The sequence below is a fragment of the Nycticebus coucang genome, chromosome 3 (assembly GCF_027406575.1).
Source record: "Nycticebus coucang isolate mNycCou1 chromosome 3, mNycCou1.pri, whole genome shotgun sequence".
NCBI lineage: Eukaryota > Metazoa > Chordata > Mammalia > Primates > Lorisidae > Nycticebus > Nycticebus coucang.
This window is the reverse complement of record NC_069782.1, coordinates 112,630,767-113,784,199: the sequence shown is the minus strand read 5'-3', so window position 1 is coordinate 113,784,199 and position 1,153,433 is coordinate 112,630,767. Positions and strand designations below refer to the sequence as shown.

At 35.1% G+C, this 1,153,433-nt stretch overlaps 2 protein-coding genes, 2 non-coding genes and 1 pseudogene across 4 annotated transcripts; 2 read left to right on the top strand and 3 right to left on the bottom strand.

Moving 5' to 3' along the window:
* Positions 1-290,702: 290,702 nt before the first annotated feature.
* Positions 290,703-294,145, bottom strand: LOC128581092 (uncharacterized). Its single transcript, XM_053583502.1, has 3 exons — positions 294,044-294,145; positions 292,284-293,336; positions 290,703-290,816 (listed from the first exon to the last, which is right to left on the bottom strand). Exons 1-2 carry the CDS (start codon positions 294,143-294,145, stop codon positions 292,368-292,370), a joined length of 1,071 nt encoding a protein of 356 aa, XP_053439477.1. The 3' UTR covers positions 290,703-290,816; positions 292,284-292,367.
* Positions 294,146-305,212: 11,067 nt separating this feature from the next.
* LOC128581091 (protocadherin-15-like) lies at positions 305,213-1,029,277 on the bottom strand. The gene is made up of 35 exons (XM_053583500.1): positions 1,029,020-1,029,277; positions 997,070-997,177; positions 988,339-988,369; positions 881,186-881,251; positions 743,746-743,906; positions 735,753-735,908; positions 711,504-711,623; positions 701,285-701,395; positions 692,269-692,439; positions 635,690-635,798; positions 625,638-625,750; positions 613,577-613,783; positions 602,728-602,862; positions 601,170-601,319; positions 575,291-575,484; positions 562,970-563,102; positions 533,394-533,473; positions 524,357-524,450; positions 513,802-513,930; positions 476,801-477,106; positions 474,353-474,577; positions 462,064-462,180; positions 444,554-444,694; positions 442,409-442,521; positions 422,020-422,129; positions 419,707-419,847; positions 387,791-387,918; positions 356,365-356,580; positions 348,556-348,644; positions 323,413-323,589; positions 314,643-314,861; positions 312,071-312,079; positions 310,797-310,949; positions 308,541-308,546; positions 305,213-306,845 (listed from the first exon to the last, which is right to left on the bottom strand). The coding sequence occupies exons 1-35, from the start codon at positions 1,029,275-1,029,277 to the stop codon at positions 305,411-305,413; spliced, it is 6,111 nt and encodes a 2,036-aa protein (XP_053439475.1). The 3' UTR covers positions 305,213-305,410.
* Positions 400,216-400,310, top strand: LOC128582966 (uncharacterized; annotated as a pseudogene).
* LOC128582931 (small nucleolar RNA SNORA11) lies at positions 667,764-667,892 on the bottom strand. The gene has a single exon (XR_008379342.1). It is a non-coding gene; the product is annotated as a small nucleolar RNA SNORA11 (small nucleolar RNA).
* LOC128582793 (U6 spliceosomal RNA) lies at positions 787,178-787,289 on the top strand. Its single transcript, XR_008379234.1, has one exon. It is a non-coding gene; the product is annotated as a U6 spliceosomal RNA (small nuclear RNA).
* Positions 1,029,278-1,153,433: the final 124,156 nt, after the last annotated feature.

Sequence of the window (1,153,433 nt, the reverse complement as noted above, 5' to 3'; positions counted from 1 at the left end):
TGATGAATTTCTGTGAACTTGAGCCTATCCTGGGAAATCCGGCAAGCATGGTTTTTGGAACTAACTATAGGAGACTGTAGAATCAAATCTCTGCAACTCCAGTGAGTTTCTATCAACACTGAATGGGGCTAGAAGGAATAAGTGAGAATTTGGAGAATTTAAACTGCTGATGAGGAGGAATGAAAATTTCTTCCAGAGTACGTAGAAATCTATCATTACATTAAATTGAAAAATACTTATTAAACAACATATGAATGTTAAACAGTATATTAAGTACTAAACATAATGGTAGTGAAAAAAACAAAAAGACATCCTGTGCCTTAAGGGGACTTGCATGTAAATGAAAGTGAGAGAGAATGTGGTGATTATAATATCAAATAAATCGTATTTTCGTGGGGTGACAAAGAAAAGGTATATCTAATGTGGCACTGTGGAAGCACGTGGCAAGAGCTTTAATTTCATAATCAGAAGTCAAAGGAGGCATTCAGAAAGAAACAGATGCATGAAAAGATACAAATGTTCACAGGACAGGCCAGCCAGTGGATGAACTGCGTATAATACACAGCAGGCCCAGGGTATCTGTGAGTACACTGGAATTGGCCATCAGCATTCTGTACCTCTCATTCTTTTAACATACTTGGCTGTTGTTTTTTTCCCCCTTTTTTAAAATGCTTTTTCTCGATTAATGGAGGTACTGCCACAGTCATCAGTGTCCCCAATCCCAAACACTTTCTCTCGCCGTTAGTTGCATTTCCTGCATAATCTATGCAAGTCAAATTCTTAAAGTAACTGGAATAGCCTAGAATCTGATGCCTTTACATAATTATTGTCTAATTTAATTTGAGCCTTTTATTAGGGCCATATTTTTAAGCATCGGTTCATTGTCTTTTACAGCTTTTTTTAATGCTTGCAACAAAACACCTTTGACTTACTTCTGCACTGTACGTATATATATGAATGCTCTGAAACATGGATCCGATGTGTAGAATTATTTAAAAGTGTTTTCTGTGCATAACATCCAGGTATTAGAAATGAGGTAGCACAGAGATGCTACTCAGTAAAGAGGAATAGCTTTTACATAAGACCAATAAATTATTAAAATTCTCTACTCCAAAAGCGATTAAATATAACGAGTTTTTCAAATGTTGAATAAAACATCTTAACCCAGATGTTAAAAAAAAAAAAGATCACTATAAAAAAACATCTAAAAAGTTAGTGAAATAAATGCAGACCAAATGGCCTAAAGCACAACTATTATTTTTGTTTCGTTTAAATGTTTTCATACTTTAAAAGCTACAATTTTCCAATTCACATTTTCTATTTGTATCAGAGGTACGATATAGGGTCTGGAGTATCCCAAATCACTACTTGAATTTAAGCTTTTGTTTAATAGTCATCTTCCGGGTGCACACAGGGTAGCCTCCTGCCTAAGGTATCTTTCTCTTATCCTCTGGAATCCTGATAATTACCAAATGTTGTCATTTCTACTTGTAAGTAATTCTCTATTTTATTCATTTCTTTTTAGTCCCTACTCCCACAGACTATGTTCTATGTATTTCTTACTTAGAGTCAGGCATAGCCTCCAGTCTGACAGTGATCATGACTCAGTTTACCATGTTTGTCTTTTACTTGTTCAGTAATGCCTACATTTCCAATCTCAGTGGAAAGCACATTTTCCATTGTTTATGTGGTTCAAATAGGACTGATTTCACTTCAGAATATACAGGATAAGGATGAAAATAAGACCATAAAAGTCATACCTGATATGTATTGAACACTGAAAATTTGCCAAGATTTATTCCAGGAAGTTTTCTTTCATTTAATCCATGCAACAACTCTGAATTAAGCTCAGTAATTACCCTTCATTTATCGAAAAGAAAACTAAAGCATAAGAAGGCTAAGTAACTTGGCACACACCTAAGTGGTGGGATTTTTTTTTTTTTCCTTTTGTTCTCCAGGGAGATAGTCTAATGTAATGATTCTGAGCATGTGGGTTAGAGCTTGCACAGCTATGTTTAGGTCCTGCCACACTGTTTAGTATAGTGACTGCCACTGATTCCAATATTCAGTAAACACAAAATCACAAAAGAATGCATCATTATTGTTCCTGTAGGAAAAAAATATTTTTACCAACTTTGGAAATGTTTCAGGATAAGGGAATGTATCCTAGTTAGAAAGATAAAAGATAAACACAGAGACACAGGATAGATGGGTAAATAAATACGTGCCTTAATAAACATCGATAAAGCTGTGGGCCTTTGATGTAACACAAGAAAAGATTCCAACAAGGCACAGAGTCATTGCATGTAATATATGACCATGATGGTTTAATCCCGAACATCAGAAATGAGCTGGTGATTCTAATCAGGTAAGTATGAAGCTGGCTCCAAATTGATATTTTCATTTTTACTTCTCTCTCTTTCTTTAGCCATATTGGTAGAGAACTTAATTTTCTTAATACTATACACATTTACTATTTTAACATGCCCATCACATTTTACTTTAAAAATTTCCTTAAACTTTCTTACTCTCCCAAAGTGTACTTTGTATTGAATTTATATATACTATTGTTTGGACGTTTGTCCCCTCCAGACCTCATGTTGAAATTTGATCTCAAAGGTTGAAAGTGGATTCAAATTGTTTGAGCCATGGAGATATACCACCCCTTTGGGTGTAAATTCTTACTATTAGTTCGAGTGAGAGCTGGTTGTTAAAAGATTCTGTCGCCGTTCCCCTGCCCCTCTCTCTTTTCCTTTCTTGCCGTGTGATCTCTGCATGTGCCAGCTCCTCTTCACCTTTCACCACTAGTGGAATCACCCTAAAGCCCTCCCCAGATGCAGATGCCCAATCTTGAACTTCCCAGTCATCAGAATTATTAGCCAAATAAACTTTCTTTATTTATAAAATACCCAACCTCAAGTATTTTGTACAGTAACACAAAACAGACTAAGATGATACGTTTTAATCTGGTGAATTAAAATGTACAGAATTGTAATCTTGTTTGAAATCTTGAGGAAAAAAACTAAATTATTTATGCATGGTACTCTAAAATAACTAAAAGAGTGGAGTTATAATATTCCTAACACAAAGAATGATAAATGCCTGAAGTGATGAATACCCCAGTTACCCTTATTTGACTAATTCACATTGCATGCGTGATCAGAATATCAGATATAACTTATAAACACATACAACTAATATGTACCCACAGCAATTAAAAGATAAATAAATAAAAATAAAAGAAAGAAGGAGAGAAAAAGCAAATCAGTGTCTGAACTGCTTATAGTATCTGTCTTTGTGTCTGTGCCTATAGGATCTTTGTCACAGAGATGTTTTTAATTTTCATTTTACTTGGTTTAGATAGATATTAACTATTGATTAGAAAATGTAATGTAATTTATTTACAAATCATTAGAAAACTGAGATGATGAATGCTTCTTCTCATTTTCTTTATTTTAAGGCTACAAACATTTAATCTTTAATAGGCTCCAGACCAGAGTTTGAGAATTGTGTTTCCCAATTGAAGAATAGTAATGTTTCCTCGAAAAGTATGAATTCAACCTTCTTGTCTGTATCATAACATTTAAAAAGTATTTATGATATTTTTGTATATCACTTACATATTTTGTATAGACAAAAAAGCATAGGGTCATGAAATTTCACCACCTTTCGGCGATTAGGAAAAACGACTCTAATGCAAGGTGACAATTGACTTACCTCAAAGAACTCAAGCTAGACCTCCCATTTGATCCTGCAATCCCATTACTGGGCATCTACCCAGAAGGAAAAAAATCATTTTACATAAGGACACTTGTACTAGACTGTTTATTGCAGCTCAATTTACAATCACCAAAATGTGGAAACAGCCTAAATGCCCACCAACCCAGGAATGGATTAACAAGCTGTGGTATATGTATACCATGGAATACTATTCAGCCATTAAAAAAAATGGAGACTTTACATCCTTCGTATTAACCTGGATGGAAGTGGAAGACATTATTCTTAGTAAAGCATCACAAGAATGGAGAAGCATGAATCCTATGTACTCAATTTTGGATATGAGACAATTAATGACAATTAAGGTCAGGGTGGGAGAGGGGAAGGGGAGAGCAGAGAGAGGGAAGGAGGGAGGGGAGCAGGGTCTTGGTGTGTGCCACACTTTTTTGGGGCAAGATACAATTGCAAGAGGGACTTTACCTAACAAATGCAATCAGCGTAACCTGGCTTACTGTACCCTCAGTGAATCCCCAACAATAAAAAAAAAAGAAAATGATATTAATAGTAATAATTTGAGACAAATAAAGGCTGGGAAGCACCATTAATTTTAACTATATAGATGACTGGGCCTGGCACCTGCAGCTCAGTGAGTAGGGTGCCAGCCACATACACTGAGATTGGCGGGTTTGAACCGGGCCTGGGCCTGCTAAACAACAATGACAACTGCAACCAAAACACAGCCGGGCATTGCGGTGGGCACCTCTAGTCTCAGCTACTTGGGAGGCGGAGGCAGACAATTGCTTAAGTTCAAGAGTTGGCAGTTGCTGTGAGCTGTGATGCCACAGCACTCTGCCAAGGGTGACACAGTGAGACTCACTCTCAATTCTTTTATGAAAAAAATATATGTGTAGATGACTAATTAGGTAGCAAGCATTGATGTGTACTGAAGGGCCCTTCTCTGAAATATTTATTTTATGAAATTCCTATAGTTTGCAATATGTTCACTTTTAAAGTAATTTATTTAATTAATACTTTTTTTGTTAGTGAAGTTTCTCTCAGGAAATTTAAAATACTTTTTACACTCTTTTAATTTAAAAAATCTTTCTGGGTTTATGAAAGTGCCTTTTAGATCTTTAACTAAGATCTTAGCACAGAGAGGAAGAGCACAAATAGAAAATACCACACGAAGTATAATCGGGAGTGGCCGAACTGTGGTAGGGAGGACCTGAATACCAGAGAGGGATCCTAGTAATGTTAAACTTGGGGAGTGGGAGAAGATATAAGTGGCAAAATAAACTTCAACATCATTTTGCTTTAGGGAGTAGCAGAAAGCCGTCTTTAATCATTGTGTAGATAGGGGAAAAAAAGGGCAAGAAACCAAGAAGTTTCAAATACGTAAAATCCTGCTTTTTTTTCTGCTTAATTCTGTTTGATTCCATGTAACTATCCACAGGGGTAGGTAAACAGGGCCTGTGATATGTTTCACACTAGATTATTTATTATTGATTTACTTCCTGTGTGCTGTGCGTTAGATCTGCTTTCAGGTTGCACAACATATTAAGAGGGTCTCATCTAGAGAAGGAACCAGTGGCTTTGATACTTGGCTCTGTTCCTCTAAGAGTTGAACCCAGGACCACATGACCTTGTCATGCTATACATAAACATAACAGTGACTCACCCCGTAGGTAGTTATGTGTTATTAAACAGAAAAAAAGTAGCATTTTACCTGCTTGAAACTTTTTGCATTTCTTGCCTTTTTTTTTTGTTTGTTTGCCCAATTTCGTTTGCTCCCTATTGCTTCACTGAAATTCCATCTGTATTAATTTTCTAGAACTTCCATAATAAAGTGTCACAGACTGGCTGGATTAAACAACAGACATTTATTTCCTCACCATTTTGGAGGCTAGAAAAGTCCAAGGTCAAGATACTGGCAGGGTTGGTGTCATCCTGAGGCCACTACTCTTCTTGCTATGTGCTCACGTGACCTTCTTTGCATGCACACCATCTGCGTTCTAATCGCCTCGCCTTATAATGAGTTCCATCATATTAGATCAGAGCCCACCCATGTGTTCCCCTTTTATCTTACTTACCTCTTTAAAGGCCTTGTATCCAAATAGAGACAGTATCTGAAGCACTGGAGTCTGGACTTCAACATAAATTTGGGGAGACAAGATTTAAGCCATCACTTTATATTTTCAGCTTTTACTCATTTGAACAAATTATTTATCTTCATGTAATTGAAAGATACATGGTTGCTATCAGAGATTTGCAATCACATTGCAATCACATTGATTGCTATGAATATGGTGTAAGTTCAGAACATTCTTGGTGGGGATGCAAGGATCTACAAGGCATGCACTTTGCCATTACAAATATTTCCCCACATACTGGCCCCCTTTCCATTATATTACCAGTTTGAATACCCTCTTGTTATCATTCCTGCAATAGCTAGCAAGCAATATTCAGACTGCATCTTGGATTGCTCAGTCTGTGGGCAAACAATTGCTATGTGAAGAGAATACTGAAGCATTGTAAAGGGACGTGGAGAGAAATTGCTGTTTCCTGGCCTCAGCCAGCACCATTTAGCAGATATGTGAGTGATTGTACTTGACAGTAGATCCTTAAACCCCAGTTAATTCCTCGGATTACTGTGGCCCATCTTAAATCTTGGGTACAGCTACGTAAGAGACCTCAAACGAGGAAGATCCACCTAAAACATTTCTGATTCGTGACTCAAGAAACTATAAAATAATACATGTGTGATGTGTGCATTTTATGTATATTCATAGGTTTCATGTGTGTTGTTGGCCCTTATTTATACCTGAAACAATTTTACATAACTGAAGTTTGATACACATATTTTATTACATGTAATTAATTTTGGAATATAAAAAAATCACCAAATATGTTATTTCAAATCAGTACTGGTTATTGTTATTTTTCATATCTACTGAATACATTAGTCATGAATTCTTAAAAATCTCAGAAATGTTGTTATAGGTTTCTTGATTATTTGCAAAATTTATGAGTAAATTTTTAATCAGAAAGATGGTGGAATGAAATATGGTACAGAGAACTGGGAATAGTTTCCGTTCTTATTAACGAATACATTTTTCTATCTAACTCATCAGTAACTAAATTCATAAGCACAAAATATTATAGAATGGGTGTTTTAAATGAGGCAGAAAAGTGTCTCCAAGTACATTTAAAATAAGTGCATAGAAGGAAAAAATATAATAAAATATACCTTGAAGATAGTGAACTCTGATTGTTTCAGTTATCTAGGCAGTACAGCAATAGATAACTGTACCTTCAAAGAGCAATGATCATGATCTTACCTTACTCATTTATTTCCCATACAAGAACCTAGGAATGTGCCTAGGAAATGTAATATGCACAGTGCACACCAAATGTTTCCTGAATGAAGAGTTATGGGATATGGGTGTGTTCATGCTTGTGGGTGTGTATGCATGCATGTATCTGACTAAGTAAGTAAGAAGTAAGTTTGAGTTCAGGTGATACAAAATTTTAAGTGATCCCTGGTTGAAATCATTTTACTAAAGGGAATAAAATCTCTAATCATGGCTAGTATCTTTCATGGTTATTTCTCATTCCTCTTTTTTGTTCTTAATCACAACTTGTCGGTGTGTTTAATAATAGTACATGAATCAATGGGAATTTGAGGATATAAGTTAATTTTTATTATTGTCCTATGATTTGAATAATTTACCCCAAATAGCAATGATACCAAGGTGTTCACACCTTTCAGAAAATGGACAGCCAGCAGCTTCAAATTTAAGTGTCCTTATTTGATGTCCTCCTGCTGAATGATAGCAAAATGTTTCCACATCTGGAGCAGTGCTATCATTAATCTTCTGCTAGAGTTCATGACAAGATCAGGGACTTCATACCAGTGAACTCTTAATGTATGCATCAGGCTGTGGCTGTATTCTGCTATAATAGAACTAAAGTGGGTAGCTTATAAGCAAAAAATATTTATTTCTCACTGTTTAAGAGACTGGAAAGTCCAAGATCAAGGGGGATGGCAGATCAGTATCTGATGAAGGTCATTTCCATAGATGATCATCTGCTTGCTGAGTCCACACTTGGTGGAAGTGGGCAAGCGTCTCCATCCTCATAACATAATCGCCTCCTAATATTCTCATCTTCCAATTCCATCAAATTGAATGTTAGAGTTTAACATGGGAATTTGGGGGTCCACAAATATTCAGTCCACAGGATTGTGGCTCCATTCACAACCCTATATGCCCTGTTGAGCGTACAAGCTGGACTGAATGCAGAAGGCATGAACAACCCTCAGAACGATTCCATATGAACTACGGTCAAGAGTATTATTTTTGTATTATAATTTACTTATTTTTCATTTATTCAAGTTTGTCTGGCTTGGATTAGACCCAGCACTAGATAGAACTTATGCAATACTACAAGTAATTTGCATAACATAATTATTTTATTTCTGGTATTTTTCACCTGGATCGAGTTAGATAGAAGAGTCTTGAGAAAAAGAGCAAAGTAACAGCCTGCTTTCCTCTTTAAACTTGACAGATTGGGTAATAGCTTTTCCCAGAAGAGTTACATTTCGTTTACTCATTCATTTTTAAGGGTAGAGTCATCCAGCTGTATTATTTATAACTGGGAACTATTACTTATTTGAGAGACACTGCTTATTCATAAAAAGGTTTTCCTTAGCTGGTAGCTTGTGAGATACTTTATGAATAGCAATTTGTTTTTATATTAAATATTAATTCAGATAAAATCCTATTTCAGCTCTCAATCTTCCAGCTATTTGTATGAAAATTTGCAAACCTTATCTCCTTTTCTCTACATCCATTTGATTTGCATGATGCTGTGCAAATTAAGAAACTTTCTTCCAGCACAGTGCAATTCAATGTGGAGTTTGCAGGCTGATATTTCTTTTTATCTCCTGAAAACATTGTCTTGTGCTAAAGAATACTAAGAAAAAATAGTGTATTTTTACTATTAATTTTTACTATTAATTAATTAGAATAAAGAACACTAACAAAAATTAGTGTATTTTACTATTAAGGGTATTAGTGTATTGTAAGTCTCTGTACATTGTCAAAGACCACAAATCAAGCGCGTTAAGCAAATAAAAATATCAACTGGCCAGAAATTAGACCAGTTGCTTCTTTTGGAAATCATTAATCATTAGATAATAAAGTTAAATATTGATTCTTTCTCCTTCTTCTCCTTCTCCTCCTTCCTAATCTATCCCTTTTACTCTCTCTTTTCAAACAGAACTTAAGGCATTTATGTCGGAATAGGATCTAGCCCAAGAGACAAAATGAGCCACAAGGTGAAACTGGAGTCCATTTGTATGTGCCAGTTATGGTAAAAATAACAGTAATAGTCCACTACTTCTATAACCATCACTACTATTATCTACACTAGGTATTTATTGAACACTTTTGCACATGAAAATTAAGTGGATATCATGAGCTTATACAATTGCTAAGTGTCAGAATGAGAATGTTGAACAAAACCCACCAGATTCAAAAGCCTATGCTCTTAATGATAAAGTCCATTGTGAGATCTTGAAAGAGTCATTGCTGCTACTGCTGTTTACATTTTGGAGGGGTTGCTACTTTTTTTTATCCTGGAGTCCAGAATTATTATGGACTTTAAACAACATTTAAATCACCTTTATTTGAGAGTCTGAAATTCTAATAAACATAGATATTTCAGAGGAAGTTCTAGTTCAATAGTTGAAATTTTATAACTAAAATCATATCTTGCTCCTAAAATGTGACATTGAAGACAAAACTTGGAGAAGACTCTGTGATGCACCTGAGCCCTGCAGGCTCATCCTAATTTCCCCCCTTTATTTTTCTGTTCCTCCTTTTGGAAGGGATCAGTCTTAGCAAGATTTGTCACAAATGGTCATGGATATAAGTGGAACTTTCTTTGGTGCCCATTAAATAATCTGTACCTGGGAGAAAGCTTTCTCATCTTGTTAATGACTTATGTGAAGAAATCAATGGTAAAAATTTCAGGTGCCTGCCTCTGTCACCCTGGCTGCAGTGCAGTGGAATCATTATAGTTCACTGCAGCCTTGAACTTCTGGGCTCGAATTATCCTCTTGCTTCAGCTTCCTGAGTAGAAGGTCTCTAGGCATGCACCATCCCCGGCCTGGATAATTTTTTCTATTTTTTTTGTAGAGAGGCAGTCTTGCTCTTGCTCAGGCTGGTCTCAAACTCTTGAATTAAAGTAATTCTTCCTCCTGGCCAACCAGAGTATTAGGATTACAGGCGTGAACCACCATGCCTGGACTAGGATAGTACTCTTAATAGAGTTGGTCTATGGACAAAGTATGAAGACACAGAATATAGAATAACATAACAAAAATGAAGTTCTTTATTTGGCTTCAGATATATAGCTACAAAAACACAAATAGTGCAACATTAGTAGGTACCTCTATGAACACATGTATCTTTTTATGATGCAAAACTCAGTGTTCATAAGCATTCTGAGATCATGGGCTTGAATCAACAAAGATAGATCCATTCGGATCAAAAGGACAGAGCTATTTCACATAATCTTTCTGAATTCCCATTTCCTTATTCACACAATAGACATAAATATTACAGTAGAAGAAAAACCTACCCTATTACCCATGTGTTGACCTACTATCATAAAGTAGCCATTCAAAATCATCTGACTTCCCTGCCTCTTTGTCAAATCAATAATTTTTTTGCAAAGTAAGCCACCATTAGGTGAATTTAAATGGTAAGTGCAAGGGCAATCATAATACTTTTCTTAGTGAACTGGTTTCTGGCCTAACTGATAATGGTGAAAATCATGCCATACAGGGAGGAGGGGGAAAATGAACATGTGAAAGGATGGGAAGTATGTACATTAATTTAGTGAAATTAAATCTAAACATCTTGTTGTACAGGATATATAATTGAAACTTGATCATTTTTCATCAGGAAACAAAATTTGCGCCAGCTCTGTTCATATCTGAACTAAGACCTAATTTTGAAGGCTTAGCTTTGTATCTCAGAAATATTGATTAGACAATGGTAGGCGATAGATTGGACTGACTTAGTGAGCTACTATGATTAGTCATTGAAATATAGCAATAGGGATAAGATAGATTATAAGTACATAATATAGCCAAACTACCTTCTCTCTTCTCTCGTGGACTACAAATACACTTCCTTAAACACCTCAAGAGAAAGCAATAGAAAACATCAAAAGTGATTATCCTTGAAATAGAGGCTACGTTAATCACAGAAAGGAGGCCCCTGTTACACTCTTTCCCTTGCATGTTTTATCTAATCAACCTTAGACCTATAAATAGGGAGCACTGTTTTGTATTTATCATCTGCTTTGAGGCAAGACAGAGTGAGATGACAAGGAAACAGCATGTAAGATGGAAACGAAAACTCTCCCATTATATAATGAAATCCTGAACTTAATATTGGAAATTTTTCCTATCAAATATATCAGCATTTTCATATTTGTCAGCCAACTCCAACCTTAAATAAACAACACAACTGAAAGGGGAGTTTCATGATAGAAAAATAAAAAACAAATGAAGTATTTTGATATGTCATTAGTAAAACATTTTACTAAAAAGCAAGCATGATTTTAATAAAAAGTATTTTAGCATAATGTTCACAGAATGTCTTTCTGCAGTAGGTCTTTCGTCTTCGAGATTCGAAGAATGAATCCACACCCATGCACCACAGAGATTAATGATAAGACTGGCTTTATTAGATAAAAAAGGATAGAAGGAAGGAAAGGGACCAGAGCCTCTAGCAGAGTCAGGAAGACCCAAGTGGGGCAGTCCTCATATGGGCCTTTTTTCTAGGGGTTATATACTGTTTTGGAAATAGAAAGATCTTAAGAATTATATTTGGCTAGGACTTGGCAGGCTTCAATGTTGATTAACGAATGAATGAGCATATTAACAAATAAATGTAGTCCTTCCAGCTACAGGCAAAAGCAGTAGAAAGTCCACTCCAAAAGAGACCCAGATTATGTGAAATACTAGAAGAATTACTTTCCTCTGGTCTTGCTTGTATTCAGAGAGTGCAGTTTAGAGAGAAAATGTTCATTTGCTTAGGCCCTGAAAATGGGGCCCCTTGTCCAGCCCTGAATGGGGGACTCCCGTATGAGTAAGAAATGTGGTCATTTACAGGCAGTTTGGCTCATTTTAATCAGAGATGATGTTCTCACATTAATAGCAATTAAGAGCACTTACTGAACCACAGAGTATATGTCTGTTTGAAAAAAAAATTATACAGTAGGTGATGAATTGACCAGTTCTGTCTGTGTGACACAGAAAAAGGGACATGATGCAACTTTGTCTTCTTCACACAATTCATTTTTTATAAAATATTTTAATAGCTATAAAGTCACAGACCTTTCTGAGTACAAATAGTAAGCATCTTTTTAACTTAAATCCTTTTAATATTTATCTTTCTTTTTATTCATATTTCTTCTTTTCTAATAAGTGAATTATAGATCAATGTTGAGGTATGAACTTTCTTTCTAATGCTTTCATCCCAGGGATTGTAACCTTTGGCAAATTAAGACTTCATTAAATTAAGTACAAATTGTAATTCATATCAGGTTATTAAAAAGGACGTTTTATTAATTTTCTTTTTATTACTTATATGGACAGTACCTCCATTGTAACATAAACTACAGAATTTTGATGGGATTCTTGCTCTAAAATAAGGTTATAGGTGAAATATTTTCATAGTTTTGTTATTAGCATTTTTCTTTCTGCAGTGGATCGTTGGTTTATAGATTCAAGCATGAAACCCAAAAGCAGGTGAATAAGTGAAAGGACAAAGTTTATAGAGAAAGACATAGAAAAAATGGTAACATAGAAGGGTAACAAAGCTTTCAACAGTGGAGGAGGAATTCCCAAGTGGGAAAACCCACTTGTGAGTCTTTTGTTTAGGCTTCATATACTGCCAGTGAGCAGCAGGGGGTGGGGGGCCTTGGCCAGGAGCTGGCAGACAGAAAACATCCTAAACCTATTAATTAGCACATGAATACAATCTTCATAGTTCCTAGGCAAGGCAGCAGTGTGTGTATTTTTCACTTCAGGATGGACTGCCCAGATAAGATACTTGTCAAGCTGCTTTTCAAATATCCTGCTTATGGCTAGAGAGTGCTATCTGGAGAAGGCCTGTTTGCCCAGGCTTATAAAATGGGTGGGGTTCCTGTCTGAATGGGGGAACTTTGTATCAGTTTCCCGCAAAATGTCTATTTGCCATTATGTGCAAATGCTGTCTGTAATGTTTACATTCTTTTTCTTTTCCAAAGAATTTTATTTTTGTATTACTAAGAATCAAAACAAATGTTTATATTAACATTAATAGCCTGGATGATAGCTATTAAGACATATAATAATTCTTCTGGGTACATTGCTTTTTCTACCTCAAACTATCAATGCCTGGGAGAGAAATCTCCCACCAAATAAGTTTTGGAATAAAAAATGTTTTATTATTTGTTTCTGTTCAGGTTGATAGTATTTTATTATATTTTTAAAATTGACTTTTACATATTTTTTTCATGTCTCTGAAAATTGTGAAGAGAATTTTAAATCTCATGTTAACTATTTATTTATGTAAAAGAAATATGCAATTCACAAACAGACATACAATATAAATATTTTTCCATCTCTAAGATCCTGAAATTTCTGGGAAACTGTGATGTCTGGTTGGGAGTGAGCTTTCTATGGCTTTCAGCCAAGCAGGGTAATTTTCACTGCAGGATGACAAAAGCAGCATGGTAAATGTGGCCTCAGCAATTTATGCCTGAAGCTTTTGAAAGAGCAGGTACCAGCAGAACCTGAAGAGCTTGTTTTTATACTAATTTTTCTGGGAGATAATACATGCCTTACATATATTTGCCACATCGTATTGTAACTAGAAAATAGTCAGTCTCAGTAAACTTCTGCTAAATTAGTGGATTATTAAATAAGAGGTAACTTAATAAACTGCATCTGTCCATAGTGATCACCTTTGTATTTTAAATGTTTCATATGCTGGCTCAGTATTATCAGCATATCGTCCAAGAATACTGAGGATTTGCTGAAACAAAAGTAAGTTATTTTTTAGTTTTCAATTTTTCCCCTGGACGGAAAAGACAAACCACTTCAAAATAGCCATTGATAGGGAGGGAGGAGGAGGTAAATTGGAGAGGGAAGGATTGAGGGGAATTCGTAAGCTTTCACCTAACTGGAACATCCTAATACTAACACATACAACACACACCCAAATGAAGGGCTCAGCTATCACTTGAACTTTACCTAACAAACACAAACAATAGAACCTAATCATTTGTACCCTCATATTAATCTGAAATAAATTTTTAGAATATAACAAAAATTATATTTTAATATTGTGTTATAATATTATTGTGTAGTGGTCTAATCTGGCAGAACTTGCCTGAAGTCAACAACTCTAAAACTCTATTCCACGCTTTCAGAGAACCTCCATGAGTATCTGCATGTTCTGAGACACTTGCTGGTCTCCATCCTCAATGAAAGTTAAAAAGCTTTTGAAGAATAATCTAACATTAAGTGGAACCTAATATGGATTGATATATGGTATGTAGAAAATGCATAATAATATGTGACTTCAAGGGCGTATTAAAGAATATGGTGCTTGAAACCTAGTGCATAGAATAACACTCAAGAACAGTAGTCAGGCTTTGAGAAATGGAGGTAATCTTGGAGCACAGAAAATCTCCTCAACAGTGCTTTAAGATTCGACATAAATGGCAATTAACTTTATTTAATGTACATCTGGCTGTGGGCCAGGAAATAGGGACATCTATCCAAGTAGCTTTTATTTCCTTTTTTCTGGGAGGCAAGTTTGTACTTTTTGCTGAATAATTAAGGCACTGAAACTGTTTATTTCAAAGAAGTCTTGATATGGAATAGATTTCCTGTTGTACAATGATCCTAGAATGTGTGCAAGTAATTGACTCAATTTCTCCAAAATGTTCCTCTTTACACAGGAAAGCTAATGGCTGATATAAAAGAAGAGAAATGGACTTTGTAGTTATAGTCCAGTGATTGTGTGAATACAGCACAAACCTTATTCAGTCCCTTTGGTAATAAAAAAATATGTGAATAGCACATCTGTAACAAGACCCTTGGTGTGGTGGGTGTAAAAACTTTTTCTTTCTGTCAGGTAAAAAAATGCTGAGAACTACTTCTTTTCTATATTCTGCTCTTCTAATCAATTTGTATTTGTATTTTTGTTATGAGATTCAAAATCTTTAGATATTTCACACTAAGATAAATCACGAGGTTTGAAATGGAACAAATATGAAGTAGCATTAATCAATTGCTATCTGTCAATAATGTTTTAAAATATAAATATATTAATGATGATAAATAGTATTTAAGGGAATCAGGTGTCCTGATATTATTAAGTGCCCCGATAAAGACATATTTAAAGAAGTCTTTACTTATGGGATTTTGGATTGAGGACAGGGTCAGGGGATAGGGCCAATATGTAATATTTGAAATATTCAGGAATTCTTCATTAAACAGAAACTTCAGGGAAGACTTTGCATGCAGACTATTTGGTAGATTTTAAAAATCAGGTATTATTCTGTTTTAGCTAGCTGTAAAAGGTTTCAATAACCAGTTCTCGTCAGTTTATCACTACAGTGACACACATTGACATTTCCTCAGTGATGCTGTATGTAGGCTGCAGTAGCTCAGGCTGAAACATTTTAATAAAGCAGAAATGAGTCCATCTGGAAGTGTTTACTGAGCTATCTCTAGGACATAGAATGTTTTCTAAGACATTTTTAAATGGTGCAAGGAAAAACACTCTCAGGAGGCAGCCCAGGATTTTATATAAAGCCTGTTTTTCACATCTGTATATATTTTTGGCAAACAAGAAAACACAAGTACGAATTCAGTTGTTCAAACATTTTTCTCATAGGTAGATACATATTTTTCATAGATACATATGTTTGTCACTGAAAAATGCATAACCCAACATACATCACTGGCCATGTCTCCTGACATTTGAGATATAACTTATAGACAGTGCAAAATGACTTGTTTTAGATTCTGAGTAATGACATATTTTTACAGCTGTAACTCCCACCACACATCATGATAAAGAATATTTCGTTACTCCAAGGAGTTGCCTATGGACCCTTGTATTCAGTTCCTCATGTTCACCGTCAGTTCCTGGCAACTACTGTTCTGACTCTTACCTGTTGCCTTTTTTTCTCAGAATATCATATAAATGGAATCAAATCCTCTTGTCTTTGACTTCTTTCACTTAGCATAATTCATACCCATTATGTCTATTATGTCAGTAGTTTGATGTGTGTGTTTGTTTTTACTGGTAGTAGTATTCTATTTAGGAATAGGCTATATATGTTCATCCATTCAAAAATTGATGGGCATTTGGGTTTTTTCCCAACACAGGTCTTTGTGTGCACATATATTTTCATTTGTATTTTTCTTAAATAAATAGCTAGGAGTGGCACTGCTGGATTGTGTGTTGTCTTAATAACAAACTACCTAACAGTCTACAGCCACACCACCCTAAAACATACCTGACCTCATCTGTGATTGGAACCTAACCAGGGTAGGGCCTGGTTTGTATTCCACTTGTATTCTTGGGAGAACTGCCCAACTAATTTCAAAAATAGTGTTCATATCTTGCACAATCACCACCAACCTATGAGAAATCCAGACGTTGCATAACTTCTCTAAGTGTGGGTATGGATAGCTAGATTTTTATTGTTTGCTGCTCTTGTTTGCTTCAGTTTTGCCATTCTTGTATGTATAATTAGTATCTGATGGTGATTACTGTTTGTATTTCACTAATGACTATTTTTAAATATGTTTTCATATCATTGTCTGTCATTTGTTTCTCTTTTCTGGTGAAATTTTTGTTTGTATATTTTTCATTTTACATATCGTTCATTGTCACTGCTTAGTGAATGTTTTATGCATATTAAGTTCTTAGCCAGACAGGGGCTGTGGAAATGTTTGATCTCAGTTGCTTTTTCTTTCCTTTTGAGGATTTTTAAAAATTTCTTTTTATTTTAATAAATGTAGGGGATACAATGTTTCTTGTTACGTAGATAAATTGTATAGTTGTGAAGCAAGGGCTTTTAGTGTATGAGTCACACAAATAGTGTCCATTGTACACAAAAAGTAATTTCTCATCCTTCCATTTCCCATCCTCCTGCTTCTGACTCTACGGTCTTTACTATGTTACTTCATTTGATCATCAAACCCACAGCTTAGCTCTCACTTACAAGTGAAACATGAATTTTTGCTTTTTTGTAATGTCTTTATCTGGAATATCAGAGAACATACTCAGGATAAAGGTAATACTGGCATCATAAAGTAACTTAGGAAGCATTCCTTCCTATTTTATTTTCTAGAAGAGATAGTGCAAAGTGGCTTTAACTTTTTCACATGTTTATAGAATTCTCCAGTGACGATATCCTAACCTAGAGATTTCCTTTTAAAGAAATTTTAAATAAAAAATTAAATTTCTAATGCTTTGGTGAGAGTTTGAATTATCTGTTCTATCTTGGTTGACTTTGACAGTGTATAGTATTTTTGAGGAATATGCCTATATCTTTTAAATTTTCAAATAACTCACTTATATTATTATAGCTTTATCATTTTAATGACCACAAAATTTTGTAATAAAATAGCCTGTTCAATCTTTATATTGAAAAATTTTGTAGTAATATATTTTGTTTTGATCCTTATATTGATAATTTTCCTATGTCATTCTTGCTGGAGTACTATCCTATAATATTTTTATTAAAAATAAATCATTCATTTTTAAAATTTTCTTTATAATTTTCTGCTTTTAAATTTAATGATTTATGCTCTTCCTGTTATGTCTTTATTTAGGTTTTCTTTTTTCACTTTCTTCAGGTTGGTTCTTAGAATATTGGTTTGAGAACTTCCTTATTTTTTAAAGTAATCAGCTAGGGCTATTACTACCCCTATGAGCACTGCTTTACCAGCAATGCACCGATTTTCTATATATTTTTTATTTCTATAAGATGTTCTCTTTGATCTATGGATTAGTTAGAACCATCTTGTCTGGTTCACAAATGTGTGCATATTTTCCTATTCTTTTTATGTTTTTAATTTCTAGCTTGGTTCTATTTTAGTCAGAGAACATTCTCTGTATAATTTCAATTCAAATAATTTGTCAAAATATGTCTTCTGGTCCAGCTTAGTATCTATATTGGTGACTGTCCCAAAGACAATTGAAAAAGGTGTTTTCTGCTTTTGTTGAATAGAGAGTACTGAATTAGCACTTGCTGGTTGCTGGTTCAGTTCTTCTATTCATCTGTTAAAATTCAATCTGGTGTTCTATTCTTTGTTGAAAAGGGAACATGAAAGTACCTAACTTTAATTATGGGTTTTGTATTTCTTCTTACAGTTACAGCAGTCACTGTCATCTTGATGGATTGATCTTTTTATCATTATGCTATGTCCTTCTTTGTCTCTGGTAATTTTGTTTGCTTTGAAATTTACTATGTCTGATATTAAAGGTAATTTGTGTTTTTATCCATGAATTTGTGCATAATATATGTTTCCAACAGTTATAATTTCAACCATGTCTGATTGAATTTAAAATATATATATTTATTTATTTTTTAATTTTTTAATTTTTTTCCCATCCCCCTCAGCCAACCCTTTTTCCCTCTGTTTGCCCCTTCCCCCAACTTGAATTGAAATGAATTTTTCTCCTATGTGGGCAATAATCAGATCATCTACTGGCTTCATATTAGTATTGAGCACATTGGATAATTGCTTTTACATTCTTGTGGTACTTTACTAAGAAGAATATGTTTCAACTCCATCCAGGATTTTAGAAAAGATATGAATTCTCCATCTTTTTTATGGCTGGATAGTATTCCATCGTGTGCATGTGTCAATTTGTTAATCCATTCCTGACTTGATGAGCATTTAGTTTGTATCCACATCTTGGTGATTGTAAATTGAGCTGCGATGAACAATCTAGTGCAAATGTCCTTATTATAAAATGATTTCTTTCCTTCTGGGTAGATGAATTTTAGATCTTTGAGGATTCTTCCTACTTCTTTCCAAAGAAGCTTTATCAGTTTGCCATCCCACCAACAGTGTAAAAGTGTTGCTCTCTCTCCACAGACATGCCAGCATCTGCAGCTTTCACACATTGTGATGTGGACTAATCTTATGGGGTTAGGTGATATCTAAGGGTGGTTTTGATTTGCATTTCTCTGATGATTAGGGATGAAGAGCATTTTTTCATATGTTTGTCTTTCTTAGAGAAGGTTCTATTCATGTCTCTTTCCCTGTGATATATAGGGTTGGTAGCTCCTTTTTTTATTGTGTAATATGAGTTCTCTGTAGATCCTAGTTATTAAGCCTTTGGCTGATTTATAATATGCAAATATCTTTTCCCATTCTCAAGGTTATCTATTTGCTTTGGTTATAGTCTCTTTAGCTGTACAGAAGCTATTCAATTTAATTAAATCTCATTTATTTACTTTTATTGTTGTTGCAGTTGCCATGGAAGTCTTCTTCATAAAATCTGTCCCTAAGCCAATATCTTCAAGTGTTTTTCCCATGATTGCTTCAAAATTTTTACAGTTTCATGCCTTAGATTTAAATTTTTTATACATCTTTAGTCAATTTTTTTGTGAGTGGTGAAAGGTGTGCATCTAGTTTTAGTGTTTTACCTATGGTTATTCAGTTCTCCCAGCACAATTTATTGAATAGGGATTCCCCCCCCCCCCCGTGTGTGCTATTGTTTGGTTTACAAAGATGAGGTGGCAGTAAGATGTTAGTTTTATCTCATGGTTTTCCATTCAGTTCCAAATGTCTATGTCTCTATTTGTGCCATGCTCCTTTGATCACGATGGGCTTGAAATATAGCCTAAAGTCTGGTATGATGATGCCTCCAGCTTGACTATATGGTGTTTTTTTCTGGTTCTATACAAAACAAAGAATTAATTTTTCCAAATCTTGAAAGTATGATATTGGTATGTTAATGGGGGTTACATTGAATCTGTAAATTGATTTGGGAAGTATAGACATTTTAACAATGTTGATTCTTCCCAGCCATGGGCATGGTATGTTCTTCCATTTGTTAAAATCTGCTATTTCTTTTCCTAGGTTTCATAATTTTCTTTGTAGAGGTCCTTCACCTCTTTTGTTAGGTATATTCCTAGGTATTTCATTTTCTTTGACGCTACTTTGAAGGGGATTTTGTCTTGATTAGCTTCTCATCTTAGCTGTTATTGGCATGACAAAGGCTACTGATTTGTGGACATTGATTTTATATCCCCAGACATTACTGTATTTTTTAATCACCTTCAGGAATTTTATGGTTGGGTTTTTGGGGTTCTCTAAGTATATGATCATATTGTCAGCCAAGAGCAAGAGTTTGACCTCTTCTGCCCCCATTTGGATGCCTTTATTTTATTCTCTTGCCTGATTGCATTGGCCAAAACTTCCAGCAATATGTTCAATAGTAGTGGTGATAGAAGATATCCTTGTCTGGTTCCAGTTCTATGTGGAAAATCTTTCAGTTTTACTTCATTCGGTATAATATTAGCTGTGGTTTTGTAGTAAATGACTTCAATCAGTTTAAGAAATGTGCCACCCTTGCCTATTTTCTTAAGTGTTCTTTTTAGAAAAGGATGTTGAGGGCGGCACCTGTGGCTCAAGGAGTAGGGCCCCAGTCCCATATGTCGGAGGTGGCGGGTTCAAACCCACCCCTGGCCAAAAAAAAAACCACAAAAAAAAAAAAAAAAAAAAGAAAAGGATGTTGAATTTTAGTGAATTTTTTTTCTGCATCTATTGAGAGGATAATATGGTCTTCTTTTTTTTTTGCTTCTATTGATATGGTGAATTACATTTATGGATTTACATATGTTAAACCAGGCTTGCATCCTTGGGATGAAACTTACTTGATCATGATGTATACTTTTTTTAATATCTATTGGCAAGGATTTTATGGAGAATTTTTGCATTTATTTTCATTAGTAAAATTGGTTTGAACTTTTCCTTTTTGTTGGGTGTTTTCCTGGTTTTGGTATCAGGGTGACGTTTTCTTCATAGAACTTGTTAGAAAAGATCCTTTCCTTCTCATTTTTTTTGGAATAATATTATGGAGTATAAACTCTTCTTTGAAGGTTTGATAGAATTCTAGTGGGAAGCCATTTGAACCAAGGCATTTTGTTGTTGTTGTTAAGAGATATTTTTATTTTTTCTTTGATCTCATTACTTGAAATTGATCTATTCAAGAAATCTACTTCTTCTTAGTTAAGTTTAGGGAGAGGGTGAGATTTCAGGTATTGATCCATTTCCTCCACATCGTCAAATTTCTGGGCATGGAGTTTCTTGTAGTATTTAGAGATAATCTCTTGTACTTCTGTGACATGTATTGTTATTTCTCCTTTTTCATTTCTGATTAAGGTTATTATAGATTTTACTTTTCTGTTTGTAGTTAATCTGGCCAAAGGATTATTGACTTCATTTATTTACTTTCTCAAAGCACCAATTTTTTGTTTATTGATTTTCTGAATGATTCTTTCTTTTCTTTTCAATTTCGTTAATCTCTGATTTAATTTCGGTTATTTATTTTCTTTTCCTGGGTTTGGGATTAGATTGGTCTTTTTTTTTTTTTCCAATTCCATAAGATGGTTCATGAGTTTGTTGATAAATTCTCTGTTGTTTTTCAGATGTAGGCATCTATTGCAATAAATTTCCCTCTTAAGACTGCTTAGGCTGTATCCCACAGTTTTTGGTAACTTGTAGCTTCATTATTGCTACGTTTGAAGAATTTGACAATTTCATCCTTATATCTGACAGACTGGGATTTTAAAGCTCTCAAGAGTGAAGCTCTTACCCTGGCAGGTGGAATTAACATGGCTGTGCATTAGGCCCCTGCTAAGACCTTCTCACAACCTTTCCACAATGGCAGGTCTTTGGCCACCAAAACCTTCTCAGTATGGCTGCCTCGCCAGTCACCAAACCTATGGCAAATCCACTCCAACTGACATTCAAATGTGGTTACTGTGTACTTTTCATTTCTACCCACTCTTCTAAGCTTTCCTCTCAGTGTGCAGCTTCTCTCAACAATTGAAAACTCTGGAAAGGTTTCCTCCCATCCTGGGGCTATGGGGTGGGGAGGGAGCAGCCAACCTCTGCTGGTCACAATCACTTGCCTCATTAATCAGATTTCCACCACTCCAGATCATACGTTATATCCACTTCACCACTTCTCTGTACTCCCTGAGCTATGACTCTAGGTAAGGTCCATGTGCCAGGTATGGGTGGGTTCTCTCTTTTTCCCCATTCTAGGAGCACTCAGCTGAACAATCCTTCTGGTCTTTCATCTTGCTCTAGCCTCAAAAAATACCTCTTTAAATTTAAAAAACATGTACAATTTTATTTTCTTCATTTTCAAAACACATGTAACGGGGCAGGGAAAGTAATCAAGTATCTGACACTAAAATAGTTATTTTTTTCAAATTTTGTTTTTAAAAATTTTTTCATTCAAAAAATATCAATTGAACAATTCATGATAATAAATTAAAAATCATGACATCATTACAAAGTATGTGAATCAGTAAATGGCTAGATAAAAAGATAATGGTAATGTGGGATTTTTCCACATCACATTAGAGCTCTGACTCTGGACCTTTTTTTAATCTTTTCACTTCCTTAAATTTGGTTAATTTGTACTCATGTGAAAATAATTTCATAACCTTGAAGATAATTTCATAACCCAAGAGTACTTAGAAGGTGACTGTAGTGATACTTGGCAATGAAGTATGTAGCACTTTTTCTAAGATGAGTTCACATACTTAATATTCAGATCTCTTATATAGAATGTATGTAGATGTTACATATATATATTTTTAAATCATGATAATCTTCTGTCAGAGAAGACAATGATTGGGCAGCAGCCTTTGAAATGATTTTATTTTTGAAATGAAAGAAAAAGAATAGATTAATGGTATGTTTTGGAGGTAGATTCTAGGTAGATCAAAGATCAAAAAGATTACAATAACCAATGAAATGTTTTTTTACTCTGGATTCCAAATAAATTTAAATTTATTTAATGCTAGTTTATTCAAAAATATACTTTTATATATGTGTGAGAAAATTTATTAAATTGTAGCAAGGACTTCATGGGTAAGAAGTCAAGGGTACCAGAAAGATTAATTTAAAAGATAAAATGCAGAACCATCTTTTTACATTGTTGGACAACACTGAATTCTAATTCTCAGAAGCTTTAACCAGTTTCAGTTTTATTCATTGTAGATACAACATTTTAAATCAATTCAAGCTTTATTCTTGAAATTTTTTGTTGTCTCTCTCTTCCTTCCAATATGTTTCTACTTTTTACCTTTATTAATTAACTCAAGAACATTTTCCATTTTACATCATCTAGTGGACACTTTAAAATAATACTGTATTATTCAGAAGTAGCAATGCTTCATGCTGTTCTATTGATAGGAACAGAGGAAAATGAGGAAAGGGATGATTTGTAAGACATCAACTTGGCTTCCCTTAAAACTCAGTTTGGGTTCCCTAAGTACTGTTTATGTTCTTATTGAATCTTTATTTCAATAGTGGATGGTAGGAAGAAAGATAACCTTATGTTTAAAATGTAGTTTGATTCCATGCATTGGTGTAATGAAATGTTATTTTTTTCCTCTCAAAAGTAAATGGCAAAGCAAAGAAAGTTAACCATCTCTGCAACTTTGTCAATCCCTCTATAATTGAAAAAGTTATTTTCCTAATGATCTGTTTAGAATCCAGTGTAATCCAATATATCAATTACAATAGATTATCATTATAAAAAATGCCAATCTAATGATTGATTTGCTAAGAAATTACACAGATGGGAAATATTTCGTGTCTTCTCCACTTAAATTCTAATGTTGAAAGGAACTGTCTTACTTTTCTCTCCTGTATAATCTATGTAAATGAGGAATTAGGACTGACTCATAAGAAAGGAAGACTGCTTTGAAATGACTATTACATTAAGTTTACAAGAGCAATACATGAAAACATACCTTAATAAAGCATGAATATTTATCATAATTAGTCACTTATTCAAGGTCCATTTATACCAATGTTGTTCCCTAGAGTTCCTGAATCCATTGAAGTTGCCTGATTACTTATTTTCTTCTAAAAACTAAAACAATTAAATAAATAGACATAAATCCATAAATAAAAGTTAATGCTCATCTAAAAGAAAAAATATTTTTAAATAATGCTTGATGCAGAAATAGAACATAATGTTGCATCAGTACAATAACAACACAATTTTGTTAGTACAAAATCACCATCAAGACCATAACTTTAATATTGTCATAAATACAAGTAAGAAGGTAAGTCACTTCTCTCTCTCAGAGGCTTCTGTTCATAAATCTGAATGGAAATAAAAATAAATTTGTTTATAAATGGACATAGAGGACTATAGATAATTTTAAATTTTATTATATTTAGTATAGAATTAAAGAGTAAAGTTCAGTGGTAGAAATATTCTACAATATGAAATAGTTTAAAATAATTGTTATATGTGTGTACATATATATGTGTATATGTAAATATATAAAGTATGCTATTCTGTCTAGAAGATAATAAGATATTCTTGACATATGCTTGTTTTTCCCCTCTATCACCATAAAACAGTCATTACGTGTCTTTTGGCATATGGGCTATGTCAGTTCACTTTATAAAATGCAGCCTTGTACTGTCCCTAAATTGTTTGTAAAGCACTTAGTTAGGTTTTTTGTATAATTTAATCTCCCCAAATGTGTATTTTTTTCTCACAAGAGACATGACTCTTCGAAACATAAAACAAATTTTAACTTAAAAAGTTAGAATTGCATTATTATTATAAGAAGAAGTAGTCTATAGTGCAATGCTGTACTATAAAGGGGGGGGGTGTCGGACACTGATATCCCAAAATATGAGTCTTTGACATGCTGTACTGAGGAAGAAATCTTAAGTTCTCTCAGATTTTTCTTTCTCCCTCAATTCTTTGTCCCTCTCTAAGCACAAGATGAAGTTGTTCTCTGAAGTTCTCTTATCTGCCTGAAGTATGGACCCCTCAAAGAAGAAAACAATTACCTCTAATCCAGTCCCTGACTTTTCATTAACTGAGCTCATATCTCAGGAAGAATGACAAGTCTGTCAACACATCTAGACAGACATTTGTCACAAATCATTGTCTGTTCTGTGGGCTAGTAGACTTTGCTCCAGGCAGTTTTATGATCTTCAAGTCCTTTGAATTCCCCTAAAAATTATTTACTACCCCTCCTAAAGTTATTTATACTTCCTCATCTCCCATTCCCCTAAAAAGAGCATATAACTATCTGAACCCTATTGCATGATTGAATAATCACTCTATGAATCTTCTTTGTGCACAATAAATTTGTATGCTATTTCTCCTATTAATCTGCCTTTTGTGAGTTGATTTTCTAGTAAACATTCATAGCATGAAGGAGAAGTTTCCCCTTAGCTCCTAGGTAACTTGCAAGCACTATACAGATAAATGAAGATAAATCTCATGTCAATTCTAGAATCCTGAAAGTTTATATTCACTTTGATAATGTATTAATGTTTTCTTTTAGAACTCACCAATTTGAAAGAATGCATCCTCCCTTCCCTACCCTTAAGTAATTAGTTGCTAATCCTGAGAGGTAAGATCTCTGGCATTCATTTTGGAACTATGTAGATAATTTCTCAAGATTTCTTCTTGCCAAATGAACTGTGGGGTAAATAAGGGAAGGCATTTGCCTGCTCAAATTAACTCTTTCACTAGACCAGAGTTTCACAAACTTGAAGACCACAATAAACATTTTAGTGCTGTCATACAGTGATAAGAGATATAAAACTTTAAGAACAGAACATTTTATCTTTATTATTTGCATTGGGAGATGATTCCATGAAAATAATCATAAATTACATATTTGACTAAGGGAATACATACAATAGATGTTCATGTTTTGCTGAGATGATTCATAAGACCACTTATGAAACTAATCAAACTTTCTGTTTCTGATTTCACTTTTATCAACTAAATTTTGAATTATAATATGAATGGTCATAAAAATTTGAGTATACATATGTAAATGTATGTTAATATATATTAATTTGAAATTAACTGAATTATTAACTATTTGTTGTGGATAATTTTATTATCACTTTAGCATTCTGAGTTTTGGTGCTTAATGTGTTTGCCTGTGCATGTGTGGTCAATGAATAGGGACCAGGAAAGGGGCTACAAGGGGGATGGGAGGGAGGTTGGGTCTCCTGGGTAAGGCAGTATGGAGAGTTCATGGAAAGGACAAAGTATTTTGAAGAAAACAAAATATAGGAACACTGTGACTCAGTTAACCAAGCATGTTGTTTTTCTCCAAATACAGTTTCCATATTCAGACAAGGGATGGATAGTTACAGAACACTGTACACCATGAATACTACAAATATAAATAAAATCAACAGGTGGAACAGCACTCAGCAACTAGCCAAAGAAGTAAAGAATGTGGGTATATGGCAACCAAGTTAACCAATGACCAGTGGAAAAGTGACAAATAACTCCAGACGTACAAAGAGACAAATAAGAAAGTCTCATAAGCAATTTCAAAAGGAGAAAAAGAAAGTACACCTATACACCCTTTATGGGTTTGATTTTTCTTACTCGTGAAAGGGACCCATTTCCCCTGTAGAAAGGTAGTGTGCTTTGCCTCAGTGAAGGCTGTGTGGACTGGTTTTATTTTCCAGTCACACTGCTCACTCCATGCCTCAGCTGAACTTGCCAGTTCCACTGAGTGACCAAACCAGGTCAGTTTGGTTCTGTGGGGGCCTGGAGACCTCCAACATTAAATATGTGTTTACAATTTGTGTACAAAAGTAATACAAATTGATAAACGCATCATTTCTTTTCTTTCATTGAGACAGAAGAAAGATATGACATAATTTTTTAACAACCTTCTGTGACTAATCTGGTACCCCTTTGCCATGGATAAAATCTTAGTGCTTATACAGATAGTGGAAGTTATTTTACAGTATCTTTAGAATTGTGGTTACTTATGTTATTCATCTAACATGATAGTCGAAAGCTGCTATATAATCAAGTCAATAATTTTTTTCCCCAAACTGTGAAAATACAGTGTTAAGCAAATTGCTCTTCTTACTCCTAAAATATTTTTCTGTGCAGAAAATTGGAGGGGACATTTCTAAGGCTATTTTCATTGATCTTACCTCCTACCTACTTCTAGTACATCCTGAAAGAGAATACATAGTATATGTTACCAGTTACTTTAAATTTATGAATTTCAATAGTAATACACCAATGGACTGACCTCCTCATGGTCTTGTTGTTGTGTATTTGTTATGAGGGAAGTTGCAGTTTCACCATTTATAACTTTTGTTCTTAGACCCTTCCCCATCCATCTGTGACAGGTTTGCACATGGGCATTCTTGGATCAGTAGTTCTTGGCACTTTTATTCTTTTTGCTTGCCATCTTTTTTTTTTTTTTTTCAGGAAAACCTGGCATTCTGTATTTTTTCTTTTTTCTCTAATTGTTTTTTTACAGGGAAGTTAGTAAGCTGTGTAATTTTGTTTGATGAAGAACAAGGCATGCATGACTGAAAATATAAAATATCTGATAATTCTGAAAGCTACTTATGTCAAGCAATAACTTACTTTTTTTCTTACGATACAGACACAAATATGGTGAAGAGGTGATATAATTTGTCAGTAGCTGAGAGAGAGGAGAACCAATAGTGTCAGATTTTGATGGAAATGATGAGAACATTTTCACTAGTTCATACAGTGAATAAGAAGAATTTATAGAGTTGAAACTCTCTCCCTTCTAGAGTGAAGCAGAAGAACATGATTACGATGTAGAAGAAGAAATACAAAATATGAAGCTCAAGAGAAGGCAGTTTAAGAACCTTTTCCAAAATTAACACCTTGTTTGGCTCCATCAAAGTAGATCCATAATGTAGACTCAATATTATCTTCTAAAATGACCTATGTATCTTAAGTAAAAATACATTCTAAGAACCTTTTTTAAAAATTGCAAAAAAAAAAAAAAAATCTGTGGAAATTAGGAAAAGTAAGAAACTTAATCACTGTAACACTCAAAGGGTCAAATGAAACTTGAGAGTATATAGCTATACACTCATGCTGAATTTATCATTAAGAAAAAAGAAATAAGTCCTGATAATTCAATAAGATAATTTTGCACTTTCAATAAAGATACAGGAGAGTTCCTTTAAACTTATAACAAATACTCCCATTTGCTTCTTTCACTAGAGATATCTTGAACTTGTAATAGAGGGCCAATTAAAGGCAGTCTAACCTTTCTTTTTTATTACTCCTAAACTGTAATAGAAATACAATGACAGGTAAAATTAGGATAAAAGCTATTTTTAATGATTTAAAATAGATTTTAAAATATTTTATTATATACTTTATTGAATAAAACATAGAATTTTAACTTCACTGATGATTACTTAACACAAACTACGACAAGGCTTACATTGATGACCTATTAATTTTGGAAAATTCTCAGCCACTATGTTTTCAATATCTGTTATACACATCTCAGCCTCTCTTTATCTTCTGAGATTCTAATTGAATGTATTTTAGACTGATTAATTTTGTTCCACAACCTTTGGATCCTTTTTGACTTTTTAATAGTAAACATTCTGGGTGGAGTAAGATCCTCTCTCATTGTGGTTTTAATTTGCATTTCTCCAGTGATTAGTAATGCTGAAGGTCTTTTCATATGCTTTTTGGCCATTTGTCTACTTGTTTTGAACAATCCCTATTCACATCATTTGCTCTCTTTTCAACAGATTTTTTTTTTTTTTTTTCCACGAAGAGTTGTTTGAGTTTCCTGTAGAGTCTGTAAATTAGTGTTTTATCGGATGCACATACTGGCAATTTGCGAAGATTTTCTCGCATTCTGTAGGTTGCCTATATACTCTTTGGATTATTCATTTTGCTGTAGATGTCTTACATCTCAATATTTCAAAAAAGCTTAAGTAGGATTGCTGCTGCCAGTTCTTTTATGTCTGGTAGAATTCATCTATGAATTTGTCTGGCCCAGAGCTTTTATTTCTTGGGAGTTTTTTTTTTTTTTTTGGTTTGTTTGTTTTTTTACTAATTCAGTATTACTACTCTTTATTGGTCTGCTTATGATTTCTATTCCTTCCTGATTCAAGCTTGGGAGATTGTATGTTTCCAAGAATTTATCCATTTTTACTAAGTTTTCTAGCAGCTTTACCATGTTCAATTTGTCTATTTTTGTTTTTGTTGTATTTTCTTTTGGGGTCTTAGTCATAAATTCTTTGCCTAGGCCAATGTTCAAAAGAATTTTTCCTAATATTTCTTCTAAATTTATATGATTCCATGTCTTACATTTAATTTTTGTCTGTGGTGAGGTAAAGGGATCCAGTTTCATTCTTCTGCTTATGGCTATCCAATTTTCCCAGCACCATTTATTGGATAGGGTATCCTTTCCCTGTGGTAGTGATACAACTTCCCATGAAAGGAAGGCATAAGAATCAGAGTTACTGGTAGGAGATATGACAATGGAAAAAGGAGATTGGAGCAATGTAAAAAAATTTCTATAAAAAAAAAGTCTCCAAAAGAAGCCAGTGTAGTTGATACATTAGCCTGATGAAGCTGATGTTGAACTTTGTGTAAGATAAAAAACTTATGTTACTTTAAGCTAATACAGTTATATTAATTGGCTACAACAGCAATAGAAGCCTAACATATATGCCATATTCATTATCTACTATGATTAAACTTTAGCATCAAAGATGTCATGGGTATGTAGACTAGAAAGCAGTAGCATATCACGTATTACTATCCTTTTCATGATCCAAATGAATTCCATTAGACTAGTCACATAGCTACCACAGAATAATTAAAGCATATAATTTTAGAGTGCAGACTATTCATTCCAATGTTTTATTTTATACTTGAGGACACTGAAATCCAGAAAGGTATGTTGGTTTTTCAAAAGTCACCAACAGTTGACCTAAATCCAACCTACATCAGTGTTCTCAACAGTTAGAATGCCCAAATGGCAACTTGAATTGAAAAAACAGATGTTAACTAGCAAACTCAAATATAGTCCACTTGAAAATCATATGGTGCCTTTAATTTAGCTTTATATATATGTAAAGATTGTAATGACAGGATAAAATAGGTATTTTAAATGAAAGTATTTATATAAATTATAAAAAAGTTGTCAGATTTACTATTTTGATTTATAAATAAAAAGATTTTCCCTTTGAAAACACACTACACTATAAAATTAAGTCAATTTTTCTTGGGTATAGTTTGCCTTTAATTGAAGTTATCACTACGTTCCAATTAGTAATGCTAATACATTGAAGATTCTGAGGCATTTGTTGACTGCTTCCCTATTCACTCACTTATGAAATGTGTCATCTATTTCTTCATATATAATGAAGAAATCTTCATCTTCAAAATTGAAAAGTGTAGAAATATTATGCATTTTTCTTCATTAGTTAAGAATATCTGCCACATATCTTCTTTTTTGAATATATTTTATGCTAATAAAAATGGTGATTTTCTGATAATATATTTTAGTGCACATACATCTGTGAAAGTCCATAACATGCTTGCCAGCCTGGTTTAATACTCTGCAGTATGAATGACTATATATTTAACTTATTAAAAATACTGTAAAGATCTCTTACATTTGATCTTGTGTTGGCATATTTGGTTAACTAATAACAGAAACCTTGAAGGAAATGTCAACTTTAGATCAAAGAAAAGAGGATATTTTTAACTTAGTATTGACAAATGTATCTAAACTCATTTAAGAAAAATAGCTCTCTGAATGTGGCTAACCTGGTACTGCTAGTTCCTGACAAAGGAAGGGTAAGGCTTAAAAAATGTAAAAGGAAAATCAAACAAACTAAAGAAGCCATTTTTCCCTGAACTCTCACCACTCTTCTTTAGAGATTTATTTTCATTTATGTCACTATATACTATCAGAATTACATATATAAATATATGTATATATAACAAGCATGCATATGTAATACATTTAGCTTGTGATTCCAGAAGTAATTATGAAGGTGTGTAGGTAGAAGCAGAGTATAAGCTGACATTCTAGAGGACTCAGGGAGGAACAGCCCAGGCCTCAGACTCCAGCTGCTTTGCACACCTTCCCCTGGTGGTGAGGGTTGCCAGAATGTTCACCAGAATAAAGAAGGAACTAGTAGGGAAACACTTAGATAGAAATCATCAGCTTAGTAGAGAGAGGATATCCGTAGACTTAGAAGGCAGTTGACAATTATACTCCTATTGCTATCTAGCCTATGGGCTATAACTGTTCCTCATTAAGCCCCTAGGATGGAGTTATTTAATCCATGATTTAATACTTTAATGTCCTTCACCCTGATAGTCTTCTTCCTTCATCAAAATACCACCTGTTTAATTGAGTCATGAGACGATTAACTTCTCACTTTTTTACTTTGTACATGCATGCCCCTAAAATCCTAAAAAAAGGCTCTTGAGATTTTGGTTCAAGGCGGTACCTGTCTATCTACCTCCCTACAGCTGGTATGGTGACCAATGTCTGTCTCTCTGAATCTTAGAAGAAACTCTACATATGAATATCTTGCACATTTCCTTTTCCATCCCTCAACTCCAGCAATGGGGAAAAGTCCTGGGTTGGAGAATTCTCAGTCCTCCATGTTGTGATTTCCTCCTGTGCTGCAACATGAATGTGTGTGTCTAGCCATATGGTAGGAGTTGCAAAAATATAGACATATAATAATGACGGAAGTGGCTGGAGTATATACATACTTGTTTCTATGATTTCTAAGAAATTGAAATTGTGGCAAGATCAAAAATCAAAGAACATGAATCCTTTTGCCATTTGAATCAGAAAACCATTCTTCATTCCACATTTGATTGTAAGTAATATGTTGCCAGATATTATGCTTTGTAAAGAGGGGGGAAAATCTCAAACCCAACCAAACCAAAACAACAACAATAACAATAACAGAACAGTGTTTTTGAGTAAAATCCCCTGGCTGTCAAATGTGGACTTATTTTTTTTACAAGACATTATTCTGTACACATAAAATATTTCTATCAAATTTTTTCAAATGTTTGCAAATTTGACACTTGTAAAAATAAAATAAAATAAAATAAAATAAAATCATACTCTTTCCAAATTGGTTTATAATTTAGTGCTAAATGATTTAGGCATTAGATATTCCCTTATTCATTAATAAAAAATGTTAAATTATCTAATTTTTCTATGCCTAAAATAATTTAATAGCTTTTGGACTAAAAAAATAATTCAGCATCATTCCAGATCATTTAACAATCATGACTAATTTTTATATTGTTCTTAAAGCCAGTGTACAGTCTCTAACATAAGAATCTATTATAAGTTAAGAATCAGCCTAGTTCTAATAAAAAGAAATGCCATTCTTGCCGGGGCTGGTATGTTTAGTGGTATTGTACATGGGCTAATGAGGACAAAAAGTTCTTTAAAGTGTTTACTTGCCCTATAAATATAGTAAATTAAATAAAATAAAGTAAAAATAGATTATACTTATATCAGTGGTTTATTAATACAAGGAAATAGTTGGTTATTTAAATCTTGATGGAATTATTTCAGGTTCATCATATCTTGTCATGTATTCTTTATTTTCAGCAGAAAAAATATTCCTATGAAACTCAACAGTGTTGTAAAATATAGTAGTTTATTCAATATGACATAGATAATGTGATTCTAACTATTTATGATTAATTAGCATAAGATTTTTCAAATTAATAGTTACATATTTTCAAGTTCTTAGATGAATTAGTGCTGTTATAGGAGTCATAATTACATAAATTTCCTTTCCTTTTCTTTTCTTTCTTTTTTATTTATTTATTTATTTTTTTTTTGAGGCAGAGTCTCACTTTCTTGCCCCCAGTAGAGTGCTGTGGCATCATAGGTCACAGTAACCTCAAACACTTGGGCCAAGTGATCCTTTTGCCTCAGTCTCCCAAGTAGCTGGGACTGAAAACAGTTGCCCATCAGGACAAGTCACTGTCCTACACTACTATTCAAACATTTTTGTGTGAATGAATCATTTTATAACTAAGAATTTTCTAAATGCTAAAATGCTAAATTGATATTTCTCTGATGTAATATTTTTGTTCTTCATGAAAAATAATCATGATGAATTTGCCATTTTTATAAATATAATGCATAGATTTTGAAAGATGTACTTCTATTGATCTTAAGTCTTAAAGCCACAAATTTGGTAGCATCATGGTTCAAATTAAATGTTTAATTTTAATTATTTATTTATTTTTATTTATTTGGTCACAATTTGTTTTAAAAGTCTGTGTGTTTGTATTTTTTTTTTTTAGTCAATAACATAATGCAGTATTATCTTCTTGGAGATTAAATAGAGATAACTAAAGATAAAAGTATAATTATCATAGACATGCAGTAATTGAAAGCTGGGAGAAAAGCTCAATTTAATCACAGAATATCTGTGGGGAAAGTAGAGCCATTCATTATTGACAATGTCAGCAAATAAAGGAAAATTGAATTTTTTTCATTATTACCAAAACCTTTTTTTTCCTATTTCGCTATTTATGTATCTGTTCATTTTAGAAGTCTCTTGCCAAAATACATAGGTCAAAGAATTTAGTGCCTTCCCCTACATACTGACTATTCTCAATAGAACAGTGTTAAAATGATTTGTCTGAAATGTTCAGTTACGTTAGCTTCATGAATCCAAGCTCAATGTCAGTGAATGCTTGAGTGAATTTTCAGGACTAGAGATAAAACAGCTAAAATGCATCTCTTTTGAATTTTAATTACAAATGCAATTTTAGAACTTTGAAGCAATATAAATGGACTTTAAACCAGATTGAACATTTTTATACTATTTAAAATAATGATGATGCTTAAGTTTCTAGAATGCACTGGCATCGTTAAAAGTATTCATTCATCAGTAAGCTTAGATGCCACTGATCTATGTAAAGAATGATTCAAGGCTAATTTCTTGAGCTGTCCTTGCTTTCGCTTTCTCTTTCTCTGGATTTCTTTCCTTCCTTTGCTTACTTTGGGAATATTTCTTTGGGTTTTTAGAATATCAAGTTTTTCAGAAGTTTCCCCAGAGTTTTTGTCTAGTTTGGGTAACTGCACATTCCATCTGCAGAAGATGATCCAAGGATGGCATAAAATCTTAGTTGTGTTCACTACATTTTGATGATTTGTCCACTGTATTGAAGTAGTGAGTGACAGATATTTAAGAATCATCCTGACTTTGATCATACATTACTTAGCGGGGATGTGCATCAGAAATTTCTTAACTAGGCTGTTTGTCACCAAAGCCAACTGGTTAAGGCTGAGCCTGGGGCTGCCTCATTGACTGCAGGGGATGGATGTTCTAAGGTAAAATTGAAATCCACTCACTGGACATTTCATTCAGGCACAACCTGAAATTAAACATATAGACCACTTCTTCAGAGCATCTTTAAGCATTTAAAATATGTCAAGAAAAATGTTATAATTATTCATGAATACAGATATATTGCATTCTGCATTTTTCCCATTGTTACTTTAAAATAAAATTTTCTTTGTCTTTTCTGTCTTCTGAATTCATAGTTATGGATATGAAGCTGAATATGCAAAATCAATAGTTTTTTATTGTCAATGAAATTTTAAACATGTATTTGCTCCTTTTAATTATATGCATTATAAATATTTCCATTTTTGCTTTGTTTCTAAGCATTTACCACATTTGTGCTTGTGTGTGCACACGCCCCGAGATGCGTGTGTGTGTGTTTATGTTCATTGGTGTGGAAATTTTGGAAGAAAGGCTTCCTCTTGCTAGAAATAACTAAAGTTAAATTTGTAAAATTTGGTTCAGTGAATTTGGCTCTATTCATTCAGTGGGATGTTTAAAAAATATCTTGTTTTACTAGATATAAAAGACTCTTCAGAAGCTCTCTCCCCATTCATGTGCAGATCCTCTTTTCTCTCAGTAGGCAACATATAAAATCTATTCATGCATTTGAAGATATCCTGTGCTTATTTTTCAATTAACATTCCCTGAAATCATACATTATTCATGTTCTGTTTGAATGTAATATTTCCCAGGGTTGCTAGGTGTAGTACTTCATTCTTTGTTTGATACATATATATTTATTTGGTCTTTTAAACTGAGTGACAAGTTTCCCCAGTATTAAGGTATTTTAATAAATTATTAAGAACATAGAGTCAGAAAATAAACATTTCTTTCTCAAATAATGAATTATAAAATGACTTTAAGAGTATTTTGTATGGTCTGAAATTTTAAAAAATTACATCTCTGTAATACAGTTTTTTATTTTTATTTTTTATTATTAAATCATAGCTGTGTACATTAATGCGATCATTGTTTGTTTGTTTTTGAGACAGAGTCTTACTATGTCACCCTCGGTTGAGTGCTGTGGTGTCTTGCTCTGTCTTTGGGACTGTAGTGCAGCGGTGTCATCTTAGCTCACTGCAACCTCAAACTACTAGGCTTTAGAGATCCTTCTACCTCAGCCTCCCTAATACCTCAGGTTCGCATATACCTGGAACTATAACCACATGCCACCACAGCTGGCTTCTTTTTCTTTTTATTGTAGAGACAGGGTCTTACGTTTGCTCAGGCTAGTCCCAAACTCCTGGCCTCAAGTCATCCTCCCACATCAGCCTCCCAAAGTGCTAGGATTATAAGCATGAGCCACCATGCCCTGCCTAATTTTTTATTTGTGTTAGGTCCCACTTATTTCTTAAAGAATAGTCTCAGTCTCTGACATGAGACATTCCATTTGCCATTCCTGACATGCTTCCTACTGTACCAAGCCTCGTGAGGGAAAAGCAGAAAACTGAAGACCTGGTTTCATTGTGTGTGGAGAAACTGACATTTAAAGTCCCCAAATTGATAATTTTAACACAATGCTATAATATATCATATGATACCTCTATATAATTTTAAGTCAGTTTTGTGGATTGATTTGTGTCCCTAAAAAGAATATTTTGAAGTCCCAGCTCCTGGTACCTGTGTATGTGACCGTTTATGTAAATAAAATCATTGCAGATATAACCAAGATAAGAGAGGTTATACTGAATTAGGGTGGGTTCTAATCCAGTGACTAGGGTTTTAATAAAAGAAATAAATGAGAGGAATATGTATACACAGAGACACAGATACACAGAGAAGAAGGCCAGGGAAGATGGAAGCAGAAATTGTAGTAATACTGCCATAAGCCAGGGAATTTGGTGCCAAGAATTGGCATGCCATCACAATATAGTAAGAGGCAAAGAAGGATTCCTTCCTAGAGCCTTCAGAGAGAGTATGGCCCTCATTTGAACACAGTTTTTACACTTGGCTGCCTGCAATTGGTGAAAACTCAGCTGCTGTGATTGGCTGAGACTTAGCCACTTGTTTCAAGTGTAAGTTTGCTCTGTTTACACGTCCAGTTAAGTTATAGTTCACCACACATGGAGAAAAATTTAGGCTGAGCTGAAACATGTAAGGAGGTAGCTTAAGGATAAATTTAACAATTCCCCCCTATTGGTTAGCCTCTCAATTTTGAGAGATTGGCCAAAATTTTAGGTATTGATGTTACTGTCATCAACTTAAATGGACTTATTTCATCTCACAGCCTACTGGGATATAGCAAAAAAGTACGTGCTTTTTTTTTTTTTTTTTTTTTAAGGTGAGAACCAGGTGACAGAAAAAGGAAAAATGAAACAAAACTGGTGCTTCCAGTTTCTTTTTTGTAAAGTTTAGAGTAAAAAGAACGTCCTTATTATGCTAGAATGTCCTGTTTTCTAGAGGAAAAAGAAAAACTGAGTGTGTTTTGAAATCAATCTCCTTCCTTAAAGTTTCAGTTGGATTGCATGGCATTTAGCATGAGTGATTCTATTTTTATTTTAACTGGTCTATTGGGGCCTAGTGCACAAGCTCAGTTCAAAACAATGACCTCCCATAATTTTGTTTAACAGCAATTATATGCAGAAAACATGATCTACCTCTTGTACCTTAGAGAACCAGTTGAAAAATAATGAAATCTAAAATAGTCATTAAAATAAATATTTGATACATTTTAGTGATATATTAAATTGTTCTTCATATAATAAATGAAAAGACACCAACTACATATAGAATATAAATAAATATATAAGGCAATATAGGTGGAATATATGAAGTATATGAAATAGAAGTTTTATATGAAAAATTCTTAGAAGAAAAGCTGTACAAAGAAATACACTTTCAACACTGATTTTTTTTGTTGTTAAGTAGAGATAATTTTAAGTTTCCTCATTATACATTTTCATATTTAAAAATTCTTTCCCTGAAACGTGCACTAATAATATAGACACATGTAAACACACACATCTGGTTAACAAGCTCCTAAATTATAATAGGTATGCTATTTTTTAAGTGGCACACATACAAAATATTTCTTTTTACTTAGGCAAAATGAAAGGTAACAGTTTTTTCTCCTTCTAGCTATAAACATCTCCTGTTTTTTTTCACCTCGTGTCCCATCCCCAGCATTATCAACTGGTATGCCCACCACAGTCTTAATCTTCTGTTCTTTTGAGTGATATTAATATGAAAAAAAAAAGGCAGCATTTGGATTTTTTTGAGCAATTGCAATAGTTTACATTGCCATTCAAATGTAGAGTTTTAGATTTTGTCAACTTTGCTTCACTATAGAGGAACATTTGCTGACTAGTAGTACTTGTCCTATTCCAAAGATAATATATAATCTTTGCATAAACCTTATGACCTACTTTCCATTCTCATCTACTTTTTCTCTTCACTTTTCACCTGTTTTTAAGGTCAAAATAGTTGGGTAAGTCTAGGCTTCAGTGAAAAAATCAGGACTTCAGATTCTCAAGTAGCTTGGCTCAGCTGAGTTCTGACTGGATAATTGTGATGGCGGTGAAAAAGGAGAGGTATTCTTGTGAGACATGGAGTTGAGGTGGAAGGAGAAACTGTATCCTAAAAGGCTACTCAGGAATATCAAAGTTTCATAAATGCCATGGAGCATCATCAACACACAAGTTTGGAGAACTAAGGTCTACTTCATGTTTAAGAAAGAAATTTTGATAGATTTCTGAAGACACCTTTGGTTTGGTTTCATTTGTGATAATGTAATCTCAACTCTTAATCTGATTTCCTACAGGGACAGTGGGAAGGGTGACTTTCTGATGCACTGTTGGTTCTTGAGTAAAATTGGTTGGGTTTTCTCTAGACATCCATTGCTTCTACCTCAGCCATCTTACTTGAATAGGAAAACACTCAGCAAAAGTATATTTATGGCAATATCTGGGCTGCAGTGATATACTCAAGGTATAAGATATAGTGGATACATGTAGGAACTGCTGACCAACGCCTGAACTTGTCCTCCGTTTAAACCTGACCATAGGAATGCTTTGTGCTTCAACAGGCAGGACCCCTTAGGTATTCCACATCAAATAAAATCACAAACACTAGAATTCATGATGTAAATAAGAAAAGTAAAATTCCACTCGCTGAGTTATATAATTAAATAAAATAAGTAAAAGAAAGGCCAAGTAAAGCAATAGAAATAAGAAGTAACAAATAAATAAAGACAAAAAAGTCATTAGTGATTACTCTATAATGGAGAAATAACAGTAGACATATTTCTTAAAACGGAAAGTTCTTGACACAAATAGTTTCACAGATTAGCACAACTTGATAGTAATTAGAGAAAACTTTAAATCATGAGAGCAATTTGTACCACTTTGTGTGAATGAATTTGAAAACCTAGATGAAAGGACTTTTTTTTTTTTTTTTAGTAACAATTAAACTTTGCAAAACTGAATCTTGGATAAAAATGGAATCTAAACAGATTAATTGCTATAAAAGTAATATAATTATTAAATAAAAAATAACTTTTCACCAAAAAATGACCAGCCTCAAATTGTGTCTTTTTAAAAAAAATCTGATAATTCCTATGTTATTTTATTCCAAACATAAAATGATAATATTTATTTCAAAAATTAATGTGTCTCCAAAACATACAAAATTTATACCAAAATATAAAAATACTTCCAATTTTCACTCATGAATATTAATGTAAAATAAATATGACATTATCAAATAGAAAATAAAAAGCACATTAAAACTAATAATCATGAAAAGTGGAGTTCATTTCATTAATGCATAGTTCAACATTAGGAAATGCATTCATATGATCCACTTATAAAGAGAACTAAGAAGAAAAATCAAGTAATTTCTTCTCAAACGCCAAAAGGCATTTGACAGAATTCAATATCAAATTGATAAATGTATTTGTAACAAGATTTATTTTCCTTGTCCAAAATGCAGGCAACTTTTTTTTTTTAAGAAAAAAATTAAAGGCATTTACTAGCATGAGAAACAAGAGGGGCCACTCTTTCCACTACTGTTTAATTTGTTGCATTTATCAATTAATACAATTAGACAAGAGAAAACAATTAGAGTTATAAGAAATAGAATAAAAAATATAATTACATTTTTTGCAGACCATATATTTACATGCTTGGAAAACTGAGAGTCAACTACAAAAACAGTGCTGCATACAGTAAAATAATTTATTATAGTCATACGTTGTGAAATAAACCTATAAAAACCAGATTTTCAATATACAGAAATGAAAATCTTTCAGGAGGATGAAAGAAATAAGAATCATGTAAAAGAAGATGTGCCCCATCATCATTTAGCAAACCTAAACAGGACTCATTAAGAAAAAACAAACAAATAAATAAAAGCTAGGACAACTTAATAAGATAAAAAATACACTTTTCTGAAACATAGGAAATTAAGCTAAAACTGAGAAAGCCCACATTATGATCTTGAGTGGAAAGATTCACATTATTAAATGGTTATTTTTTTCTTCTAAAATAACCTATGAACTTAGTGTAATTCCTACATAATTCAGACTCAATTATTTTCTAGAATTAGGTACGAGAACAAGCACGTTTCTTTGAAAGAACAACAAAACAAAATATTCAGGGAAGTACTGCAAAGGGACTAGCCCTAATAGTAACAAAAATAAACATGATGCTTTTAAATTAAAAATAATTTTCTTGCTTAAATAGATATCCCAATTAGAATATACATAAATATACATAAACTGGAAAAAATATACATGGTTAATGATAAAGATATATGACAAATCAGTAGAAAAACATAAATTCTTAAACAATATTGACATAATATAATACTCATATCCAAAGAGATACAATTCTTTCTGTTTTAATTTCTACTTCTTAGTCTTGCAACATTTCTTCCACCTGTCTCTGGTTTGATTTTCCCTCTTTTCCCATCAAACGTGGCACCTGGTTGTGCTTCAGGGTACCACTGTTACCGCATTACGTGCCTAAGCATTATGCTAATACATCACTATTCTCAGCTGGGTGGGTGGTACTTTTGTCTGAGAAAGTACGCGTAAGTACACTTTGGTCTTTTAAAAAAATTATGTGTTCTTACTGTTGTATAAAATGCCTCAGCTTCTGGATATTGTCATTGGTGCCATGCTCTTATAACTTTGCATACATTTTGTTAAAACAGGCAGAATTGCCTTTGCGTTGTCTACTTTAAAAATAGCAAATGGTTGAGGAAGCAGGAAGATAGGATTTGTAAAATTGTGACTATAATTGCATCATTTTTAACATTTTAGATATTTTCTCCTACTGCTCGGGGCCCTGGGAGGCAGAAAATACTTTATTCTCCAAGAGATCTTACCCATCTTTTGGATTACTTTAGTTTGAAAGAAGCTTTCACTCTAAAGGCCACCATTCAGTAATGCCAGTTTTCTTCCATTCTGTATCTTAGACTCAAATTGCACAGCAGGCAGTTATCTGTAGGGTTTTCAGACTCACAGGAGGCATCATTAAGTTGCATTGAGTGAGATCTTAGCTATATGCAGGAAAGTAGTCTAACCTAGTGTTACTAAAATAAAGTACAAAGGGGACTTTAAATCTGTCCTCCTGAACTCAACACAAAACTCTTTTTTTTTTTTTTTTTATTGTTGGGGATTCATTGAGGGTACAATAAGCCAGTTACACTGATTGCAATTGTTAGGTAAAGTCCCTCTTGCAATCATATCTTGCCCCCATAAAGTGTGACACACACTAAGGCCCCACCCCCCTCCCTCCATCCCTCTTTCTGCTTCCTCCCCCATAACCATAATTGTTATTAATTGTCCTCATATCAAGATTGAGTACATAGGATTCATGCTTCTCCATTCTTGTGATGCTTTACCAAGAATAATGTCTTCCACTTCCATCCAGGTTAATACGAAGGATGTAAAGTCTCCATTTTTTTTAATGGCTGAATAGTAGTCCATGGTATACATATACCACAGCTTGTTAATCCATTCCTGGGTTGGTGGGCATTTAGGCTGTTTCCACATTTTGGCGATTGTAAATTGAGCTGCAATAAACAGTCTAGTACAAGTGTCCTTATGATAAAAGGATTTTTTTCCTTCTGGGTAGATGCCCAGTAATGGGATTGCAGGATCGAATGGGAGGTCTAGGTTGAGTGCTTTGAGGTTTCTCCATAGTTCCTTCCAGAAAGGTTGTACTAGTTTGCAGTCCCACCAGCAGTGTAAAAGTGTTCCCTTCTCTCCACATCCACGCCAGCATCTGCAGTTTTGAGATTTTGTGATGTGGGCCATTCTCACTGGGGTTAGATGATATCTCAAGGATGTTTTGATTTGCATTTCTCTAATATATAGAGATGATGAACATTTTTTCATGTGTTTGTTAGCCATTCGTCTGTCGACTTTAGAGAAAGTTCTATTCATGTCTCTTGCCCATTGATATATGGGATTGTTGGCTTTTTTCATGTGGATTAATTTGAGTTCTCTATAGATCCTGGTTATCAAGCTTTTGTCTGATTGAAAATATGCAAATATCCTTTCCCATTGTGTGGGTTGTCTCTTTGCTTTGGTTATTGTCTCCTTAGCTGTACAGAAGCTTTTCAGTTTAATGAAGTCCCATTTGTTTATTTTTGTTGTTGTTGCAATTGCCATGGCCGTCTTCTTCATGAAGTCTTCCCCCAGGCCAATATCTTCCAGTGTTTTTCCTATGCTTTCTTGGAGGATTTTTATTGTTTCATGCCTTAAATTTAAGTCCTTTATCCATCTTGAATCAATTTTTGTGAGTGGGGAAACGTGTGGGTCCAGTTTCAGTCTTTTACATGTAGACATCCAATTCTCCCAACACCATTTATTGAATAGGGAGTCTTTCCCCCAAGGTAAGTTCTTGTTTGGTTTATCGAAGATTAGGTGGTTGTAAGATGTTAGTTTCATTTCTTGGTGTTCAATTCGATTCCAAGTGTCTATGTCTCTGTTTTTGTGCCAGTATCATGCTGTCTTGACCACTATGGCTTTATAGTACAGACTAAAATCTGGTATGCTGATGCCCCCAGCTTTATTTTTGTTACTAAGAACTGCCTTAGCTATACGGGTTTTTTTCCAGTTCCATTCAAAACGCAGAATCATTTTTTCCAAATCTTGAAAGTACGATGTAGGTACTTTGATAGGAATGGCATTGAATAGGTAGATTGCTTTGGGAAGTATAGACATTTTAACAATGTTGATTCTTCCCATCCATGAGCATGGTATGTTCTTCCATTTGTTAATATCCTCTGCTATTTCCTTTCTGAGGAGTTCATAGTTTTCTTTATAGAGGTCCTTCACCTCCTTCGTTAGGTATATTCCTAGGTATTTCATTTTCTTTGAAACTATGGTGAAGGGAGTTGTGTCCTTAATTAGCTTCTCATCTTGACTGTTATTGGTGTATACAAAGGCTACTGACTTGTGAACATTGATTTTATATCCTGAAACATTACGGGTATTTTTTGATGACTTCTAGGAGTCTTGTGGTTGAGTCTTTGGGGTTCTCTAAGTATAAGATCATGTCGTCAGCAAAGAGGGAGAGTTTGACCTTCTCTGCTCCCATTTGGATTCCCTTTATTTCCTTGTCTTGCCTAATTGTATTGGCTAGAACTTCCAGTTCTAAGAGGAAAAGCTTTCAGTTTTATTCCATTCAGTAAAATATTGGTTGTGGGTTTGTCATAGATAGCTTCAATCAGTTTTAGAAATGTGCCACCTATGCCTATACTCTTCAGTGTTCTAATTAGAAAAGGATGCTGGATTTTATCAAATGCTTTTTCTGCATCTATTGAGAGGATCATGTGATCTTTATTTTTGCCTCTGTTAATATGGTGGATAATGTTTATGGACTTGCGTATGTTAAACCAGCCTTGCATCCCTGGGATGAAGCCTACTTGGTCATGATGAATGACTTTTTTGATGATACGCTGTAATCTATTGGCTAGGATTTTGTTGAGAATTTTTCCATCTATATTCGTGAGTGAGATTGGTCTGAAATTCTCCTTTTTGTTTGGGTCTTTTCCTGGTTTTGGTATCAGGGTGATGTTTGCTTCATAGAATGTGTTGGGGAAGATTCCTTCTTCCTCAGTTTTTTGGAATAATTTCTGCAGTACAGGAATAAGCTCTTCCTTGAAGGTTTCATAGAATTCTGGAGTGAAGCCATCTGGACCAGGGCATTTTTTAGTTGGAAGCTTTTTTATTGTTTCTTTGATCTCAGTGCTTGAAATTGGTCTGTTCAGGAGGTCTATTTCTTCCTGGCTAAGTCTAGGGAGAGGGTGTGATTCCAAATATTGATCCATTTCCTTCACATTGTCAAATTTCTGGGCATAGAGTTTCTGGTAGTATTCAGAGATGATCTCTTGTATCTCTGTGGGATCAGTTGTTATTTCCCCTTTATCGTTTCTGATTGAGGTTACTAGAGATTTTACTTTTCTATTTCTAGTTAGTCTGGCCAATGGTTTATCTATTTTATTTATTTTTTCAAAGAACCAACTCCTTGTTTCATTAATTTTCTGAATGATTCTTTTGTTTTCAATTTCATTGATCTCTGATTTGATTTTGGAGATTTCTTTTCTTCTACTGAGTTTAGGCTTAGATTGTTCTTCTTTTTCCAATTCCATAAGATCTCTTGTGAGATTGTTGATATGCTCTCTTTCTGTTTTTCGAATGTAGGCATCTAAAGTGATGAATTTTCCTCTCAAAACTGCTTTTGCAGTATCCCACAGGTTTTGGTAGCTTGTGTCTTCATTGTTGTTATGCTCAAGGAAGTTAATGATTTCGTGTTTTATTTCTTCCTGCACCCATCTGTTATTCAACAGAAGATTGTTTAATTTCCATGCCTTTGGGTGGGGTCGAGCATTTTTGTTAGAGCTGAGTTCCACCTTTAGTGCCTTATGGTCTGAAAAGATACAAGGTAAAATTTCAATTCATTTGATTCTGTTGATATTTGTTTTGTGTCCCAGGATATGATCAATTTTAGAGAATGTTCCATGGGGTGATGAGAAGAATGTATATTCTTTATCTTTGGGGTGGAGTGTTCTATATGCATCTATCAAGCATAGTTGTTCTAGGGTCTCCTTTAAATCTCTTATATCTTTGTTTAATTTCTGTTTAGAGGATCTGTCCAGCTCTGTAAGAGGTGTGTTAAAGTCCCCTGTTATGATGGTATTATCAGATATCATATTGCTCAGACTGAGTAAGGTCTGCTTCAAGAATCTGGGAGCATTTAAATTGGGTGCATAAATATTTAGAATTGAAATGTCTTCTTGTTGTAGTTTTCCCTTGACCAATATAAAGTGACCATCTTTGTCTTTTTTGACTTTAGTTGCTTTAAATCCACATGTATCTGAAAATAAGTTTGCAACTCCTCTTTTCTTCTGAATTCCATTTGCCTGAAAAATTGTCTTCCAACCCTTGACTCGGAGCTTTAATTTGTCTTTTGAAGCCAGGTGTGTTTCTTGCAGACAGCAAATGGATGGCTTGTGTTTTTTAATCCAGTCAGCCAACCTATGTCTCTTCAGTGGGGAATTCAAGCCATTAACATTTATGGAGATAATTGATAAGTGTGGTAGTATTCTATTCGTCTTATTTGATGAGAGTCCATTGCTTAGTTTTATCTTTTGCATCAGTGTGGAGGTTAGGTTCTGTCCTTTGATTTCTAATTTCTTACTTTGCTGCTGATCCATTGTGGTGGTCAGTGTGCAGAACAGGTTGAAGTATTTCCTGTAGAGCTGGTCTTGTTGTGGCAAATTTCCTCAATGTTTGTATATCCGTAAATGATTTGATTTCTCCATCAATTTTGAAGCTTAGCTTAGCAGGGTACAGAATTCTGGGCTGGAAATTGTTCCTTTTAAGTAGATTAAAGGTAGATGACCATTGTCTTCTTGCTTGGAAAGTTTCATTAGAGAAGTCTGCGGTCACTCTGATGGATTTGCCCCTGTAGGTCGACTGGCGCTTACTCCTGGCAGCTTGCAGAATCTTTTCTTTTGTCTTGACTTTGGACAGGTTCATCACAATGTGTCTGGGAGAAGTTCGGTTAGAGTTGAGGCGACCTGGGGTCCGATAGCCCTCTGAAAGCAGTGTGTCACAATCTTTGGTGATGTTTGGGAAATTTTCTTTTATAATATTCTCTAGTATGGCTTCCATTCCTCTGGGGCATTCTTCTTCCCCTTCTGGAATTCCTATAACTCGTGTGTTGGAACGCTTCATAAAGTCCCATAATTCTGACAGTGAACGTTCTGCTTTCTCTCTCTTCTTTTCTGCCTCTTTTACTATCTGAGTTATCTCAAAAACTTTGTCTTCTACCTATGAAATTCTTTCTTCTGCATGCTCTAACCTGTTGCTGATACTTTCCATTGCATCTTTAAGTTCCCTGATTGACTGTTTCATTTCCTTCAGCTCTGCTATATCCATTTTATATTCTTCATATCGTTCATCTCTGATTTGATTCTGTTTTTGGATTTCCTTTTGGTGATTTTCCACTTCGTTAGCAGTTTCCTTCATTGTTTCCATCATTTCTTTCATTGTTTTCAACATGTGTATTCTGAATTCCCTTTCTGTCATTCCTAACATTTCTGTATATGTGGAATCCTCTGCAGTAGCTACCTCATGGTCCCTTGGCGGGGTTGTTCTTGACTGGTTCTTCATGTTGCCTGTAGTTTTCTGCTGATTCTTCCTCATGAGTGATTTCTTTTATCTGTTTCCTTGCCCTAATTGTCCTTTCACTTCCTCTTGCTCTTTAAGTTCTTGTGCCTGTGGACTAAGGGTTACAGGACCAGAAGGGTGAGAAGGTTGAGGAGCAAAAAAGGGATGAAAGAAAGGAGGACCAAGTGATAAGAAAAAAAAGAAAGATAGAGAAAGAAGAGGGGGTGGGGATAAGGAATATTGACAAAAAGAAGAGAGGCACAGAAAGAGGGAGACAGGGCAATATAGGTGTACAATAGGGTACTTTGACACAACCTTAAAAAACCCCACCTTCTGGGGGTGCCCAGTTGGGTGGTTCCCTTGAGGTCAGCAGCTCTTTGCTAACCTGATCAGACACAGTACCCCACCTCTACCAAGTAGAGAGGAAAGACAAAAATGCTATAAATCAAACCAAAACAAGCAAACAGAAAACTTTACGGGGATAAAATTGGGTGAAAAACCAAATGATAGTGGTAGAAACACTAGCAAAAATGAAGTTGTAGTTATTAAAAAAGGCAGCAATGGGCAATTATAATTAAACTAGAAAAATTGAGAAAGAAAAAGGGATCTGTATGGAAAAGATTGATATTAAAAAACAAAAGAACATCAACAACGTCAAAATAAACAAACAAAAAAAAAACAACCAAACCAAAAAAAAAAAAAAGAAAAAAATACACAACCAAAAACAAAGCAGTTTGTATATGTTATTGAATATTGTCTGGGCAACACGTGGTCTTCTGGGGTATGAGATGTTAGTCACAGTTCTGATACGACTGGAGGCTGCTGATTTCTCAAACCCCAGCAGGTAGACACCCTAAAACTCTCTTCAGCCCACTTAAAAGGCACTTTGAACTTGTAAACTTGCTGAGCAGAAGCTTTCCCAGCTTTCTCGCTGGAATCACTGCTGGAGTGGCTATCCATTTACCCAGTGTGCCAAAACCGGTCTCACTCTGCCCCTGAGGGTTAGGGCTGCAAGGCGGCTCAGACCCCACCCTTAGGCTACTTGGTTGCTGGGTTACCAGCTCCCACCCATTTCTAGCTCTGCGACCCTGAGGGCGGAGCTTGCCAGGGCAGATCACTGACAATGGTTCCGTGTGACCCACCGCCAAACACTATTAGCTCCGTCTGGCTCAGCGGCTCAGACTGGGGCCCTAGACAACGGCCAAAGTTCTCCGCACTCCCGCTCAGGCCTTCCCCAAGGCAGTTCAACTCAGTGCCAAGTCCAAGGACATCAAAACAGTTCACAGGTAAGGCCTTTCTGGTTTGCAGTCTCGCTGCTACTGAACTTACAGTTGTGGGCGGGTTTAGATGGATTGAACACACGCGACCACTTGCCGGTTTTCCACTGTTTTAGTCCTCCTCTTGGGGTCCAGAAGTCTCTCGCTGACTCCCTGTATCCTCATAGGAGTGATGATAGGCAGTTCCCACCAGCCAGAGATGCCTGGAGTCCTATCTCCCCAGACTCACGGTGCCCAGATGCAAGGAAGCTGTTACTCGGCTGCCATCTTGCTCCGCCTCCTCAACACAAAAATCTTAATAGGGGATACAATTACTTGCAATGCAAGAGTGCAGAGAGTCATGTTCAGTGATGGTAAGTTTCATGAACAGGTCTCATAAGTTCTAATGCTATCTAAGAGTTGAGAATTGCACTGTAGTCTAGCTTTCTCTGTATTTTTTGTTAAGAAATATTTGAAAAATATACAAACACTTATTTTCATTAGTTTTTCTCACTTTATATCACTGTTATTGAATGACGAGAATATGAAGAATTTAAAATAGTAATTTAAACTATTAATTGTAGAGTCTAAATTAACTTTAACTACAGAAGTGTCCTTTCTTAGTTCACTTGTGTTGTTATAAAAGAATCTCTGAAGCTGGGTAATTTATTCATAAAAGAAGTTTATGGTTTATGCTTCTGCAGGCTCTGTACAGGAGAGACATGGCACCACTATTCACTTCTGGTGAGGGCTGCAGGCTGCTCCACTCATGGCAGTTTGCAAAGGGGAGCCAGCATGTGCAGAGATCGTGTGGTGAGAGAGGAAGTAAGAGAGGGGGCAGTGCCGGGCTCTTTTTAACAACCATCTCTGATGATAAGAACTCACAGAAAGAGAACTCATTCATCCTCCTTTCATTTCACTATAAAGACTGACCGCCCTTACATTCCCACTCCAGGGAGGGCATTAATCAATTCATGAGGGGGTCCATCCCATCACCCAAACATCTCCCATGAGGCCACCAACTCCAACATCGGGATTGAATGTCAGTATGAGGTTTGGGGAAACAAACATACAAACTATAGCATTTTCCCATGGACTCCCAAAACGTATGCCCTTCTCACATTGCAAAATAGAATTATCCCTTCTCAATAGTCCCAAAAAGTCTTAATTTGTTTCCCCATCGGCTCAAACATCCAAAATCCAAAGATCAAGGTCTCATCAAGCTGCAAGCCTGTAAAATCAAAACACATTATTTATTTCCAAGATGCATTTTTTCATTTTATTTATTTATTTATTTATTTATTTATTTTCACCATACACTGGTTTTATATACTATTTGAAAAATTTTCATCACCCTGGTTAACATAGCTTCCCTGACATTTTCTTAGTTATTGTGTTAAGACATTTATATTCTACATTGAGTAAGTTTCACATGTACCCTTGTAAGATGCACCATGTGGTCCCACCAATTACCCTTCCTCCGCCCATCCTCCCCTTTCTCCTTCCGTCCCTTTCGCCTTTCCCCATATTCTTAGGTTATAATTGGGTTATAGTTTTCATATGAAAGCTATAAATTAGTTTCATAGTAGGGCTGAGTACATTGGATACTTTTTCTTCCATTCTTGAGATACTTTACTAAGAAGAATATGTTCCAGCTCCATCCATGTAAACATGGAAGAGGTAAAGTCTCCATCAAAGATTATAGAGACACTAAAAATGCCAATTTATAAATGGAGAACTCAGCCAAAAGGAAGGAGTAACTGGCCCCATACAAGTCTGAACCTAGAAGAATGGACATAAAATCTTAAAGCTCCCTAAATAGTTTTCTTTGATTCTAATTCCACATGCATGGTACCTGGTGCAAGGGATAGTCACCCAACACCTTGGGCAGCCCTGTCCCCGTGGTTTTGGGAGTACAACTCATGTGGCTTCTGTAATGAGTTAGGGTAAACTGCCTGCAGCTTTTCCAGGCGTAAGGGGCAAGCTACTGATTGCTCTATAATTCGGGAGTCCCGAGAGTGGTAGCCCTGCTCCCACACCTCCACTAGGTAGTACCAAGTAGATGGCCTCTATGTTGGCTCTGATCCTTCAGCAGTCCTGTGTTCCAAGGTTTCCTGATATACTATTCTCTGTAATTGAGATGATAGCTGCTAAGCCTCCACCACTCTTGCTTTCTGAGCACCTGCAAACTTAGCAGAACCTCAAGCCACAAAAGCTTATAGTTTATACTTCACATAGCAACAGCCTGAGCAGGATCTGAGTCCTTTGAGCCACAGCTGGAGCTGTAGTGATGGAGATACAGAGAGCATCATCCAAAGGTGCCCTGGGCCCATTCCCTTAAACCCTACTGGAAGGTGTGGCCTGAAATATTTCTGTCATGCCTTCAGAACCTTTTTTCCATTGTTTTGACTATTAATGCCTGGCTCCCTTTTGTCCATGCTAATATCTATAGCAAGGATTTACTCCATAGCACTTCTGAATTTCTCTTTTTAAAATTCACTTTCCTTTTTTAACATGTGGCTAGCCTGTGAATTTTCTCAAATTTTATCCTTGGTTTCTATTTTAATTATAAATTCCATGTTTAGGCATTTCTTTGCTGCTGTATCTGATTATACATAGTTGAAAGTAGCCAAGAGTAGCCATACCACTTCTTGAATGGGATGCTTTACTGCTTAGAAATTTCTTCTGCCAGATGCCTTATTTCACCCTCTCTTAATTTCAGTCTTCCACAAGCCCTATGGTGTAAACACAATGCAGTACAGTTCTTCGCTATGACATAACAAAGGTGACCTTTGCTCCAGTTTTCAATAAGTTCCTTATTTCCATCTGAAATTTCCTCAGCATGGCCTTTACTCTCTATATTTATACCTGTATTTATTTCTTTATTGCAGAAGAACTCACTTCTTGATCTATCAACCTTCTGAGCACAACCACTTAACTAATCTCTAAGAAGTTCCGAACTTTCTCTGGTCTTTTTATTTTCTTTTGTGCCCTTCAAACTCTCCCTGCCTCTATCCATTACCTATTTCCAATGCAACTTCTATGCTCTCAGGTATATCTTTATAGAAACACTCCCTCCTTCCTCCCAATTTTCTGTCTTAGTATGCTTGTGTTCTTATAAAGCTATTATAAATAATATCTGAGATTGGGTGGGAAAATGGGTATCTGGTGAGGGCCTCAGGCTGCTTCCACTCATGGCAGAAGAGGAAGGAGTGCAGCATGTACAGAGATCACATGACAGGAGAGGAAGCAAGAAGCTGGGGAAGTACCAGGGTCTTTGTAACAGCCAGCTCTTATGGGAACTAAGGAGCAGTACCAGGGTCTTTGTAACAGCCAGCTCTTATGGGAACTAAGGAGCAGTACGAGGGTCTTTGTAACAGCCAGCTCTTATGGGAAGTAAGGAGCAGTACCAGGGTCTTTGTAACAGCCAGCTCTTATGGGAACTAAGGAGCAGTACCAGGGTCTTTGTAACAGCCAGCTCTTATGGGAAGTAAGGAGCAGTACCAGGGTCTTTATAACAGCCAGCTCTTATGGGAAGTAAGGAGCAGTACCAGGGTCTTTGTAACAGCCAGCTCTTATGGGAAGTAAGGAGCAGTACCAGGGTCTTTGTAACAGCCAGCTCTTATGGGAAGTAAGGAGCAGTACCAGGGTCTTTGTAACAGCCAGCTCTTATGGGAAGTAAGGAGCAGTACCAGGGTCTTTGTGACAGCCAGCTCTTATGGGAAGTAAGGAGCAGTACCAGGGTCTTTGTGACAGCCAGCTCTTATGGGAACTAAGGAGCAATACCAGGGTCTTTGTGACAGCCAGCTCTGATGGGAAGTAAGGAGCAATACCAGGGTCTTTGTGACAGCCAGCTCTTATGGGAAGTAAGGAGCAGTACCAGGGTCTTTGTGACAGCCAGCTCTTATGGGAAGTAAGGAGCAGTACCAGGGTCTTTGTGACAGCCAGCTCTTATGGGAAGTAAGGAGCTATACCAGGGTCTTTGTGACAGCCAGCTCTTATGGGAACTAAGGAACAGTACCAGGGTCTTTGTGACAGCCAGCTCTTATGGGAAGTAAGGAGCAGTACCAGGGTCTTTGTGACAGCCAGCTCTTATGGGAAGTAAGGAGCAGTACCAGGGTCTTTGTGACAGCCAGCTCTTATGGGAAGTAAGGAGCAATACCAGGGTCTTTGTAACAGCCAGCTCTTATGGGAACTAAGGAGCAATACCAGGGTCTTTGTAACAGCCAGCTCTTATGGGAAGTAAGGAGCAATACCAGGGTCTTTGTAACAGCCAGCTCTTATGGGAACTAAGGAGCAGTACCAGGGTCTTTGTAACAGCCAGCTCTTATGGGAAGTAAGGAGCAGTACCAGGGTCTTTGTAACAGCCAGCTCTGATGGGAACTAAGGAGCAGTACCAGGGTCTTTGTAACAGCCAGCTCTTATGGGAACTAAGGAGCAGTACCAGGGTCTTTGTAACAGCCAGCTCTGATGGGAACTAAGGAGCAGTACCAGGGTCTTTGTAACAGCCAGCTCTTATGGGAAGTAAGGAGCAGTACCAGGGTCTTGGTAACAGCCAGCTCTTATGGGAAGTAAGGAGCAGTACCAGGGTCTTTGTAACAGCCAGCTCTTATGGGAAGTAAGGAGCAGTACCAGGGTCTTTGTAACAGCCAGCTCTTATGGGAAGTAAGGAGCAGTACCAGGGTCTTTGTAACAGCCAGCTCTTATGGGAAGTAAGGAGCAGTACCAGGGTCTTTGTAACAGCCAGCTCTTATGGGAAGTAAGGAGCAGTACCAGGGTCTTTGTAACAGCCAGCTCTTATGGGAAGTAAGGAGCAGTACCAGGGTCTTTGTAACAGCCAGCTCTTATGGGAACTAAGGAGCAATACCAGGGTCTTTGTAACAGCCAGCTCTGATGGGAAGTAAGGAGCAGTACCAGGGTCTTTGTGACAGCCAGCTCTGATGGGAAGTAAGGAGCAATACCAGGGTCTTTGTAACAGCCAGCTCTTATGGGAACTAAGGAGCAATACCAGGGTCTTTGTGACAGCCAGCTCTTATGGGAAGTAAGGAGCTATACCAGGGTCTTTGTGACAGCCAGCTCTTATGGGAACTAAGGAACAGTACCAGGGTCTTTGTGACAGCCAGCTCTTATGGGAAGTAAGGAGCAGTACCAGGGTCTTTGTAACAGCCAGCTCTTATGGGAAGTAAAGAGCAGTACCAGGGTCTTTGTAACAGCCAGCTCTTATGGGAAGTAAGGAGCAGTACCAGGGTCTTTGTAACAGCCAGCTCTTATGGGAACTAAGGAGCAATACCAGGGTCTTTGTAACAGCCAGCTCTGATGGGAAGTAAGGAGCAATACCAGGGTCTTTGTAACAGCCAGCTCTTATGGGAAGTAAGGAGCAATACCAGGGTCTTTGTGACAGCCAGCTCTTATGGGAACTAAGGAGCAGTACCAGGGTCTTTGTAACAGCCAGCTCTTATGGGAAGTAAGGAGCTATACCAGGGTCTTTGTGACAGCCAGCTCTTATGGGAACTAAGGAACAGTACCAGGGTCTTTGTGACAGCCAGCTCTTATGGGAAGTAAGGAGCAGTACCAGGGTCTTTGTAACAGCCAGCTCTTATGGGAAGTAAGGAGCAGTACCAGGGTCTTTGTGACAGCCAGCTCTTATGGGAACTAAGGAGCAGTACCAGGGTCTTTGTAACAGCCAGCTCTTATGGGAAGTAAGGAGCTATACCAGGGTCTTTGTGACAGCCAGCTCTTATGGGAACTAAGGAACAGTACCAGGGTCTTTGTGACAGCCAGCTCTTATGGGAAGTAAGGAGCAGTACCAGGGTCTTTGTAACAGCCAGCTCTTATGGGAAGTAAGGAGCAGTACCAGGGTCTTTGTGACAGCCAGCTCTTATGGGAACTAAGGAGCAGTACCAGGGTCTTTGTAACAGCCAGCTCTTATGGGAAGTAAGGAGCTATACCAGGGTCTTTGTGACAGCCAGCTCTTATGGGAACTAAGGAACAGTACCAGGGTCTTTGTGACAGCCAGCTCTTATGGGAAGTAAGGAGCAGTACCAGGGTCTTTGTAACAGCCAGCTCTTATGGGAAGTAAGGAGCAGTACCAGGGTCTTTGTGACAGCCAGCTCTTATGGGAAGTAAAGAGCAGTACCAGGGTCTTTGTGACAGCCAGCTCTTATGGGAAGTAAGGAGCAGTACCAGGGTCTTTGTGACAGCCAGCTCTTATGGGAACTAAGGAGCAGTACCAGGGTCTTTGTGACAGCCAGCTCTTATAGGAAGTAAGGAGCAATACCAGGGTCTTTGTAACAGCCAGCTCTCATGGGAAGTAAGGAGCAGTACCAGGGTCTTTGTAACAGCCAGCTCTTATGGGAACTAAGGAGCAATACCAGGGTCTTTGTAACAGCCAGCTCTTATGGGAAGTAAGGAGCAATACCAGGGTCTTTGTAACAGCCAGCTCTTATGGGAGCTAAGGAGCAGTACCAGGGTCTTTGTAACAGCCAGCTCTTATGGGAAGTAAGGAGCAATACCAGGGTCTTTGTATCAGCCAGCTTTTATAACTAATAGAGTGAGAACTCCTGTAGCCTCCTTCCCAAGAAGGAAATTAATTAATTCATGAGGGATCCTGTGACCCTCCTTTCCTGTGACCCAAAAACATCCCATTAATGCCCACCTATAATACTGGGAAACAAATTTCAACATGAGATGTGTAGGAATAAACACGCCTAACTACATCATCTTCATTTATCTGCAGGTGTTACATTCCAAGATCCACAGTGGACATCTAAAATAACATAGTACTGAGCCGAAGGAAACCAAAATATTTCACCCTACAATATAGTTCTTTGACATATTTTGAGATGCTCCTCACAGGATCTGCTAACAGAAGTAGCCCTGAAAAGCTGTTTTGAAAGGGAGATTTACATCTGCAGAAAAAAATTTGCATTGATATGGTCAGACTTTCTCTGAGGTTCTTCCCTTGTACAGACCTATGAAAGCTTAAATGAAAATCTGACACTTTTACAGATCTAAAAGATATATACCATCTGTTCTCTCTAAAGGCTTCTACCTGTGAAGTTTCACCTATATAACAAGAAGACCTTTCCTAGTCAGACCTCCTCCTCTCCCTCCATAACCCATTTTGCTACCATAACATTTTTGCCAATATCCAATTCTCCAACTCTTTCTGTAACTTCAATATAGCATTTAAGCTTCTATAGCCCATTGGGAAATTAGAAAAATCACTGTGGTCCTCCCCCTGCACATCGATAAATATTTATGCCTTCTCCTTTTGTGAGTTTTAGTGAACTTTCAGAAAGCAAAGCAAAAATTTTCCTGTGGCCATTACAGAACCTACATATACTATGTTTTTTCTATTGCACAACCAAGTGTAACTAGTGATGGTTAGACATTCAGTGTAGATATCCTGAACAAGGAGATGATTCATGTACTGGGTGAAATGCAATGGGACAATGGGAGATTTTATCACATTACTCAGAGCAGAGCGCAATTTCAAACTTATAAGTTTTTCAGTTTTGGAACTTTCCATTCAATAGTTTTGGACTGTAGTTGACAATGAGTAATTGACACTGTGAAAATGGAAACCATAGATAACGGTGGAGTCCTATAGCAATACATGATTCTGACAGACTTATCCTTTAAAATAGAATGCTTCATGAAATAACTATATAGCAATCAATAAATGTATTATCCAGTATCAACATTCAAATTATAATTTTGACCTCAATATAAACTTTACTTCATTTTATGAAATTTTAAACCACACTGCAAGATTTTTATATTATTTTCTTTGTTTTGCTAGATCATAAGTAAAACTTTAAAAACTTCAGTATAGAAAGTTTGGGATGTGTAAAAATGTTTACCTGAAAATAGAAGGAGCAGATTAACAGCAGCCTATGTTTTAAGATGTGGAGACATATTGTTATCTGCTTTTAAACTCTCAGTGTGAGCTAAAATCCTCTGAATTAATAAGGCAAATGATGGTAATTTATTTAAAACATTTTGTTTAGGCATTTATATCTTTTATCTTTAAAACTGAATGCACTTTTTATTGTCAGACTATATTTAATTAAAAGATGAAGTTTAATTTAAATTATTACTGTCTAGTTTGTCTAACAGCACAATTAATTTTTATGTACATACCCCAAATGATCTTTCCTTAATAATCAAAATCTAGTCCATAGTTGAGAAAAAAATGCATTCATCAAAATAAATATCAGCCTGACTTGTGACTAACATGGTCGTAACATTCCTCTCAACTTGATTAAGCCGTGGACAGGTTTCCTCCTGACAACAAGTCTTTGACCTCTCTCTCTCTTAGAGCACGTACTATTAAACAAAATATTCCTACAATTGTAAATTTTTCTCTGCACCTTTGAGGTATAAGAAGCCTACTCTTCAGCATAAACAGTTTAGATATACAAATGAACACACACAGATGGTCTGATGAAGTTGACCAACCTTCTCTCTGAAGTCATTCTGCCCTCTTCCAAGTACCTTATCCCAGTGTTCAACAACATGCCTGTCTTTTAACATAGCAGATCTGCATTCAGTCTCTTAGAGGAGCCTCAGCCTTTATAGCAATAGTCCAATAAATTTTCCTTGCTGTCTATCTTGCTTACTGCATTTTTTCTTTGACACTGAAAAATTTCTCATTAATCATTGTAGCTTAATAACTAGCAACATCTATTCTCAAATTGGACTACTTCTCTACAACTTCAGCTATGTGCCTTTAGGAATGTGTGTGACTTTAAGAAAGTTATTTAGCCATCCTCTACCTGTTTCTTTATCTATAACTGATATTGTTATTGTGACTCATATAGTAACTTAAGATAGTAAATGTGCTAATAAAATTTTCCATGATTTGCACTTATTTTCTAGACCATGACTGGCAACTTAAGCTGAAAGGTGAGGGGCACATGTAGGAAAGTCAGGCATGAATGATTCTAACCATCTCAATTAAAATTCTCCTAACTATGATTCATCCCTTCTAAAATATTACTTTTTCTGCATAAAATGTACCTAGAACTGGCATTGTCATGTATGAGGTACTTTTTACCTAATTTTGATTTACCAGAGAGCCCAATTCTCACTCAAATATTCACAAGGGTTTCCCTTTGGCCAGGTGTCTATATTCAACAAGATCTGGATGGGAATATTTACTTCTGGATTCTGATGATGACGACGGTATGTGTAAGCTAGAATTCACTGAAGGTATATTCTGAGATAGGGACTTCAATGTTTATTCTTCATGTGATAACATGTTTAAGTATTCACAAAACCAATATTAGGTAACTGTTCTTATTCACATTTGACAGATGGAAAAACTAAGTTCAAAAACCTTAAATATGGGGTGGCGCCTGTGGCTCAAGGAGTAGGGCGCTGGTCCCATATGCCAGAGGTGGCGGGTTCAAACCCAGCCCCAGCCAAAAAATCACAAAAAAAAAATAAAAAAATAAAAAAAATTTAAAAAAAACCCTTAAATAACTTAGCTGACTTCCCACAGTTTACGTGGATCACAGTCGGGATTTTATTTGAGGGAGAAAGACAGCAAGTGACTCTACCAATATGCTGATAATGAACCATATATAATTTTGTCATACATTATTAGGGAAAATATTAAAACAATGCAAAATATGTGGGGTTTGATGCTAACTTTTGTTCTATCTTCACAAGAGAAACTAGATTATTTAGCTAGAGTAGGTTAAAAGCCAAGCAGCCTTATTGTTCCTAATTCTGTAGTTCCTTTTTTGTGGGTGGCTCATGGTTCTGAAACAAACTGCTAAGCTCCTCAAATTTACGTCTCCTGCCAGAATTGCCTTCTAGCACTTCAGAGGCATATATGCAAATACTACTCAACACTTTAGTCTCCAAAAGTACTATCAAGCTGAATATCTCAAACTGAACCTACAGTTTCCCATTGCATTCTTTTGCTCATCTCAGTAAAATACACTCCATCCTTCTAATTGCTCAAACTCACTTCCCATACTATCAATCAGAAAATTCTGCATGATACACTATAAAACATGTTTGGAGACAAATCTGCTTTCACTGCTTTCACTACTACCACTTACAAGCCAAGTCACTCCCTGGGTGATGAACTAAGCTTCTATCTGTCTCCCTCACTTTCCCCCTTCCCTTTGTTCTGCTGGTCTATTTCCAACACAATGTCAAATCACTTTTCTGTTGGAAACTCCCCCAATGTTTTCCTAGCTTCTGAGGCAAATGGAAAAATTCTTAGAACAATCCATAAGCAATATCAAATTTAGACTCTATTACCCTCTACTGCTAGACTGTGATTTTCTACCCTTTCATGCTGCCCAAATTCAGTGGCCTTTTGTTTTTTATTCAATATTCAAAGTGAACATTCATTCCAGGGGATATATCTGCTTCTTTATCTCCCTGCTTAGAAAACTTTTATCTTGTAAAAGGCTCACTTTCCTCTCACTTTCTTCTATCAACTCACTTTCGTCTATCAACTGATAGAAGAATGATATAGTCTTATGGCAACTTACTCTGAACAAGAGGCTAAACTTGTATTGCTTAACTCTGTGGTCCCCACCCCCCAGGCCACAGACCAGTATCAGTTCCTGGCCTGCCAGGAACCAGGCTGCCCAGGAGAGAAGGTGAGCGGTTGGGTTGTAAGCCTGAAGCCTCATCTGCATTTACAACCACTCCCATCACCATAGGAGCTCCACCTCATGTCACATCTGCAACAGTGTTGGATTCTGACAGGAACAGGAACCCTTCTGTAAACTGAGGATGTGAAGGATCTAGGTTGTGTTCTCCTTATGGGGATCTAATGCCCCCCACCCACCCCCTACAGCCTGGTTTGTAGAAAATTGTCTTCCATGAAACTAGTCTGTATGCCAAAAATGTTGGGGATTGCTAGACCCTCTACTGGTTTCCATAACCTTTCTTTGTTATAATTTTCTCAAAAGAAATGACCATAAGCTAACATACCATACATTTAAGGTATTTGTTTATTTGATAGATTTTTTTTCCTTTTGTTTCTTCACACCTAAAAAATGTAAGTTTCACTAGGGTAGATAATAATGTTTTGAAATATGTACATTTATAGCTAAAAATGACTGCCTACAAATACGATACATGATCTTCTGATTATAATTGACTTAATATTTGTATCACAGAATATGACTAATTTTGGTAAATGCTTTAGGTACCCTAGAGAGAAAAATAGATTTTTTTTCATTTTGAAGTTTGAAGTTTATTGCAATATATAAATCACAATGGGATTTTTAAAAAATCACAAACTTAAAAGTCTCTATGTACATACTGACAGATTAAATTAACGTTATCTCCTTTTTTTTCTTTTTTGACTTTTATAATTTGTGTCTATAAGGCAAATGTTAATATAGGGTTGTTACATTTTCCTGATAAATGAACCATTTATTTTTTGTGAAGCAACTTTCTTGTCTCTAGTTTTGCTTATTGTCTTAAAGTTTATATGGCTAGGAATTAGTACAGTTACACTAGTGTGCTTCCGTTTAATGTTTGCATGATATAATCTCTAATCTTTTACTTTCAATATTTTTGTGTCTTTATAGGGCCCCTATAGATAACACATAATACGGTATTTAAAAAAATAAATACTCTTGGGTGGCGCCTGTGGCTCAAGGAGTAGGGGGCCGGTCCCATATGCCGTAGGTGGCAGGTTCAAACCCAGCCCCGGCCAAAAACCACAAAAAAAAAAAAAAATTTCCTAAAAAAATAGATACTCTTTGATTTGATCACTAATATGCTTGGGTTTAAATCATTCATGCTGTATTTGCTCTGAGTAAGAACAGAGTAAGAACTCTGTTGTATGTTCTTTTCTTTCTTACCTTCTTATGAGTGAGATTATTTTTATTCCCCTCTTCCTCATTTACTTATTAGTTTTACAGTATTTATTGATCATTTGAGATGTTTGAAATTACACTAGGGATTGCAACATGATTTTTACTATAAATTAAAGCTTTCATCATTTCTTACAAAATGCATTCATGTAAAGTGTAAGAAGACTCGGTCTCAATAATCGGTACAGCAAATTCTCAGTTCTCTGCTAGTAATGAAGCCAGACATTAGTTTCACATTAAGACTTGTATCTTTACCATATTCATGAAGCATCTGGTTGACAAGTATTATGACCGATGTGTTGCTTAGAATTAAATTTTCTGTAGGAATTTTTTCATAATAACATTAATTTCAAAATATTAGTTAGTCCCCAATCAATGATTTTACATATGTGTTTCTCATCCATAGAATGCTTTGAATCTTTACTTGACAAATAACATCCTACTCTTCCTATCTTTTTTTCTTTCTCATTTAGATAAACAGGTGCTCAAAGCAGGTGGCACAATCCACTTATCAGCATTTGGCGCACCAGGTGAGCAAGGAGAAATTTTGAGGGCTGTTGAATGATACAGGGCAATTTTCATTCTGGCACTTGGGGAAGTAGGTGTGTAATTCTCATTAATGTTAATGGGAGTAGTGTGTATAAGCCATGAAGCTATAATGTATCTTTTTGGAAATTTTCACAATGGATCAGCACAAAGTTGTGTAGCACAGGTGTTTAATTGGTGATGAATAGATGTAATATCAGGGATGACTACATTAAGACCAAGGAATAAAAAATCAATTACTTGCAAAGTTAGGAAGGTATAGAAGAGAAAATGGTCGTGTCAAATTTGGTAAAGATTTGAACTTAGTTACAAAGGGAAGCAGAAATGACTATCAAGTGAAAAACCAATCGGCATGTCATTTAGTGGGTTGGGGTGCAGGCATCTGTCATTTTTTGCTTAGCAGTGATTCAGGGAAGTACTTAAAAAATATCCATAGTCAGTATTTTGGCACATGCATGATTCACTTTGCATAATAATTACTTTTAATTTACATTAAGGATGTAGAGCCAACATGCCCTTCCAAATTTCAATGTCTGATATTTCAATATAAAACTTTTTTCATCATTAGTTCAAAAATAAAATATTTTCAGTAACCCTCTGGACATTCATTAGGAAAAGTGAATGAACAGTAAGTTTTCATGTTTAGTAGGTAACAGAGTTATTATTTTGTTGCATGACGATTTCTTACTACCTGTCACATAGCTTTATAATTCACCTACCTGCCTTTGACTTCACGTCTCCACAATTTACCTTAGGTGCCAGCAAACCATGGCTCATGTACGAAATCTGCTTGCCATCTCTGCCTATTGGCAAGGATAAAGGAAAATGATGTGATGGGAGCAAGTTGATTTCGTTTTTAAACACAACAGAAAAATAAATTTCTAAGGGGAGATTAGACTATATAGATAAAATACATAATCTCTAGATCAAACTCCTGAGGAGGCAGGATGATGTATTAGTCATTTATGCTTTCGTTGCATAAGAGTACATCTAAATTAAAGTAATTCGAGCAGGACATAAAAGGAAAAGGTAAAAGAAAGAAATATAGTGGCTCGTAAGTTTTAATTATGAAAGGACTTAAGATGTTTCAAGTTATGAAAATAGAAGAATAATACGGATAAATAATCAGGAATGTCGGTAAAGAAATGGGACTAAACTATGAAGAGGAGAAAGACCTGTTATAGAATAATTAATACAGTTCCAAATTGGAAGATATGAAGCCCAAGGGACAGGACCAGCCGTAGTAGTTTCTAAATTATCAAAATGTGTTTATATTTTTAGTAAAAGAAAAAAAATACTGCTTCTCCCAGTCCTTAAGGATTTCTTGCTGCTACAACCTCCTTATAAACTCTATAGGTATTTACCAGTTCTCTTATGATCAAAGTGGGAGTTACTGCAAAAAAAAAAAAAAGCAAAGAAAGAAAAACAAAAAAGGTAGGCTCTAGAGAGACCCCCTACTCGAGCCCTAAGTTCTGCACCATTTTGACAAGTCATGTCACATATCACAATTTTAAATGTTTTGAACACGATCACAGATTCTACCAAGGCAAGAAGCAATGATGGGTGGTTTTAAATGTGACTGTCAGTTAAGGGCCTTATCCAGGCACCCAGATTGATAACCACAGGCCACGTATTTAGCAAAGTTGAATACCAAAAAAAAAAGGCACCAATGTACATAGCAACCAGAAATTTAGTGACCATGTAGACTGGAGGAAAGTCAGATGAGAAGTAGTGTAACACAGTTGTGGGAAGATGTAGACAACTTTTGAGGTGATGACCTGGGACCAAAAAATGCTTTTGGACTTCTGTGAGTTTCTGAAAAATGTGACATATAAAGAAAAGAAAATTTTAAAAAAGGTTACACCACCAGATTTCAGATATATTAAATTTGTTGAGATCCATGGCATGCTTTTTAGCAACAGAATGCAAATAACCCTTACGTTTTTTGCCTTCTTCATGAACTTCAGGTTCTCCACAGGCAGATAAAATACTTAAAAAAAAAAAAAAAGACACTGGTAGGGGAATCAATGTTTGGCTGAGTTGTTCAAATTAGTTGGTTCCTTGGCACAGAACAATCCAACCTGTACAAAAATGTTACAATGAGTAGCTGTGGGAAGTCAGAGCATAATTCACAACCTGTATATATCCCATATTTTGCTAAGTACAGAAAATTACTCATAGTGCCCTTATTTTCTGTGCTGTTCTTGGTCTTAATCTCCAAATGAATATATAAGGTTGAATCCACAACCTCAAAGCCTTAGGAAAGGCAGTTGCAGAGTATATTTTAAAGTTAAAAACACCTTCACTATATCATTTCTCCTGCATGCTAGTTCTGATCTCTTACAAAGACCGGTTTTCCCATGCTCATATCCACTGCTAACGTAAATCTCCTAGGCCACAATCATACTCCATCTTGTTCAGTGTGTCTGCCCTTTACTTCAAACTTCTTTCCTCCAAAAGTTACTAAATTTTCATATATATGTATATAACACTATATATGCATATATAATATACATATATCTCAAGCAAAATGCATTTTTTATGAGTCTGGATTGCCTGAGATTATAACTATCAGAGATACTCATTGGGATCTAAAAATTATTAAGGAAAAATTGATTTTGTTCTTTAGATAAGCTCATGGCCTGACTTTTGAAATGCATTATATTACCAAGACCCTGAGAAGGTGCAATACATCACCCGGGAAATGACTCTCTGGTGATGCTCTATTTCAATACATCACTGGTACAATGATTCTTTAATAATATACTGTGAAGTGTCACATATCAAAAGAGCACTTCAGAGTGGAGAAGTCACTTTATTTATTTATTAGTACTGTCTCTCATTGCAAAGTCACCAGCAATGGTGATGCTCAGGGTCGTGGACCCAGAGAGGAGTTTCTGCATCATTGTCTTCATGATAAGCAAAATTCTTTATGTCAAACTGAACATAATAATGGGATTTGCCTTGTGGATTTTCCAAGAGCAGTTGTGATCACTTTGATAGGGAAGTAAGCATTGTTTATGTTGTCAAATTAGAAACAAATTTAAATATAAATTTTATTCTATAAATAACTATACTCAAACTGTATAATAATTTTAGACTCATGGTATATTTGATTTTGAATCACAACTTGCTTATTTCTTGATGATTTAGCTTAATTTGCTTATTCTTTAATTGAAGAAATTTTTTATGCTGTATAAATGATCCATTTTTGTTAACAGACTGTACTTCTATATTATATCTAAAAATATCACACATCTTTTCTCTTAAGTTTGAAAATGCAAACCCTATAAAGGAAAACTATTCTTGGAAAAATGCATTTAATTGACTTAAATTACATGCACAATATCTATTCCATATTATGTAATTTATTCGCAATATTGCTATACAAATTTTTCCAAAGGACCAGGTCTCATCTTAAATAATCTTATAAAAACCTACCTTAGGGAAAAGAGGAAAAACTACCATATTTTAATCATTGACTAAGAAGTTGTTTTATGACTTTTTTGTTGCCTTCTGCTGAGACCAAAATAATTATTCCTATTTTTACCAAAACAATTCTTGGAGAAGATATATGCTCTCATTAATTATTAAAAGAAATAAATAATTCAAGTAAAGAATACAGATTTTTGAAAAACAAGAAACATTCATTGTTCTGAGAATAAAACTTTCCGTGATTTCATGTCTATCCTGAAATTAAATAAAGTCTATATCAGAATTATGATAATAATAACGTAGGGAAAACTATATTTTCATTATTTCATAATATTAGGTATGCAAGCAATAACTTCTTCCATTGCGATTCAGTATAATTTTGAAAGGTGTTCAAACTTTAGTGCCTATATTTACTGTTGCAAGACACTTAACGAAAGGGTCACTTTCTCTCCTTCCACTTCCTCTCCCAATATTCATTCCTCAGAGATTATCCACAAAGTTTTCCCAGTTTTAAAAGTTAGTATATTCACAAATAAACACTCTGCATAATATGGACTCTTAAATTACAGAATGATACCATTAAAGCCCAGAGATGATTGTACACTGTGCAAATAAAGTCATTCAATAGTTCAAATAGGAAACATAAAAGTGTAAGCAGCCAATTCAAAATAATAGAACATGATAAAGTAAAAAGGACCACCCTTAACTTCCTAATTTTAATAATTAGACACATAACCAAAAGTTGAAACGAATTATTTCCACACATTAGAAAATAGGTGGCACAGGAATGTAATTCCCCGAAGAAAAAATAAAGAAAGGAAGAAAACAAAGTGACCCTGAGGAAAGACAGACCCCACCATTCTTGGGTTGCTTATGTTGAAAAATAAATAAAAGTCTAGCCGGGCGTTGTGGCGGGCACCTGTAGTCCCAGCTACTCGGGAGGCTGAGGCCAGAGAATCGCTTAAGCCCAGGAGTTGGAGGTTACTGTGAGCTGTGTGAGGCCATGGCACTCTACCGAGGGCCATAAAGTGAGACTCTGTCTCTACAAAAAAAAAAATAAATAAATAAAAATAAAATAAAATAAAACAAAAAAGAAAAATAAATAAAAGTCAATAATATCACCTTACTCTTAAAAAATTGGAAAGCATGAGTGATTAAATTCAAAATGAGTAGAAGAAAGAAAATAATAAAGATATCTTAATAAAACAATAATATAGAAAGAAAAAAATAGATAAAAATCAATGAAATCAAATGCTTGTTCTTTGAAAAGGTCTATAAAATTTATGAACACGTAATATAAATCATAAAGACAAAAGTGGAAAACAAAATTACCAATATCAGGAATGAAATAGGGACGTGGTTACAGATCTGAAAGTAGTTAAAAATACAATGAAGAAATATTTTAAACAATAGTAAGACATTAAATTTAATAACTTAGATGAAATGAGCTACTTATTTGTAAGGCACGTATTATCAAAGTTCATTCAAAAACGGTCCCAACCTCCCTGTATCTACAAAGAAATTTGTTTATCATTCAAAATTTTCTCACAGAGAAAATCCTAGGCCCAGGTAGCTTTATAGGCTAATTCTAGTAAATATATATATATATTTTTTTTTTTTTTGATTTTTTTTTGTTGTTGCAATTTGGCCGGGGCTAGGTTTGAACCCACCACCCTTGGCATATGGGGCCGGCGCCCTACTCACTGAGCCACAGGCACCGCCCTCTAGTAAATATTTTTAAAATGAATACTATCTAGTAAATAATCAAAGTTTTCATAAATTTTATATAACCTCTTCTAAAAAATTGACTAGGAGGCAATATTTTCCAAATCATTTTATGAAACATACCTTAGTCTGACACTAATACTAGGCAAAGCCATTAAAAGAAAACAACAAACTAGTATCACAAGCCTAGATTTTCCAAAAGATTTAGAATACTAAATATGCCAATCAATTAAAATAAATAAATAAATAGGATAATGCATGGTTATAGAATGGTGTCCATTCTAGGAATGCAAAATTGATTTAACATTGCAAATCAATCAATGTACTTTATAGTACTTACTACAACTCAAAATATGATATACATATGATCATTATATGCTGGAAAAACCTTTGACAAAACTAATACAAATTCATGATAAGAACTCTCAGCAAAATAGTAACAATAGGTAGCTTCTTCAAACTAATAACAATTGCTCATTTTTATACTATAATTTCTATTATAATTAAACTGGAAGACTGAATTTTTGTCTCAAATATCAGACTCATGGCAACAATATTCATAGACAACACTTCTTTTCGGTAATGCAATGTAGGTCCTAGTCCTTATTACAAGCAAGATTCTTTAAAAAATTAATAAAGTGAAAAAAGAAAATTGTTTTAAAAATAAAAGTGTAAGACCATATAGATAGGCCTGAGAAATTTACAAACACAAGTAAGTTTAGCAAAGTCACAGGATATAACATTAATACATAAAAATCGACTTGTCAGGAACAGAAATTAGAAATTAAAATTTTTAAAATACCTTGTAGAATATCAAACAGTATATATATTTAGGATACATTTAACAAAATAAATGCAAGTATGGTAAACTGAAACCTACAAAACCTTTCTGAGAGAAACTAAAAATCTATATATAAAGGTATACTGCTTTCGAAGATGTGAAGATTCAAATGATGTTAAGATGTCAGTTCATCATAATATCTGTAAATCCAAGGCAATGCCACTCAAAATCCCAGAAGTCTGTTATTATACAAACTTACAAGGTGAACCTGAAATATCTGTAGGAATTTCAGTGAACTAAACATGAAAAGCAATTTTGACAAGGAGCAAATACAAGTTTTGCCAAATCTAATTTCAAGTCTTAGTTAAAAAAAAAAAAAGAAAGAAAGAAAGAAAAGGAAGGAAGGAAGGGAAGGAGGGAGGAGAAGAACAGGGAAGGGAAGGGAAGGGAAAAAGGAAAAGAAAGGAAAAATCTACAATAATCCAGACAGTTTGGATTTAACACGCATTTAAATATATAGATCAGCGGAACAGAGAAGCGGGTCCACAGACATAGACCCGGGCATATATTTTCTCTTGCTGTTTTTTCATAAATATCCCAGGTTACTTAAAAAGGAAAAAATGGTCAAGGAGTGGTTGTAAGTCAACAGGAAAATACCGAATCCTTCTCTCACTCCTTGAACAAATACTAACTAGAAATGGACCACAAGCAAAAATGTATGAACCATCAGCATAAAACTTCTACTTAAACAAGTGAAAGTTTTTTTTTTTTGTAGAGACAGAGTCTCACTTTATGGCCCTCAGTAGAGTGTCGTGGCCTCACACGGCTCACAGCAACCTCCAGCTCCTGGGCTTAAGCGATTCTCTTGCCTCAGCCTCCCGAGTAGCTGGGACTACAGGCGCCTGCCACAACGCCCGGCTATTTTTTTGTTGCAGTTCGGCGGGGCTGGGTTTAAACCCGCCACCCTCGGCATATGGGGCCGGCGCCTTACCGACTAAGCCACAGGCGCCGCCCACAAGTGAAAGTTTTTTAAAAATTCACAATGAAGACTCTAACAGAAAAATTAATACATTGTACTTGATTAAAATTTAAGTTCTTTAAAATATTATGGCATTAAGAGTAAGCGGTAAGCCGCAAATGCAGATTATATTGCAAAAATATAACAGATAAAAGTTGTTTCTAGAATTTATTTATTTATTTGTTTGTTTGTTTATTTGCAGTTTTTGGCTGGGGCTGGGTTTGAACCTGCCACCTCCGGCATATGGGGCTGGCGGCCTACCTCTTTGAGCCACAGGTGCCACCCCCTCTAGAATTTATTTTTTAAAGAATCAATATTAAGAAGACAAACCCAAAACATTTACATTCTAACGCCGGAAAGGCTATGTTAACCACTGTGATAAAAATGTGTCAAATGGTTTATGAAGTGAGTGTATGATGCCCCATAATCATATCATTGTATACAGTTATGATTTAATAAAAAAATTAAAAAAAAAAAAAAGAAGACAAACCCAATAATACAAATGAGTAAATATTTGAGTTCTCGTATTACCAAAAACATTTACAAATATCGAGAAAACACGTGAAAAGAGGCAGATTATTCCTCGTTAAAGAAATGAAAATTAAAATAGACTGCGACTTTTCTATACAGCCACTAGAATGTCTAAAATAGAAAATTCTCAAAACACTGATAGGTTATGGGATTATAGAGCGAGAACTCGTGTATGTTGCTGGTGGGAGTGCAAACTGATACAACCACTTTGGCAACAGCTGGTAGAGTTTGTAAAGTTAACATACCATAAAGCCCAGACAAATAAAAATATGTTCACAAAAAAAGGTTTATGCATATATGCATAACAGCTTTATTTCTTGCTATCGAAAATGAAAAGAATTTAAATATCCATCGACATGTGAATGGAAAACAAAGTGGGCATACAATAGATAAATTATTCAGTAAAAAAGAAAGAAAAGGAACAAAACACTGAAACTTGCAATAATATGAGTGAATCTTAAAACTCCTAAGTCACATGAAAGAAACCATACACAAACTACTACATATATTGTGATTTAATCTATGTTAAATTCTAGGAAGAGTGAACTATAATGACAGAGCTGATCAGTGATTCCTAGGACGTAGGAGCAAAATGTAGGATAGACTACAGAACAGCCCAGAGTAATACTTTCGTGATAAATGAACTATCTTATAATTGTTTGTATAGTTAAATAACTATAAAAATTATTAAAGCACACTGAAATGTGTACTTCAAATTAGTGAACTGTATTTTACGTAAAGTGTGCCACCTCAAACTTTAAATAAAGCTTATTTTTAAAATAACAGAATACATTTACATTTTGAGTTAAGTATAGTTCTTTATCGTCCATTTAGATGCATCAATTTGCTGTATTTTCTATAAAGTGTTGCTATAACATATGCAGTATATCTTTCGTTCCTGAGACAAAATTTAAATGAGCATAATATACATGTCATTAATACTGAAGTTTTAACGGTGTATTCAGTGGAAAAATACAGCTTCAGTGTTATTAAATAGTACATCCTTAAAAGGAGCATTGACTTAGGATTGTGTTAAGTTTGAAGTCTGACTTTTATTTTTATGTGGAAACCAAAATCTTATTGTAATACCCTATGTTGCATGGCCTAGAAACGTAAAAAAGGTAAAGAAGTACGTTATTAAAGTCAAAAAAGAGAAAGAAAAAGATTAAACAGTTACAGATGATGAAACATTTTGAAATGAATGTTCAAAATTAGTTTTTTACCACTAATTAGTTATTCAACATGCTAAAATAATAATAAATAAAATTTAATGTGATTTAGTAGCTTTTTTGTATTTAGATTATAAATTTATTTTGGTTTTAAAGCTGAATAAACACTATGCAAAGGAATTAAAATTTATATGTATGACATTAACATTAATATAAATGTAGTTAAAGTTACTTCTCAGGATACATTGTGATTATATTTTGTTAAAATGACCCACATATAAATTAAATTTGAAGAAAACTGATAAACATAAGCAGGATTAAAAATACATATATAAAGATATATGTGATATATGTACATAATATATTTATACAATGCCCTTCCGTTGACAAAAATATTACTTTATACTATTTTGTCCCCAAAATTTACCTTGTGAGATATCACATTTTTGGCACTGTTCCAAAATATGGGCTGTGACCTTGAGCAAAACCAATATGTCCAAGTTTATTTGTTGGCTAAGTAAAAATTATGCTCAATTTTTCATGTTTAATTTTTTCACTACAAAATGATTTAAAGGGACATACAGCTTTAAAAGTACTGCATTCCTGTATCACACTTACAAAAAATATATTGATGTTATAAATTCCATAGGTTATTTAGTGGGAAATACGCACACACAAACACACACACAAAATCCCAGGGCAAAGAAAATAACCTGCTTTCTGATACATTTTGTGTGTGTCTCCAGGAGAGCCGAGGTCCTTCTCTTTCTACCTAAAACTTATACTTTGTTTTCTGTATAATGTTGACCCTCCACATACCTGTAGTTACCATACAAAATTTCTCCTTCCTAATTCATTAATTATTTATGAAACCAACAAGTTCACGTCAGAAATTGCCTCACTCAGAGATGGAACATTTTCAGCTCTTCACAGTACTCAGTTACCAAATATCAGAGTCTGGCGTGCATCCATACAATCCAGACCATGATGCACTTAGCTTTTATGAGCTGCTGTAAAAATAAAAACAAAAATTACCTTTACGACTATTTCCACAATGATTATGATTACCTGATATGCTTTCTATGTTTACTGAGAGACAAATTAATGCCTTCTAAAATCTGTTTTTCCAAAGGCTTATCTTCTATTTAATTTTTTACTGATTAGTGGGAAATTATATCTTTTTAAAAAGATAAAGAGAATTTATAGAAGAGAATTTATAGAGATCCTCAAAAAAGTAGGCCACTTACCTTTTATTGGGATGACAGATTGTGGCCAGATAATGCTGATGAACTGCCTTTAGACTGGAGTGTGATGAGTTAGTTTATGGTTTAATTTGCTGTAGAATACAAGAAAAAAGAGAAGGAGTTACTGGTTAGCTGAAGCAAAAATATCTAATACTGAAAAGGCAGGGATAGGAACATGATCACTGAATCTTAAGTAGTTTTAAAAAGAGAGAGACGAGAACAAAAACTCGTCATTTCGAATGAACCATTAAGTGCTAAAAATCACAGAACTTGTTAATATGCTTCTACTAAATCTTCATAAGGTTGGTGGATAGGCCTATATTTTTAACATCTGCATTATAAAATTTTAAAAAATATGGAACTCTTATGAGAAAAAAGACAATAATGAATATATAAATCCCTCTTAAAATAAAGTCATATAAAACTTGCTCATATAATTGATCATAATTTAAAGCTAATACACATATTTCAAACCAGCTGAAATAATTTACCAAAACATGAGAACAATAGAAACCATAGGAACAATATAAATAAAAATTAACAACTCAGAAAAGAGGTAAACAAGACATGTGTTACTGGGAAATATAACTGTGAAAACTCAGAAAAGACATTAAAAAGAAAAAAAATTTGAATCTGAAAGCAAAGTTATAGAACTCAACACACAGAAGACCAAATACACACTCATATGATTCCTTGTGAAAAATATAATTTGAAAGAAGGAAAATAAAATTAACTTGGAAAGATATTATGTAAAAGATAAAAATTATTTGAAAGCAGATTTATTTTAATAAAAATGCCATACTAAGTAAGAAAAAGTGATCATGTAATAAACAAAAAGAATAACAAACCTGTTTGAAATTTTATAGAACTGGCACAGTTCAGTTTACTCTAAATACATCTTTTCCTTGTCATTTTGGGTTTCTTTATGAACCAGTAAAAAAAGAAATCCAAGGCCTGGCACGGTGGCTCATGCCTGTCATCCCAGAACTCTGGGAGGCTGAGCCAGGTGGATCGCGTGAGTTCAGAAATTCGAGATCTGCCCGAGCAAGAGGGAGACGTGGTCCCCATTAAAAATAGAAAAACTAGCTGGTTGTTGTGGCAGGCAGGCACTTGTGGTCTTATCTACAGGGAAGACTGAGGTAAGAAGATTGCTCAAGCCTTAAGAATTTGAGGTTGCTTTGAGCTATGGTTCCACAGCACTCTACCCAGGGTGACAGAATCAGACTCTGTCTCAAAAAAAAAAAAAAAAAAAAAAACATCGATTTACAAACGTATTTTTTAACTGAACCTTTCAAACATATAAGAGATTATGGATTATGTTCAAATCTGAGTAATTAATGTTAATTCCAAAATCATTTTTTATGAATAAATATAATAGAATTTGGTATTTCCACTCTTTCATTTGTCTATATAGAAACTTATATATATATATAAGTTCCGTATATATATGGAAAGGTGTCAGGTGTTATATGAAAAGGCATTCCATAGAGGCTTTTAATTAAGCATAGAAGAGATTAAATATCTGCTAGCCAAACTGTCATTTTTTGCCTACAAAAAAAAAATCTTTTTCTTTGAAGATTTTATTCTTATATGCATTTGATAAATAAGCCTCAAAGACATCCTATACTATTTTTTTGCAGTTTTTGGCTGGGGCCGGGTTTGAACCCGCCACCTCTGGTATATGGGGTGGGCGCCTTAGTCCTTTGAGCCACAAACATTTTTTTTAACCTCTTAATGTGTTTACTAAAGCTTTCTCTCCCCTAAACTAGTGATAAAACCTTGGTTGAGTTATTTAAGAAATGTTTAGAAAATTGGAAGACTTAATTTTTAAAGCTGTTTTCATGATGTAATGAAATAGTTTGGGAAAAAGTATATAATGGATAGGTTTTCTTCTGGCAGAGATTCAGTCCATGTAACTTTTAATGTAGAGATCACAATTTCCCCCATTCTGTCTGAAGGAATATCTCCCTTTTCTAAACTTCACTAGATGTACAGTAACAGTAAATAATTTTTCCCAGCATAAAGCCATTGAAGATACCACTGAGGCCCATAGTGGGGAGGGCCTCCAGCAAACTGGGGACTGTGACAAGTGGAAATGAATGATCCTAAAGGGACTGTGTGGCACTGCCATAACCAGAAGCAAGATAATGTCCAAGGGGCAGAGTCAGGACAGTGTAACTGGAGAATAAGAAGCCCTAGAATTAGCACGGCATATAACAGTAAGCCCCTAAGCATAAGAGCTCAGATTTTTTTTCATCTTAGCTGATTCTTCATTAACTTGGGGCCTTTCCCCTTTATGTTGGATGGGTTTTCCAGCCATTTGTCCTTTGGCCATTACCTACTTTTCCTAAATGAATTTTTTTTTTTTTTCTTTTTGAAACAGAGTCTCTCTCTGTGCTCTGGGTAGCTCCTAGCTATCCCAAACTCCTGGACTCAAGAGATCCACTTGCTTCAGTCTTCTGACTACAGGGGCCCACCACAATGCTAGCATAGTTTTTCTATAGACCGGGTCTCTCTCTTGCTCAGGCTGGTCTTGAACTCCTGAGCTCAAGCATCCACCCCCCCCTCAGCCTCCCAGAATGCAAGGATTATAGGCGTGAGCCACCATGCCCCCCTTGGATTTCTTTGTGATTCATAAAGAAAATAATCTTTTCTTTAACTCTTTTATTTATAAAGGACACATGTAGTCCCTTTGCATTCACTTAAGGCTATATTTTTCTTTTAATGATAATGATACTAATTCCGATTAGGATTGCGCAATTACCCTAATATATATTACATTTTTTCTAGCTGACTCAGAAATAAGAGGCCACCCACATAATGTTAATGAGCAGGAGGCATATTTAAATAAAAATAATCAATGTCTGGATTAAGATTCAGTTGCAATTAAAACTGCTTTCAGTTTCGTTATTTTCTCTTTCCTAGGATTTCACATCAGTGTCTGGAAGAGTTGTAAAGTGACCATAAAATAGAACTGGCTATGTGGACGTAAATATCAAGGGGATGCCTAGCAGGAGTGATCCAAAATATACTTTATTTTTGCTGCGTTAGCGTCACCCTCCCGCTTCTCCCATGTACCTGGCATGGTACAATAATCCAATTTCAAAGGGGGAAGCAGGTGAGGTCAGGTTAAGACACACATGAGCAAAACAGATCATGGAAGATAGCTTAACATAATTGTAAAGATAAAGGAATTTGAAAAAAGAAAGAAAGAAAGAAAAAGGAATTTGTTTTTTATTTCCTGAATGTTTTAGTTTGACTTCTCTCTCAAGTCCACCTTGAGTCAAAGATTTGAGTTCAGTTAGTTTATTTGTGATTTCATACAAAAAGGCAATAAGGGAGGGGCTGGGAGAGTTAGCAACAAAAAAAGAATGGATGACTGAGAACACCATGGTAGGCAACCCATATACATTATGCCAGGAGGGCTAATAATTTGCAGAATATCTCCCTGTATGATCCATCAAGTTGATGGGAAGTTGAGAATTGCCACTAGTTAATTGTCTCACATTTATAACCTTTGCTTTTGCATATGCTGGGCATCTCTATGGCTTCCTTCAGAAAAGGCCCTGAGGCAGAAAAATGAACATCAGGTGCAGAGTCATGATGGAGTGGGCCGCGGTAGGCACAGACTCAGAAGCATCTGTCACAACTGGAGCTGCAAAAACAGAGGAACAGAGAGGATGGGACTCCAGCTATGCTGAGCTTCCCTAAATTAGAAATTGTGTGTAACTTGAATGCCAAAAGATTGGAAAGTAATAGAAATATAGCCCAACTTATTTGCTTATTTATTTGACCTGTATTCATCAACTACTTATCTGTCAGATATTGCTGTTTGGAAATAACATAAGATGGGAAAACTGCTACTTTCTTGAAGCTTGAAATGCGATGGACGCAATGGAGATGAATGAAGGCAATTAAATCCCAGTGGGATAAATGTCATGCTCAGGGCCACATAGGGAATAACTGGAACAAGCACTGACACAGGTGATACACGATTCCTTGGAGTGATGATTTCTAAATCAGGCATAAAGACTGCTAGAATTATGTGGGTAAAACAATGGAATATTTTCCAGTTAGGCAAACTAAAGCTTTCTAATTTCTAGATGACCATTTATAACATTGCTTTTATATTTTGTATCTTACTCTGCGGTGTATTGGGACCTATTTACAACAGGGTTTATTATCCATTAAATGCTTAGTAAATGTTAACTTTGTTATCACCATATTAACATCAATATCTTGTCTATTTTAAGTAATCCCAGAAAACACCAGCATCTCAGAATGCCTTTGCTAGTTGGATGTCCTAAGAAAATTGACAAGGACCTGAGAACTCTGTGAAAACAATACAGTAAAACTCATTTGGTGGCTTAGGTTCTAGTTCTAGCAAGAACATACTTTAATTAAAAGCAATGTACCCTAAGAGAATGGGGAAGAGCCCAGGCTCATCATCACAGAGGTTTGGTTTCAGCTGAGTCTCCATTAGCCATCTTTATGATTTTACCAATGATCACGCCTCTATATGCTTCCATTTCTGAACTTTCCAAATGTGGATTTTAATTATTAATATAGTCAGCTCATAAAGTAGTTATTAGGATTAAAGCAGATCATTCATGTACAGGGCCGTATCATTCATTTGACATTCGGCCTGAACTGTCCTTAGTTGTAAATAAATGTTACTTATTATTATTTTCTCTTGGTTTTTATATACTCAAATGAGGTTACCATTCAATCACACTACAAAAAATAGTTTTAAGGGATCATCTTAAGTTGTAACGGTACACTGGTGAATCTATCCGGCACAAAGATATTAGCTGAGGACTGAACAGAACATAGACAATGAGAAGCCAGGATGGTTATGGGTGAACTGTGGGCTGAATAGGGATCATTTCTCACCATCTTCCCCTGCCCAAGAAGGATGATGATCATGTCAAAAGAAACTGCCCCCAGAAGACAGAGATGACTATGGACACAGACCTACAAGGACTTTAGGCAACAGAGGATTTCTGGTTATTTATTATCTTGAACTATCTAAAAATAGAAATGTATGCTTTTATAAAAAAGAGTTTAAAAAATGGTTTATAGGCAATGTGTCTAAATGACCTTTGCTGAACATGTGGGTTTCAAAAATGACTTTTGTTCCCACAAATTCCATTTCACATATCTCATATTCACCTTCTTCAACAGGAGCTCTTCTCACCCAAAAGAGTCTTGTTAATGAGGTATCAGGACCATCAATGCTCTGGTGCTTAGAATAAGAAGAGAATATTTTATTTCTTAAGGAAAGCTATTAGGAAATTCGGCTTCTGAGCTTTACGCACATGTAGAAGAAAGAAAATTATACTCACCTGTTATGCTCACAAAGCCTCCATTTCAGATTTTAAGATCATTTATAATGCATCATGAGAATTGTGTTACTAATACTGAAGTATTGATGTTTACAAATGATGCATCTTTTAATAAATAAGTAACAGTACCATCACTAAAATATTTCTCTTGAATTTCAAGGAAAAAAAATGTGGTGATTACATCTGAGAAATATTTTTCACTTTCTCATGAAAAGTTCTGAGAAATACAGATCATTTAAAATTAGTTAAATTCTTTCAGGGGACTACTTACATATGTGTAGTCAAATTGCTAGAAAATTATTGACATATGTTTTGGAGAGAATTATTTTATGAAGAATTGAAAATAGCCTCCTGGTCTTAGAATCATTCATACAGATCCTTCTGGATGTTTGATGGGGTTATGTCCTAATAAACACTTTGTGAGTTGAGAACATTGAAAGGTGAAAATGCATTTAATACGTTTAACCTGCCAGAACATCATTGCTTAGTCTAACCTACCTTCAACATGCTCAGACATTTACATTAGCCCACAACCGGGCAAAAACATCTACACCAGGTCTATTTTACAATGAAATGTTGAAGAGCTCATTTAATTGGTTGAATACTGAACATAAATGTAAAATTACGGCTACCTGAGACTTCTATAGGTTTTCTACTGACTGCGTCCCTTGCATACGATTGTAAAATCAGAAAATTGTAAGCTGAATCGTTACAAGTCAGGGATGTTTATTATGAGTTGGAGTGATGGAAAATCATACATTGCAAATTAGTATATTGTAAACTTAAATAACACATAAATAAAGAAATTATAAATGCTATAAGTCATATACACACGATATTATACATGTAATAAAATATAAACCTCAATTGAACTAATACCACACCCAAGACATCTGGGCTATTTAAGTCTTTACCAAACCATGATTAAAAGGAACAACAAAAACTACAACTAACAGAAGGAAGAGGAGGTGGGAGGAGTAGAAAGAAACAGTGTTTGTAACAATATATTTTACCTACAAATAAATGCCGACTGCTTTGAGGAGATTATTAAATCTGTTATTCTAAAAGGTGAACATTGTGCTACCTAGGATGGTAAATATTCTGATTTCCTTTGTATTGCTAAGGCCAAATATCAGCAGATAGTCAATAGACATTAATGACTGAAGAAATAATTAAGTTTCTCCTATTACTGGCCCTCTCTATTCCACTTACTTTGATGTCATTACAGCTGGCCTAGATCATACACAAATGGCAAGTTTGGACTCTGTCTTGACCAATCTGTTCTTTTATTATATGCTATGGACTGGACCAAGCACACATGTGGAGGGTTCCCACTTAGGTTGGAGGGTAGACAGTGTTTTATCACTTTCCTGTAACAAGTCAAATGTGGCAGATGATTACTTCAGTTGGATTTTCCTCTATTCTAGTCTAAAACTAAAAATCTATATTTAATCATCAATTTCTGTTGCTACTTGGGAACAATCTCACAAGTGATTTATATTTTCCATCACTGTTTACTTTCCTGTTTGAGAGGATTAGATGATCATTTATCACAAGTTCCGTGTAATACAAATGTTATAATTCAAACATCATATTATAGGAGGGAGAACCAGACACATGCTAGGTGTGGTGCACCGGACATAATTTTTGTAGTGTTTAAAATAGTTTTTTCCTCCTTACTCTAAGCATTTTGAATTGTAAATATTATAAAAAGTTGTCTTAAAATGAAATGTTAATTTTTCATACACATTGAGTACTATACTCTAAGCATGATAGGATGTGCTATGAAAAGCCAAGGAGATATCAGAAATATATTAACCTTTAAGTGTCTCAAATATTGAATATATTCAATTCACCGTATCAGATTTACAGGACTAAGCTAGGTGGCAAAACAAACGAACAATTCAAAACAGAATACATCGTGTGATGAAAATTGTAAAAATTTTAAAATTAAAAGAAAAATTTAAGTAGAAATTAATTAAACTATCTCTTCAGTAAGTTCTTTTAAGCACATAATTAATTAAATATGCTATTAATTTATATGAGAAGCTAAGATCAACATAATAAGAGAAAAAAACCATATTCCTCTCCTCTTCGGTGATTATAGTTAATGAGAGAGATCTCAACAAAGCAATACCCAAAAAAGATTAAATTTACAACTAACAATGTTCGTGTGTACTACATGCTAACAAGGATAGTGACCTGGGATTATTACAACATATCATAAGAGTATGACATGGTTAGAAATATAAAATAAATTTTCATAAAAAATAGTGATGTAAGAAATTACCACTTGGCTAACAACTGCAACAGCTATTTTTTGTCCTCATGAGTCAAATACACACAAACACACGAGCACGTGCCCACACACACACACACCCCACACATAAAATTAGGAGGGCATGTTATGGCACTTTACAAAAAAAACAAAAGCAAAAACAAAAAGCCTGGACTTTAGCACATTGTTTACTTCCTACATTAGCCCCACATTGCCTAGTCTAGACTTCTTTTGAGGTACTTTTGAGTGGCTCTATTTCTCACAAGGCACTATTAATTTAGTTGTTACTATGCACAGTCCAAAACATTGATTCACTGATAATGCAATGACAATTGAGATGACAGCTAAACAGTGATTGGAAGTCAAGTAAATAGACGGAGGGAGAGAGAATATTTCAAGGAGAAAGACTTCCTACTTAAAAGGAAAGCTTTTCCTATGATTTCCTTCATTTTTCTATACCATCTCCTATACAAGAGTGGAGTAATTAATATATGTGAAAATTTATATTTCATTGTTTCAACTAAAAATAAAATCATGATGCCCTTGCTAATGGAACAGAACCCTCTTGGCTATGGCGACTCCATAAAAAAAACCTTAAAACTGAGTTCCCTGCCATGATGGGATGGAGGGTGTTGTAAAGGCCAATTACACACGCATTTTTCTCTTCATAAATATTCATGAATTCTCCTAAAACTTGTTAGATATGTATTTTTAGACATCCCACTGAGTATAAAATCCTGTTCCCTTTTCTCACTCCCTTGAAGCACAGATTCTTGGATTGTGGCCCAGAGTAGTATTTCCCTGCCTGGTAGAATCATCGTTGCAGGTTGGGACCCCTTCATGAGAAATAAAGCTCTCTTAAAAAAAAAAAATAAAAGCCTTATGTTTTTCTTAAATTAATAATTATTAAATTTATCATTCTGGAAGACAGTAATAAGTTTGAAGCTAAAGCTGAAATGCTTAGAGGAATGTGTGTAACTTTTTACAAATTCTAGAAAAATTATGGTACTGTGTATATAGTTCTATATGTTATAGCATGTTATTTACACAACTAAGTGATATGTGCTCAGGTACCGAGGAAGGAAAGAACATAGAAAATTTGAGAAACTGATATTCAGGGAAGATGAGTACAGAGAGTAAGGGGAAAATAATGTGAATGGGGTGGAAGGATTTGTTCGTTGACAAATTAAGAAGTTTCCTGAAAGCCGAATTAAAACTTAGTTCTTTATCATGAGAAAAATGATAAATCATCAAAGTTCTTTTAGTCTGTGACATTGGCAGATTTATATTTTATTAAGGCTGCTCAAGCTACGTCATGGAGGAAAAGTAGAGAAGGATCCCCAGAAGTAAAGATCATTTTCTACTTTTCTGTTCCATTTCATTCATGTGTGAGAGTAATGATAGGAATTTCTTAGGCTATGGTGGTAGAAACAGAGAAAAATAGATGGATTGGGAAGGTATTTTAAAGGTAAAATTGGTAGAATTTTGCATGATTTGGGCAGTCTTAAGTTATAAGAAGATATAGTTATTACATATGATTCATGAATTCTAGGTTTGTGCAATTAGACATTCAGTGGCACTAATTTACAGATCTAAGAAAAAAAGAATTGTGAGGTGAAGAAATGAGCAGATTACACACTAGGATGTCAGCATGTTGGATTTGCAATGCCAATGAGATTTCCAAGAGGTGACCTCAGTCAGGCAGTTATGCATACTAAGAGCTTTTATAGGAAAGGAGGAAAGGCCTGGATGTGTGCTACTAATACATTTGACGATTGTCTGGTATTATATCACAATTAAATTTTTAGAAGTGAAAGACACAATAAGAGAGAGTGTACTTTGAGAAAAGAAGACTAAAGTCTGAAAGAATGAAGAGGACGTAAAAATCCTTGGTCAGAATCTAAATAAACATTTGTCAAGAGATACTGGAGAAATAAAGATTTTTGTGCTTTCATTAAAATATAACAACGCTTGTAATTTCATAATTTCATTATCCTTATTTCAAAATAAGGAAGCTGAATATCAAGTTTAAATTCAAGTTTGGGTTTGATACAGTGCTTTGGGGTTATCATTTTATGACTTTTAAGACTTTTTTTAATATTCTAAGTTCAATGTTATTGCTGTTACAAGTATATGGACATCAATAAATAAGTCCAAACAATTTTGGATGCATACTATCAGGTCTTTTGTGTATTTTGGTAGTAAATCATTATAAATGTCATTAAAATAACTCATCCTGTTAGATTTCTTTCTCTTTCTCTCCAGAGAAAATCACTATTGTGAAGTTGTTGGGTGTATTCCTAGTCAATCATTTTTTTCTCTATCTATCTATCTAAATTAACAGATTTAAGTGTATGTATTTGTGACCTACAACCTAATGCCTTGAAGCATATATATAGTGTGGAAAGGTTCAATCTAGCTAATGAACATTAGTCACTCACAGTTATCATTGTTGTAGTAAGAACACTTAATAGTCACTCTCCTAAAGGTTCTCAATTATGGAATACATCATCTTCAACTATAGTCATGAACATACACTCCATCTTTTGAACATATTTCTCCTATCTAACTATAACTTTATCTTCTAACCAGAATTTTCCTCCAACTCTCCTTCCTTCTACTGCCTCAGTTTCTCAGAATCACCAGTCCACTTTCAATTTATATGAGAGTGACTTTTTACGGATTTCACATATGAGGATGATTATATAGTATTTGTTTTTCTATGCCTGGCTTATTTCACACAGCATAGTGTCCTTCAGATTTACCCAAGATAGGATTCCCTTCTCTTTTTTAGGGCTGAATAGTACTGTGTATACATATGACATTTGCTTTATTCATCCATCTGTTGCCTTATTAGATTGATTCCATATGTCAGCTATTTTGAATAATTCTGAAATGAATGTGGGAGTACAGGTATCTCTTTGATATACCAATTTCATTTCCTTTGATTTTCTACCCAGTTATGGGATTGCTGAATCATGTGGTAGTTCTCACTTTAATTTTTTAAAGAAATTCCATACTGTTTTACATAATGACTGTACATTCCCACCATAAGGATACCAGGGTTTCCTTTTCTACACATCCTGGATGACACTCATATTTTGCCAGGTGAGATGGTATCTCCTTGTGCTTTTAATTTGCCTTTCTCTAATGATTAGTAATATTAAGAACATTTTATATACCTGTTGACCATTTCTATATCTTCTTTTCAGAAATATGTATCCAGGTCCTTTACCATTCTTTGATCATGTTATTAGGTTTCTTACTATTGAGTTATATGTGTTTCTTGTTTTGGATATTAACTCTTCACAGTTATGTGGGTTGCAAATATTTCCTCCTTTGACTTTTCATTCTGTTGTCTGTTTCTTTTGCTCTTCAAAAGCTTTTAAATTTGATGCCATCTCATTAAGACGATGTTTGCCTTTGTTCCCTGTGTTTTGGGGGTCATTTCCAAAAACTTACTGCCTAGACCAGTGGATCTCAACCTGTGGGTCGTGACCCACAGGAACTGTGTTAAAGGGCTGCAGCATTACGAAGGTTGAGAACCACTGGCCTAGACCAATGGCAAGGAGAATTTTCTCTATGCATTGTAGTACTTCTAAAGCTTCAGGTCTTGCATCTAAAACTGTGGTCCATTTTGACTTGACTGTTGAATATGGTTAAGACAAGGGTCTGATTTCATTCTTTTGCTTATAGATAGCTCATTTTCTTAATACAATTTATTGAAGAGACTGACTTTCCTCCATTGTGTTCTTTGCTCCTTTGTTAAAAAATCAGTTGACTGCAAACACATGGATTTATTTCTCAGCTATCATGTCCATATATGTATGAAATGTTATATATACATATATGTATTATATATATATATATATTTTTTTTTTGACCAGGATTATGCTGTTTCAATTACTAAGCTGTGTGGTATATTTTGGAATCAGGTAGTGTGATACCTCTAGTTTTGTTCTCTGTTGCTTAAGACTGCTTTGGCTATTTGAGTCTTTTGTGGTTCTAGGTAAATTTTAGAAATTTTTTTCATATTTCTGAGAAAAAATACCCTTGCAAATTTGAAGGAATTGCATTGGCTCTATAGATCACTTTGGGTAGTGTAGATATTTTAAAAATATTAATTTTTCAATCCATGAACAAGGAATATCTTTTCATTTACTTATGTCTCTTCTATTTCATTCACCAATGTTGTTAGTTTTGTCTGCACAAATAAATCATAGTATTTCAAAAAAATTAAATTCCTTAATTTTAATTGCCAGTCTGACTTCCAGCTCATCTAAATCTAAAACTCCCATTTTATGCATAATCAAAAATACTTCTATAGAAATGAAATGGATTTATAAAGAAAAAGAACATATTTCCTCCTTTCATCTAATTCCCTCTCCGGTACTTTTGTCACCATGCTACACATTTTACATTCAAATGAATATTATTTTTTCCAAAAAATATTTTAACTAAGCATTGCTATATGTGAGGATTACTTTATATTGTCATTACAATCTACATTTAATTTTTGAGTTGTGTTACTATTAACATTATTAATAATAATTAAGGTTGTAATACTCAAGTCATGTTTAACTCCTGCAAATACAAAAGGTGTTCAAACATTATTTGTATTTATCTTTTTTATTGGTATATATTGAGTATTATAATTTTTAATACAGTTTTTAGATTTTTAAAAAATATGCATACATTTTTTGGCACCCTCTGTATATACAGTTTCTATATAGCATACTACAAAAACCAAACATAAAACCATCAGAAAATGCTTAATAGTGCAGTCTAAGGGAATATCCCTTAGTGACAAATATTTTTCTACTATTTCTGCAAATAAGGCTGGCTGGAAGAGATAGTAATACATTCATACAGTAATTTAATCTACTTAAGATATTAAATTAAAAAATAAAAGCACAATTCAAAAGTCTCTGAGATGAAACAGATACGGGTTCAAAAATAACCAGAGTAAAGGAAGGTTAATTTGTCTAACTAAAATTAATTTGAAATGCTATTTTAATGGGAAGAAACATTTAAAGAACTCAAAAGAAAATAAATTTGATTTAACTTCACAATAACAACAGAAGTTCAATTTCTAATGCAAAGATAAATCAATAATCAACCATTATATCAATCTCATGAATTTAATTATCACATACGTTGAAGAAATACTGTATGACCCATTTTCAATTCAAACAATTTATTAAAGAAATAGTTAATCTTTTTTAGGTTAGGATGCAGCAATTATAAGACTTTTGCTTTCATTCTAATAGATAATCTTTACATCAGAGTCTCGGCTAGGTATGGTTGCTCACATCTATAATCCTAGCACTCTGAGATGCTCAGTTGGGAGGATTGCATGAAGCCAGGAGTTTGTGACCAGCCTGGGCAAGAGTGAGATCCCACCTTTACAAAAAAAAAAAAAAAATTAGCCTAGTATTGTGGCATGTCCCTATAGTGCCAGCTACAGGCAGGAAAAGGACTCAAGCCCAGGAGTTTGAGGTTGCAGTGAGCTATCATCACTGCAGTCTACTCCAGGTTACAAAGAGAGACCCTATTTTAAAAACAGCAAAATCAGATTTCAATTTGGTTGTTGTCTGTTAGTTACGTGTGTTTGTGTGTGTGTGTTTTGTTTTTCCCTATCAGATGCAAAGAAATTTATGTCAAAAACCCAGAAAGTGGTAAGCACTTCAAGAAGAAAATAAAGAAAGAAAAGGGACTAATGGGTGGGAGAATGAAGAGGATTGTGCCATAGTCAAGGTGAGGAAAAGTCAACCTTTCAACAAACTTTTAACAGTTTCTGTGGGGGTGGGATGGCCCAATCTCCCTATAAAACTTCACTTGGCTGCCAACTCTTTTCCTTCAATGAATAAGTTAATATGCCAAAGATGGGAACCCCAGCAATAAGTTGTATAGAGGTTATACAGAGCCTGATGATTGCTGGAAACAAGCCAAGAGGCTTGAGAAAATTTCTCATAAATGCATGAGATTGCTGCCAAGAGTAACCCAGAGACTATAAAAGCCAAGACTTAAGTGAGAGAATTGTGAAAATCACTGCCAGCCTCTCTAGGCAGTCACTGAGGGCACTCCAGGGGTCATTCAATGGTAGAGAGCAAGGGGGAAATATGGAAAAGAAATATTTCAACATCCAGAATGCTTCTGGGGAGACTAAAGAGCAAAGAGGACTCTACAGTAATCGAAAAAGCTGGAAGTCAGAAAGGAAATCAATGAAAGAGAGAGAGAGAGAGGACTTAGTTAAGAAAGATAACTTGGGCATAACGCACAGAGACCTCTAAGGTCTTGCTCTGGTCAGATTCTGAACTATTTGAAAGAATGCTTCTAATACAACACACAAATCATTTGAAGCCAAAAATAAAGCAAATCTACAAAACCACAACAAAAACAACACCCAGTTCTATTACAGCCCATCACTCTTATAGAGCCTTAGATAACTTTGCCTGAGGAGAAGTATCATTCATGTCTCCACAGTTATTTTAATATACACTATTTGGTATATATTAAAATTTCTAAGACATTATGAGAAGAAAGAAAATGATGCCTTTGTTTAAAAGAATGATTCACTAAAGGAAATTGAAAAATGGCTTAATATTGGGATCATTAGGCAGAGATCCTATAACAACTGTGATAAATATTTTAGGGAATCAATTGGAATAAAATATGTGAAGACATGGGAAATTTCAGCAAAAAAATAGGGCAACTATAAGAGCTAGTGAGGTGGAAATGTTAGATATGGAAAAAAATGCTGCTGTTGAAAATGAACTAATTTGATTTGCTTATCAATAGACTAACAGGCAAAATCAGTAAAGTTGAATATACTGTAGAATAATCCAAAGTAAAATACAAAAGACATAATAAGAGTGGCTCATATATTCTCATTGCTAACTCCTTGTCAGATAAGTAATTTGCAAATATTTTCTCCCATTCTGTAAATTGTCTCTTTACAGTGTGTACTGTTTCCTTTGCTATGCAAAAGCTTTATAGTTTGATACAATCCCATTTCCCTTTGCTTTTGTTGCTGTGCTTTTGAGGTCATATTCAAAAAATCCTTGTCCAGTCCAATGTTCCGAAGTGACTCCCCTAAGTTTCCTTCAATTGAAAATATACAAAGTACCTTAACCGATGTCTCTCAAAAGAAGACAGATTAATGGCCGATAGGCGCATGAAAAATGATCAACATCAATAATCAGAAGAAAAATGCAAATTAGAATCACAATGAGATATCACTTTATTCCAAATAGAATGGTTGTTATCAAAAAAAGATGAAAATGGTTAATGGGAATGTAGAGAAAGAAAAAAAAAATCCCTAACACACTGTTGATAGGAAAGAAATAAGTAAAGCAAATAAGGAAACCGGATGGAGGTTAAAATTAATTAAGAATAGAAATACCTATGATCCTACAATCCTACTGGTTGTTATATATTCAAAAGAAGTGAAGTTAGAATGTCGAAGAGATGTCTGCACTCCCACATTCATTGCAGCACTATTCACAATTGTGGAGATACGTGATTAAGTGTCCAACAAAAGATGAACAGATAATAAAAAAATGTGACACATTTATAAAATGGAAAATTATTCACCCATAAAAAGAAGAAAATTCTGTCATTTGTGACAATATGGATAAACCTGAATGACACCTTATTAAGTAAAATGATCCATAAATAAAAAGGCAAATACTGCATGATTTCACTCACATACAGACTCTTAAAATGTTTATCAATGGAAGTAGCAAGCAGAACAGAAGCTCCCAGAGGCTGGGAAGGGGATGGTGGAAAGAGGATGGAGAAAGTTTGGCCAGCAGGTAAAAAGTCACTGTAAAAAGGAAAAATAAGGTCTGGTTCCCTAAAGCATAGTAGGCTGATATGGTCAACAATAAGGGGTGGTATATGTCAAAATAGTCAAGAGAGAAGATTTTTGTCTGTTCCCAACACACACACACACAATGATAAATGTGTGAGGTGATGGATTTGTTAATTTCCCTGATCTGATCATTGCCAAATGTGTATATATATTGAAATACCACATTATACCTGATAAATAAGTACAATGATTAGGTGTCAAATAAAAATGAAAAAAAAAAAAAACAGAGTGAAAATAGACAAACTTTTCAAGTGTTTTGAGTATTCAAAAGTACTTACAAACAACATCAAATGTCTTTGCATTGAGTAATTAAGTATTCTGAGGGACAATATCAAAACTTTCTATTTAATAAAATAAAATAAACAAATTATTTATTAAAAAAAAGGTTTCTACATATGAGTAATTAATGTCTCAGAAGAAAAGAAAGAATAAGGTGAAGAAGCATTTGAAGTCATAGTGGTTAAGATTTTTTCAAGATTGATAAAAAATATCAATTCAAAATCCAAGAAGTTCAGTGAAACTTAGGCAGAGCACAGATGGGTAAGAGAAATGAAAATAAATTCTAAAGCATTCTTACAATTCAACAGGGAACCATTGTGCTAGTATGGAATATTTTCACACTCCATGTAGGAGGAAAGTTTGTAAACAACTGTGGTTACTTTTCCATGGGGTTCCAACAGGTATTCACGCAAAAAATGAGGCAGGGCTGGAGAACAGAGCAAATCCCTTCTAGTGATTCAAATGTGCAGGAAATGACTAGCTCTTCTTAAGAAATAGAAATGGAACACAATCCACCACCCTAAACCCTTCTTTTACATGAACCAATGTTTCAAAATGTTGAAGGAGTGTCAACAAAGTTTCTGGTGCTCAAGTCCAAAACAATGATCCATGGCTTTGCGGGGAGGTATAGCAGGAAAACCCACCTGCTGCTGGGAGATGAGGTGAGTGACTAATACTGCTAGGAATCAGGAAAAGATATATTATGTCTGTGGGCAAATAACAAGCAAACACTGTTTGACCCCTCAGGAAGGGTCAAGAAAACCTCTTGGGTCCAGGATTTTGCGTGAGTTTAAAACTGTTCTGCTATCACTGGGGGAAGGGTAAAAAAGAATCTCTCAAGCAGGATCTTTCACATATACAAAACAGAATTTGGCTGCCATGAGGTGGAGGATAAATATTTCTATCTTTGGATCAGAATGTGGTCTGTAAAAAAATAAAAAAGAAAAGAAATTAAATAAACACTCCCCACCAAAAAAAAAAAAAAAAAAAAAATCATAAGGTCAAGACATACTGGGCCTGCCTAGAACTTGCCTGTTCCAGAAAAAAAGAGACTCCCTTGTACCCTAGAGTCTTAGTACTGAGTAACCAACAACAGCACCATGCTAATATAGGGGGACATAAGAGCATTGAGAGAAAGTGGTGAACCGAGTCTGGAACAGAAACAGAACAATTCTTCCGCACCTCAGGGCCTTTCCTAGCTTGAGTAACTCACATCTAAAGATGTTGGTAACAATAATACCCAAACCCAACTCACCTCCAACTAGCCTGCCCCTAATGGTCTGAGAAAAAGGCCCACACTAATTTTCATATGCAAATAATATTTACCTCTGTTAGTACTGATCCCCTACAAAATACTGTGCCCATTTAATTTAAAAATGCGGAGGCTGCCAAAAAACGCACACACATTTTAAAAAAGAAACTGAGCACCTCTTGTAATTGACTTGTATTCAACGTGACTTGTATTCATCACTGATTAAATATACAATTAGTGTGAAGCAGCACAGAACTTATAAAGAGTTGCCAAAAAACAGCTTCAGTTTGCCAACTTATTAAAATGAAAGTATGATTAGCATTCTCTGCTAACAACTGGAAACATCTGCCGGAGTAGACAGTATGTGTATATACTGTATAGAATGATGTGAGCATATCTATGAACTCCAAAAATGAATATATTCAGCTCCCAAAGCAAGAAATTGAATATTACTGACGTCTACAAGGCTTCTTGTCTCCTCTGTATTCATCTGTTCCAGAGTGATTTCAACTCTTCAACTCTAACAGTATAGATTAGTGTTACAGGTTTTTGAGCAGTGTTTTTTCAACCGTTTTTTTTTTTTTTTCAATCTCATGGCACATTTGAACCTATAGTTAAACTTCCATAGCACACTTAAATTATGTTGATCAAAAAAAGTTAAAAAAAATATATACTTACTGTGTTTTGATTTCTTTTGAAAATAATTTACTAAATGATCTTTAAAAATTTCTGAGATACCTAAGATCCTCTTACACACCAGTTAAAAATCACTGAATTTTATGTAACTGGAATTGTATAACACGTACTACACTGAATTTGCCTTATTTCAGTCAATATTATGTTATGTAATTCATCCATTTTTGTAAAACAATACTTCTTTATTGATTACTGCATGTTTTTATGAACTGCATGGCTGTGCCCCCTAAATTTGTAAGTTGAAACTTTAAATGCCCATGTGATAGTATTAGGAGATGGAGTTTAGGTGAAGTCACGAAGGCGTATCACTCCGTGACGGAATTCTTGTTTTGTATAAAGAGAAAAGGATGCTTCCGCTTCCTGCCTCTATGAAGTAAGCATACAGAAAGACTTCCGGTCTCAAGAACTACGCGAAATTAATTTCTGTGTTTCAGTACCCAGTCTCAGGTAGGTTGTCATGTTATCCTAAGCTGACTAAAAAACATTTTGAAAATATGTATTGAAATTTCAAAATGTAATTAAGATTTCCTCTCAACTTTGTGTGGTTTTTTTCCTCTGATATATCTTTTGATCAAACGTAAGTTTTAATTTAATTATAAGTACATTTATTATTATTATTCCTTTATTGTCAATACTGTCTGTATCTTTATAGCATAATTTTCTGGCATGCCTCTTAAAGATTTTTTTTATTTTTCCCAATATCATTTAAATTTGTAATATTCTTATAATTAGCTTTTTCATACAGTGTAGGACAGATGATTGGAAACATTCTCTCTCTGATAGACATATAATTAACCCAACACTATTTATTCAAAAAAATAACTTTTATTCTGATTCAATGCAATCTTGTGACAATTCAAGTGTCTATGCATGTGTAAATCTGTGTCTGGATTTTATTCTAATCCAGTGATCAATTTTTCTCTACTGATACCAACAGCATATTTTCTTGATTGATAAAGGTTTAAAATAATCTTGATCTTTATTGAGTGTTAACAGTCCTTCAGAATTGTTGTCTTATAATTCTGTTGAACATAGGCTTACATTTTGGAATTAGAGAAAAGCAATTCATCATTTTTATTTTTCACAAATAAGTCTAATGGAACTTTGATTGGTTTGAAATGCACCCCTAGATGAATTTGGGGAGAATTGAAATTCTTTATAATCAAAGTCTTGCAAATCCCTTCATTTATTTAAATCAGTTTTTTTTTTTTTTTTTTTTTGTAGAGACAGAGTTTCACTTTATGGCCCTCGGTAGAGTGCCGTGGCCTCACACAGCTCACAGCAACCTCCAACTCCTGGGCTTAGGCGATTCTCCTGCCTCAGCCTCCCGAGTAGCTGGGACTACAGGCGCCTGCCACAACGCCCGGCTATTTTTTTGTTGCAGTTTGGCCGGGGCTGGGTTTGAACCCGCCACCCTCGGCATATGGGGCAGGCGCCCTGCTCACTGAGCCACAGGTGCCGCCCTATTTAAATCAGTTTTGATCTCTCTTTGTAATGTTCTGTAGTTTTCAGTATACAGATCTGCAGCTGTCCCAGATAGTTTCAGATTATTTGCTAATATCTTTTAGGGAGAATTCAATGTACTCTTGAGCTTACTTCTTTATCCCTCTGTTCTACCAGAATTTCAATTCACTAGAGTCTCTAATTTTTTGACTTTTCACCCCTGTAAGACTGATAAAAGTTTGATTATGTTTTCCTGCCTCTTAAAATACCACAGTTTTCAGCTTGGACCCTTTGCCCAGAAATCTGGCTTCCTATTATGCACCTTTAATTAGCAAATGCACCAAGGGAAAAGCATCTGTCTCACTCCTAAACAAAATCCTCCCTCCTCTGGGGTGTCATCCTCTCCTTTCCTGTTTCTTCCCTATCTCTCCAATACAGTCAAGATGTATTTTTTTTTTTTTCTGCCTTCATTTGATGCAGCCTTTCTAGTTGGTGCTAGTCAGGCTGATCATCAGCTGTACTTACTTTATCACAGCTGAGAGCAGAAAGTCTATTCACAAGCCAGGTGCTGTGGCTCACATCTGTAATCCTAGCACTCTGGGAGGCTGAGGAGGGCAGATTGCCTGAGCTCTGGAGTTTGAGACCAGCCTGAGCAAGTGGGAGACCCTGTCTTTAAAAATAGCTGGGCATTGTGGCAGATGTTGTAATCCCAGCTACTCACAACACTGAAGCTAGAGAATCACTTGATTCCATGAGTCTGAGGTTGCTCTGAGCTACGATGCCACAGCACTCTACCAGGGGTGACAAAATGAGACTATGTCTCAAAAAAAAAAAAAGAAAGTTTATTCACATACTTTATCCCCATCCCCATCTTTCCTGTAGAAAGTGTACTGTACATATGAACTGGCTTTGACTACCAATATTATCTCGTGGAATGAGAAGTCAACTGTAGAAAACAACTCAAGAAGAGGTGAAGAAACTCCTTAAATGTTAAAAATGAGAAGCTTAAGGTTGGTTCATGGGTGTCTGTCATGTACATATTCTTTCCAAATAAAAAGATTTTAGAGACTTTAACAGAATAAAATTCAGGAAGCGATTCATACTTAACCCTTTCAACCAAAGTACAAAGGCAGTTCAATGAAGAAAGACCAATTTCTCAACAAATGGTGCAAAAACAATCGAGTACTCATATGTAAAAACCAAACAAACAAACAAAAGAACTCAGAAGGGGTCATAATGTAAAACCCGACAGTATAAAACATTTAGGAAAAAGTAAAGGAAAAAATTTTAGATCAGTTTTTGCAAAGATTTCTTAGATAGGACACTTAGTGGATTATTCATGAACAAATTTATAAGTTTAATGTCATCAACATTTAAAAATGTTCTACTCTTTAAAAGACACTGTTAAGAATAAAAGACAACCCATTTACTAAATGAAAGTGTTTAACCACTAAATCTCAGATAAAGAGATTTATATCTCTATACCTGTATTTATATCTCTAATGTTTAGGATATAGGAACTCTCAAAGTTCAATAATAATAATAAGAAAAGCACAATTCAGAGCATTAGCAAATGTTTTTAACAGACACTTTATAAAAGAAGATATATAGGCTCTGTGCCTGTGGCTCAAGCGGCTAAGGCGCCAACCACATACACTTGAGCTGGCAGGTTTGAATCCAGCCCCGGCCCACCAAACAACAATGATGGCTGCAACCAAAAAATGTCCAGGCGTTGTGGTGGGTGCCTGTGGTCCCAGCTACTTGGGAGGTGGAGGCAGGAGAGTTGCTTGAGCCCAGGAGTTAGAGGTTGCTGTGAGCTGTGATGCCATGACACTCTACCCAGGGCCACAGCTTGAGGCTCTGTCTCCAAAAAAAAAAAGAAGATATATAGATGGCAAATAATCCAATTAGCACATTAATATTGCTTAGTATTGTTAGTCACTATGGAAATTTGAATTAAACCACAATGAAATATCTGCACCCACCTATCAGATGAATGAATGTAGATTTTAATAAAATAAAAAACTATTTGTTTAACATTCTGCCTGTAGGCTGCATAAAATTCCTAATACTTTCCATTTTCAAGAATTATGACAGACATGTTTTCAAAAGACACAAAGAGTTTAGACACATTTCTAAAAAATATGTTGTGGAAATGTCATAACAGATATCATAATCACATAATGGCTTTTAAGGACTGAACGTTTGGAGGGAAATATGTTGTTTATGTTGAGCCTAAATCCCAGTATTTCTAAATATGATTGTATTTGGAAATAGGGTCTTTCTTTAAACAGGAAAATAGGTAATTAAGGTTAAATGAGGGTCATTAGGGTGGGTCCTAATTCAATATAACTAATGTCCTTGGAGGAAGAGGAGATTAAGAAACAGACATCCCCTTAGGAAAGACCATGTGGATACAGAAGGAAAAGAACAACACAAGCCAAATAGAGAGGCTGTACAAGAAACAACCCTGCCAAAACTTGGTCTCAGATTTATAGTCTCGAGAATTGTGAGAAAGTAAATTTCTAGTGAAGACACCCAGTCGGTTATGTTTTGTTAGAGTGTCTCTAAAAAAACTAGCATTGTTTTCATGAATAGATTTATTCAGAAATGCTGAAGTGAAATGAATTAGCTTCATTTATTTTAAGAATTCAAAAACTGTTTACTTTCTTAGGGGTAAGGAGGATGAGGAACAGATGGTACCAGGAAATGCTTTGTCTACAACAGGAGGAACAAACTGACCAAGAAAGAACAGATGACGAGTCAAGGGGCTTCCCAGGAAGGACCAGCTGTTTGGTCTATGATAGGGGTCTCCACAGACTGACCAACAAGAAAGAGGCAGAGAAACCACAAAGTGGAGGTAGGGTCAAGGTCACAAAGGTCTGGTTAACATGTGCACAGTTGAGCTAACAGTGTCACTAAATGACCTAAACTGCTTAATATAGTGAAAATCACACCCACCAGCACTATGTCTACACCATGGCAACTCCAGGAAATTGCCTTACAAGGATAGAAAAGGGAAGGATTCTGGAAATTCTCTACCTTTTTCCAAAAAAAAATCATAAATATTTCACCCCAGCTTACTATATTATTAAGGAAGAACATAAGAAAGAACAGACCTTAACCCTGAGGGACTGCTGTTCCTTATTGTAGAAGTCTAATCTCTACCAATGTTGAGAGTGTATTATCCTTTCTATCTGTCTTCAAACTCAGGGGCTACTCCCCACCGGGGTAGACCTGTTCCTTTTCCAGACCGTTTTATGCTTCAATAAACTTTGGCAATTTGCCTGCTTACACCTGCTCCATCTTGTCATTTATCTGTCCACGTGTACCAATAACCATTCTTCAGAACTGGGCATGAAGACCCAGGACACATGGACCTGACATCTGGGCCCCACAACTGACACTTTCTTAACATATTCTGAACAGCTAAAAAGGGGGAAGATAATCTTCAGAATTTTATCAGCGTATTTAACTATCAATCTCTCTCAAAGACCACCTTAAGGATTTAGGGTTTGACAGATGTACTTTGATGAAAAATGACTTAGAATACAATAATATTAATAGAAATACAAACCTAGTGGCTTTCAACCTGATTATATCATTATGTAAGATATTGCCTAAATTCTAATTTTTATCAAAAAATACTGTGTCAAATAAACTACATAATTAACAATTTCAATGAAGATAATGGGAATTACAATAAAAATTGTTCCAAAGCAGAAACACCTGAAAAAATACTAGTCCCTTAATTCCTTTATAAATAGGTATAGAGTATTTTAATATTACTTTGAAATGTTAGTGTCCTGTTCAAATCTGTTTTAAAATATTATCTTCTTATTTAAATTCTACTTCTGGTGAAGATAAAATTGTTCATCAATCCAATTAGAAAGTTGAATAAATTACAAACTAAAATTGTTCATCAATCCAATTAGAAAAGTTGAATAAATTACAAACTAAATCTAATTTTTGTCAAAGCCATTAAAGATACATTGAAATAAGTAACATGTGAGGGAATACCAAAAAATACAGAAAGAGGAAGGCTGTCCTTGCCAGTAGCCCTGAGATTCTACTTATGGCTGTACCCGGAGGAAATTTGTAAGTATTAAACACATGCTAATGTTGAGGATCTGAACTTAGCCCAAACATGGGGAAAACTGTGGTGAGCAGAGAAACCAACAGTGTTGGTGGCCCCAAGGCTGGGTTGACAAAAGTGGCAGGTTGAAGAGGATCAAAATTAAAATGATTCTCCTAAACACATTTGTCAAGTTCTTCAGCTGAATGAAGCTAGGGGCAAAAGCTAAATTTAAAACATGTATAAGACATGATTCAATCTCATGAAGGCTTTTAGAGATAAAGAGAAAAACCCAAGAGACTCGACAGTAAAATCTGCAGGCCTCATCCTAGGAAGAAAGGAAACTAGAGACCAACTGTGCCTTACCAGAACTCCCCCCAACCTCTGCCCACGGCAGTTCCTCTGGCATTAAGGTGAATAAGAAAATATATGGTCCTCTCCAGAAAAAAATGCCATCTAGATATGATATAAAATGAGTTATTCACGATTTTTGGTTCCCCAAATTCTTCCTAACTCCTAGCACAAATTCTCTCTGGAATTTTTGTAAGAAACCCAAAGTAAAGACGGTTCAAAAGAGGAGAAATACTTGAGTTCTTGGGTCCTGGTGGAGTTGAATATTAAATGAACGAGTGAATCAGACACATCGAAAACTTCAGCTTAAAATCCTTCTAATTCAAATACCAAAAAGATCAGAAAAAGGCATGTTTTCAGGTAGACTAAACACAGGGGAAGTCAGTGTATTTAAAATTGAGAATTAGTGTTAACTAGGTCACTCTACCGTGAGTCTGAATGACCTATGCTAACTTTCAGACACAGTGAAGAGTTTGCAAGCTCTGGAAAATAAATTAAATAAATATCAGCTGTTATTTTTATACATAATTTATAAAATGTAATAAAACTGCAGGAACAATGTAATCAACAATTAAAAAGTAGAAGCATTTTTCAACACAAACAATGTAATCTAATCAAATGTACCCTTATATGAATCTGGAAAAAAAAGCAAAAACAAACCGAAAAAAAAAAAAAAAGATACAGGAAGCATTATTGTCAAACATGAATAAAATACAAAAATACTTCATTAAAATGCAAAAAGTAGAAGCAGATCCAAAGGTGATACAATTATTGCAATTAAATAACTATCAAAAATATGGGCCAGGTGGAGTGGCTACCCCTCGTAATGCTGGCACTCCGCAAGGAGAGATTGCTTCAGGTGTTTGAGGTTGCAGTGAGCGATGACAACACCCCTTCTCTCTAGCCCAAGGAAATATGTAATGGAATATATCAGAGAAATTGATATGAAGGGTAAGAAGGAAATATTTCAAGAGATAAACTGGAAATCTAAAAAAGAACTAGAAAACACACTATCAATACAAATATCTTGGGATAAACTTAAAAGTACATTGTACATGACGAGAAAAAACAGAAAATATGAAGAGCAGATCAATACAAATTTTCTTAAGTGAAGTAGAGAGAGAAAAGAAATTGTGAAAAATGAAAAGAATCAATGTTCTGAGCTTCATTCAAAAAGCGATTTGACATGACTGTAACTGGAGACTCGTGGAGAAGAGAAATACAACGGAGTCTCAAATAACTGGGCAAGTAAAGGGCAGGGAGTTTTCAAATGTGAACAGCAGCAGTGATTCGCCAACAAAAACAGCATTTGCTCTTTTCAGACTGTCTGTAGTGACATGGGGGTCACTTCAGGCCATTCTGCTGGGACTCCGCTGCCCACCCATTTTCATCTGCTCCTGCTGCCCTGAGTCCTACAGGAACCTCGAATTCATGTCACGTCGGGAACCTGTGGCCCAGCTCAGAAATGAGACATTTATCCCCTCTTACCTGCTCATCTCCATTGTCCTGACTCTCTTACTTCAAAAGGTCCTCAGGTTTATTCTTAGAGACCCACAGAAGCATATTCTATTTCATCCACTTTTATCTCCAGGCCTCCTTTATTCAGGGTGTATGGGAAGAAAAATGCTTCCAGTTTATCTCCTAGTATTTTTAAAGCTATACTTTTGAGGAGCAAAAATCAAATTCTTGTAATTGGTAATTAACAAACCAACCCAAAGCAAATGGAAAAAACCCTTCATATAGACTATATTCAGTGGCAACGACTATACCATCCCTAGACACGGATAGGAATGGGTATGCGTGCCTGGCTTGGTAAAACACACCTTAAATACATATTCCTCTGGGATGGTTCTCTCTGTAGACTCTGCTTGTGTGGCAGCTGTTTTTCTGTATCAGTGTGGCGGCTGGGTGGGGGGTTGCTAATGCAGTTCACCTTTAGTCACCCCTGAACACTACCACTGCTGTAATTTTTTGACTTGTCTTCTAGACTTAAAGAGAATTTCTTTCTTTTTCTTTTATTTTACTGTCTAATTTGGCTACTCTTTTTGTCCTTGAAATACAAGCCTCAAAGTAGCTGGTTGCTATGCAAAATGAATTACTTCTAATGACTCAGAAAACCTGTAACTCATATTGTTCTTACTGCATCAAATAAAAAAAGTTCGCACTCACCCCTGGCTGATTTTCTTCATTCTGCGTGTGTTGTCTTTTCTGATCAACAGTCTGACGTTTGAGCCAGAGGCAGGTTTTATTTGGTTGAAAGACATCTAGTAATCTGTGTAGAACTCCAAAACATTGGAGACTTATCAACCACTTAGAGAAAAAGTAGAGGGAAAGGAGACTTTCTTCTCTGAACAGAACGTAATTCATCATTACAAACCATCACCCATAGTTTGTTCATAGGAAATCAATGCAGTCCTTCCGCCAGTGCCTCCCCGACCTCATCTCTCCTCTCTCTCTCCCAGAAAACAAATTACTTGTGACGATGGGAATCTGAGCATGACAAAACAAAGGAAATTTCACACTCTAAGACACTGGTTCATTTGTTTCAGGATTCTGTTTATTTTAAATGCCATCAGGGGCCAGTTTTGAGGAATAGGTGATGCTTTTTCTTTGAGGGCTCTATAGAAATGATGGCCTTGTGGTAATTGAAGTGGTTTAAATATTCTGCTTATAGCATATACAAAAATTTAGGATTGCTCTGTCCCTAAATTTGCCTTAGGATTTCTCTGTCCCTAAATTTGCCTTAGGTGCCTAAATACGCCTTATAAACTAGCCATCATTCAAATGTTTTTATAAATAAAAATTGAAGCGACCATTAATGAATAACATTCATTATTAATTGACTCGATGCCCCAAATGAGTTGTCATTTATTGTTTTTCTTGAATAACTATATTTTTATGAGAGGATAATATTTCTCTGTAACACAGTCCCTATCATAATTAGAAAAGTAAAGTTTACAATTAAAGGCTATATATTTTAGGGAATATTGCTAAACAAACTTTCTTTTTTGTTGTTATTCAAATGAAGACTTTAAAAAATAATATGCAAAAAGGATGCCACTTATCTTGAACTCTTTCACTCCTTTGTAAACTGTTTACCTCCTACAAAGAGCCGAGTTTTAATTTTGGTCTGAACTAATCTTCCACACCTAGCAAGGGGTACACTTGTTTTTTTTTTTTTTTTTTTTGTCCTCTTATGTCACTTTTAATAATTGTAGCATAGTTTTTACCAGTAAATATTAAAATGTAGAATGTGGATGTCTTAACACAATAACTCGGAGAATGCCAGGAAAGCTATGTTAACCAATGTGTCAAACGGTCTATAAAACCAGTGTATGGTGCCCCATGATCGCATTAATGTACACAGCTATGATTTAATAAGAAAAAAGAAAAACAAAAAAACAATGGCAGTGAAGTACTATAAAAAGGAATTTTATCTTCTGATAACTTCTTTATCTAGAGTAAGTAAAGACTTATTTTCTACTAAGGTCTAAGCTTGCATGCTAAATTATTTGGGCAAAAACGACAAATAATTTGGATGTTTTGATGAAAGGATGTAGAAATTACTTATGGGATGGGGAATTTAGATTTAAATTTAATTCAAAACAAAGTAAAACCAGTCTTCAAAAGTTATTTCATGCTACTAAACACTGACAAAACCCTTCTAAGATAGCAAAAATCTCATTTTATACAGGGACCTTTTTTGACTTATCTCTTGAAAGATATATTAGTCTAAGGTTAGGAATTCAGATTTGACTTGTCAAAGCAAAAATAGCACTGGACAAAGTTAAACAGGCAAGGAAGACTTTAGGGAAGACTATTGTAATAGGGGAGAGAGACCAGAAATGAGTCTGAAGTCTACTCCACTGAAACTAAAGTGGAAAGGTTTTCCAAAGCTGGGATTGTCAGAACGCGAGACTAGGAGATGGGGCTCAGACCAGATGAAACGGCTTGCAGAGTCAGTGCAGGTGTTAAAGTCTAACTAAGGGAGATTGATAGATAACCATACACAAGGACTGGCTTATCAGCTCTCTAGGTCACCTTACGTAACTTCGACTAATCACAACGACATTTACATTGTGGTTTTAAAATTTCCCCACTCTTGAAATCACCATGACAATTCCCAGACAAATATAGGAAGTATGAAAATGGGAGGGAAACCAATTCTAGGAAATACTACACAAATTCTTAATAAAAGCCAACACTTTAGTCTTGCATATTTCTCCTCTCAATTAGCCAGACTTCAAAAGACCAAAAAATCTCTTCCTGGGGCAGTTGTTCTTTTCTGAGCCTGTCCACTTCCTCTCCCTTGGGAGACAATACTTTCATTTTTGCTTTTGCTTTTAATAAAAGATTCTTGCTGGGGCTGCCCCTGTGGCTCAAAGGAATAGGTTGTGGGTCCCATAAGCCGCAGGTGGTGGGTTCAAACCCAGCCCTGGCTAAAAACTGCAAAAAAAAAAATAAATAAAAATAAATAAATAATAAAATAAATAAATAAAAATTAAAGATTCTTGCCTTGGGTTACATGGTGCATCATGAAGTTATTTTTCTTCTGTCAATCATCAGGAACCTCCAAGACCATCACTTGGAGAATGCTAACAGAGTGATGGGAGATGGACCATCTGTGTTTGCTAATTGGCTATTCTCCAGGGGAAAGTAGACTTTCTCATCCCTTCAGAGGAGTAGGTAGTTTTAAAGTTTGAAGCTAGGTGTCTGCTGGTATTGGGCGCCTACTGTCCCACAGAAACTAGGAGATAAAGGGGCCAAAAAAAGGCTGGCTTCCAGGTCCATGAGAAAGGCAGTCCTGAACTGTAAAACTTGTAAGAGTTTTAAAAAGATTTATATTTCAAGGGCAGAGAAGGACCTATAATGACATGTTTCCTGAAATAAATGCTGTACGAAGAGAGAGGTCCTAGGCCTACAGTAAGGAAGAAACCTGCCTAAGGTTTAGTTAAGACGAGCAGAGTGTAAAGGCTGACTCTAGAGGCCCTTGGTTCAACTTTTATTATTGCGTCAACTTCATAGAGCCTTATGGTTCCTTCTTATTATTTGCACGAACGTATCAACAATAAAACATCTACTAAGCATTTTAAAATGTTCATAACAGTGGCAAAGGAGCATATACTGTAGCTAATGTTCTTAAAAGTATCATGATCTAAATAACAAAGCAAGATTTACTCAAAAGTATTTGATCTTTGAAACCTGGGATCTAACTCATGGCTCTGGATTTTACTAGTTGAGCAGCTTTGGATCATACTCTATACTTACAGCTTTGTTTTCTTACCCACCAAAATGGTTGTTGTTACACAAATGAAAGAAAGTAAACTTAATTAAAAATAATTACTCATAAAAATCTATCTTTCAGGAACTTTGGTGGACAATTTCTATTTTGTCACCTTTCCCCACTCCCTGACCCTCACTTCCCCGTGTTGTTGTTTTTGTGGGGAGAATAGGTGACTTGCTTGTAACCAATATTGCAGAGATTATGGGTTGCTCTTGAGACTTTCTTTACCGTATTTATGAAATAAATGGTGATATGTCAAGAAATGTGTTAACTAGCTGCTGAGGACATCCTCCTTGACAAAAAAGGATTATTGTGCAGCTCATAATTAGTTGTGAAACTGGGAATATGTGACTAGCTTGCTGAGCCTCAATTTATCCATCTATAAAATGCAAGAATAATCTCGCAGCTCCCATTTAGTTCTAACAATGAAGGGCACTATAAGCATTTCAGAAGCTCAGTTTCAAAAATTTAAAGACATAAATCTGTAAGTTCAGTTAGTAGAAAGTTCAGTTAGTAAAAAGGGCATAAAACCCTATATTTTCATTTCTCTATATGTCACTGATGTTATTGACTTTTTCAGCAAGTGTTTGGTGCTAAGTGACTTCTTTGATGGCTAACCTTGCCCTATGTAGACATAGTGAATAAAGTATCATTTAAAGACAAGAAAGCAAGATTATAAATTATACCATTTGTTGCTGTGCAAAACATGAAATTAAAGAGTATAATTAACTTCATCATATTTAAACATAACTGAAGGGAAAAAGTTGTTGGGAAATTCCTAAAAATGTGAGACTTGTTTTGTACTAAGAATAAAAAAATTATCATTTTAAAAAGTGCTATCAGAGTGTCACGCCCTTTCCAAGTCTTAGATGATCCTGAAATCATGAAGTCTTTGCTACGTGTACCAGCTTATTCAAAATATATTTGATCCAGAAACTCCAAAAATGTTTTTTAAAAATCCACATGTAATATGTCTTAAATTTAACCTTGCTCCTAAAAATTATAATTATGCAGCCTCTATTCCACCTTTGGTCTTGATTGAGTGAGAATGTCTGTTTACTGTTGGGACCATCTTTGAAGTTAAGTTAAAGGACTCTAACTTTCCAGTAACACTTTTTTAATAACCAATGATCCACTCAAAAATCAAATATAAATATGGATAGGATCAAGGAATGATGCGCTGTGAGGCTCTTACTCTTGCAGTGTAATTTCATGCCTTCTACTATATTCTGATTTTTTATTTATGCTTTGCAAAATAAAATTGAATATGTTCCCATTTGAAGTTTTCTATCTCTTATTTCCATAAAATTCTTATGTATAATTTAGGCTTTATTTCCAACCACCAAGTATAAAAAATGGTTTAGGTTCCTTTGCACAATTTGCGGCACTTTTATCATAAAATTTTCTTCCCCCTTAATATTTCTACAGTTTTCATCTGTGTAATTTACTTTAAATCAGTCTTGGTTTTCATAAATACATATCATTCCTTTTAGTACATCTACAATATCATTTTCCTTTCCAATCCACATACTCTTTTTGAATTCTGTTTGCCACCTATATTGCTTCCTATTATTTATGCCAAAATAGAGAACTAAAAATATGTTTGAAAGGTAGGTGTGGTAGGTTGGAGCTTCACATACATTTGAATTAGTATTCAAGTCCCAATACTGGATAGACTTGTGATGTGCGGTAACTTTATTTCTAAAAGTTAAGTTTAAGAGAATGGATTTCTACTTGTAATTTTTTCATGAAAATTATTTTGGATTACTTTGCAGATTCCTACTTTGAGCGCTGTCGTTCAAACCCCAACTTCATTATCCAAGTTCTGCTTGTGCAATTTAGAGTATAAAAATCAATAAGCAGTCTAAGAATAAAGTTTATGATAACCAGAGAGGCTGTTACAATGACTCTAAGCTGGATTATACAGGATGTATATCCATTCCTTGGAATTTTAAATTAAGCTTGTGCAATGATTTTTTACTTATAAAATAGCTTTAAACTGGGGTTTTAAAAAATGTTTTACAAATACTAATCCTTGTAACATCTCTACAGATAAGGATTATAAATGGTACTTTCTGAGAAGCACTAAGAGATCATCCATTGGTGTCTCACATTGCCAGAACTTGAAACCAACAAAGAAATGGATTTTCTCTGCTCATTACTCTCATTCTAATCAATGGGATGAAATGCTCTCAGTGAACGCCAGGCGTCAGTCTGTGATTCTAATTCAATAACAAACACTGAGAAATCCAGCATGTCCTAAAAGAAAAGCAGATAATGTTCAAGAGATCAGCAGTAGAACAGCCTCTCAAGGATCCAGGAGTGGATTATTGCTGTAGATTGTAGGATTATTTTGTAGGATTTTAACAAATAATTTAGCCAAAGGTCTTCAGAATTCAGTTATTTACACAGATATTTTTTAAAATTTAGTCCTATAATAATCATAACAAGGAAGTAAGCCGTTCCCGTTGCCGCTTAACAGGGTAAAAGTCAAGGTTCAGAAACACTGAATACGTTTCTCAATGTCTCAGTGTGTTGTGGCTCTAAGACTTTAAACCCAGCTATCCTGAGCCCATTATTTGGATTCTTTCATTCTACCATCCTATCATTCTATGGGAATATCTATCACTTACTGAGTTCTTCAAAAATGTTCAAGCACTCATTATTTTTATGTTCTCTACACTCGCAAGCTTGATAGCTTAAAGGGAAAAGGCAAAAGGAATCACAACTATTATAACAGTCTATTCTCAGAGCCATTTCAGAATACACAACTTAAAGCATATAGTAAAACAATAATACAACGCACATCTAGAAATTTTCTTATTATATTATGTACTTGAGCAAAGCAAATAGCTGTTAGGACAACCAAAACTGGTGTCATCAGATCATGCACTAAAAGTACAGTAATTGTATATTTTGAAGGGGTCTGTGTTACTTCAAAAGACATTTGCACTTTCTGAGCACATGATTTTATCATTCTTCATAATTTGGGTTTTTTTCTCATTTTAAGATAAATCAGAATTATAACTTTGAAAAAGGCAAAAACATTCTTCTGGGTAGTGAAAATGGTGAAGCTAGTTTATTGCAAAACTGGAAGGGAATGTATGAAATATTTTTAGAAATACCCATCTATATTTTATTTGGGAGCCTTTTGACAAAATGGCAAACATGCTCTTCTTAATAAAAGGTGTGGTTCTTGCCATATAATTATGAATAATTTTATTAGTATAGTTATGAATATTTCTGTAGTAGGCGGAATTCAAAAATCACTGAGATTTTCCTCCAAATGGTACCCATGTCCTGTATAATCCCTGAGTCTGTAGAGCTGATGATTTTACCTCCATGATTAGGTAGTGTTATATGGCATAGTTGGCATTAAAATAGGGAGATTTGCCAGGCATGACCTAATCACATAAACATAAGGTTTTCTCCAGCTGATTGAAAGAAAGAAAGAAAGACATGTTGACTGACCTGGAATAAAGCAGACATCCATGTGTGAGCTGCCTGAGAAGTCACATGAAAAGAACTTAAAAATGATATTTTTTCTTTCCTCTTTCACTTGTTTCACCGAATCAAGTTAGCAGCAAATAGTGGCAGTAATTGAACAAGATCTATTGGGAATGAAGCAACACTGGTTTAAAGCGAGGAGCCAGATATAGGGGCCACATGACCTGTCAAGCGTAAGTGCATTTTCTGGCACGTCAGTGGCCCTCTGCCGAGAACCACTGCTGGGCAATGACCTGGAAATGTGCTATTCTATTAGTTAGAATGAGGAGTAAGGTTCAGGAAGAGCAGACAGGACACTTAAGACGGATGTGCAGCTCAGATGGTGAGTGGATCAGACAACAAGTCGACCTGCCCAGATTAATGTGGCTTTGTCTTGAGTAAGATCTCACGCTTGTCATGACTTTCAAGGGGACACATTTAGTGACAGGCTTTGCCAATAATGGCTTTAGGAAAACAAACAAACAAAAAATCAAAGTATAGTATAGTCTTTCTGCATTAACTTTGAAATAACAGTACCATGAGGATTATCTTTAGAGTCAACATGTGGCAGTAACCAATTTCTGTCAAGTTATGTTTTAGTGGGAAAAAGTATAAAATAAGCAGAGGATACAAAGGCCTGAAACAGATGAAAATGAGATTCTTTTCAGTTTTTGTTTTTTGATACCATGACATTTTTACACTTACAGGTGGTATGAATGTTCGTACATACATGTCTGCTCTAACAAGTTGAACAGGGTCCTTTCTTTAAGTCATTTGTTTCTTAAGTGATCATCTATTAGTGCATGAAAAATACCTCAAACCCAGTGGCGTACAGCAGTAGCACTTTTTATATTGCCTGCATATCTGTGGGTCAGGTGAGGTGACTGCACAATGTGGTCCTTATTCTTCAGGCAGTAGCAGCTACACAGAGAATTTCATTCTTGTTCTGATGAGAGAAAGGCAAGGAGCATGTATATTTCAAGCTCATGCTTAAATCATGCCGCTAACGTCCATTGACCGAATCAAGTTCCCGACTCCAACATCAAAGAGACAGGAGAGGATTCTCTGCCCATAGTAGAAGACAACAGAAAATAAATATTTTTGGATAAATAATTCAAAATACCATAGCTATTAAGCCAGCATATACTGGCTATTCGAAATTATATAATTCAATTAAGTGTTGTACAAAGGAAGGTCGTATAACACAGGAAAAAGGGTTGCTTTATGAAAACTTAAGTCAATATTTTGAGCTGCCAGGTTAAAGACAAATAGCGAAGCAAATAAATTCTGTTGAACCAGGTATAGGTTAACTGCTATAAAGCATTGGAAAGGGGGACAAGATGAAATAAATTTCTAAATGATTTTCTTCTCAGATTATTTTGCAATGTTTAACTTTTTATGTCAGTTTAAGGAAACTAATTTATAAATGACAAATAATTCGTTAATGTAACATCATACAGTACTCCAACTGGGGACTTACAGCCTTCGAATGGCCTTGACTACGCATAAAATACGTGTTTGTATTTGTGTGTGTGTTTAAAATTAAAAAAAAATAAAAACATTTGAAGTACTTCTTCATTGTGAATTATGATTTTCAGATTAATTGTATTTTTTAAATAATTGAAAATGACTGGCCTTGATCATGACATAGATAAGAACCTCTTGGTATTGAAAGTGAAGATTTAATTATTTAAAGAAAAAAATAGAGTGCGGTGTAATTTAAATGTTTTAGCTAAGTACCACATCGTTAGAAACTCGCTTGACCCTTCTCCTCTCCATGACAAGGTGGTTAAATTAGAATAATAGTTATTAGTGAATTAAAAATTCCCAGTGAGATTTATAACACTCTGATGTCTTTATTACTCTGGGAACGTTAACAAAATAGCCTTTTCTATATGCCTTCTTTGGCTAGGCTACCTCGTACTCAGTGTGTTCAAAGGCACCTTTCAAAAACTCAACCATAAGATGTCCTTGCTAAACAGACCTTCGTTTACAGCTGAAGTTTAAGACCATGCCTGAAGTTCTTTTGTGTATATATTATGAGACCATAATTGACTGAAGAGACTTAGCCCTACAAAAGCCAACCAAGAGAGGAGTGTAAAATTCATGCTTCAAATGTTCATTAAGCTTTGAAAAAATTGTTTTCCACATATTTTCTCAGCTGTATTTTTAGTGATTTTCTTATGTCACATATTTTGATTTCACATCTGTGTATATCACTAACTGTTTTGGGGTAAGGTAACTTTCTGCGTGCCCTGTGCAGCTTCCTGCTCTTTAAAAGAAGTGGTCTCTACAGTTCTTTCTGGGAATGCACTTCCTTACTACAGTTGATTATTTTGAACAAACATATATAGTCTCACAATTTTTCATTCCAATATGATTACTTTTTTTTTTGCACAAGTGACTAGTGTTTTTCAAGCAAACCAAGCACTATTGATCAATTAATTTCAGATTCTTCAGTTTCTGTTCTTATAATCTGATAGATTCTATAAAATAATTTCATTTTGGTGAATAACTACTTTCCTATACACCATAAGGTTCAGCTTATTGAGCAAAAAAATATTGGCAATATGCACAACTCATCTAGAAATCCTGGCATAGCTTAGCTAAGTGCTTTGAAAATGTGGAGTCTCGGGTGGGATTTTGGGTCATGCTTATAATGCTAGCACTCTGGAAGGCCAAGGCAGGTGATTTGCTTGAGCTCAGGAGTTACTTCTCTATTCTTATACTCTCAACACAAAGAATGATAAATGATAACATTTAATAGCAGAGTAGGGTGACCATCATTAATAACAATGTACTGTATTTTTCAAAATAGTTAGAAGTGAGGATTTGAAATTTATGCAAAACATAGAAATAATCATCAGGTGATAGATACCCGAACATCCTGACCTGATCATTACATATTTTATATTTATCCCATAAACATGTACAAATATTATGTATCAAAAAACAAAGTGAAAAGTAAAAACGAAAATAGATCTTATCTGCCAATATAGAGAAAGCTTTTCACACACCTGTGTACCATGATTTTTACTAATATTTATATATTTATAAATGTATATATTAGTAAATATTTTACTAATATTTATATATTTGTTTACAAGTCTACTGTCTAATGTTGTCAAAGAACCTCAGATAAGCAAAGGATATTTACAATGAAACTTTTATTGAATGTTCACACATACACATAGATATACCCTTTATCCTAAAATGTGTATCTCCTAATGATCCTAAAATAATTACCTCAATACACACAAAAAGGAAACATTTGGAAATATTTTGAAATGATACTCTATACTTTCTTCCTGCAGCAAAGTATTACTAGCTTATTAGTAGTAAAGTATTTAAAAGAATTGCGTTGATTCATGTGCCCTAAAGCAAATCGGTTTGATTTTTCTGTAAGACATATTTTCAAAAGTTAGCATACTCAACAAAACATATAAAAATGTGTAGCATTTTTGACTGATTTATGTCAAAATTTTCCTGGTAAATGGAGAATGATTAGAGTAGTCATTATAGTTTAAATATTTTAAACTTAATTGATCATTGGTTCTTCTTCCTTGTGGCCTATTAGGTGAGGTAACTGCTCACAAAATATCCAGGCAGTTGAGTAAAATATTTAGCGGACCAAAAAACCCATGCGATCGTTTTTATTTGGAAAGTAATGATTGTGGTCATTATATTCAAAATAAGAAATAGCTTGTACTTTAAGTATAAATGCTCATAAATAGGAAATTAATGAATTAGGAGTATTTCTAGTGTGAATTTTCTCCTAAGATAGATTTTTTCTTCTGCTTTTTAACTTTCTTTAGATTTGAAGGCAAACACATTTTGTAAGTACTCTAATAAATAACAGAGACGGAGTGTGTGACAGGGAAACAGCTTATGGGCTATATATCAACTTACATTCTAATCACATTCTTTTACATCCTGGTTGTATAAATGTTAGCAAATATATATATATATGTATATATATATATATATATATATATATACATATATATATATATATTGCAGTTTCTGGCCAGGGCTGGGTTTGAATCCGCCACCTCTGGCATATGGGGCCAGCACCCTACCCCTTTGAGCCACAGGCGCTACCAATTAGCAAATGTTTTCTTCTTGCAAATGTCTAATTGGGAAATAAAATTTCAAAAGAATTGAACTCTCAGGTCTCTTTCAGATCTAAAATTCTAGGAATCTCCTTGATGGTAAATATTCTCAAACATTCTTTTCCGGAACAACAACAACAACAACAACGACAGCAACAACAAAACACAAAATTCAAGTGCTGGAGAGAAGTAGGTGTCCAAATTTATTTACTTTTTTTAAAAGTTTTTTTTTTGTAAACAACTTCAGAAAAAAATTCTTCTCTCTTAATGTTTTATAGGGATTAACCAACTATATATAAAAAATTCAAAAGGAATGTTTTTAAAATTAAGATACAGAAATCTTCCATTTATCCAACGTGTTAACTTCTACGTTCAGCAGTTCAGCGAGGCTAATGTGGTATTGACAATGAACAGAGCCGCAGCTGTTGTATGACGCCAGAGGGCGCTCTAATACCCATATGTTAGATGTCGCTGGCTTTAGGAGAGGCTCTCATATTTTTTAGTTGTGTATATTAACATTTAAATGTGATACGCCCCCCCAAACCATAGTACCCAGAATGTGTGTGCTTGATCGAAGTATCGATGAAATATTAAAACTCGCAGTGAAACTTGTCAACAAGCTTCACAAAATTTTTCTTTAGAAAACTGTGATACTGTTATTATTCAAAACCTCCATGAACTATATAATACAACATGTGCGTGAGTGTGCGTTTACGTGTGTGTGCGCGTGTGTTCATTTCCAATTTAAAGGTAAGGAAGCTGAATTGCCAGTGTGTTCATAAAAAGTGGTCAAAGTCGTCATGAAGGGGTCACAAAACCTAATTTACTCTCTCTCATTTTCTTCCAATTTTGCCAAAATTCTTTCTAACATGGCTCATATAATTCTATGTATAATTTATCCAAGTATTATTAAAGAATGTTTTTTTTCAAAACACTGCTGAGTAAAGATTATTTCCATGAGCTAAACTCTTACATACCTAGATATAGTACAGATTAATCTATCATCAGGGATAAAGATTAACAAAATGATGGTAAGATAGTGTTATGTTTTTAGAATTAAGACTTTTATATGAAAAATAAGGCCTGTTCATCGAAACAGAAGTATAAAAACTAATTTGTGAGGTTCTTGATATTTTTCCTTACTACTACTGTCTAAAGATAGACAATGATCTTTTATCATGTAGCAGGCCCTATTTGGCCAGAGGGTTTACCTATCTCTCCTCTGAAACCTGCTTCTCAAATTTTAATATGCAAATTATTTACATGGAGGATGGTATTAGAATGCAGATATATCCTAACCAATTTGCTTAGACCTGCTACCACCATTGTTAGTATGCACAGAGCAGGGCCTGAAGACAGCTATGCTCAGCTTATTGCTGCCACCAGCATATAATTGGATCATTTTTTAAAATCCATTCAATGAGTCTGTATCTTCTAAGTCTAAAACTTAATCTACTTAACATCTGAGGTTATTATTTATAGGTGAGGACTTATTCCTATCATTTTTTCCTGGCTATTTGCATATCCTTTTTTCTTTTCTTCCTCTCTTAGTGTTTATCATCATGGTTGGGTGGTTTTCTATACCAGTAACATTTGATTCATTTGTCTTTGTTATTTGTATTTTTACTCTATATAGGGTCTGACAATTACGTTTGCAAACTTGCCACAGGTTGCTTACGTCAGCAGTATTGTACAAGCAACTTGGTAAGGTCTCATAACCTTGGTCTACCAGTGTCTTACAGTTTTGTTTGTGTCAACAAGTGCCAGTGTCTTGCTTAGTGGCATTTGTTATTGTCATTGTGTATTTTTGTGCACCATCACAAGAATGTCAAAGCTTGAATTAGAGCAATGAACAAACATTATATTTCTTATTAAACTTGGCAAGAATGGAAGTGAAATCAAAGATCTTGGTAGTCCAAGGTTATGGGGATAATGCCAGGAAGAAAAAGACAGTGTACAAATGGATTCAACGTTTTTCTGAGGGTAGGGAAAGCATCACTGCTGAAGAGAGGTCAGGGTGGCCAGTAATAAGCAGAACTGATGAAAACATTGCAAAAATTCATTGACTTGTGCATCAAAATTATTGACTGACTGTGAGAAGCACAGCAAACCCTGTAAATATTGATAGGAAACAGTTGGGGAAATCTTAACTGAAAGTCTTAGCCAACAACTCATGGCTCTTACATCATGAGAATGCACTAGCTCACATCATAGTTTTCAGCCAGTAAAAAAAGAAAACATATTGGAACACCTTCCCTACTCACCTGATCTGCCACACAATGACTTTTCCTTACCCAAAGGTAAAGGAAATATTGAAAAGTAGACACATTGATGACATCAGAACATCAAGAGTAATTTGATGACAGCTTTGATGGCTATTCCAGAAAAAGAGTTCCAAAATTGTTTTGAAGAGTGGACATTGGTGCACAGCTTCCCAAGGGCAATACTTCAAAGGTGACCACAGAGGTGTTCAGCAATGAGGTATGTAGCAATTTTTCTAGGATGACTTTTCAAACTTAGTTGTGCAACCTTGTACTTCCATGTGCTTCACAATGACAGATACTGTCATTTACTTCCAGATGTAAGGCTCTCATAAACATTTCTTCTAGGGTAAGTCTAGAGTTGACATATTCCCACAGTTTTGCTTAACTGGGAAAGAATTTATTTCTCCTTTATTTTTAAAGGATTGCCTTTTTGAATATAATATTCTTGTCTTAGAGGTTTTTTGTTTTTGTTTTTTCTTTTAGCACTTTGATTTTTCCATTCTCTCCTGGCCTGTGAGGTTTCTGCTGAGAAATCTGATGTCTACCTGATGATGATTCCCTCAAATGTGACTTGACAATTTTCCCTTGTTGTTTTTAGAATTCTCTCTGCTTATGACTTTTGACAATTTGACTGCAATGTACCTTGGGGAACATGTTTGTGGGTTGAATCTAATTGAGGCTATTTGAGCTTTCTATATTTGATATCTATATCTCTTACAAGACTTGGGTGACTTGATTTATTTTCAGCTGTCATTTTACTGAATATTATTTTGCTGAAAATTATGCTTTTGTCCATCTGTGTACCTTCCAAAAATACCAAAATTTTAATATTTAAATTCTAATATTAATCACTTTATTGTGTCCTATATGGCATATAGGCCTTCTTTATTTGTCTTCTTTCTTTGGTCCGACAGCGTTATTTCAAAAGGATTATCTTCAACTTTAGGAATTCTTTCTTCTGATTTATCTAGTCTGTTGTTGAAATTCTCAATTCTCAATTGTGTTTTTAATTTTATTCATGAATTTTTCAGTTCTAGGATTTCTATTTGGTCCTTTTTATAATATTTATCTCTTGGGTAAACTTATTGTGATCATGAATTGTTTTTCTTATTTTTTGTATTTTTTAACTGCATTCTCTTGTATTTCACTGAGTTTCTTTAACATGATTATTTTGAATTATTTTTAAGGCATTTGATGTATTTCTCCTCCTTCTTCTTCCTCCTTTTTCAGACAGTGTCTCACTCTGTCTTTCTGGCTAGATTACAGTGGCATCATCATAGCTCGCTGTAACCTCAAACTCTTAGGCTCAAGCAATCCTCCTGTTTCAGCCTCCTGAGTAGCTGGGACTAAAGGCATGAACCACCATACCTACAGGATTTTTTCTATATTTTGTAGTGACATGGTCTTGCTGGTATTCGGGCAGTTCTGAAATTTGTGGCCTCAAGTGCTCCACCCTCCTGAGCCTCTCAAAATGCTACAATTATAGGTGTGCACCACCATGTCCAGCTGATATCTCATCCATTGTGATCTATTGCTGAAGAATTATTTCATTCCTTTGACAGTGTCATGTTTCCTGGCTTTTAAATATTTCATTGTCCTAAAATGTCCTAACAATTGATACCTGTGTATCTGGCGGAATAGTTGCTTTTTGTAATTGTATGCCTTGGCCATTGTATGGAAAGAATTTTTTTATAGATATGCATGTGTGTATAGTGTTGTTTAGGTAAGGCGTTTGGATTTGATTCTGAGAAGTAACAATACAGTCTCCATATGATTTCTTCTGCTATAATTATTGTTAATGGGATCTGTGGGTTCCTTGGTGGCCTGGGATATAGTTCTTACTAGAGGTTGTGTGATGCTTTAGTGGGGATGAGATCATCAGGTGGACCAACCCTCAGCACCACTGGTGGCAGCAATAAGCTGAGCATGTCTGTCTTCAGGCCCTGCTCTGTGCATACTAACAATGGTGGTAGCAGGTCTAAGCAAGTTGGTTAGGACTCCAGTGATTAGTTCAGGTTCCAGCAGTGGCAGTAGTGAGCAGGTGAGTAGGCAGGTCTTTGGGCATCCAAAGGATTGATGGTGTTTATAATGACCACGGGCCAACCCTCAAGCCCCTGACCACTGGGTGCTGGCACTGTCAGCAGTGGGCTAGGTGGGCCAGTCTCTGAGCTTCTAGGATGTACGTGTGTCTGGCTGTAGTGGGTTTGGAAGACCAGTAATACTCAGCTAGACAATATGCTTGAGTGTCAATGGTGGCGGCAGTGTGCAGAGTGAGCCTGTCCTCAGGCCTCTGGATGACACCTGTGTGAACTCCTCATAGCAGGGAGTGGGGAAGGACTGTCTTAGTTTCTCTTACAGTGAATATGGACACAGTAATTGTGGGCACAGAAGACAGTCTTCAGGCCTCCGGAAGGCATATGCAGATATATGGCATCTCTGCTGCTACAGGGCATGGGGTTGCTGTGAGTACCAAAGGTTCCAGGCAGCTGGCTCACAGATTCTGAGGATTTCATGCTCTGGCTCCTTTGGTCCATGGCCTAGCCTTTCTGGCAAGCTCCGTTGCCTATTTCCCAGGCATAGAACATTACGTGAACTAGACTGCTGGGGATCTAGCTGAACTTCTGAGTCGAAGTGACTTTGTTCCATGATAGCCGTCTAGACAGTCATGAGGGGATGTCCGTGATGCTCCAGGAATATGGCCCTGTAGGAGCTGTTGGGCCTCAGGGCAGGACGTAGTCTGGTTGGGTCTGGGCTCTTAAAATGGTGCTTCACTGTAGCTACTTGCGTATCCTAGTATGTGTGAGACGTAATGTAAACTCTGTCTCTGGAATAATGCCATCATCTGGATTCCCTGTACTAGTCTCAGGGCCCACAAGGGCCCAGGGCCTTCCTATTCCTATGATTACATGAGTTTGTAATGGGAATATAGACCACTGGGGATCTCTTGCTTTCTTTTTCTTTGCAATGGGTAGTTTCTACCCATGGTCCTAACCAGAACAGATGCTTCACACTGTCCTTCCATGCCTCAGAAGTTCCCTGTTGAATACCACTGTTCTCTCTCATGCGATCTAGTCTTTCTCTCTCATGTGATTGTCTACTCACTGCTTTGGTCCTTTTTGTGTAAAGAAGGTGAGTACTGGCTCAGCGCCTGTAGTTCAAGAGGCTAGGGCGCCGGCCACATACGCCAGAGCTGGCAGGTTCAAATCCAGCCCGGGCCTGCCGAACAACAACCAAAAAATAGCCAAACGTTGTGGCGGGTGCCTGTAGTCCCAGACACTTGGGAGGCTGAGGCAAGAGAATCGCTTAAGCCCAAGAGTTGGAGGTTGCTGTGAGCTGTGATGCCACAGTACTTTACCAGGGTGACAGCTTGAGACTCTGTCTCAGAAAAAAAAAAAAAAGAAGAGAGTACTGGGAACCTTTAGTTCTTTAGTCAGCCACCCATGGCCAAGTTGCCACACGCTATTTTTTAAGATTCTTATTTCATCCATTTTAATTTTAAACCTGTTGAGCTTCTCATATTTTTGTTGCATTTATTTGTTACAAATAAAAATCTGTTACTGAATTTAAACATATACCGCTCCCCCCTTTTTTTTTTTTTTTTGCAGTTTTTGGCTGGGGCTGAGTTTGAACCCACAACCTCTGGCATGTGGGGCTAGTGCCCTACCCCTCTGAGCCACAGGCGCCACCCTGAACATATGCCCTTACAGGATCTCAGTAATATATTAGGATTCTTTGAATAAGTCTACTTACTTTTCCTAAGCCAGTGGTAAAATGGTATATCATTATATAAATACTTAATTTGCTAAAATGTATTTATACTTTGTGCCAAAAAATAAAGTATAAAAAGAAAGATAAACAAGTAGTCATGAAGAAATTACATTGTATTGAAAATTATGCCTGCTGTTCCCCCATAATTCCTTAAGTAAGCATCTATTAAATTGTTTATAATGTAATTTAAAATGTTCATAATAACCATAGTTATAAATTAACTTTGATCTATGTCTGAGGGGACGATATTTAACATTTAGTTAGAGTTTGATGTCCTCTTGGAAGAAATTCTCTTAAAGCAATGACTAGAGAAAGTATCAAAAGTGACTAGATGAACAACAACAACAAAAAATGCCTGAAATTATTTTTCTCTGGCAAAATGAGTGAATTCAGACAATGTGATTGTTTGGAAAAAGTGTATAACACATAGGGCCTTAACACAGACCATTTCCTCTACCTGGAATACTCTCCCTCATCTCATTCAAATACTTGTTCAAAGGTTATTTTCTCAATATAGCAGACTTGACCACTCTATTGCTACTTCTTTATAGCAATCTTGGTCTGTTTTCCCCTGTTCTATTTTCTACTCTTTTTCCATAATATGATTGATTGCCTTCTAACATACTTTCTAGTTTACAATGTTTTGTGTCTGACTCTTTTTGTAAACTTCTGAAGGGCCTACATTTTTGCCTTTAATTTTAATGCCAATTCTCATTTCTTAGAATATGGTCACACAATGGGTGGTTAATAAATATTTTTTTGGATAAATAAATGAATAGGTACTACTTGACTTTGTTCTTCTCTATTTACTAATTCACCTTTTTATAGCTAAAGCTGTATACATTTATGAATCTGTAATTTATGCAGTGTTTTTTTCCTTTCTCTTTAAAGCCATCCTTTATTCTAACTTCTAGGATAAATCCTTCTTGTTACAATTAGGCTTTAAAGTGACAGATAGTGAGCAGTGCCTATGGCTCAAAGGGGTAGGACGCTGGCCCCATATACTGGAGGTGGCGGGTTCAAACCCAGCCCTGGCCAAAAACTGCAAAAAAAAAAAAAAAAAGGAAAGAAAAAAGAAAAAGAAAAGAAAATGACAGATAGTAATTGAACATACAGTATTCTCCCTTATAAAATAATCAATCTAAAACCTTAATATGATAAAAAAATGCAAAAGAGTTTTCTGAAGTTGTAGAATTTCATGCCAAGCCCTCCAAATAATACTTTGGTAAATCTGGGCAGTGGCCCAGAAATCCACACAATTAAGATAATTTAGAAAACGATCATCATTCGATAGTAGTTGGAGAAATACTTTGGGTTGCCCATAAACTGATTATGGTGAACCCTGACTCTGATTGTTAAACATCTCTATAGATTTTTAGTTAGTAAAATTATAATGCATTTGCAGTTTGTTTTACATAGTTGGATTAAAATAGTAAAAGACAAATCATTTCTTTGTTTCCTGGTGCATTTATTGATCTCTCATGTTGATTTATGTTTAATAACCATATGATAATTAACCAAATAATTTCTAGGTCAGCTAGAAATTTTTCCTTGTCTTAGCTGATTTTCTTTGATAAGTAAAATTTAAGTTCTACTTTCAGGAATAAATCTTGTAATTACCCCCAAATGGTGTTGTTTAGACATGGTAATTAAAATGCAGTCATTTATTTTCCAGAGAATTTTAACATTTTGTAAATTCAGTCTAAATATATTCCTATCAAGATTGCTTTCTAAATTTATGTAACTGTGTAAAAAGCTATTATATTTTTTAGGCTAAATTCACTTTTATTTGTGGTGGTAATTACTACAACCAGTCTTAACAGCAAGTTGCGAATCTCTCTGATGTAAAAGATAATTTGTCATTATTAGTCTATACAAAATTATTATATCTTCCCCAGATATAATAATTTTGTATAGACTAATACAAAATTCATTACAAAATTCATTAATAGACTAATACAAAATTCATTAATCCGTATAAAATTTTTAACTATTAAAAACAGATGGAACAAATAAAACAAAATAAAAATAATTACGATATTACAAATAAAGTATGAGCCACATTACATTCCATGTTATATCACTCCTTATTATTAAATTATTCATTATTTATTTCATAAAGCTTTTTTTTAACTTGATACTTTGAAGTAATAAAATTCAAAGTTAAGGAGTGAAGAATATATTTTCAAAATTCCATTCAAAATGAGTGTATATAACTTCCTTCTTATTATAGTCTTGAAGAATTTTTTTTACAAAGAAAACAGAAAAACAGAAGTAATAGTCTCAAAACTAAAGAGAGAAAATGTCTGAAAAGTCTGTTTTCAATCTTGATAGTGTTTGCAAGTGTTTTTGAATTGTTCAGATTATCTCCATAAATAGATCATATGTTGTGCAAGTCTGTATTCACATCTAGCCTAATATAAGTCTTTGGGAGGTTTTAGTCATTCTGGATCTAGATCCTTTATCTCTCTGCAGAAGAACCTCAACATCAGTTTGGAATTCAATTTTACAAGGATTTTTTTGAGCACTTACCATATAGAAGACATGTGCCAAGGGGCAGAGAGGAATAAGGGTGCAGATAAGAGAACAGACTCCACAAAGCATCCATCAAAGCAAATGATAGAACTAAAATTAAAAATGATTTTTCGAACTGTTGCTTCTACATAGATAATTATAATTATATAAAGTTTGAAAGAACTGAGGAGTCTTATCCTTGTAAGAATAAACTGGGTTAGGTAAAATGTCATTTTTTTTTAGCCTATCAGTGGCCTAAAAAGATAAAGCCACAATTATGCTTATCTTTTCATCCATTGCTTTTTGCCAAGATTTTGTGTTAGGAGCTTTATACGAGTAACTTTAGGTGTTCCTCATGTTTGTTTGATCTCCATTCCAATTTATAATTGACCCTTTTTGCAGAGGCTGGAAGTCTTTGGATCAAATTGCTGTAATGGGAATACAAGAGATTTGGAAGGCAAAAAAAAGGAAAAGCTGTCTTTCTCATTCTGCAACCCAGGATATAGAGGGTGTCTGTAGTTGACTATTTTAAAATTGTACATGAACTTGATGGACACCTTGTATGTGAGCGATAGGCAGATATAGCCATTTGCAGTAGCCTCATGTGGTTTTAGTAGAAATTGCCCCTCTTGGGGCTGCAGGCACTCCTGACGATTGGTCCGCCCTCACCAGGGAAGTGTAGGAAGCAACCTGAGAGTCAGGTCAAGGGTGACTTTCTCTTAAATTTGCCCCTTTATCCCTTACAACAATTTGTAAGCACTTAATTCCTCATGAAAAATTCCTTCCTGGGCGGCGCCTGTGGCTCAAAGGAGTAGGACGCTGGCCCCATGTGCTGGAGATGGTGGGTTCAAACCCAGCCCTGGCCAAAAAAAAAAAAAAAAAAAAAAATCCTTTCTTCATAAATCCTGGAAGAGTTATATTTTACAGACACTATCTAGAACTAATCATATATACTTCTGTTTTCTTTTAGAGAATTTCACCCAAATGTTGTAATAAATATATGCTTATATTTAGCAGACCACTAAGAAATAATTGACATGGAGGCAATATAAAGAATAGTACTAAAATGGACACCTTCCTATTTAGGCAACCATATAAACAGACTTGCTTTCATTTGAACAGAATACTATATATATAAAAGAGGAGGAAAAAAAAAAGCCAGGCATCATGGCTCTTGCCTGTAATCCTGGCATTCTAGGATGCTGCGGTGGGAGGATCCTTTGAATTCAGGAGTTTGAGATCAACCTGCGCAGGAGCGAAACCTAATTTCTACTAAAAATAGAAAACATTAGGCAGGCATTGTGGCAGACCCCTGTAGCCCCAGATACTCAGGAGGCCAAGGCAGGAGGATCAATTGATCAAAAGAGTTTGAGTTTACTATGAACTAGGCTTACTCTACAGCACTCTAGCCCAGGGCCACAAAGTGAGACTCTGTTAAAAACAAAAACAAAAAATTCAAAACTATTTCTAAAGGTAATAAAATAAACTTCTAAAGAAAACAATACTTCTGCATGCATAAGTATTAGTAGCCTAAAAACGTTATATCCATAGGTCTTTTTTAAAATCTATTCTGCCAACAAAGTGCTCTGATGATATCAATGCAAATATGCAGAATCGTTCACCTAAAAATGTTATATCCATAGGTCTTTTTAAATCTATTTGGCCAACAAAGTGCTCTGATGATATCAGTGTAAATTTGGCCTGTGTAAAGATGACAGAAAAGAATCATGAAGTGTAGCACATGTACATATCCTCAAGCAGAATTTTTTATTACATTTCACAGAGAGTTAAGTTAAACTTTAATACCTACAATGTTTTTTGGATGGTCTGCTTTTGTTTATTTATTATAACATGAATGTGTACAACAGCCAATATATCTATCCCCACAAGGAGCTCAAAGATTATTTGCAAAGTGTTCATATTTTTATTCTATAACCTAACTAAATATAGCTCAAAAAAGCAGACTCTTAGATGTTTTAATGGTTAGCATACAAATGTTTTGACGATTTGGTCATATAGTTGTAGTAACTTGGAGAGTCTCTGTTTCAGCACATATCAAGGATGGATAGCTCTATCAAACTAAGAAATGGGAGTAATAGAAGAACATGTATTGTAATGGGGCAGTTTAACAAAGAATATAATGATAATTTTGCTGGATATTGCAGTAAAGGGAACAAGAGGTTCACATATCAAACCAGCAGTGTTCTTTCTTGTAAACATTTACAATGAGGTGATTAAAGGATCATTTACTCTTTATGTCTGCCATTTCACCATTTCACGCTTTGGACACTAACTTTTAACAGAAAATGATTATGGTTCAGAAGCCAACTACAATTTATTTACTGTGATACATTTTTAAGAAAAGAGCAGAAGGTGGGCGGCACCTGTGACTCAAAGGAGTAGGGCGCGGGCCCCATATGCCAGAGGTAGCTGGTTCAAACCCAGCCCCGGCCAAAAACTGCAAAAAAAAAAAAAAAAGAAAAGAAAAGATCAGAAGGTAATTGATCTTTGGTAAATGTAGTAGTTTGATATTATTTGTTAGCTGAAAATAACAAATAAAATTTTGCATTCTTAATATAAATTCTATTTATATAGTAGGAACTATATTTGTAGAATTATTTAATATTCAAATAAACAACATCAATTTCTGAGCCAAATATATGAGTTTCAATCATTTTAAAGCAAAAGCAAAATTAAAGATACAATAAAAAGTATATACTTTAAAGTGTATTATTGTAATTTTTAAATAATTTTCTATTTAGATGAGTTATGGGATAAGATCACAATAGGTAGCTAAACATACTGAAATTTTTTTTTTTTTTTTTTTTAGACAGAGCCTCAAGCTGTCACCCTTAGAGGGCTGTGGCATCACAGCTCACAGCAACCTCAGACTCTTGGGCTCAAACAATTCTCCTGCCTCAGGCTCCCAAGTAGCTGGGAGCACAGGACCACCTGCCACAATGCCTGGCTATTTTTGTTGTTGTTGTTTTAGCAGGCCGGGGCTGGTTTCAAACCCGCCAGCCCTGGTGTATGTGGCCATCACCCTACCCACTGAGCTACGGGTGCCACCCAACATACTGAATTGTACAGCATAAAGTGGTCTGCTTGTGTAGTGAATGCCTTCTTCTTTAATGGAACAGGAAAAGTTCGAGTCCAATAGCTAAAGTATATGTCTACATATATACTCTTGAAGATTAGCAAGCAAACCCATTACCCAAAGTGAAAGGGCAGTGAGGTCTGTTGAAGATAACACCCAGTGGAATCAGAAGTGGAGGAGGTTCCTGAGATCCCCATAGTTGATGAGGGGATCCAAATTAATCTGAGAGAGACTGGAATTCTCCTATGGAAAATTAAAAATGGATATGTATGGAAAAAGTCTGAGGGCATGAGTGTAATACATACCATTTTTCAGATAAAGGCCCATAATTTTTTAGACACAGACCCATGTGTTTCATTAAGAGCAGGGGGAAAAAGTTGCAGAGTGGAGCATCATTAATGGTAGAAAATTAAGCAAAGTCTTTTTTACTTGGAGCTACTTTCTCAAGAGATTTGATGAACGTAAATTCTAGGAGCTGGCATTTGAATCAGAACTATGTGTTTGTTTATTTTTCTTAATGTGTATTTCCATCTTGGCAACTGGTGGTTCTCCCCACAAAGAGTTCTTTCTGAAACACAAGAATTAATTAAGTAGCGCAAGCTACCTTGTTTAAATATGAGATTTTTGCAATAGCTTTTTTCTAGTTCCCGAGTTCTATGTTAGTGTATTTTAACCTCCTCTGATAGTGTTTTCTTCTTTCTCTCCAAATTCTTTTCTGGAGTCTATTTCTGTAGAATAATATGGCCTTCTGAAGGTGGTGATGGCCTATTCTCTTACTTAGGTTGAAACTCACTTCACTTATAATGTAAGAAGTAAGTCACAAAGAAGAATGGGGGAAAATATGCCATGAAAATACTAAGCAAAAACTTGAGTGGTTCTATTAATTTTAAACAGATTAGATTTCAGGACAAAGACAATTATTAGGTTAAAGAGGCACATTGCATGTTGACAATGAAGTTGGCTTACCAGGAAGATATAGCGATCCCAAAGGAGAATGTACTTTTAAACAGAGCTACAAAATACAGTTTTAAAACTGACAGAAACGGAAGTATCCATCTAATAATCCAAAACTGTAATTGGACTATTCAACACACCTCTTTCAGAGACAGGACTTAGGCAGAGAATAACCAAGAATATAAAACTAAATCACCATCATTCAACTGGATCTAATAGACATTCATAGTATACTATATCCAGCAATAGCAGTAATATTCTCTTCAAGAGAATCTTAAATATGCACCAAGGTAGATCACATTCAAGGTCATAAAACAATCCATGACAAATTTAAAATAATTGAAATCGTAAAAAGTATGTTCTCTGATTATAGTGAAAGTAAACTATAAATAAATAACAATGTATTCAGATGTTTGAAAATTGAACAGCACACTTCTATATAATACATAAATCAAATATATAGTCTCAAAAGGAATTAATATTTTGAACCATACAAAAATGAAAATATGTCAAATTTTGCGGGATACAGCTAAAGCAGAGATTAGAGGGATATATATTGTATTAAAATGCTAACACTAGGAAAAATCGTATCAAAATCTGAGTTTCTACCTTAAGAAACTAGAAAAAGGAAAACAAAAATAAACGTAAAGCTGAAGGAAGGAATTAATGGAAAGAACAAAAATTAATACAATTGAAAACAGAAAAATAACTGAGAAAATCAATGAAACAAAAAGATGATTCTTTAAAAAAAACAAGTAAAATAGACAAAACTCTAGAAAGATTGGCATAGATATAAAGAAAAGGGCATCTAATAAAGGGCTAATAACTTAAAACCTACAAGGAACTCAAGAAAATCAAAAAGAAACAATCAAACAACTCCATTAAAATGTGGGCAAAAAACATGAGCAGAAACTTTTCAAAAGAAGATATACTTAATGGCCAACAGACTCATGAAAAAAAGTTTAATGTCTCTCTCTAATCAATAGGGAAATGCAAATCTAAACTACAATGAGGTATCACCTAAGTCCAACAAGAATGGCTCATATTAAAACATCCCAAAGCACCAGATGCTGGTGTATATGAAGAAAGGACCTCTTAGATATTGTTGGTGGGACTTCAAACTAGTACAATCTCTGTGGTAAAAGGGATGGAGATACCTCCAAGAACTAAAAGCAGACTTACTGTTTGGTTCAGCAATCCCACTGCAGGGCATATACCCAAAGGAAAAAAAGATCATTTTATGAAAAGGACACCTGCACGCGAATGTTTATAGCAGCACAATTCACAATTGCAAAGATGTGGAAACAGCCCAAGTGCCCATCAGTACTGAATGGGTTAACTATGGGGTGCTACTCAGTCATAAAGAAAAATGGGAATGTAGCATCTTTTGTGACAACCTGTATGGAACCGGAGACCATTCTTCTAAGTGAAACATCACTGGAATGGAGAAACAAACATGTACTCAATACCAGGCTGGAACTGATTATTGATCAATACTCAAGTGCATATGGAAGTAAATCTCAATGAAAGTCAATTGAGTATAATACACACTGGGGGGGGGGGGAACACTCTGATAACCCTGACTCATTTTGTGCAAAAAAACAAAGTATACAAACAAAACACATGTTCCCCCTAATATTCTGAAAGGAAAAAAAAAAGATACAAATTACCAATATTGGGAAATAAACCAAGCCTTTCACTACAGATTCTGTGGCTAACACAAAGAGAAGAAATAGTATGAAAATCTATATGCAAATAAATACAACTATTTACATGAAATGAATTAATTCCTTGAAATTCACAAGCTACAATTCTAGTATAAATAGATAATCTGAATCATTTGATAAGAAATTTAATCTGTAATTAGAGTGTGGGATATTAGGTTAACAGATTATCAGTACTAAAGAGGGAATTGCAAGTAAATATTGCTATTAGGCAAAGACTTTAGAACTGATCCTTTTATTGATATGCAAAATCAGTGGAAAAATAATAGACTATAGCGGTATGTATGTTTTCATATTTGTATGTGTCATAATTTTACTCTTCAAAAATTATTCTTGGGCTCAGTGCCTGTGGCTCAAGCAGCTAAGATACACATACAGCCTGAACCCACATACACCTGAGCTGGTGGGTTCAAATCCAGCCCGGGCCCACTAAACAACAATAATGGCTGCAACCAAAAAATAGCCGGGCGTTGTGGTGGGTGCCGGTAGTCCCACTACTTGGGAGGCGGAGTTAGGAGAATTGCTTGAGCCCAGGAGTTGGAGGTTGCTGTGAGCTGTGATCCCACATCTCTCTACCCAGGCCAATAGCTTGAGGCTCTGTCTCAAAAAAACAAAAAAGAATTAAGAGCAGTTTAAGTCATAAATTTATTTAAAACCAAAGAAGTACATTAACACAGGGTTGTGAGATAAAACACAGGGTTCTCAGTTCAATGTGAATTCATGGTAAACAATGAATAAGTTTTTATTTTACTTATTATTTTTACCTATTTTTTTCATTTCAGATTAATACAAAGGTACAAATGATTAGGTTACCATGTTTGTTCGTTAAGGTATGCCATATATGCCTATGTTATGCCTAGGAATAATTTTTTAGAATATATATGTCCCATGAGACATTTGTGACACATACCGAATAAACACATACAGACATCACGTCAAAAATTCAAAATTAAGGAGACTCTGCTAGAGCAGCAGTCCCCAGGAACCTTTTTGATATCAGGGACTGGTTTCATGGAATACAATTTTTTCCATGGATGGAGGCCGGTTTGATTCTCATAAGGAGCGGGCACCTAGGTCCCTTGCATGGGCAGTTTATGACTCTAATGCCACAGCACTGATGTGACTGGAGGAGGAGGTCAGGAGGTGATGTGAGCGGTGAGGAGCAGCTGTCAATACAGAGGAAGCGTCCGTGGGTCACTTACCTCTTCTGTTCAGCCTGGTTCCCAAGGGAGTTGAGGAGCACTGCCATGCTAAAGAACAAAACTTTTAACAAAGTTTAATACCTAACAAGTTCAGAAAGTCCAAAACTTATGAATGATCTATCTGAGAAATGTTCTGTTTTAAACAGATGAAATATAGGGTCGGTTTGTTTAAAAAAAAAAACTTAAAAATACGTACTCCTGGGCTGCGCCTGTGGCTCAGTCGGTAAGGTGCCGGCCCCATATACCGAGGGTGGCGGGTTCAAACCCGGCCTCGGCTGAACTGCAACCAAAAAATAGCCGGGCGTTGTGGTGGGCGCCTGTAGTCCCAGCTGCTCGGGAGGCTGAGGCAAGAGAATCGCTTAAGCCCAGGAGTTGGAGGTTACTGTGAGCTGTGTGAGGCCACGGCACTCTACCGAAGGCCATAAAGTGAGACTCTGTCTCTACAAAAAAAAAAAAAAAAAAAAATACGTACTCCTAGTGTCTTTAACATTGGTGAGATTACCACCAATCACAAATCAGATGATTAAGAATAAAATGTATTTAAAAACTAGAAGAATTACTACTAAATAATAAAAATCAAAAAGTATCCCCACAATGTTATTCCTTGGCTGTAAATGACTCCACAATATTTAGAAACACATGACCATATCTGACATATATTTTCAATGTCCTGATGTTAGAGATAAAGCCGAGGCAGGTTTTAAATGACTAAGATAAATTAGCTTTTACAGTTTCTAGTTCTCTTTGGTCACTACAACCTAACATCTTTACTAAATTATAGCTTTCACGTGAAGGCTATAACCCAGCTATAGCACAAGACAATGAGGAAAGTGCCAAGGAAGGGGAAGGGAGGCGGGACGTTAAGGACAGAGGGTAATGGGTGGGGCCACACCTACTGTGCATCTTAGAATGGGTACAGGTGAAACTTACTAAAAGCAGAATACAGGGCGGCGCCTGTGGCTCAGTGAGTAGGGCGCCAGCCCCATATGCCGAGGGTGGCCCAGCCCCGGCCAAACTGCAACAACAACAAAAAAATCCAGGTGCTGTGGTGGGCACCTGTAGTCCCAGCTACTCGGGAGGCTGAGGCAAGAGAATCGCTTAAGCCCAGGAACTGGAGGTTGCTGTGAGCTGTGTGATGCCACGGCACTCTACCGAGGGCCATAAAGTGAGACTCTGTCTCTATCAAAAAAAAAAAAAAAAAAAAAAAGGCAGACTACAAATGTCTACATACAATAACTAAGAAAATGCCATGAAGGCTACCTGGAACAGTTTGATGAGAATATTTCAGATTGTATATAAAACCAGCACATTATACCCCTTGATTGCACTAATGTACACATCTATGATTTAACAATAAAAAAAATTAATTAATTAATTAATTAAATTAAAAATAAATTAAAAAAGTATTATTCCAGTGTTATGAATGTCAAGGTACATGCTCATATAACCAAAGATGATGGTTAAATTGTCTACTAGAATGACGAGTCTACATTTTTTGACCAAGTACATAGTTTTGTTTTGCCTAGTGGAGAGTTAATGTTTTGGGTGTGGAGCTAAATGCTTTGGATACCTACAGCCTCACTGTGTGCTGTAACTAAATTACTTCCTTTTGTGCTTTCTCCCCAAGCAGAGCTTAATGTGTGCTGAATGTGATTATTACATATTTGTCTTAAGGATCACAGAATTGTTAACAAACCCATTGTTAGATCTTAGAAAGATTACTAGATCTTTTGTCTGTCTCAACCAGTCTGAAACCTCAATAGATTTACACAATAAAATGCAAAATAGACATATGCTATTTTAAAATTTTGAGTATTAAGAGAAATTTCTCACACAGCTATTTTAGGCCCTGTCCTCTGGGATTTAGGACACTAATTGATTCTCTTTTGCCCTTATAGGCATTCTATCAAGGAGCTTGCAAAAATAAGGTCCCTTCTAGCCTGATGACTGGCTTACTCATTTTGCTCGTTTGTAGAATCACAACATGCCAAACTGTGGTATAAAATTGAAATTAGGAATAGAAGTTTAAGGAGAGGAAAAGGTACGATTTTCATGGCAATAAGTGTCAACTTCATTTCCCGAATGTAGCTAAAAAGATAACACAGACTTATATCCAACAAATGCATATGGATTACTAAGCATCTATTAGTAATTCCTAAATTTAAAGAATTTACTGTCATATAAACATTCACAGAGTGTATTTTCCCCAGTTATAAGAGGAATCCTGGGAAATATAAAAATGAAGTCTTTTCTGAGGGTTTAGGAAAATTGCTTTGTATATAGATCTATTTCTCCTGCCAGTGCCTTGCGATCTGAATTTTGATATAAACCAGCTGCCAAATGTTTGTCTGGTGTGATCTAAGTGGGTTTTGACAGTAAATCATGATTATCATTATTCCCCTTTGCTAAGCATGCTGACACAATTTTCAATTTGTATTATAATGATTTTGTAAATACAATGCAAGGAGTCTTTGCATTACAACTGAGACAGCCAATTATGTGAGGAAAGTGGCCTTGTAATCCTCTTCTGGGATTGTTCTGAAAGAGGCAAGGTACAGAGCAAAGACACTTAGTTCTATAACTAAAGTTCAGATGTGCTAGTTTGAGGAGTAGCCTCACCTGTGTAAATGATCAGATTGAGGAGGTCCATTCATGCTCTGAAATTATAAGCAATTGTAAATGGGGAAATCTGTGGCCTAAGGGCCACACGTAGCCCTCCAGATCCCCAACTGTGGCCAGTGGACCAAATCCAAATTTCACAGAACAAATTCCTTTCTTTTCTTTTTTTTTTTGTTAATTAAATAATAGCTGTATACATTGATATGATCATGGGGCGTCATACACTCAATTCATAGACCATTCGACACATTTTCATCGCAATGGTTAACGTCGCCTTCATGGCATTATCTCAGTTACTGTGCCAAGACATTTACATTCTACATTTACCAAGTTTCGCAAATACCCCTGTAAAATGCACCACAGGTATAATCCCACCGATCCCCCTCCCTCTACCCATCACCCCCCTCCCTCCCCTCCCTTTCCCACTTCCCCCGATTGTTAGGTTATAACTGGGTTATAGCTTTCATGTGAAAGCCCCAAATTAGTTTCATAGAAGGGCTGAGTACATTGGGTACTTTTTCTTCCATTCTTGAGATACTTTACTAAGAAGAATATGTTCCAGCTCCATCCATGTAAACATGAAAGAGGTAAAGTCTCCATCTTTCTTTAAGGCTGCATAATATTCCATGGTGTACATATACCACAATTTATTAATCCATTCGTGGATCACTGGGCACTTGGGCTTTTTCCATGACTTAGCAATTATGAATTGGGCTGCAATAAACATTCTGGTACAAATATCTTTGTTATGTTGTGATTTTTGGTTTTCTGGGTATATGCCCAGCAGAGGAATTATAGGATTGAATGGCAGATCTATTTTTAGATCTCTGAGTGTTCTCCACATATCTTTCCAAAAGGAATGTATTAATTTGCATTCCCACCAGCAGTGCAGAAGTGTTCCCTTTTCTCCACATCCACGCCAACATCTCTGGTCTTGAGATTTTGTGATATTGGCTAGTCTCACTGGAGTTAGATGGTACCTCAAAGTAGTTTTGATTTGCATTTCTCTGATGATTAAAGATGATGAGCATTTTTTCATATGTCTGAAGGCCACGCGCCTGTCTTCTTCAGAGAAGTTTCTCTTCAAATCCCTTGCCCAGCCTGCAATGGGATCCCTTGTTTTTTTCTTGCTGATGCATTTGAGTTCTCTGTGGATTCTGGTTATTAAACCTTTGTCAGAGATATAACCTGCAAATATCTTCTCCCATTCTGAGGGCTGTCTGCTTGCTTTACTTACTGTGTTCTTGGCTGTGCAGAAGCTTTTTAGTTTGATCAAGTCCCAGTAGTGTATTTTTGAAGCTGCTTCAATTGCCCGGGGGGTCCTCCTCATAAAATACTCACCCAGACCAATTTCTTCAAGGGTTTTCCCTGCACTCTCCTCTAGTATTTTTATAGTTTCATGTCTTAAGTTTAAATCTTTAATCCAGTGAGAGTCTATCTTAGTTAATGGTGAAAGGTGTGGGTCCACTTTCAGTCTTTTACAGGTTGCCAGCCAGTTCACCCAGCGCCATTTGTTAAATAGGGAATCTTTTCCCCACTGAATGTGTTTAATTGGCTTGTAAAAGATCAAATAACGTTAACTAGCTGGATTCATCTCTTGGTTCTCTATTCTGTTCCAGATATCTACTTCTCTGTTTTTGTGCCAATACCATGCTGTTTTGATCACTATCGATTTGTAGTAAAGTCTGAGGTCTGGTAGTGTGATTCCTCCTGTTTTGTTTTTATTTCTGAGTAATGTCTTGGCTATTCGAGGTTTTTTCTGATTCCATATAAAATGAAGTATTGTTTTTTCAAGATCTTTAAAGTATGACAGCGGAGCTTTAATAGGGAGTGCATTGAAATTATATATTGCTTTGGGTAGTATGGACATTTTAATAATGTTGATACTTCCCAGCCATGAGCATGGTATGTTTTTCCATTTGTTAACATTTTCAGCTATTTCTTTTCTTAGAGTTTCATAGTTCTCTTTATAGAGATCTTTCACGTCTTTTGTTAGGTAAATTCCCAAATATTTCATCTTCTTTGGCTACTACTGTGAATGGGATAGAGTCCTTAACTGCTTTTTCAATTTGACTGTTGTTGGTGTATATAAAGGCTACCGATTTATGGATGTTGATTTTGTAACCTGAGACGCTGCTGTATTCCTTGATCACTTCTAGGAGTTTTGTAGTAGAATCCCTAGTGTTTTCCAGATACACAATCATATCATCTGTGAAGAGCGAAAGTTTGATCTCTTCTGACCCTATATGGATACCCTTGATCGCCTTTTCTTCCCTAATTGCGGTGGCTAAAACTTCCATTACAATGTTAAAAAGCAATGGAGACAATGGGCAGCCTTGTCTGGTTCCTGATCTGAGTGGAAATGATTCCAATTTAACTCCATTCAATATGATATTGGCTGTGGGTTTGCTGTAGATGGCCTCTATCAGTTTAAGAAATGTCCCTTCTAGACCAATTTTCTTGAGTGTTCTGATCATGAAGGGATGCTGGATATTATCAAAAGCTTTTTCTGCATCGATTGAGAGAATCATATGGTCTTTGTTTTTTTAATTTGTTTATGTGCTGAATTACATTTATAGATTTACATATATTGAACCAGCCTTGAGACCCTGGGATAAAACCAACTTGGTCATGATGTATAATTTGTTTGATGTGTTGCTGGATTCTGTTTGTTAGGATCTTGTTGAATATTTTTGCATCTATATTCATTAATGATATTGGTCTATAATTTTCTTTTCTTGTTGGGTCTTTTCCTGGTTTGGGGATCAGGGTGATGTTTGCTTCATAGAACATGTTGGGTAGTCTTCCTTCTTTTTCTACCTTTTGGAACAGGTTGAGTAATACAGGTAAAAATTCCTCTTTAAAGGTTTGGTAGAATTCTGACGTGAAATCATCTGGTCCCTGGCTTTTCTTTTTAGGGAGGTTTTGTATAGTTGATGCTATTTCTGAACTTGATATGGGCCTGTTCAGTGTTTTCACTTGATTCTGGCTATGTCTTGGAAGGTGACGTGCTTCCAAGTATCGGTCAATTTCCTTCAGATTTTCATATTTCTGAGAATAAAGTTTCTTGTAATATTCATTAAGGATTTTTTGGATTTCTGACGAGTCTGTTATTATTTCGTCTTTGTTGTTTCTGATTGATGATATTAGAGATTTTACTCTTTTTTTTCTGATTAGGTTGGCCAGAGGTTTATGTATTTTATTGACCTTTTCAAAAAACCAGCTTTTTGATTTATTGATCTGTTGTATTATTCTTTTGTTTTCAATTTCATTTAATTCTGCTCTAATTTTGGTTATTTCTTTTCTTCTACTGGGTTTGGGGTTGGAATGTTCTTCCTTTTCCAGTTGCTTGAGATGTCCCATTAAGTTGTTAACTTCCTCTCTTTCCGTTCTCTTGAGGAAGGCTTGCAGTGCTATAAATTTCCCTCTTAGAACTGCCTTTGTGGTGTCCCAGAGGTTCTGATAGTTTGTGTCTTCATTGTTGTTTTGTTCCAAAAAATTGGCGATTTCTTTCTTAATCTCATCTCTGACCCAGCTATCATTCAGCATAAGGTTATTTAACTTCCATGTTTTTGTATGAGTATGCAGATTCCTGTTGTTACTCAGTTCAAGTTTTATTCCATGATGGTCCGAGAAGATGCAAGGAATAATTTCTATTCCTTTAAATTTACTGAGGTTAGACTTGTGACCTAAAATGTGGTCAATTTTGGAGTAAGTTCTGTGGGCTGATGAGAAGTATGTGTATTCAGTTTTGTTGGAATGAAATGTTCTGTAGATGTCTGCTAAATCAAAATATTGGATGGTTAGGTTTAAATCTAAGATTTCTTTGCTGAGCTTCCTGTTGGAGGATTGATCCAACACTGCCAAAGGAGTGTTGAAATCTCTGATGATTATGGAGCTGGAGGAAATCAAGTTGCTCATGTCTGTTAGAGTTTCTCTTATAAATTGAGGTGCATTCTGGTTGGGTGTGTAGATATTAATAATTGAGATCTCATCATATTGAGTATTACCCTTAACAAATATGAAGTGACCATTCTTGTCCTTCCTTACTTTTGTTGGTTTAAAGCCTACTGTATCTGCAAATAAAACTGCAACACCTGCTTTTTTCTGATTACCATTTGCCTGAAATATGGATGACCATCCTTTCACCCCAAGTCTGTATTTGTCTTTTAAGTTAAGATGTGACTCTTGTATGCAACAAATATCTGGCTTGAGTTTTTGTATGCAGTCAGCTAACCTATGTCTCTTTAGAGGGCAGTTTAAGCTGTTCACATTAATGGAAAGTATTGATAAGTCTGGTGGAATTTTGGGTATTGAGTTTTTTAACAGTCCAGTTGACATTTTTAATCCTTTTGCCAGTGTGGAAGTTGGAGTTTGATCCAAAGTTTCTGAGTGAGTTTACTTTTGTGGTATAGGATTGGGTTGGTCATTGTGGAGGATAGGTCTGAGAATATCCTGAAGAGCTGGTTTACTTATGGCAAATTTTTTCAACATATGAATATCATTGAAGTATTTAATTTCTCCATCATAAATGAAACTCAGTTTAGGTGGATACAAGATCCTGGGTTGAAAGTTATTTTGCTTTAGGAGTTTAAAAGTCGATGACCACCCTCTTCTGGCTTTAAAAGTTTCAGCAGAGAGATCTGCAGTTATTCTAATATTCTTTCCTTTGTATGTAATGGTTTTCTTTCACAGGGCTGCTTTGAGAATCTTCTCTTTCATATTAACTTTAGTGAAGCTAATTATGATATGCCTGGGGGATGACTTATTGGGGTTGAATCGTGCTGGGGTTCTGAAGCTGTCTGCTATCTGAATTTCAGATTCTCTAGGCATGTCTGGAAAATTTTCTTTCATAATTTCATGCAGAAGGGCCTCTGTGCCCATCGAGGCCACTTCATCATTCTCAGTAATCCCAATTATTTGTATATTGCTTTTCTTTGAATTATCCCAGAGTTCTCTGAGTGAATAATCCGTTTTTGCTCTCCATTTCTCTTCCTCTTTGAGAGATTGGGAGCATTCAAAGACTTTATCTTCAATGTCAGAAATCCTCTCTTCTGCTTGCTCCATTCTGTTGCTGAGGGATTCTACTGTTTTTCATATCTTTGAGGGCTGTAAATTCTTGCTTCAGTGTGTCTAAGTCTTTGGTGGTTTTGTCTTTACATTTGTTAAATTCTTGAGACAACTTTTGAATTTCTCCTCAAATTACTAATTCCATTTTATTAATCTTGTCTGCAATCCAAATTCTGAATTTGATTTCTGACATCTCAGCCAGTTGTTTATGAATGGGATCTTCAATCACATCTGCAGTATCTTTTCTTGGGGGAGTTGATCTATTCTGGTTATTCATGTTACCAGAGTTTTTCCGCTGATTCCACCCCATGGTTATTTTACTCCCTTTGATTTTTCCCCTGGGGCTTTATCGAGGGCCTGTAGTACAGTGTTGTGGCCTGAGAAACTGGGGCCCTGTCTTGTGTGGTGGGACGAAGTGGTTCTGTCTTGTTTTCAGCTGGTTTCTGTTTGATCTTATTGTAACATTTACTCTGGTTGAAGTCTCAGCTGTGTGGAAAAACCAGCAATTAAGTCATCCCACCCGCCCACCTCTGGCACCAATTGGGAAAGGAAAATCAAACCTTCCTACAACCGCATATGCAGGGCACTGCCTGAAAAGTCCTCAGTCTATTAGTTCAGTTCAAAAGGTCCGAATCGATTGTCTCAATCGGCACCTGTCTCGGGTGGGAGAGTTAGGTCTCTGGGAACTGGATCACAGGGGTCTGGTGACTACTCTGATATGGCTTACTCCAGTGTTGCATGGAGTTAGGAGGAGCCACCTAGCAAATAGATCAGTCTGGGAAGGTTGATGTCTCCTTCCCCACTTTGCCCCTCCATCGGACCCAGTCACTGGTATCTCTGCAGATGGCTAACCCAGTTGCCTGTAGTGAACAGATACTCTAGGGGTTTGCACCTGCCTGAATTGCAAGGAAATCTGCCAGGCCCCTGCAGTCTGCTGCTATCTAGCAGGAGGAGGTGGGGCCTGACATCTTTGAGTACTTGATGCAGGTGGTGGGGGGGAGGTGTTCACTCAGGCTTAGCCCCGTCCCTGATTGATGTTGCTAACAGAACAGAACAGAACAGACAACTTTGCGGGATTCTGTCTTTGTTTCTGCTAAAATCGCCTGCAGAAGACGGGCTGTTCTGAGTTGAAACGTCTTTGCTGCTGGAGGTTTGTGTCCGATTACCTCTCTGAGTTGGCCCTGCCCTGGAAGCTTCCCAGGTTTGTGAGCAGCATCAGGCAAATCCTTTGCTCACTGGTGGCCTCCTCTGGTTGCTCAGGGAGACAGGGGGTGTGGCTTCAGAATATCCAGAAGTGAGCTGTTTTGTTTTTGTTTGTGTCCTTGTGATCACAGCTTGCCTCAGCGGTGTTGGTGTGCGTTCTTCAACCTTCTCTCTTGGTGCAGCTCAAATCCACCAGGATACTTACTAAATTTTTGCCCCTTAACTCTCCTTCTGGACGGGAGCCTCTGTGGAAAGCTGGCTTCAGTCCGCCATCTTGTCTCTCCCCCCACAAATTCCTTTCTTAAGAGGATTTGGTTCTGTAATGTTTGGATTCAGTCAAAGGCCACACTTCCTAAGATACTTATTGCTTTTGTCAACTCCTTCTTCAACCAAATTTCAAAACACATATACTTCTGTAATATTTAAATTCTTAAACAAAATAACAGAAATACACACTTTATGGGGGCAAGACATGATTGCAAGAGGGACTTTACCTAACTGTTGCAATCAGTGTAACCTGGCTTATTGTACCCTCAATGAATCCCCAACAATAAAAAAATAATAATAATAAAAAATAAAACGCAGACTCCACAGAGCCCATCAGTGGTCCAATGGGCAGGCTTCTCAACATTCATACACACGTGAATGCCCCAGAGAACCAAAGCAGGTCTCTATCTAGTGCGTGTATAATATGAAGCCATCACACAAGGTGCAGGATCTCATTTTCTTGAGATTCTGGAATTTTACATCATTAATAGAATCCTGCCTCTGAAGAGAGCTATTTTGCTTATACTTCAGTCTTTAGACAGAATCTCTGCATAATACATAGTATCAAATATGTTGTGAGAGCAGAACTTTATCTTCCGACTCCTAGTATCTTTACTGCCTGGCTTGTATATGTATACATTATTTTTTGCTTATGGTGACAAGATGCATCTGTTTACATTATTTTTTGCTTATGGTGACAAGATGCATCTGTTTACTTAAATAATAGCTGATGATGTCACATGTGTGGGGAGGGTGAGGGAATTAGCTCCATCTCTTAATGTGATTTATAGGTTACATTAAATAATTAGCTAGGAGACCAATTCTTCTGTAAATTAAGAGAAATAAGCATACCTCCTCAAGGACATTTCATTGTGAATTAAAGTTTTATTTTGTGTCCAGTCTAATGAATATGTTCAAAGGATAAGAAACCAAACTCAGAAATCCAAGGGTTTGGGATTTCTGTTGGGAGGCACAAGCTTGGAAGGCCTGATTTTGTCAACTCATCAATTTCAAGTGGTGTCTTTTGTGCCTTTTTTTCTCTCATCCTCTACTGCTGAGCTACATTGCAAAGGGAAGAATCAAAATGAGGAGTCAGTGAGTGATATACGGGAACATAGAAAGGTCAAAGTTATACAGTTCAGTGTTATCTTTCAGAGGACATATGAAGCCATAAAATTCTAAAACCTAATTCCTGTGACAAAGCTTGTAAAAAGAAGAGAAAATAGAGCATCATAAATCCTGTCCTTTGCCACTGTCTGAAGCAAGAGGCAATCTGGTACAATTTAATCTGTTTTAGTTACAAGGTTAAGAATGTAATTGTGTGACAAACAATTCTATGATCAGGAATAAGCTTCAGTGTTCTTCAAATGAAGAGCTATGTGATGAAAAATTATAGAGGAGCTTTCTCAAGAAATCTTAATGTCTACTGCATTTATTTATTTTAACGATTTGGCTGGGTATTTTGAAAGTGTCTCTGAAATCTAATACATCTAAATTTGAAGCATATAAATTATCTAATTATAAGAGAGGATATAGCAGCTAGAATACCTAGATAAAAATTTGAAATAATTTTTTTCTAATTAAACTCACATTTTATGTAATTGCAGTGGTAAATGTTTAGAAAAATAATGTATTAATTTATGCAGGCAAAAGTAGAATTATCTTTTTGTCTAAATCAGGTTTGCCTGAAGCCATTTGCTCTTTCAGATTTTTTTTTTAATCTTTTTGCTTTCAAACTAGAAAGACTTCCAGTTAAAATATGTCTTGCTCCATGTGGATGGTCAAAATGTAAGCTCAGAATTTGATTCTCTTATCTTACATATATTTTGCATATTTCCAAATAGAGGGTTATGCTCTATAGATTCGATTACTAATGAATGAACAAGCCATAAAAACAAGTCAGCGGCCACCTGGATCATCAGGTTACGAGTGTTCTGTTTTCACTCACTTGCCCCTCCTTTACCCGTCCTTTGAATTCAAAGTGAAAGTCAGTCCTTTGCCCACTCTCCTTTCTATCAGTCCTCTTTTATTTTTATTGATTTCCTAACATAGATTAAATTCTGTGGTTTATCAATACAATTACATGTTTATAAATCTCCTCAATTTTCTAGCTCCATTATCTTTGCATCATGACTGGAATAACCTCCAGGACCAGTTCACCTTAACTGTTCACGTCCTCCCAGCCTATGTTAAGTTGCTGAGTGATAAATACTGATACAGTCCCTTGTTTATGCCACAAGGTCTTCACATACTTTGACTTTACCTGGACCCTCAACAATGCTAACTAATCTCGTTGTTTCCTAATTAGCGATCTCTCCATCCTTATAAAAGCTTTTTCAAATCCTTTCACTGTGCCATCTGTCCAGCCATACCACCTCTACCTTCACGTCAATAAATAAGTTTACTCACTATTTTAAAAGGAAAAAAAAAAGAAGCCACGTTTAAGAGCAACCTCAATACCTCAATTACTGCTACAAAGCCTTAGAGTTTCCCTGAATCCACACACAGCTCTATTTCTTTCCAGCATACTGTTACAACCAAAGAGAAGTCCTTTGTTTTTTCTATGCTAATCCTTCCATCTTCTTATTCTATCCATTTTTCCCTCTTCATTGGCAATCCTCTTCCCCCCTGTATCTTTAACTCTTCTCATTTATGGCTTCCTCGATCTAGGATAGTGACATCTTCAAATATTTCCATTTTCTGCCTTCCCAGTCACTATCTTTCTCTTCACAGAAAGACCTGTCCTTATTCAATTCCATCCACTTATGAGCCCATCTATTACAATCTGGTTTCTTCTTCAATTGCTCCAATGAAATTGTTCTTGCTGCAGTACTAGGATCCTCTGTCCTCTCTGGTGAGTAGAATAATGGTCCCCTAATGATGTTCACCTCCGAGTCCCTAACCCCAGCACACATGACCATGTTACTTTACATGGTAAAGGGAAACTTGCTTATGTAATTTAGTCAAGGATCTGAGATGAGAGCTCTATTCTGGATTACACAGTCGGCTCAGTGAATCACAAAGGTCAAGAAGGAAGCAGAGGTCATAGTGCTGTGGCTCTGAGGAAGGAAATGCAGGTGGCCTAGAGAATCCTGAAAAGGAGAGAAACAGAATTTCCCCCAGAGTTTTCAGAAGGGACACAGCCATGTTCGCGTGCTAATTGTACCACAGTGTATCCTGTTTTAAACTTCTGAATGCTGGGGTTGTAAAATAACAAATTCATGTTCTTTGAAGCTACTAAGTTTGTGGTAATGTGTAACAATAGCAGGCAGAAACTAATGCTACTTCCTTTGTAAAGGCTTGGTAAAGGCAGTATTTTATAACTCTGTAATTATTCCACCTGAAAATGTGTCCTTCCTTCCTAAAATTCTCTCCTTCATGGGCAGCCTGGCTCCACATTGTTGAGGAGTTTTCATTTTTTGCTTGGTTTGGGCCTGTTCATTTTCCTTCGTCCTCTTCCCATTTCAAAATTCTGAAATTACTTGGAGATATTTTTCTTTTCAATTCGTAGACAATTTTATCTCCTAAAGGGATCTTATAATCTCACGATGATTTTATTTGTCATTTGATAACTCCAAACTCTATTTCTTTATTTCAAGACTTTTATATAAAATTCTGGAACATTGAGTTCCTTATCTTCCTTCCACCCATGTAGTTTGTGAATTCTTTCTTTTTTTTTTTTGGTTTGTTTTTGGCAGGGGCTGGGTTTGAACCTGCCACCTCCGGCATATGCGGCCAGCACCCTACTCCTTTGAGCCACATATGCCACCCAGTTTGTAAATTCTTAATGATGAAGGGCACTGGTACCCACTCAGTTGCCCCAGGAAGAAACTTGGAATCATTCTGTGTTCATTCTTCTGTTGAATTGCCCAAAGCAATTAATTATTGAGTTTTGTAACCTACACCTCCTAAACATTTGTTAAATCAGCACACTGTTTTCCTCACTATCACCTCTGCCAGACTTTAGGCGGCTGTTATCTCCTGCAGAAATTATCGCAGTAGTTGCTTATTTCATTTTCCCCTTGTGCACTCCAATTTCCAGGTTGAAATGGGAGAGTTATTTCTGCAAATCTGAAACCTCTCACTTGGTCAGCCACATCATTCTTTCACTCCCAAATCTATGTTTCAAACATATATATATAAATAAATGTATATACATATATATATATACTTTTTTTTTCCTGGAATAAGCTTCCATCTTTTCTAGGGGAGCAACTGGTCATACAGCTCTTGGCCACATTCAGAATATTTTTTCCAGCTTCTTTTCTCCGGTCTGATAATTCCAAAGATGAATTTTTTTTTCTTTATATCTTCCTCTCCTCTTTCCAATTCTGAACTAGTACTCTTCCATTATTCATATTTGGTACCTTTTTAGCATCTCAATTTTCCTCTTCTATAACATTTTGCAGGGCCTATGCTTGTCTGAGTTCTGCAGTGTAACTCTTTTGTGGGCAAAGACTCTGCTCTACCACTTAATAATATACCTGTTATCTTCTTCACAGTATATTCATCCCCACGGGGGCAGGGGGGCAGTCCAACATTTCTTTTTCCACTGCCCATTGGGAGAAGAAGAGCTGTCTTGAGCCACACATTAAATATACAAACACTAACAAAAGCCGATGAGCAAAAGAAAGTCCACGCCTAATTTTTGCAATATCTGATACCACAATTAGACAAAACAGGTTTCGAATAATCCTCATGTGGTCCCCAGACTGCAGGTTGGACACCCCTGGATGTATTCTTTTGTACTTAGTAGATATTTAATAAATAATTCTAGAATCAACCAATGAGTGGATGGATAGAAAACCATTCTTTTCAAAGTGGCATGTGATTTTACTACAGGATAAAAGGCTGTGTCCTTAGGGAGAGAGTCTTTTTAATCAAACTTTTAAAGATTTGAGACATTCACTTTTCAGTCCTTTGTTTGTTTTGTTTTATTTTGTTCTTATTGTCTCATTTTTGCATTCAAGAAGACTTAGGAAATTGGTTCATCTTTTTTCTTCTGTAGCTGCTGTCAAATCAAGGTCAGTTATAAATAAAAGCAACATCTAAACTTCTTCCTTCGGTTACTAACCATGCACAAGTTAATATGATGGTTTTCTTTTTTTTTTTTATTAGTAGACTTTATTTTTAAAGCAGTCTCAAGTTTTCAGAAAACCAGAAAGCATGCAGAGTTCCCATATTCTCCTTTTGTCTCCACACACAGTTTCCCCTATTAGTAACAACTTGCATTAGAGTAGTATATTGCTTACAATTGACAGATCAATACTGAGACATTAGTATTCACTATTATCAATAGATTAGCATTTAAGGTTTAGTCTTTGGTTGCACATTTCGGGTTTTGACAAGTGTATAATGTCCTGCACTCGCCGTACAGGCTCATACATTATGGTTTCACCGCTCTAAAATTTCCCACTGCTTCGTTTATTCATAGTTCTCTTCCCTCCCCTGGGGGACCTGGTAACCCCTGACCATTTTCTTGCCTATATGGCTTCGGTTTTTCTAGATTGTCCCATATATGGAATCAAACATTATGTAGGCTTTTCAGTTTGGTTTCTTTCACTTAACAATAAGCATTTTAGGTTTTTCCATATTTTTCAAGGCTTTAGCTCTCGCTGCCTTTTAATAATGATTAGTGTTTCACAGTAGGAAAATATGATAGCTTGTTGATCCATTCACAAGTTGATGGACATATTGGTTGTTTACAGACTTTGGCAATTATGAATAAAGCTGCTATAGACATTTGTGTGTAGGCTTTTGCATGGACACAGTTTTCAATTCAATTGAGTAAATACCAAGGAGTGTGGTTGCTGGGGATTATGGTAAGAATATATTTAGCTTTGTGAGAAAGTGCCAAACTGTCTTTAGTGGCTATACCATTTTGCAATCAGCAATGAGTGAAAATCCTCATTGTTCTATATCCTAGTCAGGATTTGGGTGTTTTCAGTGCTTTTTTTTTTTTTTTTAATTTTTTTATCTTTTTGCCATTCAAATCAGTGTGTAGTGGTAGCTCATTATTTTAATTACAACTCCTTAATAGCATATGATGTTAAGCATCTTCTCATATGGTTAATTGCCATGTGTATTTTCTTTGGAAGGTGTCAGTTCAGATCTTTTGCTTATTTTTTAATTGTGTTGTAATTGTTGAGCTTTTGTTATTTGGGATTTTTGGGGGGTGGGGGGAGGCTGTTGTTGTTTTGTTGACAGAATCTTGCTCTGTTGCCCAGGGTAGAGTGCGGTGGCATCATCACAGCTCATTGTCACCTTAGAAACCCCTGGGGTCATGTGCTTCTCCTGCCTCAGCCTCCCAAACAGCTAGGACCACAGGCATCCATCACAGCGTCCAGCTAATTTTTATGTTTTTACTTGAGACAGGATCTTGCTCTTGCTTAGGCCAGCCTGGAACTTCTGAGTTTAAAGCAATCCACCTTGACCTGCCTCAGCCTCCCAAACAGCTAGGACCACAGGCATCCATCACAGCGTCCAGCTAATTTTTATGTTTTTACTTGAGACAGGATCTTGCTCTTGCTTAGGCCAGCCTGGAACTTCTGAGTTTAAAGCAATCCACCTTGACCTAGACTATAGGATTATAAGTGTAATCCTTGGAACGCAGCCTAGTGTTGAGTTTTAAGAGTTCTTTGTATGTAAAACTATTTTGGCTGAACTAACCACCAAGGTGTAGATAATACCACTGTAAATTCATGTGCACAATTTAAGGATTGTGTTCAATTATGTTATCTTAATGATTTATGCTAGTATTCATTTTCATACTTCTTTGCCAGTCCTAAGTAGTATCATTTTAAGAATCATTGATAATTGTCTACATATAAATTTGAGAAGCAGCCAACAAAATGAACTTTAATTTCTGAGATAAGTCATGGCTATTTTCAGAATGATGCTGTTTTGAAGTAAGGCAAGAAAAGCATAAATTCTGAAAATAAATTAAGAAAACAACTTTGCTCACTTCAATCATGAACTATTTCATTTAAAAATACTAACTGACCGGGCAGCGCCTGTGGCTCAGTGAGCAGGGCGCCAGTCCCATATACCGAGGGTGGCGGGTTCAAACCCAGCCCCGGCCAAACTGCAACAAAAAAATAGCCGGGTGTTGTGGCGGGCGCCTGTAGTCCCAGCTACTCGGGAGGCTGAGGCAGGAGAATCGCCTAAGCCCAGGAGTTGGAGATTGCGTGAACTGTGTGATGCCACCGCACTCTACCGAGGGCCATAAAGTGAAACTCTGTCTCTACTAAAAAAAAAAAAAAAAAATACTAACTGACCTCTTACTCTGTTTGCTAGATGTGAAATAGACACTGGACCAATTTGATCAAGTAGGCTGATGAAGTCCCATAAGCCTGTAAGTTATGGTGGGAAGGATAGATCTTCTAAGATAACTTAGTCCTTTTTTTAAGAATTAAAACAAATTACCACAGCTACAGTGCAGTGGCATTATCATAATTTACTCTAACCTCAAACTTCTTAGCTCAAGTGGTCCTCCTGCCTCAGCCTCCCTAGTAGCTAGAACTGTGGGTGCATGCCACCACGCCCAGCTAATTCTTTTGTATTTTTATAGAGATAGGGGTTTTACTCTTGCTAGGGCTGAGAGAACTTAAATTCTAACGGTAATATGCATATGTAAACTAACATATTAATAGCAACAGTAACAAAATAATAGATCATTTATTAACATTCAAAAAATAATCATTTAGCTTCTCTCTTGGGGGAAAGAACATGAAAAGAGGAGACAGTAATTTCTGCCTTGTGGAACTTGCATTCTGGTAATACTTCTATAATATGAAGTAAATTTTAGAAGCTTATAAGTGCTCTGAAAGTCAATTGATCTGGGTAAAGGAATTATATGTCAGGTGGGAGGATTACAAGGGCTATCCGGAGAATTACCATAAGATGTATCATAAATAGTGAAATATATCAAAAATAGTGACATAATAGCTCAGATTTGAATGACAGTAAGGAAATATTTATTCAAGATCACAAGGAGACAGGAAGAACATTTGTGCAAAATCAATCAGGTAGAAACTTATTTTGCATGTCTAAAGTGAGAAAGAAAAAAAGACCAATGTGTCTGGGACCTGGAAATCACTAAGTCACACTTACTTAGTTTTAAAAGAAAAGCACGGGCCAGATCACAGAAGGCTATGCAAATCTAGGTGAGGGAGACATATATAAAAGATGCGCTTTAGAGTTATATGTATAATCATATAATATTTTTATCTCTAAATTATATCATAAATGTGTCCTGTATGTATTTGTATGTTTGTGTTTTGGGGAACAACTATTTAATATAAGTGAAAGAATAGGTACTGAGTTCACTGGGCACTACTTTCACTGAGCTTTCCAGAGCGTTGGTTGATTTCTCTGAATTGGTGTTCCAAAGGAAATGTTACAAGCATGGCCAATTTATTGGTCACACAAACAAGGTGGACAAGGAATTTTAAGTGAAAGGCTGGGGATTGTCATAACGTAGAATAAGGGACTCGGGTAGCAATGCCCCTGAGTGAGGCAAAGGCAGAATCAGAGCAGCGTGACACTGACACATCAAGAACAGCATCACACCAAGCAGAGTGTGAGAATTCAATCCAATGACAGAATATATTGGGAATCTAATGTGTTTATATAATTGTCTATATATAAATGTGAGAGGCAACTAACAAAATGAACTTTAATTTCTGAGATAAGTCATGGCTGTTCACAGAATTATGCTGTTTTGAAATAAAGCAAGAAAATTCTGAAAATAAATTAAGAAAACAACTTTGCTCACTCAAATCATGAAATATTCCATTTATAAAAATGCTTATTGACTACTTACACTGTGTTTTAGGTGTGAAATAAACACTGGGTCTATATGATTGGGAAGGCCGATGAGGTCTCATTGCCTTCAATTTATTCAATTTTTTTGTGATAACTATTTTCTATTTTTATTTTATTCATCAAAGTAAAATAAATAATCTATATATACATAATTAAAATTCAGTCTATTTTTGCATTTTCATATGTTCATAACCATATGTTCATAACCATAATCCAAGGCAGGTTTATGATATATCACGCCAGTAGGGAACTGAAGGGTCTGCAGAGACATCTGTCCAGGTGCCATTTTCATGAGCATCATCTAGTCTAGATATCAGTGCACACAGCTGCACTTGTTCCAATCTATAGTCCCTATAGATCTGTCAGTCTTCTCCTAATCCCGTCTTAATCCCAGGATCACTTGCCTTGTAATGTTTTATAATAAGTCCAGGGGACATCAAGCTGTTGGGAGCTGTATCTAAGGATCAGTCCCTCATATCTTCAGGCTTTACCCAAGTGCCAATAATCATAGTAAATGGACACAAATCCTTTCTTCTCTTAAATGTCTTTAATTCTTCTTGATCTTTTTTTGACTGATTTTGCTGTTCCTTTGGGATTCAGCCTGAGAAGAAAGAACTCGAATTCCTCATTCTTTTCCTTTTGTTTGACCCTTCACCAGCTTCCCTGCACCTCCGGAAATGCTTTTCCTTTTCCTAGTATCAGGGATGAAGAGCACTGCTCATCTGTCAACATACCCCACAGCCCCTTCAATTCTGTCATCTTTGTTCTACATCTGTACACTCCCAGGATGGCCTAGCTCAGAAAATTTAAAAATCTTGCAAATTTTTTTTTGTCCTCTTCTTTTTGTTTACACATCCCTCCCTCGAAGGAGGATAGATTAGTAGGACTGGCACCTGGTTGGTGTTGATGAGCAGTGAGGAAGAAAGAACCAAGGGTGGCAAAGTCATAACATGCAAGAGAAATATTACTAATTATTCCCAATTTTATTTTTGTCACACCAATGAATGATTTGACAAGATGAGATCTTAGACTGGGACATAACATGGAAAAGATTTGCCTTAAAGATAAGCCAAATTTACAAAGAATTGAAGTGCCTACTTTTATATATATTTTAAAATACACAGTAAATTTCACTCACAAAATATAGTAAACATAGAATTTTTTTTTCTTTTTGAGACAGAGTCTCAGTATGTCACCCTCAGTAGGGTGCCATGCCGTCATAGCTCACAACAACCTCCAACTCTTGGGTTTAAGTGATTCTCTTGCCTCAGCTTCCCAAGTAGCTGGGACTATAGGCGCCCACCACAATGCCCGGCTATTTTTCTGTTGCTGTTGTCATTGTTGTTTTAGCTGGCTGGGGCCGGGTTCAAACCCTCCAGCCTTGGTGTATGTGGCTGGCACTGTAACCACTGTGCTGTGGGTGCCAAGCTGTAAACATAGAATTTTTTTATACAAATAAATTTTAATTACAAAAAGTAACTATGTGAGATGATAGCTATGTTTTGTTTCACCAGAAAAACCATTTCACTATCTATATGAATCTCATGTTGTAAATATCAGATATACACAATAAAATGTATTTCAAAAATAAAAAAAAAACATGTAGTGAAGTGTGTAAAGTGAATGAATCCTCAGGATAAAAAATGTATACAAATAATTATAAATTTAAAAAATTAAATTGAAAATTATAGTTTTCTTTAGCTCAGGATATTATAAAAAGAATTTTTTTTTCCTACTTGGCAGTCCCTTGAGTATAATGGATTATAGTAGTGTGTAAAAAGTCTTATTGTAGATCATTTTAATTTGATTCACTTCCAGTGATAGCAAGATATGATTTTAATGAAAGAATAATCTGATTTTTTTTTTTTGTATAGGAGACTGTGGATTAAATAGGCTTTATTCCAAAAAAAATTGACTATAAAATTCATAGTTAGAGGAGATTGCTCATATTTAATATCTTACTTTCTTTTAGCTTGTGCCTCATAGGAAACCACTATTGGAGGTCCTTTGTACAGTCTAGTTAGATGTTTATTTTTAATATTAAAAAAATTATGCCGCGGACCACCCTGTCGGTGGGCTCCAGTCCGAGGGAAAGCAGGGAGAAGGAACGAGGAAAGTTGAGAGGTCGGCGCAGGAATGACAGTCTGGCACACCACGGGTGAAGTATGCAGCTGCAAATTCATTGTGAAACTTATGCAAGTACTTATACACTTCTGCTCACAGGCAGGGGCGTCATGGGTTACACAAGGGTCATTCTGAATTACTGGGAAAGTTACAAATTTTTTCCTTACGGTTGCAGTTTTGTGTTTAGGTAAGCTCTGATTGTTTTAGATATTTTTAACAATGTAATTATTTTGTCTCTGTTCGTAATTGATAGCAGTTAAAAGCATACCTAAAATAAACAGTACCACTCATGGTTGTGAAATTGTTTTACTCCTAAATCATTGGTATTTACTGTGATGGTATTTATTACTTAAACGTTTTAGTGCCTGACTTATAGGCGGCACTGAGTCTAGCAGGCTTGTGCCTTATCTTATCCTGTAGTGCGGTGGGTTCAGCCTTGAGAAAGTACATTGTGATTAGTGTCAGAGCACACAGACCTATGCTAAAGAAAAACAAAGTAATAAATTTTAAAGGCTGCCACGGTCGTTCAAGCTCCTGCGGGTGACTTGGCATGTAGAGCACCGTTTCTGATGCCGTTTGTGCAGGGGTCGCTGGGGGCGAAGCTCCGTGGAGCACAAGCCTCCTTACCAGCGTTCTAAAATGCGGACAGCGCCGCCTCACTACGGCTGTGGTGCCGTGGGTGCGGCATTTCCCCCTTTTCTATTATTAAACCGCAGCTCGAAGACCTCCTGGCGAATGGAAGTTATAGATGTAAAAAGACAACGGATGAGATAAGGTAATAGTAGAACAGTGAGAAGTAGTAGACATCCTATTATTATTATAAACACAAAGTATTGGATCCAATCAAGAGGACTGAGTGCCCTAAAGCTATTACTTAGTGATTCAGCTAGTGTTTGAAGGGAAGTTGTTGGCAAATGGGCTTGACTCATAGCTGTGATGTCTTGTCGAAGAAGGCTCAAATCATGTGTTATATCATTATCTTTTCATGTTCCTTGTAAATGAGCTTGCACTTTATTCCAAGGCTCGGATATATTGTAAGGTAATGGTGTAATGCAAATAGCTTGGAAAGCAGAATGGCATCTGGTTTGTAATTTTTGTTGTATATTTTTAATATCCTGTCCTAATGCTAAAACTACTTCTTCCAATACATTCAATTTTGCTTCAAGTTTACTATCAATGCTAGCTTGTGTCATTAACGCTAAAGTTACATTACTGCTAAGAGTATTGACATAGTGTGCTGTATGTACTTGTTGCACTAAAGCTGTGGTAGCTACAGCAAAAGTAGTAATTATAGAAATTAAAGCTGCAATGCCTAAAATTAAACTTGCTACAAACCTTTTTGGTCTAATTAATTCATTAAGCGTTTCCAAAACTTGTAACGCTGCATTATCATACCATGGATCATCTTGTAGATCTACAGGTAACATTACATAAGAAGGTCTTTTTACAATTAACATAACATTTAGTTGTTTATCATGTTGCATATCAAAGGACGCAATACAATTAGTTATTCTTACAAGTTAAAAGATTTTAAAGGAAATACATAGTCAACTGGATCACATGTAAATTCTTTCACAAATTCTCTTTTATGAGCTTCATTTAACCTGCACAGACCATCTACAAACATTCTAAACTTTCTTGAACTTTTGCTCTGCCTTTTACTTTCTTACATAACTATTCTGTTTCAGGACAAAATTTATCACACAAGATTCTTTCTTTACACAATGTCATTCTCCTTTCTGTTTAATTTCTCTTACTCTCAAAAACTCACTTTTCACCAAACAGGATCCCAGTTTACCATGAAGTCACTTATTCACTTAGCTAAACTGATAATTAGAAGGTTTAAAAGGCAAGAATCTTATCTGTTGATAAAGATTTAGTTTGTAAAAATATTTTTCTTATTTATACAAATTACTAGTGGCAAAGGGCCAATAATAAAGGTTCTAAACCTCACCCTTGGGATTTCGTCAGTGTTGCTGTCTGGGGGCTGTAACACTTGGGAGGCAGGCCCGCCCCACGAAGGGCAGGGGGGCCCTCAGCTTCCTTCCCCGCTGGGCCTTTTCAGCCGTCTTGGAGCCAGTGGAAATGCGCCCGGTGGTTCGCTATCGGCGAGTGTACTTTCATTTTCTCCAAGCGGCGGGTGAGATCTTGCAGCAGCCGCTGGCGTTTCCTTCTGCATTGTTTTTTCCGGAGGAGCTGGCTTGGCCAGTTGGTTTGGAATCCAGATGGGTGATTCCGCATCCTGTGGAAAAACACAAGCATACCCTCTTCCCGAAGTTATGAGGACATCTGGTCTTTTATTTGTTAACCAAGTTATTTTAACTGTATGATTTTCTGCAGTGGCCCTTATATAAAATGCTGGTCATTTAAATGATCAGCAGTGATTAATTTTAAATCCATAATGTGCAGGAGGTTTCTGCCCCATAGAGTGAATGGTAAAGAGGGCAGCACATATGGTTGAACAAAACCTGTTTTTCCTTTAAACTCCCAAGAGAGATAAGCTATACTTTGCATAACTCCTGTGGCTGAGCCAAGCCCGATCAAAGAAGAACCGGTTTGTTGAACCGGCTAGGGCTGAGGTCATTCAGAAGCTGCAATACAGGTTTTGTCAGCTTCTGTGTTCATTAACCCTTTAAATGCTTTGCCATTTAATTTTATTTCTTGGAATGGCCTGTCATTCAAATCATGCACTAAAGCCACATAATCAGTGGAGCTAAACTGACCTTGTCCCCTAGCTGTCTTTAAATATGGTGCAGGTAAAGGGACATATGGTAATAATAATAATTGAGCTATTCTTTGTCCTTTGTGAATTTGCGTTGTTTCCACTAAAGCTCTAACCATTATTTTAATTGTATTTTGAGTATCTGAATCAATTACTCCTGGAATAACTTCAAAATGTTTAGTATAATTTGAACTTCTCCCAATAATAATTCCAACTGTCCCCGGCAAAAGTTGCCCTTTTACTGCAGTGGGGATTAAAGTCTAAACCTGCGCTCCCAGGAGTGCCCCATGAAAGGTCATGAATAGTAAATTCAGGGGCTTGAGGATTTAAAGTAGATGAGTGCTGCACATCCACCGCAGCATGATCTCCCTTGGGGTCCAGGCTGGGAGAATGCCCCTTTACTAGATTTTTGATTTCCGTACTTCCTGATCCTCAGGATCAGTGTCACCCTTGTCATTCAAGGGGGTTCCATCCTTATGAAATTTTGATTTACATTCATTTCTCCAATGTCGCCCCTTCTTACAACGAGGGCATAAGCCGGGTGGTTCCCCCCTCGGCTTATTGGCATGGGACTGTTTACAGTCCTTCTGCATGTGTCCTGGCTTGCCACAATTGTAGCAAGTGTTAGTAGGAGCTCTTGGCCCCTTACCTCCTTTATTGAAGGTATTTTTAACATAGGCGCTGAATTTCTGTCCTTGCATTGCTGCAGCATAGGCCATACCTTGGACTATCGCTGGTGAGGCATCCATGCATGCTTTAATATAATCTGGTAAAGTACCTGTACTCAATATTTTTTCTTCCTTAGTTAATGCATGCCCCATGGTACCTGCTGATTGCTCACACTTAACCGGTCAGCCTTTACCGGCGGGACTGCAGCTCTCTGGTGAGAGCCGCCCTCAACCTTGAAAAAGAAAGAAAGAGAGAGAAGATTACCTGTCCTTCAGGTCCCTGTTCGGGCGCCACCTGCCGCGGACCACCCTGTCGGTGGGCTCCAGTCCGAGGGAAAGCAGGGAGAAGGAACGAGGAAAGTTGAGAGGTCGGCGCAGGAATGACAGTCTGGCACACCACGGGTGAAGTATGCAGCTGCAAATTCATTGTGAAACTTATGCAAGTACTTATACACTTCTGCTCACAGGCAGGGGTGTCATGGGTTACACAAGGGTCATTCTGAATTACTGGGAAAGTTACAAATTTTTTCCTTACGGTTGCAGTTTTGTGTTTAGGTAAGCTCTGATTGTTTTAGATATTTTTAACAATGTAATTATTTTGTCTCTGTTCGTAATTGATAGCAGTTAAAAGCATACCTAAAATAAACAGTACCACTCATGGTTGTGAAATTGTTTTACTCCTAAATCATTGGTATTTACTGTGATGGTATTTATTACTTAAACGTTTTAGTGCCTGACTTATAGGCGGCACTGAGTCTAGCAGGCTTGTGCCTTATCTTATCCTGTAGTGCGGTGGGTTCAGCCTTGAGAAAGTACATTGTGATTAGTGTCAGAGCACACAGACCTATGCTAAAGAAAAACAAAGTAATAAATTTTAAAGGCTGCCACGGTCGTTCAAGCTCCTGCGGGTGACTTGGCACGTAGAGCACCCCGTTTCTGATGCCGTTTGTGCAGGGGTCGCTGGGGGCGAAGCTCCGTGGAGCACAAGCCTCCTTACCAGCGTTCTAAAACGCGGACAGCGCTGCCTCACTACGGCTGTGGTGCCGTGGGTGCGGCAAAATTAAAATGAGTAAAAGGGCTAATTAAAAAATATATGAAGAAAGAATATAAAATTTCTTGTTAAGTGTAATTTGATACCCCAAATATTATGTGAAAGGTCAATAAGCACTTTAAAACTCTCAAATCAAGTGCTGAGCATTTAATTCATCTCATGTAATTATATGTAGTTAGCAAATGACATATACCTTTCATCATTACATTAAAATCCATATTTCATTATGCAAAACAAATTTTAAAAGACACATGTTGCTAGTGTACAAAGTATGAATCAATTTTTTTTTTTCTGTTTTTGGCCAGGGCTGGGTTTGAACCTGCCACCTCCGGTATATGGGGCCGGTGCCCTACTCCTTTGAGCCACAGGTGCCACCCTCAATCTTTTTTTTTTTTTTTTTTTGAGGCCAGAAACTCGCTATGTTCCTATTGGTAGAGACCTGTGGCGTCACAGCTCACAGCAACCTCAAACCCTTGGGCTTAAGCGATTCTCTTGCCTCAACCTCCCAAGTAGCTGAGTCTATAGGCACCCGCCACAATGCCCGGCTATTTTTTGGTTGCAGTTGTCATTGTTGTTTAGCAGGCCTGGTCCAGGCTCAAACCCACCAGCCTCAGTGTGTGTGGCTGGCACCCTACCCACTGAGCTATGGGTGCTGCCCATGAATCAGTTTTTTAATTGAGCCACTATAAAAATCACTTCTCATAATCAGCCAATATTTGTAGTTAGTCTTCACTTTTCAAATATTATTTAAAAAATTGTAGTATCATGTATTTAGTAAGTATTCATTAGGTACCTGGTATGTTCCAGACGGTATTGAACAAAAGATGTACTTCAGAGATAAGCAAGGCACAGCTTTTGTTCTCAAAAGTAAGATGTTAGTGTGGGGTTCATGTAAGATCAAGGAATTAAAAAAAAACATGTAATAAATGATAAAATAAAGAAATTTATTTATTTATGTTGCCCACCCCACACTCCTCCAAATAAGGAAATTTAGAAGAATTTTCAAGGATTTTTTTGTCTAATTCAAGCTGAGGTTAAGAGAAAGACGATTAGAAAATGTTTTCAAATGGAGATGATGTTTGACTAAATAGTGAGGAGTTCCGGGGAAGGATGAGGCAAAAATAGAGCATGTCAGAAAGTAAGGCTCAGATGCAAGGGAAAGCTTGCCACATTTTGGGAACTCTAAGTAAAATGTGTGTGACTTTCTAAAGAGAAGGCTGAAAAATGATGGTAAAAAACAAAACACAAATAGCCTTTTGATGATGAACTGAAAAGCTTAAACTTTATTTTGGACGTTCCCTTACAGATTTTAATCATGACTGTGACATGTGATGAGAAGTATATTTTTATCAATTTTTTAATGGAATTCATCAGTATCTACTTCTATTCAGAAGTGAACTACAATCCAGTCCCTGAGTTAGGAAGATGTCAGGACCCTTAAGAAAAGAGTAAAAAGATATGACAGGCTACATCTCACGTTAGTATATATTTCAGCAGGTAGGATGTTGTCCTTCCTTGTAAGACATTACAGCATTAACATGCATAAAATTTCTAGACAAATGGAATGAGCTAGGGGCCAGAGAAAATATTTTCCAATCTGGGCACAACCTACCAGGATTATGTTTACAACAGTTAGACACACACGTTCTTTATGATCTCAGCAGACAGCAGCATCACAATTATTCATGACAGGGCCGAGAGTAGCATCTAAAGCTTCAAGTTACTCACAGATCATGTTTACCATACAGGGCAAGGCTTGAAGTGAGTTTTGTAAGAAACAAGTATTACCCATGGTCCTACATTACTTGGATTTGTTTATTTAGAGGGAAAAACTATATATGCACTGATAGGAAGTTGAAGGAAGGAGTCTCCATCTGAGTCATGACATAAGGTAGAAATGAAAAGAAGAGCTGAGCTGGTCTTTTTACCCAGGAAAATTTGATCATTCATTCAAATCAGAGGCAATTTTCCATCTACACTAAACACACACACAAATAAGCAAAACAGATTGAAAATTGGAATTTAGCAGAAAACCAAACAAGGATTAGACACTTTGAGATAAGAGGACTTAGAAATCTAAAGGAGAACATAGATGGTTATGAGGGTAAATTTACATATTATCTTAAGCAGGATTGTAGAGAAAGAAATTAAATCTAAAAATATGTTAGACTTAAATAACAACAACACCAGCAATCACCAGACAAGTTAACCGGCTTCAGGCAGGTGGAGTAGAGCAGGTGGAGTAAGTTAAAGGAGATGGCATGGTGTCTTTTAGCAACCAGCTGGGGAGATCAGGGAGGGAAATTTCAGGTCTTTATAGGTATCCTCCTGGCCCAAGTCAAAGGCATCTCTCATGAATACATGCTCAAAGGGAAAATCAAACAGTATTTCTTTAAAGATTAAGAAGAAATCACTGAGATTCAAACTTTCCCTAGACTTAATTGAAAGTGGTTTGGTTTGGGAATGTATTCTCATAGTTTTTGCCCTTCAGGAATTATTAATAACACAAAAGAGCATTTGTTAGTATGGGCTATATCTACGGTTATTTATATTTCAAATAAAAACTCAAAAATTAAAAAAGTATTAATTAAAAATAACAAACCTATTTCACATTAACCTAAAAAGTGTTTCATGAAAATTATATTTTTCAAAACACTAAAAAGAGTAGCATTGGTTTACACTTTTATAAATATCCTTAATATCTGTCTAAATAGAAGACAACTGGATTACCATATCTACATTCAATATCCTGAGAAACATTGTTTTTTTTGAAGTGTATCATGAAAATACAGCCTCAGGGAGCAATGAAGTTTTAACATAGAGGAGAATTTTACTAGATTTTCAAATAACTGTTAGTATAGTTTTTTTGATATTATGCTAAAACTCAACAAGTAGTTGCTTCTGAAAGATTAGTTGCAAAGTGGAATTTAAAATCCTATCAAGGCAGTTTTATATTCTGTTAAATTTATGTCACTTCATCATTGAATGAACCTTAAGCAATGTGCATTATTTTGCAACATTATATACTGGTCACATGACAGATAGTTAAGATTTACTGGTAAACTGGTTTGTGAAAAGGTCAGAGAACATCATCATCAATGTCCTGACGACCCCACTCTCCCCAAAATTTCCATATGAAAAATGGTGGTGCAGGTGGTGCAGGCGGGTGTTGAGGGACAGTGACTTTACATGAGAGGAACCTGATAAACACTGCTTCACCCAGGTGATCAAGGTCAGCATGGAACTCTTTAATCGTGTTGATCATATATAAACTTGAAATGATTTATAAAAATGGCCCTTCATCTCTGTAGTCTCCTTTAACCCCAGTCTTACCTTATCATGAGATAAGACTTCCATAAACCCAGTCTTATTATAAGAAAAACAGTAGGCAAATTCTAACAGAGGGGCAACTTGAAAAATATCTGACTGGCACTGCTTGAAATGATAGAGGCCATCACACACAATGGAAGTTTGAAAAGTTGCCGCAAACAGAAGAGGCGTAAAGAAATGTGACAGCTAAACATAATGTGATATCTTCAAAAGGATGTTACATAAAAACCAAGGAAATATAAGCCCGTTTGGACTTTGGTTAATAACAATCACTAATATTGTTTTGTTAATTATAACAAATGCATGATACAAATAGAAGTTGATAATAAGAAGGGAAACCAGAAGTACGGTGTATGAGAATTCCCTATACTATATTCCATTTTTTTTCTGCAAATTTAAAATTGTTCTGAAGTACATAACCTATGAAATCATTTAACAAAACCTTCCTAAACAAAGACCACAATTCCTGCATATATTATTCCCCAAGAGAAACACAGGACATAAATCTATTATGGGACTGAACTCAGCTTTGTCACACAAATTTGTATAAAGATGTCAACTCTTCTCAAATTGATTTATGGATTTAATCATCATCCTTATTTAAATCTAAACATGTTATTTTGTAGATATGAAGAAGCTGATTCTAAAGTTTTTATACAGAGTCAAAAGATCTAGACGAGGCAATATGCAAAGAAGCAGGAGAAAAGAGAAGGGGGTAGAGGGGGAAGGGAAAAAAGCTGACAAGTCACACTAATAAATACTTAAAACAAAGCTGCAGTATTCAAGACGCTGTGGCGCTGGCAAAAGAAGAGACCAAGAGGTCAAAGCAACAGAATAGAAACCCAGAAATGGAGCTGCAAAAATCTAAACAACTGATCTTTGCAAAGGGGCAAAGCAATTACTGAAGAAAAGGATGGTCTACTCAAAAATGGTACTGAAACAAGAGGACATCCACATATGAAAAAAGGATTCTAAACACGAATCTTACACCTTTTAGAAAAACTAAAAAAATAGATAAAAGGTTTATAGACCTAAATATAAAATCTTACGGCACAAAACTCCTAGGAGATAGCACAGGACAATACCTAAGTGTCCTTGGGATTGACGATGGCCTTTTAGATACACCATCAAATGTATTCATGAAAGGAAAAAAAAAAAGCAATAAGTTGGACTTTATTAAAACTAAAATCTTCTATTTTTTGAACAATACTAAGAAAGATATGCTGAAGTCTGGGAGAAAAATATCTGCAGAACACCTAGCTGACAAGATGTGTGTCCAGAATGTACAGTTGACCCTGGACAATGAAAGATTTTGAGGCACTAAACCCTCTTGCAGTTAAAAATTTGTGTATAACATGTGATAACTTGTGATCCACAAACATAACTACTAACAGCCTAATACTGACCAGAATCCTGACAACCTTACATTCGATTAATGTATTTTGTATGTTTTGTGTATTATGCACTGTATTCTTATAATGAAGTAAGCTAGAGGAAAGGAAATATTAAATACCATAAGAAAAATATATTTACTGTTCACCATGTGGACGTAGATCATCATAAAGATCTCCATGTCGGCACCCTTCACGGTGAGCAGGCTAAAGAGGAGGGGAAGAGGCCCTGTCCATCATGCTGTCCTGGGGTGTCCACAGAGGCAGAAGAGGGGGAAGATGTGGAGGGTGGGTCAGGAGAGGCAGCCACACTCTCTGTAACTTCATGGAAATAGATCCCAATTTCTGTCTGACGTTTTTGCGTTTTCATTTCTCTTTTTCGTAGTTTGCTTTAATTTCAGTGCCCATGTTACACAAGAATTTGTAAGAGAAGTCCAAAGCACTCTTGAATAATTGGAACGCTTCTGCTCCATGTATAATGTCAGTTTTTTCCTGGGATCTCTTCTTTGTCTCCTGTGTCATCATTAGCAGTAGTTCAGAAGTCCTCATCTTCATCAAAATATCTTCTGTTAACTCCTGGGATGGAATTAGCTCTTAAATTTCGCCAAGATCCAGTCTTGAAACCCTTCATTCCCCATTTCTCCTCCAACAGCTCTTTGCCACATTTTCTCCAGCAGGGATTTGCAGGTCTGGGTTTGATTTCCTTTCACGGTTTTTTGTATGACAACAATGACTTCTTCATTGGTGTAATCCTTCCAGATTTTCATGATGGTCTGTCTGTAGAGATTCTCTTCCATAGCACTTGCAATCCTTTCCACAGAGTAGAGGGTGTAATGAGCCTGAAAGTTCTTTAAGTCCCTGGGATCTAGACTGAATTAGGAATGTTGTGTTGGGGGCAGGTAGACCACTTTGATACCTTTGGTATTGAGCTCAGTGCTGTGGTCAGGGACACTGTTTGGTATTAAAATAACATCAAAAGGCAATCCCTTTGGGGGAAGGTTCTTCCTGACTTTGGGATTAAAGGACATATGAAATGAATCCAGAAAATGGATTATTGTTGTCCAGGTTTCTCATATAACCAAAATACTGGCAGATGGCATAATTGTTTCCCTTCAAGTCTTGAGGGTTAGCAGCTAGGAAAGACTGCCTTGATCATAAATCTTACTGCATTTGTACAACACAGTAGAGTTAGCCTGTCACTTCCTTCCTTAAAAGCTGGACCTCACTTCTTTTCCTTATCAATAAATGTACATTGTGGCATTTTTTCCAGAATAGGGCATTTTCATCTAAATTACAAACCTGTTCAGCCAGGTATGTTTTCTGCTGCATGGTTTTCTTGGGACACCTAGGAACTCATCTGCTGCTCTTGGCCAGTAGAAGCTGAATCTTCTATTATTTTTGCATTTGTTTTTTAATGCCAAGAATCTTTCTAAAATTATCAAACCGTCCTTTGCTGGCATTAAATTCTCCAGCTTTAGAACCTTTACCTTCCTTTTGTTGTAAGTTGTCATTTAATGACTGCTTTTTTTCCCCAAAGACTATTAGTGCCTATAGGGTTATGCTGCTTATTTGATACAGCTTTAAAAAAGGTATTTTGCAAAAAGTATAAGATTTTCATGTTTGCTAGCATAGCTGCAATGATGGCTTCACAAATTTCCTTTTCATTTATCTTGAAGTGATGGCAACAGCAACTATAGGCCTCAGCCTCTGGGATATGTAAAACAATTACACTTTTTTTTTTTTTTTTTGGTAACATCATGACTTTGCTTCTTGAGAGCACTTCCAGCATTACTAGTGGCACTTCACGTGGGTCCCACAGTGTTATTCAAGGTTTATGGTATTGCACTAAACACAATGAAAAAGAGCCTTTTTTACTGTGATACAAACTGTACACTGTGATACAACTCTGCTCGTGCAGAGTTGATGAGCATAGCATGGCATTTTAAGCAGATACAACACTTGAGCTCACCATGATAGCAATAGTAAGTGGTTAGGAAATCATTATGCCGTTAGGATACAATACAACACCTTTACAGTTCATTTACATTTCTGTCAACAATGAATGGTGCTGGGCGGCGCCTGTGGCTCAGTCGGTAAGGCGCCGGCCCCATATACCAAGGGTGGCAGGTTCAAACCCGGCCCTGGCCAAACTGCAACCAAAAAATAGCCGGGCGTTGTGGCGGCGCCTGTAATCCCAGCTACTCGGGAGGCTGAGGCAAGAGAATCGCTTAAGCCCAGGAGTTGGAGGTTGCTGTGAGCTGTGTGACGCCACGGCACTCTACCGAGGGTCATAAAGTGAGACTCTGTTTCTACAAAAAAAAAAAAAAACAATGAATGGTGCTATTTATGGTCTGTAGGTGTTTGTGAGTTTTGATTCATTTTAACCTTTTATAATAGATTCGTGAATATCTTACAGTAGTAATTTTAGTAAGATAGGTTAGTCTCTATGTGCAGTATTTTATGTGTTCAAGACATATCTAACTGTTCGATATTGCTAGGCTATGATTTGCTTGTAAATTTTTTAAAATTATCATAAATCCCCAAAAAATTGTCCGACATAGTTATTGATAAAAAAAGTTGTTCGTAAGTGGCCCTGCATGGTTCAAGTGCGCATTGTTCAAATCAGAATATCAATTCTGTAATAGAGTGTTTCAACCAATGCCTGAATATTGGCTCTTCAAAGATCTATAGTAGCAGCCACCAAAGAAAATTTTCTGGTCTAAAATTCCAACAGAAGGAAGAAACAGATGAAATCAAACAAAACAAACACAAGAAACATGTACATTTTGTGGAGGCAAGTGGACTTGAATACTTCAATAGAACATATTTCTTAATGAATCTCAGCCTTTATGATAACCTAAGAGTATAGTTGTAGCAAATTATTAAATAAAAAGCTGAAATAAGATCTGTAGATTTTAAGAAAATGTTTTAAAACAACCCATATGAATGCTTCGAGTAAGAGTTTGTACTTAAATTGTGAGTTTCAGTTACCTAGACAATACAATTATGTAGAAAAACAAATTTGCTAGTGGCCTTCATTTATTATATTACTATAAATAATCATGCTGCAATGATGTGCTTTCTTGAAACCAGGGATAAAAGTAATCAACTTTTACCAAAGTTCATCAAATATTTTAACAGTTGACCTAAATCATTTACCATGATTTTACTGAAATGCTGCTAAAAAGTAAACACATCTCATCTTGACTTACTGTGTTTCTAATCTGTAGTAGCTTGAGGTGCACATCTTTACAGTGCCTGGTTTAAAACTTTAAAATTACTCCTGCTGCTTTAAGCAATAAAATCAGCCAGAAAATAGAAAAATGAAACTGGTTTCACATTGAGGGATGATGCTGTTATCACTGCCCTTAGGACTGAACCATACAGAATCAAGAATACTGCTCTCTCCTGCCTCAGGGCAATTCTTCATCTGTTTCTACACATCAGAAACTCTCAACGTCCTCTGCAACTGATAACATATTCGATTAAAATAATAATAATCAGCCGTCCTCTATGTTCCTTGAGCATGCATTGTGTTCAACCCACCCAGGTAATGAGGAATTGGCTTTACTACTAGGAATTTGAGGATAAACTTGCCTTATAAAAGAAATCAAACTTCTCTATGAGTTACCCTTTGGAAAAATATGAATAGTGCATTTCATTTTTCTAAATACTTACCATAAGTTTTATAAATAATACTTTTAACTTTTAAGACATGAATCTGATTGTATGTGCTGATGTACATGTAATGATAGACATATCTATTAAACTCTTGCTATATGTAAATGAAGTTGTTTTAACCCATAGTCATTAAACCCCATGATAAAATTGCCCCTGTGCACCAAGCTCCTCTTTTAAGGTTTGTTAAATGTCTAATTGACCCCAATCTAAGACAAGGGCCAGCGAGTGAGATGGCGCTGGGGAAAGGACGAAACTTATACTAAACTTAGTGCATAAAACCGGAAGCCTGTCAGGGCCTACACTGTTTCACGTGCCTAGAGTGGCAGCATGAGAGAACAAGGCGGCCCCTGCCCTGTTTCCCAGAGTCTTTCCATTGGGTACGTAATAGAGTCTACGTGCAAGGATGCACAGCAGTCAGTAGTCAGCAGTCAAGGGTAAGAATGAGAGAGGGGAGATTACAGCCTCCACGAAGGTTGAGTAAAGGGTAAGCAGGGACATAGGGTAATGGCATATCTGAAGAGGTCCCATAATGTTGCAATCAGGACAGAGCTGGGAGAGGGAGAGAAAGTCTCATGGCCTCAGACAGACATCTCAGCTTCTCCAGCCTAGGCAACTAGTTGATGGTCTCAGCTGACTGCACTGCTGATTTCCCCAGGCAAGGGTAGTCATGTAGACATTCCCCTGACTGAGCACCTAACCCTGAGTTGGAAGGTCCATGAGGAATTCAGCCTGTCCATCTCCCACAAAGTCTTCCCAAACAGCATGTTTCATGGGTGAGTGTGGGAGAAGGAGTGGGCGCCACAGCCGTGAGTCTCGCGTATGATCAAGGTCACTTTCTGTGGCTTTCTTGTACCCTGTTTTGCCGTCTTTGAGCTGCTGTTGTTGATATAGGCTAGCTATTGCCTTCCCCTTCCTGTGCTAGAGTTTAGCCTGTGCAGGGAGGTCCTGCATTAGTGGAGGTTCTTCATGAAGTAGACTGTGAGTTTTACCTAACAGCCCTCTCCTTGCCCGAGGAGATAGGAAAGCCGGTGTCAGGCCAGACTGAGTTCATATAACAACCTCAAACTGGACTCAGGACAACAAAATCCTTTGGCTATCTAGTTTCTTTGCTTGAATTTAGTTTGTGCAAGATTTCTATTTTGCTATGGAATTTTTTTTCTCTCCATTCAAAGCCTGGATCCACTATATTCATTGGTGCTGTGACTATGGCTTTAGGCTTTAAATCTGTGCTTCAAAGTAACACATCCTGAAATGGCAAAGTTTTGTTCAGTTTTGAAATATATATTGTATAGTTTTATTTATAATATAACATTTTTTAGGAAACTAGTAATTTTCCTATATTTAAACTCTCCTTTGGTCTCAATTTCAGATGGTCAATTTTATTTTTTAAGTTATGTGAGATAATCTGTGAGAACATTCTGCAAAGTTACAACCTTGTGACATTTGTACTATGGACTTTTAATTTTTACTGTCTTTGATTTTAACATTCCAAATGTTTTCTCTCTCAATTGGCTTTTGTAGGTGGAACTAAGTGACTCTAACACCATCTAGGGAGCAGCAGAAATGGTGTCTGTAGTTTAGTGATTTGACCTGTGTCTCTGACCACACAGTCCCTTCTTCAGTGACAGCACAGGCCTCTGGAACTGCATTTGTATCACTGTACCAGTTTTTATCAAAAATAGGAATTTACATGCCAGACAGTATATTAATACTGCATGCACATATGTAATCCCACAAAGTACCTATTTACTCCTTTCGGAAACTGTTCACATATGTTGACCAATTTCACTCATCTTCTGAATGACTGATCCAGGATTTGTTCTAGGGAGACTGAGTCCAGGCCTTTTGTTCTTGTCTGCTCACAATTCCGCCTAGTGTACTATAAGTACTTCCAGTTGTGATACTAAGTGCCTATCACACATACATGCATACAAATTAAATTAAATTTTTAATCAGGCTTCAAGTAAAATCTAGTAGTTTTAAAAGTTTAAACATTGTTTTCAGCAAATATTATGGATTTGGTTATAAGAAACTTCATATTTAAAATAATTTTTGATAGGAAAAGTAATCTAAAACTTTCTTTAGCTTTAATTCATAAAGGAATTTTTATTTCAGCCTTTCCAGAGACATTAATATCATAATGTATTAATGCATGGCCAGATTAGGACTTCATGAAGGGTTCTTTAGGGTTGGGATGGTTGCCCATCAAAGGAATTATTTGAAACTCGTACTTGAACCAGAAAACTACAATACCCTGAATAGACAGCAAGCAATAACACAACTTACATTCAAGCTGTATTATCAGATGTTTATAATACAAGACCATCTTTTTAATTTAGGCTAAGACAACCACGTGAGATAGAGAACATTTAACTCTAAAACATGCATACATATGACTTAATAGTACATGAATAGTACATTAATTATGATAGTTCAATGAAACTGTCTAGGACTTCATAAGGCATTTTGGAAACCAAGTGGAAAATTAGAAACTAGATCTAAATCGGAGGTTTTCATGGCAGACACGTGGGAATTTGGGACTGAGTAATTATTTGTTGTGGAGGGCTGTCTGTGGGTTGTCCAATGTTTAGCAGAATTCTTGCCTTCTCCTCACTAGATGCCAATAGCATTCCTCTTGAAGACATAGCAGTTAAAACTATCCCAGCCACTGCCAAATGGATTCCAGGGGGAAGAATCACCACTGGTAAAGAAGCATTGATCTAAGTGTTTACATCTGTGCAAACATTTGGCACTCTGTAAATAAAATTACCTCACTAAAAAAGAAAAGGTAACAGGTTCATGGGAGAAATTGTCTCTGAAAGTATTAGCCCAGAAGACATAGTTAATATTTTATTGAAAATAATTGATAGGTATCATACGCAATATATAGTTGTTAAAATAAGTAAATATACAAACTACAAAAATGTAAGAGTATTAAAAATATAATGTATTTGCATGTATTGGTGAGATTTTTCTGTCAAAAACATCAAAGCCTTCATTTTCTTCTTCATGTAACTCAGATTTCAATTTTACTTTGATTTTCAAACCAAGATTATATAGAATTTACAGCATATACTTTCAGGTAGAGACATATCCATTTTAGGGAAGATTTAAGTCTAAGGAATCATTAATTTACATAAAACCAGATAGAGAAATTGTCCTATAAAAGCCTTTATACCTAGTTAAGTGGATTTGAATGCAAAATATATAAAATCTTATATACAAGATGAATACTCATCCAAAATAAGAGATTTGATAAAAATTCACTGGAAAGGTGGCCATGAATATTTCAGTATCATTTTTCTCTACCAATTTTTTCTCCATTGTCTTTGATATAAATGATACATTAACAGCACCAAGTCTGGAGTATATTACTGTGTCTAGGAAATAGACTTTATTTATCTTGATAATCATACTTTTCTTTTGTAATCCAGTTGCCCTTGCTGTCTCTTGTCCTAACCCTGACCTTAAATGATGAACTCAGATTCTCAACATCTTTTTTTTGTAATAATATTTTATTTATTTATTTATTTTTTATTGTTAAATCATAGCTGCGTACATTAGTGCAATCAAGGGGTACAATGTGCTGGTTTCATATACAATCTGAAATATTCTCCTCAAACTGTTCAACGTAGCCTTCATGGCATTTTCTTAGTTATTGTATGTAGACATTTGTATTCTGCCTTTAGTAAGTTTTGCCTGTACACATTCTAAGATGCACCACAGGTGTGGCCCAACCCATACCCTCTCTCCACTCTAACCTCCCTCCTCCCTTCCCCTTCCTTGGCCCTTTCCTCATAGTTTTGTGCTATAGTTGGGTTATAGTCTTCATGTGAAAGCTATAATTTAGCTTCATAGTAGGGCTGAGTACATTGGATACTTTTTCTTCCAATCCTGAGATACTTTGCTAAGAAGAATATGTTCCAGCTCCATCCATGTAAACATGAAAGAGGTAAAGTCTCCATCTTTCTTTAAGGCTGCATAATATTCCATGGTATACATGCACCACAATTTGCTAGTCCATTTGTGGGTCAATGGGCACTTGGGCTTCTTCCATGACTTAGCAATTATGAATTGGGCTGTATTATAATTGTGATTTGAATGGGGCTGTAATATAACAAAGATGTCTTTGTTATATTGTGATTTGTGGTCTTTTTTTTGTAGAGACAGAGTTTTCAGTTTATTGCCCTCGGTAGAGTGCCGAGGCGTCACACGGCTCACAGCAACCTCCAACTCCCGGGCTTAGGCGATTCTCCTGCCTCAGCCTCCCGAGTAGCTGGGACTACAGGCACCCGCCACAACGCCTGGCTATTTTTTTGTTGCAGTTTGGCCGGGGCTGGGCCTGAACCCGCCACCCTCGGCATATGGGGCCGGCGCCCTACTCACTGAGCCACAGGCGCCGCCTGTGATTTGTGGTCTTATGGGTATAAACCTAATAAAGGAATTATAGGATCAAATGGCAGGTCTATTTTCAGGTCTCTAAGTATTCTCCAAACATCCTTCCAGAAGGAACGTATTAGTGTGCATTCCCACCAGCAGTGTAGAAGTATGCCCTTTTCTCCACATCCACACCAACATCTCTGGATTTGTGATTTTGTTATGTGGGCTACTCTTACTGGGATTAGGTGATATCTCAAAGTAGTTTTGATTTGCATTTCTCTGATGATTAAGGATGATGAGCTTTTTTTTCATGTGCTTGTAGATCGTGCGTCTGTCTTCTTTAGAGAAGTTTCTTTTCAAGTCCCTTGCCCACCCTGAGATGGGATCGCATTTTCTTTTCTTGCTAATGTGTTTGAGTTCTCTGTGGATTCTGGTTATTAGACTTTTATCGGAGGTATAACCTACAAATATTTTCTCCCATTCTGAGGGCTGTCTTCTTGCTTTACTTACTATGTTCTTGTCTGTGCAGAAGCTTTTTAGTTTGATCAGGTCCCAATAGTGTATTTTTGATGCTGCTTCAATTGCCTGGGGAGTCCTCCTCATAAAATAGTCACCTAGGCCGATTCCTTCAAGAGTTTTCCCTGCACTTTCTTCAAGTATTTTTATAGTTTCATGTCTTAAGTTTAAATCTTTTATCCAGTGAGAGTCTATCTTAGTTAATGGTGAAAGGTGTGGGTCCAGTTTCAATCTTCTACAGGTTGCCATCCAGTTCACCCAGCACCATTTGTTAAATAGGGAATCTTTTCCCCACTGAATGTTTTTAATTGGCTTGTCAAAGATCAAATAACGGCAAGTACCTGGATTCATCTCTTGGTTCTCTATTCTGTTCCAGACATCTATTTCTCTGTTTTTGTGCCAATACCATGCTGTTTTGATCACTATCGATTTATAGTATAGTCTCAGGTCTGGTAGTGTAATTCCTCCTGCTGTGTTTTTATTGCTGGGTAAAGTTTTGGCTACTCGAGGTTTTTTTATCTTAATTAATGTGAATGGTTTAAATTGTCCTCTGAAGAGGCACAGGTTGGCTGACTGGATACAAAAACTCAAGCCAGATATCTGCTGCATACAAGAATCGCATCTTACTTTAAAAGACAAATATAGACTCAAGGTGAAGGGATGGTCATCTATACTCCAGGCAAATGGAAAGTAGAAAAATACAGGTGTTGCAATCCTATTCACAGACTCAATATGCTTTAAACCAACCAAAATAAGGAAGGATAAGGATGGACACTTTATATTTGTTAAAGGTAAGACTCAATGTGATGAGATTTCAATTATTAATATTCATGCACCCAACGAGAACACACCTCAATTTATAAGAGAAACTCTAACAGACATGAGCAACTTGATTTCCTCCAGTTCCATAGTAGCTGAAGATTTTAACACCCCTTTAGCAGTGCTGGATAGATCCTCCAAAACGAAGCTAAGCAACAAAATTTTAGATTTAAACTTAACCATTCAACATCTGGACTTAACAGACATCTACACAACATTTCATCCCAACAAAACTGAATACACATTCTTCTCATCAGCCCACAAATCGACATCTTCCTAGCCACAAATCTAACCTCAGCAAATTTTAAAAAAATAGAAATTATTCCTTGCATCTTCTGTCCCAGAATGTGCCACAAGACATAATCTACAGTGGCTAACAGAGCATTTGAAAAAATTGGTAACGAGTAAATATTGTATGACTGAACGGAATTTAAAAGCAAATAGAAGCATTCAAGAAACAGTACATTTACACACAAATTTTTTACAGAGTGCTAGTTTGTCAACCACAGAACAATGCTTATGTAACAAACATGAGATCAGGTTTTCAGAGCCTGCTACTGTCCGTCAAAGAGTTTTCAGCATCCAAAGAATTGGTACATACACAGCTATGTTTCTAGATATCTCCAAGATTCCTTCCACTGTTTCAAAACATGCTCATGATTTTCTGTTAAGAATTGCTGTTGTCCACAATCGATTAAACACAAATGTAGGCTCCCTGAAGTAAAATAGCATAGCCTTTCATTTTACCGTTGATGGAATGATTCCTCTGGGTTAAGTGACTAAATATATAGGTAACATTTTGCAACCTTAGCACAAGTTTAAGGGACTATTTTGTTGTATTTTTTTTTTCATCTGCAAGTAGATTTTAATAACACTATGTTTCACAACTCACCCAGGAGGTCATGTCAAAATTTTTTCTTACTTAGTCTATTATCCTTGATGGAAAAAAAAAAAAAAAAGAATAAGAAGGGTAGCCAGTATTTAATGCATCTGCAAGGTATTTATTAGGCTAAGTATTTGAAGTATCTCTTCATGAATTTATTAGAGTTGATAAGGAAATTAGATAATTAAAAAGAAAAGTTCATACATTTAATGTAGGCTTCTGAGGACACAGGAAGGAGCAAAGAGTAAATTAGGAGCAAAGAGTAAATTCCTTGCAAAGTTGCCACAGCTTTAAACACTCATTTAGACATGTGGGTAGAGTAAGTATAATCAAGTAATGCCCTGACAATGCATATCTTCAGACTTTGTCAATGAGGAACATAAAATTGATTCAAATTACCTCATATTGGAGGGGAAAAAGACAAAAGCAATCCTATCATTCATTATATTTGAAGCTGGTGAGACTTAAACAGTTGTGTTGACAAATGCAATGTCTTGCAGCATGCAGTAAACCCTGAAATAGATGCCAACCTCTGCAATTCTCGGTCCACTGATCTCTTTACATACCTTTGTGGTCAACAGTTGACCTTCCTTAGCTGACATTTAGGATACAAGGTAATTCATGAGCTCAAACTTTAATATATACATCATCACCACTTCCTAATAAAAGCTTTTAAAATCATGTCTTATTTTTTCCACTTATAAAAAGAATAAAACACAAATTTAACCTGAGATCATACTGAAATTTATCCATGTAGCCATTTGCTATAGAATTATGGGAGCTGAGAAAAACAGTTATGTGGTTTGAGAGGAAACTATATCTCCATTCATTGATAAGCTCCGTTAGAACTGTTTGTCCCTAGTGTAATACGGTTTGTGTGGGCACTCAAGAATTTAGTGTAAATTCATTATGCACAGCTGTGCCTAACAAGCCCTTCTAAGTTCCAGGTAATCTGGGAAATGAAACTTTATAATTTAATACTGAGGCATCTCTAAAAAAGAGTAGAGTTCTTTAATGAGAGAAACAACATAGTCCAAGCCACAATGGTACTTTTTTTTGTTTATTTCTGCCTTTATTGTTACTAGAGTATTATGTACTCTTATGGGCTGAATTGTATCTCATAATTCTAATGCCGAAGTCCTAACTCCTCAGAATATGGTTGAAGGAGAAGGCCTTTAAAGAGGTAATTAAGGTAAAATAGAGTCATTCATGAGAGCCCTAATCCAATAGAAGACTGATCTTCTTGTAACAAGAGAAGAATGAGACTCAGGTACACAAAGGGGAAAGACCATTTGAGAAGAAATGGAGAAAACGACCAGCTGTAAATTAGGGACTGGACTCAGGAGAAATAGATTAAGAAACAACTTGATCTCTGACTGCTAACCTCCAGAACTGTGAGAAATTCTTGTTTCAGTCAGTCAGTCTGGAGTGCTTTGGATACCGGAATTTCGCTCTTCAGTAGGTCCTTGGTCTCAGGGATTCCAAAAATGGGCCCACGGACCACAGATCAGTGGCAAGATAGGATTTTTATTGGAAGATAGAAAGGAATACAGAAGAAGTAAAAAAGCACCAGAGCTTCTGGAAGGGAGAAAGAACTGAAGAACTCCCCTGGGAATCTCCACGTGGGCTCTTTCATCTAGGGGTCTTAACTATAGAGGATTACACATGGCTGGCAGTTGGTCCTTTACAGTCTTTGTCCCTGAGAAGGGATTAGGGTGTGTGCTTTTACCCAAGGTGGAACCACCCCAAAAACCTTCACAGACTGCTTGGTTCATGATCTTATCAGAGCCCAGAGGGTGTGTCCCGAAGAAGGCAGTCTGCTTGTGTCTGAAAATGGGAGTCTGACCTCTGAGCTCACCTGGGCCTAGAGAATGGGGGGCGTCCTGTCTAGCCCTGAGTGGTGGAATCCTGTATCACTTTGCTATGACTGTTCTAGGAAAGTAATACATGCTCTAAAATAAAATATATTTTGAAGAACTGTGTAACTTCAAAAATGACACTATCCCGTCAGGGTGGGTCAAGAAAAAAATTAATGAGAAGTGTTTTATCTATAGGTTCCTGAAGTTAATTTTCCTAATGAGCACATTGTAGTTTTTAAAATAGAAATGGCATGAAATCATGCATATTTCAATTGCCTGATTATGACTTCGTCACTGAATTATGTTTATAACCTAAGTCATGTATTTAATCCCTTATTCTCAAGCGTGGACTTTTCTTTTTTTTTTTTCCTGTTGATTGAAAGGTTCTGATTTTTATCCGATTTTCTTTCTCATTTTTGTTTCATTGTAGGCAATAATGCAATAGAGGCACTTAGGAAGGTTTTTGACATTTTATAATTATTACTCAGGATAAATTCTGAGAAGTATAGTTATTCAGTCAGATAGTTGGATCTGACAGTAAATGAAAGTGTCAACCCTTTGCCTTCAAAATGTTTGAGATATTTTGAAGTATTTAATCACTGAAATTCAGATAACAAGATAAAAAATGTCATTAATCTCTGCTCTACTCTGGGATAATTTAATTATTAATGAATTTTGTGGAGAAAAGTACTTTAATTCTATTAGATTATGCGTAAGGTTGGTGTATAATGTAATGCTTACAACTACGCAACATTGTTCATTTCACAGGATTTCATGTTCGTTCATGCTTTTCTTACAACATAAAAATTTGTTAATGTCATGTCTTTCAACTGGAAGGAAGGTAAGATAGTTTTGAATTCCTACTTGTACAAAATATTTGAGAGATTAGAGAATTTATAAGACTATATTAAATAAACATAACAAGCAAAAATGCTTATTCAAAGTCTCTGTCAAAATCATTGTATGGCTACCACACCAATTTGAAATCTGAATAAAAATAAGACATGTTTCCCTTCAAAAGCAAATAATAAAACTCCGTGCATTGAGAATGAGTGCCATCAAAATGAAATGCTATTGGGACATTAAACAGAGAACTCCCAGGATAATCAAAGACAATCTGATTAGTTCCTGAGGAATGAACTTTAAAATTGTCTGCACTACTGGCTAAAAATCCTCCCTTTTCCTCTTCCAAGGGCTCATGACACAGATGATTATAAAGAGAAGTATGAAAAAGTCACTAATTTACTACAGTAATTTAATGTTTTCTTAAAATCGTGGATAATTTCTGCTCTAGCTTATTTATAAAATTTGTATCTAGTAAATACAAATATCTCCATTATTAGCATTTAAATTAAAAATGCTTTCCTAATTCTAGATTCTATTATAGTTCAAACATCATAACTTCATTGGGGTGCTCTCTACCAAACCCCATAGTTTTATTAGAACATTTTTTATATTTTATTACAGCATTTTATATTTGGTATACTTTTCTTTTTCTTTCTTTTTTTTGCAGTTTTTGGCTGGGTTTGACTGGGTTTGAACCCACAACCTCCAGTATATGGGGCCGGCGCCCTACATACTTTTCTTCTTAATAACTAAACTATGATTTTATGAATATTATTATTGTAAAAGAATTAACTAGTAAACACACAAAGTGGGAAGACACACTGTATATATATGGATGTATGTATATGTGTGTGTGTATATATATATCTTTTCCATAAGTCTATTTATGTTATCAGAAATGTTTTTAAATGTGCATGGTTTGATACGTGACATGTAATTTAAATAAGGCAACAAAAATTTTAAGGAATAATACATAAAAAAATTTTCATGTCTTTTGTACTTATTGTAATATGATTAACTTTAGAAAAAGTCTTTTAGATGTTTCTTTAAGCTTTATCATTATTAATATTACAATAATCATTAAAGTATGCTAATTTTGTCTTGAAGAATACCAGCAAACTTTCGATGTTTGTTCTGTGTGTTTTTTTTGTTTTATATCAGCTAACGCACATTATTCTTTTGTGGAAATTTTTGGGTAATCATTTTAAAATACAACATGTGTGACAAACACTTTAATTTCACGATAGTGTTTCTCCAGGAAAGAACATTAGCTATGAAAACAAAGGCAGACGTGTAGCTGGTAAAAATACTTCAATACATCCAGCAGAGACTTTTGATATTATAGAGTATAAATATTTTATAGTTTGTTGGTAGGAAATAATGCAGAAAAAAGTAAACAAAAAAAAAGATCAATTTACACTTACGCTAACTCAGCAGGCTGATAACATTGATTTCCATTCAGTGGAAATCATAGCATTGCTTTCCTGAGATTCAGGCTCAAGAGTGAATTAAATAAAGAAAGGAATGTTACTCTTAGAAGTGGGACAACCCCATCAACACTGACAGTGACAACCTTCCTGATAATATCAGAAGAGTCAACTTCCTTGATTACAGTTTAGATAAATGGCTTTAGATTACCTTTCAAAGAAAAATTGGGGGATGGCAAGATGTATTTTAAAAACAACAGAAAAATTGGACTAAGTATAATGCACAATAATGACATTTTTAGGACTAAGTCTTCCAGGGTTAAGTATGATATATTAGAGATTTAAACACTTTAAGATGTTATTCTAAAACATCTCTTTTCCTTGTATACTGACCATTTCTTATAAAACCTTTTTGCTTTTCTTTTATTTTTTTGTTTTGCCATATTCTATTTATTTATTTTATTTTATTTTATTTTTATTGTTGGGGATTCATTGAGGGTACAATAAGCCAGGTTACACTGATTGCAATTGTTAGGTAAAGTCCCTCTTGCAAAACCTTTTTGCTTTTCAAAGTGTGTGTGTATCACATGCTACATGCGTGTTATGCTGTAGAAGCTGCCGTTTACTAAATGCCTATTTTGTGTCAGGCTCTTTTACTCTCTTTACTATCTGACAAATGTTCAGGTTATGTATCCTTAGCCTCATTTACCAGGGATGATAAGACACTGAGGCTCAGAGACTTTGGTAGAATTACCCGACTAGTAAGTAGCAGAGTCATTTTAAAATTGGAAAATGAGGCTTTTCCATATAATATAAAAGCATTCAATGACTTACCTCAAGTCAAAGTGCAAGTGATTGGTAAGGAGGATTAGGATTGTGGGTTTTGACTGTGGGTTCTACATACAGAGCCACACATCAGTGACCTGAGAACGGTTGTGTAACAGTAAGCCACGTTCAACAGTGGGCCAGAAATAATTAGGCAGATGGGCATGTCTATCAAAACATTCCCAGGTGTAACTTAGAATATCCATATCAAAATAATTTTTTAAAAAAATCTGTACACATGTGTATACATGTGATTTAATGAGAATACCTTTTTTCTTTTGCTTTATTATATTAATTATATATATAGCAATATATTATGTAATATTATATATTATACTTCTCAAGAACAATCTCAATAGAATACACTTGATCTCTGTACATGGAAAAATTCATCAGATTGGGATAAAAAAAAAATCATCAATGCTTTCCACTTCTGAGGCCTGTCACTGCTTCATCTGTTACTTACTGGAGGATTAAATGTTACCACTGAACTTCATCCATCCATTACTGCCCATGGAATGAACTCACTAAAGCTTTGGCAGCGTGAAATTGCTACACATCTGTCTGGATTTATGTTTGAAGAATTGAAAAAATAATAAAGTGGGTGGCGCCTGTGGCTCAAAAGAGTAGGGCACCTGCCCCATATGCCGGAGGTTCAAGCCCAGCCCTGGAGAAAAACTGAAAAAAAAGAAAGAAAAAATTAATAAAGTTTATAGAATATAACCTGTGTGATAAGATTTCTTAGCACAGAGATTATTTTAGCCATAGAAATTGCCTAAAAAATTAAATGCTTCTTGTTTGGTCTTGGAAGTATCAAAAAAATCCCATGAAGATTCACCAAATATATTTATTAGGACATAAATAACTTATGCAAAATAAAATAAGATGAAAAATGATGCAAAAAACTGGCGAGGCGTTTATCAAGCACGAAAAATAAATGACAACAAGAAGCACAAGGATGTGAGTGCTTATAAAGTGGTTCATGGAGTCAGAAACCAAAGGAAATTTGAACATATTGAATCTTCAAATAACTATTGTAGTAGTTGAATATTGGCACAGTGCCACTAGCTGCACTTCAAAGTGGGGAAACTACCAAAAGGCATCAGAAGTTATGGATTAAGTTGCTTCCGTAAAGACTGATGGACTACAACATATATGAAACAGATCCAGATACCCTTCAAACAACAAAAGGAACAAAATATTCTTATTATAAAATAAACACAGCTTCTGGTATATGAATCCAGTTCCTGGTTTGAGCACCCTGGAATTCCCTTCCTGGTGGAGGAGCGAGACTTTACTCAGACTTCTGATGTGCATTGGGAGAAAAACAAAGTTATGGCAACTTCTCCCCCAACCCCACTCTCCCCAATCTAGACAAATATTATTTTGGTGAGATTGACTGCTTTGAAAAACCTCCAGATATCCTGTAGAATTGCCTGTTCTCATCTTCCCATTCATTTCTCAAAGACCTATAGTTCCTTCTCCTATGACCTTCTCTAATATCCACAGTAAGTTTCTGGCCATAATCTCTTATTTCTTTACTGTTGTGAACGTAACTAAGCCATTCAGCATAGCAGAGTGAAGTTTGAGCTGTTGGTGAGTGTGGGAGACACAAATGAAATGTCTGGTAGCACATGGTCCTAAGGACTGCCCTAGGAAAATAAGGCTGTTCCAATGGAATCACACTTGAGTATAATTTATACAGAAAACAGACAAAAACACAAAGCCACTTTCCTTTAGGATGAAGTTAGATACATCTTCTTTATAAAACTAATATTTTATAGAAATTTACATATTTGAAATAAAAATAATTATTCATAGGAAAATAATAGACACATCTATGAGCAAATAAAATATTGTTTTAATGGAAATGATATGACTAAATATTATATTAAGGTAAATGTATTCATGAGAAATACAGTAGTAAAACTTTATTATCCTATATTTCTGATTTTAAATTAAGTAATTAAAATATCATTCATAAAGGGAATAGATACACGATATAATGTGACTATTTCCACAAGAAGAGATAGAACTAATATCAAAAATAGGAAAATAAGTTACTTTTAATATACAGAATTTAAGAAAAAAGGCAATAAGGTTTTAAGAATTCCTGAAGGAAGGGTCCTTTGTTTCCCAGCATCTGAGGTGAGCCCCCTTGATGACATTATAATCAAGAATTAGTTGAAACAAAGATACATAGGGATCACACCTATGGTGCATAATGCAAGGGTACATGTTGGATCTATTAGTGTAGAGTATAAATGTCTTAACACAATAATTAAGTAAACGAGATGAGGTATATATTAACCAGTGTGATGTAAGCGTTCCTAATTCTCTATGAAATCAGCACAATGTACCCCATAAATGCATTAATGTATACATGATCTATGTGTTTATGATTTAATAAAAATATAAAATAAATAAATTAATTTTTTTTTAAAAGATATAATTAACATCTTCTGGCCTTTGAGAATTTTCACATAACATGTGAATGAAATTTAAAGAGACTGCAAGGGATAAATTGTAAGAAACAGCATACCATATGGTATACAGATACCACAGCTTGTTAATCCGTTCCTAGGTTGGTGGGCATTTAGCTTGTTTCCACAGTTTGGCGATTCTAAATTGATCTGTAATAAACCATCTAGTGTAAGTGTCCTTATGATAAAAGAGTTTTGTTTTTCTTTTTTTTTTCTTCTGGGTAGTTGCCCAGTAATGAGATTTCAGGATCAAATGGGTGGTCTAATTTGAGTTCTTTGAGGGTTCTCCATACTTCCTTCCAAAAAGGTTACATTAGTTTGCAGTCCCACCAGCTGTGTCAAAACAGATGCTCGCTCCACATTCACACAAGCATTTGCAGCTTTGAGACTTTGTGATATGGGCCATTCTCACTGGGGTTAGGTGATATCTCAAGGAGGTTTTATTAGGCATTTCTCTGATGAATAGGAACAATGAGCATTTTTTCATATGTTTGTTAGTCATACAACCTTCTCTACAGAAGAGGTTGTCTCTTGTCAATTGATCTATGGGATTGTTGGGTCTTTTTTTGCTAATTAATTTGAGTTCTCTATAGATCCTAGTTATTAAACTTTTGTCTGATTCATAACATGCAGGTATCTTTTCTCATTCTGAAGGTTGTCTGTTTTCTTGGGTTGTCATCTCCTTAGCTGTACAGAAGCTATTTAATTTCATTAAGTCATGCATTTGTTTATTTTTGTTGTTATTCCAATTGGCATGAAGTCTTCTTCATAAAAATTTCCCCAGGTTGATATCTTCAAGTACTTTCTCCACACTTTTCTTGAGAATTTTTATTGTTTCATGCCTTAAATTTAAATCTTTTATCCATCTTGAATCAATTTTTGTGAGTGGAGAAAGGTGCAGGTCCAGTTTCAGTCTTTTATACCTGGAGTAATTCAGTTCTCTCAGCACCATTTATTGAATAGGGATTCTTTTCCCTATTCAAACGTTCTTGTTTGGTTTATCAATGATTAGGTGGCTATAAGATGTTAGTTTTATCTCATATTTTTCTATTTGGTTCCAAATGTCTCTGTCTCTATTTTTATGCCAACACCATGCTGTTTTGGTCACTATAATCTTGTAGTATTTGGATCTGCAATGTTAACAGTTAGCAGAAATAGATCAAGAACAAGAATATTCCCACATTCCTTTGGAGATTTTTCCTAAAACAAGTTTTTCAGAACCTCACTTCTAACTTAAAGTTTAATATTTGATTATTTTATTTTCAAATAAACCAACTTAATAATACTATCTTTATTTATCTGTGTCCAAAGTAAAGTACCCACTACATGACATATAATAATCTTTGGTAACCTTCATAAAACTCCTAAACCTGCTGTGTGTGTAATTTCAAATTTATCGGGACATCGAAATGATCTGTTATTTAATTTCTCTCTTCCTCACCCCATACTATTTTAATTAAACACTGTTTGTTCATACGCATCCCATACTTCGAGCTTATCTTCTGTTCTCTTACATGCCTGAAACTAACACCTATACAATTATATATATGAAAAGTGTTCACATATCAACTTGTGCTCTACCACTCCTGAGAAATGAGTGAGACGTTTATAGAAAACAGCATAGTCCCGGAAAAAGTCAAGGACTACCGTGCCTACAGAGGACTGTTAACTTATCTCCGCTTTTATCTATTTGTCCTGCTCTGTGTACCCAGAGACTGTTTCCTTTCAGGAAAGTTTTCCAACATAATCTGGCCAATTTGCCTTTCCTAACCAACTTCTGAACCATGAGGGTGTAAGTCATGTCAGAATGAAAAGACGGCGTATCACTGGGGCTGGCACTTCTATGACTTAGATACACCTCATGAAAAAAAGAAAAATTACAATAAACTTAATAATGCTTGATGCATAAAACTGAATTAATAGAAAAATGTGAATAGTGTTGTTTTTCCCACAAAGGAGAGAAGTAAATAGGGTCAGTTCTGAAGGCAAGTATTTAACGTGTTCCTACATAAATACTGACAAGGGAGTCGGGGAAGAATGCTGCAGGAACAATACTGAAAAATAAAATACACATCTTTTATATTAAAATGTGAGAATGATGAGTCCTAGTACCTTTAACATGACTTGAGATTAACTCTTCAATTGCTTATAGTGATGATTAAGTAAAAAGATAGCAAAAAATGTGGGTCTTTGTTTTAGGAGCAGGAATTTAAATACTCTACATTGGGAAATTGTAAAACCAATGTCTGGCTGTAAAGAAAATTACTTTAAAAAATATTAACAGCAGAGCAAAGAGGGCTAAATTTGATGTCTTAATTCTGGAGTACAAATTAAAGAACTTGATTAAAAACAGACCTATGTGGGAAGAACAAACTGCGCAGTGAGTTATGCATATTAGAATGTCCCTGTTGTTTTGTACTATTTTTCTTTCTTTCTAAAATATAAATTGTCGTGGTGCTCCTGTCTTTTTTCCATGAATCACATTAACAGCCGGAGTGTTCAAGCACTAATGACTCAGAAAATTTGGCAGCAAGACCTTCAGGCCCAGAGCATTTTTGTTCTGAGGTAGCGTTATCATTTCATGTTTTAGGGTGTCAACCAACAAATGTTTGAGTACTCATTTTTGATTACACCTCAGTAGCAGACTCCTTCTTTGTCCCTACATTTAAATTTTTGTTTAGTCTTTTAAGTCATAGCAGTTCACCTTTTTTTTTTTTATTATTGCAGTTTTTAGCTGGGGCTGGGTTTGAACCCACCATCTCCAGCATATGGGGCCGGCACCCTACCCCTTTGAGCCACAGGCGCTGTCCAGCAATTCACCTTTTGCCTCTCTCTCCCGTTTGTCCCAGGGGATCAGAAGACAGCTTACCCTTTGATATACTCTCTCATTCATTAGAGAATGGCAGTTCAGCCGTGAGTGAACAAGACACAAACCCCCGCTCTCATGGAGCTTACATGGTAACAGGAAATGGTAGCTTTGACTTTACGTTCCATGAACAATTTTCACTGTACTTTAATAGCCCTAATTTTGCCTCCTTTAAAAAGTTATAACAGGCCAGGCTTGGCGCTTGTGGCTCAAGTGGCTAAGGCGCCAGCCACATACACCTCAGCTGGTGGGTTCAAATCCAGCCTGGGCCCGCCAAACAATGACAGCTGCAACCAAAAAATAGCCGGGCGTTGTAGCGGGAGACTCACGGAGCTGGAGGTTGCTGTGAGCTGTGATGCCATAGCTCTCTACACAGGGGGACAGCTTGAGGCTCTGTCTCAAAAAAAAAAAAAAGAAAGAAAAAGTTATAACAAATTTTAAATTAAAAAGCCTGTCATAAGTTTTAAAGAACTATTGTACAGTGGACCTCTGAACTAAGTAGTTGCTAGGGTACCAACACTATGTGCTCAAAAGTCCACGTGTAACTTTAATTTTTATAAATGTTGACTTCCCCGGGACCTAACCACTGATAGCCTAATGTGGCACAGAAGCCTTCTCTATAACATAAATTGTCCCTTACCACATTTTGCCTGCTTTCTTGTGGCATGTCCTGTATTATTATTATTATTTCTTCAAGGTATTATGCGGGTACAAATACTTTTGGTAACACAGAACCCTTTTCTAATGCTTCAGACGGTGTTCATTGTGCCCATTAGGTAGCTTTTTGTCTGTCCATTCCTCTCCATCCTCCTGTTGGATTGCCACATGCGGACTGTACTCTCACAATAAAGTAAGCTGGAGAAAATAAAATGTAGTTAAGGAAACCCAAGAAGGAAAAAATACTTTTCTATTCATTCAGTGGAGGTGGATTGTCAGAATCCCTTCATCCTCATGTCATCCTCACCATCATCATACTGACCAGCCTGGGGAGGTGGCAGAGGAGCGGGGCTGGTCTCTGTCTTTCAGGTGGCAGAGGCAGAATGCACGTGTGAGTGGACCTGACAGTTCAAACCTATGTTGCCCAAAGGTTTATAATTTGGATTTTGTTAAAGTTAATTTGTTTATTCCTTATTCCTATTTCTACTCTTTTGTGCAAAAATTAAAATTTCTTGTTTTTTCACCTTTTTATCCAGGAATTTTTATATTCTTAAACATCACTTCCCCTTATCTTTGAATATGTAGACATGCACTTTGAAATGCTTAATCTGTATGTTTGTGTGCATATACAATTGTGTATTATTCAAAATGTCAATAATCACAATCTAATATCTTTCTATACCTTGTGAAAGGGAACATCTTTACAGTCTTTCCTAAAAAAAAAAATGCTCTGAACTCAATTTGATTAAACATAAAAAATACCTGTCTTCAAAATCAATATAAATTACTCATATCTTCCTCTCAAAGCCCAAAGTACTTCACTCTTTTTTGTTAGGTTTATTGTATTTGTGTTATATATACTTGAATTATCTTTTTTCTTCCATTTTTATGAGATTTCTATTTTTAATAATTCTCTTAAACTCTATTTTCCAATTGCTTTTGTTAACTCATTCAAACATTAATTCCATGAAATTTTACATTTCTGCATTTATATAATTACCATGTGCTTACATGAGGTACAAAAATCCTGTTTATCACATTTCTTTTCTAAATTTTTTTTTTTCAAACATAGTCATACTCTGTGGCCCAGGCTAGAGAGTGTAGCTCACAGCAACCTCAAACTCTCAGATTCAGGTAATCCCCTGCCTCAGCTTCCTGAGTAGCTGGGATTACAGCTGCCACAACACCCAGCTAGTTATTTTTTTTCTATTTTTATTAGAGGCAAGGTCTCACTCTTGCTCAGGCTGGTCTCAAATTTCTGAGTTCAAGGAATCTACTGGCCTTGGCCTCCCAAAGTTCTAGGCATGAGCCACTGCACCCAGCCTAATTTTTTTTTAAGCTTATCCTCTTCATAAAATTTTCAGTCATCTGAATTATTGCTGTCACCTTGGCATTCATTGCGGCCACCACCTTCTAAGTTCTCCTTTTAACTTCTAACTGGCTCCCTTTAACTTCTTCTCTAGAGGAGAAGCCAAGAAGTACATTTAAAAAAAAAAAAATCTTTTGTTTGGCAGCTCCTGTGGCTCAAAGGAATAGGGTGCCGGCCCCATATAGTTGACAGGTTCAAACCCAGCCCGAGCCAAAAACTGCAAAAAAAAACAAAAAACTTTTGGTTGTATTATTGTGGCCTTTAGTTTGTCAATGACGGACACTCTGGTGAGGTTAAAAGGTATAAATGAAGGCAAAGCCATTATTCTCCAGAGGTAGATGTAGCCAGGTACATAGGCAAACATGATGCTTTAATCTTCTCTTTGTTGAGGGATCTAGAATTCTAGAATTCTTGTGTAAGTTCTAACACAAGAATTGCACTTGTCCCCCCTAAGTCATAGACTCTATATGCCATATAGTTTCTTCTTCTTCAGAATATTTGTCGTCACCTGTTGTTTTTTCTTATTTTATAGCAAGAATCACTTTCTCTACTCTTTTGGTAGAAATTCAGCTTTCTCCTTTCTCATTTTACACTTAATTATTGTGGTCATCACACTTGTAGTATGATGTAGTCAACCACTGCTTTTTAAATAACATTTACATGCCATTGCATACAATACAAATAATAAAGAAAGATACTTCTGCCTGTACATGAAGAGTTTTAATTGTGATAACAGACACAAAAGTGACCTAAATAGAGCAGAAAGGGTAGAGTAGATTATTCTAATATGAAGGGAAAGCTTCAGAAAGGAAGTAATATCTGGGTATTGGTAAGTGCCACAGTTCACCCTTACCTGTGAATGTGATATGAAATATTTTTCTTTACAAAAATGAGTAAATCCATATATACACATTTCAGTTACTATAAGCTGGATACCCTGAAGAGTACACTGATCATGGCCCATGAAGCATCGTCACAACTATGTCTCCAAGTCTGTTTCTATACATTAGTGGAGCACTGAAGGAATTTAAATTTGACTAAAAGGAATTTTGAATTAAAAATAAAAAAGGAAGCTATTACCCAGGGAATTCTGGCTGCCTATTTCTGTTTATTCAAAAAGGAAAGAGCCCCTATATTTGAATATATACATATTTTAGAAAGAAAGGAGTTGACTTTATGCGTGGTACTGTCTTTTGTGATTTTTCAGATTATTTTCTGTAATTGTACCACATAATTCATGTTTTTAATATTTTTATTTGTGGTTATAGTGGCATTTGTGTAGTGTTAAAGCACATCAGGTGCTTTCTGTTTGTAGAACAAAGTTGCTTCTTCAGGTCATTTTTATAAAGTGTGAGGCTATCTTCAAGGCAAACAAAAGTAATTGCCCATTTAATTTGTCATTTTCTGCATCATTGGTTTCCCAAACCAAAGCTTTTCCAGTTAAATTCAAGACATTTGTATACAAAAGACAAAAAATATACAAAAAAGTCTTCCTAGAAGACTGGTTTCCTGCTGTGGAGCTGAATTTTGAAACAGCCAGTTGAAGTACGTTACAGGTGCAGGCCAAACTCTATTCCTCTCAGCTACTCTCACAAATCAATGCCTGATCCTCAGATAGGCGATTGAGTCACATTTTTCCTTTACATACAGAATAATTGCATAATTAATAATTCTAATAATATGTTATTATATTATAAATAATCTTATATATTATATCATACATGAGATCTAAAGGAAATAATATACATAATATAGTTGAAATTATGCAATTGTTTATTACTATAATTAATATTTTAATAGGTAATTATAATATTATTAATATACTTTAGAATATTATTTATTTGTAAAATGTTAAGGAAATCATGAACATCTTGAGAAAAAGGTCCTCTTTAAAGAAGTTAATTATAAATATATGTGTAACATTTTCTACCCCTGATTGAGTTGACATAATTTATTTGATGAATAAGTTAAAAAAACTAAGTTTTATAATTTTAGGGTTTAATTATTCAATTTTAGTTTTTGTTTTAATCATATACAATAATAATGAAGCCTTGATTTATTCTGACATTACTCTAGGTAGATATACAAAATTTTTGTATTATAGTACCCATAAGAAAAGTCAAATATGTTTATTACTGAAATTTTTATGATGACATTATAAAACACATTTCTTAATGTGTAAGCTCTTTCAAATCGTATGGGAAGAAGTTTTCTATAACATCTTCTGGTCAGTTTGTACTGTACTACATTTCCCATCTGTTTACAAATCTCATGATAGCTCAACATTTCACAAAAATGACAACATATGTAACTCTAAAAAAAAGACACCTAATATCATTATTCTAACTGTAAAACATAAGATATTGAATATGTAAACTGTGAAGCATAAGTCAGAATTATTTATATTTTGATAGGACAAACATTGCCTCATTTATATCAATATGGGTGACATTTCATAAAATGTTCTAATACTACCTACCCTCACCTCCTCTAATTACCATTACTTTCTTCCTCTGGTGTTAAATGAAATAGTGAGTCATAAATGAGTGATATGATACCGTACACTAATGCCCTGGCTCCTTTAACACATACATTGACATTTGACATAATATACCATCCAAATAACTAATTTCATAATATTCATTTTATATTTGCTATGTGCTTTGAACAGTAATAGTTATAGTGAGAAAATGGATATTGTCATCAAGGAATGAGTTAATTTGGTGTTGGAAAATGATTAAAGGTAAAAAGATGAGGTATAAAATAAAAATATGAAAATAACATCATTAACAGAATATTTACACAGGATGGGAACAGATAATTTTAAAAAAGAAGAATATATAAGACAAACTATATGACAAATAGAATTTAGTGACAGTTAATCATCATGAAATAATACTTTCATTAAAATAGTTTTGAAATAAAAATTAGTTAGCTTTCATATGCATCACAATTACCAGGTTACATCCTTTGACCTGGTAATTCTACTCTGATGAAAGAAATTAACTAGAGAGATGCCGAGATTTAACTTATAAGGTTAAACATGATAGCATTATTTAGAACAGAGAAACAATTTCTTTTAAAAAATATATATATTGATAAAAGAATTGTATGTTTTTTATCCAGGGGAGCAGCATGCCGGAATGAAAAATAACATTTAAAATATATATATTTAATTATATGGAATGTATACATATTAGAAAAATCAAATGTGTATATTTAATTATATAGAATATATATATTAGAAAACAAATAATTATGTCAGATTTTCCCAAGTTTCCAATTGAAAGTAAATGCCAGAGAAAGGGTTATAAATTTGATTTCGTTCGATAGCTACTTGTTACTAATTAAGAATAGTTCAAAAATAGCAAATAAATTTTCAAATACTGGGGAATCCACCATTTTCACTCAGGTAACTGATTTGCTTTTCTTCCTCTCTTAGTTTGTTGTATGCTTACAGCAATAAATGACAAACGTGGTAAGAATTTAGGGACATCACTGTCCACTAATGTTCAGTGTGGCTTTTAGTAAACCACACATGCACTGTAATTTTCTATATTAGTAAAATGAAATCAGCAAAGTCTGACCCAATCCCAACCCACACCCAAAATATTCTGACTATTGTATGTAACCATGCACATGATGAGAATGGCTGTGCATACACTAATTTGCTACTTATATTATTTCTCTTTCTTCCCTTCTGTGTCAATTGCTCACATTGTTCCCTTTCCCCCCAAATGATTAACAAATAAAAGACTGAATGAAAAGAAACCAATACTTCCATTCATCTCCATTGGAAAGGTGAGACAAGGCTTTTCAATTCCCTGCTCAGGAAAAGTATTAATAAAATCTTCTATTTCTCCTACTCTAATTCCTCATCTAAATCCTAATGTAAAAGAGTAGATCATGTGGAATAGTCTCTAAAAAAATGAATGTCCAGCAGTATACCAGGTGCTAGGGAAGGTGGTTAAACATGTGTATATTTGAGTGCATTTCTAATTTTGAAGGGGAAAAAAAGAGTTTATCATGTCTCAAAAGTTGTTTCATTAATTAACTCTTTTGCATCATGTATATAATATGTAGTACATAACCAGCATAAGTTTATTAAACAATTTGGGCTTTGAAGAACTTCTTTCCGAACAAAATCTTATTTTCCTTTCTTCTCATAAATGTATTAGCCTGTATTTTTCTAAAACTACATTGCATATACATCTTCTGGAACATATTTTATAAAATGCTTTGCTGATTCACAAGTTTTACAAACATTTCATATTGAGTTTTGTTTTTCTCACTCTAACAGGTGGAACAGTATTTGATTTAATTCCTTCAGATACATAGAGCAATAAAACCTCTAGAGACAAAACAATTTAATTATCCCTTGAAATCTGCCTTTTTAAAAAAAGAATTTCAAGAAATTTCTATAGATCCTTTCATAAAAAATTTTTATCCAAAATGAATCAGTTATAATTTGGTTATGAAAATTATAAAGACCAAATTAAGACTAATTATATTTCCCTTATCATCTTTGGTTGTAATTATATAAGCCTAATTATATTTCCCTTATCATCTTTGGTTGTAATTTCAGCTTTTCTCAAGAGTCAGATTTTTCTTTTTCCTTTTTTTTTCCTTCTTAAAAAAACATTTACAACCAAAATAAATACAATGGCCAGGGAGTTTCAAACCAATTAACGGCCCTACTTAAGGAAATCCATCTTAGTTTTTGCAGCTAAAACAACAATAGAAATGATCTGATAAAATGGAACACAAATGAATGGATTATAGGACCATGCACAACTATATTAATTCTTTTTCATGAGTTCTTATGAGAATAGAGCACAGTGAGACTCTATTTAATTAGACTAAAAAGTAGTATAACACAGTATGCTATGTTTGCATTCACTGAATGAAATATTAAAGTATCATGTAAATTTATTTTAATGCTATATTTTGTTATGTAAAAATGTATTCAATATTCTTCACGTGCCAGAAAATGCTACAGCCTTGACACCTCATTATTGACGAGATAAAGCACAGCATCCTGATATATTGCAGCATGTCTAAAGAAAAGGCACATATTAAGCCACAAGTTTAGCTTTAATTATCAAGGTTTGCTGCCTACAGCCCAGATTCACCAGATAACTGTCACATTCTCACTGTATTCCTCTTTGGAACAGAGGACCCAATTCATGTCACTTCTTCTTTCTAGAATTCTAAAGCTATACAATGTATAGTCATAAATACATCTAAGTGTTATTTTTGGTAGGCAAATACAAAATAAAATTTCTCTTGATATTTTATTATCTATAAGAAATAACTTCACTGCATATACTTCAAACCTCAGAGTTGTTTTAAGATTTTAATATAAATTACATGAAATTTTTTTTAACTTCTATCTCAAATACAAAGGAGGAATGCTCACCATTTTTCAAGTAGTAAATTATTGAAAACAAAAGTAAAGCTAGATTCTCCAGGTAAATGGTAGCTAAAGTCCACCCCTACTTACCTTGGGGAAGTCATTCTTTAACAAAATAAAAATGGTAGGAGATTGGATAATTCCAATTTTTCCACCTTGCATTCAGTTCATAAACATTAAAGACAATAATTACAGGCAAATGTTCCTCTTATTTTTCTTCTCCTTCTTTTTCTTTCAGATGGTTTTAAACCATTAAAATCAGGCACACACACCTTCCTTGGATCACATTAAATCTCGAAGTTCAGATGTCTTGAACTGCCCTTGGAGTGAGGTATAGAAAACGGTGATACTTCTTTATTGAAAGTCTTAATCAAATATAGTTATATTTTCAGATTCTTTTTAATAAATTGAACTTACGTCATTTCACTTTGTTACACAAATAATTCATTATTTTCATTTACAAAATTCTGTCATTGAAATGGCTGGTAGTATTGTTGGAAATGAAAAGCTCTATCATGTAATTTCTTACATGCATTAAAGATCCATTTATGTTAATTTAAAATTTAGCATCAATTTTACTACCTTGTAGTTTCATTTATTGAACACATTAGATACATGTAATCAACAATTTTAAATCAGTGGTACCATAAAAGGGTCCTCCAATCCACAGAAAGTAAGTTCTCTGTGTTAAATGGGAGATGTTCTATTTAAATCCAGTTTAGTGGTACTATGTCATATTTTTCTTTCTTTTTTCTTCCTTTCTTTCTTTCTTTTTTTTTTTTTGAGACAGCATCTCAAGCTATCACCTTTGGTAGAGTGCTGTGGCATCACAGCTCACAGTAACCTCAAATTCTTGGGCTTAAGTGATTCTCATGCCTCAGCCTCCCAAGTATCTGGGACTACAGGTGCCTGCCACAATACCCAGCTATTTTAGTTGTTGTTGTTGTTGTTTTTGCAGTTGTCATTGTTGTTTTAGCTAACCTGGACTGGGTTCGAACCTCAGGGTATGTGGCCAGCACCCTACCCACTGAGCTTCGGGTGCCGCCCTATGCTATCTTTTTCATTCAATAGCAAAGCAGCACCTGTCAAAGATCCTTTCAGACTGTGATGTTATGCTTTGCTTTAATTATTGACAATTGATTCTGAACTGGAAAGAATAATTTTATGCTTGACCATAAGGAAAATGTGTGAATGTATAATATAGAAAATTCGCTTGGAGAAAACACCCAATTCCATTTTGTTGTTGTAAAAACAACAATTTGTTGTTGTTGTAACTTTGTTTTAAACTATGCTTTTAATTCCCCTTTTGAGACGTCAAGAATAGCCTCTTCATTAGAATGAGATCAGTATGGAAATATGCACACTGTTTATGGCTATATTTGGCACATAAATTTAAACTTCATTTGACTTAGTATCTATTTGGTAGTTGTGAGGCTGTGACCTTTGAATATCTGATTTTTGCAAAGAAATGCGCTTTTGTTTTTTAAAAAAAAAAAATAGGGAGACACTGTGATCTAACCAATTATGATATTTCCTCTGACCAATGAGTCACACATAGCCCGTGTTTCGCCGGATTATTTTTAGGAAAAACAAAATTGCACATTGTTACCAAACATTTTTTCCATAGTCTTGAACTGCTATGTATTTCTGACAAGATGTAATACATATAATAAATGAAGGCCTACAAGGTAAATAATCTCTATGTTCGATCTCAATCTCCTAATTAAATATAAGCTGTTTTCTTCTTTTTGCGAAGACTGCTATGCTGTAAGTAGAAATTGCTTTCTCTGATTTCACCATCCCATTATAAGAAGACAAAAATCAAAATCCCTGAAAAGCAGGATCCTTAAAAGTCAGTATGTTAAAATAAGATATTATAAGTTTCTTGTAATTGATCAATCTTTTTAACTGTGTCTTAAGAAGAATTCGATCAGTTCATTTTTTTACATGTAACCTCTATGGGAAACATCCTCACTGCACCTTTTCCAAAATTCCATTGGTTGAGATTTTCTTTAAACAAGCAAGTTAAGTCAATTCTCCCCTATAGCAAACGTTTCTACAAGTTTGACAAATAGGCCATCTGTTTTTAGTTTGTTTGTTGAGACAGAGTCTCACTTTGTCGCCCTAGGTAAGAGTGCTGTGACATCACAGCTCACAACAACCTCAGATTTTGGCCTCAAGTGATTCTCTTGCCTCAGCCTCCCAAGTACCTGGGACTATAGGCATCCACCACAATGCTTGGCTATTTTTTAAGGATGTGGGTCTTGCTCTAGCTCAGGCTGGTCTCGAACTCATGAGCTCAGGCAATCTGCCCGCCTGGGCCTCTCAGAGTTCTGGGATTACAGGTGTGAGCCACTGTACCTGGCCTATCTTATGTTCAAAGGTTCAAAGGGTGACTGTACAGGAAATATCAAATAATGTTTTCTAAAGTGTTTCCAATCTAGATGTCACCATATAAAGCAGTTGAATTAAGCTGACTACTTCTTAGTTCACAAAGCAACACTTGGTCCAATTTGAGCACACACTTTCCTTCATTCTTCTCTGCATCACCAATGAGAGGTAATGGCAGCTATAGAAGTTTCTTCCAGGAAATATCCATTCTCAGATCTCAAAGTATTTTTCTCAGCTCTAGATGTTAAGACTCCATTCTTTAAAATCAAAAGCCCTAACAAAATTTGTAAACTCAAAGTGAATTCCTCACATAAGGCTGTGAGTGTGTTTATTTGAATCTCTGCATGAAATATTTTCATAATGAACAAAAATTTGCCATAAGCTTAGTACTTATTTTGTTTTTCCTTCATCATGAAAGCAAAAGTTTTAAAAGCTTTTTAGAGTGTAGTTTGGGAAGGAAGGAGATTATAAAGCGTTAATGGTCCTTTTAAGAAAGTTGAGTAAACAGCATATGTAATTATTTTGTAGGGAAATGCTGCTAATTAAAACAAAATCATTCTATTACTGCACACACCTGCTGCTATACAAACAGTCCATTTCTTGCTGAAAAACATAATTCTGGAACAGGGATGAATCTCCAGTTCATCTCCTTAAGGAATGGTCCACTTCAACATCCTGCTTTGGTCATACCTGCGTTGATTACTGAGTTCTCTGTGTAATTGTGGCAGGGTACCAAAAGGAAAGCATACTCTTACCGGATTTGTCTCTGCAGATTTTATTGTTGTTTTTTAAGATGTAAAAGAAATAAAAATCAATCTTTTCTCAAAATAATCAGAATCAAGTTATTCCTGGTCTGAAGTCACAGAATTTTCTTAATGATCTCAAGCCACAGCCATACTATCTTAGTCAACATAGAAGAAGAATGAATCAAACCCACTATTCCTTTTATCTGGAGGAATTGTCACCTGAAGTTTTATTTGAGAATATTTTAAAGACTATTTTTTCTTGAAATTTTTACTGTATGAAATGAAGTTCCTTTTCCACACATGTCCAATACCATTAATGTATACTAATTTCTTGGTTTACAATCAACAGCAGTAATAAAACGAAAAGAAAACAATAAAAGTTGAAACATGTTAGAAGACTGATTCTGTACCAATCACTTTGAAAAATACTTTGCTGCTGGGTGGTGCCTGTGGCTCAAGGAGTAGGGCGCCGGTCCCATATGCTGGAGGTGGTAGGTTCAAACCCAGCCCTGGCCAAAAAAAAAAAAAAAAAAAAAGCCTTAGTGTGTGTCACACTTTATGGGGGCAAGACAAGATTGCAAGAGGGACTTTACCTAACAATTGTAATCAGTGTAACTGGCTTATTGTATCCTCAATGAATCCCCAACAATAAAAAAAAAAAAAAAACTTTGCTGCTTATAAGCGTATGGATTCATTTATTTTTCCTGTCAATATAATCATGTTCATTTTCATTCATTCATATAAAAGTCAAAAACTCACAAGCACCTTTCTCAGTTTATAGCTAATTCCTGGCATCAGTGCTATTAATAATTTATTCCCTTTCATAATATATAACTAGAGCACATATTGAACTTTTTATTATAGTAAACTACAAATAAAGTTGAAATTACTCATATTTTCACTGCCTTGTTCACTTACACAAATGCTATGCTACATGAATAGAAAAATCAAAGTGTGAAAAAGTCAAAATAAAAAATGAGAGCCTCTCTTCCTAATCCCTTAATGTTATTTAATCAAAAGATTGGTGATTCTTCCTTAATTAAAAAAAATTACACATATCTACAATTATGTTTCTCATAAAATTATTTTATTCACTTGCATTTTTTTCAAATCAACAAATGAAAATCTATGTGATTCATTTAATGGCTGCATAGTATTCTATAGTGTTTGTGGAGTATAATTTAGTTAAATAGCTGGTTATTAATAGTAACTGTGTTTGCCTTTAGATGTTACATAGTACTATCACCAGTCTGCTGCAATGGTCACGTGTGTGACTGACTAGGCAGTGAGTATTCAAATTTAATAGAGGTAGACAGGAAGGTACAGGACATTTAAGTACATCAGTTAGCTTCCCTAGAATCACTCATTTGCCTTGAGCAGTAAAAATACAAATGAAGAACATCTGACTTCAGATTCCAGGAGTTTTTTGTTTGTTTGTTTGTTTGCTTGTTTGGCCAGGATTGTGTTTGAATCCACCACCTCCAGCATATGGGGCCAGCGCCCTACTCCTTTGAGCCATAGGTGCTGCCCCAGATTCCGGGGTTTTAAATGTACTATATATACCTGTACTAGACAAAGTGGCTCTACTGGTGTCTCTGGTGTCCAACATTTCAAGATGAACTGAGCTATTTTGTAAGTTACAGAGCTTTTTATGAATTTAAATTGTATAAATAAACATTTGTCTATAACTCAACAAACACCATATACTCTCTATCTACTTAGAATAAAAAGAATAGATTATTTAATTTTATACTGAGGGATGAGACTCCAGAATCAAGATTGCCTTTGTTTAGCAAAGGCTTGAATGGGTTTATGGAGATCTCAGTATTGGCCAGAGCTGAGAGTACAGAGTTCAATGAATCTTTAAAAGAAGATAAGAGGGATTGAATTTGAGGGGTAAAAATTTCAAAGAAAAGACCAAGCAATATGGCTGGGATTGGGAGTTTATGGAGAAATAAGAAGTATTGAGATCTTCCTAACAGTGCATAGTTCAATAGCAGAAACACTTTGTAGAAAAGGGAACTTAATACTCATTTTACATTTTCTCATTTAATACATGTTAATGAAATGTATGTGTATACATAAACACATTTAAAGTTTGACAATTAAGTTTGTGAACTCATCCTAGAAAAACTTTTACATACCTCTTGCTGTATATCACTATGGTCACCTTCAAAGTGCTCTCCTTGAGAAGCTGTGCACTGATGCCAGCACCTGGACCACCCTTCAAAGCAATTTTGAAATTCCTTTCCTGGAATGGCCATCAACCTGTCACCATATCACCATTGATGTCCTGAAAGTCATCATAATGTCTTTCTTTCAATAGAAAAAAAGAAAAAAGGGGGGCGGAGCAAGATGGCAGCCGAGTAACAGCTTCCTTGCATCTGGGCACCGTGAGTCTGGGGAGATAGGACTCCAGGCATCTCTGGCTGGTGGGAACTGCCTATCATCACTCCTATGAGGATACAGGGAGTCAGCGAGAGACTTCTGGACCCCAAGAGGAGGACTAAAACAGTGGAAAACCGGCAAGTGGTCGCGTGTGTTCAACCCGTCTAAACCCGCCCACAACTGTAAGTTCAGTAGCAGCGAGACTGCAAACCAGAAAGGCCTTACCTGTGAACTCTTTTGATGTCCTTGGACTTGGCACTGAGTTGAACTGCCTTGGGGAAGGCCTGAGTGGGAGTGCGGAGAACTTTGGCCGTTGTCTAGGGCCCCAGTCTGAGCCGCTGAGCCAGACGGAGCTAATAGTGTTTGGCGGTGGGTCACACGGATCCATTGTCAGTGATCTGCCCCGGCAAGCTCCGCCCTCAGGGTCACAGAGCTAGAAACGGGTGGGAGCTGGTAACCCAGCAACCAAGTAGCCTAAGGGTGGGGTCTGAGCCGCCTTGCAGCCCTAACCCTCAGGGGCAGAGTGAGACTGGTTTTGGCACACTGAGTAAGTGGATAGCCACTTCAGCAGCGATTCCAGCGAGAAAGCTGGGAAAGCTTCTGCTCAGCAAGTTTACAAGTTCAAAGTGCCTTTTAAGTGGGCTGAAGAGAGATTTAGGGTGTCTACCTGCTGGGGTTTGAGAAATCGGCAGCCTCCAGTCGTATCGGAACTGTGACTAACATCCCATACCCCAAAAGACCACGTGTTGCCCAGACAATATTCATCAACATATACAAACTGCTTTGTTTTTGGTTGTGTATTTTTTTTTCTTTTTTTTTTTGTTTGGTTGGGTTTTTTTGTTTGTTTATTTTGACGTTGTTGATGTTCTTTTGTTTCTTAATTTCAATCTTTTCCATACAGATCCCTTTTTCTTTCTCAATTTTTCTAGTTTAATTATAATTTCCCATTGCTGCCTTTTTTAATAACTACAACTTCATTTTTGCTAGTGTTTCTACCGCTATCACTTGGTTTTTCACCCAATTTTATTGCCATAAAGTTTTCTGTTTGCTTGTTTTGGTTTGAGTTATAGCATTTTTGTCTTTCCTCTCTACTTGGTGGAGGTGGGGTACTGTGTCTGACCAGGTTAGCAAAGAGCTGCTGACCTCAAGGGAACCACCCAACTGGGCACCCAACCCCCAGAAGGTGGGGTTTTTTAAGGTTGTGTCAAAGTACCCTACTGTACACCTATATTGCCCTGTCTCCCTCTTTCTGTGCCTCTCTTCTTTTTGTCAATATTCCTTATCCCTACCCCCTCTCCTTTCTCTATCTTTCTTTTTTTTCTTATCACTCGGTCCTCCTTTCTTTCATCCCTTTTTTGCTCTTCAACCTTCTCACCTTTCTGGTCCTGTAACCCTTAGTCCACAGGCACGAGAACTTAAAGAGCAAGAGGAAGTGAAAGGAAAATTAGGGCAAGGAAACAGATAAAAGAAATCACTCATGAGGAAGAATCAGCAGAAAACTCCAGGCAACATGAAGAACCAGTCCAGAACAACCCCGCCAAGGGACCATGAGGTAGCTACTGCAGAGGATTCCACCTATACAGAAATGTTAGGAATGACAGAAAGGGAATTTAGAATACACATGTTGAAAACAATGAAAGAAATGATGGAAACAATGAAGGAAACTGCTAATAAAGTGGAAAATAACCAAAAGGAAATCCAAAAACAGAATCAAATCAGAGATGAACGATATGAAGAATATAAAAAGGATATAACAGAGCTGAAGGAAATGAAACAGTCAATCAGGGAACTTAAAGATGCAATGGAAAGTATCAGCAACAGGTTAGACCATGCAGAAGAAAGAATTTCAGAGGTAGAAGACAAAGTTTTTGAGATAACTCAGATAGTAAAAGAGGCAGAAAAGAAGAGAGAGAAAGCAGAACGTTCACTGTCAGAATTATGGGACTTTATGAAACGTTCCAACATACGAGTTATAGGAATTCCAGAAGGGGAAGAAGAATGCCCCAGAGGAATGGAAGCCATACTAGAGAATATTATAAAAGAAAATTTCCCAAACATCACCAAAGATTCTGACACACTGCTTTCAGAGGGCTATCGGACCCCAGGTCGCCTCAACTCTAACCGAGCTTCTCCAAGACACATTGTGATGAACCTGTCCAAAGTCAAGACAAAAGAAAAGATTCTGCAAGCTGCCAGGAGTAAGCGCCAGTTGACCTACAGGGGCAAATCCATCAGAGTGACCTCAGACTTCTCTAATGAAACTTTCCAAGCAAGAAGACAATAGTCATCTACCTTTAATCTACTTAAACAGAACAATTTTCAGCCCAGAATTCTGTACCCTGCTAAGCTAAGCTTCAAAATTGATGGAGAAATCAAATCATTTACGGATATACAAACATTGAGGAAATTCACCACAACAAGACCAGCTCTACAGGGAATACTTCAACCTGTTCTGCACACTGACCACCACAATGGATCAGCAGCAAAGTAAGAACTCAGAAATCAAAGGACAGAACCTAACCTCCACACTGATGCAAAAGATAAAACTAAGCAATGGACTCTCACCAAATAAGACGAATAGAATACTACCACACTTATCAATTATCTCCATAAATGTTAATGGCTTGAATTCCCCACTGAAGAGACATAGATTGGCTGACTGGATTAAAAAACACAAGCCATCCATTTGCTGTCTGCAAGAAACACACCTGGCTTCAAAAGACAAATTAAAGCTCCGAGTCAAGGGTTGGAAGACAATTTTTCAGGCAAATGGAATTCAGAAGAAAAGAGGAGTTGCAATCTTATTTTCAGATACATGTGGATTTAAAGCAACTAAAGTCAAAAAAGACAAAGATGGTCACTTTATATTGGTCAAGGGAAAACTACAACAAGAAGACATTTCAATTCTAAATATCTATGCACCAAATTTAAATGCTCCCAGATTCTTGAAACAGACCTTACTCAGTCTGAGCAATATGATATCTGATAATACCATCATAACAGGGGACTTTAACACACCTCTTACAGAGCTGGACAGATCCTCTAAACAGAAATTAAACAAAGATATAAGAGATTTAAATGAGACCCTAGAACAATTATGCTTGATAGACGCATATAGAACACTCCACCCCAAAGATAAAGAATATACATTCTTCTCATCACCCCATGGAACATTCTCCAAAATTGATCATATCCTGGGACACAAAACAAATATCAACAGAATCAAAAGAATTGAAATTTTACCTTGTATCTTTTCAGACCATAAGGCACTAAAGGTGGAACTCAACTCTAACAAAAATGCTCGACCCTATCCAAAGGCATGGAAATTAAACAATCTTCTGTTGAATAACAGATGGGTGCAGGAAGAAATCAAACAGGAAATCACTAACTTCCTTAAGCATAACAACAATGAAGACACAAGCTACCAAAACCTGTGGGATACTGCAAAAGCAGTTTTGAGAGGAAAATTCATCGCTTTAGATGCCTACATTCGAAAAACAGACAGAGAGCACATCAACAATCTCACAAGAGACCTTATGGAATTGGAAAAAGAAGAACAATCTAAGCCTAAACTCAGTAGAAGAAAAGAAATCTCCAAAATCAAATCAGAGATCAATGAAATTGAAAACAAAAGAATCATTCAGAAAATTAATGAAACAAGGAGTTGGTTTTTTGAAAAAATAAATAAAATAGATAAACCATTAGCCAGACTAACTAGAAATAGAAAAGTAAAATCTCTAGTAACCTCAATCAGAAATGATAAAGGGGAAATAACAACTGATCCCACAGAGATACAAGAGATCATCTCTGAATACTACCAGAAACTGTATGCCCAGAAATTTGACAATGTGAAGGAAATGGATCAATATTTGGAATCACACCCTCTCCCTAGACTTGGCCAGGAAGAAATAGACCTCCTGAACAGACCAATTTCAAGCACTGAGATCAAAGAAACAATAAAAAAGCTTCCAACTAAAAAATGCCCTGGTCCAGATGGCTTCACTCCAGAATTCTATCAAACCTTCAAGGAAGAGCTTATTCCTGTACTGCAGAAATTATTCCAAAAAATTGAGGAAGAAGGAATCTTCCCCAACACATTCTATGAAGCAAACATCACCCTGATACCAAAACCAGGAAAAGACCCAAACAAAAAGGAGAATTTCAGACCAATCTCACTCATGAATATAGATGGAAAAATTCTCAACAAAATCCTAGCCAATAGATTACAGCTTATCATCAAAAAAGTCATTCATCATGATCAAGCAGGCTTCATCCCAGGGATGCAAGGCTGGTTCAACATACGCAAGTCCATAAACGTTATCCACCATATTAACAGAGGCAAAAATAAAGATCACATGATCCTCTCAATAGATGCAGAAAAAGCATTTGATAAAATCCAGCATCCTTTTCTAATTAGAACACTGAAGAGTATAGGCATAGGTGGCACATTTCTAAAACTGATTGAAGCTATCTATGACAAACCCACAGCCAATATTTTACTGAATGGAGTAAAACTGAAAGCTTTTCCTCTTAGAACTGGAACCAGACAAGGTTGTCCTCTGTCACCTTTACTATTCAACATAGTGCTGGAAGTTCTAGCCAATACAATTAGGCAAGACAAGGAAATCAAGGGAATCCAAATGGGAGCAGAGGAGGTCAAACTCTCCCTCTTTGCTGACGACATGATCTTATACTTAGAGAACCCCAAAGACTCAACCACAAGACTCCTAGAAGTCATCAAAAAATACAGTAATGTTTCAGGATATAAAATCAATGTCCACAAGTCAGTAGCCTTTGTATACACCAATAACAGTCAAGAGGAGAAGCTAATTAAGGACACAACTCCCTTCACCATAGTTTCAAAGAAAATGAAATACCTAGGAATATACCTAACGAAGGAGGTGAAGGACCTCTATAAAGAAAACTATGAAATCCTCAGAAAGGAAACAGCAGAGGATATTAACAAATGGAAGAACATACCATGCTCATGGATGGGAAGAATCAACATTGTTAAAATGTCTATACTTCCCAAAGCAATCTACCTATTCAATGCCATTCCTATCAAAGTACCTACATCGTACTTTCAAGATTTGGAAAAAATGATTCTGCGTTTTGTATGGAACCGGAAAAAACCCCGTATAGCTAAGGCAGTTCTTAGTAACAAAAATAAAGCTGGGGGCATCAGCATACCAGATTTTAGTCTGTACTACAAAGCCATAGTGCTCAAGACAGCATGGTACTGGCACAAAAACAGAGACATAGACACTTGGAATCGAATTGAACACCAAGAAATGAAACTAACATCTTACAACCACCTAATCTTCGATAAACCAAACAAGAACTTACCTTGGGGGAAAGACTCCCTATTCAATAAATGGTGTTGGGAGAACTGGATGTCTGCGTGTAAAAGACTGAAACTGGACCCACACCTTTCCCCACTCACAAAAATTGATTCAAGATGGATAAAGGACTTAAATTTAAGGCACGAAACAATAAAAATCCTCAAAGAAAGCATAGGAAAAACACTGGAAGATATTGGCCTGGGGGAAGACTTCATGAAGAAGACTGCCATGGCAATTGCAACAACAACAAAAATAAACAAATGGGACTTCATTAAACTGAAAAGCTTCTGTACAGCTAAGGTGACGATAACCAAAGCAAAGAGACAACCCACACAATGGGAAAGGATATTTGCATATTTTCAATCAGACAAAAGCTTGATAACCAGGATCTATAGAGAACTCAAATTAATACACATGAAAAAAGCCAACAATCCCTTATATCAATGGGCAAGAGACATGAATAGAACTTTCTCTAAAGACGACAGACGAATGGCTAACAAACACATGAAAAAATGTTCATCATCTCTATATATTAGAGAAATGCAAATCAAAACATCCCTGAGATACCATCTAACCCCAGAGAGAATGGCCCACATCACAAAATCTCAAAACTGCAGATGCTGGCGTGGATGTGGAGAGAAGGGAACACTTTTACACTGCTGGTGGGACTGCAAACTAGTACAACCTTTCTGGAAGGAAGTATGGAGAAACCTCAAAGCACTCAACCTAGACCTCCCATTCGATCCTGCAATCCCATTACTGGGCATCTACCCAGAAGGAAAAAAATCCTTTTATCATAAGGACACTTGTACTAGACTGTTTATTGCAGCTCAATTTACAATCGCCAAAATGTGGAAACAGCCTAAATGCCCACCAACCCAGGAATGGATTAACAAGCTGTGGTATATGTATACCATGGAATACTATTCAGCCATTAAAAAAAATGGAGACTTTACATCCTTCGTATTAACCTGGATGGAAGTGGAAGACATTATTCTTAGTAAAGCATCACAAGAATGGAGAAGCATGAATCCTATGTACTCAATCTTGATATGAGGACAATTAATGACAATTAAGGTTATGGGGGGGTGCAGAAAGAGGGATGGAGGGAGGGGGGTGGGGCCTTAGTGTGTGTCACACTTTATGGGGGCAAGACATGATTGCAAGAGGGACTTTACCTAACAATTGCAATCAGTGTAACTGGCTTATTGTACCCTCAATGAATCCCCAACAATAAAAAAAAAAAAAAAAAAAAAAAAAAGAAAAAAAGAAAAAAAGTTGTTGCAGGCCAGATCAGGTGAGTAGAGTATTCCAATACAACTATTTGTTTACCATCTAAAAACGCCCTCACAGGGAGCTCCTTCAGGACCATTTTTGCATACACACCTGTCTCATCCAAGATTTTCAGTTAAAATTTTCCTTACTGTTTCTTTACTGATGTTTTCTTGGTATGCTATACTTCCCACAGCTGATGATTTTCATATACAATTCAGGGAATTTTTGCGATGCTTCAATCAGTTCTCATTACTGGCCACCCTGACCTTTCTTCATCAGTGATACTTTCTCTCCCCTCAGAAAAACGTTCTTCCCTCAGAAAAACGTTTAATCCTTTTGTAATTTTGCTGATTTCTTCATGGCATTATCACCATAAACTTGGACTAATATGTCTCTACTTTCCAATTCAACTGCTAACCAGGCCTGATCCTGCTTTTGAAGTCAGAGGAGATTGAGTGTGTTAGGGTTACACAGCCATAGACTATGTCCCTGATTTGCTTCCACTCTCGCCAGGTTTCACAAGAAATTTAGTTTGTTTGTTGCTCTAATTCAAGTTCCAACACTCTTGCAATGGAACACAAAAACACAACAATAATGAAAACCACTTGGCAAAATACCACTGCACTCACGCAGCCGTGAGACCCTGATATACCACAGTTATGAAACAGCACTGAATAGTTTGGACAATGCTGCCAGTTTAAGCACATGGTCACAAGTTCACAAACTCAATTGTCAGATCTCATATACTGTTTATATGTGTCTCTCTCTGTGTGTATGAATTTTTATTGCCAAGAAATCCTGGAAAGGAGGTAAAATTTCATGGGTGGATTGTCAAGAGTAGAGGAATAAAGGGAGTCACAGAAAAAGCAGTTCAAGTGAAAGATATTTGAGCAACACTGGAAACTCGATGGTAAAAGGAGGGAATGAAAGTAACTGTTCACCACCACTATGACCCACACCCATCTTGGGTGTTAAGAAATATTCAGGAGAATGTTAGATTTCCTACAGAATCTGAGGAACAGAATTCTTGAACATTTATATAATCACCTAGAAACAAGTTGGCCTCTGCTGACATCTGATTACAAAAAGATCTCTCAAGGAAAAAAAGATATTAAAAAGATACTGAAAAGGACGACACCTGTGGCTCAGCAGGTGGGGTGCTGGCCCCATGTACTGAGGGTGGTGGGTTCAAGCCCAGCCCTGGCCAAACTGCAACAAAAAAATGGTCAGGTATTGTGGTGGGCATCTGTAGTCCTAGCTACTTGGGAGGCTGAGGCAGGAGAATCACCTAAGCCCAAGGATTTGGAGGTTGCTATGAGCTGTGATGCAACAGCACTTTACTGAGGGTTAATAAGTGAGACTCTGTCTCAAAAAGAAAAAAAATCTTAAAAAAACAATACTGAAAAACAATCCCAAGGAAATAGCTAAAGAGGAGGAGCACTTGGTGGAAGCATAGAACAGAGCTCAAGAGGTCAGCTAAGTACTTCCAACATCACTGTCCTTTATTAATATTTTTGACATAATTTTAGAAAAATGAAACTATGAAAATTGTGGAAAAATAGTACAAAGAATTACCAGGCACCCTTGTCCCAGATTCAACATACGTTAACTTTAATAATAACTTTACTACAGATTTTTTTTATGTTTTCTCCATCACTCTCATGATACTTATCTATCCAACCAATCATCTATATTTCAGTCTATTGATAAATTCATATATGAAGGTAGGTTTATACATTATAATATCCATGTGGACACGTATTTCCTTGAACTGTCCAAAAGTAATTTGCAGGTAGGATATTCCTTTTTACTCTTCCTCCCCACCTATTTAGTATATATTTTACATATACAATAAATAATTTTGCACATTCTTTACAATGACCAAATGAAGAACTTGACCATTGATATGATACCATTATCTATTCTCAAGTATGGTAAATTTATTCTGTTACTGGTCACAAACTAATTATCTCAGTATTTGAAGACCACATGGTTACAACTGCACAGTTCTGCTTTCTCAGTGGAAAGGCAACCAGAGAATATCTGTAAATAAAAAGGCATGGCTGTGCTAAATATTAATTTATTTTCCAAAACAAGTGGTATGGTAGCTTGGCTCACAGATTGGGTTTGCTGACTCCTGACCTAATACACAGACATTATTAAGTTGTTTCTAATTATCTACATCTCCAAGGTCATTTATACCAAAAGACACCTTAAGGTTTTGCATCGCATTCAGTTGTCATGCTTTCTTATTTTCAGAAACTAATGTTAATTAATTTAGAGAATGTGCCTATAATTAGATTTATTTGATCATTCTTTTTTATTAAATGTAAGATAATCCTTTTTGTTCTGGATATTATGGAGGTGATGAATATTCTCAATGCATCATGTCAGTAGCACATACAGTTGATTAATACCATACATTACCTGCAACCTCGATCATGTGGCTAAAGGGCTGTCTGCCAGATTTCTCCAAGCTTAAGTCGCCACTGTGTACTTAGCAATTGTGAAATGTTTTGTTGAAATCTTCTCTGAGACTATACAAATATTCTGTGACTCCTCAAGCCTCAAGCTTTCACCCACTAGTTTCAGGATTGATTCATGATTCTTGTCTGAATCAATTATCATGTTAGTTGACAAATGATAACTTTCTAATTGCATCATTGCTTCTACATCTGTGGGTTAGCTTTCTATTGCAATGAAGATCTTTTCCATTTTTTTATGGATTCTTATCTATGCAGTAGACAAATAATTTAATATTATTTTCTTTGATGGTCAAATTATTCCAGATTTAATTTTTTTCAAGAAACCCTTTAAACTGCCTAAGTCTTTTGGTTGTGTCTCCATCACTCATTGAGAAATTCTGTACTTTTTGGCATCTCAAGATTTTCCAACTTCATTTTATCCTTGCCAGCTCCAGACTGGAATTAGTAATTTCTCTAAAGAGCCTCTCTTGTTAGAGGAGAATGGTATTTAGAAAACCAAGCATTGTAATCAGGTGTTGTTATTGCTACCTGGGATATATAATACACGTACACACAGATGCGTGCCAACACACATACACAAATGCACATCTCTTACCCACTTCTACACCTATCTACATAAATATATGATAACCCCCAAGAGTTAGCACTGACACTGAGTCCAATTCAAGATGGTAGCATTTCTTCCTTTTTCTTCTGTAGTAACTCTGACAAGAAAAAATAGGTTCTCATTTTCCATGACATGATTACTTATTTTATTATTTGCTCCATCTTGGGAAATGTAAAAGTCATTTGAGGTTTTCAAATATATACCTCTGAGATATGTACTACTGATTTAATTTTAACATCTGATTAGAGTTATTTTTGTCTGTAGCCTAAGGACACATACTCCAGAAAAATAAAAATGCTTCAAAATAACTTGGGGGGGGGTTCTTCTCTCACACTACCACTTCCACGTGGCTATATTCGTTTTTTCCATTTATTTTTAATTTTGAATTTACTTCCTATTTATGTGGATTTTATTTATTTATTTATTTACTTTTAAACTATGTGAAAAATAACCATGATCCCACAAGTCAGTTCTGTGCCTGAAAGTATATGCAACAAGTCTTAATCTCTTCCCTTCATTCCTCTGTCCTTTCCACCACATCTCACCCACATGCCCTGCCAGGTGACCAATCACAAAAATCACTGGTTCATCCTTCCAATACTTATTTTGCTCAGGTAAGTGTACACATATATTTATTTTTATTTTTAATTTCTCCTTTTTTTCCCCACAGCAACTGAACACTATGGCTAATGTATCACATTTTTCATTCTTCATTTAACAATATGATATGGAAGTCATTCCACATTATTTATTAAGGTCTGCCTCATTTTTTCTATGGCTATCATAGTTTAATGGCATAGGCATTTAGGTAGTTTCTAATATTTTTTGTGGAATGTCAAGGCTGTAATAAATAACTTTCTGCACTTACATTTTCATTGTCAGAGGTAGAGCTAAGATACTTAAGATAGTATAAGATACTATATCTACTTCTAAGATAAGTTCTTAGAAGTAGAATTACAGGGTCAAAAGGTAAACACATAACGCACCTTCTCTTCTGTCTTTCTAGATAGAGATCTTACTTTTCCTCTTCAGCAGAAGTGCCAAATTTTCTACTTAGTTCAGTATTGTGCATATACTTGTAATAATATTATAGCACATATTTACTAAATGAATATGTACTATGCTTTTATTACACCTGGGTAAGGGGAATTCAATGAGAAGTAAATCTTCTTAGCCTAAAATTCTAGAAAGAATTGGTTTGTAAGATATGCTTCTACAGGAGAAATATGACATGAGTTTCACAGAGAAAGACCAAAGGAAAGAAAGTACTAGAGTTCACTGGGCTCCCACCAAAAGCAAGAGCGCCTGTACACACCCTGTAAATAGAAACGGGAAACAAGGGATGGAAAATTCGCCATTTTGTTTCTCTGGGAGCCCATGTGAGTAACATCTGCAACAAAGATTATTCAGATATAAACCACATCAATGCTTTGCATAAATTGAATTCAGGCTTCTGAGAATACGGTTGCAGATAATGCAGATTTCTGACAATTAATTTGAGGGAAAAGTGGAAAGTTTTATACTTCATTTGAATGTATTTTGTGCCCTTTACCAAAGGAGGAAAATAATTAAAGTGGTATGGAGACCAGTCTTAGAAATGGGAAAGAGTGTTAGCTTTTCTCCAAGAGAAATCAACAGAATTGTAAGGCTTCTGTGAGCTCTCATGACAGTGCTGTGAGTACAGAAGCCTGTATTCAGTTCTCAAACATCTATTACAAGCCTCTCCCTTTCATCCCTTTCACGCTTAGCTCAGATTCAGAAGGAAAGTGAATAATTCATAAGCTCAAACATCCTCCCCATCATGTTGAATAACCCAGAGTAAAGATGTAGCTCATTTTGGCAACTGCATATTGCTAAGAGGTTTCTCTTCAACCTTGTCCTATTTCTTTTTAATAAGATGTTTATTTCCCCTTTACAGGTATTTTTACCAATCCTTTGAATCATATTTTATTCTATTATGTAATAATGTCACTTGTTTATGGGTGATTTTTGATCATTCATTTGAATAATATTTATTGATTTAATTTTATTCTATTCTGTAGTAGAACCTCCATTAGATTAAATCTACTTTTAGATTGACTCCAAACAAAACTCAAATTAGAAGATGTTAATCTAAAAGAGAAAAATTGCTACCTCAAAATCTGGCTGTAGAAGACGGCTGATTATTATAGTAATAAAAAGACATAAAGTTGGGTGGCACCTGTGGCTTAGTGAGTAGGGCGCTGGCCCCATATACCAAGGGTGGCGGGTTCAAACCCAGCCCTGGATGAACTGCAACCAAAAAATAGCCGGGCGTTGTGGCGGGCGCCTGTAGTCCCAGCTGCTCAGGAGGCTGAGGCAGGAGAATCACTGAAGCCCAAGAGCTGGAGGTTGCTGTGTGTCCTGTGACATCAGGGCACTCTACCAAGGGTGGTAAAGTGAGATTCTGTCTCTACAAAAAAAAAAAAAGACATAAAGTTTGGCATTTTATTTTAACATCTTTCTTGAGGTGTAGTTGATATACAAGGAATAGTTCATATTGAAAGTGTAAAATGCTATGAATTTGTACACATACCAACACCCACAACACCAGCACAATAGAGGTAATAGACATATCCTCTGCCTCCCAGCGTTGTCTTGTGCCCCTTTGTTTTGTTCTTTTGGGATAAGAACTCTTCATGTGGAATCTCCCCTTACCCAGCTTTGCTGAGCACAATGTCGTGTTGTTAACCACATGCACTGTTACATTTTGCAAATCTCTAAGAACTTTTCATCCGGCGTAATGGAAACTTTCTGACCAACAATGGCCCGTTTCCCCAACCTCCCTACCTCAGGTAACCACTATCATATTCTCTGTGCCCATGAGTTTGACGACTGTATGTACCTCATGTAAGTGGAATCCTGCTGCATCTGTCCTTCTGCTAAGGCTTTTTTCCTTAGCATAATGTAATATAGGTACAGTTGTGAAAATTGAGGCTCAGAAAGGTTTATTAGCTATCCCATGATGACAAAGCTGAAAGGTGATGAGTTAGAATTTCAGTCTCATGTCAGGACATATTGTTGATATCTACACGAGTTATCATATCTTGTTGTTAAACTTACCATGACTTTTTTAACTAAGCCCAACTATGACAGCATGACACTGGCTTAGAACAATGTAAGCATCGCTATCTCAATGTCCTTGGAGGAATTCAGTACCAGTTGTATTTAAGAGGTAGAAGTGGTATTCTCTTCATTCTGTTCATTATGAAAAGGCCCAATTTGGAAAATTCCCCAATGTAAGTTTTCCTGCGTATCCCACTTTTAAAAAGTTTAAATGAATTCATGGTATAAACAAAGAACTCATCTATGCATTATGAGTTACATCATTTAACCCTAATCACTGTCCAAACTCCCGATGTGTTTACTTAGCTGCTTACTTGACAATAACACTTGGGTGCCTAGTGTCACCGTTAATAGTGCACCACTAATGTAGGAGATTGTTCTTCTCCTCCACAAGCTGTTTTTTCCTCTGCTCTTCTCCATCTCAGAATCCTGTTATCATTATCTGTCTAATTTCTCAGGGCAAAACCCTAAGGGTCACACTTGGTGCATCCTTTCTCTTGTCTCCTACAGCCAAATTCAAGGTCCAGCTCCATAAGTTCAAATCTCCAAAAGGTATCTTAAATCCAAGTACTTCCCTACATCTTAAACATATTACTACCACCTGAACCCCCATTTCATTACCTCTTGCCTTATCTACTACTTTTCGTCATTAGCAGTTTCTTTGCCTCTAATCTTGATTCCTTCATCTCAAGGTAGTGTGACATCTGTCATATCATGATTACAGTTCCTTTACTCTTCTTCCCATGTACCTTAAATTGAACACCAAAGACTGTACCAAAACTCCCGTCTAACTCTCCAATTATATTTCCCATAACTCTCTTCCTTTGCTCAGTTTCTCTATCCTTAATACCCATCTTTCATTTCCTTGAATATTTCAGTATTTTTTCTCAGCACAGGAAGTTTTTATATCCTCTTATTTTCATGTGAAACAGTCTTTCCCCAAGTTTGTCATATAAAAGACATTCTCTTATTTGCTCAAATGTTACTTTTTCAGAAATCCTTCTATGTATGCATACATTCTAGATCAGTGGTTCTCAACCTTCCTAATGCCTCCTAATGCCATGACCCTTTAATACAGTTCCTCATGTTGTGGTGACCCCAACCATAACATTATTTTTGTTGCTACTTCATAACTATAATTTTGTTACTGTTATGAATCGTAATGCAAACATCTGATATGCAGGATGGATTTTCATTGTTACAAAGGGATCATGACCCACAGGTTGAGAACCACTGCTCTAGATATATACTGGTCATTTATTTTTGTTTATTGACTATCATTGTAAACTAAAAAGCTAGACGTGAAAAGGGACATTGCCTATAAACATGCATGACACAGTTTAGGTTTTAATAAACAGTGGCTCAACTAATGAATAAATGGAAACCACACCTGGGCTATGAGGTATAAGTCATTATAACTTCATTTGGGGATGTAAGAAAATTAAGGTGTTGTAGTAAATTTCAGAGGCTCACAAACTTAGTGGATGAAAGTACTGTGATTCAGACACATGTCTAGCTGACTTCTGAATTCAGTTTCTTACCATTTTAATCACATGTTGTATATAAATTTATTCTGTCCCTATAATAAAGAACATTCAGCTAGTGTTTTTCAGACATCCTTAAGCTAGGCTTACATTTAACCTGTAAATTGGTTTAAGAGGTAAGGATTTTATGCCACTATGGTGTAAGGAACCCTTGGGATTCAAGCTTGTTATTTTGAGTGTCAATTAAAGTCTCAAGTGAGCTTGTGATGTCACTACTTATCTTCCAGCGAGGTAGAGAGTTCTGGAATAGCCAATTTATTTCCTAGGTCATTAGTAATCTGGGCATCTCAGGCCTGCAGGTAGCACTGATAGATCTACTTGTCACAATAATGAGTCACTTTCTTAGAGGAGCACAGATCAGGGGGAAAGTGTTTTTCCACCAAATCTTTAGGGAAACAATTTTTTAAAGGATACACAATATATCATTCCAGGTTATAATAAATCTTTTAAAACCACAAAATACCATAGTATTTGGCTAGCCACAAAATACATTTATCCCAATTCCTTCCAAAGATAGAATAATTTGTCAGCAGGAACTACATAAAGAAGTTTTATTAAAATGAGCAGAGAGAGGGAAGGCGGGAGGTGGTGGGGGATCACGGTGTCCCTCTTTGGGGGCGAGACACAATTATAAAAGGGACTTTACCTAACAAATGCAATCAGTGTAACCTGGTTCTTTGTACCCTCAATGAATCCCCAGCAATGAAAAAAAAAATCAATAAATAAATTAATCAATCAATAGATAAAATGATATGAATTTGAGAATCATTAGGGTATATTTTAGCAACTCACAGGAAATATGATTCTTTATTGCAAGCTACTCATTTGATTAATCTTCCCATGTCGATTTTTAAATATTTATGACTAGGTTCGATAGAAGTTTTATAGACAATTATAATATAGATACACACATACAAACACACACAAATAAGGAAATGAGTGAGGTGAAATGAAGGTGAAAAGAAGTTATCTTGAATTTTTCTACTTTCCAGAATTTTTACGGTTCAGAAAGGTGGTGTTCATAGTCATAGCTCAGTAGTCTTAGATATGGTACTCTGTTGGTACACAGTTTTCTATAACTCATGTAGGAATTAAATACCCCAGACAAAAGAGTGGCAGATAAGAACATGACTCTCTTTCAACTCAATATGCGCTTTCTATTCTTTCTGCATTTATAACAGTGAACTTCCTGGATTGGATACGTTTCCTGACTGCTATGACACCTTTGTGTACGTGCTTTATTTAAGCTTGTAGTAAGACATGCTACCTTAGATTATAAATTCTCTCTCTCTCTTTTCTTTTAGATTATAATTTCTTGAGTCATCACCTGTGGATTCCAGCACGATGATCAAGTCCCTTAAACAAAATGTCAAACTTTCTCCCACATGCTTTAAATCATCTTTAGAGTATTTATTATGTAAATAATTGTTATATCGTATTGTTTGTTTTTTCTTTCTCTTTTATTGTAGGTTAATGCGAGGATACAAACACCTAGGTTACAACATTTGTTAGGTAGAGTCCCTCCTGTAATTGTGTCTGACACCCAAGCGGTGTGCCATATATGCTTACATTGTGCCCATTAAATGGGAGCACACCACCCCCTCCCTCTTCCGCTTGCCCTCCTCCCCTGTTCCTCCATCTCCCACCTTGAATTGCAATCATATTAGTATTGTGTGCATTGGATAGTTGCTTTTCCATTCTTGTGATACCTTACGAAGAAGAATGTGTTTCAACTTCATCCAGGTTAATACAAAAGATGTAAAGTCTCTATCTTTTTTATGGCTGCATAGTATACCATAGTGTGCATATAGCACAGCTCATTAGCCATTCCTGGGTTGATAGGCATTTAGGTTTTTTCCACATCTTGGCAATTGTAAATTGAGCTGTGACAAACAATTTAGTACATGTATCTGTATGGTTAAATGATTTTTTTTTCTTCTAGGTAGATGCTCAGTAGTGGGATTGCAGGATCAAATGGGAGGTCTAATTTGAGTTCTTTGAGGATTCTCCATACTTCTTTCCAAAGAGGCTGTATTAGTTTGCAGTCACACCAACAGTGTAAAATTGATCCCTCTCCACATCCACACCAGCATCTGCAGCTTTGGGACTTCGTGATGTGGGCCATTGTCACTGGGGCTAGGTGATATCTCAAGGTGGTTTTGATTTGCATTTCTCTGACAATGAGCATTTTTTCATATGTTTGTTAGCCATTTGTCTGTCTTCCTTAGAGACGATTCTATGCATGTCTCTTGCCCAGTGATAGATGGAATTATTTCCTCTTTGTGTTGATTAATTTGAGTTCTAGTTATCAACCCTTTGTCAGATTTGCAATGTGCAAGTATCTTTTCCTATTCTGAAGGTTGTCTGTTTGCTTTAATTGTTGTGTCCTGGGCTGTGCAGAAACTTTTCAGTTTAATTAAGTCTATTTGCTTATTTTTTTGTTGTTGCGATTACCACTGAAGTGTTTATTGGTTCTTGGTGGTATTGTCATTTTTGTTTGTTTTTGGTTCTGTCCTCATTTGAATCCATGAATGAGGAGTCTGCAGATACAACAGGACAACTGTATTTCCTTGTTTGTGTTACTCACTAGATAGTTTCCTGAAAGCAGAGATGTATCTTCAGGATTGTTTAGTTCAAGTCACTTCACTTTTAATATCCGGCATCAGTTATGCAATTATTTGTTAATGATGGATGAACACTGCCACACCTCTCCCAATTCTGACAAATATACACTTGGCAAACAGGCCGCAAATGTTAATGGATTCAAGTTTTAAGTAATGAAGTGAAAGAGATTGTTGTTAAAATTAACTAGGCAGACACAATCTCCTTGAAACTGAATCTAAATTACAGAGATCATTTTATCAGAGACTTGCTAACTAGTTGCTTATGATGGCCTCCCATTTCTCACCCTCAGAATAATAAGAATTGCTTTATATACAGCATCTTATGCTAAATACTGAATGTGGTACCACAAGGTACTAATGTGGCAAAAATCATCAAGCTTCTCAATATAGTCATAATCCTATTTTATCCACTAGAAGAGAGTCTTAGCTCATGTTTTATAGGACAAGGTATTTCCTCATCATTAAAAGTAGTGCTCCCTGGAATACAATTTTCTTAATGAGTGATCTCAAATGATTATTAAATTGAATGAGTCAGGCTTAGAAAAATGTAACCTCAACATAATCATAGTGTTCCACATCTTGAAGCCTGTTTCTTCAAAAACCAAATCTGAAAGATAGCCTGCATGAAAGTGAATATTAAACAGAAGCAATATCCCTCCATTTCACAAGGAAACTAATTTATGGAAAATTGAAAGGTGAAATTTTAGCACAAAAGTGTTTCATCACATCTGTAATAGAAAGAACCTCTTGTGTCTTTAGGAAATAAAAGTCACAATGTTGAAATGACTAAATCACTTACTGACAAAAAGTCATTATCAATTTCTCTTTTCCTTTTAAACCTCTAAGAAAGAAAATAGCAAATTATGCATCAGAAGGTTTAAAACTATCACATTGTTTTTTAAAAAGAATATATTTTTGAGATATGTTTGTTAAAGAATCATGTTAAAACCTTATGTATGTTATCTCTAGGGAATGGAAATTAGAGCATAGTGGTGGATCTGACCAGCAAGTATGTGTGATTGAAAAAGAAGAGGAGTTAGGGCTCATCCCTGAGCTCAGATTATTCATGAGTTTCAGTGAACATGTAAAGTCATCCTGATGTTTGGGAGACAGGAAAACAGATGTCTGCATTAAATATCCCTCCTCAGCTGAGGCTATGTCCTTGTCCAAGGTATTCCAAGTATGTAATGTAGACAGGAAGCAGACTAGCCTACTTCCTCCTGCTAATCTAACAGGAAGTGCCTGGGAGGAAGTCAGAAGGGCATCCACTCTTACTAGCTTCTCCCTCTAGTAGTCTAGTAATATGGCCAAATTTTGTTGAGTATGTCATAATTCTCTTCTTGGTGATGTTGATTAAGATTTTATTAACTCATAATAAGTGGCGTTATTGTTTCTCATATCTGGATAAGGAAATTGCAGTTTTTGAAAGAGAAAGGGTCCCAATTAGCAGCACGACTATGACCTACACTCTGACCCCAGAGCCTGTGGCAAAAACATCATCTGTGCCTCTAAAATTCGCATATGGACATAAATCTCAGTAAATAAAGTCCACGTTGGCTTCTTTACTCACTTGAGGAAATTTTGTGCTACCAAAACTCTATAAGGAAGCGGATGCAAATCCAGAGTTATCTTTGCTCTTATTTTGTATTTATTCAAATAAAATGCCTCAACCAAACATACACTGAAATCTGAAACAGACATAAAAAAATCAACAAAAAAAGTTAACCATGCAGAAAAAAATGACCTGTTTAAGAAGTCTTTATATCTTGAGTTTAGGTTTGAAATTTGTGCTAAGTATAACTCTGATATGAGTTTACATCCAGAATAGTTGGGGAATTTTATTAACTGATAAATTGTTTTTGTTCTGTAATGTCCGTTATGGAGGGATCCACGTATTGGCTCCGGAAGTGAATACTTTCTGATGCAGGGACTAGCAATGTTCAAGGGTGCTTTGAGGAATATTTAAGTCAGCCTTAATGATGACATGGTAAAGCCTTCTAAGCTCTAATAAAGCTTCTGTTTATTTCCTTTTTTACAACCGTAAGAGATGAAGGTATTGCCATCTTAAATGCAATTACACTGATTTATTTTCAATATTTCCATTAAGGCTTATTTAAACATCTTTTCTATTTTCTTTATAAATATTTTTGTGTATTGGTGACAGCCTTGTTGTGTTGTTTATTTGAATAGGTTTTGTTTGAACCTATTAATACCTCTGAAACATCACACAGACAATCTCACACACACACAGGCACACTCACACGTCGGTTTGCCTTGTTCAGTCCTTTTATTTTTTTTCACATAAGCTTAATCACAACTTTTTTTATGTGTTGAAATTAATGGCTTTTGAAAACACTCGTTATGGGTAGTGTCTTTTTCTATAATTAGTTTTCTTTTTTATTGCTTTAGTTTATCCATCCATGACTCCTACTTTATGAAAATAAATTAAACACGTCCAGAAGTCGATGTTTTACATTACTATAAATATTTTTTATTATCCTTAATTTGTAGTGGATGTTTTATTTCTTATCTTTATCATTGTAGTAAGGATTCCTCTCATTAACCTATAAACTTTTACAGAAAATGGCTCTCTCTATTCTCTGTTATAGCTAAAGGCAAAAGTTTGTTTTCCAAACTCTTTGTGAACATAAATAAGGCAAAGAAAAAAAAAAAGTGTTCTGACAGATTTTATGTGAGGTGAGTTTCAAATTACCACAGTAGATAAGTACATTCTAACTTCATAATACCACATGATCATGTAGTATCTGAATAATACTGAAAATGCCATCACAGGATGAAGTAAATATAGGGCCAGATCCTAAATTATTACAAAACAGCAGATTTCATGGCAGTCGTTAGCACATTCTAGGCTCTGAATCCACCAACTTACAATGCCCCGAACAATCAACCCCTAACACATACAAATCATACAAGAGATGCCCTGTCTATAGGCCTACCATAACTTCTGTTCAATAGATTCCACTGAAAACACATCAGAGAGAAGGACTCTTGTTTAAAGGTAATATCATAGATTAGCTCAAAGACTTTGGAATTAGACTGCATGCCTCTGACTAACTTGGGAAGTTAAAGTTTAGAAAGGGTTTCTAGGTTTCAAAAGAAAGACAATCATAGTATCTAATTAATTGTATCATGGTTAACATTTCTGTCATGGTTAAAATTGATAATAAATATATCTTGTCCCTTTGTGCAGATAGGAGGTAAGAAATTAGCATACATTGCTCATGACTTTATATTTTCCCCTTTTAAATCTTTTATTAAGTAAAATTATGTGTTCTAATTTGGCTTTTGATTTGTTGTACTCTATAATACTTTTTTTATTAATGATTGACTTTATATTTTATATATAAATGTATATTTTATAAATGACTTTATATTTTCCCCTTTTAAATAATTTTATTAAGTAAAATCATGTGTTCTAATTTGGCTTTTGATTTCTTGTACTCTCTAATACTTTTTTATTAATAATTCATTATTGTAAGGGCACATCCCAATGGCATAGGAAAATCTCTGGTGGAAACAGTCAGATTCAAAGGCCCTATCTATATGAAAGTAGGCCATTTAATTTAATAGAAAGATAGACCCCCCCCCAATGTATTTTAAACAATACAATATTTGGAACTGAGTTTATAGAAAATTTTCATTTATCAAAGTGTATCTAGGTTTTTTAGATGTTTGGATTTTTTTTTTTAGCTATTTACTAATATTTACCATAATTGTTAAGATGACTGAATCAAATGAAGTTCACAATTTCTAACAGACCTGGAGTGAAGAGTAGCTTTATAACTTTCATTTTATAACTTTCATTAGTTGGCAATTCTTGGTGTTTTATTTACTGAATTCTTCATGACACAGGATTATTTTACTATCTTAACTGAACTGATGGAGCCTGGCAGGTTCTATTATCAAGTCAGAAAAAAGAATTTGTGAGATTTTATGTTAACTAGTCCAAAGATCTATACCTAGAATACCTTTACAGACATGTAGTGAGAAAGTTAAAATTAAGAAAGTTTAACACTAGTAGCTCAAACAAGATGATAAAAGGGAATTAATAGTGTTATGGATGTGAGAAAATGTTTTTATTCACAGTTAATTAGATGAAATAAAACCTGTCCATGGGGGACAGTAACTCCTTACTTCCTATTTATTGCTGCCACTGCCAACATAATATACTGTTGCCCTATTTTATAATATTCCAAGACCAACAGATATTCTAAGATATGTTGGAAATTAAGATTTTCATGTGAAATATCGTGAATTCAATTTAGGCATCAAATGTGTTTTTCAAATAATAATTTACAGCCAAATAAACATAGTGGTGTTGCATTTTACCCAAGAACCACCAAATAGTCACCCGTTCAAATGCAGTTTTTGGTGTGATACTTGAATTTATTCACAGCACTCTTAAGTTGTAATCATTAAGTTTATGCTTATATAATTTTGTGAATAATATAACCATTATTGCCTATGTCAATTATCCCTGTTTAGACACTTTTATAGGAAGTTATTTTATTTTATTTTTGCTAAAAAATAGTATCAATAACACCAAAAAATATAATATTTTCTTATTTTAATTATTTCAAATAGAGTTGGAGTTTCATCATCTTGTTAGTAGAAACTATTCAATTCATAGAATCTCTTTGTATTCAGACATGATCTGGATAGAATGAAGTACTATAAGTGTAAATTTGACCCGTGGGGACAGTGCCAGCACGAGAGAGCTATCCTTTTGCCATACCAATATCAAGGTAGGACATAAAAATTACTTTGCTTCTAGAATTCCTTTGCTATGCAAATTAAATATTGTAACTCTCATACTAATATCACCTACATTTTATTTATTTATTTATTTTTCATATTTTATGCCACTAGTTCCAACAATAAGATATCCACAAGTTGGTAGAACCAGTAAAATGTTCTAAGACTCACGCTCAAATAATATAATATACCCAAAAGTTGAAAGTTGTTTATGTCATTATTTATATGTTTATAAAGTTTTATTCATGTCATTATTGCTTTTAGTCATAATTTTGAACAAAAATCTATAAGATTATTTTGTGAATTTTTTATTTTAAAATGAAAACATTTATTATTGAGGAATGTTTCTTTGGAAACAAAAAATATTTTTTGCAAGTATAAAGATTATATTGGCAAAGTTCTCTTTCAGCTCATTGAGAATTTGAGACGGCTCAAAGTAGTATATAATCTGTGAGCTACCAAATATGGAATCTGGGATAATATTAAGTAACATATCACAGCCAAATTCTTTTCCTGCCTTAAATCAATGTCACGCTATGCTTGAGAAAAAGGTTTAGTAATCAGTTTGACAACAGCCAATTACATCATTGTCTGGGCATTTAGTTCTTTTCCAATGAGTGATATATTATCCTAATTATTTTACCTTGCCTTCTTATGTTCTGTATATTCTTCTTTTGAGATAAACAATTCATGCATCTCTAGGAAAAGTCCTAGGTTGTATTTTTGATTTACTGATAAATCATTATGTAAGACCGTATCACCCTGCACAGGACAGAAGGATCCACACCACCTATCAGGTGGTGAGGTAATGTTACCCAGTGACTCATGCAACACAGCATTTTTAGCCCTCAGCAATGCATCATCCACGTCTTCTCGACATCTCTGTGTGAAGGGGCTAGAGGAGGTCATCTAGAAGCGTGCAGTCTTAGCCATACCTTGGGAAGCTATTTATCACTAACTTCACATTGAAAAGTTTTTCTTAAACATTTATGTGAGAAATATGAGGTATGTGGACTGTTTATATGAGTCATTTTTAATAAATGCACATTAGTCCTATTGTGGGATGGGTAGAGTGGGCAGTGAAATAGAGACATTAATTTTAGGACCCGTAGATTATTAGAATCTTCCTTTAGATTTCTCTTGAACAAACACATTTGTGGTTAGAGTAATCTTTTCAATGAGAGAAAAGGGAAGAATTTAAAGCAAAACAAAACAAAACACAAAGATCAGCAGATCAGTACCATGATTTCCTAGGTGTTCACTACTTTATTTAATTTCCATTAATGCTTCCCAAATCCAGCTCTTCAAGAGCTCCATCTTTTTCTAATCACTCACCATCCAGTTATCTCATTCCATTGTCTTTCTATCACAATCTTCCTGCGAAACCAGAGATCTGGATACCTTCTGTTGCCACATTTACCTGTTCCTGCCTCGGTCCTGCCAAACATTTCAAGAGAAAGTTGGATGATTTTGACCCCTAGCATTATACAAGTGTGTCATTTTTTTTTAAATCTTTACAAGGTATTTTTATTTATTGGCGTATAATTTTCTTATTCCCTAGAACTGATGCTTCCGCAATTTACAATGATTGCCAAGTTCCTTAAACACCAGTCCTTTCTCCAAAACTTGCCTCATTTCATTTATTATTATTTTGAAGCTCATTCTGAGCTACAATTCCTCTTTACTCTCTTGAAAAGAACCAAACATGCTTTAAAATCTACAGTCGCTCTTTCTTGTGCCTACAACTCTAGTTATTACAATGAAGGACTAATTTATTCAGTAATGGACTAAACCAGATCAATGTGCTTCATATTTTCTTTGTCTACAGACTCTTAGAAGTCCATCGGTGCACCATACCTCTTTCCTAAGAATTCTTTCAATCCATCTCCTTTACTTTGCATTTTGAATATTAGGTTTTAGTGTGTCTGCTTCTATATTGCTGCCTATTGGTATTTATTCATCTCTGCCCAGCTTTTAGATACACGCTTACCCTTGGATTAGTGTCTGTTAAGTGCATTGTTGTTCAAGTAAGTGGATCGCTAACTTTCTAGGTTCTAGGGGCAGAGAGCCCTGACTCCTCAGCCTCTTTGAACTTAGAGAAGTTATTACATGTCCCTGTTTTAGTTTTACCATTTCAATAATTGAAAGGAAATTAATGTAGTAAGGGTTTTCATTAGTTTTATATAGTTGCATAACAAGTTTTTACAACATTAGCAGTTTAAAATAACAAAAATCTATCCTCTTACAGTTTGTTCATCAGAAGTATGGAAAAGGGTTCAATGAGTCCTCAATTCATGGGTTCATCAGTCAGTCTGAAAACACGGCGTCCGCCAAAGCTGGCTAACCTGAGGCTTGAGGCCTCTTCCAACATCTCGTGTCCTAGGAAAGTTTAGTTCTTTGTGGAGATAATCACTAGACTCCTCACTTTCTTGTTTGTTTAAATGGTGCGAGCCTTCTCAGTTCCTAGATGTACCAACCCTGGTCTGTACGACACAAAACTTTGGTCCTTCAAGGGCAATAAAAGAAGCTCTCATGCTCACCTTTCTTTTTTAATGGCTCACCTACTAGAGATAGTTCCATCCTGAATTATTTCCCTTTTGATTATCTTAAAGTCAACTAACAAGAACATTAAATACATCTTCACAAACGATTCTACTCCATAAAGTGATGTGTAAGTCCTGCTTACCCCTCAGGAAGAAAGTTACTTACAGCATGAACTTCAAAGGGTGAGAATGCTGATAGTCATCTTTAAATTCTGCCTACCACAGTCATTTAATTCATAAAATTACTATGAGGATTAAACTATAATGTACTTAACATATAAAATTAACAATGGTCCCTACATCATAAAGCATGGCACTCAAAACACCAGAAAACAGATTACTCATTTTCTAATTCTGTGGTTTAGGTCTGGGTAGCCTCCCTCCCTCCCTCCTTCCCTCCCTCCCTTCCTTCCTTCATTCTTTCCTTCCCTTGTTGGGGATTCACTGAAGGTTCAAAGAACCCAGTGATTGCATTTGTTAGGTAAAGTCCTGCCCCCAAAAGGTGTGTCACACATTGTGACCCCCCAGCCCCCTTCCTCCTTTTCTCTCTCTCATTTGCTTTCTTAAGAACGCTGAACTTGTACATGCTCCCAGATTCAAATTGAGGCCAAATTTCTATTATATTGTCTAAGGAAACAATAAACTGCTAGTTAAATATAGCAGAAATAACTACATGAGAAACTTAAGTAGAAATCTGGAAAAGTGGTAACTGACTAAAAGTGAGAAATTTTAAGTGTGGAGGAGTAAGGGAGGCTGGGAGACAGAAAGGCAGACAAAACTTTAGCTAGCTAGTGATTACTCTGACAGCTTCCCTTCATTTGCAGTTTAATGGCTTTCTTGAATTGTTTTTGTTCTAACATTAAGTTGAATTCACATGATTTCTGTGCCTGACGCTTACTGGTAGACATAAATAATAAAAGGTTTGCGGTGTTGGAGCTGGGAACCACCATTTCTCTCATTCTTTACATCAGTACAGCTGTAGCCACCACTGAGTGCTGGCCAGGCCGCATTTTGTACTCTCTTAATACATTTTATTGACAGGCTGTTGCTTTCAAAACTACTTCTGTTATTTTCATATTCCCAACAGCAAGGGCTCTGATCTAGAGAAAGGTCTGTAGTGGTCTCATCAGTCACAGCCTGGCCCTCGACATCTTCAGAGAGAAATTCCCAAACAGAAAATGAGGCTCTGTCATGCAATCTTCATCTTGTGCACGCGGTAACTTAGACTTTCCATGCTTGGTAATCTGTGACATGCTGAGCTTCCACTAATGAATTTCCATTCCAAACTACACAGCTACAACTTTTTCCTTTGTATTTAGCACTGAGCAGGTGGTGTTTTCTAATCATTTATGTTCAGTTCATCTGCTGTCATGAGCAACAGAGATTAGAGCTATGTACTGTAGCTTGTATCGTAAAATGAGGCTGAATAGAACAAGGTTGTATGCGCTTTGATCAGAGAAACATTTAATTTTAAATCCATGGCAACAGAAGTTTGTGAGGTGAGGCTGAGACTTCCTCTGTTATTAAAAAAAAATTATTCAGCATCATCTAGCAATCCTTCAGCTTGGTTCTCATCACTGTTGAGAAGTGATGAATTAGAGCACAGAATTAGGAGCTGACCTGGTGAGACATTAACTCTGGTTAATAGAACAAAGTTCTGCAGCAATAGTAAAATAGATTTCCAAAACTGTGCTCTCAAATTGCCTTATTTTAACTATTATCATATCCTTTAATTTCTCTATGTTCATTATTTTTTAACTATCTAGCCCACTACACTGTAAATTTTTATATTTTTCTTTGTTTCTCCATTATATATTCTGAAATTTGAAAGCTGAGAGGTAGTCAGCAAATAATGTGTTTTTGGTTAGAATGTATCCAAATACAACTGCTGCCCTTTCATATTTTGCTGAGGAATTTCAAAGCTACTGAGTCTTTATAACATAATATGTTCAGTCATTTTAGCAATTTTTAATATCATCTTTTATAATGAGGGGGTCAATAAATTTTAAGATGTTCTTTTACAGCTATACTTTTACATACTTTAAATTAATAATGTAGAACTTATGACCTTTTGTTGTAACAGCTTTTACAAGTAACCATTTTACTATTCTCTAGAGCTGAACTGATAGGTAAATAGCAACCATTTCTTCCTTGGGAATATAGCCACTTTATCCTCCAGCATTCTTTTTTGTGAGGAGAGAGTCACCATGTTAGAAATAAATCTGAGAATGGGTATACAACTGTGTTAACAATTGGAATGAGACACTGGGGAATTAGGTATCAACTGGCTATCATTCAGGATACACCAATAGGGTAACTTATATCACAGCAGTTTCCTGAAATAAAATTAATATTTGCTGGCAACCTGTGGGATGTATCTATCGTAACATAAACAGTTTTTATTCATGATAATTTCTAACTTAATGCCTCCTTCATTTGCAGAATTTAAACTAATGGGTTAGAGAGAAAAATAGATTTGATCTGGAGGAAAGCGAAAATCTCCTCTGAGCTATGAGATAAGACTCTTTCACAGAAACCACCAGAGGGGTAAGGCAGATGTATTTTCTGTGGCTTTTAACCTACCTACAAAATTGAAAATATCATAATCTTATACACTTCTGAGAGTTCAATGATTTATTAGCATGATTACTTCAAAGTATATAGGGATGTTAAGAACAGCACTTTGCTTTCGAAATGCACTGGAATTTCAAAAAGGAACACAAACTATGTTTATAATCTTCTACATGTATCTTAAACTATTATATTTTATAAGGGAAATGGATTAGCCACCGATGTAATGGCTATTCTCTAAATATAGGCTCTCCAGTGATTTGGAGATAATAAAAGATAGACATTTTTTCTCTCAATGACATGAACGTTTATTTCAAAAAAATAAATAATGAATATCCCAAAAGTCACCCCAATCGTGTCATACATAGGGAAATGGGAAATTACAGGTGAATATACCTTTGTTTACAAAATACTGCCTTTTTACATAATTTCACAAAGAGGTGGCCAACATGCAGAGAATATTTGGTAAAATTTTATAAAGAATATTTTGTACATAAAATTACACTTAGCTACAATTTCCTATTTTTCCCATGTATGGCAACTTTGGGGGTGACTTTTGAGATACCTTGTAATTGAAAAAGAACATATATGTTTGTCTATGTCATTCCTTGTATGTCAATATAATTCAAAGGCTGAAAAAGATCTGAAGTGAAATAACCTTTGAGTCAGTTGGAATCAAGGAAGTCTTTCTTAAGAAACAAATTATTTTTAAGGACTTCACAAGGACAGAGGCAAACATTTGGGGGGAGAAGAAGCAAACCAAGAATAAAGGCATTTTGAAAGGCAGAAACAGCCTGGTGAATAGAGGTCGGTGAGGCTGGCTGTCAGGAACCCCAGGGCCACTTGAGGAAATTAAGTGAGATGAGATTAATGAACTGTAGCTGCGGAGAAGGGCTTCTCAGGGGCACGTGATTTCCAGAGAAGAGGCCCTTCATGTTCTTGGGCAGGTGAACAAAATACAAAAGAAAATTCTTCAGGGTGATACTAGTAACAGTTAACATTTACCAAATGCTTATTTTCCAAAAAATACATGTCTTAACTTACCACTCATGGCAAACCTCTGAGGTTGGGATTATTATTAACTCTGTTATTAGCTCTCTTTCTTAAAAGAAAAGTAGTACACAGAGCATTTTGTGACTGCCCTAAAGACACAGAGCTAAGAAGTGACCCAGAGAGATTCTAATACATTTAGACTAGCTAGACACGCCGTAGAAATCACCACGGCATACTGCTCCTCAAGGTATAAATATAGAAGTTAGCAAAATATTGAATATTGAAAGGAATGGGTCAAATCTCATGACAATGAAATCAACCTAAAGCTCAAGGCAGCCTTCAGAAGAGAACAAAAGAAAATCTTCTTTACCTATTATATACCACCATCACTACCCCCAAATTATTGCTGCCTTTTGTCATGGTGGAGAATTGTTCATTCATATTCAGAGCAGCTAACTTGAAAATAAAATATGATGCAAGTCAGTGCAAGGAAAAATGTGGGGATCGTGTGCCAGCTAGAAATTTTTCTTGATGTAGTAGCATCCATTCTCACCCCAGACACAGACATATATTACTTGAAACTAGAAATGACAATGAAATATTGCAGGGAAAAGGTTATCTCTAGAAGAAAACATGAACACAAGGAGGAGACCAAAAATTTCAGTGGAGAACAGTGTACCAGAAGGAGATCTTTCAGTTTTCCATGCCCTAACATGTGACTAAAAAAATAATAGTGTCTGCTAGTTCTATCTATAGAGAGACGATATTACTTAAATCCATTCTTTGCCAAGCAGAAAATTTTATTTCAAAAATATAAGCATGTTTGGGTGGCACTTGTAGCTCAAAGGAGTAGGGCACTGGCCCCATATACCGGAGGTGGTGGGTTCAAACCCGGCCCTGGCCAAAAACTGAAAAAAAAAAAAAAAAAAAAGCATGTCATTATCTCATAAATTAATTCAGTCATAAATTTCTTGCTGTATTCATATTAATAGGAATAAACTAAGCTGGTATGTTCTTATTTTAAAATTTAGAATTCTGTTTTTTTTTTTTTAATTTTGATTTGATAACTTTCAAATTCATCTAAGCCACTTGCTAAAATCCCTTTTCATGGGGACTTGATAAAGCTTACGTCTTCCTCTGCTTTCTTAACTTTATTTCAATATCTCAAGGAGACTTCAGCTTTTATATTTTTCGTTAATATTTTGCTCTATTTCTTAATTTTCATATTTTTTCACATTTCCATTTCCTAAGCTTGTACACCTTACCATTCATCAAGTTTTTAAATTCTATTTAGTTCATTTTGTACAATTGAATGTGATAAAAGTGATAATGATTTCAATTAATTTAAGCTTACATTTGTTATATAACTACCTGTTAGGCTTTGCAGTAGTTACAGTGATATAATAGATCATAAAACCGGATGTAGTTCCTCAGGAAGAATGAATTCAGTTAAAAGGTCCAGAACCAACACATTCAGAAGGACCTCATCTATGGATTCTCTGATGTTGCCAGATTGAATTTATGAAATTGAAAATTATTTGTAATAATTTTTGAAAAAAGTCCTCTCTCCCATTTTCATTTTGAGCTGAACCATGCAAATGATGGTCTTCAGAGGAAAAACAGACTTTTAAATATGCAAACAATACAGTGCTTTTACATATTTACGTATCTGCATATTTAAAAGTCTGTTTTTAGATAAACCGTAGATAACAGTTGACGAGAGTAGTGGGATATAAAATGAGCGCCTAATCTAAAAATGATTGTTGAAGGAGGATCAGGAAATGTTCTCATGAAGGAGTTGTTACCGAAGCTGAGCTGTGAGTGGTGAGAGTTATCAAGGTAACATGGTGAGAGAGGTTGAGGATTGGTGTCTTCAATCATGCGACATTGTGGTTTTGGTTTTTGTCCCAAGAAAAATGAATGCTGAGGTGATAGATCAAAAGAACTGAATGTACAAAAATACAAAATACAAAAGCATAACTTCTTTTTAGATCTTTATCACATCTTGCACAAAAAAAAGCTATTTAGTGAGACTTTTCATATTTCATTAGAATCATAGACTAATGTCAAAAACTAGGATAAAGAAGCACCAATTTTTCCAGCATTCTAATGGAGGGGTGAACAATCAATTCAGGATTGCTCCTCAGATTTACAAAGAGTTGAGAAACGGAGCTCATCCCCAGTCAACTCAACTTCACCACCTCCAGGCTGTACAGTAGAGGATTGAGAAGGAGAGAGTTGTTAGCTTTGTGGAGAATGTACTGTTCATGATATCGAGTAATTACCATTGGCAATGGAAGATACTAACTTTCCAGAATATTATCCTTGAGTTTTGGGGTGCCTTCAATAATGAAACACTGCTTTTTCTTTTCAAGAAAAACAAATGATAATTAGCCGACATGATGAATGGCCACTGATCGCGCATCTGACTCTATTCTGCTCAAGCCAATTTGGATGGGAAAAAGAGAGTCATAGAGAGACTTTGTTGTGAAATGAAGGTACAAAAATAAGTAGAAGAATCAGAGTTCCCACTATTTGATGTGATAAACAGTGTTGGTATTTTGTAGGTCAAAGGAAGGTGACTGACCCTAAATCATATCCAGTACAACCCCTCAAATCTCACCCCCACCAAGAATGTCTGAGTGGAGAACTAAGAATAGGAAGCTATAGGGTATAAACTGGTACAGGAGTTGATGGATGAAATATGCAAAGAGCCAGAAATGTATCTGAATGGGGCTAGATCTTGATGATTGGCAATATTCCAGTGCAGGGGACCAAAGAACTCACTCAAGTACCCCATTGCAGGTCCAGCATTTGATATATTACTCAATTAATATCAACCAAAGAGTCAGTGACCACAAAGAGAACATTGAGATAGCAGAAATATGAATGAAGAAAACACTTCCTTTCATTATATTTCAATACACTGAACATTCTTGAAGAGGCTTGGAGGAAGAGGTGTTCCATAAACCACCTGCCCCTTCCCTCTTACCTATGTGTATGCTGGGTGTATGCTCATATACCGAGTCCTGGACACTCCAGGCAGTACGCACTCTCACTTCAACCTGTTCTGATTTGACAGAAGAAAGGAAATAAGAGAAGCAAAATATTCAAATTAATACCTTACGCTAACCTCATATTTTGGTAATTTGTCCAAGATATATTTAGAGAATAGAAAAGAAGATTCACAAGGTCATCTTTGAAAAGATATACATTCTTTTTTTTTTTTTCCCCGACGATAGGAAAGTTTTCAAAGGCAGTAAGCATACTGAACAAACGGGGTGCTATTTGTATTAAAATTGAAGACTATTTTATGTTAAACATATATGTTCTTGGTGCATTTAAAGATAAATTATAAACTAGAATCAACATATGCAACATTTATAATAATAGACATGTGGACTTCAGACAATATTATTTATGGTAAAGGGACACAGTAACACAGTGGGGAAAAGGTAGTTTTTATTTGTTCAGTAATGATGCTGGGAGAAGTTGTCTGACCAGAGATGTCAGCAGCCAGATCATCTCAGAAAGAAGAAAGAGTTTTAGTTGAAGTAAGGGGGGTATGGACTGGATATAATTCCAAGAGAAAGTGCCAGAATCTACCAGAAAAATAGTTGCAGAACAGATGAAAAAAGAACATGATATCAGCAGAGATCAACCCTTGAGAGACTTGGAGCCCAGTGAAAAGGGTAAGCAGAAGTGATTGTTTCTCCCCCTGTTGGGGACCAGCCCCAAACTGCACCATGAGTTCCTTTCCAGTGACCGGTGGGATGAGAGAATGAGGGAACAATAAAAAATCAAGACACGAGGAGGTTTTAAGAAGCTGGGCCGGGAACTTTCCACTTCCAAACATGAGGACTGGTGGAAGCTCCTAACTCCCGACTAGTTCTGATTTTATTAGCCACATCACTTTTTTAATCCTCAGTCTAACAGGAAAGGCTAAATCCTTACATCTCAGGTCTTGTTGGGCTTGCCTTTCTAACCAAACTGTTTCTCGAAGTAACAACCTTAATTAGACAGATTTTTCTCTGACTCTTATTACTCTAAGTTATTTATGGTCTTAACACAAACAGAGCATGGGACAGCGAACGGAGTCCAGGAGCAGGATGTCAAAGCAGACCCCTCTCAGACCACACACACAAATCTCTGGAGTGGTGATTAACCCCCTGGGAAGACTTATGGGCTGATGGGCCGGCGCTGCTGCCAGTACCGAGATGACAGAAGAAAGTCTCTCTTTTCTCTCTGAGAGACTTTTTATCTCTTTATAAGGTTTTGGTGCCCACCCCATCTCCAGCAAGTTTAGTACCCTCTCCCTATTTTCCTAACTCCCCAAATGCACTCGCTCTCCATGAGAGGACAGTGAGCCTTATTTCTCAGTGCTCAGTAACCTTTCAGGCTGCTGCTTTGCAACAGATTTGGGGTTTCTCGGTTTTGTTCCTATAGTCTGAACGTGTACATGTTTTTCTCTGATCCACTTCTCTCCTGTCTCTGTTCCTTTTTTGTCCATCATCTGCAATCATTTTCCTAATTCAATTTCTAATCTACTTACAATAAACAATTGAAATGTTTTAAGCTTACTGAATCATTCTTTCTAGCAGTGTGAGCACATCAAGATATGACTCTTCCCTTTGGTACTCACATGTCCACCTGCATCCCTCCCTCATATCCCTGGTGGTCAGTAGACTCCTAAGCTGTTCAAGAGCCTCTCTAGGCTCATGATCCCAAAAGTGGCTGCTACCACTGAACTGGTGGCTTCTTGAGAACAAATCACCAGGCTTCTAGCCCAACTTCGGGTGGCTTCCCTTTGCCACAGACCTGAGCTATGAAGAAATTTACCACATTGCTTCTCCAATCACATATGCTTTTCTTTTTCTCTTATAGAAGAGAAGCACTGGAGTATAATGGACTTTCAAGCCAAAGCAGAAAGATTAGTTAGAAGGCTGTTATGATAATCTAAGCAAAAGTTGACAGTTTGACATGGACTGGGGTAGAGGCTAGAGAGACTGAGAGGTAGTCCAATCATGGATACATTTTAGAAGCCGTAATTTTATGTAAAATAGGAAAGGCTAAAGAAAGGAAGAGAATCAAGGGTGCTGTCTTTTTGGGAGATCAGAGTGTTTTGAAGAAGAATTATGTCATTGACAACACTGAAGCAGCCTTATGACTAGTTACTGTATTATGAAGTCAATTTAGTGAGATATGCCTAGGGTTTTTTTAATTAAATGGAATATAATAGAAAATATACGATCATACTGTATGTTTTGAAGAGCAAATTTATCTTGTGAATTTTTTGTTTCAGTTATGAATTCATAAAACACATGTACAATGGCTCACAACATAAAAGGCATTTCTTATTATGAGTCACATTCAAATTTAAATCTGAAAACCACTGATGTCGGAAGAGATTAAAATAATGATTAGTCACAGGGCTCTGTATCATTGATTGCTGAACCAGACCATGAAATACCAGCAACAAGTCAGGTCAGGTAAAGCTCAAGCAGCTAAGGCGCCAGCCACATACACCAGAGCTGGCGGTGTCGAATCCAGCCCGGGTCTGCCAAACAACAATAACAACTACAACCAAAAAATAGTGGGGTGTTGTGGCAGGTGTTTGTAGTCCCAGCTACTTGTGAGGCTGAGACAAGAGAATCGCTTAAGCCCAGGAGTTGGAGGTTGCTGTGAGCTGTGATGCCACAGCACTCTACCCAGGGCAACAGCTTGAGGCTCTGTCTCAAAAACAAAAAACAAAAAACAAAAAAACCTGAAGTTCTGGAGTTCAGTTCACAGCTTGTTGTGTGACTGCAGATTGGAGTTAAACCAAACCATCTAATTTGAGCTAAACCAGTAAATACTGGTCAGGTATCTTTTAAGATCAGAGTTCTCTTTAAAAAAAAAAAAAAAAGGTTGGAAAAACAGAGTCTTGTCATATTAAAATGTTGAAATATTTTTATTACTTGCATATGTTGGGATACTATAATGATAATGTAGGCCTGCTTAAAATGATTCCAACCTAGAAATAAAAACCCAAACTTTATCAACTTTATATGTAATATTGTTATATCAAGGACACATGGATTCATTGTATGTCAAGGACAAAGTATAAGTTAATTAATAGAGACATTTTTATTCCTTGAGCAAATGAAATGTTCTAACAGCATAAGAGCAACCTGGGGAATTTACAATACACCAAGAAAGTTTCAGAGGCCAAGGACATACTTTCGTCTCCTTGTGAAAATTGTACCGTGGTGATACTTATAATTACTGGTCATCATTTAAAGGGGCCCTTGATTTTGATATTGTCATCTTGGTGGGAGATTTCCCTCTGTTATTTTACTCTAGCTATTATAGGTTGCAAAGACTCACCTAGTCATTTTCCTATGTTTTTAAATCAGAGGCAACCATATGCAACTTATTCAATGGTGGGGTTTTCCAGCTCTATGGTAGTGATTCTCTGAATTTTCCAAACATCTGGAGCTACTCACTCTTCTTGATCTTTTAAAGATAAGGAAATATAGTCAATTTGAGATTCAATCCAATCAGAAGATTGTCTCCAAAATTCCAAGGTCTTTCTGTGTGAAATAATGGCTATTACATAACAACTTTCTCTAGCTTTTATCTGACAGTCAGTGCTAAATAGATATTCATATTCTAAACAAAATCTCTGGGATGAGAAAGTGTTCTAGCCAGTTTGTGTCCATCTCAATCATTCATCAGCTTCCTGCTTACATTATCCGCTAACTACCCTTATCTACACAGGTAAATTCAGCTTTGACTTCTGTCTTTCTTCTTTTAAATTTAAAAACTAGAACATTTATCCGAAGACTTCAACGTATTCACACTTTTGCATTAATAATTCAACTTTCCCACCATCTGAAAAGAAATTTGGTAAAAGAAAAACACTTAAGAGATGCCCAGACTATGGGTAAAATGTTATTTCTTGCTGCGTTTGTTTCTGAGATTCCAGAATAGATTAGCAGTGGAATCAGCAGACTGAGTAAAGGATATCGACTTTCAACAACGTAGGAGGGCATCGCCAGTCTACTGAGGCATGGAGGAAGGGCAAGTGTTCTCTCTCTCTTCTCGAGTGTAGGACGCGTGTCTTCTCTTGACATTGGGCATGGCGTCCCCTCCTCCTTTGTGGAGGGCCCTTATACAATGTATCGATCAGGCACAAAAACAGGATGGCGGAGGCGTACTTTAGGAAACCTGCTTGCAGGCTTCGCCCTGGCAACAACCTTGCCGCCCGTGCCCTTTGCGCTCATTGGAGAGATACCTAGGTCAAGAAACCGCAATAACAGGATGTGTCCTAGAGTATATATACAGAGTGCTGTAAACAAGGTTAGAGAGGGCTTTTCCATCCTGCTCTCCCCGGACAAAGAGAGGGCTTTTCCATCCTGCTCTCCCCGGACAAAGAGAGGGCTTTTCCATCCTGCTCTCCCCGGACAAGGTTAGAGGGCTTTTCCATCCTGCTCTCCCCGGACAAGGTTAGGGCTTTTCCATCCTGCTCTCCCCGGACAAGGTTAGGGCTTTTCCATCCTGCTCTCCCCGGACAAGCTGCTTGCCCCTGATAATAAACTTGCTGAAAGCTGTCTGTGTTGGTGTGTTCGTCCCTGCTGGCCGGCGGCCGAGCGACACCGACACTCCTTTAAGGCCTTTAGCCTCAAATTGAATTGCAGCACAGCTGTCCTGGGTCCCCATCTTACAGACAGAATGTTGTGGGTCTTTTTGGCTTCTTACATAATTATGTAAGCCAATTCCCATAATAAACATCCTCTTATATACAAGATCTGACTGTTAAATTTATAAATGCATTCTAGAAAAGGTGCTACATACCTCATTGCTGAATATCACTAGGGTCACCTTTGAAGGACTCTACTTGGGAAGCTAGGCACCAATGCCAATAACTTGTCCACCCTTCAACGCAATTTTGAAACTCTTTTCCTGGGATAGCCATCAGAGTTGTCCTTGTATTATCTTCAGCGTCCTGAATGTCATAAAATGTCTTCCTTTCTATTTTTTTTTATTATCATGTAAAGAAAAAAGTGATTCCTGGACTATCAGGTGAGTAGGGAGGGTGTTTGAATACACCATTTGTTTACTGGATAGAAGTTCCTCACACACAGTGCCTTATGAGCTTGGGCATTGTTTGATGAAAAGCCACATTTTGGGCAAAAAGTTCAAGTCCTTCTTATCTAACTTTTTTATGCAGCTTTTTCAGTGCTTACAAATGTGCACTTTTCTTGTGCACTTTGAAGTTTTTTTGGAAGGTTGGATTGGTACACCCATGTTTCATCACCCAGGATAACATGGTCCAGAACATCATCTTGCCTCTCCAAAAGGTCTTGGAAAACTTTGACTCTCCCTTGCTTCGTTCATCAGTGAGCTCCTTCAGGACCATTTTTGCACAAACCTTTCTTATGCCAAGATTTTCAGTTAAAATTTTCCTAATTGTCTCTCTATTGATGTTTAATTGATCTGCTGTACTTCTCACAGTCATGAGATGATTTTGATGTTCAATCTGATGACATTTTACAATGTTTTGATCAGTTCTGCTCATTACTGGCCACCTTGACCTCTTTTCCTCAATGGCACTTTATCCTCCCTGAGAAAAATGTTTAATTCATATGTACATTGCTGTTTTCTTCATGGCATTATCCCCATTAACTTGGACTAACATGTCCCTGATTTCATTTCTACTCCTAACAAGTTTAACGAGAAATTTAATGTTTTTTCATAACTTTAATTCAAGCTCCAATATCGTTATTATGACACACAAAAACACGCAACAATAACGAACCCCACTCAGCAAGACACTGCCACATGGTGACATGAATACAGTTGTGTGAGGTTATGAACCCTTACTGAGTTTTGTTGTACAGTTCTGCTAATGTAAGCACATAGTGGAAAGTTGGTGAACTTAATTGTCAGATCTCATATGTGTGTGTGTGTGTATATATATATAGCCTCTTGGTTCTATATGCTCTGAGATTTCTAATACAATAGCCTACCATATAGGAATATAAATTTGAAAAGAAAACATTTAATAATATATTTGATTATTAAACTGTAAATTTAGTTTTTACATCTGTAAAGTGAAGGTCAAAATAGTACATGCTTCACAAATTCTCTAATGATGATAAGCACATCCAAATATATTTCTATTCTTTTATTTCATGTATCTATTAATATATATTCATTATTAAGTTTCTAAGCATGATAGCCATCAGGCTAGTTTTTTAAAAACATTTCAACACTTAACCTTAAGAATGCTGCAGCCTTTATAATCTCCATAAATGAGAAAAATGAGATATTTCTACCTTTTTATAGCTGGCATGGAGAGCAGTTGGACTTTGCACAATAATATCCTATGCAGTTAAGTTCATCATTTTGGCTACCTTATACATAAAATATGTATCAAGTAGCAATTTGGAAAGACAACATGAACGATTTTGAAGTCACTCAGTCATGTAACAAATATTTTTTTCTATTATGTGAAATGCAATATTCTAGTTGTTGAGGTGAAGAAGTAAAAGAAAATGAGTTATCTCATGGATAACTCATTGGGGCAAGGGTGATAGCTATTTATAAGATAGACTTGTGGGTACATATGCATCTATGGGACAGAAGAGGTTCTACTTTATTATTATTTTTTTTTTTTTGGTTTTTGGCCGGGGCTAGGTTTGAACCCACCACCTCTGGCATATGGGACCAGCGCCCTACTCCTTGAGCCACAGGTGCTGCCTGAGGTTCTACTTTAAATAAAGAGGACTGATAGGAAAGACCTATCTGAGGATGTGCTGCCTCAGCACAGAGCTAGAGAATGTCAAGAAGCCAGGCATGGAAATACCCAGGCAGGGGGCATGACGACTGCTAAGGAGCTGAGAGAGAAATGCACATTCAGGAAGCGGCCAGAGACCCACGTGCTAGGACACGCTGAGCCAGGAGGACAGTAACAGAACTGAACCCACAGACAAACCATGTAGGGTCTCGCACATCCTTCTAAGAAAATTAGATGGAATTAATTCTGAATGGCAATCTATGGATTGCCTGTTGACCAGAGACAGGGCATGCATGGTGTGAATTTATATTTTAAAAATACTTTAATTTTGATAGAAATAAAACAACTTTTTCCTCTTCTGAAAGTACTAAAAAATTATGCAAAATGTTTCTCTCACAAGTACTATTTATTAAGCACTAACCATGTGTTTGGCTGTGGCCTACGTATTTTACTTCTTACAAAAATATTGTAACATAGGTTTTATTTATTCTGTGATGGTGAAGAAGTTAGACAATTTCCTTCAAGCTTACATGAACAATAAATGGATGCCCCATGATTATATCAATGTACACAGCTATGATTTAATAATAAAAAAAAATGAACCATAAATGATAAAAAGAGGATTTGAAACTGGAACACCCCCATTTGAAAGTCAAACTTGGACCCCTACTCTGAAATCTTTTATACTGATAACCAGCACATACAATAGCAAGCAATAGAAGTATTACAATATAAAAATATGTATGATAATTTATAATGTAATTTTGATATTCAATCAAGTGAAAAAGTATAAAAGTTGTGTTTATTTCTGCTGAACTGTGAAATCTTTAATAACTTAATGAGGCATTAAAAAGATGCAGCAGCTTCAAAGATAAAGATGTGGCGTTTCTAAGCACGATACTCCTCAGAATTTATCTCCAGGTCAGTGTCTCCTCGCCCACATAATTTGTCTTCTGAGACAGTATCAAGTCAACAATAAGCAGCAATTATGTTCTCACTTGGTTGCTCATAGGTAAGAAGAGCACTGGGTATATGTTGACCTGGTGAAGCGAGAGCTATTAATCAGGAGAACTGACCCAACCTCACCTTCACAGATTCAGAGCATAATCAACCACGCATAACATGAAGGCTCTGCCCACAGCCTCCTTTAGGAAAGTAAATCACAATACACAATCTCCCAGAACAGAGCATATATAAAAGATAATATTAGCACACAGATAAGTAGCTGCAAGTAAGTCTGTCTTAACCTATTCAAGGTCATTGCTGAGAATAATCAGAGACCACAAAAATAATTTTAACCTCTTGAATGAGTGTTAACCATATAAAACTGGTAAGAGTGGTAAGTTTTAGTGTAAATGTTGGATCTTTCTTCTGATGTTGCTGGTACACCCCCCCCCAAAAAAAAAAGAAGAAAGAAAGGAAAGAATGATCTGCAGTATTTAATGGTTCAAGTACATTGGCAATGTGTTCCTTCTCTACATGAATACTCAACATCGTGAATTATTAAGTATATTTTTGGATAGATTTTTAAAAGTAGTCAGTGAATTGAATGAGCATGTGAGCCCTGAAGACCTTAGATAACAACCAGCAACATTAATTGGAACTTAAATAAACTGTCTTTTGCCGCGAGCACATCCTTTTCAATGGTCAGGTGGCTGGCTGCCTCTGAAGCAGCCCTCCCCCATGTTTCAGGTGAGTAGTGCACCAATGTCCCTGTGTTCTTTGTATTGCACTTACATTTTTCTAGAAAAATCCTAGCAGAAACCATTAACAATAAAAGTTAAGAGATGATGCTGCTATCTTAAAAATGAATATATATAAAATCTTAAATATATATATATTATCTTAAATATGTTACTATCTTAAAAATGAATATATATATATATATATATATATATATATATTTCAAACATTGACAGGGCTAAATGCCAGAGATTGATTTTAAAAAATGAAAAAGCAATAGAGAATTTCTTCAAATAAACTCTCAAATTGAAGCCCCACTTTACCTATACATTCGTATGTGGGTATGAGTGTTCTGTTCTATCTAATGCAATCAAGCCTATTAATTATATGATGATAATCACCTTTCTGGACAATTTAGAATTTTTTTTTCCAAACTGAGTACCTCCTGTGTCATCTCAGGCATCAGTTCTGCCATTGGTCAAAGGGTACTCACAAAATCTATATAAACTTCTTCACTAGCCTAGTAAAATTTCAATTCGAAGATCCATCTGATGCAGTTCATATGGAACAGAAAAATGTGTTAATGCATTTGATAGGAAATAGGAACTATTTCTGGAACACACATGACCTATTTTCTCTCCAATAATGTATTTATTTCCTAGTACTGCCATAACAAATTATTTCAAACTGGGTAACTTAAAACTACAGAAATTTACTCTATCACAGTTCTGGAGGCGAGCAGTCAGACATCACTGTGTCGGCAGAGTTGGCTCCTTCTGAAGTTTCCGAGGAACATCTGCTCCATTCTTCTCCCCCAGCTTCTGGTGGTTGCCAGCATCCGTGGTGCCCATGACCTAGACCGGGGTCCTCCAACTGTGGCCCACGGCCACATGAAGTGGTGTGAATTGTATTTGTTCCTGTTTTGTTTTTTACTTCAAAATAAGATGTGCAGTGTGTATAGAAATTTGTTCATAGCTTTTTTTTTTTTTATAAACTATATCGGGCCCGCCAACGGTCTGAGGGACAGTGAATTGGCCCCCTGTTTAAAAAGTTTGAGGATGCCTGAGTCCTACTGTCTGATTCCAATCTGTTTCCCTCTTCATCAGTCTTCTCTGAATTTCTCCTTTTCTGTTTGTGTCTTCTCTATTCTTCCCCAAAATACATCATTGGATTTAGGTCCATCCTGGAAGCTGATTAATTCAAGATAATCTCATCTTGAGATCCTTAACTAATTATACCTAAAAAGGATTTTTTTTTTTTCAAATAAAGTTACATTTATATTGGAGGATTAGGATTTAGACATGTTTTAGAGGGTGGCAATTTAACGCATTACATGCTGCCTCCAGGTAATTTATTTTCAATATTCTGTTCAAAAAGCGAGGTGGGAAAAGCCCTCTTACATTGATTATTATGGGATAAACAATAGGTTTCATTAATGGACTTGAACTACTTAAAACTCTTATATTGGCATAAAAGCACCTTTCAAAGGATGTTAAATTATTTTAGACATGTTCTGCAAAAAATAGTTACATTATATTTCATTTTGATTTATTGATTTGCATGCAGATGTCTCTAAATCTGCTAGTATGATTTTTTTATTACGCAAAAATAATTTTCAAGGGACTTTTAATAAATCATAATATTTTTCTGAGAAAAAGAGGACTGTGGACATGGAATAACAATATAGACAGAGCCATGGCAACAGGATAATTTCAACGCTGGCAACAGTAAAACAAAACATAAAAGTCACAGGAGAAGTAAGATAAAATCCTATCTGAGATGAGCGGCCAGCAGGAAACGCAAACGGAAGTAACAAATGGTTTCTAGTAATCAGAAAAATAGAGAAAGAAAAAAGTGAATGGAAAACAATTTTGTATGAAAACTTCTTGCAGTGGACATGCTTTTTCATTAATTGAAATCCTAGGGGCCTCGCCTCTATTATACCCAGTGCTCTAGTACCTAGCGTACATAGCCTTGGACCAGTCTGGGGCTAATATAGCTTTCTTTTTGCCTCGTTGTTTTTTTGCTGTATTTATTTATTTTTTTATTCATTTGTTTTATATTCTGAGTGATGGGTACTTCTGAAAATGCTGTTGGCAATCATTCATGAACAAGCCTGAACTGCTAGGCTGTTCACACTCCTTCAACACTTGACCAGCCAAGACAGGAATCAATTGTTAACTTTTCTCCCATCCTTCTATTGAGCAGATATTTCTGAGACACATTTGAAAAGCCATGTAAGAAGTCTCTTCCAGATCAAGCAACAGATCAGCTATAGCTGTGGCTGACTTAAAAGCCCAGTTAGGTCTGGCTGTTTTATTTCCTCAGTCTCATTCTTTCTTGCTGGCATCAAATTTTCAAGGAACTTATTTTTTAATAATAACTTTTTTCTCAGGTTTTGCTTTTAGGAAAACCCAGGTTAAGACACAATTCATCTTTTTATCTGGATTATGAAGTGAGTTATCATTATTTTTAAATCACTTGGGTTGATTTAAAGCAAAAATAAATGTTTGCTTTCATATACTTATATATTTATATATACTTATATATTAAAGCAAATATATATTTTTAAAATGTTCAGCTTGTTCAGAGAGCTACACAGATTTAAAAGATGAAGTCTTATTCTAGCTCAATTTAGTTCTGAATATTAATAAAAACGGTTATCTTGTATTGTTTAGAAAGAAGTTGTTCTAGGAAACAAGTTTAAAAAATGAACGTTATGCACCTTTTAATTAAATATTTACTCTCCTATTTATGTAATTTGATATTGTTTGAAGTTACATCAATTTTTGAGTTATTCTTGGATAACAGAACAAAGAAAAAAATCTATGCTGTGATACAACTAAAATATTTGATATAAGAAAGTCTGTTAAGAGGATGGTAACTGAATAAATATTTTTTTTAGCAGGTATTATGCTGAGTATCCAAACTGCAATGATAAGTATGATGTAATCCTTGCTCTCAGGAAACAATATTGTACAGCACTCAGTCAAGTAACTAAGACTCTGTGGGAACAAGGGAAAGTCAGATTCATGCAAGTAGAATTTCTTGGCACAATGACTATTTTACATAAGCCAAACCTTCTAAACTGTGACATAAAGGTTCTGATGAAATTAATATTTAAAAAAATCATTAACACAATAAGCAAAATAATTGTCTTCTTATTAACTTCCAGTGTACACAGAGATAAAGTAATTAACCTAGCATTTAATTGTATTGAATTAAAATTTTCAGGCACAGGGGTTCAGAAAGATCACTGTCAGATTTTATGTGTAAATTGAGCCCAGTGGGAAAGATAAGACTTGGAATATTTAATTCTTGGTGAGTTGATGTTTCTCTAATTCTTTATTTATTTTTTCTTGCTCAATTAGTTCCTTAGTAACTTCAAACATTTAATTTCAAGGATTATTCCCAGTCAAGGCTGTCACCACAAAAGATGATCTGAAGTTTTTAAAAATAACATTAACATTTTTACATTGCATTGTTTTTTAAGTCTTTTTAAAAATTTTCTGATTTATAACATGACTTAATAATCTTAATTTTACTATGTAGTCATTTTACTGCAGAAAATGTAACTAATTCCCATAGTTATTGATAATTTATTTCTTATGAGCTTGATATGTAAGTATTTGGTATTTTATTTAAAATAATTATTTCACTTTTTTTTTTTTTTTTTTCAGACAAAGGCTCTCTCTGTTGTCCTGGGTAGAGTTCTGTGGAATTATCATAGCTCACAGCAATCTCAAACTGCTGGGCTCAAGCAATCCTCTTAGAGCTTCAGCCTCATAAATAGCTGAGACTACTACAGGCAAGCACCACCACACTTGGCTAGTTTTTGTCTATTTGCAGTAGAGACCAGTCTCACTTTTGCTTAGTGTAGGCTGGAACTTCTGAGCTCAAGCAATTCACCTGCCTCGGCCTTCCAGAGTGCTGGGATTACAAGTGTGGCCTCATGTATGTTTCATTCAAGGAATGCATGCCTGTCCACTAGATGCGGGTGGACACCTGAATACTTCTGGTCTTTTCTTCATCCACAAAGAAAAAGGAAAAGCCCATTTGACTGGTAGCATTCTGTCATCTATTAAATCATGTCCTCTTGTTCCTTGAGTTTTTTTGAACTCTACTGTAGAAAACTCTGCTTCCCCTTTGACCTGCTAATGCTCAAATTTTCCTCTGGTTTTGATGAACAAAATTCACCAAAATTTGATCCAGAATTCTGTCACTGTCTCTCTCTCCTGCTTTCCCTTTCTCTTTCCTTAGTCATTCCTAGGTTTGGTTGACCCATCAGCAAAAAATCAAATCAGACTTTGCTGCAAGCTCTCTCCCCAATAGTGTCAGAAGCAAAAATTACAAATTTGGCCTCAGGCCTCAGCCACGTTCTACAAGTCAGTTTTCTCCAGACAAATTTGCATTGAGATGTATTAAGCAGGTTTTTATCCTATGTAGCTTCAGTTTTTTAAATGTATTCTTTATTTGACAGGAATTTAGATAGAATGATGGGTAAGTCATAGGTTCTTAATGTTTATTGCATTATGATTAAAGAAGATTTATTAATATGGGAAAGGAAATCTAATACAACTAATACAAAAATAGTTGAATGTCTCTTCTGTTCTTACCCCGGTGCTATGTGTAGTACAGCGGTTCTCAACCTGTGGGTCGCAACCCACAGGAACTGTATTAAAGGGCCATGGCATTAGGAATGTTGAGAACCCCTGGTAGTAGAATTAGCAAAATTGTCAAGCATAATCTAGAAACTGAAGTTTATAATTCCATTTGAAAAGACAAGGCATACACCTGCAGACTGAGAAAAACACACACACGTGAGGGTGGATGCTGAGCTGGAGCTAGAGGGAGTTTCTTACCAGAGCAAGATTTCTGCTGGGCTTTGAAAAAAATGATGGATAAGAAAAAGCATAATCAAGTTTGAGAAATTGGCTTGACTTTTGTTTAAAATGCAAATGGACTTTCTTTCCCTTTCAAAAGAAAATTTGCTTGACTTTGAAATAGTAAGTATGTAAGATAAGATCATGAGAAGAAATACATTAAATATCATTGATTTTTTCTCATTGGCTGAAAGTTAATTGACTCCTTGGAGAAAATGTCTTAAGTTAATATTAAGAAATCTACTTTACTATCTTACATTCATCATACATTTTCAATTAAACATTAATTAATCATGAACTGGTTTAAAATTAGTTTCTTTTGGAAACATAGTAGAGCACTCACTAGTCTCTAAGAATGTTAATTCTGCTATGTTTCTAAGAAATATAAGAATAGGAAAGTCTCAATATCTAATATTTTCTCAAGTGAAAAGCAAATATAAAATTATGACTAATTTTCTGGGTCACTGTGTGGTATAATAGTCTGTCTCTAAAAGATCAGTTATTTATACTGAAAAAAGTAAATATTTCATTCACCTCATAAACTATATTTATCTTGGATTAAGTGATAGAAAAAGTCCTTTAACCCCTGCTTTATTAGTAATTGTGTGTTAATTAACAGGAGGTTATATGAGCCCTACCTGAAATAAGGTTTGACTAAGCACATTGCTTTCCGGTTGGTCAAGTGACAACAGGAAAAGTGTCTGGGACACAGAGGAATCAAAAAAAATTTAAAAAGGAGTAAAGTCATTACTCTTTTCTGGGATAAATTAGCTTTGAAGAACACTTTTTTTGTTGTTGTTGTTTTTTGGCCGGGGATAGGTTTGAACCCACCACCTCCGGCATATGGGACCGGCGCCCTACTCCTTGAGCCACAGGCGCTGCCCTGAAGAACACTTTTATGCAAGACCAAAAGTTCTTCATTTTTTCTCTTAATGTGTAAAATGTTTCTATCATTCTGAAGGTCATGCCTTTGGACAGTGGCTCTTCCACTTTGGCTGCATGTTGCCATCACACACAGAGATTTTAAATTGAGTGCCCCAGACTAATTAAATCAGAGGCCCTGCACACAGCACCAAGGCACCAGTACTTTTTACGGCTCCCCAGTGAGTCTGTGTACATCCAAATTTGAAGACGAGTGCTTTGAGAAAGCAGGGCTCCCTCAGTTGCTAGTTATTTACAATAGGCATTCTCAGCACTTTGTCTGCAGGGGCTTTTTCAATGATGTTTTACGTCTTATCATTTAAATGACATGCAAATGCATTCTATATATTATATATACATACATATGGAATAACGTGTAAAAATAAATGTAAATCAGTCTCTCTCATAAAGATAAGTTTAAAAGAAGTCATTCTTTTTCAATCTGAGACACAGATTTTCTCTACTTTGACAAGCAAAATTACCTGGATTAACTTTTTAATATGTTCTGAAACACTAATCCTGTATGTAACTCACCCATAGCAGAGTTTGGTTTTCCTACCACAAAACCGTGAACTTTCAAAAGTGGAAATACATTAAAGTGGTTAACAAAGTGAGCTTTAGTATGAGGTATACCTCAACCAAGATCGCCTTAATATTCTCTTCAGGATATCTAAACTTCAGAAAGATTTCTCTCTGACCGTAGGCCCCTGACCTCCTTTTCCTTAGAGCATTCACTTTAGAAAACTTGCAATTGTGAATTCTTTCTTTGTCCCTTTGGAATATATGTAAATCTTCTTCCAGCTTCCTGACAGCTTAGAATTGAGGAAATGTCTTTCTCAAAACCTTGGAAAACATTTCTTAGAAATAAAAATGTTGCAAAAGCTTCCTATTTCCCAGCCTCTGTGGGAGGATGGGGGCCTAACTTCTGTGGGCATGAATTAGCAGTTACAGATGGCTTACTCACTGGGAAAAATATTTTCAGCATCAGGAATAATTAAATGTGCTCAACATATTCTGTTTTCAACCTCTCCCTACCCTTTTCTTCACCTCCAGTGCTTTCCCATTGTTCACTCCAGCTCTTAAAACCCTCCTGCTTTTTGTTTCAATGAACTTGAGATTAATCTCTTCCCCTTTTACAATAGTCTTGAATAAAGTATGTATTGCCTGCTGAACTTTGTCCAGTGTAATTTTTATTTTGACAATCTTTATTTTATACCTACTCTATAACTACTAGTAGTAAGAGCAATGGGCAAAGTGCTATTGTGCCAGTAATAGTCACTCTATCTTAAAGCTAACTAATAAATCTTTCTTTTATAATGCCTCATTGTGTGCTTGCTTTATTAATAGATTTCTAGAAACTAGAAATTTAAGGGAAGTTAACGATAGAATCTGGACTGCAGAACTCCTTCTGGAAAACAATTTTTGTAATAATTTTAGTTTAAATAACACATAAAAAGCACGTAACTATTAATAAAAGCCAGTCACAGGTAACTGTATTTTGATTAATCATTTTTATTCTTAACTATCTTATACAAATCAGAGTTAACATTCAATTCAGTCTACCTGATGCCAGCCAAACCTGATGCCAGCCCATTATTTAAGATAACCATCATGAACAAAGCTGACATGCACACCTTCATGAACAAAGCTGACTTACACATGGCCAGTCCCTCCCAAGCCTCCTTCCCCTATGAAACCTTCCAGTCAGGCCTAGGAACTGAAATGGCCATTGCTGACAAGATTCTGCCGTTCCCCAGGGTACTTGCTCTTGAATAAACCTGCTTTTCCTCTCTCTAACCCCCCTCATCTCTCAGGCTTGGCTTCCGGAATCAAGCAGCTGAGCCTGCTCTTGTTTACATTTCAATTCACTACCTTTTCTTTTGTAAAATAGAAAAACTGTTACTGATCACCTCATAGGGTTGTTCTGAAAATAATTTAATCTTGTATGTGGTTTGGTTTAGGTCACATACTACTCACAATTTAAGATATGTGAGGGTAAAATGATGCAAAATCTGTGTGCTGTTGCCAGAAAAAGACAAATGAAGCATGAGTGTACAAAACTAGCATATATTATTAGTTGTTATTGATGTTGTTCCTATTATTATTATTACTACCACTAATAGCGAGTAGTATTTCCCCAATCTCAGTAAGAACACCTCTCTTCTTTATCATAAGGCTTCATTACTAACCCTATGTACAAGACCCATCAGAGGATAAACTTTTAAGTGAGTTTCTAGCTATTTAAGGATCTACTACATTGCAGCAAGTAATCCAATAAGTACAAAGTGACCGTAAGTCTGGTTGTATTTTTTGGTTCAACGATACATACTTGAAGATGAACAACAAGAAGCTGTGGTGCACAAGTCATGAGCTCTTTAATCAAGCATTGCCTTCACTAGTCACTATCCATGTGTGCTTGGGCAAGATACTTAAATGTTCTTGATATCAAATGCTCTATCTGTAAAATAACAAGGTTGTAATAAATTGTATGGATTGATTACATTATTATATGTATTGATTTTGTTAGATCGATGTATATTACCTGGATGGCTTTGATTATTTATTTTTTTTAAATAAATTTATCTTTTTTTTAATAGATTTTATTTTATTTATTTATTTTTGTGTGTGTGCCTGTGTGTAGATTTTGGCCGGGGCTGGGTTTGAACCCGCCACCTCCGGCATATGGGTCTGGTGTCCTTCCCCTTTGAGCCACAGGCGCCGCCCGGCTTTGATTATTTCTTTTTGGGGACATTCACATTATCTAAAAAGGTTAGATAGAGAGTCATGTTCGAGCAATTTTTAAAAATAATTTTAGTTTAAATAACACATAAAGGTAAATACCACCACAGGTAAATGTATTTTGGTTGACCATGCTTATGCTTAACTATCTTATACAAATCACATCTTCCATTTCTACACATCTGAGGTGCACTAACTTTCTACACCTCAGAAAACTTGGAAGACTGCTTGTTTCATAAAGTTCTTCTGCTGTGTGCTTTCTCTCCTAGATAATCAGCTTTTCTTATTTCTTTTAATAAAGAAAGTCACCGAGCTATTAAAGTCACTATAAAGTCACCGAACTATTATATGGTGGTTCTTTTGAGTTTGACAGTTTGTGTGTCTAGTCAAATGATGAAATAAAATAATCATCAAGTTGACAATAGACAAAAAATAAAATGCTCTTTATTTGAATGGAGCATATAATAAATATTAAAAGTTCATATTAGATATTTTTTCATGTATGATAGCACTTTCAATTATCAACTAACATTTATGTTTTTCATTCAGTAGTTATTTGCTGAGTGCACATTATACGCCTAGAACTAGGTGAACCATAGTTCCTACACTCTTCTTGGTGCTAGTAGATTTATGGGGTGACAGAGAGAAGTGAAAAATAAAGCTTAGATCATTATTTAACTGCAATTGTAACAAGCAATACAGAGATCTACCTTAGCGTTAAATGAAACTATTTTTAAAAGTCCTAAACCAATCGAGCATAGCCCTAAGTCTTTTTTGAAGAAATTGTACCTAAATTTCAGACCTAGGTAATACGTACATATATATGATCTCTCTCTCTCTCTCACACACACACACACAAATACACACTGGTATGTTTCTCTGAGTCTAAATTCAAATGAGTATCCATGTCCTTTTAAATGTAAAATCCTCTGTTTTAAAATATTCCTATGCTCAAGGAATTTATTGTCAAATATCAAAGAAAAGTAAGCCTATTTGAGACATATATATTAGACATTTTTCCAAGATGATCTGTCACTAAATGTCAAAAGAATATGGGCAAGAAGTGACAACCTAATGTATGCCGTTGACAGCAATCTTATGGTAGGAGATGGAAGGGAAAATAGGTGTGGTGAATTACTGTTCAAAATGTGAAAAGATTCCAAGAAGCAGTTATAGCTAGAGTAAAAAAAAAAAAAAATGCATTGGAATCAACTACATGTAAGGGATATATTGTAGAATTTACTGATCTGAAAATTTAATTGTGAAACCATGTAGGCCAAAAACTAAGCATCATTTTCTGCTTGAATATTTTAGGTAAAACTTGACAAATCCTTCATCTGTTCTAAAATCATTATAATACAGTTTGTCCTATATGAAATTTTTTAAAAAAGAAAGAAAGACATCAGTCAGAAGAGAGCTTGTGTGGCAAATAGATGGGACGTCAACTTTCTAAGCAATTCATTCATTGGCTTCTTTGTAGAGAGCATTAAAATTAACGTGAAAAGTGCTTCTTGAAACAGCACAGTAACTACTCATTGAAATGCCAACTTTTGCCCTTTACCAAAGTAGCCTTTAGAAATACGAAGTTTTGAGTAAATACTGGCTCCCAGATTTCTGTAAAGTGGCTCAAAGCATCAGATGAGAGTGAAGGTGTGAGACAGAAATGCAAGGAGTGAGGAGAGAGGTTGATTATACACCTAAGTATGCCACAGTTGCAGAATCCTTTCAATGTGAAGCTACAGTTTATTGCTCAACTCAATTGAAGTCATTCTCTTTACTTGGGCCTTTAGAGAGCAGTTTTGTGTGCCAGCAAAATATGAGAGGAATTTATTCATTTTTAATAATACTCCGTAATGAGCTTCATTACTCTTCCTTTTCAATCCATACACCCAATAAAGCAAAACTACCAATACCACAATATACACATTGCCTTTTTTTTTTAATTTTGTCTTCAATTGTTTTATTTTGAGTCTCACTTTGTGGCCCTTGGTAGAGTGCTACGGCATCATAGCTCACAGCAATCTCCAACGGTTGAGCTTAGGCAATTCCCTTGCCTCAGACTCCCCAGTAGCTGGGACTACAGGCACCCACCACAATGCCCGGCTTTTTCTTTCTTTCCTTTATTTATTTGTTTATTTATTTTTTTTGTAGAGATGGGGTCTCACTCTGGCTCAGGCAGGCTGGTCTCCAACTCCTGAACTCAGGGCAATCCACCTGCCTTGGCCTCGCAGAGTGTTAGGATTACAGGTGTGAGCCACTATGCCCAGTCCACATTGCCTTTTTGTGATACATGTATAAGCACATGACCTCATTTCAATTACAGTGAAATAGTAGAAGAAAATCATAAGAGAACTATCACAGGCTTCTATTGCCAAACTTATTTGTCTAATTTATTAGACAAATTCATATTATAATCACGAACTATCTGTGCCTGGGTATTAAAGTATATGTGTAGGAATCCATCCATTCTCACTCCTTAAAAAATAAAAACGCTCTTTTCAAATATGTACTAATCTTCTAAATTATAAATATTTTTATCATTAATCCATCTTTCCTCAATTCATATAAATATCTGATATTTATTTTAGAAATAAGAAATAATTCTCTTTTGATTTCACATTTCTGTGACAGCAAATGCCCTAGTTTTCCATATCACATTAGAGTTAAAATCTTCAAATAAATCTCTGTATTCACTGTCTTCACATCTTCTTCTTACATTTTATCTTGAGCTTACTCTTATCAGGAATCTGTCTCCACCATCCATTTGAAATGGCTCTTTTTTTTTGGCCGGGGCTGGGTTTGAACCCGCCACCTTCGGCGTATGGGACCGGCGCTCTACCCCTTTGAGCCACAGGCGCCGCCCATCAAGGTTCCCAGTGACGCATGGGTTTACAAAACCAATAATCTGTTCTCAGGCTTTACCTTACTCATTCTATCAGTAAAAAATGTTTGGCATACTTGATTCGTTTTTCATTTTGAAACTTTTTCTTACGTAGGGACTGGCTTTAGGATAGACCTTTTTGAGGTCTCAGAGATAAGTCTACAAACCAGCTCTAACACAGTTGGCTTAAATTGAGAGTTCAAATAAGAAGGCATCAGCAAAAGAATTCCAGAAATATAAAAAGTCAAAGTGAAAGGTTGCCCCTTAAATAAAACAATAATATGTTTTAAATGGATATCAACCTAAAGAAAAATTAAAATGACAGATGAAGAATTTTGAGTATGGATTTTAAGGAAGCTCAAAGAAATATAAGATAAAATAGAAACCTGAAACAAATAAGCCACAAAAACAATGCAGAAAATGAATAAAAAATTCTCCAAAGAAAATTTAATTATTAAAGAAAAACAGAACTTCTGGGAATAAAAAATTTATTCAAGAAGTTACCAACACAGTGGAAAGCTGTAGGAAGAGGCTAGATCGGGCATCTCTCACCACTCACCAAAATCAATTTGTGATGAATAACAGATTTAAACCTATGACATGAAACTATTCAAATACTAGCAAAATTTTTGGAAAAACTCTTATTTATATTGGCCAAAACAAAGAATTTATGAAGAAGACACCAAAGGTAATCACAGAAACCTCAAAAATTAACAAATTGGACTTGATTAAATTAGAGGGCTTCTGTGCAGCCAAGGCAACTATCAATAGAGCAAATACACAAACTACAGAATGGGAGAAAATATTTTCATGCTATGCATCTGTTAAAGAGTTGATAATCACAATCTACAAAGAGCTCAAGGAAATCAGCAAGAAAAAAATCAACACCGTACGATAGTGGACAAATACATGAAGAGAAGCTTCACAAAAGAAGATAGACTAATTGAAAATATGCAAATATCCTTTCCCATTGTGTAGGTTGTCTCTTTGCTTTGGTTATTGTGTCCTTAGCTGTACAGAAGCTTTTCAGTTTAATGAAGTCCCATTTGTTTATTTTTGATGTTGTTGCAATTGCCATGGCAGTCTTCTTCATGAAGTCTTCCCCCAGGCCAATATCTTCCAGTGTTTTTCCTATGCTTTCTTTGAGGATTTTTATTGTTTCATGCCTTAAATTTAAGTCCTTTATCCATCTTGAATCAATTTTTGTGAGTGGGGAAAGGTGTGGGTCCAGTTTCAGTCTTTTACATGTAGACATCCAGTTCTCCCAACACCATTTATTGAATAGGGAGTCTTTCCCCCAAGGTAAGTTCTTGTTTGGTTTATCAAAGATTAGGTGGTTGTAAGATGTTAGTTTCATTTCTTGGTGTTCAATTCGATTCCAAGTGTCTATGTCTCTGTTTTTGTGCCAGTACCATGCTGTCTTGACCACTATGGCTTTGTAGTACAGACTAAAATCTGGTATGCTGACGCCCGCAGCTTTATTTTTGTTACTAAGAACTGCCTTAGCTATACGGGGTTTTTTCCGGTTCCATACAAAACGCAGAATCATTTTTTCCAAATTTTGAAAGTACGATGTAGGTACTTTGATCGGAATGGCATTGAATAGGTAGATAGCTTTGGGAAGTATAGACATTTTAACAATGTTGATTCTTCCCATCCATGAGCATGGTATGTTCTTCCATTTGTTAATATCCTCTGCTATTTCCTTTCTGAGGAGTTCATAGTTTTCTTTATAGAGGTCTTTCACCTCCTTCGTTAGGTATATTCCTAAGTATTTCATTTTCTTTGAAACTATGGTGAAGGGAGTTGTGTCCTTAATTAGCTTCTCATCTTGACTGTTATTGGTGTATACAAAGGCTACTGACTTGTGTACATTGATTTTATATCCTGAAACATTAGTACAACCTTTCTGGAAGGAAGTATGGAGAAACCTTAAAGCACTCAACCTAGACCTCCCATTCGATCCTGCAATCCCATTACTGGGCATCTACCCAGAAGGAAAAAAATCCTTTTATCATAAGGACACTTGTACTAGACTGTTTATGGCAGCTCAATTTACCATTGCCAAAATGTGGAAACAGCCTAAATGCCCACCAACCCAGGAATGGATTAACAAGCTGTGGTATATGTATACCATGGAATACTATTCAGCTATTAAAAAAAAATGGAGACTTTACATCCTTCGTATTAACCTGGATGGAAGTGGAAGACATTATTCTTAGTAAAGCATCACAAAAATGGAGAAGCATGAATCCTATGTACTCAATCTTGATATGAGGACAATTAATGACAATTAAGTTTATGGGGGGGGGAAGCAGATAGAGGGATGGAGGGAGGAGGGTGGGGCCTTAGTGTGTGTCACACTTTATGGGGGCAAGACATGATTGCAAGAGGGACTTTACCTAACAATTGCAATCAGTGTAACTGGCTTATTGTACCCTCAATGAATCCCCAACAATAAAAAAAAAAAAAAAGAAGATAGACTAATTACCAATAAATGTATGAGAAAATACTCAGCATCTCTAACCATCAGGGAAATGCACATCAAAACCATCGTGAAATATCATCTAACTCTAGAGAGAATGGCATTTATCAAAAAATTCCCACCATAACAGATCCTGACATGGATGTGGAGATAAAGAAACAGAAACATTCTACCCTACAGGTGGAACTTCAAGCCAGTCCAAAACCTACGGAAAAGAGTGTGAAGATACCTCAAAGAACTGAAAGTAGACCCACCTTTAGATCCAGCAATACTACTTTTGGGTATTTACTCAAAGGAAAAAGTCATTTTATCTAATAGACACATGCACTCAAATGTTTATTGTGGCACAATTCACAATTGCAAAGATGTATAATCAATCCAAGTGCCCACCAATACAGGAGTGGATTAAGAAAGTGTGATATATGTTTACTATGGAGTACTATGCCACCATAAAACAAATGGTGAACTAAATCCTTTTGTAAATATGTAGAAGGAATGGGAGACCATTCTTCTAAGTGAAGTATCATAAGTAAGGAAAAACAAACACCACTTGTACTCACTATTAAATAAGAACTAATTGATCAACACCTATGTGCACATATATTAGTAAAACTCTATGGAAATCAAATAGGTGAAAAAGGGGAGAAAGGGGAAGGTAAATTCACACCGAATAGGTGCAATGCACACTCCCTGGGTGATGGCTACACTAATAACCTTGATTCAAACTGCACAAGAGCAAATCCTGTAATCAAAATGCCTGTATACCCATAATATGTAATATTCTGAATTTTTTTTAAAAGGAAAAGGTTTAAAAATGTAGACAAAACAATTAATTCTATAAATGCAAACCAATCTGTGGTTACTCAAGGATGCAGTGAAGAATGGTGATACAGCAGGCAGAGTGAAACAGGAAATAAGGCACGTGTTATTATGACATGGATATGTTGGTTGTTATGAAAGTTTTATGTATGGGTATGTGTCAGTATAAAATTTATCAAATTGTACATTTAAATAGAAAAAAGTTTAAATCTAATATTAAGACCTATGAAATAAGAGATCAAGTGAATAAAATTACTCTTTCTGATGACAAGATAAATTGAATAGGTTGAAATAAAATCTTGTGCAAGAAATTTTCATGAATAAGTGTCAAGTTCCATTCTGAAGATTGATACCCAACCTTGGAAAGGTTATACTCTTAAGTTCCTTCTAGTTATCGCTCTGCTCCAGAGGTGAATTTTCTAATGACAGAATATTCCTCACCTTTAAATCTCACCTGCAATTTAGTTCTAGATATGATTTAACCTGGAAAACATAATTAACAATTATGGGTTATTAGTTAGCTCTGCAAGAGAGTTTGCTATAATTTTAAAAGGCTTGCTTAAAACACAGTTTCTTTAGATGTGGAAATCAAATAGATTTTTCTGGCAGATTCATTTGCTTAACATGGTTTCTGGAACTGGATATCATCTGTTCCTTTGAACTTATTTGCCATCTGTGTTCAAACAATGGAGAATTCAAAAATGTTTATGGTGGCTGGAGGGATAGAGAGTGACAACAGCAATTAACAGTGGCAATATTCAAACAGAACTTACCTGAGGTGAATAATAACAGAGCATTATAATGCTGGTAATTTTTAAACATAAGTGTAAACATATATGGAAACAAACTTTATGCTTGTTATAATGAATGTAGTCAAACTTAGCGATATCATGGGTTCAGTTCTAGACTACCTCAGTAAGGCAACATTCCAATAAAGTGAGTCATATGAATTTTTTTGGTTTCTCATTGCATATGAAAAGTATATTTACACTATGCTATTAAGCATGCAATAAAAATATTACATATCCTACTTAAAAATACATTATTGTCAAAATGGTAACAATCATCTAAATCTTCAGCGAGTCCTAATTTCTTTGCTGGGGAGAGTCTTTCCTCAATATGGATGGATGCTGACTGGTTAGAGTGGGGTTTACTGAAGGTTGGGATGGCTGTGGTACATTCATAATATATTAGAACTGAGAGAATTGCTACATCACTGACTTTTTTATTTTGTAAAAGTTTTCTCTTTATCACGTAATATCATTTGATAACTTTTTACTCACAGAAAATCTTTGAAAATTAAAGTTAATCCTATCAAATCCCATCACAGTTTTATCAAGTAAGCGTATGTAATATTCTAAAGTCTTTGTGATCATTTTGACAGTATTTGCAGCACTTCACCAGGAGTACATGCCATCACAAGAAACCACTTCATTTGCTCATTGGTAAGAAGTGATTCCTCATCCGTTCAAGTTGCATCATGAAATTACAGTAATCCAGTCATATCTTCAGGCTCCATTTCAAATTCTAGTTCTTTCGCTTTTTCCTACACACTTCTTCCACTCCGTAGTCTCAAGCCCCTCATGAGGCTGGAATCAACATCTTTCAAACCCCTCTTACTGTTGATACTTTGGCATACAAGAGTCGCACATATTTATAGTGGCAGCTAGAAAAGTGAATCCTTTCCAGACGGTTCTCAATTTACCTTTTTCAGATCCATCAGAGGAATCCCTGGCAGCTATAGCATTACAAAGTGTGTTTCTTAAAAATAAGACTTGAAAGACCAAATTACTGCTTAACCCATGGGCCATAGAATGGTGTTGTCTCACCAGCCACAAAGACATTAGTCTTCCTGTACATCTTCCTCTGAGGGCTTTAGGGAACAGATGCATTTTCAATGAGTAGTAGTATTTTGAAAGAAATCTTTTTTTTTTTTTATAAGTCTTCTCAACCATGGGCTTAAAATATTCTGTAAGCCATGTTGTAAACTGATGTGCTGTCATCCAGGCTTTGTTCTTCCATTTATAGAGCACAAGTTGCATTGATTTAAGAACAGAATTCTTAAGGGACCTAGAGCTTTTGAAGTGGTAAGTATGCCTTGGCCTCAACTCAAAATCACCAGCTGCATTAGCCCCTTATAAGAGTCAGTCTGTGCTTTGGTGTCTTGAGACAAGCATTGACTTCTCTTTAGCTATGACAATCCTAGATGCCATCTTCTTCCCATGTATGGATGTTTGGACAACATGTAACACATGTAGTTTAGTGTGGTCCCCTTCATCGGATATCTTACCAATATTTTCTTACTGCAGCTTCGATACATCAACACTTGTGCTTCACCTTGCACTTTTATGTTATGAACCTGGCTTCTTTCTTAGTCCTCATGAATCAGCCAAGGCTAGCTGCAAATGTTTTCCTTCAGTTGCCTCATTTGTCTCAGCCTTCATAGAACTTTAGATCATGCTTAGTTCAAGGGCACATTGCGGTATGTCTAATCTATTGAGGTCAATAAATCTTTTCCATATAAGACTGCTTTGCTGAACACCCATGTGGGGTAGCACTTTTAATTTTGTTCTATAATTTTTCATTGCATTTATGACTTGGCTAACTGTTTGGTACAAGAGGTCTAGCTATCTGACTTTTGACATACCATTCTCAGCATGCTTATCATTTTTAGCTTTTGATGTAAAATGGGATATGTATGATTCTTCCCTTCCCTAGAAAACTTGCAGATTATTGTAGGGTTATTATTTGGCCTAGTTTTGATAATTTTGATATTGTTGAGTCTCAGAAAATAGGCTCAAGGAGAGAGAGAAAGATTGGGGCTATGGTTGGTGGAGCAGTTAGAACATAGACAACATTCATCCTTTCCAGATCATCATGGATGGTTTATAGCACCTGGAAGCAATTGCAATCAAAGATTGCTGATCATAGATCACTATAACAGATATAAGAATAATGAAACAGTTTGAAACATTGTGAGGCTTGCCAAAATGTGACATAGGGACACAAAAATGAGTACATGGTATTGGAAAAATTGGGCTGATAAACTTGCTCAACACAAGGTTGTCACATTCAAGTTGTAAAAATTAATAAAAAAATATAGTATCTGTAAAGTGCAATAAAATGAAGCACCATAAAATGAGACAGGCTGCACTGATATTTATGGTTGTCAAAATGTAAACTAATTAACTTTTAAACCAAATATTAGATCCACAACATAATTACCTCAATGGATTGGCTTGTTACAGCTCAGATTAGTTTAGGATATTTTCATTTTCCCTTGTAAATTAACTTATCAACAATTCACTTTATGGAGACATTTATGTCACAGAAAGATTCAGAGGGAGGGAGATAGGACAAGATGCCTCCTCTTACAACCTAAGTCTATTAATCGCATGGTTCAGAGAAAAGAGTAATTTATCTTAAAATTGTGAGCATCGAATCATTTATACGCATTATAATATCAATAGGTACACTTGCATATTTTTCACTGTTGAGTGGTTAAAAAAATTAATTCTAACAAAAGGGCTCAATGATGCCGGCCCATATGCTGAGGGTGGCGTGTTCAAACCCAGCCCTGACCAAACTGCAACAAAAAAATAGCCGGGTGTTGTGGTGGGCACCTGTAGTCCCAGCTACTCGGGAGGCTGAGGCAAGAGAATCGCGCAAGCCCAAGAGTTAGAGGTTGCTGTGAGCTGTGTGAAGTCATGGCACTCTACCTGAGTGGCGGTACAGTGAGACTCTGTCTCCACAAAAAAAAAAAAGAAAGAAAAGAAAAGAAAGAAAGAAAAAGGTTAAGTGGAATAAGAAATTACCCATTGTTGAAAGTGAAAATTATATTAGAACTTTTGTCGTGAGTTTTTCTATTAGATTAGTGCTCCGTTTTAAGCCATTAGTACAAAACAATGAGACTTTAGTTAAACTGCATTAAGTCTGTTGTTCAGAGTGTTATGCATTCAATGAAATATTACAAAGACCTATCTGAACATTACGCTACAACCCGTCTTCCTAGGGTTTGCCTGCACTGTAAATATTTACTTCAATAGATGTTAAAGAACTTGTAAAGCTAAAGGTAGCATATGAAATAACTTAAATGTTTCAAGAAGTAAAAAATACTGTATCTTTACCAAAAATACCTGTCCTATTAAAAAAAACTAACAACAAAAATTATATGCATTTTCCATAATGAAAATTCATATTTTAATAGAAACCTAGTTAAATTATCAGCCTCAAAACATGCTTCTCTTTGTTTTTTAGTAAGGTAGAATCCATGCAAATGATAAACATTTGATACTTCTCATATTTTAAGCTCATGTGATGAAAAAAATCAACATATGATCTTTTTAAAAAAGTATTGTACTATTTATGCACTGATTCTGTGTAATTTTTTTTTAATTTCTAGTAAGTGCCCCCCAAAAAAAAAGAAAAGTGATTTTTTTCCCTTAAATTATGTTGACTTACTTTATAATTGATGGCTCATTGTGTTGAAGCATAAGTAGGGTGTACAGTTCAATGCAGCCGGCATTTACGGTTGAATAGTGGCAATGAAACTTAACAATGTGACTCAGGTGCAAAAGAAGCTTAAACTAGATGATAAAGAATTTTATGGCAAATGGTATACACAAAATTAATACTTTACAACTTTGCTGGTGCTAAAGTTTAAATTCTGAAAAGGATAGGCGGCACCTGTGGCTCAGTGAGTAGGGCGCCGGCCCCATATACCAAGAGTGGCGGGTCCAAACCCAGCCCCAGCCAAACTGCAACAAAAAAGTAGCCCAGCGTTGTGGCGGGCACCTGCGGTCCCAGCTACTCGGGAGGCTGAGGCAAGAGGATCACCTAAGCCCAGGAGTTGGAGGTTGCTGTGAGCTGTGTGACGCCACGGCACTCTACTAAGGGGGATAAAGTGAGACTCTGTCTCTAAAAAAAAAAAAAAAAAAAAATCTGAGAAGGAGATAATTTATCTTGCATCAAATTTACCTGTAAAACAGTACCACTTTCAACAAATACTGTAAATTCTGGACAATTGAAAGAATTTCTTTACCTTATGAAAAGATAATTTTAGATGATTTGTAGCTATAGTTTTGAAAAGGAGAATGGTGATATGTATTTTAAAAATGTTACCTTAATTCAACAATCTAAGTCAGAATTTCTACTTAAGTGCCACTGAACAACATGCACTAATTATGGGCATTTTCAACCAGCTTGAAAACATCCATAGTTTTGCTTTATTTTTATTAAGAACAGGATACCTGATAAAATGGTTTACTTCTCTTGGAAAACTTGAGGATCCTGACGTTTACCAGCTCTCTTGTAAATGCCTTATTGACCATAGGAGGGTACAACGAGTATGATCGGAGTGCACATTACTACAAATACTCCTCAACTTAAAATTGGGCACATCCTGGCAAATATTTTTTAAGTTGAAAATATGGTAAATTGAAAAATGGATTAATACACCCAATGTGCCAAACATCGTAGCTTAGCCTAGCCAACCTTAAATGTTCTCAGAACACTGAAATTAGCCTACAGGTGGGCAAAATCATCTAATACAATGTCTATTTTATAATAAAGTGTTGAATACCTCATGTAATTTATTGAATACCATGCTGAAAGTGAAAACCAGAAAAGTTGTGTGGGTTACTTACCAGAAAGGTTGTGTGGGTACTCAAAGTAAAGATGTCTGCTGAATGTCACTTTTGCTTCATTGTAAAGTTGAAAAATTATAGGGGGATTCTGGGAAGATGGCTGTTAGATATTCTCAGTCACAGCTATAATAATGATTAAAATGTGTAAAATGCTATTTAATTTGGTCAACTTGGAAAGTACTTTTGGAAAATAGTTGTTTCTTCAGGGAATGCATAAAACCAGCTATTAAAGTTATCTATATCCATGAAATATATCCAATAATCATTAAAAATGAAATTATCATTTAAAAAATATGCCCACTATACTAAAATCCTATCTTTCAATATTATGGAACAAACATTGAATTTAATAATATCCCACCATCCTCACACCACACCAACTTAAATTCAGCTGATAGTGCTGTTTCCTTCAATTTTTATTATGGTATGATTTAAATGAAACACAATTGAGGGCTGTGCCTGTGGCTCAAGGAGCAGGGCGCCAGCCCCATATACCGGGGGGTGGCAGGTTCAAGCCCAGCCCTGGCCAAAATAACTGCCAAAAAAAAAAAAAAAGAAAAGAAAGAAATACAATTCATTGAGTTTTGACAAATGCATATGCTATTGAAACCACCTTAATATTGAAATTAAGAAATTTCAAGAATCAAGATATAGAATGGTTTCTCACACTCCAGAACTCCCAATATCCCCTTGTAGCCAACCACTGCCCCTATACCTGCCTAGTTCATGACAAACACCAATCTGTTTTCTGTTGTTATAGTTTTGCCTTTTCAAAATGTCCTATAAATGTTATTCTATAATAAATAAACTTCGACTCTGTCTTCATCACAGCAAAATTCATGTTTTCCTGTATGAAATGACTCATGTTTTCATATGAGTCAATAATGACTCATTCTTTTTTGGTGCTCAGTAGTGTCCCACAATTGCTCTTAGCTAAATGGTATTTGAACCATTTTACCCTCTGGTGATTGTGACTAAAGCTTCTATCAACATCTGTGTACAACTGTTTTTTGTGCAGGTACAAGTTCTCCTTTCACTTGGGTAAGAATCATGGAGTGGGATTAGTGAGTCTTATGTTGAATGCATATTTAGCTGTGTAAAAAACTGCCAACTATTCTAAAACGGGTTTGTTATTTTGCATTTGCAACATCAATATAGAAGAGTTGCAGTTGCTCAACTAGTAATGTCAGATTAATTAATTAATAGAATAATAATTATTATGTTTACTTGGGCCATTTTAATGTTGCAGTAGAATCTTACTATAGTTTAAATTTGATTTTTTAATGAATAATAACATTGAACACCATTTCATATATTTACCTGGCATCTGTTTGTATTTACTGAAGTGCCTGTTAAATTATTTTAACCTTGCAATATCAGATTGTTTGCTTCCTTATTTTGAGTATTGTTTGTATATTCTAAACTCATTCTCTTTATCATATATGTTATTTAAAAATGATATCTTTTAGTCTGTGGCTTGTTTTTCATTATGTTAAGAGCAGAAACTTTAAATTACTTAATTATAATTCAAATTTATCATTTTCCCTCAATCTCCAGGAACCACTAAGTCCCTCAGTCACAGTCTCTGTGTGGGTCTATCTGTGTGTTGTGGCAACACCAATGTTCTACCAGGTAGTTTACAACTTGGCCACAACCTTCGCTTCCTGCTTGCCTAGAGCCTCAAGGTCAACCAGAAGTGAGAGCTTAGGATCTTCTTGTTCTTGTTTGGGTATGTGAATAGCCTTGGCCATGTGCACAGCCCTATGCTTATGTGTGGCTTTCTAGATTTCTGGGAATGTACTGGAGCTTAGCAAAACCCTTAACATTGCATTCCTCAGGCTTTCTTTTAATATTTTTTGGTCAGCTCTTAGCTCTTTAATTTTTCTTCAAGCTGTGAAAGGAATGATAGAAATAGAATGAGTTAAACAGTCTTACCAAGATTCAGCAGTTTGTTTTCATAAAATGCTTCCTTGATTGTTTCCAGAGTTTTGAAAAGTTGATTTTGACAATTTTCCCCCCGGTGTTAATGTTTTTTTTTTTTTTTTTTTTGAGAAGCAACATTTTGGAGGTCCGCATTCCAGCATTTCTGCTGATGTCCACACACGACGTCTTGTTTCAAGTTCTCTGAAAGCTGCTGCTGTGGTTTAGGTTTTTCTAACTTTGCACACACAAATCCACTCGTAGATCAATCTCTAGAGGTGCGTCTCATGGCCTTACCATAAGGTTATCGAATGCTTATAAAAAGTAGAGTTTTTTGGGCGGCGCCTGTGGCTCAGTGAGTAGGGCGCCGGCCCCATATGCCAAGGGTGGTGGGTTCGGACCCAGCCCTGGCCAAACTGCAACAGAAAAATAGCCGGGTGTTGTGGCGGGCACCTGTAGTCCCAGCTGCTCGGGAGGCTGAGGCAAGAGAATCGCGTAAGCCCAAGAGTTAGAGGTTGCTGTGAGCCATGTGACACCACAGCACTCTACCCCAGGGCGGTACCGTGAGACTCTGTCTCTACAAAAAAAAAAAAAAAAAAAGTAGAGTTTTTTTACCTTGTGAAATCACACATGTTTAACATGAAATCTCTGAGGACCTCCAGCAGTCCTCTGTCACCTAGTGTCACGTCATCCTAACTCTGACTAGTGGTGTTTCATTTGGTAGGTGGCCTATGGTTCAAACTACTTGGGTGGGTGTTGGTTGGTATATTGGGTACCTCAAAACAAATATACATCTGTCTGTCAACATGTTGTAGCTCTCCTTGCAATGTGAATAAAGGAGCAAGGACTGACTCTCCTGTTTGCAAGGGTCTGCACACCAGTAAGACACAAGGTAGAAATCAGAATTTGAAGAAATATAGTGCTTGGAAGGAAAAACACTGTGAGGTCTTGAAGGATGTTTTCTGGTTATCTATCACTGCATAACAAAAAAACACTAAGCAATTTATTGGCATACAACAAGATTTCCTATTCTCTCTCATTGTATAGGTTGAGTGAGTCTAATTAATGTGGTATTCCTTGCTCATGTTCAAGTGTAATTGCCGTCAGATTTTAACTGGACTGGACACCTGCTGTCAGTTGATGTGGTTCATACACTGTGGCTCCCAGTGACCTAATCAGAGCCTGGTCTTTTCAGAGTGTGAAATCTTCCTTCCAGGAGTGAACCAAGAGACCAAGGCTCAAAAGAGACCCAGTAGCACCTTTAATGCTTCATACAAACTCTTGCTCTTTCTGTTGTTCAATCTAGAAGCTCAGACTCATTCTTTAAAAGGTGCCACCTCCTTTTTCAAAACTCTCAGATGGCTTCCATTTTACAGTAAATTGCAAATTTCTTACTGTGGTGTAGATAGTGGATTATATATGTGTAGTGGTATATGTTTTTTACTGAAATTCAGGACTCTGGATGCACTTCAGTGCTGGGGAAGGTGGATTTGGGGAGAGCTCTCACGAGTTCAGTTTGTAAAACTGCGTAAGCAGGATGGGGGTATAATGTGAAAATAGGAAACAAAGATGCAAATATGCTTTATTTGTATTTGTTGGTCTATTTTGGTTTGAGTAACACATGCTAAGATAACCATTTTTTTTGTTGTTGTTGTTAAAGGGTAGAAGGACACTGCAATTGTTCAAGGATTAAAATTTGTAAACAGGGCATGTTAGACAATTTAATACACCATTTTACCCATTCCAAACGTGTTAGGATTCAATAAGATTCTGGAATCATTCAGTAATAGATTTAGAAATATCTCTGGAAGAGTACATAAAATGAATGATTTGTCCAGCTCAAGACTAATTCCAGGCCTTATGTTTAGACTGTCATTGATATGCTTTCTTGCTCTTTATCGTTTTGTCTCCTGAACTCCCCATAAATGAAGAGAGTTATGGTGATGGTTACCAACAGGTTTGTTCAAAACTATCCACCCTTCACTTCACCCCTGACTGAAGACGATGCTAGGAATCCTCGGTGGCTCTCTGGAGAGGCCACTCATTTTCCACAGCGGTGACAAATTCGAGTGGATATTCTACTCTCCTGAGCAGAGCAGGAAATTAGTATGGGAGACTTAAATTTTATTTTTTGCTCTTCAAATAAGCAATTGCTCCAGTGTCTTTTTATTTTCCTGTATAGTTCACTGTCTCTAAATAGAAACAAATGGGCCTCTAACTAATAAGCCATAAAACAATCACAATTATATTAACAAAACGTGTCACGAATTAAGGAAATATTCTAAGTGCTTTAATTTTTTCACAATAATCATATGAAGATGAAACTCTTCTTAAATTAAAGACAAAGATACAGAAACAAAACAATATTAACAAATCATTTGTTGAAATTTACACAGGGTGAAAATTAAGAGGATTTGATCCCAGGCTAACCAGCTCTAAATCCATTTATCTTTAACCATTACCATAAACTGTTGTACTTCATCGTATACTGAGAAGTACCTTAGAGATGGGCAGAAAACAGTATATATGCTGTATAGAAGATCAGTTGAAAAGAGGTGATAGTATTAAAAAGTCGTAATATCTGAAATTGCTTGCACGGAACTCCCCCCTCTGCATTTTGAGGCTAAGATAATCTTCCTAACACTAATACTGGTTAGTACAGGAGCTGCGTTGCCACGGCAGCCACTCCATTAACTTACTTACACACCTAAATTCACATACTACTACATTTTTTAATATGTCTATTGTGTTGTAGTTTTGAATAAATGACATTAGTTTTAAATGTTACTTTACAGCTTTTAATAATTAAACCATAAGCTTTTTAATAACCTCTCAAAACTTTAATCTTCACATTTATAATATACACATTTCTAAAACAGGAATAATAATAACCTCTTTGGTTATTTTGAAAATTTAATGATAATTATAGTAGAAACACAATGGTGGTAAAAGACCAAAATCCCTTATTTCAACTTGGGAAGTTTCATTACTCAGATGAAAAAACACTACGGAAGTCCAGACTATTTATATCCTTTGAGGAACATTGCCAAATACACTAAAAATAAATAAATTTCAATTAAATTTAAAGTAAAATAAACTTTTACTATTAAATAAATTAAATATTTGATCTAAATTTGACTTCTTCTTATATTAGAGTTTCTAATCAGACTTATTGGTAATATCAATGAATTTTTTAAAGTACATAGGGAAAAATCTCATAATCAAGAATTAAAAACTGATGGATGAGATTGGTAGCCTTTAGAAGACCTATACATAGCAAAGAGAGAGCCATTATATAGTATTTAACAATGGGATCTAACCATAGCATTCTAACAATTATTGTCCAATAAACTAAATATATCCTTTTTTGTTTGTTTGTTTGTTTTTTAATTTACTTATTTTTATTGTTAATTCATAGCTGTGTACATTAGTGCAATCAAGGGGTACAATGTTCGGGTTTTATATACAATCTGAAATATTCTCATCAAACTGTTCAACGTAGCTTTCATGGCATTTTCTTAGTTACTGTATGTAGACATTTGTATTCTGCATTTAGTAAGTTTCGCCTCTACCCATTCTAAGATGCACCATAGATGTGGCCCCACCCATTACCCTCCCTCCACCATAATGAAAAATTTAGTGCAATAGAGTTAAATGATTAAGCTGGATTCCTTGACTGCAAATAGACCTACAAAACAAAAAAGAAACACAATACTCCAGTAAAAGCATTTTGCTCCGTGTAGTAATGTGCAGGCATCATATCAGTACAGTTAACTCAATGTTCTACACTAGCTAAAAAAAAAAAACCTCACAGATCTTAGGAGTCATTCTATGTACACGTAAACTCAGAAAACAATATTTGTAGTTCTGTTGTATATGGTCAAGATACTTTTATCAGGGTAGTACATTAACGCACTTCAAAATTATAATGTAGTTTAAATTTTTAATTTGGACACTATTTTGGACAATATTGGATAATATTTTTCTATTGCAGATAATACTGCTTTGAAGGAAGAAATTAATAATATAATGTCCTAATTTATTTTGTCTGAACTTTCTTAGAGTTATAAAAATTGATTAGCAGGGTAATTTTTGTTTACTTAATTTTAAATTAAAATTTTCCATTTTTATCATCCCATGTCTTTTTGCTTTTCTCTATATATATTTTTCTTGTAAGTGATTTCTTATTCTTATGAAAAAATAACCTCCAGACACTAATTTAAATACATTTTCCTTAGAAAAACAAAATTACATGTATCTTATTTTATTCATCAACAAATATTTATTAATGCCTTCATCGGGTTTTATATTTATCAAGGGTGAGATTTTTGTGGCATCTGTTATTTAAGGTAGTCTGTTTTCTTTATATTTGTAAATATTCTATAATTAACTTTTAAGTGTAGTTATACAATCCCCATCAAATTTCACACTAAGTCCCACATGGCATTATAATATAAATAAATCTTGATTTCAACTACCTATGAATATCTTTTCCCATAAAATTATCCTCATGAACTTCAAGTTTATAAAGAGAGAGAGACAAGAAAGAACTCTGTCTTTTGCATGAGAAAGTATAAACACATTTACCTTGAGAGGATCACTTAAAATAAACCTTTAGTTCCGATATTGATTAGACAAAAAATATTGAATTTTATAGCAGAAAACATATTGTTTGGCAAATTCTAAACAGATTAGAATGTAAGAAATTCTCTAGTTTATAATTGTCTAATGTTTAATCTTGCAAAGGCATCAGCAAAAATGCATAAATATTATTTTTATGTGTCTGTAAAAAGGTGCTTTGAAAAACTGATTAGCTATTATTTTTGGAACCCAAATATCTTTCCTAAATAACCAGTTTCTAAGCATACCTCTTTTTATTGAAATAAAATAAAGGATACATCTTTCATCAAAATGCACTGATTTTATATGTTAAAGCTACAACTTCACTTGGTACAACCTTGCTATATATAAAATAAAGCAATGCCATTTCTTCTTTTTTTTAAATACAAATCACTTGTTAAATACAGTAAGAATATTTACAATGTGAAAGTTTGTAAACAGTGAAAAATCATTTTTGAGAAGAAATATCTATTTTAAGTTTTTGAGAATCTGGCATTTTAAAGATGTTTTCTTAAAGTAAGGTATCATAAGTATTAAAAAATTATTATGAAATTATTACGGGCTGACAAGTAGAGTTTTTTTCCAAGTTCTTGGTGTTCATTGGGAAACGAATTTCAGCCAAGCAAGTGATGTTTTTTATTGAAAGTGAAGGTACACTCCCAGGGAAGAGTGTGAGCAGGATCAAACGGGAGCTGCACTGGGAGGAAGTGATTTCAGATTTTGGGGTTTTTGTTAATTGAGAGGAGGAATATTTGGGGCCTAAATGTTGGTTTTTACTAAGAATTTGGATCATAATTTTTAGAGCTGAGTTTCCACCCATTTTCATACTTTCTATGGTTGACTTGGAACTGTCATAGGTTTCCAAGACTGGGGAAATTTTAAAACCACAATTAAATGATATTGTAATTAGCCAACGTTCACGTAAGGTGGCAAAGATAGCTGACAACTGCTTAATGGCCGCCCTCACCCGTGGTCATCAGCTCCTCCAGTTAACTTCTGCTTCCGAGCTGCCTTTTTAACAGCTGTGCCAGTTTTCAAGCCCTTGCCTCTGGTCACAGCCCCGTTATGGTTTCCTATTCTTAACACAGTGGCTGCTACTGTTTTCAGTGCATTCTCTATTAACACCCCCGATGAGGAGAATGACAAAGAGATTATCTTGTAACTGTTTAATTTGAAGTGCTTTTACTTTCTCATTCTTTTTTTTCAGCGGCCTATAAGCCATGTGAACCCTAGTCATCTGATTTTAGAAGTTATTCAATTGTGTATACACTTTATAGTCATAATGAAGCTGGTTAAAATGAAAAGTTACAAAGCCCATTTTTGACTAGAAAGCTGTTTGTACCTTTTGTGAAGACAAGTTGTGGGACTACAAATGTAATTAGAATTTGCTGTAGCAGTTATCCATAATACAATTTTCTCTTATTGGAAACGTGACAGTGTGTCAAGTATTGTGTAACAAGAAATCACATACAATATTATATACGTCTTATAAAGACCCGCAAAGTATAACTTACCTGAAATGTTTAGCAAATTAAAACCAAAATCAAAACAAAAGCTCTTAAGCTCTGAAAGTTCCAGTAAGACCTGCAAAATATTACAGACACAAAGTGGATGATGAAGAACCAGAGATGGTATTTGAATCCTGTAGCCAAATCTCATAGATATTCCCAAATAGAGACATGTTTCTGTTAGCGTAGATTGTTCTTTAATGAATAGTATAATATGGTCTAACATACATGGTCTTTGTGTCCCAGAGATGAGGAAAGAATAAGTCAAAATAATTTGAAGAAATAATTGTCATAAATTTTCAAAAGTCGATTAAAAGCAACTTAGAAATTTTAGTACCACAGTAAAACCCCATGGTACTAAATTAAATTACCAAATTGAATAATATTAAAGAGAAACCACATGTAGCCCACGTTAGAGACACATTTCTGAAAACAAAAAGGAAAGACAATATAGTATTTTAATACATTCAGAGAAAAGAAGTCATAGTCAACGGAAGGATGCCACACTTTCAGCACAAACAATGAAGGCCTATGATTAAATAACTTTTCTTACACTCCTATCATATTCATTTATTTATGTGATTCTTTATTCATTTATTTATGTGATTCTTTTTTTTTTTTTGAGACACAGTCTCAAGCTGTCACCCTCAGGAGAGTGCTGTAGTGTCACAGCTCACAGCAATCTCAAACTCTTGGGCTTAAGTGATTCTCTTGCCTCAGCCTCCCAAGTGGCTGAGACTACAGGTGCCCCCACAATACCCCACTATTCTTTGTTGTTGTTGTTGTTGCAGTTATTGTTGTTTTAGCTGCCCCGGGCCAGGTTCAAACCTTGGTGTATGTGGCTGGCACCCTGCCAACAGAGCTCTGGGCACTGCCTCTTGGTATTCTTTTTAAGTTAATAATATGGGAGCAGGAAACTAGATCTCATTTAACGTTAGAGCATATGAAATAGCCATATTTTAGGATCTTATAATCAACTTACCTAAACCTAAAGCCTAGTCTTAGCACCATTTTCTCCTTCTTCCTGTTCTGACTTGTCTATCGTAATACAAATTAGGTTGAACCTAAACATTTAGACTAACATCTATGGTGCATCTTAGAATGGGTACAGGCGATTGCACTAATGTTCACAGCTATGATTTAACAATAAAAAAAAACAATAAAATTGCAAATATAAAAATGCACACCTTACCTTGAAGGATACAAGTCTGTCACACTAATTTAGATATTTTTTCAGGAGTGCATTATGAATACTTTAAAAATTAGCTTATCATTGGCAGAGAAGTCACAGAGGACAGAGATGTATTTGGATGACAAAGGTTTATATTGTTCTCAAAACCTTTGGGGAGGCAGCGTGGTGCACAGATATGGACAGGCTGGGTGCCAAGATACTTAAGGGAATTACTGCGATAGCAGTGAAAGAACATGCCAAGGACCACTGGTGTCTGTCCTAAAATATTACCCGATGGCTGCCAAACTATCCCTTAGAAATCACGGTTCATGCTGTCAACAATTACTTCCAAAACAAAACAAAATATGTATCCCCTTATAGATTTAGCATCCCTTTTAGAGAAGGAAGGTGAAAAATAAATTCAAGCATTTCAAAATCAATAACAAAACATACACAAATATTTCCTTTATAAAGAGAATTTCTTGTTGCTTTTATGTTTCCATTTCCTCTCTTTCTATCTAAACTGTGCCTCTGCAGGAAATAAAAGCTGGCATACGAGGAGAGCTCCAAAGAGCAGAGAACAGAGGGTGTTCAGTACAACAAGGGTTTTTATTCAATTTTTATTGTCGTTTGTGTTTTTTTTCTTTCAGAATATTTATGGGGGTACAAATGTTTTAGTTATATGAATTACTTTTGTACCATTTGAGTCAAAGTTATAAGCGTGTCCATCACTAGGATACCATGGATTGTGTACTTGTTAGGTTTAAACTTACCCCCGCCTTCTCCCTCTCCAACCTGTTTTCTGTTGAGTTTTGCTGACATATGTGCACATGGGTGTTGGCCGATTAGTTCATGTTTAACAGTGAGTACATGTAATGTTTGTTTTTCCATTCTTACTATACTTCACATAGAAGAACAATCTCCCATTCCATCCAGGATTTTTGAAAAAATATTAGTTAATTAATTTTTTATGACTGAGTAATACATTATGGTAGACATAGACCATAGATTATTAAAGAAGAGACTGAGGCTTGAAGAAATTATGTAACTGTTCACAGTAGCTCAGCTGCTGTGTGGAAGGGTTAAGTGTCTTACACAGAACCCAGCACCTAGAACATACTGCAAAAATATGCGTAAATTATAGGTTTTAAAAAAATACAAAACAAAGAAAGATAGAAGCAAAAGAAGGAAAGCAAGTCTTTCATTTTTTCCCACTTCCTTCAAGTGAACAAATCACATCTCTTAAAACATAAAATTTCTACTCTTTTTTCCTATGCCATATTTATGGTATGCTTAGATTTTCTTCATTAAGAGAATGGAAAACCTTGAACCTTTAATTGCATGTATCAAAGAAAATTTTAAAAATATTCTAAAGTATCATTGCCTCCCAAATCATGTTACCATCAAAAATGTGTTAATATACAGTATAGAAGTGAAAAGTCCCTTTTCTTTGTACATAGTTTTCCTCCTAACATCACTTGATTTACATTCTAAAGCTTACACCTTAAACTTCAAGTAATAATGCACATAAAACCGATTCCCTCACCCTGAATCTCACAGCAGAAAACTGGAGTTTAGATTTGTAATGAGATAAATAGCTTCATGAAAAGACAAGAACCGGGGATTACGATGGCACAGCTTTATTCATTAAATGATATAACCAGCATATACTCTCTGTGCCTAACAAAGACAGTAAGACAAGAAATAATCAGTTTCAGTTCCTATGTATTATTTTATCCTCTTTCATCTTCTATAATTCATAAAGCTACTTGATAGCATTTTGGAGCTTATAGTCTTGAAATTATAACTGTTGTATAATTTAATTTCAAATAACTGGGCCATCTCATTTAAATTCTCATTACTTTGACATTTTCTAAACTCATGGAGTCCTTCGAGATTATCTTAGTTGGCTAGAAAATTATCCGACATAGTTTGGATCCATTATAAAAGTTTGAAAATAATTACCTTTGAGATTCTCTTTTTGTTCAATAAAATCATTGATGCTGAAAACCTTCAGCTGTTCTTTCTGGGTATGCTTCTTTAACATTTTCTGATAAAAGTCATAACACTCTAACCTGTATCCACGGAACTCTCTCATCTTGGCATTGACTATTTCTCTGATTAAAAAAGAAAACACATTGTACTCAAATAAGCACACAATGATTAAAAATCTTAATTTAAGCTGAAGTTTGTTGTTTAATAGTTTTCCTATCCTGGTCCTAGCAGAACTCATTCTCCCATCAATTATCTTAATTCTCAGTAGATATTAGTGGACAAAACAATTAGAACAAAATGGTTTGAAAGAAAAGGAGAGCTGCTATAATCAGAAGCAACAACATATTTAGCCTTTATTCTTTGAAATTGTTTTTATACCAGTAGATAAGTAATCTAATCATCCTATCTGATGTACTATGACTCATTTATAGATTTACTTCCTTCACTTAAATCTTCATGTCATTGCAGAAGATTCTACAAGAAGATTCTATATATTGCAGAATCCCATGTTGATAATTACATTTGTCAACATCTGCACTGATTCTGAAATAAATGAAATTTTTCCAGTTAGTGATGAAGTCATAGTTTTTCCTAGAAGGGAAGAGACACCACTAAACACCAGAAAATGCCTTATAAGGCTTCCTCTATAGTGAAATTGATAAATGTGTTTGGTTTGTAATTTTCATATATACAACATAAGCAGCCTAAATTTTTATCATGTTTTGGAGCACCAGCATTTCTCCCTGCCACAATCATGTTGCATTTATTGAAGGGATCCTAATTCCTGCCATAGGTTAAAATTATACCAGTCCTTACCCAAATAAGAGAAAAGCTCAAATCAATTCAAGTTGAGTGGTGGGGGTGTAAGGGATGGGGAGAGGAGAGGAGAAAGGGAGATGGGAGTGCTTCCACTTAATGGGCACAGTGTTAGGGTGTATGCACACTTCTTGAGAGCAGGACGCAATTATAAGATGGATTCTACCTAACAAATGAAAACATTGTAACCTAAGTCTTTGTATACTCAATTAACCTGAAATAATTGAAAAAAAAATTATAGCAGTCCCTGTTTATGCTCAGCTTTGCTTTCTGCAATTTTAGGTACTGATAGTAAAGTGTATTCTAAAAATATTAAACGGAAAATACTAGAAATAATACACGTTTTAAATTTCCGCATTCTGAGTAACATGATGAAACTCCCCACCCCTTGCTGCTCCTGTCCATTCCATCCTGTCACACCTGGGACATAATGATCCCTTTGCACATAATGCCCAGGTGGCATGTACCAACTGACTTAGTCACTTTGTAGCTGTTCACACTATCAGGTCAGTTGTCCTGGTAACACACTACTTTGGTTTAAGTAAGCTTTATTTTACTTAATGATGTGCAAGAGTAGCGCTATCAATTTGGATATACCAAAGAGAAGTCATAAAGTACTTCTTAAGTGAAAAGGTAGAAGTTTGCAACTTAATAAAAAAGTTGCTGATGCTGCTAAAATCTACAGTAAGAATAGATCTCTTGGAATTTGTAGAAACTTAACTTCCTAGGACTTTGAAACTAATGCATCTGTTTCTGTAAAAGCCCACCCTCACCTTCTCCAGCTCAACTCAAACTGACTCATGAAAAGGGTACCTGTGGACCAGGAACCCTTGGCTGGAGATAAAAAGGACAAAGACAGAGCTATTCAGAGAGCGTGGCCATTTTTTGGACTCTAGTCCACCATGGTTCCCCCAGCTGAAATAAAACCCTTCCTCTAAAAAAAATAAAAATAAAATAAAATCTAGTATTCATGAATTGGGAAGAGGGAAAATAAAATTATGCTAGGTAAAGTGTCCATGTTACCCAAAGGGATCTACAGATTCAATGAAATCTCTGTCAAAATTGCAACACTAATTTTTAACAGAAATAGAAAGAAAAATCCTAAAATTCTTATTATAGAACCACAAAGACCCCAAATAGCCAAAATAATATTTAATAAGAACAAATCTAGAGAAATCACACTTCCTGATTTCAAAATATATTGCAACACAATGTTAACCAAAGCACTACGATACTGATAGGTAAACAGAAATGGAAGAGATAATAGATTCTGGAATTAAACCCATGCATATAGGAACAATTGATCTACCACAAGGGGGGCAAGGAACATGTAATGGGAAAATAGGGAAAATATAGTCTCTTCAATAAATGATGTTGGAAAAACTGGATATATACATGCAAAAAAAAAAAAATGAAAGAAATTGAACCCTTCTCTGACACAATACCCCAAAATCAACATTTAAAGACTTAAATGACCGGAAACGGTAAAAGAATGTAAGGAATATAAATGGATGCTGCTACTGTGAGAAAAAGTATGGAGGTTTTTCCAAAAATTAAAAATAGATCTACTATTTGATCTAGCCATTTCACTTCTGGGTATACACATGTATTCAAAGGAATTAAAATCAAGATTTTGAGAAATATATGTACTCTCAAGTTATGGCATTATTCCCAATAGCCAAGAATGAAAATAGCTAGAGGCTCCAAAAACCTAGCTTAAGGGTATAATAAACCTTGATCTTCAGCCAATCGTACACACACACCCAAGCTCCAGCCAGTTACAGGCAGGAACTGGAGCAGAGCATGCCCAGAAAGGCAAATGCCTAACTGCAGCCAAATAGGTGCTTTCTCTGTCTATGAAACTAAGTGCTGCGTGATTCCTGAATCATTCTTTACTCCAATCAACACTGATAGATTTAATTTGTTCAAGGTTTCTCTTTCAATGGCTCATACAATGGAATATTGGTCAGCCTTCAAAAATGGATAGCTTACCCTTGTGGCAATAGGAATGAATTTAGAAATAATTATGCAAAGATATAAGCTGGACACGGAAAGATAAATACCACATAATACCATTTAGATGAGGAATCTCAAATAGACTCACAGACACACAGAGTGGAATGATATTTGTCATGTGCTGGAAGAAAGGAGAAATATAGAGATATTAGTCAATGTGTATGATGTTTAAATAATACAGATGAAATGTGTCTTAGAGACCATCTATATAGTATAGTACATATGGTAGACAATACCACACAATATTTAAAAATAAGAGGGTACGGATTATGTTAGGTGGTCTTAACACAAAGTAATAATAATAACAATTACTAAAAGGGACAGCAAGCGAGGAGGGAAGATACCCAAATTAATGGCATCGTAGGTTCGGTTTCATACATGTACAATTATTTCCAAATTCATCACATTGTATATATTATGCACAGTTTTTATAAGTAAATTATATTCATAAAGTGTTTTTTTTTTAAGAAAATATTTCTCTGTAAGCCACTATTGACCAAGGAAGGTAAATAATATAATAGGTGGAGTAAATTAAGAGAAGTACTTCCTAAAATTTCATACTTATATTGAAATCAGTATACTGAATTAAGAAATATACTGTCTAAGGTTTCATATTTACTTTTTAAAACTTTTGGCAAATGAAGAATTTAAGAGAATTTCCATAAAACCTAAATATCAGCTAATTTTAAAAAGCTGTATAGTAAACATAGTTTTTGGTGGGAAGAAGAAATCTCTAGAAATATTTCCTTTGAGAGAAAGAACAAGATGAGGACACTGGTCATCTACACTGTCATTTAACATATCTATTATCAAGATGATACAATAATCTACGCAGAGGACTGTGAAAGACAAGCCTATTGCAACTATTAGAAAATTTTCACTAACCTTACAAAGTACAAAATCAATAGGTGAGGGACATTTCTCCACCTCAGCAAAAATTATTCATACAATTTAATAGGAAAGACTTCCAATTTACAATAGCAACAAAAACTAAAATTCCCAGGAATCAGTTTGACAAAACATTTAAGTATATTTTGGAGGAAGTTTTTAAATGCCACAAATAGGCAAAAGTAATTTCAATAAATTGGGAGAGATGACAAACTAGTGGGAGTTTTAAGAAGATAACAATGATATTCCTTTCAATAGAATTTTATTTATAATTTTTTCTTTGAAACAAGGTCTTGCTCAGTCACCTCATAGCTCACTGCAACATCAGTCTCCTGGGCGTAATTTATTCTCCTACCTCAGCCTCACATGTGTCTGGGACCACCATGCTGGGCTAATTTCTCTAGTTTTTGTAGAGACAGGATCTCACTCTTGCTCAGGCTGGTCTTGAACTCCTGAGCTTACGTAACCTTCCTTCTTCAGCCTGCCAAAAGTGCTAGGATTACAGGTGTGAGCCACTGTGCCTACCTGGGCCTCAAGGAAATTTTAGTTAAATTTCAACAACTTATGTTTATATTCAAAAATCTTTAGAGTTTTTTTGTGGTTTTGATAGAAAATGAAAAAGTATTATAAGAGGAAAGAACAGAATCAGATCCACCCTAATAGTCAGTTTTCTGAGGCTATAACATAATACTACAAGCTGAGTAATTGATAAATAATAGAAGTTCGTTTAGGTGATGGTACTGAAGGTGGAAAGTCCTAGCCAGGGGTCCTCAAACTATGGCCTGCGGGCCACATGAAGCAGTATGATTGTATTTGTTCCTGTTTTGTTTTTTTACTTCAAAATAAGATATGTGCAGTATACGTAGGAATTTGTTCATAGTTTTCTTTGTAAACTATAGTCCGGCCCTCCAACGGTCTGAGGGACAGTGAACTGGCCCCCTGTTTAAAAAGTTTGAGGACCTCTGTTAGACTGAGAGACCAAATCCCGTGACAGCTTCCTTGCTGCACTGTAACATGGCAGAGGCCATCATGGAAAGAGAGAATGAGGGAGAAACATACTCCCGTCATAACTAACCCATTTTTTTCAAGAAAATCATTAATCTCTCCTTATTACCTATTCACCTCTTAAAGGTCCTACCTCTCAACCCTGTTACCATAGTTTAAATGTCAACATAAGTTTTGGAAGAATCATTCAAATCGTAGCACTTGGTAATTAAAATTTGAGACCAAACATTTAGAAATTGAACAAAACGGCTAATTCTGCTGATCTACTGATAGCTACAGTTAATCTACATGTTTAAACACATATCATGATGTGGAGAAATATTCCTTTATCAAGGTGAATCTCAGTGATCCAGTGAACTACATAACGTTTGGAATCAACCCCTTTTGTGCTTAACTCAACCTGAGCTAATTTGCACTCTCTTTACTAAATGTTTAAAGATTAAGATATTTTACATTTTTAGGCAGCACCAGTGGCTCAAAGGAGTAGGGTGCTGGCCCTCTATACAGGAGGTTGTGGGTTCAAACCTGGCCCCAGCCAAAAACTGCAAAAAAAAGTTACTTCACATTTTCAACAGCTTTTGTGCTATTAATAATTGTAAAAAAAATGATTCATTCAGAATATTTTCGGTAGTATAGCCCTATACATTCAATGAGGTTTCAGGAATCTTCAGCCCTTCCTTATGATGTTCTGCCTCCAAAAATTGTAATTATTATTCAGAGATCTCAAAGCACAACTCATACAAATTCAATTTTTACTTATCATGCAGTGTCCTTCTTGCCTTCTGCTTTTATCCCCCAGTTTCGCCTCCTTCTTGTAAAGTCCCACAGGCAACCCTGCTTAAGAAAGTGTCAGCGTAAGTGGTACTGACGATGGTGTTCTGGTTTGGACGTCAAAGTCCACACCACCTGTGTCCATGCTGCTCCTGTTATCCCAGGGCCTTCAGTTGTCCCTGAGGAGGCCAGAGCTGAGGTGCGTGGCCCTGTCTCTAAGCTTGTGTCCTGCTTCGTCACCCGATCACTGAGTTAATATTGCTTGCAATACTAATTCTGTAGTAATAAGCTTCACCAGCTTTGGTCCTCACCTCTTTCTCTGGGTTCAATGCCATTTCAAGGAGCCAAATAAAGGGAATTTAAGTACTACATCCTAGTTATTTCAGTAAACACGGGAATTAAAGGGATTTTAGATTGCACCCTAGCAAGTGTCATTTTCAGGAATACATGGATACGATGACATCCTTCCCAGTGTTGCCTCAGAAAAATGACACATTCTATTTATTACAAATAAATTTAGATGTCTTAGTTTGGGTTCCCCCAGAATACTACAGTAGATGAGATACAGTTATTATTGGAATAATAATTTTATTTTTTGTTTAGTTGGCTGGGTGGCTGGTTACTATACTTATGATATTTCTAAAAGATCTTTCAACTATTTGACAATGAATATGTTCACACTGAGGTCTTGGTGGCAGTAGTTGCCTACCTGCATATAACCACTTATTTTATAACAGCTATCCCTAGATCCTGAGCTGGAGACTGTGATGTACAAGTGAAAGTTCTTCTACACCTTATCCTGGATTTTGTAGGTCTGACCAACTAATAAAAAGGATATTTAAAGGTGGCGCCTGTGGCTCAAAGGGGTAGGGCGCCAGCCCTATATGCTGGAGGTGGTGGGTTCAAACCCAGCCCCGGTCAAAAACTGCAAAAGAAACAAAAAAAAAGGATATTTAATGATGGGCTTTGTGTCTCATAGAGACACGTAGAGCTACACAAAACGCCAACAGGCTACACTGCACAAAACATGAACCCAAAACCTTCGTCCTACTTGCAACTACTCCTGGGTTTACTGAAATAACTGGGATGCAGTATTTGATATTTGTTTAATTAAAATGCAGGACTGACTCCTAGGAAATTATGAAGTATTTTTGTTTGGTTGGTTTTATTTCTCTGATCTTTTTTGGCTAAATGGTACTCAAGGAAAAATTTGTCACATGATAGGGTCAGCATGTCAAATTCATGCTCTATTTGCAGTGTGGCTTTTTCATTATCCTTTCTGTAAAAGTTTTTCCAATTGTCTTAAGTCCAGTGAGGGGTTTCTGAATGAACGAAGGCTCTTCCCAAGCACAGATCACGGCCTGTGGGTGTCACTATGCAGCACACTATTGTGTCTCACCCAATTGTAAGTAATACAAGTAGACCCGTGTGGAAATGTACTCCTGCTAAATGACATTCATAATTCTGTCAAATGAACACACCTTACTAGACGATCATAGAGGAAAGATAATACAACAGTCAATAAAACCGTTTTAAAGAGACACTATCTTAAAAAAAACTCATGATCTAAAAATGATAGATGGATGAACACAAAAATATATGTGACATCATTATTGTAACTACATCCCTCTCTTTTTTCTTTGCTATATTTCTAACAGAATGTAAGCTTTATTAGAAAAGATGCTAGGCCTCATTCATTGCTATAGTTCTCCTATCTCCACTCCCTGACACATAGCAGATATTCAATAACATATTTGATAATGTACGAGTGAATGAACAGTAAGTACGAAGGGCTGAGAATGTGCAGAGGAGAGAGATTTCTAGTAGAGTTAGTGAAAAACTTTTGCCAGAGGAAGTTAAGTTTATGCTAGAATTTGGGACATTATTTAAAAAATTGCCAAACAGTGAAAGACAAAGGGAAAGCAGACTGCTTAAAAGTGGCAAGTGGAGAAACAGGAGAAAATGAAAAATAAAGGCATGTAGCATGCCTTATATATGTATATACATAATACATACATTCACACATATATGGTGTAGTCATGGGGCACTTTATGATGGAAATATGTCCTCAGAAATGCATTCTTAGATGATATTGTTTTATGCAAACATCATAGACGGTATAACTACTACACAGCTAGCCTATCTGATACAGTCTCTATTACTCCAAGACTCAAACCTGCACAGCATGTTACTGTGCTGAATACTGTAAGAAATTGTAACACTTAAAAGTGAACTATAATATTATCATTATCTTAATTTAATACTGACATGTTATAACAAATTGAAGGCAATCATTTACCAGCATGAGGCCTGCTATTTATCTTTTGTGAAGGCAATTTGTCTTTTGAAAGCATGCAGAATTATTATTTCTTGAATTCATATTTGGGGACATTTATTTTACAGAATGAAATTTCAACTAATGAAGTGAGTAATGGGAATTGGAACTCTCAAGTATTTAACATTTTTGTACAAATTTGGATTGCATTACACTGGTGATGCTAATGGGATTGAAACATATTTATTCTCAACATGATTTTAAATCTTTACGTGATTAGCCTATTTAATCAACAAAATCTGTAGTTTCATTAGGAAGTGTTTAATTCATTCTTTACGAGCATTATAATTATTTGACACAAATGTAATAAAACAAAGGGAAACAGGCATAGTTCTAAAATCACACTGGTTCATCTATCTCCTCTGCCTTCATAAATTCTTCTGTTTCCTTAAAAAGACATTAATGCATAATTATATATGTTTATTGACTCTTCCATTTAAAGGAAAATTCCGTATCTTATTTACATTGGAATCAATTAGATTTTGTACAGTCTGTGGCTAAGTGGGAAGAATGAATGAAAATAATAGGATATGGTATAAATATTAATTCATACTCCCATTATCTCCCTGTTAATTCCTTTTTCTAGAACATCATTAAAGAATAGGTTTATTATATTATCATGATAATTTTACTCATAAGACAATAAAAGGAGACTAATGTAAAAATTAGAGCATCCCAGCCCAATTTTTGTATGATTTCTGATAAATCATAAAAGTATTCCGTGGACTTACCTGATATGGTATTTCAATCTTCTTAGGGCAGAGACAATGAAAAAGAATGGTAAACTGGAAAGGTGCTAGGCTAAATGAAAGACTATTCTTAGCAATATGCTCATTTGATTGGATGTTATAAGAACTTATTGATTAAATAAAACTTGTTCAATTATTATAAATGTCTCCCTAAAAAGTAATTAAATTTTTAAATTATTAATGTTTTCTCTGATGAATGTTTAATATGATCTAGGCACCATCCTTACCATAACATAAATATAAATATAGAGACAGCATATAGATGTTCATAGAGTGCTGAAAATGTATACACATTTTAAAAATGGAAAACACTGTAGTAAAATTGTAATACTCAAGTCATATTTGATTTTTGCAATTACAAGAGATGCAAGATAAAAGTGTTATGGGTATATTTTGAGTATTACAATTTTAGTATAGTTTTTCCTTTCGCTGCTGTGTATTTAATCAATTAAACAACAGGAAGAAGACACCCCTATTATTCCCGTATTTGTAGTTTAGAAAACTAAAGTTCAGAAAATTAGAAGGGTTTTCCTGAGGTCATATAACAAGATAACAGGAGATGACAGAGGAAGGATACCAATCAAGATATTTCACCTTCAAAAGTTAACTCTTTTAAAAATTACCAATCCATGACCTTTACTCTTATTCATTTATCTAGTAAGTTAAAAATTATGGCAAGGTTATTTTGGGATAAGATGTGCCAACTTGTTCTAGAAATATTTCTTAGAATAAGTATAAAATTCAGAGAATGAATATTGTTTGGAAATATTTCATTCCCTTTTATGGAACAAATTAATGGTATTTTTAAAAGAGTACAACTTTAACTAAATTATATTTGAATAACATATTTTGATAAATGAACACAGAAAATTTTTCAAGTATTCAAATATCTGGATATGAAATGTAAGACTACGATTAGCAAATTCAATCTTTTAGTAATCTGATTCATGGTGATGGGATACGGAAACATATAGAATTAACACTCGAGGTAGAAACAGAGGCTGCTTTGTTTTGGGGAAAAGCAGAGACCAGTTTTGTGAGTAAAGTATAAGAAATCCGGACTTTAGAATAAGACAAGAGGTAAGCCATTCAAGTCTTGAATCACAGAACTGATAGTATCAGCTTTGCATTAATAATCAAATTTCATATAATTTGTGGCACTCCTTAATATATTATAAAACGATCAAGCACATTTTCTGATAAATACTGTTTTATTTAAATCATAGGTGTAGATATCAGTCTAGAGAGAGAAAGGTGACTGGCAGGGTATGAGAAAAGAGATCAACAGCATTTCCTATATAGATTCTCACTTTTCCTATCTAAAATTATTGAACAATACACACATTTTAGATCCTTTAGATAGGTTTAATATTGACGAACTATAAGGTTCACTATCCACCCGAGGTTTACCTCCTGCTGTTTTTCTCTACAATCCCTTCCACAGGGAAATTAAAAGCCTTTGGTTCTTCTTATGCTGAGCTCTCTCCAGCACTTTAAATCCATTGTGAGAGGAAACATGAATTTCTGTAAAGTGGGCCACAAGGAAAGGATACAATAAAAGCTAGTTTTCTTCTCTCAATTTCATGTCATTGACTGAGTGTTCAGTACTTTTTCTTGTGACATTGACTGGCATTTAATACTGGAGAAGGATGGACTTCACTTCCTATCCTACATTTAATACCTCTTCTTACAGAGAAGTTTTTATTAAAAATGTAAAATGCATATAAGTGTGCTGAGTTTCTTTTCCAGAAGTTTTACAAAAATGCTTTCTTCCAAGTGAAATAGATTTTAGTGTAAATAGAATATAATTTAATCATTCAATTACACAAAGTAGTTTAGATCATTTTATCTCATCCAGAGAAGTATACAGCTGATTTGTGAACACTGATCTCAAGCGACTTGAAACGTTCTAAGAAGAATACAAAAAACCATGTTAAAATACTTCTCTAAATTTTGCAATGAAGTCATCATTCATTGAGTTATTCATCCACCAAATCTTTTCATATCCCAGTGCACATGCAGGATGGACACAACATAACTCATCCCTTGGAAGCATTTTACATTCCCTGGTGGCAGAAGACAAATCCATGAATGAATAATTGTAAAATAAGGTGCTACATAGTGGGATAGACTCAGAAGGAAATACAAGTCTATTTCCCTGGGTCATAGAAAGCTCCCCATAATGTGACACTTTGCAAAATTAGTAGAAGGTAAGGGAAAAGGACACCCTCCCATAAGGAAGAAATACAAACAAACACACTTGTCAATCCTCTCAGACATTCTGATGTTCTTTTGAGATGAACAAACTAATATAAAAATCCAGGTAAAACGAAAATGGGAGGAATGGAGATTAGCATCAACACTGAAAACCAGGAAAAATATCAGTCTCCCAGAAATATTATCCAACTTCTTCACAATAAATGCCATGTAGACAAAGAGTCTCAGAGTGGACTATGGGACAGTGAGAAGTTGGGACATACAGCTGCAGATGATAAAAAATATTCCACTTAGATGCCCCCAACTGCAGGGATGGTAAGGTTGTGTTGCCTGCCTTCTTCGCCCTTTGCAGGGGGTTAGCTGAAGACATTATTGGAGGAGAGAAAAAGAAGGGACCTATCATTATTGCATTTAAAAAAATGTCATTGAGCCAAAAAAAAAACCACAAAAAAAAAAAAAAATGTCATTGCGTAATGAAAGTAACAGATCAATATATATCTACTGTTAATCTTCCAATTTGCAGATGATTTCAGCCTCACTGATCAACTTGAAATAAAAAATAGCAGGCTTATCTTGTCGTTCAGTCTACAGGAAGCATATAAACTCCGAGTTTGTCAGAGGCTCTGGTAGTTACTACTTTTCATTCCCTGGTTTTATTCCTGTCAGTTTATGTGTGAATGGATAATCTAACACTGAGAATCTCAGTTGCCACAAAGCAATTTAAAAAACTGCTTCATTGAAGATTTATACATTGCTTGCTATAATCCTACCTGACAGTGTGTGAAAAGATATGCCTAACAAGCCTCTTAATGCTGTGTCCGTGTCCAAATGCAAAAGGAAGAGAAGAGAAAAAATAGACAAATACTTTATTTACATTTCATGAGGTTGGTCTGGGCATAACTAACCTTGATAAAATAGGTTGTGCTTTTCCCAAACAGTCTAGGTGAATGATGTTAGACAGAGAAAGTCCTTATACTATGAATTTGAAATCACTGAATCAGGATGCCTATTGGTGAGATAGAGTCAGTGAGTGCTACATACATATTAGCTATAAGGCAATAATAATGTTACTATTATCTGGAAGAGTAGGACTTTCATGAGATTTTAAATCCTATTAATACGTATAAATTATTACTTATATGAAAGTTCTATACATTAATATTATTTCTTTCAGAATGTTTAATGGCAAATTAAAGAATATCAGATTTAATTTATGAAGGTAGGAAATAAATTTATAGACTAACAGAAGTTTCTTAAAGTAGGTAAAATAAAACTTTTATTTTATATAGATTATATTTATATACATTATGTATAAATCCCAAATGTATTTTTCATGATATATCAAATCAGTGCAAAAGTCTGTCACTCACGGGTGGTGCCTGTGACTCAAAGGAGTAGGTCACTGGCCCCATATACCAGAGGTGGCAGGTTCAAACCCATCCCATGCCAAAAACTGCAAAAAAAAGTCTGTCACCAGTAACCAAGGTACAGGAAAATGGATTTAAGTGATATTAAATCCCTAGCCAAAAGCCCATCTACAGAAAAGGATTTGCACTAATAATACAGAGTGCCTGAAATGTGAATGCTCCTATCACACATTTGTTAATTCTCATTCAAATATTCCCATTCATCATGTTGTCCCAAGGCAACATTTTGCTATTAACAAAGTAATTAAATTGTGGAGTCAGATCATGTGCTTCTAAATCTTTGCCTTACTTCTTGATAGATATGTGGGATAATATTGAGTGAGAACTATAACCTTATCTGCCTCTTTCAGCACACATTTGTAAAACAGAAATAACAAAGGCAGCATTTTTATTTTCCTTATTGTGAAAATTGTATAATTTAACGTACAGTGACTCACAACTTATTATGTGTCCAATAAGTGATGGCTATTGCATTGAGAAATGATTTAGCTTAGTGGACTACCACAGCTTCACTCAATCTCGAAGCAGTACCAGGGGTGCCCAACCTGTGGCCTGTGGACCACATGCAGATTATTTGACATCTGATTTGCTTATCTGCGGTGTCAGATATCACAAGAAGTATGCCAAGACCAGGGTAATTTTTGGCTTATCAGCTTTCGTTAGTGTTTTGTATTTAAGGTGTGGCCCAAGACAAGTCTTTGTTCTTTCAGTGCATGGCAGAAAAGAAAAAAAGTTGGACACTCCTGTAAGTAGACCCCAGAGTACAGAAAGAAGAGAAAGGAAGAAACTGCAACATTCCCATGTGAATGACAAAAGGACGCAAAGAGCAGTACTATTCTAGCATGCCTCTAAAGGTAGGCCATGGGGCCAAAGTACTCCTGAGTGCGGAGGGAATTAGTGCCATTAAAGAGAGGAATTGTGGGATAGATAATGTGTTATAATCAATGTTGGTAGATAAATACTTGCTGAAAAAATAAATAGGATCCCTAGGCTTCAGAATTTTGCTAGAATCCCTGTGTCAGGGACCAGCCCCAGACTATGCTGTGGATTTCCCCTCAGTGGCTGGTGGAGATGAGAGGAGGAAGGAATAATGAAAAGACAAGACACAAGAGGAAGTTTAAAGTTGGGTCGGGAGGCTGCTTGCCTTTCCTCATGCAGCATCAGCAAACAGCCTCCAGCTGAACACTAGCTCCATTTTTATATCATACACCATTGTTTTAATCCTAATTTCATGAAAGGAAGGAAAACAATTACATTATGGTTCTTGGTGCACTTGAATTTTTCTAACTAAATTATTTCTTTAATGAACTAAGTTAATTGGATGGATTTGCTTTTTACTTTTATTGTTTAAGGTATTTATGGTCTTAATATAAACAGAACTTAGGATGATAAACACAATCTAGGAGCAGGATGTCAGAGAAGACCCCAATTAGGTCACGTACACAAATCACAGGAGTGACAACTAACACTCAAAAAGCCTTGTCTCAAACAGATCCACTCTTCTGGTCATACCAAGGTGACAGAAGATAAGAGTTATTTTCCTACATTTTTGGTTTGAAGCACTTTGGCTGTCTTTATTGTCTTTAATCTGCATCCCTAACTCCCCCCAAAGCTCACTTTCCAGGAGAGGATAGTCCCACTTGAGCAAGGCTTCCCAACTCAGTGACCTCTGTGGCAGAGTCCTGCTGGGGGAAGAGTACAGTTTCAGCAAGACCATTTTTTGAGATTCTTAAAGGACCCACACTGACTTTTGCACTGGGCTTATGGTCCCTCGAATCCACTTCTCTCCTGACTCTGTTCCCTTTTGCCCATCATCTGCAATCATTTTCTTAATTCAATTCCTAATCTACTTATAACTAATAATTGAATATTGGTTTTAAGCTTACTAAATCATTATTACTAGCAATGTAAGTGCATCAAGATATGAGTCTTCCCTTCAGTCCTCACACACATTCCAGTACCCCTGTACTGTATTTAGAGGTGTGGTATCCAGGAGACCACCTGAATAGCATCCTGGCATCTATGTGAGGCAGTTATACTTATAAGTGGTACTTTCAGAGGGCCACCTTTTCCCCATCAAATACTTCAATGAATATTTTCAAGGACACCTGAAGGTTTTGGAGCTACAATATTTACTACTACAAGTGATTCAATGGTTCGTGTGATTCTCTGTATTATAAACGGATCATGCAAGAGTCAGTTGCTCATTTTTAATACAATATCTGTTCAATTGAATTGTTCTCGGCTAGGTAAACCCAGCACTTCATCAAGTACTCATCATTTATTTCGCACTTTATCTGTAAATCTGTCAATCTGCACCAATTAAGTGATGGATCACAGTTGATAAAGTAAGCACATTATTCAATCTGATTAGATTTTGGAGTAGGATTGGAGGAAGACGACAAAAAAAACATGAAAAGGAGAATGAATAGAACGTCAGATCCTGAAAATGAAAAGTAAGTGGAAAGAAAAAAAGTAACAGAAGTGTTTTTGATTTTTATAAAAATGACTCTTAGCCATAGCAACTCAATATTTTAAAAAATATGTTTTTTAAAAGAATAAATTATACATGCTTATTGAAAGTACAAATCTCTTTTTTACTGGTGAGGTAATTACTGTGGTTATTTGAAACATTTACATAAGAATTTGGATTGGGGTATTTGAGTTCAGGGGGAAGACTAAAGATTATAATATATTTGAAAATAGAATAGGAGAGCAAAAGTAAACAAAGTAAACCTCAGGCAGATGACAATATTAAAAGCCCTCAAAGTTCATCAGAAGCCTCTATTTGAAATCAGAGTCAAGTCAGAAAAGCCTTTTAAGTCTATATTTCTGTTTACATCATTTCAGCAATTTCTTTTCAGAAAACTTGCAATGTATATAAACTGAATTTATTTTGTGAAATCGTAAGTAACTATTGCTAACATTTTTTAGTGCAGTTTCCTTCCCTTAGTGCTTTGTTGTTCAAGTCTTCATGTCACTATCACAAAATTACTTGTGCCTTGGTTTATAACTGGCAGCATCTGTAGATTTCCCAGCCCTGTAGCTGTCCTCCAGCCTCCAATCTCTACAGCCTGCTGAACTTGACTTGGTTCTGAACAGCAGAATCCATTATCTTCTCCTACACCCATACCAATGATGATAACACTATTGTACATGTGCAGTCTCTATTTTAATCGAGGTGAAGCTTTCAAGTGAAAGAATAAGATTGTGTACATTAATTTCCTCATTTGAATGCCCTTATTCTGGCATGCAGAGGTAAAAATGTGATCAAAAAAGTCCTTAGATATATGCAAAGTAGAAAGTTTGCTTGGGAATTCTTTCTTCAATATTTTCTGTATCTCCTTCTGGCACCAAGGATCAGTGATGCATTTCTGGCAAGAAACCCTGAGCCTGTATAGAATCTACAGGGGTTGGGACCCTATTACCACCCATCAGAGAATACTCTGAGCTATATGGGGTTGACCAGAAGCCCCAAGGACCTTTTGGCTGCACATTCATGGCAAATTTCTTTTTTCTTTTTTTTCCCACGGGCAAGCATCTTATTTACTTTGAATGATCTCGTGAGACTAGATAGATAGAATAATGGCTTACAGGTTAACGTGAATGATTCAAATTATTTACATAGACAGAGTTCCATAATCAATGTTTCTAAAACACCTCCACATATCCTAGGGAAGCCTATGCTTGAGATAACTTAGAACTAATTCCTTTTCAACAAAAAAAAAATAACTCCTAAACTAAGGCCCTGATAAATTACACATACCTCCCAAGGTTATATAGCAAAGACAGAGCCTAAAACAAAACCTCTCTTTACAGCCGTTGATGCTCTTCCCAGTAGGACGCATTAACTCACTATTGTGTCCCTCACTATTAGGGAAAACTAAAGTCACATCTGCAAAACAAAATTTTTAGATGTATTATAAATCAAAGTTTTAAAATAAAAATAAAATTTAGGAAAATAGTTGTTTGACTTGAGTTTGGTTGAAACTTTCTGAAGAATGTTTATAATGCAAGGGTATACGTCAAAATAACTAAATTATAAATGTTTTACCATAAAAAATAAGTGAGATGATGATTATGTTAATCAGTTTGATTTAAGCATTCCACATTATATATCAAATCATCACATTGTACCACATAAATGTATAGTTATGATGTAATAAAAAATTAAATTGAAAAAATGAAATAAATATATAATAATATTTAACAATTACAAATATTTAACAAATATTTGTTATTTAACAAAACATAGGTGCTCTTTTGCCATGTATAAAGAGCAGCCATGTTTTTGGCCCAGATTTTCAGGAAACTACCCATCAAGAAAGTGGCCAACTCTCAGACAGGAGAGACCCATTGCAGAGCGCTAATGCTCCCCTGATACAGATCCCACCGCCCTCCCACAGCTGCCCACTCTGAGAAGGCTTCCCCTTCTCTCTCTCCCAGGAACTCTTCCATCCCCACCATATCAGGACTATCAGGGCTGGCTGAGATGGCCTCATATGTGGCTGAGGCCTGGGAGCTTCTGAGGCCACTCAGTTGTGGGCAGCCAGGTGGGTCCCTGGGGCCTGCAATAGGTTTCCAGTGCCCCCCAAGCAACTGAGCCTCAGGCTCAGGCCCTTGTTCCACATGGCCACAGCCTGCCTCACCAGCCCCACCAGCCTCACCAGCCCCACCAGCACTTCCTTCCCTGATCACAGTACTCAGCAGAGGCTGCTCTGGCCACTTCCACTGGAACCCAAACCCTCCCAAACTGGAACACCATGTGCCAAGGGGGCCCAGGTGGGAGGACGGTCCTAGTAGGCCTTCTGGGCTTCCCTGCCCCCAGGCCTACTACCCATGTACAATGTCCATCCTTATTTTTCCCTCAAACATTGGGCAAAAAGTACACATTAAATGCAGCAAAATTTAAATGTGTTTTAAATTGCATAGTAAAAGAGTCCATAAACGTATCCAGAAGATACACTGTACATTGGAATAAATATTTAAAACACACTCAACAAAGATTCAACATTCATAACGTACAATAAAATAAAGCAAAGAAACTTAACAGAAATCAGGGAAAACATATAAACAAAATTATAGATGAAGTAATAGAAATTGCAAGTGAGGACATAAAAAATACTCAACCTCATTAATAAACAGAAAACAATAAACAAAAAATTATGAAATAATTTCATCTTCTTCTATGATACCATCAAAAAATTTAAAAAATTGGCAATACAAAATTTAGGAAAACAAGGGGAATTAGAATCTCAGACACTGTTGATGGAAGAAAGGTTGATGGACTGATCAAAAAACAGTAAGTATTGTACAAAAATAAATACATAATAATTATTATATTACAGAAGAGCAAACAAAACTTTCAATAAAAAGTCATTTAATTTACTTTTGCAAACACATAAATCCACATATTTCAAAAACAGTAAAAATGTACTGTTGGATTATAAAACCTCCCATTATGCATAGCAATTTCTTTCTTAATATTATTATTTTATTGTTCCTTTCACTATTATGAGAACAATATTTGATTTTATTTAGACTGCCTTGAGATTTTTGTGTAAAATATGAGTTCATTTCAATTATTTATGTTTTGTCTAAGTTGCTGTTTATGATTTATCTGTCCCTGATGGTATGTTTAGCACCTTTCAGATTAGTCATGTATTTTATTACAGGCCAGGTTTTTGTCTCTTCCAGATCATTAATTATGTTCATTTATTAATTATGTTCATTTCCAAATAACTTCTCCCTAGGGCACCCATTAATACCTTTGTTCTAGGAAAGTTAAATTATAATGAGTAATATTATAAACAGCAAGCCCTATTTTTATGTTTTGTTCAGAAGAACATGACCAAAATAAAAGAAAAATCTAGATAATTCTACCTGCTCTCCACATCTATACATATATAATTGTTATATATATAACATTGATGGAAAAAGTCTGTACTGCACTACAGGTATATAAAGTATTCCCAAAATACTCAGGCCTTATTTTAAGCTACCCTAAAAATTGTTCATTAGGTCAATCCTTCAAAATGATTTTTGAAAATTGAAGACTCTTTTCTTATTAGCAAAACAATACCACCTATTATAGAAATTTTAAAAGGTACTAAATAACAGAAATAGTAAATAAAAAAATAAAATTACTATAAACATAAGTAGAAAATTGTTAACTTCTTATAGACAAATGATTTATTATTTGGCTGGAAAATCATTTAATTGCAACATTGCACCAGTGATTACGTTTTCAAAACAGTCAACATGTATCAAACCTGATATTCATCTTTGGCTGATGTAACTTTTTAAAACAAAGATATCAGAATTGAGTTCAACCTTATGTTGTTGCCATGCTAACCCTGTTATTAAGTGTAGCAGAGGCTTAGATTAAGGAGGGAGATCCTGGTAAAAAATAAAGAGAACTCCAATGAATCTAATAGCATATGTAATATATAAAAGCAGATATGTTAAATGTACATAAAATACATAATAGATACTATCTTTAGAGGTGAGACAGAGCGTGCAAGGAAGATGATCTTCCCTAATCCTGAGATCCAGATCATGTTAGATAAGACACAGCCTTGGTTCCTTTATGACAGAGACGAGGCTGGGGTATCTCACTATCAATATGTGCTAGAAATTTGCCATCAGACACTTGCTGTCAATCTGCTCTCTAAGAAGATGGCAAACGCTATTCACAGGGAAGTTCTCACTAGCAGAACTCCGGTGTAACATAGCTCTAGTGAGAATACTGGAAGAGTGCTGGGCCCTGACTACTCTTTACCCATATATCATTTCTCAGGTTGGGTTGCAGTAAGAAGTTTTGAAGTACGCTAAGGAATTTTGGCAGAATTCATTTCTCAGTAAGTTCTTGACTGAATTCAAAACCCACAGAAATATGACACTCCATCAGCTGTTCTAATCAATCTGACTACAGTGGCTAGAACTAAATATACTATAGAACACTTCAGTAAGGCTACTATCAACTGAATTCCAAGCATCTTGATTAGGCCAATTTGTAATTTTGCCATCAATTATCCACCACCATCCCACAATCAGGAATTTGGACTTAGGCAACTGTAAATAAGTTCCAGGGAAGACCAGAAGATCTCATATTAGATGGCCAAGTCAGAGTCTAAGGTCAGACATCTATCTAACGTGACTTGTGCAGAGGAATTGAGATTGACCTACTGATCTTTGATGTCACTAAGGCTAATTAAAGAAGCAACAAAGTGGCTGCAGAAAACTCCAGTTTTAAGGGAGATATTCTTTGGATCTCATCACCCATGTAAAAACACACAACCACAACCAAAAGAGGCACACGTAACTCTGGCAAGGGTTGTAAATGTGATTTGGACCACCATCATGTTGGTTCTGAGAAGAAACCTAGGAAGTATCACCAATAAATTGCAGACTTCATTGTCATTTATAGTTTCAGGAAGACAGAATAATTTAGGACCTGCCATGCTTACACACATTTTTTGTTTTTAGGGCACATGAACAGGTTATAAAGCAAGCTGAAGGTCACATTGCCCAATGCAGTTGCAGCCTGATTTAGGCAGTGGGACGCCTCCAGTCTCTGATAACTCCTAGGCTCTAATCCCACAGAGAGGCTGTTTCACCTCAGCCATCGCATAATGGTGCATCACATTTAAGTAAGGATAACTTTACCTTTTTAAAAACCACTTCCCATTTATACCTAGAATTTTCATTCGGAAGAGTCAGAAACATGAGTGACAAGGGAGTTTGTAGTCCACGGGGCTTAATCAGATTTTAAATGGAATCTCCCAGGCTCCTTTTGGTCATGTGCCACCCCAAAATGTAAAACCAGGCTGGCATGGGGTTGGTTTTAGGGCAAATACATAAACATTGAATTCAAGAATTATCAAGGCAAAATCCTTGAAATGACGATAGGTTTAAGTAGATGCCCAAACATATCTATTGTTTTGATCCGGATTCATAAAGCAGACAAGAAGAGATGATCCTTTTTGGGAGAACACCCATATTTACTAACCAAGCTGTCTTATTAGGGTATGTGAACCAGGATGAAGTGAAAGAGGTAGAAGTAGGAACAGTAGGCCAGGTTTGATGGCTCACACTTGTAATCCTAGTACTCTGGAAGGTCAAGGAGGGTGGATTGCCTGAGCTCACAGGTTCAAGACTAACCTGAGCCAGAGCAAGACCTCATTTCTAAAAATAGACAGGACTTGTGGCGGGCACTTATAGTCCCAGCTACTTGGGAGGCGGAGGCAAGAGAATTGCTTGAGCTCAGGAGTTTGAGGTTGTTGTTAGCTATGATACCACAGCATTCTACCAAGGGCAACAAAGTGAGACACTGTCTCAAGAAGAAGAAGAGGAGGAGGAGGAAGAGGAAGAAGAAACACTTTTGAGTTGAATTTTTATTAAGTCATCTCAGTTCCCAACAATCCCAGGTGTCTGTGGATAACAGGGAGCAGAGATTCTCTGTCAAATACCTTTACTATGATATCATTGTTGGGTAATCTTTGTAGTAAACAGTACAATATCGTCAGACTGTAAATGGTTCAGAAAGTTAGCACCATGACACAGATGAGTTTCAAGGGACACAAAATTGTTTCTAGACTGCTCAGACTGAATAGTAGCACTGTAATCCCCCAAATAGCAAAAATAGGAGACCTTTTCTATGGACCTCAGATGGGGCTAAAATATGATGTAATCAATCTGTGGGGAATGGTCCTATAGACTGTGGTCTCCTTTATGGTGAAACAAATGGAACAACTTTGGGGAAGAGTCAACTTTGACATGTAACAATGAGTTCTATGTCAGGATTATAGATCACCAAAAACCGGAACCATACCATGAATATCTTCTATTAATTAACCAGGCAATCTTTTCAGTGGTATGACTGTTTCTACAATTTGTGGCCCCAAAGAGGGGTGTCTTTTATCCTCGAGCCTAGAATATTCCTTCCCAAAAGTCTATTAAAAATAGTATAATAAGTCCTGTTAAGGATAATATGTGTATTGGCCAAAGCTTTGAGAATGATCTTGAGTTCTGCCCTGTGAACTGAGTGGCCACATTAGCTGTCAATTCTGAAAAGTTGGCACTGAGTTTGAAAAGCCGCAGCAGCTCGGTGGGTACTGTTGTGTTTGTTAGGCAAACTTCACTGAACCATATTTTCCATATACTTAGAAGGATAGCTATTAATTTAGGAGAAATTTAGGGCCTCATTTAGCCCAGGCCTTTTTTTTTTTTTTTTTTTTTTCTAGTGGAGGTTAGGGGCTTGGGAATAAGGTTTTCCCCAAGGAAATGCTTGACATCCTTTTGCATAAAACTAAGATGCAACTAGGTCATGTTGGTTGAGTATACCATTTTCATTTGACTAAGCAGGGTCTTTTGAATCCTTCCTTCGTTAGTCATCAAGTGTGAGCAGAGACATTAGGACAGGAAGTCACAAAGCCTTCATAGGTATTTAGTTATCAAAAAAAAAAATAAAGAAAGAAAAAGGGGGGAAGGAAGGGGAGAGAAGGGGAGGGAAAAAGAGGGGAGGAGAAAGGAATGAGAGGAGAGGAGAGAAGAGGAGAGGGGAGGAGAGGGGAGGAGAGGAGAGAACTGCTGTACTGAGAAATAACCTCTGAAACCCAGACAGCCACCGAATCTTCAATTAAAGAAGTTATTCATTTCTTTTTAATCTGGGATTCTCTGTTGTATTTAGTGAATAGGGGTTGGTAGGAAGAGCTGGGGGGCAATTAGACTGAGAAAGTTGACTGGGAGCTTGAAAGGCTTTTGATGTGTTTGCCCTTTTGATGAGGGTGCCACCTGATCCCTGGTATACTTTCTAGCACTTTCAAACGCTTTGACGCAGGTGTCTCTTTTTCAATCTTCTGGCCCTATATGCATATCATCCCCCTTGTAGCCCACAGTGCCACTTTTGTGTTCTTGGTGGCTTTCTGAGAACACAGAGGTGGAAATTTATGAATGTTGCTAAATGCAAATATTAATGCAAATATTAAAGGATGTCTTGATCATTGCATTATAAATCTGATGCGACTGGATATCCGTGATCCTTGCCAGAGATTTTTGAATAAAATAAATTTTTTCTCCTTCTATGTAGCACTCGAGGCATGAGAAATTCCAATTATCAATGAGAATTGAGACTAGATACTTTTTCTTCCATTCTTGAGATACTTTACTAAGAAGAATATGTTCTAGCTCCATCCATGTAAACATGAAAGAGGTAAAGTCTCCATCTTTCTTTAAGGCTGCATAATATTCCATGGTGTACATGTACCACAATTTATTAATCCATTCGTGGATCGAAGGGCACTTGGGCTTTTTCCATGACTTAGCAATTATGAATTGGGCTGCAATAAACATTCTGGTACAAATATCTTTGTTATGATGTGATTTTTGGTCTTCTGGGTGTATACCTAGTAGAGGAATTATAGGATCGAATGGGAGATCTAGTTTTAGATCTTGCTTAGAGCTTTTTAAAAGAGAAAAAGCTAGAAAAAGGAATTCTCCTTAGGAATCCATTGGACTAATCTTGGGCAGATATGTTAAAGGTTTAGGTTAGGAACATAGCTATAGAAATTACCTCTTTAGGGAGTATAAGAAAGAAAGATAAACAAGGCAAGGTGCCTGTTACTGGCATAGGATGAGAAGTAAAGTAAAGGAAGCTACATGACAGAAGTGTGGATGCCTCAGGAGAGAAGAGAGCCATTCCAGGAAGTAGGACAGAGGTGAGAAATAGTATGCTTGCTATGAATTAGGAAAGAGGGAATAAAATATGTTCACTTTAGAATATGCTAAATTTGTAGTTTCTGTGAAACTTTAAGGGGAAATGTCAATTGGGAGAATGACTGCATAAATTTCTGTACTATCCAAAGTGAAACTAATGATCTTGCATAGTTAGTAGCAATTTGCATAAATTCAGACTATCCCAGCTGAGTTGGGATATATTGCCACTCCATTTATTTGACACTGGATGACAGTTGATCTCAGCAGAGAGACTAGAATGGACATTTTCAATCACAGGAGTCAATGCTAGTAACACCCCAGAAAAATGTGTGGCAATATATTTGTGTTGTGTGTATCTCCATTTATAAAAATTGATACATTGCTTCACAGTTTAAGAGTTTTCTTGCATATCATTGGATTTGATAACTTAAATCCCTAAGACATTCAGAGGGAGACCTTATTCTGCACTGGTGAAATATATCTGATTGTCTTCTTTTCCCTTAAAATATTTCATACTGACTCAGTGCCTGTATCTGGGCGGTTAGAGAGCTGGCCACATACACCAGGCTGGCAGGTTGGAGCGCAACCTGAGCCTGCCAAACAACAATGACAACTACAACAAAAAAATAGCCTGGTATTGTGACAGGTGCCTGTAGTCCCAGCTACTTGGGAGGTGGCGGCAAGAGAATCACTTAAGCCCAAAAGTTTGAGGTTGCTGTGAGCTGTGATGCCACAGCACTCCACTGAGGGCAACATACTGAGACTGTCTCAAAAAAAAATAATAATTCATACTATTTTTATAGAAGAATAAACTCCTTGAAAAATTTTCTTATTCCAGTTAAAGTGTATTCCCAAACACCATTAAATGAATAAAACATCCCATGTGAAAAATCTATCATTTGGAGGCTGGACCATACAAATTATCTATTTTGAGTCTTAAGAAAGCATTTTGATCCACAGCGATTACGTCTTTCAGTCTGTTTTCTGAGATGTGTATTTCTCCGAAGGAAGAAGAATAAAGATTTGGTGAATGAGAGCAGGAAACCTGAAATTAGATTGTGTTGTGGCATCAAATAGAACTAGAAATTTTGAAAATGTATCGGACCCTAAGAAAATTATTAGACAGTAATCTAATTTACAAAGTCCTAAGTCTATTTCTTAGAAACAAAATGAAAAGCTATCCCCTCCCCATAACTGCTATAGCATGAATGAGAAAGAAGTGTCCTTATATTTCTATAGCTGATTTAAACCTTTTCAAAATTCACCTGCCAGATGCAGAGAGGAAATATTGACACTTGCCAATTAACAAGACAGTTATTTTTTCAGACTCAAACAGTCCACCCTTTCCTAAGTTGTTAGATATTCAGCTCTGTCCACGCCTCCTATTCCAGTGCCAGATGGTGTCTTGATACCCTGCAGAGCTGCTCATTCCTTGCTCATGATGGTGTGGAAGCAGGGTCTTGGATATAAGTATAGATAGTGCTGATCTCTAGGCCTTTTTTTGCCTTCTGACGCTGATTTCCCTCGTCTTGCAGTCACTGTGGCTACAATTGTCAGAAAGTGAGTTTGCAACCCCGTTCTCAGCTTTGTCTAGAAGTCGTGGTCTTCCCTCCTGACTCTGATCTACCTCAGCTCCTGTGGGCACTACCAGTCCCTTAGAAGTCTCTCCGCAGTGTTTTCCTATGCCCCATTCCTCTTTGCAACACTTACTCCTCCTCAGAATGACCTAACTCCTGGCCCACTAAGACCACACCCTACACGTTCTCATCTTGTAGGATAATATTTAGAAATAAACATATCCTACATCAAGCACGCAAAGTAAATTCAGTGTGAGTTTAAAATGACTTGCTTTTCTTCCAGAGGCTTAAGAGATCTGGACCCCCCTGGGTTACTTGCAGGGTTAGGCTTTTTTGGAGTTGTAAATTCTTCAGGCCTTTTCCCTGAAGCAGTACACCCCGTGAAGCCTGAGATCCAAAGGCATGCCGCCCTTCCTCAGAAATATGGGCCAGAGGGTTGACATATGTTAACAACATACTGTCAGAGGTCTATAGGTGCTCTGCCCTGAGGGAAGGTCACAGTCATTACTTCATACTGAGTAAACTGAGTGAATGCTTGAAGATATTCTTCTATCAACTCTGTTGCCCTGTGGCTACTTTCGTCTTTGTGCCCTGCTCGGAAATTAGTCAATGTTTAGAAGAGGTTTACTACAAAGTGATTGTATTGATATGATAACAAAATATTTCCTTTCAAGTTAAATTTCCTTTTATGTTAAATTTCAAATAGGTAAAAGAAAATAATGATGAGACTAACAGGTAATGGATTAAGTGTGTACGTGACTGGAAGAGTATAAAACTAAAACTTGGAATAAAAACTTTTGCTACATGCCATTTCATCTCATCTAACCGCGTGTAGTCTGTTTCTTGACGTAATAATTACAGGAGTGAGTTTACACCCACGGTAAAGCTGTTGTTCATTCGCGTCTCCCATCACGCAACACATCTCTTCCACATTCTTGCAGAGAATGTGATGGAAAGTCTGAGTAACTTCTATGCAGTATGTGATTGGGGATGGATTCCCCCAAGTGAAACTCGAGCTGCTGTCTCCCTCTACAGCTACCAACGTTACTCTGGTGAGTTTGTCAGTTGGTGAGCATGTTGGCAAACCCCTGCCTCTTCTATAAAAATGTCCTCAATGTCATAAGTGATGACCCAGATAAAAAACTCGTGTGTTCTTACTTGCCTCCCCCTTCAGAGACTTGAGGGCAAGGATAGGAGAAGGAGAGGGGAAATATCTGTATATTCATGTCACCCCATTATCCTCACAATCCACCCAAAGAGGAAATAAATACGTTTTATATTTCTTCTTCTGGTCTAGATGAGATTTCTACCTATGTCTACTCCTTTCTTTCTTGAAGTGATTTTTCTCCTGTACACTTCCCTTTGTTTATTTCTGTAGTGTATACTATATGTAAGAGTTGTTCTAAAAGCTTTACAAAAACTGGCCAATTTAATCTTTGTAACAACCACAAGATATACAATTATTATTTTTGCACTTCATAGATTTAGCCAAATATCAGCACAGCCAGGATTTGGACCCACATGGTCTAGCTCAAATCTAAGATTACTCACTCTGCTTTATTAGGTGGTTAGGTAGAATGAGAAAATACAAATTAGGAAGGACATGTTCATCAATTTAATGTTTTCAAAATTTTATTTAAGGTCCTTTTTTTTTTTTAATCAAAGCGAATGAAAGGATCGGGGAAGACTGTAAATTCTAATGATGGTGAGAGATGAGCTAGAGGAGAAATCGCAGTGTGAAAAGAAGTAGTGTTAACTTAACGGGAAAAAAGAGGACTACGTAATTAATGTTAAGAAACAGTCCATGTTCTTAACAACAAAAAGGCTCATTAGTGTATTTATGGTAAACTGAAGTTTGACCCTAGGCCTTCTATGTTGAAATCATCTCCTCTTTCTGTTCTTTATAACCTTTTCCGTATGAATTCCTTCTTACATTTCATATACAACATTTTTCAAGGGATCTTCTCTCCTGTTTAGATTTAAGTGACTTCCCACTGTCTGTGTGAAAAGATGGAAATAGGCTCATTCATGATTTAGTTCTTGCTCAATATCTAGGCTTATCATTTTGTTTCCTAACCCATAGGATTTTATGAAAATGTGAAATTGAATTATTCGTAGTTCTTTAACACACACTTTGATTCTCTTACATGTCTGACTTTTGCACAAAATGATCTTCTCTGTTTGATTGGCATCTCCTGAATTCTCATGGCCTCTCTTTGTCCCCATTGCCTGCAAAGACTTGTCACTTTGACCACTTTCTATTACCTTTTGGGCATCACTCCTATAAAGTATTTCTTAGCTCCCAGAGAAAGTTTCTGCTCTTTTTTTTTTTAAATTAAAGTAGCTACTATTAATAATTTCACTGGTGAAAAATATATAAACCAAGTCCATTCTGGCTTGCGGAAGTCAATTACTAAATTTTCAAGAATTTGGCAAACTGACCATTAAGCTATCAATAGCTTAAAATCAACCACAAGTATGTATATCACAGAAACCTGCAAACACAACAAATTAATTTCTTTATTTTGTTTTATTTGTTTTTCTGGAGATTGAGTTTATTAGCACATCAGTGGAAATAACACCATCTATCATTGTTCAAATATATAAAACCAATATATGCTGGACATAAAATGAGTATGTACTGGACATAATTAGGCTAAATTAGGCAAGCAATTGATGATGCCACCTTCTTCATATTTTTACTTACCTTGTAAAAGACCATTTTATTTACTTAAGAAAACATGTTCCCCAAATTTAGGCTTAAGATTCAAGTGGTAAAAAATCAGTATTCTGGAAAAAGTCATCTGTACTTAAATACACCATCCTCAGCCAACGACACAGCAATAGTGCTGTGAAAATCGCAGACTTTTACGACCTGGCCTTTGATAAATGACTTAATTAAAGGAGGATTAATATAAATCTTTTGTCAAGAAGTAATGCCAGTGAAAGTAGAAAATATTCTGAAAATCTACCCTTCCAACAGACATTGTAGGAGGCATTGATAACGGGGTGACAGTCGATGTCAAACTTGTAGATCTCCTGGAGAAAAGGCTGATGTTTGCCAGCTCTGTAAGAAGAAATGACTGCACCTAAGCCAATATATCAAATAGGGTACTTTTTATAAAAACCCTTAGAAAAAATTTCTCTCAGGTCTTGGCAACAGGCAAAACTGACTTCTCTTCAATAATTGTTTTGTAACTTTATGCACACTATGAATCTTGTAACTAATCCTATTTTCCTTTTTGATCTGACAGCTGGGGGGATTAGAGGTATATTTGTGGTCTAACTAACACATAAAACTGTAGGTGCATAAGTCTGGATGCTGATCTAAGCCCTACATTTGCTCTTCTCCTATCTTTATATTCCCTTTGTCTCAGTCCTTCAACCTTATTTCTTCTTGTGTTCTCTATGCATGTTTGTAAATCACTCTGAGACCTTTGTGTTTGGAAATAGGGTATAAATAACACAAGCAGGAGATGAGCACGGCAGCTGGCTACGGAAAGCACAGTTGCACTTGTAAATCTCGCTTGTTTCAGGGGAATATTGGGCCCATTATTTCAGCTTCTACTCAAAAGGCCCGGGGACACTCACTTCCTAACTAATTTTGTAGTTATGGAAATTGAATCAGAAAGTTAGGGATGTGATCGTTGTAATACAGTAATGAAGGAATTACTAGAGCCAAGATTTATCCTCCAAGCTCCACTATCTATACAAACACCAGAAAATGGATATGCAGCTGGTAGCTTAGGAACCAAATCATTTCTTCCCTGTTGTCAATACCAATGGTTCTATAGGTAAACTTGTTTCCCAGTAGCAAGAACCTGGTATTAACCCAATGATGCAATTTAGATATGTGTTTCTAGCCTTTATTTATTACTCACAAAATGACATGTTAAATGAAATGTTAACATGTATAATATCTGACCTATACGTGTTAACATAAACAGATCTTTAAAGGTTAATGTTGAAAGTCATATAACATGCATAACTTACTTTAAAAAGGCCTACATTTGTTATGTCAAGAATATCTACTTTTGATCTCCCTCTTCCCACTTCACTGCTCCAAAAAGTATTTTGATTTTATATAAATAATGCACAATAATTCAAAATAAAAATTATATAAATGAACGAGTGCCTGTACATCAGGAAAAAATATAGACTGTCTAATAGTAATGATTATTAAATGATAATAATGTGCTGATTTATTTTGATAATAATATACTGATTTATGTATTTGAATTTAAATAGCTATATACAACTAAAATAATTTAAATACGAGTAGAATTATGTCATTGAATTGAATCATGTCATTTACAAATATTTAAGCTAGTTAAAATGCCCCTTATTCTTTCACTGGACTATAGCTGATATTTTTATACAATGAAAATTCAGAATCTTTTATAGGAGATGGCCAGGTAAAAAAGTCTGTTTTAGGAATAGAAAGTAAAAGGAGGCTGGACATTCTGAGACTCAGATACCGACATTTCAAACCATCTTTTGTCAGTGTGCATATTCATGTAAGTCGTGCTGTTATGATTAGAGAATAAAAAAACAGTTAAGCACAGGCTAGATTTTGATAAAATCCTAGTCTCTTTTACACAAACCCCGAAGAGTCATCCTTAATTCAGCAAATACTCTTATGTTACAGGTATATTTAGGGTAAGTATTTAAATTGAAATGTGACAAATTTTAGGACAGTCTTTCTGGTATTTCCCTGTATTCACAGACATGAAACCACCAAACAGTCCTCTTTGTAGCCCAGGCTTTGAGTGTTGCTGTTTTTAACCATGTTTTTGTTTTTTTAAAAACTATGCAAAAGCTCCCAGTTCAAAAGACAAAAAAAATACTGTAAATTTATTTTATTTATCTTTAAAAATATACATTTTTAATAGCACGATGGGGAAGATGTATTTTCTTGTAACTTAGGACATCTATTATGTAAACTAGGTCAATGAGATTTACATTACCTTTTAGCCACTAAGATATTAATATCTGGCCAAATCTGTGAAGAAGAACATGAAGGCAAGTTTTCTATCTTTTATTGTCTATATATATCATGATAGAGTTGACAAAATACATTTAGATAAAGTATCTGATTTTATCTCCTAATTGAGGTGGATTTAAATGGTTACCATTTTCTAATAGGATAAGTTGTAAAATGATGTGCCCAAGGTTACACAGTGAAAGGTCTAGAATTAATTAGTTCTGTTTAATATAATTTCCTCAGCAGCCCTTATTTTTGCACTTGAGCACTAGAAATACCTGGATAAATAAAATTCTGCTCTATGGGCTCAGTGCCTGTAGCACAGAGATTACAGCTCCAGCCATATACACCAACGGTGGCGGGTCCGAACCTGGCCTGGCCCCGCTAAACAACGATGACAACAGCAACAAAAAGTAGCCAGGTGTTGTGGTGGGTGCCTGTGGTCCCAGCTGCTTGGGAGGCTGAGGCAAGAGAATCACTTAAGCCCAAGAGTTGGAGGTTGCTGTGAGCTGGGACGCCACGGCACTCTACCAAGGGTGATATAGTGAGACTGTCTCAAAAAAACAAAACATAAAAAAATTCTCCTCTACAATAGAGTAGGAGGCAAAGAGCCAAGAATTCTTAGTTCAAGATGTTTATTTTGGGAAATTCATTCCTCCCAATCCTGACTGTTTAAAAAAAATAATTAAAATTAGTAAATCATCAACTAAATTAGCAAGTTAGGGAAGCTGCATGTAGCCAGAGAAATGGGCCACATAGATACACAGATACAGCTGTAGGTATAGATATAGGTAGATAGATTATGAGTCTCTGAAACATCAGGCTAAACCATAAGATATAAAATGCAACTTCAGGTTGACCATACTTCTTGACACATTTAAGCTGTCAGCGTATCTGTGAAAAGATCACATGTGAAAACTCTTGTGTTTATATAAATGAACATGTAGTATGTTAGGAAACACAGTCCCCACTCTTGAACTTAGTGGCACAAATACATCGGAAATAAAGTGGGACTAGATAGGAGTTTTAAAGTACACTCTTTCCTCCACATTGTACTGTGTTAAGTGTTTGCATAACAGACTTTTCTTTTTATTGTTGAGCTGAAATACTAATTGTATAAAAGGAAAAATAGTCACTGATTTTTATCCCCACCTGGTAGAATAATGAGAAATCATTTTTTCAAATGAAAATTTATTTTTGAAACATTGTCTAGTATATAACAATGCATTTTAACTTAAATTTTCTAATTCAGATTCTTCATACAGTAACATAAATATTTGTTAAGGAAGAATAAGTGTTTGATAAAGAAATTGGGAAACCAGTGAATGTGTTGATAATTTTTCAAACGATAGACAATGTCCAAGTCTTCCATACATATGCTTAACTTACCATCAATTTAAGGTGGATTGCAATGAAAAAAATACCAATGTCAAAGTAAAGATCATTATAATAGAGATCAAGCTAAACTAATGCAAAAACAAGAGAAAAAATAGGAGAAAAAATTATGTACCATTTTAGAAAGGGAGAAACTATCAATAAAAAAGACAGGTCCTCTGTTTTGTGAACCTGTCCCTCAACCTTATCACTGTGTTATTTGCAGGCACCAATAGGCATCTGCCCTGAGAATACATTATTACCACTTTCTGCCTATTTTGCTAATTAATCAAAGTGGCATTTAAGTCCCACTGAAGGTACAAAGCGCACACAGAACATGAAGCAGAGCAAGAGAAAAAAAGCAAGGTTCATAAAAAGGAAAAAAAATAGTCTTCCCTTAAGAATCTGTATTTAATTATTTCTGGCTCTATGATATGTAAATGATATTAAATAATATTTTAATAGTAGCTACCATTTCTCATTTGGAAGAACCACTTAGAGTAAATAACATTTTCGTTTTAACAACTCTGTTAACAATGTAGTCTAATGACATGAATGACATACCACATATAAAATTCAAGGCAAACTTTTTTTCCTGTATTTTAAAAAGATGCTCTTGGCCAAACTGCAGAATTCTATGAGAACTCTTGGAGTCTGTCATTAATGAAAAAAAAAAAGAAGAAGTCTAGAAATAAGAGATTAGCATCTGTGATTTGACAGTCATCGAAGCACAAATATCCCACATCACCTTGACCATATTTAGTCATTCTTTCTTCTCTTCCCCTCAATGACCAAATACCTTCTGAAATCAATGTAATATTATAGCAATAGTATAGTCCATTTATCAGTCTGTTCTCATCTTAATTAGCCAAGATCAGTTGTTTCTTCTGCCTAATTGAAAGCAGGTGCTGATTGACAAGAACAAAGGGAAAAAAAATTCCTATACCTTTCTAGGAAGAAGAGCCACTAATTTCTTTAAAAACATCATTCATGGACGGCGCCTGTGGCTCAAGGAGTAGGGCGCCGGTCCCATATGCCGGAGGTGGCGGGTTCAAACCCAGCCCCGGCCAAAAATCACAAAAAAAACCCCAAAAAACATCATTCATATGAAGTATTCTTAAATTAAGTGTAGCTAGGAATTTCCCCTGGGTTCCACGGTTTTAATCCTGGATCATGGATTTGTAAGATAGCAGAAATTCTATCAAAGTAACTACAGCAGGACCTCTCTAAATTGACCATCCAGGGGATTGTAACAAACTGTCAACATACGGAGGTAGTCAATACAAGAACTAGGTCTGCTTTACTGGTATGTACATGGGGTGCATGTCTGGTCTATGAACATTAAGTCAACTAAAAAAGATAGTCATTGTAGAGAGGTGGTTAACTATGGAGGTTCTACTGTATGTAATTGGTCCAGACTTATTTAGAAACAATTTTACTACTGTGTATACTTTAATCTCCAAATGTACTGATTGAATATTTGATTTGGTTGCTCTGTATAAATCCTGCTTTCTTTTATACTATCTTCACATTAACTAAGGGACATATCAACCTCATGATCTTTCTTCCTGAAATGATCACCCTGAAATGGTTGAAGTGTGTATTCTCAGTAACTTGTAAAATTTTTCTATTTTCTTATATAAATTGCACTTTAAAATACAGTGACATCTCACATATCAGAGCATGTGTCCTCAGCCAACATGAGACTTCCAAATCAGGGCACACATTTCTGTTTTTCTTTTTCTTTCTTTTTTTTTTTTTTTTAGAGACAGAGTCTCACTTTGTCACCTTCAGTAGAGTGCGGTGACATCACAGCTCACAACAACCTCTAGCTCTTGGGATGAGGCGATTCTCTTGTCTCAGCCTCCCAAGTAGCTGGGACTACAGGCGCCCACCACAACACCTGGCTACAGGGCACACATTTTCAATTGGGTCCAAAGAAAACTTCTGAGAATCACAAAATTTTTGTTTGAATCCATCTACCTGATCCCAATCTCAGGCTTAATGGTTATTTTTTAAAAACAATAAGCAAATCAAATAAAAAACACAAATTTTCTAATAAGGATGTTATAAGATATAAATGAAAAGAAAAATTTTTGAGAAACCCACAACAAAAAAAATTAAATATCACAGGGCGGTGCCTGTGGCTCAAGGAGTGGGGTGCCAGCCCCACGTAGCAGAGGTGGCGGGTTCAAACCCAGCCCCGGTCAAAAACTGCAAAAAAAAAAAAAAAAAGAAAAAAAAAATTAAATATCACAGCTAGAAATTAAATGGAAAAAAAAGTATATAAAGCTGTATGTAGACCATATCTGGTTAAGATGATGTTGGAGCATCATTAAATTATATTCAGTGATCTCTGTTAGAGCCAGTATGGAAATATAGTACTCTTAATCTAATTTCTACACAAAATATTTTATACTGAAAACAATTACTTTGGTGCTTGAAGGAATAAACCCTGGAATTCAATAGCATAGATCATTACTTCTCAAAATTTAAGATGCATAAAAACCACTTTAGGGACTTGTGAAACATGTGGATTCTTGTTTAGGAGGCCTGGAGTGTGGGTATGAAGTCTGTGTTTCTAACAAGCTTCTAGTTAATGCTGATAGTTTTTCTAGTAAGGTTACAGGATGCATTAATTTTCAATAAAGTCAGATAAATGAGATGTTACTGTATTTGATCATGAATACTCTTGGACATCTGAAATAAAAATATACTGCTAATATAAGTTGGCAATTTTATGTTAATGCCGTTCATTCACTTTGGAAATAAGGAAATGGCATATAAAATAAACTATTTTTAAAGTGTAGACCATGTAGGAGGGGAATAAATAATAGGGTATTATTCAATCCTTCAACCATATAATCAGCATGCATGAGGAAAAGTCATTAAAATCTGAACTTGTTCAATACTGTGCAAAATTCGAGGTGAGCTACAACTCTATCATACTAAGTTATATTCAATAGAATTTTGAATTCTCTTGATCTATATTGTTTCATTCTTTTTACATCTTGAAAGTATGCAACACACAAGGCAAATTTTTAAAAGAATATTATGTTTTCATTTTTATTAATGGTGAAACACTGTGCTTTGTTCAATGGTAAAAAAAAAATCAAGACTGTGTTTTCTGATTAAAAAACAAATCCAGGCAATCACATTTTCTGGCTCTGGACTTTTAGGCACGTAACATGTGCATCAAAATATTCTGTAAATAAACTAAAAGTGGAAGAACTTACATACAATAAAATGTTTGAAATTTCGGATTTTTAACCTTTCTAGGCATTCTCATGTAATTTCTTGACCCTGCCAAATTCCTGTCTGCTGAGTTTATAAACTATTCCCATCCAATGACATTAATGCGATGCTTTCCTAGCTGTACCATGTACTCCATACTGAAAGTGTTGGTCTAGAAGATCCATCATTGCCTAGTTGAGCTTTCCCTATTTCTGAGTAAGCTTTTGCTAAGAGTAAGAATTCTGTGTTGCTCCAAAAGTTAAAGATAAAAACAACTTTTTAACTTCAAATGACTAAAGTGAATTATTTATTGTATTTGATATGGATAGAATGTTTAGGGGGGCACTGGAAGATTGTAAAAATACTGATAAAAAGAGGTGTGACTTCCAAGTGTCCCTTGAAAGGTTTATGTGTGTGTGTGTGTGTGTGTAAAAATCTAAAAAATTTTATATTGGACCATATGGAAAATAAGTTGATGATTTAGAATACTTTACAAGTTATTCCCACATTTGCCGTTACTCTGCAATTCTATCTTTCATTTTTTAAAAAACCAGGACAGTATAGACAGCAACTGTATGAACTCATTACTTATAAAAATCCTCTAATTTTTTTTTCCCACTTGGCCATGGAATGTAAATTACATATACCAAAAAGGTTCTGCAAAGCTAGAAATGAAGTGTAATCTATGTTTATCCACAAAATGTAAATGGTTGTAGTAAATTATTTGTTTATTAAAACAAACAAAAAGACCCAACAAAACAGCTAAATGTTTAAATGATATGTTCTTTAGTGAACTGAGAGTCTGTCCGAAAATATTTTCTAGGAAAAAAGCAATTAATTGATACAAATGTGAGTGCAAATCTGTGTCTTTTTCAATTTTAAAGCATATTGTTCAAAGTTTTAGCTTGTGTGCATGATACAAATTTCGTACATTGTTTTCTCCATGACAATAAAAAGCACAGTTTATTAAAAACTGAAGTAAAAATTAATGTAACTTTTAAAAAAATCAGTCACAGTTTTGTCATTGGTATATGGAGGTTGCTCCAGGGGCCCATCCAAAGCTCTTCATCATCTGACGGTGTGTGGTCACTGTGAAATTCCAAAGCCTCCTTGACGTTCTTACTGTCAATCATGGACTCCTGTTCAACTGTGCTTTTCAGTCTGTTCCCCAATGGCTTCGCTGCTATACTCTCCTTCCCCACAGGGCAAGGGGCAAATGTAACCAGTGTTGGTCTTGTGTTTACTTTCTCAGTAGAGAACGGCCCCTTGGACAATGTGTTCAGGGGCACATGCTCCTCATGTGTCACTGCCAACCTGTCTAGTTTCTTAAAGTGCCTTCCCAGTTGGACAGGTGAAGAAACTTTTAAGTCATCGGTGAGGCAGGCACGGCGAGTTCTCACCACAGAACCATTCTGTGCAATATATATATTGCCATTGATATTACTGTGGATATTAGGATTGCGAAGACGGCTCCTCTGACATTCAGTAGCGCTGTCTTCTCCCGTTGAGCTAGTTTCATACTCTCGATCGACAACTAATTTGATCATTCTTTTTCTTGCCCACTGACAAAATAAAAAACAGTATGTTATTGTTACAGGAATTAAAAAGGCAAACATTAGTATACCTGTGAAATCCAAAAGAATGGCAGTTTGAAAAGATAAAACTTCAAGAAAGATAGAAGGAAGCAACTCTTTATCGACCTCAGTTTATTTTCGCTAATTCTTTGTCTTTAGCATTTAATAATGTTTGAAAAAAGTGTTGATGAGCCAAGAAGTAGACATTTCAAGAAACGCATTTGTTCTTCTAGTTAAAATGACTGCTCTGCATGAAAAAAAAAAAAGTGTATTATTTGTATTCAGCTAAGAATCTGATTCATTGTTTGACAGCTGCTATGCTACTCAGGAAAGTTAAACCGAAAGAAATGAACAGCATCAGTATGTTTTATTCATGTTAATGCTTCTTTCTTCAATACTTAAAACATTTTTTCAACTCACATGATTCTCATTTTAACTTACTCTCCATCATCAGCCAAAACTTTTGTATAATTTAATGTATTAATTTATTTCAAGGATCTTGGTTTTCTGGGTTATCCCACTTAAACATGTATGTTAAGTCAAAAGAAGCTATCTTCCAAACTTACATAATTTACTTAGTAATACACAAAACTAAACGTGAATTTTTAGCAACTTTCCTTTTGTAAGCAACTGAAATACAATGGACATTGTCACCAATGAATCCTCATATTACCAATCGACATTTGAAATGGCAAAGGGCAAAGGTTAAAAAAATATTATGGTCTTCTCCAAATGGTGTTGTATTAGGGAATATGTGAGCTATCCACACTTTATGCTGAGTAATCCATGCTAATGTTTATAAGTTTTTGTGTCTACTTACCCAGAAAAATTTCGTAACTTATAATTCATTTTCTTAATATCTACTTTAACTTAAAGCTACAGTAGAAAATAAGTGGTAATAACTTTAAATTTTTAAATATTACTTCATTTAACACCTAATAATTGAAATTGGTTGAAAGAAACTTATTTTGACATGTTCACGATATCTTTGGTACCTTTGCCAGTTAAAATGTAGAATATTGGAGATAACTTGTTGCAGCTTGTCCTAGGATTTATTTCGAAAGATGATGTAAGAACCATCGTATATATACAAACATATACATGTATATATACAGGGTATCCACGAACTTTATGGACATGCTGTATATGTGTGTGTATATTTGTGTGCGCGCGCACACACACACACATATATATATTTATTTATTTATACTATCCATTCCCATAGAGAGGGCATCACTGATAATACATCACACCAAATTGCAAATGTCACCAGAAAATAGTAAATATTGATTAGATGATTCCATATGTTCAAATATGGTAATAGAGGAAGGATTAGTGTGTTTTGCTTTAATACATTCTAATATACAAATCTATTTGAATTATATATATATATTCCCTTTTCTGGCATGCTTCTGATCTTACGTCGTCGTCTCAAAATCACGATCAGTTTCCTACCCTCGACTGTCATCAGAGAACACACAGAAGGCACCGCACACAGAGCACTCTGCACTGCAAAGCTCCCACCTCCTGGGACCGCTTTTAAAGCGCCGTGTTGTAACCTTCCGGGTCTGCTCCCGGAGACTTCCTTCGGTGCGAACTCTTTCTTCTGTCGTACTCTGGCACCTGGAAGCCCCACGGCCCTCCAGACTGACTCTCGCTGCTGCTGCTGCTGCTGCTGCGGCTGCTGCTGCTGCTCCGGCCGGACTCGGATTCGTCCTCGCTCCCCGCCCCGCCTTCCCCGGACGCGGACTCCGCGCTGCCCTCCTCGCGGGCGCCCCCAGCGTCCAGGTCCGCAGCTTCCTCCCCAGGGCCCGCGTCGCTTCCTTCTGCTTCTGCGGGTTCCTCTTCTTCCGCCGTAGGTTCTTCTCCTGGTTCCTCCGGCGGTTCCTTTGCTTTCCCTATGACTTCCTTGACCTCCTCCACAACGGGTCGTCTTCTCGCCAGCACGATATTTTTCCTTGCTTTCTCTCCTTCGGACTCTGTAGATTCAGATTCCTCCGATTCGGGGGTCGAACTCTCCTCCTCCTCGGAGGGCGTCTCGGACTCGGATTCCTCTTCTGTGGTCTCGGACTCACTGAACTCGGATTCCTCCTCGCTGTACTCGGTATAGTCGCTGGAGGATTCTTCTTCCGATTCCACCGTGCTTTCTGTGGCTGCTTCTTGGTCCAGAGTTAGTTTCAGATAATCTTTGTCTTCCTCCTCCAGCCGCCTCTGCCACTCGTCCCCGTCCAGGGCTGCGATGCCTCTTTTATCAGCCAGTCCTCTGACTTTCTTAAAAATCATGGGGAATATCCTGGCTCTCTTCCAGGTTGTGTGTGTGGGCTCGACTGCTGGTGGCTGCTCGATAGTTACAACTACTTCTTCCTCCTCACTAGGCTCTCTAATTTCAACTTTTGGTTTTACAATTTTCTTTGGCTTTTCCTGAAAATTGTGAGAATGCAATTGAATTGTCAGCTTGGGGATAGTTATGATATGACAAAAAAGAAAGAGATTAAGAGATTTTGATATTCAGTGTTTATTTTGCATCTTAAAGAAGATGACCATTGCCTCTTCTCAGAACTTGGCTCAATTTCCTTACGAGTCTCCTGTACCTACGATCTAAGAATCCTAAATGATCATAAACGTAGGATGGTTTATTTTGTCCTTGAGAAATGTGACAATTGTGTTAAATTTTGAACATGTTAAAGTTACAGTGACATTTATTTCTTGTTCTTGTTGTTTGGGGGATATACTTGCCAATATTGTAGGCAAAAATAATTTATGCTAATTTAAACATAAAAAATAATTACTTCAAAAATGTTAGGGGAAATATTTTATTTTTCTCTGATAATTGAAAGCAGAGATTCTATTTTTCATAATGTTTAATTATATTAGATAACATTGGAATAAAAATAACCATTATGTTGCAGAATTTTGAAAACATCGTATGTTTTATCATCATATGATGATCATATCATCATAGAATTTTGGGAAACAAATTTCATTCTAGCTTTTTCCAAATGTTTGACATCTTACAGAATAAAATAAATGAAACTATTAAAAGTTAATTTCCCTCCAGAGACAAGGCAATGAAACGGTCAGATTGTTTAATTTCTATGCAAACACAAATGAATAGGATTTCTGATAGCTGGAATGTTCTATAGCCTGCTAGTCATACAGGATTAAAAATACTGTTCTTGGAGTATTACTTCACATAATAAAATTATAGGAATTACCTCTTCCTCCTCATATTCCTCCTCCGCTTCACCAACCACCTCACCATATTCCTCTTGTCCAGCCGGTGGTAACAATCGGCGGCGACTTCCATATTGAGGCATTTCATACCTGTAATATAAACTTATAACTCTAAGCACTTTATCATATGATCTGTGCAGAATCTACCATCATGAGCTCTGTTTTCTTCTTTTTCTTCATCATTCAATCAACAGATATTCATACAGCACCTATCAGGCTCCTTGTAAATTAATTACAGAACTATAGAGTAAGAACTACTACCTGATGACCAATGATTTTTGCCATAATGGAACCCTGGAATAACAATAAAGAGAGTTGAGTTATTTCAGATAGAAGGGTTGGGAGATATGAGAATGAGGGAAAAGGCATAGTGCTTCCTAATGAACTGAAGAACCCAGGCCACAAAAGAGGTTCTTTCCAAAAGTATATTAGCTTATTCAGAATATAATATCTTTACCTTTATAACAGAAATAGTTTGCTTCAAGCATTGTCTGTAATGGTATTTATACACTTCTGCTGCGTTTTTAAAAGCAATTCACTTTCATGTGTATAAGTGACTTTTAAAAGACTTACTACTAGGTATTAATGTGTGTTTTCTGCTTCTTAATTGCTCTTGGGCAAGACTTTAGGCTACCTGATTGGCTAAAATGTTAAACATCTCATATAAAATAAATGGTGAATTCATGAATTGAGCAAATATGTTTGACTTCTATTTTCCATTAAAATAGTTTTGAATGATTTCACCACATTTCTAGAATTTCAATCCAGGTCCATATAAAACATCAATACAGAACTCAATATATTAACCAGAAAAGTGGTTAAAATTGACACATTAATTAAAGCTGAATACATTACTTATTTTTAAATATCAAACTAATAAAATAACATTTTAAATACTCGTAATACTTAACAACCCCCTATTATTAATTAAATACCATAGTAAAATTCTGAATAAAAAAATCTGAAGATGTACCCATGCTCATAACTGTAATAATCTTGTCCATATTCCTGGCCAGGATCAATTCCAGATTCCATGGATAATTCCTATTGTTTAAAAAGAGAAATTGTAATTGAAAGCAAATTCTTGTCACATTTCGGCTCAAACTCAGATTTTCACATCTAGAATTTGATGACTCTCTGCCAAAATAACTTTAATTACAAAGTGTTAGACATACTCAATTTTTTTTTTTCTGGCTATAACTATTTTACAAAAAAATAAGATTTGTTAGACCTGTGGAGGAAAAAATAACTTTTTTAAAAAGATAAAATTTGTTTAAAATTGCAGATGGGCATTTTCACTTGTTTTTGGATACCTCTTAAAATGATCAATAAACAGTTAATACAAAAGAAAAAAACAGTTAATACATATTAAACTGTATTTTAACTTGTATTATTAACTGACTTTGGCCTTGAGGAAAATCATGAAATTATTTTCAGCATTTTTTTATCTTAACCACTAACAATTTTCTAGTACTAAGTGTTCTTTCTATTCATTAAAATTATTCTTATAAAATCATCTGACAACAATTTATAACCTTAATAAGAATTCTAGTTAATATGTGATATCTCCTAAGGATATCTACATTTTAAAACATATTTATAATATAAATTTAAGGCATTTAAGGGCGGCGCCTGTGGCTCAGTGAGTAGGGCGCCGGCCCCATATACCGAGGGTGGCGGGTTCAAACCCGGCCCCGGCTAAACTCAATCAAAAAAAAAAAATAGCCAGGCGTTGTGGCGGGCGCCTGTAGTCCCAGCTACTCGGGAGGCTGAGGCAAGAGAATCGCTTAAGCCCAGGAGTTGGAGGTTGCTGTGAGCTGTGTGATGCCACGGCACTCTACCGAGGGCAATAAAGTGAAACTCTGTCTCTACAAAAAAAAAAAAAAAAAAAAGAATAAAAAGGATTTGTTAGAGTAGATGCCTTTTCAAGATTTCCAGTTCTAAACCCTACATAATATTGATTTTTGTCAAACTCAACTCTTACAAAAAGATGGGTTTTTTTGAGGGCGGCGCCTGTGGCTCAGTGAGCAGGGCGCCGGCCCCATATACCGAGGGTGGCAGGTTCAAACCCGGCCCCAGCCAAACTGCAACAAAAAATAGCCGGGCGTTGTGGTGGGCGCCTGTAGTCCCAGCTACTCAGGAGGCTGAGGCAGGAGAATCGCTTAAGCCCAGGAGTTGGAGGTTGCTGTGAGCTGTGTGACGCCACGGCACTCTACCGAGGGCAATAAAGTGAAACTCTGTCTCTACAAAAAAAACAAAAAACAAAACAAAAAAAGAAAAAGATGGTTTTTTTTGAAACATACCTATGCAAACAGCTTTCAATAGCTATCAAATCTGATTTCTGTACATTTCCCTTTTGACGTGTTTGACGTGATTAAACAGGGTAAATAGCAAAGGCCAAAGTGATATTGCAATGGAGTAAGAGAAAGGAGGCAGAAGTACAGCTGCCCTCAGGAAAAGGGACTGGTACTTACTTCTAACATTTTCTGTCTGCTAGAATTAATTTTGTTGATCTAGTTATAATAATGGGTCGGGGGGAAAAGTGTCCTCCTCCAAGGGCACAAATATATCATTTAAAAGTGTAGAAATTTACAGCCTGCATGATGGATATGGGCAATGACCTTTGGTTGTACTTAATTTGGCCAAAATCATTTTAGAAATGGAATTAGTTGAATTTTTATTGGCAGACTGAAATAGTTGCCAACAATTCTGATCAGCAAATGCCCCCAAACATCTGGATTTTGATGTCTCTTGAATAATTAACAGAAGGTAACACTAGGATTGACCCGTATCAAGAACCTAGTTTTTGGTACCTCTCCTTATAGCAAGCATGTTCTCTCGCGGTCCCTGTAGTATCCCCAACTGCACTGTTCTCTACTTGTACCCACAGGCACTAGAGCATCTGATATCCACTATTGTTTTGAATCTAATAAACTCCATTCACTTACATTACTTCCCTGGATCCTAGTTAACCCTAGTTTTCTAAATTAACAATAACATATATTGGCAGGGACATGGAACAACTAAAACTCTCACACGCTTCTGGAGAGATTATCAGTTGGTAAAGTCCTTTTGAAAATGTCAATAGTACTAAAGTACTAAAATTACATGCATACCCTCTTTCACAGAAATTCAATTTGTGGTTTTGTATTCGAGAGAAATATGTACACTTGTGCACAAAACCACATTTTCATAACAGGTAAAAATTAGAACCAATGCAAAAGTCCATGAGACAGACATGCTAATCACAAAACAACATAGCTGTATCTCCCAAACAGAATGATGAGCAAATAAGGTCAGGTACGAATCAAACATGTTATATTATGCTATTCATATAAACTCCAAAGACAGACTAATTATTGAGTATGTTACAAGCCAGGTGAATGGTTAGAAGAAAGACAACTAATACCTGAGAGTGTTAACACTAAAGGATTTCTCAAGAGCCGGTAGGGCACGTTTGCTCTGTAAATATTCATTTAACTGTTCAGTAATGACTCGTACCCTTATTATGGGTGTAGGTTTATTTCAATAACTACAAAAATTTTATTATAGGAAAGTTGAGGGAAAGATTGGAATGAGGTTAAAATAGACCAGTAAGAAATTAGGGCAAGATTAAGCTCTACCAAGAGTGTCCAATTTTTTTTCTTTTCTGCTATACATTGGAGCAATCAGAGTTGTCTTGGGTCACACAGTAAATACACAAACATTAATGAAAGGTGATTAGCCAAAAAAAAAAAAAAAACGGTCCATGCCTAATTTGGGGGTATCTAATGTCACAGATAAGCAAAAAACATGCTCACAAAATGTTTGAGGATTTGGACATCCTGGAAGTTATCTAATCTAAATGCTTTGAAAAAAAAATGAATGTTTCTTATTGGTAAGCATGGTGTTTTGAGGCACCTACAACCCAATGTAATTATATTGGTTTAAATGATGCAAATGGGTTTCAAAACCAATAATTTTAAACTATTCTCCACATGCATGTGTAATGTAATAACATGCAGAGACTGAGAAAAGGACTTCAAACGATTGTGAAGTGGAATTGTAATAACTTTCAGTCATGATAAAGAAGACAAAATATTTAAGTAAATATTTACAGAAACATAATGCAACTTAATGAATTTCAGACTTTAAAAGTCAGAGTTAAAGAATTTTATTTACAGACATACTTTCTTCTTTTCCTAAAGAGGTGGCAATACTCAGCTCTTACTAATTGCACTATATACCTGTTGTCAACTAGTTTAAAAATATACTAAGGATAGAAGGGTTAAGGGACAGGAACCCAGTAAACTCTATGAGCGAGTCCTTGATTCAATCAGTCACTTTATAGTTCTGAGATGGGTAAGAAGGGGTAGGGGCTAGCAGAAGAGAATAATCTGAAGGTGCCTCGGGGATGCTTACACATCCCATGAATGAATAATAAAGCTTCAAGCCTTGAAAAAAAAGAAGAAGAAGAAACCAGTGATCTCTAAGATCCTTGAGTTACCTAACAGACAGTGCAATGCTGGCCCTTTTACTCCTCCACAGTCCCTCTCTATATCCCTCAGCAGAATCCTAGATTTAGAAAATCATGCAAAGTAGCATACTCGCAGCATAGATCCAACAATTAATGATTCATTTTTGCTGACCAGACTGAGAAGACATAGAATTAACATAGTGTTCTGTTAGTATAAACACTTAAACACTCAGGAAAACAAAAATAGCCATAGTATCTAGCATTTTCTAAATTTTTTCCCCTCCACATTCCAGTTGTGCTGAGCTAGGAGCTAATACGTTAGGTATTACTTGCCAACATTTTATAGAACATGAAATTGATGTTCAGGAGGATGCATATTTTGACTAAGGTCTTGCATTCAGTCATTGGTATTTGGATTTTAACCCTGACTTTTCTGATTCTACAGTCTGTGGAGAGGGCTAAAATTTTTGCTAAAATCTTTATAAAAGTTGAATATTCTTGCCACTGAGCCTTCATATTTGGGAAGAATAATTTCAAACCAAGAAGTGCCTTTCTTTAACAAAGTTAAGATTCTGTTCTCCACTAAAGGGGGAAAAATATAGGTAGAGTTTATAAAATAATAAATTTTCCAAAGGAAAAATACTTCAAACTAGCATTCCTTAATTTTTATTTGTTTAAAGTAATATATAAACATAATAAATAAAATAATATGAATTTATTTCATAATCCTGAATCTTTTCCACATTACAGAAGAAAATGTCAAAAGCAATTTGAAATAGACATATGTCCAAGGGCAGTATATTGAATCACAAGAAATACTTCTGTACAGATACTGACATTCTTTCTTAAAACTTAGTATAATCTAAATGTGACCTTAGGAATGGATCTGATGAATCCAGATTCACTATGATAAGTAACTACAGATAAGGTTCATTATTATGTTATTCATTGATGGCTTGTTTTTGTGAGGAACAGGGCCTTATTTGTTCAATTTCCATAGAACAAAATTTGAGATACTAGCAAGCAGTGGGGAGGTGATTTGTTTCTTTGTTTATTTATTTTAATTCGAAGCACATTTCTCTCTCTTGCATAATTATGCCACATTGGCAGATACCCACTCTTCTTCCACATAATATGGACATTTAAGTCAAAGAAAAGCATTGTGAAGACTCAGTGAGGTAGAAAAGAAAATGAAAATTGATACCTCTGGTTTAAGAAGAGAAGGCCTCAGCAGTTGTTGTTGCTGCCAAAGGAAATTAAAATAGAAAAAAGATTTAGAAAATACTTTAGATGGAAAATGTAGATTATGATTGAGAAGAGAAAAAAAAGGCAACAGGTTGAAAATGATTACCTTGTGGTTATACTTCATTACTTATATGGTAGCTAGCTATCAAAGGCATTAAATAATATTTTGACTAATTCTGTATATTGAAACACAAAATAGGAATTCACTTTTTAAAAATTTCATCAGTGTTTTAATTAAAAGTAAATTTAATAACCTAAATAAACAGGAATCTGTATCTTTTAGTTTTAAGCTTCATAGCAGAAAAAATTATTTATGCTTCTAAAAGTACTTTGAGCATCACACAATTATTTTTATGAGTTTAACCTTGTTTTATATTGCCTCTCTTTTTTTCTCCCCAATCACTTTAAATGTAAGCAGGTTCATTGGGAAGAATGATAGAACATACAGAATGATAGTTATGATCTATTAATCATCATATTTAAGACATGCTTCTTTCCCTCCTTCTTACCAAAGTGTGGATTGCTTGCACTAAAACATTCAGTATGTTCCTGGAAAGTCTTTTGCCATTAGGAAAATTGTTCTTCCTCATATTTGGTAGGGGTTGCTCCCTACCTCCTCCTTTCACTCATACTGATGTATAGGAAGCACAGACTCTATTGGTCTCTTTTATAATAACCTATACTTTAAGCAGAGGGGAACAAAATATACAATCCAAATTTTGGGTTATCATCTCTTTTGGGTGAAATGGTTCAACAACACTTGTCTGAAAGTAAGCATTGGTGAAGGTGACTAGAATGGTTCTGGGAGATCATTTTGCCAACCATTCAACTGTTTAAGATGGCCAGTAGAACAACTATTTGCTGGAGGGAATAGAATTTTTATGATATAGGTGTTAGTGAGTTAGTCTACTTATGTTATTTGTTTATAGGGGAAGAAAGTCTAAGTTAGAGATACTATCATTCAGTCTGTTACCTATTATAATCATCCCTGAAAACTAGTTATTCATAGAGCCATTCAACTTTATTTCACATAATCTAGGACATTCTAAACTACAAACCAACTAGCTCTGTACTTAATTAGGTTATAAACTTCTTTTGACTAAGAATCTGTACGCTAAATCAAACCAGGTTCTCAGAGATGTTGCTGATAGCATCACTTACAATATATCTAGCCAAATACTATTGGTCAGAATGCCCAATATGTTCATTGCAGACTGAGAGTCAAATTAACACAATAGAAAACCCAGAGCTTTCTAATGGTCTAGTTTTTTCTTAACTTTAAGATATAAGTCACTACAAAAGTTTCGAGACAGACTGTGTTGTTGCCCATTATTACAGTTTTAAAAATACAACTGATAGCATCCTTTTTGATTTCCCTGTGCACGTTTCAACTTGCTCAGTTTATTGGTGTTGCTACAAGGACTTCATTTGTGTCTGTCCACACATATTTTATGTTTCTTGATTTTTGTGTAGCTCAAAAATTTAAGAATGACTCACATATAGTGAATGAATGGTGCCTTAGAAAGGCTAAATGGCCAAAATTTAATAATCCTGTGGTTTCTAAATTAGATTTGTAGCCTTAAAGAAATAAATCTGGGGGAATGTCACACAATACTGAGTAACAGAAATTCAAGAAAAAAGACATTTATTTTTTAAAAGGTAAAGAGTTGATCTTTGTTGACCAACTAAATGGGAGACTTAACCATCAAAATAAAGAAGCAACACACATAAAAAATATTCATAATATACTAAATTTGTATTGAAGTAAAAGAAAATAACCTAGTTTCAAAAGAATGCATATTAGTCCTGCCTATCACACAAATCTTTCCCTAGTAGACTTGATATAACAGCAGAAAGCCCTTACCTCTGATGCATAACCTCTCCTGTAAAGCAGAAATAAACAAATCAGTATTAAACATCTTGGATTTTCATATGTAATAAAATTATAGATAAGGGCTTGTTAAAAAAAATCTGAGCAAAACTCAGAAGATACTGTTTACTGAAACTGTCTCACTGGAAGTATATCATGGCATTATCAAAACAGGAGGATCATGGTTTCATGCCTTAATTTCTAAAATAATGAATAGTCCTCATTCCACAAAACAACAAAATATGTAAAATCAGTTTTATCTCAATAATGTATAACACAATTTGACTGTGTTATTATCAATTGGGATAAAATTATTCTGCTATCTGTATTCTACACAAGTCTTAATATATATGAGATACTCTTGAAGGTAAAGATGTGTTTCAGACATGAAGAATGTCAAAGAGGATAAAAAATTATCTCCATGACTAGAACATGTTCTTCCAAATGACTGTTTTTTTTTTTCTGTTTATGTTAACCTGATTCTAAAATTAATCTATGAAAAATATTTATTATCCTTTAGGGGAATTACATTATTAGAAATGAACTGAAAACATTTTTAGAGATATAATAGGAAAATATTTAATATTACATAAAGATTTATAAGTTTCATGGATCACAAGTAGGTGAAGCTGTACATGAGAGAAAAAAAAGAGTATAGAGTTTCCAAAGTGGAATGCCACTAATTATGAAAACTTTTTATTTATTATGCATTAAGCATTTGACCTAAAGTAGTAATTATGTTCATATGTAGTGACTCACTCACTTAAACAAGTGTAATGATTTATTACAAAGAGATGCATACAGAACTCTCTAAAGTCCAATAATCAATCTCTGCAGAAGATTTTTTTAAGCCTTAAAGAAAAAAAAAGCCCTCACAAGATAAGTAAGTCTACTTATTGGAAATTATCTGAAGTGCTTAATGCATTGAAACTGTTGGTAACAAAGTTAATATAAACTATTTTAAAAGTTAATACAATGCTTACTTATTCTTATCAACAATTATTTAAAATGGTTCTATAGTGAATTTTGCAGAATACTTATAGGCTCATATTTATAAGGAAGACAACCCTTCCAGAGATTTAAAAAATTTAGACATTTTCAATGTTTATATAATTTCTATTTTTTGAGATAATTATAGTAGTGAAAACTTACATTTATGTTTTAATAATGACAATTGAGTCACATATCTCATAGAAAATACCCAAAGTTAGATTTTACTTTCCAGAATATTTCAACTGACTCCTTCTATTAGCAATCTTTTCCTTAAATGTGTAAAATACAATGTAAATGCATAAAATATAGTTTCCATTAATCTTTCTGTTGCCTTTTATTTAGTTATGCATGTTGCTTTTCTTAGCTGCTTGAAAAGGCAGAAAGCTCCTTGAAAAAAGGTACATTATAGAATCACTATTTATAAGTATCTATGTACCTTCAAAACATAAATGTTGATACTTATAAACAGTTCATATAATATTAATGCATATTTTTATGCAGTTTATAATCAATGTATAGTAATCATTTTATATCACTTATATGTATTATGATTTATTTTTCACAAGGACAAATATTTGGTAATCTGCTTTTAAATAGAGGAACTAATCATTTTTAGCAAAATAATTGGATCACAATAAATAAAGTGATAAAAAAGAGTTCCTTTTTTAGAAGTAGATTGTCAGACTGCAGGGGGTTACTAGTGGGGGAGAGGAAAGAGGAGCATATTTAGCCTTGTACACTCAAATAATATTTAAGTCTCATATAGAAGATATTTTCAACTGACTTTTACGATGAAGTCAGGAAACTCCAAATACAATGTGTTCAATAAAAGACAATTAAATAGCAAACATGAGCATAGATGTTTCATTTGAAGAGAAGAGAATACTAATGAACCTTTTAGATTACACAAATAAGATAAAATGTTAGAGAAAAGGGTAATGTACCAATTTAATAAGGCTGTAGGTGCCTTCACCCAACTGTTACTTGGATTTCTCATGATATTTCTTGGTCACTGTGTAGAGATTTCATTATCAAGGAATTCTAAGTTTCACATTTGCAAGAAGTTGGTAGAAGTTAGCTTAAAAAACATACATTCACATTAAAGGCTACACAATTGTGAATAGTACCTTGTCAGAGTCCGCCAAATAGCACAAGTTCTCATGAATATGGCCAGCTGCCAACAAAAACTCCAACTGAAGTTTTTCAGTGAAAGAGAGAAAAAAATCATGTTCAAGAACCCCGGATAAAATTACTCTTGATTTGGATGAAAAGAATCTGAAGCAGATGGGCCAATAAAAATAATTAGACTTACAGATTGTTTTATATGTGAACGTGTTAATTAGGGAATGCCAGATCAAGTTCTCGGGGGCATATAGAATCTAAGGGTGGAATGAAACTCTTAAAATGATCCATTCTAGGGCTCTCAAGCGATCTTAATACTCCTGCAATGTTATTTATCAAATGTGACTTTTACCTGTATTTTACAACTTTTCTCTGCAGACCTGTATCTTCTAAAAATTTAAACTTTACAGTAAAACAAATAACTATACTTGCATTAAAAATAAGAATTTCCAGGAATAAAATTTATTCTATTTTTTATGAGAAAAACAAAGTAATTACATATTATACATTATCTACTATTATATATCTATGTACATATATAAACATATGCACATATATATATATTATTTGAGCTAGAATCAAGCTATCTGAAAGTCTACAAAGGTAGGACAGTATCACTTAGTTTAGTTGATGCTGTGAATGTAACCAATTAAGCTCTAAGATACTAGAACTTCTACAAGTACAGAAATGTCTCAATTTTTATCTGCTTTGTCTAAAACAAAGAGCAAAGACCTATATAAAATTTGTAATGAATTGTCAAATATAATTCCTCTTTATTTTTCTATCCAAACATTTTGTATTTTATTTATGAACCTGGAGATAAAGACATATTTTCTTTAAAGGAAAATCTTATGATAAAATCATAATTAAGGAGATGATTTAAAAATGGCAACAAGCAAAATTAAACAGCACTTTAAACGTCTGTTGGAACAATGAAATGTCTTACAAAAGTCAACAACTCAAGATTTATTTTCATTATAATGAAGGAAAGGGAAAGCACAATGAGAAATAAAATAAGACAGTAATTGAAAAAAGTAAAAGATTTATCAAATCCATAAGCATACTAGTACGACAAAAGCAAGCCAGAGTAAAGGATGTTTTTAGAAGAAAACAGATAACTACATGTTATAGCACCTGGGATTTATTTTGGGAAACCTTATATCTGTTTTCTCCTACATTTCTAGGTACATAACATTTTGCTTCAATTATACTTCTTGTTACCAAATACAAAGGCTTCATAGAACTGATATCACTTTTTGCTTGTTTGAAACAGTCTGATTTTTTTCATGGAACAATCATATAAAACTATGCTTAAAAGTAAATTTAAAAGTCCCTACTGTGTCAACATGCTAAACACCCCTTTGGTTTAAGTTGTATATCTAATATTCATGCCCATATATTCCCATTAAAAATATATTAAAGTTACTTACTTTTTAAATAAATGTAGGACAAATAATGCTACTTTGTAGTTAAAAAAATTAAAGTAAATCTATTATATGAGTTAGTAGTGTTGAGGTTAATATTGTTTTTAAAATAAAAATGAGGAAAAACTGCATTGCATTGAGTTTTGGGTAAAATATGGAATCTTCTTTGATGTTCAACTTGAAGATCAGAATCAACAAAAGACTTGCCCAATGAAAATAGGAACTAGGAAAATCCATATTACAGTGAAGTTGACTGGCTGTAAGATTGTTTTTCAATCCCCTCATCAATATCATTCAGATTCTCCCGGTTTTGTTCAGATGTGATTTCCATATTTGTGATCTCTGAAGGGCAAATAGTCTGAAGTTCTGAGATGTTTGTGAGTGGATAGTTTTTTTCTATTTGCTTGTACATGTTAGCAACTGACTTTTCCAGTTCTGCTAAGTTTTTAATATGTTTGAGGATTCCCTTTGGTTCCCTCGGAGGGTTGGTATTATGGGCCATTGCTGATGCTGGTAGCTGTGTCACAGCGGGGTCACTTTCACTGGCAGGTGTCTTGTTGGTAGTGCCTTTATCAACTGGCCTGCAAACACACTCCGTGGATAAAAATGAATCTGAAGGAGGCAGTGGACAAGGAAGAGATGGTGGAGGACGGGTTGGAAGTGAAGGTGGAAGGGGCAGAGGTGCAGCCAAAGTAGGAAGAGAAAGTGGAAATGGGGGAGGAGGAAGAAGAGGATGAGGAGGTGGAGGAGAAGGAGGAGAGGACAGAGAAAAAGGAATTAGATCAGGAGAAAGAGGAGGAGGAGGAGGAGGAGGAGGAGGAGGAATTAGAGGCGGAGAGAGATGGGAAAACTTTTCAAAATTGTTCTTTTTGGTTTCAACAGCTAACATACAAGCAGTTGTCTCTCTCTGAGGGAGTGAAGGATTTAAAATGCAAGGAGAAAGTTCCAAGGTACAGTCAGCAGGAGAGGTGATGACGCTGAGTTCTGACTTTAGTTCCACAGTTCTTGAAACAGTTGGCAAAGTGGAGACTGACAAGTGAGGCCTGGGAGAGCAAAATGAAGGGTCTGAAGAGAGAGATTTCAACTGTTCTGCTCCTTTTAGGTTTAGAGTTTTGCCTTGTCCTCTTTCCTCTTTCCCTGTCAAATTTGCGTCATCAGGTTTAAGTAAGGGATTGCTGCTACCTTTGTTGCTTGGATAGGTTCCGGCACCTTCATTTTCAGCTTCCTGCCTGGAGCTCTGCCAGGCCTGCAGATCTATGATTTCTGGCCTATTTGGAACTTTTCTCATCAGTCTCTTAGGTAAACTGACCGGCTGACTCCACGTCCTCTGAATATTTTCTCTTGGGCCCCTCAGAGACTCACTCTTGGCTTGTGTTTTGGGTAAAAATGGGTCTGCAAAATCTGTTCTCAGTGAAAAGCCTGAATTTTGTGATCTTTGGTCTACATTCTCATTATAAAGGAGGTCTTGGGGACGTAAGGTTTCCTCATCAGATGGAAATGTGAATTTTCTTGTAGACTTTGGTTGGTTGTTCTTCAGTGATTCGTCTATCTGAGCTGGCTTGGGAGCCTCAATAGTATTGGAAGAAAAGGGCATCACACCTTCCTCATGTTTCCTGTCTTCTGAGACTGAGTTATTTCCCCTGCTTTGTTGAAAATGGTAGAGAAGGAAAAGACTTGAAAGAAAAGAAGATAATGAAATGTAAGGAGACAGTTCGTGACCTAGCTTTCACGAGAAAGATGTTTTTGTGGTTCTCATTACTACTTCAGACTGTAAAGTCTAAAACCACTAATCTACTGAAGCAAGGTATTACGTTAAAGTTCCTATTCTCCAAAAGGCAAGGCAGGGAAATCTGGAGAGTTATGAGCAAGATATATTCATTTGAAAAAAACTCAATATCTAGATTTTTTCTCTTTTCAGTTAGTTTGATACAGCAAAGAATCCATGTCCACACATAACAGTTCAGTCACATATAAGTCACGTTCTTCAAATTGTAGACCAGCATCTTGGCTACTATTTCATAGTCTTTGCATTGCTTAAGGATAGTCAGAGCTGACTGTTATGCATAAAAGATCCTTAGCTGTATCGAATTTAGTACCTGTCCATTATCTCCCATTTCAGTAATTTTATCCTGAAGCTAAAAATGCTCTTCTACTTGAGAGAAAATCTGTAAGACAATATAGAAAAGAGTATCCTATTGCCCAGATTAAGAGAACCAAAGTCCCCAAGGACAGATAGGAGAATATTTTTTACAAAGTTCAAAATAACAATTGATAAAATGAATTTATGTTAGAATGGTGACAAATTAAATTTTATCTGTAATTTTGAAATATTATAAATGATACGAAACAGAAGAGAGGATATTGGTATTTCCTTTAAATGTAATCTGGATTAAATTTTAATCAAGAGTTACCTTAATGAAAAGATGTATGTTAAAATAAAATAGTTTTGATATCACTGAAAGATTTACTCATGCATGGACAATATCATAGGTGGCGGGGAATCATAATTAAATTTTAGTGTGTCAAAAAGCACAGATTAAGAGCCTCTACTAAAAGCATTTAGACATTCTCCCAGAAAGGTTAGTTATAAATAACCTCTCATTAGGTTTTCAACCCAAACAGAATAAATTTTTTTTTCGTTACTGTTTAATATTTACCCAGTAATCAGGAATGAAGAAAATATTTTGAATAAAAATTAAATAACCACATTGAACAATGAACGTGATAGGTCAGGCAATAAATTGATATTTAAAGCCAAAATTCTTCATGTGTTATTTGGCAAAGTTTCAAACTATAAGAAAAAAATTCTCCCAGATAACCTAGAATATAAAACCTACCTAAATAATTTCAAAAGTGCAGACTATTTGGGGTAAAGAGAGCAGTTTTAACTTTCCTCATCTTGAAAGACATTTTTTAAATATGGTAAGAACTGCTGGGCTTGATTGATATTACACGGCTCTTTTTTTGTGTAGATTTGCCTTTGGTTTCATTTTTCTTGGAAAGAAAATTATTACTATAATGATATCACATCACTTTTGATTGAAAGAAACCTATGAATATTTTTACTTCTTGACATTAAAAATTAATTTAAAAAATACTACCTTAACACAAATTAAAAACAAAAGGAGACTTTTGGAACTCCTCTTGGTAAGCACAAGGGCTGTCATTGAGAATACCTGTTTTAAGTTCATGCCACATCAAGACATCAACAGAAAATTGGGTGTGAACAATAACACTTTCCTTTTAAAAGTAAGCATCTTCACTGTAAAAGATGAAGCTCACTATGTTTTCAGTAGAACAGCACTTAATCTAATCTATTGCATCTTTAGTTCTAATGTGCTTTTATTAGCGTGATATTATTTACTTACTTATGCCTATGTATCCACAGGAGAGAAAGAAAACATGTGACAGAAAAAGAAAAGTTTTAACCATGGTTAATTTAAAACAATTATGAAAACACTACAAGGAACTTCGTTTAAACACTTACTATGCATATCAGAAAATAAATAAATTTTTTCAAATATTTTCTATGTGTTTACTCATAATAATGACATTGAATAATGTTGTAGATAAAATCAAAAGGTATTAATTTGTATTGTTTATATAGAATTATGTTTAACCATCTATTACTATACACAGGTAAAATTCACTTCTGTTAAACATAGATGAATTCAATTAAAAAATTAAAAATAAGAAAAATTTAAATTAGATTCTAATAATTGCTTGTATAGCATAACTAAAATATTGATTAGTTCACAAGGACTTAAGAAGAAGAAATATTTTGTTGGAAGAAAATAAATATATAGATGCTATAATGAATGACTATTATATCAAGTAATTGGTGAATCCAAATATAGTTATATATTTTCAAGATCACCTTTTGTAAAAGAAATAATTGATAGTAATTCATTTGGAGCTATTTCATTTTCTAGTAATTTATGACTAAACTTCCTAAAAAAAATTATAGAAGAGATAAATTAAAACATTTCCTTAAGGACTAAAAATATTTCATCAACATAATTATTACAATGGCAATATCCTCTAATAAGTCTACTACAGTTGTTCAGTTGTTCAAGTAAAAATAATCCTTAGTGTTACTATTTGAAAATTAAAACCATCAAACTAAATTGGTTCCAGATAATTTACAGTTTACCTGTTTTTATTAAATTAAAATGAATATGTATCATTCATAGATTTCATATGTAGACACACTTCAGTCATAATGCTTTTTTAGTCTCTAAAGATCTTTGCTTGAGATAGGTGGCTAACATAATCAAATAGAATCAAACCATATTCGCTCAACTCCTGCATTCACCAATATTTGAAAACAGACCATCATGTTCTATTTATAAGAAACAAAAATAAATATATTTAAAGCTGAATCCTGTATTATGTTATTATTTTGACAATAGAATTTCATACTTTAAGCTATTTATAATCTAGTTTTGGTGTTAAAACAATAGCATTAAAATAAATTTTAACATTACATGTATTAAAATATTCTAAACACAACCTTGTTAATATGGAAAATAACAATTAGTAAAACCAGTTTTCCCATAAAAAGTGTATTTCATGACTTCTGATGCTTGCTTTATTTCTACTAGTAAATGCTATAAATGTCACATGTAAGGACATTTCTAATCCGCCAAATTCCAGGTAATAAGAGGTTTTCCAGATTTAACTGTCACATTCAAAATTGTACAGTATCCTCTGCTATTTTACATAGCATGTTCAGAAGTAGTCACTCTTTAATTTTTAAAATACAAATTAAACATCACCAAAAGAATCAGATTCTAAGGGTAGAATCAACATAGAAATAGCTGTGGAGTCTTTTAACAGTAAATCAAGTTTCTTTCAAAAACATATGATTAAATTGCTTAGAAATTTCAAATAATGTAGAAGAAATATTAAACAATAAAAGCTGTCCATGAGTAATATAATGAAAAGAATATTCTCTAAGTAGTAGGGTATTTAATACTTTGATTCTTTTCTTTTTTTTTCTGTTACAAAGGGAAAGCCAGTATCGCTTTTATTATTTTATAATTACTAAATGCATAATATAAATGTCTGAACACAATAACTAATAAAATGCCATGAAGGCTATGTTAACTTTGATTATTTTCACTCAGATTTTAATTGCTGTACTACATAATATCCTAAAACAGTGTCTTAAAGTTTATGATATCAAACCATAGAATTTAGTTTTGCATATCAAACAGGGCTTAGTTTGATAATATGTTAGGAAATACTATTTAGTGATCATGACTTATGCTTCTCATCTTCTTGTGAAAGCTGTTTTTTACATAATTTATAATTTTAGGTAAAAATATCTACATGACCCTGAAAATTGAGGGATTAAATAAAATATCAAAGATATAAATCTACGTTGTCTCCTGAAGTTGAATATTGCTTTTCCTTTAGTTTTTTTTTTGTGTGTGTGCTTTGATTATTACTTTCACTGAACTTTCTTTTGTTTGCAACGATTTTGTTTTTAAAAATAATATAGTAAAATAGTCGGAGCAGGCTGAAAACTGCGTTTCCACATGAGGTTGGAACGAAATACTCACCACACAGCATCCACTAAAAGCCATCTACTTCTCAAAGATCTGGCACATTCTACTTACATGGTGCTGTCTCCAAGTTCTTCGTAGAGATGCGCCCCGGGGGGCGGCGGCGGGGCCGGGGGCGCTGCCACCGGCGCGGGGGCTGGTGCTGCTGGTTTAGCCGCGGGCAGCGCAGATTGAATTCGCGCAGTCTTGGTACACTCAGCTTGGCGTCTTGGGTAAAGCAAGGAAGTCTTGTAAAACTCATTTTAAAAATCATATGCTTATCAATAGGCTAGCTTTCAATAATGAGGTCCAGTTAGCAGACCATCCCTCTTAAAAAAATGTTTTACACAACTACTTGCATCTATAAACTGAAGTAATTACAAAGGCATCCCCATGGGATAGATTTTAGTGCTTTAAAATATTTACCCCTTGAATAAGGAGTAGAATTCAGTAGATATATTTGAAAAGTATGTTAAATGAAAATATGAAAGTGAGGGAAGGCAAAATATTTATAAAAATGTGATGGATAGTTGGTGGTTGTTTAGTGAGTCTCTTTAATAAGATGAGGTAAATAGAATACAATACCTTTCTTATTTGTGTATTTAAAGAGAAGTTACTTATTTAAAACTGATGTGAAACATTCTTTTTTTTTTTTTGCAGTTTTTGGCCAGGGCTGGGTTTGAACCCACAATCTTCAGTATATGGGGCTGGCGCCCTACTCCTTGAGCTACAGGCACAGCTCCAATGTGAAACATTTTTTGACATTATTTCCCAGACGGTGTAGGTGTGCATAGGTAGAAGGGAGATTTGGTTAGCTTTCATAGTTTATAACCTTTTGATCACTAGGAACATCTGTGACTCTCTAGTAGAGCTAGGCTGCTCTTTTTGGATGACTCAGATATGGATTGTTAATTTCTTCCTTAAAAACTAAGACCTCAAAGCGTGGAAAATACAATAAGCAAACTGTGTTTTCACAGTTATTCATTAGTATAAAAATAAGTATATATACGTGGGTCATTATGAAAGTTTTAGATACACAAAAATCATGAAACGTAAAATTTGAGTGAACAGAAACAAATGAAGTCCTTCCAGCAACACCTATTAAGCTGAACAAGCTGAACCTTACAGGTGAAGCAGAAAGGATGCTGTCCATGGTGCTACTTGTCTCAATGCTTTTGTAGCGATGATATACATACATTTATCAAACCAAAAAGTATGTAACTAATAAAAAAGCAAAATAAATAAATAATATCTGTTTCTGTGCAGGTTGACTACTTCTCCAACCTAATCTGGATTTTTCTTTTTTATATTAAGTAAACTGATGTGTAAAAATTAGTAATTATACTTACACTTTAAACCTGTTTGGGAAAGCAGTGAATAAGGAAAAAGAGAAGACGACATTAGAAAGATTCCATATAATACTTTAACATCTGATTTATTCTAAATCATGAATAATTTAGTGGTTAAACTCATAATGACACAGAGTTAATTGAATGACATAGTAGGGAAACTATTTCAATTCAGAAAGTGAAAATGGTGAGTACTTTATTATCAACGCTAAAGCTATTGAAGCTGTTAAAACATTTATTACAGAAAAATAAAGAAACAGGCTACATGGAATAAGAAAAACTGGATTAAAACATGAATATGTGCATTTCAACTCTTATAGAGAAATGGAGTACTAAAGATAATGTGATTGTAATATTCAGCTTCTTGTTTTACTCTGCTTGAAGAATATTAAAGGAAGGGAGTTATGAAGCCAGTCCTGATTATCCTTTTGGTTTCACTTTGATGCTGAAGATAGAACTGGAAGGTCTCACTCCTGGGTAATAAATTCGTGACATTTTTTTCATATTTGCTTCTTAGTTTTCCACTCAGAGCAAATTTAAAAGACACATGAAGGCTCCACAAAAGAGAAGCCATCTATTCCTATTGTATTTATAAGCAGAGTATGGAGGTAACAATACCAGTTCTTTCAATATTAGGATTTTACTTCTCTATGTGTGCAGACCAAAATTCACTTTGTTTGATTCTGTTCATTTATGAAAAACAGCATTTAAAATTATTTAATGAGGCATTGAGTGGATTATAAAACTAAAGAGAATTAAATGCCTATACAAAATGTTTCAATATTAAGCATCTTAATTGTTTGTTAAATTTCAGACTACTGTGTATAACACTCCGGGTGCTTCATTTTTGAACACTGCATAATATGCAAATGTAAGGATTTTTCTCACTGATTTTATAACTAGCAGAATATATTATAATAAAGCTCCTTTGGAAAATAGTTAAATAGAAAAGAGTAACTGGTAATGCCAAATAGATTTAACATGAAAATTAGTATCGGGCTGATGGCTTCATAATTTCAAACAATTTGGCCAGGACGGTGTTTGTTCACAGGCTTTAGATTTAGCATATCAATTGATTTGTTCAGGATGCGTTAAATTCCAATATATCAGCCTAAAGTTTATATTTACAACTTCACATTGCTTTTGTGATGGAAAATATTTCTTCAGTTGTCTTCATGCAGAGTGCACTTTTAGATTTTCAGGTTGAAATTGCTTCAATTTATTCAATTCAAAAGAAAGTGTTCAGTGTTTGAGAACACAGCTAACATTTGAAGAATGTGTAAGGTTGAATGTCATGCTGTACTATAATAAAAAATTTAAAAAAAGGATACATAAGGAATATTTTAGTACTTTCCCTGTGGGTCTTTTAAATGATGAATAGCAATTCTACCATCATTTCTTACCGTTCGTTACATCAAGCAATTTATGTGATTTATGATTTCTGTCTGTTATTTATTGTATTTTTGTGACACACTCAGGGCTCCCTTAACGGGCTCACCAAGGTTTTCAAATCATTGTCTGTAGGGATATACTTAAGATGTGTAGCTTTCTATCAATCACAAAGTATCTTCATATCTAGTGTCAAATAAAAATATCACTAGCCTACCTCAAATATATACTAGATATTTCAATTAGTTATAATTACTTAACCACTTTCAAGGACCTAAATTAAATAAAAACTATAGATACTAGAAATGGATGTATTTGACTACAGGAACCAGAAAAGCTAAGGGCTGCACAGCTAAAATACAGTGTCAAACATTACAAATTCGGGCAAGGCTGTCCAGGAGGGAAGAAACCACATGGATAATTGTGTATTGTGTACTATGATTTCACAAAGATTTTGTTAACATTGTGATTAGCTGCACAGATGTAAATTTAACAGTGTGGGTATAACCTAGTATGGCATTGTAGTGAGGTTATAGACTTTTCTTGGGACTGGGCAAGTGAGCATCTGCACATGACATTCCATTGCCTCTCTCCCAAAGGAGTTCTTCCCCTATAAAAGGGCATAAACAGGCTTGGCACCTGTAGTATAGTGGTGATGGCGCCAGCCACATACACTGAGGCTGGCAGGTTTGGACATGGCCAGTGCCAGCTAAACAACAATGATGACAACCTCAACAAAAAATAGCTGGGCATTATAATGGGTTCCTGTAGTCCTAGCTACTTGGAAAGCTGAGGCAAGAGAATCACTTAAGCCTGAGAGTTTGAGATTGCTGTGAGCTGGGATGCCACGGCTCTCTACCAAGGGCGACATAATGAGACTGTCTCAAAAAAAAAAAAAAGAAAAGAAAAAGAAAAAAAGAAAAAGGGCATGAACAATACCACAGGAGCTAAGTAATATTGAGAACATATTAGGAATATGAGAACATTGAGCTGTCTGTGAGAAATGCATTAGGAGTTTGCATTGCTTTCCCTTTGAAGAAAGTGATTTGATAAAAGAAAGATAAAGCACTCCCAGAAGTCGTTGCATTATTAACAGCTTACAATTACAAAACCATGTTACTGAATATTGTTTTGACATGCCTTCTCGGGGAACTCTTCTTGTTTAGCATCTTTGAATACTTACTGTCTGTAGCTGACCAAAACTACCAAGATGGCAGGAATGCAGCAGAGGATGATGATGAAAGCCAGAGCCAGCAAGGCCCCTTCTGTGTATCCTAGACTCTCTCCTCGCTTCTTAATGCTGGTCACTGCCTCTGGAGTCCGGATCTCCAAAATACGTCCTCCTTCCCCGTAATAGGGCTGAAAGTCTTTATTGATATCGAGCAGTTTGCCATCCAAAAATCTTTATTGTTAGATAAACAGTAAAATTAATGATGTTAGCAGAGAAAGGCCTTTTTACAAATAAAATTCACTCTATAAAATCTTTTAATTTTTTTAATTGAACTACAGAGTCAGAAGTCATCTGAACCATAAGCAAAGAATATATAAAACACATGAGCAATAAAGAAGAGTCACCATAATTCTGTATACAAACTTACAAATAGTTCAAGATGTGACCCTTGTTTTATATGCTTACAAACTTGAGAAAACTAATTATCAATATTATTAAAGTTAATACCACTATGCTGAAATAATTACATTATCAAGTTTTTCAGATGGGATAAAATGTAATATCATAAATTATATAATATCGTTTAAAAATGTGTTCACTCATTTTATTTCATTGGGTCCACCGAATAATCTTGTAAACAAACATTACAGTACTGATTTATTGCAGGCCACACCACTATATACTTATAAAAACAAATTTGAGATGCCAACTTATGTATTCAGACTCAAAATCTATATTTGATTTCCACATCATTATCTTAAATGTCAACACTCTTAAATTTCAAACCATGACAATGTTTTATGGGCAAAGACTGAATGGATTAAAAGGTCTTTCTGATGGAAAAAAAAATAAATGATTCAAGTGGCCTCTCGGTGTAGTCAGAACAACAGTAAGTGGTGGTCAATTCAATCCTTTGGTTCTTGGAAACTTTTCCTTGAAAAAAATGCAATTCCAACAATGAGTATTTAAGTAGATGCGGATGAGACCATTGTGTTCTTAATCAAACAAACCTACAATATATGTCAGTTGTTTTTTTTTTAATTTTTTATGATTTTTATTTGTAAAAGTCAAATGTCTTGTTATAGAAAATGGGGAAACAGAAAGTATTTTAAGAAAAGCAAAATGACTCATAGTCTCATGATGCAACCATAGCACTACTAATATCTTGGCATATTCAAGATTAATCATTTTGGAGGTAGGATATTAACCAATGTTTTATGTAGTTGTGGTTATATAGCTATACAAGTAAAAATATTATTTTTGAATTATATGTCTTAATATAAAAATGCTTATGTTGACAAATGTGGAAAATATACCGAAAAAGGACAAAAGAAAAAAAAATGGCCAAAAGTTCATTGTCAAAATATAACCAATTCCATGTCTATGTATTTTTAATGAACTTTTATTCATTTTTGAAATTTTCTAATGTTCAAAGTGATCATGCTGATTTTAAATCTAATTAGCACATTGTTCACAGCATACCTATAAAAAAGACAGACGTGTCTGGTGTCAGATATGAAGTCCATTAGGCAGTTTGTTAGTCATCCAATTTAAGATAGACCAGATAATTCAGTTTTGTTTCTAAACCTGCATACTTTCTTTACTTACCCTTCTATATACTCAGAAGGCAAGTAAGATGATGTTTTCTTACATACATGTTTTTATCGATTCATCATGTACTTTTTACAGCAATTTCTCTAGATCACTTTTAGCCATGCGAAAACATTATAATAAAGGTTTAGCAATTTTAACAAGTACGAGAATAGAATAGTAAAACTTTTTTGTTTGAATTGTTAATCAGATAAGGGAAGAGATTTCTAAGTTTGACAAGAAATATATTATTAGAACGGAGAAGAATCAGAGGAGGACCCTGATTGCAGATCAAATTCGATTACATTTCTGTAGTTCATGACCAAGCCACCTATGGAAGATTTGCTAGTCTTTTAAAACTATAACACCCCCATTATTTAGATATTTGTTTTGGTTACTTTTATTATAAATTTAAGTGATGCCTCAGTAATTGTTTTACTAGCAGAGTGGATAACATTTGAGCCCACATCTGATCTAGAATTTCTATATTTTAAAGAAAGGACTATCTTAAAAAGAAAATACCATTCTTTTAAGGAAAGACCATCATTCTTTTAAAGAAAGAGCATCTTTCCTTTAAAGATGTTACCTTAAAATAATTTGCCTAGGTAAAAACACTTGATTCATAATATTTTCTCTTAAAATATACTGAATTTGTTTCCCTTCCCTTTTGACATTTTATCATGCAAATGAGATGTTTAGTGCTTACTTTTTTTTTTATTTATGAGTAAGTCATTTTTATTTGTTTCAATAATTTTTAAACATATCCGGATGCTATTGAGTGGAACATGACCATGTTTTTATTGGTTTTGCCTGTAATGTAATGAACTCTTTATTTTTTCAGAGTTTTTATTTTCCCCACTATAAATACTACAGTTTCTAAACTCCAGAAATATTTATAATTAGATTGCATCTTAATTGTCTTATATATATTTCGATCTCTTTCTTAAATTTTTTTTCCTCCCTTAATAGGGAGATTTTTGTGTATGTCCTTCATGCTGTCAATTTAATTTTTGGCTGTCTTCTCATTCTAGGCAAGGCTGAATTCAGGCACTCGCTTGATTTTAGGTGATTGTTTCAACGAGGTTAAAAAAAATGTCCCTGAGAACCTTCTGGCTTTTGTTTAGAACCTTTTCTAATTTAGGAGTAGGAACTCGCCTGTGTCCTAAAATCCATGTCAATACTTAAAAAAAGGAATCTAAGTGGCCTCCTCAGAATAGGTGAGGACTCATATCCAGTCACTGCCAGCAGAAAAATGGCATACAACAGTGTCCCCTCCTCCCATGGGATATAGTCCAAGACCCTAGGGAATGCTTGAAACTGTGAATAGTACCAGACCGTGTGTGTGCGTGTGTGTGTGTACTACGATTTTTCTATACTGTACACACATATTTTTTATAATGTTTAATTTATAAGTTAGACATAGTAAGAGAGAAACAACAATACTTACAATAAAATAGAACAATTATAACAATATACTGTAATAAAAGTTGTGTGAATCTGGTCTCTCTCTCCCAATATCTTACTGTGCTGTACCATAGGTAATCAAAACAGTAGAAAGCAAACCTGTGGGTAAGGGAGAACTATTAACACTCCCGTTGGCCTGAGGGGGAGGCACTCTGGTAAGACTACCACCATGTTGGAGACAGTCAGTTCTCACAAGAGAGAGTTCTTATATCAGAAACAGAGGAAGTAATCAAGCTATGTAATAAAACACACATGTCATTTTAGTAACCCATACTATATTGCTTTCTACTGAAAATATTAAACTGGTTTCCAGTTTCCATAGGAGAATATTTCCAGAATTATAAATTATACCTCTGAATCATCGGGATCTCATTTGTTTTTCAATATTTATTATTGTTCCCATTTCCCCCCTGTTTATTTATCCTATATAAAGGCAAAACTATCCAGATTCACCATCAATGCAGGAATGTGGTTTCTCTCTTTATTTTAATCTATGGTGTACTTAGTTGCTATATGCAAACCTTTTGTATGTGTAAGCGTGAGGTACCCAGGTCTCTTTACAATATGTAGCCAAATTTAATTGATTACTTCTCTGTTATCTGGAGATGAGTTTGTAAACCAGTATAATGTCTTCAAATTTTCTCAACTAATGGAGCCCATACGAACATTTATTTCTGCCTCCATTTACTGGTACAAAACACAACTTTTAGAGTACAATGTATGATCACCTGCATCATATCTCGATAATGATGATATTGGTGTTGCAATGTATGTATGGATGTAGAAAGAAAGAACTGGAGGACTGGCAGAAGAATGTATTCTATACTTCACAAAATCCCACACTATACAGTCGACAAATGGTTGCCTATTTCCCTCACAGGCACACCATTTAGGTCTCTGAAACAGGTACCAATGGTTAATGCATCTGCCCACATTTATTCCACTTAATAAGGTTGTTCTGTTTAATGAAACAAATTATGAATATGCTACCAAAAATTTTCTCCATTAGTCACATATCTATTTTAACTAGATTCTAATATTAATTTGTCATTGATGTGGATTCTCAGTATTCTGAATTTTTATGTTTCTTCCTGGATTTAGGAAATTGAAAGATGTTCTTTCACAGGTTGATAGTCAAAGCCTATTTTAAAGTGTAAGTGTGTTTGTAAAGGTAGTTTGTAGAGTGTACAATCTCTCTCTACCTTCTTTTCCATCACTTATTTACTATTTGGATATACTGTCATTAAACAGACTGGACATATAAGAAATGTAAACAAGGTACAATTGTATTTGCTTATTTAAAAAAATTAATTAATTTTTGTTTTAAACTCATATGGTCTGTTAAGACAAAAGAGAATATGTGTAATGATAGAAAAAGCCAGGTTATACAAATATAAAGTTTCCTGAGTCAAGGTCACAAGGCAAGCAAAAACCAAATTCCAAAGGTTGACCATTACCTCCAAGGTGAGCTGACACCACTCTTTGTTCCACCTTTGGCAGAACAAGGTGAAATAGCTGCTATAACAGCAAATAATAGGACATGAGATAAAATTTTAATAATTTTTCAAAAAACTATGTGCATACTAACATGTAAGATTAGAGTAATAGATCTACAAGCACAAAGGGAGTTTACATTCGCCCACAAACTTTTTTCCACGGACATCCATAGATACACTGGGGAGAAGGCAGCACACAAGAGAAAAATCTTCACATTGAAAGAGTAGGAGGTAATCAGCTAAGACTGGGACATGGGCACCAACCACCATGCTATTTCCCAGACTCCTGTCCCCTACCGAACCAAGAGCCTTAAGTAGCAGAGACAAGGGAAGTAAGTGTGCCCAGCACTAGAGGACAGGCAAAGGTCCACCGCTCTAGGAACGAGGCTTAAGGGAAATCTTCTACACCTGAGGGAGAAGCAGGAGGTCCTCTTGCCCCATCTAAGATCCTGCACTAGTGGAAAGATGAAGTCCACTTGGGGAGGGACAGGAGTCTCTCTTGTACCCATGACCCACTGCGAATATGAAGACCAGTGTGGCTGCCATGAGAAGGAGGGAAAGATGTACTGAAAAAACTCACCACAAGGCTTAAACATGAAGGCTAGGCGAGAAAAATCGTTGAATCCCCCACCCCATTGCTAACCCCAACCTAAGAGTTGAGCCAACCAACAAGCATGAGGTGTCTACCAGTGTGAGAGAGAGACGTCTGGGGAGAGCCCCTTCTGTGGTACAGGCAGGTAGGGAATGCTGAGAGCCGAGGCTTGCGCGAGAAGATCAAGAAACCCCACAACACTATGGGTTCTATCCTAAAAATGGGATGACAGCAATCCACCAAGAGAAGAATTTGAACTTGTGGCACAGTAAAAGCAATAATTGCAACAACAAAAATCCATGAGTAACTCCTGAACGTATTTACTCATAAGAAGAAAGCTATTCCTTTGCAGGAATACAGTCTTATTTTTCCTCGGTCTTTACCATTCTTTCGCAGCCGTTTTCACTAAATAAGGAGGTAACAGAGTCAGACAGAGATAACCGAGGTGTTGGAACTAGCAGACAGGGCCTTGGAAACAACTCTGATGACACATTACGCAATCTAGCAGAAGGTGGAGAACATGCCTAAAGCAATGGGGAAATTCAGTTCCGTGGTAGAAATGAGACAAAAATCTAATGAAAATGCTCAAAATTTCTACTTTAAAAGATAGCAAGATGAATAATGTCTTACATGAACTCATCAGTAGGTTAACATAGAACATGAAACAGCGAACATGAAAACAGGGCAATAAAAATGATCCCAACTAAAATACAAAGAAAAAACAATGGGTGTGTGGAAGTGAGTGAGGGGAGAACCAGGACAGATCATCCAAAAGCTATGAGGAGAAATAGAATGGTAACTGAAATCTCAGAAAAGAAATAAAGAGAAAATAGGGCATAATAAATATTTAAAGATATAATGTCTAATAATATTCTAGAAAGAAATATTAAAACAAAAAAATCTGAATCTAATAAATTCAGGACTACAAGGAAACAAAATCAGGATAAATTTAATATATAATTATTACAGAAGTCTAAGCAATTCAGGTAACCAAAAAGAAAACAAAATCAAAATACCAATAAGTTTGCCAAATGAAATAAGTTATTAACATGTCACTACAAAGTCATTCCAGGCTTCTCTATGAATTTAAAGGGTTTTTTAAAAGATTTTTAATATTTTAAATTCATTTTTGAAATCAAAATAAACTTCCTGGAGGAATTATTATTATTATTTTACCTCGTCCTCTGGCCTGAGAATTTTGGCCTCCTCAGAAGCTTAGGTTTTAGTATAAGTAGAAATTGAGAGAATAATCCTACTTCCATTGGCCTGGGCATTAGTTACCAATCAATGTTCTGGTATATTTAATGCTAAAAATTAAAGTTCAATACTTCTGTGACAGAATTAATATTAATACCTGTACATTACTAGACTTGAATTTTACACACACACACACGTATAATTTTGTTATAAAATATTTCAAGGAACAATTCCAGGTTTTAAAACAGATTAGTGATTCTCAGCTACTAGTTCAAAAGAAGACTGCTAAAGCACAATTCTAATACTCTGTGCCTAACATTGCCCTTTCCTTAATATAAGCAGTTTTGATTATTAGATAATCTCTCAGTTCCCCTTTCCCTCCTGGCTACAATAGTTATTCTATTGAATTTAGATATTTACTCTCCACAATATAATTTAGAAAACTTATTTAGAATAAAAGATGTTGATCTTGTACTTCACTGTGTCAGTGGAAACCCAAGTGGCTTGTTTCCAAATATTTTATACCTAAATTTTTTGCCCGCTCAATTCCAATTACAATACTGATCATGTCCCCCTTTAAGGACAGGCTAACACCCTCAAGAAAATTGGTAAGTTCAGATGTAGGAAAAACATTTTAAACTCAATCTATCATTAAATAAAAAAAAAAGAAAAACAATGTATATAGAAAACACAGTATGCAAATAAAATTAAATAAATAAGAAAAGTGTACATGATGTCATGCATTATGTTTTTGTGGGTAATTGGTAGAATGTGACAGCAATAAACAATAAGTATTTTTTTAAGTTTTTCATCTCAGAAAGGAGATTAGTGGTTGCTTAGGGCTGAGGGAACAAGGGAAGGTAGAAACAGCTGATAATTAATAAGGGTGTGTAAAAATACTCTAAAATTGTTTATGGTGATCATCATATAACTTCATGTCTATGCGGAAACCATTAAATGTTATAAGGTTGAACTTAATGTCATATAGATTATAAATCAGTAAAACTGTTTAAAAAAGAAACAGAAAAAATGCTAATAGTGACTATTAAGAGAAAAAATGCACAAATTAAAAAATATGTTTCTAAATAAACTTACTAAATTAATAAAACATACAAAAGTATATCTAAATCTTACTTCTTTAGGGTGGTGATTATAAAGCCTGAGAAAGACAGTTATCCCCTCAGTCATCTGTATTTCCCCACAGCAACCAGTATAACATCTCACACATAGCCCAGACATCTACCTAAAATAAGCTGATACATAATATACTTAAAAACTAATGGCTTTTAAAAAAGTTAAGTTTATAATAAATTATCATTTATTATTGCTAAAATAAAACCAGTGAAATTTTGTTGATAATCAGATTTAAATGAAAACTTTTAATAACTTATGAGTTTTAGTAAAAATAAATAAATTCATATTTACCAAATAAAAATGTACACACCTATGGTTATAAATGTGAATTTATATTTGGATCTATTTACCTACTTGTTAGAATGTATAGATGAAGAAAAATTAAGTACTGATATTATGAAGTTTGGCACATATTTGTGTGTGTGTACAGATAGATGCACATCGACTGTTTAAAATATACACATTATTATTATAGATATTTTAAATTAAAAATGTGTTTCATTTAGATAAAATTTTATTCCAAGAACCTCTGGACACTAGGTGTCACTAGAGTAAAGCAAAAATTGTTAATAGATTAAAAAAAAAAAAAAGAACAAGATTGAAATGTGCTAGAATTACATCCAAGGGAAAACATATAATGGTGTTTTGTTGAAGATTCTGCATTTTCCTTATTTTTAGGATTTATAACTCAAATATTTAGATTCATACCAGAAAGAAATTAATAAAAAACACAAAAAGGCGTGAACTTCAATGGGACTGATTGTTCCTTGACATCAAATACTAGTTTTTGCTGATCTAGCGACCTGTAAGAAAGCTGGATTTCTTGTTAGAAGACAGGCCCGCTGAAACTGCCGCAGGCCAGCTGGCACGTTAAGAATCTGTCCTTTCTCTCAAATATCCAGGGCCCTGGAGCCAGCTGGGGAGCTGCTGGTAAGATGATCTCCAGGAGCTGTTCCTTGCCTATAAGCATAAAATATTCTATGACACCCATAAGAACAGACCCTCTGAAGTCACGGTAGCCAGCCTGGACCTGAAAACTTTGAGGCATGAGGACCTAGGCTTTGTCTCTGACTTTTTACTTAGGCTACATTTTCTTTTTTGCAGTTTTTGGCCAGGACTGGGTTTGAACCCACCACCTCTGGCATATGGGACTGGCACCCTACTCCTTGAGCCACAGGCACCGCCCTAACTTAGGCTACATTTTCAACAACTCATTTGTGGGTTTTAAACTTTAAGTCCTTTATCAGAATTATCCACGGGTGCCATGGTAACCAGAGAGCTGTTACAGACAACAAAGATTTGGACTTACTTAAAAAGCTCATTTCTGTCGATGGCTCTGTTGGTTTGAGGGTCAATTGCATAAACCGTCAGGTCACATTTGGTGTAGTCTTCCAGAGAAAAGGCATCTCCGTGCCGGCGAGCACCGATGGACTCCACCACAACCTTGGCACCAGGAATTTGCTCCTGAACATAGCGATCCAAAATCCTATGAATCAAACAAAGTACAAACATGACATTCTGACGAGCTTGCTGGGCCACAAGAAAAAAATCGCCCTCAACTTGCAATGACATTTAATAAATGAAAAATAACGACAACCTGATTTTTATTAATGTTTACTGAATATAAACCCTTGAAAAAATTCTCTATATGATTGTAATGTTTAGCTCCCAATAATGCTTGAAGCTGAATAAGTAGAAAGAGGTCATCAACCATGTCCTATTTAAGTTTGGACTTTTGAATTTATGATACCATTTCAGCTTTTAAGTGGTTCGTGGGAAATGCCAAATACACTGTACAAATAAAGCTGTCTGTACTTTATGGGAGTCATGGACTCTTAGAACTCTTGACTTAATATGGTGGTTGTCATAAATTACACTTCCCAGCAGGGTTTGTGAAACATGCCACATAGCTATATGTAAGGTGTCGGACAAGGATGCCTGTTTTCCTAAGAGCATAAAAATACTTAGAGCAGTATCGCAATGGGAGATGTAGAGATATTTTGCAATGGAAGGTTTACTACGTAAAGACAAAAGTATGGTATGCAAATCTCAGGTGCATACATATAGGTGAATACAAATAATTATACATTATCCCATCTTGTATAGAATCAGTATTGTTCAATAAAAAAAGCACCAATGCGAACTAATACCTGGAATATGTATTGTTTTGAATTGTATAACTGTATAATTATATAACAAATAATTACTATATAAATATTTGTAGTCCATATTTCTGCAAATATTAATTTCCTTGATGTCCTATTTCTTATTAAAACTGTATATTATTAACCCTATAGATAAACATTAGAATGCATATTATTGGACAGCACCTGTGGCTCAAAGGAGTAGGGTGCCGGCCCCATATGCCTGAGGTGGCAGGTTCAAACCTTGCCCCTGCCAAAAACCACACACACACACACACACACACAAATGCATATTATTAAATGTTCATATAAATTTAAATGCAAGTAAATTTTGATTTATGTAAAGTATACATGAAAAATGCTGTAAATTTTTTTTTAGATTATATGCTCCTTTTGGAGTCCACACTTTTAAGGTATTTTGGGAAGTAAAAGGTAATATATTCTGAAGTTTTTGATACAAGAGAAATTCACCTTGCTTCTGACGACAACGTCGACCCACTTTCTGCTCTATTAAAAAATATGTTGCCTTACTAATCTGGTATGTGCCTGGTTTGCTCTTCTTACAAAAACAATGACAATACTAAACATCAGAGGAAATGACTGTCTCAGTGCATGCCAGGGGACACTGCCAAGGACAGTGACATGTTTTGTTTGTTTAAGTTTTTATACATCAGCACAGATGAGGGCTGTCTTCCTGAAATACTATTTCCTTTTTTCTCACCAACCCATGCCAACTGGTTTCTTGTCTTACAGTTTCTTTCTGATGAGATCCTTGAGGAATAAAGAAAAGATGATGTAGATAAAAGGAATAAATTCACTTAGCAAATACCAGTGAATAATTGAATGCAATTTCTCTGGGAACCTGAAAAGAATGGACGTGCTGGGAAACACAGGACTAACATCATTCAACTCATGTTTTAAGATTCTCCTGAGAGACTTATGCTCATTTAACAAAAATAAGTGAGGCCTCAAAGTCAAGCCACATTATCCTCTTGACATTTTGTAGGAGGCATAAATAGGAATAATACAGCGTTGAAGAGCACAGAGGTTGGCCTTCCGATTCCAATTCCTTTATTTATCAATTGTATCAACTTAGACAAGTGATTTTAAGCTTTCAAAGTCTGGGTTCCCTTAAATATAAAACTAAGGGTTTCATCTACCACATACGGTTGTGTGTGCATTAAATTTAAAGCTTTAACACAAATCTTTGCACAGTTGTTAGCACATAGTAACCATTCTATTAAAACGATTATTCTTTTTATTAATATTTATTTGGCTTAAACATTTGTATTAATACGTTTCCTTCTCACCTCTAATTCATTCAAGACATTTAATCAATTTGTTGAATTTTTAAGAAAGCATATTTCTTACTAGTATTATTCACAAATCGAAAAGCGAACAAATGTTAAGTACATGGGTCAATACAAGATGTGTACAGTAAGTAGGCGGCTATTTGTTTAAATACATCGCATTTATAACTGTGATGCTTTTAGGGATTGTTTTGATATGTTCCAAGGATATGCTTCGTGCATGTATAAATTAACAGGATGCTATCCTACAATGAAGAAACATGTCAATTGAGCTTCTGTCTTTTTCTGTATTTCAGTACAATACTATAGAATCGTATATGACTAAAAATTAGATGTGTAATGAAATAGACTGTACTAATCCCTGCATGGTAGTAGGGAACCATAAATCAAAGAAGTCTAAAAATAAATTATACCATTTAAAGCATGCAACAATGTCTTCTCCCTGAACATTTTCTTCTTGAACTTTCAGATATATTTTGGCATAATTATATTTTATGATGAAAAGAAATGTGTCATAATTTGAATTTCTCTGGTATCTTTTTCTAATGAATGTATTTAAAACTAAATTTAATACTTTTTAAGTGAGAACATGTATTGTAAAATATATCTTTCCACTTATCATCGATGTTATACTAAGGATTTTTTATCTATATTTTCATTACATATTTGTAATGTGTGTGTGTGTGTGTAGAGAGAGATGTGTAATGATGTTTATCTAACTTGTAATATTTATATTATAAAAAAACACAAATGTATCAACAGAAGTGTCTGTAACAATGTTTACATAATACATGGGTATGGGTGGTATAATTTTGAGTTTACATTTTTGTAACTTTCTCCCTTTTGTGTCACTTGAATTTTTTATAATGAGCATAATAAAAACAATATATTCACATATTTTTAAAACTCATTAACTCTCTATTTCTTTTCTCCAACTTTTTTTTAGGGAAAACATCTTAATATAAATCTATATTTTCATAGTTTGAAAATGTAGAAGATAAAGTTGGACTAAGAGCTGTCTAACAATATTACAAGAATACTTAGGTATGTGTTAAGTCAGAATGTTTCATTCATTCATTCATTTACAAAGTAATTTTTGAATACCTATCACGGGCCAGACATTTTATTTTATTATTTTTTTAGACAGAGTCTCATTTTGTCACCCTCAGTAGAGTGCTGTGGCGTCATAGCTCACAGCACCCTCAAACTCCTGGGCTCAAGTGATTCTCTTGTCTCAGCCTCCCAAGTAGCTGGGACTACAGACAACACTGCAAGGTCCAGCTATTTTTAGAGATGAGGTCTCGCTCTGGCTCAGGATGGTCTCCAACCTGTAAGTTCAAGCAATACACCTGCCTCAGCCTCCCAGAGAGCTAGGATTACAGGCGTGAGCCACTGTGCCCGGCCTGAGACACTATTTTATTATTTATTTATTTTTATTAAATCATAGCTGTGTACATTAATGCAGTCTTGGGGTTCAATGTGCTGGTTTTATATACAATTTAAAATATTTTCATCCAACTGCTTAACATAGCCTTCATAGCATTTTCTTAGTTATTGTGTTAAGACATTTATATTCTACATTTAGTAAGTTTCACATGTACCCTTGTAAGATGCACCGTAGGTGTGGTCCCACTAATCATCCTCCCTCCACCTGTCCTCCCCCCTCCCATACCCTGCCCTTTCCCTTTCCCCATATTCTTGGGCTATAATTGGGTTATAGCATTAGTAGGGCTGAATACATTGGATACTTTTTCTTCCATTCTCAAGATACTTTACTAAGAAGAATATATTCCAGCTCCATCCATGTAAACATGAAAGAGGTAAAGTCTCCATCTTTCTTTAAGGCTGCATAATATTCCATGGTGTACACTATTTTAAACACATGGAACATATCAGTGAACAAAACAAGTATCTCTTACATTACAGAATTTACACTTTTATTGAACAAGACAAAGAATGGATAATGGAACAATAAAATAGGTAAGAGAGTTCAGAAAAAGCATGTTTTCTTACTTTTTTTCCTGAGACAAAGTCTCACTCTGTTGCCCTGGATAGAGTGCCGCAGCATCATTGCTCACAAAAACCTCAAACTCTTGGGCTCAAGTGATTCTTTAGCCACAGGTTACCAAGTAGCTGTGACTACAGGCACCTGCCGCAATGCCCAGCTAGTTTCTCTATTTTTAGTAGAAAAAAGGTTTTGCTCTTGCGCAGGCTGGTCTCAAACTCGTGAGCTCAAGCAATCCACCTGGCTTGGCCTCCCAGAATGCTAGGATTACAATCATGAGCCACCGTGCCCAGCCTAGAAAAAGCATATTGCTATTTCAGCAAAAGCTTTAGGGAACAACATGTGATGTAGATATTCTAGGAAAGAGTATTCTAGGCAAAGGAAATTAATTACTAACTACTTGTGCTGATGCCCTGATACAGTCTGGCCAGAGAAGATCACATAAGGACTTTTAGGATTGTAAGGGCATTAGCATTTGTTCTGAATGAAGTAAGGATCTATCCTTCAATATTTAAAATATTGAAGTAATATGATCTACCTCTCATTTAAAAGCACAATGGCCACTGTGTTGAGATTAGGCTAAAGGGGGAGCCAAGAGTAGATTTAGGAAAACTTGTAAATAAAGGTTTTAAGAAGATGAAGGATATATTAAATGCTCAACCTATTCAGTAATTTAGAGAAAAAGAAGCAACTTAATCTGTATATGAATTATATCATATATTAGCCATATATGAACCATATAATATGGTTTATATTATATGCATTGCTACTATGCCTAAATATGAACCCATTTGTAAGCTGTATAAATCTTATAAGATAAACCAAGAAATGCAATATGTAATCAAACACAAACATACATTAATTATCAAGTTGTCCTTGATAAATAATGGCTTTTCATAGTTCCTCATTTTAAAATCGCTCAGTTTTTATAGATTATTTTTATGTTTTAAAAAGACATAAAAGAGAGACTAAGGCTTGAAGATCAATTTAGAATGCAATATTATCTTTCGTGAAGTGTGTATGTAGGTGTAGATGATTTTAAGGTAGGACAAATCTTTTCAGAGTACAAGTTGCTTTTTCCTATTGAATACGGGGCCCTTCTTTGCTTTGTCTTACATATAGTGAATTGTCTGAATTGCTTCCTTATAATGCCCAGTGTTTTGTATTTGAGGAAACATTTCATGGTGACAGTGCTATAATGACAGTGTTATATAACATATTATTAAAGCTGGCTAACATTTCAGGGAAAGTGGAAGTAATTTATACCATTTGGTACTATATACTGTTTGGTGATACTTTAGTCTATAATGTGGAGAAAATGCATTGTAATGCAAAGACAATAAAAATAATAAAGCCAGAAGTATTTATTGAATGGGGAATTTTCCCCTGTGACCCGCACATGTCGTGGTCCTCACAGGTGTTCCTTTCACTGGACTTTGCCATCCATCTGTTCCTCGGTTGCTTCTCTTCATTCCCCAGACTAGTGAAACAATGGCTGTTAATAATAACAATTCTTCTGTTCTCAAAACTCGTGGAGTTTCCACCAACCCTCTTCTGCTAAAGTCCCCATTCACACCGTTTCTACTCCCTTTCCCCAACATTCTGATAAGACTTCCCAGAAGAAAACAGAGGAAAGTTTTCTGGCATTAGTCTCTGCAAAAGATGTTTGGATATGACATGAAAGGGACTGGCAATCAAAGCAAAAACAGATCACCTGGCCCTGAAGCGACTGAAAAACTTCTGCACAGCAAAGGAAAATTCAACAGTAAAAACACACCTGATGGAATGATAGAAAATATTTGCAATACATATATCTGATAATAAATTGATTCCCAAAATATATAAGAAACTACTTCCACAACCTTTTAGCTCCCTCGCCTCACAGGAGAATTGCTTGGGGGAATCTACCTAATTTAAAAATTAATCTAAAAACCAGATCTAGACTGTTGTTTTGAGTTTAGATAGGAGGTAGTGCCTGTATTTTATAATTTTCTAATTGCTGAGTGGTTTAATGCTGCATTTAAAAAAGCAAATTTTTTGTGGGCCTCTAATGGAGTAATGCTAGCTGAACACAAAATAAGGAAATACATATTTAAAGCATGTCAACTAATGTGTTCCTGGAAAATACGAGATTTTGATTTGGATAATACCCTCTTTTGCACCTAATAATGCTGAATTTTACCTATGTCCTGTGTTCCTGGAAAACAGCTATGGTTAGGAAGTACTCCATCCTTTTCTGTTTGGGAAACTGCTAACTGCAAAGGACTATGCTTCCCCCATGATGTAAATAAGGCTCGTGACTCCTTGTTTACCTATAGAAAGAAAGACACGGGCCCTCAAATGTCTATTCTTTGCCTCAAGAGCAATTAATTGAAGTGCTTTGTACCCACTCATCAATGAAATCCAAATACTTGGTAACCAAACTTCAGTTAAGCTGATTTTTTCTATGCCCTTGAAGTTGACCTACCCTTAGCCTAAGACTCCATTAAGCCTAAGACTCCCTCTTTAAAACATCTTTTGGAATAGGCGCTTGTCAGAGCAAAAACTCTGAGCTACTGTCCAATCCTCCCTCTCGCCTGCACCCAGTTCTTGTTTACTTCTCCCTTATAAAAGCTCTTTTCTTCCCAACCTTGCAGATCTCTCAGTCAGAGAATTTTCCCTATCACAACAGGTCCCCTCCCATAATGCATGATCTTTCTTGCGTCTTTTACAACAATACTTCGGAATAAATTTTCTCCCCTCCTCAATTTTTAATTTGACATATAGTATAGGCAGACAGCTAATGAAAATTTTTGCATACTCGTCTTTGTTACTGTACATGTTATCAACCATGAAAGGTGATACTCAAAGGACATTTAGCAAAGTATACATGAAAGAAAATGATAACGCATTATTTCTTATCTTATTTTTACTGTGTTATGAACTTAAGGTTTACACTTCACTTAGATTTATATGTTGAAGCATTATATATAGTATAACTATATTTGGACATGAGGCCTCTAAGGAAGAAATGAAGGTTGAATAAAGTCACAAGGGTGATCCAATGAGATTAATGGCTTTATAACAATAGACACCAGACAGCTCTCTTGCTTCCCCTCCATATGCATAAAGGGGTCATGTGAGCACATAATGAGAGGGCAGCCATCAGCAGCCCAGAGGAGAGCTCCTACCAGACACCAACCTTGCAGGCACCTTGATCTCCTGAACCATGAGAAAATAAATTTCCTGTTGTTTGAGCCACCAAGTCTGTGATATTTTTTTATGATAACCTAAGCAATAAAGATGCACTATGATATAGCTAAAATATAGCTAAGAGGCCTCAAAATCTCCAATCATATTTGTTATTATTTTGTTAGCTAGAATATATGTGAATTCTGGTCAGCACTGCTAAATTATAAAAACAAAACAAAATCTTTTCAACAAAACTGTAAAATAATATGTAATATGTAAAAGCTTTATTTATTTTTCTGCTGCAAGGAATGATAATAACAAATAAAATGTAATCAATCGAAGTTCTTTTTCCTCTCCATTTGCCAATGAAGTGCCATCCTGTGTCCTGTCTACTTACTGACAAACAAAAGCCACAGTGTAACTTTTATCACTTGTTTCTATCTTGGATGAAATTACATGTTTAGGACTGTGGTATCTATACCATAGCAATCGTATCAAATCCTCATGAAAGACATAACGAGAAGATATTGATAAAAGAGAATTAATACTCTTATTTTGCATGTGGATGTGTTGATTTTTGTCTGAGTAGTGTTTATGTTCTTTTCTGAATGGCATTCTGCTCCTGATTTGAGGAATTAACTTTGTTTCTAACAGTCATGTTTCACAGAACTTTAGAGGTCACAATATGCCCTAGCCCCATGCTAGAAAGACTCTCTTTGACCCATACAAAGCCATTTTTCTCTGTGAAATTTTATTCTTGAGTCAAAGACAAAAGAGTTTAAAACAGGTGGAATTCACCCACACACCCACACAAGGTGCAACATCCTCACCAGACTCATCCTGTATTCTTGATGCCTCCAGGCCTTTGTGATTGTTTCCCACTCTAGTTTTTCATTCTCTTCATGATAACATAAGCTCCCAATAATCTTCCAATACATTTATCTTTGCTGAAGAGATCATCTCTTAATTTCTAGCACATTAGAACGAATATCATGCATATTTTCACCTTAAGGCGCAGCCATGCCAATGCACTAATCATTGCTCTAATTATTTCATGACATTGACATTTGTATGATTGTTCTAATCCCTAGTCTAATCTTTCTTTGTAATTCAATTAATCACATATTGAATGGATTCTGCTTAGAGTTGAAGTATTGCTGCTGAGTTTTACAGAAAGGTGTAGTCAGGATAATTCAGATTTGTTATATAAATTCTCCCTGGGCAATAATTGCAAAACTCAGAAGCAACCAAGCTGTCCTTACACAGGTGAATGAATAAACAGTGGAACATCTAGATAATGTAATATTTTTCAATGCTAAAAATAAATGAAATATCAAGCCATGAAAAGAAGTGGAATAATGTGAAGCTGTTACTAAGTGTAGGAGGTACATCTGGAAAGGCTGCACTCTGTATGGTTCCAGGTACAGTAGAACCTTCATAATCACCTACTTCCCTACATGGATAATCTCCTTTAGTTGTCCTAATTTTCATAGACAGGGCATGTACGTAACAGTTGGCCTAATTGACCACCTCTATATGTTGACAAGTTAATTACAGCCAAATTACCGAGAGTCTACTGTATTTGACATTCTGAAAAAGGCAAAATTACGATGCTAGTAAAAGAACCCAGAATGGGATCATTATAAAAGGGTGACTTTGGTCCACTTGTACTCTATTTTTGTTGCCCTTTCTTGCTCCATAACTATGAAAAATAAATTTCTGCTCATTATAAATTATCCTGTCTGTGTTATGTGTGATTAAACAACAACACAAAATGAACTGAGACAATGCATTAATGTGGTTTATCATTTGTCAAAAAAGTCCCACATTGACAGGCTACGCGTATATGGAGCCAGGAAGTAGAGGAAATCCCTGAACCTTCCTCTTTACTGCAAATTTCATACTGCTCTGAAAAAAGGTATTTAAAAAATCCAATAAAAGTGACCCAGTGACATTAGGAGAATAACAGCTAACAGACACTATAAGATACCCAAAGGCAAAAAAAAAAAAAAATAATTGGAAAATACATGTAATAAGACATTCTAAGAAATGGATGCTTTAAAATTTGAGGGGAAAAAAATTACCATGAGCTAATATAATCTATAAAGGGTTCTTTGAGGAGAGGGAATATTCTACTGAACAAAGGTAGCATATATTTAATGTGGAGGTAGAGTACAAAATATGTTAATATATAAAACCTAAATATGTGGAGCAGAAATAAACACATGGCTGGGAAATAAAATTGATGGAAATAGATGTATTTGGGAAAAACCGAGGGGTGATTCTATTCACTCATTAATTTATCAAACTCATATGTATTGAAACTCATTCTATGTTAAACACTTTGTACATTTCATCGTACTAGAAATACAATGGTGAAGAACAACAACAATAAAGATATCTTGACTTTATGCAATTTTGTTACTATCACTGGACCAGTATAAGACAGTTAATACATAGTTAATAAAACTATTGGTTATCCTGTGTGGGCTGCACAAGATATTTCTCTTAGGTTTTTGCTTGACACTTGTGCACATGCAGAGATCATGACATACAATGTATTTTTAACCAAGAACATTCATTCAACTTGTTGAAATTTCAACACTGTTCATCACCATGTGCACAGAAAAGAAGGTGTTGGTTGACTACATTTCTTACATGGTTCCAAGTTGTTTTCCTATCAGTATTTTAGTGTTATTTAGTATTATTAGTATTATAAAGATTTAGCCAAACAGAAAAGTAAGAACATAATTATTGCATTTACTTAAAAAGAATTATAATGCTGGATTACCAAAAACATGGCAGAATACAAAGTAACTCACTCATATTCCCCCACAGAAACAAGGATTCTTCACCCACCATAGTCAAAAGTCTTTCCATAGGCACTTGAGGACTCAGGGAGGAGTTTGGGAAACCCTGGTGAAGGCCAAGAGGGTTATTTTGAGTGTGCAGACAAACACCAATTTGACTAATATGCTCCACAGAACTGGATTTGGGATTCAAGCCCAGAAAAGGCCTATTTTCCCATGAGGCTTGGCTATAACCCTGTTTGGCCTTGAGCCTACAATCAAAACCATCTGCCAAGGGGTCCAGGAAGAACTGCCCATACGAGTGCCTCAGTGGACTTTCATCTGCGTCCTGACATCAGCATCAGCCATGAACCTGAAATTTTCCCAAAGGCACTGTTCTGGTCTTCCTTAGCTAAGGTCCCAAATAACATCCACTTGCTTAAGAACTCAGAGGGAGATTTGCCTATATTATATATCCTGGTAGTCTAAGAATCTCTAACAAACTCTCCAATCTCTGTCCTACACCAGATCCCAAGGGGGCCAGTCTCAGCTCCAGATTCTATTGCTGCAGTTGGAGAACTACTCCATTTGTGGAAAGACCTACTGAGAAAAATGCCTGTCTAAATTAGGCTTTTATTGTTCCACCATCTGAGCCCCCCCAAATTAGGCTTTTATTGTTCCACCATCTGAGCCACTGGATCAGTCTTCCAGATATTACGTTACTGGCCAGCATTCCCACTTAGCCCCAATACCCTCCTTAGGTTCCGTCAGTTCCATCAGGCTAGAAATCCAGATGGACCTTGGAGCTATTACTCAACTTGTGGCAGACCTGAGCTTAAAGCATCCTCTGGTGCTGAGATGGCTGCAGCAGTCACAAGCATAGGGACATAATAATCGGTAGACTTAGAGTCTCCGGAAGGCCCACTGAGGGACAAGCACAAACAAATCAACATTATAAAGACTAAAATGAATACCTAATCACTCATTGTGCAGAAATCATGACACCTGCACAAGCATCAAGAATGTTTAGGGAAATATGACCTCACCGGATGGACAAAATAAGAAACAAGGAATTAACTATAATATAACTATTTCAAAAAGCTTGACAAACTTCTATGAAATACAGAGAACCAATTCAGAAATCTGTCACAAAAATTTAACAATGAGATTAAAATAATAAAAAAAAGTCGAACTGGAAATCCTATGGCTGAAAACTATAATAAATGAAATGAAAAATGCAATAGAGAGTATCAACAAAGGTATTGATCAAAGAATAAAGAATCAGTGAGGTTGAAAATGTGTACAATTCTTATATATCAATTTAAAACATCCAAAAAGAAAGAGTTTTGGTGATGCCCCAAATTTCCCTGAATCTAAACTCTTGGTAGCAATATATTTATTAAAATACAAGTAGTACAAGCAAATATATAGCAGAATAAGGCAAACTTTCTAAAAACAAAGGGCTAGCTGTGACTGACCTTCTAAGAAGTGACTGATATGCTAATGAGTTAGAATAATAATAATTATTGAATAAAAATTAAATTTTAATTTAGGCTTTTATTGTTCCACTTTCACCTAAATGCTTTATAACATACTCATGATATTTATGTAATTATTTCATCTTTAGAAAAAGTTTTAAAAATTAAAAACTTCTGAGGAAATATGTTAATAGACTTAATTACAAATTTTATGGGATCCTATTCTAGTGTGCTACCACAAGCTAATGTATCCCCAATGTAAAAAGATTCATCTAAATTGTTTTCTTAGAATAAAGGTATATACCTTGTAAGGCATATTCAATTGAAACATTTTTCCCATGTGTATGGCCTTTTTTTTCTTTAATCACAGACTAGGGTATCAATAAACAACTGGATCCCTTAACTTATTTATTCTCAAAACAAGTTATTCTTGGTAGATGCTTTTGAATTTTAATTTATAGCATCACTTTATCCAGTTATCTATATATACATCTTTAATTAATTTCAACTAGTATTAGTCTTAGTATTATAAAAAACTTTATAATACTAAACTAAACTAAAACTTTAATTAGTTTCAACTAGTCAATTAGTTTTAGTATTATAAAAAAGCAAAGTGTAAGGTCTTTACTGAAACAGTTTTATAGCTAAGCTAAGTATTTACTCCTGGCTGACTTAGCATTTTTTAACACTAGAATTATTACAGCTGCCATGTTCTCAATTATCTATTTATCTGTAAGAATGAGCCAAATTAAAATTACCATTTGATGAGAATATCTGGTCTTGCATGCTCAGTTTACTACTAAGAAAAAAAAAAAAGGATGGATTGGATTTTTAATTAGGTTTGCCTCCTAAGAAGCAAAATAGGAGAGGGAATGCAGTCTGCTACTATCTGATGGACGTAAATTAAAATTAATCCTCAACTACTAGCTCTCTGTGTCTTTGTGGAATCCAACTCTCCAAGTTTTAAGGAACTCATTTGTACAAGGGGAAAAGTAATCATATCTACCTTCAAAGGTTCTCTACAAGGAAATTAATTAGATAACCTCCATTAGGTGAACAAAACCCAACAAATATGAAGAGTGCCATAAATGTTAGCTATTGTGATAGTTACAGAAACTATTCCATTTCATGACTGCAACCTTACTTGGCCTTTTGTTGAAGTAAATGGCTAATACACATAGTTAACTAGTAACATAGGGGGCTCCACACCAGGTATTTATCAATATTTTCTTCAAAAGCCTGGCTAAAAGAATCAACAGGCATTGCAGATGGCTAGAGGGCTACACAATACAGGAATAGTTTCTGACATTCTGAAACTTTCCATGAAATCCTAAAAGATAGACATATTCTTCCTCAATGTAGAATTACACTCAGAAATAGTCCTTTTCTCCCAAAATGGTTTTATGAATTTTGTAACTGATTCTGGGTTTGTTGTTGTTGTTGTTTGCATCTTAACTTACACATTTCTTTCTTTTGCTTTGACCCTGAAAAGTTGAAAGTCACATTTGTGACCCCTCTGTATGGATTCTACAGGGGTAAGAAGCAGCTGTCATTACTTACTTTCACTTTCACCTCTTTTTTATTTCTTTCTTTTCTGTTTCCCATATTTTTCAGAACTCATTTTCAATTCTTCTATCTTGTTTTACCATTTATCATTATAAATTACTAAATCCTCTTTGCATTAAGGTAGAATACACAAATAATTAAATTTAGCCTCAAATACACATTAGATATAAATGATAGCATCTAAAAATACCATTTTTGACTTTGCTGATACAAACAGAATTTTCTTATATAAACATGTTTAATTTACTACTACCCTGTTTCCCCGAAAATAAGACAGTGTCTTATATTAAGTTTTGCTCCCAAAGATGCGCTAGGTCTTATTTTTAAGGGACATCTTATCTTTCCTGTAAGTAGGTCTTATTTTCAGAAGATATCTTATTTTCGGGGAAACAGAGTACGTTAAAAAAACAGCAGCACAGAGTAAGGTAATGTGTGAATAAATTGATGAAAATTAAGAGAAGCAGCAAATATATAATTAAGAGAATAAAGGAATTGACTCTTGTTAAGGGGAATAACCTTCCACAGCAGAGCTGTATTATCTTGTACCCTGGGTTGCAACGTATTACAAAAATAAAAATCAAACTTCTAAATTAAAAGCATAAAAAATGATGATGCTGTATTATTCCTTCCATTTAAATTGTATGGAAAATGAGAGAAAGGAGAAAGAGAGAGAGGAACAATAGGGTAAAACAATGGTAGAACTTTCCCCAACCCCCTAGCAAGGGCTAAACAATGGTGGAAAGCTTACTCAAGCAAAATTTCCCAAGCCAAGTTTGTCCCCATGCCAGCTGCCAAGATGTAACCCCCTGACTTGCTATAATTCCGCCCTCATGCCAAACGCCACACTATAGCCCCACTGAGCCAACTCTGTAACCCTGCCCATGGGCTAACCATCCACGTTCTGCTTCTGTGTTTGTCCGCTTGCTTGCCATACAGCAGCAAAAAAGGTATAAAAGGCAGTCTGCTTTTTCTCTTCAGGGTCGTTTGCCCTGTGGGTGGTGATCCACATGTACAGGTGTAATAAATCACCATCTGATTTATACCTGAAGTGGGTCCGAGTTTTTCTTCTAGGTGGCACATGAGTACAACATTTGTGGGGCCCCAGTGAGATTTCCACCCCCAGACCTCCACCTAGGCCCACCGCCACCCGACAGCTCCAGGGGAAGGCCTTGGAGAAACGTTCCTCCGCCCCCAGAGTCCTCGGATGTGTGGAGCCAGGGTATAGGTCTCTAAAACTTTTGAATTGGTGATTAATCAAGGACAGCTGGATGAATTTGTAAAATCTGACTAGTCTCTAAAGGATTATTTTTGGGAAACCAGACCAGTTGGACGTAACTACACAGTCTATTTCCAGATTGGGGGGGAGACTCTCTCCCCGTCCTTGGTCTCGTGGTCTTGTGGTAGACTCACAGGGGTGAGTCTTTGGGGTCTTGTGGTAGACTCACATGGGTGAATCCTCACTGTGTCTTTGTTTCTGTCTCTCTGTCTCTCAGTAGTTCCCTCTCATGTCAGTAAGATTATGTGAAACCTGACAGTCTTTTTTGTGCCCAGTATGTTGGTTTCTCTCCTTTGGACTCAGAGTGTGGATCTATTGGTCTCTCAGCCCTTCGTTTTAGGACTCACAGAAAGTGGGTCTTCATTTTGTCTGTTTTTTCTCTTTTTTAGGCTCACAGAGGGTGAGTCCTTAGTCTGTCAGGTCCTTTACTTAGGACTCACAGATGGTGGGTCTTTGGTTTGTTTGGTTGGTGTGTGTGAGTGGTTAAATTTGTGTTTGCTGTTTACAATGGTTTGTTAGAATTCCTTTCAAAGATTAGTCAATTCCAAGTTTAGGGGTCAAGATCTCTGTTTTCTTGTCTGTCAATGTGTCAATGTACAATTTGTTTTATCCCCTATGTCTCCCACTGCCCTTGACATCGCTTTCTGGGTGGGAGTTGAAAATTGCCCACTTGTGGTTGAAACCTTCTCTTTCTGACAATTAAAGAATTACTACAAAGTTTGTTATTTCTCTATTTGACTGCTAAAGAACTGTAGTTGCTATGTTACAAATAGTCTTGAGATAAAGTGCTGGCATTCAGCAGAAAACCCAAGGTTAATTACTCATTTGGAACTAAAGAAAAAAAAACAAAAAACAGTCCTCCTTACCTTTTAAAACTGCAGCCACTTGGCATTACTCTGTTTGGCACGTATTCAGCAGATACTCAGGTGGCCTCTAGGAGGGGGTCAGGCTGTGGTCCCTCTGAGGGGAGGCGCCCCCCTGGAAACATTCCAAGGTCCTCAGAGAACCTGGAGCTCCCAGGAGACCATTTTACAATCAACTCCTAAATTCACCTGTAAGTCCACCTCCAGAGGTAAGTCACTTTAACATCTATTTTTAACTAGTGTCTGCAGACATTAATTATTCACGGGTTTTTTGTGCTTATTTGTTGCGAATTGTTAGAAAAATATATAACTGTTTGTTAAATTCAATTGTTGTAATTTGTGTAGAGCCTCTGAGGGAAGACCAAAGAAACAGGAACTTTAGACAGGGACCTCAGGTTGCCAGGCTATTGACCTGTCAGAAGCTTTTAGAAGCATGAAAAGCCTCAATCCTACTGATCAGTTGGAGGCTCCCAGAAATGTGTGTTTGTACCTGTCACCAAAAACACCATTAAAATGGAAGCTGGAGTTCAATCAGCCCCCAGGGTGTTAGATCACCCACAGGCCTGTTAAAAACTATATCAGAAAGTGTACTAGTTCTAGCTTTGAGAATATGAGAGTGTGAGAGTAAATGTGAACTGAAGAGAAAAAGAAAACAAGTATACAAGAGTTTAAAAGGATTCCCTAGAACTCAGCATTCTATGCCTTGAGACACCTGGTTCTAGTTCTTGCCAGCAATTAGAGGTTTCTTCCTCTGTATTGTTAGTATAATGTTTGTTTTAATTCACTGTTTTCCTGCAACATTCTGGTTCCCTGATGAAAGTGCTTCCCAGCATTCCCTGGGGAGCCATTCCCTAAGAGCCCTCCCGTACTAATTACATGGATGTGAGGACCCCAGAAGGGTGACAGGAAGGTCCTATGGTGGTCCTCTGTGATGGCAGCCCACCAATAGAGGAATGAACATGTAGGGGAAGAGCAGGCTCTGACAATGAATCTACTTTTGCTAATTCCATCTCTGAAGTTAAAGGTCAAATACAACCCCCTGTGCATCCCACAACTTCCTTACCTCTCGAAAATGAAGTTTAACTACCCTCCTCCACAGATCATATGGAATTTTAAGGTTACGTTAAACACCTAACTCCTTTAAAGGCAAGACAAAGGTTAAAGAAATCTAAAATATTTGTAAAATGTCTGTGCAGGTTAAAGTTTACATGTAATCCAGTTAACTATGTATTTCCTTTAACTTTCATTGGAAAGATAACATGTCTATGAGTATTGCTAACCTAACTCCAAACAGAACAGAAAACAGTTATGTGGAACTAGGCTAGTTTGTAATGGCATTTTGTTTAAAATATTGTTGATTCTTTCTGTTTTCCAAAAGTCAAGAAAACCATTTTCTGTCTTTTGAGCCATTTATAGCTTTTCAAGTATGCACTTATGAACAGAGTTTGAAAGATGTATTTTTCTCTCTCCTTAATTTCTCTAAAACTTAAAAGCCATTTGTAAGTATTTTTAATTCCTGAAAATACAGTTATTTGCATAAGTTCAATAAGAATCTGTTTTGTTTTATAGAATAATGACAACACTGGTTAATTTACCAAGGCTTTGTCTGGAATAGCATTTCCAGAGGTGTCCAGACTACACTAAGGAATTAAGATTGACTTTGTAAAGCCAAAAAGTTTTCCTTTGGAAAACTGGCCAGATACCTGTCAGTAACATTTCCTGATCTGTGGTAAGTAACGAAGGTCGCTTGCTGATGGGTCCAGGAATCAAAATATGCTTGGGGACCTCAGGAGAAAAAGAATTTACCCAATGCATACAGGTATCAAATAGCACAGATGAAACCTGGGCTCGTGAAAGGCTTCAAGTCCAACTGAGATTCCTTATAAAAGATACCAATAAAGCCAACTTTAAAACAGAGCCTAAATGACTAATAATTATCCTTACTGCACTCTATGTAAATAATCAGACCCAGTATACTGAAGGTACAATTTATTTTGGCAACTAAGTTGGTTTTGCTATATATATATTTTTTAGTAAAGAGAACGATTAGAGAGAGAGAAATGATTCAAAAGTGCTGTGACCCACCTGTATTAAATCTCAGCCTTGTCTGTAATGTCAACTCATAAAATGAGACATAACTGTTTTACTAAACTAATCTGTTAAATGGGGCTAAGAGACTGGTCAAAAAGTGTAGAATTATATACAGTGGTTATATTTAACTGTAACACTTCACTCTACTGTGCCTAATCCATATACTCTGCTGAGTTTACTGCTAGCAGAAGCTAAGTGACCTACTTGCTTGGACTTAAAGAATAACATCTAGAGACAGTCAACATGCCCTGCTCTGGCCACATAGAGCTGGATGGTCAATGTATGGCTGAAGCCTGAGGAAACTCCTTGAGGGACTTGTCTTAATTGAACTTTTGAAAGAGGGGGAAATGTCACAGACAAAAGTATTTAGCCCACCACCACAGTATTATTAAGGCCTGAGTAGAAAACCCAAGAAGAGTCACAGTCCCTAAAACCTCAGTGCTAAAATATTAGCACCTAAGCTGATACTGAGACCCTAAATCAACTCCTTGGACATTAGATGGCTGGCAAGTATGTTAAAGTGTGTGACAGTGTGTAGGTGTGGTATGACTGAGAAAACTCTGAGGGTGGAGTTAAACCTCCCTTCACAGGGTCTAGGAGAGTGTTAGTTTGCCTCCTATGGCTAAGTGGCAGTTTGAGTAAAAATCGAGGCTGCCCTGGTTAAAAATTAAGTTACAATTGTATACATGTGAGTACTTAGAATATAACCGAGATGAGTAACAATAAGTGAGGCTTCGCCCCCCTGACCCCCCATCCATGAGGTGAAACAAATGTGTAAATGTGCTCTTCTTCCCTGCTCCAACTTTGTCCCCTGGTTATTAAGTCTTTGCTGCAGTTTTTGTCTAGGAAGGGAAATAAGGTGTGTGCTCTTTAGTCAGGGTGGAGCCATACAAACTGCTTTATTCATAACCTTGCTGAAGCTCAGAGAGTTTGTGCCTAGAGATAGGAGTCTGATACATACCAACTATCAGCCCCTTCCCAGCGACATAGATGAATCAAGGATTTTATTCCCAAAGTGACCAGTGGGGAATGTAGTACCCAGCCAAAGGACCCCTAAAGGCCACTAACTTTCTCAGCCTGAGTCCCCACACATCTCAACCTTGGGTTAATTCCTCAGACAGTTTTCAGAGTAGAACAAGGAAGTGCCCTGAGTTCCCAAAAGACTCCTAGCCACAGGTAAAACAATGATAGAACTTACCCCAACCCCCTAGCAATGGCTAAACAATGGTGGAAAGCTTACTCAAGCAAAATTTCCTAAGCCAAGTTTGTCCCCATGCCAGCTGCCACGATGTAAGCCCCTGACTTGCTGTAACCCTGCCCTTGTGCCAACCACCACGCTGCAGCCCCCTTGAGCCAACTCTGTAACCCCATCCCTGGGCTAATTGGCCACGTTCTGCTTTTGTGTTTGTTCACTTGCTTGCCACATAGCAACAAAAAAAGGTATAAAAGGCAGCCTGATTTTCTCTTCGGGGCCATTTGCCCTTTGGGTGGTGACCCGCCTGTGCAGGTGTAATAAATCACCATCTGATTTATACCTGAAGTGGGGTCTGAGTTTTTCTTCTAGGTGGCACACGAGTATAACATTTACCATAGCGCATCTATCCTATGGCAAGTATTAACTAAGAAAGTTGATTTATTATCTTTCTTTACTTTTTAAAAATGTACCAAAAGATAAACTGGCATAGTTTTGAATGTATTGCATTCAGAAATTTCTCAATTAATAAATTATGCTCATTATGACCATTAAAATAAGAAACAAACCTACAAGAAGCAAATACATCAGCATGCTGGACTCTTTGCCAAACCAATGCACATGCAATGGAATTATAAGTAAGGGGAAAATCTGTCCAGGCTTGGTGGCTCACAGCTGCAATATTGGAAATGTGGGATGCCCACACTAGTGGATCATGTGAGGTCAGGAGTTTGAGAACAGCCTGAGCAAAACTGAAGCCTTGTCACTACAAAAAATATAAAAATTATCTGGGCCTGGTAGTTCATGCCTGTGAAGCTACAGAAGAGGCTGAGGAAGGGATATAACTTGAGTCCAGGAGTTTGAAGTTACAAGGCACAATAATGATATCACTGCACTCTAGCTGAGGGCAACAGAGCAATACTCTGCCTCAAAACAAACAAACAAACAAACAAAACCAAGGCTTACAATCTAATCAGTTAAAAACTCCATTTTGTTAAAAAACAGAGAAAGCTAAATCTCTTTCTTTACCAATATAAAGCCCAGAATCGAACATTTAGAAAAATAGCATACAATTTCCATTTGGGGGCCAAAGCATTGTTCAAATAAAACTGAGTCAGTTCATTTTTTTAAAGCGTGGTGAATTATACCCAGAATATTGAAAGGTAGGATTTTTTTAATGTTTAAAGTTTTATTTTATGTTTATATTTTTTTGTAAGAGACTTCCTAATTCTCACTCAAAAATATAGAGAAATACATAAATCTAAAATGTTTTCTGAAACACTAATTCCAAGGACTATACCTATTTTAGGTGGTATATAAACATTTCATACAGAGGGGCTTCTTCCCCATCAAGTCAGTAAGTAACTACTTCAACAAAGTTCTGCTATAATTAAATTTTCATATTATGTCTAGAAAGTAAGAGATGTATTTGAGCAACTCTGAGACTTTAATTACCAGTTCTAATTTATACTATCATGTAGTATCACTAAACTTTAGTTAATACTTTTCAAACTGTTTTTATTATAAATTCTAAGGATCTAACTTTCAGAACTCCAAATTCCTTGTATTTATTTGGACTTCATGAAGTGGAAGTAGAAAAAAGGAAGATATAAAATGAAAACATATCTTAGTTTACTTTACTATTGTAAATTATTTATTGTTTATATTAAGGTGTATCACCCTTATCATTACAGCTATTTCTCTTATTCCTTAAATTGAAAAATTTCTAAGTAATAGAAAAACAAGGTTCACAAAGAGATAAATTCTAAGATCAATCTAACATACCTTAGAGCATAGATATGCAAGGGGAATCCTCATGGAATTTGTTGCAACATTAATCTAATTAAAATTTCATAAGCATGATATTAAAAAAAGTAATACAAAAATTTCAGTGGGCCATTTAAGCCCATTCCAAGGAAGTGAGGAGTAATCATTATCATCATGATAATAGCTAAGATTTACTTACAAGCATTCTATTTCCCAGGCACTGTACTCTTTAGTTGTCCAAGTAAAACCTTTGCCATCATAAAATAGATATATCAGTTCACTAATTGTTCCTCTCATCAAGTGTCACAATTTGTACTGATTTTGTGCTTATCAAGGAAACTTTAAATTATGTTCTGGCCTAAAATGCAGATCTATCTGAAGAAAAAAAATGTCAAAATGATGATCAGAAGAAATTCAAGTATTCCACTTCACAGGATGGGGATGTCTCCTGGGAAATATAGAAAATGGCTTTGATGATGATATGATTTGTCATCTAGAAATATCCACGGGGAATAAATGTGCTGAGTAGGCTTGTCACTGGTACAATAAATTCTTACAATTAATTAACTATTTGTCACTCTGCTGTCTATCTGAGTTATGTGTGTATTTTCATTACCCACCCACAGACACTGGAGGATGGACACTGGGGCTTCACAGTTCTTATTGCTACGACTTCCATAAACTAAAGTACTAAAATAAAAAATTATAAACATTTTCACTTAAGAAAATACTAAATTTACACAGATTTTTCTAAAAGGTTTACAATAAGGAATCAGACATAGAAAGGACAATCTCTTCAACAACTCAATGTTAGGAAAATGGAGTATCTGTGTGTAAAAGGAAAAGGTTAGACCCTTTCCTTATAGCATATAGAAAAATTAATTTAAAATGGATTTAAGATCTAAATGTAAGACCAGAAACTATAACTGATAGTTATAGTTAGAAGAAAACGTGGGAAAAGTGTCATAATATTGAGTTTGGCAATGATTTATTGGCTATGAAGCCAAAAATACAGCTAACAGAAATAAGAACACCCAAATAGGACTACCTATAACTTAAAAGCCTTTTGTTCATTAAAGGACACAATGAACAGAATGAAAAGGTAACGTATGGAATGGAAGAAAATATTTGTAAATCATATATCTAATAAAGATTTAATACCAGAATATATAAAGAATTCCTACAACTCAACAACTATCAATGTAAATCAAATAACTCATTTTAAAAAATGAGCAGAAGACTTGAATAGATGTTTCTCCAAAGATCACTTAGAAATGGCCGCTAACATATAAAAATCATCATATACGAATCATCATAGAAACATCATAGAAACATAAATAAAAATGACAATAGTATATGCACCTCACAATCATTGTTGCAAACAACCATATTAAAATACATATAAGAAAAAATCCAGAAAATAACAAATATTGACCAGATGCAGAGAAGTTGGAAACCTTATACAGGTACACAAAATGGTGAACTTGCAAATGGTGTAACTGCTAGAGATGACAGTATCTAGGCTCCTAAAGAAAAACATCGAACTACCATATAATCCAACAATCCCACTTATGGGTATATACGAAAGAGCTAAAAACATGGTCTGGATGAGGTATTTTAATACATATGTTCATAGCAATTTTATTCATAATAGCCAATAGGTACAAGCAATCCAAATGTCCATTGAGGAATAAATAGATAAACAAAATGTGTATAGAATTCATCTCAGCCTTATAAAACATCCCTGTCACATGCTAGAATATGAATGAAGCATGAGGTTATTATGCTAAGTGGAATAAGCCAATCACAAAATGAGAGATACTGCCTATTTACACTTTTGTGATATATTTAAAGTAGTCAAATTAATAGTTATAGGAAGTATAAAGGATATTACCAGAGTTTGGGGGTCAGAGCAGGAAAGGGGAGTATAGAATTTTAGTTGTGCAAAATGAAAAATTCTGAAAAATCCTTTTTAAAACAATGCAAATATCCTTAACACTACTGAATTATACACTTAAAAATCCTTAACATAAGTTATTATATATATATATACGTATTATATAGGTATATGTATACAAATATATATATATATACACAAGAAAATCATCAGGCATGTATGTGCCTTTATGCTTATAATACTGGAAAAATTTTATTTAATTCTTTCAAAATCAATATAAGATAGATGGCTATAGTCCAATTTTATTTATTTCTTTATTTATGTATTTATTTTGAGACAGAGTCTCACTATGTTGCCCTCAGTAGAGTGCCGTGGCATCACAAATCACAGAAACCTCAAACTCTTAGGCTCAAGCGATTCTCTTGCCTCAGCCTCCCTAGTGGCTGGGACTACAGGCACCCACCACAATGCCTAGCTATTTTTAGAGATGAGGTCTCCCTCTGGCTCAGACTGGTCTCTAACCTGAATGTTCAGGCCATCTACCTACCTTGGCCTTCTAAGTGCTGTGATTACAGGCGTGAGCCACCGTGCCCTGCCCTTTAGTCCAATTTTAATGATGAGGAAGTTTGATCCTAGGCGTTAAATATCTTGCCCCAAGGTCGAAGAGCTACAATGGGATAAAAATCTGTGTGTCCGAATTCATAATCTGTGATTGTTCTGTAACCCAATGGTACCATTCATTGACTATTTATATTTTTATTGCCTTGGATGCTTTATATAATGTAATTTTCACAACAATATTATAAATTGTATTAGCTCTTATCAAAAAATGGTGAAACTAATGGAAAAAATTAAGCTGTTTTCCCAAGTTCACATTTAAATCCAATAATGTTATAAAAAGTCAAAGCTGCTTTCACAATGATTCTCACAGGACCTCCAAGAGCTGCTATTTCCTATTCATATCATCATATCCATGTAAGAGACATTAAATATTAAAATATTATAAATTCTTATGAAATTTTACTTTTGTTTTGCTATTTTCTGTTTCAGTTACATAGATTTCATTTTGATATGAGGAAATTATATCATGATTGCTTGTATAAAATGTCCATTCAATAAAATGCATCAAGTACCTACTATATAAGTGGAGTTACAGCAGTAAAAAAATAAATTTCTTATATTCCTAGAGATTAAATTCTAGCAGGAAATTGACAAGAAAACATTAGATAATGCTTTGAAGGAAAACAAGACAGAAGAGCTGGAAGTCCAAAAGGGCGTCCTCATTTTTACCCATGCAGTCAGAGAAAGCCTGTCTCAATAAGTGACATGAAAGCAACTAAAATTTAAGCATAATTCTATTTTGTTCAAATGCAATCAGCTATTATTTTGATAAAGGTTAAGTGTACACAAGCTACTTCTTTTTTTTTTTTTTTTTGAGACACAGCCTCAAGCTATCGCCCTGGGTAGAATGCCGTGGCATCACAGCTCACAGCAACCTCCAACTCCTGGGCTTAAGCAATTCTCTTGCCTCAGCCTCCCAAGTAGCTGGGACTACAGGCGCCCATTACAGCTTTCGGCTATTTTTTGGTTGTAGTTGTTATTGTTTGGCAGGCCCAGGCTGGATTCAAACCCGCCAGCTCTGGTGTATGTGGCTGGCGCCTTAGCCACTTGAGCTACAAGTGCTGAGCCAACATAAGCTACTGCTATAAAAATAAACCAGGTACTGTGTGATTGATATTTTATGCATAAAGGTTGATAACTCCCTCCTCTGTAGGACAATTCATGTGACATTAAAAGGTTCAGTTTATGAACTGTATCAACACAACCCTTACAAAAAGCATGTGCTTTTCTTATAGGAAAATAACATATATTTTAACCAGTGCCTATTGCATTTTTTCAACATGTAATTGCTAAGTTTAGCTATCCATTTGAAACTTCTAACAATATAGTAATGGGAATATTTTGCTTGAGAGAAGAAGATTGACAGTGGTGATAGACAGCTATCACTCCAAAAATCAACAGAAGACACAGAACAAATGCCTAACAGAAAAATTAAGTAATGATGGAAGGGTCGATTAGGGTAATTAGGGGTGAAATAATAAAGATACTTCAATAATTCTTTATAGCATCAGAGTGTTAGAGAACAACAATTTAAAAAATCATCACAGCTATATCAGTGTCAACTATATCACTTTCAGCCGTGTTCAGCGCACACTATTGAAAAGGCAGAGGGGCGTGTCACATACTTTACAATGATTAATTATACACAGAGGGTGTCAAAAATGGATACATATTTTAAAAAAGGAAAAAACCTGTATTAAATTTGGAATATAGAAATCACGTTTGACTTCTGTAGTTATAAAAAGGCTGAAAATGATTCGCACTCATTTTTCGTTATCAGTATAAATTGAGTATTACAATTTTAATAGTTTTTTCCTTTCTTAAGATGTGTAACCATTTTTTCATACCCTCTGTATATATTGTTTAAAATTAATCTTAATGTGATTGTAAAAAGTAAGCTCTAGCTATCTAGACATAACACTTGGAGAAATTACACATATCCTGTACTAGCCAGGCTGCTTTTTGAGCATTTCAGGGCTACAAAGTCAAGGTGAATGCTTAAATCATGGATTTCTTATATACAGCACTTTGAGGATTCGTTGACGACTCCATCAAAGAATGCTAAACAATAACATCTTCTCACATTAATATTTCGCTTTATGTGAAGAAACTCCCCAAATCTTCACAAATGTCCAATCAGGCTACCTACATTGGGAAAGGAGTAAGCTAAATTATAAAGAAGATACCATCTTAAAATATATGTTTAATCTTACGATTGAAATTATCATCTCAAATTCAAATTATAGTTATAAAAAAATATATAAGTCAATAAAATCAATTACTCTGTAAGATCTTCTATCTTTTTTTCCACTAGAGTCGGGGGCACATTGGAAACAATGACTTGCATATCCAGCTGATTCACCACAGAGACCTGCAAGAAGAAAAACCAGAATTCATTCCATGTTTACTAAAAGTTCCGTAATCCAAAAATAGCATTATTTTTCCCTACTGTACATAGGCACAGTGGTTTCTCATTTTTTAATTCAGGTGCAAATGAATTTTTTTATTATAAAGTCTCAACTAGGTGTCAGAGACCAAGTGGGGCAGAATGACAATGAGAAACTCTTTGCTATTGACCTAGAAGGCAAGAATCCTAAGTGATTTTGGCCTATTTTTGATTTACTGTTTGTTTGTTTTCTTGGTTTTATACTAAGATGTAGAATTTTTGTTTCTTTCTTAATTTGGCTATCAAAGGACATTCAGAACAATGGAAAACGTGTGTTTTAGATTTTATAAGTCTCAAAAGATCCTTTCATTTATGGTTACTAAGAATCCGAGATATTAATGGTCAGAATAATACATTCAATGGGGTCATCGTATATAGTTCTTCTGTCAACTTTAAATTTGTATAGGCAAAGAAATATGAACATAGAAATTTGAATATGGGTTAAAATGAGCTAATTTAAAAGCTGTTGATGACTACTTCCTATTTGTTTAACATTTACAGAATCCCTTCTATTGTTGTGTTATTGTTATTCCTTCAGTTATGTGAGAAAAGAAGAAAAATAATAGCATTTGTTCTTTGCTGATGACTTATGTTCCTCAGTATTCTATAGTTTTTAATTCATTTAAATCTAAGAACAACTATATCACATAGTTATTAGTGTCATTCCCATTTTTAAATAAGAAAACATAAAGAGGTTTAATAACTTTGTTTAGGCTAGCTGCCCCAAGAGCTGTGCTCCTTACTTACTATTATACAATACTGACCCATCTACTGCCCTGGATGCATATGTACAAACTGCTTAAAATAGTATCTGTTCATATGCACCAGAATGATGAGTAGAATACTTTGGATCAGGTTTATTATCACCATATCTTAATACAATTTGCGGTAGGAAATAATTTCATGTTGCCTTGCTTCATTACAGGCTTCAAGTTGTCTACATATAGAGCCCTTATCAGATGCCTGGGGAAACCAGGCTGGTAACTTAAACCAGTGCAGCACTGAAAAGTATGAAATGCCAGGGAGATGTGGATGTGAAGCAAATCAGAGAGTGCACTGCTCATATAAAGACATCAGCTACTGCTCAGCTCCAGTCAACACGGCAAGATAAGAAAAGTACACATTTGTGATCATTCAGTTTTTCAGGAAAAAAAATCCCAAATATTATGTAACATGTTCACAACTAATTAGAAATCTTCAAAACTGCTTTGTAAGCCTAATAAATTATGTCTGAAGTTGGTGTTCAGCCAGGGGTCTGTCTGATTATCACCCACGAGCAAACTGTTCCAACTCTCTGCCCCTAACTCATTATAATTGTCTACTACTGTCTAAAATTTCCTTAAACATGTGAATGAATCTTTATTGTGTCTTTACTTCATTAGAAAAAGGGATTATAATAAATTTTGCATCATTTATTTTTTCTTGTTGGCCCTGGGATGGGAGAAGAGATATAGAAGTTCGAGTATTTTTTGTTATGTTGCTTTTGAGTTCTTAGCAGTAAAAATACATGGCAAAAAGTGCTAGAAGTATGTACATGAGACTTACTAAGCTGTTTTCCTTCCTCCCTCCCTCCCCTTGTTTTTTCCTTCCTTCCTTTCTTTCTTCTTTCCTCCCTTCCTTTTCTTTTTCTCCTTTTTTTCCTTCCAACTTTGAATCGGGGAATGTTAGAAATAAGTGTTCTTTTCTGGTAAGAAGTGGACAGTCTGGAACAAGTGATAACATTAGAGTGTTATCTCAACAAAAAGCATAATCACAGACATCATCTTCTGGTCACTGCAGCCCCCCTCACCTCCTCTAATTGCCCTGTGCCCTAGACTCAAAAGTGCTGGAGTCATGGCCTTGGGGCAGAAGAACTGTCCTAGTGAACTGGTGCTGAAGCACTTAACTCCACTATCTGCTCAGTGCTCAAGGCTCAGGATATGGGCTGTGGATAGGGTGAGCAGAGGGGAACATCAGCAGGATTTTTAAAAAGGGAGGAGACTCAGTAAGAGTATTGAATTCTCGTTTCTGGTTCCTTTAATACAGGCATGCCCTGGCTGTGTGCTCTGGGAAACTGCCCGCCTTACAGCTCCCGATCTCCTGGTCTGGTGCACAAGAGCTTCCCTTCACCTTTTCTGTCCTGTAGGCTATGACAGATCCTGGATGTTACTCTCCTCAGCATCATTCACCATCTCTTATTTTTCCGCATACCTCCAACCCACGCTTTCATGAATAGATGCTCCAATTAAACCTTCCTAATCTTCCTAACAAATTATTTTATTTATATAGGCATGGCTTTTCTGCTAGGTTCTTACTGATGCAGATTCAAAAAATCATATAAGCAGGTCTAAGCCCGTATACACCACAAAGAGGGCACACTTTATAACCCTTAGATAAGATATGAACAGAGATGAAAGAGGGCAAGGGACTAATTAATAGAGGATAGATGCTGTAGCCACCGAGGACAGTCAAACATCTTTCCCAGGAAGAAGGAAAGAAGGAAGAAACAGGATTTAATCAATCCTTGCTTCAGGACTCCGAACTACATTCTATATAGCCAGCAGGATTTCAGAATAGACAAGTGACGGCTGTGTGAATACCATTCTTGCCTTCCTCAAACAGGAGTTTCCATTGGATATTCCATATTTTCTCTACTATCTCTACTGGTGAGTGGGTTTGTCAGATTACAGGATCACCAGGAGATGTCTCTAAACAGAATGTAACAGCAAAACATCTTAGACTCAAGTGTTATGTTTATGTGTTTAATGAGATTTTGTTTGATATATGTGGAAAAGAAGGAAACAATATTTGGTAATTAGAAGCATGGGCTAGTTAGCAGTTCACCCTTCTGGAAACAGTAGAGTGTTTCTGTCTTCCTGCAGGAAACACAGCAAGAATAGATTCCTCGGCCTCCTTTGTAGTTTAGCGGGGTCATTACAATGGAGTTCTAAGGAATGTAAAGTCAGTGGAAGGCGAGGCAGGGATGTTTTTATATATCTTTCCAATCACCATATAAATAAAGAAGCCTAGAGAAAGCAAAGACACAGGATGAAAGATGCTTCAGTCTCAGAACCTCCACCTGGAGAAGGGCTGTTAGACCACCAGCCAAACATGTACACTCTCACTATTGTTTCATATGAGAGAAAAAAGAATAAATGTTAGACGAAGTCTCTGAAATCTTGGAGTTTGTTTTACTTCTATATAAGGAACTACTACCACACAAGTATTAGAGTCTAAACTAATTTAAGGCAATGAAAAGCTAGCATGTCAGTTGTATGCGTCTGCAGGGAAGTTGGAGACTTTCCCTTTGCAAAGTTTGTTCAAAGTTGCAGCAGCTGCTGTAGAAGTAAACTTTGGGAGTGTAATCAATTTCTATGTTAAGGGAGTCTATGTAGAAGCAAAATTTGGTTTTACCACCGTAAGTAATTCTATCATTTGCCTTCAAAAGACAGTCACTGCTTCCCCTTCCTACAGAAGGATAATTTTTAATTTGTTAGTGAGATTTTGTACTAAATTCTCACTATAATAATAGGAATCAAGATTTAAAGTGCTCTGGAATATATATATTTTAGGCTTTCTATTTAACAAAAGGATTTTATGACATTAATAAATTTTGAAAAAATCTTTTATATTCTTGAGATATAAAGAAGCATATATGTCTAATTCTGATAAATTAACAAAAGTCAGACTGCATTGAACTCCAAAAGTTGTTGTCTCAGACTTACCATTAAGTAGTGACTTTTAGAATTTTAAATTTCCTCAAAGTGTTAATATCTGAGTTTTGTAGAATGTGTGAATTTTGATTATGAAAATGAAGAGAGTAAGATATTACAGTTTATATTTGTCTTTCAAAGAAATCCTACATCCTGACTCTTTGGTTTCTTTTATCATCTATAAAAAAAATACTTAAATGTTTAAGATTACTAGATTTCATTTGTGTTAATTTTCCAGTGTAGCCTGTTTGCAAATATTTCCAGATATCCACATACCAGTTTATTACCAAATATTCTAAAATTCTCCTTATAATATTGTTTAATTTGACTCTGTAGTTAATAACTAATGAAAGCTTTTAAAATACATATACCTGTCCTTGTTGGGATTGATATTTGTAGTGGATTTAAAATTACCAGGTATGGTATAAAAGAAAAAGAAGTGATATTTGTGAAATACAAAGGTTGCCAATTTACTTATCTGATTATTTGTAGGTCCTTTTGAGTATTTCTCATAAATCCTTTATCTTTCCTACCCGCCCCCCCCATTTGTTCCTATAGTATAGATAATACTGTCCAATAGAAACATAATGTGAGTCCTAAACATAAGCCTCAAATGTAATTTAAAATTTACTGGAATTCACATTTGAAAGATAAAAATAACAGTGAGATTAATTCAGCAATACATTAAACTAATATGTTTCTTCTGCTTAAAGGAGTGAAACACTCCTTTCATTTATGAAAAATTTTGGACAATTGTGGATTTTTGCCACATCAAAACTCAAAGGTAGTTTCTTTAAGGTTACTTTTGATATGAAATCTAAAACCATGTTCAGTTACATTAAAATAAATTTACCTTCTTATACTTTAAATTGATCCTTTATCCATCAATGACTTTTTAACATTTTGCATTGGTCATTTGGAAAATATAGGTTCACTGAATAATGCAGGTTTTTCAAATGTTGACACCTTTCATTATACAAGATCAAGAAATAAATCACATTTTTAATATTAGCACTAATCTCGCTAGAAAAGTTATCAAGTAATAAGAAGCTGTCAAGCTCTGAGTGATGGATACAATCTTTTAAATATTCTAATTTGTGCTTGAAAGCATCAAAGTCATCATTTGCAAAACATACTATCAGTTTTCCTTGAAATGATGGGCATAATTCATTCATTTTTTTAAAATGCCTACCAAAATATCCCAGTTTGAATGACCATATTTTGTCTCTAAGGTATTCTTTCAAATAAGCTTGTAATTTCATCACATAATATATTGAGAAGGTGTTTAGGCACTTTAAACTGATAGATAGATGGACGGATAAATAGCAATAAAAATCTTTACTGTAGAAATGAAGGTGGGATTTAGGATTGGAAGGAGTCATTTTTTTTTTCTTAAAGAATTTAAAGATGATTTTATCATCAGATGAATTTAGGAAGACCAAAGGTCAAAGATATGTGACAAAGAAGAGAATTTTAGTCTAGAAAAAAATAAAAATATTTTTATAAATATTCAAATAAATTGTTAAATATAAAAATAGATATATATTTAAAAAACACAAAAAATAGATATACGTGTCAGGTACTCATAAATGAACTCTCAGGTAAGGAAGTAAGTTTGATAGTTTTCAGTATGCAGATGATATTTTATAGTTATGGGACTGCGTGAATTTACCAAATCTATAAGTGGATATACAAAAGAGAATTCACTTTTTTCCCCCCAAGAAACCTCTATAAAATAAGGTCAGGAGAAGAAAAGAAACCAGTAAAGGAAACTGAGAAGGAGTGAATAGTGAGATAGGAGTTAATTAAGAGACCTGGCTGGTGGCCTGCAATCCTAGGGATGGAAAAAATCAGTCAAGTATTAAGTTTGACATTATCAATCCGTGTAGTAACGTGAAATTCATTGGTGATACTGATAAGGGAATTTTTGGATGAATGTTTGGAATAGAATTATGATTAAAGAGGGTTTCAAAGAAATTAGATAATAAGATATTAGAGTCAAACCTAACATGTAATTTTGCTGGAGGAACAGAGAAATGGAGTGGTAGCTTCAGAGAGATGTAGGTCAAGAGAGTTTTGTTTTTCGAAGATAGGATAAAAAGCAGTATTGGAGGACTGATCATAAGGAGGAAGTTGATAATGCAATAAAGAAATGGGAAAACTGTAGTATCGATGTTGTAGGGCTGGTGAGTAGAAATTGAATCAATTGCAAAAAAACCCCATAAACTTTGTACTGTTGATGTATCTATTGGGTAGAGAAAAAGCTACTGGCTTCTGATAAAAACATAGAGAATTCAACTAAATAAGCCACAAGGGCAGCAGAGAATGTTGGTATAGATTCTGATGGGTAGGTAGATTTAATAGTAGGAATCCTAGAAGTATCCTTCCAAATGGCTTTGTTTTTTTATCTTTCTGTGAATTAAGGTATCAGTTAATCAGGCAAAAGGGAGATGAGAAGAAGGTATCAGAGAACAGGGGACATAGGAGATTTTCTTGGACACCGGAAGTATGAATGAATCACGAAATATAGTATTGTTATTCAAATTAATTTCTTCTTTCATAAATATATTTTAAATTACTTTAAACATATATTTTAAAATATCCACACAATAAGTATTAAATTCACAGTTTAAATTCCATACATTTCATAAAATTATATATAAGTAATAACTACTTAGTTATATTTTGTTCGTATTGATTCCTATAATATTTTAATCATTATTAGTATACTGATCTTATTGTGTAGCCTTTAAGCACCACAATGTGGATATTACAAATACCAGGAAAAGAAGTGACCTTTTCTTATATAAACTTCTCAGATCTTAATTTGATCAAAAATCCATGTGAACCTTAATATTTTCTATGTCAAAAACTTCTTGGCTTAGATTGGCCTTTGTTTGTTTTATTGTATCTTTAGTGTTACAAAGAAAATGTTGTTGAATGACTGTTCTGGTCTTCACACCCACCACAATCATGGCAGCTGGTCTTTAATATTATCTAAACAAAATTAAAGTGGTCATTGATGTCTGCAAGTATAGGAAGGTTAAATTTGTCCAGAGAACAAAATGAGGAGAATTGTGAGAAATGAAGATTGAAATGTAATGAAGAAAAGAAAACATTATTCTTGATCTGTCTTTATATGACTAATGTTTCCAGCAATAATTTTACTTATGTTTTGTGTTAGATTTACCAAAAGAAAGTTCAAACCCATGTTTCCTAGTTGGTAGAGAGTCCACAGAATATACCTTGGTATTAAATATTTTGAATAAAACCTAATATCAAACTTCCCTTTGAAATGATCTATCACTGAAATTATACAGAGCCCAAGTGAAAGTTAGAATATAAAAGTAATATCATTGACTACAGCCAACTGAAACTCTGTCAAAGATCATCAATGGCACCAATGGATATTTTGATAAAACCAAGGAAATAATGTTTGCTGAAAGATAAATATGTCCTCAAATATTTCTTTTCTCAATCACGAATGGCTAAAAGTATTTTTAACTATGACAATTTCATACATTTTAATTTCTATAACACAACTCTATGTAAATCATTTTTAAATTGTATGTAGCTCCAGACAATACTATTTTTTTTTTATTGTTGGGGATTCATTGAGGGTACAATAAGCCAGGTTACACTGATTGCATTTAAAGATCTGCCCACCAAATATACATCCAATGTGCGTATCATTGCTCTCACAATCATGTATTTCCCAAAAGTCAAAGAAAAAAAATCAGGGAATGCTATATTTGTTATGTGTGAGTCTGTATGTGTGCATACCTGTGTATTCCTATAGTAAACTTTAGTAATTAACAATATGGATGAAAGTAATAACATTTATGTTTTTGAAAACCTATTTTAACTTAATATTAATTTATTTTTAACCTGAAAACACTGCCTCCTGGCCAATACTGCATGTAACTTTCATTTCTGAAGTTTTATCTACTTACAAGCACATCTGCTTTGCCGCTCAGTCCCTTCCCATAGTCGTCAGTTGCAATAACTTGAAACTTGAAGTAAGACCTTCTCATGTTGTGGAAGAGCATAGCGGTTTTGATGAGCCCTGTATATGTCTCTACCACAAATCCTTCTTTTCCTTCTTTAATTGGTGGTACTATGAGTCTGTATGCCATGGCACTATAATTACCAGTATCTTTATCAGTAGCCTAGGATGAGAAAAAAAAAAAAGACATTATAAATAAGCAGTAAAAGATAAACTTTATTAAATGGCTTACTTCTGTTTGTAAGATTGATGGTTATTGTGTAACAATGACACAATAATGTGCTTCTAAAAGTATTTTCCTGAATATCATTCTGGAGATTTATGAATCTTGTGTCCATCGTGTGAGTGGCCATTATTAGAACGAAAGTGACTACTTAACTGCAAATAAAAAGCACAAAGATGTAATTTTGTATCCCTGACAAATCTCTCCTTAGCTTTCCTTTCCGGTTCCTCTTCCCAGCCTCTAGTATCCTCTGTTCTACACTTTACTTCTCTGAGATCAACTTCTTTTAGTTTCCACATAAGGGTAAGGACATGTGATACTTTCCGTTCCTGCCTTCTTTCATTTAACATGATATCCTAGCTAGCAGAAATATGTTCTAGGGCTCTATACCACTTGAGGATAACTGTAGTTAACCACAATATGCCATCTAGTTTCAAATTCCTAGAAGGAGGGTATTGAATGTTTTCAACAAAAGAAATCATAAATGTTTGAGATGGATGTGCTAATTACACTAATCCAATCACTATGTATTACATGCCTCAAACATCACTATATACCACATGAATATGTACAATTATTATTTGTGAATTTTAAAGAATATTAAAAAGTTCATGGACATTAACAGAGTCAATAAATCAAGTTTTTAAATTTCCATATGTGATGAGCTCGACTCCGGGTGGGAATCCCAGTGAGCTGAAGAATAGGATTGGTTGTCTACCCAAAGGTTGTCTTGGTGTAATAGGCGTACCATGTGATTATGGTTCTGATCTAGCATATGGGAATAAACATAAAAGGCTACAGTAAAATATCTCAAATTAAAGTAATATGAGTTAAATTTTGGGGTGATAAAAAGGAAACTTGAAGATGCATAAAGAAACCCTGCCATACCATTATTAGAGAGGATTAGGCTAACCTGCAACTTCCTTTTTAATCATCCTGTATCCTGATTAACCAGATTTGTTTCTTGTGGAAAGTACTTACAATCTACATGTTAAAAGTTTTTTCTCACCATTTAGAATTAAAAGGGGGTAAATAGTTGCTTTTTTTTTTTTTACCATTTATTTTTAAATACAGTGGCAAGCATAATTCATTAGGCTGGCTCTATTGCCTCTAGTTAAGGGAAAATTTTCAGAATGTCAATTTCAAAATTATAATGAAATATTTGGGAAAGAAATAATGGATATAAGAATTTTAGACAATTTATCCAAGTTTAAAGTTACCTAATTCATGATTCTAAATATGTAAGCTATATTTTTCACTTACTATTATTATCACTATTGCTTTCATTGTCTGGTTATTCTTATTATTCTTGTATTATTATTGTTAAGTATCTTACAGTAAATATTTGTTATTTGCCATTATAATGCGAAGAATTATACCAAAATAATTTTATTTAAAATAAGAAAAAACACTGAGGGATGTATTGTCTTAATTATTTAAATTGGTGCTATTCCATGGAATTTTCTGAAATGATAGAAACGCACTAAATCTGTTCTATTCCATACACTAGGCTCTAGCCACATAGGAATAACAAGCACGCAAAATTAGACTAATAGTACCAAGGTACTGAAAAATTAATTTAATCTCATTTTTATTAAATTTAAATAACCAGATTCTGCATGTTTATGGAAATTGGGATACCAAATGAGACAACAGTAAATAATAGAGAATTTGCATTAAGGCACAGTGTGAACTTGACTTAGCTTCAGATTCTCTATATATTCTCAAACATTTAGAACACTTCAGGATAATCCTATCTACTTATTAGAAAAGGTAAATTAAACTAAACCACCTAGACATTTCACTTCGGGGTCAAATATTTCATGAATTTTCTACAATATTAAGAAAATATCAGCTGTAGAAGAGGAAAAGCTCAAACTGTCAGTTCATAATTTTAGATGCTTAATATGGTTTACATCATGCTGGATGTTAGATTTGATGTTGGGGTGATGAAAACGAGATTTAAACATTAGGTCATAGTCTCGCTTAAAGGACAAATATAGAAAAAGTTATCAGCGTTTTCTTTTAAAGCTTTAGGTTGTACTCATTTAACAAAGGATAGCATAAGAAATAAAATATTTCTAATTAAAATTTAAGTAACATGCCACTCAAGGAATCCAAGACATCTCTTCTAGATCCTAATGGAACTAATTTCTTTTTTTTTTTTTTTTGTAGAGACAGAGTCTCACTTCATGGCCCTTGGTAGAGTGCCGTGGCCTCACACAGCTCACAGCAACCTCCAACTCCTGGGCTTAAGTGATTCTCTTGCCTCAGCCTCCCGAGTAGCTGGGACTACAGGCGCCCGCCACAACTCCCGGCTATTTTTTGGTTGCAGTTTGGCCGGGGACGGGTTTGAACCCATCACCCTCGGCATATGGGGCCGGCGCCCTACCGACTGAGCCACAGGCGCCGCCCCCCAATGGAACTAATTTCAAATAAGCTCTACTTGGTTACATATTATCCTCTAACTACTTGCTAACTTAGGAATTTTTCTAAATCAAATTTTTTGCTATTAATGTAAGATTTGTGACTAATCTCCACATCAAGAAACAAAAATTTACCTGCATCCCCCAATGTACTTCATGCACTTCCATTTATAATCTACCTCCCTCAGGAAAACCACTGTCCTGAACAAACATCATTAGTAATGTCTTTTAATAATAGAATGTGTTTTGTTTTCTGTCTTCTGACTTCTTTCATTCAATTTTATGCTATAACATACAAATATATATATATATGTCTATATATATATATATTTTTTGAGATAGGGTCTGGCTCTATCTCCCAGGTTAGAAAATGGTGTTCCGATGATAGCTCACTGAAGCCTTGAACTCCCGAGTGCAGGCAATCCTCCCTCCTCAGCATCCCAAGTAGCTAGGACTACAGGTATGCACCACCACACCGAACGGCTATGTTGTAAGATTCTAAGCATGTATATTTTAAAATAAATTCTGATTCACAATATAATCCTGTTCAGAAAAGAAAAGAAGGTTACCATAGTGATTGCTCAGTATATTAAACTACCTTAAACAATTCCTATTGACTTACTTCAGATTTCAATAAAGAAGTATTTCATCTTATAATATTTCTAGTTCAGTAAGTTATGATAACTACAAAATTGCCATATTTCATCTTAAAAGATTAAGGTGCTTTTTTCAGGCACCTTTTCTGAAATAAATAGTCATTTAATGCAAAAGTTAAAGTTTGGAGTTATTTTTACCTAGAAATATCTATTTTCTGTTACAATTTTGCATGGTATATTTGAAGCACATAATCAAAAATGAGATACATTTTTTAAAAATTTATGTTTACTGGACTTTTAAAAAATATATAAATCCCTACTGTTATACTTATATTGTATAGAAGTGACTCCATTTCAATTTTAATTTCTTTTTGGACATGATACTGAAAGATCACATTACAGAAAGTACTCATTGAGGACGGTTGCCAGGATCATTAGCATTTTTTAAATCTCCCCCCTCCATTAAGTATGTATACTTGATTATTAGTAAGCTAAAGAGTGAAGGACGAAAATTCTAATGAGTGCTATACTTCTGAACATTTTAAGGGATTTTCAAGCTTAACTTTGAGTCTGCCTCCAATATAACCAAAACATATCAGATATGATTTTGATTCACGTGGAATACATGCATTACAGTCATGTACATATCAACAAATATTCTTTTATGATCAGTTATAAAATATGATATATTTAAATATACACTGACTCAGGGCACAAATAATAATAATAAAATTCAGAGCACAAGTTTCAATCTGTGTCAGGACGTGATAGGAAATGGAGAGTTTCAGCAGACAGCACACACGCTCCTTCTTTGCTCCCATCATTCTGAGTTTATGTCCCTTCCTGCTCTATCACAGAAGTCACAGTCACATTGTTCCCATTTCTTTGTTCTTTTATCTATTTGCTTCCTACTTTTTATTTATTTATTTTTTTTTATTAAATCATAGCTGTGTACATTAGTATGATCATGGGGCACCATACACTTGGTTCATAGACCGTTTGACACATTTTCATTACACTAGTTAACATAGCTTTCGTGGCATTTTCTTAGTTATTTTGCTAAAACCTTTACATTCCACTTTTACTAGGATTCACATATTCCCTTGTAAGATGCACCGCATGCTTCCTACTTTTGATAAATTAAAATTTACTTTTTTGATTATTTGCTTTTTATGTTGTATCTTGGAATGAGGTGGACTCCAAAGTCAGGTGCGACTTTAAAAAAAATCAATACTCAGAGTTTCAGCTCCCCTTTATTGCTTTCAGTACACTTTCTAGTCAACCTTGCAAAACCTATACCTCAACTGAAATCCACCTACTTTTACATATAGTGTACACTCTACCCTGCCATGGCGCTGAACACAATGCAGATGTGGGTATCTGGCTCTTAGTCTTCCTCTTCCCCTTCGACTTCCTCCTTCATTACCAATGTCAGTGTTTATGTCAATGACACATCTAGCAGCTTGTCTTCAAATTCTTAGGTATAAACCCCTCTCAGCAGTCTTTGAATTGCCTCACTGCATCAATTCAGTTCTATTGCCACACTCTGGTCTTGTGCCTCATGGAGCTATTTCTCCTGAGGAATCACTCCATCTTTGGGAGCTTAAAATTTCTGACCCCAAACTCCTTCACTGTATTCATTAAAAACATCTTCTTTGATATTAGTAAATTTTCAGTTCTTCAATCTCCCTCTTTGAACCTATGGATTCAGGATTTACGTCAATTCCTGCTCTATCACAAAAGTCACTGTGGACTACATTACTCTCATTTCTTTATCCTTCCACAAACCTCTGGACCTCTGTCCTCTGGGCTCAATCTCACCCTCTATTCATGGTGACCAAAGAGAGCTGAGAGAAATTAGATAGTCAGGTAGACTAGTATTGCTAGTCAATTAGACTATTTCTAACTGTGCCTTTGGGATATATAGAAAAGCTTTGATATATATAATGATTTTTCTCCTTCATTTCAAAAGTTCACCCTTTTTTTCTTTTTTCAATTCACATTTCCTTTCAGTCCTCTCCATAGATTAGGGAGCTCTCATTCACATAAAAGTTGAGAATATCGGGTGGTGCCTGTGGCTCAAGGAGTAGGGCGCTGGCCCCATATACCAGAGGTGGTGGGTTCAAACCAAGCCCTGGCCACAAAAAAAAAAAAGAAAAAAAACCCTGGGGGTAAAAAAAAGTTGAGAATATCAAGTGTGAAATTTCTCAGCTTCTAATCATCTAACTAAATAAACTATGCATATCTATCTTTTTTATTTTTTCCTTTTTTGTTGTTGTTAAGTCATAGCTGTGTACATTAGTGCAATCGCCTGTACCCATTCTAAGATGCACCATAGATGTGGCCCCACCCATTACCCTCCCTCCACCAAAACCTCCCCCCTCCCTTCCCCTTCCTTGGCCCTTTCCCCATAGTCTTGTGCTATAGTTGGGTTATAGTCTTCATGTGAAAGCTATTATTTAGCTTCATAGTAGGGCTGAGTACATTGGATACATTTTCTTCCATTCCTGAGATACTTTGCTAAGAAGAGTATGTTCCAGCTTCATCCATATAAACATGAAAGAGGTAAAGTCTCCATCTTTCTTTAAGGCTACATAATATTCCATGGTATACATGTACCACAATTTGCTAGTCCATTCGTGGGTCATTAGGCACTTGGGCTTCTTCCATGACTTAGCAATTATGAATTGGGCTGCAATAAACATTCTGGTACAGATGTCTTTGTTAAATTGTGACTTTTGGTCTTCTGGGTATATACCTAGTAAAGGAATTATAGGATCAAATGGCAGGTCTATTTTTAGGTCTCTAAGTGTTCTCCAAACATCCTTCCAGAAGGAACGTATTAGTGTGCATTCCCACCAGCAGTGTAGAAGTGTGCCCTTTCCTCCACATCCACGCCAACATTTCTGGTTTGGGGCATATCTATCTTTTACTACTTTCTTCAAATCTCAGAGGAACAGCTGACCCGTTTTCCCCACTGAAGGCTCTTATGCCATGATCTGAATCACTACTGTCTCCTTTGCCTTTAATGTTTCATCAGCACTATTTATCTCTGTCCTTTTAACCTTCTCTTCTTCAGACTATAAAACAAATTATGTCTCTGTCATTAAAGGCAAAATCTTTTCTTCTACTCAATCTATACTTCAGACACCAGCCTTACAATTTCTATACCTATCTTTCTCAGTTAAGTTTCCAAATTTCTTTACAATAACTGCCTCTAATTCCAATTCCTTACCTCACAATCTTTCCCTTAACTGCAGCCAAACCTTTGTTCCTATCATACCACTAAATCTATTAAAGTTGGTGAAAGAGGTTGGGCTAAGTTTCAGAGCAACAACCATTCTTGTTATTTTGATACTACAAAGTCTATTTATGCTATTTGTATAATATTTATGCTGCTTATGTTTACTGAATATTTACTGAACACTTAAAATTTACCAGGTGCTATATAAATACATTGCATATATTATCTCATTATCTTATAACATCCTCTCCCTTGAGTAGATTCTATTTTCATATTTTATAGATGAAGAAATGGTTGCACACATAGGGTAGTAACTTGCTAATATTCACATAGATGGTTGCTAGCATGGTTTGATAAGTCTCATGTTAAAACACTACATTGACATGTCAAATTAGATAGCATAAATAAAATCCCATTGATAAAACAGCAAAAGTGGCATATATAATACTCTAAGAATTTTTCATAGATGCATCAAGGATATGGAAATTCAATAATAATTATGCAGGTCAAAAATCAGTGTTAATAGGCTGAATGTTTGAACCTCTTTCAAATTTATTTATTGAAACCTAACCGCCAATGTGATGGTATTGGGTGGTTGGAACTTTGGGAGATGATTAACTAAAGAAGGTGGAGACCCCATAGATAGAATTAGTGCCCTTATAAAAAAAAAAAATTGAAGAATGTTTTGCCCCCCTCTGCCTCATGAGCACAAGGAAGACTGCCATCCATGAGCCAGGAACTCAACCCTCATCAGACACTGAATCTCCTAGGGCCCTGATCTTAGTTGATCAATTACTATTTCTCTTGTATATAAGTCACTTGGTATATGGTATTCTGTTCATAGTAGCCTGAATAGACAAGTGAAGGCAAGAATTAAGAAAATCTTAGTATCAATACTGGCTGTCACTTAGATTTTATTTCTTAAATTGGTTAAACTTAAAATTTAATTTGGTTGATTTTCACAGTCTCAAAGAACAGGAGGAAGACCTAATGTCCACTCATGAAAGTGTGTCTAATAATATTCTAATTTCTGGGAAGCTGAAGTCTCCCTGTAGGTATGAATTAGAAATGTCCCTGTCCTTCCCAGCTACCACAGCCTCTACCACCCTCAAATGATAAGGAACACTGGTTTAAACCTTGATATTGAGTGCAGTAGGGAGAAAACTTCCGTGAGAAAACAGGACTAATCACAACCTTCATTTCAGTTTGCAGCCTTTATTTGCCCATCATTGATTTGCCAACTCAAAGAGAATTCATAATTTTCTGAGTTAGTAAAGTCTAGCAATCTTGACCTCTACCTGAATGAGTGGGTGAACCACAACCCCAGCTTTATGAAAAGTCATCTTTGACTAACAATGCCCAGCATCCTGATAGATGCAAGTACTTTTTCAAAAAATTCACCTCCAAACCATGCTTACAATTGTTCTAACAAATAAAGTCTGGAGAAAAATGAAAAGTTAATGTAAAATAATTCTTAAAACAGGCAAGAAACAAAACATCTTGAAATACTTTGTTGAGATGAAAAATAAAATTCCTAGTGTTCGATATCTAAATTATAGATTCAGAGTATAAAACAAATATGCTGAATATGTTTCAGTAAATAATATATTTACAATTTGAATAAAAATAAGAATAGTTGAAGAAAAGTAAAAAGTATATGTTAAATAAAAAAAATAAGATAGTTGGAATTAAAAGCTCGGAGATGGGATTCTTAGCAGATTAGGCATAGCAGACTAGGGAATTATTTGGTGAAGTGAATGGCAGGGCAAAAGAAAACTATACTGCTTTGTAGAGCTATAAAAATGAAAAATATTTTAAAATGTTTGAGATATGGAATTAAGAGTGGAAACATGATATAGTTTGGGTGTTTAGCCTTTCCAAATCTCACGTGGGGCCTGGTGGGAAGTGTTTGGGTGTGGAAGTAGATCTCCCAGGAATGGCAAGGTGCCTTCCCTGCAATAATAAGTGAGTACGCACTGTGTTATTTCACATGAGAGCTTTTGTTTACAGGAGCCTGGCACCTCTTTCTCTTTCCCTTGTTCCAGTTCTCATCATAGGACACACCTGTTTCCCTTTTCACCTTCCATTTTGACTGAAAGCTCCTTGTATCCCTCACCAGAAGCAGATGCTGGCTGACATGATGCTTCTTGTGAAGTCTACAGAACTGTGAGCCAAATACGTATCTTTTCTTAATAAATTACTTTGTCTCAGTTATGTCCTTTATAGCAATGCCATACAGACTAACACAACAATTTTGGCAAATATCCGACCAAAATTTCAGAAAGAGAGAAGAGAGAAAAAAACAGAATTTTCTACAATTCATAAAAGACAGTTATCTGCAGATGTAAGAAATCCAATAAAAAGGGTAAATGACAAGTAACCCACACCTAGAACTCACATGTTATACAGTAACTACAGAATATCCTCTACCCCACCCCTAACCCCAAAGTGTAATCTTAAAAGGTCTTAGATGTAGTAGAGTGACACTTGACATCTCATCAGCAGTATTGATCGTATATAATAAGAAAGATATTTTTAAAGTGCAGACAGAAAATAGCTGTCAATTTAGAATTCCAAACCTAAGAAAAATGTCTTTCAAAAACAGCAGAGAAAGAAACATTTTTTCAGACATTAATAGAGTTTGTCTGGAAAAGAACCCCACCGAAAGTTCTAAATTAGATACTTTAAAATGAAAGAAATGTGATTCCAATGGAAGAGCTAAGATAGGAAGAAAGGGAAAAGCAAAGAAAGTCGTAAATGTGTGAGAAAACATACATAACCATGGACTCTACAGCACAATAGTTATATTTAAAAAAAAAAAAAAGAGCAAAATATCCAAACATTATAATAAGTAAAATGGAATGGAAATGACTGGAGATAAATGTTCTGAGACACTCAGTGATGTTCGGGAGGAAGGAGAATTAATATTTTTAGGTACAGAATTTGTGTTAAAATTTCTTTCTTTCTTTTTTTTTTTTTTGTAGACACAGAGTCTCACTTTACCGCCTTTGGTAGAGTGCCATGATGTCACACGACTCACAGCAACCTCCAGCTCTTGGGCTTCCGCGATTCTCCTGCCTCAGCCTCCCGAGCAGCTGGAACTACAGGCGCCCGCCACAACGCCCGGCTATTTTTTGTTGCAGTTCAGCAGGGGCTGGGTTTGAACCCACCACCCTCGGTATATGGGGCCGGCGCCCTACTCACTGAGCCACAGGTTCTACACTTACTTAGTTAAAATAGAGTACATACTTCTACATATACTAGGAACACATATGGTAATAAAAAAGAAATCCAAAATAAAATGGGAAAAAAAAAAAAGGATTGAAAAATATAGAAAAAAATGACAAAGGAAAATCCAAAATATAATGCTAGGGGATAAAGTCTATTATATCTGTAATTACCACAAATGTAATTTAGTCTTCTACTTAAAGTCATATTTAATCACACTGGAGAGATTACTCTTTATAAAATATGATCTCTAAAAGAAGGAACATTTTTAGATGCATAGCCAAAATATATATCCATCTTCATTTAGAACTCATTTTCAAATAGGTTCTACCTATTTTAATTCAGAACTACTTTTCAAATAGAATTCTACATTTTAGAGGGGAGTGAGTGAAGAACCAACAGAATGGCAGAGAAGAACCAAGGAAATGATTTGACTAAACATCATGAGGAAATTTAAACACGAATAAAGCAAAACAGACACGTGGGTGTTTTTAAATTAATTCTATAAATGGTTACAAATATAACTAGCACTGTTTCCTTAAAATTTTGTGAAAATTCATGGAGATCGTCTAGTTAAGGCGTAAATAAGTAAAAGTTAGAAATCTAGTCTAGAATTTATTAGCTAGAAAGAAGAGGCCATCTAACAAACTTGGTTAATTTAATGCCTAAAAATGAAAACTGATTAGTCATGGAAAATCTAAATGAATAAAATTCCTAAAATATCACCATTTTACTTATCCGATCAGCTTCTTTATAACCAAAAACTTGTACTGTATGTACAACATTAATATTTTGGAGAGGTGACCCTGGAAGATTTGATTCACTGGCTTTTATGAGTTTTCCCAGTGAACAAAATAAGAAAAGTTATGTGTAGAGTTGTTTCAAAAGAATAAAAATTAGAAATGAATATTATAATTATACTTGCTGTAATTAGATTTTTAAATGAAAGCTTAGAGACATGCAACCACTTACCCATTTCTAAGGCCTCATCTGGAATTTTTAATGCACACAGGTGCCCGACATTAAGAGAAAATCACCAAATAATTGCCGCTATCATGCAGGGGAGAAGGTGAGATCATTAATTTTCTAACAGCCTAAATAACTGTTCATCTCTGTTGCCTAAATGAATACTATGGATGCAGAAATATTAGTGGAATAATTAGTGATGTCCTAAGAACTTTCAAACCCATTAAAGTCCAATAATGCTAACTTTAACTTTAGCTTGTCAATTAGACCCATTTTAACATTTAATAGCACTGAAGACTCACTTTCACTGAAATAGAGTGAAAGTGTTTTAGAGTCTGGGTAAAAATACTCAAATCTTACATCCAATTGCGAAGGTTAGAATATCAAGCTGTGTTTGCAAGGGGCAAAAAGAACAGAGCTTTGGCAGATTAGAACTACTTTAACTTATTCTTACATTTTTATGAACCAGAAATAAACCTTCTTTTTCAAGTCTTTAATAAAGACAATAGGGCCAGCATATGATAAAATATAAGCAAGGAAAATGTCAGGTAGATGGATCTCTTCATAAGGCTATTCAAATCTTTTGGAGAGAAAGAGAGAGGGAGGAGAAAGAGAGAAAGAGAGAAAGAAAATAGAGATAGATAGATAGATAAATAGATAGAACAGATAGATAGATAGATGATAGATAGATAGATAGATAGATAGATAGATAGAACAGATAGATAGATAGATAGAACAGATAGATAGATAGATAGATAGATAGATAGATAGATAGATAGATAGATAGATAGATAGATAAATAGATAGAACAGATAGATAGATAGATGATAGATAGATAGATAGATAGATAGATAGATAGATAGATAGATAGATAGATAGATAGATAGAACAGATAGATAGATAGATAGATAGATAGATAGATAGATAGAACAGATAGAACACACAATTTAAATCAGAAAGCTCAGCATTGATTTGTATAAGAATGTCAAAAAGCAATCACAGTGTAATGTTAATAATTTCTAATTTCAATATACTCTTGCTATTTGCAGAGTTAAGTAAAAGTCTAATATAATTCTGAGATATCCTAAAGAGTAAAATACAACTCAGTGTAGAAACAATTATGTGATAATTGTGTGTACAGGCATCCCAGTCACGATGTGAAATACAAAGGCTTTATAGAACTTTGTTATTATAGATAGTTAGGATTTGTCAAGTTTACACTTAATTTCAAGCAGGGTGTTGAAGATTACAGGGTAACACCTATTTGAAATTTTTTTTTAGAAAAGGATCTGTGGAAAAGTAAAATATTCCTTTTATTATTTTTAGACTTTACATATTTTAACATTCTGTGTTACAGAAGGCATGAGAACACAAAATAAGCAAGATGTACATTTATGTAATAATCTACGCTGTCTTACTTTTATTTTCCTTTTCTGGTAAAAATATTTTGAAACATAATTATCATTACCTTGTAAATAATGACTTTCTTCTTTTCCTCATTATGGCTAACATAATGACTGATCATAAATTCCTTAGAGGTGTTTTCAAATAAACTCTGAAATTACTTCTTTTAACTTTTCATCCATGGAAAAGAAATAAAGGGTGCTTTATCACGCAGACATATTCGCCAAATAAAATACATGTACAATTTGAGCCCTTTGTCTGAGAAAAGAAACTAGTTTGCATGCTAATTTAGATTCACACAGTATTATTAATTTTTACCAAAAGCTTACCTAATAGTCTTAAACTGTTAAGACTGTTATACCGTATACAATAATGCTGTAGTTTTATATCCTAAAGCCTTCAACATTCAAACCAAATTAAACAGCATGCTCACCATTTCTAACCACTTGATTAAGTTCAATCAATCCAAATTCCTTTCTCCTTCCTGACCCCCACCCGCATGGTGTTCTGTCCACCACGCTTGGTCGTCTTTCTGTATTGTCTTTGTCTGGTATGGGCATCTCCACCTATGGATTAACTAAACTAAAAATCTCAGCATCCTCGTTATCTGTTTAATCTCATCCATGGCACCCTCCTTCTAGCTTATCAGCAATCATTCTACATACTACCTCTATAGTATTTCTCATTTTTGTTTCTTCTGACAAGCTTATACCACTCAATTTCAGGCTCTCGCCGTGTTTCAGTTTTTACTCTAGCAATATCAATAGCTTCAAAACGACTGTTAGCTTTTGCAGGTCTAGTTAAATGTTAGGACAAGCTCTTGTAATAGTCTCAAGCTAATCTCATGTTACCATTCCAACATCTTTTTTTTGCAGTTTTGGCTGGGGCCAGGCTTGAACCCGCCACCCTCAGTATGTGGGGCCAGCGCCCTACTCCTTGAGCCACAGGAACCACCCCCATTCCAACATCTTGTGCTACATTTACTCTATTTATGTTTTCTGAATAATCTATGTTCTTTCAAGTTTCCAGACCTTTGTATACTTGGTTTCTTCTGCCTTAAATGATATGTGCCTTGTCTTGCAGGCCAAATGATGTTAACTGCTGGATTATACTGTGGCATAAAAATATATACACACACACACACACATATACACACAAACACACTCAGAATATATATAATGCTGAATGAAACAATCCAATCTCTGGTTAAATGACCACTTTCATGAAGACTTTCCTGACTCCCCCTGGTGAAGTCCTGCACCACTTACATGTTTTCACTATTGTATTTTATAACTATGGTTTTACTGTAACATTTTCTGTTACATGTTATAATTATGTCACTGTTACACATTAAATGTGGGGGTTTTTTTTGTCCTTATATTTTTGACTGCAGTACCATGTCTGGTAAGTGGTCAAACAATGTCTGTAGAAGAATATCATAGTGTCAACATTTAGAATTGCCAGAAGTGAGCTTAGTTCTACCACTTACTAGTTAATATGAGCGTGGGCAAGTAATTCTCTAGGCTTAGGTTCTCATTTGTAACATGGAGAAAATAGGAAATGCTGGCTGTGAATATTCACTCAGGTGGTGTAAATGAATTCAAGTGAATTCACTTTCCAGCTTGTTTATAAGCTGGGTATAAGATATTTTTGAACAGAATTATTTTTGGATTCAAGTCTGTATCTCTTAAGTCTCATTGGCCACTACATTGTATGTGGAATATAATTAAGAAATATTCCTGGAAGAAATACATCTGCCGTTTACTAAAGTATATTTATTGACATATTTTTAATGAATGTTGTACTATTTATTGATAGTAAAAAAAGTTCCTAAATCCAATCCAATCAGTCTCATTGGCCACTACATTGTACATGGAATATAATTAAGACATATTCCTGGAAGAAATAAACCTGCCGTTTACTAAAGTATATTTATTGACATCTATTTAATGAATGCTGTATTTATTGATACCCCATTTCCCCAAAAATAAGACATCCTCCGAAAATAAGTCCTACTTTCAGGAATGATAAGACGTACCCTGAAAATAAGACCTAGTGCATCTTTGGGAGCACACCTTAAAATAAGACACTATCTTATTTTCGGGGAAACGGGGAGGTAAAAAAAGTTCCTAAATCAAAATATTTTATTGTGATATAACAGAGTAAGATGCTTATCAGACATTAAACCTATCAACTTTGAAAAGTTATCAACAAACAACTAAAATATTTGGAAATGAAAATCAAGTAGATGTCCCACATATTATATATACTAAACATTGCACATTTTATAATATTCAAAGTTCATATTTTTAAAAATTATATAGTCGTAGATTTGACCCATGGGCCCCAAACTTAAAATAGAGAATTCTTACTTTAATTTTAATATATTTAACTATCTAGGTCATTTGACCTAGGAATAAAATAATTTAATGTTTTAAGAATGCAAGTTTTTTTAAGCACACTTAACCTTATATTCATTTTAAATTTAATTATTTTTAATTTGTTATTTATATTTTTTCTATCTTGTTGTTTCCGGATTCAATGAAATCTATTTAAAATAAAATAAAATAAAATAAAAATTTAAAGGAATGTCTGACATGTTTTACAAAAAAAATATCCTTTGAATATTGGCTTTTTTTAAAGTTTATTTTACTTTCCATGTTTAGGTTTAACTCAGCAAATTCTTTCATTTGTTGGTGAATTTGTGCCATTGTGGGGGCCTGGGTCCCTACTACCTTTTCTGGGATCTGCACTAAGAGCAAATAGACTCTGTTATCTCTGGGGGTATAACCTTGAGAGTCTGTGAGAGGCAAACACTATGGCTGGTGTCATCTAGAATGTACAGCTGGCAAGTACAGCGTCCATCCCGTGGTTTTCAGTGAAAACCATAAATCATGTTGACAACATAAAACATAAAGTTAATTTCAGTTACGCATAGTAAAGGGCCCCAAACCACCATGCCCTGTAAAAGACGGGGAAGCTACAGAGAGGAGTATCAAGTAAACACATCACAGGATTATTACAAATCAGGGAGTAAACTTTTACTTTCCTACCTTGCTTCAGTGACTTTTATACATTTACAGGACTCAGGCGATGGTAATCTTTGCTAAGCATTCTGTTCTCGGCTTCAAGATATCAATCAAGGTCAGGTGTGGTGGCTCACGCCTGTAATCCCAACATTCTGGAAGGGATAGCCTGAGCTCACAGGTTTGAGATCAGCCTGAGCCAGAAAGAGACCCGTCTCTAAAAATAGCCAGTTGCTGTGGCCAGCACCTGTAGTCCCAGCTACTCATAAGGTGAGGCAAGAGGATCGCTTGAGTGCAAGAGTTTGAGGTTGCTGTGAGCTAGGATGCCACAGCACTCTGCCAGGGGCAACAAAGTGAGGCTCTGTCATAAATAAATAAATAAACAAAAATAAAATAAAATGATATCAATCAGGCTGTTCACAGCACCTGGAAGGCCCGAATCCTGGACTTCAGAGAGTCAGACAGGCTCTCTGAAAGCTCAGCCCTGAGTTGCCTGGGGCAGACGCCCTGCGTTCTGAGTAACCAGGATGCTGTTCAGGAATACCTGGTCTAAACTACACTACAGATCTAACTCCTATAGCCCATCTCTCTCCATATGGATTTGAGTACTTTTTAAAACTTATATATAGTATATTTAAATACAAAAAAATGCCTGAATGTCTATGATATATATGCATATAATTTATTTTGAAGCACAGTAATATCGAAGAAATGGAAATGACATTTTTCATGACTATAAAATGTTTTCAAATAAGAATAGTGTATAAGAAGTCTAGTGATTCTTTAACCACTCTATGCAACAGAAAAGCCAGGAAAAGGAAGTAGGACATTTGAAAATGAAACTAAATGTTGAATCCTCTGTATATTCTTTCTGACAATGTTTTATTGCTGATCTAATATGAAATTAATAAACTTTTATTATACAAAAACCATAATCATTGCTTTTTATAGAAAAAAAAAGTATGTCAAAGGAAATGGGATTCAATTTATAAACATTTTACCTTGGAAAATAAGTTAATAACTTTTAAAAACCTTGAATATAAAGAGCTATGATGGAACTATTACCAAAATAAATGCTTTTAGTATTGTTAAATTGACACTAATTATAAAGAAGTCTGTATTTACAGATTGGAATGGTTCTATTTACAGATGTGACAAGAAAATCTGTCACTTTAAATTTATATAAATTGCAACATTTAAATATAAACAGCACATTAAAAATAAAAGTGTCACTCCTCAAGGTCCTTCATTTAACCTGATGTTGCTTTAGAATTTCTCTCTCATCTCTCCCCCTGCCCCGCTTTCCGTATATATGTGTGTACACATATGTATGCTTATTTTTCTATTTTATAACTCCATATATTTTATGTCTATGAAAACAAATATGCGAAGAAGAAACAGTTGTTACATCAAACTAGTGCTCAATAACCTTACTGAATTCATTATACCACCTGAAATTACAGGATTTCTTAGCCACACTCAAGACTTATTTATTGATAAAAATTCATTAGCATAGGCAAAATAAAGTGATTTGACATGACCAAGATATTTGCAAAAATGGAATAAACTTAAAAAAGTGAAATAAAAGTGAGAGCTTATTTTGAAGTTCACATCTGCCCAATGCTATTTTACCAAATTACTGGATATCTATAATTTTATTTATAATGTATTTAATACATATATAAAGTGCTTCATTGCTTCTTGCTTATTAGAGAAATACCAGAAAATGCAAATCCACCAAGGAATCCTAAAAACTCTATGATTATACTCACTTAGAGGCATTAACATCTTCGTGTTTGCCATTGTATGTACTTTGACATGTATATGCACATCTACATACCTGTGTACACATTTATTCTTTCTCTAAATCAGGATCATACCGTCCTCCTGCCTTTGACCTATCATTTTTTCTTATTACCTTGCCATAAATTTTAAATTTTTTTGTATTGTAATAGCAGAAAGGATATATAATAAAAAATATATTCAAGTAAAATTATTTCAAAATAAATATTTTTTTCCATTTTATTTTATTGAATTGTCATCTTTTTTAATTTTCCTTACGTTTTAAATCCTTTTGTGTTCTTATAAATCCTGTGTCCGGTGTTGACCTCCAAAGACTGCAGCAAGAGAGCTGCTCTCCTACTTAGGAAACCTCAAACCACACTCAGGTCATCAATGAATGGTTTAACACCAGGTTTCCATGAACCTGATTATATGACAAGCAACAATAGACTTCTTATTAAATGAATATATAACATCTGTAAACTGTGGTAAGCCCACTTCCAAAGAGTACCAAAATTACGAAAAATTACCAAAGTTTGATAGTTTTTAGACAACATTCTCTCTCTCTCTCTTTTTTTTTTTTTTTTGCCTTTTTAGTTTGTTTGACTGTTTTGTTTTGACTTGGCCAAAAATTAGCATGGATCAATTTATCTTTACTTTTGGGCAACATGCTCTAATCTGAATAGTTTTCAGCAAGACCTTCAGGGACTGACACTGACAATGATTAGGGGTGATTACTGCCGGTTGAGTGTCAGTAGTGAAAAGAATTAAAAAAACAAAAACTATATTTGGAGAAGATCTAGGAAAAACATAAAAATAATTTGCAAGTTTACCCAGTGTTCTGTACTGATCTAAATGCTTTATGAATGGGGTATCATTTAATCTTCTTAACCCTGGTAGGTGGAACCAAAGTCATTTCTGAACCATGGAAGATTCAGTAAAGGCCTCAGCTGGTGAGCAGAATGTACAGTCTTTGACTGTGAGGCCCATGGAAGGTTTGCCAAGGAAGTGATCGTACTCACAGGAGTATGACGTAGGCTGAAGATTATTATTAGGTTCCCTGTTTCGGAAAGAGATGACACCTGTGCCGACCTGATAGCTTTCATTAAAAATTGCAGTGTTATTTCTCCCATTTTTTTCCTTCTGTGCAGATACTATCAGCGTTCTGCAGGAATTAAATTAAGACCAGTAGCTTCATCACTGTCTCTTGTTTTCAGAACAAAGCAGAATACAAACACTGCCAGGAAAGGGTTGCTTATATCCTCATTAGTGATGCTGCTTAATTAAAAATGACATGTGGAAAGAAATTTCAATGTTTTCATTGAGTTTAAGGTTAATCTAACCTTTATAAATGTAGAAGTGATACAAATCTTCATTGTGTAATTTTCCTTTTCTCTTTAATTAGCCCTAAATTTCATAATAATTATTAACATAACATACCTTTAATATGCTCAGGAGGTGCCAGAAAGGATTGTGTGTCTTGCTGTGATTCATTAATGCCAGAGACAGAACTGCTTTATTTTTTAATATTTTATAGATAATTCATTTTTAATCATTAAACATACATTATCTGCTTTTCAAAACTTTCTATTAATACTTCTACTTTGAAAAAGTATTAATATTGGCAATTTTGGCCATATTATCTAAAAAGAAAATTTAAGGGATCTCTATAAACATTCTTAAATGACGGGGTTTTTCTACTCCAGAATTATTGTTATTTTTTTTGGTACAGATTTGCTCCTTCCCTCTAAAGAACACTTATTTAATAAATTTTAACCTTTTTTTTTTTTTTTTTTTTTGTAGAGACAGAGTCTCACTTTATGGCCCTTGGTAGAGTGCCGTGGCCTCACACAGCTCACAGCAACCTCCAACTCCTGGGCTCAAGCGACTCTCCTGCCTCAGCCTCCCGAGTAGCTGGTACCACAGGCGCCCACCACAACGCCCAGCCATTCTTTGGTTGCAGTTTGGCCGGGGCCGGGCTTAAACCCGCCACCCTCGGTATATGGGGCCGGCACCCCACCGACTGAGCCACAGGCGCCGCCCAATAAATTTTAACCTTTTATATATTTTTTTCTATTTTACCTGAGAGAACATCAAGATTTATTCCCCCTTATCAGATGTACATTAATTACTGCGAGATAATCTCACTCAATTTTATGATATCTTATGACATAATGTGATAAGAACCAATAAACTCCAATATACCCTTTTGAAAAGGAATATTGTTTAAAAAATTGCTCTCTGGGTAAGTTAACAGCGATACTGTTTGGCCACTGAGATTTTCTCCACCCGTGCCCTTAGGGTTTATTTCCCAGAACTTCATCCCAGTACAGGTAGAGTGTATTAATTTTTTTCTCAGACTCACTATGGTTTACTGAAAAGGAAATATCAGGCATGGGATAACTGTTGGAAAAAAAACTATACAATAATACTTTATAACACTATTTCAAGATAATACTACTCATTTAAATCATATAAATATGTACAATAAAATTCCAATCTGATCAATACTCATTTAAGAGAACCATTTCATTTGAAAGATGCCATTTGAAAAAATTATATTTATTATTCCACAATGGAATAATATTTTAGTATATTTAATAATATACCTTACTGTAATAATAATAATACAGTAAGGTATATCTCAAAGAAAGAAGTCACCTAGTCATAACATTATGGAGGAAAGTGTTCCTCCATTAATTTTCAGCTTCTTGCAAGTATTCCTTTTATTCCCATGAGTATAAAATAAAAAGCATTGTATACTCATGCTGAAAAATAATTCTAGAAAGACAGACCCACTATTTGGTTCCATGACAATGAAAAAATGCCCAAGGATTCAATAGAATTGTGTTTTTGAGTTACATGTTCTGTGCAAGCTAAAATTGGAACATTGCTTTTGAGTTTACTATCATCTTACTGGCATAAAGAACTACTCAGATGTAATAAATAACAATTTCTGTGAATGTTTATTAAGAGATTTTAGGAAGTCAGTCATTTTGCTAAGTGCTTTATATGCATTTTTTCCCATTAATATTAATAAGAAATTCATTAGATAATTATCATCACTTTGCAGACCTGTTGCTAATAACAATTAAGAAACTTGTCTAAGGTTCAACAGTCTGCTCTGATTGAAGAATAAAAATTCACAATCATTTTTCTTATTTTGGGAAAGAGTTACACATTAAAAAACCAAAATATTTTACACCCTTTATGATTTATTTCATTAACATTTTTCACAGTCTTCGTATTTAGCATACTCATAGCATTTGATTAAACTTTAATCAATATTGACTTCAATGAAGAGTTCCCATAGTAATTGCTATTGTGACATCATGTTATTAGAGCAGGAACTACTATTCAAATGTACTTTTTTGTTTGTTTGTTTTGGCACCTTTGGGTTGAGCTTTATCCCACACTTTCACCTTAGCTTTGACCCAAAATAGTAAACAGGTACAGAAGCCTTCCCTGAAAAGAATTTGTTTCGGTATCAGCTGGTCTTGCACTACCCAAAAGGTACTTAATCCTACAGTGAGTGTATTCTGAGCCCATTACCGGGACTTCTTGCGTCCGGAAAGCACACTATTCATCTTTTCCTATGATGCATGGTGTCTGCTGAGTGCCTAAATCCTTCCACTTGCCTCTTCTGTTTGCTTTCACTTATTCTTCTCGCCCAGTTTGTATTCTTTAGCAATGTCCCAAATCATAAAACATCAGCAAGTTCTCTGCCTGTGCTCATGTGAATCTCTTCCCAACCTGTGGATATAATTACACAATTGCCAGGTCCAAACATACTGGTTTATGATCCTGGAGACGGAAACAAAAAACCAGAGACTCATATGCTTATTCATACTGACTTTATTTACTTTCTATCCCCTACTGACCCCTACCTTTCAGATGCAACCTAAAAGCCTTGATTACTAGCATTTCTCAGTCACTGCCACCAATAATATAGGGATCCATCCTCTTAAACCATTCTATTTTCACAGAATAACAAGAAAACTATGTGGCATTGTTTTGTACCAAGCATTAGAAATAGAGAATTCTTTAACGTTAACTAAACAGAAGACTCAATTCAGATAGATACGGAAAAAAATTATGCTGACCAATGAGAAATGATGAGCTCCTCTCCTTTTGTCAGAATCCTTTCTTATATTTCCATGAAAAATAGCTTGATTGTTTTACTTCGTGTTTTTAAACATTTTTAAATTGTATTTTATTTTTTAAATTATATCTGTGCAGCTTGACTTACTTATCTTTTTTATTTCCTACAGTGTATGGGATCTCAACTCTCTTCCCAGCATTCTTTTAAACTCATAAAACAGAGGTAAAAAGAGAATAATAAATAAATAAATAAATAAAAGTAAAAAAAGAAACTACAGAAGTGCTGAAATGACCTGATACCTAATCTTAATTTGGTTATAGTATTGGTTTATAAGAAATAAAAGGATAGACAGTAAAAAATTATTAACCTTTTCCTCTATCCCAACCTAGACACAACCCGCTCCTACTATTTTACTTTGTAGAAGTCTACTGGTCTGTATAAATCCATACAAAAATACATTCACTTCTGCTCAATATTGTAAAGCCGACATTCTCTCCAAAATAGGACTGTAGGTTCAGGTAGATCCAAAATATATTTACTAATATGTACTGATCTGTGAAAATTGATATACTGATTTTAAACTTTATTTTAATGATTACACAAAGCCAAGAGATTCCTATGCAATCTTAGAAGCAAAAAACTAAGCAGGAGACTTATATGATAAAATATTACAAACTTATGTTAACTCAGATAGTGGATTGCTGATGCAAAAATAGACAAATCTGTCAAATGTAATAACATATCCAGAGACAAGTCTTTATATCCACGGTCATTTAATTTAGAACAAAGAGAGCATCTTAATTCAGCAGAGAAGAATGGTCTCTTTAGATGATGCTGCTGGATCAATTACATATCCACATAGGAAATTTAGAAAAGAAATCTTGACCTCTTAGCTCACTTTAAATAGAAAGAGACAACTCTAGATGGATTGTAACTCTATACATGAAAGATGAAATAAAATTTTAAAATAAATTTCTTAAATAGGAAAAAATCTTCATATTCTGTGTTCATCAGAGAGGTTTTAAACATGACATGAACAATGTTCAACAAACAAATAATCAAATTATATTGTACTAAGAATTTCTGCTCATGAAAAACCATAACTGATAGAGTGAAAAGGTGATTTTTGTATTGGGAGAAGACATATCCTATATATGTATCTAATACATTTCTCCACTACAAAATAAACTATAAGGAATGCCACATGTTAATCAGAATGATTAAAATTTTTAGAAATAATAGTCAAAACCAAAATTGTGAAATGACTTGAATTCTCAGATATTGCTAAGGGCATATAAACTAATAAAATATTTTGGAAACTGTTTAACATTACCTATTCATTAAATCTGAACATATGCATACCCCCTGACCTAGCACTTCTACACCTAAGTATTGACCTAGCAGAAATAAATGCATGTATTCATTAAAAAATATACACCAAAAATAATTCATTTAAGCACTGTTTTTAATATCAAAACCCCAAAACATCCTAAGTGGCCAATACCAGTAAATATGATGTATTACCTGTATTATATTTGTACAATGGAATTCTATCTAGCATTGAAAACGAAGCAATTATTCCTGCATGGAACACATGGTGGATATCACAAATACAATGTGAGAAACTGGATTTGGGCAAAGAATGCAAAGTTTTTAAGTCTATTTAAAATTCAAAAACAAGGAAAAGTAATTCTTGGTGTTGCAGGTAAGATAGTTGCTCTTCTAAGGGGAGCCGTGTGGAGTTGGGTGGGAGCAGGAACTGGTAATGCTTGTTTCTTGACCAGAAACAAGTGTGTTCACTTGTGTGCTCACTTTGTGAAGATTTATCTCTCTGCGTGCACAGTTAGGCTTTATGCAATGCCATATATGCATGTTACATTCTAATAAAAATTTTACATCAAAATATCAACTCGGCCAGGTGCAGTGTCTGATGCCTGTAATTCTAGCACTCTCAGAGGCCCATGTGTGTGTACTGCCTGAGTCAGGAATTTGAGACCATCCTGAGCAAGAGTGAGACCCTGTTTCTACTAAAAAAAACTAGCTTGGCCTTGTGGTAGGCACCTGTAGTTCCAGATTCTTGGGAGACTGAGACAAGAGGATCTCTTGAGCCCAAGAGTTGCATGTTGCTGTGAGCTAAAAAGCCATGGCCGTCTACCTAGGGCAACTGAGTGAAAAAATCAACTCACAGAATGTCTTGAGGTCTATTGATTTCAGGTGGTAATATATTGTTTAAAAATATTATTCTTACTGACTTTTGCCTTTTTCTAGATTACCAGGATTTTAATAGGCCAGAACTACTTAGGGGAAAAATCTGGGAGCAAATAAAATGAAACATTACAAAAGAGAAAAATCTATAAAAACTGGTACAGCTACCACATAGTTTCAGGATCTAGTGAATGGGCATCCCTAATTTAGATGTTATTATTCCTGTTCACTAGAATGAATTTTTCTAAATCCAGGAATTTCTTTGCCTGCTTATAGGGGAAAAAAAAGAAGTCCTACAATTTTCAGATTTTCAGTGATACCTGAGGCAACGAAAGCAACTTATCTTTTTAGATATAAAATCTAGCTCCAGGCCCTTACCTTTAATTAAGGTAAGTTAATTAAAACCAACAAGGAAGAGTGAATCATTTTTTATGACTTATTTGAAACCAAATTTTTGATAACACAGTTGAAGGAACTCTGGAGCTTCACTCGTCTTATTGGACATATGAATAGTTAAAGATTAAGATGTATTTAGAGAAGTATGCCTAAAACTTTTTCAAAAGCTCATGTTTTCTTAGATTGTTATAATAGGCTCCAGGTTGGATCAGTACAGCAGTTAAAGTTAAATGGAGGTTTAAGAAATTACAGAATATTTTCAGATACAAGTAATTCTTATTTGCTTGAATTATCCTTTTCTTTTTGAAAAATTCTGAGATGTTAGAAGAATGACGCAAATGTCAATGCTTCTGCCTGTTTCTACAGACGATGGAGAATATGGTCCTTGAAACATGATACAGGGGAATGCACACAATCATCACTGCTCTACAACATATGAAATCTTCTAAAAGAAAATGCAAGCTTAACAAATAGTATTCCACACTCATACCCTGGAATGTTACACATTTAATCATCTGAGAGATATGCAGACATTAAATAAATTTTAATTCTGCCGGAGTGTATTCAGACTTTAAAATACACGAGCCACCAGTTAATTGAACAAAGGAAAACTTACTAGGCCATTCACTAAATAAACTACTTTATTTTTGCGTATCATGTTCAATGTTTCTTCAAATCCATAAAAAAGTGTTCAAATTTTTCTACGTCAAAAAAAAAAATTGTAAGAGCAACTTTTCATCTACTTTGTCAGTACCATGTGCTAACCAATTGTGCCACTGGAGCACTCTTCTCATCTACTTTTAAATATTCAACACTTTCTCATTTTTCAGATAATTTTAGCTTGGGAAAAGTAGTCCTATTTCTATTACAAGCAGTAAAAATTAAGGCAATTCTTAATTGAATTGCATTCAAACCAATAGGCACAAATTGTTTAATAAATGACGGATGATTTTTGGTTTCCCTTCAGTGATATTAAAAAGAAGGATTTGTTTAGAGGGGGGAAGAGAGAGGAAGAGAGTAAAACATACGTGCAAAACTATTGTACTGTGCACTCAATTTCTGTCTACAAAAATAAAACTTTATCTTGTTCATTTATACTGAAATAACTTAATTATAATGTTTTACTCGTTCAGCCCAGTAAGACTGGCACTAATTTTTCATGATTTTCAACTTGTACAGGGGAAAAATTAAAGCTTAAATTGCCCTCAGGAGTCGAAATACTTTTACTTTGTTCAAGGTACACACCATACAAGGTCAGATGCTCATGTGTCCTATGTGGGAAGTCTCGAAAAAATATAAAATACAGTGTAGAAATAAATTGATTTTAGTAATCATCTTTCTGCATACACTGCACAGAATTTAATATATGAGACTTATTTTCTAAAAATATATAAGATATAAAAGTATAAAATAATTAAAAGAAAAATGAGATGATAGAGAATGAAGGCAAAACATTTCAAGGAAATCAGAAAGAAAGTGAATGCGCCAGAATGGGCATTATATCTCTTTAGAGTTGTTAGAGATGGATCTAATATTTGACTCTGAAGATTTGGGAGACAAATAAGAGGAAAACATTGTTAACTACAACATAGTCTGATCATTTAACAAAAATATCCCAATTGTGCAAGAAAAAAAAACAATAGTTTTCTTATTGTTTAGATTCACCAATGAGGCTAAACAAATATAAAGCTATGATAAATGCATAATACTCATAGAAACGTCATCAAATCTAAGTTTCTAGTTCTTTCTTTCTTTTTTTTTTTTTTTTTTTTTGTGTTTTTTGGCCGGGGCCGGGCCTGAACCCACCACCTCCGGCATATGGGGCCAGTGCTCTACTCCTTTGAGTCACAGGTGCCACCCTAGTTTTTTCTTTTTTATGAGATAATCTCACTCTGGTGCCCCAGGCTAGAGTGCTGTAGCATCAGCCTAGCACACAGTAACCTCAAACTCCTGGGTTCAAGTGATCCTCCTGCCTCAGCCTCTTGAGTAGCTAGAACTACAGGCATCCTGCACAATGCCCAACTAATTTTTCGATTTTTAGTAGAGACCAAGTCTCTCTCTTGCTCAAGCTTGTCTTGAACTCCTAAACTGAAGGGATCCACTCCACTTCAGCCTCTCAGAGTGCGAGGATTACAGTCATGAGCCACTACATCCAGCCTAAACATCTAATTTCAACAAGAACCGAAATCCCCAGGAAGTCAAGAGTGATGTTATTCTTGGTACTGTAAACAGACCCAACAGATCATAATGTAAGGCATATTTTACTAATGTGAAAAATCAGTAATTCATTCACACAAAGTATGGAAAGTCTTAATTAAAAAAGCTAAAAGACATGGCTAGCTATAAAAGCAAATGAATAAAACTGTCAACAAACACTAATTTGGAATGTTAAGGGCAATATAAAGACCTTTAAAATCTAACTCTCAATATACCGATTGTCTTAGGGAGCTTGGCAGTATGTAGCAAATAATACACAAATGAGCAAAGCATCAGACTAAGGGGTTGACAGGGCACCTGCTTCTAAAGCAATGCTTATGTGGGAAGACATCTGCAGCCCAGAGTGATGGGGTGTAATGTGCACAGAGAGATAACAGCAGACCCAAGTGATTCTAAAGCTTTTCACCTGAGAGGTAATACAGAACGCTCCATCAGAATGTCTGGCTGTGAATCCTGGCTTCTCTACTGACTAGCTGTACACCTTGGGAAAGTTGCTCCTGGGATGTAGTGAAGAGACGCTACACCAGGGAAACACATCGAGCCCTCAGGAATGTACATGAGATGCTTTCCACCAGGGGAACAGGTGTAGGTCTGAAGACAGGAGAACCCCTTACCTCTCACTAAAAATTGTGTTACTCTCTGCATTTATAACCTTGTACATTCTCATACCTTTCACCACCAGGAAACTGGCATCCTCTGAGTGTAACTGCAGCTTCTGCTGAAACCTCTCACTACCAAATTGCACTCATTTAGAAAGTGTAATAAACAATCAGCAGCTTGAGAGCCAGAACTCTCCCTTTCTTGATGCTTTTTCAAAATACTATTTTCTTAGTTGATAAATTTCCTAAATCTGGCATCTTTTTTTTTTTTTTTAATGATTTTTTTATTTTTTATTTTTTTTGTAGAGACAGTTTCACTTTGTCACCCTCGGTTCTGTGGCATCACAGCTCACAGCAACCTCCAGTTCCTGGGCTTAGGCCATTCTCTTGCCTCAGCCTCCCAAGTAGCTAGGACTAGAGGCGCCCACCACAAGGACCAGCTATTTTTTTGTTGCAATTCAGCCAGGGCTGGGTTTGAACCTGCCACCCTCGGTATATGGGGCCAGCACCCTATTCACCGAGCTACAGGAGCTGCCCTAAATCTGGCATCTTTAATAATTCAAAGATACAACATTCAAATACCTTCAGTTTTTCAGATATTGAGTTTTTTTAATTTGCAACTTGTAGAGAAATAGATTAATTGCTTCTGCATTAACTTTCAGAAAAAAATCCCAAAATTCAAAGGTTTTTTTTATTAATCTTGATCTCTCCATATATTTGCACTAAATGAGGCTATTATAGTTTAAACAACATGAAAAAAACTGAAAAAAAAAATTAGCTAATATTTTGAAAGGCGTTTCTAAAATCTAATCTTATTTGTTACCTTAATAGATGGTGTCCCAAATCACCGAGACCTTCTTAATTTGAAAAGCAATTAGTTGCCTTGTTAATTAACTCTCGATTTTTCATAGAAACTTAATATGTTCTGTTATTTTCTGCCAAGATTCTGCTCCTCATTTCTCCTGGGAAGCCACATAATATAGATCACAAGAAAAGACCTTGAGTAAGGTAGACGTAATTTTGAATTGTGATTTCACTAGCTATTTGGCTGAGTGGTACTGAGGAAGTCACTCAAACTTATCTTCATTTTACCCAAAAATACAATAAGGAATAATACCATCTACCTGAAATTACGGCAAGCTCTAAGTAAGGCAAATAATTTTATGCATTTCAACACATGGGTTAAACACAGTCCTATGAATAGCAAAAAATATGCCATCTTGCTTTTCAATTTGATACAATAATTTGAAAATGATACTAAGATTCCTGTGAAAGTAATCAATGCTTTGGTGTATTTATGATTCCAGTTTTAGTCAACATATATATGTTACCTTCCAATTTTCAAATGGAATGCATAGAGCTGCAACCTGACATTCAACTTAGAAAAAAATTTGACCATGTCTCTTTACTAGACTTTCATAAGTCCTATCTTCCCAGAGATAAATATCCTACCATCCTACCATCACGCCTTATTCACACCATCATTTTTTGTCATCACTTACATTTGCAAGCAACTATTTTCAAAAGCGGACCACAGTAAGACTAAAATAGAACCAAATATCTGATAACCACCTTAAGAACTCACTGAAAATTAATTGTAAGTACTTCCCCCCTCAAACCGGATATTAATGCATCAGTTTTGCAAATACAAGGCCAAATATTCCAATAGTTTTATGCTACCCACTTTTCTTTTATTTTATAATTAAAAAATCATCAAAAATCAAAGACATGTTATTACTTTGATATGCACATTTTCTATAGTAGTGATCAAAAACTTGGGACCTGCCAGACAATTTTAAAAGATTTTTTCTGAACAGGCCGCTGCATAGCTAGGATTATTATGTGAGGACTTTTTTGCTTATCTGTGGTTGTGGATATCACATAAAATACGCAAGGATTTTTGTTGTTGTTGTTGTTCATCAGCTTTCATTAGTGTTCGCATAACCAATGTGTAGCTTGAGACAATTCTTCTTCCAACATGGCCAAGAGAAGCCAAAAGTTTGGACACCCCTGTAGATGATATTATTTTCTACCTATTATAGCAAAAAAAACTACATTGGATATATGTCCACCCAGATGTTATTGTAACTTACTTTGTTCATCCAGATATAGTTATAACCTAATATGTTCATTTGGTTTTTGGAGATGTCTAGCTTATTATAATATAAACTCCCTGAGGACAGAGAGACAGTCCATTTCTTCGTACTTTTGTATTTTCAGCACACAGTAGGAACACGTCAAGTATTTTCTTTAAAAGTTGACTTTCACAAGTCCTTAATCATGTTAGACATGCCACTTCAGAGAAGCTATGCAATTGTCTTCATTTTATTCTCACTGATATTGGATAATTCATTTCAACAACACTTTTACTGTTGCTTTACCTATAGCATATTTGTAAAATAATGCTCTAAATCCACTACCTGTGTGTGACGCCGCTATAGTTTGTGCGTATATTTCAAAGTCTCATCATACTTCAGCCATCCTATTCTTTGCAAGATCTCCTCTTCCCCTTCTTACACACAGCAATATTTTTTAACTTTTATCTTTTGTGCCTTTCACAGTTGACCAAAATAAACTGGCATGCACAGTAGATAATATCTAACATTACGTTACTATTACATAGCAATGGGTATAAAAGCACCTTTCACAATTATGGGCTACTTCCCCAATGTAAACATCATCTTTCCTTCAAACCCCACAGCTTGGCTGGCCCGGATCCATTGCTGTTTCCAAGAATATCTTTGTTGCTCTCACCGTAAAGTGAGAAGACTGGCTTACCTCATTTTCACTGTGGTAGAAAGGGGCAGAGTGCTGCCTTCGAGGCTAAAGGCAGCAACTGAACATGTTGACCACTAAGGACTGATGACTCCCATCTTGTCCTAAGTCCTGCGCCTCCTGCAGACACGCCTGCATTTTGTTTCTTCTGGGGTTTCCTCACTTTGTTTTCTCTACTTAGATTTTCTCCCTCTTATAATCTTTAGTTTGAAAAAACTCTCACCTCCCTTCAGTGACAGACTTAAATTCTTCAATGTTCGAGAAAACTGTTAAGCTTTTACCAGTGGAAGGAAATGTTTCCTTGCCTTGAAACCACATGGCAATTTCTGCTCTCCTTTTGAACTGGTTATTATAGCATGTACTTGCATCAAAACATTGCTCAACTCTCTTTTTCTCTCCTTCCTCTATTTCTATCTTGTCTGAACCGCCTAGGAGATCATGTTGCACGTATTTCATTTCCTACAAGAATTCCTTTCCCTAGCCTGAACAAATCACTGAGATTGGACAGAGAGGAGTCCACAAAGTTCTCTGCAATCCCGGAGGAACAATCAACCCCATCCTTGTTTACCCTGTCACAGGAGTACGCGTATTTGTTCCAGGGCTTATCTCATTACCTGTCATAGAGTCTAGGGGGAGCAGGTAGCATCCTGTGTGCCTCAGTTGCTGCTTGTAGGACACGATTCTGTCTCCTTTATCATCCAGTCCCGATTCTTCTGACATAAATGTCATCAGATTATAATACCTACTGAATTTCCTTGTCATAGTCATCTACATATCTTTTGAGTAATCCCCTTTATTAACGGAATATTTTAACGCTTGGCTTACTTCTTTCTCTATTACATATACTTCTGTTAGCATAAGTGGTGATATAAAAATCCACAAGGACATTCCAATCGTAGCAGCATTTGAGAGCTGAGCACTCTGTCAGTTTTGGTCTTTATACGGCACACGGACCTAGCATTTTCCTAGGATTTCTGCTGCTCATGGCTGATACTTCCCAGTATTCTTTGGTGGATCCCTTTTTCTTCCCTGTCACTTAGTGTTGACATTGTCAGGGATCAGTCTATGGATTCTTCGGTCAACTCCAGTTTCTAGGTGATTTCATCGCAGGCTGTGATTTCTCTCTCAAGTCCAGACCAGCATCTGTCACTGCCCTCCCAAGAACTGTTTATGGATTGAAAAAGCCTGACAAATGCAAAATCTCCACAAATAAACTATTCCTAATTGCCGTCACAGTGTCTGAATGGTGGTATGGGGAGTTGTCCAAAATAAAAACCTCCGTGATATTTTTGATTTTCCTTAATGCAGCATGTAGAATTCATCAGTAAGTCCTTTGTTCTATCTTTTGACTCCCTTCTCGCCATCTCCACAGCCCATCACCACAGTTCAAGCTGCCATCAAACTTTGCCTGGACTAATAAAACACCCTGTTACCCATTCCAAACTTCCACCCTGTGTGGTGTCTATAATAATTAAGCAAATTGAAATATTTTTAAAATCCACTTCTTAGAAATAAAATCACTGCAACTACTTATAGCAGCAACCACTTAGAAAAATTGTAAGCATATTTGATAATAACCAATTAAAAATTGAAAATTATTAACATTGGTCTTAGATACTGCATTTAAAACATTTTAGTAGTTGAACAAAATTATCTAATACATCAAGTTTTTTTTTTTTAACTTTTGGTAAAGTGCTAAAATTAGTACTATCGTTTATATACTTATTTAGCTACCATTTAAAATTCAAAAACTTCTGGCAGAAAAAAGTCTTTACATAATTAACTACGTTACTGCTTCTATAAGAAGTGATAATTTTCTATTTGTCATTAGAAATTCTGTTTTAAGAATCTTCTGAGTTATTATAAATCAAACCTATTGGAAGCGTAAAAACCTACTTGGAAAACAAATACATTTAACATTTTAGTCACCATATAACATTGTAAGTATGTAACTCCCATTTTTATAGTAAAGCTAAAACACAAAAGTTGCTTAGTATTCTACCTACATAATTCATCTGTATTTACTTTGGATAATTAAATCCATATATCTCCAAGTTTCAGGCTTTTGTTTACACAGCGTGAATAAGTACCCAGTTAATGCAAACCACAGGGTTATAGTTTATCTGTAAAACCTGCACTCTATGCTTTTACTTTAGCTCTGTATCTTGAAACACTTTCTCATACCTTAACTCTGAGCACAGAAGCAAACATTCTTGCATCTTCAGATACACCTCCAATGTAGAATTTTTTCTGAAACACTGGGGCATGATCGTTTTCATCCTGAATTTCAATGTATACTTTAGCTGTATTGCCTAGAGGACAAGAAATAATACAATTTTTTTGTTGGTAGTTATTCATTAGGGAAAAATGCACTGAAGTAAATGCTTATCCTACTTTCTGTTTTGAAAAAATAGAAGCAACGTACGTCCGAAAGTCATGCCTAGATGGTGTACCTAGTACCCCCCAATTCAGAGGATACTGATAGTGACGCTTCTGGTATAATAATGTTAAGTAGATGCTATTTCTTTTGATTACAGTGTCCTGGTAATTAATTTTACCTGATTTAATTTGGCACTACAATGTCATATTCTCCTAATTTTAATAAAACGACTCAACCATTCATGTTCACAAACACTTCATACACATTACCAGTTATACTACAGTAGTACAAATCTATAAACTCCTTATGAAATAATAACAACTTCCACAGACTGAAAATATATATGTCGGCTCAGCACCCATAGCTTAGAGGTTACAGTGCCAGCCATATACACTGGGGATGGTGGGTTGGAACCTGGTCTGGGACTGACAATGAAAAAAAGCCGGGCATTGTGACAGATGCCTGTAGTCCCAGCCACTGGGAGGCTGAGGCAAGAGAATTGCTCAAGCCCAAGAGTTTGAGGTTGCTGTGGGATGTGACACCACAGCACTTCTACTAAGGGTGACATAGTGATACTCTGTCTCTAAAAAAAAAGAAAAAAAATGTATATTTATTCTTAAATATAACACCAGCAATGATATTACTTTACCTTAAAGATATACAACATTTTTATTTTAAGACTAAAACTGACAATGGCTGAGGAAGCTGTTTATTTCCACAAATGGCAAATACGTTTTATCAGGTTCTGGAGACAATCAACGTTAGGGAATAACATTCAGTGAGAGGAAAAAAGGAGCTGGAGATATAATTATCAGATGGCTCACAAATGCTCCATTTTGCATCACAGCGGATATACATAAAGGATACATGGACTGTTAAAACTTTCCTCAAATCATACAGCTTTACTGAGTATTGTGGCATCTGGCACTTGCCCAATAATGAGCTTTACAAATAATTTAATGTAATACTAACTTCCAAACAAAACACAATAGGAAATAGGAGTTCAATCATTTTGAAATAAATTCAAATAAGTCTTCTAATGTACTGCCTAGGTTAACTTTCCTGATGAATTTTAATTACGTACAAACATGTGGCAGTTGATATATAAACTGATAGGGACACCCTTGTTTTGGTAGTTTACCTGTGTTGAATCCCCTCTCAAACTTTGCCTAATTAGCACCAACCGGATGGCCCAGCATGTACTTTCTGGGCATACAATATGTCTGTGTTGACTGAATTGCTTGGTCTTGTATTAGAACTTTAAAATCAGATGCTTTTTGCTTGCCTTGAGCAAGGTCAAAGAGAAAGGAGAGTCAACACCAAAGTTTTGCCCCTATCCTGCTGCTACTCATTCGATGTTCCTCTCATTTGCCCTTTCTCCAGATTCCATGAACTGGAGGAGCTCGAATTAGGAAGAACAATGTGACAGGTCACTAGAGATGGGTACCAGTGGGGAGGTACAAGTAACAGCACATTAGGCTTCTCTACCCTGTACTGACAATACAGGGCTCGGGACTGTACCCAAACCACCACCAATCCAGTTCATCCACAACACAGCTCAGTTTTACTTACTAAGACCATTTTATATCTGGAATCAAAGGACGGTAGCAGTTCTATATTTAAGAGTTGTAAAAAGAGGAAATCTAAAACATTTCACCTTTCCAATAACTTATTTCTTTTGTCTTTCATTCAGAAATACATAAAATTCGAATCTGCTGTCCCTTCTCAGAATTCTAAGAATGACAGAGGTCTCAGAATAAAAGATAGAATGATAGGATTCTTTTTCATTAAATGAGGTGAGGCATTTCAAATGCACTAAAATTTGCAAAGAACAACTGGGCTGTGATCTTCTTCCCTTACCTCCCAATCCCAACTTCATATCTTCTTGGTCACCAAGTTCTATACATAAGTCTCATGCACAATTGAATGAATGCATATACAGTATTTCCTGTGTCATTTTTATCTCAACCCCACCATTGCCCACATACTCAAGTCCATTGGTGTCTCGCCTGTGTGAGGACATCAGCTGTTCTCTGGTCATGTATTTGCAATGTGTCCTGCCTTCCGATATCACAGTGATGTTAGAAAATGCTATACAACTCCCATTCATTTATTAAACCATCCATTGTTCACATGCACATTTTATCATTTAATCCTTTATTCAAACATTCAGTATAAGGTTAGAGAGATTGCCATGTATCAGCTACTCTAGTTACTACTATGTAGCGTGAGGCATAAAATATATACTTTTAAAAACAATTTTTATCAAAAACTTAGCATAGAACGCAAAGCTTTCAATAATGTACCATGGTTATTTGGTTTTATTTTACACCCTTGTGAACTTTAACACCTGTCACAGATACTGTCAGCAAATTTAGGGATATGAAGCTCTCTCCCATACACACATGTGTAAAACCACAAGCTACACCTGTCACATCTGAGGCCATTCCTTCTGGCACTACATACTTTCTCAAGGTCATGGTGGGCTCTGTTCTTTGCCCAGTGTAGATCAGGCCTGCAGTGTCCTGAAGAATAAAGACATACGTTATAGAACACGAGAACTCTATCACAGGTAGAACTTTAAGGAACTCGCAATCATGAATTATCAGATTAGTCTTCTCGTTCGTCTTAAAACTGAATAATAAACTTTGAAGGTTGTGGTAGTTATTTACTGATAAATAGTTTGAGTATACCTTTTGTTTTTTTCTGCACTAGGCTTAAGAATCATATCCTGGGACCATAGTGCCTGATTGTCCTAGTTTGGGTCATGTTCATGCCCTTGTGTAGAGAAGTGAAGCCACCAGCTTATCTCTATGTACCTGAGAAGTCACTGGGAAAATTATAATGGAATCATAGTGTGTAAAATCAAAGAATGTAAAATAAATGTTGGTCAGGAAAACAAGAAAAAGCTTTTACTTATAGTTAAATGAGTAGAACAGCATACGTGTAGATTGTTTTTATTTATTACATCAACATACAGTGTGTTTGATACCATCTATATATATCCCTGATTCACATACTTTCTCCCGAAGGACCAAATTTGGATTTTGATTATTTCAAGGCAGAAACTTGGAAGCAACTCTGATGTAAATTCCTTAAAGGGAGACTGCTTTTTATCTCCTCGATTATTTAGAAAATATTTTCTTGTCTCATATTGCATTATGTATGTATGTATTTATTTATTTATTTATATTTGTTTATTTTTTTGAGACAGAGTCTCACTCTGTCACCCTGAGTAGAGTGTCATGGCATCATGGCTCACAGTAACCTGAAACTCTTGGACTTAAGCGATCTTTTTGCCTCAGCCTCCCAAGTAGTTGAGACTGCACATATTTGCCACTATGCCCAGATAGTTTTTCTATTTTTAGTAGAGACAGACTTTAGTCTTGCTCAGGCTGGTCTGGAACTCATGAGCACACACTATCCACCCACCTTGGCCTCCCAAATTGTTCAGATTACAGGCATGAGCCACCACACCCAGCCATTATATTGTATCTTTTATTCAACGTAGATAACAAATACATGGCCAAAGGGAATGAAAAAAGAAAAGAAGGATTGATAAAATGAATAGGAAATACTGTGAGAAGAGTAACAGGCATGCCTAATACCCTGTTATACTTTTCCAGTCGCCCTCTGGTTTGTCCAAACAATGCAGGTTTTGGAAGGAGAAGCACAGAGAGTTGAGGAAACTGCAAACTGGATGAAAGTGGTTTTGCAAGAGAGATTATGAGTTTGCTATGCTCCTTGGAGTCTAGGCCCTCATTTCCACCCCCCTTTGATAATCATTTTCTCAAATATTATAAAAGACGACTTTTGCTTTGACTAGTAAAGCAAAAGAAAACCCAAAGTTTCAGAAGTGACTGCTGCTGTGAGGAAATGTGAGATAACGTCTTGAGATTTGTTAGTTTAATGAAGAAAATAGAACTAAGTAGTCGAGCTCAGAAAAGGACATTAAGACTCAGTACAGACAGCCCTTGAATGGCAGTGCTGTTGTATTTTAGACTTTAAACGTAGTAGAAGTTCAGAAAAGTAAGTGAAGTTCAAAATACCATCAACTTTAACATGAGTCTCTTTTCCAAGACAAAATTCAGTTTGAGTTTTTTCTTTAACTTTTAATCATCAATACCGTGCTTTCATTTTTCACTTCTTAGAGAAGCCCTGTTACACACAAGATAAATCTATATCTTTTATCCACCTGACAAACCTATTGTGATGTTGCACTAGATCCAAAAACAAAAAAACAAAAACAAACAAAAAAGTTCCCTGTTGAATAACGAGCCAAGAAGTTCAAACAATATTCACAACCATGATCGATTTTACCTCTCTGGAGACATTTTTGGAAGTCATAACCACAGGTTAGGAGGAAGGTGACGCTACCAGAATTTAGTGGGGGCAACGATGCTGAAAAACATTCTGTGATGAAAAACAAAAAAAGTGCCCCCCAAAGAGACCCAAGAAAATCACTCACCAAGATGTCAATAATGATGAGGTTGAGAAAGCTTAAGTTAGAAAAGAAAGAAATAGGGTGGCGCCTGTGGCTCAGTGAGTAGGGCGCCGGTCCCACATGCCAGAGGTGGCGGGTTCAAACCCAGCCCTGGCCAAAAACCAAAAAAAAAAAAAAAAAAAAAAAAAAAAGAGAAAGAAATATCAGAGAAGTTAAGAAAAAAATGGGAAGTTTGTGTAAATGCATAGTTATGCCCTCTTCGGAATCCACTTGCGTATTTTTTTTTTTTTGTAGAGACAGTCTCACTGTACCGCCCTCGGGTAGAGTGCCATGAAGTCACACTGCTCACATCAACCTCTAACTCTTGGGCTTACGCGATTCTCCTTCCTTAGCCTCCCAAGCAGCTGGGACTACAGGCACCACAACGCCCAGCTATTTTTTTGTTGCAGTTTGGCTGGGGCTGAGTTTGAACCCGCCACCCTCGGCATATGGGGCCGGCGCCCTACTCACTGAGCCACAGGCACCACCCCACTTGCGTACTTTTAATACAAAACTAACCAAGATGTCCTGCAATTCTCTGACCACATTTTGGTCATACTCATTTTAACGACTGTGTTGTTTAAAGTCGGGGGCTCAATCCTGTGCACCACCATTCCCATCACTGCCTGCTGCTCTTTGCTCCTGACATTCCCTCCATCTGGAATGTGCTTAAATTCCATCACATCTCTAGTTATTATTTATATAGTCAAGAACTATTTGTTGTCATAGTAGACAATTGAGAAGCTTAGTCCGATTAGAAAGCATACACTATATCAGATTGTAAAACCTGGAAAGTAAGGCCTGTGTTTTGTCATTGTTATGTGGCCTGCATGGTCTAACACGTTAAATGTTTTCTTAAATTGTACCGCATGATGATAAATGATTTGTATTTAAGATGAAACCATCTTACATAGATAATTTGTTAAATGTTTGGAATGTTGGATTCACACTTACTACTTAGTTGGTACATTGAAACATTTAAATTAATTCCTCACTTTAAAATAAAGTTTATGCTAATTTGTCTTCCTTTTTATATTTGCTTTACTGGCAAATTAATGCTAGAAGTATTATGGCATCCACATTCGATAAATGTTGAATTAGATTAGAATTGCTACTACTACTACCCTACCCTCATGTATCCACTTAAATAAAATGAATCACTCTATTTTATTCCCATAAGTTAAATAGTAGATTTTAAGCAATTAAAAATCATAATAAAAAACAACTGCAAGTCGTAATGATTAAGAACAATTTCTTAAAGTTAATAGTTTTTCCTAAAATGTTCAATACTAGGAACATAACGACTCTGATACTATTTCATAATTCTATTGGTTATCTGGAAATATCTTGCAGATTCTTTTTTTAATTAAATCATGACTGTGTATATTAATGCACTTATGGCGCACAATATTATCATTAATTTCCTCTGTGTTCCTCTGCCTCATTCTAATTTTAGATAATGGCCAGTTCTATAGACAAGTAGTATTTAAGAACAAAAGGATTATCTGACATAAGCACTTAATCTGATTTTACTAAAAGGTTTATATGTAGTTATTCACTTAAAAAATTTCAAGAGAAAAATAGTTTGGGAAAATACGTGATAGTGTGTTCACAACAAGGAATTCACAGGAATACAATATAATTTAAAAAATATTTGGAAAATAAATTATTAAGTATATTGGGATGAGAACATACAGCCGTTTTTCTCAGACTTTGCTCTGCAGGGATTTTACTTAGTGATATTCACAGACACTGTGTCTTCCAAGTAGCTAGGTAGCAAGAGAGATACAATCTTTAGAGGTTTCATTTCAACAGTTTTCTTATTTAGCTTTGACGTTGATTTAATTAGCCTTTGCATGATTTTAATTGCTTGTATCTAAAACTTACATTTTGTGAGTGTGTTTGGCTGAAAGGTTAATAATGAATTAAGAAAATAACTGCATGTAACTACTGCCTCAGCAAACTAACATTCAGATTACTGTAATACATGTATCTAATACTTGATTTTTAGCTAAGTGTTCTAATGAAGAAAATGACAACACTGATATTTTTACTACTACAGACTTTTCCTGGTATCCGTGGGGGATTGATTCCAGGTTCCCCCTATCCTGGACCTGGACAGATACCAAAATTCAGGATTTTCAAATTCCTTATATAAAATAATCAAGTTTTTGAGTGTAACCTACACACATCCTCTCTTACATTTTAAATTAGCTCTAAATTACTTATAATATCTAATGTGTTATAAATGCTGTGCAAAGGTTGTTATATTGTATTGTTGAGGAAATAATGATAAGAAAAAGAAGTTTGTAGAGTTTCAGTACAGACACGTGTCCATTTTTCTCCTGAGTATTTTCAATCTGCAGTTTGGAGAATCTAGGGATGTGAAGCCTGGATATGCAGGCCCACCCATTTGGTGAGGAGATAATCAAAAGAGTAATATTCCAAATATTAATTAAATTTGGCTTTAAGTTCATTTCAACATTTTTCTTCCAAGGAGAAATTATAAACTAAATATTTCTGTAAAGAACAATTGTAAAAATAGGAGTTAAGAGTGCAGTATTGTTAATTTTCATTGGTATTGCCAGTATTTTGTTAGAAGCCTTGCAAAGGAATGATTAAGCCTTTTAGCTCAGTTTCTATTCAGAGAAAAAGATCTTAAAAACCATTTGTGTTTATTAAACCCCAGATCTTTCCACAGAGCAGTGCAATAGAGGACCTATAAGGATTAACAAAACCACTCTAGTTGTAATCAGGCAATAAAAATTTAAACTCAAAGGTTGGAACCAGTGGAAGGACTCAATACCAGTTAATATCATACGTATACGGTGAGACCTTATACAGGTAGCTGACACTCTTAGGTAAAGTTTCTGATCTATTATTTAATAGGAACCATACAAAACCAATTAGACTAAATGAGGAGATACATACAAAACACTAACTCTGGGATGGCTTTACTATTTCAAATATGTCTCAGGGACTCCTGGCTGTCAAGATAGCAGGGAGAAAATATTAGTAACATTATTGTTGGTATTATTATCATTGGAAAAAAGAAGAATAGTAATACCTGGGATTTAAAAAAAAACTAGCACTGAATTATAAAAACATTTTTATATCAAATAACACAGTGCATAATGCATATATTGTTACTGCAAATATAATATTTAGATATTAATGATTATTAGAAACCATATGAAGTACTGTGCCTAATTGTATGTCCATACTACAAATTTACAGAAAACTCATTTTAAAAAGTAAACTGTGGCTGAGCCTGGTAGTTTATGCCTGAAATCCAAGCGGTTTGACAAGATAGGGATGACTCGAAGCCGGGAGTTTGAGAGCAGCCTGGGCAATATAGTGTGACTCTGTCTCTATTTAAAAAAATAAACAATTGGCGAGTGGGGTGGCATGTGCCTGCAGTCCTAGCTTCTGGGGAGAGTGAAAAAATCAGATCACTTGAGCTGTGACTGGGCCACTGCACTCCAGCCCGTGAGATGGAGTGAGAGACCTTGTCTAAACAAAAAAGGAAGAAACAGAGAGAGAGAGAGAAGGAAAAGATATTTAAAAAATCTTAAAAAGTTAAGATTTGGGAAAAACAGACATTATTCAACATTGGTGTAAGAATATTCTGCTGATATTTCAACACTGATAACAATTATTTTAGCATAAATTTTAGAACCATATCTGAGAAAAAATCATCATGGGACAGGCCATTAAAGGACCTCTGAATAATTTGACGTATAGTTAAAAATAAAAGTACAGTTTAAGCACAAAACTGCTTTTATTTTAATAAAAAACAACAATGCTAGATACATTTTGTAAAAATAAATAAATCACAAACAGAAAAAAAGCAAGCCAGGAAATAAGAAATATGTCTTGGAAATACATTTTACTGAGTGCTTGAAGAGATATCCAGCCTATTGTTACTAATGCCACAGAGTAGTCTTAAATTGTCTTGCCTAAACAAGACATGCAGACACACAAATACAACAGAAAATAACAAGAAGTTCTTCCTTCTTTAATACAAAGGAGCTGTATCTGAAAGGTTAGAGAAGAATTCATTGAGGAAAAATTAACAACCCAATTATGGTTTATTATATTTTATGGAAGGAACGGAAGACGCAGTATTCTCTTTTAAAGACGTTATTTACATCAGTGCCTGGACTAGCTGCTTTGTTTATAATATTTCTTTAAAATATTTCAACCAATCCATGAAATAAATACTGTCATTTCTGTTTTTCTGATAAAGAAACTGAGACTCAAAGAGATTAACTAACTAGTTAACTATTCCATGAAAGAGTGAGACTTTCTTCTCAGTCATGGTTAAAATTCATGCCAAGGTTTTCCTTTCTACCAAAAAAAATTTTTAATAATAACAAAGTTAACATCAACATCTATTAGATGCTAAAGAGCACTTTTCTCCATCTTCTGGAATTCAGACAAACACATAATAGACCTTGAAGAAAGGACTGTTGAATAGAAGGGTACGTCTATTTGCAGGAGCAGACAAGTACTAGCTCAGTCTCCTCTCCTCTCCTCTCTTTGGGTATCATCCTAACAGCTATTAGTACGAATGAGTTAAAGAATTTGTAAATGTCTATGGCAATGTTGAAGGAGGAGAAAAAATTTCATTTCAAATAACATGCTGAATAATTTTATAGCCCTTCAGAGAGAAGCCTATATAACTTAATGCAAAAATACATCCTGTATGTAAATGAGCATCAAATTACTTCGCTATTTATTGCATCTTTAATGAATCACTACAGAATTCATTGTCTTGTTTCAGCAGTAATTGCTTAAAAAAACACAAATGTACTACCTATTATCTTACAGTCCGTAGGCCAGAATGAGTCTAATCGGGCCAAAATTAAGATGTGGGCAAATCTATGTTCCTTTCTTGAATCTCTGGGGCTGTAACTGTTTTCTTGTCTTCCATTTTCTAGAAGCTGCCCACCTGCACCCTCTGGCTGTTAGTGCCCTTCCATCTTTAGACCTGGTGATACCCTGGGGAGTCTTTTATGGTACATTACTCTGACTGTCCAGCCTTCTTCTTTCACTTTATAAGGATATTTGTAGTTGCACAGAGCCCTCTCCTAATCCTTAATTTAATCACATCTGGGAAGTCCCTTTTTCCATGTAAGATAATATCATCACGGATTCCGCAGTTTAGAGCAGGTACATCTATCTCTTAGGGAAGGGGGGCATCATTTTGCCCACACCAGGTGTTATTATTGGTTTTTTTTTTTAATGTTAAGTTCCAAGAAGACACTATGTTTAAGCAGCAACGTTTTAGTGTTCCCACATGACAAATTTAGGAAAAACAAAATTCTGTTTAGTGTAAATATGGGAGTGACTGTATCTCTTTTTCGTTTACAAACAATATCACTGGCAGTGAGCAGTAATGGTAATAATAACTGATGATACTTGAGATGTTTCTGTGTGTTATTTTCATTTAACCCCATAACTGTATTGCAAGTATTATTATCTACATTTTATCAAAGAAGATCATGAGGCATAGAGAGATTAAACATGTCTAAAATTGTACTACTAGTAAGAGGCATAAGTCTAATTCAGACCTACTTCTAACAACATATATGTGTAACCATTTTACCTACGGCTTTCAATTCCAGTAATTTTTTAATCTGAAGTAACCCTTAGTCATTCTAAAATTTGTGATTTATAGGGGTGAGATTATTTATGTCAATAGCAAAAACAAATTGTATTTAGATATTAGGTAGTTAGGTATATTTATATGCTAAGAGCACAACAAAAACTAGTATTTCACTGAGAAATTTCTAAAGCCTTGTAAGTTTTTATAATCCTTCATAAAAAGGAAAAAAGGGTATTAGTATTTACAGGGTAAAACTGAGGAGCTGAATTTAACCTCTTTCTGAACAAGGTTTAAAAATTTTTACAAAGATTGTGGACTATATTTCCATTAAACAGCCTGCCCCAAGGATCCCAGATTAAGAATGATTTAGGGCCGGCCACAGTGGCTCAAGCCTGTAATCCTAGCACTTGGGAGGCCGAGGTCGGTATATTGCCTGAGCTCACAGGTTCAAGACCTCATGTCTAAAAATAGCCAGGCATGGTGGTGGGCGTCTGTCATCCCAGCTACTTGAGAGGCTGAGGCAAGAGAACTGCTTGAACCCAAAAGTTTGAGGTTGCTGTGAAGGATGATGCCATGGCACTCTACCGAGGGCGACAAAGTGAGACTCTGTATCACAGACACACACACAAAAGAATGACTGCTTCTTTCAAATGCCATTTGTGAAACAAACTAGATTTTCTGTAATATGGAAAAAGGTAAATAAATTATGTATTTACATGTAGAATATTGAGTAGTCATTAAATTGATGTTTTGAAAAATGTCTAATGACATAAAAAATAGTTTAGATACATTACTAAGAAGAAAGATGAAAAGTGCAAGATTTTAAACAGTATATGCATGATCATAATTTGTTTTTTTGCCTCTGTGCACGTGTATTTTCACAGTACAAAATAATTAAAAGAAATATACAGATTTAAAAACATAAAAATTATCACATTTTAGATTATTGCAATTTTTTGCTTTACTCGTTTTCTCTAATCTCATACTGATAGGTACTAGGTTTCTAATTAAAAATAGTTAATGTCAATGTTATAATTGAAGAAAAGAGAAAACAGAAATTATGAAGCATAAGCCAAACAAACGAGAAAGATCTTGAAATACCTTTCCTAAAATATCATGTCTGCCATATAAAGACCCTGGGGAAATACCATGTGAATCTTTACTTTTTCTGCATCAACAAACCTTGGCTCCTGCCAGTAAAGCATACATTTCCCCCGCCTAAAATAAAATGAGAATTTCCTTGTATGTTCATTTGTTTGCAAGAGGACATATCCCTGGACATGTATGATTTGCTTGTAAAGATTCAACCAAGAGCAATCAATAACGAAAGAAGTGGCCTTGCAAAGCACAATCTAATTATTCTTTTTCGGTGTATCTTTTCTTTGTTCATTAGTCCTATGATACACAGCATTAAATAATTTGATTTTTTCAGAAATTTTAAAGGCAATATAAGGTGAAGCAAGTTAACTACAAATACTTAGTATAATGAACATGCTAAATTTAGCTTTTGGAAGGCACTTAATATTTGTCAAGAGGGATTCGTATTTCTTGCAATTTGTCATTAAATACAAGCATTATCTTTAATCTTCTCTCCAAATTCTGATTAAAAAAAAAGTTTTTGAAGCAATACAAATTGGCAAACTTCCAGCAGTTCAAGTGATCATCTACTTACTTTTTGAGCACCAGTCATGGTAAAATGGAAATTAAATTTTTATGACGGAAAGTAAAATCTAGCAATGCAACTTTGAAGTAATATGCCACCCCTCTACAATGGCCCTCATACTGCCTACCCAAGCACTTCATTCAGTCACACCTGTGTCCTCATATAAGGTTTCTGTTTGTTTGTTTGTTTGTTTTGCTGCCTAATATCCCTTCATCCTTTATTTTGGCCACAGACATCCATTTTTTTCTCTCTTGGGGCTACTGTTACCTCCACATTCCATGTGTTCTTAGTAGGACTGTCAATTAGGGTACTTTCCACTCTACCCTGACCAACAATACATGACTCAACCCAGGCTAATCTGATTCCCTTTCCCACAGAGACTGAAGAGTTTGAACTGCTTGCCACTTGCTTGAATGGCATTGACCCAGCTGTCTTGAGGCACTAACTGAGAGATAATCTCTACTGAAGTTTCATCGCTTCTCGGCCTTTTGGCTAAGATCAAGTGTCGTATCTACTTAAGTTTCTAAGATAGATGAAGATTGTTTTTTGTCTTTCTTTAGACCCTATTCAACTTTTCCTTTGATTGTACGAGGCACCAAATATTCTTCTGATATATCTCCTCTAATGTAAGTCAGTTAGAGGTAGTGTTTGTTATTTCCAACCAGGTGATAATTCCAAGAACATTTGGGAATGATCAGTTTAGCTGACACCAGAGAACAGAGACCACACCACCTTACCTATAGAAAAAGCAGCTTTCCCTTCCCAAGGTACCAAAAGATATTATAAAATGAAAATTTTCTCTTTGTCCTGCATAATTAAATCTACAGTTTAATCATGATGGATGTTTACATTATTTTGGCCATTCTTTGGGGGGGGAGGTCTGTATTTTTGTACACACATTATCTGATTATCAATCAAAATGGGGGTATTCAAATCTGAAGACCCCAAGAGATGATCTGACTTCCTTTCTACATGTAAACAGTTATACCATTGGTTTTACAGAAAACTTACAAGGAAATATGAGAAATTTCTGTATACAGTAGTCTGGAGAAGGGGAAGAAGCATTTTTTTTGTGTGTGTGTGTGTGTGTGTGTGAGATTGCTATATTTTGGAACTGGGGCTCAGACACATCTCAGCTAGTAGTAATAATGTCTTTTATTTATTACTTTTTATGTTCTAATGTCAAATACTGTGTAGGCACCTTTTTGCTTAAAAATTTCAAGCACTTTGTCAGGTGCAGACACACATACCGTATTAGAAAATTAAGAATTCTATAGTTTAGAGGAGTTAGTAAAGATCAGGGATAGGTATAAACCAAGCCTGTCTGATACCAAAGTCAAGATTCTTAAACAATTTATAATGCAAAATGTTTAGATATCACCTCTTCTCTGTTATTATAGTAAGGTAACTTTGAATGGGAATAACTTCTTGTTAAATCATCTGAGTTACATAATTTTCCCTCATAGTTTTTGTTGTTGTTGTTTGTTCCTTTGTTTCTTAGAAAATTTTGCTTTACTGGATGTCCTTTAAAATATCTAGGAGTTGTTGTGAATAAAACTGAGCCACTGGACTGGTTAGGGTATCTAACTTTTTCATGCCTTTTAATAAAATACAAATAGCAATCTTTGTCAAGAAGTCTTAATGGCAAGCATGTGCTGTAAATAAATAACAGATTTTTACCGGTTGTGACAGCATTTAAAATAATGATTTCTGTTAAATTACTATCTGTAATTATTTTTAAGATATTACATGGGGGACTAATTAGGTACAATATATCAAGAGGGATAATAATAGGAAGAAAGATTGATTAATTGAACTTAACCAAAGTTCCTGGGAATAAAAAAATGAATTAGATTTGGAGAAATTGACTCTTCAACTTGTGTTTTGAATAATGATTAAAAAGAATAACAAGCTAAATTTGTGTTTCTTATCTCTGAAATGTAAAATTCTCAGTTTCTGCTTTTGCATTGATATCATGTATAAATTAAATTGAAATGCATTCCTTATAAAAGTGTAAATGTCAACAAAATCAGCATGTTCAAGAATAAATCAAAGTTTATAATTATCTACTGTGCAGATAAAACAGAGAAATCCTCCGCCTGCTCAATTTACCTATTTTCAAACCTTTAAAAAATTTATTTGGCACTGTCCATAGCTAGTGTGTGGCCCCACTAAGTGCTACCCAACATATTTTCTTTAGTCCTACATTTTCCTGACTATCTGCAACATTTGTTGTTTTCGCCGTTCTATACTTTTCCTGACACCCTTCTCTCCTTTGGCTAATAGGCCATCCCTGTATCAATGTTACTCTTCTTCCCTGGGCTTTTCAGTGACTGTCCTTTTTTCTCCCTTCATAAATGGAAGAGTATTTCTGAATTTTAATCTTTTGCTTTTATCTCTGGCCAATCTCTCAGAGAGACAAAGTCAGATAGGCTGTGGAGCTATAGAAGTGCAATTTTACTCTCTTAACAGTTTTCAGGGGTCCTCAAACTTTTTAAACAGAGGGCCAGTTCACTGTCCCTCAGACCATTGGAGGGCCAGACTATAGTTAAAAAAAACAAAACAAACAAACAAAAAAAACTGTGAACAAATTTCTATGCACACTGCACATGTCTTATTTTGAAGTAAAAAAAACAAAACGGGAACAGATACAATCACACCACCACATGTGACCCGTAGGCTGTAGTTTGAGGACACCCGAACTAGGTCATTGGATTTGCATTAGCTCCGTGGATCCAAACAGCACTTCCCCCATAGAAGCTGCTGAGCTTCACTGGCTTCCTTCTTTTATTTATTTATTTTTTTTTTTCTTGGGACAGAGTCTCACTCTGTTGTCCTGGGTAGAGTGCAGTGGTGTCATAGCTCACAGTAACCTCAAACTCTTGTGTTCAAGCAATCCTCTTGCTTCAGCGTCCTAAGTAGCTACAGGCACCCTCGACAACACCATGCTATTTCTTTAGAGATGGGGGACTCACTCTTGTACAGGCTGGTCTTGAACTCCTGAACTCAAGCAATCCATCTGTCTCACCCTCCCGGGCTGTTAGGGTTACAGGGGTAGCTCCCTTCTTTTAAAGAGATTATTGTCTTGATCAGGAAGTCCCCATTGTTACAAAGTCAAGGAATGTTTCCTTACTCTCCTTTCCATTTTCCCTTTAAATATGGAGAGTAGTGCTATTTCTGGTCCCTGATTTGGGGCCCTTTCTATGGTGTGTTCAGGTATCTGAAAATTAAGTTCTTTTCTCTATGGATTATGTGGGCTCAAAAGATATTTTTTCCTTTGATGCTTTTTTGATTATTTTTATCAATTAAACTTCATTGTACATTTATACCATGTGAGGCTATTGACCCTAAACATAACAATCCTCTAACTTCACTAAATCTACATGACTTTTTCAAAATGTATATGTCAGTGTTGAATATCCTTTGGAAGTCTAGCTTATTTCCAAACTAAGTTTCTAGATATGATTCATGTCATTTAAGATCAAAAGTATAAAATTATTCTTGATTTACTCCTTTTTCTTTATGTGCAGTCATCAAGTCCTATCAACTTTTCTTTTTCTTATGTGCCACATTTTTCCGCCTGACTTGATCAATAGAGCTCAGGCATGGTCTATTCATTCTATCTGTCTCTAAATTATTCTATATGCTGTGTTGTTTTTTTTCCACATTACTTCTCTATCACAACCAAGTCTACATGAGATTATTCTCTGTACAGTATTCAACAATACAAAATCACACAGAGGACATGGTATCTATCCAGATTTCCAATTTCTATTTCCACTATCTTAATTCAGTAGATTTGGGGAAAGAGAACATACAAATATGCATTTCTAAACAATCACCTCAAGTGACTATCATCAAGTAGCTCAAAAACACATTTTGAAAAACATTACTTTATGATGTTTCTTGTACTTACCTACCTAATTTCCATTTTGTTACCACTATAGCACTCATTGTCCTTTGAAGCACCTTAAACATTCTCACCCCTATGTTTTCCCTTCTGTCAATAATTCTCTCCCCAAATCTTTTCTCCATCCTGCTTCCACCTACCCTAAACAGACTGGATTAATGTAAACAACGCTGGTTACTGCTTCAAGTAAAGTTTCCATCTATAGTCAAGAAGTTATATAGTTCACTGACAAGCTATTCTCTTCCATCTGAAATCTTGAATCTCTCTCTCATGTATCAATTAGCCATTTATTTCTCCATGCTATTGCTTGTTTTTACGATATGTCATATCTTCTCCACAAGAATATAAATTTCTTGAAGATTATGATATCATCTTGTAGCTGCTTATCCCCTTACAACACTTGAAAAAAAGTTAATCACTAGCAAGTTTGCAGTATATGTTTGGTAATTTAACAATTTCTTCATGATTCCTGTGGCATGAAAATGATACTTTGGGAGTCATATGACAGAAACAGAATCATATTAGATGCGTCTCATAAATAAAAAGAGTATCAGTATGGCAAATATAATAATAACTTTAAAAAGTACTATTCTCTTTCAAAGTTTACACAAATACATGTGTGTTTCATAACCATAACAACTGCCTGGTTTATTTTGTTCTTATGAATATCTCAGCATAAAAAAGAATCTCTCCAACATGTCCATTAATATAATTTAGGATATTATTATTTTAAAAATATATAACTTAATCTTATATATTAAATATATATATTTAATATTAAATATAATATGTAATATATATTATATAATATAATAATTAAATATGATTAATATTATAATTTAATATTAAATATGGTCCAGTTTTTATGTTTCTTATATCAATTATTGTACACCTACATAATTGGAATTCATCCAAGACTAATAGCAATTAAAAGAAACTGGAAAGCTTTACCAACCCATGTTAAGTAATCAGATAGTAGGTGATATTTTATTTTAGGCTCAAAAAATCATAATACTACTCACATTTGCTCTGTATGCATATATACTACTTTTTTCTTGGAATGTACTAGATTCTGTTATTTGGCCAGGTATATAGTATTTTTTCATCACTTCATATGCTTAATCTGTGAAATTGAAATGTTTTTGTAAATCGGATAGAGTTCGCAATTCTCTGAGAAGAATTCTGAATTATGGTGCTATTAATTAGTTGTCCCTAATTATTAGAGAAATGCAAATCAAAACCACCTTGAGATATCATCTAACCCTAAATAGAATTGCCCACATCACAAAATCTGAAAACTGCAGATGATGGCGCAGATGTGGAGGGAAAGGAACACTTGTACACTTCTGGTGGGACTGCAAACTAATACAACTTTTTGGAAGGAAGTATGGAGAACTCTCAAAGAACTCAAGCTAGACCTCCCATTTGATCCTGCAATCCCATTACTGGGCATCTACCCAGAAGGAAAAAAGAATCCTTTTACCATAAGGATACTTACACTAGACTATTTATTGCAGCTCAATTTATAATCACCAAAATGTGGAAACAGCCTAAATGCCCACCAACCCAGGAATGGATTAACAAGCTGTAGTATACCATGGAATACTATTCAGCCATTAAAAAAGTGGAGTCTTTACTTCCTTTGTATTAACTTGGATGGAAGTGGAACACATTATTCGTAGTAAAGTGTCACAAGAATGGAGTAGTAAGAATCCTATATGCTCAATTCTTGTATGAGGACAATTGATGACCTAGTACATGATGGGGGGTGGGTGAAGGGGAGAGAAGAGAGATGGCAGGAGGGAGGGGGTGGGGTGAGTGATGGTGTGTGACCCACCTTTTGGGGATGAGACACAATTATAAGAGGGACTTTACCTAACAAATGCAATCAATGTAACCTGGTTCTTTGTACACTCAATGAATCCCCAACAATAAAAAAATATGCATACATTTTGGCCATAGTCACAAGATAGGATCAATTATAATATGATATTTTGTATAAAGTAAATGTCTAAAAGATAAGATTGAATAGAACAGTAGACATCATGGCAGCCCTTCTTTGATAGAAGACATTAGAGCATGGCATTAATCATAATCTACTAAAAAAGGCTGTACTTCTCAGGCAAAGAAGTAGACATTATTTCTTGAAAAATTAGATCTTTCCATCTCCATCCTAAATTCTATATTATTCTTTCCTTCAAGATTTATCTCAAATTTCATCTTCTCTGGGACTAGTCACTCACCATCTGTGTTCCTATGATAGAATCTGGGGCAAGACCAAATTAAATCATATCATAATGCTTTGAGGAAAACTCACAGGCCACATGTATGTGTTCCCATGTGTTAGGGCCAATGGATGATTATGAAAAGTCTCAAAAAATGAGAGGAATTTGAAACTGAGACTCCTAGAATAATTAGGAGTTGATCTAAAAACAATGAAAGACAGTCAAAAAAGAAAGAACAGTATACGCAAAGACACGAAGGTATAGATACTCCTTGAGATTAAGGGAAAATAACTCAATCTATAGGGAAATTAAGAACAGCAGTGACATAGGATGCGGCTAGCAGAACTGAGAAGTCTTTGAAGTAGAGACAATAAAACCTTCTGAAGGTTCAAGCCTATTTATAGTCCTCAGTATGGTACTTTCCCTAATATTTCCTTTTATTATATAAACATAATGCCGAATGCATTTTGTCTAAGTAATGAGAATCTTTTTTCTTCAGTAATCAATCAGTAAATTCAGCTGTTAAAGCTGATCGAAATAAAATATTTTACTAATATTTTACTAAGAAAACCATGTTCACTATCTATTTCCCATAAGAAGTTAAAATAAATAAAAACCAATCTGATAGCTGCACTAAGTTTTTAGCAAATTATTAAAAAAACAATTACGGGTGGCGCCTGTGGCTCAGTGAGTAGGGAACTGGCCCCATATACTGAGGGTGGCAGGTTCGAACCCGGTGCTGGCCAAACTGCAACAACAACAACAACAAAAGACCATTACTGTATAGTGAAGACCTGACATTGATTATATAACAACAGAGAATGGATGGCCAAAGACTGCACACATAATCAATAATGAAGAATTAATATAATTTAGCAGAAAGTTCTGATTTTCCCTATATTTACAATCGCGAAAATGTATTTTATGCTTAGGTTACTCATTAGTTGTTTCAGTTTCCCATTACCTGAAATGTCAATATTCATGTAATATATATGATTTAATTTATTTAAGGTTTCATTTGTAATTAAAAGGGCTTAGCTTGCCTCTATTGAAAAAGAAGTTTTTCTAAAGAAAGAGGCATAGAAATTTTATTGTGTTGTCTTGGGGCCTCATTATTAATCAAAAATGATTGGTGAACTTTCTGAAAATATAAAACTTTGAGATTCAGTGATGGTCTCCATTTTTAATACCAATTAAAATTTAGACTGAAAAGTCTTAGAAAAAATTAAATTATTAATGATGTTAATTGCAAAGAAGTTCAGAAGAATAAAGAAAACTATTTCTTTTGATCAGACCTGGGCTCAGTCTTACTTATAAGTAAGGAGAACCATTTTACGAATTCTTAGATGCTTACATACTTAAATTTTAATTGCTTATGGAGAGAATATAAAATATTGTATTTCTCATGAAACATAATTTTTTGTTCATATTATATGTGCAAAAATATACATTATAATCTCTACTTTAATTTAGAAAGTTTGATCACCCACCATGGCCATCAGTTCAGCAAACCAATTCTGGGATAAGTGGAAGGGCATTGTTTCCAAGTATTTGGTTTCAGGAATTTATTAATTCTATAACCATTTTAAAATCACATTTTCAATAAAATCTATTGTATAATGCCATTGTTTTCCTGCACAGATCATTTAATGCCATGAATCTCCTGGAATCCATTTTTGTTACATTGAAAATATAATTTTTCAACTATATACTTATATAAGATACCTAAAATTTTTGAGCCCAAAATACCATAAATAACATTATGGTATTGATTTCATACATGTGTTCAAGTTTTAAAGTAGCAAATTATAAATAGAGTTTCTAAAACTGTGGTCATATATTTATAGCATAAATATAAGGCCCTGTGCACATCTGGATTTTATAACTGAAAAAATAACATGTGCCACACTATAAATTATTCCCCAAGTTCTGTGAGGAATACTGTGTAAGTCAGTCAATCATGAGTAAAGAGTCATTATCATTGTTTGTCACAGACCTTCTGTTTAAAACAAGAAAGCCAAAAAAAAAAGAAAGAAAAGAAATGTGTTACAAGCTTGTGCCATACCCTAAAGCAAAACCATAAAATGAAATCAGAACATTTCAGTTGTTTTATTACCAGTTTAAGGTTTATCTTAATTGTCCTGTTGTTTATTCCTGATTGAAAGTCTACTTATTGAATCAAAACACACTGACATATTTATAGAAAGCAATGGTTTTCTTTTCTCCACATTTATAGATAATTATAATTTTACCATAAAGTGAAAATTGCCACTTCAATTATGGAATTACATAAATCAAACTAAGCTATAAAGTTGCATGTTGTTGCTTTTGATCTACATAAAAATAAAACAATAAAAATTACTTTGTAGTAGAAATATTGATGTGCATTTGTATAGAGGTTCTCCTGGACATAGTCCTTTAAAGTTTCTTTAGAATCAAATAACGTTGTATTCTGAAAACCCAGGAAAGATTAAACTGGTCTGGAAAGAGAGAGAATATTGGCAGGAACAAAGGGGACTTATAATTTTGAAATAATGCATTAAAACAGTAATGCATTACATTTGTCTTTCCTTTATAAAATGAAGATAATTGATCAAAAATCATGGTCAACGTGGGAACAGAAAGCCTGTGGCTCAGTGAGCAGGGCGCCGGCCCCATATACCGAGGGTGGCGGGTTCAAACCCAGCCCCGGCCAAACTGCAACCAAAAAATAGCCGGGCATTGTGGCGGGTGTCTGTAGTCCCAGCTGCTTGGGAGGCTGAGGCAAGAGAATCCCGTAAGCCCAAGAGTTAGAGGTTGCTGTGAGCTGTATGACACCACGGCACTCTACCCGAGGGCGGTACAGTGAGACTCTGTCTCTACAAAAAAAAATATATATATATATATCTGACAAAATGGTATTAGCAGGAGAAACATAAAAACTAGGAAATCGACTGGATTAGAGAGTTTGCAGTGAAAGAGGAAGAAGAAATGAACACCTAATTTCTGGCTGTAATGGAAGAAAGGGGATTCTTCAAGGCTTTTCAGAGTCTTTGCTAGGACTTACCTAGGACTGTGAAGTCACTAGGATGCACTCTACGGTGAAAACAGTGCACTGGCTCCATCTGCAGTAATGACTACCTGAATTACTCTACTGAAAAGTCTACAAATCTATGTTGGGGAGGTGGGGGCGCGCACTACTGGTGCTCAGTGGAAGTCAGCTAGCACGTGGGATGTGTGAGTGGTACCCAACCTGCGTGTTTGCATACTTTTAGACTGATAATTCAAAAATCTTCACCATATGCCTTACCTTTCTAAATACCCTCATACGCCGGACAAATCTTTATTTTTATCAAATATATTCATGTGCCACACATTTTAGGTGATTGCATACATCAATAAAGATAATGGGCCAAAACCCCTACTTATAATTTAAATCCATTATAATTATTTCCATTATATTCTACCATCCAATCACACTAAAATGTTGTGGTTAACATGGAGAATAGAATCTAAGTATCTGTCTTTTTTTTTGCTCTTTTATTATCCCTTTATTTGGTAATTTGGGATAGTCTTGTTCTTGCTATTGAATAAAAGCTCATAATTTAAACAAATAGTTAATAAAGGACTTGAAAATGGTAATTAAAAAGTTAAAAAAATTCTAGTTTACTATATTCATCAATTCTTCAGCTTTCATTTAAAGTTGAAATGTTTTTTCCTTTCCCAGCTTAAACATGTTAGTGGATGTTCTGCCTTTAAGGAAGAGGTTATTAAAAATGTTCTCTCTGTCTCTCTCTCAATGAAACACATTGTCCTCTATTCACTAACAGCTGATTATTACAACCCAGACTACCATTATCTGACCTTAGAGACTGTGGATACACATGAGTACATATGTTGGTTTTTATCCTCTGCTCCTGGCTCATAACTCCCGTAGCTCTTGTTTTCATATAATATCGGAAGGCTTTAGTCCTCAGAAACAAGGGTCAGAAAACAGAATCTCTCTCTTAGACACCCTCTTGATCGCCTTTCACCCGCCCACTTTTCTACCCACGGCAGTACTCCCATCTTCCCCCACATTTTCCATAAAGAAATTCTGTGACCTTCCTTGCCTGATTGTGGGTCATAAGACCTCCATTCAGGAAGGGGACTAGTTTCATCTCTGGAAAAAGAAAAACTGCAGAGAAAATCCAATCAGAATCTGAGCCAGCAGAACCACACAGGCTTATCTTGCCTTCCCTACTTGGTCTATTAATACAAGATCATACTCTCTCTGCCCAATTACATGTCCACACATTTTTCATGGTTTGACAATGTGTAGCCAATGAAGTCTCTGTAGAAGGTCCAGGGAGGTAGGTATGAAGAACTTTCCAGACAGCTGAATAAGTGGATTCACCTGGAGGGTGGCAAGCACCTTCCTACATTCCTTGATCTGTGTACCTCTTAATTTGTATCTTTTGTAAAATCTTGGATAATAAACCAGGAAGACTAAGTTTCCCTGAATTCTGTGAGTTGCTCTAACAAATTAAATGAACATGAGGAGAGGGTTGTTGGAACCCCAATTTATAGACAGAAGCACAGGTAACATGGACTGAAGCTTGAAATTGGCATTGAAAATGGAGTTGGGGAAGTCTTGTGGGACTGAGACTCAACCTGTGCCATAGAGGATGCCAAAAAACATGTATACACAGTTTAAGAAAGAAAAGAACCATATTAAAATTGTAAAACTCAAATATATAACGATAACAAAAGATAAATACAAGTCCCATTTGAGCACCTCTTGGAATTGCAGAAATCAAATGTGACTTGAGTATTACAAATTTAATATAGAGTTTTCATTTCATAAATGTATATACATTTTTTGTCACCCTCCAGAGTTCCAAGTGTTGATGCCAGAGTCGAACTGATTGGAGAACAGCCAGCTAGTGTCCGCTGGGAGTTCTTGCTTGCTTGTTGATGGAGAGCAAAGTGCCCACACATTTGGTCTCAGAAGTCTTCTGTGTTGATCATTGTGAGTGAGAAAATACAAAAAAACACTTTGAGTTTGTTTTTTCCACGGAAAGATCGGTAAAGTAGGCACGAAACTTCTATTTAAATAGTAATTGCTGTTACATGGTTTATTACTCTTTGGGTCATACCTGTGTTTAAAACACTGACCAGGGGAAAACTTTGAGCAGGATATGCACTCCTGCAGCATACTAAATTTTATTTCAATTATTCCAGCTGTCATTTTAGTAGGAACTCAGCTGCGCCATCACTTCTTCAGGTGATCCTACTAACCAGGATGTTAAGAAAATTAGCATGGATATAGTCTCAAATCTGGACCTTGGGGAACAGTTATAGGTTCTTTACCTATGTAATTTGAGGACCACAAGCATGTCTAGTTACAGCTATAATTATCCCCTATGTTCCAGCCATGGTAATAGCTTATTGCTCTACCTTTTTTCCTGTAGATTTATCTAATAGGCATTAAATAGAAATTCACTTTGCCCTGCAACCAATAGGGACACTTGTCTTTTTTACAGTATTAACCAACATTGAACTTGAGAACGAAAGATATATATTCCCATAACCCTCCTTTTGTGGGGAAAGGGAATTCAAGTACAACTTTACAATTTTTTTTTCCAAAGGAATACTTCACACAGAATCTTTTCTAAATTTCCATTCACTGGGCCACTTTTAATTTCTCTTGAGAGTAGGGGCTTTTTGAGGGTAATCTCTTCATTTTTAATATCTTTGATAGTGTGTATTTATATCTTGCACTTCAGTGTGTATTTATATCTTGCACTTCTCTTTGTAATTGTAGGTCTGTTGTATCTTGGTACTTAGTCAAAATTTCCAATTTAACAGTAACTTTTCATCATTTCTGACATCTACTTAATGTGTATGGGTTTGCACTTTCAAAATTATGGAACTCGTTCTTCAGGATACAGCTACAATGCACAATCTTCTCTGATCTCAGCTAGGGCAGTGCCTGTGGCTCAAAGGGGTAGGGTGCCGGTCCCATGTGCCGGAGGTGGTGGGTTCAAACCCAGCCCCGGCCAAAAACTGCAAAAAAAAAAAAACACCATGTAAAGCATTCGGACAATCTTCTCTGATCCTCATGTCACCCTTTACTCCCCTGGACTAGGTGGCACTGTTTTCTACCACAAGCCGCCGCTCTTCTGACAGCCTTGACTTGACATTGTCTCTATTTGTGCATCTGTCAGGTCTTGAGCCAAGGGGTTTTGAAAACATGAACTTTGTTTCTTTATTTCTGTGTCCTGAAAACTTCTCACAGTGCCTGGCATAATATAAATACTTCATAAATAACTACCAAGGCTGTGGAAGGTATAGCAACCACAACAAAACAAAACAATATAAAAACAAAACCAAAAAAATAACAAACCAAACATTTCTGCAGTAATTAGGGTCATGGTCTGCTTAGAATTTATTGTCTACAGAAAAACAAAAAAAGAGATATTATATCTGTGACTTATTGGGTTATAATTTTTGTTTTTACTACTTTTGACAGTGGGCTAATGAAATAGTGGCAAAAATACTTAAAGTTTTTCTTTCTACATACTTTTTAATTATGGGAAAAATTTGCTTTTTAAAAATGCTTTCTGTTAGTTTGGGTAATTATCTTCATTCATTAATATCGTCTTCATTAATTTGTTAGATTATATATTTATTACATTTCCTATTACATCCAAAAAATTAATGAAGTTTAAAAGAAAAGCTAGTAGTGGTTAAGAAAGGGAAAATATATAATCTAGAAACCCTGGATGAAAAATCTAAAGCACTCGAGTGGAAACTTATTCCTAAACTTGGTAACACAGTGTGAAAATCTGAGGGGAACTACACAGCTCTTGAATTCATGAACTGTAAAAAAAGTTCCACTGATTCAATAAGCGTTGTGAATATCTTTGGATTGGAATTCATATACAGGGATTCTGGGAAGATGATTAATGTGGGAACGTAGTTTTTGAATATTCCTGGTTCCCCATTCCTAACAAACAGGTGGCAACTAGGAGAGTGCTGGGAGTCCGCATACCATGGATCTTTTGGGGCCTCCTAAGCATCTTGCTGAATGTACCGAAGTTGAAAGTCCTGATTATTTTTTCATATAGGATGCATGACTGCTTAAGGAGCTGACAAGGCTGAACAATGAGATGTTTTGCAAGAATGCCTTGCAAGAATCTCTTTTGACCAAGATTTGCTTCTTGCTTATTATAAGAGTGGCAGAATCTTTAAGCTCAGAGCTCTGCTGTAATTTGCTTTTTTCACTTACAGTGTTATTTACCTGGCTCTTCACTTTGCCTGTGAAGTTTGGAGCTTGGGGATCTGCCTTTCTATGCTTATTGCTGTGCTGCTGCTATTGCTAATACTTTCCTTGTGAGTAATAAGGGCCTTTGTCTCTGACTCAAACATCTTTTGTCAGCATCCAAGGACTCAGAACCATACACAATTATGAATTTGTGGGACTTTCTCTGCTTCTAGTTTCCTCTTCATCATCAAATTTCTTTAAATAAGATTAAATCCTCATATCAATCAAAAAGCTCACTGATTATACAACTAATTAAACCAACAAGCTCATCACAAATTATTAGCAAGATAGGGAAAGGACAGACAGAAACGAGAGCTATACCATAAGTAAATGTGATGACAACTGTTTTTAAGGAAGTTCAGAGAAAGCCAAAGATTTCCGTTGGCTCAAAAAGCCAGTGAACCTCAAACTTATCAACAGGTACAAAATAAAAAACTTTACTATGTTAATATAAAAGAAAAACCAGGGCAAAATCCCTCATTAAGAAGAAAGAAGAGAATCCTGAGAGCAGATTATATATATAGCACAGGACAGGTGTAATAAGGGCAAAGAAAAGATATTTTTTTGCAATTAAAGTGGGATTCTGCAGAAAACAAGCAGATTTCTAAAAGTAGGGAGATAAATTTGTTACTTTCATTAAAATAATTAAAACAGACATTCTAGAGCTATGGATTAGAAAAGCTATAATGACCCCCACCTTTTTTCTTTTTTTAAGAGTAAAGGAACTTATTTTACATAAAGATGAAAAATACAAAAGAATTGCAGTGAATACCCCAGAAGTAAAAAGAGACTAATGAGAAAAATGACTTAAAAAAAAAATGAAGACTTTTTAAAAATATGCAATCTGTCTCATATTTTAAAACTGGCTAAAATAACTTACGAGGTGGGGGAGAAAGCTATTGAAAGAATTAGGATTAGAATTAGAAAGGCTTAAAAATGTAATGGCTGAATAAAGGAGATTTGAAAAAAATCTACAAAGAAAAATGGTAAATATTTAGAAATAAGTGAAGCATAATTCCAGAAATGAAAATATGAGAAACTAAGAATGCATTAATGTATTAATGCATTAAGGCTTTAGGAGAATAAATCTAAAAGGGAGAATAATTGATACTAAGGAGATTATGGAGAAGGTGATAGAAAAGATATGGGAAGATTCATCAGTTGCGTAATAGGAATCTCCTATATTAAAAAACAAATTAATCAAACAGAAAAAATAATAAAATCTAGAATTCAAGAAAATTTCACAACAAATGAGACATAATACATATAATAACAAATACACGCATAAATGACCCAGATTGGTAACATGATGAAATATTTTCATAAAAATATTCGAACTTAAAGAAGAAAAGGTAAATTCTCTAGAAATTCCGAAATACGACCAGTTTGTCATTATATATTTTTGACGGTAATACTTCATTAAATAAGAAAGTGGAGTGAAATATTTACGTCAAAGGCAGAAAATGAGCCAGGTCTTTTATGTCCAGCCAAATTGGTATTCAGTTATCATCCTCAGATAAGCTTTTATTAATGCACAAGATCAAGGAAATAATTCCTGTGATCCTACTTTGAGGAGTCTACTCGGGAATAAGCTACAGATAACTAAATGACTGATTGTCTTAGTCAAATTAACAGGAATAAACAATATTATGTTTAATTCAATGATGAAGCAGAAGCATTCTTCACAGTGGGAAAGATAGAAACAGTAGCCAAAAAAGGAAAAGGCTAAGTGTGTCATGTAAAGTAAAGGTAAGCATTTGAACAAGGTGGGAAACAACGAACGGCCCCTTGGTCAAATCCAGGCCATAACCTGTTGTCACAGTAAATCAAGTTTTATTGGGGCATAGCCACACCCTTTTGTTTACACACAGTCTCTCACTGCTGTTCAGCTACAGCAGAGTCAAGTACTTACCCCTGGGGACATATGACACATAAAATAAAAAATATTCATTATCTTTGCATTCTCCTTAGCATATGATGGTGAATCAACTTCTTATTTTGAAACCAGTCAGTAAAGGAAAAGCGTCAAACGTTTTTATCCTCTCTTTCCTATAGCAGCTGGACCTCAAGGTAACTGAATATTTGATATGGAAAAGTTTCTCTTTATAAAAACTATTCTGGCTAAAGAATAGAGAAGAAATGCAAAGGAGAAGTGAATGATTCTGGAAAATGATTAACAGGGGTGGCTACCTTCTCTCACAAGAGAGTCAAAAAGACCTGAACAAAATACCACCCATGATTTCTTTGCGTAAAAACAAAAACAAAAGCGACCTGCACCAAATCAAGGCTCCAGATGAAATGATTTACTGGAAACAAAGGAGACACAGAAAAATACAAAATAACCCTGTAGAGATGCAGTTGTCAATCTAAGCTTCAGAAATCTTGTTTCTTGAACAAATGAAGTTCAAGGTGTCTAAAAAGGGATGGTGGTGGTGAGCCTACAGATTAAAAGAGATGTAAAAGACCTATCAGCCAATTACAAAACCTTTCCTGGAATTTTGTGGTAAATAACTGTTTAATATGAATACTGACTGAATATTTGTTGGTACTGAAGAATTTGCATCAATTTGGGGGGAATGTTGAGGGTATTATAATTAAGCTGTAAAGTTATTATCTTTAAGAGATACATATAGAAATATTTACAGAAGGAAAGTTTTGACTCTGACCTGCTTCAGAATAATGCAGGGACAAGGGAAATCTCTTTCCCAGGACATGATAGTGTTGAGTTGGGTGGCTTATAAACAGTGGTTCATTATAAGACTGTCTTTGATTTTTATATGTTTGAAATGTTCCTTACTAAAAGTTAAAATATTTAGAGTATTTCTAGTATTGAATTAACTCTAAAATTTTCTATTTTCATTATTAATTTGCATTTAAATACTAAATCCTGTTACAGCATGGTTGTGAAATTTATCTTGAATGTGGTTTATTTATTTATTCATTTTATTTTAGTTTTTATAATTTAAAGGGTTTATTCTGAGCCAAATTTGAGCACCATAGCCTAGAGCCATGCCCAAGAGGCCTTGAGACAAGTGGACTTGCTGTGGTGGGGTTATAGTTTGGTTTTATGCTTTGCAATGAGGCAGGAATTTCAGGTAGAGACATAAATGAATACATGGAAGGCACATATTGGTTTAGTCTAAAAAAGTGGAACATTTCAAAGGGGGATTTTAAAGTGATTTAATTAACACATTTTTGGGTAATGAAATCACAATAAAATACTTCTTTAATGAATTAAACTGCTGGTTTTTATTACCTCCATTCAAATAATATGTGGTAGATCTAAAGACCATCAGGGAGCTAATTCTGAAGTAGAGATGAAGCTTTAGATAACTAATCAACTAACCTTCATTTGCAAAATGGTATTATTATTTTCATAGTTAATGGACTGGGTATTGATTATGGTCATTCACATTAATTAATGAAATGGGTTTGAAATACATGGGTTTGCCTTAAGAGGCAAAGGTTATCATGAAATGTTAATAACAGTATTCAAAGTGTCAGGCATTAAACAAACTGATATTTAACTTTTAGATTTCCTGCGTTTCTGAGAAGATAGTTTATGAGTTCATTAACTGGTCTCGCCTCTACACACATCCTGGGGTACAGACAGGTATCCACGTGTGCACTGGATAAACTTTTATTAGTCTTAGATTTGCTTTACATTATAGTAATGGGGGCTAGTTGTATTATATTCAAATATAAGAACTGAAATGTATCTCTATTCCTAGGAATGTCAGGTTCTGCCACCTAAATACTTAAAACCGATTGTCTATTTGTTTCAAACAAAGTTTATAGCAATAGTTTTCAGTGTATTGTTCTTATTCATTTAAATTTACAGTAAGATAGGTAACATTATGTAATTTAGAGCTACTCTAAACTTTTGACTTCGACTATCGGCAATTCAATTTACAATTTGAAGCATTTTCTTTCTGTATTTAAATAAAAAATAATAATTGCCTAGTGTTGAATGACATTAAAAACTCAATGTACTGGTCGGCTATATATTAAACAATTTAATTATAAAAGTGAAATATAATTATTAAGGACACATTAATTCTTTTAATTTAATTAATTAATTAATTTTATTATTAAATCATAGCTGTGCACATTAATGTGATCATGGGGCACCAGTAAATTCTTTTAATTTTAAAGACACACTATATAATCTGATTTTCAAATGATTTGTTTGTACCTTCATAAGCAACTGGGCAGTCATCTACATTAAATCAGTAAATAAGGATTGCTTTAAATGGAAAAAGGGGATTCATTTTTATGATCATCATTTGCTCCCATTTTATTCTCTTTTCTCTCACACTGCCTGCACTGTCTTGAGCTGACCCTCCTTCTCTCCCTTTTTTTTTTTCCTTCTTCCCTCTTCTAAACATGCTAAATGATGGAGGGCTGTGATGTGATGACCAAGGAAAATCTCACGGTGAATGTTTCAGATCCTGTTGCCCACTTCACATTCTGCTAAGCCTCTAATCTATTAACAGCTACATTAAATCTAGTTTTGTTTTGTTTTTTTATTAAATCGTAGCTGTGTACATTAATGTGATTATGGGGCACCATACACTGGTTTTATAGACTGTTTGACACTTTTTCATCACACTGGTTAACATAGCTTTCCTGGCATTTTCTTAGTTATTGTGGTAAGACATGTACAATCTACATTTACTAAGTTTCACATGTGCCCTTGTAAGATGCACCACAGGTGTAATCCCACCAATCTCCCTCCCTCTGCCCCCCTCCCTTTCCCACTTCCCCCTATTCTTAGGTTATAACTGGTTATTGCTTTCATGTGAAAGCCATAAATTAGTTTCATAGTAGGGCTGAGTACATTGGATACTTTTTCTTCCATTCTTGAGATACTTTACTAAGAAGAATATATTCCAGCTCCATCCATGTAAACATGAAAGAGGTAAAGAATCCATCTTTCTTTAAGGCTGCATAATATTCCATGGTGTACATATACCACAATTTATTAATCCATTCGTGGATTGATGGGCACTTGGGCTTTTTCCATAACTTAGCAATTATGAATAGGGCTGTGTTCTATGAAGCAAACATCACCCTGATCCCCAAACCAGGAAAAGAACCAACAAAAAAAGAAAATTATAGATTAATATCACTAATGAATATAGATGCAAAAGTATTCAACAAGATCCTAATAAACAGAATCCAGCAACACATCAAACAAATTATACATCACGACCAAGTTGGTTTTATCCCAGGGTCTCAAGGCTGGTTCAATATCCATAAATCTATAAGTATAATTCAGCACATAAACAAAGTAAAAAACAAAGACCATATGATTCTCTCAATTGATGCAGAAAAAGCTTTTGATTATATACAGCATCCCTTCATGATCAGAACACTTAAGAAAATTTGTATAGAAGGGACATTTCTTAAACTCATAGAGGCCATCTACAGCAAACCCACAGCCAATATCATATTGAATGGAGTTAAATTGAAATCATTTCCACTCAGTTCAGGAACCAGACAAGGCTGCCCATTGTCTCTACTGCTCTTTAACATTGTAATGGAAGTTTTAGCCACTGCAATTAGGGAAGAAAAGGCGATCAAGGGTATCCTCTACAGGGTCAGAAGAGATCAAACTTTCGCTCTTTGCAGATGATATGATTATATATCTGGAAAACACCAGGGATTCTACTACAAAACTCTTAGAATTAATCAAGGAATACAGCAGCATCTCAGGTTACAAAATCAACATTCGTAAATTGGTAGCCTTTTTATATACCAACAATAGTCAAGCTGAAAAAACAGTTAAGAAATCTAGTTTTCTTGAATCTTTTGTAGTGTAAAAAATTTGCCATCATTAAAAGAAAAAAAAATGAATTGCTTAAGTGCAAAATACTATTACCTCAATAGATAGAAAAAATGGTATTTATCCCATTGTTGGTAAAATCTTTTAAAATCTGTGTTGGCCACTTCACAAATTGGTTTTTGCTTACTTTGCTATGTGGGTGAGCTATATTATGCTGAAATGTTGAAGAAATATTTTAGAGAAAAAAAAATGTGGGCTTAAAACTCTGACTACATTTACTATATTTTTTTAAATTTCATAATCTTTACTTGTCTTTGTAGAATGGGATAATACATTCCCATTACAATACATTCAAATTACAATATATAAGTACAAGAAGCCACACACAACTCAGGAAAAGCTTTGCAATTATCCATTAACAATATATATTTCTGAGGTTTATCCAGAGCCTCACTGTGGGATTAAGAATAGATTTATTACTTAATATACACATATAATGGTGATATTTTAGCAATGGTGTACGTAAAATTTGAAGATGGTGTTTGAATGCCTTGACATTTCAGGAGTATGAGATCACTCCCTGCACTGTCATACATCAGCTGTTAAAGTGAGTGAGCTATCATCTGGTTCCAAGTATTAATGACCTTCCTATGTTTTCCACTGAGATTGTTATTTTACACATATGTATTTCATTAGAAATCAGCAGAAACACCAGAAACGCCTTTTAAAGCCCGTCAGTAGTAATAACTTACTCTTTGAAGGAACTCGGAGATTGGCAAGGACCACCTCTAGGGAATCAGCTTGGACTCGAAGTACATAGCTTGTCCTGGTCTCATAATCCAGAGGGGCATTCACGTAGATGACGCCGGTGACATTATTAATTCCAAACTCATCTAGAATTTAAAATATAATAGTTTGGTTATTTTCTTTATTCTATAAGGAAAGAAATTCTCTTTAAAAAAACACATATTTGTATCTAGAATAATGCATAAAAATGACACACTGCTGGCTTTTGAAAACAATTTTCCAATTCTTGAAATTATCAACATTAGTATTTCCCTAATGCTGCCTTGATTGCAGTTTTTCTGTGTTTTGTTTGGCTTTGGTATTCTCCTGGAAATTAATGTTTCTATGGTCAATTACTTTTTGGATACACTGAATAAAATATCCCTCATCATATACTCATACGGTCTTCTACCATACTACAGACTCTCAGAAGTTTTATTTTAAAGAAATCCATTTAATTTTGTTTAGCTAAGTTATTTTTGATCTTAGTGAATTATTATACTCATTATAATTTAATGCATCTTATTATCTTATAATTTTAATGTTCTGCAAAGAACTTTAGAGAACAAATCGATAATTGAGCATGTTGATTATTTAGAAAAAATGATTTATGATTTTAAATATCTTAAAACATGTTGCCCTTTATATATCTATATTTTTATAAATTTTTACATAACATATTTGAGTGAAGAGCAGTGTACTTTAATAAACTTTATAATATCTCAACTCTTATGCCCTCCATACTTTTTCCTCCATACTATTTCTTCCATGGAATTGACCACTTATAAAGTTATATATTTAATAGATTTTATTTTTTAATTCCTCTAATTGGAGTGTTAAATTCTATGAGGGCAGGCAGCAGTCTAGTATGGTCATGACTTCATCCCTAGTGGTGGAAGAGGACTCAGTATGCAACGAAAGCTCAAAAAATATTTGTTTAATGAATTAATAAATGAATTAAATATAAAGATAGTCACTGTGGGGAGAGAGGTTAAAAAATATGGTCACTTTGCTAACTCCAAGAAAAATAACAGAGAGAATAAGAAAGAGACATTATCAGAACAGGATGAGAAATCATAGCTTTAGTCACATGTTGGAAGTTCAAGGAAAAAGACAGTATGATTATATTTAGGGAGAAGGGATAATAGCAGCAGAGACACACAAGAAAGGCCATAAAAGTAAGATGTTGAACACTTGCTGAGCTGTATGGGCAACGCTTTCTCGTAATAGTTGGTCATTAGCATGCTTTAAAAGGCCTTGTTAATTGCCTTACAAACTGCTTAGGGGTGCTTATAGTTCATTTATTTCTTAAATATTTAATATTAATCAATTTACAAGATATCTATTAAGTAGTTCTTGGCTATCTACAATATGCCTGGCTTTCTAGCATTTCAAAAAGGAGAACAGAGGACAACTAACCTGTGACTGACAGGTGAAAGGAGGAGTCGGTGAGAATGACTGAACCACAGACTCACTTCTCGAGGCTTGCCAACTACCTAATTCTTAAAGTGATTTGTAGAAAAAATTCAAATTATTTATTTATGATCCTTGACTGCATGTCTAATTTGCTGCTTGTAGAATATTATATAATACACATGGCTTTGAACATGGATATGCTTTTTTTGGCCTTCAGCTTAGTTATGATTATAACAACTCTTTAGGATTAGCGAACATGTGACATGGAGGTTACAAAAAGTGTAAAGAGACTCCTGTAGGCAACAATTAGGACTAAAAGCTACAATACCATGTATTAATTGTGAAGAAATGTTATTAAAATATTACCGTATCAAAGTAAGGGGAAGGTTTCTAGAATTAGATATTGAGCATTTCTTAATGAAAAAAGTCATTTTAGGGCGGCGCCTGTGGCTCAGTGAGTAGGGCGCCGGCCCCATATGCCGAGGGTGGTGGGTTCAAACCCAGCCCCGGCCAAACTGCAACAAAAAAATAGCTGGGTGTTGTGGCGGGCGCCTGTAGTCCCAGCTGCTCGGGAGGCTGAGGCAAGAGAATCGCGTAAGCCCAAAAGTTAGAGGTTGCTGTGAGCCGTGTGATGCCACGGCACTCTACCGAGGGCTATAAAGTGAGACTCTGTCTCTACAAAAAAAAAAGTCATTTTAGCCAACATAATTGGATTTTTAACCAAGTTCAGCATATGGAGTTATCAATCACATTTAAGATGGGGATAATTTTATGAGAAAACAAAACAGGATGAATAATCTAAAATTAGTCCAAACCTAAATTTATTGGTGTATAGTGAAAACACAGACTGAAAATCTCCTCACCTTCTTCATTTCCTGAAACGATGGAGTATACAATACTCTGATTAATGGCGGCGGCAGAAATTACACCAACCATCGTCCCCCTGGGGGCAAGTTCACTTACTGGAGGAGGTCTGCAGGTTGAGAGAAGATCATTTATTGACTTTTTAAAACTGCTTTTAAAAAGCAACTTCAAGTTCACAGAAAAACTGAAAGAAAGATCAACGATTTCTTATATACCCTTTGCATGCATAACCTTCTTTATCATCAAATCCCCCGCCAGAGTAGGAAATGTGTGACAGTCAAAGAGCTGACAGACACTTCATAATCAGCCAAGTCTATACTTAACATTAGGGTCCACTGTGGTGTTTGCCTTCTATGGGTTGAACAAACTTACGACTTGTATCCACTATTACAGTTTATCATGTTTGAATTGCTGATGTACAGAAACTTCAAGTTGACAAGTATGTGGTACAATAGATTAATTAGTGTACATGGCTGCACTATTAGAGCAATGGATTATTATTACTTTATGACAGATCAAATCATATACTACATGTTCAAAAGTTTAATATAGGAACATAGGTTGGTCTTATGCTGGAATAATTTTCAAAAACTAAATTCCTTTATATGGAAGCAGACATTGTTTAAATTGTTTGTCTATCTTGTTACTACATAAAAACTAAATTCTATACTTTCCATAATCTGTTTCTTAATCTTTATAATTTACAGCAATATAATGTCTGAAACTAATGTGTCTTTCTTCAACTGGACTTTTTATTTTTAATAGTAAAAATATATTTTGTATGCATTTTAGCAACCTTGGGTACACGATCAAGATGAAAATAATTATTCTGGACATAGTAACTGTCACAATTTATGAAGAAATCTAAATCCTACGTACACCACTAAAAGCATTTAAAATTGTATTAGTTAGTAAATGTTTAAACAGATGTACTTGAAGACAATCCTCATTAACCTTTGTCTTAATTGTTTTGGAATGCTTCTTTCTACCAGAATTAAAACATACTATAAAAATGCAATTTTCTCCTGGCCATAATTAAATGAACCTTTATGATAATTAGCATTAGCTTAAAAATCTCAATTCCTTTCTATGTATGGCCAGAAAGGACCCACTTTGTTATTGTTTTATGCTCTGGAAAGTACCAGTTACATGATTGAGGCAAATTACATACTCTCTTTGGAGTCATATGTGCCTTGGACACAAAATGAAGGAGTCACTGTAAACCAAGATCCATTAAGTTACATAAATAGAGAAGGTGTGAATATAACAAATTCAATAAAACAGACTGGGTATAAATTTAACAGGAGGAGAGATGGAAGTTGGGATCTAGACAACATGTAACCACTGTCATAATGCAAGTCCAGTGGGATTTTTTTAATTGACAAAGGAAATTCAATTTTTATGGGATTTCCATAAACTTTTAAATGTTGGCAACCAATAGAATTTATTTTTTAAAATACCAGGTGCCTAGATTGTATTTATTGGCTGACAGTTGTTGATTTTCAGATTAGATAAACTAGCTCTAATATATTTTTTTAATTCCATCATTCTGAGCTGGATCCAATATGATTCACTATTCCCTTTTTTCTTTCTGCTGAGTACAATAAAAAAAAAATTACTTTAGAAGCCATGAATTATGACCAAATTAAAAATTTTCTAAGGTTTTAATACATTTTCTCACTGTCAATTTGTAAACCTGCGTTTCATTCATTTATGATCACTAACGCATCACTAGCCCTCTTTCAATTTAATTGTTTACACCTAATTCATAACAAATAGTTGCTGAGTGTCTAAAATTCAGGAACTCTACCTTTCAAGTAAACTTGATGCCAATACAAATTGACAAAAACATTATTAAAGGAGCACTTGAAACAGGCAGGGACCAGTAAAGGAATACAGAGTCTTACTAATGACAGGTACTAACTAGATGGACACTCCCCAGACCAAGATGGCTTAATATATGCTCAGGGAAACAGTTATCTCTTTCACAGATATGGACCTTGAACATAAGGCACTCAAATGATCACATTTTAATAATGACCTCAGGAAGGGCCTTCATCAAAGGCTCTTTCACCAGCTTGATTGGCATTGGGTTTGATATCCTGGCACAGTCCTGTTGGAAATCTGGTTTCTATCTACTTCCCGGGGGCAACACTTCAAACTCTATTACACATTTTAAACAAAATCCACAGTTTTGACTAAAATGCCAAAATCACTTCAACTAATACTTCCAAATTTTATTTGTTCATTTCATTTATCTTATTGTTTTTACTAATTGAGTATATTCTCATCCCTTTTAGTCTCTGCCTCTCAAACCTTAAATCCATAAGAAGCTTCTAGAGACACTCATTAAAATTTTCACATTTTCTGATATTCATGTTCAAAAATTCTGTTTTAATAGGCCCAGGAAGACAGGCTTCAAATTTCAGGTTCAAAAGAAGCCCAAATGAAATTTCAATTAAAAAATGCAATTATGAAAAAAAATACAGTTATGATAGATATGAAATTCAAATTTTATTAACTCATTAATGTCTCTATAGGCATTGACATCATCTCCCTAAACGTTACATGTACAATAACTGTGTGTTTTTAAATTAATAGATCTTAAATTTTGTTGTTGTTTTTAGGATAATGTTATAGGGAAACAAGATAACCTCTTTCACTGGACCTAAAAATTTTCTGTTCTCCATCTACTCACATTCCACTCTCCTCCCAACCCCCTGGCAACCAGTTATCTTCTTACCAACTCTCTACAGTTTTGCCTTTTCTAGAACATCAAATGTTAAAATCATACACCATGTAGTTTTTTCAGACTGGTTTCATACTTTTGCAAAATACACTTAACGTTTCTCTATGCCTTTTTGTTACTTGATACTTTATTTCATATCCCTGCAGAATAATATGACATTATATTTATTTACCATAAATAGCTACATTTTAGAAAAAAAGAGATCCATCAAAATAACTACAACTTTTTCTTAAAAATAAATCTTTCCAGATAAATTGACAACCAGAAAAGTTAACTGCTTTAATATTTATATGCAAAATACTTATAATTTTCCTTATGGAGACATAAATTAATTCATAGATATCTTTTCAACATTTTTTTATTTTATTGAAAATATGTAGTACAATCAATCCCTTTCAGTTAAATACATTCTATCTGGGTTATCTGAAAAAAGATTACACGAAATTAACGTAATTTACCATGTCCAAATGTTAGACTCAGTTTTTACAGTATAAATATAGGTAAAACAATTATTCTGTAATTTAGAAGCTATTGTTATTCCTGGGCTCAAGAAGTAACACTAAAAGTAAATGTTGCATGTGTCACATAAAGCTTCTAATTATTTTAAATGCTATGCAGTTTAGGAGGTAAAAGTGTTTGTAAATAGATGCTATATTCACTGGGATTCAATCTGACTCTATTGCTTCCTTTCTACTGAGAGACAAATTTAATTTATTTTGACATGTTTGAATTCAATATACTTGCAAATTAGTACCAATTAAGGAACTGTTTTTATACCTACTATGAAAATATTTAATGAAAAAGTGAAGGGGAAAAAGCACCCACTGGAACTCCTGTTATTTGTAACTTTGGAGTAATTGTATCAGAGTATCTAATTTTATACATTTAGCTAAGGAAAACAGTTTTAAAAGGATATGAATCAGGATAAATTATATAAGAGATATAGATAAGAAAATGAATAAAGGATCAAATGATTAGACACCGCTTTTTTACATTTTTTAATAGGCTGCTTGTTCAGTATCATTAAGAGTTTTGCTGTACTCAGGTCCACAAAGCAGCGTCATCTTGACTATATGAATAGTATAAGCAGGCCGAGCATGGTGGTTCACACCTGTAATGATAGCACTCTGGAGACTGAGGTGGGTGGATTGACTGAGCTCAGGAGTTGGGAGCCAGCCTAAGCAAGAGAAAGATCCCATCTCTAATAAAAATAGAAAAACTGGTCAGGCCTTGTGGCAGGTGCCGGTAGTCCCAGCTACTTGTGAGGTTGAGGAAAGAGGATCGCTTGAGTCCAAGAGGTTGAGGGTTTAAGGTTGCTGTGAGCTATGAGGTCACAGCTTCTACCCAGGGCAACAGGGTGAGAAACACACACACACACACACACACAAAAAGAAAAAAAAAGGAAGAGGAGGAGGAAGAGGAAGAGGAAGAAAGAAGAAAGGAGAAGAAGAAGAACTGTTTCTGAAAATAATTGAAATCTAAAACTACAGCGTAGGATACTGGTATATTTGTTCATTCATTTCATTTATCTTATTATTTTTACTAATAGAGTATATTCTAATCCCTTTTAGTTGTTGCCTCTCAAACCTTAAATTCATAAGAAGCTTCTGGAAGCACTCATTAGAATTTTCACATTTTCTGATACCATGCTCAAAAATTTCGTTTTAGTAGGTCCATGACTTCAGGCTTCAAATTTCATTTGTAAAAAATTCCCAGGCAATAAAGAGCGTAAAGGTTTGGACAATCAAGCTGCTGAGAAATGATGGGCTTCTCCCTCCTGTTTTCCTCCAGCCTCCCTGTCCTTCCCCTGTCCCTTCGCCATGTTTTAGTCCTTGAGCAAACAGCAATGGGCGTCCTCTGTACCCAGATGGGGAACCTACCACCATCTGATTTCAAGATCATTTTTTTTTTATGTACTAAAGAAGGCAATAAAAACTTCATCTTTCTCTGCTGCACCCCTTTTAATTAAAGAATTTGTTGGATTCAGTCAAAAGGTGGCACTTAGGGACCAGGAAAGCACCAGTTTCCTTACAGCAACAGATTCCTACTTAGAACCTACGTGACTTTGGGAAAATTACTTGGCTTCTCTGATTTTATTTCTTTACCTGTAAAATGGGGACATTATTTACTTCAGAAGTTTTCTGAGTGTAGCAAAAGATCCTTTATATAAAAAAAGCTTTTCTTGTGCCTAACATATACATGCAGTAGTTGCTTCACAAATTGTGGCTTTAATTAACACTATTTTATAAGTTTTGCATCTGGAAGTTTAGTTGAAATATTATAATGATATATAAATTTGTCTCATAGACAGTAAGTACAGAAAAATAAAACTTAAATACTTTATTTATTTATATTTACTTATTTATTCATAGAGATAGAGTCTCAAGCTGTTGCCCTGGATAGAGTGCTGTGGCATCACAGCTCACAGCAAATGCAAACTCTTGGGCTCCAGTGATTCTCTTGCCTAAGCCTCCCTTGTAGCTGGGGCTACAGGCACCCACCCACAACACCTGGCTATATTTTTTGGTTGTTTTTACAGTTATCATTGTTGTTTTAGCTGGCCTGGGCTGCGTTCGAACCCACCAGCCTGGGAGTATGTGGTTGGCACCCTACCCACCGAGCTACAGGCACCACCTATTAATTTATTTTTTGAGACAGAGTCACACTCTGTTACTCTAGTCTAGAAGGCCATGGCATCAGCGTAGCTCAAAGCAACCTCAAACTCCTGGGTTCAAGTGATATTCCTGTCTCAACCTTCTGGGTAGCTGGGACTACAGGTCCCCACCACAATATCTGTCTATCTTTTTTTCTATTTTTAGTAGAGGCAAGGGTCTCACTCTTGCTTAGGTTGGTCTTGAACTCCTGAGCTCAAATGATCTTTCACCTCAGCTTCCCAGAGTGCTAAGATTACAGGCCTAAGCCGCTGCACCCTGCCAATACGTTTTAATAAGTTATAAATAGTGATACATATCCTAGTTACCCTGATTTTATCACTTCACATTTCAAGCATGTATCAAATACCACATGTATGCCAGAAATATATTAATCATATGTATCAATAAAAATAACAAGTAAATGATATCTCAGCTAATATTATAAAGTATCTCCTACATTCTGATTTTCCCTTATAGTTCTCAAGCATATATCAATTTTATATGTCAAATGGAGATGACATTTTGCTTTTTACTATTATTACAGTTTTATATCAAAGACAATTTTTGGTTTCATTCTAAAACAACTACCATGGGGTGAAATGGGTATAAGTACTGGCTGGTAACAGTGCAAGCTGGCTCTAAAATTTAACAATTACAACAAAATCACCAATAATTTTTACTCATTCATGCAATATATGTTTATTGAATATAAATTTCCTAGAAACCCTACCAATATTAGAGTTAAGTGGATACTACGTTTATGGAGGTCATAGCCTCACAGGCAAAGCATACCTTTGTGTAAACAATTATAGCAAAATGTAGTCAGTGTATTAATAGCAGATCCTTGGTTATAAGTTCAGTAGGACACATGGAAGTCACTGTTTATACTTTGTGTTCCTAAAACTTATAAACTAACTATGAATAGAAATAAGGGGCTGCATCTTTGATGAAATGATTAAGCCAGGGATATTTATGCCTGGCTGCCTGATATATTTATTAAAAACAGGCTGTTGTAGCCGGGCGCGGTGGCTCACGCCTGTAATCCCAGCACTGTGGGAGGCTGAGGAGGGAGAATCGCTTGAGCTCAGGAGTTCGAGACTCGCCTGAGAGACAGTGAGACCCCGACTCGTGAAAAAAATGGAAAAACCCAGCCGGGCGCCGCGGCGAGCGCCTGTAATCCCAGCGGCTTCCGAAGGCTGAGGCAGCGGGGTGCCCGCAGCCCGAGTCTGAGGTTGCGGTGAGCTACCACGCCCACTGCACTCTGCTCAGGGGCATAGGGTGGGACCCTGTCTCAACAAAAAAAACAAAAAAAACAAAAAAAAAACAAAAAAAAAAACAGGCTGTTGTAGGCATTTATATGTTTAGTAATAATCTCTGAGCAAACAAATTTTACCTCATTTACCTACATAAAAATGGCTCTTTTCTCCTTCATAAATACATTTTTCCAAGGGCACAATAGCAAACTTGTGAAACAAGGTATTTAATGGTTTATTGGTTACTTTCTATTGATCAGACTAGATTTTATGCCTCTAAATATTGAATAGTCATGTAAAAATGAGAAATCACCATAAAATTTTGAAATATTTTAACAACATCAGCATACAAATAACATCAGCTAGGAAAAAAAAACAAAACATCAGCTAGGAAAAAAAAAAAACTAGACAGAACATCTGATATTTTAAGTCATTCTAAGTTAACAGCTTGATATCCTACCTTTAAAATAGTTTTAAAATTTTTGAAAAAATGGAGATAAATCCTTTTTTATAGGTGTTATTCATATCCCAATAAGATAATGAACATTTTCAATTATGCCCTTTAAGGAGGAGGGTATATAGTTAGTACTCATTACCTTCAGGCAAATAAATTCATCACCACTGAGGGAGTAGAAGTGTTTTATTTTCATTTATACTTTTGCTAATAAAATTACATTTAAAATATTATTTTTAGATGAAGTTTCTATTTTGATCAGGATAACTAAAAATAAAATTCTTCCTCCTGCTTATTCATTTGATTTTTAAGACAAAGACAGCGAAGGGAAAAGGAAAGTTTTTAATTTTTATTTAATTTTTTAATGCATAGTTAAAATAAGAAAATAGGAAAAATAACATTTCTGTCCCTAGATCTAACTTTTTTTTTTGTTTTCGCTATTTATTGTTTTTAAAATGTGTCCATTTCATCCCCATCCTGTTTCTTTGTCCACTCTCCCTCCATTGTTGTTAAAAACTGAAAATAGGGGCGGCACCTGTGGCTCAGTCAGTAGGGCGCCGGCCCCATATACCGAGGGTGGCGGGTTCAAACCCGGCCCCGGCCAAACTGCAACCAAAAAATAGCCGGGCGTTGTGGCTGGCGCCTGTAGTCCCAGCTACTCGGGAGGCTGAGGCAAGAGAATCGCTTAAGCCCAGGAGTTGGAGGTTGCTGTGAGCTGTGTGATGCCACGGCACTCTACCGAGGGCCATAAAGTGAGACTCTGTCTCTACAAAAAAAAAAAAAAAAACTGAAAATAGTTTTTAAAAAGCTGAGGGGTTGTTTTGACAACAAAACTTAGTATCATAATTTCTCCATAAATATGATAATTTATTATTTAGATTCCCTTATGTTTCACATGTCCATTTTTTAAAACAGATTCACTATGTTTATTATGATCAAGTTTTTATTTTATTTATTTGTATTTTTTTGGATAGTAGCTAACTGATACACTGATAAATTAAAACAAATAAGATAATATATCTAAAATCTCCTTAATTCTGAATTTTTTAAATTGAGAATTGAAATGTTATAAAATAAGCAATAATATTCAGTTGTTTTTATGCCACCTTTTATAATATGACTTATGCTCTCAACAAAATATTTGTTTTAAGATTTTTCACTTTTCTAAGCTATCTGGTTTTTCACTTTGAAGATAAGAGACCACCAGGTTGGCACCTGTAGCTCAGCAGCTAGGGCATCAGCCACATACACCAGGGCTGGCAGGTTCAAACACGGCCCAGGCCTGCCAAATAACAATGACAACTACAACAAAAAAATAGCCTGGCGTTGAGGTGGGTGCCGGTAGTCCCAGCTACTTAGGAGGCTGAGGCAAGAGAATTGCTTAAGCCCAAGAGTGTGAGGTTGCTGTGAGCCACCATGTGACACCATGGCACTTTACCAAAGGAGACATAGTAAAACTCTGTCTCAAAAAGAAAAAGAAAAAAAATACATTAGAGACCATTATCATGGTACGCTGATTAAAACGGGTGAATTTTCTATGCTATTCCTCTTATCCAGAGGTGAAGTTTATTTTCCCTTCTCTTCTGTCTAGATTATTCCTGCCATTAATCAGGCCAACAGAATGAGATGAAAGTGACATTACTGTTTCCATTAAAGGGAGGCCTTGTAGCTTGCGCTCACATATGGGAGAACTGTCCTGAGCCTACACATGAAAAATCCCAGCACAGCATCTTAGAGTATGAAAAACCAGAAGGAAAATCCACGTCACTGCAGTCACTTCAGCTTTAGGAGGATGCCCACCTGAGATTAGTTCAGGCAATTCACAAGAGCATTAGAAAATACAAATTATCTTTGTCTTCAGTCACTAACTTTTGGGAAGAACACAGACAAAAATTGATTCTTAGAAGTAGGACAGTGCCATAATAAAAACCTAAAACATATGACATTGGTTTGGGGACTAGACATGGGGCATTCATTTCAAGATTGGCTGTTAGTAAGTAGATGGAAAATGAGCGAGAAGGCTTTTAAGGGAGGCTAGAGAGAGGATCGACAGTGGAGTGTGTAAAGATGATGAGAAAATTGTTAATCGAGGTTAGAAAATGTCAACTCTTGTTTGGTTATTGCAAAACAATTGGCAAAACTGAACATTAGCCAAATATTTTATCTTTAATACACAGATACTTGATCAAGAAGAGATACACTTAAGGAACTTCGTCTACATTTGAACTTGACCTAAATAATGTGATCCTGAACTACAGGCCTGATGTCATAATGAAGAAAAACTCTTGGAGAGATTAGTGAAAGGATTGCAAATAATTTTGGACAGAAGATAGATTGTGGTGCTATAGTGAATTAAAAATGAACACATATCTTTCTGTTTGTTGTATAAAAAAATGAAACCGGGTCTATTTTTTCTCCTTTTGAATTTGGGCTGGATTGCTTTGATTAATGTAATGGGAATGGGTGTGTGTGTGTGTGTGTGTGTGTGTGTACATACATATTTGGACCTCAGGCAGGACATGGCAATCTAGTCTAGATTCCTTGATAATAGAAAACTTCATAAAGAGAAGCCCAGGCATTATCCTAGATTTTGACCACCATCTCACCCACCAGCTATATTGATCAAAATAATTTTAAAGTCCCCCTCAACTTCTCTAAATTTAAGACAAGTTTCTTCCTCACTTTCTGCTCCCACCTCCTTTCTCTTAGAATATTTGCTTTAAAAAACTTGCAATTGTAAAATCAGGTGTCTGCGCCTTTGATTTATAAATCTTTTTAAAAACTCCTTGCCAGTTTTATAATTTAAAAATGTCTTTGTCAAGGGCCTGGGAGCACTCCCTTTGAAAACATAATAATTAAAGAAAACAGTAACCTTATTTGGTTTCTACAGGACACTAGGGAGCTACCTTTGGCAAATACCTTATTTCAAGTTGTTACTACTACCTGTTATGAAGGAAGGAGAAAATTTACTTTTTCTTTTTGTAAAGCCAATTAGCAAACACAAATGACCTACAGATCTCTCACCCGACTCTTAACAACTTTTTACTCCCTTATTTCAGAAGAGCTGATCTCAGACTGAGCTCCGGTTTCTCTTTTCCATCTCAACAGCCTTGAATGAATTCTTCCTTGTCTATTTAAGTTAATCTGGTGCCTTGTTTTGCCTCCACAATACCATAATTTAAGCCAACTGAGACCAGCAGAACCGATGCAATTCCCTCCACTCAGGACTGGACACGAACTCCATTTTCTGGGCCTAAGCAGCCTCACAAACAAGTTTGATCAATGTTCCATCTAAGTCACTACTGCCTGGGAAGAGTGAGACACCCCATACAGCCACATTCCTACTCCACGGCAGTTTTGAAATTAACTTCTGCCCACAGGCCTTTGGTGCCAATGGCTGTGACATGTTTGAGGCATACCTTCCATTTCCCCAAATCCCGCTGCCTGCAGGGAAGGCGGTATGGTTAGAAACTGTATATGAGAAGCCAGAGTGCAACGTTAAGGTGGCAACCTCTCCGGACCCCCTCCACTGTGGTGAAGGTTTTGCTTTCCTCTTTCTTTATCTGTAATGAAATCTGTCCTGCTTACTGGTGGGCCACGATTTCAGTCTTTTATTCCCGAGACCAAGGACCCAGCAGAGAAATTCCAGTAACAGAACTGCCAACAAGTCAACCCATGGAATCATTTTAAAAAGTAATCTTGTCTTAAGCCATTAAATTATTAAATTTGGAAAGGCAATTATACAGTGAGAAATAACTGATACACATAGGAAATATCCTATATTGAATAAAAGTGTTGCAAATATCAGGCCAGTAGGTCACCCAGCATTTGTAGGATACCTGTCATTAAAGTATAGTCAGTTCCGGATTTATGATGGTTTGACTCAGGATTTTGCAGCGTTACAGTGGTGTGGAGGTGGTACTCAAGCAGCATGCTCCTTAATTTACGATAGGGTTACATCTGGATAAATCCTTCTAGTTCCTGCTTATATCTATTGCTGTAGCCAAAGTATTAAGAAGACCCATCCTTTCTCTCCAAATTTTCCTACTTCTGATATAAATTATATGATCATAAACTATACTGGACACCATATGAATATACTAAATGAGAAAATTTGGCCTTCTCACTTCAAAAAATTACACTCTAATTAGTGAGGCAGATCATGCACATAATCCGAATTCTGTTTTTAATTATACCTTATTTGACATTAATATAGTAATTCCTGCTTTCCCTTATTTGCAATTGCCTGATGTATCTTTTCCTATCACTCTATTTTTGTGCATGTGTTTGGTTTAAATACATTGTTCAACGGCATCCAACCATATACAAAAGGTTAGTGGAAATAAAACGCAGTATTAGAAGAAGATGAGGAAAATGGCACAGCTATTAAGCACCAGTGGAGTTCGGAGATGAATGACTTCACCATTATAAATTGGTGATAAAAGTGACATGATGGTGAATCAACATTTAAATTGCATAAAAATCCACTTTTCATACAGAATGTGGAACACAGAGTGTCTTCTCTAAAGAATCCCCTGCATATGTCATTTGCCTGTTTAACACCATTCAATGTCTTCAGATTTTTCTGGGATAATGAACGACTTTGATACGGCTCATTAAGTCCCTTCGCACTTGCACTCTACCTACTTCTCCAGACTTGTCATCTTAGAACTCTAATTAGTATGCTAGTTTTGCCTCAAAATATGTTTGCATTAATTACTAATAAAATGAAATTTATGTACCCTGTTATAGGTTTAACTTGAATTAAAATTCCCCATAGATATAATGTCCCCCAAAAAGAATGGGTACTACAAAATCACTCTTTGTATGGAAGAGCCTGTCCTAAATTCTAAGTCATAGATTTAGAATGAACAGTTTCTACTTGAGTCCTTTTGGCTGGAAAACTTACTTCACTTTGTTACATGAGCAAATGCCAAACCTTGCATGACCTTGAAGGTGTGAAGGAGAAATTAAATTCCAGGTGGGTACAGAGGGAGCCTATGAAAATCGCAATGAAGGATTTTCACAGTCATTCTTTCAATAGGTAAAAAGACAAAATCTATTATGTTTGAGGCAAGATTTTAATAGTGCCATAAAAGACAGGAAAGGTTGTCTGCAGGTAAAGTCAGCTCTTACATGGGACAATAAATTTAAATTAAAAGAGAAAACAACATTAGCAATCAAATGTTGCTCATTGCATGTGGGTTTATATTACATTACATTAACAGTTTTCAGATAGTTCGTTAATTTTTTTTTTTTACATTCTTTGCAATTAAGACCAATCATTCTCTGGAAGCTACTGTTCTTACTAACTAGAACTGCTCATTCACTACCTCCTCCTGTTTTCCTTATTCATCATTTACAAAATGAATGTCTCTTACAAATTATACATTTTTTCCTCGATTTTTGCATATGAGGAGGTAGAATGTTATTTATAAAATCTACTTTAATTATATTCTTCTAAATAAAGCCTCTTGAGAAACTTATTTTACATAAAACTGTATATGATTTTTTACTTACGATTTATTATGTAATTAATTTATATTAATCAACAAAGTAAAATTTTTTTACATAGTAGGGAAAATTTTATACTTAGGGAAACCAATGAGATTATTTTTTGATTAAGAGTATTTAAATTTTTTTAAATGTCAAGATATTCATATGTATAACATTCTTACTTTGGATTTGGTATATTAAATTTAATTAATAATAGAAATTGAAATCAATTCACAATATTTCCTCTAGGATTAGAAAAATATCAACTTGTTCGGGAATTTAATGAAAATGCTTAGGAACCTTTGACCTTTCCCTTTTTCATTTATACAAATAAAAATTTTGAATTTATGTTTTTAGGGAAAATATACCTGAAACTACATGTATACTAAAAAATAAATAAAAATGTGACATTATATTATGCTAATGCTTAATAATGAGGTTAATCCACTTCCAGTTTAGATGAATACCAAAAGTGTATCAATATTGGTAGAACATCTCTTTGAAAAATTTGTAATTAAATGCATTGGTAAATTTTATTGATAAGTTGTGTAAGATACTGCATTTCCCACTCAAAATCAATATTTACACTTAGACTCTATGATCTATTCCAGACATGTTGACCTTTCCATGATATTTACTTCTAAAACTGATGACAAGTGAATTTCAGTATATATAAATCTTAGTTCATGGTCCTGAGATGAAGGTCAAATGTCATTCTTCAGAATAGTAACTCACTTGGCCTACAAGAGTCCATCTACTCTTAAGTAAAATTATATATTTGAAATACTGTTAGGATTTTGATATTTCTGTATGGATTAAATGAAAGATATATAAAATGAATTTTTTGATTCTGAAAATATAACTTTTCAGAAACTCCAAATAGATAAGTGACCAAAAACCTCTTAGCAAATATGCACACGTGGCAGTAAGGGCAGCCTACCTCACAGACCTTCAACCACAGGGCGCACAGTAGGTCAAAGCCCCAGTTGCTGAGCTCTGAAACCTCTGGATGTTTGTCTGAAGGACTATGTCACAGGGCCTGCTTACGGTTTCAAGTATAGAATGGTTGAGGGATTAGGCCAAACTAAATGATCTCTGTGATCTGTTTTATTCCTTAATATGATAATTTTTATGAGTAAAGAAAGATTAACTCATTTCTCCCAAAGTCCAACAAAAACAAATTGTGAAAAGTGGTTTCCATAAAGATATGTAATCGCATATAGATATCAAGAAAATTCATAACCACTTGAATGGTAATAGCATTTATTATTATACATTATTGTAATTTATTATTATAAAGTATTATTGTTATAAATTATTATAACATTTATTATTAGCATATTTATGTACTGTCAGCTAATTTAAAAAAAATTGGAGACTGCTCGAGATGATTTGGAGAAAGAGAGATGGGCAATGCTTCAACAACAAATAATAAATTCCATAAACTCTTTAAGAAAAGAGTTTCGGGCGGCGCCTGTGGCTCAGTCGGTAAGGCGCCGGCCCCATATACCAAGGGTGGCCGGTTCAAACCCGGCCCCGGCTGAACTGCAACCAAAAAATAGCTGGGCGTTGTGGTGGGCGCCTGTAGTCCCAGCTACTCGGGAGGCTGAGGCAAGAGAATCGCTTAAGCCCAGGAGTTGGAGGTTGCTGTGAGCTGTGTGAGGCCACGGCACTCTACCCAGAGCCATAAAGTGAGACTCTGTCTCTACAAAAAAAACAAAACAAAACAAAACAAAAAAAAAAAAAAAAAGAGTTTCAAGGAAAAGAAGGAGAAGAAGATGAAGAATGACGACTTAAAGCATACAAATCCTAAGACACTAATATTATTGATATATCGTTATTTTTCAAAAAGAGACCTGAAATAACCAAACGAAAGAGGAGCAAGGCATGGTCCTCTTTTTGGTTCTGTGTATGCTTCCAAAATATATGGATGTTTATTTTCAGTTATAGAAAGGATAGTACATAGTTTTAAAAAGTTTTTGGAACTCAGTGTTTTCTGGATAGTGTAGATGTACAACAAAAGACGGATGAAGCAGATGATATCTGATTTTTCACTTAACCTATTAAGTGACTCGATGAAAGATTGTTTTGAAGATGTCATGAAATTACAAAATGAGACTGTTTCAAGTACTAACAGCTGTAGGAAGCAAAGAAAATCAAATGGGTACACATCTTAAGAATTACTGTAAATCTGGCCATTATAAAAGTGAAATACAGTGGAACCTCAATAGCTGACCACCTCCCTACATTGACCACCTCCTTAAGTTGACCTAATTTTCATACGTTGTACATGCACCATGTACCTATCAGTACAGTATGTCTACTTCCGTACGTCCACCACCTCTGTATGTTGACCAGTCTATTCAGTGGTGAACTCACAGAGCTGTCACTGTGTACCAAATGGGGCACACTGTTTTCCCATTACGAGATTTCTCCTACCCTTAAAAATGACTGGATGCCAGCTCATCAGGAAACAACACCAGTTCACAGAATTTTAAGGAAGACAAAATTGAATCTTTTTCCAATACATACAAAATATCTCAATATTATAAATAATAAACACAAAAATAATATTAAAAATGTCTTTCTAATAGAGACAGACTAAATTATTTTACTGACTATAGGGAGGTCATCGTTAAATCCTTGAATAATTTTACAAAGTTCATTGTTTCATCTTCAAAGAAGCATTAGCAGAAAGGAAATTTTTAAATATGAAAAAGAAACAGAGGTATGATATGATTGATTAAGTATGTGAAGGAGGGTTTGGCTTTTTTTTTACTACTTGCTACTTTTAGATGGGTCACATAACCTACTAATTATCCGTCATCAAGACTTGTCTGACAACCCAGTAGTTTTTTTCCATTAGTAAATGTTCAAGTACTTACTATGATGTTTATTATTTGTTGGTCGTCTATTATTTTGTGCTTTTGTAATTTTAGAAAAAGATAAGTCTATTTCTTATATTCTAGTTATCAAGAAATCACAAGTGGCTGAAGATAGAAATCATTTTAATTCTTAAAACAGAATAATAGATTTTGTGTCTCTGTCTGCATAGAACTGGTACCTTGAAAAATGTTAAGCCTAATAATAAATGCCACTTCTGAAACTTTTTGATAGTTTTCACAAGGCTAATTTAGACTTCATAATTCTCATTACATTTTGCCATAATGCTTTCTTTTTAATTTTCTTTTAATTTTATCATCTATTAAACTGCTTAGAAAAATTGGAGGAAGTGATAAACTGTATCGAATGACTAAGCTTCAGCGTGAAGTCCAGAAAAGTTTGGTTTGTATTAAGTAATATGAACACCTAAAAGCTAAAATTACTATAAATAAAGGTTTTTAAAGTAACCAAAATGTTCATCTCAGATTGGTTTTGAATTTTAAAAAAATTCATTCTCTTATTAAATAATAATTTATTTCAATAACATATCTTTAAAATATAAATGCTTCTACCATCAGTTATTATGTACTTAACTGTGCATTCTTAATGGAAGTCAGGCACTTCAAAATCACAACAATGATTATAAAGCTGTAACTTTTTCTATTTTTACTTAATAACTGAGGTGGAACTAGGACACTGTTATCCAGTAAGGGACAGCGTTCCTGTGTCCTGTCACAGCTAAGTGTGACATGGCCTGCATTATAATGATGACATGAGAACTGAAGTAAATTGGCAACCCACACAAAACTTGATTAAGGTAATCTCCAGATGTAGATTTCTGCCATTTCCCCCTTTCCACTGACTGAAATAGAAACAGGGTGATTGGAGTTATTTTGAAACAGATTGTTGAAAATGGCGAATTTAAAGCTGACCCAGGTTGCTGCCATACTGAAACTCCTGACATAGACTGTCAGGTGAGCAAAAATACACTATTTTTTTTTTTGGTTGTCACTCTTTAAACCAGTGAAATTTGGGGGTTACTTTATACAGTGGCCTAAACTACTCTAACTAATCTGATTATCCTGAGATTTAGTGATTTAATGATCATTCCAATATTAGTAAGACAACTGAGTCAGTGAGGGGAGGGAGAGGTCTGAGTCGATAATTCAGTTTACAATTTTAAGATAAATGAGTATTTTATCCTTAAAATCTCTCTTTAACATCTAGTTATTTGTTGAAAACTAATTTTTCCTAATGAATTCAAACATCAATAACAGAATTAAGGTAGTCCCAAAATGTAAAAACGATATGTAGCGTGGTTCACTTATCTCAGATTACTACTTCCCATTTCAACTCATTTCCTCCCCACACCACACAAAGAACAGAAAACTTGCAGTATCATTTTGTACCCTCCCAAAATTTGATCAGAGGAAATAGATGGTTTCCCATCAGGGGTAGTCATGATAGAAGACATCATCTTGATAATCAAGAATTAATAACAGTGCATAACATCTCTGGGAGTCTGTCCGCCTCGTGGAAGCAATAAATGCTTTTGGAAACATTACAGAGGGACGCAAGCATGCGAAGTTTTCAGAAACCATTCTATGCTTCATTCTTTTTTTTTTTTTTTTGCTCTTAAGGAAGGAAAGTGTGTTGGCCTTTAAAGCGATCTGAAATGGCAAAAGCATATTGACAAAACTAACAACTGAACATATAAAAAAAAAATAGCATCCAGGACTAAAAATACTCTATCTGTATACCATTTTAAAGATCTCAAACTGTGAAACATTCCAATGTATCCGAGAAAGACTTTTAAGATGATTAATATCTGATCAGTTGTTTTAAACCAAAGAAATGTGAACAAATTGTATTAGTTGAACCAATAGCAGCTAATATAATAATGATACCCCTAAATTTCTTGCTCACATTGTATTTCATTGAAGGTTTTCCTAGTTGGGCAATTTTCCTCCAAGCTGGGATTCAGGGGCTTTTATCTGGGATTTAGGCTCTTTTTTATCTGTGTTTTAAAAATTATCAACAGATTGTTCTTATAGATTTTCTGGGCATTTTCTCCATCCACAATGAAAAAAGGTTAAGCCTGGCCAGGAAATGGTGCAGACCCCTTAACCTCACATTTTATTGACCTACATTCGGCCACCTGGCTTCACCTAGCAAATTAGGTAAGGAAATGCAGTCTAGATGTGTGCCTGTGAGAAAGGGGAAAGGATTTATCAGGCATCCAGACACACTGCTATTTATTTCTCCAGCAGTCTTCTAAAGAATGGAGAGGTGATTGAAGACAATAAGCAATCTCAAGGCTTTTTTATAGTTCATTCCTTTTTAGTCCAAAATGTAAACCATTTTAAATATTTAAATTCAATTATTTGCATTTATAGAAAAACAGTGTCTTCTGTTCATCTTTGACATGGCTTTTTTATTATTTAACTTTCAGGGGTGGTGATAAAAAACAAAACAGCCCTTTTCAGTACCCACATACTATTGAAACCAACGTGACTACAATTGATTCTTAATTCTTAGCATCTCTGGGAGTTATCTGCATCCAGTTGTGCGTCCTGTCTGTAAACCGTAAGGTGCAGCATGATTACCAAATTACCTTTACAACCAGGAACTCCAAATAAACAGGATAATCAAGGGCAATTAGACAATTGTTAGAAAAGTTCTGGAAGGTCAAAATTCTCCCACACGTGCCCATGTAACTGCTATTACCCTTAGCACCTTATAATTGGCTAGATTTTGTTCTCTAAGCTAACAACTTTATTAATAGAATCTATTTGTGGTTAGTAGTTCTATACAAAGGTGGTTTAAAATGGTAAATTATTCATTGAACAAAACATTTGCATTTTTAAAAGTGGCATTAAACAGGGACACTTAACAGAGTTAAATGCGCAAAGCCCTGATTCAGTTTATGACCTTGGCCTCAATGCTACAATATTTTAGCTAAGGAAGAACACTGGAGGCATACTTCTAACAATAAGGAAGTGGGCTCCAAATGAAATCCCAGAGCAAAGGAACATGTCTTACTGAGTTTATTTAAAGGGACATGCTAAACACTGTACCATTTTCTAGACTTAGAGAGTCGGAAGAATGGCCAGAATTAGGAGTAAACAGTTTTGAAGAACAAAGAAAGAAATTTACCTTGGGATAAAATTGTGAATGGTTTTATGGCTCAACCAAAAAGAATAATAACTTCTCTTTTGGTGAGCATCTTTTTTTTTTTTTTTAGAGACAGCGTCTCAAGCTATCTCTCTGGGAAGAGTGCCATGGTATCATCATAGCTCACAGCAACCTCCAACTTGGGCTCAAGCGATCCTCTTGCCTCAGTTTTTGTATTTTTAGTAGAGATGGGGTCTTGCTTTTGCTCAGGCTGGTCTCGAACTCCTGAGCTCAAGAATCCTCCCAACTCGGCCTCCCAGCATACTAGGATTATAGGCATGAGCCACTGCGCCCGGCCATAAGTTAGTCAGAAACCCACCAAAGTAAATTTAAATCTATCTTCGTTCTCAAGAACACCAAAATCAACACATTCAGAGAAAGCAGAAAACTATAAACGGTAGTCCCACCATCACTGAATGCCCAAACCTCAGATATTACCATGCCCTGTATATACTGTGTTTGTTTTGAGCTTATAACAGAGACAGCTTTTAAGTAACCAACAGGGAGATAAATAGCATATACAACAAGGATACACTGAACAAAGGTCTGATTCACATTCCAGGTGGAACGGAATGGGTCAGCACATGTTTTCATCATGCTACTCGGTGTGGCAGGGAATTTAAAACTAATAAATTGTTTTACTTCTGGAATTTTCTGACCACAGTTAAACATGGGTAACAGATCATGAAAAACTGTATCTCCATAGAAAGGGGTAGAGTCCACAAGTTAGCAAGTCAGTAATAAAAGAAAAGAACTGGTAACAATGGGCACGGTGATGTGAATAACCTTTTCCAATAGATTGACCAACATGTCTTACATTTGCTTTATATATGGTTTATATTTCAATGATTTACATAATTGCCTGGGGAATTTTCTCCCAATTATATTATATAATTTAATTTTGTGCTTCAGTATTAGAAGGGCAGTTTTTTACAAAAGGAGAAAAAACTACTTGGTCCAGTGTGTTAAATGTTCCCTTTTGAACCTCATTCCTCAGTACCTTAGCTCCTATTGTCCTGTTCTAGCTTAAACTTGTGAGTTTTTAGAAATTATTCAGCTCTAAAGTCAAAATTCTAGGACACAATAAATGTGCTCTATTATCTGAAATCTTCATTTTTCTTGAACCTCAGTTAATATCATAAAACTTCTAATTTGTGTCTAGATAGACTAAACTAAAATATTCCAAAGTTCAATATAGACTCCCACATCCCTTATTTATTCTTCCTATACGCTGATTCTTTGATGTGGAACATCTGTATACATCTTCATAAATTGTCTGAACTCTATTCACGCTGATGAATATACCCCTCCACACATACACACATATTAACTGAAAAATACCAGATTATGTGTCAACATTGGAAGTTGGATGATACATCCTATCCAGCAATAATGAGAAACTAAAAGTCTATTTCTCACCATTAAATCATTTGGAAGTTTAAATTTAAACCCAAATAATAATTTTTTATTTTTCAAAGCTTGCATTAATTATTTCTAAAGTATCCATTATTCATTGAAGCATTACTAAAGTAGATATTTTATCCTAAATTGATATATTAACTGTATTGAATCTTAAATATTATGCTGCTTTAGAAAAGATTTCACTAGAATTGTAATTCCACTTCGCTAACAAGTTTATATTACATCAACTTTGAGAGAGTCCCCCCCCTACAAAAACCCCCACCAAACTCGTTACATATATCAAAACCAGACAGAAATCAGTACCTGTATTCCTCTTGTGTGAAGCGTGGGATTTCTCCAGGATGTAAAACAAGAATCTTCACAGTGGCACTGCTGGACATCACAGGCTCACCATCATCAAAAGCAACCACCACCAACTTAAAAAGTAATAAAAATTCATGTGAAAGATTATTGACAAGAAGAAAATGAAAGAATTGTTTACAAACATACATTTTTAATCCTTTGGCTGCCCAGTTGCAGGAAGGGGAGCAATGACTATGTCCTTACTGTAGGCAGCAGGTATTGTGCTAGCACACGCTCCATTCTCATTTAATCTTTACAACAGTCCAGCCAGTACATGTTATTTTCACTTGCCAGACGAGAAAGCGCAAAGAAGTTACTAACACTATAGTAATAACAAGAAACAGTAAAATAGGTAAATGATACTACAACAGTGCACAAGTCTTTCCACCATTCCACTACTGCCCACAGTAAACATGTGATTTTATAGAACCAAAAATACTTATGTGAAGTGTTAAATTCAGTCACATCATTGGAAAAAAAACTAACTAGTTCACTCATAAAAAGAAATTATTTTCTGGTAAACCATTATTAAGATGATAGCATAAATACTTAATTCTAGAGGATAAAACTGGAAATCTTTATATTTAACGCTCTTCACTATACAATATCTTAAAATCAGACTACACAAAACCAAGTTTGTATGATATAAGCAAAAATTGCTCAAATGATGTAAAGTAAAAGAAAAGCTCTGGTGTTGAAATGAAATATCTATATATTATTTATTATTATAATCATTTTTAATTGATCATTATATGTAATAACCTATATTACATGAAGAATATTTGGAATGTTTATTTATTTATTTATTTTTGCAGTTTTTGGTCGGGGCTGGGTTTGAACCCACTACCTCTGGCATATGGGGCTGGCGCCCTACTCTGTGGAGCCACAGATTTTAAGGCATATTAAATATTTTCAGAACTATGTGCTTTTCTAGAATATATTTCTTTTGAAAGCAAAAGGTTATTAATCTAAACTAACTCAATGTGGATTGTACAAGACTATTACTAAGGATCATCCTGAAAGCCATCATTTACCTTTGGATTAAATACAAGTATACAAATGGAATGATCATTCCATATAGTAATAAATCATGTGAGGCAAGTGCTCTTGATATTCACATGATTAACTGATAAAGGTATTTCCCTAGTATACAAGAGAGGCTTTATAATGACAAAATTATTCTAAGTAACTATCAAAGATGGAAATGATTAAATATTTAAGGAAATGGATTATTTAACATAATGGATAATGTATTTTCAATATTTTATTGACATGTAGAACTAGGAATTATTTCGTCAACTGTATTTTTAAAAAACATAAAAAATAGGTAAGAAGTTCTACTCCACTGATAATTAAGATAAGCAAAATTTAATAAAAATCAAATAGCTATAGGTATTTCTCTAGAGATATGCAATGATATATATCCAGGGTTGAGTGGTTAGCCAGTACTCTTCTGAAGGAAGAAGAATGTGTACTGAGGGGCACTTTCTTCTCTAGATTTAGAATACATCAGGAATATATAAACTTTACCCAGCTTCTGGATACTTTATTCTCTTAAAATAAAAATCAGCAAGTGACAAATGATATTATATTTTTCCAAGCAGTTTCAGGATGACACAGTTTATTGTATAAAAACTTGGAAATAGCCTATTATCCAACTTGTTGGTAGATTAATAAAAAAGAATGATTGGTTATACAGTAGAACATCCTGAAATCATTAAGATACATAATATCATTAACAGTATTTAATACTCTTAATTATGTCATGGGAAATACATTATTGAGTTTAAAAGATAGTATAAATACTAATAGTATGTTATTTTAAAGGCTACATTTATATACTTGTGTTTGTATGGAATGTCATTGGAAGAATAAAGTTCAAAATATTAAATTCTAGTTATCATCAAGATGTAAAATATCAAATACAGTTTTTTTCTTTTTATTTAACTCTATTTTCTAAGTTTTGATGAGAAAACAATGTTTTCTAATTTTAAACAATTAGCATGGCGAAAACTAGAAAGAAAAAAGTGCTATTATCTGTTACATCAACCTCTCAATCAAAATTTAAATGTCAAAGGTATAACATAAGGCAAATGACACACTGACCTTAAAAATTGTTGTAGGTTCTTCATTAAGATTGACTCTAGTTATTACTCTTCCTGAATCTTCTTCTACATCAAAAATACTGGCAGGGTAAGGATACAGGACATCATCTACTCTGTACCTTACACGACTTGCAGGTAATCCCTAAAATGAAATCACATATTATTAATTTACTGTCACAAAACAACTAGTATAGGCAAACTTCTAAATGTCAACTTCCATTCACCAAAACATTTTTTAATGCTGTTCTGGAATTTTAAGTAAGTGGCATACTCTCTGTTAGACTGACATAGTTTTTGAATAAAATGTTCAAAATAAGACCATGATATTAATGGATGTTTAATCATTTCAGGTATGCTGAAAACTTTGCCATAATAGATATGACAATTAAGATTCAACATGATTTGGAGAAAATTTTAAGGACTTTTTGTTTGCTGTTAGAGAAAACATATTTAACTTCAGTTAAAAAAAAAAAAAAAAGAGCAAGTATCATTCCAGGCGTGGTAGCTGACACCTGTAGTTCTACCACCTTGGGAGGCTGATCGGGTAGATTGCTTGAGCTAAGGAGTTTGAGACCAGCCTGAACAAGAGCAAGACCCTATCTTTACTAAAAAGAAAAAATATATATAAAAAGAAAAATTACACAAAAAGAAAAAAAAATATATAGAACTAGCCAGACATGGTGGTGGGCTCCTGTAGTCCCAGCCACTTGGGAGGCTATGGTAGAAGGATCACCTGAGCCCAAGAGTTTGATGTTTCTATTAGCTATGATGCCATGGTACTCTAGCCTTGGTAACATAGTAAGACTGTCTCAAACAAAAAAATAAACAAGCAAAACCACTAGTCTCAAATGACTAAATAATGCATTTCAAATATGATGTATTTTTAAAGGAATTGATAAAATATTACCAATAAAACTTCATAAATTATTTACTATCACTTATCACCTTATTTTATTTTTTAATTAAAAATTATTAATTCTCTAACTAGGAAGTGAATTGCTGGTAATTTTTATAGTACCAGGATTATTCTAGATAATGTTCATTACATATGGGTTACATACATTATTCAACACATTTACTGACTGAAAACTGCTGAGTTGTGTGAGCACAATAACAAAAAAGTTCAGAGCCAAATGAAGGAGGGGAGAGTCCATCTGACATCCCCTTTTTCCTGATGTCCTTCAGCAAGAATTCAGCCATGTTAGCCTTATAAGACACCACGCTCGTTCCTCTCTCAGGGCTTTTCCGCTTGTTTTGCTCTTTTCCTGAAACACTCTTGCATGACCAACCTCTTCTAACATCCCCCATCTCAAACGGCACCTCCTCTCTCTGCATATACCCCTTCAAAAGCCACTCAATCAATTCCTGTTTTATATTCTTTATATTACGTATTCTTATTTCAATTTATGTGCATATTTATTTGCATATGATTTTTCAGCCTGACTCTGTCCCTCATATGGAAGCTTCATTTGAGCAGATACTTTTTTCTGGCTTGCCGTTATTCAAGACATCAACAATAATTTGTTGAGTAAATATTGAAAATATAATGTGATCAGTGCTTATGTGTATATGTACCTTGAACTGCCAGGAAGCATGACTCTATGTGACCTTATTTACACAGGTAAGATATAATGAAAATGAACATGTACCCCTGGAATTATAAACATATATAAACCTTGCTCCTGTTCTCAGTAGCCACATGAGCATAATTTGGAGGGGAAAAGGAAGGCCAGATTATCTTAATGGTTTGTATTTCAGGAAGAGTTTTCACAAAAAAGATATTCATGAACACTGTGAAAATACAGCTGCCCCAAACTATGAGGAGAATAAGTATTCTTTCAAAAATATTTCTGAATGAAATATTACAGAAATGAGGTTTCGTGCAAGAAAGTTCTTCCTTTTCCCTTCTGTCTGAAAGTACAGCACTATCTCGTCAGTGTTTCCCAGATTCTATCTACCCTTTCTAGCACATGTGACTTTCTTAACTATTTTAATGTATTCCATTGTTAATTAATTCTTCAAAATGGACATCGTTTTGAAGTTTTGAAATAAAATTTTTAAATTTTCAAAATTTCTGAAATTTTTTAATGAATGAATAAGCAGAACCACAGTCCTCCCTCACTCAGCCCAGCCCAACACCCACGTCTCTGCTGAAAGAGACAGCCACCTTATACCCACAACAGGGAGCTCATGGGCACAGAAAATCTCGTCCTCTGCTTCCCTTTGTCCCAAGGGGTGCTACCTTGCTGCTTCGCACTCTCCCTTCTCTCAGCACTGGCAATCTCTAGGGGTTAGGCCATGAGAATTCTGCAGTTCCTTGGAGTTTAGCCATCCTGTGGGGCTGTTGCAATCAAGGTGAGCGCTGGGGAATGTCTGTGGGGAATGGATGATATGAAGATACAAGGACTGACGGTCCCTGGACAGGAAAAACTTCCCCAACTGGTGGACAGCAAACTGGACATGTACCACCACAGCTTGGGTCCAGGGTGAAACAAGCTCCCCAAGTTAAGCTGGTGACTTGGAGCCATGCCCTTAAGAAGTCTACTGGTACTTAAGAAACCAACAATGTGCTGCAAGGGCAAGAAGAACACCCTCACCCCCGTGTCTGATCTCCATCAGCCTCTGGCCTCCTTCCTGTTCTGTCCCCTACCTTCTTCCAGTGCCCTCTAAAAGGTTCCATCACTTTTCTCTGAAAAAGTCAATCAAGCTATGATTATTCACCTATAACATTGGTTCTTTTTTCTAAGAAAAATCAGCATTTAATGTCTCTAAGCCACCTACCTTCTACATTTCTACACTGGTAAATCTCTTTATGGCTACAGGACCTTTAAGAATTGTATTATCTCAGAATGTGGCTGAATTGTTGGCATGTTTTTGACTTACAACCCACCAATATATATTCATAGGAACCCATTCATAGCTACTTACATTCATCTCTCAAGATGAAAGGTCTTGATGAGAAACACACAGATGCTTCTCTACTCATAGGACTCACAATTTGTCAGGTTGGAGAGACAAAGCAGGCACCAAAAAGCACAATTAACTACCAATATTTTTGATTAATCTGTGAGGGAGAAGCATATGGTGCTATTCGATGAAGGTGTGGGCAAGGATTTCTAGGCAAGTACCTATACACTTCCCTGTGCGGACACTCAACATATCACAGAACATACCAAATATATTTTAATTGACAGAGATTATAAGTGATTGTGTTATATGTAGATCTTGGTCTGCTAGATCAGTCGGGTATTAAAAGGTAAACTAAAAGTAATTTTATCTGTCAAGATTTTAGACATTTTATCTTAAACTTGAGGGGATAAAAATATCAGTATAAAGTATCAGTATAAAGTGATAAATTAAAAGCTGTATATTTAAAGAAAATGTGTTACTAATTTTTGGTGAGAATCTTATTAAAATATATATATATATGTACATGTATTTATTTATGGGATTGTAAAGACCACATTATCATGATATGTTCATGAAATCTTTGTTTTTAAATATTATAATGTCATATATAATATTAGTAGTATCTCATGAGCTAGACATGGATATCTTAAACTTTAAAATTAATGGAGATATAGGTACTCTACCAAATTAGAGACAAACTTAAGTATTTTTGCCACCACACTGGAAGTGAGGAGGGAAAGGAAGAAAAATGATCTAACACCTACGTGCCTCACAACAGCTAAGTGTTTTCACTCTTCATTAAGCTCAAGGGACAATGTCGTGAAATGAGTCATGTAACTATATGGGAATGAGGTTTAAAGAAGTTAAGTAACTGCAGTTACAACATTATGTTTCCTAATTAGCCACAAAACCAATACTTTTGGCATTAGTCTATAATTTTGAGATATTCTAGAACTGCTTTCTAACCCTCATGGTGGTAGGAAGAATATGACTTATGACACCTATTGCAAAAATGAATCAATTAATTTATTTATTCATGTATTAGCATATTTCTAAATATGATTTGAGGTAACATGTAATATTTCAATATCATACAGTTTCCATAATGGTAGAAGAATGATATCAACTTTGTGATCATCTTTCATTGGCTAAATGTGATACGTGTGAAACTCATTAAAAATCTATGTGAACAGTGTCATAGTGACACTATGAAATAGGCAATTTTTCTATGTTACGGGGAGCATGGCAGACAATATTGGCACAAGGGCACCAGCATTAGATTTTTTTTAAATCAAAAGTGATATAATTCTATATAATAATAGGGTGGAAATAATTAATATAGAAGAATAAACGTAGGTTTATATCAAGGAAATACAATCTTAGGATTACAATTATTTTCTTCATTACTCAGTACATTTTCTACTTTTGATATTCATTCTTATAGTATTAAACACAGTATGTCTTGACTTAATTATAGTGAGATATAATTAATTACTACAGAAGGTAATTGCACACCTATATGAAGGATGTTTCAGACTTGCAAACATAGGGAATTTCAATGAGACTATAATGGACCAAAATAATTAGGTTCTTAATATCAGGGGATATCTTGATTTAGTCATTTTTCTTAAATACATAATTATCAAGGAATTACTTATTCAGACCCACATAATTTTCTTCATAATAATAGCAATCACATTGTATCAGGGAATACCAAACCTATTATAATCATTAAACACAAACATTAAGTAATTTGTTTTCAACAAAGATTTTTCTCTCTGACATAGTTCTTAAATTTCTTTCTCCCAATGTCTTTGAAGCAACTACTCTGATTATTTTGTAACAGTATAATGCACAAATTCTACCAGCTATGATTGAACATCACAAATTACAGTAAAGCAGTGTAATTGTTTGTTTGTTTTTGCAGTTTCTGGTCAGGGTTGGGTTTGAACCCACCACCTCCAGCATACGGGGCTGGCACCCTACTCCTTTGAGCCACAGGCGCCGCCAGCAGTGTAATTGTTTTTTGAAGTCATGTGACTTAATCATCTTTTGGTGGATCTAACTGGATGTTAAGGCATACTTAAAAGAGAAAAGAAAGAAAAATGGCAGGTCAAACTCTCTAGGTAATCCCAGAGAAGAGCATATACTTTTCTTTTTTCCTTTCCGCTCGGCTACGTTTAATATTTGACAATACAGTTCATCAACTCTCATAGGCAAGCTCCACGTGCTGCTTGCCAATTAATGTAACGTGTATTTGCAGTTCAGTTTCTACAGATATGCTATCAACACAACTATTAAAGAACTTAAGAAATGTTTGCTTGAAGATGATTTACCATTAAGTCTCTTGGAAGATGTTTTTTTCACGGGTAAATACGTGTGTATCTCAACCTCTAAAGACATCAAATAAATACACATCCCTTCTAAAATTTCTTCCCTGGGCACAGTTTTTAAGTTTATAAAGAAAGAAGCTGGTACACATTTGGATGTTTTTCCCACAAACCAACTCATGGAATCAAAGGAATTTAAAAATAGGAATGAACCTGAACTAGAGCTAGTCATTAATGATCCTGTGCCCTCTGCCTTAAAACCCTTCCGTTTTTCTTAGCAGACAACATTTCTTAACACGGCCTTCCTGACTTACTAGACTGCACAGGAGCTGACTCAGATTTTCCTTTCTACTCATTTTAAAAGTGGCTTCTCCTTGGTTTGGAGTCTTACTGTTCCCTCTCCTATTTTAGGGCTTAATTCTTCTCCTCTGCCACTTAGCCACTGCATAACCTTTGGACCTCCGCTCAGAATCACTTCACCCAGAACCTTCTTTGACTCTATAGATAAAATCAGGCTCCCTCTTATCCAATTTGACAGTATTCTAAACATTTTCTTCTTAAAGCATTTTATGGTTAGTCATTTCCATACACTTGGTTGATTTTTGATTAATTTTATCTCTTTAAGCTTGAAATTCTGAAGCTAGGAAACATGACAGTTTAATCCTCACTGCTTAACCCAACATCTCTTATATAACAGATACTCTGTAAATAATAGAGGATGCCCACACATAAAGTAAAAGTTGAGGGATTTTAATTATGTTTAGATTTCAGGGGCACAGGTTTGAGTTTAATATAATCTATAGTTTCTGAAACATCATTAATGAATCTCCAAGGCATATTTATTCATTTTTTTCTCCTTTTGTTCTCATACTTCGCTCTTATATTTGTTTTACCAAAGGCAACCATTGGAATGCATTTAAAAAATGCATTTTTAATACACTTCTGTAGTACATTATGTTATGATCTATCCACTCCCTCTTCTCCCACTTCCTACCCTACTCTTTTGGGCCTGCGCCCATGTGACTTACTTTGGTCAATGGGATGTAAAGAACCACGACACAGAACTAGTCTTCACTTGTAATCATGCCGTTAGTAAGTTATCAGTGAAGAGCAGGCTTGGTTAGTCACAGCTCCCAGAAGAAAGAGACATGTGGAATCAACATGAGCCCAGCCAAGCCCAGCCAACCCCCAAGTGCAGATTCATGAATAAAACCATCAATCTTCATTACTGTAAGCCAGTGAGATTTTGGTCTTGTTTACTAAGTTCGTTCTTTCTTTCTTTTCTTTTTCTTTCTTTCTTTCTTTCTTTCTTTCTTTCTTTCTTTCTTTCTTTCTTTCTTTCTTTCTTTCTTTCTTTCTTTCTTTCTTTCTTTCTTTCTTTCTTTCTTTCTTTCTTTCTTTCTTTCTTTCTTTCTTTCTTTCTTTCTTTCTTTCTTTCTTTCTTTCTTTCTTTCTTTCTTTCTTTCTTTCTTTCTTTCTTTCTTTCTTTCTTTCTTTCTTTCTTTCTTTCTTTCTTTCTTTCTTTCTTTCTTTCTTTCTTTCTTTCTTTCTTTCTTTCTTTCTTTCTTTCTTTCTTTCTTTCTTTCTTTCTTTCTTTCTTTCTTTCTTTCTTTCTTTCTTTCTTTCTTTCTTTCTTTCTTTCTTTCTTTCTTTCTTTCTTTCTTTCTTTCTTTCTTTCTTTCTTTCTTTCTTTCTTTCTTTCTTTCTTTCTTTCTTTCTTTCTTTCTTTCTTTCTTTCTTTCTTTCTTTCTTTCTTTCTTTCTTTCTTTCTTTCTTTCTTTCTTTCTTTCTTTCTTTCTTTCTTTCTTTCTTTCTTTCTTTCTTTCTTTCTTTCTTTCTTTCTTTTTAGGAAAACTGGATTTACTGCTACAGTGGGCATTTTTAAAAATAATTTTATGTGGGCAGCAATTTTATGGCTCAGTGAGTAGGGCACCGGCCCCAAGGGTGGCAGGTTTGAACCCAGCTCCGGCCAAACTGCAACAACAACAACAAGATAGCCAGGCTGTGGCAGGTGCCTGTAGTCCCAGTTACTCAGGAGGCTGAGGCAAGGGAATTGCCTAAGCCCAGGAGTTGGAGGAGCTGTGATGCCACAGTACTCTACCGAGGGCAACAGAGTGAAACTCGGTCTCTAAAAAAATAATAATAATAAAATAAAAAAATAACTTTATGTAATGGTATTGTTCTCTCACCATTTTCACAGAGTGCTAGGTTCTTGCACTTCATTCTTGTTGTTATATTTTATCAAATCCTGCTGTGCTGGAAGTTCACAGGACACATCACACTTAATAATGGTCACAGCTGTATAGGAATCTCTGTAGTGTCTTAGTCCTCAATATAACAGATACTGTTACATTGACAGAATATTTTTCAGAAACTATAGATTATATTAAACTCAAACCTATGCCCCTGAAATCTAAACCTAATTAAAATCACTCAATTTTTACTCTATGTGTGGGCATCCTCTATTATTTAAAGAGCATCTATTATGTAAGAGATGTTGGGTTAAGCAGTGAGGATCAAACTGTCTTATTTCCTAGTTCAGAATTTCAAGCTTAAAGAGATAAAATTAATCAAAAATCAACCAAGCGTATGGAAATGACTAACCATAAAATGCTCTAAGAAGGAAATGGTTAGAGTATCTGTTATAGTCACACTGAAATTTTCTTTAATTTTATTGGATTGTTTGATTCTGTAATAATGATAGTTTTGGATTGGGGAAAAAGTAAGGGCTCTGAATTATCATAGTGTGTGGAAGAACCAGGCATATAGACAGGATGCAATGTTTAGCTACAGTGGTGGTTAGGTCAAAGAGAACCCTGGAATACAGAACACTCACGTCTGGTCCTTAGATTTCTAACACACCCTGAGATGAGAACAAGCAGGGAACTAATTATCATTGATGGTTCAGAGGCCCAGCACCTTCTTCACAGACGCAACACCTTATAATCTTCACCCCTCAACCTGTGCTCAGCCTTTTGGACTTATGGCCCTTACAGGCTTTTACAGAAAGAAAAAAAAAAAAAGGAAAAAAGACAGAAACAGTTCACAAACTATAAATATAGAATGCAGATTTCATAGACTCAAGGCATGAAAAAGACCAGACTAAACATAAAAACAATGCCAGTTAATATTTATTAATTAGCTATTATTTTGTAGGTACTAACTGTTCCACATAAATGGTATTATATAACCTCAAAGTAGTATTATTTTTTAGTGTGATAAGAACACTGAAGATTAAATCAACTCTCTAAACCAAATTTTAAATATACAATAAAATATTGCTATCTATAGACAGAAGGTTGCATATCCAATGTCTAGACGGTGGTTCCCAACCTGTGGGTTGCGACCCCTTTGGGGGTCAAACGACCCTTTCACAGAGGTCACCTAAGACCATCCTAAATATCAGATATTTACATTATGATTCAGAATAGTAGCAAAATTACAGTTATGAAGTAGCAACGAAAATAATTTTATGGTTGGGGGTCACCACAACATGAGGAACTGTACTAAAGGGTTGCAGCATTAGGAGGGTTGAGAACCACTGGTAGAACAACCACAAATTAAGAAACAAAGAAACAACCAATGAAAAATGGGTAAAGGACTTGAATGAACATTTTTCCAAAGAAGTCATACAAATGGCCGACAGGTATATGAAAACATGCTCAACATCACTAATCATCAGGGAACTAAAAGTCAAAACCATACTTCTTAGGAAGTTTTTATACAACCTCTATCTAAGTTATATAAAAACACTGTTATCAAGCGTGTGGAGGAATTGGTACACTTCTACATCGTTTGTGAGAATGGCCAATGGGGCTGCTACCGTAGGAAACTCTATGGGGATTGCTCAAACAATTAAAAATATAACTACCGTAGGATTCAGCTATTCCACTTTTAGGAAATTATTCAAAAGATTTGAAATCAGGATTGGAAGAGATTATTTGTATTCCCATGGACATTGCAGGGTTATTCACAATACCTAAGAAGTGCAACAACCTAAATATTCATTGATAGATGAACAGATTAAGAAAATGTCATACTTGTCTATACACACAAGTGAATATCATTAAGCTTTAAAAAAGAGGGAAATGCTGACATCTGTGACAACATGGATGAATTTTGAGGACATTATGCTGAGTGAGATAAGCCAGTTACAGGACAAATATTGCAGGATTCCAGCAAGAGTCCATTTATATAAGGCAAAGAGTCAAACTCAGAGAAGCAGAGAGCGGAAGAGTCAAGCTCAAAGACGAGAAGACAGTTGCCAAGGGCTGGAGAAAGGGGGAGCAGGAGTGGGCTGTTCAGGGGGTGTATAGTTTCAGTCGATCTATTTTTGCTCTCATCTTCCGTATGCCAGAACTGAAGGGGAGAGTGACAAAGTTAGTCAATGGGAGATTTTGGAGTTGAAACCAGACTGTCTTGCTCCTGAGCAAGTGAAGCCACTCAAAGCTCTTTTGAGCTGTGGAAATATTTAAGGTTGCATATAAGGGGTTACAGTATACCAGACTCAATTAATATAGATGCATATACTAGTGAAAACTTGCAATTTAAAAAAGAGGAAGAAAAAGTAATAACAGAAAATAATGAAAAGGCCTATGAAAATGAAGATGTTTTAAAGGGGGAAAGTTCTGACCTAAGACTCTGATAGCCTGTTGAGTTATTTAAGGAAGTATCATATATGTAAGCCGATGTAGGAACTCACAAAGCACATATCTTTAATACATGAAAGACATATTCGAATAAACCAAGAGACACAAGGAAATGGAGAATTTAAAAATGGATGGGTTACAATATGAAAGGAATGTCATATGATATATAGACATAAATATGGAAAGAAGTGTAAGTAGCTATTATATAAATGTCTAGAAAATAGAATTAAGATGCCATAAAGTTTGTAGAGAAAGCACATAAGTAGTTGTTCAAGTAAAATATGAAAATAAACAGGATCAAACCCAAAAAAGTGGGCCATAAATAAAAGTCATATTCCAAAATAACTCAGACACATGAAAAATAAAAGCAGTAGCAAAAATACTAGAGGCCCATTTTCCTGAGGTTTGTGTTTCTGATCCACAGAACTATGGTCCTTCAGATTGCAAGCTCCCTGACCCAGTCAACAAGCCCTTCATCCTCATTTTCTTCTCTTCCTTGAACACTTCTTTCCCTCTGTGCTATGTGGCTAACAGATTTCTCTTCCACCCTCTCCTTTCCATCTCCAGCTCTTTCCACTCTTCAGTCTCTGACCTAGCCCCTAAATTCCCTTGGGGTTTATTTAAAGTTTTTCTTTTACTTATGTTCTCTTTCTTGGAGAACGTATTTACTCTCATAGTATGTAGTCAGGTGACTCCTCGGTTCACATGTCTCTCCAGAGCTCTTATCCAGTATTTCCTGTCTGATCCATTTCTGGCCATTTAAGTGCAGTCAAATCATCCATTATGTTACAACTTATCTTTCTCAGATTCTCCTCATGGTGTTGTTGATCTGTGGAAAGTAGAGCTTGTCCCCACCTGCCATCTGCCTTCAGCCTCCTTTCACAGTTAGGTACCATGTACTCCTGGGTTGGATGAATTGATAGCTCTGGGCAGCAGTGAGCTTCCTGGCAGCCGGGCACCGTGGTTCCTGGACAGATCTGTCCCGTTGTAGCCCTCCTTCCACTGGCTCTGCTCTGACTCAGTCCCCTCAACTTCATGCTCCCTGTAGCAGGTGGACGGGGTTGCGAACTTCTAACATTCCACGAATAGTTGTTGCACATAGATGTTTTGAAATCATTTTGAATTTAATTTATACTAAAATTGATCTCATTATTGTCTCCTTAAAGTATAGTAGCTTTTCCTTCACTCTGCATTATTTTTCACCAATTATTATTATGACTACCTTTATCACTCCAGCTAGAAACTCCTGGTTCACTTTTGTTTTTTTTTTTTGCAGAGACAGAATCTCACTTTATGGCCCTCAGTAGAGTGCCGTGGCCTCACACAGCTCACAGCAACCTCCAACTCCTGGACTTAAGCAATTCTCTTGCCTCAGCCTCCCAAGTAGCTGGGACTATCTGATTCACTTTTGATGTGGCCGTGACTTTATTCTGTTTTGACCTTCAACCTCCTGACCCATTCTTCCATTTGAATGCCTTAAAAGGCATTCTCTTCATTTACGTTGTAAATCTTGCTGTTTTCATACTGAAGTGAAGGCAATAACTGCTTACTTGTCTCCAGGCTTTGGTTATTATCTTATCCAATGAAGACTGCATATTATAGGCAAACTTTTGTTCTAATATGTAAATGTAATTTTGTCACTTCCCTTTTTGTAAGTCTTTAGTAACCTTCCATTTTCTTATATAATAAACCATGTGTCATAAACCACACCTGCTACATTTCATGTCTACGAAAAAGCTTCTAAAGGCAGCTATAACGTACGTTTGAAAATAGTTAACAATTATTGAATTAGATATAGTTTAAAACATGTTACATATATTCATGAATATACCATGAATGTTTTTGACTCTACAATTTTTGGATAAATTTTCCCTGGCAATTTCTTCTGTCCTCATTTCAATGAATCCTTACATTTTAAAAAGTTAAACTCTTGTCCAGAGCAGGCTCAGACTACATCAGATTTCACCTCTGTCTTATTGTATCCTTATATTTGTTTAATTCATAACAAATGTTTACAGACTGATTTATTTATTCAGTAAGTACTATGGGGTATCTCAGTTATACTAGGCCTGTGTTTGGTTATCAGTCTACTGCCTAAAAACAGCAACCACTTAAGAATAGGAAATAAGTTAAAGTGAATAACACAAAATTAAGAGTTACAAGGGGCCTAGCTTATGGGGTGTGAAGGCCACTAATCCATGTCATGACAAACCAAGACACTGTTTCAGAAGTCCTGTTTACATTTCTCTGGCAAGGAATTCAGAATAACGCATATATCATTTAAGCTGTTATTTAGAAGCATATGAGCAAGCCCCAGAAAAAGCCTGTTATTACACTTCACCCAATTCCCTTAGTAACCTGTCTTGTTTAAGTACATTGGAACCGTGATACTATGAGATTTATTTCCAACTCCCCAAAACAGATACGAATTGTTGATATATTATGGGGTGTAGGGTAACACTTTTGTAAAGGTTGAAAAAGAACTATAAGCACATTTTAATTTATAATAAAAGAAAAATGCCCCTTTAGCTCTGGTAAATATGGCAGTCTTTCAATTCAAAGACCATCATTTAATCTAAGCAGCAAATTCTAACATTTATTTCCAGTCATATTAATAATGTGATTGTTCTTAACTATGTCACAAAAAGGAAATCAATGATACGGATTATTTTACACTTAGATAAGACTTCCTAGATGTTAATAACGTACACATAAACTTTCTCATAAAACCTCCCCTTGCGTATCTGTTTATGCTTTCAAATCTAATTATAACCCATTGTTATTTTAAAGATCAAGCCCCAACTCTTGCATGGTAAACTTTCTTTCTAATTAAATATTTGAGACCAAAGGGACTCAGGCCGGGCCTACAGCATCTAAATTATCACAAACTGACATTTACAGTGAAAAGAATTCTCAATTATTTCCCTAACAGCTTTGACGTGAAGGCAAAAAAACCCACAGCTATGTAGGTTCCTCCCTCCTGCTCTTGGGTCAACAATTATAGTTGTAGCTGCTCATCTTTGAAATAAGAGTTTCAGCTACATTTCTAACAATAACTTAAATCAATATAGCATAAAAAACACAAGTCAGCATGTGGTGAGTGATGAAAAATAGATTAGCAGAGACATCAATTGAAAATGATAGAGAAGAGCTATATTATCTGTAAAAATAAAAATGTATAACACTCCTGGCCATGAGTAGTTTTAACCATTGCACAAAGCAAGCAGGCATCAAATTAGGAATAAATAGGATTGTTGCTTTTGTTCTACTATTATACCTTCTGCTAATAGATTGTAACAGAATGATTATTTGGAGGGTTAAGCATTGTGAGAAGATGGCCGTAACTACTTGCTATGTTTGGTAACATCGTGACATTTTAATAAAACCCACCACGTGCATCCTAGAAAAGAAGACAGGCCGTCTTTTTTATTTTATAGATCAACAAAAGTTCCTTTGAATGACTGAGATGAGTGTTAAAGTCACCTATGAAAACACTTTGTGAATAATTCTTCAGGTACTTTGTCGGAAGGCTAATAAAGCTCTCACCAGAGAGAAAGAAATTACTTCGCACTTGTAATTATTTTCTCTTTACAAATATACTTTCTGACAAAAGTACAGTGAGAATGCCCACAATATTTAGAAACCAATTTAAAAGACAATTATCATTGAGAATTGGCAAAGTATTTTTTGTGGAGTATCCTTATTTCATAAATCAACAGCAAAACCTGAAAAAAAGAGTCTTCAATGCCTATTCCATTCTATAATTGATGTGTGCAAAAAAGAAAGTCTGTCAAAATTGATAATATTAAACATCTCTCAATTACCACCTTGCTTTAAACACGAATCTTAGAAATTCCCCTAAAGTATTAACTGGGGAGAATGTATGGTGTGGAGAATTTTGGCTTTCATGGGTTCCCCATACTCCACTTCTTAGAAATCAGTAAATGTGAACTCAGTTTATTTATTCTAATTATTCTATATCTATAGGATCACAAAAGACACCGTTCTATCAGGTTTGTCCACAAAGAGTAAAACTATGCTAATGGAAATCAGACTTGCAGTTTTGTGTTGCAAACTTCTGGAATAAAAAGTCTCTAGTTAACAGAAATAAAAGGTTAGCATCTTTAATTTCCAAAATGATCAGGCCTTCACTACTCATATGTCCTGTGAACTATAGAGTATCAATGCATCTCACAAATGCCAGGCAGAAAAAATAAGCCTTACCAGGTGTCATTCAGTGGGGGTGGATATGTCTAGAAAACTTTCTATTCTCCCTGAGCACTTTAGTTTTATACAACATGTATTTTATAATTCTTAATTTATATTCAGCAACAAGGCGTTCTCTGGCTTTCAGACCCTACCCAGTTTCTGATGCTTCGAAGAGTTCTGCTGCGGTCGTTTTACAGTTTAAAATGGCTAGTTCTCACTTCATTCAAAAGAAACAAGATGGCATGAAAAAAATGTACTCAGCCTCTAAAAATGCAAATTATTAATGCATAATATTAATATCTAACATTGTGGGTGCAGAAGCTGTGCTAAGCCTATATGTGTGTCACCTATTTAATTCCCATAGCCTTAAAATTTCCAAAATCTCTTACAGACATTAAGAAATTTTTCCAGAGTCACATAAAACTAAATTTCTGAGGATGTGGCACATTTTGTTAATACAGAAAAACATAGAAATAACCATTTATTTACCCACAGCTTTAATTATTCAACAAATGTGTTCTAGGAGACTATCAAGCACCAGGCTTGGAGCTAGATATGGGAATACATAATGGAATGAGTTTTGACTGCTGACATCAAGAATCTTACATTCCAGGCCTCTTCGCCTGTCTGCTGTGGCACTGGGGTCCATTCTCTATCTATGCTGAATGTATCTATCTTGCTCTATAAACCTCTATCTAGTTCTATAAGCCTATCTTTCTCCTCCTCAGTAAACTTTGTGTCATGTTTTTTTTAAAAAAGAACCTTATATTCAGCATGGAAGAGAAACCATTAAAGAAACACAAAGTGGTGAGATAGATATTTATAGCCCTGAGTGGTGGAACTGATCCAGGAACCCTGAGGATATGACATTGAAACTATTTTATTCTAATTAATAAACATCTATAATGCAACAAGGTAGAAAATACTTAGTAAGCCATCAAAAAAAAAATACTTTTTCTGTGTCTATGACTCTAGAATAAAATGTTAAGAGTAAAAATCAATCATAATATTTAAAAAATTAGATGATACAGTGGTATCTTCTGCAAATACTCATGCATTTGAGTTTTTATTTCAAGTTGGTGTGAGGGCAGCCACATTGCAACTATGCTTTTTTAAAGGATAGTTTGCAGCAATGACTCAAAAGCTTAATTCTGAACAATAACTATTCCAACGGATTTTTAGAGTTTCAAGGATCAAAACTGAGACTGATAAATACATTCTCAGTAACTGAGAATAAGCACGCTCAGTATTCAACGGCATGACCGGCATCCACCTTTCATTTCTTGAAAAGCCAGAATCAAATATTTCATGTTAAAAATTACCATTGGGAATGCAAAACTAAAAACTTCTTCCAAATAAATATGAAATGTAAGCCTTGTAAATTTCTGCAAAAGAGCTTCAGACTGTAAAAACAAAAGGCCTTCTCTCTAGATACATACCTCAGATAAGTAATTTATCTTCTTTATAGAACAGACAATAGACCAAGACAACTTCTCTCACACTGGTAGATGTGCCCTGAATGTCAAGCCAGGCACCACGGTCCCGGGGGCCAAAGGAGAAGTAAGGATTTTGCGGTCCGTACGAAGACTGTGAAGTCTATTCCGTGAAGGTGAATAGTGTGCTACTGTTAGTCTGCCATCATGAATGCCATTAACCTGAATGCTACCTTAAATTCTCTCCTAATCACAATTTCACAGAAATGTACATTCAAATACTGTTGGTTTACATGCATTTAGTACAGTGTGCTGTGTTCTTTTTGCAGTTCTGTCTTTTCTAAAAGATTGTCAGTTTTTTGAAAGCAAAAATAGTTAGCATATTGACCAGTATACAGTTGGTGTTCAAAACCTACCTGTTGTCTGAAATTAAATACATATTCTTGCATTCAAAGTATTTTGTACCCGTGACAGTTTACTTATAAAACAGACAGATTGAAAATTTAACATTCACCTCATCTAGTGTTATGTTCAAGGGAATGGAATTTTGCCTATCATGTTTCCCAAGATGCAATAAATCAGTTTCAAAGACTTTTTAACACACTTATGAAAAGGAGCTTCTGATGTAAAGGTCATTGCTTTCATGTTAACATTACTATTTTTCAAGACCTTATAGTCACAATAAATGGTATAAAGCCTTGTCACAATGGAAACAAACTATGTTGACTATCATTACCTTTTATTAAGTAAGTAACGTTAACAGACATGCTACGTACATGAGCAATAGAAAAGAGAATTTTTTTTTTTTCTTTTTGAGACAGAGTCCCACTTTGTCCCCTTTGGTAGAGTGTCATGGTGTCCTAGCTCACAGCAACCTCAAACTCTTGGGCTCAAGTGATCCTCTTGCCTCAGCCTCCCGAGAAGATGGGACTACAGGCGCCCGCCACAACACCTGACTATTTTTAGAGACTGGGTCTCGCTTTTGCTCAGGCTGTTCTAGAACTCCTGAGCTCAGGCAATCCACCTGCCCCCGCCTTTCAGAGTGTTGGGATTACCGGTGTGAGCCATCATCCCAACTGGTCTAAAAGAGACCTTTTCAATCACTTGTCAGATTCAGAATTTTTGTGGTGGTGGCAGTGGTTGTTCACTACTTCCTTACTCTTCAAAAATGGTTTGCTTAATATTTCTACTATTAGTTTTCTAGAATCTATCAGACACCAACTTACAGTGCACTGAAAGTAAAAATTTAAATTTTCATCATTCAGCTCTTAAGAGAAGAAGTAATTAATGTTTTTAAAACAACACTCAAGGTATTTATAGAAAACATTTTTATATAGGTACTAATACACCTACATACTATTTTAATACATTAAGATATGGAAAATTTACATCACTTCTGCTATAATAATGATTTAATTGAAAATCTTCTGTCTTGAAAGATAATTTGGAATATGTCAAAAGAGATAAAATTCTCCAAGGTAAAAGAATCTATTAAATACATTCTAAAAGCAATGCTAATATTTTAGTTTATTAAAAATAAACATTCGATACAAGTTTTATGTCATATGTCAACTTGGATTTGGCTAATAAAATAGTCGTGTATGAATAAAATGAAAAATACATAAGTTTAAAACATCCAGACTCAGCTAAGTTACACTACTCTAATTAAAGAATCCAAACGATAGTGATACCAAATATAGATACTTCTTTCCACATGTCTTTATCATTGATGTGTAAATTGGCAAAAACTAACTTTGAATACTAGTAAAACAAAAAGTGTATTTGTAATTGTCTAGGATCAATAATAATCATCTGAAATAGGCTGTGTCCCTGTGGTTGCAGCAGTCAGGAGAACGTAAAATGTATGAGTGAAGTGAGTGAAGCTCGCACGGACCACCTCTGCACCTCTGCTGTTTTGGGGATGGTGTTACAGATTATTCTCAGGATAGTTGAGGGTATTCACCAATGCTCTCTACTTACCGGAGGGTCTGCATCTTCTGCGTAAACTGTTGTGACGGGGGTACCCTTGACCGCGTCTGGAGCCACCATCCCTTTGTAGAGTCTTTTACTGAACACAGGAGGATAATCATTCATATCCTGTAAAACACAATTAAGAATTTAGAGCTTCAGAGGAAACTGGCTTAGGGCCATAGTTCCTAGATGGACTCCCACTCTTCATATCACACAGCCCATTTGCCACTGTCGGCTCTCAGTTCCATTACTCTCACTTTAGAAGGGTGCCCCAGAGGCAATTGCCGGAGTTCCCATACAATATTCACGTGCCTGATCTCCACTGCAGTCCATTTCACTGGAATAAACAGTCTGCCCCCTTGGAAATAAACTTTTTACAGACTGAAGTAACACTGGAAGTTTTCTCTAGGGTACACCTAATGGTACGATGTGAAATTTTAACATTTGAACACAAGAACAAATTTCTTTTAAAGTGCCATTCTATGAGGAAGGAGTAAAAGATGTTGGGTATTTTTTAAATTTGTTTCATTGTTATTGCTTTTTAAAAGAGCTCTTTATGTACTCGCGTACCAACTACAAATTACTTTTTTGTACTTCACATAATGGCATTATTAGATTATTTCAAATGCAAACTGTGAAATATCCTTTGATACTATCTTACATTGTTTACCAATGTGAAATGATAAAGGATGTCTTCTCTGTAGCGCACAATAATGGCACTTCACATTAGATGTACTCAGAGAGAAAGCAATGTGTTTATTTAGGAATCTTCAAAGCCACTTGTATTTTCCTTTTTATTTTCACAATTTGGTGATATATATGCATGGTTACTCATGTAGTGTCACTCATTAAATAAATAGCATTTCTCAAATGCCTCCCATTTCTATGATCCAGTTCCAGGGATGAAGGATATCGTGGTGACTCAAGAAAAAGATGACCTTCTCATCGAGTCCTTTAACAGCCATTTGACAGGAAAAGATATTGACCCACACATAGGTCAGTGAGTTTGTCTAAAGTAACCTACTTATTTGGAAGAGCCACAATAATAAATCCAGTCCATTGAAAACAAGGCTATCTTTTTCTGAACCAATTGCATATTATTTTTTCCCGATTAATAATGTTTATTAGCCTGGCTGCACACTGCAGTGTTTTGGGTACTTTGGGTCAAATATACTTTGGCCCAAAGCTAAATTTGTTAATTATCTTTCTCATTTGCCATTAAAAACAAAAGAAAAAAATACCCTATATGATCTTTGACATTTGTGCGGACACCACAGGTTTCCAGTAGAATTAAGTTGGGAACACATACATTAACTATTGTAAACTTCCGTTTTTGTAAAGAGGTCAGGATAATTATCTCTTACAATCCAGCAGTGCTTCCTTACATATTCACAGTGAGTTCACTGCTGAGCAGTGAATATGAATAAACCTGCACATTCTAAATAGAAATAGGAGGTTTTGAACTATAAGCAAAACTGGAAAACAAAAGATATCACTTCCTCTGTTTTGACATACTGTATTCATGACCTTTCTATGAAAATGATTTGCTTTATAAATTATGAACTTTAGAATCTGAACAAGCAAATGAACCTCAGAAGCACCAGTCCTCTGTAATGAGGGCTATCTACTAATCTTGGGGTTCTAGGCTGAGGTAAATACATAAAACATTTCACGAGCGCTTCCTCATGCTCAGTTCAAGAGTGCCAATTAATTTAGTGAGTGGATTTGTAACTAAATGAGTAGAAATTCTCTTGCAGCCCTGTATTGTAACTTCTGAAGGTTAGAAACAAAAAAAAGAGCCCAACATTACAATTTCGTCATAGATAAATTTCCAAAGCTCAATGAGGTCAATATGTCCCTATGAATTTTCATCTCCTGTCTCCCAAGGAGAAATTAAAACTTTAATGTCACAAGGTACTTTGTAGAATATTTGATCCTCCAGAAAGAAAGAAAAATATGTGCTTTCTAATAATGCTAACACATCTGCTCACAGTGTTGAATACAGTGGTCTTTCCTTTTTTTTCCTGAGGAAGTATTCCCTAGATTCATTCACCTTCTAACTGAATGCACAGTAGACATTTTTGTAATCTTTCCTCAAAACTGATTAGACATAAACTTAAGGCTGTAAATAACTGAAGACTGTGAAAAGATTGCTTCTCCTCCCCTTTTATTTCTATTGCTAGGACGAAGAATGAATTAATACAGTTAGTATAGCAGTATTTCTTTTCTATGACAAGTTGTACATATTTGGGGGTTGCAATCTTTTTTTGTGGCTAAAAGGTGCAGCCAGTTGCATATAGTTCTTCCACTATATGCATTAGTTCAAAGGAAGAAAATTTTTTGAAATTCAGTGCCAACATGGATAATCAATAGTTAATTATATTTATGCTTCAGGGACATCTGAAAAAATGTGCATAGATCTGCTTCTGTAGAAATGTTCTATTTTGCAATAAATGAAGGATAAACTCAGTGCTCCAAAACTATGCCCTCTTTTATTATCTATTATTCTAATAGATAATTCTATTATTAGAATTAGATATTCTAATATCTAATAGATAATATTAGATATTAGATATTCTAATATTCTAATAGATAATATCTATCTATTCTAATAGATAATTCTAGAGGGTAGTATTGACAAAAAGAAATTTTGCCAATTCAGACCTCTAGATAACAATTTTATTATTAAAACCCACAATAGTGGGTGGCGCCTGTGGCTCAAGGAGTAGGGCACCGGACCCATATGCCAGAGGTGGTGGGTTCAAACCCAGCCCTGGCCAAAAACCAAAAAAAACAAAAACAAAAACAAAAAAACCCATACTAGTTTGTTTCCTGTGGTTGTAATTTTTGTTGGTCTGAACAAAAACCAGTTTTCTTGTTTCAAAAGAATGTGATCATGGTTTTCACCTAGAACACCATAGTTTTCTTTTCAAAAAGTAAAAAAAAAAAAAAAAAAGAAAAATACTAGCAAAGGTGGCAATTTGTTTCCATGTATCAAGCAAATACAATTGTACTTGAAGGTATAGGAAGATGGCAGGTAGAAAATACAGGTTTTACTTATTTATTTTCTAAATTAAAGTCCCAAGGAATGACAAAACCATTTCTACTTTGGTAGACTACAAACTAGATTTAAGGAATCTTTTAAATGAGTAAGCCACATAAGAAAGGAATGTTTGGTAAGTATGAAGATTAATGACAAGTTGAAACTCCACAAAAACATAGAGAAGATGATGATTTGATTCTTTAGAACCACAGATAAAAACACCTCTGCCTAGAACAGGTTCTATTTAGAAGATAAGTAGAAAGTACTAACTGGTTTCAGGTATAATTACTATGAAAAATGATGTATAAGGATATGATAAGAGTGTATAATGAGGAATTTAACTGAATTCAACTTGGGGTGGGTGTCAGTTACCTGGGCAACTGACCTGATCACTCACGTACCCTGACATGTTACCTAGTCCTCCAAAGCAGATGGCAAAATTAGAGGAGGACAACTTTGCGATGCCCACAAACGTGCTGATTTAAGACCGAATTCCATTCCACACATGGTTTCCCTGTGTTGGAATGATGATGTGGGAGAAAGAAGTAAATTTTTATATTTTTTCCTGGCTTGACACTGTATCACTATGGTCAGCTGGGAGAATATGTGCCTATTCTGAGCATAATCTTTAAGCAGATTCTATCTAAGGATATTACTCTATTTCAGATTTTCTCAAAAGGGACTATTACTTATGTATGTGTGTTTATGTGGCTTATTTTTACTATGTGTCAGACATTAGGTTAAAAACGTTAAACACACCACCTCAAAGTGCCTGAAATACATGTCAGCTGTTATTCTTATTCTAAATATAAAGAACCTTAAAAACATTAAGTTGTTCCTGGCTATCCACATAATAAAGGATAAATATAGGATTTAAGTCTAATCTTTATGTCAGATCTTAAACACATAACTCTGATATCTAGAAGCAAGGAGAAAGGGAACTGAAAAAAATCATGAGAAGATTTTTACATATGATAACTTGACCAGGATATTCAATTAAAAAAATCCAGACAACTGTGAAAATAGCTCTTTCCAAAAGCATTTTTTAAATATTTTCCATATTCTCTATACTTTCATCTCAAAAATTAGATGAACTTCATAATGTTAATCTTTTTCCTAGAAAATTTTCATAGGTATTTCTAAATATTGCTTAGTAAAAATAGAGTTGTACAAGTTGTTGCATACTTTAAACAATTACCTATTCAGTATTTAATCCCACAAATTGTTATTTTCATTAAAATCTAAGAAAGTTTTTCTTTCTTTCTTTTTTTTTTTTTTTTTGAAAAATTAGTCCTGGCGGCACCTGTGGCTCAAGGAGTAGGGCGCCGGTCCCATATGCCGGAGGTGGCGGGTTCAAACCCAGCCCCGGCCAAAAATCACAAAAAAAAAAAAAAAAGAAAAATTAGTCCTATTCAGGTCTTCACAGACAAAAAGAATCCCATGAACAAATATTCTGGGAAATGTAGAAAATGAGATTCTCTTTTCTTACATTCACATTCACATTCACAGTGTACGAGCATATTAAAGGCACTTACAGGAGGTCTGGAGTGTAGAAATCTGTTTACTTTTGTATAACCCAATGTCTTCTGAACTTATTTGTCTATGAATTTCTTTTTTGTATATGAGATAACAATTGCCACCTTGAAAAACTAGTGCTCTATGCAATATAACCTGAGAGACACAGCGCTGATATATTGGAAGAACAAACTATTAATATTAGCAATATTGTATGACTTTAGTGAATTAAAGCATATAGAGAATATATCGAAGATTCCAATACATCAAGAATGCTCCCTACCGTATGGCAGCCCATTTATCAGGGTGGAGATAATAGTCACAGCAGTGATAAGACCTGGCCATGATAGCAGAGCCTAGTTGGTGGCAGTGGTTAGCAGTAACAGGTATCAATGGGCCTTAATAGTATCCATTGCTCCAGTAGAAAGCAGCCCAACTTTAGAGACTTATGGCAACAGCAAATCTGGTTTCATTTGCCTTGACAAAAAGGGACAAATGCGGTAATCAATGAAGGTTAAAAGAACTTAATTGTCTATGTGGAAGGGAAACTTTCTGGGGACTCTCAAAAACCAGCAGATGTTTATGGAACTGTGAGAGAGACTCATGGAAATAGGAATCATGACTGCTTAGAGATAATATTTTTTAACCATGGTCAAATACTCTTTTATTTGTTTCCTCCAGTTTGTTTGTTTAGAGGAAATATTTGTGGTTTTAAAACTCCTGAATAGCAAAGGATGAAGGTGTCTTGACCTTCCTTTCCTAATGTATTCACATTCTTTAAACCCAGTGATGACTATTTCAGAAAAATAAGGTAGGAGTCTGACAGTGCAGAATAGAGTATAGGGTAATATTTGAGGGCCGTAGTTCATAACAAGTGTTTCCTCTGAGCCAAACAACCCTATGGGGATAACAAGTGCTAAGAAATAGTGATAAATCTATTAGATCATACACTTACTAACTAGTTCCCTGAAATGATCATTTATTTGACTTCTCCCGCCAGACAGGGAAAGCTGGTATAATTCAAATCCTGAAATATCCAGTTTCTGCTTGTTTGAGTTCTGGACTACCTTCTGGTTCCTCAAGCCTGAGTTCTTATGAAATCAAAGCCAGCACTTTACCATAACCGCCATGATGATGCATCACTGACATGTTACAGGCAGTCCCTGGGTTATAAAAGAGATAGGTTTATTCTTAAGTTGAATTTGGATGTAGGTTGGAACAGGTACATTTACTTACTAAGGCCTATAATAGCCCCTATTCCTAAATGCAAGTCATATATCAGTCAGATGCTTCTAACTCGGGGACTTACTGTAATAGCCAATGTTTGTAACTTGTGCTGTATATAAGCAGGATGTCTGTAACTTGAGGACTGCCTGTACTGCTTCTCAAGTGTCCGTGGCTTGGCAAATGCCACCTTGGTATTGGGCATTGAGATTCCATACAGAAAAAACAATCTTCTTTTTTATATTTTATAAAGTAGGAACATTTCTTCCTGGTGAAAAACCTTTCTGAAAGCTAAGAACTAGAACTCTTCATGGACTCAACTGTATCTCACAACAACCTCAGCCCTTCTTGTAAGGTGAACTCGTCCATGGTCTTTCCTTTCCGATCCTTTCAAGATTCCCTGCCTACTCCCATCACTGCATGCTCTTGAGACAGGTAAACACAACCAAGGGTGACCCCAGCCTCCTTCCTTTACAGATGTGTCTCCCCGCTCTTTTACTCCTATTCAGCCATTCTGTTCTAAATGATCACCAGCAAAATGACTCAGGTCATCTCTTTGTCTTCAACAAATCTTCACACTCCTTTTAATGCTGGCCAGTGTCATACATGCATTTACGTATCCAACTGTTCTGATTTGTTTTCAGGTTTTAGTTTCCTGTAGACCTTTTCAGACCTTTTTATTCTTTTTGTTTTTGCTTTGATGGTACATACAACTCAGATTTTAAGATCAGATTTATAGTACAACTCAGTTTATAAGGCCAGATTTTACTATTGATCTTACTTCTTAAACCATTCAAGATTGGGTTTGATTTTCTAGACATTTTCTGATATCAGCTAATTATGATCATAATCATCATAGATTCAAATCTTCTAGACCTTTAATAAAGACACACAATAAAGAGATCTTGTTTCATCACTGTTTACTTTGCAAGAAAAATATACATTATTTGTACGCTCATCAAGGGGATCTTTGAAACTTGATTCTGAGAAAGCTCTTTGCAGGTACCTATGATAAACTTCTACTCTTTTGTACTGTGAAAATATTTTTCCTTACAAAAAATACTTGCAGTTTCCCATTTTCGCTTCAATTTTTAATACATTGGATGGACTAGACATTAAAACAATTCTTTTCTTTCTGTCTTTTTCTTTATGAAAGAAATTATGTTTCTGCTCATTTTCAAAGATCTTGGAGATTCTTTCCCTGCAGTGACTATTTTGGGTCCAAATATGCCTTAGCAAATACCATGCAATTATGTTATCAACAAAACAGCTTGTCAGTACTACAAATAAATAGACCAATAACAGGCAATTTGCAAGAGGGGGGGAAGATCTACATTTATGAAGAAATGAGAATTACATTCCATTCTCCTCTTTAAAGCAAACAAGGATAATATTTTTATGTGTCTCAATAGTATTTAATAAAGTTTTAAAGTTGTGTTTGTAATAATCTCACCCTGAGATATCAGAAAAAAGGAAAGAAGGTGTCATTTTGCACTTGGGAAAGTTTCCTGCAATTTTTTTATGCTTATATCAAATTGAAAAAGAAAAAAATGTAGTATCGAATATTTTTAGAATTAAATGTGTATTAAGTTTTATTTTAAATGTACAATAAATAAGACATAACTCTGCATATGACTGTGGGTGAGAAGTTAGGATTATGAAAATAGAGTTAGACTGATATAAAAATAAAATGATTATATGCAAAGTTTTGTGAGCAGTGTCAGGTATGCAGGATAATGGCAGAGGACATGAGCCTTCAAAATGCATATTATACTGGGGGCTTCATGAGACAGCTTGGCACAAACATCAAAGGACTTCAGGATAAAGGCCTGCAAGGACCTAGCTGGAGCCAGAAAGGACCTCAGGAAAGAGGTCCATAAGGGCCTGGCTGGGGGTCTGAAAGGCTTAGGAAGCCATTAGGACAACACATCCAGCTGACTCATTGAACAAGTAAGACTAGTTCTTAGAGTATGAGATAAGAAGTTTCAGCTTTTTCTTCCAAGCTCCAGAGAATTAACTGGGTGGCATCTAGCTCCATAGTCCATGTTCGCTTTTCCTTTGTTTTATGTAATCCTGTTAGTGATTGATAAGTACTTTAAGAAGTAAAAGTAGGGGCGGCATCTGTGGTGCAAGGAGTAGGGCGCCGGTCCCATATGCCAGAGGTGGCAGGTTCAAACCCACCCCTGGCCAAAAACCACACAAAAAAAAAAAAAAAAAAAAAAGAAGAAAAACAAAAAAAAAGAAGTAAAAGTAATAAAAACAGCTAAAAGATAATGTGGTGGGTAATGGAGAAATAGGGCATGAGAAGCTTCAAGGTGATGCATGTTGTTGTTGCAAACACTCTTGGCTGATCAAGAGAAAGTAAAAAGGGAGTGCAACTGGAGTTCGGGGTCTTCGCTGTCTCTGCATGAAGGGTGTTGATCCCCAGGCCCACTCTATAAACTCTACTCTATTTCTATCATCTTCATTTTCCTCATTCCCTCATCACCACTGAGCACTGGGGACACTGACAGCTTGTGTGGAGGCTGGCTCCCCTCGACATAGGACAGTAAGCCTCTACCAATGCAATGGTTTGACTTCTCTAAATAAGATAAAGCAACTGAAACAACAGTAACTGAACTATCTTTTTCTTTTACATGAAGATAAAATGAGCCCATCAGTGACCAACTTCTTTCTTCCCTGATGCTGATGTTGTAGTCTTAAGTGATAACCCCACACTAAAATAAAGATGTGGTAGGGTAACCGGAAGAGTATTTTAAGAGGTTTAGGTACTAGACAGAGAATAAGGCTCATTTAGTGAACATCTTACTTTTTGAGATGATATTTTTGGGATGAAGAAAATGAAGACTATAGAAATAGAACAGAGTTTATGGAGTTGGCCCAGGGGTTCAACGGCCTTTGTGTGAGAGACAGCTAAGACCCCAAACTTCTAGCTTGATTTCACTTACTTCTTCCATCAAAATAAGCCAAGTAAATGAATAAAAACTCGATTCAGAACAGCCAAATTGGAGTCAATCAGTGGTTAAAAATAACTATCATTATCAATTGCATCCTCCTGAGGGAGGCCCTAGCATTTGACTACTATCTTTCATTATAGGAAATTAATTAATTGCAAGTCTTTTCTCTTCTCCTTTGTTTAAAGCCATTAATAAATTAACCATTTTTCTATTTTTATGTATTAAGTATAATGTCATCAAACTATATAGGTAGGCAAGAGTATACCAGGTCAAGCTGGCCTAAATGTTTCATCTGGTCCAGAAAATATTTTGTTATATTAGTCCCATCAGGTCTCCTTCAATGTTTTTATCTTCTTACTGATCATGACATCTTTATAACCATGAGTATTATCACATTCCCCAAATATTTTTAAAATTTCTAAACGTCATAATAGTATCGTGACATAATGATATTTTAATACAAATTGAGCCCCTCCCCTAGGTCTCTCCATTATTTTGTGGTGTCCTTTGAACTTTCTCATGCTACTTGAGGACTGAAAATCATTGTCTCAGAATAAAAAGAGGTCCCAAAAGAGTATGTGTCACACAAGAAAAGATTTTGGTAGTGTTTTCATCTACCTGAGAAGCAGTATGGGCAGTCCCCAAGTTACAGAAATCCTACTTATATACAACACACAGTTACAAACATTGGCTATTATAGTAAGTCCTCAAGTTATAAGAATCTGACTGATATATGACTGAAATTTAAGAATAGGGGCTACCATAGGCCCTAATAAGTAAATATACCTATTCCAAACTGCATATAAATTCAACTTAAGCATAAACCCACAGAAGCTATCTCTTATAACCCAGGGACTGCCTATAATGTGTCACTGATGTGCCGTCATGGTGATATTGGTAAAGTGCTGGTTTTGATTTCATCAGAGGAACGGCAGCTTGAGGAACCAGAAGGTAGTCCAGAACTCAAAATAGGTATGTTTCCTATTCCCTGAAATAAATGTCTTAGGATAGAAAGACACAACATTGAAGAAGTTAGCATATAGACACGTGCTCATAAAGAAGAAGTGTAGGTCCTTATAAAACTCTCCAGACAGCTTTAGGGCACCTAAAAATGGAAAGGGGCTATGATCTCCTTTCCAAGGGAGGTGAAAGCAGAGAAGAAATGACATCAGTGTGTTCCAGCAGGTAAACCTAGCGCAAGTGTAAAGAGGAGGTGGAATAATGCTTGTGTCTTTACTTGACTGCAGAGTTATCTAAAAAAAAAAAAAATCCAGTCCTGAAGATTCTATGCTCAAGAACATTAACCTACAGGAGAAATACAGTCATGCTATTTTAAATACTGGTGAAATCTTTACTAACCTTCTGTGTTTTCATATTTAATATTTTATTGTCTAAGAAAATCAAAAGCATATATCTAGTTATTTATCAGTTAAAAAATCAAACAAAAGCCCAAGAAACATGATTTTTTTTCTTCTATTATTTATGCATTGCAGTGCCCTCTAAAAATGAGACATGGAGAAAGGTCACCTATGGCCTTATTTAACCTTATAAAAGGTTACCTGGATATGTATAATCTCCTACTAAAGCCATGTCTCTCTCAAAGTCACTCATGTTACACATTTAGAATCTAAAAGTAATTCCAAATAAATTTCCCTACACAAAAGAAAAAAAAAGAAAGAAATACAATTGGAATTATCCTTAGAAACTAACTTTTTCTTTTTCTAGGCAGAACTACATCTGCAGCTTCGTACACTCTTTAGACAGCCAACAAAATCCAGATGTTATAAAATCCTTCTTAATTTGTCTGAGGTAAACAATTCACCTTAAACACATTATGGACTATAACTATAGCCATTTCAAAAAAACAAATTAAAAGGAACTCATGAGAACAAATGCAACCTCAAAGTGCAAACATGGCAAAGTTTAGATGAGCATAGATCCTACAGTCTTTCTGCATGATCTCCAAGATCAGATAACTTAACAAAACTGGTAAGTCAAGGAACATGGATCCCATTCAGCTTTCACACATTTCTAGTAACTGCTGTAAATATTTTAGTCCAATCTTGTCACATAACCCTATCACTAAACATTAGTTCAAAATTTATACATTTTCCTCATTTTTTTCTCTCTAATCTCATAGATTTTATTTTCCTTAACATAGATACTTGGTTTTTACTGTCACCACATAAAACCTGAGCCATAATCATCAATCATATTTTTTGGTAATACATAGTTATAACTGTGAATAAAATAATCAAAATATCTGTATTAAATTTAAATTATGTACCCAATTGGTTACTCATGTTATTCTGTTTTATTCATGAGCTTATTAAAATACTCTATAAGCATCTCTAAAAAGTGTTTTAATTATTTGGCAGATTTCTGTCTCTTTCTTCTTCTCCCTCCAACCCCAGCCATAGGCTCTCACACTCACTCTTACTTAGTGTCAATGCCTCTGTTTCTTTCTGACTAGCTCTGTCTTTTTAACCATCCAAATTTTATTCAGGAATCAGAAAAAACAACAACAACAACAAAAAAAAACAGTTAAAGAGGACAGTTTCATGTCTCTATTTTCTTCCTTTACAAACATACTATGATCATGAGTGAACTTTTACTCTGTATCACCTAAGTAATTAATGCCACTTAAAGCCATTTTTTTTGGACTATGTTCATTTAGTAAAATCAGTCAAAGCGTCTTTGCATATTTGAAATTGAAGTACATTTCTCAGCATGTAATATTCAGATGCTAGGTGTAAAAATCATTTGTGAACTTCTTTAAAATGCTGATGTCAATGATGATCCCCATAGGAAAGAAGCTTCTTAGGGGAAGGAGAATGGGAATCTGAATGTTTATGATGAAGCCCAGATAATCTTTACGTGCACTAATATTGGGGAACTGATCAACTTAGGTGACTTAGTTTCTCAGTTCCATTTTTGAGGTATACTTTAAAAATCACTAGAAACCCAAAAGGTTATAGTTGCTGATCTCTTTCAGGCAATCATCTGAAACAGGGTATTACAATAAATGAGATAAATTCAGAGAGGTTATCTATGTCCCCAAGGTCATAGAGTTGAAAATGGTTGAGGCAGAATTTGCCCTATTCTGTTTGTCTCTGAAGTTTATTTCATCCCTGAATTTTGGATTTCCAAACTGAACTACTTAGTTCAAAGGCCTAAGAACTCTTAGGAGTCATTTTAAAAAATTAAATCAAATGGTTTGCATTATGTTATAATTCCTGGAACTATAGAGTTGCAACTAAACTGTAGTCTATAGAATTTATGACTTGATTGAAGTCACAGTGCTCATGGTAGAGTCAAAACACCATGGTCTTTGAACTCAAATATAGTGCCTATTTCAAATGTATCTTTTATAGTTAAAAATATTGTTATTTGTCAAGTCTCCATAAATAATTCCCATTCAAAAAATCTATATTCTGGATCTGGGGTGACTGTGGTATTACGAATTGTTATCAAAAAATATTACAGGTATAATATAAGTTATAAAAACTGCATGTAGAGAAATCCAGGTGGGTAAGCAGAAGTCATCTATATTCCTTACCTTTACTATCACTGTGACAGTAGCAATACCAGGTGGCATCGTTCCATAAATATCAAAGGCCTCCACTAGAAAAGTAATAGTTGCTTCTTGGTCTGGAAATGCCTCATAATCTAAACTCCTTAAAAGGGATAGTTCTCCCGTAAACGGATGTAGTGCAAAAAAGTGCTTCACTTCTGGGCTTCTTATCCGGTAAGAAACGTTTGCTCCCAGGTCAACATCTTTGGCCTGTAACAAGTTAAGCAGGAGAATGGTTATAACAGAGAGATTACTAAAATGGAGAAATGCAGTATGGAGAGCAGTCAGGTTCCAGTCCTAGAACAACATGAATTGAATGATGGTCAAAAGACATCAATTTTTATTTTTTAAAAAAGCATTTTGTTAAATATGTTAGCAGAGAGAAGGAGGGAAAGAGAGAGCCAGGGAGAGATCGAGTCATGAAATTTTGTCATTGTTGATGTTATCACTGTGTCTTTTTATGTGAAAAATCATTAATTCATGAATCCTATCATGGGAAAGAAATATTGTCATAAATTATTATTTCCTGTTGATTTAATAATTGTGAAAAGAATATTTTAAATTAATATCAAGTGATTTCCAAAGACATAATAAGAGAGCTAAAGACCTATGACAAAACAAAGAAAATATAACTGACAGTTTCTTCTAACAGGGATACTATGATTCTGTAATACACTGATACTGCAATTCTTAGATATTACACTATTGTACTTCCCTTCATTTCACTAGAATATGAGAAGTAATTATGCATAAGCAGATGTACAGGCCATCAAGATGAAGCACAATACAATTGTCACCCACCAGGTTATTCTCTAAAAGAAGAAATAAAACACAAATGCCAAAACAGGAAAAATATGTATATAGTGGTATGTCATCTAAAGGGTGTTCTGAATGGGGAATGATAGCTTTTAGCTGAAAGGATGCTTTTTTATGGAAGTCTTACAGGATGGCTATGTCAATCAGTAGTGTAGACACTGGCAAATGTACCTTCGGTTAAGAAAATGGAATAGAGTAAAAATAAAAATTGAGAACATTCAGGGTATGTAAGAATGTACATCGACAAATACAAATATCTCTTATATGAACTTCAGTCTTGATTCCCCCTATCAATAATTGACTTTACAACCAGACAGATACAGTTGAAGCATAATTTTTATTATGTAATTTGCAGTCTAAAATCTTGCTTTCTGCTCCATTTTCTGTCAACCCTATGCTCCTGAACAAGGTGAGAACACTGTACCTTCTAACCTGTTAGTCTCTCTCCCTTCTCCTCTTCTCACTCCTGGGATTTCAGGCAGGCTTTTTCATTGCTTTGGAAATCTTTCTTTTCTCTTTTCTTAAATAACTCTTATTTGCCCTAAATTCCCAATTTTGAAACAGCTTTCTACAGCAAACATTTTCCTTCCTCTAGGATTAACTCAAGAGCTCCACCTGTGTTACCCCAGACCTCTTGTACTGAGGACCTATGTTCTAACTACCAATTCACTTGTCTGATTGCTAAACCAGACTGAAAACTCAAAGATGGTGAGGAAATTGTCTTGTTCACCTTCGCCTATGCAAAGTCTAGCAAAGGATTTGGTATACAATAGACACAGAAGACACATGTGTTAAATACATGAACTAATGAATTAATGGACTGATTGAAGGAATACATCGATTGATCTTGCTCCTCTTCCTGATTGGTACACGTTTTTGCCTTATATAGATTTATTAATGTTTATTGCCTAAGAAATTATGTTTTTAGCTCTATTTTGGAAGGAATACTAACAAAATTCAAGGTGTGGACTGCAAGTGGAGAAACAACTACAATTTTTTTGTTTCAAAATAGACCTCATACAATCTGAGTCAGATTTAATGGAGCAGTTACTAAAAAAAATCAGATTTATGGGTCAACCTGATGTACTGAATCAAAATTTCCAGACTTTCAGGTAATTTATAGTTGAAAATTCAATAAAAGTTACTTGTACATGGAGATGCCATTAAAAAGGAAACTTAAACTCTTATAAGATGCCTATTATGTTTTGAATATATAAAAACTACAGAGTAATGGGTACAGTATCTGTATAACATAAGGGAAATCCCTACGTATGTGAGCAAACATATGCACGATTGTATTGTCAACTGTTGTAATAAACATACAGCATTACGTTTATAAATTAAAAAAAAACTATTTGAAAGTATTATTTTATTTCTTCCAGATTAACCTTTATCCCTATAAGTTTTTCCATATCCCTAAAGTATAGGTGCCACATAAAATATAACATGCAATATTTGAGACATATTGACAATAACAATTTATTTATTGTTTATATATGTAGGAGGATTTAAATTTAGCTTGCTATATCATATTTTTGTTTGCTGAATTTGGCACACTTGGACTCATACCAAGTCTTATAATGTAGAAATCATTACATGAATGCTTTTTCCACACACCTCTATTTGAAGGAAGGTGGTCCCAGCCGGAAGATTCTCTTCCACTACAACAGTGTATGTTGAATTGGTGAACACGGGACTATTATCATCAATATCCAAAACCTTGATGGCCAGTGTGAGAGTTGAATGACGAGGGTGCACTGCTCCATCTGTTGCCACAACAACAAGTTCATAGTAGTCTCTGACTTCTCTGTTAAGCTTCACTGCTGTGTAAATGCTTCCATTAGAGGTGATGCGAAAAAGGTTATTGAAGTTGCCCAAACTGTAGTACACTTGGCCATTTATCCCAGCATCAGGGTCTGTTGCCTAAATATAATGAAAACAATAGAATTCACATAATAAGTTTTGGTATGCTGCTATTAAAGGAAGGGGTCAGTTAATTAGTTTTGACGTTTTTCTATTTAAATATCCTTTTGTTCTCTGAGGAGAAAAATAAAAAGATAATGACAATGTGATTCATAATCTAAAACATAAAAAACTAAAATTTAGTTAATATTCTTCAGAGAAAATTAGTATAACATAAATATAAAATGTAATTAGCAATAGCAATCATATTATGATACAAACTCTTATAACTTTATTAGGTTTTTGAGTGAAGTAAGAAAAATAGTTGTTTTTAAGTAATCAAACCATTTGGTACGTGACAATTTAGGATTCCATAACTTTTATTAAAGTACATTATATAATCATTTTCATTTTTATATATGCTCAACAATATTTCTTATTTATAACATATAACATTTGTTATAAAATAGTATTCACAAATAGTACCTTATTTAAACCTCATGATATGCTTATGACTTATGAGTAAACATCATTGGCACCATTTTACAAATGAGAAAACTCTGGCTTACAGAATTTAATTATCTTGCTACCTCTGTGTCCCAGTTCTTAGCATAATACTTCACATATGAAACTACTTAACAGATACTTCTGGAAATTACTGAATGTTAGATAAATTACATATATGGAACTAAGATTTGAAACCAAATCTGTCTTCAAATCCAAATGGGAGTACAAGTATTAAAACTATAAAGTCCCTGCAAAGGCTCTTATTTAATATTAGAATACAAGCCTCCAATAAAAACTGAGAATTCATTATATAATAATGGATCTATATTTATGGGACTTTTTAAATCATGCAAGATCACTTTGCATCAAATGAAATGAATAAATTTTCATTTCATTTAGATATTAATAAATATTCATCTAAATAGAATGTTGAGAATTAACCTTACCTAAAACCCAGTTATCATATAAATTATGACTCTATTTAGTACTGTATATTTTGTGTTTGAAAGTTCTATGTTATTGTTCTTTTCAAAAACAGGATCAAACCTTAGGAACTGTAAAATGTTATATAACTATTCTATCAATAAGGAAATTAAGGAAAACAAGACACTTGGCTGCCTCGTGAGCCAGAGGCACCATAAAAACTTGATATCCACGAAACCTGAAATGCAGTATGATCTATTTTACAGCACATATGCAGCTACATATCTCACTTTGCAAACACTGGTGAAGTATGTGGGGTGGGTTTGCAGGATGCTTGTGTCTTGTTTGAAATGACAAAGTCCAAGATGTAATAATCATGTGTCTAACTGTGCTCCTCATGCGTGTCATAATGCCAAACATTTCAACAGGATTTGTCTGTTTGATTCATCAAAACACAAATGCCCTGGGGAGTTTAACATCTCTTGATGTTTATTCCTGAGAAAATATAGAAGAAGAATCACAGGAATGTCTAAAGAGGGAAAGTACTGCAAAAGAGTTGAAGAGTTTCATTTGATATATTTTCTTCTACTATTATTCTTTACCTAAAATTTGCCTTACAATTAATGAAAAATTAGTCGATTTTGTCATCTGAGTGGAAAAAACAAATACAAAGAACATTGTCACCTGCATCCCCCCCCACAAAACTGTGAACTTTATTTTTTTGGCAGAAATCATTGATCAAGTAAATAGAAAAAATTTAAACCAATGATATAATATAAATAGACCTTATTTTGTAATACCAACCCTTGGAAATTTTTAGTCACTTTTCCTGCCTGTAGGATACGTTAAGATTATGAAAATCAATAATTTATGCCTTTAGGAATTTAAATGACTCTTGACCAAGTTGTTTTTTATTCATCCATATAATTTAGATTCAATTTAATAGAATTGATACAATGGTTCAATTTGAATAATTTATTGTATGTGTGGTTGAGTGTATGTGGGTGTGAGGAGGAAGATGTTATGATATATTGCTCTACATTCATCCTGCTGCTTAATAGATATCACCATTAGGATGTGTTAGATATATCTACATTAGTTTTCTCTTGGCACCAGAACAAATTACCACAAATTTGGCAGCTTATACAAATGTATTGTATAAGAGCCCTGTAGGTCAGTAAAAGATGGTATCACCAGGCTTAAATCAAGGGATGGGCAGAAATGCATTCCCTTCTGGAAGCTCTAAGAGGAAACAATTTCTTTGTCCATTTAAGTTATGGACAGAATTCAAGTTGCTTCAGGTTGCAGGACTGAGATTTCCACTTCCTAATGGTTAACTTATAATGACCAAACCCAGCTTCTAGAGACCACCCATCTCCCCTGGCTTATGGCACAGTCTCTCCATTTTTATAGCCAGAAATGATGGTCAAGTCTCTCACATTTTTTAAATTCCTCTTCCTTCTTCTTACGTCTTATCTTTTGATACAATTCTTAGCCATCCGTCCTTGTCCATATTCAAGGTCTTGTATAATTATACTAAGCTCACCTAGACAACTCAGGACAGCATTCTCAAGTCAATGTCCTTACCATTAATCATACCTTTTGAAAATACGTAGTGATTTTATGATAGAATGGTGTGTTGAGAGAAAATGTCCAAACAGATATTCAGCAGGTAGAGTGGAAGCAAAAATGTTAGATGGGGTTTCTGCAGCAATAGGGTATCATATTTTTTTTACAAATCAGTTTCAATTAATATAAAATGTCAGTAACATGTTAAGTATACACACATACAAGCACATACTTTGACCCAACTCCCTACCACAGAATTCACTGAATGTCTAGTTACTATGAAAACAAGTGTATTTCATGCTTATGAAATGAGACTTTAATATCCACCAGGAAACTACTCTAAAGTTTTTAGTGTGACTCAGATATTTCTAGTGTAGATATTTTTAAAAGTAGAACATAAAATGTGTTCTACTTTTTTTTTTCTATTTCCTCATTAATTGGGGAGCATAAATAAGCATGTAAGTTAAAGGACCTGGGCTGGCTAAACAAGGCAGTTTCACTTATTTACTACTATAGATGAGTAAATAGAAGTTAGACAAGATTACCAAACATAGAATCTCATATTAACAGCAGTGCTGTCAAGAATTTGCATCGATGTTTAATATCTAGTCAAGCAGTTCAGTGTGTGATGCTGTAATAAAAACATTCATCTTCCTAGACACCAATTAAAAGTTAATTAAAATTGTTAATAAGAAAAATCACACATCTATTCTCCCTTTATACCACATCAAAGCAATAAACAGTAAGAGCTGCAACTTCATAATCATCTGTTCACACTTAACATGTTTTTATACTGCACACCTTACTGTGGGGCCTAATTTGTAGCTACTAATTTGTGAATGGATGATGCTGGGAAATTGGCTGAATAGGCCATAGTCATATAAAGACCCCACTGGACAGAATTAGCAAACATTAATCACTAAAAGGTAGAGTATATTAAAGACAAGTAAGTAATCACTTAAGAAGGAAGGCAGAAGATACACATGAGCATTTACGGAAAAAGAATTTTTGCACTGTTGTTTAACACCATTTTATAGCTTGCCACTTCAAAATAAGAATAAGGAAATATATTTCATAAACACTGAATTAATTATCTCTTTTTTTTTGTCTATTATCTTTTGAAAGAGGTCTACTATACAATCCTTGTCATCAATAAAAGTGGAAGCTTATTTCTGGGATTCCTAAACTGTGGTCTCCTAATCTGTAGGACTAAGAACATGCCTCTGTGGGTGGAATCTATTGGAAATATATTGGAACATATTGAGAAAAGGAGAGGAGTATGGCTATGAGGTAACCAAGGTTATCAATGACTAATTAAAAAGGACAACAGTGCCAGCAGATGCAGAGAGACCAAAGAGAAAGCTATATAACCAGGTGGCACCTGTGGCTCAAGGAGTAGGGCACTGGCCCCATATACCAGGGGTGGTGGGGTCAAACCCAGCCCCAGACCCCAGCCAAAACTACTACTACTACTACTACTACTAATAATAATAATAATAATAAGGAAGTTATACAACCAATTTCAAAGACAGAGAAAGACAATATTTATTGACCTTTCCACTGCCTTGTGCAGGTGGCTCCCCCTCTCTGGAAGTGCACTGTGCTTACTTAACAAACTTTCTCTATGTCATGCTACAGCCTGTGTGAATTTATTTTGCTTTCTATTCATGCTGCCTGCCCTGTTACTATTTTGCTTTCAGTTTCTAGTCACTTCAGCTTTCTGTTTGTGCTGCCTCCATTAAACTTGCTAATTCCACTGAGGAAACAAACCAGGGCAGCTGGGTTTGGGAAACAGAACCCTGTATCCCAACAGCTGGTACATCTCTAATCATGTCAAAGTACTTTTTTTGAAATTGTTATCTATAAACTTCAAAAAGATACACGATAGTTGTTTTCTTTATTTCTTTAAAGAATTTGAAGCATTTCAAGGGCCATGATTATTATGTAAAAGGAGAGAAACAATTTAATAACTCAAAATGCAGGTGAATCTTTCCTATCGTCACACAAATGACACCGGTTTATTATTGAACAACGGCAATTAGATTTACTGGCCAGAAGGTAACAAGCGTACTTGAACTGAAATCACTAAAAACATAACAGTAGTGAATTCTTTTTTGTTAAACTTCAGAACGCTCAATCAAATATTCAATTAGTAGAAATCTAGAAAACCCATATTTCAACTAGTGATTTCTTAAGGACTCAAGTTGTAGGTTAAAGCCAGATCCTCCCCACACTGATTATACAACCTTGAATGAGTTTATTGCTCTGAAGGAACTCAGGAAATTTTGCCCTAAAATATGACTCCTTGGTATAAATAGTATTTTGAGTAAAAAGGCTCTTAGAATTCAATAGGCCTTAAAAGAGGGTTTCCTCTCTGCATAAAACCAAACAGACTCACCAAAAGGAACAATCGCCGTACCATCCCTTCCATGTTGTCTCCATATATTATAGAAAAGAAGATCAAGAATGGAGCAGATAGAATCCAAATCCTTTTAAATATAATACCTGCAGCTCATTGCGATGATTTTCAGAGCCTCACATTTTATAATCAGGTCATCATCCATCGGTGTATCATATAGTATTTTTAATGCAACAAATAAAATATAAAAAAGCTTACCTGATCAGTAGAAAGAGTGCTTTAATAATTACAATAGACAAAAATGAAGATGGAAAGGCCTTTGATGCGTAAATTCAGATGGTATTACATTAAACAGATGACAGGGGAATTTTGATGAAAAAGTATGTCTGATGATTTTATAGATACTGCCACACTGATCTATGTTTGCTGTGTTTGGCTTAAGAAAATATCAGTTCCAAAAATGCATTTCATTTGAAAGGAGAAGAGAAGAAATGATGACTTTCAGTTGCATTTTAAAGTCATTTCGTCATGGTTTGAAAAACAAATATGTATGTCAATGGATGATGACCTGCTCATAAATTGTGAGGCTCTTGAAATCATCGTAATGATAGCTGAAAGTGACATAAGAATTATTTCACACTAAATATTCCCTTACTTGTAACTACTGCAGGCTGTCCTTTCAAATCTTAAAAGATAAATCCTGTCCAGAGAAATCAGTAAATCGTATTTACACACATAAAAGGTTTGACAGCTGCCTGTATTTTTCTCCAAAGCTATGTCTTTTTTAGGGCTCTTAAATTCTTTCCATTCTACCACAGAGGACCCTCAGTTAAACTGTCTATGGCGCATTAGATATTTCTGTGAGACGCCTTCGCTGGTTCCTCCAAGGCTGGACAGCAGACCTTCTGCTGAAACTCCCTGTTGTCCTGCATTTACTCAGCTCTGAAACATTGCAATTGGCTGCTTGTCGTCTTGTCTCCTACACTATAGGTCAAGCTACTTGAGGACATGAACAATGCATTGCTCATAATTGACTTGCCAGTGTCTATTCCTCATAGGTGCTCAATGACTATTTGCTGAATAAATGCTTTGTCAAGGACATCACTTTAACCAAACATAACTCACTTGAAAGTTTTGCTGAATCTACCAATAGCCAAAGCAATTACTCCAAGTTACACAATAAATTACATTTTATTCTAGTATCCAAGGCTCTGAGTGGCCTTGCTGAAACCTATCTTTTTGCACTTATCTCCCTCAACTTACACTCTGACACAGACTCTTAACGTTTAGTCAAAGTAGTTTATTTATTGTGTCAGTCTGATTCCAAGCAACTCCCAAATTTTAGTGGTTTGTCACCACTGATATTTATTTCCCATGTAGGTAGCAGCCATCCCTAATTGACTGTGGCTTTCCTTTGTATTATCTGACTCAGAAAGGAGACTAAAGGAGCTGCCTCTATTGGAACATGATGCTCGTGACACAGGAAAAATAAGTGACAAGATGTGAAACCTGCAGCTCCTAATGTTTCTGCTCGCAAGTGAGACCCATCATGTGCACTCCCACCAGACTGATGCCATGGGGTGGGAAACAGCAACCGCTCACACAGTGGGGCAGCAAGAAATGCAAACAGTTATGCAGTCTACTACCTTAGTATTCCTTAAAAACTACCGTGCTCTCCTCACCTTTCCTAACATGTTTCTTTCGTCTTCTTCTTCTTACTTGTTTTTTTAAATACAGCTCACCTCTTTAAAACCTGCCTTCAGTTCTGCTCATCCAGCCTTCTGATTCCTCTTTCACTCAGCACAAACTACCCTCCATATATGGGAGATGTGCAATGAAACATCAGGCCTAAAAAGCCACAGTTCATCAATCTCTTACCTAACGGAAGAAAGCACCATGACAGAAAAGAATCCGTGAGTTGTTTGGTGAGAGGGAAGTGGGAAGTGAGGCCTCAAGTCAAGGGAAAAACTACCTCCCTAAAGTTGGGTGACATGTAATGCAAACAAATTGAGGGTATCAAATTCAACAAGTCCTTGCCACAAGTGAGCAGTGGGCAGAAACCATGCACCGTGCACTAACATGTTCAGTTGTCACGTAATGGTAAACACTCAGAGGTTAGAATTTCAATGGTTTCGGACAGCGGTTCTCAACCTGTGGGTCATGACCGCTTTTTAACAATGAAAATACATTGCAGCAGTAGGAAGGTTGAGAACCACTGCTTTAGGAAAAGGGTTGGCAGATGAATATTCATGCAAGAAAATAGTGTTTCATATTCCTTAAATGCATTTACACGGTTCTGTAATAAGGCTGTCATTCCCCTCTCTCAACTATTCCTTACTCTTCTGAAAAGGGAGAGGAAAATCTTAGAAGACTCATTCCCCTGTTCTCCTCATTCCCCCTTAGAAGACTTTTCCCACGTTGCTTAATATTTGAGAATTCTGCTCTCAGATTGCTTGTGTGTATATGTTTTCATGTGATGATGGAAAGTCACATGTGCAAATGTTTGTTCACTCCCCTCTTCTGACTTCTATCAATGCTTCTTTAACTTCCTCAGTCCCGTCTTTTCCTTTGTGGACAAAAGCGCTCTAAGCCCGAAACCTACATGCATTTTGCCAAACTACCCTGCTCTCTTGTGCCTTCTTTATTCAGTCAAAAAGTCCTCCTCTTCCTTCCCAACCTGATTATTCCTCAGCCCAAGTAATACCTCTCTCAGAAGCAGTGGAATGACAAGGCTCGTCTTTATGCCTCTGAAACGCATCGTACATTCTTTACCAAGTGCCTTATTACTTTTTTCTTCTGTTACAGCCCTATGAAATTAAGAGTTTTTAAGGGCTTGTTCTTACCACACAATGTTCTTCACGTTCACAGGCATTAGCTGAGCCGAAGTTTCTGCAAAAATTTCTTCTGAAACTATTTCCAGTATGTAGTTCCGTGTCTTTCCCACCTCAACCACCCAATACAGGAGGAAACACAAAATGTCAATTAGGGTTTTAGTCTTTTCTTAAAAGCAGGCATGTTTATTGTTTATTAGATAAGATGTGCAATGAAAAGACATTTCGTTTTCTAGGTGAAAACTGAGTGAGCAAACACACCAACAATTACTGTGCTTAAAATTTGTCCTTCTGGGGTGGCGCCTGTGGCTCAAGGAGTAGGGTGCCGGTCCCATGTGCCGGAGGTGGTAGGTTCAAACCTAGCCCCGGCCAAAAAAACCCCCCCACACACACACACAAAAAAAATTGTCCTTCTGGGCGGTGCCCATGGCTCAAGGGAGTGGGGTGCCAGCCCCATATGCCAGAGGTGGATGGTTCAAACCCAGCCCCGGACAAAAACTGCAAAAAAAATAATTGTCCTTCTGTTATGGTCTATTGCTTGTTTACATTTCATTTTGTACCCTAAAATCCATTAAGGACATCTATTTCTGGTTCAGTTTAAAAATAATTGTGGGCGCCTGTAGTCCCAGCTACTCGGGAGGCGCAAGAGAATCGCTGAAGCCCAGGAGTTGGAGGTTGCTGTGAGCTGTGTGAGGCCACGGCACTCTACCGAGGGCCATAAAGTGAGACTCTGTCTCTACAAAAAAAAAAATAATAATAATAATAATTGTAGTACACATACCTATTTCTTATAAAACTCAGTATAGTAATTTAATTTTTCAATACTCTACTCACGTGTTGCTCAAAAGACTTTTTCATTATCATCTTCTCAGAGAGTCTTTTTAGACTTTTTTACTTCCAAATTGAACCTCTGGAGAATAATTATTACCACATATACTGTGTATCTGTTTATGTGAATATATAAGTATTTGTGCTTATACATAAGAAGAGTAAGATGTGTTTGCCTCTGAAGAACTAACGTTTATCACTTTCAGGATGGACGATACGTTCCCATTGAGAATGCATGCTCTAGTCAGGGGTCCTCAAACCGCCGGCCACATGAGGCGGTGTGATTGTATTTGTTCCCATTTTTTTTACTTCAAAATAAGATATGTGCAATGTGCATAGGAATTCGTTCATAGTTTTTTTTTTATAAACTATAGTCCGGCCCTCCAACAGTCTGAGGGACAGTGAACTGGCCCCCTGTTTAAACAGTTTGAGGACGCCTACAATGGAAGCCTCTGTAACCTTCTAATATAGCATAAGCATTTTCACCTGGGACATGAATCCTTCAACACTCCCTAAGTGATATCACTTTTTAAGGTAATTGCCCATCCTATTACCCAGAACAGTGTTTTTCAACCTTTTGTATCTCATGACACACACACTTGAACCTCCAGTTAAACTTTTGCAGCACACTTAAATTATGTTGATCCAAAAATAGTAAAAAGAAATAATTTACTTACTTGCTTTCAACATCTTTAGAAAATAATTTAATTAATGATCATTGGAAATGATCAGCACATCAGTGTGCTGGGACACATCAGTTAAAAATCACTGATGTAGCGTAACTCGGCGTTTCTGGCGTTATATTGATACTTACCGCGTTTTACATACTGAAGGAAGAGAAGAATAATGCTGCCACAAATTTGCATTTACCATGATAATCTGCTTGGCTTAAGTGTCTCTATTTTGTGCTTACTTTCTACATCATATTCTGAAACAAAGTATTGTTTTCATCTTTAAAAAAGTTTTAAATTGGTCTCTATGGTCATTTAAGATGTCTTTATGATTCAATATACTAATCCCAAGTTTTATTTTCCTTTTTTATTTTTGGATACAGAGTCTTACTATGTCACCCTCAGGAGAGTGCCATGTGTCACAGCTCATAGCAACCTCCAACTCTTGGGCTTAAGCAATTCTCTTGCCTCAGTCTCCCAAGTAGCTGGGACTACAGGAGCCCAACACAATGCCTGGCTATTTTTTTTGTTGTAGTTGTCATTGTTGTTTAGCAGGCCCAGGCCAGGTTTGAACCTGCCAGCCCCGGTGTATGTGGCTGGGCCCCTAACACTGAGCTACATGCGCAGAGCCTAATTTCCTTCTCCAGTATTCTTTTCTGTTAAATATAAACATGACCATACATTTCCCTAAAGAGTTAAGGAGGCCTATGCTATAGGTATTTGCCTTCTGCCCGTCACAGAGCTTGTGGTTCTATCATGTTGTTTCATGTATTATTGGCATCTATCAGTGCTAGAAAGACTGAAAAGAATGTGACAGCTGGGTTGTATTCTCTGTGACTGGAACCTGGAAAGAACATGGCAGCCAGGTTGGATTCTCTGTGACATTCTCCATAATTAAATTTTCTGGGGAATATTCAATTATTAGATTAACAGCTGTGAATCTCTAACAAGAGAAATAAAAGTGCCTTTGGCCACTCTTCATTTAATGAGAGAAAAATATCTCCCAATTCCCCAATCCTCTCAATAATTCCACTTATAAATTCACGTTGTTTCCCAAACAACCACCATAAAATTAAAAGGACTTTATCCATTTTATACTCATTGTCACCGTCGTACCTTTTTCTCTAACTTGATAAAGTCACCGGAATAGAGCAGGATACAGATTCTGATCCCTTCGTTTTATTTTGCCATCACTCATTCCTTGAGCTAAGTCGTAAGATCGTAATTTTCAGCTATGTTTCATTACTTTACCAGGGATATCTCTAAACAGGTTGATTTAGAAAAGTATGTTCTATCTTCACTCCTGTGACAATAATTCTCTGAAGTAACTAAGATCACATTTTCTACTGTCATTTTCTATACAGTCATTTAAATTGGGGAAATAGAATTTATTGGAAATAACAATTTATCTTTTCCTATTAACCCCCAAGACTCTATGCATAGACAAAAAGAGCTAGGATGTACAACACGTGCAATTGCATTTTGACTCAGAAATAACAGATGCAGTTTCTGCGATGCTCTTTCGTTTTCAGCGGCCTTCCTTCCCACATACTTCCACAGCACATTCCTGTGTTCTAGTGCTTGTGAAAGTAGGTAAGTATTTCAGAATACTGACTATGCACCTGGACTTATGCACAGTGTTGTCCGTTTGTTTCCTTTAATTTTGGTAAAAGATACTGCTGCTCATGGCAATATTGAATATATACATAACTTTTTTAAAGTTGCAGATTTATTAAAGACATATTTTCTTGACATTACATTTTCTCTGGTTAAATTAGAGAAAATAAACTAGGTTAGGGATTAAAAAGTGGAGAGTAATTTCATTTGGACATACATTATTTTTTAATTGTCAGTACCTAATAGAGAAACATTTTAATATCAATTGGCCAACCAAGAATTTTTGCTTAGAATAACAGAATTTGTTCTATACCGTGTTGTGTGTATGGAGTGTAACTGTCCCACAGAAGCAATCTAGTTAGTAGAATTAAGTGACAGGGTATAATATAACTGGTATCTGGAGTATGTAGGGGTCAGGAGGGGAAACTTGTCCTTTCCCTGAAAGTTCTCTCATAGGTCAGCTCAAAATTCCGGCAGATTAATAAGAGAAAGGTTTATTTACCAATACCTAGCTCATGGGGAGAAACACAGTGATTACTTAGTAGCCAAATGAAGTTTAAAATATATATATATGGGCGGTGCCTGTGGCTCAGTGAGTAGGGCACCGGTCCCATGTGCCAGAGGTCCCACCCGCCACCTCCAGTATATGGGGCCGGTGCCCTACTTCTTTGAGCCACAGGTGCTGCCTGAAGTTCAGATATTTTTATGCACAACTTTTAGAGGGCAGAGGAAAATGAGTCTAGGTAATTTTGCTTGGGGGCAATAAACAGTTGTCAGGGAAGATGAATGGATGGGGGGAAACAGATTAACTAGCAAAACCTGAGAGGTATTTCGTTTCAAATGATTTGAGCCAAAGTCTACTTGTGTCCTTGATCTTCTTTCCTGCAATATATTAAGATAACAGGGCGATGAAGGGAAGTCAATTGTCCTTTTTGGTGTTTTGATCAAAGGTTGAGCAGATAGAGGGGAAGCCTCTTCCAGAGTTTTGTTGATCGTAAGGGGCCTGCATTTAAAAATATTCTCTATACCCAAGGAGTCATATCTTGAGGTGAAATTTCCTAAGCGCCTTCAAATAAAAAAAAAAGATGGAAATTGTTAAGTTTACTAGAACACCACTGTTTTTACTCACGCTTCATTGTATTTTGCTTCACAGTTATTCTGTTTTTTACAAACTGAAGGTTTATAGCCACCGTGAGTCAGGCAAATCTGTTGGTGTCACTTTTGCAACAACACGTGATCTCCATGTCTCTGTGTCACATTTTGGGAATTCCCATAATATTTCAAGGTTTTCCATGGTCATTATATCTGTTATGGTGATCAGTAATCTCTGATGTTACTATTGTGATTATTTTAGGATGTCATGGACCACACCCATAGAGACAATGTACTTCATAAGTGTTGTGTGTTTTCTGACTATCCCACCAGCTGGCCATTCCCCAGTCTGCCTTCCTCTCCTCGGGCCTTCCTATTCTCTAAAATGCAAAAATATTGAAATTAAGCCAATTAATAACCCTATAATGGCAAGTTACAGGCTTCTCATTTGAAACTAAAAGGTGGAAATGATAATTCATGATGAAGGCATGTCAAAAGCTAAAACATGCAAATTGATAGGCCTCTTGCACCAAATGGTTAACCAAGTTGTGAATGCACAGGGAAAGTTCTTAAAGGAAATTAAAAGTGCTACTCTGGTGATTCCATAGATGATAAAAAAAAGTGGAACAGCCTTATTGCTGATAGGAAGAAAGTTTTAGTGGCCACAGCTTTTCTGTAAACTGAAGCCTAATTCAGAGCAAGATCCTCACTCTCTTTAATTCAATGAAGGCTGTGAAGTAGGTAAAGTTGAAAGCTAGCAGGGGTTGCTTCGTGAGGTTTGTAGAAAGAAGCCACCTCGATAACATAAAAGTGCAAGGTGAGGCCACAAGCACTGATGGAGAAGTGGCAGCAAGTTACCCAAAAGATCTTGTAAAGAGAATTTTTGAAAGTAGCTACACTAGGACGGTTCCTGTGGCTCAGTGAGTGGAGCGCCGGCCCCATACACCAAGGGTGGCGGGTTCAAACCCGGCCCCGGTCAAACTGCAACAACAACAAAAAATAGCCTGGCATGGTGGCAGGTGCCTGTGGTCCCAGCTCCTTGGGAGGCTGAGGCAAAAGAATCGCCTAAGCCTAAGAGCTGGAGGTTGCTGTGAGCTGTGACACCACAGCACTCTACCGAAGGTGACATAGTAAGACTCTGTCTCCAAAAAAAAAAGAAGAAGAAGAAGAAGAAGAAGAAAAGAAAGTAGCTACACTAAACTACATATTTTCCAAAGTAGATGTGGCTTCATGGCTGCAATCTCATTACAGAACTTTATCAGATGAAGAGTTACTTCTTAAGGATGAGCAAAGAAAGTGGTTTCCCAAGATGGAATCTACCAGTGAAGATGCTGTGAACATTGTTGAAATGAATACAAAAGATTTATTATTGTATAAACGTAGTTGATAAAGTAGAGGAAGGGTTTGAAAGGTTGGTTTAATTCCAACTTTGAAAGAAATTCTACTGTGAGTTAAATGCTATGAATCGCTATCACACCCTGCAGAAAACTCTTTTGTGAAAGGAAGAGCCAATTTATACCACAAACTTCACTGGCATCTTAAGAACTAGCCAAAGTTACCTCAATTTCCAGGAAACATCACCCTGACAACCAGCAGCCGTGAGGGTAAGACCTTCTACCAGCAGAAAGATTACAACGCACTGAAAGTTCAGATGGTCATTAACATTTTTTAGCAATAAAATAATTTTAATTAACATATGTACTTTTTAAAAGACATAATACCACTACACACTTAATAGACTACAGTATAGTACAAACATAATATTTATGTACATTGGAAAACGAAAAACTTACGTGACTGGCTTTATTGCAATATTTGCTTTATCATGGTGGCCTGGAACAGAAACCACAATATCTCTGAAATAGGCCTGTATTTTTTTTTTAAAGCATATTACTCTGAGAAACTGAAACACTATAATCTGTCTATCAAGAATCTTTGCAGATAATGAAGAAGAAAATGACTGACCTATTTCAAACATAAAGTCTGAGGAATCTGAATGGAGACTGAAGGCGCTGTCTCCATGACAAGTGCGACCCACTTTGATTTGGTTGGCCCAGAGGAAACATCACTCCTGCTGCTTTCATAAAGACTGATTGCTTTTGACAGAAACCTGTCTGTGCGGACTTGGATGAGTACGATACTGAGAAGTCATAAAACCATTAGGAAAGACTGCGGCTCAGAGGAGCTCCACATAAAAATGTTCAGACGGAAGAAATAAGACAGTGAGAAAGAAGCTCTATTTGCTACATATCCACCTTGTGAATTACGACACACATAGGGAATATTTCCAGTCCTGGGTTTCAGAAATCCCCATGAACTAATTCTTCGGAGGTATCATAAACTAAATAGTGAGAAAACAAGCCAAAGAAATACTGCCTGCTTTTATTTATTTTGCTGACTGCACGTAGATTAAAAAAAAAAAAAAAAGCCTCTCCTCTTTGATTCTTGTATGACTTCAAGAAAAAGCTCTACTATGTAAGGGTCTTCGCAGGCTGAGTTCCCTTGGAAGCAGACCATGAGACAGAGATTAGCTGTGCTTTGCTTTTGAGATTAACACTTGTGGAAGGGAAAGGAAGAGAGCAGAATTGGATCCAGGGAGAAGCTTAACTGCTACATGGGGCCAATGATACAGCCCTGGCTGACCCAAGTAAGGAGCTCTAGAATTAGAACTGCATGTCAGGGTTGTTCAACTGGGGAAAAATGTCCAGGATTTTGCATTAGGCATCCATATGGGTAAAGGGTGTACCTGTGACAAAGAATCCCACTGCGGCTGAGGTAATTCCTGAAGTAGGTGGTAGTTAAAGGACAACTACCTACAACACTCCCAGAAGCTAAGATATCAAGTTCTTCCTTCAAGGGGGATCTACATCTCACTTTCCACAATAGACCTATATTTTTATTGTTTTTTCATTAGATTATAAACTTTTCTTTTTTAACAGAATATAGCAAATTTTATACACCACATACTCATAGAGCCTATACATTAATTGCTTAGAAATAAAACTATTAGCTATTCAGGTGTCAAAGTTACAGAATCTAGGTTTTGGCTATTCTGATCCAAGATAATAAGTATTGTTTTCTACTTCTATATCCAAAGATATTACTCATATTTTTTTGCTGATTGCTAAGAAAGAATAGAAATCTCAGATATGGTGAGCTGTAGACTTTTTCTATCTTTTAGTTCTTATAAACACCTAGGAAAACTGTTAATTATTGTCTATATTTTACAAATACAAATATTTAAGGGAAGCTAAGACACTTGTTCATGTTCCTACAACTAGCACATAAAGAGAACCTGGGCTTGAATTACAAGCATTAATACTCTGTCCACCTGTGATCTTTGTGCAAGGAGGGAGGCAGTTATAACTAGCGGAGCATTATAAATCATTCCAATTGCAACATAGCTTGCGGAGGCTGGAGATAAACAGTAAGATGACTTGGAAAAAAATTTAGAATCTACTCTGAAATAGTTTACGCATTTTATATGGTAATTAAGGCCCTATGACAGAAGTATATACATTTAAGTTTATTATTACCTAGCAACACAGAATTCACATATATTTGATTAGAAAAATAAAAACCTGGAAAATTACCAGTGGTTTCCTTCACTCCCCCTTACTCTCTGGCAAGCTCGTCTGCAGGGATGCCAGAAGGAATAAAAAGTGCTTGAGAAAAGTCAATGGAAGCCATTCCATAAAATCTCTGAACATACAGTATGTAATGTGCTCAGATTTATGAATTTCAGTGATTATTTTGAGTCATGTGAGTACTCATTTGAAACTAAATTTTTTTTTATTTTTTTATTAATATTAAATCATAGCTGTGTACATCAATGCAATCATGGGGACTAAATTATTTTGAGTCACGTGAGTACTCATTTGAAAATTAATCTACAAACCATCCAATACCTATACCTATCTTCAGGATTCTCAGGCTTCTAAAACTGAGGACAGCCTCCACCAAAGGAGTCCATTCCCTTCAGCATTCCCAGGGGCAACACTTTTGGGACTATGTTGCCTCTTTCTCTGGCGTGTTCCACACCTCTATTTACTGCATATATTACCAACAGCCTTTCAACCTGCTGAAAAATTTATCATTAAAAAAATAAACAAGAGAGAGAGAAAAATAAAAAATAATCACTTCCTATTGTGTCTGTCTTTCTATAATCCCTTCAGGTTTCTGTATTCTTGCGAGGGGGAGAAAAGGTCAGCATATACTATGCGCAGTGTACGCTTTCCTTACTGAGTCAGTTTTTAGTTATGTACTCATGGAAATATTTTCTTTTTTTCTGTATGAGCCTTTGCATGTTCTTCTGCGCAGTCTTCTCACAACTTTGCCTATTCCTCAGCTCTCGATGGCACAGCGCTCCCTCAGAAGGGACTTTCCTTAGTCTCTCAGAGTAGAACAGGGTCCCTTTCCCACACAGGACTCTCCATTTGCCCTCACAGAGCTCGTGACAATTTTCCACTGAAGAAAGTATGTTTTTAATGTCTGACACTTCACTGCTCTGAGGGACCCTTCTGCTCATTCCAGCACATGAGTACAGTGTTCAAAACATAATAGACACTAAAGATAATTTAACAAAAAGAAAAAAATCAACAAAAATCAAAATAAAAGGAAGGCAAAAAAACATATCAGACACTTTATAACTATTCATTCATGGAATGGATAAATGAAAAATAGGATCAGAACCATCCAACTCAAGTAGAAAAAAATATTGATGGAATTTATATTAAGTAAGAAAATATAATGATAAAATTCCACCATTTATTCTTCTATGACTGAAAGCATCTAACTCTTCAAGAGGAGAAAGAACAGGGTATTATTAGTCTATAATTAGAAACACCTGAACACTTTATATTTGTCTTGGTTAAAGAATAATATTTTAATCATAATATCCTTACAGCTTCTAGATTTTTATCTTAGCACAGTGAAATTAAAAAAAAATATTAAACTTTTGGCCAGGAAAAATCCCCTTCTTTCTTACTAATACTTTTACTCATTGTCTGTGTCATGGGGCCCCCACCACTAAAGTGGTAGAATAATTTAGTTTCTAAAGTACTTGGCAAACAGATCATTTTTTGCAATTCATCTGTTTTTTCTTAAAAGGCAACCTAATTTGGGAGAGGATGAAAATTTTTACATTTTCCTATTCCTTATATTAGAATCTTTACTTTTATCATTCATTTTACCCTCACGTATTAAACATACAATATTTTCTGGGTATTATGCTGGATGCTGGCTATATAGAAACACACAATATGTTTCTTAATACACAGTCCACTTAATGTCTCTGAATAATGTCATTATTATTCATTTAAAATATAAAACTAAATACCTGTATGACAAATGATGTCATCTTTGCTATATTCAGTTAGTAAATGTCTTTTGTGAATGAAACTGGAAATGTAGTGCTAGACATGATTTGTATATGTGAATATGTTTACAGGAACTGGTACTTTATTTATTTATTTGGTACTTTCTAGTTCAAAAGCTGCTTTAATGTAAATAATATCATCTAATAATCACATAAAAACTGTAAGGAATTCATTGTGATAACTTTCATTTTACTGATGAGCAAACTGGTTTTAAAAGAACTGCAACAGAGTGATCAATTCGTACAGCTAGTAAGTAGTACAACTAAAACTCTACCTAGATTTTTTCTATTATAAAATTTTCACTTTTTCTACCACATCTTCTTCTTTTCTTTCATTTTCTCTCTTGCTCTTTCTGAGCCTATAGTTGTATATCTTTATCTGGATGGCAACTGAAATATTAAAAAATGCGTGGTACCATACCATAATGCCTTACATATTACCCTTCAGGCCAATCTGTATATGTCACTTAAAATCAATTTCATTGAGACTGATACACATATAAAACAATAATCATAAACTGTTCAACTAAGAAGTTAGTGAATATCTTAGATATAAAGTAAATGTAATCTCCATTATGTCTCTAGAAAAAAAATTGCTATTACATTTAATATAAACCAAGATAACCTTTTTTCATTGTTATAATTGATTTTAGGCAAGGACATTTTATAAAAGAATGACCTGCCAGGTCTATCACAAGGATCAGAGACTTAATAGAAAAACAAGACCACTAGAGGGTCCCATTGGAAATCTGATTTTAAATTCTGCATAAAATTGTCGACTCTTCACTTCTGCATGTACACGAATCCAGATGTATGTACAGAGTAATGGGAATCTTCACAAAGGCTGAGTGTGACAATATATGAAGGCATGGATACAACTACTTGCTCTAAACTTGAGCAATGTTCTTTTTTGCAGGTAAACTTTAAGTGGCCTTTTAGATCTTATACCTATGAGAGTAGGAGGGAAAGAGCTACTTACTGAGTCCGTGAAGTAGAGGTATACACTTAATATTAAACATTGTTTGAAATTAGAAAACAGGTACTTAGCACACTAAATTTTTAAAAAAAAGAAAAGAAAAAGGAAGCTTGTGTTTAAACACAAACTGGGGGAACTAAGTACTGAAAGGATAAATATGCAGGGAACGTTCTGCCTTTCAGGAAAGCATGTTAGAAATAGGACATTTTCTTAATGGTGCACTTTTCTAAAGCACCATTGCACACACATTAGACCAGTATTTTTTTGGGTTTTTTCTTTTTTTCTTTTTTTCATTAAATTGTAGTAAATGAATAAAGAAAAAAATTACATGCATATAAAAATCAGGGTTAAAAGTTAAATTAACTTAGTTTCCACAGCACTTTGCACATGCCAGCCTCAGCACTTTCACGGTGCATCACGTGTTAATTATTTGTAGTCACACCTTTGCTGCATAAAGTAAGTTCTAAAGGACAGAAAATGCACCTTGTTTACATTAATGCTTTGGTCTAGAACTGAGCCTGCATCTCAGTAAATAGTAACTAATTTCAATAGGAGTATTTTTCTTACTCCTATATTAGAAAGAATATTTCAATACAAATAAATACCAAGTAACGAGGTTATAAATTTGATTTGACTCAGCCATACATGCTTTAATTCACTCCCTTCCTCACCCACATATACTGTTGACTTTAAGCTGAACAGCATTTTAGGGGCTGGGGCTGCGATGAAGGACAAGAGAAATGTGTTCTTCAATCTCATACCTCTTGAACTCAGGTAGAAAAGTAGATATTAAACAATAATTGGCTTTTTAAAAATTACTACAGTGATAACCTTGAGTAATAAAGAAGAGACGCATTGCACAATAATGGAAGCAACAGGGCTTTTAACCTGCCCTCCCGGAAAGTGCATTGTAATATGGAAGATAAACGTCAACCCAAAAAGAAAAAAGAGTCATGCAAACGAACAATTTCAAGTTTTAATAAGTGTTATTAAAAAGAGTACAGTGATGTATGAGAGTACATATATATATATATAGATACTTAATCGAATATCGTGGCTTCATAAAGGAAATGGCAGTCAACCCTCTGCTGTCATTCTTTTTTTTTTTTTTTTTTTGTAGAGACAGAGTCTCACTTTATGGCCCTCGGGAGTGCCATGGCATCACACAGCTCACAGCAACCTCCAACTCCTGGGCTTAAGCCATTCTCTTGCCTCAGCCTCCCAAGTAGCTGGGATTACAGGCGCCCGCCACAACGCCCAGCTATTTCTGCTGTCATTCTTAAACGGTAGCTTTAATAGGATCAGGAAGTTTGGAACCCCCATGTGACCTTTACATGATTTGTACTAAGTATAGGTTATGACAAAAATCATCATTGTATTTTTTTCCCACTAGGCTATGGTATTTGTAAATATTAAAAATTACCATGGCTACAGTACATCCTGACTTTAGTAGAGTTCTTGAGACAATTTTCCATTGTATTTGAGTGGTTAAGATAGAACAAAGGTTTCCTGCCTGATGATATAATGATTTAGATTCACAGCTGCCTGGATAGTCATTTTCAAGTTGAAGGTCAAATTGGAGAGGAGGCTCTGACATCAAGCAGCATGCTTCTATCAGTCAGTAGTGATGAGTGAAACATTGCCAGACATTCTTATGAAGGGTTGAAGACTTGCAAAAATCCTCTCCTTTACATCTTAGGGAATCACAATAACTAGAAAGAATACTGCTTTCGTTTCATAGACAAGAAAACTGAGTTTCATGTGGATTAGATAATTCGCCCAAAGTCATAGTTTGTAAATGAGGCAATTTGAATCCACACAATCTAATCAAAAATACACTGTACTTTTAGGCAAGATAAATGCTGTAAAGAAAGTTGAATGCAGGTAAGAGAGCTGGTCCCTAGGAGACACTGAGGGTGCTGCTGAGGAGGGTACTCAGGGAAGCCATCCTGCCAAAGGCATCTTTCTTCAATGAAAAAGTAACTCACATGAAAAGTGACAGAAAAGAGTGTTCCAGGCAGAGGTAACAAAAGGAACAAAGCCCATTTGTAGGTAAGTGAAGTAGTTGTTTCCAAGGATAGCAAGAGCCCAGGGTGGCTGGAGAGAAGTTATGAAAATGACACTATAGAGACAGGGAGGAACTAATTGTGTGAGGACTGGGTTGGAATCTATTCAGATGTGATGGGAATCCACTGATGGATCTGGGCAGCAGAATGCTATGATCTAATTTACATTTTAGAAATATCCCTCTTGCTCCAGGGCAGAAGATAACTGTAAGTGAGGAGGGGGCAGGTCCAGAAGTAAGAAATACATTAACATAATTTAGGAGAAATTACTGTGACTCAGGGTAGGTGAGGAGTGCTTGCTTTTGGAATATGTTTCAGAAGGGATTTCTGCTAAAGCAAGGATCAGAAGTGGTCCTGTGATGCAAATAGTTAAGAGGAGATTTTGGAACTTGATAATTTTGTAGCCAAATGACAACACAAACCCCTTTTGAGGATGGAGTCATGACTTTTTTGAGACTTTCACTGGAGACAACCTGGGAAGGTTCCCAGGAGAAGAGGGAGATATTTCCCGATTCCATAACTCTATAATTTGAGATTTATAGATAAACAGTAATTTAAAATTTTTTTTTGAGTTGATAATTCGCTAAATGTAAGAGAAGTACTAAAAAAGGAAAAGGAAGCTCAGAACAATGACTATCAATTCAGAGTAAGGAGTAGAAACTAGAGACCTCTTCTGTAGCATTTCAAGAAGCCTCAGACCTCTGTATAGGACAGAGTATTCTCAGAATCACACTCAGGCATCATCACAAAAAACAATGCAATCAATTCCCTGGCAAGTCTCTCATGCCTATGAAGAGTGCGCTGACAAAGGAGAGGTGGGCTAGGCCCATCTGGTTGGAAACACTTCCAAACCATGAACACTCCAATTCTCTGAGAATTCTACACTAGAAAAGTTCTTTCTTTTTTATTAGTAGAGGAGAACAGTCTCCCTTGCTTGAAAATTGTGCAGCAACTACCCAAAGCAGATCGATCGCCTGGCAAGATGTGCCTGCTTTCCGTACCTGCGTTCTTTCATTCATTGCTTCTGGACCAATAACTAAGGTCAACTTGCAGTATCTTTGAACTTTACCTGCCATGGGAAGAAAAGGATTATTCACCATAAGGAACAGCAGGTAAGAGGTCTCTAGTAAGAAGAGCTGGCAGGATCCAGAATAACATGCTCAAGATGGATCTTGAGTGTGCTGGACGGGGTGGAAGGAAACAAAATGCATGACGTAATGAAAGAGTTTATTGACAGGGAGGTGCTTTCTCATGAGGTGGAAAGACATGGAGAGATGATGACAGGTGCTGCCGGGTCATTCCCTAAGGCTTCTGGAAAACAATGACCTATAGTAAACAGGGTGTATTGGAACCTGTCTTGGTAGTGAAGATGAGATTAAAGGCTTGAAGAAGTGTATAGTTTAGCATGAGTTCATTACAGATGACCAGATAAACCCTCAGTTAATCCTGTTCCTCAGGAGGGCCTGGGTAACACTCCTTTCTCTGAGACAGTACAGAACAGTGCAATAAGAGGTCAGTCAGGATCGTCATCAAGTTCTGTCGGGTTTCCTTCTCTACGCTGAGAAAAAAGACAGCAGATGCTGCTGTGGAAGTGAGTCCCTTAGTGCTTACGTGGATGACAGAATCCTAGATTCTGAATTTGAAACACAGGCAGAAATACTAAAATATCAAAAGCAGATGGATGAAATGTATCCTAACAATAAACAAGGCATAAGTGTCACCTCAGCTGCTGCAGAATGCCTGGATGTGTTGGGATGGCTAACAGAGCCTTGGACTTACCCCAGTCAAGATAGAAGGGCAACCGATAGGGTAGTGCTTGACTTACATAATCTAAAAACTTCAAAGGCAGGTGAACTAAAGGCTAAAATTTCCTGTGATAATACATATTCTAAGTGTGGGTTGCTTTGTCCTTCTTGTAGTACATCAACAAATATCAATATTTGAGGTCATTAAATATATGATTTAGTGTCTATGAGATCCCACCACAAAGGGCTCCTTTTATGAGAAAGGAGGTGTAATAATGTGCCTGGAATCACTGGTTCTGCTCACCCTAATATACATAATACTACCCACCATCGCTGACCTGGCACAACACTAGAGTAGCCTCTGTAGAGCGGGTAAGGATGACTCTGAGGATGACTCTCTTTGGGGCCATCACATGGTACTTTGCTCTTGGTAGGGAGAATGGTTGAGGATGACAAATGTTGAAGGTAGAAATCTCCTCTCCTACCATCATCCTGGTTGACCCACTTTGGAAACTGGAAAATTTAAACCTTGCTGTTCTGCAGGTCCTGATTTTCTGGAGAAAGGAGTGACACTTTCACTAAGGGTCCCATGAAACTTATATTTACGGTTGGTTAGTGGTCGTTTTTGTCTCTTTATCCCAACAAATCAAAAGGTACAGAAAGGAGCCATAAAATAGGAAAGGGCCAATAATAGCTCAAATCCTTTTGAGGAGAAAGGTAGGAGAGCTTGCTCTACAAGATACCTAGACGTATAGTAAAAATACACTAATTAAAAGAGCGTGCTATTGGTTCAGAATCAACTAATAATGAACCTATAAATCGTAATAAAGGGTACAGAAACTCAAATACATATGTACATGGGATTTACAATGATGTTCTCCTACAAAACAATGAGGAAAAACTATCTGCTACGTAAGTAGATATTTACATAGAAAAAAACAAAAATTGTACTTCTACCTCACTCTACACAGAAAAATCAATTTTGGATGATAAATCTAACACAAATAACAAAACAATAAAGCTTTTTAAAATAAGATGGAAGAATATCTTCATGACATGAGAATAGCAAGATATTTCTTAAGCAAGATAAAACAAGCAGTAATGATCAAAAAATGATAAATAACTTTAGAAATCTCAAAAGTAAAATCTCTGTATGTCAAAAGACATGTTAAAGGAAGTGATAGGGGACCTTCAGAATGAGAATACATGTTTGAATCACATACAACAAAGGAATGGGTCTTATCTAGAATAATCTAAGAAGAAGGGCTCCTGCCCCATATACTGGAGGTGGCGGGTTCAAACCCGGCCCCAGCAAAAAAATAAATAAATAAAATAATAATAATAAATAAATAATAAAAAGAACTCCCACAAATGACAGAGAACATTCAAGAAGAAATATTGAGGAATCCAATAAATAAACGGATAAGAGACTTGGAAGGTACTCTGGAAATGAGGAGATTCAAAATAAGTATATAGGCAAAAAGATACACTATCTCTTTAGGGAAATGCTAATTACAACTATAATGTGATGCCACTAAAATGACACCAGGTTGATTCAAAACATGAACATTGACACACCAAGGGTACAGATGGGGAACACTGTTAAAACGCACATACCATTCTTGACGTAGTTTTGTAGAAAACAATTTGGCATTTCCAATATAACTGAATAGACATATATTCATGGCGGGAACTCACATATTCACCAGGAGAAATGATATGAAAGTATTCACACTGGCACTGATGACGTCTTCCTCATACTGAAGACCCCTCCAATACCCATCAATAGTAGAACATGAACACAGTAGTACCATATATAACAAACAAAATAAATGAATGAATAGGTAGAAATGTGATTGAATAGTAAAAAAGATAAAAATGAATGAGAGAAGTCGAACAGCAACACAAACGTCCTCTACAAATCTGCTTATAGGTGTTTCCAAATAAAAGACAAACTAGACTTTTGCTAATTTGGAATCCTAACATCTTTACTTTCTATCTTTTAAATTGTTTGACAGAGTTGCCTAATTTTCTTTCCTAACCCATATGATATCATTTATCTATTTCCCTAAGATATCTTTCTCTCTCTCTTTCTATCATATTGAGTTAATCAATTTTATTATCATATACTCTCCACTTGATTAAATCCTAAATTTTATCTTCTAAGCATTTTCAGGACATAGCCTGTTATAAAAATGAAAGTAATTAATAAAAAAAAAGACAAAACTAAACTACATTTTTAATGGATGCTTGCTTCAATGTTAAATTCACAACGGAAAATAAGACATTATCAAAGTGGTTAACCGTGGGAGGAGGAAAGTGTACCTGGGAAGAAGAAGAAGGAAGCTTTTCTGGTCATCCGTTATAATCCAGGATTGTACTTACATTGATGTTCACTTTATAAAAATTTACTAAATTGTACATTCTGGTATAAATTACTTTCCACATATGACACATTTTAAAGGACAAGAGTTGGTCACAATAAAAGCCTTTAGAAATAGTTGAAATGCTTCCCGTAAAACTAAAAGTTGACTGTCAAGCTTGTTCTTCAATAAGGCAGTAAAGCACACGTAAGTAATTGCAGTGAGCTATAACATTTGTAGAGAAGGAAAATCGAATCCAGCTAACATGAATAGGCCGCAAATTCTCCTCCATCTATAAAACAGCACTGCAATTTGTATAAAATGGAATCTCATAAATAAGTGATGAGGCCTTAAAAGATACAGCTCGATGCACGGAGAGGGGTTTGTGAGGCGAAAAATGTTGTCGTTTCCTCTTGGGCAAATATTAAATAATTTAAATGGGGTATATATTTTAAATGGGCAAATGGAAAACACAATTTCAAATATGTGACCCACCGGCTGGCAGTGTGTTTGGTACACTTTCCATCCGTGTAGTATTTTCCCCTGGGAAACTCCTTCATCATTACTGCCCTGTTTCATGGGTGGGCAAATAGGTAAATTATTTTGTTCTGTACCAACTGAAAAACTCAATCATTCTTTACATTAACACGGTTTTTTTCATCAACTCTATGCGTACTAGCATATCTGCTGAAATTTAAAACATAGCTAGGGCAGCGCCTGTGGCTCAGTCGGTAAGGCGCCGGCCCCATATACCGAGGGTGGCGGGTTCAAACCCGGCCCCTGCCAAACTGCAACCAAAAAATAGCCGGGCGTTGTGGTGGGCGCCTGTAGTCCCAGCTGCTTGGGAGGCTGAGGCAAGAGAATCGCTTAAGCCCAGGAGCTGGAGGTTGCTATGAGCTGTGTGAGGCCACGGCACTCTACCCAGGGCCATAAAGTGGGACTCTGTCTCTACAAAAAAAAAAAAATAAATAAAACATAGCTAGATATCTAGTATCAAAACGTTTTCTTTATTTATTAAGATAACTTCCTTAGGTATAAGTATGCTGTGTTGTAAGCCAATTTGCATGTTTAGATGCTCAGATATACTACACTTTTTTTCTATAACATTTAGAAATCTTCAGTGTAAAATTTTACTTTTAGACAATTTTAGTTCATTACCTTTAGTTTAGTTAAGCATTTTATAAGAGTCGAGCGTTTGGCTAGGTAATAAGTTTTGAGATCAATGTGACACAAACTCTGACTTCAAGAAATTGGGAGATGGAGACTTTACCTCTTTCATGTTTACATGGAGCTGGAATATATTCTTCTTAGTAAAATATCTCAAGAACGGAAGAAAAAGTATCCAATGTACTCAGCCCTACTATGACACTAATTTATGGCTTTCATATGAAAGCTATAACCCAGGTATAACCTAAGAATATAGGGAAGAGGGAGAGGGAGGGGAGGGAGGGGGGAGGATGGGCGGAGGGAGGGTGATTGGTGGGATTACATCTGCGGTGCTTCTTACAAGGGCATATGTGAAACTTAGTAAACGTAGAATATTAATGTCTTAACACAATAACTAAGAAAATGCCAGGAAGGCTATGTTAACCAGTGTGATGAAAATGTGTCAAACGGTCTATAAAACCAGTGTATGGTGCCCCATGATCACATTAATGTACACAACTATGATTTAATAATAATAAAAAAAGAAAGTGGGATAAATCCTCAACAAATATTCTTTAGCAAGTGTGCTCAAAACGTTGTACACAGTATAACATAGTCCCATGAGCAGAGGATATCTGGTACATAGGAAACTTCATAAAAGCTTTTCTGGAAAAAAATTATGCATGGCCAGAATTTTCAAGGAAAAGTTATCTGAATAAAAAATAGAGATTAAGAAAGCCAAGATAGGTGGCTTGGGCAGAGGAAAAGAGATGTGAGATGGTCCTGGGTTTTTATGGCACAAGCAGGTTAGTCTGACTGGAGGTAAAGTAGAAGAGGGAGGTGGTATGGGAGTCTTGTTTGCTGCCTGGGGAATAAGGCTACATTCTGGACTTAAAATATGCTTGTTAGAGACACCATTCCAGCAATGACATTGTGGATAATTATGAGGTGTCAAGACTAGCATCCAGATAAAAATCTAAGAGGCTGTGACAACAGTTCAGGTAGGAAATAATGAGAGCCTGAGTATGGTTGTTATAGGAGAATGTGAGAACAATTTGCAACATGTAAAATAATCGATATTGGTGATTGATTGGATATGCAGTGTAGGGAAGAAACAGGACTTAAAGAGCTCCTCAACATTTGGCTTGGGAAATGATTAACAGATGAGCAGAACTCAGGAGGAGCCTCATTTTCACCTTCCCCAGACAATCATTAAACTTATCCAAGTCAGGATGCCTGCAGGATATTTGGGTAGGTTTGCTTTTTAGATAAACGTCTGTAAAGGAGAAGGGAAATCAGCATCGCAATGTTAATTAAAGCTGAGGGCTTTAATGTGAGTGGGATTTCCCAAAAGGAGTAGGTAGAGTCAGAGAGCAGTTTAGAAAATCCTTCCAAAATCCAAAGTCTAAGGAGCGAACAGATAAGTGGAAGGCAGAAAGAATCAGACGTGTTCAAACAGAAGCACCAGGAGCAAGCAGATAGTAGAGTCTCCAGGAGAGAGACGGATCCATTTCAAATCCAGCAGTGAAGTTACTTAGGTGAGGATCACATTTAGCCAGAAAGAGACCACCAGCGATCATGAAGTTGGTGACAGATATCATTCATTACGTAGCAGGGATTGTACAACTGTGAGTATCCACACAAATGCATATGCAAGTATTTTTCCCTAATATCTGACAGTGAGACTTGGGAACTAATGTAAACTCCTACGCCCCCTTAGCTAACCGAACGTGTTGGGTTTTCAAGGCAGCTGCCTGTGTCCTAAAAGGTCTGCGTTCCAGCCAGCTGCCTCTGTCTTCAGTGCTTAGAGCGCTCTTGGTAGGAAAATGACCAGACACCCTAACGTAAGGCAGGCATGAAACAAAGTTTATGGAGAAAGAGAAAGACAGGCTTACAGAGTAAGAGCGATAATGTACTTACAGAGCAAGATAGATTCTCCATAGAGAGTGAACTGGTCTCCATTACTGTGACAAGGACAAAGACTTTGCAGATGGCTGGGGTTCTCTTTCATATTTGCCTGGCTTGGGCCTGTCTCATGGCTTAGAGGTCTGACTGCACCTGCGGATCTGCCATGAGCCTCTCTGAGAGCACACTGTGGGGATGTGGACCACAGTGTAGACCTAAGCTAATGACATGATAATGAACCTTAAGGTTGTACTGGGTCACCTTTGAGACTACTGTATCTGTTGCCAGCCTACAGCATCTTATACATCCTTTTGCAGTTGGCATGCTAAGTTATAATTAGTAGATTGGTGGGATGGTCCCTCCTCTCCAGGTGTGAGCAATTATTTGGGACATAGTTGATGTGGGTGGCACAAAGATAGCGGCCTGGGGTCCCCACCCTTGTCTTCCTTCCCAGGAGAACTGGATTTCTAGCTAACTACCCAACAAATTCTTGGCCATGAGGACCCAGAAAACTCTAAAGCCGAATTGTTGGCCATAGGAAGACACACCTGGAGACTTTTAAATGCCCAATATGATTCCTGTCTCCATGAATATATAAAACCAAACTCTAACCCAGCCATGGCAAGCACGTGTTCTCAGAGCCTTTTGAGGCTAGGTGCTTTGGGCCAGTCACACACATCTGGCTTAGAATAAAATTCTTTAAATTATTTTTACAGAGTTTGAGTCTTTTTCTCTTAAGAGAAAAAAATTGGTAGGACGTGATCAAATAATGTAAAAATATCATAAAATTTTCTAACCTTTTTATGCATTGCTAATTGAAGCTTCACAAATAGTAACAAACAATAGATATATCTCTATTATAAATAGTTTGGAGTGAGAGCATTAAAATAGACATCACCAATTTTTCCAAGTGTGTGGGCTTTTTTCTCTGCCCGAGTGAGTACCATGTTTGCATTATGTAGTTTGGCTTGACAAGAGAACCCATAAAATTCTCCACTTGCAGCCCACTTAAAAAAGAAATATTAGAGTTTCAGACACTGTTGTATGTCATGCTGGGCTACAGAAAATAAGAAATCACCCTAAAGCTCCCCACCTTCATTTCATTTCATTTTCAAAACCCCACACAGAGAGAAGAGGATTGTATTAGTCAGAGACAGACCACTGAGGTGCAGATTTATAGTGTTTAATATTAAATTGTACAGTTGAAGAAAACATCAGTTTCTTTTTCAAATGACACCATTGCTATCCTGCTAAACACTGCAGTATACTAATGATTTTAATCCCGCTTGAAGGGTTTAACACTGAACCGCTGCTGCTACTACCTCACAGCCACGATTTAGCATGCAGATCTCACAGGGAGAATGCATTTGTGTTTCAGGTTAAATAAATTCAGCCTCTTGTGTTTTAGAAATGGAAGAACATGTTGTTGACTCAAGCTTCTATTTTTGTTACCTAGAGCTAAAAGAAGTCAGTGACGCATAGGTATTAGGTGGCAGTTGGCTGGGAAGCAGCGCACTCTATACTGTACACAACGCTGAGAACCTTATTTAAACTTGACAGGCAGTATCGCTTCCTCCTATGGCTTCTCTGATGCGTTGGTGCATGCATCTAAGTCCAAGACTACTCTGAAAAACAGAAATGAAGAACTGGGTCCTTGTTATGGAGAATTCTGACCCTTAACGTATTTCTCAAGAGGATGCACCCTTGAAGGTTAGGCACCTCTGACAAAAGCTCAAGGGCTCCTTCCTTTACTTAGGCTCCCACCCCCACCCCAGCCAACATCCACCCACCCTGCGTCTCCACACAGATTGATGCTGAAGGCCCTAGTGTGGCAAGTGTGCAAAGTAAAGCCCACTTCGCTTCCCATTATGTTAATTCTGTTATACCACAGACAAGCGCAGAGTTTTCTTTGTGACCATGTATCCTAGAATTCACTGAAATGCATGTTTCTTTAACGACTTCTCACAAACCAATTCAAAATTAAGTCCACAGGATGTTAGTTGAGAAAACGAGTGTAAATGACAGATAGCATGTGGAACTATAGGAATCACGCTTGTCTATTCTAACACAAATTAATACATTCCATTTGGAAAGATGTTTGGAGAACACGTAGAGATCTAAAAATAGATCTGCCATTCAATCCTATAATTCCTCTACTACTCTGTTTCCCCGAAAATAAGACAGTGTCTTATTTTAAGGTGTGCTCCCAAAGATGTGCTAGGTCTTATTTTCAGGGGACATCTTATTTTCGGGGAAACAGAGTAGGTATATACCCAGAAGACCTAAAATCACATCATAACAAAGATATTTGTACCAGAATGTTTATTGCAGCCCAATTCATAATTGCAAAGTCATGGAAAAAGCCCAAGTGCCCATTGATCCACGAATGGATTAATAAATTGTGGTCTATGTACACCATGGAATATTATGCAGCCTTAAATAAAGATGGAGACTTTACCTCTTTCATGTTTACATGGATGGAGCTGGAACATATTCTTCTTAGAAAAGTATCTCAAGAATGGAAGAAAAAGTATCCAATGTACTCAGCCCTACTATGAAACTAATTTATGGCTTTCACATGAAAGCTATAACCCAGTTATAACCTAAGAATATGGGGAAGGGGGAGAGGGAAGGGAGGGAGGATGGGCGGAGGGAGGGTGATTGGTGGGGTTACACCTGCGGTGCTTCTTACAAGGGTACATGTGAAACTTAGTAATTGTAGAATATAAATGTCTTAACGCAATAACTAAGAAAATCCCAGGAAGGCTATGTTAACCAGTGTGATGAAAAAATGTCAAACTGTTTATAAAACCAGTGCATGGTGCCCCATGATCGCATTAATGTACACAGCTATGATTTAATAATAAAAAAAATAAAAAACAAAAATAAAGGTTTGTAATGACAACAATCTCATCTACCCGACTCTTATACATTAGGATAAATTATTTCCAGAAAGTCCTTCAGTTTGGTTTCAGCCAAAAAGAGAATTCTACGAGGCACATCTAAGTCTATGGTTGGAATTACGTCACTTTTTAATTAATATATAATGTTTGTACCTATGTGAGGGATATCTGTGATGTTTTATTACATGCACTGAATGTGTAACGATCAAGTCAGGGTGTTTGGAGCATCTGTAATTTCAAGTATTTATCATTTCTATGTGTTGGAAATATTTCAAGTCCTCTCTTCTAGATATTTCTAGAAATAGGCAACGTTTTGATGTCAGCTATGTTCACCCTACTCTGCTGTTGAATACCAGAACTTATTCATTCTGTCTACGTATTTGTATCTATTCACCAACCTCTCTTCTCTAGTCCAATGGTTAGACTGTACATTTGAGAATCATTCAAACATAAACTACAAAAAAGCACTTAGTTCATGGCACATCGTAAGAGTTCAAAACCTGGTAGTTATTATTATTACTTTTCTTTTATAGCTGTTACCCAATTCAACATTCCTCTTTCAGTTCAATTTCCATGTATTCTGCTGGCTGGGCTTAATTGTAAGAGAAATAAATGAAAATACAAAAATTAGGTTTGTAACTACAAACTCAATTTTGATAACTGTAATATTTTTCATTTCCCTTGAAGTAGCCTACAAATATTAATAATATACATATATATTTATGTGGATTTGGATTTTTTTATGGCCAAAGGCTGAGCCTCAGCTAATACTCTGAGAAAGAAAAACCATTGTTTAAAAATTCACTGACTACATTGTTGTTTATAGTGACGCTGCGCAACAGAATTATTTATCAACTTAAATAAGATTTTATGCTTTATTAAGAATAGTTACTACATAAAAATATTCTCTACCTATGGCATTATGTTGGCAAATAAAATAGTACAAATGACTTATAGCTCAAAAAAGAAATCGTTATCAGTTGCCTGCATTTAATTCATAGTATTGTAAAAGCATTAGTTCCTCTAATCCTCTGAATAGCCATATTTTATAAATTATTTAATGATTTACATAATTATAATAGATAATAAAAATGTGCATATAATCTCCATCTATTGTGCTAAACATGTACACATGTTATGTGTATATTTTACTCATTCCAATACCTATATGAGGTTGATTCTATTATTATCCATATTTCACAAATAAAGAACCCCAGGTCCAGTAAGGTAAAATTACTTTTCCAAGATCACATTAGCCATTTTATTAAATCAAACTTGAGCATATGTAGGTTGATTCCAGAGCGTGTTTTAACATCTTCATTAAGTTTTGTGTATTCCTGGGATACTGGATCTAGATTAACAGGATCATGACAGGTTGAACCAAGAGCAGGGGGTGGCGCTCGCATCACGATGCCCCACTGATGTGAGAGCTGAAAAATCAGATGAGAAGTCTGAGACTCCTGGGTGGTGATTCGAGAAGTCACGGCCCAGTAACAAGCGAGTATAAAGGAAGTGGCTGGGGAGCTGGATTCGTGTTTAGGAGACTTCCTCGAATCAGTCTGTCTAAAGATGGAATGCTCCTTCATATACTCTGCTCTTGTGTATTCCGTACCGAATGCCTGGTCCCTTGAGTTCCAAAAACCTGTACAGATGTAATGAGTGTGTGACTGCATAGGAACATGGAGGGGCTTCTGTTCACCCAGGAATTGGGAACATCTGAGAGTTCTGCAGCTGGTCTGAGCCCATTGTGAGAGGAACTTTGCTTATGTGCAGAGTCAGGACATGTGTGCGGATCCTCTAAAGCAGCGGTTTCCAACCTGTGGGTCGCAACCCTCAGGAACTGTATTAAAGGGCCGCAGCATTAGGAAGATTGAAACCACTGCTCTACAGTCTCTCTCCTGTGAAATACTGTGCAGGACACTAAACAAAGTATGAAGCTGACGAAGTCTTTGGATCGGTCACTGTTTCAGGAGGCCCCATCTGAACTCAACTGATGTTTCTAATCAGTTTTCAAGAACTCCTCTAAACAAGTCTCCTGTTGTTGCCAGGTTATTGACTTAGAGTTCTCAAACCGCCTCTTCAGGTGAATTATTTCTCATATCATATCTTTTTGTCTGGTATTTTTATTTCCTTTTTTTTTACCCAACCTATGCTTCTCTAATATGTAAAAAAAAAAAAAAAGTACTAGGAACAATCTGATTTACCCATGAATCCTGACCTGGCTAGCTCAGTCCATTGTAATGTGTCTCATTCTTTTCAGTAAATAATTTATTTCACCCACTTGACACTTGACATAGAGCATGTTTCTACTATGTTTACTAGGCTTTATTCTGCATGCATCTTTTTCTCCCCTACTCTACCGCCGCAGCAAGTACTCTGAAGTTACTGATAAGATTTTCAACTCTTAATATGGTCTACCACATGTATGGACATAAAATGAGTAATCACAGACAATGGATCCCTGGAGGATGGGGCAGGGGGGGAGGTATGATGAGAGATTATGTTATGGCTGCATACTTGTCATTCAGACGGGGACCTCCAAAACCTTGACTTTAACACTATGCCTTGAATGCAACAAAATTACACTTGTACTTCACAAAATGTATACAAACAAATTAATGACTAAATAAAAGTGGTATTCTATACTTTGTGAATAGTTAAGATCCACACTAAGAACTCGCTGGTCAGTAGTTTATTTTTTTAACATATTAGATGAAACTCGTGTTAGGTATGATCCTTAAATATTGCTTTGAAAGTAATTCTTAGTTACTATACTTTGTTACTATAACATTACCTCTAAAAATTAAACAGAAAGATTCATTCAGTATTTGAGTCCAAATATTATTCATATTAAAATGTCATTATAACATAAACACAACACGGATAGCTTGAATCCAGTGAAGTAATTAACCATATGTATCTTGGTTTTAAGTGTGTCTTAATAGTTTCTGGTGACAATTAAAATTAAATTTTACAAGTGGAGCATGAATCATTTAGTAAAATTAATGTATTATGTAATTATCATTAGGTAGCAACAGGAGACCATTATGATGCATCAAATCCCATCCTACGAACATTACAGCTTCTCTGTAACTGTGCAGAATCAGTCGGATGCAGCCTGCTTTGGATGTTTTCCTCTTCCTTTGTACTTTCAAAATCATCTTAGTATTTATGGAAACATATTATCACTTAAAGACCAGGACAATTACACTGTATCAAATTATGAGTGCTAAGGTCCACATTTCAACTTTTAAAGCTGAAATCAATTACAGAGACCATTTCTCATCCAATTTAAGAAGTAGGAAGCAAGAAAAAGGTTAAAGCAATCATTCCTTCAGGGACTAAGAATCATTAGGAAAAGTGGCAACAACAAGAAACAGGAGAAAGAAAATGAACTGTAAACAAACCGTCATGTTGCCATGTGTGGATGTGTTATTAATTACATATTTCATATGGGCTTTGTGTCTACAGTGCTAAACAAATTAAGGAAATAGGAAAGAACATTTTTGTGAAATATTTCAATACCTGTTCATCTTATCTAAATAGTTGATACATATGATCAAATAAATTTTTCAGTTTTCTTCAATGTGGCATTGTAGAGTGACAGCTGAAATGTAATTTAATAAGAGTTATGGTTAAAGTGCTGCATTAGTTCAAGCCTCATATGCTTGGGCTATTATAATTGCCTCCTAGTTCAGGTTTCTGAATTTGGACTCTCCCTTCTACTCAGGAGCAATCTTTACTATCTGAGGTTAATATTTCTCCATTACCTTCTACAATATGATATATAAAAGTGTTTATAACATGGAATAATAATAATTGTGGTGTATGATACTCATTTCTCTGAGCTTCCACTTAAACAATTATTCTTTAGATAGTTCCTAATTTTCTCCAATTTTCTTTTTTCTTTTTTTTTTTTTTTGTAGAGACAGAGTGTCACTTTATGGCCCTCGGGTAGAGTGCCATGGCATCACACAGCTGACAGCAACCTCCAGCTCCTGGGCTTAAGCGGTTCTCCTGCCTCAGCCTCCCGAGTAGCTGGGACTACAGGTGCCCACCACAACACCCGGCTATTTTTTGGTTGCAATTCAGCCAGGGCCGGGTTTGAACCCGCCACCCTCGGTATATGGGGCCGGCGCCTTACTGACTGAGCCACAGGCGCCGCCCATCCAATTTTCTTTTTTAACATATATTCTGAAATTTTATTTTATATTATAAATACTTATTTTTTTATTAAATTATAACTGTGTACATTGATGCATTTATGGGGTTCCGTATACTGATTTGATATACAATGTGAAATGCTTACATTGAACCGATTAACACATCCATCACAATTATACTCTTTTCTTAATAGTTTTGAAATGTACCTTGCATCACTCACATTAGGTGAGGTCCCCCCACCGCTGAATACCCTCCCTCCTCCCGTTTTCCCCCTCCCCCCTTCCCTTCTACTTTATGGACTATAGTTATGTTTTACCATTCATGTAGGTGATCATATATTTATTTCATAGTAGTATTGAGTACATTTTGACACTTTTTTTTTTTTTCTATTCTTGAGATACTTTACTATGAATATGTTCCAGCTCCATTTAGGTAAACATAAAAGATGTGAAGTCTCCATCTTTTTTTTACTTTACCAGTATTTGTCCTTCATGAGTCAAATTTGACACCACCCCCCTTTTCTATGTTTTATGCACATCTCCCTATTATACACTTTATCACCTTGTTTCCATGGTGTAACAGAAATTGTCCAACCCTACGCATGTCCCTCAGAGCATTTGGTGTGCTCTGGCCAACTTCCGTTTACTAGTATTGACAGCCTGACTCAATGCCCTCAGACCAGAATCTACTAGGAGAACTCAGTTCCTTACTTGTGTTGGAGGCAAGAGGGGCCCACAATTTGCCATCCCTCCACCTCCAGTGTAGCAAGTGAGTTATTGAACTCTCAGAATTTAGCATACAGATTTCTCAGTTCTATAAGTGCTTGAGCAGGATAGTTCTGACACATGATGTACCTTTTCCCGGAGTCTGCCCTTGAGGTTATGTTCCAGTTATCCTAGTGACAGCTGGTGTGACAAAAGTGCCCTTAGTGGCTGCCTTCTCTTTTTTGTATCATTTTCTCATTTCTCTATTAGTTAACTGAACCTCTCAAAAAATTATTTTTACTTGAATATATTATCTCCATGTTCGTTCTTGAAGAAGCCACAGTAAGACATTTGACATGTGCGATACTAGGTGGAGGCGAGAAGGGAAGCTTCACAAGGGATTCGGCAGTTAAGAGGATGATGCTTCATGCAGTCTCTCCAGGATTTCAGAGAGGTGGTGACAGTGATAATGAAAATGACTATGGAGTTAGCTGTTATAAGTATTATCAGTGGTCTGAAGGAAAAAAAAAATAGGTTCAAACTCAATCTAAAATCTAAGGATGTGGTGGGAATGTCACAATATCTCTAAAGTGGCATCTAAAGAAAGTCGTTTCTTCTGTAGCTATAGAAGACTGAATGAAAAACTGAACTAAAAACCAGATCCTGTGTTAGATTATAAGAGTGGCAGAACTATGGAGAAGGCTGTTAAGGGCCTTGGCAGAGAAGGACCATGATCATGAAACCTGGGTCTGGGACACTTGGCTCCCTCATTCCTCCTTACTAGAAGAAGATTCTTTACTTCTCAGGAGACCACAGAGATAAATGCTATAAAATATATATGTCTTCCTAAGTATTTTTCCTCTTCTGTGACTTCCAGACCTTTAATTAACTATATTTAAGACTGAGCATGAGCCAATTGAGGAAGTACTGTATCCGCTTTAAGAATAAAGGGATTGTTCATCAAATGAACTGCAGAAACTGGCTAATATGTCCAGGGAGGTCCGGGGAAAGTATGCCTAGAAATAAATCTTTAGAATGACGGACAAAGGGTACATGGGAACTATAGAGCACACAGTAGATGGTAAAGCTATATTTACATAGTCACGTGAATTCAGATCTAAATATATGTATTTCGAAGTACAAACATCTACATCTATATGTGATAATATATCTAATTACATGTTTCTCTAAGAAATATTTTAATCCTAGAAAACAAAAAAAATACATACGAATAATAAGAAAAGAATAATCTTACATTAATCAATGTTGAATAATATTAAAATTTAAATCTATATCTTTAATAATTCTAAATGTACAGGAGAACAGTGTGAAAAAAATAAAATCTTGACAAGTGTCCAACACAGTCACTTAACAGATGACATCAGCTGCAGCTCTTTTCAAAATTAAAACGTAAGACACATATGCAGTTTTATTAAATGTACTTAAGATAGATATAAATATTCCACTTACCCTTACTTGACCCACAAAGGCATTGGCTTCTTCCTCCACCACAGACAGATTTCTAGGCAGATAGGGATCAAATACCGGAGCATTGTCATTGACATCTGTCACCACCACATTCACTGTGGCAGTGGAAGTCTTAAAAGAATAAAAATAATTAAATATATGAGGATCTATTTTTATTTTGTATTCAGTCAAGGGGTCATCCTGGTATTGGACAATCTGAAAAGTGTCTCATTCTTATTCCTAGTCCTAAAAAAGAAATAAATAAAAAGTAAAAAAAAAAAAAGAAGCTTGCAATTTTTAAGCACCTCAAAAAACAGATGGAAAAAGCAAATGATGATATCAAAGGGTAAATATCTTCTTGAAAATGTCAAATTCCTGGAGGCTTCCTCTCAGAAATGATTTTACTTTATCTCGTTCACATTGTATGAGTGGGAAGCTTTTGTTTAGACACATGCACTTCTTTATCTTTGGAATGCACCTTTTCTGTAGTTTTCATAACTTGTATTCTGACTGTTTTAAAATAAAGCTAGTTAAATGATAAAATAGCATGATACATCAAATGGCATTTTAAGACAAGTTAGTGCTACCAGAAAATACTGCCTTAGTAAGTTTATAGATTTATAACTATACCAAGGGTATGAACTTGTGGTAGTCATGAAATGATAATGTTATAAACACACAGCCTATGAAATTGTAAGCTGGTAAACCTTGGCAGTAGTCTGTGCTATCTAGTTAGAAGGTAGATCTCTGGCCTGCTGCAACCTGAAAATAGTATTAGGTCAACGAATTTTGCACAATCAAGAAACATCTTCATATTTGACTCAAGCTGGAAACTGCTCTCTCTATTTAAACCCTACGTACAGCACACAAGCTGTATCTAGATCTGTCACAGAGTGGAGTGGTTTACAGAAGGCTCAGAGCACAGACAGACCCCTAACCTAGACAGCAAGAAATCCAGTTTGCTATGGTATTAAAATATTTAGAAAGGTGCAAATAAAAAGCAGAAGAGAAAAGTAGGATGAAACTATCAAGAGAGAATCATCCAACCTTTGTTTTAAAAATACATACACAATTTCTATTAATTTGTAAGGAGTTTGTAGTGAGAAGCTGAAAATCTGAGAGTGAGTGAAACTGAAGAGGGTTTCCAGCAGTCATGGGGCTTGAGGAGTCCGGTAATCAACTGATATCCCAGCTATCAAGAAATCTTGGCAAATACCTCCCGGCTTTGTGTTGGGATCACTGAAGTTATATACTACCTGAGTAATGGTGCATGGGGACTAGACCAGGGCTTCCCAATAATAGGCCTTCCCAGACTTATTAATAAACTTAGCATTCAAACTCTGATTGTATTAAGGTGATCTGCCCCTATTTTAACAGAAGGAAACACATATCCTCTTTTCAGTAACATAACTTTATCCCAAATCCTCTATAATATTTTTAGACACAGTGTTCAATAATCATTGAAAAACTACCAGACATAGCAAGTAATTCTTGAGTTTTGGGTATATTGGTGGGCTTATCTTTTGAAATTCAGACAGATATTAACATATGATTTTGTCTCTATTTTTGTCTCATTTCTTTGTCTATGAACTGGGTATATTGGTGGGCTTATCTTTTGAAATTCATACAGATACTAATATATGATTTTGTCTCTATTTTTATATTTAAAGTTAAAGAATTTTTTTATTTAAAACATATACAAAGATGTCCAGAACAGAATGATGTAGCCAAAGTCTGGAAACAACTCAAACTATTCAGAACAGATGGTTCTATAGATTGTGTTCTATGCATTCAATGGAATTATATAAAGTACTCAAAATGTAACAACTACTGCCACAAATAATCTCCATGGATGAATTTCATGAACATAAACTTCAGTGAAAGAAATCAGACACAAAAGAGTACATAGTATTTGATTCCATCTACATAAATTTTTTTAAACAGTATTTCTATATAGGGCAATAAAAGTTAGAATGAGGCCACTTCGTAGAAGATGATAAGGAAGGGTCAGTGAGAGATAATCATGGGACCTCTGCAGCACTGATTAATTTGTTTTTTCTTATGAGTAGTTTGTTTACTATGTAAAAATTCATTAAGCTGTGCAATTACAGTTTCCACACTCTTCTGTGTAAATATTATTATGTTTTCACGAAGTCATTTAAAAGATGCATGCATGGAAAATATATACAGGTATGTATTATAAGTATATCTAAATACTTATAAAGACATTCAAATACTATTTAACTAGATGGAATTCAGATGACTGTATCTTCCCATTGTGATTTTTATATATATGTTCAAAATATTCTCCAAGAAGGCTATCATGCCTTCATCACAGGAAGTGTTTTTTAAATTTTGATTTAATTAAAATTTTCATTCAAGTTGAAACCAGTAAGAAGATAGATGTTTGCAGTTATCGTAGTTTCCAATTTGCCTGAGGTTGAACAAGACATTAAAATTGACAGCCTGGAGCCAAAATCTAAGAGTAACCATCCTGGAGTTTGCTGGGTTTGCTTCTGACCCCCTTCATGCCAGTGTATCTGTTTCTCTGTCAATCCATTGTAATATTTTGTCATCCTATCCTTAAAATTCCCATTATGCATACAATGGAAATGAATGTTTTCAGAGTGCTCAGTTAAACGCTGTGACCTGTAGGGGTGTAACCCAGAGCAGCACTGTATCACTAAGTCAACTCACAAGCCCACCACTGTGTGGAGACAGGAGCTGATATTCATGGAACATGTGAGCATCTCTCTTCATTTCGTAATGAAGTTTAGATAAAGTGAAAAAAAAAAAATCCATGTCTCTGGTAGAATATGAGGTCAAAACCATACCTAGAATAATTTCTAGCTTATATATTTCTTGAAAACTTATCCACAGACCACTTGCATCAGAAGCACTAGGTAATCAATAAAAATTAAGTCTGTTGAATCTACAGTTTTGAATCAATAGAAATAATTATAGATTGGCTATCTATAAAACATAAGCATGCAATTTTAACATGCATATATTTTTGCTTGTTTGTTTTGGGTAGGAGACAGAATTTTCACTCTGTTGCCCAGGTTGGAGTGCCCTGGCCTCACTGTAGCTTACAGCAACCTCAAACTCCTGCCTCAGCCTTTGGAGTAGCTGGGTCTACAGGTGCTCACCACAACACCAACTAATTTGTCTATTTTTGTAGAGACAGGGTCTCACTCTGCTCAGGCTGGCCTGAGCTCAAGGAATCCTGCATTGGCCTCCCAGAGTGTTAGGATTACAGGTATGAGTCACCATGCTCCACCTTCACGTAAATTGATTTTAGATTAATTCAGAAAGATGGCAGCAATATGCTTTGGTATTTGTTGCTTATTTAGGTAATATTCTTTAGTTGTTTAAGTTTAAATACTAGTAAATGAACATCAGCTATTTTAATTAAAACAAAAGAATAGGACTATGTGTCAGCTAACATTTTCATAACAATTTTAAAAAGTCAATTTATTTATGCTAATTAAATTTAAAAGTTATTAAATTAATAAACCTAATAAACCAAAAGTTACCTATTTTCTATCAAGGGAATTTATTTGAAATTCCAGTAGCTGGAAACTCTTGCAATTTATTACTAAATACCATAATTTATCCTTTTTATGGTAATTACTTTTATTAAGTATATCATAGATTTTATTTTGCTTTAAATCATAGATGACTTCTCAAAATACATATTCCATTCTCAAAAATGCATGTAGATATTTCTGTTGTAGCAAACAATTTAAATATACATTTATTTTTATAAACTAATAAGGTCTTGAAATAAGGATGCTAATATACCATAAAAAATGTAACCTGTAAAGTCATACTCAAGGAAAACCATGTATATTAATCTATACGAATAATTTTTAAATTCATGAAAATATACCTTAATTATCAGTATTTTACATCAACATATATCAACCTTTCTGTATTTTATATTGTGGACTTTGCTGATCCTTTCAAGCTATTTTTAAATTTGGAAATTTGGAACTGGGTTTATAGGTAGAAAATAATTAACAGGTTCAAATGTATTCATTCAGGAAATTTTGCTTATGTACTATAATATGTTATATATAATACATAATATAGTATGTATATTTAAATATAAACTTTAAAAAAGTTACATATATTATAAAATTTATATATTAAACATTAAAATATATACTTTATTCTATAATCATCTGTTTTTGTTCTAAAATCTTATTAAACCAGCTATATTGAAATTCAAAGTTATTTGAACTTCATACATTATCTTATGTATGTATTTTTGCTTTTGATAATGTTTGCTAAATTTTGATTATAATGTTAAATGCTCAACTTTTAAAGGTTAATTGTTTATTTATATCACTATGTCTAAAAGAAATTCAGGAAATAATATTACTTCAAGGCCAAAACAAAGATGCTAAGCTTACTGGTAATCTAAAGTTGTAAGAAAACATTACAAGTTGTAAGAAAATCATAATCAATAATTCAAGAGAATTTTACAGGGATCAAAACCATGACAGAATCAAGTTACCTATCATATCTATTAAAAAGGCAAACATTATTGCCAAACACATTGAATCTGGTCAGAAAGATCTGTGCTTCAGATCTTCACATTTTAAATTAAAAAAAAAATTCTGATCACTATTTGCATATATATGTATATATTTCCTTGCATATATAATCTTTAAATATTAATTATCTTTCACCTTTGTGTGGTTATTTACAGGTAATATGAGGAATTATGCTAAGCGAAACTTCTAAAAATAATTTTGATTCTTTATTTAAAAAAGGGAGGGTCAGACTCCTTCAGCATTCGCCTTTGCCTTTATATTTTGCTCCACTATGATGAAGAGCAAATGCCTAAAGTTGCAGAAGCCCTTTTGAAACCATTAGGTTTAAAAAAAAAAATGGGATGAATATAAACACACTAAAAATGACAGAGCCAAAAATATCCCCCAGGCATCTGGGCTTAGGTGATTCTCTTGCCTCAGCTTCCCAAGTAGCTGGGATTACAGGCACTGGCCACAACGCCCAGCTATTGGCCAGGACAGGGTTTGAACCCACCACCCTCAGTATACGGGGCTGGCACCCTACCCACTGAGCCACAGGCATCACCCTACTACCCCCCCCCCCAGTCATCTTCAAAGTCATTGTTGAGAGCCCCTGCACTATCCCTTCACTGTACACCTCTGGATTTTTTTCTCCTTCCATCTTAATTTTTAAATGTAAAGTTCAGTAATAATAAGCACGTTCATATTTTTGTATAACCATCATCACAATCTATCTCCAGAACTCTTCATCTAACAAAACTGAAACTCTATAATAGACTTAAGGATATCCAGTAGACAACTCCCCCTTCTCTCGTCCCTATCCCCTGGCAATCCACTATTCTGTTTCCCATCCCTGTGATTTTCACTATTCCAGTACTTCTAATAAGTGGAATCATACAGTATTTTATTGCATGTATGTACTGCATTTTGTTATTCATTCATCTGTGGATAGACAGGCTGCTTTCACATTTTAGCTATAGTGAAAAAGGGGGCTGTAAACATGGAAATACAATGTTTCCAATCTTTTGGATATATATTCAGAAGTATAATTGGCGGTCATAGGTAATTCTATTTTTAATTTTTGAGAAAATGACAAACAATTTTTCACAGTATCTGTGCCATTTTATATTGTTAATAACAGTGTGCCAGGGGCCCAGTTTTTCCACATCCTCACCAACCCTTTATTTACCTTTTTTTTGGTCTATTTTGGTTTGTTCTGTTCTTTTGCTGTTGTTGTTGCTCTTGATGGTGGTATGTTTTTTATAATAGCTACCTCACTGGATTTACTGGATGTGAGGTGGTACTTTATTATGGCCTTGATTTACATTTCCTTAATGTGTTGTGATGCTGAGTATCTTTTAATATGTTTACTGGGCATTTGTATACCTTCTTCGGACAAAAAGTCTATTGAAATATTTTGCTCATTTCTAAATCAGCATTTTATTATTAATTTTAAGAAGTTCTCTTGGCAGATGCCTGTAGTCCCAGCTACTTGGGAGGCTGAGGCAAGAGAATTGCCTAAGCCCAAGAGATGGAGGTTGCTGTGAGTTGTGACACCACAGCACTCTACCAAGGGCCACAAAGTGAGAGTCTGTCTCTTTAAAAAAAAAAGAAGTTCTCTGTATATTTTAGCTATTAACCCCTTAACACATACAATTTGAAAATATTTTTTCCCATTTCATGAGTTGCATTTTTATTGTGTTTGATGCCCCATTAAAAAAAGAAAAAACAACTCTCATGACGTCCAATTTGATTTATTTTTATTCTTTTGTTTCCTGCTCCTCTGGAATCATATCCAAGAAGTCATTGCCAGTTCAATGTCTTGAAAATTCATTCTGTTTTTCCCTGTGATTTTTATAGCTTTAAGTTTTAAATTTAGGTTTTGGATCACTGTGGAGGTAATTTCTGTGTATGATGTAAGGTATGGGTCCACCCTCATTCTTTTGCAATGAGGTTGTCTAGTTTTCCCACCAACATTTTTCAAAAATACTGTGTATTCCTCATTGAAGGTGATGGAAGCTACCTTGAAAATCACTGGAGCAAAGGAGTAAAGTTTTTCAATCCTCTATTATTTGGCATTGATTGGTCTCTAACTCTGCCTTTATGCCAATACCACTCTCTTTGGATTACTGTAGCTTTGTAGTAATTTTGAAATTGGGAAGTATGAGCTCTTCAGCTTTTTAATTATTTTTTTGTTTTGGCTATTTGGTGTACCTAATGATGTCATATAAATTTCAAGATTTTTCTATTTCTGTAAAAGTTATCATTGTGATTTGATAGGAATTGTATTAAGTCTGTAGATTGCTTGTGGGAGAATTGCCATTTTAATACTATTATAAGTATTCCAATCTATAAGCATGGGATGCCTTGTGATCTACTTATGTCTTGTTTAATTTCTTACCAGAATGATTTGTAGTTTTCGCTACACAAGTCTTGGGTTTACTTGATTGTCTTAATTCTTGATTATTTTATTCTTTTTGATGCTATTGTAAATAGAATTGCTTTCTTAATTTTAGTTTTGGATTGATTATCTCTAGTACATAGAAATGCAAATGAATTATGTATGTTGATTTTTGTATCTGTTTATTAGCTAATGTTTGTGTGTGTGTATGTGTAAGGCATCTATAGGGTTCTCTTTCTATAACATCATATCATCTCTAAGCAGAGATAATTTTTCTTCTTCCTTCCCAAATTTGATGTCTTTTGTTTCTTTTTTTCTTGACTAATTGCTCTGGCAATGATATCTGGTACAATTTTTAACAGAAGTGGTAAAAAGCAAGCATTATTGTCTTGCCTTGGATATGAATAACTACTAAAATATAAAAAAAAAATCTGTACTTATGATAACTAAAGAAATAATCATTTACAACAACATATAGATATTTTATATATTATTAATAAAATTTAGTGAAGGAAAAATATAATCAAACTTTATTTCTTCAATATTGTCTACAAAAAATGAACAATGACCAATTGAATGTGAGTTCTCTTCCCCGCCGGGCCCATTTTGGTGGCTTTTCATGACATTTTTACATTTTTGCTGGCAGTTTCTTCAAATTAACAGCCAGTGCCAGTAATAATTTTTATTTAAACAAATTCCATCCATCTGTGGTCTGTGTTTATTAAGAATACTTCTCAAAACCCATAATTATTAAAGGTAAAAAGTCTATTTTATTGTAATTCTTACAAATGACTTAAGTTTAAAGATTTAGACAAACAAGTGTTATCAGGGCTGGGATGGATGCGGTGGCTCACATCTGTAAGCCTAGCACTCTGGGAGGCCAAGGTGGGAAGATTATTTGAGCTCAGGTGTTTGAAACTATCCAGTGCTAGAGTGAGATCCTGTCTGTACTAAAAAAATAGAAAAATTAGCAGGACATTGTGGTCAGCGCCTATTGTCCCAATGACTTTGGAGGCTGAGGCAAGATGAGTGCTTGAACCCAGGAATTTGAGGGTGCTGTGAACTAAGCTGATGCCAACAGCACTCTAACCTGGGCAACAGAGTGAGATCCTGTCTCAAAATAAATAAATAAATAAATAAATAAATAAATAAATAAATAAATAAATAAGAAGATGTTATTAAGATGATGGAATCCTATTTTTATGCAGTCACTTTCTTTTGGAACCCACTGTCTATGCCCACATATAAATATGTCCCTAAAACTATATAAATGATGAAATTACGTGAAGAAAACATTTGCATGCTTACAATCTAAGTATTTTGTTCTCTACTGATATTTCCAATATAAATTTTAGAACATAAAATAAAATTTACTCAAATAGATTATAATTTAAAAGCTGAATGAGACCTGATTGATTATAAGAATAAGACAATAGGAACAAGAAATGCTGAGTGACCTGGCCAATGAGAATTAAATTACACAGGTAAATTACTGAAAAATGCCTAAAAGAGGGCAGAACCACTAATTTTAACCCTGAATGTATATTGTTTTTGAATGGGCAAAACTACAATTACTAGATGATGACTATGCCAGATATCTAAATATACCATTTATTTTCCATCTGTGCTTTTGACTAAGACATTTTGTTTTTATAGGTAGACTTAAAATGTCCCAGCCAAAATTACTGCTATTAGTTTTTGATTTATAATGTGACACATTACAAACCTATGTATTATCTTTCCTTTCTTATTTTCTGTCCTATTGGTTGATCTAAATGCTCCTTTTTAATTTCACTTTGTTCTAATAATACCTCTTACTCTATGCTAAATAAATAATTAGCAAATTATTTAAAAAATGATTTTTTTAAATTATTTTTTGAAATAAATATTCCTCTTCCTCTTTAGAATATTCATCCTCAGTTATTGCCTGGCCAAGTTTCCCATTAAACTTTCATCATAAGTCAAGTTCTTCAATTATTTCCTCTAGAGACTCTCACTGACTTCTTCGCCTACATCTAACACAGGCACACTATAATAATCAAGGACATTGCATTAATTAAAAATTAATCTTAGGTTTTATTTTTCTTCGCTTTTCTATTATCTAACTACTTTCTATTAGCCTCGTTATTTTCTAAAATTTGTCTGTATATTTTATTCTCTACATATCATTCTTTATCCAATGTCTGAAAAATGTCACATAGCTTATTATGGGCAGACTGCAATTACCAAATTTAACTATTTCTATCTATCGGTGTCACTTTCAATTAATACGACAAAACTATTCAGGCATCCATTTTATTTAATGTCATAGTAAAATTTACTCAAAAATCCTTCACAAATAAACATGAGGAGGGCAGCATTAGCCAACATATTGACTATATAGGGAAGTTATTTCAAGTAAAGTTGAAATTATACAGGGAAGTTATTTCAAGTAAATTGGAAGGTACATTGCAATTTATATCAGGTGGGTCTTGCTTATATAACACATCTATACTGGTTTTGGAATTATTTCTTGACAGCAGCACTGAGGTGGCGCAAAATCATTCCACTAAAGACAAAAACAAAAATAAAATGAAACTGAACTAAACTAACTCATGGCACAGAAATGGTGAAAAAATAATTACTAACAATTGTTACATTACAATGCTTTGAATTCAATTTGGTGGTGGTCGTGAACAGGATAGTTCAAAGAATATAGACAAGTGACTTTAAAACATTTCAGAATGATTAACAATGTATTTATTTTTTAAAACTGATTTTTAGGTCCAGGGAAATAGAGTTTATCTTCTCTAGCATTATGGACCCATTTATACTACTTTGATCATCAAGGATTCCTCAAGGTTCTGAGTGCTACTTACAAAGATCTGTGGAATCAAGAGGGATGGGAGGGAGGGGGAGAATGGGCAGAGGGAGGGTGACTGGTGGGATTACACCTGTGGTACATCTTACAAGGGTACATGTGAAATTTAGTAAATGTAGAATATAAATGTCTTAACGCAATTCTAAGAAAATGCCAGGAAGGCTATGTTAGCCAGTGTGATGAAAATGTGTCAAACTGTTTATAAAACCAGTGCCTGGTGCCCCATGATCGCATTAATGTACACAGCTATGATTTAATAATAATAATAATAATAATAACAACAACAATAACGATCTGTGGAATCAATCATATCAGTTTCCTAAGTACTTAAGGGTGTTTATTAAAGAATCTACTTTCTATATTACATCCTCACACTCTAAGTGACACTGAATGAAACTGAACCCAGCATATCAAACTATCAGAACACATTTTATAGTGCTGTGAAGATGGTAGACACAATGGGAGAATTGTTAGAATAAAGCAGATTTCATCTTCTGTGTAAGTTGGGTAACGATGCTCATCCCAAGTAAGTGTTCTCTCCAATTTAGGTTGCAAGACAGATTCAGAGGATAGGTGCATCTGTAAAAATGCCCCTTGGAGAAAAGAGCATTTCTCGCAGTAATTGTAAGTTATTATAAGTTGCTCCAGGTGAAAAGGATTGATTTGCGCCTGTAATAAATTGTTTTAAGATTCCCACACTACAGGCTCTGTTTCCCTAAACCATTTTCAAATCCCTTTCCCAGGGAGTGTACTCACCCCGTCCGGCCTGCCATCTGACGCTGTGATGATCAGAATGTAGCGATCCGTGCTTTCCCTGTCCAGTGCTTTCCCTAAGGTTAGAATCCCCGTACTAGTGACAGAGAAAACAAACAAGAAAGGCAGAAGAGATACATCAGAAGGAGAGTCTACTCAGCATAGTGAACTGTTTTGATAGTTTTTTTTCTCTCTCAGCAATCACAGCTTGAGCATTAAAAATGTATGACACTACGATTCATATTGAAAATTTTAGGGCTGTCAAGTTTCTCAGCAATAATGATGAGTTACAAAACTGAGACAACTGTGTCTATGCTCTGGTTTTCAGGAAAACAAACAAACAAACACAGAAATTCAAAACAAAACTGTGCTTAATTTATTCTGGGAAGAACAATATCAATCTTACTTGCAATGACTTCAAAAGTAAAAGATTCGTTATTCTTTAACAGTCTCACATTTATTTGAGACAAGGAATGGTTGCTTACAACTAAGCTAACCATCCTCAAATTCATGCCACATAGATGTCTATTATGAAAATGAAAAACAACTAAATTCCATTTTGACAAACCCTATGGATAAAAGTATATTTTTTCTTTGTTTCTAATTTCAAAACAATAGAGGGTCCTTGTAGAAAATCAGAAAATATTTAGAATATATTTTAATTATAGTGATTATAAATACTTTGTAATATTTTTGTTTTATATAATCACATTTAAATAAATGTCTTCCACCAAGAAATCAGTTTGTGTATTTCATATTCCTTTGAAGAAAACACTATTTTTTTGCATTCAATCTCTCAATTTATAATGTATAAAATAAATCTTTTGTAGATGCACTAATAATTTTATTATTTTGTTATTCATTTAAAATTTAGGCAGTGTACAGTGGGAGATAAACATCATTTTGGCAAATTCTTGTAGAATTTTTCTAATGCTATCTGTGACCTTTTCACTGATTTGATGCTTCAAGATATTGAAGACTTTATATACCAATGTAAGTTATTTTTTATATCTGCTTAGTTATACTGCTCTCTAAAACAAATTCTACATTTATTTCTTAGATTTTATTATTTAATACTGTATTGGACACTGTATATGCCTTAACAAGAGCTTCCTGTAGAAGAGAATTTATCTGAATATAATAACACATTGAAGTTTTATCAAGTATTAAAACACAATTTGTTTCTGGTTATTAAAAAGCTTTCCTTTTAAGGTAAGTCCTCTTATTGTAACAATGGAGTTTAAAAAGTTTGTATGACATATGGTAGTTTAGTACAGAGTCAAAACTAATGAATGAGCATCAGAATCACAGTTACTCTATTTGTTTTATTTTGTTATGGTGTTTAATATGGTCTTAGAACTTTTAAAATTTCTAAACATATGGCATGACTATGAAAAACTGACTTTGCTTCTCATACATTTTAAAAATGTTTTGTCAAATAACTGAAAACTAATTCTCAGAGTCTGTTCACAACAATCAGGTTTGGATCAGCCTTCTCTACTGCAGATGGTTCAGATAATCTCATTTTAAAATAAAATTAAATGAGAAAAGTAAAACGTTTGTTGCTTCTGAGATTTATTCACAAGTAAGAAATAGGACATCTAAAAACTTACTCATAGTTCAATAAAATAAATATAAAAATTGAGTTATTGTTTTCTTCTCTGTCTCAGCTTAAGATCTCTATATTCTTATATTCTTCCTTTATATTTTTCCTTGCATAATAAATTAGAAAACTGCTAAAAAATTAGGGCCATATGACACATTAGGGCCCTATGACACATCAACATATAATTCTTTATGATGTTATTATTGCAGTGGAGAGAGTCCTTTCCTTAAGATGATGTGTGCCTTGTAACCCAACGTTGTAGGCGATTCTTTAAGCTATTTGGTAAATGGAAGAGAGAAAGAGTAAGTAGTGTCTATTAGTATTTATTGCTGAAAAACTAGTTGAAGGATCTGTGTGAGCATCCTTTCATGAAACAGCTGATAAGGAGGAGTCTTCTTGCCACCTAGATAGAGGATATCAGGACAATATAATATTCAATTGTGTATATGGGCCATCCATTCATCCACTGATGAATGCTTATGTCTTAGAGAGTACTTTAAAATGTTTGATTGCTTGGACTTTGACATGGCTTTATATGATAAATAATAATTGATGATTAACATACTCAGACCAATAGAGAAAGTCAGGTTTTGGAAGCAGTTCAGGAAAAAGATGTTGATAGCATGAGAAAATGTGGTAGAGTGAAGAGTATTAGAGGTAGTTGGATTTCATTATATATTTTGAAAGTAATCCTAGCACCCAGGGAAGCTGAGGCAGGTGGTTAATTGAGTCAGGAATAAGAGACCAGCCTGAGCAAGAGTGGGACCCCATCTCTACTAAAAAAAAAAAAAAAAAAACAAAATAGCAGGTGTGGTGGTGGGTGCATTTAGTCCAAGCTACCTGGGAGGCTGAGGAAGGAGGATCACTTGAGGCCAAAAGTTTGAGGTTGCTGTGAGCTATGATGGAATAGCACTCTACCCAGGGTGACAGAGTGAGACTCTGTCTTGAAAAACATAAAAAGAAAGAAAGTAGAGCTGAACTATCAGAAAAGGAAATGCATAAAATTTTCACTATACACAGTATTATTTAATATTCAATGTAACCATAAAGTTTACACTGTTTTAAAAATACAAATTTAAATTTAGTATCAAAATTAGTCACCATACAATTAAAAATACCACAAACAAAAATATTTTATTATAAAATTTGAGTCAGAGACTAGAATTTAAAAGTCTCTTATTTCACATTTTGCTTTTGAGTGATAGATCACATAGGCTATGATACAATGACAGAAATTCATAATGGTTTGAGATATTATAATTCCTCAACCTTCCAAGGTAAATACCATAAATATGTGGTCATTTTATTTGTAGGGGAAATTACATCTTATTTAAATGTTTACTTATTTGGGGGGTGTTTTCTGAATAAATATTTGTTGAATAATTTGCCACCACAATTAATAGTGATGCTATGAAAAGTTATTGGAGTTTTCTTTTTTGCTGTGTCCTTTGCCGGTTTTGGAATCAAGGTGATGCTGGCTTCAAAGAATGATTTGGGGAGGATTCTCTCCTTCACTATGTTATGGAGTAAATTCTGAAGTATAGGTACCAGCTCTTCTTTGTAGTTCTGGTGAAATTTGGTTGTTAATCCATGTGGTCCTGGATTTTTTTTGTTATTGTTTTTGTTAGAAGATTTTTTCTTTTATTACTGCTTCAGTTTTTTTTACTTGTTATTGATCTGTTCAGGAGTTCTATTTTTTTCCTGATGGAGTCTTGGGAGGTTGTGTGTTTCCAGGGATATTTTTCCATTTCTGCAATGTTTTTGAGCTTGTGTGCATAGAGATTTTTTAAGTTTTCATAGACAATATTTTGTATTTCAGTGGTATTACTTGTACTATCTCTTTTTTCATTTCTGATTGAGTTTATTTGGGTCTTTTCTATTCCTGTTAAATCTGGCAAGAGATCTATCAGTTATATTTATATTTTCAAAGAACCATTTTTTGTTTCATTGATTCTTTGCTTTTATCCCCATTTCCTTTAGTTCTGCTCTGACCTTACTTATTTTCTCTGGTGACTTTGGGTTTGTTTTGCTCTTTCTTCTCCAGTTCCTTGAGAAATGTCATTAGATTGCTGATTTGAGATCCTTCTGTCTTTTTGGTGTAGGGTGTTAAGGCTATTAATTTTCCTCTTAGGGACTGCTTTTGCTGAATCCCATAGATTTTGATAGCTTGTGTCCTTTTTGTCAATAAGTTTCCATTTTGATTTCATTATTGACCTAATAGTCATTAAGCAGCAACGTGTTTAATTTCCAGACATTGTATGGAATTGAGTGGTTCTCTGTAAGTTGATTTCTAGTTTTATTCCACTGTGATCTGAGAAGATACATAGTATAAATTCTGTTTATTTTTTTTTAATTTATTGAGACATGTTTTGTGGACTAGTTCGTAATCAACTGTGGAGAATATTCCCCATGTACTGATGAGAAGAATTCATATTTAGAACTGTTTTAAGTGAAATGTTCTAAACATCTCTTAGGCTTATTTGTTCTAGAGTTTCATTTAATTTCAGTGTTTCTTTATTTATTTTCTGTTTGGATGATCTGTCTAGTTTAGTCAGTGGAGTGTTGAAGTCCCCAGCATTATGATGCTGCTGTTGTCCCATTGGAAATGGCTTTTATTAAAAAGTTTAAAAACAATAGCTGTTGGCATGGATGCAGATAAAAAAAAAATGCGCACATACTTTTGGTGGGACTGCAAATTAGTGCAACCTCTATAGGAAACAGTATGGAGATTTCTCAAAGAACTAAAAGTGGACCTGTCATTTGATCTAGCAATTCCACTACTTTGTGTTTACCCAAAGGAAAAGAAGTTATCAAAAAGAAACCTGCATACAAATGTTTACTGCAGCACAATTCACCATTGCAAAAATGTGAAATTAACTCAAGTATCCACAAAAATGCTTATCAATTCATGGATGGATTAATAAAATGAGGCATATATGTGAAATAGAATACTATGCAGCAAGGGAAAAGGATGGATTAAGGCTTTTTGCCACAATTTAAATGGATTGGGAGATCATTATCCTAAGTTAAATGCCTAAGGAATGGAGAAACAAACACCACAAGTACACACTATTAAATTGGAACTAACTGATGAGGGCACATGTTCACAGAAGTAAGTAAAACTCACTGGAAATCAAGCACAGGGGAAACTAAAGGAGAGAGGAGGCAAAAACATGCCTAACTAAAATGAACACTATCTGGATGATGGGCACACTCAGTACTCTGAATGGATCATAACAGAATCTATATACATGCAATCCATAATATTATGAAATTTAAAAAGTTATTGGAATAATTCCTTATACTACATAATCATATAGATATGTCCATTTCATATATGTAATTGAATTATTTTCAAGGCTGTTAATAATTTTTAAAAAAATCAATGTCTTTTTTTTTTTTTTTTTTTACAAAATGAGCTCTTTTGTGGTTATGTGACTAAGGCATTTTATTAAATTTTATAATGATTCAATGCTTTGTAACTCAATCTTGACATTAATTATTCATTATTGGTAATATATTTTAAAGAATCTTAGGTATATATATATTTTTTTTTTGGAGGGGGGCAGAGGGTGAGGAAAGAGTCTCACTATGTTGCCCTGGGTAGAGTGCCATGGTGTCACAGCTCAAAGCAACCTCAAACTCTTGGGCTTAAGCGATTCTCTTGCCTGGGCTTAAGTGATTCTCTTGCCTCAGCCTTCCAAGTAGTTGGGACTACAGGCACCGCTACAATGCCCAGCTATTTTTTGGTTGCAGTTGTCCTTGTTGTTTAGCAGGCCGAGGCAGGGCTTGAACCCACCAGCCTTGGGGTATGTGGCCAGTGTCCTACTCACTGAGCTATGGGCACTGAGCCCATAGGAATATTTTGGCCATTTTTATTTCAGTCAAAGAAAGTAAAGTAGTAATAGCATAATGATGTTTATTGCTAAAATTTGCATCACAGCATAAAATAGTGTAGTAGTTAAACAATAGTTGTGTATTTTTTATTTGTTTTAAGGTATAAATATAACCAAAATAATATTTTTATGTATTGAAGTATCTGATATGGTAGAAGATCATTTTCTATTATATTTTGAGAGAGCATCTGAAATATTTTGATCCTCAAATGTTATAGAGAATTGGTGGTACAAATTTTGCATAAGAATTTCAGATGTCTCCAAAGGGTAACAGTAGAAATGTCATGGGTGGCGCCTGTGGCTCAGTGAGTAGGGTGCCAGCCCCATATGCTGAGGGTGGTGGGTTCAAACCTGGCCCTGGCCAAAATGCAATCAAATAAATAAATAAAAATAAATTTTTAAAAAAAGAAATGTCATGTATTTTTTCCTATTTCAAATGCATTGAAATGTCTTCCTGTTGCTCTAGGCTAGCTTGTAAATGCCAATGGAAGCAACAGGAATATGGTCACTGAAATAAACAGAAGTCAAGAGGCTCAGAATACTGGACAATCATGCAACCATCATAGGCATCTAACCTGCTCTAGCTTTCCTATAAATAACTTGCATCTGAAGGTGAGAGTGTCCAAGTTGACCTAAGACATGTAATATAAAAACTGTGGTCAATTTGGACTAAAAGTATTTTTCATTGACATCTTTTACATTTGAAGAACATCTGACCCACCTAATTTTTTTTTTTTTCATTTCGAAGGTAGAGATAAGAGCAATATCAGAGAAACAGAAAGGCAATCCAAGCAGAGAATTTCTTTGATAAAATTGGTGGCTCATTAAATTTCACAACCAGCAGCTGGAAAAGCCTTCGGCATCAAGAGAAAAACATAAAATGTCAGAAATGGGAATCCTTAAGAGAGAGAGAGAGGGCTGGGCTTCCTGCTTACCCAAGCTGGTGAAAGCTTCAATCTTATCTTTTTCTTACATGTAATTCAGATACTGTAAAACCCATCCATTTAAAGTATAAGTCAATGAGTTTTAGTACATTCATAGAGTTATTCGTTCACCACCACAATCAATTTTAGAACATTTCCAGCACATATCCATTAGCAGTCATTTCCGATTCTCTCCCATCACTCTCTGCAAGCACGAGTCTACTGTTGGCCTCTGTAGATTTGCTTTTATGGACATTTCATACATGGAATCATACAATATGCCCTCTTCTATGACTGACTTATTCACTTAGCATAATGTTGTCAAGGTTCATCCATACCATTGTATCTTTCAGTACTTCATTCTCTTATATTGATGAATAAAATCTCATTATATAGATATGCAACATTTGGTTATTAATTCATCTGCAGATGGATATTGAGTCATTTCCACTTTTTGACATTATTTAGCATTCCTTTATAAACACTTTTGTTCCAGTTATTATGTAGATGTATGTCTTTACTTTTATTGAGTAGATATGAGCAGAAATGCTGAGTTATGTGGTAATTCTAGGTTTAAAATTCGAAGAAAATGCCACACAGCTGTGCGAAGCATACATTTTACATTCCCACCAGAAAGATATGAGGATTATGATATATCTACATTCTTTTACAGCCTTTGTTTTTCTTTAATGCTATTCTAATGAGCATGAAATGATGTCTGTTTATAGTTTTAATTTGCATTTTCCAAATAATTAGTTATCATTAGCACATTTCAATGTCTTTATTGGCCACTCAGATATCTTTTTAGAATAAATATATATTTAATTCTTTTGCCTGTTTTCATGAGGGTATTTCTCTTTTTATTTTTGAGGTGTAATAGTTCTTTGTGTACTCTTGATACACATTATCGATACGTCATTATTATTTTAAAACATTTTCCCTCAGTGTGTGGATTGTCTTGGACTTTAATGACAGTGACCCTTGGAACATTTTTGAAAAAAATTGATGAAGTCCAATAGTCCAAGTTGTCAGTCTTTTTATTAATCATGCATACATTTTGTACCCTACTTAAAGAAAATTGCCTAACCCATACAATGAAGACCTAGTTCTATATTTTAAGTCTATGATGTACTTAGAGTTCATTTTTGAGAATTATGTGAGATAGAGATCCAACTTCATTCTTTTGCATGTTGTCCTAGCTTCATTCATTGAAAAGAAAATTCATTCCTGATTTTTTATCTTGATTCCTTTTTAGAAAATTGAATATAAATGATAGAGTTATTTACAGCTTTTGAAGTCTATTCCAGCAATCTGTATGTCCATTCTTATCTCGGTACTACACAGTCTCACTTAAAGTTTCTCTTTTAAAAGATTTGGGGTTTCTTTAATGGTTATTATTATTTTTTTTTTTGTAGAGACAGAGTCTCACTTTACTGCCCTTGGTAGAGTGCCGTGGCGTCACACAGCTCACAGCAACCTCCAGCTCTTGGGCTTACGCGATGCTCTTGCCTCAGCCTCCCGAGCAGCTGGGACTATAGTAATGGTTATTATTAATAGTAGCTAATTTATGATTTTGACATCTTGATGGGGAAAATTGAAAATAACTAAGCCTTTCCATTTTTTAAATAGAAGTTTATTCATCTATGAAATGTAAAAATCTGGGAAATAACTGTGCTTGTCTAAGGTCTTCTGCAGATTATTAACACATGGTTGCAAAATCCTAGTTGATGTAAAATTGCAGATGTTCCTCAGAAGGCAATTTGGCTCCCACATGGAGCTTTTGATTTGGTAGTATGTACCACGTGTTCCTGAGAGTGAACCAGTGGCTTGCTTACCTATCAATATTTTCACTTTATAATAATGATCTAGGTTTCCACTTTCATTATTTCATAAAGTAAAGTCACTCATAATCACACAGAAAATATCAGAGAGGAAGGAGGCGTAGTTCCTTATCTACTAGTCACATGTGACACAGAACAGAGCCTTACCCTTGAGGAGGGGAAACAAAAGCTCTCCCTGGAGATCTACATGCCTTCTTTTCCTGCCATTCTTTCAATATTATGATAAACATTGTCTCAGGTGTGTTCAGGGGAGGTAAGTCCAATGATGTTCATCTAGACCTAAAAATGGTTTACTACAGGCATGCATTTCTTTTTTAATTTTACCTTTTTAGAATATACCCACAGTAATCAGAAAGTAAAATATGGACTTTAGAGGCATCTTCAATGTATTCACAACAGACCTTGCCTACAAAATTCCCTTTGAATAAACAGTTTGATGCTAACTTATCTTTTATAGAAATGTCATCGTCATTATGAGTAGCTGACAACTTTAAAAAGGATCTAAGTAATCCTAGGCTGTGCCTTGAAATGAAATGTTTCCACCTCAGTGGCTTTTACCTGGTAAAAATGTTAAAAATAAACAGTCTTTTGGGTAAGATTTCTGGGTTCAGAATTATCCTCCTAGCTCTCATTAATATTCAAAGAAGAAAAAAGTAAAACAAAACTACAAACAGCTGAAAGCCTATGATTAGAAGACTGTTTTCTTTCGAGCAGTATGTTGTTTAAGTTTTTTAAAAAGGAAAACAGTCAAATTAGAAATAATTTTTCACTTACGTTTCCGAAAGATTAAAAACTCCCTGAGGATCTCCATTCTCAATGGCGTATCTTACTGGGTCCCCCTCTCGGTCACTTGCCTTCAGAGAGAAAACATAATTCAATTATCAAGTAATTGATAAGGCTTTTTATTCTGGACAAAGTAATAGAGAAGCCTGAAAGTGATAACATACTCTATTCTCGATAGTTTTGAGGAATAAAGCACATATTAATGACAAGATGAAAAATACAAAATGTTGTATCTGATCCCACCACTTCTGAATGTGCACATACTGATAAAGAAATGCAGTAATGATTTTCCAAGGTTTACTCATTTAATTAATTAATTTTCTTTAATTTAATTTATTTAACCTTTATCTGAGTCTGTCTCTATAATTGAAACAAATAGGTCAAGCTCTAGACAGATGTTTACAGGGTCAAAAAAAAAGTTAATGAATTTTTTTTCAAGCATATCCAAGTAATTATTCAAGGCAGTAAAACTTTCTGGTAAAGAATATTGAATCTAGATCCAGAAAGCCAGAGTTCAAAATCAGACCCCATTTCCACTGTAACAATTCAAATGTTAGAAAATGCTGAGAGGTTTAATTGAAATAATGTATATCAAGGCACACAAACTAATATCTACTACAATTTTTCAGTAAATCTTTATCTTTTTTCGTTGTGGTTGGTAGTTATTTTTCCCTCCCTCACCTATGTCAAAGAAGACAAAACCGACAGCTTCTGAGTTTGAATTCTGGATTGCTCTTGTCCAAAATAAAGATATATGCCCTCCTTGGTGGCCCTAGAGTCTGGGGTTTGACATCCAAAAACATCCAATAATTTCTTTTTCCAACTAGAGACATTAAACCATTTTGTGAGAGACAAGGATAAAGAAAGAAACCTGGATGTTATATAAAGAACGTGAGAGAAAGCCGCCTTTCCGTGACTGTGGAAGGTTGGGTCAATAGTATTTGTAGGTTACAGGTCTAGCAGAAACATCAGTTTCCCCCCTACCAGGAACTTCCCTGGATTTGGCATGATCTAAAACAGGATATTTGAATGGGTTCCTTTCAGTTATTAGACACTAACTGTTGCAGTTATGAGAGCCTGGTTGTGAAATTTCACGTCAAGACAGGCCAGGGGGTGCTACTTCTAATGAGAGATCAGATGGCTTTGACACAGATTATACAGCCCTGGTCATGAAACGTCTTTCTAAGCCACCTCAGTGGATTGATGGCTAGATGCCTTTACAGGAATACATAAATCTAAGAGTGGAGGGGCTACCCAATGTAATAATTCAGTTGGTAATAAACTACAGAATATTACTATGTGCCACGTTCTGTAAAAAAATGTTTTGCAGGGTTAAACTGTGAAATACTTCCCTTGCATGGCTGCTAGGACACCACATTCTGCTTTTAATCTCCATATTCCTAACTACATTTTCTCATTTTCCTTTGCTGATTCTCCTCATGCATAGATTTATTTTATACCGGATTGTTCTAAAGGTTGGTCCTTGAACTTCTCTGACTTTGTCATGTATAATAGAGCAGCTTTAAATTAAATACTATGCATGTGCTGAAGACTCTCACAGCTCTAGATGGGCCCTCTCCTCTGAATTTCAGACATATACCTTTCTTGAATCTCCAATTTGATGGATAATAATCCTCCCATGTAAAAGTGTTCAAATCCCCACATCTTGATCTCTCCCCTACCCTGGCCTACTTCAAAAAAGAAATATAAATAACAATGTGTTGTTTTCACTGCCCCATCATCTCAGTAAATAGCCACAACTCCGTCCTCCCTCTTTCTCAGGCCTCATTCCATGACTTTGCTCATTCTCAGGCTCCAATGCCACCCAGCAGCAAACGCCACTGGATCAAAGATATTCACGGTATCTGGATGCGTCTGAGTTCCTCCCTGATATCAGCTTCCTCATGAATTATAGTAAAAGCCATTTTACTCACCATCCTGCTTCTTCCTTTGTGTTCTTATTACTGTCCACTTTTAATTAAACAAACAAAATGGCTTCCCCCCCCCCAAGACTAAAGCTTTATCTCTTTGGGGTAAAGTCTAATACATTTTCTCACCTCGGCCCACACATAGATACCCACACTAAGACAAGATGAAATAAAACCAGTAAATTACAATGGGGAAAACGTTATTAAAACATTTCTATTTAAGTAAAAAATCTAAAATTTTAAATTTCGTTAAGTTAATCATAAACCAAAAGTAGAGAATGAGAAACAAAAGAATTTGTAAAAATACACACAACAGGTTGATAGTAGATGCTTAACATTTCACCTTGTTTTCTGTTCTTTGCTTAACAAGAATTAGCAAAGAATTTAAAGTAAAACTACAAATAGTGATACTCAGCTTTCTTTTTGAAGAAACACAGAATTACACTGAATCTAGAGACCACATTTTATCACTAGAAAGACTTACGCCAACCTTTTTCTGTTTTGCTCTTTCAGTCAGCAATTTTCCCTGTGGTATGCTTAGATATTATTAAGTTATTTTCATGTCTTCATTGGTAGGGGTGGTTGTTTTTATTTTTTTCTTGGGAGACAATTTATAATCTTTTGTTTTCATGAAAGTCAGAAGAAACACATTCTAAAACTAGATAGCTTTGTGAAAACAATTTTAAACCCAACTTTAAAACCCAGATTAATGTTAGATCATCTAATGCAGTGGTTCTCAACCTTCTTAATGCCATGACGCTTTAATACAGTTCCTCATGTTGTGGTGACCCCCCAACCACAAAATTATTTTCATTGGTTGGAGGTTACCACAACATGAGGAACTATATTGAATGGCATAGTATTTAGGAAGAATTCATAATTTTTTCAGTCAAAAAAGCAAGGGGGAATGGTGCTCTATCAGAGTTTTGAAAGCTATCCATCACATGTGTGAGCACCTGTATAAACATTTTTCTCTATTTGCCAAAGGCAAGATATACTGCCTAAATGGAATAAACAAAAATATCAACTGAAACATTGACTCTTCAAGAATTAGGATTGATTACATGTGAATATGTGGTCTAAATATGTTCCTACTATCATTTTTAAACATTTTTCTACGTATGAGTCTAACCAATTATCTCAAAATACCTGCACAGTTTCTGTCAGGAAGAATGTTAAAATTTTCTACATTTTATATCTTTTTTAAGTCTCATAGTAAGTTTAATGCTAAATAAGATTTCATTTATATTACTATTTTTGCCACCATCCAATAATAGTGCTCTGTAATTTACTTAATTGAAACATACATTTTTTTTTTAATCTAGAGCTAATAGAAACTGTTTCTTCTTGAGATGGGAGAATGGAATATTGTTCAGTATTTTCCATAATGTGACAGATAAAAATTATTCCTCATCAGTGCAAAACTATTTTCCAATGTTTTTATTTTTCATATAGTAAGTCAAATCCGATTTCCTTCTTCAAGGTCTGAGATAGCAGTTATGGTTTGGCTGTTTAGTATAGGGTTTACTGAGGAGGTTCTGGAGCCAGCCACCTGGGTCCCAGACCTAGCTATATTCTTACCTCTCAGGTAAAGTACCTAAGGACATAATAAAGATAATAAAAATAACAACATATACAGTATTAATAATTCAATACATGTTTATCGAACATTTACACTGTATTCAGTATTGGGCTTCAAGCAGTGAACAGCACAAACAAAAAATCTGCCTTTAAATAGTCTATTGTAATAGTGGAAAAAGAATAAGCAAAATAATAAAACTATACTGTTTTCAGATCCTTATAAGTGTTAAAACATATGAAATCATTGAAGAAGAGCTCCTAAAGAGGGCCATGGGAGGATGTGCACTTATCTTGTAGTAATCAGGATAGTCTTACTGAAAATAGGAAACTTTGGCAAAAACTTGTAAAAGGGGAAAGAATGAGTCTTGTGTGGAAGAACATTTCCGACAGAGGCCACAGCAAGTGAAAGGGCCATGCAGTGGTAACACGCCAAGGGAGTTTGAGGAACAGAAGAGGGTGGCCTGGCCAGAGGCAAGCCAGTGTCAGCCTAGCTACTCAGCTTTGTTTGGTCCTCCTCATAAAATATTCACCCAGGCCGATTTCTTCAAGAGTTTTCCCTGCACTTTCTTCAAATATTTTTATAGTTTCATGTCTTAAGTTTAAATCTTTTATCCAGTGAGAGTCTATCTCAGTTAATGGTGAAAGGTGTGGGTCCAGTTTCAATCTTCTACAGGTTGCCAGCCAGTTCACCCAGCACCATTTGTTAAATAGGGAATCTTTTCCCCACTGAATGTTTTTAATTGGCTTGTCAAAGATCAAATAACGGTAAGTAGCTGGATCCATCTCTTGGTTCTCTATTCTGTTCCAGACATCTACTTCTCTGTTTTTGTGCTAGTACCATGCACAATAGTACTAGTCTCAGGTCTGATAGCGTGATTTATCGTATAGTCTCAGGTCTGATAGCGTAATCACGAATCCTGCTTTGTTTTTATTGCTCAGTAATGTTTTGGCTATTCGAGGTTTTTTCTGATTCCATATAAAACGAAGTATTATTTTTTCAAGATTAAAGTATGACAATGGAGCTTTAATAGCTTCTGCACAGCCAAGAACATAGTGAGTAAAGGAAGCAGACAGCCCTCAGAATGGGAGAAAATATTTGCAGGTTATACCTCTGATAAAGGTCTAATAACCAGAATCCACAGAGAACTCAAACGTATTAACAAGAAAAGAACACGTGACCCCATCTCAGGGTGGGCAAGGGACTTGAAGAGAAACTTCTCTAAAGAAGACAGACGCACAATCTACAAAGACATGAAAAAAAGCTCATCATCCTTAATCATCAGAGAAATGCAAATCAAAACTACTCTGATATATCACCTAACCCCAGTAAGAGTAGCCCACATAACAAAATCCCAAAACCAGAAATGTTGGCGTGGATGTGGAGGAGAGGGCACACTTCTACACTGCTGGTGGGAATGCCCACTAATACGTTCCTTCTGGAAGGATGTTTGGAGAATACTTAGAGACCTAAAAATAGACCTACCATTCGATCCTATAATTCCTTTACTAGGTTTATACCCAGAAAACCAAAAGTCACAATATAACAAAGACATCTGTACCAGAATGTTTATTGCAGCCCAATTCGTAATTGCTAAGTCATGGAAGAAGCCCAAGTGCCCATCGACCCACGAATGTGCTAGCAAATTGTGGTACATGTATACCATGGAATACTATGCAGCCTTAAAGAAAGATGGAGACTTTACCTCTTTCATGTTTACATGGATGGAGCTGGAACATATTCTTCTTAGCAAAGTATCTCAGGAATGGAAGAAAAAGTATCCAATGTACTCAGCCCTACTATGAAGCTAAATTATAGTTTTCACATGAAGACTATAACCCAACTATAGCACAAGACTATGGGGAAAGGGCCAAGGAAGGGGAAGGGAGGGGGGAGGTTTTGGTGGAGGGAGGGTAATGGGTGGGGCCACATCTATGGTGCATCTTAGAATGGGTACAGATGATTGCACTAATGTAAACAGCTATGATTTAACAATTAAAAAAAAAAAAGAAAAAAAAAACAACCTCAGGTTAAATGGCTGAATGATGCTTATCTTGAGTAGCTAACAAGTAATATGCTTTGGCCATTGGTTTGGTAACACATGTTTAACAACCCAATCAAGATTAAAGCAAGTCTTTCCTCTACTGTTTTCTTGAAGGACAAGTAATACCTTTAAAAGTCAAAGCAATTACTCTTTCTTCTTCACTTAACCAGATTACTTACAGCAACTGAATTTGAATTCTTGATTTTTCAGAACCAATAGGGAAAGAGAAGTATTTATCCAAGGAAGCAATATTCTCAGAGACTGGAAATGAAAATTTTCAAAGGAAAACAAATCTTCCCTAACCTAATATCCTGTTCATGTTAAAGATGAACACAGCTGTCAAATACCATCTGGTAGAGTGCACTTTATGTGCGTGGAGTGATTCTACACATTTCACAGGACATTAAGACAAAGTACATGCCCTGAGGGATTCTAAAATAGATAAAAATCAACAGATTTAGATGATCTTTTCTTTTCTTACTTAGGCAAACAAGTTCTGATTTATGTTATTAAACTACTTGAGAATAAGAACTGAAGTTTAGTACAGGAGTGTTTCCAAAAAAGGTGTGTGTGTCCTCCTGGTGTTAAATTTTTGGCCATTTAACCAAATGTCACTATTACATCTCTGAATATACTTAAAAATAAATTACATAAATTTATGTACACATCCAACTTATGTCAAGTAGTATTGTTTTGTCATTCATAATTGTGATTTAAACTTTTTAAATATATTTAAGTAAAAAGTTTGTTCAGTATCTATAACAATATAAAGTAAATATGTGAAGTATAATATGCAGCTATAACACATCGGAAACTAGAAAATGTGGCTAAATCTAAACTGACAAAATAAAAACATGCCCTCAAACACAAGGATGGTGCAAAATGAAAGGTGCAAAGGACTTAAGTCTTCAAACATCTCTTTTTCTTTCAATATTGGTATTGATTAATATTCATTTGTACAGGAGGCCAAATGAAAAAATGCTTTACACTAGGAAGGCAGAGCAGAATCCCCGGTGGTTGTGCTGAAAATACATAGTTTAAAAATGAACATCTATTTACTTGCCCAATCCAGAGAAATTGTCTATGAATTGAGAAAGATTTAATGGAAAAAAATATGTATTTGGTTAGATTTAGGGTAAAATCTATGATGGTCTAGTCTCAAAAAATCTTTTGTTATACAAAATTTGGAATTAATTCATTCTAAAATGGGCCTACAATTCTAATTTTTTTCCAGGGCACAAGTGGAAATAAAAAAAAATTTGTTCTAAGAACAAATGAAAATATGCAAAAAATCCTTTAACGTAATGATGAGCTACCATTCGTTCCCTTGTATTAGGGACTTTACATATCCTATTTCATTTAATCATTGAAATTATCTTACCTGGTGAATTTATGAACCCTGTGTTATAGGTGATAAAATCTTAAACTTAAAAAGTTAAAGAATTTGCCAACATTCTCAAACTACTACTCATAGAAGCATAAGTCAAATACCGTGCCCTCTGAAACTCATTTGCTGTCACTAACAAAGAATCCTGTGCCCTAAACTTCTCTCAATGTTCCCTTCATCGTGTTGGTTTAACCAAAACCAAGCTCTCTGCGAGAACGCTAATGGCCCATATCCCTTTTAATTGGTGAGCCTCCCAATAGCGTCCTTATTCCTCATTATTGCTTCCAGAGTATTCTTCTGGAAATCCTCCACTTTTGACTCTTAGACAATACATAATCCTCAACTGGATCAATTACATACTTTCTTAAAATCTCATTCATTCCACACCATCACTCCTCTTGTTATTTGCTCATTTTCAATCTCTCTCATTGTCTGGTATTGCCAACTTGGTCCAATATTAACTTTTTAAATAAAACTTAAATGCTCAAGACTTCAAGTGTATATTTCTAGCACATACCTCTTCCACAAACTTTTTCTTTGAAAAATAACTTTAAAAAAGTTACTTCATTCTCTTTTTGCCATTAAAAAACAGATTTAAGGGGTGCAATTTAAATTCTGTACACGTATGTATTGTACAGTAGTGGACTCTGGGCTGTTGGTTTACCCAGACCCAAAAGTGTACATTGTACCCTAGGAAAATTTTCCTCCCTCAATCCCTCCCACTTCTCCGGACTTCAATTCAGCGGCCTACTCCACAGCTCCAATTAGGTGTCGTCTTAGTCAGTTAAGACAGCAACATGACAGAATTCTACTTCTCATGGTTCTGGAAGTTGGGAATTCAAACTCGTGGCCCTGGCAGGTCCCATTTTTGGTTATGGTACATTTCTTGGATTTGCAGAAAGCTGTCTTAACTTCATATACCTACATAGTAGAGAGCAGAGGTTCTGATTTCTTCATTCCCCTTAAGGCTACTAAAGCTATTGACGGAGATTTCATCCTCCTGCCCTGAGGGCTTCTCAAAAGTCCTATCTCCAAACACCACATGTTTGGGATTTAGTCTTCAACATACGAATTTTGGGGAAACTTAAGCATTTAGTCTATAGCTGATGTAAAAAGGGATTTCAGATATAATATGAATCCAAATTACTCTTCCTCTGGCTGTTTCTTTTTTTTTTTTTTATTTTGGCTAATGAAATTCAATCTTTCTAGTTTCTTGGGCTATAACTTGATGCTAATAGTCATTCTTCTATCTTCTCTTCTGTGTCCAGTGCATTAACAAGATATGTAGTTTCCACCTACAAATATAGCCAGATGGAAACGAGTTCTGATCATTTCCAGAAAGATCACTCTGGGCTTAAAGTGGACCACTAATATCATTTCTCACATATTTCCTCCATAGACTATTTTCAATGTTGAGTTCAGAATTATCCTTTTAAAATTTAAATGTGCTCATGTCACTGCTGTACTCAAATTCTTCCTATGGTACCTGATTCACTTCAGAGAAATTTTATCCATCCCTCCCCTATTACCAATGACTTCATTTCTACTAGTTTTCCCTTTCTCCTACTTTACTTTATAAAGAAGAGAATCTTTGTTTGTTTGTTTTTTCCCACACACCAGGCATGCCTGAATTCTTGGGTTTTATTCCTGCACCTGAAATACCTTTCCCTGGACACCACCATGGCTCAGCCTCTCACCCTCCCCAACTCTCTGCTCTATCTAATGCTGCTTTCGCTGAGAAACCATCTCTGATCAAACCATAATTCCCCAAACACTTCTTCTCCAGTTTTTCTCTTCTATGCTTTTCTCACACATCTTATTATTAGTAGTAGTATTTTGATACAGAGTCTCACTATGTCACCCTGGGTAGTGTGTGCTGGCATCACAGCTCACAGCAACCTCAACCTCTTGGGCTTAAGCAGTTCTCTGGCCCCAGCCTCCCGAGTAGCTGGGACTACAGGTGCCCATCACAATGCCCAGCTATTTTTTAGTTACTGTTGTCATTGTTGTTTAGCAGGCTCGGACCAGGCTCAAACCCGCCACCTTTGGTGTATGTGGCCGGCACCTTACTCAATGAGCTGTGGGCACCGAGACTTATACATCTTATCTTATTTTCTTCCAAATTTCCTCATAACTCACTTATATATTTTGACATTTTCTTCTGTCTTTATTAGAAAATAGGCCCATGAAAGCAATAAAATTGATAAACCTCTAGTTTACACTGATCAAGAAAATAGACAAATTACTAAAGAGGGTGAATTGCATTATTGATGATATTATAGGGAGAGATTATAAGGGGATTCTATGGAAAACTGTATATTCACATACTAGAGAACTTAAGTAAAATGACCAAATTCTTATATACACATTAACTACTATAAGAAGATATAAAAAGCCCAGCAAAAAGGTTGTAATAGTAATTAAAACAAAACAGAACTTCTCAATAAGGAAAGCCTGGCCCCAGATGACTTCACTCGTGAATTGTACCAAACATTTAAAAAAGAAACATACATTTTTCTGCACAAATTCATCTAAAATATTCGAGAGGAACATACACTTCCTAACTAATTGAATGAGGCCAGTATTATCCTGCTAACAAAGACAAAGGAATTCCTAGAAAAAAAGCTACAGAATAATATTTCTAATGAATATAAAAGTAAAATTGCTCAGTAAGATGTTAGCAAGCAGGCTCAGTGCCCATAGCACGGTGGTTACAGTGCCAGCCATGTGCACCGAGGCTGGCAGGTTTGAACTTGTCTCAGGCCAACTAAACAAACAATGACAACTGCAACAAAAAATAGCCAGGCATTGTGGCTGACACCTATAATCCTAGCTACTTGGGAGGCTGAGGCAAGAGAATCGCTTGAGCCCAAGAGTTTGAGGTTGCTGTGAGCTGTGACACTTTGCAGCACTCTACCAAGGGAGACATAGTTAAGACTCTGTCTCCAAAAAAAAAAAAAGAACAATATGCAAGCAAAGTCCAGTAATATATAAAAAAGATTATATACAATATTCAAATGGGATTTTTTACAGGTATGGAGGGTAGTTCAACATAATAAAGTCAATTAACATAATATCAAAGTTCAATAAAATAGAGGGGAAATGTTCAAATCTCAAAAGACTCAGGAAACACATTTGATAAAATTCAATATTCTTTAATGATAAAAGTACTTAATAAACTGGCAATAGAAGGAATGTCTCCAGCCTGATAAAGAACATCTGTAAAAATTTTCAACTACCATAATACTTAAGGTAGAAAAACTGAACGCTTTCTCCCTATGGCCAGAAATAAAATAAGGATTTATGCTTGCCACTTCTACACCACATGGTACTGAAAGCTGCAACCAGCAAGAAACAAAAGTAGAAGGGTTTGTTATAAAGGAAGACATATAACTCTATTTCTAGGCAACCTGCTCTGTTATTTGGACAATTTCAAAAAATACAGCAAAACACAACTATGATAATAGTTGAGTTCATTAAAGATGCCGTACACAAAAATCTGTGTTCAAAATCATTTGTATTTCTGTACATTTGCAATGAACAATAAAAATGAAATTAAGAAATTAGTTTTAGTTAATAACATCATAAAATAATATGCTTAGGAATAAATTGAATAAGAGAAGTTAAAAAATGTGATCTGAAAACTGCAAAACATTGTTAAAAGAAATTAAGAAACTAAATCAATGAAAAGACATCTTATGCGAGTGTTAGAGAAGATGTAGGGTACTACTAATTAGAATCTTCTGGTGGGCATGGAAAGTTATGCATACTCTTCAGAAAATATTTCATCAGTTTCTTTAAATATTAAACACAGAGGTACTATATGACAAAGAAATTCCATTATTAGATTTCTGTCCAAGAGAAATAAAAACATATGTTACATACAAAATTACATATAAATGTAAATAACAGTATAATTTATAAATATTCAAAAATTAGAAACAATACATATGTCCATCAGATGATGAATATAGTATAAAATGTGGATCTCAAAAATCATTCCATAAAAAATAAATTTTAGATGGCTGAATGCTTAAGTGTAAAACAAGAAGCACAGATGAAATGACAGTAAGTGGCTGGGTTCACTTCTTGGTTCTCTACTCTGTTCTGTGTATCTACTTCTTTGTTGTTGTGCCAGGACCATGCGGTTTTGATCACTATAGATTTATAGTATAGCCTGAATTTTGGTAGCGCGATTCCTCCTGATTTTTTTATTTCTGAGTAATGTCTTGGCTGTTCGAGTTTTTTTCTGATTCCATATAAAATGAAGTACTATTTTTTCCAGATCTTTAAAGTATGACAATGGTGCTCTAATAGGGATTGCATTAAATGGGTAGATTGCTTTGGGTAGTATGGACATTTTAACAATGTTGATTCTTCCCAGCCATGAGCATAGTATGTTTTTCCATTTGTTAACATCTTCAGCTATTTCGTTTCTCAGAGTTTCATAGTTCTCTTTATAGAGATCTTTCACGTCCTTTGTTAGGTAAATTCCCAGATATTTCATCTTCTTTGGCACTACTGTAAAAGGAAAAGAGTCCTTGACTACATTTTCAGCTTGACTACTGTTGGTATATATAAAAACTACTGATTTTTAAGTATTGATTTTATATCCTGAGATGCTGCTGTATTCCTTGATCACTTCTAAGAGTTTTGTAGTTGAGTCCCTGGGGTTTTCCAGGTATAATGCCATGTCATAGGCTAAGAGTGAAAGATCTCCTCTGACCCCATTTGGACACCCTTGATCTCCTTCTCTTGCGTAATTGCAATGGCTAAGATTTCCATTACAATGTTGAATAGCAGTGGAGACAATGGGCATCCTTGTCAATTTCCAGATCTCAGCGGAAATGTTTTCAATTCTATTCCATTCAATATTATATTGGCTGTGGGCTTGCGGTAGATGGCCTCTATCAGTTTAAGAAATGACTAGTCTAAGCCTATTTTCTTAAGTGTTCTGATCAGGAATGGGTGCTTATTAAATTATTAAAAGCTTTTTCTGCATCAATTAAGAGAATCATATGGTCTTTGTTTTTTATTTTATTGATGCGATGCCTTATATTTATCGATTTACATATGTTGAACCAATCTTATAACCCTGGGATAAAACCAACTTGATCATGGTGTATAAAATAAGCCTATCAAAAGCATAAATTGGGGGGAAAATTCTCTATTTAATGAATGGTGCTGGGTGAATAGGCTGGCAACATGTAGAAGACTGAAACTAGACCCCTACCTTTCACCATTAACAAAAATTGATTCTTGCTAGATAAAAGATTTAACTTAAGACATGAAACTATAAAGACACTTGGAGAGAGTGCAGGGAAAACACTTGAAGAAATTGGTCTGGGAGAATGGATGACCCCCCAAGCAATTAAAATTACACCAAAAATATATTACTGGGATCTGATCAAACTAAAAAGCTTCTGCATAGCCAAGAACACAGTTAAGTAAAGCGAGCAGACAGCCCTCAGAATGAAAGAAGATATTTGCAGGTTATGTTTCTGACAAAGGTTTGATAACTAGAATCCTCAGAGAACTCAAACTGATCAATAAGAAAAGACCAAATGATCCCATTTCATTGTGAGCAAGAGACTTGAATAGAAACTTCTGTGGAGAAGTCAGGTGCATGGCCTACCAACACATGAATGCTCAGCATCTTTAATCATCAGAGAAAACACTCTGAGATATCATCTAACTCCAGTAAGAGTAGCCCACATCACAAAATCCCAAAACTACAGATGTTGGCATGGATGTGGAGAGACGAGAACACTTCTGCACTTCTGGTGGGACTGCAAGCTAACATGTTTCTTTTGGAAAAAAGCTTAGGGAATACTTAGGGCACTAAAAGGACATCTGCCATTTGTTCCTGCAGTTCCTCTTCTATGTATACCTCCAGATGACCAAAAAAATCATTTTACAACAAAAATATTTGCACCAGAATATTTATTGCAGCCTAATTCATAATTGCCAAGTCATAGAAGCAGCCCAAGTGCCCGTCGACCCATAAATGGATTAACAAATTGTGGTATGTGTTCACCATGGAATACTATGCAGCCGTAAAAAGATGGAGACTTTTCATCTTTTACATTTACATGGATGGAGCTGGGGCATATTCTTCTTAGTAAAGTATCTCAAGAATGGAAGAAAAAGTATCCAAGGTACTCAGTACTATTATGAAACCAATATATAAGCACCCACACTTTCACACTATAGCCCAGAATGAAGGAGGGAAGAGGGAGGGGTGGGGAGGGCCAGGCTGGGAGGTGGGAGGGTAATTGGTGGGACCTCACCTATTGGGCACAATGGAAGGGTACATGTCAAAACTATTAAGAGTAGAGCATAAATGTTTTAACACAACAAATAAGTAAGTGAGGTGAAGGGTATGTTAACCAGTTTATAAGCATTCCAAATTGTATATAAAATCAGCACATTGTACCCCATAAATACATTAATGTACACAGTTATAGTTTAATTTAAAAAATCATATAAAAATGTAACAAGCAATGAAAATACTGGAAGATTGTTTTGTCAAATACATATGTAATCCAGGGTCAGGAAATCATCTTATTCAAGACAAGAAATCTTGAATGCATATTAAGTGAATGTATATTAAGCTATGTAAACCTGAACTTCTTTTCTTCTTTCCTTCCTTCCTTCCTTCCTTCCTTCCTTCCTTCCTTCCTTCCTTCCTTCCTTCCTTCCTTCCTTCCTTCCTTCCTTCCTTCCTTCCTTCTTTCCTTCCTTCCTTCCTTTCTTTTCCTCCCTCCCTCCCTCCTTTTCTCCCTCCTTCCCTCTCTTCCTTCCTTCCTCTCTCATCTATCTGTTTATCTCCAAGAACCATCATACACAGTATCTTCACACATAGTACTAATTTTCACTTTTATTACTACATGTGATGCATTCTGATATTTTGTTTTGTCATCTTCTATTCTCTTCTGTACTATTTAATTTCATTAACAAAAGTGTGTCTTGATATACCAAATTGATTTTGTGATCCAAACGACCACTTGAAAATCCGTTGTAGAGACTTTTAAATTTTTGCATTTCATTAGCATCATAAATATATGTATATTTCCTGCCTTCTTGAATAATTAATGTCAAAAGCCATTAGATGTGGCTTAGAAAGATACCCTTTTCCCCTATTGAAGTAAGGACTGCAAACTGGCACTGGAGATCAGAACGTGGTGGGGTAATTAGGTTTAGATGAGGTCATGAGTGTGGAGCCCCAGGATAATCAGCCCTTGAATAGAACATGGGCATAGAAGCTTGCTTGCTCCTCTGTGTGATGAGAGAGGAGATATGAAGAGATTTGAAGATATGAAGAGATTTCTTCCATGAATAGAAGATGGGCATAGAAGCTTGCTTGCTCCTCTGTGTGAGGAAACAGAAAAGAGGAGGGTCTTCACCAGAATCCAACCATATCTGCACTCTGATCTTAACTTCCCAGACTTAAGAACTGTGAGAATTAAACACCTGAGTTTAAGCCACTTGTTTTGTGTTTTGATGTAGCATTTTGTTTCATTGTTTTATTATATGTTTTATGTTATTGATCAACTGTAACATGCCTTGTAATAGGACAAATTTAATACCACATAATAAGGTATGATAAGGTGAATATAGAATTAATTCAGTGTTATTCTTGACAAAAGAAATATACTTTAAACCAAATTAGAAACACCAACCAACCCAACTTGAAAGAAATTTCATAAAATAACTGGTTTGTAATCTTCAAAACTCTCAATGTCTTGAGAGACAAGAAAGGATTGTTACAGAGTAAGAAGATGAAAGAAAAACAGCAGCAAAAGAAACCAGGTGTTCAAAGGCAGCACACAATCCAGATTGGGTCATCTTGCTAACAAGGACTTTATTAGAACTGGTAAAATGTTGAGTGTAGTTAAGAGAGTTAAGCTCTAGGAATGAAGCAAAGTTATTTCTTCACTTTGATGATTGAATTGTAGTGAGATAGGGGTCGATGCATTTCATAGTAATTATTGAAGTATTTGGTAGTGATGGGAGAGACAAGGTTGTAAGTTAATTGGGGCAAAAAAGAGGCACGAGAACAAAGAATAAAGCAAAAATGGGAAGAAAAAAGAAGTAATACAGTGTATATGTTATAATTGCATTTATAAATAAACACATAATAGCTGAGAAATAAAACTAAACAGGGGGAAACAACATATAAACATCTAGGTCTTTGCAGACACCTATTTTAGGCATTCATCTTTGAATTTTTTGTCTTGATTCACAAAGGCACTTTTGATTACAAATCACTCAACACACAGGGGTTAAATTAGGACCCTGTAGTGACAATCAAGTTTTGCTGTTCTTTCTAGCCATCTGTTTATCAAAATCAAATGAACTATTTCTATTTCAGAAGAGGTAGGTAAAGAAGAACTCTGTTGAAAAGCTGAGTGAAATTTGATTTTTCATTAATTCTGTTTTCGTCTCTGAATTTATGTTTTCTTAATCTGGAGGTTTTTGTTTTTTTTTAATGCTTTGTTCCTTTGTGTGAGTGAGGCATGTGTATTAATGGGGGAAATCACAGATATGAAGCGATTTCTTCCTTTATTTTCTTTTGAAAAATACTGATCATTTTCTGAATCTAGGATTTAAAAAAAATTCAAAAGCAGAAGAGAGATATAATTCAATTCTTCAGTGTTCTTAAGTCACTCCTTCAATGTAAATATTCTCTGTTAATTTTTAATCTGAAATACATTTTTTCATAGCTCCACAGACAACTAATTCCCGTAGTCAAGTATAGAAACACAATAGGCACTTCTTAAGATCAATTGAGGCTCTTACTGTTTTCCCAAGATGACTGACACCTATTAGCAGTTTATTGGACCCAATTCACTAACATGGTTTTCTTTCTTTCTATTTATCAAAATCCCAGAAAAGTAATAAGATTTGCATACTTAAGCTTTAATCATCAATAACTGACAGCATGTGAAACAGTAACCAGCTTTAAGACATGTGATAATGATAAACCGTGAAGTTTATTTATAAAACAACACAATAAGAATCAGTTATTGTCAGGTTAAAAAAAAATAGATTATTGCTATTAAAATACCAGTAACTATTATATAGTTGCCTAAGCAAATATTCTACTTGCAAATCTAGAATTCAGATTAGGCCTTTGTTCATTTAATTTCAGAAAGAGTAGAATGGCTTAATTTTGTTCCGTTAAAAAGGGGGAAAAAATAAACAAATGAACAAGAATAATCAAAACTTTGTAAGTCAAACAGGTTTAGAAATTATAAACTTTTCTTTGGATCATACCATGGTCTTTGGCAAATGAAAGTTCTTACTTTCTTCTATACTCATAAGCTCTTGTTGATAGAGCTTAAGGAGTGAACCAAAGAATGTTTCTACTATTTTCACAAAGATGGATTAAAGGAGACCAAGGATAAGCAGCTGAAACTGTCAAGAGTCTTCATGGCTTTAGAAGAGATATTCAGAAACACAATAGTAAGTGTCTCTTCCCCAGCACTCCAAAATACAGCTTTATCAGCATATATAATCCCCTGGTGAGTGTCTATAAAATTTCATTAAAGATAAATGTCTTTTATTTCACTTCATTGCTCTGATGACCATACAAGTGGTTCATTATGAAAGTTTTGAAATACACGAAAATCAAGAAATGTAAAATCGGCATGGATGGAAACAAATGAAGCCCTTCTAAGCAACACTGATAAGCCCAGCAACTTGATCCTTGCATGGGTGAACCAGGAAAGATGCTGTCAACTGTGTTTCTTGGAAGTGACATAAGCACCATAACAAAGTCTGTCTCAAAATTTTCATAGCGACCTCTGATATTCCTCTGGGCCTCAGTTTCTCAGTATGATACTACTGACATATTGAGCTAAATAATTCTTTGATGGGGTGAGGGGAGACTTTCTTGCATATCTAAGACGCTGAGCAGCACCACTGTTCTTTACCCACCAGTTGTCAGGATCTAGTCCCCAGCTTGGATGAACAAAAAATGTCTGCATATATTGACAGGTGTTTCCTGGGAGGAAAATTGTACTTGGATGAGATCCACTGCTTTTAATCTATCTCAAAATACATCATCTGGCACCCAAACCAATTAAGAAAACACACACACACACACACACACACACACAGGCACAGACACACATACAGAGTTCTTGAAATTGAAATCATCTCATGAAATCTGGGACATACGTTCCCTGTAGTCAAAGTTATTGCGACCATCCACTGTTACTTATCTCAAAATAGACTCATGTAGATCTATAGCCTTCTCCTGCTCTGCTGATTTGGTTTTCTAGGCAGATGTGGACATGAATTTTTGTATCATGTTTAATTCATCATTTTCTATGTCTCTCCACATATTTCCATTACAGGCCACATGCTTTTACACAGTGGAGTATTTCAGAGGAAAAAAAAAATATTCAATTTTAAATTATGATGACACTTTTAAAGCTAATCTATATTTAAAGCTAAACTCAGGAGAATCTTGGGAATTTGAAATCTGGTGTCACAGTACAGCTATAGTTCAGGAACCCTCTTGTAAGTCTGAAGGCTAAAAGAAGGGCACTCTTGCAGTTCAAGAATTTAGGTTGCAGTTTCTTTATTCCCTTGAGGAAACTTTTGTAATGCATAATTTGAAAATGACTTCAGCTTATTGGGGAATAAAACTAAATACCTTTTCTTATACTCTGAAACCTGATATCACAGAGGTTATGTCTGATTTAAGCAGATTTTGTCAGCTTACGGCAGTTTCAGGGGCTGGCATTTGCTGGGGAGAGAGATAATTTTAGGGAAATTTGGCCCTTTGCATTGCTAGGAATTGGACAGGTGCTCTGATTTTTCCAAAATCAAATTCAAACAATCACAACAATAATAATGGACATTTGTATAAGAATGTGCAATGGCAGCTTTGATGGTCATTCCAGAAAAAGAATTCCAAAATTGTTTTGAAGGGCATAACTTCCCGAAGGCAGTACTTTGAAGGTGACCATAGTAATATTCAGCAATGAGATATGTATACTTTTTCTAGGACGAGTTGGTGAACTTAATTGTTTTACCCTGTATACATATGTAAAGCAAACTTTACCATTGGGGGGGTACATTTTATTTTGTGGCTGCATTGTTTAGAAGCAGAAACCGTATTTTTGAGGGTGTTTTAACTTCAGCTGGTTTAAGCACTCATCTTCCTTCTTCTCACGTTTCAACACCACATCCCGTTCTGAGGCAGCAAAACGTGCACATCCATGGCCCACTCCGATCATGTCTGTGTCTCAGCAGGGGGTAAGGCTGCGCTGAGGACACTCTCTGCGCTGTGGAGAAAGGCGCCTGCATCTTGGTCACTTGTTCATCTGTGTTCTAGGCACCCGTTCTCAAACGGAGAGGCCCCTTAGCATTCTCCCAGAGAAATCTTGCTGGGTTATACGCTGTTACACTCTTTCTACACCCACTCCCCCCCCACACACCTTAACATTGTTTAGAAAAAATAGCAATAAAAATTTTGTAAAGGAATGTCATTAGCAGGATAGCAAAAAAAAAAAAAATCTCTCGATAAAACGTTAAAATGAATCTTCTTGAAATTTCTCCTCTTCTAAATATATTCAAGCAGTTTTTTAAAATTTATGTTCCAACTTCTTTTTGAATTTCTATGGCGCGTATTTGTTACACTTCTTCACTTGAGTCTCCTTTCTTGTAGAAAACTCCCGTCTTAAAGCTACATGACCGCAAGGCCTCTCAGCAGGGGCGCAGATATGATGGTTTTAATCATCTCTGTGCTCTCATTACAAAGGCTGCCTGAATTTGAAGTCTACACAGGGCTAAGCTACAGGAAGGTGGGATGAGGCCTGGCAGCGATGGAAGACTTGGATCTAGCCTTTCTCAAAGACAGAGCCACATAACAGTCAGTGATCTTCATTGATTGGGTAGTGTAGTCCAGGCACTGTTCTAGTCACTGAGGATACACTAGGGAAAACACAAAGTCTCTGTGATTTTGAACCTAATATCATAGTTGGGATAGTGACACAATAGAAGAATAAGGAAAGGTGCACACGAGGTGACAGCAAGCTGGGCAAACCAGGCAGGGAGTGCAGAGGGCTGAAGAATTGATGTTTTTTTATAAGGTGACCCAGTAAAACCATTGTGCTCAGGGGAAAGCAAGTACAGACTGGTAGGAGGGAAAAACTGAGTCATGTGAATGTCTGGGAAAGAAGCATTCCAGGCAGTGGGGAGAGCAAGTAAAGGCCCCAAGGCAGGAGTCTGGGGCAGGAGGATGCGGGAGGATGACAAGTAGAGGCATCACCTGGGTATCAGAAGGACCGTTACTTTTATCCTGGGTCACTTGGGAATCCATTGGGGGGTTTTCAGAACAAAGAGAAGTGACCTGAGGTGATTTTTAAAATACTCTGTCTACTGTAGGAGTAACTGATCACAGAAGGGCAGGGGTGAAGTCCAGTAGGGAGGCAGGGAGTGAAGGTGGTGAGCGTGAAGGCAGGGGGAGCAGTGAGAAATGATGGAGTCATGGAAACGTCTTGGGACCAATCAGATAGGTTGATTGATCGGTCAAGAGAAGGAACTATGGGAAAAGAGAAAGGGCAGAGATGACGTGAAGGGTTTAAGCCCAAGAATTTGGAAAGATGAAGTTGCTGGACAAGGGAAAATGTAGGAGGATCAGTTATTTTCCTTGGGAGAAGGAAAGAGGGCAATTATGAAACAACATCCTTGAGTAGGTCAGAGGGGACACACACTCAGTAGAGTGAAAACATGGTCACCACAAAGGGCCCATCCTGAGACGGTAGTGTGTTTTCAATTTGCACTGGGCCTTGCAAATACGTTTCCAGTCATAAGTGCTAGTATGGTCCATAGATCAATATCATTCTGCACAGTGGTTACCAGAGATTACGATGAAATTAAAAATTCAGAGGAGTTGTGTGCAGAAAACTTTAATGTATTTGACAGTAATTTCATATCTGTTGAATGTAGCAGTAAAAATGTGCCTTTATTTTTGTGTATCTCTTTATTTCATTTTCCTAGTAATTCCATTTAAAGGAATCTTCCATCACGGAGGCTTTGAGAAGCACTGATCTAGTTTGAAAGTGAAAGGGTGGGTTTAGGTAGGAATGAGGAGAACTAATTTTTAATTACAGAAGTAGTAGTAAAACATCAGAGGACACATTGGAACAAGATTGTTAGATACAGTGATGTGAGTCTGAAAACTCAAGCGTTTGATGAAAATGCAGAGCAGAAGAGTCATTCCCTTTAGTGGTGATTCTCGGCCTCTACACTGAGTACAAACCCTCACCCATGTCCAGCCACAGGACCAACCAGCCACGGGCCCCCTACTGTATGCCTGGTGACATCAACAGAGAAAGACAGAAATGAACAGGTCAAGTGTAGGAAAGAGTTTTCAAATTTACTGTGAGACATTTTACAAATAAAAAAACTTTAAAGCAAATAAATAAGGTATCACGATCAATTAAGGTGGTCGTTTTACACATAGATATTTATTAAACTATTTTTAATTTTTATAGCTTTCTAGTAATATCAGAAAAGATGATTGTACCTTACTAATTTATTTAGGTCCCTAATTATTTTCAATAAAACCTTGAGAATATGGCTTGGTTTCTTGTATCATGTCAAGTTTTCTAAGTTACCAGTCCTCTTGGAATGGAAAATAAGATAATATTCACACATTCCCTATGTGTCATACTTCTTGTTAAAATGTAAGTCAAACAGACATTAACTCCATTAAAAATAAGCATTGGAGTTATAGTCTTCATTTCTTTTGGGAGACTTGCTTTTTATCAAGTTTATTTCCCACTTAAGGAAGGAAGAAGGGAAGGGAAAAAAAATTAAAAGTACAGTTTTATGTGTATAGGAGTGAGAGTTCTCCTTTCCCTAATCTCCCTGAAACTATGCCTATGAGAACATTATTATCTGTGGATGATTTACAAGGGGCGATGCTGTTCTTTGAGAAGAAGACAACGCATATATGAATAGAAAATACATAAAATATGTTTTCTCCCTTTTGACAGCTTTCTATGCCTAGAGACAAAAAAAAAAAATCATCCCTAGATAATGTACTTCCCATATTGTCAAGGGATCAAAATATTTTCTTTGAAAACTTGGACATATCAGCACATTTGCTTCAAAAGAGAAAAATTCACACTACAAATCAAATTTAATTTTTGCAAGGTGCAGGTGATTGGCATTGTGAAGCCTCTCTGTTAACTCTATCTTTATTTCATACAAAATATAAATGATGCCTTGGAACATCAGTGAATATCAGTGTTGAATGTATTTCAACTTCCTTATCTGTACTTATGATAGCATTGTTCTTTTGAGATAATATTAATGCTGAAAGAGCTACCTAACATAAGTATAAGAAATGATGAGAAGATGTATTTTCTAACACATGAGCTGAAAAAAGAAAAATTAATCAGATGTCCATTCTTCACATTTATCAAAATCAGGGTAACTACTAAAATAGAGTAAATTATTTATTATGTAATGAAATGGAAATAACTATCGTTTAGTACAATCTGTAGTGTTAATCCATAGTGTAATACATTCAAGTATAAGAATGCTCAAAGAAAAGCTTTTTTGATTAAAGAAGAACGGATCTTCAAATAATGTCTAAAAAGTGATCCCCATAATATAATATATTGTAATATATTGTAAATTGATTATAAATTTTAATGTGTGGTGCGTGTGATTCATGTGCATGGTACCTGTATCATCCAGCTGCTAAACATTCACAAATCATAAGCTCCTATATTATCTTCAGCTAAATAAAACTAAAAAACACATTCTATTTTGCAAGAAAAATTTATCAAAAACCTTAGCAGTTCTAAAACATTTTGAAAATGTCAGGAAAATGAATTAGCACCTATAATAAAAACTGTTAATATAGAGGGATATGCTATATGACAGCTCGCATTTAATTCAAACCATTTTCCAAAAAGATCAATTCCATGGTGAGATCAAGGCAGCAGGAATTTTTCCTTAGGGCTAACAATAATAATGCCTTGAGGCATTTAGGTTAAATTCCACATATTTTTAAAACTATTAAAAATGAGAAGAATGGATAAAGATAAAAGAAAACATATGTTGCAAGCTGACAAACTCCCTCTTACCCCCAGAAGTTCATTAGTCTAAGGCATACTTTATTCTCAGGTCGCCAGAGGTGACAACATTCAACTTCTTGGTCTGCTACTTATTGTTTTTTATTTTCTGGGCTATTTGTTTCCTTTCTCTTTTTTTTTTTTTTCCTGTTATTGCAGTTTCCAACAAGGAGATTTCCAGTGAGAGAAAAGAGGATCAAACTGTCAGATCCAGTCAACTCACTGGCAGGGAGAACCAGAGTTAAAAGCTGAGGCTGAATGAAGTTTTTCTAGTGTCGATGGACATTTTCTGTATATATTTTTCACTTTTGTAAAGAATCATGAAGCAACCACAAAAAAATATGATCAAGACTAATCAAGCAGAGCTTAGAAAGAATAATGATTCACTTTGTGGGTAGATCTACTTTGCTAGTAAACAATCACTGGCAAGTCTGAGTAAAACTGAAGGGAGCAAGCCAACCTCAGTCCTCAGGAAAGAGCATAAAACAGCAACTGGTACAGAGACTCTAGGATCACACAGCTTGTGCTGGAATCTCATCTCTGCAACAGAACACTGGAAAAGTTAATTCTCTGCTTTGTTGGAAGAAGAGGAAGCTTCCAAATGCTTAAGATAGCTGTTGATTCTGTTATTATTAATATTGATCTCTTAGCCATCTGTGCCTTGAGATTCCAAAGTGGAAGTTTGTTTTCTAAATTGCAGGCGGTCATTTGTTCTCAACAGGACACATAGTAGATTTACAAAGTATGGATGAAGGTACTGCTGTTAATATTTCCATTCCACCGTATTCTTTGATATCTCCCTTTCCCAGCCATTATTTCAAGTGCCAAGGAGCTTCTTGCTCTCTTTTAAAATCACGAATCTTTCATGAGTTAACAGAAAAACATGAATGGTAATTTTCCTCTTAGAGAATTGGAACAAAAATAACCATTAATAAAGTACTTTCTTTTTCATTTCAAGCCCTCTCCAATTTACAGGCTGTCTGATTTCAACTCATTTTCTCTATACAAAGACACGAACCTCTCATCTGTTTCCCAAGCTCCTAAAATTTTGCCTTTTTACATACCACGGGAAAAGTTCATCTATATTATTTCACTTTAAAAAATATTTATTGAATATAATCAACCCTCAGCAGCTCTCTGTTGGTTTCAAACTCCCTGTGGATACAAAAATCTATGGACACTGGCTCTTACATAACACGCTGAAGTATTTGCATATAATCAATGTACACCCCCTGGTATGGTTTAAATCATTTCTAGATTATTATAATACCTAGTACAATGTAAACGCTATGTAAATAGTTGTTATACCATATTGTTTAGACAGTCAGAACAAAAAAAAATTTATACATATTTATCAAAGGCTCAACTGTCTTTTATTTTACATACAGCCAGTCTATGGTTGGTTGAATTCATGGGTGTGGAACTCATGGATATGTAAGGCTGCAAAAACTTTACTAACTGTTCCTTCTGTTTTAGCTACATGAAGAATCCCTTAATTCAGTTTAATATAAACTAATATTAAATTTTAGGGATAAAAAGATAGTTTTTATGGGCAGCGCCTGTGGCTCAAGGAGTAGGGCGCTGGTCCCCCCATATACCGGAGATGGCCGGTTCAAACCCAGCCTGGCCAAAAAATGCAAAAAAAAAAAAAGATAGTTTTTTACATTTTTTTCTCTTTAAAAGGTGACTTTATCATTTATATAAACAAAATAGGCTTTTGTGTGTGCGTGCGTGTGTGTGTGTGTGTGTGTGTGTGTGTGAGAGAGACAGAGTCTCACTGTATTGCCCTTGGTAGAGTACAGTGGTCTCACAGCTCACAGCAACCTTAAACTCTTGGTCTTAAGCGATTCTGTTGCCTCAGCCTCCCGAGTAGCTGGGACTACAGTCTCCCACAACAACACCTGGCTATTTTTTTGTTGTAGTTGTCATTGTGGTTTAGCAGGCCTGAGCCAGGCTCAAACCCGCCAGCCTTGGAACACACGGCCAGAGCCCTCCTCACTGAGCTACAGGTGCTGAGCCCAAACCAGGGATTTTTTTAATGGCACACAATGCGGATCAAGGTCAGCAAACTTTTTTTTGTAAAATATGATAAGCTCTAAAATAATTAAGTCTTGTGGGCTCCTTAAAGATTCTGTGTGTTATTATTTGTTTAATTTCTGTTGCTTTTTTCCATATTTTATTTGTTTATATGTTTTTAAAAAATCTGTAAAAATGTAAAAACCGTTCTGAGCTAACCAACCATACAAAAACAGGCCACTTTGCCAATGGACTGTCATTTGTCAACCTATGCCTCACTATACCTGTTCTCTTTTTTATTTTTTGACATTGGTACAGACATATTTCAAGTGCATCATTGTTTTCCCTACCACTTGTTTTAGAATGCTAACACTAAAGTAGACTCTGATTTTAACTCTTAAATGCAGCATATTGCTGTACACATTTACGGAACATTTGCTGAGTATCTATGTCCTGATTTTTTCATGCTGGTCGTGATCTGAAGGAAGTTTATTAGCACATGTACTGTATGTCAGGTGTCTTTAACTTGATCATGATCAGCTCTGAGGTGCAACTTTTTCTTCACATACTGTACATACCTGTGACCACTCTTGGGAGTGCTACAGTCTTTAATCATGCTGTTTAAAACTGTTGTGGCACAAGTTCTCTTGTCCAAATAAAATTTATTAATAAGATCTATATAGAGATATATATATCTCTATATATAGAGATACACTTTTGATTGTTTTCTAGATGTCTACAAATAAATGCAATTTGTGACCTGTATTAATGATTAGTATAAAATGGGGAAACTAGATTAAAATATTTGTCTTCTAAAAAAAAAAAAAAAGAAAAAATTCCATATGTCAATATACATAGAGAAGTGGTAGCAAAAAGAAAGAGAAATGAGAAAAACATAAATCAAGGAAAAATTGCCAGCACTTATTTCCTACCTAATACCAATTTTCATCTGGAAGAAATAAATACATTGCATGCAAGGAGGGTCATGGTTTTCCTCCATTCCCCATCTACACATTTGTTACCCATTTTGTAAATCGTAGCTGAATTTAATTTTGGGATGACCTCACTGGTTCTCTGGGAATAGCTCACTGCATTCAACATTGAGCAGGCCTATTTGTTTTTCTTCACTCAGGCAAAAGCTCATGGCTGATAAATATATATTTTGATGATTTGGAGAAATGCAAAAGGAACTAAGAATTTTATCTTGAATAAACTATGCTAAAAAAAAAGTCAAGCCTCTGAAAGTAACATATTTTATAACTTAGCAGTTTAGGAATGGATTGAGGCAAGGTCAGAGTTGATCCTTTCAATTGCCAAACACTACATAAATATTCCCCAATTTTTCCCTTCCTTTTGCTTCTTTTAAAGGTATAAAAGTTCAGGACTGCATTATCTTATATCCAGTTTGAATAAGGTATCTTGCCTTCTAAAGAATAAAATAAAACTGCTTTATTTTATTAAATCAAAACCAATTCATTTCATTCTCCTCTGGCTGTTATCAAGCTACTGCGTTGATTGCTTGTGTTTCTGATGCACAACTAACTATCAGCAATGTCTCAATTTAAGTCTACAACTATTGCTAGCAAAAATCATTTTCATTAATATGATACTTTACAGTTTATTTTACCTTGATTTTCAAACTATTTTTGTTTCTAGGTAGATACAATGTTACTCACACTGTTGTCCTGCTTCCTTTCATTTCTCCTCTGATGTTGGCATAGAAAGAATGTCTGTTTGTTTGTTATTAGAGTAAAGTTTTCCTACACAGAGGCTGCCCCTTCATTCTGAAGGGGAATGAAAATGGTGAGTAGAGCTGGAGCCTTTCCATGATGGGCACACATGTGAGTAAGAAATACATCTTTGCCAGTGTCAAATATCCAATATACTGTGCCCAGTATAACCTAGCCATGCTTACTGATAGAATAAATAAACAATTTAAGGTAAAAAACTTAGCGTGTGACTCAAAATTAAATGTACATTAATTGTTGGCTATAGTCATCCCCTGGTATACACCGGGGACTGGTTCTAGGACCTTTAGTTATACACCAAATCTTCACACTTTCAAGTCCAACAGTCTGCTCTACAGAATTCATATGTATGAAAAGTTGAATCTCCATTTAGGAAAGTTTCATATCCTATAAAAAATTCACAAGTAAGTGGACCTGCACAGTTCACATCTGTGTTCCTCAAGGGTCAGCTGTATTATTATTTCATGAGGATGAGGATGATACAAGGGAATTTTATCAGGAGGATTATGCTGATGATCTTAGGGTGGGTCAAAGGGAACGTGAGTTATATGTAAGGGTAGTTTGGAAAGAAATAATACTCTTGTAAGGAAAAGAGCAAGACTCACATACTGGAGTATAACACAGGATTTTAAGTAGCAGTACCTCACCTGTAGTGAGATGAAAATAGATAAAAAATTCAGAGACACAAAGGCAGGAAGCCATTGAAGTCAACATATTTTATTGATTTAAATATTTGAAATTAGCTCTAAAATCTGGGTGATGGGGATTATACCTGTAATCCTAGCATTGTGGGAGGCTAAGGTTGGGAGATCACTTGAGCTCAGGAGTTCAAGACCAGGCTAAGTAAAAGTGAGACATCATCTATACTAAAAGTAGAAAAATTATCTGGACATGGTGCCACACAACTTTAGTCCCAGTTACTTGGGAGGCTGAGGAAAGAGGATCACTTGAGCCCAGGAGTTTGAGGTTTCTGTGAGCTATGAGGCCACAGCACTCTAGCCTGGGGCAATAAAGTGAGACTCCAACTCCAAAGAAAAGAAAAGAGAGAGAGAGAGAGAGAGAGAAGGAAAGACGCTCTCTATCAGCTGGTATGCTTATATGTACTTAACGAGAGTGGTGGGCACACCCACAATGGCCAAGGCCAGGCTAAGGAGGCAACATGACTGAACCCGGAGTTGGGGAGTGATACACACACTAACCCTGACCCCAGCACTCCACTGAAACAGGTTTCCCCAGTAGGTCATAATTACATATAATTGTGATTTTGAGCAAGACCTGAACTCTCAGGAAAATAATCTCTTAAAATCAACCCTGAGCGGCATAACAGGTTTGAGAAAGCAGAGCTCTGGGTAACTTTCCTCCACTGAATACCATTAGTATGGAAGTCAGGAAAAATGGCATTAATACACTGCGATAATCCTAAACAACTTTTAAATACAATGAAAGGAGCCTACTTAAAATGAGATGGTTTTAAAAACAAGTATGTTTTTACGTATGTTACTTTGAAGAAACACACTTAAGATGTTGTAGGACAAATAAAACTTGTTGTCTGAAAAGAGCTTCTTTGATCTCCATAAAACAGAGTATTTTGAAAAAGCCAGTGTGCTTCTATTGTTGAAAATACTATTTCCGCATGAATCCTGTCTCTCTGCGCAGGGAGTCAGCAGTAGGTACTGCTCCCTGAGTGAAAAGGATGGGGTTGGAGGGGCCGCAGGAGGCCCTTGTACCTCTGATGCACCCTCTTATTAGAACTATCTGGAAGAGTAATTTGATGGAAGCTTTTCAAATTTTAGGTCAGTAGTTTAAATTCGGTCTCAGCTTATCATGAACAAAAGTGGGTGGTTGGTGGCCTATTTAAAATACCTTGCTGGTGTCGCCTTCATTCTTTCTAATACAGACTGCCACTGTAACTAGAAACCCTTTTTTTTGCTTCTACCAAAAGCACAATGAGTGAATAGAAATGTCATTTCAAGTATTTTTCCAGCCTTTGTGCTGGAGAAATTTGAGCTATAAAAAAGGCCAACTTCTTTTCATCTTTAACTCACAGGTAGAATTATCCAACTATAATATGGTTCCCGACATCTTTCCGAAATTTATTAAAATGAAAGCTGAGCCATCTTATAAGTAAAATTATGTTTTACCTCAGAGAAACTTAAATTATATAAAGGCATATTTTTAAGGAATATTTAAATATAAAACATGTATAATTTCTTGACCTGATTCTTACAAAACCAAGATTTATTTTGTTTTATTTATTTTCTTTCCTTCTTGTTTCAATAAATGAATTCCCAGGAATATAAAGACAATAATATTTACTATTCCATCAAATGTATATGTCTTAATGATTGCTTTTTTTTTCTCTTTGTCAGTACTGCAATTTGATTAGATATTTTTTCTTCCTAAAGAAATTAGACTTTTTTTTACTTTCTTTCAATTTGTCCATTAAAATTTTCCTTTCCTGCTACTAATATCTTTACCTTCATATAATTGTTTTCCATGTTACAATAATAAATGAACAATTAAATAAAACTCTCTCTAGTTACCAGGAGAAAGGCAACAAAATAAATATTAGAACTGAGGCACAGAGAAATACCTGGTAATACCAACCAAATTTTGGCAGCCTCTAGTAGCATATAATGGAAAAAGCCTTGTTTTACAAGTGAAGGAAATCAACTGATCTTGATTTCTATGGGGTTCAATTCTACGAACATTCTATGGGATTCAATTTCCACATCTGGAAAATGAAGTTTGATATGTTTCATTATGTTCAAATCCTTTTCAATAACAACATTCTGTCGAATCTACTTTACATCATCAGGATTTGGGTAAGACTATATGAATATTTGATCAGAATTTGAGTAAGATGTCACTGTGTGTAGTGGCACTTGATTTAATGGTAAAGATTGATGCTGCGGTTTTCTTGGGTCTGTCACATTAAAATCTTTCCTAAACTTTCAGGCCATCATGCTGAATTCTCTTATCAGAAACTTAAGTTAGCCCCATGTAACACCAGAAGTTATGTAAAATAATATGTCACGTTATTGTTTTATGGTTATTAGAGAAAGTGACAATTGACAATGCCACGTTTAGCACAACTTGAAGCTGCTTATTCAGCCTACTGGTTTCCACAGTCAGTAGCACTGTGGTCCGAATACAGAAGCATTGGAAACCAAACTATCAGCTTGCAAGTATCTCACATGCCCACGATTCTCTAACTGAAAATGGAAATATTAGCTAAAACTAGTCCTCCCATCTAAAATAAATGTGTAAACTGAGGCACAACAATTGCAAGATTTGCCTATGGCCATCCGATGAAGCAGAGCCGAACTCAGAATCAGGACACCTATGCTCAGACGTGGAGTCTAAGGTGTTTTTCCCTATACAACACTGCAATAAAAGTCAATCCAACTGGGCAAACAGCATCCAAGGCAGAAAACAATAGTCAGGGGCAGGCTTTTTGAGTGCAAACTACAAAATAATCAAGTACATATTTTCAAACCCTCATTCTCTTCTGTAGCAATTTCAGCTAATCCCTGTCAGTCAAACACGAGTTCAGCAGTTCCACCAATCAATAGAATAGATTATCTGTGGAAACCATCCATCTCTATTACCCTGGCTTTGCTTTCTGCATGCAATTTTCAGTCACCCAAGTGTGAGCAAGCATGTGAGATTTTTCCTTCCATACACAAATATAAGCTCATGAGACCACAAGCATGTCCCTTTAGAATTCACACACACACTCATCTCAAGGAGCGTACCTGCAGATTTAATAAGACAGCACCAATCCTCATGGCTTCACTGATTTCAAGACTATACATCAGCTGTGGGAAGCGAGGAGGGCTTTGATTATTTGGCGGAAGCACTTCAATGTACACAGTGCAGATGGAGTGCCTGCAAAAAGAAGGGAACAAGATGGTCACAGGTCTACATCACGTTTAATGCTACGCTGCATCCTTTACTTAGTCACTGGGAGAGTAAATTTCCAAACACTATAAAAAATATTAAAAACAGAATGAAAGGATGGGGGAAAATCCTAACACTGAAATACAATGCTTTTACGAAATGATATTAGTAATAGGAAAAGAATTGCCTTCAGTAACTATTTTCTACTTAGATTAGCAGTGTAAATGAAAAAGAAATAGTTGTATTAACAAAGCTAATAAATTAACTTACCTTGACTTCTGACATTGTTCTTTAATGCTTCCTTAATAGCAAAAAAACCGTTCTATAAACATCCGGTAATAGGACTGTCCTTGGGGCTCTCTTCCAATTAATGCAGCAGAGGAAGTATTGATTAAAATAATACACAAAATAAATTCTAGGCTGTGTTTTATTAGTTTTCTTGTTGACATTAGTGGCTTAACGTGAGTGTTCGTCAGGAGTCAGGATCATACAACAATCCTTGCGTAAAACGGTTTCAAATTAAGTATGTTTAAATCTTCCTTAAAAAGTATACAATGAAAGCTAGAAACTAAATTTAATTAAACCCTTACATTGACAGTAAATTTTCTTGATGAAGACATTTAAATTTTCTTGGTTAGGACATTTTATTATTATAAAGGAAAATATGAGCATTGATGTAATAACTTTCCTGATGTCTCTGAACTCTGGCATGTCTCCGCAAAATGAAAGCCGAAAAAGCAAGATGTGCAGGGTTTATAAAGAAGAAAAGTTGACTAAAATATAATAATGAGGCCTAGGAATTCATAAAGTTAGTCTTTTACCTTATAAAAGTTAGTCTTTTACCTTATAATTCATATAAGGTAGTCTTATATGAATTCATATGACTTAATTCATAAAAGTTAGTTTTTTACCTTATAATTCATAAAGTTAGTCTTTTACCTTATAATTCATAAAGTTAGTCTTTTACCTTATAAAACACATGCACACACATACATATGACATACTTTACAAACTAACACCACTGAAATGCTTTCAATTTATTTTAAGAAAAATTATAACTTTTCATTGAAGCACAATTGTTATAATTTCTATGTGGAGATAAGAATTTTTGTAAAGTAGCTTTACTCTTTATTAAGCGCTTCAGTTGAAAGACATAGTCACCCCAAACACTTTTCTGATATTATTAACTAAGCTATTCTACTTTTTACAATTTTTAAAAGATAAAAAGAGATTAATGGACACTAACATTTGGTATTATAGCTTATTACTTTATAATGTGTCTGAAATCAAATTGTTTCTGAGCATATCCTCATTAGACAGTTAAATACCTATAGAATATTAAGCATGTTTAAAAAGCTACAGTGACTGTAAAGAATTTCATGCTCACTCTGGGAGGCCAAGGTGGGTGAATAGCTTGAGCTCATGAGAGAGAGTAGCTTGAGACCAGACTAAGCAAAAATGAGACCCTGTCTCTACTAAAAATAGAAAAACTGAGGCAGGAGGATCACTTTAGCCCAAGACTTGGAGGTTGCTATGAGCTAGGACACCACGGCACTCTACCCAGGGTGACAGTTTGAGACTCTGTCTTCAAAAAGAAAAAAAAAAAAAGAAAAGAATTTCATGCTTACACTTATCATAATATTGTTCCAAAATAATCTTATTTTAATTTAAAATATATAGACATCTATAATCAGTTAAAATATATGTATTGATTCTTCTCTCTGATTTTATCACTTTATTATTAAAGTTTACCAAGAAAATTAATCAAATTCTGATTCCTTTAAAATTCTTTTCTTTAAAATATACATATATAAGTGTGTGTATATGTGTATATACGTCTGTGTGTGTGTACACACAACTGAGACTTTAAGGGGGGGTCAATGTGTGAAATAGACTAAAATAGATGATAGAATTTTTTGTTATAAAGTTATAGTGATTAATCTGAAAGCAAAATAATGAAAAATTACAATATGTGCAATGAAAATTTTCTCACTTCCTGTGTTGTGGGAACAGAGAAATTGTTGTTGTGATGTAGACTAATATCCTGCTGGGTAGTAACGTGGCCCCAAAAGCAGCCCCAAAATGTTCAGCACTCTCCCTGATATTACCCTTGAAGATCTTGGCTTATTTTAGCATCTGCTTTTCATCAGGTCTTTCGAACGTTTTATACTTCTGTTTCTTTGTTCTGACAGCACATCCTCTATGAATAACCATCCCTATACATTATTGGCAATAACTAGATGAATGATGTTGAATACAAGATTTGTATCCAGGCATTCCTTGGTTAGAATTTTTTTTTTTTTATTAAAGCATAGCCGTGTACATTAATGCAATCATGGGGTACAAGGTGCTGGTTTTATATACAATTTGAAATATTTTCATCACACTAGTTAACATAGCCTTCACGGCATTTTCTTAGCTATTGTGCTATGACATTTATATTCTACATTTAGTAAATTTCACATGTACCCTTGTAAGATGCACTGTAGGTGTAATCCCACCAATCACCCTCCCTCTACCCAACCTCCCTCCTCCCTCCTCCCTCCCCTCGTTCTCCCCTTTCCCCTTCTTCTTAGGCTATAATTGGGTTATAGCTTATGAGATTGTGTAAATTACTTCATTCAGCTTCACCATTTTCATGTGAGAAATGAGAATAATAAGGTTATTATTATCCAAGGTTAGCACAAGGATTAAGATTTCATGTGTGTGTGCATGTGTATATAAATAGAAATATAAAACATTTATCATTTCTTATTGATAAATTGTCCAAAAGAAGTCATCTTATTTTATTATGATTGGTATAAACAATCTTGAACTTACCAAATTCATATATTTTACAATATTTTAGACATTTTAATTGCATCCTTTTGCTTTTTTAGTCTAAATACCTACAAGAGGACAGTATCTCCTCGTTGCTCCCCAGCAGAGGGTCTGGTATAGGCACTTGAACATATTGGGTGAGAATCTTTGGGCTGGGATGTAAGAATCTGCATTTTTATACACTTCCGAGGTTTTTGTTATACACACTAGATTTTAAAGACCATTGCTGCGCAACCTCTTAGAGAGTATGACATGTAGACTCAACTGCTTTTAGACTTAGTGTCCCAGGCAATTCCTCTACAAACTGATCTAAAGCCTTCAATGACCCTGGAGCCAACAGTTCTCCCATTAATTAACCTTTATTTTGACCTGAAACATATCTGTACTACAAACTCAAAATTTTCTTTCAACACACTAGGCCTTTCCTGCTTTGGATATGCTTTACGGCTCCAGCTTACTGGTATGGGATACTTTACGAAAGCTTTATAAGAATCATAGTCTCCTGAGGCTTGTAAAAGTATAGTTTACACTAAACTTATTACTCTTTGTGTATTTCCTTTTTATCTTCCTTTTCACTATTCTGCCGTTTTAGAAGGTTAAACTGTTTACACTCACAATACTACAATGAATACCTTTAACTTGTATGAGGCACGTATATTTGCCATGGAGAATTAAACTATAAAAATCTCAAATAGAAAATACACAAGAATCCAAAGCCGGAGACGGAGAACAGGCCTGGTCTAGTGTGACCCCCTTTTTCATCCGTCCTTACCCCCCTAATTCCTCAAATACGCTTTCATGATAATGCAAATGCTAAAACTGCTAATTATTTTCTCCTCTTGGTCTTGAATCTTAGAGTTATTTGGGGAAGATTATATTTCAAGGTCTTGCATTTTTTTACCTTCAACATCCTGACATTTCCCTACATTGTGTTTAAATAAGCACCAGCCTTCTTGAGGGTTATGGCCTTTTAAAATGCTATCTCCTTTTTTTATCCCTGGTGTCAGCATAGTGTCAGAGTTAGCCTTCCTCATATTCAATACCAATAGTATTCACGATAAAATGATAGCCTTAATGCTGTAATAAATAGTAGTAATTCAACAGCATCATTTAAGCACATAATAAAGCAAGACAGTCACTATATAAATAATAATATTTTATGTGCACTCTGCATTTACGTTTTATAGCTAGTTCTAAATGCATAAAACTGAGCATCTATACAACACAAATTTTATTTTTGTAATGTAGCCAGTATAATGTAGATAAATCTCCATTTATGAAAATAAAAAAATCATAAAGCTTTATGACTTCTCATTTGGTAATGAAGGTCAAAACAGAACAAAAGAGGTAACGTATTTCTCAGATACTCATGGTTTTTAAAAGACACTTGGCACAATCTAACTTAACTCTCACTTTACAAAAGAGAATTTAAAAAGTAGAAAGAGTAGGTGACTGAATCAAAGTTATGTGGCTCAAAGGGGTAGGGCGCCGGCCCCATGTGCCAGAGGTGGCGGGTTTGAACCCAGCCCTGGCCAAAAAAAAAAAAAAAAGAAGAAATTAATTAGCAACAGTAAATAAACAAAAAGACAAGGCCCCGGAATTCTAAATCTGCCCTTTCTTTTTACCCATATTCCACACAAAAAAGTCTACAAAATAAATTAGAAAAGTTTTACTTATCTGATGTGTGTGACTATAAAACATCCTGAATTTGTAACAATGATGGTCCTTTATAGGAAAGTACAAAATTATTTTCAGCATTTCACAACTTTTAATTATTTATACCATAAATAAAACTTTATCCCTAGCACTTATTATAAAATTTAATAAAGAAGAGTTTGGAAAAATAGACTTGACAGGCTTTCACTTTGGAAGAGTTACAATAATAATCAGCAGTATAAGATGATGATGCTGTTAGCATTTATAGGATTGTACAATTCACATTGTAATTTGATATTCAATGTGTCAATATGTGCTAAAAAGTATCTAGTGTAGTTGTACAGGTCTACCTTTTTTGTAAGATGATGATTATTTGTAGTAATGCCTTCCCTAGTGCAATTCAGATGGAGACATTGCAGGCTTTTTTTTTCTGTTTTATTGGTTTTTTTTTGTTGTTGTTGTTGTTTGTTTTTTGTCCCAAACCAACCTTGTGCTAGATGAGCTATATTTACAATTCAGAGTTCACAGATTCTATTCTATCATTCTGGATGTATATATAGGAATCTACAGGAACAGAGATTTCTGATTTAAAACGAATACATGAATGAGGTGAGAGAAGACTTTTCAGGGGAAGTTACAAAGGTGAAGATTCAAACACACAATGTTTTTACATGTGGTGGGGCCTTGGTGTGTGTCACACTTTAAGGGGGCAAGACATGATTGCAAGAGGGACTTTACCTAACAATTGCAATCAGTGTAACCTGGCTTATTGTACCCTCAATGAATCCCCAACAATAAAAAAAAAAAAATCATAGGGCATTGCAGACTGAGGAAAAGGCAAGGGTGAATTTAGGGAGTGTTAAACATGAGAACTGTGTATTTTGTACAGTGAAAGTGGTAGGAGGTAAGGCGGAGGAGGTGCAGGTCAAGTCATACATCTGCTGTTACCAACTTCATCTTGGCCATGAGGATTAGTTGGTAGGTTTTATGCAGGTCAGTGATTACCACAAAGTGTGTGAAGTCTCTCATAGTTCCTTAACAATGGCTTTCTCCTACCTCCTAGTCTCTGATCCTGCTTCTCTTCCTGGGATATCCTATAACAATTCCTGCGCCAGTAAATCTGCACTCATAGGTATCCACTACTGTCTGTCTGGATTCACCTGCGCCTTCATCTGAACACCAGCCAGGCTGATACCTCATTTCACTGGTCTTACATTTCCAGCACCTCCCCAGGTGACTAGGATTTGTGGGAACTTAGTACATTTTTCTTAAAATAAATAAACACTCCATCATTTCTTTATAATATTAATAGAGCGTGTAAAGATTTTAAAAGAATATATATATTCAAAATAGAAAAATGATTTTGAGAATGGATTATTTTTATCTCATGTTAAATAAATATAACCTTAATTCCATTAAAATGTGGAATTAATGTATAAAAAAGTTTTCTATACCATGTATCAATCACTTTATAATAATTTTCTATAAGCTATTTGGGGATTATCTTATTTTCTCTGTTGTCATAAATACTGAACAGTAATGCTTCATTCATATCAGAATTTAATAAATATTTATCTAATTTTATTGAATTCAGTAAGTATAAGGTGTTTTACACATATCACTAGTTAATAATACCTTTCTTTTAATAATATCTTTCTTTTAATAGTTTGGTTTTGTCTCTTATCTTAGTCTAACATAAAATGAAACAAACTATTCCTGCTCTCACTTTCTGAATCTTTAGCTGGTTTACTGAATTGGAATATCAAATGCATAAGGAGCTAATTCACATTGGCCTTCTAGTAAATGTTATTTAAATGTATGGGTTAAAGTTGCCCATTTGAAAAGAATATTATTGATAATTGCCCAAGTTCAAAAGTTGCTTTCATTGTTTTTGATGTTATTTAATTAGGCTTCCATGCCACTCTTGCTGGCTGGGTCAGTCTGGATGGCATACCACCATCTATAAATTTATGCTCTGAATTTTCAAATAGCCTCTCCCTTTTCAAGGAGATACTGAAAGTAAAGCTTTATAACTCTTCAGTACATTCTTCAACTCGATTTGGATGATTCCTTTCCCTCCAGAAAATGGTAATGTCATCATCCTACAGTGAACAAGACGTTATCCCAGCAGGTAGAATGGAAGTACGGGCAGGCGAATTTTATTCTGTGCAAGTCCCACTTGATGTTTCACAAAACGTTACAAGGTGATCTTTTATTTTCTAAGCCATTATTTAAAGTGAGGCTCGATCAACTAAATGTCTAGTATCACTGAAAAGATTTGTCGATTTAGATTTGGAAGATAGCATTGCATTTTCTCTTGTGGAATATAGTACCATTATAATTAAGTAAAATGGTTTCACTGCACTGATAATTGTAGGTAATAATGTATCCCCGAAAATCTGTGGTAAGTCTTACAAGTGGGAACTAAGTAAAAAATGGATTATAAAATTTCATTTATTATATAATCAATGAAGTAATTTAAAACATGTCAAACATAATAATTATAATATGTTGGCACAAATAGATCAGATCAGATCTACTTTACACAGTAATATCTTCAATGGAAAACCAAATACAGGTACATAGCATAAAATAAACAGAAATATTGATGGACTTTAATGAAAGTTGAAGTGAAAAAAAAGATGATTTTGTTCTTATAATTAACATCATAAGTAAAGTTAGTAAACAATTGTAGTTTTCTTTTTTTTCCAGAACAGTAACTACAATGATTTTAATTAGGGAACAAACTGGAGGAAAACCTTCTAAAATCTACAAGCCCTGAGTTCAAGTTAGGGTCCTAGTACTTGTTAAGTAGGGGTTTGGGAATAAGAATGTGTCTTACTTAGCCAATTCAACTATCTTTTTGGCTTCAGATATCTGGGATGCAAAAATAAATACAATTATGCAAAATTCACAATGTTGTTTTTAAGATTAGAAATAATGGACTAATGTAGCCAGCATGGTGGCTGGTCCTACCGTCCATGTTCAACAAAGTTTCAATCACTCTGGCCTCCTCTTCAGAATAAGCTAGTATAAATGAAGTCCTGATTTAAAATTTATTCAAATTTTATTTGACTCTTATTTCAGATTCTGTAACTAGTCAATACACATAATAAAAAAGTGTTCTATAGCTTTCTTCCAGGAAAGAGCCCTTAGCCTTTGTATTAGGTTCAGGCATCCAGGTTGTTCCTTGGTATCCATGGGGAGGTCCAGGACCCTGCTGGACACTAAAGTTCTCTGCTGTTCAAGTCCGTGATACAAAATTATGTAGTATTTGTAAATCCTCCCCTATGCTTTAAATCATATCTAGATTACTTATAATACCAAATAAAATGTAAATAGTTATTATTCTATATTGTTTAAAGAATAATGACAAGAAAAAAGTGTATTCATGCTTAATACAGACACATTTTTTCTTTCCATATATTTTTGATCTCGGCTTGGCTAAATGTGCTGATGTGGGCCAATTGTATATCTATTTGTTTTATGTAATTGTTAATTATGGCCACAGTCATAAAATTAAACTTATTCCCTCACTCAAGCAATATGCACCATCTTCACATAATTTGCCACCAATTCAACTTAGACAAAAACCTCTGGAAAGAGGTGTCAGAGAGGAGGCGAAGTTAATTTGAAAAGTCTGATGAGAGCTGTGATCCTCCGACACAGAAAGGAGACTGGTCTCATGACTGGAACGGACTAAAGGAAGCCAAGTCATGTAGGAGATGAGGTGAGTATGAATCTGTGACAAGAGGGAGTGTCCTATGTCAGGCCAGCAAACTGGTTTTGTTTAACGATTTTTGCCTTTGACTTAGAGTGCCACGTGAAAGCACTGGGAGTGTGAGTAAAAGAATGAAATGTTTGCCTCTTACTAAGATCACTCAGGCTACTGTGTTAAAAAAGATTGGAGGGGATAAGGAGTGCCTATGGCTCAAAGGAGTATGGTGCCAGCCCCATATGCAACATGTGGCGGGTTCAAACCCAGCCCTGGCCAAAAAAAAAAAAAAAAAAAAAACTGCAAAAAAAGATTGGAGGGGACACAGACCCAAGTCCAATTAGAAGAGATATTTTAAACACTCTGGACTAGAGAGCACAGTGGCTTGGATGGAATATTAATAACCAAAATGTCAGGAGCTGTCGTTTCCCGAATCTAAGTCCTTTGCTGGTGGAAGATAGAGGAGTTGCTCCAAATTATGTTTGAAGATTGAGAGAAAGAGGGACACAGAGGATGGCAGCAAGAACGTTTGGTCAGAGCAACTGCAAGGATCCTTCAACTGCATATCAGATATGAACTTATCGAGAAGTTGGACTAAAGAACTGTTGAAGTAAATTTTAGACAGTAGGAATGAAACTCTGCCAAGTGTGACCTGCAGATCCGTAGATAACAATAGATCTGAGGTTAGAGAGATGAGCTAATGGGGAGGGACTGGTCATCTGTACAGCCAGGGCAGGTAATGGGTGTTACCCATTTTGTTTAAACTTGAGAGGAGAGTCTTAGGGAGAAGGAGGGAAAATAGTCTAGAAATAGCAGTGAGAAACCAGGAATCCACCACATATCTCCATAACTAATGATAGCAGTGGTCATGAGAGAAAAATCACCTACATGGGTGTGCTGCCAAGGAAACGGTGGCCTTTCCCCTATTCTGGCAGTGTTTACAAAGATGGGAATGAGTCACTCTTTTAGATTTAATTACAGTTATCCTGTCAAGCTGCCTGGACCTGGTGTAGTGGGTCTTTTGAGAACTTTCTGTTATTTCCTCTATGAGACTGTTAGCTAAAGATTTTCTGGCTTTATAGGATCAATTTTGGTAAATTATACTTTTAAAAAATTATCCACTGAGGTTTTTATTTTTGCATATTAAAGCAAAGTTGTCCCTGATGAATTTTTAAACTTCTTCTATTTCTATGGTATTTCCCCCCATGAATTTATTAGATCAAGCTGTGCTTCTCCCTTGTTTCCTGTTTAGGTTCGGTGGTAGTCTAGTCATTGTGTTTCCTTGTGGTTTTTGTTTCTCTTATGAAGCATAATGACAACCACACAGAATCCTGATAAGATTTCTCAAAATTAAAAGTGCAGGCTAATTTCATTAAATAAAATGTCAACAAACATATCTCATCAGTTTATTTTAAGAGTAAAACATCTGGCCTAGTAGAATTATACCAGGAATGCAAAATAGGTTTATTTTAGGAACTATATGAAGATCCATCATCATACCATTATCTCCAGAAGAAAAGCCATTACTCTCTTCATGTAAGAATGTTTATTTAACCTGAAAAACTACCATTCTTACTTTTAAAGTCAATAAAATAGGAACAGATGAATACTTAGTAAAAGACCATGAAATAAAGAGTTCTGTTACAGATTCCAGACCCCCCCAAATACTATTGTTTTTAGACACATGCACAAGAAAAATCACTGTTTTTAAATACAGTCTTCAATAATATAAGAGAATAAACTGGAAACTATAAAATAGAAGAGAATTAAATAAGAAAGAGTTAAAAGTAAAGAGATTAGTCACTTTCCTTTATGCAAATCCCAACCCAATCAGAGAAAAAAGGAAGAAAGGAATCTATTTAATAAAACCGAGAGATACAGAAACTTACCATGAAAAAAAAATGTGCAGGACTTCTCTAAAGAAATTTAAAAAGAAAAAAACAAAACAGAACAAACCAAAAAACTACTAAAGGACCCAAAGAAAGCACAGATAAATTAAGTGACAGAAAATTCTTGGATTGAAAGACTTAAAATCAATATAAAAAAATTAGTCTAAAATATAACCGTAAGTAGTTTATAAATTTAATGTGTTGCTAATACAGTTTCATAAAACAACAAAATCCCCACTGAACTTGATTGTTTTAAAGTCAAGGAGAAAAATTAACAGAAGGAGGAAAACTTTGGAGAGAAAAACATGGAGGTAAGTTAGTTCCACCAGAGGATACAGCACAGTATGTAGCTGTAATAATGAAAATTGTGTGACAATAGTTCATAAAAAGAGAAATAAATAAAGAAATTGAAAAGAAAGTCTAGAACAAAATATATATGAAGCTACATAAAGCTATGATATACCAAATGTAACATCTAAAATTAGTAAGATCAGGTGCACTACCCATTAAGTGGGGACAACAGGGTATATGACTTAAAAATATGTGTTTGCATTAATGCTTCTCACTGTACACTAGGATGAAGCCTGATGCAACATAGGTTTATGTACATAATATCAATCTAAAAAAGCACTAGCAGAAAATGGAAAATAATCAGGGCTTAAGATACCACATAGTAAAAGTTACAACAACAGAAGTTACAAAAATAAAGTAATAGAATTATCACTTAAACATGAGAAATATATTCAAACTCACCCATAATCAAATGGACAAAAATTAGATACCATTTCTTATCAGATTAACCAAATTCCAATGTTTGATATTGCACATTATCAGGAATATTGGATAGAATTAACCATTCTCAGATTTTGCACTTGGAATTGGAAATTGTTTAAGCTCTATAGAAAGCAATTTGACAGTAATCTATACTATAATTTAAAATCATATGTACTTTTTTGTCTCATTTCTGAGAATTTATTAATAGTGCATGTATCCAAAGTGATGTTATATCTACATTTTTAGTAAAAGAGACTTAAATTTAAAAGGTCATCAATAATGGACCTACATGTATAAGAAGGTATATTATATAGCTGTAAAAAAAAGATCTGAAGATGTTATCTAGTATTCACATGGAGAGAACTCTATGATATATTATGAAGGAATCAAAAGTAGCAACATGCAGGAACATATTTATATGCATTCATATTTTCTTGAAATATATACTGAAAATCTGGAAATGAACCAAGGGACATCTCAAGTGGAAGACTAGAGAGATGCCACTGTAATAGTAGGGACCTTGGCCGGGCACAGTGGCTCATGCCTGTAATCCTAGCACTCGGGAAGGCAGAGGCAGAAGAATCACTCAAGAGTTAGAGACCAGCCTGAGCAAGCACGAGTGAGACCCCAACACTGCAAAAACCAGAAAACTTAGCCAGTGGTGGTGGTTATGTTCCTGCAGTCCAGATACTTGACAGCCTAAGGAAGGAGGATGGCTTGAGCCCAGGAATTTGAGGTTGCTATGAGCTATGATGATGCCACAGCACTCCAGTTAGGTCCACAGAGTAAATGTTCATCTCAAAATTTATGAATTAATTGTTTTTTGTTCTTTAATTTTTTCTCTTTTTACAGGTATATGTGTGTAAACATGTATTCATGCATATGCTACCTGTATATTATTTGACATATATATATATTTGAGAATTACCCATTCACTGAGAGGTGGCATTAAAATGCAGGCACTTTACATGCCACCGATAACATTTGTGAATTTCTTTGAGGAAAAGAGCATTTCTTGCTCTGTCTGAAACCTTGCTCTTCATTAGTACATGAAAACATGCCTCTGACATTTCCCAGTGCCCCATCCTTCTGCATCTGTGAAATCATAGTTAATTATTCTGGGGTTTAATCTTGTCTGTATAGCCCCTTTCCCACTATTTAACCAAATCAGAATATGCAGTTCCTGTGAATCTGGTCTCTCTGATTTTCTGATCTAATTTAGATGTTTATAGGATAAAAGAATGCTTGCTGCGCTTCTTAAATTTAATTATGGGGTTAAATGGGAGCCATGATAAGACTGCCATGGTTCTCATGTAAATTACCTTCTCTCTGCAGGAGGAGCATTATCCGAGGCTTGGACTGTGAGTGCATAAGTCCGCCCGACTGTCAGTTCCACCCCTGGAGCGACGGTGATAAGCCCTGTGGTTTTATTGATGATGAAGTCTCCCCGGGCCCCAACCAGGATTTCATACAAGATCTCTCCATTCGACCCTTCGTCGGCGTCCACCGCAGTGAGCTGGAATTGAAAACCACAACATCAATCCTCTTGGGACTCAACTTTTCACCTTCCCCTTGGTTTGTCCGGCCCAATGAAAGGAACTAGTTTTCAAAGACAAAACATAAGTAAAAAAAAAAAAGGTTGTCTTGCCATATATACCCCTTGTTTTCTTGAATTGAGGCTGCTGTGTGGTTATGATACTGAAGTAATCACAGCAGGAAGGATTTTTGTGTTTTCCTTGTCTTGGGAGTGTGATAAGGAAAAAAGTTGTGGGATCTTCAAACCTATCTTTATTAGAATTAAATAAAAAAAAAAAAAAAGGAAAACCATAACAGAAAATCTAATACCCCTATAGGAAATTTAACTTTTTTCCCTCTGTCTTACCTAGTGTTCTTGATACAAAAACACACATTGCTACTGAGGGAGATCTGGAAAAAATAAAATAGAGGTTGGCCTTGAATCCTCTCCTTCTTCCTTTCGCTGCCATTTCTTTCCATCCTCCTTCCTCTCTCCCACAGACTCTTCTTTTTCGCCTTTTTTATTTACACTTCCTCTAGGAAAGGTTCCTATCTTGTTCATACTGACTTACAAAGGACTGGGAAGACCTAGATTATTAACCTTTCAAAATCATATAAATGAGTCTCTAATTGTTGAATATCTAATGTAGCCCAAGATTTTTTTGAGGAAAGGGTATCTGTACAGAGCTCTTGAAATAACACATAAAAACGTGTAAAAAGCCAAAAGATGATAGGACCCAAATAGAAACCAGAGTGTACATAAACACCTTCAAAGCTAATTTGCACATATTTATAATCATTTTAAGGCAACCAGTATCTAACAAAGATTATATCTGGTTCTTATAGGTGAAAAGAATAACTTAGGAGTTTCATAAAACAGCATGAAAGTAATAGTAATTTATTATATTAAAAAAGTTTCTTCTTGATAAATACGTTTGCTTAGGAGGGAAGCAGGATAGAAATAGATTCCAGTGGGAAATTTTATGTGCATTTTATGTACATTGACAGTATTTTCTGTTTTCACCATTCCAAAAATGATGGATTAAAGAGACAGGAAGGCAGCCCTAAGAAATGTAAATAAAATACTTTATATACCTAACTATGCTTAAGGAGCTACATTGGGCATAAATTTTATTTTTATTTTTATTATAAGCCACATTTAGAGTGATAATGTGCACAGAAATAGCAGCAGCAAAAATAATTGAGAAGAAAAAATGAAATTTGAGAGCTTGGCATTGATGCAGCTAAGTGCCGATATGGGTATTAGAGGGTGGACAGATGTGGTTGCCAGAAGGAAAGGCATTTCACGAAATGATTCTGGGACTTATATGAGCATGACAGACATACTCCTAAAGGCAAAGGAGAAGAAAACTATTTGCAGAAGCAGTCAAAATGAATGATGTATATTTATGGAGAGCTATTCAAGCCAGACACAACTCATTCCCTCTTGTGTGTGGATAAAATTAGAAAATTAGAGGAGAGGGGTAGCAGAGGAGATATCAATTTTGATTATAGTAAATCATTTAAACAAAATGTCTCAGGAATTCTTAATTAAAATTTAGCTCAAATTGGATTCAATATTAACATTCTTCCTGGGATATAAATTGGCTAAAGGAATTTAATGATAAATGGCAATGCATTAAGCTAAGAAGAGGTGTTAAGGAGTGTGCTTCAGGGACATAGGTATTAGGTCTGGTCTTATTTAACATTTTCATAAATGATGCTGGAAGGTAGGATAAGCTAAATGATAATTAAGTTGAGAAAGGCACCCCTGGGAGGTGCTATAAATACCAAACTGTATTGCAAAGCACAGGAGACAGAAACACCCCAAAACTGCAGAGCCAGCCAACCACCAATAAAGCTAAGATATTCAGGGACCACAATTACCTTCATAGAAACTATAATACCATGTATTGGCAGGTAGGAAGTTTAAACAAAAAGCCAAAATGAATTCTGTGTTTATGTTACTTAAATAGTTTTATACTATTTTTTAGTCTTTTTGGACTAAAGAATAAAATATTAGGTTAAGAATTAACATAATTTAATTGCACATATGCTAACAAAAAATATTTTGAGGAAATTATTGGTGGTTCAAGATTAGCAAAGAAAGCTGAGACTTTATCGCTTCTCGGCCTTTTGGCTAAGATCCAGTGTAAAAAGCTGAGACATTGACTCAGAATAGCAAACAGTAATGTGTCCAGTGCAAGGACCTGAAAACTCCAGGTATTTTTTTAAACCTCAATGATACCATGAAATAAATGGCCCCTCCTTTATATTTTTTGATGTTGAGTAGAGCTGCAGATGCTGATTTTGCAGTTAAACTATAGAGTGAATTTAAATCAATTATAATAATCTGACTCTGTGGTCAGTGATCAGTGTCTATGAGGTGGAGGTTTGTATATGAAACCCATTCCTAATTTAGGGGGTGGAACTCTGCCTCCTAAATTAAAAAAGGCCCTGAAAGTGTTGATTTGCATGGAGAGGCAAAGTATTGCTTACAAATTTCAGATGAGAGTAAAATTAAATCTATGGCTTTTAATTGTTTATTTAAATGTTGTGATATCTAAGGGTAAGAAAACTGAGCTATTGTGTGTATGTTTCTTTTTTTTTTTTTTTTATGTGTGTATGTTTCTTTTGCATAATACATTATAGTTCTTTTCAGGAAATCTAGTCTTCCTCTCCCATAATCCCTCCCTTTCAGTCTTTCAATATAGACATTTTCCAAACGTCCCCTCTTATCTCCTATCCCTTCCCCCTTAAAAAAAAAAAAAAAAATTCTGATTTGCCCTTTCTATTCTTTTTTTTATTTCTGGCTACATTTTACTTCTCTCCTCAATCTCACTCTCCTGGTTCTGAGATAATGAAAAAGATAGTTTTAGGTAAAATGAAAAAGGTAAAGAATATTGAATTATATATAAGCTGAACATGCACATTCAAATTATGGCCTTAAAAATGACACAGGGATAGGTTACAAGATGTAGCTACTATGAAAATAATCCCAAGACTATAAACGGTAATAACAGAGTGTATATGGTATTTTGTATGGTATTTTGTATGAATATATACATTTTCACTAGAAACAAGTTATGGCTTAATCAATAATGAATGAGTGTGCTGTTCATTTGGTGTTTTTGACTCCTACACAACCTGGGCCCTGGCCTCCAATAAAAATGCCTCATTTTCCTTTGGGGAGCCCTTCTATGTCTGATGGAGGTGAAGCTTAGCTCCAGTAAAAGGAGGGAGACTCAGATCTGGACGCCATTTGGTTCAAGAATTGTTAAGTTATACAAGTTGGTATATGGAGGCTGACTCCTAGAACTACTGAAAAGGCTGCTTTTATTTCCTCTAGGGTTAAATGAATACATTTCCACTTGGTGTTTCTGCGCTTTTCTTGTCTTCATTGAGTCTTCCTGAGACTGAGGTCCACATGGAAGATGACAGTGCCAGGAAATAGGGAGACAACATCATTGATAACAAAATTTCTATTGTTTTCTGAAGCCAAACAGATTGTTGAACTTTCCTGAGATATGAAAATGCATATAATTATTTAAAAGTTTACTTAATTTTAAATTATGGCTTTTAAGAATAAGAATACCAAATATTATAGAAAAAGCACTTTATCATTAACTATTCTTCTTGATTTGAATCATGATCATTCTTCCTGGATAACTGTGCTTGAAATCTTCATATGTAGTATTATGTGGTCATTAAAACATGAAACTCTCTGATAGACGCACGATTATTCATTAAAATGGCAAAGATCTTGCTGTGGAAGTGGTAGAATTCTCCTAGCATAGTAATCATAATGAGCTATTTTAAAAGTATTAAAAATTCAGCTAAACAACAAGTAAATAGGTCCCTGTAATAAACATTGGACGTTTAAATAATACAATATCTAAATTTTAAAATTGAACACTTTTTAAGTGCATAGCTCTTAGAATATCTTTTTAAATCTCTTTATTATCCAGACTAATGATTCAAACCAAGCACACACACACAAAAAAAGACTCTTGAGTAAAATTTTGTGCTATTTTGAAAAGCACAAAAGCTAGAAAAGATTTTTGAAAGCTCTATTTGGTTCTTTCTATAATGAAGTTAAATCGAGAAAGAGAACTCTAAGTTGATAATATGCTATATCATGTCATCTGAATTTACAAATGACTAGAAAATATTGCCTTTTTTTCTAAAGAACAGAGTTTAGAAGTAAGCTAGGTGAGACCAAGGGTAGTAAATGTAAAATTGAATTAAATTCTAAACTTGATGTAGGGAAATAATGATCTGGAAAAAAAACTTTCAAAATAATTAATGAGTACCAGCAGTAAGTTCCAGGCAATGTGCTGAGGGCTAAGTGTAAGTTCTTGGTAAATAATTTGGTTCTGATTTTTGTTTTTCAATTTACTGTCTTCTGATGGGAGAGATTATTAATGACAAAAAAAAACCATACTGACATATAGCGACAAGTGCTATTAAAAATGAACACAGCGAACAATGAGTGGATAATGGGGTAAATGTGAAAGTCCTGTGACATAGGTTGCATTTAAAGTGGCATCTGAAAGATGAGAACATGATGAAGGACAGAGATTAAGAACAGGTTTGGAAAAGGGAAGGGCATGTGTGGGGACCGTGAAATAAAGGGAATGAAGTATAGCATGCTTTAGGGTATGCTAAATGTGACAAACCAGGAAAAGGTCTAGCATATGATCATGAGAACAGAAATGAACAGAGGCAAAAAATCTAAACAAAATTATTAAAAACACCCTTTAGAGTACCAGAGATTCATCACTACAAAAAACTTGAGAGGAATCAGTGCCCTTCTTATTTGGGTCTCACTCCATCTTCCATCATTCCCACCATCAAGTCTATTTAACCTATAAGGATGATAAGGGTAGTGCTGGCCTTGGAAAATAGCATATTTGCTTCAAGGGAAGACAGACCCACAGTTTGGCCCTAAGTTTAAAGGAAACAAGCACAATAGAAATTGAATGGAGGAGAACCTTAGTTTTGCCAATATGAGTTATAGTCCCAGTGGGGGTAACTTTCAAGAAAGCCAGAAATTCAGTGGAAAGCGCCAGAAAATGAGAATCTAATAGAAAAGTGAGGGACGTTACCCACACAGCTCCAAAACTACAAGAATGTTGAGAGAAGACAGGAGACGGCTCAAGGAAGTATGCTCGCAAAGAAAGTCTTGAGAACTGCCTGAACTTCCGATGCCTACCTCAACCCAACTAAGATCAACTGGCAAGACGTAGGAATCTTGTGTTTTTGAAGTGTTTATGTAAATAAATTAGGAGTTGTAGATGGAATGAAAAAAGATTAAGCATATTAAGTCTAGACATGTTATTGAAAAAAAAAATACTCGTGGTCAAAATTCAAAATCCTCAGTTACAACAACGTCTTATTAAAACTACCAAACAATGAATCTAGATACTGTTTAAAAAAAAGTTATTCTGACACTTATTAAGATGGTAGTGAAGACTTTCTTCAGGAATATTGTGATATATGTCAAGGCTACTGCAGTAGGGGAGAGAGATTGGGCTTCACTCAACTTCAAATCCTTGGATTTACAGCCAAGGATCAGGATGAGATGATCAGCAGACAGAAATTACTAAGATAAGACATCAAGAATAAGAAGATTCTTGCTAAACTATCTTAAGAGAATTATTGTTAAAGACAGGTCAGGGTGACCAGAATCATGTGTGAAGGATGAGAAAATTGATCAGACATCAAGGGTGCCAGATTCTTTCTAATCTGATTTAACAGAATTTTTGCTAAAATGAAGTTAGAAAGGCCAAAGACAGGACCCCAGGAGGAGCTCTTATTGATAGAGGTGGAGAAGTGCCCACAACAATAATCAGTCGTGATAAGATGATGTTGTTGGCATTTAGAGGACAATATGGTCAAGGAGAGACTCTTTGTTAAGATCAAAGAGTTCAGATATCTCACATGGTGTAAACAAACAAACAAAAAAAGGATGCACACCTTGACACATCACTGTCAAACTGCTGAAACAGGAAAAGAATATTATGAAAACATTAAGAATAAAGGAAAGAACACAATGATTCTTGGCTGACTTTTTATCACAAACAAGACAGGCCTGAAGGCACAAACCTAATACCCTCAAAGTATAGGGGGGAAAACTAACAACCACCTGCCCACCAATATACTTTATCCGACAAAACTATCTTCCAAACTAAAGGTCAAATAAAGAGATTCAATCAATTTACCATGATACATCATATCAGTAAAGGATAGTGATAATCTCAATAAATACAGAAAAAGCAGTTGACAAAACTCAGTATCTATTTATGATAAAATCTCTCAAGGTAGGACCTGAAGGGAACTTCTTCAACCTGTGAAAAAAACAAACCCACAGCAGGCAGTGCACTTAATGCTGTCTGAATGCTTTCTCCCCAAGATCAGGAACGAGAAAAACACGTCCTCATCACTCTCATTCACACTGTACTGAATGTTCCAGTCAGTGCAATAAAGCACATTAAGGAACAACAAACAAAACAGCAGCAGATGGGAAAAGAACAAGGAAACCTACATTCATGTGCAGGAGACAAGATCATCTACACAGAAAATAGTAAGGGATCTAAAAGAAATGACCAGCACTGAGACACGACTAACATCATTCAATGAAATTTAAATAAAATCAATTCCAGCAGAATCAAAAAGATAAAAATACTTAGGAACAAACTGAACATAAGAAGTAGTGGTTTGCACACCAGAATCTACAACATTTCTAAGAACAAGGTAAAAGTACATAAAAAACAATTCATATTTATTGATTGAAAGAAACAATTTTGTTAAGAAGGAAATTTTCCATAGTTGACATGATTTTTTCATAGGAATTGCCAAGTTCATCTTAAAATTTATATGGAAACACAACAATGTCAAATAGCCACAGTGCTTTCAGAAAAGAAAAATATTAAAGGAAGACCTACAATGTCTGGTTCCAAAAGTTATTCCAAAAGGCACAACTTTAATCCAAAATCCAAAATTCCCCCACATCTCAAACTTTGAGTGCCAGCATAATGCCACAAGTGGAAAAGTTAACCCCTGATACGTGACAGATGACAAAGTACAGTCAGAACTTGGTTTCATACACAAAATTATTAAATCTTTTGTAAATAATTACCTTTAGTTTTATGTATGAGATGTAAATAAAATATCAGTAAATTTTATGTTAAACGTTGGCCAATCCTAAGATACTTTGTTTTTGAATATGCAGTTATTCCAAAATGTGAAAAAATCTGAAATCCAAAGCATTTTTTACCCCAAGCATTTTGGAAGAAGGATACTTTACCTATATAAACTGTAGTAATCAGAACAATATGGTTTTGTCATAAGGTGGGCATACAGATTAATGGAGCAGAAATCTGGATAAAACCCTTTCTATTGTTCGTTAAGTGGTTTTCAACAAAGATGCTGAAATAATCCAATGGGATAAAATAGAGTTTTTACAATAAATGCTCATGGGAAAATCAGATATCCATATGCAAAAAATAAACACAGCCATCTCCTCTTATCCACAGAGACTACATTCCAAGATCCTCGGTGGATGTTTGAAACTACAAATAATTTCAAACCCAGTTTGTAACACGTTTCTGCTTCTGTCCTCCCCAACCTTAATGAGGTACTTAAGCACTGTGGCCTTAACATGTGGTTTAACATACGACAGCAAGACTGTAATTTTCTTCCTCTGTTTTCTCAGTTTCATGCATAGAAAATTTCTATCCGTGAAAGATGGTGAATCTTAGCAAATGCAGCATGTGACTTTTTTTTCTTTGCTTATTAAGTCAAGAACTTTCACCCTTTCACTTAAAGGAAGCACTTCCCTGCTTCTCTTTGAATTCTGAAATGCCATCGTTACTGCTCTTGTGCTTTGGGACCATTATTAAATAAAACAATGGTCACTTGAACATGAGCCCTGAGTCACTGCCACAGCCAATCTAGCACAGGGAAGGCCATTAAGTAACTTGCAGACAGGTAGCCCATATAACACGGAGACTGGAAAAAAGGATAATTCACACCCCAGGCTGGATGGTCCAGGACAATGTGAGATTACCTTACCCTAGTCAGAACAGAGGACAATTTAATATGTAGGAAGTGCTGATTTCTATAACTTTCCATTTACTACTTGAAGGAAAGTAACTGAAAACGGAGAAATTGAAGCCACACATAGAGAGACTACTTTGACTCAAAACTGTGCAAAAGTGATTTATGTAAGCAAAGCATTTGTACCTCGCACAGCATACACAAAATTAGCTCAAAATCAATGTCAAACATAAATGTGAAAGCTAAAGCTATAAAACTAGCAAAAGATAATCCAAGAGAAAATCTTTGTAAACTTAGGTTGGCAAGCATTTCTTAGACATGACACCAAAAGTATGATGCACAAAAGATAAAAAATAATAAATTGAACTTCCTTTGAATTTAAAGGCTTTTTTTTTTTTTTTGCAGTTTTTGGCCAGGGCTGGGTTTGAACCCACCACCTCCTGTATATGGGGCTGGTACCCTACTCCTTGAGCCACAGGCACCACCAATACTTTTTTTTTTTGAGACAGAGTTTCACTATGCTGTCCTCGGTAGAGTGCTGTGGAGTCATAGCTCACAGTGACCTCCAACTCTTGGGCTCCAGTGATTCTCTTGCCTCAGCCTCGCAGTAGCTGGGACCACAGGCACCCTCCACAATGCCGGGCCATTTTTTGGTTGCAGGTGTCATTGTTGTTTAGCAGGCCCGGGTGGGGCTCAACCTGCCACCTTCGGTGTATGTGGCTGGCACCCTACTCACTAAGCTACAAACGCTGAGCCCTAAAAGGCTTTTCTCTTTCAAAAAATTTATGAACAGGAGAGAAAAAAAAAAGCAGATTATAAGAAAATATTTGTAAATTCTGCATCTGATAAAGAACATGGACTCATAATTTACAGAGACCACTTGAGAGCCAATACTAGGAAGATAAACAATGCAAACTTTAAAAGTGGATGAAAGCTTTGAACAGACATTTTATCAAAGAAGATATACGTATGGCTAATAAGTATGTGAAAGTATCTCAACACAATTAATCATTTGGATAATGCTAATTAAAACCACAGTGAAATATCACTAGGCACCTGCTACAATGGATTTAATAAAAAACTAAAAATATTCATTATCAATGAAGATGTGATCATGTATAAAATGGTATAGTAGCCACTTTGGAGAGCAGTTTGACAGTTTCTTAAAGTAATTAAGTATATACTTATCATATGACCTAGTGATGCTATACTTAGGTATCTATAAATAACCAATAGAAATAAAAATATATGTCCACAAAGAGACTTGTACAGAATACAATCATATTGTATGTACTTATCATATGACCTAGTGATGCTATACTTAGGTATCTTTAAATAACCAATAGAAATAAAAATATATGTCCATAAAGAGACCTGTACAGAATACAGTCATATTATCCATATGCTACTAAACTGGAAACAGATCAAATCAGTCAACCAGCTGGTGAGTGGATAAGCAAAATGTCATGTTTTTATGCAATGCAATACTATACAGTAATTCAAAGAATCATAAGTACAGTCTTGATTTACACTAAAACATAGATGCATAAACATCGTGCTACATAAAAAGCACAATGGCGTGGTGTAGAAAGATGAAATAAAACGAGACTACTACGTGCTATATTTAAAATTCCTAAACAAGACAAATATTTATGGACAGAAATCAGAGCAATGGTTACTTGGAACTGGAGATGGAAGTCGGTACCGACTGCAAGCAGGTATGAGAAAACTCTTGGGGTGATGGAAATGTGTAGAACCAGATTGCCGTAACTAATTTAAAACTATCTGAATTTACTAAAAAATCACTAAAATGTACATTGTAATATATATAAAGAAATGCAAATTATTCTCAAGTAAAATCCTCAAAAATTATCAACAAAATTTTACCCACGTGTGATCTTTGTAAACATTATCCCTCTGCCTTCCTACTGCATTAGTGGGATGCTGTTCAGGCTAATAGCATATTCCTGTTTTATGTCACTATTTGATTCACTTTTCTCGGTTTTTCCTCCTTTCCTCTGCACTTTCCCAAGTTCGTGTCTTGGTTATTTGTGAGTCTTTCTCTTTCAACCTGTATATCTTCCTCTCATTTCGGGGAATTGACTATCAATTTCATGCCACTTCACATAACCTTTTAAAATCTATTTTTCCATTCTGTAAATGAACAAAGAAGAAAGCTTTGGCAAGCAAGGAAAAATCAGATCCACGTGTGAAAAGTAAAGTATATTAGGTAAATTCTGCTTTGGGAGCTTGAATCTGTGTTAAGCCAAGTCATAAACAGAAAATGAAGTGAAATTATGGATTATGAAATGAAGAGTACATAAGCAAAAACTTCTAGGAAAAATAATGTTTTCTTCTTAGAGAAGATTCACAGCAGGTGTAATGTGCTTCATCTAGAAGGTGAGTATATGCAGTGGTCTTCTGAGAGACACAGGCTTTTTTAGGTGCACAGTACACTATACTTGCATATAAATTATAGTATATGAGGCAAATATAGTAGACTGTGTGCATATGGTTTTTGTGTCAGCTTCATCAATATCAGACCTAAAAAACTAAGAAGGGTTTTGAAATATTTTCATCACACTGGTTAACATAGCCTTCCCGGCATTTTTTTAGTTATTGTGTTAAGACATTTATATTCTACATTTAGTAAGTTTCACATGTACCCTTGTAAATTGCACCATAGGTGTGCATTTACTTTACCAGCATATTGTACCCCATGACTGCATTAATGTACACAGCTATGATTTAATTTAAAAAAATAACTTTCATGAAGACAAAAAAAAAAATGAGCTCACAAAATCTGAATCAATCCTATTTTCTTCTTACTTTCAAACCCACATCCTATGTATTTGGAAAAAAGAAAAAGTGTTTTGGAAATTGAAAACCAAGTTGGTTTGTTGAATCAATTAGAGTTGGTTTTAAGACAAACTTCTTAATCTGAATAAGCAAATTAGGGAATATTCTTTTCTAGTAACCTGGTATTTCTTTTTTTTTTTTTTTCCTAGAGACAGAGTCTCACTGTACCACCCTCGGGTAGAGTGCCGTGGCGTCACACGGCTCACAGCAACCTCCAACTCTTGGGTTTATGTGATTCTCTTGCCTCAGCCTCCAGAGCAGCTGGGACTACAGGCACCCGCCACAACGTCTGGCTATTTTTTTGTTGCAATTTGGCCGGGGCTGGGTTTGAACCCGCCACCCTCGGCACATGGGGCCGGCGCCCTACCCATTGAGCCACAGGTGCCACCCAGTAACCTGGTATTTCTACAAATAACTTGCCACCACACTGATTGTAATAAAATTGAATGCACTTTTAATGCATTTAATTAAAAGTAAGGACTGTGAGTGTCTCAGCTAGATGATCAAGAGGGGAATATTGTGGAAGAGCGGAAACTGTGGTCAGTATTAAGCCAGATGTCACTTGTAAGTATGGCTATCATCCATTCATAGTAATAGTTCCATGAACTAGAAAACAAATTTATCTCCTCCATAGTACCTTTGGTGAATTTTGGACATATTAAGGATCGACAACCTATTGCCTCATGAAACACAAATGACTGGTGAGCTACAATGACATCCAGAGGCTTTTGCTAGCAAAAGTTTATACCTAGGGGATGGCATTGGGTTATGTTGTCACAGAAGATTCAACTCAGAATAGTCTGAGAAATAGACTTTAATGAATACTATGGTAATAGAAAAATGTCTGATATATAGAAAAAAGCTGTTTTTGCTAGGAATGTTTAGAAAAATAATATGGTAATATTAATTAAAATGTGCTATGTTAAATATTTAATCTCTCTGCCTCAGCTCTATGACATAAGAGATTTTTGATCACTTATGTGGATCAAAATAAAGATAAAACTAAAATTAAGTAGGTACAGAAGTATTATTTGGACAAGCAACATAAAAATTCACAAGATCAGTAATATCCACATAGAAAATTCACCAGAAAAAAATGAATTTACATTTGGAAAACTTACATACACAGGAGGATGTCTCTATCACCACTTATACAAAGATATAAATAATAGAGTATACGTGGAATGCATAGTCTTTCAAATGTTAAGAAAATAAAAACTTAGAAGAATCTACGGTTGTCGATTTGTTTTGCAAAAGGAATTCCAAACCTTACCAAATGAAATACTTGTAGACCATGTATTCTGGTGATGGCCAGGGTTTTAGTAAGTCTATTTCTTATCACTAGATATCATCAAAGTTGCAACAAAAAATTGAAGGAAATTCCACAGAAATATGTAGCAAGGATATAACATATCCTCAGTACATGTGATTTAGAGAATGTAAGTCATAGCTCAAGGTCCTAAGACTTTCACTATGCTGTATTGCCAACTGTTGCCTGTCTTCTGTCCTTACCTAAAGCTAAAAGAACTTGGAAATGGGTGAGCCCTACTGATCTCTCAAGTTGGTAGTCAGTTTGAACTTTGGACTTCTGCTCTTTGAATTATCAATGGATATCAACTTTTCACAGTATGATTTCTGGTGAGAAAAAATAATGCAGTGGTTTCACTTTTATGTTTGCTGAGGGATTCATGAATCAATGAAATTTTGGAAGTTCTTCAATAACTCCTGCTGAATTCTGCTGGTCAAGAAAATTGTACATTGTAAATTTCGTCATTTCCAGAGTTATTCTCTCTGCCCTTAACTAACTAACTAACATGAAAGGCCTTAATATGAACTTGTAATGGTTGAAAACTAGAAGCATATTAGCCTACTTGTTTTCCCTGTTCTGTTCAGTATATTTCAGCATGTCCTAAAATAATCCAAGAGGATGAGCACCTCAGCAAAGCATGTGGTTGGCAAATATATCTCCTGGGTGTATTATTAAAAAAAAAAATGATCAACACCATTAACAACATTATTGTTAATTTTTTTTATTTTCTCGTATCAGATTAATATGATTTGGTCACATTGTTTGCATTTGTTAGGTAAAATTCAAGTTGTAATTGAGCACTTTACCAAAGGGGGTGTGCTGTCTACCTGTATACCTTTACACCATTGTGGCCATCGTCATTAATTTCTTACAGACATCTCATTGTTACTGAAAATGAAGATCTCATTTATATATTCTCATTCCTGATTTTTAAAAAAACAAGGAAACAATAAGAAGACTTTAAATTATTTCTTTCTACTGCCTGATGACTTGAAGGGGCCTTGCTTCTTCATTGTGGCAACTTCATGATTCTTTGGTAACAGTTTTAATTAATCAAACCTAGACTGTAAATTGAAAACTCAAATGTTCTAACACTAGTGCATTTTCTCATTCTTTACCCTTATTACCTCAAATCAGAAGTTTCTTGAAGTTGATTTCCATCAATTCCTGTCTTGTTACCCTAACCCATTAGTTTAAGGACCTATTCTTTAATATGTCTCTAAAAAAATATCACATTGTCTACAATGCCAATCTAATCTGCTATGAAGAATAGTCCTCCTAAAATAATTATAAATAATTTACAAATAATTTATTAATAAACTGATGAATTTATTCAGATCTTATTTCGTGCCTAATGCGGGACTCTGAAGAATAACAACTACAAAAGATATGAACAATAATTTCTGTCAAACAGCAGGTGTTCTTGGAAAGGGGATATGAGAGAAAGCTATCTTTAACAGAATTGCTATTATAAGAGGAAAAAAAAGACATTATAAAAATACAGAAAAGCCTATAATGACATGTGGGCTGGAAGAATAAACTTAAATATATTTTATTTAGTTAAAGAAAAGGAAATTTTTTTCATTCAGTTCCTCTTCTCCCCACTGGCAGTCAAATTGGTATCCTTAATGCCTCATGAAATTACCATGTCTTTGGCCATATCATTCCGTTTACAATAACAGCACATCACCTTCACCTGCCTATCTGAATACTAAGCATTTTGGTAGGTTCATGAAGTTCTAATCAGTAATGAAGCCTTCCCAACTACTTAAGATCATCATCTCCCCTCACTTTCTGATGAATTCTAATAATATTCTCAGTATTGTTCATCAAATTTAGTAATTCAATAATGGTTTGTAACATTTTCTGATATTTCACTGTAAAAAAAGGATTATTATCTCTTTAAAAATATATTAAACTCTTAAGGGTTGGAATTGGGTCTTATTTACCCTATATGTTGTTCAGATCACCTAGTTTAGTTACTATGCAACTAAAAATCTGAATGCATTAAATTAGGCTTAGATGAAGAAAATGCATATGTAACACACATCTGCAATGTACATATACTACCTATCGAGATTTGTGCAAGGTGTTTTTGTTTGTTGTCTTCTGCTAGGCTTTCAAAAAAGCCCTTCTCTATGTCAATGTTGCCTTTTAACTCCTAATATTCCCTGTATTTGAAATATCTCAATATCCACTATTTTCCAGATGACAACGTTTTGACATTGTAACAAAATTTACTACAGGGGAAGTTGAGAGAGAAAGTGAGACTTTTATTTATAAACAATAATTGAAAAAAAGCTAAAATACTTGGCAAAATGTTTTCTGTCCCTCAATATATAACATCCAGTAAAGGAAAAAAATTATAAAACATATTGCATGTTCTTGTTTCCTCTAGGGCAGTATCAAATGTTGTCATTATCTAGTAAAGCAGAAATATCTACATTTGTAATAATGAGAGAGAATACTGTCATAATAAAAATGCACTACTTATATGATTGTAAAAACAATCACATACAAATAAACAAAACCTTCATAAAAAATGCAAGCACCTAGGCATTAATTATTGAAATTGGACCATGAAATCAGACAATTTCTACTATGACAATCCAAAGCCATGCTAATTGAAGTAAAAGTAAATAATTTAATTGGATTTAAAGGTAGTATATTTTATTTTAAAGACTGTTAAATTTATCAAGGGGAATGATGTCAGATAAATAAAAGTTAAATATTCTTTTTATAGTTATACAAATGCCAAATGTAGATGTTTGTGATTACTATATTTATATCACTAGGATTTTGCCAATTTTATCAAATGGGAAATCTCAATTTAGACAACATAACTCCAGGTTCTTAAAAGATACTTACATGTTAGCAATTTCATAATGCTTAATTTCATGATATGAGTCATATTTGTTATATTATGGTGAAACAGAAATATATAATATGCCTTTTCTCCCTAGTAGTGTAGTGCTTTTTAACATCATAAATTAACATTAATACTTTCCTTAATCTTTATGATTTAGCACAGTACCAATATTTTAAACACCTCATACAATAAATGATATTCAAATTAATGTGTCAGTTATTGTACTTTGCCTCTCTAAAAGTGTATATGACTGACTTCACATGACATATATTCAGAGACTGTGTGGCCTCTTAAGAGCCTTTATTGGAAATATCTTCTGAATAGTCAAGTTTGGAAGTGCTAGGTACTAGAGATATAATACATATGCAGTTAGATTAAGTACATTTTACACTGCAATTTATGTAAAATATATTTAATTTCTCCAGTCTCATGCAAAAATTGCTAACATTTTACTTACATTCTCTATTTCTTTTATCCATTTGTTCATTAAACAAATATTTTTTAAAGGTCTACTATATGTCAGAAGTTGTGTAAGACGTTAAACCAGCAATAACAATAAAAGAAAACCAAAAATATGGAAAGAAACTAACGATACTTTTACTTAATTTGTGGCTATAATCAAATAAGGGACCAGAAACTGGCACAAATTATAAAATATAATTCGAAAATTTGAAATGTGCTATGAAAGAGTATCAGCATGCTCTGAGATTAAAAAAAAAAAAAAAAAAAAAAAAGAGAAAAAATAAGAAACCAGAGTCATGGAATGATTCTTTGAGAAAGTGACATTTTGAGACCTAAGTAATGAAAAGCAAATAAAGAGGAGTTATCTAGAAGAGTAGGAGCGTCATATCAAATAAGAAAAGAGTGAATGCCAGTAGTGAGGTTTGCAGAGTGAATGCCAGTAGTGAGGTTACACACCAATCAGAAAACCAGTCATACAGGATACGGGTTTTAGGCAATTTGGGGTCCACTGGGAAGGGATCCGGCATGGAAACTATTTGATTTGACTTCAAATTTAAAATAGCCCTTTGGCTATTGAATAAAACACATGAATAGAGGAGACATAAAATCCAAACAAGGGTATTGCAGTGGGCTATGTCGATGGTGGCTATCACCAGGATGGTGGCAGTGGAAAAAGAAACAAGCAGATGTATTAAATATGCATCTGAGGAAAGTTGGTGAGACATGGTAATAGATTGGGAGATGGTTGTAAATGAGAACGTCTCAGGAACAGCTGTTTTCCAGTTTGAGCAACTAAATGGAAGGTGTTGCTAGTTCCCAGGTGGGAAATGTTATCCATGTGAATAAAATACAGATGTCGTGACAGAACTGAAAATTCAATTAAAGTCTGCAGCATGAGTGAATAACCTGTATACATTAAGAATGATGTTTTTGTTGATATAATTCAATGGCAATGCAAACAGTGTCGGATAAAAAATTGCACAGTCTTTAGTAAAAGTAAGTAGATTTATTTATTTATTTTTGAGACGGAGTCTTACTGTCACCCTGGTTAGAGTGCTGTGGCATCACAGCTCACACAACCTCAAACTCCTGGGTTCCAGTGATCCTCTTGCCTTAGCCTCCCAAGGCAAGTACTACCCTGTTTCCCCGAAAATAAGACCTACTTACAGGAAAGATAAGACGTCCCCTGAAAATAAGACCTAGCGCATCTTTGGGAGCACACCTTAAAATAAGACACTTATTTTCAGGGAAACAGGGTAGTACTTGCATAGTACGAGTATCAGTACTAATATGTATTAGTAACTCTAGTAATTCACCACAGACTACAGTAATTCACCATAACACCCAGCTTGTTTTTCTATTTTTAGTGAGATGGGCTCTCGCTCTTGCTCAGGCTAGTGTTGAACTCCTGAGCTCAAGCAATCCACCTGGCTCAGCCTTCCTGAGTGCTAGAAATTCAGGTGTGAGCCACCATACCCGGCCCCCAAATTAAGTAGCTTTAAATATCAAAATAAAATTGAATATGAATGTAAAATTATGTCTACCTTTTTGCACCTTTGCTCATCATGTCTTTATCTGGTATTTGATTAAATACTAAACACTATCAATATCTTTAATGAACATAATGCTCAAACTTTAATTAGGTATGACATACAAAAACACACACACACACACTGCAGAAAGAAAACAACAGTATTTGAAATATTAACAGGTTTATCCTAAACTCGAATGCAATAAATTTTAAAAAAGTATTTTAATATATAATTTTATACATCATTTACATGTGTCCTCCACAGAGCACTAATTAATGTACAGGACTTACAGAGATGTATACAGGTAAGGTAGCAAGGGATATTAAAAATTATAAGCGTTTTATGTAATTAATAAGAATGGTACAATAATAAAGTAACAGATAAACATCATTTGCTGAGTGCATATGGGATAGTTCATATGATAAACTTAATACAATGGTTTTGTGGGGTTGATTTTATTATAATCATTTAGCAAACCAAAAAGGACATACTTATTTATTTCTTTTTTATTTGGGGGGATTCTTTGAAGGTACAAAGAATCAGGTTACATTGATTGCATTTGCTAGGTAAAGTCCCTCTTATAATTGTGTCCCACCAAACAGGACACATTTCTAGAAAGAGGCTTTTTCTAATCTGATTGAGAGTGCATTAATTGAGGAAATTAAATTCCATCAATTTTAGTCAAATGCCTACTGTGTGTAAGTCATTATGCTGACCACTGGTGGTTAAATCATTAACAGTTTTTGTCCTAAAGGAATTTACAATGCAGTGGGGTAGATAGACTTCTACAACCTAACTTTAATACTCAGTATAATAAAATATGTGAAAGACAGCATTGGCAGCTGGTATGTGAAATCATGGTGAAAAGGTTTAATCACCGTCTTCTGAGAAAATAAAGTTTTATTAAATAGGTAACATTTGAACTGTATGCTAAAAAACAAAAATAAAGGAATGACTTAGATAATACCATTAAACTTAAGAGAGATGTCAGCAGGCACAGAATGGCAAGCACAGCCCATGCTAACCACAAATAAAACAAAACAAAACCCTGTACGTTCTCAGGTTAATTACATGGAGGCACGTATTAGTATATGAGACAAAAATGTCTAAGAGTATTACACAGATGTTCTTGACTGCATGTGTGGAGATTGGCCCCTTCCTATGGTAGGACTTTCAGGAGGATCAGGATGTGTTCTGACTCATTTCAGAACTATCTTTTGGAGGCATGAAAGTGGGGATACCATAGAAATAGCCAGGTTGCTAATCACAGGCTACTATAGTAGCTTAATTTACAGGAGAACATGGTCATGATAAAAGAAATAATGGTCGGAATGCAGACTGGTACAGTCACTTCAGGAGACAGGCAGTTTTTCACAAAACTAAACATATTCTTATATGATTCAGAAATTCTGCTTTGTGGTATTTATCAAAAAGAGTTGAAAAGTAATACTCACGGGAAAAACAAACGGAACAAATCTATACACAGATGATTATAGCAGCTTTACACATAATTGCCAAGACTCGAAGCAACCAAAATGTTCTTTAATAAGGGAATGAATATAAACTATGGCATTCAGACAATGGCATATTATTCATCAGTAGAAATAAATGTGCTATCAAGCCATGAAAATCCATGAAGGCAACCTAATTGCTTATTACTAAGTGAAAGAAACTGATCTGAAAGAGCTATATATTGTGTTATTACAACTAGAAGTATTCTTGGAAAGGCAAAATCATGGGGAGACTAAAAAGAATAGCGCTTGTCAGGGGTAGTAGCGAGGAAGGATGCCTATGCAGACCTAATGACCTTGAGGGCAGTAAAACTAGTCTGCTTAATACTCTAATGGTAGACACCTGCTATCATGCATTAGTGAAAAAACACTTAATGTATAATAACAAGAGTAAACTCTATTGCAAACTACAGAGTTGGGTAACTATGACGTGAGAATGTAAGCTTACTAATTATAACAAATAGATTGCTCTGGCAGGAGATATTTACTAATTATAACAAATAGATTGCTTTGGCGGGGGTGTTAATAATAGGTAGGCTATGCATGTGTGGGGGCAGGAATATATGGGAAATCACTGCATCCTCTTAACTTCTCTGTGTACCTAAAACTTCTCAAAAAAAGTAGGTTTTTAACAACAACAACAAATAAGAAATGATGACTGACAAATACCTTTTAAAATATAAATGAAATAAAACATAGTTTCAAATTTGCTCTCTTACTGCTGCATAACCTAAAGACTAATGGCGAGCTCCAAAGAGGACCGTGTGTATGCTCTGGTCTTGGGTTTGTGTATTAGGAGCAAGATAATGGACAGTTAATTGATCTTGGGATTTGTCCTGTTTGAAGTGATTATCAAAATTACACATTGTCATATCCCCCAGATTCCTATAATATCAGCTTGACGCTCAAGAGCAGAGGTCATATCAGCAGAGGACGCTGCAACTTTCACAAACACAGGAATAAATAGAGATGATGACTGAAAATTTGGGAATAGATGAAAGAGGGGAGAATCATCTGGAGATTGTTAAAAAATGCTCATATTTAAAGGATAATAATTGAGTAAGAATCCAGTAGCAGTATTCCCCAGCCAACAGAGACCCAGGATGAGAACCAGAGAAGTTTTCCACTAAAGTGTGAAGTTGAGAATTTCGCATGACATAGAGACAAATAGAGAGAGAGAGAGAGAGAGATAGGAGGCACTTGATTGATAAATTTACATAACTTTGTCAATGAGGTAAAGAATCATTATGGGATAACAACGTAAAAAGTTCTATCAGAGGAACAAGAACAATGCAAAGCTATGAAGTGAAGATCAGGGACTTGACTCTATTTGGGACTCCATCTTAATGCCTTAAGAAGTCCTGCGGTTTAGTGGTACAAAACATTGCGAGAGTTTAAAACAGTGATTCTCACCTGGCTGTATAGTTAACCAGCCTCATCTTCCTAAATAACATCTCTTCAAGTGATTCTATTATGGGTGGCCAGATCATTTAAATAAAAAAATATTTTAGGCTAGAATGCAATCATCATTTATTTTAATTTAAAAAATTCAATACATTCAGGGGGTACATTTATTTTTTTTTGAAGCTTTTAGTGTGCTCATCATCATAATAGTTTCACCGGACCTGATAGGCAGAATTCTAAGATTCAATTAGGATTGAAAATCACTGATTTTAGAGAATTGCAAATATTTACAGACCATGTTTATGGAGTCTGAGTTGGATGGAAGATACTGATATTTAAATCTACTTCAAAATATTACAATAGCATATTACAATCTGTATTTTTAGGATAGCGCGACTTGGTTTTTCAAGGATATTAGCAATATGTAGAATGAGATCATAAAAAAAACAGCAACATGATACCCATTAGGGTAAACTAAATAGATTTCATTGATGGCCCACAAAATGGTCTACGTGAACTGAAAAAATGAATTCTCTTATGCCAGCAATTTTCCCCAAAACATACATTGTGCTAATAACGTAGTTCCACTTCAGTTCCAGTTATAGCAAAGGAAGACGCTACTTTAAGGCAATACTCCTCTCCGTGAGGTTCATGACTCCCATACAGGAGAATTGCTCTGCCCCCTTGTACAGTAAGGAAGTAATGCAGTGACTCTCCTGCATGTGGGTCATGAGCTGATAGGAGGATTGCCTAACACAGCATCTTCAATTTCATCAGCATCTTCACATGCAATGATCGATCATTGTAATTTGCATAGTTCATGGAAATATATAAAAAATGAGTTTTTAAAGATAACGCAAAATCTGTTTTATAAAGAGAATGTATGTATATGTCAAGTCCGAAGTCCAATTGATAAGTGAAAACTTTTAACAAGAATCTAGTTACATCTTTATGACCAACCTATTCACTTCTTATAGAAAGGACAGGTACCTTGCAAGAAGAAGATATAATACTCAAATAATTGAATGTATACTTTTATATGAGGCCAAAATCATCTCATGGCTACATCAAAAGTGGCGTTAACATAATTAAAACCTGTTAATCCAGGCTCTTTTTTTGAAAGTGCTCATTGTCACCTTTGTTTCTAACATTTTCCGTCTCATTGACACAAGGTCGTTAACCAAACAGGAAACTGACTATGCTTCTGTTGGGGGAAATGAGGAAAGGCATTTAACGAGGTGAAGTATAGGAACCTGTGCTGTAACCCCTACAGGGCATTCGCAAATCATGTTTTGTATCATTTTTCTTTGTTTTCATTTTTTTCCTCTCAATGAGAAATCTATTTTCTTTTACTTCTATGCTCTTGGAGGATGTTTCATAGCCACGTCATTCTTTTACTATACAGAAAATTGTTCCCTGACCTTGAACACAGGCTGGCTTTCTGCTCGAGAAACCTCAAGAATCACAAGAATGGTATGTGAGTTGTGTTCATGGAGGAGGGCAGAAAACTGACCTCCAAGAGAGAATGTATATGAGGTGTGGCAATAAAGATTCTCTACATCCCAAAGGTCTCTTGATGCTGGAGACAAAGGTCATGCTCAAGGTCTGCAGTTTTGCAAACACCAGGTGGAGACATTCTATCTGACCACCTCTAGTCCTCTCCATCAGTGCTGATGTCTGATAAGCAGTTTTTATCTACTTATTCTTAGTTTATGATAAAATACAGACCCAAGGTTTGCCCCAGAGGACTCCTCCCTGAGCTCCTCAGTCCCCAGCACAGACTCTTTGTTAAGCCCCTTCATTTCTCACTCCAAAGTCCCTTCATTTTACCACATACTGGAAAAATATTAAAAATGCTAATTATAAAACTTTATTTCTGGGATTTTAAATAATTTTTAAAATTGTACACATATAGACACAAACAAGAATCAATTTCCATAATCTGTATAGTTCACGGAAATGTATAAAATACAAGCCTTTGAAGGCAAAGCAAGATCTGTTTCATAAAGAGATCTGTGTATGTATAAGGGAAATTAACTTTTGTAGCCTTCAAATACCAGAACACCAGCTTTTGATCCCCTCAGGCGAACATTGTTGAGATAGTGTTTTATCACATAATTGCTATCATTTTATTAGTTACACTTTCTGGTTCCCTGCTAGCTGTTTTCTGTATAAACTTACTTTTATTTCCAATTATGTCATTATAAACATGAGCATTGGCTCTAATTAAATAAGAGTGACAATAATTGTCATTCCTTTATCCTAAGAAACTGTAATTTTTCTACCTACCAACAGGTGCCTCAGTAAAGAAAAATATACATCTTCACATTTATCAATATTTTCATTCACTCATTCTTACTTGTCTGCCAATATTCCTTTCTGTCATCCTCAAACATTTATTAAGCATCTACTGCATTAAATACATACTACTTGTCAAACATTATGCATAAGATGCTATGGACACAGAATTAAACTAATTACAGTTTTCTCCTCAAAACAAATAGGCAACAACAAATGAATTTCATTAACGTGACAAATACCAACCAATATACGAATAAAACCTTTGCCCCTATTAAACACCAAAGAATATTTACATATATGGCAAATGTTCAGGTGAATGTCTAGTTCCCAGGCTATTGTGTCAAGCTTTCTATAGTGAAGAGTACATGTGGGAATTCTTAATGGAGGAGTCATATCTTGATGTGCTTACATTACTAGTAATAATGATTTTATAAGTTTAAAACCAATATTCAATTATTAATTGTTAGTAGATTACAAATATTATTAGGAATAGGAAACAGAGCATAGACAAAGGGAGACAGTCAATGGGGAATCGATTCAGACCCATTTACCTGACTTTGAGCACAAAGTGCTAGATCCTGTCACTTTAATATTTCTGCAGCCTGGTGTTTGTGTGTCCCACTTCCCCTCACAGCTGCAGAGCAGCAGCTGGCTAGAGGCCTTGAAGCTGCTTTCTGCCAGGGCAAGGCTGTGTGCTCTGAGGGAGTGGTTTTTGGGAGTTAAGAATGTGAATTCTTTAAACATTGTCCAACTCAGGAAGAATTGCTCTGGGCCAGATAAAGAGAAGAAAGATCTCTTCTCTTCTGTCACTTTAATTTGGCCAGAAGAATCTGTTTGGATGCAAGGCTGTGAGAATATTAAAATATCACATCTGTGGTGTGTGACTGTGGGTCAGCTAGGATTTGGTCCTTGAGTCAGCCTCTATTTGGCTTCCTTACCAAGATTTTGTTTACATTAAGACCATAATACTTTAAACCAGTAAAAAATGATAAGTAAATCCATGCAGTTAATGTAATCAGCTATAGAGTTAGTCTAGTTAGTAGAAATACAAACACAAAGACAAACTTGATGGGATTGTTTATCTTGCTTTCATGAGATTTATGACTGTAACACTGATGTATGAAATAAATACAGAGCAAGCCTGAACTCGGGGTGGCATACTGGAAGCCTCACAAAGAAGGGTGTGTTGCCTTCTGAGCCCCATGCTCCTAAAACTTATCTCTTTGTCTGTGTCTATTATTTCTTTATATTAATATTCTAAAACTCCTGCTAATAATTTTCCAGTGTCCTTGCACCACCAGGCCACAAGGAAATAAACCCACTGTGTTGAGGCTGCTCCCCAACACTATGTAAGTCAGGAAGGTATGTCATAATTCCTTGATAAAATAAGAATAGCATCAAATCGTTTCTAATTTATATTAATAATTAACTAATGTAATGTTGGTGATATTCTTTTGAATAAATATTGACTACATGGCTAATATGTTCTGAATGTGTTGTCCATTAAAATGGAAAAGAAGATATTTAGAGTTACTAAACTCAGTTTGGGGTGAAGGAAAGAAAAAAAAAAATAAGATGATTTCAGATGGTTATGTGGTCTATGAACTTGATGAGAGAGGCTAATACAGACAAAAAGAACAGGTGTGTGTGCCTGCCTGTGCTGGGGAGCTATTGACACCATGTGCTAGGGACGTTTCCCTATACCACAGTGTTTCAGCTGTAAACCACTGTATTACTGCTCATGGCAAGTATAAGGAAGACTTAGCCAGACTTCTAGGAACTACATATTAAAAACTACAAACTCAAAAGGGATGCTTCCTTAGAAGGAAAATAATCTAAAAGAATAAGAAAAGTAGTTGAGCCATAATCAGAAGGTAAAAGGGTTCAAGGCAGCAGAAAGAATTCTAGAAAATGAGAAAGAACAAGGAACAATTGGTGGCTGGAGGTACATAGTTCAAGATGAAAGAAACCTAAGAAAACACTGGAGAGAAAAAAAAAAAAAGGACCATAGCATGAAAATTAAGTACATTGTGGAGATACCACACTGTTTTTTAATATTCTGAACTATTTCTCTAATAATAAAATATATATTATTTATTTATTATTATTATTTTGGTGATATAAATCATTTCTTGTTAATTTGAAGCCATTCGAATTCTCCAAAAAGTACATGAGATCAAGGGCTTCCTGCCTGAGAATAAATTAAAACTATTAGGTCTGATACTCAGGTTTCCGAGAAAATGTAGATCAATGGTCTCTAGGTTGCTAGGCATTTGAAAAACTTGGGATTTGTTTTTCACACTGATTCTCTAAGTATTACGCATAGATATTTAGATCCAGAAAATATAAAGTGAATAATCTTGGTAATTCATATTTCTAAACAGTTCCCTAGAAAATTTTGAAAAGTTTTAGAGCTAACCACTCTTAAGATTCCAAAATATCCTCTAGGAAGAATTATTACTTTAACACTTATACTCAGAATAGCAAGACTACACAAAGATTTTGAAGTAACTTATAATTTATTTCAATAGAATGAGTATAACTAATGGTAAAAATAAGACAAATAATAGATAAGGATTTTGCCTAGTTTATGCATTTCCAAAGGCACCATTTACTAATTTTTAACTGATGTAAAAATTACATTTTGTTTAAGCAACTAACATCAAATAGGATTACACACTAGTTGATTAAGGCAGTCTTTTGTATTTATCACTGAGAGAAATTTAATCCATTTCTACAATAGCATAAACTAATTTGAAGATCTAAATTACATGTTTAGTATATTAATAAAATATACTCAGTATATTAAATTTTTTAAAATCAAGTAAAACTTGATAACTTCTGATAGCTATATTTATATCTAATAACGAGTTAAGTCTACTCGAGAGTCTATGCAGACATACTTTATTTGAAAAGCGAACATAAATCAAAAGCTGATTAAACTAAATTATGCCACAACAGAAGCTTGGAATTCACTTTCATTTCCTAAGCAATTTTTCTTTTCTTTTTTTTTTTTTTTTGTAGAGACAGAGTCTCACTGTCCCGCCCTCGGGTAGAGTGCCGTGGCGTCACACAGCTCACAGCAACCTCTTAACTCTTGGGCTTACGCGATTCTCTTGCCTCAGCCTCCCGAGCAGCTGGGACTACAGGCGCCCGCCACAACGCCCCGCTATTTTTTTTTTTTTTTTTTTTTTTTTTTTTGTTGCAGTTTGGCCGGGGCTGGGTTTGAACCCGCCACCCTCGGCATATGGGGCCGGCACCCTGCTCACTGAGCCACAGGCGCCGCCCAGCAATTTTTCTTAAGAAACACATTGTGTGTTACCAATGGAAATAACTGCTTTTTGTATATTATTAAATTATCAATATATGGGTATTTACCTGTATGACACTGTCCCCGGGATTCATATCTGTATAAACATAGACATCGTAGGATATTTCAGGGAACGTTGGGGTGTTATCATTTGCATCCATCACGCGAATGTTGACAATAACTGGCTCGCTTTCTTGAACACCATCAAATGCTGTTATCTTGGGGTAGAAAAATACACATAAGAGAGAAGTCATGCAAATATAAGCAGCATAGAATTTGCTTTTACAGTTTACAATGTCTGTTGCATACAATTTAGAATTTTAGAAAAGAGCCTAAATATTTTGTTGATTTGAAAAGGCAATAAAATATATTTCATATATTGAAATTATTTAGTGTGCTAAGAAACAAATATTGAGGATTATGTTTTCATTTTCATGTATTCAACTAAAATGTCTTAGTGGCTTAACATGGACCAATAACATTGCTGATTCTTTAGAGTTAACTGCAATTTAATCCTTAAAATTTAATTGGAAATATTCTTCACTTTTACATATTTTGTTATAATAGATGCTTTTACACTCAACATGCTTATCTCAGTCAAAAAGTAGCTGTTCTACGTATATAATACTGTATTCTAGTAATTCACAAAAGGGCACATTTTAAAGGACTCATTCATGTTAGCTAATAGTGATATATTACATTCTCAACATTTTAAGAATGCCTGACAGATAAAATCAGTGCTGAAATGCTGCCAACCTTGTCTGAGTGACTTCTCGAAGTCCACTCTGTATGGAAGTTTGAAGTGTTATATAAACTGGTCTGTAAGCTCTGGTCTGCTGCTGTGTAGCCTCTCCAGAACTCGTGTAAAAATCCACTACTTGAGCTTTCTATTAGCTCATCTTTCTCCTACATCTGATTCAAGAATTTGGATAAAATCTTAGAACATTTTTTTGATCTCTATTTATAATCTCTCAACCCTATTTTACTAGTTATGTATATTTTTCTTCTTTCATAATAAATATTTACAATCAAAATTTAATCTCCATTTTTTTCTCCTTGATTAATCTAATGAAATATTTCTCTACCTCAGTACAATTTATGTTTTAGAACAGATAACTCTTTGTGGCAAGGGGCTGTTCTGTGCCCCTTCCTGAACAATGTCTAGCGGCATCCTTTATATCCACCCATCAGATTCCATTAACGTGCTCTCACAAAACCAAAAACTCTCCATACAATGCCACATGTTCTCCGAAGGAAAAAATATCCCCAGCTGATCAATTTGTCAGAATCACTGATAAAATTTTAAAAAATGCAATAACTACAAGTGTTAGGAAATAATTCTTCTATTTCTCAATTTTAATTAATTATAAGGGTAGGCTGATGATTCAAATTCCCATTTTCTTGTTTTTATCCAGAAGAGTTGTTTCCCCCAAATGAGGAAAAATATTAATGCAGCTATAGAAACTTACAGACAAAATAAAGAGAAGTATATGCAAAAAAATTTTTGCGACTGTCTCTTTGATACTGAAAACACTCACTTTTCCCTCCAGTCCTGGCCTTTTCAGTTTTAAGCAGACATTCTTTCAGTTACATACATACATGTACACATATACGAAATCTCTGTACCGAAAAGGTGTAAGTTTGCTGTTCTTCCCTGTCCACTGGTTGCAGTAAGGTGAGGTAGCGAGTGATACCGGTCTGCGTAACAGTGAACACTGAAGTGTAATCATTCAGAAAGAGGTGAAGCTCTGGGTCTTTTGTCTTTGAAAAAAAAATGCCATTATTTAAAATGTTGAACAGATAATGCAGTTATTAGTTCATTACCTGGAAGTTAATTTTTGAAATTTATTATAAAAATAAATAAATAAAAATACACATAAATGCATTAAGAATGTCTAAAGGAAAAAGATTTATTTAAATATTTATTCCTACATGAACTGAACTATTCAAAAAGATGGTGACTTATACGTGAATATAAAATGCTGAAATACATACCAATATAATTAATGTAAAATAAGGAAAACTAATAGAAAGAAGGAAGGAAAGAACCCAATTAAATACATATTACTAATGTTTTGAGATCAGTATTTCCCAGAACTTTATTGGGCTTAAGAAATAAGAAACAAAAGCAAGAAGAAAATCAGAGGTGGAATTTTTGCCAGAAGATTTTACAATTACTTCATTTGTAGTAATAAACTACACATAGGCATATTACTATCTTATTCCCACTTATAATGCAAAATTGAACTAAAATTGGTTATGTACTAAATTGGTTAATTACCTACAAACATAATGCTTGTATTTTATTATTTTAATGTTTCAGAGATTCTCCAAAGGGAAACATAATATTTATCTTGGTTAAAATATTTCAGATGATTGAATTGAAAATACATGTGAATTTAGTATAGGTGCCTGATAGAAAACTTGAGAAGCAAACAATATATACTTAAAGGAAAGGGGATTTCAAATTCAGGACTGAGATTAATGAACTTAGCATTGGGAAACCTTCACAATTTTATTGTCATGCTGATACCACATTATTTTTTTGCAATTCAGAGAAAGAAGAATGAAATAAAGCGGGAGGATTAGATTGTTGTTTGCATAGTGGGAAAGGAAACCAGATGAGGCAAAGACTATCAGGAAGGCCAAGAAAAAGAGAAAAAGAGATGAAATAGGGAGGTAAGATAATAATACTTTTCAAAGTATTATGCATAATATGCTTTAATATCCTATTTAATATTATGAAACATTTTTGAAGTCTCCTGTTAAAGGTATTTGCGAAACTTGGTAAATGTAGAATGTAAATGTTTTGGCACAGTAACTGAGATAACGCCGGAAAGGCTATGTTAACCAGTGTGATAAAAATGTGTCAAATGGTTTATGAAGTGAGTGTATGATGCCCCATAATCATATCATTGTATACAGTTATGATTTAATAAAAAAAAAAAAGGCTTAAAGCAAAGCAGAGAGTAGGGAATTGTTAAACATGTTTTCAATGGCAAAAAAAATACAACACGGGTTAACATTTCTATGTAAAATGCAAAAGTTGTATATTACTATACTAAAAAGTAGACATTATTTCATCTACAATATACTTTAATCTGCACATCTTTTAAAAGCTACAATATGTTTACATTTCAAATAACTTTGAAATGAATGGTTTCATTGAAACCTGAAATGCGTTATGTACTCATACTGTTCATTTTGTGGCAGCTTTCTATGTCCATGATTTTAAGGTTGCTGTGCTATATTTATCCTGAAATAATAAAATATTAATACTATAGATGATAATTTACATTGATATAGTTATTTTAAAATGACAAAAGATACTAAGAGAAAGATCAAGAGGCTTTGGGTCTGAAATTTTTAAACAGGCACTTCAGTTATCTCCATTTCATGAACCAAATGAATCAATATAGCTAGAAATTGGGCTGTTTCACTAATCAATGTAATATGTCAGGTCATCTTGAAAATACACTTATTATAAAAGTAAATTATAAAATACATATAAATCAATATATTTTACACTACGACTTCAAGGACTCTTATTGTTTTGTAACATTTTAGAACCAATTATTTTGGATCTGATCAAAAATGTTAGTTAACATGAAGTTTCAATCAATAACAACTAAAGTAGAAGTATCTGTCATATTTTAGTGTTTATCCTTAATTTTACCTAATCCTTGTGCTTTTCAATTCATATATTTTTTTCTCTACTCAAAATGTGGGACATTTTATATTTGCATGTTGAGCAAATTCTGCTACTTAGTTAATAAATATTTTTCAAAGGGAAATTTTGAAAATTCTTTTGTTCACATCCTTCTATCATTCTCTAATACCTTTATATCACAAGTTTCTCTTATTTTGTTTTTTTATATTCAACTGTAGCTTCTGTTAATTAATTTGTCAGCTGCATTTACTTGTATGTTTGCCACGAGTTTTTAAGGATTTTCTTATGTGAAGTATTGATATGCAATACTGTAATGAGTATTCAGCTGCACACGTGTATGTGCATATGTAACTATAGTATAATATGGTTGTGTTACAAGTAAGCATTATTTTTTTCATATAAAACTTTGCCAATTAAAAAATTTTTCAATTGATACAGAGGTATAGTTATTATAAATGTTAACCACATGTACAAAGATCTTCCAGCAACACTTTGATTACTTTTAATTGAATAACTGGGTACTAAATCTAGCTAAATTTTGTGAGGCTACAAACAATTAAGTTACAGTGTTTGCATTTGTTAGGAAGAGTCCCTTCTGTAGTTGTGTCCCACACAGTAGCACCATTTTGTTTTACCAATTTTATGACAGTCTCAAGAAGTATTTTGTCAAATGCTTCCCATCTGAAGACAGTACACACATCAATACTCCCTAAACAGACTCTCATATCAGATAACCAAAGACATTAAAAGTCCTTCGATAATTTAACTTTCTCAATTTTTTGAGTTCTTTCTTAGTAACTATAGTTTAAGATAACATTCCCCAGAAGCTATGTTTTATTGAAAGGAGATAATGTCATACAAGAAGTGAGCACTCTTTGTGGCATTTAGGAGCTCATTCTAACTTCCTTTGTGCTGTTAGAGTTAAAATAAAACTTTGTCATTTATGTATATTTAAAATAATAACTTTGCATATCTATATATACCAAATATAAATGTTATGGGTGAATGTCTTGGCATTTATTCAAGTATAAAAATAGAAAAAAAACAAATTTAGAAATGCTCAACAAATTCACTCAAAGTATAATATTTTAGATTCATTTGTAAAGATAATACTAGTATCAAATGTAATTTGTTAGGAGTATTCCAATAATTATAACATATCATTTCTTGAAGTTGTGGAAATTTCATGCAGTATCAACATCCAATTTCAATGAATACATATCAATACCAACAAAGTAATTGCTTTGATGGACATTATTTGCAATTAAAGACTTGCCGCTTTTGACAAGAAATAAGTCCAGGCATATCAATTTTAAGGAACGATCTGCATATGAAGGCAATGTCCATCTTCTATCAATTCCTTTGTAAACAAGGAATTTTTTGTCAAGCTACAACTTAAAACACAGTTTCAATTTCTCAAACACAATTGAATTATATAATTACTATAGTTAATGACTCAAGTTCAGTCAACATTTGTATATTTATAATACCTGACCATGTCAGAGTTTCATGAACTAGGATGTCAATGAACAAATAATGCTCTGGTTTAATATTCCAATGGAGATAATTGATTTCATGTAGCTGTTTTGTTGATATGTTAATTTAAACTGAGCATTAGTGTTCTAAATCAATATGCACAGAGGGAGTTAATTAATAAGTAATATTTTCCCCATGATACCAGATAACATTTGTTTTACCCTAAATTTAACATATATCAGTATTTTTGGCATAAACCAAAAGTATATATATTCCTTCACCATTTTATAATTTTTTCTAGAAAAATAAACTCTGACATGCATTTATAAGTACAAAAAAATGCTAAAGTAAGTTTGTATACAAATGCCAAGGTAAACAAAAATAAACCAAAGCATCCCATCATACAGAAATATATTCAGATATAGTCTGCTGAATTTAAAAACGATTCACGTTTACTAATGAGAATCAGAATATGATAGCGCACACACACACAAGATCATAGGCATGCTCATATGGATGCATATACCACATAGAGTAGTATATACATATGGACACACATGTACACATACAGCATATTATGTGCATATATATAAAGAATAAAGCATAACTACATGACAACAAGTATCTCATCTGTCAATTTTAGGTAATTGTTAGTAGCTGCCAAAGGACCTCATTCAAAAGGTTCAACCTCAAACATAAATTTTAGGAAAAAAAGGCATGATAGATTACTAATGTTTGTTGTGGACAAAAAATAATAATTAAGCAATAATTGTGGGGCGGTGCCTGTGGCTCAAAGGAGTAGGGCGCTGGCCCCATATGCCGGAGGTGGTGGGTTCACACCCAGCCCTGGCCAAAAAAAAAACAATAATTGTCAAATTCACAATGAAAATTGTATTCTGCCCAATTTTATAGTACTATAACCAATAACATGGTGTAAATATACTTAAATATGTGTAACATGGTAACAGATCCATTTGTAAGTGGTAATGATGTCAAGTCTATGTGTTTTAGTGGAAAAGAAAAAGAGCAAAGAAATGAACCACAGCAATTACCAAAAGATCAGTCACAAAATTAACACCTGGTACCTACAGGAACTCCACCCGGTGGAACCTGTATGCAAATTAGACATGAAATAAACACTGTGAAGATATGATCACAGCCACACATAGGAAGAAAAACAAACCAGTAAACATTAAATATTTATACTGATGTTCCTTTTTATAGAGACATAATAGGTACACAGAGACATATACAAACATACGTTTACATATGTATGTTCATATATGAATTGTTTGCATTTGACAATATGCTTTCTGAAGTATGTGTACTACATCATAGTTTCAGTTTCACTGTGACCCTTAGGATTCCTTCTTCCCAAACCTACACTTGAGAACATCACAACTCACCAATTCCCCACTGCTATGTCTTAAAATATTGTCTCACTTTCTACTGAGTGGCAGAGAGAAACCCAACTTCATTTTTAAACAAACGCTTCCCTCTTGTCCTTCTCTTGGCAAGTGCCCTCTGGCATAGCTATGCTTGAGGCAACACAGGACAGCCAAACCCTAAGATGACAACTCGCTTTTTATGCTGGAGGAGGTTTAAGCTCCGCTTTTTTTTTTTTTAATTAATATTAAATCATAGCTGTGTACATTAATGCGATCATGGGGCACCATACATCAGTTTTATAAACAGTTTTGACACATTTTCGTCACACTGGTTAACATAGCCTTCCTGGCATTTTCTTAGTTATTGTATTAAGACAATTATATTCTACATTTACTAAGTTTCACATGTACCCTTGTAAGATGCACCGCAGGTGTAATCCCACCAATCACCCTCCCTCCGCCCATGCTCCCCCCTTAGAGATCTAAGCTCCGCTTCTAATGCTGACATCTGCAGGGGGTTAAATGCCTCTGTGTTTCTTCTTAAAACATTTATCCAGATGCTGATTATTTTCACTAATTCTCACTCTCAAAACCAGAGATATTTCACCATGTAGTAAAATTCTCCTCTGTGTACTAAAGGGGCTTTGATGTTTCATTTTTTTAATAGTGATCTTCAAAAATCCTAGTAGTGAGCTAATTTATTTTATAAAAATAAAGACTGCTTGGACCAGAAAAAGAGATAATTCAAAAGGATATAAACACATCTTCAAACATATTAAGGACTATTTCATAAATTTATTTTATGTCCTAGTAAGTGGAAGATTTAAGGAATAATAGATGAAATTATAAGAAGGCTGGTTTCAATGATGAAGAGCTTTCTAAGAATTAGAGTTGTTCAGTCATGGACAATATTGAAGGGGACCATAATGTGGGACAGTTAATTCAATATTGTTGGAATTCAATAGCATGCACACATTTTAGGTATCCTGCCTCCTTTAATGATGTCTGGATTTATTATTTCATTAAGGAATTATTAATACCTATTAAGTACTGGAAGCTGTGTTATGTCTTTAGGATATATAAGTTATTAAGGCATAAAATCTATCCTGAAGAGATTGTTAACTCAGTGAGGAAGAAAGACACGTGACAATGTTGGAATTATAATATTAGAGAAGTGTACTGAAGGGAATCATGCAGTTCCCTGGGGACAATGAGTGCCCTGGAAAATATTCGTGAATGAAGAAATACTTGAGCTGATTCCAAACACTGGAATATATTGCATAAGCCAGCCTGAGTAATAGATCAAAGATTGCAAAACAGAAAACATAATGAACAAAAATAATTAGATAAGATATAGCTTGGCCTATGCAAGAAACCTCAAGCAGTTGTTAAATGTAATAGGTGACATTGGAAATTTCAGAAATCGAAGCTGAAGAAATTTTCAGGTTCCAAAATACAGACAGCCATATTAGTGAGCTTGAGTTTTCTTCTGCAGAAAAATAAGTGTCATAAAAGTATATTTGGCAGATTTCAGCTTTTGAATAAATCACTCTGGCGGATGAGTGAAACTGATTTGATTAAAATGAATAGAATGAGGAGAAGAAAGAATTCTAAGAACAGCCTAATAGCATAGAAGTTGTAAGAATAGATTCAAGAAATACATGTAATTAGGGGACAAAAAGGGAAACATAAAATACATGTAATTAGGGGACATAAAATACATAAAATACGTGTAATTAGGGGACAAAAAGGAAACATAAAAATCAAGGAAGAGTCCTCAGTTTCTAGCTTGAGAGAAACAAAAAAGGTGTTACATAATTTTCTAGGGAATTGATTTCAGGAGAACATTGCACATAATACAAGAACCTGCATTAAACTCTAATATTCTACAATCTTATTTAAAGCCTAGATATAGGCCAGGTGTGGTGGCTCACGCTTGCAGTCCTAGCACTTTGGGAGGCTGAGGCAAGTGGATTGCCCTGAGCTCAGAGGTTTGAAACCAGCCTGAGTCAGAGTGAGCCACTGTCTCTACCAAAAAAAAAAAGCCGGGCATTGTAGCGGGAGCCTGTAGTCCCAGCTACGTAGGAGACTGAGGCAAGAGAATCTTTAAGACCAAGAGTTGGAGGTTGCTATGAGCTATGATGCCATGGCACTCTACCGAGGGCCACACAGTAAGACTCTGTCTCAATAAAAAAATATAATAAAGAAATAAAGAAAAGAACAAAAATAAAATTAAAACCAAAACTTCAAACTAACATGACAGAAAGCCAATTGAAAGCAAAAATTCAAAACAAAAATAAAACATAGATATATAAAAGCTATATATGTTATTTTAAGAATTTCTGTCACTAAGGAAATAGATATACTTGTTCCCTTCCTTGCCATCTAATGACAATCACTCACTATACATAATTTTAGAAAGAGGTTGGATATAAAAAATAATCAAATGATCAGATATGCATCATGTAATTGCGTGACAATTTACAAAACATATTAATCGTGCCTCTATCCAGGTATAGAGCATCATCTTAGGGACATTTCTCCCACGTCCATCATCACAGGCCCAGTAGAAAAAGGGCCAAGGGAGCAATGCTTGCTACCACGTAGGTGATTAGACAAAAGCGGGTAGAGATAGGAGTCAATTCCAGAGCTGACTCTGAAGCCCAAACCCTAAGGTCCCACACTTTGGAAGCATCTCAGGCCCTTTAAAAGGCTAACTGCATTGTAAGTGTCCAACAGTAGATCTAAGTAGTTTTGCCCAAACAGTTTGGATCCTGAGCCCTCTCCATTTCATTAATGCTCTGTGAGTCCTACCATCTTTCACAAAGCTCTTTGGAACACAATTTTAACATTTGTAGTTTTAAAACAAAGAGACAATCCAGGTAAGTAAGGAAGGCACACAAGCAAGCTTAGAGCTTAATGTGAAATCATTAAATAATATCAGTATACGGAGAAAGAAGAAATACGGATCACGTAACTTTAGTATTTAGCATTTTCTAACCATTATATCCATTAAGATATGGCCTGAAGTATTATAAATTTTCAAATTGACTAGTCACTACTAAAAGGATGAGTATGTATTTAATTAGAAAGCGAAATGCAAGCTCGGTGTGGTGGCTCACAATTGTAATCCTAGCACTTTGGGAGATTGACGCCGGTGGATTGCTTGAGCTCAGGAGCTTGAGACCAGCCTGAGCAACAGTGAGACCCTGCCTCTAAAAACAGCCAGGCATTGTGGTGGGCACCGGTAGTCCCAACTACTGGGGAGACTGAGCCAAGAAGATTGCTTGAGCCCAAGAGTTTGAGGTTGCCATGAGCTATGACACCATAGCACTCTATCCAGGGGGACAAAGAAAGAAACAATGAAAGAAAAAAAGAAAGAGAGAGGGAAAGAAAGGAAAGAAGAAAGGGAAGGAAAGGGAAGGGAAGGGAAGAAGAAAGAAAGAAGAAAGGAAGGAAGGAAGGGAGGGAGGGAGGAAGGAAGAGCAAAATGTATACCAAAATTTGGGGTACATCTCCAGGCCCACAAAATATATTACTGTAGCTTGGATTAAATCTTCTAAAGTGACTCTGGGTGTTTTCTTTTTCTTTTTTTTTTTTTGTGGCTTTTTTTTTTTTTTTTTGGCTGGGGCTGGGTTTGAACCCGCCACCTCTGGCATATGGGTCTGGCACCCTACTCACTGAGCCACAGGCGCCGCCCTACTCTGGGTGTTTTCTAGTCAGGACTCACTAATTAGGACTTTTTCTCTGTGCCTCATTAAACCCATCAAACTTTGGGGGACCCCAAATCTTCTGAACTGACATATAAAATTGTGTATTTATGTGTACTTTTCAAGAAAGAAAATCTATAGCAATCATAAGCTGTGACTATAGTGAGACTGCAGTCACAGTACATAAAAGAGAAAGGAGCTGTCTAAGCAAGTGCTTATAATCAAGGACTTTGTTCCACACTAACCTGGACTCAAGGTCCACCTTTATTATTTACTCACTCTGTGATCATAGTAAGCATTCAAATAGCATGAATGACCTCTTCTGCAATATTAAAAATTGCATTTGTTGTGTTTTCTGCAAATTTAAGGAAATTAATGCAAGATAAAGCATTTACTATATTGTCTGGAATGTACTGAGAACTCAATGCCAGTCATTAAAACTAGTGACTCCAAAAGACATGGAACAAAATGGGATAAAAAAAGGTGAGGTGGAGGAAGAAAAAAAGGAGAGAGAGCAAAAGAGTAAAATAAAATACCTGGAGGGAAGAGATGCATACCCACAAAATTTGTTACAGCCTCTGTAACATATTTCTTTAGAAAGGGAAAAAACAATCTGAAAATGCCATCTTAATTTATGGAAATGATGTCAAAGCTTTGTGTAACAAGATTTTGTAGGACATTCAAGAGCTGTGCTGTCCAATTAGTGACATACCAACATATGAATAGATACATATGAATATTTATATTTATTTAAATTCATTAAAATTAAGCAAAACTTAAAATTAGGTTTTCATTTATTTGCATGGCTAGTGGCAACCATATTGGACAGTGTAGCTACAGAAGGTTTCCATCAGCACAGAACGTTCCATTGGACAGCATTGTTTTTGGTTTCTTTGTTTTTTGTCTTTTTGAGACAGAGTCTCACTTCCTATCCCTTGGTAGAGTACTGTGGCATCCTAGCTCACAGCAAATTCAAACTCTTGGGCTTAAGTGATTCTCTTGCCTCAGCCTCCCGAGGAGCTGGGACTACAGGCACCCGCCGCCAATGTCCGGCTATTTTTCTTTTACAGAGGAGGTTTCACTCTGGCTCAGGCTGGTCTGGAACTCTGAGCTCAGGCAATCCACCCACCTGGGCCTCCCAGAGTGCTAGAATTACAGGCGTAAGCCACGGCACCCGGTAGACAGCACTATTGAAGAGAGAAATGGCTAAAGAGTCAGGATTAAACAAACAAACAAGCAAGCAACAGAACTCAAGTCATATGAAAAAAATATACAAACACATATATCCACATAAATATTTAGGGAAATACTGTGGTAGTTCATAGAACCAAAGAAAATCTTTAGGAATGAGCTACTTCTCTGGGGATCTCATAGCTTCAAATTTAGGAACTCAACAGGACTCTTTTTCCCTGTGTGTGTCTCTCGGGCTTCATCTTTCCCTATGATAATGGGCTTTATCCATGATATCGGCAAGCATGGTGCAAGGATGTTAGAGTCATTTTTGGTTCTTTAACACAGATGCTATCCAGCTTCTTCCCCCGTCTCCCTTAAATTCCTGGGAGGATTCTGGCTGGCCTGATATAGCTTTTCTGTCCACTTTTCATAGCAATTACTCTGGCTAAAGAGGTCAAGTATTCTGATTTTACTAGCCTGGACCATTTCTCACTCACATAAATGACGTAAGTACCGCAGGAAACAAAGAGCGATTTGCGAAGTGGAGAAGTGTTAGCATCAACATAACCATTGGCAGAAATGTTAGTGGGTCAGCTGCCCCTAACTGTGTATTCATTAATAGTGTGCCATCAGACCAAAAGAAAACGGTCCCAAATCACCCCATGGGGTTGCCTTCATGATTTTTATAGTCATTTAGTAACATTATTATTTTTCCTTATCAGCAACTATATAAAACAATTTTCAACCTATTTTAATAAAAATATTACCCTAGTGATTTAGCAAATACCAAAGAAAATATTCCTTTATTTCCATATACTGAATTTTATTTGCAAACTGAAAAAGAGTTATTGAATTCAAATATACATATTTATATATTATACATATATAAATTAAATACCCTTGCATTGGAATTAAATTATAACCCTAAAAATCATTTATACTAACTTTGTTCTCTGTTCTACAGTTCACATAGCTATAGCTTCGAAATACGATCTATTAGAATAAATATAACAGTGGATGTGCTAAACAGATAAGAGCAAAATGGATATTTAACTTACATCTTCTATGTCCTTGTCCAAAGCTACTATTCTTAGAGGAGTGGTCAGATTTAGACTGTCAGAAATGGTTGCTCCCACAGGGGCAGATTCCAGGATATAGCCTTGGTAACTGGACTTTGTGAAATATGGACTCTGGTTGTTTTCATCCAGTATTTCAATGTGCAGACTGGCAAAGGCAGGGAGAGGATGGCCATTGTCCTGTTCAGCCTAAAAATAAGGAAAAGATTTAAAAAGTATGTGCATGCTATCTTTTTGGAGTATCACTTTTCATGCTATATGCAGGGATTTTCCTTTTATTTATTAACATTACAGAAAGAAGGCGGCTTTAAAGGGCTCATTAGGAAACAGAAATGAGGAAATTAAAGTCCAGAGAACCTTATTCAATTGTATCTTCTCTTGTTTTCAAACCCAGTATATATTTTTAAAATCACTACAATAAAATATTATAGTTGTTATTTCATGCAGAAGGAGAGATAACTGTGCTCAAATATGTTTAAGTTAGAAAATTAAGAAGTGAACACATTTGAACGATTTACCGATAAAATACTTAAATAAAAGATAGGGGAAATGACTTACGATTTATCTTCCTAATAACATACTATACTTATTTTTGTCTCTTCCATGTATTTTCAGGCCACATAATGATTGCATCCTTGATATCGTCTGTTTTTTATACTCCCAAAATGCGTGTGTTAAAATCTTAAGCACCTGAAGGTGCTGAGGGTATTATGAGATACGGCCTTTGGAAAGTGATAAGGTCGAAGGTCGTGAAGTCAGAGCTTCACGAAAGAGGTTAGCGCCTTTATAAAGGAGGCTCTAGAGCCATCGTTGGCCCCTCTTTGATAGGTAGGTCTTGGAGGTCCTCAACAAACACTAAATGTGCCAGCACCTTGATCGTGAAATTTTCAACTTCCAGAACTATGAGAAATAGATGTTTATTGCTTATAAGTCACCAAGTTTATGGTACTTTGTTATAGCAGCCCCTGCTCACATAAATGTAATCCCAAATAATTATTAATTCTGCATAAAATTAGGGGATTATGGCTATATTTATTGCCCACTGAAAGTCCCCCAAAGCATCCTAAAAAGTACAGCGATAATTTCATTGTAGTATTTTTAGTTGCTGTGACATTTCAAATATTATTTAACCATAAATGTAATTCAAGTAAATTCACATTTATGTATGATGTACAATTTTTTGTGTTTTTTTCCTTTTCTTAAATTAAATAAATTGATAAAAAACTATTCCTAATTAATCTTCTTAGGAAATCTTTTTTTTTTTTTTTGTAGAGACAGTCTCACTGTACCGCCCTCAGGTAGAGTGCCATGAAGTCACACGGCTCACAGAAACCTCTAACTCTTGGGCTTACGCGATTCTTTTGCTTCAGCCTCCCAAGCAGCTGGGACTACAGGCGCCCGCCACAACACACGGCTATTTTTTTGTTGCAGTTTGGCCGGGGCTGGGTTTGAACCCATCACCCTCAGCATATGGGGCCGGCACCCTACTAACTGAGCCACAGGCGCCGGAAATCTTCACATGGTCATGCTGTGGATGGGGAAACACCAACTCTAGACTTTCTTTTTCTAAGAAAAAGTATTTTATAATCTAAAAATTTTTTAAGTTTAATTTGGCTGGGAATGGGAGCTGATACCTGTACTCCTAGAACTTTGGGAGGCTAAGGTGGGAAGATGACTTGGGGCCAGAGTTCAAGAGCAGCATGAGCAGCATAGCAAGATCTCATCACTAACAAAAAAAAAAAAAAACGTTAAAAAATTAGCCAGGTGTGGCAGCTCATGCCTGTATTCCCAGCTACACAGGAGGCTGAGCCAAGAGGATTGCTTTAGCCTAAGAGTTTGCAGTGAACTGTGATGATGTCCATGTACTCTAGTTTGGGCAACAAAGGGACAGAGTGAGACCCTATTCCAAAAAATACCCAGAAAATTTTATTTTAAGAAATATTTCGTTGCATTAGATTTCTACAAAATTTCCTCCAACTTTAGGAGAAAACATTGATATAATTTACTAAAATATTTTCAAATCTGTTAGTATTTTTTTAGTATATTCTATTTTTAGAATAGTTGTATTTTGACAATAATTCAAACTGAAAGTAAAATATTTGATATTAAACTCAGGAATGCTTTTGTAAATGAAATAGTGACATTTTACTATGAAAGTATATAAGTAGTTCGGATAGCTATCTCTACTTGTTCAATATTGAGACAAAAACATAGTATCCATCAATAGAACTGCAGTTCCCAACCCCTCGGCTGCAGCCCAGGGTGATGCCTGTCCATGGCCTGTTAGGAGCTGGGCTCAGAGCACCACCTGTCACCTGCCCCTCCCTGCCCCTCTGGTCTATGAACACATTGTCTTCCATGAAACAGTAGGAGGTGAGTGGAGGCCAACCAGGGAAGCTGCGTCTTCATCAGTATTTACAAACGCAGCTGTTCCCCACACTTGCTTCACCACCTGTACTCTGCCCACTGCCACACACCCCCACCCTCATCCCTGCTCACAGAAAAACTGTCTTCTATGAAACCGGCCCCTCATGCCAAAAAGATCGGAGACCACTCCTCTAGGAAATAATTTTCCACTTTTTTCTAATTAAAGCTTAACATTTCCATCAATTAAGAAGGTAGGCAACATTCTGTTTCTACTAAGGTTTGAGAAGAACTGTCTTAAAGCAGACTGTAATCCACCCTGTAGCAGTGCTGAGTAGATTTCTTCTTTTCTTTTTTTTTAGCAGTTTTTGGCCAAGGCCAGGTTTGAACCCACCACCTCCTGTATATGGGGCCAGTACCCTACTCCTTTGAGCCTCAGGCACCACCCCAGTGCTGAGTAGATTTCCAGGCCAGAGGGACTTATATTCTTGGGCAACTGGGTTTAAAGATTAAAGTGCTTCCTCCTGGGTAATCTCAGCCTCTAGCAGTGCAGCTGGACTAAGAAACTACAGAAGACATGTGTTCATTGAGCCAAAAGGAAAAAAAAAATGTACTGGGTACACTGTACCAAGAAATACCATAATATATTTTCACTTCATTTTATTATTTATATTGAAGATATGTTGAAATATCACTTATGCCAATTACTAATTTGAAATTGTGGTAATTAATAAACCTGTAGTGAAATAATTTTAGATAATGCATTGATTTTAAAAACTACTTATATTTGATTTTAAATATTTTGATATCTCTGTTTCAGTATGCTTAGGGTGCCTTAGTAATATTATGTAGGAAATTTTCATTTGCTAGACAAATGTTGAAGTGGGCCATGGCACAAAAATGCCTATGAACCACTGCTCTGCCCTAAAGAGGATGAGACTGGAATAGTGCCTGGCCCTGTCTAGAATTCTGCATTCTTTACACGTAACCAGATGTGCTGCTGACACCGTCAGTGTGCATGAGATTATTCTGTATCCAGCGGCTGTGATTAATTTGTGCCGAACCACAGATGTTCTTTCAGGAGTTCCCTCTGTGACATACATCAGGCTTTCTGGAGACGGCTGACCAGAGCAAAGGTGCAGTCTATGACAAGAAAACATCGTTTTTGCGCTGTTTGAAACTAATTGGTCCACGTGGGGTTCCAACCCAGTGACCTTGAAAGGATTTAAGCAGGGATTCTCTGCCTGACTCCTGCAGGCTTTGAGCAGTTCATACATTCTAAAAAGGCCTTTGCTCCTCTCTCTCTCTCTCTCTCATTCTTTTATATCTGATTATTCTAACAGATAATCAGATATGTCAACATGTCATGTTTAGGACACAGATCTATGAAGCTGCATATTTTATAATTTGTCTCCCCAATAAACATACACAAAGACAAAATGTATAAGTTGTGAGGAGGACAGAAGAAGAAAAATCTCATAATAGTAAAAGAAGCTTGTATTTTACATTCGGATCATACGCCATTAGTTTTTACTGCCATCTGTTAAGCAAGTAAAAACATGTAACATTTGCATGATGAAAACAAAATGACGCAATGAAAAGAGAAGAAATCAAACTCAAATTAGATCTGTGAAAATAACTTAATAATTTTCTTCCTCAAAAATAATATATAAAACCTCTGCCTATTATTATCTTACTATTACTTTATTGTTAACAAAGAATACTTTTGGATTGCTACCATGTATTTTGTTCTATATGAGGTGTTTCAGATTAATAACCAGGTATTGTCCTCAAATCTTTTGCCATTTTGTCTTTCTAGATGTGAAAATATACATTTTTGCACAGATGGAAAAACAGAAACGTTAGTTTTATGTTCAAGGCCACGTCACATTGAAGTAACAGAGAGAGCTTGGGCCCAGACTCAGGTGTTTTGACCTATAAGGGGATATAGAGGGAAATTCACCATAGATTTCTCAAATTTATAGAATGCAAATGAACATTCAAAAGTCAGACTGATGAGAGAACTTAGTGGTAGGAAAGAATATTAACATAAATATTTCTGATTAAATTATAATTAAAATATGAAACAAAACAATTTAATATTAATACTATTATATTATACTTTGCCCGTTAGTGGGTCCATGTAGCAAACCAACTTTCAATCCTCTATTCTTCTGTACAACATAAATGAGTTCTCAAAAATATAACTTGTCTCTCCACTGCAATCAGAAGTACATGAGATGAGGACTGTGAAGGAGCAGGCCCAGTGAAACAACGTGTTATTTCTAAAAATCACTTAATGACATAAGATAACTTTATTTAGAGTCACAAAGTCAATGGTTATGAGCTAAACATTATATTAAATGCTGAGCTTTGTCTGAAGAGATCTGGGCATGAATCCCATTTTCAGTGGAACCAACGTAAATTAAAGCCAAAAAGCCAGAAATACATATAGACAAACACATTATTTACTTACTTTGGAAGGGAAAATATTGAAATAGAAAAATCCCTTCCTTTTCAATATGAAAATATTGATAAATTCTCAGCTCCTTGCCGCAGAGGACAGAGAATACAGGATCACGTTTATCCTGCTGGGGGTGGCAAGCAATTTAACAAATTCCAAGATATTTGATATAAAACTTTTTAAGTAGATCTTTTTTAAAGTGGGAAAGCTTATCAAGACACACAAATAAATTCTAGGAAAGAAGAAAAAATCCCTTTTTATTCCTAAAAAGTCTGAAATAATTTACTGTGCATCTATTGGGCTCACTTTTTAGATTTTAGTTGTTAACTTTTGTCTATTAGTCATTCCTCCAATTTTCCTTAAATCCGCTCCCATCCGGCTTTTCAACCCACCACTCAAAACCACCTGTTCTTGTAAAAAACCACTAATGATTTTTACACTGATAAAAACAACTTATTTATTTTCAGTCCTTATCTTACTTGATGAGTCCCCAATGTGAGTAACACTATTACACTTTCACAGCATTCCCTTGCTTTTCTTACTCTTGTCTACCACTTTTCCTCATTTTCCTTGGCTGGTTTCTCCTTTCTTCCCAACTTCTTAAGTGTGGAGTGGCCCAGGAGTCAGATCTTAGTCATCTTCTCCTTTTCCTTTCCTTGTTAATCTCATCTAATTGCATGGCTTTAAAGATGCCAGAACACTCTCTTTAGGAAAGTATCACAGGAGTGGGAAAGCAAGGATCCAATGCACTCCATACTAACGTGAACCCAAGAGATGAAGAAATACATGCCCACAGAAGAGAAAAAGTCAAGCTGGGGGAAGGGAAGAGGAGAGAGAGAAGGAGTGGTGGGGAGGGGAAGGATTGGTGTGTTCTCGCTTAACAGGCACAATGTAAGGGGACACGGCCCACCTCCTGGGTGAGGGTCACAACTACCACAGGGACTTTACCTAACAAACACAAACCATGTAACCTAATCATTGGTAACCTCATATTAATCTGAAATAAAAAATAAATGAATCGAATTAAATGTTGTCTCAACACTAACAACAACAACAAAAAGCCAGAACTTTAAGGACTACTAATTTATATCTTCATTCTGGGTCTCTGCCCTGAATTGCACAATCCATATCCTACTGTGTACTTCATAACTCTGCTTAGGTATTAATGAACATTTCAGATGTTAGCTGTGCAAAAATGAAATTTTCATTCCCTATCACAAACCTGATCTGTCTTTTCCACTCTGACGGAAGTTGCATATGTCCAGGTGTTTAAGTCAGGACCCTTGTGGTCAGCTCTACTCCTCACATCTAGTCACACCCACATGTCATGGATGAAAACATTTTATTAACTATATCTTTAAAATATACACAGGATCTAAGTCTTTCATAAATCCTTCACTGCTGCCCTCCCGATCTAACACACTACCATCCATCTGCGGCTTGTCATTTTTTAACTTCTCATTTAGCTTTTACCTTTGCCAATCCAATAGCCAATTCTCACAATTGCAAGCCTGGTGGATTTGTTAAATGATAGACAGATTGTGCCACTTCCCTTCTTAAAGTCCTCAAATGACTTCCCGTGGATCTCAGGTCTGCAAAATCTGATCTCTTACGGTTTTGGTCACAATACTCTAAACATGCTCTGGCCACGTTATTATTCTGCCACTCTGCCAAAAAGCAGGTATATTCCTATCTTAGAAACTTTGCAGTAGCTGGTCCCCCTACTTCAAATGCTGTTCTCATAGAGCAGCGGTTCTCAACCTGTGGATTGAGGAACTATATTAAAGAAACTGTATTGAACAGAATCAGGAAGGTTGAGAACCACTGTCATAGAGGGTCACATGGATCAAATATTTTTCTCCACATGGCCCACTTTGACAAGCTTTTTAAAATTATATTTCCTTAACTGGAATTCCTAATACACTTTGCTATTTTTATAGTTTTCATCTATTTATATTAGTTGTCGGGCGGTGCTTGTGGCTCAAGGAGTAGGGCGCCGGTCCCATATGCCAGAGGTGGCGGGTTCAAACCCAGCCCCGGCCAAAAAAAACCAAAAAAAAAATATATATATATATTAGTTGTCATTTTCTAATTGTGTTGATTTCTGAAGCTTCTAACAAAACCTAACATACAGTTGGTCAACAATAAATATTGAAGAAACGAATGCACTTTTGGTAAGAAAATGACATTACTGCCCAAATATACAATGCTCTAGTGCAATGGTTCTCCACCTTCCTGATGCTGCAACCCTTTAATACAGTTCCTCATGTTGTGGTGACTCCCAAACATAAAATTATTTACATTGCTACTTCATAACATGTAATTTTGCTACTGTTACAGGGGTCACCTAAGACCATCCTGCATATCAGATATTTACATTACAATTCATAACAGTAGCAAAATTATAGTTATGAAGTAGCAATGAAAATAATTTTATGGTTGGGGGTCACTACAACATGAGGAACTGTATTAAAGGGTCATAGCATTAGCAAGGTTGAGAACCACTGCTCTAGTAGAAAGGAGCCTTAGACAGAGAGGTGTTTGTCTCCCAGTCTATAGCCAACCAATTTCATGGCTCTTGACAAGTCCCTTAATCCCCCTAAGTCATTGCAAGTGACAGTTTACATGACATGTTATTAACTGTGTGACAACTATATAACACGATATGTGGTATAGTCAAGATACTTACAAAAATGCCTCACACACACCAAAAAAACCCTTTCTCAATAACTGTTAGCATGTTTCCCTGAAAATAAGACATCCTCCAAAAATAAGACCTACTTACAGGAAAGATAAGATGTCCCCTGAAATAAGACGTAGCACATCTTTGGGACCACACCTTAAAATAAGACACTGTCTTATTTTCGGGGAAACAGGGTAGTTGTATTACTTCGGTTTAAATGTAGTTTGTAGAAAAGCTCTTTCTTCAGTTCACAGTTATAGAAAAAGTGAAAACTAGTTTATAATTTTTGCTTCCTACTTCTCACTTGATAATGCAAAATTAATAGATTTTATTTGCTAAGATCTTCCATGTCAGTGAATTGGGATGAAAAACATTTTATATCTATGTAGTGAATTATATTTTTATATATTACTTAAAAATTAAAAGTATATGTTAAATTCACAAACATTAAAGTGAAATCACCTTTAAATTTCTAATATTTCCTATATTTATAATATTTAATAATAAAAACAGAATCGCATGGCATGTATAGAAAATCCTCTTGCTGCATGCTCTTATAATGCTAGCCTTTTATTTATAATTAGAGTCTAACATCAGTTTTCACTAATCTTTCAAATTCCATGAGGCTAAATGTTGTGCATTTGTTTCATTCACTACCAAATGTTTAACCAATCTCTGGCATATGGAAGAAGCTCAACAATATATTAGGTGTGAATTTTGTGTATTTTCAACATTAAGAAGCTTTGTATTAAATATTTCCTACAAATTCAGTGAACACGCAATGATTTTAATTATTTGATAGATATCTATGGAGTCTATTTTTTTTCTACGAAGGGGACATATAAAGCAGAAACTAATTAATTTGATTGTATAATTAAAACACATTAGTTTATAGGATGGCTCTATTCACACACTTTAAGGGTTTTTGATACCTGCAACATGGTTCCCTACGGGTAATTGACACTGATGTACAACCTTGCCAGTTGTAAGAGATGAGTCCCATTCAGATGTGTAATCAACCCAAGTGCCTATCAGTTCATGAGTAGATTAACAAAAATGTGGTATATGTATACCATGGAATACTACTCAGCCACAAAAAGAAAGAATTAACTTATTTTGCAACAATTTATTGGAGATCATCTTCCTAACTGAAGTATCTCAAGATTGAAAAGACAAACGTCAAATGTACTCTAATAATTTGGAATTAAATGATGTGCACACATGGCACAGAGAGAAGTCAAAATTGTTGCAATTCAAGAAGGGGGAGAGGGCAGAATGGGGTAGTTTAATAAAGGTTGCCGCAGGGAGTGGCATAGAAAACCAGCATTACGAGATGTTTAAGCATTATGGATGCTCCCCTCACAGAATGAATGTATTCATTAAAGGCAGACTCCCAAACTGGACTCAGGTTTTTGTACTTTTCCACTCGTGTTTCTCAAACACTATGGACTCCCTGCGTCTTGTCTGCTACCTGAAAAACATCTGAGATCACTGTGTTACAGCAGATTCTGGAGGTTGAATCAAATACTTGTTATTTGCTGACTACATTTGCTTATTTCCTTAATTATTATTTAATAAGATTTTAATAAACGTCTCCAAGTGATTTAATACATATTTTGTTCTGAAACTTAATGTCCTAAATTCTAATGGGAATTTAGATCCAGTGGAGAGAGCCCCCAAATCTGCCTGTCAAAGTATAAACATATCAACTCTTAACATTTTCAAAAGTACTGTCCGTACAATGGAAGAGAATTTTCTAGGATTTGCACTACATGTGAACTCGCGCTCTATTATTTAGTATCTCAAGTGTGCCTTCATATTTTTACATTATAGGTGATTGTTGCTTAAGAAGAGTGATGGTCAAATAACTTATTCAAACTGGGGCAGTCTGATGAGCAAAAGAGAGATTACAAATCATTATATAAAGACAAAGGGGCATAAACATGAACTGTCTTTGGTAAACCAAATGTACGTCTTGTTTACAACGCGCACCGCATTGGAAAGGATGTTTACATGATTACCATCATTTAAAATTCAGGACAGTGTTTTGAAATGGAACATCCTTTTTCACCTGGCAATGTTTTAATCTTTTTGTACTTCAGGGTTTATAAAATACTCCATGCTGTCTACCTGGTTTCACCTTTACCTTTTGGTTTGCCAGTGTGCTGAATAAATCATTGACAGAAATAGGAAAATATGAAGACGACAATTCTCTAATTTCTGTCACTCCCCTAGGTGTTTAATGCACACATAGCATTTTAAGGCAGAATTTTATTTTATTTTATTTTTCTCAGTTTCTGAAACAGCATTTGGGATCAAGTTCAACAAAAACTTCTATGGCCAATGAAAAAATGAAGCATTCTTAAAATAAAAAGGGAAGAAGTTGAAAGACTTACTACAGAGGGGACCTGCCAGATTGTAGTATCTCAGCAGTCCCTGAACAATGCCACAAACTCAGCTATTATTCAAGCAGGTGGCACATTATTATTCTTTTGATACCTTTGCTTATTATCCCCTTGACTGCACACAAAACACAGTAATTTGAATCTAATAATGTCTGTAAAATTTTCCATTAATAATAAGAAAGTGTTATTAAGACAAAAAAAAATTATCTGTGGCCCGCTCTAATTGATTTTTTTTTTTTCTATAATTGTGGACTGAGTTACTCTGTACTTAGGTACACTGGGACAGCTGACTTTGATGGTGAAGGAAAGTAATTGATTTCTAGTTTCAAATGTGGCAGTTTGAAAACAGTGCTTTGCAAATTTCTTTACTCCCACAGAGAGCAGCGCGGCCAGTCTCCAGGTAGATCCACACTGCACAACCAATACACATCTTGGAGTTTTAGATAGTCCTGTGATAATTAAAATAAAATACTAAACACAAGAAGATGAATCTCATGCAAGCCCATTTAATACAAGCATAAAAAGTAATGTTTCTTTGTGGAATGACTCTAAACCCTTACTGAATGAACCAAGGAAAGTGCAGTCATCTATCAGCTGTCTCTGTGGTCTGGCTCTGTAGCTCATTTCCCTGTTAAATTCTTGTAGCTTGCTGCATAATGTCTCGAAGCTTATACTTCTGTGCTTCCTTAGGTTCAAACATATTTTGCACTTTATTCTTTGGCCAAATTCTTTTGATCCAATAACGTTTGACTTGGGGCATTCACGAATCCTCTCTCTGAGTCTCCAGACTAATTTAAGTGTCCCGATGGTATGCTTTGTTAGCAATTCTTACATGTTTTCCTGTTGCATTTGATGTGTTATATTTTATTTATCGGCTTTTATCACTCTCCTGGACTACAAGTTTTTCAAGGACAAAAGAAAACTAAATGAACACAGGTTATGGTGTGTATATTTCAACTTGTGTTGAGGACACATCTCCTAATTTGAGCAAAATTAAATGAGTATGTAAATAATATGGTTTGCAGGCGGAATTAAACCAGATAATGATTTCTAGTAACTGCATATTTGCAAAGTGAGAAGAGCATGGCTTTAGTTTAGATAAAACTAAATTTGAATCTCATTCTGTCCCTTATTAATTCTTGACTATAACTCCAAACTAATAATTTACTTTACCTGAACTTTAATTTCCACATTTTGTATAAATAAGCCTACTACTAAGTTTGTAGCAATAATGCCATAAAAAGATACATGAAGCATCAGGTATATTATACAGGCTCAGAAGTTACTTTCTTTTCCTTTAATATTTTTGAATATTTTAAAAGTGAGAAAAATACCATGGGCCTGCATTTCTGGATGTATTTTCTGGTATGCTTAAGTATGAAAATGTGTGCTGCCTACAGAAGTTATGCTGTTATCTTTGCTTTTGTCTTTTATTTATAATGCCCTTCTCCCTGTCCACACGTCCGGCTGGCAAATTCCTACTATTCCTTCATGGTCCAGCCTCAAACTCACCTTTCAATGAAGTCCATCAGAATTAATTGGAAGTATCTCTTTCATTATTTCATTGAAGTATGTTGAATATTGTTAAGCCAAAATTATACTATCAAATAACTTTAGCATTGAAAATTTTCAGGTCTAAATTCATCTTTGGACACAAAGGAAATAATGGGACATATTTTGAAATAATCTCCGGATAAGCAAGACCTTCCGGTTTTATGTTAGAAAAAGCAATGGGAATTTAAACAAATATTACATTATTAAAAGAAAATTGTGAATTAGGCACATTTTAGGTCTTTAGTTATGATTCTGTTGTTAGAAACTAATTATTTTCTGTAGGAACAGAAATGTTAAAACATGTAAGGAATTATGTGGAATCTTATACATTTCACCAGGGCACTTATCACATATAAAAATAGCTAGCATTTGATCACAGATTGCTACAGAAAATTATCTCAGAGAAAAGCAATGTGATGTATTCATTTGTTCTTTTTTAAACAAAAAAATTAGTAAATTATTGCTTGTGTTAATTTTCATTTTTACAATGTAAAATTGTCTACAGTAGCTTTTACAGATTTCTTTCACTAGCAGTTCATAAACACAAGGAAATAAGATATTAGTTTAATTTACCTTAATAACCAAATCAAATTTCTGGTGAAAGTCTCTGTTTACTGGTTCCAAGAGACTAAGTTCTGCAGTCCTAGGGTGCATGTGGAAAAATCGTGGGTAATCCTCAGGAGTCCCTGAAAGGCATTGAGATTTCAGCACATAATTGAGAACAATAAGCAATATGTGTACCTGTTTTATCTTTCCATTCATTAACAGAGGAACAAAATTTACAATTTCATTAGTAAATTAAGTTTCAAAATCATGCAGTCCGGGGAAATACACTAATGTGATATATAATTAATCAGTTTATAGGTACGAGAATGAAAAATATTTGTTTGGATGATTTTCCAAAGATTTTTTTATTAAGAGAGTTCTTAAATTAATTTTTCACATGAAAAGACATATTAGGTGGAAGAAGAGTAAATTTTATCTTATGAAATTGTATTTTAATGGTGCATAAATCTTAATTACAGCCTGCATGATTTTTCAATATATCTTGTAATAAATAATGATTTGTAATTTGTACCAAATATCAAGATGCTTGCAAATTAATATGAACATATCTGGTTCCATCAAAGTAAATATTTTTCTTAAGATAAAATGTAGCTAATTATGTCAACCATAGTAAATTAAAATATAGGTTTTGATCACACTCAATGTCCAGGGAGGGTATTTCTTCAATAAGTTGAAATACCTTTCTTCTTAAATACATTTCTTTCAAATGTATTATCTTCCTTTGTGTACTACAACATTCTTTTCCAAAGTGAAGAAAGGGTCATAGTGAAATATAGAACTATCCAGTACATACATTTGGAAAAACAATAACCATCCGAGTAAAACAGAATAACTTCTAGTTTTGAAGCCCAGTGTATGATAAAAGTTTTATATAAGTAATCATCAATAACCTTGAAAATCACTTCCATTTTATAGGTAAGTATTTAGGAGTTTTGAGAAATTAAGTAATTTATCCAAGTTAAAAAGACAATCTGAGAGAGTGTTTGCATTCAAATCCAGGCTGCCAGAAGTAAAACATACAAAAAAGTAAGCTTATTGCTACTGTTTCTTTGCTTCTGAGACAAGAAGAGAAAGTCTCTTGAAAGTTAAGGGGGAAAAAACAGAAAAATATTTATATCATTAAAATGGGCTAAAAATCCAGAAATGGCCAGAATTCCAAATGAAATTTAATACATGATAAAGTAGCGATCTCTCCTAAAAGGAAGTTATCCAGAAAATGATAGAATTTTATCCATTCTTCACATTGTATACTAAAGCAAACACAAGAAAGAAGATATCCATGTATAATAAGTAAAAAACATATAAACACTATTCATAGATAAAAATACAGATATATTTAGCAGCACAGGCAAACCTTCCCTAACTATGACTCAAAATGAAGAAGCAATAAGAATAAATGTGGCTATGTTAAAATATTCCATGGAAAGACACAATAAACAAAGTGAAACCACAGTTACAAACTGAGAAATTCTTTGCAATTTTATATCAGAGACAAAATGTTCACATCTCATGTATATGTACACACACGGATATACATTCATAATACATATATACTGAGTGTCCATTAAGTTTGCATGCAAGACACCTTATAAGCTTATATATATATGCTAAGAAAAAACACCAGTGATGCATTATAAAAGGTTGGGATAGGGTGGCGCCTGTGGCTCAGCGGGTAGGGCGCCGGTCCCATATGCCGGAGGTGGCGGGTTCAAACCCAGCCCCGGCCAAATTTAAAAAAAAAAAAAAGGTTGGGATAGATGTTAGGGAATGAACTGATAGCTCACAGAAAGGGAAAACCAAATGACTCCTCATCATAAAAAAAAAAAAGATGCTCCCTCTTTATATAATAAGAAAAAATATAAATTAAAAGTACACTGAGATTTTATTTGCCACTTGCTAGATTAGCTACTGTCCCAGGCAGACACCACACTATATATTGATGAGCCTCCAAGAAAATTGGCACTTTTGGTGTTAATAAAAGGGTGCTATAAAACTTCTGAAGGAGAATTTGGCACAATCTATCAAAATCATATTAATGTTTACTTGTTGACCACTTTAGGGACATTTGTGCATTATAATGATGAAAGATAACCACTTAAATATACATCAGTAGTGGTGTGGCTGAGTAAATGATGACATGTCCTAAAGTGTATTAGAATTCAAATGTAAGAATGAATGATAGATACTTTCTAGAGAATACACACACATATAGAAGGCAATGTTTATGCATTTGTTTTTTGAGACAGTCTCACTTTGTCACCCTTGATAGAGTGCTATGGCATCATAACTCTACTCTTGGGCTCAAGCAATTCTCTTGCCTCAGCCTCTCAAGTAGCTGGGACTACAGGTGCCCGCCACAGTGCCCAACTATTTTTAGAAAGGAGGTCTCACTCTGGCTCAATATGGTCTCCAACCTGTGAGCTCAGGCAATCCACCTGCTTCGGCCTCCCAAGTGCTAGGATTACAGGCATGAGCTACCATGCCCAGCCCAATGTTTATGCACATTAAAATAATCAAAGATCTGTAATGACTTGAGACAGATTAAATATATTTAAATTCATAAGTTCGTAACGATGTTGAAGAAAGAACACCTTATTGATCACTTCTAGAGGAATTTGGAAACATTTTGAAAACTGTAGAATGAGAAGACATATTATTATGCATTTTCTGCTTCTTCCCTATGACCTACAATGTTTGGTATACAAATAATTGATGATTGAAGTTTTTCTTTATAGAATTATTCTAGCTAATCATGTAAAAAGAATGGTAAAAATAAAGTGTTGTCATTTTACAACTCTTCATACGTTAACGGATCACAACTTTGAGTACCAGCTGCTGCAGACAGCACAAAAAAGAAATGCTGCATGTCCCTCTATGGGAAAATTAATTAGCCACCATCTGCTATGGACTGGGCTATGTCCGTAAATTCATAAGTTGAATCCCTTGCTCCTAATGTGGTTGTACTGCATATATGAAGACAGATCCAAGGAGGTAGTTCTGGTTAAATGATGTCATAAGAGTGGGCTCCTCATCTGATAGGACTGGTGTTCTATCAGACACCAGAGGGCAGTCTGTACTTTTATGTATATAAACTTTATCTATTCCCGTACTATAAATATCATAGTTTTTCTATTAAATCAGTCTATGCTCTAATTTTGGCAGAAATCTATTTGTGTGAGTTCCAGTATTTATGTCTTGTTTTTCCAGACCATTGTGTGATCTTTATGGGCAAAAGCCAAGATGATGAATGTGTTTAGAAATGAATTATCTCCTGGAACAATTTTTAGGGAAAGTCATAAAAATATAAAGGGTCTTGATACTCAGTAAATATGGCCTATGCTTTTGGAGAAACTACTCCCAATTATGTATGGCATGAAGTCAAACTGTACTCATGACTAAAAAAAAAAAAATAACAAAATATTTCATAACACTCTAGCTTAATCATTATGATAAAGAATTTCTGGCAGCAACAATAAATATAATAATAATGATGATGATGATAATAATAATATCCTTAAAGAAAAAGAAGAAAAATTCTGAATTGGTGGAGACAATTCAAAATCAACATTAGAGAATGGAAAGGTATGAAGGAAATGTTCCTCTGGATGTATATGTAAGGTTATGTAATATTGGAAAGGCTAGCACATGAAAAGGTTTGAGTTATAAATTGTATACCATGAAAACAATCCAAAAAATAAAGAAATAAATTTGGAAAGATGTTTGGATAACACTTAGAGATCTAAAAATAGATCTTCCATTCAATCCTATAATTCCTCTACTAGGTATATATCCAGAAGACCAAAAATTACATTATAACAAAGATAATTGTACCAGAATGTTTAGTGCAGCCCAATTCATAGTTGCTAAGTCATGGAAAAAGCCCAAGTGCCCATCGATCCACGAATGGATTAATAAATTGTGGTATATGTACACCATGGAATATTATGCAGCCTTAAAGAAAGATGGAGACTTTACCTCTTTCATGTTTACATGGATGGAGCTGGAACATATTCTTCTTAGTAAAGTATCTCAAGAATGGAAGAAAAAGTATCCAATGTACTCAGTCCTACTATGAAACTAATTTATGGCTTTCATATGAAAGCTATAACCCAGTTATAACATCAGAATATGGGGAAGGGGAGAAGAAGGGAGGGTGATTGGTGGGATCACACCTAAGGTGGATCTTACAAGGGTACATGTGAAACTTACTAAATGTAGAATATGAATGTCTTAACACAATAACTAAGAAAATGCCAGGAAGGCTATGTTGTTAACCAGTGTGATGAAAATATGTCAAATGGTCTATAAAACCAGTGTATGGTGCCCTATGATCACATTAATGTACACAGCTATGATTTAATAAAAAAAAAATAAAGATAGAAATAAAAAAATTAAAACCAGTAAAACAAACAAACAAAAAACAACAAAAAATTTTGAACCCTCCCTCCAAGAATTATGAAATATTGGAATGTACACTATGAGAAATTTAGTGTCCTAGAATATTTTCATTTCTATCTCATCTTGATATATGCATTAAAATCTGTCATTAAGTATGTATTCATTGTCAAATGGCCATTAGCTACATATAAACAGGGCAGATGACAAATTTGGTTAAACCGTTTAGATTGGTCTGGGTTAAGCTGACCCAGGCTATTATGGAAAAGAGGCTCATTAAGATCTTGTGGGAGGTATACATATACCACAATTTATTAATCCATTCGTGGATCGATGGGCATTTGGGCTTTTTCCATGACTTAGCAATTATGAATAGGGCTGTAATAAACATTCTGGTACAAATATCTTTGTTTTGGATTTGATTTTGGTCTTCTGGGTATATGCCCAGTAGAGGAATTACAGGATTGAATGGAAGGTCTATTTTTAGATCTCTAAGTGTTCTCCATATCTCTTTGCAAAAGGAATGTATTAATTTGCACTCCCACCACCATGGAATACTATGCAGCCTTAAAGAAAGATGGAGACTTTACCTCTTTCATGTTTACATGGATGGAGCTGGAACATATTCTTCTTAGTAAAGTGTCTCAAGAATGGAAGAAAAAGTACCCAATGTACTCACCCCTACTATGAAACTAATTTAGGACTTTCACATGAAAGCTATAACCCAGCTACAACCTAAGAATAGGGGGAAGGGGGAAGGGAAGGGAGGGAGGGGGAGGTGGGTAGAGGGAGAGAGATTGGTGGGATTACACCAGGGGTGCATCTTACAAGGGTATATGTGAAACTTAGTAAATGTGAAATGTAAATGTCTTAGCAAAATAACTAAGAAAATGCCAAGAAGGCTATGTTAATTAGTGTGATGAAAATGTGTCAAACGGTCTATGAACCAAGTGTATGGTGCCCCATGATCATATTATTGTACACAACTATGATTTAATAAAAAAAAATAAAAAGTGACTAGAAAAAAATGTGAGGAGAACCAAGGAATACAAAATTAATTCAGAAAAAGAAGAATAAAAACATAAACACACACACACACACACACAAAAAGATATTGTGGAAGGGTTGTTATCAAAATCTTTTAACTGGGTTGCTTACAAGACCTTGCAAGTCTTGACTATGGAGTTAATTAAGATAGTAGGAGACTTCTAAGAAGTAGCTGAAATGCCTCCTAGTTATTTAGAAAACCCAAAATATCACTTTCCTTGGAGCCTACAGTCAGTAAACTTCCTTTTTCTTGTTAAAACTTGAACAGCTCTTTTCAATTATTGTGGTCACTGTCTCAAGTCAACATGCTTCTCTAACACTAGTACTTAGCAATATTTACCATAGTTAATGCAGGTTCATATATATAATTAAAATCAATATTTCTGGCTCTAGTATCTCCATTCTTAACTAGTATATGAATCAAGTTTTAATTATCAGAATATCCTTAATATTACCATAATCACCTTTAGAACAAATAAGAAAAATAGCTATTAATTTTACAATATGTATATTTTAACATATAACATGTACCTCATCTACATGTTATATCTAATATATATTACTTATTACATAATAGGGGCTTAGATAAGAGTACCTAGTATTATGTGATACTAATATTGCAATTTACGACTATATGCTACAATCAGTAAACCCTTCACATTATTGGAAATAAATACATATTTTATGATATCTTGTGTGAATGATAATTAAAACAGTGCTTGATACATGTTCACATGATTTTACATGAAAAAAAGTCAGATTCAATAAAAATTAGAAGCAGAAAACTTACAGGCTCATACTATTAAGGAGTCAATAGGTTATACCTGTCTTCATATTTTATGAGTTCGTGCATGTATGAATTTTTCTGGGGCCTTTTTTAATATAATTTCCTAATTATCTGCTGGGTCCCTTATCTATCACAGCCAATATTTCCTTTATAGCATCTAGTTCAACACAGCTTTTATAAAGAAGTCCACCTAAAAGAAGGGCTCATTATCTTTGTAACTAAATAGGAACAGTTTCTCACCTGATTTCAGATAAAAAGATGAGCATTTATTTGTTTGCTTATCTTTGGTTTTAATAGTTTTTAATGGTGCTTTTCTCCTTCAGACAATGGGGAGTAAGAGGTAATTCATAACATATTTATGCTATACAAGGTGCAATTATTAGAGTTTGATCAAAGTAGTAACTCACTATCTCTTAAAGTATAAAGATACCCTAGAAATGAAAGTTAAAAATGAAGCGAGGTAATTAAAGACTAGATGATTCCTTTTCATTATTTAGTATCTTCTACCAGAATATTATAGTATGCACACCAAAAGATATGTGTAAAAAATCAATATAAAGCTTTCCATCCAATTTTAAGAACAAGTGTTGAATACAGTATGCTGAATGCATTTGCCTTTAAAATGGCTGAGGGAAAACCAATGTAGAACTTGCAAATTAGCACTATATTTTCTTTATATAACTTTCTATACAGAAAGAAGTATGATTCTGTCCTTCTGTGAACAAATGTGCAGTATCCTGGACTTACAATTAAGCCACTTTGAAAATCTAATCTCATTTTTACAGTAGCATTGGCCAAGTAATTTTGAAAAATTACTGTTCTACAACTACCTGTATAAAATATATTATAGGATTTTTGTCAATAACTACATATACTTTTCTTCTTGTTGAGAAACAAAATGGAGGAAAAAATGAAAACAAAATTGGCTTGAAACACTCTCCAAATTGGAATTTTTTTGTTGTACTACAGCAATAAATTCATGTAATAATTTATTTTAATCTTTCAGAAAAGAATCTTTTCATCAACTGTTCATTTTCTAATCTAAAAAGCATGCTGCAAAAGCAAAATTATTTTATGGAAAACAATTTTTAATTTGATGTTTTTAATACTTACACGCTGTATTTCCTCCATAATGTTCAATATTTATTTTTTTTATTAAATCATAGCTGTGTACATTAATGTGATCATGGGGCACCATACCCTGGTTTCATAGACCGTTTGACACATTTTCATCACACTGGTTAACATAGCCTTCCTGGCATTTTCTTAGTTATTGTACTAAGACATTTACATTCCACATTTACTAAGTTTCACATATACCCTTGTAAAATGCACCGCAGGTGTAATCCCACCAATCTCCCTCCCTCTGCCCCCCTCCCCCCTCTTCCCCTCCCTTTCCCCCTTCCCCCTATTCTTAGGTTGTAACTGGGTAATAGCTTTCATGTGAAAGACATAAATTAGTTTCATAGTAGGGCTGAGTACATTGGATACTTTTTCTTCCATTCTTGAGATACTTTACTAAGAAGAATATGTTCCAGCTCTATCTATGTAAACATGAAAGAGGTAAAGTCTCCACTATTAAAGTCCACTGTCATAATGTTCAATAAATAGTAGTTGATGTTTAGGACAACTTGATATGCTTATGAAATTTTTTCTCCTATTTTACTAAGTTACCTAGGATCAATCACTAATGTATCACCACCATACAATAAAGACAGTTAAGAACTGTTACACACCTAATTTAAATAAGAAACTGGAATAAATCAATATGTCTAAATCCATAGAATAAATAATTATTGCCAACAAAGATGATTAGCCTTTGATTAAGGGATTAGGAATGATGAAATTAAGTGTATATATTTAGTTCTGAAAACATCAACATTTCAACTCTGGCTTTTGTTCACAAGAAGTCACTAGCAATATTTACCTGAGAAATAGAACAAAGAAGCCCCTCTTAATCATTTTCTTTCTCTTAATTTTTTTTTCCATACTAGGATGGAAAAGGAAAATAAGATAGGTCGAGAAACTTTAACAATTGTTTTCTTACCAAGCGCCAATTTTTAAATTTTATATTTTTCTGACTATTAAAACACACTTAAATTATAAAGTTATCATGTGTTAAATAGTTAACTAATGCATATTTTAGAGGGGTAAAGGAATTATGACAGCAGTAAAAGAAATGGATAATATGAAAGAAAATAATATCAGAAGTCATTAGATATTGTAAGTAAATGCTTATTCTCTCCAATCTGTATTAATGACTCAATGCTGAAACAAGGCTTGTTAACTGTTAACATGATTTTACATATTCTAGTTCAATATACCAACAGATGGTCTGTGAGCAAGGTTTAGTGAAAGTCTAATGTTGGGTGTTATAAAAGAGTGTCAGTGATTCAAAAAGACAGACTTATGTGTCTTTTCCCTATTCTCTGGCCAAGGTCTGGAAAGAGAAATGGCTTTGAGTGACTTCTCCACACTAATTTTGTTTTCTTCCTTTCATTCAATTGAACTAGCTATTCCTCTCAATCAAATGGCAAACCCTATAAAATGGAAAGAAAATTAAATAGATGAGGAACGTATATTTATCTGTTATATAAATTCCAGATAATTTGGGTTTTTTGAGGTTTTACATAGGACTCTAAAGAATTTAGCCAGGACACATTTGAAATATCAAAGACCAAAACAAGATAAATGGATAAGATACAATCAGAAACTTCTCCATCCTCTAATTCTGTCATTTAGAGATTTAGCTGTCATCTTTGTACCTTCAATAACTGAACAGTGATTGACATACTCACAAACTTTCAGTCAATAAAATGAATGACGCCTATTTCCTGTTATCTATGCGGAGACTTCCACAGAGTTAAAAGAGGCTTATGTTTTCAAGAGCTTTTGAAAAGTGTAATGGTCTTATCTCTGCAACTGACTTATGATGTATGTGTCATTATAAAGACCAAAAACTTAAAACAGAATTACTTGAATTTCCTTATAAACAGCATTTCTGAGTAAGACACAGCGTTATATTTTAGAATCTGTATAATGTCTCTTGGTTGTTGAGCATGTGTATGTTCACCCAGGGTAGAGGAAAGGGGACAAGAGGGGCTGAAGGTTAATGCTGAAGTCCATTGAAGTTGTTTTTCAAGTACGCTTCAAAAGGTTCCTTCTTCATTACAGGATGCATGGTCTGTCTTATGATCATCAGTCTCTCTAGTGCCTATAAACCATGCAAATTAGTCACATCCACATTTTAGCAAAAGCAATCTGAAGAAGAGCAGCATAATCAATTTCTCATCAGTTTTGTTTTGGTACAATTAGCAGTATCTGCATAGGGCTGGATTAGGACACTTCTCTGGAATTGTTAATGAAAAAATTAGCCAAGCATATAATGTATTGTTTGCCCATAAATAAGGGCTCCAAAATAGCCCTCATTTAATTCAGTCATACATTATCAAAATTATGTATAATGTGCCACCAATGAAAACATACTAGCAGAGTATAATTTTCAAGTCATGTTACAATGTGATATTAAAGAAAGCTTTACAAATTTATTTGAAAAAAATGACCAATATGCAGGTGTATGTCCTATTATTTCTCATTGCTTTACTTCTTCCATCAAGGTTTTTTTCATTTCTTCTCTGAGCATTTTACTCTTACTAATAATTGTGAGGAAGAAAAACTTTTAAATGAGTACTTTAAAATTGTTAATACAGAAAGTAACAATCATTTCCAATAATAAAAACATTGTTATCAAAAGTGTTTCCTCTGATTCAAAAGAACTTTTTTCCACATGATTCTAGAATGATAACTGAGACTATTAGCAGATACAAACCAACAAGGATGGAGTAGAGGATGCCTGGGCGGTCTGACGGTGGTTGGATATTCCTGTCTTGATCAATGGCTTGGATTGGTGGGGTAACAATAATGGGGTTCAGTTCTTCCTGGAAAAAAAGTTACAGAGTTTAGTTCAGCTCCATTACTGATACTTTATGGAGAATTGACATTCAGTTATTTTAGTTTGGATGCCTAGAAGACATTTGAGCCAGTAGTTAAACTCATGTTTCAAAAGTTATAATCTAATAACTTACACAGTTAGTTTTTAATCTTAAGAAGAAACAAGATGTTCTCAAAGTTAACATGAAAAGACATATCAATTATATACATAAAAATGTATATGAGCAATTTCTCCTAAAAAGAAAGCAAGGAAAAAAAGTAACAACAAATTTTTAATCTTTCTTAGAGGATTTCTTCAAAAGAAATATAGGGCTGTCAAATATATTATAAAGTGAAGTTTTTCCCTCTGCTTTAAACAGGATTTGAAATAATATTCATATTCTTTTTCCAAAATTATTTTAAGTTTCATATAAATTAATTATATTAAAATATTAACTTTTAAAGTCAACATTTTAATTCAATAAAAATCAAAGCCGTATTACTGTAAATTTTAAGTAATTAATTGTATATTATGAACTTATGCATACTTAACTTATGGTATGCAAAAAGATTCAGTTTAAAATTATGATACATTTCTTTAAGTCTATGTTTTCCAATTTGATTTCCACTGGTTTTCTTTTGTGGTATCGATAAAGAAGCATTTAAGAAATATATCTAACATATACTCTATGTTCTAGCTAGTCATCTCTGACATTACAACACAAAAAGCAAAGAAGGAATAGATTTGTTTCCATAAAACTTTATTTACAAAAACAGGTGGTGAGTAGCACATTGTTTATTGACCCTGTGATTATAATGGGTATACTGGGGGATTGAAATGAAAAAAGTAATAGGTACTGTAAAAAATTAAAATAAAAAGATATCTACACAGGTAAGCTAGAGAACATAATATAAATAAAGTTTTGAATACACTAACTACACTACAGTTTTTTTCAGATATTTAAGAATACTTATTTGCATAATGCCTTACTAAGGGGATATTCTAATATATTCTAAAAACATTTATTAACATCTCCTTGACCTAATACTCTTAGAACACAATTAGGCAAATACTACTTCAAGTTTTTACAATCCTCAGACCAAAAATAAACTATATATATATATGTATGTATATATAGTATTTCAAAGGGAAATTGTCTCTCTCAATACCTGACTTTACATCTTTACATTCTAAGAAATTACTGCCATGTTCTTTTACGTTATTGCTTCTAAATAATACAACATTGAAATTTGTCATATAATTGTATACAAAACCAGTAGTTTTCAGCATAAGTGTATAGTGATGGCATGTGAAGGAGCTCAGGAAATTTCAACCCAAAATATGATCCTTGGTATACAGAACAGTTTGAATGAAGACCCTTAGAGATCAATAGGCCTTGAAAGAGGCTTTCCATCTTACTTCAAAAAAAAAAAAAATTCTACCTTCCCTGTGGGTCTCCAAGTAATTCCTAGATAAGTAAGAAAAACCCTGGCTGGTGGTCAATCTCTAATTATTTCCTATGAATAAATAGGCAGCCTGCAACAAAATCTTCATGCCTGTGAACTTGTACCACACTGCCCAAGTGACAGAGACTCAGAGTAGTGTTGCAATCAAAATGGACTTAGCTACCAAAGCAAATTTCCAAAAAACTTCTATCGAGGGAATGCATTTTACAGATATTGTAAAGAGATCAGAGAGATAGTTCTTATGTCCTTTGGGGCATTCTTATCTATTACTCTAACTGCTATTCTTGTGCCTGTTCCTCACGCTGCCTCAGGCGTAACTCCAAATCATTCCCGTTATCCACCTCCCCTTCCTTCTCATCTTGCATAACAAAAATTCTCAGAATGATTTGGGCAAGGCCTGACCCACTGTGGAAGAAGGAAGAAAGGAAGAAACTGAGTGGAAAGAATTTGCTTTATTATGAAGATAAGGGGAATGTCCTGGAAGAATTTGTTTGTTCATAATATTAGTCTCGGGCGGTGCCTGTGGCTCAAAGGGGTAGAGCGCTGGCCCCATGTGCCGGAGGTGGTGGGTTCAAACCCAGCCCCGGCCCAAAACTACAAAACAAACATAATATTAGTCTCATTACAATTGCATGAATATTTCAATTACCAGAATGATATGGCCCCCACTGCACAGTCACTATTCAGGAGATAGCTATGTTCACTTCAAATCATCACCAAATCACAAATCTATGCAAAACCTCCCTTTTTTTAGACAAAAACTTACTCTAATGCCCTGGGTAGAGTATCTTGGTGACATGATTCTTAGAGACCTCAAACTCCAGGGCTCAAGTGGTCCCTCATCTCACTCTCCCAGGTAGCTGGGACTACAAGCATGTGCCACCACGCCCAGCTAGTTTTTCTATTTTTTAGTATAGTTACGGTCTTGCTCTTGCTCAGGCTGATCTCGAACTCCCGAGCTCAAGCAATCCCTGGCCTCCCAGAGTGCTAGCATTACAGGTGTGAGCCAGCGGGCCAGCTCCAAACCTCCTCATTAGCAGGAAGTTTGTGAGCGCCCCCTAGGGATTTACCTTCCATCTGTCTAACTCAGGCTTCCTCATCCAACAAGAAGGCAAGGAAATAAATACAACACCTCGATAACATATATAACAAAGTGTCCTTTGTTGATGAGATTTTGGAGAGATCAAATCTGATTTTAGAATTATCAAATGCAGTATATGGTTGGGGGAAGGAAGAGGTATTTTTCCTTTGGATCGATGAAGCAAAGTACTTGGCATACAGTTTTCCCAAGTGGTCTTAACAGTTTACATACCTGCGAAGTATAGGTATGACCAATGTGAATGCTTAAATCAATGGAAGAAAAAGATATTTTGATAAAGAGTGATTAAATATTAGTTAGCAATGGATATTTTAAAAAGTATGTTGGATATTGGCCTAATAACCTATGCCAAATAAATCTTTACAGAATACAAATGAACATAAGAGAAAAACATAAATGTATTAGAAGACAATGAAGGTAAAAATAAAAATGCAAACTGTTAATAAAAATAACACAAATATTTACTTATCAAATAAACCAATGATGAAAAAAATTCCAATAATGAGAACTGGTGGCAGCGTGGGGAACATGGGCTCACATATTTATAACAGAAAAATAGCACATTAAATTCCAGGAAAAACAATTAATATCTGTTACCAGATTGAAAAATACGCACAGGTTGGACTTAAGGACCACAGTTGGAGCTTTATCTTACATAAATGTTGAGATATAAGCCCAGATATGTATCAGCAAAGATATTTATTGCACAATTCACAATTTACTTTTTAAAATACATTTTTATTAAACTGTAATCTATGAAATACCTTCATAAATCATTAGCTCACAGTCTGTTGAATTATATTTCATTCATGTAACCACACTGAGATTAGGAAATAGAAGCCCTTTATATTCATTACCAATCACTCCCTTCCACGAAACTAGAAATGGCCTGACATTCAATACCATATATTACTTTTACCTGTTTTAAATTTTGTAAAAAATCTATTCTATTATTACTTGCTTTTTTACAGTCATTATTATGCCTAACATGACATGCATGTTTGTGAGATTTACATACCCCTTAAGTACAAAATTACTGATATACTTATTTTAATGGCTATAGTAGCCCATTCGATGAATAACTCAAATTTTATTTATTTATTTTTTAAGCTGGTGATGGACTTTGGATTGTTACTAGTGCATGCCATGATGGGTCATGCTACTATGAACACTCATGTGTATGTTTTTCTACATATGGTAACACACTTGCACTAAATATCAGAATGAAGTTGGTGAATATGCATATATTCTGATAGGTTACATTACTTCCAGTTTTCTCAAGTGGTTGCATCAGTTTACATTTATAATAATATAGGAGAATTCTTATTACCCCACACATCTGCCAACAATTTATCAGTCTTTTAAAATTTTAACAACTCTACTGGGTGTGTATTGGTATCTCACAATGGTTTCAATTTGAATTTTCTTAATAACTAACACAACCGAAAAACTAGTTTATAAGATGGGACATTTGAGAAGTGCTGGTTCAAGGCTTTTGTCTATTTTTTATTGAATTTTCTATTCTTTTAAACAGGGTCTTGCCCTGTTACCAGGTCCAGTGTGCAGTGACGTTACTATAGTTCACTGCAGAAAGTCCTGGGCTCAAGTGATCCTCTTGTCCAGGCCTCCCAGTAGCTGGGACTACAGACGCACACCAGTAGGCCTAGATAGTTTTTATTTTTTAATTTTTTGTAGAGATGTGGTCCCATTGATGCCCAGGCTGGTCTTGAACTGCTAGGTGTGCCTTTATCTTTCATTTGTACTTGGATTTTTCCTCTATGATACACGGATTCTGACCACTCTCAGTAGGCCTGAAATTGTTTTTAATCATTTCTGTGTGCTCATCCATATTAGAATTTATCGCACACACTTGTTTAACTGTATGTAAACTGAGTTGGCTTGTCTATAACTTTCTTGAGAGCAGGGATAAGGCCCATTTTCTTTGGTATCTGTGGCACCAGCTAACATACATGATGCCTAGGCTCTCAAACACTGCGATTAAAGTTCTTCTTAGTTGTAGATCATTACAGTATTTTTGAGGCTCATAGACACTAGCTTTGCTCTCTGAATTTCTGTGGGACATCTAAACACAAATACTGATTTTTTCAATTTTAGCAATTTGTTTATAGCTCAGTATTTTTGCATTTCCATAGTCACTACACTCAGGCAAAAATACTATGGCCATGAGAGCGGTTCAAAATATACAGATGGGGGCTCATAATGCTTCAGGAAATATCCTTTTGGGTAATATAATAAAAAAATCTCACAAACATTTCAACACAATGAACAGTGTATGCCTATATCCTACAACAAAACGTGACAAGCTTGCTAATTAAGTAGCAATGAAGTAGGTGAAGTTACTAATACCTACATTTCATGATTGGTGTGAGGATTCAGGAAAGACTATGTATAAAGAAATAAAACATAAGTGACATTTTTAGTATATGAAATGATTATCGTTAAATTTATTAAAATTAACTGGGCTGGATAGGTGGACAGTTAAATTTCTTACATTGTTATAGAAACATAAATGATATATTCACTGCTGTGCTATATCCTAAATTATGTTCCTAGATCTAAAATTCTGGATCAAGCAATGAAAACATGTTGAACTCTTCACAAGTTACCAGATGGCTTTACACAAAGATCATAAGGACCTATTTCCTCCTCAGTACTGTTCGAGAATTTATAACTATAGATATTTGTCAATACTGTAGGCAATGTATGCCTACTGTATTGCTAAATAAAGTATAATTTTGAATTTTTTTGGTTGCTAGTATATTTATTTGATGTATTTGTGTTTCCTATATTCATTTACTTGATCTATTTTTTTTTTCAACTTTGGCAGTTTTATTTCTGTGGCATCTGTGCACAACACAGAAAACAACACTTTGTCACCAGTTTTACAAATATTTTCAGTTTGCTGTTTGCCTTTAATATTATTTGGTTTTGACATCGAGAAGGTTGGCATTTTTATGTGCACAAATATATCATTTTTCCCTTTTGATTTCTGCTTAGTTTCTCACCATCAGAAGGGGTTATATAAAGCTACATTATGCTTTTGTTCAGATGCTTTTACTATTTTAAATTTAACATTTATATCCATCAAGAAAGTTGAAAAGTAAAGACTTAATATTTAACACATTATAGCTGAAAAATTCTAACCTTTTCTTAGTACTAGAATTTGACAAATTCTGCTTTTCCCCTTACTCTCTATGTTAAATGGGCATCAACATAAAATTTAATCTCCTTACAAAACCCAAAGATGTTTTCTATCTATAATAGTCTATTACTTTAAAAAAAAAATCATTTGTCCATGTCTATAATGATTTAAAATTGAAGCTTAGATTTTCTCTATCAGATCAGAGCCATACAGCCATACAGTTTAGAAGTCTATGTGTGTTGAAACCAGATACCAGAAAACCATAAAATGATACAAAGACTTATAATATGAAATCGAACTTCAAATAATTTGGATTTACAGAAAACTAGCCACAAATCAATGGGGATAAATAAAGATAATACAATACTGAACAAGAAAAGACCATCTAATTGCATAGTTTCTCTTTTGGAGGCAAGACACAATTATAAGAGGGACTTTACCTAAAAAATATATATATATTTCAAATATGTCACACATCTACTTGCCAATCCTAAATACACACACACACACAAAGTCGCACAAACTGTTGTCCTTATTAATCTGAGAATTGTGAACCAGATTACATTTTTCTTTTTATACATGCACTTTAATAATTGTTTAGATTTGTGCATTAAGTTATAAATATTAATTTAGATTAAATCCATTTTATTGGTTTACATTTAGATTTTATTTTGTTTTATTGTTTTTAAAGTTCTCTTCTCAATATTTATGTCATGGTTTACTTCTTTTGAATTACTTCCTTTTCTTCAACAGTCAGCTGACATATACCTAAGTAAATTTTTTTCTGTAAGAACACAAGTTCTTGTATATATGAGAAAAGACACACAGTTAAATCAAAATTTTACTGAATTTTAAATTTTCTATTCACAGACCTTTCCTTTAAATACATAGTAACTTTTATCTAATAGTTAGTGTATGTGTGGTTTTTCTTTACGTCTGGTAAAATTTGCTTTTATCTTGAAATAAACATAATTTACCAGGGATTTTCTAAGGATTACTCATGCTGCCTTAGCTTTTTTTTGTCCTTTAAATACTTTTCATTTTGCGAACATGTTCTTTATATAATTTTGAAGTTGGCTTCTTTGTTTTTATCTGTTTTTTTGAGTTCCCTAAAGTGTCTGTTATTGCACTTTCTTCTTTTCTTTCTTTCTTTTTTTTGCTTTCTTTATTAAACACAAATTGACTATATTTGTATTTGGCTCTCTGATTTTCTTTGCTTTATTTCCCTAGTCAATTATTCTGTAGTTGGAAGATTTCTCAAACACATAAGGGGATACTGCAAACTGGTAAGAGCGTTCTTTTCTTAGCCAGGCTGATACAGACTGTGTCCTTTCATTTTCTCATACCTTCCAAGTTAACTTCTCTCAGCTTCACCCTATGCTAGTTTATAAAATAAAACGTCATATCAACCCCTTTACCAAAGATGTTCTAATGAACTTAGGAAATGCTAGTAAAATATGTAGCACAATCCTCTCACTAAATTTTAAATATTAGTTATTAATAGTTTTCCATCTTTATTTCTCTGTATCTTACATTCTATTTTTCTGCCCTATTATTTAACATTTATTTTCTCCTTTATCAGTATTTTTTATTTCACCTTTGGTCCCATATTTTATAGATTCCATGTTTCTTATTTTATTTGCAGCCAAAACATACTGTTTTTACAATTTACCTGTGTGTCTTCTAGTATATCTTGTTAAAGACAGGCTACCCACCCACAGGTTTTATCTTGAATAGAAATAGACTTCGCTAATGTTTCAGATCTCTCATGGAATTCACATGTAGTTAGACCTGTAGATCCAGGTCGATGATTGCTGATCTTTTGACTACAAAGTTTCATGTGTCTTTGGTGAAGAGGCAGAAAATGTTATTTATCCCTGTCTGTACATTTTCCCCTTCCTCCTTCAAGACTATAGAAATCACACTCTAGTGCTGGCAAAAATCAAACTCAGATGCCCTGTTTCCAGGGCTGATGCAACATACCATCCCTTTGGTATCTCTAATAATATTTCAGCAGGGCCACAGAAACAGTTAAAACAGCAGCTCTCTGCCATTTCAATCCAGACCTACTCTAAGTTTAAAAGCAGGAAAATAACAAGATAAGAGATGTGTTCAATGAAGTTCTGTCTTCACGTGTAAATAAAATTGGTGAGAGACAGAGGTTCAGTAACATTCTTCTGCATATGAAAATCTAGTATTTCCAGGACCATTATAGAAAAGTTTCCCTTTCCCCAGCGTATTTTTGTTGTTGTTGTTGTTGTTCACTTTGTCAAAGATGAGTTGGCTGTAAGTATGTGCTTTTATCTCTGAGTAATAATAAAAAGAATTTACACTAAAGAAAAAATAACACCACTTAAGAGCAAAACCCAACATTCTACCCCTTGGTGTAGAGTGGTGGCCTCAACTGGTCCAGTTATAGAGGGCAAATTAATATTGTGTGTCTAAGTCCAAGTGGTCAGGATACAAATTACTGATGTGGACAATATACAGAGTTAAGTCTTCCACTGAGTGCGTGAGGTTCAGTCTAGTCTACGAATGTTATGTCAACTTGAGGAGGCGGTCAATGTAGGGTGGTGGTCAACTAGGGGGATTCCACTGTATTTTATTAATTAAAACAAAAATATTAATTAGTTGTTTTGTGTTATCTTGCAAATCTGGGCCAGGGATGAAGAGATAGTAGTAATTAGTACCTTTTTAAATACATACACAAGATGTACCGTAGGTGTGGTCCCACCAATTTCCCTCTCTCTACCTACCCTCTTCCCTTCCCTCCCCTCCCTTTTCCCCATATTCTTAGGTTATAATTGGGTTATACTTTTCATATGAAAGCTATAAATTAAGTTTCATGTAGGGCTGAGTACATTGGATACTTTTTTTTCCATTCTTGAGAAACTTTGCTAAGAAGAATTGGTGGGACCACACCTACGGTGCATCTTATAAGGGTACAAGTGAAACTTACTAAATGTAGAATATAAATGTCTTAACACAATAACTAAGAAAATGCCAGGAAGGCTATGTTAACCAGTGTGATGAAAATATGTCAAATGATTTATAAAACCAGTGTATGGTACCCCATGATTGCATTAATGTACACAGCTATGATTTAATAATAAATAAATAGTTTAAAAAAATAAAAAAATACATATACAATGTAAGCTTTAGTAATGTATGCTATAACTGACATTAATATAAATGAATTTTCCCATACGTAACTTGGTGAAGAAGAATAAGAACTCTCTGATTAACAATATAACCCATTGTTTGATTTAAACAGTAAGGATAAGAACTTGTAGAGATTATGCAAGCCTCACTTTGACAGATAGAAAATTTGTAAACAACACTGAAGTGGAAATGCCCATGAGGATATACTTGCAGCATAAGATGTTCATGCTTTATAGAGCTCAGATCACCTGGCTTTCCCGATAATACAAGGGAAGCAAACCTAAAGGGTCATTTTTTGATAGATAAATTGGTGGGATTATGTCTGCCTCACTAAACAGTATAAATTCAGCAGTGCAATATAAAATAATTACCAATAGCATGGCACTGTCACCCGACTCCCACCACCAGAGTCTGAATCACAGAAAAACCAGAAATGACCCCCAAATTAAACCATTAGCAACATTTAGATTTCTCAGCATATTGAAAAACCCTAGGAGATTGGGCTCTTCTTCCAAAAGGGCAAACTGAAACACTTGGTCTTCCTGTTTAAAGGAAGTATGACTCAAACCTGTTTTCAGACTTCTATCTTGTCCTTGCAATAGAGGATACTGCTCAAAACTACAACAGGGTACTGTGGATAACTCTGGATGCTGACGCCTGTGGGGTACTGACAGATGTTTCATAAATCTTACCAAATGACGTTCGTGATATTTTCCCACAGGGTTTCGGGAAGCATCTGCTAAACTTTTCAATTTTTCTTTAGAAGTTCTATGTAATAGTTTTTCTTTCCCCTTTTTGCATTGGTAGCAAGTTACATCTTCCACATAGGATGCAGTTATTTCTCAATATGTTGATAGTTTTCAAACTGTAGGCACCATTACACTTACAACAAAAGCATCTGCTAAAATCACAATTTGGGGGTCTGACCAACTCACTTCACTTCTTTAGGTGTTCTTTGGTTTTTATTGTTGAAAATCAAATTGCATGCTTGCAATAAAATATTTCTAAATATCAGAATTTGAATAATTTGACATCCACTGATGTGGATGTAGAGAGAAGGGAACACTTCTACATTGCTGGTAGGATTGCAAACTAATACAACCTTTATGGAAAGAAGTATAGAGAATTCTTAAGGAACTAAATTCAACCTTTCATTTGATTCTGCAATTCCATTACTAGGTATCTATGAAGAAGAACAAAAATCATTTTAATACAAAGACATTTGCACCAGAATGTTTATTGTAGCTCAATTTATAATTGCCCAGTCATGGAAACAACCTAAATGCCAATCAACTCATGAATGGATTAACAAATTGTGGCACATGTATGCCATGGAATATTATTCAGCCATAAGAAAAGATGGAGACTTGATATCATTTATGTTTACCTGGATGGACCTGAAACACATTCTTTTAGTAAAGTATCTCAAAAATGGAAAAATAGATATATCCAACGTACTCAATACTAATATGAAACCAACATACTATAAATAATTACATGCCCTTACAAATGCAAAAACACAAATATAGTCTAGCAATGGGGAAGGGAGTAAAAGGGGGTGGTGGGAAGACTATCAGCAGGCTCTCACCTAATGTGCACAACATGAGGGTATACAGCACGCCCCCTGGGTGAAGAGCTCAACTACAACTTGAACTTTATCTTATAAGTGAGAACAAGGTAACCTAAAAAGTTGTATTTTCCGATTAATTTGAAATTATAAAAAAAGAATCCAAACTCAGGAATCCTTCCCAGTTGATGGGTCATCTGATCTCCTAACTCTGTCTGCCCTATGCTACAGGCCCGCTCCTGCTATTAGTCTTGTAAGATCACTGTTGAATGAACCACTTAAGCTTGAAATGGTGTCTATGACTCATCTTTGAGATTTGATAAGATTTGCTTGTCAGCAGTCACCCCCGGGGAAGCTGGTCAACTAAGACCATCAAAGACCCGAGGATGCCAGATACACCATCATGAAAAATATCTTGAAGTATTCCATAAAGATTTAATGAAGAATAAAGAAATCAATAAATACGTTACTTTCTAAAGGTAAAGAGGAATCAGATGATCAACTTTATTAAAGTAGGTAATAGTTGAGGTAGGTCTTCTTAATCAATAATTAACAAGCTTTTACTGAAAGTGAATAGATAGGAAGTAGACTAAAATTACCTGATATTCTATTTGTATCTGCTTCTAAATGTTTAATTTTCACAATGTTATTGTTGTAGAATCCATCAAAAGCTTCAAGTAGAAAATGGTATAGTTTGAAGCAGACTCTGGTATCTGACCTTAAAGCCTGTGCTTTTTGCATGCCTTTGACTTTCCACCACTGTACAGTAACGGTTACTACTCCCTGGTCCCTACTTACCTATCTTAGTTAATTACAACTTCAAATCCTGAGTTTTTCATTCCTTGTTTCTTATTTCTTAGCATCTCTGGTTTCCTTTCTTTTTATAACATGCCAAATATTTCCGTTTCTGGGGATTTTGCATTTGCTACTTCTCCCAGTTTCCTTTTTCTAACATATGTCTCAACATAAATGCCCCTTCTTTAGAAAAACCTTCCCTGACCACTTTTACAATAAAATCCCTTCATTTGTTTATCTGCATTATTACTTACTGCATGTGGTATGCTGAGCAGGGTGTATCAGTGCCTGAACTTATTTACGGAAATTTTAACTTTCTGTCTTCTTACACTAAAATGAAAACTCCATGAAGGTGCATAATTACGACGTCAGTGTCCCTGTCACCTAAACATTGTCTTGTCTTGTTTTCTCAAACTTTCTCCTTCACTCTTTCATTTTCCCTCTCTTGGTCTTTCATTCTAGATATATAGATGGACAGATAAATAGATGCAATGATAGAAATATCTGTATATCTATGTGAACTGAGGACTCATTATTTTTTTTTCCTTGTCAAGGTGCTTAAAATATAATTGTGAGACAAGATTAATGAATATAAGGTACAACTAATAATTAAAAACAATGCATAGTGAGTGGAACTAACTTTCTACAGAATTATTCAGAGGAGAGAATGTCGAGCAATAAGAAACCCTGAGAAATGTAAATACCAATTAGGCTATGTATCGCTTTACAGTTCTCCAGGGTTTCAAAGTTCATCATACATTTTATTTCATTTGAGCCTCTCAATAGCAGTGTGAAAAAAAAATGAAATAATTAAAAGTCTGTTTTTTTTTTTTTTTGGTTTTCAGAGAGGTCAGATAACATTTCAATGCACAAATCCAGTGGTAAAATAAAGCTCTCTAAAGGAAATAATCTTATGAAAAATATGCTCCTCTTTTGTTTATGTTTCAGAAATACAGAACTACTTCTCTTAGTTGAGAAATAGGTCAAATGATAAGATAAATAAAAAAACAATCTGCTTCTGTTAGTACGTGCAGAATAGTTGATGATATTCAGCTTTCTGAAATCATCATGCATCAACTGCCTAAAATTGGAAAGGTTTTGTAGGCTTATTTGTGCAGGGGTGAGGGCATATGCAGATGATTTCAATATAGTCTGGAAAGCCAATGGAGCTAGAGTGAGATGTCATACAAATATATTCAGCCTCTTCCTTAAAAATAAAGGCATATGATGAAAGTGTTTGTTTTAAATAACAGATTTGGCAAGCTGACTATGCATGTGAATAAATCTGTATTTACAGATTTATACATACACATCATTGATAAAAAGTCCCAAGGCATGGCTTTTATGTGCCTCGTACTCTGCAGGGGCCTGGGCCAGCACACATGAATCTGACCTGTTAGGTGTATTCATTCAGAATTAAAAGAACCAGAGATTTTAGGAAAAACTCAGATGTTTCACATCTAAAAGGTAATTGGTAAATTGGTAAACTCATAGTCCCTGAGTAATTCTTTTTTTTAGGAAAATCCTCCCAGTCTGATTTTTAACCAATATTCCAGAGCCATTTCTGCTTGTCATGAAAATCCAGAGATGAGGTTGCTTAGATACAGCAAATCCTCTATAGCCAAGGGGAAGCTGAAGGTCAAAGAGTGAATTAGATTGATGTCTTGTTCTTGTTTGGAAACAGAATTTATTTGTTTTGCTGACAAAGTAGGAAAATATGAAAAGTCAGGAAAGGAAAGACATTATTTTGCTATAGAATGATTCACAAAGAAATAACAGGTATATTATAGAAATAATCAACGTGGAGTGGAGGGACTATGAACTGAAACATTTGCTGTTTTTTTCCCACCAAAATGGATCAAGTGACTATTTCAACTGGGGGAAAATCCCAAACTAACCCCAAAATAAATGAAAACTGGAGGGCAAGCAGAATCACGTCACCATGCTGATTTAAGGGCAGAGCCAAAATATAGTAAAGCTAAGCCCCGAGCTGTGTAAAATAACCTCTATGTATAAAGTTAACAACACAGGTACTGCCTTAAATTTATTTTTGAGACACTTGTTTCTAGACTTATTTTATGATAAAAATTAAATAATTTTATAAAAATAAATATAAATAATATAAAATAAAATATTTTTATAAATATAAAATAATATATATTTAATATATTTATAAAAAATAAATATAAAATAATATATATTTAATATATTTATAAAAATAAATATAAAATAATATATATTTAATATATATTTATAAAAAATAAATATAAAAGAACAACCAACATGAATAAAGTCCCAACACTCAAAGGGAAAAATATTTTTCAGTAACTCTAATAATCACATTTCTCAAAAAATCTCATTTAGCAAATAATATTGTTGAAATCAAATTTTAATGATGTAGTTCATAGAAACGTTGATATAAAACATACAATGCCTCTTTCTTTTTCATTTTGCTTTTGTTTCTTAAGGAACATTTTGCTTGTGTCATCTTGAAGGAAAAGAATGTATGCTTTCCAGTATAAGGGAATAATACTTTTACGTGGGCTATATATCCTTTAGTTTAAACTTTCCCATTCACTGGCAATATTATAAAATACATACACTATAGAAAAACTTCCTCAAAAATTGTGGAATGTGTAGCTTTGAGGACACAGGGACCTAAAATTACTTCAAAAGTAAGCTTCTCTATGATGGAATGCCGCAGAAGGACTCAAAGTTTCACTTTTAGAAAATAACAAACTGCATAGGGCCCTTAATAGGCTGAGTCTCAATAAGTCACAGCATTGGAGAGAAAGTTGCTGTGAACACCAGTCCTCTCGCCACTGTATTGACCTCTGATATTAGCAAACATCATCAGGTCTCCAGTCAGAGGTTGCCATGGGTCCAGCTGGAGCTGTGTCCTACGGGCCCTAAACAGATTCAGAATCAGGATACAACTTGTGTCGGGTAACAGTAGAGAAACGTGAGAATAAAGTAACTTGAATAGAATGGTGCCTGAGAGTCAGATGAATGCAAAGGAGAAATGATGTAACCGGATCACAAACCCCAAATGTGCTGAGAGAGTAGGAACCAAAGTCAAGTGACATGGAAACAAAAAGGAAATATGAAAAGAAGTAGGCAGCAAATAGAGAGACAATAGTGACAGAAAACAGGCCTTGAGCAAGGTTGAGCAATTTTGAAATATAGTTCCTGCTACTTTTCCCATTATAAAATGGCATGAAGGAGGCCTGGGGTGGGGAACCTGTGACCTTCTAGGTCCTAAGTGCAGCCTCTTAGCTGAATCCAAATTTTATAGAACAAATCCTTTTATTAATATATTCTGGCTCATCTTTCATCTTCTTATTTTTTTATAAACAATTTAAGATACCAAAGAATAAACTAAGTTTCAACAAAATAATCCCCCCAGGTTGACCAGCACAATTAGAACATTAGTAGGCCATGGTTGATAAACTGATGGGTGCTACGCTCATGATTTAGTTAAAACTACCCCTGCCTGACTGCGTGAGGCTGGTTGGTAAGAGTTTATAGGGGGTAAGTACAATGGTCTGTTGTCAGCTTCTGACAACTGTGCACTGTATTTTTGTTTGAAGTGGAATTTGTGAATAGTTGCACAGCTTGACTGTATTTTTTAATTCTCTCTAATAGGCCATCATGTCAAAAAGACCAAGACAGTGCCAAAGGAAGAAATGAGAATTGCGAATTGCAATTTTTTAACTAGAATTGGGAATTGCAACACTATCTTGTTTCCGCTCAAGATAAAATTATTTGCTTGCTTTACAATACTGCACTATCAACGTGAAATAAATCTGATGCTTTTCAGCATTATAACACTCGTAAAGGACCAAAGATGTTTTAAATCATAGGAAGAGGCACAAAAGGCTAAACTGCAGACAATAAAAGATGAAAAGCAAAGACAATTTTTTCTTTTCTTTTTTTTTTGGCTGGGGCTGAACCCACCACCTCCTGTATATGGGGCCAGTGCCCTACTCCTTTGAGCCACAGGGGCCACCCGCAAAGACAATTTTTTTCAAACAGCAATAAGAACTGGAAATAATGCCACTGAAACACCTTATGAAGTAGCTCACATAATTGGGAAAAAAGGGAAGCCATTCAGTTATGTAGAAATTATGAAAGAAAGCATTGTTGAAATTGTAGGATGCTTAGACCCGGATAATGTTTCAAAGAATAAACAACTGCCTTTTACAAGGAGAACCATACTGATCAGTGGCATGAATTAGCCTTCAACTTAGCGGAACAACTTCCCACAATACTTGAGAAGAAAAATCTCTGTTACTTAATCACCTGGGAAGGCTCAACTGATATTACTGACTTGGTGCAGGTACTTTTATACTTCATCCAGGTTATAACAGAAGATTTACTTTTCTACAAAGAGTTCTGTTTGTTGGACAAATAGAACGTGGGGAATAGATACCCTCAACAACTTTCGAGGTGAGTGTCACAAAGTTGGGACTAAATTTGGTAAATTTAGTGAGTGTACATATACATGGTATACATTCTATGACAGAAAAACATGAAGAGTTGATTGAACAGATTTTAAAAGTAGTAACAGATCCATATGCTCTCATTCCCTTTCACTGTAAAATCTCTGTGCTGAAGCAACTATTTTAAACAACACTTTGCAACAGGTTATAAGTATTGTTAATTATATTTCTGAAAACACAACATGGCATCAGCATTGACAGTTTCATAATATGCTAAAATTGAAGGAGGAGGTATTTGGAGTGGAATTGCTGTACGTTCTAAAGTGCATTGTCTAATGCAGGGACAGGTGTTAACCAAAATATCTCTGCAAGAGCAGGGTGTTAAATTGCATAAACAACAGAATCAGCAATGTAAGGTATTGAAAGACTATTTCTGTAGGAATGCAGCATTTCTGTGTGATACTGTGTCAAACCAAAAGAACTTGGATATTGCTTTGCAAGGTAGTATTAGTGCTGTATATGATACATGGCAATATTCCAAACGTTTAACAACAAAAACAAAAACTTTCTTCTTCCTCAAAAATAAATGTTGATGAACGTTTTCCCCAGTTAGCAAAGGTCATCGAAGAGCAGGATGATCTATGCAAATCATTTGAAGAACGCACAGCTGTTAGAGATCCATTAATTGGAGAAAACAATGAAAGCATCACTAACTTCGAGAATCATGCTATCACATAGATTAGCATTTCAGCCTCATCTAGTTGATATTGCCAAGATACCTAAAGGATTATGCAGATGGAATTGACTGAGTTCTCAGTAGATGACATTTTAAACTCGTTGTTTGATGCTAAAAAAGATCCAAATGAAATATGGAAATGCAGCCAGTAGGGTACACGTGCCTTCCACAGTGTGCCTGTGAAATGCTTTCTTGCTTTTCAACCACTTATTGCTGTGAATCTACATTCTCTTATCTAAACAAATAATGATGCCTTTAAGGACACAAATGACCTACCTAGGTCCTTCACCTGAAACTCTGGACCTCTGAGCTGCAACTAAATGTTCAAATGCTTTCCAACAAGAAGCAGAGACAACAAAGTCATTAAAGGGTTAGTTAACTTTAAAGTTGATAAAGTTTTCATTTTTTGAAATTTTTTTTTTTTTTTTGTAGAGACAGAGTTTCACTTTATTGCCCTCGGTAGAGTGTCGTGGCATCACACAGCTCACAGCAACCTCCAACTCCTGGGCTTAGGCGATTCTCCTGCCTCAGCCTCCCGAGCAGCTGGGACTACAGGCGCCCGCCACAACATCCGGCTATTTTTTTGTTGCAGTTTGGCCAGGGCTGGGTTTGAACCCGCCACCCTCGGCATATGGGGCCGGCGCCCTGCTCACTGAGCCACAGGCGCCGCCCCATTTTTTGAAATTATTAAGCACATAGTAGTTAGAGTTTTTCAAAATAATATACGTATTTAAGTATACCTAATTGAAGTTTCTATAATGTGGCCTTCTAATATGAAAAGGTTCCTGACCCCGAGGCTAGGATATTGCTATAGATTTATTCTTCTCTGAGTTTCATGACACCTGAAGAAATTTGTAGGGCATAAACTCAACTGTGTCCTAGAAACTCACTTTATGTTCCAGTATTTCAAATTCCACTGTTTTCTAGAAATCTGTGGTCTCAGAGGCAATAAACCTAATCACAAATATGACTTAGAATTTCCTGAATATTATTTCTGTATGAAATATAAATATGACCATAATCTAAAGTAATTTTTTCTAAAAATTTTAAGTAATAACAGATGTTCTGTGGTAATAACAGAATCATGGCTGCAAAATTCATGAGACCAGAAGCAAAAATCCCAGGACAAACGTAAACCCACGAACCATCAATTTTGATTTATTCTGAAGAATTTTTATGTAATGATGTTAACAGTATTTATCATATGTAAGAAAAAAATAGTATAAGCTTTCAAACAAATTTAAAAAATAAAAATATGCTACAATAAAATGAATATCAATTTGTTACTATCATGATTAGAAGTTTTATACATGTGTTCATTCCTGGGTGAATTTTTTTCTTAAAAATTTAATTTGCATTGAGACAAGAGTTACCCGGTTTGGGTAACTGCATCCTTACTGTAGTAGCTTCTTCTAAATTTTATACTATATTTTTGATATTCTGAAATACCATTACATCATTGCCAAAATTTGTTTCTTTTGAATCAAAGATTAGAGGAATTATTTTTCTGAGATAATTAATTCATATATGTAAAAAAATTGTACTAATGGTTTTAGGGCATCTCTTATTGATTCTTATGTTTTTAAATAGGTTTGGTTTCATTGCTTCCTATAATGTCTTCTGTTGGTTTGATAGCTAATCTTCACAATCGTTAAGCAGTTATTTTATTCCTGAACATCCTTTCTGTTTAAGTACTGACAATTACTGTAGTCTTACATTTTTGGAAGCAAAACACTTCCAAAGGTTTTGGAAACTGTTTAGAGATAAGATATAAAAATACAATTGCAGAAAGAAATGTGAATCATTTCATAAAAAATGCAAAGTCTCTGGGATCTTTCATGATAACGAGTAGCTATTAAAGAGATACAGAGATTTTAAGTTATGTAAAATTTTAAACATTGATAAGAAAAAAAGACTTCATTAACAAAATCAGGATACAAATGACAGATTTGGGGGAAAATAACATTTATCAGAATAAGCCCAATGCCTATAATGGTACTAATATAAATTAATAATAATCATACTTCCTTAAATAGGCATGAAAAAGTATTTTTATAATGAAAATAATACATAAAATTATAAAGAGACAAATAGCAAATAAATAAACACGTATGGCCTATGAACATTTGTAATGGATGCTCAGGTTCCTAGATTTTTGTTTGTAATGGATGTATATTTTAGAAGAATGTATCAGATCTGTACTTGAGGATCTGTGGAGATTTCCAGCAGGCATTTTTTGAAAAGATAAACAAGAGGCTTGAAATTTTTTATGTAATTATTCTATTTTTAAATGAACAAATGCCAACACATTACATGTGTCCATTCTTTATCACAAGTATTATGAATGAAAAGTCAGAGTACATATCAGTATTGGGGGAAGAGCTAAAGGAGGAAGGCAGAAAGCAAAAAGAAAAAATAAGCACCAAAATATTTTCATGAATAAATCAGTAGACATGATCAAATGGGGAATTACCTACTAATTATTATATGTGAAATGACCTAGTAATATGTTCCTAAATATATGCATAAAATTTGGTAGGATTTAAAGAAATTTTTATTTTCTTCTTCACAACTATACACATACTATTATATATGATTCGTAATAACAAGGATTGATATGGTTTCCACCGGGAAGGATCAAAGTATTTAAATTATCTTTTTGTTTAAGTTAAAGTTATGTATCAAACAGTTCAAAGTCATCTCCTCTTTAAGGGTGGGGGGGTCTCAGGGATCCATATTCCAGTGACAATAAAAGAAAAAAACACGTTTCTTCCTATTGCCTTGTTCTTTATTTAAGATCTTAGGGTAGGACAAAAGCTATTGAGAAAGTAAATCTTCTCTTATAGATAAAGAGGAAGATGGATACTTTGCATGGTCTGGGCCTTAGAAACAGACTAAGACTTTTTTACATTGCTTATTGCTGCATTTAGCATGCCATCCATCCTGTTAGGATGTTGGATACTGACCTGAGAGCAATCCCTAGATTCAAGCCGTCAAGATGTTGGGTATAAAGCTGTGAACTAGCCCTACTCAACTGAGGCTCCAGCCAGGTGGAGCTTCTTATTCCTATCTTTCTATTCTGCCAATCAGTGAAAACCAGTGGAGGTAGATGCTGTGTGGGAAATTAGTCACTGTGTGACTTACAGTCATTGCTAATTTCTTATAGTCATTGCTATATTTTCTTCTTTCTTTTTTTTTAATCTAATACATACCCAATATTAGTAAAATGCTTAGTACTATAAAAGATGAATATCCAAATTTCTGTGCCTCAGTCTAACAGATGCTTATTTTGCCCTCAGAAGACCTTCAAGGGGGACAAAGGGTGACAGAGAGGTTTCTGTGTTCTCTGCATAGCTTTCCCAATCATCCAGGAGAGAGTGATTTTTTAGGGGATTGCACACAAGGGAAAGAACTTCGGGTTCTAGAGCAATTCAATTCCTGATTTACTCATTGAATAAACATTTATGGAGCCCACCATGCTCATCACTAGGCAGGTATTAGGATGCATGAGAAATCTTTAAAGCATTCCACTGCTTCCTATCAAGAGTGGTTTAGAGAGTGAGAAAGTTCAGAACACTACTAATTATAATATTGTAAATATGAATACAGTTCCAAGAGAACACAAAAAACGAAACACAGACTTTTTGTCTACTAGTTGAGGAAATCTTCATTGATTTAAGATATTCCTTGAATAATACCATAGTCTAAAATCTATCAGAGAAAGAATGTCTGTGACCTATTTTGTAAAAGCATTTCCTACATGCCTTGCCTATCTGTCACTTTCATCTCCTGTCTGCCTGGGATACAATATAGCACTTGACTCTTTCTCCCCTCCCCAAATCCTTCAAACATATCCTGCATGAAGTCTGACTATCTCTCCCTAATTATCTTATACAAGCAATTGTAGGCACATTCTTTCAATAACATAATTGTGAAAAAGTGAGAACTGAAATTTTAATTTGTAGACTCTGCAGGAAACACGTGGAATTAATTCAAGATATTGTTGACAGTCTATGTTCAACTTTCAGTGAAAGAGGGCAAATGAAGATAAATGAGAAACTGAAAGAAAAGAAGCTGAAATGTGTTTTTAAGAAACATTATTTAAGGCAATATGTTTTCCACTGAACAAAAACAATGGATCTTTTCCTTAAATTGGTAGTTACCAATGTGTATCAAAACAACTTTGTAACAAGCAATTACTACAGTTTAATGAATGGTATGAAGAGGGAATAGCGTACTTTATTCTAGCAATGATATCCAAGGCATTGAAAGTTAAAAAAAAAAAAAAAGAAAAATAGTACCAGTATTTGATCACAGTGCTTACAAAATTCACTGTCCTATATCTGACAAGACTTATGGAAATGCCTACAAAAGAATAACTATTGAAAGCCAGAGGAAATGCATTATGAAGTATGATTCTTCACTTGGTATGTGGGTATAATCTCAGGCGCAATTCAGGTAAAAGTGAGGAATTCAATTTGAAAGTTCCATTTGTTACAACTGAAGATTGTGATTAAAGAACCAGGAACATATTTTCTTTGACATTTCATTTTTTCTTCACAAAAGCAGTCTACTATAATTTTCTTAGTTTTCTTCCCATTTGAATATGTTGTTACCTACATTAGATTTTTATTTTTTAAGTGTGAGAAACCTACAACCAACTTTTTCTGAAGAACCACTTTATCTTACCAAGAAAAACCCATATTTTTAAATTCACAATGCTATATAGAACATTTAAAATCATACACAAAATATGTTTATAAATAATAATCATTATGCCTATGCATAATTTAAAAGAATGCCACCTAAAATTAATGTTTGCACATTTTGTCTTGGAAGTATTCATTCCATTAACTCTTTTAACACATTATACTATGTGGTAATAAATTAAACTACCTCACTGGTTAGATATTTACCATTGCATTTATATCCCTGACTAGATTATTATTCCGTTGAACGAAGGGAATTCATTCCTATTACCGTATTCACCACAATTATCAGCACAGTGTCCCAAACCTAGAAGGTGTTCAGTTATTATCTACTGAATACACGAACACCTTCTCCATTTGACAGTCACTACTCTTCAAACAACTTTTGTAAAACAAACACTTCATAAATTTTTGTCAGCTCCTTTCTGAGTAGTCCTAATAATTCTCTGAAGCAGTGTGGGGTAAATTGGGGTGAAGATGTAAAGGTCTGGTCTTCCCTTTAACGCTCTTTCCGAGGGTCTTCACTGGTGCTTGTTTGAAAGGAGATGTAGATATAGTCTAATAAGAACAGTAGCAATTTAATTTTTCACAATGTAATATCCAGGTTATTGTTTTGTCCTCCACCTTACAAATCCCAACAACGTAACCTAATTATATGTACCCTCAGGTTAACCTGAAATAAATGGAAAATATTTTTTCCACAATGATTCCATTAATAACTTTTATCTTTCTCCCTGGTTGTACCTTTAAGCCACTTTCCTTCATCTTCCTTCTTCCCTCACTCTCCCTTCCCACTCATGCTCTCTGTCTTCCCACTTTGTACCTTCATGGGATCAAAATTTTTAGTTTCCACCTGTAAGTGAGAGCATGCACTATGTATCCTTATGTATATTTCACTTGACATAACGTCTTCCAGGTTCATCCATGTTGTTGAAAGTGATAGGACTCCTTCCCTTTCAGGGATGAATAGTATTTCATTGTGTATAGATACCTTTCTATTACCATTATTAGCAGATAAGAAAGAAACTTGCTCCTGGTCCTCTCTACCCAGTAGCAAAGAAACATGAATCATAATTTAAAATCATGTCTGTTGGTGTTATGGAATTTAAGGCACCAGAGGCACTGAGGATATAATTTTAATTTTGTTTATAGCTATTACAGATATGTCTTCTATTTATAGCTTACTCAGATTCAAGTCAGTTACCTATTAATTGATTAATTATATAGCTATCAAATCATTCAGGGTTCGGGTTCCCACTGTTTCAACAACAAAAGCAGACAAATATTCTTTCATCCCTGTATACATATGTAGCTATTTGTGGTCTAAATAAATACTCGGTAATTTATTTTAAAAATAAAATTATTTATATCAAATATGGAAATTTAACCAATGAGCATGAGAATGAGGGAATATTTTGAGGAAGAGGGGACAGTTTTTATTAATGATTATTCAAAGAACATTAGCAAGTAACATTCTTTGATATTCTACAGAAAGTGAAGTCTAAAATTAATTTGATAATGCAGTAAATTTATCCAGTTTTTAAAAATTAGATCAGTTTTCTATTATCAACTTACTTTTGAATATACAGAACTAAGATACCCCTACAGAAATAATGTGAACAAAAAGACAAGATTTTTAAAAGAAAAAATAATTATTTAGCGTGTATACACACACACACATAAATATAAAATCAACTCCATCAAATGTCAAACATCTACCCTTTCAAAAGCATAAACCTAGCTAGATGAACACAAATGACATTTTAAGTAAAACCTCTCAGTTTTAGCTGCTTGCAATTTTAGAACCAGCTCCCAACTCAGAGATTTGCACTGGCTATTTGCCATCTGGAACAACCTTTCCCTGCTTCTCCAATCTTTGTTTGAAGTCACAATCTCGGTGAATCCCATCATTTAGTATTCTAGCATTTTTTCCAGTATTTACAATGCCCTTTTCCTGACCAATATTTCATATAATTGTTTTTATCTTCTCCTACAATGTTTAATATATGTATATATGTACATATATATATACCCACACATATTTGCATTTTTATTTACCCACCTTATTATAATGGAAATTCTTTGAAATCAAAGACTGTTTTTTGTTTTGTGCTTGCTAATGCCAACAATATATAATAAAAAAAATTGGGGGGAAGATATGCATACTTTTGATTGTAAACCTGAACTATAGAGAAAAATTAAGGAAATTATTTGACAATTTCACTACAGTTTACAAATACAAAATTTTGATAAAATATTGGCAAACTAGTCACCATAACCACACAGTTTTTATCCCAAGAATGATAAGTGTGGTAATACTATACAATATATAGATGTATTTTAGCATATTGATGAATAAAGAATCTCCTCAAGAATCTTTAAGTAATGTACAACATTTATTCATCATAAGGCTTCTTAGCAAATGAGGAATATGTAATAGAAAACAATGTGTCAATAAGAAAGACACACAACCAAATCAAGAAATTAGAAAATCATATAAATTGGGGCAGCGCCTGTGGCTCAGTGAATAGGGCGCTGGCCCCATATGCCGAGGGTGGCGGGTTCAAACCCAGCCCCGGCCAAACCACAACAAAAAAATAGCCGGGTGTTGTGGCGGGCGCCTGTGGTCCCAGCTGCTCGGGAGGCTGAGGCAAGAGAATCGCGTAAGCTCAAGAGTTAGAGGTTGCTGTGAGCTGTGTGACGCCACAACACTCTACCCCAGGGCGGTACAGTGAGACTCTGTCGCTACAAAAAAAAAAAAGAAAATTATATAAATTGGCAATTCACCAGAGAGAAAATGAAACTGAACAATAAATATATTTTAAAAATCATTCAACTATTTAAATTAGAAGAGCAATACAAATTAAGTGGCCAATAAAAAAGAAAATCATTTTTTCCCCACCATACTGGCAATACTAAAAATTCTGAATACAAGATAGTGGTGAAAATGCAGACAGAAAAATGACAGCATGTAACACCAGTGAGGGTGGATATACAGACACATGTATACGTTCCACTTCACTGGAAAAAGTCTTGCACATACACACAGTAAAATCTACATGATAATGTATAGTGTACCATATTTTCATTCATTAAAAGATTGGAAAAGCTTTATAAGCCCCCATAGAAACTGACAAATAGATTCTCATGTAGTAGAAATCCACAAACTGATAAACCTCAAAACCATAACTTGAGTAAAGAAAGCAAGTTGCAACAGCCATGTTAAGTGTGTCACTTATACAAATTAAAAAACAAATATTACTATATTTTTATGGATATGTGCATGCACAGTAAAAGTATAAACATGTGCAGGGAAAATACACAATTTCAAGGTAGTTTTTGTATCTCATATCAGAAAATAGGAAACAAGAATGGGCAGAGAGCGTGATGGCTACAATTGTTTCTTAAATTATATTTCCCCAAATTAAAATGATCTGACTCACAAGTTTTAAGAGGTAGGGAAAATTCAGCACATTTTTCCTCCTAATTCAGCAATCATGGAATCATGGCAGTGTTGTCTTTCTCCTCCTGGTCCCTAAGTAAGCACACAGAGAAAAATTCCCTAATTGACCTAACGATGGAAGACGTGAGTAAAATGCCTTGAGAAAAAACAAACAAACAAACAACAACAACAACAAAAAAAACCGAACTGTTTTAAGCCCTTGAGATTTAGGAAGTTTCATTGCCATAGTATAACCCAGCATATCCTGACTGATATTAAAATTCTTGCTAAGAATCCAAATTTATGACCTGTGCCTTAGTCATCATCTAGTGAATGACCGTGACAAGATATACGATAAGGCTTTCAGCACTAAAAGTATGAAAAGTAGATAATATTTCTAACAAATTTGCAGTTCCATAGGTTGAATCACCAGATTTAGCAAATAAAATTCCATGGCACCCAATTCAATTTGAATTCCAGATGTACAACGAATATTGATGTTTAGTAAAATTTCTATGTGACATTATACTAAACAGAACAATTATGTGTGATGAAACTAAAGCAGCAACAAAAAGTTTTCCAACAAAAAATGTCCTGGATGGTTTCACAGCTGAAATTTGTCAGACATACAAAGAATAGGCTTCCATACTGCAGAAAGCACATTGAGAAGGAAGGGATCCTCCCCGAATCAGTCTAGGAAGCCAGTATTGCCTTGATACCAATTCCAGGAAAATACACAACAACAACAAAAAGAAAACTATTGACCAATATCTCTTATGAATACAGATGCAAATATTCTCAATAAAATTCTACCAAGCTGAATTCAGCAGCATATCAAAAAAAAAAAAAAAATTCCCCCATGACCAATTGGGTTTCACCCCAGGGATGCAAGGATGGTTCAATATATGTAAATTCATAACTTTGTTTCACCACATATTATCATCTCAATAGATGAATAAAAAGCAGTCAACAAGATTCAGCACCTTTTATGATAAAAAAATCTTTTAACAAAATAGGCATAGATGAAACAACTGTTCAAATTATAAAAACCATATATGACAGCCCTACATCATACTGAATGGGGAAAAGTTGGAAGCATTCCCTCTCAGAAATGGAATAAGGATACCTACTGTTACCACTTCTGTTGAACACAGGTCTGGAAGGCCTAGCCAGAGCAATCAAACAAGAGAAGGAATTAAGGCTATTGAAATGTGTAAAGAGGAGGTTCAACTATTGCTCTTTGTTTATGATATAATCCTTTATCTGGAAAACCCCAACGATTCCACCAAGATAAATTCAACAGAGTCTCAGGTTATAAAATTAATGTAAACAAATCAGTAGTATTCTTGTTATAGCTATAGAATAATACATTATAATATTATGCAATATATCTCTAGAATTATACACTATGTATTATATACACAGAAATTATAACTTACATCTAATCTCTCCTGTTTAAATCTATTCTGGCCATCATCTCACTGATAATGTTACTGGATGGCAAAAACAAAATACCCCCAAATCAATTTGATTAGAAGATACCAATTTCAAATATTAACATAATAAATATAAATAACACAAATAAACCTTGAAATAGCAAGCTTCTGCTAACTTGGGTAGCTTTTTGTTGGCATGATCTTTTTTTTTTTGTTTTGTTTTGTTTTTGTTTTTTGGCCGGGGCTAGGTTTGAACCTGCCACCTCTGGTATATGGGACTGGCGCCCTACTCCTTGAGCCACAGGCACCGCCCATGTTGGCATGATCTTGATGATTCCAATTTTAAATTCCATAATGTAATAGTTTTTCTATTAGTAAAATTATTTCCTTCTTTAAATGAGTATATTAAGCATACTGATACTTACATGGCCCCAACTTCTAAAATGTATTTCAAAAAAACTTACTGTTAAAGATCTCTTATCTTTCCCACTAGCACACAAAATACGTACTCATGTTATTTATTAAAATTAAATAGCTCTTGAAACTCACAACTTGATACAAATTGTTCCAGTTGTGGGAGGTTTCTCCAGTGGAGAAGGCTATAAAAGATACCTCACTTTTAGATAATAATAAAATTATTTCACACTCATTTGCTATCCAAATGGGAGAGAAGACAGCTTCCATTCCTAATAACGATTTCCAGATGTCACAAATTTCTTAAAGCAGGTATGATACTGATTGCCTTCTAAAATTTCACTCACTTTCCCATTACAATTAGCAGTAGTTTCTTTTAATTATCTCTGCCCTTCTTAAAGCAGTCTCAGATATATAAAAATTAATTACCTGGAACACACATCTTTATAATTTAAACCTTTTTATGCTTCACTTATTTACAGTGACATTTATTTAAAACACTTATCAGGTAACTGCATTTGTAGACATCTGATTTATCAGAACAGACCAGAGAAGAAAGAAATGCAGGACATTAAGCTTTTTATGGTGTTTTGGGACTTTCCTGGAATAATTAGCTCGTCAAAACTCGTCTTAGCATGGCTGATAGACATATCCCATTAAAATGATATTAATGCAAGATCACTGTTGTCATTAAGACATCACAGCACATATTACACATTTATGCCTAAAATGTGTTCAAATTTCTCATTCCCTTACATTTTAACCATGATAAGGAACTTTGGAGGTTATAGCAAAATAATTAAAAATAATAAAATCAAGGTAATAGAAGGTCACAAGCTTTAGAATAGTGCTGCTACCAATTTTATTCTAAGTAACTTGGTATTTTAGGAATGAATGAAGATTGCCTATTCATACAGACACTATGTTTTTGTTAGAAATTAATTTGCAACCTTTCTAGGTTTTTTTTTTTTTACTTCTACAGTAATTCACTGAAATGAAAGACCATTTGTAAGCTAAGCCTCTAACCACAACTGAGTATCTCTGTCTTAAGAGATATTTATCAATCAATCTGTCCTCAGCAAACCCTAATTTCTGACCCTCCATGTTAATTCTTGATAATTGTTTAAACTTCTTTCTTTCATTACTAACTTTTAGAATTAGTAGTATGAAAATACCTATATCTATTCCATTTCTTGCTGTTTCACTCGTATCCCACTGTCTTGGTTTTGATAGTATTCCCAGTGTCCACATATTACCATCATAAACATGAAGTCTTTTTTCTTTTCTTTCATTCACTCTCAATTCTCTACACATTTTTATTCTTTGAAGTCTTCAGTTTTGTTGATTGTTCCCTTATTCTCTGCTTTTTATATATATGTTCCTGTTCAAAGATGATTTTGCAAACTAAAATTGAAATTACTTGATTGTTCTATTTCTCAGCTTTTGCTGACCAATAGACAGGAAAAATATAAAAGGAATCATGGCACACAAAGTACATTATTTATGAAATCACGATGCTTGCCTAGCTGAATCTTAATAAAACCCCAAAACATTTATGAATTCTTTTAAAGAATAAAAATAATTACAATATATCTTTGCTTAAAATAAGGGCAGTGGTTTTCTAGCTTCATTGGAAGTTTCATGCAAATTTTTACTTTGTAAATATGACCCAAAACTTCACTTGAAATTAATTACATGAAGGAACACAACCTTATCTTCAATTAGCTAGAGAAATTTTCAGTTTCCTTAAATATGTAGTAAACTATTTATTATTTGAGAAGAGGATGTTGACTTACTTATATTAACAAGTTTGTAATCTTTAAAGTAATTGGCTATTACAGCTATTTTTATATTTCCCATGGTGTGAAAAATGAGGGAAAAAATGTATAAAATCCCACAATGTGAAGAACACTACTGGTACCATGACTGGAAAAAGTATGAAAGTAAAATAGAAAGGTTGATGAATAAGGAAACAATTAGTTTTGCTTCCAAAATGTAAATTATGCTCATCTTTTTGGTCAAAGATTAAAAATGTGAACATTTATTCTATTTTTTTTTTCTTTTTTTGTGGTTTTTGGCCGGGGCTAGGTTTGAACCCGCCACCTCCGGCATATGGGACCGGCGCCCTACTCCTTGAGCCACAGGCGCCGCCCAACATTTATTCTATTAATGCTCTCTAGAGAAAAGTTGGACTTTGTTTTCTAATTCATTTTACAATTTCTTCAGTGTGTTATTTTTAAATAATATTTTTATATAATAGGTGCTGAGACAGCTGTACACCGGGAAGGATAATTTTATACTACAACTCATAAAGCATTTAATAAATCTGAAAGGAAAATGCTCTATAATTACCCAGTAACTCTTGCCTGTTACAGCACAACGTAACTGTTAGATGTAATGGCATATACCTATCCGATCCTTAATTTAAAGTAATATTGCAGGTATTGAAAAAATAAAATGTCTAGTAACTCATCAATTTTTTAACCAAAGTATGAAAAATAATAACACCTGTCCCTATCACTTCTTTAGAAAATGTTAGAATCAAAGCTTAATTTCTGGAGCCAACTGTAATAGTTGACATGTGGGCAAGCCAACAACAATTCTTCACTTTTACTACTGAAAACCTTTGCTAAGTTCAGACTTCAATGAAACTCTTACATTTTCTTTTTTAAAAAATCAATGGTGGGGCAGTGCCTGTGGCTCAGTCGGTAAGGCGTCGGCCCCATATACCGAGGGTGGCGGGTTCAAACCAGGCCCCGGCCAAACTGCAACCAAAAAATAGCCGGGCGATGTGGCGGCGCCTGTAGTCCCAGCTACTCGGGAGGCTGAGGCAAGAGAATCGCTTAAGCCCAGGAATTGGAGGTTGCTGTGAGCTGTGTGAGGCCACGACACTCTACTGAGGGCCATAAAGTGAGACTCTGTCTCTACAAAAAAAAAAAAGAAAAAAAATCAATGGTGTACATCATCTAACTAGTTATATATGACTAGATCAGTGGTTTTCAATGTCTCAGAATCACCTAGAAACTTGCAAGGTCTCAGGGTCCACCCAGGTGTACTGAATCAGAAACTCTAGGCATAAAGTTCAACACACTCTGTTTCACAAGCTCTCCAAGTAAGTCCGATGTGTGCTAAAGTTTGAAAGAAAGAAAGGGAGACTGAAGAGGAAAGAGAGGGAAGAGAGGGAGATGGACAATTCTCAGACCATACACTGGACTAGAGATAGAGAGCTGGCATTTTACAACAGGCCAGCAAATTAGAGATGAAGAATATGTGAGATGTGAACATTAGGGAAGGGAGCCCACCAGTCCCGAGAGTGTCTCTGATTATAAACCCGTTTCCTGCTTATGCATTATTCAATGGCATTGTTATGTGTTTCTACTACAAAGTAGAGCTACAAAAGTTAAGATGTCTTCTTAATTTTGTGCATTCTTAGGACTTAAAGTAATATAGGTTTATCTGAACTTAGAATAAAGGTAATGTGTCTTTAATTGAGGTGGGAATGACTAATTTATTAGACTTCTAATAAATCATGAATTTTTAAACCATACTAAAATCGGTTTTGAGAGTCTGAACCATGGTTGACCATAGACCCAAATAACTGTACTGTGGAATTAGAAATGTTATCAAGTTGTAATTGATTCCCCAGTGCGCTATGTTCACATTCATGTTTTTTTTTTTTTGGAAGACAGTAGTCAGTGCCTTTCGGGTAAAAAAAAGTTCCCATACAAGAATATGCTGTTAAACAAGTTAAAGAATGGATGACAGATTGAATCCACTAGGTAAAAAGAAGCAGACCTCACTAAGAGAAAAATGTAGCAAAAGTCAGAAAGCATAGCTTTTAGAAGTTGAATCTGTGCAAAAATTCAATGCCACAGGTAACCAACAGAGATGGATGGAGTAGAGAAACTCAGGCACAATGTATGCAATCATTTTGAAAGACTACAAGTTCTTGCCATCACCATGTTAGCAATGCTGGACTCTGTCTGCAGTATCCTCATTTTGTCTGGGGGAGAAAGAGAGAAGGAGCATTTGTCACTCCTGTTCAACCTTCAGCTTCTTACTTCCACTCTCCACTTTCCTTTTCTAATTCTTAGGAAATAACTGAATTAAGCTCAGTTATTTGTATGGATAATTTTATCATGCATACTAGTATATAAACGATGTAGTCACCTGTTAGACTGTACAGAAACTACAGGTCTAGTAGTTTTATGAAAATTAGCTTAGTACAAGCAGTAAGTGACTCTAGAAGTCAAGCTTCACTAGAGCACTGTGATCCTAAGACAATTCTCTAAGAAATAGCTACATATGTTGGTATTTCTCAATAAAAATAACAAAGAAAAATCCTGATCTTTGTAAATTTATTGTAATGACAAAACTATTAACTAATGAAAACATAAGAATGAAAAAATACGAACAACAAAACCCTCCAACATATTCCACATGCTGGAAGACTACACCAAAATAAAAATTAGGAGCATTTTCAACAGGATGACATGACTCACTTGATGCTTCAGACCCTAGAAGAGCTGGGAGGATGCGTGCATTAAGTTAAGAGCCACCAGTACTAAAAGGACAATGAAGGATTTTAAATATTATTTATAAAATGAATTGGAATGACATGGAGAGTAAGACCAGTAGTTCTGAGCTTGGGGGAGGGTAGATGTAGGTATGAGTGCTTGTGTGTGAATACCAGTTATTTATTTTTCTTTTTTATCAGAGAAAAGAAATTGAAAATATTCTTTGAAATTAGCTCCTTCTTTTATTGTAATTATATTTATAAATAGCAGAGTCTAGTTCTTCAGAACCAAGTATTTATATTCAAGTCATTATTCTTGTGGCATATTTTAGCTTCCCCAGTGTGCTATAAACATATTAGCCAAGCAGTATGTTAAGCAGGACTGGAAGCGTTATCTGAGGAAGTCATTAACTTATGTCAGATACCAAAGTAATTCAACTTTTATAATAGTCTGAAATAAAAGGTTGAATTCTTCACAGGAAATTAAGCCTGTAGACTTTCAGATATGGGACAGACTCCTTTGGGTTGGCTGCTTTCTGTGTCCTCACAGAGCTACCGATTGTGGTAAAGTTTGCCTCTATGAAAAGTTGGTGATGCACAGTTATACCACTGAAAGGAGCATCGGTAGACGTTCCTCATTCCAATTTAAATATTCATCCCAAAAGAGCCTTATGTAAGACGCTTTGCCTTGAAAAAATGTACAGAAAATTATTCAAGAGTAGATTCTTTAAAACTAAGTTCTCTGGTTTCTAGGGGTAATACCAAAACATTTTACCATTCTAACGTTTTTGTCAATGCAGAAAGCTCAGAGAAAGCTCAAAGAAAGAACTGTCTGCATAATATAAGCAAAATACAGTTTTATAATAATTATAAATATTTTAATAAAAGTATTTCTTTTTTTTTCATTCTTATGATGCTTTATTAAGAAGAATATACTAGACAATTTTTAAAACATACAGTACAGTTAAAAGTACAGTAATCACCCATACACCCACCACATACATTTTATTGTTTTTTTCTTCTTCACATGTAGGGAATTTGTTCATAGAGAGGCCACAAATTCTGTGCCTCTCATCACAATGATCCCAGTTTCCTTTTGGGTATGTTATAAACAGAGGAGCCATTCTTTAGGCCCCTTGCTCTGAGCATAATAAAAGTATTTCTAATGAATTTTAGCCAATAGAATTTAAATAAATATTGTTCAGCAATATTTACTAAATAAACACTTAACTGAGAACCTACTATTTGTTTAGTCTTTTTTATTTTTTTTTACTTGTTTAGAGTTCATTTGAGAAGTAAATCATCTAATGCTTTACAATATTGGTCCGGGCAAGGATTTTTCGGATAAGATCTCCAAAGCACGGGCAACAAAAATAAAAAGAGACAAATGAGATGATCTCAAACAAAAAAGCTTCTGCACAGCAAATAAAGCAATCCTCAGAGTGAAGAGATAGAATTCTCCTGTAGAATAGGAGAAAATATCTGTAAACTATGCATATGCTAAAGAATGTGAAAATCTAGAATATAAAACGAACTCAATTCTGATGAAAAATGTGCAAAAGACCTGAAAAGACATTTCTCAAAGAAGACATAGAAAATCGCCTTCAAGTATGTGGGAAAAAAATGCTAAATATCTCTAATTATCAGGTAAATACAAACCAAAACTACAATGGGAGACACAATCTCACTCAATTAGAATGACTACTATCAAAAAGATAAAAAATAAAAAATGCTAGCATAAATGTAGAGAAAGGGAAACTCTAATACATTGTTGGTGGAAATATAAATTAGTAAAGCCTTTATGGAAAACAATGAGGCATTCTTCAAGAAATTAAAACAAGAACCACCATGTGATCCTACAATCCCACTACTGGGTATATATCAAAATAAAAAAGAAATTAATATGTAGAATAGATATCTAAACTCCCATATTTATTGTGGTATCATTCAAATAGCCAAAATATGGAAATCAACCTAAGATTCATTGATCGATAAAGCAATAATGAAAACGTGGTACATGTACACGATTAAATACTATTCAAGCCACTTGGATGAGTCTGCAGGACATTGGAATTTGTCAGGCTCAGAAAGACAAATACTGCATGATCTCACTCATATGCAGAATCTAAAAGGTTTTTCATGAAAGTAGTCAGTAGACTAATGGTTACTAGAAGCTGGAAAGGGGCAGCAGAAGGGAGGAATAGAGAGACTGGTCAATGCATACAAAGAAAATTCCTGTATCAAAATATTTTAAAAATACAAAGGCTTAGACCCCTTTCTAGACATATCCAATCAGAATCCACTAGGGTTGAAGCCTTGTTTTGGCAGGCCTCATCCAAAATATGAATTGTGGTTTGTTTCAAGATGATACTTATTGGTTTGGACACATGAATTCTGATTCCTACTTAACCACTTTCTAGAAATGTAGTTTTGGTCATATTTTTTAAAGACGGTAAAATCAGGTTGATGGGTGGATGACTTAGGCGGGATCTGCAGATATTGCGTGTTGTTTACAGAGGGAATGCAGCCCACATACAGCATGTGGAGACACCTCGGTTGTGTTATTCTATTTCTGAGTTTAATTGTGCTATGTTCTGAACGTTTCTGTCCTTCCCCTCCAGACTCACATGTTGTATCCCGAACCCACAATATGGTGGTTAATGGGAGGTGGGATCCTTGAGAGGTGATAAGTTCATGAGAATGGAGCCCGAGAGAATGGAATTAGTCCCCTTAATGAGACACCTGAGAGAAACCCCTTTCCACATCCACCACATGAGTCCACAGCTGTGAGCCAGAAAGCAGATCCTCCTCTAACACTGAATCAGCTAGTGCCTTGATCCTAGATCCCAACCTCTACAACGATGAAAAATACATTTTTAATGCTTGTAAGCCACCTAGTTTGTGGGATATGTTTTTACAGCAGCCTAATCAGACTTGGATAAATTGTTACAATTTTGTGATCAGAGAATTTATATAACATGACGCATAAACAGTAGGCATTCTACTAGTCAGCTGCTCCTTTGTTCTCAGGCCTTTATCTGGGAAATTTCACGACTTTATTTCAGAATGCTTTCAGTTCATTTTGAAAAGTAAAAACAAAAGTAAATATCATTTCCCCATTTTTAAATTTAATTCAAATCCATCTTGGTGATAAGAGAAAAGAGGAAAATTTATTGAATAATGATGGCCTGACAGTGTGAATGGAAAAACTTTAAATCTTTTTTTCTTTTTTTTCCTTCTATTTTCTTTCTTCTAACGATTTTCCTTAGTCTCATTACCTAGAAACACAGCTAGGATACCGTGAAGGATATCAGAAAGATACCAGAAGCCCAAATGCTACATACAGCCACAAAACCCACTGCAGGATGCCTGAGTCTAGAGCAGACACCACCACTTCCCTCTGACTCATAACCTCTTGTATTAATGTTAAAATCACTCCCCAAATGAAAACCACTTCATTTTATAACACGCGATGTGTGGAACAGCATCAACACGAACTGCATCTCTGCTTCTGAAACTCCACCAGGGACTAGCCTAAACTTCCTCCCTCCCTTCTGGATCCAGCTCTTTCAAACTACCCCATCTTCCTTTGCTCAGGGAGAAAGGGCCTTTAGAAAAGTCCAAGTTCTCCTCTATTCTTTGGCAAAAGACAGACCCTGAATGCCTACTGATTGGACATTCTTCCTCTGCAACTGATGCAAAGTAGGGAAAGAACATAGTTTTTTGGTAACACAGTTTCTACTGTAAGTATCAAGCATCAAGTATCAAGTATCAGAGGGAAGTATCTCTAGGAATTCATAGAATTTGTCTCTGAGTGGTTTCCACCACCAATGTAAGTGCAGTTATCACTCAGAGAACTGCTGAGCAGGCCCCTTTATTGGTGTCACTCCCTGCTAAATCTGTTTACTTTTCTTTTGTCCCAAAGAAGACTGTGTGTATATTTCACAAATAAGTTTATGTATCTTAGGATGCTCCCCTAATTACCATTAATAGCATTGTTTCTAAGGGAAACTATTCCATATTCCAAAAAACTAATTTACAGATCTTTTTTTTTTTTTTTTAGTAAACATATGCTGAAAGTGGGTGATCGCTTTTATTTTGCTCCACACATAGAGACACACACAAAAATATGCCTAAAAACCTGTGAGGACTATAATAGGTGGAAATCTATTGCTATTTTATAGTTACAATAATTAGAACTCAAAATCTAGTGTAACCAAACAAAATAATATCATGCATTCAGTATAACTAAGGTATTTTGCAATATGTGTAAGAAAACATAATGTTTAAGGATCAAAGGTATGTTATCAATCTGATATAAACTCTCTTTAAATTCTGTAAGGTATAAAATTGCTTTCAAGCACAGAAAATATTTATAACCTAAATATATAATTGAAGAAATCTCTTACTTCTGTTGCTTGGTGTCAAAGAAACCAGACTGAGAATTAAGCATTCTGGATAGAAAGTAGTGTTTTAAATAACTCTTGAGTCCATGGCATGCATGCCATGCCATTATACACAAACACTTCTACACGATTCTCATGTCATATAAAAGATGCATTTTGGCAGAGACATACTTAAATGATTCTAAATGTCCTCTTCCCTTGTTGTGAAAATTTCACCCTAAGAGTAACTTTTTTTAGAAATATTTTTTTTTCTATTCCCTATGTCTTCAAGTAAATTATCTGCCAAGGTTGTAGTGATTGGAGATTTAGAAGTCTTTGAATGTTTACTGCAACTCTTTGATATTATCAAAGGTAAATGTTTATAATGTCAATAATAATTATTATCAGATTATTTTTTCTCATTAAGATGTAACATCTGTCTTGTGTATTATTTACTGACCTATATCTTTGTTTTTCTTAAATAATCAACATTGTCCCTGACCAGCTTCAATGGAATCTCACTAAAAAATATAACAGAGCAATTATAAATTTTATTCACCTCTCTATAGCAACTAAAAACAAATGAAACCTTTCTATTATCCTCCCTGAATACAATGTTTTTTTTTTTTTTTTTTTTTTTTTTTGTAGAGACAGAGTCTCACTGTACCGCCCTCGGGTAGAGTGCCGTGGCGTCACACGGCTCACAGCAACCTCTAACTCTTGGGCTTACGCGATTCTCCTGCCTCAGCCTCCCGAGCAGCTGGGACTACAGGCGCCCGCCACAACGCCCGGCTATTTTTCTGTTGCAGTTTTGGCCTGGGCTGGGTCCGAACCCGCCACCCTCTGCATATGGGGCCGGTGCCCTACTCACTGAGCCACAGGCGCCGCCCAATGTTTTTTTTTTTTTTTTTTTTAAAGGAAATCTACAGTAGGAAGGATTCTCAGAAATTGAAGAGCGATATTGTTTTCTGAAACCTGAATTTTATTGTTGAGAATATATCAACCATTGATAGGTTGGAGAAAGGAGTTTTATACCAGGATGAATAGCAAAACTTTAGATACTGGAACAAACTTTAAAAGGTCAAGGGGCAGGATAAAACTCTTGGAGGTAGACAATCAGACAGGTAGGAATTAAATCACATGTAGCCTGGTAAGCCGTATTTGGGTACTAGGAATTTTATTCATACCATGATCTGAAGTCACTGGAGTATTTTGAGTAGGAGAGTAACTTAAACTGATTTAGGCTTTTAAAAGAACACTCTGACTACTGTGTGAAGAATGGGCTATAGGGAGCAAAAGCAGGAGCAGACACAGGAGGTGACAGTGGCGCAAATATAAGATTTCCTCTAAAGGTCTTAAGGGCATCATGAACTAACATCATTTGGGAAGTAAGTAAATCACTCGCTTTGCCCAGAGTCCATTTATTTCCCTTCTCTATATATCTTCGTAGGAGATGTAAGCAAACAGTATAAGTTGGGGGATGCCTATTAGCATGCCTGCAAATCAGATTGGTAGCTGGTATAGTTGTAAAATAATATGTGTTTGGAAAAAAAAATAAAAAAAGGAAAAACCTTTACCAAAAATCCAACAGATATGATGGTTTCTAAAAAAATAAAGCTGTTTGGGAATAATCTTACACTCTGTACTTACTGTTTGGTCTGGTTTTATTCGTGTCAGTGTTTTTCTGGTAACCTCACTGAGTTCTAACTGTCTTTTGGGCACACATAAGCCACAACATCATTAAAACTATTAAAGTGCATTATTATATCCTCCCTTATTCACTTCAATTAAAAAAAAAGAAAATAAAAAAAGAAAATGTAACATAAATTTGCTTTCACCAACATTGGCAACTTATCAGATAAAAATATAGCTATTTATTTAAGAATAAATTATATGCAGGCCTTTTATTTTTAAACAGTGGAGCACTTTTTTTTCCAAGTACTACTTTACACAGAAATCCAAAATATGAAAAAGACAGATAAATTTAATTGCATTCACACAAAGTCACACTATGAAGTTATTAATGAGAGGCAAAATGTATATTCCTTCATAAGGGAAACTTCAATTAATTTCAAATAAATAAATGTTTATTGAGAATCCTACATTTGAGTCACTATTTTAAGGGTCTGTGATAAGATAGAAAGCACCACACACAAGGTCCCTGTTTGCAGAATGTTTATATTCCCAAGGAAGTAGAGAGATAACTAATCATTTAGATGAACATGGAAGAAATTTCCACTTAGAAATACTAATGTGTACAAAATAAAACAAAGTTGTGTGTCACCCATTTCGTAAGGGAAACTGGCTACCACATGATCAGGGAAGGCTTCTCTAAGAAGGCGGCATTTGAGTTGAAGCCTAAGTAACTAAAGAAACCAGCCACAAGAAGTTATTAGAGGACAACATTCTGCCCCAAAGGATACACCAGGACATATGCCTTCAGCTAAAAAAAAATGGCATGATAAAGGCCCAAAGGAAGACCAGGGAACAGGTGGAAGGAGGAAGGGGATGGGGTCAAGGTGAGAAGACCAAGTAGGACTTTATAAGTCACATTTAAGATACTTCGATACAATCACTTAATGAGTAGCCTTCATGGCCTTGATGTACAGAATTACATGTTTTTTTTTTTTTTAAAAGTCCCATTCCAACTAAATTTAAAGCAAACCTAATAGACAGATATAGTAGGACTTCAGGAAAGAATCTGTGATGTCTTGATTATATATTTGCCTTCCACATTTGGGATTTCAACCACACAATATCCATTTCCCCTTAAGAATATATTTGTTTTTAGAGAAATTACCTTTTCTATCAGACACATGTTCATGTTTATCAGGGGCCACATATTGCTTAGCATCCTCCAGAGAAACAGAACCAATAAAATATGTATATGTGTGTGAACAGAGAGAGAGAGAATGAGATTTTATTTTAAGAATCTGGCTCATGTGACTGTGGGGCCTGGGAAGTTTAAAATCTGTAGGAGAGGTCAGCAAGCTAAAGCCCCAGGGAAAAATCGATGTAACCCAGTTTGTGTCTAAGGTGGTTTGCTGGCACACTGCCCTCTTCTTTGAAGGAGGGTGGTCTTTTTTCTTAAAGTCTTCAACTGATTGGATGGAGCCCACCCATATTATAGAGTATAATCTGCTTTATTCAAACTCTACTGATCTAATGTTAATCTCACATTAAAAAAATACCTGCACAATAATATCCAGACATGTTTGACAAATGTCTGAGTACTGTGGCCTCGCCAAGTTAACCCATAAAATTCACCAACACTGGCTGTCATCGCCTCTAGTGTTGAATCAAAAGTGAAGATATGATTCAACCTAGGTCTCTCTCAAATCTGTGTTGGTTAGAAGGACAAAGAAGTGCATCACATCGTTATAGTCATGTCAAATTCTACCCCATCCCCTCAAAACACATAGCTGTGGCTTGCGTTCCCCACACTTCAGCTCTCCTTCCCTGTCAGTGGGTTTCCATGGGGCAAAAGTGAACTGCTAGGCCACTTTTTGGTAGGCCAGAGGTATTTGACTTGTTTGAATTTAAAATAATAACAATAATAATGCTAATAATAATAGCTTCAAGCAAGCTCAAAATATTTCGAATGACAATCATCAAATTGATAATGGTTATCCTAGAGATTGTGTGTGCCCTGAGAACTGAGGGTTTTGTTTTGTTTTGTTTTGTTTTTTTAGAGACAGAGTCTCATTTTGTTGCCCTCAGTAGAATGCCATGGTGTCACAGTTCTTAGCAACCTCCAGATCTTGGCCTTATGCGATTCTCTTGCCTCAGCCTCCCAGTAGCTGGGACTACAGATGCTCCCCACAATGCCTGGCTGAGGATTGAGGGCTTTTAATTTTTAATTTGTGGATAGTCTTTTAAAATGTTTCTATATAATTTGCAATTAGCAGCCAATCTTTTTATAATTAAGGTAAATCATGAAAACCTTTCTACATTAGTGTGGAGGTGGAAAGAACAGAATTTCCATTACTTACTACAGGAAGTCCTATCTCCTATCTATACCTTCAGCAGCGGCACTGAGGCACCTCTGCCCAATAGGAGACTCTGTAAGACAGTATGAAAAACTTTACTAAAATCTATTCTTTTTATGCTCGCAAAAAAGAAATAAATGGAGCAGATATTTGCTTCCCTGTGTGACATTTAAAATTTGATTCGTTGATATATTTGTGGCTCACAAAATCACCTTGTAGCATTTTGCTTCAGCTACCGCCTCTCCCTGAAATGATAAGACATTGCATAATTAATTCAGCACAAGTAGTGATGGTGCCAAATCTGTTTATACTTTTTAAAAAAACCTCTGCTGTTTATCTGAACAAATGCATTGCCTTCTTTTAAAGGGCCAAAATCATACTGAAATAATTAAGACACTACAATCCGAATAAATGAGGCAGTATCTACATATATAACTTAGTTATTAAAGCTGGAATTTCAATGAAAAATAGTTGGATATTGGATAACTAATTTGAATTAGATACTTCTTCTCAGGAGCCTCTGAGTAAACACCAGATAAATTCCATTGCCTATGATGATACTAACAACAATTGCAACTATTATTGAATCCTTATTATTTGCTAGGAACTAGTTAGCTGTGCATTGTAAATCTTTTTATGGTACTGATAAAATCACATATCCTAGATCTTATTATCTTCATTTTGTGGGTGACAAACCTCCATTGAGGTTTAGAGATATCAAGCCAAATCCCCAACATCATGCAGGATTTCAATTCAGACTGCAAGTTCTTACAAACTATCCTATATTGTGACAGCAAACGCTTTGCAAAATTTTTCTCCACATAATTTAGTAAGCCATCAGAGAGTTCCACAATAAATGTGTACAAAAAGTTGTAAGTATCCAGCATAAGTTGAATGACTTGATATATTTTGTGAACGTTTCATAGAAAAACACAGCTCAAATATTAAAGTAGTAGTTTCAACAAACGCTTCAATGAGAAGAGTTCGACTTCAACTTTATGTTCAGCAGAAAAATAACTTAGTTCATCAACTGAACTTGACAAACTCAATTCCTTCTTCTGAATTTACTTTTATTCTTTAGTTATTCTACTAATAACTAAGAGTGAAATGGGAACATTCTTTTTTTTTTTTTTTCTTTTTTTTTTTGTAGAGACAGAGTCTCACTTTATGGCCCTCGGTAGAGTGCCATGGCCTCACACAGCTCACTGCAACCTCCAACTCCTGGGCTTAAGCGATTTTCTTGCCTCAGCCTCCCGAGTAGCTGGGACTACAGGTGTCCGCCACAATGCCCGGCTATTTTTTGGTTGCAGTTTGGCCAGGGCTGGGTTTGAACCCGCCACCCTCGGTATATTGGGCCGGCGCCTCACCGACTGAGCCACAGGCGCCACCCGAAATGGGAACATTCTTAAAAAGAAAAAGTGATAAACATTTGAGGTGTTGGACACCCCAATTACCCTAATTTGATTATACACATTGTATTCCTGTATCAAAACATCATATGCACCCTATAAATACTTACTATTGCATACTTGAAATAATAAAAATTGTTTAAATGTTAAGTAGATTATGCCAACTCCATACATGAAGCAAAAGCATCTACAGCCACAAAAATTTAAAATTGCCAATATCTTTACATTTGTCTATAAATGGAGAGATAATATAGTTGAATATAGTTGACTTAATTCAAATATATATTCACTATGATGTAAAGAACATAGAATTCATTTCCTCTCCTATAATTTCATATAGCACTTTTACAATTATTATATATGTTCACACTGCAAAAAATACTAAATTCTACTTTATGCATGTGTGTATGTGTGTGTCACTACTGTTTCTCTAAGTTGAATTTCAAGTTTAATTTTGATCATGCGTTTCTATGGAGGAGGGTGTATGTGAGTGAGTACGATTGTTAGCAGGAAGAAAAAGTGGCAGACATGCCATATGTCGACTCTAGAGGTATTATTCGTTTTTCCATGCAAAATATTTTGGCAAACAATCTTCTCATTAAATAATTGTGGGCAGTTTAGGAATGAACGATTGTTTCTCCTTTCATTGATCATTTTGCTGGCACCATAGGAGCTCCATAGAAAACCTTGTGAAAATGATTGGCCTGAAGTCTGAGTAAAAAGACACTATGAACAATGTCCTGAGACAAAAATTACATACTGGGAATCTTCATGTATACTTCATCTGTATGTTTACTTCATCTAGATTTCCTAGTAGACTTCTACTTAAAGTCAAGTTGACTAGATAATAACAAAACATTGCTGTCTCAATTTTAGTTGAAAACACAAGGAGTGTTTTGAAAGTGTATATATATATCATAAATTAATATATCTGGATAATTTACAATTATAATAAATGAGTTTTAAAAAGCATATATGTACTCTTACATATGCACATATCTTACATATTTATGACTAATACACTTTAACTTAATTGGGTGGGATAGGGTGGGAACAATGCTTATTCATATTGATATTCAGTGCCTTGGTGTAGAATATGTACTTCTTATGATTCTTAAAACTTCAAATTGATGAGTTAATCTACTTTGAAATCTACTGAATGGCTCCCATACAAAGCCAATGGGTTTCAAGTTAAGATATAATGACAGAAAGGAACTTGAAGAATGCATGGTCTAATGAAAGAGAAACAGGTAAATGCCTACAAGAAGAGTTCGATGTGTACAGTAGGAACACAGGGAAAGAAGGACGTAGTTTTCAGGACCTCTCACTTTAGGGTAACCAAGATGAACCTTGGAAAACAAATAGAAGCTTACTACATGAAACAAAGTGGAGAGAAAGGAGGGTGATTCTTGGGAAAGGTCAGGGTCACACATGAAACTCTGTGCCTAGACAAGTCGTGCTGTGTGAGTTACAGGAGATGAAACTGGAAAGTGGCTAGATAGAAAACTACTTTGAATGATATCCTCAAAGCTTCAGGGTTTGTTTGGTAAACTACAGAAAATACTGAAATTTTGTACTTTAAATAGCAAAAGATCAAATTGCATTAAAAATTACTTTGGCTTTAGTCTGGTGGTAATTAGAGGAGTGAGAGACTGAAAGCTGGGGGTCCAGGCTGAGAGCGTGTCTTCCAATAGGCATATTGATTGGGTAAATAGAGAAGCATCAAATTGAGTTGAGTAACAGTTCCTAGGAAATGCAGAAACTGTCTTTGGAGCTTGATTGAATTTGAAATGTAGGTCACTAACATCTATGTTCAAATCGGCAGTGGTCCCCAAGGATCACAATGGGTAACAGGAGAGCAGGTGAATATGCACTAGAATTAGTTGGAAAGGACAGTGACGCATCTGTGGGAAGGACAGGTAAACTATCCCAAATACATGGGAAATGTGAGCTTGGAACTCAGGAGAGATTTCAAGGCAGAAGACACACCTTCGACAAACAACTGCTCCCCAGCTGAAGAAATGTAGAACTCACTGGTGTAGGTTCTCTCATCTTAACCTCAGCAAAAACTATAGCAAAAGAATATGAAGAATAGAAGCTTGGAAAAAATCTCTAAAATGTAAGAATAAGCAAAAAAAAAAAAATCAAGTGGAGAGATTCAGTTAGAAAAGCTATCAAACATTTAGAGAAGAAATGTAAGGACATCTAAGAAAAGAAAAGAGTAAGTCCTTTCATAAAAGTATTACAGGAGAGAGTTCCCAGACCGCAGCACATCTAATGAGAGGACACGCTGAGGAGAAATTACCAATGCTGTAGATCACTGCAAATCAGCACTCCCAGTCTAATAACTGAGAAGGCTCCCCTGGAGAGAGAGAGCACCATAAATAAACTGGAGGATCTTTGACATGAAAACTATACTTCATTATGGCAAAGATTGTGGTGGAACTATTTGTGACTAGAGCTTTTTGGAATCTGATTCGTGACTTTAAACTTGGAGAAGGAAATTGATGACTACGTCTGGTGAGTAACTAATGGGGAAATACTGAAAACCACGCGGTGCAATAATTAAACAAAGGAGTATACACTGAACACAGATAATATGTCAATATGTCAAATATTTCTGTCTGGGGATGAATTGCTCATTTAAAAAAACAATGAATGCATGCTACTGTTCAATTCTGAAGAAATACAGAAAGATTTATTGTATCTTCATGCTTCAGTAGAAAATAAGGAAAATGCAGCTCTGCATTCTATATTCTTAATTGTACAGATCATATTTTTTAATGCTAGAAATCCTAAACTTTCATAATAAAAACTATAGGAGATTCAGAAAATGAGAATAAATTTATATAATAATATAGTTTGGCAAGAGTTTATCTCATCCTTGTTGTCTGGGACCCTCCATTAGCATTGAGTTTGGTACATATCAGGGTCCTGTAGATATTGATCAATTTGATCATAAGTGATTAGGAGCTACCAATTGCTTTAGTACATTTTCATCATTAGATTATTATATTTTATGCTTTCAATACTAATCTTAGTGTTTATAAAAACATTATTTGCTAAAGACATTTTCTTGTGGTGTAAAAAGTATGTTGTATTTCTAAACAAATGATTTTTAAACTTTGATATAGAGAAGATTTTTGCTTTTGTTATATGCAGGTTTAAGAGTTAAATACTATACTAGACTACATTTTTCAAAGTTTTTCTGAGCTGACAATGTCTGCATGTACTCTAGTGGGGTTAAGAATGGTTTCTAAAGTCAAGACTACCACTATGGTAATTAGTGGAAATTTTCACATCAACACAAAAGGTAAGCAAATGCCAAAGCTTTCAAAGTTTGAAGACTTTAGTTAGAGAAAGGATTGGCAAGTATGTAATTAGAGTCAAGCTGTCCTGTTTATCTGATATAAATGCTTAGTTCTGTCACTCTGAACAGCAAGATCTTCCTGAAATTTCATGAAATTTTAGGAGACTATATAAAGGAAAATAGAAAAAGAAAAAATAAATAAAGCATGAAAGGACAGACATTAATACAACAATTTGAATGTGAATCTCAAAAACTAACTCCAGTTTTTACACCTAGTGTTCCCGAATGCATTCAAAATAACAGTGTATAGAGGGGAGACAAGATGGCGGACTGAAGCCAGCTTTAAACAAAGGCTCCCGTCCAGAAGGAGAGTTAAGGGACAGGAATTTAGTAAGTATCCTGGTGGACTTGAGCCTCACCAAGAGAGAAGGCTGAAGAACGCACATCAACACCGCTGAGGCAAGCTGTGATCACAAGGACGCAAACAAAAGGTACAAAATCCACCACCAAGCGAACGGGAGTCCCCCTCCCCCATGAGACCAGCTCAAGAGCCCCACAATTGAACAAGCGGGCAGAAATTAAAGGCCCTCCCACTACACTCCACGGGAGAGACCTTCTAAAAACTGGACCTACCTCCCCTACTGGGGTGCCGTGGCGATCTCCTGCCAGACATAGGGCTGAATAAAACTTTGGGAATCCTTTGCCGGCAACCCTGAATCCCCGGCGCTCCCCTCCCGCCCACTGAGGTCTGGAGGCCTGTCCCCCAGGACTTCGGATCCTTGGGTGATTTCTCAAGGGGAGTGGACAGTCCCCGAGTTGCGACTGGTCAGCATTGACTCTGAGGCGCACAAGTGAGGAGAGGGCACCGGGCTGAAGGGGAGTCACGCCTCGCGGCACTTCCCTGCGGTGCAGTGCAGCAACCCTCCCCGGGCATACGGGGCCCAAGACTGAATCAGACTCTGGCCTCCCCGCTGAGAGCTGAGAACCCCTACTCTCACTCGGGGTCTGAGGGCCTATCCCCCAGGAGTTTGGCTCCTTGGGTGATTTCTCGAGGGGAGTGCACAGTGCCTGAGCTGCGTCAGGTCAGCGCTGACTCTGGGATACGTGAGGGAGGAGAGGGCACTCTGCTGAGGGGAAATCAAGCCTTGGCAGCACTTCCCTGCGGTGCAGTGCAGGAGCCCTCCCCAGACCGTAGTATTGCGTAAAACTGAATGAAACTCTAGCTTCCCCCCCCCCACTCCCAATCGGGGTCTGGGGGCCCATCCCCCAAGAGTTCTGATTCTTGGGGGATCTCTTAAGGGGTGTGGACCCAGCACAAACTGCGGCCGCTCAGTGCTGACTCTGGGGCGTGGGACAGAGGAGAAAAGGGTCGCCTGAGTGCCCACACCAGAGCAGCAGTTCCCTGGAGGTAGATCAACAGCCATTTTTTCTTTAACGGCAGAACGCTCACTTCTGGATATTCTGAGGCCACACCCCCTGTCTCCCTGGGCAACCAGAGGAGGCCACCGGTGACACGGCTCACAAACCCGGGAAGCCTCCAGGGCGGGGCCGACCCAGAGAGGTGTTCAGACGCAATTCTCCAGCAGCAAAGACGTTTGAACTCAAAACAGCCCGTCTCCTGTAGGCGACGACAGGAACAGAGACAGAACCTCACAAAGTTGTCTGTTCTGTTCTGTTCTGTTAGCAGCATCCATCAGGGACGGGGCTAAGCCTGAGTGAACACCTCCTTCCCATCACCTGCATCAAACACTCAAAGATGTCAGGCCCCATCTCCTCCTGCTAGATAGCGGCAGTCTGCGGGGGCCTGGCAGACTTCCTTGCGATTCAGGCAGGTGCAAACCCCTGGAGTGTCTGTTCACTGCAGGCAACTGGGTTAGCCATCTGCAGAGATACCAGTGACTGGGTCCGACGGAGGGGCAAAGTGGGGAAGGAGACGTCAACCTTCCCAGACTGCTCTGTTTGCTGGGTGGCTCCTCCTGACTCCACGCTGCACTGGGGTGAGCTGTGTCAGAGGAGTCACCAGGCCCCTGTGATCCAGTTCCCAGAGACCTCTTGAACCCTTCCACCCGAGACAAGTGCCGATTGAGACAGTTGATTCGGACCTTTTGAACTGGGCTAATAGACTGAGGACTTTTCAGGCGGTGCCCTGGGTGTGCGATTGTAGGAAGGTTTGATTCTCCTTTTCCAACTGGGGCCAGAGGTGGGCAGGCGGGGTGACTTAATTGCTGATTTTTCCACACATCTGAGACTTCAAGCCAGAGTAGAAGTTGCAATAGGATCAAACAGAAACCAGCTGAAAACAAGACAGAACCACTTTGCTCCACCACACAAGACAGGGCCCCAGTTTCTCAGGCCACAACACTGTATGGGCCCTCGATAAAACCCCAGGGGAAAAACCAAAGGGAGTAAACCATGGGGCGGAATCAGTGGAAAAACTCTGGTAAGATGAATAACCAGAATAGATCAACCCCCCCCAAGAAAAGATACGGCAGATGTGATTGAAGATCCCATTCATAAACAACTGGCTGAGATGTCAGAAGTCGAATTCAGAATTTGGTTTGCAGACAAGATTAATAAAACGGAATTAGGAATTCGAGGAGAGATTCAAAAATTGTCTCAAGAATTTAACGAATTTAAAGACAAAACCACCAAAGACTTAGACACACTGAAACAAGAACTTACAGCCCTCAAAGATATGAAAAATACAGTAGAATCCCTCAGTAACAGAATGGAGCAAGCAGAAGAAAGGATTTCTGACATTGAAGATAAAGTCTTCGAACGCTCCCAATCTCTCAAAGAGGAAGAGAAATGGAGAGCAAAAACGGATCACTCACTCAGAGAACTCTCAGATAATTCGAAAAAAAACAACATAAGGGTTATAGGAATTTCGGAGAACGATGAAGTGGCTGCCAAGGGCACAGAGGCCCTTCTACATGAAATTATGAAAGAAAATTTTCCAGACATGCCTAGAGAATCTGAAATTCAGATAGCAGACAGCTTCAGAACCCCAGCACGATTCAACCCCAATAAGCCATCTCCCAGACATATCATAATTAGCTTCACTAAAGTTAACATGAAAGAGAAGATTTTCAAAGCAGCCCGGCGAAAGAAAACTATAATGTACAAAGGTAAGAATATTAGAATAACTGCAGATCTCTCTGCTGAAACTTTTCAAGCAAGAAGAGGCTGGTCATCAACTTTTAATCTCCTAAAGCAAAAAAACTTTCAACCCAGGATCTTGTATCCAGCTAAACTGAGTTTCATCTATGATGGAGAAATTAAATACTTCAATGACATTCATATGTTGAAAAAATTTGCCATAAGTAAACCAGCTCTTCAGGATGTTCTCAGACCTATCCTCCACAATGACCAACCCAATCCTATACCACAAAAGTAAACTCACTCAGAAACTTCGGATCAAACTCCAACTTCCACACTGGCGAAAGGATTAAAAATGTCCACTGGACCTTTGAAAAACTCGATACCCAAAATTCCATCAGACTTACCAATACTCTCCATCAATGTGAATGGCTTAAACTGTCGTCTAAAGAGGCATAGGTTAGCTGACTGGATACAAAAACTCAAGCCAGATATTTGTTGCATACAAGAGTCACATCTCAACTTAAAAGACAAATACAGACTCAGGGTGAAAGGATGGTCATCCATATTTCAGGCAAATGGTAATCAGAAAAAAGCAGGTGTTGCAATTTTATTTGCAGATACAGTAGGCTTTAAACCATCAAAAGTAAGGAAGGACTGCCGCACCCCCGGCATCTAGCCGGGGTGAAGTGGCGCTGTCCGCATTATAAAATGCGTGAGTAGGTGGTATGTGCTCCCCGGAGCGAAATCCCCAGCACCCCTGGTTTGCGACAGCAGCGCATAAGTTGCCTAGCATGCCTTTGTTTGAACGTAATGACTCACGAGGTGCGGCATAAAAGCCTAAAAAACCTTTGCTCTGAAACCTGTCTGTTCAGTTGAATGCCTGATTATTGCCTGATTGTCTTGAGAAACTAAGAATAAACACAGTGACTTACTGATCCACAATTAAACACAGCAAGAATGGCTGTGCCGGACTCAGTGGCTCCAAGAGAGCCTGCACAACAGCACGTCCCTACCATAAATGTCAGTGACTTGAGACAATGCAGGCACGGCAAACAAGATGTTCCAACTTGACATACACTATCACCTCCTGCAGTAAAACTTTACTTAGAAAAACATCTGACTTCACTAATTAGTAAAACTTTACTTAGAAAAACATCTTACTTCACTAATTTTCATATGTAACACAAATCAATAGAGTAGTTTAGTGTTTAACAAGCAATTAACTATGAATCAGAATATAGTTACTAATAAGAGTAAAAATACATAGAAAATATATATAGAAGTAGTCAAGCATTATACATAAAAGAATATGTTCAGCTGTTTTTAAAAGAGATCATAAGAAACTAAGACCAATTACAGAACTAAGAGAAGTTACAAGCCTTGACATTCCTAGATAAGGGGAAGCAACCAGGTGTTACTAATGAAACCACCTCCCTCCAAAATGAAAAACCTTGAAAACATATAGTGCATGATAAACCACATATGGAGACACAAAGATAATTGGAGACACAAAGATAATTTACAAGCATAAACAAAATAATGATTACATTGTTTTAACCCTGGAAAGAAAATGTATAAATACCAGACTTAAAAATCAATAAAGTACAGCTGCTTTCCTCATCACTCGTGGTGTGTGGCAGTCTGTCATTTCATCCTGCGTCGACCTTTCAATCAACCTGTGCCGTTCACCCTGAGCACCCTCGGACTGAGGCCCATCGACCAGCGGTCCGCGACAAAGGACAAGAATGGTCACTTCATATTTGTTAAGGGTAATACTCAATATGACGAGATCTCAATTATTAATATCTATGCACTCAACCAGAATGCACCTCAATTTATAAGAGAAACTCTAACAGACATGAGTAACTTGATTTCCTCCAGCTCCATAATCGTTGGAGATTTCAACACTCCCTTGGCAGTGTTGGATCGATCCTCCAGCAAGAAGCTGAGCAAAGAAATCTTAGATTTAAACCTAACCATCCAATATTTAGATTTAGCAGACATCTACAGAACATTTCATCCCAACAAAACTGAATACACATACTTCTCATCAGCCCACAGAACTTACTCCAAAATTGATCACATTTTAGGTCACAAGTCTAACCTCAGTAAATTTAAAGGAATAGAAATTATTCCATGCATCTTCTCGGACCATCATGGAATAAAACTTGAATTGAGTAACAACAGGAATCTGCATACCCATACAAAAACATGGAAGTTAAATAACCTTATGCTGAATGATAGCTGGGTCAGAGATGAGATTAAGAAAGAAATCACCAATTTTTTGGAACAAAACGACAATGAAGACACAAACTATCAGAACCTCTGGGACACTGCAAAGGCAGTTCTAAGAGGGAAATTTATAGCACTGCAAGCCTTCCTCAAGAGAACGGAAAGAGAGGAAGTTAACAACTTAATGGGACATCTCACGCAACTGGAAAAGGAAGAACATTCCAACCCCAAACCCAGTAGAAGAAAAGAAATAACCAAAATTAGAGCAGAATTAAATGAAATTGAAAACAAAAGAATAATACAACAGATCAATAAATCAAAAAGCTGTTTTTTTGAAAAGGTCAATAAAATAGATAAACCTCTGGCCAACCTAATCAGGAAAAAAAGAGTAAAATCTCTAATATCATCAATCAGAAACAACAAAGACGAAATAACCACAGACTCATCAGAAATCCAAAAAATCCTTAATGAATATTACAAGAAATTTTATTCTCAGAAATATGAAAATCTGAAGGAAATAGACCGATACTTGGAAGCACGCCACCTTCCAAGACTTAACCAGAATCAAGTGGAAATGTTGAACAGACCCATATCAAGTTCAGAAATAGCATCAACTATACAAAACCTCCCTAAAAAGAAAAGCCCGGGACCAGATGGTTTCACGTCAGAATTCTACCAAACCTTTAAAGAGGAATTAGTACCTCTATTACTCAACCTGTTCCAAAATGTAGAAAAAGAAGGAAGACTACCCAACACGTTCTATGAAGCAAACATCACCCTGATCCCCAAACCAGGAAAAGACCCAACAAGAAAAGAAAATTATAGACCAATATCACTAATGAATATAGATGCAAAAATATTCAACAAGATCCTAACAAACAGAATCCAGCAACACATCAAACAAATTATACATCATGACCAAGTTGGTTTTATCCCAGGGTCTCAAGGCTGGTTCAATATACGTAAATCTATAAATGTAATTCAGCACATAAACAAATTAAAAAACAAAGACCATATGATTCTCTCAATTGATGCAGAAAAAGCTTTTGATAATATCCAGCATCCCTTCATGATCAGAACACTCAAGAAAATTGGTCTAGAAGGGACTTTTCTTAAACTGATAGAGGCTATCTACAGCAAACCCACAGCCAATATCATATTGAATGGAGTTAAATTGGAATCATTTCCACTCAGATCAGGAACCAGACAAGGCTGCCCATTGTCTCCATTGCTTTTCAACATTGTAATGGAAGTTTTACCACCGCAATTAGGGAAGAAAAGGCGATCAAGGGTATCCATATAGGGTCAGAAGAGATCAAACTCTCGCTCTTCGCAGATGATATGATTGTGTATCTGGAAAACACTAGGGACTCTACTACAAAACTCCTAGAAGTGATCAAGGAATACAGCAGCGTCTCAGGTTACAAAATCAACATTCATAAATCGGTAGCCTTTATATACACCAACAACAGTCAAATTGAAAAAGCAGTTAAGGACTCTATCCCATTCACAGTAGTGCCAAAGAAGATGAAATATTTGGGAATTTACCTAACAAAAGATGTGAAAGATCTCTATAAAGAGAACTATGAAACTCTAAGAAAAGAAATAGCTGAAAATGTTAACAAATGGAAAAACATACCATGCTCATGGCTAGGAAGAATCAACATTATCAAAATGTCCATACTACCCAAAGCAATATATAATTTCAACGCACTCCCTATTAAAGCTCCACTGTCATATTTTAAAGATCTTGAAAAAACATTACTTCGTTTTATATGGAATCAGAAAAAACCTCGAATAGCCAAGACATTACTCAGAAATAAAAACAAAATAGGAGGAATCACACTACCAGACCTCAGACTTTACTACAAATCGATAGTGATCAAAACAGCATGGTATTGGCACAAAAACAGAGAAGTAGATATCTGGAACAGAATAGAGAACCAAGAGATGAATCCAGCTACTTACCGCTATTTGGTTTTTGACAAGCCAATTAAAAACATTCAGTGGGGAAAAGATTCCCTATTTAACAAATGGTGCTGGGTGAACTGGCTGGCAACCTGCAGAAGACTGAAATTGGACCCACACCTTTCACCATTAACTAAGATAGACTCTCATTGGATTAAAGATTTAAACTTAAGACATGAAACTATAAAAATACTAGAGGAGAATGCAGGGAAAACCCTTGAAGAAATTGGTCTGGGTGAGTATTTCATGAGGAGAACCCCCCGGGCAATTGAAGCAGCTTCAAAAATACACTACTGGGACTTGATCAAACTAAAAAGCTTCTGCACAGCTAAGAACACAGTAAGCAGAGCAAGCAGACAGCCCTCAGAATGGGAGAAGATATTTGCAGGGTATATCTCTGACAAAGGTTTAATAACCAGAATCCACAGAGAACTGAAACGCATCAGCAAGAAAAAAACAAGGGATCCCATCGCAGGCTGGGCAAGGGATTTGAAGAGAAACTTCTCTGAAGAAGACAGGCGCACGGCCTTCAGACATATGAAAAAATGCTCATCATCTTTAATCATCAGAGAAATGCAAATCAAAACTACTTTGAGATATCATCTAACTCCAATGAGACTAGCCTATATCACAAAATCTCAAGACCAGAGATGTTGGCGTGGATGCGGAGAAAAGGGAACACTTCTGCACTGCTGGTGGGAATGCAAATTAATACATTCCTTTTGGAAAGATATATGGAGAACACTCAGAGATCTAAAAATAGATCTGCCATTCAATCCTGTAATTCCTCTGCTGGGCATATACCCAGAAGACCAAAAATCACAACATAACAAAGATATTTGTACCAGAATGTTTATTGCAGCCCAATTCATAATAGCTAAGTCATGGAAAAAGCCCAAGTGCCCATCAATCCACGAATGGATTAATAAATTGTGGTATATGGGGCAGTGCCTGTGGCTCAGCAGGTAGGGCACCGGTCCCATATGCCGGAGGTGGCGGGTTCAAACCCAGCCCCGGCCAAATTAAAAAAAAATAAAAAAATAAAAAAAAAAATAAATTGTGGTATATGTATACCATGGAATACTATGCAGCCTTAAAGAAAGATGGAGACTTTACCTCTTTCATGTTTACATGGATGGAGCTGGAACATATTCTTCTTAGTAAAGTATCCCAAGAATGGAAGAAAAAGTACCCAATGTACACAGCCCTACTATGAAACTAATTTGGGACTCTCACATGAAAGCTATAACCCAGCTACAACTTAACAATAGGTGGAAGTGGGAAAGGGGGTGGGGTGGGTAGAGGGAGGGGAATCGGTGGGATCACACCTGTGGTGCATATTACAGGGGTATTTGTGAAACTTGGTAAATATAGAATGTAAATGTTTTGGCACAGTAACTGAGATAACGCCAGAAAGGCTATGTTAACCACTGTGATAAAAATGTGTCAAATGGTTTATGAAGTGAGTGTATGATGCCCCATAATCATATCATTGTATACAGTATGATTTAATAAAAAAAATAACAATGTATAAAGAATACATGAAAATTTGATGCCAATACTATGGCTAATTATAATTTTCAAAGATTACCGTGATAAAATTTATTTTCCCATATATTCTGATAATATAACTTGGACACTTCCCCCACAGGGAAATTGAGTATGTTTCTACCCCTGGACCCTGACATAGGTTTGACTGCAGCACAAATAACATCGTAATATTCCAAGGCTTATTCATAACAGTTCTGCCTACTTCTTTTAGGAAGCTTGTTCTTACTTAGAAGCCACCGTCTTACCCTACCAGTCTATCAAAGGAGTGAAAATGAAGCCTTCAACCACACTCCTGGCTGAGCTCCAGCAAACAGCTAAATCAACTTCTTAACCATATAAATTAACCATCTTGAAAGTGGTACCCAGCCCTCATTTTGGTTAAAGTGCCTTAACTAGCGCTTCAAGAGCAAAGATGAAATGTTCCTTCAAGCCCTGCAAAACTTGCAGCTTTATGAATGTATTAAACAATTGTAGTTTGAAGCCACTAAGTTTCTGTGGTTTGTTATAGAGCAGCTAACAACAACACAAGTGCCTAGGGTTAAAAGTAAACATTTAATTTTTATTCTACTTGACAATAAAAATACCCCTTAATAAATAAATAATTAATCATCATACTTATTTGAATAAGTAAAACAAAATTCTCTTTGCTTCACAAGACATTAAGGAATAGCACAGTTTGTTAAAAATGATGATAAAGTATAAAAATTGAACATTCTGGATCATTTTTTGAACATTCAATTCAAGAAACACGGTTTTAAAAGAAAACACAAGGATACTTACTCTTGAAACAATCTACTTGAAAACCTCCTTTTCTGCTAGCAAGAATCCACTGTACCCAGGATCACTCATCTTCCTACTTCAACCACCTATTTTGCAAAGGATTTGGTGCAGACAGGATTTCTCAACTGGGCACTCTCCATGCCTCATTCTGCTTATATGAGAATATTCAGTGTTTGCTACATACTATAAGGTGTTGTCAGCTGAAGACCAGATAATTTTATACTTGGACTAATTTTTCATTGGGTGCTTACATTCAAATTATGAATATTATAGCACAACAATAGAGAGGATAAAGTATTGTGACCAAAATTTATCCATGTTCTCTGAAAATAGTTTTGAATATAAGTATTTTTCAATGTCCATGTTCACAAGCAGAATGAATCTCCAAGTTAATCTCGGCTATAAGAGCAGAATTAGCCAGTTACCATTTTTGTATGTAAAGCCAGGCCTCAAATTTATCTTAATTTTATTCACACTTCTTAAAAATGAAATAAATTTTAGTCTTTAGAACATACAAATATACATGAATGTGTGTGTAACTTACTATTTGTATGATGAAGGAAAATCACTTAAACAATTCATCTTCACGAATTCATTTGTAAAATAAGCTTAATAGAATTATTTATCCCAAAGAGTTTTTGTGTATATCCAGCCAGTTAATATTTGTGCAGAGCTTAGCATAGTTCATTATAAACTAGACACTCTATAAGATCTTCAGTCATTATTATTATTCATTGTATTACTCCAAATATGAGCATGGCTTGATCCATAGCACTAGACTGTATTCGCATGAGAGAGATGGTCAGTTTATAATCTAGGATAGAGAGGGAAGGAGGCTCAATAATCCTTTATACAGTTAAGTTAGTACACTGTATTCCTCAAGCAGCAGCCTCTGTCTCCCTTCACTTTCTTCAATGTACCAATAACTGTTACATTGTCATCAGACTGATTCATTGGATTAATTATCATGATCTCAATATATCTCTTCTGAAAACCCTACTGTTATAGTAGCTATGTACTATATTAATCATATAGTAGCTATATTAACTCAGACACAAATTAATAATTTACTTTTCTCATCATTGCTTCCACTAAACCTTTCAAAGAAAAGTTAAATGTTTACCATCTTTAATAGTTTTTGTATTAGGATTCAACAAAATAATACCATGGCATATAACTTTAAGTAGTCTACATTCATTTACCAATTTCTGATTTAGCCTTATTGTCTGCAAAATTACTAGCTGAAAATTTTTATATATTTTTCATCCAACACACATAATAAAAATTATTCTTTTTTCTCTGGATTTTTCCTTAATTCTACTGGACCAGTGACCATTTATGCTAGTATTCTCAGCCATTTAAGATCTACTGAGAGTAAAGGCTTCAGATATAATACTAGATAAGAACTTTCTCAAATGATTAAATGAAAAGTAATTTACTGGCTTGGCATCTGTAGCTCAGCAGCTAGGGCACCAGTCACATAAACCAGAGCTGGTGGGTCAAACCCAGCCTGGGCCTGCCAAACAACAGTGACAACTACAACCAAAAAATAGCCAGGCGTTCTGGTAGGTGCCTGTAGCCTTGGGAGGCTGAGGCAAGAGAACCACTTAAGCCCAAGAGTTTGTGGTTGCTGTGATGCCACAAACTGCTGTGACGCCACAAACTGCTGTGACGCCACAGCACTCTACCGAGGGTGACAGTGAGTGAGACTCTGTCCCCCCCCCAAAAAAAAGTAATTTACCTTATATTTAGAAGTCTTTTTTATCTTGCTCTTCAAAATACCTAATATAGTGAGGACTCCTAAAACTAAAGTTCTCATGTATTTTGAGAAGAAAACAATTTGAAATATCTTCTAACAATTCTGAAATGTTAGAATGTGAAATGTTAGGTAAAGGCCTAGCCTACAAAAGTTTAGCCACTGTAACATATTTTCATGAAAGTGGATTTGAAGACAAGTAGATTGCAGTTTACATCCCAGCTTTACCACCATTCTTCAAATTGTGAGCTAGGCCGGGAACTGAGAGAGATGAATTCCTCTAAAATAACAGCAAAAACATTAACGAAGTAGTTGACTTCTAGGCAATTGACTTTTTTAAAACACAATATATATGTATGTATATTTTACTTTTAGGGTAAAAGCTGATATTTTAGCCTCCACAGGGTATCTGTTTGCTTTAGAATTCTTTGGCTTAGACATGTACATCTATCATCTAAGGAGGTCCAAGATATGAATCTAACCTGGCAGAAATATATAGCTCCATTAGCATTTTTCAAAAATGTAGAACTGAGTTGTAGAAAATATGTATTCAAGTTTCACCTTTCTGCTTCTTTTAAATATATCATTAAGGGATGGGTATTTGTCTTCAGCTTTTGATAGCTCCTGCACGTACCACCACACAGCCATGTGTCTCATCCCTGCAACATTTCAGACTCTAAGGGATGAAAAGTGTATCCCCCAGACTTGTGTGTCCTCTGACTGTTAGGATTAAATGTGAATTTGAGGAAATGAACAGGTTATCTCTTGGCGTTTTCCAGAACACACTGGCACCTGAAATCTGTGATTTATTGATGGGAAAAATAAAATAATCAATGTCAGAGGGACTGACATACTTTCTACTTGGATACTGATGAAATTATGCATTTCGACCAAAAATTTACTAATACTCTCTGAAAACTGTATGGACCTTATATTTCAACATTGTGAATTTTGCTATTATCAATCAATATGCCTGCAAAATACTTGAACACAATCTTGGTGATTTAAAAAGGTGTAAATGAAGAGGAAAAGATGAGAGTGTATTTACCGGAGTTCTCAATTCAGGTATGGCAGCTTGGTAAGTGAGGGGACGACAATCGCGGGTGTTTGGCACGAGGACACAAGGAAGAAACATTGGACCCAAGTCATCTCCATCCAGAACGTCCACCGTGAGGGTGGTGGTCGTGGTTCGCCTCTCGTTCAGGTTTTGTGCACGGTCCTACGTGAGAAAAAAACAAACAGCAAGTGGTTTATAGAAATCAGACAAAAGGTCAGCATTTTTTTCTTGTTAAAAAAAAAGATGATAAGTAGCTTGCTTAAACCAATAGATTGAAGTGGGAAAGCTGGGATGTAAACTGCAATCTACTTATCTTCAAGCCCACTTTCATGAAAGTATGTTACAGGGGCTAAACTTTTGTAGGCTAGGCCTTTATCTAACATTTCACATTCTTAAAATGGTAATAACACCATTTTGTTATGGGCTTATTGTATCCTTAGGAATGTGCTTCACTGAGCCTCTTTTGAGACTGATTATAAAAAACAAACACAAGAATTCTGACTTGAATAATTAATCCACTGGGATAGCTGATCTGGGAATAAATGGAATCTTTGTGTCACCAAAGTTGAGTGAGAAGCAGGGAGGAAAGTATGTATCTAGGACCAGTAGATGTAAATTTTTATAAATATAGTTTATACTTTGAAACAGTTTTAGATTTACAGAAAAATTGGGAAATAGTACAGAGTCCTCATATAAGTGAAGCTCACTTTCCCCTGTGCTTAACATCTTACATTAATACGGTGCGTGTGCTACAATGAATGAACACTTATCAATCGGACTAAGGCCACCTTAGTAAATTCCTCAAGTAGGCAAAACTTCATAAGGTCTTTTCCTGCAGCTGGGCCCCTGGCCGCCTTCTCATCTGTCCCTAACAGAATCCAGAAGACTTAAAAGGCCCTCCCATCCCTCTTCTGAGAGCTTTTACTTGAGATTTGCAATTGTAAATTCTTTCTCTTCTCCTTTGAGATGTAAATCATCTAAAAAGCCTCTTGACAGTTTTACATCCCAAGTCTCTTTTTCAATGACCTGGGAGTCATCCTTTGTGACATTGAGGAAGATAGAGTTCTAGTCTACCTGTTTCCCTGGGAAGAGAAGAGCCTACCTTTAAGTTGGAGGCTCACTACAAGGTCTCTAACTACCTCCTGCCATGAAGATTCAAAAAAGTTTACTTTTCCTTCTGGAAGGCCAATTAATAAATGGCCTGTAGTCCCCATATTCACACCCACCCCATTTTTAACAACCCTGCTTATTTAACTATGTGCAGTGCAATTTTACTACCAAAATATATTGCTATTAAATAAAACCCATAATTTATTCAGAATTCTCTAGCTTTTAATTACATTTAGGATCTGTTTTCTTTCCAAGAATCCCAACCAGGACCCCACTTTATATTTAGTCATAATGGCTCCTCAAGCTTCTTCTGACTTTCTTTGTTCTTCATAACCTTGAAAATTTGAGTACTAGTCAGACAGTTTGCAGAGTGTGCATCAATGAGTGTTTGTCTATTGTTTTTCTCAAGTTTAGACTGAGGTTATATGATTTAAGGAGGAAAACCACACAGAACAAGTGCCATTTCCATCATTGTAGCAAGAGTACCAACATGACTTATCACCCATGTTAGCCTGGATCCCCTGGCTCAGGTTGTGATCGGCTGGTTTCTTCATTGCAAAGTTATTCTTTTTCCCCTTTCCTTTTTTTTTGGGGGGGGGAGTAAATCACTAGATTCAATACAAACTTAAGTAATGGTGGTGATTTTATTAAAAATTAGCCTTGTTTATGTTTATCTAAAAATTTGGCATGAAGGCAGAAAAAAGAAACATCAGATCCCAGAATATCTTTTTTAAAAGTTAGCCATACCATGGAATACTATTCAGCCATTAAAAATAATGGAGACTTTACATCCTTCGTATTAACCTGGATGGAAGTGGAAGACATTATTCTTAGTAAAGCATCACAAGAATGGAGAAGCATGAATCCTATGTACTCAATTTTGATATGAGGACAATTAATGACAATTATGGTTATGGGGGGGAAACAGAAAGAGGGAAGGAGGGGGGGGCCTTGGTGTGTGTCACACTTTATGGGGGCAAGACATGATTGCAAGAGGGACTTTACCTAACAATTGCAATCAGTGTAACCTGGCTTATTGTACCCTCAATGAATCCCCAACAATAAAAAATAAATAAATAAATAAATAAATAAATAAATAAATAAATAAATAAATAAAAGTTAGCCATGCTCAGATGCTACTATGGACTAAATTGTGTTGCCCCTAACTTCATATGATGAAGTTCTCAAGTCTAAAGTGACTACATTTGGAGAAAGTTTATCAGGAGGTAATAAAGATTACATGTCATCATAATGATAGGGTTCTGATAAAATAGGATTATTGTCCTTACAAAAAGGGTCTCTCTCTTCCTGCCCCCAATTTCCCACTGCAAAACAGGGGAAAGGCAAAAGCGACAGAGATAAAAAAGAGAAGGCAGCCAGCTATAAGCTGCAAAGACAACCCTCGCCAGAAAGAGACCTTGGTGGAATTTGATCTGAAATTTCTAGCTTCTAGATTTGTGAGAAAACAAATTGCTATTGTAATAGTTGAGCCACCTTGTATTTCATTTTCTGTTATGGTAGCCTAAGAGACTAACACAACTGTGTAATTTATATTTTCTCAACATGGATTATTCACATATCATTTCTATACTTGCTAACGCTAAGCATTTAGTAACATGAAAGCTTTAATTAGCTTCCATAAAAGTGAATCACTAATAATTGTAAATAGCACTAAATGTAAGAAATTACAAGTGATTCAAAGAATAATCCATCCAGCATAAAAACTGACATATGGGAGTTTACAAGCATACACATATTTTCAACACAGAATCAAGAAAGCTATAAGAAATAGACAGCAGTGTAGAATTTGAAAGTGCTAGGGCACCTTCTGCCAATGCTCACAGGGGGTGGTGTTCACATGGTCCCTGAATCCTCACCATCTTTTTGGGTTCCAGTATCCTCTGGCTCCACATAATGACAATATCTCTATGCAGAATCTTATTGTAACATGGTTCCTGGCATATCCAAGACACCCTATTGCTTCTGAATGAATTATTTACTAAATGAGTCAAAATTTTCATCAATAGAAGAAAGAACTAATATACAAAAATAGAAGTGTGTAGTTGAACTTCAAAAAAAAGATATTTTTATATGAATATCTGATATAACTCAGTCACAATCCACTTTATTTACAAAGCATATTTTTATAAAATTGCAATTGTATGTGCAATTTGTTGCACATATTTGTGTAATGTGATAATGTTAAGGTAATAATGTTGCTTTATTACTATGAGAACATTAAGGTAACAAATCACCTCTAATTGTTAGATGATAAGTAAGACTAAGTCCTTCACCCACATTGAAACTATTTCTTGTAAAAGAGTTTAATTGCCAACTATTTGTTGATCAAACTAGCAATAAATGCTAATTCCCATTTATTTAGCACATGCCTTATATTTAGCAGTATATTAAGCGAATATTGATTATGTGGAGTAAAGCCAGGAAAGATGTGGTTTCCAACAAATAATATGAAATTATCTGAAGCCTGGCTGTAAAATGAGTATGAGACCAACATTCTGATGGTCTGAATAATTTTTAAGTAATGTCATTGGAACCTTGAAATAAACTTTTAGCACTTAAAACATTCACCATCAAGTGGTTAGTAGATTAAAACAAAATGGCTAGGAGCACCTAGCAGACTCATTTATAGATACATGTATTAAATACTACCAGACTCCCTCATGGATACACAATATTAAATACTACTTCATTACCATATCAACTATTGCTATAGGCAGTGGTTCTCAACCTTCCTAGTGCCGCGGCCCTTCTATATGGTTCCTGTGGGTGTGATGCACAGATTAAGAACCACTGCCAGAGGAAGAGAAAAAAATACATTGGAACCTAATTAGAATTGCCCTGAGTCTTTTGGCCCCAAGTCAGTTCCCCAAGACTGAGGTGTTTGTCTGGCTTCTGTTCACCAATGATAGATGCAATATCCTTGGCTGAAATTAAGAAAAGAAAAATCCTAGTAACTCAATTCTATTATATTTCTTTATTTAAAAAGAAAACAGCAACAACAAAATTCCCTTGGTTTAACTCATATTAGAAGTATGGTCTTTATTTTATTTCTGGAAAGCATTTTTGTTTGATATATTTATCTAATTTTTCCTTAATTTTTATGCATACAAGTAGGTAGAATATTACCATGTTTTACAGTTCAACATGCTTACATGTCTTCACTCCTCAACACTCTATAAATATTCATTCTCTTAAACCATCAACTTCCATTCCCTCATTTCACTCCCTCTCCGCAGAATTGCCCAAGAAACTGGTGGAGATAAAAAAAAGGGGGGGGGGGCTTAAAATTACACTCATTTCACACATATCAGTAGGTAGTAGATGTGAGGGAAAGTCCAGTGGGGGTATTTTGAAAAGTTATTTACATAGGTTGAAAGTTATAAGTATAGCAAGTGATTTTTATAAACCAAAACCTACATGTTTGCAATGCTTATCATACACTTCCTTTAAATATTCAATCGTATTAGGACAAAATACAGTAATATTTTATTTTTAGGAATTTTATTTTATCTTCTCTGGAAGACAGCTGGGATTCTTTCCCTAGACTTTTATACCTGAGAAACTACAGAAAAGCCCTCCTATTCACAGGATATTTTGGAAATTATTCTTGCTATGAGTCTAAATTAAATATAAACTTTTTTTCTTTCTGATAATTAAATAATTTTTTAATACTAAGTATCCTTAATAATTTCTCAGGATAATGTTAATAAAAAAGAGAGTTGGAACTGGAACAAAATGATGCCTGAAGCGACGAGTTTGATTCCTTTGTAGTTTAGGATGACATACCCAAAGTTAGCAATCACAGCCGTAGGACTTATTGTAAATTTCAACAAAAGGAAAATCCATTGATCCTTGTACTTCTCTTAACTTTCTTGCCTGGATTCCACCCCCTCCCATTTTGGTCTAAAAATTAAGCATTTCTCCGTTGTGTGTCCGGACGGGAGGTAAACACTATGGGCTAAAACTCTGCAAATATTCTCAAGAGAACAATCAATAGATTTTCTAATATGAGTTAGTCAAAACTTGTTCAGCTTAATGAAAAATATAACATATAGACATGGATAAAAGCAAACCTTCCAACTACATGTAATTTGAATGATAGCCTTTCAAAATCAGTTAAATCTTTGTATCATAAGCAAAAACAGGTCAAAGCTGGGTATTATTCAATAATTTGCCAACAGACTTCCAATTAACCTTTCAGAGACCATCTGCTTTCAAGTCAAATTGAAGGCTTTTATTTTAACTCTCCTTATGATTTTGAGAGAATATATTGGTTTTCAATAAATGTAACTGACTTACATTGTATGTCATCTTATATATCACTAATAAAATAACAAAAACAGAAATATAAAAGAATAGCTAGAATGATAAACATATGGATATCTTTATCCTATATAAATATACAGACATAAATTATTCTTATATTGAGGTTGGTATACACAAAACAGTAAATGATGAACAATCAGCCTGCAGAGATGACACTCTGATTTGTGGCATTTGTCACCTTTCAAACTGTAAATACTCCCACCAGGTCTGCAAATGTTAATGAGTTCATTGAAGGTGAAGTTGAGAAACATACAATTAGCCTTCAGCAGGTCTGAGCTAACTTTCCAGCTCCAACAATCTACTTCTTGAAAGTAAATTATATATTCAAAATGTAGTAGAAATAGGCATCCTTCTTTACCACACATGAGAATGAAATATGTTGCAAGAATATAGAAAATAGTATGGCATTTTTTACCAAGATTAATGGTATATGCACGTGTAAGTCTACACATACATACACATACCCATGTGCATACCAACATATATCTCTAATATCACAGCCATTCTGTTTGTAACTATTACGTTTAAACAATAATGTGCTAGCACTCACGTGATTTAGGTATTTCTATCACAATCTATTCAAAATATTAGTCTAAGTATTTTTATTGTTTGTTAACTTAATTCTTAATTCTCACCAGAGACCCATGTGGTCTGGTTTATGAATATTCCCATTTTACTGGTTAGGAAATTACCATACACATTATGCCCAAAGTCACACAGCTAGAAAATGGCAGAACTACGATTTGAACTCAGTCAATATGGTTCCAGAGTTCACATTTTTATGAGTAGACTGCATTTACTGCCTCTCTTCAGAGTCCTGGGAGTTGGGGGGAATCAATGGTAGTCATCCTTATTTGGATGCACTACACAGCTACTAAACTTACACAATTCTAAAAACTTTTAAAAACACCAAAAAAAATATAACCTTCTGTACTCAACATTTTACATTTTTTGCTATATATACTAAATAATTGTTATTACCAATAAATTTGTATGTTCTTTTGGCTTCTCTTTCATCCCACTACTTTCTTGTGATATATTCATTTCTTCACATAAATTATTTTATTTCTGAAATGCTAAAATCTCATCACTTTCTCAATTATGAGCAGTCTATCAAATTGAATCCAAATTATTCTAGATGTCTTTATAAATGTTTTTAAAATAGACTGAAATTCAGAATTCTTTAATCTGCATTTCTTTAAAAAATATGCATTTTCATTAAAAATCCTAAAACAGCACAATAAAAAAGAGCTAGGTTACTAAAACAGCACAATAAAAAAGAGCTAGGTTACTAATACATTCCTTAACAATCTGATTTTTCTGAAAAACGTAGTAGAGATTCTGAGTCAGATGGGAAATTGCAACATTCCTTCACATCTTCACTTAAATTGGAAAAAAAAAAAAAGGTTTTCAGTGTTTTTATGGCGCTCTCTGTGGCCATTCCTAATAGATTTTACTTTTTAACTTATCCACAGTTTGCTTTCCAGTCTCTAGTACTTGACACTAAAAATGAACACCCAAAATCAAAAAAGAAAAATTACAGTAAAAAAAAAAATCCTTAAGAAATGTGAATGCAAGTCTATAAATTTGGCTTCAAAACTTGGATCCATATTATTTCTGTCCATTTATCTCTCTATTTCTATCTCCATATCTTTATTTCCTTATCTATCCATCTATCTATACACATACACTTCCCCTTTCAGGTGAAATATCTCTAAGAAAGGCAGTGACATGTTTTTGTACATGAACTTGTTTAGAAAAGCTGACTGAGGATATGCATTCTTTCTGTTCTATGTAAACAAGATTACAATGCTTAAGAGTTATATGAAGGCACAGGATGGCTTCAGAGTTTAACTACTTATTACTTTTCAATAAAGACTTTATTATTTTAGAGCAGTTTAGGTTCACAGCAAAAGTGCCTCCACACATGCATAGCCTCGCCCATTATCAGTATCCTCCATCAGAATTGTGCCCTAGTTACAACTGATGCATCTACATGGATTTATCAATCCCCCTAGTGCTTAATTTACTTAGGGACTTCTCTTGGTGCTGTCCATTCCATGGGTTTGGACAACCCTATAGTGACATATATTTGCCTTTATAGTATCCCTTTATAGTATTATACAGACTATTTTCACTGTTCTAAAATTCCTCTGTGATCCTTCTATTCATCCCTCTTCACCTGCCCTTATCACCAGCCCCTGGCCACCCCTGACCTATATATTGTCTCCATTGTCTTATTTCTTAAATCATTTCTCAACTGTCATTTCAGAACATGAGTCTGTTACTCACGATGGGACTTTTTCAATGTTAATAGCTATCTGTGGCTGGCACTTTTTACTTCTTGCTCCAATGCTAGCCCCATTCTTCTTCTTGCTAATATATATATAGAGAGATATAGATATAAATATATTTAGCAAAGAAGATACTAAATATATATTAAATATGTAGCAAAATATATATACATTTTATTTTTTCCAGGGTCATGAGTGAGCCCAGTCTCAGGATTGAACCCTAACTAGTGTAACCCAGAGATGGCTACCTTATTCCCCTTTGTCATAAGGACTTCCTCATTCCTTCCTGCTAGGCTGACTCCTGTGACCCAGTACTGTAAGAAGTTGGCTGGGAAAAGTTGTGTGGGAGAGAACATTAGATAAACTCTCTTCTCAGATAAACAAACATAAAATAAATTTTCTTTTTGTACTCTTTCCACCTGCCTACACTCACACTTGCAATGCAGTTGTGATGCTTATGGTTGTGGTATTCAACTCACTCCCAGCAGATGGGACAATGAAAACACCACCAAATTTCAGGCAAGGGCAAAGTATAAGGATAGACAGACCCTGAGTCCTTGGTGACATACCCGGACTGCCAATCCAACCCCTGAGCCACATAATTCCAAGAATTTTACTAAACTAATAATAATAACAATAATACACGTCCACACATATAAGCGACTGTTTTTCAGGTTTCCTATTATTGTTGTCTGTATACATCACCATAAATTTCACTTACGGGCATAGTAATTGATAACCAATAAGTAAATACTCAATAAATGATAGTCACAAGGAAAAATATTATCAATTAGCCCGTGGTTCTCTATCTAGTGCACTTTAGAATCTTCTGAGTAGATAACTGAAAATACAGATATCCACTTCCATCCTCTGCATTTTGTTTGTTTTTTTTTTTTTTCAGAACATCTCAGGTAAGAGCCAGAAATCTATATTTTTAAAATGCCCTCAAGATTTTGTTGCAATTATTTGGTGGGTTGTATTTGAGAAATGTTTCAGTATGGACTAAAAATAAATTATCGGTGTGTTGGTAATACATATGAGCGATTTCATCATTGTGGAATACGGTGAATGGAAACAATGCCAGTCTATCCTCTTTCCTGTCTAGAAGAATAAAATACATAAATAGCACTGAGAGATGGGGCGTCCTGCTGAGAAACTGAATCACACTGACGACTCTAAGAGAATTTGATACATCCTGAAAGAGTTTTCTGCTTCATAAATTCATAGTAGAAATTTAAAAGAAATTGAATACTCACATTTGCTTGGATGATGACAAAGTAGCGAGTCTTATCTTCATAGTTGAGCCTCTTCCTCAGCACTACATTCCCAGTCAACATTAGAGGGATTTCAAAGGTGTCGTTGGATGTCTGAAAATATTAAAGAGATAGATTCCAAGTGATGTGAGTAGAAGATAAATTAGATAGTTTGATATTAGATAGTTCGATATTAAACAGTTCCATATGATAGTTTATTCCTCTTGAATGTTCTAGATGGCATGCTTATCTGAAAACAGAATGAATATAAGATTCATATTTAATATTCTTAACCTTTCTCAAAATGTTTCATTTCCCCAGTGTGCTTTCATAATGATAACCAGGAAACTTGTTTTTTATCTATTTTTAGGGTTATTCATCAACGGCCTTGGAATAGTTCTAAATCAAAGTCTAGGTGTCTAAAATGTTTCCTGTTACCATATTACCTTTATTTGATATTTGTTTTAACACCGAACAGTTCAAATATTGCAATTTGTGATTTCTACATATCATTGCTATTCAACCTTGGTGCCCATTCTGTGTTTCGATTATTTTCAGGCATTAAATACAAATATAGTCATGAGTCATGTAAGAATAGGGCTGTGATGTGGCCTAAATGTCTTGTTAGGCAATTTCCTTTGTTGTGCGAACCTCGCAGAGTGTATTTACACTGATGGAGAAGGTATACACTGCTACACACCTGGGCTATGTGGTATAGTCTGTTGCTTCTAGACTACAAACTTATACAACACATTACTGTGCTGAATACAGTAGGCAACTGTAACACAATGGTATTTGTGTATTTAAACATAAAAAAGAAACAGTAAAAATATGGAATTATAATCTTGTGACACCACCATCATATTTGCAATCTATAGATGATGAAAGTATCATTTAGAGGCATTTGACTATAAACTTAAAATAGTGTGTTGTTGGAAATATATACATATTATATATATATATATATATATATATATATATATATATATATATATATATACTTGTATGTTATAGGTTATTTTTTTTTCAGGCTGTATAACTGCTGTTCACATGCTTAGATCTGTCCTCTATCAGGAATGGAGTTTCTTCCTGGTAGCCCTCGGGTCATAAGAGCCGTCTCTAAAGTACCTTCCAGCATCACTGCTCTAATATAAGTAGCTCTCAGAATAAACGTTTTCACACTTTACAGGGATATAATTATATGATCGGTCTCTGATTCTTAAAAAGAACTTACATCACCCTTGTATTTTTCGTGCCATTTTAAAGACTGATAAAGCAGTTTCTCAATAACTGCAAGAAATCAGTTTTACTTCCAGCACTGAAATTGCTTTGTATTTGTTTGGCTGTTTTGTGCAGTTGTACAGGTGTGCTTGTGCTTGTGGGCACTGGATGAAACATTTACCTTATTTAAATCTACATTAGATTTCTGTAAAAGGGGAAGAAGGAAAAAGAGGAGGGGGAAAGCAAGAGGAAGAAAGAGGGAGAAGGGAAGAAAGAGAAAAAAAGAGTGTGTGTGGTTTTTAGAGTCACATAGGGGCTGTGAGGAAACCCAAAAGGAAGTATTGTTAGGGTGAAACTCAATTAAAAAGCAGTTGATTCAAATCTCCTAACTCAGGTCCCTCGTGGACACAAGCCAACACACACACACATGTGCGCGCATACAGTATGTATTATTAAAATATAATGTAATTTTCTTAGGAACCTACGTAGGCATAAGCAATCACTGTTTTTGCTTAGCTTGAAATATATTAATAACATCTGACGTTTGTATTCTGACTTACGTAGAGACTGTCATAGTGGTGATTTGTTAAAAATCCTTTCCCTTTGATCTGTGGTTTTAACTTCCTGTTTTAGGAAATTCAAATGCATTGCATGCTTACATGTTACAAAAGAAATTATTGTTTGTTCTTTCTCAATTCTCTCAAGTCTCTAGGGAGTCAAAACATTAGGAAAGAAGAACAATCTGCTCAGGAAGGGTTGACAAAAGATGTTACCACCGTCTGGAACACTGTTGTAATACCGCCAAGAAAAAAGCTGTGCACACACCAGGCTTAAATACCCTCATTACTTTTCTTTTCTTTTTTTTTTTTTAATTAAATCATAGCTGTGTACATTAATGAGATCATGGGGCACCATACACTGGTTTTATAGACAGTTTGACACATTTTCATCACACTGGTTAACATAGCTCTCCTGGCATTTTCTTAGTTATTGTGTTAAGACATTTACATTCTACATTTACTAAGTTTCACACATACCCTTGTAAGATGCACGGCAGGTGTAATCCAACCAATCATCCTCCCTCTGCCCACCTCTCCCCTCTCTCCCCTCCCTTTCCCCCTTCCCCCTATTCTTAGGTTATAACTGGGTTATAGCTTTCATGTGAAAGCCAAAAATTAGTTTCATAGTAGGGCTGAGTACATTGGATACTTTTTCTTCCATTCTTGAGATACTTTACTAAGAAGAATATGTTCCAGCTACATCCGTGTAAACATGAAAGAGGTAAAGTCTCCATCTTTCTTTAAGACTGCATAATATTCCATGGTGTACATGTACCACAATTTATTAATCCATTCGTGGGTCTATGGGCACTTGGACTTTTTCCATGACTTAGCAATTTATGAATTGGGCTGCAATAAACATTCTGGTACAAATATCTTTGTTATGATGTGATTTTTGGAGAACACTTAGAGTTCTAAAAATAGACCTGCATTCAATCCTATAATTCCTCTACCATGCATAGACCCAGAAGACCCTCATTACTTGTCTGAGTAGCAACAGTAGTTTACAAATATGTGCTGCTGTCTTCTCAGTCCACCAGAGAAAGCTAGCTGGAGAATGTCCTCGGTTTCCTCTTTAACACTTAAGGTAAAAATGCTGAAATTGCTGAATAAACATCCCTCTAGTCGAACATTTAGAAAAAAGATTAAGATAAGAAAAATGATATGATAATCTATTCTGTCAATAGCTATCAATGTTGCTGAAAATGGTATTTATAATATCAGAATTATACTTATTATATTTACATTTTTCCACATAAAGTGAATTATCAAAAATGAAAGTTTTAGACAGCACGGGGGTGACAAATTCTGAACCAATTGAAAAGTTGTTATTCATTTTTTTCTAAACAATCTAATTAGTTCAATGTATCGTGGACAGCCTTTCTTTGCATTATCAATAAATCACAAAACAAACAAACAACCCCCCAGTATTTTACTATAACTGTGATAAGCACACTACAAATTTCATAGTAGTGTGAAACTCTACTAAACTAAACTCCCCTCCTTAAAGATCTGCCAAAGCAACCTGTCGGGGGTTGGGGGGGACACTCTACTACTAGGTTCTAACAGAGGAATCAACTGGTCTTTAATGAACAAAAGGGGACCAGTTGAGAAAATGGACTTTTTGTTCAGATAAAACAAAAATGCTTCTGCTTTCCTTTCATAAGAGTAGCAACTGACATTCCTCGCTTGCCTAAACACAAGTCAGGCTTCTGAATCTTCTCCGAGGGACATCTACGTACTTCCTTAGAAAATCCAACCTTAGAAAATAACTCTGCTGTATCTGTTTAGCAAGAAATACCCCCATCCGTATCTGATCCCCCATGGTATCTGAGCAAGGTTGGTTTAGCCAGAATCCTCCCTTTTCCTTATGTTTTCACTTAGCAATTTCCCATCCACTGACCACTATCCTGCTCTTGGATATAAATTCTCATGTTCCCATGTTGTATTCGTCTCTTTCCCTAGTCACAAGTCTCCATGGCAGTCTTCCTGTACCCTTCTTGAAAGTTCGGAAGGAGGTCTTTCTTACCAAACTTTAGTGTTGTTAAACATTTTTCTTTAACAAGTGTCTAGCAGACTTTCATAATGAGGTACTTATTGCATTTTTTTTCCCTAAACATAAAATCCAAGAAAGCTTGAGTTATGCTACAGGAACAAATCCCTAAACTTTTATTCCATACTTAACTCTACACATCAACACATCAACACACATCAACAAGTGTGTTCTGTTTATTTGTGTCATTCGAGCATCCAAGCTAATGAATGTGTCACTTCAGTGTCTTTTTCTCCAATACCAACAGTGAAAGGGGATATGATGACTTTTACATTAGTTCACTGAGCTCACGTTTCATTAGTCAAAGCAAGTTAATATCTTCTTAGCAAGAATAGTATACTCCTGGCATGCTCTAAAGAAATAAAGAAGGTAACATTTTTGGTGAACAGCACAAATACTTTTGCTTTAATTGGGGTCTATCAGTTCAGTAGGTCTTTATCTTCAAACTGACTTCTTCTTTGTCTTAGAGATAATTTAAAACTTGCAATTTAAAAAAATGGTAAAAGAAAAGCTTGATTTTAACCACTCTGATTTTATTCATAGGTTTAAAAAGGCAGCTTTGTAATGGTGAAGAGTTTGCAACATTTGATTATAACTGAAATTTTACGATTTTGAAATGTAAAAATGCAACATCTGTCCCCACTCTATATACAGTTCCTAGTAAATTGTCTATCTGTATCGAGAGGAAAGCACAGGTAGGATAAGAAAGATCTTAATAATGCAAGTGACCATCTTCAGCTTACCCTATTTAGAGACTAGAATAGACCCTAGTCCTTTCTATTTTGTGTAGTTTATAAAAAATGTCAAAAATGCTTTTACAAAGGAGGTCTTTCTAAATGACATTTCAAAATTACAATAACATTCCACATATTGTTTATGTGACAGATTCTTAATTCCTGCCTCCAGATAAGCAACACATACCTTTGTGTAATCTTTTCCTTAAAGTGTGCCCAGAACCTATGACTTACTTCTAACCCATCAAACATAGCAGGCTATAAACTGTCACTTCTATGAATAGACTATGTCTTATAAGACTGTCTTTCAAACAGACTAGCTTTAGAATCCTTGCAGAAGTAATGAAGTAAGCAGCCATGTTAGCAAAGCCCATATGATGAGAAACTGAGAGTAGCTTCTAAGAGTTGAAAGCAGCCTCTAACCCAGTGATTGCAAGAGACCAAGGCCTCCGTGTCTTATAAAAATAAAGAAACTAATTCTGATAGCAACACATGCTTACTTGGAAGAAGATTCTTCTCTAGTCCACCCTCCATATGAGAAAAAATCGGTCAATCCCTTGATTGTAACCTTCTGAGCAAAGGCCCAGCTAAGCTGTGTCTGTACTTGTTAAACCACAGAAACTGAGAAAAGTTTGTGATGATTTGTTATATAGCGTAATAGATAACTAAGACATTATTCTATTCCCTAAGACTCGTCTAAAGGTCTGGTGATAACATACAGTACTTATAATTAATAACTTTTTCATTCTCCAACTAAATAACTTTAGGTGATAGTATATTTTGCTTTCTCTTATACAAGGTGGCAAAAATGTTTGTGTGCAATTTAAAGCTCCGTGTAATTTGTATTTTAGAGACAAATTAGCATGAGGGTACTTTCACATATAAGTTCATATATTGTAAAGCCTTATTCTCTGTTTTTATAGAAAGAGACTGACAGACATTTCCGTTTTGAATACTTTCTGCACTTCAGGCTTTCTTAGAGAGAACGCAGTCTGAAGTATATTCGAAATGTCTATGTTTCTGGTTATAAACTAGCGTAGGTGTCAGGCCAGCTGACAGCATATCACTGCAGATTCACAATCACGTATCTAATGAACGGATGTTCCCTTTTTGTTGTTGTTAAAATTTTGAAGTGCTCTATCATTGCTGATGTTGCCCAACATTTAGGAAAAACAGCATGATTCAATATCCAAAATGAGTCAGAATGGTAGTCTTCTGAGGAGGTGCTGAAGAAAAGAAGTCATTGGGAATTAATTATTCCACTTCTGTATTACTAATTAACTCCTTCTTGAGTCAGTCCTTCCATGAAAAGCACCTATATACGCTGGAAAAAACACCCAAAACAAACAAGAAATACCTGGCACCCTTGAAAAGAGAACCAAAGCAGGCATACTCCAGAAGGAACTGGACACTTGAAAGAAAACACGGGTGAGCTTCCTATTTTGTGGCAGCAAGCCTAAAGGAAGGCTGATTTTCACACTGTTAGTTATAACTCTGATAGAGAACCTTAAATATTTTTGGCCTAAAGAGTCAGGGTGTAGATTTTGGGACCACCAAACCTTATGGAAAGTCTGAGAGAAATATTGGAATGACAAAGCTAGAAAGTGGGAGAACAAAATTCAAGTTTTAAACTACGTCTAGTTATCTCTAATTGACCGGTATCCCACTCTTGATGACTGCAGACTACAGACAGAGTAACTAAGAAAAAATATAGACTGAACACCGATTTGAACTGTGATCAAAACAAGCAGTTTTCACTTTAAGTTTAACCAAATTATCTGCTAAAATTCAAAACAGAATAACATCTGTCAGAGGAATATAACAGAATCAAGAGTCCCTCCACAACATGATATTCTCAATATTCAATACAGAGTCCAAAATCATTTGATGTGATGCACCAGAATTATATGATACCTTTACAAAAGGATGGATGAAAAAGAAAGACCAAGGTTAGAACGAGCAGATGAAGGTATTCAAACAGTTTCTAGAACTGTATGTGTGCTCAGAGATGTTCAAATGTATGCTCACTATAATATAAATGAAATGATCAGAAATCTCAGCCAAAAAATATAAACTATAAAAATATGGAAAATGTAGATCTGAATTATATAACGAATAACTGAAATTTAAAAAAAAAAACAGAGTGGAGATGGCAGAGAATACAGTGGTTTTTGGATGTAGATCAATAGAAAATTTGCCGTTTGCAGACAAGTGATAAAAATATATTGAAAATAATTGAACACATTTCACATGGCTATAGAAACCTATGGAACAACATCACAATGGCTACGATGCCTGTATTTGGGGTCTCAGAGGGGGCGGAGTCAGAGCAGAAGAATCAGAAAAAGGTTGCGTGAAAATATTGAATACAGAATGATCGATAATTTCTTTAATTTGTGAAAATACATATTCAGAAACTCCAGAAGCTCAGAACTGCCCCCCCCCAATAAAAAGATAATTATGAAGAAAACTAGATCTCGGCATGCCACAGTCAAGCTGCTAAGTCCCCAAGATTAAAAGAACATTTTGAAAGCAGCCAGAGAAAAATGACACATAACTTTCAAAATACATGATTGAAATTTCCACTTTCTCTCATCAGAAATACTGTAGGCTGTTGTTTAAAGTGATCACAGAATTAATTAAAAACACGTTGCCTTACTCTAGGGCAGGGTTACTTCCATGAATGGTTATGAGGACGAATCAGGTAATGTGAACCACACGGGGCAGGTAATGGTTTAGCATATACGCCTGACTAGGAAGAGTGGTAGAGTTTAACTCTAGCGGATTGTTGCCTTATTGGAAGTCAGGACCAGTGTCGTCTTATTTCTGTTTACCAAGGGAGTGAAGAAAGCTAAACCGAATGTAAATTTTTGTGAGTTACAGATACTGGCTTTAATTTCAGTTAAAATAATTGGCGGACAAACAAAATGTCTGTGAGTTAAGTGAAACTCTTGGTCACTAGCATGTGCCTTCAAGTCGTGACTAGTATAGCACCAGGTGGACGAAAAACAAAGGAAGAACTGCAAGCACAACAGACGCTCGGTATTTTTAATCATTTACCGTACAATGCGAGACTAATTTGAAAAGAAAAATTGTGAGTGTGGTGTCAAAAGCCAGAACTGTCCACATTTTCTGGTTAAATAATAAGGTCGTTATACATACAGTTTGGTTTTGACCTTAAGAGATAAGCAGGAGAATATTAGGGGACTGTAAAGACAGATAAAATTAATAGAGATTTAATGGTGGCAGAATATAAAAATTAACAGGTGTTTTCCTTTACAGATTTTATGAGCGAAGAAACAAGTACTGAAGTTTACACTAAGTTCAAACAACGGCTAAAGGTGGATTCTGTCCCTCAGGGTTTGCCTTGATCAATGCTTTCCCCTCCAATAGACCCTACGTGTTAGCAGGATGTCTTATTCTTTTGCCCAATGCATTAGGGCCAAACCCAGAGAACTTCTTAATATATCATATTGATAATATATACAGGGTGGACATTAAGTTCATGTACAAGTTACAATACTTTAATGTAGTAAACTGCACAACTTCATGTCCACTCTGTGTGTGTGTATATATATATATTTCTATATATACATATTTATATATGTATCTTTTGCTTTGTTTTTCTTATTTCAAAATTACACGTAGATGATTGGCTATCTATTCTGTAGATAGCCAAAGGTATATGCTATATTTTATGGCAAATATTCAGAAGAAACACAGTTAACAAGGAATTTAAACCCCACAAAACTTCCAAAAGATACTTTGAAGTTGTATATATTTTGGTCTCAAACTATGGCTAAACATTAGATAGATTTATTTTTTATGCACACACTAAATATTTGCCTAAAATACATGGGCTGGCTGTTCTATATTTGCTGTGAAGTTTTAGTTTTAGAAATCAGAGAGTAAGATTAGAACGTGACCTTCATAAAAATAAGCTAGAAACATGGGCACACACAGTTACTCTAAAAAGGAGTAAAAAAATGAATGGTTTAGAAATAGAATGTACAGACAGTTGTTTCAACTTTTCTCCCCTTACTTTCTTCTTTGTGACATTCTTATCATGTCCTTATCTGCTGGTTTCATCTCTGCTCCAAAACATGTTGAGACACTTTCCTTTAGGGAAAAAACACAAATGCAAACAACCAAAAAAACTCCCAAACTTCCCTGAAACATTCAATAGAATTTTTTTTAAATGTTCATTCTTATTTTCCAAATGTTTTGAAAATTTTAACGTTGGTATTACAATGATTCCCTAAGACGACAGTTCAGGAAGAGCAGAGTGCGTGCTCCTATGATGTTATTCTTTAGAAATGACTGTCATATCCCATCACTTCACTTCACTGTGAATCTTTCCTTTTGGTCTTCTGTGAAACAGAGATACCACTGTCACTGATTTGTCAGAATAAAATGAGAAAACACATTCAGAAGGCCTTAATCCTCACAATAGATTTGTGAAATAGATGTTGTGAGTCCTCAGTCTGCAAGTTCAACAGTGTTTCTGTTTTTGTGTGTTTATTTGCTTTTGTGTGTTTATTTAAAGCTTATATGCAACAGTTTCTGTTTTGTGTGTTTATTTGCTTTTGTGTTTATTTAAAGCTCACATGCACGATAAATATAAAAGTGAAAAATAAAGGCAAAAATGTTAACTTTATGGTTGTGTATCTTTCTAACACGCACCATAAAAGAGAAACATTAATTCGGAATGCACACTTAAAACGCGGTTTGTAAAAGGGCTTTGGGTAGCCCAGGGCATTCTGAGAAGCTGCCTCAGGAAAAGAAAAAGAGGGGACGGACAGGCAGGACTTCAAGCTCTAGTTTCAATTTAAAAAATTCAGATTTTGTTGGGCGGCGCCTGTGGCTCAGTCGGTAGGGCGCTGGCCCCATATACCGAGGGTGGTGGGTTCAAACCCGGCCCCGGCCAAACTGCAACCAAAAAATAGCCGGGCGTTGTGGCGGGCACCTGTAGTCCCAGCTGCTCGGGAGGCTGAGGCAGGAGAATCGCTTAAGCCCAGGAGTTGGAGGTTGCTGTGAGCCGTGTGACGCCACGGCACTCTACCCCAGGGTGGTACAGTGAGACTCTGTCTCAAAAAAAAAAAAAATTCAGATTTTGTCTTTTTTTTTTGAATATTATATCACTGAAGGAAAGATACTTCATTGCCTAAACACAATATAGACATCCCTAATGTAGAAAGAATTTGGTCCTCTTTTCTACCTTCATTGCTGAGGTTGCCAGGATTTTAAGGACTTGTCAACAGCAGAAATACATTTGTTCTGTGTTTATATAGTGTGGCAGCAGCATTGGTATTAATTTTCAAGTTCCTTAAAGCAAATGCATGACGTTGGTTATACACTCTTCAAGGATTTGTTTAGAATGCTTAGAATGATTAGGAGTAAACACACACGAACTTAGTAAAGATTGCACATTATAACTATAAATACATTTTAAATTTTTGCCTAAAATACTACCAAAAATGCTCCTTTAAAACTATAGCAAATACAAATAATTCAAAGTTGATATAATTTATAACAATAGTATTATTACTAAAGTGCTTCCAGGTGGTAATAGAAAATACATTAAATATCTGCTGAAATAAAGATTAATTTTATTTCTCTTGGTGAAATTACACTGCAAACAGGTGTCTACATACCGGATCCTCTGGATTATACTGAATAACATATTCTATCTGTCCATTGGGGCCATCGTCTATGTCTGTAGCTCCATTGTCTCCTGAAAATCCTGTAAATATTGTGGTGCCAACAGGAGTGAGCTGAAAGGAAAATAGAAGAAAAGCTGTCACTTCTCATTTCATCAGCTGCACACCAGAAATGTTCCAGCACAAAAGCCAGCTCTTTATTACACAAAGGAAAAGAGAAGTCAGCAGTCTACAGCCTGAAACGGAAGCATTTCAAAAGAACAGTTGAGTACGTCACATCACATAGGAATCCCTCTGATGGCTCAGAGTATGAACTTCATGACCCTGCATGGGTGAACAAATAGAAGGTCCTGTTTCAATGTGAAAGCAGTGTTGGACCAATTTATAATATTAGCATCTTACCACATAGAGAGAAAATACACCTGTTTCTTCTCCTTTAAAAAAACTTGATTCATTGTTATCTATAAGCTAGATTTTAAATTGTATAAAAAAGTTAGTTTCTTCATTTTAATTTATTTTTCTTCAGGTAATTTTTTTGGAAATAGGATCTTGCTCTTATTAGTGCACGGCATAATCATAGCTCACTGCAACCTCAAACTCCTGGGCTCAAGCAATCCTCTTGCCTCAGCCTCCCGGGTAGCAGGAACTACAGGTACACACCACTACACCTGGTCATTTCTTTTATCATTTGTAGGGACAGGCCCTTGCTCTTGCTCAGGCTGATCTTAAACTCCTGACCTTAAGCAATTGTCCTGCCTCAGCCTCCCAAAGCGGTAGGGTTATATGTGTGAGCCTCTGAGCCTAGTTTAGTTTCTCTATTTTATTTTATTTCATTTCATTTCATTTTTTGAGACAGTCTCAAGCTGTTGCCCTGGGTAGAGTGCTGTGACGTCACAGCTCACAGCAACCTCCAACTCTTGGGCTTAAGTGATTCTCTTGCCTCAGCCTCCCAAGTAGCTGGGACTATAGGTGCCGACTATTTTTGTTGTTGTTGTTGTTGTTGTTGTTGCAGTTGTCATTGTTCTTTAGTTTCTCTATTTTAAAATTAAAAACTATTTCCAGGAAAGGAAAGAAATTTAGGTTGGATATTATGTGCAAGTGGCACATAATATTGAAGAAGAGAAGCTTGGGACAATAAATTCCCTGTCTACCAAAAAGAAATCTGGATATCAGTTCTCATGATATTAGTTGAATACAAATCCATCAGGTGATAGGAGTTGGAGACAGGAGTATGGCACATAAAGGCATGATTTGGCATTTAATCTAAATAACTAGCCCTAACACTTATTGAGCACCACCAGAGAATTACTCTTATTTTCTCTAAACTCTAGGTTATAAGTTTCTGCACAATGTCTCCTTCCCTTCCCTTCCCTTCCCTTCCCTTCCCTTCCCTTCCCTTCCCTTCTTCCCTTCCCTTCCCTTTTTTCCCTTGAGACAGAGTCTCAGTACAGGGCCATAGCATCACAGCTCAGAGTAACCTCAAACTTTTGGGCTTAAGCCATTCTCTTGCCTCAGCCTTTCTAGTAGCTGGGACTACAGGCCCCCACCACAACACCTGGCTATTTTTTGGCTGCAGTTGTCATTGTTGTTTGGCTGGCCTGGGCTGGGTTCCAACCCACCAGCCTCAGTGTATGTGGCTGGCGCTATAACCACTGTGCTATGGGTGCTGAGCCGGCACAATGTATTTTTATATCCAGAGTCGTTTTTCTCAATCCTTTCTCAGTCCTCAGGTGTGTACTGGAAGTATACTCATTAGTTAACTTACAAGTCACCTTCTCCTATACCATCCCTGACATATCAGTCCTCACTCCAAGTCAGAATATGATTCTTTTATTCTTGTACTTGCATTTTACACCTTATTTCTATAATCATTGTATTATGCCTTAGTACAGTAAATACATTCATTTTGGCAATAAATGTAAGCTCTGTGCCTCTACAAAGCAGAGACTTCACATTTTGCTCTGAGATTTGTGTTGTTAATTTCTTGACGTGATTTTTATCATGAAGAAATAGTTTTAGAGGAAAAGTAATGTCTCCTTCACTTCAATTTTCAGGGACTGCAGAGTCAAATGTCTACTGGTTTGTACCAGGAAATGTGAATGAGTTAAGCAAGAGTGATGTGACGGTGGCCACCCGGGGAGGACAGTCCATCTCTAGGTTGGTGGCTCCCATTCAAACTCAGCAAATTCTTGCCATAGTGGAATATGCAGTCAATGGTCCTGTGTCTTCTAATATTCTGATTCTATAAGAAGTCTCATGATTCTAACATTGGCTCCAGATTTCAGAAAATTAAACTATGACCAAAAACTATAAAGCCATTGACCCAACAACCACACTAGTTTACACTTTTTGATTTAGTAAAAGTATTCAAGTATGATTAAAGAAATAAATCATCAACACAAAAATAAAGCTAATTAGTATGTCCATGACCTTGCCTCCTTAATTTCTGTGGTGACAATAGTTAAAAACTACTCTTTTAGCAATTTTCAAAAAAATATTGTTAACTATAGTCACCATGTGGTCCCTTAGATGCTTTGAATTTATTCCTTCTGCCCGAGTGAAGGCTTCTATCCTTTGACAACATTTCCCTAGCCCCCACACACTGGCCTCTGGTAACCACCATTCCTATTCTGTTTTTATGACTTCAACACTTTTAGATTCCACAGATAAGTGAGATACTATGGAATTTGTTCTTCTGTGCCTGGCTCATTTCCCATAACATAATGTCCTCCAGGTTCACATGTGATTTTTAAATTATAAAATTGGATGACACTGATTTGTTTCCAGATACCTAGTTAAACAGTGTTTAGTAAAAAATTTTGTTGCACCATAAAATAAACTGTCATGGAGTTAGACTAAAAAATGAAAACAAAGCAAAATATGAAATAACAACAACAACAAACTTGTATTATCTGTCTGTAGAAATTTGGAAAAAGAAATTATTTCCCTGTTTTTCAATCTTACTAAATATTTGGATCTTAAAGTGCTATTGCCAAAAACAGTAACATTGGTAGTGTGAGGAAGGAATGTTAGATTCAGGAAGAATTTTAATATTTCCAGTCTCATTCATGATTAAATTTATGGAAATAGAGCAGCGCCTGTGGCTCAGTGGGTAGGGCATTGGCCCCATATACCAAGGATGGTGGGTTCAAACCCGGCCCAGGCCAAACTGCAACAAAAAATAGCTGGGCGTTGTGGTTGTTGTGGGTATCTGTAGTCCCAGCTATTCGGCAGGCTGAGGCAAGAGAATCACCTGAGCCCAAGAGCTGGAGGTTGCTGTGAGCTGTGATGCCACAGCACTCTACCGACCATGACAAAGTGAGACTCGGTCTCAAAAAAAAAAAAAAAAAATTTCTGGAAATAAATATTTATATTCTTGAAGTGTGTGGGAATAGATTGAAAGACTTCTTACAGTGTAATATTCGCAAATTTGAAGACATATTTATATAAATTCAAAGATTTAAACCATGGACAAGTTCTGTATTTTTATCTAGGTCACCAAATATGTTTTCAGCTTATAAACAGCAGTACAAAAATACTGGGGTCCTTTGTTATATTATCATCAATTAAAGTTTTTTCATTATAGACATACCTTTATCCATTTAGAAATCAGATTTAAAAGTAAGTGTAATTTCTAATATCTAGCCTATTTAAAATAAACCCTACATTCTATATCTTTGATTACCTTAAAAACATATACTTGATGAAAAGTCCACCAAAGATTGATGCACATATTGGCCTACAGGCGAAAGAACTAGCTATTCATTTGTACATGGTTACAATTTTAAGGTTAATCCAGAAGACAATTCAATTTCAGTAGCTGTCATTTCAGGATTTGCGCTCATTTGTTGGGTGCCACACATAATTTTTCCTGTTATTATTTATGTGACTTTTCTTTTTTAGTATTCCTGTAAAGTGCAAGTGGAAATGTGATTCCACAATAAATTAATTGATATTTTTGAGTGGGAAATAAAAGATGAACAGTTGTATTATCTGTGGGAATAGAGAAAAACACTTAATTCTTTCATGACATATATTATGAGTAATCTCTGAATAGAATTTTTAGCTTTTTTCCAAGGGGATTTTAGATCCCTTAAAAATGAAATGAAATGAATTAGAGTAACAGCAGTAGGTTTCATCAACTTCTTGGTGATGTCTTTGTTTACAATCTGAGTAAAAATTAAACATCCCCCCTCCCAACATCGAGAATGTGGTGTTTACTTGTTGGCAGTGCAGGTGAGCAGACTCAGGCTTGGTGCCCAGTTATTAGCTCAGCATTCACATAGCGAGTGTTTCTGACCTCCACAGGAGAACACAGAGACCAAACATTTTAGCACACGTGGTTCTGTTCATTTCTACTACTAGCATAGGTAAGTATCCACACGCAAAATGCAATACAAAGATGAATTAGTAATTTAGCTGCACACAGAAATTCACGCTCTGCTCAGATAGTGGTATGTTCAGATATAGGATAGGGTTTGAAGCTAACGTAAGAGAACCAGCAAGGAAAAAAGAAGGTAAGACATATAGACAAATACAGGAAGTCTGGCAAGACTCAAGTGTCCCCGACGCATGCAGAAGAAAGTAGGAGCATACCAAACAAAGTATATTTCAGCATCCAATTTCATTTATTTTTATGTGTCTATCTACCAGAAATATGGACATATTGGTGGACACAGACAGACACGTATTACAGAATATAAATGCACAAACACATCAACTTTACTTATCTCACTATTAAATACGAGGCACACTAGCACTTTGTGATTTTCTGAACATTATATGGGGGTCTAAAATATTCACATGACGGTCAGATGGTGTATTATAATCTATGTTGCCCATAGATGATGATTTGCAGTTTTCAGGAACATCAGTCATGCGGATGGCTCTGTTCTGTATGTATCCATGAACATTTCAATGAGTCTCAGAAACATAATTTTTTTTTTCTTAAGGGTATTTTTGCATGGGATGGTTATCAGCTTGGACAGCTTTCTGAGGGGATCATTTACCTAGTTAGTTCCTCACTTTTTCCACAAACAATTTTATACAGCTATTGGAAAGTACATAGAATATGTAGGTAAATTCAGAGGTAGAAGTTAAAGAAAATCATAAGCCAAAAAACTAACTACTTCAATGTGGAAGGCTGACACCACAGTATCTATTTTGTAGGCCAAGTGCTATTTCCGGTACTAACAGACTTAAGTTTCTATTTCCCTGCAAATGCTAGGCCTACGTTTCTATTTCCCTGCTAACACCAGGCCTCTTCTCGTAAATCACGTGAGCGAAACTTGGAAGCTTGCTGTTTGGAACTTATCTCCACCAAGGCCAGGTTGCTTGGATACCTGGTGACGTAAACCTCCTCCTTCACCTACCCTTATATACCCTGGAAGAACTTTGCAATAAACGAGACTTGATCAGACTCCTGTCTTGTCTCCATTCTTCGTGCCCCTTGCCCCTTTTTCGTTCTCACCCCCTCCTCCAGGTATCCCTGTCGACTGACCCGCGGGCTGGGTCACTTCAATAAGATGCCAATGGTAAGAAAAATTAGAATGTGAATTAAAAGGAGAGTAGTTTTTGTTTTAAGTCAATCCCCAGATATCAGCAATTCTCCAAAAGGGAACATTTGTCTTCCCTTATCTTGCAACACTGCCTGCAGAATCATTATATCCACTGCTTTATGGAAATGCAGTTGCTTATCTTATTCCTTATGGTAGTTGTGTGTTTTTGTAAGAGTAATATTTTTAATAGAACATAAATATTCAAAATGTGAGACAAAGATCTTTCTACTATTTCACACCAGATTTATAGGATTCTTAATAATATGTCATTGCTGCTAATACACACAGTCTTTGCCAAAGGGGTAATTATCCCCTGTCCTTAAAATAGCAGTAAACATCCATAATCAACAAGGAGATGGTTGTCAACAGATATCATACAATACATACCAAATATAATTCACATAAAGCAGGGACTATGGATAATAATGGGTGCACTAATTGGTGAACATTGGCTCCTAGGAGAGATACAGGGTTTGGCTCCTGTAAGCCTCTGGTTTCAACTTATTTTGCTGGTGCCTACGAGACTCTGGTTTTCATCAACTGATCAATATAGAACCTTGTTTCATGTGCTTCTGTTTAAAGACATCTGTAAAGTGCAAGTGGAAATGTGATTCCACAATAAATTAATTGATATTTTTGAGTGGAAAATAAAAGATCAACAGTTGTATTAGCTGTGGGAATAGAGAAAAACACTTAATTCTTTCATGATATATATAGAGATTATGAGTAATCTCTGAATAGAATTGATAGCACAGAGCACACCTCCTTGAACTCACATTTGATTGGGGTTATCTTATAGTGATTTATTAAAATTATATGAAAAGTAAGAAAAGAATTAAGTTTTTATTTTTTGTCTAGTTAAGATTAATATATGGAGGCATTATTTACATTAAATATTAATAAAATGCAGAGATCTTCAATATTCAGTTTGATGAGTTTTAACAATTTCATGTATCCGTGTGATGGCCCCCTAAAATAAAAAATAGAACTTTCTATCACCCCATAAAGTTCCTTTCTACCCCATTAGAGACCATCAACACAGACACAACTTCTTCATGCACGGGTGTGTGTGTCTGTGTGTGTGTATGTGTGAGTGGATGTGCATATTCACATATAATTAGCTAGTACAAGGGCGATTGGTTGCAGAGCCATATTGCATAATATTGAAGTCAGGGCCCTTAGTATAACCATCTACTTCTCCACCTTTCCACTCATCCAAGTCTTCAGTGTCTTTATTCCACACCCTGTATGTGCACATTATTTAGCTGCTACTTTTAAGTAAGGACATGTGGTATTTGACTTTCTGTATCTGAGTTATTTAACTTAAGATAATCACATACAACCCCATCCATGTTGCTGCCAAAGACATGATTTCGTCCTTTTTTTCCATGACTGAGTAGCACACAGCATTCCACTGATGAAAAATTGAGTTGATGGATTTCATATCTTTGCTATTGTGACTAGTGCCATGATAAACATAAAAATGCAGGGTCTTATTTATTTATTTATTTATTTTTTATTTTTGCAGTTTTTTTGTTTTGTTTTGTTTTTGTTTTTGGCCGGGGCTGGGTTTGAACCCACCACCTCCTTTGAGCCACAGGCACCGCTCCAGGGTTTTATTTTTTACATAATGATTTTTTTCCTTTGGCTAGATATCCAGTAGTTTTTTTTCAATAAAACTTGGACTACAGCAGAGTTGTGTATTCTTGTGTACTTGACTTATTTTGCTGAATTTAAAGATTTGGTTTGTCTTTAGATTTGTCTGTTACTGAATTTCAGTAATGTTCTTCATATTGATTTTAAAATAATATAATTTTTGTTCCTATGTTAAAAATTGTGACTATGTTTTAACATGAAGTCTAAATGATTAATATTACAGATTCTTTCCTCTGAAGAAATGATGAAGGATCAATTTACGTAGATAAGTGTCTTCAAATAAAAGAAAGCATCGTTACTATTATAAAGAATGATATGCAACTCTATCTTTACTAAAAACTGAAGGGCAATTCAGGTTACATTGAATATGTATATGAGCTTATTAAATTAGAAGTTGTTGTATATTTGAGTACTTGAATGTTTTAAGACAGCTGAAAGGTCCCCACTTGCATGCTTCAAGTAGAAAATGTCTTCATATGTGTTTATTTTTCCTCCTTTAATTTCTTTCACTCTTTTCCTACCTTCATTAGTTCCCAACTCCCAGACAAAATGCACCCCATCTTCTGGAGGGGAAAAATGAGGATAAACAAGAGGTACTAGGGCTTAATCTTATTTCTTTCTTCAGATGCATTTGTGTGCTACAGATTAAATGTTAGTAAAACTTATTCAAATAATTTCTATTAAACTGAATGTATCTAAATGTCCAGTGATTTTTATTCCTTGAATAATTGAAGTTATTCAGCAAGTTTCAAATTCCATGAGCCATGTTCCTTAAAAATAATTTATTTTGTATTAGTGGTCACCTAATTATATCTAGAAATTGGAAAGAACTATAAATGAAATGGGTGAAAAAGAATACTCAACTCAGGATGGAGCCTTATTGCTATGCTCCCTCATGAAGGCCATCTGTGCGCTTAGACATACCAGACCGACTCTGATCAGAACAGCTGTTCAAAAATACATGTACTAATTGGAAGGAGAAGATTTAACCATGATGAAACATAGAAGATGAGAACAAAAGTATAAAAATTAGACTAGAAAAGCGAACAGCCAAGTGGAAAGATTCAGAGATAATGTAATTTCAATATTGTGAGAAAAAGCCAAAGCCACAATGATGTTCTACTAATTCTGGGTTTACAAATATATCTCTGTGCTTCATGTATGGAGAAACCCTGGGTTTTTACCTCTATTACTATTTTCAAACAATAGTTCCAAGGCAGGGATCACTTACAAGAAGAGATGGTCAAATTTGTATTAAGTAGTTTAAAAGTGTTAATCTCTTTACATGCTCAATATAGGTTTATACCATTATTATTTTATTATACTCATTTTATATCTGTCTCATTTCATAATTTTAATATTGGTGTATAAGGTCTGTAACACAGAGTATCTTATTACAACTATTCATTTTAAAGCAATGTGTAACGTAATTTGAGAAATTTTATAATGATTATTAATAAATTTGTGAGAAAAAGAGAAATAAAAAAGAAAATAAATAAAACTTTATACATAACAAATCCCCAGATTCACAGATAATCTGAACAAAGTCAATTTAGATGATATTATTTTTGACCCTAAGGAAAAATACTTCTCAGTTATTATTATTCATTTATTTATTTATTTATTCATTTTATTTTTATTTATTTATTTTTTTTTGAGACAGAAGTCTCACAATGTATCTTCTGTAGAGTGCAGGACGTCACAGCTCACAGCAACCTCAAACCCTTGGGCTCAAGCTATTGTCTCAGCCTCCCAAGTAGCTGTGACTACAAACACCTGCCACAATGCCCAGCTATTTTTTTTTTGTTGCAGTTTTCATTGTTATTTAGCTGGCCCAGGCCAGGTTCAAACCTGCCAGCCTTGATGCACGTGACCAGTGCTGTAACCACTGTGCTACGGTGCCAAGCTACTTCTGAGTTATTATTAAGAGAGAGAAGTTCAACTTTGCCAGTACCTGTGTTTTATAAAATTTTTTCAAATAATTGTTATTTGTGAAAGAAGATTTATTCTAAGCAAGAATATTATTTCACCAATTCCAAAATTCACCGTGATTTCAGTATGCTAACCTATCCATTAAAAATAAAATCTTTAGGGCGGCACCTGTGGCTCAAAGGAGTAGGGCCCCGGCCCCATATGCCGGAGGTGGTGAGTTCAAACCAAGACCTGGCCAAAAACTGCAAAATAAATAAATAAATAAATAAATAAGCAAAATAAAATCTTTATTGCTACATCATTACATAAAGCATAAAAAAAGCATTCAACAAGCGCTCAAGGATCAAAGAGAAGAAGGAAAAATATATCCAACCACACTAATTTATATTTTCTTCCATTTTTGTAAACAAATCAATATTTTTTAAATCACTAATAAAAATATGTGGTGAGAGTTTGATGAGAACAAGATATTTGCAAAATTTTAAAGTAGTTATCCCACAATATACTTATTAATTATTAAATACAAAATAGCTATTAATAGTGAATGCCAAGGAAAAAGCTGGAAGACACTATTTTATAAAAATGAGAAATCTACTAAAACCAGCAATACTATTTTGCAATAGTATTGGACATTTTTTCTGACATTTTTTCTCGTGTGTTTAATATATAAAGAACGTGACGAAACTTTTGCATTATAGTATTCTTGCATAAAGTATATACATCAGGAGGAACTATCAGATGATCTATAAATGCTAATGATTCTGAAAAATATAAAGATCATAAAAGTCAAAGAAATAATGAAGAACTGTTAAGAGAGAGACTAGAAAGAAATAATAACTAAACTTGGTTTTATGAAACACACACTGAAGTGTTAAGAGTTTAAAGTGTTCATATTTGCAATTTACTTTTCACTGCTATAGAAAAAATCTATATTTTTATATATTAGGCATAATACATATTATAAATTACTATATGATACATATGTATAAACAATATATAGCATAAATGTTTATATGTTAATTTATGTTATAGACACACATATATGCCTATATCTACCTCTCTCTCTACATATATATTAGGAAAAAAGACTGATCAATACTCCTTAAGACTTCCAAAGTCATCAAAAACAAATAGTAAAAACTGTCATAATTTAGAGGAGACTAAAGAGCCCCAGGGACTGAAACTTAAGCTATTCTTGATGTTACACAGAACAAAAAAGGACATTGGGTAAAAACTAAGGAAATCTGAATCAAGTATGGATTTGAATTAATAACAATGCATCGGTAATGCTGGTGCTTTAGTTGGGTAGAAATGCACCATACTCACTTAAAATGTTAGCAATAGCAGAACTGGTTGTGGAACATATGGGAACTCTACTACATCTATTAAAATATTACCTAGGTCTAGACAGTACTGATATGGATTCAATAAATAATATAAACAATAATAATAAAAAACATTCCCATGATCATTTTTTAATAATAAAGTTCAATATTTGAGTATATTATTTTTATATGGACAAAGATAATTTTAATGATAATAGAGCTTTGTTTATTTCCATTACACTTAGTTTCTATAAATGTCATGCACATTCAACCTGTTATTTGCCAAAAATTAAGCAAGATATACTTAAACAGTAAGAAAGAAAAATCAAAATAGAGAGAGGAGAAGTGATTCTCATGCTTTTCTGTGGTTCAGTTTGGCTGAAGTTCAGTTTGTGATTGCTGCTGACAAATAACATCATTAAAATGTTTTTATTCATTCCCAAATCTTAGAAAAAATAAGCTAAACCATTTTAGAACACTTTTCTAAAAATTAATAGAATGTTGATGCAGAGAGTATTGTTGAAGGTCATGATTTTGCCATGTCACAAGAAATAAATATAACATCTAAAGTAAAATAAAATAAAATTTCTACTTAAACCTGCATACCATACTCGCTAATACAAAATAGCCTCCATTATATAGCTTTTATGCTTGTAGTTAGATAGGATGTTCTTTTTGATTACCTTGTCATTTCATCACCTTTTAGATTTTTTCATGAGTTTAGGGGATTTTATAGAATATAAATATAGTTGAAGGTTAGATATGCATATGATTATAGCTTTTTATAACTATATAATTACATCTTTTTAACCATCCAAATTTGATACTACATCATCATGCTATAATCTACTCTATATTCTAGTCACTATGTTCTAGATAAGCTATTTCATAGGGCCCACTCATGATGCATTAAAGGGGATTTTATGGAAGACAATGAGAACCTTTGTTGATCTGATGTTGAAAAAAACATATGATAAGGACAGTGCCCACGTGTAAATAGAATGAAGTTTAAACTGTATCAGTCTTGGTTTTACAGATCTAGTCTTTTCATTTTGTTTTATTTTCCTACAATACTAACCATTTTTTCCTTAGTTCAAAAAATATAACTGGCAATATAATTGGACATATGCCATATAATTATCCAATAAAAGAAGGAAATAAAAATATATTCATCCTTGATATAGGTGAAGGATTGGTTGTATTAGGATTTCCACACATACCCAAATCTAGGCATACTCAGTTATTAGGGAAACTCACCCAAATGGAAAAATCAGTTCTCCATCAACAAGCTAGTTTTGCACCTTGTGAATATTGTATTGTCTATCTGCTATGTTTGGTTGGAAAAAAAGTCCATAATGGGGCTTCTGCAGTTCAAATCTGTCTTGTCCAAAGGCTAATTATAAAATTTAATGAAACATTTTCTTTTTTTTTTTTGGCTGGGACTGGGTTTGAACCCGCCACTTCTGGCATATAGGGACCGGTGCCCTACTCCTTGAGCCACAGGCGCCACCCTTAATGAAACATTTTCAAAGAGAAATGCTACATGGTGAAAATACTCAGAAGTATTTTACTTTGGGAACTAATATTTTTGGAAGCATGATTATATGAAAGGGGAAACTGCTGGACATAGTTAAGAAGTTAATTGTCGCTGGTGTAATCTTACAAGGGTATATGTGAAACTTGGTAAACGGTCTGTAAAGCTAGTGAATGATGCCCCATGATCATATCAATGTACACAGCTATGATTTAATAAAAAAAATTTAATCACCAAAAAAAAGAAGTTAATTGTCATTACTGTTTCAACCATTTGATGTGTATTATATACTCAAAGAATGTAGCCAGCACCACTGTTTTTACTTTACAGTCTCTGCATCCCTTAATCTTCAATAACTACCCTAAAAACAGTATTATTATATTTTTCATCGAGGAAGCTCAGCCTATGAGAAATTAATCAAATTTTCATGATTATACAGATAGGCAATGGTCATCCTAAAAGTGGAACCAAGGTCATGATCATGATTCAAAAGGCTGTCTCATCTTCTTGGCCTTTGGGATAAGTTCAAGTGCTGTTGTCTTTTCACAAAAAAGATGACAGATACATGATTATTTTTACTAAGTTGTGACTCATAATAATAATTTAAACCAATCAAACAAATGCACTTTTTGGGAAATTACTATTAATACCTTTTTATTCTTTACTTTTTGAGAAGAGCTTAAGAAAGAAAAGAAATATGAATTCTTAAAATTGCATGGAATTGTTTCTATATTTCTGAACCCTATCATTCTCTTCCTTGATGATTTGTACAATATGGTAATCAAGCACTCAGTTTTGGAATGAGGCTTACGGGTTTCTTGCTTCGTTTTGCTACTGATTAGCAGAGAGGTATTGGACAAAATAGTCAATGCTTCTTTATTCCTATACTTTTTCATCTGTAAAATGAAAACAATGAACACATAATTTGAGTCTGTATGTGTAAGTTTTAAATGAGCTATTTCATGGAAAGAACTGAGAATTTGGCACACAGCACACTTAATAAACAGTATTTATTAGAATTAATTTACCATTGCAATCTGTATTTATTCCATTCCATATCAGAAGATATGATCCCACGAAATTGGTAAATTTTGGACAAGAACAAATCTAAAACTGGTCTAATATGAAATTAGTTCCTAGCATAGAAAATGATAAAGGTGTAAGAAAAATAATACTAAAATTATTATAAATCCAAACTTTGCAGATATCTAAACTGCTAAATGAGACATAACTTGCAATATATATGTAATGATAGTATGTCTATTTTTTAAATTAACATGATTATTCCTGAAAACCAAAGTTATGTCAACTGCTAATATTTACTTTTCTAAATTGTGAGTGACATTATTTTTTTTTTCTTAAGAGACAGAGATTCACTTTATTGCCCTTGGTAGAGTGCCGTGGCGTCACACAGCTCATAGCAACCTCCAACTCCTGGGCTTACGCGATTCCCTTGCCTCAGCCTCCCGAGTAGCTGGGACTACAGGCGCCCACCACAACACCCTGCTATTTTTTTGTTGCAGTTTGGCTAGGGCCAGGTTTGAACACAGTATACCATCAGTAGATGGGGCCGGCGCCCTACCCATTGAGCCACAGGCACTGCCTGTGAGTGACATTTTAAATGTAGATTTATGAAGCACCATTTAAAGTTTCCTGTTATTAAGAACTGAAGGAAATAGATGTTGATCAAACACAGATTTATTAAGCTGACTGTGATGCTCTTGGGACCGTTTGTGCTGAGTCTTGTAAACCTGTTCATGTAAGAAAATATTGTAGAGAAAAAGAAGACCTTTGGTCAAAGGGGAATCATGTTAATGTTGCTTAATCAATATGACTTTAGTTTCCTCGGACATGAAAAATAGGGTAAAAAATCTCCAGTGACATAATAGTCATAGAAAATAAATACATAATTTCCCCCTAGAGTTATGTAAAAGGATTACAATTTACATAGTTCATATTTACCAAGTTTAATATAAAATCATGTTTTTGTCATCAGCACTATTGTTTTAAACTATGTAATTTATTATAATAATCTGAAAAGCTTTCACTTGTTTCTTTAAAAATTTTAATATGTATGAGAGTCTTTTGAATTTTAACTCAAAACAAACTCTTACTTTCAATCTCACTATTAGGAACATCAATGTGAATATATTTGTTAAATATTATTTTCCTATTTCCTTACTGTGCTATGTTCATAATTAAAGGACAAGTCTACTTATAGTACACTATAATGAGCTATGCCCCGTTCTATTCAATGAAGAAAAGTAAAACCAAGTGCCAGCATGAATATGGATTAAATTACAACGAGGTAGCTAATAATAAAGAAGCATATACATATATAATATCTTGAGTAGATAAATGGTCAAATAGTTACAAAGCATGCAGGTCACATATTATAACCTGAAATTCTGTTTTTTTATTTCCTTTCTATTTTAAACTTTATTATATGTATTTATTAAACCCTATGAGGTAGATATTCTATTATTATTCCTACTTTTAGGTGAGAAATTTGCAGCACAGAGATCAAACAAAATAATTCTGTAAAAGACAAATGAAACTAACACAAAGTAAACCAACACCAGAGGTGTCTGACATTTGGATTGCCTCCAGTTTGGCCTATTATGGAAACTACAAAACATTTTCAATGAATCTTTTTATATATTATTTTGTGTTTCAAATTATTAGTGGGGTACAAGTGTTTGAATGAATTGAATAATGCTGAGGTCGGGGCTCTTAGTGTTTCTGTCGCCAGAGTAGTGCACATTATACCTGGTAAGTAAGAATTTCTCTCTCTCCCTCCTCCCACCCTTACCCCTTCTTAGTTTCCAATGACCTTCACACCACTATATGGCTGTCTATACCCACAGTATGCACATTTTTTTTTGATGAAGATAGGCACTAATTTCTTGTGGGCTATGCATTCTGCCACTCCAGGCCCTCTGAAGCTACACATAATCCTACTTGGATGTTCTCGTGACTCTGTTCCTATAGGCATCTTCCCAAAGCCTAAGACTTTACTTGCTAATATAGCAACAACTTACTTGAGGGAATGAAGTTAAGAATAGAAGGCGATTGTCACATTCTCAGAATCCTTCAGTTTGGTGATTTACAGGGTCAGTTTGTAAAATTCTTTCAAGTGATTACTTAATAAACAATATTGAACAAATTAATGTTAAAATTTAAACACATGTTAAAATTGATATGCAGTTTGAAATAGGGCTTAGCATATAAACATAATCACGACTTTCTTCCTTTTAATTTCTCAATTGTATCTCTCGTTCTCATTTTAGTTAAGCATTTTGAAAAGTAGCTCATGACTACTACTTCTGTTTCCTAATTCTCAATACACTTCTTAATTAATACAATATGATCTTTACCTTTACAAATTTACTATGCTAGCATTCAAATTTTTTAATTTGGGTCACTTTTCTTTTTCTCATAATGACCTCATTACTGCTCTAGTCTCTAAGTCTTTTTTGATTGAACTCTCTTTCTTCACCTTGCCTTCTTACTTTTTTAACAACCTGGTTCTGTGGTCATTAACTCTTATTGTTTTATGTATGTCTGTGAGAATAAGATGAAAGCAACAGTTCTCTTCTTGAAAATTGCATATGCACAAATATTGCTTCTCTTGGGCAGATGATTTCATTTTTCCCTCTTGACACCTACTATCCATGCTATGTCCAGAAAGAAAAAAATCACCTCGTGTAGGTAACATTAGTTTAGATTATATACTTATAATTCAAAGATTTTTATCTCTATTATGAACCTTTCAAGTTCTAGAGATACTCCATGCTTGGAGTCTACAACTGAATATATTGCAGATAACAAGATTTATCTAATTCTCCTTAGCTTGCATATCTTCTCAAAAATGTCTTATGTCTAATATACAGAGGATGCCAAAAAATGCATACACATTTAAGGAAGAAAAAAAACTGAATTAAAATTTTAATAATTAGTATATACTGATAACAAAAAAATGAATACAAGTCACATTTGAAGATCTCTTATAATTGCAGAAGTCAAATGTAACTTGAGTATCACAATTTATTTTTTATTTTATTTTATTTTTTTTGCAGTTTTTGGCTGGGGCTGGGTTTGAACCTACCACATCCATATATGGGGCCAGCGCCCTGCTCCTTTGAGCCACAGGTGCTGCCCGAGTATTACAATTTTAATACAGTTTTTTCCTTTGTTAAAAAGCAGATACCTATTTTGTCTCCCTCTGTATTCTCTCTGCTAAGTCAGAATCTGTGAGCAAATGTCAACTGTGTGTAGAGCATCTGTATCTTTTTTCCTTCTCAGTCCTCTACAGCCGACATCCTTTTCCATAAAATGATCCTAAATATGCTTCTCCTGTGTCCTGTTTCTTCAACTGTATTCAAATATTTTTATTTCGCATTGCTATTTTCAGGCGACCTCCCCCAAGAATTTTTCATCCAGTTGTGAGTCAAAAAAGTGCAAATATGTACTTTCCAATGTTTTAATCCATTGGCTGTTTCTTTATTGTTTCCAGCTCCTTTTCTTAAGAGGTGGTATCTCTTAGGGTCCAATCCCTACTCTGCTCTCTATTTTCATCTCCTTCTATTCTGTTTTTATTTTAAACTAGTTATACAGAACTCTTATAATTAAGACAATAGCAATTCAGGGAAATAAAGTCTACTAAGTTAATGAAAAGATAATGAAAATTATTCACTAAATAAATTAAAATCACTATTAGAAAAAAAGTGTTGATAATAATAATATTAAAAGGTATATATTTCTCTCTAGCATAAGGTCACATTATAAATGCTGCTATAATACCATGCCATCAAATTTTATATAATATATATTTTATTATTTTTTTATATCATATACATTTTATTTTAATTCATTGTCATTTTTATGGGATGACAATATTGAATATTGGCAACTTTCGTGGCTTCAACCATTTGGTTACTTTAGAACTGTATTTCTTTAACTTTCTAACTGGATTCATTTAATTATTTCACACACACACACACACACACACACACACACAGACATCCCTTCTTTTGTTGGTCTTCTTTTTATTACACTATGCAGACATTTCATTTCCTGAAAACTGAAGATTTTTGTAACCCTGCATCAGGCAAGTTTACTGGCACCATGTCCCAATAGCATGTGCTCACTTTGGGTCTCACTGCCACATTTTGGTAATTCTTGCTACATTTCAAACTTTTCCTTACCATTGTATCTGTTATAGTGATATGTGATTAGCAGTATTGGATACTACTATAGTACTTGTTTTGGATGTCACAAACTACATTCATGAGACAACAAATATAATCAATTAATGCATGTAATCTGAATGGCCCACAGATTAAGCACATATCCATCTCTCTCCTCAGGCCTCGCATTTCTAGAGATACAATATTGAAATTAGGTCAATTAATACCCTACAATGGCTTCTAGGTGTTTCAGTGAAAGGAAAAAAAAAATCACAATTCTTTACTTAAAATTAAAAGCTAGAAATGATTAAACTTACCGAGGAAGGTATATTGAGAGCCCAAATAGACCAAAGTCTAGTCCTCTTCCACAGGTTTGCCAAGTTGTGAATGCAAAGAAAGATTTATTGTATTCCTTTTTCTTTTTTTCTCTCTCTCTCTTTTTTTTTTTTTTGCAAGATAGAATCTCACTCTGATGCTGCAGGCAGAGTTCCATGACCTCATCGTAGCTCACAGCAACCTACTGGGGCTCAAGAGATTCTACAGGTGCATACCACAGTATACAGCTTTTTTTTCTACTTTTAGTAGAGATTGGGTCTCCCTCTTGCACGAGGCAGGTTTCTTACTCCTGAACTCCAGTTATCCTCCCACCTTGTTCTCCCAGAGTGTTGGGATTACATGTATGAACCACCTCAGCTGGCCTAAGAAAGAGTTCTTAAAAGAAATTTAAAGTGCTACTACAGTAACACACAGGTGATAAGAAAGCAAAGCAGCTTTAATTGCTGGTAAAGAAAAAGTTTGAGTGGTCTGGATACAAGAACACACCAGCCACATTTCCTTAACCAAAAACCTAATCCAGAACAAGGACCTAATTCTTTTCAATTCTTTGAAGGTCAGGAGAGGTGTGGAAGCTAAAGAAGAAAAGTTCAAAACTAATGGAAGTGAGTTCATGAGATTTAAGGAAAGAAGTCCTTTTCATAACATAAAAATGCAAAGTAACTGAACAAGTGCTGATGGAGAAGCTGCAGCAAGTTATTTAGAAGATCTAGTATCTTGTCACACTAATTGATGCATATGGTTTCCTCAGTAATAGATTTTTCGTGTAGATGCAATAAGATTCTATTGAAGGCAGATGACCTCTAGGACCAAGCCAGAGAGACGTAGTCAAGGCCTGCCTTCCTTCAGTTCTTCAGAGGAAACACTGACTCTTTGGTTAGGATCTAATACTGGCTGTAATCTTAAATTGAGGTACTCTCATTTACCATTTCAAAAATCCTAGGGCTTTTACAAATTATGCTAGACTCTAGAAATAGAACAACAAAGCCCAAGTGATAGTACATCTGCTTACAGCATGGTTAACTGAATATTTTAAGCCCACTGTTGAGAAATACTGCTCAGAAAAAAAAACAATTTATTTTGAAATATTACTTCTCATTAGCAATGTATCTAGTCACCTAACAATTCTGATGGAGAAAGGAGAAGAATGGTGTTTTCGTGGCTGCTAACATGACATGTACTCTGCAGTCTATGGAAAAAAGGGGAATTTTGACTTTCAAGTCTTATTATTTAAGAAATATATTGCATAAGGCAATAGCTGTCATAGTGATTCTTCAGATGGATCTGATCAAAGTAATTTGAAAACTGGAAAAAAATTTACTATTCTAGATGTCCTCAAGAATACTGATGATTCATGAAAGGAGGTCAAAATGTTAGCATTCACAGGAGTTTGAAAGAAGTTGATTCCAACTCCCAGGGATGATTTTAAGGTGTCTAAGAATTCTGTGGAAGAAGTAACTACAGAAGTGTTGAAAATAGCAAGAAGAGTAGTATTAGAGGTGTATGCTGTAGATGTCACTGAATTGCTGCAATCTCTTGATGAAACTTGAATGGAGTTGTTGATTACAGGGGAGCAAAAAAGTGTTTTTTGAAATTTGATCTATTCCTGGTGAAGATGTTCTGAGTATCATTGGAATAAAAAAAAAAAAAAAGATTGAGAATAGCTCACAAACTCAGCTGATAATACAGTAACAAGGTTGGAGACGATTGGCTCCAATTTTGAAGGAAGTTCTATTCTGGGTGGAATGAGATTAAATGGCATTGTGTGCCACACAGTAATCTCTTATAAATGGAAGAGTCAAGTGTTGCAACAAATTTCTTTCTCTTATTTTAGGAAATTGCCTCAGCCACCACAATTTTCACTACCACCCTGATCAATCAACAAGCAGCAACTCTGAAGCAAGACCCTCCACTAGGAAAAAGGTGCTGACTCACTGAGGGCTCAGATGATCATTTACATTGGTTAGGAACAAAGTAGCTTCTTAAATTAAGGTGTGCACATTGTGTTTTAGAACTATGAGCCTGCAATATCGCCAAGATATGGCTGCATACACAGACACATACATGTGCATACACACACACACACACTCTTGTCACTAAAGTAAATGCATTAAATCTAATATGTATGTTACCTCTAGCTATTTGATATCTTAACACAGGTCAAATAGACTAAATTTTCAGGGCTCAGCAAACATTTCTCTAAAGAGCCATATTGTAAATACTTCCACTTTGGCAGGGCCGTACTGGTTTGTTACCACTGCTCAAACCTGCCATTGTAGCACATATGCCACAATGTGAAGTGCACAGGCATGGCTATGTTGCAATAAACTTTACTTACGGTTGCTAAAAATTGAATATTATAAAATTTTATGTCACAAATCTTATTCTTCTTTTAGTTCTTTTTTCCCCAACATTTAAATATGTTAAAGCCATTTTAGTTCATGAGTCATCTGCAAATAGGTAGCAGTCATTCAGGTTTAGGTTGGGGTCCATAATTCACCTGACAATGGAAATTTCAACGAGCTGCCCAATATCACTTAATCCTGATTAAATTAAAAGCAAATCTTTTGACCTTCAGACCTGAAAAACATATTTTATTCTTTGTTAAAGGCAAAATTAAAAAGCTTATATAAACTGTATACTATAAGTTCAAAATAATTGAAATTTGAATTTTGAAAAAGAAATTGTTGGTTGAAAATCTTGTATCAAAGCAACACCATTTTTCAAAATATAAACACAGCACAACTGAAGCTTATAAAAGATGTAAAGTATATTTCATTTTAATATTGGAATCAGCTTCAATGAATTGTCAATATTACCCTCAATACTTGATGTTGATTATGATATATATGTTATATGGAATAATTATATATGAAGTAGACAGAGCCAAAATGGCCTATTAAATGCATATGGTCAAAAGGTCCTATTAGAAATCATCATCCTACAAATGCTGCTTCCCTTCAGCTAGATGTTTCATACTTCAGTGAAAGGGTGCACTATGATAGCTATACATACATTTTCTGAAGTTTGATAAACCTGGGCTAATATCTTAATTTTACCATAAGTAAATGTACTTGGGAATGTTATGTGACTTCCCAAACCTCCTAAGTAAGGCTACTGTGAGAACTAAATAAGATAATGAGTATAGTACAGACTGTAGAGCAGTACTCATTGTATAAAAATCGCTCCATGAATATTAAATTTCAATTTACTTTAATATACCAATGCTAAAACATGCTATTAGAGGTTTATATTTTTCCTTCCATCTTGCCTCAAGGTAACAAAAATAATAAGCTAATATTGACTGAAAAATTTTACCTCTGCAAAGAGGTTACTAGAACAAATGTAACTTACACTAACTTGAGATAAATTTTTCACAAACAAAACATTATGTCTGCCTTGACTTGTCCTTCTTTGCTTATATCAAAAGAATTTGGGGGAGGGGGTGGGATGCATGCGTTATTAAAGACATCACTCTCAGGAATGACTACTCTTCCAAAAATTGTTAAAGAATGATGAGCAACCAATGAACTGTGCGATTTTTTCTTGAAACCAGCTGGACTGTTTCTTAATGATCCAATTGTCCTAAAGTAATTGCGTATCTCTAATTAACCAAAACGATAAAAATATTTGCAATGCCTATGTCTTGATCACAAACAAGAAAGTAAAAACCTTGTTACATTGCTTACCCAACATGTAAATGAAAGCATTCATAATGTTTTGGTGCATTTTTAACAAACTAATAGAACATGTTTACATAAAAGGTCAGAGGACAACATTTAAAGCCTTTATACAAGTTTTCATTTTAATTATACTGTGATATAATACCATAAATATAAACCCTGATATTTATTTTTAAAATCAGGTACATGAAAGTGCTTATAATTTAGTATATTAGGATGCTTGTTATCAGTGAAGTGTTGACTGAACCAATGACTTGGTTTTTATTCCCAACATTGTGAACAATTTACTGTCTAACTGTCAATTTATGCTACTACTTCAGGTCTCAGTTTTCTCACAGTGAATGAGAAGTCTAACCAGTGAAGACTTTAAATGGGGAAGCTTCTTTTATTATCCTGTGATAATAACTTTAGGCCTCTCTTTTGTATTTTAATGAAGTGAAAAATATTTTCACATTAACAATCTACTAAACTTTAAATGATTTTTTTAGAATCTTTTTTAGATTGATCTGGTCTTAATTGCATAAACTTTATATATTAAAACAAATGGAGAAATTATGAAAAATATGTTGTAATCTTGCACAAAATAAACCCATTTCACATAGTTTTATTTTACAGATAGCATTGTACCTAGAGACGAGCATATCCACACACACACACATACACACACATAATTTTAACATATTTTTCCCATAAAGAATTCATGTCAAACCAGAAAAGTGCAGTCACTACTCAAAGAAGAAATACTCAAATGAAGAATGAGAGTAATAGCTAAATTTCAAGTTTTTCTTGTTATGCTATTTAGAGCTTCAAATATGCCTTTGATTTTTCTTTCCAAGAAAATAGATCTGAGACAGTATGGACAAAATCAGAGGTTGGAAATATGATCCCCAAGTACACGTGTCTTACAGCATTAAATCATAGACGACACGACCATTATGCCAATGGGATAGCATTGCTGCTCTGGGGCATAGGGAAATGCACTGTGGGAGAATTATCAGCTCAACCATATATGAACAACTTTGAGAAAGAACCCAGGCTTCTCAAAATATTGTTTAAAATATTTAACTTTTCTATATATTGTACCACTCTAATTGATAATTATTCAGATTTGGAAGGAGTTTGGGGTTTAGAAGAACTGAAGATCAAACAAGTTGGATTTCTCTTTTAAATCAGGGATGACTTCAGAAAAATAAGTGTTTAGTTAAACTTTAAAAGAGAGATCAAACTTGGAAACTTGCAATGTAAGGAGGCTCTCATTCTAAGTAAGAGGAACAGTGACAGCATAGTCCAAAAAGTGAAAATACTTGAGACATGAGGAATTTTATCTAAACATAGTGAAGTTTTTTTTTTTGTTTGTTTGTTTGTTTTGCGTTTTTTGGCCAGCACTGGGTTTGAACCTGCCACCTCCAGCATATGGGGTCGGCACCCTACTTCTTTGAGCTACAGGTGCCATCCAACATAGTGAAGTATTAATAGAGAGAATTTAAAGCTAAGAATACACTGACAAATGGTCACATTTGGGAACATCTTCATAGTCTGCCAAAAGAGGTGGCCTTTTTTCTACCTAAAAATAATGAGAAATTGAAAAATTTTTGAACACTAGAGTAACATGATTAAAATATTTGAGAAAAGTTATATTTCAGTGAGGCACTATAAAGGCTTGAGAGGGGATTGGAAGTAGTCAAATCATATAGAATGGTTTGAAATTCAAAAAACTCTATAAATTTCTGTATAAAAAATTAACTAAGGACAGACCTGCAGGAGCAATTAAGTATCACCTACAAGCATATTTTATAAGTAGATTTATTACCTAAGATAACTCATCTATCAGTTTTTACCAAGATGAAGTTAGCACTCAACCAAACAAAAAAAAATTCTAATTCACAGGATAGACTTCAGATGCTAACATATTTAAAACTACCTAGTTGATTATTGATTGGCATCTGTCATTACACCAAAAACTTGTTAAACAAAAATTGCTCAAAGAGGTACCGATCAGCATTTTGTCCTATTAAATTTAAAACGGGTTTGTGAGGTTTTCTTTAGTAATGTAACCTAGGAAGTATCACATTACATGAAACACAATTTCTTCAATTTTTATGAATACAAGAATATTGATATATATAAAATTTCATATATTTCAAAAAGAACATAGAAATTAAAAGCCAAATGCTCGATTTAATATTCAAATTATACTGATTTCTTTCTATAAGTAGATATGCATTTTTTAAGATTTAAAAAAACTTAGAGATCAAGATAATCTACTAAAATATATACTATCATACTAAGCGATTCATTTCTTTCATGTGTCTTAAGTACACATAATAGAGATGTTAGAAACACTCTAGAAATATTTTTCAGCTTAATGGACTAACTAAAAAATTAATGACGTGACCACTATTTTTACAAAAGATAAAAACATGAAAAGGAGTTTTGACTCACTAATTTTGGCTCAAAAAGTAACAAAACAAAGCAAAACGTCAACAAAAACCGTACTTTATAATGAAATAATAATAATATTTACTATTTTCTCATTATAGCATCATTTTCTTATAAGAATTCAGTTGGAATTTATATTTAAATTTTATAGATTTTTCAAAACTTGATTTTAAAAATGAGGAAATAATTTTACATTAATATAGTCCTAGATATTTCTTACAGTATTTCATTAGTATGACCACCTCAGGATACAAAGACATTAATCCATTGCTTTACAATAATGATAAATAACTCCTATTGCTGTTTCTCAGTAATCATGCATGAGAATTTAGACGACAAATACTCTAAGATGTTGGAAATTATAATTTCTTTGGTCATTGTTGTAATTATATTGAATTTTTACTATGGCAAAGTGAGTTCCTGAAATCACTACCATATATTTCTTCCAAGTACTATTGTTTAAAATGTTTGCATGGTTTTTAAAAATAGTTAAGCCCATTGTTATAAAGGAATCACCTATAAACATTTACACTATTAAATATTAGTTACATATATTAACAAAAAGGACATTAGAGAGAGTAGATAGAAACTGACCTCGTTGACTGTGGCATAGTAACTTTCGTGTTTGAATGTGGGCGAGTTGTCATTCCTGTCTCTCACCACGATTCGCACTTCATGGTAGATGACAGTGCCCACTTTTTTGTTGATGCACTGGACTTGCACTACAATGGAGTGTATATTCATTGGTGGCTGCAATATAGAAATTGTATCCTTTAACATACCACATGAAAGCATAGTTTCTCATCACTGTCAAAGCACTTACTTGTACAATACAATTTTCTATACTTGTTCATTTTTAAATTATGATAATATAGAAAACATTGATCACTTTGCAGGATTTTAAGACAATCATAATTACTATTATTATTATTTTTGAGATAGAGTCTCACAATGTCCTTCTCAGTAGGCCATGGCATCACAGCTCACTGCAACCTCCAACTCTTGGGCTTAAGTGATTCTCTTGCCTCAGCCTCCCATGTAACTGGGACTATAGGCACCCACCACAAGGCCTGGCTATATATATATCTCTATATATAGATACAGATATCTTTTTTTTTTTTTTTTTGTAGTTTTCATTGTTGTTTAGCTGGTCTGGGCTGGGTTTGAACCTACCAGCCTTGGTGTACATGGCTGGTGCCATAACCACTGTACTACAGGCACCAAGCCACAATCTTGATTATTAACACTGTTCCATTTTCTGTCTCCATATATGGATTTCAGATAGCACTGTGCACACAGAGGACAGCTGAGGAATACAATCACAAAACTAATACTTAGATTTGATGAGATGAAACAAATTTTATCCCTCCAAAGGCTAAGGAAGCTATGAACTTCTATTTTTTTTTAATTAATAAGTCTTTTGAGAAGGGAGATTGAATAACTTTTGTGTTCATATATTGCTAGTCAAAAGAAGAAAATATAGAACCCAACAAACTCAACTCACTCATATTATATATATATATAAATGCTTATTTTGCTAATTTTTTTCTTCTCTCCACATGTTTGCCTATGATAAATACACAGTGACTATCATCCCAGGTTTGTAAATATAGTGTATACGTCTGAGAAGTTATGTGATTTAACAATACTCCATTGTAAGTCTATAGCATAATTTATCTAAGTAATAGCATAATGGCTGTGTCGGGATATCAATTTCTGTCATACAAAGAATTCTTCAATACATACAATACATTCCATGTGCTCACTATCCTGAATATTTCTGTGACACTTTCCTTGAAGAGGAAAAGTGTTATTAAAGAGAGACTTATTTACTCGGATCCCATGGCTAAGAGCTTGTAGGGTTGAGATTCACACCTACATCTGTTTGACACTTAGAGTAGTGAATGCTACAAAATATTTTTTAGTGATTTTTAAAATCTCTTTTGAGATCATAAAATTTTCCTTCTACGTATGTAATGTTATCAAAATGACCCATTCTGAACACACCATTTTAGATACCTCGTCTCCTGCCTGCCCTCTCCTTTCAACCTTCTATTTGCTTTTCTTATTGGCTTTCTCTCCACTACTTGGCATGTTAGATATCTGACACATTTGTTGCAGTTTGTCTCCCTTCACTTGACTGGAAGCTTCATAAACCTGGGTATTATTTAGTCATGACTATATCCCTCTACCCAGGAACGGGTCCTACGCCTAAGATAGGCGATTATATTAGCAAGAGTCAAACAGGCTGGTATTCCATTCTTATTCCATAAACCGCAAACTTTATGAACCAGTGAAAGTCACAGAATCTCTCTGCTTAGTTTGTTCATCTCTAAAAATTGGGATAATAGTTACACCATTCATTGTAAATATTATATTGAACTATTGCATACTGGGCACGTATTAACACAAATGGATGGAAACTAAAAAAAACTTACAAAACAATGAAAGAATAAAATCTATATGAACTAATAATTTTAGATTATAAAATTAATAAATGTTCTATTAAAACCAATTAAAAACATGGCAATAAACACTGGGAGCTAGCATAGGTTCATTAAAAATATTGCATGCCTTGTTTATAAATGAGAAGGATGCTGTAGAAACTACTTCTAAACTAAAGCAAAGCTTTGTTTAATCTGAAGATATTTCATGACCACCAAAGAAAAAGACACTTGAATTGCTTTATATCTGTCTAAATTATGGTATATAGAAAGACTAAAAGCATTATTGACATGTGAAAAAAGGCCTTTAATGAATTGCCACATAGCTTTGTGTTATGGTATCTACCCCATTTCACTTTTAATAATCAATTTAAATAAAGATAACAAGGTCATGTGTATAAAAATTAAATCTGTGAATGAAATAAAGTTCAAAAAGATTCATAAAACATTTAATGTCTGAAGACTAGGTTCAAAGTCATCTTATGTCAGAATAATGGGTTATAAAAATGGTAAATTTTTACAATAATATATTGGTATCTTTTGATTTATAATAGAAAAAATCTATCATCAAAACATAATTAATTTGAAAATATAACTGTGAAATTTTGGTAGCTAAAAGCTGATATTACATGCCTGTACTGCAAATGAGCTGCTGGAGCACTAATGCAACATTCACATTTATTAATACTATCAGAGGCAGAAATAGCTGGTTAATAAAAAGCACCATTTTACAAGTGATTAGAAAGTGAACTTTGAATACTTTGAAAATGCACCATAAAATTCAAGGATTTTAAAGTAAAGAAGGCAAAATTTGCCAGAAATCTAACTGGTTGTTATGCAAATATCTATTAGCTTATGCATCGTAATCCTAAGAGTAGAAAAAAAATGAATAAAAATATTACAAAGCATACTTTCAATAAATTTTCTCTTAATCTAAAGAGGAACAGGGTGAGAATGGACTATTGTCTAAAGCAAATCTCATCCCTGAAAATCTGCAAGCTTCATTACAAAAGACCATTTAAAAAAGGCTCTTAGAAGTTTCCACAAAATAATTTGAATTAGATGACCTCCATTTTTAATTTCAGATTTTAAAAGCTTGCTTTAACAGTCTTTATGCATATTTTCATTGTAGAATTAAACCTAGAGGATGCATATTTTAATTGTAAAATAAAAACACATACTATTAGCCCTTGCCTCGCCTCTGGGAAGACAATCAGGTGAATTATGTCCTTCTAAAGGTATTTATCTTCTAACTCTTACAAGAGAGACCTATAAAACCATTCCATCTCAACTTCTAATTCTACTCTGAGTGGTAGACCTGGGACAGGAAGGTCACAGTCCTTTCAAATAGTGGATCAAATGTGCTGTGCCCTGAACCCCCACTTAGTGCTGCTGAGTACTCATAAATCAGATATAACCAGGTCACCTGGAAGTGTTGTCATTCCCAACTTTAGCTCCCTGTGCAACTGTTAGTAGCTTGATAGAAGTAAGAGGGTAATAAATTCTAACCATAATGGATAATGCTGAAGGCAAGAATTCCCTGTGGCTAATATATAACACACATTGTAATTCTGCGTTGGAATAGATTATATTCTGCTGTCTAAGAAGGTCGTAAATACATCAAGTACAGTTCTACTAAGTCGATTAGTGAGAGTTGAGGGATTCCAACATGCTTGAGGATGTACTGGGAAATTTTGGTTTATTTTTGATAACCGGTGGCTAAAATAAGTCCCAGAAATTTTATCTGTTCTGATTCTCTTTGTTGAATGAAACAAAGAAGAAACAACAGCTATGTAACAATAGTATTGTGGTAATTATTTAGAACAATTACCATTCACATATGGCTAGACATGAAAACTAGGGTTTCAGTTTAGAAGTGAATGCTTAACATAATACTCTGAATACATTCTTGCATATCTGTGTGTTAATGTACCTATGTGTACGCAGGTTTTGACGTATGTGTCAGGAATGATACACATTAACTCTTAATTGTGGTTATCATTGAAAAGTGGGCTGGGAGTGTGAAGTAAAAGAAGAAAATATGCCAATAAATAGGTACAAATTTTGTAGTTTGAAAAAATGACACAGATAAAATAGAAAACTATTTATGAGTTTCTCAAACAATCAATTAGGATTCAACATCCAAAGTCAACTTTTGATCAGGGATATTTGACCTGTGGATTGTAGATTACAGCATACATTTTCAATTTCAGGGTATTTTTTTTTTTTTTTAGAAACTATTTTATTTGTCAGTCTTAATGATCTAAGGGGAAAATACAATTTTAACAAACCTGTAAGGAGTGATTTTATTTTTCATAAAGTATAGGCAAAGTTATCTGATCCTCACATTTATGAATGTTTTTGTCCTGATTTTCCTGCCCAAATATTTGAGACATTTTACTGAAGAATCTTCATTATTCCACAAATAATCAGAGTAATAAAAGGAAATCAGTGTTTTATAGGGGGTATTTTTCTTTTAATTTAGATCTATTTTAAAGGCTATTGAAGGTAAGCAGTCAGAGTGGAGAAAGAACAAAAGAATCTGTAATTGGTTGTGATCAATTAGTTGTTAAATCTTCTGAACTCTAACCAGCCCTGAAATGACTTAAATAAAGACATAAACTTAAAGAAAATGGCTGGCTAGAGTTGTGTCTTCCACAAATTAAGTTTCACAATGAATAATAGTATGTTTACAGAGGAAATGGCCTAAAAAGAAAATACCAAGTTGAAAATATAATTAGTTATACGTAATACATGTGCATAGATACATTTGCAGATTTTTTTCACAATGATTTATTAAGGATATTTAGTTTATTTAATTGTAGGTATTTGTTATATACAAAATTCAATGTGTGTTAGGATTAACAAGACATTGTCTTTGGGCATTATTAGCAAATCCTGTAACACTGCTACGTGAAAAACATAAATAACTACATGTATATAAGGGAAGCCGAAAAGGATATTAAAGATTATGGATTTTAGAATAAGGAATTGCATACGAGTGCTATCATCAATACCAAAGTAAATTTCTACCAATTCAGCAAACAAGACATTTCTGGACAGCAAATACAATTCACCTGATAGCACTGGAGAATGGTGACCTAAAAGCTTTGGTTTGAAAAAGTACCAGGGAATACATTGTAAGAATTAAGTAGATTGTATTTAGGAAACAATTCAGTTTTTTAAATATAATAATCTATATATATTTCTAAGTAAAAAGAAGTGATATAAACAGATTGCAGCTTGAATTTAGGAAAACTCAAGGGTCAGATATAGAACAGTTGCAAGGGATAGCTGTCTCCTCACAAGGTCAGAATTCTGGGTTAGGGCAGAAAATCCAGAAATGGTTGATTCAAGAAAGACCACATGGAGATCAATTCTATTATCTAAGTGAGAACTAAAAAGAATTACGCTAAAATTGTGCTGATGGATGCAGATTTAAGATCAAATGCAGAAATTAAACTAGCAAATTTAGCAGTTAAATAATATTAGCTTGGGCAGAGAAATAAAAGCTCACGGTCTAGTTACCAGGTTAGGGTATGAAAGAAAAGAAGTTAAGACGTTTGGTATAGTCATGAACACAATGTCTCTCTGTTCCTAAGCTTTTAATATTTTGCTGGGATTTTCAGGTAACTATTAAAAAGCTGTATCAGAGTCATATTTTTCTTCAAATTATGATTATTTGATGTTATAATGACCATTAATCACTCATACCAAATAGTGATTTGAGAATATTGGCCAGATGAGACAAGAATTTCTCATTTCAAAGATTCTTATGTGGTGATCCTTTTTAGGACTTTTCATTATCCCACCACACATCATATTTTGTTCTTTTATAATTTGTGACTTTTGATTTTATACCATCTCCTTTTTAAAAAAAATTTAACTTTAATGAACAAAAACAAAAATAGGGAACAAAAATGATGACCATTAGGAAAAGAAAAATTATGGACCAGACTTGAAGGTTGTCAATTATTCCATAGTGATACAATCTCATATAAAACATTTATAATTAGATACAAACATTTGGTAATTGGACACTTTTGTGCTTTATTTTCATCCTCATAAATTTTCACAAAGATCATTGGTTTATTTTTTTTGTTCATATTAAATTTATTCTAGGTCTATGTGGTCATAATGGTTCAAAATGTTCCCATTAAGAAAATATTTTTCTCGGGTGGTGCCTGTGGCTCAAGGAGTAGGGCGCCGGTCCCATATGCCGGAGGTGGCGGGTTCAAACCCAGCCCCAGCCAAAAACCACAAAAAAAAAAAAAAAAAAAAGAAAATATTTTTCTCTGCTGTAAAGATAGATACAACTGAATAAGGATCTATCGTGGGATTGCACTCTTCCTTTCCTGGCTACAAGCAGTCTTTAATAGCCACTATGTGAAACTTTATAGGGAACTAGCATGGTTTGAAAATAAAAAGAAACTAAAGTCAAATGCAAAACAAGGAAACAGAAGACCAAAGTAAGTGTGCAAAGGAGCCTGATCTGCAGGGACGAGAAAAGAGAACACACACAAAGAAAGGTGGGCTAAACTTACAATTGTCCTAAAACCAAATTACTTTTCATTTCTATCGTATTATACCCTTAACACTCTCCCTCCTCAATGCAATTTAAGTATGCTGTAGAAGTTTAACTACAGTTTCAAATTCACTGTGAGATAAAAAAGGTTGAAGAACACTGGTATATATGTTTATAACACTTATTAATTAAAAGTGGGTTTTACTGTACATTATGTCGCTCATGTTTCAATTTGAATGAATGTATGTTCAAATAAATATTTTAATAGCTGCAAAATGTTTTATTGGATGAACAAGTCAGGATATTATTTAAACAATCCCTTATGTTGAACCTCAAGTATGTTCGTAGCTTTTAAAGATTACAAGGATGTGGCAGTGAACATTTTTACACATACATCTTTGCATACTTAAATTGCGTTGATAATAAAAAAAGGAGAAAAAAAAAAAAAGGATGTCCTTACTGTGTTTTGAGCTTAGTTCAAAAAGATTTAATTAATCATCTGTAAAAATGTTTGCAGCACTTTTAAAAGCCTCTCATGGGACACCAGTGTGCTGGGGCACACTGGTTGAAGATCACTAATACAGACAAACACACATATGCTTGAAATAATAAGTGACATTTTTCCTAGATGGTAAAATTAGTTTCATACATATTCTTTGTAAAATTTTTGATATGTTTAGCCGGGCGTTGTGGCGGGCGCCTGTAGTTCCAGCTACTCGGGAGGCTGAGGCAAGAGAATCGCTTAGGCCCAGGAGTTGGAGGTTGCTGTGAGCTGTATGATGCCACAGCACTCTACCCGAGGGCCATAAAGTGAGACTATGTCTCTACAAAAAAAAAAAAAAAAAATTTTTGATATGTTTACTATAAGCTGATATTATTTTGCAATTGAATGAAACGATAACCTCCAGTTGTGATTAGATTTGGACTAAAAACATTGATTTATCTTACTACCTCCGTCACAGCAATGGTCTATGCTTCACATAAAACAGGCACTGGGTGAATAATTTTCAGAATAAAAAGCTTTATGTTTTGATAAATGCCGCCCTAAAAACAGTGTGGCAGCAGGAAAACATGATTCACAAGAAATAAAAAGGTTCACAGGCAATAAAAGATATAGTAAACTGCGCTCAAATGAGAGGCAAATTGAGATTTATTAAACACTCTGAATTTTAGACGTGAAATAGGTGAAAGAACCATAGACTTCGTAACCTATTGTAAAGCAGAGCATAAACCCTGGGCAATGATGGGAGATGATTCAGGGTCACTAAACGGAGTATCTGACATCTGGATTTCATAAACTGGAAACTTAGGGTAAGCATGTTTAGAAATGGAGTATGGCAATGCTTGTTTTACCTTGCCAAACTTATTACCTCTTTATTCTAAACACTCTGCTCTCTTTAAATAGTCTTCCGGGATGTTAAAGGGGAAATATAATGGTTCTCTCAGACACAGAATTCCCTTCTTTTCTTATTCTTCTCTCAAAGAGTTAAAAAATAAATGCTGTTGATATGTCCAGGAAATAAATTATAAAGAAAATTTCATATCCTATCAAATACATGCAGATATTTGTATTAAATAAAGTTATAACACAGGAGGTAAAGGGAAAAGAAATACGAACATCTCTATCCAGAACTCTGCCTGTGCTGTTCAGAAAAAGCATTTGCTTCACAGGATCCAACAGCACCCAGTAGTCCATGTTGTCCTTCAAGGAAAGTTCTATGGTGGGGTCTGGTCCTCCCGCAGTCCCTTTGATCAGCATGTTGTCCACCAGAATTGTACCTGAAAACCAAAGAAAATTATTTGAAAACACATTCAACTCATATGCATCCTTCCACAAAGATCATGCTCTTAAATCCTTGCTAGCTTACAAATCTGTTTTGGAGCAGAACATATTCAATTATTTATATAGCATAAGACATACAACTTTCTTTGTCTAAAAAGCAAGGAAGCTCTTCAGAACACTATTTGTAAGTGATTTTCAGGAGTTGAAGAAGGTGGGAGGCATACATTTTAAACATGTGGTGAATTTCATCATGTATTTCTTGTTTCACTTTAACAGACATGACTCTGTTCCCGTCTCTGTCCATCACAGGAGTTACTAGTGAATTTTATCCTGGACAAAAGGAAATTCCTGGAATACCAGAGTCTGATACCACAATTCATTCAATAAAACTTCTGATATGAAGAGAAATATCTCCGAACTAACAGAAAGGAAGAAAAAGAAAGAGATTTTTAAAAGTAGCTGAATCTCCTATGGTGAGAACTGTTTTTGTTTTTTTTTCTTTTAACTTAAAGCAAATCCATAAAACATAAATCTTAATGTGAAAGACAAAACTAGTCTGTAGACAAGCAATAGAAGCTATTCTTCTTTAAGACATGTCCGGATTACTTCACTAGAATAACACACAATCCCAATGTAATATTTTGGTGCCTGCTTCTTTATTTGTTTTTCAGAAGGCTGAATTATAGACAGTTTTTGAATAAGAGTCGAATGAGCATATATCGCCAATCTTTTTCCTACTCTGTTAAAGACCCCATGCCTTTTTTTTTTTTTTTTTTTTTTTTGTAGAGACAGAGTCTCACTTTATTGCCCTCGGGTAGAGTGCCGTGGCATCACACAGCTCACAGCAACCTCCAACTCCTGGGCTTAAGCGATTCTCTTGCCTCAGCCTCCAGAGTAGCTGGGACTACAGGCGCCCGCCACAACGCCCAGCTATTTTTTTTTTGGTTGCAGTTCAGCCGGGGCTGGGTTTGAACCCACCACCCTCGGTATATGGGGCTGGCGCCTACTGACTGAGCCACAGGCACCGCCCGACCCCATGCCTTTTACATGTTGAATGCAAACAGAACTGATGCAACTCAAATCCTATTTTCCCTCATACAGAAATCAATGATCTCTTTACTAAACACTAATGTCCTTTTGCTTAGAACAATCATTTTCAAGTGATCCATTTTATTAAACTTATACCACATAGAAGAGTTGTGGCTATGCAAATAAAAATGTATCTTCTTAAAGACACAAGAATAAATGATAAATATCAAGAGAATTCATCGCCTTAAGATAGGACGCAAGAATATACAGAGATTCCATAAATATGAATGTGGCTTGAGGAATATGATGTAAAATGTATCACATGCATTTTCTTAAGGCATAAAATGAGCCTAAATGTTAAACCACTGTGTAATTACAGCAACGAGGAGGTTCTGTTTGAAAGATTATTTCAGCAATTTAATAATAATAAGTCTATAATATTTCTTTATAATATTATTAGTAATTGACTTTTCTGCCTAGGAAATTTTGGAAATAACCATTATTCTTTTGCAAAAAGAAACCTAAATAATGGGCGGCGCCTGTGGCTCAGTCGGTAAGGCGCCGGCCCCATATACCGAGGGTGGTGGGTTCAAACCTAGCCCCGGCCAAACTGCAACCAAAAAATAGCCAGGCGTTGTGGCGGGCGCCTGTAGTCCCAGCTACTCAGGAGGCTGAGGCAAGACAATCGCTTAAGCCCAGGAGTTGGAGGTTGCTGTGAGCTGTGTGAGGCCACGGCACTCTACCAAGGGCCATAAAGTGAGACACTCTCTCTACAAAAAAAAAAAGAAACCTAAATAATATTTAAACACACACATTCTCCCTAACATACATGCTTTTCTAAATGGCAGGAATTTTCTTCCACTGTTTAATATACTTGCACATAAAACACAAAATTTGAGGGACACTAATCATTTTATTTTTTGACTGAAATGGCAAATAGATAACCTAAGGAAGTATACCCCAAAGGACAGATCAGCTGTTAATGGCATTTTTTTAGCTGTACATATGTTCAAGAGTACCTTTAAGGCCTATGTACGTGTAAGTTGGCAAATACCTTACATAATTCACCACTGAAAAATTGCTTGCTGAATAAGTCAATACACATTTGAGAATTAAATGGCATTTTACTCTCTGATCAAGAATAATTTACTATGGGCAGGTCAACTAACATTAACACTAGCATCTTGGCATGATGGTGCATAATACCAGCCCCAGCAACTGCTTTGGCAGTACACATTTGCACCTTCCTAAAGGAAGGGGCCATTGAGATTTCCTTTCTAAAACCAATGGTTTATAACTAGGAGAAGGTTTTTAACAATAATTAAAGTAGTGAAATAAAAACAATGTATCCAGGTTCGTATTACATTTAATGTTTCTTTTTTTTGTATCTTCATGAGGATCTAAATATTTTTCTTGTTCTCAGCTCACTCTGTGATTAAAACTCAGCAGCATCTACTGCTGACATATTCCAAAAAAAAGTTTTGTTTTTTCCTTTAATTTTTTTCCTAACAGAATACTTGATCTCTCAAGATTTCAAATCTTCTCTCAAATCTCTCAAGATTTTTATTACCATATTGCTTTAGACCCAAAGTTTAGAAGAGAGAGAGAAGACAACATAGCCAAGGCAGATAGGATACAAGTAAAAATATTAAAAAATTATCAAAGAATTTAACATAGATGTTCATTCTAGCTTAGTGGTGACACTGAAGCTGAGGTACGCATTGATCCAGAAACTTCTCTTTCTCGAGCCCTGCAGTGGTGACCGTATCATCCCACAGCTCCCAAGATTTTCAGATCTGGGCAGCCGGTATTCTAACACAATGTTGGAATCTGCAGGTAATTGTCAGAATACCCTGAGCATATTAGGACAATATGGTCCCTCACCTCCTCTCTTGATTTGCAAAATTCCCCTTTTGCCAAGAAAACTTTTTACTTAACATTTGTAGTATCCATATAATATTTAAAATCCATCCATTTCCTTGATCTTTTTTACTATAAGGACACAAATAAGTAAAAAAGATGGGATACACTGCACAATAAGAAATCTGGATGGTTCTATCAATATCAGCTGGAAGAAGGATTATTATTACTTTGGGTAAAGAGGCATATTTAATGATAATAAAGGAATGAACAGGTGTTGACCTTCAACAGGTGCTTGAAGAACAGGTGTTACTGAAGATGGGATTCCCCTTACACGAAAATTTCCTTTTCTCATAATAAAAATGGTGTCATTAAGGAAAAATTTAATTATACTTAATCTGATATTCATATCACAGAAGGTAAGACAGCTGGCCCCAGAACTGACCAGCTAGAGTCCAGTTGTGGATCCACCACTTACCAGCTGTTTGAAAATATGTACATTATTTAAACTCATTCCCCCTCAATTGTCCTCTTATTTAGAATAGGCACCAAGTGTTAGAAAAGGCATTTGTACAGTATTATCATTCATATGTTCCTGAAAAAGATCTGTGTTCTTTTATCTATAACACCAACAAAAATTAAAATAATTATAATCACAATAAAAATACTAACAGAGTTAAATCTTTTGTGATATTTCAAAAGACATGCCAGTCAGTCCGTCATTTACAGCCTTAAATATTGGGATTTGTGTTTTGTTTTGTTTTGTTTCCTTCAAAAAGTATATATTTAGGGTCATTTACTTCTATGTTGCCCAGACTGCTCTTGAACTCCTGTTCAAGTGTTTCCTCTGCCTGATCCACCCAAAGTACTCAGATTACAGGTGTGAGTCACCATACCTGCCTCTCAAGTCATTTTCATTTAAATAGTTCCTTTTCATCAAAATTGAAACTTGATCCATCATTTACCCTGTTTATTAACTTATTTTTTTTTAATTCAGAGAAATAACTATGCAGCTCTTTTTTCTTTCTTTCTAGGTTCTCCAGAGAGATTTACATATTATCCATTACAGGGTTCATATGGTACTGATGCAGGCTATATTTTCACTAAATAAATCTTTCAGTAGATTTTCAGTTTTATTCCTATGATCTTTTAAGAGTTATAGTTAAGTCTTTCTTTATAATTTTTTTTAAAAAGCGGGCCACACAGTATATCAAAGAATAAATTAAAAATGTATGAATAAACTTAAGTGAAAAAGAACTTGCAAATCGATATGACTTCCTCATCATTTCAACTTCATTTCCCTACTCATCAATTTCATGTAATGTAATTCCCTTCAAAGAGGAGCCTATTGGGTGACGCTCTGATGACTCAACGAGAAAACCCACTTGAAGTATTGACTTCCGTTCCTGTCACAGGATAAGGACTCAAAAAAAAAAAAAAAAAGAAAGAAACTTAGGCTTATGGCTGTTAATGTTATAAAGTCCATTTTCAAAGGAAAAGCATTTGAAGCTAAAGTAAAATTACTTATTTATTTATTTTTTTTTATCACAGAAGTCATTACAAATCAAGTCTCCTGTCATGTTATAAATCTAGTATTACCATGTCTGGTCAGTACATGAGCATAGCAAGCAGTCCAGAAGAATATAGGAAGTCAAAGCTTTTGAATCCTAAATAATCATTAGAAGTTAGAAGGTAGGGAGGGAATGCCTATCCTACACATGACTAAAAATGAGACCTCATGTCACCAATCGCCATGTCTTCCTGTGCTACAATCCAACTGGTAAGTAACCCATTCAGGCCTAGCATCAACCAGAGAGTAAAACCCACTCTTTATGCTTCCTAACTTCAGATAATCTTGAATTTATTCATAAAAAACTTAAATTATATCTGATGGCAGTCAAAGGTCTTACTCAACAAATTCATACTACTAGTGACTTTAAGGTAAATACTTTTTACTCATCCCCAGAGCAGTGTTTGATTTTGTTAGGAACTAAATATACACTTACATACACACAAGTGCATATACAGATACAGTCAGCCCTCCATAGCCAGGGGTTCCTGATCAGTGGACTCAACCCACTACAGATTGAAAATGTTCAAAACACCAAAAGGGATGGGTGCACCTACACTGATCATACACAATTTTTTTCTTGTCATTATTTTAAAGCAAAATAGTATAACAACTTTTTACATACCATTTAAGTTATATTAATTATTACTAATGCAGATGTGATTTAACAGCCATGCCCTCACTTAAGCATGGGGCACCTTTTCTGAGAAAGGTGTCATTAAGTGATTTTGTCATTGTACAAACTTCACAGAGTATACTCATACAAACCTAGATGGTGTAGGTCCTACACAGGCAGGCTCTATGGTACAGCCGCCAGGCTACAGCATATTAATGTACTGAATATGCAGTTATTATAACATAGTGGTAAGTATTTGTGTCTCTAAATGCATCCAAACATAGAAAGGGTACATTAAAGATGATATTGTAATCTTACGGAACCACAATCATACATGTGTTTTGTCATTGACCAAAATAATGTTATGCTGTGCCTGTACATAGGAGAACGTGTATAGGTTATATACGAAATTACACCATTTTATTTAAAGTATTGACTGGGCCTGAATTTGGGGATTTTCATTGGGGGGAGGAATCCCTGGAATCAATCCTCCATGGATTCCAAAGGATGACTGTCTATGTGTATTATGAAAACTATTATCATATATACATATAGATAGAAATGTGTCAATCACAACTGGATAGTTAATGTTGTACTGGAAAAGTTATTTGTGACTTTAAGTAGACAGCTATAGCAGAAATGGATTCCTCTCTAAAAATGCTGTGGAGGTGGCTGCAAGGGGTCCATTGCCTTTCTAATTAACCTAATTCAATGAAGCTTAGAGAGTAGGCTCTACGAGGAGGAGAGGATAATTGACTGGTTGGGTTCATTCCAAATATTAAAGTAAATGAAATCATTCTGTGCATAGAAACCAATACTTCATGCTATAAAACAATTAATTTTTCAGAGGCATATAAACAATATGGATCACGTAAATTGTCTTCAACAATCTTTCCCGAGTTTAAGCCAACTGTAAGACTATTTAGCTGCATCGTGTAACCAGAAGCATCCACTAATTTCTCTTGCATCTACTCCTTGAAAACAAAACAAATCAAAGCTCCTAAGATAATTTATTGGAATAAAACAAAATAAAAGATAAAAAGTAACAATTTAGCTAATACCTAGTTTCCCAGTGCAGCTAAGCAGTAAAAATGGCCATTACATATTTGGTATAGAGTCAAATCTAGATTCCAATATTGTTAGGCTAAAATACAAATCTTATTATACTCACATCCTCTTCTTTTATCAAAATGTTCCAGGACCCTGGAAGTAATCTCTTTCTTCCTTAATTTTTCATTCTTCATTGTTTACAATAATTTGAGCTATGTGTAGACACCAATTGTTTCTATCTAACTACTTGGGAAGTTCTTATATGACAGGATTACACAGGGTGTCCATAAATTCCACATATTCTAAAGCTCCTGTATAATGTGTGCGGGGAGCTTCATAAAGAAAGTAGAAATTTTGGTTGACCTAGGTTTGAAAGTTAGAAATATATTAACCGCACGCAATTCTTGCTAAAGATAAAAATAATACCCACCATGTCCACAGTATTTAAATAAAAAACTTCAAAGTATTAAAAACATGTTCCTTGCAAAAACTATGTTTGTCCTTAAAATTTCAATTTTATGAGAGTGGAAGAATTCAGCATCAAAAATGGGAGGATTTGCTAAAGTGCATTTCATTCAAATTTCTTAGGTAACAGTATCTTTTATATGGTACTAATTTTCTTCATGATAGAGAATAGCTGATGTCCTACAGTTGGGATAGAAATCCAGGTATAGAACTTCAGAGATTTTTTTTCTTCTGTATTTAGCCTTTCTTTTACCTTCACATCGAAGCAGTTGCTAATACCTCTATTCTATTGTGATTACTATACATTATTTCCAACCATGGTATGCCAGCTATTATATAAAATGAAGAAAAATAATAAGTAAATAAAATATAATGTTACTTAAGAAATCTGAGGGAAGTAAACCCAGAAAATCCTCCTCTTATTTTTAAGGGGACATTTTTCTCATTTATCTATCATTTATCCAACTATTAATGAAAATGTAATCATAAAATTTCAGGGGTAGGAAGAAATTTAGCATCCCATCGAATATATGTGCTATGTATATGTATAGGAGAAACTTCAAGCTGGCCTTCTGGGGTCTCCACATTTTTCCATCACAACAGTTAAAATGATCTGACCGAACTTACCTACCTGGTAAAAGCAGCTCTCAAACTGAAGCCTGGTTCTATTGCTTGACAATTTAGATCTCTTTTCCCTACTTCTTGCTATTTCCTTGGAAATATACAAACTTTAGAAAAAGGAACATCAAAATCATGTGAGTTTCATTTTCAGTTCTTGAGAAACTTGTTTAAAAATTCTGAATGTGTATATGTTAAGTATTTTGAATTTTATGCCCAATAATTTTCTTGCCAAAAGTTAATGGGATTAAAATGGAAATGACTCTAAAGTAAAATATGAGAGACTAGTACAATATTTGATCCCAGAACCAATTTCCCCTAGATCATGGATACAGAGAGAGATACATAGTCCCTGATCTTGTAGCTTGTCACTCATAAAAGAGGATGTCAAACATTAAGAAGGGCCCAAGAAAACTGCAGTTAGTTCTGACTGTGATTATCAGTTTAATGAGTGAACACCCTGAGCTAGAGTTTCTTAGAATAACCCCGGTATCTCCTTTCCACTGTGGAAGAGAAGAATGCTGAACCAAGACGGGGGACTGAGTTTAGAGAAGCTGCCAATCCAGTACGGAAGACAAACTTGTCGGGTGCCTCCTGACGCCGCCTCCTGGGTGTACGACTTTATGGCTTGGGTGATTCCCTTCCAGTGTGGTTGGAAACAGACTTGCTTCTACCTCAAAGTCCATGTTCCCATTTTCCTTGTCTTGGGTGAGTGGTTCCATATAACATGAGATTCTTGTAGCATCCTGATGTTTATTCTCTCTCTCTCTTTCTCTCTCTCTCTCCCCCTTGCTGTCTTTGACAAAGCAATTAGCCAAGATGGAAGGCCCACATGGCAGCAACTGTGGGCAGTCTTGAGGAGCTAAGGATAGTTTTCAGCTGATAGGCAGCAAGAACCTGAAGTTTTTAGTCCTAAAACCATAAGGAACAGAACACAACAATCCATACAGTGCTCTGAATCCACAAGGAAAGCACAATAACATGGGTAAGATTGGAACCAAATGTTTCCCTAGTCAAGTCTTAGATAAAACTATAGAACTGACAACTTCTTGATTTTACTTTTGTGGGACCCTAAGCAGAGGACCTAGCTATGCTGTAGGTGGACTTCTGATCCAAAGAAACTGTGAAACAATACATGTGTGCTGTTTTAAGCCACTAAGATTTTGTTATTGTTATGCTGCAAGAGATGATTAATATAGGGTTTAATGTCAAAAGACCTATGTCTATAATCTTGGCCATACTACTCATTAACTGTGTGATCTTAGGGAAGTCCCGCAGATTCCTATAATTAACAGCATGGGTTCTTATGAGGAATAAATAAAGTAATACATGTAACTAGAAAACACAGCTACTCAATGAACAATACTTCTTATCCTACAGTTACTGGGAATTTATATAGATTTAAGCTAATATAACAGTCATGCCTTCTTTTCCATTAAATTGGGAACAACATTCACACTATTTCTAAAATATAATAACTATTTATTCTCAAATGAAATAAAAGAAACAGAGCATAAATAAAAGCTAACGAGAAAGAAAATGCATTTGAAAAACAGAACAAAAGAAGAGGGCAACAGTTTATTCACAGGTATCATTTAGAGCAGTAGTTCTCAGCCTTCCTAATGCCACGGCCCCGAATACAGTTGAGAACCGCTGATTTAGAATTTGTCATCAAGCAAAAGGCTGTTTCTTGCTGGTAAAAACAAAAGTGAACAAGATAGCAAGCAAAAGAGGTTATATCCCTGAGGTCATCATGCTCATTAGCATTTGCTCACTGTATCAGCTGGATGGAGGGATGAATTATAAAGACTGTAAGTGAATTACAATGTATATAATTCACAGACATATGCAAATGGTAAAGTGCATACTCTCAGAATAGTGCAAGGTTTTATTATTATCAGACCATCAAATTGAGGAAATTGAAATAAAAAAAAAATAAATAAAAGAAGACCATGCCATACATCTCTAATTCTTTCTCTCATTTTCATTCTTTATCTCTCATGGTTAATACTACACTAAGCATGTTGGCTTCTGTTGTACTATTTTCTTAGGATAAATTACCAGAAGAGGATTATTAGATCAAGGGTGTGCTTGTTTTTATGACACTTGGTACATTTCGTCGCAGTGATTCTCAAAAGCATTCCATTAGAACCCTGTGTGTTTCAACTTAACGACAATCGTAGCAGCACCAGAGGTTTCATTAAAATTTCAATTTGCCAGTTTATTAAATTATAGATGACACCTCAAGCTTCCTGGGTTTGCATTTTTTGTTCACTTGTTTTTGTTGCTGTTCATTTTTTGAATTTCCGATTAGTATGCGGGTATAGGTGATTGGGTTACATAGATTTATTTATTAGGTAAAGAATTTTTAAAGTTTTTTTTAATTTCAGATTAATATGAGGGTGTAGATGATTAGATTACATTGTTTGTGTTTCTAAGGTAAAGTTCAAGCTGTAGTTGAGCCCCTCATCCAGGGGGTGCACTGCATAGCCTTACACTGTGCACATTAGGTGAGAGCTCACCTCACTCCTCGGCCCCCCACTATAATATAGTTGTGTTTTTATCACCTATGGGTGTGAGGTTCTTTTTCTATTGGTTCATATTAATATAGAGTATGTTGGATACTTGCTTTTCCATTCTTCTAAGTAAAGTATCTTCTTAGTATATTTTTAATATAATGATTAAAAATGGTTAAAAATGATCCTGGATCACCTACTTTGAAAAGTGTATAGAATCTAATCAGGCTGTTCTGTTCATTTAAAAAAAAATATTCTCAGAGATTCAAATCAAAGATACCACTAGTGGTAGTGTTTTAAAAAGATGCGTGTGTGTGTGTGTGTGTGGGGGGGGTTGATTAAGGGAAAAAATGTCAGCCAAAAAACCCTACTAGGAAGGAAAGGACCACTCTCTTAACATGTGGCTCCATTGGAATTCGTTAGAAATCTCAAATCTTGGCCTATTCTTCCAATCTCTAACCAAAAAATCAAATCTTTAGCAAGACAAAGATCCTAAACTATTTGTCAGAACTTCACGAGATCATGAATTTGCTTTTTTGGTAAGTGTAAATGCAACTATAGGAAGCTTTGTTGTTGTTGGATGTATGATTTGAACTGGAAAAGATTTAACTCAGCTCTTAAACATTATTTAAAAGTTTTTAAAAATTCAATTAAAAAATAAAATAAAATGAATAATTCAATTAAGGACATTTAAAAGTGTGATTCATTAGATTGAAAGAGTTAATTAAGTAACTAGGAACAAAAGCCTGTTGGGTATATTTGTATTAAATTTATAAATGTAATTTAAAATGTTCACAGGAGTTTAATTATTAAAGATTGAACATGAATTACACAGTATAGAGGAATTAAGTTTATTAAATTTACAAGTCAATAGAACATTAATCAAAGAAGAAATGAAATTATTTTTCTCTAACTTTTTCAAGTTTACTATATTTAAGACAGGAATAATAAGATTTATAAGCTGAATTTATAGTCAAATATGATTTTGATCTTAAGATCATGACTTAAAGCCCAAGCTCTTTCTATGCATAAACACCTCACTTATTGAAAAAATAAGTAATGGCATCACATTTATTGTAAACAGCAAAAAAAGTTATATATGAAAAAGGAGCTATTAAAAAGAAATAAGGGTGGAATTAATTGGGAGTAATGAAACAACAAACGTATTTTCCAACAACTTCACTTATTTTCTACATTTTGTGAGTTTCTGGGTTTATCCAAATCCAGGTTTATACTCTACATAGGATGATAGTGTCTTAGAACTCCCTTGTTTCTCCTCTGATTTCAGATTTAGTTTGTAAAAAAGATATTTAAAGTATTTTTCTCCATAGACCCATTTGCACAATAGTCATATTGTTTTCTAGTACCTCCAGGAGAATTCTGAGTGGTCGTAACTCTAAAATTAAATCTGTATTCTCACCTCTAAAATCACGCAAATAAACAAATTCCATAAAAAAATGGCAAAGTTCTTTAATGAGATCAGATGAAAGGATAAAATATAAGAATCTTATGACTATACCCAATGACAGAAATACAGTACAGAAAAATGCTTTACTTCTATAGGAAATGTGTTTCTAGAAATAATTGGAGGACATATTGAATGATCATTATGTATTCCATCAGAGTTTGCTTTTTTATATAAAAGTGGACATGCACATTTTTCATAAACATATAAAAAAATTTAAAATATGGGCGGCGCCTGTGGCTCAAGGAGTAGGGCGCCGGTTCCATATGCCGGAGGTGGTGGGTTCAAACCCAGCCCCGGCCAAAAAAAAAAAATTTTAAATATCACGAGGGTACAATTGTTTTGGCTACACCGATTGCTTTTATAATGTTTGAATTAGGATTATAAGTGTGTCTATCACCCAGATAATGCTCATTGTAACGTTAAGTAGGTTTTCAACCATCCCCTTCTTCACCCTTCTGAGTTATACTTCCCTCTGAGTATATGTGTGTTCATTGGTTAGTTGTAATTTAATAGAGAGTATATATGATATTGTTTTTTCATTCCTTAGATACTCCACTTTGGATAATGGTCTCCACTTCCATCCAAATTGTTGCAAAAGACATTAATTCATCCTTCATCATGGCTGAGAAGTATTGCATGATATGCATATATGACATTGTGGTAATTTTCTCATGAAATAATGAGTGCTTGGGTGAATTCCACACATTTGAAATTGTAGATTGTGATGCAATAAAGATTTACATGCAGGTGTCTTTTTGATAAAATGATATATTTTCCTTTGGAAAATGCCCAGTAGTGGGAATGAGGATCAAGTGGTAGGTCTGCAGTTATTTAAGGGATCTTCATAATGTTTTCCATAGATGTTGACTAATGCTTAGTCCCACCAACAGTGTGTAAGTGTTCCTGTCTCTCTGCATCCATGCCAAAATCTATTGCTTTTGGAAATTTTAATAAAAGTCATTCTAACTGAGGTAAAGAGATATCTCATTGTGGTTTTAATTTCCATTTCCCTGATGATTAATGACATTGGGCATTTTTTCACATTTTTTTGGTCATTTGTCTATCTTCCTTTCTAAAGCTTCTGTTCAAGTCTTTTGTCCACTTTTGTAATAGGGATGCTTGATTTTTTCTCTTGCTGTTTTGTTTGAGTTCTTTGGAGATTCTGGTCATTAGTTCTTTAGTGGATGTGTAGCTTGGGAATATTTTATCTTGCTGTCTGTTTACTCTGTTGATTGTTTCTTTAGATGTGCAAAAGCTTTTTAGTTTAATAAAGTTCCATGTATTTATTTTTTTATTTATGCTGTGATTGCCATTGGGGGTCTTTCTCATAATTTTTCTTTAACTAGCCTAAGATCTAGAAGAGTTTTTCCAAAACTTTCTTCTAGAGTGCTTATCATTTCACAACTTACACTTAAGTCTTTTATCCATCTTGAGTTTATCACTGAATTCCACTCAAAGTCATGGAAATTAAACAACCTTCTGCTGAATGGTTATTGCATCAATAGTGAAATTAAGATGGGAATCAATTGATACCTGACACTCAATGACATAGGAGACACTAACTATCAAAACCTGTGTGATTCAGCAAAAACATCCAAGAAGTCAATTTATAGCTTAGATACCTAAATCAAAAAAACAGAAAGATCACAAATTAACAATCTAATGACACAACATTTTAGGAACTAAAAAAGAAGAGTAAACCAAATGCAAAGCCAGGAAAAGAAAAGAAATAACTAAGAGCAAAGCAGAATGAAACTAACTTGAAAAAAAGAAAAAAAACAATAAAATAAAGGATCAATGAAACAAAAACATGGTTCGTTGAAGAGAGAAACATAATTGACAGACCTCTCCAGATTAACGATAACCCAAATAAACTTGTCAGAAATGTAAAAGCAGGTATTACAACTGATACCCCAGAAATACAAAACATCATCTGTGATATTATGAAAATCTCTACTCACATGAACTCATAAAAACCAAGGAAAAAACAAATTCATGGAACCCCACAACCCCCTAAGACATACTCAACCAGGAGAAAAAGGAACTTCTGAAACAAACAAATATGCAATGAGATGGAAGCAGTAATTAAAATATTTCCAAAATCTCCAAAGACAAAAACATATAAAAAACTAAGACAAACAAACCGAAAACCCAAACAATGGGCTAGATGGATTTACAGCAGAATTTCACCACCAAAAAGAGTTGGTACCCAAACTGCAAAAATTATTCCCAACTTGAGAAGGAAGGAATCCTCCTCAACTCTTTCTTTGAAGCCAGTTCATCTTGATCCAAAAGGTAGAAAAGGACACAACAGCAATAGAAAACTACAGACCAATATCCCTTATAAATATAGATGCAAAAATACTCAATAAAATGCTACCAAACTGAATTTAACAGTTCATTAAAAAAATAGGATTTTATTGAATATTTTTGTGCTAATATTCATTAATGATATTGGTCTATAGTTTTGTTGTTTTTTTTTAATACTTTCCTGGTTTTGATATCAGGGTGATGTTTCCTTCATAGAACATGTTGGGAAAGATTTCTTCCCTCACTATGCTTTGGAATAGGTTCTGCAATATAGGTATTAACTCCTCATTGCAGGTTTGGTAGAATTCTGGTGTGAAACCATCTGGTCCAGGACTTTTCTTTTTTGAAAGATTTTGTATTGGTGCAAAATCTTACATGCAATTTTGGTAATTGATATTGGTCTGTTAAAAATTTCTAATTTTTTCTAGTTGAGTTTAAGGAGGTGGCATAATTCCAAGTCCATTTTCTCCGTGTTTTCAAATTTCTAGGCATAGAGTTTTTTTTAATAGTAATCAGTGATGATCTTTTGCACCTGAATGTTATCTGTTATGATTCCCCTTTTTGGTTTCTAATTGAAATTATGAAAAATCTTACTTTTCTTAGTCTAGTTAATCTGGCCAAGGGTTTATTAATTTTATTAAACTTTTCAAAGAACCAACTTTTTGTTTCACTAATCTTCAGAATGGTTCTTATATTCTCAAATTAATTTAATTATGATTCAATTTTGGTTATTTCTTTTCTTCTACTAGGTTTGGGACTGGATTGTTATTTGTTTTCTAGCTCCTGGAAATGGTTCATTAGGCTGTTGATGTGTGCTCTGTTCCTTGAATGTGGGCATTTAATGCAATAAATTTCCCTCTACCTGGGAAATAAGATAAAGGTTTTTAACAGAGAAAACTAAAAAATGCTGAGAAAATAAATAGCAGATGAAAGAACATACCACGTTCATGGCTGGGGAGAATCAACATTGTTAAAATGTCCATACTGCCAAAAGCAATCCACAGATTTAATTCAATCTCCATCAAAGTACCAGTGTTATACTTTGAAAAATTTGAAAAATATAGTACTTCATTTGTATGGAACCAGAAAAAAATCCTGAATAGGCCAGGTAATTCTAAGAAACAAAAACAAATCTGACTGTATCATGTACCAGACTTCAGATTATATTACAAATCAATAGTGATCAAACAGCACTGTACTTGCACAAAAATGGTGATACAGAGCTATGGAATAGAATAGAGAACCTAGGGATGAACCCAGTAGAGAACCTAGGGATGAACCCAGCCATGTATCTCCATCCAATCTTTGATAAACCAAATTAAAGCATATGCCGGGGAAAAGAATCTCTACCTAATAAATAGTGCTGGGAGAACTGGTAGCTACATGTAGAATACTAACCAGACCTGCAACTCTCACCACTAACAAAAATTGACTCAAGATGGATAAAAGATTTAAATTTAAGACACAAAATGATAAAAATTCTAGAAGAAAGTTTGGGAAAAACTCTTAACAATATTGGCCTGGGAAAAGATTTTATGAAGAAGACCCCTTTGGCAATTGCAGCAACTCCAAGTATCAATGAATAAATGACACATGATCAAGCTAAAATGCTTCTTCATACAGCTAAAGGTACAACAACTGAAGTATACAGACAACCTTCGGATGGGAGAAGACATTTGCATGCTGCAAATCTAACAAAGGGATGATAACCGAAGTCTACAGAGAATTCAAACTAATCAATGAGGCAAGAGCAAACAATCCCATTTTATAAGTGGCCAAGAGACATGAGCAGAACTCCTCTGAAGATAGACAAATGGCTAGCAAACACATGTAAAAATGCTCATTCATACCTAATTATCAGAGAAAGTATGATTAAAAAATATACCCACACAAATAAAACAAAATAGAAAATACCAGTGTTGGCAAGGATGTGAAAAATTGAAACCCTTGTGCACTATTGGCAGGAAGGTAAAATGGTATAGCCCCAAATTTCAATTTGATAGAGGAAATAAGTGTGAGGGAATTATTGTACATCACGATATCTACAGTTAATAATAATACATTATACACTTTAATATTGCTAAGAGAGGTTTTAAATGTTCTCAACACAATAAAGTATGTATGTGAGCTAATGCAGATATTATTTGTCTTAAGGTAGTCATTACACAATGTGTATGTGTGTGTATATGTGTATATGCATATCAGAACATCAGGTCACAGGATGGTATCTGTGGCTCAATGGAGTAAGGCTCCAGCCCCATATGCCGGAGGTGGTGGGTTCAAACCCAGCCCCGGCCAAAACCTGCAAGAACATCAGGTCATACTATAAATATATATACATAACTTTTATTTGTCAACTAAAAATAAAATAAAAATTAAAAATAAATAAATAAAATTTAAAAAATTATAAATATACCTTAGAAAACAGCATTATACAACATCAAAAAAATTAAAAAATAGAATTACCAGATAATCTGGAAATTCCACTTCTGGAATATACTCAAAAGACTTGAGAGTAGGCTATGGAATAGATATTTATATATTCACTTTCATAGTGGCATCATTGACAATAGCTAAAACGTGGAAACAACTCAAGTATCTACCAATGGATAAATGTATAAACAAAATGCAGTACATACAAAAATACATTGAGTATTATTCAATCCTAAAAAGGAAGGAAATTCTGATGCAAACTACACTATGGATGAAATTTGAGGCCATTATGCTGAGTTGAATAAGCTACTCACAAGAAAACACACATTATATAATTACATTTATATGACATATTTAAAGTAGACAAAATGATAGAAAAAGCAAGTCAATAGTGGTTGCCAACACTTTTCAGGAGAGTATAATGTGGAGTGTTTGTTTAATGGGTAGAGAGTGTTAGTTTTGCAAGATGAAAAGAGTTCTGGAGATGGACGGTGGTAGTGGTTGCACAACACATTGACATGCTTAAAACCACTGAACTGTACACTTAGAAATGTTTAAGATAATAAATTGTATGCTATACATATTTTCTCCCAATAAAATTCAAAAGAAAGATGTTAGCTAACTTAACATCCCCAAAAATGCTTAAAAAAATGAATGCTTGCATTTTCTCTGAATTGTATAATATTTTGGATTATATTTGGCAAATTATCCTGATAATATCACACTGTAACATGATTTCACTTCACTCATGTAGCCCTCAAACACTCCAGCTGGTTTTCCTTAAGACAGGTTTGCAGATCATGCACTTACTTGCCATGGCAAATTTCTACAAACATTTCTAATGGCTTAATCACAATTTCTGTATTTACTTCATTGTAGAACAACAAAAAACATCTCAGGGACCTTCCTCGGTCTTCCATACTTCCTCTACTTCTAGCAAGTTGAGTATTTAGATTTGCATGTGCCATATTAGGGTATGGAATAGTGTAGACACAGAGAACAAATCGGGAAGAAAAATAGAAAAGAAAATTTGGGCTTGTTCCATATGTAATACCATCAAGCTCCCATACAGTTAAACTCCCCAAAGGTTAGCAACTACTAATATTCTTCATATAAGGAAGCAGAGTACAATAAGAGGCAGGGAAGAGCCAGACTAAGGTGGTCACGAGGCCTCAGGTGGTAATCCCAGTAGCTTTCCTTCATCTTGGCAGCAATCACAGTAGCCTTCTTTCACCACTTAACGGAAAGATCCTTCACCTTCTCTAAGCACCTCAGTTGAGTGGAATTCTTTATATGGCAAGATGACCCAAAACTCCTTTCACATATCATCTCTGCCCTTGGTGGTCTTGTATTTAATGGCTCACCACTGTTTTCCATTGCCCAGGACTTTAGGTCAAGGAAGTACTAAGGGTTTTTTGGTCAATATCCTAGAATACAACTGGTACTCTGGCCTCATTTGTCCTTATTGTATTTACCTACTGGCATTAGGACTAATTATTCTTAAAATTACAGAAAATCCTTTCCTTGTCCAGATGTTCCTAAGCATAAATAGTCCAAAAATGGCCAGAGGACAATCTGGCTTTCCAATTAATCAGAACCATAACCAAGTTTCCTTGTGAAAGCATCCATCGTCTGGTCCTGGAATTCAAATATCACCTTGATGTCAATCTCAGAGAAGGAAGCAAAACTTCTTCATGCAGATTATGAAGTAAGATAGTAAAAGATACCACGTTCACCTTCACTCCGTGGTTCCCAGGCTTTGACGTATCCTGCCATCTCTTCCACAGCTTTTCTATCTTCCTAGAGATGTAGAAGATGCTGTGACTTAGTGACTTCTAATTTAAGGTATATTCCATATACAGGAGGAGAACAATCAAAGCTCACAGAATATCATCTCCTAGCTAGGCTTGATCTAAGAATTTAGCTGGCTATGCCACTAACCTCTCATGCCAGCTGCTCTGAGTGATGGGGTATTATAACACAATTGGGCTCTTCATGGAATAGGAGCTCTATATTCTGCTCCTTTGCCTTAAAACAAACCTCCTGGTTAGAAATAAGGTTTTATGGTCACCATACAAAATGGTAAGAGGGCATTCTTTTAGCATAGATAAGTTGGTTCAGGCAGAAGCTATCTACATACAGGTAATACAAATCCACACTGATTAATATCTATCCATTTAAGAACATTCCTCTGTCTCCTCCATGATTAAAGAGGATTTGATGCCACCGGACAGCCAGCTGGTTCCCGCAGGGAATGATGTCATATTAGGGATTCATATTGAACTTCTACTTCTAACAAGTTGAGCATTTAGTGACAGAGGTAGCCTGATCAATCCATCTTGTGGAGACCACATATTAATCCCATCCTTATCATTGTAATTACTTTATACATAGGGTCATTTCTTTATTCCTATTGAGATCAGGAAACCCAATCCATTGCTCCATTCCTCATTACCATCCCTAAATGACAGAGAGCAATATGCAGGGCTTTCCACAGAAGCTGGACGCTCCTTTAACCAATACATTTTTAATCCTCATTACACTATTTGTCCTCTGGACACCCTGGAGGCTACGATTAATGGGTAGCTTATTAGGTTACACATAAAAACAAATTCATTCCACATTTCCAGCACTCGGAGTCTTTACCTTCCTTTAAAGTGGTGCTTCTCAACTTTAGTGTGCATATGACTCACCTAGGTATCTTGTTAGAATTATAAATCCTGATTTAATAGGAGATAGGGCCTCCTAGTGGATGGCTCACACTTTTCCATGTACCTCACTTCATAGGACTAGGCTTTAATCACAACGTCTCCCAAAGTAGGTCCTCGGAGGGAAGTATCAACTTCACACGAGAACTTGTTAGCAATCTATATTTGCAGCTGCAGTTAGACTAGTGCCTTAGGAAATCAGAGATTGGGGCTTAGTAATCTGTTTTAACAAGCCATCTGTATGATTCTGATGCTCGCTAAAGTTTGAGAACCCTGATTTATAAAATTCTGGTGAAGTTAGGACATTTTAATCTTATTAACTAGAAGCTGGGTTCAGCTGGCTAATCTAGCAGACTGCTAACGCCAGTTTTCTATGTGCCAGCCAATAAATCACACCATGGTTCCAGGGTGAACGCAGTCAGGAAAAACAATTCAGCTTAAGCACGTTTTATATGTCACTGCTCATTCTCTAACATCTTTAGAATTCACTTACAGACATTCTTTCTAGTTACCTGTCAATAGAGTTGGACAAAGTCTGTATCTATTTTTAAAGTATCGGCTATCTTATTTTAGAAAAGATTTTAGACTTATTTCTGGGCTGAGAGCTAACATTTCTTGTGGGCCTAGAGGCAATGAGGGTTGGATAAAAGCAGGTTATGGAAAGGATTTTCATCTGCTTTTGAGTTGAAAATTCAAGTGGCCCTGCATTTCTGCAACACTTCTGTTTATGAGAAGATGCTGGACTCCTTCGTAGCTGTCTCAGAACCTCTTGGTTCTACCCGGGTGTTCTTATTGTACTTCATAGTTGCTAATTTCACATTTTACATACATACATGTTTTAGGGTTGCCAGGGGAAATCAAGTGTAATAATGCAATAAAATCTCTGTGAGTGGACCACCCAAAGGACTGTAACAAATTGATCAATATACAGAGCTGGTTAACATAAGGAACAAGGCCTGCTGTACTGATATGTACATGTGTGTATGTTCATTCTGTGAAAATTAGGTCAAGCTAAGGAAATGGACAGTATAGGGAGGTGGTCAACTATGGAGGTTCTCCTGTAATGACTCTTGCTCTCATAGTTACTAAGTGCTTTCGTTACTCGATTTTTCCATATTCTACACTTGTACTTCATTTCATGACACCACAGGTGCTAAGTTGAGGAACCATGATGCCACCTGTGGCCTAGAATAGCCATATGCCATCTGGATTCCCCATAGCCAAGACATTAGGTCGTCCTTGGCTCCTTAATTACATGCACAATCTAATCCAAGAATCGCATTTGCAATTCACCTCCCTCCACCCCCTGGAGACAATTCAAGCACAAATTATTGTATTAGTTGGTGTACCAGCAAGAAAATATCACCCTTAAATTAGGATAATCTAATGTGGATTTTGTAAAGGAATACTTAATGGAGACATGAATAGGGTATGGAGAAACTGTAAAGGATAATGCCATATATTGGAAAAACAAGAGATGCAGAAAAAAATCATGAGAAAAAAATTCACATAATCCCAAGAGAAAATGTTGCATAGCAATAGTCAGACTTGGGGAAGAAGGCAGCCGCCACTTTCAGGACAACCTCCAGGCAATACCTTCCTAGCTCTAACTTTCCTGCTTCCCTTCTTCTTTTTCTGTTGACCATTTGTGAAAGCTGACTGAAATCCAGAGGGCCCAGGAACCTTCTGATGTAATCCATACAGCTCTGAGCAGGCGGAGAACGGATATAAAGGGCCATAGACATATGTGCACACTGACCCTCCCCGAATCCAGACAGTCTATCCTGACTTGGTCTTACTGAGAGAATCTAAGGTAGTGGATTATGTTTTTTTCCAGTAGAATCTCACCTTAACTTCAACATGATTGTGTTTATATATACCAAATAAAGTAATATGATATTTATGAAATAATTATAAAAACAGGTTTCTAATAATTTCTAACAATCTTTCTAATGTACATTAAACTATAATGTCTATTTGTAAATATGTTCAGTCAAATCTATTTGCAAGTTTATTCATATACCGTTGTATAGCCATTAGCAATTAGATGAGAAAAATAATCAGTATGATGAGTGAGATAAGTGCATACTAAACCACATTGCCATTTTTTTCATTAGCTTGATTTACAGGATGAACACAAAGTATTCAGAAAATAATTAAAAGATGCCACCCAAGTCTATGCACTTTATACATAATTTATGTACCTTACTCTTAAGCTAAGTGTATCCTATTTCAACAACAATTTCAATATAGCAAAAGTCTAGAAAACCATGTATCATATGTTGCAAATTACTTCTACATGTTAAATTTTTTTTGAAATGCTACTATTGTATCATATGTTGCAAATTACTTCAACATGTTAAATTTTTTTTGTTTCTTTTCATTGGCTTTGGAGCTAATCCATATTAATTTTTCTCATATTACACTTACATTCTAGGTATTGTCCTCACCTAAGATTTTTTCATAAAATTTGAAATGCTACTATTGCAACCTCAGAGTTCATCGCTAGAACTCTGGACCCTGTGGCTTTTATCGTATTCTATTTTATTCATACATTTCTACTTCTTTACTTTCAAGCTAGGAAACTTATCCAACAACAGAAGACTGTAATGTCAACAATATGACATTTCTTCTACCCAAGCCTTAAGACTCTTTGTGAACATCAAATGTTTTAAGAAGACTGCATTAACACGATACTCGTGTCCGAGCTGACATACGGACGGGCACCCTACACACCGAGAAAAACACACAGAGGTGCACATATCCAGAGAGGGAGAAGAGGAGAAAGAGGATGCTGAGAAGGGAAGAAACCTAAACTTCTTATCATAGCAAAGAATTATTATGAAATGTAAATGCCAGCGTGGATGGCAATGTGCCTGAGGAAAACGTGAAAGGACAAGAAGGGATTTGTCATTTCCTCCACATAATAGAGAATATTTATGAACATGCTACCAGTCTCGCCATTCCCTAAAAATTTTCACGATGCAGAACTGTTATCTTATTGTGTCAAGGAGGACACCTCAGTGGGGTGAAAGTATAGATGTATTTTGCTCTGTGTGAACTTAACTACTTCATACAAATCTTATTCTCCTGGAGTTCTATAATCTCACATGTTCCCAGATTAACTTTTTTTAATACAAATAAAATGACACACGGGATACTAAGTTGGTTTTTTTGTGTTCCTGTGTCCTTATAGAAAATGAAATGTCAATCACGATGTTGCACTGTTGCAAAATTGGAAAGCTGTTCCTCCAGCTAAAGTATAATTAAGCGAAGTGTATCATAACTTTGTATCCTAGGTACCTGACTGAAATTTTTAATATAATCGTTAAGTTCTAAGAGAATTGCAATTAATAATTTCAGACGTTTGGCTCTTTTCCATTTGAATTTAGATTCAAGCACTCTAGAAGTCTGTTTTAAAGTCTCTGTATTTAAAATCTATATGCAATCAACCTCAGTACATGCAAGCTGTCAGCAAACTCTCTGCTCTAAACGTCCCAGAGCTTTGAAGCCATGTACATTTCTAGCTAACAATACTTAGGTCATAAAGTTGTTGAATGGGGTATTACAACCATATCTCCAATTGAAATATTGTAGAGACTGAAAAGATTATCATCTGAACTGTGTTGGGTGCTGAAGATTTCCCTCCCAGCCCCAGGAAGGTTTTTGGTAAAATACATCTCTATCCCTAGGATACAATTAAGTTCTTAGCACTTACCAAATCATTTGCATGGTGATAGACTCAAAATGTAACTGAACAAAATGGAACACAGAACATGAGTATCAGACTTGGAAGTGAAGGCTAGAAACCAGTTTCTCTATCAGAAATTGACATGGCATGTAGAGGGAAAGGACAATTTTTTTTTTTTTAAATTTTGGAAGTTGATGTATTCATATAAAGTAGAACAAAGCAGGGGCATGCCTTGAAATACATTTCATACCAAACACAGACATAGCCTCATAAAATGTAGCATCAAGGAATACTTAGTTATAAACATAGTGTTCAGAATTCAAAATATTACTTTTTGAAAACAAAGATTTGATAATCTAGGTATGAATATGAGAAGCTTCCCATTCTTTTCAAATATACTCACAGTAAAAAATATTCAGACAAAATTTGAAAGGACATATGAACTTCCCTTTGCTTCATTTTTTATGTATTTTAAAGTAACTTTATTCTGCAATATTGTGTGTATTCTTACATTTCTCAACAAGTAATTCTAAATCATGAATTCAAACTGGGCAAGGACTTAATGTTCCCCTCAGCTTGGCTAAACTATAGGCAGTTGTCTTCTTGACCGAAGGTCCTTTATTTCTCTTTGTTTGAAAGTTATTTACTTTAGAAAACTTTCAGTTATAAATTCTTTCACTGATTTTTTGAGGTATAAATATTCTCCCAGAATTTTATGAAATGTAATCATCAAGAAAGCCAGTTTCCTTATCTCTCAGTTTCTGCAGAAGAAGGGAGCTAAATTGTATAACAATTAACAAACAGATGCCTTAGAGGTGTGGACCTACCTCCCCCTAATTCCCTCTGGCACAGTGGTTCTCAACCTTCCTAATGCTGCAGCCTTTTAATACAGTTCCCGTGGGTTGTGGCCCACAGGTTGAGAACCGCTGAACTAGTTTGCTACAGCGTGTAAAAACCCACTTGCCTTTTGTTTCAACAGAAATAAGTTCAATTTCTCTCCCTCATTGCAATATCCCTGAATAAAGTGTTTTGTGTATGACTATCTAGGGCAATTTTTCTTTGAAGGAATCCTATTTAGTCTGGTCTTGTTTTGGAATTAGGATTCATTTTAGAATACAATTTCATATTATAAAAATGGCTACATAATCACAAAAATAAAATAAAAATATATGTTTCTAACGATATTATATCAATCAAATCAGGAACTTAACACCAAAGATATAAACAGTTGTAGTAACATTTGCATTGTTGGTAGTTTTTTTTATTTATTTTTTTTGATGCATTGGGTATGCTGATATTCCTGAAACAAAAATTCCTTACAGATTGGCCTGGAGATACTTCTGCAAGATGAAAGTTTAATCATTATTGTAAGGATTTTAGATCTTTTAAAATTAAAATAATCTGTTTGAAAGTCCATGTAAAAATTTCCCTATGTCCTTGAAAGTTAAGGGTAGGTGTCATGGTGACCTGTTAAAAGATCTGTTCCTTATTATATTTGAAAGACTCAGCTGGGTCAGGTTTTGGCAAACCAATTTGGCCTACTATCTCAGTCATAAATACGAGTTTGTGTTATTACTTAAAATATCTTATTCTTTGCTCACTAGAAATAATGCCAAAGGCTTAGCCCAGATAAAAATTAGATGGTAATATTTTTTAAGTTATATGAAAATTTTGGATTTTTTATCATGCAACTTACTTTATTTGAACATTAATAAGTAATCACATTTAATTTTTCAATGTCTTCCTAAAATAGAGAAAAGGAGCGTACATATTTTTTATTACAACCTCAGTAAAGAAACACTGCTAAATAAAATGTCTTTAAATGATTTCTATTATCCTCATGAAATGAGTCATGTTATATAAACCAAAATGGGTGAAAAGATAGCTCTGCATCTCTGAATCTTCATATAAACTTTCCTAGATCAAAACTTACTCACAAGCATGCTTAGGAACAGTGACTGAAATACACATCTCTACCAATTTTATCCACAATATATTTTTTCCAACAATGATAACCAATATGTTATAGTTTGGGTGCAGAAGAGACAATGTTAAAATCTATTTGAGCAGGGAAATCTTAGAAAAGGTCAATGACACTTAGATGATTGTATCTTCAGTCTGAAACTAATAAAAAAATTATGTGTGAAATGTACACTCCAAAATGTTTCTTTCCCCCATAGAAACTTAACATTCCTGAACAACCTGAAAAAACAAAAATAAAACTGATGTTAGAACTTCCTCACTTAATTTGCTGATACATTTTTTGTTTGTTTTAAATCAGAAAACAAAACAAGTCTTCTGATAGCCTGGCTATGGAAAGGATCAAGTATTAGGCTGCATTCTGAAGTATACATAGGGTAGAATTAAAAAAGACTGTTGAAATAAATGAGAAATTTTTTAGTTTTATGTATTCAAATCTTAAAATTCAGTAGTTTAGATGGTATACTTCAAAATCACTTCCTAAATGCAGAAGTGTATATCAAATAATTTGTTCTGCCGTGGTAAAAGATCTCTTTTCTTAAAAATTGCTAGTGATTTATTTTAGGCTTCAAATTATTTTGTCATATGCATTTGGTATATAGGTTTTCCTTTCTGATTTCAACAACTCACTGACAGAGGGAAACATTTTTTTTTAAATAAACATGTTGTATAGATAATCACTTATATCTTTCCACACATACGTAACAAAACTTTAAAAAGAAACTGTTTCAGTTAAAAGGGTGCCACCTACTCTCAAAGTGATGAGAGAGCCAGATAACTTTTGCAGAACATGGAAAAGAAAAAACTGAAGTTCTGGGTGTAACATTAAGCCCTTAAAAGATTAAAGATGGGAGGCCGGGAAAGCTTGGAAATAAGATTTGAGAGAAAAGGGATGGTAAAGTGTGATAAGTCCATCCTACTCAATTCCTCCATTAAAAGAGGAATCTATTTTCATTTTTCTATAGCTTGAGAAAAAGAACTTCTAGGAGTCTCTCTGAAAACTGCTGAGTTTATAGAAATGTAGAGAAATTAGTTGACTGATGTCTGACTTGTACGTGACAATTTTAATGGGTAAAAATATAGAACAAGGGCTTTTGCAGGATATTAAAGGGATGCAAAAAGCAAATTACAAGCATGCCAACTAGGGAAAGAAGGTTCCAAGGTGAGTATTTCATGGTATCAGATGTGGGCCACATAAGAGGGTAGGCAAGAAGCAGATGATCTAACACGAATAACCAGGGTGTGATACCAGCAGTAAGACACTAGCTGTGCAGCCACATCCCCAGCAATGGCAAACTATGTAACCAATGGAGGGTGTTCCACCCAGCCCAGGAATGGCCAGCAAGAGCTAACCAAAGCTGGGGCCTCTGAAGAATCTGCCAAAGTGGCCCATGATCTCACGAGTCACCAAAAGCATCCCAGGGGACTATGGCAAGGAGAACTTTTCTTCTACTTTACCTCTCTGACCTCTCCCAGAATCAAGCTTGAAGGAGCTAAACGATGGTTTTTATCAAGATGAAGAAACAGATGGCAAACTCCAGAATCCGAAGCAATCGGGAAGAATGACGCCCCCATAACTGATATTCATGGGAGAAAAACTAAAGTTTGATTTCCATCTCATCTTACAAGTCATACACATACAAGGTTAATGCATTTCAGAACAGGAGATAAAAGTATCTGACTATAGTATTATCAAAAAATCAAATCCCCCAAAAAATATCTGGAGGAAAAAATACATATGCAGTGACCAGGAAAAGGCAATGATTCTTCAATGCAACAGATGGAACGGACCTTAAATGACAATAGATGTGAGTCTTTTTTCAACAAATAATATTAAAAACAAGCTATGGATATGGACAATATATTCTTCTTTCACAAACAAGTAGATAAAAGCCCCCTCTACTATCTTTGTTATTTGCTTTTCATTGTATTAGCCCTTATTATTTCGTTACAAATTTACCCTCAATTTATAGTCATAAGATGCTCCAATTCCTGCCATACGAATACATCATATATATTTAAAAAGATGGTATCACAAATCATCTTTGCTTGTTAAATACAATTGTTAGTCAATATACAGTTGTATTAGGCTATAAATATGCATCAGACATTATTATTCTCAATAATATGTACTCTTCCAGTTCCCATAATAAGACCTCAAAAGAGCCTGATACCATTTGCTATTCTTGCAGAGTGAAAGTTAATAAAAAATTATTTATTCATTATCAAAGTACCATTTCCATGACAAAGATTAGAGCAAAACAAACAGACTCTGAGTCCAGATTTCTTCCAGGTGTCAGCCGGCAAAAAGTCACAAAAATTAAAGGTGTTGGGGGAGAGAGAGAGAGAATCTTTTTTTCCAAGTAAAGGTGAATTGTATTCCTTGATTAATTTTTATATATATCTTCCTCCTCTTCCTTCCTTTTTTGTTCCTCCTCCTCCTCCTCTTTTTCTTCCTTTTCTTTATCACAATATTTTAAATGTGCAAAAGCCATCATTAGTTAGGGCACCCTATAGGAGCAGGCCATGAGTCATAATTCGGCCATTTCTGACGCAGAGCCAAGAAATATACTCAGAGTTGCCACTCCACAGCACTTCAAAGTAATTTAATGGAGTGAGGAAAATATTTTAAACAAAATGTATTGTAACAATGGGGTATTTATATAAAAAACAAAATTCAAGCTCAAATCCCTATTTCCTAATAAATGCAATAATCAATTCAAGAAGAATCCAAGGCCTCAGCATAAATGTCTAAACTATAAAGCATTTAAACAGAGGAGTATCTTCATAGCCTGCTGTGAGACAACAATTTTTAGGCAGGACACAGTAAACAACAAGCTCCCTCCCTCTAAAAACCTAAATAAAAAATTTGATAAATTAGACTTTCTTCACAATTTCAAATTTTGTTCTTTAAAAGACACCTCTACATAAATCATAAACTAAAATTAAAATATTTGCAAAACACATATCAAAAAAGAACTTGCATCTGTCATAGGTAAAACTCCCCCAAACTCAGTAATATGAGAACTATTTTAAAAATGGACAAAAGATTTGAAAGCAATTTTGAGAATGATGTTGTATAAACAATGAATAACCCTGTGGAGTATTCAATATCCACAGATGTAAACTTTGAAATCGGCAAAATGAATCTGCAGAGATAGAAACAAAATCAGTGGTAACTTTGCAAAGGAGATGAGAAGAATTTATTGCAAAAGGGTGCCGGGAACTTTATAGAGTAATTTGAATAATCTATACTTTGATTAATACAGTAATTATGTGTGTGTGTATATATTTGTCAAAAATACAGTTAATGTTTGTGTATTTCAATGTAGGTAAATTTAACCTCAAATATACATAAAAATAATTACCACATGAACGGTAATTCCCTAATAGGTGGAGGTATAGTTGAAAAAAATAACAGAATATTGATCATTTTTTAATCTGGGTTATGTACAGATGGTAATTTATTGTGACATTCACTTTATATTTACAGGTTTTAAATTTGAAGACTCTTCAACTGGAAAGCTTGTGTCACAGGCTTTTCTTGGAATATTCATCCCTTGTAGCTTCTCACTTATTTTTCTCCCAGAAAAGTAGAACTAAAGGGCTTCACACATTTTCACATATGAATTGAGTTGTAAAGGTAACCAGCTACGTTTGCAGATAACTCATTCATGCTTGTTTCCTCCAGGCGCATGATTATATGATGCAGAAATTTTAACGTTCACAAGATAGTAATGTTATTCCATGACAGCAAAACTCCCTCCCTTCAATGTACTATCACAAAGGCGGACATCACACAATGTTTAAATATATAGTGATAAATAGAATTATTTATTAAAATATACAAAGCCATTATTAGTTTATTTAAATAGGCAAAAGCCATTATTAGTTAATGGACCTTATAAAAGAATCTACTTAACAGTTTAAAATACTATTTTAAACTGTAAGAATAATTATATCTGTTAAATGTGAACTGGTATAACTTGGTGTAAAAAAAAAAGGTTATCAATTCAATGTTAATAATTTACCTATAATATTCCATAGTCTGGAATGATTTAGAAAACAATATCAGTTTATTACCACAAGTTTTAAGAGACTGTTACATGTGACTTGAACTCTATACTTCTATCACCATATCTGAGACGGATCACCTGCCAGTATGTGACGAGGGCAGCAGACGTTGCGGATCAACTCCCACAGAATTTATTCAAACCACCTTCTGTGAACATGTGCCTGAACTGCAGAAGCTGGAAAGTGAAAGGTTATACTTAAAAGATTCAATCGCAGCTAGGATTCTATGCATGATTTAGGTTCCTCCCACTAGATTCTATTTACAGTAGACATTGTTCAGAATGCACTATTGGGGAAAAAGCAAATATTACATTTTGCAAGTAGAAATCATGGTGGAAGTGCTGGGTTCTGGAGTTAGCAACTTTTGCAGCAGATTGCTTTTTTCTTTTGTTATTGTAAATTAATAGGAGGGTACTAGTGTTTAGGTGACATTGTTTTCAATTCTAAGGTAGAGTTCAAGTTGTAATTGAGCCTTTCACTCCCCTGGCATTGTGCACATTAGGTGAGATCCCGCCAATTGTCCTCCCTCCCCCACTCGCTCCTCCTCCTCTTCTTCTCTTCCCCTTGCTAGACTCTATTTGTGCTTTATCTTTTGTGTGGGCATGCAATTATTTATGTATTGGTTTAATATTAGTATTGAGTATATTAGATTTTTTTTTTCCATTCTTGAGGTACTTTACTGAGAAGAAGGTGTTCTGATGCTACACTTCATCGTGGCAAAGGCAGCATTTCCTAAGGCAGATCAATTATATTACTCTTTGAAACTTGTTCATGGCAGGTATAAACAGAGGCTATCTCTTGGACTCCCAGCCCCCAGAAGTAATTTTTTTTTTTTAAATATCTAGTCTACAGAATTCTGTTATAACAACAGAAAACAAAGACACCATCTCACAACCAGTTTCATCGATACTTTGTGAGAATCTCACAATTGCAATCCTTTCTATCTAACACATCAATTAAAATAGGTAATAGTCCAGATAAAATGTCAGCCATTAAAGCAATTGGGAGAACAGGGCTAGGTTAAAAATAAGGCCATAAACTTTGCTATTTCTGGGAATCTGGGAAGAAATGGATTTGAAGTTTTTCTGCAACGTATCTAATTCTTTCTCATATGCACACAACCTGCAGGAGAAAAATTGGCTCATTTTCCATTTTGATTGCTTAAAAGCACATCACAGTCTCTGACTTACCTTTCTTAACAAAACATGTCAGGATGCAGAATGATTATAGTTTTGAGTTCGGCCGTGACTTTTAATTTATTTCTTTTGACGTTAGCTTGGCTGTAAAGCTCTGGAAGCTAGAGTTCAAAGGCAATTGTGTGTTCAAAGAAACTACATACCTGGGAATATTCTAACAAACTGATGGATTTAATAATGCTTGTAGATATTATAAAAGCTTTAGAAATGCTAGCATTTATGTAAATTTTGCAAAGAAAACACCTTACCTTTTGGAATAGATTACTTGGAGTCTAGTTTTTATCTATTTCCAAAAAATTTCATTCACTTTTTGTTGAAACTCACAACACATAAAATTTCACAGGAAAATGAAAACAGGAGAATGCCGTAAGATACAAAACTGTGGTTATCTTTATTTTCAAAACTCCAAGGTAAGGCTTCTGCAAGTTGGGCAAAAATGTAAATTTCACCAAGGATCCTATTAGAAATGCAAAGGCAACAGTCACTTTCAAAACTGACAGTCCCACTGTGAGCAAAAGAGAGAAGATAATGAGTTTGACTGAGCTGGCTTTGTTGGAACAGAGCTCTGATTTGATGTTCAATCGTTGGCTCTGCAGGTATCAATTATTGGAATAGCTGGCATTAGGACTCCTCTACAATCTGTAGAGTCTAAGTGTGTGCATACGCACATATATAGGCATTATTCAAAGGAAAAGCACCTGGCCTTATCATAAAATGTACAGCTAGGTTGACCTATGTTGTTTGTGGGAATAGTAGACATCAATAATAGAACACAGAAGTACCTGCCTATATTCTGTGATGTACAGGGCCCACTACACTCTTGAATTGCATGAGAGTCTTCCTTTTTGCAAGTTTGTATAGCAATTTCCAAAATATGTGCAGAATTGCTTTACTCATATAATCAAAAATGAAATAATTATAAATGATAATTGCAGTCTTATTAATTTTTTAAAATAAAATTAAAAGACCAATATAACTGCAGGCATGGTTTAAGACATATTATGTCTTTACAATCTGGACTCAGAGTGCTGGGTTTGAATCACAGTTCCATTAGTCATGAATACTATGATTCTAGGAAGATTACTTAATCTGTCTATTCCACAGTGTCCAGTTCATAAACAGAGAATGATAATGTCATTTATTTTAAAGACTAAATGATAAACTACAGGTATATCTATTTTAATTATTTCTGGAATATAGTAATAAGGATTGTGTGTGTGAACAAAATCATCAGTATATTCTATTTTTATATTTTGGGATACTAATAATTTTGATATCAAACTGGAACGTGAGGTCCTTGTTCACAAGAGTTGTGTCTTATTTATTTACGGATCCTCAGAATTCAAGAAAATGTCTATCACACAGAAGTCACTTACAAAGCTTAGTTGGATTGATGCTCAATCCAACTGTCAGATAGACCAATATTTAGTACACCGTGGCCAAATCCTCAGTGTACCCTCATGATCTTGACTAGATCTTTTTATCTTATTCTTTGTTCCCTTCTATTTCTACTTCAGTTAAAGGTAACAGGGAAGTAGACTGCATTTACCATTCAGCTCTGTTGTTTATTAGTTTCTAATAGGGATCTTGGGGCATGCAAAGTGATTAAAGAAGGAAGTTTTAATGTGATAAGCAGAGCAGAGGTATATCTTGGGGATTCAAAGTATGTGATGGGCAAAAGAGACTGAGGGACTGAAAATAGATGGAGGCCAATAACTGAACTGAAGAGTAAATGGAAGTGAAGACATTCAATAAAATTAAAACTAAATCTCTATTTCAAATATGTCTAGGTATTATAAGTGAAACAGGTTACTAAAGGAATTTCTACCTTTGTAGGTCTGCTTTCAGGTCCCATCCTTAAAACAGCTTTCACTGGAGTTATCTCACACAATATTTGATCCTACAGATATGTATTATTATAATTTTCTCTAGAATGTATGAAAAATACTTCTCAGCAAAACATATCAGGGAATTTTAAGATGGGTCATTTTAAGGACAAGGCATCTGACTTTCCCCAGTTCTTCAAAGGATATGCACTGAAATCAGTTGCAAAGGTTAGGATTTTGCCTATCTAGGATGGGATCCTTCCAGGTCCTTGGTTACATAGCCTCTCTGATCCTCAACACAACTCTCTGAAATTCTGGCATTGCTGAATATTACTAGGAAAACTGCTCTAAAAAATCCACTTCAAGCTAACCTACCATCTGTTTTCCACTTACCAATATTATCTACTTACATTGTCCATCTATAACTATTAGTTCCAGGCAAAACTTGTGCCATGATATTGCATGTGTACAAGGGTTCACAGCCTGCTGTATGCACCATATATTCTAGGCCAATGAGTGACCAAGAAAAGCAGACTTGGCCATGACCTACATACTGGTTTATTGAACTGTGATTCCATGAAGACAGGGACCATGAATACAGGTTCACCAGAAACTTAAGGTCCAACCCATTATTTAGAAAATAGCATGTATTCTAGTTATTTGTGGAATAAATAAATGGTGTTAATACAATATAGCATATCTTTTTAAATCAAGAACAGACATTTTTAATAGAAAATAATAAGGGATATTCCCATTCAAATGATAAATAAAACATGGTTGTCAAGCTATTGAGGCTGCTTGTAATCGTTGGTCGCAAGTTTGAAGCCAATATTTCTCAAAGTGAAGTTCAGGAACCATAAAAGGAAAGGTCGTGTGGGATGCTACCTAAAATTTCAGATTCCCAAGGCTCCTTCTTACTGACAGCAGTACTCAGGAATCTACATAAGAATTAACAGTCTACCCAGGTGATTTTATGTATGCTAGCTTTTCAGAATTTTTGATCCTTGCTATGGGTGAACAAATACAAGGTCATCATTCAAGATGAAGTACTTCCAGATAATGGTTAACTATTAGCATATTAGCACAGGTGGAGAACCTGTTCCTCATTTTCAAATCTTGATGCATTATTATCTATAACCTAGAATTAAAATTTCATGAAAAAGTTAGTTTATGTTATTTTATTTTACTGCTATTTTTATTTATTTAGTTTTGGAGAAAGGACGTCACTCTTTTGTGTCTGCTGAGTGCAACGGCATCATTGTAACTCATTGCAACTTCAAAGTCCTGGACTCAAGCCATCCTTCTGTATCTGCCTCCTAAATAGCTGGTGTGTACCACAGCACCTACTAATTTTTCTATATTTTGTAGAGACAGAGTCTGCTCTTGCTCAGACATGTCTCAAACTCCTGACTACAAGATACTTCTTTCACAGGGATTATATTGAAACTGTAAGTTGGCTTGGGCAGGATAATCATTTTAACAATTCTAATTATTTCAATCCATGAGTAGGGGATGTTTTTCTGTTTGTGTCATCCACAGTTTATTTCATCATTATGTTGTAATTTTCCTTATACACATATTTTACTTCCTTAGTTAAAACATTCCTAAGTGTTTATTTATTTATTTTCTGCAGTGATTAGAAATTCATAGTCCTCATGATTTAGTTCTTGGATAAATTGTTGGTGCACAGAAACATTACTAATTTACTATGTTGATTTCCTGTGCTTAAAGTTTATTTAATTCATTTATGAAATCTAAGATACTTTTGGTGGAGTCTTTAGGATTTTCTAGATATAAGATCATGTTATCAGAAAGCAGGAAAAACTTGATTTCCTTTTTCCAATTTGAATGCCTTTTTATTTTTTTCTCTTGACTGTTTATCTGACAAGGACTTCCAGTACCAGAATTACCTTAACTAAACTCTTTTCTTCACTTGGTCAAATTCTATTTATTTTATTCGACTCAATCTTGAATTCAATAATTCAATCTTGGACTCAAGAATGTAATCTGAATTCCTGTTCCATATCATGACATCTTTTGCAAAAAACTTTGTTAAATTCCTGACTCAAGATATTCTAGTTAGTCACACATTTCTTATTCGAATACAATAGATTTGACCTCTAAGAAGTACTACGCCACATTATATAGCTATTTCTCTCCAACCATCATTTCACCATAAGCAGTATTTTGCTAAAAACAGCTTTATCTTGCTGAGACACAATTGGACATCTATTCCTGATTAAAAAAAAAAAAAAAAACTTCAGCGAACTAGGAATAGAAGAGAAGGTTTCTTACTATCCTTTTGCCCTGTGTTGATGTGCTATTTAACCCCATACTGAGACTGTTCCCTTGCCTTCCCCTAAACCAGCTCTCCATTTCTGTCCTTGACACCAATAAAGCTGTAAGGGCCTGTTGGATGGAGGCAGGTATGTTCCCACTGCATGGGGTTACCTTCCTATGACAATTGGAAGGTAAATTTAAAAAAAAAGCTAATGGCAGATGGTGGAGCCTAAGTGCAGATTTTTACCACAAAGACTAGGAAGATACAAAGGAATTGGGTAGAGGGAAGGAAGAAAAGCTGTTTTTGGATGGTTAGGAAGGAGAAAGCCCAGGTGTGATTAGGAAGGGCTAGTAGTCTAACTCTGTGCAGCTGTTTCTCTATGAAGTTAAGGGAACAATGGTACAAGTCAACCACTCTGAGTTATAACAGGTATTGGATAGAATCTGACACTGAAGGTTAGCTTACTTCATAAGCATATTGTTTACACAGAATTTTTGAGACATTTTTATAAACAGCAGGTAGTAGGTACATAGAAAATAATTACAGGAAAGATGTAAAATTAAGACTATAGAGTTTTTTTCATAATTTATTCATAATGTGTTGCCTATAATGCTTTATTTCAGAGAAAATGCAAAGCCAAAAAAAGAAAGGTCCTTCATACGTTCCCCTGAAGCCTACTCTCATGGAGCTCATATGCTGCTTTATGAGAGATGCCCAGGAGATGTTAATTAAACTGAAACCTCAACAGAAGTCAGCCAAACTACTTAGCAAAAGGATGTTTCTGATGGAAGAAGGAGCTAGTGGAAATGTCCTCTGGCAAGAATGAGCTCAAGATGATTGAAGAGCAACAGCAAAAAAAAAGACTGCTTGGCTCAGGAGAAGTGAATTGGGAGTAGGCTTTGAAGTGACGAAGTCTGAATGGTATTCATGGGACAGATCACAATAGGAAGCTGGGGTAATGCATGGTTTTAGGAGAGAAGTAGCATGATTTGACTTATGTTCTTGAGAAATCCCTTCTCTATGGAGAACAGAATAGAGACACATTGAAACGGAAACAAAGTGTGATAGTGTGAGACGACTGCACGTTTATAAGCAAGAGGCTATGTGGGCTTTGACTTTGATTATGGCAATAGATGAAGAAAGGAGGAAATACTGAAAAGAGTTGATTGAATTTGCTAACATTCTCAGAATAAATGAAAAATCAGTATTTTTAATTAACATAATACTCATAAACACTTTAAAATGAACATTTCTTATACAACCAATGGGACATAAGTACACTTGAGGAACTTGCCAATACAGACCCATACAAATATGATCATTGGTAGACAGAGGATTTGCCAGGCATTCGATAATGTCTTCTCAACTTGGAATACCACAAAAAGGTAAAGTTCTTTGCTGTACCCTGAAGTCATCTGCCACTTCCAGTTACTTAATATTATATTTTTCTCCAAATAATAGTTTTCTGTACTGCTATATTTTTAGCAATCATTACTAAAGTTTTGAAATTCAATATGACATTTAAAGGGAAACAAAACTCTTGCTTGCTTTTTTCCATTTAAAATATAAGATCACTATTATTAAAGAAGCAAAAATTATCATGAAATGGTGTAAATTTTAAAAAGTATGGAATAATATTAGCAATAATCTCTCACTTTGTAATTTTTCATAACTACAATATGAGATCAATATGTGAATCCTTCCTGAAATTTAGACCTAAAAGTTATAAAACAGCTCCTTGGTTAAAGACCTTGTAGGTATTTTGTTTTCTTTTGGGCTTTGTGAATGGTATTCTATCTTTGATTTTATGCTCAGCTCAACTCTTATTGGTGTATAGAAGTGCTACTGGTTTGTGTACAATGTTTTTGTAAACTGAGACTTTGTTCATTTTTATTTATCAATTTCAATAGTCTCTTGATGGAGTCTCTGGAGTTTTCTAAATATAAGATCATATTGTCAGTGAAAAGAAATACTTTATCCTCCTTTTTCCCAATTTGGACTCTCTTTCTCTTGCCTGATTTCTTTGGCGAGGACTTCCAGTACTATTAATATGTTCAACAGAAGTGGTCACAGTAGGCATCCTTGTCTTGTTCCAGTTCTTAAAGGGAATGCTTTTAACTTTCTCCCATTCTGTATGATGCTGGCTGTGGGCAAGACAACTACAAAATATTGAGTAAAGAAACCACAGGTTACATAAATAAATAGAAATAGATATCACACTTATGGATCAGTAGAATCGATACTGTTAAAAGTAGGTTTGTAGCCTAGCCATAGGCCATATCATACAGCCTAGGGTTGCAATAGCCCATACCATACATTTATTCAAAGATACTATGATATAATCTTTGAATAAAGATTAATCTTTGATATAGTCTTTGAATAAGCACTTGTCTTAAAATTACCTAATACATTTCTCAGAAACAATCTCTGTCATTAAGCAACACATGACTGTACATCCCACCACCTTACTTAACCAAGGTCAGCCTTATGACAAAGCCACACTATCAGGACAAACCTGGAGAGTCAATATAAAAAGGATATATTAACACAAAAATTGTATCACAATTTCCTTATATATTTCACTTTTGAGGCCAAGGGTAGAAAACATAATTCTTCTTAACCACTGAAATCAATTGATATTAGTTGGGATGCAATGCATAGTACTCTTGAGGACATACCTATTTTTAAGAGGATAAATTGAAACAAACAATTAAAAATATCTAGAATAGTATAATTAGCAGGGCATGGTAGTTCACACCTGTATCCCCAGCACTTGGGGTGGCCAAAGCGGGTGGATCACCTGAGCCCAGGAGTTTGAGAACAGCCTGAGCAAGGGCAAGACCCCATCTCTACTAAAAATAGAAAAACTAGCCAAGCATTGTAGTAGGCATCTGTAGTCCCAGGTACTGGGGAAGCTTGAACAAGAGGATTGTTTGAGTCCAGGAATTTGAGATTGCCCTCATGTGCTATGACACTACGGCCCTCTGACCAGGATGTCAAAGTGAGACTCTATTTCAAAAAAAAAAAAAAAAAGAATAGTATAATTGTAACTAGGAAAGAGGTTCAGGGAAATATAAGTATTTATTTGTTTTTCCTCCCCTTTTTAAAGCTTTCATGTCTTTCTCTTTTTAAAACTCTGTAAGTTTTGTCAGTGATTTCAGAATTAAGTATATAATCTTCATCATGGACTACAAGTTATCGAGTAACTGACGTCACCTGTCTCCCTTGCCACTTCTCTAGGCCCATGTATTTCTCGGCTCTCTATGTCCAAATCATGGCAGCTTTGTCAGAGATTTTTTGAATCACAACCTTTAAGCATGTTAAAAGTTGAAATGTTAAAGGTTGAAATCTTCTCTCCCTAGTTGTCTTTCTCTTCTAGCTAATTTTTATTCTTTTTTTTTTAGACCTGAATTAAAATAATTTTTTTTTCATGGAAGCTTCGCCACATGATCTAACACCTCAGGACTTCTTCAGCTTTGCAATTAACCATTAGTTTGATGTCTGCTGCCCACACTATTTTGCAGTGAGAAGTCCAGTTACAAATGTAGCTGTCCAACAAATAACTGCTGAAACGATGAAGGATGCTTTATTTTAGACCACTACTCTGGGTCTCATTAGCCTTAAGCAACACACCATTTCTCCGAAGTTTATTTATCTGTTTTTCCAACCAGAGGCAAACTAGAAGCAGCAAATAGACACAAATTAGAACGGGAATATTGGAATTAGATACAGCCATGGAAAAGAAAATAAGTCATAAAAATGAATTAGAATGTAAACTCAAGAAGAACACATGTCTTAATTAAATGAGGATTTTTTTTTTTTAAATTTCACTGTAGAAAGTAAAGTTATCCTGGATTGTAATAAAGTTAAATATTATAACAAAAGGCAAATCAGTGACCTCTATATGCAATATGTTTTGCTTTACTAGTCAGATTGAATCTTTTATTAATGAACAAAATAAAAACATTTTTTAAAGGAACATACAGAAATGAGCTCAGAGCTCAGCAGCGTGGCTCTCTGAAATATTCATAAGTTAAAGTGTATATACCAAAAAGAAATTATTGGAGAAGTTTTACTCCAAGCACCATTATAGCTCTGGAAAATATTAAAGAATTCATTAAAATTTCAAGCACAGAAAGTACTCAATTTAATGGATTTTTATGTATACTTTTCACCTTCTCTCTCAGTTCTGACTTTCCTTAACTATCACACCAAATATGCCATAATGATAAAGCTCACATTTATTTTGCTTCCCAAACATTAGTGTTCAACAAGTCTCTATTAAGGTCTAGATATCATTTGGAGCACTTAGAACAAATGTCTTTATGATAAAGAGATGACCTGTTACAAATGCAAGACTCAAAATCTCTCATAATTTTTGGAAAAAATCAAAGAATATTAGTGTAATAATTTAAAATATTAACCAAAATACATACCTCTGTGTCTGCTACAATTGCCCTTAACCCTGGTTTACACTAGGAGACTTGGGTTGTCACTTAATCCACAGAAAGTGGTCATTAAAAATGAACCAAAGGACAGTTACTCCCAAACTAAGAAAATCCTGATTTAATTCATAAGAAATTTGAATAAAGTCTCCTCTGTTCCTCCTATCTAGATAGCATGAATTCCAAATTGAAGAAGGAAACCCTTAAAAGGTATTTTGTTCTGCCAGTAAATTAAAGCCCTTTATGAATAAACATGGTTACACATTATCTGCAGAATTACTGGATACCCAGAGCAAAATATATAGCACTTGCTAATCAAAAAAAAAAAAAAAGTCACAAATTATTAACTATCAAACCAGGAACATTCACCCAAGATGTTAAACAAATTATCTGTGGGTTGTGTTGTGGATGCTCCTATTAGCACTTTGACCAGATTGTTTTTGTTTTGGGAGGGTTTTTTTGAGTGAGGGGATTCTACAGACAAGAATACCGCTTTAACACTATATCCTAATCCAATCGCTTTGCTATATCCAGCTGTTTAAGGAAATTATTAACTGGTCTATGAGACAGGCTTAAGTCTCTTAGCCTTGAATTAGAGACGTATTTTGTTGGTTGTTGTTGTTAAGAAGGATCTTGCTCTATTGCCTGGGTTGGATTGCGGTGGTGTTACCACAGATCACCTCAAGCTCCTGCAATCTCAATCTCCTGGGCTTAAGCAATCCTCCCACTTCAGACTCCCAAAGGGCTAGGATTATAGGTATAAGACACCATACCCAACCTAAAGATAATTTTCAAAATGCCTCACACACACATACACACATACAAACACACAAATTAAAAAAAAAACTCAATATACTAGAATTTGACTATCTCTAAGAACTTCAAAAAAAAAAAGAACTTCATTTATAACTATCTCAATATCATTAACGGTTAATAAATGATTTCTGCTTGGGAACGAAGAAGAAAAAACTACTCTAGTTAATGCTGGAGATGATACCTAAAATTTATCATTTGAAAGATATGCAACATTATTTTTTCCCTTGGTTTGATTACATCATTTGACATCTGTAAATAAACTAAATAAACTCCTTCCAAAACTGTAAAATGTCTTGCAGTTTTAATAAATTTAAATTATTAAATTTAATTCTATGCCAGACTGGCTTCAAACTGTCAAAACCAATGTAAAAACAGATTCCAATTTATAACATTATAATTATTTATATGTGCAACTATAGGCTTTCAGGTCTGAAACTGACAAGAGCATAACCATACTAATACTAGTGCTACTAATAATGGCAGATATCATTGGTAGGGTATGTACTATGTGCCAACACATCTAAGCAGCCTTACGTACATTAACTAAGTTACTACTCAAACATCCATCTATTATTCACACTCCATTTTCAGGTAAATAAACAGAGTTACCTAAAGCCAAATAAATTGAACAAGGGCTATTTCAAGAAATTATATATTTAACATACTTCAGTTATCCTATGCCTACCACTGCACATATATTTGCCATGTCTTCCCTTGAGATGCCAGGCTGAGTCTGGATAGGGATTCAGAATCTTTTTTAACTGTGATCTCCAACACTTGGGCCATGGGCTGGCACCAGTCTGTGGTCTACTCACAGGAGGTGAACAGCGGGCAATCAAGCAAAGCTTCATCTGTATTTATAGCCACTCCCCATCACTTGAGCTTCATCTCCTATCAGATCAGCAGGAGCATTAGATTCTCATAGGAGCACAAACCCTCCTGGAAATGGCATATGTGAGAGATCTCGGTTGCACAGTCCGCAGGTGAAACTAAGGCCTAACGATCTGAGGTGGATCTGATGACATAAACAACATACTTCGTTATCACTGTCTCCTAACACACCCCCAGATGGAGACCTGTAGTTGCAGGAAAATAAGCTTAGAACTCTCACTGAGTTGGCAGTATGGTGAGTTGCATAATTATTTCATTATATATTACAATGCAATAATAATAGAAATAAAGCCCACCATACATGTAATGTGCTTAAATAGTCCTGAAACCACCCCGGCCAACTTACCCACCCCTTGTCTGTGGAAAAATTATCTTCAATGAGACCAATCCCTGGTACCAAAAAGGTTGGAGGCTGCTAGTACTTACTGTGGTAAGTTGTATGTCTCTATTAATTACCATATTCTTAAGGGGTAAAACTTATTTATCAAGCTGTTTTAATTATATATTACTTATTTTAAAGTAGACTCTATAATCAGCATACTAATAGCTGAAAAACAGAATCTTTCTGTTTTCCCTGAACTTGACCAATGAGCCCATTTCATATGCTATAGTGTCAAGGGAATGATAGAAAATATTTTTAAAAATACGGAAATTATGTGCCTAAAAAGTGACTATCAGAATATAATACATGGGAAAACCTGTTGTCAAAAGCATCAAGAGGATATTTTTCTATAAGGAATTAACATACATATACATTAATTATAAATAAATGATAACATCATTTTTCTTAGCTTTTGTTTTCTATGCCATGTTTTTGTACACTCTACCCATAAACAAAGCAATATAAAAATAATCTGGGGCGGCGCCTGCGGCTCAGTCGGTAAGGCGCCAGCCCCATATACTGAGGGTGGCGGGTTCAAACCCGGCCCCGGACAAACTGCAACCAAAAAATAGCTGGGCGTTGTGGCGGGCGCCTGTAGTCCCAGCTACTCGGGAGGCTGAGGCAAGAGAATCGCTTAAGCCCAGGAGTTCGAGGTTGCTGTAAGCTGTGTGAGGCCACGGCACTCTACGGAGGGCTGTAAAGTGAGACTCTGTCTCTACAAAAAAAAAAAAAAAATCTGGCTCTGGCATTAAAAACACTTTCAAATTCTTAGGACACTTGAAGAGTAGAATGAGGTCTATATGTAATTAGATTATATGTAACGGCTATGTATTTTCCACAATTATGTTTTTGACTTGATTAGGCATAGCCATTATTTGTGTTTTTAAACCAGTGGTTCTCAACCTTCCTAATGCTGTGGCCCTTTAATACAGTTCTTCATGTTGTGGTGACTCCCAACCATAAAATTATTTTTATTGCTATTTCATACCTGTAATTTTGCTACTGTTATGAATCATAATGTAAATATCTGATATGCAGGATGTATTTTCATTGTTACAAAGGTGTGGTGACCCACAGGTTGAGAACCACTGGTTTAAACTAAGAGTAGGAAAGGAGTTAAAAATGATCTGTTATAATTCTACCAAGACATCTTTGATTATAATACACTCCTTAATATTTTTTTCTAATAATGTGTACTCTCATATAATAAATTTATCACTTTATTATGAAAGCAGCTTGAAATTAACACATTGATCAGGAAATTCAAATATATATTTTCTGCTCAAAAATACTTTATCACTTATTTATTTTCTGGAAATATACTTTTAATTCAGAACTGATTGCCAACATTTCTTCATAGTGAGGGATTTCTCAGCTTTCTGAGCCCATCCCATATGAGTAGCTAATAGACAATGGGACAGTTATAACTGGCTGTTTATTTTATAAAGTCACTTACTAAAGGAAAAATGAAGAACATTTTACCTTGTGTAAAATCGAAAAATATAAGTTCCAAAGTTTAAAGTAAATAAGGCTTAGCTACTTTTGTTTTGTTTTGTTGTTAGTGTTATTGTTGTTGTGGAAATTCTCATGTAAAGGTATTTCTCTCTCTGTCTCTCTTCTTTTTTTCTGAATTTGATTTCTCAAGTGTTCTTCTGTAACATTACTTTTAATTGATAACTTGCTGTTTAAGTTTCTGTGCCTGCCATTTTTCTTTATGAAATAAAGATCATAAAAGAAGGGATATGATACAAAATGTGAAATAAGTGAGAAATGAAATAAAATGTGTTTATGTGTGTGTAACAATTTTTAATGTGCAAAAACCTACAAACATTATGTTAATTACACTTTGAAAAAAATCTGGAAGTCTGGTGAAACATAAAACCTTCCCATTTTACAAATGAAAAGAAAACATGGAATTGGCTTAAAGAGTGTAAAGAGGTGGAATAAGAAACAAAATTTCATAGATTTGGTTTCTTTTTTGTTGTTTGTTTTTTTTTAAAAAAAATACAGGGGATAACCAACAAGCACTGAAAAGAAGTATAGCCTTATTATTTTCTTGGGGTCATTGTTTTATTTCATCCTACTATTAAAAAAAAAGTCATACTATGACTTATTTTATTTTTTGCTTTCCCAAATAACCAATGCCATTTTTCATTCATCAGCTAATTATCCCTCTTTTCTATACACCCAAAAGTTTTATTTCACTTCTATTTATCTATTTCTTAATCCTTTTATGATAATTCTTGGGCAAAAAAAGAGCCAATGGAGGGCAGATAAATAAATAAAGCTAAAGAGAATTAAGGCATCTCCTTCATGAATACAATTCAGACCACCTTGTAAGCTACTGATTTTACAAAGAGATGGTCCACACATAGAGACTACTTTGTAAAATTTTGTAATAAATATGTTGTAAATACAGGTAAATTTAACTAAAATTTCCCATTTTCCCATTTGATTATAATACACTCCTTAATATTTTTTTTCTAATAATGTGTACTCTCATATAATAAATTTATCACTTTATTATGAAAGCAGCTTGAAATTAACACATTGATCAGGAAATTCAAATATATATGGTGTATGGTGACTTTACAGGCAAACTTTGGAGCATCTTATAGGATAGAAGAAAGTTTTAATTTACTCAATTTTTGAAATTATTATATTCTCTCTCCAATCAAATTAAAAATAATAATTAACAAGTTCTATATATTCCCTTAATTCAACTAAAATAGATTTTTCACTTATCTGTTAGGGGATTTCTCTCCCAAGGCACAGTTTTATTGTATAAATCATAAATATGTAATAATAAAACACCAGTATACCACCATATGTATACACGGAAAGGTATAGAGATATCAGACAAACAACATCACAGTCCTGACAATATTTGAGGAAAATAGAGATTTTTTTCCATTCTAGAAAGATGAATAATATAACAGTCCTATCCAAACCCATGGTTGTGGGTACTTAATTCTATAATTCTGTTTGTTTATTCATTGGCCTTTAGTTATTTCAGGATTTTACTCAGAAAGTAGACACCTGGTGCTTATTTCGGCAGCACATATACTAAAATTGGAACAGAGAATACAGAGAAAATTAGCATGGCCCCTGCACAAGGATGTTTGAAGAAAACTAATATTCGCCTTATAGAAATTCCTGAAGGGGATGAGGTTGCTTCGAAAGGCACAGATGCTCTACTTCCATGAGATAATGCAGGAGAACTTTCCAGACATGCCAAGAGATTCTGAAATTCAGATAGCAAACAGTTTCAGAACCCCAGCACAACTCAACCCAAATAAGACAACCCCTAGGCATGTTATAATTAACTTCACCAAAGTTAATATAAAGGAGAAAATAGTTCAAGCCAAGCTGCCAGACGTAAGAAAACCATAACCTACAAGGGGAAGCATATTAGAATGACTGAAGATCTCTCTGCTGAAACATTTCAAGCTAGAAGAGGATGGTCATCTACCTTCAACCTCCTAAAACAAAACAATTTTAAACCCAGGATCCTGTATCCAGCTAAACTGAGTTTCATTTGTGATGGAGAAATTCAATACTTTAATGATATTCACACAATGAAGAAATTTGCCATAACTAAACCAGCTGTCCAGGATATTCTCAGACCCATCCTCCACAATGACTACCAGAATGCTTTCCCACCAAATTAAACTCACTCAGAAAATTTTGATCAAAACCCAACTTCCACAGTGGTGAAAGGATTAAAAATGTCCACTAGAATTTCAACAAATTTGACACCCAAAATAATACTGTGCTTATCACTACTCTCAATTAATGTGAATGACTTAAATTGCCCTATAAAGAGGCATAGGTTGGCTGACTAGATACAAAAACTCAGACCAGATATCTGTTGCATACAAGAATCTCATCTTACCTTAACAGATAAATATAGACTCAGGCTGAAGGGATGGTCATCTATAATTCAGGCAAATAGCAATCAGCAAAAAGCAGATATGATAGGCTTTAAACCAACAAAAGTAAGGAAAGATAAGGATGGTCACTTCATATTTGTTAAGGGAAACACTCAACATGATTAGATTTCAATTATTAATTTTTATACACCCTACCAGAATGCTCCTCAATTTATAAGAGAGACTCTAACTGAAATGATCGACTTGATTTCCTCCAGCACTATAATAGCTGGGCATTTTTAACACCCTTTGGCTGTGTTGGATAGATCCTCCAATAAGAAACTAAGCAAATAAATTTTAGACTTAAAATGAACATTCAACAATTGAATTTAGCAGACATCTACAGAACATTTCATCCTAACAAAACTGAATACACATTCTTCTCATCAGTGCATGGAATACACCCTCCAAATACACCCTCCAAAACTGATCACATCTTAGGTCACAAAGCTAACTTCAGCAAATTTAAAAAAAAATAGAAATATTCCTTGTATCTTCTCAGATAACCATGGATTAAAAGTTGAATTCAGTAACACCTGGAATCTGCAAACTCACATAAAGACATGGAAACTACATAATCTTATGCTAAATGATAGCTGGGTCATAGATGAGATTAAGAAAGAAATTATCAAATTTTTTGAGCAAAACGATAATGAAGACACAAACTACCAGAACCTCTGGTACACTGCAAAGGAAGTCCTAAGAGGGAAATTTATAGTATTGCAAGCTTTTCTCAAGAGAACGGAAAGAGAGGAAATCAACAACTTAATGGGACGTCTCAAGCAACTGGAAAAGGAAGAACATTCCAACCCCGAACCCAGTAGAAGAAAATAAATAACCAAAATTAGAGCAGAATTAAATGAAATTGAAAATAAAAGAATTAAAAAAAATTAAAAATAAAAGAAAATAAAAGAATTATACAACAGATCAATGAATCAAAAAGTGGGTTTTTTGAAAAGTTCAACAAAATAGATAGACCTTTGGCTAACCTAACCAGAAATAAAAGAGTAAAATCTCTAATTTCATCAATCAGAAATGACAGAGACGAGATAACAACAGACTTCACAGAAATTCAAAAAATACTTAATGAATATTACAAAAGCTCTGTTCTCAGACATATATAAATCTGAAGAAAATTGACCAATACTTGGAAAAACCCTATCTTCCTACACTTAGCCAGGAAGAAGTGGGAATGTTGAACAGGCCTGTATCAAGTTCTGAAATAGCATCAACTATACAAAATCCTCCCAAAAAGAAAAGCCAGGTACCAGATGGCTTCACATCAGAATTTTACCAAACCTTTAAAGAAGAACTAGTACCCATATTACATAACCATTTACAAAACATAGAAAAAAAGGAATACTTCCCACACATTCTATGACACAAACATGACCCTGATCCCCAAACCAGGAAAAGACCCAGCAATAAAATAAAATTATAGACCAATATATGTAATGAATATTGATGCAAAAATATTCAATAAGATCCTAGCAAACAGAATCCAGCAACACATCAAACAAATTATACACCACAACCAAGTGGGTTTTATCCCAGATTCTCAAGGCTGATTCAATATATGTAAATCTATAAATATAATACATTACATAAACAAATTAAAAAACAAAGACCAAATGATTCTATCAATTGATGCAGAAAAAGCTTTTTATATATCCAGCATCCTTTCATGATCGGAACACTTAAGAAAATAGGTATAGAAGAGACATTTCTTTTTTTTTTTTTTTTTTTTTTTAATTTGGCCGGGGCTGGGTTTGAACCCGCCACCTCCGGCATATGGGACCGGCGCCCTACCCGCTGAGCCACAGGCGCCGCCCAGAAGAGACATTTCTTAAACTGATAGTGGCCTCTATCAGTTTAAGAAGAGACATTTCTTAAACTGATAGAGGCCATCTACAGCAAACCTATAGCCAATATTATACTGCATGGAATGAAATTGAAAACATTTCCACTCAGATCAGGGACTAGGCAAGGTTGCCCACTATCTCCACTGCTCTTTAACATTGTAACGGATGTCTTAGCCATTGCAATTAGGCATGATAAGGCAATCAAGGGTATACATATATGGTCAGAGGAGATCTAACTTTCACTTTTTGCAGATGATATGATCGTATACCTGTAAAACCCCAGGGACTCAACCACAAAACTCTTAGAAGTGATCAAGGAATACAGCAGCATCTCAGGCTACAAAATCAATACTCACAAATCAGTAGCATTCATATATACCAACAATAAAGCTGAAAAAACAGTCATGGACTCTATTCCCTTTACAGTAATGCAAAGAAAATGAAATATCTGGGAATTTACCTACAAAGGACATGAAACATGGCTATAAAGTGAACTATGAAACTCTGAGAAAAGAAATAGCCAAAGCTGTTAACAAATGGAAAAAAATACCAGGCTCATGGTAAGAATAAACATTGTTAAAATGTCCATACTACCCAGAGCAATCTACAGATTTAATGCAATCCCCATTAAAGCACCTCTGTCATTTTTGAAGATCTAGAAAAACTAGTACTTCATTTTATATGGAAACAGAAAAAATCTTGAATAGCCAAGACACTACTCAGAAATAAAAACAAATCAGGTGGAATCACGCTACCAGAATTCAGACTATACTATAAATCTATAGTGATCAAAACAGAATGGTATTGGCACAAAAATAGAGAGGTAGATGTATGGAACAGAATTGGGAACCAAGAGATGAATCAAGACACTTATCATCATTTGCTCTTCAATAAGCCTATCAAAAACTTTAATTTGGTGAAAGACTCCCTATTTAACGAATGGTGCTGGGTGAATTGGCTGGTGGCTTGTAGAAGACTAAAACTGGACTCAAACCTTTCACCTCTAACAAAAATTCAGTCTCACTTGATAAAAGACTTAAACTTAAGCCATGAAACCATAAAGATTCTTGGAAAGAGTGCAGGGGAAACACTTGAAGAAATTGGCCTGGGAGAAAACTTAATGAGGAGGACCCCCAGGGCAATTGAAGTAATACCAAAAATACATTACTGGGATCTGATCAAACTAAAAACCTTCTGCACTGCCAAGAACACAGTAAGTAAAGCAAGTAGACTGCCCTCAGAATGGGAAAGGCTATTTGAAGGTCATGTTTCCGACAAAGGGCTGATAACCAGAATCCACAGAGAACTCAAACTTATTAATAAGAAAAGAACAAGTGATCCTATTTCACTATGGGCAAGAGACCTGAACAGAAGCTTCTCTGAAGACAGTCGCATGTTCCACAGACACATGAAAAAATGTTCATCATCTTTAATCATCAGAGAAATGCAAATCAAAACCACTTTGAGGTACCATCTAAAACCAGTAAGAGTAGCCCACATCACAAAATCCCCAAACTATAGATGTTGGAGTGGATGTGGAGAAAAGGGAACATTTCTCCACATCCGGTGGAAATGCAAACTAATACGTTCCTTTTGGAAAGCACTTTTACACTGCTGGTGGGACTGCAAACTAGTACAACCTTTCTGGAAGGAAGTATGGAGAAACCTCAAAGCACTCAACCTAGACCTCCCATTCTATCCTGCAATCCCATTACTGGGCATCTACCCAGAAGGAAAAAAATCCTTTTATCATAAGGACACTTGTACTAGACTGTTTATTGCAGCTCAATTTACAATCGCCAAAATGTGGAAACAGCCTAAATGCCCACCAACCCAGGAATGGATTAACAAGCTGTGGTATATGTATACCATGGAATACTATTCAGCCATTAAAAAAAATGGAGACTTTACATCCTTTGTATTAACCTGGATGGAAGTGGAAGACATTATTCTTAGTAAAGCATCACAAGAATGGAGAAGCATGAATCCTATGTACTCAATCTTGATATGAGGACAATTAATGACAATTAAGGTTATGGGGGGGGAGCAGAAAGAGGGATGGAGGGAGGGGGGTGGGGCCTTAGTGTGTGTCACACTTTATGGGGGCAAGACATGATTGCAAGAGGGACTTTACCTAACAATTGCAATCAGTGTAACTGGCTTATTGTACCCTCAATGAATCACCAACAATAAAAAAAAAAAAAAAAAAGAGAAGTTTGGAGAACACTCAGGAGGGATCTAAAATTTGACCTGCTTTTGGATCCTGCAATTCCTCTACTAGGAGTCTATCCAAAAGACCAAAAATCACTTTGCAAAAAAGATATTTGCACAAGATTATTCATTGCAGCTCAATTCATAATAGCCAAGTCATGGAAGAAGCCCAAGTGCCCATCGACCCAGGAATGGATTAATAAATTGTGGTATATGCACACCATGGAATACTATGCAGCCTTAAAAAATGATGGAGACTTTACCTCTTTATGTTTACATGAAGGGACCTGGAACATATTCTCCTGAGTAAAGTATCTCAAGAATGGAGGAAAAAGTATTCAATGTACTCAGTATTTCTGTGAAACCAGCTTATAATTACTCATATTTTCTTATGAAAAATAAAACATAACTATAGCCCAGGATGAAAGAGAGAAATGGAATGGGAAGGGAGGGGAGGGAGGAGGTTGATAGAGGGAGGGTAAACAGTGGGATCACACCTATGGAGCATATTGCAAAGGTATAAGTCAAATCTGTCAAGTGTAGAACATAAACGTCTTAACATAATAATCAAGTAAATGAGGTGAAAGCTATGTTCATTGGTTTGATGTAACCACATCAGATTGTATAAAAAAATCAACACACTATACCCCACATACGAATAAATGTATTCATGATCTATGTGTATATGTCTTAATAAAAAAAATAAAAGAAAGTAGATACCTGATAGATTCATAGCCTATAGGTTTATTATTAATTAAAAGGAATCTCAAAATATAAATATATATATATATTTCTATAATATGTAACAGATTTATCAATATGATTAGTTGGTTATACTTATTCATATAAAGGAAGAAATAGTTTTATCTCATTCTCATCAATGGTTTCAGTCATGCTCATTGGAATCTCTTTTTTCCCATTCTTTGACAATACTCCAGACAATCCCTAGCTATCTGGTCATTCAGGCAAATGTCCAAGAAAATTGAAAAGTCATAAATTTAATTTGGGCAAATTTGGCTTATTTTCAGGTTTAAGAAGGTCTAATTGAATGTAAATCAGAACTATAATCCTGGAACTGAATCAAAACATTCTCCTTCCTGCTGAGATCTCAGCTCAGATCGGACATGCTCCAGGATGCATGGTCAGTTCTGCCAGTTTTCCTTGCTTACCCAAATCCACGTGTGTGTGGCTGTGCATATGTGACTCCTTTATAATTACAGCAATGAAAGTAGGAAGGAGGAAAGTGGGAGCAATGAAAAGAAAAGAAGTGAAAAGCTTTCTGAATAATACGGCCTTTGTTTCTCTGGAGAGGCAGGCTCCCAAATGCTGCTTCTGTCACAGAGCGCATTTGTAAGGTGTTTGGAATTCTGCCCCTATGCATTCTCTACCCTGGGTAATTTGTTCTCCTGCTGATCCCTTGCAAAATGCCTGCCAGTGGGATACTTCAAGCCTCTTATGTATTCTGTGCCATGTACTTGATCTATATATAGTATATGCATACATCCAATATGTGGAAGACTAATTTGACAGCTTTTCACTTTCCTCATCCTGCCATCAAGAGCTGCCTCTACAAGCATTTAGCCTTCAGAATTTTAAAAGCAATAAACGTGTAACAGGGCTGTTCTGGGCAATTTCATCTGCCTCCTCAATCTGTTGAAGACACCTATCAAACTTTCCCCAAACCATCTCATCTTGCACACTTCCAATCCAGGATAGGTGCAGTATTGAGTGCTGTAACCCAATAGAAAAAGTGATATTTTAGGGTGGTGCCTGTGGCTCAAAGGAATAGGGCACTAGCCCCATATCTGGAAGTGGTGAGTTCAAACCCAGCCCCAGCCAAAAGAAAAAAACGAAAAAAGAAAAGAAAAAGTGATATTTTTGTCTTTCCTTGAAATTGTGCCAACTATTTGAACGCTCTTCCTACTGGGACATAGGAGAGAAAGCAAGTTTAATTCTCACCATAAAAGAGTAAATGATCTAAAGCACTCTCATGTAGGCAACTCACTCACTTTCTATTTGATTCATTTTAGAATATCTAGTCCTCTTTACATGAAAGCTTAGGTAACTGAGGGGTGAGTGAGGGCGTACGAGTCAAAGAATTGGTCTGGCCAATTTTTACTAAATCCCCCAAAGATTTATCTGTTTATCTTCAGAATTTAGGATACCCATCGCTTATATTTTGAAATACACAGAAATTTCAGATATAAAAAAAACATTCCGCATGCCTCCTGTGAAAATTACAAATTATGGGTAGAAAATTAGATTATATTGAGTTAATACCAATTTTCAGATGACGCTATGTTGGGGATGATAGATTACATTGAAAATATGTACAAAGATTCAGCAACATCTCAGTTGGAAACATGGGGCTAAATAAACTTAAAGAAGTTTAAGAATGATCAGGGAAAAACCCAAATAAACACAAGTCTGTGAAGAAAAGTGTCTTGTTTTTATTAAGTCACAAGTACAGTGAGGATCAATAACGTAATGTGGCTGCCAAAAAAAATAAAAAATTGAAGGGCATTATATTGTGAGGCTTCATTATTAAAAACAACCAAATTGTGGGAACAGTTTTGTTACATTTTATAGTTGTGCCGAAATAGTGAAGTATTGTCATGAGTTTGCTGAAGTGTGGATTTTCACTTACCTACACCAACAGATATTTCCAAAAGTCTAAGACGAATGCTTCTATTTAGCAGCTACTGTTTTGAAGTTTAAGGTCAGGAGGATAAGGCCCATTTAGAAGTGATGGGGAAATATGCTAATCAGGGCTTTTAATATTACAGATGCAGTAAATGTTCTTTACTTTCCAATTACATATACTTTTTAAATGCCATACTGTGGTTGTTGCATGTAAACTGTCCTCATCTCTTTGTCCAAAAGAAACATTAAGAGTTCACTCAGGCTGATCCCAGATTCTTCAGAAAATTCATTACCTTTTCCTTAAGTTTTTCAAAAAGGATAGAAATTATTTTTCAATGCAAATGCTAGTTTGATATATTGTGAGATTACTCTGCCTATAGTATCTATTTGAACTTTTATGGGCAATTGAACATTGGTAAAAGATTCAGTATATGAGCGACAATTTGTTCTTAGATTATCTAATAAATGCTTCCCTCCCTACACTATAAAACTATAAAACCTGATTTCTTTTTATAGTCTTGGTTGCTCTGACATGCATTAGAGTAAACAGCAATTTTAACTGAAGGGAAAAACCTTCACTTTTTTTAAAAAGAATGGATGCTGGCAATTGAATGCCTACTGTTTATTCAAAGCTCATAGAGTAGCAGCCAGATGTAGCAGAAAGTTGGCTGATTATTCATTTGCAACAAAAATGATCCCATGTTTCATGAATGGAGGTTTGTAATCCCAGTGTTAAGTAAAAGGAAGATGAAGGCGCTTGTGTTTTATCCTCATGCAAATAAGCTACTTGCAGGTGGCTTTTGGAAAACAGACAAAATATTTTAAAAACTGGGTCAAGTTTTTCTATGCTCAAAATTAGCAGTTTTAGGGAACCATCTGAAATTGAATTATGCTACTTCCCAAGTAAATTGAATACCAAGTCACTTATTGTTTGATAGTTCAATTACCTCTGAAAATCCTTATGTGTTCATTAATAATTTATGAAATACTAGAGGATTGTACATATACTTATTTTGCATCTATTTCTCCACCTTGGTGTCAAATTTTGTACCTCCTTTGAGGAACTAAATTATTGAAATGGCATTGAGCATTTAATATAAAATGCTTTTCTTGAACCATGCTTTCTTTAAAAAAATTATTTTACATAGTTTCTTCATTAAAAAGGAAACTTCATTTTTAATAAAATTTATAATAAGTGCTCATCATTTTTGTTCATACTTTTTGTTTAGCACCCTGTTTAATAAACAGTAAAAATATTGCACTTTGAATAAAATAAAGATACAGTCTAGCATTGCTTGATGCCAGGAGAAAAAGGAATTAGGAGACATCTATATTTAAAAACATAATGAAGGGGGAGGAGATAAGATGGCTGACTGAAGCCAGCTTTCCACAGAGGCTCCCATCCAGAAGGAGAGTTAAAGGACAAAAATTCAGCAAGTAACCTGGTGGATTTGAGCTGCACTAAGAGAGAAGGTTGTAGAACGCACGTCAACCCCGCTGAGGCGAGCTGCGACCACAAGGATACAAACAAAAGGTACAAAATCCATTACCAAGCAGACAGGAGTCCCCTCCCCCATGAGAACGGCTCAGAGTGCCCCACAAACAACCCGTCAGAGTTCAAAGATTCTCCCACTACACTCCACGGGAGAGACCCTCTAAAAACTGGACCTACCTCCCCTACTAGGGTGCCACGGCGTCCTCCTGCCAGGCATAAAACTGTATAAACTGTATATAGTCTCTACCTGGAATTCTGAGCTCCCAGCACTCCCCTTCGCTCACACTGGGGTCTGGAGGCCAGTCCCGGCCAGTCGGGGGAGAGGGGACTGCACCGGAGTGGCAGTTCCCTGAGGCACAGTGCGACAGCCGGCTTTTGGTGACAATACAGCCAGGCATAAAACTGTGTAGAGATCTGTGTGTTCTCTGCCCGCAGCCCCAGGCTCCCAGCGCTCCCCGCACTCCCCTCTGCTCTCGCTCCAAGGTCTGGAGGACTGTCCTCCAGGGGTCCAGACTCTTGGGCAATTGCTCAAGGGGTGTAGACAGTGCTGGGCTGCAGCCTATTGGTGTAGACTCTGGGGTACGGGAGCAGAGGAGGGGAGATACACCAGAGCAGCCGTTGCCTGAGCCATAAAGCAGCAGCCCTCTTTTGCTAGCAATACGGCTCACTACCAAATATTCTGAAGAAACACCCCGGTCTCCCTGGGCAACCAGAGACTCTGAGTTTGCCTGAAGCAACTCCAACCTGTAAACCAGGGAAACTCCCAGGGTGTGGCTGACCCAGGGTTCCACTTTACTAAACCTAAGATGCACCTGGCCCTCAGGGGATTGTCGGCCTATAGACAATACAAGAGCAAAGACAAGCTGATTCGGAGCTCAATTCAGCTTCTCTTCTGCAGGGGAACCGCAGAGTTGTTCTGTTCTGTTCTGTCAGTAACATTAATCAGGGGCGAGACTGGACCTGAGTGAAAACCCCTCAACCTTCATCTAGAGCCTGAGGTTGTCAGGCCTCACCTCCTCCTGCTGGAGAGAGACAGAGTGCAGCGGCCTGGCAGACTTCCTTGCGATTCAGGCAGGTACAAACTCTTGGAGTACCGATTCACTACAGGCAACTGGGTCAGCCAACTGCAGGGCTATCAGTGACTGGATGTGAAGTGGTGCAACATGGGGAAGGAGGAAGCAACCTTCCCAGACTGCTTTATTGGCTGGGTGGCTTCTCCTGACTCCACACAGCACTGGAGCAAGCCACACCAGAGTAGTCACCAGACCCCTGTGATCCAGTTCCCAGAGACCTCTTAAACTCTCTCACCCAAGACAGATGCAGACTGAGACAATTGATTTGGACCTTTTTGAACTGAACCAATCGCCTGAGGACAAATCAGGTGGTGCCCTGGGTGCACGGTGGTAGGAAGGTTTGATTTTTCTTTTCCAATTGTTTGCCGGTGGCGGGCGGGGTGACTTAATTGCTGATATTTCTCCACAGCTGAGACTTCAATCCAAAGTATCTGTTTCACTAGGGTGGAACAGAAACCAGCTGAAAACAAGACAGAACCACTTAGCCCCACCACACGAGACAGGGCCCCAGTTTCTCAGGCCACAACACTATACAGGCCCTTGACAAAGCCCCAGGGGAAAAAATCAGAGGGAGTAAACAACCATGGGGTGGAATCAGCAGAAAAACTCTGGTAACATGAATAACCAGAATAGATCAACCCCCCCAAGGAAAGATATGGCAGATGCAATTGAAGATCCCATTCATAAACAACTGGCTGAGATGTCAGAAATCAAATTCAGAATGTGGATTGCAGACAAGATCAACAAAGTGGAATTAGGAATTTGAGGAGATTCAAAAGTTGTCTCAAGAATTTAACGAATTTAAAGACAAAACCACCAAAGACTTAGACACACTGAAGCAAGAATTTGCAGTCCTCAAAGATATGAAAAATACAGTAGAATCCCTCAGCAACAGAATGGAGCAAGCAGAAGAAAGGATTTCTGACATCGAAGATAAAGCCTTTGAACGCTGCCAAACTCTCAAAGAGGAAGAGAAATGGAGAGCAAAAACGGATCATTCTCTCCGAGAGCTCTGGGATAATTCGAAGAAGGCAAATATCCGAATCATAGGGGCTCCAGAAACAGATGAAGTGGCCTCATTGGGCACAGAGGCCCTTCTGCATGAAATTATGAAAGAGAATTTTCCAGACATGCCTAGAGATTCTGAAATTCAGATAGCGGACAGCTTCAGAACCCCAGCATGACTCAACCCCAATAAGACGTCCCCCAGGCATATCATAGTTAACTTCACTGAAGTTAATATGAAGGAGAAAAATCCTCAAAGCTGCCAGGAGAAAGAAAACCATTACCTTCAAAGGCAAGAATATTAGAATGACTGCAGATCTCTCTGCTGAAACTTTTCAAGCCAGAAGAGGGTGCTCACCAGACTTTTAATCTTCTAAAGCAAAATAACTTTCAACCCCGGATCTTGTATCCAGCTAAACTGAGTTTCATTTATTATGGAGAAATTAAATACTTTAATGACATTCATATGTTGAAGAAATTTGCCATAACCAAACCAGCTCTTCAGGATATTCTCAGACCTATGCTCCATAATGACCAACCCAATCCTATACTACAAAAGTAAACTCACTCAGAAACTTCAGATCAAACTCTAATTTCCACACTGGTGAAAGGATTAAAAATGCCCACTGGACTTTTGAAAAACTTGATATCCAAAACTTCACCAGACTTATCAATATTCTCCATTAATGAAAACGGCTTAAACTGTCCTCTAAAGAGGCATAGGTTAGCTGACTGGATACAAAAACTCAGGCCAGGTATCTGTTGCATACAAGAGTCACATCTTAACTTAAAAGACAAATACAGACTCAGGGTGAAAGGATGGTCGTCCATATTTCAGGCAAATGCTAATCAGAAAAAAGCAGGTGTTGCAATTTTATTTGCAGATACAATAGGTTTTAAACCGACAAAAGTAAGCAAGGACAAGAATGGTCACTTCATATTTGTTAAGGGTCATACTCAATATGATGAGATTTCAATTATTAATATCTATGCACCCAGGGTGGCGCCTGTGGCTCAGTGAGTAGGGCGCCAGCCCCATATGCCGAGGGTGGTGGGTTCAAACCCAGCCCCGGCCAAACTGCAACAAAAAAATAGCCGGGCGTTGTGGCGGGCGCCTGTAGTCCCAGCTGCTCGGGAGGCTGAGGCAAGAGAATCATGTAGGCCCAAGAGTTGGAGGTTGCTGTGAGCTATGTGACGCCACGGCACTCCACCGAGGGCGGTACAGTGAGAGTCTGTCTCTACAAAAAAAAAAAAAAAAAAAAAAAAAAATATCTATGCACCCAACCAGAATGCACCTCAATTTATAAGAGAAACTCTAACAGACATAAGCAACTTGATTTCCTCCAGCTCCATAATAGTCGAAGTTTTCAACCTCCTTTGGCAGTGTTGGATCGATCCTCCAACAAGAAGCTGAGCAAAGAAATCTTAGATTTAAACCTAACCATCCAACATTTGGATTTAGCAGACATCTGCAGAACATTTCATCCCAACAAAACTGAATACACATACTTCTTATCAGCCCATGGAACTTTCTCCAAAATCGATCACATCTTAGGTCACAAGTCTAACCTCAGTAAATTTAAAGGAATAGAAATTATTCATTGCAGCTTCTCGGACCACCATGGAATAAAACTTGAACTGAGTAACAACAGGAATCTGCATACTCATAGAAAAACATGGAAGTTAAATAACCTTATGCTCAATGATAGCTGGGTCAGAGATGAGATTAAGAAAGAAATCGCCAATTTTTTGGAACAAAACAACAATTAAGACACAAACTATCAGAACCTCTGGGATACCACAAAGGCAGTCCTAAGAGGGAAATTTATAGCACTGCAAGCCTTCCTCAAGAGAACGGAAAGAGAGGAAGTCAACAACTTAATGGGACATCTCAAGCAACTGGAAAAGGAAGAACATTCCAACCCCAAACCCAGTAGAAGAAAAGAAATAACCAAAATTAGAGCATAATTAAATGAAATTGAAAACAAAAGAATAATACAACAGATCAATAAATCAAAAAGCTGGTTTTTCGAAAAGCTCAATAAAATAGATAAACCTTTGGCCAACCTAATCAGGAAAAAAGAGTAAAATCTCTAATCTCATCAATCAGAAACAACAAAGATGAAATAACAACAGACTCCTCAGAAATCAAAAAATCCTTTATGAATATTACAAGAAACTTTATTCTCAGAAATATGAAAATCTGAAGGAAATTGACTAATCTTGGAAGCACGTCACCTTCCAAGACTTAGCCAGAACGAAGTGGAAATGTTGAACAGGCCCATATCAAGTTCAGAAATAGCATCAACCATACAAAACTCCCTAAAAAGAAAAGCCCAGGACCAGAGGGTTTCACGTCTGAATTCTACCAAACCTTTAAAGAGGAATTAGTACCTATATTACTCAACCTGTTCCAAAATGTAGAAGAAGAAGGAAGACTACCCAACACGTTCTATGAAGCAAACATCACCCTGATCCCCAAACCAGGAAAAAACCCAACAAGAAAAGAAAATTATAGACCGATATCACTAATGAATATAGATGCAAAAATATTCAACAAGATCCTAACAGAATCCAGCAACCCATCAAACAAATTATACATCATGACCAAGTCGGTTTTATCCCAGGATCTCAAGGCTGGTTCAATATACATAAATCTATAAATGTAATCCAAAACATAAACAAATTAAAAAAGAAAGACCATATAATTCTCTCAATCGATGCAGAAAAAGCTTTTGATAATATCCAGCATTCCTTCATTATCAGAACACTTATGAAAATCGGTATAGAAGGGACATTTCTTAAACTGATAGAGGCCATCTACAGCAAACCCACAGCCAATATCATATTGAATGGAGTTAAATTGGAATCATTTCCACTCAGATCAGGAACCAGACAAGGCTGCCCATTGTCTCCATTGCTTTTTAACATTGTAATGGAAGTTTTAGCTACTGCATTTAGGGAAGAAAAGGTGATCAAGGGTATCCATATAGGGTCAGAAGAGATCAAACTTTCGCTCTTTGCAGATGATATGATTGTGTATCTGGAAAACACTAGGGACTCTACTACAAAACTTTTAGAAGTGATCAAGGAATAGAGCAGCGTCTCAGGTTACAAAATCAACATTCATAAATCGGTAGCCTTTATATATACCAACAACAGTCAAGTTGAAAAAACAGTTAAAGATTCTATCCCATTCACAGTAGTGCCAAAGAAGATGAAATATTTGGGAATTTATCTAACAAAGGATGTGAAAGATCTCTATAAAGAGAACTATGAAACTCTAAGAAAAGAAATAGCTGAAAATATTAACAAATGGAAAAACATACCATGCTCATGGCTGGGAAGAATCAATATTGTTAAAATGTCTATACTCCCCAAAGCAATATATAATTTCAGTGCAATCCCTATTAAAGCTCCACTGTCATACTTTAAAGATCTGGAAAAAACAATACTTCGTTTTACATGGAATCAGAAAAAACCTCGAATAGCCAAGACATTACTCAGAAATAAAAACAAAGCAGGAGGAATTACACTACCAGACCTCAGACTATACTACAAATCAATAGTGATCAAAACAGCATGGTATTGGCACAAAAACAGAGAAGTAGATGTCTGGAACAGAACAGAGAACCAAGAGATGAATCCAGCTACTTACCGTTATTTAATCTTTGATAAGCCAATTAAAAACATTCAGTGGTGCAAAGATTCCCTGTTTAACAAATAGTGCTGGGTGAACTGGCTGGCAACCTGTAGAAGACTGAAAGTGGACCCACACCTTTCACCATTAACTAAGATAGACTCTCACTGGATAAAAGATTTAAACTTAAAACACAAAACTATAAAAATACTAGAGGAGAGTGCAGGGAAAACCCTTGAAGAAATCAGGCTGGGTGCGTATTTTATGAGGAGGACCCCACGGGCAATTGAAGCAGCTTCAAAAATACACTACGGGACTTGATCAAATTAAAAAGCTTCTGCACAGCCAAGAACACAGTAAGTAAAGCAAGCAAACAGCCCTCAGAATGGGAGAAGATATTTGCAGGTTATGTCTCTGACAAAGGTTTAATAATCAGAATCCACAGAGAACTCAAACGCATTAGCAAGAATAGAACAAGGGATCCCATCGCAGGCTTGGCAAGGGATTTGAAGAGAAACTTCTCTGAAGAAGACAGGCGCGTGGCCTTCAGACATAATGAAAAAATGCTCATCATCTTTAATCATCAGAGAAATGCAAATCAAAACTACTTTGAGATACCATCTAACTCCAGTGAGACTAACCTATATCACAAAATCCCAAGACCAGAGATGTTGGCGCGGATGTGGAGAAAAGGGAACACTTTTGCACTGCTGGTGGGAATGCAAATTAATACATTTCTTTTGGAAAGAGATATGGAGAACACTTAGAGATCTAAAAATAGATCTGCCATTCAATCCTGTAATCCCTCTACTGGGCATATACCCAGAAGACCAAAAAGTACATCATAACAAAGATATTTGTACCAGAATGTTTATTGCAGCTCAATTCATAATTGCTAAGTCATGGAAGAAGCCCAAGTGCCCATCGATCCACAAATGGATTAATAAATTATGGTACCTGTACACCATGGAATATTATACAGACTTAAAGAAAGATGGAGACTTTACCTCTTTCATGTTTACATGGATGGAGCTGGAACATATTCTTCTTAGTAAAGTATCTCAAGAATGGAAGAAAAAGTACCCAATGTACTCAGCCCTTCTATGAAACTAATTTAGGGTTTTCACATGAAAGCTATAACCCAGTTACAACCTAAGAATAGGGGGAAGGGGGAAAGGGTGAGGAGGGAGAGGAGAGGTGGGTAGAGGGAAGGGGATTGGTGGGATTACACTAGGGGTGCATCTTACAAGGGTATATGTGAAACTTGGTAAATGGTCTGTAAAGCTAGTGAATGATGCCCCATGATCATATCAATGTACACAGCTATGATTTAATAAAATAAAATAAATAAAATAAAATAAATAAATAAATAAATAAAAACATAATGAAACAAAACACACAATGGCAAGACTCCTGAGACCATTTACCAAATATCCAGCTGTGACATTTACTCTCCATATGAACTTAGGTAACCCATTCCCTTATTGTAGACTCTCTTTCACTAATGTAAAAATAATGTGTTACCAAGAAGCTTTCTAACTCTAATTGCTATGACTATAAAATTAAGCATATGATTCACAAAATGTGTTGGAGTTGTACTGAAAACACTTTTAAATATCAATTAATCATTTAACAATACACTGTTGTTTAATCATTTGCTAAGACTGCATTGCATCTTCAATTTCCTTTGACTTTTGTCTTTCCTAAGATTCATGTAGACATGGCGGGGGGGCAAAGGATATTAATGAGTAGTAATTCAAATTTTCACATTCGTGAATTACTTTAGCAGGGCAAAGGATACTTTGTAATTAAAAAGGTATTTCTATGGTAACACTTTTACTATTCTACCCTAACTAATAGAAAATCTACCTAATCATAAGAATACCAACACTTACGTTTTTTAGAAACTACAGACATAATAATTACTTTTAAATTCAATGAATTTTTTATCCACAATGACAATGTGCATGAATCATCCTTTTAACTCTCTTGACCAGTCCTCCAGAGTTACTGATCCCCAAACTGTTAATTGAATTTTAGCTTGATATGTGTGAAATAGCTATGGGAAAATGAGTAGACACTATGTAAGTCTTGACTTTACAATTTATGATTCACCAGCTGTTAGCCCTTATAACAAAAAACAAGAACAACGCATCTCTTCCAATTTCCAAAGTATTCTTTGAATTACAAGAGAATAACCTGGACACTGGAATCTCTTGGCCACAGAGTTGCAGGTGGGACTCTGCTAACGAAAGGCACTAGAGGGAAGTATCAGGACATAGAGAAGGACTTTTCTGGTGATTGCCAGTTTAAGTTTGCCAGATATCTGGAGTCATTCTTAGCAACTTCTCTAAAAATCCTGTATTTCAGCCTTCAGAAATTAGCATCATTTTTATTTCTTCTTTACTCATACCTTCTAATCATTAGATGAGTCTTTTAGTCCTTATCTTAATATCATTTTACTTGAAAAACATAGCTTAGGATCTTTTTTCTAACCTCTCTGTGACACATTCTTCAACTACAAGTTCTTATTTATCTTCTAAATTTCCGTGAGAAATGGGATTTAAAAAAAATATATATTTCATGTTGCAACAGATACAGAATAATTATTCAATGAACATCTGTCTTCCAGGAATGTACTGGGCACATGTATACATTATGTAACCCACACAAATATACCAACAACAGGAAATCCCTGTATGTAATAATTATGTTCAGATTCCCTTTTATGAAAAAAAAATTTAAAGAAGATACACTTGCTCTTATAAATAGAGGAATTAAAAATTAAACCTTCATCTTATTGACTATAAGCACCTTCATTCTCCATGAGATTCTAATTCCTTTCCTACTTGTAATTTTCTTACAAAATCGGTGCTCTGTTGCTTGTGGGTCGATGGCTGGGTGGTGACTGCCTGACATCTCTTTTGATAATCCCCTGGATTATCTTCTTGTTTATTTTTGTTCACGCATTTATTGATAGTCCTAATTATCCCGTCAGCTCTAATTTCCATCAGCTCACCATTGTCTCTGTCTCCAGCTCACAATTATTTTTAAACAGATCTCTCAGTTCTGTTACAGCTCTGCTGCAAGTAGCCTCTTTAGATATAAGAGACTGGTGCCTGCCAAGTAGACATGCACATGTTTTAAATGTTCTTATTGAACCTATACACAAAGTCCTCACACCTTCCTCTTGGAAGTAATAGCATTCTGAAAATAAACAAAAACATGCCTAATTTTGTTTTACAGCTTACTCAGCCTGTCTAGGTAATCTATTAACCCCTGAAACAAGCAAGAGGCAGGGGAATACTGACCTTAACTTCCTTTCTCTATGTATCATTCTCATTCACTGTGAAAGTGGTATCTGCCCATCCCATGGCTAAAGGACTGGTTGCAGATTGCATGATTCCAGAGAGCACCATTCACATAGACTGTGGTGTGCATAGCACGTACAAGAGATTGCACAGTCCTAGGTACCCCATCTCTTTGGATATATACATATATGTAGGTGTTCTCTGCCTCTTCACCTGTAGCTAAATAGAGAGCAGCATTAATTCAGTATTTTCCTTTCCATACCATTTTCCTAGGTATTCCCACTATATATTACTCCACATAGAAAGATTTTTTTCTACTACTTAGATCACACTATATACACTTTTTTCTGAAATCTGGTTAATTTCATACATTCTCAACTTTGAGAAGCATATGACAGACTGACCTAACTCTGCCTCTCTAACCTAAAACACCCCAAGCACAGGAGGTAATCATGTCCTTACGCTGTCAGCCATTTCTCTAAATTATGTACCCTTTCTTTTCTTGAACATCTATTCATCTTGCCTTTATTTAAGATGACTGTGAGCTCACTGTGTGCTGATAATGGTGAGAGGGCTTTGTTTAGCCTACTGCCCAGCATGTAATAGGACTACTCTATTTCCTTATCTAAGCTTAAGCAGCAAGTTTAGCCCCCAACATATTTTTGATGAGCAAAGTCTTCCATGTTTAACCACTGACAAGGAAAATACTCTTTCTCATATTGCATTACGCATCTTCCTACGACCACAGAAATCTGTACTAATCTGTCAAAATGAATATAACTTCCTTTCTCCTGAGGTCAAGGAAAGGATCCCTCTCCACTGTTACCATGGAGTCGGTTCTCATTTTCTCCACGGTCAACTGTTTACTCTCTGCCCTTGGTTCGTCTTTCATAGCTCATGAAGATTCTCAATTCAGCATTCTCAGAGTCAAGGATCTTGGGCTTCCATTTGTCACTTGTTTTGTTTGTAGGTTTTTCTTGTCTTTCTTTCTTTTTAACTTGTTTCAAAAATAGTTTTTCCTTATTTCAAAGATGCAATATGAATGGAAATGAAAATGCACCCATTTTTCTTTTTCTTTCTATTTTTTGTTATTATTTTATATTTCCTCCCCCACTTTATTCACATAGCAAATCATGTGGGAAATGATAAATAGATTTTCCTTAGTAGTAGGTAGGGTTAAAATGTTATTGAGAATAAAAATGGTAGGATAGAATCAAGTCCTGACCCCCATATCACTAATTTTCTCCTGCACGCCCATTGTTTTGGGGGTAAAGAACAGCTTTCTTCTTATGAGTTCCCTACTGTATGTGGCTTAGGAGCTAGAAGGGAATACATGAAATAGTAGTGGATGAAATAATTTAGGCTTGATTCCTATCAGAAAAATATTATCATTATTTCAGCATTCAAAAGTCTAAAGTACCATAATTGTTACAGTTGAATTTGCTTAAGGTTTATCTCCATTCTATGGTTTTCCTTATAAACACATTCTTTAATGAATATCTAATATTTTCCTTGTGAAATTAAGCCATCAAATATTGATGAATGTATGTTTCTTACTTTTCTAGGATCTCATTTTAAAATACTTCTCTATACTTTTCACCCACATCTTAAAACCTATGCAGCCAGTATTCATTATTTAAAATCTAGAATGAATTAATTTAAACTTATTTGCTTTCTCAGGCTTTTTCTTAAAACCCCTTTGTTGTAATCTTCCCCTCCATTCAACTTATTTCATATCTCTTTTCTTTACCTCCCTCCATTAGCATGTTGCATTTCAGTTTATTTAGTAGATTTTTGAACAATATCTCTTTCTGTGTATGCCTTCACTGACACATAATCTACTGAACACACATCTATCCTTTTTTGGAATGCTTTCCCCCTTGGGACTCATGATAAATCAAAAGAGTGTCTTTTCACCTGGCTTAATGAATAGCCCTTGTTTGTTTTTACTCTGATTTTTCATTGGTCCAGAATTTCCATAAACAAGTACACACACCGTTAGTTATAATACTTCACAAGGTTCAAATATCATTTTTTGGTTGCTTTCTACACATAGTTTCCTTTGAGATAAGTTGCCTGTTATTAAGGGTTTGACTACTCTCTACACGTCAATACTTTTGGAATCAGTTTCCAGGCTAAAAATTTAGCTACATTCATTTATACACAAATATGTCCTGACCTCTTTTCTGTGTGTCTTCACATTCTTTCATCTACTGATATTTCTCATACTCCCCTTACATTCTTGAGATGCCTACAATAGCAAGCTGTTTTTTCAATTTGTTGTTTTAACAAGTTGAAACATGATAGCTTTGGGCAACTCATAGTAATAGTCTCAGAAATCAGTTTGGAATATAAATATTTAATTATTTCTTAGCATTAAAGACAACAGATAATACAGATAACTCTTTGAACTCATGGTTACTTAGATTTCATCAAGTAAATGGTAGAAGTGTAGTCAATAAGTATTTAATACACTTTTTAAAATTAATTTTGATTTGACAAGAAACAGTGAAGATAAAACTCCTACTGTGTATGAACTATCTAACCTGGAAGATATATCCTTAAATAAAACTTTCAGAAAGCATATTCTTCATTGTTTTTCCCTAAAAATATACTACCTATTATAACTACTTATAATATTTAATTAATACAAATCTTTTTAAGATTGTATTTAGTTTTTAATGTCAAAATATCCATTCTCTAATAGGTACAGAATACATCTAACCTTCAAAGAATACTGTCTTTCCATTATTCATGATAATTGAGCCAAATGGAAAGTTCTACTTTTCGTATGGAACCAGAAAAGACCTCAAATAGCTAAGGCAACCTTTCATAATAAGAAAGGTTGGTACTGGCACAAAAATAGAGACACAGACCTATGGATTCGAACAGAGAACCCAGAGATAAAACCATCCTCATATTCCCATCTAATTTTTTTACAAAATAGCTAAAAACATACACTGGGGAAAAGTTAAAAAAAAAAAATGGTGCTGGGAAAACTAGATAGACAGATGTAAAAGACTGAAACAGTATCTGCACCTCTCACCACCCATGAAAATTCCAAAAGTGTATAAAAGGCTTAAATCTAAAGCAGGAAACTAGAAGAGTCATAGAGGAAAATGTTGGAGAAACTCTTAGTTACCGGCTTAGGCAAGAAATTCATAAAGAAGGCCTAAAAGCAATCTCAGAAACCACAAAAATAGATAAATGAGACCTGATCAAATTGAAATGCTTCTCCACAGCCAAAGAGCAAATAGATAACCCACAGAATGGGAGTAAATATTTGCATGCTATACATTTGATAAAGGACTTGTAATCAGCATCTACAAAGAACTCAAGCTAATCAGAAACAAACAACTAAAAGACCCATTAAAATAATAGATGTTGGCAGAGAATCAGAGAGAAAAGAATCCTTACACACTATTGGTGGGATTGCATACATCCTCTATGGATATATGTCTGGAGATACATCAAAGAACTGAAAGTAGACCTACCATTTGATTCATCAATCCCACTGCCAGGAAAATCGGTAGTTTTATAAAAAAAAACACCTGTACTCAAATATTCACAGCAGTGTAATTCACAATTGCAAAGATAAAAAACAACCCAAGTGCCCACCAATACATGAATGGTTTAATAAAGTGTGGCATATGCATACTATGGAGGACTACTCAGCCACACACAAAAAATTGGCAATCTACCATCATTTTTGACAACTGTGAGGAAACCGGAAACCATTTTTCAAAGTGAAAGATCACTGGAATGGAGAAATAAACACATGTACTCAACACCAAATGGGAATAAATTGATCAACACTTAAGTATACCTATGGAAGTAAATCACAATGAAAATCAAGCTGGAGGAAGGAGGAGTTGGGTAAAATCACAATATTTGTGTGAAGGACACACTTACTTGTATAACTGTGACTTAATCTGTTCAAAAATAAAGTAAGTAAAACAAAAAACACCTGTACCCCATAATATTCTGAAATAAAAAAATAAAATAAAATAGGCTGGCGCAGTGGCTCATGCCTGTAATCTTAGCACTCTGGGAGGCCGAGGCAGGTGGATTGTTTGAGCTCATGAGTTTGAGAACAGCCTGAGCAAACGCGAGACCTGTTTCTGCTAAAAATGGGAAAACTGAGGCAAGAGGATCACTTAAGCCCAAGTGTTAAAGTTTGCTGTGATGCCATGGCATTCTACCAGGGTGACAGCACGAGACTCTGTCTCAAAAAATAATATAAATAAATAAATAAATAAATAAACAAACAAAATATTCTATTTATTATTTCTCCTTATATGAGTGGCATCTACCTACCCAATTTAACCTCAAACTATAGATTTAAACAAGTAATGAACTGATATAAAACATTATGTTTAATTGTCTCTCGTGATCAGCTAAGTTGGATCACCAGCTATGTGACCTGCTCAGAAGGTTGTCAGAGGAAGAATGAGAAGAAGCCGAGTCCAGAGCATCCATTAATCTTGCCTTAGGTGGTTCCCTATTTTATCACTTTTCCAACTAAGTTGAGGGTTGCCAATATCAAAGACTAATTTACATATTAATATGCAAACTTACAATTTTGGCGGGGGGGGGAGTAGTATGTCTTAGAAAAGACTGAGGCAATCACCATCATCTCCTACTGTCTATAATTAAGAAAAACCTAACAAACTATAAGGTTCTAAAATTCTTTTAGGAGATAATAATCAGAACCATAGGAACACATCTTGAAACATGGAACCAGAAAATTTTAGGAACAGAATTCATTGTTACAAGTGTAAATTACAACAATTTTGCTTCTATACTCTGATTGTAATCCTCTGCTATCTTGAAAGGCAAGCAGGGATAGTAAAAATCTTGTTAGGCCCTCTAATGTTTCTTCTCTGAAAGGCTAGAAAAAGTCTTTTATGTAGTACTCAGGTTGTCATTTAACCAGACCCGATTTCTATTCTTTAACTTTTCAGTGAATAGATGCTTAGCATTTCTGGTACAATGTGTAATTCTTTAAGTGTGTATGGACCACATCACATATTGTACCACTCAGAGCTCTTCTCAAACTGTGCTAAAGAATCTTACTCCATCATTGATGTTAACGCCTAACAGTTTTCAAAACCTCCTCCTTTCCTTCTCTACTTTTCCTCACATCTAGGCAAGCAATAAGAAAACTCAAGATCTGCCACCCTTGACTATGGCAGGGAAGTTCAAACCATGCAAATCCTAGCCCATTGTGGCACTTACCTGGGGCTCACCTACCCCTGCACCCATTACATACGGGAACTACACTGACACCCCCTCACATTTCACTTCTCATGAACCTAAGACTTTTTTTTAGGAGGGGGGAATACTATGGATGTTTAGTATATTAATAATACCATGTGCATAGTAAATTTACCTGATGCCATTTTTTTTTTCTCTGAGTCTTGATGTCTCTAAATTCTTAGGCATTTGATGGGGTCACCAACTATCCTTCAAGTAAAATAAATGAAACACACACATACTGAAAGAGAAACCTAAAGGAATATTCCCTTATGGCCACACAAAATTTTCTTGTTTCTCTCAGTAAATGCAGCCAACCCTCCATGTCTGTAGTTTCAATCAACTGTGGTTAGAAAATACTTAGAACAAAAAAGCGGAAGCTTGCATCTGTTCTGAACACATACTTGCTTTTTTTTTTTTTTTTTACCATTTATCCCTAAACAATATATTCACATATATAACATATATTCCCTATAACAATTATTTACATAGGATTTACACTGTGCCAAAGGCACAAGTAATCTAGAAATGATTTAATGAATATAGGAAAGTGTATGTAGGTTACAAATATATATGCAAATACTATGCCAATTTATATAAAGGACTTGAGCATTTGCAGATATTGATAACTCTTATGGGGGGAGGTCCTAGACCCAGTCCACTATGTATACTTAAAGGTAACAAAAGAAAAATCTACAAAAGGGTATTACTTATTTCCTCTTTTGTCTGTGAGTTAAAGAATTACACACTATATACCCTCAAAGACTGATCCTCCCAGGGTTAGAAAAGGTGTTGGAAAGAGAAAGATGCAATAGGTTCAAGAAAATCTCTAAAGACAAATGTTCCCATTTTTAGAAGCAAATTTAAAGTAGCAGATGAGTCTCCTTTCTCTAGTGATAATATTTTCTTGAATTCTTGTCAAGCAACGTGAATTGTAGGGAAGTATTGAAGATATGAACCAAGTAGTGAAATGGTACCATGAAATGAGTGCTACTTGTAACTTTAGTTATAATTTCTTGCTTTTGTTTATTTTCCATTTTGTTTCTCTTTAAATTCATTTGTGTTACTTCTCAAAACAAAGTTAGTTACTTAGATAAACTTCGTATATAGCCCCACATATCATTCCTATGGCTTCTCGATTTGAAGAGGTAAAAACTCTAAAGCAGACTAATCTATGGCATTCATAAATTAATCCCGACTCTTCACAGACTATAGTTACTAAAGACAAATATAGGTAATTTTTAACCAATATATGAAGTTGTAAGTAATATTTACAAATAATACATTTGCTAAAATATATAGAGATATACAAAAATAAAAGGATTTCAGTAGCTTCAATAAAAAATAAAACTCATGTAGTCTGTGATATTTATTTTCATCTCTTCCACATTCAAAGGAAAACAAAATAAATTATCCCCCTATTTTACTCTGTTTTATTTTACCAATGTTTTGTAAACAAAATGCTTCTCTAGCATCGTCAGTACAATACAATTAAAAATAGCGACATAGGTCTGCTAAAATATGCATTCCAAAGTAATCAACTCAATGTACTAACAAAGAAAGATGAGCAATTCAGTGTGAAGTTTTCCTTTAGTTAATATAAAAAATCTTGTCAAATTTAAATTACTCACAAGATACCTAAATTTATCTAATAGAACGAAACCCTAGAATTCTTACACTTGTTATCTGCATATGGTCACATACAAAAAATGTAATTTAAATGTTATTTTAACCATGTCAATTGTTTCTATCTATATTTTTCATGACCAAGATCCCACTGACTTTGTGGAAATATGAAAAAAAAAAAACAGCACTAAATCAGATGTGATAAAATCACCTCTTTCTGTTTATCTCCACCATTGGCATTTATTGGCACTTGGAAGCTATTTATAACCTCATATTCTTACTGCTAACATCAATTATTATGCAAATAGTTGAATTTTTCACTGAAGATTTATAAATAATGCATGAAAGTCTATAGACTTCAATAACCAGTGAGCATTATCTTTGCGGTTTATAAAACAGAATACAGAATAAGGTATAGCTTGGATGAGTTTGAACAACAGATGTTTTGGTTTTATGGATTCTAGTCAAATTATTTGGAGAGGATTTTATTTATACAATTAGCATCTGTGTTTTGGAAAGTCATATTAAAAACTATTTTGTCATTTTTCTCCTGAAGATTAGGACCAAGGTAACTCTATTGAATGACCTCAAATAGACCTGAAGAGATACTAGGAGTGTTAGAAATAAGTTTAGATATTTTCTTCCACATGTGACATCCAATTGACCTTCATCAAAGTCTAATAGTTAAAATGAAGTAATGGAAATTGTAAAGTTATTTCAACTTTAAAATTTTATAATAGAAATAAATGATTTAGGTACTCTCTTTACATTTACTACTTTTAAGACTCAGTAAGCTATACAGAAAATGTTATTAAGAATACATATTTCCCATAATATTTTATCAAGCTTAAACATGATTCTGAAATTTACTCATAGATTCAGGGTAAGTTCAATGAATGCAATTTATGGCCGACATTGTTATAGAAGAGTAATATGAAGTATGCCTTTAAGAATTTTCCTTTACAGGCCAGACACTCACATTTTCTTCAAGTAATTGTGAAACTGTTTTCAGGAGCACTAAATTATATACTTCTCATTCTCTAATGTCCATCATATTACAGAATACATATAGATCACATTTCCTTAAAAGCTTATAGTTTAATTTCTGCCACCCTATTTTGAAACGTTAAGGTAGCTGAGAAAGTCAGGTAGAAAACTCTCCTTTATTAAAATAACCAACACATAAATAAGAGAAACATGTGTGAGTTCATGTGTGACGCACACTTAGGGCACTTTCCCCCCCTCAAGAATGACTGGGTCAGCCAGTTTGTATGATGGATAAGGAGGCATACACCCTGAGGCAGCTTCATTGCTCACATGTAGTGCCTTTTCACTAGACTTACTGGTTTGGCCTGTTCCTGGAAGCTATTAGAGACAGATGCACTCATACCCTCCACTAAAGAGGAGTGAGATTATAGTGAACCCCAGGTTCACCTGCTGGACTGTAGATTCCCATGTGCTCTGCTACCATACCAGCTCTGGAGCATAATGAGGGCACATCTTCCTCACTGTGCAGGATTTCTCCAGTGGTCTGGAGGCTAGCCTCTGTTGGGATAGCACTTATTCTTGCCTTTGGGAGCCAGATATGGGATTGCCCAAGTCAGCCCTGCCCATCTTTGACTCTTAACACTTACATTTGTCATGGCAGTGTCAGATCATAAGAAGGGCCCTGCATATGGCTTAATACACCTGAGTGCTTCTTCTGATTGACTAGCGCCAGGCATAGGTTCTACAAACATAGCTTACTCTCTCCTGAAAGCACTACTGACTTGCAAAGAAGTCAACTTACATAGCTTATTATATCATTTGCTGATTCATCTGTACAGGGCTTGGCCAACTTTTACCACAAGCACCACCTACTGGTCTGGATTGAGACTATAATGGACATCCCAATATAATTCATATTGTTATAAGTGGACAGGGCTAAGGAAAGAGATAGGATTCCAGAGATCTTCAACTTCCCATCTTAGGAGTCAGAAAACGTGTTCAGATCCCCCCAAAATTGCCCATAAGGAAAGACATAGGTCCTTGCCCAACATTATTCTATAGTCACAAAACGATAGTCTAATCGGAATAAAAGTAAAGAAAATAAGAACTGATAGAATCTCCAAATAAGAAGAAATCAGGGCAAGAATTTTGGGGAAAAAAAAACACCAAACTCATAACAACCCTCCAATGGATCACATCAGTTCTAATGCAATGGAAACTAACTAAAATAAAAATACTGAACTTACAGACAAAGAATTCCAAATATGAATGATGAGAAAGACTTATGACATCCCAGACAAAATGGAAAACTAACTCAAGAAAATCATAAAATTCATACTAACAAAAACCAAACAGACCTTCTGATACTAAAAAAAATAATTTGTGGAAATGAAAAACACACATTGTTAATATTGGAAAGTATTAACAATAAATAACATCAAACATAAGAAAGCTTTTTCGAGCTTGAAGATAAATCTTTCGAATTGATTCAGTCAGTTAAAAATAAAGAAGAAAATGATCAAAATAAATGAATAAAGTCGTTGAGAAATATAGGATTATGTATATTATTTAAAACACTGAAACAGAAGAAGCATAGCTACCCCGAGGGAAAAAAAGAAAAGTCAAAAACCTGGGAAAACCTCCTTGAGGGACTAATGGGGGAAAACTTCCCTGGTGTTGCTAGAGGGTTAGACATCTCCCTTGCTAGAGAGTTAGGTACAAGTCTCCTTAATAAACTCCTGGAATATTTATTGCCAAAAATGCAAAAGATATTACCAAGATGCATAGTCATCAGACTTTCCAAAATCAATGTGATAGAGAAAATCCTATGAGCAGTGATATGAAAGCATCAAGTAACTTACAAGGGGAAACCAATCAGACTAACATCAGAATTCTCAGCAGAAATCTTACAAGAGAAAAGGGATTGGGTTCATATCTTTTCCTAAGCAGAATAATTGTCAGCTGAGAATTTTGTATTCCATAAAGCTAAGTTTCATAAATGAGGAAGGAATAAAGTCTTTCTCAGATAAGCAAACACTAAAGGAATGTGTAATCACTAGACTTCCCCTACAAGAAATGCTCAAATGAATTATAAACATTGAAACAAAGAGTGAAACAAAAAGTAGATACTCACTAGTATAAAAACACTAGAAATAAGAAACTCGCATTGTTTTTATTTATAAAACAATAACACAACAGAGAATGAAAATCAAGTAGGTAACAGTCAACATAATGACTAGAATGATATTTTACATATCAATGTTAACGTCAAATGTAAATATTCTAAATACTCCATTTGAAAGATAAAGACTGAAAAAGTGTAAAAAACCAACAAACCACATAAAGGCTTCCTTCAAAAGACTCACAAAACTCTTTTTTTTTTTTTTGCAGTTTTTGGCTGGGGCTGGGCTTGAACCCACCACCTCTGGCATATGGGGCCAGCGCCCTACTCCACTGAGCCACAGGCACCGCCCCAAAACTTTTAAAGATTCTCTCAGATTCAGACTAAAAAAGTGATAAAAAATGTTTGATGTAAAAGGAAACCAAAAGAGAACAGGAGTAACTACTCTTATGTCAGATAAAACAGATTTTAAATCAGCAATAGTTAAAAGATAATGATAGTCATTACATAATGATAAAGGGATCAATTCAACAAGAAGATATAACAATTCAACATATAAATGCACCTAACACCAGAGCTCCCAGATTCATAAACCAATACTACTAGACTTAAAAAAAGAAATGCACAGCACTCCACTGACTACAAGGATCACACAAAAAATGAGCAAAGAGACATTAGATTTAAACTTGACTCTAAAATAAATGAACCTAGTGGACATATGTAGATAATTCTAACTACAAGCTTCAAAATATACATTTTTTTTTTTTTTTGTCATCAGCACAGGGAGCTTTTTCCATGATAGACCATATGTTAAGTCATAAAATAAGTCTCAACAAATTAAGAGAATTGAAGTCATATTAAGCATCTCCACAGATCACAGTGGAATAAAACTAGAAATCAATTCCAAAGGAACTCCAAAAATGTATGAATGCATGGAAATTAAACAACCTGCTATTCAATGATCATTAGGTCAATGATGAAACCAAGATGAAAATTAAAATATTGTTCAAAGTGATTGATAATCTTGACACAGTCGTCAAAAATTCCTGGGACACAACAAACATAGTTCTCAGAGGGAAATTTATAGGACTAAAGAAATCAAAAAGATGCAAGGATCATAAATTGACAACCTAATGTCACATTAAAGAAACTAGAAAAACAAGAGTGAACCAATCCCAAAGCTAATGGAAGACAAGAAATAACAAAGACCAGAGCAGATTTAAATGAAATAGAACCTGAGAAAACAATAAAAAGTATCAAAGAAATGAAAAGTTAGTTCTTTTCTTTGAAAAAAAGAACAAAATTGATAGAGCACTAGCTAAGTTAACCAGGTAGGAAGGAAGAAAATTTAAACAAGCTCTATCAGGAATAAAAAAAAAAAAGACAGAGAGAGAAAGAGACATTAACACTGATACCACAGAAATACAAAAGATCATCTGAGACTACCATGAGCACCTCTAGGTGAATAGACACAGAAATCTAGAAAAAAATGGATACATTACTGGGAAACATACAACCACTCCAGCTCGAATCAAGAGGAAATAGAAATACTGAACAGATCCATATTGAATAGTGGGATTAAATCAGTAATAAAAAAATCTCCCAAGAACAAAAAAGTCCAGGACCAACAGATTAATAGCTAACCTCCAAAAACATGAAAGAATAATTTTTTATTATTTTAAGCCACAAGGTTTTAGAATTTTTTATTTTACCATCCCCAGAAAATTAATACATGTGTTATTGTCTTTTCCAATGGTCTTAAAAGGGCCTTATATATCTTCTTACATAAATATAATAACTAAATTTAAAATATTTACATAAAATATATTTTTGCCAATATAAATATTATATATATATATATAGAATTTTGAAGGACTAAAATTTTTCAAATAGGTTCCCAATTATAGGGAAAACACACAATGACCAAATAGGATAATATGTACTTTTTAAATTATAGCATAATAATACTGCTTTCCATTAATAGGTTATAAAGAATCTCTGTGGGAAATTATATAAAAATTTTTGCAGAAATATTTTACTAAATACAATGCTGACCATCTCCATAGGTGGACCTGTTTGTGAGTGGTCAGCTTACAGGGCTTCTGCTGTACATGGACTTTAACGTCATTATGTGGCATCTCTTGTCTGAACTTATTTATCTTCCAATTTATACAAAATATATAATTTTATAGCACATATTCAATACATTTTTACTTCTGTACTTAACATTATTAAAATATACCTATTTCTTTTTTTTTAGACATTTTTTTCTGCATATTGAAAATAGAAAATTTTGTTTAAAAATTAGAATACTCTGTGTGGGCATGCATTAGACAGCCACTGGCTTCATATTAGTATTGAGTACATTGGATAATTGCTTTTCCATTTTCGTGATACTTAACTAAGAAGAATGTGTTTTAACTCCATCTAGGATTTTACAGAAAATGTGAAGTCACCATCTTTCTAATGGCTGAATAGTATTCCATGGTGTGCATGTACCACAATTTTTAAATCTATTCCTGAGTAGATAGACATTTAAGTTGTTTCCATATCTTAGCTTCTAATATACAAAAGGAAGGAGACAAGATAGTATATGGTAATATTTTCAATGTTTAATGAAGGTAATACAACATATTTAATACGATAATACATATAATCTTACCTAACCAAGGTCTAAAATATTTCTGTGGATTATCCTTTTGAATTAATTTTGTTAAGTGTCTCTACGGAGACATTGATATACATGGTGCTGTCTACGTAGACATTACTATACACACATGGCTCATTGTGGGTGTTTTATTCCTAGCCTATCACTTCACAGCACATACCCTGTTTCCTCGAAAATAAGACAGTGTCTTATTTTAAGGTGTGCTCCCAAAGATGCGCTAGGTCTTATTTTCAGGGGACGTCTTATCTTTCCTGTAAGTAGGTCTTATTTTCGGAGGATGTCTTATTTTTGGGGAAACAGGGTATTTATGATGAAATAAAGATTTTTTGCTTTCAAAAAAGAAAGGCAAACACAGTTCTAAGTGCAAAGAGCACTATTACCATCTGTTTATTTTCTTTTGTCTTCTGACCTTTTCAAGCAGCAACGTGCAAGGGTATCTAGGTTACATTTCACTGGTTTTAAATATTTTGGCAGGTTTTGGCAATTTTTGTTCACATCTTTTTCAGGTTTTATTTCTTAGGGATGCAAGAAGTGTAAACCAGCCTTACAGAAATCATGAATTCAGCAGCTAATTCAGACCACAATATTGTGCTAGGTACAAAATGATCTATTACAGTTAATTAATTTCAAGTCCAACTATCAAAGTGACAAGAAAATGAGCTATCAAAATCATTCTTCCTCAAAAACGTATGAACTATTTTACTGACAAACAGTAACAAACCAACAATGAGTAACATTAGGAAGATTGAAACCTGTAATGTAAAATAATAGGTGACAACCAAGGACTTAACTACATCCTCTCTTTTCTTTCTTTTTTCTTTTGTAGAGACAGAGTCTCACTTTTCCGCCTTTGGTAGAGTGCCGTGATGTCACACGACTCACAGCAAACTCTAGCTCTTGGGCTTCTGCGATTCTCCTGCCTCAGCCTCCTCAGCAGCTGGGACTACAGGCGCCCGTCACCCCGTTGTTTACTTTATTCTTTAGCTAACTTCAGCTCTCCTCAGCTTTTCCTTCCCATTCATGGATTCTGTTACACTCTTTCAAAACTTCCCGTCTCTCAAGTTACAGTGTTATCAGATATTCCCTGGGATATGGACCACCTGCTGTTGCTGTCGGTTCATGTTCAGAGAAAATGGGTTTATATAAAATTTTGCTTTTTTGCAAACCTAATTTGCAATATGTTGCCATGGGAAAATTCTAGACATAAAAATTATATAACCACATCCAAAATCGCTAAACAACATTTTTATAAATACACTTAAAATATAATGATAAATCATGACTGTAAGCCCATAAAATGAAGTTGTATCAAAATGATAGTTATGAATACAGAAGCGTGTGCTACAGGCAAAACTGTAAAGCGAAAGTTCTCAAATACTCCACAAAGTCTATAAAATCTACATACCGAGTTTCTATTATCCAGTCAGCAGTTTTATGTCCATGTGTGACCTAATATTCCTGTTTCTAAGGCGAGGAGTTTGGGCTGTCTGTGGGATCTTGCTACCATATGTCAACAGCTACAGAGTAACAATGAAACTCACCTTCTGCTTTCACAAAGGCATATCCACGTGGGACTTTAATTTGACAACAGTATGTGCACTTCCTATGGGTGCTTTATGTATTTGTATCCTTTAAATGCTGTGTCTTCCCATATGTTTTTCTTTTTTTAGAGTTTTAGATTCTGTTCTCCTTTACTTTTAGACGAGTAATTTTTTTTTTATTATTCAGATTAATAGGAGGGTACAGATGATCAGGTCAAATCATTTGCATTTGTTAGGTAGAGGCCCAGGGCACAGCTGGACCAGTAGCTTTTCTTGTTTACTCTATAGACACTGTCCATCTGTCTCTCATCCATGAGTGGTGGACAAGAAGCCAGGCCCAACAGTGGCCCTTAGTCCAGGAGGAGTCCATCCTTCACAATGCCATATGATTTATCATCTTTTAAAATTTCAAAAGTATAAATGCAGCGCTTAGAAAACTGTAACTATTCCACATTACCTTGGACATTAAGATTAGATATCTGGCCTGATATGTAAACCTTTTCACAATTTAACCTATCTCAAGTTCTCTTCAACTTCCCATACAATTCATTCAATCTCAAAACCTAACACTGCATATCCATTCACGGATGTTCACCTTTTTCTCTACCTTCCAGGCTGAGTTTAACTGGTAGCTTGCATTAGACAAGTTGTTCAATTGTTATGTCTTTGATAGCACCCTCTCCGATGCTTGTTGAGTGAATCTTCTGTTTCCTAATACTTTATAAAAGCATCTATGCCCTGTGCACTCTGGGAGGCTGAGGCAGGTGGATTGCTTGAGGTTAGAGGTCAAGATCATCAGCCTGAGCAAAAGCAAAACACGGTCTCTACTAAAAATAGAAAAAAAGTCAGCCAGGCATTGTTATGGTCAATTGTAGTCCTCAGCTACTCAGGAGGTTGAGGTAAGAGGATCAGTAGAACCGAGGAATTTACTGTGAGCTATGATACCATGGCACTCTACCCAGGGTGACAGAGTGAGATTCTGTCTCAAAAAAAACAAAGAAATAGTATCTATAACATCTGTCAAAAGTTACCCGTGTGTTTAGTCATGTATTTCCATGCAGGACTTGCTGTTTGATGACAAGCATCCACCATACTTTCCTCCTCTGACTTCTTTTGAAACTTACTTCAGTACATGAACTCAACAGACAGTGTAGCCTACTAGTTAAGACAACACATCCTGGAGCTAGAACTCCGGCTTTTGCATGCCAGGACCATGTACTAGTTGACCTCCAGAAAATTACTTAACATTTCAATGTCATCATTTCCACAATCACACACTCTTAGTAGCCCCCAAACTATGTTGATTCATTCAACATCATCATTTCTCATCATTGGTGAGAAAAATAATTGATTCCCAGGGGGGCCCACTGTCTGTTTAGAGTTTGCCTGTCCTTCCCACCTCTGTGTGAGTTTTCACTGGCACTCTAGTTTCCTCCCACAAACTAAGAGTGCACGTTAGGTTAACTGGTGTGTCTGAATGGTCTTGGTCTGAGTGAATGTGCGTGTGCTCATGACTGCTTCCTGAGAGGAGATGGGATTCTGTCCCGGTCGTTTCCTGTCTTATACCCTGAGAAGCCAGGACAGGCTTCGGACACCACAACTCTGAACTAGAACAAGAGGGTAGGTAACAATCTCATTTCTTTTTTTTTTTTTTTTTGTAGAGACAGAGTCTCACTTTATGGCCCTCTACGGTAGAGTGCCGTGGCCTCACACAGCTCACAGCAACCTCCAACTCCTGGGCTTAAGCGATTCTCTTACCTCAGCCTCCCAAGGAGCTGGGACTACAGGCGCCCGCCACAACGCCCAGCTATTTTTTTGGTTGCAGTTTGGCCAGGGCCGGGTTTGAACCCGCCACCCTCGGTATATGGGGCCTGCGCCTTACCGACTGAGCCACAGGCGCCGCCCACAATCTCATTTCTTCTTCTTCCTTCTTCCTTCTTCCTTCTTCCTCTTCCTCTTCTTCTTTTTTTTTTTTCCCTTTGGCAGTTTTTGACCGGGGCTGGGTTTGAACCCGCCACCTCCAGCATAAGGGGTCAGTGTCCTACTCCTTTGAGCCCCAGGCGCCACCCCTCATTTGTTTGTTTTTATTAATCTTTCTTAGGTCTTACATTCATTTCAATGTTTAATAGTGGAATTGTTTTGGTCTTTGGAAATTTGGTGATGTTTTAATGACCAGAAATATACCATAGGAACTTAACTCTTATTTATATCAATTACCCTGCGTTGAAATTAATTTCCTCATTATTTGTTGTTTCCCATAAAGCCACAGTTTCCAAGAACCTATCAAGGATGTTGCATGCAGATTTAAAGAACATAATTCTTGGGTTGTAGTGAGGCAAAATGACTAAGTATAATTAATCCATAATGCAAAAATCTTAGAAAAGTTCTTAGAACATGTTGTCAGTTTTATGAGAGTTATTACTGGGATAAAGAGAGTTGGGGAACAGCATAGAAATAAATAAAACAAATATTCTTTCTATGAGAAAATAATTTTATATGTAATTATAGAATTTCAGTATTGGATAAATTTTATGAAATATCTATTTCAACCTCTAGATGAAGAAACTGAAGCCCTATAATACCACACAAGCAGTTTAAAAGCATATTTAAGACCAGATTTCTATTTCAGTGGTTTCTTTATCCAGAAACCTTTGCATTATATTTGAGTAAAATCTGCAATATATTTATGAAAAAATCTTGCTATTAATATTTTTAGGCATTTTATGACCCTTTGTTGACTACTTGATTTAGCTCTATCAATTTACTTTTATTTTGCATGTTTATTATAAGCCTTCATTGAAGTCCTTCAAAATAAAAACATCCCAGTGCTTTTCTTTTTCCACAGATGGCTTGTAAAATATGGCAATAAAGAATAAGTATTACAGTATAATTTATATATATTGAGAGAGAGATCAGAGAAACTAAAACAGAGGAATAAAATGAAGTATGAGGCACTCCAATAAAATATTCATGATTTCAAACTGAACTATTTAGGTTAAGAACTGTAATTCTGGAACTAGAGTCATTCATTCATTTATTTAATAAACTTTTACTGAATACCACCCCTGTGCCTGGCTTTGCTTGTTGATTAGCAAGAGAGGCATGGTCCCCACAGCCACGGAGCTCATTCTGGTAGGAAATTCACAATAATACAAAAATGACCATTAACGAAAGACACTTGACATTGGGACAACAGATAGCCACTGAAGGATTTTTAAAAAGAAAATGATATGATTATGTTTCAGGTTTTTAAAAAAGATCTCCCTAAAGAATAATTTTAACAGAGTTAGGAAGAAAGTTGAGTGTGTTTGTGTACATAAAGAAACAAAAATGCTATGGCGGAAGACATAAAATACCAAAAAACAAGCAAAGAACACAGTGTTTAGTTCCTGGTTGTGGCAAAAAATAAAAAGAAGCGCATTGAGAGATGGGTATTAGATTTAATAAATGAGATACCTTGTTGCCTTTAATGTGAGAGATGAGAGAATGGGCAGAATCAGAAATGACCTCTATCTGCCCGGCTTGAGAAAGTTGGCGGATGGTGGTAGCATTTATGAAATAGGAAAACTGGGGGGAAATCTTTTTAATAGGGAGCAGGAGATTAAATAATGAAGTGAATTTGAACAGAGAGTTTGCAGTGCCCTGGAGAAATTCAAAGGAGGAGGTCACTGTATAGGTTTTATACACCCTTATGACCAATCCTAATTAGCAAGATTCACTGAAAAACATATTTCTGTGAGAAAGGGTGAAGTTCAACCATGGAAGGAACATATTTTGAATCAACACCAGTTCCAGCAGTACCTGATAAACAGAAGCAAGGGGTCTAAATTATTCCTTTTCATAAATTATCAATTTACTAGTTAAATGACATATCATAGGTTCTACTTAACAATATCATCGTAAGTGCAACAAAGTAACAGTCATTGGAGTTCGTGCTTAGGATGCATTTCAGAAGCAATGGAGAATGTTTTTTTTTTTTCATTGTGTTCATAAACTCTCTCTTAACTGAGCAAATAAGTAAATGAAATGCAATTCCTGGCAGCATGTTCTAGCAATATTCTTCTACAAAGAATGAGTATATATTTATACAATTTTAGCACTGGGTGCAACCTAATTAATTCAGAAAACAATTTATGTTCAGTGGCCTTGGTTTGATGTACAGATGATCACATCTATTTTCTTTACCTTTTGCAGACTTTTTATCCATTAGCAAAAAGGGAGGTGGCAGTCCTTCTTAGCACTGCTGTTAATCATATTCATGTCCATGTGAGTTTCTTTATGTGGAGCATAACTGCCAAGTCCTTACTCCTTGAGATTATACTATTGCAGGTTTATGACTCTATACCTAGAATATTCGAGTTGTCTGAAGTTTTTACAAGCGTACATAAGAACACACGAACAACAACAACCCCTTCCAAATTGAACAGCTGAGGGCCTCTAGAATCACACTATCTATATGCAAACCTCTAATACTGCTTGAAACCTTCAGGAGGTCTTTTGTCAACTGTCTGTACATTTATGTCCTTACCCGTAACATGAAATGAATGAAAACCAAAAACATTCGTCATTGGACAGAATTTTTTTTGCACACATGAAATTCTTAGAACACTTACCTAGCACATGATAAAAACTTAATAAAGCTTAGAGATTTTTATTATACAATGGATTGTTTGATAAAGCAAATTAAACCATTATAATCTTAACTGAGTGTTTTTTATGTTATTCAGCAATCTTAACTGAGTCTTTATGTTATGTCGCTTTCAATTTCTCATGCTATCTCAAAGCATATATAGAACACTTCTCCAAATATATGTTATCATTCTTGGCACTGATGACAAGCTTTAGGAATTTCTGGGAAGTTGGTTTTTAATGAGCTAAACTACCATAATAAACATTTATATCCTGATTTCTGAAAGAAAGCACACACACACACACAGCTAGGAGATCTTAACTTATAAAAATTTAAACTGCACATTGAATACAGATGTGTGTGTGTTTGTTTTGTACTGGTAAAGTCAATTGTCTTCCATTTAAAAACAAATCTTTCAGAAAACCCCCAACAGCTAGATTTTTCAGGTCCTACATGCAAACCTTGATATTGTTATATATCAGTTGATTTGGTTTACGTATTTTTTTATATTCTCATCCTTTAGTTCATTTTGTGTTGATTTTTAATTTTTTTTATGAAATACAACTTTATACCACATTTTAAAACTTATATTGAACAAAGAACAATATTCTAAGTAGATTTAAAGTAGCTTTCACAGATATTAGGTATTAATAGAAAACAAGTAAATTTATTAAAAGATCAGTCTGACTCATAATAACGAGAAAAGGCACATGTTCAACCTGTTCACTCATTACTGAAGCTTATATAAAATATATTCCAAGTAAAGAAACATTTTATAGATAAAATTTAGTAAGCTGAAGCAAATAGGTCAGTTAGTAAATATTAATGTAGACAGGGCTTAAAATGTTGCTTTGATTTCACTGATTTTATTTTATACATTGTAATGACCTCCATTTCCTCTTATGGTAAATTTCAAACTAAATGTCAAATTTGAAATTAAATGTCATTTACAAACTGAATTCAACCATTCAAAATAGTTACTTTGTATATACCTTTGCACCAACTATAATAATTATTATAACGGTCAAACCAAAAAGAATAGCTATTATTTATCAAGGGGAAAACTAAAACCTAGTGAGGGCAGATAAGTTATCTGGAGTTAGCGAGAGAGCCAGGAGTGGAACCAAGGTGCACTGACCTCAGAATCTTTGTTTTAAGCCTTTTAGATCTGGCAACAGTGTGCCAAATCTCTTCCAGAAGGGGTCACTGTCTTCTAATTGAAATTCAAGTAAACTACCTTTCTGTCTAAGTATTGTCAGAGAGGCATAAACACTCCTGCCAGACAGTAAGCTTTTCACCACATTGGAAGATCCTCAAGAAAGAGGATTATTTTATTTGACTTTTTTATTTCCATGACACTCACCCCATAGAGAAATTCATTAAATGTATGTTGTTTTATGGTAAAGTAATGACAAAGATGTAGTAAAGCTAGAGAAAGAAGGCTTCACGGTATATACAAACTGGTATTTGAACTCTGCCTTGGAAACTACGAGTCCTCAAGGAATAGTTTAAGGGAGGAGAAAATCAAGAAAGAGGAAACAGTATGTGTGAACCAAGGTCTGAAGTGGGAAAACCCTGGGTATATGTAGGTAGAGGGTGTTTGCGTTCATGTGGGAGATTCTGGATAGGGAGTCATGGCAGTTTAGGAGGGACAGTCTTTACGTCAGGTGAACGGCTTCAGCCACCCACTTTTGTTGCCCTGTTACACTGGGTCAGTGGAGGGAATGTGCAAAGTTTCAGAAAGTTGCCCACGAGCTGGGCATAACCCTAAGTCTGTCATATTTGTGTCCAAATATGATTAAAATGTAGTATAGCAAATTTGAATGAAATGTCATAAGAAACACTCAAGGATAGGTTAAAAACGACTATCACAAAAGAGAGATTTTAATTGAAGAGTATCAAATTAATTTCCCAGAGTTCAAAGCAGGGTGGTTATATAAATACAAAATGAACATATGTTACTTATTTATTAACCAGGGAAGTTATAAGATGATAAATCTGGTTACCTGGTTTCAAAAGTATCTAGTAGAATTGAACATTTCTCATTTTTGGAGAAACTATGTTTAAATAAGATTTCTATGTTTACACACAAAATTCTAAAAGCTTGGAGCCAATAAAACCATAATCTTTGAGGTTATTGTCTCTACTAGACAGAAATAGATAAGTAAACATGTACATTGACAGTGTCTGGTCTCTAATCCAACAACAAATAGTAAAGTCAACACAGGTAACTTGTTTCCTATAATTCAAAAATCCTTGCATAGGCAGACCTCTTAAACAGGGCCCAGGATGATGTGGAAATCCCAGGCTGTCCCTCTTCCCTTGCCTCTGTTTCCAAGGTTGTATATTTATCTGTGTATTTATACATTTTACACAGGAGTGACCTAATATATACATATATATATATATATATTTTTTTTTTTAAAGAAAGGCTAACACTTGTCACAGAAGACAGAGAGTGAACATTAAAAAAGATGGTTTCCCACGCTAAGAGAGGGAAGAGGTTTTAAATTCAGGTGTTGGGCATTGAGATTGTCATACAAGATTTGCAGACTCATAGATCCTGATTTATACCATGAAGCTGACGTTCACTTTTTCCCACCTCTCTAACCCCAGGCCTTATCACACTTTTACATCTGTCTGCATTATTTTCCCTTACTGTTTTATGTGTTCATCATACATAGGTGACCTTTGAACATCATGGGGATTAGGGACACTGAAACCCTGCAAAGCTAAAAATTTGGGAGTACCTTTTGACTCCCCCAAACTGAGTTACTAATAGCTGACTGTGGACAAAGAGCCTTCCTGATAGCACAGTCAATTAACACATATTTCGTGTGTTATAGGTACTTCATACTGTATTCTTTCAATAAAGAACATAGCTATGGAAGAGAATACATTACTAAAAATCAGATGGAAAGGAAAACTTATTTACTATTATGTAATTGGTAGACGATCTCAAGTGTTTCACCCTTCGTCATCTGTGCCTTGGGTTGGGGTTGCTTTCACAGGGGTGATGGAGGTGAAAGAAAATCCACATATAAGTGGAGCCACGTAGTTCAAATCCATGTTGTTCAAGGGTCAACTGTATTCTATTCTTTTCCAAAAAATGCTTCCCAGAATATCCAAATTGGAAAAATGAATTCTTTATTTTAATTACTGTAGAATGTATTATCCACATAGTTATTTAGAAAATACTCACCCAATACTTTATAGCAGTATTTCTTTTATGTCAGCAGCTATTCAAAGTTACTTTCTTTAATTTTCTGCTTTTATTTGATAAAAGATTTTATACTTGTGGCACATTGTGGGCACTTAACAAAAGGCTTATTTACTGCAGAAGCTTTGACTTTCAAATTGGTTTATCTTTTTAGAACTCTATTTTCTTTGGATAAAAGTTTCCCACATATTAATAATAAAAATTGAGCTATGATAAAAGAGTAGAGGGTGACGTTTATGATTAATTCTTGAGACAATCAAGGATAACGATATTTCCGTTAAGTCAGAAATTTAAAGAAATATTTAATTTCACAAAGAAAAATAATTATTTTTGGTAAATACTACAATGTATTTATTTTAAAATTAGAGTTATATATTTTTAACTATCTTACTTTCCCAAAAAGAATCATTATCATGTTTCTTGTTCATTAATGAGCATCCATAGAACCAAAAATAAAACATGATTTTTATAGGAGAATCTGACTCATGACATCACAGATTATTTTTCAGCATTAAGCCAGTAAAATCATACAAGCCACTTTTTGAATGTAAGGAAAAGAGTTTAGGTAACTCAGTAGGCTAGGAATAAGGATTAAAAAAGCATGATCTTATATTTATCTTGTAAAAATAATATAGAATGCAATCTATTTTTAACATATTTGGAATATATTTTAAGGTAGATTCTATATATTATTCTGTTGCAAAAATCTTCCATCTGGGCATGCTGTCCCTAAACAGTAACTTAGAACTAAAAATCAAAATGGTAGCAGTGGCTCATACCTGTATGCTTGACACTCTGGGACACTGAGGAAAGTGAATTGACTGAGCTCAGGAGCTCCAGACCCAGCCTGAGCAAGAGCAAGATTTTATCTGTATGCAAAATACAAAAATATATACTATACTATAGTATAGTATATTACCTATACTTCCAGCTACTCAGGAGGCTGAGACAGGAGGATCACTTGACATTTGAGGGTGTTGTGAGCTATGGTGATGCTGTGGCACTCTACCCAGAATGACACAATGAGACTCCATCTCAATAATAATAATAAAAACATGGTATTTGGTTGCTGTTACACAAATATGTAAACTATCAGTTTGATGTGAAATTAGGCAATACGGCCGCTTGGTGTTAGGATTATTAAGAGTTTTCACCTAATTTTTTGTTACCTTCAATAGTTGCAGTTTTAAGTGATTATAAAGAATGGTTACAAGATAGTGTAGGTCACATGTCCATACTAGCCAAAAAGCTACTGTGTTTTTACAAAGTACCAGTGTGTGATACACAAGAAATTTAAGAAACAATTATCATAATCTATTATGTATCAGCCAATGTGCTAAGCACCAGAACCCTCAAGAGGATGAGAGAAAGGTTGAAAGGAATGGGCAGGTGTTTACACAGAGTTGCACATAGGTAGAAACACTGGGAGAGGGGAATGGGCAGATGGTGACATCTACAATCTACACAAAAAATCATAAATTGTCTTTAAGTTTTAAAAATAAGTCTCACTCATTACCACTTTTTGAGTAAAGAAATTCATTGATGAGAAAATAAGGGGAAATACAGACTCCTATGTAATTGGGTACCACGTTTCACTGGAATCCAGGAACAGGTAGATCTCAGGGAGGTGGCTTTCTTTTTCTTATTTATCAGTTTTAGGTATTGGCCATAGGAGTGATTAAGAGCCAGAAAAGGTAGGAAGAGAAGCCACTAGTTTAAAGTAAATGTAAACACTTACTGTATGAGATTTTGCCAGATATAAGCCAAATATACTTTATGAAAAGCAAGTTCTAAAGAAAATAAAAACATAACAACCAAACATTTCTTTCTCAGGGGATGTTTGGAACCATATCAAGCAAAATATTGCCAACTAAAACATATCTAAAGATATTAGATATTGTCCTTCAGAAGAGAAATGCTCCAGATACTTGCTTCAATCATTTTAATAAAAAATTATAAAACAGTCAATGTGATACTGCTTTTGACAGAGTGCTCACAGTTTCTTGCTTTAGCATTGAGAACTAAGAGGTTAGGAAGTAAAGAGCTAGAGAGAAAAGAAAACATCATGACCATTCTGTTTGAGATGAGAGTGGATGCTCTCTCCTTTCTCTCTCAGCACAATATGACTTGGATGCAAATTTTCTTACTGAACGTTAAAGTGTTTACTTCTATTTTATTGTTAACAGTTCAGTTGTCACTAATGTGCTTGGTAGAATAAGTGCTTTAATTATTTGCCTGCACAGTCAGTATTAAAATACCATGCTGTCTTCAGTTTATGAGAAGAACAAGAAATGCATAGGTAAACCGTGGTTAAAAAAAAAATAATAAATAAATGAGCCTATACATTTACAGTAAATTTATAAATATAGGAATTTTAATTGGCAGTTTTTCTGTATGTGGATCTGATTATTCAAATTCCATTCAATTTTTTAAAGTATTGTATACTACTTTTTAGTCTCTATAAACATAATTGCAAAGCAACTTTAATCAAATAACAAAGTCATCACAATAATTTGCAAGCTAGAAGGAAAATACATTAAGTATATAAGCTTCTAAACAACTAAACACTAAAGAGAGATTCCTGGCAAAGTAAATGTATTATAGACATAAATAAAAGGAAATGAAATCGTCATTTCTATGTTCATCTTGCAAAGAGTTTGGCAATTATAAATATGGTATGTATATTGCTTATAAATTATATACATACCATATTTATATGTATTTAGGTATTTAACAGATACCTAAACATAGCACTTGCAACAGTATCCTGAGTTTTCAAAACGTTTCAAGAAATTCTGAGGCTAAAAATTAAACAGAGACAGACGGAAGCTTAGCTTCAGTGAAGTGACTAAAAAAATAGTCTCAAATCAATCCCTATTTCACAGATGAAGAAAAATTTGATCTAGAAAGATGAAGTGATATGTTTAAGGTCACCTAGGTTAAGAATTTCAATGACAGCATAAAAACTGGGCTTTTTATGTCAAAACTTATGCTAATGCTACTAGGTAAGTCTCTCCCAGGTCACTGAGTCATTTACGTGAAAACAGTCAATTCAGTGATTCATGTGATGAAAGTTTTTAAATCCAACCGAGTAACACAGGACTTTGCAAGGACAGGGTTGAATACCACAGATTCCCCGGAAAGGTAGCTGATACATAGACAAAGATCGAACAAGTAGGTAAGAAGAGACATTTCATGACTGAGTTATTTAATGAACCAAATATAATCCATGGATTTATTATATACCTTGGAAAATAACATTTATTAACAAAGAACAAAACAAAAAATAAGTATTTATCAAGCTATAAATGACAGATGACTAAAACCTTGGATCATTTCAATAAAAAATTGAACAGTCAATGTAATGCTGCTTTTGATAGAATGCTTACAGTTTCTTCATTACTAAACAAATTCTTTAAAAAGAGTGAAAATAAAGATTAATTTCTTTTTATATATTATATGAATATGCCCTATATCTTTTATTGGCACATGGAAGACAATATGAAATTAAGTCTATTCTGGTATGTTTTCACAACTTTACATAATCTAGTACTTATTCTCTTGGAATGGATTTTTTTTAATACATTTGACTTTGGAATGGGCTACTTACAAGAAAGAATATACTGTCTTACATTTTTCCCAAATATTTGAGATAAGTGTAATTAAGTTTCATCATGTTTACATCAATTACATCATATATTGCAGCAATTAAGTGGCTCTGAACCATTGAGTCCAATTATTTAACATTTCAGTAACAATAAATGCCAGTGATTATTGCACTGCACAGAAGTTGCAAAAATTAAATAATTATAATATTCACCGTAATCCAAGCACTCTGGGAGGCTTAGGCAGGTGGATTGCTTCAGTTCAAGAGTTCAGAGACCAGTCTGAGCAAGAGCAAGACCTATCTCTAAAAATAGCTAGAATTGTGGCAGGTACCTGAAGTCCCAACTCTTCAAGAGACTGAGGCAAGAGGATCTCGTGAGCCCAAGAGTTTGAGATTGCTGTGAGCTATGACACCACAGCAATCTACTGAGGGAGACAAAATGAGACTCACCCCCCCCAAAAAAAAAGAAAAAGAAAAACGTATATATATATATATATATATATATATATATATATATATATATAATTCATCACTGTTTAAAGTTGGCAATTGAATTTCAGTTAAGGGTATGTTCAGCCATCTAAATTTTTTGCCTAATTGTATCATTATTTTGGCTATATATTTTTGGAAATTTTAGTATTTTTCAACCATAATATCTTTATTTATGAAATTCTGGTAACAATTCTTACCTTGCAGAGTCCTTCCATACATTACAGGTAATGCAGGTAAAGCAACGAGCAAGGTGCTTGGCACCCACTCTTAATTAACTTGCATTTCATTATGCTGGACCGATAGACATTTAAGCCCCCTGGTAAGTATAATTATACAATATTTATTTTCTGAAATGTACTTATTTATACATATTTACTTAGAGAAGTAAAATATAAGTCAATTAACAAAAACAAAAATAAGTGAAATTTTTATTATTTTTGCACTATCTCAGAGAATAAATAACTTCTGATATAGAACTGTTAGATTTATATACACAACTACAGGTAAAGATCATTCTTTATCATTGTCGGGAATGTCATGAGAATTATTTCAAAAGTAGTTATAAGCTCACATTGATCCATCTGTATATAAATTGTCAACAAATTCCTTAAGGGCAGGCCTTATCATGGTGTGATAACATTTATAGGGCACTTTCAGGTCTTTGCTAAATGCTTTGACACTTTTACTAATAAGGTATTATATGGCCTTTTCAGAACACCATGAGGAGGGTATTTTCCCTACTTAATAAATGAGGTACTTGAGTACCTGGCTCAAGTAGAACCAGATTTCAATCCCTGGCAGTGTAACTTCAGATTATTTGCTCTCATCTGGCTGCCTTGGAAAGGGCACAGGTAAATTACCAAGAGAAACTGGCTTTTGTTCTTCCATCTCTGTATTCAAAAATCAGCAGATTATGTAAGAGGTCAAGAGACCATAAATCTCTTCCTGGGTATAGACCCCCAAGTTTTCCTACAGTTCCAGGTTCTTTCTGGGGCCATTTTTAGTTGTCTCTTGGGCTGTGGTCATCTATGAATGAACAAACCTACAGGCTCATCCTGGTGCTGAACCTGTGATCTTGACCCCATCATCTCTCCCATCCTCAACCTATCATTACTTGCTAAAGATATACTGAATTGGCATATTTCTTTTCATCTCCAAATGATCACTAATTTATATTAAGCCCCATTTCTCTTTCCCTGATGTCTAAAATAGACTTTGACATTCCTCACCTCCATCTATTTTATTTAATCTGTTCTCCTTAATGCTTTGTAAGTGGCCTTATAGCCACAATAGGATCATGTTATACCCCCAGTAAGCCCTTTGCAAGGTCCTTGCTACTTTTGCAATACGGTGAGGATTTTTATGGTTTAAATCTAACTGCTCTCCATAGCCTGTAGAGTTTATGCATGTAAATGTTACAGTAGACTTCACTGAACAACCTTTCAGTTGTTCTTTTCCAGTTTCTATGCTTTCTCAAAGCACCTTCTTCTGAAAATGTTCTCCCTTTTTTCTTTTCTCACATATACTCCCCTTTGGCCAACTCCTCCAAACCCTTTAGTTATCATCAGAGAAATCACTTTGCTCAGGAAGCCCTCATGGATCCTTCAAGTCTGAGTGGGATTCCACGTCAGCTGTTCCTTTTATTTTTATTATCACTCCTATAATAACACTCATCACTCTGTGTTATAATTGCTTCTGTACTTATCTGTGTCCAAAACTGAAAAGTCTCTGAGAACAGTGTCTATGTGGTTTGTGCTCAGAGTTTAACTGAGGGACTGTTGTGTCTTTGATGCTTATAAAATACTTGTAATGAATAAAAGACAGTAAATGTTTTGACAAAATGAAAAACTCACTTGAAAGAGACCATATATTATCATACGATCATTATATTTTCTTTAAAATCACAGGCTGACTTTGGATATTAAAGTTTATTTTCATAGATTTCTGTATTTTTACTACTAGGTGGGACCTTTCAGGTAATCAAGTTCACATCCCCCAAACATCATGTCACTCTAATAATATTTTCATTAGGTTGTCTGAGCCTACGTGTATTGACAATTTGCTAACCACTTTCCACTGTTCAGCCAAAGCCATATAGACTAACAAAAACCTTCAGCCTCTCTGATTATTATAACAAGGCTGCTGGTTATCTCATTCTAATGAAAAGCCCGTTGACAATCATATATAGATTTGAACCTTTTTTTCCAAAGAATAAAATAAAATAATGAGAAGCACAGGGTCTGCAGAGAAAAAAATAATTAAAACCTGTCTGTTCTAAGGAGAAAGACTTTGAAACCAGTAAAATTCAAATGTTCAAAATTGTAATGATAGCTAGTTGCACAAAAATTCAGTCTGTTACATTTTAAATTTATATATATTGCCAACTTTGAAATGAAATGATCTATCTCCTTTAAGCCCAAATCTTCACAAGAAAAGGAATTTCAACTTCAAAAGAAAGTGACACAAAGCCTATTATTAACATAAAATAAGCATTTGCCTAATTTCAGGAGAGTACATTAAGTCATTAGTGTAAGTGGTGTTTTGCTCCACACTCTCTTTATATTATTCCATCGCTTTCCATCTGCCAGCAAACCTAACAAGCAATTTTAAAATAATGGAAGAATTAAATCCTCATTGGTGGCATTGTTTTCCTTTTTTGCGTGTGTCTTCAGCAGACTTATTCTAGCAGTTCCATTAATATAGCTGTTGCAAAAAAAAGAAAAAAGCTGTTCAAATGGCATATTATAAAATTAAATGGCAACATATTGTGTTGCTTGGGATCACAGTCAAGTCTAGAGGCAAAATAGAAATAACAGATGCAATATAAATGCAGAGTTATTATGTGTGTCGTACTGGAATCCAGCTTCGCAAAATTAGCCCAGTGTGTTCCACCTGAGCAAAAGCTGGGGGAAGAAAAAAGAGAGACAGAGAGAGAGGGAATAGTTTCCCATCCACATAAATGGAGAGGCAGCAACATTTTCACCTTAGTTTGTTAATAAATTTTGAAAAGTAATGGTACACTACATGGATTTTTTTAAACAAAATTTTCAAAAAAGAGAAATGTCTTCTATATTAATATGGTCCCACAAAATGTTTTTTGGACGATGGTATTTCTAAATTGGCTTTTTATTTAGTGAATTTCTTAGTGTGAATGGGTCTAAAGTCTACCCTAAAGCTATTTATAGAGCTGTTTCCTCATTTATTCGTCCCTTTGTGGTGTTGCAAGTTGATTTGGGGAGGAACCCAAGCCAAATGCATTATATTTGTAGTTGACACAGAAAGGTGGATGTATAATTGATTGAATAAATAATTGGATTAAATTATGTGTTGAATCATTTGTTTTTTAGTATCTCTAATACTTTATTATACTAATCACCTCCTTTGTAATGTATCATATAATCCAAGTCCAATCTAGGTTTTTTTTTTATTGACGATTAACATAAGGTGGCATGTAATTAGGTTACCTTGTTTGCATTTGTTAGGTAGAGTACAAGATGTAGTTGTGCCCCTCACCCAGGAGGTGTGCCATATACCTTCCACTGGGCCTATTAGGTGAGAACATACCGACCCTCCTCCCTCTTTCTCCATCCCCACCTCTCCTCTCTTCTCCCCCGTCCATCGTCTCACTACCACATGAGTTTAATTGCTTTTTTCTCTCCTGTCACCATGCAGTTATTCCTCGACTGGTTTCATGTTAGTATTGAGGGCATAGGATACTTGTTTTTGCATTTTTGTGATACATGACTAAGTAGAATGTTCTCCACCTCTTAATACAAAAGACATGAAATCTCCATCTTTTTATGGCTGAATAGTATTCCATAGCATACATTTATTAATCCATTAATGGATTGATGGGCACTTGGATAGATTCTACATCTTGGCAATTGTGAATTGAGGTACAATAAACATTATAGTCCATATGTCCTTAAGGCAAAATGATTTTTTTTCCCCCCTTAGGAATAGATAAATAGTAATGGACTTGCAGGACCAAATGGAAGGTCTACTTCTGAGTTCTTTGAGGATTCACCATACTTCTTTCAAAAGACACTGTATTAGTTTGCAATCATACCAACAGTGTAAAGTCTTCCCTTTTCTCCACACCCTTGCCAGTATCTGCAACTTTAGGATTTTGTGAGGTGGACTCACTATTCTATTCTCCACTGGGGTTAGGTGATATCTCTAGGTGGTTTTGATTTGCATTTTTCTGATTATTAGGGACAATGACCATTTTTTCATGTATTTTTTTGCCATTTGTTCTGTTCATATCTCTTGCCTAGAGATAAATGGGATTTTTTGTTCTTTCTTTTTGTTTGTTTTTATTAATTTGAGTTCACTGTAGATTCCAATTATCAACTCTTTGTCAGATTTGTAAATGCAAATATCTTTTCCCATTCTGTTTTTTTATTAAATCATAGCTGTGTACATTGATATGATCATGGGGCATCATTCACTAGCTTCACAGACGGTTTGACACACTTTCATCACACTGGTTAACATAGCCTTCCTGGTATTCTCTCAGTTACTGGGCCAAGACAATTGTTTGCTTTAAGTGTTGTATACTTAGCTGGGCAGAAGTTTTTAGATTAATTAAGTTCCATTTATTTATTTATTTTTGTTGTTGTTGCAATTGTCAATGGAGTCTTCTTCATAAGATTTTCTCACAGGCTGATATCATCAAGAGCTTTTTCCACCTTTTTCTAGGATTTTTATTGTTTTGTGTCTTATATTTGAATCTTTTATCCATCTTGAGTCAATTTTTATAAGTGGTGAAAGGTATAGGGCCAGGGTCAGTCTTTCTGATAACCAGGCAGAACTGGTTATCCAGTTCTCCCAGCACCATTTATTGAATAGGAATTCTTTGCCCCAGTATATGTTTTTGTCTGGTTTATTGAAGACAGGTGGCAATATGAGGCTGGTTTCATCTCTAGGGTTTCTATTCTGTTTTATGTGTGTATTTTTGTGCCAATACTATCCTGTTTTGATCACTGTGGACCTGTAGTATATCCTGAAGTCTGGTTAAATGATGCCTCTATAGACTTTTTTTTTTTTCATTGCTAAAAATTGCCTTGTCTATACGGGGCTTTTTATTATTCTACATATTTGAAGAATTACTTTTTTTTTTTTTTTTAGTTCTTCAAAGTATAATGTTGGTATTTTAATGAGGATTGCATTAAATCTGTAGATAGCTTTAGGTAGTGTAGACATTTTAATGATGTTGATTTTTCTCAGCTAAGAGCTGGGAAGAAGAACGTATGTTCTTCCCAGGTTTGTTTTTTCTGGCTATCTAAAAGAAATTAAAAAAAATTTCCTCCAGAGGAATAGCTCTTATTTTTTTCATAAAAAAATAAAAGATCCATTTTCTCAATGGAAGAAAATAGGAAAGTGAAAAACAGAATACACCAAACCACGTATTTTCATGTATAATTAGTTTGTTTTTTTTAATTTGTCCCGTGCCACTTCCCGCGTAATTTTGTAGTTCTTTCATTAATATTTCCCTTTACTTCCTTTCTTGAACAAAGAAAAGCAACTTCACCTCTCATGACAGAAAAAAATAATTTTGTGAAAAATATTGTTAAATTATTTAAAAAATTAAAATTAAAAATTTAAAATTAAAAATTTAAATTTTTAAAATTATTTTAAAAATTATTTAACCATATAGTAAGCATTTTTTAACAACCACATGTATAAATAATGTCATAATTACTATTCAAAAATCTCTACCCCAGCCATCACAAGTTGCAGAATCAGTACAACTGTCTTTTTTTTTATTAAAAAAAAAAAACATTCTTAAGTGTTTTTAGTGCTTTGGTTTAGGTAGGTGTGAAATTTGTTGGCTCAAAAGATGACTGTAAAACAGTCACTAGAGGTGAGAATAAAAAATCACTATAAAATCAGTTCTAAGAGGAGAATAAATCAGTCTACTTATTGCTTATAAAGCACAGTAGTTTTGCTGGCTAGTTTAGAAAATAGTGATCAGGTAACAAGATGCCATCTGGACCAGCCATCACAAACTATAATAGCAGATGCTGATAACTATGAATAACAGCACATTTAAAATCGATTGGGCAATTAAATCCTTATTTTTGGCATTTCTCTGGTTTTAGAATGTATGCCAGTTGATCAAGTAGGAAGGAGTAACAGGATCACAAAGAGGCACTGAATAATCAAGAGATTTTCCTGTGTACAACTAAAAACTCAATGGAGGTGAATAGCATATCCCCAGCAAAGAGGTCCCATTGCATCAGTCGACTTGAGCCAGACCATAAGGGGCCAGAGATTGCGGGACTTTGACACATTAGTGCCATAGATTCATAATATTAACTATGTCAAAGAAAAGGACTACTTGTTATTCCAAATCCAGCCAGATCATTTTCCAAATATACAAGGAAAAGAAAGAGGTCGTGTTATAAAATAAAATGTTTCACATTAGCCAAACATGTACCTTACCAGAACCTAAAATTTACACCCTGGGAGTGTATATTCTAATCAAACACAAATAGAAGAGCTCAAAGCTAAGGAATGAGATTTTGGATTCTTAATTTCAAATTAATAATTTTCTCCAGAGGACTTTCTCAAAGTTTCTGGAGCAAATGATTGTTTGCAACTTTACAGAGAAAAATATCATGTTAAAAGAGCTATAATTTTGTGGAAAACAAGCATCCTTGTTTTAGAGGAACATCAGACATTTTTGGTAAATGTTGGAAAACATGTATTTCTAGTAAACGTCAGTAAATACCGAACAGTGATTTCCAACTTTTTCTACTGACATTGTAAAAATCAGCACTGGAGATAATAGATTGTTGATATCTAGAAGGCTCACATTCCTTGCCAAAATACCCCCAAATCTATACCTTTTCCAATTGCAATAGTCTAATTCCACAATTTGATATTAAGGTCATTTTTTGGTATCAGAGTTTCAGATATAATGGAACTTTAAAAATTCTCACATATTCACTCAATACCTGATTTTCCTCTGTATGAAAACAAAAAAATCATCATTTAGCTTATTTTTTGAGCCAAGTTCATATTGACCTAAATGTTTTTGAGAAGACATCTTTTTCTTCAACAAAAGAATTATATCATATTTTTCTCTAATGTATTTTTTTATTGCACTTCAAATTTCTCTGGTTCTGCTAAGAATTGCTTCATATCAAATTTGTAAAAATCTAACAATAAGAGGAATTTGGTTGAGTTAACCATTTTTTATACAAAGAAACAACTCATGTATAAATATGCTATAAAATACTAATTAAGGAAAACATTAACAATGAGGAAATTAATTATAAACATTAACAATATTATTATGACTTTGTACATTTTCTACCAAAACTGGAAACTAGGTATAATTGCTACTTTTTAATCGTGCTCACTAATCTAGAGCTTACTCTTTTTTTTTCTTTTTTTTATTAAATCATAGCTGTGTACATTAATGCGATCATGGGGCACCATACACTGGTTTTATACACCATTTGACACATTTTCATCACACTGATTAACATAGCCTTCCTGGCATTTTCTTAGTTATTGTGTTAAGACATTTACATTCTACATTTACTAAGTTTCACATATACCCTTGTAAGATGCACAGCAGATGTAATCCCACCAATCACCCTCCCTCTGCCTCCCTCCCCCCTCCCTCCCATCCCTTTCCCCCTTCCCCCTATTCTTAGGTTATAACTGGGTCATAGCTTTCATGTGAAAGCCATAAATTTGTTTCATAGTAGGGCTGAGTACATTGGGTACTTTTTCTTCCATTCTTGAGATACTTTATTAAGAAGAATATGTTCCAGCTCCATCCATGTAAACATGTAACAGGTAAAGTCTCTTTAAGGCTGCATAATATTCCATGGTGTACATATACCACAATTTATTAATCCATTCGTGGATCGATGGGCACTTGGGCTTTTTCCATGACTTAGCAATTATGAATTGGGCTGCAATAAACATTCTGGTAGAAATATCTTTGTTATAATGTGATTTTTGGTCTTCTGGGTATATGCCTAGTAGAGGAATTATAGGATAGAATGGCAGATCTATTTTTAGATCTCTAAGTGTTCTCCAAACATCTTTCCAAAAGGAATGTATTAATTCACATTCCCACCAGCAGTGTAGAAGTGTTCCCTTTTCTCCACATCCACGCCAACATCTCTGGTCTTGGGATTTTGTGATATGGGCTAATCTTACTGGAGTTAGATGATATCTCAAAGTAGTTTTGATTTGCATTTCTCTGATGATTAAAGATGATGAGCATTTTTTCATATGTCTGTAGGCCGTGCACCTGTCTTCTTCAGAGAAGTTTCTCTTCAAGTCCCTTACCCAGCATGCGATGGGATCACTTGTGCTTTTCTTGCTTACACGTTTGAGTTCTCTGTGGATTCTGCTTATTAAACCTTTGTCAGAGACATAACCTGCAAATATCTTCTTCCATTCTGAGGGCTGTCTGCTTGCTTTACTTACTGTGTTCTTGGCTGTGCAGAAGATTTTTAGTTTGATCAGGTCCCAGTAGTGTATTTTTGAAGCTGCTTCAATTACCCGAGGGTCCATCTCATAAAATACTCGCCCAGACCAATTTCTTCAAGGTTTTCCCTGAACTTTTTTCTAGTATTTTTATAGTTTCATGTCTTAAGTTTAAATCTTTAATCCAGTGAGATTCTATCTTAGTAAATGGTGAAAAATGTGGGTCCAGTTTTAGTCTTCTATAGGTTTCTAGCCAGTTCACCCAGCACCATTTGTTAAATAGAGAATCTTTTCCCCACTGAATGTTTTTAATTGGCTTTTCAAAGATCAGATAACAGTAAGTAGGTGAATTCATCTCTAGGTTCTCTATTCTGTTCCAGACATCTACTTCTCTGTTTTTGTGCCATTACCGTGCTGTTTTGATCACTATCAATTTATAGTATAGTCTGAGGTCTGACAGCGTAATTCCTCCTGCTTTGTTTTTATTTCTGAGTAATGTCTTGACTATTCGAGGTTTTTCTGATTCCATATAAAACAGTGTTATTTTTTCAAGATCTTTAAATTATGACAGTGTAGCTTTAATGGGGATCGCATTAAAATTGTATACTGCTTTGGGTAGTATGGACATTTTAATAAGGTTGATTCTTCCCAGCCAAGAGCATGGTATGTTTTTCCATTTGTTAACACTTGCAGCTATTTCTTTTCTTAGAGTTTCATAGTTCTCCTTATAGAGATCTTTCATGTCCTTTGTTAGATAAACTCCCAAATATTTCATCTTCTTTGGCACTACTGTGAATGGAATAGAGTCCTTAAATGTTTTTTCAGCTTGACTATTGTTGCTATATATAAAGGCTACCGATTTATGAATGTTGATTTTGTAACCTGAGATGATGCTGTATTCCTTGATCACTTCTAAGAGTTTTGTAGTAGAATCCTTCGTGTTTTCCAGGTATACGATCATATCATCTGCAAAGAGCGAAAGTTTGATCTCTTCTGACCCTATATGGATACCCTTGATCACCTTTTCTTCCCTAATTATGGTGGCTAAAACTTCCATTACAATGTTAAAGACCAGTGGAGACAATGGGCAGCCTCTGATCTGAGTGGAAATGATTTCAATTTAACTCCATTCAATACTATATTGGCTGTGGGTTTGCTGTAGATGGCCTCTATCAGTTTAAGAAATGCCCCTTCTAGACCAATTTTCTTAAGTGTTCTGATCATGAAGGGATGCTGGATATTATCAAAAGCTTTTTCTGCATCAATTTAGAGAATCATATGTTCTTTGGTTTTTAATTTGTTTATGTGCTGCATTATACTTATAGATTTGCAGATATTGAACCAGCCTTGAGACCCTGGGATAAAACCAACTTGGTCATGATGTATAATTTGTTTGATGGGTTGCTGGATTCTGTTTGTTAGGATCTTGTTGAATATTTTTGCATCTATATTCATTAGTGATATTGGTCTATAATTTTCTTTTTTTGTTGGGCCTTTTCCTGGTTTGGGGATCAGAGTGATGTTTGCTTCATAGAGAGTGTTGGGTAGTCTTCCTTCTTTTTCTACATTTTGGAACAGGTTGAGTAATATAGGTACTAATTCCTCTTTAAAGGTTTGGTAGAATTCTGATACGAAGCCATCTTCTCTCGGGCTTTTCTTTTTAGGGAGATTTTGTATGGTTGATGCTATTTCTGAACTTGATATGGGCCTGTTCAACATTTCCTCTTGATTCTGGCTAAGTCTTGGAAGGTGACATGCTTCCAAGTATTGGTCAATTTCCTTCAGGTTTTCATATTTCTGAGAATAAAGTTTCTTGTAATATTCATTAAGGATTTTTTGAATTTCTGAGCAGTCTGTTGTTATTTCGTCATTGTCGTTTCTGATTGATGAGATTAGAGATTTTACTCTTTTTTTCCTGGTTTGATTAGCCAAAGGTTTATCTATTTTATTGACCTTTTCAAAAAACCAACTTTTTGATTTATTGATTTGTTGTATAATTCTTTTGTTTTCAATTTCATTTAATTCTGCTCTAATTTTGGTTATTTCTTTTCTTCTACTGGGTTTGGGTTTGGAATGTACTTCCTTTTCCAGTTGCTTGAGATGTCCCATTAAGTTGTTAACTTCCTCTCTTTCCATTCTTTTGAGTAAGGCTTGCAGTGCTATAAATTTCCATCTTAGGACTGCCTTTGCAGTTTCCCAGAGGTTCTGATAGCTCGTGTCTTCATTATTGTTTTGTTCCAAAAAATTTGCGCTTTCTTTCTTAGTCTCATCTCTGATCCAGGTATCATTCAGCATAAGGTTATTTAACTTCCATGTTTTTCTATGAGTATGCAGATTATTGTTGTTACTGAGTTCAACTTTTATTCCATGGTGGTTTGAGAAGCTGCAATGAATAATTTCTATTCCTTTAAATTTACTGAGGTTAGACTTGTGACCTAAGATGTGATCGATTTTGGTGAAAGTTCCATGGGCTGATGAGAAGTATGTGTATTCGTTTCGTTGGGATAAAATGTTCTGTAGATGTCTGCTAAATCTAAATGTTGGATGATTAGGTTTAAATCTAAAATTTCTTTGTTCAGCTTCTTATTGGAGGATCGATCCAGCACTGCCAAAGGAGTGTTGAAATCTTCAACTATTATGGAGCTGGAGGAAAGCAAGTTGCTTATGTCTGTTAGAGTTTGTCTTGTAAATTGAGGTGCATTCTGGTTGGGTGCATAGATAATAATAATTGAAATTTCATCATATTGAGTATTACCCTTAACAAATATGAAGTGACCATTCTTATCCTTCCTTACTTTTGTTGGTTTAAAGCCTATTGTATCTGCAAATGGAATTGCAACACTTGCTTTTTTCTGATTACCATTTGCCTGAAATATGGATGACTATCCATTTACCCTAAGTCTATATTTGTCTTTTAAGGTAAGATGTAACTCTTGTATGTAGCAAATATCTAGCCTGAGTTTTTTATATCCAGTCAGCTAACCTATGCCTCTTTAGAGGACAGTTTAAGCCGTTCACATTAAAGGAGAATATTGATAAACTGGTAAAATTTGGGGTATTGAGTTTTTTGAATGTCCAGTGGACATTTTTAATCCTTTCAGCACTGTGGAAGTTGGAGTTTGATCAAAAGTTTCTGAGTGAGTTCATTTTTGTGGTAGAGGATTGGGCTGGCCATTATGGAGGATAGGTCTGAGAATGTCCTGAAGCATGGGTTTGGTTATGGCAAATTTCTTCAACATCTGAATGTCATTAAAGTATTTAATTTCTCCATCATAAATGAAACTCAGTTTAGCTGGATACAGGATCCTGGGTTGAAAGTTATTTTGCTTTAGGAAATTAAAAGTCAATGACCAGCCTCTTCTTGCTTGAAAAGTTTCAGCAGAGAGATCTGCAGTCATTCTAATATTCTTCCCTTTGTAGGTAATGGATTTCTTACGTCTGGCTGCTTTCAGAATTTTCTCCTTCATATTAACTTTAGTGAAGTTAATTATGATATGCCTGGGGGATGTCTTATTTATATTAAGTTCTGCTGGGGTTCTGAAACTGTCTATTACCTGAATTTCAGAATCTCTTGGCATGTCTAGAAAATTCTCTTTTATAATTTTATGGAGAAGGCCCTCTGTGCCTTGCGAGGCCACTTCATCACTTTCAGGGATTCCAATGAGGCAGATATTAGTCTTCTTTGAATTATCCCAGTGCTCTCTGAGAGAATGACCATTTTTTGCTCTCCATTTTTCTTCCTCTTTGAGAGTTTGGAAGCGTTCAAAGGCTTTGTCTTCAATGTCAGAAATCCTTTTTTCTGCTTGCTTCACTCTTTTACTGAGGGATTCTACTGTATTTTTCTGATCCTTGAGGGCTGCAAATTCTTGCTTCAGTGCATCAAAATCTTTGGTGGTTTTGTCTTTAAATTCATTAAATTCTTGAGACAACTTTTGAATGTCTCCTCGAATTTCTAATTCTGACTTTTAAATTTCTCCTCGAATTTCTAATTCCATATTTTCTTCCATTTTATTAATCTTGTTTGCAATCCAAATTCTGAATTTGATTTCTGACATCTCGGCCAGCTATTTATGAATGGGATCTTCAGTTACATCTGCCATATCTTTCCTTGGGGGGGGGGGGGTTGATCTATTCTGGTTATTCATATTACCAGAGTTTTTCCACTGATTCCACCCCATGACTGTTTTCTACCATTTGATTTTTCCCCTGGAGCTTTGTCGAGGACCCGTACAGTGCTATGGCCTGAGAAACTGGGGACCTGTTTGGTGTGGTGGGGCTAAGTGGTTCTGTCTTGTTTTTAGCTGGTCTCTGTTCGACCCTAGTGAAACAGTTACGCTGGGTTGAAGTCTTATCTATGGAGAATTATCAGCAATTAAGTCACCCCACCCAACACAGGCAACAATTGGAAAAGGAAAATCAAACCTTTCTACAACCACAAACCTAGGGCACCACCTGGATAGTCCTCGGGCGATTGGCTCTTTTCAAAAGGTCCAAATCAATTGTCTCATTCAGCACCTATCTCAGGTGGGAGAGTTTAAAAGGTCTCTGGCAACTGGATCGCAGGGGTCTGGTGACTACTCAGATATGGCTTGCTCTGGTACTCTGTGGAGTCAGGAGGACCCACCCAACAAATAGATCAGTCGGGGAAGGTTGATGCCTCCTTCCCTACTTTGTACCTCTGTCACACCCAGTCACTGATAGTCCCGCAGGGCTTTGACCCAGTTACTTGTAGTGAATAGATACTCCAGGGGTTTGCACCTGCCTGAATCACAAGGAAATCTATTTCTGCTCAGCCAGGCCGCTGCACTTTGCCTCTATTTAGCAGGGGGAGGTGAGGCCTGACAACCTCAGGCACTTGATGGAGGCTGGGGGGTGTTCACTCAGTTCCAGCCCTGCCCCTGATTGATGTACTGACAGAACAGAACAGAACAACTTTGTTGGAATTTGTTTCTGTCCCTGCTAAATTCCCCTGCAGAAGAGAGGCTGTTTTGAGTTCCCAGTGCCTGCGCCTCATGCCCTGTCTTTGCTCCTGCATGTTTGTATTCGGTTACCTGTCAGTTCTAGCCTCCTGTCTTCTTTTGTCTATAGGATGACAATCCCCTGAGGGCCGGGTGCTTCTTATGCTCAGTAAAGTTGTCCTCTGGGTCAGCCCTGCCCTGGGAACTTCCCAGCTCTGTGCATGTGTTTCTAGTCCCCTCGGTCCACCCAGGCTGGTACCACCTCGGGCAAACCCTTTACTCACGGGGCCTGTGTTTCCATCCCAGATCTGTTCCATGGTGGTTGCCACCTGAGTAGATGCCTGGCTTCCTCTGGTTGCCCAGGGAGACAGTGGGTGTGGCTTTGAAATATCCGGGAGTGAGCCCTATTGTTGCCAAAAGACAGCTGATGTTCTGCGCCTTGGGGCACTGCCGCTCCGGTGTGGTTCCCTCTCAGCCAACCGTCCTCTCCTCACTCCCGTGCCCCAGAGTCTGCACTGACCAGCTGCAGTTTAGGCCCTGTCCACACCCCTCGATAAATCACCCAAGAATCTGGACTCCTGGGTGACAGGCCTCCAGACCTCAGAGTGAGAGTGGAGGGGAGGGCTGGGAGCTCAGAATTGCAGGTAGAGAATATATACAGTTTTATACATTTTTATGCCTGGCAGGAGAAAGCTGTGGCACCCTAGTAGGGGAGGTAGGTCCAGTTTTTAGAGGGTCTCTCCCGTGGAGTGTAGTGGGAGGACCTTTGAACTCTGCTCATTTGTTTGTGGGGCACTCCGAGCCATTCTTATGGGGCAGGGGACTCCCATCCGCTTGGTGATGGATTTTGTACCTTTTGTTTGTATTCTTGGGGTCGCAGCTTGCCTCAGAGGGGTTGATGTGCATTCTTCAACCTTTTCTCTTGGTGCAACTCTAATCCACCAGGTTACTTGCTAAATTTCTGTCCTTTAACTCTTCTTCTGGATGGGAGCCTCTATGGAAAGCTGGCTTCAGTCAACCATCTTGTCTCCGCCCCCCCTAGAGCTTACTCTTAATAGCTGTCATGTATTAAATGTTTCTTTGTCTGGAAAGATGTACTTATATATGTTAACCTTGATAATTTATGGATTACAAGACTTATATTTATTGTTATAATAAACAAATATTATAAACATACTTTTAAGATGTTATAAAAAGTAAATTATGTAATTTTATGTTAAATTATGTTATTTTTTCATTTTTATTTTTCAAAAGTTTTAAATTCTTATAAAGCTTTGGTAAGTGAATGATGGCATTCCCCCAGTTTGCACCCTGATTTCAGTGTCCAAAACAAATCAGACTATATTGCATATATACAAAATTCTATCAGTTTGAATTTTATAATTATTGGGTGGAGCCTGTGGCTCAGTGAGTAGGGCACTGGGCCCATATACTGAGGGTAGTGGGTTCAAACCTGGCCCTGGCCAAACTGCAACAAAAAATAGCTGGGCATAATGGCGGGTGCCTGTGGTCTCAGCTACTCGGGAGGCTGAGGCAAGAGTATTGCCTAAGCCCAGGAGTTGGAGGTTGCTGTGAGCTGTGACATAATGGCACTCTACCAAGGGTGACAAAGTGAGACTCTGTCTCTAAAAAAAAAAAAAAAAAAAAGAATTAAAGAATTTTATAATTGTTTCAGATACAGAATACTTAAGAAATTATCTCTTTGGAGTTCTAGATAACATGAAATCTTGATGTAAACCTATCAGTACTCTGAGAAAAACAAACTGCTGAGTGGCAAAAGTGACATCATCTTGATGTGAGATGTGAGACCACTCTGCTGTTTGACACCTACCTGTCAAGACGTTCTACCACAAGACCTTTAAACAATGCCTGCGGTGTAGATAGTTTTTAAAAAAGATGCTAAATTAACCTTTCCAGTGATCAAAAGTCATGGCACGAAAGTCTGAGATGTCTGCATAGGTCCCGAGGTGGGTTTTGTTCTACCACTTCACAGCCACAAGACATCACTTGTTTACACAAGTCCTTAAATATTTCTTCCTGAGAAACTGGATTTGTCACCCTCTTCATTCAGCCTCTTTGGGTTTCTGGGGGAGGTTTAGCATATTCCTGCTCACCCCAGAGCAATTTCTCTACCCAGAATCTGCTTATCCAAAGGAATGAAACTGTCTAACGCAATAAGAACAAAAAGTTTTAGAAAGAGAGAATAGAGGCTGAGAGATGTTAACAATAAGGAAGATTAAGAGTTGAATATGGGTGTGTACAAGAATCAGTGCCACTCGCTCCTCAGTTTCTCAGAAAGGTCTCAGGAACAGAAGGTACCAGGTACTTCACCAGGCAAAGTGCATGATGTTGGGATTTTTTTAAAGAAAGGAAAGTTTAACTTAAAAACTTGCAAGGAGATTTAGACCTCCAAATTATCTTCCCTAACTCATTGTCAACTCACACATGCCTCTGCTCATATACTGTCCATTGTACATGGAGATTAGAAACAAGTATGTATGGTGGAGGGGAAGGTATAAGATGGTAAGGTAGGTGAGGTCAGGGTAGGCCTAGGGGAGAGAAATGAATTAAACATACATTGTGATTTATAAATTTATATCAAGAAAGCATTACAGTTACCCATGACTAAAGCTCCCAGAGATTAAATAACTTGCCTGAAATCATACAAGTGTGCAAATAATCAAAAATCTGTGCTCCTTTTGCAAAACTGTATTGTTTTCTGTATGCCTGTCATGCACATGCCTTGACATATGGTTCCAAATTTCTTGATAAAGCAGAAACAAGCCTGTTAGCTTATGAGGTCATTTAAGATAAATGAATTCAATGATTACCTGGAAGCAAGTGATCTGGACTTAAAGAGAAAAACAGGAGTTGACGACAAAACTCTCGTAGAATCATTTTGTTTTCTAAATATATGTGGCCCAGATAAAAAAATACAAGAAATAGACCTTGTATTTGCTTGCTTACTGACTGGCAATGGAACAACACAAAGAATAAAACATAAATTGCTAGGCGGGTGCCAGAATCAAAACAATATTTACTAACTATCAGAGACACACATGGCAGGGATTCAAGGTGAAAGGCAGGTGGATTAAAAGAATCAACAAATACCATGAGAAGAATAAAATTATCACAAATGATTCTGTTTCTTCCATCGATTTTCTGGATTTCTATCATGTGAAACAAAATCTTAAGGGAAATAAAGTTACATAGAAATGATAATTAAAATTGATACTTGATTCTGAAACACAGTCTTGTTAGGGGGTTTTATCCACAGGATCTGTCTGGAGTCAAGTGAATTTGGAACTGGAATGTGCGAAAAGGGGACTACCTCGTGATTATGTTATGGACAAAGAACCAGTTACACTGGTGTGAGATTTTGAGCAAAACTGCAGTTTTTCTAATGAGAAGACTGATTTTAAATTTTATTTGAGGCTTTCCATTTGCAAAAATTTATGGATTTTTATTTTTGGACACTTCCGTCAGTGCATATCAGCTTCCAGGACTTTTTATCCTTCATGTGACTTTGTTTCTTCATTAAATTTAGAGGTTCGCTAGGGGCATACCATACTTGAAGAGAAATAAGTTCCCTAATAAAATGGTTATATCTTATCCAGAAAAACATGATGATTGCAGGAAAGATGATATAAACAAATGAAATACTACAAACAGAAAATCAAAAGAAATGTATGCTACACTTTGATGCTCTCCACTTGTTTGTCTTCAGTTTCCCCACTTTCTCTTTTGAAATTACCTTCTAATTCTACAAATGGGGGGAAGGGCATACACTGTTTATTATTTCAGTTTTTGTTTTATGCCATGGGCTTTCAATTTAATCCTAACATTCACCCTATCACATCGATAGTTTGAATCTGTCTTGACAGATAAGAGAAATGGCACAGAATCAAGTTCAGGGTGTAGCTAGTAAATAGCAGAACTTGAATTCAAACTCATGTGTGACACATTTTTAAAATCTATGCTATTTTTCACATGCCACATTAGGTTATAGATGATTTTGCTTAGTGTTCAAAACCAGTTTGTTATGTCCTCCACAATCTTTAGAAATGTTCTCTTGCTCCTTTAAGGAGGAAAAAATAGCCTATATAATCCAAAATTCTTTTTTGTGTGTGTGTGTGTGTGTGTGTGTACAGTGGAATCCAACAAGTGATGCTAGCCCTTTGAATTGAAAGAAAGGCAATGATAATTCTTTTTAAAGGGAAAAAATTAATTCACACCTCTGTCATGTGAACATAGCATAATAAACGGCCTGTTGGAATTTGGCTGCTTCAAAATACCTGTGTGTAGAAGTACTAAAGTATCTTTTCTTGAGCAAAAAGCTAGAAGATTGATTTTTTTTTTCCCCTCACACTCTCAAGGGACTCACTCAAACACATAATTGTGCTTTTCAACCTTTAATACATTCGTAATGGAATTCCCCAGTTAGAGTGTTTTCACTTGCCCGGGCTCTAGCCGCAGCCTCTACAAATACTTTTTCGTTCTTTCTTTCTTTCTTTTTTTTTTTTTAATACTGTTCACATTAATTGCAAGACTCTTGAATTTTTTTTTTAATACTATTCTCATGAATTGCAAGGGAAACTGGAATACTTCAAATGGAAAATTCTCAAGCAGCAGCATCGGGAAGGCACAAAGCAGAAGAGTGAACAGTAGCTATAAATCAGATACAGGTCATATTAATGAATTGAGATAAGAAGTTTGAAATAAAATCAATCCCAGCTCCTCCTCAGAGGAGGAGAGGGTTCCTTTTAATCTTGGGATGAATTTTAAGTCAATAAAGAGTATAATAGACTCATAACCAGAAAGCAAATGGTAAAGTAAGGGATTGGAAAAAAATTGAAAAACGAATGGAAAAGTGTCCCTCAGTACTGCAATATTTTCTCTGTTACAAGTAGCCATATGTGATAAAGGTTACTTCATTCATACTGAACATGTTCATAAATCATTTTACAATATTTCCATCAGTCAGTATACAGTTCAATGTGGCCAGTCAAATAGTATCTGATAATAGGAAAGATATTGTGTATAAGTAAAAATCTCTGAGCTCAAATATTTTAGATATTAAATCAAGGCCTCAAGGATCGTGTGACACTGTTTGTGAAGTTATTCCTCATTATGACTGGAATCAAATGAAGCTCAAACTTGGCAGAGATTGGGATATTCCACAATAGGAGAACATTTTCTTATTGGGTTTTTTCCATTGTTTGTTTGAGTTTTTCTTTTTGCCTCTATTAAATTATGTTCAGAATATCCATTTTTTAAATCAAGCAGAATTCCTGCCAATAGTGCTCATGATATGTCAAAATCTTTCAGCATTAAAAAAAAATTATTTCAAGTTTCTATATGCCAGATTCTCTCATTTTCTCTTTCCCCTAGAAACTCAAACTACAAACAGAAAATCAAAAGAAATGTATGCTACACTTTGATGCTCTCCACTTGTTTGTCTTCAGTTTCCCCACTTTTTCTTTTGAAATTACCTTCTAATTCTACAAATGGGGGGAAGGGCATACACTGTTGTTATTAATTGAAAATGGGATGCTAGAAAGATTTTTCAAAATACATCATGTGGTGTGGCAGGCGAGCTGCTCAGCCAAGCAATTGAACCCCTATCCTTTGTAAGTAGGACAGTTCAAAGTAAGGCCAAAGTTGATATGGAAAAAGGAATGGACATCGTCATTTTTAATGTTTAGGAAAAAAAATAAGAAAAAAGTTAAATTGCACAATGGTTGCAAAAAGTATTTGTCTATTTCTAGAAGGAACTTTGTATTTGTCCTTGAAAAACAAAAATAACAGGCAACTTGTTTTTACTTTTTCATGAAGGGAGATAATTAACCCATTTGAGACTCCAATTGTGATATATTTATGAGAAGAAACAAGCTGGAGAATTTCAGCTAGAAGTAAACAGAACAGATGTCGTAAACAGAACAGATGACATGGAAGGTTGGGACAAGGCCAAAGCCGTGAGAGGTATAGATCTCTAATGGTGATATAGAAAGACATTTAATATCTTATCAGTCATATCAACTGTCAAGTCTAGTTGATGATATAATATCAGGGATGGAGTTTCCTGGCTCTAGTCTTCCATGAGTAGTCAAATCAGTTAGTAATTTGAATCTAGGCACTATAGATGGCGAAGCAACTTGGAGGTAGTGACAATAAATGAGGATCAGTGAGCCCCACCTGTGTCATAGAGAGCCATCGAGACAGCAGCTTGGTCAGGAACTTGCAGGTCATTAACTAAGAACTCCATCGAGCTGAGAAGACAACTACAAATATTGTCTAGGGACGTAATCAAAAACACTTATCCTGCTTCCAAAAGGGTTTCTTAATGAGTAGCCATCGAGTCAGCAGCTTGGTCAGGAACTTGCAGGTCATTAACTAAGAACTCCATCGAGCTGAGAAGACAACTACAAATATTGTCTAGGGACGTAATCAAAAACACTTATCCTGCTTCCAAAAGGGTTTCTTAATGAGTACCCATCTTTTTACCCTGGAAAGGTTCAGAAGTATGCTTAGGGATATTTATAGAAACATATTGCCATTTGATATTTGGAATCTATTATTTTTTCACATTTTATGTTCTTAAATTATTTGAGATAATTTGGACTTGGAAACCACATTTCTACCTGGTGATGGAAAACGAAGTCATTGATTTACACTTTTATTAAACTTAGATCTACCAGTTTCATGTGGTAGAGGCTGCTAGCTGCGCCAAATGTCCAATTTTCTCTTTTCTTTCACACTAAAAGGCTTGAGTTATAGTAGTAAGTCTATGAGACTATAAAACCTTCCATTTTCTGTGTTATTTGTGATGTTGGGACTTAGTTTTAACTACTTACATGTAGATATTGTGATGTGCAAAGCTTCCAGGAAACATCTTTGGGGTGAGGAGGTCTAATGTTTTTCTTTTTATTCATTCTTTTTCTTGGAATTTGGCTCCAAAGACTCAAATTTAAGCAGCCATCATAGGAAAATGGTTATAATTGAGCAATGGAAGAACAGTGAGCTGGGACAAGCAGGAGTTAGTGAGGACTTCAGAGATCTGCAGAGACCAGAGACCTGGCTTCCTATACCCAGACTGTTCTCATAACAAGCAAAGTATCATTCTTATATAAATCATCATTATGTAGTGATTGTGTGTTCCATGTGGCTGAAGACATTTGCTAAATAGTTCATATTACAATTATTTTCAAAATTCTTAAAACTCACCACAAAGACAACTTTTATCTTGTCAGTTTTAGAGGGGCTAACTAGTTTCTTTTAGTTTAAATATGTCTCTATCCCCCTTTAAAGTCATGATCAAAAGTTGTTAGAAGGTACTAGATGTATAAAAACATAATGTTGTTTGATGATTTGCCTTTCATATATACAGTAGAACCTTGTACATTTATCACCCGAAGGACTGTAACAAACTGGCCCACATACAGAGGTGGTCAATATAAGGAACTATTCCTACTGTACTGATGGGACCATGTGGTGCATGGCCAGTCTGTGAAAATTAGGTCACCTTAGGGAGGTGGACAATGCAGGGATGTGGTCACCTCTGGAGGTTCTACTGTACATGTACCCTTTCCTTTGATTTTAGAAGATATTCACGCTCCTATCTTAATTAAGCCTAGGATACACAATTTATATTATTTTAAGCCAAAATCAGTTTTTCTCATTAAAGGACTAGTTAATAGGAATTTCCTAAACTTTTTATTCTGTTTTACTAACAAATTATGGTAAAATAACTCTAGTACAGACGTATTCAAAATGGAGGAATTATATGTTCAATCAAAGTGAATTATAATTCTAATGAAATATTTCATATTAGTAGAGTACAGTTTTGAACCAATCATAAATCAAGTTAATAGAATACTTGGGTTACTTAGATTATTGGATACTTGGGTTATTTTAAGTAAGGTAGAATACTGAACTATGAACCAGCGTAATTTTAATATAGACTCCTTTGATTCTTATTTTTATGTTATAGAGTAGCTATAACTCTGAGCCATATTTGCAGATGTCTTACTTTTCACTTTTTTAAGAAGTTATAAAAGGAATGTGTATAGCTCTTTGGTCCTGGATTACGTGTACTCATTATAGTTACCGGTGTGCTGGCCTTAAATCTCATTATGCTTCCTCAGGTGGAATTTAAATGCTAAAAATCATGTTAGTATGGGTGATTAAGAATATGCTTTTGCTTATAAAGGGAAAAAGAGAAGATTTGTGTTTACTCTAAAGTAAAGTTCCCTATGTTTTCAGACGTGAAATGGAATAATGAATAATAAAACCAAAGTGGAAATAGAAAGTGGAAAGTTGTTTAAAAGATAATTTAATGCTTAAAGTATAATCTCCACAAATGATTTTAATTAAAAAAAATAGAATATGTTAAAATTTTGCCAAGACTAGGTCAGTTTTTGTGATTGGTAGTTCATGTTGAAAACACTAAAGGAGCTTATGGATTTTTTCATGCCAAATATTAACCGTGTGAAACTAGATTTTTTTCATTTAGATAATAATTTAATTTTGGATTATTCAGCGTGATCTTGATACAAGGTAACAAAAAGTTCCTCTTTACCTTCCATGCAATCCTCTCATGTGGATTAACAGAACAACTTCCTATACTGTGTGCTACATTTGTTAATGCCTGGATTCTTCCCTTACTTCTGCAAGAGCTAGGATGCCTTAAAATTGTTACTGTCTTCTATGCTTATTTAACATATTGCATCTCTAAATCAACCAGTAATCAAGACACAGCTTCTTACCATTGCTAGATATTCATGTCCCTATCTTAATTAAGTAAATAAATCTTGATAATTCTTCCCAAGATTTGGTCTTAAATTTAAAAAGCACAATTTCCAGGGTGTCCTTTATCCTGTCTTTGTGCTATCTTACATGATCACCGGAAAATCACAAATGTTTATATTTTATTTTGCTTGATAAAAAGAATGATGCTTGAAATAATGATATTTGTTTGATATTTTCCATATTTCTTCCATAGCTCAATATTATTGTGAGGGCTACAAGAGAAGATTTGTTAAATAAAAGCCTTCTCTAAGAGAGCTTTGTTCAGGTAAAATATATGTGTTATGAATTTCCAGAGTGTACAGTCTTTAAAATATATACATCACACACACATTCACACACATCAGAGAAATATATACATACACACACACACGCAAAAATACTTATTCCAGAGTTTGTGCTCTATGGATATTTAAAAATGTCATTACTGGGATAAATAAAAATCCTTATGAATAATTAGTTATATATTATTCCCTCATAGAATATTTTACTATTTCTCAGTTCAGAAGTTTGGCCATCTAATAAATGTACCATAGCCATTTAATCCAATCCTTAAGACCTCAAGAGATAAGATTTGTTGTTTGGTTTTGTTTTGTTTTTATGCTTTTCTGAAAGGTCTGTTATAGGCAATAGTCTAGAAATTACACCTTTAACTAAGAAAGATAATTTCAGAAATTTAGTGTAAATTATAAAAGTAAAAATTAACTAGAAAGAACCCATAACTAAATGTGTTAGATTATAATTCTTTTTTTTTTTTTTTTTTGATTCCTGAGGAAGATGACAGGTTTACAGGTGGAAAGTCAATATTTGGAAGTAACTGAAATTGAGCTGATAGCCTTTACACGCCCCTTCTTAATGAATATGAACTTGGGAATTCTCTCAATATACTTGGCTTCACTTTCCTTAGAAATCAAGTGAAGAATATAATAATATAGGTTAGATGTTTAGTTGAATAACTAGCATAAGAATTAATAAATTACATGTATAAATTTGATCCTAAAAAGGAAACTCAAAATGAAGGAGAATTAGCAATTTATATCTGCCCTTCTGACATATCAGAATACTCTTTATGTACTTAATTACAGAGAAAAATTGGATGGTCAAGAGACACAGAAAAAAATATGATGGATAATATCAAAGTGTTAATAACTGTACATTTTTTTTTTTTGTAGAGACGGTGTCTCACTTTACCGCCCTGGATAGAGTGCTGTGGCATCACACGGCTCACAGCAACCTCCAGCTCCTGGGCTTAGAGGATTCTCTTGCCTCAGCCTCCAGAGCAGCTGGGACTACAGGCGTCCACCACAACGTCTGGCTATTTTTTTTGTTGCAGTTTGGCCGGGGCTGCGTTTGAACCCGCCACCCGTTGCCACAGACTTGAATCAGCTATGGAGTTTTAAAAACAAACATGTTTCTTTCCTCCTCAGATCTGCTAATCAGAATGTTCGAAGTAGAATATTTTTACAAATCTTCACCAAAAAATACAATGAGCAGTAAAAATTGAAAGACCAACCACAATAGCTACAGCTTTCACAAGAGTGGCCTTTTGACAATTTACTCATTTTCTAGCTAAAACAAATGAGTTTGTGAAGACATAAAATCAGTAGAGAATATTTTACATAGAAACTTTAACAAAGGAATTTTTCCCTAGGATAGAAAGTGATGTAATGCCCCCAAACCCGAGAATTAGACTTCAGGATGATTGGCTTCTGTGACATTGTGGTGGCTTCAAGTTCGACCTATCCTGGCCAGGGATATTTTTACAATAGTATCATCTTCAATAAAGTATAAGCTTTAGGGAATATATATATAAGCAACTAGACTCTCTGTAGATAATTACAGAAAATTAAACTGGATTAAAAAGAGTAGTAAATTAAGGAATCACTTCAAAGTCATCAGAAAAAAGGCATCTTACAGAAGTACAGAACTGAACATTAAATTTTAATAGTAGGCCAGGTGTGGTGGCTCATGCCTATAATCCAAGCACTTGGGAGGCTGAGGTGGGTGCATTGCCTGAGCTCACGAGTTCGAGACCTACCTGAGCAAGAGTGTGACCCCCATCTCTAAAAAATAGCTGGGCACTGTGGTGTGTGCCTGTAGTCCCAGCTACCTGGGTGGCTGAGGCAAGAGAATCGCTTGAACCCAAGAGTTCGAGGTTGCTGTGAGCTAAGATGCCACATTACTCTACCCAGGGTGACCAAGTGAGACTCTGTCTCAAATAAATAAGTAAATAAATAAATAAATAAATAAAAATAAAAATAAATTTTAATAGTTACTGTGTATTAAGTGTCATTCTCTTTGTATATTTTAAACTCTGATAGTAACTCAAAAAAGGAAAAGAAAAACTAAGACATTTGTTCAAGTTCATGCAGTTAGCAAGTGGAAAATTCTGGATATAAACTTGGCTTTTTCAACTTTCTATGTTCTTCCTTCAGAAATGCACATAGTTTTAAGAAATCTAAACTTCACTACCAAGTAATCTACCCAGGCTTTAGGTTTACAGAGAAGGTGCTTAGGAAGTAATAAGTTTCCAAGAGGTTAAAAAGTGATTCTTTGGATACTGCTAGGGAATGAAATAAGAAAAGGATTGGTGACAATATTTTTCTGCAGTGTACCATTTTTATTTTTTAATTTTCAAGGCCAACATACAGGAGATTCACTAATCTGTGTTCTGGCATTGGTTGCTTTTTACCACTTTAGAACCAATTTTGTTAAAAAACAAACAAACAAACAAAAACAAAAACCCCTTTCTTAAAGACTCTTAAGTGGCCAAATATTCATTTGTAAATAATTAAGCCTCAGAACTTAGTTTATTATAATGTGATTAAGTTCTTTCATGAAAAAAAAACAAAGTGAAAGTGTCTTATTTTTTATATTTTCTGAAAAGCCATAATTACGGTTTTCGCTGGCACTTTCAGTAATGTTTTCAAAGTTTCCACATTTGCTCATTACTCATTCATCTCCATAATGAAGAGATAAAATGCCATTGAGAAATGATTTATAACCAATTGAGAAATTAATTTTACCTATTTGTAAGAAGTTAGTTATAAAAGCACTTGTCATCTAAACAAATTATACATGTCCTGATTATCAAAGTTAAAATAATAGGTCACAAATAGGTCATTTATTACATTTATATCTAATACCCAGTGTTACAACTCTTTAATAACTACTTCTCTTTCCCTTTAAGACCAGAACACCTACAATAACATCAAAGCTGTACATCTTAAGTGTAGGAGAAGACTTCAAGGTGAATCACATTCCAAGAAGTAGCTCTAAATGTCAGTTTCATACATAGCCCCTTAAATAATGGAAGAGGCAAGATGTAGCAATATCAACATTCATCTCTTTGCCTTGAAGTGAGAGACACAAAGACCTCTACCATTCTGATTAGAGACATGTGCTAAGGCATTCCAGTGTCAAAGATACTAAGCTGTTTGAACCATACACTGTGAGCCTTTGGGTCTCATAAATCATTTTCCAATCGTGTATGACTTAAAGTAAAATTTACAGAATGATCATAGAGAAATAAGGTACAGGGGGTTGCAGTTGCTATGGTCCTTTGTTCCCCATCATGATTTATCTTTCTAGTTCTTGTAGTCTGTGGTGGTTTCCCCTTAGCTGTTTTTATTTAACTTTCCATGGATTCAGTACCTGCAGTCAACCATGGTCTGAAATTGTAGAGTGGAAAACTTCAGAAATAAACAATTCATACGTTTTAAATTGCATACCATTCTGAGGGGTGTGATGAAATTTCTTGTTATACATCTTCATCCCCTTTTCTTCCTTGCGATAATTTTCTTCTGAAAAAAGTCTCTCCTTACTAAATTGAGATTCCTTGTTTGACTTGGAGATGAGGGTCACAGTGAAGGAAAACCAGAAGCAAGAAGAGATGTTACAGGGGAGGATGTTTTAATGACACTGAATTCAAGCCTTAATTTCTGAAGCCCCACAATTGTGTAATCTACACTTTTGCCTTCAGCACAGACTTCAGCAAAGACCTCAGCTTCCAGCCATGTCAGCCACTCTCTCTTCTCCCCAGCTATTTGCTCTCCCTGGCAATACTGAGAATATTTTGTATTGGAAGTCTGAAACTTTTCAAAATTCAAATGTCATGAATTAAAACTCTGTTCTTGCAGTGTGGGAATCAGGGGAAGTGCTATTAGTAGTCTGAAGTCCCTAGAAAGAAATTTCTCTTCCAATGTAATTTCCACATTGATATTAAAATTTAGAGATGCTTTAGTGTTTAATAGCTCATCTACAAAAATGGAAATTTATGTGGATATGAATGATAATGCATGAAGCAGTATAACAGAGTAAAAGGCATATATAGCAATGCAAATTTGATTTTAAATCCCAGTTGTGTGATCTTTTCAAAATAATTTATGCATCTGTAAAAGAAAATGTGTCTACTTTCTTATTAGACTGTTGTGATGATTCAATGAGGTAATGGTGAAATGTTTTACATGGAATCTGGCCCATAATAAGTAGTAGCTGAAAAAATAATGTTTTATATTGAAAAACTTACATTCTTTGTACGTTTTAAATATAACATTCAGAAGTAAGACAGTATATTATCATTTTGTTGAGAAGGATGCATAATATAATCTTTATTCCTTCCATAGACATAGAAGAAGTCAGGGGGATGACAAATGGAGAGCTTTCTTTTGATTTTTTTTAATTCATCCCACATTTAACTCTTGGCATCACCTTTGATTTCTCCCTTATTAACCACTTCTGCCTGAATGCCTCCAAACCATGTGATATTTATTAGATGTAATGAGGTCTATGTCCAAAACTTTTCTTTAACTCTTTACTCCTTGGTTCTAATGAAGTTAGATTAATTACCTAACTTTCTCTCATCTGGATTTCATAACAGTCTCCAACTGGGTGATTTTCAAGTCGTATTTTCTTTCACATATTCTTCTTAATAAGAAACATGCAGACATTTTACCTTAAAAAAATCATTGCAGAAATTTTAACAATAACTCTCTGGCTCACATAAAGAGAAAATTATGGACCTTGGATGAAAAATACACTAGATTGATTTCAGGACATTACCTCCACCAGAGAGATCAGCGGTGAGGAATGTGCTCATGTTTGAGAAGACAATTTCCTAAGGATTGTTTTACAGCCAAAGGTGCTGACTCCAACAGGCATGCTACCTGCTACCAAATATATATCCCTCCTGTCTTCCTCACTAGTATTTATTTGATATGGTTTGGGGTGGTGGTGGCAATTTTTCCAACTTAAATTTCATTTCCTAGATTTCCTTGCTGCTTAGTGTTTCCACATCACACCACCCTAGTCAAGGAGCCAGGAAGTCGGCCGGAAAGGGTTTTGTTTTCTTTATGTAGGCACAATTCTTTTTTTCTTGATGACTCCTTCTTCCTCTTCATGCCTGAAATGTAGGTGTGGGGTTTTGAGATATAGGAAACATGTTGTTTTATGAAACAAGGATCGCATGCTAAAGATGGCAGAGTAGAAAGGGAGACGGATACCAGAATATTTGTGATATCATCTGATCACTGCACCGCCCTGAGCTGCCCACCTCCAGACTGCTCTATTCATTACATATAAACCTTTATTTGATTAAGATATACTAGACATATTTCATCACAATACCAATTGTGATAGGATACTCTAATAATTGTTTTAAGCTTTTTGCCAACATTTGCAATAACCTCACCCCTGAAACCTGGGATGATGGTAATTTAAAACTGAAGCAGTTTATCAGCACTGCTTTCAGCACTTCTCTAACTGTTTATAAGGAAAAATTCAAAGATATGCAAATGTACCAAATCCTTTAAAATGTTCTCATTTATCAATTACTCAGCCTGATATTTATCAATTTAGAGACACTTTTATTTTATCTGTAACTTCACCCATACTGTGTTATTGCACTTGGAGAGGATATCACATGTCTAAACACATTAGCAAAGAACACTTAAATCAATTAGCCCCCAAATCATTTAGTGTCACCTAGAAGAGGACAAGAGTCTAGGATACGATGACCCCGCTAACATGCACACACAAAGTTTCCACGTGATATAGGGAAAAAGTCAAAGCAAGATTAGGTTTTTTTTTTGTTTTTTTTTTTTCCTTTGGGAGAGAGACTCACTCTGTCACCTGGCTAGAGTGCAGTGTTCTCATCATAGGTCACTGCAACCTCAAATTCCTGGGCTGAAGTAATCCTGCCCTAGCCTCCCAGGTAGCTGGGACTATAGGTACATGCCATCATGTCCAGCTAAGTTTTCTATTTTTTGTAGAGTAAGGATCTCCCTCTTGCTCAGGCTGGTTTTAAACTCCTGAGCTCAGGCAATCCTCCAGCAATGGCCTTCCAATGTGCTAGTATTATAGGCCTGAGCCACCAGGGGAGACTGTTGTCATTTTAATATGGGAGGGTGTGGGATCACCTATGATGCATAATGCAAGGGTACATGTCGGATCTATTAGTATACAGTATAAATGTCTTAACACAATAATTAAGTAAATGAGATGAGGTATATATTAACCAGTGTGATGTAAGCATTCCTAATTCTCTATGAAATCAGCACATTGTGCCTCATAAATGCATTAATGTATACGTGATCTACGTGTTTATGATTTAATAAAAAAAGTAAAAAAATATATAAGAATTGCATATTGGATATTAAATGTCATTATAATTGTAGAAATGCATTTTGGGGGCGGCGCCTGTGGCTCAGTTGGTGGGGCGCCGGCCCCATATACTGAGGGTGGTGGGTTCAGGCCCAGCTCCGGCCAAACTGCAACAAAAAAAATAGCCAGGTGTCATGGCAGGCGCCTGTAGTCCCAGCTACTTGGGAGGCTGAGGCAAGAGAATCGCCTAAGCCCAGAAGTTGGAGGTTGCTGTGAGCTGTGACACCCCGATACTCTACCGAGGGCGACAAAGTGAGACTCTGTCTCAAAATAAATAAATAAATAAAGTTGAGGACTGTGTGAAATTGCAAAATAAATATACTCAAAACAGATTTAATGTATTTCTCCAATTTGCTATAAGCAGTCCTGCAAAGCAAGGGTGTTTTGCTAACAATTCACAACTAATAAAATAAACACCACAGTATTCCATTTAGGGTGATAATTGATTTTTACAGTGTTTAACCCACAGCCTTAAAAAAAGTCTCATGGTCCAGTTTAATACCAGAATCCTTATGCTTCTTTCTACTTTTTGATCAGCATACACATATATTGTATAAACATACACAGTGACAGAGGAGAACACAGTTCTCTAAGTTTTGTATTCTTCCTCTCGTCTATTTTTTCTATTTTTAATTTATTTTTTAATATGATGTCTTTAACTCTCTCTTTAGAGATATACAATATTATGAAAATTTGTTGGTGCATCCTTCTTCATGATTATAGATAGGCAAGTATACAAGTAGGCATGATTTTTTGTTTTTAAATAAAAAAAACTATTCTGTATATATTTTAATGCTTTTTCATACATCATGATCCTCCTCAAGGGTAAGAAAATGCTTCTAGTTTCCAATTTCTGCAGGCATAGATAGCCATATATAATTGTGCATGAAGAGGACTATATAATGTATGCAGTTTGGTTCGTTTAGTATAATTATTTAGCTATTTTCTTTCCCTCATTTTCCCCTTCTGTTATTCTTCTTCCTCCTCTTCCCTTACATCCTCCAACTTTGTTTTTATCTTCTTTACTGGATCTCTCCTCCCTCTGGCTAACAACCTCAAGTTTGGAAACAGGATGCTAAAATTCAAATCTTGGGTTCACCAGATATGTGTTCTGCAAAATAACATTTCCTCCCCTATAAAGTAAGGATGGTAGCAGTCTTTACATTAGGGGGTTGCTAGATTAAGAGTAAATATTCATATACAAAAGGTGCTTAATTGAATGCTTGGCACATAATGATAATTTTGTCACTGTGCACTGTTGCTGTTAACTGTCCCCTGTATACATTTGCAGCATTTATTATTACATTTTTCACTTATATTACAGTGTTCCAGCAACAAAGACCTCCTCGCCCTTCCTTCATCAGGCTGAGCATTTTAGGCCATGTGGCTTTTGCACTGCTGTTTCATTCATTGGTATTTTATCATCTACTCTCTTAAGCATCTGTTTTCCCCTTCATTTTTCCTGCTAAAATATCTCTAATGATGCCAGAATCCGGTTTATCTTATTTTAAAATTTATCTCTACATCCTAATATTATACATGACACAGAGTTTTTGGTTTCAAGTGTTATTTGTTGAATGACTAATAACATCATATGATATTTATCATTGGAGTGAACAATAAGGTAGGCATTGCTTGCTTTCCTTTTTTTCCCTGTTAATCTTTATGCTTTTTAGTATTTTTTATTTTTTCAAATTAATACAAGGGCACAATGTTTAGGTTACATTGTTCTCACTTCCAGGGTAAAGTGCCATTTGTAGAAGAGCCCCTCACCCAGGGGGGCGTGTTATACACCCTCACAATGTGCACATTAGGTGAGATCCCCCCTCACGCCCTCCCTCCTACTGCCAAATGCCCTGCACACTCCCGTTTCCCTCTGCCCTTGAACTGGACTATATTGGTGTTTTATTATTCTTATGAGCATGTAATTGTTTATACATTGTTTTCATATTAGTATGGAGCACATTGGTTATTTATTTTTCCATTCTTGTAATACTTAACTAAGAAAGATGCAATACTTCACAAAGAAGGATGTATAAAAGATATAAAGTCTCCATCTTTTTTTAATGCCTGAATAATATTCCATGGTATACATATACCACAGTTTGTTGACAAAAATCATTTTACCACAAAGACATTTGCACTGGAATGTTTATTGTGGCTCAGTTCATACTTGCTAAGTTGTGAAGCAACCTCAGTGCCCATCAAACCATGAATGGATCAACAAACTGAGGTATTCCTTTTTGAAAGTAGGTTAAATACTGTCTTGAAAGTTATAGTAAACTTTTGAATTGGGTTTAAATCCAATTTTACTTTCTGTGTGCTTTATTCTCCCTACTACTTCTTAAATTGTGTCTATATATATATATATATGCGACGTTTTCAATGAGATTGTAAATCTCTTCAAATCATGTATTTTACTTTTTCTAGTTTATTAACAATGTTTAACTCACAATAAGCACACAGTAAATATTTATTACCATTGATTCTCTCTTCTTTATGAGTTTATGCCTTTGCTTAAATTTATAATGTATGTATAATATATATTTTACACATATATGTAAAATGTCTTTGCTAATCTTACTGTAAAATCGCACTTGTTTCTGTAGGCGCTGGTGGTTGAAATTAATTAGACAACAAACTTGCCAGGGATGTCTATGGAACTATTAGAAGACATAGATTATTCGTGAACCTTAATGGGTGGAACAGATCAAAAGTGAATTTCAGGCATGAAAATACAAAGCAGAAGACAACAGATGAGAACAGGGTAAATACTACAGCCATTTGGAAGTAGAAAACAGCTGTTGCTTGTAAAAAGTAAGAGAAACTAGGACACATGATGGGCTGGGCTATGATGTCCAGGTGAACTAAGTGGGATATTGCAGCCAGAAATAGAAAAGGATTGGAACAGGAAATAGAGAAAATTAAAATATATATATATATATATATTGCTCTATATATATGCTCTATATATATTGAAATTTTAGTGCTTAAAATAAGCTTGAATCAGCCATTCTGAAGTGAAACTGAACCAAAAGATCCCTGAAACTTTTCCCCAGAGGCACAAAGCAATGTGCCTGGCTGTGAACAGCACACACCTCTTAAATCACCAGTCTGGTAAAACTATGGTTTGTGCAATACTTGACATTGAAAGTTAACCCCTTCTTTTAGCTACCGAAAAGTAAATGGGAACTGTGTAGAATGTGAGGGAGCAAGAGGTTCTCCGTCCTTTGAGGGTATATTTTGACTTGTAGAGACCTGACATGTCTGGCCTCTTCTCTCCATTCCTACTGCAATAAATGCAGTTGAAGCCCTCATCTTTTATCACCTAAAACAGAATCCCAATAACTCATCCTTTAACCCCTGAGGCAAATCCACAGTCTCTAGAATTATCCTCTTACATGCAAAGTGACCATGGTGGTCCAATGCTGGTGAAGAGCAGATCGTTATTTTTTGACTCCCATCTTGCTTACATTGGGCAGCTCACATACTGTCTTGTAATCTTAAAATACGTATCATCACTCTGTAAGTTGCAAAACATGCACATCTTTGGATCTCAGATGCAAAGATTCTGAGATCTTGTCAATTTCCTTTTCAACATGTGCTCTGGGAAGTGAAATCATTATGCAGCCACAAAGAACTAATGTTTCCTTAAACTCCATGCCATTTCATGACTATTTTCCTAGAATATCTTCCCTTCCCATTTAATATTTTTTTCCATGAAAAATTGCTATAAACAGCACACAATCCTGTTCTGGCACTGATCCATTTTCCAAGCCCTTCTTTATCCTTCCCATTCACAAGATGTTTAATATGTTTCTCTGCTGTATTAATTCTGTGTGTTGAAGATAATCATTTTAGTGCGTATCTCAATATTGTATCAGTATTATTATCATCACAAATAGCGTGAGCTGTTGAAGAGTCGATAATTATCTTTTGTAGTAGTGGTTAGCGAATTACTTGGTCTATGTTAAATGAAAAATAAATGGTTGTTAAACCTCAGAGTCTCTTATAGTGACCCTAAGAGTAAGGAGTGAGTCTTGGTTGTACACTTTTTTTCATGTATGTGTATATATATGTATATATTTATATACACACACATATATATACACACACACCCCTACTCCTTTTTCATCCCATTATATATACATATATATGTATACACACACGCAATATATATGTGTGTATACATATACACACATACATACAAACACACACATTGGGTTCTCCCAGCACACATTTTAATAGGTAAAGAAGAAAGAGATCGTGAATGATCGGAAGGGTAGAGTTGCTATTTTTTTCTCTCTATTCCATGCTTTTTTTGATTTAGAAAATAGGTGTAGAATCTCACCATTAGTAAATAAATCACGGTGTGGAAAATTACTTATAGTAGACTGATTTATAATGTAAAGTAAATTACTAACTTTTGCTGTGGACTCATCAAATAAGGGCGTTCACTTGGGAATCTAAAAAAGGCAGAGAGGGCTTTGTGAATTCTGGGATCACAGAAATTAAGATGATCATACAATAAAACAAAATCTACTTTGTCCTTTGTTTTTCCCTAAGTCTCTACCCCTTCTTTTACTAATGGTCCTAAAATCAAGGAGTTATGAATAATAGTCTGATGGTTTCAAACTGAGAATTTGCAGCCACTAAAATAGGTTACCTTAAACAAAATTCTTTTTCATCTCTCTCCCTTATCCGAGGTCATATGTCCCTTATCAAGATAACTAGACACCTGTGGTGCATCTTACAAGGGTACATGTGAAACTTAGTAAATGTAGAATATAAATGTCTTAACACAATAACTAAGAAAATGCCAGGAAGGCTATGTTAACCAGTGTGATGAAAATGTGTCAAACTGTTTATAAAACCAGTGTATGGTGCCCCATGATCACATTAATGTCCACAGCTATGATTTAATAATAAAAAAAAAGAAGGCTGAGGTTAGAGTAGTATCTGAATATTAGCCATACATCTTTATATTTTTAAGCAGGATTTTTTTACATTTATAATTTTTATTCATTAATATAACACGGACACTTTCCATGCTAATAAACAACAAGTCTACATTATTGTTTTATTAAAAGGTGGTTTCCCACAATAATAAAAAAGATAACTATACATGTATTCCAAAGTTCCTTTCACTCCTTCTCATGTAATGTCAGTACATGGGCAGCCTCCTGTATATAGCTAAATGCATATTGAGGAAAAAAATTAAAAGGAAGAGGGGATAATTCTCTTGTTCCTAAGTACAAAAACACATTTGACTGTGTGTTGTAGGCAAACATTTATATATTTGTACAGATATTCATCAATAAATTTTCTAAACCTAAATTTCTATCTGGTTTGGACATATAAATATAATTCAAATAATTTATACAACTTTTATGCCTAATAAAAAGATAAGATATTTTGTCATTTTAAGTCAGTTTTTAAGATATTAAAAAAATAAACTATTAAAGTTGACTTAACTAAGCTGTAAGAGATAAAATTCTCAGTGATGTGGAAGATCACTCTCTAGAAAAGTGATAATATATCAAGTGCTAAGGGTATCAAATATGATTCGACATGATCAATGTCCAATGATAATAGCAATTACTCAAAAAACAAATTGGACTCCCACTCAGTAGACTTTTTCTGACACTAAATAGTGAAGTGTAGGTCATATCATTAGACATTTTCCATCTTCTATTATCCATTATACTGTATACGGTGTCAAATGCAACTGATGGCTCCAATCTGCTCTTTTAAATACTTGACAAATCACCATTTACTAAACTTAAGAACTTTGGATGGGAAAAAAATTACATCTGAGCCAGTTAGAAATTTGGAGAATCAAGAAAATTCAACATCCTGAATTTCCCTCCTCAATCCAAATAAAGCATGTTGGAAATATGCAGGGTCTTTTCAAAAATAATTTCTCTAAAATCAATGTTTTACTGAGTAACTCAAAAGGACTGAATCTTATATAATATGAATACTAAGGACTAAGAAAAACTAATTAAATTGGATTTCTCAGGTTTAAAATTTTTGAGGTAAGTCATTCTTTGAATATCAATACACATTAAGTCTTTTTTATGTTTCATGTAAATTTATGTGAGATAGTATTAATGTTTATGTTTTATAAACAATTGGAACAATGTGTCCCAGAACATAAATAACACTTGACCTTATACCTAGTAAGTAATCTTTAACGTACTTTTTGAATTTTGTAGTAAACGACCGTGATTCTGCCCTAGATTTTAAAGACTTTTGGATGTGGCAGAACAACAAAGTAAAACACTACTGAGGCATTTTTCAACTGACTAAACTATTAGTTGAGACTAAATTACCTATAAAAGCCAGAGTGAAAACACAGGTTTCGTATGTGAGTAGGGTGAATGCAAGAAACACAGCCAATTATTAACTCATCAGCATTCTGCAGCGTTATTTTCTAGGGATAGGAGACAAATTGGAATGAAGAAAGTGCACAGAGATTTCCCTGTTTATTCTAATGATTGTGCATAGGAGCCAGGACAGAATGACATTTGGAAACAAATAAATACGCAGTTATCAATTCAGCAGATAGACATTTTAGGTCCAAAACATGCTTTTTAAAAACTAATCATAAAAATAAACTAAAATTAAGCAAAACCATGGATACGTCCAAAGACCCATAGGCATTTTACTAAGAAAGACCTAATTCTAATTCATGCCTTTAGGATGCTTTTAATAATGGCACGGCTAAAATACTATTGCTTTTCCTAGCATAAAGAAAAATACCAAGTTGCTTCTTATGAAAACATTTCATAGTATTATTAGAATCATTTGTTTTGCATTTTACATTTGGAAGTACTTTAATGTTCTCACATTGCTTAGAAATCCCAATGCACTCTTTTGAGGTAATTCTTCTAGCTTTTTTGTTTTATAGATTTTGTTTAAATAACAATAATAAAATACTTGCATTTCTGTATATAGCATAATACAGAACACATGCAAATATATAAATGCACATATACAAAACATATTCACTTATGTGCAAGCAATTAATACTTTTACATTTCTTCTCAATAGAATTTTCTTACTACAAATGCTGTCAAAATTTTACAAGCTATGTTTCTTTCAGCTACTAGAAATATGGTGATGATATATGTAGGAGAAAAATGAGAAGCTTTTAACAATGCCAATAGGCACAATTTATTAGGTTATTTTTGTTTCACAAAATATGCAACAAATTTATGTGCATTTTACTCATATGATCCCCACATCACCCCCTTAAGGTGATTACATCATTGTTCCTTTTTTTTTTTTTGCAGTTTTGGCTGGGGCTGGGTTTGAACCTGCCACCTTTGGCATATGGGGCCAGCGCCCTACTCGTTTGAGCCACAGGCACCACCCCATTGTTCCCATTTTAAAGATAAGGGCACTGAGGTACAAAAAAGGTAATTAAATTTCCCAAGCAAGTGAGCAAGTAAAAAGAGCCAAGATTTGAAATATGACAATGTGCTTCTCTTCTAGGGTCTCTTTTAAATTTTGGGTGAACCCTTTTACAATGCTAGTTTGGCAAGGTTTTATAATTTTGAACTTTGAAAGTTACTTCTGTTCTTGGAGCAGCGAGTTCCTCAGTAAAATTGAGTAGGAGTGTTGTAATATTTAGGTGCTCACAACACAGATATTCTGCCTAGATGAGTAGTGGGAGTACTACTGAGCACCTACTGTATACCAGGGGCATTATGAACATTATTGCCTGCAATCCTCTAATCTTCATTAGTTCCTCTAATTTTTCCAAGGCAAATATTACACCTCCCATTCTATAGTTTAGAAAATTAAGGACCTGAGTGATTAAGTAAATTTTCCAAGACCAGGTTACTGGTAAATGGAATATATGGAAAAACAATTCTACTGTATCTGATGCAAAGAGTTTCTTATGTCATCAAACATTGTAGGTAATTCTTATTATATTTGGCAAACCAAAAATCCTAGCTAGCACACTACCTTACAGTATTTACTCAAAGTAGATCTCTTCCTCTTATTTATTTATTTATTATTTTTATTAAGTCAAATAAACACAGATCATGAATACATTCATACATACGTGGGGTACAATGTGCTGATTTTTTTTTTATACAATCCGACGTGGTTAGATCAAAACCAATCAACATAGCTTTCACCTCATAGGGGCATTTTAATATGCTTAAGGGTAAAACTCTTGAAATCAATATATGTATAGTTCCACCAAATTAAAACCAATAAAAAATAGGGTAAGACTTACTCATATTCTAGTACAGATACTTTTCAATTTATGATGGGCAGCAGTGCTAAAAACTCAATATCAATTGAAACTCTCATTCAATTACACTGCACTTAATATATCTAACCTACTAAATAGCATAACAGACAAGATTAACTTAGATCGGCTCAGATGACTTACATCAGCCTACAACTGGGGAAAATCACCTAGCACAAAATAGTAAATTGTTGACTATCTCATGTAATTTATTGAATACTGAACTGAAAGTGAAAAACAGAATGAACATGAGGGCACCTATCACGCATATGCACAAGGGAAAGCACTCTAGGCCTGGATATTTGAATCACTGAGCTAAAATTAATTGCTAGAGGATGGAGAGGCTATAACAACAGTGTGAACAATTTATCTCTCTTGAAAAGAGGCTTGAGAAGAGGGATAAAGGTTGACTATCTCTGGTCAGAAATTAAGTGTTTCAGGTTTCTTCAGCTTTTGGAATATTTGCATATGTGTAATGAGATATTTGGGGGAATGGTACCCAAATAAAAACATTAAATTCATTTGCGTTCTCATATACACCTTATATACGCAGCCTAAAGGTAATTTTACACAATATTTTTGATAATATTTAAAAATTATTAAATGAGGTCAAGTGTAAAATTTTATTATTTAGTGAGATCAAGTGTATCATATGTCAATCCTCAAAATGTTGTAAATTTTAGAGCATTTAGCATTTTGGATTTTCACATTAGGAACGGTCAACCTGTGGATGGTCCTGGGACATCCACCCTGAAGGTTTAGCAGCCACCGTGTTCTTTTTCAGGAAGGTATCAAGTTATGATGGTACAGTCTGTTTCTTCTTTTCAGTATATATTTCTCTAGAGTAAGCAAGAGGACTCTGTATTGGCCTGTACACTCTGGCCAATCTCTCCTAATTAATGTCCATTTTGGCTAACATCTGTGTATTATTCTTACTTTCAATGAGAACATTGGGGTCCTTGCCTGATAACAGTGACCTCACACTTCATTCCTAAACAACCTGGGCCATTAGTAATCCTCTCTGTGTTGGACTATTGTAGTATCCCATTAATTGTGATCGCAGGACAAAGAAATACTGAGAGTATTCTTAAGGTCTCCTATAATTCAGCAAAGAGGGGATGGGGAAATTGACTGAAATCCACAAAACTGTCATCTTATTCATCTGCTGAAGTTACCCTTTGGTTCCAACATTAGACAGTTAGCATTTATATCTTCAATCTCTGTACCCAATTGGAGAGAACTATTGATAATCACACATACCTTCTTCAGATCTCCCTGTCACAAATGCTCCAGTTGTATTCACTTTAAGTACAGACCAGCCAAATCATTTCTATTTACCATATATCAGTGTAGATTTGTACTTTGGCTATCATTCTTTTCAGGAAAAAATTGAAGAAGCAAATATACTTCTGAAAGTCCTGATGATGTATAGGGATTGGCTTTACCAGTGGCCTCAGGGCTACAGTGGAGTGGATCTACAGCCCTACATAGATTTTATTCACCAGGTCTCACAGTTTTGTAAAGTTTATTTTCTCTAAGAAATTTTATAACATGTTGATCATTGGGGCTTTTACTTCCATATTAAGTCTCAACTGATATGATTATTTTAGGAATAATTCATATCAGGTGATCACATTAAATTTGAAAAAATTCTTTAAACTCCTTGGAACTCTCAGTCTAAAAACACACACATTTAGCTTCACTTTCTTTTTTTTTTTCAGAGAATTTACTTATTGTTAATTTTACTTCATAATATTTAGGTTACAGAATAGCAAGAAGAATAAATACATAAATAAAATAAAATAAAATAAAAATATACTAATGTTTTCCCCTTAAGGCATAAAAGTAGCTTCACTTTCTGAGAGATGATTGAAATATATTTATAGTGCTAATGTATTCTCAGGTCCAGAATATCTTTCTGTATTTTTAATAACAATTTTTACCGTAAGTCTTTGGATACGTTTACCATGACACTATCAAATGATGGATAAAATCAGGTAACAGCATACTTATATATTATTTTCTTGAGCGCTTTCAAATGAATATTAAAGATAGAATGGATGCTAACCATCATTTAAGGAGACATATCATAGCATTTACTTCTTTTTACAAAATAACTAGCACTGGCTAATCAAGCTCAAAAAATGACAGCCTAAAGATTCCATCTTTGTAATCCGAAGTGGACCTTGGATATTGTTTTTAATTTTAAAAGTAAACAACTTATTTTTTAATCAGGAAATTCTCACCACCCTTTCTAGGGTCTTACCTCCAGATACCATGTCCAATAAAGTATAATGTTTCTATGACATGCATTTAATGTGGATTACTGCAATTCGAGTAAGAGCCTCTTTTATATCTTTAAAATTGTAGCATATTCTCTCTTCACTAGTACATCAGTAAGCAAGAATTTAGGAAATCTACCATAGTGTGACTATTTTAAAAATGTGTCTATTTTTACCATTAAATAGCTATTTTGGGCATTTTGTGTGAATGTGTGAATGTGTGTGATATTATTGGTAGATTATGTATCAATGATATTCATTTTCTATATGTACCGTATATTATGATTCTATAAAAATGATATTATATTTTATTTTATTTTACTAAAGCATTTTTTTAATAAAAATCAGAAAATTTCTGGGTATTTTAAACACTTAGAAATGTCAAATTGCACATGGGGAATTTTTTTCAATTTCATGAACTGCAAACTCAAATGGAATATTCATGTGTTTTAAATAGTTTGCAGTTTCATGGGAAAAAGTTTAGATAAGCATTTATACAGATTTGTTTTCAGACAAATCTGTTACCCCATGCTAGAGTGCTGTGGGGTCATCACAGCTCACAGCAATCTTAAACTGCTGGGTGCAAGCAATCGTTTTGTTTCAGTCTCCCACATAGGTGGGGCTACAGATGCTCGCCACAACACCTGGATAATTATTCTGTTCTTAGTAGATACATGGTTTCAGTCTTGCTCAGACTGGTCTTGAACTCCTAGATCAACCAATCCTCCTGTGTTGGTTTCCCAGAGTGCTAGGATTCCAGCCATGAGCCACTACATCTAGCAAGTTATTTTTGTTTTAATTACTGACATGTGGAGAGTATGCAGAAATAATAACCTACCATTATTATCTTTAATTCAAAATATTATCTTCCACCTAAATATTCTCTTTAAAACAGATATATAATTTATACAACTACCTAAAGGCTATTAGACCTAAGTAAAGTTTTTACTATCAAGAGTTAAAAACTGATTCTAGAATTAATCATTTTACATAGTCACTGGATACCATACCAAATTACTAAGTTCATTAACTTCAATAGTCCTATGAAGTTACTTGATACTCAATAATTTAAAATATATTTTTATAAATTTACCTGGATATCTAAATAATCGGATTTTTTATTTTATGAAATACTCTTAAATACTCTTAAAATTTTTTTTTAAATATGAGTATGTGAAATGTGTACATTTTATACTTTAATTTGTAATAATGTGAACTTTTAAACAATTTAAAATTAAGTTTATTTTTCTTTGGTTTGCAGTAATATTTGATTATATTAACCACATACACATATATATACACACACAGAAACAATAGCATTCTCTTATATTTGAATATTATTATAACTAATTTCTATTATATCACATAAAATCCTATTGAATACAAAAATAAATGTATATCTTCACTGCAGACATGGCCATGCAAGTAAAAAGAACACTTGAATTTACCAAGGGTTATAATATCCATTTTTATACATACATGGTGAATTTTGATTAAGGATTGATTATATTGAAAATCATAATGATCATAATACTCCAAACTCTCCTAAATAGGCAAGTGTCATTTAACACTGATGCAGCTGGTGCCTGTGAGATTTATGCTAATGTCAATGATTTCCTCAGCTAAAAAATAGCTTTGGAATGCCTACTATGCACCAAAAGCATTCTGGTATTACAGCAATGAATCAAAAAAGATAACAAACTTCCCCAAATTGCAACATATTATAATGATCCAAATAGTCCCCATTTTGAGATAAAAGATGATGTCAATTGTTTGATATCCATCTAGTCTTTGCCCTGGAATATGGTTTCTTATTTATAGGCTAACTGAATTCTATGTACTTATAGGGGGTTCTCCTTATTTTTAAATTGCTGTGTTAATATAACTACAATAAATACATATAACTACACATTATTGTATAGTATTATATTAGTTATAGAGCATACTAATAATTAGTTATACTATTTTAGTAATAGTAGTTTAGTAGTTATAGTAATTTAGTAATAGTAGTTTAATAGACTATTGTTGTAGTTAACATAGAAATTAGTTATATCTTTTACTCATGTGATAAGACTCATGGAAAACATTTTTCTTACAGATAGCAGGAATATTTGCGCCATGTTTGAACAACTGTGTCACATAATGAAGAAGGCCGATGTTCCTTCTTAATGTTCTAATTAATTAAGGCTAAAGCCCTAATTTTAACTAATAGTCAATAATTTAAAAATTAAATTGAAGGGCGGTGCCTGTGGCTCAGTCCATAGGGCGCCAGCCCCATATACCGAGGGTGGCGGGTTCAAACCCGGCCCCGGCCAAACTGCAACCAAAAAAAAAAATAGCCGGGCGTTGTGGCGGGCGCCTGTAGTCCCAGCTACTCGGGAGGCTGAGGCAAGAGAATCGCTTAAGCCCAGGAGTTGGAGGTTGCTGTGAGCTGTGTGAGGCCACGGCACTCTACCGAGGGCCATAAAGTGAGACTCTGTCTCTACAAAAAAAAAAAAAAAAAATTAAATTGAAGTAGAAGGCAGCCATACTACAAAGGAAGCTAATTTCACCCTGATACATAACATATAACTTAACATCTACAAAATATTAATTTAAGCAGCCTGTATTCATAAAGTTGAAGCCCCAAAGATAATTTCTTCAAATTTCTTTTCTTTTCTTTCTTTTTTTTTTGGCCTGGGTTGGGTTAGTGCCCTACTCCTTTGAGCCATCAGCACTGCCCAGGAATTTGCAATAAGAAACTAGATACATAGTCATAAGAATGTTTGCACAGTTTCCTGTTAATGTTTTCTCTGCCAATAATAATAAAGATTTCTATACAGAACAACCATTTATAATCATAAAAAATATATAAGATTAACAGCTTGATTAGGATTATGCGGAAAGATGATACTTATCTCTTACTGAGTTTCAAATTACTAGTGTTTTAGCCAGCTCAAAAATCAATCACGAATTGTAATTGATTTACCTCAACTGAGAAAAAGAAAGGAAGGAGTAGCATACAGTTAGTTAAAAAAAATGAACAAGTATAAAAAAAATGATATTTTGTGAGATTTTGAACTAGGTTGAAATACAACTGAAATAATTTCTTTTCTCCTAGAATCCATAAGAGAGTACAAAGGATAGTATTAACTGACAAGAACCTATTCATTGAATGACATTGCTTAAAAGACACCAAGATTCAAGGTGTCATAATAATCTTCACATAATTCAAATAAAACCTTCATTTTCATAGTGCTAGTCATTACAGAAAGGAAATTTTAGTAAAGGTATTAATTGGCTATCAATAACACAAAAATAGGAAAAACTTTGCTTATGACATTGTTCAAGAAATTTATTTGTTGCAAAGAAATTTTTGACCCTTTCTTAGATTTGTGATAGAGTCACACAGGTAACAAATTAATAACTTCTGTTTTTAATACATAAACAGTTTGAAGAATAGTGAATAAACTATAGATATTATTGATGGAATGCAATTTCCTCACTAACAATGCTCACACCTTGCCTGTCCTGAAGTATTAAGATAAAATCAAGCACATTAATCAACATTGTTACCAAAACATACTTCTTTAAAACTGATCATTTTACCAAGCAATATAAATATGTTTGTAAGGATTTCTCTGAAATATGAATCAGCGACTATTGAATCTTTCCTTTTTATTAATGGTTCCTTGAAGACAGTGTAATATAACAAAAAGATCACTGATTAATTTTGATGGAATCAGCCATCAAACTTCCAGACACTCAGTATTAATTTACAATTGAAAATCATCATGTTCAAATGATCTTTGGGGTGATTGCATTATGTGTTATATGAGGCAGTGATACCACTGAGCCAAATTGGATGACTTCATGTATTTTCTATTTTATTTTACTTTATTTCATTTTTTTTCGTGGAGCGTATTTCTTTCCAAAGCAGGAAATTCTCTAAAAATATAAACAAACACACATACATACAATTGTGTAGTTGAATTTTGAATTATGTGCAGCTAGGACACTGAATCAGAGATGGAAAGAATAATTACCCTCTGTAAGCTACAAGTTGCAAGATGAGATCACTATCAACTTATTGTTGGCAAATCAGTAAAAAAGCATGAAACATTTCTTACATTTAATTGCATTACATAAACAATATTAATATTAATCTACATAGATTCAACCAACATCCATTTTCTTTATTTCTTCAAACACATTTGCTCTCGTTCATCTCTAACAACTTCTTGACATTTCTTTTTTTCCCTCTGCAACGAAGATATTTGCACCAGATTGCTCTGACCATTTCTTAAAGGTACCACTCATATTCATCCTCAGAGCCCTTTTATCTTTTCTCTGTTTAAAGCATAAATGTTTTGCTCACATCTTTCAGTCAGCTTTGTTAGAGTTCTCTTCAAATGCAATCTCCTCAAAGAGAGAGGAGATTGAAATAGCATCACTGCCTCCTGCTTTTTCGATTAGTCCTTGTTCTTTCCCTCTGCTTTGCCTGTTTCTCCCTACAGTCACCTTTTTCTGCCTCCGCATGGGGAGTGGTTTTGCCTATCTGCTTCCCTGATGCATCACTGGTGCTATAATAGAACTGACACAGTTTGTTGTCAGTAATGATATCTTAAAGAAATAAGAAGACAAATAAACGATTAAAGAAACAAGTGAAAGACCAACAACAATTATGGGCTGAGTGTGTGTTGAAAGTTGTTAATAATAGGAAAAAAGGGAATTGCAAGCAGGTGGTCTCCTTCATTTCTGTTTTATCATAGCTGCTTTGTTGTAAAGATGAATGATAATTTAACTAGTCACTTTGACTGGAAGCTATTGCTTTCTTACTCAAAACCAACTTAAGAAACAATCCTTTTGGGCAGTGCCTGTGGTTCAAGGAGTAAGGCACTGGCTCCATATACCAGAGGTGGTGGGTTCAAACCCAGCCAGGCCAAAAACTGCTGGGGTGGGGGGTGAGAAGAAACAATCCTTTCAACCAGAGAGGACTCTGACAATTCACATCACTATTCTATAGATTTGTAAGTTTTCAAAGCAAACAAATAATAATAACAGTTCTAGCAAAACAATGGTCTTATATCCAAAGTGTCCAGTGGTAAGTAAAAATAAAAAAAATAAGGGGTAACCAGTATACCATTTGTAACTTAAGCCTCAAGAATTATTGTTGGCAGAATATAGAATGTAGAAAACAAAAGCAAGAAGGAATACAAGAAAAATCTTGCTTCTGGTCACCAAGGGCGAAATGTTTTTAGGTAAAAAAGAAAGCACCTTTAGAAGATTAGTCTATCATCACATTCTATTAAACAACTCATTTATATTTGAACCAAGCTTAATGCTCTTAGGAGTGTCCAATCTGAGGCCCATGGGCCACATGCAGATTATTTGAAGACTGTTTTGCTATACAAAACCATATTTTCTTTTATTCATTTCATTTTTCCTGTTCCTTTTATCATATTTCAAAGTAACAAACCTTTGATCAAGAATTATTGTGGGATTTGGTGACAGAAACGGTCGAAGAAAGAAATGATAGACATTTATTCACCACAGCTATATGGCTGCAATGAAGAATAATGGTGGGACAGAAGGGCCCAACAGAGAGGAACTGCTTAAAACCAAACAGAACTGTCCCTTCCATAGGCATGTATACTAGATCCCTCTTTTTTTATCCAAGAAAGCATATTGTTATTTTGATGTTATTTAAATGTATAAATTATGTAGGCAGCATTTTTGTTGTGTACCTTATTTGAAGGAGCTAAAATATATACACAGAAATGAGAGAGAGAGAGAATGAATTAAATCCAGGAACATCTCAAACCAGTTTCCTAGTTTAGAAACATTTATAGAACGACGGTCAAAGTATATGCTCAGGTGATCATATCAATATTCAGTAACATCTCTTTCAAACATTTGCAATAGCCAATGACTGCCCATAGCAACTATCATGGGAACATCTTTTCCTCTATGGTATATCCCTAACACCCACAACCTGTTGAGAGTCTTTCAGTTTGCTTCAGTTGAATCCTGTCATCTAAGCTGCTTGATCTCTGCGTCCCCTAGTTTCCCCCCTCGTGATGTGGTGCACTCTCATATCTGGTCCAGTCACGCCATACATTCTACTCTGAGCTATTCAATAAGAGGCTACTCTTCTTCCACTCTGCCTCTTCAAAACCTTCATGCTACTTAAACCCTTTTATCCAGAGAATGAGGAACAAGTAAAACAAATGGGCAAAAAGTGGAGGTTTGTAAACATTTGGAGGTCAAAACATTTTATCACATCACATTTTGTTTAAACGTGGGGAATTTTATAAAGACATGTTGGGTATGGAGTCTCAAGTCTCTTATACTAGGAGTGTGGGCAACTCTACTTGGGATCCTTTGGAGGGTTCAGGGTAGAGTTTGGCTAACTCCTCATTATTATAAGCAGTCCTCACTATCCACAGGGAAAATTCTCAAAGACCCCCAAGGATACTTAAAACCATAGATAGTGCTGAAACCTTTACATAGTAAGTATTTTCCTATTCATACATACTTATGACAAAGTTAATTTATGAAATTTAGGCAGAGCAGGAGATTAATGACAATATATAATAAAATAGAATAATTATAACACATTGTAATAAAAGTTATGCCAGTGTAGTTTTTCTCTCTGTCAGAATATCTTACTGTTTTGTACTCACCTATTTTCAGACCACAACTGACTGTGGGCAACTGAAACCACACAGAGCAACTGTGGGTGGGGTTGGGGGGGCATTATAATGAGAAACTATATGGAAAGAAAATACCAACAGAAAATTCAATCTACTATTCCTTCAAACTTAGTGGTTTTGACACTAGGAGAAAGAATTCTGTTCCCTTTCATAATTGCTTCAAGTGAAGGACCAGTCTCTGCATCCTACTCTCTCTCCTAACCATGCTTTAACCAGAGATAGTCTGGGAAAGGAGTGGCCAGCTGCATTCATTGCTCTTTCTACAACATCCGCTCCCTCCCCGAAGGCATGTAAGTATCTATAACACACTCTGGCTCTGGGATATGGCCTGACAAGCATTAGATCACTTGTGCATTGGACTTGTGGTGGCATCCTTTGTTGATACTGCTTTCAAATTACGGGCACACCTTAGAATCGTCCTTCATTTTCCCAGTTTACTGAGAGCCCATAGCATCTTTCTAATGTTAAATCCAGAAGGGCCCTTAGGATGGTCCTTCTAATCTCTCATATAGTGATAGCCTTTGCCTCTGAATCTGTCCATTTTTATACGATCAGAATGTCTGTTCTAACCAGAGCTTAAAATCATTTTCTCTCCCCTTTGCTGCAGCACTGCCTAAATACACATGCAAATTCTGAAAATTAGTTTGAACCAGTGATCGTGAAGCTTGTTTAAGGCTATTCTATAGCGGCTGTAAAGCAGCCAAGGACTCTGATGTGACTGGCAGAGGCAGGTTTAGATAGTCTCAGCCTAACTGCCCCTGGTTTCCCTCCTTCCCGTAAGGCTTCAGTGTCATAAGCAATTAAGAGACCCACGGAACTAGAAATATGTATCTCCAGAAAGGTTTTTTGACATTCTCACGTATTAAACATAGACGATATGTTTAGCTCAAGAGTTTTTTTGTGGCTATCACGAACCAAAGTATCTTGTCGTATGTTCACTTTGCCTGTACACAATACAAGCTTTGTTTTACTGATACTTGAGATAAAAATGAATTCTGGTTCAGACTGAGGACGATGGAATGAACCTCTCATCAATGTGCTACTGAGGACAAAGGTCAGAGAAGGAAAGAATCTAACAGAGCCCAAGGTGAGCAAGAGCTTTATACATCTCCATCTGTTTAATCTGTTAATTCTTCCAAATATACACAAGTGTGTTAGCGCTTTTAGCATACACAGTGAGGCAAATGTTCCTATCTCAAGAATATAAAAAGCTTGAAAAGCACAAACACATATTTGTATGCAAATGTGAGTGTTCTGCAAATGTAGCTCAGTGACTCAGATGAGAATATGAAGTATAAATTTCAAACACAAAACATTTGTTTATGTGCTCTGCTTCAGTAGATGATACATTTAGCAATCACAAATATTTAGCAGTAAACATTAATAAAATGAGCCAAAAGCAAGTTAACTCACAATAAACTTGCTAGTTTGGCTTAATAGAGGATTTGCTACGTCTTTCCATTAGGAAGCCCCCAAACCTTTAAACCTGAGTGCTCCCCATATTGGCCAAATAGTATACGGACATGTTTTATTACTACAAATTCAAGGACATAAGAATGGAGAAATTAAGAGCAAAACTAAAAATAACTATTTTGGGGGGAAGTTTTGTTTTCTTAAAGAAAAATATGAAAAACATATTCATGTATTACTTCATTTAGTCTTTGAAGAAAGGATGATTAAACACTACATTATGAAATCTTGCAGAGGTTCATTTGATCACCATATTTTTAGAAATTTAATGTAAAGGAGAAAAACAAAACATTCATGCTCCAGGTTGTTATTTATACTCCTAGTGATGACATTCAAATAACTCTGGCAGCTTTCTGAGTACTTGGCAGCTTCTCCAAAACATCCCAAGGAAAGAGAACAACAGTACTACGCTATATCCTGTCACATTCTTCCACAACACAAACATCGACTTTTCACCACATGCTACCGTACAGCACTGCTATGCTAACATCCTTGCAGAGTTTCAAGCTCCTTTGAAAACTAGGATCTAATTAGCACAAAGGGAGATAAAATGCCATCATTACTGTTGCTATAATTATCTAGTTAAAAAAATGCTCTATAATATAGAATCAAAACAAACTTGTTTAGTGAAACGAAATGTTTTATCTCAGCTCAGCTTCTATTTTCAAGTGAACTGGTTAAAAATAAGTAAAGAAAATACGGATTGACCTTCCATCATGTTTATAGGATTTTTGTTTCTGGTTGAAAGGCTAACTGTTTTCATTATAGCACATTTAGAAAATACATATTCGATCTGTATTAAAAAATAGTTTACCATAATTAAACCACAGTCCTACATCAGGAGAAAGAACATTTTTCTCTTACAATCTTTTGATTTCATTTTCTTTTCTGCAGATACATTTAAGTTGTATCTCTACTGTATTTAAAAGCATCATAATAAGTCTAACTCCATATATTTTATTATAAATATGAACTAGAAATAATCAAACATGTAAATTTTTATGATTGTTTAATTTTGCAAAATTTAGGATGGACACTTAAAAAGAGGACTACGATTTTGTGGAAACATTTTGCTGATTCCACAGAATGTGCTTGAAAACAAAATTTGTGCTAATTCCTCAAAAGGGAAAAAGGAGGGTCTAAGGCAGAACAATAATAAATCCATGATAAAGTGAACTGATGCAAGTGTCATATATATCGTATAGGTTTTCAAATATATGTACATTGAATTACAGGATAAAGGTCACCCTCCAAAAAGCCAATTAACATAATTTTTAAAAAATGTAAATCAGGAAAAACCCACTTTTTAGAATAAAGAGGAAGCATAAATCAAAGAAGCTTGGTAGAAGTGTTCCTCACAGAACTGGTAGAGAAAGCGGTCCACTGATCACATCCAGAGGACAAGAACAGTTTGAAATGAAACAACCTGAGAGATAACCATTTAACTGCCACATAGGAGAAGAGGATATTCTTTAAATATTCCTAAAGTTCAGAGAGACTAGGAGGGTGTTATAGAACAAAAACACTAGTGACATTACTTCTAGTTATAATAAGAAAAATTATATTTGGAGACGATCTTGATATGACTCTCCTATTAGTTGTTAATTACTGCAGACAGCCCAAGTGAAAATTCAGACTCCTTCCTCTGCTCTCCATCTTCTTCACGTTCTTGCTTACTCAGCACATTCAGTTTTCCTGTTGCTCATTCATAATCGCCGTGTCTAATCAGCCAGGGATATTGATCCTGACCAGGCTTAACTTACAGTCTACTTCTTTGAAGAAATATATGTTCCATCTAGATGACTATATACGTGTGAATGTCAACTTTGCCTATTGATAAAGAAAAGTTCCGGTCTATATCTGGATGTATTCTTGGACTGACTCTGAATCAAAACTCCTTCTCAATCACACTAAATATTTATATTCATTGAAAGAGGCTCTTATAATGTAATTCAAGTAAAGTGTTTCCAAGGAAAGACATAATGTAAACCCACATGGGAGGGGATTAGAGGGGAACTGTCTACAGACCCGGGTTGACACTTTCACTTCCTACCTCTACTCATAGCAGGTTGAGGACTGGATTTGAAGAAACTCACTTAGATAAGACATTTGTAAAATATGAAACTCACTCACCATTCCGACTCTCTTCATCAATAGCAACTATGGTAGCTGGCGGTCCTCCCCTAGCTAGTTTGCAATCTAAAGAGAAAAAACAACAAAAGGTAAGAATTAACCATTGCAGGGGCACTCATCATGAGATCGAATACATTGAGATTTATATTGAGATTTTTAAAAATGCAACCAAATTATTATGTCATTACTGTTACCATTGTTTACTTTAAGACTATTTTAGAAGAACTACATATTACCGTATTACAATACGATCACAATGTATGCCACAAAACTATTCAAATCTTACTGAGAAAACACCAGCAGAGACCACTGGAGAGCAGAAGTCCTTCAGCACAGAGATAATGGGATGGAAATTTAACCCAAAGAAATAACATGAAGAGATGATTAACAAGGATAAATTGTAATTAAAGCTTCACAACAGAAACAAACATAATTGGACTTTAATTGTGATAAAGGGTCTAATTAAAGAGAGTGAATACAATTTTAACAATGCTCTAAAGAGAATAAAACAAAGACAGACAAGCAATGCTCATGAGGTTGTTTGGGATTTTTATTTTTGTCGTCTTACCCTCATATTGCCCGTCTGGAGTCAAAAGTATACAGTCACCAATGGAAGCAGATAAGAGAAATGGAAGAAAGGAAGGAAGAAAGAATATATGTATATATTTAGTGAGAGATTTAAAGATATAAAAATATTATACAATAACACATGCATCACCTAATGATCTTCTGAAGGGGAATGAATATATAAAACATTATATCAGATTATATAATTGCAATATAATATTAGTATATTAACTTAATAATAAATCATTAGCATTTTTAAGCTACTTTAGATAGACCTGAAAACAACCTGAAGTATATTGACATGTTTCTTATGAAAAGGTAAAGGCAAATTATTTATAAACAGTCTACTGTTGTTATGTTGAAGACACTTTAAGAATGTAATTCCTGTCAGTAAATAGTGATGATTAATTCGTTATTCCAAACACTGCTAATACCCCATAAGTATCAGATGGTAATGAACATAAAAATAGCATCATGAGCTATAATATCTGTAACAATTAAAATGTAAAAACTGAGCAGGCAAGATGTCAAGTGTACATTTCTGAGACATTAAGTATTCTCCGAGGAGGTATGCAGTGAGGCTGACAGGGCTGTGCTATGCAGTTATGAATCCACAGCATGCTCCTGTACAGTGTGCAAATGAATTTTGCTTAAAGACATCCAAATATGCTTGTTGACTGGCAGAAGATTTCAAGGTTTATTTATTTATAAAAATTATGTCATTTATTGTGCAAGTGGCCATGAATATCAAGGCTTTTGGTAAGCACTGCTCTGTATTCCAAGGTGTGCACTTTCTTATGTGAAGAAAGGAAGCTGAGAGAGCCACACTTTTTTCTTCAGTCCTGTTAATATTCAAGGAATTCAAAGCATTCACCTTTTCACATATACCATAGCTCATCCTCATACACTTCTTCCTCCCCTTCCCATATCCCCAGACACAGGCCATCTCTATTCTCTCAATGGTGTCCTCACCCGTCTCCCAGAAGCCTTATTTTCACGCTATTCATCCATTCCTTTCACTAGAATTATTTTCATGTACCCAAATCAAATAAAAAATAATGGAATTTCTTTGCACAAAACCTTCACATGTTTTCCTTTGGATTAGAGGTTGGAAAAACAGGATACCATTCAAAGTTTTCACATGGCCTGAGCATTCTTCATTTAGAAATAAGTGACTTGCCCTCAATCACATTAAGCCACTTACTTTTAATAGGATGTATCTTTCACTTCTGGAAAGTTTGTTTTTACTTAGATTATTTTTAACCTTATTCCTACCTAGAAAATCTCTACTTTTCTTTGTAGAATTAGATATTTCACATATATCATGACATTTTGACCCATTTCCTAGTCAGAATTTCTTTTACACATACATTCTCATAATTTTGTGTTTTTCTAGTGCTCCCTTTACATCTTCAACACTCATTAACTCATTCAGTCAGGTGTATATATTAGTCACTATATTCTAAACATGTGAATAAAAAAATAGTAAACAGTTCCTTTCCTCAAGGATTCTGGTTGGGAGGAGTAGAGATCAGAAAAACAAAGATATAGAGGCAATCACTCAGGTATAAGACAATATGGTACAGTGGAGTCAGTTCTGAATAAATTTACTAACTATATAATTGACTAAGGAAAAAAAAAAAAAAAGAGAGATAATACCTGAGGAGTGGGAATGGAATAGTGAGATGGGAGAAGAAGATCTGTTAAGAAAAAAATAAAAAAAGAAACCTGACCAAGAAACAAATTCTTGGATTACCAAATATCACTATTGTTCATTTTTTTGAGAGCAGTTACTTTTCAAGATTATTCCCTACAGATTCAAACACAATGTACCACTGTATGCTGCTGCCTTCCTTAGGACCATGATACCTACAAAGACTAGATTAAGGGCGTGTAGAAGAATATATATTTAATCAATAACTTTATGGGCAGGCAGAATAAAAGGAAAGAAAAGAAGGGAGAAGTTAAGTACAAATATTTTAAATAATTTTACCAGTTGGTTAACTTTAAGGGTAGAATTAATCTATGCAGTTCAATGAAATAATACTCTTCATATCCCAGCCCTGTCTAACCCCTCTACCTTTCCCATTTTCACAGTTAATTCTCTAGTCATACAAAAATGAAATTTACATTTGTGGCACCAATTGCTAACGTGCATTTTTTATTCCTGTTCCCTGTCTAGTTTTATTCCTCTTTCAAGAATCTTCCAAGGCATCGCCTCTTCTAAAATACCTTCCCTAGATTTAAATGCCTCTTCTCTGCATTTCTGCCACATACACTGTGTTCTATTGGATTAACTGCTCCACCAGGAAAACACTGTGTCTTTTGCTTTCCTAAGAGTTTCTTCAGACTAAGACCGCATCATATTCATTTTGGTAACTTCAGAACCTGACAAGAACTGGTCATGAAAGAATGTTTGTTGAATTATTCTGAATTGCAATTAGCCAAGCTAAATCTCCCATCAAATACCCTTCATGAGAGCTGCTCAGAAGTCCATTCTTACTATCTTCTTACCATCAGGAGAGAGGTTACCTACTATCTTCTTACCAAACCAGGAGAAGAAGCTCAGCTCCATTTCCTCCCAGTCAAAACCCTTTATATTACTCCCTGTAAGCTTTAGTCTCCAAAGCTTATATTCCAAACCCCCTCATGAGATATTTTCTTGTACAACACATACTTCCAGATCAATACAAGAATTTTTTTAAATGTTTTTGAGACTCACAAAACTAATAGAGGTGAGTCAGATATATAAAAATAATCTATTAATAACATTGCTCATACAAAGTGTTTATTTTGAAATGATGCTTTCATGAAAGTATAATTAATTAGCTTTAAAATTCACCAAAACATTTTTAATAAAAAGTATATGCAGAATTGTCTTGAAAATAAAGTGAATTTGGATGGCATAGCCAACGGTAAATTATGCATGCAAAATATACAAATGGAGATGAAAGGGAAGACTGGAAAACAATTTGGGGGATGGTGAGCATTTCTCCATGATCTGTGGATAACCTATCTGCACAGGAAGTCAGGTTAGCTGCTGACACCTGTATCTCTGAAACGGACTTCCTTAATCTATTTAATTTCACCCTTGACTGTCCTGCTTAAATAAAAATTCATTGTTTTTCATGCGTAAAATTTCTAACCTCTTAATCCCCCACCCATTCCCTATATCCAATTTGCTATAAAGTACAGGGTATGAATACCAGTCCCTGAAGGCTCAATGTGGCTTATTTCTGCCAACTTGTCATCAAGCTAACAATAAGCCATGGATTTTTAAATAATCATATGTTAACAAGTTGAATTTAAAACTCCAAAAGAGAAAAACTGGACCTACCTCCCCTACTGGGGTGCCATGGCGTTCTCCTGCCAGGCATAAAACTGAATAAAACTCTAGCTTTCCCGCTGAGTGCCCAGCACTCCCCCCCACTCTCACTCGGGGTCTGGAGGCCTGTCCCCCAGGAGTTCGGATCCTTGGGTGATTTCTCGAGGGGAGTGCATAGTGCCCAAGCTGCGTCAGGTCAGCGCCCACTCTGAGACACGTGAGCGAGGAGAGGGCACTCTGCTGAGGGGGAATCAAGCCTTGGCGGCACTTCCCTGTGGTGCGGTGCAGCAGCCCTCCCCGGGCAACAATACGGCTGGGCATAAAACTGAATGAAACTCTAGCTTCCCCCCCACTCCCACTCGGGGTCTGGGGGCCTGTCCCGCAAGAGTTCGGATTCTTTGGGGATCTCTTGAGGGGTGTGGACCCAGCATAAACTGAGGCCGCTCAGTGCTGACTCTGGGGCACGAGACAGAGGAGAAAAGGGTCTGGCTGAGTGCCCACACCACAGCGGCAGTTCCCTGGAGGCAGAACAGCCGTTTTTTCTTTAACGGCAGAACGGCTCACTTCTGGATATTCTCAGGCCACACCCCTGTCTCCCTGGGCAACCAGAGGAGGCCACCGGTGAGCAGAGGATTTCCTGACACTGCTCACAAACCCGGGAAGCTTCCAGGGCGGCCAACCCAGAGAGGTGATCGGACGCAAAACTCCAGCAGCAAAGAGGACACAAACCTCCAGCAGCAAAGACGTTTGAACTCAGAACAGCCCTTCTTCTGTAGGCGATTTCGGCAGGAACAGAGACAGAACCCCGCAAAGTTGTCTGTTCTGTTCTGTTCTGTTCTGTTAGCAGCATCAATCAGGGACGGGGCTAAGCCTGAGTGAACACCTCCTTCCCATCACCTGCATCAAGCACTCAAAGATGTCAGGCCCCATCTCCTCCTGCTAGATAGCGGCAGACTGCGGGGGCCTGGCAGACTTCCTTGCGATTCAGGCAGGTGCAAACCCCTGGAGTGTCTGTTCACTGCAGGCAACTGGGTTAGCCATCTGCAGAGATACCAGTGACTGGGTCCGACGGAGGGGCAAAGTGGGGAAGGAGACGTCAAACTTCCCAGACTGCTCTGTTTGCTGGGTGGCTCATCCTGACTCCACGCTGCAACGGGGTGAGCCGTGTCAGAGGAGTCACCAGGCCCCTGTGATCCAGTTCCCAGAGACCTCTTGAACTCTCCCACCCGAGACAGGTGCCAATTGAGACAGTTGATTTGGACCTTTTGAACTGGGCTAATAGATTGAGGACTTTTCAGGCGGTGCTCTGGGTGTGCAGTTGTAGGAAGGTTTGATTCTCCTTTTCCAACTGGTGCCAGAGGTGGGCAGGTGGGGTGACTTAATTGCTGATTTTTAAACACAGCCGAGACTTCAAGCCAGAGTAGAAGTTGCAATAGGATCAAACAGAAACCAGCTAAAAACAAGACAGAACCACTTCATCCCACCACACAAGACAGGGCCTCAGTTCCTCAGGCCACAACACTGTACGGGCCCTTGATAAAGCACCAGGGGAAAAATCAAAGGGAGTAAAATAACCATGGGGTGGAATCAGCGGAAAAACTCTGGTAACATGAATAACCAGAATAGATCACCCCCCCCCCAAGAAAAGATACGGCAGATGTGATTGAAGATCCCATTCATAAACAACTGGCTGGGATGTCAGAAATTGAATTCAGAATTTGGATTGCAGACAAGATTAATAAAATGGAATTAGGAATTCGAGGAGAAATTCAAAAGTTGTCTCAAGAATTTAACGAATTTAAAGACAAAACCACCAAAGACTTAGACACACTGAAGCAAGAATTTACAGCCTCAAAGATATGAAAAATACGTAGAATCCCTCAGCAACAGAATGGAGCAAGCAGAAGAAAGGATTTCTGACATTGAAGATAAAGTCTTCGAACGCTCCCAATCTCTCAAAGAGGAAGAGAAATGGAGAGCAAAAACGGATCACTCACTCAGAGAACTCTCAGATAATTCGAAAAAAAGCAATATACGAATTATTGGGATTTCTGAGAATGATGAAGTGACCTCGAAGGGCACAGAGGCCCTTCTGCATGAAATTATGAAAGAAAATTTTCCAGACATGCCTAGAGAATCTGAAATTCAGATAGCAGACAGCTTCAGAACCCCAGCACGATTCAACCCCAATAAGTCATCCCCCAGACATATCATAATTAGCTTCACTAAAGTTAACATGAAAGAGAAGATTCTCAAAGCAGCCCGGTGAAAGAAAACTATAACGTACAAAGGTAAGAATATTAGAATAACTGCAGATCTCTCTGCTGAAACTTTTCAAGCCAGAAGACAGTGGTCATCAACTTTTAATCTCCTAAAGCAAAATAACTTTCAACCCAGGATCTTGCATCCAGCTAAACTGAGTTTCATCTATGATGGAGAAATTAAATACTTCAATGACATTCGTATGTTGAAAAAATTTGCCATAAATAAACCAGCTCTTCAGGATATTCTCAGACCTATCCTCCACAATAACCAACCCAATCCTATACCACAAAAGTAAACTCACTCAGAAACTTCGGATCAAACTCCAACTTCCACACTGGCGAAAGGATTAAAAATGTCCACTGGACCTTTGAAAAACTCGATACCCAAAATCCCACCAGACTTATCAATACTCTCCATCAATGTGAATGGCTTAAACTGTCCTCTAAAGAGGCATAGGTTAGCTGACTGGATACAAAAACTCAGGCCAGATATTTGTTGCATACAAGAGTCACATCTTAACTTGAAAGATAAATACAGACTCGGGGTGAAAGGATGGTCATCCATATTTCAGGCAAATGGTAATCAGAAAAAAGCAGGTGTTGCAATTTTATTTGCAGATACAGTAGGCTTTAAACCATCAAAAGTAAGGAAGGACAAGAATGGTCACTTCATATTTGTTAAGGGTAATACTCAATATGATGAGATCTCAATTATTAATATCTATGCACCCAACCAGAATACACCTCAATTTATAAGAGAAACTCTAACAGACATGAGTAACTTGATTTCCCCCAGCTCTATAATCGTCGGAGATTTCAACACTCCTTTGGCAGTGTTGGATCGATCCTCCAATAAGAAGCTGAGCAAAGAAATCTTAGATTTAAACCTAACCATCCAATATTTAGATTTAGCAGACATCTACAGAACATTTCATCCCAACAAAACTGAATACACATACTTCTCGTCAGCCCACGAAACTTACTCCAAAATTGACCACATTTTAGGTCACAAGTCTAACCTCAGTAAATTTAAAGGAATAGAAATTATTCCTTGCATCTTCTCAGACCATCATGGAATAAAACTTGAATTGAGTAACAACAGGAATCTGCATACTCATACAAAAACATGGAAGTTAAATAACCTTATGCTGAATGATAGCTGGGTCAGAGATGAGATTAAGAAAGAAATCGCCAATATTTTGGAACAAAACGACAATGAAGACACAAATTATCAGAACCTCTGTGACACCGCAAAGGCAGTTCTAAAAGGGAAATTTATAGCACTGCAAGCCTTCCTCAAGAGAACGGAAAGAGAGGAAGTTAACAACTTAATGGGACATCTCAAGCAACTGGAAAAGGAAGAATATTCCAACCCCAAACCCAGTAGAAGAAAAGAAATAACCAAAATTAGAGCAGAATTAAATGAAATTGAAAACAAAAGAATAATACAACAGATCAATAAATCAAAAAGCTGTTTTTTTGAAAAGGTCAATAAAATAGATAAACCTCTGGCCAACCTAATCAGAAAAAAAAGTAAAATCTCTAATCTCATCAATCAGAAACAACAAAGATGAAATAACAAGAGATTCCTCAGAAATCCAAAAAATCCTTAATGAATATTACAAGAAACTTTATTCTCAGAAATATGAAAATCTGAAGGAAATAGACCGATACTTGGAAGCACGCCACCTTCCAAGACTTAACCAGAATCAAGTGGAAATGTTGAACAGACCCATATCAAGTTCAGAAATAGCATCAACTATACAAAATCTCCCTAAAGAAAAGCCCGGGACCAGATGGTTTCACGTCAGAATTCTACCAAACCTTTAAAGAGGAATTAGTACCTCTATTACTCAACCTGTTCCAAAATGTAGAAAAAGAAGGAAGACTACCTAACACGTTCTATGAAGCAAACATCACCCTGATCCCCAAACCAGGAAAAGACCCAACAAGAAAAGAAAATTATAGACCAATATCACTAATGAATATAGATGCAAAAATATTCAACAAGATCCTAACAAACAGAATCCAGCAACACATCAAACAAATTATACATCATGACCAAGTTGGTTTTATCCCAGGGTCTCAAGGCTGGTTCAATATACGTAAATCTATAAATGTAATTCAGCACATAAACAAATTAAAAAACAAAGACCATATGATTCTCTCAATTGATGCAGAAAAAGCTTTTGATAATATCCAGCATCGCTTCATGATCAGAACACTCAAGAAAATTGGTCTAGAAGGGACTTTTCTTAAACTGATAGAGGCCATCTACAGCAAACCCACAGCCAATATCATATTGAATGGAGTTAAATTGGAATCATTTCCACTCAGATCAGGAACCAGACAAGGCTGCCCATTGTCTCCATTGCTTTTCAACATTGTAATGGAAGTTTTAGCCACCACAATTAGGGAAGAATAGGCGATCAAGGGTATCCATATAGGGTCAGAAGAGATCAAACTTTCGCTCTTCGCAGATGATATGATTATGTATCTGGAAAACACTAGGGACTCTACTACAAAACTCCTAGAAGTGATCAAGGAATACAGCAGCGTCTCAGGTTACAAAATCAACATCCATAAATGGGTAGCCTTTATATACACCAACAACAGTCAAGTTGAAAAAGCAGTTAAGAACACTATCCCATTCACAGTAGTGCCAAAGAAGATGAAATATTTGGGAATTTACCTAACAAAAGACGTGAAAGATCTCTATAAAGAGAACTATGAAACTCTAAGAAAAGAAATAGCTGAAAATGTTAACAAATGGAAAAACATACCATGCTCATGGCTGGGAAGAATCAACATTATCAAAATGTCCATACTACCCAAAGCAATATATAATTTCAACACACTCCCTATTAAAGCTCCACTGCCATATTTTAAAGATCTTGAAAAAACAATACCTTGTTTTATATGGAATCAGAAAAAACCTCGAATAGCCGAGACATTACTCAGAAATAAAAACAAAACAGGAGGAATCACACTACCAGACCTCAGACTTTACTACAAATCGATAGTGATCAAAACAGCATGGTATTGGCACAAAAACAGAGAAGTAGATATCTGGAACAGAATAGAGAACCAAGAGATGAATCCAGCTACTTACCGCTATTTGATTTTTGACAAGCCAATTAAAAACATTCAGTGGGGAAAAGATTCCCTATTTAACAAATGGTGCTGGGTGAATTGGCTGGCAACCTGCAGAAGACTGAAATTGGACCCACACCTTTCACCATTAACTAAGATAGACTCTCATTGGATTAAAGATTTAAACTTAAGACATGAAACTATAAAAATACTAGAGGAGAGGGCAGGGAAAACCCTTGAAGAAATTGGTCTGGGTGAGTATTTCATGAGGAGAACCCCCCGGGCAATTGAAGCAGCTTCAAAAATACACTACTGGGACTTGATCAAACTAAAAAGCTTCTGCACAGCTAAGAACACTGTAAGTAAAGCAAACAAACAGCCCTCAGAATGGGAGAAGATATTTGCAGGGTATATCTCTGACAAAGGTTTAATAACCAGAATCCACAGAGAACTCAAACGCATCAGCAAGAAAAGAACAAGGGATCCCATCGCAGGCTGGACAAGGGATTTGAAGAGAAACTTCTCTGAAGAAGACAGGCGCACGGCCTTCAGACATATGAAAAAATGCTCATCATCTTTAATCATCAGAGAAATGCAAATCAAAACTACTTTGAGATATCATCTAACTCCAGTGAGACTAGCCTATATCACAAAATCTCAAGACCAGAGACGTTGGCGTGGATGTGGAGAAAAGGGAACACTTCTGCACTGCTGGTGGGAATGCAAATTAATACATTCCTTTTGGAAAGATATATGGAGAACACTCAGAGATCTAAAAATAGATCTGCCATTCAATCCTGTAATTCCTCTGCTGGGCATATACCCAGAAGACCAAAAATCACAACATAACAAAGATATTTGTACCAGAATGTTTATTACAGCCCAATTCATAATTGCTAAGTCATGGAAAAAGCCCAAGTGCCCATCGATCCACGAATGGATTAATAAATTGTGGTATATGTTCACCATGGAATACTATGCAGCCTTAAAGAAAGATGGAGACTTTACCTCTTTCATGTTTACTTGGATGGAGCTGGAACATATTCTTCTTAGTAAAGTATCTCAAGAATGGAAGAAAAAGTACCCAATGTACTCAGCCCTACTATGAAACTAATTTGGGGCTCTCACATGAAAGCTATAACCCAGTTACAACCTAACAATAGGGGGAAGTGGGAAAGGGAGGGGAGGGGGGATGGGTAGAGGGAGGGGGATTGGTGGGATCATACCTGTGGTGCATCTTACAGGGGTATTTGCGAAACTTGGTAAATGTAGAATGTAAATGTTTTGGCACAGTAACTGAGATAACGCCGGAAGGCTATGTTAACCATTGTGATAAAAATGTGTCAAATGGTCTATGAAGTGAGTGTATGATGCCCCATGATCATATTAATGTATACAGTTATGATTCAATTAAAAAAAATAAATAAATAAAACTCCAAAAGAAGAATAAGAATTATATGTACTGACTGATCTCAATGACAGTAAATCCATGATACTCTATTTTTACTGCAGCCTAAAATTTAGGAGCATGATAACAAGGCAATAATCCAGAATTTTCCAAACATGCTGATTTTTTACCAATAAAAGGGATCAGCCAGGAAGTACAACCTTATTTCCACCTTTCCCCATTCTCAAACTTCCCTTTAAGACCAATTTACATATTTTAATAACATTTCAAAACTATTAATTATTTTTTTCATATACTAAAATGGTAATTCAACCTGTATGTTGATGACTTGGGTATTCTATTTCCTGCTTATGCCTCTCTTCTGAGTCTGGGTCTTGTTGTCCAGACAACTAACATCTACACTTGTAATTTAAAGTTCCCTTCAACACAGTACTGTAAATTGAGTTATAGTTGCTACCCCAGCCTAAACTCGGACTCTTTAGTATATATTATATCAGTGAATAGAAAAATTTATACCAAGTAGTGTCAACTAGAAACCAGGGAGTCACCATTTCTACCCAGCTTGTACCCTTCCAAAATAGACCTAGTGAATTAGTGAATTAAATTCTTAAAGAAAAAATTTCTTATATCCACCTTCTGCTTTCAATAAGTGGCACCCCAATAATCCCCCCTCGTACCTAATCAAGTAGGTTTGCCTAACTATTCTTGCCACAATCTCATCCTGCTCTGATTTAATTTTCTATGTTTAACCTTTCATAAATAATCTTCCACAAATAAAAACTGTTTCTTTTTTAATCATTTGGCATTTCTTTTATGTTATAAATGAAATATGTTCATGGCCTGTGTCCCAATGCATAATATAATTTTGAATGAAAACTAAATTATTTTATATGGCTTACAAGATCCTATAAGATTAGCTTTCTTCTTTCTCTTCAGCCTAATCTATGTTCATTCTCATCAAAACCATTTCTGATCCCCAGACTAGTAAGATTCAGTAGACTAGGTAAGGTTACACCTGCTCATGCCTCTCTGTCTCATAGTCTTGGTTTATAATTATTTGAGTCCTTCCAGGCAGGAACAACCTTGTTTCTGTCCCGCCTGGTTCGTCCCCAGGGCAGGCTTCCTGGCATGTAGTGATTTTATGCAATAAATTAATATATACAAGATTGAAAGCTTTCAACCAAATTTGCCACAATAAAATTTTGAAAACCATGCTATACAACATAATCTTTTTTGTGTGTCCTACTAATCTTTGAAATGTCATGATCAAATACAAGTACAGTTCAAATTATATCCTTCCATTCAACATAGTTTCATTAAACATTGATGAGAAAAAAAAAAAAAAGAGTTGGTTCTAAGTCAGAGCATCAGAGAGACTGTTGGTGTGAAGTACACAGGCTGTCCCCAGGCCTGCAGTAAATGCTCTCCACGTCTCAAACGTGTGCCGGTGAGGTCCATCAGCAGGCGGGTATGGTCCTGGTGTGAGTGTAATGTGCCTTTTGATGGGATGGCATCCCCTCTAGGGGTGGCCCCTGCCCTTTCCCCTGAGCTACTGAGACAAATTTTAGCAACCCACAACCCAAAACAGAAATACTAGGTAAAAAACAAACAAACAAAAAATAATAACTTACCTGTTTTTACTAATTTTTTCTAAATATATGCGTATCTCATATTTATGTCCATTTTAATGTTAGAAGTGTTTTGGTCTATATATAGAAGTTTGGTGATCATGTTTGGACCAGAAATGTACCCTAGGAACTTACCTCTTGTTTTCATTGATTTGTCTTTGGTAAAATGTTTTCTTATATGTGTTTCACTATGGATAATGGTTAAATGAAGACTTAAGGTAATGGCAAAGGAGGGGCAATATATTAGGATTCCGATATATTCTAATTCTAAGGACAGAATTATTGGTTTTGTCTCAACAGACATATAAGTCTACCATTAAAATAAGAAAGGTATAGACAATTCTGCAGGAATTTAGGATTATTACAAACTAGTCATGAAAGATGATAGAGAGTTCACAATAATAAAGAGTGGTAATTAAAAGAGAAGAAAGGAGAAAATGTTCACTTGTTTCTTATTAACTATAGTTTCTATTAGAATTCCACACTCTGGGTGGCGCCTGTGGCTGAGTTGGTAAGGCGCCGGCCCCATATACCGAGGGTGGCGGGTTCAAGCCCGGCCCCGGCTGAACTGCAACAAAAAAATAGCCGGGCGTTGTGGCAGATGCCTGTAGTCCCAGCTACTCGGGAGGCTGAGGCAAGAGAATCGCTTAAGCCCATGAGTTGGAGGTTGCTGTGAGCTGTGTGATGCCATAGTACTCTACCGAGGGCCATAAAGTGAGACTCTGTCTCTACAAAAAAAAAAAAAAAAAAAAAAATGTCCATACTAGAATTGCACACTCTGATCATTCAATTGCTTGGAATAAAGAACTAATATGTAGTAGCAAGATCACTCCCACAAGCTATTAGTAGTGAAAATATATTCCAAATGGTTTCATAACTTTATCAAAATGTGCCTTAAAGGAATAAAACTAAAAGACCTCAGATACCATAGCTGTTATGATATCAAAGATCACATATGCTTTTCTGTTATCTTAGAATTTTAATTAAGTTATTTTCTTACCAGAGGCCACTAATTATCAGTGAATTATTCTAGCACCTAGCAGAGTATTTGACCTAACATAATCATTCAATACATTTATGGAATTAGGATATATCTCCCTCTATAGAAAATGAGTAAAATAAATAATCCATCAAATTCTTACCATTAGTAATTTCAATCCTTTGAGGAGTGTTTTGAGATGTTGAAAAAATTGATTCCTAGTATAGTGGTTAGAACATGTGCTTTGGAGTCAGAAATTCTAACTCTAAATCTTAACTTTAGCTTCTAATAGTAGTATAAAATGGGACGAATTGTTAACCTCTTGTACTTCATTAACGGGGATAAGAGTAGTAGGTATAATGCTTTCATGAATTTTTTTTACAAGAAGGATAAAATGAGATAATCTATTCAGGGGTCCTCAAACTACGGCCTGCGGGCCACATGAGGCGGTGTGATTGTATTTGTTTCCATTTTGTTTTTTTACTTTAAAATAAGATATGAGCAGTGTGCATAGGAATTTGTTCATAGTTTTGTTTTGTTTTTTTTAACTATAGTCCAGCCCTCCAACGGTCTGAGGGACAGTGAACTGGCCCCCTGTTTAAAAAAGTTTGAGGACCAGGAGGTGCCTGTGGCTCAGAGGGTCAGGGTGCTGGTCCCGTATGCTGGAGGTGGTGGGTTCAAACCCAGCCCCAGCCAAAAAAAAAAAAAAGTTTGAGGACCTCTGATATAATTTCTTAGAATAGTGCTGCCTGGCAGAAAGTCCAGAAGGAATAGACACACATTTACTCTTTTATAGTTTTATAGTATCATTATTTTCACAAAGGAATTTATTTGGAGCATCTTTTTGTTTGTTTTACTTTGATCCAAGAACAGACAGTATAGACTTCCTCGGCTCTTCCTAAACATTCAGTGAGGGCTGACCTTATTTATGTATGGGATTGTGGAATGCATTCTTAATTAAGAATAAAAGCAATTACATGAAATGTCACTTGTGGTCTGCAGGGACAGAAATCTGTTGGAATTCCTATCCCAGAGACCAATCTAGAAATGTTTATTTGGATTTATTAGAGAAAAATAGAGTCTCAGAATTTGAGATTTTGAAAAAAAGTAATAGGGTACTCACAGTCCATTTCAGGTTTCACTATAGACCTAAAATGTCCTGGTATGACTGAGTAGAAATATCAAGGAAGAGTTGCAGATTTTCTGAACTTCTTTTCCTGTCAACAGTTCCTCTATTTTTTTATTTTGGAACTATAGAGGCATCTGGTCTCTTTTGCTCAGGTTTCTGCATATTCTGTCTCTCTCTCTTAGACACACATACATGGAATCAGTTACTTCAAAGCCATCTGATTTCACATTCAAAGCAAGTTCTGTGCTCTCTTTAGATTTCATGCTACACAAACGTTTTATTTTCATTTGCATGGCACGAGCAGCAGAACAAGGGCTGTTCTCATTTTTCCTGTTGATCTTTGTTATATTTATTTCCAGGAAAAAATACACACAGGAGTGAAATCTTTAGACAAGAACTCCTTGTTTTTCATTTTGTTTCATCCAAAAGAAAAAGACTTTGATCTTGAACTTTTTAAAATTATTTGAGCAAAACTCTAAGTTATACACATATCATCTATCATCTAAAGCTACAGTCAACAAAGCCATGGAGTTAAATCATTATGGAGAAAAATAAAATGAGTAATTTTGAGGATATATCAAGTAAGTCATTTTCAATTCAAGATCAGGATACGCTATTTATGATTGCTCTGTCTGCATTAGCATTTACGGACTTTAGATTTCACCATGAAGGGAGACGTATTTTACAATGCCTTAGTGTCTTCATGAATTTAATTACATAATTCAATTAAGACTTTACAACAACATGATATGATAATATCCACTGAATTCATTAATGATGTTTGCAGTACATCACCACTTTCATCAGGAAAATTTACTGTAGAAACCATGTACTTTTAAAGAAAATTTTATTTACTTCATTTTATTCTGATTGGTCTGTCAACAATAGCAGATGTGCCTATGGATGGTATTTGGTGGGAACAAGAAATCTCATTCTTATTCTTAAGAAGCTGAAGGATTTAAGCAATCAAAATAAAGATAAGTGAGGGGCTTCAGGAAGAAGGCAGAAATTGTCAGGCTGCTCTGAAGTGGAGACAAATCATTTTAAGGTTGTTTTTGTTCACTGGGGATATCACTATATATTCTTATTTTGTAATTTTATGTAAATACATTGTCAAAACATGTTAGTCTCATATATAATCCTCATATATATAATTCATACTGTATAACTTAGAAACTGTTTAGATGTCATTTCCATTGATAATTACAATTCTTCTTTACTTATCTAAACTTCCAGCAGGAACCATGATTACATTTAGGGAATTGAAAATGGATAGAAAAATTCTTATTCCAAGGTGTAAATCACTACTGACATCAAAAATTTGCAGAGTTTTGAAGTTAAAAAAAAATAGCATTCTTCAAGGACAGCCTAGGTTCAATATTAGCTTCATTTAACCCTTGCTCAATTTTTTTTTTTTTTGTAGAGACAGAGTCTCACTTTATGGCCCTCCGTAGAGTGCCGTGGCCTCACATAGCTCACAGCAACCTCCAACTCCTGGGCTTAAGCGATTCTCTTGCCTCAGCCTCCCAAGTAGCTGGGATTACAGGCGCCTGCCACAACGCCCAGCTATTTTTTGGTTGCAGTTTGGCCGGGGCCGGGTTTGAACCCGTCACCCTCGGTATATGAGGCCGGCTCCCTACCAACTGAGCCACAGGCGCCGCCCAACCCTTGCTCAATTTTAAACCTTGGTAAATTATGTAAATTCTCTGTAGCTCAGTTGCATTGTTGGCAAAATAAATGTTATTTTACAAAGTACTGTCTGGCATACGGAAATGCTTACTTAGTTTTTGTTAGGTAAATTTTTATTCTAACTGAAGGAGTAAATCATTTCCCATTACATACATCTACATTGTAAAAGCAATAATTTTATGTATTTTTAAATATTCAGTAGCAATTTCTTATAATTTTAACATTCAAAGAAAAACCATATTTTATTAGTAGTTAAAAATCAAAGGCTTGGGATCTGTATTAGCATTGTTCTTGTGCATTTAACATACTGAATTACTAACTGACAGTAGATTGTTAAGAATACATTGGGATAACTGAATCATGAAAATATTCTCCTTTTCTTTTTGCAGTTTTTGGTCGGGGTCAGGTTTGAACCCGCCACCTCTGGTATATGGGGCTTGTGCCCTACTCCTTTGAGCCATAGATGCCACTTCATTTCCTTTTAAAAAATTATCAGAGTAATGTATATAACTAAACTAAGAAAAACCTCTTTTTAATAACCTAATATAAAATAGAGAAGGTACATCTTCTAGATGTTCTGAGCAAGCAGTTGCTGTTATTCTTAAATCTTCCTGAAATGCTTTTTCTGTTGTTTAGCTTGTTTTAGCACATTATTCAACTTGTCTTTGTAGTTTATAATTAAAGTATAAAGGAGAAAGAAAATTATAAGTGTTTGTGTCCATAGGGAAAACAAAATTATTCAACCCTTTATGAAAAGCAGTTAAAGAGTTTATATCCACGCTGTTTCAGAAAGCTAATTTGCTATTATATTTCTAATTATTCCTAATGAGGAGGCACTGAGGAAATTCTCTATTATGATTCTTACTTAGATACCCAACAGTGTCAAAAGATAAAAGCTGAAGTATCAACATCACTGTTTAAATGTACAGTCTTCAAACAGCAAGATTCTTTTGTTTACAAACTACTTAAATGAAATTCTTTGCCACAAGCCAATTATGCGTACCTAAAATGTAGTAAAAAAGCAGACTCTGTAGATTAAATTTTAAAGCAAAAGTTGTAAGCAGTTAGTTACTTATAATATTAAAGAGCATACCCATGTAAATATCACATCTGTTTTCCAGTTGTGACCTATTGTACCAGAAAACAGATCTGCTGGATTTATAAGACACAGGGTAGTGAAGTAATTTTCCTACATAAATGAAATAGGATAGGTTCATATTTCCAAACCTCCCTCCCAAGAAAGTAGTAATATTTAACTTTTGTTTCCTCATCTAGGATATAACTATTTTTCACTTATGTATGAAATAGGGAAATTGTTAGAGAAGCTGGAAAGTAGTTGGCATCACTGTCTGACAATGTTTATATATTTGAATATACAAGTAACAAGAAATTTAGCAACATTTTTTCCATTTTTTATTTTCTTATTTTTCAAGGTGATGAACAGAGCTCTATCTAAGGTTTACTGATGAAAGGAAAAAGTCTGAGGTGGAAGAGGCGGGGGTTAGGGGTAGAGTTGTGAAAAAATAACAAAAAGATCATTTCTTACTTTCTTGCCTTCTCAGAGCTTTATCTGATACAATTCAGGTCACCTAACAGCAGCCTCCTTAGGGTAATACATCCAGATGTCACCCCAGTGGAAAGTTGAATATAGGACAGCAAGCACCACATGAACTTGTATTCTTTCCATTGTTTCACAGTAAAGAGAAAGTGGGGGGGGTGATGTCTACACATGTCAATTATGTTAAAAATGACATTTCACTTAAAGAATTATCCTTTAGGGCGGTGCCTGTGGCTAAAGGAGTAGGGTGCGGGCCCCACATGCTGGAGGTGGTGGGTTCAAGCCCAGCCCTGGCCAAAAGCTGCAAAAAGAAAAAAAAAAAAAAAGGATCCTCTAAAAGTTGGTCATATGAACTTGTTCTTTCTTGTTATATCTGAGTAAAACAGAGTCAAGAAGCCAGGAGAAAAAAAGCACTCAAGACACATAACACGGCTTTAAAAATGTAATTCTTTGTGAGTCCAGCTGCTGAAACTGCCTATTGTAACCTGAGACCAATTTTATCTAAAACGGGTGAGATAATGCTGCAACTGTAGGACAACTAATTTTGCCCACTGTCCTTGCTCATACATCAGAGTCTCACTAGTGTCAAAGAACTTTACAAAGAGCAGTACATAACCTTTCTCTTTTCTTTTTATTTTAAATGATACCTCCAACCATGTTCTTTCTTGTTCTTTGAACATAACAAAGGTCAACTGGTCTGCATGTATCCCCTGAATTGCAATTATTTCTTCCCAAATGAAACATTAAATTTAGATTCTTCTCTACATTCTTATTTTGATTTAAACAATATTTTTTGCATCATAAACTTTCCAGAGAGTAATATCAAAAGCAAGTAAGATCAGCGATATGATCTGCTATATCTTGGGCAGAAAGAACTGTTTTATTGGCAAATGCATCAGAAGCCACTATGGCCTCAGGTTCTAATATACATGTGTCCAAATGAATTCCTTTGAGAAAAGTGTGCTAGGATGACCATTTAGACTTTAGCTTTAAGAAGAAAAGCATATTATTGATAAACCACATTTCTTTTTGGCTTGGAAGTTTTCTTCAGAGATCTAAAAACTGAAAATAATAAAGTACTGAAGTCAAGTATTTTACCACCCTGGGCATTAAGAGATGATGTTTTTGACAATTTTCTATTCCCATGTACGATATGTGGTGAAGAAAGCTTTATGTTCTGTGAGTTTAGCACTCAAGAGGCTCATTGTTAGGTAATCCTCCACAGAGACGCCTGCCATTTTGGAGATCTGCTGCCTTTTTCCAGACTTTGTTGAGGGTGGGACACTAAATTTTATATCTTTGTGTTTGCTCCTATCACACATTTTGCCAACAGTAAACCCAAAGAGCACATTACAGTGTGGTTGATGACTGCTCTCTTCACTGCTCTCCCAGCTGCTTGGTTTCTTGTTTTACAATCATCCATCCAGTCTCAGTTTTGTGTCTAGTGGTGTACACAGAACAGTTTTTCCTACCATGTTCAAAAAAAGGGAAACACTAGAAAGAACGAAGATTAATCTTTTCAGAATTTCAGTTACATTAACCACATTTTGTTACTGTTTTGTAAATAATATTATTTTTAAAAAATATGTTATAATCAGAACAAGAACCAGAAAATGAGCTCAACATAGTTAATTAAGATCCCAAAAGTCCTTACTCTAAAGCTCATGAACTTAACATTTTAGAGAGCCTCAGAATGGATTAGAAAACACTAATAAAAGGAGAGAATGGGTAGAAAGAAGAAGACATGGCTAGAGGAAGGTAGATTTTCAAATAGCAAGGACAAAAAAATGACTAAAGCAGACACAAGACCTCACAGAGCATAGCCCTCTGCAGCAAGTAATGTGTTTCTCTACTAAGACAGCTCCAATATTGCTTTGTGGCACACTGTACTAATTAACCGTTGTGTTAATGACCTTATAATCATCATAATATTTAATTCAAAAACTCTTTAAATAATAGAAAAGTGTGTAATATCTTTTAGAAAGGTTTATATCTTTATAAATTTATAATAAACACAAATGTTAATTAAAATAAAGTGATATTTTCATGGTGTCAAATTGTCAAAATTTTTATTAGAAGAAGAATAATAGTCAGTGCTTGTTAGAGAGTAAGGAAATAAAAGTCATTAGATAGTTTTAGGACATCTATGTATTAGATTTTTTGAAAAGAAAGCATCACAAGAATGGAGAAGCATGAATCCTATGTACTCAATTTTGATATGAGGACAATTAATGACAATTAAGGTTATGGGGGGGACAGAAAGAGGGAAGGAGGGAGGGGGGTGGGGCCTTGGTGTGTGTCACACTTTATGGGGGCAAGACAGGATTGCAAGAGGGACTTTACCTAACAATTGCAATCAGTGTAACCTGGCTTATTGTACCCTCAATGAATCCCCAACAATAAAAAAAAAAAAGTTTATAAATAAAAAAAAAAAGAAGAAGAAAAAGGAAGGAAGGAAGTGGGAAAAAGAAAGTAGGGAGGAAGGAGGGAAATAAAAAAGGAGAGAAACAAAAAAGAGAGGAAGGGAGAAAGGAAGAAGGAGAAGAAAAAAATTAACAAAAATAAATTTGAAAGGCAATATAACAAGTAGTTTTAAAAAGTGCACTTTAATTCTGAAATTTTACCATGGCATATACTAAGACAGAAATAATCAAAAAAATATATATTTTGCTATTGAAAGTGCTTATAATAGTAAAGCATTATATAAGTTCATTAAATCATAAATTTGAATGTACTCTGCAGGTGTGAAAGATACTGTGCCTTGGCCCACTCACTGCGGGCCCTCTTCTTGTAGGTTTATATGTGTTATGGAGGCTGGGGAGCTTAAACCTACACTTCCCAGATGCCAGGGTTTCCCTGGTAATCTGCCAGGCAGAACACAGTCTAATGACAATTAGAAGAAAAGAAAGGAACAAGTGAGGCCAAGGCAACTCAGTTAATCATAATGCAGAAAGTATAGGATTGTATGAGGGCAGTTGTGGTCGAGATATCAGTGTCAGCCCCAGGATATACGAGGTTGTGGGATACACACACCACTGGGATTTCCTCTCAAAAGTTTAGATGTGTACTTAGTCCTTTCCTTGGCTCTCTTCATCTTGCCTCTGTAGCATGCAAGCTTAGTTTTCTGATTTTTTTAAATCACTTGATACCCGGTGATAAATGCATTCCAAATGAAAGAGGCTATGTAGATCTATCCTGTCTACTATGAAATCTTATGAATGAATAAGCCATTAAAATAAATATATATCTATGCTGTTGAAGAAATTTTGATGTAATTAGCAATGACATGAGAAGGTAAAAAAAATAAAAAGCAGATTTTAGAGCTGTATGTAAATTCTGAGCTTATTTTTAAGTGTGCCTGTAAACTACTTTCAATATAAAAAAACTAAATAAGTTATTATTATTGTTATTATTAGTGCTTTCATATTGATCACAATTCCTAAATTATTCTGGCATTGCATCATTGGATTTACAATAAGAAAATACATGCAAATATAATTTGGAAGCAAAAATAAGGATCTTCACTTTTCTGGAGAACTACTTATGGTGACTATGACAGAGACTCTTAAAAGAATATATAATCATTTACCTAAAACAGAGTATGTTGTGATATCTGTTATACTGTAATGTATTTTGATTTAAAATTGTTTCAGCCACAGGAGATGCCTGGTCATCCCGTTGACACACTGACTTTGCTTTTCCACCTGCCACACCAGCAATAGTTATTCCTTAACACACCTTCAACACAGCACGAGCCTCAGCAATTCAGATTTCAAAATATGACACATGGCAGCATGACAGGGTCTCAAAGAGTCAACTGAGCTAGAGTCTCTTGCTCTATGAAGGCTATCATGATATTATAGGAAAGCCACGGGCAGGAGCTTCGCATGTAGATCAGACAGACACTAACCCATGAAGAGCTATCATTCACTCTGTGTTGGTTTGTATTTATCATAGTCCAGAACTGCAACTACCCTCTCTACTTCTGCATGTTTCTTCCATTTCTTTCTTTTTTTTTTTTGTAGAGACAGAGTCTCACTTTACCGCCTTCGGTAGAGTGCCATGATGTCACAGGACTCACAGCAACCTCCAGCTCTTGGGCTTACGCGATTCTCCTGCCTCAGCCTCCTGAACAGCTGGGACTACAGGCGCCCATCACAACACCCGGCTATTTTTTGGTTGCAGTTCAGCCGGGGCTGGGTTTGAACCCACCAGCCTCGGTATATGGGGCCGGCGCCCTACTCACTGAGCCACAGCTGCCACCCATTTCTTGTACAGTGAGACCTGTTCCACCATGAACAAAATAAAGTAACAATAATCTGAAACAGAAAATATAATAGAGGAGCAAGCAGAAGTTTAATATGACACTTAACCTTCCCTATTGTTTCTCTAACAAAAATGTTTTATATAGATAGCAAGCTGTCTTGCCATTCATCTCCTGCCACGATTCTCTATGCGTACTATTTTTTCCTTTTAAAAATGTTATATATATCAGATATACAAAAGGGTATCTGAAATATTTATAAAGTTTAAAAATCAATAATATGACAGTAAAATGAGTATTTATGCCACCTCCACTATCAGAAATGAAATATTGCTCGTATTTTATAAATCTCCTGTGCTTCCTATGGCAAAATTTTGTGATTTGGGGAGCTTTACATACTGGAATTAATTAGAGTGAATCAATTTTTCTGCATCTTGCCTTTGTGTCAATTACCTATGTGTCAATTACCTTTTGAGATTAATCCATACAGATGCATACACTTTTGTGGATCTGATGCTGTAGACTTTTGCATTTTATGATGTGATCACACAATTTACCGACTCTCCTGTTGGTGGGATGGCTAGTGTAACATGACTTCGTATCTGTGTGATAGCTTCTAGAACAGCTGACACTAAATATTTGCCATTTGGACTGCTGTGACATGGTAGGTATGTCATGTTGTCAAATTTAAATATTTTCTGACTAATTGACTATTTCTTAAGTGTCTTTTTAAAAAGTGTACCTCCATTTCTAATGATAATATAATTTTCCAATAAGTTACTCTTTCACAAAATTTTGGTTATATTCTGGTAACTAGTCAATTAGTCACTGCATTTCACCAGTTTGTAGAATATATTGCCTCTTCCTTTGGGGTCATCTGACAAAGAGAATTTTTTTTTTTTAATTTCAAAACATGAAGGGGGTAAAAATGTGTTTGTTGCATGAATACCTTGAGTAATGTTCAAGTTAGGGCTTTAGCATGCCCATCACCAGAATAGTGTTCATTGAACCGTATTAACAAGTTGGTATCCCTCACCCTTCCCACTTTCCTGTCTTATGTTCCAGTGCTTGACCTCTGTGTACGCATGTGTACCCTTTGTTTAACTCCCACTTACTATGGAAATGATGTGACATTCACTTTTCCATCCCTGTAATATATTATTTTGAGTAACAGGTTCCAGGTCCATCAACATTGCTGCGACAGGCATTAAGTAGTCCTTTTATATGGCTGAGTAGTATTCCATGGTATGTATATACTGAATTTCATTAATCCACTCCTGATTGTAAAGATGGATTTCTTTTTAAATATTGAGATACTTTTGACTTTTGTAGATATCTATTTTCAAGTTAACAGATTTCTTTTCTTATTTAAGAGTATCTTTTGTCTTCTTGTGTGTAGTTATGAACAGTGGCTAAAATATTTCAAATATATTCACTATAGCTATAAACCAATTAAGGAACAAAGAGTATTCTCAAATGAGATAGAAAAGAACTTTCTTAACTTGTAAGTAGATATCTATATAAAATAATAAACCCAAACAATAACTGTGTTCCCAGAATAAACCAAGTTTGGTCTCAATTGCATTTTTTATTTTTCATTGCTAGATTCCATCTGTTAAAAATTTGTTAGAAAAAAATTTTTATCACTCTTCATGTGAGTGAAACTAGTCTGTATTTTTCCTTTCTCTTACTTCCTTTCTATGGTTTTTATGACAATATTTTATGGTGTTTTTCAAATTTGGAGAACATTGTATTAAAGTTTTCTTTTTTCTAGATGTCTTTATGAATCTCTTTGTAAAGCTATGTGTGCCTGGGGCAATGGCTCTCAAACTTCCAAACACTGCGACCCTTTAATACAGTTCCTCATGTTGTGGTGACCGCCAACCATAAAATTGTTTTTTTTGCTGCTTTATAACTGTAATTTTGCTACTGTTATGAATCGTAATGTAAATATCTGATATGCAGGAGACTCCCAAAGGGATCACAACCCACAGGTTGAGAACCACTGGCCTGGGGTTTTCTGTGTAGGCCTTATAATTGTTGGCTCAAGAGTTCGGATTTTCTATTTTGTCAGGTATATATGTTTACAGTTAAATGTATTTCTAGGAGCATCTATTCTGCTTTGCTTTCAATTTAGTAGCATATATTTTTCACATAATCTTCTATTAAAAACATCTTATTCTCCCCGTAACTGTCAACTCTCTTATATGAGTTTTAATATTGTTTATTTGGCTTCTGTATTTATTTTTCTCTATTTTTCTTTTTGATTTTTATCATAATATTGGTCAAAGAAATAATCTTCATTTTTGTGTATTCTGTTATTTTAGTATTTTATGATTTTTGATTTTTTTTGGCACATGTTCTCTTTTAGTGATATAAACATATACATTATTTCAGAGGAACACTTAGTTTACTGATTTTCTGCCTTTTTGCTTTTCAAACATAAGCATTTAAGACTATAAATTAACTATAAATTAACCTCTACATGCTTTAGAACTACATTATCAAAGTTTTAAAAATTTATTTTGGTTATCATTGAGTCATGATCATTCTTTAATTATTTCTTCTTTATCCATGGGTTATCCCAAAGACAGTTTAAAAAAATCACAAATTTATTTATTTTACATTATTTTTGTTACTAAAGTATTAACTACTTTGTTAATAGTAGATGTCAGAGAATGTGGCTATACTAATAAATTATTATTTTTTTAATTTGTGGAGACTTGCTTTACTGCCTCAGATGTGACGACTTTAACAAATATTTATGGCTGTGTGGTGCCTGTGGCTCAAGGAGTAGGGCGCCGGTCCCATATGCCAGAGGTGGCGGGTTCAAACCCAGCCCTAGCCAAAAAAACAAACAAACAAACAAACAAATTTTCATGGCTTAGTAAAAACAATGTATATTCTACAACTGCTGGGTGTAGCCTTTTATACATGACTCAAATATATTTTTGAACTATTCTATATCCTACTGATATTGTGTCTGTTGATCTAATTACTCACAACAATTGTGTTAAAATCTTCTACAATAATGGTGGTTTATTAATTTTTTCCATAGTCTGTGTTGATTTTTATTTTAAACTATGCAGTGTGGTACATGCATATTTAGAATTGCTTCCTTTACACCAAGTGAACCTTCTAAAATCATGGTACAAGTGACCCTACTTACAGCTAATAAATTTTTGCCTTCCTGCTTTATGATCTAATCAGGCACCAGATTTTATCTCCTAACTCCTATAAACTTTTAAAATCTTAAAATCTTAAATCTAGACCATAAGCAATTTATAAATGTTACAGAACAAGTGTGTATTGTAAAGTCTTCTTTCCTCAACAAACTCATCCTTTCTTATTTTATCTGATCTCTAAATTATTTCATTTCTTTCCCTTTTTTTATGATTTCATTTCTTTCTCCATCTTATCATCACATTTTTTTAAAAAAGGTTTTTTTGTTTTACTTTTGTTATTAGCATTTTTAAGGTGTAGTTTTCAGAAATTCCAGTCAATGAAAATCCTTGACCCAGAAAATCCACTGTTATTTCTTATACTTGGCACAACACAACTGCTCTCTAGTTGGAAAAAGACTATTTGTGGCTATCAAAATACAATCCTCCTTTCTGTTAAGTCATCTGTATGCGATCAGACTAAACATGACATGGGTTTGAAAAACTCTCCTTTGCTAGTCTCCTCTTGAGTCCATGATCTTTCTCATTCCTGTGTCTTTGCATTGTGTGTCACACACAGTTCTAGTTTGATTTTTGATGAACTGAGACTAAGCCTTAAAATTTAAAGCTAGTTTTGCCTAAAAGTACTTAATGACATACTACACAGACAAATTTCTTGCTATATCAAGTTTCCGTAAAGTATTTAAAAATGTTGGATAGCTAAATTATCCTAGAGTTCTTTTCAAAAAAATATGAAAAGTATGTTATTCATTTTCAGGCATATTATTTTAATGTATTATTGTTATGTATGGTCTTCTAATACAACATGAATCAACATGAAGCCTGTAATTTTTGTTGGGTGGCACAATTAAATTCATATTTTAATAGAAATTCAAAATTTTCTTTGTTCAAGATAAGTAAACATTAGTCTTTAAAAGTATATTTAATATCATAAATGTACTTTTAGTAAACACAAAAGTACTCCTCTGTGCTGAAAGAAAAAATGACATATGCACACATAAATAAAAGGAGGCAGTGAAGATAAATTTGCATCCATATTGAATCAAGAGAGTTACGTTGCCTCTGCACAAAAACAAGATGCACTGAACTAAATAAAGGGGATGTTAATCTCCAAATTAAATGTAACCTATCAGCTAATTTTTAAGATATAGATGCTTCGGGCATGATTCAATTAAACAAACATTTATGAATCAGAACAGGAAAGGAGCATATGAAAATGAAATAAGCTAGCCCAACGGGAAGATGGCAAAATAATAATTTGGAAGCAAAATACGATAAAAATAAATACCCAAATATTAGATAATCTAGCCACAAAAATTACATGTTTACATTCTTGTACAATGCCCCCAAATTCTGAATAATACGTACTTATTCTTTTACTTTGATAACTATGCATTCCTTATGCTGTCTTTAATCTTTTCTTTTCATTGTATCCTTTTGGTTAAGAACCTCTTTTAGTATTTTTATTACAGACATCTCAAAAATAGTATGCTTTCTGAGAAGAATTTTGTACATTTTGAATCTTGTTTGTTTTGTTTGTTTATTTATTCTTTTATTTAAGACAGAGACTCATTCTGTTCCCTGGGTAGTGCCAGGGCATCCTACTTCATAGCAACCTCAAACTTTGGAGCTCAAGCAATCTTCTTGCTTAGCCTTCTGAATATTTGGAACTACCTGAGCCCACTGTAATACCTGGCTATCTATTTTGATTCTTAAAAAAGAAATCTGATCTAAGTTGTAGCCCATAAGTGGAAATTAGAAACTCAATTTTTAAAAAATTTCTGTATAACTTAAGTCTTATCTGACATATTGTTAAGGAAAAAATACAATAAAAACATGCCAATATAATTTGAATAAAGCATAAATGATGAAAATGTCATTTGAGCCCACCTTTCGGCCATTTCAATTAGCACATACACTAATTCACTCCAGGACTTATGTAACTCGGCGACTTTAACTCCCACTATTACTCTCACCCAGGTCCCCAGAATGCTGCTACTTTACAGTTAGATGTATTCCTAAACCTTCTGAAGATTTAGGTATACAAGTAATTTTGGATATTTGTTAGCTCCTCTCTTCAGTAATGTTCTCTTATCTATTCTCTATAGCAATTGTCTCCAGTGTTTTGGAGACAAAACGGCACCAAGGACCCGTTTCAAAATAGACAGTCTTTCCACAGACTGGGCGAGGAGAGGACGGGTGCGATGGTTTTGATATGTGTCTACAAACAATTGATTTATTACGGCCTCTGTGCAATCAAACCTTTCTGGTAATGATAATCCACATTTGTGCTGCTCCTCAGTGCTAGCATCACCCCTCGGCTCCACCTGTTATCATCAGTCATTGAATTCTCCTGAGGAGCAGGAACCTAGATCCCTCGTGTGTACAGTTTACAGTTTACAGTAGGGTTTGACTCCTGTGAGAATCTAATGCCACCACTGGCTGATCTGATAGGTGGCTGAGCTCAGGCAGTGATGTGAGTAATGGGGGTAGCTGTAAACACAGAAATGTCACTTGCTCACCCACTGCTCACTTCCTTCTATGACTGCCCGTTTCCAACAGGACAGACCACAGAACACTACCAGTCTGGTCAGTGGCCTGGGGTTTGGCAACTGCAACTCTATGGGACCAGAGTTCGTTTATATTTTTTGTAAACTAGCTCCATTACTAAACCTTTCAAAATTTCAGAAAAGTAAAAATTATTCCCAGTTTATAGTTGAAGAGAAGGCAGCTAGTAATAGTTTTCCTGGATTCGATTCCTAACATGGCTTCCTCCTACTTTGTTTTGGGGAAATTATTATACTTTGTGCCCCAGCTTCCTTATTTGTGAAAAAGTGATATGTACCTACCTTATAAAATTGCTATAAGAACCAATTTAGATAGTGATAAGGCACATAAAGCCATATTTGGTGCACAGTAAGTGCCATATGAGTATTAGCTATTAGTAGCCCATTTTCTAGAATGAGTTCACAAACTTAATTGTCCGACCTCTTATGACAACAGCATTCATGGCCATTCCAAAATGGGGGACTGGGTCAATGTATAGCTTCCTGAGGAAAGTACCTCAAAAGTGACTGAAATGCTATTCGACAGTGAGGTATGCAACATTTTTCCTAGGATGAGTTTGGAACTATGTTGTTCAATCTTGACCTCATATATTGAGATCACTGAAGTGTAATTACCCTGTTTCCATTTCAGATCTTATCTGTGATGTGGCCAAAGATCCTTGACTTAGAAATATAATGTTCACTGGGAAATCTTTGAGGAAATCTCTTCTACCCTACCCTAGTGATAGTAGGGTCTGACCATTGATATTAGGTCTGAATTAATTTGTTTTTGTCAGTTCTCAAATGCCAATTTTATTTTGTCAGGAAATTGTATCTGTTTTAGTCTTCCTTTTGTTATTCAATCAGACTTGAACATTTTAATGCTTATGAAAATCTGCTTTATTAGTAAATTATTCATTATCTACTTCTTTCTCCATCATTTTTATTAGTCTACTAAGAATTTTATAGGACAGAGGCCAAAGCTCAACACAGATCAGTTGAGTCCTAGAGTCATCTCTGGGGCAGATGAATTCCAAATGTAGCTCCTCAGACTGCTCTTTTGGATAAATATTCCTTGAGGTTTCTAAAGAGCCTCATGTGGATGTTCCTCGTTTTTACATTATTTAATCTGAGTGTCGGATTCTATATCAAATCTTAGGTGAAAAAGTTTCTGTTCACCAAAGATCTTAGATTTGGGGGCCAAGATCTTACAAAACAACCATTAACTTGGAAACCTGAGAAACAATGTGCAAAACCCCCACTTTCTACCACCCATTGCTGGATTCTCATAGCTTTGCCTCATTCTGAGTCCAAATGTACGCCTTCTCTATGCTGGACCCCCGCCTCATATATGTATTTATGTATATAACTCTGATTAACATGACTATTGCAAAGAGGTAATTCGAATGGGACTTAATTAAACTGAAAAGCTTCTGTACAGCTAAGGAGACAACAACCAAAGCAAATGGACAACCTGCACATTGGGAAAGGATATTTGCATATTTTGAATCAGACAAAAGCTTCATAACAAGGATCTACAGAAAACTCAAATTAATCCACATGAAAAAAGCCAACAATCCCATATATCAATGGGCAAGAGACATGAATAGAACCTTCTGTAAAGAAGACAGACCAGACGAATGGCTAGCAAACACATGAAAAAATGTTCATCGTCCCTAATTATTTGAGAAATGCAAATCAAAACCACCCTGAGATGCCGTCTAACCCCAGTGAGAACGGCTCATATCACAAAATCTCAAAACTGCAGATGCTGACGTGGATGTGAAGAGAAAGGAACACTTTTACACTGCTGGTGGGACTGCAAACTAATACAACCTTTTTGGAAGGAAGTATGGAGAAACCTCAAAGAACTTAAGCTAGACCTCCTGCAATCCCATTACTGGTCCTCTACCCAGAAGAAAAAAAAAATCCTTTTATCATGAGGACACTTGCACTAGAATGTTTATTGCAGCTCAATTTATAATCGCCAAAATGTGGAAACAGCCTAAATGCCCACCAACCCAGGAGTGGATTAACAAGCTGTGGTATATGTATACCATGGAATACTATTCATCCATTGAAAAAATGGAGACTTTATACCCTTTGAATTAACCTGGATGGAAGTGGAAGACATTATTCTTAGTAAAGCATCACAAGAATGGAGAAGCATGAATCCTATGTGTTCAATTTTGATAAGAGGACAATTATTGATGTAGTACATGATGGGAGGTGGGGAGGGGGAGAGCAGAGAGAGAGAGAGAGAAGGAGGGAGGGAAAAGGAAGAGCAGAGAGAGGGAAGGAGGGAGGGGGTGGGCTCTTGGTGTGTGACACACATTTGGGGGGCAAGACACAATTGTAAGAGGGACTTTACCTAATAAATGTAATCAGTGTAACCTAGTTTCCTGTACTCTCAATGAATCCCCAACCATAAAAATAATAAAACAAACAAAGAAAAAAAGAGGTAATTCAATTAAGAAGAATTTAAAAATAAGGGACATTTTAAATATTCATACAAGAAAAATTATTAATTTCAGAGGAGTCTACTCTTTCAGACTAAAAAGGAGCTAAAATTCCTATTGAATCCTAATGGCCTTTCTCCTAGTCTTCATTTACTTTACCCTCTGCCTTCATCCTCTTTCCTTACCGGGAGCCCCTGCTTCTTGGCCAGCCTGAAATTCACAAATATCAATTGCCTCTTAAAGTTAAATCCATTTTAGGAATTGACAAGCTTCTCACAGTTTATTTTTAGCCCTCGTCTCAGTCTGAACTACAAATCTTGTCTGGACAAGGTACATAGAACGTTACAGAGGAATTTAAAATAGTTCTAATAACATGTATGCTGAGGTTCCCAGTCTATATAAATGCTTCCTATGTTAGTAAGAAAACTAGATGTTAAAAAACATTCCATAAAAGTACAGATTTAGGATAATCCTGAATTAGGTGAAGGTGAATTAGGACTGAAGGATCCTAAATATACAGAAAAACAGCAGTATTTAACAAAGCTATACGTAGTGAAGAAAATATTTTGCAGGCTACCCCTAACTTTTGGTTTTTAATGGTGCTATGAAAATAAATTGGATTATTATCCAACTTTAAAAAAAGAAAGGATGAGTCCATTGGAAATGTTAGGATTAAGGTTCTGACCTTAAATACTCAGGTATATTCTGAGTATTCAGAAAATACTCAGGAATAGGTATTTTTAAGAGAGAACCTGAACTGTTTCCTCACTTTTTGCAAAAACCTTAAGCCAAAGTGAAGATATGTAATATAAAATACTGAAGTATAAAATGGCCTTATGGACAGATGGAACTATGATTTCTTACTCAATATTTTGACAAAGCCGTGTAATAACAGCAGAATGAGACTCAGAATAAATGAACATCCTTACAGGTAAAAGAACTGCATATTTCCACCCAATTTATCAAGCACCAGAGAAGGAAGCTTCCTAAATAAAAACATTGGCAGAAAACTGTAACCAGAAAATAATGAAAGAACATTCAGAAAAAAAATTGGAAAAACTGATTTTTTACACTAACAATGAAACTAAAAGATAAATATCTTCAAAGGATGCCATCAGGGGTAGTCAATACCGATCTATGGGGTAAATATGTGTGTGATTTCCTATTTTATTCTTATGGTTAATAAGACAAATTTCTGTAAATATTAAAGATAGTAGCTGGGCGTTGTGGCGGGCGCCTGTAGTCCCAGCTACTTGGGAGGCTGAGGCAAGAGAATCGCTTAAGCCCAGGAGTTGGAGGTTGCTGTGAGCTGTGTGATGCCATGGCACTCTACCGAGGGCCATAAAGTGAGACTCTATCTCTACAAAAAAAAAAAAAAAAAAAGATAGCATCAGCGCTACCTTTAAAAATCCACAGACTTAAATATGTTAATCTATGGCTTTTCTCTCTAATATTTAACATTATTTCCTCCTTTGTGCTAGCACACTTAATTTAACAGACTGGGATGTTCTATGTAAATATATTTAATGGTCTTCTAATGGCCTTTCTCATAAGACCACTGAAGATTAATTCATTCATAATCATATCATACCTAATTTGGATACTGGTTCATTGGTAGCCTTGTGTTCAAATCCAGCCCAAATCAAAGATCTCCAGTAGGTATCAACTCTTTGTAGGCAGAAAGAAATATCTACTAATATTAGCAGAATTACTAGAGTAGAGCCCATCACATTTTTAATTGATTCACTTGAACCCATCACATATCTAATCAACCCATAAAACCAAAAGAAAAAGGGCAAAAGCCAGTGTTAAATGTCTAGTAGAGAAAGAATAAATTATATCATGCACCAGTCCTGGCAATACTCTGATTCTCCCAGTCAGGAGATTCAGTGCATCAGGGTACACATTTGTTTAGGACCTTAAGACCTTAAATAAAATATTTAGCCCTATTCACTGTGGAGCCAAACCTCTATCTTATTTCTATCTTATTTTAATTTCTGTGCTAAGATTGCATATTTTTGGCATTCTATATTCATATTCTGCTTTTATAATTGTCTCTTTCAGATCAAGATAGTAAATACTGTCAGAATTTTCCTAGGAAAATCAACAATGCCTGGACAATTTTACTCTAGAAGTGTACTGAAGCACTCTCTTACTTTTCCCAAGTCCTTTGGCAGAACCTAAAGGACCTTGAATCTCTTTGTAATTCTATTATCCAAAATACACACACGTTTTTTCTCTGTTCTAACGATGAAATGAGCTTTGAGCTTTGAGACTAACTCCAACTACTACTTATCACTTAGAAAGTATATAAAGTTTCCAAAGAAAAATTAGAATTTAATAAGAAGAAGATGTATTATTTAGGACATGATTTATGATACACCACTCTGGAGATATTACAAGCCCTTCAAAACATTTGTAGCACTGTTTAGAAAATGTATTTTTAAAAGTTTTTTTTTTTTTAATTATAAGTCACAGGTTATTGAACGCAATGGGTTTCCAACATTTCTGAAATTACTGTACCTCTAGGATTTAACATAGTTCTTAGTAACTCAATTTCTTATTTGGATTTCTAAGAATAATTACACGAAGAAGTGTGTGTATGTGTTTGTGTATGTGTGGAAGAGAGAGAGAGATATATATTTAAAATTAACTACTCTGCATTGAAAATTATCTAAAACTTTTTGGACCAATTTGTACATAATTAATCTTGACAAATGAATGGTGTCAAACCTTCTCAAAGTCTTTTTTTTTTTTTTTTTTTTTTGTAGAGACAGAGTCTCCCTTTATGGCCCTCGGTAGAGTGCCGTGGCCTCACACAGCTCACAGCAACCTCCAACTCCTGGGCTTAAGCGATTCTCTTGCCTCAGCCTTCTGAGTAGCTGGGACTACAGGCACCCGCCACAATGCCCAGCTATTTTTTGATCGCAGTTTGGCCGGGGCCGGGTTTGAACCCGCCACCCTCGGTATATGGGGCTGGCGCCTTACCGACTGAGCCACAGGCACCGCCCACCTTCTCAAAGTCTTTAAAGACAAATCGTTCATTCCAACCTTTCTGTAGACTTGGTAGCAAACATCTGCTTACCCAGTCTAAAGGCAACAATATTAGAAGCCTTGTACTCATTTAGGTTCTATTGCTCAAATTTTTTAATAAAAAATGTACATTTCTTAGCATGCAATATTACCTCCTATAAAATGTTATTAATATCTCCCTTGGCTAACAAACATATGAAAACATGCTTATCATTCCTAATCATTAGAGAAATGCAAATCCAAACCGCCCTGAGATATCACATAACCCCATTGAGATTAGCTAACTCCACAAAGTCCTAAAGCTGCAGAAGCTTGTGTGGATGTGGAGAAAAGAGAACATTTTTATGTTGTTGGTGGGACTGCAAACTAATACAGCTTATTTGGAAAGAAATATGGAGGCTCCTCAAAGAACTCAACATAGACTTCTCATTTTACTCCACAATCCCATTACTAGGCATCTACCCAGAAAGGAAAAAAAAAAAAATCCTTTTATCATAAGGACATTTGCACTGGATTGTTTATGGAAGGTCAATTTATAATTGCCAAGATGTGGAAATTACCTAAATCCCAACCAAGCCAGGAATGGTTGAACAACTGTGGTATACGTGTACCATGGAATATGGTGACTTTGTATTTTTTGTATAAACCTGGGTGGAGTTGAAACACATTCTTCTTAGTAAAGTATCACAAGAATGGAGGAGCAAGAATCCAATGTACAGGATACTAACATGAAGCCAGCAGAGATGATCTGATATCTACTTACATAAGAGAAAAATTCAATTCAATTCAAGGTGGGGGGTTAGGGAATGATGGAATGGGGAAGGCAGAAGAGTGGGGATTAGTGTGCTCCCACTTAATGGGTATAATATAGAGCACACCTTTGGGGCCGGGACACAACTACAAGAGGGACTCTACCTAACAAATTCAAATATTGAGACCTGATTGTTTTTACCCTCACATTTACCTGAAATTATCAGGCTATTCACTTTAAAAAAGAAAGAATTCCATAATTATGTGTTTCCTGTCCCGAAATTGACTTTGCCATGAATATGTTAGTGTCTCTCTCTTAAAAATCAAGATTTAATTTCCTTTGTTGTATTTTAAGATTGATGTAAAAAACTGAAAAGTTGAATAACATGGCAGGTACCAATTTACTCCTAGAATGTCACTTAATTACAGGTAAAGGCACCCCATTTGGCAGAATTTATCACACCTGTCTGAGCTTGTCTACTTGCAAGAGCTCAGATACTGCACAGGTATTCCACTGGGGTGGTCCTGATTTTAGAACAATTTTAGAAAAACTGGGCTTTTCACATTGCCAAGAATTAGAACAAAATGAAACCAACAGCTTAATGAACTTGTTAAGGAGGTAGGTTTCATAAAGGTAAAATTTTATACAAAAGGTGATAATATAGAGGCTTAAAGAAATGTCTTAGCTAATATTTATGTAATTGGCCAAAATACCTACTTTTATGGCTAAAATTTATTGTACAGTTTTAGTGGTCATTCAGAGGTAATTAGGGAAAGGGCACAGCATATAACTGGAGGACTAACCACTCTAAGATCTGCTGAAACAAGTATTATGTTCACTTGGTCTGTTTTGATTTCCTTTCTCTACTTGATTTGTGCAACGATGTAGTCGCAGAATACAACTCCTACAAATAATCCTGGGGGGATTTTTTTGTTTGTTTGCTTTTTTACACTAGTAATAGGAAGCTTCTTTTCTCAATTTGCTATGAGAAAAGGATGCAGAAAAACTGGCCTGTTTTTCTATTGCCATATGAAAAGCAATTCTCTAGTTGCCAATTACAAGTCTTTGGGAAGAGTCCCATGATGGATTTGAAGAACAAAAGCCTGTTGGCTGTGGACAACAAATTGTACAGAAATTTGATATCTTTGTAAACTGATGATATCTCAGGATAGAGCCTAACGATACTCTGGGCTAATTTTGCATTGTCCCCTTACACCCTCAGAAAGAAAACTGCAAAGGGTGGCACCTGTGGCTCAAGGAGTAGGGCACCAGTCCCATATGCCAGAGGTGGAGGGTTCAAACCCAGCCCCGGGCAAAAAAAAAAAAAGAAAAGAAAGAAAACTGAAGATAATATAATTTAAGAAAGAGAAAAAGTGCACCACATTTTGAGATATAAAAACTTAAATACTCTTATCTAATTCAGAGCAGTTACTCTTCTGTTTTAACCATTCTACAGTTCAGGTATCATCAGGGACACTGAACAATTTATTTAATACCATAGAAATTCATCATCACAGAATTTCATGATGCTGGCATGTGATGCTTCAAAACAGAGCAGTCCCAGAAATAATATAGTTTATTCTACATCCTAATTTGACTTAACTTTGAAAATGGTTGTTTGTTCCCTTATCCTGAGGTGTTAAGGCGATTTAAATTAATTCCATCAGCAGCACCATTTTTGTCACACTATTGTGACATACACAATATTTTGTCCAATATTGCATGTGTCTCCTTATTTATGTCATAATGTCTATTGGGAAAAGAAAACCTCTTATGTGACTCAGTTTGTTGCCTTTAAGTGACTTATCACTGCATTTGAGCTGCGTATTGGTTGCCTTGAGCTTTTAGAATTTAAATTGACTCAAGACAGGAACCATTTGTGGAAATGACCTTCCCTGGACTTCTGCTGTTGACTTTCTGCAAATAGTTCTAATGTCTGTTCATAAATGATTTTTTGCACATAATGACCTTAGGATTAGTCTACATCAGAAAACACTTAAATTATCATAACAATTTCCTCTACAAATCCGCACGTATGATTAATGTTGCTTATTTCTTGGCTTAGGTGGGGATTTCCTGAGAGTGTTTTGGATGATACTTTGCAAATACATAGACATAAAACAAATTATTTAAAATCATTGCATAATAGTGCATTAAATCATTTTCCTATGATGGATGTTTAGATTGTTTCTTACCATTCACTAAAAGAATGCTGTAAGAAATATATATATATATATATATTTTTTTTTTTTTTTTTTTTTTTTTTTTTTGTAGAGACAGAGTTTCACTTTATCGCCCTCGGTAGAGTGCCGTGGCATCACCCAGCTCACAGCAACCTCCAACTCCTGGGCTTAGGCGATTCTCCTGCCTCAGCCCCCCAAGTAGCTGGGACTACAGGCGCCTGCCACAACGCCCAGCTAATTTTTTGTTGCAGTTTGGCCGGGGAGCCAGTTATTTTTATGTATAACACTCTTTAACTATATACAAGCATTTCTTTAATAAAGATGCCTACAATTGGACTTTTTATATCAAAGAACATATGGATATAAAATTTTGTTTAACACTTTCAATTTACTCTATTTAAAAGGATGCACACATTTACTCTTTGGCCAATCACATGAGAATGCATTATTTTGAAAATAACTGCTTGATCTAAGTTTTCACCTTTTTAAACACTATAAAACACTACAACTTATTGTGAAATAATATGCTTTGCAAAATTAATTATAATTATACATGTTAGGATATTAAAAATCATGCCATTATTTTTTATCTCCCAAATAAGCAAGATGTTGTATTGTTCAAACACTAATTCATATTAGTTTCCATGAAAGCTACTGAATGGGTTACCTGTGTGTTCTTACGGTATAATATAGTATCTATATTATAAAATTTCTAGATCAATTACCTTCCGTACAACGATTTTGAATAAACATCTGTATAAATTGTTTTCTATGCTGGTTTGGAAACCCTGATAATAAGAACATAGTAAATGAACTTAAAGAAATAGAATAATAAGATATAAGAAAATAACATGAAAATAAATAGGCAAGCCAAATTTTATTTAAAAAACAAGATGCTGCAAAATCTTAGCTAAAATTTCAACATGTCTGGTATCACTGCTCACCACATGACATTGTAGAAACAGTCCAGAGGACACTTATAACAAATCGAGTCCCCAGGAATTTTTTTTTTAATACTATCTGTTGCAATTTTAATGCCAAACTTTGGGTGTGTGTGTGTGGGGGAAGGAACATAAAAAGGGATTTTCCAAGTAAGTGCTTCCAACTTGAAAAATATTTATGCATAAAATGTTACTGAAGAAATGCAATCTAGTAACGAGCAAGGATCAAAATCAAGTAAACTATCAGATAAGCCAAGGCATGATATACACTAATAATTACCACTAAAACTAAGACATCTGGTGGGAAAGACCACTATGATAGCTAGGCAGGTTTATGGCTTAACAAAAGAAAGAAACTTGTCAGACTGAATCAGATTCGTGGGAATCTAACAGAATTATTTTGTTTCCCCAGATCCATGCACCAATCAGCAGGATGATAAACATTGGTAAAAGGAATTGGTGCAAAGAGAAAGGTCACTTCACTACTGATAATTTTTATCGCCTAGACTTCATTGTGGGTATGAAAGCACTCCTACTTTAAATTGAAAACCGCCGCCACTGTTTACCTTATACGGTAAACTAAATACCAAGGTATGTAATAAATTGTATGGTATTGTGGTTTTTGTCAGAATGTGGTCTGTGACTCATTTTCCCACCAAAAAACCCTTAATGTTGTTTTTAAAAAATCTGCTGATGGTAATTTCTTATTGCATTATGTAAAGACTGTATCATTTCATACAGTCTTGAAAGGATGGTTAGGATTCAATGATATTGGTTAGAACAGAATCCAGGCATTTAATATAGGATGTCAACATATTCTTCTTAGTAAAGTGTCTCAAGAATGGAAGAAAAAGTACCCAATGTACTCACCCTTATTATGAAACTAATGTAGGACCTTCACATGAAAGCTATAACCCAGTTACAACCTAAGAATAGGGAGAAGGGGGAAAGGGAGAGGAGGGAGGGGGGAGGGAGGGCGAAGCAGGGGGATTGATGGGATTACACCTGCGGTGCATCTTATAAGGGTATATGTGAATCCTAGTAAATGTGGAGTGTAAAGGTCTTAGCAAAATAACTAAGAAAATGCTACAAAAGCTGTTAACTAATGTGATGAAAATGTGTCAAACGATCTATGAACCAAGTGTATGGTGCCCCACGATCATACTAATGTACACAGTTATGGTTTAATAAAAATAAATAAATATAAAAAAAGGAAAATAATAGATCATGCATAATGAAAGTAACAATCACCTTTACAAAACGTTTCTCATGGCGTACAGGGTCCTATGATACAGAACAGCACATCTCACCTCTTACATATCAATAACCAGAGAAGTTTGTTAAAAAAAATGGGTTTGAGGATATTGGTTTCACAATACATTTCCATATGAAATATATAGACATACATATATATTGTGACATATATATATAGCTAGAGTACATGCTCTCTCTCTCATACATATGTGAAAATCTCCCTCTTTAGAGAGATATGGTTGGTTCATATAATGAGAGAGAGAGGGAGGGAGAGCGTGCACGCGCGTGTGCTATATAACCCTGAATGATTGAAAGTGAATCATTTTAGGTCTAAAATAATATGAGGAAAGGCCTTTTTACAGTCCTGATATTTCAATATTATACATGCCTGTCTATTTGAATCTGTCTACATGAACTGCCTCTATGACTTTCAGAAAGTGATACCTGGAACATTAATGATTGTTGGACTTAGGCTTTCAAGAAACAATAGAGAAAATTATTATTTTTTTCACTTACCCCTGGGTCAGAGAGAAAAGATTAGTAAGTTTCAGCAGACCTAAAAGCTAACTTTTGAGCTTGAAGGTGTTTTTCAAAATTGATAAATGATAAAAAGGGAGAAAAGTGTCTCTAAAGTGGATTTAAAAAAAACTTGCATTTTGGTTACTATTCCAATCCTCCTTTTCCATGCATTTTAAAAATGTATAGATTTAAGTCCATATTACTGCCCAAGTTTTTAAGTAAGCCCTGTTGCTAATAATATCACAAAAGTACACTGGATCTGCTGTTACCATAATCCACAGACCAGCAATCCTTGGGCCTGGGATCCTGTTTTTCCACCACTTTTCCTCTGGTGGGTTTGTGCGTGGCTTTGAACACAGCCGTGGATTCACTTGTGTAATTGTCTTGGCATCTGAATTTGCCAGGTGTCACTGATTACAGAACCTACTGCAAATTCTCTCAAAGTACAGTTTTACTATTCAGCCAAAGAAAACACAAAGACCAGGGTGGATATATCAGGCTTTCTGAAAGACTTCACATTACCTGTTCAGTTGGAGCAAAAAATGTGTTAATTGAAGAGTATAAACAAAGTTTTAGACAAAGATTCTCTAAAAAGAATTGTGGCAATATGTCATTCCATCAGTGAACTGTAGCTCAATTAACCTGCCTTTAAGACAAGACCATGGGTTTGCTGTGCCAAAGGAGTCCATGAAACTAGGCCTCCTTGAAGTTTGATAATGTGGCGGATATTGGACCCATCTCCTGTTCTGGTTGTGTGCATCACAGTAATGTAAAAGGTAACATAGGCCCCATCGTGGCAAAGTAATTTAAATTAAATGTGCAACCGATTTTTTTCTTCTGGTCAATGTTGAGGAAAAACATATTAATCTCGTAACTTCACAAGAATAAAATAAATAAAAGGAAAGCAGAGCAAAAGCAATGAACAGCTCAAAGAAAAAGCAATTGGCTTATTCTCAAGAACACAAAAGAAAGTAGTAGAGAGGGAAGAAGGCTGTTGCTTCATTTCCAATTAATTAATGTGAACTTGCTCATAAGAAAACCGTAACTCACTGTAGTTTTCATAGATTCCTATTTATCCCACATGCTATTGAATCTACAAAAATTATCACAAAAATTCTAAGCCTTACTAAATGTTTCTATTTATTCATTCTAAGGGCATATATATATATATGTATATAAATGTGTGTGTGTATATATAAAATCATATCATTTGGAATGACAAGCCAACATAACTTGAAAAATGAATAGTCAGCATTTCTTAGGGTGAGATTTGCAAATATTGTCTTAATTGCATCATCAATAAAATGGCAACATAATACTCTGTGTTGCCATGAATGAGATTTAGTTCACATACATTTGGAAAGCTCTTGGCATAGAAATGAGTATAAAGGAAACACTCTATAAATCATTAATTATTTTCATATTATTGCATCACTTCCTAATATATTGTATGCATTAAAAATGTGAAAATGGTACATACTTGGGAGAATAATTATGAATATTTAAGAGAAAGAATATATGACTGTCTCTTCAGAACTGTCAAGAGAAAGGATGCCTTTAACAGAAAACTTGAGACTGGGCTAGTAAATGTGATGAACTCAAAACATTTTCAGCAGTAAACTCATTTCCTTTACTCTGATTCTCACAATACATCTTGAATTGAAATTCCTATTTCTATGTTCCTACAGAAAGAAAACACATTACCTACTATTCATACCTTTCAGCCTTTTTCCTTTGTCAGTTACATTTTTTATTATAAATCATCCAAGTTGCATTTTTTCACATGGCTGTATTGCATGGGTTTAGGTATTGTGATGACTTCTCCTTAATCTAGTCATGTCTAGGTATGCAGACAAAAATTGAATTTATAGATCTGTAAACTAGCCTCTGGCCTTTAATTTTCCCCGTTACATGTTTCTCCCCTCTAAGGCCTGGCCTGAAGAGCCAGCAAGTCTCTTTAGAGAGCAGCCATGGCCAGTCTGTGTCTATAGGTTTAAAAAAATGTTCAGACAGACACTGGGTACCAACAAGGGGTACGGGATATTTCTTTTCTTATTTCATATTAATCTGAGGGAACACATATTTAGGTCACATTGTGCTCACTCCCAAGGTAAAGTTCCAGCTGTAGGAGAGCCTCCCGCACTGGGGGGATGTGCTAGGTACCCTCTTACTGGCATTGCGCACACTAGGTAAGATCCTACCACCACCACCCCCTCCTCTCTCCAATCATCCACCCCTCTTTCCTTCCCTCTCCCACGTCACCCCTCCCCCTTGCTAGACTATATTTGTGTTTTATCTTTTGTATGAGTGTGCAAATGTTTATATTTTGGCCTCATATTAGTATTGGGTATATTGGATACTTTTTTCCCCATTCTTGAGATACTTTACTGGGAAGAATGTGTTCCAACTCCATCCAGGTATACATAAAAGATATAAAGGCTCCATCTTGTGTGTGTGTGTGTGTGTGTGTGTGTGTGTGTGGTTTTTGGCCGGGGCTAGGTTTGAACCCACCACTTCCGGCATATGGGACCGGCGCCCTTCTCCTTGAGCCACAGGCGCCGCCCAAGGCTCCATCTTTGTTATGACTGAATAGTATTCCATGGTGTACATATAGCACAGTATGTTAATCCATTGCAGGGTGTTAATGATTATGATGATGGGAAAGGTGATAACAATGGTAGAGAAAGTTATCTGGAAAGGGACACAATGTTACTTTCTGGAATAATGAAAATTCCTTGTTCAGGGGTATATTTATGCAGATGTATGCAACTATAAATACTAGAGACGAAAAACTCAATTCCTCACATTTTACTTTATATAAATCGTACTTCAAAGTGTTGCTTCTGCAGAAATATGTACAAGATTTTTTGTGCACAAATAAAATGGATTGTGAAAATCTGGATAAAGGCTATATATTTTGTGTGTTTTTTAATATTTAAATAATTTTATTTTTAGAGCAGTTTTAAGTTAAATGAAAAATTAATATGATGGTATATAGATTTCCCATATACTCCCTGCCCACACTCAGGCATAGCTTCTCTCATTGTCAACATCCCTCAGCAGAATTGTGCATTGGTTATGATTAATGAACCTACGTTGGAACATCATTACCCCCCAAAGAGTGATATGAGAGTTTATATTAGAGTTCACTCTTGGTGTTGTACTGTCAATGGCTTCAGACAAATGCATATACCCATCATTGTAGTATCATACAGAGTTATTTTCCCTGCCCTAAAATATTTCAGCTCTCTGCCAATTCTTACCTCTCCCCTGCCAGCTACTGATCCTGCCAGCTACTGATTTTTTACTTTCTGTATAGTTTTTCTTTCCCCAGCATGTCATATTGTTGGAAGAAAACAGTATGTAGTCTTGGCGTACTGGCTTCTTTCAGTTGGTAATATTCAGTTACAGCTCATTCATGTCTTTTCAAGACTTGATAGCTCACTCACATTTTTAGCACTGAAAAATACTCCATTGCCGGGATGTCTCACAATGTATTTATCCATTCACCTATTAAGTGCTTCCAAGTTTTGGCAATTGTGAATAAAGGTATCATATGCAGCCATGTGCAGATATTTTTGCAGACAAAACTTTCAATTTCTTTGGGTAAACACCAAGGAGTGTTATTAGTGGATTGCATAGCAGCAGTATGTCTAATTTTGTAAGAAACTGTTGAATTGTCTTCCAAAGTGGCTGTTCCATTTTTCATTCCAAACAGCAATGAATGAGAATCTCTGTCACTGTACATCTTCCCCAGCATGTGGGCTAATTAGGGTTAAGAATTTTTGCCTATCCTAATAGGTGTGTAAGGAAACCTTAATATTTTATTTGCACATCCCTGATGATGTAAGACATGGAACATCTTTTCCCATGCTTAGGCGTATCTATATATCTTATTTGGTTAAGTCCTTGTTAAGGTTTTTGGCTCTTTTTTAAATAGAGTTTTTAAAATATTTCTTATTCTTAGAGTACTTTATAAATTTTGGCTAACAGTCCTCTATCAGCTGGGTCCTTTGTTTTTTTTCTCCCAATCTATAGTTTGTCTTATCTTTGTCTTCAGGTTTTTTTGTTGGTTTTTGTTTTTATTTTCCATTGCAGATCAAAAGTTTTACATTTTAATGAAGTTCAGCTTACCAATTTTTACAATGGGTCCTCCCCTTAATGTTGTATCTAAAAAGTCATTGTCATACCCAAGGTGATGTAGGTAAAATTGTTTTTTTGTTTGTTTTTTATTAAATCACAGCTGTGTACATTAATGCGATCATGGGGCACTGTACACTGGTTTTATAGACAATTTGACACATTTTCATCACTCTGGTTAACATAGCCTTCCTGACATTTTCTTAGTTATTGTGTTAAGACATTTATATTCTACATTTACTAAGTTTCACATGCACCCTTGTAATATGCACCACAGGTGTTGTAAAATTGTTTTTAATACAAAGAATACTTTTAAGAAAAATATATAATTAAATTATCTAACTGTAAATTTCCCATTTCCCATTGTCTATCATTGCTTTGAATTCGTCTAAGACATTATGAATAATGTTTTATTGTGTTATTAAATCAAATAATGATTTATATTTTCAAATGGCAAGGCTGAACAATTCCTACAATGAAGTTGCATAACCTTTTGTACCTAATTTAATAGTTCAAGGTCTCCATGCTCTGTAATCAAGCATTCTAATACTAAAACTGCTGTTTCACTATTCTTCAGAATTTTCTAATTATCCTAAAGAGATTTATATACTTTGCCTATGAATATATTTCTAGAGGTAGCAATAAAAAAAATCAAAGTGGGTCAAGATATCCTAGTAATTTTTTTAAGCAATTTTATTAAGATGTCAAGAAGCAGGCAGTGGGTGAAGAAGCTACACCTCTGCATCAGGGAAGGCCTTCCTGTTGTGCTGTTTCCGTCAACAGAAAGAGAAGGCATCATCTTGTAAGACTTCCAGCATGTGCTGAAACCACTTTGAGTGATTCTATGTTGTAGTATAAAAGTTATCTGTGCTGCATACACTCATCTCAACACATAAGTGCACTAATGAAAAGTAGATCCTTAGAAAGCTAAATTATATTTAATAAGGATACAACTATCCTGCACGCTTTGGGTTTATAAGATTTCCTGCTATATTTAAAAAGGTTTTCCATACTTGCCCTTTTATTTATTCTTTTTTTTACTTGCTTGGCTTCAGCCATTTTGATGTCTCTTAAAAAAAAAAAATAATAAGCCTATTCCAATCTAAGTTTGGTCTTTGAATTTCCCTGTGCCTGGAATGCTCACTGCAGATGCTGGCAGGGTGCAGGGCCTCGCTTCCCTCCTTTCTCTCCTCGTGTAATGTGTCACTTCCTCCATGAAATCTACTTTGCCGCTCTGTCTGAAATAGCTCACTACCCAAACTCTAGGATCTTATATTCTTTTTTATAATCATACATATCATTCTCTGACATATTACATATTCATTTGTTTATCCAACAGATGGACTTTGTAGATCTAAGATAATTAATAAAATACAGTATTCAACTAAGAGTTATATTTATTTGTATAATATAATTTGTGTATAAGAAATTGCATTGATATTAAATATTGCTGTTCAACGGTTTTGACAAATAATGTACTTATCGAACCCACTTTACTGAGAAGATAATGAACACATCTATTATCTTAGAAGTTTCTCTCTTCTCCTCCCTGCTTAATATCTTCTCTGTCCACAAAAGGGTAACACTAGCCTATTTATTTCACTGCAGTTTCTTTCTTTTTTGTCTGTGGTGGAAATACATATAAATGGAAAGCTATCATGTACTTAGTGTGTGTCATATTTATGCTACACGTATGTTGTCTACTGTTAATATTCTCTATTTTAACTAAAGCCACATGGAAAAGCAAATAGATTTTTGAGGTTACCATTAATATGCTAAAGTATAAACTCAATCATTAATAAAACTTACAATCTTAGTGAACTATAGTGAACCAATTTCTAAAATTCTTATTGCAATGTTATAGTCTGGATGATATAATTTATTTAGTTTTATGTGAAACTCAGATATATTTGAAATCAAACACAAAGAATAATCTATAAAACAGATTGCTCTTATGCAATTGTAAATTGCTTTTGTAATGGGGCAATATAATGCTTACAGAAAATATAAAATTTTATCACAGATCTTGAAATAAAAAAATAAAAAGGATATGAAAAAGTTATAAAGTTGGCTAATTTGATATAAAGGTTGACATTTTCCCAAAATTAAATTAATGTATATAAAAAACACCAGAAAAATCATAAAATTATGTTGTGAAGAAAATGATAAAGCAATAGTCATACGCAACAGAACTTTCCTTTAAGTTTTAATTTGGTGTTTTATTTGATCTTACTTGATTGTCATGGAAATTTTCATTCATCAGTTTTCATAGGAAAATTTTCTGGCACAAAAGGAAGAGAAGTCATTTTATCAAAAAGATATTTGCATTTTAAATGTTTAATTCTGCACAATTCACAATTGCCATGATGTGGAATTAATCCAAGTGCCCACCAATTCATGAGTGGATTTATAAATGGGATATACTTGTGTCATGAAATACTACTCTGCCACAAAAAAGATGCAAATACCCTTTGCATCAATTTGTATTGAACTGGAGACCCCTATCCTAAGTGAAGTATCTAAACAAGAATGAAATAGCAAACACCACACGTACTTGCTACTAAATTGGAACTAACCAACGAGCACACACGTGCACAAAAAGATCTATTAGTAAGACTCAGTGAAAATCAAGCGTGTAATAGGGGAGAGAAAACAAGGGTAAAAACCTGTCCAATGGGTAAAATGAACACTGTCTGGGTGATGGGCACACTTATAGCCGTGACTCAAGCATTGCAAAAACAATCCACCTATCCAAAACCATTTACACTGATTTAATATTCTGAAATTTTTTAAAAGTCCTTAGAATCAACATGTCTTGAGTATTTTTAAAATAACATAGGTATTTATTATTTCTGAGATATGAATACCAATACTACACAAGAATTATTATTGACTTAGTTAAAATTGTTCTATTCCAGTAGGCTGATGTTGAAGAAGTTGGAATTAATGTGTAATAATTTGCCAAAATAAATTCCTAATAAATTTATAAAAAAAAAAAATAAAGAAAACACAGTAAGTATTCCACTCTGGACTTCGGTTTGGGAGATTTTCCGAGTAAGATAAAGGTCAAAAACTTGGACAATAGTTCTGAATAGAATTATTTCCATGCACTGGGAACCACAAATATGCTGGCAAGACTGAAAGGAGGAAGCTTACAAAAAGGAGAAAGTTGAGCTATGAAATAATCTGTCACATAAATCAAGATTCAGAGTTTCTCATCCAAGACATTGAGGTACATAAAGATCTTTCTATTAGATTTTTTTTGTAGCTGGAGACATCAATCTATATCAGGAGTCAGAGATTACATTGGGTTATAACAATCAGGATTTGAGGGCAAAATCTAGAGCTTAAAAATATCCACTAGGCATTCTAGATGAGGGGCCACACAGGGTCATTTTTCATAAGCAGTAGACCCTCTTTGCCAATCCAAATAAGCGTTTTGGCATCTCACCTATTCCAGAGTGGGTAATTATGTGACAAGTGGGAACAGATAGAATGGATCCATTACAAGCAGTGACTGGCGGTACATTTGGAACCATCCATACTGCAGCTTGAGATACAAGGAAATATGTGGGCTGCTATATGTTTTTCCTTTGTTTTATTAACAATATTTTTTCAGAACATTAAAGTAGTTTAAAAAAAAACTTGACAAGTTGGGTATTTAAACGTGAACCGTTATTTTTAAGTTTAAATATTTCATCTATACTAAAGTCGGGATACATTATAATTTTACTTTCCTGGCCTTCACTAATGAAGTTCATTTGTATTTTTAAACTCTACCCTTTTGTTTATCTCATTTCAAATGGATATACTTGCTATGTTTGACAAATTCTCTAACTCAAGATCTCAAATAACTTTAAATTTAAACTTACTGATACTGTCTTTATCTAAGATTTTTATAATCCATTTCTCATGGAATGTCTGCATCACTTTTAATGTTTTTAAATAGTGATTTGGAATATACCTGATCTTGATTATTAAGTTTTATTAACACCCCTTAAACTTTACATTCAAAGAAAATGCCTCACTGGCGTTATTCTAATTCCAGCCTGGATGAAGTGTTCTTAGATTGTACCTTGGGTTGTAGCTATTTGAGGTGAGTGTTTTCTGTTAAATACTTCGCTGTCTAGTCACTCTAATCATTAGAATCATTGCCAGGAACTTATATATTACCTTTATGATAACCACATTAAGGCACAATTATAACACCTGCAAAGGCAACATATTAATCCATGAAAACTCACTTAACTCATCACTATGCTTCAGTAAACTACCTTCAGCTTTAGAGATGCCAGACTGGAAAAAGTAGGGCTCGATAAAATAAGCTTTTTAGAGGATGAGAAATGTATATGATTCATAAATAGCTAGATGCAAGGAGAGTGTAGTAAGCTTGGTGCAGAATGAAAAGGTACAGTTTGACTAAATACTACTTTATCCTTCCCCATTTTGCCATTTTTCTGGTCTCAGAATAAACTATTATTTTATCCTAGGTGGAGAGTCATAGGCCCTGGAAATGTATTCCAATTCTAAATATCAAGAGTTTAAAAAATTTCCAGAGAGATCCATAAGCAGGAAAATGGATGGTGTGAGTTGAAGAAAAGTGGTTAATGACAAACTAAGGATTGGGGATGAAACACTCCTAATCTCAGACAGTTTCTGAAACATTACTTGGAGCTCTGGACAAATTAAAGTCCATTCTCGAAGTCTTTATTCATCAATAATTGGACATAATAATATTACTCATAATAATATTATGATACTTAAATGACAAAACTCCATATCTGTCATATAGGAAGGTGTTATACATTTATTGATAATTATTTACTGAGTGCCTGCTATGTGATAAGATAAAGCAGTTCAAAAATCATGACAACTCTTGCTCTTCTTGGCTCTGACATTCAAGCAGGTGTTAGCTGTAATTAGTAATACTGTTAATTACATCAAACACTAGGAGAATCACAGAGAGCTAATACTCCCTCATAGTTTACCTTCTAGAAACAAAAGAGCAGCATTAATCCTAATTTCTATGAAGTACCTGAAAGGATTCAATATGCTACTGTGAAAACTTTCCAAATAAACTAATCTGAAAGGAAAGGGGTTTGAAAATACGGTTATTCCCAGTGCAAATATTTTTAATAGAATATTTTCATTTATATAAAATCCTAGTAAGTGCCAATTAATCTCCTATAACAGAAAACAACAGGTCCATAACTGCACTGAGATAAGAGGACAGGACAAGAGAAAAGAATTATAAAGGGATGTGGGAAAACATCCTGGGATTATACCTAACTCATGGTCTTGATTGTGGTAATGGTTTCACTAACACAGGACTTGTTTACTTGTACTACTTTAGATACGGAGTTCATTGTATGTCAATTGTACTTCAAACAGCTATGAAAACAAAAGAGTAAAGAAATCATATAATAAGTACCCATGGCTATACTAAACACAAATTTATTTCTTACAGAGAGTCCCATACCCCTGGAAGCAAAAGTGTTCATAACTGAAGAATGCTCTCACAAAGCTCTGCGTGCTCCGCCGAGAATACTTTGCCTTCCCCCAATAATGCAGCTTTAGTGTAACAATCCATCTTAGAGACCATCAGGCTTTATCCATCAAGCTCAGCATCTTTGGTTTCTTCGTTCGCCAAGGAAGATCGAGATTACCAAGTCATTTCCTGACTTTCATTTCTTTGTATTTCCTATTCTAACTCTACTTTCACCCTTCCCCAACAGCACACCCCCTCCCACAGTATTCCCTGGAATTTTTTAATTGTCGTCAGCAAACTCCATTGTCCACTCAGCCTCTTATTTGAACATAACCTTTAACTTCTTATGTTGAAAACTGGATGTCCTTTGAAAACACCTCTTTCCTATAGCTCTCTTAAATGGCAAATATTTTCTTTAGAAAAAAATTCAGGTTAATATGAAGATACAGAGGATTAGGTTACATCCTTTGCATTTCTAAGGTAAAGTCCAATTTGTTGTTGAGCCCTTCACCCAGGAGGTAGCCCACATATGCTTACATTGTGCCCATTAGGCGATAGCTTACCAAGTCCTACATCCTCCCCTCTCTCCCCTGCCTCCTACCTGCCCCCACCCCCACATAAATACAATTGAGTTTTTTCTCATGTGGCATGCAGTTCTCCTACTGGTTTTGTATTAGTATGGAGTACATTGGGTACTTGCTTTTCCATTTTTCTAATACTTTGCTAAAGAGAATATTCTTCAACTCCATCTAGGCTAATACCAAAGATGTAAAGTCTCCATCTTTTTAATGGCTGAATAGTATTTCATGGTGTACATATACCACAGTTTATTAATCCCTTCATGGTTTGATAGGCACTTGGGTTGATTCCACATCTTGGTGATTATTATTTGAGCTGCTATAAATATCTTAGCGCAAAATGTCCTTATGGACCCTAAAATGATTTTTACTTCTGTGTAGATACCCAGTATGGGGACTGAAGGATCAAATGGAAGGTTTACTTTAAGCTCTATGAGGATTCTTTATATTTCTTTCTGTAGTCATTGTATTAGTTTGCTACCCCACCACAGTATAAAAGTGTTTCCTTCTCTTCACATCTGTGCCAGCATCTGCAGCTTTGGGAGTTCATGATGTGGGCTATTGTCATGGATATTAGTTGATATTTCAGCGTTGTTTTGATTTGAATTTCTCTGATGATTAGCGACAATGAGAATGTTTTCAGGTGTTTGTTGGCCATTCCTCTGTCTTCTTTCTGTTCATGTCTTTTTCCCAGTGATAAATGGGATTGTTTGCTCTTTTCTTGTTGATTAGTTTGAGTTCTCCGTAGATTCTAGTTATCAGCCCTTTGTCAGATTCATAGTTTGCAAATATCTTCTCCCTTTCTGAAGGTTGTCTATTTGCTGTAGTAGCTGTGCCCGTATCTGTTCAGAAGCTTTTTAGCTTGATAATATCCCATTTATTTATTTTTGGTGTTGTTGCGATTATCAATGAGGTCTTCTTCAGAAAATTATTTCCAGACCCATCTCATCAAGAGTTTTCCCACTCTTTCTTCAAGAGTTTTTATTGTTTTGAATCTTAAATTTAAATATTGTATGCAGTGTGTGTTAATAATTGCAGGTGGTGATAGGCCAGTCCAGCTTCAGTCTTCTGTATGTAGCTAACCAGTTCTCCCAGCACCATTTATTAAATAGGGATTCTTTTCTGCAGTGTATGCTTTTGTATGGATTATTAAAGATCTGATGGTGATACACAGCTGGGTTCGTTTCCAGTTTCTCTATTCTCTTCTATAGATCTATGTCTCTATTTTTGTATCAGTATCATACTGCTTTGATCACTATAATCTCAGTGCAAATATTTAATTTTGTCAAGTTGTCTTTAAATTTGAGTGGAGCAGGCTCCTGGAAATCAAGCACTCTGCCTATGAAAACGTAATCAATGTGTTTTGAAGATCATTTCAATGACCCTAGTCAGCACCTGCAATAGAATCCATTCTGTTGCTGATTCAAATATTATTACCATGAATTGTAATTATTTTGCTATCTAATATATTAGCAAATCTTATTCTCTTTCTTGGAGAAAATACTTGAAAAAGTCACAATAAAGAACAGATGAGTTCAAGCAGATAAGCAGAGAAGAAAAAGAGAAAATGAATATTCACTTCTCCATTGTAATTCTCATTTCCTGCATATGAGATTAAATAAGACAAGTAAAAGCTCAACCAAAGTGGTAATTTTGTATCCTTTGTGGGAATCATGGACCTTTTCAAGTTTTAATTCTAAATATGCAAATCAAAGATTATTATTATAAAATGACTTCATATTCTAGATGGATATATTTATGTAAATATTGTATCTCTTTATATTTTCTTCATGTTATACCATGCATTGATTTTCCTGGAATTAAATAAATTCCCGCACACACACACACATTCTGAACTAATATATCTCTTTATATGATTGTATATAATTTATGTATATAACAATGTATTATATGCAAATTATGTATATAAATTTATATATGCATATGTATGTAATTTTTCTATCAATTTTAGGAGTGCTGAAATGAGCTCTCTTACTTATATTCTTGCCAAATCTCCTCCCAAAAGAGGTACCATGTAATATACTCCAAATGTAAAAAAAATAACATTAGGTTAGTAATAAATTAATAATAATATGCCTGTCTCTCCTTTATTTTCCTGATTGCTTTCAAAACTTTTAATGAAAAACATTTAATATGAACACTGAGTCTGTGTCTACAATAAACTATATTTCTTTTCTTTCTTCTCTGCTATCACACATATATAAATTTAGTTGAAAAGAAATAAGATTAGCTAACAACCAATTTAGTACTAATAAAGATGCAATATTCAGTATTAACAATATTCAGTAATGGTATTTTCTCAATCTAGCAAAGCATGCATTTTGAATAATTTTCTCTGACTCATTTTCCCTGAAAGTAATTTTAGATTTTTAAGCCATTTGCTCTAGTATAGTTTCTAATTCTCTGCCTTGTAGTGATTTTCTCCAATTCAAAAAGTCATGTAAAATATTCTAATAATAATAAATGGTTTCATTAATAAATAGTTTAAGGTCTAGACCACAGCTTCTAGATCAAGGCTTCTATTCAGTGACCTTCTCTTTATAGAGTTCTCTAATACCAGGTTCCCGTAACCATGGTTTATCTTGCCCTCTCTGAGTGATAATCCTGAATTACAGGATGAAAAGCCCCCTGCTAGTACTAGCCTCCGGTATTGACAGCAATTTCCTTTTAGTGATCCCTAAACCCTGACTTCATAAATAATAATTTTATTAAAATAACCCAAATTGTTCTATCATTTCTTTCTAATTAGGTCTTTATCTGATATGACATCCTACATCAAATCTCATATATAATTACTAAATATTACTCAAGTTATTTTATTTAAAGCAAATATTATAGCGACACATGCTTGGTTTCAACATTTGATTATAATTTTATAATAGGGAATTATAAATAAATTGTATTGTACTTCTATCTGTAGTAATGGGATTTAACATTATATCTCAGAAAGGGAAACATTTTTCATCTACATCTGAACCTATCTAAATACCTGTATTTCCCCTAAAGCTTCACTTTAAATCCTTTGCTTATGCTGGGATTACTCTCCAGTGCTTTAATATCCATTGGTAAGTTCTAAGAATAAAATAAAAAGATAATGACAAGAAAAAAAAAAACCTGAAGACCATATATGTAGTAAAAAGCAAGTCAGTCAATTATTTTCTTAAAACTTGCTAGGGAGTAACTAACAGTTTTGTCAGTGGTCATTAAAGTCAGGAAAATATTTCTGCAGGAGCCAGAACCAATTCATTGCCCTGGTCAATAGCCAATTTTCAATTTAGATAAATATTTTCACCTGTTATTTAAAACAAACAAAACAAAATAAAACAAAAAAATTCTGCTATTCTGAGTTGGCTAAAATTAAATTATCTATCATCTATTTATTTATATATCTTATGTAATATCTTTTGCTGATGTAAAATTGCCTTTCCATTTGTACTTAAGGCATATCGCATGTGAATGCAATGATATTTTTGTGCAGTTATGCAAATACAATGATCCTTCTTGTGCGGTTATTAGTTACACATTTGCTACAAAAATTAGCATTGAACATGTAGACCACTCATTTAGTTATCATTTCAATTTAAGACAAGAACTTGGGGAAATAAATATTAGCTAGAATGGAAGTCATTGAGGGCGTGACATCTTTCTCTAAAAGTGAGACTGTATCCTATGGACAGAAGCTAATCAATGTCCCCAGGACTTTCTAATAGAGACAGACAGATGTAGGCACACATCATACTTCGAGATGCTTTGGGACAACATGACTGGGACCATGGGAAACTTCTAACAAGCAATTCATAACGCTTGAAAGTTGGGTATAAAATCCAAGACGAGGCTCTCCATTGTGCCTGTAGTCACTAGGAGGAGACCTGGCTTGCTTGAGCTGTCAATAATAAATTCTCTATTTTCTATTAAACTGATACTTGTTCCATTCAACTATATTGCTGACTACCTTGATCTGTCACCACACAACTCTAACTATTTCTCAGTTCGTCCTACTCTATGCTTTTCAAGAATAATGTAAAGACAAGTTAAGATGTAATGTGCAACTGTGTTCATGTTAAAAACTCAGGGCTATGTTTGGAGAGAGCACAAAAAGGAAAAAAAATGTGTAAACTAATTGAACACATGAATTTTACGATTTTAATCATGAAATTATTGGTCATGAAAATTGGTCATGAAAACCAGTATCTTTTAAATTAATAGACATAAAATTCAAGGCCAGAAATTACAATATGAATTTCCTCATCCTATATCCTATATAGGTTATATCTTCTATAAAGGATATAACCAGTAAATGAATTTACTGGTTATATCCTTTATAGAAGCCAAGGAACATGTTAGATTCCACAGCTAACCCTGCTCCCTGACTTTCTGTACATAAGGTCATCTCATGGAAATACTGTTCCTCTCTCAGAAGAGCTCCAGCAGGTGAAGGGATTCTCTGGCTTCTGGCCTTAAAAACAGATTCTCTTCCAAGAGGCTTCTAGCTATTTACACACAGGGTTTATTAGGCCTTCTATAATCCCTGTCATAATAAGATAAATTCAGTCAAATTAAAATAAGATAGAGCTGTATAGCATTGATTTGTGAATTGTCTTGGCTGACTTACAGATACTCGGCAAAATTTTATACTTTATTACAATGGTTCTCAACCTTTACATATTAGAATTATCTATGATACCTTTTCAAAATGAAGATTCATATTTCCCCTGCCCCCCTTTAGCCTTTCTGAAGGACTGTCTTAATTTCTGAAGTAAACTCTGGCTTGTGTTTCTTAAAAACAAAAATCTTTATAGGAAGTTTTATGCCTCTCAAAGATTGAGATGCCACTAATCTTTACACAGAAATCGACCTTTCATCTGATTAATTTCTATGAATATGACTCTCAGTCCCTTAATTGGTAAAGAAACTTATTGTTATAACATTCTGATATTTGGGAAACTAGTTTTATTTTCACGTAAAGGAACTCTTGCAGAACGATTATCTTGAAAAGAAAATGCTAAGGGGGGATAAATAATTTTACCAGATTTTTTAAGTGAATTATCTCCTGAGGTTTAAGAAATAAACTACATGCTTATTAAAATATAAACTCAACTCACTATAAATAGTACAGGGAATGAATGATTATTCAAGGGAACTTTAGATTGGAAAGCGGTGGCTGTGAAAGATATCACAACAGCAGTGCCTCACCTGAGACTTGCTATAGGAAACAAATTCCCACCACTCATCCCCCAAGTAACATTTTTTGAAGGAGAATGGATAGATGAATGAATTAATGAAGGATGAATGACAAAGTCATGTCGAGGGAATAATTCAGTTATAAAGTTTGTATAAATTTGCATTTTAATGGGTAACCCTGACTAAACAATGAACTCCTAAAAGGTAAAACCGTGAGCCGTATACCACACGGTCACAGAGAGAAGTATCAGATGTACGGGTGCTCCCACACCTCATCACATTCCCTGTTTCTGCTCCCAAGGCTAGTCCTGGTGGTGATACATTGAATTTTACAAAGTGGACAGCTATTCTGCAGTTGTAAAAAAATGTTCACTCTTATTACAGTGTAATAAGAAGCATATCTGTAAGAGTGCTGATCTACTCAAAGAATAAAGGACAAAACTGAAAGTCCCTAAACGCCTGTGCTAAGCTTTCTCAGCACAGGTACCCAGGGACTTATCACACTATTCTACAAACTCGCTTTGCTAGCATACAATACTAAGCAATATTTATGAGGTGAAATGGACCACAAACTTAATGAGCTTCTCTACACATTTTATTATTTTTTTTGAGACAGAGTCTCACTATGTCACCCTCAGTAGAGTGCTGTGGTGTCACAGCTCACAGCAACCTCAAACTCTTGGGCTCAAGCGATTCTCTTGCCTCAGCCTCCCAAGTGGCTGGGACTACAGGCACCCACCACAAGGCCCAGCTATCTTTTTGTTGCAGTTGTCATTGTTGTTTTAGCTGGCCCAGGCGGGTTCTAACCCACCAGTCTGGGTGTATGTGGACAGCGCCCTACTCACTGAGCTACGGGCGCCACCACATCCTGTTTCCTACTAGTGCCAAAGTGCAATCACTCACAGTCTCACTTATGCATGATATACAAATATATGTTATGATTTTTCCTCTAGGTAAATTATGAAAAACTAAAATAGGGAAAAATTACATTTACAGAAGCATTGATCCTGATGCAAAAAAACAATTTGGAATGCAGATGCATAATTATTTTATATTTAGTTACCTTCAATTCAAAGTAGAGTTGTTAAAGAATACTTTCTGGACTATTTAAAAAAAATCTGATTAGTTGTATCTCATTTTTTGTTTGTGCCTTCATTGTGTATATAATATATATATTCTAAATCCAGAGATCAAAAAGAGTAAAATCTCTAATCTCATCAATCAGAAATAACAAAGATGAAATAACAACAGACTCCTCAGAAATCCAAAAAATCCTTAATGAATATTACAAGAAACTTTACTCTCAGAAATAAGAAAATCTGAATGAAATCGACCGTTACTTGGAAGCACGTCACCTTCCAAGACTTAACCAAAAACAAGTGGAAATGTTGAACAGGCCCATATCAAGTTCAGAAATATCATCAACCATACAAAATCTCCCCAAAAAGAAAAGCCCGGGACCAGATGGTTTCACGTCAGAATTCTACCAAACCTTAAAGAGGAATTAGTACCTATACTACTCAACCTGTACCAAAAGGTAGAAAAAGAAGGAAGACTACCCAACACATTCTATGAAGCAAACATCACCCTGATCCCCAAACCAGGAAAAGACCCAACAAGAAAAGAAAATTATAGACCAATATCACTAATGAATATAGATGTAAAAATATTCAACAAGATTCCAACAAACAGAATCCAGCAACACATCAAACAAATCATACATCATGACCAAGTCGGTTTTATCCCAGGGTCTCAAGACTGGTTCAATATACGTAAATCTATAAATGTAATACAGCACATAAACAAATTAAAAAACAAAGACCATATGATTCTCTCAATCAATGCAGAAAAAGCTTTTGATAACATCCAACATCCATTCATGATTAGAACACTTAAGAAAACTGGTATAGAAGGGAAATTTCTTAAACTGATAGAGGCCATCTACAGCAAACCCACAGCCAATATCATATTGAATGGAGTTAAATTGGAATCATTTCCACTTAGATCTGGAACCAGACAAGGCTGCCCATTGTCTCCATTGCTCTTTAACATTGTAATGGAAGTTTTAGCCACCGCAATTAGGGAAGAAAAGGCGATCAAGGGTATCCACATAGGGTCAGAAGAGATCAAACTTTCGCTCTTCGCAGATGATATGATTGTATATCTGGAAAATACTAGGGACTCTACTACAAAACTCTTAGAAGTGATTAAGGAATACAGCAGTGTCTCAGGTTACAAAATCAACATTCATAAATTGGTAGCCTTTATATATACCAACAATAGTCAAGTTGAAAAAACAATTTAAGGACTCTATCCCATTCACAGTAGTGCCAAAGAAGATGAAATACTTGGGAGTTTATCTAACAAAGGACGTGAAAGATCTATATAAAGAGAACTATGAAACTCTAAGAAAAGAGATAGCTGAGAATGTTAACAAATGGAAAAATATACCATGCTCATGGTTGGGAAGAATCAACATTGTTAAAATGTCCATACTACCCAAAGCAATATATAATTTCAACGCAATCCCCATTAAGGCTCCACTGTCATACTTTAAAGATCTTGAAAAAATAATACTTCGTTTTGTATGGAATCAGAAAAAACCTCGAATATCCAAGACATTACTCAAAAATAAAAACAAAGCAGGAGGAATCACGCTACCAGACCTCAGACTATACTACAAATCGATAGTGATCAAAACAGCATGGTACTGGCACAAAAACAGAGAAGTAGATGTCTGGAACAGAATAGAGAACCAAGAGATGAATCCAGCTACTTACCGCTATTTAATCTTTGACAAACCAATTAAAAACATTCAGTGGGGAAAAGATTCCCTATTTAACAAATGGTGCTGGGTGAACTGGCTGGCAATCTGTAGAAGACTGAAACTGGACCCACACCTCTCACCATTAACCAAGATAGACTCTCACTGGATTAAAGATTTAAACCTAAGACATGAAACTATAAAACTACTAGAAGAGAGTGTAGGGAAAACCCTTGAAGAAATTGGGCTGGGCGAGTTTTTTATGAGAAGGACCCCCCGGGCAATTGAAGCTGCTTCAAAAATACACTATTGGGACTTGATCAAACTAAAAAGCTTCTGCACAGCCAAGAACACAGTAAGTAAAGCAAGCAAACTGCCCTCAGAATGGGAGAAGATATTTGCAGGTTATGTCTCTGACAGAGGTTTAATAACCAGAATCCACAGAGAACTCAAACGCATCAGCAAGAAAAGAACAAGGGATCCCATCGCAGGCTGGGCAAGGGACTTGAAGAGAAACTTCTCTGAAGAAGACAGGGGCAAGGCCTTCAGACATATGAAAAAATGCTCATCATCTTTAATCATCAGAGAAATGCAAATCAAAACTACTTTGAGATATCATCTAACTCCAGTGAGACTAGCCTATATCACAAAATCCCAAGACCAGAGATGTTGGCGCGGATGTGGAGAAAAGGGAACACTTTTGCACTGCTGGTGGGAATGCAAATTAATACATTTCTTTTGGAAAGAGATATGGAGAACACTTAGAGATCTAAAAATAGATCTGCCATTCAATCCTGTAATCCCCCTACTGGGCATATACCCAGAAGTCCAAAAATCACACCATAACAAAGATATTTATATCAGAATATTTATTGCAGCCCTATTCATAATTGCTAAGTCATGGAAAAAGCCCAAGTGCCCATCAATCCACGAATGGATCAATAAATTGTGGTATATGTACACCATGGAATATTATGCAGCCTTAAAGAAAGATGGAGACTTTACCTCTTTCATGTTTACTTGGATGGAGCTGGAACATATTCTTCTTAGTAAAGTGTCTCAAGAATGGAAGAAAAAGTACCCAATGTACTCACCCTTATTATGAAACTAATGTAGGACCTTCACATGAAAGCTATAACCCAGTTATAACCTAAGAATAGGGAGAAAGGGGAAAGGGAGGGGAGGGAGGGGGAAGGAGGGGGATTAATGGGATTACACCTGCGGTGCATCTTACAAGGGTATGTGTGAATCCTAGTAAATGTGGAATGTAAAGGTCTTAGCAAAATAACTAAGAAAATGCTACAAAAGCTATGTTAACTAATGTGATGAAAATGTGTCAAACGATCTATGAACCAAGTGTATGGTGCCCCACAATCATACTAATGTACACAACTATGGTTTAATAAAAATAAATAAAAATAAAATAAAATAAATCCAGAGATCAACAGTGTATATTGTTTTACATAGGTAAGTCTCCATTTCACAGATAGCAAAACTGAGTAAAGTGAATGCCATCATGTATTATAAATTACAAAACAGGTGTTATCTGAGTGTAAACAAGAGCATCTTAATAGCAAATATGGTGGTCTTCAGGAAACAATGATAAAAATATAATTATCAAGTGCTCTTTGGCTTTTTTGAGTACAAGAATAAATACTTAATAGACTTAAGTTATTTTCTTGTCCAGTCATTCCTCAGTAATTACAGGGAATTGGTTTCAGGATTCTTGTCCTAAAATCCATGGATGCTCAAGTTCCTTATATAAAAGAGCAAGTATTTACATATAAACTACACATAGCTCCTGTATACTTCAAATCATTTCTGGAAAAGCTATAAAATAAAGTTAAAAGATAAATGTTCTTAAATAGTTATTATACTGTATTTTTTTTTAATTGGGGATTAATTGAGGGTACAAGATGTATAACACACTGAGACTCCACCTTCTCCCTCCTTCCCTCTCTCTTCTCTTCATTTCTCCCACCCCCCCTTCTCTCTTTCTCTCTCTCTGCTCTCCCTTTTCCCCACCCCCACCATTAATTGTTCTCAAATCAAGATTAAATACATAGGATCCATGCTTCTCCATTCTTGTGATATTTTACTAAGAATAATGTGTTCCACTTCCATCCAGGTTAATACAAATGCTGTGAAGTCTCTCTCTCTCTCTTTATATATATATATATATATATATATATATTTTTTCTTTTTTTTTTTTTTTTTTTTTTTAGAGAGACAGAGTCTCACTTTGTCGCCCTTGGTAGAGTGCTATGGCATAACAGCTCACAGCAACCTCCAGCTCTTGGGCTTAGGAGATTCTCTTGCCTCAGCCTCCTGAGTAGCTGGGACTATAGGCACCCACCACAATACCTGGCTATTTTTTGTTGCAGTTTGGCCAGGGCCGGGTTTGAACCTGTCACCCTTAGTTTATGGGGCCGGTGCTCTACTCACTGAATTACAGGTGCTGCCCCCATCTCCATTTTTAATGGCTGAATAGTATTCCATGGTATTCATGTATTATGGCTTGTTAATCCATTCCTGGGTTGGGGGACATTTAGGCTGTTTCCACATTTTAGCAATTGTAAACTGAGCTGCAATAAACAGTCTAGTGCAAGTGTCCTTATGATAAAAAGTCCCCCCACCCACATAGATGCCCAATAATGGGAGTGCAGGATCAAACGGGTGGTCTAGCTTGAGTTCTTTAAGGATTCTTCATACTTCCTTCCAAAAAGGTTGTATTAGTTTACAGTCCCACCAACAGTGTAAAAGTGTTCATTTCTGTCCACATCAGCGCCAGTATGTGCAGTTTTGAGATTTTGTGGACTATAGTGGTCAAGACAGCATGGTACTGGCACAAAAATAGAGACATAGACATTTGGAATCTAATGGAAAACCAGGAAATGAAACTAACATCTTATAACTACCTAATCTTCAATAAACCAAACAAGAACATACACTGGGGAAGAGACTCCCTATTCAAAAAATGGTGCTGGGAGAACTGGATATCCACATGCAAAAACTGAAACTGGACCCCCTCCTCTCTCCACTCACAGAAACTGATTCAAGATGGATAAAGGACTTAAATTTAAGGCATGAAATGATAAAAATATTCAAAGAAAGCATAGGAAAAACACTGGAAGATATCAGCCTGGGGAAAGACTTTATGAAGAAGACTGCCATGGCAATTGCAACAACAAAAATAAATAAATGGGACTTAATGAAACTGAAAAGCTTCTGTACAGCTAAGGAGACAACAACCAAAGCAAATAGACAACCTACATATTGGGAAAGGATATTTGTATATTTTGAATCAGACAAAAGCTTAATAACTAGCATTTATAGAGAACTTAAATTAATCCACATGAAAAAAGCCAATAATCCCATATATCAATGGGGAAGAGAGATGGACAGAACCTTCTCTCAAGAAGACAGACAAATGGCTAACAAACATGAAAAAAAATGTGCATCATCTTTAATTATCAGAGAAATGCAAATCAAAACCACCCTGAGATATCATCTAACCCTGGTAATAATGGCTCACATCACAAAAATCTCAAAACTGTTATACTGTATTTTAAAATGTTGCATTCTTTTTTACTATATATATATATATATATATATATATATATTTTTTTTTTTTTTTTTTTTTTTTTTGTGGTTTTTGGCCGGGGCTGGGTCCGAACCCGCCACCTCTAGCATATGGGACCGGCACCCTACTCCTTGAGCCACAGGTGCCACCCTACTACATATATATTTTAAATATTTTAAATCTACAGTTGGTTGACCCACATGTGGAACTCATGGGTACTGGATATAAAGGACCAACTGTATACACATATGTGACAACATACAAACAATAAAAACACATAATAATATTAATAAATCTTATTAGGGTACTTTCCAATCACTGTACATTTCTCTCTATATAACATTTGTCAAAATGAAAATATATTTATATCTTAGTAGATAAAATATTTATTATATAAGTGTATCCTTGCTATCTCAATCATAACAAAATGCTTGTTTTTCTTCCAGTGAGATCATTAAATTCCATTTCATAGTTTTTTTAAATTTTGTTGAATCTGTGATTGGTAACAGGTGTACCTTCAGAACTTCAGTGACATCAAATGTTACATGAGGGATCGGTTGCTAGTTAGGTCACAGTCAAGACTACTTTTCTTGTCACAACTACACATTCTCTTTTTTGCTTGTGAGAAAAAAATATACATATAAACACAAAAAGAGTATTCATTTCTTTTTTCTCTTTAAATAATATAAATCAAATAAAAATGTATATTAGCCACCACCCAACTTAAGAAATAGATATTACCAGCACCTTAGAATCTCTTATGTACCATTTTCTACAAGATCCCAAATTTTATGTTGTTCATTAATAGCAGCAGTTGACAGATACCTTAAAATGTTTGCATCTCAACTAAATATTATATATGAATCAGTTTTCCTTTTTTGACTTTATAGGAATAAAATCTTTGATACATTAAAAAAATAAAAATTCTGATCCGAAATATTTGATCCACACAATTAACACATTTGATTCAATGGAATTAAAATATAAAATATCACACAACATAATTGATGAATTAGAGTGCTTGTCAAAGTTTATTTTTACTTGTGCTACTTGGATAATTGGCCTTTTCTTCCAATTTACTTTGCCAAGTGGAAGGCTATCTTACCTTTCTATGATTAGGTCAAAATTAAAGATATTTCAAAGCACTCACTATAGGTGTGAGAATGTAGTAACACTAAAATGAAAATAAGTAGAATTATATACTAATAAGGGATATACATTTGGCTAATGTTATTTTTGACCTACATATAACAGGGACATATAGGACTGCAGTTGTAATACTATCTGAACATAAAAAAATACATAATTCAAAAAAATACATAACATTTTTTATTATGTAAAAATACATAATTCAAACGTAAAGTAGGCAAGATCATTAGATCTCAAATTCTGCCCCCAAAAGGCCCTATGCTAATCAACTATATCAGTAGCTTCAATTGCAAACCCTATTTACAGGGTTGGAAGAAAAAGAAATTGATTTTATTATCAGCTACAATGGTGGAAATGTGTGAATACTCTTACTCTCTAAAGTAGATTCGACAAATACACAATAACCTTTTGAAGGTAGACGTATTTAACTATAACCACTTACTTGAAGTAAAAATGGCACACACAAATTATTGCCTAAATGTAAGTCATCTATTTTATCATTTAAAATTAAAAATAAACTAAAATATTCTAAAGATAGAAATATATCACATGTAGTTTTATTTAGCATGTAAAGATATACTAATAAAAAATACAAATATCAGAATGGAAAAAGCTTCTAATTTTAACTGTAGAATATATCAATACGCTCATTATTACATGAGAAATGATCTTAAAATTACTTTTAAATAGATTGCGAATGCTCTTGGTTTTTTCTCAGAGTTGAGATTCATGGAACAAGTTTTAAAATTTTATAATTATCTCTTAACCCTTTCATCAAGGATGCAAATTAACATATTACCCACAACCAAATATTTTAATATCTTCTTTCTTTTATGCCTTAACTCTTTCTCCTTGTTTAGTAAATTGTTTTCTCTTTATGTTTTCTAAATTCATGTCTAGTCCTTTAAAAAAAAAAAGAAAGAAAGAAAGAAAGCCACTTTTTAGGGACTCTACATAATAGATTCTCTAAGTTTTTTAAAAGTTGTGACTGACACAAAGGAGCTGGCTCTCCTAAACATTGAGTTTGAATAAGCCACAAGGTGCACAACCCAACTACAAGCTGAACCACTTTAATTGGAACATCAATCCTATGAGGTTTTTCAGTGCCTGATTTTGGTGCTTCCAAACAGCAATTTCCTACGAATTACTGTTTTCCAACTAAGAAATGCAGAAATTCCTAGTTTCTCTAGGCAGCTGCATGTTTAAAAACTTGGCCTTGGCTCAGCACCTGTAGCTCAGCTGCTAGAGTGCCAGCCATATACACCAGAGCTGAAGGATTCAAATCTAGCCCTGGCTTGCCAAACAACAATGACAACAACAACAACAACAACAACAACAACAACAAAAATAGCTGGGCATTGTGGTGGGCACCTGTAGTCCCAGCTACTTGGGAGGCTGAGGCAAGAGAATCGCTTAAGCCCAAGAGTTTGAAGTTGCTCTGAGCTGTGACAGCACAGCACTCTAATGTGGGTGACACAGTGAGTCTGTGTCTCAAAAAAAAAAAAATTGGCCTTTTTTAAAGTTTTGAACAAAAGTTCTAATCAAAAACCACTTCATTAAATGGCTTACCTCCTACCTTAGAGCTTTTTTGCAGTGATTAAAGCTAACCCTCAGAGAAGTTCTTAATAACTAGACTGAGGGAAAAAAACTGATTTTTCTCTTTAATAGCAATTTGACAGTTGGAGGACAACCAATAGAATTATTTGCTTTTTATCAGGACTATCCATCTTCCTAGCAGTGTGCATTTTTTTAAAAGATAAATTTCTTTAAGAAATTTTAAAACATGAATGTTTCAAAACCACACAATTATCAGCCCCATACACACTCATTGGTCCTATTAGCTTAACAGATAACACCACAGATAAAAGCCACAATCAACTCAGAGCAGGTTCCCAGGGGCAAGCTCTTGCTTTTTGCTGATTAGCTTCATTCAATTATGTCTTCTTAATTGTTCATGTGTTGAAGCTCATTAAATGAAAAATAATATTGCTTTCCTGTGGATAGGACACTTGAGATTTGAAAAATAGCCCCTTTGTCTCTGCCTCAAAGACACAAGTGAGTTAATCTGATGATATCTGGAAAAGCTCAATAGATTTCTGTAGATAGTGCTGTCCTAAGGAGGGAAAATAAAATTAATAAAATTGATTGCTAATTTTAGTCAGAAACAAAATTACTCCCAGTTTTCCTTTTAGGATAATTTTCAGGAAAAGTAGACTCAGTCTGGTAGTATTTGATTATGTTTAACACACATGATACAATTTTTATTTTAAGAAGAGTAGTTATTGTTTTTCCACTTTAGATTGTGGGGGTGTGTGTGGGGGAGAAGGAATGAATCTTTAATCTTCCTGAAAGTAGGTTTAGATAACTTAAAAACATGGTTCACACACTTCTATTTATTTATGAACTACTCTAAGAGTTTAAAAATTTAAAATAGATTTAATGTCCCAGGCCTTGTTCTAGGTGATGAGGACATAGCAGTTTTTAGCTTCAAGAGATTTGTAGGCTGATAGAGAAAACTAATCCAAGAGCTACCATATTGGCTATTTACCTAATAGCCATCAAGTGTTTGTTTTAAACATGTCATCTTAATCTTTTTAACAATCCTTTCTACAGACTACATTGCATTTTATGTTACATGTAAACTACTCATAAAGCTTAGAAAGATTATGCTGCTTCCTGAGTTTACGTTAATGAGTAAATGTTAAAGTTCGCATTTACATAGGATCTGACTCCATGGCGTGACTCCATGGCGTGAGCTCCTAACTACAGGTCATCCTCAATTTCCAGATTTCCCATATACACAAATTTCAGGTAACACAATTTAGTGAAATCACATCAATTACCTAACAACATGATTCATTTATCACAGTGTATTACCTTTGAGTAATACGTAAGTACAAACTTTGTTCCTTGCTTTTTAGTCCAAAATTATTTTGTAAATAAAACATGTGCTCCATGATCCAAAAAAAAAAAAGAAAAAAAAGCCAACTTTAATTGTTTAATCTTCTAGGTAAATTACAGTGTAATACTACAATAAAAAAGTAGTTATTGAGATTTGAAAAATAACCCCTTTAATCTATTTTAAACGATTAAACTTGTAGAGTAGTTCACAAGTACATAGTACTGCCTCTTTTTAAATTCCCTTTATCAATGTTTTATAATTTTTACTAGACATGTTTTTTCCTATCTGCTTAAGTAATTTCTATATATTAATTCTTTTTATATAAATAAGATTGATTTTTACATTTTATTTTGAATAGTTTGTTGTGTGTAAAAATGCTACTGATTTTTGTTATATGTTGATTATGTATCCTGCAACTTTAACAAATTCCTTTATTATCTGTAACATGTTTTTCTCATTGAGTCTTTAGAATTTTCTAAGTATTATTTATGTCACCTATTATGAGATAATTTTACTTCTTCATTTTTGATTAGAATCCATGTTATTTCTGTGTTTTGTTTTGTTTAACTGCTCTGTCTAGGACTCCCAGTGCTATGTTAAATGTAAGTGGCAAGAATAGGCAATCTTGCCTTGTTTAGTATTAGGGAAAAAGGTTTTAGGTTTTTCCCACTGATTATGATTTAATTGAGTAGGTTTGTCATGTATGGCCTTTCTTATGTTGATGTAAGTTTTTTTCTTACTTATTTTATTGAGTTTCTTTTTTTTTGGTCAGGCCTGGGTTTGAACTCGCCACCTCCAGCATATGGGGTTGGTGCCCTACTCCTTTGAGCCACAGGCACCGCTTTTATTGAGCTTTTTTCCTTGTCAAATGTTTTTTCCTTCATTAATTGAGATGATTATATGGTTTTATTTTTCATTCTGTTAATGTTGTGTATGACGTTGAATTATTTGTGTGTAACATCCATGTTCACCAGTGAAAGGACCTTATTGTTTTCTTTGTGTGGTGTCTTTGACTTTGGTATTTGGGTGGTGTTGGCTTTATGATATGAATTTGAAAGTGCTCCTTTTTTTTTTTTTTTGAAGGTTTTAAAGACTGGTATTAATTCTGTGAATGTTTGGTAGAATTTACTCTTGAGTCGATGTGGTCCTAGAATTTTCTACCTTTTCTATTATTTCTTCATTTTGATAGGCTTCTAGAAATTTAACAATTTCTTTATGGTTACCCAGTTTTTTGGCCAATAAATATTCATATTTGCCTCTTATGATCCCTTTTTGTTTCTGAATATTTAATATTTCATCATTCATTTATGACTTTGAATCTTCTCTCCTTTTTTCTTAGTATAAGTAAATGTTTATCCAGTTTGTTTTTCTTTTTAAAAATACCTCTTAGTTGTTTGCCTTTTCCTATTGCTTTTTCTATTCTCTTTTTAATTTCTTTTTGCTGAAATATTAATTATTTCCTTCTTTGTACTAACATTGGACTTAGCTTTTTTTCTTCCTAGTTCCTTGACATAGAAATTTAAATTGTTTGAGATCTTTTTTTTTCTTTTTTTAATGAAAATGCTCATCACTATAAAATTTCATACGTCAGCTATTTTAAAAATATAAAAAATAACATATTTTGGCAATGAGATGGAGAAGGGAACTCACATACACCGTTGGGGGAAATGTAAATTCATATAGCTATTATGGAAAACAGTATGGATATTTCTAAAGAACTGAAAGGAGAACTACCATTTGATCTATAAATCCCCCTACTGAGCATCTACCCAAAAGAAAATAAATGATTATATCTAAAAGACTTACACCCATATGTTTATCACAGCGCCATTCTTAATAGCAAAGATAGAGAACAATCTAAGTTTTCAGCAACAGATGGCTGAATAAAGAAAATGTATTTATGTTCCTTCGTTCTTTGCAAGGTTTTTGTTTCTTATCCTTATCTTAAACATTGTTATTGTTATTAAATTTTAAGCCTTTTTAATTTTGCGAAGGCCAAAAAAAAAGGAAACCTAATTAACACATGTATATGTAAAAATAAAAATAATAAAATAAAGAGAGGAAAATAATAAAATAAAAAGAAAATGTGGCACATGTATACAATGTAATGAATTACATCTTTTGCAACAACATAGATGGATAAGCCATTAGCCATTAGGTTAAGTGAAACGAGTCAGGCACAGAAAGATAAATATCATACATTTTCACTTATAAGTAGCAGCTACATATTGTGTTCATATGTACACAGAGTGTGGAATGATGGAAAAAAAGAGATGTAGAAGGGTTAGGGGATGGAGGTGGATGTTGAGAGATTACTTGATGAGTAGCATGCATATTATTTGGATGATGGATACCCTAAAAGCTTGACTTTACCCCTATGCAATCTATGCATGGAAAAAAGTATTACTTGTATCTCACACATTTATACAAGTAAAATAAGTTCCCTCTCCAAAATGTTTTTGTTACGTATCATAATTTCTGATATATTGTACTTTCATTTTGTCTTGATACCATTTTTATTATTTCATGTTTTATTATCTTTTGACACAAAAATTTCTCTAAAGTGTTGTTTAGTATTTATGAGTTTTCTTGTTTCTTACTGTTAGTCATTTATAATGTCACTCCATTGTGATCTGAACATATGCTCTATGTGGTATTGATCATCTTGAATATGTTAAGAGTTGTTTTATAATCTGCAATGTGACCTGTCCTAGAGAATGTTCATTGAGAAGAACATATATTCTTCTGTTGTTGGGTGGAAAGTTTTACATATATGTTTTAGATTTGTTTGGTCTATACTGTTGGTTAAAATCATTTATTTCCTTATGGATTTTCTATGTGGATGTTTTAGCCATTATCATAAGAGGAATATTGAAATATTCTACATTATGTTGAAATAATTTTCCCTTTAGTTCTCTTAATATTTGTTTTATATATTTAAGTACTCTAATGTTGAGTTCGTATATATTTACAACAGTTACAGTGTACTGTTGAATTGATCTTTTTATCATTATGTGATGACGTTCATTATCCCTAGATACATGTTTTGATATGAAGTTTATTTTGTCTGTTGTACGTGTAGCTACCCTGCTTTCATTTCATTGTCATTGACATGAGATATCTTTTTCCATCTCTTCGTATTTAACTATGTGTGTTCTTACATAGGGGGTTCTTGATTGTTATCTCACCAGCCACTCTATATCTTTTGACTGGGTAGTTTAATCAATCTATATTGAAAGTAATTATTCATAAAGAAGTATTTATTATGGTCATTTTATTATTTTCTTTTTTTGTTATTGTTGTTACTTTAATCTTCTTGGGTTTTGTTATTGTTTTATGGTCGTTGGTGGTGTGAAGGTTGGGTTTGATAGGCTTTGATTCTTTTCTCTGTTTCTTTCTTTTTTGCAGTTTTGGCCAGGGCTGGATTTGAACCCACCACTTCCGGCATATGGGGCCAGCGCCCTACTCCTTTGAGCCACAGGTGCTGCCTCCTTTTCTCTGTTTCTTTCAGGTAACGTCTTTGGATATTATCTGTGTGGTTAACATGAGAGTTACATAAATTTTTAATAATTATAACAATCTTTTTTTAAGCAAATAACAACTTAATTCACACAAAAAACTGTACATGTTTACCTCTCTCACTACATGTTATCGCTGTCCCAGTTTACATCTCTTTATATTGTATATTAATTAACATAAATTTAATTATAGATATTAATACTTTTTCTTTTCAACTTTTGTATTAGAATTCAAAGTGTTTTAGCCACCACATTTTACAACATAGTATTCATTATTTGTGTGTATATTTACCTTTACCAACAAGTTTCATATCGTTCTATGTCATATTGCTATTCAGCACACTTTTGTTTCAATGTGAAGAATTTCCTTTAGAATTTCTTATATGACAAGTTCAGTGGTAACGAACTCCTACTTTTGTTTGTGTGTGAAGACCTGGGTTTTTCCTTCATTTTTGAAAGATAACTTTTTGGGTATTCCATTCTGCTTGGCAGGTTTTCTTTGTTTTGTTTTTTCTCTTGATGCTTCCAAAATTCTCTCTTTGTCTCTGAATTTTCCCAGTTGGGTTATATTCTGGTGTGGGTGAAGGGTTCCTTTTATGTTCTATCCTTTGTCTTCTTGGATCTGGAGTTTAAATTTGGGAAGTTTTTGTCAGAATTTTGTAAAAGCTTTTTGACCCTTCTTTTTCTCTTTCCTTCTGAGGTTTTCACAATGCTTATGTTGGTGCCCTTGATGGTTTCCCACAGGGCCTTACATTAACTTCACACTTTTTCCTTTTCATTGTTTTCTTTCTTTCTTCCTGCTATTCTGTAGGATTCCCAGTGATTAGTCTTCTGGTATACTGATTCTTTTTTCTTCTTGATCTAATCTTCCCTTGAACTCTTTTACTGAATTTTTCAGTTCAATTGTCGTATTTCTCTGCTCTCTCATTTATGCTCAGTATTTTAAAAATATTTTCTCTTTGTTGATGTTCCATGTTTTTGTATTGCTACCCTGACTTCGATGAGCATCTTTATTGACAATGAGTTTGAATTATTCATTGGGAAAATCACATATCTCCATTTCATTAAGGTTGATTTCTTGGGATTTATCTAGTTCTTTTATTTAAACATATTTCTATTTCTTCATTTTACTTTTTGCATTGTTGGTATCTACACATAGCAATATCATCCAATATTCATAGGCTAGTTTTATACAAAGGGGACTCACATTATCAGTCCAGCCAGAGTTCCTGGATGACTTGTAAATCTTTGTAATTGTTCCAAATACTATGTTTCTTCTTAGTGACCCCCAGGAGTCTAGAGCATGCCAAGCCTCATCATTTCCCTGAGACTAGCGAGAAACCAATCCCTTTACTAGCAACCATAAAACTTAGGACATCAGCTGTGTAATCCAATTTCTTTTCTTCTCAAAAAGAAGCTGGGTGCTGGAGTTTATGATTTTCACATGCTGCCCTGAGCTGGGGAGAGGAGCTATCAGAAATGTCTACATGCTTATTAAAACCGCATACCCTCTCAAACTGTTTCTTTGATCTCTGTAATCCCCTAGGGACCTAATGGATACTGTGCTCTATCAGTTCTCAAAGACGATTGAGTTAGAAACCAGTCTCTAAGGAGCTAGATGCACTTCAACTCCTTTTAGGGTGAAGCTGAAAGCTTGCTTTTATCCCTTAAATGAGCACTTGGGAGAAACTGTGGGTAGCTGTGGCAAGCATCTACATGCACACCTATTTTAAATGGCAGCTTTCTTTTCTATAACCCACAGGGCTTTCATGAATATTAGTCTCCTTCATTTTTTAGTAGCAGATGAAAAATCTACAGTTCTAGATTTGTAGTCCAACTTATGCCATGGAGAATTTGGGAACTGGGCATTACTGCTGGAGCTGGTCAGTGAGGAGCTTACATATTTTGGCATTTATTTTCAATTTACCCTAGCTTGTGGCAGCAGGCCACACTAGTGATGATTTAATCATTGAGGGGTAGAAGTTGCTGCCAAAGAACGCCTGCCATGGATGGGTATATAACAAAAGACAAATGAAGAACTCTTAAACAATATGCTAGAACACCCCCTCAACGAGCAAGAATCATCTTAATTCTGAGATATATGAGAAGAATTACAACTCTGTTGGACAGCCTTCAAATACTGCTTAGAGATGTTTTCCTGATCTGTGCTTCATTATCAGAAAGATAGAAGAAAACTAAAGAAAAATCTGGAAACTATATGTGGACTTTGTTGGAAGAATGGGTCAGGATTAAAATTATAAAGAGTTGTCAAAGTTTGGACATAGGCCTAAAAAATTATGATTGCCTTCAAATCGAATTAGCAGCTAAGAATCTAAGTAGTGATGTGTCTTGTGTGGAGAGAAGTGTCAAAAATTAAGCAAGATGAAAAGTCAGGTTAGACTTATTTACAAAGCGTGTAGCAGAGAAACAGATGGATTGTTGACAGAATGGTAGAAACTTGAAGTCAAGTCAAACTAAATCCATCAGAAACCAAGAGTGTAGAGCAGAATTCTCAGGAGGCTGACCAAAGATAAATATAAACATGCAAGAACCAGCCTCATAAAGCTCTTGTGTTTCACAGAGTCTGATCAGTCTAAAGATTTTAATGAGCAATTCCTGAGTTTCATCAACATAAGGCTGGATAATAAGTGTCTGCAAATACAAATAAAACTACAATAAAAACAAAACAAAACACAAATACTGATCGAAGCTGCCTAGAATGACTTACTAAGATCAGTAGTAGAAATTTTTACTTGTGAAGCTAATTCATACTTGTCAATATTTAGCATAAATTTTAAAATTAAAATAATGCTATAAATTATTTGTGAAAATAGTTGTTTTAAATGTTTACATTAATAAATACATTTTATATATAGAAAACCCTATATTGTGATTCAATATATTTGAACTAGTCACAAGATAATTACCAGATTTTCTTAGAGATTTTGTGTTTTATTTTATAATTTTCATTGACCTCACATATCTAAAAGATGAATCTTCACATTGTAAAATGAATGTACGTATCTTACTTGTGGCAAGCATTACTAATGGGATATGACATTTATGTAGATTTAATAATTTTCTTGATTGAGAATCCTGGGGCAAATTGTCTGATTCTCCATGTACCTGTAATCTTTACATAATAGTCTGTGATATTATTAATTATGAAAAAACACAGAAGAATGACATAAGTGTTATGAGGAGAAAAGAGTGAAAAACACACAAAATATGCAGGTTCCTGACCTCAGGGACCTCCGAATTCCTGGCATCTGTTTATTTTCTGCCCATTATGTCCATTTGTATGCATGCCAAATTTATTCTAGTTTCAGGCTGAAAGTAGAAAATAATTTCTGGCCTTAGCATTACAAACACTTCATTCAGTAATAAAATATAATGGATTATAAAATAATATAAATTTTTGAATTTTTACTGTCTTAGTCTACTTATTAGAATAAATACTAGATTATGCAATAAATCAACAGTAACTATAAATAATTATTACCATCTAGAAGAAAGAATTCTCACAGGTAATTTAAGAACACTGCCAGGGAAAAGATCTATTATCCTTTTTGTTTGTTTTTATTTTTGAGACAGAGCCTTGGCATCATAGTTCACAGCAACCTCCAACTTGGGCTCAAGCTGTCCTCTTGCCTCAGTTTTTCTATTTGTAGTAGAAACGGGGTCTCACGTTTGCTCTGGCTGGTCTCAAACTTGTGAGCTCAAGCAATCCACCCACCTTGGCCTCCCAGAGTGCTAGGATTATAGGCATGAGCCACTGCACCCAGCCAAGATGTAGTCATAAGGCCTCCTTTGAGCAAGATGGTGCTAATTATGGTATTCCTGCCTCTCTAATTTTCTTAGGAAAAACTCTGCCTATATCATATTTGTCTTTGTGAGAAGACTTTCAATACTATTTAATTTTTCCAATAGTATTTTTAACTTGATTTTTTTTTAACAAATAATGTAAAATGGTAGATAGAGCTCAAAGTAGGAATGACACAGCTATGGCCTCTGAGGAGGTTCCTACGCAAACACTTCATTCAAAATAAAAGAAGCCATTGGATAAAATGATGTCATCTGGTCAGATGTTATCTTCTAAGAAGTTAAGCATTTAAATCCTGTTAAAAATCCAACTTCCACATTCAATTAAATGAAGTGGTATCATGTTTTGAATAGTTCAGTCAAATGCAATCATTTATTTTCTAGAGCTATTTCTCCCAACACAAGAAGTAAATAAAGAAGAAGAAAAGAAACACATTCAATGCTCCAGTTAGAAATTTTTTTAAGTGAATAGTAATTGGGAAATGAAAATGTATTCTGAAGTAACATAATTATACCCAAATGTGTAGACTGTGTACTCAAGCTGCAAGACTTACGAACATAATATTAATAAAACCAAGATGAATGATAATCATGTATTACAAGCCTTTGAATAATGTTATCCTGAAAGGAACAATAAAAAATTATTCTATGTGAAACAGAATATTGACTTTGACAATTATTTGAAATCTAGCCACTGAATTCTCTGTATATTCAACATTATTAAGACATTTGGAAAATACAAATGTGCACTTCTGTTTTTGTTCATTTTTAAAAAATGAAAATTGTTGGCAACGCCTGACGTGAAGGCAGGTATTCATTATAATAGTCAAACATCATAAAGTCAATTTCAAATGCTGTGTATTCTACATAAATTACTCAGGAGAAACAACAAGTAGGCTCATAAACTTTCACACAAGCAGGGAAATATTTCTTGGGAAAAAATTGTATGTTTAACACATTCTACCCTAATGTCTCAGGAAAAGGGATTTGTAGCCTAATGCTCCATTACCTATGCTTCATAAAGAATGCAGCTATCTAATTTAATTTAGCTGTGAACAGATTTCTTAGCAGCACAATTTGTATTTTGAGAACATCTCTTAAGAATCATAGCTTGCTATCTACGGCAGTTCAATGAAGAATAATCTGTAAACAAAATCTCCATCTATCAACAAAGGCCATTAAAGATCATAAAACAACCCATCCTTGACTGATTAATGCTGCTGCTGAAAGGAATTTCAGGCTATTAACATCCAGAAAATACACTGCCATTGTGGTTGCATTTATTATATAAATCACATATGTATATGTATATACATAGAGGAAGAGAAAGAGAGAGCAGTATTTTCTTAAACAACTTGCTTCTCTAATATTAATTTAGTAAGAAAAACACTTTGTATAACACCAAATATCCATAAAGCATATAGCTTTATTTGTTCCTTAGAGAAAATGTATGCAAAGACTGGGCTATTTATAATGTGTTAGTTCACTAAATATTTGTTTAACACCTTCTCTATGTAGTTGAAGTATTATATGGTTATTAAAATAATTTCTCTATGTACTATGAAAATAAATTCTATTTCCATTTGTATTTCTTGAAAATTTCATTAATAACCCTGACGGTTGTTCAAGGGTAAAATAGTCCCCAAAATTTGTTAGTTGTTACCTGTATGTTTGCCCTCTTCTGTCAGTTTTGTTGTCACTAATTTCTTCTCCTAGGGTATGTGAAAAAGCTATCACTCTGACTCCTCCACCTTACAACAGATGTGAACATAGACTGATCGAGTCATAGCCTCAGAAGGTGAAGAAGCTCTTCCCATCTGTCCACTGAGGAAGATATGAAGCCTCTCAGTAAATCTCCTCACAAGTGGTACATATGAGCTCTCCTATGCCTTAAAAATATTCTGACTTGTATCAATATTTATCCAATTGTTTTAACTCTTGGTCTTGCCTTTAATATTCTTGGACTCTCAAAAAATATTTTCTTTAATTCAATTTTCTATTTTTAAGTATTATGGGTACATAATAGTGATAAACATATATTTTAGGGTACACGTGATGTTTTGATATGGGCATATAATACAAATTAATCAGTATAATTCGGATATTCACCACCTCAGGCATTTATAATTTCTTTATTAGGAACATCCCAATTCTACTCTTTTAGTTACTTTAAAGTATACCTTAACTCATGGTTGATACACTTTGTTGTGCTTTCAAATATTGTTTATTCTATTGAACTATATTTTTGAACTATATTTTTTCAACCATTCTCCATCTGGGCTTTATAGCACCCCGACCTGTTCCTGCTACCCTTCCCAGCCTTTGGTAACCATCATTTTCCTTTCTGTCTTTATGAGATCATGAGTGAGAACATGTGAGATTTGTCTTTCTGTTCTTGGCTTGTTTCACTTACTATAATGTTTTCTACTCACATCCATGTTGTTGCAAATGTCAAGATTTCATTCTTTTTTGTGGCTGGATAGCATTCTACCACATATATGTACTACAATTTCCTTATGCATAAAAATATTTCTCATATGGAATATTGAGCACTAGTCACTATCTAAACATTTCACCCACATTATCTAATTCTGTCCACACCAACTCTACAAAAAAGGTAGGTTTAACCATTTTATGATAGAAAAATTCAAATTCAAGAGGTTGACTAATATTTCTATAGTCACATCCCTAGTATGGTACATAGTAGGATTTAAGGTCCAAATCAGCCTCCTTTGTTTAGTCCTGCTCCTACTCATTTTGTCTTCCAAACCTTCTCCAACATGGAAAGGGAGAGAATGAAAACTCACAAAGGAAGAAATTGTATGACTGGTTAATATCTCTTCTTTCTACTTGTTCCTTTCCTGGAATATACTATTGTTGAAATAATGTAGGTAAACTGACAAACACAAAACAAACACAATGCAAATTAATAACTAATGAGGTCCATCATCTTCTGTTAGCTGTATAGGTCTTAGAAACTTGTGGGTATTTCTAAATAGTGGTTCTAGTGGCTTTGCAGAAGGGAAACATGATAACTTTTAAACAGAGGTGAAGAATAATATAAAACCCAAAGTAAAAGAAATGAACAATTAAACAAAATGAGCAAATGAGATAAAACAGCTTAACAAAAAAGATTCATCTTATAAGGGTCTTTGGGTGTAATATTTGTTAGAATAAATTGAATGAACAATCAAGAACAGAGAGAGTAGCACAAAAAAAGTAAATAAACTCAACTATGAGTTTACAAAAAACTCTATTACTGACATGAACATTTTTTATCTTTGCTTGTTAATTTCTAATAATTGTTTTTCCGTTAAATAAAATTACCAATTTCTAATTTTCTAGAGTAATTTTGGATTTAGTTGGGCTGGGGACATAAATGATACTTTCTTATAGATACAAACAGGATAGTAATTTTTAGAGGAAATCATATTAAGAAGTCTGAGGCTGGGTGCAGTGGCTCCCACCTATGTCCTAGCACTTTGGGAACCTAGGTGAGAGGATTGGTCGAGGCTAGAAGTTTGAAATTAGCCTAAGCAACATAGAGAGATATCAGCTCTGTGTGCATGCACACACACACACACACACATACACACACAACACTCTAAAATCAGCGTGACATGGTGGCATGTGTCTGTAAGTGTCAGCTACTGAGGCAGAGGCAGGAGGATCTCTTAAGCCCAGGCGCTTGAGGTTCCAGTGAACTATGATGATGCCAGTGCACACTAGATGGGAAACAGAGAGAGACTCTACTACAGAAAATAAAATAATGTAAGATGAAATAAATCAATAATAAATATTAAAATATTAAAATCTGAAAATACATTGTGGCTCTTTTCATGTTCTAATCTATGAGACAAAAATGTTGCCTTTGATTTACTTAAATAAGGTAAATAAAACTGATTGTAGAAATACACATTAATGTCTTGTGTGACATAAGAGGCAAAAGTTATACTGAAAACAGACATAAAAGTATTAATTTATACAGCAAAAAAAGCCTATTTGAATACCTTCTGTGAGGCCCTACCAAGTTTATAACTCTCACTAATCATATTTACTTTGCAATATCAACCTTATATTTGTGTTTTTAAAATTCACTTTAAGGCAATAGCATGAATAGATGAACACCTGATATAATAAAAAATGAAACTTTAGCTCTTTGTAACTTAAAAGAGGGCAGGAGATTTTATCTGATTCATTGCTTTATCCCTAGTACCTAGAAAAATACTGGACATTCATACAAATAATTAAACTAATTAGGAAGATACATTTACTTATTCTTTAATATTTATTCTATGCAAAATTATCAGATTTATTTTTTTATTATTATTTTTTTTTTTTGGTAGAGACAGAGTCTCACTTTACCGCCCTCGGGTAGAGTGCCATGATGTCACAGGACTCACAGCAACCTCCAGCTCTTGGGCTTCCGCGATTCTCTTGCCTCAGCCTCCCGAGCAGCTGGGACTACAGGCGCCCACCACAACACCTGGCTATTTTTTTGTTGCAGTTTGGCCGGGGCTGGGTTTGAACCCACCACCCTCAAGCATATGGGGCCGGCACCCTACTCACTGAGCCACAGGTGCCACCCTATCGGATTTATTTTTTATCTTCCATTTTAATTATGATAAGCTGTTAATAAAGTTACCTGGAGATAGTATTTATTTACTTTTAGTTGCTCCCTTTAAAATGACAGCAAAGAACTAAAAGTTGACCTTCCATTTGATCCCACAATCCCATTTCTAGGTACCTACCCAGAAGAACCAAAATCATTTTACCACAAAGACTTTTGCACTAGAATGTTTATTGCAGCTCAGTTCATGATTGCCAACTCATGGAAGCAACCCAAATGTCTATCAACTCATGAATGGATTAACAAATTGTGGTGTATGTGTACCATGAAATACTATTCAGCCATAAAAAGATGGGGACTTTACAACTTTTATGTTTACCTGGTTGGAGTTGAAATACATTCTTCTTATTAAAGTATCTCAAGAATGGAAAAAATATATATATCCAATGTACTCAATACTAATATGAAACCACTATATAAAAATTTACAACTCTTACAAATGATAAAACACAAATAAGGTCTAGCATGGGGAAGGGGTGAGGTGGGTGAGGTGGGAGAGGGGAATGGAAGGGGGTGGGTGATTGGTGGGGGGGCCATTGGTGGAAGAGGGGAGGGTATTTTTGGGAATCTCACCAAATGTGCACAATGCAAGGGTATTCAGCACACCTCCCTAGGTGAGGTGCTCTCCTACAACTTGAACACTACTTTAGAAGTGAGAACAATATAACTTAAAAATTTATTCCTTCATTTTAATTTGAAAATAAAAATGGCAGCAAATACACCAAAAATCAAATGAATCCATTTATTAATAAATTATATTTTCATTTCCTATAATTTCCTCAGTTTCATAAAACACGGATAACATTGTCAGACAAAATACACATTTTCATTTAATTACACTTAAAACATGTAAGAGACAGTACATTTCACATTTTAAGTTAGGAAGTCACAATATTTGGGGAATCCAAAGAAATATGGAGGATTAGACAAAAACACTGGCATTAGACAAAAATACCGACTTCAAGATATAAATAATATTTATATTTTTCAATGTTTGTTTCAGGGAAACAGGGAATCATTTTTCCTACACCACATGTAGTTCAAGAGAAAGAAACTTTATCGCTCCAAATAGGCAAGATTTAAAGCACAAGAGAAAATGAGTAAGAGAAAATGAGTAAGGAAAGCCTATAGTTCAGGGAATCTTTTTCGGTAAAATAACTCATTGACTAACAAAAAATATGATTTACTCTGGGGCATAAATAACAGAAAAGCAGATTCCACCACAATTTTAGGATGCAATATTAAGCACCTATCTTCTCTCCTCTCTGTGTAAACCTCTCTGTGGCTCTTTCCCTCCCTCTGCCGTGGGTGTGCACTCACACACATACACACACACACACACACACACGAAGTAACTGATGCTCGGAGTGCAAGTCAAATGTGGAGTAGGGTCGCTTAGCAGTCTCTGTGCACAATGCTTTCTTGAGCAATCTGGCGGCACAATAAAGCAAATTCATGATAATTTTAGTATTTTAGTAGATTAACTAAGATTAAATGGGATGAAAATGGGATAAGGTAAACAGGGATTTTATTTTAATCATGCAATAAAAAAAGTGGCAAATGGTTGGATTGATTTGTGTGAACTATCCCGCACTAACAACAATTAACAATCCATAATTACAAGTAGTTTGCATGCTCTTAAACCTTAAGTAAATTTTCAGTAGTAGTATATAAATTAGTTTACATTGGAGAGAGCTATAAGGATCTCCAAAAACACTTCAAATTTTAAAGTTACATATTTTTTCATGAACAGTGAGCACATTAATTTTCTTAATAAAGGTAATGTTTCTTAATAAATATTTGATTTATTTTCTTTTAGAGACAGAGTCCTGCTCTGTCACCTGGCCACGATGCGGTGGTATCACCATAGCTCACAGCAGCCTCAATCTCCTAGGTTCAAGCAACCCTTCTGCCTCTGTTTCTCAAGTAACTGAGACTACAGGCACCTGCCACAACACCCAGCTACTTTTTTTTTTTTTTCATTTTTTAGAGAGGTTTTCTCTCTTGCTGAAGCTTTTCTTGAACTCCTAAGCTCAAAGGATCCACCTGTCTCAGTCTCCCAGAGAGCGAGTATTATAGGTGTGACCAAGCTCTCCTGGCAAAAGCTAACAATTTTAATAATAAGTAAGACAAAGAGGACAGAAATTATTAAACAATTTTAATAATGAGTAAGACAAAGATACAGAAATCACAAGCCAGAGAATTTGTAAGAAATAGAATAGCAACATAAAAACACACACATATACACACAAATATATGCATATATGCATATATTCATATATACTAGACCTTTATGTATATATTCATATAAAAAAAAACTCTTGAAAGATAACAAATGTGGTGATGAAAATATTGTACCCTAGAGGTGCTGAGAGGTCAGAGGTCAGAAGGCTTGACTGGCCCAACAACAAAAGCATTTCAGAGCTTCTGGCTAGTACCAAATCTATGCTATTTTGTCGAAAGCTTTATTCATTTTAAGGGGTTATTATTGAGGCAATATTGCTCTTAAAGGAATTTTAATAGCCTAAAAATAAAGACTTTGAAATGTCAAGAACTGTATCCTTTCTAAATTTTAAGCACTTTAAAACTGAATAATTTTTAATCACAAAGTGATGATTTTGCATTATAATTTTACTTGCACTATTTGACCTAATTATTGAAGCTTTACACATAAAAAGGAAAAAAAACACCCATGAAGTACTCAGTCACCATAAATGAATGTGTTGTCAGCATGCTGTTGTCAGTCCTCAACCTTCCTCTTGTGCTATGCCGACTTCTGCCATGGTCGTCCACAAGAATCCCCACCAGGGGGCAAAGTCCCTCTGCACAATGAGGTGTATAGAAAATGATGTGTATAGTTTGGAATCAAAGAGTTTGCCATTCCATTCTGGGCTCTTCTACTTACTAACTCTTCCTTAACTCTACATTTTCCTCGGTGAAGAAAAAATAATAGCATCTCTCTAAGTGTTGTGCTGAGGATGAAAAGAGATTGTGCAGAATTTTCTTAGTCTAATGCCTGACATACAGGAAATGGTGATTGTTTTCGCTATTGTTCACTTGGGCTTGGATTTTATTTTTTTAATTGGGTGCTGGATATGTATTTAGCTATTCATATGGTTTCTAAATAATCATCATGCTTTTTCAGGTTAAGGATAAAAGTACACAAGAAGGTGGCTATTACTTGAAAGAATAATTATACCTCAAGTGAGTGAATACACAATATGAATTAACTGAGTAAACGTGTATTAGGTAAGTCGCAAAAAGTACAGATTGAGTAAATACCAGAGAAAATGGAAGGGATAATTTCTATTGGTAGCCTTAAGGGAGAGCATGTTAGGACATGATATAATTTCTCTGTACTAGACACAATGTTCATGAAGAAGGATGCTCAACACTTTTTGTTATTGTTTGTTTTTTAAAACAAACAAAAAAAAGAAATAATGCAGACATTCTGGAATGTGGCAAGGAATAGAAGAAGGACTGGATTCAAAAGACAATCTAACAGGTGTGAAATAGATTGAGAAATAAGGCTGAGAAAATAATGAAAGAAATAGAATTATGCAATCTGTGACATTCATAATAAACAATTTAAGAAGATACTAATCGGGGCGGCGCCTGTGGCTCAGTGAGCAGGGCGCCGGCCCCATATACCGAGGGTGGTGGGTTCAAACCCAGCTCCCGCCAAACTGCAACAAAAAAATAGCCAGGCGTTGCGGCGGGCGCCTGTAGTCCCAGCTGCTCGGGAGGCTGAGGCAGGAGAATCTCCTAAGCCCAGGAGTTGGAGGTTGCTGTGAGCTGTGTGACGCCACGGCACTCTACCGAGGGTGATAAAGTGAAACTCTGTCTCTACAAAAAAAAAAAAAAAAAAAGATACTAATCAAGGCAACACACATCTCTGTGTCTATTCTGAGGCAAGCACTTCCAAATTAGCTTGGCACGTGAGACACAGAGATGTCTCTGATTAAGACACCACATGCTTTCTCTCTTCCATTCTAGGAGAGAGAAAATGCACAGAAACCAGGAATTACAAAATGAGACGTGCACAGCTAACAATATGTGTGAAAATGTCAAGAGTTAAACTAAATATATAAAAACCCTTTTCATGTAAAATTATCTCCTTTGTTTCTCTTATTTTTTTTATTTTTATTAAATCATAGCTGTGTACATTAATGCAGTCATGGGGTACAATGTGCTGGTTTTATATACAATTTGAAATATTTTCATCAAACTGGTTAACATAGTCTTCATGGCATTTTCTTAGTTATTGTGTTAAGACATTTATAGTCTACATTTAGTAAGTTTCACATATACCCTTGTAAGATGCACTATAGGTGTGATCCCACTAATTACTCCCCTTCCACCCATCCTCCCCCTCCACTCCCTTCCCCTCCCTTTCCTCTTTCCCCATTTTCTTGGGCTATAATTGGGTTATAGCTTTCATTTGAAAGCTATAAATTAATTTCACAGTAGGGCTGAGTACATTGGGTACTTTTTCTTCCATTCTTGAGATACTTTGCTAAGAAAAGTATGTTCCAGCTCCATCCATGTAAACATGAAAGAAGTAAAATCTCCACCTTTCTTTAAGGCTACATAATATTCCATGGTATACATATACCACAATTTATTGACCATTCGTGGGTCAATGGGCACTTGGGCTTCTTCCATGACTTAGAAATTATGAATTGGGCTGCAAGAAACATTCTGGTGCAAATATCTTTCAAAAAGTGTGATTTTTGGTCTTCTAGATATATACCTGGTAGAGGAATTATAGGATCAAATGGCAGGTCTATTTTTAGTTCTCTAGGTATTCTCCAAACATCTTTCCAAATACATAACTCTTACGTCTACTTTTGTGCTCTATTTTTTTTTTATAGAAACATAAGCACAGGGAGAAGTTACTCAGTAATAAGAACATTCCCAATGAACAATCTCCATGGACCATTAGTCTCAGTGTCAGTGAGATTACAGGGAGTGGAATAGATACTGGTAAAATAAAAATACCACACCCTGTTTAAAGCAGGGGAATTCTACTCAGATATTGAGGGCATTTACAACAGCAGACTCAATATTACCAAATAATCTCATGTATTTTAAGAGGAGTAATAAATCTAAATAATTTTGATGTGTGAAGTGGTTAGCAATTGGTTCAAGTCCAAAAACAGTTATTAAAAAATCTTTTAAATAAAAAAAAAATCTTTTAAATAAAGTAAAAAAATTAAAAACAACGATAAATTGAAAACTGTATCTGTAGATGGAACTGATTTTCAGGTTTCTAGTATTTGATCCTGAGTTAAAGGAATTATGCAAAAGGGAATCATGAAGAATTCTGTGGAACTACAGAAAGTTTCAAAGTACAGAATGAGCCCTGAGGAAGGAGCAGCTCCCCTTAGATGTTCTTTGCAAAATTAGGTCAGGAATAAAGATGCTATTCCTAGACATATGAGAAACATTTCAATTAGTGAAATCATAAAATCACCTTCTTGGAGGCCTTAAATTTTCATGTGTTTAGGATTGTTTGAATGAAGCCTTTGTAAGTGTGTCTTATTAGCAATACTGGAATTAGTTGATATGTTTGTAAAATGCAGATTATAGACATCTTTCCAGATTTAAAGATTCAAATACTTTCGGTTATATACAGAAATCTGAATATTTTTTTTTTAACAAAGTACCTGTAATGAATTTTAATACAAAGTGAATGTTGAGAATTTTTTCACTAGGGTCTCAGAGGCAACTTGTTTAGTCAGAGACCGAGTCTTTCTTAGAATCACAGGTACTTGGGGCTGAAACTCAGGGACCTGTACAAACAGCAAGCTTACCTAGGTAATATCAATTTGTGTTCATAGGCATAGAGGATACATTTTATTACATTATATCTTCAATGCCATTTCTAAATTGTATTGGATACTCATTTTTACTAATAAAATTGGTGATTTGAAAGTGTATTACTTCATTGTAAAATGGCATTTCTAACCTTAAACTTGGTTCAATTTATCATAAAAAGCTTAGTTCATGCAGTTCATTATTGTAGAATGTTAATGTTTACAATAAATTTAATTCCATCTTTAAAAACACAAATATTTGATAAACATTACAAATGATCTAGGAGCATTGCCAAGATTATTTCCAGTGAGATGGTAATCATGGATAAAAGTTTACATATTTAAGATATCATTTTCAGTACTTTTTAATTGCCTAAGCTATCTGTAAGTCTGCCTTTGAATAACACTAAGATTATATTTTAGAAGCAATCTTACTCATAAATAAATCCTATTAACATAAGGTAAGGAGAGAATGCACTCTTACTGTCTATTAATGAATGTAAAATGGGTACATCATAGGCTCTTTCCTATAGTTAAGACTTTTATAAACTGGGTACCTGGACTTCATCTCAGTGAGAAAATGAGAAATAAGAAAATTACAGAACTGAAGAACAACACATCTGAAGTTATCTGCCATTACCATGTGCTACATCAAGGAAAACTAAAAGAAAAAGGAAAAAGAATAAAAGTAGGAGAAGAAAGATGAGGACAAAGAATAGAACAAGGGCCCTACTCACACACTCACACAAACAACCATCTGCACTGTGAGTTTTCAGCCCAACTCAGTCTTTCCGTTTTCAGGGGATATTTCCCAGTTTAACATGTTCCAAAATTCTTCTGACATGTGAGTGTGATATGAAGGGAGGTAACATAAATTTTGATATCTCTAGTTTTCCATACACAAATAACTCAGACTGGGCGGTGCCTGTGGCTCAGTCAGTAGGGTGCTGGCCCCATATACCGAGGGTGGCGGGTTCAAACCCGGCCCCGGCCAAACTGCAACCAAAAAATAGCTGGGCGTTGTGGCGGGCGCCTGTAGTCCCAGCTACTCGGGAGGCTGAGGCAAGAGAATCGCTTAAGCCCAGGAGTTGGAGGTTGCTGTGAGCTGTGTGAGGCCACGGCACTCTACCGAGGGCCATAAAGTGAGACTCTGTCTCTACAAAAAAAAATAAATAAATGAATAAAATAACTCAGACTAACTTAATAGAGGAGTATTTGAAGTTGAAATTCATCTACACACATAGTGATGTAGCCTAATGATAGTTAGGCTATTACAGCTACATTAGATCCAGCTTCTTCCTCACTTGAGATATTTTCCATATGCCCATAGTCATGGCCTACTAGTCTCATGCTAGTTTTAACATAGAACAAGGGGAATATTTCAAGTAAACTCTTTCTCAAGGGGAATATTTCAAGTAAACTCTTTCTTCATAGTGATGAATGATTGGGAAGCTATGTTTTATCAACAAGATTGCTGAGCACCAAATAATAACGTGCAAGTAATTTTGATCAGCATAATGTTTGGCACAGATTAAGAATTTAATAAATATGAGTTACCATGGTTATGAGGATTATCATTATTATTTTATTTACAATCTCTGCACGTAAATAGACACAGAGATTCTGAGGACATATTTCTGCTATCTACTTGAGTGTGTGTGTTGTGTGTGTGAGTGTGCATATGAATGTGGGCTTGGTGAAATAATGTGTTCCTACTGGTGATCTGTTTCTGCCATCAGAGTAATTATGCTAAAATATCATTATAACATTACGTTCTTAACAAAATACACTTTGGTGTCAAAATAACGTATGTATTTGCTATAAAGCAAAACACAGAAGTGCTTGTATATGGAGATATCAACAGTATGTTATTTATATCAAAAATACAGATCTGTAGATAAAAGAGTAGATAACCAAGATGATATCAAAGTTTTGAATGGATATTTTCATTAAAAGGAAATATTTAGCATTTTAAAACAAATTTTCAGTCCACATCGTTAATTATTACTACTACTATTTTTAATGAAACATGTCCTTTCACACAGAGAAAAGAAAGCTAGCACTTATCTTCAACATTTGAAGTGAAGATCTTTGAAACACTTTACATTTTGTCTAACTGAAAAAGAAAATGTTAAAGAAATGACAATGAAATTGAAGTCCCCTCATAGAGAAACAACTGATGATAATAATATGAGCCCTATTTTCTTAGAATCTAAATTTAAAGTGATACTGGCATATTCAGTATTCTCGACCTTCAGCCGAGAGTGAAAATAACAACTCTCTTGCATGGCAAACTGTGATAGCCTCTGTTATTTAGGATCAAAAGCTTTAGGTAACTTAAAGGAAGAGGGCGTTGATAATTTGTTGATTAAGGGAAAAGAGGAGATGGCAGCAGAAACAGGGACAATATCACAGTAGCATCGAAATGAATCTTGAAAACTGGGGGAAGAATTGAACACTATTTTTTTTTTGTAGTGAAATTGATGGGAAACACATATTTTTTCCCTTAAGTTTCCTTTCTTAGGTATTCTAGTAATAGACGGCTCATGTTTTAAGTAAGTAATGGGAGTAAGAAATGGAGAAGGGCAGGAATATTGAGCAGAGAGATTGGTCCCCACCAAAGATACTCCAGATAACCGTATTAGTTAATAAAGACGTATTTGTTTTGCAAAGTGGCTTCAAGACAAGTACTTAGCTGCTACCATTATATCACGATACTCCACTTTTAACTGGATTATGGTCCTTACTTTGTTGGAGCACCACACTTAAGTTATTCCTACCTGGACATTCAGGAACCATGACAACGTACACCAATTTTATCTTATTCTACTTTCTACTCTTCCCAACTTCTTAATTTGTACTTTTCTGAAGTTGTGACTGGGCCTCTAAGAGTTAAGTCATTGCTCATGTAATCCAGAACAGGGGTTGATAAACTATGGCCCATAAGACAAACCTAGCCCACCACCTGGTTTTTGTATGGCTAACAGGATGAGAACATTTTTTTTTACGTCTTTAAATACTTGGAGAAAAGTAAAAAAAAAGTAGGATTTTGTGACATGAAAAACTATATGAAATTCAAATTTTTATGTCCATAATTTTTCCCATTCTTTTACATATTGTTGACGGTTTCATGCTATAACTTCAGGGGTAAGTTGTTGCAACAGAGACTAACTGACAACCAAAGCCTAAAATATTTACTCCGGTCTGTTCTAAAAAGTTTGCTGACCTCAACTCAAGGATATTGTTTTGTGTATACACAAATTTACATATACTATGAGAAAAATTATACTGCCATCATATAATATAGAATAAGGGGAAAGTCATCTAGGCAAAGTTTGATGAAACTTATGTCGTATTACTGTACAATCACAAACATCATATAGGAAAAATCTGATACAACAGATTTAATAAATTAAGTGTGAATTAAAGTGATGAAAGGTTCTGATGTTTCTTGTCATATAAATGAAACTGAGCTTCTATTAAACTTTTGGGAAAATTTGATCATGCAAGATAAATGATAGGGTTTGGTTTCTAAACTGATTATTTTTACTCTTGGCTGAAGGTCAAGGATACTGAATATGCCAGTGAACCTTCAGAAAGAAGCCTGCATCAGCACATTTAAGTCTGTGAATGTATTTACTGTCTGCTTTCCTGTGAAAGATGAGAACCACATTATATGATAGATGCCACTGAGAAAGACAGAAATTGTTTATTAGTATATAATTATAAAAATCACAATAAGATAGCTTTTATTGTAAAATTCTTTTGAGCGTTTTCTGCAATATGTATCCTGTAGGATTGTCTGTATTTTGCAACAAAATTTTCATTTGCAAGAGAAACAGGTAGTCTTATGGAAATGCCATCATCATTCTAAGGGACATTTTATCTATGTGGTGTCACCAGTTTTTTCCTCTACCAAAACCTATGCACAAACATTCTGCCAAGTTTTTCTAAAATATAAAAATCCTAATACTAATTTTATTTAATAAGCAAGAATAAAAATATCCAATCTCCTAATAGTCAATGGAGAAAAAATATTAATATATCCTTTTCACAGAGGATATCAAAATAGCTGGTTTAAGTATATTTCATTCCCTAGGGTTTACTGTGTAGATGGAGAAAATTATTTTTCATTTGAAATTATACACTTGTAGCTCTTTCTCAGAAAGCCCAGTAAACATAAATTGATTCATTCATAAATGCAAAATTTGGTTGTAACAACCTTCATCTAAATTAGATTAATGCAGGAGTTCTTTTATTTCAGATAAATGAACATCTATTGATTAGTGACCTTCCAAAACCCTGTGCTACCAGCAATAATTACCATTAATAATAAAATACATCAAGTCTAGAGTATATTAAATGGTTCGATTTATTAAATATGTTGGTCTCTGTAAACATCATCAAGATTATTTTACAAGAAAAGTTCCCTTTACCTAAGAAAATAAAGATGACATATGTAAACACGTTTACCCAAACTTCATCAGATATGAAATTCATAGAAAGCCGATTTTTCAGAATTCTCTCACCTTCCTAAAATCATATATTTTAAACAGTAATCCAAATTACTTTATTTAGACAACAAAAAATATTCAATATCTTCCCTTTTCTCTGACTATGAATATCCAATCTCTACACATATTTCCCATTGTAATGTGAAAAGAAAAAAAGAATCTTTATAAGATTTTTAAAAGAACAATCCTTCAGCATTGTTTTTACTTTAAACACCTTGGCATTTTTCCTGAAACTCCAATTTCCCTGCATAATCTCATCCTTCCTTTGGCAGAATCACTGGTGATTAAACAAAGAGTCATACAGAAAACCTAATGCATGCTAACATGCGGTGGGGGAGGAGGGAAGAATTTTCTTTGGGAAAGGAAGTGAAATTACAGACAGTGATTGGTTGACAGTATCAACTGTTATAAGGAATGAAAAGAGAGAGAGAATAGTTTTGTAAATAGCAAAACAGGAATCATTTTTAACTTTGAGTTTAGGGCTATTACTGAGGAATGAAAATTTAAGTTTTCTATGTTTATTAAATGAGTATTTCTTCTTATATGGCAGGTAGTGTTGCCTACGCATGAATTAGATTGTGTAGAGTGGGTAATACGTATTTACTGTAATAAAAAATGAGACAGTAAGGCCGGGCATGGTGGCTCACTCCTATAATCCCACCATTTGAGAGGCCGAGGTGGGCAGATTTCTTGAGGTCACAGGTTTGAGACCTGCCTGAGCCAGAGCAAGACCTTGTCTCTAAAATAGTCAGGCATTGTGGCGGGCACCTATAATCCCAGCTACTCCAGAGGTTTAAGCAAGAGAATTGTCTGAGCCCAGGAGTCTAAGGTTGCTGTAAGCTATATATATGCCATAGCACTCTACCAAGGGTGACAAAGCGAGACTGTCTCAAAAAAAAAAAAAAATATAGTGATTGTTGATTAATAGGTATGCACTAATAACTATTAATAGGTTCCTGCTATTTGCTACCTGCTCTGATATTTGCTGTCACAAAGAAAGACAGTAATGGAGTAGCCTCCCTGCTATACAAAGATACAGAGTACATTTCACATGTGTGAGCTGGTGTGTGGAGGCAAAGAGAGACTGCTGGGGGGAGGAAATTTACGTGAGTGAGTGTATTGTGGTGGTGGTGGCGGGGGCAGTGACATATCAGACCTTTCTGGCTTTGTATCCCGGAAGAGACACTTTATAGCTCTGGGAAAGCTGAGAGCTGGACAGAAACTTGATTTTGAAAAATACAGTAATTGGTGACAGTTTTCCCCATTCAATACACTGTTGACTGTAGGTTTGTCATATGTAGCCTTCATAATCCTGAGCGGATAAAGTGTGTGGGAAGCCAGGGTGGTTATTTAATTGTAGAGACTAATGTCTAAACAAATAATTTCAAATGGTCAAAACCAATGTGAAATAATTTCACATTTATGTAAACAAATTCACTTGAACCACACAGGCTTTCCACGGATTATTTATCAATTTTATTGTATTTCTTCAAATGTGATTGTATTTCTTCACTTTTCCATCATATTCCATTATTTACTTCCACTTCAAGGAGTTGAAACTATGACCAGAACAAATACCCTCACTATGTAATCTACATAAACAACTGAATTTATAATGATCAATTTAGAATGATAATGTGTTCCTTTATCAATTATTTACATGTGCATTCAATCAAAGAAAAATTATACAGCAAATAGGAACATGAGCAACATTTCATACAGCTGGATTTTAACATCCTAAAGCAATTAGGAAGGGACATTTAAAATGTTATTGCAGGGATTTAAGCTACAAAGGGCATATTTTAAGTTTCTTGGTTTGCTAGTGACTGTAACACAATTATTACTGGTTTTGACCCACTTATCAAACCTTAGAAATACGCTGTGGGCTCTGATTTAAATAACCCATCACTCTCCACACCTACACTTGAAAGCATGGCTGTAAATCAGCATATTCAGATGATAAAGAGAAAACAGCAAGTGGAAGCTCCTTTGGAAGTTCCACACATATTTTCTTCTTGCACAAATAAATATAAATTAATTTGGCAAGAATTTTTCCATCAGGTTTCTCTTCACTTCTTCCATTACTCATTTCTTCTTATGCACCATACAGAAGGAGATTAAAAATAAAATCATAATTTTAATTTTTCCTCACTTATACTCTAATTGATGTACAACAGATTGTAGAAAATGTATACTTAATGTATTCTTTGTCTTATTATTAATGTTTATTTAATTAACACAGAAAAATGTTGTCTCCTCTGTTTCTTTGGTATGAAATAAACAATGCCATATTCTAAGTTCTTAAAACCAAGTTTCTTCTTTTTTTTCCTCAAGAACAATCAACTGTGTGAGTTGACCCTCATTAGTTAAAATGTAAACCACATTAAAAATCCATTTTCTTAATCAAGATGAAGCTGAGATATTTTGGTTTCCAAACCATTATAATTTTCATGAGCAATTCTCTATAAAAGCATTTATTCCTGGCATAGTTGATTAGTAGGTATGCACTAATAACTATTAATAGGTGCCATTAGCTACCTGCTCTGATATTTGCTGTCACAAGCATGGGAAGATTTGGAAACTGTTGATAGGTATACATTGACTATATGAAGCTGTAGCTGTTAAAATCAAATGATATGAAATCAATTTGTCAGGATTATATTTTACTGGCTCCAAGAAGAGAACAAAGGGTGCATGTTTGAGACATTTAAAAATCTTTTTAGGGGTGGCACCCGTGGTTCAAAGGAGTAGGGCGCCGGCCCCATATGACAGAGGTGGCAGGTTCAAACCCAGCCCCGGCCAAAAACAGCAAAAAAAAAAAAAAATCTTTTTAGGTCGGGCAGGATGGCTCACGCCTATAATCCTAGCTCGGGAGGCTGAGGTAGGTGGATTGCTTGAGCTCACTACTTCAAGCAAAAGAGAGACCCCATCTCTATTAAAAATAGAAAAAAGTGAGGCAAGAAGATCGCTTCAGCCCAAGTTAGAGGTTGCTGTGAGCTATGACACCACGGTATTCTACCCAGGGTGACAGCGTGAGACTCTGTCTCAAAGAAAAAAAAAAAAGTTAAACAAATAATAACAATAAAAAGTCTTTTGAAAAGCCCAAAGAAATTTATATGTTTGGATTCTAAAAGCCATAAGGTAATAAACATTTATTGTTTATTTAGACAACTATTAAGTTATTTTATAATACTGCTTCTCTACAGAGATATTTATATATGTATATGGCTACTTAAAATAGGATAAATAAATTAACTATAATGTTACAAATGAAATTTGGCATATGCCATCTTTTAAATTTGAGGTTTACTTTAGAAGCACCAAGGAGAAAAACCAAGTAAGGGGAAAAAAATTAGAACTATTTTTTGGAGTTTATTTGATATTTTTAAAGAATAAGTACTAAAAATATTGAAAAATATAAAACTGATGATTCTCTTGAATTTGTTACCTGATGCCAAGTTATGAATATTACACACATGTAAAAAAGAAACAAAGCCAGACACTTGATAGACATAAAGACGCAGATCTTATTTAGAATCTTGCCTCAGATGAAAAAGACTTCAGTGTAAACTGGCCTTAACTCTGCTGACACAAAGGCTGGAGGAGGCTGTTTAAATGTTGAAATATAGGCCAGTACCGTGGCTCACGCTTGTAACCCTAGCACTCTGGGAGGCCGAGGAGGATGGATTCCTTAAGCACAGGAGTTTGAGACCAGCCTGAGCAGGAGTGAGACCCCATCTCTAAAAACAGCCAGATGTTGAGGTGGACACCTGTAGTCCCAGCTACTTGGTAGGCTAAGACAAGAAAATTGCTTTGGCCCAAGAATTTGAGTTTGCTGTGAGCTGTGATGTGAAGACACTCTACCAGGACAGGAAAGTGAGACTCCATCTCAAAAAATAAAAAAAAATAAAATAGTTAGAATATGCCTAAAAAAAAAAAAAAAGTGCTAAAGGATTTCCAGGGGATGATCAATGTGATTAGGCCACCTTTGCTTGCTGACTGGTGTTGGTAGAAGTTAGTTCCTGTCTTCCCATCGAGATGAGATTGTCAGACAGGGGCCCTCTCTTGATTAGTATGTTTCAAAAGGGTGTCTCTTTAGACAGACATTCCTGGGTTAGAAGATGAATTTCACCAGGTCGAAGAAGGCATTTGCAATTGCAAATTTTCTTAACTAAATACTCTAAGAATAGGGAACATTGAGACTCAGTCAATTTTTGGCAGAGACAAATTATTTTGGCAACATTGAGCTTTCTCAGGCAGGCAATTTAAAGGGAGCTGGGGCTGTTAACCTGGGGAGACAGCCTTGGGCTGTTAAAAGTTAATGGTCGTGTTTCCTCAAGTCTCTTAATGTGGGGGCTATGCAAAATTATTGTACTATGAGTCTGCAGTTCTCATAGGCCAGTGTTATATTCTAGCTGAGAATAGTTCTCAAAGGAGCCTAGCAAGTCTAGTAAAAAAGAAAATCTTTGTCCCAAGAAATTAGTGAAAACCTGTATCTGTGGGCTACAATATGTCATACTGTGAGCTAATAGTTACTGCATCTTCTTACATAATTCTCACACTGCCTCTCTGAGGAATACAGTTAGGATTACGGACTTTTGTGCAAGGGGGAACGGGCTAAGAGAAGCTAAGTAAGTACTAAACAACCTTTTGATGAATTAACATCGTCTTCATTTCATTAAATTATATTTTCATAAATTAGTTATATATAGCAACCAAGGGGACTGAAGTAGAGGCTGTAAGAAGCTGAATGTGTGGCAAAGAAAGTCTGGACACGCAGCAGCCACCAAGAGTTACTCTATTTGAGGAGGGGTGAAGGGTAGAGGCTCCCCACTGAACTTCTGTTCTCACATGAACTGTATATTAACCTATTCCCTGATTTCTTAAGGTTTCAGAGATTTATCAACTTGACCTTTCCTGTGAATTTCTTTTATTCGGAGCATTCCCCTTATCTTATTATCTGAAAAGCACACAAATCCTTTGGTTGAATTTATTTTTACAGATCTTTACATAAAAGCTACAGGGAGGTAGACAAATCTTAAACTTGATGACACCAGAATCTTAGACATCATGCTAGTAATTAGTCTAAATCTAAAGGTCAAATGGAATCTGTATGTAGAATAAGGTGATTCTTGGATTCTGCCATTGGTTTTTGGTAGAGTGCCTAAGACGCCTGTAATGCATCTCATATGCCAAATACTGTACTGGGTCCAGAGGACTGAGTATAAAGTCGCCTTCCCCGTGCAGTTACAGCCCCACTAAGGAGAACGAAAGTCTCTGCATCTTTAAGGATTCAGAAAAGAAGTGCCTACAAATCAAATAAGCCCCTAACCCAATGCTAATAAATAAATATTCTGTGGAGAGATCTTTACCATAAACATGAAGATCCGAAAAACAGAAACCAAATAAAAGAGTTTGGGCACATAATAGAACTGTTTTAAAGATGGTATCTGGTATTGGAAGATTGTAGAAACATTTAAAATTGAAGCAGTCTTCACTTTTTATAACATCATGCATTCCTGATCTTCCAAGATCCCTACACACAGGCATCTGTCTCCCGCACTGGGGAGCCATTCCTCAGCTCCACAAATCCCTTCCAAACTTTCAGTTTTCTTGTACCCACAGCCAAGTGACTAAGTTTAGCTCTCATATAATTGTATCAGGAGCAACATTTATTCTTACCAAGGACAAAAAACATACTGCATTTCAAGGAGATAGAATTTTTTATAAGTTAAATGAAATCTTGGCACTGCTTTCTATACTTCGTAATATTCTGCATATAGTATGTCAATATAGCAAATACAAAATTTTAGAAATGATTAAAGTGTAAAAGTGTTTTCGTATTGATGTCAAAAACAGTTACAATTTGTTGTAGCTATGAAAAATGCATAATATTTTATGTATTTAAATTATCCAAAGTTGTATAAATCTCTAGACTTATTGCCTTTCATCCAAAAACATGCATTTTCATTTGAAAAATGGAGATTTGCTTATCTAAGAAGTGTCTGTGTTTTTAGGGTATGAGTAAAGGCCCTGAAAATTTTCTTACAAGGGACTGAAGAGAATGGGAAGTAAAATAAACCAAAGGAAAAGAGACTTAGAAGAACATTTATAGATTTGCTTTTAACTTGGGTAATTAAGAGTGTTAATTTTAAGGATGCCTGTGCACACATGCTATCTTCTAACTTTTTCAGCTATAGGCGTACTAAAAAAACATTCGAACCTCAATGAAATAGAAAAGACAGAGTTAGGTCTTCACAATTATAACCCTGCTGCTCTTTCTTTTATCTATGCTCCTACAATGCCATATAATATCTAGGTTTATTACCTTTGATCAGAAATCAAAAATAGAAATTTTTTTCTCAAAATAGAGAATTCATAAAAGCTATTTCTTAAGTATTTGGCTCCTTTAGGAAGATAGCAGTATGGCTTAGATATCTGATAGAGTGGCAAAATTTCAGCCATGAACTCATCATTGAATTTTTTTTTTCTTTTGAACCAGAGTCTCTCAGTCACCCTGAATAGAGTGCCATGGCATCCATAGCTCACAGCAACCTCAAACTCTTGGGCTAAGCAATCCTTTTGCCTCAGCCTCCCGGGTAGCTGGGCCTACATGTGCTCCCCACAATGCCTGGCTAGTTTTTCTATTTTTAGTAGAGATGGGGTCTGACCCTTTCTTAGGCTGGTCTTAAACTGCTGAGCTTAAACCATCCATCTGCCTCAGCCTCCCAAAGTGCTAAGATTATCGGCGTGAGCCACCACACCTGGCTTATCATTGAACTCTTATGGCCAGATTTAATCACCTTCTTGAGTTGATTATATTTTCCTTTAAAAAAAATCTCATATGTATAAATGCACATATATGTATGCCAAAAGACTATACTACATAGTTTTTAAAATATGCAATAATAATACTGTAAATAATATTATCAATACATAATATTGATTTATGATATCAATAAATAATTCTGGAATTGATTTTAAGGTTTGGTCAAGTCAAAGCTGGAATGAAGATAATTATTTAAGAGATCCAGCTAAAACATAGGCTTATTTAGCTGTTTGTTTTTTTTTAAACAAGCCAATAATAATAAATAACTCCAAGTAAAAAAAAAATGACAAAATTTGTGTGTAATAGTTCTCCAGCGATTATTTTGGCAACTCCATAAACTAGGCAATTTTGCAACTTTAGTGTTACAAAATGTACTCATTCTATCTAGTGAGACCTCAATTTTTACACGAAAATGATGAAAATTCTTAATAGTATAACATCTATTAATAGTTAAATATAGATAATATGTTAAGCATTGTGTTAGGTGCACCATTTTTTTTTTTTTTTACAGAATAAATTTGTTGAATTTTCTTATACACATTGTAGGACATGAGGGAGAGCAACACATGTTATTTTATGGGGATATATCTATGTTTATTTTGATAAATGTGACCCCAAATTCACATTTTTTTCCTTTTGAAAAATATTTATTGAGTATAAATAAATGTCCTATACATTAAATATCAAGAAATATTCATAATTGATTACAAGTCAGGCTGTAATACTGAGGGAACCATAGAATCAAGATATCTACTCATGATACAGCAGTGGCAATTCCATTCCCTATTGGACACAGTAATGATTTGCTCACAAGACACAACAAAACTCATCAGAAAAAGGCTATCACTTTAACAGACCCATAATGCCCCAATAGAAAATTTTTGTTTGTTTGTTTGTTTGTTTTTTAAGAGACAGAGGCTCACTTTGTCACCCTCGGTAGAGTGCTGTCACGTCATAGCTCACAGCAACCTCCAGCTCTTGGGCTAAGGCGAATCTCTTGCCTCAGCCTTCCGAGTAGCTGGGACTATAAGCACCTGCCACAATGCCCGACTATTTTTATTGTTGTTGCAGTTTGGTCTGGGCCCAAATTCAATTTTTTAAATATTATTTATTTATTTATTTGCAGTTTTGGCCAAGGCCAGGCTTGAACCCGCCACCCCTGGTATATGGGGCCAGTGCCCTACTCCTTGAGCCACAGTTGCCACCCTTTTTATCTCATTTAATTTAGTGACAACTGTATTAGTTAGGATAGGCAAGGATATGGTATGGTAACAAATATAAAACAATAAAAACTTGAAACAATAAAAATCACATGTCTTTGATTCTTCTTCATGTCCAAATGAAGGACATGGCTCTAATATTGAAGGATTTGGGTAGATAGAAGTCAATAATGACACATTCAATAAAGGGAAGAAAATGTGTCAAATTATACACTGGATGCTAAAGGTTTCATTCCAAGGTGACCTGCACCATCACAACTACCATGATCATGTATTACTTAAAAAATATTGAGCGAACTACAGTGAAAATATAAAGTATAAGCCTGTGATATATGTGGAAAGAATACCAGAAATATTTGGTAATAGGACTAATTGCTAACCTCCCTCAAAATATATCATTAAGTAGTCATTACCAATAGTTTTTGGAATACGGAAAATGAAGCTTAAAGACACGCGACAAGTCAAACTGACATGAAGCCATTGATCCCGAAGAATCAAATACTAATTCATTGCTAAAGCCTTTGTTTTTTAATTGGATCTTAAAGGTACATGATTAGACTAATCATCAACAGTTAATAATGCACTACTGTCTTTAGCAATGGACAGTGCTCTTCTTTAAAGCATCTGTTTACATAACGTAATGAACATTGCAGACTTGCCTAACCACGAATTGCAGCATTACTGACTCTGTTAGGCATCTGCATGTCTCCATTCTCTCATTGTCCTGTCTTTTCATCCCCAAAGGTGACCAGCAGAGCTTTCAAAGGACGTCAGTCTCAGGTCTCCTTTCTGCGTACTATATAATAAAATTGTATTTAATTTGGATATACCACAATTTCCCTTCTGATCTAAAATTTATGAATGTCACAAATGATGCTAACAAACCATGATACTACTTTACATGTTTACTAGAATCCACATGGAATAAAAAATGAAGTGAGCTTAAGATTTTAGGCTCGGTTTCTGAAAAGAGAAGAACTGAGAGACGAACAGAGTAAGGATGTTAGAGCCCAGTGTGGCATTACCATGCTACTTTATAGAGGTAGCATAGTAACATAGCTTGTGTGTTCTAGAGTAATCCGTTAAGGTCAGTTGATTAACAATGTTACCTTCAATCTTAGTTCTCCTTGTAATTTAGTATAACACATTCACAAGTTCCAGGAATTAAGACCTAGGCATCTATGGGAAGCTGTCCTTCTGTCTGTCTCAAGGGGAATAACACACTATCAGGTATGTGCAATAAGCTCAGTAAGTATGGTATTGAAACAAGTTACAAGACATATTTATCTGGTTCTGTGCTGTTCAGAACCATGGACAGCACAGGGGATATTAAGTTTTTGAGTCTGAAACAAATGACCCTTTATTGAGACGATCAGAGTTGGTCTACTTGACTAATTAACACGGTCTCTCAGTAAAGAACTTTTTTTTTCTTTTCTTTTTTTTTTTTTTTTTAATAGAGACAGAGTTTCACTTTATTGCCCTCGGTAGAGTGCCGTGGCATCACCCAGCTCACAGCAACCTCCAACTCCTGGGCTTAGGCGATTTTCTTGCCTCAGCCTCCCGAGTAGCTGGGACTACAGGCGCCTGTCACAACACCCGGCTATTTTTTTGTTGCAGTTTGGCGGGAGCTGGGTTTGAACCCGCCACCCTCGGTATATGGGGCCGGCACGCTGCTCACTGAACCACAGGGGCCGTAAAGAATTTTTTAAGATTAATTCTTTATGCAACAGATGAGAAAAATGTGTCTCAGGTAGGGGTAGTCATTTCCTTTATGTACTGCATTGAAATAGGGAGACTTCATTCCTCTAATCTGTGTCACATTTTGTAACTTATAAAATAAAAAAGAGATGTTTGATGACTCAGGATCTCATGAAAAATGATTTCTGTTTCCATTTTCTTAAGACTTTATGATTTGGATTTTCAGAAACTAGACCAGGGTATAATTTCAAGGAGAATCTTTATGCATTTTACACTTACATTTTGTTTTTATTGCAACATAGTGAATAAATTAAGAAAGGTAATAATATATGATCTACCAAATAATTGACAGATATATAACTAATATTATTCCTTCAACATTCAAATTTGGAGTTTGAAGTTGAAAATATCTATCCCCTTTAAGGTACATTAGAGCCACATGTTTGTATCTGGATACTATATCTGTATACTAATACTTATTAAAATCTGTTGGGGTATTAAGTGGTAATTAAAAATCCCCAAATTCTTTTGTAAAACTTTAACTGATGAGAACAATGAAGACAAAGAAAAAATAAGTAGCTAATATAATAGGAGAGTCCCTGGCTTTCATTCTTCACATTTGTATACTAGCCTACTGGAAAAGGTTTACTGACATTGTAATTTTATCTTCTGTATCTCTTGAGCAGAACCAAAATTCAGGTAAGTATTAATATCAGATTTCAAAAAATTAATAGCTGGGATTGATGTTTTCACATAGAAATATAGGCTCGCAAAAATGCATGTTTATGAATGAATGATAAATTTAAATTTTTTAAATTGTATTTATGTGGATATTAAAAATTTAATATTATTGTCAACTTCCATACTTTGTAATATGATTTATATAGATTCAGAAAAACGTGACCTTAGAAGAATCTATGAAGAGAAAAATCTATTCATTACTACTAGATTCGTAAAATCTTGTTTGGTCAGAAAGTTAAAAGTCAAGAGGTATTTATTGAAGCAAAATCTAAATTTCTTAATTTTCTAATATTGAAAGACAAAAAAAAAAAGAGTCCTGAAACTTCTAAATTTCTCAGAAAAAAAATTCTTCATGTTACAATTCTAGTTTAAGGATTCTTTATTTCTTTATGATTTGACTTAAAATAATTATTGTTAACAAATAAAATGAATATGAGATATTAATGCCAAATTATAAGTTAATAAAGCTTGAACCAATTAAATAGTGGACATCCTGGGAAATAAATGTAGTTTAGTGACTTGTATATAACAGTGAATAAAGAAGCCAGGGCTAATTTACAAGAATATTCACATGAAAATCAAATATCACATACTTTAAAGTCCGCAAAATTGATAGCAGAACACCTCCCCCCACCAAAGAATATATAATTAACTTTGTTATGGTTTAGAGTTTTCAGATGATTAACATGTATTTTATCTACCCACCACATACTTCCCCTGTTACTTGAAACTATCACTGTTCAACAAGTGAGACTTTTGAGTTTTTATGTTTAAAAAATGGAATTTTTTAATGTTTAGTTCATTATTAAGAAAAAATTCTGGGTATGGGTGCGCATGCCTATACTCCCAGTTCCTTGGGAGGCTCAGGAAGGAAGATAACATTTTCTTAGGAGTTCAAAACTATAGTGTGCTATGGTCACACCTGTAAATAGCCACTGCACTTCAGATGTGGCAACACAGCAAGACCTCATCTCTTTACAAAAATAGAAAGCACCTTCGTAAAATGAGAAAAAAAGTATAATATTGCTATGAATGTATAATTCATATGAATGTGTAATTCAATAATAAAGCAATTTTGTCTGAAGTAAAAATAATTTATTTTTTCAAGAAAAATCAAAGTCAAGATAAATCTAATACTTGGCAATTTATTGCCTTCTTGATTTTTTTTATTTTAGAAAACCAGGAACAAAACATCAATGATTCTTACTACTATTATTGCAAAATGTCAACATTTCTGAAACCAATTCAAAACACCTGAATAAATGTGCTACTTTAATGCTTTGTATTTTCTTTAAAATGTAGCCTAGAAAAAGAAACTAAATGAACAGTAAAAATTTAGAAATATTTGTAGTAAAAGTAGATTTTTTCTTTATATACAGCACTGAATAAATATACTAATAAAAGATATAAAGTAGAATCAAATTATATAGCTTCACTAGTGACAATTACTGAAATATTTCCTATGAAATACAAAAAAAATTGACTTTTTCCCTTTTTACCTCTTCATAGATATTCCTTTTTACTTCTTTATCCTTGAAATTATGTACAAATGACATGTATCTTTTATGAGTTATAGAATCAGAATAAGAGAAATATGGGAAGTAGAAAAAGAAGAAAAAAATATCTGTTGGTAGTTCTTCATGATACCTTTAGAAAAAAAGTCTTAATGACATTAAAAAGTACAAATGTAATTTAGAAGTGAAGCTTTGTGTATTAGGGGTGGTACATATAAATCAAACTTCTTCTCTAAGACCTTCGTCATAAAACAAGTGTATTTGTTTTCAGGAATAATCCAAGAAATGTAAGAGATCATCACTTTTACAAATGCTTGGATTAAAGACAAAGTTATCTTAATCAAAATCACCTCTCAATCAAAAACAGGTTAGAGACATGCGGCTGTAAGATCCAGACCCATATATTGAATTAGTTACTTGCTATTTGTAACTCAGTCAGTTTGCAATCAATCACCCCTCTAAGTATGGTCCTTCATGGTTTTTAACTTAAATGGCACTACTCTAACTACTTATGCATACCTTTCATTCTTTCTCTTTATTTCCAGAAAATCATACACATATACATACACACACGACTCACACACACACACATATGCGGCTGCATATGTGAGTGTGCACAATTTCTTTCTTTTAATTTCTTCACTTGTCTTTAGCTCCATTTTTAACACTTAGTTTAAACTATCATCTCTTCCTTTCTTACTTTGACTAGGCCATAAGTATTATTTTTCTTCATCGGTCCTCACACAACACCATTCTCTTCACTGTGGTGAGTGATCTGTTTTAGAATAAATTCATGCTATGATTCCTTTTCCTCTATTCCTCCTTCTGCTTGCTTAAAAAAATTTAATGGCTTTAGTTTTAAAATTAAGACTAAAATCATCACCATTCGTCCATAGACCCTGGTCCCTATATCCTCCTCAGTTTCAGGAGCCTATGATTTACACCAGCCTTCATTCAAATTATCTAAATGTTTATTTCCCCCCTACTTCACATGTTCAATACTACTATTAGAAGGTGGGTCTTTGGAAGATAATCAGGTCATATTAGCATAGCCCTCATGAGTGGAATTAATGGCCTAAAAAGGAGACCCAAGGGAGATGCCCTGACCTTTCTTCAAGGTAAGTTTACAAAGAAAATATGGCTATCAAAGAACTAGATAGTCTAGTTCTAATTCTAGACATCAAATTTGTTATCACCTTGATATTGGACTTCCTACTATCCAGAACTATGAGATATAAATCCCTGATTCTTATAAGCCATCCAATTTATGGTATTTTATTATACCATTTTAAAAGGACTAAGCCAAGACTTTTCATCACACCATGCTTACTTCTGTTCATTACATATCATGCCCTTAATAGGTAATAAACTACTTCATCATATCATCTTTCATGTGGGAAACCTACAACATATGTTGAAAGAATTAATAATGACATGAATAGTTACCAACAAAAATTAATACATTAGGACAGAAATGTATACTATCAGATTTGCAATGAATTATAGAAAAATCTATATTTTTACTGAACCAATTATTATTATCATAAACAAAAAATCATAATATTATCATAAACAAAAAATCAAAATCATAAAAAAATCACCTCAGTTTATAGGTGGCAGTTCATTTATATTATTATTATTCCCTTATATATGAAAAATAAATAAAAAGCCAAAGGTTTATATTTGGTAACATATCCTCAAAATACCTTTTATATAAATAGTGGTAGTCTTTACTAAAGTGACTTTGACCCCAGTTTATACTTTTTAAACATCTGTTTTAACCTTCTCATGTAAAGAAGGAGAATTGATGATAAAGTTTGATAAACCTATTCTGACACAGGTTTTTTTCATTTATTTTAGAAGCATCTCCTGAAATAACTTTTTATATTAAACCTGTTCAAAATGATTTGCAAACTTCAAATAGTAATGAATGGTCACAAAATACTAAAAATCAACTTTGGAAGAAAAAGCATGGAAAAGGAGAAAATATTTATAAACTATCCACTTGACAAGTGAATGATAATCAGAATATATAAGGAAATCCAATAACTCAACAGGAAAAAAACAAATAATTCAATTAACAACAGGCCAAATATTAGATATATCTTAAAAGAAGACATTCAGATAACCAATAGGCATACAAAAAAAAAATTTCAACATCACTAATCATCTGAGAAATGCAAATAAAAATTATAATGAGATATCATCTCAACTGAGTTAAAATGGCTTTAATAAAAAAGACAGCCAGGTGGCGCCTGTGGCTCAAAGGAGTAGGGAGCCAGCCCCATATGTCAGAGGTGGTGGGTTCAAACCCAGCCCCTGCCAAAAATGGTCAAAAAAAAAAAATACAGCCAATAATAGATGCTGGTGATGATATGGAGAAAGGAGAACCCTCATACATGACAATCTAATTTACTACAGCCACTATATAGAACAGTATGGATGCTTCAAAAAAAATAAATAAATAATAAACCTAAAAATAGAAGTACCATATGATCCAGCAATCCTGCTGCTGAATGTAAATAGAAAATTAAACTATTATTGAAACAAATGTCTCACTTCCATTTCACTTCAGCGCTATTCACGCTAGCTATAAGATATAGAGTCAATCTAAGTATCTATCAATTAATGAATGGATAAAGGTAAATGTGGTGCATATACACAATGGAATATTATTCAGCCAAATAAAATAATAAAATCTTAGCATTTCTAACACCATGAGTGGAACTGGAGGAGCATTTGTTAAGTGAAAAACTAAGCACAGAAATACAAATATCACACATTCTCACTCATATGTGGGAGTTAAACAAAAATGAACTCATGAAGATAGAGAGTAGAATGATTATTACCAGAGGCTGAGGAGGGTCAAAAGGAGGAGGAGATAAAAAGGGAGTGATTAATGGGAACAAAATATAGTTGGATGGGGCAGGGGAAAGAAGTGAAAGCAAGGATTTTTTTCCCCCATTATATATAATTCAATTTAATAATAGACCACAACTGATAAGTATAATTTTCTATATATTCAAGCACTTGTGTTGATAAACTTAGTATACATACATTATTGTGAGTAGAGAGTCTATTGTGAGATATTTTTTAGGTTAGAATATCATTTTGCCTTTTGTACATACATTTGAAGTTCATTTGCTCATAAATAACTTTAATAATTGCATCATGCACTTTATAAAAATACACACTGTTTTACTCTGTTAGAGCAACATATCTTCATAACCTGGTAGAGATCCACATAAAAAATTATATTTCCATTTTGGGGTTGGGGATCACAAAAGCACATGATCCTAATGAGACTAAGTTATTTCAAAGCTTATTAAATATGCTTTTCATACTCTAAATCATTGATTTTTAAAAATCTGTTATTTATTTACTTAAAAAATATATCATTGATCTCTAAATTATAGCATGTAATATTACATTTGTTCAAGGTCATGAAGCAGTATCATTAGTTGATTCCTCTCTATCTTAAGGGACATGTTTGAACATCCGTTTTCAAAGTACTTTATTTTAAGCTTCCAATTATTCTTTTATAAAAAACTTCTTAAATTTAATTTTAAGTTTTCATTGACAAATAAGAGTTGTGCATATCCATGTGACACATAATGATGTTCTGATGCACATAATGCATAGTGATCATAGCAACATAACTAACATATCCATCATCTCAAATGATCATTTCAATATCCTCTTTCTAGCTATGTAAAACTATATAATACCAATCCCATCACTGATGAGTTTCTAATTTTATCAGTCTTCTCTAGTGACAGGACAGGACTAGTAAGAAGATCCATAAATACAATTTCTTTGCAAAGATATTTGCTAATATATTTTTTAACATCATGCTAAGATGTAAATATTTGTGTCTCTTTCAAAATCCATGATGAAACTTAAACCTCAGTGTAAGAATATTAAGAGGTTGGGAGGCAGAGCAAGATGGTGGACTAGAAATACCTCTTTACTAGCCACTCGCAGTGAGCAAGGAAAAGAATACTCCATCCACTCTGGATGGGGAACCTACCCAGGGACATCACTCCAGGGCACAATGAAGCAGTGGTGGACTCACAGGAGCCAGTGGGGACAGTCAACGAACCTACCCATGGAGGACTGGAGCCAGGAAAGTTTTTTTTATTTTATTTTTACTTTTTTTTATTTTGTGCTAACCTGCTCATCAGAGTGGCCCTGAAAGGCTTAAATGAGTGGGTGGGCTTCAACAGTGTCCAGCAGCCAGAACTAAATACTGGGTGGGGAAGATTTCCCATTGGCTTGATTGCTAGCTAGGTGGCATCATTGTTAGAAGGCTGTGTGGGAGAAATAGTCTGCAGGATCCTAGTGCATGGCTGGTTATGGCATGCCTGCTGAGCTTGGGCATCCAACCTTGGGTGAGTTGAGCAGCCCTGGGAATTGTTATCAGGGTGCACTATGTGATATGCCTCCTAAGGAATCTGGCAAGAGCTTTGAGAAGCCAATCCTGCCGGGAGTGAATGGTGACAAAGTAACCAGGCCCTGATTGAGGGCAACTAGGTAAGGAAGACCTAGGTAAGACTGTGATCTCCTCCTGTGCAAATAGAGAGTGGCTTCCAGTCCTGATTTTTGACAGCAAAAGTTTATATTCCTCATCTAACACCACAGTGCCACCTGATGTTCAGACGATATATATACATATGGTGCTGCACACATACACACACACACATATCATTTCTTTGGGGGTTTTTTGGTTGTATTTTTATTTTTTCATTTTTATTTTCTTCAATGCCAAGCATTCCTCCATTTTTGTCATTTTTAGCCCCTTTTATTCTCTGTTTCTCTCCTTTTTTCTCTTTTGGTAGAGATTTTTCTATTTTTCTTCTTTTCACATAAATTTCTCATATAACAGATAAGATATACCTTTTTTCCCTTTATCTTACATAATTGTATGATTAACTCGTGTTACTTTTTTTTTTCCTTTTCTCTGAGAGCTGGTGGGGAGGGTATGGCATTGGTCTGGCTTAAGGAAGTCACAAGTGGGACTAGGGTGTCCTTCTCACTTTCACCTTTGGAAAGACAGTATTGGCAGGTCTCCACTGCGACACACTGCTGAATTTTTATTGTTTTCTTTTCTGTTTGGTGAAGGTGGGGTCTTGCTTTTGCCTAGGCAAGTAAGAAGCTCCTGACTTTGAGGGACTCACTCAAACCAGCACCCCAAAGTCCTAGAGTGCAAGTATGGCCCTAGCACCCTGATACACAACACCATTTCTCCTGTCACTCTCTTTCTCTTCTTTCGCCCCACTTCTTCTTTTTTTATTTTTTAATTTTCTCCTCCTTTTCCATTCTCATTCTTCACCCTTCTCTTCCTTTTGGCCTTAAACCAAAAGGCCACTTCAACACCTAAGCTCTGAGACAAGGCAATTTAAAGTGACAGAGGTAGTGACAAGGGAAGAGTAGGGGAAGGAAGGGAACAAGGATAATACACACATGAGGAGGAGCCAACAGAAAAGTTTTGGCAATATAAAAATCTAAAGCAGAGCAACTCCTCCAACGGATGATGAGGCAGTACCCAAACAATTAATGGAAATGACAGAAAGGGAATTTAAAATATGGATGGCAAAGGCAATGAAGAGAATTAATGAGAAAGTTGAAAAACAGAACCAAAAATGGATGAATGATAGAAAGAATATAGAAAGAATATGGTAGAGCTTAAAGAATTGAAGGAGTAAATTAGGGAACTTAAATATGCAGTAGAAAGTATCAGCAACAGATTAGACCATGGAGAAGAAATAATCTCAGAACTTGAGGATAAAGCTTTTGAGCCAACCCAGGTAGTCAAAGAGGCAGAAAAGAAGAGAGAGAAAGCAGACTAGTCACTCAGAGTATTGTGGGACTTCATGAAGTGTTCAAACATGAATTATAGGGATTCCTGAATGGGAAGGAGAACACCCCAAAGGAATGGAAGCCTGACTGGAGGATATCATAAATGAAAATTTCCCAAGTTCACTAAAGATTCTAAAACTTTCCTTTTAGAGGAATATCAAACCCCAGGTCATCTCAATAAGCATCTCAACAGAGCATCTCCAAAACACATTGTAATGAAACTGTCCAAAGTCAAGACAAAAGAGAAAATTCTGCAAGCAGCCAGGAGTAAGTGCCAACTGACCTATAGGGGCAGATCCATCAGGGTGACAGTGGACTTTTTAGCTAAAACTTTCCAAGCTAGAAGAGAATGGCCATTGACATTTAACTTTCTTAAACAAAACAATTTTCAGCCCAGCATTCTGTATTCTGCTAAACTAAGCTTAAAATTGATGGAGATCTAAACCTTTTACTGATATGCAAACATTGAGGAAATTTACCACAACAAGGCCCTCTCTACAGAAAATACTTGGACCTGTTCTCCACACTGAACTTCACAATGGACCACCAGCATCAATAGACACAGACACTTGAATCAAATAGTAGGTCTATTTTAGTCCTTTTACTGATACAAACATTGAGGAAATTTACCATAATGGGTCTCTACCAAAGGAAAAGAAATCATTAGATTAAAAGGATATCTGTGCCAAAATGTTTTTCACAGCATAACTCACAATTACCAAGACATAGAATCAACCTAAGGGCATATCTTTTGTTGAAGGATGAAGAAAATATGATATGTATATACAATGGAGTACTACTCAGCCTTAGAAAGGAATGAAATAATGTTATTTGTGGTAACTTGGGTGGAATTGGAGACCATTATCCTAAATGAAGTATCTCAGAAATGTATCCAGTATCCTAATAGGATAGATTGGGAGACCAGTATCCTAAATGAAGTATCTCAAAAATAAACATCACATGGACTCACTAATAGGTGGGAGCTAAATTATGTGCATGAAAGGCACACATGTGCAGAAAGAGCTATAATGGACACTGAAAACCAAACAAGAAGGACGGAGGTCTGGAAGGGTGTGAGAGATAAAAACATTATGAGGCATAATGAATTCTATTTTGGTGATGCCAATGCTAAAATCCCTGTCTTCCATGTTATGAAATTCATCCATGTATAAAACAGACTTTCCCTCCCTTTAATATTTTGAAATCAAAAGAAATAAAATAAAATAAAAGTACCATATGATTCAGAGAGCCTACTTCTGGATATTTATCCAAATAATACAAATGGATTTCTTAAGGAAATACTAGTGCTGCCATATTTACCGCAGCACTATTCACAATAACCAAGATGTAGAAATAAACTAAATCTGTTCCTTGCCAAATGAATGGATAAAATAATGTAGTCTATACATACAGTAGAATAATGTTCAATCTTTAAAAAGAAAAAACTCCTGCAAGATTTGACAAGATAGATAAACTTTGAAGACATTATGGCAAGTGAAATAAGTCAGTTGTGGATGGACAAATGCTGCATGATTCCAATTACATAAAATATCTAAGACAGTGGAACTCAACATAAGCCAAAAATAGAATGATGATTGCCAAGGTTTGCATGGAATAAGAAATAGTGATATGCTAATCAACATGTATAAACTTTCAGTTATACAAGATGAATAGGGCCTAGAAATCCGATGTATAACATTACGCCTATAGATAACAATACATTATTGTCTATTTTAAGAATGTAGACCACAAGTGCTCTTACAAAAATTAAAAATAAAAAGGGTTGACAGCATGGCCCAGACTCCTGAGTTTGCATTTTGGCTGTCAAATGTGGAAGCTAAGCGAACTTAAGCAATATAGCTTGATCTTTAAACCTTGTGTTCCCATAGCTGGAAAACAGGAATATAATTTATCTCATAAGATTTTAAAGAACATTAAATAGATTAAATAATATAATGTATACTTCATTGACAGTCCTTTCTTCTTCTTCTTTTTTTTTTTTTTTTTAATTTGAGACAGAGCCTCAAGATGTCTGTCGCCCTGGGTACAGTGCCATGGCATCACAGATCACAGCAACCTCTAACTCTTGGGCTCAAGCGATTCTCCTGCCTCCACCTCCCAAGTAGCTAGGACTACAGGGGCCCGCCACAGTGCTCGGCTATTTGTTGTTTGCAGCTATCATTTTGTTTGGTGGGCCCAGGCTGGATTCAAATCCGCCAGCTCAGGTGTATGTGGCTGGCGCCTTAGCTACTTGAGCCACAGGCTCTGAGCCAACATTCCCTTCTTGCTATACAGAAATCTGGTTCACCCAGAAGGCGTTACTTTTCTATAACCCTTTCAGTAGTAGTAACTGTTTTATTAGATTCTTAAAGCATTAGGACCTAGCTGGGATCAACATTCTTGCTTCTTACTCCAGGCTTCCCTTTTACCACTGTCAGATTGCTGAAAAACAAACAAAAGAAAAAACAGGAAAAAATAGAAAAAGAGAAAGAACACTTTCTGTCTTTTACCTTTAATTTGCCTGCCTTTTGTCTTCCTCCATTCTTTCTTGAATCCATTCCAAACTTTCATCCTCAACATTTCATCACAACTGTTCTGTCAAAGTCACAGATGAGTGACACCTTGTTATTCCCATGTTCGGTCTTCACAGCTCACCTTACTGATCAGATTAAACTCAGCTGTCTACTGTCTTCTTGAGATGCCTTCTCTGTTCTGCTTCTAGGAAACCACTCTATTTGGGTCTATCTCATGAATTCTTTATATATATGAATATCTTCACCAATTCTTCCCCATCTTTGTAAACTCTTAAGATCAGTGTTTTTATGGCTCACTTGTAGCCACATTTATTTCTTTGAAGATGTCACTCAGTTTTTCCCAATGCTTAGTAAAAAATATACTGATATTAAATCTTTCTTCTTGTCATCGCCATATTCAACTCACCATCAAACCTACATTCAAAGGTAAACCACTTTTATTATCTCTCCCCTGAACATCTGGCCTAAACAGCCTTCATTTTCTGCCTAGAATATTATTATACTTTTCTCACTGCTCACCGTGATATCAATTTTCAACAAGAGTCAATGTAATTTTGTTAAAATTGGGGTGATATCATTTCAGTTCTTTTCTTCAAACACTCCAGCAGTTTTCCTTTCCACTTAGAAAAACAAACAAACAAATGAAACAAACAACAAAAAAAGGAGAAAACGATGTCCTTACGATGGACTACCAGGCCTTGCACAATCTGCTTCCCGGATCAGCTCTCTACCCTTCGCTTCTATTTCTTCCTCTTCACTCTTCCTGCTCACTCAATGTTCCATCCACCATCGTCTCCATTCTGGTGTGTCCAGACATGTCCACTATGTTTCCATCTCTGGGCCCCTCACTCTCTGCACCCTCCATCTTCTCTACTCAGCCTCTAGGAATCTACATGGTTTTTCATCTCATCTCCTCCCAACCTGAGCTCAAAAAGTACCTTTGCATTAAGTCCTTCCTACACTATCCTATGTAAAACTGTATTCCCCCAAGTTTTATCTCCCCTTTTACCTGCCTTATGTCTTCACATAACTTCAATTCTTGTACTAACACCCCACACCATTTTCTTACTGCCAAGCGTTATTTTTTTATCTCCTTTCAACATAAAGTAAACTCTACAAGGATGAGGATTTTCATTTGTTCTGTGTCTGCTACATTCACAACAAACAATGCCTAGAAGCTACAAATTATATATGTTTTGTTTGTTTGCACAAAACAAACATATATAATTAACGTGTAATAGTACACATGTGTAATATGTATATAAATACACAAAAAAAAACAAACAAAAGACAGAGTAGAGGAGTGTATGTCATATATTTGTAAAGGAGAGTATTTATAATGGTTTTCTGGAACTTAACAAATGAATAAATGAATAAAAATACTGCACATCATGCATTATTAATATTTGCTTAATGTACTATATATTTTTTCCTATAGAGATATCATCACAATTGTATTCCATGCATCCAGAAGACCACATAAAATATTGATGACTATGAGAACAATGTTTTTTTTGTACATAATCTAAGTCGAAGCCTGAACATCTCTCATCAGTATTCCAATTGTTCAACGAAGATACTTAATAAACTCAGACTAGCCAAATAGTTTCTACTGATCTGTATAATTGGGCAGCCCCAAGGGACAGAATAGGATTCTACAAATGTAGATGAGATTAGTTGCATAAACTGGGCCACCTGAAGTAAGAAACAGACACTGAAGTGTGATCCACCAACATCATGAACAAATTCCCTGAAAAGTACCTAATAGTAAGACTCAAGCAAGTCTTGAGTCTGCAAAGAATATGAATTCATATTTTTGAGTTTTTGGCAAAGACTTTTCTAAATGCTCTGGGTAATACCTCCTTACCTCACATATTATTTTTATTCCCTGTGTCATTGAGCAGGGTCATATAAATCACACTCTCATTAAATATATTTTGAATTGTTGCTTGAACTCCAGCTACTATCCTCAAAGCTCATCCCCTGGCCTCTGCACTGTATTTCTCAGTCTATTTTCTACTCAATACTCATTTATTTCAATAGTCGCTAATTGGGTTACTCTGCCAGGTGCTGAGAGAAACAAAAGTAAATAAGGCAATCCCTGTTTTCAGGATTCTGTCATCTGAAAATTAAAAAAAGAAAAAAACTATATAATATGTCATAATTTAATGGGGAAAATGGACAGCAATTTTGATTTGGTAATCAACTTAATACATTGATTTGGTAATCAACATAATATAACTGAAGAAAAATGAAAAAGTAGTATTAAGAAATAAGAATTTGGGGCGGCGCCTGTGGCTCAAGGAATAGGGCACCAGTCCCATATGCCGGAGGTGGTGGGTTCAAACCCAGCCCCAGCCAAAAAACAAAAACCAAAAAAAAAAAAAAAGAAATAAGAATTTGAGTAAAATCTGGAAGGATACAATTTTGTTCAAATTTTGACCTTGTAATATAATAGCATAGCATGTGTTACTGCATGGGTAGCTGAGAAAACAGGTGTGGTCTCAGCTTGCCACATAATATTGTAGCACAGTGGAAAGCGCCTTAATTTTTCCCATCCTTGCAGTTCCCTGAGCTCCATACTAGGCATAATAATAGTGTAATATACAATAGTATATGATTATTAGTATAGTCACAAAGACCTCAGGGAGTACTTGTGAAGATTAAAGAAAATAAACTGTATGGAAGGCTTAGTTAATAAATGCTAAATAAACGTTATTAGTCATTATTAATTTCTGTTGTTTATACATACAATAAATATTGACATGATTCTGATTTCAAGAAGCAAACAGGTGGTCATGGCATGTGGGAGACAGGTAGGAGCACTGTTGACTAGTGTATCAGAAGGGACTAAATACAATTGGTGGCAAAAACTGAGTACTACATGCAATCAATCAAGCAATAACTTCTAGAGAGGAAAAGAGAAAAAGTTTGTTGTTTTCTCGGTTCTGTGAAGAATATAAGCTTATCAATAGGGCTTGGATAGATGGTGAATGGAAAAGTTACTAGTTTTCCATTCACCTAGTTACTCAGAGGTCAAGGCTGACTGAGGCACTACCTCTTGTAGGGTAACTATCTGTAACACACAGCTTACGTAGTTGTTTTGACAGAAGACAGAGAAACTGAAGAATTGCATGTGGTCTTTTCTTTGCATCAGGTCACAAACAACCATACATCACCCTTGCTCATATTTAATAGCCCAAATATAGTTCCGTAGTCCTAACAGATAAATGTTTAAGCACTCCAATAGAATACATTAAGTAATTGCCAAGTTTTAATGTTTTCTACTAATGTAATTAAAAAAGAGGTCTGGAATATTTATTTATACTTATTTTACAAATGCAAATTGAGCAATAGATATGAACTGGGAAACAAAATTTTAATAACATGTGAGACAAACACGGCCCCTGATTTCAGAGTTCTTCTACTCAATGAGTTTAACATATATTTGCCATTTCATTGAGGAATCTAGAACTAAGCTATTCTCAGATCTTAACAAGGGGGAGTGAATTTTGGCAAAAATGCCAAGAGAAGCTCAAGAGCACTTTAGGAGATATTTCCTTGCCCGGCCCGGTATCACATCACTCACTGAGCTTGGAAATACTTCTCTGGTCACCTTTCACCTTCTACTCACACCTGCTACTTTCAGGACCTTTCTTTCCCTCCTCTCTTGTGGGATTCTCAGCGCTCTGGATCTTGTGTTTATCCTTTTCTCTAATCCTGTGACTCAGTGGAGCCACAGAAGCTTTGCATCTGAACACTCACATTGGTGGGTGTCTGAGGCCAGTGAATTAGAACAAGGACACATGAAATAGCTTTGTCTTCAAAGGTAGGTAGAGTCTGTAAAACGGTCCACAACCTTGTGGTATCAGAGTGTGCGAACTAAGACCTAAGAACTAAAATGTGCAGTTATACCTAGACCTGGATTTTATCTCCTACAAAATTCATATGTTGAACCTATAAATCCCATAACTCAAAATGGGACTGTATTTGCAAATGGGGCCTTTGAAAAGATAGATATTTTAAAATGAGGCTCTTAGAATGAATCTTTCTCCAATCTGATCGGTGTTTGTAGAAGGAGATTAGTTCACAAGCACAGCCATCATAGGTGTGCCTGCACAGAGAGACATCTATGTGAAGAACAGCCGAGGGTAGATATCTGCCAGATAAGGAAAGAAGCTTCAGAGGAAAGCAACCCTGCCAGCACCTTGATCTTGGATACTTCTAGGCTCAAGAACTGTGATAAAATACAAAGTATATTTCTGTTGTTTAAGTCACTTTGTGGTAGGTTTTGTCTTTGTTTCTGATTAACTTTTCTACCTGATGGTAGAACAAATCTTCCTAATCTTTGCCACCCCCACTAAGTATCTTGTTTTATTCAAAATACAAACAAAACTTATTTTATATATTTTCTTATTATAATTTCATTAATGGTATTCCTCCTCGTCCTATTGCCAAAAATATCACACACATTCAAGCACACACAAATGCATCATGTGCCTTGCCTTATTTTAGATCACAATAACCCTATGAGATAAGCACATAATTCCCTGCACTTCATAGATGAGGAAAGATGGCTGACTTAACCTTGAGGATGTTAAGTGGAAGGGCTCCCATAGCTAGCACGGTTCCCTTAGATGACAACGATAAAAGCAGCTGACAGAAGCTCCATGTAACTATTTATGTAAGTCCCTTATATTAAATAATTTAACACTCACACTGTTCTTTAGCTACCTGTTATAGACAAGGGTATTTAAGAAAAAACAGAATTAGTAAATTCACCATAGCCATACAGCTACAGAGATTTGTAGCCAGGATTCAGATCTAGGCAGTTCAGCTCCCCCTAGCTGTGTACTTTTACCTGCTATACTGGATTGCTTCTCAAAGGATGGGCTGGATATGTAAGGATGAAGACTGTTGATGGTAGTTACTATTTACTGTGGACCCCAAACCCTGGGCCACAGATTGATACCAGTCTCTGACCTATTAGGAACCTAGGAACCGGGCAGCACAGAAGGAAGGGAGTGGCAGGCCAGAGAGGGAACCTCCATGTATATTTACAGCTCTCCCATCACTGGCATTACCTGAGCTCCCCCTCCTTTCAGATCAGCGGTGGCGTTAGATCATCACAGAAGCACAACCCAGATAGTGAGCTACACATGCAAAGGATCTAGGCTGCATGTGCCTGAGAGAATCGAATGCCCCTCCCATCCATGGAAACATTGTCTTCCATGAAAACAGTCTGTGCTGCCGAGAAGGCTGGGGACTGCTGATATGCAACTTATCTAATAGTTTCTCTTGCTGTATATTTTTATAAAACTGGATGGTGATCACAACCATCCTGCACATGCTATTTTGTTACCTTTGGGCAATTTAATATATGGCCATAACTGATTAAGGTCCTAAAAAAGCATGCATGATCTTCAGTGCTACACAGGGGTAGCTGTATAAATCTTAGGAACACCAACTTAATATTTTTCTCAGTTTTTCTAAATGCTTCTCAAGTGCCTTAACTTGAAAACTCAAAATTCTTCCTGCAAACATTTTTATTTCAACTGCCAATTATTTTGTAATTTAATTAAAATTTCCATTGACAAAAAATCATTGAATATATTATATGTTTATAGAGTACAATGTGATGTTTTCATATATGTTGACACTGGAATAACCACATCATGCTAACTAGCAAATTTATTACTTTACAAATTTGTCATTTTTTGTTGTTAAAGACATTTAAAATCAAATTTTTAAGCAATTCTGAAATGCACAAGGATTTATTCTTTGTCATAACAACATTATATGCAATAGGTTACTATTTATTCCTCCTGATTGATACTTTGAAAGCTTTAATCCATATCTCTTCTTTCTCCCTCACCCGCTCCTTCAGCCTCGGGTAACCACCACCCACTTGCAAGAGACATCCAGTTAGAGAAAGGGCAGTTAGAGGGAAAAGAAAATGACAAAGGAGAGGACCTTGTTTAATTGTCAGAAAATAATCAATATTTATTCCATACTGTTGTGGAATAATGTTTAAATTGCAGAAAAAGAATATTCGCCAAAGGATGGGATAAAAGTCAGAAATGAAGACAATCAGAAAGGGTGAGTACAAAGAGCCTCGCAGAAAAACAAAAGTGACAGGAGAGGTAGGTCGATAATGCTATTTACTGAAATGTTAGAAAATTATAGGATTTGTCTAAGGAAAGGGTTACTGGAAGCTGTAGAGAGTGCAATTTCAATAGAGCTGTGAGAAAAACCAGGTTGCAGAGTTTAGAGAATTACAGTAGTTGGAACAGGTAGTGACTTGGCAGGAAAAGATCCGACCAAGAAAAGCTGCTCTGTGATGAGCTGTACAAGGCACCGAAGACTCAGAGTCAAGTGCAATTACAATTATGTTTTTACTCAATCTCGACTTCTATTAAGATCATTTAAAATGAGTCCTGTCTTTTAATGCAACCAGAATGTGAGCATTTTATTTTTCAATGGTTCCAAATTTTTCAGCTTGTTAGCACCACAAAGGGAAGCATCCACCTGCCAGTTATTAATTTTATAATAGCACTGCTTACACACAGAATGAGATCGCGCTCTTTTCTCATTTCCAGTAGGATAAAAGGGAGTATCTGAAGTATTACTACCTGGCTTTTCTACGTTACCTCGCAATACTGCTTAGCCACATGTTCAAAGGAAAAAAAATCTCTCTTTGAGTGTGTGTATGTGTGTGAGATAGCCGAAAGAACATCTTCTCAGTAAAAACATTAAAGGTTTATATTAAATCAACAATCTCTACAAGGAAAGGATATACATAGTTACTAACACTCTGAAAAATAAAATGCACTTTAACATAGTTAGGTCTTTATGTGTTTGGTAAAATTGGAGAAATGTTTAAAAAATGAAAATATGCATACGTGTACATAAGCATGAAGTATTTAGTTATAACTCAGTGTATATATACTTAGTAAAAATATAAATATTTATTTATATATAATGAGAAAGAGTAACTGTTATAAGGATAAAAAATTTTAGGGAACATTGGCCATATGCCACATGCTGTGCTAAAATATGTAAAATTGAGTTTCAGAGAGTTATTTTTTATTAAAAATAAGTGAGTGTAAGGGATGGCGCCTGTGGCTCGAAGGAGTAGGGTGCTGGCCCCATATACCAGAGGTGGCAGGTTCAAACCCAACTCTGGCCAAAAACTGCAAATAAATAAATAAAATAAGTGAGTATAACAAAGGGTTGTGAATTCTTGAGAATGTAAACAGGGTCCCTGAATACAGTTTTTTCCAAAGGACACATCCTTCCCAGGGTCCCCATTCTCAATTTGGGATCAGGGTATATGCTCCATTTCGAACAAAATTATCAGATCAGTAAAGCATTAATAGATAAGTTCAATATCCTAAAGTTCTTTTATGAAAACAAAATGGTATACTGTGTACAATGAATCTATTCTGTTCTCTGATTTTCTTATTGCTCTATCAGTTAGCTAATTTCTGACTTTTTAACATAATACAACACTGCCAACCTCTTAGTATTGATACTTACTTATATATATAGTCATCAATCAATGTCCCTTATGGAATAAGCTATTTAAAAATTTTATTACTACATTTAAAAACTTATCCCAGCAATTCGAATAAAAAAATTTTTAAAAACTCAAAATAGCCAATTTATTAATGAAAAAATACTGCTACAAACTGTTAAAATAATTATACAGCATATTTGTCTTAGAAATAACTGCACACATTAGGAAAATACTGGAATATCCCATTTTAGGGTAGAATATTTATTAAATAAACATTATCCAACATTTTTCTTCCAACTCCCTTATGCCTAAGAAGACACATTGAAAAGCATAGAAAAATGTTCTTAATTAAAAGTTCAGAAGGGTACTATATTTAATACAATAAAAAACACCAAGACTCTTAGACCAATAATCTTAAGATACCTTAAAATGTCTGTCCTTCATTTTTCTCTGAAGCTCCCAACTCTAGGTGAATCCATTGTCAAAATCATAAGATATATTCGTCTTCATTCTTCTTAAGATCTGTTTAATCCTAACATACCTTTTAAAGTGACTGACTTACTATTAGAGAAATACTTGAGAAGCTGAATACCAATTTCTTCTACTTTTGTTCTAATTCCAAACAATATAGTGTAGGATCAAATAATGCAATGTGCAATAAAGGGCTCACGCTAAAACCACTTATGGTTTCTACTTTGGACTCTTACGCAAGGTCAAATTTTGTTGTCTTTTTTATTTGTAGCTTTATTTGAAACCTTTGTTTGCATTTATTCAAGGGTTAGTAAATAGAATTTAATATTTTTTCATACCAATTAGGCATTGGCTTAGTGAGAACAAGTATTCAGACAGAGGTCTTGAATTAGATTTTCTACTACACTGCAATCCTTATTAAGAAACAAAATACATCTGATTTCACATTTGTAAGTTTATTTTAGTAAATATAAATTATTGCACAGAGCTACTAACCTTTGGGAACAAACTACAAATTAGCATTATTCATTTCTATGGTGTATTTCATTTTTAATTTAATAACAGAAATTCTGGTTAGCTGTAAAGGTCAGTCTAAAAGCAGTCTTACCATCGTCATACTGGCACAGGCAGATAGAGGCAAGAGAGCCGATGATGATCCCCGAAGCTAAACATTTCCAGAGATAACTCTGTTGAAACATCTTCTGTCAAATTCCACTCAAGCCTGATCTGAAATAACAAGAGGAAAAAACATTTGACATGTTCACAAATCTGTTATAGGTTATCGTAACTGTCACAGCACAGATTAGCCTTAATGACTTTATAGCTAATTACCTGAGCCATGCTATTCATTAACAAAGTAACACACTAGTTTAGTGCAGTGGAACTCTCTATCATCGTGAATTTGCCCATAAGTAATCTCTAAGGAAAGACTTGTTTTCTGTTATTGAATTTTTAGGCAAGTAGGTTGAGAGGTTAACATACTAATAATATCAGAGGCATTCTGTCTTCAAAATTGAGACCTTATGTGTAAATCAAATATTAATCACTTTAAGTTACTAAACTTACATTGTCCATAGCATAATTCTACAACAAAGTGTAAGTTACTCTACAGCAATTGAAAATGTTAAACCAGTTGTTAGTATCTTACGGGAGAATTTTAATGGGAATCTATCTTACACAATTAAGTGGAAAATCCCATCATTAAAATGGTAATTCCTTTCTAGTGGAGGGATAAAAGATTGACTTAATTATGCCAAGAAAGGCTAAGGATAAGCCCTTGGTTTTTACCACATCTGTTTTATGAAGCATTTCGATGAATTTCACGTTAATTCCTTTGTTTTACTTTGCAACCGCTCAATAAGTAAAAAAAGAAAAAGGAAAGCAACTGATTGAGAAATTAGTGGCTAGTGAGCAGACCAGAAAATCTTATCGAAAGAATAATGTGCTCAGTTTCTATGTAAATTGAAGAAATTACTCACACAGAATTACTCAAAATGCCTCTGATTATAGATTGAGGCACAATAGAGGTTGGAACTCTGTTTCTCTAATTCAGAGCTTCCGTATTCAGATGCCTACTGAGGACATGTAGACAAAGGGAAAGAGTGAATTACCCTAGAGGAACCATAGGGATGTGAAGGCTGTGATAAACCATGTTGTGCAGGGCTGTCTGAAGAGACCAGCTGGGGCTCAACTGCTGTCAATGGCTACTGTGTGGGAATGGAAACCAGTGTTGCCACCTTTTTGTTTTTTGCAGTTTTGGCCGGAGCCCGGCTTGAACCCACCAACCCCAGTACATGGGGCTGGTGCCCCACTCCTTGAGCCACAGGCAGTGCCCCAGTGTTGCCACGTTTTCTGATTTTCCAGGATAAAGCAGCGTCCTAATGTTTATGGGACTGTTTGGTGTTTGGAGAATTGTACAATCTTCTTTGTAAGACTAAATGCTTCTGACGGTTCATACTGACGGGGGAGCGCCCCAGTTTTCTTCTCCTGCCCAGGAGTTTCTCCACTAGACTAGTTTGTTAGGGGGGGCAAAGGAACTACTTTAATTATGTTTTTAACTTCATTTTATGCTTACATATCTTATTTTGGAATATTTACTTGTACTGTAACATGTATGTCATTTATTTTAAGGTTATACTGAAGGTGCAAGCTTCTCTTTCTCACTCTCTCTTTCTTTTCCTTACGGAATACACAGTTCTTGAATTTCAAAGACTGCTGCTCCACATCTCACACATTCAAATATGAAAACTATTCTTTTGTTTTTCTATCTAAAAAGATAAAGGACTCTTCTGCCCACATTTTTTCATAACTGATAAAGTGCTTGATCCATACTTTTATTGTTTCTAGGTACTGACAACCCAAGCAACAGGCCATGATTAGATGTCAAGAGTACATAGCAACCCATGCTTACCTGTAGGGAAAAGAAAAATAAAGTCGTTCAATGCCAGGGGTTGTTTAGAGCAGTGGATAAGAGTTTGGCTTCTTTTTAAATTCAAGCTCGTTGACTTACTGCTTATATGACTTTAGAGACCATAAATAGCATTTCTTTCTTACTTTCCTCATCAACAAAATGGCAATGGAATAGTATCTACCTGGTAAGCTTGTTTTAAATGTTTAACTAGTAAGTGAATATAAACGATGCTTAGAACCATGCCTTAGAGTGAGCACCCCTTAAAGCTTACTATATTTCTGATTTAGCATCTGTGACTCTTCAAAGGGCTTAATATATTTTCTCACTCTGTCTTTAGAAACAGCTACAAGGTCAGTATTTATTATCCCCATTGTATGGGGGAAAGGACGGGCTCGCGGAGGATAAGTGGCTCAAGGTTGTAAAGTGGTGAGCGGCAGAAGAAACCATGAAGATGGTGAGTCTTAACACTTTGCTGATTCCATACAGAAAAGGACCAGAAATTTTACCATATAACACAAAGCTTAGAAGGTCTCAAAGGATGTGGGGCCCTAAAATGCCTTGTATTGCTCCTTTTAAACTCTAAGAGAGAGAAATTGCATCTCCTTTCTTAAAGGTTTATAGCTCTTCCAAAATTTATGCAAATAATGGCTTTAATTATGTTTTTCAAATGTGAGGACATTAATAAATGAAGCAGTGGTATTTAAAATAATATATATATATGTATATGTGTGTGTGTGTGTGTGTGTGTGTGTGTGTAGAAGGATATCTGTTAGAAAAAAATTAAAGGAAAAGCAGTAAAAGGACGAAAGACCTTTATGGATCCTTAATCCACCAGCTTTATTTTCTTTTTACTGGTTTAGCATTCCGTTCTCGCAAATTATGCAGTTTTCTTTCACTTCTGACTCAAAGCAATGTGGTTTTATGTAGCAGCCCTCAAGATAAAAACAACCTGATGGGTCACATTTTAAAGTCATCAACCAACACCATGGCTATTATTAGGTCTCCAGAAATAGAACACTGGGATCTGTGACCCTGCACTTTCTTTTAGAGGATAACATTCACATCATTAAGAACATTATATAAAAACCTGAATGAATGTTCACTTAAAATAGGTACAGCAATTACTATCTACAGAAATAACATCATTTGGGGGAATGTATTACATTTGTTTGTTTTTGAGTAATGACTTAAATTTTTACTATTTCATTTATATCCGCATTTTTCTGAAGAAATTTTAATCATTTCAGTAAAAATCAATATTAACACCAACTTGAAAGAAAGCTATGACACTCCATCTCAACCTTGAGATACTTAAAAACATAGAGCACATACTGACTTTATGAGAAGCATCAATAACTCAATAAAGATACAATGAACACCCCCCCCCCGCCCCAGAAAGAGGTGGCATTTCTTTTGTCAAAGACTATAGGACCAACATGTTTATTATAATCATTGTGCCAATCAGCTGACAGCTTATAGTGGCAGATAATTTGAAATTTCCTGCTTCTTGGGTTTTAACTAAAATTTAATGTTACTAAGAATATGAATTCTAGTCAATATATGTGATTCTATTTTACATATAAAGTATATGAAAGAATGTTTTTCTTAAAAAATTATAAAGGGTGCATAAAATAAAATGCTGTTCCTTATTAAAAAAAGAATCATTTTGTCTATTTCTATGGTTATTTTTAGATTGTTTATTTAAAAAAACAGGTAAAAAGAAACTAGTAAATAGGAGAAAGAGATATGAAGAAATTTAAAGATATCAAGGCATATTTTTAATAAATTAAAAAAGAAATTAAGAAAGGTTAAAAAGAAAATGGAATAATTATGTATGAGGAAGATTCTTATACGGTAAATTTCATCCTAAAAAAATGACTAGTTATTTAAGGAAGAAAAGGTAGGACCATAAAAAGAAAGTCTAAGCATGTGTTAGTTCACAAGTTTTAATAAGGTTCACAAAAGAGAGTTTATGAAAAAAAATTGTATGTCATTGAGTTTGGTATACTTGAAGGAGAAAAATTTTGGTTAAAATCACAAGGTTTTCCCAAAATACTGATTTGCTCTTAACAAAACTATAAAAAGTTTTTGTTCCAATGCTATAATCTTCTTTTGAGACTTCTCAGATTTATATCTAGAAAGTTCAACTTATGCAATTTATATCTAGAAAGTTTAACTGTCAGCTTTTTCTCCCTGTGAAAAAGGTAGAATGGTACATTCTCCTTGATCTTTTTCTGTTGGGTCCTATGACCTATCCCCTTTGGTTCTAAATCTATTGTTAGGGCCTGACTGGCAACGGTTTTATCCTAAGAACGATGTTTTCCTCTAGTATAACTTGATTTTATACTCAGTTTTTCTTGATATGTCTGAATTGTTCAATGAGGTCAGAACACTTTTCATGCAGTTACTAAGAGTCATTGGTTCCTAATATTTTCTTATTTACTTTTCTCAGTTACACACTATATACACTTGACCCTGGACATTCTTCCTATGTCTAATTAATTCCAGTACCTTTTTCATCAGCTTTGACTTCCAAGCTGTCTTGATGGCTTTTAGACCAAGGAAGGTTATTCTTTACCATTTGGTAACTTGCCTAAGAAACAGAAGTTATGTGTCTTATCAAGATAATTCCTAAGTTGTTCTTATTAGGTTTTTGAATGCTTGGATAAAATTTAACTTTGAAAAACTGAGGTTCTGGCATAAATGTTAGCTTTCTGTATTGCCTTTAAATGTGGAATGTAAGCGTCTTGGCACAGTAACTGAGAGAAGGCCAGGAAGGCTATGTTAACCAGTATAATGAAAGTGTGTCAAACGCTCTGTGAAGCTAGTGAATGATGCCCCATGATCATATCAATGTACATAGCTATGATTTAATAAAAAAAAAGAAAAAAAAGAAAGTATTTTGATCATCACTTAGTTCTGTGAACCGCTATCATTTTGCAATCACCTGTGAGTCTATTTTGATCATGTGTGTTGTGTTTTTAGACAATTTTGACAAGAATCTTCACATAAAATCAAAGCTTTATCAAATATTGCTAACTATTTGTGTTAAGTTACAGCGTCTTCATTCCTGGGTCTTTAAACACCAAACTCAGGTTAACCAAAGCCCTGTTTTCAGACCCAGGAAAAGACAGAAATCAAAATAAACTGATTTCATGACACAAAGGACCATAGATGTAAAGTCTCCTTGTTTCCAACTCAAAGGAATATTGTAGAATAATGGATAGAGGATACACAGAGATGACTTAGGGGTACAAATGCATTGATAACTGATGGCATAATGGTCAGTGTGGTCTGGGCTTCATAAGGCTTGACACCATAACCATCCACAGTGCCACCTATCCTAACCGATCGGAAAGGGACATCAGTCTTATCCTGCCAGAAATGGAAGCTACTATTGGAGTGGCTGGCCCTTAAATTTATCATGAAGTCACCCTAAGAAACTGGTCTCCTCGACTAGAAGTTCTGCCCCCAAAATAGAGATATTTTACGTCAATTTAAGACTTGTGGGGTTCTTTATCCAATGTAGTAATAGATAACCGATAGCCTTAGATTATTTATTGCTTTCACAAAGTGATGTTTGTGCAATAATTGATAAGAATTGCTGTGCCTGTGTCAATACCAGTATACAAATGGAAGAGGAGATGAAGAACATAAATAAGCAGCCTAAATGTTTACATGGCTTTTGCAAAGGTACCAAGGTACTATCTTGGTGGAAACTGAGACTCAATAAAAGTGTTTTTACCATCTACTACCTGGGCCTTCAGTGGCAAAATTATTACTGCTAATTTTAGACCCCGGGATATATAACCTTCTTGTAAAGTTTGTTATCTTCTATGTTACAACAATTTCAGTTCAAGATGAGGTCACAGCAAGGCCTGTCGATCCATGCCACTAGCTGATTTAGAGCAGAAAGATGTCCTGTCCTTAGATGCCTTCCCCTGATAGGCAGGACCAATGCCCCTAACGTCTGCCTAAAGCAGTCACACACAACAGACCGTCTTTCTACAATCCCTCAGACAAAGGAGTATGATCTCCTAAGGGAATGAGATAGAAAACCAGGAAGCCCAACTTGTTAAAAAGTTGCAAGACCCAAAACAAGGTCTCTAACAAAAACAGGAAAAAAAAAAAATGAATGTAGTGAAAGGCCGACAGACCCCATTTTGCATTCTTTCCCCCTCTTCTCCTCATCACTACCCGCCCCTGAGCACATAGGCCTTGCAGAAACTGGCTGTTAAACAAACATATGCTGCAGAGATGGGGGATTAGCCCAGAGTAACAGCAGATCCCTATAAAACCAAGTTTCTATCTTAGGTTCCCCATTGCTTTAAGGATTCACCCCTCTCCTCCACCCAAACTGAAAGGAAAATATAAAAACATCCTCCCATTGTCATGCAGGCCCCAGGAATTTTTAGGTGTGAATTGTTTGGTCAGCAGGCCAATAAAGGACTCTATACTCAACTTGAACAGTCTGCCTGCGTTTTCTCTATAATTCCACTCACGTTGGGCATAACATTAGTGAGGAAGACCTGTAAGGGCTAAGTTGGCATTGAGAACCACCCCTCCTCACCTTTGCATTCATTATGCCCTGGCTACCGTGTATTCGCAAGCTAGAGGAAACTCCCACCAGTGCCATGACAGTTTACAATCACCATGACAACCCCTGAAGTTACATATGGTATGAAAAAAGGAGGAACCCCTTGGTCCTGTAAATCTCTGCCCTTTTTCTCAGAAAAGCCAAGAATAATCCACCTGTTTTTTACCATGTAATTAAGAGATAGCTGAAAATAGAGTTCTTCAGCAATGTAATCTCTGCTGTTCTTGAGAGTTAGCTGCTGCCCTTGTCTATGGGGTAGACGTACCTTATTGGTTGTGTAATAAATGTTGCTTTCATATACAACTTAAGGCTCACACTTGAATGCATTCCTGCACAATGCCAAGAATCCTCTTGGCTTTCAGGGAACCTCTCAGTTTTGGATTCCACTTTCTGGTGTCAACACCACAGCAATCTTTCCTTGGATACATTTTTGACATGTTAAGTCCTTTTTGTTAGCCTCTGTCCCTGACAGTTATGTGAAAAACTGCTAATTTTATTGATACATCAAAGTTTGTTGCACACTGTCAAAGCTTTAATAGGAAATCCCACCCCAGTACTACATCAGACAGCAAGCTAGAGACGTGCAGTGATTCAAATTACTAAGACTTTTGATTGCTGTAAAATCTATAAAGAGCTATAAAAAGAAAACTTGTCACTGTTCTGTATTTCTTGGGAGAAATATATGAAAAATATATTTCAGTCAGAATACAGAAAAAACTTTCTTTCAAAGCAATCACAACTTAAAATTTCTAAAGTCCCATATTGCACTAAACCCAATACGGATTTCCTTAACTCACTGGCAGGAAACTTTTCCTCTACTTCAGCGTGGTGGAAAACATCAGTAATGACCTTATGACCTCAGGGAGTAGTCATCATCTTAAGAATGACCTGATGAATCAGCCTTTTTTTTTTTTTCTTTATAATATCAACTTAAGAAAAATTAATTTGCAGAAATTCTTTCAGATATATTCCTATTCTCTATATCATTATATAGTTTTCCTTAATAAGTAAATATTTACATCTAAATTTATATTATATATTCATCTCTAAATATATTTATATTCAGAGATAATTTTATATTACATGTTCATATATAATGAATATATTTATATATAACTTTGCTACATATTTACACAAAATTTACATTAAAAAGAATATGTTTTATTTAAATTTATATTATAAATAGGTAGTTATTGATATTATCCCTTGGTTTATGTTATTTATTTTTTAGTTATGAGTTTAATTCAAATTAAAAGACAGAAATGTCAGACTGCATCTAATTTGTGACAAAGTAGAAGGTAACCTATGATTTTACAGGACACGGTGAGGTCCAAGGCACCTCTCCAGCTGGTCTGGCCAAATAGGATCTACCTGATCTTTGCCGAGGCTTACAGATTGCTGACATGACGTGCTGCAATGTCTCAATGTGACTTTACTGCCAACTTTAAAATGTGTATCAATTTGCTTTCTATGCCCTCTCTCTCTCTTTTCTTCTCTAAATAGGTATGTGGATATCCAACCTAATTGTGGTGGAGTAAAACAAATTTGATAAAAACAATTTCAAAAATAAGGAAAAGAAATGAATGAAAACTCATCTTGCCATCACCTCAATAATTTACATTGTACTATATTCCAGTGTTAAACATTTTAAATATAAAATCAACAGTTTTAAACATTAAATAAAATTGATTTAGCTCAAAATATAGTTCCCAATATCCCATGATACACATAAGGAACTTCGATATCCTTCTTCTACAAACTTACGTGGACAGCTGGAGAATTCAAATCAGTATATTAACTTATCTGTCCAGAGTCTACCTTTAATTGGTAGTTTTAATCATAAAACTTAAAATAAAGCAGGGAAAACGTTGATGTTAGATTTGTGTAATGTTTGTCAAGAAAATGAATTACTGACAAATATAATTAGCTTACTTAATGTACATTTAAAGATTATAAGCTATTAGAAATCAGCACTATTCAATGTACTCAATATCAGCACTATTCAATAATAGATACTCAATAATAGGTACTCAATAATAGATATAACTCATATGTTACAATATAATAATATAGCCATACTAGTTGGCTTAAGAAAATGTGAATATATCAAATTTTTTAAAAAATGTGAGTAAAAGTTTAATACCTATGTTTGCTATGGCTATGACATTGTATATTATTTTTACTGTTCATGCATATATTCACTCAATTAGAATTTGTAAATTTAGAGGGTTAGACAACATTTCTACCATATAAGTAAATTAATTCAGTTTTCTCACAATAAATTTGCTAATGAGCAAGTACCATACTTCATATTTTCTACTTAATATATTATTTTAAAGTATTTTAGTAAAATGATTCCAAATTGGAAGAGTATTCAGTTGTAATGACCAATTTTATAGGAATTCTATTCAACCCTGTATCTTCAGAACTTTCATCTAAATACTACTCTTTGAAATAAAAACATTTCTCAAAATTTCTTGCAGAATTAACAGTTTGGAAGAAGCAAGAGCTCTAAAATTAAAAAAAAAAGTTCAAGCATGATTTTATCTATGGAATTTTTAACTTAAAAATGTAACCAACTGAACTTAAAACTGAGTTTTAAAGCTCAGCTAACTGCTTTCAGCTAACTGCTTTCATGATTTCAAAAGGAAGCTTGAGGGGAGTTGTGTATAATGTCATTTCAGAGATTAGAAAACAGATTTTGGCTGATATTCTTGCTTCATGAAAGTTATATATCCTAAGAAACTCAAATAAATAATTATTACATGAAACAAATAATACTTATTACATGAATTTTTTCTTAGAGAAAATTCATTAGCAAAAAAATCAAAGTTAATCAACAGAGACTGATCTTAAAAGTGAAAATGCCAATGACTTTTATGATATATTATAATAAAAGACCTGGCTGTAGAATGAGAGAGTGTTAGGTTGCATTACTATCCTACCACCCATTTGGAGCTATATAATGATAAACTGGAGAAAATTAGTACAATAAAATCCATTTTATTCTGCTGTAATTGAGAAAAAGGACTTAAATGATAAAAATAAAGGAGCAATTGGGATTATTCATTTATTTACAGCATAAGTATTTATTAAGTGTTGATTCTGGGCAATGCACTTTATAAGATGCAAAGTTGTCAGCATTGTGTGAAAAAGTGAATGGATTAACAATGATTAAATAACAACACAATGGTTCATATGAAGTTTTCAGTCTAATAGGGGATGACAGTAACACCTAAAGTGCCCTGCGATGAATCAAACCCCCGGACAAGGCCCTCCCATACAGAGCAGGTGGAATACATGACTGGGTTGTAATTAATAGGACATGGTGAAGGTAAGGAGGTGTTCCCCTGTTGTTTCAGTCAAGTTAAATAAAACGCAGTCCTTACACATTGAGTGGAGGGAGAAGAGAGAAAGAGGATAACTTCTCTGTTTAAGGAAACATTAATGTTGAAAACTGTCTTACAGAGAGGGACATCTGCAGGGGGCTATAATAATATAAATTCTCACAGAGAATATGCAGATACTATGTATTTATATATAAATATATACTCATTATGGTATTTATTTATTTTTCTTTTCTTTTCTTTTTTTTTTTTATTGTTGGGGATTCATTGAGGGTATAATAAGCCAGGTTACACTGATTGCAATTGTTAGGTAAAGTCCCTCTTGCAATCATGTCATTGTATTTATTTCATAATGATATTAGAAATTGGCAAACAGATAAAATGTATCCTTACAAAAGATAAGAACATGCAGTTGGTAAGCAAGTTCTAATCCTCTATTTCAATTAGAGTTTATGATTTCTATACCACAAAGGCTACTGGGACCATTTTTGTTCCTATGAGCCAATTAAATAAATCTGCTCACAAATTTCCTTCCTATGTCTTATTACACTGATACCAGTAGAACTCTGTGTAATCTAAAATAATTTCTATTTTTAATATAGTTTGTCATAGAAAGATCATTTGAAGCAGTGTACCTAGCCACAAAATACTATTTTTATATAATTGTTGAAATGGCAAAAGTAATGGAAATTCACAACAAAGTATCATCTTTAAGAAGAATTTGCAGAAAATAATAACAAAAGGTTGAACAAAGCATGTGTAGAAATATATAGTTCTTTTCCACTTAATTAGCACTCTTGTCCAATTAAGTAATAATTACTTTAAAAAGTGATGTTTTTCCTCTTAGAATTATAGCTGAAGTTCAAAGTTTCAAGTTTTAATTACTACTCATAAAGCATACAGTGAAACTTTCAAAATTATAAAACATCCACTATTTTAAATGATTCAGCAAGATATTACTTTAGAAAAAAATCATTAATAGTACTAAATTTCTGAGAAATTAATGGCAAGCAGCTTGTTACCTCTTGTTTCCAGTTTTAAAATGGGTGAATAAACTACAGTCAGAAGTCTTTCATGGATGAAAGAAAGTAGAAGTCATAAGATTAGAAACTCACTAATGTGATGCCCAGAGCAAAGATGAAATCAGATTTTATGGATGATTTTGAACTTGTAGTTTTAATAATGATATTGGTATAGTGAGAAGGTGAATCAAAAAGAAACAAATCTCATGACTCTACCCATTCCAGCCAACCCACCATGTATTTCAAAGTATTTATATATTCACTAATCTTTTGAACAAGGGTGTGTGAAGATTTTTAAAATCAGATAAAGTTGTGATAGGATATGTGTATTTATTTTTTTGTGTGTCATTATATTGCATGTATTATTTAGTGTAATTAGCACCATTGTTTCAGAAAGGGATCATAAATGCATAAGACTGTAGGATTCAGAAAAGTACTCTAAATAAGTGAGCTGGCTGAGGAAAAGTGAGGGTTCTGGAGACTTTACTAAATTGAAATGACACTAGCTTCTTTGTAGATGTGTTAATCTATTTTTAAATCTTATCTGCCTTTTTTAATTAATATTAAATCATAGCTGTGTACATTAATGCGATCATGGTGCAATCCCACCAATCACCCTCCCTCTGCCCGTCCTCCCCCTCCCTCCCTTCCCACTCCCCCTTCACCATATTCTTAGGTTATAACTGGGTTATAGCTTTCATATGAAAGCCATAAATTAGTTTCATAGTAGGGCTGAGTACATTGGATACTTTTTCTTCCATTCTTGAGATACTTTACTAAGAAGAATATGTTCCAGCTCCATCCACATAAACATGAAAGAGGTAAAGTCTCCATCTTTCTTTAAGGCTGCATAATATTCCATAGTATACATATACCACAATTTATTGATCCATTCGTGGATCTATGGGCTCTTGGGCTTTTCCCATGACTTAGCAATTGTGAATTGGGCTGCAATAAATATTCTGGTACAAATATCTTTGTTATAATGTGATTTTTGGTCTTTTGGGTAGATACCTAGTAGAGGAATTATAGGATTGAATGGCAGATCTATTTTTAGATCTCTAAGTGTTCTCCAAACATCTTTCCAAAAAGAATGTATTAATTTGCATTCCCACCAGCAGTGTAGAAGTGTTCCCTTTTCTCCACATCCAGGCCAACATCTCTGGTCTTGGGATTTTGTGATATGGGCTAATCTTACTGGAGTTAGATGGTATCTCAAGGTAGTTTTGATTTGCATTTCTCTGATGATTAAAGATGATGAGCATTTTTTTTCATATGTCTGTAGGCCACGTGCCTGTCTTCTTCAGAGAAGTTTCTCTTCAAGTCCCTTGCCCAGCCTGTGATGGGATCACTTATTCTTTTCTTGCTTATACATTTGTTCTCTGTAGATTCTGGTTATTAAACCTTTGTTGGAGACATAACCTGCAAATTTCTTCTCCCACTCTGAGGGCTGTTTGCTTGATTTACTTACTGTGTTCTTGGCTGTGCAGAAGCTTTTTAGTTTGATCAGGTCCCAGCAGTGTATTTTTGAAGCTGCTTCAATTGCCTGGGGGGTCCTCCTCATGAGATACTCGCCCAGACCGATTTCTTCAAGGGTTTTCCCTGTACTCTCTTCTAGTATTTTTATAGTTTCATGTCTTAAGTTTAAATCTTTAATCCAGTGAGAGTCTATCTTAGTTAATGGTGAAAACTGTGGGTCCAGTTTCAGTCTTCTACAAGTTGCCAGCCAGTTCAGCCAGCACCATTTGTTAAATAGGCAATCATTTCCCCACTGGATGTTTTTAATTGGTTTGTCAAAGATCAAATAACGGTAAGTAGCTGGGTTCGTCTCCTGGTTCTCTATTCTGTTCCAGACATCTACTTCTCTGTTTTTGTGCCAGTACCATGCTGTTTTGATCACTATCGATTTATAGTATAGTCTGAGGTCTGGTAGCATGATTCCTCCTGCTTTGTTTTTATTTCTGAGTAATGTCTTGGCTATTCGAGGTTTTTTTCTGATTCCACATAAAATGAAGTATTAGTTTTTCAAGATCTTAAAGTATGACAGTGGAGCTTTAATAATGAGTGCATTAAAATTGTGTATTGCTTTAGGTAGTATGGACATTTTAACAATGTTGATTCTTCCCAGCCATGAGCATGGTATGTTTTTCCATTTTTTAATGTTTTCAGCTATTTCTTTTCTTAGAGTTTCATAGTTCTCTTTATAGAGATCTTTCACATCCTTTGTTAGATAAACTCCTAAATATTTCATTTTTTTTAGATAAAACAGAATGTCTAGATTTTATTATAAAATTATATAATTTTAAATTGTGTTAAACTATTTTTAGATGTACATGGTTGGCCAAAGAAAATACAGGTACTTGCACTGGCTGGACCATGGCGTACTAGTTTGCAAACTTGGGCCTAAAGGTCTGTAAGTTGACTGCAAGGTACATAATCACAGCTCTCTGTCCAGATAATCAGGATGACAGTGTGCTCATCATCACATCCCACAAAACATCTCTTCATGGTCATGTTCTTCCAGAAATTTAACAAGTGTAGAGTGTCTTTCTGCCTAGAAAAATCTATCTCAGTAATACAAGGTTGGACAATTAAGTTCACAAATGCATCCTAGAAAAATTACTATCTACCTCATTGTTGACTATCATTGTGGCCGCCTTCCAAGCAACCCCCTTGAAAGCTATGTACTGATGCCACTGCCTAGTCCACCCTTCAAAGTGCTTTTTCTAGGATGAGTCGGCAAACTTAATTGTCAGACCTTGTACGACAGCTCTGACAGCTATTTCAGAAAACAAGTTCCAAAACTTGTGCTGGTGCTGGTGTCAGTGCATGGCTTTCCAAGGGGAATACCTCAAGGGTGACCATAGTGATATTCAATGAAGAGACAGGTATGTTGTACATTTTCTAGGATGAATTTAGGAACTTAATTGTCCGACATTGTATGTGCAATAAACTATAAAGATGATGTGCTAGGATGCCCAGGATATCCTAGGTGGAAATTTTAGGACTGCTGCTATTCAGGATTTTCTCAAAAGAAGGATTTGCAAAAGTCATGTAATTACCTTAAAATGTAATATATATATATATATATATGTATGTATATATACATACACATATAATACACTTACATATTCACAAAGCCATTCTTTCATGCACACATACCTCGAAAGTAAGAATGGAATTTTGGCAGAGTCATCAACAATGCAAATATTATTGTTGCCTCATGTATTGATTTATGTTCTAATTTTTTTAATCATGTAAGTAATTTTTAAAATGGTACCAGATTCCCAGATTAAAGACATATTAATGACATTTACCTATTTTATTTATTCTTTTCAGATTTAAGAGTGGTTCTAGATAATCTTCTAAAGTATCTTTTGGGTACTGGCTGCTTATCTTTTGGGTGAGCAACACTTAGGCTAGCATTTCAACTTCTGATGAGAGCCCTTGTATATGCATGATCCTAAGATTAGACACTTTCCTTCTCCACTCAAACATATTTTAAAACTGGAAAGAAAGAGAAGTAAATGAGTGAAATTGTGAGAATTAGTTATTTTCTGATTTTCAACAAATTGAATTAAAAAGTGAGTTCTCAAGTGAGTTTCAGAAAGTTATCATGTACTTTCACCTTACCATGAACGTGTTCACAAAGGTGAAAAGAAAGGGCACATACAGCATTTCATTTAAAGAAAATATAAATGTGTCTATGTAAAATAATGTCTAAACATGGCAGGAGATAATACTGATATAAACGTGAATAGATCAATAAAGCCCTGATATTGTTGGAATTCTAAAAAATTTGCATATCACTTACGCCATTATTGTGAAATAAAAAACATACTTGATAATAATATATAAATAAGTGATACAGTGGAATGTTTTATTTATATTTTGTTAATACAACCTAAGATATTTTCCTTGGAAATACCTATGTTAAAAAGAAAAAGATCCTTTGGATTATATAATACTTACTAAAGAGGTTTTAGACAAAATGATTAACAACATACCCTGTTTCCTGAGGCATTGCTAATTAATGTGGGAAGTACTATACAGAGATTAGCCTCTGAAAATCACATTTTCTGTAAACACACAAGTAGACTAATTTTAACACTGTAAAATACAAGTGAAATTATATTAAGTACTGTCTTCTACTAGCCAAGTAATACCTGTAGAGCAGAAATAGCTATTCTGTCATATTAAAAAAAAAAGAAAGAAAGAAACTGAAGTGTGGCTTATGTGTATAATTTTCTAGTAATCTCATTCTGAACGGAGCTTCATTAAGCAACAGTAATTACAGAAGAAGGAATAGACTGACAATAGTACTTTGTTTATAGAAAATACAAAAAATGAATAAGAAAATGAAAATGCTTGGTCTGATAAGGAAAGTTTCATTTAAACTCTGCACAGAAGTAAAATAATGAAAATTGAAATGAATCCTTATTGGTTATTTTGAAAGCAGTCTTTGTTTTAAACTTTTTTTTGCAGTCTTATTTTCTTAAAAACAAATTAAGCAAACAATTATTTTCCAATAACTTCTAAACTTCTGAATCTTGGGTCTCATTTTCATTTCTAGGTGTAGCCCATATTTGCTACATTATGAACATTTTTCTATTTTAAAAGGGCTTTATGGAGCTTCATTTTCTTTTTGAGAAAAGGCAAAAAAGGCATAATTATAGTAGAGACACTTCTATGGCTTGAAGAGAAGTGTAAGGGGAGAGAAAGAGGGTTGGAGATGGGAGAGTGTTGCTAAGGTATTAGGGAATGCCCTCTGATTATCTGTTGTATACGTTGTATGAACTGAGTATTTACTGAGAACATGCTTTATTAAAATATGTTAAATGTCAAGATAAAATATTTCAAATAAAAACAATTATTGAACTTCAATTAAATATATGAGCTTATTTATGTATTTTTTCTCATTTATGACAGAAAGTTAGGTTTGCTCCCCCAGGATAATAGTGATGTTTTATCCACTTCTCTTTGGACCAGTGTAGTGTGGTACATGTATAATAGGAGATGAATGACAATTAAGAGAAGCCCCTAACCAAATAGAAATGAAAAGATCAATAACCTAGCAGTGCATCGGGAGACATTATTCTTCAGGGGAAGAATTTGAGGCTCCCTTTTTTGTATTCTTCTTTCTGCAATGACATTTAGCAATTTATGAAAACAAACGTGAAGTATATATCTGTCATGTTGTGATACATTTTACCTTGTATTGGGTGTTACAAGTGTAATAATCAGGCATATTTTTAACTTCTTTTCACCTTGTTGGAAAATATTATGTAAGAAGTTCTTTATGAAGCTTGCAATTTTTTTGAGAAAAAAACAAAAAATATGAATATAGTGTAGACAATATTTTTTACAGGTTGAAGAACAATGTAAGGGGAGAGAAAGAGGGATGGAGAAGGAAGAGGATTGCTGGGACATTTTGTGAATGCTCTTCGATAAAATGACATTTAACCAGAGATGTGGATCAACCAAGGGACATTTTAGAGAATTGCATCCCTAAAAAGCAAGAATATCCGTTTCAAAGGCTCTGAGTAGGGAGCATCTTAGCCATGGTTAGGAAATAGTAAAGTGTCCCGATTAATGAGAGGGAGGAAGGAGCAGATGAGGGGAAAGAAGCAGAAGCCTAGAGACTGGGAGAACAGAGGTGCCAAACTGGGCAACGCTACCCCCTGCTGGGAAGAATCAGATTTACAGTAGAATTCACAAGTTCACCTTAGAAAATTAAGGAAATACTTTACTGAGTTAATTGAATGTTTTCTTTATAAAAAGTCATTATTGTGGGTTGAGGGAGGGTAATTGGTGGTACTACACCTATGGTGTATCTTACACGGGTACATGTGAAACTTACTAAATGTAGAATATAAATGTCTTAACACAATAACTAAGAAAATGCCAGGAAGGCTATGTTAACCAGTGTGATGAAAATATGTCAAATTGTATATAAACCAGTGCATGGTGCACCATGATTGCATTAATGTACACATCCATGATTGAATTTTTTAAAAACGCTACAAAAAAGGTCATTATTTTGTTGTTGCTGCTGTTTGTACTATTGGTGTCAGACTTGTGGAATCATTGCCAAGGCCAGTATCATGATGTTGTTCCCCTATGTTTTCCTCTAAGAGTTTCACAGTTTTGAGTCTTATATTTAAGGTTCAATCCATTTTGAGTTGATTTTTGTATATGGTGTCAAGTAAATGTCTGATTTCAATCTTTTGCATGCGGAAATCTAGTTTCCCAAGGAGACCATCCTTTCCCCATTGTGATTTCTTGTCTATCTGAGGAGACATACTAGATCAAACTAAGAAGCATTTGCACGGAAAAAAAAAAAAAGAAAAGAAAAATAAGTAACATAGTCAAAGGCAATCAAAGGGAATGGGAGAAAATATTTGCGATCCGTACACCTGACACGAGGTTAATATCTAAAATACTTTATCTAAGAAACTTACTATAACTTAATAGGAAAAACAAACATAAAACTAATAACCTGATTAAAAATGGGCTAGGGTCTTGAATAGACAGTTCTTCAACAAAGACTTATAAACAGGTCATATACCTGTTGACCAACGATGGTCAACCGGTATATGAAAATATGCTCAATGTCACTAATTATCAGGAAAGTGCAAATCAAAACCACAATGAGATTATCACCTCACACCTGTCAGGGTGGCAACATGGATTACCCCTGAGAACATGTTAAGTGGAATGAGCCAGTCACAGAAAGACAAATACAATATGATACTACTTATAGGAGGTTATCTACAAGAGTCACATTCATAAAATCAAAGAGCAGAATGCTGGATTCCAGGTGTAAAGTTTCAGTGAGGCAAGATGAACAAGCCCTAGCTATCTGCTTTGCAGCATTGTATCCATAGACAACATTTTAAAAATTGTGTTTTTTTTAATTATTTTTTATTAAATCATAACTTTTACATTGATGTATTTATTGTGTTCCAGGTACTCCTTCCATATACAATGTGAAATGCTTACAGTGAACTAAGTAACACATCCATCGCAATTATACTCATTTCTTAATAGTTTTGAAATGATTTCATGTTGTATTTTTACCACAATAAAAAAAAATGAAAATTTAAAGTCTTGATTAATATTAAAAGGAATAATTTTAAATTTGTTTCAGAGGTTTTTTTTCAATTAAAGTGAAAATAATATTGCCCCCCAGGGAAGACACCATCTTCAAAATGTGAATAAATGTAAAATAAGTAGAATAATTAGGAGGTAAAACTTAGTTATAAAACTTGTGTAATCCCATTAGTTAGGTAGGCTGGATAAGTCACTGACTCCTCTAAGCCTCATTTTTACTTCTTCAGATTTGAGCAAATCATATTAAAGCCACAAGATTGCTGAGATGCTAAAATTTGGACATTCATAAATATCTGACTTAGGCTAAATACACATGGAATGAAATTTAATACATTTTAATGATCATAAACTTTTGAAAAATGCATAAAGGCCATTTGGAAAATGTCAAAATGTGCTTAAGTAAGCATCCTTAATTTTTCTTTCCATCTCAGTTTTGAAGATCTAGGCACGAAAAATGAAAGTTGTTAGTTAGCAATGATGCAAAGATAAGTTTAATCCATCAAAATTTCTACTACAACCCCAAAATCACAAAGATGTTTATTTTTAAAAGCAGCATTTCACAACCAATTCTGAAAGGCAATTACTTTTTCAAAAAGAAAAAATTCATGAGGAAAATTTGACCTAGCAATAGCAAGTAGTCTTGCCTCAGAACAAAGAAGTAATGGTCGCATTTTACATAGCCATTGTACGTAAGGACATCTGGACCCGTTCTATGACTCCTTCTATGTGTATTGAGAGCATTTATGAAATCACAATAAAGTTAATGGATTTTAAAAATTAGATCACTTGTTGAAAAGACCTTTGCATAAAAAATTCCAGTGCTCAAAGAGCTCAGTTCAAAATTTTTAGATATGCTAGATTAGGTTCTTTCTTTCTTAATAACATTTAAAAAATATTCAACTTCACTTTTAATCACATTCAATTATTTTTTTTTGTTGTTGATATTGTTGTTGTTGCAATTTGGCTGGGGGCGGGCTTGAACCCACCACCCTCAGTGTATAGGGCCGGCGCCCTACTCACTGAGCCCCAGGTACCGCCCATAATTATTTTTGACTTTGGTCAGCTAAAACTATAGAAAAATTAAAAAAGACTTAGTAGTAGTAATTTATATTTCTAGATAGATACCCAGATAAGATTTGATAGTAAGTGGGTAGTTTTTGTAAAGTATATCAACTAATAAATGGTAACAGAAGCAATTTTATAAACTTATGTAAATGTATTATTCACTTAAAAACATTCACATACCCAGCACTCTTTTGTGGCTATCAGAACTGCAAAATTCCACAAAACAAAGGCCCTAAACATTATGCAAAATATTCACAGAAATTTTTCGTCTCCACAGAATTTATCATCAGCTCTTGAATATTATATACTATGGGAAAAAATTCTAAATGGAAATTTTCATTTTGCCTCTGATTCCTTTTCTTATTAACTTATCAGACAGAGAAAGCACATTATGAAAGTTAGCAATTAGGGACTGAAGAGAATTTTGAAGAGATACATATATCATAATTGTTATTTCTCTGATACTTTTATCATTATTCATCCATTTATTAAATAATGACATCCATCCTGAAAACCTCCATACTCATTCCACGACTTTCTATCCATGGAGCATGTACCAGTAAGGATATGCTCCTGCCCTTTAAGATGGTCTACTCTTGCATGGATGCAAACATACAGGTAAATTTTATACTTCTAATTCTTACCTGTGCATCTCAGATAGAGCTAACTGTATTCGCTATATGTATGCATATTATATATAAAAGCAAAAAATATATACGCAGTAATAGATTGACTACTTTATCTCTTAAAGTAGTATACATTTGTTTCTAGCAGAATTTGGTTTTGCTAAAATGAAGAAATTCAAATTAGCCTTTTTACTTAAACTCTAAAAATCAAAATAATTTATCAGGCATCTAAATCCTGATTTGCTTTCAAGTCAGATTCTTTGTAAATGAAACCAAATTGGGGTTAAACATTCTTCGTGTTCCCTCTGATTGAGTCTTGCCTAAACCAGCTCATGCATGGAAAATAGTCTACAAATAAGAAATGTGTAAGGATTGTGTTTCAGTGTACGTAAGAGCCTGAAATACAAGTTCCATAATTGCAAAACAAAGTTCATATACACAAACTAAACATATACTCTCCAATTTAAAACTGAATAATACCAAATATCTCTGGTTGAAGAATTCAAAACAATAAGCTCATCAATCTGATAGGAATGCCAATCTTAGATACACCACCAAAAAAAAAAAGAAAGAAAGAAAGAAATAATGTAGTGAAGATTAACTGAGATACTGATGCTACATGCTTAGCATAAACATAGGCGCAGAATAAGTACTAAAGTAAATAAAAGCTATTCTTTATAACATTTCTGTTTTTTTTTTTTTTTTTTTTTTTGCAATCGGAAGAATTATAACCTTAACAATTAGAGCGCTCTTTGTGTTTCTCTGCCTATGCTCAGTTACACTATATATAAGTAAATAAGTACTTGGTATGAAGCTTGCAATTCATATTCTCAAGGATTTCCACTACATAACAATATCAAGTGTTGATTAATTCTATCACATTCGTATATTATATTAATGCAAATGAGCACATTCTAAATTGACAATATGTTCTAAAATCTGAGTTTCTTAATCTTTTGAGTAGAATCAAATCCCTTTTCTGACCCAAGAGGATTAAAAGACTAGTGGAAACTTCGGAGCCCTGTTGAGGTGCCAATTCTCTAACATGGTTTCTGAATGATAAAATATACTCTAAAAGTGATTGCTTTTCCAGTAACTCAACTTTCAGTGAAATCTGTTTTTATGTCACACATCCTTCCCTGAAGAAAAATGCTTACAGATGGAAATGGAAAGACTGTGTAAGAATAGGTTTGAGATATAGAATTAGCTGGATTAGAAAGTTTGGATCAAAGAAGGCAGCAACAATCAAGTACAGAAGTCAAGATCAATTTCACAAACTGCAACGATTGCCGATCGATCAGCACCATTCACTGAGAAAAATGTCTACAGTTATCAGAAATGGTACAAGACAAAAACAAAAACTCATAAGAATAGTTCTTTTTTTCTCTGAGAAATACGTTGAAGAGCATGAATTCAGAATTATCTAGGCCTGGGTTTGAACCTAGGATTTGCTCTCAGCCTTTTCACCTAAAAAAATTGAAGATGATTGTGGCGACTCAAGGATTAAAACCAAATGATGCACATAAATATTTTAGGACATAATAAATTCTTAATAAGAATTAACTTTCGTGTTAATATTATTACAATACTATGCATTGATGCTGGAGGATGATCTGAATGGAAATGTAAACAGTATGGTTGCTTTGGGGAGGTTTATTATGATCAAAAGAATGTATTGACATAATCAAATACATGTCAATAAGGATATCAAATAATAACCACCAAGTGTACAATTTGCCAGGCAATGTCAGTAGAGAATGAGACAAAGTAACATTTTTAATTGACTTTAGTAAAAACTCTTGATATTTAGAAAAATCTCAGGAATAAATGAGCCAATACAGGCAAACCTTGTTTTATTGCACTTTGCTTTATTTCACATCACAAATATTTCATTTTTAAAAATAAATTGGAGGTTTATGGCAACTATGAGTCCAGAAAAATCTACTGGTACTACTTTTCTAAAACCATGTATTCACTTTTTATCTCTATGTCACATTTTGGTAATCCTCCCAAAATTTCAAACATTTTTATTATTGGTGATATTGGTGTTACTATTCTAAATGTTTTGGAGTTCCACTAATCATAGCCAGTTAAGATAGCAAACTTAATTAATAAACATTATGTCTATTCTGAACACCCCATCAATAGACTGACCTCCATTCTCCCTCCCTCTTCTCCAAACTCCCTAAGACACACAATATTTAAATTAGATCAATTAGTGACCATACAATGTCTGCTAAGTGTTAAAGTAAAAGTAAGAGCCCTGGCTCTCTCACTTTTAATCAGAAAGAAAAGTCAGCTTAATGAGAAAGACACTTCGAAAGGCAAAATAGGCTGAAAGTAGGCCTCCTACACCCAACAGGTGGCCAAGGTGTAAATGAAATCTTTCTTGAAGGAAATTCAAAGTGACAATCCAGTGAATGCACAGATAAGAAAGCAAAACAAACTAATTGTTGAGATGGAGATAAATTGAGTGGTCTGGATAGATCAAACCAACCACAGTATTTCGGTAAGCCAAAACCTAATACAGAAAAAAGCTCTAACTCTCTTCAATTTCATGAAAACTAAGGGAGATAAGGAAGCTACAGAATAAAAGTCTGAAGATAGCAGAGGCTGGTTAGTAAAGTTTAAGGAAGAAGCCATCTACATAGCACAGATGTGCAGGGGAAGCCGTAATACTAACGTAGAAGCTGCAGCAACTTACCCAGAACAGTAGCTGAGATGATGATGAAGGCAGCTACTCTGACAACAAACTTTGACTGCATATGAAAGAGCCTTACACTGGAAAATGCCATCTAAGACTGTCAGAGCTAGGAAGGAAGTGGCAATGCCTGGCTTCAACGTTTCCAAGGAGAGGCTGATTCTCTTGTTAGGGGATCATACAGCTGATGACTTTAAACTGAAGCCAATTGAAGCTCTCTGATAATTCTGAAAATCCCACGACCCTTAATAATTTCACTAAATGTACTCTGCCTGTGCTCTATAAATGAAACAGCAGAGCCTGGGTGACACTACACCTGGTCACAGTATAAATGACTGAATACTTTAAGACTACTACTCAACCTACTGCTTAGAAAAAAAGCTTTCTTTCAAAATATTACTGTTTGGCCGGGTACAGTGGTTCATGACTATAATCCTATCACTCTGGGAGGCCAAGGTGGGAGGATTGCTTGAAATAAGGCATTTGAGACCAGCCTGGGCAAGTGTGAGACTTCATTTGTGCAAAAATATAGAAAAATTAGTGGAGTACAGTGATAAACATCTGTAATCCCAGCTACTTGTAAGGCTGAGGCAGGAGCCCTGAAGCTTGAGGTTGCAGCTGGGTCAATTGGATGAGACTTTCTCTCTCAAAAAATGTATGTGTGTGTGTGTGTGTGTGTGTGTTTTCACTCGCAATGTACCCAGGCACCAAGAACACTGATGGAGATATACAACACGGATTTCTATGCCTGGTTTTCATGCTTGCTTAGACAACATTGATTCTGAAGCCCATGAATTGAGGAGCAATTTCTTTGTTTAAGACTTATTATTTAAGAAATTTATTCTTAAAGGTTATTGGTGCCATGGAGACAGCAATTACTCTGAAGAATCTGGGAAAAGCAAATTGAAAACCTTCTGGAAAAAAATTCACCATTCTAAAAGTCATTCAATTTGTAAGTCACAGAAGAAGGTACTAATATCAGCCTTAACAGAAATTTGGAAGAAGTTGATTCCAGCTTTCGTGGAATATTTCTTCCTTTAATGACAGCAGCTACAAATGTGGTTGAAATAGCAAAAGAAATAAAATTTGAAGTAGATCCAGAAAATGTGACTGGATTGTTATAATCGCATGATAAAACTTAAATGCACAGAATTGTGAGATGGAATCTCCTCTCAGTGAAGATGCTATGAACATCATTGACATGACATACAAAAATATTGCAGCCCAATTCACAATTGCTAAGTCATGGAAGAAGCCCAGGTGCCCATCGATCCACGAATGGATTAATAAATTGTGGTATATGTACACCATGGAATATTATGCAGCCTTAAAGAAAGATGGAGACTTTACCTCTTTCATGTTTACATGGATGGAGCTGGAACATATTCTTCTTAGTAAAGTATCTCAAGAATGGAAGAGAAAGTACCCAATGTACTCAGCCCTACTATGAGACTAATTTAGGGTTTTCACATGAAAGCTATAACCCAGTTACAACCTAAGAATAGGGGGAAGGGAGAAAGGGAGGGGAGGGAGGGGAAGGGGGGGTAGAGGGAAGGGGATTGGTGGGATTACACCAGCAGTGCATCTTACAAGGGTATATGTGAAACTTGGTAAATGGTTTGTGAAGCTAGTGAATGATGCCCCATGATCATATCAATGTACACAGCTATGATTTAATAAAAAATAAATAAATAAATAAAATAAAAATAGCCAGGCATTGTGGTGGGCACCTGAAAAAAATATATATATATTATATAAACTGAGTTGATGAAGCAGTGGCAGATTTGAGAGGTTTGACTCCAATTTTGAAAGCAGCTCCTCTGTGGGTAAAATGCTATCAAATAGCACCGAAACCCACAGGAAAATCTTTCCTGGAAGAATGAAAAACAGTATTAGCATCTGAAAGTCAAAAGCATCATAATTCTGACTTAACAAAGATTATTTCAGATTAAAAAAAAAAACTATTTAAAAATATACTTTTGTATTTTAATTTCTACTCTAAATTTTGAGTTTAAATTCAGTTTTGGCATGGCCCTTCCTTGTTTATTATTTTGTTTTAATTTTGACTTCTGCAGAAATTCCAAACAATTTCCGTAAGTAAAATTACTCTAAGATATTCCAAAAAATTTCAGTAAGTAAAATTATCTTACATCTTAAAGTAAAATTGTGTGGCTGTAAATCACCTCAAGAATGTTTTTGCCTATGTATGTGTCTTTATTTTTGCCATCTCACCTGTCCAAAAGTAACAACTTTTGTTGATGATTTTGTTATGAGGTACTTGCAGAGATAACTTCATTTTTTATTTATTTGTAGTTATCAATAAGAAATGAATTTTTGATAGAAACTTTGAAATAGAATAAAAATGAGTAACTTTGAAATAAAATAAAAAATCATATACATTATCAGAAATAAGTTATTATTATTTATATATTATTGAGAGTTTTAAAAATTGTCTAGCCCTCAAAATAGTTCACTATTTTGGTTGTAACACATTTTTAGTTCACAGGTCATGATATCTTGAATGTGATTTAAGTTGGTTTATCTGCAGGTATGAATTTAAATTTTCATAAACGTTAAAAATACATTATTATCCCGAGAATGCAATTTATTTAAAGATGATTTTATATTAAAGATGTATGTAGAAAGAAATGCAGAAAGATATGCAGAAGGAAGGAGGAAAGAAGGGAGGGAGGGAGGGAGGGAGGGAAGGAGTTTCTTTTAAGATGGGAAAGACTACCTTCAACAAATAATATTGTCACGTTTTTACATATTAATGTAAAAATTAATGCACTTTTACATATTAATATAATGAAACTACAGAATATCAGTCTCCTTAGACTGATTCTTAGAAGTAGATTTTATTAATACCATTTCTAGACTCATTTTACATAATATACAGTTTAACTTCATAAATATTATCAATATAAATTCATTGCTGAAGTCTCTTGCATATTTTTTTCCAGGGGTTGTCTAACTGCATGCAATAATGTTGAATTCATTAAACTCTAAAAACATAGATTATAATATTATATAGTATATAGGTTTATAGTATATAGTATATAGGTTTATAACAATTATTAAAATATTAAATCTAGCATCTTAGGGGGAATACTATCAAGGATAGTTGAAGTTAGAGTGCTTATAGAGCTATTAATATGTACTACAGTAACAAATAAAAACTTTTTGCATTATAAGCTGTAGTTTAAAATGCAAAAAACCTATTTGTAAAATTTCACTAATCTTCTCTATGAATTCATTCTAGGTAGCCGTGCTTTATCAATAGCTGTAGTTATAACTTGACTGGGCATTATTTTGATAGTTCAGAAGTTTTATAATTTAATTTTAACACTTTTGTAATTAAAATATTCTTATTTTTGTTAGGGTGAAATTTATATGTTACAGACATTTGAGGTGTAAGCCTATTGAAAATTTTCAGTACAGAGGAATTTTTAAAATGAAAAAATTAAGAAACAAAATGTATTATTTGTTTTTTTCCAGACATTTTCTAGCTTTGGAGCTTTAACATATAAATAATTATTCTTTTGTACAAACTAAATGTTCAAAAAGGGAACACGAATATATTGTGTTACTAAATTGTAATGTGCCTTGTGTATAGCCAATTACAAAAATGGTAAGGTCATCCTCACTAGCAATAGAAAAGGAGATTAAGAATAATAATAGGGGGCAGCACCTGTGACTCAAAGGAGTAGAGTGCCAGCCCCATATACTGGAGGTGGCGGGTTCAAACCTGGCCCCCGCCAAAAACTGCAAAAAAAGAAAGAAGGAAAGAAAGAAAAGAATAAAGATATGTTCAAATTACACAAACATGCAAAACTATTTGTAGTCATGTCACTTCCTAAAATTAGTTCTGAAATATATTTGAGAAATATGGATTTAACTAGATATTAAAAGCAGATAAAGGGAACAAGGGAACCAATCTCTCATATTTTCAGATATAAAGAATGATATCAATGCTCTGAGTTTCTCATTGTAAGAGAACCTAGTAAATATTTATTTAGTCAAAATCTCCATTAGTTGCTTTGAAGAACATACACTATTAGCAAGGAACTAGTGTTCTAATTGAAAAAGATATGATCTTTATGTATATATCACATTTAAATATTTATCTAATGATTAAACATTACCCAAAGTCAATATTAGAATCTAAATTACACTGGTAACTTAAATAAATGTAGGACCTGCATCGCTGATACTGATAGGTGAAATGCCTTAGCTAGGTAGAAGAGAATAACATCAAATTTTAGAAGAATTGTAGTATCTCTAAGTTTGGCCTCATCATACCAAATATTGAAAAGTCTTACTCTCAGGAAATAGAAAATCAAAAGTTATATTTTAAATCTTACTAAATAGGAAGCAAAAAATCCTGTTGAGAACACAGAACCAAACTGCATAATGTTATATAGACCTATTTATCTAACACAATTTGAAAAGGCTTTCAGTGTTTTCACATTAAGAAATGCGGAGCACTATAGCTATCCTGTTATGCTACCAGGTGCTGACCTCTACTGGTGATGACAAACACATTCTTCTAGGTGCTACCCTCTATTGGCGATTAATGGAATTGTACCATGAGCTATTACCACTGCTCGGAAAGTGGGAGTCAAGCCTGGTCAGTCTCAAAGGAGCGGAGCACTCAAGACCCAGTTAATGAAATGTGTTGCAAGCAATTGCAGTGACAGCAGCCTCCCCTAGCGAAATAAATAGTGCATCAGGCAACAATAACACAGTACTATTATCCTGTAATAAGATTCAGTCATATTCCAACATGAACTTATCTACTTTACTTGATACAAATTGACAATCAGGGCTTAAGAAAGGTCCACATGGGCTTAAGAAAAAAAGGGGTTTAAATAAATCATATTTTGATATATTTCCCATTGGGAGTGAGTTGCACGTATAGAAACTGATTAAAGTTTGAAATAATTACAGAGACCAAGACCTTACTTCAGAAGTTACCAAAAAAAATGGAGGATACATAAATAAAATAATTGTTTTCAAATAGTAAAGAAAACAGAGCAGCATGTGGATTGATTCCTGGAAAGATCTAGTATATCTTACGCATTGAAACATGCCTTTATTTCAAAGTAATACAAGACCTTTTATTAATGCTCAAAGTTATTTGAGGTGATACTCTTTTTATTTTCCATTTTCTTGCTTTTGTTGTTGCTGAGGCTCATTGCAATCATATGCTATTCTGATTCTCAGTTCATTTCATTCAAAAAAATATGCATTACCTAAGTTTGCCAGAAGCAATGCTCAGTGATGAATATACAAAGATAGAAACATACACAGGCTCATCAAAGTATTAGTAATTTAAAGGAATAAACAAACCCATACACAGATCATTTTTGAAGAGGTGATACTATATAGCTTAGAGCAAGCCCCCCTTAGCCCAGTCTAGTAGATAGGTAGTATCTTTTTAGAAGACATTGACATAATCTTTAAATGTAGATAATGAGTTTGGCTAGTAAATAAGTCAGAGACTGTCATGTTTTAGCAACAGGAATAGCATAAACATGGGTAGGCAATAATAAAGGGCATAAATGTGTTGAAGGAGCTATAAATAGTTCTGTATTATTGCAACATAAACATCATTTTGGGAGTGCTGATGAATGAGACTGAGAAGCAGACCAAGACTTTGATGCAGAAGATGTGTCCAGTGCCATATGGATAATCATAATGGAGACAAGGGACTGCTAAATGGAAGGGGAATAAGGCCAGCTTCTTATTGTCGATAAATCACTATGACAAAGTGATGTAGAGGGTGGATTTCAGAATTTCAAGAAATAAAATAAAAGTCATGGTTTACATTTGATTGTCCATTTGTATCAAGTAAAGTAGATAAGTTCATGTGGGAATATGACTAAATCTTATAAGAGTTGTTTAGTTTTTATTGAGGTGATAAAATAGTATATACTTTATTAAATGGAATATAATCTGAGTAAATCTTAACAAAGTACAGAAAATTTTTAGTTTTTATGCTAAAAATCCTTAAGAAATGGGCCTATAAATATAGAATAAAAGATTACTAAATTAATGGGTGTGTTTTAACCAAAGTTCTAGTTCTTTCTACAAATATAATTGACTAGAATAAAGTATGTGAGTATGTGTATGTATTTTTGGACTGGAGCATCATTGGATATCAACAGGCAAAGGACTTTTCTGGGAAAGAATTCTTAAGTTTATCAAAAAGTACTGTTTATTGTATGAGAAGACCTAAGAATTCCATAAAAAAATTAATTAAAACTGGAAAAATGAACTTTTTCCCCCAAAATAAATTAAAAGATGTTAAATCAGAGTTACAATTAAGGTTTGAATTTAGAAAAATTAGTAACTTTAGAAATAAGTAGTTTGCTAATATTTCTGAGACATAACTAAGTGCTTAGTTTTATTAGTATAATAAAATAATAGTGACAGTATATTTTTTATTTTTATTTTTTACTGGAGTCGAGGAGTGTCAGCATTTAATGAAACACAGATTTAAAATATTTTCAGAAGTAGAATTAACTTCCTTTCCTCTTGTTAATCCACTTGCTGGTCATTCTTAGTGCTTCCACTTTTAGAAATTCTACTAGTTTTGTGAATTTTGCTGTTAGTTGGTTTTAATTTCTCTGCTTTTTCTTTGTCCATAATAAGGATTTTATCTGAGTCTCCAGGTTGTCTGTCATCTCTTATTTTAGTTATTCTCATAACATTGGCTGCTTTCTAGGCCCTGAATTGGACTACATCAAATATGTTACTCCTAATCTCACACCCTCAAGGCAGCATCATACCCTACACACTAGAATAAAGAGTGTGTATGTGCATGTGTGAGTGTATGTCAGGTTACATTTATTTACTTGGCCTGTTCAAATGGATTTTCATAACTGTTCCCTTAAATATGAGCTATACTATTCTGATGATCACTTAAAACATAAAAACAAAATGTCTTAAGCAAAGAGTAGATTTTGTTTTTTCCATAGAGGAGTATTACATTTTCACATCTTGTGCTAGGCATCATGTTGTAAAGTACCCTGGTTTGGGAAAGAATAATTTCTGACTAGCATAACATGACTATGTATATTTGTCTTCAATTTTTAAAATCACTGTCTATCTTCTCATTCCAAATAAAAAGAAAGAAAAGCAAATAGTGTGATAGTGCATTACATGGAAGTTTCCATTCTCTTCAGTTAGAAATCATTTGCTCAATCACTAAACAAGATAGCTGCATTTATTCCTCATAGTTTCTGAAATTCAATCACATCTTTGTGTGTGTTCAGCAAAAGAACGCCATCTGCTTGGTTCTCATATTCTTCACTTATTGGATAGACTGAGATGTGTAAGAAATAAACCTACTGTATACATTATTACATATTAAAATAATATTAGTAAATGTGGGAATAGATAGGCTGAAACCACATAGGCCCCCTTCAAAAGCCAGGATAAAGACTGCAGGTGGGTTACCCCATATTCCTAATTGAAAAGAAAGGAGTCTGAAGGTGCCCAGTCATGGGAATGTGTGTGTGACTATCCCTGCATGGGGAAATTAGCAGTGCAGGCAGCTAAGACCATCAACTACCCTATTTCCCCCAAAATAAGACATCCTCCGAAAATAAGACCTACGTACAGGAAAGATAAGACATCCCCTGAAAATAAGACCTAGCACATCTTTGAGAGCACACCTTAAAATAAGACACTGTCTTATTTTCGGGGAAACAGGGTAGTAGCTTAGGCTAGAGAAGCTGAGATGTCTTTCTGAGATGAGGCTTGCTCTCCTCCCTCTCTCCTCTTGTTGCACTGTTATCTGGACTTTTCAGATGTTCCATGACCCTATGTCCCTGTTTACCCTTTTCCTAACCTTCCTGGGGGCTGTAATCTCCCCTCTCTCATTTTTAACTTTGACTGCTGACTATTGACTGTTGTGCTTTCTTGCACATAAACTGTTTATGTTCCCAATAAAAACTCCTGAGAAATAGGACAGGTGCTGTATTGTTCTCATGCTGCCACCAGGCATATGAAACAGTGTATGCCCTGACAGGCTCCCAGTTTTATGCACTAAGTTCAGAGGTGTAAGTTTTGTTCAGCACTATCTCTTTTGCTGGGCACTGTCCCCAGTTGGGGTCCACTAAACACCCAACAAGTAAATATATTAGTACATCAATATGGATCTCCTTAAATGGTATATTGCTTATTCTGTTTAAGCCTTGTTTTTTCCTACAAAATAGATATGAGGGTGATATTCACATTAATAAAAACAATAATATCCACCTTACCTTCTATTATTGAGAGTATTAAATAACAACACAAAAGAAGTCTTGGCTATTACTAACAATTCCTAATTGTATAAAAGGTATAAAAATGGAAATTCACAATGATATTGGCATAATCCTACCAAGTGAAAATCTGAGTAATCCTTCTTCCTCTAATTACACTAATTCAGATCGATGCTTTCAGTCCCACACTACAGGAGGATCATGAAGTGATTCTTTATAAAACTGGAAACAAAACATCAGTTTTCCTAGTCATAAGAGCTTACCTCTGAGAATTATAAACACTGATAAATCAATAAATAGCACCAGAAAAGCAATATGATGGAAACTATTAATACTAATTTCAAAATTAGTCATGTTCAGTTGAATGTTATTTAACACTGATGATTTGATTCTTAGTGTTGGTTAAATTTCTGAGCAAAGCATTCCTCTCTCAAGACTATAGTAGCCTCCACACAAAGCTTTGGAATAGCAATACATTATGTCATTAGTAGCCTGTTCATTGTCTACTGGCTGCTACAAAAAATAACAGCCTCTACAATGACTACCAACTAGATTTCAGCCTGTTTCTGTCAAAAGAAGTGAATTATACTTTCTTTATTGCTCCTACTTCCTCCTTTAACCCAAATGTAAGAGGAATAATGGAAGTGTTTTCCTAATTACTATTGCAAAAAATACTTAATCTAAAATAAATTGAAGCATTCATTTTATGGGAGCGGAAAAATAATAACGTCTTGCATTTCAACAGTAGTTACATGTGTCATTCTTCAACTTCATGCTTTGGACAGAAGCAGAAGAGGAACATATGTAAGTTGATAAAACATGTACTGGTTGGAGACCAATATTCTGTTTTTCATACTGGCGTACAAATGTTCACATTGCTGATATTTGCTAATTCTTTCCATCTGCGCTGCTGTGGCTTTCTTAAAATGAAGAAGTGACAGTTTAAATAAAATCCGGATAATTAACTAGTCAGTGTTCTACAGACCATGAAAGATTTTAGAACTCAGTGTATACATATTTTAGCACATTAATACTAAGTATAACCAGTGCCCCTACAAACTATTAATATAACCGAAATCTTTATTATGAAAATTTTAATGTTTTGGATAAATACTGGAAAACATTTCAATGTGTTTGGTCATATATCCATTAGGTTGCATTTTGTTCTCTATCTTATTTACACTTGGAAATTAATTTTTTTAACATATCAAACAAATTTCTTTTTGAGGGGAGTGCAGTCTCTTTATTGTCAGGGTCACTCCCTGTGGACCTATAGAAAAACCTATAGAAAAGCCACAAGCCCAGGAGAGTTCTGGGGGTGGGGACAGAGCGTGAGGAAACCCCTGCGCTCTGCTCCCTGCCCTGGGAAGTGCAGACGGGGACAGGTACGGGGAAGGGGAGGCCAGAAACCCACATGCAGAGGATGTGGCAGTGGTTGGATGCGAGAGCAGCAGGTGCCTGCCGCCAGCTTTCCTCTGGTACTGGCCGAGGGGCAGCATGCAGGGTGGACGCTCGCCTGAGCCCTGCAGCAGGAATTCCTCTCTTCTGGGGCGGCCTTTGCTCCAGACCGGCTGCGTATTGGAGGCCCCGCCCTCCGCATCTGTGTCCAAGCGAGGCTTCCTTGCTTCGCGTCAGCAGCCCCTAGTCCTTGGATTCGTTGTCTGGAGTCCATGCTTGTCCCTGGGGTATGCCTCCCTCAGAGGGCTTGTCTTCAAGGGTGAGGGGGCTGGTGACTAGTGGCCAGCTGCGGCTACCACTACTGCCATTGCCACCAGCACTGCCAGCCAGCGCTGCTGTTGCCATCTGGGTTTGCTTTTTTTGCACCTTAGGGATCTGCTTCAAGCAACTCAGTAGGGCATCAATATTGGACTTGACCTGTGTCAGCTCTGCCTCAATGGTCGGCAACTCAAGCTTCACCGAGGATTGCCTCTGTCACCGGCACCAGCAACAGGCAAACCCCGTAGTCGAAGCCCCTGCTGCTCTTTTTCACTGTGAGTCTGCTGGGATTGGCTCTGCAGCCACCTCCATGTTCAGCACCGCCCAGTCTCTCCCAGCACAGCTGCCCAGCACTGCGGTTCATGGGCTGCTGGACAAAGGCCCCCCTTATGGATAGAACCACTGGCCAGAGGGCCTTACATGGAGAATAGGGTGCCCGTCTGATTTCTTCACTACAGTCTGTTGAAGACCCCGAAGTTGCTGGGTCTGGGGTTATTCTTGTTGGTTCTATTGCTTGTCTGGTCCTTCATGGTCATGGTGGCCACGGGGACCAGGCTGTGCTCGGCCTGCTATTTTCTCCTTTGAGGTGCAAGAACAGCACCAGCTGCCTCTGGGAACAGGCTCGCCTACACTGAGAGAGCTGGAGAAATCCCATAGGTGCAGCGGAGGTGATGCCCAGGTAATTGGTGAAGAAAGGGAGGAGGAAGGAAGCGGCCTTGCTACACCCCAGCAGGAGAGGGCAGTGCAGGCTCCCCTGTGCCCACAATCTGATCCTAAGTTTTTGTTTGTTTGTTTGTTTGTTTTTCTTGACCCAAGGGAGCGAAACATAATAAATTTATCAAAAGGTTAAACCCTTTTCCTGATAACTCCATTTTTCTTGAACATTTGGAATACTATTTGTATTTGTGTGCAGCAGTAGAACTAAACAGCTCATCTTAATTTCTGGTACTATGCCTATCAATGAAGTGATACAGAATGTTGAATGGCATGCAGGCTGGAAGTTGGAAATGTCTCCAGCTTAAGTTACTTGACCTCTGTCAGACTCAATTTTCACTTAAGAAACATTGGCCACTTAGACTTCAGTTATATTTTCTTTCACAACGTCACAGTTTTACAGGACTTAGAAAGAACAATGCCAGACAGACTAAAGTGGGGCACAGCTCTGTAATCAGAGAAGATCTTTCTCTCTAGGTGTCAGATATCCTGTGAGGCCAACTGTCTATCGCAGACACCACCGGTTTCTGTAAATAGCTGCACCAGTCATGACCAAAGGGCGGCCTGTTTTAATAGTGCCAAGACCAGCAGAGGGCTGGTAGGTAACAAGAAATAATGGGATTCAGAGCACGCAGGTTGTATTTGTGTCCAGTGAGCTATGGATAGGTTTAGTCATGCATATATCAAGCATGTGAGTACTATGAAATACACAAACTTTACCCTAGGACTCAAATAAATTGTTTTTAAGGAGCCAATGTGTTTAAACGCTGCATTAATAGCATTATGATCTAATTTCAGTACTGAAGTCATAATTTTCAAAAAGATACCTTTGCTTAAGCAACTTTTTCCAGAGCACAATAAAACCATCTTGGGGGAGGTGGGTGGAGGGAGAGTGATTGGTGGGATTACACTGCGGTGCATTTTACAAGGGTATATGTGAAACTTAGTAAATGTAGAATGTAAATGTCTTAACACAATAACTAAGAAAATGCCAGGAAGGCTATGTTAACCAGTGTGATGAAAATGTGTCAAATGGCCTGTAAAACCAGTGTATGGTGACCCATGATCACATTAATGTACACAGCTATGATTTAATTTAAAAAAAGAAAAAGAAAAACAATTTTCCAGAAAAAAAATAAATAAATAAAACCATCTTGTAGGCTTCTTAAATATCTTAAGAAATATTTTAGTGTCATAAAAACTCTAAAATTGGCCTTGAGATTTGTAGTTAAATGCTTCAAGGCCATGTCTAAGAGTTAAAATTCAGGTTTATCATTAGCCACCCCTTAAATTTCATAGGAGCATCCCTATTATTCTCATCATAACCTTTCTAGATCACCCCTATAACTTTTATGTCTTAGTATGATCTATTCACCTAATGTTACAATATTTGTTTTTTTTTTTTGTTTGTTTGTTTTTTTTGTAGAGACAGAGTCTCACTGTACAGCCCTCGGGTAGAGTGCCGTGGCATCACACGGCTCACAGCAACCTCTTAACTCTTGGGCTTACGCAATTCTCTTGCCTCAGCCTCCCGAGCAGCTGGGACTACAGGCGCCCGCCACAACGCCCGGCTATTTTTTGGTTGCAGTTTGGCCGGGGCTGGGTTTGAACTCGCCACCCTCGGCATATGGGGCTGGCGCCCTACTCACATGTTACAATATTTGTAACTTCTATCTTTGTGGTATAAACAAATACATTTAAGTGTGAAAAATGTTTACATCATATGTCATGAATTCTTTTCTATTCAATTTCTGAGTAGAAGACATTTGCTTAAAATTTAAAAAAAAAACTTTTCATAATTAAGTTAATGGAAATTACTATGCACATGTGGGTTAAGAGAAATATTGAGATTCTTAATTCCTACATGTTTGTTAGATCTGTGCTCAAACTAAGGATGTATCAGTAAACAATACTGAGTTCCATAAAGGAAGGGAATACATCCACGATATTTTACCACTATATCTCAAGTAACATACTTGATTTGCAATTGAATTAAAATAATTTTCTCATGCTAAGTAAATAACTATACAAATATTTGATTAGTGTTTGATTTTCCTATCTATCAAGTAATTAGTTCCAGAGAGTTACAGGTCTTTACTAATAGGTTATATGTAAAACTTTATAATGCTCAAAAAAAAATGCAGAAAAACATGAATTAATATACAATAATTGTAACAAAATAAGACATTCCTGAAATAACTAATTCAACACAGGAGAAAGGCAAGACCAAGGGTTAGCAGCAACGACAACAAAGTTATACACACACTCCTGCTGTATATATTCATATATCACAAACACATTTTTAAAGCATGTTCTCATTATTTAGAAACACAGAAATGACTTTTATGAACTTTGAATGGCAAAATAAGGAATTACATTGAGTCATGAAACATTCCAACTCTCAGGGTCATAAGCCACTTTGGGAAATGAATGATACTGAAAATGGATGCTACCATTTTACCACTTCAAAAACAAATACCTATGAATAAAGATTACTGATTCGTAAACATGCATTTAAATTATAGTAGTGCTGAGAGCAACTAAAGAGCTGAATACCAGTGGAGAGGAAGTCCCTTATCTTAGACAATTAATAAGGTTTAAATTGTAAATTAACGAGCTACATGTCACATGAAGAAAGCAATGGATTTACGATAGATGGACTCAAAATTACAAATTAGCCCCTTATTTCTCTGGTGTAAGGAGGAATGTAATTAAGAAGACATTGCAACATCAGTGTTCATGAAGAAATAGTCTACAGCTTGTATTTCACTCTAAATGAAGAACATATTTAGGAACTGGCAAGTTCTATTTTTACAGCTTTGTTAAACAACAACAACCAAAAAAAGCAGGTTTAAGCTAAAATAAAGAGAGTGGGAAGAGCATCCACGTGAGAGCACCAGAACCCAATAATAGATGGCAGCAGAGAGGAGCACAAAAGGTTGGAACTAGAATTCCGGGGGAACAGTTTTCAGTGGAAGAATTTCATGTCAGACTTCGTTTCTGGTGATAAACACTGCTGATATGCCCTGACATGGTTGTCAAAGGTCATCACATGAATTAAGGGGGATCTAAACAGATATGTGCCTGAATTCATGTAGGCAGCAGTCACAAGGATAAGCAGGCAAACCTCAGGGCATAATTCTGCCTTTCTAATAAAACGTGAGCAAGTTTGGGCTGTAAAATAACAGTTTTCTACTTAATCTACATTTTAACTCTTTCACCTTCTCTCTCTCTCTCTTTTTTTTTTTTTTTCGTAAAAGCTAGGAGTCAACAGCAGTTCTAAAAGCCTTTTATATGTCTTGCTTAAAAATATTGACTAATTTTTACTTACTGCCTAAAAATAAATCTAGAAAATAGAAAGGAAACAAATTCAACTGAGCAACTTAATTTAATTCTCAAGAATCCATGCATTTTTATGAAAAAAATATTTTTAAATGGTAAGCATTGGAAATGTTTATAAAATAATGAACTTGTTTCTATAGCCATGCCTCAAAATCAATCTCATCTTTACAATATTTCTGTGTATCAGAGGTAGGTGTGTGTCTGTGTGTATGGGGTGTGTGTGTGTGTAGAGTAAGTAGCTATAGAAACAAAGTGATAGAAAAGTAGATAAGAGAGAAAGAATGTAAACAGAAGAAAATAATCAGAAAAAAATAGGTCCAAGAATCTATATTTAAAGTAATCAAACAGCATAATAGACCAGTGATTTTCAACTGGTGTGCTGTGAGAGGATCTTAGGTGTACTGGGAAAATTTCTAAAGATCATTCTAGAGAACTTCTTCAAAGAAGTTCAAAGAACATAATTGTGCCATGGAAGTTTAACTATAGGTTCAAGTGTGCTCGAAAGATAAAAAATAGTTTGAAAAATACTGCATGAGAGAATGGATTGAGAAGAGGACAAATTTAAGTTCCAATTCCTATCATTAGATTTCTAGTAAGTGATTGGGGGGCATATTACATCAATACAGTGATTAAATTCTGGATAGACTGATTGAGAAGGACAGAGACAGAGAAACAGAGACAAAATGAGAGCAAGGAAAAGACCCTAACTACCTACATCATGACAAAAGAAGGGATGTCATTATAAAAAGTAAAATATTTAATGTAAGTAAGGGAATACTAAAAGAACCCTGCATCCATAAATTAAAAAAAAAAAAAAACTTTTAAATCAACAGATTTCCATGAAAGGCAAAAACTGCCAAAACTCACTCAAGAAAAAAAATGAATAACCTAACATATATTCTACATTTAGTCATGAAATTAAATTTAGACTAAAATAAAAAAACAACCTTTGCAACAAAGTTTTGGAGAGATGTGTTGAGGAATTCTATCAAACATTTAAAGTAGAAATATTAACAATGCTAAACAATCTCATCCACCAAATAGAAAAGAGAGGAATAATGCTCACCTGATTTTGTAAGTCTAGTTGTTGTTCTGATACTAAAGTCAGTCATTACAAGAAAAGAAAATAGCAAACTAATATTCTTCATTAATATAGATGCAGCATTTTTAAAGAAACAAATTCAACCCAGCTATCCATCTAGTGTAATTCATCATAGTCCAGTAGCATTCATTCCAGTAATGTGAATCTGTTTCATCATCAAAACCCCAATCATTACAATTTTTGTTATTATCAGAATAGAAAGAAAATCAATAAATTCCATAAGAAATAAGTGATTTCAAAAAATTCAACATTCAATTGTGATGAAAACTTTCAGCAAACTAACAATACTTCCTTAACATGATAGACATCCCATGTAAAGACCTAGGTTAGAGATTGACAAAAAAGAATGTCTTTTCTCATCACTACTGTGGAGTGCTATATTGGAAATCACAGAGAGTAAAATAATGCAAGAAAAATCAGTAAAATCCCCCAGACTGAAAAGAATAACATTTCTATCAAAAGAAAACATAATTTTCTACATAGAAAAACACCTGGAACCTTAAAAAAAGAGCAAAGCAAAACAAAAAAGTAACAAAATCTCTAAGAATAAGGAAATTATTAAATCACAGGACAGAACTCAATTGCATCTCTACATATTGGTAAGGAATATCTATAAATTAAAAAAATCCATATCATGTAAAATATGCAAAAATTAAATATATACATTGAGATCTATCAAAGAATACACATGATATATATGCTGAAAAATAAAAAAACACCAAAGAAGCAAAAGAAGTTCCTGGGCAGCGCCTGTGGCTCAAGGAGTAGGGCCCTGGTCCCATATGCCGGAGGTGGTGGGTTCAAACCCAGCCCCAGCCAAAATCCACAAAAAAAAAAAAAAAAAGAAGTTCCTAAATAATGGGTATGTACTCCGTGTTCATAGATTAGAAAACCTATTAAAGCATCAATTCTTCCAAAATCGATTTATAGATTCTATACATTCCAATTGAAATCCTTGGATATTTTGTAGATACCAACAAACTGAACATAAATTGATATAGAAAATAATTATAATAAACAAAACATTTTGAAAGAAAACTATTTCAAGCCCTCACTCTACCTGATTGTAAGATCTATTATATATTGAGAGTAATCACAACAGTGTTTTATTGGAAAAAAGAAACATACAGATAAAAAGAATACAATAGAACATAGGTAGAACCATACAAAAACATTCAATTTATTTTTGACAAACATGCTTTAAAGGTAATTAAAGAAAATTGATTGCAAATAAGTGGTGCCAGAAAAATTGAACACCTATATGTGAAATAGTGAACCTTGACCTGTATTGATTTTTTTTTTTTCCTCAAAATTAAGAGTAAAAGTATGTTAGGGGCTAAATGGAAAACTTAAAACTTTAGAAGAAAGCACCAAAGAAGACTTGTGCGTTGAGACGAGGCAAACATTTAACAGAGACAACACCCATAGGAAAATAAATAATTAAATGGATTTTAAAGGGGAAAAAAAATCAAATGCTCGGCAAACAAAGAAAAAGAAAGAAAACAAAACATAAACCATTCTTTAAGAAATAATAGGACACAGACACGTTATACGAAGAAAATATTTGCCTATCAACTATCCGAGAAAGTATATTCGTACAGCATAGGTAAAGGGCTATCAAGTCAGTAATGAGGAAAGTGACCTGGACAAAGTTTTGAACAGCCACTTTATCAGAGAGGAGAGTAGCAGCCAAGCAAATGAGAAGATGCTCAACAACAGTCATTAGCGAAATGCAAATGCAAAACAGGATGTGGCAACATTCCACATCTATAAAAAGGCCAAACTTACAAACAAAACGCAACCTATTAGCACCAAGCATGAGCAAGGAAGTGCAGCCACTGACACTCTCATGCCTTGCTGGTGAGAACAAAAATTGAAGTGCCGACTTCGGAAAACCGTCTGGCAGGTTTGTATAAAGTAAGCATTGAATTGCCAAATGCCTTTGTATCCACACGCCCTAGATGTTTACCCAAAATAGAAGTGAGAACTCCAGGCAAATGGCTATCATGCACTTATTCATAATGGTGAAAAACTAAAAATAAAAATGTCTTTCAACTAGTAAACAGAGAAATGAACTGTGGTGATCCATCCAAGGTAGTCTATTGAATAGTAAGAAGGAGCATATGATTGATACGCGCATTTACCTACGGGAAAGAAGTCACCCTCAGAAGGCCATGTGCTATATGATTACATTTACATGACAGTCAGGAAAAAGCAAGACCACACTTGTAAGGAAAGAGGGAGTTTTGCTATAAAGAAGCTGCATCAGAAAAAAAAAAAAAAAAAGCTGCTGCATCAGAGTTTCTTCAGCTTAATGGAACTATTTCACTATCTTTATTGTGGTGGTGGGTAGAAAACTACGTGTTTGTCAAATCTCCTAATACTTTATACCCAAAGGTGTGAATTTTGTTGTATGACAATTAAAAATACACTTCAAAAGCATCAAATATCATGCTTAAAAATAATATTTTTATTGTATATAAATTATATAACTAACTTTGACAAAAGTGTCTGGGATATTGTTAGCTATTTCTTTATATGTATTTGGTGTTAAAAATTAAACAAGTTTTCTATACACGTATAGAAAAATCTACAAGAAAACACAGCTTCAAAAGCATGCTTGTGCATGAAGTTTTTTCTTTTGACCAATACCATTTATCTTAATATTTTATTATTTAAGTACTCTGGAAAATATTATGTAGCTTGTCTGTGTCGTATGGATAATTTATCAATAATTCTCTATAGCTTTCAAATCTCCTTTATCGTTTTGAGGGGAAATTTCAAGAAAATTTTCCTAAGAACTAAATAAGCTTAAAAAAGAAACATAAAAATATAAACAAAATTAAAAATAGGATTATTTACAGACACATGTGTATTGACAAATACTACTTAAAAAAAAAAAAAAAACAGAGTAGGGCGGCGCCTGTGGCTCACTGGGTAGTGCACGGGCCCCATATACCGAGGGTGGTGGGTTCAAACCCAGCCCTGCCCAAACTGCAACAAAAAAATAGCCAGGCACTGGGGCAGGCGCCTGTAGTTCCAGCTACTCGGGAGGCTGAGACAAGAGAATCTCCTAAGCCCAGGAGTTGGAGGTTGCTGTGAGCTGTGTGATGCCACAGCACTCTACCGAGGACAATAAAGTGAGATTCTGTCTCTACAAAAAAAAAAAAAAAAAAACAGAATAGTTGTATTTTCTTTCATATTCTAATTTTCACAGTATTGTGAAAAGAAAGATACTTGCTTTCAGTTAGACTTCAGTGTTAGACTTTCAGTGCTTTAATTTAGGCTTTTTTAGTTTATGGCCTTAAGAATAGCTAACATTCTGTATTATATAGAATATAATTATATATATAATTTGTTATGGCAGTAATAGGATTCTATTCTATATATATAATTATATATAGAGATATATATGTATTATATATAATTATATTCTATATAATATTATAATAATTATAATATTTCACCTATTCTAAAGTAGATTAGACAAAAGTCACTTTCTATGAGGATCCAGAGTTAAACAGCCACAGTCAGTCACGGACAGAAGACATTTTGGCAGTAAGCAAAACGAGAAAAAGGAGCGGTAAACAGGATAAACTCGCATATAAATATTCTCTGTTTTATGTGCTAATATACACAATTGATATATTAATTACACTTACTACTACCTGTGTTCTACAGTTTTCTGAATTGCATGCGCTTGCATATGTACGAGGTCTGAAAGTGCACAGACTCATGGTAGACAGAGCGCTGTGTACCTCGTTGCTGCATCTCATTACAGCCAGCTTTGACGTTCTCCCCCGCACTGATGCCAGGACCTAGTCCACCCTTCAAAGCAATTTTGGAACTCTTTTTCTGGAATTGCTGTCAAATTTATCATTGTTACATACCTTTGAAGTCCTCAATGCCATCAAACTGTCTTCCTTTCAATACTTCCTCTATCTTCAGATAAGGAAAAAAATCATGGGGGGCCACAGCAGGAGAGTGTGGAAGGTTTTCCAATACAGTTAATTGTCTAAAAACTCCCTCACGGTGTCTTGTGAGCTACTGCAAGAGCCCTACCTTTCTCATACTAATATTTTCAGTTAAGATTTTCATAACTGTTTCTCTATTGATGTTTACTTTATATGCTATGATTCTCACAATTTTGATACACAATTCGAAAAATTTTGCATTGTTTTCATCAGTTCTCCTCATTACTGGCCTCCTGACCTCTCTTCATCAGTAACACTTTCTCCCTCCTCAGGAAAAATACTTAATCCATTTGTGCACTGCCATTTTCTTCATGGTATTATCCCCACCAACTTGGACTACCATGTCCCTGATTTCACTTCTACTCTTGCTAAGTTTAACAAGAAATTTAACTTTTGTTCATCACTCTAATTCAAACTCTGACATTCTTACAATGGCATGCAAAACCACACAGTGACAATGAATGCCACTCAGCAAGACGCTGCCACACGTTGACGTGAACACAGTTGCACAGCTGTGAGACACTCATACACCAGGTGCGGAAACTGTACTGAGCTGTTTGTACAGTGCTGCCAATGTAAGTGCATGGTGGCAAGTTCGTGAATTTAATTGTCCTACCTTGTCTATATTAGTATATAAAACTAAAAGTATTTTATCTATAAGAACTATATATAGGTATACAAGTTAAAAAAGTATTTTATTTTGTATAAAAACTATGTAATTTATATAAAACTAATATATATAACTATATATATTTCATTACTAAAATACATTATGTCCATGTATTATATCAAATTGTCTTCAAAATGCTATGAGATCATCAATGTCTCAATTAAGATATAAGGCCACATGGTGAAGGTCATATAGCAAGTGGAAGGGAGCCTCATTAATTGGTAGAGGTATAATCATCGATGGCAGAGAATATGAAGTATGGTGCAATAGAATCCTATTACTGCCATAACAAATTACTACAAAATTGGTGCCTTAAAACACAAATGCATTTTATAGCTTAGGAAGTTAGAAGGAAAAAAATAGGTCTCACAGAGCTAAATAGAGATTTTCACAGATCTGTGTTCCACCTGTTGTCTCTAGAGAGAACTATTTCATTGCCTTTTCCAGGTTCTAAAGATTAGGCATGTTCCTTAGCTCATAACCCCCTTTTATCTTCAAAACCAGCAATGGCCAGTTGATTGTTTCTCAGTATGCGTCCTTCTGACCATTCTTGTAACGGTCTCTTTCACTTTAAAGGACACTTGTGATTATATCAGTTTATAATTGTAATTATATCTCAATAATTCAGGGTAATCTTCCCATTTTAAAGTCGCTTGATTAGCAATCTTAATTCCATCTGCAGCTTTAATTTCCACTTGCCATATACTAAAACGTATTCACAGATTTTAATTTCCACTTGCCATACACTATAACATACTCACAGATCTTTGGGAGGAGCCAAAACATTCTGCCTATCACATAAGGTGGGAAGAGCTTAAAGTGAGTAGATGCTCAGAGCATCTTTCCTGTTCATCATAACTTTGGTCAGAATCCATCTGAATATATGTAGCAGGATAGAGGCCACCACTTATTTTGAAACTATTCTGTTTAGTTATTTCTTCTTATGAGTTCATGGAATCTTTATGGAAAACAGATCTAACATTTCACCACTCTGCCCTTATTACAGCATTTCTCTGCATGATCATCAAAGAAGTGGTCTCTGTGGGAGACCTCCCAAATTGTGTTCCTAGAATATTCAAGACTTGTTTTATGTTGCTTATTTATTAGAGTGTGCATGTGTGTGTGTGTAACATTTTTTCAAAAGATCATGATTGAGAATTCAGGAATAAAGAATAAAACAAGTGTGTGTGCAAGCATTATTGTTACCTCTCATTAGATGACAGACTGATAAAACTGTCTATGTAAAGGGAATGATGACACTACTCAAGACTGAACAAGCTAGATTAGAAAATATTCTGATATGTTGATCATTGAATGTTGAAGATGTTGCCATGTTGAATGACATAGAGAAAGGATAGCCTCAGTCCTAGATTACTAGTTTCCTCCTGAAGAGTGTCGATTTCTACTGCCAGTATAAGGTGATGTATCTTGAATGAAGATATAAGGAGTATGGAGGGAGGCCTTATACCCAAGTGATGTCCAGACAGAACTCTTTTTTCAAACAATTGTATTTAAGGCATGAATTATAGAAAGGAGAGGAGAGGAGACATGCCCAAGGGCACATCCATAAGGACATGGTACACAAGGCTTCTATGATGGGTTGGCAGCTTGGGGTTAAGGGGAAAATATACCTTTTATATGGTAATACATTACACGGTAGGGGACCAGTATAGAGATTTTTGGATTTATATTCTTTAAGAACAATAATAATACATACTAAGTTTTAAGTGCCTTTATGTTAAAATTTTCTTCCCTATTTTATCCTATTCATCATAATGTTGGTAAAAGTTGCAAAGTGGTCTTAGTAATACTTTAATAAGCTTATACTAATAGTGTACAGTTTCAATTTGACTTGTAAGTGTACTTTAGTAATTATAAATCACCAGCACAAGAGAAAGAAAGAGGGAAAAAATGAGTATATACTTTCCAACGTAATATATAGGCAAAATTACCATATTTCACATGATATATGTTATGTCATGCTCCTAAGTATAGTTCTTAAATATTAAGAACATGCTATATGCTAAAAATTTGTCTTTATCCTCATGTATGGATTGTAAAATATTTGGTGTATAAGGAAAATAAAATTAAATAGCTTTTATTTCCACAGTAGGCATGGAGTTTGAACAATATTCCAATGAACATAAACTCAAGCAGAACCCTGTGATTTCCATTTTAAACAGAAAGTGCTATTTTTATAATTGACATGTCAAATCATACCACGGTACGGAAAACAGAATGTTTTTTTAGTTTCTAGTATATCTAGTACTAGCAAATATCCAGGACATTTATTTATCCATTTAATAAGTACTGATTGTTCAACTCTGTTCTGAGTGTTACGTATGGAGTAGCAGAAAAGGTATAAAATTGTGTTCAGGAAGTCTGTATTTTATGGAGTGACAAACTACATGTAGGTGTAAGTGAATGAGTTAGTGAGTAAAGAAATTTATTTTCTGTACTCATCAGTTGTGCTGTGAAAGTATATAAATCAGGGCATATATGGAGGTTGAATATGGAGAAACTGTTCAGTGTAGCTTTGTATTATTATTAATATCTCCGAGACACTGTTCTGCAAATAACTTTGTATTAAATGGAGGGATGTTGGAAGACACTCCCACAGATACCAGATGTTGTTCTCCACAGCCCTGGAGCAGCTTCCTCTGTTAAATGCCCAGGAAACACAGTCTTCCTCAGTCAAGTCCACAGCAACAGATTTAGGGGATATTAATTTCTGAAAATATGGCTGGCATCCTTGTTCAGCCTGTGCCATCTCTGACACTATCTGTAGGCAATGGACAAGGACTATTTATTTTTCCACTTGGAAAAGGCAGTTGTGTGTATTTAAAGCTCAAACATAATTTGAATTCCCTGTGATGCCTTGGCATATGCATTTCAGATATATCCACCTAGCTGCGCAGACTGTGAATACATAATGAACTTAATTATAAAGGAATATCAAATATCAGTAAAGAGGTATGGCACAATACAACCTGGTCATTCTACAATGAAATGTTAATTGTTACTACAGACTGGTGATTAAAAAAATAGTGTACTTTGGGAATTACAAATAAACTCTGATGTCACCAATTTCAATTAAACCTATAGACTAACCACGTACAAGAAATACCCATGGTCTGCTTCTCATTAACGGTGACTATGCAAAAAATATTCCACAATATAAATCTCACAATTCTCCCTGTGAAATAATTTTATAGCTTTTAAGTGTATTCTGTGATTTAAATGTGCTCATTAGCAACAGTGCTTCTTATATGATAAAAACGCCGAATGCCTCAAGTATAATATTCATTAAAATATCACTAAACCTTGGTGCAATTGTCTACCATTATGCATGACTGAGCAAGCTCTACATAGAATTTGGTTTAAGCAGTTGTTGTCTCTTGTCTTAGCAAAACTCAGGTGTCCAACAGTAGACATACAGACAAAATAGGTTTAGTTTCCCAAGCCAATGACTCCTGGGAGCTATAGTATAGGACAATCTATTCCTGACCTTTCCTATATGACGCAGGCCTATTCCCTCCCATTTTCTCTGGAACTTCACAGCTTCAGTTATCATCACCTCTCCTTTAGCTGCCTCATCTCTCTGCGATAGAATAATAGAAACCTTTCCAGGCTTCAGGTCTCTCTGTTTTTCAAGCATGACCACAGTTTTCTTATTCTTCATTTATCACCTATGTTCCTCCTCAATACAAAGACATGTGTGCTTGCCACACAGGGCAGAAAAGACAGGGTTGGGCAACTGCTGCCAGCCCTCACAGAGAAAATGGCTTTAAGGAAAAAAAATAGTTATTTTCATAAAATACACAATTTCATTTTCATAAAATATATACAGAAACACATACACATATTTCTGAAATGGCTCTCAATGTTCTCTTCTCCTGATACTCATATATTGTCCTTTACCCTTGATAATAACCTTTAGATTAATCTTACTTGAGATTAATTACAACCACATTCAGATTTTAAATGTCTGGTTTTCTCCTGAGGAGACTGCAGATGCCTACTGAGGATACAGAGTCCCATATTTTCTATATTCCCTTAACTTGCTGGCTCTTTTGAAATTGCTCCCATGTAGATCTTCTCCCATGTATGGGAGGTAGTGAAGTAAGATTCTGGCCAACACCCAATTAGAAATAGTCATAGAGAAACTGAATCCTGCCAACAGCCACTTGAGTGATTGTGGAAATGGATCCATCACTGCTTGGCCCTTGGAGTAACGATAGCCCACCTGACAGTCTGATTGTAGCCTCGTGAGATGTTCAGATCCAGAGGACCCAGCTAAGGATTGCCTCAATTTCTGAAGAACAGAAACTATAGGATTATTAAATATTTGTTGCTTTAGTGATTGAGTTTTAGAGTAATTTGTTAAGCATAAATAAGTAACTAGCACACATACACACATAAGCAAGAGGGAAAAAAAAAAGAAAAAAAAAGCATAACTGCTGAGAAAAAGCAAACAAAAACTAAATGCAAGAACTACATACACGTCTCAGTTTAGCACTTGATTACAGCATGTGAAAATCATAGTGTCTTTTCCTCCTACGTTTTATAGTTTTTCAGTAGATAACTAGAATGTTACTGAAATCTACAGACTATAAAGTTAAGAAAAACACATAAAATTTATAGTAGAATCTATGAGAGGTAATTATGCAAAACAATTAAAAGATTCAAAATCAAAATTTATATGTAAGAATATATATTAAAAATGAGACTGTACAGGCTTACAAAAATCTGTCTCCTTCTCTGGCAGTAATTATTAGTGTATTGCTGTCTTATGATGGGTGGCAGATTTAAGCAATAATCAAGGTAAGCAGACAAATATCCTTCAATGAAGGAGCAAGTAACTAATTCCATTGTTCAGCAAAAACATTGTATTTTTGTTTATAGATTTTTTTATACAATTTTTTCAGCACATTGCAAAGTCTCCCAAAGTTCAGAAAGATTTTTACTTGAGCATTGATTATATCTTACAGATAACATTTCTCTCATGACATGAAATTATGTTAATATTTGAATGTAGATTTCGTTTTGTTTTGTTAGTAAGTACTTCTTGAGAAGGGGATAAATCAAAAATCTTGCCAAAGCAATTATACCTCAGTGATTTAAAGCAATTCACCAAGCTTAGGACTGTGGTAGATAATAAAACATTAAATTGTCCTTTCAAAGTGAAGCTGATTACCACATCATACCTACCTATGTTCTAAAGTTTTATAAATTGCATGTGATTGGAGCTCAGATGAAATTTAAATCACTGATTGCCTTTAACTATAGAAAACACTATTCAAGGAAAAGGTGAAATGGAAACTCAATCCATTTATATACACACTGAAATTTTAAAAAAGTTATCTAATCAGAGGATTGCAAAACCCGTGTAGACAAGAAAAACGAAGTGTTGTATTTTCTCCTTCTCAGTGGTAAATGATTTCTCTCTTCCTCCAGGTACGTTGTTATTGATGCATCCCGGAAGAATGCACTTAGCTTTGACAACACGTCAGATCTGACACTGCTCTGAAATCAGTGAGCCAGGAGGGAGGCTTCTGGCTGGCTTCTACGCACTGCTCTTACATCACGGGGTTTTCATGCCCGATACGGGATTGGAAAATGTTTCCTTAAATCGGCTAACACAAGACTAATTATCCTAATAAAATGGTGGAGAGAGAGTAGAATTCTCTGATTTAGAAGCTAGATAGTATATTAAGGCATAATGTGAAATTAATCTATGATGAAGTCCAGAGTGGTTAAAAATATCAGCCATCATATTCTGTGACAATTTCCAAATGTCTGGGACGTATAATCACTAGTTACAATATTGTCATGTGAGCCAAGAATATTAGAAAAGAAGATATTTTTATGGGATATTTTCTTGGTGTTGTGATAGTCTAGCAAGGACTTTTAGATAATAGGAATGTAACTGTTTGGGATAGCGGTCAAATTACTCTCCTGCCTGAACACTGAGATAAATACCTGGAAATATATTGAGTCCTTCTCCTTAAATGCTTCACTATTATGTCATTCACATTTACTTTATTTAAATTACATAAATTATTTTTAATTGAAAAAAATTGTATATTTTATCATCTACAACATGTTTTGAATCATATCAAAATAATGGTACAGTTAGATTGATGGAAAGAATACATAGATGGCCTCACATACTTTTTTTGTGGAAGAACATCTAAAATTTACTGTTTTAGTGATTCTTAAGAATCGATAGTCATCATGTTGTACAATAGGTTTCCCGAACTTATGCCTATCTAAAAAAAATTTTGTATCTTTTAACCAATATCTCCCCAACCTTTGCCCCCCCTCCCACCATTCTACTCTCAGCTCAGCTTTATGAGATCCCACACATACATACATGAGATCACGTGGCATTTGTCTTTGTCTTTCGGTGCCTGATTTATTTCATTTAACACAATGCCTACAAGTTCATCCACGCTGTCACAAGTGACCCTTTTTTAAGGCTCTGTAGTATTCCATAGTGTATTCCATCAGCATCCCACCTTCTCTTTACCCATTCATCTGCTGATGGACACAGGCGAATTCATACTTGGCTAATGTCATAAAGCTGCAGTTGCCATGGGAGGACACATATCTCTTCAACGTTCTAATTTCATTTACTGAGGATATGTATGCGGCCGTGGAATTATTGGATCATATGGTAGTTCTATTTTTAACTTTTTGAGCAATCTCCATACTATTTTCGATAATGACTGTACTAATTTACATTTCTACTGTCCGTGTACAAGGGCTTCTTTTTCTCCACTGCCTTCCCAACCCTTGCTATTTTGATCTTTTTAACTATTAGCAAGTATGAGATAATATCACCATGTGATTTTACTTGCATTTACCTCATGAGTAATGATGGCGAACATTTTCCCCATATCCTTGATCATTTGAATGATAATGGATTAATATCCAAAATATACAAGGGACTTAATCATCAGTAAAAAAAACACACGATTTTAAAACAGATGACTTGAACGGATATATCTCAGAAGAAGATATATTTTTCTTTTCAACATTTATAAAACATGTTCCGAATACCAAGTTTCAGACTCGTCTATATAATGAGCTATTCATGAACATTTTAGCACTTTAACTTCAACCTGCAACTTGTTATCTCTGTACCGCATCATCTCAGGAATATTTCATGGATTTTTAGTTCTCATCCATGCAGAGGACTGTGCTGCTTTTTATCACTGAAACTGATTTTGGTAGTGAATATGTTATCCAACTTTGGACTTGTTTTTAAGACGTCGTTTATTCTGGGTGAGAAGCCACCTTCGAGAGTTTGAGGTGGCTGTCCATCTCCTTCTGTCCTTGTCTGCCTCTGTTATCCTGATGTTATTCTGTTCTGTGTGCTCAACTCCCCTGTGTCCTCAAGATGAATAATCTAACTTAGTTTTCTAGGAATAAGTCCATATAATCAATACTTCTCATCATTCAAGTGCATACATTGGGGAAGAAAACGTCACCACAAGCACAGCAGCAGCTAAATGTGTAACACTTGCTGTGAGCATCACATCATCTTTCTTAGCTCTCGGCATCACACTATAATTTCTGAAGAGTGGATAAATGATAAAGATTTAATGAAATTAATAATTCACCTTAAGTTATATATGTATAGTAAATAGGACCACTGGACTTTGATCCCAAATGTGTTTTACCCCAACATGTTTAATTCAACCTAAACTATCACAAAAAAAAAAAAAACACATTTACATAATATTTTATCCATATACTATACAAATTCCAATGTTAGTTTGGTACAATTCCAATGCCCATTGTATGTATGTGTGCGTGAATACATACATTGTATAGTGAACCTCTGATTTGCTCTAAAAATGTTCATACATGTTATACACCTATCAAAAGTTACTTGGCAATAACCATGTCTGGCCCTGGGCATTCCCATTCCCTTCTATTTCTTTAAGATTTGCTTGCCATCTTCCAATCTAGGGTAACAATGAAGAGGTTAGCCCCAGTTTTCATTGCACTGGAAGCATCTGAAGCCAGCTCTCGTTTTCTTATCCGCCCAAACTCATCAGTATTTTGATAAGCCTCAATTTGTGGGCACACTTAAAGTTTAAATGATTCTCATTGGTTAATTTATTTATTTTTCTGACTCACTGCTGTGGCAGAAATGCTTTGCCATTATCATTTATAACATCACTACTACATAATGGAATAACTTATGTTAAGGTAATTTAGTTTGGATATTTACGTCCTTCAGACCTCATGTGGAATTTTGATCCGCAGTGTTGAAGGTGGTACCTGGTGGGAAGTGTTGGTGTCCTGGAGGCAGATGGCTCAAGAATGGCTTGGCGGTGTCCCCTTGGTGAAGAATCAGGTCTCCTTCAATTAGCTCACACAAGATCTGATTGATAAAAAGACCTGGGCACCCTCCATCCTTTCTCTTGCTCCCTCTCTTGCCGTGGGACACACTTGTTCACTCTGCCACTATTGTAAGCGGCCCGAGGCCCTCACCAGAAGCAGACCCTGGTGCCAAGTTTCTTGCATAGTCTGCAGAACGTGAACCAAATAACTCTTTCCTTAATAAATTACTCAGCTGCGGGTGTTCCTTTATTACAAAGTAAAATAGGGTAAGACATAGGGTAATTTTTAATGTACATTTCTAGTTAATAATAGGAGTTAATGTGCACACCCTTGACAGAATTGCAACAGAGTAAATAAGCATCTGAAATCCTGTGTTCCAAATGAATGTCCTGATAGCAGAACATGATGTAGTGTATACAAGTTTCAATAAAGGAAAAGACAGTATTAAAACTGTAATACTCAATTACATCATTGAAGTGCATACTTTGGGGAAGAAAACATCACCACAGTTGATTTTTTGCAGTTATAAGAGGGCAGGATATGATATACACTATAACGAATATTATTGGTATATGTTGACTATTATAATTTTAATACAGTTTTTTCTTTCATAAAATATGTATACATTTTTGGTACCCTCTTTATATGGTCTCTCTCTATATACAAATATATAATATTTGTGTACCTTAAAGATACATAGTGGAGTCATACACATCTTGTAAAATTCTTTCAGTAGTGAGTTCTGACACCAACTGTGACATGTCCTCTAGAGAAGCTTATTAGAGACTTACTACTCACTGCCTAGAACATATCAACAGTTCAGACTCTCAGGGAGCGAGGGACAAATGTTTAGCAAAAACAATATTGTTTGTACAAACAGTTTAGGTCCTAGGAGCCTGGCTCATCAATTAAGAAATGACCAGACCACTTCCATAAATCTGAGTTTGAGGGCAGTACCTGTGGCTCAAAGGGGTAGGGCACTGGCCCCATATGCCAGAGGTGGCAGGCTCAAACTTAGCTCCGGCCAAAAACTGCCAAAAAAAAAAAAAATCTGAGTTTGAAGATTGCAGACATGGTCAATCTTGCAAGCAGATCTTTCTAAGGATAACATCTCAGGCCTGCCATGTTAACCCTCTCTTTATACTTCCCTGAAAAGTTTTGTCATGTGTCAACTGTATTTTACCCACCCAGGGACTTAGAATGAATGAGTAAACTAATTAATCAACAGTCATGTTTTCATTAACCTTCTCTATTTCATTAAATTAATCAATAAGGTTTCATTAAACTTCTCTGTTTAGACTTTTGTTTTAAGTTCTCTTATCCCCAAATAGAACAAACTATTCCAGGAATAAAAGTAAAATCACAATTTTATAATTACATGAAGGAAATTTTAGTGAATCTAATTGTACCAGCCTTGACATGAATTTCCAGGAAATCTTCAAACAATTCAGTGTACAATGAGGAGCTCATTTTCAGCAAAAAAGGAAAAGGTGTATTGATAATGTTCTAGCCCATGTAACTTCCAAATGTAACCATTATGAGAATGATTCATTTACATATTTTGAATCTAAGACCCCATGAACAATCATTTTCTGACAAGTTGTGCTGTCTACAGTCCTTCGTGCCAGACAAACATCCCCGGAATAATAAGACAGCTTGAGAAAAAGAGTTCCTCCTTTTTTTCCCATAAAATGTAGCAAATCACTATTTCTGTGATGATGAAAGGCAAACTACAGTCCGTCACCTCATGATCATCAATTACAACACGTGTCATGTGATATTTTAGATTTTCCTACTGAAATATTGTTTGGCCATCATCCTCTGCCCCCAGTTTGAATATAAGATTGCAAAAAGCAAGGTACTTGCTTTTTTTATTATTTTTATTATTGAACTTCATCTCTCTAGCACCTCACATAAGTGGCAAAGAATATTTAACAAAATTTTGTTCAAAAGGTAATTAAAAATAAGAAAGCTCACATAAATAGCAGTCTATAGCCCAAGTATTCACACAGTATTTTAGATCCTTATTTTAAAGACAGACATAATATCTTTAAAAATAAGTTGGAAACTTTTTAGTTTGATCAAGTCCCAGTAGTGTATTTTTGAAGCTGCTTCAATTGCTCGGGGGGTTCTCCTCATGAAATACTCACCCAGACCAATTTCTTCAAGGGTTTTCCCTGCATTCTCCTCTAGTATTTTTATAGTTTCATGTCTTAAGTTTAAATCTTTAATCCAATGAGAGTCTATCTTAGTTAATGGTGAAAGGTGTGGGTCCAATTTCAGTCTTCTGCGGGTTGCCAGCCAGTTCACCCAGCACCATTTGTTAAATAGGGAATCTTTTCCCCACTGAATGTTTTTAATTGGCTTGTCAAAAATCAAATAGCGGTAAGTAGCTGGATTCATCTCTTGGTTCTCTATTCTATTCCAGATATCTACTTCTCTGTTTTTGTGCCAATACCATGCTGTTTTGATCACTATCGATTTGAGGTCTGGTAGTGTGATTCTTCCTACTGCTGGTGGGAATGCAAATTAATACATTCCTTTTGGAAAGATATATGGAGAACACTCAGAGATCTAAAAATAGATCTGCCATTCAATCCTGTAATTCCTCTGCTGGGCATATACCCAGAAGACCAAAAATCACAACATAACAAAGATATTTGTACCAGAATGTTTATTGCAGCCCAATTCATAATAGCTAAGTCATGGAAAAAGCCCAAGTGCCCATCGATCCACGAATGGATTAATAAATTGTGGTATATGTATACCATGGAATACTATGCAGCCTTAAAGAAAGATGGAGACTTTACCTCTTTCATGTTTACATGGATGGAGCTGGAACATATTCTTCTTAGTAAAGTATCCCAAGAATGGAAGAAAAAATACCCAATGTACACAGCCCTACTATGAAACTAATTTGGGACTCTCACATGAAAGCTATAACCCAGCTACAACTTAACAATAGGGGGAAGTGGGAAAGGGGGGCTGGGTAGAGGGAGGGGAATCGGTGGGATCACACCTGTGGTGCATATTACAGGGGTATTTGCGAAACTTGGTAAATGTAGAATGTAAATGTTTTGGCACAGTAACTGAGATAACGCCGGAAAGGCTATGTTAACCACTGTGATAAAAATGTGTCCAATGGTTTATGAAGTGAGTGTATGATGCCCCATAATCATATCATTGTATACAGTTATGATTTAATAAAAAAAATAAAAATAAAAATAAAAAATAAAAATAAGTTGGAATAGAAACTAAATAACTTGATAGCTTATAGGATTTGATCCTTCTGTCCTAAAGTATTCTAAGAAAGGGTTTGAAGTGCTCTTTGACACTATTCAGAAAATCCCAAAGAAAGCTAAGAAAGGTCTTCAGTTGACAAAATGCTGTATACCAGACATAAAACAGCTCAAATGTTCACACCGTGTACCCTACAAATATCAACTTCTATGTTGGCAATTTTTGAGGACAATGTTGAAAAGTACTCATTAGATACAGCATTTGTCTTTTAAATTCTGTCTTTATTCTTTTTTTTTGGCCGGGGCTGGGTTTGAACCTGCCACCTCCAGCATATGGGACCGGCGCCCTACCCGCTGAGCCACAGGTGCCACCCATCTGTCTTTATTCTTTGAAAGTAGCATTATCCCTCTTATAGATAAGGTGAGTTGGCCCCATGCCCTTGGCAAGGAGTTTGTTTGTATATTACTCTTTGTAATTCTCTTGCTTTGTTGAGCTAGCTATTTTTATTGTTGTTGTTTCTTTGTGAACAGCTATACACTGAGGGGAACTATTCTGCATCCCTTACTTTCCAAAGGCTCAGCAAACACTGATATCTGAAAGGCTACCTTGACTCAGCTCACCCAGTTGACAGAATAAACCTGACGGTGCTCTAGGAAGTAAGGTCTAATTTAGATGGGCTAATAAAAAAACACCTTTATAATTCCCAGTTCAAAGTGTTCCTACCATACTCAAAGCTGGTTTCAACTATCAACTATTCAACTATCAACTTTTATTTAAGGTATTTAAACAAAATATAATACTTCCACTGCAATATAAATATATATTTAACAATAACAACAATTTTGGAAAGATATATTCAGAACTAAGAAGAAAAAATATTATAAGGTAGTTGGTAGTAAAAAAAAAAAAGAAAAGAAAAGAAAATAGGAGGGAGAGGGAGAAAAATTTATTACAGGATCCTTAAAAGTGATAACAATTCACCCCATTAATACTGAGGAGCACACAGGAATAATCGAAGCTATTCTAGCCCTTCTTTCCCTTCCTAGAAGCCCCAAGAAGATAATTTATATTTGAGTTATTGTAATATTATAGCATCCTCAGTTCCCTATGTAAAATCCACAGTTCCACTTACTCATGTTAATGACTACATTTTTTTTTGGAAACTTTTCAAATTGGATCCATACATTCTTCTTAAACATAAACCAGTATTAGCCATAGTAATACAGCTTTCTCATTGATATGTTATTGAAAAATAGTCCAGTTATATCCTTACAAGTACTTTTTGGCTTATTTTATTTTATTGTACCTTTAAGTAACGTCACAAAAGTTATACAGTTAAAAAAGTAGAATGTGTGGTAGCGGAATTTGATGATTAAAACCCAGGTGCTCACTTGTGTGCTTGGTTTGGTTTTGGTTTCTGTAAGTTCATTACTCAGCCTACTCTGTACACTTAAGTATGGGCTAAGGAATAACAGAAAAATACACATCCAGATTTGAATTCTGTTTTTGCCACTACCTAAATTTGTGAATTTGAATATCCTTCTTTTGTTTTTATGATCTCGGTTTTCTCATTAGAAAAGGCTTATGTGCGGGTGGGTGGTTAGTGTTCTCACTGGTAATGAATAATGTCATTTTCTCATTATCGAGTTTCTTACTACCTAGGCAGGTAGGTAGTACAATGCCCTCCCCTTCTCTCATTTTCCTTTATTTTATAGCAAGTTAAAATATAATTGGGGGAATTAATTTCATCATTCTCAAACAATTCATTTTTACATTTTAAAAACTATTTTATTTCTAAATGTAGGAGACAGTCCATGTTGAAATGTTAAATTATTAATTTATCCACAGATTTTTTTTAAATTAAAGATAGAGTAAATAATTAATCATCACAACTATAGTTTTTTCTCTTTAAAAACTCCAATCAACAAAAGTTCTTTTCAATGAATACAGGCCAATTAGGGCAAAGTTTTGGTGGATAAAGTATAGAAAGATCAGTTTCTACTGTAATGAATCAATAAATCAAATTATAAAGAATATAACATTCTGGGTGGCGCCTGTGGCTCAAAGAGTAGGGCGCCGGTCCCATATGCCGGAGGTGGCGGGTTTAAACCCAGCCCCGGCCAAAAAAAAAAACCACAAGCACACACACAAAAAGAATATAACATTCCCTGATATACAAATTATTTTCCAAGTGTTGAATTGGCTTTGTTGATAATATTTGGATTATCTTCTTTGAAAACAATAATTTTCAGAGATCACGCATACATTTATTATGAATTATCATCCTCCTAAGATTCTTTTAAATCAATAATGAATTTATCTTTATACTTAATTCAAAATGCATACTTTATTTTCATAATAATGTGCAAATATATAAGAAAAAATGTTTAGTAAAAATAGTATTAACAGGTTTATATTTGTTTCAGAGTCAATAATTTCTCAATGTTTGTCAGTCTACATAACAAAAAATTGTTTAATAATTGCCAGTAGCCGATTTACTGATATCTAAAATTCAAAATGTTCTTCTTAACTCAGCATAATTACCAGCAATAAAAAGCTTAGTAATTTAGGAATTTTATTGATGGTGGTAATATCTAGTTTATATTTCCCTAGAAATACCAGCTCTACATACATTGGCAACAGTGACAAACAATTCACATATTTATAATAAATAGATATAAGTTGAAAGCACATTGAAAAGAAATAGTAAGAGAGTTAACATTTAATAAGCAGATGGTCTTTGGGAAATAGTATAGTATGAGTACTTTTGAAAACTTAATATTAATCCTAATATTAAAATGTTTTATTTTTCTATCACAAAGATGATTTTCAAAGTATCATTGAGAATTGTAAGTATATTTATAAGCAATCTACCGTAGTTCAGATATTTTCCCAACTTTGCTAAAAAAAGGATTATTATTTCTACCATGCTAATGAATTTAAACTGAGAAGCAAGGTGGTTAAAAATTTGCCTGATGAGTTTAACTACTTGGTAGAAGGGCCAAGATTCATAAATAGGCTTGTGTAATGCTAGGTCCAAGATTTTTTCACTTCACATTCCTATTGCTCTAACAAGTGTCCTCCTAAAATTGCTTATGAAATACACACATACAAATGGAAACTCTTAAACCTCTAACTAACGACGACATCCTGGTATTTTCAAACAGTCAGGAGCATCTGATATAAAGAGCTTGGAAATATACCATATAAAACATTGCAATTACAAAATCCCTTAAGAACAGTTCAGATTAAGGCTCTATGTTAGAAAAACAATCAAACAGGAAGAGTTAAATGATTTCGCCAAAGTACTATCAAGAAAAGTTTCAATGTCTAGACTCAAACCACTTCTTTGTCATCCATTTCTACAGCTTTCTGTATTGTATAGAAAATAGATTGTTGTCTTAATATTTGTATTTCTTTGTTTAATCTAAAGGGTAAGAGTGCTAATGTATAGTAATAAGCAAGAAGAAAAATAACTATAAAAATCACTATCACCTCCCATCATATTAGTACAAACTGCTAAAAATAGGTAACATTTAGTTACACAACTTTTTAATTATAAGTATTTCCCCACATTATGGAAAGAAAATCATTGGGATATGTTTCTATTTAATGCTATTAAGAAAATAATACCTACTAAAAATAAGCCTCATGATCCTCTTTCTAAATTTATATTAATAAAATGTCTAGAAAAAGCTTGGTTTATTATGAAACTATTATTCCAAATATTTTATACAGAGAAATGTATATTAAAGAATATTTCAATTCATTGCACTTTAAATTTATTCTGTAAGCTACATCAGTATTACTAGGAATAATTATAAGCAGGAAAAACTGTTGTGGAAGTTACCTAAGTTGAATGGTGTATTAAATACCTTAAAGAAAACAGCAGTCCTTCCTAGGTGTCATAAAAACACTCCTTTGCTTTACCACCTTTATTGGATTTATAAATTCCTGAATGGTCACATTCAGCAGGCTGAGTCTATTACATTCTTTGACATATTCTTTGCTTCCGTAAAGAGGATGCTGAGTGTATCTTTAGGATTTGTAAGCAATGAAAATGTTGTGTAGCCAACGGACAGGAAAGGATAGATGTCCTCCTGGTTTATAGCAGTCATGAGGGTTTTCCTTTACTCAGACTCTCCCACGTATCTTCCCTCATTATCGAGGGCATACTTGGTTGAATTATATGAAAAATAGTGTATAATCTGGCATCTGAAAAGGGTAAAAATTTAGTAATTAATAGAAAAATAAACTCACCATTTTGTTTCAAATAAATTATTAAGAGAGATACTTGAATGAAGAAGAATCTCTGAAAACTCATGGCCTAAACATATTGACAGTGTAATTCTATGTCAAAAATTAGTTTTGAATTCGGCACCATATACTTACTGTTTACTATTTATTCACACAGTAGAGAATCACATATGTAAGGAGTAGCCCACATACAAATATCCCGTCCATCTATTGCTGCACATACAAGGTACATATTATATAAATGCATGTGAAGCAGCGGTCTCCAACCATTGTGGTACCAGGAACCAGTTCCATGGAAGACAATTTTTTCTAGACTGGAGAGAAGGGATGACGTTGGGATGATTTAAGCACAACATATCTCCACCTCAGATCATCAAGCATTAGATTATGTAAGGAACATGCAACCTGCATCTCTCTCTTGTGCATTTTGCAGTAGGGCCCGTACTCCTATGAGACTCTAATGACTGACCCAGCTTATCTGACAGGAGGCAGAGAAGGTGACACAAACTCTGAGCAATGGCTATAACTACAGAGGAAGCTTTTCTTCTTCTCCTTGCTCGGCCGCCTACCTCCTGCTGTGTGAATTAGTTCCTAACTGGCCACAGATTGGTACCAGCATTTGGGGTATCTAAAGAATATGATATGAAATAATAATTGGGTGGCACATATTAAAAAAAAAATCTTGAATTATATTCTCACCCAAACAACTTATTTGATATTATTTAATATCATTAAGTATCAATAAGTCATTTAATATCTGTGTCTTTTGTTTTTTTAATCACAATGCAAGAACATTTGTCTTTCCATTACATTATTTTAAGGATGAAATTCCATAATGTGTGTAAAAACTCTCTGAAAATTAGAAAATGCTATACTAAAAAACACCGGCTATAAAAAGAGGCTAAAATAGTTTCCCTGGTAGCATGTTTCCGAGTGCAGAGAGGTGACCTGGGCATTGCAGAACCCTGGCTAGGTTCTCTACATCTGGATTGTACCTGAAGTTTATTACCTAAATCTTTGCTGTCAAGGAAGGTGTCAGGTTGAGTATTTTCATGATAGTTTCGGAAAATTTGGCCATTTAACTTATTTTAGGTTACAATAGTTGCTTTTTTTAGATTACAAACTGTTAAAACTTTATAAAAGTTCCAGTTTGAGTAAAATTCTATTGGAAGGAGATAGCACATTGATCAACAAAATTTGATCCAAGGATAAATTTTTTCTATTACTGATAGATTCTCTTTAGCAAATAAAGATGGTCCCCTTCCATATTAAAAATGTAATATCACTTCAAATTAAATATAGAGTAGAACCTCCATAGTTGACCATCTCCTTAAGTTGACCTAATTTTCATTGATGAGACATGTACCACATGTACCTATCAGTATAGTAGGTACTTACGCTGACCACAATGCTGTACATTGACAAGTCTGCTACAGTCCCTTGGGTGGTCAATGTAGAGAGGTTATACTTTAATTTGAAATATTATATCAAAATTAAGTTCTTATTGAGACATGGTAGACTAAAAACAATAAACACCATTAATCTACCAACACACAAATTGCTTTTTAAATTAAGGGCAATTTTATATTATTTTTTGCTTGGTATTACAGAAATAGATTTCCGGTAGAAAGAAATTTTGAATAATAAGTCTTGGCATTGATATAAAGTAGGTCATTTAACTATTAACGTTTTATCAAATTTTAAGAAGTTACATTTTGCAGACTTGATTAGCTTAGATTTCAATTCAAAGACTCTATTCCATATGGATATGTCAGTTCTTTTCAAACTGCTTTACTTAAACAAAAGCATTTGATGGAAATAACTAATTATAGTTTATCATTGATCACAATAATTGGATTATTATAAATATGCTGGGTAAAAATTTCATAACCAATTCACAAGTATGTGTTCTTTCTAGATTCAAGCTATAGTCTTTTCTTTTCTTTTTTTGATTAAATCATAACCGTACAATTTTGGGGTACAATGTGCTGATTTGTTGTATAAGACATTTATACTATACTCTTAGTATTTTTGAAGTGTACCATTGCACAATAGGTGAGAGCCCACCAAATACCCTCTCTCTTCCCCTCTCCCTCCTCTCCCATCCTTCTTCCTGGACTATAGTTGTGTTTTATCATTCATATGGTTGTACAGATTATGATATATTGATTTCATAACAGTACTGAGTACATTGGGTACTTTTTTCTTCCATTCTTGAGATACTTTACTAAAAAGAATATGTTAAATAGATTATGATAAAATTGTTTGTCATGTCTGTTCATGCTTAGAGTTTCTCTTGAGGTAGAAAGTAAGTTGAAAGTAATTCAAGCTCTATCTGAATTTTCTTGTGGGGTAATAAGTATAGTACAGAAAATGGTTAAGTGGGCAGCGCCTGTGGCTCAAGGAGTAGGGCACCGGTCCCATATGCCATAGGTGGCGGGTTCAAACCCAGCCCCGGCCAAAAAAAAAAAGAGAAAAAGAAAATGGTTAATACATTTTATTCCTAAAATGATAGCTTAATATATGGATTTTTCTAGAGACTGAACTTAATCCAGTTTATTCAAACTAAAATACTCCAAAAATTTACTTGAGCTAATATCTACTCTAAAATACTTAATGATCCAACTTCAGGATCACATCTGTTAAGTCACTCATACTTTACCAAAAAGTATACTAATTGGACAGTAATATTATTTAAAATCCAAGACATGGTTTAGAAAAATAAAGGAATGGAAAAACCATGAAAAAAAGAAGACCCATGATCTTAGGATAACTTAAGGTAAGATAGTACAGGTATTAATGATATCATATTGAAGTATGTGTGAATTATGAATTCATATAAACAAACCCATATATAAAGATTCAGTTGTGTATTTTTTTTATTTTTAAGCCAGTTAAATTAGTTTTATAATCTACTGCATAAGATTCATAAAATAAACTGAAACTATCCAGTATCTTATCAAGATAAAGAAGCACTTTTCTCATTGGTTTATTATGTATACTATTCATAATAATAAATACAAATAATATTCTAAGTACACTGTCTAGGGCACAGTAGATACTGACTCAGTGTTGCTCCCTTTCTATTATGGACACTCTGCGAGGGCAAGAACACGAGCTATCTTATTATTGATTTGTTCTCATCCTTTACATAATGCCAAATACGGAACTGGAGGTGAGCACTTATGTTCTGAATCTGAGGATAAGTCTTTACTCGAGCACTGGATGCCGTGTTTGTTTGAGTCTATACTCCAATCTTACTCTTCTGCTATCAGAGAAGAAACCACACGTGTACATGCTTTTTTAAAAGAAAAAGTTTGCAGCTCAATGGGTCAGATAAATTTGTACAGATCTAGGAAAAAATACAGTTTAATGGACTTAGTGAGATAGTTATGAGCTTGCACAGCTCCAGTGCAATCTCTGACAAACCTGAATTTGTTAAACAAACAAGTCGTGTGTGTGTGTGTGTGTGTGTGCTCGCACGCATGTGGGTGTGAAACTTCATGGATGTTTTCTTCATAAGGTCTAGTTTGCCTTCAATCAGAGCAACAGAATTCACAGTTTTTCTACACATATGCAAATAAATATTCAGTATTTTAATTGCCTCTGAGCTATTTTTGATACATCCGTTGTAAAATTTATGTCAGTGAAAAATAAAATGTATAAATAGGAGGTAGCAATGACTGAGTGTGGTTAGCATTTGGAGGTCCTTTCATTTTGTTTGAAGATTGACAAAATTTTGGTGAATATTGGCTTCATTAAGAAAGCTTTCATGCAATATGATTACCACACGTCTCAATAAACACAATGACAAATGTCATTTGGTATCAGGAGAGAGAAAGAAGCAGTGTAAAATGCAGCTTTGAATGTTGTGCTTCTGGCAAAGGGAAGTTCTAATTGTAATGAGGGTGACTATGTTCCATTAGAAGGAGAAAACTTAAAACTGTCTCTACTAGAAACATGTTATATGTATATCAGAGTGCCACAAAAGGAGATCACCCTGGATGCCTATTGTTTTTTGCCCTTCCAGAACTCTATTTAGAAATTGATTTTCCTTTGCAGAGAAAGATCATTTATCCTCTTTACAGTAGTCACAGTGCCATGCTCACCACCAACGGCAACTAAGGGGCCAAAATATGAACAATTAGACTATCCCCTGAGGTTTTATTTATGTATGCTAAGAGACAAGGTCTCCTTCGCTTACTAATTATAGTCACAGAAGTTTAAGTATTGAGCTGTAAGCAGCCTTAACATACAGCTACATGGACAAATACTGACATAATTAAAATCCAATTGTCATGGGACCCACACAAAAAGAATCAAAAGAAACAGACTCTTCGGGAGCCCATTTGGGTTCCTGCATGGAACCATGCCTGAGCAGCTCCTTGTAACATTCCTCATTGCTTTAAGCTTCTTTGAGCTGTTTTTCTTTTTCTTGCATACAAAGGAGCCCTAACAAATACTAGTCCAGTAAAATATTAACATGAATGTACTTGAAAAAGATAAGCACGAATATGCTTTTTGTATAAATGAAGTTAACTAATATTTTTAAACCACAAATAATGTATCATTCACTATTTTAATTAGAAGTCCTTCCAATTAAAATTCCATTCTGTGAAAATACAGATGGTTTCTTCTCTTTCTGTATAGGTAAAGGTACCACAACTAAAGCAAGCAGAGACCCTTCGGAATGGGAAAAGATGTTTGCACGCTATAAATATGACAAAGGGCTGATAACTAGAATCTACAGAGAACTCAAAGTAATCAAGAAAAGAACATAGGATCCCATTTACAAGTGGGCAAGAGACTTGAACAGAAACTTCTCTGAAGACAACAGATGAATGAAAACATGCTGATTGGCCCTAGTCATCAGAGAATTACAAATCTAAACTACTTTGAGATACCACCTAACTCCAGTGAGTTGAGCCCACATCACAAAGTCCTGAATCTGCAGCTGCTGGCATGGATGTGGAGAGAAGGGAACACTTTTGCACTGCGGTGGGTTTGAAAACTAATATAACCTTTCTGTAAAGAAATATGGAGAATTCTCAAAAACTAAAAGTCTGACCCTTCATTTGATACTGCAGTCCTATTACTAGGTGTCAACCTAGAAGAATAAAAATCATTTTACAACAAGGACATTTACACTAGAATATTTACTGCGGCTCAATTTACATTTGCCAAGATGTGGAAGCAACCCAAGTGCCCATTAACCCATGAATGGATTAACAAACTGTGGTATATGCATATCATGGGCTACTATTCAATTATAAGAAAAGACAGAGATTTTACATCTTTCGTGTTTACCTGGATGGAATTGAAAAACATTCTTCTTAGTAAAGTATCTCAAGAATAGGAGAGAAGTATCCAACGTACTCGTTATTAATATGAAACCATTATATAAACAAATACATGCCCACATGAAAGAAAAAAACACAAGTAGAGGGAAGTGGGGAGGAGGGAGGGTGATTGGTGGGATCTCATCTGATGTGCACAATCTGAGGATGTTCAACAGGTCCCCAGGGTAAGAGCTCAACTATAACTTGAACTTTACCTTAGAACTGAAAACAATGTAGCACTTTCGTATTAATCTGAAATTAAGTTAATTTTTAAAAAAACAAAAATATAGTTGACTCCCAAAAAGGATGGTTCAACTTATGATTTTTTTTTTTTTTGCAACAGAGTCTCACCATGTCACCTCAATAGAGTGCTGTGGTGTCACAGCTCACAGCAACCTCAAACTCTTGGACTCAAGCGGTTCTCTTGCCTCAGCCTCCCGAGTAGCTGGGACAACAGGTGCCCACCACAAGACTGGACATTTTTTTGGTTGTAGTTGTTGTCATCTAGCAGGCCCGGACCGGGCTCGAACCTGCCACCTTCGGTGTATGTGGCTGGTGCCCTACTCACTGAGCTAATATTATACAATTTATGGAGGGAACAAACCTTGATCTATGTCCCCAGCATATATTTTTCAAATTACCAAACTAGATAACTGAGCACACCTCCCTTTTAGTGTACCTCACTAGTGCTTTGAAGTTCTATTCACCATTGCCTCCTTAAAAATCTATTTTAAAACAAATGGGATGAATATCTGGATAATACAACATATATATATTTGTTTTTTCTTATTCTGTCGATAATCTCGCTGATGTGAGGAGCATCTCCTCCCACACACACCATTCATGCCTTAGCTAATGTGTTAACATTTTGGATGATGAAACAGCAGAAGTGGCTATTAAGTATCTTATTCAAATTAACTCAGACCCAAGTGCAAATGTGGAAGTATTGATGCAGCGCACGAACGGCTGCCTGTGCCTGTGTTTTTAATAGCAGTGTTTGATGATGCTGGCACTCTTGATCATTTTCTGTCTTCGAAGTTACTGAGTTAAATGATCCATCCTTTCCGTTTATTTAGCAGGACTATGAACATCATAAACAGTTGAAGATGTTCAGAATTAAATGTTGATTTTAGATAGTAGAAAAATACAGTTAGGTAAAATCAATCAGCACCTTTCCAACGTGCTGTGTATCTATTATAGCTCCATTAATCGCTCTCTTTCAAAGGGAAAATGGAAGTGATAGGGAAGGTGAGTAAATTTGGACTACCTGGGCTCACATCTGAACTGAGTCCAAACTTATAATGTGAAGATTCCATATGATACTAAGCATGCCGATCTTCTGTGCAGAAATCTCATGCTGGACTGGTTCACAGAACACAGTGAGCCACCACTCATTGATTCAAGTAACAAGTAGTTCTAAAAAAAGTAAGTTGGATTCAGAGCCCGAAAATACTGTCTTTAGGCACCTGCCTGTTTTTTCTTTCTGTGGCTAACCCCACAGTGGCTCATGCTCCAGGCTGGCTTCCCCAGTAACGCTGGCAAACGTGATCATCACAGGCTCTCATATCTTACGTCCCTGGCCACGTCCTCCCATTTCCCCCCCAAGGAATTTCTTTTATGCATTTCCAGTAAAATCTCAGGATTGATTTTAATGTTGTCTAGCGTGGGTCATGTTGTGACATATTAACTAGTCACAACGATCAGGAAACAGAGTGGCCGAGCAACATGCTCAACTTGGGAGCCAGAGAGTCAGGATTCAAAAACAATACTCTAAGGATATGCAAGAGGCATTGCTCCAAAGAAAATTAGCATTCTTCTTTTTCTTTTTTTGCAGTTTTTTTTGGCCGGGGCTGGATTTGAACCTGCCACCTCTGGTATATGGGGCTGGCGCCCTACTCCTTTGAGCTACAGGTGTACCAAAGATAAGCATTCTTTTATCAAAATAAAAAGAAAGGGTTCTGGCGATTGAAACTGGCATCTGTAATCAAAATGCAATCATTACAGACCAATCTTTAATACAGGACTGAAACATTCTTCGTTAGCAGTGGAAGTATTCATTCCAGGAAATAGATAGGAGGGAAAGTTAAAGAAATAGAAGTTCAGTCAACGATGACAATGTATGTTCATCCTAACATTAATCCAGAGTCCATCCCACTGACAGCAGGTATTGGACATGGTTAGGAGACCAATCTGCTCACCATAAAATGGAAACACAGATAAACTCTCCAACTAATTTAATCTCGAATTACATTTTACCATTTCTAAGTTGCAGCATAACATTAGAAGCTTATATAATTATAACCATAGAGGAAAATTATTACAGAGTAAAATTGCCATAGCTTATTTTTCTTAGCTTACAGAAATGCTAATGAGAGTGCAGATTCATGTTGTAAAAGTATTTACATGTAAATTAACTTCAAGAAAAATAATTGTTGGAGATATTAGCAGAACACGCTGTACTTTCTCAGAAGAAAAAAGAAAACGCAAGAATTTGGTGCAGACTGGGTTAAATACGACTATGCACAAGGTAGCCTTTCGAAGGACAAGTTAGGTTTAAATATCTGAAGTAATAGCTAGTGATAATGAAGACAATAAAATAGTCTCATGAAACCAAAAGTTCATATTTCTAATTTTTATGGCATTGCTGAGAATCAGTAAATCCAAACAAACAAAACCATTCTCTCAGATCTCCATGCAGTTAAGACCTTCACTATAAATTCATGTTTGATTTGTTTAAAAATATTATTTGAAAAATACAAAATACATTTTTATTTAATCAACCTAAGTGGTTAAAACATTCCTCTTAGAATGAAATGCTTAAATATTGTAATTAGCACTTTGAAAAATGTAATCATGAAAACCACTGTTTTTATAAAGGTAAAGAAATATTCACAATTGCCTTCACACATCTGAGCTGTTTAGACATGTTACAACAAAATGAGACGCAATTGCCAAACACGTATTTTATATAGAACATTTACACCAACATTGTCGTCATCTTGAAATAATACTTTTGCTCTTAGCCTTTGAAGCGTAAGCTTGTGCCACAGTTTAAGCTGATTCTACTGACTGGTTGTTAATCTTTGGCCTCTTGTCATAATTAGATATTCAATGATGCTACAGACTGCAGACCATCTGTGAGAGGATGTTACTTTGTGTCTCCCAGGGGTATAAAGAGACTCATTTTGACAATAGGCCCACCCTGGCTTTTTGTGAAAACAGGAGAGTGCCAGGTGGCGGGGATAGAAGATAAACACAAAGAATGATACTGGAAAACAACAGCAATGATGACAAAGCTTTGCCAGCAAACCTTTGCAATATTGGAACACAACAGCAGGTGGCAAACACTAGATGTCACACATATGTACAAAGCCAAAATATGAGTCACATTTTACAGCTCAGATTCCAAGAGACACTAAGAACACAGATGTTAGGAATTTTCAAAGTTCAGCAAGGGTAGACTCTACTATCATAAGGAAAACTAACTTCCTTGAAGTGCCCATGCTTATGTTGCAAACTGCAAAAAAGAGCTCAGGGCTGGGGGTCTGCAACCACAGGACTGGATGGCAGTCAAATAGGTTAATGGGAACAAACATATAGTTAGATAAAAGGAATAAATTTTAGCATTATATAGCACAGGAGGGTGACTAAAGTTAGTGTGTCTTTCAAAATAACTAGAAAATTTCAAATGTTCCAACATAAAGTAGTTATACATGATTGAGGTGGTGAATATCCCAATACCATGATTTATCTAATCATTACACATTGCATACATGCATCAAAATGCCACAGGTACCCAAAGAATATGTATGGTTATGTTTATCAGTGACTAAATGAAAGAAAAAAGTTAGAACAGAATTTTTAGCCATTTTCTAAGTTCCAAGAGAAATTTTAAAATTTTCCAGACAAATTTGATGATGGATTATTAATATGCAAATACAATATAACATGTACGATTTTAATAAGCGAAAGAGGGATTCTTTAATCAACCTAAGGAAGAAACAGAACCTTCACCAAGGTTTTTTGTCATGGGCTCAGCACATAATGAATTTCTCTGTGTGTGTTTGTTTGTGATAGGTTTTCTTTCTTTCTTTTTTTTTTTTTTTTATTTAAAAGTATCATGGAGGTACATTTGTTTTTGGTCACATGGATTGCTTTTGTGATGCTGGAGCGAGGGCCCAACAGCAGACAGTGTTCATTGTACTGTGAGGTTGTTTCAGCCCACCCACTCTCACCCCTGCTTGATTTCCCTCAGGTTTACTTCCCTCTGTATACGTGTGTGCTCATCAGGCTGTGGCACTTTGAAAGTGAGTGTGCATAGTAATTGCTTTTACGTTATTTAGGTACTTCACATAGAGTAACGGTCTCCAGTTACATAAAAATTCCTCCAAATGGCATTAATTCATCCTTTTTATGGCTGGGTATACAAGAACCACATTTTGTTAACCCACTTAAGGATTCCTGGAGACTTGGGTTGATTCCATATTTTGCAGTTGTGTATTGTGCTCCTATAAACATTCAAGTGCAGACATGTTTTCGATAATATTATTTCTTTTCATTTGCATAAATACCCAGTAGTGGGACTGCTGGGTCAAATGGTAGATCTACTTTTAGTGCTTTAAGGATTCTCTACACATTTTTCCATAGAGGTTGTACTAACTTGCCGTCCTACCAACAATATAGAAGCACTCCTTTCTCTCTGCAAACATCTTGAACTTTAGTAAAAGTTACTCTAACTGGGGTAGGGTGATATAACTCTTTGTGGTTTTAGTTGGTATTTGATGGTTATAGGTGATTGGTCTATCTTCTTTTGAAAAGTTTCTGTTCGTGTCTTTTGCCCTCTTTTTAATGGGGTTGTATTTTTCTGCTATTATTGAGTTATTTGTAAATTCTGACCATTACTCCTTCATCAAGATACATAGCTTGAAAATTTTTTTCTCATCATGTAGTTTTGTCTATTTGTTCTGTTTATTGTTTCCTTGACTTCATAGAACCTTTTTAATTTAGTCAAATTCCATTTAGTTATTTTTGTTGTTTTTCCTATTTTCATTGGGGTCAAAGTCATAATTTTTACCTAGGCCAGTATCTAGAAGGGCTTTCCACACATTTTTTTCTTGAATTCTTATAGTTTGTGTCTCACATTTAAAACTTTAATCCATCTTTAATTAATTTTGGGAGGAGTAGTGAAAGATGTGGAACCTGTTTCATTCTTCTGCACGCTGCTGTCCAATTTTTGCAGCACCTCTGTTACTATGCATTCATAGGTATGCCACGCTCATCATGCTCATGGTGTTTAGAGCAAAGTACAGCTTGAAGAAAGGAACTACAAACTAAAGAGTCTTAAAGGTAGAGACTTAGAACAAATGCAATAATGCTTGAAACTAAGTAAGTGATGTTTTTGAATGGTGTACAAAATACCACTTTAGAATAATCCATATTATATATAATTCTAATGATCACTGTAAGAGAACTATTAAGCTAAGCAGATCATGTAGCACAGGTTACAGCCCATGAACACAGCAGATGGGGTATTTGTCCACAGGGTAGATGAAGGCAAAAACATGTTGTGAATAAGAGGAAAACATGTGGGATCACTTTGAAATGGTCTCAAACAAACATGCCTTCTGTGTATTAAGTCAGTGAAGTGAAGGCAATAGCCAATTTTATGCAAGCCATCACAGTGGAAAATGCAACAGGTAAGGAAAAATAAATTAGATAAAAACCAATCTCAGCCCTTGATAAGCCTGTTAAGGGAAAGATTTTCATTGGGGTTGCTTATTTTTTTTGAAAAGAAATTTTATTTAGAGAGTTTTTTTTTTTTTAAATAAGACATAATAGAAGATTTCTCTAGCATCACTATTAATATGCAAATAATGAAAACCTCAAATTCTAAGACCCAATATGCAAAAGGATACATCACCAAATGTTCATTTGAGGTTGATGATTTAAAGGAAATCACCTACACACAAGTAGGGGAGAAAATAACTATTTTTCCTCAATACCTTAAGATCTTCATAATTTAAACTGTGTTAGATAAAATTTCATACTGATCACATTTATGGTAATTTTATGTTGTCATAAATATCTTATAATGCACTTAATTACTACATTAATGTGAATTTTATTTTCTTCGGTTGGCCTATATGAATTTTTTCCAGAAAATAATGTGTATTGAAATCTCAAATACCAACTTTTAATGTGGAAATGGAATAACTTTCATAAATTCTCAAACTCCTCAAAAATGAAAGGATTGGTGATAATAATAAAAAAAAAGATAGAAATCATAAGTCAAAATGATGCCAAGAAAAATTGGAGCATAAGTTCTAGGAGTGCAGAAATGTTTGCCTTTGATTTTTAATTGACATGACCTTAGTACCCATCAAATTTGGGGGTATAGTATCCTATAGATGTATTGAAAGACTAAAGAAATATTAAAATTTTAAAACTAATACTGCATTAGAGTTCATAAATTACCTTAATGAACATCCTCTATGAGCCATTCTTTATGCAAAGTATTTTATACATATTAGCCTATATAATCAGTATGACAACCCTTAGAAAAGTAATCCTGTCCTTATTTATTGAAGAAAAATTAGAGGTTCGTCTAGATCAAGTAAGTGTGAAAAAGCCATGTTAAATTCGAAGTGCAAACTCTTTACTTTAAGACATGGCAGAAACCCCCAAGAGGGTAATGAAACAGAGACAGCTTTGTCCATGGAAACACACTTTTATAGATGATGGGGTAAGGCCATGTTCATGCTACCTTGCATACTTCACATAGCAAGGAAATTCTTATCATCAATGTTAGGATTCCAAATTTTATACTAAATAGTCTATGCTCTGTTGTCTGAATATTAAAACCAAGAGTCATTACATTTTCTCTGTAATGGTACATGTATGAAATGAAGCCCATGTACTTTTTATATCTTCTAGCTGAGGAAAATAACCATGCAATAAGATGAGTAATAGAAAAATTATATCAACAATTAAAATGAGTAGTACGTATATGAGTAAATGAGTCGTATGTAAAATGAATAACATGTATGAGTGTAAAAGTTTCCATTGGCAGAAAAAGTTGTGCAAAAGAGACCTGATGAAAGATAGAGAAATGGACGAAGGCATAAAAGGTGGGAGGAAGGGGGAGGGAGAAATAAGGTAAATAATTGAATTTTAACAGTATTGCATTCTTTGAAAATGTGATTTTTCATACATTCTTGAAGATTTTACAGTTTTACACTGCAACGTGCAAGAGTATACTCAATTGAATTGTCTTATGATCGATTCAGTATTAAATTATTGCAAGACTTAACTACCTTTTAAAGCTTATCATTAGCTAATTTATAAATCATTTATGATCTTAGAATCTTTTCAGTATTAAAAACTAAGTATCAATACACATATATTCCTCAGTGCAACATTGTTGATGTAAACTATACCCTAAGTAATCAAGAAAATAAGAGAGAGTAAACATTTAGAGAGGAATCACACAGTGATACAACCTTTTATACACTATAAGTAGACGCAGTCAAAAGTAAAAGAAAGTTTACTTTTGTTTTTTGGGAATAAATTCAAATTAATATTTTATTAAGAAAAACAAACCCTTATTTGCTCAATATCAGAAGAATGTGATTAATTAGAACATTTACTCTGTTAAATTTATAGCAGGAGAAAATAGCAACCTTTCTAAGGCAGAAGCATCACCAAGATAAAAAGCATTCTCCCCTTTAATATCCATGCAATTTATATGAGCTTTTTCTGTATCCTGGGACAAAGAGAAATGTTCATAAATAAATAAATAAATCTGTTGTTTTTAACGTTAAACAAAAAAATTTGAGCAGGCAAAAAAATTGGCAAGTAGTGATAAGGGACTGTCCAATGTTTTCTTTACTGTGAAGTTATTTGAGATGTTTCTTAGCCTGTTTAAGGCTATTGCTCCAGCAAATGTTCCTGTCTCCCAGGATCATAAAGTGCACCCTCTCTTTTCTATCGTATTCATTGGCATACCGTCTCTTGCATCTTTTATCCCATGGAACCTCATCAGACTTATTTGTAGCAACCAATACAACTTATTTATAACATTTTACAAAGAGAGATCTTTGAGCTCTTCTTTATATTACTATACTCTCACACTCTAATTAATTGAAATCTTTACAATCTGTCTCTTGTCTATACTACAATCCTGAACTTGCACTGCCAATGTCCAGAATACTAAATCCAGTGGCAATTCTATTACATTGTCTGAACGCATTTTGCAGCATTAATACAGTTGGTCACTCTCTTCCATTGAAAAGTATCTTAGGGCAGTGCCTGTGGCTCAGCGGGTAGGGTGCCGGTCCCATATGCCGGAGGTGGCGGGTTCAAACCCAGCCCCGGCCAAATTAATAAAAAAAAAAAAAAAAAAAAAAAAAAGAAAAGTATCTTAATTGTATTTACAGCCTCAACATTCTCCAGGTCTTCCTTCTACCAAATTTCTCAGTCTCCTTTGCTGGCACTTTCTCCTGTCTCTGTTTTCTAAGTCTTGGGGTTAAAAGGGTTCAGTGCTCAGGCCTATCTATTCTCTTTCACGCTCACTTCCTCTCTTGGTGATATCGCTTAGTCCTACGACTTGAAATTTCACTTATATATAAAGAATACCAAAGTTATATTTTGACCTGACTTTCTCCCTGAATTTCATACCAACATATGCAATTATCTACTAATTCCCTGTTTCTCTTGGATATCCCATTGAAATCTCAACACTGTAATGTCCAAAACCAAATTCTCTTCGTCAGACTCCTTTTGTCATCTTTCTCTTTTCACTCAGTGGCGATACATTCTTCAAACTGCCAAGTCTAAAACCCTTGGAGTCAGCCTTGACTTCTCTTTTTCTCTTATGCTATGTCCTATTCATAATGATATCTTCTTCGAATCACTCTTTAATCTCAGTGATCTCTAATTGCAATGAACTATCATACTACATCTCATTGCTGAAACTTTTACCACTCTGGTCCAAGCCCTGTAATCTCTTTTTTGAATTAGTTTTTTTTTTTAATTTATTTTTTATTTTTTTTACCCCAATGTTTTGTTTAGAAACCTCCTTAATGGCGACATGCTTCACAACAATCTTAAAAATAATAAAACAAAATCAAGAATGAATGCTGACTGATCCACTATGAAGTAGTTCACTTACTCCTTGTGTTTGTGTACTCATCAACTCAGAAATACATTACAAATAACTGTCCCCAAATTATTTATGCTATTGACTTTAAGGATATACACATTCTTGTTGAAATTTTTGTTAAATCAAGAGTAAAACAGAGCACTGAAGATTGATCTTTCAACACATTTGTTTTTAGATTGTTGACTGCACAGAATACAAATCACAGTGAACGATAAAGAGAAAATTTTCCCCACTGGAATCCATCCTTTTCTCATTAAATAAATATAATTCTTCATTGTTCCTGAAGGATTTTATAAAGCGATTCATGAAAATATAAGTTTTAAGAGAAGTAAAATGTATTAAATATATACAGAAATTATATGATAAATGGAAAATAATTTCAATTACTCTCTGCATCAGTGTTTTATGAACTCAATTTAGGATATAAATTGGCAGTGTAATAATTGATGGTATTTCTCAAAGTTAGAGCTCACATAATCTTTCTATATATCAACCTACTATAGTAGCTTTACTTTTTAGTTCTTACTGAACTCACAATGCAATTATTATTTAGGTAAAAAAATTTAGGTAAAAAATATAGAAATACCATTTCTAATGGAATAATAGCTTATCAAAACTTTCGAAGAATATATACTTTCTCAAAATAGCCAAAATGATTCATTCACCTTTAACTGTGAAATATCAGTCTATCTATTTAAAAAGTACTTTAAAATAGTTCCTTTGAAAATCTTAAAATTTTAAGTATAGATGCTACTAATATTATAAAATGGTGTACCAAATCTTCAGTGATCTGTTATTTTATCCATTGCAGTTATGTATTTCTTTCAATATAATTTTCTTACTTAATAAGTCAACTTAAAATATCAGATTCCAAAGAATTATCTCCCTGGAGTTAATGGCACAAATACAATAAATATTTACTTTCTAGATTAGCAGAGACTTGTCTTCTGTTTAGAATTCTTTCCCTACTCATGAGAAATTATATTATTTTTATTTCCTCATGTTAAACTTCTCAAAGTTTCTGTAATTTTCTAAGCATAAAGTATAAACTACCAAAGAATCCTACTGGGAGTACCTTGTTCCAGGTCTCAACATTACTTGGAGATTTCCAGATTCACTATGGCACATTACTAATAGAGAGATTACATTTAACTTTTATTTACGGACTATTTGGAGGCTTTATTTCAGAATTAAATTGGTTTTTTTTCTCAATCCATTAAAATATAAAACAATAAAGTTAAGATTAAATGATTGGTTAGAATAACATTAGAGGAGAAACTCTTTGTCTTTAGTAGTTTTTGTTATTGTTGCTGCAGTTGAACACACAGTTAACATTGTAATTTAAGTTAAACTGAAATTCATGAAATGAAGAAAATGACACATGTGTATGAGAGTTAACTTCAAAACTGTAAATGTAGTTTCAACTCTGGTAGAACTTAAAAAATAATTTGAGTTAAGACGAAGGGAAATACTCTAGTATTTCCTTTTTATATTTTTTATTTTTTAATGATTATTATATATAATCTATAATTAAACTACATTAATTATACCACAAAAATGTACTTTCAGGTGCAATTGGTAGCATTTATACTATTTGAAGGGGAAAATACCAACTTGCATATACATTATTCATCAGTTGATGTAATTTTGAATTAAAAAATTCTAATTTAAATAGGTCTCAGGGTTGTTTAATGGAACTTACATCTTGGCAACTATTTTACCCAAGAAACTGTGTCCTATCCTACCTAAATCGAAAGGTACTTTTTGTCCATTTATTTTATGAGAAGGGCATGTACATGTTTATAAATATTGATACTATGTTTAAAATTTCTTTAAGGGTTGATACGTCTTTAATTCAAATTTCCAGATTTAAACTACCATGTGAATTCTTATTGACCTAGCTTCCAGTAATTCCCCAACACGAACACTTTGTGTGCTGGCAGGAGAGAATTTTCTCATTTCCACAGCTTTGAACACCTCTTCCAGTCTTACTGTGCCTCTGGCCTAGCCCTGTGGGAGAGGGTATGAGCTCTATATTTATTTTAAGCAGAGAAGCTTTTCAAATTTAATATTAAAATTGGAAATATGCTGGTCTTTCAGTAAATAGACCCAATACTAAACCATAGGTTAAAAAAAAGAAAGTCAAAGGAAATCAAATATTCACACATAGTATTGGGATTTGAAACATCTCAATTAAAACTCAAACTGAAGTTAATCCCAAAATCACACAGGGAAAATCCATAATGCCATATCTCACAGTAATTAGGATGGCAGGCATCACTTCGCTATTTTTAAAGATTTTACAAAATACCTCAGCCTCTGTATGGTCTGCAGTAGTGCATCAGAAAGGATAAAAAACAAGAAATGCTCCAGTTTGTCTTTTAAAGGATGTAATTCTGCTTCCATTGGACATGGTAAATTCTATTAGCTTATACACTATTTAAAATTCTGGGTATGCACTTTTGTTAAATATGAATACAAATCAATCTTTGTATGATTTTGGTTAAAAATATGAAAATTCTTTTCACAGCACAATTTTAAAATATTTATTTATTTGCTTCAAAATATTAAGGGGGTTCAAATGTTTTTGTTACATTGTATCACGCTTGTCATGCTTGAGTCAGGGCAATAAGTGTGCAGATCACCCCAATGGTGTTCACAGTACCAGTTAGGTAGGTTTCTGTCCCTTCTTTCAAACACCTCCACTCCCGTTCTCGAGAAAATGTTTTTAAATGTTCCAAAACACATCTATGTAATAAATTATTTTGTTAAACAGTAACAATTGTGAAATAGGAACTCCATTCAGCCATTATCTGATCATTTATGCAAGATGAGGTAAGTTATCACATTTTCTCTGTTCTCTTGACTTATCCCGTATAATCATTTATGTACGTGGTTGTAATTAAGTTAAAAATTATAACACCATATTATATACTCATGTAAAGTTTTTATTAGTGAGGACTACAAAGATTAGATCATCTTGTGTGAGAGAGAGAGTTTGAAGAATTAATGGAGAATGCTTTAAGGAAGTGTTCTTTGGGATTCTCTCTTTTTTTTAAATAGCAAAACAACCAGACCAAGATAAGTTGAAAAAAAAAAAAAATCCAGTAACTGTTACACAGTGCTTCTCTTTAGAGATAATTGCATTTGATATCCTGATCTAAGATCTTTAGCTGTAGCTTAAGTACATGGCATTAGTTGCCATCCATTCATCCATTCATTCATTCATTTCTTGAACCAGCAATGATCAAGTATCTAAAACATACTGCATTCCAGTCAGAAGAAACAACAACAAAACAGAACACTAATAACAACAAATCTCCTTTGTTTATAAAACATAAGCCCTTATAAAACATTTATAAAATTTCATCTTTTTAATATATATTCTGTACCCAGTTTAAAGAAGTTTACTATTTTAAAAATTTATTTGAAATATCTTTTATTTATTTTTATTTTATTTCATTTTTTGGAGAAATAGTCTCACTCTGCTGTCCTGGTTAGAGTGCCATGGTATCATCAAAGCTCACAGCAACCTCAAGCTCTTGGGCTCAAGCAATCCTCTTGCCTCAGCCTGCCGAGTATCTGGGACTACAGCACGTATCACACCTTTTCTGTTTTGAGTAGAGACTGCAACTTGTTCTTGCTTCTCTGGCTGGTCTCTAACTCCTGAGCTCAAGCAACTGCTTGTCTCATCCTGCCAGAGTGCTAGGATTACAGGTGTGAGCCACTGTGCCTGGCCTAAATATCTTTTTATTACAGTGCTATCACCCTATAAAAAGTTATTTATTTTAGGTCTCTATAATTTATGAGCTCCTAAGGATAAGGACCATGGTGAATATTTCCTAGATAAATAGTATGTATTAAATTGATATAAATTAAGTTTAGAATTACAAATATGGATTTAAAATCTACCCATTGCACAACTTTATGTCTTGAATATAAACTTCCCATTTAATATGAAATCATATTTACTAACTATAATACCTGACCACCATGCCTGAAAAATAAAAAATAAAGGGCGGTGCCTGTGGCTCAGTGAGTAGGGCATCAGCCCCATATACCAAGGGTGGTGGGTTCAAAACCAGCCCTGGCAAAACTGCAACAAAAAAATAAAATAAGTTAAAAAATAAAAAATAAAGTCTAAGAAATTGTCATAGGTCTTTGGAGAAATGATAACTAAACATAACACAGTACCACCAAGTATGGCATAGACAAAAAAACTATACATGAAAACTAAGACAATATGAGTAAACTATGGGTCTTAGTTAATAATAATGCATCAACTCTGATTATTTAATTGCAACAAATGTTCCACACTAATATAAAATGTTAATAGGTGAAATAGGTGGTCTTGGGTCTTAAGGAGATTTTTGTACAATCTGCTCTAGTTTTTCATTGATCTACATTGTTATTTAAAAATTATTAGTAAAACAAAGAACCAAACAGAAGATTCCTAACATGAGTATGGTCATATGCAAGCAGGTGCATAAGAGCGTGGGGTGTGGAGAGAATCAAAGCACACAGTCCAGAGGACTTGAGGAGCAGCAGCTCCCTTCTCACTCGGCTTCAAGCTCCTTGTGCAATTTAGACAAGTCATTTCATCCTCTTTCCTCAGTTCACTGTGAAATAAATGAACAAGACTGTAGGCGCTCTGAGGCCCCACGTAACTCTGTTGTTCTACTGATTTACCTGAAAAAGACGTGGCCCTCAGAGAGAGTCCAATGCACGTGAGAAAGTGCAGTGGCCAACACTGAAACAAACCAAAACGTATTTAAGAATAGAGTTCAAGGCTTGGGTTGTATAGTGTGTGCTTATACTCTGAAGACCCCAGAGAAACTGAACAGTGTTATAAAAGAATTAAGACGCCAGTGAGACTAAAGAACCACTTTGAAGAAATAATGGCTGCGATGAATGTGTGAAGGATACTCCATATCCCAAATCCTGAAAATCTAACTCTTAAATTATCTTCTCTTTTTACTTCAGTTGTAGGATTTGAACAAGGTCATTCATTCTTCAAATCTGTGAATGCCTCCCTGTCACCTATAGCACCAAACTCAAAGGCCTTGCATAGACTATCCAACCTTCCCTGCCCTTGCCAGCTCTCCAAACCCTTTGTCATGGCCCTTGGCAACTGCTAAGCAATAGATCAATCCTGAGCTGTGTTAATTCTTCTGCAAAAATCACACTATTAGGGACCTTGTAATTTTGATAATCCATTTCCTTCCTTCTATAATTTCCTTCTTTACCATGTCCTTTTCCTGGCATACTCATTTTATTTTCCAGAGTCAGCTTTTCCAAATGCCATCTCATTCAGATTTTTCTCAAATCTATTTTCATCAAAAGGACTAAATACCCTCATTCAGCTTTTCACAGTTCCTAGGCAGCATGCTTATAATCACCCTTGATATTGCAAACACTGGCTACTTTCCCCACTGAAAGATAGTGGCCATGTCATATTAGTCTTTGCATCTAAATCAGTCCTTAGCAGATGACAATGATGATGGTGGTGGTGATGACAATAGTGATTAAGAACAATGACGTCTGTGGTTGGGTGTCTGTTTTCATGTCATGGACTACATTTTGGTCTTGAATTAAAGACAGTTTGTCTGATGATTAGCTTATTTTATTTCACTTGTCTATTCAATACATATATATTATGGATCTAATGATTATTTTTATAGATGAATTGAGATAGATTATTTTAAAAGGCATTTTTCAAAAAATAGAGAAGTACTGGGAGTTTAGGGGGAACAAAGAGAGGGTGAAGATGAATAGGATGTGCTTGCTCAGCAAAACTAATGGATAAATATCCAAGATAAGCCTGGGGATTTCTCTTCCCTTTCATGCTGATAAATTCCTAAATTTCTAAAGCTTTGTCTTTCAATTATCTATATTATTCAGCATACCTGGACATACACAATAAATAAATCATCACATACCAAAAAGCTAAATGAGCACCTTTTCCGTTATTTTACCTTCCATGTTACGTTATCATTGACCTTTTCTTTCCTTATGACACACAAGCTGGATGCAACTATCTTTGGTATATTTCTACAATTCTTTTTAAATAGTGGTATTTGAGGAGTTAGGTAAGAGAGTTGAAATCAAACACTGTTCTCTGGTTAAAAAAACATTTTTTTTTCTTTGTACCACAGAAAAATAGAAATGCCACTGACAATATTTTTTTGTAGCTATTTCAGAGGGACAATACGCGTCAGCTTAATCCAGGCAAAGGAATATATATCCTTACAGAGGAAAACATTGTATTCGAGTGATCATTCCTGGCAACTGTCTTTATTATTTGCTTTGATGTCTTCAAAATCCCTTTAAGTACTAAAAACGTATGTGCATATAATAGTTTAAGACAAAATTCCCATGTAGAGTGTAGATTCCAATATTTGTAATTTGCATTTCTTCACCTCTATGCACTAGAATTATAATGTTTATGGTTACAAATACAACATATTTTTAGCTAGAAATTCTAGAAGGCCGGGCGGCGCCTGTAGCTCAAGGAGTAGGGTGCGGGCCCCATATACGGGAGGTGGTGGGTTCAAACCTGGCCCCAGTCAAAAAAACTGAAATAAATAAATAAATAAATAAATTAAATACACTTAAAAAAAAACTTTCTCTTCAAAAAAAAAAATACAAAGAAATTCTAGAAGGCCTACAAGGTCAATGACAATGTAACTATATTAGGAAAGGCACCACGTTAGACTTCTGTTTCTGTTAATGATCACCTAAACCATTTGTGTCAACCTATGTTTGAGAATCATTTAAAAAGCTGGATAAAACGTTTTAACAGTCTACTGAAAGGCTTCACAGAGTTAAACAAATAGTGAGGAATTGCAAGACCAGGATGTGGGGGCGAGAAGGTAGGATGGAGACGCAGGAAGTGAACTGAGCATTTGCAGATGTTTCACTCCTGAGGATATGAGCAGACTCCAAAGGGGACCACGGCAAGGCTAACGGGGCAAGGTGAGCTATCTGCTGTTCTTATGAATCTAAACTGAAAAAGTTACACCCCAGCCTGGAAAATGAAAACTTACGGATTGTTTACTTTTATCTGGGAACCTGAAAGTTCCCACCCAAAAGTTAGAGTGAAGTGGAGGTACACAGCCCAGCACAAGGCTTGCAGCTAAACTGTTAACTTAGTCCATACCTGAATTTGATTGGTATGATCCTGAGATGATAATGTTCTCATTTTCTTGGCAGAAGGAAATTCTCTCTTTTTGCATATATGGTCTTTTCAAGCCTCAGTATCACTACAACAGTTTTACAATAAGTATATCTCTCTCACATTCACTCATTCATACACACATCAAAGACATGAGGATAACAGACAAGATTACAAAAACAAGCAGAAGTAGTCTAATAGATATAGAGCATCAAATATTGATACTGGAAGCACTTCCTAATGCCTGTCTTCCATGATAATCTCCATTACACAGTCTGCCTTACAAACTTCAATAACAATTATTGGCCTGAGAAAACTGACATGGAGTTAGATACTTGCTACCTGGCAGGTGATAATGACTCCTTAATCCTGGTGTGGTGGATTGTAGGAAACTCATAGACTAAAGTAGCCTATGACTCATAAAATGTTCCCTGGTGGTAATGAACTAGGATAGGGTGCTTGTGGAAAGAAATGCCCAAGAAGATGGGTAGTATCACCTGGGTGGGAACTGTGTTAGAATAATAATTAGAAGAACAATGAAATGGCTGGTTCTTATTAGAAGCAACAGTGCTCCGAGAAGCACAATGGCAGGCTATAACTAACTATTCATTGAAAACTAAAGACTTTGTGTGAGAATCTGCTGGTAGCCTGTGAAGAGGAGTTCATCTCTTGCAGTCATAAAGCAGAGAAAGTAGATTAGGACCAATGCTAGGCTTTACTCTTAAGACTCCAGAACACTAAAGAAGTTTACATTTGACAACTAGACACTATGCTATGCTAAGTAAAGAACTTTGACTGGAAAAAGATAAAAGTTTGAGACTTGGTATGTAAAAACTCATTCATTTTTATTCCCCAGATTATTTTGATCATCTGAGTTTGCAGAAATGATGCATCATTACTCCAAACCACTCAAATGAATTGAATGTAAATGAAATATATATATATTACAAATTAGGGATTGATGAGTAGTTACTTCTTGCACTGGAACCAAGTAAAATAAAAAGAGAGAGCATCGGGCAGCACCTGTGGCTCAGTGAGTAGGGCACCGGCCCCATATGCCGAGGGTGGCGGGTTCAAACCTAGCCCCGGCCAAACTGCAACAACAACAAAAAAAAAAATAGCTGGGCGTTGTGGTGGGCGCCTGTAGTCCCAGCTGCTCGGGAGGCTGAGGCAAGAGAATAGCTGAAGCCCAAGAGCTAGAGGTTGCTGTGAGCCGTGTCACGCCACGGCACTCTACCCAAGGGCAGTACAGTGAGACTCTGTCTCTACAAAAAAAAAAAAAAAAAAAAAAAAAAGAGAGCATCTTCTTGTGTGTGTTTAAATAAAACTTTACTTACAAAATCAGGTGAAAGACTGAGGGTTTTGTCATAGTTTGCAACCCTTTGTTTAACTGAATAAAATAATTCATAACAGAACTGGACATATCCTCTAAGCATAAATTAAACAAAGAAACTTTTGACTTAAACATGACTCTAGGACAAACGGGCCAAAAGAAAATGTACACAACATTCCACCCCGATACTCCTGAATATGTGCCATCATCAGCTTCATTGGTTGTTCTCTAAAATTGATCACATCCTAGGCCATAAAACAAGTCTCAACAAATTAAAAAAACATGGAAACATTCATCCCCACACAAAGTCATAGAAACTAAACAACTTATTCCTAAATGATAGTTGGGTCAAGGAGGAGCTAAAGATGGAAATCAACATATTATTTGAACTAAATGACAATGAGGCTACAAGCTACCAAAAGCTCTGATATACTGCAAAAGTGGACCTGAAAGGGAAACTCTTTGCCTTAAATGGAAGATTAGTGAAACAAAAATTTGTTTCTTTGAAAAGATAAAATTGATATGCCTTTGGCCAGATTAACCAGAATCTAAAAAGTAAGTCTCTAATAAACTCGCAAAAGTGAAAAATTTGATAAAAATGTATCTTTAAAAACTGTAATACTCAAAGTTGCAAGATACTTTATGTTGAGAACTACAAAGAAACAGCCTTAGATAAAGTAAGAGTAAATTATTGTCACTAGTCACTAGGGCCTAGGTCTACTCTAGAGAATAGCAGACACAGCTGCTGGGAGAATATGCAACGCATTCTTTTTTATTTTTTTTCAATCTTCCATTTTTTTACATCAAGAATAAATAATCCAAATTCTGTAAGTAAAAAGATAATAAAAATATTTGTAGGGATGTTTCTCAGGATATGGAGACTGAGGCCATAATAACGTTTCACTCATTCTTACATTTGTGAAAATTAGTGACTTTGGGAAACCTAGTATCCCTTGGAAATCTCCACACATCCCTAAGATAAATCACAAAAATTCTATTACTTAGACTTCCTGATGTAGGAAATCTAGCACGGATACTAGCATGCAACCTTGGATCAACAAATGTGATATATTCATAGGAGACATCAATATAACATTATATACAAAAGTAAATTTTGTATAGAATCCATTCTTCTAAAGTTGGCATCAGAACATCCACATTTTGGAAGCAGTTTTGACAAAGTTTCTGGAAACTTTAGCAGTAAAGGTATGGTTTCTGTATCCTTCAATAATATATTTTTTTCCTACACAAACTTGTTAGCGTAAAATATATTCTTTGCAACTCAGAGCACTGGTGAATACAGTCCCTCTTTGATTCTGGAAATATGTTTCTTGAATTCTTTAGCAAGTATCTTTTTGTCTGTATAGATATCTATTTTTGGTTCCATCTTTAGGTGAAAATAAATACTGGAAGACTCTGCTGTCCAATATTGTAGTCTATATGCATGTGTAGCTATTTAATTAAACTAGTTCAAATTAAGTAAAATTAAGTGTTCATTTCTCCAGTTACACTAGACACATTTGAAGGGCTCAATAGTCGTCATGACTAGCAGCTGTCGTATCAGACAATGTGAACATTTCCATCATTGAAGGTAGTTCCATTCAACCGAACTGCTCTCAGGCATAGACAATGTGACTGGAACATACTTGTCTGTATTTACTTTAGAGAATCCCTTCTTAATGGGTAATTGAATCTGTTAATAGTTTCAGATTATAACCTTGATACCATGTGATATTGTATTTGTCATTCACTCTATTATTATTCTTGATTTTGCTAGTAATGTTGCAAATGGTCAAGTATATAAATAGTTCACTTGCTTTTAGAATAAAATCAAATCTCATTAGCACTTGTTACTAACTATTGAAGTTTCCCTCTCATTTACCTCCTCATGAATAATACTAAATACCATTAGTAAAATCTGAAGGATAACAATAGCTAATCCAGACTCACCCTTACCAGAAAATACATTCAAGTTGTGTTAGAGCAGGGCTGTCCAACCTGGGGCTGCGTGCTGATTTTGTGAGGATTTGTTTTCTTTATTTACTTATCTGTGATGTTGAATATCATAAAATGTATACATAGATCTTTCTTTTGCTAATTATCTTTTCATAGTGTGCATATTTAACCTGTGTCCTGAGGCAACACTTATTCTTCCAATGTGTGGCAGAGGGGGAAAAAAAGAGGTTGGCTATGTTAGAGTGTTCTTTTTACTTCAATGATGTCTGAAATGTGTGGACATCTATTTTGGAATTAGCATACTATTTTAGCATAGTATTCCAAAAGCTAAAAAGGGATTAAAGTTTAACGAAATTGCGAATGTGAAAACACACTAAGAAAACAGACATTTATTCTTTTAAATACAAATTAGGAATAATTATAATATTAGTTATACTGACATTTAAACTTAGTGAACAGAGACAGGTTGAGGTTTAGTTTGCATTCACAATTCCAGCCTAAAGGCTCTCACAATATACCTTTAATTTACTTACATGTGAACAACGGTCAGTGTCATGATTTCAATATAAATTTAAGTGAAGAGTATCATTATATGTAAATTCAGACAAAGTCAAGCTTAAAAATTGTCTCTATTGCAACACAGTGCAGAAAAGAGATGATGTGAAGGCTATGTACTAAGTGTTTGATGAAATTGCGTGTACAATTCAAAACACACCACAGAAATCATCTGTTAAGTGTAAAACATCTCAAAGAAAAGCCACCCTTGAGTCTACTCAGATAATGTGTCTTCCTCTTTTCTGTGTTGTAAGCTATTGAGGAATACAAGAGAGAAATAGAAATTCAAGAACCTGGAATAAATGAAACAGCATATTTTATTGCTACATAATATTACTAAAATTTAAGTAGTTATTTTAATCCATTTTCTTTTCAGCTATACTACCAAGCTTAAACAAGTTTATTTGGGAAGAGCCACTAAATGCATTTTCTCAAGCATGTTTTCCTATTTGTAATGTCCAAGTACAAATATATTTTTTCAATAAGTAAAGACATTCCCTGAAACAAATAATTTAAAACATCCTTAGTCTTATAACTACATTTAGAACATATGATACAATTGTACCTTGGAAATACCATCAAAGAACTGTCTTAGAGGGAGACACAAGATCTAAAGAAACTACAGATTACAAATAAAACACAAATGCTTAATTCTCCTAATTATTCTGTAAATTTTTTCTTAATAAATTAGAATTATGCTCATAAGCACATGTGGACTGTCCAACATTCTAAATGAAAGATCTTAATTTTTCTGTCTTTGGAAATGAGATACAGCTAATGCCCAAGCTTCTGAAACTCACCTATTGTGCCTTCCCAGATTTTATCATTCATCACTTCCAACTTCACATGCTGTCTCTGCCACCAATCACTTTTGATGTCATATTGGGAATCAGAGATCTAGTCAAATCTTTTAATTACGAGTGCTCTGGAGGTAGCTAGGATAACTCTGTCACATTGTCATATTGAGACACGTTGCTTCTAGTAATTCTTGATTCTTCTATGAAAATGTTAAATCATTATCAATAGGTCAGTAACTTAACACCACTCACCCTTGACTAGAAACACTATTTTTCAGAGTTCTTTATTGACATTTTCTGGCTGTTCTTATTCTTCTCATTTTAAAAAAATGGCAAGAAAATATCATGTAATGCTGCCAACGTAATCTAAGGAACAAAAATCTACCAGCATCATTCGATCAGGTTGAACTGCTATCTCACAAACTCAGCTTCATAACTAAGACTCAATTCTTACCTCTAACAGTCTGTTGCCTGACACCTGACACTTAGTACTTCATACAAGACAAGTCTAGATGAACTGGTGTACTTCATAGTCTTACAAACAAATTACTGCTGTAATCATTAAGGGAATTAAACAATAATCAGTTACTATAAACTGAAAGCTTTAAATCTACAATAAATGAAATTGTGTACATTTATTATACTTTGAAAATAAAAATAACAGCGAAACACATGTCACAAACTTAAAGTACACATTTTTCCAAGAATAAATATACACACAAGCACACACACACAAAAGCTTTACATACACAGAGGCATATTCATATGAACGCATACAAACTGATGTTAAATAAAACATGTTTAGCAAACTCTGAATACTTATATTTGCAGATAGTTTCTTATTCCAGACAATATTACCTACTAAGCTTCAGAGACCATTATTTTTATTTAAATTCCATTAGTAGGCAAAACCTAAATGTCAAAACTTAGCACATTTTTAATTAATGAATAAATATTGGAAACCACATCTCTTGAAATCTTAGGTAAGTCATTATTAGGGGCTTACTACTTTCGATACCTGACATTTACTCCCTTTTCCAGATTAGTTTTATTTCTTATTAAATATCCTCCTGCTCTGAGGATAATCTATTTAATAATGAAGAAAGAAAGTGCTTTCTTTTCCTTTGAGGATGACTCAAACACAAGAATTATCTTTGTAATTTGCCCTCTCTGACAATTGGACCATGTTATGTCAAGGTATTATTAAACTCTAATTGCAATGAGCAGGATAAAAGTATAATCTAATTATGTGAGAAATGTAAACATACTGTGACTGTATACTAAAAAAATACATTATTTAATATTTGGAATCCAAAGGAGATAAATGCCTTAACAAAACTTGATAATAAATACCCCAAATTCATAGGATGAAGAATAATCCTAGAAATCATTTGAGCTACTATTATTTTTGCATATTTATCATAACAAGATCATAGGCTGATGTTTTACTGATATTCAGTCTATAGGAACTAAATATAATGAAATTATCTGGCAAAGTGACTATTTTTTAGCATTTTTTTACATTGATAAATATTAATTGTACATATTTTATGAGGTACATAGTGATGTCTGGATACATACAATGTATAGTGATCTGGTAAGAGAAATCAGTACATCTGTCATGTAAAAACTTTTTCATTTTTGGGTTGGGAACTTTCAATATTCTCTCTTCTAGCTACGCTTTTTGAAACCATGTATTACTGTGAATCAGTATCATTCTATGGGGCCATAAAGCACCAGAGCTTGTTCCTCCTGTCTAGCTGTAATTTTATGTCTTTTACCAAATATCTTTCTATCCCTTCCTTTTCCCTTCCATTTCTAGCCTCTAGTAACCTCTGCTCTGCCTTATATGTCTATGGGATCAATGCTTTTTAGTTTTCATAAATGTTGCTATAAATGGAAGAACTCCACTTTTGAAATGACCTATCTGTATTCTATTGTGTATATATACCAGGTTTTCTTTATTTCTTCATCTGTTGAGGGTTGCTTAGGTCAATTGCCTATCTTAGCTACTGAGAGTTGTGCTACAGTAAGCATGGAGTTCAGATCTGTGTTTGCTATTCTAATTTCCTTTCCTTTGGATCAATGTTCAGTGGTGAGAGTGCTGGATCATGTGGTATGATCCATTGACATTTTAATTCAAGGGAGTGATTTATCCAACTGGTTAATAAAATTAAGTTATCTGGTAGAAGTACAGTCTATTTACTTATTGCTAGACATAATTGCAGCCATAATATTATTTTTTAAAATATTCAAAGGAGCTCATCTCTGCAGGCCTCTGATGTCAGTTTGCCCTCTAATTAATTAAAGATTAGGGCAATGGTTTGCATCTTCACGGTGGTAAACATTCATTATAGAGTTAATGTGGGGGGAAAGCAGCTGCCAGTAGAGACGGCTCAGGAGAGGAAACATCACAGAAAGCTACAGTTTTCAATGCAAGGGCAAAAGGGAATGCAAATAAATAAATAATCCAGGGTGGTGCCTGTGGCTCAGTGAGTAGGGCGCCGGCCCCATATGCCAAGGGTGGTGGTTTCAAACCCAGCCCTGGCCAGACTGCAACAAAAAAATAGCTGGGTGTTGTGGCGGGCGCCTGTAGTCTCAGCTGCTTGGGAGGCTGAGGCAGGAGAATCACATAAGCCCAGGAGCTGGAGGTTGCTGTGAGCTATGTGACGTCACGGCACTCTACCGAGGGCGGTACAGTGAGACTCTGTCTCTACAAAAAAAAAAAAAAAATAATAATAATAATAATAATCCAAAATAGTCCTACAAAAGGAATTTCTGGGAAGAAAAAGTCTTGCTTTTATTAGGTGTTATGCTTGGTTTGATGGATTTTGTTGATAGTTTTAGGATATATAGTTTTAGGATATATAGTTTTATATATCTCTTGAAGATAGAGGTAGGTGAGTCCCCTGCAGGACATGATGAGAAGCAGGGGGTACTTCCAGTTTAGCAAAAAAAGAGGGTAGGGACAGCGTGTGAAGCCTATGGAGGGCTGTAGGAAGAAAAACACGGTGTGTGGAAAAGAAAAGTATTTTAAAAGGAAAGTTTTCCTTTTTAAAAAATAAGTTTATGCTGTGTAGAGTATGATATAAATCCTCCTCTCAATCTTTTTTCTCAAACTTCATTCAACTATTAATTTCTAGTCCATGTGATGTGCTGGATTTTTACTGACATTCCAAGAAGGATGACTCAAGATTGCTTGTCCTGAAAAGAGGATATAAGATGGGTATTTGTATGCAATTATTTCAGAATCAGAACCTATGAGTTGCCCACATTGTGGAATTATTGCAGACCTTTATATAACACCCTCTGACTCACCCTAACATTATCAATAACATGCCCCAACACTACCACCAACACTCCAACACTACCACAGACATGCCTCAACACTACCACCAACACGCCCCAACACTACCACTGAAACACCAATTATTGGATAGTGGCTGCTTGGCAGGTGTTATTTGTCACAGCCACAGAAGCTCCCTGCAGATGAAACAGTTCCTAGGTTGGGAGAGAGTTGAAAGTTTAGGGGAAGGAAAGAGATGTCTTGCTGATATTTATTTAAAAAGATGAAGCAGAGCCTCAAGGAAAGACTGGAGTAAGAGTCAATATTGCTTAGAACGGTGGTTCTCAACCAGTGGGTTGCAACCCACAGGAAATGTATTAAAGGGCTGTGGCATTAGGAAGGTTGAGAACTGGCTTAGAAGAAGCTCTCCATCCCTAGATTAGAGAAGGATTTTAAGGCTATGGGGAGGTGTCCTCATATTAAAGCGGACACTCCCAAGGGGTGTTGGGATCAAATGAAAAGTAATATGGACTCATATAAGCCTTGATTTGCTTCAATTTAAGCTTCTATCTGATGTAAGTACATACGTTCTTCTTTTGCAGTTTCTAAATTCTTTTTGTTTCATTTAGTATTATTCATTTCAACACTGACTTTCATCTAGAGTATCTCCTTTAAAAGAACTTCTGTAACTCTCTTTTGCACTTCTTCGAAGAATAATTGAAAAGAAAAATTGAGAAAACTAAAACATTTCTTTTGCCAAAAAAAAAGTATTGATAATTTACAGCAAAGTTGGAAATGAGGGCCCCTTAACGAGTTTTCCAAAGTATGTCAGCTAGTAGCATGGGGTTTTAGATCTTTTCTTTATTGCAATCAATCCTGCTGGAAACAAGAAGACAGTTCCAAAGATGAGCAGAGTTGAGCTAGCAAAATAAGAAAATCCTTGAAAGGAGTTGTTAATTTATGTATGTGCAGAAAGAACCCAGAGGATACTAGCCAAGGCTTTGTGAAACATAGAAGGAGTCATTAGAAACTTCAAAATCACCACTTGCAAGGAAGAAACGGCCATGGATTTGCACTGAATGAAATGGGAAAGCTCAACACAGAAATCTAAGCTGAGTGTGATTTATTGAGGGAACTCAATTTCACTATGATTTATCGATGAATTCCTTTGCTTTCAACAGCACACATTTCTAGTGTTGAGAGACAAGTCTTCTGCACATTCTCTCTACATATTCTATTCGCTAACTATCTTGAATATACGGGGGTTTCATTGAATATCATTCACAAAACTTGTTAATAGTTTCATGGAGGCTTAGTAGCTATTATTTCTCTGAAAAAGTATTTGTTGTTATTGTTTTTGAGACAGAGTCTCACTCTGTCACCCTGGGGTAAAGGGCTGTGGCATCACAGCAATGATCAAACTCCTAGGCTGGAGCAATCCTGCTGCCTCAGCCTCCCGATTAGCTGGGAGTATAGGCCACTACACCCAGCTGGATTTTCTATTTTTAGTAGAGAGAGGGTCTCACTCTTGCTCAGGCTGGTCTTGAACTTCTAAGCTCAAACAATCTACTCACTTTAGCCTCCCAGTGTTCCAGAATTATAGGCATGAGCCAGTATATAGACACGCTATGAAATCTGGTAAAACCTCAAAGTATGTGAATAGTTTATTTTCTTGCATACTGTAAAAATATTGCAAAGTCAAGTTTCCTTTCATTTATAGTTTCTGGTTGGTGTTTTGATTCCAATTTTGAAGCAACATATAGTGGCAAATGATTATGAACTAATTCCAAGTTCTCCTTCAAATTAGGATTTATTCAGGCATATTAATGATGTCAGGTTTCATCAAACATAATTCAAAAGAAATTTTCTTTAATATTTTTCTACTCTTGACTGGTCAGATTGATGATCTCTTATTAAATATTAAAATAAATTTAAAAGCCCTTCATGATTGCAAACTAATTGTTTCCCTTTATAAAAGATTCAAGGACAGTAAGCTTTCACTCACTTCAAGTTGAGACACCAGAGTGAACAGGCATACGAACAGGGAAGGACATTTGCCCTGGTGACTCCCCCAGAGGTAGATGTGAGTTTCACCATTCTCTTGCCACCAGCGCAGCTATTGGTTTTAAGGGACATAGATGTTGCAGGTGTGTAAGCAGCTCTCTCCTCTACTCACACCATACAGTCTCTAACCCAGGAAAGACAGAGAATTGTCTCATCTATTTAAGTAGCAGGAGCATAAAAATAAACCAGGCCTCATTGCACCTTACTAAGGCAGACTCTAGGAAGGACAACTATGTTTATGAGTCAAAATTCACTACAATGACATAAGGAGCCTACCTGGCCTGTGGAAAGGAATTCTACATTGAGGATAAAACCATGTGCTTTATAACCTGGTGGTAGCAGACAGGAGGACCAGGATTCAGTCATAGCATATTTATGTTATGTGTGCACATGTTAACATGTGTGCACGTGTGTGTGTGTGTAAACAGATATGCAGCTATACATAACAGCTATGTATGTACGTGTGTGTGCACAATGAGTTTGTTTCATGTTCTGTCATTAACAGCACCCTGACTCTCTCCCGCTCTGTGATACTGTGGTGGGTACGTAAATCAAGAGGCCTGCCTTCACCTAGCCAACAATGCACACGGCAGAGAATGAGCAGAATGTGAGTGGATCCTAATCTCATTCCTAGCAATTTGAAGCGGAATTCAGTGACAAAGGAAGGAGAAAAATGAGCAGATCTCATTCATCCAGTTGGTGGTGCTTTGTCAGCCTTGCCCGCTCGCGTTTGCTACTGAGATCCCTGAGGCTCTCCTACAGCACTTCCACATCCTAAACTCACTGTCCAGATTTCACATTGGTACTGTGGGCCAATATCCTCCAGATAAGTTCCCTTTTAAATTGACCAGTGTTGGTTTACATTAGTGCAAAGAATTGCGATTAATGGCACATACCAAGTATATGAGAAATATTCACACTTGTTCTCATACACTGCAGTGGTCAATTCTAAATCACGTAGCCCTTTACTGTTGTCTTGCTTGATTTCAATAATAAAATTGCAACATATCCCCAAAGTAGTTCTTAAACCATTCTCATCGCCATCTACGTAAAATAAGAAAGACCTTAGGGCAAGGTACTACAAATTAGTTCTAGGAAAGAAATATTTGATCACTTTTGAGTAAAGCTGGTAAGAAAGTCTTACCAAAGAGGTCACACTTATGAAAAACATGTGTTATCGGGTTTGATAGCTTATATGCAATGGAAAATTATTAACCGGAGTTTTAATGTAAACATAGAAATCTTTGTGACATGGTCAGATATTCACATCAGCTGGCAGTAAGTCAAATATCTTCTGTAAAATCATTAAGGTTGGGAGCAAATAAGAGAACTGTGTGCTCTTAAAAGGAGATATGAAACCAGAAATATCACTCATAAACATGCAGACACTGTACTCTTCACCAATAAAACTATGTGAGATCTCTTTGTATAATTATAATAATCTGACAAAGGTTAGGTGTTCTCGTAGCATTAAGCCATTCTTGAAAATATTTTCAGAAAGGAAATCTTTGGAAAACATTTTCAAGTTTCTAGCCAAGGATAGTGTCTCAAGGCACTAAGCTTTGAGGTGTGAATAAAAATGTGGCCTATTTTATACTCATTAGGTGATGATGCAATTGCAAAATAAAATAAAGACAATCTGGAATATGAATGATCTTTTAACAAATGTGAACATATCAGTTTGGAGTGATTTGGTAGGTGATGAATCATAGTAGCAGTGAAAGATACAGATGCTTGGTTGCAACAAAAGTGAAAGCTAGATCAGAGAAACTGGAATGCTCCAGAAAAAGGGGAAGTTCTGTAGGAAAATGCCATAAAATTTCAAGTATAACATTGTAGAAGGAAATGACTTGCAGTGTCTATAGTTATGGATAATGACAGCTGCAAGATGAAAAAGTCAGTCACTTCAAGTTCTACTTTATCACTTTTAAATAAGAGTCTTTCTAAATAAAGGACATCCATAATTTACCTCATAATATATTTGGGATCTAGGGCAGATGAGGAATTAAACATATTTTACATGACATGTAAATCACCCACAAAAATTAAATCACCTATGTAAATGGTTAACTATAAAAGGAAACTGATCAGATCCTTTCAAATTTTTAAATTGAATGTACCCTATTTTATACTTTAATGGCTGTGAGATAATGATATGTTAATTATCAAAGTACATTTACTTTTAATGTGATTTTATTTTCCCCTGAAACATGATTGCTAAATTGATGCTGTGGTTTTACAAAACTAATGAAAAGTTAATTATTGAAATTAAATAATTCTTATGGAGCAAACGCACTAACCATTTTTCCCAATTAATGCGCTATAAACTATTGAGACCACAAAGAAAGTAATTTTGAACTAAAATTATCACTTTTTTCAAAAACTTTATTTTTCTATGTTTCATCTATCAGATATAAATATAGTTCTCTAAATCTTCATACTTCCCCCTGGATTTAAATATGGTAGCTCACTAAACACCTCTATAATCTGCTTCATCTAAACACATCTTTCTTCTGGAAGGGAAATGGCATGGCACTTTGAAAGAACATTGCCTGTATAAAAAAAGTATTTCAAACAACAGGTTTCTTTATTTCAATGTCCTCAACAGCTACTGCTGTGTATTTGCATTTACAAACTGACACTATATAGTATATGTGTATCTACAGGAAAAAAGCCTGTGTCTACAAAGATACTCAATAAAATTGGAAGAACCAGCTGTTACACCAGTTTTGCAGAAACCAACTCAGGTACGCAAGAAACAGGCAAATGAAAGGGAAATGATACCTTCCAAGGAACACATGAATTCTCCAATAATAGCTCCCCCAAAAGAAAAAGTATGAAAAAGAATTCAGAGTAATATACCTAAGGAACCTCAGTGAGGTTCAAGCGAAGAAAGAGAAACAATTTAACAAAATCAAGTAAATAATTCATGATCTGTATGAGAAATTCAACAAAGATAATTATCATATAAAGAAACCAAATAGAAATCTTGGGACTGAAAAGTTCAATGAGTGAAATTAAAATGCATTTAAGAACTTCAACAATAGTCAGACGAAAGAATAATTGAAGTTGAATACAGATCTTCTAAAATAACCCAATCAGACAGAGAGAAAGAGAGAGAGAGACAGAGAGGGAGAAATGGAAGGAAAAAGAATAAAAACAAATGAAGAAAGGCTCTGAGATGTATGGGACACCATGAAGTGAAGAAATATTCACATTTAGGAGTTTCAAAAGATGAGATAGAAAAATTAAAGAAAACTTATTCAATGACACAGCTGACAATTTGGGAGAGAGATGGACACCCAGATACAGTAAGCTAAATATTTCCTCATAGGTTCATCTCAAAAAACTTCTCTTAGATGCAGATTAGAGACAAACTAGCCAAAGCCAAAGAAAGAATTCCAAATGTCTTAACACAATAATTAAGTAAAATGAGATGAGGCATATATTAACCAGTGTGATGTAAGCGTTCCTGATTCTATAAGAAATCAGCACATTGTACCCCATAAATGCATTAATATATACATGATCTATGCGTTTATGATTTAACAAAATAAACAAATAAATAAATAAAATAAAAAAGGTTTTAAATCAATGAACTCAGTTTACATCTAAAAAAAAAAGAATAAAAACAGTGAAAGTGTTAAGACAAACATAAGAGAATTTTCATCAGACTAATAGTAGACTTCTGAGCAGCAACTCAACAGTCCAGGAGATAATGGAATGCTATATTTTAAGTGCTAAGAAAACAAACAAATAACAAAATAACCCTTACGCCCCCCCCCAAAAAAAAAGAACCTGTTGGCTAGGAATCCTATCATGAGCAAGAAGAAAATGAGGAAGAAATAAAATCTTTTCCAGATAAGCAAACACTAAGAGAATTCCCTACCTCTGGACTAAACTTTCAAGAAATGATTAAGAGACTACTACATATGGACGCATGCTGATGATATCCACCATCATGACAACATCCACAAGAAGAATTAATGATGCAAAGTCATGTCTTCCCAGGAAACTGTTGTGCTCTTCATGGAAGGTTAAAATGAATGCAGCACAAAAAGCTATAGATATTTATGTGTATAAAATCTGTAAACATCGAATTTATTACAGCTTTTTGGTTTGTTTATGTTCCTATACCATATTGGTTGTGGCCTTGAATACTTACAGCTAAATATAGCTGAATTAATTAATTTTTATATGAGATACTTTTCCCCTGTCTTTACCCAGCTCTCCAATCCTATCTCATGCTGAAACCATTAATGGCTTCCCAGCTGTCACATATGAAAACAGCATGGAGACAGGAAACATCCCTGCATTTTCAGAATAGAACACAAGGGTCCGGTAATCACTATGACCCCACAATCAGATTAGATAAAGACGCAGAGAAAAAACAAATACAAACACATACAGACACACACACGTATACACAGACACAGAGGTGAAGGCAGAATGAAGGAATGAAGTAATTTCCATTGCATAAAAATGTCATTCTCTCTTAGTTATTTTCCTGGGAAAATAACTTCTTGTTCTATAACTTCGGGTAGTCAAAAAAAGATCACTGCTCAATTTACTGCTCAATTTATTCTTTCTGATTCACTGGCGCTTGCCTCAGCCTTTGCTTCCTTATTGTTCTACCTTCAGCCTAGCTGGATACCTCAGAATTAATGTGCTTTGGATTTTCTCCTAACCTGCCCCTCCTTTCTTAAGCTTAATTTTGTAGCCTTCTAATTGAGTAATGCCTGTACTCTTCTTGAGAGTCTATTTATGAAACAATGACAGGGACAGTCTTTAAATACCTGTGACGTGTGTCCTATGACCACCTTTTGGTCTGAAGGTTTCTCAGGGAGCACTGATTTTCCAACATTCTTCAGTGTTCGAGGCAGAATCTCACAATTTCTATGTGTAATCAGCTTGAAGACCAACATAAATATAAATGACTGTTCATGTTTCAAGGCCCTGTCTTCCATGGCCTTGTAAACTCAGGATGGTACAAGGCAAAGGAGAAGCATGTGGTTCCTTGGACGGATCTCAAATTCTGCCATGCAGATCTCAGATTTACCTTCATCTGTCTCTGCATGGACAAATTATATGGGGGTGGGGGGTTAAAGATATCCTCTGCTTGACTTTCAATCTGCATTTATTTCTTCAACTACATTTAGATTGGAGATAACGGACATTTTTCTCCTATGATTCAGAACCTGGGAATAGATGAACTGAAAACAGCTATTTCTCAAGAGAGAAAACTCTGAAGGAATCCTATATTCCCTATGTGTAAATCTACAATCTTCTGTGTCCCCCACCACCCTCATTTCTTTTTTAAATTAAAAAGGGGTAAGAAAAAGATCCTATGTGACTCATCATTATTTTATATATTAATTAAAACAAAAAATGAATTTGTATTCTTAGCTTCCTCATCTCCCTGGGTTTAGAAAGCAATTTCTCATTCTATTTCAGACATTTGTGTAGAAGTCACAACTCATGAGGAACTTTGTTTTTTTCCAAAATTTATTAGTTGTCACAGTTTTAACAAACTGAGTGGCTCTGATAATCTACATTTACTTCATATTCTCTGATTCCTGGTGGCCACTAGCCTGCTGTTTTGTCCCTAATTCCTAATTTACTATCTAGTTGTGTCATACACTGTATCAGCTTTCCTTCAAAACAAGATCCTGACTCTATTTCTAGACAGTAATTTGGGACCTTTTTTTTTGTGAAGAAAGCTTCCAGATAAGTGGGTCATTATAAAAGTTTTGAGACAGACTATGATAAGGTCCATGATTTCACTTCCAAGAAACACAGTTGGCCAGTGTCCGTTGTGATTTCTCCATGGGAATTTCAACTCACTGGGCTGGTTGGTGTTCCTGGGAGGACCTCATTTGTCTCCATCCACATGGATTTTATGTTTCTTGATTTTTGTGTATCTTGAAATTTTTGCAATGACCCACTCATACTATCCACTTCACTTCAGGTATAAACTTCCATTTGAATCCCCAGCTTTTATACTACACTCTTCATATAGGTCTGTGAAACAATTTTCTAATTTTCTATTAATAAGAATATTTTGAGGAAGCTGGAGCTACATTTTTTAAATTTAAAGCAAATGGCCAATGCCCCCTATTCTTCCCTTTTCCCTATGTCCTCTCTTTGACATGTAACTTCATTATCTTATTTTCACTTTGAGTTGTATCACATAACTTGCTTTAAAAGATGAAAAGCTTGAAAAACACCCAGTGTTTGGGCTCGCCCTACATTTTGCACCTTTTTCATAAACATGAGACATGTGAACATAGCCCCAAATCCCCCATATTTTCAGGTGAGGCTACTGTGGATCAGGCAATAGACAACCGACACTGAGCCCTGGGGAGTCAACAGAGATGCCAATTTGGCTACTCAGTGCATGGGCAAATGTTGCTTATTATTTTATGCCACTGAAATTAAGAGATCATTTGTTACTTAGCATTATTATAGTAATAAGTGATTGATATACAAGTTATACATTGACTTCCTAGTATCTAATCACTCATCCTACTTTAGTGTACACCTTCCTTAAAATGACAAATCAGTATAATGTGAAGTCAGAATCTCAAAAAGTTAATTAAAAAAATAAGGAACCAGGTGGTGCCTGTGGCTCAAAGGAGTAGGGCGCTGGCCCCATATGCCAGAGGTGGTAGGTTCAAACCCAGCCCCGGCAAAAAACTGCAAAAAAAAAAAAAAGGAATAATAATAATAAAATAAAATAGAAAAACTGAGGCAAGAGGATCGCTTGAGCCCAAGAGTTGGAGATTGTTGTGAGCTATGATGCCACGGCACTCTACCCAGGGCAATAGCTTGAGAATCTGTCCCAAAAAAAAAAAAAGAAAAAGAAAGAAAAAATAAGGAACCAACTACTGAGTATAATTATGCACATAATCACATTACTATATATAAAAAGAAAAACAACGGTATAAGGATGAAATCTACAAAGATGAAAGTATAATTGAATCTCAAGAATGGAAGAAAAAGTATCCAATGTACTCAGTCCTACTATGAAACTAATCTATGGCTTTCACACAGTTATAACCCAAGAATAGGGGGAAGGGGGAAAGGGATGGGAGGGAGGGAGGAGGGGAGCGGAAGGAGAGTGATTGGTGGGATTACACCTGTGGTGCATCTTACAAGGGTATATGTGAAACTTAGTAAATGTAGAATGTAAATGTCTTAAAACAATAACTAAGAAAATGCCAGGAAGGCTATGCTAACCAGTGTGATGAAAATGTGTCAAACGGTCTATAAAACCAGTATATGGTGCCCTATGATCACATTAATGTACACAGCTATGGTTTAATTAAAAAAAAAAGAAAGTATAATTGAAACCATTACTTGTACTGTTTGTAGGTATTACTTTATACACAATTCTGTAAACATCAATCAAATAAGAAATTTACTATTGCCAAATTTTGCTTATGTTTTCTCTTCAATATATTGATATAATAATAACATAAAATCAAAATGTTGATATATATTATAAAATCAATGTTGATAATTGATTACAATAAATATAATTTATCTAATCCCCTAAAGAACTTTATTATTCATATTTATTTTTCTCATACTAAAAAAAACAATAATTAGTAAAGTATAAATATAAATTTAGCTTTTGCTTTGAGAATTTTCACCTGCCAAGTCTAATGTGAGCTTAGGTGAATTTGCTATAGGTTTATATAAATATAGTGAAAAAAAAAACAGATATTTTTCTTATCCAAATGTACTCTCCACATTTTTTGTAGGTTACAAAGGATTAGACTCATCCAAGCAATGCTTAGAAATAAGGTATATATATTTTTTAAAAAAATCACTGTTAGTCTTATTAATGAGGATATTTTTGTAAGAAAAACTGAAGTAAAAATTTTATTTTAATTTAGGTATTCACATAAATTCAATAACCCTGCAAACATCAAAACAATAAACATCTAAAATGTTCTCACTAGTTTATATAGAGCTTCTTAAATAGGCATTCACATAAGTATATTGGATCTATGAAAGTCAAAAGATATGTTTTTAACATTAAGAACTATTGACCATACATATCAAAATTGTATCATATAAAACGTTGATGTAGGGTGGCGCCTGTGGCGCGAGGAGTAGGGCGCCGGTCCCATATGCCAGAGGTGGTGGGTTCAAACCTAGCCCTGGCCAAAATCCAAAAAAAAAAAAAAAAACGTTGATGTAATAAAAACAAATCATATTTAAATCTATGTTGTAAGAAGATAAATGGTTAAAGATTTTTTTTTTTTAATTCTTGAACTCTTAGAGCTATAGACTAAAGTGGGTTCTTTTGGACTTTACATACTACTATTCAACAAACATATTGAGTGGCCATACTTATAATATATTCTTTAATTTTACCAGGTATAGTTATATAAACATTTTGATGATTTGTGATTATCACCATCAGTTATTATTCTGTGGTTTTCATTGTGTGGAACAAATGTGGCAAGTAGGTGAGAACATGACTACGATATATTATCAATCGTATTAATGCTGGGAGATGTATTACTAGAATCATATAATCTGAGGGGTCCATGTTAAACTCTCTAATGTAACTTCAGAATAAATCATATATGGCATGTATAATTACCAAGATCAGGCATACAATTTTATTACATCACTCCATGCCACAAATTCAAATTAATGTTCCCGGAAAAGGATCTTCCATATGTAAAACACTTCAAAAAACAAACAAACAAAAAGATACAAGCATAGATGAAATATTCTCAACAATGTTTTCACATAATTCAGACAAATCATATTTTAAAAATGCCTATAATAATGTTTATAGAAATCAAAGATATAGATTATTCACAAGAAACTGCTGTATTAAAAAAATCTGATATATTCATTTAATAAACAATTGTTGGCATCATATAGATCAGTGCTGTTGGGAATATAGTTATAAAAAATATAAGTTTTTATTCTGGCAGAATTTCAAATGAAGGGTATGCTTTGGGAATGTAATTTTATAGATCCTTAAATCTATCTTAATACAATGAAATGATAAACCAGGTTCTTTATATTGATAATTTATCCTTCAGTAAATGATTGGTTTTTCTTCCCATCATATTTGTCTGATACTAAAATAATAATTTTTAGTATTTGATAATTATGAGAATTAAATCAAACAATGTTTGGCAAGTCCTCATATTGTTACTACAATTGCACTTTTATAATTTGTATAAATTGTGATTTTCTTTGCTAATTCCTTTCAAGTTTGTGCAAAGATGTTTACATTGTTATATCTCATTTTTGGAGCTGTTTGTTCTGGATTTTGCTTGCAGAGACAAGAAGATATCCTCAAAATTAGTGCCCTTCAATTTTCTACCTTTGAATATCTCACCTTCAGATGGAATGTTAGTTTAGATGTAAAATGTAATATTCAGTTTTACTTTACAAGTGAGTCACATAATGCAATAAATTATTTCATCAAACTAATTTTTGTTTAAGAATGACAAAATCTTAAAGAATGGATGAAAAATACACATTAAAGTTTACAACTTTAGACCAAAGTTTAAAATATTTCATCAATATTCTACATAAAAATGAAAAGTGTAAAAAATCCATTCCACAGGAATCTGAATGACCACACATGACTACCCCATAACACGCTTTTGAATATAGGTTTTGTGATGATTATATAGATAAGTAGATATAATCTATGCTACATCCCTTTTCTTTAAAAGTACACATTTTCACCTTTGAATTTGACTTTTTAGAAAATATGTCTAAGAGTTTACATATTGTTATGTGACAGATAATATTATGTCAAGATATTAAACAATTTATTTTAAACATATTGAGTGGCCATACTTATAATATAACTAAATATAACTAATATAACTAAAAATGTTAATGTACATTCAACGATCGTCTTGTGCAAGCCAAGTTATACTCTGTCTGTATTATCTCAAAGTGACGTTCCTTCAGGAAGTCACGTGGTAGCATATGACAGAATGAGGCAGGATGTGTTCTTCACCTTCACTTCTCTGGGCAGTTGAAGAAATTCAGGTAAATTAGAGCCAAGCAGACCCAAACTAGTGATTTGGTCTTATCATCAGGGCATGAACTGTCTTATTTTTTCTTATAGTGGGTGGTTCAATGATATGAGCTCAAAGCTGCTGACAGCCAACATAGGGATTATGAGAACAGATTCAACTAACCAAGAAAGCTAATGAAGAGACATATCCCAGATTCATATTTGAGCCAGCCAGATCCACATATCTAAGTTTCAGTTGCTTAGAATAATGAATTAAGTATAAGAATGGCAGAAAGTATCTAAGGAAGAGCCTGAATCAACAGAATATCTTTGCAAGGCAGTGACATGATGAGGCTGGTAGCTTTGTAGAGAAAAAAAACAGAAGCAGGAGAGGGAGAAATAGGGGCACAGGAAGTGGAGAAAGGGAGACCAGAAGGGGTAAGAATCAGACGAGAAGTGATGAGGCCCTTAAGGAAAGAACGGGAGAGGGGGTTCACTCCAAAGCAATTAAGAAATGGGATTAACAGAAGGAAAGAGGAAAGAACCAAGACTGACATATAGCTTTTGAACTTGAAACCATGTTGGTTGTCATTAGTCAGTGAAATAATATAAAGGAAAAGAAGGCGAGGTTAGGAAACAAGGATGGGAAAGGGATCATGGGACTAGTTTCAAACTTAGAGAATGTGAAACACCCATGGGATATCCAAACAGAAGTGCCAAGATGCAGGTGGTTATGCCGGTTTGAGCTCTGGAACAAAACGTGGAGATATTATAATTGTAGTCGCTCTCTGCAGATACGAATTAAATAAAAGTTTAACAGTAGATTAAATAAATCAGAAGTAATGTAGAAGAATGGAAGAGAACAAAAGAAATCATACCTGAGAACATTAACTAGTAAGACATACGAAGAGTAAGAATGACCTGAAAATGAACCTGAAATGTGTCTTAACCAATAAGATTTATAAAAAATAGAAGGTGAAAGTTTAGTATGAAAATTATGGGAGAAGATAGATTCTACGATTAGGGCATATTCAGCAATTTTAAATCATGAAAATAGGTCAAAGTAAAACTAGTTCTGAAATCTTCCATTGAATTTTTACAAAGAGGAAGTAATTGGTGACATTCGTACAAGGCATTTCAGAAAAGCAGAAAAGGTGAACCAGATTGCAACAGAACAGTGAAATTGCATTAATAATTTCCTAAATGGGTCATTGAATTTGAAATCGAATTCAAACATATGAATGAATTTTTATAGAATCAAGTTGCCTTAGAAACTATTTCATATATGAGACTCCCATGAAGATATTCATATCCCCCATCAGAATAATACTAAGTACACAGAAAAGGGGCAACACTGACTTTCTCTGGAATTCTGGGTGATTTTTCTTACATAAGAGAACATCAGTACCTGTCACATAGTGGGTAGCCTCAAAAACATTCATAAGTTAAAAGTGGAATGACAAACAAGATATTTTAGGACATTTGCAAGAGTCTCTTTGACATGACCAAAGGCAAAAAAAACAAAAAACAAAAAAAAAACCTTATGAAATACTCTATATGAATGCTGTACATTATTCAAAAATCTTGTTTCTATTTTGTCCCTTGTTAAATTTCCACACCCTTGCTGTGAAGCTGCAGGACAGAGAATTTCCTGGTGAGTTGTGTAACAGCTTATTCTTTACTCCTGCTATGCCCTCAGCATCCATTTTCAATAATAAATTGTGTTGTAGCAGAGATGAGTTTGATGGTAAGCCTGACCTGGTGTGTGTGCATGGGGGATGGGTGTATTGGGGGGTGCATTGACCAAAAGATAGATGCTTTAGGTGACTTAGTACCTCCAAAATAATTCATTGATAAGAAATTAACATACACTTAGTGTTCAAAACCAAGTCTTTCCAAAGAAGCAATTCAAAATTATCTTTTAAAAAGAATTAGCTTAAAAAAAAAAAAAGAATTAGCTTATTTCCAATATCCTATGAAGAATATTGTTAACAAAATTTACATTTTTAAATCCCATGTTTAAATGTAACTAATTATAAACCAACCATTCCACAAAACATATTTTATTAACTTAATTTTGAAATGCACATTTGTGAGTTTAAGATTTAGACTGACCAAAAGTACTTGTTTGCTGACCTCCATACACCTAGCTCAGTCTAAGAATTTTTTAAATTATTAAAACACAAAGACAATGAGGTGGTATAAACAAATATGTAATTTCAGTAAGTTTATTAAAGTTGAGAGTGAATGGAAGATCACTAAATTATTTAGCAGAACAAAGAAAATCACATTGAAAATGGAAAAAGTGAGGGGAGTATTGATAAAATATATTAGAAAATTGACTCTTCAGAACATTATAAGAAGCTTAGCAAATAGGAATACCATGAAAAAACAAGAAAATGAAGCAGTGTCAGGAGGAAACATTAAATAAGTGTATTAGCTAAATTACAAGGTTCCTTCCTCAAATTCTGAGTAAGCCCTCTGCCCCACAACTAGGAAATTAAAGCATTTTCTGAAAAAATTGTCACAGAACCCGCAGACTTTGCATTATAGAATATAAGACCACCTCTTTGCTCGGGTACATCACAATAATGCCCATCTGGGGACAAGCCTTGCTAATACTCAGACTTGCAAAGAGTGTTTCAGTGACTTGTCACAAGTGACGAAGATACTTATCTATTGTAGAAAAAATCTATTTCCTTTGTCTGTCTGGGTATACAGCTAAACTACATATATTGACCTTCCTCATAGTGGCCATGTGACTGAATGCCAGACAAAAGAATGTGAAAAGTTACATGTGCCATGTCCATTCAATCTCGACCCATAAAACCTCCTTTGCAAACTTCTTATTTTCCCTGTACCTCCTAGAAAGTTGTCAGGAATGACAAGCCCTCAGAAACAACTAGGAAATCTTGTGTTGAAGAACCAGGCCCCCAAAATCCTGTTAACATAAAAACTTCCTGAAAACAGATCTATGAATAAACATAAAGATGTACCTTGATATTAATCTGAATAAAAACAAACAAAAAATGTGAGGTTATTATTTGTTTCCATCGCCATTATTCCCTAACTAATAAATTCTTTAATACAGATAGAGAGGCATAAATAATTGTCATCAGTCTCTTTAAGGAAATTAAGACCTACAAACAAAAAGAATAAAAATAACCACAAGCAAAATACTCCTAGGCCAATTACCTTTCAAACTCCATGCAGTCTGAAACAGTTAAACTGTTTATCATAGCTGCTAAAGCTTTCCATTTGCTGAAACTAATGTTTATTTCTTAGTTCCCATCTTCCTGGAACCATCAATAGTACTTGAAACAGTTAATCCTTCCTTTAAGCATTCAAGGCCCCAGAGCTTAATCCACAGACCTCTTCTTAAAATTTAAATCCAGCCCAACATCTCTTTTGAACTCCAAACTTTCAGTTATCTAATTTGTGTGCAATATAGCCATTTCAAACACAACATATTCAAATTCAAATCCTGATTTGCCTCTCTCAACATAACCCCATCTCAGTTACAATTCCAAAAGTCTAAGAGTCATCTAAATTTTCTTTCTTTCTCTCATTCCCCACATTCGAAACATAAATACATTATGTGATCCTCTCTTTAAAGTATATCCAAGACAAAAACCACTTCCGACCACCCACATTGCTAGAGGTAGAGCTACACTTCTACAATGTATGTCAGGGACAGTGCTGGTTCTGCCGGAACCACCCGGCCCTGTTTCTCCACGCATCTCTTGTTAACAACTAAAACAACCCTATATACAACACAGAAAGCATAGGAAGACCAAGAAAATTGAAAAGAAGAAGGGACTTAAAAGCTTAGGTAGCGACGTGGCAGTCAGCCTTCTGAGTTTCTTCATTGTGTCCTATATATCTTATAAAAGGTTTTAGAATGGAACAACCAAGAGATTCAGACTTGAAAAGCTCCAAGAAAAGTCTCTTCTCCTCACCCTACCCAAAGGACCGGAGTAGAGGTGACCTAACACCAGACACCCTGGCAACACTCACCTACTCTAGCCACGGAAAAAACTGGACTCTGTCTTTATCCCAGTGGTTTCACAAGCACAAGTAGAAAGTTGATTTTAAATCCCCACCAATCTTGCCTCTAGGAATACAGGTAGCCACCACTGGATTCCCCTGATAAGGTAGTTATGATGGTTAGTTTGGGGATAGTTTGACTGGGCCATGGGGTACCCAGATATTTGGTTAAACATTATTCTGGGCATGTGGATGTTTCTGGATAGATTAACATTTGAATTCATGAAATAAAGAAGGCCTGAACAGAATAAATAGATCGAGTAATGAAGAATTTGCTCTCCTTACCTGTCTTAAAGTTGGGACATGGGTCTTTTCTGACCTTTGAACTTGAACTTGGACAGGGACTATCCATCAGCTTTCCTGGATATCCAGCTCACCTACTTCAGATCTAGGGATTGTACATTCTCTATAATTGCTTGAGCCAATTCCATATTCACTATCTCCCTCCCTCCTATCAGACAAGATCTCTGGAGAACCCTAAACAATGTACTGGTGTCAGCTAGTTTGAGGGCTGGCAGAGTGGGGACCTCATCTTCTATTTACTACTAGAAACAAAGAGGTGGTATTCTAAGTAGTCCACCTACAGCAGATTGTGGTACTCTAAGTAGTCCACCTACAGCAGGTTCCTCCACCAGGTAATCTGCATAAGTCTACATACCAACCCAGCACCAAACTGAATTAAGGAGGCAGTATGGGGCCAAGATTGTCAGCATTAAGTGTCACTCCCCCAACTCCTTGCCACCACCACCACCCAATGTCAATAGGGCTCAATGGAGCTGAGTCTCCATCTCCACGTATTATTAATGGGACTGAAACCATGCTGCAAGTCTAGGCTAGGTAGCACTCCACGTTAACCCCACCCTTGGTGTCAGGGAGATCTAGTAAGTAGTTAAGCTTCCATTTCCACCTTGCAATCACCTTTTTACTACTCTTCCCTGGTAGCTTTGGGGTACCAGCAGGAAGCTAATTTTATACCCCTACTCAGAAACAATGAGGCGATGTAAGTATATGTCTTAAAATTATCAAAAGGAAGGCTGCCATCTGGAAAAAAAACACAGTCAATGTTTCTGAAGACTGGCAAAATCTAATGACTGTCATTATAATATATAATAACTATATATTATATATATAGTTATTCAGAAAAGCAAGCAAAAAAGGGATGTATTAATGATGGAAATACAAAAATTAGAAAATAATTGTATATGGTATGTACTGTGATATATTAAAGTAAGCAGAATTTCTGATATATTACCATTCTTGGATATTGGGATGGGATAAAAAGGATGGTGAAGATATAAAGGAACCAATGTTAAGCAGTATAACAGGAAGTGAATAATAGTCTGAATCATGCTAAGAGATTACATCATAAGCATATTATTTAGAAATATATAAACTAATAAAAGAATAAAAACCTTCAAAAAAGGAGTGAAGGAACCAATGTTAAGCAGTATAACAGGAAGTGAATAATAGTCTGATTCATGCTAAGAGATAACATCATAAGCATATTATTTAGAAATATATAAACTAATAAAAGAATAAAAACCTTTAAAAAAGGAGTGAAGGAACCAATATTAAGCAGTATAATAGGAAGTGAATAATAGTCTGATTCATGCTAAGAGATAACATCATAAGCATATTATTTAGAAATATACAAACTAATAAAAGAATAAAAACCTTCAAAAAAGGAGTGGAACAAAGTTGTATATAGGAACCTGACTCACGAGCAAGAACTAGTTTATTTTTCATTTTACTCACAATTTGATGTAACCCCATACACTTATTGTGTAGATTAAAATAAACATGAACTCTGGGCGGCGCCTGTGGCTCAGTCGGTAGGGCGCCGGCCCCATATACCGAGGGTGGCGGGTTCATACCCGGCCCCGGCCAAACTGCAACCAAAAAATAGCCAGGCGTTGTGGTGGGCGCCTGTAGTCCCAGCTACTCAGGAGGCTGAGGCAAGAGAATCACTTAAGCCCAGGAGTTGGAGGTTGCTGTGAGCTGTGTGAGGCCACAGCACTCCACCGAGGGCCATAAAGTAAGACTCTGTCTCTACAAAAAAATAAATAAATAAATAAACATGAACTCTAAGGAATTACTGTGACATACACGCATGGAAAGGTTAAGGGGAAACATAGTCTACATCTAAATGGCAACTGTTTACTAAACATGCATCATAAACACATAAAAAAGGTCTTTGCTTTGCACTTTCTCAATGACAATTTTCTTCCATTGAATTTAGAATTTTAAAATTTATTTGAGACAATAGTAAGGTGAAGCCTTATTATCTAAATCTCTGCTGAATTTAATTCTATTCTGAACTCTGATTTATGAATACAAAGTAAGAATTCATAGAATTTATACTTTTCTGAACCCAGTATATCATGAGAGAACATTTCTCAATATACCTTATAAAGATGCCTAAAGTTTTTGTTGTCATTTTCTATAGCATCCAGGCACACCAATGTAACTATAGGTAATGTTCCAAAACAGAGCATTTTATTTCATGCTCACCATATGAGATGGAAAGAACGGTTGTTTAACAGACTGTTAACACCTCTTAAATGATGGGATTTGTGCAGAGATTTTCAGAAGTAAAATTAATCAGGGAGGATAAATCTGTTCTACATCACCTACTTTGTGGAGGTTAAATGGATGACATATTTAAAAGCACCATTCATAGCCCGTGGCACACATTAAATACTCAATATTCTTTTCGTCAATCATTTATAAAGAAATTCAACAACATATCAAAGGAACCAGAAAATAAGCATTTAAACCAAATTCTTGCATGCAATGTTAGACTGCTTTCTCTTAATTATGGTTATGCATAAGGAATCACCTATTGAGTGAAAAGAGAGTTCAGGATTTAAAATTTTAAGAATGTTTTTAAGTTCAAATAAAAAAAATTGTTATTTAACTTGTGAGTATATTGATTATTTTCTGGCAAAATGCCTTCTTTTCTTTTCTTTTTTTTTTTTTTTTGAGATAGGGCCTCAAGCTGTTGCCCTGGGTAGAGTGCCATGGCATCACAGCTCACAGCAACCTCCAACTCCTGGGCTCAAGCGATTCTCTTGCCTCAGCCTCCCAAGTACCTGAGACCTCAGGCATTCACCACAACACCCGGCTTATTTTGGTTGTAGTTGTCATTGTTGTTTGGCAGGCCCGGGCTGGATTTGAACACGCCAGCTCTGGTGTATGTGACTGGCACGCTTAGCTGCTTGAGCTATAGGTACCGAGCCTGCCTTATTTTCTTAATCTACCCTCTAACTAATAATAGTTTTAGTTCTTCTCTATTGTATCTTTTCATTTATAAACTATGTGCATTGTTATTGGTGATATTTTCTCCCATCTCTTCTTGGAAAGCAAGTACATGTTTAACTCATTTTTTTAGGAGTCCTCCATTCTCAGTTTTATGCTTTTTTCTAGCTTAATTGTCTACTTTTCCTTGTTTAGTCCATCTTCACTCTGCCTATTACAAACATTCACTCAGTTTACAAAATTCTTACCACCTCTCTTACACAAACAATTGTTGTATTAAGTAACTAAATAAAAACGAGCAAGTCAATACCAGGCCAGGATAGACCAATGTCCAATTATTATTTCAATTGGCTTTAAGAAATCTAGGATGGACAGCAGGTAGACTTCTTGTTCTAGCAATTCTGCAAATCAATACCACTGTTCTCTGAAAAGCAGACAGGAGGAAATTGATTATTTTATTGCAATGTTTCATATTAAAACACCAGAACATCATTTAGCTTTCCCTTACTCCATAGAAACTAATATTCAGAGCAAATATGTATTCTCACATTAATATTTAGTGAGTAAATATTTAATGAATTACTAAATCCTGGACACCGAGCTAGTTAGTGGAATTACTAAAAATACATTGTGCAAAATTCCAAATGAAATATGCTCTTTCATTTAATTATCCGAGCAAGAGTATGCAGTAGAAAGCAATACTTGAGTTCTACAGGTGAAGTTACTACAGCTATCAATATTGCTTAATTTTATGCAGAAGAAGAGATGAGACTAGAATTCTATTTCAATTCTTTCAAGAATTCTCCATAAGATGATAATTATGATGATGGTAACTATCAATCCCCATTTACTGAGACATTCCTTGGGTCCAGGTCCTGGCTGCCCTGATACTGTAAATCATACCTTTCTATCACCTTCAGACAGAAACTAGGCCTCCTAGAGGTTAAATAACTTGCTCATTGCTAAAGAGAGAGTGTAACAAAATAAAAGCTCATTTCCACCTAGCTCTGTATTCTTTCCTTTGCTTTCCTTTTGCTAGAGCATCAGTTATTAAACCTGGAAGACCTGCCTCACACCTTCTTTCTCTTTCTCCGTGTCGTCTCTAGGTCACAGACCCTCCCCTTTTTGCATTTCCATCTACCAAGCCCCCATCAATCCATCCATCCATCTATCTCTGTAGCATCTAACTTCTGTATCTGTCTATCTCAGTCTCGGCCTCTTAGATTTTGTCTTTCCCTTTTCTCTACCTCTTTGTTGTTTCTTTGTTTTTGTTTGTCTGTTTTGTTTTGCTTACTGTATGTTTTTCTGCTAGTCTATTTCTCTTCTGGACTCTTTTTCCCTGTGCCTATCTCTACTTCTCTCTCGGACCCTGTCTCCCCTTTGACCTCTTTCTCTTTGATCACTATACGTCTCCGTTTTCCTCTCTGTCTTCTTTCTCTTTTTGCTCATCTCTTTGTCTCTGTGAGTCTCCCTCTTTTTGTGTGTGTCCCTGTATCTCTGTCTGTGTATCTCTGTGAGCTTCTCTCTGTGACTTCTCTGAAAGGTTCTATAGAAATAGCAGCCTCGCTCATTCAGTTTTAGTGACCCTTCTCTGGATTCTAGTGGTGTGCTGCAAAGTTGAAGAAATCGGTCCCTTAAATGATAAAGCAAAAAGGAAAGTCACTGTCCTTGGATAAACTATTTGCATTTCCATAAGGATTCAGTGATGCAGAATCAGAAAAGGCTCATTCTGACACCTCCATGAAAAACAACAGGAAGAGCATTCATTAGCTGGGCTCCCGCGTGAATGATGCACTTCATGGCACTCACCGCTGTCCTCCCTGCTCAGGAAACAGTGCTTAATTCTATCTGAAACCCACCCTTTCACTAGGCATTAGAATGAAGGACTTTTCAAAGTGATAGGAACTACACATCTGCCATGGCCTGAGAATGCTTACACTCTAAATGCCATACGCAAAGTTACACCTCCCGTCAATTTCTCATCCATCAAGCAGAAAAATAAACAGGCTTTGAATTTTTCCATTTACCAGCCTGACGGAAACAAATGCTTTCTTCCTTTCATTTCTCGAAATAATAACTGTTTTGCCTTTGCATTTATAGCCTCAATAGCCATGATCCGATATTTGATCATGGTTGAATGCAACTTTAAACAACTTGTGAGATAAAAGGAAATTTGTCCATTACAGTGCTCAGATAGAAACTTTTACCCTTTAGTGTGGAAATTATTTTGTTGCCATTATTGTAAATACATATACAATCATCTTAAGAAGTAATTGGTAAAAAAAAATAATAATTATTATATTTTAGATTATTTATCAATTTAACAGTTTTCTTCCTCGTTTTCCTGGCAGATTCTTAATAAAACTTTGGTAAGTTGTATCTTAAAAATGTGGATCCTAAGATAAAGTAGTTTAGACATGTTCTGAGGTTTCCAGGGAGCATAGTAGTTATTCTTAGACTAGAATCTGATGGTTCCATGCTCCTTATATTAATTACAAAGTTTTTTTGTGCATGTACATATGTGTTCCTCTTTTTCATTAATGTGTGACTTATATTCAGAAGCAGACCAAGTTGCATTTGTCTTCAGACTCTTCCAAGTCTGGAATTTTGGCTTATACGTTGCAAGTGGTAATTCTGCTTCAAGCCCAACCTAGTCATTTCACATTCAAAATAGCCTCCCCACCCCCATCCATATGTGCAAGGAAGTAATGGTTGCATTTGGAATTTACATACGTGTGTGTATATGTATATATGTGTGTACAATTTTATATGTGTATATATATATATATACACACACACATAAAAATTAAGAGCTACTGTAATTTATGACAATATTACGTTCTCTAGGTAGAGTTTCTGTACAAATTTCAAAGGTTCAACTCTTAGAAACTGAATTAATATACAATATGTATTTAATTGAATACTGAGGCAACTTAGATTGAAATAGAGACAAGACAAAGAATGTAATTATTAATATATTAACAATTATATATTAATATCATATTAATATATATTCTATATATAATTAATAGAATATTAACATATGTTCTAATATATATTCCTTTTATAATTATATATTTATAATTAATATAATATTAATATATATATTCCAGTAGCTTTTTTCTCATTCAAAATTGACCCCCAGCACTAACAAATTCCCATAGCTCTTTCCAGTTTCTCTACAAGCAACTAAGTGATACTTGAGCATAAAATTTACATATGAGGCCCCAGAGGTCATTGTTGGTTCTGAATTCAAATTCTGTCATATTATTGACAACAAGTAAAAGTTCCATTACAAAAGGAAACATTTATAAATCCAAAGTTGTAGTTTGAGAGTAACAGAAATAGTTTTCAGAAGTCATCACTGCCAAGTCAAAATTGCTTTCAATAATATAATTGCCCAGCATGAGTCTGCATGTGAATGACACAGAGATGGAACCACAGAATGACGAAAGGGCCCTAGATCCCCAGTGAAGCCAATACTAAGAACAACTTCTTAAAAATGCAAAAGACAAGAAAATAAAACCTAAATAACTATGACCAAACCTACCTTTAACAGAGTCCCCAGTAAAATTAAACTTTAGACAGTCAGCATGTTTATCCCATTAGGAAGCAATGTGGTTTCTTTATTCATATTATTATTTCTGCCAATTTTAATTAACCCTTGGATTGAGGTCCTGAGTGAAATTTAAAACCATTTATTCTTCCAGTGTTAGTGCTACAATAAAATGTAAATGTATACGGGGGCTTCTGTGCTAGAAAAAAGGAGAACTAACAGCTGGCATATGAGAAACTATTATCTCACACTCTTCAAGTAAGAAAAAAAATTTCCTACTTACTGAAATTTTACCTGCAAATTTACAACAAAAGGGAGTACACTCATCTGCCCTCCGAAAATGGCCACATTTAGGGTATTACTTTATTTTTTTGTTTTACTTTTTACTGTTACGCTAAAGTCTCATTATTTATCCAAAAGTAAAGCCTTCATGATCAGGTGATAGCAGAAAGAAATCGTTAATTACTCAACATACAATCTGAGATCAAAGAACAATAATAATTTCTTTTGATAAAAAGAAATAATTATTACAGTTTATGCTTAATTTTAAAGTTAGGCTATTTACCAAAAATAGGAGAATTTTTGCACTAGGGAAACAAAGAAGTTTATGTCTGCCTACCTGCTACTAAAGTTGGATGATAAAAAGGTACAATGTATAGAATGCAAAATTTAAAGGCAAGAAAATTAAAGAAAAAAAACATAATAGACATTTAACTTTAATTCTCAGAATTTTTTCTTAAAATCATAATTAGTTTATAAAATTATATAGTTCAGAAACTCATTAATCTCATCAAATAATATTAATAGAAATATGATTTTTTAAACTGTCCTAGAAAATTAAAAGTTTTATTTAAATATCTTTATGGGTAATATTCAAACCTCCATAATTTTCCAATTGAAGCCACCAGCAGAGAGGTGCCACTAACTCTGATCTGTTCAGGTTCCTTAAAAATTATATATTTGGGTAATTTTGTGCCAAAGTTGTAGGTATTCACATTCCCTGCTCAGAACATCACTGCAACAGCTGAGAGGTTAGGAGGAAGTCAGTGGAATGGGGCACCCATTAAATCGCACTTTCATTTTGTAGGAGAAGGAGTCCACAGTGGAGGAGATCAAGTTGCTGAAACTTGAAGACGCACCTGTACAGATAAATGCACTTGCTCACACTCAGCCACAACTTCAGCAAACTAAAGAAACTAACGGCAGAGACAGTTTTCAGTGAAAAACAAGTTCAAATAAGCGTGTATAAAAAAGCTCTAGACATTCTGTACAAGCCACAGGAAGCATTTGACGCTTAAAGGAGGACTCTTTTGTAAAAAAGTGTTTGTTTCTCTAATATTAAGCAACACAATAACTTAAGTATTTGGTTACTAAGTTTGACAATTGGCTCTTTTGTGAAGACAAATGAGTATGACTTGGACTTAACCTTCCAGCAGGCCATGATATTCTCCTCTAGTTAACCCCATCAAACGGATGACCATCTGTGTATACAAGAGACACACATTAAAGTACCAGCCGACTAAACCTAAAACTTGTTACTCACGGCCCACCTGCCCTGGAGGTACCAAAGCATGTTTTTAAAGTAAAGATGATACCACAATGTAGGAAAGCTGTATTGTAAGGATTAAGTCGACCTAGATTCAAATTCTAAATGGTTAATGCTCCCAGATGCTTTCGGAATAGAATAGATATCCTCAGTCACTAAAATATCTATAATGAAAACATGGAATACACTATTATAACCAAACTCAAAACACAACTTAAGCAAACTAAACAAACTAATAGTAAGGCCAGTTTGTAGTTTAAAAAAAAAAAAAATCAGCTCAAAGCAGCATGCATGAAAGATCTGCACAGATGGTGTACAAACCACAGGCATTCAGTGCCTAAAAGGTGCTTCTGTAACAAAATATTTGTTTCTTTCACATTAGGCAGGGTTTTTCATTGTGAGGCAGAGATAGCGACCCTAACTTATCTGCTGACTGTAACAGCTATAATCTAAGCAAAGACCACACAGAAAACAAAATATCCATATCTGCACACACAAAACCGAAATGTGACACGCCGATTCTTAAGACTTTTTTCTAAATTTTGTCAGGGTGAGGGAAGTAGAGAAAGTGGCTGAGGATTAAATTTTTAAATGACACATCAAGTGGAACTATTATTCAAAAGCATGTGCCTTTGTAAATATTATATTTACATCCCAACAAAATTAAAATATCATGCAGTAACCAGGAAGAGTAAAAGCACAAACGGTTGTGTTCCTTCTTCCAGCAAATGATTTTTTGCGTATCATTGCTATTCTTTGAACCAGCACGACAGAAATTGGTATCATGACAGAGGTGCGTTGCGCTGAAACAAGGTCTTAACTTTCTCTGCAGTTCACTATTGTCTTAAAATTTGAAAACATCAGAGAAGGGAAGGGGAAAATAACTTACTTGTGGTTTAAAGTTTCATCTTTAGTCCATGCAAGATTATGCAGCAAGTTTTCTTGCCCATGCTGCCTCTGGTACATCCCTTTCAAAACAACCAATGCTCGTAATCTAGTTCCAAGATGATTCACTCACACGTTACACTGCTAATTTCTGGGAAGCATTAAAATCCACTCTCCTATCATCAAGAAAAGATTACTAGAAATTAAGGAAAAAAAGAGCACACAACAGAGCAAAACGCCTCCACGTAATAACCCCGAAGGCATGCCATCGTTCTCCACGTTCTGAGATGCATGCCAACTGCCTGAGTTATCACAAGCAACTAACTCTAAGCTGCTAGCAGGAATCTGTCTGCCCTCTATCTGTTGCTATTAGCTCAGCACGTTGATTCACGGGCAGTGAAGCAGCAGCGATCAGCTATCCTGCATCTGGGAGCACACAGAGAGAGCTGAGTGCGCTAAACCACACAGCGACTGGTGAGCTCTTTGGCACCAATTAGTAGCAGGTGCTACAGCCCAAAAGACAAATTGATGTCCCACTGATCACCCATGCTGGCCGCTTTATTTTACCGTGTCCTGTCAGCCTGTCTGGTGATTCTCTGTTCTGGTAAGTGTGGTTATTTTTACTATTTTACTTGATCAGTCCTAACAAGTTTGCTCGATTACTTTTGACAACATAATCCGTGACAAGTCAAAATAACCTCCTAAGATTCTTTCATTGTTTCTCTCGCTCTCATTAAATCTGCCCTCTTATATAAAGCTCTCTGCATCTTTTACACATGAAGAAACTTCCCCTATTCTATAGGAGGCCACAGCAGACTTTTTAGGTTTTTATAAACACAAGCATGTAAGGGTGTCATGGAGAAACATGCTATAAAAAATGTCATCATGTAGTTCTTAAACATTGTCATGTATGAGATTCCTCAAATATAAGGTTTTGTAGATGGACATGTCAACTGGTGGAAACATACTTACTTTTTTAAATATATCATAGACGCATTTCTTAAGGAAACTATGTTGCCTAGTGTTTATTCAAGTTCATATTAAATTTTGCCTACATATTCATCTGAATATAGGAGAAGGAAGGGTCTAGAAACAAAAGGAATGTCAGTACATATTATAAGTGGTTGTGACAGAGCAAATACCCCGAGGTTGGTTGAAAATTACAAGGTGAAGAATATTACAGACAAATCCCCCAGTGCACATGTTTCCTCGTGGATTAGGGAGATTATTTATTCTATTATTATTTCATTCTACTTAAGAAAACACACACAATGGCTCTAGAAATGTCACATTTGTGCATGTACATTCATAGACAGTGACATCTCATTTAATGCACATTTTTTTCTTATCTTGCAGGTTGAGTGTTCCAGAAGAGAGGAAAAAGTTTTTAAGAGCATGAAAATAATCTGAGGTCAACCAAAGGTGTCATAAATTTCAATGGGTATTCAAATTCAAATTATAATGGGTAAAGGTAAATCAGACAATCATACAGGCAGATGAAAGAAAAACCTCGGGCAGAATGTAGTTATTTTATGTACAACTGAAAAACAGAATTATTTGCTTTTCTAAAGCACAGAAAATTGATGGCAGCTTGATGAGGAATAGTGATGGGTAGACACATATGCAATTGTACAAATTATTGTTTTTAGTTATAAATTTGGTGTTTTTATAAAGATGGTTTTAACAATAAATGTGTAAACAAAGTTGTGACTATTTCATTTGAGAAGACATTTTTCTGTTTCACTGAACTATCGCGTACATGTTATATGAATAAGCTCCCCAGACATTGATAATTTTGGTTAAATAGAACTAGCTAGTATTCTAAGATTATTCCAGCAATGGTAGGAATTATTGAGTACAGTTGTTTATTAATGACAAAGCCTCACTCCTTGTAATATTCAATTATAATTTTGGTGATACATCAAAAATGTACTAGAACACAGAAAAATTGTTCATAATAGCTGATTTTATTTTATTTATCTTTTTTCTTTTTTTTTTGGAGATAGAACCTTAAGCTGTCACCATGGGTAGAGTGCTGTGACATCACAGCTCACAGCAACCTCCAACTCCTGGGCTCAAGCGATTCTCCTGCCTCCACCTCCCAAGTAGCAGGGATTACAGGCACCTGCCACAACGCCCAGATATTTTTTGGTTGTAGCCGTCATTGTTGTTTGGCGGGCCCGGGCTGGAGTCCAACCCTCCAGCTCAGGTGTATGTGGCTGGCACGTTAGCCGCTTGAACCGCAGGCACCGAGCCAACTGATTTTATTTCTTAAAAGCGAGTTGCTATATCTAGATTTGGGGAAAAAATATTTTAAAGACATACAAAAATTCAATGTTTACTACAGAGTGAATATAGGTAACTTTTAAATAATTTTAAAAAATAAGAAAAAGGGAATAGTCGCTGAAAATTTACTACCCAGAGATGATAATTTCTGTTAAAAATATTGTATATAATGTTTTAGATTTATCTCACTCATTTAAAAATTCAGTTAAGTCCTAGTCTACATACTATACTACATTTAACCTCTTTTGTTCTCTTAAAAAATATCATTACATTCACTTCTGTCAATAAATCCAGATTGAAATATCAATTACACTTTTTCATTATACTCGTGTGTGCATGGGGTATATACTTTAACAAAATCATCTATTTGTTGACATTTACCCTGTTTCCCCGAAAATAAGGTGTGCTCCCAAAGATGCGCTAGGTCTTATTGTCAGGGGACGTCTTATCTTTCCTGTAAGTAAGTCTTATTTTCGGGGGATGTCTTATTTTCGGGGAAACGGGGTAGGTAGTTTCTAATTTAGTCATTTTCATAGAATCCTGGTTTGGGACATTTAATGCTATGAACTTTCATTTTTCCAACTTTAACAGAGGCCCTGAGTTAAGGGAGGAGTGGGAGCCAAGTCCCACTTAGCTTGCCAAGCCTGCATTCTGGCTTATGGCTGTGTCTGTAAGAGGAGGGGGCATTTGTTTTTCCTTCCACAAAGGCAACAGTACATCCACAGTTTACGACAGTCTCTCTAAATCTCAGAGGCACAGATAGGCAAGACACACTACCTATAATGGAATGCTTTGTTAGGTGAAATAAGATATGTAAACTTCTACTACAAAGTCTAACCCAAAAGAGGTGTTTTTAATCACAGCAATTGATCACAGCTACATGAAATTAGATTTAGTTTACTTAAGAAGGAAATGGGTTGTATTAGGTATTTTAGAAAGCTTTTGAATATTGAAAACATTCTTATAACATTTAGAATACTTAAACATTGGTGATTGAAATTCCATTTATTTTATGAACTGAAAAATGTCACATCCATGGTAAAAAGTGAATCATTAAACATGAAGTCAATAAATAATAGAAAATAGATATGTAAAGGACAGCCCATAACTTTAAAGATAGTTAACCAGTCTGTAAAGTACTAATCGGAAAACATATACATGTAGCAAAAAATAAAATAACCCAGAGAATGCTAACAACTGGAGACAAATTGTATGCATTTGCTGTTAAAAACTGCATTTCAACACGATTGTGTAAAAAAAATGTACTGGCAGTATCTTGCTGAATACACATTTGGTGATGATCACTGCAGAGAGACCATCATGGATTTTTCTCTCTATGTCTGTTTTTTTTTTTTTATGGATTTTTATTTATTTTATCACTGCTACTACAATTCACCTTCCTTTCCAAAAAGAAGCATTGGAATATGTTTTACAGGGATTTTTGCTTGAGTGTATGGGTGCGAAAATATATATTCATGTTACTCTAAAAATTCATAAACTAATTGTATTAGCATTTTGTGAGACTTTCCTAAAAATGGACTTTCTACATTTGACAGAGCTATTGATATAGAAAGATATAATGCTCTAATTGTGTGCCAAAAATGAGCTACATCCTACACACAGCTGTGAAGAGTACCATAAACATTTGTATTCATGCCGGTTCATCTGTGCTCTGGTATTTAACGAACAATAACAAGCAAATAGCTAGTCAAACATTCAAACTCTGTTTTCTGTATTTAATTTTTTTGAATCTTGACTTTTTTGGACAGCAGGTGTATATATACAGAGTATGTCGTATGCAAACGTGCTTCTTTTGTTGGCAAGAGCCTGAAAAATGTGCTTTACTCCATTGATTTTCTCTGGTAAACTTATAAAATAACTAAATAGAATGTTTCTTATGATTTTTCAGCTCCAGTCTTCAGGCAGGGAGCATTTCAAAGCATCAGATTAAAGTATAGCAAACCAATACTAATTCATACCATTATTCTCAAATGTATCTCATTGAGAAAGCAAAATATAAGAGGATTCTGTCAATCCTTCCACACTGAGGACTGAGTCCTTGAGTCATAGGAGCTGTAAAGTCGAGTGGGGAAGGCTCTTTTAAAACCCTTTCCTGAACAAAAGCTTCTGCAGTATTATCCAATAGCCTTGCTCATTACAAGCAGTGTCTCCCCAAGTTTCCTGGGATCAAGCCATTCTGGGCTTATTATTGTCAGTGGTCTTTCAGAGTCGAGATTCAAAGCTGTTGGGAATAATCACACATGAATACCTTAAACAGGGACTTGGGGGCTGTAAGTCTTTGTCATGATTTATTGTTTACTTTTTATTCTGACACTTTTATTGTCAGAATTCAAGGTAGCTATACTTTAATCTCTTTCCAGAAATATCTACTTGTACTTTTTTTTAAATTCAGGACTGCCTGTTTATAACAACAACTCAAAGGATAAGGAACAGCATAACCTTTGTTTAATACCTAGCTCTGTTGAGCATCTAACAGGCAGAGTCTTATTTAGAAAAACAATTTGAGGTTATAACACAGTATCTTAGAGACAATGCTCCAAGGAATAACTAATTTCATAAAATTATAGCTGTGTATGTATATATACAATTTGACTTGGTAAAATATGCAAAGATGTTGAACTGTTCACATCATCTTTTTTTTTTTCTTAGACTATTAAATTTAGAGTTAGAAATTTATTTCTTTGCACACTGGCTGACTGGGCTTTCAAATATAGGTTCTGTTTTTAAATTTTGGTGAGATTAGACAGTATAGAATAAAATTATTTAACTATTTCATGTAATCTCAAATTCTTGAAACCTGGAAAATAAAAAGAAGCATGGACAATTATTATTGTAAAATGTTTCTTAAAAGACATGATTATTTTAAAACTATTCATATGTATCTTAAGGAAAAATTTCCCTCAAAAGAAAGAAATTTAGACTTTATAGAATAGTTTAATTGGTTAAAATGTAAATATATATACGTGTATATACCTGTGTGTGTTTATAAATGTAGGTTATCTCTTCACAGTCCTATTTCTTATATACTGAATTTGCTATGACTCTATTGTTTTATAACAAGTTGCACCCAATTTAGTAGCTTAAAACAACATACATTTATTAACTCCAAGGTTGTGTGGATCACAGGTCCAGCTTAGTGGCCCACATATTAACCCCAGTGAGAATGGCCCACATCACAAAATCTCAAAACTGCAGATGCTGGCGTGGATGTGGAGAGAAGGGAACACTTTTACATTGCTGGTGGGACTGCAAATTAGTACAACCTTTCTGGAAGGAAGTATGGAGAAACCTCAAAGCACTCAAGCTAGACCTCCCATTTGATCCTGCAATCCCATTACTGGGCATCTACCCAGAAGGAAAAAAATCCTTTTATCATAAGGACACTTGTACTAGACTGTTTATTGCAGCTCAATTTACAATCGCCAAAATGTGGAAACAGCCTAAATGTCCACCAACCCAGGAATGGATTAACAAGCTGTGGTATATGTATACCATGGACTACTATTCAGCCATTAAAAAAAATGGAGACTTTTCATCCTTCGTATTAACCTGGATGGAAGTGGAAGACATTATTCTTACTAAAGCATCACAAGAATGGAGAAGCATGAATCCTATGTACTCAATTTTGATATGAGGACAATTAATGACAATTAAGGTTATGGGGTGGGAAGCAGAAAGAGGGACGGAGGGAGGGGGGTGGGGTCTTGTTGTGTGTCACACTTTATGGGGGCAAGACATGATTGCAAGAGGGACTTTACCTAACAATTGCAATCAGTGTAACCTGGCTTATTGTACCCTCAATGAATCCCTAACAATAAAAAAAAAAAAAGTGGCCGTTGGCTGCTTCTTCAAGGCCACCAAAAGCTCTATGTACTAACAGGACAAAATCTTAAATCTACATTGCAGCATAATCATAGGATTGGTGGCCTGTCACCTTTGCCATATTATATTTGTTATAAGCAAGTTTAACACCACACTCAAGGGAAGATTTTACAGTCATAAGATTAGTCGCCCATATCATTGGGCCACCTTAAACTCCTTAATTCCAAAGTGGATTTACTCCTAATGTATTTAAAATATTAGTACCCCAAATTATGCCTATGTAAGCATAATCCTAACTTATTAAAGTAGTTAAAGATTCTGAAAAATCAAAGTCTGTTTTCAATAGGTTTAAACATGTTATAGAACTTTTTATATGTAAATCATATATAATATTAAGAAAGATTGTTCAACCCCCACTAAACTACAACCACCTGATCCATTAGTTAATATATTTAACATTGGCATAGATAAGAAAAATATTCCAAAAAACAAATTTTATAAAAGTTAAAACAATCTCACACTTAAGCTAAATGCAACAGAGACATTCTACATGTTGTAGAAAAGTGCCTACTATGAATTGTAATGTGAAATTTGTTAAGAACTGTGGAACGTTTTCTTCTTGTTAGTAAGTAAAACAAAACTTTAAGCTGGCTTTGTGCTGCCTGCCTTCCTTTAATAGAAAATTACAGAGAAGATTACCAAGATATCCTCTTAGATTTCCTGAGCCTCAAGCCTATTACAGACACAGTGTGTGCGTGTGTGTGTTGTTTGTGTTTGTATTAAAATGCACACATAAACACACACACAAAGCTATCCAATATGTAAATCCTGAATTATTTGGTTATTGTAAGCTTTCCTTGTTAGACTTTAAAAGATAGGACAAAAATAGTTCTAAGAATTACCTTCATCACTTTGCTCTATCACTCTGAGGGCTTATGAAGAAATCTTTAGTATAATATGTTTCCTTCTTTGAATGGCCTATAGTCATTTCCAATGCCAAAATTATAATTTTAAATTACATACAAATTTTATATTCCCTCAGAGCCACCTACCTCAGCAAATATCAGTTAAGTACTTTCTATGCCAGATACAATGTTAGATACATTTCTATAAGTATTATTTTAAATCAAATAAGACAAATCATCTATGTTTACTGTAACTCAGCTTTATAGTCCTTCATCTTTTGATTTATACTGGGTTTTCCTGGACTCACTAGTCACTATTTTAGATCATTTTAAAGAGCAGACTTTGGGGGAAGCATTCTTCAGTAAGTCTGTAAATTAATATATTTAGTGTATTAATCCTTCTCTTGTATTCTCCTCCCAAAGCAGTCACAGTAATCGTGGTGAAGGAAAATGGTGATTAACTCATATGCAGAGGGTGGATGTGCCAGGCATTCCCAAACCAACCCCCACAAATCGAGTCTGAGTTCTGAGCCCAGGGAGCAATTCTCACATGGCAGAGCAGACTGAAAGGAGCTAAGCCGTGTGGACTGGGTGCAGTCATTTTATTGACCTGCACTCTATCAGGTGAGTCAATAACCCAGGCAGTCTCATCATTTAGCTCCTACAGCCTCCTTTCAGAGCCGCCACCACTACTCGAATCTTAAAGGATAATGGACAGTTGATTCATTTCTTGGCAATTATTCCACTAGTTCCAAAATGTATCAAAGATTTCCCCTTCAAATTCACATCCTGCTGGAGAGAAGGAATTTGTAACTGCTTTATGGCTTCATTTAAAAGAGTCTCATAATTTCCATAGTGACAGATAACCATGTCACAATATTTTGGAATAAGGTCAAGTCCCACTCCACATCCAAAGTGATGTGATGGGATGCTTTTGAACTTAATGGAAACAGGCAGAAATATAGGAGCAAGAATACCATCCAAGGCACATAAACCTTTAACTAAACTCAAGTCCTTTTTTTATGTTGATTCAGCACTGAAGAGAGTTTAGATGGTTAAAAAAAATGCAGATTGCATGGCGCGCGCCTGTAGTCCCAGCTACTCGGGAGGCTGAGGCAAGAGAATCGCGTTAAGCCCAAGAGTTAGAGGTTGCTGTGAGCCGTGTGACGCCATGGCACTCTACCCGAGGGCGGTATAGTGAGACTCTGTCTCTACAAAAAAAAAAAAAAAATGCAGATTGCATTAAGAAGATACACTAATGATGGCTGAAAACCTAAGAAACAACATTTTTCTTCCTGAGCTTAAGGATAAAACCTGATAGAAATGTGGACATAGTAAGAGAAAATAAATTACACCGGGGAATACACTTTCCATGTTGTTAAGTGGTAAATAATATTTGTAAACTATTGAACCACACAGTCTCTTGCTGTAGCATGTTAGGCAAACGTAGATTCTAAAATTATCACAGATTTCTACAATCTTAATCCAACACTTAAATTTTATCAACATCCTCTGTTAGTCATACCCCCCTTGGCTCTGACTTTAGATAATAGGTATAAAAAAGAAAATATAAAATTCAATTTAAAACAGTACTGATTACCTCTGTAATTCTTACACAATCCTAACAGAAAGTATGAACCTTGTTACTTTGGAAGAAGTGCAAAGGGACTTCCTGACAAGCAATGCAAATATGCAAATTCTGCAACATTTGGCATTGCCTTGTTAAATGCCAGCACAGTCAGTAAGAAATAGGAGCTCAGCAAACTTATTTCAATAAAATCATAGTGACAATCCCCTCTCCGGCATAAAGGAGTGCTTCTCACACACTGTATTTACATTGTATTATTATTTCATTTTCAAAGACCCTTGTCTCCTGTCAATCATGGAGATAGTGTCTGAAGAATTTAAGCTGCATATTCACTCACTCCCTATCGAGGGCCAACAACGTGCGGGGCAACGCTCCAGGAACTGGCAACACAGTAATAAATAAAACCCAAAGCAGCATGAACAAAACCTACAATAGAAAAGATATTTCTCTACGTGAATCTGGATTATTGAAAAGGGAATAAGAAAAAAAAAAGGACAAAGGTTTGGTGGATAAGTTGATGATATTGTCAGTTTACTCAAGTCAGAATGTTCCCATTCTAATCCCTTTGAATAGTTAAAACAACTATAGATAATTTTCAGTCACCTCTACTGTTAGAATGTGTTATTCTAAACATTAGTGTTAGTAAGACAGGAAAATGCAGTTTAGGGGAAACAGCTTTCAGATTCAGAACAGATATCTCTCTCAGCTTCATTCTGACCAAACATTCAATATACATTTTCTGACCGATAATAATTTCGTTGAATGTTTTCTCAAACAATCTATGTGCTGCTAAACAGCCTCAAGATCTTCCCACCAAAAATGACCACTCAGGATCCTCTACTCAATTTTAAAAAATTAGAACACTGTACTGGATTTCCCTTCATTGTCCCTTAGGGTCTACTGTGACAAGTAGGTATCTGTGCAATGTTCAAGCATCATAAGTTGCAGGTTTTCATTCCTTATCTCAGAAGCGTTATTGTTAACATTTTTCCCATTATATATAAAAAAAAAAACAATTCCTCCAACTATTATAACTATTGTGATCTAAAATGTTCCTTATTACAGGAGTGAGATGCCTGGAATATCCTCTCCCAGACATGAATTGAAGAGTATCTCTTGCAATAGTCTGTCTTGCTGGCTTGGCTACTCTTCTGTAAGATGTGGAGATGGTGTGTTTTCTTAGACTTAACATTTTATAGTATTCTTATCTATGCACTTGTTTAAAATATTTGATGAGTAACTAGTCATTATTTGAAGAGGCTAATTTACATATATTCAACAAATCCCCTTTCAGAAGGAATAAAAGTATATACATTCATATTACATGACTTCTGTAATAAAATATATCACAACAAATCAATAATTTTGTTAGTGCCTAAAGTCACTTGTCTTGCTCCTTAACATGTTATACTTTACATACCATCCTAAAATAAGTTAAAAACATAGGAAAAAAATCAAAATCAAACCCCGGAGTATATAACACATGTGCTCTACTAAGCTTTATTAACAAGGGATGACATTTAAGAATATGTATTGGATATAATTCTTTTTTGCACTAGGAATAAATTGAAATTTTCAACTTAACTGAATATTGCAAAAATGTGTTTTTTTCAAAATATAGGCTCATTTTTCAGAAAATATGTGAATGTAGTAAGCTATGGATGATCTTCTACCATAGCAATTCTTTAAAACCCAAGGGAAATATAAAAATAACATGGAAAATCTTATTAATACTGTAACTTTGTAGTAAGACAATTAGAAGAAGAGTAAAAAAGAGTCTGTTATACTATATGAGTATTCCATTAAATGCTATCGTTGCACATTTGAAGACGATTTTTAACAAAACTTTTCCTCAGAGTTCTTCAATACTTTCTCAAACAAGTAGTTTCTGAAATACATTGGGAACTATGCAACATTATATTCATATATCCAGAATTTGCTTATAATAGCATGCTGTCATAGTCAAAAGAAAATCTTTTACCTACAAAAAACTTCTGGATGTAAAGACAAAACATATGCAGATTGTCCAGGAGGTAAGCATAGATGTGGGGTTGGACCTAGTTGATTTCTAGGAACATTCTGTTCTGAAATCCTTGAACTGTGCCATTCTGTTTTGACATCCTTAGGTTGTCAATTCTTATAAAATAGCACATTAAACAATAACTTAGTAATAGCTCAGTTAACTTTTAAAAGTCGATTGATGCTCATAGAATTATCTCGGTTTTAATAAAAATCAAAGATAAGCTTTCTCATTAAAATAAGGCTTATCTAACTAAACTCTTACTGATAGCCATAGTATCAAAAGATATGAATGTAGTCAGTTATTCTCAAAATAGCAGTTTTTACAACTTTTTTTTTTTTTTTTTTGGCCGGGGCTGGGTTTGAACCCGCCACCTCCGGCATATGGGACCGGCACCCTACCCCTTGAGCCACAGGAGCTGCCCAGTTTTTACAACTTTTTGAAAGATATTTTACTCATTTTTTTTTTTACTAGACCTCAAATCCTGTCCAGAATTTTTAAATGTACTTCAAAAGATTCCAATTACTAAGGAAGCTTACCTATAAGTCATTCTTCAATCAATAAGTATATTTCGTAATTCTTAATTCATCAAGGTAGTAAGATAGATAATAAAGTAATAGAACTGAAAAAAAAAACTATGAGAATATCAGTTATAAACTGTTTTTATACAACAATCCCAACATTAAGCATAAGTTTATCTCTGAATGATTCAAATTCTTTCCCAATATTAGCATAAAAACAAAAAGGTATCTTAAAAACATAAAGTTATTGGGCAGACTTGGGTGCTGTGGCTCACGCCTGTAATCCTGGCACTCTGGGAGGCTGAGGCAGGTGAATTGCTTGAGCTCACAGGTTGGAGACCAGCCTGAGCCAGAGCGAGACCTCATCTCTAAAAATAGCCAGGCATTGTGACAGGTGCCTGCAGTCCCAGCTACTTGGGAGGCTGAGGCAAGAGGATCACTGGAGCCCAAGAGTTTGAGGTTGCTGTGAATGATGACGCAAGGACACTCTACTTGACAGGGACAAAGGTGAGACTCTATCTCAAAAAAACAAAAACAGAAACAAAAAACATAAAGTTATTGGTTCCTTTCAGCTATCACTACTTCTTCGTATCCCTAAATGTCAAAGTCTTAAATACCAAACTTCTTGGAGACAGTTACCCATATCTTCCATGCAGTTTTACTATTTAATGGATGATTCTAACACCTTCCAAAAACATTTCACTGCATCTCACAGATTCTTCCATCTCCAATCTTCACTTTACTTGCCTTTTCAACACTTGCCCAAGTCTCAGTAGATGCAGAATCTAATTTGATAAAATTCAGCACCCCTTCATGAAGAACATCCTCAGCACACCAGGGACACACCTCAAGATAGTGAAAGCTGCATTGGACAAATCCACAGCCAACATCATGCTGTGTGGGGAAAAGTTGAAAGCATTCTCCCTAAAAGCTAGAACAAGACAGCGATGCCTACTTTTACCATTTCTATTATTTAACCTCTTCAACCTAGTACTAGAAGTTCCATGTAGAATAATCAGGCAGGAGAAAAGAGAAATTCAAACTATCCCTGTTTGTAAATGATAAAAGCGTATATCTAGACCTAAAAGACTCCTAATATGATAAATTAATTCAGTAAAGTCACTGAAAGGATACAAAATTAATGTAAACAAATTAATTAGCATTTCTAAATGCCAATTATGGCAAATAAAAAATACCATTTATAATAGCTTCAAATAAATAAACAAATAAAACACTAGAAATGTACTTAACCAAAAAAAAAAAGATCAACCTCTACATATGTAAATATAAAATACTGATGAAAGAAATCATAGATGACACAAACAAATAAAAAACAACTTTCACTATACATGGGTTAAAACAGTAAATACTGTTAAAATGTCCAGAATACCCAAAGTGATTTAGAGTCAATGCAATTATCATCAAAATACCAATGTCATTTTCACAGCATTAGAAAAATCAATCCTAATTTTCATCTGGAATCAAAAAAGACCCCTAATTGCTAAAGCAATTCCAACCAAAATAACAAATCTGGAGGCATCATAATACCCAATTTCAAATTATATATATATATAAAAAACAGGAAAATATATATTATATATTTTATATATATATTATAAAAAAGGAAAATATATTATATATAATATATATGTGTATATATATATTATAGAACAGGAAAAACCTTTCTGGACTATGGGCTAGGCAAAGCATTTATATTTGACTAACAACCCAAAGGCAAACACAATAAAAATAAGTAAATAGGACTTAATTAAACTGAAAAGCGTCTGGACAGCACAAGGAAGGCATCAACAGAATAAATAGACAACCTACAAAATGGGAGAAAATAGTCACAAATCTGCATCTGAAAAAGGACTATTACATAGAATCTACAATGAATTTAAACAAATAATCAAAACATTAAAAGGTGGGCAAAAGCATGAACAAACATTTTTTTGAAGGAAGATAAACAAATGGTCAACAAATAAAAAAAAAAAATCTCACCAATACAAATCATCAGAGGAACACAAACTAAAACCACAGTGTGATGCCGCATTACTCCTATTAGAACGGCCACTATTTAAAGGTCAAAAACAATAACTGTTGGTGCACAAATGTGGTAAAAACGGACCACTTATCCACTTTGTGGGAAAGTAAATTAGTACTATGAAATAGTAGTAGTGTGAAGATTCCTCAAAGAACTCAACATGTATCTATCATTCAATCTGGCAATCTTCCTGCTGGGTAGGTATCTGTGCAAAGGATAAGAAGTCACTACACCAAAAACACACACGCACTCATCTGTGTATTGCAGCAACATTCACCATGATATGAGATCAACCTATGTGCCCATCAAGTGACGAGCAGATAAAGAAAATGTACGTGTATGTGTGTTTGTGTGTGTACATTACACACACACATATATATTCATACATACAAACACACATGCGTGTGTACACATACACACATACATATACAAACACATACACACCACGGAGTACTGCTCAGCCAGAAAAACAATGAAATGTCTCTTTCAGCAACTTGAACTAGAGACCCATTAGCCTATGTGTCTCAGCAACAGAATAACAAATGCCATTATGTTCTCACTTGAAACTGGGTACATATGTTACAGAGTAACACAAAGGACATTGGAGATTTAAAGGAGGGGGAGAGGGATGAGGGATGACAAATGAACCATTGAGTCCCATGGACAGTGTTCAGGGAACAGGTATGCTAAAAGCCCTGGCTTCATGACCACTATACAATTCATCTATGTAACCAAAAACTATTTTACCTCCTAAATCTCTGGAAATAAATAAGTAAATCATAAAAAACAAAACAAACAAATAAATAAAACTCTAACGATCTAGAGTCTGCCCTCTTGGATTGGTGAAAACTACACTCTTCTGGTTTTCTCCTTTGCCCGGGGCTCTTCCTTCTTAGTCTTTTTTAGTGATTATTCTTTTCCTACCTTTTCTTACATTTTTTAAAAAACTTAGCTTCTGTCCTGAAGCACTCTTCTCAATATATTAAGCCATGCCTCCCTCCCTAGCCTTTTATCCACTCTAATAACTGAATTTTTCAGTGAAGCAGAGAACCCCCTAGTTTTCACCTCTGGAGCAGAACTCCAGTCCCACATACCATCTGTTTAATACCTGTCTCCACTTGAATGTACCAGAAATATAAAATAAATTTGTGATATCATTAACACTCTCTACTTTTTTCTACAGTGTTCTTGTGATCTCAAGCTTGCCCTCTCCACAAAAGATCACCTTATAGTTGCTCGAATCAAAAATCTGGGAGCAGCTCTTTTACGGGGGATGTCAGCCTTGATTTGTTATACTCTTACCTCATTGCCAATCAAACATAACCCCAGTGCTGTTGGTCGTTATCTCCTAACAATATCTCAAGTCTATTCCTTATTGTCTGCCTATTCATTCTATACCATACTCACTGCATTGCTATTCAAGTCTAGAGTCTGTTAACTCTTCATTTCCATTCCTACCTCCCTATTTTACATATCACCATCATATTGACATCTGCAAAAATTTCTGATTAAGTTTCATCCCACTCAGAATCAATTAAAGATTACTGAAATTGGTCCAGCATGGTGGCTCACACCTTTAATCCTAACACTCTAGGAGGCAGGCTGAGGTGGGTGGATCGCTTGAGCTCAGGCGTTCAAGACCAGCCTGAGCAAGAGTGAGACCCTGTCTCTAAAAATAGCTGGGTGTGGTGGTGGACCCATGTAGTCCTAGCTACTCTGGAGGCTGAGACAGGAGGATTGCTTGAGCCCAAGAATTTGAGGTAGCTGTCAGCTATGGTGACACCACAGCACTCTCCCCAGAGCAAAAATACAAAAAAAAAAAAAAAAAAATGGTTTACTGACCTTTCTTAATATAACGTCCACAATTCTTTACATGACTTTCAATATCCAGTGTTATCTGGCCTTAAGCTTTCCTCCCAGCATCCTATCATTCCACTCTCCTCTTGGCCACCTGCACTTGAGTGTCTCTGAACACTAATTGATGAAGCATGTCATGGTCACTGCAGACTTACATCCTGCTTACAAGTTAGGAAAAAATGATGCTTATCCCTAGCCTACCCTCCAGACACATATTGAGCCCTGCAAATTCTTATGTGGTCCTGAAATCTCACTTAAATATCAAAAGCTTCTGAAGCCTTAAACAAGGTTACATTATAAGCTAATTTATGTGTCACCGTGACACTGTGTATTTTGTCATTTATTCCTGTATTTGCTGTTCAGTGTTGATCTTCTCCACAGGACCATAAGTTTAACGAGATCAGGGACGAGGTCTCCCAGCATCTGGCACAGTGGCTGCCGCAGAGCAGATGACTTGTTACGTATCTGTGCATTTGAATTCATTTTAAATAACAGTTTCACTTGTTGAGAAAGTTCAGAAATGTTAACATGGAGGGAAATTAAACGTGTTTACCTAACAGGGAAAGTTTTATGCAAAAGTATTTGTGTATGATTTTTATTTAACCTTTATAATAACTTTTCAATGTAGTCCTTATTATTCTCATTTTAAAGATGAGAAAGTGGAGTTGTAAGCAGTTAAATAATCTTGCAATGCCTTGCAGTTAATCAGTGGTAAAATCCCTATCATAACATAAAAGGTCCCTTCTGATCAGGTTGCCACTTTCTTCAGAAGGATAACATCTTTCTGTTATTCCCTGTACTGTACATATCTCCGGTACACTATTTCAGTTCCCCATTAAATATGGTTGTACTTCCAAGGCTCCCCTTATGTTTCCTCATCTGCCATGGATGTATTTTCTCTCTCAACTTTCACACCAACTTTGACACATAGGAAATTTTGTATATTCCTTTGAATATTCTGCATCTCAGTTAGATAGTTAACATTGTGATGGTATATTTATCACCCAATTATGAGTTAGATGTCCTGCCTATATACCAGTAGCATCAATGCTTATCTCTATTCCAACATATATTAACTGCAGTTGACCCTGAACAACATGAATTTGAACTATGTGGCTCCACTCTTGCGAGGTGGGTTTTTTTCAACAAATATGTTGGAAAATTGAGAGGAGATTCACATCAAGTTGAAAAAACTTGCAGATAAACTCTGTAGCCTAGAAATATCGAAAAAAATTAGTAAAAGTTAGGTATATCCTGAATGCATATATTTATGTTATCAGACCTCAAACTATACACAAATCTATTAGAAAAAGCTAAAATTTATCAAAACACATGCACACATACACTTACTGATCATACGTGGTGCCACTCACAGCAGAGAGAAAAGTAAACAAGACTAAAGATGAAGGATTAAATCATAACTGCATAAAATTAACTCTGGTATATACTGTACTACTATAATAATATTGTAGCTGCCTCCCGTTGTTACTGCAGAGAGCTCAAATATTGAGAGTATCCTCTTAAAATGCCGTGTGATGCTAACCCACTGTGCCTGAGCAGTGCATCTTTCTCGTATGTTGCATGTCATGGTCAAGGTGACCTCTTATTATCTGAGGTGTTTTCACTGTGTTTTGTGTGATTTCAGAAACTTTGAGTAACTCCATGGGATACCGACACAGTGCCACTGGTGATGCTGAAAGTACTCCAAAAAGCCGACAAAAGTCATGACATTACAAGAGAAAGTCGTGTTGCTTGATAGGTACCACAGATTGAAGTCTGAGCTGTCAATGCTCACCATTTCAGACAAACCATTCATTTTGTAACAGACAACATAAACTTATAGTACCAATAAGTACAATACAGTAGTGTGAATGTATTGTCTCTTACGATATTATTCATAACATTTCCTTTTCTCTAGCTGACTTTATTATTAAAATAGAGAGCATAACACATTTAACATGCAAAATATATGTTAATAGGCTATTAGCAGTTAAGTTTGTGGAGAATCAGAAGTTATGCATTGATTTTCAGCTATGCAAGCATCAGAACACTTACCTCTCATGTTGTTCAAAGGTCAACTGCATATAGTAAATGTTTCTTTGTGTCCTCCCTGAACTACAAGCTTCTCTAGTTCATGTATTCCTTCAACATTTTATTCTAGGGACCTAAGAAAGTGGCTGCCATGTGAGAGATGATCTATACGTATTTATATAACGTTAAATGAAGGAGGTAAAAGCTAATGTTCAAACTCAGATTTCAATGCTCATAAATTTTTACAATATACAGAAAACTGGTCATGGATGTAACTGAAATCTGGTGAATTATTTGAGTTGCTACAAGATGCTGAGTGAGAAAGAAGACACGATTATTAATTTAGAAAGCTTTCAAGGCATTTTATTGGTTGCTTAGGAAACAACTGCGGTATCGCACCAGAAAGCTGAATAGCATAAATCATAGTGTCATAACAGCAGCCATGCTTGTTACCATGATCTTTTTCCAAACAAAGATGATAAAGTAAGGCATTTTTATGCCCTTTGATTAGTGTGGGTGAAAAAAAGTATCTTGAACACAAAAATCCATTTGTTATATATATTTACTTTCATTTTAATGAAACAAAATGTAGCGTTCTATGTCTTCCTTAGTCCAGAGAGAATAAAGGAAAGCCACAAAATTCACTTTTATTAGTTCAAAATTAATGAAATTAATGGTGAATAAATTTCAATGCCTCACCACAGAATAGAGTGCAGCACACCTGTTGTGCTCAATGCTACAAAACCGAAATTGAATTATAAAATGTATTTTTCTATAAAAATATGTTTTATATTGTTACAGGATATATTCTTAATTAATGTCTTCCTTGCACAACTTACTATCTCATGGTATAAAATGCCACAACTCAAAAGCTCTGAGCTACACTCACCTTACAGATTCCTCACTTACTTCATGAACTTCAATGCCCACAAAAGGAAAGCTCGTAGAGCCTCAAGCTGTCACCCTGGGTAGACTGCCATGGTATTACAGCTCACAGCAACCTCCAACTCCTGGGCTAAAGCGATTCTCCTGCCTCTGCCTCCCAAGTAGCTGGGACTACAGGCACCTGCCACAATGCCCGGCTATTTTTTGGTTGCAGCCGTCATTGTTGTTTGGCGGGCCGGGCTGGATTCGAACCCACTGGCTCAGGTGTATATGGCTGGTGCCTTAGCTGCTTGAGCCACAAGGGCCAAGCCTCATATGTTTACTTTTATGTAAATGGAGCAAAATATAGGATTCCATGTCTTCTTTTAATAACTTATTGGCTTCTCTGTTTTTTAATTTAAATAAAGCAGCCTAGACTTCAGTTATCATTCATGCTAATCTTTGTACTAGGATCAAGCTTTGTTGTGGTCTACTCATTAAACCACTATTTAATATACTAAGAAATTATGTTAATTCCTAACATTAAATATTATATTCTATTTTGAGAAATTTTCAGTAAAATCAGTGTGAGAATCTAATTCAATAACACTTTTCCTTGTGAAAGTGTGCATAGCATACCGCATCTGAACAATGGTCTTAGAAGCTATAATAATAATAGCATAGATATCAGGTTGTTATTTCTGAAGTAAATATTATGATCTTATTTTAAGAATAAGGAAATCGAGGCTTAATGATACTATGTTAACTTCCAAAGATCACACATCTACTTAAGGTAAAATAAGATAATCAATTTGCCTGTCCCAGAAGCCACATTCTTAATCATTTTTATCAATTGCCTCAAAGTAAAAAAGACATGAATTCTCACTCATGAAGAAGGAAAGGATAAATCCTGTGACTGGGTATGTCACTTCAACATTTTTGCCCAGATCTTAACTACTAAGATAATTCTATTGGTAAAATTATATGTGAAATAATACCATGATGAAAAATTTAACTAGGTTCAGTCAAGTCATTTGTACTGAAGCCATTCAACAATGAATTATATGCTGTGTATTTGGGGTTACTACAAGACCTAAGTGTATCATTAATACAATGTCTTCTTAAAAAACAAGTTCATCATCCCTTCCCAAACACATCAATGCTGAAGTTACCACGAGTAACTACACTCACACGATGACTCTGACACCTCAAGTTCTTTTCATTTTAGTAACCATATCCATAATTTGCTAATATTATAATCCATCTCATATTCATAAATATGTTAAAAATATATTTTCTTCTGTCTTGAGTTACTTATTTGTATGCCTAATTATCTGAGAGCCCAGTAACTTTATTATGAAGAGGACAATCTTTCGTTCTTACCTATATCTTCCACAATCTAGCATGAAACTTAGTACCAAGTAACTACTCTAAATTTGATGTATTAAAATCTATAATTCCCATCTCATTTTTCTTTGTTTCTCTTCTCATTATTCCCTTCATTTCTATGAGCAAACAGTCTGGATTATTTTTGTTTAATCTACCTGTCCATCACAATGCATTGATTAAAATCTAACATAAACCATCCATGTTGCAAGTCTTCATTTAAAATGGGAATTTTTTAAAGGGAAATACCTTTATTTCTTTAGACCAGCAGTTCTCAACCTGTGGATCACAATCCCTTTTAACAATGAAAATACATTAGGAAGGTTGAGGATCTCTACTGTAGACAGAGAATCAAAATGATTAATTATTAGAATCTATTTAGCAAAATCATTTAGTGCTTGCTAATCGTGTGCTTTCCAGACACATCCTCCGTTACATGTTTCTCTCACAGCAGGTCTTTGTCACGTATCTCTTTCCTTGAGTGTATGCTAGTTTATTACTCTGAATCCACAGAAGGAACATTGTTAATTCTGAAACTAGCAGATAAAAATTACAGATATTCCATTTGGTTTCCTGAGATGGTCACTTAGAATCCTGAACTGCCACGTAATGTCTGGCTACCAGCATGCTGGGAGGAAGTGCAAATTAGGCCAGGCACACAAACCTTTTGAAAAATCTCTGACATTGCATGGAGAGAACGATATCTTTTCCCTGCTACTGTATCCTCACTATGTTTTATTTCTAGCTGCCATATGAATGAAACAGCACTGGAGACCTTGAGACAGAACTACAAGCTGAATACTCGCCCAATTTCTTGACCCATTGAACATAACAGCTAATGCAATTTGTATGTTGCTTCAAATCAGTTAATTGTGGGGTGATTTGTTACATAACCACAGTAACTGGAACAGCAATCTTTCTTAGATGAGAAATTCGCTCACAACATCTGGGAACAATCACATACGCGGATGCTAGATAGAAACTTTCTGATGGCTTGATCAGATGCACACAGGAGGGTCCTTAATATCACGTTTTACTTTCCTCCCTGCGAGTGTAGGCTCTTCAGTTAATTCCAATTCAGCAGTGAGTACATGTGGTGTTTGTTTTTCCATTCTTTAGATAATTCACTTAGGATAATGGTCTCCAGTTCTATTCAGATTTTGCAAAAGGCATTAAGACATCCTCTTTGTGGCTGAGTAGCATTCCATGGTATACATATACTACATTTTGGTCATTCATTTCATTCATTCATTCAAGAGCCATTAATGGGCTCTGGGTTTTTGATTCCACATCTTCGCAATTGTGAATCATGCTGAAATAATTATGCGTATAAACAAAATGCATGCCCCATAATAATTTGAATAGAAAAGAAAAAAATACATTTAAAAAATTTATGGTAACTCATATAATAATAAAATACCAATCCTCCATGTTATATGCAAAAATATTTAATTCATGTATCTTATCTCTCTTGCTCATATTTTGAGTTTTTAACTCATAATGCTTTCTCCTATTCAATCATGTCCAATTAAGTTAAATTAAATAATTATTTTTTCATTCTTTTAAGTAATAGTTGAATTTTATTTTATGTCTTATTGATAAGAATCAAGGCATATTTTCCTCTTGTTTTGAAATACTTCTAGACATTACTACTATCTATGATTTTGGAGGCTATTTTCTTACTACTGGTCAGTAAGAATATAGTATTCACCTCTTATTTTTACTAATATTTCCTCGTAATTTTTATTCTTAGTGTAATATCCACTAATTATGAATAAAAAAGACCATAGGAGACGACATGCCATAAAAAAACTAGGCAGACATTACTCTCCAAACAGGGAATCACCTCCCTTATCACATGTCTTTTATATGTCTTTACTAGTGAAGTCATACATCCTGTACCTTTAAAAGGCATGCGTATGTGACCAGATGATTCTTCCTCTTGTGGAAAAGGAAATAAGACATTTTTTTCCAGAATGGGGTGGCGCCTGTGGCTCCAAGGAGTAGGGTGCTGGCCCCATATACCGGAAGTTGCGGGTTCAAACCCAGTCCCAGCCACAAAATGTAAAAAAAAAAAAAAAATTTTCCAGAATGCTTTTTCTCTTCCTCTTCTTTTATGCCTTTAAAGTACAAACACACTCGTCCATCAGTATTCATGAATCAAAAGTTTGAGTTACACAAGAATCAAGTAATGTAAAATCCACATGGGCAGAAACAAATGTAGCCCTTCTAGAAACATGGATAAGCAGAGCAAGTTGAAATTCACATGGATGAATCAGAAAGCGTGGTGAAATACTGGACTAGAAATACTGTCTGTCTCAGAATTTTCATAGTGTTCTACGTATGTGGAGGATTGATTCTAAGACTCCTTGTGTATACCAAACTCAGTGTGTACTCAGGTTCCACAGTTGGCCCTACCAAACCCTCATATAGGAAAAATGGGAGCCTTCATATAGGTAGCTTTCAAATACAAGTAATGTATTTTTAGGTGGGTTTTTTTGTTGTTGTTGTTTTGTTTTTTTACAGAGTCTTGCTCTATAGTCTGGTCTAAAGTGTAGTGGCATCATAGCTCACTGCAACCACAAACTCTTAAAATCCTGAGCTCAAATGATTCTCCTGCCTCAGCCTCCCAAGTTTGTTGGATTATAAGTACAAACACACTCACCTAATTTTTCACTCTTTTATAGAGACAGGGGTTCACTCTTGCTCAGGGCTGGTCTCCAACTCTTAAACTCAAGTAATCCTCCCACCTTGGCTTCCCAAAGTACCAGAATTACGTGAGTAATGCATTTGGTTGGGGAAAAAAATCCTTGTATAAATAGACCTACATGGTGCAAATCTGTGTGTTCAAGGGTCAACTGTTCATATTCTCCAGTATACCATGAGTGCCTTAAATGAAGTAGTGCCAACTGCTGCCTAAATGAGTTTTCAGAAAAGAGTTTCAAGGAATGATCCAAAAATCATCATTGAAATCTATGATTGTGCTAACGTTGCGAAAAGTTGTGTTATCTTTCTCACAGAAATCATTAACAACAGAAAGGAAAATGATCTTAGTAGGCCTGGCAAGGAACTTATCCACCAGACAGAATGAAGCAATGAGAGGTGTGACAATCCAACGTAGATGTGTAAATACATATGTATTCACTCTCTGTCACGCATCATTTTGGATTCCTTCGAGTTACATTTTTTAGTCGCCATGTTCTATATGAAATGCCTCACTCCTCAGGATACAGAAAGGTTTGTTTCCTAGAGTACATTGCCATTCCTGTCGTTGCCAAGCCCAGTGCATACTGATGATCTCACTCAGTCTTTCTGGACAAAAACATGACATTCTTTCATTTCCTTTTTTTTTTTTTTTTGTAATTTTTCTTTTTTAAGTTGTTCTTAAAGTTTACAGAAATCATGTTGATCAAAATTAGCCTTGTGTAGTTTAATCATATGTAAAAGCTTTCAAGATAATAAAACATTTTAAAGCTGGGCGGCACCTGTGGCTCAAGGAGTAGGGCGCTGGTCCCATATGCCGGAGGCGGCGGGTTCAAACCTAGCCCTGGCCAAAAACCCAAAAAACAAACAAACCAAAAAAAAACTGTTCCTCATGTTGTGGTGACCCCCAATCATAAAACATTTTAAAGCCTTATGGGCTAGCTTTTTATAAGATAGCTTTGCTTAAAAAACTATACATTTATTTTAAATGTTACTTAAATACCCTGATGCTTGATCCTTCACCTGCCCAGAAAAAGAATATATATAGTATATAAATTCTCAGAATTTATATAATAAAAAGAATAGAACATCACAATATATGCTTGTATGCATAGATACAAATATATGTACTCTTTTTTATTTTATTTTTTCAATCCCATAACACCAACCTATGTACCTTAGAACTGCAAGTGTTAGGCACATGAACAGTCCCATTTTTGTGGATCCCAAAACATACACAGTTTTTGACCCTTTTTAAGAAAAAAAAAGTTCTAATTCTATGAATGTAAAATTAAGTAGAAATAGTGAATATTTATTTAAAATAAAAAATCAGGGCGGTGCCTGTGGCTCAAAGGAGTAGGGTGCTGTTCCCATATACTGGAGGTGGTGAGTTCAAACCCAGCCCCAGTTAAAACTGAAATAAAGAAAGAAAGAAAGAAAGAAATCACTTATGAATAATTACATTTTACTAGTTGATGCATACTACAAACATCATCATATCAGAAATTTTTTTAAAAAATAAATGACACTATGTCATAAATACATAATATTTATTTATCTAAGATTTTTGGCTTTACCATCTTTGATTACCACTTGAGAGGATATTATTTTTATGATATTAATAACTCTATGAAGATTTGAAAGATAATTCAATCTTCTAATTACTATAATTTATCTTTTTGTCATTATTGATAGCTCAGAAGCTAACACCCATTAGCTTCACAACTATAAATTGGGAGTATTACTGTCAAATTTGTTAAATTCTCTGTCACATTCCATACTGCAGAAACATAATATTTTATAGCATTTAAAATCTCTTTTTCTTTGGGACTATTTTATGGCCTTTAAGGATTTTTTTTCTTTGCATAGGGAGTGATCAAATATTATTTAAATTATTGGCATTAATCCATCATTTACAACAGTTCCTTGCAAAGACTTTGAATAGTCCATGAGATCAGAGCCAGTATTAGCTGAAGCAAGTAGAGCTTCATGTTAAGAACAAAAAATTTTTTTTTAATTTTCATAGTTATAAAATCGTGCATGTTTATGTGGTACATATGACATGGTACATGATGTAAGTATGCAATACATATTGATAAAATTACATTAATGGAGACATCCTTCACTTCAAACACATTATTTCTTTGTGTTGGTACATGCCAAATCTACTTCAATAGTTATTGTGAAATGCACAATAAATTATTGTTAGGTATAGCCACCCTAATGTGCTGCTAACACTAGATCTTATGCTTTCTAACTATATTTTTGTACCCATTAACCACCCCTTCTCTAACCCCTCTCTAACTCCTCTCTACCCCCTCTCTCCCCACTATACTTCCACTATACTCCCCACTTCCCAGCCTCTGGTAACCATCATTCTACTCTTTACCTCTATGAGATCAATTCTTTTAGCTCCCACATACGAGTGGAAACACATGGTATGTGTCTGTGTCTGGCTGATATCACTTAACACAATGCCTTCTATTTCCATCCTTATAGTTGAAAATTATGGAATTTCATTCTTTTTTATGACTGAATAATATCCCATTGTGCACATGCACCACATTCTTTTTATCCATTCATCCATTGGTGGAGGCTTAGTTTTTGATTGCACATCTTGGCTATTGTGAATAGTGTTCTAATAAGCATGGGAGTGCAGATATCTCTTGGATATATTGATTCCCCCTTTGTTTGATATATACCTTGGAGTGAAATGACTAGATTTTATGGTAGCTCTACTTGCAGGTTTTTGAGAAGTGTTTATACTACTTTCCACAGGGCTGTATTAATTCCCATTCTCAGCAACCGTGTCCGTGTGTTCCCTTTTCTCTGCATCCTCTTTTCAATAAAAGTCATTTTACCTGGGGTGAAATGATACATCACAAAATAATGAGACAGATGAAATGTTAAGGTCGTATTTTAAACGCATAAGTAGATACTTACATGCACACGAGCTACATTTTCATGTTCTCTTTGCTCAGACGCCAGTACGATTTTGCAAGACCCTGCATGGGGGTAAACTACTCCTGGACTGCAACTTGTAGAGCTTCATGATAATATTTTCAGGAGGGATAATATTTTCATGTTATAGTAAGAAAATGCATTTATAATGTTTAAGTAATGGTAATAGCTAGAAAAACTGTAACATTGCAGCACTGTTCTAAGTAATTCATAGCTGTTTCACACTCACTCTTCACGAGAACTCTGTGAAGTGTGGATCTTTTAAATTCCCTTTTTTCATGGTAAGTTAAATGAAGCATAGAACAGGGTGAATCATCATAGGTAGGAAGTATAAGCCTTGTGTTCAGTTTCTTCTGATCCTAAAGTCAGAACTCCTAATGGCTATGTTACACTATTGTCTGATAACACTTTATTTTGTGAGTGACAAATAAGCCAAGTTATAACAAATCTTATATCAAATTGTGCTCTTCTTATTTTATTTTTCAACAGAACTGCAGCATGTAATTTTAAAATCAGAAAAAAGAAACTTTTTAAAATTATGTCTCAGGAAAAAAAAACATAATTATTTGTTCCCCCAAAGCTTCCTATAACCCAGGAAATGATAGTTGATTTAGATTTTTGTGAATGCTTCTTGAGTAGTCTACACAATTTTTCTTCCCTGCATTCCACAGGTTATAGAAGAAAAGAAAAAATAATTTACTTGTAATGCTTATTAATCAGAGCTTGTCAAGGATACTATCAAACCTCACCATATTCCTACTATCAAAGCACTTTAGATCTATCTTTTTATTGTTCCCAAGTTTCTAAGGAAATTCTTACATCTTCTGTCTTTTTTTTTTTTTTTTTTGGCCGGGGCTAGGTTTGAACCCACCACCTCCGGTATATGGGATCGGTGCCCTACTCCTTGAGCCACAGGCGCCGCCTACATCTTCTGTCTTAATGCCAGTGGAAGAGTTGCCACATTCGTGCTGTCATAAAACTCAAGAGGTTTTATTACCTTTCTCCAGCTTTTTCAGTTTCTGTATAAATTTACCACTTGTTTATAGATTGCAACGTACTGCCACAGGATTTAAACATGTGTATCAGAATATACGTATTGAAGCCCACTGTTGCAGGGGTTGTTAAATTATAATTCATGCAATGAGCAATACAACAGAAGTAAAAATTCTTGCTTGGCCCCAGATACTGTCACTTTCTAAGGTCTACCAGAGAAGAAAAAAAAGAACAATGAGAAAAACTTCAGAAAAGATGTCAAACTTCTAGGTACCGAGCAGAATTAGGGGCTTTTTCCTACCTGATACCTTGAAGAAAGAGCAACAATAGGCTAACCTCACGAGTAGTCAGGCAGGCAGTGCTCTCCAGACTCTAAAGAACAAGTCTCCAGAGGCCTCTCCTATTTTCTATAATGTTTGTGAACCAGTTGTTCTTGGAATAAAAAGAAATGGGAAGCAAGAAGGTAATAGATGTGACTCTGCCTTACCTACCTGACCTAGCAGATATGACAAAACCGGCTTCAGGAGCTTTGATTGTGTTCCTTACTTGTTTCATGGGAAAAAATGATAGCTTTGTATTAAACCCAAAATATCAGAGAAAAATCTATAGGGAGGGAATACGTGGATGGAAATAATACCACCACTTTTGATCCTCAAGATATGAAAATTTTGTTTTGAATTTTTTATTTCAAAAATTAATAAATAAAACCGTATTTATACAATTAAAATGTTCCTTATGTCAAATAAGATTTTAACTCCATAGAGTAAAATTATTTTTTTTAATTCTGGGTAGAAACCTAGTAATGGGATTTATAGGATCAAATGGGAAGTCTACTTTTCTTTAAGAATTCTCCATGAAACTAGTGAATGAACAACTACATGCCCACGTAAGAGAAAAAATGAATTAAACTCAATTGGAACGGGGAGGAGATAGAGTAGAGGAAGGTGGAGCCTTGGTAACCTTTATCTAACAGGCACAATGTAAGGGTATACAGCACACTTCCTAGGTGAAGAGCCAACTACAACTTGGACTTTACCTAACAAATGCAATATAACCTAATCATTTGTGCTCTCATATTAATCTGAAAAATAAATTCTAACTCCAGCCATCTTGACTAATCAACAGATATCAGTTAATAAACCCTGTTTCCCCAAAAATAAGACATCCTCCAAAAATAAGACCTACTTACAGGAAAGATAAGACGTCTCCTGAAAATAAGACCTAGCGCATCTTTGTGAGCACACCTTAAAATAAGACACTGTCTTATTTTCGGGGAAACAGGGTATTTCTTTTCTATGCCTCAATGTGTACTTAATCAGTGATACAGTCATGGTCTATAGTACACTGATCATACAAATCATCAGGTAGTACTATATTCTCCAAATATATTTGCCAGGTATAGAGCCTTAATATTGGCACTGATATTTTTGTTGTTGTTGTTGTTTGGTTGGTTTTCATTCAGCAAGCACCTTAATTTAATCTATAAACAAATCTCTTTTTTTATATAGCCTCTAGTCTTGAGTGACTTCTTGAACATTAAGTTGATCATCACATTGGTTTAAAATTTTTCAGTGAGGGGCAGCTCCTATGGCTCAGTGAGTAGGGCGCCAGCCCCATATACCAAGGGTGGTGGTTCAAACCCTGCCCTATCCAAACTGCAACAAAAAATAGCCAGGCGTTGAGGCAGGCACCTGTAGTCCCAACTACTCAGGAAGCTAAGGCAAGAGAATCGCCTAAGTCCAAGAGCTGGAGATTGCTGTGAGCCGTGATGTCACAGCACTCTACCAAGGGCGACAAAATGAGACTCTGTTGCTAAAAAAATAAAAAAATAAAAAATAAAATAAAAATTTTCAGTAAGTGCTCATAACTTTCAGATAAAATTTGTAATTCCATGGCACAGCAAAACATTGCCTCATTCATTCAGATAAAGTTAGTAGTTAATGAATGATATTATCTACAGGCTATAAAGTACTGTTTTAAATCTTTACCCTTTATATTGTATAGGTATTACATTTTTAATTTTTTTCACAGAAACATAACCAGGAACCTATTTTTTTCTATCTTTCATTTATTTTTATTTTTTTAATTTTTGTGACAGAGTCTCACTGTGTTGCACAGGCTAGAGTTCCACAGCCTCATCCTACCTCATAGCAATTTCAAACTCCTGACTTCAAGTAACCCTTCCACATCAGTCTCCAGAATAGTAGGATTACAGGGATGAGCCAGAATGCATGACCTGAGCCTTGTTTCTTTATTGGAGACTCAGTGAATACTTGAATAAGCTAATCAATGGATTTGTAGGTCTGATAATAGTGAAACTTTCAATCAGCCTAGATTGCTTTGTGGAAACTCTTCCTGACATTAAGGTATTTTAATAAAAGTGTAATTAATCACATCAAAGATAATTATGTTTTTTTCTTTGTTTTCTTTTTTTGTGTTTTTTTTTTAATAATTATGCTTAACCTGGATTTAAAATGGTACATATGTGAGGAGAGTATAGGATGTCAAAATGCAACTAAAATAAATCTATAAAAGAAGTATGCCAAACCATGGGAAACTGGTGAGCATGTGTATATGTGTGTGTGTACACAAATACACACACAAACATGAAATATGGAGAAAAGGAAAATGCAAAATCTAATTTAACTAACAATTAAAAGCAAAATTGCTGTGTTGGGGTAAAAAATTCAAGTAAGCAATGACTCATAATTTTTAGTTCTATATTACCAGTAATTCATAAGACTTCAAGCATGTCAAGATAGGTTTAAAAACAACTCTACACTAAAAAGTCTCCACTTGCTGAATCATAAAAGATAATCTAAACCAGGAAATTTAAATATAAAGAGTATATGTATGGCTACTCCCTCCCTAGAAGCACCACTAATTGATTCTAGCATTCTTTTACTGAACCTGGATGCAGACTCAGGATTTTGGACAAGGCACTGTATGCAACAACAAGCAATCACTAGGAGTTCTATTTTGAGATGAAAGATACTTGTTTTTCCTACCAAGAACACACTAAAAACATCCTGGTTAAACTTCAGTGTATGCCAAGAGCCTGGCTCCAAGCGCACATATGGGAATACATGTGTTGCAGGGAAAGGAAGCCAGGAAATGTCTTATGGCAGCAGATGGCCAGATAGCCAGTTCACCTCTGGATGACAGTGGCTTCTTCAGCAGCCGGAGCGTGATGTACACACTAGCAATGTCATTGACACATATGCCTCAAGTGCTCTCTGAAAGAAAGGCACTCAGTGTGAAAATGATCCCGTCTATCTTGAGTCTACTAGCCAGAATACAAATATTAATATTTATAAAGGTTTTTAAATGTTTGCTCAAGAAATATCAGAGTGAACACTTCATTTTCTATAAACTATCAAACACACAACAGATAGTAACACCCAATAATCCTAAAGTGGGCAGTGTGGAAGCTGTGATAAGAAGATGATCTGTTGAAAATCTTTTTATTGGCCTCCTGAGTCTTAGTCTAAAAAGCGTCTTCATTCTGCTAAATTTGCAATATTGTACTTTTAATTTTAATTATTTTTTTCCTCAAGTCTGCAAGGCAGACAGTAAGAGAAAAAGCAATTTTCAGTACCTAGTCTCTTAAATCAATTGCATTCCATTCCTTTTCTCTCCACTGGGAGCAGAGTCCGGATTTTTAACACAGAAGACCTGGCAGAAAACAACAGCATCTTATTAAATTGCCTGCTGGGCTTATTGAAACTTTTAAAATTATTGTAGAGCTAATTGCCACTTTCATTTAGCTGGCAAAGACAACAGATATTTATTATATCTACCATGTTCCAAGTTCTCTGAACGTGATGCCCAACAGTTTATGAGAAAGTAGATTTTAAATATAAATAATTTGGAATGGGGGCTTAAAACACGTTTGCTGCAGGTGATGAAAGAAGTTTTTGTCAATTATGCTTCCACTAAATAAGCTACTTTTTAAAGCTTATATACACATGCAATTATATTAGACTACATACATGTGTAAATGTCATCTTACAGTATGTAAAGAGGTATGTTTGTAAAACCACACACTATATTTTCAAAAACTTTCTGTGGGATTTTTCATAAATGCTTATGTGGCATATGTGAACAACCATTGATACCGATTCCTTGGGTGAAATATCAACTAATTTACAGGGAAGCTGATGTTTTGGGTATAGTTCTAGTAAAATTTTCTCTGTGTTAGAAATATTAAAATACATTGACTTGGGCCCATACTACTCATCCAGAGACTGTGGAGGGTAATAAAGTTTGATGATAATATTCTATGGTTGAAGAAAGTTAGAGAAAGAAAAAGTAAACTTCCCGGGGGCATTGGAAACAGGCAAAAGATAGATTCAGAACAATAACTTAGTATGCTGATGATCTGTAAAGACAGGATTTTCATTGTAATTAAAATCATAGCTTTTATACATTTTGTTGCACTATATTCTTATGTTTAGTCATAGACTTGACTCCTACCTACTGATAGTTACAAATTCTGGCTGAGAAAAATTTGTTTTTCAGATTAGAACCTAATTGCTACTTCAACCTGCTTGTTAATGTTGAACAAGACATTTACCTGTGTGGAACAAATCTAGTCATTAATGAAATTGTTGTTAATAAAGCATGTTTCTATCTTCTTCATTTGTTTGTTTAAATGAGTCCTCTTCTCGAACTCACATATTCACTTAATTACCCCATTCACTACTTTCACACATTCATAAGTTGTTTATTTTAAGTAATTCTGATGTGCCCAGCAGGGTTCTGTGTGCTGGAATAGAACAGCAACACCTGGCAACATTTTTAAACTTACATCCTATTGGCAGATTTGAGTAGCAGAGTGTACTACACAGAAAAATAAAACAGAGTTTATATCTATCACTTATAGATTTAACCATCTATCATCTATCTATCTATCGTCTATTTATTATCCATCAATCTATCCATCTGTCTATTATCTATCTATCCATCTATCCATCCATCCATCCATCCATCCATCCATCCATCCATCCATCCATCCATCCATCCATCTATCTATGACTGGCTGGGTTTCACTGTGCTGTCCAGGCTGATCTCAAACTCCTGGGCTCTTCCTGTCTTGTTCTCCCCAAATGCTTGGATTATAGGCATTAGATACCGTGCCTAGAAGTTACTGAGCCTGGCCAGAATTTTTATTTTAGATGCGGGGTTCAAGGGACGTCCTTTCTCAGGTGTGAATTTAAGTACAGATCTGATCACACTGAACAATTGGAGGATCTGATGAAGAAGGGTACTGTTTGAGACATCCTCAATCCCAAATATCCTGAGAGGCCTGAAAACTTACGAGAACTTCCTAGCAGGCTATAAACAAAGCAAAACAAAAACAAATAAAAACAGCTGTAAGACAAGAATATTAATGTGAAAATGTGCAGACTTGAGCAAAGAGAAGAGGGATAAGAAAGTTTCCAGGGCTAATTTTTGTACACAGGCCTTGGGTTTTACTTCAAGTATAATGAACAGGCACTGGAAGACTTTTAAATATTTACTCTGGATGTTCTGTAGTGAAGAGAAAGTCACAGTGGTGAGGAGAACGTCCTGGCAGATGATAGAGAGTAATGGTGGTAAATGTGGAACGAGCGAGACTTTATGGAAAGTCAGGAGCCCCTAGATCCTCATTCTAGAGCTCTCATTCTTATCAAAATTATTCAGTGAGGAGTTTGAAGTACAAAGTAACTAAGAAACTTGCTCAAAGTTGAATATCTAGTAAGCGATGGATACAGTAATTACATTTAATTAGCCCAAATTAAATATTTGCGTTCAACTTCAAAGGCCCTGGGTGCTTACCCTACGGTACAAAAGGGTGTTTGTGGATTTTATCACTAGTCCTTCTAAATGCCCTCCTGTTGTCTAAAGCAAAAAGGACGATACGACCACTTAGGCAGTCATTATTAATAGCCACCCTCCCTTTTATCCCCAAAGTATCCAACTTGTTGGTAAATGATATTGCTACCATACTTACGGCTCCCCGAAACATTTTTTTGAGTGCACACTATCTCATAGATAAGTGGAGCACAGCTATCAATACGACTCTAATGGGAAGGTATCTTCCCATCTATTTGCAAGCACCTTGTTGCATATTTTTGTTCCTTTGCTCCAACATCTGCAGTATCTCATGGATAAAACTTGCAAGGAGATAGTTTCATGCAGATTATCCAGTATTGTTATCCCAGCGTTGAAACACTGGAGTCTATTTTGCTTATAAATTACAAAAATGCTTATTCTATTAGAAAAATATTCCAAGCAAACCGCAAGTTCTTCCATACATAGCACGAAGACAAAAATATTCTCCAAGACTGGGGAAAAAAAAAAAACCCATCATCAATTACCTGCTTTTCCCAAACTTCTTATCTGTCATAAATTAGCAAGGAGGAGTCCATAGTAGAAGAGTAACCCAGGAAGTTGACCCATTATGCAATAAAAAGCCTGTTTCACAAATATTTCGTGCATAGCAGCAGGGGGTCCTTGCCCTTATGAAAAGAAAATTTACTCTTGGAAGAACTAGGTTATCGCCTTGTATCCAATCCTTAATTTAATAAATTCTACTGAATATAATCATTCAAAGGTAAACTTTTATTTAATTTTGGAATATGGAGATTTGGAATAAAAGATACCTATTATATTTTTCTTTTTATTTTTACTCCTGAGCTAACAAAAAATTATTTTTGACAGTTTCTAATGCTCTTAAGATTTTATTTTTATGAGACTATGGGTATATAAAATAAAATAACAAGGTTATAGAGTGAGGGCAAAAGCATATTTTCAAGATTTGAAATAACATACACAGCTCCAATATCAAATACATTTCAAAAGAGACATTAATATTTTGATGATTACAATAAGATATAGGATTGGATGATCTCTAACCAATTATTTTGTTGTTGTTTTACCATTTTTTAATAATACAATGGCTGCTAACTTGTGGGAGTATGTTTACAACTTGTTCTGAGTAGAGATTTGGTCTTTACATAACTCAAATTGTCAATGTGTGTGTGAACCATGTATTATAGCTTAGGCAAATAGAATAGCTGGTTAAGAAACAAACTGGCAGGCGGCGCCTGTGGGCTCACAGGAGTAGGGTGGTAGGTTCAAACTCTGCCCCAGCCAAAAAAAAAAAAAAAAGAAGAAAGAAAGAAAGAAAAACCAGCATTCGCTGAATGCAGCTTCATAACAAAAGACTAAATCGCATAGGAGGAAAATTACCTTGAACCCACATGCTAGTAGAGATACTTTGATGTCTGGGCCCAAATCACATTCAAATGTAATTAAATACCTTTTAGTACAAAAGGTATAGGTGGTCTATTATTTGAAAACATTTGTTACATTTATTATATATCACCTGGCTCTACATGGTTATTCACCAGACCACATTAACAGAGAAAAAAGCATATTTTAAAGACTTTCCCAGAGTGCTTCAAATCTAAGATAGATACATTTACTTATATTGTCTGGGGAGGAAAAAAAAAAGGGAAATGAAAACATTAACCTAATACAAACTTCAAGAATGGACATTCGTATATTCATTTAGATGTACTTTCCTTCTCATGTAAATACTTTTAAATTGGGAAATATAAAACAGTTTACAGATTTTTTTAATTGCTGTGAAAACATCTACATTTCTAAAGCTTCTTTTATGTTCCAATTCACTGTGCTGACGCTAAGGTGGGCTCATTAAAAACCTAGTTGCACAGCTGATGTCCCTGTTGGCTGTTAACATAAAGAGACGGATTTGGAACAGGCTGAGGAAGCCCAGGAGAAACTCTGGCAATGACATTCCATTACTGCCCATCTGAATCAGTCACAGCAGACTGGTCAGACCTGCATTAACTCTGAGCACAAATAATCAATGGAACATGTAAATTAGAAATATGTAAATTTGTGTAACATGTCTATTTCAAATGCCAATTTTATTTAGATGTATAAATCTGGAGTGATTATGTGGACATGAAAAAACTAGCTGGGGTAAACAGTTGCCTTCACAATGTAACTCCATTATCCAAGGGTCAGGTTTCTTTGCTGCCTGCCCACGCATTTCCACGGCCAGATGCAACCCAAACTGAAGATCTAATATGCCACTTAGTTCTAATCCTGGCTCGTACATCTGCACTGAAATAAAAACTAGGTTTCCTGGATACTGACTTCATTTCCCCCAAAGATATGCCTCTAGTCACCAGGGCAACCAGACAACAAAACAGGGATGGTTCAGCTTGAAACGATACCCACTAATAGAAAAACGAGAATCTTCTTTTGCTTGATACTTAGTATAATGTGACTGCAACATTCCTTCCACCAATGAGACAAAAATAGAGATCAGTTAGGAGTTTTATAGATGATAAGGTAAACTGGTGGCACTGAAGTCTGGACCATAGGTGACTAAACGTCACAGCCGCAAGAGAAATCAGGACTTCTCGTTCTTATGGTGTATTTTGCAAGTCTGGAAACTAAAGACCAGTAGGGGAAAAACTACCAGGATTGTATTGCTAACAAGTGGCAGTTCCATATCTATGCCAGAAAAAGGAACTAAGAAGGAAAATATATTATCCATTTCCCTTATTTATTTACTTACTTAGAATATGCCAGGAGTATCACGTACATTGTCTACTTTCAGTCTCCTCCAAATCCTGTGATAAATGTGTGATTAGTTGTGTGTTTCTAATGAGAAATAAAGTATCAGGAAAGTCCTGAAAACTTAAATAAATGTCTTAAGATTGCTTCCTTTCTACAGTACAGATATTGCAAAGTTGGATGATTAATTTTATTAACTTGGGTAGGCAATGCTGCCCGTTTGTTTTATCAAACAGTATTCTAGACATTGCTTTAAAGATGTCTTGAAGGAGATTAACATTTATAATAAGGAAACTCTGACTAAAGCAGTTTGCCCTCTACACTGTAGTCCGCCTCATCCAATCAGTTGAAACACGTAAGAACAAAGCCTGGGGGTTCCTGAAGAAGAAGGAATTCTGCCTCAAGATTACAAATTTGAGTTTTGGACCTGCTGGCCTACACTGTGTAATTCAAGTTCACATTTACGACATGAACTTTTTCCCTTTTCTACTGACATGCCTTATACATTTTGACCTTGTCAGCCCTCATAATCAGTTTCTCCTTCCCTACAACTTCTCTCTTGTCTATCTCCTAACTATCTCATTGGCTCCATTACGCTAAAGAAACTTAAATAATACACACAGGGGATATAAAATTGTTAACAATCAGTATCTTGTGGGTACTTCCTAATCAGAATGGATGCTAGCCCTAGTTCATAGGACTCCTGAAGGCTTTCCTGTATGCTGTGCCTACCCCCTTGAGTGTTTGATTACAGGTAGATTGGGTGTTCTGAAATGTTTAAAAATTTTTAAAATCAATATGACCAAATTATTAATTTTGGGGGGTCTAGAATGAGAAAAAAAACTTGCTTTAATTCTTTGACACTTAACTGGACAAGTTACATAATTGATCAGAGTTATATTTTTTTCATCTATAAAATGGAGATGTTAATAACCTCCATATGTTAATTACTATCATTGACATTCAGTGTTTACCATAGTGCCTATTCTTTTTTTTTTTTCTTTTTGCCGTTTTTGGTGGCCAGGGCTGGGTTTGAACCTGCCACCTCTGGCATATGGGGCCGGGGCCCTACTCCTTTGAGCCACAGGCACTGCCCAGTAGTGCCTATTCTTTATCAAATCATAAATCTATATCTAGTATTATTATTATCAAAATTTAAACATAGGTTGTATTAATTTACAAAATACATATCCTTATGTCTATAATAGCTATTAGAAAGAAAAAAGGAAGGAAGAAAGGAAGGGAGGGAGGGAGGGAGAGAGGGAAAGAAAAAGAAAAAGAAAGAAAACAAAGAGAAAGATAGTTCAGAAGTAACCTAGAAATTAAACTGTATTTTCTGTCCATGTGTTCTTAAAGAGGGAACACTCAACATTTTAAGGTATGGTATTGAAAAACATTGCTGCATACTGTACTTGTAGGCACATACAAGATGTCTTAGTTTATTTTTTATAGTCTATTTAGACAATGTTTAGTGACTCATAATGATTTAAACATTGAAAATATGCTAATATTGCATGTGTCACGTCTATTAGTTGAAGTGAACTTTTTAAAAAGTTGATGATTGATTGTAAAGCAATTCTGGTTTCAAACCATTCATCTGTTTTTCTTCCCTAGTATGTATTGTGTTAACCTCTGATGATTTGAGGCTCATGCTGAGACAGCATCCCCTCTATTTTCAACTTTCGAAAAATCTGCTGAGGATCTTTATTCCACACAGAACATGGTTTGAGAGTTAAAGGTCAATTAACTGCATTGTTCATGCCCTGTGGTTTCTAACTAAAAAATGTTAAAATACAACTGGAAGTAAAAAAGCTACCTAGGTGAATCTCAGTGCTATGACTGCCTGAAGAGTAGGAGGCTAGTGGCTTGGTCAGGTCCTCAATTATAACATTTTGAAAAGAGACAAGAGCATAATAAAAAATTTCAAGCAGCCCCAGCAGATGTTAGCTGGAGATGGAGTGCAACCATACCTGCATCCTCGTGCTCATAATGTATTAGTTCTAGAGTAATATCAACAGTGTTAAAAAATATCAGCATTTATTTCCAACTCCCCAAATTTGTAATGTAAATTTTATCTTTTAACTTTCTATTGGTGTTGTCAAATTCAGAAGCTTCCCTTCATACAAAATTTTCTCTCTCTCTCACACACACACAAATAAGCCCTTTGCATACATATCCTCACACATAATATGCATATGAACACATATTTCCCATATATATACACATTCTCCCACATATATAGACACAACCCCCTAATATCTATCCCCACTAATAAGATACCACAAACACGTATATCCCCATCGGTTTATTCATCTTAGTCAACACATACGTCCCAAATAGCATGTATACATAGCCCCAAACACAAACTCTCATGCACACATATTACCCCAAGCTCACACAGTCTCCATGTACTAGATCCCAGAAAGAATTATCATAGAAGCAATATTTCAACCTTCATGGAAATTGTACATAAAAGTACACGTATAACTTAAAATCATCTAACAGGAATTTCTGAGTAAAGATGTGTGAGTGGAGGTATATCACACCATCTTTCTCCCAAATATCTGATGAAATAAACTGTGAGTATGAAAGAAGGAACAGATTAAAAACCAAACCATATAAACAAACACACCAAAATTAAAAGTAAACTTTTTTAGCCTCATTATAAAAACACCAGTAATAGCTCTCAAGACGAGATTACGAACCAGGGTAACACCCCAGATCTATTGTTAAAGCCATTAACTCCTAGCATCCTCTTCTTCTTCAAGATATCTTTTTTCATGTCCTCTAATTGTAATTAACTTACACTTACTAATTTGTGACCTGCCCATTTATTTCCATTTTTCATAGCAATGAATCTTTGCTGCCATAGGAGAAAAAATTTGCCAATAAATGCTATAGAAAATCACCAATTTTTAAAGTATACTTTGTAGAATTCTGCTAAAATCTTTCTTTTTAGAATAGTGAGCTGAGCATAGATTAGTAATAAAGTGCTATAATTACAGACAAAGTCAAACTGATATTAATGTATTTGTGGACTTTGATAGCCTGTTTACAACCTTGGTCCAAGTATATAATTACCTCGGAGATTCCCTTCTTTATGTTTGTATGTTATCTGTAAAATTAAACTTTATGTTATGGGATTTCATGCCACCTGAATGAATCCCTGGGAATATAGACCAAAGCATCTTTTGGATAAATATAATTTTTTTTTCTAGTACGGAATGAGAATAGAAGCTGTAGAATGTGTCAAGTCTCTAATAGCAAGGAGTTTTCATTCAGAAATTCCAGACTACGTAAGATTTGGTATTGTCAAAGAAAAGAGGATCCAGATAATAGTGGGGGAAAGAAACAACAAGTATTAGGTCGTGTAAAAGTAATGAGAGCCGATAAATGGAAAGGGAGCCACAGCCAGTGAACGTACAGTCTCTCCCCAGTGGATCTCGAAGGGGGCAGAGAAATCTAACACAAATTTTAAAGAGCTTTCCAAATTTAATTTGATGAACTCGTCACCTCAGCAATACCCAAAAAGCCTAAAATATCAGTCTAAATAAAGCATTCTTCTCATTGTTTTTGCACTGTTTGGCTTTATGAACTTCAGGGAAAACTGAACACATGGAGCAGTGCCCTCTCTGTTGGAAAATTGGTAAGGAAAATAATTGGCATCCTGCTCCAAGGCAGACAGATTCGAGCCAAACAAAGGTATAGCCCGTATTAATATGTAAGCCTACCCATCAGGCCAGTCTAAAGCTGCCAGACCTCTGGGTCAGAATATTAACATTTTTTCTTGACATACTAGAGCTGGAGTTGAATGCCAAGAAATGCATTTATAATTAGAAAACAACTTATTTGTGATTTATAGATGTCTGACAGGCTGACACTTGATCTTTCCTTGCTCTCCTACTGGCTTAGTGTTCTTTTCGTGTCCTAAGAGATAGAACTCAAATCGAAGGTTTTGCTTGTCGACTTTAATAGTTACTGAGCACATACACCTGACGTTTACTCAATCCTAGTATTTTCAAATTTCTATCATGTAGCGTGAATTTCATTAAGATAATTTGAGGATTGTTGACAAAGCTTTTTAGATGAGCTTTCTTCAGTAAGTGTAGTACCATGACTAGATAAGCAATTGACGTTTCAGAAGAATTCCCTACTATATCTCAGGGGATCAGAGATACGAGTCCCCAATTTAAAAATGCATGTAAAACGAGAGGAACAACTAAAATGTGATTTAATATGTCTATGACTCTTAGAAAAAATGAAAAATCGTTTTCGTATAGAATCTTCTTTTGTAGCACAACATAGAACATGGATGGCGTAAACATATTTCAGTGTTACTCCATTGACAAAAGAAAGGCACAATTTAAAAGAAGTAAAAAAGATGTCTGTACTTGTCACTGAGTAGAGCTGAGGCATGGTGAAGCCTTATGAAATCTAAAGAGCCAGCTCCATCTGGCACATACACATTATCAAGCCAATTTAAAGGAGAAACGCTAGTAATCTGATTTAGATGCCTCAGAAAGCTACACTACTGTCAGAAATCTTAAATTTTAGATGATATATGTGGGGAGACAGAGGCAGAGAGAGAGACAGAGAAAATAAACTGTATTTGTTGATAACAAGATACAGTTTATTTGGGGGAGATTCCAGAACTCAAGAACAACATCTTTTATAAGCTGGAGCCCTGCCATTTACATAACATTGCTCTCCCTACTTTTTAAACAGAAATGCAGACAAATGCCTTTCGACTGCCTATACATCTTTTCTTTCCATTGTTGATGGATGCATTTACGACCAGAAAGGGGTTTCCTTGTGCTTTTTTTGAAGATTTATAACATCTTTAGAAATATATATCCACATTCAGCAATCACTGAAAACACTACTAAGGTTAAGAAGTGTGGAAAAATAGTTCAATCCCATAGCATCAGTGTTATTTTAAAACATCAAGTAAAGCTAATAAACTTCAGTATATTTCCACTATGAGTCTGATGACTACCATTATGTTTTCCAAACATTTTTGTTTAAACAATTTTTTTAAACTCAGTTTTTTTTTTTTTAATTAAATCATAGCTATATATATCAATGCAATTATGGGGTATAATGTGCTGTTTTTATATATAATTTGAAATACTTTCATCAAATTGGTTAACATAGCCTTAATTTAAATGTCTCAGAGCAATTATTTTCATTTTCACCCTTTAAGAGCAGAATCAAGAGCAGGGTTCAAATTATACTTATTTTCTTTTATTTTATTTGACTGCTTTTGTGTGTTATTTTTAATTTACCAATTTGTTTGAATTAAGATTTATACTTTTATTTTAAAATAATATTGAATAAGTCTTTCTTAAAGAATTCCTGAAATCAAAAATTTTTTACAAAAAAGAAAAAAACGTTTATGAAACCCTAAGAAAGGAAATAGCAGAGGAGTTTAACAAATGGATGAACATACCATGCTCATGCCTGGGAACAACAACATTGTTAAAATGTCTATACTTCCCAGAGCAATCTACTGATTCAACACTATCCCTATTAAAATACCAACATCCTATTTTCAAGACTTAGAAAAAATTATTCTGCGTTTGTATGGAACCAGGAAAAAACCCATATAGCTAAGGCAGTTCTTAGTAATAAAAACAAAGCTGGGGGCATCACCATACCAGATTTTAGGCTGTACTACAAAGCCATAGTGGTCAAGACAGCATGGTACTGGCACAAAAATAGAGACATACACATTTGGGATCGAATAGAAAACCAGGAAATGAAACCAACACAAACAAGAACATACACTGGAGGAAAAGACTCCCTATTCAATAAATGGTGCTGGGAGAACTGGGTATCCACATGTAAAAGACTGAAACTGGATCGGCACCTTTCTCCACTCACAAAAATTGATTCTAGATGGATAAAGGACTTAAATTTAAGGCATGAAATGATAAAAGTCCTCAAAGAAAGCATTGGAAAAATAATGGAAGTAATCAGCCTGGGGAAAGACTTTATGAAGAAGACTGCCATGGCAATTGCAACAACAACAAAAATAAACAAATGGGATTTAATTAAACTGAAAAGCTTCTGTACAGCTAAGGAGACAACAGCCAAAGCAAATAGACAACCTACCCAATGGGAAAGGATATTTGCATATTTTGAATCAGACAAAAGCTTAATAACTAGAATCTATACAGAACTTCCATTAATCCACAAGAAAAAAACCAACAATCCCATACATCAATGGGGAAGAGAGATGAATAGAATCTTCTCTAAAGATGACAGACGAATGGCTAACAAACATATGAAAAAATGCTCATCATCCCTAATTATTAGAGAAATGCAAATCAAAACAACCCTGAGATATCTAACCCCAGCGAGAATGGCCTATATCACAAAGTCTCAAAACTGCAGATGCTGGCGTGGATGTGGAGAGAAAGGAACACATTTATACTGCTGGTGGGACTGTAAACTAATACAACCTTTTTGAAGGAAGTATGGAGAAACCTCAAAGAACTCAATCTAGACCTCCTGTTTGATCCTGTAATCCCATTACTGGGCATCTATTCAGAAGGAAAAAAATATCTTTTATTATAAAGATACTTGTACGGACTGTTTATTGCAGCTCAATTTACAATCACCAAAATGTGGAAACAGCCTAAATGCCCCTCAACTCAGGAATGGATTGGCAAGCTGTGGTATATGCATACCATTGAATACTATTCAGCTATTAAAAATGGAGATTTTGCAGCATTTGTATTAACCTGGATAGAGGTGGAACACATTATTCTTAGTGAAGCATCACAGGAATGGAGAAGCATGAATCCTATGTATTCAACTTTGATATGAGGACTATTAATGATAATTAATGACCTGGTCGGGGGTGGGGGAAGGGGAGAGCAGACAAGGGTTGAGGGGTGGAGGAAGGAAAAGAAAAAAAAGAAAAGAAAATAGGGACTAATTCTCACATAAGTTAGATTTAATTTTGACCAAAGTATATTATTCGAACAATAATTTTTAATTCAACTATGTTAATATGTTGTTTAAGATATTGCATCCTCATTTATAAGTGAAATGTATTGTAATTTCCCTTTATAGTAATATATTTTTTCCAATTTTTATATCAGGTATATCCAGATGAAGTAGAATGAATTTAAAGTATTTCTCCTTTTTCTATTGTCTATAAGATTTGGCATGATCTGTTTTTTGAAATTATCTTCTATTTTTATTTATCAATATTAGTTGTCCATTTTTTGAGACTTTGGAAAAATAAAAAAAAAAAAAGAAAGAACACATTATGTGCGTACCTGCCAAGCCCACCTCCAAGGGACAAGCCTGCATTAGACTCTTAGGGAAAACAGGATGCTTAACAAAAAAAAAAAAAAAAGAAAGAAAGAAAGAAAAATGTTTTATTTTCTGTTATCTTTTTTTTTCAGTGTGCTTGTTTTCTTGATTGTCTATTATATCAACTTTATAATTATAAATTACATTTAAACCATTATGGTAGGAAAGTGGAATAGCTCTTTCTAAATTGCCTTATAATACTATTTAATATATAAACCAAGAAAGGACTTTCTGGTGTGACCAGGCAGTTTATACTTCACAAGTATACTGACATCTAAACGGAGACTCACGGCTTAGTGCCTGCTCTGGGACACAATGTAGGTCAAATCAGGAGAGAGTCATTTTTGTATTTTTTGTCTACCTTAAAGTTTGCCTTTTTATAATTTAACAAAAATTGCTGTTGGTGCTAATTACTCTACTGAAGGATGTGGCCAAAATTCTGCATATACAAGGTTAATACATAGCCAGGGCCCTTTGAGGGTATTAGTTACATATTATATTAGCATCTTTATGAAGTGTCAAAAGAATTGAAGGGTTACTGTGCCTACCCAGGATACAATGTTGAATAGGCAGAGAAGGATTCTTGCTTTGCCAACATTTATGTTGAAGTGGAGACACCAAAATGCATTAAAAATGGTAAGAAGGGTAAAAAATGATCCATGAGACAAATAGAAATGGCACAGGGAATGACCATAAAGAGGATATGTTACTTTCTTTTTTTTTTTTTTTTTTTGACTATTAGAAAAGTTTATTTAACAAAAAGTTGAATATGAAAATGTACAAGACTCGATTTTGACATCATAGTAAAACAGGCTCATTGGAGACGGGACATGGATTTCTCCACAAAACAGCCATTATTCATACTCGTTCCAAAGCTTCTAACATGATGATACTATTTCCTCGTATTACCACCATTCCAATATTGTTTTGTTGCCCACTAGTTGCCATCTCCACACATTCATCTATCACAAGATTCATAAAGGGATCAAACCCCCGCAATATTCCTTGGACATACATTTTTGTGGAGGTCAAAATGACTGAAGATTGACTTGAAATAATTAACTTTCTAAGTATTAGATTATAACCACTTCCAGGGCCCAAGTGCCAGGAGATTTCTCTGACTTCAGAGATGCTACTTGAAACGTATTTGGAAGCTAATGTATTACATTTCCATTTAAAAATCAAGAACTTAATTTCTTTTCTAAAATAATTTAATTTTGCATGGTTTTATATACCTATACTAATTACTCACTTTTATCACATATTAAATACTTCAATAAAGAAAATCTCGTAATGGCTGAAATGCTCTTTTCCTCACTCGCTTGTTAATGTTGTCGCTATTTAACTGCATCACTAATCCCATATCCACCTCGCCCCAACATATCATAAAATAATGCTTTAATATAACTAAGCTTAGAGTCATAAGTATTGTCAACATTTTTTCAATACTCTAATGTTGACAGGAATGAGCATTATTCTAGAAGAAGTTCATAAGATCAACTTTTAAAAATGGCCTGTTTGATGGCAGGTTCTCCAGAGTTTGTTAAATCATTGTGGAATGAAC

Coding starts and splice junctions, on each gene's coding strand:
- LOC128581092 (XM_053583502.1), bottom strand. CDS start 294,145: ATGCCTCAATATGGAAGTCGCCGCCGATTGTTACCACCGGCTGGACAA. Junction 293,337..294,043: donor AGGAATATGAGGAGGAAGAG/GTAATTCCTATA, acceptor AATAAACACTGA/ATATCAAAATCTCTTAATCT.
- LOC128581091 (XM_053583500.1), bottom strand. CDS start 1,029,277: ATGGACTCCAGACAACGAATCCAAGGACTAGGGGCTGCTGACGCGAAG. Junction 444,695..462,063: donor CAGAAGATGCAGACCCTCCG/GTAAGTAGAGAG, acceptor ATTTCATTTTAG/GGATTACCTGCAAGTCGTGT. Junction 419,848..422,019: donor CGTTTCAGGAAATGAAGAAG/GTGAGGAGATTT, acceptor TTTAAATTCTAG/ATGAGTTTGGAATTAATAAT.